General features: G+C 44.1%; 4 protein-coding genes across 24 annotated transcripts; 2 read left to right on the forward strand and 2 right to left on the reverse strand.

Moving 5' to 3' along the window:
* Positions 1-97,380: 97,380 nt before the first annotated feature.
* On the forward strand, positions 97,381-696,115 carry MEGF11 (multiple EGF like domains 11). Of its 15 annotated transcripts, none has more exons than XM_077263274.1 (24): positions 97,381-97,734; positions 208,948-209,071; positions 249,203-249,304; positions 256,215-256,315; positions 331,271-331,363; positions 471,789-472,059; positions 472,238-472,358; positions 472,441-472,577; positions 504,245-504,457; positions 511,097-511,271; positions 579,825-579,945; positions 584,108-584,271; positions 584,370-584,472; positions 595,848-595,994; positions 598,877-599,011; positions 609,273-609,401; positions 612,165-612,293; positions 657,006-657,134; positions 658,229-658,357; positions 658,442-658,675; positions 676,439-676,495; positions 684,328-684,534; positions 694,681-694,793; positions 695,498-696,115. In XM_077263274.1, exons 2-24 carry the CDS (start codon positions 208,956-208,958, stop codon positions 695,585-695,587), a joined length of 3,216 nt encoding a protein of 1,071 aa, XP_077119389.1. In that variant the 5' UTR covers positions 97,381-97,734; positions 208,948-208,955; the 3' UTR covers positions 695,588-696,115. The 15 variants fall into 15 exon arrangements, with proteins under 15 accessions (XP_077119389.1, XP_077119394.1, XP_077119399.1 ...); XM_077263279.1 differs by having other exon boundaries at positions 471,813-472,059; XM_077263276.1 differs by lacking the exon at positions 97,381-97,734 and adding an exon at positions 97,763-97,986.
* A 77,580-nt stretch (positions 696,116-773,695) lies between these two features.
* On the reverse strand, positions 773,696-812,539 carry RAB11A (RAB11A, member RAS oncogene family). Its single transcript, XM_077263287.1, has 5 exons — positions 812,379-812,539; positions 801,066-801,261; positions 799,893-800,086; positions 784,656-784,736; positions 773,696-774,481 (listed from the first exon to the last, which is right to left on the reverse strand). The coding sequence occupies exons 1-5, from the start codon at positions 812,416-812,418 to the stop codon at positions 774,342-774,344; spliced, it is 651 nt and encodes a 216-aa protein (XP_077119402.1). The 5' UTR covers positions 812,419-812,539; the 3' UTR covers positions 773,696-774,341.
* A 112,254-nt stretch (positions 812,540-924,793) lies between these two features.
* Positions 924,794-1,048,250, forward strand: DENND4A (DENN domain containing 4A). 4 transcript variants are annotated; one of them, XM_077263288.1, is made up of 34 exons: positions 924,794-924,891; positions 982,592-982,924; positions 985,497-985,746; positions 986,968-987,037; positions 993,652-993,821; positions 994,586-994,827; positions 995,435-995,501; positions 996,836-996,894; positions 998,248-998,392; positions 1,001,364-1,001,539; positions 1,002,273-1,002,373; positions 1,004,874-1,005,092; positions 1,005,607-1,005,752; positions 1,006,665-1,006,703; positions 1,014,908-1,015,041; positions 1,015,142-1,015,271; positions 1,018,838-1,019,044; positions 1,019,194-1,019,322; positions 1,020,676-1,020,820; positions 1,020,929-1,021,057; positions 1,021,146-1,021,259; positions 1,021,733-1,021,873; positions 1,023,221-1,024,326; positions 1,027,067-1,027,271; positions 1,027,353-1,027,447; positions 1,028,635-1,028,810; positions 1,028,935-1,029,042; positions 1,030,012-1,030,216; positions 1,033,925-1,034,173; positions 1,034,381-1,034,498; positions 1,034,708-1,034,734; positions 1,037,309-1,037,471; positions 1,038,081-1,038,145; positions 1,046,274-1,048,250. In XM_077263288.1, exons 2-34 carry the CDS (start codon positions 982,614-982,616, stop codon positions 1,046,408-1,046,410), a joined length of 5,778 nt encoding a protein of 1,925 aa, XP_077119403.1. In that variant the 5' UTR covers positions 924,794-924,891; positions 982,592-982,613; the 3' UTR covers positions 1,046,411-1,048,250. The 4 variants fall into 4 exon arrangements, with proteins under 4 accessions (XP_077119403.1, XP_077119404.1, XP_077119405.1 ...); XM_077263289.1 differs by lacking the exons at positions 924,794-924,891; positions 1,034,708-1,034,734 and adding an exon at positions 944,392-944,497; XM_077263290.1 differs by lacking the exons at positions 924,794-924,891; positions 1,006,665-1,006,703 and adding an exon at positions 944,392-944,497.
* A 1,772-nt stretch (positions 1,048,251-1,050,022) lies between these two features.
* SLC24A1 (solute carrier family 24 member 1) lies at positions 1,050,023-1,127,148 on the reverse strand. Of its 4 annotated transcripts, XM_077263292.1 has the most exons (9): positions 1,125,988-1,127,148; positions 1,123,144-1,123,206; positions 1,115,709-1,115,817; positions 1,080,429-1,080,515; positions 1,071,834-1,071,952; positions 1,067,227-1,067,469; positions 1,065,998-1,066,087; positions 1,051,707-1,051,873; positions 1,050,023-1,050,867 (listed from the first exon to the last, which is right to left on the reverse strand). In XM_077263292.1, the coding sequence occupies exons 1-9, from the start codon at positions 1,126,963-1,126,965 to the stop codon at positions 1,050,618-1,050,620; spliced, it is 2,106 nt and encodes a 701-aa protein (XP_077119407.1). In that variant the 5' UTR covers positions 1,126,966-1,127,148; the 3' UTR covers positions 1,050,023-1,050,617. The 4 variants fall into 4 exon arrangements, with proteins under 4 accessions (XP_077119407.1, XP_077119408.1, XP_077119409.1 ...); XM_077263293.1 differs by lacking the exon at positions 1,123,144-1,123,206; XM_077263294.1 differs by lacking the exon at positions 1,080,429-1,080,515.
* Positions 1,127,149-1,153,433: the final 26,285 nt, after the last annotated feature.

Consider the following 1,153,433-nt stretch of genomic DNA (forward strand, 5'->3'; position numbering starts at 1 on the left):
GACAAGTTGACGTTTTTATTGGTACCATTTTCAGTCACGTGACATTTTTTGATCGATTTTTATTCAGATTTTTCTTAGGCAGAATGAACAAAAACCAGCAATTTATGAATTTCTTTTGGGGGTGCGTTTATACCGTTCCGCGTTTGGTGAAATTGCTAAAGCAATCTTATTCTTCGGGTCTGTACAATTACAGCGATACCTCACTTATATCTTTTTTTATGTTTTGGCGCTTTTATACAATAAAAACTATTTTATATAAAAAATAATTATTTTTGCATCGCTTTATTCTGAGGGCTATAACTTTTTTATTTTTTTGATGATGACACTGTGTGGCTGCTCAGGTTTTGCGGGACAAGATGATGTTTTCAGCGGTGCCATGTTTATTTATAATTTATATCCGTCTTTTTGATTGCGTGTTATTACACTTTTTGTTCGGTAGTACGATGATAAAGTATTGTTTTTTGCCTCGTTTTTTTTTTTTACGGTGTTCACTGAAGGGTTTAACTACTGGGACAGTTTTATAGGTCGGGTCGATACGGACGCGGCGATACTAAATATGTATGCTTTTATTGTTTTTTATTTACATAAAGAAATGTATTTATTGGAACAATTTTTTTTTTCTTTAGGATTTTTAAAAAAAATATTTTTTACATAGTGAGATATATTTTTTTAAAACTTTTTTACATTGTCCCAGGGTGGGATATCACTATATAGTGTCAGATCGCTGATCTGACACTTTCCAAAGCACTGTGTCAGATCAGCGATCTGACAGACAGTGCAGGAGGCTTGGAGGATACCCTCGGAACAACGCGATCACATCGCGTTCTTCTGAAGGTCTCAGAACCTGTGCGATGCTTCCCTATGCCACCGGAACACTGCGATCTTGTTTGATTGCAGTGTTCCAGGGGTTAAAGTGCCGGGAGCGGTCCGTGACCGCTCCTGGAACATAGTGCCGGATGTTACCTGTGATAAGCAGCAGACATCCGGCCGCGCTCCCCCCTTGAGCACGGCTGATCGCATATGACATACTATCCCATCGATGGTCATACCAAAACACCCAATTAAGGGTATTGGACAGGGAATCAGGGCAGCGGTCTGTAAGGGATATTAATATACCTAGAACTCCCCCTGGTAGGCCCTAGAATCTGATGGCCTATCTGGCAGCGGAGGTTGGCACCCTAATTTTCCGAAGTGGTGCCCCTGCTCAAGGACAGCTGTCTCTTCAATCCCAGTCAATTCCTATCCATGTATATATATGTGACGCCCGGGAGACCGAGGTACCCAGCACTGTTGTGAAATTGGATTTTGGGCTCCCCCGGTGGCCACTGGTGGAATTGAACTGGTGTGCATCATCCTCTCTGTTCACCTGTTTCCATCAGGATGTGGGAGTCGCTATTTAGCCTTGCTCCTCTGTCACTTCCATGCCGGTCAACATTGTAATCAGAAGCCTTTCTGTGCATGTTCCTGCTGCTAGACAACTCCCAGCTAAGTTGGACTTTAGTCCTTGTTTGTTTTTGCATTTTGTTCCAGTTCACAGCTGTAGTTTCGTTTCTGTGTCTGGAAAGCTCTTGTGATCTGAAATTGCCACTCTGATGTTATGAGTTAATACTAGAGTCTTAAAGTAATTTCAGGATGGTGTTTTGATAGTGTTTTTAGCTGACCATGAAAGTGTCCTTTCTGTCTTCCTGCTATTTAGTAAGCGGACCTCAATTTTGCTAAACCTATTTTCATACTACGTTTGTCATTTCATCTAAAATCACCGCCAATATTTGTGGGGGCCTCTGTCTGCCTTTCGGGGAATTTTCTCTAGAGGTGAGCCAGGACTATATTTTCCTCTGCCAGGATTAGTTAGTCCTCCGGCCGGCGCTGGGCGTCTAGGGATAAAACGCAGGCTACGCTACCCGGCTACTGTTAGTTGTGCGGCAGGTTTAGTTCATGGTCAGTTTAGTTTCCATCCTTCCAAGAGCTAGTTCTTATTTTTGCTGGGCTATGTTCTCTTGCCATTGAGAACCATAACAGTTTGACCGGCCCAAAAGGGTTAAATTAATTGACAGAGAAAGGAGAGACAAGAGAAGTCTGCTGAAGATTTTTTTTTTTTTTTTTTTCCTTCAGTTCTGAGTGTGCTTGTAATTGAATCCTTGCAAGTCTGCCTATGTTGCAGCCTTTCTCTCTCTCTCTCCTTCTAATCCTGGAATGGCTCTGTGTTCACCTGTTTAAAATGGATATTCAGAGTTTAGCTGCAGGTTTGAATAATCTTACCACGAAAGTTCAAAATTTACAAGATTTTGTTGTTCATGTTCCTATATCTGAACCTAGAATTCCTTTGCCTGAATTTTTCTCGGGGAATAGATCTTGCTTTCAAAATTTCAAAAATAATTGCAAGTTGTTTTTGTCCCTGAAATCTCGCTCTGCTGGAGATCCTGCTCAGCAGGTCAGGATTGTGATTTCCTTGCTCCGGGGCGACCCTCAGGATTGGGCTTTTGCATTGGCTCCAGGGGATCCTGCGTTGCTCAATGTGGATGCGTTTTTTCTGGCCTTGGGGTTGCTTTATGAGGAACCTCAGTTAGAACTTCAGGCGGAAAAGGCCTTGATGTCCCTATCTCAGGGGCAAGACGAAGCTGAAATATACTGCCAGAAATTCCGTAAATGGGCTGTGCTTACTCAGTGGAATGAGTGCGCCCTGGCGGCGAATTTCAGAGAGGGTCTCTCTGATGCCATTAAGGATGTTATGGTGGGGTTCCCTGTGCCTGCGGGTCTGAATGAGTCCATGACAATGGCTATCCAGATCGATAGGCGTCTGCGGGAGCGCAAACCTGTGCACCATTTGGCGGTGTCTACTGAGAAGACGCCAGAGAATATGCAATGTGATAGAATTCTGTCCAGAAGTGAACGGCAGAATTTTAGACGAAAAAATGGGTTGTGCTTCTATTGCGGTGATTCAACTCATGTTATATCAGCATGCTCTAAGCGTACTAAGAAGCTTGATAAGTCTGTTTCAATTGGCACTTTACAGTCTAAGTTTATTCTATCTGTGACCCTGATTTGTTCTTTATCATCTATTACCGCGGAGGCCTATGTCGACTCTGGCGCCGCTTTGAGTCTTATGGATTGGTCCTTTGCCAAACGCTGTGGGTATGATTTGGAGCCTCTTGAAACTCCTATACCCCTGAAGGGAATTGACTCCACCCCATTGGCTAGCAATAAACCACAATACTGGACACAAGTAACTATGCGGATTAATCCGGATCACCAGGAGATTATTCGCTTTCTTGTGCTGTATAACCTACATGATGTGTTGGTGCTTGGATTGCCATGGCTGCAATCTCATAACCCAGTCCTTGACTGGAAAGCTATGTCTGTGTTAAGCTGGGGATGTAAGGGGACGCATGGGGACGTACCTGTGGTTTCCATTTCATCATCTATTCCCTCTGAGATTCCTGAATTCTTGACTGAATATCGTGACGTTTTTGAAGAACCTAAGCTTGGTTCATTACCTCCGCACCGGGAGTGCGATTGTGCCATAGATTTGATTCCGGGTAGTAGATACCCTAAGGGTCGTTTATTTAATCTGTCTGTGCCTGAACATGCTGCTATGCGAGAATATATAAAGGAGTCCTTGGAAAAGGGACATATTCGTCCTTCGTCATCTCCCTTAGGAGCCGGTTTTTTCTTTGTGGCTAAGAAAGATGGCTCTTTGAAGCCGTGCATTGATTATCGGCTTTTGAATAAGATCACGGTTAAATATCAATATCCGTTGCCACTGCTGACTGATTTGTTTGCTCGCATAAAGGGGGCCAAGTGGTTCTCTAAGATAGATCTCCGTGGGGCGTATAATTTGGTGCGAATTAAGCAGGGGGATGAGTGGAAAACCGCATTTAATACGCCCGAGGGCCACTTTGAGTATTTGGTGATGCCTTTTGGTCTTTCAAATGCCCCTTCAGTCTTTCAGTCCTTTATGCATGACATTTTCCGTGATTACTTGGATAAATTTATGATTGTGTATCTGGATGATATTTTGATTTTTTCGGATGACTGGGACTCTCATGTCCAGCAGGTCAGGAGGGTTTTTCAGGTTTTGCGGTCTAATTCCTTGTGTGTGAAGGGTTCTAAGTGCGTTTTTGGGGTTCAAAAGATTTCCTTTTTGGGATATATTTTTTCCCCCTCTTCCATCGAGATGGATCCTGTCAAGGTTCAGGCTATTTGTGATTGGACGCAACCCTCTTCTCTTAAGAGTCTTCAGAAATTTTTGGGCTTTGCTGACTTTTATCGTCGATTTATTGCTGGTTTTTCTGATGTTGTTAGACCATTGACTGATTTGACTAAGAAGGGTGCTGATGTTGCTGATTGGTCCCCTGCTGCTGTGGAGGCCTTTCGGGAGCTTAAGCGCCGCTTTTCTTCCGCCCCTGTGCTGCGTCAGCCTGATGTTGATCTTCCTTTTCAGGTTGAGGTCGACGCTTCTGAAATCGGAGCTGGGGCGGTTTTGTCACAGAGAAGTTCCGATTGCTCCGTGATGAGACCTTGTGCTTTTTTCTCACGTAAATTTTCGCCCGCCGAGCGGAATTATGATATTGGGAATCGGGAGCTTTTGGCCATGAAGTGGGCTTTTGAGGAGTGGCGTCATTGGCTTGAGGGGGCTAGACATCAGGTGGTGGTATTGACTGACCACAAAAATCTAATTTATCTTGAGTCCGCCAGACGCCTGAATCCTAGACAGGCGCGCTGGTCGTTGTTTTTCTCTCGGTTTAATTTTGTGGTGTCCTACCTGCCGGGTTCTAAGAATGTTAAGGCGGATGCCCTTTCTAGGAGTTTTGAGCCTGACTCCCCTGGTAATTCTGAACCTACAGGTATCCTTAAGGATGGAGTGATATTGTCTGCCATTTCTCCAGACCTGCGGCGGGCCTTGCAGGAGTTTCAGGCGGATAGACCTGATCGTTGCCCACCTGGTAGACTGTTTGTTCCTGATGATTGGACCAGTAAAGTCATTTCTGAGGTTCATTCTTCTGCGTTGGCAGGTCATCCTGGAATCTTTGGTACCAGGGATTTGGTGGCAAGGTCCTTCTGGTGGCCTTCCCTGTCTCGAGATGTGCGAGGCTTCGTGCAGTCTTGTGACGTTTGTGCTCGGGCCAAGCCTTGTTGTTCTCGGGCTAGTGGATTGTTGTTGCCCTTGCCTATCCCGAAGAGGCCCTGGACGCACATCTCGATGGATTTTATTTCGGATCTTCCTGTTTCTCAGAAGATGTCTGTCATCTGGGTGGTGTGTGATCGTTTCTCTAAGATGGTCCATTTGGTTCCCCTGCCTAAGTTGCCTTCTTCTTCCGAGTTGGTTCCTCTGTTTTTTCAAAATGTGGTCCGTTTGTATGGTATTCCGGAGAATATCGTTTCTGACAGAGGTACCCAATTCGTGTCTAGATTTTGGCGAGCATTCTGTGCTAGGATGGGCATAGATTTGTCTTTCTCGTCTGCTTTCCATCCTCAGACTAATGGCCAGACCGAGCGGACGAATCAGACCTTGGAGACATATTTGAGGTGTTTTGTATCTGCAGATCAGGATGATTGGGTTGCTTTTTTGCCTTTAGCGGAGTTTGCCCTCAATAATCGGGCCAGCTCTGCCACCTTGGTGTCTCCCTTTTTCTGTAATTCGGGGTTTCATCCTCGATTTTCTTCTGGTCAGGTGGAATCTTCGGATTGTCCTGGAGTGGATGCTGTGGTGGAGAGGTTGCATCAGATTTGGGGGCAGGTAGTGGACAATTTGAAGTTGTCCCAGGAGAAGACTCAGCTTTTTGCCAACCGCCGGCGTCGGGTTGGTCCTCGGCTTTGTGTTGGGGACCTGGTGTGGTTGTCTTCTCGTTTTGTCCCTATGAGGGTTTCTTCTCCCAAGTTTAAGCCTCGGTTCATCGGCCCGTACAAGATATTGGAGATTCTTAACCCTGTGTCCTTCCGTTTGGACCTCCCTGCATCTTTTTCTATTCATAATGTTTTTCATCGGTCATTATTGCGCAGGTATGAGGTACCGGTTGTGCCTTCCGTTGAGCCTCCTGCTCCGGTGTTGGTTGAGGGCGAGTTGGAGTACGTTGTGGAAAAAATCTTGGACTCCCGTGTTTCCAGACGGAAACTCCAGTATCTGGTCAAATGGAAGGGATACGGTCAGGAGGATAATTCTTGGGTGACTGCCTCTGATGTTCATGCCTCCGATTTGGTCCGTGCCTTTCATAGGGCTCATCCTGATCGCCCTGGTGGTTCTGGTGAGGGTTCGGTGCCCCCTCCTTGAGGGGGGGGGTACTGTTGTGAAATTGGATTTTGGGCTCCCCCGGTGGCCACTGGTGGAATTGAACTGGTGTGCATCATCCTCTCTGTTCACCTGTTTCCATCAGGATGTGGGAGTCGCTATTTAGCCTTGCTCCTCTGTCACTTCCATGCCGGTCAACATTGTAATCAGAAGCCTTTCTGTGCATGTTCCTGCTGCTAGACAACTCCCAGCTAAGTTGGACTTTAGTCCTTGTTTGTTTTTGCAGTTTGTTCCAGTTCACAGCTGTAGTTTCGTTTCTGTGTCTGGAAAGCTCTTGTGATCTGAAATTGCCACTCTGATGTTATGAGTTAATACTAGAGTCTTAAAGTAATTTCAGGATGGTGTTTTGATAGTGTTTTTAGCTGACCATGAAAGTGTCCTTTCTGTCTTCCTGCTATTTAGTAAGCGGACCTCAATTTTGCTAAACCTATTTTCATACTACGTTTGTCATTTCATCTAAAATCACCGCCAATATTTGTGGGGGCCTCTGTCTGCCTTTCGGGGAATTTTCTCTAGAGGTGAGCCAGGACTATATTTTCCTCTGCCAGGATTAGTTAGTCCTCCGGCCGGCGCTGGGCGTCTAGGGATAAAACGCAGGCTACGCTACCCGGCTACTGTTAGTTGTGCGGCAGGTTTAGTTCATGGTCAGTTTAGTTTCCATCCTTCCAAGAGCTAGTTCTTATTTTTGCTGGGCTATGTTCTCTTGCCATTGAGAACCATAACACAGCACCAGATCAATGAGGTCCGTCTCTTGAGGGAGATGTCACTAGTGGCTTGACCCGGTGCTGTGGCCTCAGGCGATGCACAATGTAAGGGATATCATGAAGAAACAGACACTTACTTGATCAGCAGCAGGTCCTCTCAGCTGTGATGACCCTGATCCTGGATCGATGACTATTGTCCAAATGAAAGACTGAGGCGCTGAAACGTTTAACCAGTTTACTTCAACAAAGAGGGATTTGCAACCAATACTGTCACCGGAGTCTGTTTAAGAACTCTGAATTACTTTGACCCTGTCAGGATTTCCACCTCTTATTATGCGCAGTTTCTGTATGGCCCTGCTGCTGTTTGTGAACTGGCTGCCGACCCAATCTGTCTCTTCTGTACTCTGGTTCAACGGACAACCCGAGTCCTTTTTTGTCGGCTTACCCCCTCTGGGAGTACCGCTGAACTCTGTGTCTGTTGCTGCGTCTTACCCTGGTGAAGCTGATATCACCTCACTTCCTTCCAGTTGCTGTATTATATATAATGAATATAGCCACGGATCCGGTATCCATCTCTGCGCCTATTCTGGGTAGAGGTTATTGCTACCCGGTTCTCACAATGTCCTTTTTCTCTATTCCTCTTTTCCTACTATGGGTATTACGGGCCTATAATCCGTCATAGGGCTGTTAGTTCAGTTATACGACCTCTCACTTTCAGCTCCTCAACCCAACTGCCTGTCCTTTCCTCAGACCAGAATAGATCAAGGGGGAGTCTCTGGAGCTCCCCCTTCTGGTCGGAGATGGTAGTGCAGTCTTGCTATTTTAATATTAGTATTTGGTGTCAATAACTATTTTTGTGGCAAATACCCCTAGGGGCGCCACATATATATATATATATATATATATATATATATATATATATATATATATATTATACACAGAAACAACACACTACAGATACACTGAGACCCATGTGCTGGATCAAGTGTATCTGTACATACCAAAGATAAGCACATCTGGCTAGTGATAAGTAATAAATATCTTGTCTGTCGCTAGTTACAAGTGGGTAAGGGATATAAGGTCATGGTAACTAAACCCCTATCCTAAAGAATCTGGGTGTTGCCTAGAGTGTATCAGGTAGAGGCTGTAGACTTCTATATAAGGATGCGATGGTATAGTATCACGACCTATAGCCTCAAAAATAAAGATATGGTAATAATTACACTAAAAACCCACAATGGTAGATTCGGCAAAACATTGGTACACAAGATTGAAAGAGAACACAGAGACTTCTGTGGGGGAGTGGACTGACACCCTTCCTCAGCTCATGGATTCATTGAGGCCCTCCTGAATTTACAAAATTAGGGTGCCAACTTCTGCTGCCAGGTAGGCCATCGGATTCTAAGGCCGACAAAAGGGAGTTCTAGGTATATTAATATTGTCCCTTATAGACTGCTGCCCTGATTTTCTGTACTACACTATGTTCCAAATTATTATGCAAATGACATTTTTCTCGGATTTTCCTAAATGGTCAGTGCAAATGACAGTCAGTCTAATAAAAGTCATCACCCGTTAGAGTATACATCGAATTTTATTGAAGAAACCTCCCAATGATAACAGTATAATCTCCAAAACGAATAAAAACTCAAAATGCGCTGTTCCAAATTATTACGCACAGTAGTATTTCTAAACATTTGATCTGTTTTAAAGAACTGAAAAAGCTCATTTGTGGAATTTGCAGCATTAGGAGGTCACATTCACTGAACAAAAAAGCTATTTAACTCCAAAACATCCTAACAGGCCAAGTTACATGTTAACATAGAACCCTTCTTTGATATCACCTTCACAATTCTTGCATCCATTGAACTTGTGAGTTTATGGAGAGTTTCTGCTTGTATTTCTTTGCATGAAGTCAGAATAGCCTCCCAGAGCTGCTGTTTTGATGTGAACTGCCTCCCACCCTCATAGATCTTTTGCTTGATGATAATCCAAAGGTTCTCTATAGGGTTGAGGTCAGGGGAAGATGGTGGCCACACCATGAGTTTATCTCCTTTTATGCCCATAGCAGCCAATGACTCAGATGTATTCTTTGCAGCATGACAGCATGAGATAGTGCATTGTCATGCATGAAGATGCTTCTGCTCCTGAAGGCACATTTCTGCTTTTTATACCATGGAAGAAAGTCAGTCAGAAACTCTATACACTTTGCAGAGGTCATTTTCACACCTTCAGGAACCTTAAAGGGCCCTACCAGCTGGTTCCCCATGATTCCAGCCCAAAACATGACTCCTCCACCTCCTTGCTGATGTCGCAGCCTTGTTGGGACATGGTGGCCATCCACCAACCATCCACTACTCCATCCATCTGGACCATCCAGAGTTGCTTAACACTCATCAGTAAACAAGACTGTTTGAAAATTAGTCTTCATGTATGTCAGGGCCCACTGCAACTGTTTCTGCTTGTGAACACTGTTTAGGAGTGGCCGAATAGTAGGTTTATGCACCACAGCAAGCCTTTGAAGGATCCTACACCTTGAGGTTCGAGGGACTCCAGACGCACCAGCAGCTTCAAATAACTGTTTGCTGCTTTGTAATGGTTTTTTGGCAGCTGCTCTCTTAATCCAATGAATTTGTCTGGCAGAAAACTTCCTCATTATGCCTTTATTTGCATGAACGCTGTATGTGCTCTGTTTCAGTCACAAATCTCATCAGAGTATGATGATCACTCTTAAGTTTTCGTGAAATATCTAATTTTTTCATACCTTGTCCAAGGCATTGCGCTATTTAATGCTTTTCAGCAGCAGAGAGATCCTTTTTATTTCCCATATTGCTTGAAACCTGTGACCTGCATAATAATGTGGAACATAATTTTTGAGTTTTCCTTTAATTAGAATCACCTGGAAAACTAATTATCACATGTGTTTAAGATTGATTTCAGTGATTCATTGAGCCCTGAGACACAATACCATCCATGAGTTTATTTGAAAAACAAAACAATTAAATCTTTAAGACACTTAAATCCAATTTGCATAATAATTTGGAACACAGTGTATACTGTTATGGTTCTCAATGGCAAGAGAACATAGCCCAGCAAAAATAAGAACTAGCTCTTGGAAGGATGGAAACTAAACTGACCATGAACTAAACCTGCCGCACAACTAACAGTAGCCGGGTAGCGTAGCCTGCGTTTTATCCCTAGACGCCCAGCGCCGGCCGGAGGACTAACTAATCCTGGCAGAGGAAAATATAGTCCTGGCTCACCTCTAGAGAAAATTCCCCGAAAGGCAGACAGAGGCCCCCACAAATATTGGCGGTGATTTTAGATGAAATGACAAACGTAGTATGAAAATAGGTTTAGCAAAATTGAGGTCCGCTTACTAAATAGCAGGAAGACAGAAAGGACACTTTCATGGTCAGCTAAAAACACTATCAAAACACCATCCTGAAATTACTTTAAGACTCTAGTATTAACTCATAACATCAGAGTGGCAATTTCAGATCACAAGAGCTTTCCAGACACAGAAACGAAACTACAGCTGTGAACTGGAACAATATGCAAAAACAAACAAGGACTAAAGTCCAACTTAGCTGGGAGTTGTCTAGCAGCAGGAACATGCAAAGAAAGGCTTCTGATTACAATGATGACCGGCATGGAAGTGACAGAGGAGCAAGGTTAAATAGCGACTCCCACATCCTGATGGAAACAGGTGAACAGAGAGGATGATGCACACCAGTTCAATTCCACCAGTAGCCACCGGGGGAGCCCAAAATCCAATTTCACAACAGTACCCCCCCCCTCAAGGAGGGGGCACCGAACCCTCACCAGAACCACCAGGGCGATCAGGATGAGCCCTATGAAAGGCACGGACCAAATCGGAGGCATGAACATCAGAGGCAGTCACCCAAGAATTATCCTCCTGACCGTATCCCTTCCATTTGACCAGATACTGGAGTTTCCGTCTGGAAACACGGGAGTCCAAGATTTTTTCCACAACGTACTCCAACTCGCCCTCAACCAACACCGGAGCAGGAGGCTCAACGGAAGGCACAACCGGTACCTCATACCTGCGCAATAATGACCGATGAAAAACATTATGAATAGAAAAAGATGCAGGGAGGTCCAAACGGAAGGACACAGGGTTAAGAATCTCCAATATCTTGTACGGGCCGATGAACCGAGGCTTAAACTTGGGAGAAGAAACCCTCATAGGGACAAAACGAGAAGACAACCACACCAAGTCCCCAACACAAAGCCGAGGACCAACCCATTTTTTCGTCTAAAATTCTGCCGTTCACTTCTGGACAGAATTCTATCACATTGCATATTCTCTGGCGTCTTCTCAGTAGACACCGCCAAATGGTGCACAGGTTTGCGCTCCCGCAGACGCCTATCGATCTGGATAGCCATTGTCATGGACTCATTCAGACCCGCAGGCACAGGGAACCCCACCATAACATCCTTAATGGCATCAGAGAGACCCTCTCTGAAATTCGCCGCCAGGGCGCACTCATTCCACTGAGTAAGCACAGCCCATTTACGGAATTTCTGGCAGTATATTTCAGCTTCGTCTTGCCCCTGAGATAGGGACATCAAGGCCTTTTCCGCCTGAAGTTCTAACTGAGGTTCCTCATAAAGCAAACCCAAGGCCAGAAAAAACGCATCCACATTGAGCAACGCAGGATCCCCTGGAGCCAATGCAAAAGCCCAATCCTGAGGGTCGCCCCGGAGCAAGGAAATCACAATCCTGACCTGCTGAGCAGGATCTCCAGCAGAGCGAGATTTCAGGGACAAAAACAACTTGCAATTATTTTTGAAATTTTGAAAGCAAGATCTATTCCCCGAGAAAAATTCAGGCAAAGGAATTCTAGGTTCAGATATAGGAACATGAACAACAAAATCTTGTAAATTTTGAACTTTCGTGGTAAGATTATTCAAACCTGCAGCTAAACTCTGAATATCCATTTTAAACAGGTGAACACAGAGCCATTCCAGGATTAGAAGGAGAGAGAGAAAGGCTGCAACATAGGCAGACTTGCAAGGATTCAATTACAAGCACACTCAGAACTGAAGGAAAAAAAAAAAAAAAAAAAAAATCTTCAGCAGACTTCTCTTGTCTCTCCTTTCTCTGTCAATTACTTTAACCCTTTTGGGCCGGTCAAACTGTTATGGTTCTCAATGGCAAGAGAACATAGCCCAGCAAAAATAAGAACTAGCTCTTGGAAGGATGGAAACTAAACTGACCATGAACTAAACCTGCCGCACAACTAACAGTAGCCGGGTAGCGTAGCCTGCGTTTTATCCCTAGACGCCCAGCGCCGGCCGGAGGACTAACTAATCCTGGCAGAGGAAAATATAGTCCTGGCTCACCTCTAGAGAAAATTCCCCGAAAGGCAGACAGAGGCCCCCACAAATATTGGCGGTGATTTTAGATGAAATGACAAACGTAGTATGAAAATAGGTTTAGCAAAATTGAGGTCCGCTTACTAAATAGCAGGAAGACAGAAAGGACACTTTCATGGTCAGCTAAAAACACTATCAAAACACCATCCTGAAATTACTTTAAGACTCTAGTATTAACTCATAACATCAGAGTGGCAATTTCAGATCACAAGAGCTTTCCAGACACAGAAACGAAACTACAGCTGTGAACTGGAACAAAATGCAAAAACAAACAAGGACTAAAGTCCAACTTAGCTGGGAGTTGTCTAGCAGCAGGAACATGCAAAGAAAGGCTTCTGATTACAATGATGACCGGCATGGAAGTGACAGAGGAGCAAGGTTAAATAGCGACTCCCACATCCTGATGGAAACAGGTGAACAGAGAGGATGATGCACACCAGTTCAATTCCACCAGTAGCCACCGGGGGAGCCCAAAATCCAATTTCACAACAGTATACCCTTAATTGGGTGTTTTTCTGCTCATTTTGTTTTGCATTACAAGTACTAATAAAATTTACATTTGTTGCCCCTTAGACCCCAGTCCAGAGCCTCTCATCTAGCCAAATTAGTTCTCATGCTTCGCACTGACGAGGGCCACTAGCCCAAAACACCGTGTCTGCGAATTGAGATACTGATTTGGCTAATATCCTAAGTCATATTGCACGACTCATTAAAGGGTTGATTGTGACTTGTAGGATCACTACTTCCAACAGGTGGCACTATAGAGTTTAAGTCCTCTTTTTCTCTGAAGAGGCAATTTGCATATTACATTTGTTTTAAGGGAGTTTTTGTTAGGTTCACAATTGTAGCATTGCTCAAGTGGTGTGTATGTCTGCTCTGTGCTGAGTTATATCCAGATCTTCGTTGATGACCTTGGATTTACCCTTAACATTACCAGATTTACCACTCTCCGTTTGACTTACCACTTTGTCTTGATCCGCTACCTTCCTAATAGTCTGACCTCGGACTATGACCTGACTATGTTTTTATCTCACTGCTCTGTTTATTATGAACCCTCTTGGTACTGTCCCCAAACCTCTTGACCTCTTTACTATCCTGTCTCACGGGAAGTCTGTGAGTGCCAACTATTATCACATTAAGTGATGACTAGCTTCACACATGAGGGGTAAATGACTGCAGTGCCTTTGTCTATACACAGTGTACACGAAAGAAGCCATGGCTTTTTGACAAGCTGTGGTGGTACAAAATGTATCCCTGTTTCAGAAATAGCAACATGTTGGTAAAATAAAGACGCTATAGCTTTTTTACAAGCCTTCCAAAAAGTATTCCTTTTTGGGAGCAGTAGTTGGTTTGCTATTTGTAAAGTGAAGCAACGAGCTGTACAAAAATATTCCTATTTTGGATTCACCAACAGGTTTTCCGTTTTGAAAATAAAGAAGCAATGGATTGTTAAATAGCTTTCCAAAAATTATCATCATTATTTCAGGTTTATTTACTCTATACAGGGTAGCATGCCCAGCGGCATTATATTATAACTATAGAGCACCTTGAAGCAGCAGATGTGTGTGGCTGTCTATCAGCAGTGACAATGGAAAAGGCAGCTGCAGCAATAGCACAGTATAGAAAATGATGGGACAGGCAAGGAGATGCCTGGCTGTGTAGGGCCAGTATTGGCTTCTCTGGAAGCAACACTTCAGTATAGTTATCGAACACTATGTACAGGCAGGCAGTGTGTGACTGTCTATCAGTAGTGACAGTGGAAGCAACACAGCCTCACAGTATAGAATATGGTGGGACAGATAAAGGAATATTTGTTTATGTAGAGCCAGGCTTGGTATTCCTGGCAGCAGCAGTAGCAAAGTATAGCTACAAGATTATATAAGATGATGGATATCGCAAGAGATGACTCACTGGCCATGGGAAGCCGCACTGGTGACCGCAGAACAGTGTAGACCGCAATGGATAGGCTGGCATATGATATGGACAATCTATTCATTCGCATCTGCCATTATTGAATGAAAATCACCCACTGATCCATGCCTGATGCATTTTGAGAACTATAAGGTTTTTTACACTTGCGGAAGCCAATCTGACAAAGTCAACTGTTGAGCAGAATACCCACTCTGACAGTACACTGGAGGTTGGACAAGACAAAATGGGCCAGCTTTTGACGGTTGTTCAATTTACCAACCCAGAAGTCCATAGTTTAGTGGCTCCAGTGTTTCCTGAGAAAATGACACAGTCCAGGAATAATTGAACCTGACTTTTCAGATGATGCATCTTGGTTTACTGATCTTTGTCAGTTTGGTGCCACAACAGATAACACATCTGCGACATCATATTATTTATACTGTAATCACTGCTAGCTCTGCTACTTGTTGTACTTGTTGTAGCCCTAGCTCTGGCACAGACAGGGCAGCACTGGTTCTGCGTGAACCAGATGGGTATCTCCAAGTCAGATGTATTGTCGACATGCATCTGCTTGACAAAAGCTTTGCCAAGCAGGGAACTCAGATATTCCTAAGAATTCAGCAATTTTGACTCCTTTTTGGAAGCCAGAAACGTTCCGCCATTGAGCTTTTTTTTTTTTTTTAGAGAGAATTTAAAACCATGCTATCCAATAGTCATCATGCTAATGATATGCTTTTCATCCCACAAGCAATCAAGCATGCTGTTTGCCATACTTGCCAGTATGACCAAGGGCCTGTTGGTTCACTTTGTCCACCATGCTGTGACAGCTGGTTGTCATTATCAATTTACCATTGGCTGTATGTCTTGCACCCTGCCTGTTCCTAGGTTATCTCAATGTTCCCCTCCACATCCACCTGCTGTTACTCTTTCTCCCTACCCACCTCCACATTGCACCGCATATAACATTGAGCTTGAAGGTCCCCAACAGCCCTAGAGCAGTGATGAACAAATAGACACTGCAGTTCTTCTTTCATTCCTTGTTGCATCCTTGTGAATGTTTTTTCCAATATAAATATGAGGTAGACTACATTGTTGATGCCACAGTACTCCCTACAGACAAATTTAGTAGCCTCTTTGAAGGGTTCCCAGTAGGAGACATGTGTCCCTCATGAACTGCCATTTGAAGATTTCAAATTTACTTAAGGTCCAGTTTGCCTGCTGCATGACACATTCAGACACTGCTTTCAGCCATGTACAGTAGAGAAGAAAAAAATGAACTGACATCAACTCACCGATGTGAGAAACGCCTCAGATTAGGGTGCAGTGCACGGAAACTTCAGGCTGTTCCTGGACAATGAAAACCATGAAAGGAAGGAGGATAATACCAGCAACCGCAAAAGAAAGAAATCTAAAACATCACATTTATTCAATCTATTAAAATGTGGTAAAATAATTAAAAAATGCATGAAGGAAAAGAAAAAACACAGAGTCAATGAGTTTTGAGTTCTTATTACTGGTCCAGACTAAGAGTAATGAAAGCTCAAAACGCGTATACCCAGTGTCTTTTCTTTTCCTTCATCTATTTTTAACCTGCTTTCACTGATTTTAATGGATTTAGATTTATTTTTCCTTTTTGCAGTTGCTGGTATTATCCTTCTTCCTTCCACTGCTTTCAGCTGTTCATACAAATAGTCCAATGTATGCAGCTTGGAATTCCATTGCTTTCCGATGTTGCAAATCAGGCAGTGCTCTGACTGACTGCTCTATTTTTGCAAAGTCTGGAGGACATGCTTCACTAAGTAAGAATGGTTAAAATGCCCAGACATTCTCCTGGCAATGGCTACCACCTTCTTCAAGCAGGTATACTTATTGAAAATGTTTTGCAGGATTAAATTCAGGACATGAACCATGCAGGGAGCATAAGTTACTTTGTTTGTCCTCATGTAGTGAAACAAAAAATATACCATATATCCATCTCCTCCAGGTCCATGTCATCCAAGTACAAGCCTGACTGTTCATCTTATCGAATAAATCAACTAAAAGTTATGTTTGTGAATTATCTTCAAAAGTTTCCTAAAACCACAGCACTCTGGGAGCTAAATGACAGAACAGATATTGGTCTCATTAACGGAAAGGAACGTTCGCAATATAAAAGAATAACTGTTACAGCGGAATGAGGAGCAGTACTATGCAGAACACTGACTCAAACTGATGGTGTCACTGTCAATGGTAACATTATGATGTGATTGAGATGAGTGATGTGCCATATATTCCATAATATAAATATCAAAGACTGACCGTCACTTCCAAACTGAAAACAGGTGTGAATGGGTGCAAGCTAAGAGTAGCCACCTCCATATATAACAAATTAAAGCTGCAGCTTTTTGTTACGTATATTCCATAATACACTTTGCCCCTCCACCCCCACACTAATATGCTTGATGACGCCAAAAGAGGCCAGTTGCGATCTGCATTTGGTAGTATTATTGCCCGGCTGGTGCCAGTGGTATTACTGCTGTGTGCGGTTACCACATTCTTAGCTGGATTATGTTTTTTTTTTCTTTTATATTACCACATCCATGGCCACTTTTTATTTTACCATACATTTTTACAACACTATAACTTTTTTCGATTTTTTGAACACCATTTATTTTCTCTTTGCCAAAACAGATGTAATAGAAGATGCTAGCTAGATAGATACACTTCCAAAAAGACGGCAACTGTAATAGACCACTATATTGGTTTGGCATGTGTCAATTTGGATTAGTAAGACTAAGGTCACGTATGAGTATTTCACTTTCTGTGTACGGACCACAATGTCCATGCAGATTGTTAGTCTTGACCTGAATTTACAGCTTCATGGACAGATATGAGGAACGCTGGGATGTCAACTGTGGTGACGGACTTTCCAGGAATCGGGGTCAGGTGAGTGTATAGTGTTATTTTTTTAACAAGTAGTTTTGTTAGTACTTTATTTTGAATCAGTACTTAAAGGGATATTTTGGGGCATTATACTCTACAACGGAGTGTACTGTGGGGTCATCATACTGTATGTGAGGGGACTACTGTAAAGCTACCATACCGTGTATGGGGCTATAGTATTGTCTGTGGGGTGCTGTGGGGGCCATAATACTTTTTGTTGTGGGGTGTGAGATGCCATCAAACTGTGTGTGGGAGACTGTGTAGCCATCTGCCGCCGGGATCAGCCGAATGATTCACTGCGCCTGCGCGGAATTCACGCAAGCGCAGTAAATCAGACTGCCGCCACCTTTGTGCAGACAGATAGCGGCGGTCACATTAAATCTGTGCATGCGCTCCTCCTGTACTAAGATGGTGGCGGTCAGTGAATCATTCGGCTGATCCCGGCAGCGGCGTGTTGCGACGGTGTTCCGCTGGTGGTATCACGCAAGAGGCTGCATACGGCGTATACAGTGTGTGTGTGTGTGTGTGTGGTGCGTACGGCGTATACAGTGTGTGTGTGTGCAGCATACGGCATATACAGTGTGTATTTGTGTGTGTGGTGCGTACGGCGTATACAGTGTGTGTATGTGTGGTGCGATGGTGTTCCGCTGGTGGTACCGCGCAAGAGGCTGGTACCACCAGCAGTTTCCATATTGAGACACCCATCACTTGGGTGTCACAATATGGCGGTCGGTGAACTTCCTCCGCTTGGAATTCTGAGATCCGGACACATCTGGACAGAGCAGGATGTAAAGACATTACAAGGTAAGTATTTATGGAATATTATCTATAACTGTACTGTAATCTCTTAATATGTTTGCACAATGGCTATCTACCACTGTAATGTCGCCATATGGTGCTAATATTGTTCTTGATTGGAAAATCCGTGCATAATATTCAGTGTACCAGAAGAGAAATTGACAGGTTGCGGATTTCAAATACGTCAGTTTACTCTGAGCAAAAGAAAAGCACAATGGGTATGAGATTTTTGCAAATCCTATTCCCAGCCACTTTGCTAGAACTGTAATATGCTGCATTTTTTGCACAATGAATTACATAGAGGATACAGTATGTAAAAGATGAGAAAAATCGCCATGTGCTCTCATGACACCCGCATGACACCTACTTTTCTGGACAGATGCGCTAGTGTGACTCCAGCCTTACTACAGTATTAGGGTTGATTCAAAAACACCTTCTTTGTAGTGTTTTTAATTTGTTTTTGATGTATGTGTTTTGGGGGGCTATATTTTAAAGCAGGTAACTGAAACATACTATTTAAAAAACAACAACTCTAAAACAGCAGAAAAAAAGTGCTAGGAAAATTTAAAATGCTGGTAATTTTACATGTGTTTTTTTGGGGCCAAAAATGTGTGTGAAGGTAGCGTTAAAGTTATTGTTTAAGCTAATGCAAACTCTGGTATTTTCCCATGAACATATAATCCGTCCCTGCTGCATGGAGACCCCATGGTGCGTTTCCCCAAGCGCAGACAATCAATAAAGTTAATTAGTAGTGATTAATGGAGCAGCATTAATTGTTGACTCCTGGAATTACAAAAGAGGATGAACGTTTGGAGAAGAGTTAAACCTTAAACTGCTGATGATTTCATTTGTTCAGGCAAGATCGGTTGACTACTTAACTGTTCATCTGCCCATAGGGCTCTTATATATTTTAACAGACATTAATTAGTATCTGGTTGGTCCCCAGTTCAGTTGTAGTGGGACTACAAATACCAGCATGCGGTATGCACCGTACCATAATAGCTGGGAAGGTGACTTAGGTGACTGCAGTATGTACTGTAGTTTAGAATATTCATATTAAGCTAACCTGCTCAGTTGTGGACAGCCTGCAATATTACCCTGCATTCACTCAAGGCCAAGGCAAGAACTGGCCGACATCACTCAGAAGGAATATCATGTAGCCAGAGTGAATGGCCATGTGGTACTCTTTCTGAATTATGTGGAATATTCATGTATTACTTGATCAACCATTATATTTTGACATAAGCAGCATCCTATGGCACTAATGTCTGATCGTTAATGGTTTCCAGGAACTGGCATCCAGCAATCTGATGTCAAATGGCTCTAATGCAAAACCCTTTTAAAAGAATATTAATATAAAAGTCTGCTAAATAAATTCATCATTTATTCAGGGACCACGTCAGTCTTCATTCATTTATTCATTCAAAAATGCTGAAGGAGGACCAGAGGGGGTTCATCATGGCAGTCACTGTAAATAAATCAGGTGTGTGACCTTATATCGGAGATGAACATAACATTACCAGCTACCATTTGACAACCAGAGATTTATATGCAGTACTTCTTAACTTCATGAAATTACAATACCAAAAAAAGAAATTAAAGTCGCAGAGTTGTTGTTTGAGGAATGTTCTCCCATACTGAGTGCACTTGGAAATGCAAATCATCAAGATCCGCTGCTGGCAGCTCCCTTTACAATTACTTACAAAAAAGATCCCAGATGTACTCGATGGCAGACAGGTTTGAGGATATGGCAGGCTTTGGTAGCACATTTAGGCCACGCAGGCTCCTCAGCATGAGCAACATGAGGCCTGGCATTGTCATGTTGAAAACCGGCTCCTCGGACACTTTGGAGAAATGGCCATACCACTGGTAGTTCCCCGATTGATCCATTCCATACTGCAAGTAAATTGGATATTATATATCAAGCCTAAGGCTTCAAACAATGTCTACACTAAAATGAAAATATCCCAGGAACCATTTTTCAACACATCGCCAAGCATGTTGATCGTGCTACTGTGAGCAGCCTGCGTGGCAGAACATTCCTCAACAACCATTAATAACCTGATTGATAACAACCAAGTTGTGTAAGTTCTTGCATTTCTGCACATGGTGATCATATTGGATACTGAATGAATCAAGATGTTTTGAAAATTCTGTTTCCATTTTTTCATCATTTGCATTTGATTAGCATTGATACTGTGATTTTCAGATTTCCATACTTTTCCTTCTTGGTTTTTCAGTTTCAATGTTCAGAGGAGTATGAAAGAGCTCTATGGCAAGTATACCTCACCCAAGCATCTGCAAACAACTGACTATGCCATATGGAACCTCCTCCGACCTATCTTAGGGTTTTAGCTAAATGTCAATGTTATTGGAATACTAGTGGCCACGTAATATTTTGGGGAAAAAGTGATTACAACACATGAAAAACAGGTTTACTTGGATTTAGCAGTTTTTAAATTTCTCCCTACATTTTCTACTATTTTATTGCTTTAAATTTAGACTGGATGGGATATAATGTAATGCACTTGACATACTTCATTGAGAGGTTTTATAGAACTTTATGTAAATATTTCTTATTACAAGTTACATTTCCTTTTACTTTCTTTCCCTTTCAGTGTGTTATAACTCACAGCAGGACTCATTTCTGTCTTATGTGTTTGCCTCTTTGAAATTTGGGTTTTCAGTCCTAGTTAAATCTTTAAATTCTCCTCTTGGAGACATTTGGTCTTTAGAATTCCGAGTTTTTCCACATGTTTAACCTCTATTTAAGGCATATACATTAAATGCGTGCAAAATGGCACTTCTATGATGATTTAATCTTCCCACCACAGAGATTAATTTTCTGTTATTTTGTTCTTCAGACTTTATGTGACGGGAGACTAAATTCACTTCATCCTGAGGAGATGCTGAATCAGATAGTCCAGCTAGTGCTGACCCTTGGCAGTGGTGACAGCCAGATTCTGTGGCCTCAGCAACTGTAACCCTAATCTCTGTAATGTAAGGAGAAATTGACATGCTCTGCAGAACAATAATTGCTTATAAATAAGACCCTATAGACACCTGGGTTATGGCCTAGTTAGGAATCATTTGTACTTTTGGAATTAAAGCAACATAGAGAGGAAAATTATTATACCATTAGTCTTATGCCTAAATTATATAATAAATAATGACAACTATGTAATCTAATCAGGCAGTTTAGTTTATTAACGGTTTATAAACCTTTGGCTCCAGTACACGTTATAGCCTAATGAACCCGGGAATTTTTACCAACTGCTGGTTGACACAGATGTCCTGGTTAGTGCTCTCTTTGCACATGAAATTGTATATATCAAAACACTCAGCTATTAGAAGTGGAAATAAAGAACAGAAGCAACAAAATCTGAATGAAAATAGAGGAGCAAGAAAAACTGACTACAAACTAAAATGTGTCTATACAACTTCACAAATCATGTGAAAAAAAACAAGTGTAGGATGATACATATGACTGGAATACAAACCTTGAAAGCTACAATTTATTTATTAGAAACAGGATTAACAAGAAGGGAGGAGCTGTTGCATTGTATGTTAGGAAAACATACATCTCCACAGAGATCCAACCTTTAGAGAATGGTTGCTCTGCAGAAACTGTTTGGGTTAGGCTACTTTCACACTAGCGTCGTTTGTAATACGTCGCAATGCGTCGTTTATGAGAAAAAACGCATCCTGCAAAGTTGCCCGCAGGATGCGTTGTTTACCCATAGACTTTCATTTGCGACGCATTGCGACGTATGGCCACACGTCGCAACCGTCGTGCGACGGTTGCGTCGTGTTTTGGCGGACCGTCGGCACAAAAAAGTTACATGTAACGTTTTTTTGCGCGTCATGTCCGCCATTTTGGACCGTGCATGCACGGCCGAAACTCCGCCCCCTCCTCCCCGGACATTACAAAGGGTCAGCGGAAGCGTCTTAAGACTGCTTCCGCTGCCCACATCGGGCATTACTTTCACAACGTGTGTCGGCACATCGGGCCGATGCATAGCGACGGCCCCGTGCCGACGCTAGTGTGAAAGAAGCCTAAGAATACAAGGAGAGAAGAACAGAAAGCACACTATTGTAGGTATTTACTGTAGGCCACTTGGACAGACTGAAGATATGGATGCATTGATTTTACATTAGATGCCTCTGTTCTCGAAAAAGTACGACATAGTGATCATGGGAGATGTTAGCTATCCAGATATTTGTTGGGAATCTCTCTCAGGCAAAAGTAATGGGTTCAGAAAATTCTTTTAAGGGTCCAAAAAATTATTCTTGCTGACAAATTTATCTTTCAAAAGGTAGAAAGCAAGCAAGAGGATCTGCAATCTTGGACCTAATTCTTACCAACAGGTAGGAAATGGTTGAAGTAAAAGTGGCAGGCAATTTAGGAGGCAGCGATCATGCTTTCCTCGATTTTTGGATTATAAGAAGAGGAATACCAAGGAGAACTCAGACTTTAAGGTTGGACTTCAGAAAGGCAGATTTCAGGCTCCCTGAGCCTGTTATGTGTGGCTCCCCCTGTCCTGGTATGTGGCTCCCCTCGTCCTGTCCTGTTATGTGGCTCACCCTGTCCTCTCCTGGTATGTGTGGCTCCCTGTCATGATTCTCAATGGCGAGAGAACATAGCCCAGCATATATGAGAACTAGCTCTTGGAAGATGGAAACTATACTGACCATGAACTAAACCTGCCGCACAACTAGAAGTGGCCGGGTAGCATGCCTACGTTTTTTATCCCTAGATGCCCAGCGCCAGCCGGAGAACTACCTAATCCTAGCAGAGGTAAAGACAGTCCTGGCTCACCTCTAGAGAAATTTTCCCAAAAGGCAGACAGAGGCCCCCACATATATTGGCGGTGATTTTAGATGAAATGACAAACGTAGTATGAAAATAGGTTTAGCAAAATCGAGGTCCGCTTACTAGATAGCAGGAAGACAGAAAGGGCACTTTCATGGTCAGCAGAAAACCCTATCAAAACACCATCCAGAAATTACTTTAAGACTCTAGCATTAACTCATAACACCAGAGTGGCAATTTCCGCTCACAAGAGCTTTCCAGACGCAGTAACGAAACAGCAGCTGTGAACAGGAACAAAATGCAAAAACACACAAGGACAAAAGTCCAACTTAGCTAGGAGTTGTCTAGTAGCAGGAACATGCACAGAAGGCTTCTGATTACATTGTTGACCGGCATGAAACTGACAGAGGAGCAAGGTTATATAGCGACTCCCACATCCTGATAGGAGCAGGTGAACAGAGGGGATGATGCACACAAGTACAATTCCACAAGTGGCCACCGGGGGAGCCCAGAATCCAATTTCACAACAGTACCCCCCCCTCAAGGAGGGGGCACCGAACCCTCACCAGAACCACCAGGGCGATCAGGATGAGCCCTATGAAAGGCACGGACAAGATCGGAGGCATGAACATCAGAGGCAGTGACCCAAGAATTATCCTCCTGACCGTATCCCTTCCATTTGACCAGATACTGGAGTTTCCGTCTGGAAACACGAGAGTCTAAGATCTTTTCCACAACGTACTCTGTCATGATCTCAATGGCAAGAGAACATAGCATAAGCATATATAGGAACTAGCTCTTGGAAGATGGGAACTGAGCTGACCATGAACTAAACCTAACGCACAACTAGCAGTGGCCGGGTAGCATGCCTACGTTGATTCTAGATGCCCAGCCCAGCCGGAGGACTAAATAAAGCTAGCAGAGGAAAATATTAGTCCTAGCTCACCTCTAGAGAAATACCCCGAAAGGAGACAGAGGCCCCCCACATGTATTGGCGGTGAGTTGAGATGAAATAACAAACGTAGTATGAAAATAGGTTTAGCAAATTTGAGGTCCACTTACTACATAGCAGAAGACAGAAAGGACACTTTCATGGTCAGCTGAAAACCCTATCAAAAACACCATCCAGAAATTACTTTAAAACTCTGGCATTAACTCATAACACCAGAGTGGCAATTCCCGTTCACAAGAGCTTTCCAGACACAGTAACGAAACTACAGCTGTGAACTGGTACAAAATGCAAAAACAAACATGGACAAGAGTCCAACTTATCTAGTAGTTGTCTAGGAGCAGGAACAAGCACAGAGAGGCTTCTGATAACATTGTTGACCGGCAAGCAACTAACAGAGCAGCAAGGTTATATAGCGACTCCCACATCTTGATGGGAACAGGTGAACAGAGAAGATGAAGACACCAGTTCAATTCCACCAGTAGCCACCGGGGGAGCCCAGAATCCAAATTCACAACAGTACCCCCCCCTCAAGGAGGGGGCACCGAACCCTCACCAGAACCACCAGGGCGATCAGGATGGGCCCTATGAAAGGCACGAACCAGATCGGAGGCATGAACATCAGATGCATTCACCCAAGAATTATCCTCCTGGCCGTATCCCTTCCACTTGACCAGATACTGGAGTCTCCGTCTGGAAACACGAGAGTCCAAAATTTTCTCCACAACGTACTCCAACTCACCCTCAACCAACACCGGAGCAGGAGGCTCAACGGAAGGCACAACCGGTACCTCATACCTGCGCAATAATGACCGATGAAAAACGTTATGAATAGAAAAGGATGCAGGGAGGTCCAAACGGAAGGAAACAGGGTTAAGAATCTCCAATATCTTATACGGGCCGATAAACCGAGGCTTAAACTTAGGAGAAGAGACCCTCATAGGGACAAAACGAGAAGACAACCACACCAAATCCCCAACAGAAAGCCGAGGACCAACACGACGGTGGCGGTTGGCAAAAAGCTGAGTCTTCTCCTGGGACAACCTCAAATTGTCCACCACCTGCCCCCAGATCTGATGCAATCTCTCCACCACAGCATCCACTCCAGGACAATCCGAAGATTCCACCTGACCAGAGGAAAATCGAGGATGAAACCCCGAATTACAGAAAAACGGGGACACCAAAGTGGCAGAGCTGGCCCGATTATTGAGAGCGAACTCCGCCAATGGCAAAAAAGCAACCCAATCATCCTGGTCAGCAGACACAAAACACCTCAGATATGTCTCCAGGGTCTGATTAATCCGCTCGGTCTGGCCATTCGTCTGAGGATGGAAAGCGGACGAAAAAGATAAATCTATGCCCATCCTAGCACAGAATGCCCGCCAAAATCTAGACACGAATTGGGTCCCTCTGTCAGAAACGATATTCTCAGGAATACCATGCAAACGAACAACATTTTGAAAAAACAGAGGAACCAACTCGGAAGAAGAAGGTAACTTGGGCAGAGGAACCAAATGGACCATCTTAGAAAAACGGTCACACACCACCCAGATGACAGACATCTTCTGAGAAACAGGCAGATCTGAAATAAAATCCATCGAGATGTGCGTCCAAGGCCTCTTAGGAATAGGCAAGGGCAACAATAATCCACTAGCCCGAGAACAACAAGGCTTGGCCCGAGCACAAACGTCACAAGACTGCACAAAGCCTCGCACATCTCGTGACAGGGAAGGCCACCAGAAGGACCTTGCCACCAAATCCCTGGTACCAAAAATGCCAGGATGACCTGCCAACGCAGAAGAATGAACCTCAGAGATGACTCTACTGGTCCAATCATCAGGAACAAACAGTTTATCAGGTGGGCAACGATCAGGTCTCTCCGCCTGAAACTCCTGCAAGGCCCGCCGCAGGTCTGGAGAAACGGCTGACAATACCACTCCATCCTTAAGGATACCTGTGGGCTCAGAGTTACCAGGCGAGTCAGGCTCAAAACTCCTAGAAAGGGCATCCGCCTTAACATTCTTAGAACCCGGTAGGTATGACACCACAAAATTAAACCGAGAGAAAAATAATGACCAGCGCGCCTGTCTAGGATTCAGGCGCCTGGCGGTCTCAAGATAAATCAAATTTTTGTGGTCAGTCAATACCACCACCTGATGTCTGGCCCCCTCAAGCCAATGGCGCCACTCCTCAAAAGCCCACTTCATGGCCAAAAGCTCCCGATTCCCAACATCATAATTCCGCTCAGCGGGCGAAAATTTACGGGAAAAGAAGGCACAAGGCCTCATCACGGAGCAGTCAGAACTTTTCTGCGACAACACTGCCCCAGCTCCGATCTCAGAAGCGTCGACCTCAACCTGAAAAGGTAGAGCAACATCAGGCTGACGCAACACAGGGGCAGAGGAAAAACGGCGCTTAAGCTCCCGAAAGGCCTCCACAGCATCAGGGGACCAATCAGCAACATCAGCACCCTTCTTAGTCAAATCGGTCAATGGCTTAGCAATATCCGAAAAACCAGCAATAAATCGACGATAAAAGTTAGCAAAGCCCAAAAATTTCTGAAGACTCTTAAGAGAAGAGGGCTGCGTCCAATCACAAATAGCTTGAACCTTGACAGGATCCATTTCAATGGAAGAGGGGGAAAAAATATATCCCAAAAAGGAAATCCTCTGTACCCCAAAAACACACTTAGAACCCTTCACACACAAAGAATTAGACCGCAAAACCTGAAAAACCCTCCTGACTTGCTGGACATGAGAGTCCCAGTCATCCGAAAAAATCAGAATATCATCCAGATACACAATCATAAATTTATCCAAATAATCGCGAAAAATATCATGCATAAAGGACTGGAAAACTGACGGAGCATTAGAAAGACCAAAAGGCATCACTAAATACTCAAAGTGGCCCTCGGGCGTATTAAATGCGGTTTTCCACTCATCCCCCTGCCTGATTCGCACCAAATTATACGCCCCACGAAGGTCAATCTTAGAGAACCACTTGGCCCCCTTTATGCGAGCAAACAAATCAGTCAGCAACGGCAATGGGTATTGATATTTAACAGTGATTTTATTCAAAAGCCGATAATCAATACATGGTCTCAAAGAGCCGTCTTTTTTTGACACAAAGAAAAAACCGGCTCCTAAGGGAGATGACGATGGACGAATATGTCCCTTTTCCAAGGACTCCTTTATATATTCTCGCATAGCAGCATGTTCAGGCACAGACAGATTAAATAAACGACCCTTTGGGTATTTACTACCCGGGATTAAATCTATGGCACAATCGCACTCTCGGTGCGGAGGTAACGAACCAAGCTTGGATTCTTCAAAGACGTCACGATAGTCAGACAGGAACTCAGGAATTTCAGAGGGAATGGATGATGAAATGGAAACCACAGGTACATCCCCATGAGCCCCCTTACATCCCCAGCTCAACACAGACATAGCTCTCCAGTCGAGGACTGGGTTGTGAGATTGCAGCCAAGGCAATCCTAGCACCAAATCATCATGTAGATTATACAGCACCAGAAAGCGAATAATCTCCTGGTGATCCGGATTAATACGCATAGTTACTTGTGTCCAGTATTGTGGTTTATTATTAGCCAATGGGGTGGAGTCAATCCCCTTCAGAGGAATAAGAGTCTCCAAAGGCTCTAAATCATACCCACAGCGTTTGGCAAAGGACCAATCCATAAGACTCAAAGCGGCGCCAGAGTCGACATAGGCGTCCGTGGTAATAGATGACAAAGAGCAAATCAGGGTCACAGATAGAATAAATTTAGACGGTAAGGTGCAAATGGAAACAGATTTACCAAGCTTTTTAGTGCGCTTAGAGCATGCTGATATAACATGAGTAGAATCACCACAATAGAAACACAACCCATTTTTCCGTCTAAAATTCTGCCGCTCGCTTCGGGACAGAATTCTATCACACTGCATACTCTCTGGCGACTTCTCAGTGGACACCGCCAGATGGTGCACTGGTTTGCGCTCCCGCAAACGCCTATCGATCTGAATAGCCATTGTCATGGACTCATTCAGACCCGCAGGCACAGGGAACCCCACCATAACATCCTTAATGGCATCAGAGAGACCCTCTCTGAAAGTCGCCGCCAGGGCGCACTCATTCCACTGAGTAAGCACAGACCATTTACGGAATCTTTGGCAGTAAATTTCCGCTTCATCTTGCCCCTGAGATAGGGACATCAAAGTTTTTTCTGCCTGAAGCTCCAAATGAGGTTCGTCATAAAGCAACCCCAAGGCCAGAAAAAACGCATCCACATTGAGCAACGCAGGATCCCCTGGTGTCAATGAAAAAGCCCAGTCTTGAGGGTCGCCCCGGAGCAAGGAAATCACAATCCTGACCTGCTGTGCAGGGTCTCCGGCAGAGCGAGATTTCAGAGACAAAAATGATTTGCAATTATTTCGAAAATTCTGAAACCCGGATCTATTCCCCGAGAAAAATTCCGGCAAAGGAATTCTCGGCTCAGATACAGGTGCATGACAAACAAAATCTTGCAAATTTTGTACCTTCGTGGCGAGATTATTCAAACCTGCAGTTACACTCTGAAGATCCATTACAAACAGGTGGACACAGAGCCATTCAAGGGTTAAGAGGAGGTAAGAAGCAGCTAGACAGCAATTAAGGGCTAGGCAGCAAAACTCTGAGGGGGAAAAAAAAAAAAAAAAAAAAATTTCCCTTCAACACTTCTTTTTCTCCTGCTTCAGCCCAAACAATAAACACTTTGCGGGCCGGTCAAACTGTCATGATCTCAATGGCAAGAGAACATAGCATAAGCATATATAGGAACTAGCTCTTGGAAGATGGGAACTGAGCTGACCATGAACTAAACCTAACGCACAACTAGCAGTGGCCGGGTAGCATGCCTACGTTGATTCTAGATGCCCAGCCCAGCCGGAGGACTAAATAAAGCTAGCAGAGGAAAATATTAGTCCTAGCTCACCTCTAGAGAAATACCCCGAAAGGAGACAGAGGCCCCCCACATGTATTGGCGGTGAGTTGAGATGAAATAACAAACGTAGTATGAAAATAGGTTTAGCAAATTTGAGGTCCACTTACTACATAGCAGAAGACAGAAAGGACACTTTCATGGTCAGCTGAAAACCCTATCAAAAACACCATCCAGAAATTACTTTAAAACTCTGGCATTAACTCATAACACCAGAGTGGCAATTCCCGTTCACAAGAGCTTTCCAGACACAGTAACGAAACTACAGCTGTGAACTGGAACAAAATGCAAAAACAAACATGGACAAGAGTCCAACTTATCTAGTAGTTGTCTAGGAGCAGGAACAAGCACAGAGAGGCTTCTGATAACATTGTTGACCGGCAAGCAACTAACAGAGCAGCAAGGTTATATAGCGACTCCCACATCTTGATGGGAACAGGTGAACAGAGAAGATGAAGACACCAGTTCAATTCCACCAGTAGCCACCGGGGGAGCCCAGAATCCAAATTCACAACAGTACTCCAACTCACCCTCAACCAACACCGGAGCAGGAGGCTCAACGGAAGGCACAGCCGGTACCTCATACCTGCGCAACAATGACCGATGAAAAACATTATGAATCGAAAAGGATGCAGGGAGGTCCAAACGGAAGGACACAGGGTTAAGAATCTCCAATATCTTGTACGGGCCGATGAACCGAGGCTTAAACTTAGGAGAAGAAACCCTCATAGGGACAAAACGAGAAGACAACCACACCAAGTCCCCAACACAAAGCCGAGGACCAACACGACGACGGCGGTTGGCAAAAAGCTGAGTCTTCTCCTGGGACAACTTCAAATTGTCCACCACCTGCCCCCAAATCTGATGCAACCTCTCCACCACAGCATCCACTCCAGGACAATCCGAAGATTCCACTTGACCGGAGGAAAATCGAGGATGAAACCCCGAATTACAGAAAAACGGGGACACCAAGGTGGCAGAGCTGGCCCGATTATTGAGGGCGAACTCCGCCAAAGGCAAAAAAGCAACCCAATCATCCTGATCCGCAGACACAAAACACCTCAAATATGTCTCCAAGGTCTGATTAGTCCGCTCGGTCTGGCCATTAGTCTGAGGATGGAAAGCAGACGAAAAAGACAAATCTATGCCCATCCTAGCACAGAATGCCCGCCAAAATCTAGACACGAATTGGGTCCCTCTGTCAGAAACGATATTCTCCGGAATACCATGCAAACGAACAACATTTTGAAAAAACAGAGGAACCAACTCGGAAGAAGAAGGCAACTTAGGCAAGGGAACCAGATGGACCATCTTAGAGAAACGGTCACACACCTCCCAGATGACAGACATCTTCTGAGAAACAGGCAGATCCGAAATAAAATCCATCGAGATGTGCGTCCAAGGCCTCTTCGGGATAGGCAAGGGTAACAACAATCCACTAGCCCGAGAACAACAAGGCTTGGCCCGAGCACAAACGTCACAAGACTGCACAAAGCCTCGCACATCTCGTGACAGGGAAGGCCACCAGAAGGACCTTGCCACCAAATCCCTGGTACCAAAGATTCCAGGATGACCTGCCAACGCAGAAGAATGAACCTCAGAGATGACTCTACTGGTCCAATCATCAGGGACAAACAGTCTACCAGGTGGGCAACGATCAGGTCTATCCGCCTGAAACTCCTGCAAGGCCCGCCGCAGGTCTGGAGAAACGGCAGACAATATCACTCCATCTTTAAGGATACCTGTGGGCTCAGAATTACCAGGGGAGTCAGGCTCAAAACTCCTAGAAAGGGCATCCGCCTTAACATTCTTAGAACCCGGTAGGTAAGACACCACAAAATTAAACCGAGAGAAAAACAACGACCAGCGCGCCTGTCTAGGATTCAGGCGCCTGGCAGACTCAAGGTAAATTAAATTTTTGTGGTCAGTCAATACCACCACCTGATGTCTGGCCCCCTCAAGCCAGTGACGCCACTCCTCAAAAGCCCACTTCATGGCCAAAAGCTCCCGATTCCCAATATCATAATTCCGCTCGGCGGGCGAAAATTTACGGGAAAAAAAGGCACAAGGTCTCATCACGGAGCAGTCGGAACTTCTCTGCGACAACACCGCCCCAGCTCCGATTTCAGAAGCGTCGACCTCAACCTGAAAAGGAAGAGCAACATCAGGCTGACGCAACACTGGGGCGGAAGAAAAGCGGCGCTTGAGCTCCCGAAAGGCCTCCACAGCATCAGGGGACCAATCAGCAACATCAGCACCCTTCTTAGTCAAATCAGTCAATGGTTTTACAACATCAGAAAAACCAGCAATAAATCGACGATAAAAGTTAGCAAAGCCCAAAAATTTCTGAAGACTCTTAAGAGAAGAGGGTTGCGTCCAATCACCAATAGCCTGAACCTTGACAGGATCCATCTCGATGGAAGAGGGGGAAAAAATGTATCCCAAGAAGGAAATCTTTTGAACCCCAAAAACACACTTAGAACCCTTCACACACAAGGAATTAGACCGCAAAACCTGAAAAACCCTCCTGACCTGCTGGACATGAGAGTCCCAGTCATCCGAAAAAATCAGAATATCATCCAGATACACAATCATAAATTTATCCAAATAATCGCGGAAAATGTCATGCATAAAGGACTGGAAGACTGAAGGGGCATTTGAAAGACCAAAAGGCATCACCAAATACTCAAAATGGCCCTCGGGCGTATTAAATGCGGTTTTCCACTCATCCCCCTGCTTGATTCGCACCAAATTATACGCCCCACGGAGATCAATCTTAGAGAACCACTTGGCCCCCTTTATACGAGCAAACAAATCAGTAAGCAGTGGTAACGGATATTGATATTTAACCGTGATTTTATTCAAAAGTCGATAATCAATACACGGCCTCAAAGAGCCGTCCTTCTTAGACACAAAGAAAAAACCGGCTCCTAAGGGAGATGACGAAGGACGAATATGTCCCTTTTCCAAGGACTCCTTTATATATTCTCGCATAGCCGCGTGTTCAGGCACAGACAGATTAAATAAACGACCCTTAGGGTATTTACTACCCGGGATCAAGTCTATGGCACAATCGTACTCCCGGTGCGGAGGTAGTGAACCAACCTTGGGTTCTTCAAAAACGTCACGAAAGTCAGACAAGAATTCAGGAATCTCAGAGGGAATAGATGATGAAATGGAAACCAAAGGTACGTCCCCATGAGTTCCTTTACATCCCCAGCTTAACACAGACATAGCTCTCCAGTCGAGGACTGGGTTATGAGATTGCAGCCATGGCAATCCCAGCACCAAAACATCATGTAGATTATACAGCACCAGAAAGCGAATAACCTCCTGGTGATCCGGATTAACACGCATAGTCACTTGTGTCCAGTATTGTGGTTTATTACTAGCCAATGGGGTGGAGTCAATCCCTTTCAGAGGTATCGGAGCCTCCAATGGCTCCAAATCATACCCACAGCGTTTGGCAAAGGACCAATCCATAAGACTCAAAGCAGCGCCAGAGTCGACATAGGCGTCCGCGGTAATAGATGACAAAGAACAAATCAGGGTCACAGATAGAATAAACTTAGACTGTAAAGTGCTAATTGAAACAGACTTGTCAGGCTTCTTAGTACGCTTAAAGCATGCTGATATAACATGAGTTGAATCACCACAATAGAAGCACAACCCATTTTTTCGTCTAAAATTCTGCCGCTCGCTTCTGGACAGAATTCTATCACATTGCATATTTTCTGGCGTTTTCTCAGTAGACACCGCCAAATGGTGCACAGGTTTGCGCTCCCGCAGACGCCTATCGATCTGAATAGCCATCGTCATGGACTCATTCAGACTCGCAGGCACAGGGAACCCCACCATAACATCCTTAATGGCATCAGAGAGACCTTCTCTGAAAATCGCCGCCAGGGCGCACTCATTCCACTGAGTAAGCACAGACCATTTGCGGAATTTTTGGCAGTATATTTCAGCTTCATCTTGCCCCTGAGACAAGGACATCAAGGCCTTTTCCGCCTGAAGCTCTAAATGAGGTTCCTCATAAAGCAACCCCAAGGCCAGAAAAAACGCATCCACATTGAGCAACGCAGGATCCCCTGGTGCCAATGCAAAAGCCCAGTCTTGAGGGTCGCCCCGGAGCAAGGAAATTACAATCCTGACCTGCTGTGCAGGGTCTCCGGCAGAGCGAGACTTCAGGGACAAAAACAATTTGCAATTATTTTTAAAATTTTGAAAGTGAGATCTATTCCCCGAGAAGAATTCAGGCAAAGGAATTCTAGGCTCAGACATAGGTGCATGAACAACAAAATCTTGCAAATTTTGTACCTTTGTGGCGAGATTATTCAAACCTGTAGCTACACTCTGAAGATCCATTTGAAACAGGTGAACACAGAGCCATTCAAGGATTAGAAGGAGAGAAAGAGAGGAAGGCTGCAGTATAGGCAGACTAGCAAGTGATTCAATTAAGAGCACACTCAGAACTAGAGGAAAAAAAAAAAAAAAATTGTAGCAGACTTCTTTTTTTTTCTCTCCTTTCTCAGCCAGTAATTTAACCCTTTTTTGGGCCGGTCAAACTGTCATGATTCTCAATGGCGAGAGAACATAGCCCAGCATATATGAGAACTAGCTCTTGGAAGATGGAAACTATACTGACCATGAACTAAACCTGCCGCACAACTAGAAGTGGCCGGGTAGCATGCCTACGTTTTTTATCCCTAGATGCCCAGCGCCAGCCGGAGAACTACCTAATCCTAGCAGAGGAAAAGACAGTCCTGGCTCACCTCTAGAGAAATTTTCCCAAAAGGCAGACAGAGGCCCCCACATATATTGGCGGTGATTTTAGATGAAATGACAAACGTAGTATGAAAATAGGTTTAGCAAAATCGAGGTCCGCTTACTAGATAGCAGGAAGACAGAAAGGGCACTTTCATGGTCAGCAGAAAACCCTATCAAAACACCATCCAGAAATTACTTTAAGACTCTAGCATTAACTCATAACACCAGAGTGGCAATTTCCGCTCACAAGAGCTTTCCAGACACAGTAACGAAACAGCAGCTGTGAACAGGAACAAAATGCAAAAACACACAAGGACAAAAGTCCAACTTAGCTAGGAGTTGTCTAGTAGCAGGAACATGCACAGAAGGCTTCTGATTACATTGTTGACCGGCATGAAACTGACAGAGGAGCAAGGTTATATAGCGACTCCCACATCCTGATAGGAGCAGGTGAACAGAGGGGATGATGCACACAAGTACAATTCCACAAGTGGCCACCGGGGGAGCCCAGAATCCAATTTCACAACAGCTCCCCCTGTTGTCTGCATGGCTCGCCTTCCCCGTCCCACATGGCTCGGCTCCCTCGTCCCTTATGGCTCTGCTCCCCCCTTCCCCTAGTTGTATGCATGGCTCACATTGCTCTCCCCTGTCTACTCACCCTCTTCGAGCCTGCATCTCCATCCCCGCATCTCTGTTGTCCCGGCGGCTCTCCTCTCCTCTGCTCAACTCTAACATTCTATGATTGTATGATCCCGGTATCAAGTGCAGCACTTCCAGGTCATCACCAAACATCCAACTGGAATATAGCCGCTAGGTGGACACTTTGTCTAATAATAGTATCACAAGTGAGCTGCTTTCCTCTTACTGTATCCCTTAACTTCCGTTTTTTTCACACACACAGAGTCTTTACACATCGTACTAAATTTCTCATCCTGTTCTTGACACCAAACCTGATTATGGCGCTCTGGTTTGAGAGAAAAAGGCAGTGCTTGTGATGTGAAGGTGTGTAAAACTCACCTCCCTATTTGGTGAAGGCCAAACCCAGTTTCCGAATTATTTGCAACCAACAAAATAAATGAGGGTGACATCTCGGTTGGTCTGTTCACCAAGCTGGTGTTGTGCAATTTACCCCAGATGTTAAATAAAGTCTAAATAAAGTCCAAGAGAACCGGAGAGTTGCTAAAAGTGAAAACAGCATCTGATACTCTAGGTGGTGGTGTGGTTCTCCTCCCATGGTAAACACTAGGCTGTCTTTCTTTTTAGTTCCATAGGTATTCAGTATCGTTCTTTTACCTTACAAGGCAATTCCTCTCCAGTTGGCCTCAAAATCCAACTCTGCAGAGTCCATGTCCATTAGTTTAGCACAGTGACACTTCAGACATCTAGCCTCCTCACATTCTCCAATAGTAGGGTGCCTACAGTGGTCTACTTGGATTAAGTGAACATGCAGGAAATTGGGCTACATGATTTCAGACTTGCCATACCTGCAACTTTTCCTCAACTGACTGAACTACTTTTCTGTTCGAACCCAGAGCTTTGGCCTATTTAGACCTAACTCCCACCCATTAGCTAAAACATTGTGTGGGATGAGTGTTCAGGAATAAAGAATTTCCCAGCCAAGCTACTCACCAGGAAGAACCACTGATGCGGACATATGCAAATCTTAACATTTAAAGTTTACCAAACAGTAATACAACTATAAAGAACAGAGCATACATTAAGTAACAGTATTAAAACCATTAATACTAGATGGGCCTGGTAACACTCATCTCTGGGGTATCACAAATACTAAGAAAAATTACTTAACTGTTTTAAAGATGGCAGTCGACATATGATAAATCATTAATAATTTAAGGGTACTTTCACACATGTAGTGTTGGTGCAGTTTGTGAAGCTTAAACTATAAGTGAACTGCAAAAAATATAGTAGACTAGTAGAATATTTCCTATATAATTCACCCCCATGACATAAATGACCACATTACCATATCGCTGCAGGTCCTTAAGCCAGAGGCATAACAATGAGGAAGACTGTGTGAGCTGTTATGTAAGTCTATAAGGTGTGTGTATACATTTAGGAGGTTTGGAGTCTACATTAGTATAGGGGGGCCTGAGGTCTTTGTTAGTTTAGAGCAGGAGTCTCAAACTCGGCTGGGTATATGGGCCGCACACGGAAAAACATTTAGTTTCAGGGGCCGCATTATTTGCATGACAAAACGACATTTTTAGTGATACCATTTTTTTCTCTATACACCTTTTGAACTGGTCCCTATCTTGTAGTAATATGCCCCATGCTGGTCCCTGTCTTGTAGTAATGTGCCCCATGCTGGTCCCTACCTTGAACTAATGTGTCCCATGCTGGACCCTATCTTGTAGTAATGTACCCCATGCTGGTCACTATCTTGTAGTAATGTGCCCCTTGCTGCTCCCTACCTTGTAGTAATGTGCCCCATGCTGGTCCCTATCTTGTAGTAATGTGCCCCATGCTGGTCACTATCTTGTAATAATGTGCCCCATGCAGGTCCCTATCTTGTAGTAATGCCCCATGCTTGTCCCCATCTTGGAGTAATGCCCCATGCTGGTCCCCATCTTGTAGTAATGCCCCATGCTGGTCCCCATCTTGTAGTAATGCCCCATGCTGGTCCCCATCTTGTAGTAATTCCCCATGCTGGTCACCATCTTGCAGTAATGCCCCATGCTAGTCCCTATCTTGTAGTAATGCCCCAGGCTGGTCCCAATCTTGCAGTAATGTGCCCCATCCAGGTCCCCATCTTGTAGATATGGTCCCATCTGGTAGTAACGTCCCCATCCTGGTCCCATTCTTGTCGTTATGTCCCCATCCACATACCCATATTGCAGACATGTGCCCCATCCAGGTTCCCCCATATATTGCAGACATGTGCCCCATCCAGGTTCCCCCATATATTGCAGACATATGCCCCATCCAGGTCTCTCCCATATTGCAGACAGGTCCCCCACGCAGGTCCCCATATATTACAGACAGGTCCCCCATCCAGGCCTCCCCATATTCCAGACAGGTCCCCCATCCAGGCCCCCCCATATTGCCGACAGGTCCCCCATCTTGGTCCCCTCCATTTTCACATAGACATAACAGAACAGAAAAAAAAGATTCTTCTCACCTGTTTTTCATTTCCACGGCGTCCTTTCTGCTCCTGTGGCCCGCAGGCACATAGACCCCTTGATGATCGCAGCCCGGTCCAGGAGCCGCCGACATCCGCACTGTAGTGCAGTGTATTGCCGCGCAGAGACTGGCTCTCGGCACAACAATACTAGTGTCAGCCGCTGGCTTATCAGAGGCCAGCAGCTGACATCTGTGTCCCGGCGCAGTGGCGTATGATGTCACTGCCATGCGCAGATGTCAACTGTAGGCCCCTGATAGGCCGGCGGCTGACACTAGTTTTGCTGTGCCGAGAGTCGGTCTCTGCGCGGCAATACACTGCACTACAGTGCGGATGTCGGCAGCTGCTGGAGCAAGCGTATCGTTACAGGGTCTATGGGCCTGCGGGCCGCATGAAGAAGCCAGAGGGGCCACGTGATTGAGACCCCTGATTGAGTTAGGAGTCTAAAATATATTTTTGGGGGTCTGATCTGGTATCTTTTTGTTGCTACTAACGCTGGGAATGGCTACAAAAACAAGTGGCCAAACAAGTTTCATCAGCAAACTCTACAGTCTGCAGGAGAAGTTGTCATAGCTGTCTGGGGTGAATGGGCAAGAAGGGGAATATCTAAAATCAGAAAATAAGTCATCAGTGAGTCAATGAATTAACAGACAATCTGTCTGTCTTATAAAATCAATCTTTGTATCTCTGGTTAGCCCAAGCCAAAAGGACAATTAGGTTTTATCATTTTCCTTGTCAACAGGAGGAGCGCCCACTCAGTCTTGATACTGTCAGCCATGATTGGACTCTGTCAGTATGAAAAGAGAAATAGTGACAGCTATTTGTCAATGTTATCACCTATAGGGGTGTTGGCTATAGGCATAGCAGAACAGGGTGAGAAGGGAAAGGGAAGGGCAAGTTGCTGGCAATGCCCATGTCATCGTCTGCCTGGAATTTCTGTTATGGTCCTTCTAGGGTTAATCCTATGTGGCCTCTCTTTGGTTTGGGGAGGGCTATAAGTAACCGCACTGGTGCTATGCTCATTTTCAGTGATACGTCCGTTCCTGGCTAAGTAGCTGACCCTTGTATACCTGTGTATATTGCCTGCTTCTGTACAATTGCTCTGTTTATGACCCGGTCTGTTTCCCGTTTGATATTCGTCTGCTGATTCTGATTCTGTACTTTCTGTGTTAATCTTAGTTTTACCCCGGTTACGTCCCAGACTTCCCACCTGCCTGTTCCCCTGGTACTGTGTTGCTTTCTCTGGCTTCTGACTCCTGGCTTGTCTCTTACCACACCATGCGTGTTACCTGCTTATTACCGTGCTTCCCTCTGGTCTGACCTCGGCTTTACTGACTGTTCTTCTGACTCTGCTGGGTCCCACTATTCCTGCTAGGAGTCTGGGACCTAGCTCCACCCCCAGTCACTCCCCCAGTGCTCATGTGATTGCAGGTCCTGTTTCTCCTGCAGCACACTTTCTGCCGTGTCCACATTCCATTGCAGGAGTCCCCGGGTTCCCCAGCACCTCTTTGGACACACGTACAGTCTCTGGTGGTGAGTCTGATACGGTGTCCAACACAGCCCAGTCCTGGGAATTACTTAATCTCCCATTAGAGGTGTTCTTTCATTTAGAAAAGCAACTGATGGAGCAAATTACTGAACTTGCTCAATTAGAAACTACTGAAAAGTCTACAAAGCTAGGCAGAAACCTCTTCCAGGTGCTATTCCATTTAGAATAGCACCTGGAGTGGCAGCCATCTGCTTCAGCTTTGTTCACACCTACATCCTACACATATAATGGAAACCACTGTAGTATAGTGGTATACACTGCTTGTATATACAGTTTGAGATGGATGGTGTCAAACTGAATCTTTGCCATCAGTGAAAAGCCTAGCTTTGGCTTTGCTACCACATGGAAAAAAATGGGTCTTGGCTCAAACACTAATTTTCCAATTTGCATCCAGTTTTAGTAATCACAATGGACTCCAACTCTGTTTATATTACAATAAGCCATGGACTGATCCACACTATATGTGATTTATATTGAAGAAATAAAGAGGAAAAGCCTATGTATATACTGTGTGAGTACAGTAAGTTCTTGGAGTACATAATAGTAACCTTTTATGTTCACAAACATTATGTGCCGGCCTCTACAGAATGAGGATGTATCTGTGTCATAAAGGAAGAGCATAGTAGTTAGTGAAAGAATATTAACAGACAAAAAGCCTGAGTACCAGCAACACGTTCCATCCCAATGATTTGCATCCCTTGTAAGTGTTCCTTGAACATTGCTTTGATGCTTGTCAGATACCTACAGACAATGAGGTTCTCCATCCTGGTTATCGACGCTGACATTTTCCGTGCATAGTCACTCTCCCCTTATATTACCTTCCGTGATGCACTCAGAAGAGATGCAAGTGTTTCACATCTATGTGTTTACTCTCCTGCAATTCAAAGAGGAACTCAGAAGGGAAAGTATCATAAAATAGGAGATATTAATGTTCTCACAGCTGGTAGCCGCAGCTTTATAGAACAGTGACTCCAGTAATACTACCGCTCTGGCCAGAGAATTCAGAGCCGCTTATGCAGAAATAGACCCAGATTATCAATAGGACCTATTATGTCACTTTATTCTTCTATAAATGCTCATAACTACGTCCCCCACGAGCCCGAATATCTAACAAAGAAACATACTCTCTTCTTGACGTGTTCATTATGTAAATAAATCTGTTTCTTATGTAAATTATTATGTAAAAAGTGTTTGTGATAATGCCAGCCACACACAGGCTGATGTTTCCATGACTCATTTATGATCCTTGTTTGAGTGATCCCTTACACAGCTATTGCAATACACATTTTTCTTGTTACTTCCAATTGCCAGTAAGAATCCTATAGCTATACTTCTAATATAGATATTGTCTGCCAATTGAGATACTGATTTGGCTTTTATCCTAAGTCATACTGCACGGCTCGTTAAAGGGTTGATTGTGACTTGTAGGATCGCTACTTCCAACAGGTGGTGCTATAGAGTTTAAGTCCTCCTTTTCTCTGAAGAGGCAATTTGCATATTATACTTCTAATATTTATTTATAGAGGCCAAACTAGTGTCCATGAGCTCCAGAATACTTTGTGATCTTTGGTCGTCTTACCCCTCCTTCCCCAATTTACCCTTCTAAACCATTTTATTAAAAGGAATATGTCACCTTGGAAGATGCAACTTAGGGTCAATCTACAGGTAAATATCATTGTAATGTTGCCTTGCCTCCTAAGTGAAAATGAGAGAATGAACTTCTTTTCTCCTGGGAATTGACGGCTTTAAGTCATGGGGCATGTATGGAGTGGCGACAAGCATTGCTCATAGCACTGCTCGTTATACTATGAGTGGCGGCTGTAAGCACGCCCCGACACTTTGATTGACAGCTTGCTGTGTACCGATGTGCTGCCAATCATAGTGCCGGGGTATGCCAGCAGCCTTGCTGTGTACCGATATGCTGCCAATCATAGTGCCGGGGTATGCCAGCAGCCGGGGCTCACAGTATAGTGAATAGTGACGGTAATGTCTCTGTGTACGCCCCATGACCGAAAACTGGTGGCTTCTGGGAAGAAATAAGCTAATTTTCTCCAGGTAGCTTTCAGTAAGAGGGTCATGTAGCATTGTAACATTATTTACCTGTAGATTAAGTCCATATCTGCAGGAAAATAGTATTTTCCAAGGTGACAGGTTCCCTTTACGTATGTGCATTCCTTATGACATAGCAAACCTGGAACATCTTTTCTTAGAACACTGCTCATCGGCTATTCCTCCTAGAAATGTACGAATAAGTAGCCATCTTGTCATGTCACTTTTTTTTACTCCCTAGAAGCAAATTCTTTAAATTTATCATAATAAAAAGTCAGTAGATATTTGTATATGTCTAACTTGGCCATTCCCAAATGTCTAAAATTGTTGAGACATTTCCGAATCCACAGACACTGCATGGAACGACATCGTAACAAGAAAGATCACATAAGAGTAGGTACATTTTACAGCATGGTGGAAACTAAACTAAGAGCTTACAATCATCAATAATAATCAATAGCAGACCATGTATGGCCTAAGGCCACATTCACACGTTCAGTATTTGGTGAGTTTTGTACCTCAGTATTTGTAGCCAAAACCAGGAGTGGGTGATAACTGCAGAAGTGGTGCATATGTTTCTATTATACTTTTCCTCTGATTGTTCCTCTCCTGGTTTTGGCTTATAAATACTGAGGTAAAAAACTGACCAAATACTGATAGTGGGAACGTTGCCTATGACACCAGTCTCACATCTGTCTTGAATGTTTGTGTTCGCTCTATGTTTTTCACGGATGCAACATGTTTCTATTATAATCTATGGGGCTGTTCACATGTCCGTACAGAACTCATGGATCTATGGGGCTGTTCACATGTCCGTACAGAACTCATGGAGACAGGTTCGTTTGGTTTAGGTTATGCCTATGGGTTTGTGAAAAAGATATCTGTTTTTAACATTGCAAAGGACAGATGAAACATTACTATTTATTCACATGTGAAAAACACTGATGACACATGGATCCAAAACACTGATTGCACAGGTACCGCTTTCTTTTCTGCATAAGACCATGTTCACATATTCAGCATTTAGTCATTATTTTACATCAATATTTATAAGCCAAAATCAAGTGAGGAACAATCAAAAGAAAAGTATAATAGAAACACATCACCACTTTTGTATCTTTTACCCTCTTCTAGTTTTGGCTTACAAATACTGAATGTATGAACGTGGCCTTAGGGCTCATACCCATCAGCGTTAATAAAATGGATCCGATGTTGTTCCTAAAAAGTCAGACATGTGTCATGCATGCATCACGCGAGTTCCATATGAGTATAATGCAATTTCTCTCACCTAGCAACCATATGACAAGTGTATGCAATCCATGTGCAATGCGATTTTAACCCCTTGCTGACCTCTGACGGGATAGTACGCCCGAGGTCAGCTCCCCTGCTTTGATGCAGGGCTCCGTGGTGAGCCCGCATCAAAGACAGGACATGTCAGCTGTTTTGAACAGCTGACATGTGCCCACAATAGCGGCGGGTGAAATCACGATTCACCCGCTGCTATTAACTAGTTAAATGCCGCTGTCAAACGCAGACAGCGTCATTTAACTACCGCATCCGGCCGGGCGGCCGGATATGAGCGCATCACCGACCCCCGTCACATGATCGGGGGTCAGCGATGCTTCAGAATAGTAACCATAGAGGTCCTTGAGACCTCTATGGTTACTGATCCCCGGCAGCTGTGAGCGCCACCCTGTGGTCGGCGCTCACAGCACACCTGATTTTCTGCTACATAGCAGCGAACAGCAGATCGCTGCTATGTAGCAGAGCCGATCGTGCTCTGCCTGCTTCTAGCCTCCAATGTAGGCTATTGAAGCATGGCAAAAGTTAAAAAAAAAAGTAAAAAAAATGTGAAAAAAATAAAAAAAATATAAAAGTTTAAATCACCCCCCTTTCGCCCCAATCAAAATAAATCAATAAAAAAAAAATCAAACCTACACATATTTGGTATCGCCGCGTTCAGAATCGCCCGATCTATCAATAAAAAAAAAGGATTAACCTGAACGCTAAACGGCGTAACGAGAAAAAAATTCGAAACGCCAGCATTACGTTTTTTTGGTCGCTGCGACATTGCATTAAAATGCAGTAACGGGCGATCAAAAGAATGTATCTGCACAGAATTGGAATCATTAAAAACGCCAGCTTGGCACGCAAAAAATAAGCCCTCAACCGACCCCAGATCATGAAAAATGGAGACGCTATGAGTATCGGAAAATGGCGCAATTTTTTATTTTTTTTTAGCAAAGTTTGGAATTTTTCTTCACCACTAAGATAAAAAATAACCTAGTCATGTTAGGTGTCTATGAACTCGTAGTGACCTGGAGAATCATAATGGCAGGTCAGTTTTAGCATTTAGTGAACCTAGCAAAAAAGCCAAACAAAAAACAAGTGTGGGACTGCACTTTTTTTTGCAATTTCACTGCACTTGGAATTTTTTTCCCATTTTCTAGTACACAACATAGTAAAACCAATGATGTCGTTCAAAAGTACAACTCATCCCACAAAAAATAAGCCCTCACATGGCCAAATTGACAGAAAAATAAAAAAGTTATGGCTTTGGGAAGGAGGGGAGCGAAAAACGAACACGGAAAAATGGAAAATCCCAAGGTCATGAAGGGGTTAACATTAACTTTTTAATTAGCAATTCTCTGTGTCATTTAAAGATAGTTTTCTAACAAAATATTCCTCAATGCATAGATAAGTAGAAATATGTGAGTGAGATATATAATCATTGCTTTGTGTGTGTAACTTCCTGCACATGTATTTAAGTTATAAATCAATTAAAGAAAAAAATATTGTGGGGCCACAACCAGCTGAGAGAAAACCGACAACTGTGGATAGATTTTTATAGCCTGGGAAGGGGGTAATAAACATAGAGCTTCCCAGGCTATTAATATCAGCTCACAGTTGTATATTTAGCCTTTACTAATTGTTAAAATGGGGGAATCAACCCCAAAAAATGTGGGGTCCCCTATAATTGATAACCAGCAAAGGCTAGGCAGACAGTTGCAGGCTGATATTAATAGTCTAGGAAAGGGCCATGGATATTAACCCCTTTCCAGACTAAAAACATCAGCTCTCAGCCGCACCAGAAATGGCGCACCCATAAGATGCACCAATTCTGGCGCTTAGCCTCTGCTCAGCCCACTTGCCTTGGTGCAGTGGCAAGTGGGGTAATAGTATGTGGGGTTGAACCCTATAGACTTATTGTAATAAAGACATAGCCTAAAGTCCTTTATTTGAAATAAACACTCCCTGCTATTTTACCCATGTATTTAAAAAAAATTGAACATAAAAAAACAAAGCCACCTCAAGGCACTTTTACTGTGCTATCAAACGCAGCTTAGTGTCTTCTGGCGCGGTTGAGAGCTGATGTCTTTAGTCTGGTAGGGGGACAATATCCGTGGCCCCTTCCTAGCCTATTAATATCAGCCCACAGCTGTCTTCCTAACCTTTGCTGGTTATTAATTATAGGGAGGCCCACGTTTGTATTTTTTTGGGGGTCCCTAATTTTAATAACCAGTAAAGGCTAAGTATACATCTGTGAACTGATATTAATAGCCTGGGAAGCTTCATGTTTATTACCCCCTTCCTAGGCTATAAACATCTGCCCCAGCTGTCGGCTTTTCCTCAGCTGGTTATTAAAATTGTGGGGGACGCAAGTCATTTTTTTCTTTAAGTTATTGAATTATTAGCTAAATCCAAGAACATTAAACTACACATGCATTGCACTAATTATATAATTGCCACTGACATCTATCTACCTATCTCTATCTATCTATGTACATAGGTATTCTATGTATTCTATTCTGATGGGTCACAGTGGCAGTTACTGTACTCAGCTGATGAAATGTTTGGTTTTCTAGGAGATGGGTATGTAAAAATTAAACAGCACACTCTTTGTCCATGCGCCATGCGATTTTTTTTTCACACCCTTTGACTTGCATTAGCGAGTCTCGTCCAACATACGTGGCTAATCGCAGCATGCTGCAATTTTTTTCTCAGTCCAATCTGAGCTGAGAAAAAAATCGCAGATGAGCAGGGAATCATCAAATGACATTTTTATCGGATTGCATTCATCCATTTTTCACACAGATTAATATGAGCCCTTAGGGCTCCTTTTCACTTGCGAGACATACGGCCATGTCTCGCAGGTTAAAACCCTCTTCTGGTGCCGGCACTTGGGAGCGGAGCGTGCAGCTCCATGTGTTGCTATGCGGCCGCACGCTCCGCAAGTCTCGCAAGTGAGAAGGAGCCCTTAGAGAAAAATACTGATGTCTGAGCGAGGCCTAAGGGCTTGTGCCATGGCATGTAGTATGTATGGCACCATGGGGAAGCAGTAAGGCTTTCTATACCATGTTCCAAATTATTATGCAAATGACATTTTTCTCGAATTTTCCTAAGTGGTCGGTGCAAATGACAGTCAGTCTAATAAAAGTCATCACCCGTTAGAGTATACCAAATATCAAATTTTATTGAAGAAACCTCCCAATGATAACAGTATAATCTCCAAAATGAATAAAAACTCAAAATGCACTGTTCCAAATTATTAGGCACAGCAGAATTTCTAAACATTTGATAGAAAAATATTTAGAATTGAGAGTCCTCAGTGGTTGATACCTTTTAAACATTTGATATGTTTTAAAGAACTGAATATGCTCATTTGTGGAATTTGCAGCATTAGGAGGTCACATTCACTAAACAAAAAAGCTATTTAACTCCAAAACATCCTAACAGGCCAAGTTACATGTTAATGCAGCGCCCCCACTGTCGCAGGGCCGAAGGGTACCCGGTACCGGGTGTTATGACCCCAATGGCAGGGGGTCTCAGAGACAATAGCGAAGTCTGCAAACATAAAACCCAGCTCATAGGGCAGTGGTAACTGGGCTGACCATATAGCTGAACCTAGCACACAAATAACAGCAGCCGGGGAACGTACCTACGTTGATTCTAGACGTCTCGCGCCAGCCGGAGAACTAACTAACCCTAGCAGGGAAAAGAAAGACCTTTCTTGCCTCCAGAGGAAATACCCCAAAAAGTTGGATACAAGCCCCCAACAAATAATAACGGTGAGGTAAGAAGAAAAGACAAACGCAAGAAATGAACTAGGTTTTAGCAAAGAGAGGCCCGCTAACTAATAGCAGAATATAGGAAGATGACTTATATGGTCAGCGAAAACCCTCACAAAAACTCCACGCGGAATATTCAAGAACCCCCGAACCGTCTAACGGCACGGGGGGAGAACATCCGCACCCTAGAGCTTCCAGCAATATAAGGAATCAAATTTAGTACAAGCTGGACAAAAATAAGAGCACAGAAAATAACCAAAAACAAGAAAGCAGGACTTAGCTTAATTTTGCATAGAACCAGGACCAGCAGATAGGAGCAAACAGAAGGATCTGATTACAACGATGCCAGGCACCAGACTGAAAATCCAGGAAGTTCAAATAGCGACACCCCTGGACTAACGAGGCCAGGTGGATACCAAGCAAGGGAAGGAATATCAAAGTGTCATATCACTAGTGACCACAAGAGGGAGCCAAAAGGTCAATTCACAACAGTACCCCCCCCTTAAGGAGGGGTCACCGAACCCTCACCAGGACCACCAGGGCGATCAGGATGAGCAGCGTGAAAGGCACGAACCAAATCGGCCGCATGCACATCAGAGGCGACCACCCAGGAATTATCCTCCTGACCATAGCCCTTCCACTTGACCAGATACTGAAGCCTCCGCCTGGAGAGACGAGAATCCAAGATCTTTTCCACCACGTACTCCAACTCGCCCCCAACCAACACCGGAGCAGGAGGCTCAACAGAAGGAACCACAGGCACAACGTACCGCCGCAACAAGGACCTATGGAACACGTTGTGAATGGCAAACGACACAGGAAGTTCCAAGCGAAAGGACACTGGATTAAGAATTTCCAAAATCTTATAAGGACCGATGAAGCGAGGCTTAAATTTAGGAGAGGAGACCTTCATAGGAACAAAGCGAGAAGACAGCCACACCAAATCCCCAACGCGAAGTCGGGGACCCACACCGCGGCGGCGGTTGGCAAAACGCTGAGCCTTCTCCTGTGACAACTTCAAGTTGTCCACCACATGATCCCAAATCCGCTGCAACCTATCCACCACAGAATCCACCCCAGGACAGTCAGACGGCTCCACATGTCCTGAGGAAAAACGAGGATGGAAACCAGAGTTGCAGAAAAATGGCGAAACCAAGGTAGCGGAACTAGCCCGATTATTAAGGGCAAACTCAGCCAACGGCAAGAAGGTCACCCAATCATCCTGATCTGCAGAAACAAAACATCTCAAATAAGCCTCTAGAGTCTGATTTGTTCGCTCAGTTTGGCCATTAGTCTGAGGATGAAAGGCAGATGAAAACGACAAATCAATGCCCATCCTAGCACAAAAGGATCGCCAGAACCTGGAAACAAACTGGGATCCTCTGTCAGACACGATATTCTCAGGAATGCCGTGCAAACGAACCACATTCTGAAAGAATATCGGAACCAGATCAGAAGAGGAAGGCAGCTTAGGCAAGGGCACCAAATGGACCATCTTGGAAAAGCGATCACATACCACCCAGATGACAGACATGCCCCGAGACACTGGAAGATCCGAAATGAAATCCATGGAAATGTGTGTCCAAGGCCTCTTCGGGACAGGCAAGGGCAAAAGCAACCCGCTGGCACGAGAACAGCAAGGCTTAGCCCGAGCACAAGTCCCACAGGACTGCACAAATGACCGCACATCCCGTGACAAGGAAGGCCACCAAAAGGACCTAGCCACCAAATCTCTGGTGCCAAAAATACCCGGATGCCCTGACAACACCGAGGAGTGAACCTCGGAAATGACTCTACTGGTCCATTTATCAGGAACAAACAGTCTGTCAGGTGGACAAGAGTCAGGTCTATCAGCCTGAAATCTCTGCAACACACGTCGCAAATCCGGAGAAATGGCCGACAAGATTACTCCCTCTTTAAGAATACCAACTGGCTCTGAGGCTCCAGGAGAGTCAGGCACAAAGCTCCTAGAAAGAGCATCAGCCTTAACATTCTTTGAACCAGGCAGGTACGAGACCACGAAGTCAAAACGGGAGAAAAATAATGACCAACGGGCCTGTCTAGGATTCAGGCGTTTAGCAGACTCGAGATACATCAGATTTTTGTGATCAGTCAAAACCACCACACGATGCTTAGCACCCTCGAGCCAATGACGCCACTCCTCAAATGCCCACTTCATGGCCAACAACTCCCGATTGCCAACATCATAATTCCGCTCAGCAGGCGAAAATTTCCTAGAAAAAAAAGCACATGGTCTCATTACTGAGTAACCAGGGCTTCTCTGCGACAAAACGGCCCCTGCACCGATCTCAGAAGCATCCACTTCAACCTGAAAGGGAAGCGAGACATCAGGCTGACACAAAACAGGCGCCAAAGTAAACCGGCGCTTCAGCTCCTGAAAAGCCTCCACGGCTGCAGGAGCCCAGTTAGCAACATCAGAACCTTTCTTGGTCATATCCGTCAAAGGTTTAACAACGCTAGAAAAATTAGCGATAAAACGACGGTAGAAGTTAGCAAAACCCAAGAACTTCTGAAGACTCTTAACCGACGTGGGCTGAGTCCAATCATGAATAGCTCGGACCTTGACTGGGTCCATCTCCACAGCAGAAGGGGAGAAGATAAAACCCAAAAAGGGAACCTTCTGCACACCAAAGAGACACTTTGAGCCCTTAATAAACAAAGCATTCTCACGCAAAACCTGAAACACCATCCTGACCTGCCTTACATGGGAGTCCCAATCATCAGAAAAAAACAGAATATCATCCAGATAAACAATCATAAATTTATCCAGATACTTCCGGAAGATGTCATGCATAAAGGACTGAAACACTGAAGGAGCATTAGAGAGCCCAAAAGGCATCACCAAGTACTCAAAATGACCTTCGGGCGTATTAAATGCAGTTTTCCATTCATCTCCCTGCTTAATGCGCACAAGGTTGTACGCACCACGAAGGTCTATCTTGGTGAACCACTTGGCACCCTTAATCCGGGCAAACAAGTCTGACAACAGAGGCAAAGGATACTGAAATTTAACAGTGATTTTATTCAGAAGTCGATAGTCTATACAAGGTCTCAAAGATCCGTCCTTCTTGGCCACAAAGAAAAATCCCGCACCAAGAGGGGAAGAGGATGGACGAATATGTCCCTTCTCCAGAGACTCCTTAATATACGAACGCATTGCGGTATGCTCAGGTACAGACAGATTAAATAATCTTCCCTTAGGAAACTTACTACCTGGAATCAAATCTATAGCGCAGTCACAGTCCCTATGAGGAGGAAGAGCACTGGACCTGGACTCGCTGAATACATCCTGATAATCAGACAAATACTCAGGAACATCCGAAGGAGTAGAGGAAGCAATAGACACCGGCGGGGAATCGCAATGAATTCCCTGACAGCCCCAACTTGACACAGACATAGCCTTCCAATCCAAAACTGGATTGTGAGTTTGTAACCATGGCAGACCCAAAACGACCAAATCATGCATTTTATGCAAAACAAGAAAACGAATCACTTCTCGATGTTCAGGAGACATGCACATGGTCACCTGTGTCCAAAACTGCGGCTTATTTTCCGCCAATGGCATAGCATCAATACCTCTCAGAGGAATAGGATTAACCAAAGGCTCCAGAACAAAACCACAGCGCTTGGCAAACGACAGATCCATAAGACTCAGGGCAGCACCTGAATCCACAAACGCCATAACAATGAGCAAATTAAAGTCACAGACAAAATAAAGTTAGGTTGCAAATTACCAATGGCGACCGGACTAACCACCTTTGTTAAGCGTTTAGAGCATGCTGATATAACATGTGTAGAATCACCACAGTAGAAACACAACCCATTCTGACGTCTATGATTTTTCCGTTCAATTCTAGTCTGAACTCTATCACATTGCAATAACTCAGGTGTCTGTTCAGACAACACCACCAGGGAATTAGCGACTTTGCGCTCCCGTAAACGCCGGTCAATTTGAATAGCCAACGCCATGGAGTCATTCAGACTTGTAGGAACGGAGAAACCCACCATCACATTCTTAATGGCTTCAGAAAGGCCATTTCTGAAATTTGCGGCCAGAGCACACTCATTCCACTGAGTAAGCACGGACCATTTCCGAAATTTTTGGCAATAAACTTCAGCTTCATCCTGACCCTGAGAGATAGCCAGCAAAGCTTTTTCTGCCTGAATTTCAAGATTGGGCTCCTCGTATAGCAACCCAAGCGCCAGAAAAAACGCATCAACATCTGCCAAAGCCGGATCGCCTGACGCCAACGAGAAGGCCCAATCCTGAGGGTCGCCCCGTAAGAAAGAGATAACAATTTTTACTTGCTGAGCTGAGTCTCCAGACGAACGAGGTCTCAGAGATAGAAACAATTTACAATTATTCCTGAAATTTCTAAATTTAAATCGGTCTCCAGAGAACAATTCCGGAATAGGTATTTTAGGTTCTGACATTGGACTGCTAGTAACAAAATCTTGAATACTCTGCACACGAGCAGCAAGCTGATCCACACTAGTAATCAAGGTCTGGACATTCATGTCTGCAGTAATGCTCCAGCCACTCTGAGATAAAGGGGAGGAAAGAAAGAAAAAAAAAAACAACTCAGAATTTCCTTTCTTATAATCCCACTTCTGCAATGCATTAAATATTCACTTATGGCCTGGCATACTGTTATGACCCCAATGGCAGGGGGTCTCAGAGACAATAGCGAAGTCTGCAAACATAAAACCCAGCTCATAGGGTAGTGGTAACTGGGCTGACCATATAGCTGAACCTAGCACACAAATAACAGCAGCCGGGGAACGTACCTACGTTGATTCTAGACGTCTCGCGCCAGCCGGAGAACTAACTAACCCTAGCAGGGAAAAGAAAGACCTTTCTTGCCTCCAGAGGAAATACCCCAAAAAGTTGGATACAAGCCCCCAACAAATAATAACGGTGAGGTAAGAAGAAAAGACAAACGCAAGAAATGAACTAGGTTTTAGCAAAGAGAGGCCCGCTAACTAATAGCAGAATATAGGAAGATGACTTATATGGTCAGCGAAAACCCTCACAAAAACTCCACGCGGAATATTCAAGAACCCCCGAACCGTCTAACGGCACGGGGGGAGAACATCCGCACCCTAGAGCTTCCAGCAATATAAGGAATCAAATTTAGTACAAGCTGGACAAAAATAAGAGCACAGAAAATAACCAAAAACAAGAAAGCAGGACTTAGCTTAATTTTGCATAGAACCAGGACCAGCAGATAGGAGCAAACAGAAGGATCTGATTACAACGATGCCAGGCACCAGACTGAAAATGAGGGGCGTACAATAAAGGTGGAGGGAATGGTGATGATGTTGTGGTGGTGCAGTGCAGGTCGCAGTAAATAACGAGGACACCAGGTTGCAGTCTCTTTACCTCTTTACTGAAGGTCCCAGGATCCTCAGTCCGGAATACGGTTAACCGGGCTGCGCAAGTCCGGCCGGTCCGATGGCACCTCCAGAGTTCCCTTTGCAGGTAGAAATCTGTGCCTACCTTCTAGCGCTTGTGTGTTGTGGTCCTCCCCTGCTGTGCTTACGGGATAGTCCCCACAACTGTTGTGTCTGTTTCTGAAGTTCCCTCACAACTCGATTATGATGTTCTGCTTCGTCCCCCAGATGATATGGCTAGGACGCACCCGTATGACGGGTAGGCTCGGAGTTCTTCCGGGACCCTAGCGTCGCCCCTCTCCTATTGTTGCCCCCTGTGTCTTCGTAGGTGATTTGTGTGAGACAGCCCGCCTATAGCTGACTGTCCTGCCGTAGGTTTGAAGTATTGCTTGGAGCCTAGTACTTCCTCGGCGTTCCGGCCACCGGCTACGCGCCTCAGTAGGATGTTGCCTCGTCTTACAGCACGACTCCTACTGGTATTTCTCCTTGTTGCGTTGATCTCATTTCTCACTCAGCACAATATACTTCGCTTCTTGTCCTTTCTTAGGGTACCGCCGCTATCTCGTGCAGGCGCGGTCCCGTAACATTCTCTCTGTTCGCTAGGCCTCTGTCAGGATCCCACCCCTGACAGGGACCCCCCTGAGTCTCTCCCCGCAACACCCTCTGCCACAGGGTGTTGCTTGTTCGATTCCCAGTCAGCTTCTGACTAACTTTCTGCCTAACCCCCAGTTTTACCAGATTGTGAGGAGTGGCCTAATACATAGCACCCTTAGCTCCCCCTGGAGGCCAGACTGTGAAGTGTTTTGGTGACTGTGATACCTGGTCAGAAGAACTCCTTCAGTGCCATCAGACGTACCATAGCCCCCCTTAGCGGCGGAGCATCAGTACTACAACGACCAGGACTCTGGGGCGCTGCATTAACATAGGACCCCTTCTTTGATATCACCTTCACAATTCTTGCATCCATTGAACTTGTGAGTTTTTGGAGAGTTTCTTCTTGTATTTGTTTGCATGAAGTTGGAATAGCCTCCCAGAGCTGCTGTTTTGATGTGAACTGCCTCCCACCCTCATAGATCTTTTGCTTTATGATACTCCAAAGGTTCTCTATAGGGTTGAGGTCAGGGGAAGATGGTGGCCACACCATGGGTTTATCTCCTTTTATGCCCATAGCAGCCAATGACTCAGAGGTATTCTTTGCAGCATGAGATGGTGCATTGTCATGCATGAAGATGATTTTGCTCCTCAAGGCACGTTTCTGCTTTTTATACCATGGAAGAAAGTTGCCAGTCAGAAACTCTATATACTTTGCAGAGGTCATTTTCACACCTTTGGGAAACCTTAAAGGGCCCTACCAGCTGTTTCCCCATGATTCTGTCCCAAAACATGACTCCTCCACCTCCTTGCTGACGTTGCAGCCTTGTTGGGACATGGTGGCCATCCACCAACCATCCACTACTCCATCCATCTGGACCATCCAGGGTTGCTCGACACTCATCAGTAAACAAGACTGTTTGAAAATTAGTCTTCATGTATGTCAGGGCCCACTGCAACTGTTTCTGCTTGTGAACACTGTTTAGGGGTGGCCAAATAGAAGGTTTATGCACCACAGCAAGCCTTTGAAAGATCCTACACCATGAGGTTCGAGGGACTCCAGAGGCACCAGCAGCTTCAAATAACTGTTTGCTGCTTTGTAATGGTATTTTGGCAGTATGATGATCACTCTTAAGTTTTCATGAAATATCTAATGTTTTCATACCTTGTCCAAGGCATTGTACTATTTAACACTTTTCAGCAGCAGAGAGATTCTTTTTACTTCCCATATTGCTTGAAACCTGTGGCCTGCTTAATAATGTGGAACATCATTTTTAAGTAGTTTTCCTTTAAATAGAATCACCTGCAAAACTAATTATCACATGTGTTTAAGATTGATTTCAGTGATCCATTGAGCCCTGAGACACAATACCATACACGAGTTTATTTGAAAAACAATTAAATCTTTATAATACTTAAATCCAATTTGCATAATAATTTGGAACATAGTGTCGTACCGAGCCACTCTAAAGGCACATGGAGGAGTATTAGGACCCTCAAGCACCTATGTGACTCTATGCAAAATTGGGTGATAATACAACTGAGCCTGAACCCTGACAAACAGCTGGACCATTACATCTAAACATGTATATAAAGTGCAGAAAGTAAATATGGCTTTATTACATAGACTGTAAATGCTATAGCTACACTATCATATGTCATAACGGCTGCACAATGCATCTCGCAGTTCGTTGTAGATATTTTATTACTGTGGCACTTGCTAATTCAGAGTATGAAGACAGACTGAGAGTCACAGATGGTTCTTTGCAGCATGAGCTGCTTTGTATTCTTTTCGAGGATTCTTAAACTCTGCAGTTTTTGCATAGTATTGTGTTTACCTTTTATAAAATTCTTCCTATACATCTATGGAACTTGTGTGGAAGTAATACATTCACCATGGACATGATATTCCTGTTGTTGAATTTTAGTTACGTGAGATACAATTAAAGGGGTAACGTGGCATAAACTTTGTATCTGACCCTGTTTTCACACTATCTCAGCCCCTACACTCCTTTCATCACTCCCAAGTCGCTCTTTATATATGAATTTCTGAAACTCTCCTCGTGTTTTCCTTTATCTCCTTCCCTTCCGGGGGTTCCAGGCTCTGGCCTGGTTTCCTACACAGCATGCTCTGTTCCTTAGCCAAAAGAGAGCTCACAGATGATTTCTGATGAGCCTGTGAAGCTAATTAGGAAGGAGTAACAGTTCAGAGAGACTACGGGGTGATACTGTCCAGGCTGGCATGAAAGACAAAATCCTATTGACTTAAGAGATCATTTTTATTGGCAATAATACAGTATAGCGTCATCCGTTCCCATGGGATGTCCTCTGGAATCATCACTGATGTTTCTTTTACCTTCAAGTAAACGACTTTGCAGTTTCCAAGTTATTATAAAAATGCAGTTCTTTAGTGAATAACCTTGTTAGGGTCTGAATACGTTTTGCAGGATATCTCCGGTGGATCTCCAGCTGTGCTTTACGGGGAGGCATTGTCACTTTGTTGCCCGTATGTTCCCTTTTTTCTGGCTATAGAAATGTGATGCGATGACAGCTCTACCTTGACCCCGGATTCTTCCTGTCTAGCTCCTATTCAGCATAACCCTAACCAACATATTTTATTAAAGGCTGGTACTTTGTGAGTCATATGTATTTTTTATTAATTTGGTTCTGCACCTGCTGCGAGCTGTTACCTATGTGCAGAAATGTGGAAATGAGTGGAACAAAAGGCAAAGATAGGTTTGCCTGGAGATTATATGCAACTCTGCGCTGACCTATGTGAACCAATCTACAATTAGCCGGTGAGCAAACTTTATATTGGAGACTTAAAAACTTTGTATGACTGGTGACAATGACTTACCATCTTCACATATTAAAATGCAGTAAAAAGGGCACGAGACATTTTCAGCAATGGGAATCTTTAAAATCTATTTGTAATGTACAATTCTGAGTCTTAAAATTAAAGACCAGTGAAATGAAACTTGGCTGAGAAACAATGTCCTATACACCAGGGCCAGATACACTGATGCTGGCACACTGAAAAGCAAAAACGCTAGTTAGGACGAGCACTATAATATTAGCTGCACGCTCCAGGAAAACTGTCTTCCCGTACCCAGCTATTTTGCATGCAGGCAGCATGGAGCACAGTTGACGACTTCGGTCCCTGTCACTGCATACTGGAGCTGCTGACCTGGGTGACAATATGTAGGATTTCAGCTTTTTAAGGACTTGGATTCAAGTTATTGCAGCCACACAGAGGAATCAATGAGTTAATGTATTATGTGCCCATTTTTATACATGTTGGGTGAATTGGAAGCCCCTGTCACAGGTTCTACATACCGTGCTATTTCTTCCAGACACCATGATGAAAACCCGATGGACTCTAATGTAGTCAATAAGAACCATTAGGGACCATTTGTGTCTGTCTTATGATGGATCCGTTACCTGCATGAATTTTGCTTTTTTTAATATATAATTGGACAGATAACCATTATTCCGAAATCAGACGTGATCATAGCCCTAACCACATTAATTATAAGCATTCCGACTTGTCAAGTTACTTTTCTACATTTTTTATTTATACACATAAACCCAGACTCCTATTGAAGGGTAACCAAGAACCGTGTCTCAGCCCCTATATATACAACTTCTACCTACCTGATCATATTTCAAAAAGGAGGACACAAGGAGTGTTTAAAAAATAATGTACAAAATTTATTGAAAAACTAGAAAAGTCAAATAGAAAACATACATAAAAATACACAAAATAAGGACACCATTAGCTGGCATCCAGTACCATGTCCATAACAGTCACAACAACAGTTACACATAATAGTATGGGAAGGAGGATCTGCCGCCTCAAACCCCAGAACCATCAAGCCCATTAGTTTAACCCACTATTGGTAAGTCTTGTCTAATCTGGCTATTCCATAGGGCCTGGCTTATGATCACACTGAGGTTCAGACCAACCCATGAGAAATCCCATGGAATGCATCAATAAACTGCCAACTGGCCTCCAAAACCCACATAGGGATATCGCATAATAATCCTCTTACCTTGTACTGGAGTCCAATGAATTGAGTGCCGCCCCGACGCGCATTTCGCTGCAGTAATACTTGCTTTATCAAGGGGAGAACAGAACTTTATTGATGTAGTCATATGCGGCTTACATGCATTTGCTGCGCATTTCCAAAGTGGAAACACACTAAAGACACATATGCACTCTTTAGCTATGGATTTTCTGCATCTACGGTAATGTAAATGTAGGTGAAAATCTGCACAGAAAACTCAAAGCACCCGCAAGACAAATTGGCAAGTTGCGGATTTCAAAATATGCACCACAGGTCAGTTTACGCTTCCACTTTGCTGGAACTGTAAGAACCTGTATTTTTTTGCACAGGAAAAATACGTAGCATGAACGACTCACCAAAAACTCATGGTGGGAACTTAACCTTACTCAACTCTCCTGCTCCAGCGCTGTTAGCTGCATCCTCCTTCCAACTCACCTGCAACTTCCTGCTCCTCTGATGTTCCAGTGATGTCAACTTGCCGGGACATTTACAGGGAACCTGACATGTCCTCAATAGTGTTGAGCGATACCGTCCGATACTTGAAAGTATCGGTATCGGAAAGTATCGGCCGATACCGGCAAAGTATCGGATCCAATCCGATACCGATACCCGATACCAATACAAGTCAATGGGACTCAAGTATCGGACGGTATCCCTGATGGTTCCCAGGGTCTGAAGGAGAGGAAACTCTCCTTCAGGCCCTGGGATCCATATAAATGTGTAAAATAAAGAATTAAAATAAAAAATATTGCTATACTCACCTGTCCGACGCAGCCTGGACCTCAGCGAGGGAACCGGCAGCGTTGTTTGTTTAAAATTCGCGCTTTTACTTGGTTACGTGAAGTCCCGGCTTGTGATTGGTCAGGGCGGCCATGTTGCCGGGACGCGGACCAATCACAGCAAGCCGTGACGAAATTACGTCACGGCTTGCTGTGATTGGTCCGCGTCCCGGCAACATGGCCGCCATTAACCAATCACAAGCCGTGACGTCACGGGAGGCTGGACACGCGCGCTTTTTAAAATACGCGCATGTCCAGCCTCCCGTGACGTCACGGCTTGTGATTGGTTAATGGCGGCCATGTTGCCGGGACGCGGACCAATCACAGCAAGCCGTGACGTAATTTTGTCACGGCTTGCTGTGATTGGTCCGCGTCCCGGCAACATGGCGCCGTGACCAATCATAAGCCGGGACGTCACTGGAGGCTGGACACGCGCGCTTTTTAAAATACGCGCATGTCCAGCCTCCCGTGACGTCACGGCTTGTGATTGGTTAATGGCGGCCATGTTGCCGGGACGCGGACCAATCACAGCAAGCCGTGACGTAATTTCGTCACGGCTTGCTGTGATTGGTCCGCGTCCCGGCAACATGGCCGCCCTGACCAATCACAAGCCGGGACTTCACGTAACCAAGTAAAAGCGCGAAATTTAAACAAACAACGCTGCCGGTTCCCTCGCTGAGGTCCAGGCTGCGTCGGAGAGGTGAGTATAGCAATATTTTTTATTTTAATTCTCTCTTTTACACATTATTACATTAATGTTGTTGCGATACCCGATACCCGATACCACAAAAGTATCGGATCTCGGTATCGGAAATTCCGATACAGCAAATATCGGCCGATACCCGATACTTGCAGTATCGGAATGCTCAACACTAGTCCTCAAACATGATTAATGTGCAAGTTAGTAGTGTTAGGCCTTGTTCAAATGAAAGCAGGTGACCGAATGCAATGCACAGAAGGCACAAGGCAGGAACAGTCAATGAACGGTTTCATTCTTTCAAATACAGCGGGAATTTACAGTAGTTAGGGGTTAGTTAATGATATCAGACAGTGCAAAACAGAAATAAACCATACAAGAACAATACAATTATAATAACGGCGAAAGGGTCTAGAGAATTATACTAATGTTTATACATGAGTCATATGCCCATTTCTGGGAGGTACCACGTTATCTTTTCCTGTAACAATGGCCCTAGCAGGGGTCACCGGGTTTCTCCACTAGGCCGCAAGATCTCCTGACAAAGTCTATTAAAGAGCGTTGCGTCTCCTATGCACCAATTGGCCCCCACCTGTTGTCCAAAACCAGGCCAACCCCTGTACCGTATGTTATGGCTGGAAGTGACAGCCCTCTGTAACTGCAGGTGTCATCTTCTGGTTGACATCTCCTCATGGATCTTTGGTACTTCGGCGGGCGTCTCCTAGGCATTAGCCAGGGAGGACTGGGTATTGATTTTTGATGGGCATCATCCGGCTTTGGGGATTTGACCGGCGTAATGTGAAAGTTCTGGTCTTGACTGGCGCAACTTGGACTCTGGATCTTGACTGGCATAGATTGGGTCTTTGGGTCTTGACCGCTGTAGTTGGGTATCTGGGTCCCCCTGGGAGTTGTCTGGGCCTTGTCTGGTGGTGAACAACACTTTGGTGGTGCACATTTTCTGCTGCGGCTGTCACACTCGCTTCTGTGTCGTCTCTAGTTCACATCTACACCGCTCCTCTTTTTCACACCAAATCCCACTGCGATTTCGGGGCAGGGCTTTTTTTTTATCCAGGAACTCTGTCATGGAAAGCACCTGACCAGGTCCCGCTTAAGAACTGCCTCCCCCTGCAATTCTTCTGGTGGCATTTGGCTCTGCCTGGTTTCGTCCAGCCAGCAGATGGCAGTCTTTCCTCACTGTCACACCAGGTAGGGGCTCTTCAGAGGTACTATCGCTTTCTCTTACACACGCATTCAGTATTTTTCATCAGAATTTGTAAGCCAAAACCCGGAGAGGTTGAAAAATGCAGAAGTGGTGACGTGTTTCAATTATATTTTTCCTCTGATTGTTCCACTCCTGGTTTTGGCTTACAAATACTGATATAAAATACTGACCAAATACTGAACATGTGCAGATGGCCTTACAATGCTGTTCAGCTGCTTTACTGAAATCTAGGCTACCGGGAGAAATTAAACTTATTTCCTCCCAAAGCTGGTGACTTTCAGCTGTAGAGGAGTGCATGGAACAGCTACAATCACTGCTCAGTACAAAGTAATCACACCCCTGCACCTTGATAGACAGCTCATTCTATAGTGTATCTGTGCAGCGCGTGCAATGTGCTGGGACGTGCTTACAGCCGCTGATCAAAATCCTTGGAGAAATGTCTATAGCTTTCAGTAAGGCACCCAAGCAAGTTAATAACATTTGGGGACATGACATTTTTTCTTTAAACTAGTTAAGGAAACCGCCTGAGTATTCAGGTAGTTGGTATTCTTGCTGATACTCTGTATCAACACTGCTAACTCAGCTCTGAAACATCATCCTATGGTGCTCAACTCTGCTATTTTTGATCATCATTGTTCCAGCACTGCTATGCCAGCCATCACTGCTACAACTTTGCAATTCTGGTCATCACTGATCCAGCACTGCTATAATAGCCATCACTGCTGCCACCCTGCTATTCAAGACAGTGGTGGTTCAACTCTGCTACATCAGTCAGTCATCATTGTCCCAGCTCTGTTACATCATTCACAGTTGTTCCAGCTCTACTACATCAGTTATAGCTGCTCCAGCTCTTCTATACCAGTTTAGCATCTGCTCTTCTGCCCATTTTTTTCAATTATACACATCTTCCTGTTCCTTTGAGCTCAGCACTGTGTCCCCTGGCATAAATTTCTGGTGGGCACAAGTGAGCGCTGCAGACAGTCAGCAGCCACTGATCAGCTACAGCATTCACCTTTTGTTCAAGCTAGAAGAAACATTGTTTTTCATCCGTTGGGACAAAATGTGAACACATTAGCCCTTCAGCAGCTGGTGACTGGCTGCAGCGTCCTTGTGATATCCCCAACAGATGTTGTTATAATGACTGAGCACCAAGCACGTAGGAGTGGTGCTGATCCAGAAGGTGAGTATCAAGGATTTTATTCACATCCCTGGACCCTTTAATAAGGTGTTGTCCATTAGTGGACCACCCTTTGAATCTAAAAATGTAATACCTGTAAAAATTATTACATACTTGTGGAATGTTAAGAAAAATTTCAGCACAAATGAGGCCATCAAATGCTGAAAATCAATTTCAAAACTGACATTTTGTAAAAGGAACAATAGAGAGATCTAGGTAGAAGAAAAGGATTATTCATAACAACATATGAATACAATAATTACAGATGATGGGTGCAAGTATAAAAGGCGTAAAATTCTAAGATACAATAGTTTTAGCTAAATGTATCCAAAATTACTTTTATGGACAAGCTCTAAATGGTGAAGCAAGAATGATTACTTCTAGCTGCTATGCATGTATTGAGATATATACGGAGGCTGAGCCCCCAAATACTGCTGGAATGAACAAGTCACATTTATAACAAAAAAATCAATGTGTATTACTTAGATTAATAAAATAATATGTTCATGGATGTAGCCACAACTTCAATATTTAAGGACTACATTTTTTTTTACATATTGTCGATGGGTCAAGAGTCAACCATTGGATATTATATGAAAACGCAAAATTGGACCCCACTTTACCATAAACATTATGGAGTTCAGGCCCTGGCTCTCTTAACCCATTCACGTCCCTGAAATTTTCTGTTTTTGAGTTTTTGCTTTTTGCTCCCTTTCTTCCCAGAGCCGTAACTTTTTTATTTTTCCATCAATATTTGCCCATGTGAGGGCTTGTTTTTTGGGGGATGAGTTGTGCTTTTGAACAACACCAGTAATTTTACCATATAGGTTACCATATAGGTGAAATTGTAAAAAAGTGCAATTTCACAATAGTTTTTTTACCATTTTCACTAAATGTTAAAACTGACCTATCATTATGATTCTCCTCCAGGTTATTATGAGTTCACAGATACCAAACATGGCTAGGTTCATATTTATTTAAATGGTGAAGTAAAAAATCTAAAGTTTGTAAAAAAAAAATGGTGCCATGTTCATAGACCCGTAACGTTTCTACATTTTGGGATCTGGGGCTGGATGAAGGCTTATTTTTTGCATGCCAAACTGACATTTTTATTGATACCATTCCGAGGTAGAAACATTGTTTGGATCGCCTGTTATTGCATTTAATTACAATATTGTGGTGAACAAAAAATAGATAATACTGGAGTTTTTATTTTTCTCTCTCAGTATTCCATTTACCAATCGGATTAAATTACTTTATAATTTTATAGATCAGACACTGGACCTTGGAAGTCAAGGTCCCAGAGTGGAGAGACAGACAATCCAAGCTGCTTGAGGTCTAATGTGAAGTTTCCACAATCAGTGATGGTTTGGGGAGCCATGTCATCTGCTGGTGTAGGTCCACTGTGTTTTATCAAGGCCAAAGTCAGCGCAGCCATCTACAAGGAAATTTTAGAGCACTTCATGCTTCCCTCTGCCGACAAGCTTTTTGGAGATGGAAATTTCATTCTCCAGCAGGACTTGGCACCTGTCCACACTGGCAAAAGTGCCAATACCTGGTTTAAAAACAACAGTATCACTGTGCTTGATTGGCCAGCAAACTCACCTGACCTTAATCCCATAGATAATCTATGGGGTATTGTCAAGAGGAAGATGAGAGACACCAGACCCAACAATGCAGAGGAGCTAAAGGCTGCTATCAAAGCAACCTGGGCTTCCATAACACCTCAGCAGTGCCACAGGCTGATCACCTCCATGCCACGCTGCATTGATGCAGTAATTGATGCCAAAGGAGCCCCGACCAAGTATTGAGTACATTTACTGAACATACATTTCAGTAGGCCAACATTTCGAATTTTAAAATAATTTTTTTCAAGCTGGTGTTATAAAGTATTCTAATTTAGTGAGATAATGACATTTGAGTTTTCATTGACTGTAAGCCATAATCATCAACATTAACAGAAATAAATGCTTGAAATAGATCACTCTGTTTGTAATGACTCTATATAATATATGAGTTTCACTTTTTGTATTGAAGAACTGAAATTAGTTAACTTTTTGATGCTATTCTAATTTTGTGAGATGCACCTGCATACTCAAATCCATGATTGAACAACATTTATGACTATGGTACACGGGTAGCTGAAAGATTCACCAAATTCATTAAGAGGTATGGACATTCAATAGTTCCCTTAAGAGGCCCCGTATGAGCCCCTTAATGAATTTGGTGAAACTTACATTAGTGGACTCTGGATCAAGACTGATGTATAGAATCACAGAACGTTAGAGTTGGAAGGGACCTCAAGGGTCACCCCCTGCTCAATGCAAGATTCACTTAACCATCTCAGACAGAAGTCTGTCCAGCCTCTGTTTGAAGACTTCCATTAAAGGAGAACTCACCACCTCTGGTGGCAGCCTGTTCCTGTCATTGATCACCCTCACTGTCAAAATTCTTTTCTAATATCTAACCTGTATCTTCTCCCTTTCAGTTTCATTCCATTGCTTCTCTTGTTTCCATGTGCAAATGAGAATAATGATGATCCCTCTACACCAGTGTTTCCCAAACTCCAGTCCTCACGGACCCCACGGGTCATGTTCTCAGGATTTCCTTAGTATTGCACAGGTGGTGAAGTTTCATCAAGCCCTCAGGAATTCTCTCACCTGTGCAACACTATGGAAATCCTGAAAACATGACCTGTGGGGTCCGTGAGGACTGGAGTTTGGGAAACACTGCTCTACACTGTGACATACCTTCAGATATTTGTAGACAGCTATTAAGTCTCCTCTAAGCCTTCTTTATTGCAAGATAAACATTCCCAGATCCTTTAACCTTTCCTCGTAGAACATACTGTCATGGAGTTACCGCGACAGTGTGGAGCCAGAAGACCGCAGCGTCTGATTGCTCCTACACCGACACTGAGAAGAAGAACTTCTCTTTCATTTTAAATGTGTTTATTTCTTCCTGCAGAATAGGGGTTAATCGGCAATGTTGGAAATCCCTGTGCTCACAGCTGAGCTTGGTTAGCTACTCCTTTACTCATTATAATCTGGGCTCTGTTACAAATCTTTGTCAGAGCAAGCATTTGCTGCATGGCTAACGGAGGGATAGGAGTTCGTATGAGGAGGAGAGTTGGAGGAGTAATCTGTGACTGTTGCTTGGTTTGTATGTGTGGTAACTCCCTATCCTTTTCTATTTTGGTTTATTCCCCTACCTCCACACCCCGGTGCATTCTTCTGTTATACATGAGTGAATGTTTTGTATGCCTGGAGTTTTCTGTTAACCCTTGTTTGTGTTGCCTTGTTTGTCGGGTTGGTGTACTACGATGCACAGTAATGCGCCTCTTCCCTGGGTGGGGGAAGAGAACAGATGAAGGGTTAAGTCAGGAGATAAGATAAGGGTGGAGGCCCCAGCATCTTCACCTTCAAAAGTATCCAGGGGAGTAGGGCGAGCTTGGGTGCCCCTAGTGTTTTGGACAGGGAAGGAGACCCTGGTCCCGGGTCACCTGACAGCTGTGTTGTGATACATACTTTGCAGTCCGCTTACCATCCTGGTAGCTCTTCTCTGAACTTGTTCCAGTTTTTCAATTTTTTTTAAAATGTGGTGCCCAGAACTGGACACAATGTTCCAAATGAGGCCTGACCAAGGATGAGTAGATGGGGCTAATTACTTCACCTTATCTAGACTATATGCTTCTCTTAATACATCCTAAAACTGCGTTTGAATTTTTTGCTGCTGCATCACACTGCTGACTCATGTGCAGTCTGTGATCTATTAGTATACCCAAGTCTTTTAAACATGTGCTGTTGCTTTGCTCTATTCCTCCCAATCTGTAGATGTAATTTTACTTTTTCTTGCCCAGATGTAGAATCATGCATTTCTCCCTGTTAAATACCATTTTATTAGTTGCTGCCCATTGTTCAAGCTTATCTAGTTCCTTCTGAATCCTTTCTCTGACGGCTCTAGTATTAGCTATCCCTCCTAGCATTGCCTTGTCTGCAAATTTGATTAGTTTACCTTCAGTTCCCTTTTCTAGATAAGTTATAAAAATGTTGAATAACACTGGGGCCAGGATAGCGCATTGTAGTACCCCACTTGAAACACTTTTCCAATTGGATGTGCAACTATTTATTACCACTCTTTGACTACAATCACTGAGACAGTTATGAATCCACCTTAAAGTTGCCTTGTGAATCTCATACTTAGTCATTTTTTCAATAAAGATAGTTTGAGATACTTTATCAAATGCTTTGTTGAAGTGGAGATATACTATATCTGCTGCATTTCTCTGATCCACCCAGTCAGTGATTCCATCAAAGAAGGAAATTAGATTAGTCTGGCATGACTTGTTTGCTACAAACCCATGCTGGCTCTGGTTAATTAATGTATTCTTATCCAAGTACTTACATACATGCTGTTTAATTTGTTCAAATATCTTTCCAGGTATAGAAGTAAGCCTCGCTAGCCTGTAATTTTCTAGCTCCATCTTCGTTCCTTTTTTGAAGATAGGGACAACATTTACCCTTCTTCAGTCTTCTAGGACTTCTCCTGTTTTCAAGGATTTTTCAAAGATTCTGGCTAGTGGTTCTACAATTTCCTCTGCTAACTCTTTCAGTATCCTAGGATGTAATTCATATGTACCAGAAGATTTAAATTCATTTAAATTAGCTAAGTGTTCCCTCACCTTATCTCTGTTTATGGAAAGAATGGATTACTTCATTCCTTTGATGGCACCATGAAGATCAGTTGATGTTAATTTGCTTTCTAAGAGAACACAGATGCAAAAATGCCAGTCTTAATAAATTCCCCCTACATTTTCTACTTCACAATTTTTTATCCATGCTTTCTTTCTGTCGTGGTATCATAAGGCTGAGCCCTTGGTTCATTTTCCTTAAAAGGGTTGTCTGGGATTGAACATTTATGGCCTGTCCTTAGGATAGGTCATCAATGTCTGATTAGTGGTGTTGCAACCCCCGGTCGGAAGACCAACAATCAGCTGTTCTCGGGGTAAGCAGTGGCTGGAACTGCTCAGTTGTGGAGCTGCACAGCTCCATCAACTGTATAGACACTGAGGCCAGGTACTGCTTATCTATCCCCAACTAACACTTATAGGGGATGGATGTGCAGTACCTGACCAAGGCCACTATTCTGTCAATGGACCTATGCTGAACAGAGGATGTGGGGTGCTTTGGATCATGAGTCATTCCAAGGCTTCTCCATACTTTCTTCTTCCCAACATTCTGGTACAGGTTGAACTTCATTTCATACGTGCAAAGAATGTTTTTCTAGAACTGGGCTGGCGCATTTAGATTTTTTTTGTAAAGTCTACTCTGGCCTTTCTATTTTGAAAGCTGATTAATTGTCCCTCTGATGGATTTTTGTTAAGCCTAACCATGGTCTGTTTCTCTTCCATTGAGAACTCCTTTGATCGCATGTTGTGGGGTCACAGTAACAGCTTCCAAATGCAAATGCCACACTTGGAATCAACTCCAGACCTTTTACCTACTTAACTGATGATGGATTAGCGAGGGAAAAGCCCATGCAGCCCATAAAAGAACTTTTGAGATTATTGCCCAATAACTTTTGGTCCCTTTAACGCACTCACAACATGTCCTATTTCCGTTTTTGCATCTTCGTTTTTTCCTTCCCTTGTTCTCTGAGCCATAACTTTTTTATTTTTCTATCCACATAGGCATATTATGGCATGTTTTTTGCAGAACGAGTTGTACTCAGTAGTTGTACCGTTAATTTTACAACACAGGGTACTGGAAAACGGGAAACAATTCCAAGTGTGGAGAAATAGTGAAACAACACAAATTCTGACATTGTTTTTGGAAGTTGTTTTTACGGTATACAGTTTGTGATAAAAGTGACCTTGCAATATGATTCTGCTCATCGGAAAGATTACAGCGATATCAAACATGTCCAGTTTTTTTAACATTTCAGTGGTGAAAAAAAAATCTGAAGTTTTCAAAAATTAAATTTTAGGAGTTTGTCGACAATTTCTGAGACCTGTTAACCATTTAATTTTTCAGTCGATGGAGCTGTGTGATGGCTTATTTTTGCAGGGTAAGACAACGTTTTTATAGATGTGAAGTTTTGATTGCTTGTTACAGCATTTTTCATGGTATTGCTTTAATAAAAAGCAAGGAATTTTGGCGTTCTTACATTTTTTTTGTTTATAATGTTTACCGATTGGGTTAATTTTTATATTTTAATAGATTGGACTTTTCTGAATGCAACAATACCATATATGTGTTTTTTATTATGTTTATTTTCAGTGTGGGAAAAAGGAGATGGTTTGAACATTTATTATTTTTTTCATATTTTTTAACACTTTTTTTACTTTCCACTGTACATGTTAGTTACATTAGGGGACATAAAGCTGCGATCGTCTGATCACTTGTGCATGTACTGTCTCCTTTTAAGGCTGGCTACAGGCAGGGTATCAAAGGAGCTCCATAATGACAATCATGGCAGTTTTCAACAGACCCCCTGCTGTCATAGCAACTTATCGGCGACACACGATCACGTCACGGGCCCGCCGATGGTTCTATGGAATTACGTGCCCTCATGCCAGCACGTTAAATACCACTGTCAGAATTTTAAAAAATGGGATATAGAGATGGATTCTTCTGTGCGCCACTCATAAAATTATAAGTCCAATTGAGTAATCCTCTGAAAAGTGGCTTTATTTCAACGCGTTTCAGAGCACCATGGCTTCTTAATCAGGATATCACAAGAAATATACATCGATACCCGATATAGACTGTCAGAATTTGACAGTGGCAATTAACAGGCTAACAATCACGGGCGGAGCTCCGCTCCATACATCCGGTTCCGACTCTCGCCATTGTTAGAATCTATTTAGTTTTGACCATCAACCTTGTTGTGGCTTTCAGCCTGCTGGTCTTTTTCCTCTGGTGCGGGGTTTGTCCTAGGTCAGGTGATTGCATCACCTATTATTACCCAGCACCTGCCTCCCAGTCCTTGCTGGACAACAATGTTAATCCGCTAGTGTTCTGGCTTGGTGCCTTGTTAGCTTTCTGTGTTTGATATTGTGCAGTTCTGGGATCTCTAGCTCTGCCAGTTTTGTTTTTGTTTTTCCTTTCGTTTCTGTGGCTGCCTCTATTTTCCTACTAGGAGGTTACCTGTTTTTGTTCCCAGTCCCTACATCTTTCAGGGACCCCCTCTCCCCCTACCTGTAGGTCTTCGTTTGAGTCTAGCCTAGGAAAAGTCGGTGGGTCTATTCACAAGGAATAGGTTGCTCACTCCATCGTAGGGTTTCAGCCTAGTCCTAGTACAGGGTCAGCTTTTCCCCCTTCTACCCTAGTCCTGTGATGCAGATCTGTAACAGCCATACATGTACAGCGCATGTCGTGAAGAGGTTAAAAAAAGCCAGCTGCATATTAAAGAGCTTTAATTATTAAACCAATACTTCAATTAGGATGAGAATACCCTCAAAAAAAAGTTGAGTGTCTGCACTTTAACCAAAATTGATTACATAACTCTAGCTTGAATAGGTTTTGGTAAACTGTCCAAATATTTCTGGACCTAACTGCATATAGAATATACTTATACAATTAAGGTAATTGCTGCACAAATTGGCCAATTCATGAGAGCCCATCAACCATGACAAGGCAGCCTTTCTTTGACGAAACCCTAAACCTAATATTTATCAAACATGCCTCTCCCTGGCTAAAAGTCTACAAATATAAAGGGCAGGTAGGATCCAGTAATGTTTAAAAACACCCTTAGGCTGATGGGAGGAGCCCAACAAAATATTGAGGGAGTCACCACCCCTCCGAACAGAATGAAGAAAGTGTGGACAGGTGTAAGATCTTTCTAGATTACAGAGTGCACCCGTGCTTCCGCCTTTTACTGGTTTACTATCCTTCTTACTTAATCCCTTTTCTCCTTTTGAGCTTTGAGGGTGGGTTGTTCTTTTCAACTACTTTTTGTGATGGGCACTGGTTGTCTTACACATGTTTGTGTATTTTTTGGTGGGTTTTAATCTGTTGGCCTATTTTCCAGAAGGTAGCAGATCACGACAAAAAGGCTAGGCAAACATAAGGTCGATGGCAAATCCAAGGTCGAGCAATAAAGATCAGAATGCAAGACTAGGACCACAGAGCAAACACACACCTCTTGAGCAAAGCTACAATTGGCATTAATCTAAAGCAGAGAGCCCGCTAAATAGCCAGGTAATTACTCCAAACAGGCGACACATGGAGAAAGCACCGGCATGCCCTCGCTTTAATTAGACATCTAAACTGTATAACTAACATTTCAGCAAGACCTAACATCTGATTGGACTGCTGAGCTGTCCATCACCATACTGATAGACCAGCTTGCCCCTGTCCTGGAATAGACTCCCTCTGGTGAGATTACTGCTAGCACAGTGAGAAAAAGTCTCACGGTGCAGAGGCGAGTTCACCGCAGTTCACCAGGAGAATTTCACTGGGGTGAATTTGAACTGTGGTGAACTCACCTCTGCAACTTGAGATTTTTTCACACTGATGGGAGGTCACAGCAGTTCATTGACCCGGCTGGGAAAGTAGCCTCAGTGACCTGTGGTAACCTTGATGAGGTCAATAATGCTCACTGATGCTGCGCTTGCAGCAGCTCATTCATCAGTGGTTCCCAGCCTGCACGGTCGCATCTTGGCACCATCCAGGTTGAAAATTATTTATCGACAGACATTGTAATAATTATAGGGGATAACTCAGGAGACTCTTTGCATGGAACAAGACAACTACAGGACACAGTTTTATAAGTGGTAAAGTCTATATTATCACACGGTGATTCAAACACGTGCAGAGAGAAACTCAAGTCCGCAACACTTGGTGCAAATATCAAATGCAGCTCAGCAGTCTATAGGAAACTTCAGAGGAAAATGCAATCACGCAGAAAGTCTATGAAGCACAATTATTCTTGAGGATACTTGACATGAATAAGTCCTTGCTTAGTCCAAAACACAGAAAGATATGCTTATAAGGCAGTTCAAATAATATCTTAGCTCAACCAGGGAGGTCTGGGTAATAGTCTCAGGTTCTTGCAGAGCAGAAACAGCTTACATGTCCAGCAAATGCAGATGGAAGTAAACACGAGCAGCAGATGAAGGAGGATTACTGGAACTGGTGTATGCAGCAGGAACTCAGAGCAGAGTAGCAGGATAACCCCACAGGTTCACAGGAGCAGGTATATAGCCAAGGAGTCACCAGAGGTCAGGAGCTGGATGCAAGGCAGAATACCCATCTTGGAAAAGGGCAGTAATGCACAAAAAGGTAATAAAAATGTTCAGAGTCCTGACAGACATGTATTACGGTGTGGGACAGAACGATGGACAAGTGAGGGATATTGTTTTTTATCTTTTTTTATTACAGGAGACAAGGACTTCAATGGAATGGGTGTTAGGTGAATATAACTGTGTTATTTTTAAATAAAAAAGAAAAGTGTGGCTTGTTTTTATTTCAAATAAAAGACTTTACTCATGCTGTGTGTTTATTTACACTATATCTATAGGATTAATAATGGATAGGTGCCTTATAGGCACCTCTCCATTACTAAGCAGTGGGCTTGATGTCACCGGGCAATACAAAGATGACATAAATTCCACAAATATGAACCCCACTTGCCACTGCTACAGGACAAATGGGAAGAACTGGTCAAAGCGCCAGATCTTGGGCATCTAATAGATGTGCCTTTTAAGGGAGGCTGCAGGCTGCTATTTTTAGGCTCGAGGGGGGAAATATACATGGCTCCTTACCAGCTGGAGAATACCATCCCCCAGCTGTCTGCTTTAGAAAGGCTAGTTGTCAAAAATGGGGGGGGGGACCAAACGCCGTTTTTTTTCATTATTTATTTAAATAATTAAAAAACAGCTTGGCGACCCCTCTATTCTTGATAACCAGCCTTGCTGAAGCTGACAGCTGAGGGTTACAGCCCCCAGCTGTGAGATTGGTTGTAAAAAATACAGGGCAACCCATGCCGGCTTTTTTAAAAAAAAAAATTTATTTAGAGCGCAGACACAGGCTGATGAATATTCCCATCAGCTGCCACCGGCCCTCACTGTTATTAGCGGCAGCAGGCATTGGCTGATGGGATCAGTAGTTCCAACAGCTGACACCAGTAAGCTTTCTACCTCCGGTCACAGCTGCAGGCTCATGCTGTCATTCGACAGTGTGGGAACCACGGCTGTTTGACCGGTGAAAATAATTTCACTGACGATCAGAAGTATTGTTTGCCGTGCTGTCATGCAAATGACAGCGTGGCAAACACTGGATGTTCGAGCTTATCATTCAAGTGAATGAGGTCTGGATTCGGGTCTGTGTACTGTTCTGGTACCCGAACCCAAACTTTTTTTAACTGTTCGGTCGAACCCTCCAGACTCGAACATCCAAGGGTCTGCCCATCTCTAGTATTCAGTCTCATAGTAAATATAGGAAAACTGACTGAACAGCAATCTAGTCTGAACTGGTGCATAACCAAAAAAAGACATATAGTAAATAGATGAATGGCTGCACTCAATTTTACTGTACTAAAGCAAGGAAATGTGCGATTCATGAAATGTGAATAGCATAATGGCATGTGAAATCTATGAAAAAACACATGAGATGCTTAGCACAAGATTTGGCCAAAAATTGTGAGCCCATTCACCAAACGTCAAGGTAATCTCAGATCGGATGGGTACCTGACCTCTCTGCCTAGTGTGAACACTTACCTATGGCTAATAACATGGTAAAGCCTGCATTTATAGGAAGGTCGGAACCAACTGTGTTTGGATGTAATTAAAATCACAGCATGGTGAAGGGCGGGGCGTTCAAGTCAGAACAAATGGTACATAGTAAATATAGGAAAACTGACTGAACAGCAATCTAGTCTGAACTGGTGCATAACCAAAAAAAGACATATAGTAAGTAGATCAATGACTGCACTCAATTTTACTGTACTAAAGCAAGGAAATGTGCGATATATAAAATGTATGTCACACAGACCAGTCCTACACAGAGCCTCCTGTTCTGATGCTTGCAAATCAAACACTGACAAACCCAAACTTTAACTGAAAGTTTAAATGGGAATTGTGGACATGGGCCACTCCTAAATTCCGGAGTGGAGGGAGAGAGCCGTCTCACTACCATCCTATGGATCTCTCCAAAACCAAAAGTCAATATCAGGTTTTCCTAAATCTTTCTTGGTCAAATTACTTGACCAAGTCCACACTCTCTTTTATTTTGCATTGCAACCACAGCTGTGGCTGTGATTACAATGCTCTCCAGTGGGTTTAGTACGCTTCTATGCGCATCCTGCAGGACAAACAATGACTCTCATATATGATTCCCCTTACTGCCTTGCAATTTCTTATATATATCTATAAGAAATGAGGACATAATGTTGCACATTTTCTGGCAGATGAGTGACTGCATACATTTTATCGATGCAGTCTTGATCAATCAGTTATAAAAACATAAAGAAATATCTTGGAAAAAAAAAAAAAAATCTTAATTTGTGCAGCGTGGCAGAAAATGTTTTCCCGATCAGTCATTTGAAAACTGACAGACTAATAATCAGATGTTTAAAAGGCATTGTTATGTGTGCTTAAATCTATTTTCATGTGTTTTAGTTCTTTTTTTTCTTTAAATGCCAATTGCAAGCAATTATATAAGACATGAGCTGTGCACATTTTCTGGTGCACCCCTTCCCCTCCAATCCAATATCTGTGGGGTATTTCCTGGGAATTGATGATCAATTATGTTGGAGAATTCTGCTTAGAAAAGCTGAAGCAAGGAGACTGAATGGTGAATATTTTATAAGAATGTCACATTTTCTCTGGACTCTTTTAAATGACAGTCTTAGTGTCTGAAATGGGATGTATGCCAAAGTGCCTTTGTCTTAACCCCTGTCTTTCCAGTGCTTGGTTTTATATTTGTAGCTAGTGTACAAAAGGGATGAGGAAACTTTATTCTACTTGATTTCCCGCATGTTTAAATGGGCTGATCATATAGTAGTTGAATTAGAGATGACAGAGGTAATTTTTTATTGTTATTTGTAAGCATGGAATAGGCAGGATGAGTATTAGCAATGGGCCATAAATATATCTACAGAAAAAGATGCCCTGAGTCAGTTGTCAGCAACTTTCTAAATAGTCTTTATTAAAAAATGTATTTTATCTATCTGTCAGCTTTTTCAAAACTGTTAAAAATCCCCCAGAGCTTCTAATGAGTTCTGTCAACTCTCTCTGCTTTCACCCCTCACCTCCCACCACTTTCCTCCCTGTTTGAAACATAGCATTAGCAAGGGAAAGAGATGGATACAGATGTCCAGAATGGGGAGGTGAGAAAGTATCTCAGGGAGGGCAGGAAAAAAAAGGTTACAGAAAAGGAAGTAAGCACATGAAGTGCAGGATAGAAGCTGTGATGATATGTTAGCTATTGTCAGCCTCCTTTATTAACAAATAACATAAATTCAGCCTGTATTACAGAGAGGAACAATCCCACAAGAGAAAAATCTGAAACTTGTATTAGGATGCAAACTGGGGTCCTAAAATGAAAGAAGTAATTAAGATTGCAAACTGAAATTTAGTGCTATTTTATTAAATGGAAAATATCATCTAATTTATGCTATCCAAAAACATGGAGAGCATGAATCAGAGCCTGGCTGCACAACTGCACCCAGGTATATTCTTCTCTGAAACACTTTGGCATTTTAGAGATAATATAGTTAGAACATCTGTGGATGGGGACCATAGCCAGAAATGACATTCGTCTGGCACTGCCAGCTGGCTCTTTGCAGCACCGCTCCGAGGTATTAACAAGTCCCTCCCTTGTGTGTACACAGGGAGAGACCCGTCAATCACCTGCAGCACTGCAGAGAAAAGCCAAATCTTCTAACTATATTTTCTCTGAAATGCCAGCACGTTCCAGTGAGAAATATGCCTGGCTACAATAGTGCAACCAGGCTCTGATTCATAGTGGTTTGGGCAGCATGACTCAGATGACAGGTTCCCTTTAACTAAAGAAAATTACTAATATATGTAAAGAAAAAAAAAATTATTTCCATCTCAAAGGTTTCCACAGCCTTTAATGCCCTTTTGGAATTAATTCAGGTGCTTATGTGTTTACAGATTGCCTGGTCAAGAATATATAGGTTAACTTCTCGCTTTACTAGTTCCTATTACAACCTTCTCTCCATCATTTTAAAATGAATAAGAATAATCGCTGCTTCCATAAAAAAACAAAAGATATGTAGTAGTGCAGTACATGAACTGGCAAGTAAAATTTACTGACTCAGTAACACCATCCAAAATGTTCGCTGTGCAATGAATCAAACACTAATAACTAGCTATTAACTGGGACATCTAAGACATGCGAGAACAGTCACTTAGATAATGATTTTTCATGATTTTACTGGAGGACACTTGGGACACGGGAATCTGTACCAAGAATACAAATAGAAGTTGCAGATTGTACTTTTTTCTCCGCATTACACTACTCTCTACCCGATGAAAAAGGAAAATTTAAACCAGTGTGACACTTGTGACACCAAGTACAATCAATATGTATTAAAGTACCTAGGATTACCTGTCCCCTCGCCATCTACTGACATCACAACAAGTGATGAAGGAAAGAAGGAATGGAGCTATTGTCCATTTACTTTTTGTGCTATTTAATTTAGAACAAACATCAAAACTGAAAAATACTGGATTCAAGGTAGCTCACCAACCAGAAAAACGACAGTAAGGAGCCTATAACTATACAAGAATGATAATTCATTTATCTAATTCTCATTAAATGCATCAAAAAGAGACAATAAACACCACAGCCGATGTATTCACAACTGACAAACCTAATAGCCAAGTAGAAATATAAAAATTTATACATGGGAAACTAAGAATTGTGCTACAATAGAACATAAGAACATCCCCGCTTAGGAATAATTATATTGAAATATTAAAATATCCGCAACTACATTAGCAAAGTAAAGGCGTTTCCTATTTTCAAGAAAGTGAATCTTGAATGGTTTAGAATACGTAGCATAACAAAAAAAGCAGCTACTCGTCCTACCCGGATCCAGCGTTGTCTCTTCGCAGCTTCTCGGGTCACAGTGTTTTGTCTGCAGCAGTGATGTCACATCGACGACCTGCATCACCTCTGTAGCTATTCTTTGAGCTCCGCGACTGCGCCAAGGTACACTCCCTGACAGAAGTTATGTCGCTTATCCATGTTATGTAAATAAAAGCTTATAACCTGAGGTTAAATTCATCCATTGGTTGTATAAATTATTCTTTTGAAAACTGAAACCCTCCAAAATATGGTTTAGGTTAAGAAAATAAATTGGCATCAATGCAGAAATATTGATCAGTTAATGGACACAGAATGGTCAGATTTTGGCAAGACAAAAGTTTTGTCGCCTGGTCATATAATGCACCCAATCCTAGTTTACATCCTCACCTGTGCTCAGTAAGTGAACATGGATAAGCGACATAACTTCTGTCAGGGAGTGTAGATGATACAACCCGCTAAGCTCAGTGATCGGCTACAGGGATGATGTGCACTGTGAAAGTGATATCACTGCTACAGCCAAAACACAGAGACCTAAGTACCTGTGAGGAGACATCGCTGGCTCGGGAGGGTCAATAGCTGCTCCATTTATTATTTTTGGTATTTCAGAGCTTTTGAACTTTCCTGAATGTGCAGCGGTTTTAAAGCATTAGTTCCATTCAATCCAAAAATTAATCCCCCATAATGTCAAAATGGCAAATAATTGGACTTAAAAGAACATCCAAATGGTGTCTGCTACTCCAGGGTTGTCAAACAACTCAGCTTTATACCTATTTAAACCCATATTTAACCGCCTAATGCACGATTGATAGGGAACATGAATAGAAAAGAATGTTCAGGCAAATAAATGAATTGAATAACGCATACACCTTAAAATTAGATAAATATATGGAAAAAATATTACAACACCAAACCATGGACAATATGAAAAAAGATTAGTAAGATTTTCCTGATATTTTATTAGTTGCATTTTACAGCAAATGCCGTGGTCCATAAAACAACTTACAACACAGCAAAGGGATCTAATTTTTGAAAGTTATCAGTCAGGAAAAGGGTGGAATTTTTGTCCAAGGCATTAAATATACCATGTAACACTGTGAAGATGGTCATCAAGATGTGCCTTAAATTTGCACAACTGTGAAATTACCTGTAACTAGTGTTGAGCGATACCTTCCGATATGCAAAGGTATCGGTTTGGATCGGCCGATATCCAAAAAATATCGGATATCGCCGATACCGATACCCGATACCAATGCATATCAATGGGACACAAAATATCGGAATGGTTCCCAGGGTCTGAAGGAGAGGAAACTCTCCTTCAGGCCCTGGGATCCATATTCATGTATAAAATAAAGAATAAAAATAAAAAATATTGATATACTCACCCCTCCGACGGCCCCGGTTCTCACCGGTCCAAGCGTCTGCCTCCGTTCCTAAGAATGCAGAGTGAAGGACCTTCGATGACGTCGCGGCTTGTGATTGGTCACGTGACCGCTCATGTGACCGCTCACGCGACCAATCACAAGCCGCGACGTCATCGAAGGTCCTTCACTCCCTGCATTCTTAGGAACGGAGGCACAGCTAAGAGCCAGGGTCCGCCGGAGGGGTGGGTATATCAATATTTTTTATTTTTATTATTTATTTTTTACATGAATATGGATCCCAGGGCCTGAAGGAGAGTCTCCTCTCCTCCAGACCCTGGGAACCATACGCACCGCACACTTCCGATTCCGATTTCCGATATCGCAAAAATATCGGAGCTCGGTATCGGAATTCCGATACAGCAAATATCGGCCGATACCCGATATTTGCAGTATCGGAATGCTCAACACTACCCGTAACTAGACATCGCTCAAAAATTAATCAAAAGACAAGCAGATAATTTTTCCAGGAGACTGCCAAGAAACCTACAGAACCATTAGAGGAATTACAGGATTTTCTATCAAGTAAAGGCTGTGTACTGCATGTGACAAGAATCTCCCGTATTCTTCATATGTCTGACCTATGGGGTAGAGTGGCAAGATGGAAGCCTTTCTTACAAAGAAAAAAACATGCTGGTCAAAAACCTACAAAAAGTCTGCCAAAACCATGTGAGAAAATGTGATATATCTGATGAGACTATGCTTGAGCTTTTTGGCATAAGGCCAACACTGCACATCACCAAAAAAATACCATGCCCAGAGTGAAGCATGGAGGAGGCAGCATTATTTTGGGGGGATGTTTTTCGGCAACTGGAACTGGGGCTTTAGTAAATGTGGAGGGAATTCTGGAATGCTGTAGACAAGCCCCCGATGTATCCTGAAAGATGAGAAAAAGAGGTTAGATTATACTCATCCAGGGGCGTTCCCGCAGAGCAAAGTACTGCAGTGCGCAGGCGCTGGGCCTCTCTGACCTTTCCCTCAACAGGGCAGATAAAGTATGCCTGCGCCGGAGCCACAGCGTGAAGACAAGAAGAGGACATCATCATTAGAAGATAGGAGGCCCCGGTCCGTGACGCCCATCAGACCGGACCGCCCGCCCAGGTGAGTATAATCTAACCTCTTTTTCTCATCTTTCAGGTTACATCGGGGCTTATCTACAGCATTACAGAATGCTGTAGATAAGCCCCTGATGCTGGTGGGCTTAGCTCATCGTCGATTTTGGGGGTGACAGGTTCTCTTTAAGGAAGTTATAGATTAAATGATCTCTAAAAGGCCTACAGTTAAAGACACATTTCCTTTGTATTTTAGGCAAAAAAATATGTATTTTCATCTGTCAAATTTAAAAAATTACAAAAAGCAAAATGGTCAGATGTAAAAGTTTGTGCACCCTGCATGGTTAGTACCTTGTAGCACCTCCTTTTGAAAGTATCATAGCTTGTAAACTCTTTTTAGAGCCAGCCAAGAGGCTGGATTTTTATTAAAGCTGGGAAATTTGCATCACCTGGCCTTTCTTAACAATGATAGTGAGCAAGCCATAACCCTAACAGGCTTATTAAGGTCTGAATCCTTGGTCAACGTTATCCGAGCACATAAATCTCAGAGGGTGGGTAAACTTTTCCATCGGCCCATTTTCCTTTTTGTAATTTAAAAAATAACATTTTTTTTGCCTAAAATACAAAGGAAATGTGTCATCTTTAACTTTAGCCCTATTAGAGATCAATTCATCTTCAACTTGCTTAATCCACAATAGACTACCTCAAAAGGTGCAGGCGAAGGTTTTACAATGGCCCTCACAGTCCCCTGATCTGAACATCATTGAAAATCTGTGGCTAAACCTCAAAATAGCAGTGCATGCAAGATGACTCACGAATATCACAGAACTGGAAGAAGTTTTCAAGGAAGGAGTCCTACTAAATACTAACCAAGAAGGGTAACTAAACGTTTGCATCCGCCCATTTTCCTTTTTGTAGTTTTTAAAATGTAAATACTGACTATATATATATATATATATATATATATATATATATATATATATATATATATATATCCTAAAATACAAATGAAATGTGTCACCTTTTACTTTAGGCCTTTTAGAGATCATTTCATCTTCAACTAGCTTAACTGTTCACAATAACAGTAATTTGGCTAGGGGTGCCCAAACTTTTACTGTGCCTTTACTGTACTATGACTCTTTGAGCCTCTGCACTGGGTTCTAATGTTGTTCAAAGTCAAGATATAAAGTGTAGTATCATGCACAGCATCCTGACACTGCCGACATGAGCAATGGCACCTGGAAAAAGTATGTAAATCAGGCCTAAATTTGTATCCTGAAATTCTCCTGTTCCCACGAATTTGAGCAAAGCGCGATTGAATTCACATGGATAAATTTAAAAAAAAAAATTGCTGTTTCACATACTGCTGAAGGTAGCAGCAGACAGATCATGACATCAGGTGCAGCAATGTTTTCACAGCCACTATAAAAGGTGATGGTCTGTCGACCCTGGGCATATCTCCAAATCAACAACAGAATGGCTTTGCCAGTAGAGTATAGAAGATTTCACTTTATTTTTCAATTTAATTGTACAGATTATGGGAGACATTCAAGATGGAAAAAGTTCTGAAATTATTCTTCCTAGCTTGATATTTTTACATGACAAAAGCCTGATATTTCAACAGGGGTGTGTAGACTTTTTATATCCATTGTACTATAGTCAAAGCACGTTAACTGCTTTTTTATTCTTCATACACCTCAAGGAAAGCAGCTTGCTTCTGAAGAAAAATCCTGAAACCAAGGCTTGTGTGTCAGAGATAGAGTGCTTTTTGGCTTGTTAGACAGGCAAGCCACAATTTTTATTTTATTTAAAAACCCCAAAAATCCCCATATTCCAAAAATATAAACACAACTTTTACCTTTTACCTTTTTTGCCCAGTTCTGTATTTTAATAGTCTAATATTACATCAATACAGTGACCTGTTGTAGTGCTTGCAGTTGAGAAGTGAATAAACGTCCCATCCTTTATGGTGAAGGCCAGGGGGTGTTTTTAATTTCTTAAACAAAGGACACATTTTCATTTTTGAATACCTAATTTCCATGGTGTACCTTTGTGGAAACAAATTTTATGGGGAGGGAAGAGAATTTAAACTAATAAAATCTGAAAAAACATTCATGTTTTGAGGAACTGTTTTACTAGTGCAATATAAGAAGCATTCACACTACAACAATACTGCTGTCTGTTGCTGCAAGTGTTTTTCAACGCGTGAACCTACCAAACCAGTGCAGCATTCTTGATTATGTTTTTTATTGGCGGGTATAATAGTGTGTTTTTTAAAAAAAAATAGATTTTAAATAATTAGACACATTTATCTTTTTGCATACCTGTGTTAAGAGGTTGTCCACTTCTTTATTATTGATGACATATTCTGAGAATAAGTCATCAATGTCTGATTAGTCGGGGTCCGACACCCGGCACCCCCACTGATCAGTTGTTCTTGGTATTGTAAGGGGGAGTGCAGGCGGCTGGTTTGAGCCCTGCATTCCTGTGCATGCCTACCTAATGAAACTGGGTACTTTTTGTGTTTGCTGTGTGCCCTGTGTAGTTTATGATATTTGACACTGCTTAATATGATAATGGCTGACACTGTTCTGATATCTGTGTGTTAGGGACAGGAATAGGGACAGTCAGTGGCAGGTCAGCATTGGTAAGGGTTATGGCAGTGTAGTTACAGGTTAGTGTTAGGGGGGCACTGTAGAGTAGGAGATTAGATTGTCTTGAGAACTGGTTTCAGTCAGAGTAGTGACAGTTGAGAAAGGAGGCGGAGCCAGTGTAGTGGCAGGGAGAGTGCCCTCCTGAGGTAATTTTCAGGTAGTGGGAGGAGCTAAAGCTGTGTGAGGAGAATTGTTCTAGAAGGAGTCGGAACAGAAAGCTGAAGAGCGCAACAGTGTAGAGTTAAGAGAGCGAGGCAGCCTGGAAGAATCAGTGGCTAGTCTGTGGGTTACCTCCCGTGACGTCCGGGACTTACGGTCCGAACAGGAATTGCGGAGGCAACCTGAATTTTCACCCAAGATGGGGAAAGTGGACGGGGAGCACTCAGTATCAGCTAGCTGGATGGTTCAGGAAGCTGCGGGCCTGGGAGCCATGGTGCAGGGAGAAAAGCTGAGGGAGCAGACCAGGGAAAACGCAGGAGATGGATTACTCATGTATTGGGAAAATGGATGGACTGTAACTGTTATGAAGATGCACGAGTTAAGTAAAGTTTTATTGAAAATGAACTTGGACTTTGAGGACATTTGTGTGTGTCTGCGACGGATTGGAGCTCTGTATGCTGTGAAGGATTCTGACCCACAGGTGGGTGAAACACGTGACACACACAGCACACCACAAAATGGACATGATATTTCTGTAGCGGAGCGCCGGGGTGTGATGAGGAAGCAGCAGCAATCCCTCGGTACGGCGACCACCCTGGCCCCCGTCACAGTATCATCGGTGGCTATTGATTTGAACAGGAGGTGGATGTGCAGTACCCTGCCGCGGCCACTATCAGAAGATGGAGCAGCTCGGCAATTAAGCACTTCCGGCTGGCCACAGCCGACACCGCAGATAGCTATTCTGTGGGGTCGCTGGATGTTGGACCCCGGCCGATCAGACATTGGTGACAATGGGGCATTTTCCTTGTAATTAGGATGTATCATTACATACTCATAGATGATTGGACATTGATACATCAGATATATACCACGTCTGAAAAGAAGAACAATGATGTCCAGTGACCAATTTTTCCAGACATTTCCAGAAAGAATATTGAGCAATGGCACAATGTGTAATAATATTGCATGTGGCTTGTTGAGCTTTTTGTGCCAAGGATTCTTTTTAATCTCAGCCCAGTGACAGGCCTCATACTAAGACTCATATGAAAGACTTTTCTAACTATTATCACATTACAACTATTCTAAATTGAGCAGTCTGTGATCCCTCCTATTCTTAAACTATGGGTCTCCTTGCAAAACAACAAAGCTCATATCATGAATTTAAATGTCTTTTTCAAGCTAGCAGTGACTTTTATTACTTATACAAATGAAATAACACAGCAAAGTCGGCAGCATTCACAATAGGCTCCGGTAGCATGAAAGTGGCTGCTGGGCTCCCAATGTGCTGCTTGGATTCCGTGATGCTTTTTTCGGTTCTCTCTCGGTGACCACAAAGCATCAGCACAGTCTGTGCAGTCACAGAAGAATTTCTAATTGAGAAACACTAAGCACTGACATCAATGCACAGCCTTTCTGGAGAATTGTGAACTAAGAAGTCTCAATTATCTGCTAAAAAGGGCACTGTGTTACTCTGGCATTTCAGTTTTCCTAAACTTACATTTAGCATTGAAGTCCCCAGCCATAACACTATGCATATAAAAGGACAGGTTTTCCAATTTTATGAACTTTTGACATTTAGATAAGTTATAATGAAGTGGGTCAAGACAGTAATCGATGCCTAGAACCTCCAGCAGATAATCTCTCCTCTGACAACAGGTAGTGCACCATAATTCTGACCAGCAAGTGATGTCACCTATTGTCCTCAGTCAGTGACCAGCTCATTGACCCCAAAGATGAGTAGAACAGTCTGCCACGAGAGGTGGTTGAGTTCTCCTTTAATGGAAGTCTTCAAACAGATTTAGTGAATCCTGCATTGAGCAGGGGGTTGGACACGATGACCCTGGAGGTCCTTTCCAACTCTAACATTCTATGATTCTAAGATGTCAGGAAAATCTAAATTAGGTTTTTTCTTCCTTGGATTGCTCCTTGCATTGGAAGGCCATTTTAGAAACTATTGAATGCATGAGGTCTCAGGAGCATGCACTTGTCAGGGAGGCAGAGAGTCATGATATGCCAGAGAAATGAAGCAAGGAATGGACAGTCTATATAATACACTGATCACTGGACTGAGAGATAAAGGGAAGTCCTAATTGTGAAGGTGGTACTCTGGTAACTGAAAATCCCCTCAATACTGTAGGATATTGACGACCACCTGAAAAATAGATCTTTCATGAGATCATCAATGTCTAACTGCTACAACCTCGGACAATCAATAGAGTAATGAAGTGACAATAGAAAAATATAATGCCCCTTTGACTCCTGGTTCCTCGATTTGATTGCCACATAGTTGGCCCATAGCAGTAAACAATCAACGTGGTGCAATTATGCAAAACTACCATAAGAAAAGATACCAATAAATCAAGAAGATAACTGTATAGCCCTGTACTAATGTATGCTTTGTAAGGCTTAGGGCTCGTGCACGTGACATTAATAATTGGACAAGTGCTATCCGTCATTTTTCCCCATGATATTCAATGATCTGATTTTTTCTTTGCACCGATTCAGTCCAAGGAAAAAAATCGCAGAATGGCACGGGTTGTCTCTGATCAGAGTGTCATTGGTATAGTCGGATGAGAGAAAATCAGTCATGTAACCCTAACTTTATACTGCACACTAACAATGGTCACAGCCAGAACAGCTGTTGTGGTATCTGTGCATCACAGGGACCCATTGCGAAAAGCATATAAAATGTGGTTTATGATTTTTGCAGGCTTCTGAATAGTAAACTGCTAGCTGCTGTGCCTTTATATAGTATGCAGATGTATACCCGACAGACAAAAGCCAAAAGGACAAGATTTTGGCCTCTGTGTGGTGAATGGAGTCCTATGGCACCTTGAAATTATACGCTGGGAGGTTTTCAGACTACAGATGCTTCTCACAAAATTAGAATATCATCAAAAAGTTAATTTATTTCAGTTCTTCAATATAAAATGTGAAACTCATATATTATATAGAGTCATTACAAACAGAATGATCTATTTCAAGTGTTTATTTCTGTTAATGTTGATGATTATGGCTTATAGCCAATGAAAACCCAAAAGTCATTATCTCAGTAAATTAGAATACTTTATAACACCAGCTTGAAAAATTATTTTAAAATGTTGGCCTACTGAAATGTATGTTCAGTAAATGCACTCTATACTTGGTCAGGGCTCTATTTGCATCAATTACTGCATCAATGCGGCGTGGCATGGAGGTGATCAGCCTGTGGCACTGCTGAGGGGTTATGGAAGCCCAGGTTGCTTTGATAGCAGCCTTCAGCTTGTCTGCATTGTTGGGTCTGGTGTCTCTCATCTTCCTCTTGACAATACTCCATTGATTCTCTATGGGGCTAAGGTCAGACGAGGCAAGTACAGTGATACTGTTGTTTTTAAACCAGGTATTGGTACTTTTGGCAGTGTGGACAGGTGCCAAGTCCTGCTGGAGGATGATATTTCCATCTCCAAAAAGCTTGTCAGCAGAGGGAAGCATGAGGTGCTCTAAGATTTCCTGGTAGATGGCTGCGCTGACTTTGGTCTTGATAAAACACAGTGGACCTACACCAGCAGATGACATGGCTCCCCAAACCATCACTGATTGTGGAAACTTCACACTAGACCTCAAGCAGCTTGGATTGTGGTCTCTCCACTCTTCCTCCAGACTCTGGGACCTTGATTTCTAAATGAAATGCAAAATGTACTTTAATCTGAAAACAACTCCTTGGACCAATAAGCAACAGTCCAGTTCTTTTTTTTCCTTAGCCCCAGGTAAGACGCTTCTGACACTTGTAGCCCATGTCCTGGATACGTCTGTGTGTGGTGGCTCTTGAAGCAGTGACTCCAGCAGTAGCCACTCCTTGTGAATCTCCTCCAAATTTTTGAATGGCCTTTTCTTAATAATCCTTTCAATGCTGCAGTTATCCCGGTTGCTTGTGCACCTTTTTCTACCACACTTTATCCTTCCACTCAACTTTCCATTAATATGCTTGGATACAGCACTCTGTGAACAGCCAGCTTCTTCAGCAATGACCTTTTGTGGCTTAGCCTTCTTGTGGAGTGTGTCAATGACTGACTTCTGGAAATCTGTCAAGTCAGCAGTCTTCCCCATGATCACTCTGTTTGTAATGACTATATATGAGTTTCACTTTTTGTATTGAAGAAATTAAATTAATTTTTTTTATTGATATTCCAATATTGTGAGAAGCACCTGTACCTAATGAAAAGTTTATCACGGTGCCATTCTTGAGAGTGACCCTCTGATAATGGATTGAATATGGTATCTAGCAATATGCCAGAAGTGACCATTCTGGATGGTTTGTGCTGGTACTTTCTATATTCCGCCAATATTTCAACCCAATGCATTTTACAGAAGGTGGACAGTAGCACCCTGAGCTGACATGAAGAGAATAGTGTTATTTAAAAGTATCAATGGCTGTAAAAAAGAACCTAACCAAACAGCAGCCAGTCCTCAAGCATCACATTGCGGCCTACGATGGCTAAGTTGAATGCAACCAAAAATCCAGCAGGCTTCAATATTTAGTGAGTCAGTAAAAATATCCGGCACTCAAGAGTTGATGCAAATAGGTTTTATTCAAATGCAATCCCAGACTTTATGTAACGTTTCGGTCTGTAACTTAGACCTTCTTCAGACGGATTGCTGTGGTATACCGATATCCAGAATGGGTGGAAAAGGATGTACTCCTGTGTAGAGAAGGTGGATATTTTTACTGATTTATATAAGGGAGTGGTACCCCTTTCCGTGCACCTATTTTTTACAGAGTGACGTGTATTTACCTTTTCAATATTTAGTGAGAGCCTGTTATGATAGCCTTATGTTGAATCTCGCAACGCAAACACAAAACAGACAATTATAAGGTATGATCTCGTAACGCAACGTTACAATCTCCATGTCCCATAGCCAAATTAACCATGTAACCATAGCCTTAGGCCAGAGTCACACTAAACGTATGAAAAATTGGTCCGAGTCTCCCTCCCGAAAGTCGCACGACTGTAATGCAAGTGTCATGTGAGTACAATCCATTTTCCACACCTAGCATCCGATTTACATCCGAATGCAGTGTGATTGCTATCCGATTGCAATGCGATTTAAACATGAGCTTTTACATAGAGCAATTCTCTGTCATTTACACATCGTTTTCAAAGGAAATATTAGTCAAAACACACACACATATATATATATTTATACATACACAATATACAATATATATATACACACACACTGCTCAAAATAATAAAGGGAACACTAAAATCCCACATCGTAGACATCACTGAATGAAATATTCCAGTTTTAAATCTTTATTCATTACATAGTGGAATGTGTTGAGAACAATAAAACCTAAAAATCATCAATGTAAATCACAACTAATATCCCACGGAGGTCTGGAGTTGGAATGATGATCCAACTTCAGTGGAAATGCCTAAAGACAAGGAAATGATGCTCAGTAGTGTGTGTGGCCTCCACGTGCCTGTATGACCTCTCTACAATGTCTGGGCACGATCCTGATGAGGCGGCGGATAGTCTCCTGAGGGATCTCCTCCCAGACCTGGACTAAAGAATCCGCCAACTCCTGGACAGTCTGTGGTGCAACATGACGTTGGCGGATGGTGCGAGACATGATGTCACAGATGTGTTCAATCGGATTCAGGTCTGGGGAACGCGCAGGCCAGTCCATAGCTTCAATGCCTTCATCTTGCAGGAACTGCTGACACACTCCAGCAACATGAGATCTGGCATTGTCCTGCATTAGGAGGAACCCAGGGCCAACCGCACCAGCATATGGTCTCACAAGGGATCTGAGGATCGCGGTACCTAATGGCAACCAGGCTACCTCTTGCGAGCACATGGAGGGCTGTGTGGCCCTCCAAAAAAATGCCACCCCACACCATTACTGACCCACTGCCAAACCGGTCAAGCTGAAGGATGTTGCAGGCAGATCGCTCTCCACGGCGTCTCCAGACTCTGTCACGTCTGTCACATGTGCTCAGTGTGAAACTGCTTTCATCTGTGAAGAGCACAGGGTGCCAGTGGCGAACTTGCCAATCCTGGTGTTCTGTGGCAAATGCCAAGCATCCTGCACGGTGTTGGGCTGTGAGCACAACCCCTATCAGTGGACATCAGGCACTCAGAACATCCTCATGGAGTCAGTTTCTAACCGTTTGTGCAGACACATGCACATTTGTGGCCTTCTGGAGGTCATTTTGCAGGGCTCTGGCAGTGCTCCTCCTGTTCCATGCACAAAGGCTGAGGTAGCAGTCCTGCTGCTGGGTTGTTGCCCTCCTACGGCCCCTTCACGTCTCCTGGTGTACTGGCCTGTCTCCTGGTAGCACCTCCAGCCTCTGGACACTACGTTGATAGAAACAGCATACCTTCTTGCCACAGCTCGCATTCATGTGCCATCCTAGATGAGCTGCACTACCTGAGCCACTTGTGTGGGTTGTAGAGTCCGTCTCATGCTACCACGAGTGTGAAAGCACAACCAACATTCAAAAGTGACCAAAACATCAGCCAGAAAGCAATGGTACTGAGATAGTCGGTAGTCCCCACCTGCAAAACCACTCCTTTATTGAGTGTGTCTTTATAATTGCGAATAATTTCCATCTGTTGTCTATTCCATTTGCACAACAGGATGTGAAATTGATTGTCAAACAGTGTTGCTTCCTAAGTGGACAGTTTGATTTCACAGAAGTTTGATTTACTTGGGAGTTATATTCTGTTGTTTAAGTGTTCCCTTTATTTTTTGAGCAGTGTACATATATATATACACATCAATGACGGGGACACAAAGGAGAGGGTGTTTTCCGTGCCTCTCATTTGTCAACTGTTCACTGACACTAAAAGGCCCTTCCTTCCCCAATTCAGAGACGGGAGAAAAAATTAAGATTAAACACTACCTGATGTGCTCATCTGAGTATGTGATTTATATGCTACCATGCCCTTGTCCACAGTACTATGTTGGTGAGTCGACGTGTGATCTTAAAACACATCTCAACCAACATAGATACGATATTTGTAAAAAAAAGAAAGGACCTATCTGTACCTAAGCACTTTTGTGACAAAGGTCATTCGGAAAAGGAATTGAAATTCCATATTATAGATCATGTGGCCACACATAGGAGAGGTGGTAACCGCACTGAAACTCTCAAAAAGTTAGAACTCAGGTGGATTTATGAGCTTAAGACTCTCAAGCCTGGAGGACTTAATATTGACTTTAAATTACATACGATAGTATGTAAAGTGAGTTCATTGGCTGTGAACTCCCAGGACCTGTCTGACGGCACTGTGAGCATGAGACCTTTCTGCGCTCAGACAGGGAATAGGCATTCACAAGGAGACACTGAGCACACGGTGCTCAGTGTCTCTGCTGGATGACAGGCTGTATGGTCACATCATGCAACCATGCAGGTTGCCATCTAGATGTAGCAGAGTTAGACCCATTGTGCGACAAATGAATTAGCAGCATCTCTGCGGAAAGGTGAGTAATGTTTTCTTTATTTTTAACTCTTTTGCAGATGACAAAAGCGTTGGTGGAATTGGCGAGGTCGTAAGTATGGTTTAATTAAGATTTGTTAAAGGAGTCTGCGTCATTCTTTCAATTAAAGAACTTTATTCTGGGAGTCTGTCTTTTCATACAATGTGACTGTGGGGTTACTAATGGGGTGTCTAATGGGGTTACTAATGGGGAGCTCTCCATTACTAACCTCGGGGCTTGATGTCACCTGACAATACAAAGGTGACATCAACTCCCCAACTACCACTCCACTTGCTACCGCTACAGGGCAAGTGGGAAAAGCGAGGCAAAGTGCCAGAATTGGCGCATCTTAGAGATGTGCCTTTTCTGGGATGGCTGAGAGCTGATGTTTTTAGCCTGGGGGGAAGCCAGTATCCATGGCCCCTTCCTAGGCTATTAATCAGGGGCTGGCTGGCACTTTTCAGCCCGGGGGGCAATCGCAAGGCAGTGACCCTTGAGTTGCGGTGGTCCTCCTTTTTCCCTGCTTATCTCTGGCCACTGCATAAAAGTAGCAGAGATAACAGGCTTTAAAAACAGGCTGGTACATAGATATGGGAACAGAATAGAGCTTGCTGCATAAATATGGAAGCAGAACAGAGCTTACTCCAGAGATATGGGAGCATCTTCCTTACTGGGCTGTTTACGACCCTATTCCGGGTCCATCATTTTTTTACGGCTAGTTGACTGATCCTCATTAGGATAGCACTTCAGCAGTCGCTATACTGAAGAAGGTCAGTGTTGACTGAAACGTTTATTAACATTTGACTGCAATAAAATACTTCACCGCATCTACATAAGTTGAGTGCCAAATTTCATTTCTAACTGTACTATTGGTCTGGGAACCTATTTGAGCACCAACACAGCTGTGCCACAATATATTTCTCGTACTACACAGATATGGGCACAGAACCAAGCTTACTTCAGAGATATGGAAGCAGAACGGAGCTTACTAGAGATATGGGCGCAGAACTGAGCTTATTACAGAGATATGGGCACAGAACCGAGCTTATTACAGAGATATGGGAGCAGAACTGAGCTTACTGCAGAGATATGGTTGCAGAACCGAGCTTACTGCAGAGATAAGGGAGCAGGACCATGTGCAGCCCCCACTCCCCTCATCATGTGCAGTCTCCTTAACCCTGAAATTCCATCATGTGCGAACCCTCTCCCCTTCATCATGTACAGTTTCCTTAACCCCCAAATTCCATCATGTGCGGCCCCACTCCTCTCATGTGCAGTCTCCTTAACCCCCAAATTCCATCATGTGCGGCCCCACTCCCCTTCATCATGTGCAGTCTCTTTAACCCCCAAATTCCATCATGTGCAGTCTCCTTAACCCACAAATTCCATCATGTACGGCCCCATTCCCCTCATCATGTTCAGTCTCCTTAACCCCAAATTCCATCATGTGCGGCCCCACTTCCCTCATCATGTGCAGTCTCCTAAACCCACAAATTCCATCATGTGCAGCCCCACTCCCCTCATCATGTGCAGTCTCCTTACCCCCAAATTCCATCATGTGCAGCCCCCACTCCCCTCATCATGTGCAGTCTCCTTAACCCCAAATTCCATCATGTGCAGCCCCCACTCCCCTCATCATGTGCAGTCTCCTTAACCCCAAATTCCATCATGTGCGGCCCCCACTCCACTCATCAAGTGCAGTCTCCTTAACCCCCAAAATCCATCATGTGTGGCCCCTACTCCCCTCATCATGCGCAGTCCTCCTTACTTCCCCAAGTCATCACAGTTTCCCACCATTTAATTAATTTTATAAAGAAAACAAAAAAGGTTTTCATACTTAACTCACCAGTCAGCAGTCACTCCCCTGCAGCGCCTCTCTGCTTCTAGCGTCCGGGTCCGGGACATGTCGGCGAATGCGCGATAACATCAATCCGCATGCCCGACACCTGACCCGGAAGTGTAGAGAGAACATGGAGGGAGCGGGAGCTGTGCAGCCATCAAGGTGACGGCCGCGGACAGCTCCCGGCCCCGGCGCTGACTTGTGCGCTGACCGTGATGCGGCTGCGCACACAGCCACGGACAATATGATGTGCAGTGTAGCCACCACCAGGCGGCCGGCCCTGAGAAGCTGCGGGGGGAGTGGCCTGGGGGGCATTTGCCTCTTTGCCACCCGGCCCAGCCCGCCCCTGCTATTATTATCAGCCCACCTGTCTGAATAACCTTTGCTGGTTATTAGAATCAATACTATAGAGGAAAGAATCCTGCACCGCTACAACACCTGAGCCCAAATGTCCACTGTGTGATTACCACGTCAAATATACCGCCCTTTTGGATTCACAGGTGCCAAACATTGTAAGCAATTGCATACAGGGTTTGGCACGCACCCGTAGAAGCACAAGGGAGCTCGAAACGGCCGTCGTCCGATTTTTTTCTTCCCGTTCTACACCCCCCTGCCAAAGACGTTTTAAATCGTCACAATAAAGATTGGATTTTAGAAACGGTGAATGCCACCCTTTTTTCTCTTCAGTATATGGATCTTTACTGGTTATTAATTATAGGGGGACCCTATGTCATTTTTTTAGGGTCCCCCATTTTAATAGACAGTAAATTGTATACAGCTGTGAGCTGATATTAATAGCCTGGGAAGCTCCATGGGTATTATCCCCATCCCAGGCTATAAACCTCCGCCCCCCAGCCGTCGGCTTTCCCTCTGCTGGATATGAAAATTACGCGGTAGCCCACGCCATTTTTTTCAGATAAATAATCTTTTATTAATTAAATACATGTCCAGTAATTTGCACACGCACTGTACTAATTGTATATGTCACTGAGATCTGTATATCCATCTATTCTATGTGCATATACTGCATGCATACCATCTCTTCTATCTATGTATGTAATATAAATATATATATATATACTAGATGGTGGCTCGATTCTAACGCATCGGGTATTCTAGAATATGTACTGTATGTAGTTTATTTATGAACATTTACGAATAATGCAATGAATACACAGGATTTTTCGGGTAAAATATATACATTATCATTAAATTTTATTGCTCATAGAACTTAATACAACTGAACGAAATTATTAAACAGATCATCAAAATACATAAACCATTACATGAATATCTAACTGTATTTAAATAAATCATCGGACGAAAGAAGTTGTAATAATTATAGAGGATAACTCAGGAGACTCTTTGCGTGCAACAAGACAACTACAGGACACAGTTTTATAAGTGGTAAAGTCTATATTATCACACGGTGATTCAAACAGGTGCAGAGAGAAACTCAAGTCCACCACACTTGGTGCAAATATCAAATGCAGCTCAGCAGTCTATAGGAAACTTCAGAGGAAAATGCAATCACGCAGAAAGTCTATGAAGCACACTTATTCTTGAGGATACTTGACACGAATAAGTCCTTGCTTAGTCCACAACACAGATAGATATGCTTATAAGACAGTTCAAATAATATCTTAGCTCAACCAGGGAGGTCTGGGTAATAGTCTCAGGTTCTTGCAGAGCAGAAACAGCTTACATGTCCAGCAAATGCAGATGGAAGCAAAGAGCAGCAGATGAAGGAGGATTACTGGAACTGGTGTATGCAGCAGGAACTCAGAGCAGAGTAGCAGGATAACCCCACAGGTTCACAGGAGCAGGTATATAGCCAGGGAGTCACCAGAGGTCAGGAGCTGGATGCAAGGCAGAATACTCTAGCACAGATTGAAGGCTGGGGTGGAGTTTTATAGCAGGAAGACACAGTACACATGAGACCAAAGACGCCATCTTGGAAAAGGGCAGTAATGCACAAAAAGGTAATAAAAAATGTTCAGAGTCCTGACATTACTCCCTCCTTAGAAGCGGCCTCAGGACGATCCTGGACCCGGTTTCTCAGGGAATCTCTGATGAAAATGAGAAATCTTCTGTTGGGCATTGATGTTTTCCACAGGTTCCCAAGAGTCTTCCTCAGGGGGATATCCCTGCCATCTTATCAGATATTGGAGCCGATTCCTGGGAATCCTGGAATCAACAATTTCCTCCACCACAAATTGTTCTTGCCCATCAGTCACCACAGGCTGCAGAGGTGGCACAACACGTCCCTGGAAGGTATTAGGAGATACAGGCTTTAGTAAAGATACATGAAAAACTGGGTGTACCTTCATAGTCCTAGGCAGCTTCAGCCGGCAGGCCACAGAGCTCACAATACCGTTGATCTTGAAAGGGCCAATGAATTTCTGTCCAAGTTTTTGTGAATGAACGTTTAACCACAGATTCTTAGTTGCTAACCACACGGAATCTCCTACCTTGAACATGGGTGCAGGTTTACGGAATCTATCAGCCGATCTCTTATAACGTTCTTGAGCTGTGGTCAGGGATTCCTTCAGAACCTCCAGATTTTGCCTCATCGCAGTCAGCCTTTCCTCCATTGCCGGAACCGGAGAATTAATTGGAGACCTAGGTAAGATACACGGATGATAACCCAGATTGGCAAAGAAAGGTGTAAATTTAGTGGAGGCGCTCTGAGAATTGTTGTATGAAAATTCGGCTAACGGCAGCAACTCCAACCAATCATCCTGGAGATGGCTGACATAGCATCTTAGATATTGTTCCAGCGTCTGGTTGGTACGCTCAGTCTGACCTTTTGTCTGGGGATGGTAAGTGGAAGAGAGACAGACATTAATATTGAGTGCAGAGCAAAACCCCTTCCAGAATCTTGAAGTGAACACTCCACGGTCAGAGATGATCTCATCCGGAACCCCATGCAACCGAAAGACATTCTGTATAACCAAGTTCACGGTATCTTTAGCTGAGGGGAGGCCGGTGCACGGAACAAAATGAGCAGCTTTAGTCAGGCGATCAACTACCACCATGATTGTATTCATGCCCCCCGATGTAGGCAGCTCCACAATAAAGTCCATTGATATAGACCCCCAAGGGCGGGACGGAACATGTAGTGGTTGTAGAAGACCTGTAGGTGCCACATGAGGAGTCTTGTAACGAGCACATACTGTACCTGGCAAGACAGAACATAGTCCTTGGTATCCTTCAGGCAAGTTGGCCACCAGAAGAATCGGCTCAGGAACTCTTGTGTCTTCTGTACCCCCCTGTGACCAGCCAACTTGGAGTCATGTACCAACTTGAGGATCTGCAGACGGACAACCTCAGGGACGTAGATACGTCGATCTCTGAACCACATGCCACCCTTAAAGACAAGATTAATATCCACAGGTGGGTTGGCCAGAAATACATCACCATCATAGGCCTCCCTGCACTCCTTCCACAAGTCCTGATCGTGGATAACTCCGATGAAATTGGCATCAGATAGAATGGTCTTGGACGGGGCTCCAGGTACCGAATCCGCAGCATGGATTCGGGATAAAGCATCAGCCTTCCCATTACGAGAACCTGGACGGTACGAGATAACAAAGTTAAATTGATTTAAAAATAAGTTCCAACAAGCCTGACGAGGAGAAAACATCTAGCGGATCTAAGGAACTCTAAATTGCGATGGTCAGTTAGCACTATGATCTGTTGTGCAGCTCCTTGCAGATGATGCCTCCATTCTTTGAAAGCCGCAAAAATAGCCAGCAATTCCTTGTCTCCCACATCGTAATTCTTCTCTGCTGAGGTTAGTCTACGGGGAAAAAAAGCACAAGGATGTAGCAGACCCTTCTCTCCAGTTCTTTGGGAGAGAATAGCCCCCAAAGCACTATCAGAAGTGTCCACCTCCACAATGAAAGAAAGTGTTGGATCTGGGTGTATCAACAGCGGAGCTGATGTGAAACAGATCTTAAGCCGATCAAAAGCTTCTTGAGCCTGTGATGACCACTTAAAGGGCTTTTCCTTCTTTGTCAAGGAAGTAATGGGACGGGCAATATCAGAAAAATTTCGAATGAAGCGTCTGTAGAAATTTGCAAAACCAATAAAACGTTGGACCTCCTTAACGTTCTTGGGTACCGGCCAGTCAAGGATAGCCTGAATCTTACCAGATTTCATGTTCAGGGCCTGGGGAGAGATGATGTAACCTAAGAACTGTATCTCAGAACGATGGAACTTGCATTTCTCCGGCCTAATATACAGATGGTTCTCTTTCAGACGTCTTAAAACAGTTTTGACATGTTCTTCATGTTCCTGTAGAGAGTCAGAAAAGATTAGTATATGGTCCAAATAGATCACTACAAACTGGTCCAACAAATCTCTGAAAATGTCATTAGCAAGGTGTTGAAACGTTGCAGGGGTGTTACAAAGCCCGAAGGGCATCACAAGAGATTCAAAGTGTCCATACCGGCATCTGAATGCTGTCTTCCACTCATCCCCTGGACGAATACGCACCAAATTATAAGCCCCACAAAGATCCAGTTTAGAGAACACCTTAGCATGGCGGACTCTTTCCAGTAATTCGGGAATCAGAGGCAAAGGGTAACGGTTTCGTACAGTTACCTTATTGAGTTCCCGATAGTCAACACAGGGTCTCAGGGTCCCATCCTTCTTCTTTACAAAAAAGATAGGTGTCCCTGCTGGTGAGGAAGAAGGACGTATGAAGCCTTTGGCCAGATTTTCATCAATATACTCCTTCAAGGCTTGAAGCTCAGGTGCCGCCAAAGGGTATACGTTACCAAAAGGAATAGCTGCCCCAGGAAGCAACTCAATGGGACAGTCATAATGCCTGTGTGGAGGAAGCTGATCTGCATTCTTCTTGTCACAGATGTCAGAGAACTCTTTATAAGCTGGAGGTAAAGAAAATACCTGTACATGTGGTTCCGTAGCCGTGGACTCAGGGACAGCTTCTGTTGACGCTGAGTTGCTCCTTGTTGGAAAGATAATCTCCTTGGTCTCCCAGTGGATAATTTGGTTCTGAGAACGCAACCAAGGAATGCCTAAAATCACAGAAAAATGAGAAGAAATTAGCAAGAAAGAAAGTTGCCCCTGATGATTAGGCTCCAACAAAATTTCAAGGGGTACGGTCTCCTGATCCACAGGCCCAGAGATTAAAGGTGACCCATCCACTGTTTCCATGGTAATTGGAGAGGCTCTTTGCTGAATTTCAATACCATGTTCCTTGGCAAATGCGATATCCATGAAATTGCCACCTGCACCAGAGTCAATCATAGCTGCACTGAAAATCCACTGTCCTGAACACAGGATCTTAATAGGGAGAGAACAGTGAGAGTTCTTTTCCTTAAGCTCCTTGGGGGGTGAAGTCATAGAAAGTGAATGGAATACAGCGTTTAAAGGCAGGCTACATTCAGAGATGTCAGATTCATCATCACAGTTGTCATACTCCCCTACTGCTGCTAGCACCTTGTTTGGCCGTCTAGGACACTTAGGACAATTGATCAAGAAGTGGTCAGACTGGCCGCAGTAGAAACATAGACTTTCACGAAGGCGATGCTCCCGGCGCTCATTGATCTCGCGCCTCTGAACGGAATCAATTTGCATGGGCACCTCCTCCACCTCCCGAGATGTTTTACCTGCAGGCTCTTTGGAAGGAAGGGAAAAGTTAGAAATACGGTTATATGCAGCAAACTTCTCCTGCCTACGCTCAGTAAGGCGAATGTCAATGCGCACACAATGCTGTGTAAATGTCTCTAGCTCTTGTGGTGACTCAGAGCGAGCTAGTTCATCTTTTACAATACTAGACAGACCCCTTTTAAAAATAGGCAATTGTGCATAACTGTCCCAATTGGTATCTACCGCTAATCTCCTGAATTCAGTAGCATACTCAATAACAGAACGTTTTGCCTGGTGTAAAGACAATAAAGCAGATTCAGCGGTTGCACGGCGATTAGGATCATCAAACATTAATGCCATAGCGGCCAAGAAATCATTCAAGTTATTTAACCGTGGGTCACGAGACGCAATCATCGGATTCGCCCAGGCGAGCGCTCGTGCGGTCAGCAGCATTATTACACACAATACTTTGGATCTATCATTAGGACAACGGTCAGCATGCACATCAAAATATAGCATACATTGATTCACAAAGCCACGAAATTTGTCACGATCACCATTAAATCTGAATGGGGGCAACTTAGGTGGGCTAGCTGGTGGCGGTTGCCCAGAGGGAAAAGTCGCTTGTGCAGCTATTTGCGTGCTTATGTCCAGAAAAGCCCGTCCATACTGGGACTCTATGCCAGCAAGTTTGTTTTCCTGGGCTGCCATGCGGGTGCTTAAGTCCTGCAAAGTCTGTCCAAACACTTGTTGATTGAGTTCAAAGCTTCCAAACTTCTTTTGCAGACCTTCCACATCTTTCTGCAGTGATCTAATTATGGAAAACACCTGCTCTAGTCTGCTTTCTGCAGTCATTGTTCCAGCAGTCTCCTTTTTTTTTTTAGGCTAGAGTATCCTGTAATAATTATAGGGGATAACTCGGGAGACTCTTTGCGTGGAACAAGACAACTACAGGACACAGTTTTATAAGTGGTAAAGTCTATATTATCACACAGTGATTCAAACAGGTGCAGAGAGAAACTCAAGTCCACAACACTTATTGCAAATATCAAATGCAGCTCAGCAGTCTATAGGAAACTTCAGAGGAAAATGCAATCACGCAGAAAGTCTATGAAGCACAATTATTCTTGAGGATACTTGACATGAATAAGTCCTTGCTTAGTCCATAACACAGATAGAAATGCTTATAAGGCAGTTCAAATAATATCTTAGCTCAACCAGGGAGGTCTGGGTAATAGTCTCAGGTTCTTGCAGAGCAGAAACAGCTTACATGTCCAGCAAATGCAGATGGAAGCAAAGAGCAGCAGATGAAGGAGGATTACTGGAACTGGTGTATGCAGCAGGAACTCAGAGCAGAGTAGCAGGATAACCCCACAGGTTCACAGGAGCAGGTATATAGCCAGGGAGTCACCAGAGGTCAGGAGCTGGATGCAAGGCAGAATACTCTAGCACAGACTGAAGGCTGGGGTGGAGTTTTATAGCAGGAAGACACAGTGCACATGAGACCAAAGACACCATATTGGAAAAGGGCAGTAATGCACAAAAAGGTAATGAAAAATGTTCAGAGTCCTGACAGAAGTACATCGACACTATAATATATTTGTGCTTGGCACTGTGACTGATAGAACTTGTTCAGTAAATGTGACTGAACTACGTGGCACTGTGACTGACAGAACTGCGCCTGTCGCTGATTGGTCGCGGGCGGCTGACGTGACTAATCAGCGACACGGGATTTCCAGTACAGACAGAATTAGACGATTATATAGTAGACTAGATGGTGGCCCGATTCTAACGTATCGGGTATTCTAGAATATGCATGTCCACGTAGTATATTGCACAGCCCACGTAGTATATTGCCCAGCCCACGTAGTATATTGCCCAGCCCACGTAGTATATTGCCCAGCCACGTAGTATATTGCCCAGCCACGTAGTATATTGCCCAGCCACTTAGTATATTGCCCAGTTATGTAGTATATTGGCCAGTCACATAGTAAATTGCCCAGCTACGTAGTATATTGCCCAACCTCGTAGTATATTGCACAGCGAAGTAGTATACAGCACAGAGCCACGTAGTATATTGCCCAGCCACGTAGTATATTGGCCAGTCACGTAGTATATTGCCCAGCTGCGTAGTATATTGCCCAGCCACGTATGTCACAGGTTAAAAAATAAAAAATAAACATATACTCACCTTCCGAGGGCCCCTTGTAGTTCTGTCGCCTCCTTCTCGCGCAGGCGCACAGGACCTGTGATGACGTCGCGGTCACATGACCGTGATGTCATGGCAGGTCCTTCTCGCAGACCATCCTTGCCACCAGAATCTGCCGCTTGCGTGGAGCGGTCACGGAGCGTCGCGAGGAGCGGGAAAGGCGGCGGAAGTATATAAGGATATGAGTATATAATGATTTTTTTATTTTTTTTAATTATTTTAAGATTAGATGTTTTTACTATTGACGCTGCATAGGCAGCATCAATAGTAAAAACTTGGTCACACAGGGTTAATAGCAGCGATAACGTAGTGAGTTACCCGCGGCATAATGCGGTCCGTTACCGCTGGCATTAACCCCGTGTGAGCACTGACTGCAGGGGAGTAGGGGCAGGGGAGTAGGGAGGGACTAATCGGACTGTGGCCGTCGCTGATATTGGTCTATGTATTTTATGCGTATATATCTATTCTATTCTAACCTGTCAGTGTGATTTTACTGTACGCGCACATGAATTGCCGGCTTTCCAAAGGACACTGGTGTGTAAAAATCGGACAGCACTCGCATGGTCCAAGTGCTGTGTGATTTTTTTCTCACGCCCATAGGATTGCACTGGCGAGTTTGGGGCAAATCTTGGTAACAATCTCAGCATGCTGCGATGGATGGGATTTATAGAAATCTCCTGCCCGCTGTGCTTTTATTTCACTCAGCGTAAACTGACCTGCGGTGCATGTTTCTCATCAGCTTCGTGGAAATTACGCTGAGTTTTATGTGTGGAGTTTCTCCATAGATTTGCATCAGATACGGAAAATCTGCAGGTAAAAAAAAACGCACATTTGTTTTTAGTGCATTTCTGTGATGTAAATGCATAAAAAACGCTTGCAATCTGCACCTACGTTTTTCAATAAAGTTTTGTCAAAGCCAAATACCAGGAAGTATCAAAAACAAAGCAGCTTTATGTAAAGCATGATATACAAAAAGAGGCAAAAAAACACATGTAAAAAAACAATGAAAAAACGAAAGTAGCCTAATTTAAATAATAGGCGCAAAAATGGTGCAGAACTTCCGCAGCGCCAAAAACTTATCAAAACATCAACATGAGGATAGATCCTTGTGGGCAACACGGTGGCTCAGTGGTTAGCACTGTTGGTTTGCTAACCTTGGGGTCCTGGGTTTAAATCCCACCAAGGAGGACATCTGTAAGGAGTTTGTTTGTATGTTCTCCCCATGTTTGCGTGGGTTTCCTCCGGGTTCTCCGGTTTCCTCCCACACACCAAAGACAGACTGATAGGGAATGTAGAACGTGAGCCGCAATGGGCACAGCGATGTACATAAGACACTGTGGAATATGATGGTGTTTTATAAGCAAAATAATAATATCCTTTAGAACCTATGGGTTTGTGAAATAATGCTTTTTGTTGTTATGTCAAGACCCCCAGCTGTCTTTGTAGTTAACTCTTCGGAGCTGCATTATTTGTGCAGTCCTATGTAAGAGCACAGGTCCTCATGAGTAGTGCCCCTGCTTGCTCAGTACAGGTGGCTCTGCCCATGCCTGTCCCCAGTGATAAATGTGTGCGAGCTCGCGGACTTGTGCACCAGCCCGGGCCCCGTCTCGCCTGCACCGGGCAGCAGTGTCAGTGCAGCCGCCGCCGCCTGCACCGTACAGCCGAGCAGTGCAACTATTTATGGCTTATTCGGCAGCCTGACCTGTGATCAATGATCCGGGCTGCGCATTAGCGGCGGAGCACCGAGCACACCGCCAGCATCCAGGGGACCAGGATTGAGTCATCACCGAGGGGAGGGGACCTGGTCCCGCTTGGAGCAGCAGCAGCAGCAGCGGCAGAGCCGGAGACACGTGGGGAGCAGCCCGGAGCGGGGAGGGGGCTGTCGGGTGTCGGTGCTGCTCCTCGGCACAATGACTGACAGGAGAGCAGGAGGCAGGAGACCTCTCTGATCACTACTGCTGCTGGTGGGACAGGAGGTAAGAGCAGGGCTGGGGGCACCGTGCACGGGCAGGACAGTGCCAGGCTGCCACCTGTATGTGCTCAGTGGAGGATGTCACCTGGATGGATGAGATGGCAATGCTCTTGTGATACTTTACTGCTACTTTCCTGCTGGCGCCCAGGGGGTTAACTCTCCCTGCAGCCCCATCTGTAGGATTTCATTGGGTCTTGCACTTGTTTTTGGACTCTGCAACTGACCAGCATCCCAAGCACTGCGCTCCCCGGCAGCGGTGAGTACGGGCAGCCACTGCCAGAGTCCAGTGCCCATGATGGCTAGTAGCCCTGACACTGCTGGGGTGGCCTGCAATGCAGAGCTCTGATGGTGGGAGCAGACTGGCAGACTCAGGGTTACATAGCCAGGTATGTGTGTGTGTGTGGGGGGGGGGTTATTGTAAGATCCCCTGGTGAAGAGGTGCACTCCTTAAATCTAGGGGAGTGACTGTATTTTGGAATCCATAGGAGTTGTCAAGTGATTATATATATATATCTCTAAAAGGAGCCAGGCGTGTGACTAAGTCTATCAGCCCTCTGGGCTTGTAAAGCTTCTCATTGATGCCTTGGCTACTGTCAAAGTCATTCTGAGAGCTTGTACTCTGCACACACCTCTGTCTGGTGCCCCCAGTCTGATCTACTGGAGGGGGCACAATAGTTGGGCTTGTTATACAATTGGGCATTGCAGACAAATGCTGATGGTCTGCAGCATCAGATTGTGCTGATTTACGGCGAATATTGTCCCCCCAACTCACATGGCTACTCACAGCTGGCACCCCCTGGTCACACTGTGATGCCAGCCCCTCCACCAGCAGCATGCCATTACAGTACCTAGCATAGAGTGGACAGCAGGTGCTTAATGCAGCATTTAGGGACCAGATGTAACAGCCTGCAAGGTCCACAGACTTTCTTATCTCCTTGTTTTGCATAATGCTGTTGTCTGTACCATTGGCTATAGCTGGATGTATAGAGAATATTTATGGCTATAGAGGGCAGGGTTGGATATATTTAGCCTGGCAATGGAATTTACATTGCTAATTGTAACCTGGGTGTGTATTGTAGAGCTGCCGTATAATCAGCTCTTATATACGAGTGCAGGGATACCATGAAGTGTCCATACACTCAGCGCTCCCATGAAGTGTCCATACACTCAGCGCTCCGAGCCTCCGCCACCATTACAGGAGGTACGCTGTTACTCTAGGCTTCCTGCATGCTTCTTCTTCAGCCCAATTCTGCTTTTCACATTCACTTTCGTGCCATGATGACATTTGTGGCCAATTTCTTTAATTACATCATCCAGGCTACATCTTATTTCTGCAAAATGCTGTAAACTTATAATTGCGATGTTTGCATTTACTGAGCTGCTTTCATGTTCAAAGAAAAAAAAAGTGTTTTTTTGAATTTATTTATTTATTTTGGGTGATGGAGGCAGTGGAGAGTCTGCTCCTTGCTACTGGAAATAGCTGATAATCATTCATTTCACCAGGGTCTGCTTCTGCTTGTGTAATGTAAAGTTACCATAATTAAAGGGGTTCTTCTAATCAGGATTTTCTGAGCGGCTGCCGCGATAAGAACATCTTTCCCTTTACTTTTAGCTAAAGTTTTCTTGAAATCTACAGTAAGGAACAGAAAGGTTTTAATTATATAACCGCCAGGCTCGCTGTAAGAAATTGTTCACGGGTTTCTATTTTTAAGCCATTCTACAAATACCTGTTCCTTTTCCATGCTTTATTTCAGTGAGTCACATTCTATATAGAGAGCCATTGTTTATTCTAATTAGCATCTATGCATTAGAAAAAAATAGGAGCCAATCCTAGATAAGTGTAAATTGTGATTTATGGCGTTACTTATGGTGATATTTAGTATTTTGGCATCAGATGTGTCCATGTGCAAGTGATACTTTATATTGTTTATAAATAGAGGTTTTGTTGTAAACTATAAACTGTTGAATCCAAGATCTGTCACAAAGGATTATAATGATGAGCTCTCAAGGAAAGCATCTACATAACAAAGGTTTAGCATAGTAGATTATTAGTTCTAGGAAGGTTGGCTTAAGGGCCAGAAATGCACAGTTTTTAATACTTCGCAGTCATTTTAATGGAATTCTAATAAAGGACTTTTATTTTATCAGATGGACGTGCCAAACTTTTCCTCTTCCTATTCTATTTTATATAGCAAACATAGAATGGGGTGTTTGGTGTCCTTATTATAAAAGTATATACAATTAGTTAAAAATTCACAACATTAGGCACAAAGATCCTTTTGGGTAGTTTCAAAAACCGGCAGACTTGTTGTAAACATTTCTTCAAGCGTTCCATTAATCTAAACAGGGGGCTTGGGAGAAAAAAGAATCCACGTGCTTGCTGCAGAAACAGCCCTCAGATGTATGGTGCTGATTCTCGGTCTCAAAAGTGTCTGCAATATATCTTCTGCTTATCATGATTTATATGATGTTACTAATTGATGCAGAAGTTGCACATAATATTTATTTTCCTGTATTCTTAGATGACACAAAGCTTTGTAGTCTTAGATGTAGATACCATACAGAATTTTATATCCCTTAATAAATTAACTAAATGGACAGCAAAATGGCCAGTATATATATTTTAAGGCAGAAAAGAAACGTCACTTATACCCAGAAAGGGTCGCTGTTGGGTGAGTGTATAGTGGAGAAAGATTGGGAGTAATTGTTGGTAGTAATGCCAGTCTGCTGCATCAAAAGCCAACAATATAATGTAGGTTTTCAGGAAGGGCATAGTGTCTAGAAAAGAGAACATTTAACCACTTGTGTGACCACATTGGGAGCAGACAGTCCAGTTCTGGCCACCAGTCAATCTAAAAGATTTCCGAGATCTGGAAGAAGGGCACCCATATTTATAAGATGTATGGAGATTCTCAGTTATTACTTAGCAATTGAAAATATATTTACCCTAAATAGGAAAAGCTGGCGGGGGATAGGGGATCTCTATATGAATATGTCTAGGGCCCTTATACAATAAATTATTATTATTTTCCCAGTCCTAAGATTGAACTTAAATTAAGTGCGATTTTCCTCTAAGTTGTAAAGCTGGTTGAATCATGAAGTTGTACCTGCTCCCACAAGATTTGGTAAAGTCTGAAGGGGTGAGTATATTTAAGGAAGAATCCTATATCTAATTTGTAAAACGCATCATGTAGGGTTACTGGAACTAGTGTAAAACGATGATCCATGGATGTGTCCGATAGGCAGCAGGCGGTAGGAAGGATATTTTTTCACTTTGTGGCCAATGGGGTCATCATTTTACAGATTTATCATTCTTCAGAAAAACTAGGGTTTGCAGGTATAAAAGTAACGCCCCTGTGTGAATTAAATATAGGTGTCCATACTTGCTTCCAGAAGAATAAAGTTGTACTTATGTTTTGTACTTTTAGGATTTTTCAATACATCAATCCAAGTTATTTACCGGTGATGATATGGGATCGAATGTTATCATAAGAGTGATGATGCTGGGGTAACCCGAGAGAACTAATCACATGCATGATGATGCATTTTCTCTTATGGTAAAGTGCTGCTGAAGTCAATAGGATTCATCAGCAAATTAGTTTTATCAGGTTTTGTGAAAGAAAAGTAAACGTTTTGCCATAGATATTAGATATCTGTCTGCTAAACGCTCACTCGGTTGGCAACTGTTCCTCCTGCCCCTTATTCTAGCCCATATACAATCATACTGTAAGACTTAAAGGGAACCTGTCACCTTGAAGATGCAGTCCAATCTGCAGGCACCATGTTATAGAGTAGGTGGAGCTGAGTTGACTGATACAGGTGCATCTCAAAAAATTATAATATCATCAAAAAGTTAATTTATTGGCGAACTTCCCAAAATAATGTCACTATCCGTATAAAATATAACACAGAAGCTACAAACTGATGGCTATGACCCATGATCAACACGAATCTTAGATTTCATCAATGTAACCTTCATCACTTTCAAGCAAGGTTTTATATCCCCCCTTTTTTCCCTTCTCCCCCCCTTAACTATTACGACGCAGTTGAGTTTATGTGGATGTACAGTATTGACACTCCTGCAATTCTGTCAGATAATACTCAGTTTCTTCCTGAAAATGATTGCAATCACACATTCTTTGGTATTATTATCTTCATTTAATTTGTCTTAAATGAAAAAACACAAAAGTGAATGAAGCAAAAAGCAAAACATTGATCATTTCACACAAAACGCCAAAAATGGGCCAGACAAAAGTATTGGCACCCTCAGCCTAATAATTGGTTGCACAACCTTTAGCCAAAATAACTGTGACCAACCGCTTCCGGTAACCATCAATGAGTTTCTTTCAATGCTCTGCTGGAATTTTAGACCATTCTTCTTTGGCAAACTGCTCCAGGTCCCTGATATTTGAAGGGTGCCTTCTCCAAACTGCCATTTTTAGATCTTTCCACAGGTGTTCTATGGGATTCAGGTCTGGACTCATTGCTGGCCACCTTAGAAGTCTCCAGTGCTTTCTCTCAAACCATTTTCTAGTGCTTTTGGAAGTGTGTTTTTGGGTCACTGTCCTGCTGGAAGACCCATGACCTCTGAGGGAGACCCAGCTTTCTCACACTGGGCCCTACATTATGCTGCAAAATTTGTTGGTAGTCTTCAGACTCCATAAAGCCATGCACACGGTCAAGCAGTCCAGTGCCAGAGGCAGCAAAGCAACCCCAAAACATCAGGGAACCTCCGCCATGTTTGACTATAGGGACCGTGTTCTTTTCTTTGAATGCCTCTTTTTTTCTCCTGTAAACTCTATGTTGATGCCTTTGCCCAAAAAGCTCTACTTTTGTCTCATCTAACCAGAGAACATTCTTCCAAAACGTTTTAGGCTTTTTCAGGTAAGTTTTGGCAAACTCCAGCCTGGCTTTTTTATGTCTCGGGGTAAGAAGTGGGGTCTTCCTGGGTCTCCTACCATACAGTCCCTTTTCATTCAGACGCCGATGGATAATACGGGTTGACACTGTTGTACCCTCGGACTGCAGGGCAGCTTGAACTTGTTTGGATGTTAGTCGAGGTTCTTTATCCAACATCCGCACAATCTTGCGTTGAAATCTCTTGTCAATTTTTCTTTTCCATCCACATCTAGGGAGGTTAGCCACAGTGCCATGGGCTTTAAACTTCTTGATGACACTGCGCACAGTAGACACAGGAACATTCAGGTCTTTGGAGATGGACTTGTAGCCTTGAGATTGCTCATGCTCCCTCACAATTTGGTTTCTCAAGTCCTCAGACAGTTCTTTGGTCTTCTTTCTTTTCTCCATGCTCAATGTGGTACACACAAGGACACAGGACAGAGGTTGAGTCAACTTTAATCCATGTCAACTGGCTGCAAGTGTGATTTAGTTATTGCCAACACCTGTTAGGTGCCACCGGTAAGTTACAGGTGCTGTTAATTACACAAATTAGAGAAGCATCATATGATTTTTCGAACAGTGCCAATACTTTTGTCCACCCCCTTTTTTATGTTTGGTGTGGAATTATATCCAATTTGGATTTAGGACAATTCTTTTTGTGTGTTTTTTTCATTTAAGACAAATTAAATGAAGATAATAATACCACAGAATTTGTGTTTGCAATCATTTTCAGGAAGAAACTGAGTATTATCTGACAGAATTGCAGGGGTGTCAATACTTTTGGCCACAACTGTATATCTGTTTTGCATATCTAAAACCAATAAGTCAAGGATATTGTGTTACTCCTATTTTGTCTGATACATTTTCCCCTGCGAGGGGATCCATGTACTTCAGGTTATACATTGTTTATGTAATTTGGATGCTATCTGCAATAAAAACTGTTGAAACTAAAAAGTTAATTTATTTCAGTTCTTCAATACAAAAAGTTAAACTCATATCTAGAGTAATTACAAGTAGAATGATGTATTTCAAGTGTTTATTTCTGTTCATGTTGATGATTATGGCTTACAGCCAATGAAAACCCAAAAGTCATTATCTCAGTAAATTAGAATACTTTATAACACCAGCTTGAAAAAATTATTTTAACATCCGAAATGTTGGCCTACTGAAATGTATGTTCAGTAAATACACTCAATACTTGGTCGGGGCTCCTTTTGCATCAGTTACTGCATCAATGCGGCGTGGCATGGAAGCGATCAGCCTGTGGCACTGATGAGGTGTTATGGAAGCCCAGGTTGCTTTGATAGAAGCCTTCAGCTCATCTGCATTGTTCGGTCTGGTGTTTCTCATCTTCCTCTTGACAATACCCTGTAGATTCTCTATGGGGTTAAGGTCAGAGGAGTTTTGCTAGCCAATCAAGCACAGTGATATTGTTGTTTTTAAACCAGGTATTGGTACTTTTGGCAGTGTGGACAGGTGCCAAGTAGTGAAGAGCAAGTTTAGTCGTTACTCGGGTTTCCCCGAGCATGCTCGGGTGGTCTCCGATTATTTTGGCGTGCTCGGAGATTTAGTTTTCGTCGCCGCAGCTGCATAATTTGCTGCTGCTAGGCAGGCTGAATACATGTGGGAATTCCCTAACAATCAGGCAACCTTCACATGTATTCAGGCTGTCTAGCAGTCGCAAATCATGCAGCTGCGGCGATGAAAACTAAATCTCCGAGAACGCCAAAATACTTGGACACCACCCGAGCATGCTCAGGGAAACACAACTAACAAGTATACTCGCTCATCACTAGAGTCTAGTCCTGCTGGAGAATGACATTTCCGTCCCCAAAAAGCTTGTCAGCAGAGGGAAGCATGAAGTGCCCTAAAATTTCCTGGTAGACGGCTGCTCTGACTTTGATCTTGATTAAACACAGTGGACCTACATCAGCAGATGACATGGCTCCTGAAACCATCATTGATTGAGGATATCTCACACTAGACCTTGGAAATCAAGGTCCCAGAGTCTGGATGAACAGTTGAGAGGCCACAATCCAAGCTGCTTGATGTCTAGTGTGAAGTTTCCACAATCGGTGGTGGTTTGGGGAGCCATGTCATCTGCTGGTGTAGGTCCACTGTGTTTTATCAAGACCAAAGTCAGCGCAGCCGACTACCAGGAAATTTTAGAGCACTTCATGCTTCCCTCTGCCTACAAGCTTTTTGCAGATGCAAATTTCATTCTCCAGCAGGACTTAGCACCGGTCCACACGGCCAAAAGTACCAATACCTGGTTTAAAAACAACAGTATCACTGTGCTTGATTGGCCAGCAAACTCGTCTGACCTTAACCCCATAGAGAATCTATGGAGTATTGTCAAGAGGAAGATGAGAGACACTAGACCCAACAATGAACGAGCTGAAGGCTGCTATCAAAGCAAACTGGGCTTCCATAGCACCTCAGCAGTGCCACAGGCTGATCGCCTCCATGCCATGCCGTATTGATGCAGTAATTGATGCAAAAGGAGTCCCGACCAAGTAATGAGTGCATTTGCTGAACATACATTTCAGTAGGCCAACATATCGGATTTTAAAATCATTTTTCAAGCTGGTGTTATAAAGTATCCTAATTTGCTGAGAAAATGACTTTTGGGTTTTCATTGGCTGTAAGCCATAATCATCGACATTAACAGAAATAAACACTTGAAATACATCACTCTGTTTGTAATGACTCTATATAATATATGAGTTTCACTTTTTGAATTGAACTGAAATAAATTAACTTTTTGATGACATTCTAATTTTGTGAGATGCTCAAAAATATGCAAAATATCTAGTAAAACCTGTGTTTTCATAGTTTAAACCTCTGGTTTTTCTGGGATTTTGGATCCGGTGGGCAGTCCTATCAGTGATTGACAGCTTGCATTGTATATGAGTGCATAAAGAGATAGCTGTCAATCACTGATAGGACTGCCCACTGGACTGAAAATTCCAGAAAGATCAGAAGGTTATATGATTACTAGTGATGAGCGAATATACTCATTACTCGAGACTTCCCGAGCATGCTTGGGTGTTCTCCGAGTATTTTTTAGTGCTCGGAGATTTTGTTTTCATTGCCGCAGCTGAATGATTTACATCTGTTAGCCAGCATAAGTACATGTGGGGGTTGCCTGGTTACTAGGGAATCCCCACATGTAATCAAGCTGGCTAAGAGATGTGAATCATTCAGCTGAGGTGAGGAAAACTAAATCTCCGAGCACTAAAAAATACTCGGAGGACCCCCGAGCGTGCTCGGGAAGTCTCGAGTAACGAGTATATTCGCTCATCACTAATGATAACAACACAGGTTGTGCTGAATATTTCCTCTCAAAATGATATATGAATCCACTCATCTCCTCCTGTTCTACTGTATAACATGATGCCTCCAGATTGTAATGCATTTTCATGGTGACAGGTTCCCTTTAAGTGATGGCTTATATTTCCTGAAAGTCAAAAATAAATGTTGAAATCCATCAGTCCAATGCTTGTTTCCACTGACATAAATGTGTCAATGGAGGAATGTCAGGACCCCCAATACCCCCTTCCATACACTTTAGATGATTGGTTGAAATTGATGGGTTATACCAACATTAATGTATGTGGCCACCTTAAGGAAGAACAATAGTGTGAATAACCACTATATTAGCATATATTCGGAATTGTAAATCACTTTCAGTTCTTTGTCCTGCTGCTTTGCTCCATTGTTTCTTGGGGTTCTTGCAATAGGTGCAGTATGGGTGAGGGGAAAGACAAGGAAATTCCTACATGTGATGAATGTCAAGCACTAGGGATTTTATAGCATTATTTCTGTGTTAGGATGTTGTCCTATGGTATCTGTTATTTTTAACTTAGCTCATGTGTTCCCCCAGAAGCTCACTGTATGAGACCCCTAGTACCTGCTGCCCCAATCTATCAAATAGTCCAGTTTGCATGGAAAACAATTAATATTTTGTGCTACAAACTCAAAGTGAGCAAATTTCCATTTCTAAGATCAAGTTCTAGTCTTTGGTGCCCCATAATGCTTTTCGGTGCTAGGTGTTCCTTCTCCCTGTGGCAGTGATTGGGGCGCCCATCCATCATGATGGTTCGCCTTTTCCCAAGGGGACATCCTCTCCCAGCTGGGTCGGTAGTTATAGAACGAGGCAAAGTGGTGTCACTTAGCATCGCTGATCCCATTTGTTCTCCACTAAGAAGAATGTCCTGTCACAAGCAGCTCTTCCCTTTGGCCTCAGTGAGCGATAAGGCAGGAGAAGGGGGGAGAAGCAAAGCCTTTTTGACTATTTAAAACTCATTCATTGATACACCGAGCACGCTGAGTTCCTGGAGCAGTCTGCTTCATCGGGAGAACAGCACATCAAATGTTACAAGGGAAGCGGGCTTTGGGTGCGTGCAGACAGTAAGTGATTACCTCGCTCGTGGTGAGGAGTCTGCAACCCATGACACAGCTTCTTCTTGTTCTATCAATATTATTTTACGGATTGGAAGTCTAATGCAGCCTGGTCGGGGCTAGCGCACTGTCTGCTGGCGACACTAGAGGAAGGGTGCCAGGTGTTGAGTGCAGAGGAACGTGATCCTGTTCGATATTCCAGTGTGACTGAGGCCAAACATTGTATGTCAGCCAGGAAAAGATTTGTTTTTTCAAGCCCATACTCACCCCGAGAGATGCAATGATGTCACCTTATAGTGTGACAGTTATTGATATCATCTAACACATTAATTACCGTAGTTGCTGGGTGCTGGAATTGAGCCATCTGACCTGGTTCTCGTGCAACAAGGTCTCCTTGGAATTAAGGGAAGCAGGAATAATGGTAATCAGCTCACCTCCCAAGGAGGAAAATTCAGTGTGAAAACCACTTGTATTTACATAGGAACCCTGGTAGACGCAAGGAGTGTAGGAACACACCAGGCTGGTATTCTAGTCAGAAATGGGAGAGAAGGTTCATGATTGGACTGGGCTCCTGCAACAATGACAAAATGTTAAGACATAACTTTTACTAGAAACATGGTAAGAAAAAGTAAAAAAAAGATTAAAGATTTAATGTGGCACTGTGTCCTCACCTGTTTTCTATACTGTATCTAATAAAGATTATTTATATTTTATTATAAGTTGTGGACTTCATGGTCGTTATTTTGTGTTTTTTTACCCATTTCCTCCTTCTGTCTCCTTGTTTATCAACGACTAGTCCGTATGCTATATCCAATATCGTTATCAGCGGATATTTATTCTCCTTTCTACCTGTAGTAATACTTCTGTAGTTGGTAGCTATGCTGATTAAAGTCGTGATTTTGCTTATGTATTATAAGTTATGTTTTAACATTTTCTCATTGGTGCTGGAGCCCAGTCATCGTGGGCCCTTCTTCCACTCCTCAGAATTAGGTCTTTCTTTCTGTATGTAAAAGGTTGCCAACATGATTATTATTATTATTTTTTTTTTTTTAAGGACTACTTTCAACAGTAGGTAAGACTATGTTGTTCATATGTCCAGTAATCGTCAGTTAGAACGGATCCAGCAGCAGGGAATGCTGATCTCACCAATGCAGGGCTTCCTTAAGGCCTCACGTGTCCTAGCCCAAGATGCTGTGTACTTGGTTATCCTCATCAAGTTGGCTCATGTCAAACCGAACAATGCTTCCCAGAGTCACCACCAACACATCCAGAGTCGCAACGCCCTATCCAGACTTTCTCCAAGGATCCACAGCTTAAGGCTGGTTTCACATTTGTGTTTTTTGCCGTTGCGTTTTAGCGTTTTTTTTAACTATATTTAACATTAAAAACGCATGCGTTTTTTTTGTATGCTTAATGCCGCGTTTGACGACGCATGCGTCGTTTCTATGCTTGCGTTTTGTTGCAGAAATGCAACATGTAGTAATTTCTAGAGGCGTTTTTTTTGGCGCAAAAACGCATTTGTTTTTTTGCGGCAAAAAAACGTATTGCTGTCTATGTAAATGCATGCGTTTTTAAGCACATGCGTTTGGTTGCGTTTTAAACGCATGCGTTTCAATAGAAAAAAACAAGACTACACACTGATAAGCCACCCCCCACCATCAAGGTGATAAAGGGATCCAAACCCTAACCCTAACCCTAGTGATCCTAACCCTAACCCTAGGGATCCTAACCCTAACCCTACCCCTAACCCTAGGGATCCTAATCCTACCCCTAACCCTAACCCTAGGGATCCTAACCCTACCCCTAACCCCAACCCTAGCTATTTCTATTTATAGTGGGTTTTCTAGATGATTTTGATGATTGGCAGCTGTCACACACTTCTCAGCATGCGTTTCAAAAACGCAAACGCAGGGAAAAACGCATGTAAACGCGTCAAAACGCCGCGTTTTTTTACCGCATGAGAAAATGCATGCGTCTAAAAAACGCAGCATTTGCACGCATTTACATGTGTTTTTTTCACCACCTGCGTTTGCGTTTTAAACGCTGCGTTTTTAAACGCAAATGTGAAACTAGCCTAACTTCCACCCGAACTCTCCTTCAACTCCTCTCAATCACCCACCAATGGCAAAAACCCCCGCACTCCAACTCCGGCCTCTTGACACTGCCCTCTAGTGGCCAGATCATATATTACATCACAAATCTCCAATACAGTAAACTGTAATTAACCTTTACATTTGCACAACTTTTTTGTTTAATGGATTGCTGTTGGATCCGTTCTAAAGGCCCCGTCTCACATAGCGAGATCGCTAGCGAGATCGCTGCTGAGTCACAAGTTTTGTGACGCAACAGCGAGCTCAGTAGCGATCTCGCTATGTGTGACACGTACCAGCGATCAGGCCCCTGCTGCGAGATCGCTGGTCGTGTCGGAATGGCCTGGACCTTTTTTTGGTCGCTGAGGTCCCGCTGACATCGCTGAATCGGTGTGTGTGACACCGATCCAGCGATGTCTTCACTGGTAACCAGGGTAAACATCGGGTCACTAAGCGCAGGGCCGCGCTTAGTAACCCGATGTTTACCCTGGTTACCAGCGTAAATGTAAAAAAAACCCAAACACTACATACTCACCATCTGATGTCCGTCAGGTCCCTTGCCGTCTGCTTCCTGCTCTGACTGAGATCCGGCCGTACAGTGAGAGCGCAGCACAGCAGTGACGTCACCGCTGCGCTCTGCTCTCACTGTACGGCGGCTCAGTCAGAGCAGGAAGCAGACGGCAAGGGACCTGACGGACATCAGATGGTGAGTATGTACTGTTTGTTTTTTTTGGTAACCAGGGTAAACATCGGGTTACTAAGCGCGGCCCTGCGCTTAGTAACCCGATGTTTACCCTGGTTACCCGGGTGCTGCAGGGGGACTTCGGCATCGTTGAAGACAGTTTCAACGATGCCGAAGTCGTTCCCCTGATCTTTGGTCGCTGGAGAGAGCTGTCTGTGTGACAGCTCCCCAGCGACCACACAGCGACTTACCAACGATCACGGCCAGGTCATATCGCTGGTCGTGATCGTTGGTAAATCGCTATGTGAGACGGGGCCTTAACTGATGACTACTGGACATGTGAACATAGCCTTAGTATGTAGTAGAAGACAGATGATAAATTGGCACTGTCACTATAACAAAATGTAGTATCAGTCAAGAGGTAAAAAAGGCTATTTTATTTGTACAGTGTCTTAAACGTAGGATTCACTTACCCTACCTCTGGGTGGATACTACATTGTATGGGATTGACAGCACCAATTTAATATCTTCTGCTATATACTTACCTACTATGTTTGGTGACCCATCCAAAACTCCTCTTGAGAAAGCAAAACAACGGGAAATGCCAGACATTAGAAGACAGTATACCTTATAACCAGCTGAGAAACACATTAAAAAAGTGAACACCCCCTTTATGGGTATATATATGTGGAATACTAATCTGTCAGATCACATTAGGTGAGGAGTTGTCCTCTTTCTATTGTTTTGTTTTACAACTTAAAAAAAAATTCACTGACAGCGAACATTTCTTACAGACGAAATGGAAAACCGTAATTAATAATTAGGATTTTAAATAATATGTATCTATAGCCCAGAATTCTGATATAATAATATAATGTAAACTGCTGAATAACAATAATAACAATCACAATAATCTGTACATGCTCCAGCAGCTTTAAAAAAAAGTCAGAGAGTACAAAATATGTCCTATTTCTATGGTCTGTCCAGGAATTTCTGGACAATTGATAACCCTGAATGGGTTGTCTCGATATAACACCCAAGATATGTACAGTATCTACTAGAAAATGTATTCACACTATCAACGCTACGGGCTCCTGCAGATGATGGTATTTTTGGTGGGAGTGCGATCCAGCAAAACATCGGATTGCGCTTGGATCAATGTTACTCTATGGGGCTATGCATATGTCCAATTTTTTTTCCTTGAACAGGGTCAGCCCGAGGAAAAAATTGTAGCGTGCCCCATTTGCATGTGATATTTGGATCGCACACAGCCATGCAAGTCAGTGAGTCTGTGTAAAACATAGGACTGCACTCGGATGACATCTGTGTGTGGTGCCATTTTCACAGACTGACACAATGGAGAATTCATTCAGAGGCCTCTTAATGAATCAGAAGTATCTGATGCCATGACGCCCCCTCATCAAGGCCAGTAAGCAAATCGATAGGTATGACAAATTCGGGCCTAAGTGAATGAGGAGCAACTGATGAGTAGACTGCGCCTCCGTGCACTTCATCAGCAATCTCACCCTAGTCCATGACTGGAATAAGATGTTTGGCGTAGGGAATAGGGAACGCCACAGCTCGTCATTACTTAGAAGAGCTGTGACTTTACACCCACGTGTGCCCCCGTTCTGCCCCATTTTGGTGGAGCTGCGAGAAAAAGACTAAAGTCGCTCAGTTTTTACTCCGAAAATTCATTGAGGTGAGTCCTATTATTCTTTATATTATTACTAGTATTCACTCAGCTGCTGTACAACCTCTTATTAAAAAGAAAATGGACTTTCCTGCATGATGTGAAACACTCTGATTCTTTTCATAAGCAGGTGAGATATATTTTTAAAATTTGCAGAAGTCAGGTCACACATGGCAACTGCTGCAGAACCTCTTTTTTCAAAAAGATAGCGCAATACATGATCATGAATAAGCAGTTGGCATAGGAGAATGAACATCATACATGAGTAATGTTTGATCAGGGCTGGCGTTTGGCACAGGCAGACCAGGCAGACGCCTGGGGCCCCTACCTAGAAAGGGGGCCCCCTACCTCTGCAGCCCCTGTATGAAGTGCCCAGAGGGTGTACAGCAGTGGCGTCTCTCCCAAACCCCCCTGGAGACCCCCTCAGTGCTGTGATTTACTCATGTGGTCCCGGAGCTCTGTGCTGTTTGCTGTAGGATCAGGTTTCACAGTCACATACAGCAGGGATCAGCATAGGCTCTGACCACAGTCACTGCTTGTAAACTGACAGGGCGACCTCCTGTCACTACTGTCTGGATGACACAAGACAGGAATATTGTCTGCTGAATCAGGGCATTTATTATATAGAAATAAATGAATTCCCATGTGAAACAATAAGGGTAAACTAAACACATATAGTACAGGTGTGCATAGGAATCAGCGTTTTTGGTCATTTTTTTTTTGCAGCCAAAGCCTGCTCTCTTGGCAGTAAAAACGCTGCTTTCAAAGCACCCATTTTTTAGGATCCAGAAATGGCAGCCCTTTGGATGCAGCGGACATCATGCTGCGTCCAAAGTGCTGCCATCTTTTGAACACCGGTGATTCTGCGTGTGTTCATTGATCTGTGCGGAATCCCTGCGTCCTATACATTGCAGGGGTGAGATTTCTCTTGGGGAGACTCGCGTCTACGCCATATAAATTGAGATGCTGCAGCCTAGACAGATGCGCCGCATGTCCGTCTCCACAGGTGAGGTGTGGGTGTCAGTACAGCATAGTAGAGATGGAATTTCTTGAAATCCCATCCACTATACTGTAACATCTGGCCGCTGCGGGTTGGAAACTGCACAAGTACACAGCAGCCGACCTGCAGCATTTACTGATTGTGGACACACACCCTTAGAGCTTTTGCTGTTTGTTTTTTACAGTATGCATTTTGTCTACAGTACATGTTTAATAAAGTTAGTGTTATTCACAAAAAACGCAGCGAAAAACAACGTTGCAACATTTGCAGCATTTTTTAAACTTTTTCAATGCTTTCTACGGGTGAAAAAAATTGCTGAAAGAAGTGACACACTGCAGATTTAAAAAAGGCTGCAGTTGTGAAATTCAGTCAGCAGAAAATAAAAGGGTGTGCAGGAGATTTCTGAAAATCGCAGTTTTTACTTGTGCTGTAAAATGCTGTAAACTTCTTATTTGCAGAAGAAAGAGCTGAAAAAATTCTGCATATGAACATGGCGAAAAGCTGCTTTTCAAAGTGCCAGCAAAACATAGGAGATTTCCGAAATCTACTGCAGGCGCTTGTTTGTTTTCTGACTGGATTTCAGAACTGTAGCGCTTTTTAAATCCCCTCAGTTTTATGTGCAGATTTACCACAGATTTATCGTGGAATTACCACGGTTTTTGTGCAGTTTTCAACAGCGTTTTTACACCTGCGGATTCCTATTATGGAGCAGGTGTAAAATGCTGCGGAATCTGCACAAAGAATTGACATGCTGCAGAAAATACAACGCAGCGTTTCCGAACGGTATTTTCCGCAGCATGTGTACTACAGATTTTGTTTTCCATACGTTTACATGGTACTGTACAACGCATGGAAAACTGCTGCAGATCCACAGCAAAATCCCCAACGTGTTCACATAGCCTGAGAAACACATCACCACTTCTGTATTTCTCACCCTCCTGGTTTTGGCTTACGTATGCCGATTTGAAATACTGACCAAACATCCTCACTCCAAAAAAAAAGCTGAAAAAAGTGTGAAGAACACCACAAAACAAGCTGAAAAACAGGTGTTTTGAACGCAACATTTTTACTGCTAATAGAAAAGGTTTTGGCTACTAAAAAAAAAGCTGCATGTGAACATAGTCTTAGTCTGAAACGCTATGTCTATCTGTGGTGTTACATAGGACTGCAGGTGACATCTACTACATTATCTGTTCTCAGAGAGTTAGCACTGTTTTATCTGAAGAGTTAAAAAAAAAATTAAGAGGGGGTTGGGGGCAACTCTTTGTCTTGGGCCCCCAATCTTTTCTGACCCTAGCAACGCCCCTGCGTACAGCTAATAGTGGCAGACCCGTTGGCCGATATAAGGCCCCTAAATATGGGGGCCACAGTGCAATGTTATCATTTGGGGCCCCTGTAAGGAGTTAAAAGCACAAGAAGAGTCTGGGGGCGGTTACCGTCCTGGCTCTGTGCCCGGAACCATTGAGCTGTGCTGCGGGTTCCCTAGAGAGAGACTGATAGACTGGGACAGAAAGGAAGCAGCCAGAGGGCGGGAAAGCGATGCGCGCAGGAGAGAGGGCAGCGTGCAGAGCCGGGTGCAGCTGCGCTTCAGAAGAGAGAGACAGAGAGCTCCCGGTCTGAGGACAAATAGAGAGAGACTGCCCAGAAAGACTGTATCTCGTGAGTACATAAAGCGGACTCTGCTGTGACTGGAGAGGGGCACTTTGAGACCCGTTTTAGAGACTATGACACCCTGGTCCCCGCGGTATCAGTACAGAGACTTAACAGTACAGAGCCCCTGACTCCTGGTACAGAGACTTAACATTGCAGAGCCCCTGTTTTCCTGGTATAGAGACAACAGTGTGGAGCCCCGATTTCCAGGTTGTGCTGTAAAAGTTAAAGACTCAGAGCCTGTGCATACCACATTAACTCCCGAAACCCCAGGCAGCAGGCTCTCAGAGACTACTCTGCCCACGGACAACAGAGGGACGACAAGTGCCACTGTTTCTTGGCGCCTACGTTGGAGAAGACGACCCTCCAAGCAAGTCATCTTCAGACTGATAAGTGTTCTTTTCTCAAGGAATCCTGCTTAATTCTGTTATACTGTTTAACTCCTGTATTTTTGCATTGTTTTATTGTTAGTTATTTTGCATTGCTTCCTCCCTGCGAGGAGAACCATATCCCTGTTATTAAACCCCTCAACTGTTGGTCTGTCTGTTCCGTGGTGACATACTCAGTACCTGCATACTATTACATTTGGCGTAGTCGGCAGGATGTCACACGGTAGCGCGGAAGGGGCAGACCAAGCAGCTGGGGAAGTTCCCAGGTCTAGCATTTCCCTGGGAGCCATGTTGAATAATTTGCCAAGGTTCACTGGGAACAATGTAATGTTGTGGAGTTGGACAGAGCGTATCCGGGGAATAATGCGTATGCACCCCATGACACCAGCCCTGGAGGCAGAAATTGCATTGATGGCCCTGGAGGGGGAGGCGCGGGATTCTGTCATGCATAGGTCCCCCCGGGAGAGAGATACCCTGGACAAAGTGCTGCGCATACTTGAGAAGACGCATGGGGACCCCACTGACGTAGGGGAACTTCGCATGCGACTGTTTCACCGGGTACAACGGGAGGGGGAGACCGTGACCCAATTCATGAACGCCCTACAAGAGCTTCACACTGCTATCAGACGAAAGGACGGTGTAGGAGTAGGGTCAGTTGATGTGGTGCTCAGAGATCAGCTAGTGACAGGACTGCATGACGCAATGATTAAACAGGCACTGCGAGAGCGCATGCGAGTAAAGCCAGACATGACTTTCTCTGAGGTTGGCAGTGAGGCGCGTGTGCGAGAACAAGAACAGGGAGTGACGGGGCTGGTAGGAAGGGTGCAGAGCAGGGAGGTAACCACCGCAGGCAATATTCCCCAGTGGGTGGAGGACCTGAGAATGGAGATTAGACAGGTCCGTGAAGAAATGGCCACCAGAAGAACTCTGGCAGAGGGGCCTGGCCCTCTGGTGCGAGACAGAGAAGCTGCCCCTCGAAGGGAGGGTGAAACTACCAGGAGGAGAAGCCCTCTTACATGCTACACTTGTGGAGAGTCCGGCCACATTGCTCGATGGTTTCCCCGGCGGAGCCGACCATCCCCACATCCTCCTTTAAACTAGGTGGCTCTGGGCTTGAGGGGCGCCGCTCAGAGCGTGAAGAACAGAGGAGGAGGAGTAAAAGTCCCCACAGCCTTGTTTCCATGTGCCCTCTGGTCTGGGCAGAAATCAATGGAAGAGCAGTGCGATGCTTGATGGACACCGGCTCACAAGTGACCACCATGCCTGAGAGATATTTCCGCCATCACTTCACAGAGGCGCTACGGCCCGAATGGGGCCCTGTGATCAAACTTATGGCGGCCAATCACTTGCCCATCCCGGTCGCAGGGGTGGTATGGATGAACATAGAAGTCTGCGGAAAAGACCTCGGGAGGAGAGGAGTGGTACTGGTGGATGGAGAGGTAGCTAAAGACCATACCGTGACCCTGGGCATGAATGTGTTAAAAGACCTCGGAAGCCTCGTTTTCAACAAGTCCCCGGAACAGTTCCTACAACAATGGAGCGACCAAACCCCCCAGAGAAGTGTCTTCCAACAACTGATACGGACCGCCCAGTGTTGTGAACTCTGTTTTCGGGCTCCCTCTTGTGGTCACAGGTGGTATTGCGTGAGTTTTATTTTTGGCTCCCCCTGGTGGCTTTGTTTGTTATCTTGCGGGTCTGTGGCTGATCAGCTGCCTCGTTATTCTCTAGGGAGGTTCCTATTTAGCTCTGCTTCACCTCCACTTGTTGCCGGCTGTCGATGTATTCAGTGCTATTCTGATTACTCCTGACTATCTTGGTTTTCTGTCTCTTCATGAGAAGCTAAGTTCTGTTTGATTATTTTTTGCTCATCTGTCTGCAATATGATTTCTGTATATGATGAGTTTAGTCCAGCTTGCTAATATGTGATTTCTTGCTGCTGGTAAGCTCTGGGGTACGGAGTTGCTTCCCCCGCACCGTTAGTTGGTGCGGGGGCTCGAGCAATCTCTGCGTGGATATTTTGTATAGGGTTTTTCATTGACCGCACAGTTCTCTTCCTATTTTCTGCTATCTAGTGTTAGTGGGCCTCATTTGCTAAATCTATTTCATCTCTGCGTATGTGCTTTCCCCTTAACTCACCGTTAATATTTGTGGGGGGCTTTTCTATATCTTTGGGGGTCATTTCTCTGAGGCAAGTGAGGACTTACTTTCTCTCTAGGAATAGTCAGTTTCTCAGGCCGTGACGAGACGTCTAGGATTTCCAGGTAACGTTCCACGGCTACTTATAGTTGTTTGCGGATAGGATCAGGTTGCGGTCAATTCAGTTACCACTTCCCCAGAGCTAGTCGTCGGTTCAGTTTCTTAGCTAGTCAGATTTGCGATCCTTGCCACTAGGATCATAACAGCCCAGGTCCGGGAAGCATACAGCGACGGAAAGGAACTCGGCAAAGTCGTCGTCCCCGCCTCCGTCAATCAAGTGTTGCCCCCTGGGCAGACAGTGCTTCCCCTGCCTGTACGAGCTGGCATCCCGCTGGAGGGGGTCGAAGTCCAAATTGAGCCCAGCAGAGCCGACCAGCTGCCGTCAGGAATATTGGTCGCACGGTCCCTGGCTACCGTGCGGAATGGAACTGTCCTTGTGCGCTGTATCAATTTGGGGGAGACAGATACAACTTTGCCCCCTAGAAGCGAAGTCGCTCAAGTCCTGGGCCTTCCAGACAAGTTGGTCCCCACTGAGGCGGTACAGCTGACAGCAAGGCCAGAAGACCCGTGGCTGGTGACCGTCAAGGCGGAGGCAGCTCCGGACCCCACATTAATGCAAGAAGGGTACCAGATACTGGAACGCATGAGGGCGGAGCTCTCGGAACTTACTCCGCAGCAGGTACCTCAGGTAGAAGCTGTATTGGGGAAATTTCAGGATGCGTTCGCCAAAGATGAAGATGACTTTGGACGTACCACGGCCATCACCCACGAGATACCCATCGGAGATGCGGCACCAATCCGGGAACGGTACCGTCAAATACCCCCACAGATGTACCAGGAGGTGATGGGAATGCTGTCACACATGCTGAAGAAGGGAGTTATACGTGAGAGTCAGAGCCCGTGGGCTGCCCCTATCGTCTTGGTGAGAAAGAAAGACGGGTCCCTGCGGTTCTGTGTGGACTATCGGCGGCTCAACGCTTGTACAGTGCGGGACTCGTACCCACTGCCCAGGATAGAGGAGTCCCTGATGGCACTAGGGAATGCCAGATATTTCTCCACGTTAGACTTGGCCAGCGGCTATTGGCAGGTGCCCATGTCTGAGCAAGACCGCGCCAAGACGGCTTTCATCCTTCCGATGGGACTGTATGAGTTTGACCGGATGCCCTTCGGCCTAGCAAACGCCTCAGGAACATTTCAGCGACTCATGGAGAGATGTCTGGGAGACCTGAACTTTGAAGCCACTTTGATCAACTTGGATGATATCATCGTCTTTGCCCCCACCTTTGAGGAGCATCTGCAGAGGCTAGAGCAAGTTCTGAGTCGGCTACAGAAGTATGGCTTGAAAGTGAAACCCCAGAAATGCCACCTCTTCCGTACCGAGATTGAATACTTGGGACATGTTGTCTCCGCTGAGGGGGTGAGGCCTTCCCAGGAGAAGATCGCTGCGGTACAAGAGTGGCCAACTCCAAAAACGGTGAAAGATGTGCGTGCGTTCCTGGGACTCACGGGATATTTCAGACGCTTTGTAAAAGACTTTACCCGCCTTGCTAATCCACTCCAGGAGTTGTTGAGGGGAGTGCCCTCTTGCGCCAAAAACAGGAACATACAGTGGGGGAAGCATCAGGAGGAGGCATTCTTGGCTTTGAAGAAGGTTTTGACGGAGGCCCCCGTGCTGGCCTACGCTGACTTCACACAACCGTTCATCTTGCACACTGATGGGAGCCTGCAGGGCATCGGGGCTGTACTGTCGCAGATGCAGGACGGGAAAGAGCGCGTCATCGCATACGCCAGTCGGTCTCTGCATGACTCAGAAAGGAATCCAGAAAACTACAGTTCATTTAAGTTGGAGTTGTTGGCGCTGGTGTGGGCAATGACTGAGAAGTTCGCGGAATATCTGGCTGGCTCAGAAGTTCATGTACGCACCGATAACAATCCGTTGGCCCATCTCGAGAATGCCAAGTTAGGCGCCCTAGAACAACATTGGGTAGCCCGAATGGCCAAGTTCCGATACAGAATTTCGTATAAAAGAGGAGCTGAGAATGTACATGCGGATGACCTCTCCCGAGTAAACTATCGCAAACCAGCACCCAGCCAGGATGAAGAACTGGAAGATGTAGAGGTTCCAGGTTTTGGAGAGACTGCCAGGACGGTGGCAGCGGCGCGGGAAATTGAACAGGAAGAGGCCTGTGTGAACTTGCTGGAGCAGCCTCGCGATAAGTGGGTCCGAGTACAGCAGGAGGATCCGGAGCTAGCTCAGTTGAGAAGGTGGGTCGTGTCTGAACAAATGCCCAATCGACATGAGAGGAGGTCCATGTCACCTGAAGTACTGAAGATGCTACGCCAGTGGGAGAGGCTCGAGTTGCGGGATGGTATCCTGTACCGGAAGGTATTCCTCCAAACAGAACTCAGTCTTGTATGGCAGACAGTGATTCCCTCGTCCATGATAGACCAGGTGGCTAAGGAAGCACATGAGAAAGGAGCACACTTTGGGCCAGAAAAGACTATCCAGTGGTTACAGCGCCTATTTTATCACCCCCACTTAAGGAACACTGTGGATAAAGTATGCCGTCAATGCAGAAGTTGTGAGCTGGTCAAACCACCAGAACAACGGGCTCCCACAGAGACGGTGAGGTCTTCTGGCCCCATGGACCTACTGGCAATAGATTACTTGACAATTGGACCAGCACACCAAGGTTATGAGCATTGTTTAGTGATGATAGACCACTTTACTAAATTTGCCGTAGTGATGCCCATGCGGGACCAGACTGCCGAGTCTGCGGCTCACGCAATCTGCAAACACTTCATCCAGGTGTATGGGTGTCCCAAGCGCATTCATTCTGATCAAGAGGCCTGCTTCCTTGGAAGAGTGATGGAGGAGCTGCACCAGCTGTACAAAATCGATAGGTCCCGGACCACCCCTTATCATCCACAGGGGAATGGGGCTTGTGAAAGATTTAACCACACTCTAATTCAAATGCTGAGGACCCTGGAGGAGGACCAGAAGGCGAAGTGGACTGAGTCCGTCCCTGAATTGGTGTGGGCGTATAACAATCGTAAACACAGCACCACCGGATTCACCCCCTACTCTCTGTTCTTTGGCCGACCCGGGAAGGGACTGGCAGAGCTGGCGCTGGAACCCGAGGAGGACTACCCACGGACGGGGGTGTACTCCTGGGTTCAAGAACATCATCGTCGGCTGCGGACAATTCAACGTCTAGTGCAGGACCGGCTGCAAGAATTGGAGCATCCCCAGGTAGCTCCTCAAAAGGGGACAGCCCTGCGGCCTGGAGACCGAGTCTTAGTGAGGGAAAAGCGCCCACACAACAAACTAGAGTACCGGTGGGAGAAAAGGCCGTACCGAGTGAAGCGGCGGCTTGGCAACGGGGGCCCCGTTTATGAGGTCCAGCCCGAAACGGAAGAAGGGACTCCCACCCGCACGCTGCACAGGAATATGTTGCGCCCATGTTTGTCTCGAGATCCTGAATCAGTCCAATTGACTCCAGCACCCCCACCGGCGGCGCCAGTGATCAATGTAGATGTGGAAGACAAGGAAGACTCCGAATCTCTTCCAGTGAACCCAGGGACAGGGCTGGTGCCAGATTCTACCAACGTATCGGAGGAAGCCTCGACTCCTCCCACAGCAGCTGACACCACCACCCCTGTTGGTTTGAGACGCTCTGAACGTTCAACGGCTGGTGTACCCCCTGTTCGCTACAATCAGGACGAGTTCATCTGGCAGCAGATTGTGCAAGGACTGGAAGATTGCCAACAGGAACTCCTGAAGATCTCGCCCGTGGAATGGCGAGCAGAAAGAGGGGGGGAATGTAAGGAGTTAAAAGCACAAGAAGAGTCTGGGGGCGGTTACCTTCCTGGCTCTGTGCCCGGAACCATTGAGCTGTGCTGCGGGTTCCCTAGAGAGAGACTGATAGACTGGGACAAAAAGGAAGCAGCCAGAGGGCGGGAAAGCGACGCGCGCAGGAGAGAGGGCAGCGTGCAGAGCCGGGTGCAGCTGCGCTTCAGAAGAGAGAGACAGAGAGCTCCCGGTCTGAGGACAAATAGAGAGAGACTGCCCAGAAAGACTGTATCTCGTGAGTACATAAAGCGGACTCTGCTGTGACTGGAGAGGGGAACTTTGAGACCCGTTTTAGAGACTATGACACCCTGGTCCCCGCGGTATCAGTACAGAGACTTAACAGTACAGAGCCCCTGACTCCTGGTACAGAGACTTAACATTGCAGAGCCCCTGTTTTCCTGGTATAGAGACAACAGTGCGGAGCCCCGATTTCCAGGTTGTGCTGTAAAAGTTAAAGACTCAGAGCCTGTGCATACCACATTAACTCCCGAAACCCCAGGCAGCAGGCTCTCAGAGACTACTCTGCCCACGGACAACAGAGGGACGACAAGTGCCACTGTTTCTCGGCGCCTACGTTGGAGAAGACGACCCTCCAAGCAAGTCATCTTCAGACTGATAAGTGTTCTTTTCTCAAGGAATCCTGCTTAATTCTGTTATACTGTTTAACTCCCGTATTTTTGCATTGTTTTATTGTTAGTTATTTTGCATTGCTTCCTCCCTGCGAGGAGAACCATATCCCTGTTATTAAACCCCTCAACTGTTGGTCTGTCTGTTCCGTGGTGACATACTCAGTACCTGCATACTATTACACCCCCACTTTAAATTTTTGCCTAGGGCCCCACTTTGTCTAAAACCGGCCCTGTGTTTGATAAAACGCTTCTGGTCAGGTTGTAACATCAGAATATGATATACAGTATATAAGTATTATTTATTACATTTTCATGTCAATATATTAATTATACTGGTGTTGATGACTTCATACGACAATGCAAATGTCATGTAGCAGATAGCTAAGGGCTGCCAGACTTCTGTAAATCTCTTAATTGTGTCTATACAAACAACATGGCCGAAATGAGAAGTTATTCTGCCTTTTAATGGAAATAAAGTTGCTCAAAATACTGAAATTGGCCATTTCTTTGTGTCTGCCTATCTACTGCTCTGCACTATTGCAGACAAGGAACCTGCCTTGTGTAATCGTCTCAGATTATTGAACAGAGAGAGTGAGCTGGGGACCTGCGGCCCTGAGAAATAACAAGTAATTATGTCTTTTTTTGGACTGAGTCTCTCTTAAACAGTGTGAAGCTTTAACTTTAAGGAGAGGTCACCTTTGAAAAGGCGAACTCTCCCCTCCCCTCCCCATCTTGTCAGTTCTTCACAGAGCCGCTGAATTTACCCTCCCCATTAGCGGGAATGAATAATTATTTTCTCGATTCAGCTGGTGACGTGCAGTTCACAGGAGGTTAATTGGTAATAATGGGTTCTGTTCCAAACGAAGAACAGCTTCACAACTCAGCCAAGGACTCTGACCGAGAGCAGGCGATGAGACCGGTCCATGGTCATTTTTGCACAATGGGTTGGGATACGCATGCTGGGTTTGCACAAGTCCAGATGTTGGAGTCTGTGTATTAAGTAATCTGTCTGCGCTGAAAGTTCTGGGTCTAGGTAATTAGCCTTTTATACATAAATTCTATTATGTGTATTAATAGCACTCTTACTGCATAAGTTGTTTGTGCACCATTATGTATTTATTCACAAAAAAAGGATAAGCTTTCTGTAAGAAACTGCGGCTGCTTCTGTGGCAGACGGATATCTGGCATCATTAGGCACTGCTGTACCTATCATGGTTAGACACTTTTTGGTTATGTAATATTCATGTAATAATTGGTGGATTGCAAAAGTATTCGCCCCCTTGGCTTTTTACCAATTTTGTTACATTACAACCTGTCTTTAACCTTTGTCTTTTTGTAATCCGATTTGTGTGTGATGCATCAGCACTAAATAGTCTAAGTTGGTGAAGTGAGAAAAATATTGGCATAAATTAAATTTTTGTGATGAAATAACTAAAAATTGACATCTGCATATGTATTCACTCCTTTTGCTGTAAAGCCCCTAACAATTTCTGGTGCAAGAAATTACCTTCATAAGTCACAAGCTTAGTGAAAGGAAGCCCACCTGGGTGCAATCTAAAGGCCCCGTCTCACATAGCGATTTACCAACGATCACGACCAGCGATATGACCTGGCCGTGATCGTTGGTAAGTCGCTGTGTGGTCGCTGGGGAGCTGTCACACAGACAGCTCTCTCCAGCGACCAACGATCAGGGGAACGACTTCGGCATCGTTGAAACTGTCTTCAACGATGCCGAAGTCCCCCTGCAGCACCCGGGTAACCAGGGTAAACATCGGGTTACTAAGCGCAGGGCCGCGCTTAGTAACCCGATGTTTACCCTGGTTACCAAAAAAAACAAACAGTACATACTCACCATCTGATGTCCGTCAGGTCCCTTGCCGTCTGCTTCCTGCTCTGACTGAGCCGCCGTACAGTGAGAGCAGAGCGCAGCGGTGACGTCACTGCTGTGCTGCGCTCTCACTGTACGGCGGCACTCAGAGCAGGAAGCGGACGGCAAGGGACCTGACGGACATCAGATGGTGAGTATGTAGTGTTTGTTTTTTTTTGGTAACCAGGGTAAACATCAGGTTACTAAGCGCGGCCCTGCGCTTAGTAACCCGATGTTTACCCTAGTTACCAGTGAAGACATCGCTGGATCGGTGTCACACACACCGATTAAGCGATGTCAGCGGGACCTCAACGACCAAAAAACGGTCCAGGCCATTCCGACACGACCAGCGATCTCACACATAGCGATGTCACACATAGCGAGATCGCTACTGAGGTCGCTGTTGCGTCACAAAACTAGTGACTCAGCAGCGATCTCGCTAGCGACCTCGCTATGTGAGACGGGGCCTTAAGTGTCATATGTCTGTCAATATATACACTTTACCTTTTCTGAAAGGCCACAGAGGCTGCAACACCATTAAGAGCCATCACTAACCAAACACCACCATGAAGACCAAGGAGATCTCCAAAAAGTCAGGGACAGAGATGAGAAGTACAAGCCAGGGTTGGATTGTAAAAAAAAAAAAAATCCCAATCTCTGATGATACCCGGAGCACCATCAAATCCGTTATTGTGAAATGGAAAGATCATGGTACCACAAAAAACCTGCCAAAAGAGGGCTGCCCACCAAATCTCTTAACCCGGGCCAGGAGAGCATTAATTAGAGAGGCAGCATAAAGACTAAAGGTAACCCTGAAGGAACTGCAGAGGTGGCCATTATGGAAGGGTGGCCAGAAAAAAAGCCTTTACTTACATAGAAATATTGTAAGACTCGTTTTGAGTTTGCCAAAAGACATGTGGGAGACTCCACAAATGTATGGAGGAAGGTGCTGTGGTCAGATGAGACCAAAATTTTACTTTTTGGCCACCATGGTAAACGTTATGTCTGGTGCCAAACCAACACAGCTCATCATCTCAAGAGGACCATCCCAACAGTGAAACATGGTGGTGACAGCATCATGCTGTGGGGATGTTTTTTGGCAGCAGGGAAATGGAAAATGGTATGAATCAAGAGGAAGCTGGATGGTGCGAATTACGGGGATATTCTTGAGCAAAACCTGTTTCAGTCAGTCAGTTAATTGAGACTGGGACGGAGGTTCACCTTCCAACAAGACTATTACCCAAAGCATACTGTTAAAGCAACACTCGAGTGGATTAAGGGAAAACGTGTAAATGTTTTGGAGTGGCCTAGTCAAAGCCCAGACTTTAATGCAATTGAGAATCTGTGGTCAGACTTGAAGATTGCTGTTCACCAGAGGAAACCATCTAACTTAAAGCAGCCGAATCAGTTTTCCCTTCAGGAATGGACAAAAATCCCAGTGGGAAGTTGTAGAAAGCTCATAGAGACTTATCCGAAGTGACTTGCAGCTGTAATAGTTATCCACAGTGAAGTTTTCAGTTATTTGTCCTATTTGTTGTTTGCTTCACAATAAAAAGAAAATTAAATGTTCACAGTTGTAGGAATGTTCTTTGTGTGAACTAATGCAAACCCTAAAAAACACTGAAATTCCATGTTGTGAGGTAGAAAAACAGGGGAAATGCCAAGATGGGCTATATACCGTATGACAACCACTGTATATGGAGAAAGTACATGGGCTCAATAACGTGGACATTTAAATGGCTAGAGCTAGTATAGTGGGATCCCTAATGTATCGGTGCATCTGCATCAGTGTAGTACTTAAAGGGGTATTCTGGTTGAACACATTTCACTCAGTGTGACTGCAGATTATAGAATCCTGACAGTGTAAAATATGCACACCAACAGGATATACATTATATGAAACTTGGTGGAACCCACTGATTTTGACAGAATTGACCATCCAATGCGCCTGCTGCTCTCCTAACTATTTTTCCCTACGGATGATATTGGCGATGATAAGGATCATGCAGTGTGAATTCAGTCTCCAAATTTATTTGTTCTGCAGCAGATAATCCGCAGACTGACATAACGTCCAATGGCTTAAGGGGCATTTATAATTCAAAATAATCTTGAACGTTGTTAAAAACACGCTTTTCAAGATTATCTTGCAGTGTAAACCAATGAACGAGCAAAAATGCTTGTTCATCTCACGAATCTCACGATCTTTTATTCAGCATTCCTAGGGGTGCATCTCGCCACCAAGAACAATTGCAACCTATGCAAGCTGAGCAATATAGTATAGATCGATGAGTGTGAATCGTTGGCTTTGGTCTACCTGTATAAACAGGCGTTCAAACAACGTAAAATTTTACAGCAGTCGCATTGAGCCACTGCTTGGTCCATGAAGACGGTATTTTACCCTTCTTGACCGGTGGAGAACACATGAGCAGAGGGCCCAACCAAACATTCATGCCCTTGAGGGAATCAGAAGAGATAACGGTCAGCATGGCCAAGATGTATGGACACACCTTTAATTTTGGAGCAAGTACTTCTAAGTATTGTGATATGCTTGGTGTAGAGCATCTTCACACATAAAAATTCACACTTTCTTCTTCAGCCAAGTTATTATGGACTGTTTAGATGAATCCTATATCTGTTACTGGAAAAACTGAGACAACCAGTATATCCTCTCTTTCAGTTGTCACAGGAGTTGCCATTCAGGTGACTGAAAAAGCTGAGTAACATCCCGCAATGAGTGATAATTGAGACCATATTGATTGTCATGCAGCCTTCCCAGAAATATAAAATAGATTAGACTAAGGAACAGCTTCATTAAGTTCTTAGCAATTTCACAGATAGAAAAGAGAAAATGACTTGTATATATTGATGATATTTTTATTTTATTTTACAGAGAGACAGTGTGTACTGCAAAAGAGGGCTTTAATTTCATTGCCAAATATACATTCGCGGAATTAGCGTCGCTACTGGGGGGGGGGCTGTTTCCCCGGGCCCAGTCACATGCAGGCGCCCACTGGGAGACATGGCCACTTTTGTCATTAGGCCGTATCTGAGGTGTCAGGGAGAGAGCAGCGCAATGCCGGCTCCCCTGTCTGACAGACTCTGCACAGTGGCAGGTTGCAGAGCCTGTCTGTGCAGTGTACGGTGCTGCTGTCTCACCGGAGGAGCTGTTTCCTGGCCGGCAGCAGCTGCAGTTTCTGATGTGCAGGCTCTAGTTGTCTCAGCCACACTGGGTCCTAGTGCCCTCTGTGTGCATTAACCCCTTCACCCCCGGAGCTTTTTCCGTTTTCGTTTTTCGCTCCCCTCCTTCCCAGAGCCATAACTTTTTTATTTTTCCGTCAATTTGGCCATGTGAGGGCTTATTTTTTGCGGGACGAGTTGTACTTTTGAACAACATCATTGGTTTTAGCATGTCGTGTACTAGAAAACGGGAAAAAAATTCCAAGTGCAGTGAAATTGCAAAAAAAGTGCAATCCCACACTTGTTGTTTGCTTGCCTATTTTGCTAGGTTCACTAAATGCTAAAACTGACCTGCCATTATGATTCTCCAGGTCACTACGAGTTCATAGACACCTAACATGACTAGGTTATTTTTCACCTAAGTGGTGAAAAAAAATTCCAAACTTTGCAAAAAACAAAACAAAACAAAATTGCGCCATTTTCCGATTCTCGTAGCGTCTCCATTTTTCGTGATCTGGGGTCAGGTGAGGGCTTATTTTTTGCGTGCCGAGCTGGCGTTTTTAATGATAGCATTTTGGTGTAGATACGTTCTTTTGATCGCCCGTTATTGCATTTTAATGCAATGTCGTGGCGACCAAAAAAACGTAAGTCTGGCGTTTCGAATTTTTTTCTCATTACGCCATTTAGCGATCAGGTTAATGCTTTTTTTTATTGATAGATCGGGCGATTCTGAACGCGGCGATACCAAATATGTGTAGGTTGGGGTTTTTTTTTATTGATTTATTTTGATTGGGGCGAAAGGGGGGTGATTTAAACTTTTATATATTTTTTTTTTTTTTCACATTTTTAAAAACTTTTTTTTTTACTTTTGCCATGCTTCTATAGCCTCCATGGGAGGCTAGAAGCAGGCACAGCCCGATCGGCTCTGCTACATAACAGCGATCATCAGATCGCTGTTATGTAGGAGAATTGCAGGTGTGCTGTGAGCGCCGACCACAGGGTGGCGCTCACAGCCACCGGCGATCAGTAACCATAGAGGTCTCAAGGACCTCTATGGTTACAATGGAGGAGCATCGCCGACCCCCGATCATGTGACAGGGGTCGGCGATGCGCTCATATCCGGCCGCACGACCGGATGCGGTAGTTAAATGCCGCTGTCTGCGCTTGACAGCGGCATTTAACTAGTTAATAGCGGCGGGTGATCGCGATTTCACCCGCCGCTATTGCGCGCACATGTCAGCTGTAAAAAACAGCTGACATGTCGCGACTTTGATGTGCGCTCACCGCCGGAGCGCACATCAAAGCGGGGGTCCCGACATGTGACGTACTATTCCGTCACATGTCGGGAAGGGGTTAAACCAGACACTTCCTGGTCCTGCATCAGTCACTGCCTGCAAACTTCATTGGTAAGTGGGGATGGAATTTATTAAATTCATTCAGCTCATGCATGTCATGGTTACTGTGGGATGAATGTGAGAGGATAGGGGTATTGTGAAGCAGGGGGGACAGGGCACGGGGCGGGTGAATGTGAGAGAATGGGGGTATTGTGGGGGAGGGGGTACAGGGCACTGAGGGTGAATGTGAGAGGATGGGGATATTTTGGGGGCTAGGGCACTGGGGGAGTTAATGTCAGGATGGGGTATTGTGGGGGGTTGAAGTGGGGGAGGGGTGACAGAGCACTGGGGTGAATGTGAGAGGATAGGGGTAGTGTGGGTGTGGAGATGTGGGAGGGAGGACAGGACACTGGGGTGAATGTGAGGATGGGGTATTGTGAGGCAGGGGGGACAGGGCATGGGGAGTGAATGTGAGAGAATGGGGGTATTGTGAGGCAGGGGACAGGGCATGGGGAGTGAATGTGAGGATGGGGTATTGAGGCAGGGGACAGGGCATTGGGGAGAATGTGAGAGAATAGGGGTATTGTGAGGCAGGGTGGACAGAGCACTGGGGTGAATGAAAGGATGGGGGTATTGTGAGGCAGGGGGGACCGCGCACTGGGGGTGAATGTGAGAGGATGAGGGTATTGTGAGGCAGGGGGGACAGAGCACTGAGGGGTGCATGTGAGAGGATGGGCTGCTGGGATGTGGGAGGAGTACGGGGGGAGGTAGGGGGATTTTTTTTACTTGCGAGCTCGTTATTACTTTAATAGATTAATATTTCAGTATTAGTATAAGAAAGGCACAGACAGACGGCTGTATAACTCATGCGAGGATCGCACTGCAGTCCTCAGACTGGCCAGTACCGCTCCTGACATGAGCGTGACAGCATGATGTATTACTATGCAGCTGTCGCACTCAGGTATGGAGAGCCGACGGTCAGTCTGAGGACTGCGATGTGATCCTATCATGAGAAATATGTCCGTCTGTCTGCCCTCTAACAAGTATAACCATACAGTAACCACAAGCTGATTTCTATTTAATAATTTAATAATAAGCAATTTATTATTATTATAAAGTTATTAAAAGCTCGGGATAATTGTTTGCAGTCACTCTGAGACTACAGACCGCAAAATCATGATAGAGTCTCATGATGGCAGGCGCACCCTAATACCACTGGTGCGATCAGGCGGTCATGTGACTATGTTTGCTATTTGCACGTTTCGACTAGATAAGTTTGACTTCACTCAATAGAAGATAATTGAGAGAAGCCGAAAGAGTCATCGTCACACGATCCCCTGCTCACATCAGCGATGTTGGGGCCATTACTAATGTACATAGGGGACTCAGTTAAATATTAACCCCTTTCTGCCATATGACATACTATCCCGTCGAGGTGACCTTGGACTTAATTCCCAGGGACGGGATAGTACGTCATGGGCGATCAGCCGCGCTCACAGGGGAAGCTGATTATTGCAGCTGACATCCGGCATTATGTGCAAGGAGCAGTCACGGACCGCTCCTGGCCCATTAACCCCCGGATCAAACATGATCGCAGTGTTTCGGCAGCATAGGGAAGCATTGCGACAGTGTGAAGCCAGAAGACCGCAGCGTCTGATTGCTCCTACTCCGGCGCTGAGAAGAAGCACTTCTCCTTCATTTTAAATGTGTTTGTTTATTCCGGCAGAAAAGGGGTTAATCAGTTATGTTGAAAATCCGAGTGTTCACAGTTGAGCTCGGTTAGCCACTAGCTTCCCCTTTATAATCTGGGCTCTGTTACAAATCCTTGTCAATGCTAGATTTATTGTTGCATGGCTAACGGAGGGAGAGGAGTTTGTTTGAGAAGAAGAGCTGAAGGAGTTATTAGTAACTGTTGCTTGATTTGTATGTGTGGTAATTCCTTATCTTTCTCTATTTTGGTTTATTCACCTACCTCTACTCCCCTGGGCATTCCTCTGTTATATGTGAGTGAATATTTTGCATGTCTGGAGTTTTCTGTTAACCCTTGTCCATGTTGCTTTGTTTGTCGGGTTGGTGTACTACGGTGCACAGTAGCGCCCCCTCTTCCCTGGATGGGGGAGGAGAACAGACAGAGGGCTAACTCAGGAGATATGGCATGGGTATTTTCACCTTCTGAAGTATCCCAGGGAGCCGGGTGAGCTAGGGTGCCCCCTATTGTTAGGGACATGGAAGGAGCCCCTGGTCCCGGGTCACCCTATAGCTATGTTGTGACAGAAGCCATTCCAGCCTTCACATTAGAAGTGAATTATTTAAACGTTTGACCAAATATAGCAGGATAATTTTTTAGTTGATCCTTTTGTATCTGAATATCCAAGCGGTCCTTGTTGAGGCGGACAGCTTTAGACACCTGTGCAAGAAGTGTGTACCAGAAATGTATCTGTGCCCCTCTCCTTTTCTGGTGACAAAGCTACAGATTGTATATACTGTATGTGTGTACAGTATACAGTGTACAGTATATATTACTTAGTTTCCTTATTATGTATAGCAATGTCAATTATTATATAGCATCCTCCCTTATGTACAGTGCAGTCCTTTATTATAAAGCATCCTCTCCTGTTATGTATAGAACCATCCCTTATTATATAGCATCCTCCCTTGTTATGTATAGCCCCATCTAATACATAGCATATTTTTTTATTATTTTCGTTATTCATATCACCCTCTCTTTATTACATAGCATCCCCTCTTTCAATTTTTAGTGCTCTTTTTTTATAGCGTACACTCTAGTTAGATACATAGTGACTTATGATGGAATATGAGAAAGCTTATTTTCTAATGGATGAGGCTGATGGACTTGTCTTCTGTAATAAAGAAAGGGCGTTATGAATACAAAAACTAAGAGAATACTGTATGTAAGGGTCGGTGCATACATAAAAAGTGATGCTATGTAATATTAGAATGGCGCTATGCATAACAACAGACAATACTATATAATAAGGGATATCACAATTCATAACTAGAGACGATGCTACGTAATAAGGAATTGTAGAAAAACTGTAGAGGAACAAAAGCGCACAAGACCATCGGGCTATAATCTTTTCAGTGCAAAGAGAAGTAAAAGGATTGAGCTTACCTGAGCAGGTTGTGTGTGGCCACAACTCCTAAGGACACCTGAACATAGCTGCTGCTGCCTCCTGACTAAGGAATGATCTTTTTCAGGATAGTTGACCAACTTGGACGATAACACGATACCCGGCTGCCCTTCTGTAATGAAGAACCCTTAGAACCAAAATGAGTTGAATGTTTTTAATTTCCACAACGCGTTTCAATGCTGGACTAGCAAAAACAATTGCATCAAGTGGTGCAATTGTTTTTTTTCGCTTGAAAAAGACGCTAGTTCAATGTTGACAGGCGTTGTGGAAATAAAAAAACGTTCAACTCATTTTAGTCCTAAGGATTCTTCATTACAGAAGTGGAGCCTAATATTGTCCAAATTCATCATGTAATAAGGGATGGCGCTGTACAGAACAGGAGCAAATGCTATTTATTAAGGGATGATATTATACATACTAAGAGGAAACTGTAATTAAGGACACTCTATACTAAGGGATGGAGCTATAGCTAATAAGTGAGTACACTACATACCAAAGGACTTTGCTAGACAAAATAAGGAAACGTTCACACATCTGTTTGAAGTGTTGTTGTGCTGTTTGTTTTTCTTGGACAGCACACACACACACCCTTTGCCTATGTCTTAGGGTACTGTCACACAGTGGCACTTTGGTCGCTACAACGGCACGATCCGTGACGTTCCAGCGATATAGTTACGATATCGCTGTGTCTGACACGCTACTGCGATCAGGGACCCCGCTGAGAATCGTACGTCGTAGCAGATCGTTTGAAACTTTATTTCGTCGTCAAGTGTCCCGCTGTGGCGGCATGATCGCAGCGTGTAACAAAGGTGTGCACGATATTCCCAATGTCCCGTATGACTTCTACATCGCAACTACGTCATGAAATTATCGCTCCAGCGCCGTGCATTGCAAAGTGTGACCGCAGTCTACGACGCTGGAGCGATAATCAAGCGACGCTGCAACGTCACGGATCGTGCCGTCGGAGCGATCAAAGTGCCACTGTGTGACAGTACCCTTATTCTGATCCTCAAAATCGGAGCCTGATAGGAATTGCCTTGATTCTCACGGATCTCATTCTCGTGTCTGTGATTTTCATGGATGTTTAACTGGATCTATGCAACTGTGGGTCCGTGTGCCATCCAATAAACTAAATCTGGAAGCACAAGGATATTTCACACAAATGTGTGAATATAGCCCAAGGGAATTGTTTTACAAACTACAGTATTATTCCCATAATCTCTCTGCAAGTCATACAGTATTGATACACAATAAATATTTACGTCCAGTGACTTACCGAAGACATCTCTTCTGATCTGATACAGTCATTCTCTTTAGTTTCTTTTCATCTGGTCAGATCTTTGTCGACCTCTTCCAGCCACGACTTGTCGAACTACAGTACACTGCAGCCTTGAAAATAACAAGTTTATATATACACTCACCGGCCACTTTATTAGGTACACCTGTCCAACTTCTTGTTAACACTTAATTTCTAATCAGCCAATCACATGGCGGCAACTCAGTGCATTTAGGCATGTAGACATGGTCAAGACAATCTCCTGCAGTTCAAACCGAGCATCAGTATGGGGAAGAAAGGTGATTTGAGTGCCTTTGAACGTGGCATGGTTGTTGGTGCCAGAAGGGCTGGTCTGAGTATTTCAGAAACTGCTGATCTACTGGGATTTTCACGCACAACCATCTCTAGGGTTTACAGAGAATGGTCCGAAAAAGAAAAAAAATCCAGTGAGCGGCAGTTCTGTGGGCGGAAATGCCTTGTTGATGCCAGAGGTCAGAGGAGAATGGGCAGACTGGTTCGAGCTGATAGAAAGGCAACAGTGACTCAAATCGCCACCCGTTACAACCAAGGTAGGCCTAAGAGCATCTCTGAACGCACAGTGCGTCGAACTTTGAGGCAGATGGGCTACAGCAGCAGAAGACCACACCGGGTACCACTCCTTTTAGCTAAGAACAGGAAACTGAGGCTACAATTTGTACAAGCTCATCGAAATTGGACAGTAGAAGATTGGAAAAACGTTGCTTGGTCTGATGAGTCTCGATTTCTGCTGCGACATTCGGATGGTAGGGTCAGAATTTGGCGTAAACAACATGAAAGCATGGATCCATCCTGCCTTGTATGGAGCATCTTTGGGATGTGCAGCCGACAAATCTGCGGCAACTGTGTGATGCCATCATGTCAATATGGACCAAAATCTCTGAGGAATGCTTCCAGCACCTTGTTGAATCTATGCCACGAAGAATTGAGGCAGTTCTGAAGGCAAAAGGGGGTCCAACCCGTTACTAGCATGGTGTACCTAATAAAGTGGCCGGTGAGTGTATATATATATATATATATATAACATATACATTTGCCTCCTGAATAAAATATTTCCAACACTGTGCTCCTAAATACAAATATCAACCACACCATTGATATCCAATGAGTCACGCACCATTCAAAATATAAATTGGTAAGCCAACACTGTGCCCCCATTAGCTATCATTTCTGCCACCCAATAAATATAAATTAGTCCTTGTGACTCTTCCCCTGGGTCATTACAAGTCCCAGTGCACGTTTGCTCATCACTACTCCCTACCTCTGAAATACAAGATGTATAGTGGGTGATCAACCACTAGGTTGCCAGTTGTCTTTTATTTCTGAAGTTAGGAAAGAGATCCATTATGATCTTTCAGTTGGACAGTCTCCCAACAGCTAAGTAAATGATTTCAATAGGGCCATCAGACATTGTGCTTCCATTGCTAACTCGTATATATAGGGTTGTAAATTCAGACAATTTTTTACAAGTTGAAATCAAAAACTACAAAGAAACATTAAATAAATAAAAAAGTTGATCATTTGTATAGTGCTTGTTGTTTAAGTGCCTCCTTTGACCATCTGAAATTATGGAAAATATGAATTAAAATAAAAGCTTTTACCCAAATCTAGATATTCACAACAGGGACCAGATTTTGAAAATGCATTTTATTTCTTTCTGCTATTGGCTAATTTTCTGTTTTTCTCTTTTTGTGATCGATCAAAGAGCTATAATTGTGCCTCTTAGCTTAAAATGTACTAAAGAAGAGGGAGTAGGTTGTTTCGTGGAAAGAACGAGAATGGCAATGTTTCAGAAACTAGTTCTTTTTGCAAATACATTGTAAAATTCAGCGCTCATTAGATGCAAATACTACTTTGTAATTAAATTTTTACGCCTCTATTGGAGAAAAACATTTATATGTAATACAATAAGAAAGAAGATTTTCCATTCATTTGGAAATGGCAACATCATGAACTATCAACAATATTTGGAGGCACAGAGTTGCTCGTTAGCTTAATTTCATTTGCATGGTGGAATGGAAGTTTGCAGACATGTTGATCATATAGGTGTCACCTGAATGCAAAAAAAATACTTCCGAAATGCACAGTATCAACAGATGAATATGGCTGCAAGCTTGATATCAAAAGATGAGTGATACTGCATGCTAACCGATCTGTAGATGAATGTATCTACATGCATAATATCAATCAATGAGTACTGCCGCATGAAATCCAGCACTCACAATTAATTTACTCCAGGGCAGACAATGGGTGTCCAGCATCATGGAGTAAAGGAACTGTGAGAGTCGTACTCCATGACGTCCTGGAGCAGGTGACTGAGAAGACATGACATTTCTGCTAAAAGAGCTCCAGCTTAAAGTCCCATGGGGGCACCTAGCAGCCAAGTCTGGGGTCCATCTAAAGGGCGACCAATTTTGTTCTTACATAGTTGGTTGGATAATGCCAACACATTTGACAGACTTATTCCATTGCTTCCCAAAGAATATTACGATGCAGCTCTGGACTTCTCAGGACATGGACAGACCTCCCATATGCCCAAAGGAATTACTGTATGGACAATGTCATCAGATTAAATTCTATTGCATGCTTGGTATCGATAAATGAATACTGCTGCATGCATAGTATCAATAGATGGATACTGTTTTATGCTTAGTATCAATAGATAAATACTGTTTTATGCTTAGTAAATACTAACGCTAATAGATGAATACAGCTGAATGCATACATTATCAATGGATGAATACAGCTGCCAGCTCAGTACCAATAGATGAAGCTGCTGCACTGCATGGACAATTGCATCTAAGTAATGTTGCACGCTGAGTATCTGTTAACACTGTTGCACGCTTGCCATCAATACAGAAGTACTGCTGCGTGCATAGTACCCATTTATCACACTTCACTATAACAATATTCATATAGCACAATATAGTTCTATGGGTTAGGAACATATCTAACTCCTAAAGTTCCCCCATTAGTGCAACAAAACAGGAAATATTTAGGGTGGAGTACTCCCATTCAATATAGTGTAGACAAAAATGTTACAAAGTGAGTAACAAAAGACTACCAAACAAAATTGATAAAATATCAAATATTTTATTGAAAAATGCTCATTTGTCAGGTAATTCAAGAGGAAGCAAATGAAGGGGCGTCTGAAATGGTCAGCAAACGGACAATTAATCTCAAATTAGATACATATTGATATATTGCAAAAACAGCAACAAAAGGCAGAGATTCTTACCTGCCTAGGCCTCCAAACAAATGCACTAACAGGATGCAGTGGACCCATGTGGTTAAACTGGAAAAAACACAGGTGCAGCATAACCGATGAGGCAGCCACTCACGACCTACCAAACTAATGGAGGGGGTGGCTGCTTGGCACATTGCTGCACATAAAAACTTGTATGTGGCGCTGTTCACACAATGGAGATGCACAGCATCCAGGCAAGCCTAGTAGTGACACCCTTCTATTAGATCAGGTGGGCCTGCCCAGCGCTATCCAAATGCACCCCATGTGCACAGACACCACAGTTTACAAGTAAAAAATAGGCCCAACTGCACCCCGAAAAAAGTGCAAAAAACACATAAAAAAAATTATTATGTGAGGTATTAGTTATATTCTGGCCAAAATACGCAAGCTCATAACCCACGTCAAGGGTCCTCACGCTTATGAGTCCTATTTCTAAACAGCAAAAGCACAAAAAGAGGATTCGGAGATCCTCCAAAAATATAAAAAACAGCAACAAAAGGCAGAGATTCTTACCACTATCAAGTATACACTGTCATAGTTCAACATTGAAATCTACCTAGAAGTCCAGATCTGAGTCCAAAGGAACAGATAATAAGAAAAGTAATAAAGTGCCATGCTTACTAATTTAAGTGTCTATTGCTGAGCCCTGCACACAGTTTGCATACGGCTGCAGGCTTAGTACCATTAAACTATTCAGCTTCATGCTCAGTACCAATCGATGCAAAGTATCAATTGAAAAATACTGTTGCTACTGCATGGACAATGTCATCAAATTAAATATTGTTATTATTATCCATTGACAAATACTGTTGCCTGCTTAGTATCTTATTGCATAAGTACTTCTTGCTTTAGTATCGATAAATTATTACTACTGCATGCCTAGTACCAATAGTACCAATTATATCAAACTTAGTAGCAAAAGATAAATATTGTGACATGTCTATTACTAATAGATGAATTTTGCTGTTGCACTGGAATACCGCGTGGCGTACCTAAAAGAGATAGAGCAGACATGAGAGGGAGCAGATCAATAGAGAGCTGCAGGAAATGGGAAACAGATGGCCACCACCTTCAACTCACGGTATGGAGAGGTGAAGAAGTTGATGGTTCCATTCCTGGTTGTCGGATCCATGAAGAGCCTTGGGAATATCCGGACGCTCCTGGAATACTGCGTGGCGTACCTAAAAGAAATAGGGCAGCTTAGACTTGATAGGGAGCAGATCAATAGAAAGCTGCAGGAAATGGGAAACAGATGGCCACTACCTTCAACTCGCGCTATGGAGAGGCAAAGAGGTCTGCTAAAGACTGGAGGTCCTCAAGCTGAAGCTGAGAAAGGGCATAGAGATAAATGGAGGAACTGCTCTCTGGGCAATAAAGACCATAAGAGAAATGGCCAGCAGACAGATAACAGAAGGGGGCCTGATAGAAGAGGTAGAAGTAGTGATGCCTCAGTTAGCTCAGGGATGAGTGACATGAGTGACGTAGGCAGGAGACCCCGTAGCAGACGTGAGAACAAAGAGTCAGACTCAGATCAGTCACTCTACTCGACTGGATGGTGGACTCATGACCACAACAACAGTAAGAGGCGGCCATGGAAAGAAAGGTCACGTGAAGGGGTACACTTGGAAAGTGGGTTGACTAAAAAGTGTCTGGTAACACAGACAGATGGTGACTCAAGGGCTGATGCCCAAGACCGACATACTGACCCCTGGGGGCGGGGAAGGCCTAACAAAGGTGTGATGCGGAATGATGCTCAAAACCGACTGAGACGGTTTTCTCAACTGGTAGGGCAAGGTGACATGAGTGCCCGGTCTCAGGGCCCCTGGTTTATTTCAAGTGTTCAACCCCACAAGTTTGAACAGAGGGAGAGGGTATGTGATGCAGTGACCCATGATGCGCTGTGTGGGGTCCTCAGGATACGTTTGGAGGCTTAACTGCGTTTGTGAAACAGGGTTCAGCATGATTTTAAATTGCCATTATGTGTCGCAGAGGGAGTAAGCCAGTATTGTTGTTCTGGGACCTGTAGTCCCACAAGTATTTGTGTAGCTTTAAAGGGAGGCTTACAGGATTAGTTGGAGAGCTGGGCGGGACTGACTAACCACACACACCTCCCACCTATGGGGGTGGTTACAGGTACATAATGTGACCAGGGTTTGGGTCACATGTTCAGAGTGTGTGGACCTGAATGGTCAGAATGTGAAGTCCCGGATGGCCTGTGTGTTGGAATGTCCTGGAATGGACTGGATTTCTGGAAGCACATGGACTGATGGCCTGTGTGTTGGAAGTGCTTGGGTCTGGACTTCCTGAATAGCGCACAGAGAGGCCGTATCTGCAGAGAGGCTGCAGAGCCTGTGATGGTTACTGTGTTGAGGAAGCTACCATTCCTTCTGCAGGTCTGGACTATTTGATGTGCCCTGGTCACAAGAATAGTGATCCCAGTTAGGCAGCTTCCCTGGGAACCAGGACTAACAGGAGTCAGTGTGTGGAGCAGGAGCTCCTGTAAGGTAACTCTAGATAAAGGGGGTTACGGACAGAGAAGTATCTGCCATTGGAACAGACTGTCGGTGGTTAATGTGTTCCGTTGATGTATATAATTAACTGTTTGTAACGCAGTTTATGAGTCTAAATAAACCGGAATAGACTGTTTTTTATGAGAAACCATGCCTAAGTGCTTTAATCCCGTTGCAAAGTGAGTGTTCCCCAACGCACTCAGGGAGCGCTATCTCACAATACTGATGCATGCGTAATACAAACTGAAGTTTTGTATCTGTAGATGAATACTTTTGCATGCATAACTTTGATGGGTAGAAATTATTCTCTGCCACTGTGAAAATGAATTGAAAGTTATATACTTTTTTGGGGTTGTTAAGATCTGTTCTTCTTACTGATGTCACAGATTACAACGTCATAGGAGCCTCAGCTAAATAAGTCTCATCCATTATGATGTACTTTACATATATATTTTTTGCTAGATAGAGTAGCTACACTATTCTGAACCATCCCCCCAAAAAGTACTTATAAAAGCCAATATTTAGCCTTATGAGCATTGTCCCATCTAGGACAGTAGTGGCAGGACAGCCATAAATTTTGATAGATAAGGGTCCATCTGCTGTGACCTGCATTTATCTTGAGAATGTGGCTCCATCCTGCACAATCGAAAATTGAGAGGTTGGAGCATATGCATGGCTTCTTCCATTCATTTAGGAGCTATGAAAATTACCAAGAAATCGAGTCAGCAATTTTCAGAGCTCCCAAAGAAATCGCTATAAAATACTGATTATGCGCTATCACCTCCCCATTCCTGAAAGGGAGCATTAGGACCCCATTCTTGAGATGGATGCTAGTCATAGTCCCAGAACTCTGACATATCTTGTTAATATGACATAGATGTCCTAGATTGGACAACCCCTTTTTATAGGATTTGTAAGGAAGAAGAAACATTTTCAGAAACCACCTCATTTTTGTCTGCTGTGGATGGTGCTGAGCTGTAATACCAAGCATAGCACATGTCAAAGAGTGGCACTGTCTCTGGATCAGCACATTTTTGCCACCATGGCCACCATTATTACTCAAACAATAAGTCACTGTTGAGACCCCAACCTTGTACAAATTATTATGTTGGTCATATAAAATATTCCTAGTAAAAACTGATCCATGAGGTAGAGAAGATCATAAGATGATCTGCATAGACATCAGACTATTGTGCATTTCAGGAAGAATAGCAAATATAAGGAAACCAACATCTCCATTTGGGGGTGGGCAATGGAGCTTATCTACCGTGAAAGATGCTTCATCGAGAGAAGCATTACAAGCCCACAAGTCTCTAGCACACAGACATGAACTTGTTACTTTCCGCAGCTCCTGGCATCAGCTCTGAAAACCCTTCAATTCATCGCAGACACACAGAAGTCTGGCAGCACGAAGATTAATATATAAAAGCTGCCTGTCTCCTTTCATTCAGAATGTGAGAGTGGAAGAATATCTAGACAGGGAAATCCTTGTGTCATTTCTAGGTTTTCTCTGCAAAACACTAGATAGCTCACTGTTAGGCAGGGGTCACACTAGAGAGGAATACGGACGTATGAGAGGCGCAAAAACAACGCATTGCACACGGACCAATGTTTCTCTATGGGGCAGCTCCAATCTGCCGTATATTTCTCTGCCGTATTGTACTGGCTGAGAAAATCGCAGCATGCTGTGTTTGTCAGCGTATTGTGCAAAAAATCTGCCAATGAAAGTCTGGGAGCGAGAAAAATACGGATTACACACGGACCATACGTGTGACTTGCGAGAAATACGCACCGGTGTTCTATAGAAACGCCGGTAATTCAGTGCGGTGTACAGTAAAATCACACTGACAGGTTAGAATAGAATAGCTAAAATAAATGTCTACACATAGAATAGGTATATATATATATATATATATATATATATATATATATATATATATATATATATATATATAGTGTGTGTATATATATATATATATATATATATATATATATATATATATATATATACAGTACAGACCAAAAGTTTGGACACGCCTTCTCATTTAAAAATTTTCTCTGTATTTTCATGACTACGAAAATTGTAAATTCACTTTGAAGGCATAAAAACTATGAATGAACACATGTGGAATTATATACTTAACAAAAAAGTGTGAAACAACTGAAAATATGTCTTATATTCTAGGTTCTTCAAAGTAGCCACCTTTTGCTTTGATGACTGCTTTGCACACTCTTGGCATTCTCTTGATGAGCTTCAAGAGGTAGTCACCGGGAATGGTCTACCAACAATCTTGAAGGAGTTCCCAGAGATGCTTAGCACTTGTTGGCCCAATTGCCTTAACTCTGCGGTCCAGCTCACCCCAAACCATTTCGATTGGGTTCAGGTCTGGTGACTGTGAAGGCCAGGTCATCTGGCGTAGCACCCCATCACTCTCCTTCTTGGTCAAATAGCCCTTACACAGCCTGGAGGTGTGTTTGGGGTCATTGTCCTGTTGAAAAATAAATGATGGTCCAACTAAACGCAAACCGGATGGAATAACATGCCGCTGCAAGATGCTGTGGTAGCCATGCTGGTTCAGTATGCCTTCAATTTTGAATAAATCCCCCAACAGTGTCACCAGCAAAGCACCCCCACACCATCACACCTCCTCCTCCATGCTTCACGGTGGGAACCAGGCATGTAGAGTCCATCCGCTCACCTTTTCTGCGTCACACAAAGACACGGTGGTTGGAACCAAAGATCTCAAATTTGGACTCATCAGACAAAGCACAGATTTCCACTGGTCTAATGTCCATTCCTTGTATTCTTTAGCCCAAACAAGTCTCTTCTGCTTGTTGCCTGTCCTTAGCAGTGCTTTCCTAGCAGCTATTTTACCATGAAGGCCTGCTGCACAAAGTCTCTTCTTAACAGTTGTTGTAGAGATGTGTCTGCTGCTAGAACTCTGGGTGGCATTGACCTGGTCTCTAATCTGAGCTGCTGTTAACCTGCGATTTCTGAGGCTGGTGACTCGGATAAACTTATCCTCAGAAGCAGAGGTGACTCTTGGTCTTCCTTTCCTGGGGCGGTCCTCATGTGAGCCAGTTTCTTTGTAGAGCTTGATGGATTTTGCCACTGCACTTGTGGACACTTTCAAAGTTTTCCCAATTTTTCGGACAGACTGACCTTCATTTCTTAAAGTAATGATGGCCACTCGTTTTTCTTTACGTAGCTGCTTTTTTCTTGCCATAACACAAATTCTAACAGTCTATTCAGTAGGACTATCAGCTGTGTATCCACTAGACTTCTGCACAACACAACTGATGGTCCCAACCCCATTTATAAGGCAAGAAATCCCACTTATTAAACCTGACAGTGCACACCTGTGAAGTGAAAACCATTCCCGGTGACTACCTCTTGAAGCTCATCAAGAGAATGCCAAGAGTGTGCAAAGCAGTCATCAAAGCAAAAGGTGGCTACTTTGAAGAATCCAGAATATAACATATATTTTCAGTTTTTTCACACTTTTTTGTTCGGTATATAATTCCACATGTGTTAATTCATAGTTTTGATGCCTTCAGTGTGAATGTACAATTTTCATAGTCATGAAATTACCGAAAAATCTTTAAATGAGAAGGTGTGTCCAAACTTTTGGTCTGTAATGTGTATATATATATATATATATATATATATATATATGTACAGTATATTTATATTTATTACAGAGCTAGATAGCAGAAAAGCCGGTAATTCAATTGTCTTTTGCTGTCTCCGTACCAAACCCGACAGGATATGAGACATGGATTACATACAGTAAACCATTTCATATCCCTTATTTTTTTTCATATTCCTCACTACTAATGTTAGAAGTGTCTGTGTGCAAAATTTGGGAGCTCTAGGTGTTAATATAAAGTGTTAAATCATGGAAAAAACTGGTGTGGGCTCCCGCGCAATTTTCTCTGCCATAGTGGGAAAGGCAGTGACTGAGGGCAGATATTAATAGCCTAGAGAGGGACCATGGTTATTGCCCCCCCCCCCGGCTAAAAACATCTGCCCCCAGCCACTCCAGAAAAGGCACATCTGTAACATGGGCCTATTCTGGCACTTGGCCTCTCTCTTCCCACTTCCCTGTAGCGGTGGGATATGGGGTAATAAAGGGTTAATGTTACCTTGCTAATGTAAGGTGACATTAAGCCAGGTTAATAATGGAGAGATGTCAATAAGACACCTATCCATTATTAATCCAAAAGTAATAAAGGGTTAAATAAACACACATTATGAATAAAGTATTTTAATTAAATAAATACATATGGGTTTTAACATCTTTATTGTACGCTCAATCCAACTGACGACCCTTGTCTTCTGAAAAAAAGGGAAAATAAAAAAGCAACAATATCCCATACCTGTCCGCCGTACAGTCATGTCCCATGATGTAAATCCATCTGGAGGGGTTAAATAATTTTACAACCAGGAGCCTGCTAATGCAGCTTCCCTTGCTGTAAAAGCTGGGGAATGAATGGAATGCAGGGGAATGTAGCTTCGTAGACTTGTGGTGATGCGCCCCCTGGTGGCATAAACTCATATGAACTCTAGCGTGTGAAAATATTCAGAAAAATTCCCACGTTAGAGTTCATATGAGTTTATGCCACCAGGGGGCGCATCACTGCAAATCTACGAAGCTACGTTCAACTGCATTCAATTCAATCCCGTTATTACAGCCAGGGGCGGCTGCATTAGCGGGCTACTGGTTGTAAAATTATTTAACCCCTTCAGATGGATTTACATCGTGGGACATAACTGGACGGCGGACAGGTATGCGATATTGTTGCTTTTTTATTTTCCATTTTTTGCAGAAGACAAGGGTCATCAGTTGGATTGAGCGTACAATAAAGATATTAAAACCCCATGTGTATTTATTTCATAAAAATAGTTTATTCATAATGTGTGTGTTTTTTTACCCTTTATTACTATTGGATTAATAATGGATAGGTGTCTGTCATGGTTCTCAATGGCAAGAGAACATAGTAAAGCATACAAAAAGGACTAGCTCTTGGAAGATGGGAACTCGAGCTGACTGTGAGCTAAACCTACCGCACAACTAACAGTGGCCGGGTAGCGTGCCTACGTTTTATCCCTAGACGCCCAGCGCCAGCCGGAGAACTGACTGACCCTAGCAGAGGAAAATACAGACCTGGCTTACCTCTAGAGAAATTTTCCCCAAAAGGCAGACAGTAGCCCCCACATATATTGTCGGTGATTTCAGAGGAAATTGACATACGAAGTATGAAGATAGGTTTAGCAAATTGAGGTCCGCTTACTAGATAGTAGGAAGACAGAAAAGGGAACTTCACAGTCAGCTGAAAACCCTTTCAAAACACCATCCTGAAATTACTTTAAGACTCTAATATCAACTCATGACACCAGAGTGGCAATTTCAGCTCACAAGAGCTTCCAGCCTCAGAAATAATCAATCACAGAGAACTGGAACAAAAATGCAAAACAAACTTAGGACTACAAGTCCAACTTAGCTGATAGTAGTCTAGGAGCAGGAACATGCAACAGAAAGTCTGGTAACATTGTTGGCCGGCATAGAAATGACTGAGGAGCAAGGTTAAATAGAAAACTCCCACATCCTGATGGAAACAGGTGAACAGAGGAGATGAAGCACACAAGTGCAGTACCACCAGAAACCACCGGGGGAGCCCAGAAACCAAATTCACAACAGTACCCCCCCCTCAAGGAGGGGGCACCGAACCCTCACCAGAACCACCAGGGCGATCAGGATGAGCCCTATGAAAGGCACGGACCAAATCGGAGGCATGAACATCAGAGGCTGTCACCCAAGAGTTATCCTCCTGACCGTAGCCCTTCCACTTGACCAGATACTGAAGTCTCCGTCTGGAAACACGGGAGTCCAAGATCTTCTCGACAACGTACTCCAACTCACCCTCAACCAACACCGGAGCAGGAGGCTCAACGGAAGGCACAACCGGTACCTCATACCTGCGCAACAATGACCGATGGAAGACATTATGAATAGAAAAAAATGCAGGGAGGTCCAAACGAAAGGACACAGGGTTAAGAATCTCCAATATCTTGTACGGGCCGATGAACCGAGGCTTAAACTTAGGAGAAGAAACCTTCATAGGGACAAAACGAGAAGATAACCACACCAAGTCCCCAACACAAAGACGAGGACCAACACGACGACGGCGGTTGGCAAAATGCTGAGTCTTCTCCTGGGACAACTTCAAATTGTCCACCACATGCCCCCAAATCTGATGCAACCTCTCCACCACAGCATCCACTCCAGGACAATCCGAAGACTCCACCTGACCGGAAGAGAAACGAGGATGAAACCCCGAATTACAGAAGAAAGGAGAAACCAAGGTGGCAGAACTAGCCCGATTATTGAGGGCAAACTCCGCCAAGGGCAAAAAGGCAACCCAATCATCCTGATCCGCAGACACAAAACACCTCAAATAAGTCTCCAAGGTCTGATTAGTTCGCTCGGTCTGGCCATTAGTCTGAGGGTGGAAAGCAGACGAAAAAGACAAATCAATGCCCATCCTAGCACAGAACGCTTGCCAAAATCTAGACACGAATTGGGTTCCCCTGTCAGAAACGATATTCTCCGGAATACCATGCAAGCACACCACATTTTGAAAAAACAGAGGAACCAGCTCGGATGAGGAAGGCAATTTAGGCAAGGGAACCAAATGGACCATCTTAGAGAAACGGTCACACACCACCCAGATGACAGACATCTTCTGAGAAACAGGGAGATCAGAAATAAAATCCATGGAGATGTGAGTCCAAGGCCTCTTCGGAATAGGCAAGGATAACAACAATCCACTAGCCCGAGAACAACAAGGCTTGGCCCGAGCACAAACATCACAAGACTGCACAAAACCTCGCACATCTCGCGACAGGGAAGGCCACCAGAAGGACCTAGCCACCAAATCCCTGGTACCAAAGATTCCAGGATGACCTGCTAATGCAGAAGAATGGACCTCCGAGATGACTCTACTGGTCCAATCATCAGGAACAAACAATCTACCAGGCGGGCAACGATCAGGTCTATCCGCCTGAAACTCCTGCAAGACCCGTCGCAAATCTGGGGAAACAGCAGATAATATCACTCCATCCTTAAGGATACCTGTAGGTTCAGAATTACCAGGGGAATCAGGCTCAAAACTCCTAGAAAGGGCATCCGCCTTCACATTTTTAGAACCCGGTAGGTAAGAAACCACAAAATTAAACCGAGAGAAAAATAACGACCAGTGCGCCTGTCTAGGATTCAGGCGCCTGGCGGACTCAAGATAAATCAAATTCTTGTGGTCGGTCAATACCACCACCTGATGTCTAGCCCCCTCAAGCCAATGACGCCACTCCTCAAAAGCCCACTTCATAGCCAAGAGCTCCCGATTACCAATATCATAATTTCGCTCAGCGGGCGAAAACTTACGAGAAAAGAACGCACAAGGTCTCATCACGGAGCAGTCGGAACTTTTCTGCGACAAAACCGCCCCAGCTCCGATTTCTGAAGCGTCGACCTCAACCTGAAAAGGAAGAGTAACATCAGGCTGACGCAATACAGGGGCGGAAGAAAAGCGGCGCTTAAGCTCCCGAAAGGCCTCCACAGCAGCAGGGGACCACTCAGCAACATCAGCACCCTTCTTAGTCAAATCAGTCAACGGTTTAGCGACATCAGAAAAACCAGTTATAAATCGACGATAAAAATTAGCAAAGCCCAAAAACTTCTGAAGGCTCTTAAGAGAAGAGGGTTGCGTCCAATCACAAATAGCCTGAACCTTGACAGGGTCCATCTCAATGGAAGAGGGGGAAAAAATGTACCCCAAAAACAAAATCTTTTGAACCCCAAAAACGCACTTAGAACCCTTTACACACAAGGAATTAGAGCGCAAAACCTGAAAAACCCTCCTGACCTGTTGGACATGAGAGTCCCAGTCATCCGAAAAAATCAAAATATCATCCAGATACATAATCAAAAATTTATCCAAATATTCACGGAAAATGTCATGCATAAAGGACTGAAAGACTGAAGGGGCATTTGAAAGACCAAAAGGCATTACTAAATACTCAAAATGGCCCTCAGGCGTATTAAATGCGGTTTCCACTCATCCCCCTGCTTAATTCGCACTAAATTATACGCCCCACGAAGATCAATCTTAGAGAACCACTTGGCCCCCTTTATTCGAGCAAACAAATCAGTAAGCAGTGGCAAAGGATACTGATATTTAACCGTGATTTTATTCAAAAGCCGATAATCAATACACGGCCTCAAAGAGCCATCTTTTTTAGATACAAAGAAAAAACCGGCTCCTAAGGGAGATGACGAAGGACGAATATGTCCCTTTTCCAAGGACTCCTTAATATATTCCCGCATAGCAGCATGTTCAGGCACAGATAGATTAAATAAACGACCCTTTGGAAACGTACTGCCCGGAATCAGATCTATAGTACAATCGCACTCTCTGTGCGGAGGTAGTGAACCAATTTTAGGCTCCTCAAAAACGTCACGATAATCAGATAAAAATTCCGGAATCTCAGAGGGAATAGATGATGAAATGGAAACCAAAGGTACGTCCCCATGAGTCCCCTGACATCCCCAGCTTAACACAGACATTGCTTTCCAGTCGAGGACTGGGTTATGAGATTGCAGCCATGGCAATCCAAGCACCAACACATCATGTAGATTATACAACACAAGGAAGCGAATAATCTCCTGGTGATCCGGATTAATACGCATATTTACTTGTGTCCAGTATTGTGGTTTATTACTAGCCAATGGCGTGGAGTCAATACCCTTCAGAGGTATAGGAACTTCCAGAGGCTCTAAATCAAACCCACAGCGTTTGGCAAAGGACCAATCCATAAGACTCAAAGCGGCGCCAGAGTCGACATAGGCGTCCGCGGTAATAGACGATAAAGAGCAAATCAGGGTCACAGATAGAATAAACTTAGACTGTAAAGTGCCAATTGAAACAGACTTATCAACCTTCTTAGTACGTTTAGAGCATGCTGATATAACATGAGTTGAATCACCACAATAGAAGCATAACCCATTTTTTCGCCTAAAATTCTGTCGTTCGCTTCTGGACAGAATTCTATCACATTGCATAATCTCTGGCGCCTTCTCAGTAGACACCGCCAAATGGTGCACAGGTTTGCGCTCCCGCAAACGCCGATCAATCTGAATAGCCATTGTCATGGACTCATTCAGACCTGTAGGCACAGGGAACCCCACCATAACATCCTTAATGGCATCAGAGAGACCCTCTCTGAAATTCGCCGCCAGGGCGCACTCATTCCACTGAGTAAGCACAGACCACTTACGAAATTTTTGGCAGTATATTTCAGCCTCATCTTGCCCTTGAGACAGGGCCATTAAGGCTTTTTCAGCCTGAATCTCTAAATGAGGTTCCTCATAAAGCAACCCCAAAGCCAGGAAAAACGCATCCACATTGAGCAACGCAGGATCCCCTGGTGCCAAAGCAAATGCCCAGTCCTGAGGGTCGCCCCGGAGCAAGGAAATTACAATCCTGACCTGCTGTGCAGGATCTCCAGCGGAGCGAGATCTCAGAGACAAAAATAATTTACAATTATGTTTGAAATTCTGGAAGCGAGATCTATCCCCGGAGAAAAATTCAGGTAAAGGAATTCTAGGTTCAGATATAGGAGCATGAATAACAAAATCCTGTAAACTTTGAACCTTCACAGCGAGATTATCCAAACCTGTAGCTAAACTCTGAGGATCCATATTAATCAGGTGAAATCAGAACCATTCAAGGATTAGAAGGAGAGAGAGACGAAGGCTGCAGTAAGCAGAGATGCAAGTGAATCAACTAATGAGCAAACTCAGGAAAAAAAAAAAAAAAAAATTCTCTGCAGAGTTCTTTTCTCTCCTTTCTTCTGCCAATTATTTTAACCCTTGGCCGGCCAAACTGTCATGGTTCTCAATGGCAAGAGAACATAGTAAAGCATACAAAAAGGACTAGCTCTTGGAAGATGGGAACTCGAGCTGACTGTGAGCTAAACCTACCGCACAACTAACAGTGGCCGGGTAGCGTGCCTACGTTTTATCCCTAGACGCCCAGCGCCAGCCGGAGAACTGACTGACCCTAGCAGAGGAAAATACAGACCTGGCTTACCTCTAGAGAAATTTTCCCCAAAAGGCAGACAGTAGCCCCCACATATATTGTCGGTGATTTCAGAGGAAATTGACATACGAAGTATGAAGATAGGTTTAGCAAATTGAGGTCCGCTTACTAGATAGTAGGAAGACAGAAAAGGGAACTTCACAGTCAGCTGAAAACCCTTTCAAAACACCATCCTGAAATTACTTTAAGACTCTAATATCAACTCATGACACCAGAGTGGCAATTTCAGCTCACAAGAGCTTCCAGCCTCAGAAATAATCAATCACAGAGAACTGGAACAAAAATGCAAAACAAACTTAGGACTACAAGTCCAACTTAGCTGATAGTAGTCTAGGAGCAGGAACATGCAACAGAAAGGCTTCTGGTAACATTGTTGGCCGGCATAGAAATGACTGAGGAGCAAGGTTAAATAGAAAACTACCACATCCTGATGGAAACAGGTGAACAGAGGAGATGAAGCACACAAGTGCAGTACCACCAGAAACCACCGGGGAGCCCAGAAACCAAATTCACAACAGGTGTCTTATTGACATCTCTCCATTATTAACCTGGCTTAATGTCACCTTACATTAGCAAGGTGACATTAACCCTTTATTACCCCATATCCCACCGCTACAGGAGAGTGGGAAGAGAAAGGCTAAGTGCCAGAATAGGCGCATCTTACAGATGTGCCTTTTCTGGGGTGGCTGGGGGCAGATGTTATTAGCCATGGGGGGCCAATAACCATGGTCCCTCTCTAAGCTATTAATATCTGCCCTCAGTCACTGGCTTTCCCACTCTGGCGGAGAAAATTGCGCGGGAGCACACGCCAGATTTTTCCATGATTTAACCCTTTATTTTAACACCTAGAGCTCCCAAGTTTTGCACACAGACACTTCTTACATTAGTAGTGAGGAATATGTAAAAAATAAGGGATATGAAATGGTTTACTGTATGTAAACCATGTCTCTTATCCTGTCGGTTTTGATAAGGAGATAGCAAAAGCCGGCAATTGAATTACCGGCCTTTCTGCTATCTAGCTCTGTATTAAATATAAATATATACAATATACAGTACAGACCAAAAGTTTGGACACACCTTCTCATTTAAAGATTTTTCTGTATTTTCTTGACTATGAAAATTGTACATTCACACTGAAGGCATCAAAACTATGAATTAACACATGTGGAATTTATATACTGTACTTAACAAAAAAGTGTGAAACAACTGAAAATATGTCTTATATTCTAGGTTCGTCAAAGTAGCTACCTTTTGCTTTGATGACTGCTTTGCACACTGTTGGCATTCTCTTGATGAGCTTCAAGAGGTAGTCACCGAGAATGGTCTTCCAACAATCTTGAAGGAGTTCCCAGAGATGCTTAGCACTTGTTGGCCCTTTTGCCTTCACTCTGCAGTCCAGCTCACCCCAAACCATCTTGATTGGGTTCAGGTCTGGTGACTGTGGAGGCCAAGTCATCAGGCGTAGCACCCCATCACTCTCCTTCTTGGTCAAATAGCCCTTACACAGCCTGGAGGTGTGTTTGGGGTCATTGTCCTGTTGAAAAATAAATGATGGTCTAACTACACGCAAACCGGATGGAATAGCATGCCGCTGCAAGATGCTGTGGTAGCCATGCTGGTTCAGTATGCCTTCAATTTTGAATAAATCCCCAACAGTGTAACCAGCAAAGCACCCCCACATCATCACACCTCCTCCTCCATGCTTCACGGTGGGAACCAGGCATGTAGAGTCCATCCGTTCACCTTTTCTGCGTCGCACAAAGACGCGGTGGTTGGAACCAAAGATCTCAAATTTGGACTCATCAGACCAAAGCACAGATTTCCACTGGTCTAATGTCCATTCCTTGTGTTCTTTAGCCCAAACAAGTTTCTTCTGCTTGTTGCCTGTCCTTAGCAGTGGTTTCCTAGCAGCTATTTTACCATGAAGGCCTGCTGCACAAAGTCTCCTCTTAACAGTTGTTGTAGAGATGTGTCTGCTGCTAGAACTCTGTGTGGCATTGACCTGGTCTCTAATCTGAGCCGCTGTTAACCTGCGATTTCTGAGGCTGGTGACTTGGATAAACTTATCCTCAGAAGCAGAAGTGACTCTTGGTCTTCCTTTCCTGGGGCGGTCCTCATGTCAGACAGTTTCTTGTAGTGCTTGATGGTTTTTGCAATTGCACTTGGGGACACTTTCAAAGTTTTCCCAATTTTTCGGACAGACTGACCTTCATTTCTTAAAGTAATGATGACTACTCGTTTTTTTGTTACTTAGCTGCTTTTTTCTTGCCATAATACAAATTGTAACAGTCTATTCAGTAGGACTATCAGCTGTGTATCCACTAGACTTCTGCACAACACAACTGATGGTCCCAACCCCATTTATAAGGCAAGAAATCCCACTTATTAAACCTGACAGGGCACACCTGTGAAGTGAAAACCATTACCGGTGACTACCTCTTGAAGCTCATCAAGAGAATGCCAAGAGTGTGCAAAGCAGTCATCAAAGCAAGAGGTGGCTACTTTGAAGAACCTAGAATATAAGACATATTTTCAGTTGTTTCACACTCTTTTGGAACGTATATAATTCCACATGTGTTAATTCATAGTTTTGATGCCTTCAGTGTGAATGTACAATTTTCATAGTCATGAAAATACAGAAAAATCTTTAAATGAGAAGGTGTGCCCAAACTCTTGGTCTGTACTATATATATATATATATATATATATATTCCAAATGCACAAGAATCGAGGGCACTCACCAGTCTTCAAAGTTCAGTCTTTATTAACAAATTGTTGCGATAAAATCCATGGTCAGGCTGACCGGAGCCGAAGCTCGTGTGCTCACACGAGCTTCGGCTCCGGTCAGCCTGACCATGGATTTTATCGCAACAATTTGTTAATAAAGACTGAACTTTGAAGACTGGTGAGTGCCCTCGATTCTTGTGCATTTGGAGTATTATCTATAGATGGTTTTTCTGGAGGAGCACCGGAGTCTTATTCAGCTGGGCTATAATAGCCATTGTGACAGCACCCACGCACAGGGAGATACCGGCCGCCAATTGCCTCTTTTAAGACTGTGCCGCCTGAGAAACTTTTCTTATGGTGTATATATATATATATATATATATATATATATATATATATATAAAATATAGACTGTATACATGTTTTCACAAATATTTGAGCCCATGGATCCATTCTATGTCCATTTTGCAAGCTGGTAAGAAAATCTCGCCATACGGTTGCCATACGGAGGTTTACATGCGCAAAATACGCAGCCACAGCTTGCCTACGGATGACATATGGATCACTGTTCAAGGAACATTTCTGCGTATTTGATCTGTAAAAAACGGACCGTATTTTTATACGTTGTGTGTGACTCCAGCCTTACACCCCAATACGGGGGTATGCAGGTTTTCCTTAGAAGATGGTGTTGATGAGCCAATCCCTCAAAACACAACATGATGTCCGTATTATAACTGCATTAGTTGCCTTACGTCCACCAACCTCCTGTAAAATTTTTGGCAATCGATTGTCTGCATTTGCCTTTAATTCTCAACTTACTTAAAATTATAACAGACTGCAAAAAAGGGGAAGGGTATGATCTCCAAGACAAGACATTTTAGCAGAGTCCTATGATGGTAATGGTTACAAATTGTTCATCTATACGGACACCCTTTGATCATCTGTATGTCTGAGCCATCCACAGAGAGGAGCACTCTGTGTAGTCACTCTTCATTCTGGAAAAATGGAGAACCATCCTCTAATACCTCACAATTAGAGATTATCGGATCTTTTGATATTTGAATTTGCCAACTTTGTCCATCTTCCCGCCAAAAAGTATCTCAATACTGGAAAGCTTGTAATTACTTGGAAAATAAACAAGAGGGAGAGGAGAGTGAGGGAGATAGTGAACCTCACCTCCATAAGAGCTTGCACTCTCCAGGCAAGAGAGACGGGACCTTGCTGACCATAAGAGCTTACACTCTACAGGAGAGAGAGGACCCCAAAGACCATAGGAGCTTACACTCTACAGGAGAGAGAGAGGACCCTGCTGACCATAAGAGCTTACACTCTACAGGAGAGAGAGAACCCCAAAGACCATAGGAGCTTACACTCTTCAGGAGAGAGAGAGGACCCTGCTGACCATAAGAGCTTACACTCTACAGGAGAGAGAGAGGACCACACTGACCATAAGAGCTTACACTCTACAGGAGAGAGAGGACTCCACTGACAATAATAGATTACACTATAGGAGAGAGAGAGGACACCGATGACCATAGGAGCTTACACTCTTCAGGAGAGAGAGAGGACCCTGCTGACCATAAGAGCTTATACTCTACAGGAGAGAGAGAACCCCACTGACCATAAGAGCTTACACTCTACAGGAGAGAGAGGGAGGACCACACTGACCATACGAGCTTACACTCTACAGGAGAGAGAGGGAGGACCCCGCTGACCATAAGAGCTTACACTCTATAGGAGAGAGAGAGAGAGGACCCCGCTGACCATAAGAGCTTACACTCTACAGGAGAGAGAGAGGACCCCACTGACCATAAGAGCTTACACTCTACAGGAGAGAGAGAGGACCCTGCTGACCGTAAGAGCTTACACTCTATAGGAGAGAGAGGACCCCACTGACTAAAAGAGCTTACACTCTACAGGAGAGATAGAGGACCCCACTGACCATAAGAGCTTATACTCTACAGGAGAGAGAGAGGACCCCACTGACCATAAGAGCTTACACTCTACAGGAGATTAAGAGAGAGGACCCCGCTGATTAAAAGAGCTTACACGCTACTATACAGAAGAGAGCGAGAGAGGACCGCGACTTAGGAATGTGTTTTTATAAAGTCCCATATTTAATAAAAGCCTCATCTTCAGACATGTGGAAGCTTAAAAAAAAAAAACAATGGAGCGGGAACCACCTGTTTATTAATGGAGTGCTAACCAAAATACTGTACATGTAAGACAAATGCAATTCAAATAACGAGGAAAGACACATACAACAGATCTTTTGCACTTCCTAAATTTGAACAATATAAATGCTAATTTAGTAACAAACCCAAAAGCTTAGACAAGACAAATAAAAACATTTTAAATTGCACGTATTTCACCAAAACCTGTTTCCTATGGCAAAAATTTGCACTGGGATGCAACCCATATAATCAGTAGAGCCGTGTAAATGTGGTGGATATCAGATACAGTGATACCATGTAGTATTCAGTAAAGAGTAAAGATGCAATGCACGTGCACAGAAAATAAAGAATGCAGTGTCAAAAAACATATATAAAAACAAAGGAAGCTATAACTATACGCAATAAAGTGCTATGTGCATAGTCACCCAGGTAAATTGGCTCATAGAAAAAGCATCATATGGGAAATAGGACCCCATATGTATCGATTCGCCACAGAAGCAGCTTCCTCAGGGGTCTAATCTGTTTCTGTTCCACAGTGAATGTGAAAACATTGGCATCTGATTTCTGGGTGTTCAAGGGGTTGTAAGTTTTTTTGCCAGTCCCGTTAACTTGGCTGTGACTCTGAATGCTTCCCAATTATACCAAGCTTTCATTAGTTTAAAGCATATGTAGGAAAATGATCCATAGGGTCCTCCTCCAGATGCTCCCAAAGACTTCTAGCTGCAGAACATAAGAGTTTGAAAAGATTTATACTGTACCTCCAACAATAAAAAATGTATATGTGACAATAAAAATAATTATGATTGTACTAGATGGCAGCCCGATTCTAAAGAATCGGGAGTCTAGAATCCATATATACTTTATTTATTCAAATGTAAGAATAATACAATTAATAAATAATAGTAAGAAAGAACAAAAAATGGCTGCACTCACCAGCTCTTGACAATTCTTGTTATTTAAGGTACAGTTACACAGGATCCATGAACATGCTTATGAGGGGAGTGATGAAAGACATCAGACAACAACTTTGCGTGTTGTGGCAAATGCCACAACAACGGTTCTTTGCTTAAGAACAATAATGTAAATAATAAATAATATGTATCAATAACTATGTATATTGGTATGTTCTATGACATTTTAAAATATTTCATTATTATGTGGAAAAGCTCTTAGTACCCATACTGGCGCATACTTGTGTGCCCATCAGGTATTTTCACAGTAAAATTTTCACAGGTGGGGCCCCTCGTCCTCCGATTTGGTGGGCGGGGACCCTCGGCCTCCGATTTGGTGGGCGGGGACCCTCAGCCTCCAATTTGGTGGGCGGGGACCCTCGGCCTCCGATTTGGTGGGCGGGGACCCTCGGCCTCCGATTTGGTGGGTGGGGACCCTCGGCCTCCGATTTGGTGGGCGGGGCCCCTCGGCCTCCGATGTGGTGGGCGGGGCCCCTCGGCCTCCGCTTTGGTGGGCGGGGCCGGGCCCCTCGGCCTCCGCTTTGGTGGGCGGGGCCGCTCGGCCTTCGATTTGGTGGGCGGGGCTCCTCGGCCTCCGATTTGGTTGGCGGGGCCCCTCGGCCTCCGATTTGGTTGGCGGGGCCCCTCGGCCTCCGATTTGGTGGGCGGGGACTCTCGGCCTCCGATTTGGTGGGCGGGGTCCCTCTGCCTCCGATTTGGTTGGCGGGGCCCCTCGGCCTCCGATTTGGTTGGCGGGGCCCCTCGGCCTCCGATTTGGTTGGCGGGGCCCCTTATCCTCCGATTTGGTGGGCGGGGACTCTCGGCCTCCGATTTGGTGGGCGGGGACCCTCGGCCTCCGATTTGGTGGGCGGGGCCCCTCGGCCTCCGATTTGGTTGGCGGGGCCCCTCGGCCTCCGATTTGGTGGGCGGGGCCCCTCGGCCTCCGATTTGGTGGGCGGGGCCCCTCGGCCTCCGATTTGGTGGGCGGGGACCCTCGGCCTCCGATTTTGTGGGCGGGGACCCTCGGCCTCCGATTTGGTGGGCGGGGCCCCTCGGCCTCCGATGTGGTGGTCGGGGCCCCTCGGCCTCCGCTTTGGTGGGCGGGGCCAGGCCCCTCGGCCTCCGCTTTGGTGGGCGGGGCCGCTCGGTCTTCGATTTGTTGGGCGGGGCTCCTCGGCCTCCGATTTGGTTGGCGGGGCCCCTCGGCCTCCGATTTGGTTGGCGGGGCCCCTCGGCCTCCGATTTGGTTGGCGGGGCTCCTTATCCTCCGATTTGGTGGGCGGGGACTCTCGGCCTCCGATTTGGTGGGCGGGGACCCTCGGCCTCCGATTTGGTGGGCGGGGCCCCTCGGCCTCTGATTTGGTTGGCGGGGCCCCTCGGCCTCTGATTTGGTGGGCGGGGCCCCTCGGCCTCCGATTTGGTGGGCGGGGCCCCTCGGCCTCCGATTTGGTGGGCGGGGCCCCTCGGCCTCCGATTTGGTGGGCGGGGCCCCTCGGCCTCCGATTTGGTGGGCGGGGACCCTCGGCCTCTGATTTGGTGGGCGGGTACCCTCGGCCTCCGATTTGGTGGGCGGGGACCCTCGGCCTCCGATTTGGTGGGCGGGGACCCTCGGCCTCCAATTTGGTGGGCGGGGCCCCTCGGCCTCCGATGTGGTGGGCGGGGCCAGGCCCCTCGGCCTCCGCTTTGGTGGGCGGGGCCGCTTGGCCTTCGATTTGGTGGGCGGGGCTCCTCGGCCTCCGATTTGGTTGGCGAGGCCCCTCGGCCTCCGATTTGGTTGGCGGGGCCCCTCGGCCTCCGATTTGGTGGGCGGGGACTCTCGGCCTCCGATTTGGTGGGCGGGGACCCTCGGCCTCCGATTTGGTGGGCGGGGACCCTCGGCCTCCGATTTGGTGGGCGGGGACCCTCGGCCTCCGATTTGGTGGGCAGGGACCATCGGCCTCCGCTTTGGTGGGCGGGGCCGCTCGGCCTTCGATTTGGTGGGCGGGGACCCTCGGCCTCCGATTTGGTGGGCGGGGACCCTCGGCTTCTGATTTGGTGGGCGGGGCCCCTCGGCCTCCGATGTGGTGGGCGGGGCCCCTCGGCCTCCGCTTTGGTGGGTGGGGCCAGGCCCCTCGGCCTCCGCTTTGGTGGGCGGGGCCGCTCGGCCTTCGATTTGGTGGGCGGGGCTCCTCGGCCTCCGATTTGGTTGGCGAAGCCCCTCGGCCTCTGATTTGGTGGGCGGGGACCCTCGGCCTCCGATTTGGTGGGCGGGGACCCTCGGCCTCCGATTTGGTAGGCGGGGCCCCTCGGCCTCCGATTTGGTGGGCGGGGACCCTCGGCCTCCGATTTGGTGGGCGGGGACCCTCAGCCTCCGATTTGGTGGGCGGGGACCCTCGGCCTCCGATTTGGTGGGCGGGGACCCTCGGCTTCCGATTTGGTGGGCGGGGCCCCTCGGCCTCCGATGTGGTGGGCGGGGCCCCTTGGCCTCCGCTTTGGTGGGTGGGGCCAGGCCCCTCGGCCTCCGCTTTGGTGGGCGGGGCCGCTCGGCCTTCGATTTGGTGGGCGGGGCTCCTCGGCCTCCGATTTGGTTGGCGAAGCCCCTCGGCCTCTGATTTGGTGGGCGGGGCCCCTCGGCCTCCGATTTGGTGTGTGCTCTGCCTGGGGCCACTGTGCTCTGCCTGGGGCCCCATATGCTGCCTGGGGCCCCTGTGCTCTGCCTGGGGCCCCATATGCTGCCTGGGGCCCCTGTGCTCTGCCTGGGGCCACTGTGCTCTGCCTGGGGCCCCATGTTCTGCCTGGGGCCACTGTGCTCTGCCTGGGGCCCCATAAGCTGCCTGGGGCCCCTGTGCTCTGCCTGGGACCACTGTGCTCTGCCTGGGGCCCCATATGCTGCCTGGGGCCCCTGTGCTCTGCCTGGGGCCACTGTGCTCTGCCTGGGGCCCCATATGCTGCCTGGGGCCCCTGTGCTCTGCCTGGGGCCCCATATGCTGCCTGGGGCCCCTGTGCTCTGCCTGGGGCCCCATATGCTGCCTGGGGCCCCTGTGCTCTGCCTGGGGCCCCTGTGCTCTGCCTGGGGCCCCATGTTCTGCCTGGGGCCCCTGTGCTCTGCCTGGGGCCACTGTGCTCTGCCTGGGGCCCCATATGCTGCCTGGGGCCCCTGTGCTCTGCCTGGGGCCCCATATGCTGCCTGGGGCCCCTGTGCTCTGCCTGGGGCCCCTGTGCTCTGCCTGGGGCCCCATATGCTGCCTGGGGCCCCTATGCTCTGCCTGGGGCCCCTGTGCTCTGCCTGGGGCCCCATGTTCTGCCTGGGGCCCCTGTGCTCTGCCTGGGGCCACTGTGCTCTGCCTGGGGCCCCATATGCTGCCTGGGGCCCCTGTGCTCTGCCTGGGGCCCCATATGCTGCCTGGGGCCCCTGTGCTCTGCCTGGGGCCACTGTGCTCTGCCTGGGGCCCCATAGGCTGCCTGGGGCCCCTGTGCTCTGCCTGGGACCACTGTGCTCTGCCTGGGGCCCCATATGCTGCCTGGGGCCCCTGTGCTCTGCCTGGGGCCACTGTGCTCTGCCTGGGGCCCCATATGCTGCCTGGGGCCCCTGTGCTCTGCCTGGGGCCCCTGTGCTCTGCCTGGGGCCCCATATGCTGCCTGGGGCCCCGTGCTCTGCCTGGGGCCCTTGTGCTCTGCCTGGGGCCCCATGTTCTGCCTGGGGCCCCTGTGCTCTGCCTGGGGCCACTGTGCTCTGCCTGGGGCCCCATATGCTGCCTGGGGCCCCTGTGCTCTTCCTGGGGCCACTGTGCTCTGCCTGGGGCCCCATAGGCTGCCTGGGGCCCCTGTGCTCTGCCTGGGACCACTGTGCTCTGCCTGGGGCCCCATATGCTGCCTGGGGCCCCTGTGCTCTGCCTGGGGCCACTGTGCTCTGCCTGGGGCCCCATATGCTGCCTGGGGCCCCTGTGCTCTGCCTGGGTGTAGGACACTGGTGACATCACTTATCTCCGGACATTAGCTCCGGACATTAGCTCCGGACATTAGCTCCGGACATTATCTCCGGACATTAGCTCCAGACAAAGCCACGGAAGTTGGCACAAATTGCAGGAAGTAGTATTCTAGGCAATTATATATTAGATTAATTTCCATTACGAAGCTGCAAACTTAATTCTCCATGCACTGAGCACTGCAGCCCCCTGTGCATGCATTAGTAGCTGTAAGAAATATGGAAGTTTAGATTTGGATGGATGGATAGTCAGAAACCTTTTGTTGATGCTTTCCTACCTGTTGCACAAAAGATTTGCATTCTAAAACCTTATTCTCTCTAATTCCAGATTTTGGGGGACAGTGGGAAACCTTTATTACATAGGTGCTGGTTCCTACATACAAGATTTGCCTCCAACAAATTTGATGGGTTTCTAAAGGTGCGGCTTCAATCTGTGGCTGGCAGTAACTCTGAAACTTTGCCAACCCGCAATGGGCCAATAGTGCATGATTGTGAAACAGAATTGCAATATCTACAAAAGAGAAATGTGACAAGCACTCTTAAATCCATGCGTTACCTGGCTTAAAGGGAATCTGTCACCCCATTTTTCGCCTATAAGCTAAGGCCACCGGCATCAGGGGCTTATCTACAGCATTCTATAATGCTGTAGATAAGCCCCCGATGTATCCTGAAAGATAAGAAAAGTTAGATTATACTCACCAAGAGGCAGGTCCGGTCCGATAGGCGTCGCGGTCCGGGTCCATGCGAAGACGTCCTCTTCTTTGCTTCCTGTAGCGGCTCCTGCGCAGGCGTACTTTATCTGCCCTGTTGAGGGTAGAGAAAAGTACTGCAGTGTGCAGGCGCTGGGAAAGGTCAGAGAGGCCCGGCACCTGTGCACTGCAGTACTTTGCCCTCAACAGGGCAGATAGAGTACGCCTGCGCAGGAGCCGCTACAGGAAGCAAAGAAGAGGAAGTCATCGCATGAAGATAGGAGGCCCCGGACCGCAACATCCATCGGACAGGACCGCACCGGGACCACCCCTGGGTGAGTATAATCTAACTTGCTTTTCTTATCTTTCAGGTTACATCGGGGGCTTATATACAGTATTCCAGAATGCTGTAGATAAGCCCCTGTTGGCGGTGGCCTTAGCTTATAGGCGAATTTTGGGGTGACAGATTCCCTTTAAGAACAGATGGATTATTTGCAGTGTAATTTTTTTGTTTTTCTACTGATGTAGCTGTATGTTAACTTGTTTTTGAGACAATTTTACCATCATTGTATGCTTTAAATATTCTGCGATACCAAATGTATTATTTTTTGCTTCACTTTTTGTGTTGCCATACTCTGATTCATAACTATTGGGTGGAGCTGGGTGAGGGCTTGATTTTTGTTTTATTTTTTATTCGTACCATTTTGAGATGTACAGTGTTTGACTTGTTTATCACTTTTTCTTCTTTTTTTTGAAGCATGGTGACTATGTAAAAGTAATACTGGCATTCTTAAAAAAGAAAATCAGTTAAAAAAATTGTGATAATTTTAAAATATATATCAATATGCATATTGTGATACCAATTATTTCTTTTTTTTTCAGTTTTTTACATAATAAAGCTTCTATATATGGGAAAAGTGTTTGGTTTTTTTTGTTGTTTTTTTAAATGGTTCTTGAAACGTATATTTACTTTCAATTTCAGTGTCTGTTAGGGGTCGAGTTCCCGCCTCTGCACAGGGGGAATCTCGAGCCATCCCCGCTGAGGTCTCCCATTCTTCTCCAGCCTCAGTGGAGACGTCGGTCCCAGAGTCTGGCTCAGCCTGATACGGTGTGGATGATTACTGCTGCCTTTCCAGGTTCAGCCATTGTAACCAGTACTGGTCAGCGGTGAGCAGACGTCTCTGGGACAAAGTCCTGCTTTTCCCCTTCTGAGCAGGCCCAGGGTAAGACCTCTCATTGGAGGTCGGGGGTCACATGCTCAGGTACTGCAGCAGCTCCCATTGGTCCTCTAGGAAGGTCTTGAAGTTGCTCAGGTACTGCAGCAGCTCCCATTGGTCCTCTAGGAAGGTCCTGAAGTTGCTGCAGCTATAAAAGGTTCACATGGCGGCACGGCCATGCGCTAGTATCAGCTAAGTTGTGTGTTCTGCGCCATTGTGGTCATATGTATGTGGTTTCAGGGTTCGGCTGAAATAAGCCCCTAGAATACCGGCACCTCCGGTGAGGAGTTTTGTGTGAGTGGATTCAGGGCCCGGCTGAAATAAGCCCCTAGAATACAGGCACCTCCGGTGAGGAGTTTTGCGTGTGCTATTCTGACTGCATGACCACTGTTCGCTCTATTTGGTAGCTGTGTTCCTCTGTGAGGTTAACAGGGCTCAGCATTCTCTTGTCTTTTGTGACTCTGTGAAGTAACAGAGTTCACTTATCCCGCCATATAGTACCATCAGTTACTAGCAGCGGGTTTTACTCCTGCACGGTGGACCCCGGGTTGTGAATTCACCGATTACTCTATAAATATATATTTGGTGCGTTCCGCCAAACCCTTGGGCCATGTGCACACGCTGCGGATTCCATTGCGGAATTTTCCGCAGCGGTTTTGATAAATCCGCAGTGCAAAACCGCTGCTGTTTTTCCTGCGGATTTATCGCGGTTTTTATTGCAGATTCCGCTGCGGGTTTTCACCTGCAGTTTTCTATTGGAGCAGGTGTAAACCCGCAGCGGAATCCGCACAAAGAATTGACATGCTGTGGAATGTAAACTGCTGCATTTCCGCCCAGTTTTTTCCGCAGCATGTGCACTGCGGATTTCGTTTCCCATTGGTTTACATTATACTCTAAACGCATGGGAAACTGCTGCGGACCCACAGCTGCGGAAACGCTGCGGTTCGGCAGCAAAATCCGCAGCGTGTGCACATACCCTAACAGTGTCACTCACGGGTTTGAGCTTCTATTTTGAAGATAAACCCCTAATTGGACTTTCTTTTATCAAGTTCTCTGCATCCAGTCCCTGCACCAAAAAATAAATATTTCAGAGCCTATTGTTAGGCCATTACTCTGTGATCATTCTGAGTAATTTGTGAATAAATTGACTTGCCTATGTTTCACTCATCGCTGGCATATCATCACCATAGCTCTCAACCCTTTCAGATCCAGCTGTTCCAATTCATGGGAGCTGCCCCAGTACATCAGGGCTACATCCTAAGGCCGGCGTGACACTAGCGAGTTTTACGGACGTATGAGCGCATAAACTACGTCCGTAAAATACGCATTACACACGGCCCAATGATTCTCTATGGCCCAGCTCCTTTCTGCCGTATATTACGCATCCGTAATATATGGTCTTGTACGGCCGTAGAAAATCGCAGCATGCTGCGTTTGTCACCGTATTGCGCAAAAAAATCGCCAATGAAAGTCTATGGGGGCAAGAAAAATACGGATTCCACACGGACCAGCAGTGTGACTTGCGAGAAATACGCACCGCTGTTAGTGAAAAGCCGGTAATTCAATTGCCGGCTTTTCATTTCTCCTTCACAAACCCGACAGGATATGAGACATGGTTTACATACAGTAAACCATCTCATATCCCTTTTTTTTTTGCATATTTCGCAAAATTTGGGCGATGTAGCTTGTAAAATAAAGGGTTAAATGGCGGAAAAAATTGGCGTGGGCTCCCGCGCAATTTTCTCCGCCAGAGTGGTAAAGCCAGTGACTGAGGGCAGATATTAATAGCCTAGAGAGGGTCCATGGTTATTGGCCCCCCTGGCTACAAACATCTGCCCCCAGCCACCCCAGAAAAGGCACATCTGGAAGATGCGCCTATTCTGGCACTTGGTCACTCTCTTCCCACTCCCATGTAGCGGTGGGATTGGAAAATTCCCACGCTCGAGTTCATATGAGGACATCCAGCAGAGGGCGCCTCACCACAACTCAAGGTAACTACAGATCACCCAGCTTTCCTTTCAGTACCCGGGGGTTTACAGGCACGAGCGAGTGCATTAGCACAGCTCCTGGCTGTAAAATGATTTAACCCCTTCAGATGGATTTACATCGTGGGACATAACGAAGGAAGGTTTGGAATATTGTTGTTTGTTTTTTTAACTTTGTTTCAGGACGATGGTCTTCAGATGGATTAAGAGCCTAATAAAATATTACAACAACATGTGTCTTTATTTCATTAAAATACTTTGTAATCATGTGTGTGTGTTTTATTAACCATTTCGTACTATTGGATTAATAATGGATAGGTGACATAATTGACGCCTCTCCATTATTAACCTGGCTTAATGTCACCTTACAATAGCAAGGTGACATTAACCCTTCATTACCCCATATCCCACCGCTACAGGGGAATGGGAAGAGAGTGGCCAAGTGCCAGAATAGGCGCATCTTTCAGATGTGCCTTTTCTGGGGTGGCTGGGGGCAGATGTTTCTAGCCACGGGGGGGCCAATAACCATGGACCCTCTCCTGGCTATTAATATCTGCCGTCAGTCACTGGCTTTACCGCTCTGGCGGAGAAAATTGCGCAGGAGCCCACGCCAATTTTTTCCACCATTTAACCCTTTATTTTACAAGCTACAGCGCCCAAATTTTGCACTTACACACTACTAACATTAGTAGTGTGGAATATGCAAAAAAAAAGGGGATATGAGATGGTTTACTGTATGTAAACCATGTCTCATATCATGTCTGGTTTGGGAAGGAGAAATGAAAAGCCGGCAATTGAATTACCGGCTTTTCACATATATCGCGCTGAATTAAATATAAATACAGAATATATACATATGTGTCTCAGTGACATATATATATATATATATATATACTGTATATGTTTTAACGAACATTTGAGCACATAAATCCATTAGATGTCGGTTTTGCAAGCCTGCGAGAAAATATCGCAGTACGGATGCCATACGGATTACATACGGAGGATGCCATGCGCAAAATACGCTGACACACCCTGCCTACGGATGACATGCGGATCACTATTTTGGGGACTTTTCTGCGTATTACGGCCATATTACGGCCGTAAAAAACGGACCGTATTGTCTTACGCTGAGTGTGACGCCGACCTAACTGTCACTCAACTCAGTTTCTGCAATGTCTCATTTCCTGTTGTGCAGGCGTCACTACATGTGTTTCTTAGTTATTTGCTCACGAATGGGGATCGGCGTCTCTCTGTTATGTATTTAATTATTTTACTCATAGAGCTCTAATCTTGAAATGTGGTCTTCCCAAAGATAAGAACTCCCAACCTTTAGCATTGGAAGAAGTAGCAATGAGCCTCAGGCTACACTTCCAAGTATAGGAGAACTTTCTATGAATGTGCATTGTATTCTTCTTCATTATAGGCAGATTGTACTGGTACATAGAACTACAGTTCTATACACCAGTGCATTTTTATACACTTGTATTCTAGAGGGAAAATAAAAGATTTTTTTTCTTCTTGGAAAACTACTAAAGATAATGAAAAACAATTACAATATTTTTAATGGACTATTTTTAATGGACTTTTATAAAAATAAAAATAAATGTAACAAATCAGCAAATAACACAGACATATTTTGCTTAGACAGTTAGGCCATGTTCACATATAGTGTAAATAGTGTTATGTTTTTCTGCTGCATTTTTTTTTAGCAGAAATTCTGCTGCGTTTAACTGTCAAAGCAAAGTGGATATGATTTCATGAAAATTGTGCCCCCTGCACATCTTTTTTTTCTCTCTATGGTTCTACGAGTAGCTGGAATGAAAATGCATATTAAGAGAATGTAAAGAGCATGTAAAAAAAAAAGTTTTTTATTTACAGAATGAAAGGTTTTCTGTATTATAAAGAGAGATTAAAAATGCTGCTTCAAATCTGCAGCAAAAATGCATCAAATACGGGGAAAAAGCATAAAAGCCTAGAAAATGCACTAATCAGAGAAGACTGTTTTGTGTAGTTTGGCGTGGACACCTGCAAATACAGGCAGATACAGCGGCAGAAAAAAACGCAGCATTTTACGTTATGTGTGAATATGGTAGCAAAATGGCACTTAAAAATGAGAAAGTTCTGTCTGCGCAAAAAAATGAATGAATAAGCAAAAAATAAATCCATAGCACCTAACTGTCCCAAATACAGTACAGTGTCTTTGCCCTGCTGTCCTGGTCGGTGTGCTGAATGTCCCTCAGTGCCACCTCAGGCATCTTTTCCTGCCGGAGTAGAAATAAATGGCAAATGGATGTGACTATGGGGTGTGGTGAGGGGTGTGACCAGAAATTTGAAATAATTTATCCCTCTTTGTCTTCTGTAAAAGTAGGAGGTATGTCATTACACTTGTGCAGTTGTGATGAAAAATTGATGATGATAATTGGCTCAATTTAATGTTTGTGAACTTTATTTCTTGATATATCTTTTTTCTTTATACAGCCCCTTAACCCCTTCATTTTCGTTTTTGCGGGTTTTTTTGCTCCCCTGCTTTTTTATAACTTTTTATTTTTCTGTCAATATGGCCATGTGAGGGCTTGTTTTTGGCGGGATGAGTTGGACTTTTGAACAACGGCATTGGTTTTTCCATATCTTGTACTGGAAAACAGGAAAAAAAAATTCCAAGTGCGATGAAATTACAAAAAAGTGCAATTCCACAACTGTTTTTTTTTTTATTTTGTTCACCATGTTCACCAAATGCTAAAACTGACCTGCCATTATGATTCTCCAGGTGATTATGAGTTCGTAGATACCAAACATGTCTAGGTTCTTTTTTATTTAAGCTGTGAAAAAGAAATCCAAAGTTTGTTAAAAAAAAAAAAAATTGCATCATTTTCCGAGACCCGTAGCGTCTCCATTTTTTGTGATCTTGGCATGGTGAGGGCTTATTTTTGGTGCGCCAAGCTGACGTTTTTAATTATAGTATTTTGGCATAGATACAATCTTTTGATCATTGCCCATTATTGCATTTTAATGCAATGTTGCGGCAACCAAAAAAATTTAATTGACTTTTTTTTTCACTACGCCGTTTACCGATCAGGTTAATTCTTTTTATATATTGATAGATCAGGTGATTCTGAATACGGCGATACCAAATATGTGTTGCTGTTTTTTTTTTTATTTTGAATGGGGAAAAATTGGGGTGATTTTAACTTTTATATTTTTAAAAACATTTTTTGACTTTTCACTTGCTTCAATAGTCTCCATGGGAGATTAGAAGCTGTGATCTTCTGATTGCCTCTGCTGCACACAGACGCTGGGTGACGCTCATAGCAGTCGGACATTGACAACAACAGGGGTCTGCTGCAGACCCCGGATTGTCATGCTAACCCATAGGCGACTTGTGGTCATGTGACACGGGCGCCGATGGGCGGGATTAGTGACGCTCTTCCGGTGCAATCACATTAAATGCTGTTGTCAGAGATAGACAGCAGCATTTAACAGATTAACAGCCGCGAGTGGATCGCAATACAAGCAGCCCCGTGGACTCGAACATATTTTTTAGAGCACGTCGAAGACACTTGGTTAGCACTGAGGCATGCTCGGAGAACACCTTATCCAATCACATTCGCTCAACACTATTTACTAACTCTTTAAAAAATGACAAATGAGTTGTTGTGATATGTGAATATTTAAAACTCCGGTTTTATTCTTGGTTCTAAATGTGAGAAAAATATATATATTAGGATTAGGAATAAAGGTAAAAATAAAATGTGCCGTGGAGTGCTATTCAGGGTTATCTAGACCAAGACATTTCCTGTATCTCTTTGTCAGTTTCTGATGTAACTGGTATTATTATAGAGATGACAGCAGAGTACGGCGTGATCCTAAAGGTGTGATCCACAGATACTTCCACAAATAGACTCAGCCCGACGAGAGCAGACACTTTCTGACTCACATATTTAGCTGTGATAGGGCTTGTCCACATTATGACCCACTTGTACTGAACCTTATCATCTCCACCTGCATAAAGCTTATATTGACTGTTATTTTATATGGTTTATGTGGTTTTTAGAATCTGTTTCATTGCTATCATTGCAGAGTTGATTACAGTGAAGCCATGATGAGTATGAGGACTTTTTCTTGACCAACGTGTCTGAAAGAAGTGGTTGAGTTAATGGTGCCAAACACCTATAGTAAGTAATTCACAGAATCAGACATAACTGAAGGATATGAAAAAGATTTATAAGTTGGTATTATCCGAGAGCGATACTGAACTTAAAAGGGTTGTCTGATTTACAAAATAATTTTCTTCTCTTTGTGGACCCTCATCCATTCATTGTGCTGAAGTGATTACCAAGAGGAGCTCTCACTCTGGAGGTCTGCCACGTTCTGTGCATTTCATTGAGTCTACTGATTTCAATGGGCCAAGTGTAATGCCTTATTTTTCCTGCGGAGGCAGTGCAGGGAAATTAAACATAAACTGAATGTTTTACAGTAGATTATAAATGATTTCTGAGGATCCATGCAACAAAATAAACTTATAATCTATTCTAAGTCAAAGGGATTGTCCTAAGAGGTATCTGTTACATCCTCTGAATTCTGGTCTATTCAGAACTTAGTATATATTGACTGGTTGCACAAAACATGACAAAACTATTTGGGAAATGTAAGGATTTTCATTTTTTATTTTGTTACATAGATCAGAAACGACAGATCTAATGTGAAGCTTTGAGGTTTGCTGCTGACGGAAATTGAAAGACCTATTTAACTTACAGGTACAGAGACTATAGGCAATGCTCCATGCAGAATGTGTGCAATTACTGTAGCTCTTCACTAAAAAGAAGAAGAGCTTCTGTCCTTCACTCTTGTAATTAAAATCTTTAGTCAGACATTGACTTACAGGCCAGTCATGTACCGTAAATGACATTTCTGTAGGGCTAAATTTGCATAAGAGGCAGAAGAAAAGGAGCATTGTTCATCAGGACTGTATACCGGCTGATTGTAGTGACTCTCTTTCCTGACCTTGCTTTCTGCAATATTCACAGGATATACGTATATCTGAATCTGCGAATGCTGTTAATGTAGCACACATAGGGATCAGTTTAAGTGGCACAAGTTATCACATTAAGGAGGCTCGTTTCTCTCAGTATGTGCGTGGCCATTACCTGATCACGTGCTATTATCATTCTATTCTGAAGTGGAAACCAGCTTCCTACACTGACTACCTGGTGATATTAGATCAGCACATTGTTGTTAATAATTTTATAAAGTATCAGCACACTCCGCAGCTTTGTACAATATGGTATAGTGTATAGTACATACAGTTACAATCTGATGTAATGGTACAAGGAGTGAGGGCCTTGATCGTAAAATGGCCGATGGGTGATATGACTGGCACAAGGGCATTTGTTTCATGTCTCCACCAACCAACATCAACAAATGAGATTAAAGGGACCCTGTCAGCTGATTCATGCTGCCCAAACCACAGCACATTCTTCTCTGACACAAGTAGAGTTAGAAGATCTGGCCAGGGGCCATAGCCGGAGTCCAGGCAAGTCCGGCGCTTCTCCAGGTGATGGACAGGCCTATGTACACTTGAGTTATAGAAGCTCTCCTATGAAGATTTTTTTAAATAAATGTGTGTATATGTGCATGTAGTGTAGTGTGAGTGTAGTAATATAATCACCTACCACTGCCTACTCTGGTATACAGTGCCGTTCTGCTCCTCTTCTCAGTGACATCACCCCTCTGCAGACTTTCTGGGTCAGACATCGCTTTGCGTGGCTTTTACAATGTAAATCTATGAAAAGTCCGAACAAGGCTCCATAGACTTACATTGTAAAATGGACTTCTAGGTCACACAGAGCATAGCGTGACCTGGAGAGTCTGACGTGCGTTGATGTGACTGAGAAGAAGAGCAGAACGGCGCTGCAGACCAGAGAGCGGCAGTATGTGAGTATATTAACACATACTATTATATACCATACACATAGGCAGATTTCGTAAACAAAATCTTTGTGGTAGTGTCTCTTCAAAGACCTGTCAATCATCTGGACCAGTGATGGGCAGAGCCGTTCGGGGCCACCAAACTAGTCTGCTCTTAGGCTATGGCCCCACTGCCAGATCTTCTCACTATAACTTCTCTGAATCTTATGAGCGTTTCAGGGAAAAATATATTTAACTGCAGTCAAGCAGGAAGACTCTGATTTAGGCTGCCCGTTGATCCCCTTGAAAGAATAGATGTACGTAAGGTGCGATAGTCATGGAGGAGCTGCTGTGTTCCCACATCCTGGCACCCCACAAGTAACTGGTGTCTCATTTCCCTTGTGCTGTGGGTGTACGTTAAAATACTCATGGTTTGGCAGGAAGCCTCCCCTGTCTCTACAATCCCGAATGCAGAAACATCCGCATATTTAACAGGAGGCACTTTTCAAACAAATTTACTTTACTGACCAGTCCAGATTCCTTCTTAGTCACACAGCACAGTACGATGTTACAGTCATGATTTTTTCAGCCCGAGTAATCCCTTTCTTGTTTGGCACCCCTGGTCCCAGGAATACTCTGTCCGACTCCGCAGCTTTCATGGATTCTAACCCGCCTTTCCCTGTCTGGCTTTCCATTCTGGATAGTGATACAGGCACACTCCTCTCTAATTTCGGGCCATAGGCCCCGGACGTCCTGGGAAGGTCTGGTGAAGTTAGTGGCTGCCCTTTGCATGCTGCCCAAAAGTTCATACTCTCTTGTGCTTTTCAGCCCTTTGGCCTTGGACTTCACTTATCACTCTCTCATCTAACCTGCTCATCTCCCTAAAGCAGGAAGTGTTTCCCTTTTAACTAACCCTGCTCCTCCCATGTTGGGGCTGTTCCCAAACACTTTAACTGTTTCTATACTGTAACTATCTACTTCCTGACTGTTGTGTCCTCCTCTGCACTTTCCCATTCCTTATCTATATCTAACACTTTATCCTATTCCTATACCTATGTCCTGATTTCTTACCCTTACACTTTTCCTATGTTTAATACATTGACCCAATATGAGTTCATATTACTATTATTTAAAACATTCTATGAAATTGTTTTTATTATACCATTCACATTACCAACATAGTTGTTCATATTAGTGCCGTAATATTCTATGCACTCAAAATACATTTTTAATACACAAAAGAACACCCGTTTTATTAGAGAGGAAAAAGAGCATGATTTTCCCTGGCACCCTCTTACATATATGTACGTGCACATCCAACCTAGTAGACCAACCACCCAGTAGGGATCGCTGTGATCAGATTTTGTAAGCCAGGGATTAACATGTAATTCCCAATTTGAATGTTATTACCCCGACAACAGCTGGGACCCACATTGATTCCAAGAATGGGGCTCTGAAGTGTTCAGTAAGAATGAAGCAGTAGCCAAACATGGGCCTCCTGGAGATAGCAAAGAGCTGGAGCGCCACCACTGCTTATTACTGCTTACCAAGTTATCACCTAACCTCACCTCAAATTGGAGACGATAGAAAGAAAGGATCTAGTGGAGGGGTTTATTAGCTACGTACTGCAGTGAGCTTCGTGAAGAGGTGGGAATAAAGATTTCTATATTCTGGATGGACCCATGGAGAGAGTAGTGTAAAGAAGAGGTGCAGCACAGGAAAGATTCCTAATAGGAGGACTACCCATTTCCATGCTGAGATCATAGAGGGAGTTCTCTGCTCGGGATCCCCTTTATTATCCAAAATGAAACTAGTGGGTTCCACTGTGAAGATTTTGGCACAAACATGTATTATAGGGGTTATATTAGTTAGACCCAAAGGAATTATGGATGGTGGACAAGAGTTGTCAGTCTTTTAACAAGATATTGGCCCAATGGTCAATCTATAAAAGTTAGAATAATTTGGTAGATTTATCTGCAGTCTTATGAAAAGCTATAAACGGCAAATTGTGATTGTGCAATGAGTTTTGCCAAATAATAAATTACGTTCCGGCCACATTGACAAACCTAGATGAGATGCCAGTGTGTGCCCGAGCCTCACAGAACTCTGTAAATGCAGAATATTGCCGCATGACAATGACTGAACACTAATGCAGTAGCGTTTTAGTCCGTTACAATTAGTGCAATAGTCTGGGGTGTAATTGATCCACATGACTGATATATGATCTAGCAGAAGACGGTCTGCCACAAACACACCGAGTGTAAATGTTTGAACATGAAATAACCAGACAGAGCATAGGAAGGATTGATTTCTGTGCAGAAACAAACAGCACAGTATACAGTATATTTGCCGGTATTGATCTGCCATCCTTTATGTTGAAAACCTGGGTATATTGGCTGTTTTTTCATGAGAATCAATGGCGTCCATGCTGCGCTCACACACGGCTGAATGCAGTTGTTTAAGAATAGCGCCGCAGACTATTACTTTCTCCTCTGCAGATTGTATTGGATGTGCTGATGTCATGAGCGAAGTGTGCAGAATACAATGTCCATGTGCGTGTGGTTAGTACCTAGGCCGCCATTTAAACAGAGGCAGACATTATTGGGCATGTTCGTATAAAATTTTACTTTCACTACAACTGTGAAAGTCCATTTGGACTACATTAGTTTTGTGAGCGAACATTCCTCATAATGCTCATTTCACGGTAATGGTGCAGGGCAAACAGGTTGCCGATCATCCTACAAATGAGCAAAACACTTGTTCGTCAGGTGAAATGATCTTTTGGGCTGCACAAATGATCATCGTTCAGTGCAGGTCCTGTTTACACTCTACAAGTACTGCCTAGAGCAATGCGCAAAAGATCATTTCACCCAACGAACAAGCAGCCTACATGCACTGAACAGTGTATTACAGATTCACATTCTGTGCGTGTTTGAAGCGGGGGCCGTCTGTGTAAACAGGCTATTAAACTGTATGTAACCAGGCTATGTAAGTGCTTGGTTTGAACAGTCATTTTGTATTGACAGATGCCCTTTAGAAAGTTATATGGTTGGCGATCTGAAAGGACTTCTAGAGGGAACTGGGTATTTTTATCTTAGAGATGAGTCGGTTCTTATTGAGTATTGCGTAACATTTTCATCAGTTTTTAGAAGTAATTGTATCTAGTCTTTTGTAGCTCTGTATCTTCCACTTTGCCAGTCCGCTCAGTACGTTCTCTATGCTCGCTGTGTAGTTCTTTCTCTTTTTCATTATCTGTACTTACATCAGGTAGAGTGTCTTTCTAGTCAAGGGTAAGTGGATAATGCGCTCTCAGGTAGCCAGGGCTGTACTACTCTTAACACTTTCAAGTTATGATTGTCTTGTCTTGTATCCTCTTGGGATTTTTGATTGATAGATTTGCTGTACAGGAAGACCAGGGTTCTAATATATTTTACTGATAATGTTATTGTTAGGTGAAGACATTATTTTACCATTTTTATTATCATTTGGACATGAGATTTCTATGTGGTGATGAAACATATGACAAAGAATTGTATCTAAGCAGACAAATACGCATTGTGACATTTCCTCTATTCTATTTTTATATATGGTATGTAAAATCTTTCCAGACAATGTATCATGCACCAGGAACTATGTGAACATATCTGAAGTAAGTATCACACATTTCAGGTTTTTGTTCCTGCTCTCTTAGGGAAGGTGCAGACGGACGTAGATTCTCTCGTCCCAGAGAATCGGGCAAGTTACACTCTGATCAAACTCTGATCACAGTGTTATCTGATTCTCTCAGATGAGAAGTTGTTGAAGTCCTCCATCTTCTGCAATCTGTCAGTGTGCGAAACTCGGACTGCACTCAGATGACATCCAAGTGCAGTGCAATGTTTCCCACGCACTCATTGACTTGCATGGCCGAGTGCGATCCAAATATCAAATCAAACTTGGGTTGGGCATTCAATGATTTTTTTCCTCTGAATTCTCTGTCCAAGGAAAGAATTGTATACAATCTCATAGGTTAACATTAATCCGAGTGAGATCTGATGTTTTTTTAGATTGCACTCAGATCAAAAATACTCTGCTCTTATCTGGACTACTAATCCAAGTCTTGTAAAAACTTTGCAGCTGATCTTAGATTAGGAGTTTGATGAAAATCTGGCATTAGTACCACAAACTGTGTATGAATGCCTCCTAGTAGTGTGAGGCTATACAGTTGTCTCCTTTATGGTACTGTTGGCAGAGACATAGAGGATGCAGAATGATGCAGTTTTAGCAGATGCACCCAGGTGCTGATGCCTTAGAACACCTAAAGGCGCCTCTAATGCCACATATTAGAGGTAGCAATTGCTCAATATTCTCCAAAAAGGAAAAGACCTCCATTCGCAGAAAGCTATTTCAAGGTTTTTGCCCCTCATCAGTGTAAATAGTAGATTGGTTACCAAGCTGGAAGGTCTTCGATGAAGGGTCTAACGAGTAAAGTGTTTCTGTAAGGTGACTGTCACTTTGGCATAGAGAGACTAAGGCTATATTCAGATTGCATCTTTGCAGTGACTCTGTCAGGGTGTCAGGACTCGAACACAGCACCTCTTGTGCACCAGATCTTCCCTCTGAGCTATTCAGCTTGCTGGACAGTTCCTTTCTAAGGGCTCATACTCACTTGTGTGAAATAAGGCCGAGTCTCACATGGTAACACCCGGCTCTGCTGCCGGCACTTGGGAGCGGAGCGTGCAGCTCCATGTATTGCTATGCGGCCGCACGCTCCGCTCTGGAGTGCTGGCGGCAGAGCCGGGTTTTAACATGCAAGACTCAGCCGTATGTCATGCAAGTGAGTACGAGCCCTAACCCAGATACTAGTCCCTGTGTTATTCCTGATTGTCTCCACCCTGAGTTCCTGATTGACTCTACTCTGAACACCCTACTTAAACCTGACATTGCACTTCCTTCCGTTCGAGATTATTGCGCTCCCATCCTTTAGTCAAGCTTTCCTTTCACCTGCTGCTTCATTCCAAGATTATACTGCTTCTCTGTGTACCAACACCTGGCTATTCTTGACCATGCAACCTGCTGATCCTTTAACTACATTGCTGCTTCGTGTACCGACCCCTGGCTATTCCTGACTATGCTACCTGCCAGAGCTTCACCTGGTGGTTGCAATACCACTACTCCAACCCAAACCAGTCCGATGCCTTGAAAAGCAGGATTTGGGTGGGGTTATTGAGCTTAAGTAAGCAAGCAGAGTAACTTTGTGCGCTGTCTGACATCCTTTTCATCAGTGCCCGCAGTCAATCATGCTTTTGTGCCTGCCTCAAAAAGGTGGACATGGCTGAAATTGACATCAGACAGAGCTCCAATTTACTCTGTTTGCTTCATTTAACTCAAGAGCCCCATCTGTGGAACCACCCAAATCCTTTTTTTCAGGATTTTAGACAGAAGCCCCAACGGATCCACTGACGTGTGGCAAAATGTGATGTGAGCATAGCCTTATAGGTTATGCAATGCTTCCTGGGAGGAAATTTTTATTTATAAAAAAATCTTTTTTATAGAGTAAGAGTGTGGGATCTCTAGTGTTCCGTAACACAATAGTATTTCAAATGCTCCATGGAAGGTGGAGATTTTGTTACAGATTTTACGTTAGGGCCATGGGCATTCTAGATACTCCTCTGAGGTTTGGTATGCTTGTGTTTTTTCTTTCTGTATCAGAAGGTAAAAATAGATACGAAAATAGATTTTTCTAATATCTTTGTAATGTGATTTACATTGGCTGAATTAGATGAAAAGTTTGATAGAAATCCTGCTGCTCACAGAGGCCATAATGTGCTCATGTGGTGCCCTACGAAAACCTAGACCAAGTTTTTACCTGTACATATTGTGTAGCGCCCCCACTGCTGCAGGGCCGAGGGGTACCCGGTACCGGGCTTCTGAGTCTCTGCTCTGGGGTTGTCACGGTGGCTAGGCCCGGTCCGTGACCCTGCTGAGGGGCGTACAGTAATAGATATGATGGATGATGGTGGTGTGAGGCTGTAGTGGTGCGGTGCGATAAATAACGAGGACACCAGGTTGCAGTCTCTTTACCTCTTTACTGAAGATCTCTGGGTCCTCAGTCCGGAATCCAGATAACCAGGCTGCGCAAGTCCGGCCGGTCCAATGGCACCTCCAGAGTTCTCTTAACAGGTGGAAATCTGTGCCTTCCTTCTAGCGCTATGTGTTGTGGTCCTCCCCTGCTGTGCTTACGGAAAGTCCCCACAACTGTTGTGTCCGTTTCTTAAGTTCCCTCACAACTCGATTAGATGATGTTCTGCTAATTCTCCGTCCCTCCCTGATGTTACGGTTAGAACGGCACCCGTTTGACGGGTAGGCTCGGAGCTCTTCCGGGACCCTAGAGTCGCCCCTCTCCACTAGTTGCCCCCCAAGACTGCATAGGTGATTTAGGTGAGACAGCCCGCCTTAGACTGACTGTCCTGCCGCTGTTTAGAGTATTGCTTGAAGCTGAATATTGTAATACTCCCTCGGCGTTCCGGCCGCCGGTTGTGCGCCTCAGTAGGATGTTGCCTCGGTCTTACAGCACGACCCCTACTGGTATTCTCCTTGTTGCTTTGATCTCGTTTCTCACTCAGCACAATCTATCTCACTTCCAATCCCTTCTTGGGCACCGCCGCTATACTGAGCAGGCACGGTCCCGTTACGTTCGCTCAAGTTGCCAAGTCTCTGTCAGGATCCCACCCCTGACAGAGACCCTACCGAATCTTCTCCCGCAACACCCTCTGCCACAAGGTGTTGCCTGGTTCCAACCCAGTCAGCTTTCTGTCTAACTTCCTGCCTGACCCCCAGTTTTACCAGTATGTGGAGAGTGGCCTAATGAATAGAACCCTTAGCTCCTCCTGGAGGCCCGGCGGTGAAATGTATTGGTGTCTGTGATACCTGATCAGATGAACTCCTTCAGTGCCATCGGACGTACCACAGCTCCCCTTAGTGGCGGAGCCACAGTACTGCAACGACCAGGACTCTGGGGCGCTGCACTCCCCCCTGGTTAAATCCAGTACTCCGGGACTGGGAAGAAAACAACAATACAGTTTAGCAAAAAGACATACAATTTTGTTGAGTGCAATAACAATAAGTATATTTAACCAGAGCTTCCCTTTATGGGAGGTGAGGACAGTTGAACGTTACAAACATGGTTAAATATCATAGCAACATGCTATAAGTAACTTTTCTTACCCAACCGGGTATTCTACTTAGTACAAATTCTTGAACAATAATTTAACATTGCCTTTAAGGACGTACACTCTGAATCCGCTAAAGACCTTCTTATAATCACATTATAAGGCAATTTAACTTTTACATTCTCCTTCTTTAAATCTGCAGGACCGCCTGTCCTAACAGCGCCAGATCTACTGCCTCTCCTTTCTTACAGGACCGCTCCTTTCAGCCCGAGCCTTCTGTCTTTTCAACTACTATACACAGTATAGAACATAACATTACTTTCAGTTTAGGATCAATGAGCCATTTCTTCAAGGCCCCTAAGAGGACTCACTAACTAACCCCGTACGGGTTCACTCTCTGTCCTCATCTTTTCTATCAACATTATCAAACATTTTTCACAATTAACTCGTTAAATACACATAACTTTCTCATGCAAACATTATCATCACTTTCTTTTTGTCAAGACATTATTGCTATCTTTCAGTTTTAAAGCAATACCATTCTTTAAGTGCAACAAATGAACATCCCCTTTAAGAGGGGACCAAGTCTTTATGAGGTAGCACATCTTCTCAAGCTACCAGTCCATACTCAGCAAAGGCTCCGGTGCGGTAACTTCACAAAGAGTCCTTCTTTAAGTAAAACCAGTAGGGAGCACCTTTAATAAGGTGCAAACTATTTACAAAAAGTTTGTATCATGCACTGTTCATGATTGCGGCAGTTCTGGAAACTTGTGCAAAACTTAGAAAAAACAAACAAAACAATAGGGATCCCGGGTCAACAAAGGGATCCCCTTTAAGAGTTAACCCTAGACGGGTTCAGCAGCAAAACAGTAGAACAGTAACTATTTACATACTCGTGGTATCGAGGTTTATCCCTCCAAGTCTGGGGAGGGCTTCCGTGAGTACCGCCCTCCTCCCGCCACCACATAAAGGGCGTCTGCACCCTGGATAGGGGTCTGGGTACTCACGGTTCTCCTCGGAGTGATGGTCCGCAGACACTTGGCACACAGGGAGATTGGAGCAATGACCGCGGGTCTCGGTAAATCATCGGAGGGTGGTGGTGTCACTTCCGGCTTGTATTTACTCACATGCAAGGCATACCACCATTTGTCTCCCCAGTGGCGGGTATACCGAACTCGGTCTCCTGGGTAGAGGTCCCGGCCTGGGTGTCCCTCAATGAGGTGCGCCTCCACATCCCGCCGGTTTACAAACACTTCCAAGGCAAGACCGGGCTCCTTAATGAAGCCCCAACCTCCCTGCAGCCGGAAGGTGCTGATCACGCCGTAGCGCTGCGGGCCCCAGTTCTCCTCAGCAGCCTGCCTGATCTGGGCTTTAGCTTGAAGGTCCTTCTCCCGCTCTGCCTGACGCCGGAGCTCCTTCTTGCGGGCCCACTCCTCTTCCTGCTGGCGCAGCTGCTGACGGTATTCCCTCTGGCGGATGACCTCAATACTCTCCCCCTCCTCCTGGACGTCCCCTGGAAACCCCATCAGATTGGTGGTGGCCGCGCGGGTCCACTTGAAGGTCACCCATTCTCCCTGGAGCTTCGCGGGCTGCTTGGTGGGTCGCAGGGGGCTGTCGGCCGTCTGCAGAGTTTCCCAGGGCCTCTCGCATTCAATGCGGCTACACACCCACCCGGGTGGTCGTGGTGGAGGTGAGTCTACATCCACCAGCAGGGGCTCTTCGGTCGCCGCGCCAGGGTCGGCGCCGTTACCGGCTTCTGGAGCATCTCCGGTGTCGGTCTCCTCTGTTGTCGGCTGCGGGATCGGTGCCTGGTGCTGGTGCGGCCCCTCGCCGGTGGTGGTTGCTCGCTGGCACAGACTCCGGAACTGCCGGCACAGCTCCTCTACCTCCGCCCCGAGGATCTCCTGATTCGCGCAGCCTGGTAAGAGCTCCCTCGGCTCCCATTGGCGGGGCCTGGTACGGGTCTTCTCTCCCTCTCCGGGGTGACTTCCGCGCTCCATGCTGCCAATCGGATTCTGCCTCGTGGCGTTCAGAGGTTCTCGCTCCTCCCCTTCCGGAGGGCGGCCCCACTCTCCTCCACCATCCCACACTAGGAGGCGGGCCCTTCTCATTGATGAGCATATCCTCTGGACATAGTAATATCTGTGAGGGGCGGGTTCCATCTTCGCGCCACTCTTCCAGGCTACGCCCACGATGACACGCCCCCTCCTTCCTGCGCGCCACATAGTACTGTAATGGCGGCGGTTTTGGTGGGGAATGGCGCAGCACAGTCTTTGTAACAGAGTACAGTCCAAGCACAATAAATCACAGTTCCAAGGCACACATGACCTGATTCTTCAGGCTTAAGTGGATCCTGTTCGTGACGCCAAGTTGTAGCGCCTCCACTGCCGCAGGGCCGAGGGGTACCCGGTACCGGGCCTCTGAGTCTCTGCTCTGGGGTTGTCACGGTGGCTAGGCCCGGTCCGTGACCCTGCTGAGGGGCGTACAGTAATAGATATGATGGATGATGGTGGTGTGAGGCTGTAGTGGTGCGGTGCGATAAATAACGAGGACACCAGGTTGCAGTCTCTTTACCTCTTTACTGAAGATCTCTGGGTCCTCAGTCCGGAATCCAGATAACCAGGCTGCGCAAGTCCGGCCGGTCCAATGGCACCTCCAGAGTTCTCTTAACAGGTGGAAATCTGTGCCTTCCTTCTAGCGCTATGTGTTGTGGTCCTTCCCTGCTGTGCTTACGGAAAGTCCCCACCCCTGAGTGAGTATAATCTAACCTCTTTTTCTCATCTTTCAGGATACATCAGGGGCTTATCTACAGCATTACAGAATGCTGTAGATAAGCCCCTGATGGCGGTGGGCTTAGCTTATAGGCGAATTTTGGGGTGACAGATTCCCTTTAACATGACATCACTTTAGATTATTGTAGAAAAATAGAAGGATTCTAGATTAAAAAAAAAAAAAGAAGTTTTGATGGATATTTCCTTCAAAGCAATCGCTGGGGAGAAAAAAACATTTTAAAATACTTTATTAGGGAATTCTTATATAATACAGACAGGACTCCCTCATTTATGAGCCATAGTAGAGTAGTAATGAACAACCTCTCTCAGGCCGGGGTTACATTAGCATATAACACGGATGACTGCTATGCGGGAAAACATCGCATAGCACTCGGTCAAGTGTAAATTTATAGGGCAGATCACATCTGCGATTATATTCTCATGCCGTATCGGCATGCGAGAACAATCACAGCATGCTGCCATTGGCACAGAGACTCGGCCTAGTCTCAGCTCACTCGCACCCATATAAGCCTATGGGTGCGAGTAAGACAACGCACATCACTAGGATATCATCCGAGTGCGGTGCGATATACGCTGACCCCGGCAATGGAGGAGATGGAGAAATTGATTTCTCCGCCTCCTCCATAACTGTGCTCAGATCCGCTCTGTACGAGCAGCTCGTAGCACAGACGCAGCAGCAGAGCAGGAACCGAGGGTCATTAGCATATCGCATTCGATGCTCTCTCATCAGATGCCTAGTATGACCCCGGCTTCACTCTATGAGGCTCATATGTGTGTTATTTAGAGAGCCAGTGTCAGACTTGAGAACATGGGGCCCACCAGTGGAATTCATTGTGAGGCCCACCTTCCAACTATACAATAACATACAGAGATTGAATAGACAGCAGCATTTTAAGCGAACATGTTATGTAAAAAAAAAAACACTAACCTTTTATATGCAGGATAATAATCTGCAGGTTAATGACATTCCAATTTCATGTGGCCGCCACACTGAAAGCCTGGCTACTGGAATGTAATGTTATTCCTCCCTCTAGCCTCTGGCTTTCAGTGATAGAGGTGTGGTTTGAGTCACTGCTTAGTGCACGATGTGTGGCTGTAACAACACTCTGACACTGACTGACAGCTGGCATTTTACTGATACACTGCTGAGCCAGCTGTGGTTACAGCCGCCGCTCACTATGTACTGTGACTGAAGCCGCGCCTTTATGACTGAAAGCCGGAGGCTGCCAGAAGGAATAAGGTTCATTTTTTCCCGGTAGCTGGGCTTTCAGTGCGGCAGCCACATGACCCCCTCTCCTGTCTGGGCTTACTTCTGAGTTGTGGGTGCGCAGTTGTAGCTACAGAATGTGAAGAAAGGGTTGCAGAGACTGAAAGACTGGCAGACTTCATTCCTGGATGAGGGCTCTGCGCAGCAAGGAAAGCAGACAGATCTGTAGCTGGAGATGCCTGCTGTGCACAATTTTGCTGGAATTGCTGAAAACGAATTGCAAAAAAATCAGATTTAGGTGAATCCAGATCTTTTTTGTACAATTCATAGCAAATTCAATCTAACTTGAATTGGGGTGACATATTTGATTCAAACCTTGACAACAATCAACAGATTCTAGTTATGACCTCTACATCAGGGTCTGGTCATCAGAATTAACTTCACCTCGGCCATGTTCACACGTTCAGTATTTGATCAGTATTTTACATCAGTATTTGTAAGGCAAAACCAGGAGTGAGAAACCTAAAGTGTCATGCACACGTTGAGTATTTTTGACTTGCAGATTTGGTGCAAAAAATAATCTGCAGAATGTCAATTCTTTGTGCGTTTTTGCCCTGCATTTGTCACCATTGACTTCACTCAAATCAGTGAAGAACGCAGGTCAAAATCATTGTTGTCTTTTTCCACGATTCATGAAAATCAAGCTTTTTGTGACAAGCCCCCCAAAAAACAGCACAAAAAATGTATGTGAAGGAGGCGTGCGAGTGAACAACTGAGCTTGTGCTTTGAATAATTAATAAAAGATAACATTTTGTTTTAATGAAAGTTTTCTAAATCCATCCAGTATTTATGTATTTGCAGTAATTAAATGTGACGCACTCCGCTGTACTTACTCGGGCAGCGACTTTTTCCGTGTATGCGCCGCAGACTTGTCCTAGACCCTAATTACACCTTTCTGAATCTCAAACAAGATTATCCTTGTAAATGTGCTGGGGTTTCATTTCGAAGCAACTGATCCAACAGAAGAACCTTCCAGCCCCCAGGCCTGTGTTCTGGTGGTTAATTGATTCTTGCTAATGATGTTTACTGGGTTTACTTCCATCTCAATCATTTCCCAACAGTGGTTTTAAGGGTACCGTCACACTAAGCGACGCTGCAGCGATAGCGACAGCGATGCCGATCGCTGCAGCGTCGCTGTGTGGTCGCTGGAGAGCTGTCACACAGACCGCTCTCCAGCGACCAACGATGCCGAGGTCCCCGGGTAACCAGGGTAAACATCGGGTTACTAAGCGCAGGGCTGCGCTTAGTAACCCGATGTTTACCCTGGTTACCAGCGTAAAAGTAAAAAAAAACAAACAGTACATACTCACCCAGCGTCCCCCAGCGTCTGCTTCCTGACACTGACTGAGCTCCGGCCCTAACAGCACAGCGGCTTTCACTTTCACTTTAGGGCCGGCGCTCAGTCAGTGTCAGGAAGCAGACGCTGGGGGAGGTATGACGCTGGGTGAGTATGTACTGTTTGTTTTTTTTACTTTTACGCTGGTAACCAGGGTAAACATCGGGTTACTAAGCGCGGCCCTGCGCTTGGTAACCCGATGTTTACCCTGGTTACCAGTGTAAAACATCGCTGGTATCGTTGCTTTTGGTGTCAAACACAACGATACACAGCGATCGGACGACCAAATAAAGTTCTGGACTTTATTCAGCGACCAGCGACATCACAGCAGGATCCTGATCGCTGCTGCGTGTCAAACTAAACGATATCGCTAGCGAGGACGCTGCAACGTCACGGATCGCTAGCGATATCGTTTAGTGTGACGGTACCTTAACCCCTACACTGAAAGAGAAGACTTTTTATTCATAAATACTCTAAACCTATTTTCCAGGCTTATGGTGATGAGCGGCAATAACAATGGCATAAAAAAAATCCCTGTTTTAATAAAGAGCCAAAGATTTTCAGAGTTATGGATGTTATTGTCAAGCAGATGTTCCATATGATTGTGCGTCTCACACAGCCGAGATTTTACTGCGCTGTTAAATGCGGAGTCAGAGTTTGTTAAACACGGGGTTTATTGCCACCATTACTGACCCTTGTGTATCTGTACAGTAATATGGGCCTCGGAACATGATAGACTGAGACTACGTCCTCACTGGAGGAGGAAACAGGCAGCGGATCTGCAGCGGGGAAGAGAGCTCTAATAACATGAATGGTCTTAACGATGATTGCGCTGTGTCCATTACTGTAGGAATTGTAGATGTTGACTTAGGATAGATGCACGCTTTCTTTGAGGTTGTCAGAAATAAGTTTTCTTGTGAAAACTGCTTTAGGAAATGCTCATTTTTGGAGGAATTTTTATTTAACCTTTTACTTTTTGATGAAGCCCATGCAACAGCATATTATAACAGTATGGAAAGGTTTACAAACTTTCACCCAAACTAGCGGACATTGTGGTACCTATCCTGAAAATATTACTAATTGATATTGTGTTTACGTAAACTGTAATCATAGATTACAAGAAGGGGAGGACGGCACATGCAGTCTTAGGAAAAAATCTTCAAACTTTATTAGAAGTCCATTTTATTAATGTCTGTGAACTGGTGAAGGCATAGTCACTCTGACGGGTTTCTGGATCACAATGCTCCCTTAGTCATTGACTTTATGCGGGGTGAGTTGAATTTTTTATTGGTACCATTTTTGGGCACATCATTTTTTTTATTGCTTTCTATTTCGATTCCAACAACTAAGATTGTTTGATTTTTTTTAATGCAGTTTACCGTGTGGTAAGGCAGATTTATTCTTCGGGTCAGTACGATTACAGCAATACCTCTTTTGTATAATTTTTTTAATGTTTTGTCGCTTGTACAAAATAGAAACAATTTTATAGAAAAAATATTGTTTTTGCATCTCTGTATTCTGAAAGCTATAGCTGTTTTATTTTTCTAATGATGGAGCTGCGTGGTAGCTTGGTTTTTGCAGCAAAATCATTTTTATTTATATTCATCATTTTGATTGTATTTTGTTCCACTTTTTTCCAACGGTATTATGAAAAACCATAATGTTTTGGCATGTTTTTCATTTTATTTTTTGCGCCTCTCACTCTGGGGGTTAACTAGCTTGACAGTATTATAGCTTGGGTCGTTTTGAAAGTGGCAATACTAGATATGTGTACTTTTTAGTTTTTACATAAATGTTTATTTATTGATGTAATATTTTGGTTCTTAATTTTGTGAGGTTTTTGTTTTTTTTTTTAAACATTTTTTAAATAATTTTTATAACTTTTTTTTTACTGTTTTACTTAGTTCCTGTATGTAACTTTAACTTTTATTTGTTTGACTACAGGTCTCATGCATTGCAATGCACCAGTACTGCAATGCTTACACTCTGCCTATAGCTGCTCTAACAGGCCACAGTACCTACCACACCAGGAGGGCATTGTTTGACATCTGAGTGACTTGACAACCATTGGCTCCCCGCAATTTTGTTGCGGTGATGCCAATGTGGGTGAGAGAAGGAGCCAACTACCTCACAGAAGTTCTAAATGTTGCGATCGCTATTCATCATGGATTCGTGGCATCTGGAGGGTTAATCATCATGGGGCAGTGTGGGCACCGGCCCTGGCTGTCACCACAGGAGCTCAGCTGTCAGCTTTCCATTTTTTAGAAAAGTGGACCCCAAACTTTTCTATCATGTCACATAACACGATCAGACAGTACTCCACCAGCTATTTTTTTCACCTAACTGGCTCTATCAAAATTTAGAGTGGTCTAAGGGTTCAGCCACAAATGCTGGCTGGTGCGCAATTGAAACTCCGACAACCTCGGCAGGCTAGTACTTCACGTTTGTGAAGCTAAATTGTGCAGCCATTGGCTCACTGTAGGTTCCCTGCCTGTCCAGCCACAATCTGAGGCCCGGCATACACATAGGCCGAACGATAATATGACTAATCGTTTGTTCAGCAGCCATCTCAGCCCCTCGATATTGGCAGGTTCGGTTGACTTTAAAGGGAATCTGTTTTCACTACCCCATCTGAGAGCAACATGATGTAGGAAAAGAGACCCTGATTCCAGTGATGCATCACTTAGCTTACTGGGTACAGCAGTTGTGATACTTTCAGAGTTTTTAGATGTAGCATGTAGCAGACCTCAAAAGCCAACGCCGCCTACACCAGGCTCTGTATGTACATTGTCTATTGACAGTGAGCTGCTTATCAAAGGAGAGGGCGGAGTCGGACTAGAGGTCACGTGAGCTATGGTCCGGACATTGATAAGCTCTTGGTGATAACTTTAATTGTAAGTAAACAACAACCCACAGCCTAGTGAGTGACACATGGCTGAAATCTGTGTCTCAACTCCTATCTCCTGCTGTCTTCAGATTGCATAATCTGACAGATTCCCTTTAATGTGTATGGGGGTTTATCCAACAAGTATTGTACCTGATCAGAGACTACGGCCCTTAGACTTCTACCACTTGAGTTGCCTGTAACCAGTACACTCCACTCCTCTCAGTGAGATCCCATGTTAACACTGGCTAAATCAGACAATACTTGCACCAGAGCAGTCTTTGCAGTTTGACCCTCGAGTACTGATCTTGGAGGCCACTGCTGCCTGTGCGTTTAGCAATGTTTTGCATAATAGTTGGATTCCTCTTTAGAAGTGGTTTTCTAAACTTTTTCAAGTTGGTTTTTCTGTATGCAGATGGGAAGGAAGTCTTGACGGATGCTTTTTAGGGGTATCTGTAACATATCTTCCCACAGAGAGCCATTGATTGGAGTGCTTGAGAGGCACAGTAATTTATTGCCCTTTGTCCAGATGTGGGAATGATCATCTGTGGGACCTCAGAAACCAGACAATTTCCCCCAATGTATGTCTCCCGCTGATTCTTGTTAGTCACTGCACTGCCTGTTATAAATCTATTGATTCCCTTGTGCTAGTGACAGGACAAGCGTGCAAAGGACAAAGTCTCTTCTGGTGCTGCAATGTCACGGGCTCCACAGACAGAATTAACCCCCTCCTGCTTTGGGGTGCTGCAGCTGTCAGAAGAAGCCTGGGGATCGTGCTGTACAACGTAGTGTCCTAATGAGCACAACTACAGTCTGCCATGCAATCATCAGGATAATATGGATGATCATGTGGGTCTTTATGCATTTACCAGGTTGGAGCTGATTAGAGGGTAATGAGCAGCTCCTCCAGGATCTTATAAACAGAAGGAGATGATCAGTCCAAGATTAACAGTCACTAACAGCCACATAAACCTCCGCCAGCTGCAACCCCCGTCTGGGCTATAATTCTCCAACTGTAGCCCAAAGGGCTCAGGAAACCCTCCAGTGTGATATAATAGCGCACAGCCAGCAACCCTATAAAATGAAATAATATGGTACATTATATTTATCAAAATAGGAGCAGTGACTTACTAAGAGGCTGAAAATAAGTTGTCACATAATACAACCACAAACAATTACAAGTCACATTTTCACACATTAAAGGGAATCTGTATATCTCGACTTCAGCAAAGCATTTCATAAAGTATCTCATACTATCCTTATTGAAAAAATGACCAAGTCTGAGAGTGACAAGGCTACGGTTAGGTGGATTCATAACTGGCTCAGTGATCGTACTCAAAGAGAGGTGATAGATAAATGGTTGCACATCCAATTGGAAGAGGGTTTCAAGCGGAGTACTACAAGACTCTGTCCTGGCCTCAGTGTAATCAAATTTGCAGACAATGCAAAGCTAGGAGGGATAGCCAACACTAGAGAAGACAGAGAATGGATTCAGAAGGATCTAGATAAGCTTGAACAATGGGTAGCGACTAATAGAACGGTATTTAACGGAGAAATGCAAGATTCTACATCTGGGCAAGAAAAAGTAAAATTTCATCTACAGAATGGGAGGAATAGAGCAAAGCAACAGCACATGTGAAAAAGACTTGGGTATACCAATAGATCATAGACTGCACACGAGTCAACAGTGTGATGCAGCAGCAAAAAAGGCAAACACAGTTCTAGGATGTATTAAGAGAAGCATGGAGCCTAGAGCACGTGAAATACTAAAATACTGTGTCCAGGTCTAGGCTCCACATTTTAAAGAAGACATTGAAAAACTGGAGCAAGTCCAGAAAAGAACTAGCAGAAAGTATGTTCTACTAAGAACGACTTAAGGATCTGGGAATGTTTAACATGCAAAAAAGAGGAGATTTAATAGCTGTTTGCAAATATCTGAAGGGAAAGCAGAAGTGGGGAACCCTAGGCCTGTGGGTCGTTTACGGCCCGCAACAATATTTTCTCCAGCTCCAAGGCAGATTGCTGGGAACTGCAGTGCTCGGGATAGTAGCTACTCTTTGCCAGCCACTGGCTTTTTAAAGGTAACTTGTCACCATAAAAAAGTTAACCTGCAGATATTAGGTTAATCTGCTGGGTAATAGCGTTATTAAACTGCCCGGCGCCTATGCTTACCCGAATGTTGTGGGGAGAAAATGAACTGACCACTCTGAGTATACAGCCATGACTGACAGCCTGCCCTAATGCAGGGCCAGTTTCAGTCAGGGCAGGCGGCGTGGTTACAGTCGCCACTCTAACTGAACCAGCGCGGCTGCCTTCCATGTGACTGAAGCTAGAGTCTTTTCTGGTGACAGGTTCCTTTTAATCTCTTGCTACTCTGTGAGCACCCACATGCAGCATTCACAGCTGAATGCTAAGGTGCGTGCAATGAAAGATTATGTCCTCATGCTGGTCAATGCCAGTGTCAGGACTTACTTTGTGTGTACAGTTAGCACGCGATGTGCTCCCATCCCACATTCTGTCTGCTTTAGCTTGGCTGGTTGTCAAAAATGAAGGGACACCCCACACTGTTTTTTAAATTTATTTAAATAATTAAAAAAAAACAGCCTGGTGATCCTTCTATTCTTGATAACCAGCCTTGCTAATGCTGACAACTGAGGGTGGCAGCCACCAGCTGTCAGTTTTTCCTGGCTGGTTATCAAAAATAAAGGGGAACTTTTTTTGTTTGTTATTTAATTATTTATTTAGAGCACATGAGCTGAATATTCCCAGAGAGAAGTAGTCCCATGAGTCGATGCCAGTGACCGGAAGTAAACTTCTTACCTCCGATCACAGCTACGCGCTTACGCTGTCATTGGACAACGTGGGAACTGCCGCTGTCTGACCGGCGGTAATGATTTTACCACCAATCTGAAGCAGTGTTTGCTGGATGTTCAGGCCCCCCATTTAAGTGAATGGGGTCCGGGTACTGTTCTAGTACCTGAACCTGAACTTTTTTTTTACTTTTCGGACCCGATCCCCAAACATGCAGGGGTCCGCCCATCTCAAGTGGTGAGTTCTCCTTCAATAGAAGTCTTCAAATAGAGGCTGGACAGACATCTGTCTGAGATAGTTTGGTGAATCCTGCATTGAGCAGGAGGTTGAACACGATGACCCTGAAGGTCCCTTAAACTCTAGCATTCTATGATTCTGTCACCAGGATTTTCTCACCCCATCTGAGAGCAGCATGATGTAGGGGCAGAGACCCTGATTCCAGTGATATGTCACTTACTGGGCTGCTTATAGCAGTTTTTATAAATTCCCTGTTTCCTCTGCTGCAGATGTAGCAGTTCTCTGAATTCTGAGCTCTGTCAATCAGTGTTGGGGTGGCGTTATACAGAGTTCCTGAATATGGAGGTTTACATGGCAGTAGATTTACTAGTTCTCTAGTGATTATCTCCTGCTGATAAAAACTGTCCACAATGTGTAAAACGCTGGTCTTGGTGAAATGAATCCTATGTGTAAAAAAAAAAAAGCAAAGACTTTCCACAACCCTAACTGAAGTAAACCGATGCTCATTCTTAGGCTAGGGTCAAATGACCATATTGTCTGTCATCCGAGAACATCAATCTTATTATGCCAATCACACTATGATCAGAGTGATGCAAAAAAAATTATCTTCTCCATTATGTCAGTCTATTAAAATCGGACCATACTCGGATGTCATCCAACTGCGATCTGACTTTTTTCCATGGACTCATTGGTTTGCAGTGGCCGAGAGTGATACGAATATGGAACGCAAATCAAGCATGCAGTGTGTGGTTTTTTTTTTTACTGGGACAGACTCTATGTCTAAGGAAAAAATCGGACATGCGTGCAGCCCCATAGAATAACATTGGTCCCAGTGTGATCTGATGTTTAGTTTGATACAGTCGTCTGCACGAGCCCTAACAGTGTAATTCTTTTTCATGTAGTATTCAGGCTGCTGCAGTGACGTAATTAAAGTTACCGCAGGTCACAGGCGGCGGTCCTCACAGTAACCTTTGTGTGAGCCGGCCATGTGTGACTTGCGGTAAGCTTACTGACGTCACCGCTTGCAGTGTGAGAACTTTTTCATGCAGCGAGTGGTGACATCAGTAAGGTTACCGCAGTTCACTGGCCGGCTCACACAGTGGTCACCGTGAGGACCGTCGTCTGTGACCTTTGGTAACTAATTATGTCAATGAGGCCGCGTTCTCATGCTACTGTCAGCATGTTCCGGTAACCGCACTGAGCAGTCACATTACTGATGTCACCGCTCAGGACGGCATCCAGATTTAGAGTTGGTGATTGTCATGGGACATGGGATGGATTTACGGTGGACTACTTTGGATTATATTTTTTTGTATGTTAACAAATGGGTAAAAGAGGATCTGGAGTGCTTTTTACAATTAAAAGACTTTTCTCTGTGTGTGTGTTTATAACTTTTGACTACGAGGTTAGTAACAGGGTGTCTGACAGATGCCCCTCCATTACTAACCCCTGGGCTTCATATCAGTGGACATTGCACCACTGACATCAACCATAAAACCATTACCCTGCTTGCCAACGAACCAGGATAAGTGGAAAGAGCTAAGGCTAAGCCCCAGAATTGGTGCATCTAATAGATGTGCCATATCTGGGGTGGCAGGGGGCTGGTGATATTAGTCTGGGAGGGGACCAGTATCTATGGCCCCTTCCCAGCCTATTAAGATCAGCTTGCAGCTGTCTGTTTAGCCTTTGCTGTTTGTTAAAAAGGGGGGACCCCAAAAAACTGATGTGGGTCCCCCCTTTTTATTAACCAGTAAAGGCTATGCAGACAGCTGTGAGCTGTTCTTTATAGGCTGGGAACCTTAATGGATATTGGCTTCTTCCTAGAATAACAACACCAGCCCCCAGCAGTCTGCTTTCCCTCAGCTGGATATTAAAAATAAAGGGGACCACACTCCTTTTTTTTAATTTATTTCATGCGCACTATTCACAGATGGTGGGTGCTGATTACAACGCCTCTCCCTGTGATCAGCGTCGCGTGATCTCGCTGATCACAGGTAGACCAGGCAAGGATGATGAGAGTTGTATTCAGCACCCTTTGCCTGGGAACAGCACAAACTGTAATGCTTTTCCCAGCCACCAGAGCATTCTACCGAATCATTTAATTCCAGGATAACATGGATGTCAACCGTGTGTCATCAGTATGCACGCATTTCGTCTGTGGTGCCAAAAAAAACGACATGCATGCCGATTTTTCACACGGACACACAGTCCACGTGAAAAACCTGACATGTGCGCACCCCCATTGAATACAATAGGTGTGCGTGTGTCAGTATTTGTGGTCCTTAAAAAACGGACCGCATACAGACATGTGAAAGGGGACTAATATACGTCATTACATTATATTTTTCTTCCTTGTCACCCAAACACCATGCTGCTGTGCTATTTCATATGGACAGTTACTGCTCCTTTAAAAGCTGCTTTCAGCTGCTACTCAGTGTGATCAGTGCTGTATTTACAAGCACAGTAAAGGAATGCCCCTGGCTGACTATAGGAGTGGAGAGGCGTATAGAGGGGGATATCCTTACTCTATAACAGATCTTGGCTGAGCAGCAGTTGAAAGCATCTTCTATAGGCCATTTACTGGCCATGTGAAACAGCACTGCAGCATGATGTGAAGGAGAGAAGGAAAAAAACAACAACTTAAGTACAGTGCTGTGCAAATTAATTGGGACAAAGCAAAAAAATAAAATGTTATAATGCACTGTTAAATACTAATTCTGAAAATTGCCTTTTTCCACTGGCTAGTTGACCAAGATGTATTTATTATATATTAAAACTGGTTTGAATCACTGACTGGTAACCAACTTACGGTTTTACTTAGAAAATGCTTTGTCCCAATTAATTTTCTCAGCACTGTACATTCCAAAAATTCATAAATTTGCAATACTTAGAGGATAGAAAGCTACATTAAAAAAAGTTTAGTTTCACTAAGCAGGCCTAACCCATGATTCCTTCTTTCTGATAATGATATTATAAGGGGCAGAACATTGTCTGATAACTCATCTTCCCAAGAGACATTTCAGCTATGGATATATTGACATTTTGTCCTTTTCATGTCATTACTCTGCCAGCCGAACCCTAAATGAAGTAATACTGTATTCTAATATGTAAAATTCCAGGTTTATAGATGATTTTAATTGCAATCTGTAGAAGTCGTTTTTTAACGATACCCCAAAATTGGGCATGATATCCCCAGCACATTTGGTACAGCATTCCGTATTCCTGTCGCTAATAACCCCTTGTTTTTCATCCATTTCCTAATTGGACGCTTATTAGTGACACTGCCTTCCAGCCCTAATTACGGGAACACAGAACCCCTGTTTGTAACACACGAGCCATGTGTCTGTTAGTCTGTTTCTAGTGCTGCGTATCTGTCTTCCCACGTCTCGGCTCTGCACCAACCTCATTACATTACCATCCTTGGGGAAACCTATCATGTAATTCTCTTAATTAACATTACATGTCATTAGCAAGCAGCAAGCTTAATCTAATCAAGGGCATAGCAAAGTCTTGGGAGATCAGTGGGAAGAACATATAATATGTTAATTGTGTTATCGATTTGATGCTTTGGAAAATGACTTCAAGAGTCTCACCTGCAGGATGGTTTTGGGAATACGACATAAAAAGCCGCAGCGCACTTAGATCGATTTTATTTGGGTATTACGCTTTGTGACCTAGTAGGATTGTCCTGGAAGGTGAACAGCACTGAATGAGTTAACATGCTTCATTCATTGTATTATTGGAGATTCCTCTTGCTCTTGTTGCTCCTTTCTTCTCTGTTTGTTCATTTTTGCCCCATAGACTGCATTTGGGCTTTGACTGCTTTTGTATGGTTTGGTCCTGCTTCCGTCAGCATCTTAAGCTTTCCCGTCCTTGGTTCCCCATATACAGAGAATTAACTTCTGAAATGCCAGAACACCCCGATTTCGAGGGGTCAGCAGAGTAACCAAGACCTTCAACGATGCGGCAGGAAAACATACTAAAATCTGTGACCCAATATAGTTTTATCCCTCAAACCAAGTTCCTTACACGTTGTCCATATTTTAAATTTTAATTATTTGGAAAGGGACATAAACTAAAAGATCATTCCAAATACTGTACGTTTGCATTGACCCACATTCATTTCTCTTTAGTTAACGATTTTAAAATTGATCTGATCATTAATGATGATCGCTATTTGGAATGCCGGTGTAACACTTTGACAGCCCGTCCAGGAAGGTTTATTCTCCCATTGTGGCCAAGAGTGACAAGCAAGGCTACAGGTTTGCATTATAAATCTGAAAAACCCTCTCTTATTCATTCACGTATTTATATAAACTTCTAGTTTCCATGGAATTTTCCATTTTTGCCCTTTCATTTTTTTCCTTCCCTTCTTCCATGAGCCATAGCTTTTTTTATTTTTCCGTCACAATAGACCTATGAGGGCTTATTTTTCTAAGTGGGACGAGTTATAATTTGATTAACAATATTTTTTTCCTATATAATATTCAGAAAAATTGGGAAACAAAAGTGGGAAAAAAATGGTGAAAAAAATGCAATTCGGCCTTTGTTTTTTGGGTTTTCTTTGGGTTCGTTGTGCTGTACAAAAAGACCTGTTTAGATGATTTTTTGATGATCGGTGCATTACATTAATACCAAACTTGCATCATGTTTTTTCTAATTAAGTGATGAAAAAAAATTCTGCATTTTGTAAAAAAAAAAAAAAAAAAATTTCTTTGCTTTGTGTAATCATTTTCCAAGACACATACTGTTTGTTTTTCCATTGATGGAGATGAGTGAGGGCTTGTTTTTAGCGTAGTAAGTCGAATATTTAATTGATACCAATCACATGTTTTTATCACTTTTTATTGCGGTTTTTAGGGATCTGTGGTGATAAAAACAAAAATTCAATTTGGGCATTTCAATTTTTATCTTTGATTACCATAAGGGAAGTTCACCCGACACCTGGGAACAGCGCTAACTATAATGCTTCTCCCAACCGCCAGAGCATGCCGCCATAACATCTATTGCCGATAGATGCTACTGCGCAGGCGCTGCCAGTGCCATTTTGAAAGAAATTTTTCGAGCAAAATGGTGCCGGTTGCGTTTACGCAGTAGCATCTATTGGAACGTGGATAGATTCTACTGCGCAGGCACCACAGCCGTCGCCATTTTCTTGAAGTTTAATTTATTTTTTGGAACCCCACAATATTGTATGCAGTATGTAAAATAAGGGACAGGTCACTGAGGGATCAGGATAAGCCCATACAGATGCATATGTCCGCAGAGCACCACATAAAGCAAAATGAGCAATTGTAAGTACACAGTGCTGTATAATATGATGACTGTGATATATTAAGAGGAAAGAAAGTTTGATGAGAAGAGGAGTGCTTCTTTAAAAATATGTATTAATTATTATCAGTATGTATCTTATGGCACACCTCTGACGCACGTTATTACTAATATGTCCCTTTCTAGTCTGAAGTTGATGAGTTGTGACTACTGAAACATGAAAAACTATGCAAAGTGTCTGTCATGTTTCCATTTCTGTATTTCATTTGTAGCAGCTGTAGTAAATTATCAAAATCTTTCTGTATTCCCCTGTGTCAGAATAATTGATTTCACGCTGACTAAGGTTAATACTGGTTTAATATGTAAGTGGCATTAGTAATAACTTCCAAAAAAAATGTGGCAAAGACTGGGTAATTAATGCAATTATCATTCATTTATCCCATTAGTATGAAAATAAGGCGACTATCAAAAATTCTGCACAATAATGACGCCATTAAGTACAGAATCCACAGATGACACATGGATCAACCTGAAAATGACAGCAGTTTTTAATGGAGATTACCTCCGGCTGCACGCTTCAGGGGTCTGGAAAGAAATGAATGTCAGATCACGAAGGTGCATGTGTTACCTGATACACATCAGACTATTCTTTCCCTTACCGGTGATGCTGAACTGTTCGAAGGATTACGACGAGATGCAAAACTGTCATGAATCCATCCTTTCTAATAGCTCCGACACATCTTTTAGCTATAATCTTATTAACTGTAGGTTAAATTCACTATAAAGGGCAAAAATGTTCTTATGGTATATGCCCTCGCTTCTTATTGCGTCATGTGCCCAATCAGAGTCTACGTCCGTCACTTAGACAAAATCTTCACTCTACTTCCCTAGACCTGCTTGTGGTTCCCAGTGATGCACAATCCCCAACAGCCCCCATAAGAGCCCCTCAAAATGCACACAGCCATATTTGAAAGGCATATAATGTGAAAGTGAATGCTTGGGTCATACGTAAAATAATTTGCTCTGTCAAATGCACATTGGACCATGTTCTCCTCTAAAAGTATAATATCAAGTTTCATAGAATTGTGCGCAACGTACAACAGCCTTAAATCCATTTATATCTGTATTTACATTTTTTTATATATTTATATATGATAATTACATTTTTTACAACTTTTAATTTGGTTGTTTGTTAGGCCACGTTCACATGTTCAGTACTTCGTCAGTATTTGTAGCCAAAACCAGGAGTGGGTGATAAATACAGAAGTGGTGAATTGTTTCTATGATACTTTTCCACTGACTGTTCCACACCTGGTTTTGGTAACTAGAAAGATGAAACTCGAGTTGGAGTTAAGAGGTTTTCTGAATTGCTATTTGAAATTAAGATCTTATGAATACAAATAAAGACTTGCACTGAATAACTCTGGTTTAGCAGATCTTCACTATAGTGGTTCATCACTCTGTATCTTCCTTGCTTTTTAGAGAATGTGAAAGTACGGTACTTGGTTGGAATTGAAGTCTGCAGACTTATTCATGACTGTTAGGGTTACTTCACACTTGCATATAACTCAGGCGAGTGCAAGCCGGTAAAAACATTGGAATGCGCCTGGATCAATGTTCTTCAATGAGGCAGTGCAGATCTGCGTATTTTTTCCTCAGCTGTATTTGGCATGGTAAAAAAAAAATTGCACATCATAGAAACCATCAGTAAGACATCCGATTTTTACGGATGCCTTACAATTCTGTAGCTTAGGGAACTGTAAATGGTCCTGTAAATGATTAATAGCTGCTGAATGAAAACAGATTGAACATGGATAGCGCATGGATGTCAAGTAGAAAAAAACAATTGTCTTACTCTCCTGGAATGAGACAACTTTTTTTATACGCTAGTGTGAGCATGCCGTTCAGATGAGAGAAAAATCCACAGGGAACTGTTTATAAACTCCAGGACTTTCTGCTAGGCGTTTTGACCCAGGATCCTTCTCCAGAAAATCACTCTGTCTCTCAGTCACTTCTTCTATGGATCTCGTCATCTCTTTCTTTCGCTCTCCTCTCACTTAGGGACACCTGGATCCGTCTCCAGAAAATCACTCTGTCTCTAAGCCATTTCTGCTCCGGATCTCACCATCTCTTTTTTTTCATCTCCTCTCACTTAGGGACACCAATAATGCCGCACTGCTCACATTTGACCTTAGATCTTTTCTCTATGCATGCCAGGCCTTATCTGCCTCACCACCAGGAAACTGTCCCTTTCCCTTCAACTTAGCCCCTCCCACTCTGTTCATCATGACTTTAAAGACTGAGATGCTTCATTTCCACATGGACCCCAATGACAGCATAAGGGAAAGGAGACAGTTATAGGAGTTATGCAATATACCCAACACTGACCTCTGTTATTACCTCCAGCGGTGGATGGTTGTAAATATCATGTGAAGCAAGACATCATAACACCCTATACTGTTTAATGGCAGCTGCCAGATACTACAAATGAGCTCCTAAGTATGAAAAATAACTATGTATTCAGAATAAGCTGTTTGTGTTCACAGGAGGCTGAACATAATCTCTGACCATTATATTACTTAGATGCTTTACTTAAAGGGAACCTATCACCCCCAAAATCGAAGGTGATCTAAGCCCACCAGCATCAGGGGCTTATCTACAGCATTCTGTAATGCTGTAGATAAGCCCCCGATGTATCCTGAAAGATGAGAAAAAGAGCTTACATTATACTCACCCGGGGGCGGTCCCGCTGCGGTCCGGGTCCGATGGGTGTCGTGGTCCGGTCCGGGGCCTCCCATCTTCTTACGATGACGTCCTCTTCTTGTATTCATGCTCCGGCGCAGGCGTACTTTGTCTGCCCTGTTGAGGGCAGAGCAAAGTACTGCAGTGCGCAGACGCTGGGAAAGGTCAGAGAGGCCCAGCACCTGCGCACTATAGTACTTTGCTCTGCCCTCTACAGGACAGACAAAGTACGCCTGCGCCGGAGCCGCAGCGTGAAGACAAGAAGAGGACGTCATCGTAAGCGCTGCGGAATATGTTGGCGCTATATAAATAAAAATTATTATTATTATTATTAAGAAGATGGGAGGCCAGAATGCTGTAGATAAGCCCCTGATGCTGGTGGGCTTAGCTCACCTTCGATTTTGGGGGTGACAGGTTCCCTTTAACTTTCACCAGTTTTCCCCTCTGCAGGCTCTGTCTCTAAATTTACAGTTGACTCTGAGTTGGTGGATAAAGCGTAGCTGCTATGATGAGGGATTGCTGCACTTCATTCCTACGTTAGCACAAGGAGGGAGTCACCAGCATTGATGAAATAATCCAAAAGTACTGAGCTGTGTAGATGAATATCCAGGTTTGGGGGAGATACAACAGTTGCTAAAAAGCTCAGCAACATCTTTCAGTGTTTCCCTAGGTCTGTTTTCTCACTCTGCTCCTCACTCTTCCTCCTGCTTTCTAATCCTTTGAATATAGTTAAAGATGTAACCTGATACCTCTCTGGGCTGGTAGTCTATTTAGTCTTGACCAAAACATATTAGAGCTGTTTTTATCCAGAGGGGATGATGAGTTCAGCAGGTATGAGAAAGGGAAGAAGTGGCTCATAAGTAGAGAAAGATGCTAAATTCTTTGATAAGATATATTATATGTAAATACTTTTGTGCCAAAAATTATTCTAGTAGTGATACTTTTATTGACTAACCAGAAAAATTATATTTTCAAACTTACAACTTCATCAGGCAACTTTACCAATAAATGACCAAGATAAGAGCACAGCATTTTAAGGAAGTCATTTGTATATGGCCTGAATGGGGTGATGAATCCCAAAGATAAGCCAAAGTAATACAACTGAGGTTTTTGTTACAGATGGGGGTGTAATAGAGGTGATGACTGATAAGAGTTCAGCTATCTTGAGTCAGTCTGGTGAAGGTGTGAAGTGTGTCCATGTAGTGGGTCATAAATCAGGTGGATAGGGCACCTTCAGACAAGCCTAGTATGTGAAGAGGACATGCACCCAGAACAATGGTCTGTATAGGAAAAAAATGCAGCAAGCACTATGTTGGTCTGATTTACGGATCAGTCTAGTGCATGTAAATGGCAGCCAATTTGTGGACATAACTGGCCTAGGTATTTAGGAGTTTACTTTTCATGACATTTCTTTTAATTTATTTTTTTCTATTTCTGGAGAATCACTTTAAAGAACTTGATGTTTCCCAGTAAATCATTATGGCGTCTTCAGACTTTCTAATCATTTCTCCCCACTGTTTGTTAAACAAAGGGACTCAAGTGACTGACTCATTATATAGCAATGTAGTCCAGTGACAATCAGAGCTGAATGTTACTGAGAAGATCGACTTGTGTCACCCACAGTCACTGTAGACTAACCTTTTCTCTTCTAGTCATTCTTCCAGGTGGTCCACACAGCCTGAAGGGGGCTTCATCACAGAAAATACCTCCACCCCAGTCCTTTGTAGTACAGTCCCTGTACTTCCAGAAAAGTTACCTTCTCTGATGACGGCCTCTTGAGACTGTTTGGGATACTTGAAAGAATAATTGACTGGAGAGGAAAAGATGAGTGCTACCATGAGTCCTGTGTTATTCCAACAGTAACACATCCTGAGACCATTCATGTGTGGAGACCATTCATTCATGGTGTGGGCTCTCTCACAATTTTGCCTGAGAACACTGCCATGGATAAATAATAGTGCCTAATACAGCAACTTCTCCTCCTAACGATCCCGGGGCAATTTAGTGATGAACAATGCTTTTGTCCAGCATGATAGAGCACCATGTCACAAGGCAGAAGTGGTAAGTAAATGAATCAGTCAACAAAACATTGACATTTTGGGTCTGTGGCCAGGAAACTCCCTATATCTCGATCCCATTGAGAACCTGTTGTCAATCCTCAAAAAGCGGATGGACAAACAAAATATACCACTCCAAGTACGTTATTAGGCAAGAATGGCATCAGTCAGGATTTGGCCCAGAAGCTTATATCCAGCTGCCAGGACGAAGAGCAGAAGTCTTAGAAAATAAGGATCAACACTAAATATTGAGTGATTTAATAAACTTGTTGTATTTGTGAATAAAAGTTGAAAAACGTATGAAATGTTTATAATTCTACTTCAGAAACCATAAAAACATCATATTAAAACATCTAAAACCCCTCAAACTGCGAGAAAAAACAACAAAATGTGTGTCATTCTAAAAACGCAGAAATTGTAGAAGAATAACAGACATGAAGCGAGATTAAAATAGTTAGGAAAGTTTTATTGCACTTCGAGGCACACATATACAATGTTCCCTACCAGGGTTTACACCTCACTACTGTATATGGTTACAGAAACTCATTGACCCCTATCATTCAGGAATTAGACATCCTTTCTGGTATCTGTGTGCCCCAGTGGATCATCCAGGCTAGATGGGCACTTCTTTCTCTAAGTAACATGCTACATTATGGACAAACAGGAGCTTTCAAGGTCTCTGGTCCATCTTAAAGCTTTTTGGTTTATTTTTTAGACTTCTATTCTCCCCATCCTAACTTCTGATGACGTGCAGCTTATAAGAACTGTGTGAATTAGTAAATGAATTATCTTGGATCTATACTATTTTACCATCTGCATGAGAATGCAACATATCTTACCTTCAGTGAGATTGCACATGATTATACACTCACCGGCCACTTTATTAGGTACACCTGTCCAACTTCTTGTTAACACTTAATTTCTAATCAGCCAATCACATGGCGGCAACTCAGTGCATTTAGGCATGTAGACATGGTCAAGACAATCTCCTGCAGTTCAAACCGAGCATCAGTATGGGGAAGAAAGGTGATTTGAGTGCCTTTGAACGTGGCATGGTTGTTGGTGCCAGAAGGGCTGGTCTGAGTATTTCAGAAACTGCTGATCTACTGGGATTTTCACGCACAACCATCTCTAGGGTTTACAGAGAATGGTCCGAAAAAGAAAAAAAATCCAGTGAGCGGCAGTTCTGTGGGCGGAAATGCCTTGTTGATGCCAGAGGTCAGAGGAGAATGGGCAGACTGGTTTGAGCTGATAGAAAGGCAACAGTGACTCAAATCGCCACCCGTTACAACCAAGGTAGGCCTAAGAGCATCTCTGAACGCACAGTGCGTCGAACTTTGAGGCAGATGGGCTACAGCAGCAGAAGACCACACCGGGTACCACTCCTTTCAGCTAAGAACAGGAAACTGAGGCTACAATTTGCACAAGCTCATCGAAATTGGACAGTAGAAGATTGGAAAAACGTTGCTTGGTCTGATGAGTCTCGATTTCTGCTGCGACATTCGGATGGTAGGGTCAGAATTTGGCGTAAACAACATGAAATTTTTGGGATGTGGTGGAACGGGAGATTCGCATCAGGGATGTGCAGCGCCCCAGAGTCCTGGTCGTTGCAGTACTGTGGCTCCGCCACTATGGGGAGCTATGGTGCGTCCGATGGCACTGAAGGAGTTCATCTGATCAGGTATCACAGACACCAATACATTTCACAGCCGGGCCTCCGGGGGGAGCTAAGGGTGCTATTCATTAGGCCACTCCCCACCATAGTGGGTAAACTGGGGGTCAGGCAGGAAGTTAGATCAGAAAGCTGACTGGGTTGGAACCAGGCAACACCTTGTGGCAGAGGGTGTTGTAGGGGAAGATACAGTAGGGTCTCTGTCAGGGGTGGGATCCTGACAGAGGCTTGGCAACGAGAACGAACGTAACGGGACCGTGCCTGCTCCGGGTAGCGGCGGTACCCAAGAAAGGATTAGAAGAGAGATAGATTGTGCTGAGTGAGAAACGGGATCACGCAAAAGGAGAAATACCAGTAGGAGTCGTGCTGTAAGACCGAAGCAACATCCTACTGAGGCGCACTACCGGTGGCCGGAACGCCGAGGGAGTAGAATATCATTCAGCTTCAAGCAATACTCCAAACAGCGGCAGGACAGTCAGTCTCAGGCGGGCTGTCTAACTCAAATCACCTATGAAGTCTTGGGGGGCAACTTGTGGAGAGGGGCGTCTCTAGGGTCCCGGAAGAGCTCCGAGCCTACCCGTCAAACGGGTGCCGTTCCATCCCGAACCTCAGGGAGGGACGGAGGATTAGCAGAACATCATCTAATCGAGTTGTGAGGGAACTTAAGAAACAGACACAACAGTTGTGGGGTACTTTCCGTAAGCGCAGCAGGGAAGGACTACAACACATAGCGCTAGGGGGAAGGCACAGATTTCCTCCTGTGAAGAGAACTCTGGAAGTGTCATTGGACCGGCCGGACTTGCGCAGCCTGGTGAGCCGTATTCTGGACTGAGGACTCAGAGATCTTCAGTAAAGAGGTAAAGAGACTGCAACCTGGTGTCCTCGTTATTTACCGCGACCTGCACCCCACAACTGCACCGTTACACCACCACTTATTGCACTGGACGTCCCCCACTGACAGACAGGGCCACGGACCGGGTCTAGCCACCGTGACAACCCCAGAACTGGACAGAGACTCTCAGAGGCCCGGCTCCGGGTGCCCCTCGGCCCTGCGGCGGTGTGGGGGCGCTCCAACTTGGCGTCACGAACAGGATCTACTTAAGCCTGAAGAATCAGGTCATGTGTGCCTTGGGACTGTGATTTACTGTGCTTGGACTGTACTTTATTGCAAGAACTGTGCTGCGCCATTTGCCGCCAAAATCCGCCGCCATTACAGCGCTGAGGAGAGCGCAGGAAGAGAAGAGGGGCGTGGAGTGGGCGTAGGCAAGCTGGAGAGCGCGAAAAACAATGGCCGCCCAGTCTAAATATTTCTGCACGGTGAGGACGTGTCCGTCAGCAGCAGAGATCCGCCTCCTAATCCTCAATGGAGGGCGAAGACCGAGAAAACGACACCACCCACGAAGGAGAGAGCGGGAAAGAGACCAGGAAGCGACCCACGTGGAGGACGCCATGGCCAGCAGCTCTGAACCCGACAGTGGGGTTGAAGTGGAAATCTCCCCCGACTACCCGGATGAGCACAGCAGCCCGTCCTCCGTGGACAACACCAGATTCCTGAGAGCCGAGATGGAGGACTTATTCAACCAACTTCTCCAACTGAATGTGAGGGTCCAGGCTCCGCGCTTAGTGGTGCCGGCAGAGAGTTCCCGGACATCGGAGACCTCACCGGAGGAACCAGCGGGACCTGTTGCGGAAAGTGAACTCGCACCGGTTGGTGAGTCCGCCGATCCTGCCCCGCCAGCAGAGGGTGTGTTAGTGGGCCCCGTTGCAGCGCCCCCTCCCCCTGGGACTCATAAGCTCCAACGTCTATTGCCCTGGGAGGAAGCTACGGGCATGGAACATCGTATGAAGGCCCCGATCACACCAATCACCCTGTCCTGCGAGGCCCGTGCGGAGCGCACGGTATACCGCTGGGTGAACCCCGGACCCGACCTCATGGGATTCCCCTTGGTGGAGACGCGGGAAGGGGAGATGGTGCAGGCCCTGAGCTGGGAGACATACCAGGCCCAGCTGGAACAGCAATGGAAGGAAGAGGACGAGGCGTACCGGGCTGTTATGGAGGCTTACCATCAGAAGGACCTGGCAGTAAAGGGTCGGGCCCGCAAGGACCCCACCGCTCACCAGGCCCCGCGCAGGCAGGGCATCGTCACCACCTTTAAGCTCCGAGGAGGCTGGGGCTTTATTAAAGAACCGGGGTTATACGCGGAGGTCTTTGTTAACCGCCGGGACGTTGAGTCGCACCTCAGGGAGGGCCACCCCGATCGAGACCTCTACCCGGGAGACAGTGTCATCTACACCAGACATTTCGGGGAGAAGGGGTGGTTCGCTCTGAATGTGCGCAAGAAGAGGCCAATGGAACCCCCGCCCAAGGTGCCGGAAAAACCGGCCCCTGTAGCCAAAGTGTCCCCGTGTGACCGGTCTGTGGCCACCTTGGTCACCCCCACCTGTACACTAACGGAAACTGTGACCTGCAGTCTGGCCACCACCACCACCACTGTAGTGGCCAAGGAGGCGCCTCCTCGAGTGACCGGTGTTCCTGCTGTGCCAGCACAGAGAAAAGTGGGAACACAGACCTTTATCACCGCACACGACCTGGTTGTGCAACAGACCCGAACCCATGGGGTGTACCTGGCAGCGGGAGTGGACCTGGAACCTGGACTGCAGGGGTTCACCCGCCAGGTGGCGCCTCGTGGGGGATTCTGAAAATGAGTAAGCATGACCGCTTTAAATATATAAATAGTTATTGTTTCCTGATTTCTGCTAAAACCCGTTCAGGTTAACTTTTTAAAGGGATCCCTTTGTTGACCCGGGATCCCTATTGTTTGTTTTTGGTTGTTTTTCTAAAGTTTTTGCACAAGTTTTTAGTTGAAAAGAACTGCTGTAATCATGAACAGTGCATGATGCGAACTTTTTGTATATAGTTAGCACCTTATTAAAGGTGCTCCCTACTGGGTTTTACTTAAAGAAGGACTCTTTGTGAAGATACCACACTGGAACCTTTGCTGAGTAAGGACTGGTAGCTTGAGAAGAAATGCTACCTCATAGAGACTTGGTCCCTTCTTAAAGGGGATGTTCAATTGTTGCACTTAAACGGTGATATTGCTTTAAGACAGGTAGCAATAATGTTTGATGAAAGAAAGTGATGATAATGTGTACATGAGAAAGTTATATGTATCCAACCAGTTAATTGTGAAGAAATGATGATGATGTTTCTCGGAAGAAAAGGAATGATTGATAATGTTGATAGAAAGTGGGGATAGAAGGTAAACCCTGAGTCCTCCATAGAAAGTTAGTTTATTGTAAAGAAAGAGTTAATAATGTGTTACAGAGGACAGAAAGTGAACCCGTAGGGGTTAGGTAGTGAGTCCTCCTAGGAGCCATACGTAGATGGCTCAGTGCTTCTAAAACTGAAAGTAATGTTATGATCTATACTGTGTATAGAAGTTGAAAAGGCGGTAGGCCCTGGCTGAACGGGGCGGTCCTGTAACAGAAAGGAGAGGCAGTAGGTCTGGTGCCGATAGGACAGGCGGTCCTGCAGATTTAAAGAAGGAGAATGAAAAAGTTAAATTACCTTATAATGTGATTATAGGAAGGTCTTTAGTGGATACAGAGTGTATGTCCTTAAAGGCAACGTTAAAGTATTGTTCAGCAATTTTTGCACTTAGTAGAATACCCGGTTGGGTAAGAAGAGTTATTTATAGCATGTTGCTATGTTATTTAACCATGTTTGTAACGTTCAAGTGTCCTTACCTCCCATAAAGGGAAGCCTGTTCAAGTATACTTATTGTTATTGCACTCAACAAAATTGTATGTCTTTTTGCTAAACTTGTATTGTTGTTTTCTTCCCAGTCCCGGAGTACTGTGTTTAACCAGGGGGGAGTGCAGCGCCCCAGAGTCCTGGTCGTTGCAGTACTGTGGCTCCGCCACTATGGGGAGCTATGGTGCGTCCGATGGCACTGAAGGAGTTCATCTGATCAGGTATCACAGACACCAATACATTTCACAGCCGGGCCTCCGGGGGGAGTTAAGGGTGCTATTCATTAGGCCACTCCCCACCATAGTGGGTAAACTGGGGGTCAGGCAGGAAGTTAGATCAGAAAGCTGACTGGGTTGGAACCAGGCAACACCTTGTGGCAGAGGGTGTTGTAGGGGAAGATACAGTAGGGTCTCTGTCAGGGGTGGGATCCTGACAGAGGCTTGGCAACGAGAACGAACGTAACGGGACCGTGCCTGCTCCGGGTAGCGGCGGTACCCAAGAAAGGATTAGAAGAGAGATAGATTGTGCTGAGTGAGAAACGGGATCACGCAAAAGGAGAAATACGTGCTGTAAGACCGAAGCAACATCCTACTGAGGCGCACTACCGGTGGCCGGAACGCCGAGGGAGTAGAATATCATTCAGCTTCAAGCAATACTCCAAACAGCGGCAGGACAGTCAGTCTCAGGCGGGCTGTCTAACTCAAATCACCTATGAAGTCTTGGGGGGCAACTTGTGGAGAGGGGCGTCTCTAGGGTCCCGGAAGAGCTCCGAGCCTACCCGTCAAACGGGTGCCGTTCCATCCCGAACCTCAGGGAGGGACGGAGGATTAGCAGAACATCATCTAATCGAGTTGTGAGGGAACTTAAGAAACAGACACAACAGTTGTGGGGTACTTTCCGTAAGCGCAGCAGGGAAGGACTACAACACATAGCGCTAGGGGGAAGGCACAGATTTCCTCCTGTGAAGAGAACTCTGGAAGTGTCATTGGACCGGCCGGACTTGCGCAGCCTGGTGAGCCGTATTCTGGACTGAGGACTCAGAGGTCTTCAGTAAAGAGGTAAAGAGACTGCAACCTGGTGTCCTCGTTATTTACCGCGACCTGCACCCCACAACTGCACCGTTACACCACCACTTATTGCACTGGACGTCCCCCACTGACAGACAGGGCCACGGACCGGGTCTAGCCACCGTGACAACCCCAGAACTGGACAGAGATTCTCAGAGGCCCTGCTCCGGGTGCCCCTCGGCCCTGCGGCGGTGTGGGGGCGCTCCAGATGTGCAGCCGACAAATCTGCGGCAACTGTGTGATGCCATCATGTCAATATGGACCAAAATCTCTGAGGAATGCTTCCAGCACCTTGTTGAATCTATGCCACGAAGAATTGAGGCAGTTCTGAAGGCAAAAGGGGTCCAACCCGTTACTAGCATGGTGTACCTAATAAAGTGGCCAGTGAGTGTATAACCTGGCAGATGTGTGTGTACATATACACTCACCGGCCACTTTATTAGGTACACCATGCTAGTAACGGGTTGGACCCCCTTTTGCCTTCAGAACTGCCTCAATTCTTCGTGGCAAAGATTCAACAAGGTGCTGGAAGCATTCCTCAGAGTTTTGGTCCATATTGACATGATGGCATCACACAGTTGCCGCAGATTTGTCGGCTGCACATCCCAAAGATGCTCCATACAAGGCAGGATGGATCCATGCTTTCATGTTGTTTACGCCAAATTCTGACCCTACCATCCGAATGTCGCAGCAGAAATCGAGACTCATCAGACCAAGCAACGTTTTTCCAATCTTCTACTGTCCAATTTCGATGAGCTTGTACAAATTGTAGCCTCAGTTTCCTGTTCTTAGCTGAAAGGAGTGGTACCCGGTGTGGTCTTCTGCTGCTGTAGCCCATCTGCCTCAAAGTTCGACGCACTGTGCATTCAGAGATGCTCTTAGGCCTACCTTGGTTGTAACGGGTGGCGATTTGAGTCACTGTTGCCTTTCTATCAGCTCGAACCAGTCTGCCCATTCTCCTCTGACCTCTGGCATCAACAAGGCATTTCCGCCCACAGAACTGCCGCTCACTGGATTTTTTTTCTTTTTCGGACCATTCTCTGTAAACCCTAGAGATGGTTGTGCATGAAAATCCCAGTAGATCAGCAGTTTCTGAAATACTCAGACCAGCCCTTCTGGCACCAACAACCATGCCACGTTCAAAGGCACTCAAATCACCTTTCTTCCCCATACTGATGCTCGGTTTGAACTGCAGGAGATTGTCTTGACCATGTCTACATGCCTAAATGCACTGAGTTGCCGCCATGTGATTGGCTGATTAGAAATTAAGTGTTAACAAGAAGTTGGACAGGTGTACCTAATAAAGTGGCCAGTGAGTGTATATATTGTTTCTTTGAGATATTTTATTGAAAATCCATGAAATGCTTAAAAGTTAATTTTAATCAACACTTTAATCAATAGATGTTATAATAATAATTCCACAATTGGATGTGTTTAAATAAAATGTTCCTGTGCTGAGATAATCTTATAAATGTGCCTCTGCTGTGTACAGTGTAATGGCTGTGACTGACCGTACAGGAACATGGTCTGATCATACCACATCTCCTGGGCAGGGGAGGATACAGACAGGACAGTATAGGATCACAGATGATTCTTTCTTTGATGTAAAACAATGCATAAAAACAGGCAGCAAAATGTTTTACCTCACAAAAAGAATCAGCTGTGATCCCCTGCAGTCTTGTCTGTGTTCTGCATCTCTCCCTCCCTGCCCAGGAGATGTGGTATGATCAGACTATGTTCCTGCACGGTCAGACACGGCCATTACACAGTACACAGCAGCATATTTATAATATTATTTCAGGAACATTTTTTTTATACACCCAATTGTGGAATTTATTTTGAATCCAAGATCTAATAATTAAAATGTACTTTGTTAGTGGGGAAACCACTTTAGGGCCCCATAAACATTAGAATAAGATTGGCCAAACCTGCCAATATGATGGCGGGCTCGCACGACGGTCTAATGTTTATGGGAACCTCTCAACTCTCTCTGACAGCTGATTTCTGGAGAAAGTAAGGAACTGTCATATCTTATTTCAGACTGCCAATCCCTCTTATCAGTGAGATAAATCGCTTGCAGAAGAGCCTGGCAGTGGCACTCTCATAGAGAACACAGGAGCGCACAGCAGAGCCGAATGATCTAGTGCAATCCTGGGCACAGTGCAGACCGCCCTGCCCTTCCCCACTGTCTCCACTGCCTGCATCTGCGGTGAATGCATTAGTGGAGGAGGGGCCACCGGCTCCTTCCACGAATCAGTGTGTGAAACAGCTGTAACGATGACGTCCTTGCATCAGCTGTGCACTGTGGAGAGTCAGTGCATAGGAGACAGGAGCAGAGTGCCGGGGGAACGGGAGTGAGGTGAGTATGTGGTGGTCTTTTTTTTCATGTGTGTGGAATGTTTGAACATGCAGAAGCTATGGGGGTCTCCTGCTGAACATGGGGAGGCTATGGGGTCTCCTGCTGGACATGGAAAGGCTATGGGGTCTCCTACTGGACATGGGGAAGCTATGGGGGGCTCCTGATGAACATGGGGAAGCTCCTGCTGGACATGGGGTGGCTATGGGGAGTCTCTTGCTGGACATGGGGAGTCTCCTGCTGGACATGGGGAATCTATGGGGAGTCTCCTGCTGGACATGGGGAGGCTATGGGGAGTCTCCTGCTGGACACAGGAAGGCTATGTGGGGCTTCTGATGGACATGGGGAGGCTATGGGAAGCTCCCGCTGGACATGGGGTGGCTATGGTCTGCTCTTGCTGGACATGGGGAGGCTTTTGGGGGCTCATGCTGGACATGGCGAGGCTATGGGGGGCTCATGCTGTATATGGTGAGGCTATGTGGAGGCTCTTGCGGTATATAGAAGGAGCTGTACGCGTGCTCAAATGGTATATAGGGGGATGTCAGCATACTTAATTATGCTCAATATTAAGTAATACAATTAATATTTATATAAAATAATTAGAATTAATATGTTAAGCAGAATTTATTTCAGCCTGTTGGTTCGGCCGTCCACAATAGTCACGGTTTATCATTTGGCCCCATGGGAAAATTAATTGCCCACTTCTGATCTAGTGTATGGAGGAGTCAAGACTGGTTGTTGTCAGCGAAATGATCGGCCCAACCATCGTTCACCTGACAGCTTTCTGTTCCGTGTAGGAAGCTTCGTACATGCCACTAATACTTTGGGAAGGTAGCAATATGGCCATCACTCCGAGCACTATGTATGGACATTCCTGCGTGTCTTTACTTTTCCACTTTTGGAATTCTGGAGGGGAAACGGAGATTTTTCTTTGAAATAAGAAAATGTTATTTTCTTTGTAGCTGCCTTTTTATTATTTTTGGTGAAATTCTTTATAAATGCCTGCCTGGGGAGTCCTCCTAAATGTATAGGAAGACATTCTGTATTTATAACTTGGGGAAACAAAGGATTGATGCCACTCTAGTTAATAATCTATTTGTGTGGAAATTCTCAGTGGTAAACACAGCTCCCTTGAGCCCAAAGGGGACATAATCCATTAAACTTGTAAGATAGTACAGGACAATGGAGCCATGTCTGATGTCCCCGCTGCCCCCATTACACACAGAGAAGATATTCACAGCAAGCCGACCATGCTTAATATCCCACAGAGCTTTGTGTGCCTGCTCAAGTGTTCCCTGAAGACCACAGTGGCACACTGAAAAAAAGTTTTAGGGGCAGGTGAATGGGAACATGAAGCGGCTAATGAAGAGAAAAGCTTGTCTTTTGTGTCCTGCTTGTAAAGAGCACTTAGCTGTAGTCTCTTTGACGGCCCTGGGCGGTAGAGAAATAAGACATGTCTCGTGTTCTACATCTTATTAGTAGAAGAAGGTCAACGATATATGATTCTAATATTACTGGACTTGGATCAGAGGACATTCTCTATCCAAGCTATTTGATTTCCAGTATGAGCCAGGTCGGCAATGGAGGAGCAATGACAATAAGGGCAGGAAGCTGGTCTTTGCTTGCACACCTGGTCGATATGGGGTTAAGTGTATTTCACATAAATGGCAATTTCGGCAAATAGCGTATATGTAAATGATAGGAGAGGCCCACTCAGCTTTGGAAAACATGACTTGTTAGCATTTGCCAATAAGCAGAACCTTTCAGAGTAACAACCATTGATTTTAGTGTTATTGTAAATTCATGTATATGTGGCTGTTACTGCCACAGTATCTTTACCTCCGGACACAGTGCAGGGCGGTGCGATTCCTGCTCTTCTGGAGAACGCCTAAACCCAAGTACAATGTCACATTTCACGAAATGATGAGCAATGGCTTCATTAGGTCATATTTTCTGTTACGTTATTATTCCTGGAGGAATTATCTGTTTCTACCTCTAAATGGATTACTATTGTTTTATGGTATATGGTTAGAATTTGTTTGTGGCCTGAAATGATTTCTGGTCAAGCAATATTTTGTATAGAAAAGTAACTTGCACAAGGGCTATGTCGCTAGCTTGTACGTTGTCCTTACCCGCATAGCCCTTCCTGGAGAATCTCAGTATTTAGTATGAATGCTGGTTCAGCTAAGTGCTAAATGGCCGACCACTATACCGATCAAAATGCCAAGGTCAGCAATACCTTTACATGGCCTGTCCATTCCTCCATTACTGAGAAATCAGCATTTGTCACTCCAGCTCTATTCCCCGCCCAGCGTCTCCTGCTCCTGCTTGGCTGATGGCTCTTCTGCTTGAAGTCATACAGCATGGAGGACATCAGTAAGGCCTGGGTCACACTTGCGAGTGCAATGCCAGAAACTCGCACGAGTCTCTCGCCTCAATACCTGGCAATGCCGCTGGCACTCAGGACTGGAGTGTGTGGCTGCATGTATTTCTATGCATTGATGTGAGTGACTCATGCAAGTTTCTCTCATTGCACTCGCAAGTGTGACCCCGGCCTAAAGCAGAAGGAGGCGGCACTAGGCGGAGAATGGAGCTGGAGTGACAGAGGCAGCAGATCTGTAATACAATTTAAATGCTGTAGCAGAGGAATGGACTGGCCATGTAAAGGTATTGCTGGACTTGTTCATATTTCAGTCATGGAGGTGGCGCCGACACAGCTACAGTCACCGCTCTGTGTATAGAGAGTGGCGACTGTAACCCCCCTCAGCACTCACTGACCGCGGACTCTAATTCTGAGCCTGCAGTCAGTCAGTGCCGGAGGTGCAGTTACAGACACCGCGCTCTCTACACAGAGCAGTGACTTAACCGGCGCTGCCCCGTGACTGAAACCGGAACACTACCAGAAGGAATAAAGTTAATTTCCTCTTTGCAGCAGGGGTCTAAGTGCCGGTGCCGGGCAGGATCTAAACGCTATTGACTTGCAGATTAACCCCATTTTACAGATATAACATTTTGGCCCCGGATTATGCAGTTGTCCCCTCCACCCTGGTCTACTTTAAGTTCCTTTTGTATGTATCTACCTAAATATTTCTGTAGTGAAATATCAGAAACTTACTGTGGATAATTAATCTGTTTTAGGCTATGTGCACACGTCAGGATTTCTTGCAGAAATTTCCTGAGCAAAACTGGACATTTTCTGCAAGAAATCCTCATGCGTTTTTTTCGCGTCTTTCTCGCAGTTTTTTTGCAGATTGTTTTTGTTTTTTTTTCGGAGATTTCCCAATGCAATAATATAGTGGGAAATCCGCAAAAAAATCCGCAAAATTAATGAACATGCTGCGTTTTTTTACCGCGATGCGTTTTTTTCGCGGAGCAAAACGCATCATATGCACAAAAATTGCGGAATGCATTCTAAATGATGGGATGCATATGTATGCATTTTTAATGCGTTTTTATCACGTTTTTATAGTGAAAAAATGCGAAAAAAACACGAAAAATCTGCAACGTGTGCACATACCCTTAAAGTACGGTATTTTATTGTTACAGAACGTAAAATGTGCTACAGATATCAGATTTGTGGAATTCTGACTGATCTCCATAAAATAGGAGTCTGCTCCAGTATTCCTCATCCAGATGAATACAGTTGTGTTGCAGTTCCCTGCGGCTGACCATGAGCTCCATTGTACCGGTAAAAACTTGAAGTTACTGCAGCACTAAGCGAGCGCCGCAATCTCTCCATTCACAGGAGCAGCGAGGGTCATGGCAGTCAGATTCCTACTGTTCAGAATATGATGGAGTATGGTAATAACATACCAGCACTTTCTGCTAAGGGAAACCCCTTTAAAGTAAGACACAAAAACACACGAGTGAGCTTTCTATTGTTCGCAGCAGTTCAACCTTCTTTCTTATCACTCAGGAAGTCTTTTTGTGGCCATTTATTTGATTACTTTTCTTTTTCCTTCCAGGTGTCAAAATGAAGCTTTTTGCTGCTGTGAGATGGACTGTCAAGGTGTTCATTTTGTGTCTAGTGCTAGGAACTGCGGTCCTGCTAAATCCAGAAGATCCCAATGTCTGCAGCCACTGGGAAAGGTAACCCTAATGAGTCATTTGTTACTAATATATCTACTCAAAATAATGTGCTCATGCTGTCTTAAAGTTCATGATTAGCATTAGAGACTTGCTGCTACTTGACATTTATAAAAGTGGTACAGAAGGTTTGAATATAATTCAGCACTATACATGTGCCCTGGATGAAGCCTAAAAAGATGCGAAACCCAGCATCAGGCCAGAGTCAGCATGCCACTCACTTCTATGTGAAAATCCCTTTTATATTTTACCTTTGTGAACATATAGATTAAATACTGTACACTTTCTTTTTTTACAGTTTTGGTGGCATGCTACACTAGGTTTGAACCTTCTAAATGCCTCTAGGGCCACAATCATTAATAAGTTCTTTCTTTCCCTTGTAAGAAGATGTGGTAAGTGGATCGATCCTGTGTTTTCAGCTATTATAAAGCTGATTAGAAACTTTCTATAAATTATTACAGGGATTCTGCCGCCCAATGTTAATCCTCCTCTAAGCTTGGCATCTCCTTTATGAGTATATTTAGTTTTTAGAGGAGATTATGTGACCAGAGCTATTTATTATTACCTAATTATGAAATAAGGTTTTGAATAAAAGAGAAGAATAGTCACAAAATGTTGGAGAATAAAGTATTTGAAGGTTGGCAGCAAATTCAGCACAAGACGTTTAATATATATTATGCATTATTGACAACATAATGTAAGTCCGTTGGTCCGTCCACCATCCCTTTACTGTTTGTGATCTGAAAATGTATCATTTACGCCCGTACAAATACAGCGTACACTATGGCCCCAATTTATCATTTACGCAATTTTTAGCTCACTTTCCTTTTTAGTCTTTTGGTATTAGCATTTTTGCGCCAAATTCTTCAAAATGGAGCACACCATACACGAATTTGGCACAAAGTCAAAAGTGTTCTTTTTTTTGCTTAATAAGTGGCCCATTTTACATGTCACAATAATTGTGCCAAAATACTGGCATACTCAAAAATACATGGTGGGGTGGGCTGGAGTCACGTTGTATGTAAATTTTGCAACTTTTTTAAAAACTTGCAATTGATGAATCAGGCGAAACCATCTGGAATCGCCAAACTCGAAAAAAACAGGAGAGCACTTATAAAATAGACTTAAAAAGAGGCAGAAATAGAATAATGAATTGGGTGCAAACAAAAAAGGCACAAAATTAGACAAAAAACTGTCACAAAGGCAATGATGAATCCGGGCTATGCTGACAGTGGTGTATGTGTTGCCTGTTCTGCACATAATGTCCTCTGCTATGCTGCCGTCTTGTAGGTGGCTACATTTCCTTTGCTTTTAATAAACAGTTTGTCACCAAGTAAAACTTCATCTTGTGCAGAAATAAGAACAAAACATGAGCAGATGCCTCCCATTCTGTCTAGTTAAATATATGGGGCGCATGCCAGTACGGCATATCAGGTACTTGAACCATGAATAATCACAAATATGACTTTTTTTGTATTATTTTTAAAACATGCAGTTGTGTGTTCTCTTAGTTTGCCCTTTGTCTAACATAGGGGCAGAAAGCAGCCAGCATATTTCCATGCACAGAAATCTAGGAACGGCATGTTGTGCGAGGCTGCACAATGTGGCATTGTAAACGCTGGGCACAATGGGCTATGACCATTGTAACAATTCACATTCCGTTTGCCGTTTTTTTGTAAGTTGGAAAATGAAAACTGATTTCATTTCAATGAATATCTAGTTTGAAATTTACCTATAGTCTTATAGCTCTAATGTAATAAATCAGGAATATATTTATCGATCAGTATATGAGACAGGAAAACTACAGCACATTTATATCCAATGCTTATTTATTACCTGCACAGCATCCTAGAGATTGTTAAAATGATGTCCTTTATACTTAAAATGAATCTGTCGCCAGGTTTTTGCTTTCTGAGATCACCATAATGTAGAAGCAGAGTCCCTGATTCCAGTGATGTGTCACTTACTGAGCCGTGTTTTGCTGTTTAAGTACAATCATCATTTTATCAGCAGGAGATTATCATTACAGGACAACTTGGCACTCCCAGCACTGATTAGCAGCTCTCTGTCACTATACAATGTACACAGAAAGCTGTGGTGTGGATAGGATTATACACAGCTCATCAATGAGCTCCACTAGATACACACACAAAACTGTAGCTCTATCATACCTGCTGCGCCCAGTAAACTGATACGTCTCCGGAATCAGGGTCTCTGTCCCTACATTATGCAGTCAGATTACATAGCAAAAATCTGCTGACATATTCCCATTAAGGTGGTTGTCCCACGAACAAAAGTGCTGTCTGATTATTAGGTAATGGAAAATCAAGAGTTTTTTTAACTGTTTGATTTATTTAAAAATAATGTTGCTGTGCAGAGATAAACTGATATTGGCGTCCCTGCTGTATGTATCCTGTATAAGGGTTGTGTTCGACCTTGTAGATCAGCTTTAGTTGCTGGCCGGCACGCGCTGCTTATATTGATCGTATAGAATTAGAAAGGGAATATATATGAATATTTTCCACTGATTACGCTGAGAAGATCTATTATATGCTTATGCCGTTACGCCTCTCTGCCTATAACTTTCTTCTATGTAGTGACGGTATCTGCTATAACATAGAAACTTTGCGCTCATCAATAAATCATATCAGCCCAGTACAACAAGCTCGGTAGCTGGACATATGTGTATATGTTGGGCTTCCGAACTTGTTGCACACTTGTATACAGTTTCAATGTCTTTGATGGGAGACTCTATATAACAGTGAGCAAAAGAATGACAGATTCAGCTCTGCTACATCTGCACTGACTTTTATGTAATATGTAGATTTACATCGATATACATTTGTATACCGATTGTGTCATTTAAATTACCCTGTGTTACACAAAAAGTGTTTCTTTCATGCGTGAAATGCAGCAATTCGTTCAAGATTGTAAACTGTATATACTTCAGAACCAAGCTTTCTACCTCCGAGACTCTCATTTCTCCACTTAGTGAGCAGAACCTTTGGATAATTACACAGTTACTGTTACATTTTATAATCTATTGTGGAAAGATTAAAACTCACCACGCTGTACAGATTTCCTATTAGTGGGGTCACACGTGAAGCCTGGCATGGTATATTGACTGAATTACTGTATTTCCATGCTGTGTATACCATTACAGAAAAAGAAGAGCCGTAGGTATCAGCAGGCAATGGAATAACAACCAGAGACTCAATTCTCCACTGGCCGGTAATGCGTGTTTCAGGACCATGGAGAGATCGTGTCTCCTTTTACCTATAGGACTCCTTTATTGTACAGAATTATATTCAAGTGCTTCTCCCAAAATTAGACTATCATCAAACAGTTAATTTATTTCAGTTCTTCAATACAAAAAGTGAAACTCATATATTATAGAGAGTCATTACAAACAGAGTGATCTATTTCAAGTGTTTATTTCTGTTAATGTTGATGATTATGGCTTACAGCCAATGAAAACCCAAAAGTCATTATCTCAGTAAATTAGAATACTTTATAGCGCCAGCTTGAAAAATTATTTTAAAATCAGAAATGTTGGCCTACTGAAATGTATGTTCAGTAAATGCACTCAATACTTGGTCAGGGCTCCTTTTGCATCAATTACTGCATCAATGCGGCGTGGCATGGAGGTGATCAGCCTGTGGCACTGCTGAGGTGTTATGGAAGCCCAGGTTGCTTTGATAGCAGCCATAATCATCAACATTAACAGAAAACGTATTTAAAAATTCGTATTCCTTGAACTTTTCAAAACATTTTTATATTACATCCGTAAACTTAAATGTATTTTATAGGAGTTTTATGTGATATACCAACACAAAGTTATCCCCTACATGGCTTTTTTCAACCTACAAAAGGTACTTTTTATGGCTTGCATTCAAAAATGTCTTTTTTCTTGCCACTTTATCATAAAGGCTAGTTTTGTGGAGTATACAGCTAATAGTTGTCCTGTGGACTGATTCTCCCACCTGAGTTGTGGATCTCTGCAACTCCTCTAGAGTGGGCCTCTTGGCTGCTACTCTAGTTAGTGATCTCCTTAGTTGAGATGTCAGTTTAGGTGGACAACCATGTCTTGGTAGGTTTCTAGTTGTGCCAAACCCTTTCCATTTTCGGATGATGTATTGAACAGTGCGCCATGAGATGTTCAGGGCATGGGATTTTTTTTTTATAACCTAACTCTGCTTTACTTTTTTCAAGAATTTTATCACTGACCTGCCTGGTGTGTTCCTTGGTTTTCATGATGCTGCTTGATCTCTACTGTTCTCAAACAAACCTCTGAGGTCTTCAGCTGTAGTTATCTGAACACACAAGTGGACTCAATCACACATGTGAACTCAGAAGAAAACACGCAGGTGGACTCAACTTACTACTTATGTGACTTCTGGTTGCGATTGGTCACTGAGGATTTTATTAGAGGTATCAGACTACAAGGGGCTGAAAACAAATTACATCAAAATTTTTTAGATTTATGCTTCTAAAATATAAAAAAAATAAATAAAATAATTTCTTTACACTTCACAAATACATTGTGTATATCACATAAAATCAACACAAAATACATTTAGGTTTGTAATTGTAACGTGAAAATACGTGGAAAAGTTCAATATATATATATATATATATATATATATATATATATATATATATACAGTGGGGCAAAAAAGTATTTAGTCAGTCAGCAATAGTGCAAGTTCCACCACTTAAAAAGATGAGAGGCGTCTGTAATTTACATCATAGGTAGACCTCAACTATGGGAGACAAACTGAGAAAAAAAATTCCAGAAAATCACATTGTCTGTTTTTTTATCATTTTATTTGCATATTATGGTGGAAAATAAGTATTTGGTCAGAAACAAAATTTCATCTCAATACTTTGTAAAATATCCTTTGTTGGCAATGACAGAGGTCAAACGTTTTCTGTAAGTCTTCACAAGGTTGCCACACACTGTTGTTGGTATGTTGGCCCATTCCTCCATGCAGATCTCCTCTAGAGCAGTGATGTTTTTGGCTTTTCGCTTGGGAACACGGACTTTCAACTCCCTCCAAAGGTTTTCTATAGGGTTGAGATCTGGAGACTGGCTAGGCCACTCCAGGACCTTGAAATGCTTCTTACGAAGCCACTCCTTCGTTGCCCTGGCGGTGTGCTTTGGATCATTGTCATGTTGAAAGACCCAGCCACGTTTCATCTTCAATGCCCTTGCTGATGGAAGGAGGTTTGCACTCAAAATCTCACGATACATGGCCCCATTCATTCTTTCATGTACCCGGATCAGTCGTCCTGGCCCCTTTGCAGAGAAACATCCCCAAAGCATGATGTTTCCACCACCATGCTTTACAGTAGGTATGGTGTTTGATGGATGCAACTCAGTATTCTTTTTCCTCCAAACACGACAAGTTGTGTTTCTACCAAACAGTTCCAGTTTGGTTTCATCAGACCATAGGACATTCTCCCAAAACTCCTCTGGATCATCCAAATGCTCTCTAGCAAACTTCAGACGGGCCCGGACATGTACTGGCTTAAGCAGTGGGACACGTCTGGCACTGCAGGATCTGAGTCCATGGTGGCGTAGTGTGTTACTTATGGTAGGCCTTGTTACATTGGTCCCAGCTCTCTGCAGTTCATTCACTAGGTCCCCCCGCGTGGTTCTGGGATTTTTGCTCACCGTTCTTGTGATCATTCTGACCCCACGGGGTGGGATCTTGCGTGGAGCCCCAGATCGAGGGAGATTATCAGTGGTCTTGAATGTCTTCCATTTTCTAATTATTGCTCCCACTGTTGATTTCTTCACTCCAAGATGGTTGGCTATTGCAGATTCAGTCTTCCCAGCCTGGTGCAGGGCTACAATTTTGATTCTGGCGTCCTTCGACAGCTCTTTGGTCTTCACCTTAGTGGAGTTTGGAGTCAGACTGTTTGAGGGTGTGCACAGGTGTCTTTTTATACTGATAACAAGTTTAAACAGGTGCCATTACTACAGATAATGAGTGGAGGAAAGAGGAGACTCTTAAAGAAGAAGTTACAGGTCTGTGAGAGCCAGAAATCTTGATTGTTTGTTTCTGACCAAATACTTATTTTCCACCATAATATGCAAATAAAATGATAAAAAAACAGACAATGTGATTTTCTGGATTTTTTTTTCTCAGTTTGTCTCCCATAGTTGAGGTCTACCTATGATGTAAATTACAGACGCCTCTCATCTTTTTAAGTGGTGGAACTTGCACTATTGCTGACTGACTAAATACTTTTTTGCCCCACTGTATATTCGAAACAGCGCTCCAATGGAAATAAATGAACAAGTGGACTTAATACATCCAGATACATGGGACGTTTTAGCTTCTTATTTGAAGCAACTCTCAAGCTGATTTGTCACATGTATTTGAGTGCCCAGGCTTCCCTGCTCTTAAAGGGTCATCGCGCACATAGTAAAATGCCCCCAGCCAACACCTGGGAGGCATTTCAGTAAATGAGTACACCTGCAAGATGGCTCCGAGTCAATAGCTTGGAAGCTTCTTGTATAAAAGGCCCCCTCCCCAATAGGGGAGTCCCTGAGAAACCCTTATAGTTTAGTATTATTGGTGTTGGTGTGTGCAAATGTACGTTGCCAGTTCCCCCATCCAATTTTCTAGAGCAGTAATGCAATTCAAATTTCATATATTTCATGTGTGCATGCAATAGCGCTGCAGAGTGTTTATTTATTGGTTACATATGGAGATGGATACTCTTAGTAATCTCCTGTACACACCTGGTTTCTGTTTAGGAAGCGATGGTCAGTCTTTTCACATTTGTATACATTGGCTCTCTGACTGAGCACTCAGCCCCTCAGCCTCAGGCATTTTAGTTACAGCAGGGTCCTACCTTCTTATGTAAATGTAGGCCTCAGCTTAAGAGACGATTCACATTAGGCAGGTTCCCAGCAACGTGAATCACCTTATCGTGGCTGCTGGGTACACAAGAATTGGTCAATTTATGAGCTAAGTATTCTCAATTTTTCCAATTTTCTAGAGCAGTAATGCTATTCAAATTTCATATATTTCATGTTTGCCAGCTATAGTGCTACTTTATTTTATGCTTAGTCTATTATAGTTATACCCTATCCTGTACTGTCCCCGTAGTTCTGTGTAGTTTATACATTATGGTGAAGAAGTGTCTGCGGTGCCTGAACCCTGTGGCCGCATTGGCAGCACCTAGACTGTTTCACAAGCCTGTGGGTCCGTACATGTCTGCTATCCAGAGCCGCACACTCTGTTAATGTCCCAAGTGGCCGTCCTGCCCTGTCTTATGACTCTCAATCTGAATTAATGTCTCTGACCCTTGGAGTCAGATGCTATTACCGATCGCTGCCCTGGAGTGGCACGTGGCAGCTACCTGCCGCTCAAGCCTGACTTCACCACCAGAGGCTCCAGTGAACATCAATGTAGCTGCTTAGTTACGTCCCTTCCGGGTAAGTCCGGTCTATGTCACAATGGTTCCTTGAACCATGTGCACCACCTGCAGGCGTGACAATACCCCACTTATTGTACGGCGAGATTTATTAAAATCCTAATTTTCAAAGGGGGTGTACGCCTTTATGCTGAGCATATATGTTCCAGTCTTTCTCTCTCTAGGTATACAGTATTCATAGTAAAATGCTTGTTATCTGAAACACAATTGCATTGAATTCCTAATGATCTCCTGTCTATATTTCAATGATTTTCACATATTTTTTAACTGATTAAACTACAGTTCCAATAAAACATATTTAACCCCCATATCAAATTGGTTTATTGCAAACAACGGAAAGTATGACAATTTGGGTAATCGACACAGACAAGAACAATGTACATAGCTCAACACAACTAATGTAACAAGTGGTTTCTCCAAATTAATCACACAATTCTACTTTTCCTGAATACTGCACTCTCAGAATTATTCAACCCCTTCATGTCAAGCTTTCTTTAGTACCTACAAGAGCACCTTTGTTAATAACCTGCTGCAACCAAGCCTTGGTGGACCCTGAGGTATGCTTGTGAATGTTGTCTTTTAGAAATGTCCAGTGACTCCTAAGCTTCAGCTTCTTCACACAATCTACGTCTTCTCCTAGGATTTCCTGATACGTGATTGAATCCATCTTGCCTCCACACACTGTAGGTGCAAGCATCATTTGAAAACAGGGTTGAATAATTTTGATTGAATCACCATCCAGTTGGGTTTCTCAGTGCATGGGTTCAGTCATGTACATCCGAAAACCTTCCAATTGTTACTATGTAACCCGCTCTAAATACATATCGCTTATATTGCTATGATTAATTGCACAAATGCAAACATTTTAAGAGGTTGAAATCAAAATATCGGGTTCAAATATTTAGAGACCTTTAGAAAGCTCATAATTTCCCTTATATAATGTTAGTAACATAACATCTCTTTTCACTCTCTGATAACTGGTGCCTGCAATAATCCCTTGGTGGAAAATGTCTTTTTGTAACCATACTAACACTACAGATCTTAGAGAGACTTCCAAATTTCCAGTTGCCGATCTATGTATAAAATAGGAACATCGCATCATAGGGCAAAACATCGGTATGTTTGGGTGAAATAAGTGACTCCCTTTCATCCCCCTTCATTTCAGTTCTCCCCTCGTGTGGCTGTGTCCAGAACACAACATCTAGTAGTGTCTTTATTAATCTCTTTGTAGGCTGAAGTTGGTGCCCCCTCACCTGGAAACGGTCTGGTCCTTTGATAGGAATCAGAAAAAAGTAAGAAAAGAGTGTTAGTAACAACACTAAATCCATTTACTCATGATCCACCTGAGAGTTTGCATTTATTGAAGTGTCGACGCGTTTCAAGGTCACACCTCCTCTTCCTTAGGACAATATAATCATATAATAATCATATAATAAGAAGACATTGGTGCCACCTTGAAACGCGTGCACACTTCACTAAATATATATTAATTTCTGTTTTAGGTTGTTGTGTTCAGAACACAACAGCTAGTAGTGCCTTTATTAATCTCTGTGGAGGTTGCAGCTGGAGTCCCTTCACCCGGGAACGGTCTGGTTCATTGATAGGAATTCTAGTCAGAAAAAGTAAAATCAGAGTGTTAGTCCTCAAGTAAAATCATGCTCCACCTAGTTGTTCAACAAATGTACATTTATTGAAGTACGGTATGTATGCATATCAGGGTCGCACTCTCTCTTCCCCAGAACAATATAATTATCTGATAGAATTGGAAGAGGTCAGTGTGACTCTGAAATATGTAGACACTTCACTACATATATCGTCATTGAACACCCAGGTGGAGAAAGCGTAATTGGATGTGGTGTGGTGACTATCGCCCTCATGTTACTTCTTCTGACTTGAATGCTAAAATAGCCAGAAGAATAAGTCTTCCCTTTTATAACTCATCTTCTTTTGTCATCCTTTAGTGGTTTTAGCTAAAGAAATTCGATAAAAACTGTTTAAAGCTGTACTGTGTGAACAAACCTATACCGAATGGGCATTTTAATAAAAACACCTAACCTTTCACGATTGGATCTTCCCTGTACGGAAATTAGCCACGTGATCCCTCCTAGACAAGCCAGACCAGGAAAAAAAAACTGTTAACCATTTGGTGTTTTTTTTGAGTGTAGAATTGTATTATTGAGGAAGAAAATCCAGTAACAGGGAATCCTGTGGATATTAACAAGTTGTAGATGACAAGGGTCAGAGGAGAATGTCAAGAATTGTTCTGACGAACAGAAGGTGCACAGTCAAGCAAATTGCTTGGTCAGATGAATCCACATTTCTTTAGCACCATGCCAATGTGAGAGTCAGACTTTGGCCCAGGCAGGGTGAGTCTATGAACCCTTCATGTCAGGTGTAAACAGTTCAGGCTGCTGGAGGTAGAGTAATAGTGTGGGAAATGTTTTGTTTGCTCATCCATAGTCATTTTCATGTTTTAAAGTTTTTTCTACTAAATAGTAAATTGTATTCTCCTGTTGGACGTGCCGGTGGATTTCCCTTTTCTTTTTTCTTTTGCTTGTAAACAGGCTTCTTTTCTGTCTTTATGATAATTTAGATACTGTTTTTTCGCATCCTATTTTAGGCTGCTTTCACACATCAGTTTTTTGCCATCAGTCGCAATCTGGTGAATTTTGAAAAAACCGGATCCAGCAAAAGTTGCCGCCAAATCAGTTTTTTTCTCATAGACTTGTATTAGCGACGGATGGCCTCATGTTTCATCCGTTTTTCGCTGGATCCGTCGAAAAGTGGTTTTCCGGTGGCCTGGAGAAAACGAACATAGTAACTTTTTTGTGTCCGTTGAAAAAACGGACAGCGACGGATCTGGCGTTTGCTAGAATGGAACCCTATGGCGCCGGATCCGTCAAATAATGGAATCCGGCAACGGATTCCATTTTTTTTTCTCCTAAGCATGCATTTTCCATCTCTCTCTCTCTCCAATTCAAATGAGCTTTATTGGCAGGACTAAGTACATGTTAGCATTGCCAAAGCATATGGTAAAAATAGGGGGATAGGGGGTGGGGTAGGGAGGCATATAGAGGTCCAGGATATATCAGGCTCCTTTTAGAGGATAGGGGACATGTCTATAGTGGGGTATAGGAGTCCATGGCATAACAAGCTCCTCTTAAGGCCCCGTCTCACATAGCGATTTACCAACGATCACGACCAGCGATACGACCTGGCCGTGATCGTTGGTAAGTCGTTGTGTGGTCGCTGGGGAGCTGTCACACAGACAGCTCTCTCCAGCGACCAACGATCAGGGGAACGACTTCGGCATCGTTGAAACTGCCTTCAACGATGCCGAAGTCCCCCTGCAGCACCCGGGTAACCAGGGTAAACATCGGGTTACTAAGCACAGGGCCGCGCTTAGTAACCCGATGTTTACCCTGGTTACCAAAAAAAAACAAACAGTACATACTCGCCTTCTGATGTCCGTCAGGTCCCTTGCCGTCTGCTTCCTGCTCTGACAGTGCCGCCGTACAGTGAGAGCAGAGCGCAGCGGTGACGTCACTGCTGTGCTGTGCTCTCACTGTACGGCAGTCAGTCAGAGCAGGAAGCAGACGGCAAGGGACCTGACGGACATCAGATGGTGAGTATGTACGGTTTGTTTTTTTTTTACATTTACGCTGGTAACCAGGGTAAACATCGGGTTACTAAGCGAGGCCCTGCGCTTAGTACCCCGATGTTTACCCTGGTTACCAGTGAAGACATCGCTGGATCGGTGTCACACACACCGATTCAGCGATGTCAGCGGGACCTCAACGACCAAAAAAAGGTCCAGGCCATTCCGACACGACCAGCGATCTCACAGCAGGGGCCTGATCGCTGGTACGTGTCACACATAGCGAGATCGCTACTGAGGTCGCTGTTGCGTCACAAAACTTGTGACTCAGCAGCGATCTCGCTAGCGATCTCGCTATGTGAGACGGGGCCTTTAGTCTGTGGCAGGCACTGACATATTCTGCTGCTATGGCGGCTGCACTTTCCTCTTCCCCTAGTATTATTGGTAGTTTGTCTTCCTCCTCCATGGAGGTGAAGTCTGGGAGGAGATCAGACAGTCTCTTGAAGTGAGTGTCCCTCACTGCGGAGTATTTGGGGCACCTCAGCAGGAAGTGGGCCTCATCCTCCACGGCCTCCTGGAGGCACTGCTGGCAGAGTCTTCTCTCTCGGGGCTTGTAGTTCTGTCGGTGCCGCCCGGATTCGATGAGTAGGCTGTGGGCGCTCAGTCTGTATCGGCTCAGGATCTGTCGCTCTATGGGGTTTTCTAGTTTCTCTACATATGGGGCCAGTTTGTACTCCCTCTGTAGGTTCTGGTATATCGTCAGTTTCTGGGATTTGTTTATGTCGTTCCTACAGATGCTGAGATATTCCTCTTTGTGTATCATCTTCTGCATTTAACCTTTTGTCAGGCCATGTAGGTTGATGGCTTGGTCAGACTAGCTTTGGGTACTTTTTCTTGGGAGGCTTCCTGGTGTAGGAAGGCTTTGTGATGGTAGGAGCTGAGACTACTACTTTGTAGATGAGCCTTGAATGACAGTGCCTTCTTCTTTATGCGACGTGTAGTGGGAATCTGCCCAGCTCTGCTCGGCAGGCGCTGTTTGATGTGCTCCGATGGACTTGGAGAAGATGCTTGCAGAACTCTAGGTGGAATATTTCACTCGGCCCAGCATCCCACTTTGACCAGCTTCGGTATGAGGTTGGGCCCCAGACCTCACTGCCGTACAGAAGGATTGGGGCAATGATGGAGTCAAATATTTTTAGCCAGACGGTTACTGGTGCCTTGAGATGGTACAGACGTCTTCTGATGGACTAGAAGTCTTTGGATGTCTTGTCTTTTAGTAACTCTATGGCTTGCTTGAAGCTCCCTGACTGGCTGAGTTCTAGGCCCAGGTAGGTGTACTTGTTGGTTTCTGTAAGTGAACGGTTGTCTATCATAAAGGTAGGATGGCCAGTAGGTTTCTGCTTTCTTTTCTGGAACACCATAATATTTGTTTTCTTCTGGTTGATTTGCAGTGCCCATGTGCTGCTGAAGGTCTCTAGGATTTTCAGATGATCTTGGAGGCCTTTCTCAGTTGGTGATTACAGCACGAGGTCATCCGCATACAGCAGAAATTTCACCTGGGTGTCATGGAGGGGGAGTCTTGGTGCTGAGGAGGACTCTAGGGCCTAGAGTCTCTATCTCTCTCTCTCTCTCTCTTTCCCTCCCCCGAACAGATAGTCGGATCTGGCGAAAAAAACGGATCCGTCGCATCAGTTTGTCACAATTTGCAACTTATCCATTTTTTTCAAAATTCATCAGATTGAGCCTGAAGCAAGAAAACTGATGTATGAAATTAGCATTAAGGTTATTTAGTTATAATTTTGTACAAATAAAATAACAGGATGCAAAAAAAAAATCTAAATTATCATAAAGACAGAAAGACATGCTAGTTAGTGTAAGGTCTAATCAGGCTCAAATCCTATTACTACATCTAAGCCAAACTTCCTAGGTTGTTTCCATTGTTCTGTATAACATGGGTCCAGATAGATGGATAAATGGGTGTATAGGTAGATAAGAAGCATTGCCTTTTTCAATTATAGCGGATCTTCACAGTAATGCAAAATCCATTATAAATATTACTAGGTTGTATTCACATACTACATTTAATTTCCTGGCAGAATTCTGCATTTAACTAAAATGTTTCATCTCTCGTCCAATGTGATTTTGGACGTTGTATGTGGAATAATTCTATGTCCAATTCTGAATTAATGACCAAACATTGGATCTGTTTAGTCAGTGACGTGTTCTGCCTTTTATTCTAAAATTTGTACATTGTTCTCCATAATTTGCCAAACCGTGATCACAATCCAAATTTAAGTAATCCCTCGTAGTACAATAGTGTTATGTGTTAATGGTTAAGATAAAAGCTAAAGCGTAGGAAAAAAAGCGAGACTTTTCTGAGAGATTTAATTTGCCAACATACTGTAAAGGCAGCCGCAATTCCATCAGTATTCAACGAAAGGTCGACTTACAAAAGTGTTGTGACATGGAGACTTGTCAGAAGGTAAAACCTGCGAACCTGAGCTCTCACAAGTGGAACACATAGGATGGAGCGCCTGTTAATGATTCTGAACTGGCAATCTGTGACACAGCTCGAGATTAGAAAAGTCATTGATTTAATGGTCAATTTGTAGTGAAATATTCATTTTAAGGAATAAATTGAAAAACCTTTACTAAGGGCCCTTTCACACATCCGTTTTTTTGGTACGTTCATTAACCATTATTTTAGCGACAGTGACTGTGCCTTTTCACCTGTCCTTTTTTATTTTTTTTATTTTGCAGATTGATTCCTTTGATGATTACACTTGACCATACAAATCAATGGCAGTAAATGAGTCCAACACATAAAAAAACACTGTTTTTCATTTTATGGGAAGGTTCACATGAGCGTATAAAAATGATTTAATCCAGAAAAGTGAGATTTTTTAGATTTTTTTTCTCTCTGGTCATCCATGTGCAGTTTGTATACAATCCGTTTTTCTTTTACAGCATTAGCTATTAACCCTTTCACCCCTGAGCCTGTTTTCACCTTCATAAACAGGACAACATTTTACAATTCTGACAACTGTCACTTTATGTGGTGATAGCTCTTGAACGCTTCAACAGATCTCACTGATTCTGTTTTTTCAAATTGTACTTCATGACAGTGGTAAGATTTCTTCAATATGACTTGCGTTTATTTGTGAAATAAATCAGAAATTTGGTGAAATTTTGAAAATGTAGCAATTTTCAATCTTCAGTTTTATGCCCTTAAATCAGAGCGTTATTTCACACAAATAGTTAATAAATATCATTTCCCACATGTCTACTTTACATCAGCTCATTTTTTGAAACACTTTTTTTTGTTAGGAAGATGGAAGGGATAAAAGTATTTCAGCAATTTCTAATTTTTTCCCGCAAAATTAACAAAACCATTTTTTTAGGCACCGCTTAACATTGAAGTGACTTTGATGAGTCTATATGACAGAAAGTACCTAAAAGTGATTCTCTCAAGGTGCTCAAAACCACATTCAATAAGTTTATTAACCCTTCAGTTGCTTTACAGGAACTTAAGCAATGCGGAAGGAAAAAATGAACATTTTAACTTTTTTTTTGCACAAATTTTACTTTTGACCCAATGTTTTTATTTCCACAAAGGTAACAGGAGAAAGTTGACCCAAAAATGTGTTTTTCAATTTCTCGTGAGCAAGCCGATACTCCATATGTGGGGGAAAACTACTGTTTGGATACATGGCAGGACTCGGAAGGGAAGGAGTGCCTTTTGACTTATTATTGTAAATTTTGCTGGAATCATTTGCAGATGCCATGTCGCGTTTGGAGAGCCCTGATGTACTCAAACAGTGGAAACCCCTCATAAGGGGCACCTCAAGGAACTTATTAGATATGTGTTGAGCACATTGAGCCCCCAAGTGCTTCACAAAGGTTTATAAAGTTGAGCCATCAAAATAGATACTAAAATTTTACCAAAAAAGTGTTCTTTTAGCCCCAAATGTTTTCATTTTCACAAGGATAGCAGGAAACAATGGACAGCAAAATTTGTTGTACAATTTCTCCTCAGTACATTGATACCCCATATGTGGTCAAAAACTACTGTTTAGGCACAGTGCAAAGCTCAGAAGGGAAGAAGTGCCATACTGGAGTTCAGATTTTACTGGATTGGTTTGTGGGTGCCATGTCACATTGGTAGAGCGGAGCCCCTGAGGTTCCAGAACAGCAGAACCCCCCCATAAGTGACCCCATTTAAAAACTACACCTCAATGAATTTATCTTAGGGTGCAGTGATCATATTGACACAGGTGTGTCACAGAATTTTAATAATTAAATTTTGACCACCAACATTTTGTTTTAGCCCCAGATTTTACATTTTCACACTGTAAAAAGGGTACAAATGGCACCAAAATGTGTTCCACAATTTCTACTGAATAAAATCTGAAGGTCTGAACTGGGATACAGACTGGTGTGTGTGCAGTATGTAAGTGCACGTTCACACTGGCCACTGAACAGAAAAAAACAAAGACAGAAGCATAATGTTGAATACCCTACAGTAAATAAATACCTTATTTTTCGGACTATAAGACGCACTTTTTTCACAAATGTTTTTTGGTGAAAATAGGGGTGCATCTTATAGTCGGAATATACTTACAAAATAATGTGGCGGTGGTCCCGGTCTGACACTGTAGGGCGATGCAGCCTCCCTTCCCGGCTGGTGCGGTGGTCATGCTCTGTGAGGCTCTGCGGTGCAGGGGGGCTCTGCCGGGATTTTGTGAAAGCCCGGCGGCCCCAACAGATCTATTACTGCGATACGGTGGCCAGGGGGAAAATGGACATTTTCCCACAGGCCACCGCATCGCAGCAATTGTTCTGCGGGGGCCTCCGGGCTTTCACAAAATGCCGGCAGAGCCACGACACACCACAGAGCATCACCGCCGCACCTGTTGTAAAATGCCAGTGGAGCCCCACTGTACCACAGAGCACCACCATCGCACCTGACACAAAATGCCGGCAGAGCCCCGCTTCACCACCGCCGAACCCGTCACAAAATACCGGCGGAACCACCGGGAACCCCAGAGCACCACTGCCGCACCAGCCTGGGATGGGATTTACCAGAGGCCACCACACCAGCCTGGACCACCGAACAACCCCTGTGACCATGCTCCCCTGTGACCACTCCTCCACCTGTGTTGATCTCCCCTTGGTAAGCTGAATTCGTACTGTAAGACGAACCCCCATTTGACGCATTATTTTTTTCCCCCTATTTTCCTTCCGAAAATTTGGGGTGAATCTTATGGTCTGATGCGTCTTATAGTCCGAAAAATACGGTAAATAGCATAGTGCATGAAAATAATATAGGGTACTTGGTTAGTATGTTTTTTGATTTAAAAAAAATGCAAAAGCCATTCCACTACTTCACCATGACCTTAACTGGAGCGGTCCTAACTCTAATATTATAAACCTTATCATTTGTCAAGTGACATGCATGTGCATAAGGGCTGAGAAGGACTGGACCCAGCTATTAGACAACCAGCCATGGGCAACCACCTCAATATAATGTACAGCTCAGAGAACAGGCAGGTCACACCTTATATGCACACGGTTCAAGCAGACTGAAAAAAAATCTGAAGTTCTGATCTGGGATACAGACTGGTGTGTATGCAGCATGTAAGTGCATGTTCACACTGGCCACTGAACAGAAATAAAACACAGACCGAAACATAATGATTGAACATCCTGTAGTAAATAAATAAATAAATAGCGCATGAAAATAATATACGGTACTTAGTTAACTTTTTGTTGATAAAAAAAAAATGCAAAGGCCATCCCACCACTTCATGGTGATCCTATCTGCGACAGTCTTAATACTAATATTGAAAACCTTACTGTTTGTCAGATGACATGCATGTGGAAAAGAGCTCAGAAGGACTGGACCCAGCTAGTAGACAACTAGCCATAGAGAACCACCTTTATATAATGTCCAGCTCAGAGAAAAGGCAGGCCCCACCTTTATATGCACATGGTGCAAACAGACTGAATTAATCCTGAACGTCTGAACTGGGATACAACATGTAAATGCACTTTCACACTGGCCACTGAACAGAAAAAAACAAAGACAGAAACGTAATGATTGAATACTCTGAAGGGTCACTGTGAAGTGGTGGGATGGCTGTTGCATTTTTTTGATCAGAATACATGTTAACTAAGTACCATATATTATTTTCATGCACTATGCTATTTATTTATTTACTGCAGGGTATTCAATCATTATGTTTCTGTCTTTGGTTTTAAATCTCTGCTGAATGCAGAAATACCCCATATGTGGCTGTACAGTACTGCTTAGCCACGCTGCAAGACTCGGAAGGGACGGAGCGCTATTTGCCTCATGGAGCGCAGATTTTCCTAGAATAGTTTGCGGACTCCATATTCAGAGCCCCTAAATGCTAGAAGAGAAAAATCTTCCTTTAAATGACCCCATTTTGGAAATTATACCTATTTGGGAATTTTTCTACAGGTGTAGTGACGATTTTGACTTGATGGGTATTTTCCAGAAACAAGCAGCAGCGGATGTTTCTGAGTGAAAATTGAAAACTGCCATTGTAGTGCCCAGTAAGTTGTAGTTGCCACTAGTATTTTGCAATGCCCAGTATGTTGTAGTACCAAGCTTATGCTTCTGGAGACATGCACCTGTAAATTAGGCGGGCTGTCATTGCTACAGAAATGCCAAATATGTGGACACTAAATGTGGTTTAGGTATGCTGTGGAGCGCAAAAGGGTGGGGGCATTTGGATTTGGGAGCTCAGAATTTGCTGAAATTTTTTTGGGGGGGCAAGAATCCATAGCACTTTTACAGAGCCTTTGCCCAACCAGTAATGTGAAAGCCCCCCTATATTTCCATTAACAGACAACGAAGCTTTTATTGGGAACATTTTACATAATGTTTGGTATCACTTTTATCCTGAGGCCTACGATGAGCATTTATAGCGAGTTTTACATATAAATCTCCGAGTGACGTGATTCAGATGAAACCTCCAAGGGAGCCACTCACTATAATGAGGCAGTAGAGTTACTCTGGACTCCATCTGGCCTCTGTTCAACGTTGTCCTTCTTTTCAGAAGTGCACAAAACTGGTGGACTGCGCTTTTATGCACACCTAAATAGACGGAGACACGATGCATCACAGGCCAGACTGCATCCACAGTGCCTACATCTGCCTTATTATTTAAGGAATCTTATGCTAGGGGTTTCATCTGAATCATGTATTTCAGAGATTTACACGGGAACTCCGGAGCAAGCGCTCAACATAGAGCACAAGAAAAATGTGAGCCAACCAGTAGTGTGATCTTTGGGAGGCAGAATAAACAAATCAACAGCAGGTGAAAAATTGGTTGTTTTATTTTTTACGTTGTTCCTCATGCTGTATACATTACTATATTATTATTATAAGACTTTGTTCTTCGAGTCGGTGCAATTCCAGCAATACCAGATTTTTATTGTTTTTTTTATGTTTGGCTGCTGTCACATAATAAAAAATGCTTTTTATTGCAAAAACAAGTTTTTGAATCCCTATATTGAAAAACCTATAATTTTTATCAGATTTTGGCTGACAGATCCATGTGAGCATATGAAATAGAAAAAAAGCAGTGCTGCACAGCCTCTTGACCAAGAGCAAACTTTTTACAGTCCAACCGCGGTGTGAAAGGAGGGCCTGACGTGAACAATGGAGGTGTTTGCATGAAAAAAGATATGCATATCATGAAAATGAAGAAAATTGCGGCAGCACTCACCAAAGTTTGTGTGGTCCAGTCCTTTATTGTGACATGTTTAAAACAGCATCTTCACGGCTCAGGGGAGTGCAAATGGAAGGGAGGTGAGCAGGGATCGATGACGGCCGTTTCTACGGGACCCGTAGAAGCGCTGTGATAGCGCGAAACGGCCGTCATCGATCCCTGCTCACCTCCCTTCCATTTGCACTCCCCTGAGCCGTGAAGATACTGTTTTAAACATGTCACAATAATGGACTGGACCACACAAACTTTGGTGAGTGCTGCCGCAATTTTCTTCATTTTCATGAGATCCATGTGAGCGCTTGTTTTTTTGCAGGACGAGCTGATGTTCTTATTGATACCATTTTCAGGCACATGGTTGCTTTCTATTCCAATTTTTATGAGGCAGAGTGAACAAAAACCAGTTTGACGACACAGGATTTTATTTTAGTTAACCATACATCTATTTTCAGAAAACCAGGAGGAATAGACTGTTATCCATATGTTGACTTTTGAATTTATTTGTTAATTTCTTGTTGGTCAAGAAAACAGACTTTTGTTCATATAAGCCTATAATATTGACTTGTAAGTTGACATTTGATATAACACATTGTGCTGTAATCCTGGATGACTAGAGAAGCAGGATAATTGAACAATGGTGTTTGCTGATATGTTGATTACACATTGTCCAGGCCAACTAGCTTGTTGACTTTGCAAAACAGAGTATGAAAAACTATGCAAATAAATTAAATAATTAAACAATGCCAGTTGATCTCATCACCAGTCTTCTCCTTTACCTCTGGATTCTGGTTTGAAGGACAGTTGTTAACTATAAAAAGAGGATATATGAGCCCCTGTAACAAATACCTCCATATACAGATATACATACAGACATCCGAACATCAAAAGAATCAGAGACTCTTTACAAGACAGCAGCCAAGGCATCATGGCTCCATTATGAGGGACACAGATTTGTCATTCTACAGGATACCAGTTTAGGGGACTTCGACCCCTGCTGAAAGAATAGAGATCTGCTCCATTGACCATCAATGAACTATAGATATGTTTGGGGTAGTCAGGATTTACATTTTGTGAAAGCAAGGGATGGGACCCACCAGTCACCTGTCTCCATGGAGATGTTCGGAGAAGCAATGTTGTGACCCTCTGGTCAACTGGCCTTGTACCTCAATGGACTGTCATCTTCCTAAGCTTGTCATTACCTCCTCTCTGTATACGTGCCACAGGTGGGGTAGTCGTCCCTGGAACCTCTGAAGTCACAGCTGTTCTTATCCCGACGAGTCAGCGGAAGGTTGGGACTGTAATTTTGCAACATCTTAGGAATTGTGCTGGGACGGTTCTACAAGTTTTTGCCTGTTTTGTGGTTCAATAAAGTATTGCCACACATTGCTGATCCCTAACTATGTCATTTATAGGAATGATCACCTATTTTCGGTCTAATGGGACCTTTGGCATTGAGGGCCTGAGGGTGATTAGATGCCATTAATGCGCCATCCAAGTGCTGTCCAAATTAAATGTCTAAAGATATGTACATGTCATCTTTTTCAGGTGGCTTTCACCTAGATACTACCTGAAATAGCTCTCAGTAAATGTTAAAAAAGTGAATAAATGCACTGCAATGTCAAAATTAGAGATGGGCGGATCGATCCACGCAGGACCAAGTTTGAGTCAAATTTCCTGAAAATTGAAGTTTCACACAAATTTGAACATTTTAGTTTAAAAAAAGCAAGCTTTATTAACATTTAAGTAATTTTCTTACACAACTCCCCACCCCCCCCCATAGAATTAAAATGTATTCCCCATGCAGGGGGATCGCATATAGTATCAACTAAATAATATAATTAGGGGAAACAAAAAAATAGATTAATACGTTAAAAAGGGATGAAGAACAAAAAGCAGGAGATAGATTGGTAAATATCATTAATCTACATCTACGACATCTTACTTTACAGATGTTGATCAAAAAGTAGAGTATATATAATACAATGGGTATGTTATAACAAACTGGGTACAAATATATCAGCTCTGGGGACCTGAAGGTCCTTTTAATGTAGCATAATGAATGACATATCTATACTAATTGGGGTCAGGGTGATAAACACAGAATGTGATTTTAAAAGAGGGTCTGAATGGAGGTCTATCCAATGGGTACTACCGTAATAGAAAAGTTCTAAAGTGTCTGTTCTAGTAGCTTCAATTCACTCATATAACATCAGTGTATCAATATTTCTTTTAGGTGACTTTAGAGATAAAGCTGCCCTTTTACATTTTGAGGCTATATGCATCTGTGAGCCCATAGTAATACAATTAAGTTAAAGGTTTTATTAGATATTCCTAGGAGTTTATCACCAAAAAGTAGCACGGTTGGACCAAGTTGGACTGACCTTGCAATTACATTTCTAATTGGGGTTTTAACATCTCACCAAAATATTTTTACCAGGGGACATGTCCACCAGATATATTTCAAATTACCTGGAGAGTCACATCCTTTAAAGGGACTCTGTCACCTGAATTTGGAGGGAACAATTTTCAGCATAGGGGCGGGGTTTTCGGGTGTTTGATTCACTTTTTCCTTACCCGCTGGCTGCATGCTGGCTGCAATATTGGATTGAAGTTCATTCTCTGTCCTCCATAGTACACGCCTGCGTAAGGCAAGATTGCCTTGTGCAGGCATGTACTACGGAGGACAGAGAATGAACTTCAATCCAGTATTGCAGCCAGCATGCAGCCAGCGGGTAAGGAAAGGGTGAATCAAACACCCGAAAACCCCGCCCCTATGGCTGAAAATTGTTCCCTCCAAATTCAGGTGACAGAGTCCCTTTAAAACATCTGACTGTTGTTTGGGATATATCTTATGCCATTTTACTGTTACATAATAAGTAAAAAACTAATTGTATACGGGCAGCAGGTGTATGACCAGTGAGAAAAAATGGTTCCACTCTCCTGGATGAGAATGGGACCTATTTTTTATACGCTTGTGTGCTAGTGTGCGCGAACCTAAATCTCTCACTTCTGTAGAGTGTAAGCTCTTTTGATCAGTGGGGTCATCTCTTGTAGATTGTAAGCTCTGATGGTCAGTGGGGTCCTCCCTCTCCTGTAGAGTGTAAGCTCTTATGGTCATAGAATCATAGAATGTTAGCGTTGGAAGGGACCTCCTGGGTCATCTGGTCCAACCCCCTGCTTAAAGGAGTATGCACTAAATCATCCCAGACAGATGTCTGTCCAGCCTCTGTTTGAAGACTTCCATTGAAGGAGAACTCCCCACTAGTGATGAGCGAGTATACTCGTTGCTCGGGTGGTCTCCGAGTATTTGTGACTGCTCGGAGATTTAGTTTTTCTTGACACAGCTGCATGATTTGCATCTACTAGCCAGCCTGAGTACATGTGGGGGTTGCCTGGTTGCTAGGGAAACCCCACATGTAATCAAGCTGTCCAGTAGCCGCAAATCATGCAGCTGCGGCAAGGAAAACTAAATCTCTGAGCAGTCACAAATACTTGGAGACCACCTGAGCGTGTTCGGGAAAACCCAAGCAACAAGTATATTCGCTCATCACTACTCACCACCTCTTGTGGCAGCCTGTTCCACTCATTGATCACCCTCACTGTCAAAAAGTTTTTTCTAATATCTAATCTGTGTCTCCTCCCATTCAGCTTCATTCCATTGCTTCTAGTCTATTCTTGACCCAGAATTGTATTTGCCCTTTTTGCTGCTGCATCACACTGTTGACTCATGTTCAGTCTGTGATCTATTAGTATACCCAAGTTGTTGTTTAGCCCTATTCCTCCCATTCTGTATATGCTTTTTTCATTTTTATTGCCCGGATGTAGTACTTTGCCTTTTTGCCTGTTAAAAATCATTTTAATCAGTGGGGTCCTCTCTCTCTTGTAGAGTGTAAGCTCTTATGGTCAGTGGGGTCCTCTCTCTCCTGTAGAGTGTAAGCTCTTAAGGTCAGTGAGGTCCTCTCTCTCCTGTAGAGTGTAAGCTCTTAAGGTCAGTGAGGTCCTCTCTCTCCTGTAGAGTGTAAGCTCTTCTGGTCAGCAGGGTCTTCTCTCTCCTGTAGAGTCTAAGCTCTTATGGTCACTGAGGTTCTCTCTCTCCTGTAGAGTGTAAGCTCTTATGGATAGCAGGGTTCTCTCTCTCCTGTAGAGAGTAAGCTCTTCTGGTCAGCAGGGTCTTCTCTCCTGTAGAGTCTAAGCTCTTATGGACAGTGAGGTCCTCTCTCTCCTGTAGAGTGTAAGCTCTTATGGATAGCAGGGTCTTCTCTCTCCTGTAGAGTCTAAGCTCTTATGGTCAGTGAGGTCCTCTCTCGCCTGTAGAGTGTAAGCTCTTATGGTCAGCAGGGTCCTCTCTCTCCGTCAGAGTGTAAGCACTTATGGTCAGTAGGGACTTCCCACTCTCCTGTAGAGTGTAAGCTCTTATGGTCAGCAGGGTCCTCTCTCCCTCCTGTAGAGTGTAAGCTCTTATGGTCAGTGGGGTCCTCTCCCTCTCTCCTGTAGGGTGTAAGCTCTTATGGTCTGCGGGGTCCTCTCTCTCTCCTGTAGAGTCTGAGCTCTTATGGTCAGCAGGGCCTCTCTCCCTCCTGTAGAGTGTAAGCTCTTATGGTCAGTGGGGTCCTCTCTCTCTCCTGTAGAGTGTGAGCTCTTATGGTCAGTGGGGTCCTCTGTCTCTCCTGTAGAGAGTAAGTTCTTATAGACAGTGGGGTCCTCTCTCTCTCCTGTTGAGTGTAAGCTCTTATGGTCAGCGGGTCCTCTTTATCTCTCTTCTGTAGAGTGTAAGCACTTTTGGTCAGCGGGTCCTCTCTCTCCTGTAGAGTGTAAGCTCTTTTGGTCACTGGTGTTCTCTCATTCTCTTCTCCCCTCTGTGTATTTACAAGCTTTCCAATATTGAGATTCGTTGTGAAACAAATTTTGTGTGAAAATCCAGCAAGGCAGTTGAATGAGGGTATGTGCACACGCTGCTTATTACTCTGCAGATTTTTCCAGACTGATTTTGGTAAATCCGCAGGTAATCCGCACGTGGATTTACCGCTTTTTTTTGGCGTTTTTTGTGCGGATTTCACCTGCAGTTTTACACCTACGGATTCCTATTATGGAGCAGGTGTAAACCGCTGCGGAATCCGCACAAAGAATTGACATGCTGCAGAATAAACAACGCTACGTTTCCGCGCGTTATTTTCCCGCAGCATGTGCACTGCGGATTTTGTTTTCCATAGGTTTACATGGTACTGTAAACTCATGGGAAACTGCTGCAAATCCGCAGCGTCCAATCTGCAGTAAAAATCCACAGCGTGTGCACATACCCTTAGGGTATGTTCAGGAAACGCTGCGTGTTTGCGTCAAACACGCAACGTCCAGATGTTACAGCATAGTGGAGGGTATTTCATGAAATCCCATCTCCACTATGCGGTAAAACACGCAGGCGGCAGACCCGTGTAAACGGACATGCGGCGCGTCTTTTCAGAGCGCAGCATGTCCTTACAATGCGGCGACGCGTCAAAAAACTCATGAAAAACGCAGGTGACCTGCCAGTGACCTCAGGTGCAGATTTGGTGCAGATTTTACCTGCGTCAAGTCCTGATCAAATCCTGATGCAATCCTGAACGTGGACGCATACCCTAAGAATTTCAAAAGATCCGCTCATCTTTAGTCAACATGACTTGTGCATATGTTCTGTGATTTTTAACTTCTTTTAACTGCTTTTGGTTTCAAAAACCGTGATACAGCTAAAAGAATTGACTTGTCCATATTTTATAAGCAAATTTTAAACAAACATTGGCTGCAAATCTGCTGCAAAAACAAGTTATTGCCTACATTTTCCTGAAGTGTCTTCTTAAAATCTGTTTAGGTATTTCAGCGCCTATAAGACTGTCTGCAAATACCCGAATAAAGATTTTATTTTTGCAGACAAGAAAACTTGATCCATTTTTCTTGTCCATCTGAATGAGACCTTATTGTCATCTTTGTGTGTAACATGAAGGTATATCAAAATCAATGAAAAATTGGGATGCCTTCTGCAAAAATCATATAAAATCCAATATATATTTATTAATAAATATTTAAAATGCCACCAACCTGTGGCTGCACCAAAAAAACCAAAACACACAGTGAAAAACCTAATGTTGGGGGTAAGTATAAACCCTATCAAGATTGCTACACTGTTAGCTACCTATCAGTGGGGGTTGGCGCCCTAGGGGGAACGTTGTGGCGCCCCCACTCCTCGTAGTCTTACCCTAGGATCCTGATAGACCCTACCAGTATAAGAGGGTTCCCCTACCCACACATTGCAAATACCTAAAGGTGCCCCTAATCGGCTAGACAGAGATGAGCCTAACGATAGGGAATGCTATACCCCAACAACGTGAATTAAAAAGTTTGAGTACATGTAGTGGGCTTATGATGGCAAATTGTGAGATGCTAGCCCAGAAGAAGCGATATTCACCTGGGAAACTACACACAGCACCTATTAATATGTCACAGACTGCAGGGTATTAGAATAAATCCTGCATAGGGCACATTACCCATTCATATTGCCACAATGAGCAATACGAGATGCTGTGACGATAGGCACATGAACATCATGCTGTACCATGAAAGTGAATGTCACTGTATTTAGATAGCACGCACTGTCCCTCCAAGAGCGACTTGTTGTACCTGATATTAAATCATTTAAAGTGTCATAGTGCATATAGAAGTTGTAAACAATATTTGCAAATATCAGCAGCACCTAGTTAAATGAAGGCGGTCTATAAGCAGTAATAAAGACCATGGAAATCAATCCTCCGTAGGGCCCACTGCCCACCACAATCTTCGGTGCCACAGTTTTCACATTACCACTGTAAAACAACAGCTCTGAACAAGCGGACAGATTGAATATCATAAGCTGTCCCCAGAGGGCACGTTATTGAAGATGCTGTGACATTGATTTTAAAGTGTTAACGGCTTGTACTTATCACTCTCTAGGTGCCGCGCCATCTGCCACTTAGCATAGTTCGCCTCGACGCGTTTCGCCCCTCTGGCTCATCAGGAGGCCCGATATTAGTGTCATGTATCTCGATGCTGAAAAGATAACTGAATTCTGATGTGCATTACCTTAATTTATTGATTCGGTCGCCGGCACACTTCCGCGTGCAAATACATCCGGTTAACAAACCCGGAAGTTGTAGATGCCCTGTAATGAGTCACAACGCATGCGCTCAGTGGAGCGCACGAGGTGAGCCACACACGTGTGTAAATACATCCGGTTAGAAGCCCGGAAGTTGTGAGATTATGCAGGTACCCTGGATTGATTCCCCCGCAACGCGTCGAGGCGAACTATGCTAAGTGGCAGATGGCGCGGCACCTAGAGAGTGATAAGTACAAGCCGCACGGACATTGATTCATGAAGTCATATTCAGCTGCTAATCGGGCCATAGCAATACATTGCACTGTGACACTTTAAAATCAATGTCACAGCATCTTCAATAACGTGCCCTCTGGGGACAGCTTATGATATTCAATCTGTCCGCTTGTTCAGAGCTGTTGTTTTACAGTGGTAATGTGAAAACTGTGGCACCGAAGATTGTGGTGGGCAGTGGGCCCTACGGAGGATTGATTTCCATGGTCTTTATTACTGCTTATAGACCGCCTTCATTTAACTAGGTGCTGCTGATATTTGCAAATATTGTTTACAACTTCTATATGCACTATGACACTTTAAATGATTTAATATCAGGTACAACAAGTCGCTCTTGGAGGGACAGTGCGTGCTATCTAAATACAGTGACATTCACTTTCATGGTACAGCATGATGTTCATGTGCCTATCGTCACAGCATCTCGTATTGCTCATTGTGGCAATATGAATGGGTAATGTGCCCTATGCAGGATTTATTCTAATACCCTGCAGTCTGTGACATATTAATAGGTGCTGTGTGTAGTTTCCCAGGTGAATATCGCTTCTTCTGGGCTAGCATCTCACAATTTGCCATCATAAGCCCACTACATGTACTCAAACTTTTTAATTCACGTTGTTGGGGTATAGCATTCCCTATCGTTAGGCTCATCTCTGTCTAGCCGATTAGGGGCACCTTTAGGTATTTGCAATGTGTGGGTAGGGGAACCCTCTTATACTGGTAGGGTCTATCAGGATCCTAGGGTAAGACTACGAGGAGTGGGGGCGCCACAACGTTCCCCCTAGGGCGCCAACCCCCACTGATAGGTAGCTAACAGTGTAGCAATCTTGATAGGGTTTATACTTACCCCCAACATTAGGTTTTTCACTGTGTGTTTTGTTTTTTTTGGTGCAGCCACAGGTTGGTGGCATTTTAAATATTTATTAATAAATATATATTGGGTTTTATATGATTTTAACATGAAGGTATAGCTGCATGTTGTCATACATGGATATATACGGTACATTTGATTGAGGTTGAGGATGCTTTAGAACTGTAGATAATGTTAGATGGAACTTTGAATAAAACTTTGTGAGTTGTTATTATGATCTGCGTTTTCTTCTACGATCATAATATATTGCAGCGTGTTACTTAAGGCTCTCAGCAGTCTGGATAAGGATGTAAAGGATTGAAAAGGTCAGTAATTTGGAATTCCTATAATTGCTTTACAGGCGTCAGACCTCTCCCCCTAAATAACCAGTGTAGACAGAGCACCTTCCCTGTAACCAATAGCCGGAGATTGTGCTGGTGTTAACATGTGCCATATTCATCTCAGAGAATAGATTGTTTTGTTGGCAGGTGTTCCACTTTTCATTAATCTTTCTCCTTCATTAATTAAAGCAGATTTCTCATACAAAAGCTAAGCTGGTTTCTTATGTTCTGGAAATCTCACTCCTTGTATTATGCCCATGCTTTTATGCTGTTGAGTATAGTACCTACCGTGCCATTGAAATAACCCATCTGCTTCCCTTAGACTTCTTATACAAATGGCTTTTTTGGCTTTAAAAAGATTTTCATGCTTTTTTTATTTTTTATGTTTTGTTTTCATTCCCACATGATATTTTTAATCATGTTTTTTGAAGAGAGAAGTCTATGGGTAAGTACATAAAAAGCTGCACCAAGAGATTAATGCAAAAAAAATGATATAAAACCCCCACCAAAAGTGTGAAAAAAGGACACAAAAATTCAGGTTTGTAGTGCGATTTATATTTTTATATTGATACAAAGCCAACACCTGGGTTCAGCATTTTTTGCAAAATCAATAAAAAACCACCGGGAAAGAACTCCACAAAAACAGTATGAAAAAAAAACTTACTAAGCGGATATGCACACAACATCTTTTTCAGATGGATTCTGCTTGGAGCTCACCTGAAAAAGCCCTGAAAAATTTAAAAAAGAGCGCACACTATGTGTACAGCAATGTCAAAACGACTTGCTGTGCATATGTTCTGTCTTTTTTAACTTCTTTTAACTGCTTCAGGCTTCCAAAACTGCAAACTGATTACAATAAGTGACCTGTGCATTGTTCAGGTGGCTTCCATCTGGAAATTGCTTACTAATAGTGATGAGCGAATATACTTGTTACTCGAGATTTCTCGAGCATGCTCAGGTGTCCTCTGAGTATTTTTTAGTGCTCGGAGTTTTAGATTTTCTTGCCGAAGCTGAATGATTTACATCTGTTCACCAGCATAAGTACATGTGGGGGATTCCCTAGCAACCAGGCAACCCCCACATGCACTTATGCTGGCTAACAGATGTAAATCATTCAGCTTCGGCAAGAAAATCTAAAACTCCGAGCACTAAAAAATACTCGGAGGACACCTGAGCATGCTCGAGAAATCTCGAGTAACGAGTATATTTTGGCTTACAAATACTGATGTAAAATACTGACCAAATACTGACCATGTGAACGTGGCCTAATACTTAGGCCAGCTTCACACATCCTGATATTTCCGGTACTGGAAAAACCAGAAGCAGCGTTGTCCATGTCTATGTGTGTGTTGTCTGTGTGCACCATCACATGTACTGGAATAGAATGCAAAACAGAAATTTCAGATGTTTAGGTGTTAAAGATGTGCTAAGATTGAGATAGAAATATATTTGGCAGATTGATATCCATTAGATATATAATTAGTGCCTTGTGTGTGTAGTTTACTGTACATGTATGAAGTTAATAAATAAATGAAAAAAACTATGTGATGTCCCCCCCTATTTTTGATAACCAGTAAAGGTAAAGCAGACAGCTATGGGCTGATAGTATCCGGCTGGGAGGGTCTCTAGTTATTGGACACTTTCCATCCTAAAAATACCAACCCACAGCCGCCCCAGAATTATCTACATCAGACCTCTGTGGGAACATTTTTACTAATAAATTGGTCACTACATTTCATCAGAATTTCCACACAATCATTGACTAAAAAGACAAATAAGGTGGACGCCACGCCATTTTGTAAATTAATTTATTTATATATTACCTAAATACATGTATGTAAAACTACGCACTCAAAGCACTGATTATATATCTCACTGATATATTTCTATCTATCTATTCTATCTATTCTAACAGTTCGAGCTGTGAAATAACTGTATGTGGCTGATGAAATGTTGAGTTTCCGCTGAGCTGTGTGTGTAAAAATCGGACTGCACACACATAGCCCATGTGCCGTGCAGTATTTTTCTTGCACCTATTCACTTGCATTGGCGGGTACAATCTGATTCTCACAGACAATCGCAGCATGCTGTGATTTTTTTTTTCTCACACTGAGCAGTAAGTTCTCATGCTGCGAGCAATGATGTCCATAAGGTTACCCCGTTCCGTGGCTGTGACCTGTGGTAACCTTACTAATGTCAACGCTTGTCAAAGCAGCTGTGTGCTTGCGCTGCACAGCGTGAAACCCGGCAGTGACGGCTGCTTCTGTCTATGTGCCAGAGGCTAAGCGCCAGTGAATGCGCCATTTCTAGGGTGGCTGAGGTATGGTCTGATTAGACTGGGAAGGGTCCAATATCCATGGACTTTCGGCCCACAGCTGTCTGTTTAGCCTTAGCTGGTTATCAAAAATAGTGGGAAACCAAAACAACTTTTTTAGGGTACCCCCTTTTAATAACTAGTAAAGGCTAAGCAGACAGCTGTGAGCCAATATTAAGAGGCTGGTAAGGTCCATGGATATTGGGCCCTTCCCAGACAAATAAGATTAGCTCACACCTGCCTGCTTTCCCTTAGCTGGGTATTAAAAATAGGGGCCACATCATTTTTTAAAATTATTTAAAAGGTTAAATAAGGCTAAATACCCTTTAGTGACTCATGAAAGGCACTAAAGGGTGTTAGTTTATTATAAATCGGGAGCATGTGTCATTAAATCTCTACAGGACATCTATCGATCCCATTTATTCTATCTATCAACCTATCTATCTAAACTTCCTATCTACATATGTATATAAGATTGTTTTAGAAGTTTGTGAACTAGCTTTAAATTACATAGAGATTACAGTATGTAAAAGCTGATGTTAAAAATTCATTGCATACGGATGTTACAGGGATACTAATTGAGAAAAATTGCATTATACTCACATAACACTGGCATGACATTTGCCCTACTTTTCTGGGTCAACAACACAGCGATTTTTTTTAATACTCTAGTGTGACTCTATCCTTACGCAGAGTGAAGGCAAAGCAGCAAACAGGTGCTCAGTATCTTAGAGAACTCTTTCAAGACTGTTAGAAAGCCATTTAGGTGATTAGTTGATGAAGCTACTTGATAGAATGCCAAGAGTGTGTAATTGTTTTACATGTGTTTCTTAACTCCTTGGTTTCATATGTGTTCCTTTTTTGGCTTTACTGCCTTTAATTCTGAATCTACAATGTGAGCATTTCAATAATAAGATCAAGGGAAAACACGGCTTGAGCAAGTATTGACCCATAGAACAAGGTCATCAGGTCATTTTTACCACAAAAAATCAAAGTAGGATCAAATTGAAAACAAACAAAGCAATTCCACCTGTTTTTTTGGGGTTGTTATGAGTTTCATAACAACCCCCAAAAAACAGGTGGAATTGCTTTGTTTGTTTTCAATTTGATCCTACTTTGATTTTTTTTTTTGCTTTTCAGTACATTACATGGTAGAATAAACAACATATCTAGAAACTACAACTCGCCCTGCAAACAAGCTCTCGTACTGCTATGTCAATGGAAAAAAATATGTCTTTAGGAAAGAAAAAAGAAAAAAACATAAAGACAAAAATGGGAGCATTTCCAAGGGGTTAAACCATGTTCCTTCTGTCTTTGTAAATCGTCCCCATTATGCGTTTGCGCTATGTGGATAATAGATAAATAATTCATAGTTTCTGCTGTTCTGTATTGTATACAAGTCAGAAGTAAGAATTTTTAAGTTTCTATTTTACATATTGTGTCAACCTATTCTACAGAATAGTACACAAACTGTAATAATACAAATATTCACATATACACACCCTAGTGCTTTCCGCCAGCCCATTCTGCAAGAATACATTTTAGCTGTATTATCTGTACAGTTTTAAAACCAAAGACTCATCGGCTTATCCGCCATGCTTTCCTTTCCATCTCTGCTTACGTAGATTGACTGTTGTGTATGAGTATAAAGCCAGGGTCTGACGAGCATGTGAAAATATCATCTGATTTTCATCCAGAAAACTCAGACAGTTTTCATCTTTACTGTCATCTGCGTGCCATACCTGTGTTTGTATTTTACGTGAATGTGACATCAGTGTGTCCATATTTTATATCCATGTGACTTCAGCAATTTAAAAAGTACATGATCAAATAACATTTCCTAAGTTAATGTAGTCGTCTACAACTCGGACAATTCCTTCTGGATCCCTATGTTTTCCCCCAGTAAAATAACACTTTTACTCACCTCTGGTGCCGGTGTCATTCCCGCGGTGTTAGCACTGACTTTCCCAGGGCTTCCGTGACATTATTGTGTTTTGCTATCCCTGTGGCTGATTGGCACTGGCTTCATTCACTCTCCTCTCCATTAGACAAATCAAGACATCCAGAGGAAGTAAGAGCTGCGGCTGTGCTCATTTCCTCCACATGTCAATTACGTCTGTAGTAGAGGAGAGTAAAACCAGCGCTGATAGTGTGACAGAACAATGTTATGCAAGCCCCGGGAGAATGGCGCCGGCATCGGAAATGAGTATAAGGGCTCATACTCACATGAGTGTACAGCCGCATAGCAATACATGCAGCCACACACTCCGCTCCTGAGTGCCGGGTGCAGTGCCAGGTATTGACGTGCGAGACTCATCTGAGTTTCTCGCACGTGAGTATGAGCCCTAAGTGTTATTATTTTACTGAGGGGAAACATAAGGATTCAGAAGGGGTAGTCCGAGTAGAGAGCAACCCCTTAGAATAAATGCAAAATATCTGTAAAAATCGGATGCCATCCAGATGATTCTTATGGGATCCAATTTTTTGGCGGTGCCCCCATAGGCTTTTGTAGGTGAGTCTCATCCATTACTAGAAAAAGATTAAGAATTTTTTTTTCATGGGGACACGTGGTTTTTGTGCTGAAAGTGTCTTCCGAACAGCACAACTGAGTCACATTGGTCAATGTCTTCTCCAACTTCTAGGGCTCGTTCAGACGAACGTATTAATTGCATGTGTGCTGTTCACGATATGGATAGCACACTGACCAATGCAATCTAAAGTGGTGGTTCACATGAACGTCTTTACACTCAAGCTGTTGGTCAGTGCTTAAAAAAAATCACAGCATGCATTATTTTGATCCGAATTTTGGATCAGAGTCTCAAACAATGCATGAAAAGTGGATCACATACGGTTTATCATCCATATGTCATGCATTTTACATATATACAGTAGATTACAATTCTAAGATAGAAAACCGTCTATTTGTCCTTTATTAACCCCTTAATGACCGCCGATACGCCTTTTCATGGTGGTCGTTAAGGGTAAATAAAACCACAGCGCCATTAATTAACGGCCCTGTGGAAAAAGTGTATAGCGCCCCCCAGAGTCCGATTTTCTCCGGGGTCTCGGCTATCTCTGGGGTCTCGCACATCAGAAGAGAAAGAAATAGGGTCCCCCGATCCGCCCCGATACTTACCGGTGTCCCTGGGCCCTTTTGCTTCCCCCCACGGCCGCTGGAATTTTCTTCCGTTAAGAAAATGGTGGGGGCATGCGCAGTGCGCCCTCTGAGATCTGCCGGCCAACACCCAGCAACAATTGGAGATTTTTTCCTATTGGTTCATTTTGATCACTGTGATAGACCCTATCACAGTGATCAAAATAAAAAAAAGTAAATGAACCCCCCTTTATCACCCCCTTAGATAGGAAAAAAATAATGAAATAAAAAAATATATTTATTTCCATTTTTCCATTAGGGTTAGACTTGGGCTAAAGTGAGTTGGGCTAAAGTTGGAGTTAGGGTTGGGGCTAAAGTTAGGGTTAGGGTTGGAGCTAAAGTTAGGGTCAGGGTTAAGGTTGGGGCTAAAGTTAGGGTTAGGGTTGGGGCTAGGGTTGGGGTTAGGGTTTGGATTATGTTTATAGTTTGGATTAGGGTTAGGGTTGGGATTAGGGTTAGGATTGCGATTAGGGTTGGGATTAGGGTTAGGGGGTGTTTTGGGGTTAGGGTTATGATTAGGGTTGGGATTAGGGTTAGGGGTGTGTTGGGGTTAGAGTTGGAGTTAGAATTGGGGGTTTCCACTGTTTAGACACATCAGGAGCTCTCCAAACACGACATGGCGTCCGATCTCAATTATATGTTAAAAAAGTCAAACAGCGCTCCTTCCCTTCCGAGCTCTGCCGTTCGCCCAAACAGTGGTTTACCCCCCACATATGGGGTTTCAGCGTACTCAGGACAAATCGGACAACAACTATTGCAGTCTAATTTTTCCTGTGACCCTTGTGCAAATGAAACATTGGGGGCTAAAAAATCATTTTTGTTGACATTTTTTTTTTATTTTCACAGCTCTGCGTTATAAACTTCAGTGAAAAACTTGGGGGTTCAAAGTTCCCAAAATGCATCTAGATAAGTTCCTTGTGGGGTCTAGTTTCTAAAATGGTGTCACGCGTGGGGGGTTTCCAATGTTTAGACACATCAGGGGCTCTCCAAGCGCAACATGGCGTCCGATCTCAATTCTGCATTGAAAAAGTCAAACGGTGTTCCTTCCCTTCCGAGCTCTGCCGTGCGCCCAAACAGTGGTGTACCCTCACATATGGGGTATCGGCGTACTCAGGACAAATTGTACAACAACTTTTGTGGTCCAGTTTCTCCTGTTACCCTTGTGAAAATAAAAAATTGGGGACTAAAAAATCATTTTTGTGAACATTTTTTTTTGTTTTCTCAGCTCTGCCTTATAAACTTTAGTGAAACAGTTGGGGATTCAAAGTTCTCAGAACACATCTAGATAAGTTCCTTGGGGGGTCTAGTTTCCAAAATGGGGTCATTTGTGGGGGTTTCTACTGTTTAAGCACATCAGGGGCTCTGCAAACTCAACAAGACACCCGCAGACCATTCCATCAAAGTCTGCATTCCAAAAGGGTCACTACTTCCTTTCCGAGCCCTGACGTGTGCTCAAACAGTAGTTTTCTCCCACATATGAGGTATCAGCGTACTAAGGACAAATTGGACAGCAACTTTTGCTGTCCAATTTCTCTTGTTACCTTTGTGAAAATATAAAATTGGGGGCTAACAAAATCATTTTCGTGGAAATTTTTTTTTATTATTTTCACGGCTCTGCATTATAAAGTTTAATGAAACACTTTGGGGCTCAAAGTTCTCCCAACACATCTAGATAAGTTCCTTGGGGGGGTCTAGTTTCCAAAATTGTGGGGTGTTTCTACTGTTTAGGCACATCAGGGGCTCTGCAAACACAACATGACGCCCCCAGACCATTCCGTCAAAGTCTGCATTCCAAAACGGCGCTCCTTCCCTTCCGAGCTCTGCCATGCACCCAAACAGTGGTTTCCTCCCACATATGAGGTATCAGAGTACTCAGGTCAAACTGCACAACAACTGTGGTGGTCTAAATTCTCCTGTTACCCTGGGGAAAATAAAAAAAATAGGGGTGAAAAGATCCTTTTTGTGGAAAAAATATGATTTTTTATTTTCACAGCTCTACGTTATAAACTTCTGTGAAGCACTTGGGGGTTCAAAGTGCTCACCACACATCTAGATAAGTTACTTGGGGGGGGTCTAGTTTACAAAATGGTGTCACTTGTGGGGGGTTTCCAGTGTTTAGGCACATCAGGGGTTCTCCAAACTCGACATGGTCCAATCTCAATTCCAGCCAATTCTACATTGGAAAAGTCAAATGGCGCTCCTTCCCTTCCGAGCTCTGTCATGCGCCCAAACAGTGGTTTACCCCCACATATGGGGTATCGACGTATTCAGGAGAAATTGCACAACAAATTTTGTGATTCATTTTCTATTTTTACATTTGTGAAAATAAAAAAAACTGGTTCTGAAATAAAATGTTTGTGAAGAAAAGTTAAATGTTCATTTTTTTTCTTCCACATTGCTTCAGTTCTTGTGAAGCACGTAAAGGGTTAATTAACTTCTTGAATGTGGTTTTGAGCGCCTTTAGGGGTGCAGTTTTTAGAATAGTTTCACTTCACTTTTGGGTATTCTCTGTCAGGTACACCCCTCAAAGTGACTTCAAATGTGACTTGGTCCCTAAAAAAAAATAGAGTTGAAAAAATGAGAAATTGCTGATCAATTTTAACTTTCTAACAAAAAAAATTGTTTCTAAAATTGTGCTGATGTAAAGTAGACATGTGGGAAATATTATTTATTAAGAATTTTTTGTGACATATCTCTGATTTAAAGGCATAAAAGTTAAACGTTTGAAGATTGAAAAATATTTGCCGTATTTTCATTTTTTTCATAAATAAACGCAAGTTATATCGAAGAAATTTTACCACTAACATGAAGTATAATATGTCATGAAAAAACATAATCAGAATCAGCAGGAACTGTTAAAGCGTTCCAGAGTTATGACCTCATAAAGTGACAGTGTTCAGAATTGTAAAAATTGGCCTGGTCATTAAGCTGCAAATTGACTCAGTCATTAAGGGGTTAAATTGTTCTTATCAAAAGAAAAAATAGACTTACAGATGGCATATGGACATAAAATCGGACACAGGGATGACATGTAGAAAAGACAGGAACACTTTACGCTACACTGAAAATATTTTTTGTTAAGAAGTGTATGCTAGAAACAGACAGCCGATGTAGTGGAACAATCAACACTGAGTGATTAATAAAAAGAAGAGTAGGCAGATTATAAGGACCTCTTGGTCTTTCTCTGCCGTCGCTATTGTATGTTTCCAAGTTTAAATGTATTCATAAAATAATAGCTGAATTGTTTCCCAGCAATGGAAAATGATTTAATGAAAAAAGAAGATCCCCAGACACTTGGAGCAAAAGTGCAAAAACCTTCTAGTACAATGTATGCATACTTTTTCTTCTGACATAATTAAAAGCATAAAACTAGTACAAGTTTACACACATTTCCATTTGTCACGCTACATTTGTCAGGGTATTCATATATTAAATAACCACAGTGGTTTAAAGGGAAATACTAGCAAGGACTAGTAATTTGTCATCTATTTAAAATGTGTTATGATTATAATTTTTTACTGCTACTTGTTAGCAATGTTTTTAGACAACGCCTTCTATGTTGGAGCCACTATGGTGATCAGCGGGGTCCCACTCCTGAGAGCATTGGTAGAAAGCTGACTTTGGCTGGTCCACCAGATATGAAAGTAGCTCATGGCAGCCATACAAAACAATGGCCATCCAAGGCCAATATATAGACCTTGAATCTGACTTACTGTGTGGGAATTTTTATTTTTATCAAATAACAAAAAGCAAAGTGGATAAACAAAAGAGAAATTTACATCAAATCAATATTTGGTGTGACCGCCCTTTGCTTTCAAAACAGCAATATAATATTTCAACAATGTGCTGTTGAAGTTTTTTGAAGAAGCACCAACACATGGGCAACACTGAAGGCCATAAACACAGTGGTCCTGCAAGGAAACAGTGCAGCAAATAAAAGATAACATCATGCTTACTTCCCCTCATATTCAGGAGATGTCCAGCAGTGACAGAACTGTGGCAACCATCAATGATTTCTTTAAGAAAGATGAAGACTGCAGCAAAATCAACAAAGCTTTACTTATCAGAAAGAATACTGTAGCAAAAGTGATGCAAAAATTTAACAAAGATGGAACTGTAATCATCTTGGCCAACCACAAAAATAATCACCTAAACAGAAGAGTACGGTGTACACTGCAGAGGAATGGCATGCATGGGTGTCGTCCACAAAGGAAGCCTCTCCTAAAGCCTATGTTCAAGAAATTCTGACTACAATTTCCCAGGGCCAATGCTGAAAAAATGTGAAGATTGCTTGGATGCCACACTCTGGAGTGAGGAGACCAAGGTAAATAATTTTGGAACAGATGGCTTCAAAACTGTGTGGTGTCACAAAGGTGTCGAGTACAAAGAAAAATGTATGGTGCCCACAGTGAAACATGGTGGTGGCAGTGTCCTTATGTGAGGCTGCATGAGTGCTGCAGGTCTTGGGGAGCTTTCATTGATAGTATGAATTCACAGATATACTGCACTATATTGAAAGAGAAGATACTACCATCACTCTGTGCCCTTGGTAGACATGCACTTTTACAACATAACAATGATCCAAAATACACATCTAAGTCCACTGTTGTATTTCTGACAAACAACAGGGTGAAAGTGATTAAATGGCCAAGTATATATCCTGATCTGAACGCAATATAACACCTACAGGCAGTTCTGAAGACAGTATTCAGGCTCTAAAAGAGGTTGTTCTTGAAGAACAAAAAAAATAGATATCACAGTATGTCTAAAATGTGTTCATTCCATGCCTAGAAGACTTGGTGCTGTTCTTAGAAATCATGGGGATCATACAAAATACCAGATGGAGATGTTTTAATGTTGGGTGTATTCATTTTTGCATCAACTAATTTGAGTAAAACTGAACATTTTGTAATGAAAGTTATTATTAATCTTATTTCCATGTTATGGGTTAAAAATATTCTATTAAGCTCAGTCTTGTCAAGATTTTGGAAATTGTTCTTATGTTCACTGAAATATTGACTAAAATCTTACTTTTCAAAGGGGTGTACTCATTTAATGCATATATAAAAAACCCATATACTGTATGTTTATAGAGAGTTAAATAACAGATGGAAATAAATGTGCTGCATGACTCATTGGACCCGGTTAAGCCTCTGTATCAATAACTTTGTTTTTCTAAGAGGTTAACTGTGGCAATAGTTGAATGCAGGGTATTTCAGAATAAATGAATGAAAATCGTACAGTGGACGCCAGGAATGCCTGCGCTCCTGAAATTGAATGTTGCTTTTCCTGAATAGCCAGTTGACCTTCACATCTCCATGTTAGTCTATACTTCAGGTTCCACTTTGAATTGGGAGCAGAGCGTGCTGAGCTGGAGCAATGCGAGGGTGATGTTTTGTAACTTTTATTCCAATCACAAATGGAAGGTATTGATTTTGGGAAAGCAGAGGCAGAGTGGCAGGCACCCAATCGAGGAGAAACAAAAATGAAATACCAGAATTGATTGGTTCCACTGACCAGGATGACTTTCTTACTTAGCTGGTAATATTTCACACGGAGAAAGGTCAAAGATTAGGCTGTGAATAGCCCTTCTCTGCCATCATAAAGTATAAAATATCTCTCATTTCTGAATGTCATCAGCCTGTCCTTGATGCAAAAAGAATGTCAAATATTGTACGACACAGAGATCAAATTGCTGTGAAATCCAGGAAAAGACTTTCAAGAACTAAGATTTGGGGTGGTGGAAGCTAATCCTTGAGCGGGGCGACATCAAAGCAGTCTGTGCGGAGTAGTCGCAGTGTCGGGGAGCAGAAGCTGGTTATGTAGGGGATGTTTATTTATTGATTAAGATCATGTATATCAAAATTCCAAGATTCTACTAAACACTTGATGTCTGAGCAGAGGTGTGTTGATGCTGATTAATGTATGTGCCCACTAACGCGTTATGATATTTATCTGCAGTAGAGAATTCTGTATTTTATGCTGCTGTTACATCAGGTATATGGTAGAGGATTAATTTCCCAATTATAAATAATCCAAATCATATTTGAAAATCAAGGAAAAACCAGACCTGAATGTAAAAGCTATATCTTGTATAACAAGGCGTCTACACAACCGTCGCAGAAAGAGGGTATGATAAAGTGCTTCCTCGTCTTTATACTACTTGCGCAATCTTTTATAATCCACGGACCAGACTACCAGAATTAATCAATCTCAAGGTAATTTAAAGGGATGTATCCATCATCTGAGGCATATATGGCATATCTAAGGTAAATGGCCGATAGATCCAAATTTTGGGGCTGCCATCCGGTCCTTTTCTCCTCCATTTGCATTCTACAAAGGTAAAGGTGATGCACACATGTGAATCTATCTATTATCATTTATGTGAGTGTTTCAATAATTCTACTTCCACCAACGACAATGAAGATACCTGCAATCTTGCATTGCTTTTTCTCCACCTTATCTCAAGACCCTAATTCAGCCAATATTTGTGGATGCATGTGGTTTCCTGGGCCACATGTAAGCCACCAGCAAACACAGACGAGCATGATCATAACCATACAGATGGTTTGCACCTAAAGAAATTGACATCTAGGGGCAAAGGTGGTTTATTGGGCCAAATGTGAGCCACCACTAGACACAGACAAGCATGACCATGACCAGATGATTGGGGACTACATAAATTGACATCTTGGGGCACATGTGGTTTCCCAGACCACATGTGAGCCACCACCAAACACGGTCTAGTATGTTCATAACTAGACGTTTAGGGACTGCAAAAATTTACATCTAGGGGTGCATGAGATTTCTCTGGCCTCATGTGAGCCACCATCAGACACAGACAAGAATGACCATGACCTTATGGATTGGAACAACTAGCAGCGCATATGGTTTCCAGGGCCACACCTCTGGTTTAGACTCATTTCATAATGGAATTGTTTTGAAGAGAGTAAGTGGCTCCTCAAACAGAAAGTTAAATCTCTATATGAGTTAATATTAGCTCAGATCTGAACAACAGCTGAGGTAAGCTGCCAGAATTGGTTGCTCTGTATGCCCCTTCTTCAGTCACTCTGCTAATAGTTATTGGAAGATTACAGTGACATTCACTTGAATATGTGGTGGCAAGCGAAACAGCACATATTTTAAGTGTAATTAAGACCATTTTATTTTTGTGAGCATTTCCCTTTTGATGAGATTACAGCATTCTCTATTGCTGATCTACACGAAATTCTTTCCAAGTTTCAAGAAGCCATTAACCTTTCTTCTCCTTCTCTCTTCCAGCTATGCTGTGACGGTGCAGGAATCCTACGCTCACCCATTTGATCAGATTTATTACACTCGCTGCACAGATATCCTCAATTGGTTCAAATGCACAAGACACAGGTAGGTTGTTGGCAGTGCGATCCTGCATGGTACATTGCATTGTGCATGCTGGGGGAAATGGCAAGGCTTACAGTGGCCAACCACATTAGGTGTGTCCCGAGCAGATGCTCTGATTTCGACCCACGAATATGTATGACTGTGTATAGAGTAAAATAGGATTGACTGATCCTGCTGTTCCTTTGGGAGATAGGCCACCACCATAGATCTCTGGCAGCGTCTTTCTCTGCTTACTCCATTGGGTGCACAAGCATGCTCTCTAGGGCCAAGCTTGCATGTATATGGGATCGTTGTGAGGAATAGCTGTCAGAGGAACGAGCATTCAGCCGTCAGCATCCTAACAAGTATGGTCAGCCATGTAGATGTCCACTATTCTGTCCTGAGCACTTTTCTTCCTTTGCCATCTGAATAACCCTGCCTTCAAAAAACTCAAGATATGCTGTCATGTAGCCGTGATAGCATTAGGAAGTTGCTGAAGATTTATCTGTTTAAAAGAGCAGTTTAGCATCATAATCGGCTCTATCTGCGCTAGCTGCGTCCGAGGGTCAGTCACAGAATGACGGAACATCACTAACGCATACCCATTATGACATGCGTTAGCGATGCGCTACATAATGGCAGTCAATGGGTGCACTAACGGATCCGTTACATAGCGTTAGTGCCGCGTTAGTGCCGCTATGAAACGGATTCCATCAGCGGACTGCCACTAACGCAATGTGAACCTAGCCTAGTAACCTCCATTCCAAAATGTTATATCAGCATACTATGGTTGTCATAGATTGTGCCGCAGATTATGCTGCATGAGTCAGTGACTGCTCCTTTATTACAGTCATGCATGTTTCACTGTGAAACACCACAGCGATTCAAAGAAAGCAAATGTTTAAGAACTGGCTTGGCATAATGTGACAAGGATGACTAGTGTAAGATGCAGGTGAACAGTGGCGTCCTATTTGTGTATAGGGAGAGACCTGTCAGTATAGGGGAGGAGGCGGGGAGAAGCTGCCGAAGACCTACCTCTTGGACTAGTCGTCCTAATTGTCTCATCTCCAGCAGGGTTTTCAAAATATGGTTACGAACTGAAATGCCACGGAGTTTTATAGTAAAACATACACACCTGAAATAACAGATCCAGTCTCTGATTCATGCTTCCTGTGTTTCGGGCAGCATGAATTAGCTGTCTAGTTCTTCTTATATACCAACTTAGGGCTCTTTCACACGTCCTGATATTTCCGGTACCGGAAAAACCGGTACCGGAGATATCCGTGTCCGTATGTCCGTATGTCCGTGTGTGTGCTCCGTGTGTCATCCGTGTGTCCGTGTTGACGTTACGTATGCCATCCGTATGTCATCCGTGTGTCATCCGTGTGTCATCCGTGTGGACACGTACCTCAGAGAGTTTTTTCAGTCTGCAATTAAAGGCTTGGGCCTGTAATTAAAGGGATAGATGAGGGAAAGGTGCACTAATTATCAATTTTTTATTCTAAACACACGTTTCCACCTTCAGGACTTGTTCATTATTTTTATTTTGCACAATATAATGGGCTTTGGATCCCTTGGTGCTACATAGCCTACAATTAGTTAGTGAAGTTGTTCCAAATAAACACAGCATGTACATTATTTTGTTTTACTCAAAATTTTTTAATAATATGAGCCAAAACTAAACGTTTTTTCATTTTACAACAACATATGCCCAATAATATGCATTAACGACATTCTTACATGCCACATATTCGAAAAACTATTATGTAAACCTTGAGAACATTTAAAGATTTTGGAAATCATCCTGAGTAGACACTGATTCTTCTGTAGTGTTTTCTGGTCCTACACCTTCCGTGATGGCGGATTGTGGGGGCATTTCAGATTGGGTCATTTGTGTCTGCAGTGGTGGATTATCGACGGATGTTCCAACATACATTTGTTGGTATCCAGAGGTAGTAGTGTTGTAGCTTTGGGTTTCTAAGGAGGGGCCATAAAAGTGTTGCTGTTGGGGGAGTGGTTGTTGCTGGTAGTTTGCACAGACTGAGTATTGGCCAACCTGAGCAACAGGTTGCATATGGCTTTGTGGACGTGAGATGTAACCTTGATATGTTGGGCCAGTTGTTTGTTGGGTTGTTGGCTGAGGGTTAGGTGGGCCAAATCTAGTTAGGCCAGGCATGATTTGCCTTGGTGGCCTGGTGGACTGCTGTTGCCCTTGAAATCTCTGAGCAACTTCACCCAGTGGCCTATGTTGGATCTGTTGGCTTGATGCAGGGGGGGGGGGCATGCACATAATATGGTACTGGCATTTGTGTGAATTGTTGGCTGGTTGATGGTTGCCCATAAGAGGTTGCAGGCACCTGTTGCTCCTGGTGTGTTGACGCTCGAGTGGCCAACTGGGTCTGATTTTGGTCAGTACGCCACTGTTCTATTTGTGCAAGCACCTGGTTGGGCTCATTCTCTCCCTGGCTGGCAGAAAGGAGGGTAAGCATAGCTGCCCGGACACGTTCTTGACGTTGTGTGGGGACTTTGGCCAGACAGGGAGACAGTGAGCGACAAAAACGATCAACATCTGATTCTGGTGTCATTGAATTCAGTATATGCAGGACTCTTGCATCAATTGCTTCTGGCAACATCCTCATCTCCTCATGTCGCCTGCTCCGTCTTCCTCTCAGGCTAGGTGGTATGTACCGCGGTGGAATGTTTGATGCTGCTTGTGATGCCTGTGGTGCTGGTGCGCTTGATGCCTGTGATTGCTGTTCTGTTGTATTTTGGCTGCTTCCAATCATACCCTCAGTGCTTGTTTCACCAGCAGCAGATGGCTGTTGTGGCTGTGTTGTTTGTGTGCCCTCAGCTGTGTGATCCGTCTCTGATGCTGAGGTACAAGGTGCTGAGGCAGCCGCTGCTGGTGACTCATCAGAATCGTCCAAGTTGTCCACAGTTCTAGGATTAAAGAAATGGACATTGTTTTTCAAGTTGTAACGTAAACATGTATTCCTTTGAAAAATATCCTTGAAAAAATTTTCAAACCTACCAATAGGGGATTTCATGTCACACCCTTATATTTCAAATGTCAATTTTGACAACCTTGGTATCTGTATGCAACCATTTTATATTCCTTTTTTGGTTTAAGGACTACTCATCAGGTACCTTTTTTTGACAATTGTAAAAAATAGGCGTGTGGCAAGCCATTTTACATGTGCATGGACAAAGTGGCTTACTTGAGTATTTACAGTGCCACATACATAGTTTGCCTCAAACAATATTGGTGTTTGTGAATCCAAATTGAAAAATGAGATAGTTGAAGCAGTACACTTACTGGTTGAGTTCCATGACTGGGCGCAGGAATTCTAATTGCCGGAAATAAACATATTGGCGCTTTCTCGATGCCCCAGATGTGGAGGGAAGGGGATTATATTCCCGCCGGTACTGGTCCCTTGCTGAGCGCCAGCGTCGTTTCATCAAAGCCACTGTTGGTGATAAAGTAAACATTTGTAAAAAATTAGGCCTATGTAATATACATAAACATAATTTGCTTAGAAGACATATGCCTTTAATGGTCAGTTGCTCAATATGTTCACAAAAGTAAACAGCAGCTAGGGCCTTACTATACATATAATTCTTGCAACTTCTTACCTCATGGCATGCATAAATTTAAAGGAACACTGTCACCTGAATTTGGAGGGAACAATCTTCAGCCATAGGGGCGGGGTTTTCGGGTGTTTGATTCACCCTTTCCTTACCCGCTGGCTGCAATATTGGATTGAAGTTCATTCTCTGTCCTCCGTAGTACACGCCTGCGCAAGCATGCAGCCAGCGGGTAATGAAAGGGTGAATTAACCCGCCGAAAACCACACCTCTCTGGCTGAAGATTGTTCCCTCCAAATTCAGGTGACAGTGTCCCTTTAACAATTGTAGCCTGCACCATAATGTACACATTGCTAGGGTTCTTATCTACAAAAACTATGTTCAAGATATATGTGTGTAGAGTAGTGAGTATACACATACATTACAATGTCGGGAAGACACCTGTAAGGGCATGATTTGTGTCAGATATTTGCATGGGTTTTAGAATAAAAACAACTAATACTGAAAGAATATATTAATACAATCGTCAGTAAATATATACACAAACGGCGACTCAAAATCATGTTATTATTACTTGGAGAATATAGAGTCAGAAATAGCCCAAAGAGAATACTATTAATTCATATTTATTAGAAATTCTATTTAGCATATATGCACATACATAATACATGTGGAAAAGCTTCATATCAAAAAGCAATAATTGTGACTAAATCCTTGAGTGCAACCAGTACATCAGGTATACAGATCAGGGCACAATAGTAATAATAATATAGTTTATATGTTACAGCAAATAATAGTAGTAAACTCCATCTAGGTATGAAGATGCATGGTAGTCAAAACAAGTGTTGACAGCTAACAATAGTGCTAACAGCCTAACCATGCATACATGCATGCTTTGCAACATATAGAATATAAAAAAGTAGAGATTAATTACCCATGAAAGTTCTGGTGAGCCCGTCTGGATCCTAGATGTGTACCCCAACGCGCGTTTCGCGTGTATGTATAACCGCTTCCTCAGTATGTTCAAGATATATGTGTGTAGAGTAGTGAGTATACACATACATTACAATGTCGGGAAGACACCTGTAAGGGCATGATTTGTGTCAGATATTTGCATGGGTTTTAGAATAAAAACAACTAATACTGAAAGAAACAAGTGAAGAAGAAAAAAAAAACATGGGACAGTCTACTTTGGGCCTTGCAGAAGCATGGTTGTTCATGAGAGGCACAACAGTAATGTGTGCTAACATTGTGAAACATCAATTTAAGCATTTTTTGAGGCTAATATTAACAGTATTCAAAGGTACATCATGAAGTTTAGATTTGCCATTAAAAAAACACCTTCTGAAGTCTAGTGACTATAATAGTTCTAGGAATTAACACATTACATGCCATTTTGATTCCAGATTCCCTAACACGTCATCACTGTAAGCACTATTTTAAATATGAATTAAGTAAGTACAATTTGGTAGTACATAGGAACATCCATGGGTCCACTCACCATACTTCGCTTGCTTGGATGGGGAATATGTTGACCAACCACTACGTGCAAACAATGCTTCTGCTACTGCACGCCATCCATGGTCTATAATCAGCCGGTCGTGGTATCCGTCCACACGAGTGTCCCAAAGTTCTGGGTGTTGTTCCACAAGAGCTATTAGGCGCTCAGTATCCACACGAGGTGCCATTATGTCATAAAAATACAGGATAAGCAATCCCCAAATGTGCCTGAAGACACAACTACTTCACCTCAGCAAAGAAAAGGCCAGACTGAGTTTATTTCTTAATATCACCTGACATTCAGGACACCTGTCTCTCATAATGATACAATGTTTGCCAAAACGCACACGGACAGCACACGGATGAGCATCCGTATGTACGTATGCCGTCCGTATTGCCGTCCGTGCTGCCGGTGAAAAACGGACATGTCGACGTGTTTTCCACACGGACACACGGTCCGTGTGAAAACACGCACATGTGCAGAGACACATAGATTCTAATGGGTCTACGTGTGTCAGTGTCTCCGGTACGTGAGAAAACTGTCACTACACGTACCGGAGACACTGACGTGTGAAAGAGGCCTTACAGATATTGCATGTAGCCGTAGGGCGTATATACTGCAGGTTGATAACCTAGTCATTAGCAGACAGGTAGGCTTCATCCATAACTACAATTCTCCAGTAGGTTGTGACTTTTAACCATTGTTCACGTGTTATTGATGGGCTTAATATATAGCAAGAATATGCCACCAGCTTGAAACCATTAACAATGGATCCCTGTTTTCATGGTGTCAACACCTTGTTGTAATGAAATGGTGAGGTCTTCTGCTGTGGGCCAAGATCTTCAATTTTGCACATACTATACATGCACATTTCCGTTTTGGCGTATGACAGTATCACATGTTTATCTACAATTATAGAGGAAATCTAAGATAGTTTTTTTTTTTGCATTTTGCCCAATGTGGTTCCAACAATCCTGCCAATGTCAAATTCACCACAATTGAGACAATCTCAGGGAAGTTACCTTCCTCCCTTGTGAATACCCTACTGTCTGGGCACAGATGAAGCACAGATTGGGGCAGGCGGAGCAGAGAGGAGAAAGGTGGTAGATGGTGGAAGGGTCATTCTCGGTTGGGATCCACATCTAGGATTGTACTCTTAAAATCAAGAATTCTAGAAAATTTGGGACAGTTTTCAAGGAAACCCTGTGGCTGCATGGAGGTCATACATTCTTTTCCACTACATATATTTCTCTTCAGGGATATTATATTGTCATACTTATGTACAGTACCCGGGACAGCTCCCGGCGAATTCAGGCAATATTTAAATATATAGAAAAATATATAAAAGTTCATATCAGCCCCACAGTTTCCTAGAGCATAAAAATAATCTAACAAAAGAAAAAGCATATTTGATATTGCTGCATAAAAATATCATGATATTTATCCCATATTGTGAAATGAAAAATGGAAACAAAGTCTAAATGGTTGCTTCTCCGCCTGAAAAATGGAACAAAATGTGTTCAAAAAGTTGTATGGTCAGAACAATGCTACTGTTAAAAACTACCGATGGTACCTAAAAAAAAAAAAAGCAAGCTGTGATATTTTATTGACTGAAAAATAAAAAAAAAGTTACAGATTTTGGAAGGCAAGGAGAAAAAAAGCTGAAAGCAAAGCGAGGGCCATTGTAGCCGGCCCTACTTATGTTGTACATGTGGAAAGTCAGCTTGCCAGTAATCTGCCACCTGAATGAACTGTACATGCCATTATTTCTGCTGAGTCAAAAAATATTCGCTATTTTGCTTGCGCAAATGTCTCCTGTAATCCTGATTTGTCCCATATTCTGCGCAGGATAAGTTACAAGACAGCCTACCGACGAGGTCTGCGAACCATGTACAGAAGACGATCCCAGTGTTGCCCAGGATACTATGAAAGTGGAGATTTCTGCATCCGTACGTATTTCTCTACATGTGTCCATTCTTTTCTATGAATTTCTGATGTTGAAGTCACTGCTATTCTCCTATATTATTCATACGATTGTTCTCCGTAGCATTCCTGCTCTGCCAACCTCCAGTATGTGAGTTCCCATATATAACGCAGCACGATGGGAAATATTGCAGTCCTGCATCTGTGTATTGGCATCACAATCTGCTCTGCCTTGGCCATTACAGTTTTGCTTTGGAATTTCAGAGTAATAAAGCTGTTTTCATTTCTTTTTAATGTCCTGTACTGTATTGAGGTTATGGACTTTTTCACCTCATACTGTAAATTAAACTAATTCATATCAGGAGGACAGGGTCGCAGTGTGCGGTTGGTATATAGCCGTGAGTCCCCTATGTGCCCTGGCTTTTGAGTTGTGCAGTAATGGATTATATTATGTCCATGTGGCAGACCTCTGTAATCTTAGGCATCTGGTACTGAAGATACTCTTTTCTATTGGGAGACCATATGTTAAGGAATTGTTTGGACGCTGTATAGTATCAGGTTATACCCCCTCGGCCATGTGCCTCTTCTTCTGTCCTGACTACACATGGCGCAGGCTACCTGTGGAGCATATTACAAAGTTGTCATTGCAGGTAGAGTGATATCGACATTTTACTGCCGGACACGGCGTATGTGTTAATACTAAGTTCCAAGGATCCAGGCACACTTACAAAACTTACCGGGCTTGTTAGGTAACTCATGAGCCATTGTATATTTATTTTATTACTTCTCCTTTAGGGCTTGTGCACACATTACAGATTTGGTGCTTTTTTTGCTAGCAAAACCTGAAGCAATCCTGATGCCAGCAAAGTGAATGAGAAACCTGAAGTCTCATGCGCACGTTGCTTATTTGTGACTTGCATATGTGGTGCAGAAAATAATCTGCTGCATGTCAACTTTTTGCGTTCCCCAGTGGGCACATCCGCATACAATGCATGTCCCTGTGTTCCCAGTGTTAAAGATAGGTACACAGGATGCATGTGGAAGTAGGTGGAGCTTAAGGGAGGATGTACGGAGCCATACGCAGACCAGCCAAACGCAAGTGTGTAACCAATGTGGTGCAGTGACCAATGTTACACCCAGGGGGCGCTGTGTGTGCACTTCAAGATGCACTTGGAGGCATAGTTGTGATGAAACAGTGACTGGCAGTGTTGTGAATGGCCAATATGTATCGCAGAGGTGGGTGGCCCTGTGATGGAAGCCTGGGTATGTTTTGCTCAAGCAGATCTACTGCTGAGGGATTTGTTTACATTGGGAAGGCTTCCAGGTGATTGGAGAGATGGGTGGGTCCAGTCACCTACAAACCCACCCAAAGAGGCGTGTCTGAACACCTAAGATGGTTTTGTGTTTAAGGACCTGTGGTGGTGTCATGCTCACATGACTGGCCATGTGACAGGTACCTGGGTGTGGTTACACCTATGTAAAGGAGGTGTGTGTGTAGCACATGGTGTGAGTGTTTGGTAGTCTGCAAGTGTGGACAGACTTTCCATGTGTCCTGGCTGGACACTGCTGAGTGGCCTGTCTGCTGTAGGTCCTGGATGGTCAGTGTTGGAGGCTCCTGGGAGTGGAGTTGTCCTGGAAGCACCTAGAGACCGTAGACCTGGACGGTCAGTGTTGGAGGCTCCTGGGAGTGGTGTCGTCCTGGAAGCACCTAGAGACCGTAGACCTGGACGGTCTGTGTTGAGGACCTGGGACTGACGTGAAGTCAGCATGAGGAGTGGAACTCCTGAAAGGTAACCCCGGACAATGGGATTGTAATATATGGCAGAGAAGTTTATCTGCTGCATGAACAGACTGGTGTTCGTGCTAAGTTCATGGACATAATCAAATAGACTGTATGTCATGTGGTTTATGATGTTTAATAAACCAGATTTGACTAGATTTGTGTGAGGTACCGTGCCTGAGTGCTTGAATCCTATGCCAAGAGAGTGTCCCCCAACACACTCCGGTAGCATATCACCACACCAGCCTTAGAAAGCCTAGATTAGGCTAACTGTATTTCCTGTCCAATCTAATTTTTTGTTATAATAAGGTGCGTTAGAGACTACAGATTTTTTATACCTATTCTTCTCATCCAACCACGTTAAGGTTATACAAACATTTAGCTGTGCTTAAAGAAAACCAGTCAGTTGCCATAAACATGACATTTCTGTTCCTAGTGCAAATATCGCTGTTATTCTGAATCTGTCGTAGTTTTTTTTTTGTTCCTACGCCTTTTCTTTCCTGAGAAATGGCACTTTTATCCATGTAAAGTCATGACTGAAAGTGTTTGCACCCTTAAAATTTTTTCAGAAAATGAAGTGTTTCTCCCAGAAAATTACTGCAATTACTGGAACAACATACAAAAAAACAGAGTCAAAAAGACAAATTGGAAATAATTTCACACGTAACCCCAAAAATGGGCCAGACAAAATTGTTGGCACCCTCCACTTAATATTTGGTTGCAAACCATTTGGAAAAAATAACTACAATCAATCACTTCGTATAACCATCAACGAGGTTCTTACACCTCTCAACTGGAATTTTGGACCACTCTTCTTTTGCAAATTGCTCCAGCTCTCTCATATTTGAAGGCGTTTTGCCCCAGCAGCAATTTTAAGATCTCTCCACAGGTGTCAATGGGATTTAGATCTGGACTAATTACTGGCCACTTCAGAACTCTCCAGCACTTTGTTTCCATCCATTTCTGCTGTCTTCTTGAAGTACGTTTGGAGTCATTGTCCATCTGGAAGATCCATGACTTAGACGCATACTCAGCTTTCTGACACTGAGCGCTACATTGCAACCCTAAAATCTTTGATAATCTTCAGATTTCATGATGCCTTGCACACAGTCAAGACACGCAGTGCTACAGGCAACAAAACAACCCCAAAACATCTTTGAATCTCCACGATATTTGACTTATGCACTTTACCAAGCAGAGTTAGCAGACCCAATCCAAGTTCCAAAGAAATTCAAGTTGTTCTGCAGGCTCGGGGTACATCAGTATCAGACGACATTTAAAAGAAATGAATCGCTATGGCAGGAGACCGAGGAGGACCCCACTGCTGACGCAGAGACATATAAAAAGCTAGACAGCAGTTTTTTTTAAATGTATGTGAATAAGCCAAAATCCTTCAGGGAAAGTGTCTAGTGGACAGATGAGACCAAGATAGAGCAGTTTGGTAAAGCACATCATTCTACGATTCACCACAAATGAAATGAGGTCTACAAAGAAAAGAACACAATGCCTACAGTTAAATATGGTCGGGGTCAAAGATGTGTTGGGGTGGTTTTGCTGCTTCTGGCACTGGGTGACATGACTATGTGCAAGGCATCATGAAATCTGAAGATTACCAAAGGATTTGGGGTCACAATGTAGTGCCCAGTGTCAGGTGGGTTTATGTCCAAGATCATGGGTCTTTCAGGAGAACAATGACCCCCAAAATACTTCAAGAAGCCCCCAAAATGGATGGAAACAAAGCGCTGCAGCGTTCTGAAGGGGCCTGTAGGTCCCTTCAAACTCTACCATACTATGATTATATGTAAAAAGCTTGTTTATGGTTATAGGAAGAGATTGATGGCAGTTATTTATTTCAAACGGTGTGCAACCAAATATTAAGTGGAGAGTGCCACCAATGTGCCACTTAATGTGAAATGATGTTCACTTTGCCTTTCTTTCTTTGTTTTTTTTTGTGTTGTTCCAATACACACAAAGGAAATAAACATGAGTATAATAAAACGTGTAATCGCAATAATTTTCTGGGAGAAATACTTCACTTTCTTGAACAATTTCAAGGATGCCAACACTTTCAGCCATGACTGTATAGGGAAGAGGGTGGCCATATCTCAGGAATGGAGAGTCGCAGGAAGAAAACAACAATGCCAGATTCAGAAGAAAAGCTCAATTTGTTCCAGGTTAATATATATATTTATGCCAAGTGACTGGTCCTCTGTAATGTTATTGAAGGCATTTATTGCTTTAACTGTTGATTGAAAGAGGGCAATTACTTTCTGTGTATAGCTGACATAGATAACATTGCCAATTGCCTTTTAGTGATATAATAATTATTTATAGATTGAAATCTGTAATAGATATAATGAACTGATGAGCTTGTGGATAAGAGAGCTTATTCTTATGTCCAAATACAGGAACGCAACACATTAACTGCAATATCTAAATGGAGGACATAATAGAGGACAGACTAGATGGGTTTGTTGGAAGGTATTGACTCTAGTGTATACTATAGTAAAAAGGGTTGTATTATACATAGCCTATATCACCTATCCACAGGATGCATGATAATTGGAGGTATGACTGCTGGGATCCCCATGGATCCAAAGCCCCCTTATGTGAATAAAGTGGTAGTGAGCCAGTGCAATATTGTCCAGAAGTATTTGGACAGTGACCGAACCTTCGTGATTTTGGCTCTACGTGTCACCATTTTTTATTTAAATGAAACAACTGAGATGCAATTGAAGTGTAGACTTTCAGGTTTAATTAAAGGCGTTGAACAAAAATATCCTGCGGAACATTTAGGAATTGCAACCATTTTTCTACAAAGCCTCATCATTTCAGAAACTCAAAAGTAATTGGACAAGTTAACTTTACCAAATAAAATGGTCATTTTTAATACTTTATACAGAATCCCTCGCAGGCAATGACTGCCTGAAGTCTGGAAGCCATGGATGTCACCAAACGCTGGGTTTCCTCCTTCGTGAGGCTTTGCCAGGTCTTTACTGCAGCTGACTTTAAACCATGCTTGAGATCTGGGGATTGACTCCGCCATTGCAGAATAATCCACTTTGCCTTAAAAAAAACTCATGGGTTACTTTCATAGTATGTTTTGGGTCATTGCCCATCTGTACTATGAAGCACCATCCAATCAACCTTGCGGCATTTGGTTGAGTCTGAGCAGAAAGCATTGCCCTGTACACTTCAGAATTCATCTGGCTGCTTTTGTCCTGTGTCACATCATTAACCCCTTTCTGACCTCGGACGGGATAGTACGTCCGAGGTCAGAACCCCCACTTTGATGCGGGCTTCGGCGGTGAGCCCGCATCAAAGCCGGCACATGTCAGCTGTTTTGAACAGCTGACATGTGCCTGCAATAGAGGCGGGTGAAATCGCAATTCACATGCCGCTATTAACTAGTTAAATGTTAGTTTAATAAATTTATCCGGCGCTTCCGGCTGGGCTGCCGGAAATGAGCGCAATCGCTGACCCCCGTCACATGATCGGGGGTCAGCGATGCTTCTGCATAGTAACCATAGAGGTCCTTGAGACCTCTATGGTTACTGATCCCCGGTAGCTGTGAGCGCCACCCTGTCGTCGGCGCTCATAGCACACCTGCATTTATGCTGCATAACAGCGATCTGATGATCGCTACTATGTAGCAGAGCCGATCGCGTTGTGCCTGCTTCTAGACTCCTATGGAGGCTATTGAAACATGGCAAAAGTAAAAAAAAAGTAAAAAAAATGTGAATAAAAAAAAAATAAAAGTTTAAAACACCCCTCTTTCGCCCCATTCAAAATAAATCAATAAAAAAAAATCAAAACTACACATATTTGGTATCGCCGCGTTCAGAATCGCCCGATCTATCAATTTAAAAAAGCATTAACCTGATCGCTAAACAGCGTAGCAGCGTAGCGAGAAAAAAATTCAAAACGCCAGAATTACGTTTTTTTGGTCGCCGCGACATTGCATTAAAATGCAATAACGGACGATCAAAAGAACGTATCTGCACCGAAATGGTATCATTAAAAACGCCAGCTCGGCCCCCCCAAAAATAAGCCCTCAACCGACCCCAGATCATGAAAAATGGAGATGATACGGGTATCGAAAAATGGCGCAATTTTTTTTTAGCAAAGTTTGGAATTTTTTTTCACTACTTAGATAAAAAATAACTTAGTCATGTTAGGTGTCTATGAACTCGTAATGACCTGGAGAATCATAATGGCAGGTCAGTTTTACCATTTAGTGAACCTAGCAAAAAAGCCAAACAAAAAACAAGTGTGGGATTGCACTTTTTTTGCAATTTCACCGCACTTGGAATTTTTTCCCATTTTCCAGTACACGACATGCTAAAACCAATGATGTTGGGATCCATATTCATGTAAAAAATAAATAATAAAAATAAAAAATATTGATATACTCACCCCTCCGACGGACCCTGGACCTTAGCGATGTAACCGGCAGCCTCCGTTCCTAAGAATGAGTGAGTGTAGGGCCTGCGATGACGTCGCGGCTTGTGATTGGTCGCGTGAGCGGTCACGCGACCAATCACAAGCCACGACGTCATCGAAGGTCCTTCACTCTGCATTCTTAGGGAACGGAGGCAGACGCTTGGACCGGTGAGAGCCGGGGCCGCCGGAGGGGTGAGTATATCAATCTTTTTTATTTTTATTCTTTATTTTATACATGAATATGGATCCCAGGGCCTGAAGGAGAGTTTCCTCTCCTTCAGACCCTGGGAACCATTCCGATATTTTGTGTCCCATCGATATGCATTGGTATCGGGTATCGGTATCGGCGATATCCGATACTTTTTGGGTATCGGCCGATCCAATCCGATACCGATACCTTTGCATATCGGAAGGTATCGCTCAACACTAATCATGAGCAGTTCCAAGCCTTCTTTATACTTTCTTCTTCTCATCATTCTGGTACACGTTCATCTTAGTTTCATCTGTCCAAACAATGCTTTTCCAGAAGAGAGCTGGCTTCAGATGTTTAATCCGGCTTTTCTATTTTTTAAGACTGGTTAGTGGATTGCACCTTGTGACGAACCCTCTGTATTTGCTCTCATGAGGTGTTAGCTTTATCGTAGACTAAGATACTGAACCACATCCTGGAGAGTGGGCTTCACTTGGGTGGATAATGTGAAGGGTTTTTCCTTCACCATGGAAAGGATTCTGCCGTCATCCAACATTGTTGTCTTCTGTGGACATCTAGCCATTTTTGCGTTCCCAAGTTTACCAGTGCGCTCTTTTTTGCAAAATGTACCAAACTGTTGATTTGGCCACTCCTAACATTCCTACTATCTCTGTTATGGATTTCTTCTTTTTTTCAGCCTAAGAATGGTCTATTTCTCATCCATTGACAGCTCCTTTGATTACATGTTGTACAGCTACAGCTTCCAAATGCAAATCTTACACCTGGAATTAGCTCCAGACCTTTTACCAGCTTAACTGATGATGGATTGACAAGGGAATAGCCCATGCAACCCATAAAAAAGCTTTTGAGATAATTGTCCAATCACTTTTGGTCCTTTTTAAAGAAATCTACATCATAGAGTTCTGTAATTCCTAAAACCTTACTCCAATTAGGATGTGAATACCCTCAAATAAAGTTGAGAGTCTGCACTCTAAGCCCATATTGATTATATAATGTATCTAGAATATGTTTTTGTAAACAGCTAAAATGCCACAATTTGTGTCACTGTACAAATATTTCTGGACCTAACTGTATAACCACCATTTCTATGGACAGTGAATGGATCGGTACTCACTACTGCTCCATCAACACAGGAGACTTTTAGAACCCAGTTCTTGTGATCAGTCGAAGACCCAGTGATTAGTGATGAGCGAGCATACTCGTTGCTCGAGATTTCCCGAGCATGCTCGGGGGTCTCCGAGTATTTGTAAGTGCTCGGAGATTTAGTTTTTGTTGACGCAGCTGCATGATTTACATCTGTTAGCCAGCATAAGTACATGTGGGGGTTGCCTGGTTGCTAGGGAATCCCCACATGTAATCAAGCTGGCTAACAGATGTAAATCATTCAGCTGTGGTGAAAAAAACAAAATCTCCGAGCACTAAAAAATACTAGGAGGACGCCCGAGCGTGCTCGGGAAATCTCGAGTAATGAGTATATTCGCTCATCACTACCAGTGATCATACATTTAGCATCTATCCTGTGAATTGGTAATCCCTATTGTTTACGGGACATTGATTTTAATGAAAGATTCCAACTACATTTGATTGCTCAGATATTTTTGGATCTTTCAAAATGTATAACTTCTGTTAATAAATGGCCACCAGTAACTTTGGATTGTTGATCTCCTGATGACCCCCCCACCTGAAGAAATTGTTGGCATCTATAGTCTATAGGAGGGGTCCTCAACCTGTGGCTCATGGTTCATTGTTGTGTTTTTCGGGCTGCCAGCTTGGTACATGAGCACCAGGCCTAGCCTAGTAAATAAGGGAAGCTAGAAATAGGATAATACTGCCAGTTAGAGGTGCTTGAAGCTGGATGCAATAGTGTGTGAGTGTGCCTGATGGAAGAATACTGCTTGGGTGTGCTGGGTGTAAGTATCCTGACTATATGGGATGAGGCACAAGTCACAAAGTGCTTTTGTGTGGAAGCTTTGGTTGTCTCTATACCAGGTTCTGGGTGTCAGTACTTTGAGGATAGTTGGCGCTGAGTGTGCCTTGTGTCTATCTCACAGAGCTGAATGTAGCCCTCGTGGTAAGGGCAGGTGCACACTACTGTTTTCTCTCTGAGAAAAATGGTCTGAATATTTTGATCAGGGTTTGACCAGAGTTTGATCAGTGTGGTATCAGATTTTCTTGGAGGTGGAGAGGAAAAAATGTTTCTCCACCCTCTCCATTCTGTCAGTCCATGAAAATCGGACCGCACTCGGATGTCAACAAAGTGTGGTCTGATGTTTCTCACAGACCCATAGACTTTCATTGCCGATTTTGGTTCGACACTTGGATCAAAATCAGACATGTCTCTGAGAGTTTCCTTGGACCACTTGATCCAAGGAAAAAAATCAAAGATTTGCACAGCCCCATAGAATATCATGGGTACCAATGATATCCGTACAAACCACAGATAGCACTCAACCGATGTGTGCACGAACCCTAGTAAAGTTTGGGGACCATTGGTCTAGAGTGAGAACATACACTCACTGGCCACTTTATTAGGTACACCTGCCCAACTTCTTTTTAACACTTAATTTCTAATCAGCCAATCACATGGCGGCAACTCAGTGCATTTAGGCATGTAGACATGGTCAAGACAATCTCCTGCAGTTCAAACCGAGCATCAGTATGGGGAAGAAAGGTGATTTGAGTGCCTTTGAACGTGGCATGGTTGTTGGTGCCAGAAGGGCTGGTCTGAGTATTTCAGAAACTGCTGATCTACTGGGATTTTCACGCACAACCATCTCTAGGGTTTACAGAGAATGGTCCGAAAAAGAAAAAAAATCCAGTGAGCGGCAGTTCTGTGGGCGGAAATGCCTTGTTGATGCCAGAGGTCAGAGGAGAATGGGCAGACTGGTTCGAGCTGATAGAAAGGCAACAGTGACTCAAATCGCCACCCGTTACAACCAAGGTAGGCCTAAGAGCATCTCTGAACGCACAGTACGTCGAACTTTGAGGCAGATGGGCTACAGCAGCAGAAGACCACACCGGGTACCACTCCTTTCAGCTAAGAACAGGAAACTGAGGCTACAATTTGTACAAGCTCATCGAAATTGGACAGTAGAAGATTGGAAAAACGTTGCTTGGTCTGATGAGTCTCGATTTCTGCTGCGACATTCGGATGGTAGGGTCAGAATTTGGCGTAAACAACATGAAAGCATGGATCCATCCTGCCTTGTATGGAGCATCTTTGGGATGTGCAGCCGACAAATCTGCGGCAACTGTGTGATGCCATCATGTCAATATGGACCAAAATCTCTGAGGAATGCTTCCAGCACCTTGTTGAATCTATGCCACGAAGAATTGAGGCAGTTCTGAAGGCAAAAGGGGGTCCAACCCGTTACTAGCATGGTGTACCTAATAAAGTGGCCGGTGAGTGTATATATCTATTTTTAAATAGATAAGTCATCATATTAACAAAGAGTTAAGTGTAGAGGCAGCCCTCTCTCCACATGTCAGTGTTCCTTGTGAGAAGGGAAACCCCTCCTATATAGTGTAGCCATAACCTAGGGATAGCCTTACATCCCTCTCATGCTTCCCACATGGTACAATACTGAAGCCCGGGGTTATAATTGTGCTGCCTTTATTGGACGTGCGAAGATTCTCTCATTGTGCAAACTAATAAGCATGAATGTTTAAATAGCTTAATACATATTCATGGCTGCATTAATGTATTTTTAGACAGGCTCTATATTAAACTTGTAACAGATGTAGCAGGACTGAGTCTGTCAAAGAAGAGGTGCTGAGTTTGTCATTTGGCACAACACATTATTACTTTTTCTGCAAATCTTAAAGAATCAAAATCAGTATAGAAAAAATGTATTATGTATCAGTATATTGTAGTACTGGAAGAGGCTGTCAGATTTTATGTGAAATGTCGCTGAGTACCTGTAGCCTTTCTGAAAGCACCAGAAGGGAAATAGGAACTTTGGATACGGGGTCATCATATAGCGACATGGCTGCTACTCTAGTGTAAGGCGCTGCTATATAAACCTGTGTCTCTATATCAGAGCCTGATTTGCCGGTCACTAAGGACGTATTGGGACACATTGCTGCCGCCATTTAGCTATCATTTTATTTAGTGTCTACAAGACTTCTGCTTATTCATTCTGTACAATTCTGTAACTACTTTTATCCTAATGCAAAAAACATACCACGGCACAGCTTTACAAATAGACTTATTTCCATTTCTGTGCCAACCACTACTGTCTGAGTTAGCGAGGAGAGGGGGCAGAGGAGGTGGCGCAGCACACGGGTGCAGGCCGACACCACGCACGGTTTGTTTGTAGTCTGTTTCCAGAGACATGAAGGTCTGCAAAGATGCTGAATGTGCAATATGCAAAGATGCTTCTTTTTTTCTAGTTTAAACTGCAGAGGAGGAATAAAATAAAACGAGTTCTACTAAAGGACACTCTCCTTTAAAAGGCTTGTAAAGGGTTAGAAAAACATCCAAACACTTTCGCTCCTCACTCCACTCCTGTTCTGCTGCAGACGCTGCCACACATAATGCACAGCGGTGCACATTGCTTCCCACATCTGGGCTGAATGTAGTCACGCCGTAGTTTGTGTATTATTAGTGTTGTGTTATAATCCCTGACCGGCTATCGCACTGAGCCCACCTTTCTACCAGCGGTTTCTTCACCGTACCTATATTAATGTGTTTTTTTTTTCCTGCAGCATGACAAGGGCCAATACAAGTCTAAGGGTCCGAGAAAAACACGTACAGCACATGGATGGCATCAGTGTACAATCCATGTGCCATCATTGCAAAGTATAGGAGAATCTTTGTCATTTATTTCTTTACTAGATGGTAGCCCGATTCTAACGCATCGGGTATTCTAGAATATGTATGTAGTTATTTATGAAGATTTTAGAGTAATACATTAAATACACAGGATTCGGCCGGCCGCGTTCAATTAGCGAAGCGTGGTTCAAATCTTGCGCCAATTCGTGGCTGGACTGCGCCTGTCGCCGATTGTTCGCGGCCAGCCATATAGTATATAACAGGTGCGTAGTATATTGCACAGCCATGTAGTATATAGCACAGCCACGTAGTATAGAGCACAGCCACGTAGTATATAGCACAGCCACGTAGTATATAACACAGCCCACAGAGTATATAGCACAGCCACATAGTATATAGCACAGCCCACGGAGTGTATAACAGCCCACATAGCATATAACACAGCCACGTAGTTTATAACAGCCCATGCAGCGCTGCCACATGCATTGACATGGCCGGTGTCTGCACATCCCACTTATCCACCAACGTGGATCCCAGCCACTTAGTGTACGGAACCCTAAGGACGGATCTACACTGATCCCCTCACCCTGCGGGTTTTTCTTGCCAAAATTAACGCCTAGTAGCTCGGGCTGGCCCCTTAAACAAGAAGCCGGGCAGATTTTCCCAGAGGACTGGTCCACCCCTTTAAAAGCACCAGACATTCGCCTTGACAGGCTTCTCAATCTAACAGCCTTTGATGGATATAGCAACCGACCTCTCTCCACAGCGGCCGCTGCACTAGTAAGATTAAGGTTTGTCTACCCTTATTTTTTGGCTCAGCACCAGTTACACTCTAGAGAAAAGAATTTCTACCTAAGGCGATTAAGTGATCAAGGCCACGGGTTGGCCGAAACGTTTTGTACTTATCGCTCCACCCGAACATTTTCTCAATAAAATTATTCACATGAATCAAGTATTTCCATCGTATGAGTGCAGTGATTATATGTTCTGTCACGTAGTATATTGCACAGCCCACGCAGTACATTGCACAGCCCACGTAGTACATTGCACAGCCCACGTAGTACATTGCACAGCCCACGTAGTACATTGCACAGCCCACGTAGTATATTCCACAGCCCACGTAGAATATAGCAGCCCACGTAGTATATTGCACAGCCCACATAGGCTATTGCACAGCCCACGTAGTACATAGCACAGCCCACGTAGTACATTGCACAGCCCACGTAGTATATTGCACAGCCCACGTAGTATATTGCACAGCCCACGTATTATATTGCACAGGTCACGTATTATAATGCACAGCCCACGTAGTATATTGCACAGCCCACGTATTATATAGCACAGCCCACGTATTATATAGCACAGCCGCGTAGTATATTGCACAGCCCACGTATTATATTGCACAGCTCACGTAGTATATTGCACAGCTCACGTAGTATATTGCACAGCCACGTAGTGTATAACACAGCCCACGTAGTATATAACACAGCCCACATAGTGTATAACACAGCCCACGTAGTGTATAACACAGCCTACATAGTGTATAACACAGCCTACGCAGTGCATAACACAGCCCACGTAGTATATTGCACAGCCCACGTATTATATTGCACAGCCCATGTAGTATATTGCACAGCCCACGTATTATATTGCACAGCCCATGTATTATATAGCACAGCCCACATATTATATAGCACAGCCGCGTAGTATATTGCACAGCCCACGTAGTATATTGCACAGCCCACATAGTATATTGCACAGCCCACGTATTATATTGCACAGCCCACGTAGTATATAACACAGCCCACGCAGTATATAGCAATGTGGGCATCATATCCCTGTTAAAAAAAAGAATTAAAATAAAAAATAGTTATATACTCACCTTCCGTTGGCCCCCGGATCCAAGCGAAGCGGTTACCGATGCTCCTCGCGCGCTCCGGTCCCAAGAGTGCATTGCGGTCTCGCGAGATGATGACGTAACGGTCTCGCGAGACCGCTACGTCATCATCTCGCGAGACCGCAATGCATGGAGCGGTCACCGGAGCGTCGCGAGGAGCGGGGAAGGCCTATTCCTGATCCAGGGGCCGACGGACGGTGAGTATATAACGATTTTTTATTTTTTTTATTATTTTTAACATTAGATCTTTTAACTATTGATGCCGCATAGGCAGCATCAATAGTAAAAAGTTGGTCACACAGGGTTAATAGCAGCGGTAACGGAGTGCATTACACCGCGGCATAACGCCCGTTACCGCTGCCATTAACCCTGTGTGAGCGCTGACTGGTGGGGATTATGGAGCGGGCACTGACTGCGGGGAGTAAGGAGCGGCCATTTTGCCGCCGGACTGTGCCCGTCGCTGATTGGTCGTGGCCGTTTTGCTGCGACCAATCAGCGACTTGGATTTCCATGACAGACAGAGGCCGCGACCAATGAATATCCGTGACAGACAGACAGACAGACAGACGGAAGTGACCCTTAGACAATTATATAGTAGATCTTACTGGAAAAACACTGATGACACACAGATGGCACACTGATGAGAAACACTGACACACGGATGACACACTGATGGGAAACACTGGTGACACACAGATGACACACTGATGGGAAACACTGACACACGGATGACACACTGATGGGAAACACTGACACACGGATGACACACTGATGGGAAACACTGACACACGGATGACACACTGATGGGAAACACTGGTGACACACGGATGACACACTGATGGGAAACACTGACACACGGATGACACACTGATGGGAAACACTGACACACGGATGACACACTGATGGGAAACACTGACACACGGATGACACACTGATGGGAAACACTGGTGACACACGGATGACACACTGATGGGAAACACTGACACACGGATGACACACTGATGGGAAACACTGACACACGGATGACACACTGATGGGAAACACTGACACACGGATGACACACTGATGGGAAACACTGGTGACACACGGATGACACACTGATGGGAAACACTGACACACGGATGACACACTGATGGGAAACACTGACACACGGATGACACACTGATGGGAAACACTGACACACGGATGACACACTGATGGGAAACACTGACACACGGATGACACACTGATGGCAAACACTGGTGACACGGATGACACACTGATGGGAAACACTGACACATGGATGACACACTGATGGGAAACACTGACACACTGATGACACACTGATGGGAAACACTGGTGACACACGGATGACACACTGATGGGAAACACTGACACACGGATGACACACTGATGGGAAACACTGACACACGGATGACACACTGATGGGAAACACTGGTGACACACGGATGACACACTGATGGGAAACACTGACACACGGATGACACACTGATGGGAAACACTGACACACGGATGACACACTGATGGGAAACACTGACACACTGATGACACACTGATGGGAAACACTGGTGACACACGGATGACACACTGATGGGAAACACTGACACACAGATGACACACTGATGGGAAACACTGACACACGGATGACACACTGATGGGAAACACTGACACACGGATGACACACTGATGGGAAACACTGACACACGGATGACACACTGATGGGAAACACTGACACACTGATGACACACTGATGGGAAACACTGGTGACACACGGATGACACACTGATGGGAAACACTGACACACGGATGACACACTGATGGGAAACACTGACACACGGATGACACACTGATTGGAAACACTGGTGACACGGATGACACACTGATGGGAAACACTGACACATGGATGACACACTGATGGGAAACACTATCCTCTCACCGCCAGGAAGAATGGCTCTGTGGCTGCAGGAGATGCATTTACCCATTTATTTTTTAATTAGGCTCTTGAATTTATTAAATTGGGGCTGCCCACTATTGGATAATTAATTAATTAATTTTGGGACCGGTCTAAATCTTTGTCTAATTTGTTATTGATTAAAAGGGAATCTGTCATTAGTTTTTTTGCTATGTAATCTGGGAGCGGTATGATGCATATAACCTCTCCCACACCCCTTATTATCAGCTTACTGTGTACACTGTGCACTGTGCCAATCAGCACAGATTGGCTTGCACGTGAGACCTAATCAGGTATTGATAATCTCCTGCTGATAAAACACTGATTGTACTGAAACTACAGCACACAACATAGTAAGTGACGCATCCCTGGAATCAGGCTCTCTGCTCCTACATCATGCAGCTCTCCGATTAGCAGGTTAACAAAAACCTGCTGACAGATTTCTCTAAAAAAAAAAATGGGCTCCATGTTGAGGTATTTTTTCACTACTATTCGGCATTATTTTTTGGGAATAGTTGTTAGTTTATAGACAGAGTCAGACGAACCTATGAAAAATCATCTGAAGTTCATCCAGAACACACAATTTTTTGTTGATCCATACTGTCATCCATGTGTTTGTATTTTACATCCTTGTGGCATACAATTTTATACATCAACATTTTAAAATGTACAGTAAGCATGTTCAATATTTTTTCCCTCTGTTATTTCTCATTATTACACATAATTTATGGGCATCAATGGTTTGATTTCTCTGACTATGTGGATTGTATGGATTGTTACCGACATCTGGTGAGAATTTCACGTCAATAGCACCTTTAGAAATATTTTTACTTAGGAAATTGGTGACGCGTTCAATACTTATTTCACGCACTGTTCCCTAGTTTAATAATGGAAATGTATCAGTAAAAATTGGATGTTTTGTGTGGGATCCGATTCTTTTCTTGTACACCCATAGACTTGAGTGGGAGAGTCTCGCCTGAGACTCAGCATTGAATGGGGCAAGGTATGATTTTTTTCTTCACACGGACACTCAGCCCATACGAAAAACATTTGTCTGAATAGTCCTATTGAATTACATTGGTCATTGTGCTGTCCTATTTTTCCATACATCCGTATTATAAACTCTTCTGATCAAGCCCGTACTTTGCCGGTTACCATATGGCTACATTGTGTATGAGACCAGTTGGTTGCATTCCCTAGTTACACATTATAGCGGCATTGTGTAGATGTGCTGTAGCGGTTTCTTATGATGTGTTGGTATATAATATGTGTACATCCATGTGAATTTTTTAACAGTTTTTCTTATCCATGTACTTGCTACAAGCTGAAGTTTATGATCTCCTGTGAAACCCCTGCATCAGATTGTGTGTAGTATTACATCTCGCACCTGGTGGCGCTATGCCGCAGTACCAAGCGCCACTCCTGGAACAAAACTCTAATGTTTTCTAAACTTGCACCACCGTTCTAGTTTACCTGCTAGTGTATTCATTTCAATTTCATTAAACATTTTGATTTTAAAAAAAAAAAAACAATATAAAAATGAAACGTTTGTGAGCGTATTGAATATTCTCCGGGTGCACGGTTAGTTATGTATGAGGAAGATGAAAACATCATAAGATAATTTTCTTAGAAGCTTTGAAACTTAGAAATTATCTGTATAAAGCAATAAAGTTTGTCAAAGCTCACAGTACTTTCCATAGTCGCTGCATTTAGGTATCAATATTTAATCCTGAATATTTCAGATTCCTTTGTATAAAACACTGCACGTAAACAGAATAAACCGTGGCTATGATCTTGTATTAGACGATCTGTTACTGTCTGTTAGATATTAGATAGAAAATTGGTGCAAACTTCATCTTAACAGCATTTACAAGCTCTACCGGAGAGATCGCACACTCCTAGGAAATCAGTAGACGGCAGAGGTGGCCAGTAACTGGGGCAACGAGCAATAAACAAAAAAATGAAAAAAAATCCCTGTGAGAACGGAGAGATCTTTTAATGACAAGTAAATTGCAAAGTTGCTCTTCTTTACAGTTTGCAATCTTAACTATTTCTTGTGATGAGAATAACCCTTTCAGATTTTTTTTTTTCTAAAATGTTTGGTCATTTAGTTTTATTTTCCATTCTCCTATTTATAATTTTAAAAAAAACTAAAATATTTGTACTTTGATCACTAAGGCTATGTCTCCACGTTCAGGATGGCCAGCGGTTACGCCGCAGCGGCGAAGCCGCTCGGTGCTAAGCCCCGCCCCCTTTCTGGGACGCGATGGTGCCGGATGTGTACAGTACACATCCGGGATCATCGCACCCCTCGCCATAGGGCCCTGTGATATGCCTTGCGGGGACGCTGCGTCCCCGCAAGGTGTACAGACATGCTGCGATCTGAAAAGACGCGCAGCATGTCCGGAGTCGCAGGGCCGCCGCGTGCGGGTTTCCACGCATAGTGGAGACGGGATTTCATAAAATCCCCTCCACTATGCTGGAACATCTGGACGCTGCTTGTTTGACGCTGCAGCGTCAAACAAGCAGCGTTTACGTACCGTGGAAACATACCCTTAGGGTATGTGTCCACGTTCAGGTTTGCTTCAGGATTTGGTCAGGATTTTACATCAGTATTTGTAGCCAAAATCAGGAGTGGGTGATAAATGCAGAAGTGGCGCATATGTTTCTATTATACTTTTCCTCTAATTGTTCCAGTCCTGGTTTCGGCTTACAAATACTGATGAAAAATCCTGACCAAATCCTGATGCAATCCTGAACGTGGACACATACCCTTACAGGTCCATAGTTTCTCCCATTTTTTATTTCTCAAATATCATAAGGAATATCAATTTATTCGGTGAGGTTGAATTTACACATTATAAATGGTTTTTTTTTTAAGTTATTCTTTTTATTCTAATTATTAGCCTTACTTTTAAAGGCACATTTCTGTTTTTACAGCATTAATTGTATCTTTTCCTACAGACGCATATAGGATTGAGTATTGCGTAGAGGTTTAATTAGTCTTGATCCTCAGTCTTTACAGTAATTGATGCCATCGAATTTCCCTTCCTATAAGTAAATAACTAAGGTCAGTGCATCCAATTACAGGATTTCTGATGCCTATGATCTCAAGCAATGATCTGGTGCAGATTTCACAATTTTTTTGCAGAAGAAGAACATACTGAGATTTTAGGGCTATACACAATCTCTTAAGTGGTCATTAAACCTAGAATTCAACATTTTGCTTATGTAAAAAAAAAAGTTTCTAATGAGATGTAACAGGGTCCTCCACCTACCATGTGTTATTTATAATGCCGGTGTCTTATTACGTGGCATATGAGAAAGATGTATTCTATTTATCTTTTGTTCTTTCATTGATGATAGCCATATAGAGGAAATAAATCTAATGTGGTTCTTACTATAATCCACCAGGACCAATCTAACAAAAATCAATCTAACGAAAAGCAAAAACAGAAGATAAAAGTAATTAGAGATATATAGTGGCATTTCAAAGTTTGGGCACATATATATATTTCTTCATCTTTTCCATTTAAAAAATTGCAAAAAGGAAAATAGGCCTATTGAAAGTATCACAGCTTGTAAATGCTGTTTGTAGCCAGCCAAGAGTCTTTCTATTCTTGGTTAAGGGATTTTCATCCATTTTTCCTTGGAAAATTCTTCCAGTTCTGTGAGATTCCTGGGTCATCTTGCATCCTCTGCTATTTTGAGGTCTACCCTCAGATTTTCAATGATGTTCAGATCAGGGGACTGTTCATTGTAAAACCTTCACTTGTGCCTTTGAGGTAGTCTATCGTGGATTTTGACATGTGTTTAGGATCTTTTCAACTTCAGCTTTTTTAAAGATGGTGTTATGTTTGCATCAAGAATTTGTTGAAATTTTATTTAATTCATTCTTCCGTCTACCCGTGTTTCCCATGTCATTGGCTGCAACACAACCCCAAAGCATGATTGATCCATCCTCATACTTAATGGTTGGTGAGATGTTCTATTCGTGAAATTCTGAGACCTTTTTTCTCTGCCCATAGCTTTGATCATTGTGGCCAAAGAGTTCTATTTTAACTTAAACGGTCCACAGGACTTGTTTCCAAAATGCATCAGGCTTGTTTAGATGTTCTTTTGCATACTTCTGATGCTGAATTTTATGGTGAGCATGCAGGAGAAGTTTTATCCTGATGACTCCTCCGTGAAGCCATATTTGTGCAGGTGTCTCTAATCTGTAGAACAATGTACCACAACTCCAGAATCTGCTAAACCTTTCTGAAGGTCTTTTGCCATCAAGGGGGGGGGGTCTGATTTGCTTCTCTAGCAATCTTACGAGCAGCTCTCACTGAAATTTTGCTTGTTCTTCCAGACCTTATCTTGACCTCCACTGTTCCTGTTAACTACCATTTCTTAAATACATTTCAAACTGAGGAAAGGGCAACTTGAAAACACTTTGCAATCTTCTTATAACCTTTTCCTTCTTTGTGGGCCTCCACTATTTTCCCTTTCAGAGTGCTAGGCGTCTGCTTAGAAGAACCCATGGCTGCTGTTTTTTGGCACACAGTTCATGTAGGAATGCTCGGACCTGACACCCAAGATGGTGCACCTCCACATTATGTGTGTCAGGTCCGAGCATTCCTATATAAACAGTTTCCTGGAAAGTGGATTGGTCATTGTGGGCCTGTTGAATGGCCACCAAGGTCTCCCGATCTGACCCCTTTAAACTTTTATCTTTGGGGTCATCTGAAGGCAATTGTCTATGCTGTGAAGATACGAGATGTGCAGCATCTGAAACAACTGATACTGGAAGCCTGTGATAGCATTTCTTCTGCGGTGTTGCTATCAGTGTGTCAAGAGTGGGAGAAGAGGGTTGCATTGACAATCCAACACAATGGGCAGCACTTTGAACACATTTTATAAGTGGTCATAAACTTGTAAATAACTCATGAAAAAATAAAGTCACGTTAAAACCAAGCACACCATTGTTTTTCTTGTGAAATTCTCAATAAGTTTGATGTGTCACATGACCCTTTTGTCATTGAAAAAAATAAAGTTGGATCCAAAATGGCTGAATTCGAAATGGCCGCCATGGTCAACACCCATCTTGAAAAGTTTTCCCCCTCCCATATACTAATGTGCCACAAACAGGAAGTTGATATCACCAACCATTCCCATTTTATTTAGGTGTATCCATATAAATGACCCACCCTGTATCTCAATAACAGAAGTTAAAAATAATATGTATATTTATGTGTGTGTATATATAAATACACTGCTCAAAAAAATAAAGGGAACACTAAAATCCCACATCCTAGATATCACTGAATGTAATAATCCAGTTGTAAATCTTTATTCATTACATAGTGAAATGTGTTGAGAACAATAAAACCTAAAAATGATCAACATAAATCACAACTAATATCTCACTGAGCAATCCAAGCCAAAAAAAAGGGAGCAAATGCCAATATAAAATTTTCCAATCACTTTATTAACAACAATTTAGTAAAAGAGTACAAACAACTTAAAAAATGAAGATACTAGTGCACAATATAACCGCCTGACTGGGTAGTACACCCCTATATATCTTGACAGTATCACCATAAATTATTGTTGTTTCTGTATAGGTGTATAATATCCCACTGAGGTCTGAAGTTGGAATGATGCTCAAAATCAAAGTGGAAAATGAAGTTACAGGCTGATCCAACTTCAGTGGAATTGCCTCAGGACAAGGAAATGATGCTCAGTAGTGTGTGTGGCCTCCATGTGCCTGTATGACCTCCCTACAATGTCTGGGCATGCTCCTGAGGAGGAGGTGGATGGTCTCCAGTCCTGAGGGATCTCCTCCCAGATCTGGACTAAAGCATCTGCCAACTCCTGGACAGTCTGTGGTGCAACGTGACGTTGGTGGATGGTGCGAGACATGATGTCCCAGATGTGTTCAATTGGATTCAGGTCTGGGGAACGGGCGGGCCAGTCCATAGCTTCAATGCCTTCATCTTGCAGGAACTGCTGACACACTCCAGCCACATGAGGTCTGGCATTGTCCTGCATTAGGAGGAACCCAGGGCCAACCGCACCAGCATATGGTCTCACAAGGGGTCTGAGGATCTCATCTCGGTACCTAATGGCAGTCAGGCTACCTCTGGCGAGCACATGGAGAGCTGTGCGGCCCTCCAAAGAAATGCCACTCCACACCATTACTGACCCACTGCCAAACGGTCATGCTGAAGGATGTTGCAGGCAGCAGATCGCTCTCCACTGTGTCTCCAGACTCTGTCACATCTGTCACATGTGCTCAGCGTGAACCTGCTTTCATCTGTGAAGAGCACAGGGTGCAAATTTGCGAATCCTTCTGTGGCAAATGCCAAGCGCCCTGCACAGTGTTGGGCTGTGAGCACAACCCCCACCTGTGGACGTCGGGCACTCAGACCATCCTCATAGAGTCAGTTTCTAACCATTTGTGCAGACACATGCACATTTGTGGCCTGCTGGAGGCCATTTTGCAGGGCTCTGGCAGTGCTCTTCCTGTTCCTCCTTGCACAGAGGCTGAGGTAGTGGTCCTGGTGCTGGGTTGTTGCCCATTGTTATTAATATCAGCTCACAGCTGTATAACTAGCCTTTACTGGTTATTAAAATGGGGGGACACCCCCCAAAAAAATGACATAGGGTCCCCCTATATTTAATATTTAATAACCAACAAAGGCTAGGCAGACAGATGCGGGCTGATATTAATAACCTAGGAAGGGGCCATGGGTATTGGCCCCTCCCAGACTAAAAACATCAGCTCTCAGCTGCCCCAGAAATGGCACATCTATAAGATGCACCAAGTCTGGCACTTAGACTCGCTCTTCCCATTTGCCCTGGTGTGGTGGCAAGTGGGGTGATAGTTTGAGGAGTTGATGTCACTTTTATATTGTCAGGTGACATCAAGTCCAGAGGTTAGTAGTGGAGAGGCAACTACAAGACACCCTCATTACTAACCCCATAGTCATATTGTACAAAAAAGACACTCCTTTAATGAATCTAAATTAAACCATACTTAAGACATTGCACATTTCACAGAAGCCATAGTCTCCTGTAACAGAATTAAAATAATAAACCATAATATTCCTTACCTGTCTGCCGAGAAGATAATAATCCATTTGTCCCGCAACAAGTCTAGCTCTGCTACAGTTAGATGACAGACTGCATTGTTGCATGATGCGACTATACAGCTTGCCATCTAGCAGAGACACTCAGCAGCGTGTAATTCTCTCAATTACAGTACTTTATTCTGGGTGTGTGTTTATTTACAATATAACTGCAGAATTAGTAATGTATAGGCGTCTTATAGACACCTCTCCATTACTAAGGCGTGGACTTGATGTTATCTGACAATACAAAGGTTGACATCAACCCCACAAATATGAACCTCCACAGGGCAAGTGGGAAGAGCCGGGCAAAATGCCAGAATTGGCACATTGAATACATACGCCTTTTCTACAGCGGCTGCGGGCTGCCTGCTAGTTTTAGGCTCGGGGGCTAATATCCATGGCCCCTTACCTGACTGAGAATACTAGCCCTCAGCTATCTGCTTTAGCTTGGCTGGTTAAAAAATATGGTGTGAGGACCCCTCTATTCTTGATAACCAGCCGTCCTAACGCTGACAGCTGAGGGTTGCAGCCCACAACTATCAGTTTTACATGGCTGATTATCAAAAATACAGGGGAACCCCACATCATTTTTTTAAAATATTTATTTAATCCTGCTTAACAGAGTTTAAAAAGGTTGCCCACCTTTAGGTATATGCAAATGGAATTGTTTTTAGGGCAAATTTTGCCTGTAATCCACCCGAAAAAGTGCTTAAAAAAATGAACCTATTGCACAGCAATATCAAAACCACAGTGTTGTGCACATTTCGTCTTATGTCACTTTTCACTACCTCAGGGTTAAGATATCTTGAAATGTTTAAAAGAATTAACATGTTCATACTTCAAACATCTTCCTTTGGAAGCCACCTACTTTATATACTTGAAGATATAGAGCAAAAACGTTGGCGGCGAGTTTTGCCTTGGAAAACTTGACAGTTCTGCCAACGCTGTGTGCACTTGTCTTAAAATTTGTACAGAAATGTTACTTTGTACCAATACAGGGTGCACAACGCAGTATTATGGCTCAGCTCATGTGTGCTGTTTGGATAATATGGCTCTTATAGCAATATATGGGAACGCATTCTACTTCAGTAGAAAGCAGTCTCATAAGAAAGCATAGAGAGTATTTTGTCAATTGCATTCTTGTGGAAAAAATTGTACAATGCTTCTGTAGACTATTTCAACAGGAGACAGAGAGCCTGAGATACCTGTAGGAATGTATGGATTTACGTTGTGCCACCAATTTCATAAATATTGTGTGAACATATTTGATAAATGTATATGTTCCATTGCATGTTTTTTTTTACAGTTCCATTCTCCACAATAAACCTTGTCATGCACCAAAAGCCTATTTACACACGGAGTCTTTTTGCTTAGTTTTCGGAGCAGAAGCTGAGTGGAAACGCAAAAGTTTTTTGAGGATGAGTTGGAGACATTCCACTCAGTTAACACTTAGTACCTGCTCCGTAAACTTAAAAAAACGCCATAAGCACTAACCTTATGATGGCACATGAAGTTCCTACATGTCCCTCATGGGACTCTCTACACCGTTGAACACAGCTTTCTTGTTCACACAAGGCTTAATAACTTATTTTTAATCAAATATTTCTTCCATTTATTTGCAGCTATACCAACTTTGCATTATTTTCCATCTGATTTTCATCCACAAGGCTGAAAAAGGGAAAGGTGGCTGTTACATTTTGCTACACATGCATTTAACAGCTCTACATGAACATTTTACAGCTCTGCACATATAACAATGAATAGGTAGGGATTGGTTGAAAGTCACTAGCACTTAGTAGCATAACTCCTATTATCACTCCTAACTTTTCCTCACAAATCTTTAAAATACAACCTTCCCTCTTGCCCTCCTTGTCAATTATTAGAGATTTGCATGCATTGACAACATGGCTGAACTACCTGTTCCTTTCCCTTATTATCATCGCTCTGATTTGCATCTAATCTTTTCTTAAGTCCGGATCTATTTGTATCACACTTGTCAATGAAAAGCTAGAGAATGTCTTTGACGGTAAATTATTTCTTCGGGGTGAAGACCCTCTCCTTCACTCAATGTGAGATAGAGGAGATAGAATATGGCTTGTAGGCAAGTTTGCTGTTCACCTGACAAGAGTCTGCACTCTTTTATTATGACCATTACGAACTCTCTGAATTATTAGTGAGCGCGATTGTAACCCTTGTCATGCTTCCAGGGCTGGACTGGGACTAAAATTCAGCCCTGGCATTTGAAGTTACACAGGCCCACTTGTCACATGGTGACTGTATAATATCTTTGTATACTTGTCGGCAGGGCCAGTTTTAGGCAAAGTGAGGCCCTAGGCAAAGTTTAAAATGGGGCCCAAAATGCTAACATAGTGCACATCACACAAAAGCATTTCGGTTGTATTTACATGCGCTGCGTTCAGGCCACTAAATGAGTTTGATCGACAATACTGAAGATGTTCAACGCTTGTTTTCCGGCCTCTTTCCACCAGCTGAGGAATAATGATGGGACAGAACGATCACCAGCAGATCACCATACAGTATCATGTTATCAGCAGCACATCTACAGTTTACACCGGCGATGTGCTGCTGAGAACAATAATTTTTGTTCAAGCAAAAATAATCTGAATATGCAGCATTTTACTTGTTTAGTAAAATGTACCCCATAGTCCTCCATATATTACAATGTACACCACAGTCCTCCATATAGTATAGTACACTCCCTATAGTCCTCCATATATTAAAATACACTGCTCAGTCCTCCATATAGCATAATACACTCCTCATAGTGCCCCATATAGTATAATGCACCGCCATAGTTATCCATGTAGTACAATTCACTTCCCATAGTATAATGCACCCCATAATTCTTCATATAGTATAACGTATTCCCCATAGTCCTCAATACAGTATAATGCAGCCCACATATAGTATAATGCAGCCACCCCAGAGTAGAATGCAGCTACCCCAGAGTATAATGCAGCCACCCCATAGAATATAATGCAGCCCCCCTCATAGTTTAATGCAGCCCCCTCATAGAGTATGATTCAATCACCCCTCAAAGAATATAAATATAATACAGCCCCCCATAGAATATAATGTAGCCCCGAATAGAATAGAATACAGCCCACCTCCCCACAGAATATAATGGAGCCTGTTATGACCCCAATGGCAGAGGGTCTCAGAAATAAATTCTAAGTCTGCAAACACAAAAAAACAGCTCATAGGGCAGTGGTAACTGGGCTGACCGTATATCTAATCCTAGCACCACAAATAGCAGCAGCCGGGGAACGTGTCTACGTTGGTTCTAGACGTCTCGCGCCAGCCGGAGAACTAACTAACCCTAGAAGGGAAAAGATAGACCTTTCTTGCCTCCAGAGAAAAGACCCCAAAAGTTGGATACAAGCCCCCAACAAATAATAACGGTGAGGTAAGAAGAAAAGACAAACGTAAGAATGAACTAGGTATTTAGCAAAGAGAGGCCCACTGACTAATAGCAGAATATAGTAAGATGACTTATACGGTCAGCAAAAACCCTATCAAAATTTCCACGCTGGATATTCAAGAACCCCCGAACCGTCTAACGGCCCGGGGGGAGAATACCAGCCCCCTAGAGTTTCCAGCAAAATCAGGAATCACATATAGTACAAGCTGGACAAAAAATAATAGCAATACAAATAACCAAAAAACAAGGAAGCAGGACTTAGCTTAATTATGCACGAACCGGGACCAGCAGACAGGAGCAAACAGAAAGAACTGATTACAACGATGCCAGGCACCAGACTGAGAATTCAGGAAGTTCATATAGCAACACCCCTGGACTAACGACCCAGGTGGGTGCCAAACTGAGGAAAGACAATCCCAGAGTCATATCACTAGTGACCACAAGAGGGAGCCAAAAAAGTCTAATTCACAACAGTACCCCCCCTTTAAGGAGGGGTCACCGAACCCTCACCAAGACCACCAGGGCGATCAGGATGAGCAGCGTGAAAGGCACGAACTAAATCGGCCGCATGCACATCAGAGGCAACCACCCAGGAATTATCCTCCTGACCATAGCCCTTCCACTTGACCAGATACTGAAGCCTCCGCCTGGAGAGACGAGAATCCAAGATCTTCTCCACCACGTACTCCAACTCGCCCTCAACCAACACCGGAGCAGGAGGCTCAACAGAAGGGACCACAGGTACAACGTACCGCCGCAACAAAGACCTATGGAACACGTTGTGAATGGCAAACGACACCGGAAGATCCAAGCGAAAGGACACAGGATTAAGGATTTCCAATATCTTGTAAGGACCGATGAAGCGAGGCTTAAATTTAGGAGAGGAGACCTTCATAGGAACAAATCGAGAAGACAGCCATACCAAATCCCCAACACGAAGTCGGGGACCCACACCGCGGCGGCGGTTGGCAAAATGCTGAGCCTTCTCCTGTGACAACTTTAAGTTGTCCACCACATGATTCCAAATCTGCTGCAACCTATCCACCACAGAATCTACCCCAGGACAGTCAGAAGGCTCCACATGTCCTGAGGAAAAACGAGGATGGAAACCAGAGTTGCAGAAAAATGGCGAAACCAAAGTAGCGGAACTAGCCCGATTATTAAGGGCAAACTCAGCCAACGGCAAGAAGGTCACCCAATCATCCTGATCTGCAGAAACAAAACACCTCAAATAAGCCTCCAGAGTCTGATTAGTTCGCTCCGTTTGTCCATTAGTCTGAGGATGAAAGGCAGACGAAAACGACAAGTCAATGCCCATCTTAGCACAAAAGGATCGCCAGAACCTGGAAACAAACTGGGATCCTCTGTCAGACACGATATTCTCAGGAATGCCGTGTAAACGAACCACACTCTGAAAGAACAGAGGAACCAGATCGGAAGAGGAAGGCAGCTTAGGCAAAGATACCAAATGGACCATCTTGGAAAAGCGATCACATACCACCCAGATGAGAGACATGCCCTGAGACACCGGAAGATCTGAAATGAAATCCATGGAAATGTGTGTCCAAGGCCTCTTCGGGACAGGCAAGGGCAAGAGCAACCCGCTGGCACGAGAACAGCAAGGCTTAGCTCGAGCACAAGTCCCACAGGACTGCACAAATGACCGCACATCCCGTGACAAGGAAGGCCACCAAAAGGACCTAGCCACCAAATCTCTGGTGCCAAAAATTCCCGGATGCCCTGCCAACACCGAGGAATGAACCTCGGAAATGACTCTGCTGGTCCACTTATCAGGAACAAACAGTCTGTCAGGTGGACAAGAGTCAGGTCTACCAGCCTGAAATCTCTGCAACACACGTCGCAAATCCAGAGAAATGGCTGACAAGATTACTCCCTCTTTAAGAATACCAACTGGTTCAGCGACTCCAGGAGAGTCAGGCACAAAGCTCCTTGAAAGAGCATCAGCCTTCACATTCTTTGAACCTGGTAAATACGAGACCACGAAGTCAAAACGGGAGAAAAACAATGACCAACGGGCCTGTCTAGGATTCAGGCGTTTAGCAGACTCGAGATACATTAGATTTTTGTGATCAGTCAAGACCACCACACGATGCTTAGCACCCTCGAGCCAATGACGCCACTCCTCAAATGCCCACTTCATGGCCAGCAACTCCCGATTGCCAACATCATAATTCCGCTCAGCAGGCGAAAACTTCCTAGAGAAAAAAGCACATGGTCTCATTACAGAGCAACCAGGGCCTCTCTGCGACAAAACGGCCCCTGCCCCAATCTCAGAAGCATCCACTTCAACCTGAAAGGGAAGTGAGACATCAGGCTGGCACAAAACAGGCGCTGAAGTAAACCGGCGCTTCAACTCTTGGAAAGCTTCCACGGCTGCAGGAGCCCAGTTAGCAACATCAGAACCTTTCTTGGTCATATCCGTCAAAGGTTTAACAACGCTAGAAAAATTAGCGATAAAACGACGGTAGAAGTTAGCAAAACCCAAGAACTTCTGAAGACTCTTAACTGACGTGGGTTGAGTCCAATCATGAATAGCTCGGACCTTGACTGGGTCCATCTCCACCGCAGAGGGGGAAAAAATAAACCCCAAAAAGGGAACCTTCTGTACTCCAAAGAGACACTTTGAGCCCTTAACAAACAAAGCATTCTCACGCAAAACCTGAAACACCGTCCTGACCTGCTCTACATGCGAGTCCCAATCATCAGAAAAAAACAGAATATCATCCAGATAAACAATCATAAATTTATCCAGATACTTCCGGAAAATATCATGCATAAAGGACTGAAACACTGAAGGAGCATTAGAGAGCCCAAAAGGCATCACCAAGTACTCAAAATGACCTTCGGGCGTATTAAATGCAGTTTTCCATTCATCTCCTTGCTTAATGCGCACAAGGTTGTACGCACCACGAAGATCTATTTTGGTGAACCACTTGGCACCTTTAATCCGGGCAAACAAGTCCGACAACAGAGGCAAAGGATACTGAAATTTAACAGTGATTTTATTCAGAAGCCGATAGTCAATACAAGGTCTCAAAGATCCGTCTTTCTTGGCCACAAAAAAGAATCCAGCACCAAGAGGGGAAGAGGATGGACGGATATGCCCCTTCTCCAGAGATTCCTTGATATACGAACGCATTGCGGTATGCTCAGGTACAGACAGATTAAACAGTCTTCCCTTAGGAAATTTACTGCCTGGAATCAAATCTATAGCGCAGTCACAGTCCCTATGAGGAGGCAGAGCACTGGACCTGGACTCGCTGAATACATCCTGAAAATCAGACAAATACTCAGGAACTTCCGAAGGAGTAGAGGAAGCAATAGACACCGGCGGGGAATCACCATGAATTCCCTGACAGCCCCAACTTGACACAGACATTGCCTTCCAATCCAAGACTGGATTATGGGTCTGTAACCATGGCAGCCCCAAAACGACCAAATCATGCATTTTATGCAGAACAAGAAAACGAATCACCTCCCGATGTTCAGGAGTCATGCACATGGTTACCTGTGTCCAAAACTGCGGTTTATTTTCTGCCAATGGCGTAGCATCAATACCTCTAAGAGGGATAGGATTTACCAACGGCTCAAGAACAAAACCACAGCGCTTGGCAAATGACAGATCCATAAGACTCAGGGCAGCACCTGAATCCACAAACGCCATAACAGGGTAGGAAGACAATGAGCAAATTAAAGTCACAGACAAAATAAATTTAGGTTGCAAATTACCAATGGCGACAGGACTAACAACCCTTGTTAGGCGTTTAGAGCATGCTGATATAACATGTGTAGAATTACCACAGTAAAAACACAACCCATTCTGACGTCTATGATTTTTCCGTTCATTTCTAGTCTGAATTCTACCACATTGCATTAAATCAGGTGTTTGTTCAGACAACACCACAAGAGGATTAGCGGCTTTGCGCTCCCGCAAACGCCGGTCAATTTGAATAGCCAGCGCCATGGAATCATTCAGACTTGTAGGAATGGAGAAACCCACCATCACATTCTTAATGGCTTCAGAAAGGCCATTTCTGAAATTTGCGGCCAGAGCACACTCATTCCACTGAGTAAGCACGGACCATTTCCGAAATTTTTGGCAATACACTTCAGCTTCATCCTGGCCCTGAGAAATAGCCAGCAAGGCTTTTTCTGCCTGAATTTCAAGATTGGGTTCCTCGTAAAGCAATCCGAGCGCCAGAAAAAACGCATCAATATTTGCCAATGCCGGATCTCCTGGCGCTAGCGAGAAGGCCCAATCCTGAGGGTCGCCCCGTAAGAAAGAGATAACAATTTTTACTTGCTGAGCTGAGTCTCCAGATGAACGGGGTCTCAGAGATAGAAATAATTTACAATTATTCCTGAAATTCCTAAACTTAAATCGGTCTCCAGAGAACAGTTCAGGAATAGGTATTTTAGGTTCAGACATAGGACTACTGGTAACAAAATCTTGTATGCCCTGCACACGAGCAGCAAGCTGGTCCACACTTGTAATCAAGGTCTGGACATTCATGTCTGCAGCAAGCTCAAGCCACTCAAAGGTAAAGGGGAGGAAGAAAGGAAAAAAAAAAAAACTCAGAATTTCCTTTCTTATAATCCCACTTCTGCAATGCATTAAACATTCAACTTAGGCCTGGCATACTGTTATGACCCCAATGGCAGAGGGTCTCAGAAATAAATTCTAAGTCTGCAAACACAAAAAACCAGCTCATAGGGCAGTGGTAACTGGGCTGACCGTATATCTAATCCTAGCACCACAAATAGCAGCAGCCGGGGAACGTGCCTACGTTGGTTCTAGACGTCTCGCGCCAGCCGGAGAACTAACTAACCCTAGAAGGGAAAAGATAGACCTTTCTTGCCTCCAGAGAAAAGACCCCAAAAGTTGGATACAAGCCCCCAACAAATAATAACGGTGAGGTAAGAAGAAAAGACAAACGTAAGAATGAACTAGGTATTTAGCAAAGAGAGGCCCACTGACTAATAGCAGAATATAGTAAGATGACTTATACAGTCAGCAAAAACCCTATCAAAATTTCCACGCTGGATATTCAAGAATCCCCGAACCGTCTAATGGCCCGGGGGGAGAATACCAGCCCCCTAGAGCTTCCAGCAAAATCAGGAATCACATATAGTACAAGGTGGACAAAAAATAATAGCAATACAAATAACCAAAAAACAAGGAAGCAGGACTTAGCTTAATTATGCACGAACCGGGACCAGCAGACAGGAGCAAACAGAAAGAACTGATTACAACGATGCCAGGCACCAGACTGAGAATTCAGGAAGTTCATATAGCAACACCCCTGGACCAACGACCCAGGTGGGTGCCAAACTGAGGAAAGACAATCCCAGAGTCATATCACTAGTGACCACAAGAGGGAGCCAAAAAAGTCTAATTCACAACAGGAGCCCCATCAAAGAGTATGATGCAATCATCCCTTATAAAATCTAATACAGCCTCCCATAGAATATAATGCAGCCCACCTCCCCATAATATATAATGTAGCCCCCATAGAATATAATGCAGCCCCCCATAGTATATAACACAGCCTCCCGCATAGAATATAATATACCCCCCATAGTATATAACACAGCCTCCCTCATAGAACATAATATACCCCCACAATAGTATATAACACAGCCACATAGTATATAACACGGCCTCCCCCATAGAATATAATATACCCCCCATAGTATATAGCAAAGCCCGCATAGTATATAGCACAACCCGCATAGTATATAGCAAAGCCCTCATATTATATAGCAAAGCCCGCATAGTATATAGCACAACCCGCATAGTATATAGCAAAGCCTGCATAGTATATAGCACAACCCGCATAGTGTATAGCAAAGCCCGCATAGTATATAGCACAACCCGCATAGCAGATAACAGCCCACATAGTAGTATACAGCACAGCCCACACAGTAGTATACAGCACAGCCCACACAGTAGTATACAGCACAGCGCACGTAGCAGTATACAGCACAGCCCACATAGCAGTATACAGTACAGCCCACGTAGCAGTATACAGCACAGCCCACGTAGCAGTATACAGCACAGCCCACGTAGCAGTATACAGCACAGCCCACGTAGCAGTATACAGCACAGCCCACGTAGTAGTATACAGCACAACCCACATAGTAGTATACAGCACAGCCAACACAGTAGTATATAGCACAGCCCACATAGTATACAGCACAGCCCACATAGTAGTATATAGCACAGCCCACATAGTAGTATACAGCACAGCCAACACAGTAGTATATAGCACAGCCCACATAGTATACAGCACAGCCCACATAGTAGTATATAGCACAGCCCACATAGTAGTATGCAACACAGCCCAGACAGTAGTGTACAGCACTGCCCAGACAGTAGTGTACAGCACTGCCCACACAGTAGTATACAGCACGGCCCACACAGTAGAATACAGCACAGCCCACACAGTAGTATACAGCACAGCCCACACAGTAGTTTACAGCACAGCCCACACAGTAGTATATAGCACAGCCCACATTGTAGTATACAGCACAGCCCACATAGTAGTATACAGCACAGCCCACATAATAGTGTATAGCACAGCCCACATAGTAGTATATAGCACAGCCCACATAGTAGTATATAGCACAGCCCACATAGTAGTATACAGCACAGCCCACATAGTAGTATACAGCACAGCCCACATAGTAGTATACAGCACAGCCCACATAGTATATAGCACAGCCCACATAGTAGTATAAAGTACAGCCCACATAGTAGTATATAGCACAGCCCACATAGTAGTATACAGCACAGCCCACATAGTAGTATACAGCACAGCCCACATAGTAGTATATAGCACAGCCCACATAGTAGTATATAGCACTGCCCACACAGTAGTATATAGCACAGCCCACATAGTAGTATACAGCACAGCCTGCATCTCTCCCCCCACCCCCGAGAATGGCCCCACAGTCCAGTAAAAAAAAATAAAACACTCCTCACCTCTCCTCGTGCCCGCGTTGCTCCCTGCCCCTGTCTCGGCGGCTGCCGCTGCACTGCCTGGCACACAGTGAGTGCGCGTGCACCCGCAGTGTCAGAGGCAGAGCGGGAAATGATGGGAGAGGGAGCGATAGCAGACGCTCTCTCCTCCATTATTGCATTCAACTGTACCTGCTTCATAGATGCCGGTACAGTTGAATGCGGCAGCGGCGCTGGTGGGAAGGAAAGGGGTGAGTCGGCGCGCAGCGGCCCACTACTGACACCTGCCCTTCTGGCATTTGCCAGAGCTGCCCGATGGCCAGTCCGGCCCTGCATGCTTCTTCCCACAATTTGAAGACAGTCATGTATAGACCAGCATGCTCAATTTTAGACCCATAACCTCAATAGCTACTCGCTTACTTTACCTTTGAAATCTTTAACCGGGACATCATATTTTAGGAGCCTTTAATTTCCATTGGAAATTCTCAAAAAATAGAAAAAAAGTGACAATTTCTTATTGGTTCCCAAAAAGGGGGGAAAAGAATAATTACTCCATCCCCTTTAATGAGGCCACAGATGGCCAGAAGATTTGCAAATATTTTTCTTATGAGAGAAATAGGTCATGAGCTTACCTTGTCGTTGTACTGTAGATCAGAGTTACACAACCTTTTTTGGTCCATGGGCCACGTTACTATACTGAAGCAATCTGAGTGCCGCGCTAAAAATGGAATGGGTATTACCTTCTGTGACATGTTTAGCACATCGAAAGTATATGCCATAAATGTCTGATACATACAAATTCTACTTTCTTTCAATCCAAATCCCTCTATCAAATTGCGTCTCATGGGTCATGAACTATGTGTGGAATCTGGCAACTCTAAAGACGGCTTCCATGGACAGTCGGATATGGAAAGCATCGAAAAAGTCTTAACCTCATATAGTGAAGCAGTCAGTAAGTTTATTTAGGAGTGAAGGTACAGCAAAAAGAATTAAAGGAAAAAATATAAAAATAAATGAATACATGACCCACACAGAATTCCCATAAAAAAGCTTTGAAAATTCTGAGGCCCAGCCAGAGGTTTGGGCTTTTAAGGGGCTTCAATAGCTTCCTACCACCAGGGACTTTCTTATAAATTGTTATCCATTGGCTAGCCAACAGGACTTAATTAAAATATATAATATTAAAAGTAAATGGGTGGGAAACGAGTCTTACACTGTTCAAGATGTGTCAGAGATTGCATTAGGCTGGGCAATGCGAAAACTGCCAAGAACAGATATAAACAGAAGGGGGTGTTATTGAGTAATGGTCGTCAGCCAGTCAGAGGACAGATCACTATCTTAGGTAGTTGACAAGTGTTATGTTAGTTTCTAAACCCTTTCCTACAACCTCTTCTACTTGGCGTCACTTCTCTTGCGCTGTGGACAGAGCAAGGGGCCACGTGTGGTCCTGTATAACATTAACGTGACTGTGATTTGTGGTGCCACCAAGCCCGGGAATCTGTCTAACTGCAGAGGATTATCAGTTTTTAATTGGCTCTCTGCTAGAAGCCTTGGGCAGGGCATATTACTACTTACCCTGGCCTGCTGATTTGTTCAGCCTCTTTCTTGAATTTCTTGGTTTTTAGTTCCTATGCTTGTATTATATTTCTGACTACATGACTGTTTCCCAATTCTGTCCCTGACATTCTGGTTTTGACTCGGCATCGCAGCTATTCTCTGCCAGCTAGCTCAGCTGGCCAGCAACCAGTCCATGGAAGTAACACTGTCCCCCCTTATGTACTATGAGCGCCACATCGGTCTCATTTATGCACTATAACTGCCACCCCGCCTCTCCTTATGAATAGTACCCACCACACCATCCTCCCTTATGAAATATAACCGTAACATCATCCTTCTTATGAACTTTGGCCTCTACTCTGAACCCATTTGATGCTGTCTTTATCTTCATGCTGTATCCCCTCTTCATACTGTGCCTCTATTCACACTGTCTTGACCACGCAGCCCTCTCTCCATACTGTTCTCCCACTTCACATTGGACCCCCTTTCAGACTGTTCCCTACTTACTGATCTCTTTATACTGTGGACCATTTTCACACTTTTCAACCACAGTGTCCCCTCTTTACAGTTTTCCCTACATGGTGCCCTTTCCATACTGTGTCTCCTCTTCACATTGTTCCATCCACTCTGCTTCCTTCTCTATGCTGTCCCTCCCATGCTATATCCTCTCCACACTGCCCCATTACCATACTGTGTCCCATCTTCACATTGTTCCATCCACTCTGCTTCCTTCTCTATGCTGTCCCTTCCATGCTATATCCTCTCCACACTGCCCCATTACCATACTGTGCCCCCTCTTAACATTGTCTCTCTCCTCCATACTATCCCCTCCAAGCTGCCATGGCTCCACACTGTACGCTCACACTATCCCTCACTCTGTATACTGAACCCCCCTTGCGCCCCTTGTCTATACTAAAAGTCCTTGATATTTTCTGCTCTATGAGTGCTCCCTTCATCCCACCGTCAGCAACCTTCAGCCTTAGGCACTGGACCTCCAGTACATGGCAAATACGGCCCTACTGACATGCATGCACTGTACTCTAAAAACTGAGAGACAATATTTTATTTGCTAAACTTGAAAGGTGTTTTTCGGGTTCAGGAAGTAAGTTTCCTTGGATGTGTCTTGGCTGCCAAAGGTTTCCAAATAGATCCCTAAAGGTTCAAGCTATTAAGGATTGGGTGCAACCCAAATCTCTGAAAGCTTTGTAGTGCTTTCTTAGATTATCTAATTACTATTGTAAATTTATTAACAATATTTCAAACATTACCAAACCAGTGACTGACTTAACTAAAAAGGGGCTGTTGTGGTTCACTGGAAAACTCTAGCAGTCCGCACATTCACAGAGTTAAAGGAACATTTCTCATCTGGCCCAGTTTTGGTTTAGCCTGACTTTACGCATCTTGTTGCAGTAGAAATGCCTCTGAGTTTGAAGTTGGATCGGTATTATCTCAATTAGGGCTCATTTCCACATGCGAGGCACACGTCCGTATCTCGCATGTGGAAACCAAACTGTGGAGCCGGCACTCCAGAGCGGAGCGTGCGGCCGCATAGGAACACATGGAGCTGCACAGCTCCGCTCCAAAGTGCCGGCGCCAGAGCTTGGTTTCCACATGTGAGATACGGACGTGTGCCTCGCATGTGGAAATGAGCCCTTATACTGTCTCTCACGCAACTCAACTTTTTACAAAAATGTTCACACGGTGAGAGAAACTATTAGGGCTCATTTCCACTGGCGAGAGACAAATCGGTCCGTAATCTGGACCGAAAAAACGGATGTAACGTATGCGATTATCATGCGAGTGTCATGCGAGTGCAATGCGAGTGCAATGCGATTTTTAATTGCATCATCCGTATGACATCCGTATTACTGTCCGATTTGTACGCACCGGTGTCCTTTGAAAAGCCGGCAAATCAGTGCTGTGTACAGTAAAATCACACTGACAGGTTAGAATAGAGTAGATATATACACATAGAATAGGTATATATACATATATATATGTCAGTGAGACACCTATATATGTATATTTATATTTAATGCAGCGCAAGATAGCATTAAAGCCGCTAATTCAATTACCGGCTTTTCATTTCTCCTTCCCAAACCCGACAGGATATGAGACATGGTTTACATACAGTAAACCATCTCATATCCCCCTTTTTTTTGCATATTCCATACTACTAATGTTAGTAGTGTGTATGTGCAAAATTTCGGCGCTGTAGCTATTAAATTTAAGGGTTAAATCGCGGAAAAAATTGGCGTGGGCTCCCGCGCAATTTTCTCCGCCAGAGTAGTAAAGCCAGTGACTGAGGGCAGATATTAATAGATATTAATGACCTATAGTTACCTTCAGCCGCGGTGATGCGCCCCCTGCTGATTGTCCTCATATGACCTCGAGCGTGGGAAAAAGTTCCCAGGCTACTGTTCATGAGGACATCCACCAGGGGGCGCATCACCGCGACTGAAGGTAACTATAGGTCATTGACCTACATTTCCTTCATTCCCCGGGGCTTACAAGCACGAGAACAGCTGCATTAGCAGGGCTCCTGCTTGTAAAATATTTTAACCCCTTCAGATGGATTACCTCGTGGGACGTGACAGGTCATCTGAAGGTATGTATATTGTTGGTTTATTATTTTTCCAAGCGAGGGTCATCACATGGATTGAGAGAGCAATAAAATATTAAAACAACCTGTGTGTTTATTTCATTAAAATACTTTTTAATCATGTGTGTGTGTTTTAACCCTTTCAAACAATTGGATTAATACTGGATAGGTGACATAATTGACGCCTCTCCAATATTAATCTGGCTTAATGTCACCTTACAATAGCAAGGTGGCATTAACCCTTCATTACCCCAGATCCCACCGCTACACTGGAGTGGGAAGAGAGTGGCCAAGTGCCAGAATAGGCGCTTCTTCCAGATGTGCCTTTTCTGGGGTGGCTGGGGGCAGATGTTTGTAGCCAGGGGGGGGGCAATAACCATGGACCCTCTCTAGGCTATTAATATCTGCCCTCAGTCACTGGCTTTACTACTCTGGGGGAGAAAATTGCGCGGGAGCCCACGCCAATTTTTTCCGCGATTTAACCCTTAAATTTAATAGCTACAGCGCCGAAATTTTGCACATACACACTACTAACATTAGTAGTGTGGAATATGCAAAAAAAAGGGGGATATGACATGGTTTACTGTATGTAAACCATGTCTCATATCCTGTCGGGTTTGTGAAGGAGAAATGAAAAGCCGGTAATTGAATTAGCGGCTTTAATGCTATCTTGCGCTGCATTAAATATAAATATACATATATAGGTGTCTCACTGACATACATATATGTATATATACCTATTCTATGTGTATATATCTACTCTATTCTAACCTGTCAGTGTGATTTTACTGTACACCGCGCTGAATTACCTGCTTTTCAAAGGACACCGGTGCGTAAAAATCGGACAGAACTCGCATGGTGCGAGTGCTGTGCGATTTTTTTCTCGCACCCATTGACTTGCATTGGCGAGTCTCGTCTGAGACTCGCAGCAAATCGCAGCATGCTGTGATTTTTTTCTCAGTCCGATTTCGGCTGAGAAAAAAATCGCAAATGAAAAGACACCTATTGAATAACATTGGTCCTATTTACTAGGGCACTCCTCACAATTAGGTAAAAATGGTGGTCTGGATAGGAAGTTAGGCAGAAGCTGACTGGGCTTCACCCAGGCAGCACCTGTCAGGCAGACAGAGAGGGAGGAAGAACATCTAAGAGCTGCAGACAGAGTGGGTCCCTGACAGGGGTGGGATCCTGTCAGAGGCCTAGACAGAAAGCCACGGAGCTGCGCCTGCCCGACATGCGGCAGCATCCTAAGAAAGAGACATTAGAAGAGAATTGTATTGCGGAGGGTGAGAAACGAAGTCATAGCAAAAGGAGAGGAAACCAGAAGGAGTTGTGCCCTGCAAAAGGCTGCCTCCTTTCTGAGGCGCAGGATCCGGTAGCCGGAACACCAAGGGAGTATCGTCTCCAAGCTTTGCTCCAGAGACCGTCGGGACAGCTAATTCCATATTAGTTGCCCGACCCATACCCAGGAGGCATGGTGGCAACTTGTGGGGGCTGGGGCGTGCTAGAGTCCCTGTAAAAAGCCTCAGGCCACCAGTCATACGGGTTTGTCCTATCCATTCCATCAGGGGGACAGAGAGAAAGAGAAATAACATCTAAAACACCAACACCAGTTGTGAGGACCTTACCGAGACGCTCAGCAGTGAGGTACTACAACACCCAGGCGCTAGAGGAAGGCTACTGATTTCCACCTGGATAAGGGGACTCTGGATTTGCCTTCAGACCGGCTGGACTCTGCCTACCCTGTGGTCTGTACCCTGGACTGTGGATGCTGAAGCCTTCAGTAAAGGTAAAGAGACTGCAACCCTGTGTCCTCGTTCTTTACTGCGCCTCACACCATCCACCATCTATACCTCTGTGAAGCCCTGGGGATACACTTCACTTGTGGGAAGGTATACCATCTAGCTGCCATTACATCACCCCAGCGGACCCCTAAGCAGCATCGGTCACCCTGACCGAATACCACAAGTGGCGTCACAAACATATCCCTTTAAAGACCTTTCCCCCATTTACAACGGACGTCCCTAGGGCCACGGACCGGGTCTGCCACCGTGTCATCCCCACTGAGAACCGAAGGACCCGGTACCGAGTACCCCATTGCCCTATATGGGGCGCTCCACATGTACAAAGCATGCAGTACTGAATGTTGCCATAGTGCTCGCCACACTGGATTACATTCAAAGATGGCCATTGTCAAGATGTTCATTGTAGCTGGAGATATCGTGCTTTGCGCTCCTGTTCTGCTCTTACTTGTGATTTATGCAGTAGCCAGTGTCTCTTGTCTGATCTATAAACAGTAGTCGGCAGTTGTAGTGTCTCTTATGTGTTATATATTCAGAAGACTCTGTGTATCCTATATGATGTAGAACAGCAGCCTAGGTGTATCCTATATGATGTATATACAGCAGTCTCAGTTTATCCTATGTCATGTATGCACCAGATTCAGTGTATTCTATGTGATGTATACAGCAGTCTCAGTGTATTTGATGTATAAATAGCAGTCTTAGTGTACCCTGAGTGATGTATACAGTATTCAGAGTTCAGAGTGCCTCGCATGTGATGTGTATACAGCTGTCTCAGTGTATCCTGTGTGATGTATAGACTAATTATACCTTCTGCTTTAAATGTCCTCCTTCCTTAATGTGTTTTGCAAATTCCTACTTAAACTCTGTTAAAGATCCTCCTCCCACTGCGTTAGTCAGACGGAGCGAAGAAAATGAAATACAGAAAATTCTAGATTCTCAGGTACTGTGAGGTTCTTACAGTATTTATTACATTGAAAGGTTATGATCCAGAGGAGAGATCTTGGGTCCCAGCTGGTAACATCAATGCTGACAACTTAGTCAGGCTGTTACTTCAGTTGTTTCTTGAGAAACCTGGTCCTAAGGAAATCTAAACCCCCCACTAAATGGGAGGTATTACTATGTTTTTGTCTTACACGACTTCTGCTGCTATGTAGGGCGTCATTTGATTTTAAACAGGAATGTTTTTGTGCATTGTGGATTACTCTTGTTTGCTGCTAATTTCATCCTGTTTCTTGAATCTTCCAATTATTAGTTCCTGACCTTTACTAACATTGTTAACTACCCAATGGTCTCACAATTATAATTGTGAAATTATCATAATATTTCCTTGACCTTGACCTCCTGGTTTGACCCAGCATCATTCTCTTCCAGCTCTCTTTACCGGCCAGAGACACTCCATGGATCCATGTTTAGTTGTTATAGGGTGAAATTTAGGGATTCCCTGGACTAAATGGAGTGGCTTATGCAAGGCCTGACTGTAAAAGCCCTATTAACAACTGTCAGCCTTCAGCAAACAGTGCATCATTGCAACATGCTGCTCCGCTATGACACCATTGCCTCCTCTGCTTTCACTGCATCAGAGCAGCAGCGTCTGACACTGGAATCAGTTGATGCTGGAATGAGGTTAGGTATGTGACAATATGTGCCTATTACGTACAGGGATACATTTGTTTTAATAAAATCCATTCACTCTAGTTCTTCAGAAAATACTTCCCTGGGCCCAAACAACATATTAGACTTCATCTTGTACATGATTTCATAGTTTCATCATAGTTTCATAACTTAATAATTTCAACGTCGGAGCCGCGTTGAGAAAAAAACACATTCATAGGATGACTTATAATAATAATAATAATAATTTTTATTTATATAGCGCCAACATATTCCGCAGCGCTTTACAACTTATAGAGGGGACTTGTACAGACAATAGACATTACAGCATAACAGAAATCACAGTTCAAAACAGATACCAGTAGGAATGAGGGCCCTGCTCGCAAGCTTACAAACTATGAGGAAAAGGGGAGACACGAGAGGTGGATGGTAACAATTGCTTTAGTTATTTGGACCAGCCATAGTGTAAGGCTCGGGTGTTCATGTAAAGCTGCATGAACCAGTTAACTGCCTAAGTGTGTAGCAATACAGACACAGAGTGCTATTAACTGCATAAAGTGTATGAGAACATGATGCGAAGGAACCTGATTATGTTTTTTTTTGTTTGTTTTTTAATAGGCCACACAGGGATAGTTAGGTTAATGCATTGAGGCGGTAGGCCAGTCTGAACAAATGTGTTTTTAGGGCACGCTTAAAACTGTGGGGATTGGGGATTAATCGTATTAACCTAGGTAGTGCATTCCAAAGAATCGGTGCAGCACGTGTAAAGTCTTGGAGACGGAGGTGGGAGGTTCTGATTATTGAGGATGCTAACCTGAGGTCATTAGTGGAGCGGAGGGCAAGGGTAGGGTGGTAGACTGAGACCAGAGAGGAGATGTAGGATGGTGCTGAGCCATGGAGTGCTTTGTGGATGAGGGTAGTAGTTTTGTACTGGATTCTGGAGTGGATGGGTAGCCAGTGTAATGACTGGCACAAGGTAGAGGCATCGGTGTAACGGTTGGTGAGGAATATGATCCTGGCAGCAGCATTCAGGACAGATTGGAGCGGGGAGAGTTTGGTAAGAGGGAGGCCGATTAGTAGAGAGTTACAATAGTCCAGACGAGAATGAATAAGTGAGACAGTAAGAGTTTTTGCAGAGTCGAAAGTAAGAAAAGGGCGAATTCTAGAAATGTTTTTGAGATGCAGATAAGAAGAGCGAGCCAGTGATCGGATGTGGGGGGTGAATGAAAGCTCGGAATCAAGGATGACCCCAAGGCAGCGGGCATGTTGCATTGGAGTAATGGTGGAACCGCACACGGAGATGGCAATGTCAGGCAACGGTAGGTGTCGTCAGCATAGAGATGGTACTGGAAACCAAATCTACTGATTGTCCAATAGGGGCAGTATACTTCACTGCATTCAAACAAGCAACACTCATATTCAAATTAGCCCTCATCATTGCTAAACAGCCCTACTTCACAACCATTGTATTTTCCTTATCCTACAACTCCAAACAGTTATTCAAAACTTAACTCCCTCCTCTGTCCTCCAGTATCCCATCCACCCTCCCTAATCTCTGTTGAGGACTTTGCCACACACTTCAAAGTTAAGATCGACAAAACAAAACAAGTCTTTATTGTTCGACCACCACAACGCCATTTGTTTACTAGACCATCACTGAAGGAGAGCTTACTCGTCTCCTCTACAAATTACATCTCACCACTTGTGCACTTGACCCCATCCCATCTCACTTCCTCCCCAACCTCATCACTACACGTATCCCATCCGTAACCCATCTGTTCAAGCTATCACTAACTTTCTGGTACCTTCCCTTCTGCTTTGAAACATGCAACAATCGCGCCTATCTTCAAAAAGCCATCCCTCAACCCAACTGCTATGTCTAGCTATCACGCCCATTCACTTCCAAACTCCTTGAGCAGGAGTTGTTCACTCTGAACTCATCTAACTCGCTCTTCGACAACCTACAATCTGGCTTCTCTTCCCACCATTTCACTGAAACTGCTTCTAGACCTGACCTCTCCCTTCGACAGAGTTGACCACTGCCTCCTACTACACATCCTCTCTTCCTTTGGTATCAAAGACTTTGTCCTATCCTGGATCTCCTCGTAGCTTTCCACAGCACATATAGCATCTCCCAATCCCACATTGCCTCCTCATTCCGCCCTCTTTCTGTTGGAGACCTTCAAGGGTCTGTCCTAGAATCCCCTACTCTTTTCCATCTATACCCTTGGCCAGGGACAGCTCATAAAGTCCCATGGCTTCCAGTACCTGTATCTGTATGCTGTTGACACTCAGATCTACCTCTCTGTCCCAGACGTAACCCATCTGCTGTCCAGGATCCTTGAGTGTCTATCAGCCATATCCTCCTCCTTCTCCTCTTGCTTCCTCAATCTCAATATGTACACATTTGAACTCACTATCTTTCTTCCATCTCGTGTATCTTCCCTAACTGATCTATCTATCACAGTAAATGACATCATGCTTTCTCCTGTATCTGAAATCCTCTGCCTCAAAGTAACGCTTCGCTTTGCCCTGTCCTTCAAACCACGTATCCAAACTCTCGTCACCTGCTGTCACCTCCAGCTCAAAAATATTTCCAGAACCCGTCCTTTCGTCAATCCTCAATTTATTATAATGCTTGTGCATATGCTCATCTACCGCCTTGACTACTGTAACATCCTCCTCTGTGGCCTACCTGCTAACACCTCCCCAGTCCCTCCTGAACTCTGCTGCCCAACTAGTCCAACTTTACTCGCTACTCCTATGCTTCCCCCTTAGCAAATCCCTTCATTGGCTCCAAATTAAACAGCATATCCATTTCAAACTACTAACACTGACCTACAAAGTCATCCATAACCTTTCTCCTCCTTACATCTCTGAAACCAGATACGGACTGGGGCTGAAATTCAGCCATGGCATTTTAAATCACACAGGCCCATGCTGTCCCTGTCCCCAAGCACTAGATGGGATATATTGCTAATATTACCCTGGATAGAGGAAAGCAAGAATTACTACAAGACCAATTTTTCTAATGATACCGATGGCCTTCTGGGGTGAGTGACTGAGTCAGCGACTTTGTGCTCTGTCACAACTCTTAACAATATGGGTGTCTTGAGAACACCAATTCTGTTAACAACATTGCAGACAAGGCAGCCCACAACCAGACAGGCTCTTCTGTCATTTGCCAGATGGCCTGTCCGGCCCTGTCCGAAACTAATCTTCCTATATTTTCCCTCACGTAATTTCCGGTCTTCCCAAGATCTCCTTCTCTCATACACACTTATTTGCTCCTCATCCAATCACCTCCAAGTCTACTCCCAAATATCCCCCATCCATTGGAATCCTGTTCTCCAACACGTACAATTATCCACCACATTCTGATCCTTCAGATGGAACCTGAAAAGCCATATCTTCAAGAAAGCTTATAACCTGCAATGACCACGCTGCCACCTCAACACCTCCGGAACCACTGCAACCCCCTGGCCTACTGTCTCCTTCCCCACAATCCTGCAGAATGTAAGCCCGCAAGGGCAGTATCCTCCTCCCTCTGTACCAGTCTATCATTGTTAGTTTGTTTACTGTAAGTTATATCTCTATTGTGTACCCCCTTCTCATGTACAGCACCATGGAATCAATGGTGCTCTGTAAATTAATAATAGTTTGATACAATTTAGTATACACATAAAACAACACAAACATTTGCAGAACATAAAACGTATAATTTAACTCAAAGCTGAAGAAGCATAACAACTTATAGGCTTGGAGCTAGTGTTGTCAAGTACTGTATATTAATCAGTGGTTAACTACAGTCTGTCTCCCACCGAAACAGTCTTTGTTTTCACATCTCAGTTCTTCTTACCACTCTTTTAACGTTAACCGGGTATATTCATCACTCCTCAATGTTTTAGGCAATGAACAATATTTCCTTCACTCCTAAATAGATCCTTGAAAGAGTCGGATGAGGTGAAACCAGTCAGGTTATGTACAATTGATTTTATCTGATGAGCTGGTTTTAGCTGTATATCCTGTAAACATAATATTAAGGTGTGAAAAAGTAATTGTAATCAGGATCTTTTCATGGTCTTCCTGTTTTCCCTATGTCCAGTATGGTCTCCTTATAATCCATGGCTATTTTAAAAAAAGTCAATTACGGTTTGAAGAATGATCTTTGCAGCTGTGAGAGCTGACCTCTTTGGAAGCCTCCTTTGAAGTTAATTGGAGCTAAGCATGTATCCATCCCACTGTGCCAAGTTGTATTAGGGGGAAAGAAAATATTATTTGCAGATTCAAATGTCAGTGAATTTTCACGTATGCATGTATCAGTTTTTGATCAATGTCAGTTTTTAGTGTCAGTGTTTCATCAGTGATTTTTACATAAATTGCAAAGATTCTCCTATACAGGGTGGGCCATTTATATGGATACACCTAAATAAAATGGGAATGGTTGGTGATATCAACTTCCTGTTTGTGGCACATTAGTATATGGGGGTGGGAAAACTTTTCAAAATGGGTGGTGGCCATGGTGGCCATTTTGAAGTCGGCCATTTTGGATCCGACTTTATTTTTTCCAATGGTAAGAGGGTCATGTGACACATCAAACTTATTGAGAATTTCACAAGAAAAACAATGGTGTGAGTTTTAACTTAACTTTATTCTTTCATGAGTTATTTACAAGTTTCTCTTTGTTTACAGCCATTGACATGTCACAGAGGTTAACAGGTGAAGAGCGGATAGAAATTGTGTTGATGTCTAGTGAACGCAGTACCCGGGTCATTGCAGCAGATTTCAATTCAAGACACCCTACGCAAGAAAACCGTCATCATTCCCATGCTATTTAGGTGTATCCATATAAATGGCCTACCCAAAAAAGTTTGCCTCATCACTGAACATAATGTTCTGTGTAAACTGAGGGTCCTGTTCCAATTTTTGTTTTGCCCATTCTGCAAATTCAGCGCGCCGATCTGGGTCATCCTCGTTGAGATGCTGCAGCAGCTGGATTTTGTAAGGGTGCCATTTGTGAGTAGCTAATATCCGCCAAAGGGATGTTCGACTGATGCCAGATCGGTGCGCTGAATTTGCAGAATGGGTAAAACAAAAATTGGAACAGGACCCTCAGTTTACACAGAACACTATGTTCAGTGATGAGGCAAACTTTTTTGGGTGGGCCATTTATATGGATACACCTAAATAAAATGGGAATGGTGACAGTTTTCTTGCGTATGGTGTCTTGCATTGAAATCTGCTGCAATAACCCGGGTACTGCGTTCACCAGACATCAGCACAATTTCTGTCCGCTCCTCATGTGTAATAACAGTGGTAACTGAAAGCTGCAGACAGGGACTGGAAAACACAAGTGCCCTGGAGACTTTAGACAGAAGTAGTAATAAAAGCCGCAGACAGGTGGCTCAGGTACTGGAAACCACAGGCAACTAGGAGACATCCTGGAGCCCGTGAACAGGAACTATGCTCAGACAAGCTAAAATTACACTAGAAATCCTTCATACCAAGACCCAGATCGGGGAAAGATGTGGATTAGGAACACCGAAAAGCAAGAGGTTTGCGAGCCTCCCGTCTAGCTGCCATTTACCACTGACCTAAATGCTGGCACGGAGTTCCGCAAATCGATACTCATATCTTATTAGGATTTAATCATGGACAGCAGGACAGCACACGTACTGCACCTGGATGCCATCCGTGTTTTGTCTGTGATTTTCACAGATCCATAGACAAGTATGGGTGATTGTATAGCACTGAAAAGAAATGGACGTCTCCATGTTTTTTGTGCACACATAATAAAAACACATACTGTATGTGTGAACAGCTCCATAGACTATCATAGGTACGTGATCTGTCCAGGAAAAACACAGATAGAAAACGAACAAGAAAAATGGACTTATGAATGAGCAGTGGCGTAACTTGAAACTCATGGGCCCCGATGCGAAAGCTCCAACGGGGCCCCTAAATATTTTAAATCTTTAGTATTAATAGTCTTTTTCTATAAGCCAAAGGGACTTTTCAGTCCCCCTAGTCTCCAGGGCCGGGTACGATTGCAACCCCTGCACCTGTTGTAGTTACACCCCTGTGAATGAGGCCTAAAACAGTGTGGAAGGATGAAGATACCAAGTTAATGTTAAAAGAACTGTTTCCGACAAGAAGTGATGAGCTCAACCGGGGTGAAAACAAATATTGTTGCTGTTGGAGATAAACCATGATTAACTACTCAATAATATACTTGCCTTCACTATCCCCAATCTTGTAAGTTTTAGTGTTGATGCCATTTAGCCTTTACTGCGGTATTCCCATCTAAGGGTTGGCATATCGCTAGAAAATACCATTTTATGCTCAATGGAGAATTCACCTGTGACCTCACCTGTCCAGAGAATATTGAGAATTGAGCATGCATTTTAGTGGTGTGCCACCTTTTAAGTTTTACCTGCTCAGAAGTGCTCCCAGTGCACCCATCTCCGCAGGAAACTGTAGCCTGCCCCATGTACTTGAATTGGGCCGTGGTCAAAATCCCTGGACTGTAGGTGACTGGGGCACCTCTATGCTGAAATACACAGTGAATGGAACTCAATGCTAAATCATTGTTTCTGTCCTTTTATTCTTAAGATCAGACAACCAATTATCATAAAGTGATGGCATATATCTTAGCGATATGACACATTTTTATGAAAATGGAATCACTTTTTAAAACCTGTGTTCAGATTATGTGCATTGTGTAAATTGAAAATAAATTTGTAAAGAGTGACACCCATGTACATATAAAGAGATGAATAAAAATGTGGATCTTTCACACAATGACAAAAAAAGGTGTCCTATGATCAACCAAAAAGTTTATATCTATAACAGTTGTGCAGATAATACTAGGTGACTAGTCATTCATTAAAAAAAAAAACACAAAAAGAGGACTAAGAATCCTCCAAAAATTCAAAAATTGATACAGCACAAAGGGGCAGCAATGTTTACTTGCTCAGGTCTCAGAACTAGTGCACTAGTCATTCATAACCCAGTAGGATTTCCATTAATGTACTTGCTCACCTTCACATTACATATAATATATGATCCCCCATTATGGAACAAATAGCGCAAAGTGATATTGGATTCAAGAGCCTCTGAGTTTTCACAGTTAACGTCTCAGGCTGCCGCACTGTTTACATTGGCACACAAGCAAACACCGTAGAGATGTTAGAAAAGCCTTGGTTATGGAGTGGAGTAAAGTTTGACAAAGCTTCTGCTTCCAGGCTCCTTTGCAGTGAGCAGAACCTGTCTCCCTCCCTCCTCTCCAGCAAACAGGCCGTGCTCCGAGGCCTACATTAGAGACCTTGCTTTGTGCTTGTCTTGTATGAATCAGCTCGCTAGATTCACTCAATGCTCTGAAAACACAATCAAGACGCTCAGCGGGTTCTTTGTTAGTCTCCCCCTTGAGCTCCATTAAGTGAAGAATTCCCTGTAAACGCGTGTCAGAGGGAGAAAGTGGCTCATTTACTAAATGTAAGGCTGTTTTGTTGGAGGGGAGTGTGCGCTTTTGTGCAGTGCCTGCCTCTAAATCTTGTTTCTCCACAATAGACCCACATAATGCATCCACAGGCAGAGTCTCCCTGCAGTCTCTGAAGTGGCAGGCATCCAGCGCTGCGAGGGGGGATAAAGTGCAGCTCATTCCCTTCATTCAGATCGCTCGTTCGTGTGGGGAAGGGAACGCTCACAGCTCCCACACACCTGCACTATTCTCACCGCCGCTCGCTGAGCCAAACATTGCAGCCACGATAAAAATAGGAAGGGCTGGGGGCTAGCGGTAAACATACGGCTCCGCGAAGTGGTTAAGGCTCAGTTCATTCTGCAGCGTGTTAATCCTTTAACTGCCATGGGGTCTGCAACTCAGAGATAGGGTTCACCATGACCTTCAGTAGCGCCATTGGGTCCACTTCTCAGGTCCTTGGGAGATTAACCACTTGGCAGCTGACCAGAGCAATATAACTTTTAATATCCGCTATCAATTGAGCTAAACTGTAAACTTTGCAAGTCACATTTCAACACTGAAGGCCTACATTTTTAGTTCCAAACCAGAAATTCAGTCTTTTGTTGAAGGACTTTACTGTAAATTACGTTTGCTAAAACCGAAATGGTCAGGGATCGGTGTAACCTTCTGCAATCTGTTGCTGAAAGCACAGTACGTCGCTTGGCCTGCCCAGGTCATGGCTATGATTAATTCAGTTTAATTCCTGTGACTTTCATTTTTCAGTGCATTAATTTAAATGAACAATTTGGTATAAATACTCTGTATTTCTTCTTATAAAAGCTGTAATTCCTGATTTAATCACAGTTGTTTGAAGACTCCTACAATATAGTTCATGCAACTGTCTAATTGACTTAAAAGGTTATTGTAATTTCGTCAAATACATGTTAATTTTATAATAAAAATGGATCTGGGATTTGCAAATGTAAAACTTCTTCCTGGCATCCAGTAGGAACATCCATTGTAAGTAGGAGATTGTTTAACTTCTTGAAAAAAAAAACAGGAAAGGTTCCTACTAAATAATAAGCAGAGGTCTTAAACAGTCTGAGGAACAGGTGCTGAAGGTATATAGGGGATATGTATTTATTACACAATGAACACCACTTTTTTGAAAATAACAAACCTTTTTATGCACTACTAAGATGCTGACGAACCATCCATACCATAGGTCAATTAATATGAGATCGGTGGAGGTTTGACACCCGGCACCCAAAGGATGACCTGTTACCAGCACCGTGAACGGCTAAATGTAAGCAGGGTATGTAGCGGAACAGCACACTGCCATTCACAGGTTAGTGGCCGCTGCCAGGTACTGCAGCTTTGCTCCTATACATTTGAATAGGGGCTGATAACAGCTGATCAGTGGGGGTAAAGGGTGTTGCACCCCCCTCTGATCTGCTATTGATGACCTATCCTAAGGATGTTGTTGACCTATCAAAACGATAGGTGATCTATATCATAGTACTGGAAACCCTTTTAACACACTACATAACTTTCTTTAGCCATTAAAATGCTATATAACAAACATATACAATTATATTTCAGTTTTCCTTTGCTCTAAATCAGCCAAAAAGTACCGAGCTTAGAATGATGTTCAGTGCTCGTACATCTTACAGAGGTTTTGCTGTATTGTTGAGCTCTACTTTGGTGGCGCTATCAGAGATAAAAAAAAAAATGGCTGCACTGTAAAAGCCAGGTAAAAGCCAGGCTCCATAAAAGAAACCCAATATCCCTTATTATTGTGATTCTTTGGGTACCATTGTTATCCGTTATGTCAGGCACTTCTTGCTGTTCTGCTTAAGGGATGGGGAAATTATGAAAATAACCATTGCAGATGGGAGCAGACCATATTATAAAATTGAAGAAAGGTTTCAGTGACTTATCAAATATGGTCTGTCATGGCAAAATTGTAACATCCTTCAAAATAGTTCTTTGTAAGAAATACTTTATCTTTCTCTAAGAGGTTTTCCTTGACTTTTCAAACTTTACTGGGGCATAGGAGTCATTATAAAATGAACAAATAAGTGTTACCTCTTAAACCCCCTGCCATTCCAGCACTGATGCTCTGATAGTCTCCACGATCCATCACTTGCCCAATGAAGCCACGGATTGGCCACAAGGTCAAGTGATTTATGGTTGGAATATCATGTAGTCAGAAGTGATGACTTCCCATCGATCAGTCACCCGGCTTCTACAGCAGATCCATGGCCTCAGTCATGACTGATGAACTGGACGACATCATCATGATTTTTTTACTATTTTAATTAGGTCAAAGATTCAGAACACAAAATACAAAGAGATATGGATGAGTCCTTTGTTAGGGAACAAACGAGTTTTAATAGTAATGACCATATTTTAAATTGTATAGTAAAACATCTAATACATCTCTCCTCGCTTCCCTAACAAAACCTTTCATCAAATTCTCCCTAGGCACAGGGCACTTAACAGGAGAATAAATGTATATTCACTTTATAGAAATACCATAAAAATGCACTTCATAATGTAAAATATTTTGCAGAGAATAATATAATAACTGACAACCAGCATGGGTTCATGAACGATAGGTCCTGTCTGACCAACATGCTTTGTTTTTTTTAATGAGGCGGTAATTGCAAATCTGGATGCTGGTAATGCTTCTGATGTGATATATCTGGACCTTGCAAACGCATTTCATACTGTATCATGTAACAGTCTTATACTAAAGATACAGAAGCAATGGCTGGGGAGAAACTATTTGCAGATGGATAAAAAATGGTTAAGGTACAGGAAACAAAAAGTTGTAAATTATACATTTTATAAATGGGATAAAGTCAGCAGCAGGCACCACAAGGATCTGTGCTGGGAGCAGCAGGGACCACAAGGATCTGTGCTGAGAGCAGCGAGGACCAAAAGGATCTGCGCTGGGATCAGCAGAGACCACAAGGATCTGTGCTGGGAGCAGCGGAGACCACAAGGATCTGTGCTGGGAGCAGCAGAGACCACAAGGATATGTGCTGGAAGCAGTGGAGACCACAAGAATCTGTTCTGGAAGCAGCGGAGACCATAGGGATCTGTGCTGGGAGCAGCGGGGACCACAAGGATCTGTGCTGGGATCAGCAGGGACCACAAGGATCTGTGGTGGAGGCAGCGGGGACCCCAAGGATCTGTGCTGGGAGCAGCAGGGACCACAAGGATCTGTGGTGGAGACAGCAGGGACCCCAAGGATCTGTGCTGGGAGCAGCAGAGACCACAAGGATCTGTGCTGGGAGCAGCAGGGACCACAAGGATCTGTGGTGGAGGCAGCGAGGACCCCAAGGATCTGTGCTGGGAGCAGCAGGGACCACAAGGATCTGTGCTGGGAGCAGCGGGGACCACAAGGATCTGTGCTTGGAGCAGCGGGGACCACAAGGATCTGTGGTGGGAGCAGCAGGGACCACAGGAATCTGTGCTGGGAGCAGCGGGGACCACAGAGTTCTGCGCTGTGAGTAGTGGGGACCACAAGGATCTGTGCTGGGAGCAGCAGGGACCACAAGGATCTGTGGTGGAGGCAGCGGGGACCCCAAGGATCTGTGCTGGGAGCAGCAGGGACCCCAAGGATCTGTGCTGGGAGCAGCAGGGACCACAAGGATCTGTGCTGGGAGCAGCGGGGACCACAAGGATCTCTGCTTGGAGCAGCGGGGACCACAAGGATCTGTGGTGGGAGCAGCGGGGACGAAAGGAATCTGTGCTGGGAGCAGCGGGGACCACAGGGTTCTGTGCTGTGAGTAGCGGGAACCACAAAGGATCTGTGCTGGGAGCAGCAGGGACCACAAGGATCTGTGGTGGAGGCAGCGGGGACCCCAAGGATCTGTGCTGGGAGCAGCAGGGACCACAAGGATCTGTGCTGGGAGCAGCGGGGACCACAAGGATCTGTGCTTGGAGCAGCGGGGACCACAAGGATCTGTGGTGGGAGCAGCGGGGACCAAAAGGATCTGTGGTGGGAGCAGCGGGCACCAGAGGAATCTGTGCTGGGAGCAGCGGGGACCACAGGGTTCTGTGCTGTGAGTAGCGGGGACCACAAGGATCTGTGCTGAGAGCAGCGGGGACCACAAGGATCTGTGTTAGGACTAATCTCTTTATTAATGACCCTATGGGGAATTGAGAGTAAAGTGTCAGTCTTTGCTGATGACACCAACCTATGTAGGATATTCAATTTTGACCATGACATTACAATATTACAAAACGATCCTGATAAGATGTCTGAATGGACAAACTCTTGGAAAATGAGGTTTAATGTAGATGAACGTAGATTAATGCCCCTGGGACGGAGTAATCCTATTGCTGCATACTCATTAAATGGGACAATACTACAGAACAGGAGAAGGACTTGGGCATTCTGTTTACTAGTAAGCTTAGCAGCAGTACTCAATGTCAAGCAGCAGACACAAAAGCAGACAGGATTTTAGGGTGTATAAAAAGAGAGATAAAATCAGGCAATTCTAACGTATTGTCACCACTTTAAAAATCACGGGTGAGATCACATCTAGAATATGGGATCCATAAGGATATTCAGAAGTTAGAGTCAGTTCAATGGCCGGCAAGTAGATTATTACAAGGGATGGAAGGCCTCTCATATGAGGAGAGGTGGGAAAAGTTGGCTCTTTTGAGCTTAGAAAAAAACATCTGAGGAGATCTTATTTATATGTATATACATGTGTGGTCGGTACAAAGGACTGGCACATGACTTATTTCTTTGAAAGACTTTACAAAGGACAAGGTGCATTCATTACATGTGGAGGAAATACGAATCCGGCAACTAAATAGGATAGGGTTCTATACAGTTAGAGCAGTTAGACTACGGAATGTGCTATCACAAGTGGTAGTAATGGCAAATACTATAAGAGCATTTATAAAAAGTATAATAAATATTAAAAAGTGGGGTTTTTTTCACTTTTTTTTTAATAATGTCTATCCAGTCTAGTTTCAACAGGAGCTCAATTTTATTTTTATAATAGAAAATGGAGGAAGAGTATTTTGCATCCAACCATGCAAAATGCTTTTGAGGGTGGCTGCAGCCCAAATACAGTCACAGACGTAAGTGTTGGCACACTTGAAATTGTTCCAGACAATGAAATATTTATCTCAGAAAATGATTGCAATTATGCATTTTTTGGGGGGGTATAAACATTTATTTACTTTTTCTTTATTGGAACAACGCAAATAAAAAAAAACAACAACTAGCCATCAACATTTGAATGAATGGCAGGAGACCCAGGAGAACCCCATTGCTGACACAAAGACATAAAAGAGCTAGACTGCAGCTTGCCAAAATGTACGTGAGAAAGAAAAAATCCTTCTAGGAAAGTGTCATGTGAACAGATGAAACCAAGATAGAGCTTTTTGGTAAAGCACATCATTCTACTGTTTTCCCCAAAATGGAATGAGGCCTACAAAGAAAAGAACACAGGACCTACAGTCAAATATGGTGGAGGTTCAAAGATGTTTTAGGCTTTTTTTGCTGCCTCTGGCACTGGATGCCTTGACTGTGTGGAAGGCATCATGAAATCTGAAGATTTACAAAGAATTTTGTGTTGAAATATTGTGCCCAGTGTCAGAAAGCTGGGTTTGCATCCTAGGTCATGGGTCTTCCAGCAGGATAGTGACCACAAACATACTTCAAGAAGCACCCAGAAATGGATGGAAAGAAAGCGCTGCAGAGTTCTGAAGTGTGTGTGTACATATAAAACATAAAAAAAAACAACTAAAAAACCTAAAGGAAACCCACATTGCATAACAATATTAAATACACATATACACAGTCTCAAATGTAGACCAATTTATCACTGTTATGATTATCTGTATCTATAAACAGTCAGAAACTCCAATAGAACACCACTCCCTATGTCTCTCCGTGAAGTACTCTAAGCATATATGAGGAAAAATTATTTTCGATATCAGGATGATCACATGGTCTAGATAATTTCTAAGGGAGAGATCCCAGGTATCATACAAGGCCTAGGAAGTTCTAGGTGTCTGCTTAAACATCCCTGCATACCAACGGAGCTTGGCACCCTAGATACGATATTTGGCGGCTCACCCTCACTTGCCCTATAGGCCCTATAATAGTTGATCTATAGGGAACCTAGCTTAGACAGTAATTAACTGTTCTAAAAGTTGGGAAGGAATGCAGAACACCACATGATATAATATGGCAAAGGTTACTTATCGTAAAAATGAATGTTAATAGACATTGCTTCCATGCTTCTGACTCAACGCGTTTCTCCTTCAGACCCACAATAAGCTTATGATCATCCTCCAGCATATGTACCTCTTATTGACAACTTTTGACCTCCTGATTGATCAACTATTAACATCAACTATAGACATATGTGTATATGTCTATTTAATATTGTTGTACACCGAGGGTTTCCTTTAGGTGTTTTTAATTATTCATTATTAAACTTATCTTTTAAGGGTTATATGTACACATTTGATAGTCCCTTATAGCTATTCTATATTTACAAAAAATAGAGTTCTGAAGTGTCCAGCAATGAGCCCGGATCTAAATCCCATGAACACCCGTTCAAGAGAGATCTTAAAAATGCTGTTGGCAGAAGGCACTCTTCAAATATGAGAGACGTGGAGCAGTTTGTAGAAGAGCAGTGGTCAAAAATTCCAGTTGAGAGGTGTAAGAAGCTTGTTGATGGTTATAGGAAGAAATTGGTTGCAGTTATTTATTCCAAAGGGTGTGCAACCAAATATTCAGTTGAGGGTGCTAACAATTCTGGACCATAACTTGTGTCCATTTTGCCTTTTTTTTCTATGTTTTTTGTATTGTTGCAAAAGACACAAATGAAATAAACATGTGTATAACAAAACATATGTAATTGCAATAATTTTCCAGGGAGAAATACTTGATTTTCTTGAATAACTTCAAGGTTGCAACACTTTCAGTCTTGACTGTATATAGTATTTGTTTATCTTCTCTATTCAACAAGGTGATTGCAGAATCTCTCAAGATGTTGAAAAGAATCCACTCTGCTGTTGGCTGTATAGAGATATTAAAGTTATTAAAGACCTTTCCATGCCTAACTTCACACTGTATTACAAATCGGCTCAGTTAGCCCAATTGACTAATGTCTGCGCCGCCAACCGTGCACCAAGATGGGTGGACCTGGAATCGTCCCTCTTACCTCCGTTCTCCTTGTCGGGCCTTATGTGGTCCACACAAAAACTACCAAAAGGTCTACACATTGCAGCACCTTTCACAGCACATTCCCTGATCCTCTGGAGGAAGGAAAGATTTAAATTTGAACTCCAATCTGAGTCCGCCCCACTGACCCCCCTCTTCTGTAACCCCATGTTCCCACCAGGACTTGACCCACGTTCTTTTACATGGTGGAAAGTTAACGGAATTACTACTCTAAAGCACCTATGCTCACCCTTTAATATAATTTTATCCAGACACGAATTCCTCCATAAATACAATCCACCCATTAGCGAAACCTTTCGTATCTATCAAGTTTTCCATTTTGCGGAACAGTTCCTGCAACGGAAAATCCCTTTTCGCGCGACTGGCTTTGAACAGAGATGCATGGATGACCCACTGGGAAGGGGAACTATTTCTCTGCTATACGGATCCCTCAATGCGGCACATGGAGTTGACAAATTACATTACATGACACAGTGGGAGGAAGATCTGGGTATCCAATTGTCTTTGGAAAATTGGAGACGATGCTGTGACACAGTTTCCAGGGGCAGTCATCAAGCCTCCCTGGCAGAGACATCCATTAAGGTCCTACACAGAACATACCAAGTTCCAAGTAGACTTCACGCTATATACCCCAACATTTCAGATAAATGCTTTAGAGGATGTGGCGCAGTGGGAGATATGAAGCATATTTGGTGGGAATGCCCGATAGCCTCGGCTATGTGGCAAGAAATAGGATTAATAATTGGAAAAATGTACGGCGGGACAATACAACCTGACCCGGCCACTTTCCTCTTGGGAGCCAAATACCCGGGGTTTACTAATAAATTTCACAGACTGATAGCCCAGCTGCTTATGGCCGCTAAGCTACATATAGCTACCAGCTGGAGGTCGCCGTTTCTCTCTGTCCAGGCAGTTAGAGATAAAATGAATTCAATCCTTTTATATGAACGTATACATGCGACTAGGGAAGATCTATGGGAGGCCTTCTACCAAATTTGGAAACCGTGGATGGATCTTAACACGAACTTAAATCTTGAACAAACCTTGACTTTATCTATTTGAGACTCTATTGTCCCGTGAGAGATTCTGTAACACTGGGGTTGAGCCGGCGTGGGGTGGGGTGCGGGGAGGTGGGAGGCGGATCTCATAAAACGGAACATAGTACAACCTTGTCTGGTAAATATACTATAGCTTACCATGAAATAAAGTGCAGTATCTCATTTCCCTCCCCACTTTCCCTCTTATGTCTCCCCATGTTCTTGTCTTGTCATATTTGTATTTTTGAATTTGAGTTAATATATGTATGGTTTTGCCACCTTGTTCAGCTTTAAGCTTATTGAACTCCCTTGTAAGGGAAACTGTTGTTCAATTGCTATGTTATTGAAAATAAAAATTATTGAAACTAAAGTTATTAAAGATAATTGGGTAACTGTTTTCCATAATACTTGGATAAAAAAACAATCCCACAAATAATGTAAAATATCTGGCTATGGGTTGTGACATTCGGAGCAAAAGTTGCTCTGTGAAGGATTAATTTTGACCTATCTGTAGTGTATTATAGGATTTATGAAATATCATTAGAACTATGAATTTATAATCTTCAAATTGAAGCATTCTGTTGATTTTATGAATATTTGTGGTATTGATACAGTGGATAACTGAAGACCCCATTTACCTGGACCTGGAGTTGTATCCAACTTGGTCCACTTGGAGATCTTCAAAGTGGTGGCACTGAAAAAGTGGGGAATTAAAGTAGCAAAGAACTTATATCTTTATTTTGCAATGGACCCTTTGCTCTAGGAAATTTTTCAGCCTTGAAAAAACCCTTGAAACATCTTTAATTTAATTATCTTTAGCCGTATAAGTACCAAATGTAAATTCTAGTTTTATTATTCATTTTTATTTCATTTGTTTCATTTTTAATGATGAAAGTTTTTAATGATGAAAGTTTGCAAACTACAAATTTGATACAAGAAAAAGAATATAAAGAAATACAAGAATATTTGCGTATATTGAGGCACATTGGCCGGATGCCAGAGAGAAGAAATGTATAAATATATAAGCAGACATTGGTTCCACCAGTGTGAGCAGCAAGTAATGGTAACGAAAAACCAATGTCAACAGGTTAGGAGTAAAACAGAAATACCTTTTTCAATTTATGTAACATATTATTGTTACATTTTTCAGTGTCTATTTTTCTTCTTGACGTTTCTTCAATCAGCGCTTAGAAAAATTTACATGTGGGCATGAAAACAGGATTACTTAGAAGTACATAAAACATTAGAATTTAATGCCATAAAGAGGTTGACTCTTGATAACAAACCCTTTCTAAACACCCATAAGCAAGATCTGAGAGCCAATAATAACGAGCATCTCACACATTGGAGCTAGACCACCCATGTATTACATCATCGGCCATTCAGTTAAATGGCATGTAATGCTAATTTTGGCTACTGCAGGGGAAGTGTATGGCAAGCTGCAGCTTCTAAAGCCAGGCTCTCGGTAATCAGCAGATCATCTGGTCAGCTTTATTTGAAAAAGTAGTTGTCTTTCCAAGAAAGCCATTTTAATGAGCCAAGCTGCTTGTTGATATCTTCCAGATATTCTGATGTAAGAAAAAAAAAAGAAAAACAAGCAAAAGAGCCGCGAAAGATATATTACAAAGATGATAAATTCGACATTGGCTAAATATAGAGACAATGTTAATGAAAGGTTAAGCTTTATTTTAAATGAAGAAATCCTTCTGGCTGCTGGTTCCCCCAAATTATATTAGAATGCTATACATATAAGCACCTTGACACTTTTGTACTCTTTGGAGTCATGCCATGGTTTGATGAGTTTGGTACATAAATTTCCCTTGAAATATGCCTGGAGAGTCTCTATTTATTGTGCGAGCCGAGGAAGAAAGGAAATCATTTACTTTCTTTCCTATCAGATATACCGGCTCTGAATTATCATCTAGCATTTAAATTGCTCTATACTATATTGAAGCTGTGAAATATTTACAGGGGTTGACAGAGGTTGACTCGCTCGGCAGTGACCGTCAGTCTACATGTGTTTATTGTGATTGTAATTGTATGCACTGGTAATATATTCTGAGCAAATTCCATTACACTTAACCAAGTTCAACAATAAAGAACATTATGCTCATTCCCTCTATAATGTGATCTAAGGATGTCTACATCAAGTGTAGACAACTATTCTCTGCTTCCGGTATAGCTCCATAATTCCATGTCAGTTACTTAGCCGGGCGCTTAGGATGCGGGCACATCTATAATGAGCATTTCCAGTCAGATCTCTTACTTATTCAGATCAAGGGTTTATTGAGCTCAAGAAGTGACAACCACTTTTTTTTAACTCAAAATACTTGTCACAAGCCTTGTCCTGCTTTTGGTAACTTGTGAAGATTTACTTAGCAGGAGTAGGCACAGGAAGAAATGCGTCCCACTAGCCATTAGATACTTGGCAAGATCTGTTATTTCTTTAAACTTAGGCTTTACATCAGCGGTTCTGCTGTTTCTAAAGGTAAGAAAATCACAGTCTCAAGTGCTAATTTTGCTGCTAAAAATACTGCAATCCTGATGGACTGTACTGTATATCTTGTCATTCTATAACTTGTATCCCTCTTTAAAGGGGTTGTCCAGGCTTGGGATGAAAGTCTACAGTCACTCTATGTGACTTCAGACCTCTGATCCTGAAAACGTATGCACACACTGTGACAATTCTCTGGTATTATTGGTGCAATCGGTGGTCATGTGACCTCATGTTTGCGCTTTGCAGACTTACCTTCACATGCCAACTAGACTTGATCATCCTCTCAGTATAAATGTACCTAGAGAGGATGAGCATGTCTAGTCAGAATGTGGCCAGAAGTATGCAAATCGCATACATGCGGTAACGTGATGACCCACTTGACCCTGCAATAATTAAAACTCCTGACAGCATGCGTAGACATTAGCTGCTACGAATGTCATACACAACCAGGTCCACCATCAGGACATTACTGTCCCTACTGGCATATGGGCCCCGGCGAGCAGAGGGGTAACTCAGACGCACGATAAGTTAAAATCTATTGCCCGCAATCTATCCTCCTGCATGGCGACAGTTAACAGCCGCCAGCTAGTCACAGTGTTAACTTTTTTTATTTTTAAGTCTATGGCGCTGTATGAGGGCTTGTTTTTTACACAATGAGCTGCCATTTGTATTGATACCACTTTGGGATACAAGTGCCATTTTGATCTCTTTTTATTGTATTTTTGTAGGGAATTGTGATGACCAAAAAAATAAGTCTGGGTTTTCAATTTTTCTTTTCAATATTTAATGTATGGTATAAATACTTTTATATTTATAAATGAAAAAAAAATTTCGGATACCAAATATGTTTTTTTTATTATTTTGTTTTATGAATGCGGAAAAGTGGTGTAATTTAAATTTTTGTATATATATTTAATAATTTATATTTATGTTGTGTTATTTATTTTTTACTCCCCTTAAGGGACTTTAACTTCTGATCGTTCTATTGCTTATACTATATATTCCAATACTATTAAATCATGAAATAGAATACCGCAGAACTCACCGGTCCTGGGGTCAAAAGTTCCTTTATTCAGATGCAAGTATACATACAAATCTTCACGGCACGGGGGAGCAGGGCAGTGAAAGGAGTGCGCAGGAGGAGACGACGGCCGTTTCGCACTTGACACAGCGCTTCTACGAGTCTAATGGACCCGTAGAAGCGCTGTGTCAAGCGCGAAACAGCCGTCGTCTCCTGTGCACTCCTTTCACTGCCCTGCTCCCCCGTGCCGTGAAGATTTGTATGTATACTTGCATCTGAATAAAGGAACTTTTGACCCCAGGACCGGTGAGTGCTGCGGTATTCTATTTCATGATTTACTACTATTGACTTTGTCTTCCACGCAAGCACCTCTGGTCATGTATTGGATTAACCATTTACTGAAAGTCTTGGTGTAGCGTCTTTTGAGATTCTACAGCTGTGCAGCTCGCTTTTCTCTTTTGTTTCGTTGGACATATTCCAATACTATACTAATATGAAATTGTGGTTCTCTTGTGAAGCTTAGCTTGTAGCTTTACAGGAGGACTAAGATAGCAGCGACGGTGGACACCCACAATCGCATCATGGGGAGGCCGATGGAAGCCAGTGTGCCATTTAAATGCCTCTGTCAGTCATTAACAGCATCATAAATTGTTAACAGCAGCGATCAGATCTGCTCTGGCCACCGCTGTTAGAGACAGATGCCGGCTATGTAACACAGTCGGCATCTGTTGTGTATGAAGCGAGCTTAGCTCCTGAGCCTGCTCCATAGAGCCCTCGGTGACCTTTGGTAAAAAAATATATATGACAGGTTGTTAAAGAGTTAAGTGGTAAAATTCTCTCAGGTTACAGCTGAAACTATGGTATGCTTACAGCATATTAAGGTAATTCATACAATTCCTATTACGGGAATTGTATAAGTTCTCTCCAATGGTGAATGAAGTCAGCCAGAAAGTTATCAATTGAAAGGGAATCTGTGAGAACCTTTTAACCACCCCAAACAATTAATGTGATTGTGTAGCCCTTGAAAAGATTAGGGGGTCCCTCTACCGCCCTTAAGCACTGCTTCCCCACTGAGAAATCTCATTGGGGTGTGATGATGCACTTACAACTTCTCAGCCACACACTGTGTTTCCTACCTAGCAAAGCCAACCCCTGTTTGATTGAGAGCTCGTTTGCTCTGTCAGCCAGAGTAGTGTGCTGATTAGTAGGAAATACAGCGTGAGGCTGAGAACTAGACGGGCATCATCACACCCCAATGTACTTCCAGACCCAATTCCAAAATGCAATCTCTTGCTTCCGAAGCAGTGCTTTAGGGTCATAATAGGATTCACTGGCTAATTTTTAAAGGGTTCCACAGTCATATAAATGGTTTGGGAGGGTTAATCTTTCTGACAGGTTCCCTTTCATACATTAATGGCACAGGGTAATCCATAAATTTACAGTTGATGCAGGTCTCACGAATGGATCCTATATCTCTCTCGAGAACGGGTCCCTTCATGGGAAATGTGGTTGGAATTCTCATACCTACCGCATTGTATGAATAAAGTGGCTCGATGGGTATGTGCACAGGATTTTTGATATTTGGAGAAGGATTTGGGAAGTTCCCACTCAGATTTGGACAGTGGCTGAAGAGTGCCCATCTACAAGAGTACATGTGCTTCTCTATTTGTCTTCAACAGAAGCTGCTTGCTGCTTTGTAGGTCGAATTGGGGATCTTTATCTTGTGGGCCCTGTGCGGCTGCACAGGTTGCACAAATGGTGTGTCTGTCCCCAATTTCTGCTCTAAAAATTCCTCAAAAAACTCTGTGCACATAGCCTAAAGCAGTTTAAGGTCTATTGATCCTAAAGTTTCCTATCAGTTTCCAGTTCACGAGGCTTGTATGGACTGCTTAGCTGGGAATGGTTTCAGTAACGTGTACAGAGCTGATTGCAGACACCGGTTTTAGTCACATTTAATAAATAGCTGCATGGTATTCCTGACCCACTTGTGATGAGCAGACACTAAATGCCAGCAGCAATGTCTGTGTTATGAAGCCCCATGTGTCCTCTACATGGACGTACTTAATGCAGCTATTGATTTGTGGACTCTTGTTCCTTTTACATTTGGGCGCTATCAGATGTTTCAACCTGTTCTTTTAAGTTAGGTCTCTTTTTACTTACATTGAAAGCAGGAAATAAAAATATCTCTTTTTCCCTCATGTCATTCAAAAACAAAAAGTCATGGAGAGTTCAGACAGAAATCAATAGCCGTACTAGCTATGGCTCTATAGCGGCAGCTAGAAGTATCTCTTTTGTTTACTAGGGGGGTTCAGTGTTATTTTAGGAGAAAGCAAAATGGAACATATTTAAAAGAGATTCTCTTTTTTTTCTGCACCATTCGTGCTGATAGTTTGTGATAGAGCCTGTATTGTAATTGAGTGCAGTACAAGTGTCCTCAATAAGATGGCATTTACCAATAGGCACTCCACCAAGGTGAGAGGAGGACAACCAGGGAAGGACAGGGGGAAGGCTGTAGTTGGAAAATATATTTCTCCTTTTAGAGAAGACAAGTCATATACCGTGCCTCAAAAATGTATTCACACCCCATGAACTTTTACATGTGTTTTCACTTTCCACCCATAAACTTTAATGTATTTTATTTGGAAAGAAAATGATACATGGTCTTCTAAACATTTTAAAAATGGAAATCTGAAAATTGTGATGTGCATTTGTATCCAGCCCCCTCTAATCTGATACCCCTAAATATAATCCTGAGTGACCAATTTCCTCCGAAGTCATATAACTAGTAAATTGAGTTCACCTGTTAGTAATTTATTCTTAGTATAACTAAAACTAATCAGTGAAGGCCTCAGAGGATTGTCCAAGAACATTAGGGATCAAACAAAATCACGAAAACCAAGGAACACACCAGACAGGTCAGGGATAAAGTTGTGAAGAATAAAGCAGGGTTAGGTTATAAAAAAAAAATAGCCTAAGCTCTGAACATCTCACAGAGCACTGTTCAATCCATCATCCAAAAATGGAAGTAGTATGGCACAACTAGAAGTCTACCAAGACATGGCCGTCCACATGTAACGTAAAAAAAATGTGGAAAAGTTAAGGAGTATGAATACTTTTTAAGGCACTGTACACTATATTGAGGTCACACTCCATTCTTTTTCATTGCATAGTTTGATAGGTGTAATAAATAGGTGTGTTGGACCTGCTACTGTATCATATATCTCTAATAATTTAGCAATAAGTTTTATTAACATTGTTGCACTTTTTCTACAGCCTCTATGTATCACCATTCATATACTATAAATTATTAAGGCATGACTTGTGTGATTGGTGGAGTCTGTTGCTCCGAACATTCTGTGCAGACAGGCTCCTGAAATGTAAATAGGGTTAAAAAATACAAGTAAATATTGTATAATTCTGCAAAATACAGTATGTGGCAGCCATGGTATTGCACGCAGCATTTATTATTTTGCCATCGAGAACCCACAGCTGGTGTGACATTTAAAAAAAAAAAGAGATCTGTATAAAGTCACACAATGGTTTTTAACAAAAATGTTAAAATAACAGTTGACAGGACTGGATTGTTTTATAGGAGGCACAACATTTTAGATTGTCAGATATATTGATCATTTGCAAAAAATGTTTCATTTTAATGCTTGGCTCTTTTATGTTGGAAATTTGCCTGAAGGACTTTTGAAGAAGGGATTTTTTGGGTACTTTTTATTGTCAGGCAGAGCTGTGATATGGACTTTGAGAACAGACAGAAGAATACCTGCATTCACAGATCTTTACAAATTTATTGCTAGAGGCTATTGCTACTACAGTATATAACATAAAATAACATTATAATATTTTGTTGTTTTAATTTGTATCGTATACACATACTATATTCATAGCTAGCTCACACAGAAGATTGCCGAAGGGAAAGATGTGATCTCCAAGAAACTGTACTGAAACATTAGATAGTGTAAGGCGGTGGTGTTTCCGCCAGTGAATTTAGTGAGACAGTGAAGTAAACGTCTTTCCAAATACTGCACAAATTAGATTGCTCAACTCTGGATCACAGTCGTGAACAGGTAAATAAAGTTCAGTCCGCTGTCACTTGCATCGCTGTAAGGTTCACAGGTGCTATCATGGTTGCCCACATTGCTGGCTCTGGTCTGTATTAGCTTCACACATCCATGCACACGTCCACCGCACCTTCAGCTCTGCTGCATGTGAAACCAAACACAAACACTGACACACCCAAACCTTTACTGCAGGTTTAAATGAAAACCATTGCCATGGGCCACTTGTAAGACCCAGACTGGAGGGAAAGATCCGTCCCACCTCCATTGTCAAGATTTGAACTCAGCAACTCTTGTGCACCAGGCAACAGCTCTTCCCACTGAACTTTTCAGCTTTCTGGACAGTTCCTTGATAAATCAGATACTAGTACCTGTGTTGTTCTTGATGTCTGCACCCTAAGTTCCTGATTGGCTCACCCTGTGATCTCGTGATCGAGCACCTTACTTAAACCTGGCACTGTACTTCCTTCATTGTGAGATTATTGAGCTTCCAGCCTTTAGCCTAGCTACTTCCCACCTGCTGCTTATTCTCAAGATCCTACTGCTGCTCCGTGTAATGACCCTTGGCTATATCCTGACTACGTTACCTACTTATCCTCCCAACTATACTGCTGCTCCGTGTACCGACCTCTGGCTATATCCTGACTATGATTCCTGTTTATCCTCCCAACTATACTGCTGCTCCGTGTACCGACCTCTGGCTATATCCTGACTATGATTCCTGTTTATCCTCCCAACTATACTGCTGCTCCGTGTACCGACCTCTGGCTATATCCTGACTATGATTCCTGCTTATCCTCCCAACTATACTGCTGCTCCGTGTACCGACCTCTGGCTATATCCTGACTATGATTCCTGCTTATCCTTCCAACTAAAAATCACAGAAAAAGCTGGCACACTCTATTATTAGATACTGATGCAAGAACAATGGGGGTGCGAACACAAGTGGCTGGAACAATATCAGAACAACCAGAAAAAGAGGCCACTAAGGGATATTCGCACACCACCAATAATGCGTATCAAAAGGAATAACTTTATTGGAAGCACAATTTTAAAAACAGTTAAAAACAATACAAACGACACCTGCCCCCCCCCAGACCTGTACAACACTGTGTATACTGCATACATGGCACAAAGAAACTGTAACAGATACTACACAAAATGTTATTTATGTATAGCTGTTGGGACACACTGCAAAGGATGAAAGTGCAATACTTGACATGGGCGCAACCACATGTAGAGGACATCAAGACTCAATATAGATAAGTGAATGGTCCCCCATACCCCTATCTGATGCACAGATATAAACCCAAAAATAGGCGCACCATTGGAAGTCAGGGTATGATGAAAAAGATGAAGCCCATGTCACCTCCTAATAAAGGTAAAAACCAAAAGAATCCCATGAGGAAAAATTCCCCAGATAGAGCAGTGTGCAACCCAGTCACCCTATAATCACCTGAAGTAGGGAGGGTGACGCAGCAACCAAGGGTGTGACAGGCCCGTGAGGCAGATGAGCCCAACGCGTATCGCGGTAGCAAAGACCGCTTCGTCAGGGGAAGTGCTTACCTCCATTAGTACCCTCCTTATATAGGACCTGCAGTAATTAGGCCCTCATTCCTCCTGGTATCTGTTTTGAACTGTGATTTCTGTTATGCTGTAATGTCTATTGTCTGTACAAGTCCCCTCTATAAGTTGTAAAGCGCTGCGGAATATGTTGGCGCTATATAAATAAAAATTATTATTATTATCTATATTGAGTCTTGATGTCCTCTACATGTGGTTGCGCCCATGTCAAGTATTGCACTTTCATCCTTTGCAGTGTGTCCCAACAGCTGTACATAAATAACATTTTGTGTAGTATCTGTTACAGTTTCTTTGTGCCATGTATGCAGTATACACAGTGTTGTACAGGTCTGGGGGGGGGCAGGTGTCGTTTGTATTGTTTTTAACTGTTTTTAAAATTGTGCTTCCAATAAAGTTATTCCTATTGATACGCATTATTGGTGGTGTGCGAATATCCCTTAGTGACCTCTTTTTCTGGTTATCCTTCCAACTACACTGCTGCTCCGTGTACCGACCTCTGGCTATATCCTGACGACGCTACCTACCAGTGCTGCCCCTAGTGGTTCACTACTACAACTCAGGTCAGCCCTTAACAACCATCCTACAGATCTCTCCAAAAATAAAAGCCCTAAAAAACAAGACACAGAATAGGCCATACAAATGGGGATCACCACAACGCAAAGATTTGACCAAAAAAATACAGCTTTATTACAATGTAACACAGGACATTAACATTTAAAAACATTTAAAACATTAAATACACAGAGCCCATAATAAGGCAAGCACCTGTGCTAGACTCATGGGGAAGGTAATTAAATATTTTAGGCTTCTATATGGACAGCATATTCATGATGTGCAAAAAATAACAAAATCCAATATACATATGACCCTTGCAAATATGACCATAAGTACATGTAGATATAGGTACTAGTAAAAAGAACAGATGTACACTGAATATGTCCAACAGACTCTGTAGACAGATGACCTCGTAACCTTAAATACAATGACCAGGTCCCTAACAATACAGTAGGGCAGTATAGATTTGGGACAACCGTATCGAGTCATAAGATTATAGTGCTAAGATGCACAAGAGGAAAAAATATAATCTATGCACCCACATTTGTTGACTGCAAACGGTGCACAGAACAAGACATAAAGTATTCCCCCAACGCCCAAATATGCAAATATATAATGAAAAGAGTCACATTATTAACACATGTCCGTATGTTTAGACCAGACCCATGCACCTATTACACCAGCCTATACCATACCCCAGGAATGTTAGGTATAATAACCTGATTCTAGCAAAGTCAGGCCCAAAGGAAGCGGATGCCCAACGCGTGTCGCCACGCGGCGGTGGCTTCGTCAGGGGACCTATTGATGGTCGAAACGTTGCTTCTTTATGGCTGAATAAATCCTTTTTTATATTACTACACCTGGATGGAGCGCTGTTCATCTATATATTCAACTGCTTGGTCAAATAACGTGACTCAATCCACACTTACTAATATTTTACATGATAACCACAGCCACGGCTGTGATCACAACACACTCCAGCGGTTTAGTATGCTGCTAAGCACTTTCTGGGGGACACATCACAGCCCTCGCATAAGATTCCCATCACTGTCTCACAATAGATAGATAGGTTACCATAGATTAGATAGATACGAAGATAGATAATAAAATGAATGGAAGATAGATAGGTAGATGGAATGAAAGCTAGATCTCTTAATGCATCTCTCCTATAGATACCTAATAACTGCATCAAAACTATTATATTTAAAGCCTGATACTGTTGCATTGATATGCAAGTAGAAATTATGAGGTATTTCATATATTTGACAGCAGAAATTAGGTGGAAGAGTGGATTGACGCTCAGGTAGCACGTGGATAAACAAAAACTGTACTATGGTGCTGATTCATTAACCCCTTAGTAGCCTGGACAAATTTTTCAAATTTGACATGTATATACGTGGCAAAATAACTGTGGAACGCTTCTACATATACCGGTGATTTTGAGACTGTTTTCTCACGACACACTGTGCAATATGTTAATGGTAAAGTTAGGTCGATCTGTTTTGCATTTATTTATGAAAGACATTTAACTAAAAATTCAAAAATGAGCAATTTTCAAATGATTATCCCTTTAATCCGGATAGTCATATCCTTTGGGGGGCCTATAAATTGGAAAACCCCCAAAAGTTATATCATTTTATTAACAGCGCCCCTTGACATATTCAAAACTTCTGTAAGGTAGCTTATTGACCCTTCAGGTATTTTTCAATAATTGTTACAAAGTGATACTACAGTAATGAAAATTTTTGTTTTTGCCACCTAAATGTTGCTAACATCTGAACAGGCAGCTATAGTTGACACCTTTGGCACTCAAAATGATACTTCTGTAGAATTTTCATTTGATTTAAGGAATCTTTATTCATAGCTGACATATGAAATGGACAAAACAAAACTTCCAACGTTTTGGCTCTCTGGCCTTTATCAAGGATGTCTGTCCCAAGATGATTCGGCATTTGCGGTTGCATCTAGTTGTCTGGAGCTGGGTAGAGTGTCAAGACTTTGCCTCTTTCTTCAAACAGAAGATTGAAAGCTTTGGCCTACAACCCCTTCCCCCTAACTACTCAACCCTCGTCCTCCAAAACCAAATTCTCCACCATTGCAGAAGATCAACTTTCCACTCTACTCACAAGATCACTTCTCACCACCTGTGCACTTGACCTGATCCCATCCCACCTCTTCCCAAACCTCACCACAGTCTTCATCCCAACCCTAATACATCTCTTCAACCTATCACTAACAACTGGTGTTTTCCCCTCATGCTTGAAACATGCCTCAATCACACCCATCCTCAATAAGCCCTCTCTTGACCCATCCTCTGTATCCAGCTATCGCCCCATATCACTCCTACCCTATGACTCAAAACTACTGGAACAAGATGTCCATTTTGAACTGTCCTCCCACCTCTCCTCCTGCTCCCTCTTCGACCTCTAACAATCTGACTTCCGACCACCTCACTCCACTGAAACTGCCCTGACTAAAATCACGAATGACCTACTAACTGCCAAAGCCAAGCGACACTTCTCTGTCCTCCTAAAACTTATTATGGACAAAACAGAATTCATCTTTCCCCCAGCTCACTCGAGAAAGAGAAATTCTCTTAAGAAAGACAAAATATCAGTTATATATTCTTAAATATTCAGGTTTTAGGTTTATTAACCTTTTTTATTGACCGACAGCAATGTAGTTGTTCAATAATAAAATTAAGAATCAAAAATACAAATTGCACATTAATTATGCATACAGTGTAGAACTAACATTTCCAGCTGAAGTGTGTCACCACCATCATCATGCGAGAGGTGTTTCTCTGCAGCATCTTCCTAATGGCTGGAGCACATTACGTAATCGTTATGTACTACACTACATTGGGGCAGGTGCCTACTCCTCTGTGCGTTGTTCATCATCCTCTTACGTAATATATGATGATAACAGGATGTATATATGACTGGCGATGGCTCTGACATATTGGTTGAAGCTAGATTTTCTTTGATGTGTTGGAAGTACTTTGTATAGTAAGTGCACTTTAACAGAAAGAATTGTGGAAATATCTTCTAGAAGACTACCTGACTAATTCAGCCTGGGAATCCTACAGAATATTTTAGCCATAACAGATTCCTATTCATTGATTCTTTTCCCTTTCTTTCTCCAGTTCCTTAACATCTCTGTACATCTTTTTAATACTTTATCGTTTATTCTACTTGTTCGTTCAGAATTTCTTATACAGTTGTGTCTCTGGATACACTACCGTAAAAGCTATATTTTTTAGAGTAAGTGAAAAATGTACTTTCCGTGTCTACCTGTTTTCTGCCAGGTTGATTACTTCCTTGAAATAAATGTGCAGCGCCCCAGAGTCCTGGTCGTTGCAGTACTGTCGCTCTTCCACCAGGGGGAGTGATGGTACGTCTGATGGTACTAAAGGAGTTCACCTGACCAGGTATCACAGTCACACACTACACTTCACACTCCGGCCACCAGGGGGAGCAAAAGGTTCTATCTATTAGGCAACTCCTCACACTCGGGTAAAACTGGGGGTTGGATAGGAAGTTAGTCAGAATGCTACTGGGTTTGACCCAGGGAAGACCTGTCAGGCAGACAGGGGGAGACGGAGGAACATCTGAGCTGCAGACAGAGGTCCCTGTCAGGGGTGGGATCCTGACAGAGACATAGCAAGAGATAGAACGTTAAAGAGCTGCGCCTGCACCTCATTGCGGCAGCATCCTAAGAAAGGACAAGAAGCGAAGTATATTGTGGAGAAATGAGAAACGAGATCAAAGCACAAGGAGATAATACCGGGAGGAGTTCTGCCTTAAGATCGGCAACGTCCTTCTGAGGCGCGCAGCCGGTGGCCGGAACACCGAGGGAGTAATAGGCTCTACGCATTACTTCAAACAATGGCAGGACAGTTAATTCCAAGTTGGCTGCCCAACCTTTAACCTAATGAAGACAATGGAGGCAAATTGTGGGAAAGGGGCGTCTCTAGGGTCCCTATAAAATAGCTCCAGGCCTACCCCGTCATACGGGTCGTCCTATCCATACCATCTGGGGGACGGGGAGAGAGAAATAGAAACATACACGACAGTTGTGAGGACTATCCCGTGGTGCTCAGCAGGGAGGTACTACAACACACAGGCGCTAGTAGGTAGGCACTGATTTCCACCTGCAAAGGGAACTCTGGATGTGCCTTCGGACCGGCCGGTCTCAGCCAGCCCTGTTAGCAGTGCTCTGGATTGTGGACGCTGAAGTCTACAGTAAAAAGGTAAAGAGACTGCAACCTTGTGTCCTCATTATTTACTACAACGTCCACCATCACCACTACATATCTGGGAAGCCCTGGGGACATTCTTCACCTATGGGAAGGTATACCATCTAGCTGCCATTCCATCACCCCAGCGGACCCTTAGCAGCGTCGGTCATCCTGACCGAACACCACAGGTGGCGTCACGAACACTTGACAAACTATAACCTTTAATTGGGCGCCCCTTAGCAGGGCCACGGACCGGGTCAGGCCACCGTGACATCCCCAGAACCAAGACAGAGGGACCCGATACCGAGTACCCCACTGCCCTGCGCCTGGGGGCGATCCAACTTGTTTTAGCTATTCTTACATGATCAGGTCTTATGGTCACTTTGACATTTAAAAAGACTTTAAAGTGAACCTGTCACCCCCTCCAGGCGTTTTTAACTAAACGAGCCAGCTTGTGCAGCACTAATACTGCATTCTGTCAAGGTGGCTCTTTTAGTTGGGGTCCCTTCCAACGCTGCAATATTCGTTTTTTTAATTTGCCCTCCATACCTGTAGTCTGTGCGGGGGGCTTGTTTTTTTACCCCCGGACACAAACCCCTCCCAGCCATCACTCGGCCCCTCCGTGCTCCGGGCGCCGCCTCCTGTGCCTTCATTAACGTCCCCATAATCAACCATTATGCAGCATTATATGGGGCACATTTTCTATGCAGCATCTTATGGGGCCATAATCAACCTTTGTGCAGCATTATATGGGGCTTGTGGACGAGAGAATCTCAATGCTGCAAAGCCTGCCCCCATCGGGATGTCACCACCCTCCCGATGCGATAGCATCAGGCCTCCATCTAGTACATTATAATCTAAGTGGGTGCCCACCAAAAGCAGGGTGCTGCTGGCAGAGATAGTTGGTCCTTGAAACCCAGAAGGCACCGCAGAAAAGTGAGATTCTGTCAGAATCTGTCAGAGGAGCGGAAGTGCCATAGCAGCTCCGCTCTCCCATTGATTTCAGTGGCAGTGAATCTGGCGCCTGCCCTGTCCACTTATGACTACCAAGAGTAAGAGTGAACAGATCCTATGTAGTTATGTATCATACACATATACTGCAGGTGCAGGCAGGCATAGGATGGAAGAAAATGCAGAGTGGATTCGATTAAGGGTCTCTAGGCCCAGACACACCACACTGAGAGTGGAATAAGTGTCTCTAGGCCCAGACACACCACACTGAGAGTGGAATAAGGGTCTCTAGGCCCAGACACACCACACTGAGAGTGGAATAAGTGTCTCTAGGCCCAGACACACCACACAGAGTGGAATAAGGGTCTCTAGGCCCAGACACACCACAATGAGAGTAGAATTATTGTTAGCACAGTGCAATGATAACTCCTAAGAACAGAACCCGTACTCTGGGACTAGGGATGAGTGAACCGAACCTGTAGAACATGGAGAAGTAAACTGGGCCCAGAGACCTTTGTTGAAATCCATTCTGCATTTTCTTTGCTGCCTGTGTTGTGCTGTATTGTATTTTAATGGAGCCCATGGAAGTCAAGGACAATCACCCGGCGGCTCATTATTTCCAGGTGTGCAATAAACTGAAGTTATTGTTCTTAATAAACTGTTCTTAATAAACTTGTGGGTAGTTTTCTGTGTGGCAAATTTCGCTGACATTCTTCTGTGCTGCAGAGTATCTCACCTTAAACTCTGTATTATCCTTCTGCCCTGCAGACCTCTAACGTACAGTATACATGCATACTATCCCCCTACCCTGCAGAGCATTTAGCCTATAATTCTCTGCTATTCTCTGTCCTGCAGAACATCTCGCCTATAATTCTATTATTATTCTGCCCTGCAGAGCATCTCACCTATACCTGTACACTATCCCCCTGTCCTGCAGAGCATTTAACCTATAATTCTATACTATTCTTTGTCCCGCAGAGCATCTCACCTATAATTCTATATTCCCCTGCCCTGCAGAGCATCTCACCTATACCTGTACACTATCCCCTTGTCCGGCAGAGCATTTAACCTATAATTCTATACTATTCTCTGTCCTGCAGAGCATCTCACCTATAATTCTAAATTATTCTCCTGCTCTGCAGAGCATCTCACCTATACCTGTATACTATCCCCCTGTCCTGCAGAGCATTTAACCTATAATGCTATACTATTCTCTGTCCTGCAGAGCATCTCACCTATAATTCTATATTATTCTCCTGCCCTGCAGAGCATCTCACGTATACCTGCATACTATCCCCCTGTCTTGCAGAGCATTTAAAATCTATAGATCTATGCTGTTCTCTGTAATGCAGAACATCTCACCTATAACTCCCTACTGTTTTCCTGTTGGCATTCATGTCTGTGGGCAATTTTCTGTGGGTATATTTCACATATCATGCGAACATACTCACCTTTCACCTCAAATATCATAGATCTGAAACTTTGTGATGCTGCAATTGGCAATTTTCCGTGTTGGCAATTTTCCATGTGGGCAATTTTCCGTGTGGGCAATTTTCCATGTGGGCAATTTTCCATGTGGGTAATTTTCCATGTGGGTAATTTCCGTGTGGGCAATTTTCCGTGTGGGCAATTTTCCATGTGGACAATTTTCCGTGTGGGCAATTTTCCATGTGGACAATTTTCCATGTGGGTAATTTTCCATGTGGGCAATTTTCCTTGTGGGCAATTTTCTATGAGGACAATTTTCCATGTGGGCAATGTTCCATGTGGGTAATTTTCCGTGTGGGCAGTTTTCCGTGTGTGCAATTTTTCATGTGGACAGTTTTCCGTGTGGGCAATTTTCAATGTGGGCAATTTTCCGTGTGGACAGTTTTCCGTGTGGGCAATTTTCAATGTGGGCAATTTTCCATGTGGACAATTTTTCATGTGGACATTTTTATGGTCACCGTATAAAGCAAGTCTTCCTGTGGTGACTGTTGACCTAAATGGGTTTCCCAAAAATTAGTGATATGCCATCATTTCTTGTAGTTCACGCTGAAATTACAACACCGCAACGACTTTAACCCCTTTGTTCAGGTAATAGTAAGTGGTTCCAGAGGTCTTAGCGATATGCCAACATTATTAAATGGGAGTACACCTCAAAGTATCAAATCATTGCATTTACAACAGTTTTATAATAAATACCTGTTGTACCTAATATGAGCTGGATAGATTTACATAAGGCTTTGCAACAATGGATCTCGCAAGTTGGGATCCTATCCCATCCTTAAAGTGAATGTGTTGTCTGAAAATAACCAATTGTTTAAGTCAGGTTTTATTGTTAAACGTATTGTCTAAACATGTTTTATGTTTTATTTTTTCAGGTTTCCATATCATTATCTATATTAAAAAATACATGCAATTTTCAAACTGGCCACTTGACCTAGTTTTAGACTCAAGCTTCTTGTTGCTTACTGCAGCCACATTGACATAAGCATCAATATATTGGCTCTGATACTATTGATTTGTATACAAGTATTTTCCAAGCATGTTCTGTTCTTGGCAAAGGTCATTGTGAAGAAAAAGAGAGGTTAGCTGTGACCATTACTTATTTTTAAAGTAAAATTTTGGTTCCCAAACTGCGGACTGCATGAATCTCATCCTGGCTGCATGATTGCAGCCATGTTTATTATTCTCTGAAATGGTCTAGTGTTTAAGATGAAATAGACTTTGAAAATCCATTGCCATTGTTTTCCTTTCTCCTTGCACAGCTCCAGGTGGTCTTTCACTAAGTATACACAAGGGAGAGACCTGTCAATCACCTGCAGGTGATGCTGGAAAGAGGTGGCCAGGGGCGGAGTTTATCTACTCTGATCTCCAGCTATGGTCTCAGGTTAGGGTCCCCAGCCAGATCTTTAGGCCATGTTCACACTTTGCAGTTTTTACCGCGGAACCGCCGCGATTTTGATGCTGCGGGTCCGCAGCAGTTTGCATAGCATTTCCATTTACATGTAAACCCTATGGAAACCGCAATCCGCTGTGCACATGCTGCGGGAAAAACCGCGCAGAAACGCAGCGGTTTAAAACCCGCAGCATGTCACTTCTTTGTGCAGAATCGCTGCGATTCTGCAACCATAGGAATGCATTGAACCGCTTACTTCCCGCACGGGGCTATGCCCACGTTGCGGGAAGTAAGCGGATAATGTGCGGGTGGTACCCGTGGTGGAGGAGAGGAGACTCTCCTCCAGGCCCTGGGAACCATATTTGGGGTAAAAAAATAGAATAAAAATAAAAAATCATGTTATACTCACCTCTCAGCGCTGCACGCGGCCGGCCGGTCAGAGTTGCTGTGCGAACAGGACCTGTGGTGACGTCGCGGTCACATGACCGTGATGTCACGAAGGTCCTTCTCGCTCAGCATCTTTGGAACCGGACCGCCGGGTGCAGCGCCGAGGAGATCCGAACATCAGAGGGTGAGTATAACCAATTTTTATTATTTTTAACATTACTATTGATGCTGCATATTGCTGCATATGCAGCATCAATAGTATAGGTGGAAACCCGCAGCGGAAACCGCAGAACAAACCGCGATAAATCTGCAGGGATAACTGCAGCGGTTTTGCCCTGCAGATTTATCAAATCCGCTGCGGGAGAACCCGCAGAGGACGCCGCAAAGTGTGAACGTGGCCTTACAGTACGGCATATGGTCTCTGAAATGCCAGCCACAATAGTGCAGCCGGGCTGTGATTCATGCTGCCTGCAGATCGGTCAGCATGAAGCGCCTGACATGTTACCTTCTATGTTAGATCCGATGTTATCTTCTGTGTATATAGGGGTCATCTCTACATAACAGGAAATATGAGTCTATTGTTAGAATTAGTTGCCAGTGTGAATATTGCAAGATTTTATTTATATAGATGGAAAATATTATCAAAAATAAAAAAATAGATAAAAACCTGATTTAAAAAAATAGACCGTAATTGATTTTGTGATGACAAACTACGGTACTTTTCTTTCTTATATATGGACCATACTCAAAATTGTAATATGGCCACGTGATTGTGCCCTAAAAAAATAGGAACAGAGTAATTGTTCTTCATAAACTGTAAATAGCTGTTCCTATCTTTATTCCATCCGTTTTTGTATGTGCTTTAAGTCAATTTTCTAACTTTTTTTCCTTATCTTTACAGCCCTCTGTACGGAGGAATGTGTCCATGGGAGGTGCGTGTCACCAGATACTTGTCACTGTGAACCAGGATGGGGAGGTGCAGACTGCTCTAGTGGTGAGTTCTCAATGATACATACTACAGCCTCTATAAAATCTAAATAAAAATTACAGATGGTCAATAAACTCTAAGTAAATGTTTATTCGTGGTAGAAAACGTTAACATGTAAGCGACACCTTCTGCGAGGGATACAGTGTCGCAGATTTCACTGTGGAGCTCGGGCTACGTGCACATAGCGATGGCGCCTACTATCGTGTGTAGTTCATGAGTTATATAGACCTAACAATGGCCACATTGAATGTAGTGTATGAACACTATATGTAATTAGCCTGTCTGCAGATTTTGCCATGGATTTATCTCTCTGCTGCAAAATCCAGAGCAAATCTGACACATGGAGGAAACACACACACGTAGTTGTGAGGCGTAGCCTCAGATGTAGTCTTTGCTGCAATTGAGTTAAAGGCAAAAGTGGATCCAGCGGGATGGAGAAGTTAAAATTCTTTTATATTTCTTTTAGTCCACTTCTGGTTTTGGCTCAAGAACTTCACAAAAGGTGTACTAAAATTTGGCAATGAAAAGGTTTTTGATGTTTCAGCCTCACAGCGTAACTTATTGTGCAATTCCAATTCCAAAAATGTTGAGATGCTTTGTAAACTGTGAAGGAAACAAGAATGCAATGATGTGGAAGTCTCTTATATCCATGTTTTATTCACGACAGAATGTATAACACAGATCAGCAGGAGAAAGTTAGAAATTTTTTGAAAAAATTAACTGGCAGCAACACATCTCAAAAAATTTGGGAAAGGGTTAACAAATCGCTGGAAAAGTAAATGTTGTTAATGAAGAGCAGCTGGAGAGTTAATTTTCAACAAAATCACATGACACTAGGTATTCATGATGCCTGTGAGTTTCGCTTAAATTGACCAATAACCTTAGTCACTAGTATCTAATTGCTACCCACACTGTCGTGGCCCCTGCCCCAATAATTACACATAAAACATTCGTTTGGATAAATTTGGCCACAGCAGCCATTTTTTATTAACATTTAAACATAACAGTTTGTTAACATTTAAACCCCAGGGAAGGCGGTCCTCGAAGCCCCAAGAGCCAACCAACTCGTATCCAATCTCCCCAATTTTTGGCCTCCAGGTCGTGTCCCTGCCCCCAGCCGCTATGAACCAGCTCAGAGACGCTTAAAGACTCGCCCGGCCAATATCCGCCAAAATCCCACGTCCCCAGTCTTCTCGACTGTATAACCACCAATTCTCTAAGCCACACCAGGGGGAGTCCAGGATCTCACACATCCCCCCCCCTCCAAGCCGCCATTTCTTAGCACCACCAACTTCGAGGACCTCTTTCCCCCCCCCCCCGCCACCAACACCAATGTCCTGACACCTCAGACATTTGTGTCCCGCCACACCAATAGCCCTTTCTCAATACCCTCCTGCACCGCAAGACACCATAAGTCTAAACCGATAGCATTCAAGTGCACTCCATCTTTTCTCCAATATTCGCCCGTCCCTGACTCCAGATCCCAATGGCGGATCACAAGAGCCCCATTCCGTACCATGAAACGTGAAATTGCCCTGTTAACCTTTATTCTGGCCCTGTTAATACCCTGCACTGACCGTGCTCCGAACCAAACTTTCCTAGGAACAATATCCGACCAGATTATTAATAAACGCGGGAACATGGCCCACAATCTTAAAACATCAAATTTGATGTCGTTGATCAGCTCTCTACAAGGGCGCTTACCAAGATCGTTGCCCCCCAAATGAATCACCAATAAATCCGGCACCCGGTCCAAACGCCCAAACTTATGAAATTCCGGCAAGAGCTGCTTCCAGTACATTCCCCGTTTTCCAATCCAACGTATGGTCGCTGATGACTTCTTCACACCGAGCTGTCTCCCTTGAGGGCGAACATCTGCTCGCACCGCTGCCCAAAATACAAACGAGTGGCCCATAATCCATGCCAGTAAAGGCCTTTCTCCTGCAAAGAAAAAAAACAACAAACCAAAACATAGTAATCGTAAAGCACGACCCTAATAAATCCTCACCCATCTCCGAAAATACCCCCTTTAGACCAAGGACGGACGAATATAAGACTTAAACCTCATGGATTCCCAACGGCCGATCCTCCGCACCACGTCCTCCCCTAAACCTCTTCTTGCCGCCTCCGTAGCTGCCCCTATCCTAAATGAGTGACCCGAAAATTTCTCTGCCGAAATACCTCCTTGCGTCAAACAGCGCTTAAATATAGTGACAAACTTATACCGAGATAAAAACGATCCATCTTCGTGCAACAACAATGGCTCATCAACCCAAACCTTCCCCTCTGAAAATTCCCGAAAACATAATACCGGGCACAATGGGGAACCCGGTACTTCAAATAGCTCAATCTTACACCCTTTTCCAGCCAAATCAGTTTTTGATTGACGCAGCCAAATAACCAGTTTATCCCCGTGTAAAACTACATCCCGGCCCCGCAGCCACCCTTTTTTATTCTTAGCTGGGCTGACCAACTCACCCAAACGAAACGCCCCAAAGAATGCCAAAGCAAATGCCACCTTAAACAAAACCACCTCCGGCTGATTAGCGCATACCCTTGGTAATTGTTCGCCCAATTGCAATAAAATCTCGTAAGACACCGGGCGTCGACCATCTAAGGTTTTCCAGCCCTTACGCCAACCCTTCATCACCTGGAGGACCATAAATGATTTTGTGACGTCATGAAGCCCCCTGAATCTGAAACCAAATGCTAAACCAGCCAAAAATTGATTAACTTTTGATACTGACCAACCGAAATCCCATTTTTGACCTAAAAGCAAAAGCAATTTCTCGTCGTCATGCATATCTGATCCCAGCGACAAGCCCCAATCCACCCAAGTATCCCAGGCCTTAACATAGTGCAACCAGGTTCCTGGCGCCAACGACCTAGACAGTAACCCTCTTACTGCCCCAATGGAAGCTTCCATAGTTCCTCCGGGCAGAACACCCGCACGAGATCCACTTGAGACATGCCATCCGGAACCCGATCCCACTGTGAACAAAAAATAGTGTCACAAGTCAATGATTCATTAGGCGACCGAAATTCTGCAGTGACCCATAAGTTAAACCGTAGGCCCAGCCAAACCATATGTTGCAACACTCTTAGCAACGCTGAATCTGAGGATGATAGTGAATTTAGTGCCCTCACAGCGCCTTCTGATTCACAACCGAAACAAATCTTCATATTACAGACCTCTGATCCCCATAAGGATAAAGCAACAGCAATGGGAAAAACCACACACAGTAAACGATTTGCAGATAAACCGCTGTCCACCCATGAAAGCGGCCACCGACACGCTAGCCAATTCTCACGAAAGACCAAACCAAAACCTTGCTCGTCCACCGGGCCGATCGAAAAACCCAAATCCTCCGCAGGTACCACAGGTGCAATCCACAGTGACTTTCCGTTATACGAATCCAGAAAAAGCATCCATACTTTCAAATCATCCTTTAAGGCCTTTCGAAGCCTGATAAAATGAGACGGGGACCGAACTCCTACAGTAGCCAAAGACATCCTGCGACAAAACGCCCTACCCATTGGCATGATACGGCATGCAAAATTCAACTTCCCCAACAATGATTGCACCACATGTAACGTCACCTTTTTCGACTCATACACTCTCCTCACGTCCAATCTCATGCTCACGAGTTTATCCATAGGTAAGCGGCACTCCATTGCCACCGTATCTATCTCGATGCCTAAAAAACTCAAAGATGTTACCGGACCTACCGTCTTGTCCGCGGCTAACGGAACACCGAACCTGCTTGACACATTCTCCATGGAGTGAAGCAAAATTGAACAGTCAGCGGAATGCGCTGGACCCACAAACAGAAAATCATCCAGATAATGGATGCAAGATCGGAGCCCGGATACATCTTTTACTGTCCACTCCAAGAACGTACTGAATAATTCAAAATATGCACATGCAGCGCCCCAGAGTCCTGGTCGTTGCAGTAGCATGGTTCAGCCACTAAGGGGGGCCATGCTGCGTTCGATGGCACGGAAGGAGTTCTCTGAGCAGGTATCACAGTCACCAATACATTTCACAGCTGGGCCTCCGGGGGGAGCTAAGGGTGCTATTCATTAGGCCACTCCCCACCATAGTGGGTAAACTGGGGGTCAGGCAGGAAGTTAGAGAGAACGCTGACGGGATTGAACGGAGCAACACCTGGTGGCAGAGGGTGTTGTGAAGGGAGAGACTGTAGGGCCTCTGCCAGGGGTGGGATCCTGGCAGAGGCTTGGCATGGAAAGAACGTAAAGGGACCGTGCCTGCTCAGCATAGCGGCGGTGCCCAAGGAAGGACTAAGAAGCGAGATAGATTGTGCTGAGTGAGAAACGAAATCAAGCGAAAGGAGATACCAGTGAGGGTTGTGCTGAAAGAGGCAGCACCTTACTGAGGCGCACTACCGGTGGCCGGAACGCCGAGGAGGTAAAGAGTTTCAAGCCATACCTCAGACCTACGGCAGGGCAGTTAGCTTGAGGCGGACTGTCTCACGCATCACCCAGGAAGGCAAAGGGGGGTACCAACAGGAGAGGGGTGCAGATAGAGTCCCGGAAGATCTCCGAGCCTCCCCGTCATACGGGTGCGTTCCTACCATAGTATCTGGAGGGACGAGGAAGATCATTGCGAATTAAGTTGTTGTGAGGGAACACGAGAAACAGACACAACAGTTGTGGGGTACTTTCCGTAAGCACAGCAGGGAAGGACTGCAACACATAGCGCTAGAAGGAAGGCACCGATTTCCACCTGCAAGGAGAGCTCTGGAAGTGCCATTGGACCGGCCGGACTTGCGCAGCCTGGTGAGCCGTATTCCGGACTGAGGACCTAGAGAGCTTCAGTAAAGAGGTAAAGAGACTGCAACCTGGTGTCCTCGTTATTTACCGCGACCTGCACCCCACAACTGCACCGCTACAACATCACTTATTGCACCGGACGTCCCCCACTGACAGACAGGGCCACGGACCGGGTCTAGCCACCGTGACAACCCCAGGACTGAGACCTAGAGGCCCGGCTCCGGGTACCCCTCGGCCCTGCGGCGGTGTGGGGGCGCTCCAACTTGGCGTCACGAACAGGATCTACTTAAGCCTGAAGAATCAGGTCATGTGTGCCTAGAGACTGTGATTTACTGTGCTTGGACTGTACTTTATTGTAAGACTGTGCTGCGCCATTAGCCACCAAAAGTTCCCGCCAAAAGGCGCCGCCATTGCTACACCCAAGGGGAAGGAGGGCGTGTTATGGGCGGAGACTCCCAGTGTGGCGCGAGAAATGGCTACCGCCCCCTGCACTTCTGGCTGCAAAGAGATGACCTGCCCCAAAACAGAAGACAACCCCCTGAGATGCAACGGCGGGAAGCTGGCGACGGAGAAGCCCGACCTCGGAGAAATGGCGGAGTTAGGTGCATGCACTGCCGGCGACTATCAGGCGGCGATGACGAGCAGCAAGTGCCTGAGCGAGGAAGAAGCGATCCCGGCCTACCATCCTTCACCAGCGACGGACCGGGAGCCTGTGAAGCTGACAGCGGAATTACCTCCACCAATCCCGACCTCGGAGTTGGAGGAGGAGGAACCACAGCAAGCGGAGCCGAATCCGAGAATCCCATTGGAGGAGCCACGGTCCGGGCTGCCGCCGACTCCAGCGCCCTTGTCGGCGGACCGGATCGACCACGGTGGGACCACACTAGGCGCAGGTACGAAAGGCGCCCCTGCCCCCGCACTCGATCCCGCTCCCGCGACCGATTTCCCCCGCAACAGTAGCCCTTCCTTCACAATTGACCGGGCGATCCTCACCCCTGGCGCGATGGGGAAACTGTTACCACCATTACCCACCAAGTGGGGGGAACCCATAGAGATGGACCCGGGAGGGGTGATGTTTCGATGGGATACCCCCTGGGTCGAGCAGGACGGGGTTCCAGTGGATGGTCTCACTATTGCGGTGTTTACCTGGGAACAGTACAAACAATGCATACTCCAACACTGGAAGCAGCGCGAAGAAGTTGAAAAACAGGAGATGCAAAGTAAGAAGTTTATATATGGTGGAAAGGACGCAGTAAGACGAGGAATTGTATCGGCCTTCTACCCCAAGAAAGGGTGGGGCTCCATTTGGGAATCAGGTTTACCTACTGGCATCTTCGTTGCTGGCTACGACGTGGACACCCCCTGCTGTGATCGGGAGGGCGAGCCGCTACGGGAGGGAGATCAAGTGACGTACACCCGCCACCAGAATGCGCAAGGATGGCGTGCCCGGAAGGTGCGGCGATGTGAGCCTGAGAGAGTCTCACCTGTGGCCCCAATTACGGGTGATCCAGAATTGCCGGATCTCGTTACTATCTCCACGGTGCGCTTTGTAGTAGCTCCCGAGCTTGCCCGCCAGGTTAGTCTTCAAATCCAGACGCCGAGTGACCTGGTGGCCCCTGTGGAGCTTGCCGCTGGAATCCGTGTCACAGTGGCCGGGGTCCAGGAACCAAAGCCACCGGAAGGAGAATAAACCTCGATACCATGAAAAATGTAAATAGTTAACTGTTCATTCCTTTAACTGTTCCTGTTTGCTGCTAAACCCGTCTAGGGTTAAAGGTGACCCCTTTGTTGACCCGGGGTCACTGTTGTTTTCCTGAAGTTTATACAGTTTTTAAAAAAAAGAGAACTGCAGAAATCATGAACTGCGCATGATTCAAACTTTCCCTTGTAAATAGTTTGCACTTTCTTAAAGGTGCTCCCTACTGGTTTTAGCCAAAGACACTTTGCGAAGATATTTGCCCTATTTGTTTGAGCTAAAGACACTTTGCGAAGATACCATGCCGGAACCTTTGCATGGGCCGGTAGGCTGAGGAGACGAGCTACCTTAGAAAGACTTGGTCTCCTCTTAAAGGGGATGTGAAGAATTGTACTTGAAAGCGATACTGTTACAGAACAGTAATGTGGTAATGATGCCTTGAAAAGAAAATGTAACTGTTTTACATGCCGAGTTATATGTGTTGAATTTGTTAAAATGTGAAATTTGAATAATGTTTTGAAGACAGGAAAGATGCAGAGAGCCCGTAGGGGTAGAAGTAGAGGTCTGCATAGTTGAAAGTAAGAGAAGTAATAATGAGGGTGAGGATAGAAGGTAAACCCTGCGTCCCCATTGAAAAGTTACTTTATTGCTAAGGACCGAGAGTGAACCCGTAGGGGTTAGAGAGTGAGTCCTTAAAGGGGCCGAGTAGAGCTGGCTCAGAGTTCTTCAACCGAAAGGAATGTTATGTCTATACTGTGTATAGTAGCGAAAGGCAGTAGGCCCTGGCTGAACAGGGCGGTCCTGTAGAAGAAAGGAGAGGCAGTAGGTCTTGTGCCGTAGGGACAGGCGGTCCTGCAGGTTCACAAGAAGGAGAATGTAAAGTTGAAATGCCTTATAATGTGATTATAGGAAGGCCTTTGATAGACTAAGAGTGTGAGTTTCTTAAAGGCAATGTTAAGTTATTATTTCAAAAATTGCACTAAATAGAATACCCGGTTGGGTAACAGAAGTTATTTATACTCTGTAAATTATAAGGTTAATTATGTTTGTAACGTTACAAGTGTCCTCACCTCCCATAAAGGGAAGCCTACTTAAGTATACTTATTGTTATTTGCACTCAACAAAATTGTATGTCTTTTTGCTAACCTGTATTGTTGTTTTTCTTCCCAGTCCCGGAGTACTGTGTTTAACCAGGGGGGAGTGCAGCGCCCCAGAGTCCTGGTCGTTGCAGTAGCATGGTTCAGCCACTAAGGGGGGCCATGCTGCGTTCGATGGCACGGAAGGAGTTCTCTGAGCAGGTATCACAGTCACCAATACATTTCACAGCTGGGCCTCCGGGGGGAGCTAAGGGTGCTATTCATTAGGCCACTCCCCACCATAGTGGGTAAACTGGGGGTCAGGCAGGAAGTTAGAGAGAACGCTGACGGGATTGAACGGAGCAACACCTGGTGGCAGAGGGTGTTGTGAAGGGAGAGACTGTAGGGCCTCTGCCAGGGGTGGGATCCTGGCAGAGGCTTGGCATGGAAAGAACGTAAAGGGACCGTGCCTGCTCAGCATAGCGGCGGTGCCCAAGGAAGGACTAAGAAGCGAGATAGATTGTGCTGAGTGAGAAACGAAATCAAGCGAAAGGAGATACCAGTGAGGGTTGTGCTGAAAGAGGCAGCACCTTACTGAGGCGCACTACCGGTGGCCGGAACGCCGAGGAGGTAAAGAGTTTCAAGCCATACCTCAGACCTACGGCAGGGCAGTTAGCTTGAGGCGGACTGTCTCACGCATCACCCAGGAAGGCAAAGGGGGGTACCAACAGGAGAGGGGCGCAGATAGAGTCCCGGAAGATCTCCGAGCCTCCCCGTCATACGGGTGCGTTCCTACCATAGTATCTGGAGGGACGAGGAAGATCATTGCGAATTAAGTTGTTGTGAGGGAACACGAGAAACAGACACAACAGTTGTGGGGTACTTTCCGTAAGCACAGCAGGGAAGGACTGCAACACATAGCGCTAGAAGGAAGGCACCGATTTCCACCTGCAAGGAGAGCTCTGGAAGTGCCATTGGACCGGCCGGACTTGCGCAGCCTGGTGAGCCGTATTCCGGACTGAGGACCCAGAGAGCTTCAGTAAAGAGGTAAAGAGACTGCAACCTGGTGTCCTCGTTATTTACCGCGACCTGCACCCCACAACTGCACCGCTACAACATCACTTATTGCACCGGACGTCCCCCACTGACAGACAGGGCCACGGACCGGGTCTAGCCACCGTGACAACCCCAGGACTGAGACCTAGAGGCCCGGCTCCGGGTACCCCTCGGCCCTGCGGCGGTGTGGGGGCGCTCCACACACGATAGGGAACAACCCATCGGCAAACAACGATCCACGTAAAAAACCCCATTCCAAAAACACCCCAACAAATGTAAACTATCCGGATTGACAGGAAGCAAACGAAACGCGGCCTCAATATCGGTTTTTGCCAACAAAGCCCCCTGTCCACAACGTCTAACCCATTCCATAGCTGTGTCAAACGACGTGTAGAGAACTGAGCACAACTGTGGATCAATGCCGTCGTTCACTGACAAACCTTTTGGGAACGAAAGATGATGTATTAACCTAAATTTGTTAGCCTCCTTCTTGGGTACCACCCCCAAAGGAGAAACTCTCAATCCCTCCATAGGGAGAGACTGAAAAGGGCCGGCCATTCTACCAAGTGACACCTCCTTATTCAATTTTTTCGTGACCACTTCGGGAAAATCATATGCTAATTTCAAATTCTTTTTGGACCACTGCACCTTAACGTCCACAAAAGGTATTGAAAAACCATTCTTAAAACCATCTCTCAAAGTGGACGCTGCCTTTACATCAGGATATCTACTTAGGAACCGCTCCATCTCTGCCAGCCGCACTGGAGTCACCCCTTTTGTCAAATCCATCTGACCCTTTTTGCTTGCCCCCACTAAAACATCTCGTTGCCCCATGGGTTCCTCCGCATGATGAACACTCGTGCTTAAACTTACACTTTGCCCCAAACCTGCATGTCCCCTCGTTGAAGGCAAAACACAGTCTCTTTTGCATGACCACCGAGTGCCCCGACTGTCCTGAACCCCCGGTGCCCCCGAGAAATGACTGCGAACCCTGATTCGGCCTGACCGGTGCTGTCACTCTCATCCACAAAGAAATATCCTTGTGATCCCACCTAATATTTTGACGCACTGCTTTCCGTTGACGGAACTGCTCATCGTATCTAATCCACCCTTGACCCCCATAGACCCTGTACGCCTCCCCAATTATATCTAAATAGCAAAACAATGGGGCACAAGTTTCAGGCGATTTCTCCCCTATGACACTAGCAAAAATCGCAAAAGCTTGTAACCAGTTAGAGAAGGTACGAGGGATTAATCTAAACCTTCTCCTCTCCTCGTCCTCTTTTTTGGAATCATCCCCACGGGCTTTATCTAAATTGAAACGCTCTAAAGGGAGCAGTGAAAATATTTCAACATACTCCCCTTTCCAAATCCTCTCTTTTACCTCAGGCTTCAAATGCGCACCCAAAGGCCCCTCAAAACACACGTACACTTCCCCCTTAGCCGAATCATCAACCCGGACCGACTCATCCTTTTCTTTAGCCCCGCCTTCTGCTATCGTCGAGCCTCCCTGCTGAACTACCTCGCAACTACCAACTGATGTCAACCCAGGTGCCAATGGGGCCCCTTGTGAAATACTGGATCCTGGCCCGCCAGAGTCGCCAACTCCTTCCGCCCCCGGGACCCCCCTCTCCCGAACATTCCCCAACCACGCTGATAACGGCGATGGTTCGATCTGCCTACCCCTAGTCTCCCACATTTGAAACAAATCTTTTAACCCTTGCATTAAAATACCCGCGCCAACACTAACCCCCCCTACAGCAACCTCCCCTCTACAAAAATCAACACTAGGAGCTAGTGATGGCAATAAAGAAGATAAAACGACACTCTCACCTGGCTGCCTGGGCGCTGTGAACCCAGCAGCCGTTGATCCCGGGTCCAGATGCGCTCCTACAGTTCGTGCTCCTCCACGTCCGTGCGGGCTTGATGATCCACGAACTTCCATAGGCCAGTCCTGAGATGTCGCTGCGGTGATAGGACCCACAGCGTGGTCCCGATCCATGGATGCTGCCCGCGATGATTCAAGGCGCGCAGCGGGAGGCTCCGTTAACCTACCCCCGCTAGTTGCCCCAGCCCCCCCATATACTAGTGCCCCTGGCCCTTCTGTATTTCCTGTCTGGACCCCCCTCTGGCTATAAACCCTTGCATTTATATTATCTACAGTGCTTCCAGCACTGAAATAGTTATCAGCAGCAGCAGTCAGCGAGTGGGCGGGGCTAAAACGGCACTCATCACTGACTGCTCTGCGCTCAGGGGCCTGTGCTGCTGCCGCCTGAGAGTCCCTCATAACGCGCTGAGCGGCGGCCCGGATGGATGGGCTCGCCGCCGCTCCTGCTCCTGGCTCCTGCTCACCGGCCGTTACCGGTGAGTATGCTGACCTGCCGCGCCTTGTCGCTGTTTGAGGCGCCCGCCGAACAGGCCCCCGTCCACTCCTCTGCGATGCCTGCCGCCGCTGAGCCGGGCCCGTTCCAGGCTGGGCACCGGCCGCTCCTCTCCCAGGCTCCGACAGCGCTGCCGATCTGTTTGATGAAGGGGAGGCCGACACCTCCCCCCGCTGCAGGCCTCGCCGACTAGTGGGATTCCTCCCGGCTCCCTGGCAGCGCCCGCCGGAGACGCGGTCTGCTGCTGGAACCGGAGGGTCCCCTGAGGGGCTCCTCATACGGCGCCGGGCCCTGGGGGTGACCTCGGGGCTCAGGCGCTCCGGAGGCCGAGACCTCCTAGGCCGGCGGCCCTCAGTCAGTGAATTGGCTGACCCGGATCCCCCTACCGGAAGCAGGCCCTGCAGTGACGCCTGCAGCCAGCCTGCACCCCTGGTTCTAGCTGCATCACGGAGATGCTGAAGAATTGCCTCAATCTCCATTATCCCTCTCCCACAGAGCTTGCTATCTGATCAGAGGGGCACCAAAATGGTTGCTCCTCTAAGATGGGTGCCCCCTTTTATAGTCAATCCCCCTTTAACACCCCCACCTTTTTGCCTACCCTGCCCTCAGCCAATCCGTAATCCCCAATTCAAATAATTCCCTCAACTCACTCCATATAATCACCCCCACCTTTCCGCTCACCCCCTATAGGCCCATTCTACCCTGTCATGTCGTCCTCCCTCAAAGGCCTGCGGCCTAGTCCGTCCTCACTTGACTGTGTATAGAAAGGGCATGTTATAGAGGCAGAGTCTCTCAGAAGCAAAGACGGTCAGAGGATCACTAATCTGTGAACAACGGAGTCTAAAAATTGTGGAACAACTTCAGTAACATGTTCGGCAATGTAACATTGGAAAAACATTGACTTTTTGATAATGTTATGTACTATTGATGGTGGGATATTCAGAGATTCTGGAGAAATCCATGTGCACAAGGAACAAGGCCGACGGTCAATAATGGATGCTCGTAATCTACAGGTCTTCAGCAATACTGTACTAAAAACAGACATGCTTTGGTAATGCAAATCACTGAATGGGCTCAGGAATACTTCCATAAATTGTGAATGCAGATCTCTGTGCAATCCACAAATGCAAGTTAAAGCTCTGTCATGCAAAGAGGAAGCCATATATCAACACAATGCCGTCTTCTGTGAGCCAAAGCTCATTTAAAATAGACTGAGGCACAATATTGTTCTGTGGTCAGAGGAATCAAAATTTGAAATTAATTTATGGTCATCATGGATGCTGAGGCCTGCAGACCTGACAGGAGAGGGACCATCCAGCTTGTTATCAGCACACAGTTCAAAATCCTAGATCTCTGATGGTATGGAGTTGTATTAGAGCAGTGGTCCCCAACCTTTCTGACCTTGAGAGCCACATTCAGCTCTGCAAGAGGGTCGCAAGGCACATCCAGCTCCTGCTCTCCTCACAGTGGTGGCAACCAAAGCCCCCAATACGGGTATAATGATAACCAAAGCTTTTCCACACAAATCACACTGAAGCAGTATACCAAGATCCAGGGGTTCCCACCAAACCCCCATTTAGAATTCTCCCGTCACGCACTCCCAACACAGTCACATCCAGCTTCAAGCACCTCCTTTGACCGGCAGTATCATCCTGTCTCCAGTGTACCATACTTAAATTATCTCTAATCCCCCAAGACGAGTAGTTATGTGCCCAGGTCTGCTCTTTTGTGCAGGGATACTCACAAAATTCACCATTTTGAGATGTGCTCTTCATACCAGTTTACTAAATCTGGAACTAATGCACCAAGCTGGCAGACAGCCGTGAGCCACAATTCATGGGACCGCGAGCCACATGTGGCTCCCGAGCTACAGGTTGGGGACCCCTTTATTAGAGCCTATAACATGGGCAGCTTACACATCTATAAAAGATGCTATCAATGCTGAGCATTATATAGACATTTTAGAACAACATACGCTCCCATCCCTACTACATCTATTTCGGGGAAGACCTTGGATATTTTGGCAAGACAATGCTTAACCACATATTGCATCCATCACAGCAGCCTGGTTTCACAGAAGAAGAGTTCAAGTGATGAACCGGCTGCCTGCAGTGCAGACCTTTCACCGTTGGAAAAGACTTGGCCCATTATGAAATAAAAAATCCAGCAAAGACCCAAGGATTGTTGAGCAGCGAGAATCCTACATCAGACATGAAGGGGACATCATTCCTCTCCCAAAACTCTGGAAACTGCTTTCCACCTTCTCAAATGTTTACAGTCTATTGTAAAAAGAAGGGATGCTGCAAAATGGTAGACGTGGCCTTGTACCATTTTTTTTAGATGTGTTGCGGCCTTCAAGTTCAAATGAGTTAATGTTTTAATGAAATGGAGAATTATGCTCATCACAGACTTTTTGTAGTTTAATTTTCAGAATTTTTGAGTGACAGCTGTAGTCCACAAGATCATGGATCTATCTGACAGTCACTGTGACTGTCTGGATTCAGCAGCATGACACCCATGCCTCAGCTGTGATCGCTACTTGTGATCATACATGTAACCATACCATTAGGCCTCATTCACACATCAGTATTTTTGATCAGTATTTCATCTGTAATTTTATTCCAAAACCAGGAGTGTTTCCAAAACACAGAACAGGTGTAAATATTTCAATTATAGTTTTTCCCTGTTAATTCCACTCCTGCTTCTGGCAAGCAGACATTGGTGCAAATTACTGGCCAAATACTGACGCAAGAATAAGCCCTTAGGATGCATTCTCACATACCATGTGATTTTTGTTGCAAGTTGACACAATATTATGGATTAGCTTTTGGCCGTATCATATCAATTGACTTATGCCACTTAAATAAGTATTAGTAGTTTTAATTTTAATTTCTTCTGTGACATCACATAGATTGGAGTCACAGATACATAAAACAAGTTTTATAATAATCACATTTACAGTAATTTAATAAATGAAAGCACTCCAGGGCTGTGTTCACATCCTTTTCACAAAATCCCAAAATAAAAAAAAATGGAATGAAACAATAAAAGGAAAAAAAGCATTGTAGTGGGCGCTGTCATGTATAAGCTAAGAGAAGTTAAAAGGGAAAACTGACATTTATTGCTAAAAGCAATGTGAAAAGGAGATGTTAAGTCTGTATTCGCATCATTTTCACAAAACCTCCAAAACAATAGAAAAACGCTCAAACACAAATGCAGACAAATATTTACCTGTAAAAGACAACTGAGTGACTCTGGGGCCATATGGTGGGCCGGTGATCGGGGAGCGAGCGTTCGTAAGAATGAGCAAAACACTTGTTAAAAATCAAAGTTTTTGGTAATACGTAATATTGTGTAAGCAACAGATGTGCTGCCAATAAAATGATGATGTATGCACATAGGACATGTTGTGTGCATAGAAGTGGGGTCGGGCCAGTTATTCCGGCCAATAAAAGTTTGCTGGCTGGATCTCATGTAGCCGATAGGCGGTCCTTTCCTGTCCGTCTTATTCTAGTATTATTTCTACTAATATTATCTGTGTAAAGCGATGGCAGCCCCTAATAATAATGTTACATGTGAATTCCAGACAGTTAGGCCTCATTCACACGCCTGTATTTCCAGTACGTGTGTTATCTGTACATTTATTTTTATTTTTATTTATAGGGGGAATGCTTTTTATAACTTTGTATCAGTTTGCTTGTTTGCCGTATACCTTGTATCCGGTACCTATTTCTAGTATCGTAGTACAGGTATGTTATATGGAGCGTCTGATGTCTGGATAAATATTGATCTGCCCTCGTGTGATTTCACATGTGTTATTATTCCGTTTCGCTCTTTGCCAATTTTTCAATGGAAACTGTCTTTCCAGTATTTCCGTTACCCATTGAGTGATAGCTCGGTTGAAAGCACAAATTACATACTGTACTCTTTCCTGTATTTGTAGTGTTGCCTCATGTGATGAGCTCTCCATAGATCCTCCTTCTTCTTTATATTGTCTGGCCTAATTTTTCTGTTGCACAATATAATCCTTTCCAGTGATATTTCTTTCTCAGCATAAAGATTCAATGAATTGTTGGATGTAGTCAATGACTGGCAATGTACATGTAAATACTGAAAGTGCGCTATTGTAAAGCACTGAAGATTTGTCATTAACGGGATCTGTCATCTACACAGTGCCTATTTGGGGGTTGGAGTTATCATTCCTTGAACCTCATCAGTCTATTAAATAGGATTTTTACACTAAATACGTTTATCACCTCTTCAAGGGACCACTCCGGACCCGGATGGGCATACTTTATCTCCACTTCATTCACTTCTGTGTGACTGAGGGAATGCCTATCTCCATGGGACCTCTATACTATTTGCACATTGTGGGCAAAGGCAGATACAATCATGTCCAAAAGTGTTGGCACCCAGGAAATTGTTTATTTCCTTTGTGTGTATTGGAATAATAGAAAAAAAAACAACAGAGGAAAGAAAAGCAAATTGGACATAATTTCACACTAAGCCCCAAAAATGGGCAGGACAAAATAGTATGCATCTTCAACTTAATATTTGGTTGCACACCCTTTGGAATAAGTAATTGCAACCAGTCACTTCCTATAACCATCACAAGCTTATTACACCTTTCAGCTTGAATTTTGGACTACTCTTGTCTTTATGCAAACTGCTCCAGGTCTCTCATATTTGAAGGATGTTTTCTCCCAACAGCAATTTTAAGATTTATCTACAGGTGTTCAATGGTATTTAGATCCGGACTCATTGCTGGCCACTTCACAACTCTCCAGTGCTTTGTTTCTATTCCTTTCTGGTTGCTTCTTTAAAGTATATTTGGGGTCATTTCCCTGTTGGAAGACCCACGACCTAGGATGCGACCAAAAGTCCTTTGGTAATCTTGAGATTTCATGATGCCTTTCACACAGTCAAGACATCAGTGCCAGAGGCAGCAAACCAACCCATAAACATCTTTGAACCTCCACCATATTTAACTGTAGGTACTGTGTTCATTTCTGTGTAGGCCTCATTCTGTTTTCGGTAAATGATGTGCTTTACCAAAATGCTCTATCTTAGTCTCATCTGTCTACAAGATGCTTTCCCAGAAGGATTTGGCTTACATACTTTGTCGCAGACTGCTGTGTAGCTTTTTTATGTCTCTTAATGATCAGTGGTGTCCCCCTGGGTCTCCTGCCATAATGTTTCATTTCATTCAAATGTCGACGGATACTTGGCACTGACACTGATGGACTTAGAGCCTGCAAGAAAGCTTCAATTTCTTTGGAGTTTGATTGGGGCTTCGTATCCACTGTCCAGACTGTCCTGCGTTGCAACCTTTCATCAATATTTCTCTGCCATCCACATATAGGGAGATTAGCTACAGTGGAAACTTCTTGATTATGTTGCACACCATGGACAAAGGAACATCAAGATCTCTGGACATAGACTTGTAACCTTGAGATTGTTAATATTTTGCAACAATTTTGGTTCTTAAACCATCAGATGGTTCTCTTCTTCTCTTTCTGTTCTCAATGATTAGTGTGGCACACACAATGCAAAGATTGAGTTACATCTCCCTTTTTTATCTGGTTTTAGGTGTGATATTCATATTGTCCACACATGTTACTTACCACAAAATTGAGAATTTGAACGAGCATCACATGATTGAAACAAAGTTGTTTACCTACATTTTTGGAAAGGTGCCAACAGTTAGGGCGGCACGGTGTATCAGTGGTTAGCACTGCAGCCTTGCAGCGCTGGGGTCCTGGGTTCGAATCCCACCAAGGACAACATCTGCAAGGAGTTTGTATGTTCTCCCCGTGTTTGTGTGGGTTTCCTCCGGGTTCTCCGGTTTCCTCCCACATTCAAAAAGACATACTGATAGGGAATTTAGATTGTGAGCCCCATTGAGGACAGCGAGGATAATGTGTGCAAACTGTAAAGCGCTGCGGAAAATGTTGGCGCTATATAAATAAAAAGATTATTATTATAACAGTTTTGTCTAGCCAATTTTGGGGGTTTAATGTGAAATGATGTCCAAGTTGCCTTTTTTTCCATTTTGTTTGTGTTGTTCTAATACACACAAATGAAATACACATGTGTGTAACAAAACATGTGTAATTGCAATAATTTTCTTGGATAAATAATTTATTTTCTGAAACAATGTCAAGGGTGCCAACACTTTTGGCCATGACTGCAAAATAACTGTGTGGCTATCCAATGGCATGTGTCTAGCTACCCTTCTAATGTATGCCTCCAATATAAACCCCAAGTGAAATGTGAACAAAGACTTAGTTTAGTAAAACCAGGAGTCATGATTCCATAAAACTGGGTTCCCATTAGCATTTTGAAGGGACAGATCCATCATGTGATAGGCCTTTTTAGGTCCAGAGAGACTCCACTGACTTATAATGGGTTTATATGGTTTCTTTTAGGGTGTCCATAATTTTTCTAGAACAAAGAAACTATAATGATGACAGAATCTGTGACTGGGGCTTCAATGCAGAATGTAAACTTAGGTTTAGTGAAGCCCTTCATGTGATGAGGTGGGTGACTGCTGTAACTAATCTAAAGGGAGCCCTACTGAAATTGTTTAATTTCTCCCAATTTTTCAGTTTTGTCCAATTGTTGACAACAGATCTCATAAGGTTTTCATTATGCTTTGTTGAACCTGGCGAATTCTAATTTCAATAAATTCACTCATCTCTACCGAAGACCTGATCTCAGCACAATCAATTGCCGATTCTGTAGTTTGGGAGTGAGCATGTTTGGCTGGAAGTTTTTATGTAATTTTTCAAGATACACAATGATGGATTTTTGAGATTATTATAAGAAGAGGTTGTCATTTTCAGCCATTACATGCCTTATTGTAAAAAAAAAATTGCCTTTAGTATCACTCATCGGATGGCCTTATATTTTTAAGCAGGGTTAATAAAATCAGTAGTGAATATGCAGCCCACAGCCAAAATATTATTCATTTTTGAAACTTAATCCTTTATTCTTTGCTTTTTTGGTAAGGGAGAAATGGAGATCAATCAATCGCACAGCATTGCCATACAGTGCAGAATAAAAGGTGCCATAGTTTTCTATACACCATAACACATAACTGCCTAAATAGTAGTAATAAATGGCACCAAATCATTGTGCTATACAGGGGTTGCCATAACTGGCACTACCTAAATCACCGGCCAACATTTCTGCAGTGGACTATTCATTCTTCATCATCTTTGTCACCTGAAGTTCTTCAGCTGCTTGGATCTACCTCTACTTTTTTAGATCTATTCCTCTTGTGGTCCTCACCAGTTTCTGAAAGTGGATTCTTCTCGCTTGAACTAAGATAGAGCCCTAATTGGTTGAGGTTTTAGAAAATTGATCCTTCAGAAATGTAAAAATAATCCATAGAACATGTTGAAAAGGAAGAATGCTCAGTCAGTATATTTTTAATGTAGCTTCTAAATAAATGGTATACGATGTCTTCTCATAAAGAATAAGTATCACTTCACTGCACAGCAGCACATCCTGATCCTGCCTGCAACCTTCAAGGTTTTATTAAAGTCCAATCTTGCCAAATTAACAGAAAGTGTATAGATCCGGCTTAACCTGTGTTTTCCAATAACCTCCCTGCAAGGATCGGGCGGACAGGAACACCGCTGACTAATTCTCCAGATCTTGTGAGTACAAAGTGAAAAAAGGATCGCAGAAGAAAAGACTTTTCTCTCCTGTACTGAATATGCAGCTTTTTCAAGTAATTAGGAATATTAAAAGCAATGACTGTGATTGAGATAGAAACATTATTCATTCCTTTATATTTCCTCGCTGGGCACACGGCCAACATATTTCATTTATGAGTTTTCATCTGCAAAGAAAAAAAAAGAGAAAGGGAGAGAAAGAAAGGAAGGAATAGCGGAGGGCGAGGAGCCAATTACTAAATGAAATACGTTCCTGTTTAACTCTAATAAATGACACTCTAACTGTTCGGGTTTTGGAGTGTTCCCCGAGTGACAGCTCATTTCACTTATTTGGAATTAACCCCATTGCAACTGAGACAGATATTAGCATAGAAAGCAATAGTACGGTCGCCGTTTAGCGCTGCCCTCCCTCATCCGTCTGCCATTTTGGCACCTGTTTCCAAGGATTTCAGACGGCATTCATCCTCATTCGACTTCAGCATTTTGCTTATACCAGGCACTTTGCATTTCTTCATTAGCCACATTTGCCAGTAGACTTTTTTTTCTTCTTAGTTTCTCCACTGATTAGTCTCTCCTTGGTCAGGACTCAGGAACGTTGGCATGGTGGATTTATGAAAAGCCCCTTCTAGCCAGGACTCTGGTTTGTGAAATTTATTACATTACTGAGTAAATTACAGGTGACATCCCGGATTGATGAGGAAGAAAAAAAAGCAATATTGAGTACGAAACTGTACAATTCATTAAGAAGAAAAAGTGCGGAGATTGAATATAGATAGATGTGAATGTAATATCTCTTGTGCGAGTCTTAATTCTTTATCTTAGAGGAGAGTGATTTGTCTGCGGTGAATGATTGCCTTCAGTAATTGATCTCTAACGTTGAAGTTCAAGCTGTTTTCTAATCTTCGCTACCGTCGGTGCCCACCTATGTCCTCATCAGTGCTCTATGGACGACTGGTAGTGCATTTATTTCCCATTACTTACATAGCGTCTGCATATTCTGGACTGCTCTAGAAAGTCTCAAAAATTCACTTTCCAGCAAGGCTTACAATCTAGTTTCCCCCTTCTTAAATACATACACAACGGGGCCAATTCATAAGAGTCCAATTAACCTATAAGTATGATTTTGAAGCGTAGGAAGGAAATAAGTATAAGTTGGTATACGTGTAGGAAGGAACAGAAGTATTTGGAGAAAATTCACACAAACACGGATGAGGATATAGAAGCTCAATCTGCAAGCAAGTTTTGCTGTGAACCACCAAGCCATCATCCTGTTCTGGGTCAAAGAAGTGGACAATTGCATTCCAACTTTGTGTTTTTTGCACCAATGCATCATCAATATTTGGGGTTTTAACTAGTGATGAGCGAATATACTCGTTACTCGAGATTTCCCGAGCATGCTCGGGTGACCTCCGAGTATTTTTTTAGTGCTCGGAGATTTAATTTTTATTGCCGCAGCTGAATGATTTACATCTGTTAGCCAGCATAAGTACATGTGGGGGTTGCCTGGTTGCTAGGGAATCCCCACATGTACTTATGCTGGCTAACAGATGTAAATCATTCAGCTGCGGCAATAAAAACTAAATCTCCGAGCACTAAAAAATACTCGGAGGTCACCCGAGCATGCTTGAGAAATCTCGAGTATCGAGTATACTCGCTCATCACTAGTTTTAACTCTAATTGAGCCTCCTTAACAATCACTATTATCACTTGTTTCATTGTGAGAGACAACAGTGGGACTATGATGATCATCTGCACTTCTGTATCTCACTATCTATATTTGCTGTTTTGTTTTTGTTTTTTCAAAATTTGAAACAAAAATTATTCTAAAGATTAAAAGGAAGCAATAATCTGAAAATTACCTATTGCTTATATTGGGTTTTTGTGTTAAATATATAGATTTTTGCCAATGTTTTTTCTCATGTCATAATCTATAATATAGATTCTATATGAACAATAAAAAAGGGAAATCTTGCATTTTTCACTCTGACTTTTTTTTTAACTGTTTTTTTTTTAAACTTTCAACTTCCTGTTGTTTCAGAAAATAACAGAAATACATTAGTCGCAGTGATTAGACTCTGATACTATCCTTTATAGAGAAGCAGCTAATGAGCATGTGCAAAGGTCTTTGTGAAGGGAGGGGGAGCAGGGGAGCTGTGACATCACCTATTGTGATTGGTGCATCCTGTGTTATCAGCTGTGTATAGAGGTGTCACCTGTCATTGTAATCCTGCCTCTACTGATAAGGAATATTGATGAAAATTGTTCCTGAAAGTATAGTAAAGTCTAAAAAGCCACCATGAAAATTGAAGATTACTATTTTTTTTAATAGGGTTATGACATGAAAAAAAAATATTCTCAACATTTAAAAAAAAAAAAAAAAATACATGTAACACAAACATCTGATATAAACTATAGGATATTTTCTGATGATTGCATCCCTTAAGTTTTCCTTAACGATAGGTTGAGGTGTCCCGTTGATCAGATCTCCATCAGTTATGGTGGGTGCTAAATGCTCCTGCAGCACCACTGGACGGAAACTAAACTATACACAGCACCCATTGAAATGAATGGGGTGAGCATGTTCTCCAGTGCAAAAGATCAACTGCTGTGACCAGAAACAGACATATATACAGTCTACAGAGCTGTGGGGTTCCGGCTCAGTATAAGGGCTGTAATCCTTATACGAATTTTAAAGGGGTTGTCCAGAATTAGATCACAGCTTTCTTAAGAAAAAAAAAAACTGTGCCATACAACCTTTGTATATAATTTAAAGTTCCTATTTTAGAATACTGTATGTATATGTTGTCAGATAGCAGAACATGAGAAGTGTGTTTGTTCTATAATTAGTCCTATGTTGTCATGTCTGGCACAGGTTTCTCATATGTCTTAGCCCCTTCACACGTCCATGTTTTCACTACATGTGGTATCCGTTTTTTCAAGAATATCACACGTACCCATTATAACCTATGTGGCTATGCACATGTCTGTGTTTTCCTGGCTGCATGAATGACAATGGCCAAATACAAATCAATCGATCCATGAAAAACGTGTCCAGGACACGGGTGGCATCAGTGTACAGTCAGTGTGCCGTCCATGTTTAACATTGCAAGGTATAGGAGAAGCTTTCTAATTTCTTTCTCCATACTGGAAAAACACGGATGACACATTGATGGTAAAAAGGACACACGGGTGACACACTGATGGTAAAAACGAACACACGGGTGACACACTGATGGTAAAAACGAACACACGGGTGACACACTGATGGTAAAAACGAACACACGGGTGACACACTGATGGTAAAAACGAACACACGGATGACACCCTGAGGCCTCTTTCACACGTCCTGATCTTTCTGGTACCGGAAAAACGGTACCGGAGTTGTCCTTGTGTGTAATACTTGCAGCACACGTGTGGCAACCGTGTCTGCCCGTGTGCCGCATCAGTACCACACAGGCGGTCGCCAGGGAAGAAGCGCTACAGTAAGCGCTGTTCCCCGGCGGAGGGTGCTGAAGACGGCTCTCATCATTCATGATAAGAGTTATATTAAAGTCAGAATAATAACAGCAGGTGGGGGCTTTTGGGACTATTATTCCCATCATCCGACACCTGCTGCTGCTAATAACAATGACAGCAGGAGCGGATGATCGAGGTATTCCTCACCCGCCACCTGCGATATAACTAAACAAATTTATGAAAAACCCGACGTGGGTTCTCCCCAATTTCTTTAACCAACCAGGCAAAACTCACAGCTGGGGGCTGCAACCCTTAGTCAACTTCAGCAATGTTGGTTATCAAGAATTGAGGGGTCCCCACACAGGTTTTTTATTTATTTAAATAAATAATTTAAAAAAACAGTGCGGGGTCCCTCCCATTTTTGACAACCAGCCTTACTAAAGCTCACAGCTGGGGGCTGTTGTTCTCAGGCTGGTAAGGGGCCATTGATATAGGCCCCCACAGCCTAAAAACAGCAGCCCACAGCTGCCCAGAAAAGGCAAACCTATAAGATGCGCCAATTCTGGCATTTTGCCCTGCTCTTCCCACTTGCCCTGTAGCGGTGGCAAGTGGGGTTCATGTTTGTGGGGTTGATGTCACCTTTGTATTGTCAGTTGACATCAAGCCCACGGCTTAGTAATGGAGAGGTGTCTGTAAGAAACCTATCCATTACTAATCCTACAGTTATATAGTTAATAAAGACACAGCAAGAATAATAATAATAATGTATGCTCTCCCCGTGTTTGCGTGGGTTTCCTCTGGGTTCTCCGGTTTCCTCCCACATTCAAAAGACATACTGATAGGGAATTTAGATTGTGAGTCCCATCGGGGACAGTGCCAATAATGTGTGTAAAGCGCTGTGGAATTAATGGCGCTATATAAATGAGTAAAACTAAATTTATTAAATAAATAAAGTCATTTAATTGAAAAATTGACACAGACTCCTTTAATAATCTCAATTAAACCATACTTGCGACATCGCCTAATTCCACCGAAGCACTCGATCTCCTGTAATAAAACTAAAATAAAAAACAACAATATACCATACCTGTCGGTCGTTCTGTGCCACGCCGCAATCCATGTCTGGGGGCAAAATAATTTTCAACCTGGATTGTGCCAAGATGCGACCATCCAGGCTCAGAACTACTGGTGAATGAGTTGCTGCAAGTGTAGCATCATTCACCAGCGGTGACATCATCGAGGTTTCCAGGTGGGCTGAACTGTGGCGACCTCAGGACCGTGGGAAAAAGTCAGTGATGAGGTCACCGCAATTCAGCCCAGCTGGGAACCTCAATGACGTCACCACTGGTCAATGATGCTGGCAGAGCAGGAGAGAATGAGGAGAGCCATCTTCAGCACCTGCCGCCGGGGAACAGCGCTTACTGCAGCGCTTCTTCCCCAGTGCGTGTGTGGGACGTTTTGCCGCCCTTGCTGACGGTAAAAAATGGACATGAATACATCTGGGGCACATGGACACACGGTCTGTGGAAACACACTGACATGTGCACAGACCTATTTATTTGAATGGTTCTAAGTGTGTCAGTTTGTCCGCTACGTGTGAAAACTGTCACTACACGTACTGGAGACACGGATGTGTGAAAGAGGCCTGATGGTAAAAATGGACACACGGACGACACACTGATGGCAAAAACGGATACACGGACGACACACTGATGGTAAAAACGGACTCAGTGATGATACCGGTACAAGTTATCATATACGTGATTTATACGGACATGTGAAGGAGACCTAATAAATATAGGGATAATATGTAGTCTGATCTCAGTGGACATGTCGCCTACTTCAATACACAGTTCGTTGCTCACATTCCCCCTGAAGCGCTGGTCCTAGGAGCTGCCATCAGGGAAGGGTTGTATTGTTGTGTAGAGAGCATATTATGAAATGTGATCACGTCTGTTGTTATTTAAGCAATATTTATTTTTCCCTGAGTTCCCCTTAACTTTTAATGGCAGCAAGGAGATAAGAGAAGGTAAGAGCAGTGTGCACAGAGGACCTCCAGTCCCACTGGGTATTTCCGGCACACGTCAGGTGCCCCAACCTCTGAGGCGAGCACCCTGTGAAAATTAATCAGCATTACAAGCAGGTAACCTGTTCAAACACTGTGAATCCAGGGAGAGATGCGCGGACGCTCTTCATGAGTTGTTCTAAGGGTTTGGAATGAAATCTGTTATTTGTTCCTGTAAACTATTTATTTTCTATTTGGGTCACAGACCTGAGATGAATCATCCAGTTATGGTAGAAATTGAGGTCATTTAGTTGACCAGTCGATAAGATCTATCAGTGTTTATGTTTATTTAATGCATTAATCCCCCCATCTATAACTTCGTAAAGAGACGCACAGCCGCTTTGATCCACTCTCTTGTCATTTCTAACATTAAGAAGAAATACTTTATTTAATATTGCTGCTTTCAAGTTTTGCTAAAATTTCTCATCAGATGTAGAAATCGTATACCTCCTCTGCCCTTTAGAGCTGAAGCCGGGGAAAATGCAAGTTCTTCCGAAAAGCATAAGATTATTACCAAGTCCAAGCACATTGGGGCACATGGTACGACGTAAAGCCATACTAATTGAAACTAGCAGAGTAATGAATGCGGAGAATTTAGTGATGGTTAACTTCCATATATATTATGATATCATTAGTGTAAATGTTATTAATATGTCACCCTAAAAGTGCTGAACACGGATTAACTTTTGGCAAAGTCAGGAGCTTTTTTGAAGAATTTCATTTTCGGGAAAGGACTGATTTTGAGCAGGTGCTGTGGAAAATGCCTACAAAGTATCAGAACTGTTGTCTACATCAGCAGTCACATTTTAGCCCACCAATCCAGGAGCCATGGAAGACAGCATAGGTTTCTTACCTACTGTACCAATTAATTGTAATGAATAGTAGTGTTCTTTTAATGTAATGTATGCTTTGATTTTGTTAGTAAGAAGAAAGTAGCCACAATGGAAACCTTGCTTTTCTGAGAATAGTCCAGCACAAACACTAAATGGCCAAAAGTACTGGGACACCTACATATTAGACCTTCAAGACCTTTCATGAATTGTATTGTAAAGCCATAGGCATTAATATGGAGTTGGTCTTCACTTTGCAACTAAAGCAATATCCACTTTTCTGGAAAGCCATTACCCGTATATACTCGAGTATAAGCCAAGATTTTCAGCCCAAATTTTTGGGCTGAAAGTGCCCCTCTCGGCTTATACTCAAGTCACGGTCGGCGGGTGAGGGGGAGAGGGCGCTGAGGCATACTTACCTGCTTCTGGGGCTCCCGGCGCTCCCCCTGCCCGTCCTACGGTCTCCGGGTGCCGCAGCTCTTCCCCTGTTCAGCGGTCACATGGGACCGCTCATTAGAGAAATGAATATGGACTCCACTCCCATAGGGGCGGAGCCGCCTATTCATTTCTCTAATCAGCGGTAACGGTGACCGCTGACAGAGGAAGAGGCTGCGGCACCGAAGACCAGCTGTCCGGGGGAAGGAGCGGGACGCCGGGAGCAGGTAAGTATGTCATATTCACCTGTCCACGTTCCAACCGCCGGGCGCCGCTCCATCTTCCCGGCATCTCTCCGCACTGACTGTGCAGGTCAGAGGGCGCGATGACGCATATAGTGTGCGCGCCGCCCTCTGCCTTATCAGTCAGTGCAGAGAGACGCCGGGACCGGACGCTGGGGAGCTGCAAGCAAGAGAGGTGAGTATGTGTTTTATTATTTTTATTGCAGCAGCAGCACAGCTTTCTATGGCACAGCTTTCTATGGTACATCTATGGGGCAATTATGAACGGTGCAGAGCACTATATGGCACAGCGATGGGGCAATTATGAACAGTGCAGAGCACTATATGGCACAGCTATGGGGCAATTATGAACGGTGCAGAGCACTATATGGCACAGCTATGGGGCAATAATGAACAGTGCAGAGCACTATATGGCACAGCTATGGGGCAATTATGAACGGTGCAGAGCACTATATGGCACAGCTATGGGGCAATAATGAACGGTGCAGAGCACTATATGGCACAGCTATGGGGCAATTATGAACGGTGCAGAGCACTATATGGCACAGCTATGGGGCAATAATGAACGGTGCAGAGCACTATATGGCACAGCTATGGGGCCATAATGAACGGTATGGAGCATCTATTTTTATTTTTGAAATTCACCGGTAGCTGGCGCATTTTCCACCCTAGGCTTATACTCGAGTCAATAAGTTTTCCCAGTTTTTTGTGGCAAAATTAGGGGGTCGGCTTATACTCGGGTCGGCTTATACTCGAGTATATACGGTATACAAGATTTTGGAGGAGTTTTGGAAAAAATTGCCCATTCATACAGAAGAGCACTTGTGATGTCAGACATTGATGTAGGAGATGGCCTGGCCTACAGTATTCCTTTTAGTTCATCCCAAAAGTGTTTTATGGGGTTGAGGTGCTTCCGGTCACGTTCTTCCACACCAAACTCTCCCAACCAAACCTTCATGGGCCCGGCATTGTTAACTAGGGGGACAGAAAAGGGCCTTCTCCAAAGTGTTCCCACAAAATATCTTGCTGAAGCATTAAAGAAGCTTTTTTTTTTTTTGCTAAATCTGTGTATATGTAATGTAGTGTGTATATGTTAACGCACTCAGCTACCACCACGTTCTCCAAGATCTGCTCCTCTTGTTTGGGCTACATCTATTTCTTCTGAAGATCCCCATTAAGAAACCTGAATGTCGCCTAGAAAAATGCATTTCCCTGCAGCCCTTTCTCCATGCCAGCCCTAATAACTCGTCTGAAAGCCAATGGCCCCAATTCATCATTTGCGATCATTTTTCCTTTATGGCCTTGTGATATAAGTGAACATTGGTGTACACGATTGATGAATTTGGTGTAAAATCCAAAATTCTTTCTTTTTGTCTTTAACCGTTTTTCACAACTTTGTAGCTCAAAAAGTCGCTTGTTTTTGGTGCACTGTGCCAAATTAAAAACTTTGCCAGAAACCTTATTCCAGGCAAGGACTGGAGCAAGATGCATAATAATAAAAAAAAAGATAAATGTGATGTTTGGCAACATTCTTGTTTGATGAATCTGTTCAAAAAAAATCTCGATAAGCAAAGCTGGCGAAGCAAAAGTAAGGAAGACAATTTAAAAAAAATGGTTCAAAATTTTATGGAGAATAAGGCCCATACACTAAAAATAAGTGCAAATGAAAAACCACAATGATAATTCTGGGGCCTATTCTCCTATCCTAGAATTAGTTAAGTAGTGTCTATCGGATGGGAACATTTCGGCAGACGGAGCCACATGTCCCCGACACCAGACACCCCCCTCCTGTGTCATTATCTGTCCCCATGTATTTCTAAATAATTTCATTTTTTATCCAGTGAGCACAAAGCCGCTGCCCAGGATCCGGCCTTGTTTGTTTCCCTCTAATTAGTAGCATTAATCAGAATATATTTCCCCAACACGTGGAGGGAGGAGCGCTGCTGCTGTCTGTCTGCGCCGCTTGTATTACGGTTACACAAATGATGCGTGAGGCCGCTGCGCCCTAAATGAATGGATGTAATACTGCTGAGTGCCTCCATATGCTGAGAGTACTTATAATCAGCTCGTCGCATCTAATAATAATATCAAAGCATCTAACCGCCTGAAAATGGATCATTCCTGCATTCTTAATGGTAATTCTGCAGCATGCTGCCCTATAGTGTGTAGCTTCATTTTCATATAGTTAGCATTTTACAGTGTTATTTCTACAGCACCAGGCACATTCAGGACCCTGGGACCCCCCTATGGGAGCAGCATTAGCCGACATACTGTATGTTACATAGTTTTATAGATGCAGATGGAAACATGGAGCAGAATTTTTAAACAAAATTTAACAAATTTGCTTCTGATTTTTTTTTTTTTTAGTACTGTATATTTGAAGAGTATCTGGTTTGGACTACCAGTGTTCAGTGAACTTGACTCTCTGGGATCTTAGCACCATCAGTGGTTTCCTGGAGTAGGAAGCAGTGACTTTCCAAGTACATTTTAATGGGCAAGTGACTGTGACGACACATAGCCCTCTCTTTTAAAGTCTATGTGATGGATTTATGAAGATGAGAATCTTATACAAATAAGTTCAGAAGAGCAAGTCTCCTAATAAATTTGGGTCAGTTTGGACCAAAGTCAGAAGATGTAATCTAAGTGGGGGTGTAATTACAGTACGTGCAGGAATTGCAGTCGCACTTGGGCCCTGGAGGCTAGATTATATGTGAAGAACAGTACTATTATATATGCACCCAACGTCTTTGTCAGGGGGATTTCACCTGGATCACGCTTGTAAAGCGCTAAAAAGGTCAATAAAAATGAACATACTAATAAATCATAAAATTATATAATAAGAACATATGCACTGCAGTGTCAAAAACAATTTGCTGTTCTTATTTTTTGGGCACTTCTTTTAACCAATCAGGTTTCAAAAGCCTTGAAATTAATAGAAAAAGGGACTGGTCAATACATCTTCAGCTCAGAAGACGGTACTACTTTAGGCCGGTTTCACACGTCAGTTTATTTCCAGTACCGGAAAAAACGGTACCGGAGATATCCGTGTAACTGTGTGTACTTCGTGTGGCACATGTGTGCCACCCGTGTGCCGCATCAGTACCACACGGACGGCCGCTGGGGAAGAAGCGCTACAGTAAGCGCTGTTCCCCGGTGGCTGGTGCTGAAGCCGGCTCTCATCATTCTCCCCTGCTCTGCCGGCAATCAATGCGAGCAGAGGAGAATGATGACAGTTATCTGAAAGTCCGACAGTGGGTGGGGGCTTACCACCATACGGATGCATTACATGGACGTCATCGGTGTGCGGTACGTGTTTACACGGACCCATTGCCTTGAATGGGTCCGTGTGATCCGTGCAGCTGCACAAAAATGGACATGTCTACGTGTGGATAAGTCAGACACACGGTCCGTGAAAAAACACAGATATGTGCACAGACCCATTCATTTGCATGGTTCTACTTATGTCAGTGTCTTCAGTATGTGTAAAAACTGTCACCACACGTACTGCAGACACTAAAGTGTGAACGAGGCCTTATATATAGGATTAAAAGAAAAAAACCAAGATGATGACAGGAAAGCCGCCCCAATAGTTGCCCAATAAGATAAATGATTCTTCAGGAATGGCGCCACTGGTGTATTCATAGATGTAGACATAAGTTCATCGAGTTCATCCTATACCTTAACTTGTTGATCCAGAGGAAGGTGAAAACCCCATGACTCACATTATAATTGACCTATATTAGAGGAAAAATTCTCCTTACCGACTCCACGTATGGCAGTCAGACTTTCCTCAAGCATCTTCTGCTTCAAAAACAACGGGGGTATGCCAGCGTCTAAAAGACACTGTGTGCACATACACACAGTGTATGAAATTTTTGACTTGGGATCCACAAGCTTCAAATTACATCACTACGCTTGTATTATAGCAAATTTGCACCAAAAGATTATCCATTTTCTATCTTTCAACTTGAGTAATAAATAATATAAATAATAAAATTATTAGAAGTATGGCGGAAACTGAATATTTCCAGTTTTTCATTTTTATAAAGTATGGTCCAGACACGTAAGCGTTAGGGCAGTTTTGACTAACTCGATGATTTGTGACAATTTTTGACATAGTTAACACAGAAACTGATACAAATGCTTTTATAAGTGTTCAGGGTTTGTTTTATTTTTTACACTGATGTGATGTAGAAGCTACGTTTTACATTTGCAGTTTTTTCATGGTTTCAGATTTTTAGACGCTGCTGTGATTAGAAGATTCTTTAGTTCAATGTCCAATTGTATAATACACGTGTTGTTAATTTTAAAAACATTTAGCACGCGGACTTATAATATGGTCTATGGCTCTTTTTACACTCTTTTTTGTGTGGTTTTGTCCAGAAAAGAATAAACAGAAGCGTCCTACTATGGCTTCACAAAACTAAATGGACAACTCACACATGCCAACTGTGATGCGTCCGTGTGCTGTCCATTTGAATCACAGTCGTATGAATAGGGCCTTAGAAAGTTTGTAAAGTAAAAAATGTAGCAAAAATGCAATGAAAACACCAATCAAAGTGCAAAGTTTTTTTCTTTTTCTAAGTGCTGTTTGTATGAAAGCACCCTTGGCGAGGTACTAGAAGAGCTGCCTGTTTGGCACTTTTTTTTGCGAAGCCTCATCTGAATTAAACTCAGAAAGAAAATTGACACTCAAAATCAGCAAACATAGAGGTCTCCGATAAGAATTTCGATTTTAAAGGGGTTTTCTGGTGAAGTTATCCCCTTTTATTCAAAGGACAGGGGATAATTTACAGATCTTTGGGTATCCAACCACTGGGATCCCCACTTCTGATGAGCAGATCTCTTTGCACAACCTTAATTCTCAGTCCGGGTCAGTGCTCTCTGCACAGATTTTCTTATCCTCCAGGATCCCAGGCTCGGATTATGATTAACTGAGCTGGTGAGACATCACCCAGATGACGTCATGCCAGGCCGGCAAATGAAACGCCACATTGGGGAACTCGGAAGCTCAGGAAATTCACACAGCTCCTGACATGGACCGTGGACCTTGGTTGCGCAAAGCGATCTGCTCAACTCTAATCCTCATCGACTGCCAGAACTGGGCACTCTTAGCCCCATTAAAGTTCTGCGGCAGTGCACAAGCTTGACTACCCCTCCATTAATTCTCTAAGGGGCTGCCAGAAAAAGCCGCGCTTGGCAGTCTCATAGGGAATGAATGGAGCGACGGTTGAGCATGCGCACTGCACCTTAATACTAGTGGGGATAAAAGCGCACCCTTCTGATGGTCAGTGGGTTCCCCGCAGTTGGACCTGATCGATCTATAAGTTATTGCCTGTCCTATTGATTGCTGATAGGTTCTTTTCACTAGGCAACTCTATAAGGCTATGTTCACCCTAGGTGCTTTTTCAGCGTTTTTTTTCTGCAGTAAAACCTGCTCTCTTGGCAGAAAAGGAGCATCAGAAAAAAGCAGGTTTTGCTTGATTTTTCTTGTGGTTTTTCTGCTTTTTTCCTGCATTTTTGTCATGCTAAATGTTTTTCTTGTGCATGCTGATAAAGTTTAGTACAAAAAAAATCCCATTCTATTTAATCAGGTTTTGGCACAAAAAAACGATGCCGAACCTGATACCTGCGTTTTTTGGTGCAGATTGTCATCGTTTTTTCACCACCCATTACTATCAATGGGTAAAAGAATGCTGCAAAAAAAGAACAAAATACTGATGACAAAAAGAAGAATGCGTATGCATGAGATTTCTAAAATCTCGTAAACGCTGCTGGTCCTGTACAACGCAGCTGAAAATTTGCATAAAAAAAAACACATCCCTAAAACGCTGAAAAAATGCCTAGTGTGACCAACAACGCAGAGAAAATAATACATATCATGAGTTATACATTTCTGTAGACAGGAATACAGCTGTAAAGCTGTCAGTACTCGTATAGATCCCAAGGAACGTTCTTGTATGTAATAATGACTGTAATGAGCCTTTCTATCGTCTGTTCTCTTTATAATACTTGTTTCTGTGAATGCCGAGATCATGACAATAAACCTGGTACCTTGAATACACAATGTGAAGTAACTCATCCAATAACTGGTATTAGCAGCCGATCGGACGGACTCCCCGAGCTCATGCAGCAGAGAGTCTGCATCTTTCTTTATGAAGCTTCTGTAACTTAGCTTAGGAAAATGCTGCTTCACATGTATTCTGTTGTCTAGTGAAGAGAAGTTTGAACGTGTTTCTTAAAAGTAATCTGATGTGTCCAGAAGCACGATTTCCCTGCAGATATAAGGTTAATCTGCAGGGAAATAGCATAAGGTTATGTTCACAAGTGGCCTTTTTGCAGCATTTCTGCTGCTAATTTTATGCCGCTTGTTTGATGAGTAAAGTACTCAGCGTTTTACATTACTAATATAATCAATGAGATTTCTGAAATCTCATACACATGCTGCATTTTTTTTCGTGCACATTTTGAACCCTGCCAAGATGCAGCATGTCTATTCATTTAGTGCTTTTCACCTATTAATATGAATGGATGAAAAACACAAATAAAAACGCATGTAAAAACGTGACAAAAGTGTGCATATTGTACGCAAAATTTTTCCTACCACCAGTCTGGTTTCTGATGCAGAATGCTGAAAAAATGCAACAAGTGACCATGTATTTAAAATCTTGAAAGACTGCCTTACTGGAAGAGCGGCTACAGGGAGAAAATGAACTTATATTATCCCTGTAGCCGCTCACTTCCAGTTTTTGGGGTGGTGCAGGGCGGCGGTTACAGTCACCGCTACCTATACAGTGGGTGCGCTGTAATCACTCCCCGACACTTTGATTTACAGCCTACTTTACAGCTTGTGTGCAGAGCAGGCTGTCAATCAAAGTTCCAGGGCGTATTAACAGCACATTCACTGTATAGTTATCAGGGACAGAAACCGATCTCTGCACCACCCCAATAACTAGAAGCGAGCAGCTACAGGGAAGATGTAAGTTCATGTCCTCCCTGTTTCTGCACTTCCAGTAAGGTGGCCAGGCAGGATCTTAAGGCTATTTACCTTCAGATTAACTCTATATCTGCAGGTAAATAGAGTTTCTGGACATGACAGTTTCCCTTTAATAACTAGCCAGGCACCAAGCCACATGATGATATTACCATTCTATAGAATACGTTGCTTACCATCAAGTCATCTAATAGGAGAGAAGTTTTTTGGCAACAGAATGAATTGTCCACTTTTGGGGACAATTTTGTTTTTACTTAATTGCATGCATTTGGGGCTAAAATCATTTTTGCATTTAGGTTTCATTACAAATTTCACACCATTTGGCTTTAAATAATTTTAGAGGAGCTCAGGAAAGGAGATGAGAGTTGCAAACTCTCCTGTTATTCAGTCTGAATGCGCTCACTCACTGATTCTCAGTTATCTCATTCTACAGCCAGCAGTAGACAATGAAGCACAGAGGTTATAGAAGGTAAATGGTGCAATTTTTTTAATGAAAACCAAATCCAAAATTGATTTTTAGCCCTAGATGCATGCATTTAAGTAAAAAAGAAAAGTATCCACAATTGACAACCCCTTTAAAAAGGCAGAGCTACTGCACTTTGAATCTACACTTTTATAGACAGAGTATGGTCTGCTGTGAACCATAGCTGATTTCAGTCAGCCACTGTCAGGAAATCGATTTTCTTATTGCAACCATCCTGTACAAATTACATGGGGGGGGGATAAATTCTAATGATAGTATCGTTAACTCACGGTAAATAGATGGTAGAGTGCCATTTTGTCTCTTCAATTCTTACTTCTTAAGTCCAGATTCACACATTCGTGTGTCAGTCTGTGATTCACGGATGAGCCGTGGGTCTGCTGTCCTGAACTCAAGAGCCTCATAGACATAGATGGACCTCTAGCCAGGGGATCCATGGCAGATCTGTCAATGGATCCAGTCTGTGGCTCATGCTATTAGAGAAGAGTACACACATTCATTTGGAGTCCAATAGCTTGATTTTTCTGTTTGATTGAGTTGGACCTTGATATATTTGTGATATTTGTATAGAATTGGAAACAAAAAAATTCTATATGCTTCCATATGAAATCAGTTACAGTAAGGGTCTCATGCACCGCTAGAAAAGCTTTATTACAGCTCTATATACAACGGCCATATGCATGACATCTGTACAGATCCCTTTAGGAAGCACTCCCATCAAATATTTTATTCTCTTAATATATTGCAACCATATTATATGGCACTGTGTACTTACAATTGCTTATTTTGCCTTGCTACCCAGCTAATTCTTCTCTTTTCTCTACTCTATGTAGAAACAGGAAGTCTCTTTTCCTTGCATGAGTCATCCCCCCTCTTCAACTCTTGACACAGCTGCTCCCTCCTCCCTCTGCCAGGAACTTTGCTGTGATGACTCATGAAGGGAAAAGAAAGTACCTGTTTCTACATAGAGCTTAGAGGGATCCAGTCTATTTTTAATCACCTGATGTCATAGACCTAATGGAAAAGAGAAGAATTAACTGAGTAGAAAGGCAAAATGAGCAATTGTAAGTACACAGTGCTATATAATATGAGGATTGCAATATATTAAAAGTACAAAAACTTTGATGGGAGCTCTTTTTAAAAACAATCATACGTATCTGTATCCCTTTATCTATAATAGAGTCTGTTGAGATTCCATTAGGGTGTCTGACAAATGATGGAAATTTTAATTGAAACCAAAAGGCCTCCATTATAGTTAAGTTATATTAATTTCCATAATTGTTCTTGTATTTGACATTTAAAATATGGGATGTCAGTGATGAATATGTCTATTCACCCCTTGTATTGTGTAAATGGTCCTCAAGCAATGACTGATTCTATATCTAATTTTGAAAACACACTCTCTGTTGAGTTCTCAGTCGCAGTCTTGTGCATATGTAAGATGAGGGGACCATATTCCTGAAAAACCCCAGCTCTGCATCATTGGTGCCAAGAACGTCCACTTAAACATGTTTAGAAAACAGTATTCAAAAAATTTATTAAATTGTAACAATCACATACAGATATAGGTATATAAAATACAAAACATGGGTGTATTATCAATACAGCCATATGGCAGAAGACACAGAAAGGAGAAAACGTGGCGATGACCAGGTCAGAGGGGGAGTGCACAAATATACCTTTCGGGTGGCAGCATCAATTCAAAATATAGGAAAACATATGCGACCATGACCATACAATCACTATATCTAAATCACGTGACTAGATCACCCGAAACACATGGTCACATATTCATATATATGTGCAATCGCTGCTTACCCATTGTCAATCAGGTATGGCCTCCCCACCTCACTCGGTCCCCCCGGACGCGCGTTTCGCGTAGCTTTTTCAACAGGGTGTATCCATGGTGTGTCTCATTGTGTTTAAATATCATTAAACCCGGAAATAGAACCGGTGAAGTCGGCGCATGCGCAGCGGCGTCCAGAGCGCATCATCCAATAAGGCCATCACAGCGGGGCGTGTGTAAGAGGCGGAGCTCCACCGTGTAAAACACTAGGAGTGTAACACTCCCCGCTTGTAAGTGATAGGCCCACGAGAAGATGGCAGCGATGGACGGCGCCGGGCATGCGCACCACCGGCTCCCATTTAAAAGACCATGGCTGCAGCCATTTTCTTGGTGATAGAAACAAAGCCAAAACAGAAACAGAAAAACAGATAAACAGATCGCCGCAGCGTCCCAAATAGCACGTAAAAACGGAACGCTAGATGGATTCAAAAAGTCCTCAATAGAGTGGAAAAACGGGACTCAGAAGGATACAAAATATTACGCAACTCATATGTTCGCAGTAAGTGGATATAAATATAGACAGGAAGAAAGAAAAAGAATTGCAATAAAAAGTGACAACATCTAAAATGTCGGTGACATTCATATTAAAAGTGTGATATCAATTAGCATATCATGAGTGTAGAGCATTTATAGTGACTCTATGTGTTATATATAAGAAACAGGCCCTACTTCTCAATAGGGAATACAATATGCTATGTGAAGATAGACGCTTAGGGCCCCAACATGGCCCTGCAGCCATGGTCTTTTAAATGGGAGCCGGTGGTGCGCCTGCCCGGCGTCGTCCATCGCTGCCATCTTCTCGTGAGCCTATCACTTACAAGCGGGGAGTGTTACACTCCTAGTGTTTTACACGGTGGAGCTCCGCCTCTTACACACGCCCCGCTGTGATGGCCTTATTAGATGATGCGCTCTGGATGCCGCTGTGCATGCGCCGACTTCACCGGTTCTATTTCCGGGTTTAATGATATTTAAACACAATGAGACACACCATGGATACACCCTGTTGAAAAAGCTACGCGAAACGCGCGTCCGGGGGGACCGAGTGAGGTGGGGAGGCCATACCTGATTGACAATGGGTAAGCAGCGATTGCACATATATATGAATATGTGACCATGTGTTTCGGGTGATCTAGTCACGTGATTTAGATATAGTGATTGTATATGGTCATGGTCGCATATGTTTTCCTATATTTTGAATTGATGCTGCCACCCGAAAGGTATATTTGTGCACTCCCCCTCTGACCTGGTCATCGCCACGTTTTCTCCTTTCTGTGTCTTCTGCCATATGGCTGTATTGATAATACACCCATGTTTTGTATTTTATATACCTATATCTGTATGTGATTGTTACAATTTAATAAATTTTTTGAATACTGTTTTCTAAACATGTTTAAGTGGACGTTCTTCCTCCATGTTCTTGTTAATTTATTGTTTTGGAGTAGTCCCAGAAGGGCACCTGAGGAGTGCCTAGAGAGAGTCGGTACTTACCGCTCACCTATACAAAGTATATTGGTTCTTCATGACTGTAATACTAATCATTGGTGCCAGTAGGCTGCCACTTACTGTTCAGATGGGACCATGCGAAACTAACTGGAAGTAGAAGAGTAGCTGGAGGGATGAGTTTGGATGTAACATCTAGTCAGATGCCATTGATCACGGATTTCCTGAATATAAAGGGTTATGCGTGCAAAACCGGAACGGGTTTTTGGCACCAAAGGAGAGAACATTCCAGGCTTAGTCAGGAGCAGATGCTGCAGCCAGAGTGACAGCCTGATTGAAAAGCGTGTGTCAGCAAGCTGCTGTCCGGTTCCAGACAGGACCCCAGGGACATCAAGTGAGACCCAGAGTCCAAACTACGCCGGGCAAGAGCCAGAGCTCAGCCCTTCTGCAGCCAGATGCAGAGCGACTGTCTGTTGCATCTGACACACCCGTGACAAAGAGGCCCAGCATGCGTAGGTAGACTTTCTCTGGAGGACTTGTGGCCTTTCAATAAGAACTGGAGGCCCTGACAGGGCCCTTGTTACAGGAGTTGTCTGTACAGTATACTGTACCGTAGTTCCCACCAGAACGGGTATGTACCCCTGTTAAAGGGACATCAGCATAATCCTTGAGAAGCCTCCCTAACGTTTAAAGTGAACTTTAAGGATCCATAATTTGCTCTGTATTGTACAATTTGCCTTTGATACTTCTGTTGCATCTTGTTAACTGTTGTTATAGCTATTACAATTTCTCATGATATTTGAGAAAATAAATAGCTCATTGGTTGTTTCCGCCTTGTCTCCTCTGCCTGTTGCATCCAGTCACTTGCTTTGCACTCGTCATATCCCCAAACAGCCACAGTGCCAGGCCAGAAACACGCACAAGATTTTACTGCGGGATACATTGACTCAGACATGTCATACAAGACCGTTCTTCCCAAGTCTTGGCCAAAAAGAGTTGATTCATAAGATAGGCAATTTGTGCATGTGCCCTACCACTTAATTCAAGGCTATGACACCGATAAAGAGAGCAGAGTGTGGTTCCTCTATCTTCAGGTATCGTCTGTGTCATCAGGGTGCTTCCCAGAACTACACTCCATTCAGTCCCTCCTGGTCACTGTCTTTTGACTTGGAGAAAATGGGGGAAATAATTCCTGTGTCCTGGTGATCATTAGGGGGGAGACCGCAGTGGGACCCACACTGATCTACTAGTTATCTAGTTTAGGCTAGAATACCCCTTTAACCACTCCCTCTACCTTTCCCTAAATGATTAGAGATACAAAACACTTTCTGTATTTCCTCTTTTAACTTTTAACTTGTTCTATTATTTTTTAATATGCTAGTACGATTACTTCCATTGCCCCATATAACCCTCAGTGCTGTGTTGCTTGTTTCCTCGTGCCGGTGACAGCTACATGACACAGTGGCACAGGGTACCGAGATGAGAAATGTGAACAAAGCTGTAATAAATTGTCGTCTGCTCCTGTACTCTCTCCCTGAAGCTTGGAGTGAAATAAATTCTCAAAATCTATTTCCCTGTGATGGCCAGCGGCCGACCAGTCCAGTAAATAAGAATTATAGCGGCAGAACGGCATCACTTATGGTTGGATAAAAAAAGGAAGACAAACATGTCTTCAGTGCAGATATAAATCTGGTGGTCAGAGAGGAGTGGGGCTGCCAGAGATAATATGAGTATTTATATCAAGTTTTAATTCTACTGAATATTGCATTGATATGTCGGCCAATATCCCTGAGGAAAAAACTACGGAGCTTATCCGCTTCCATCCACATCGTAGTTCTGGTATTACTGAATACATTTTTATTAGCACAAAAGGCCAATACAGAACAGCGGGAAGGAGATTTCCTACAATCTAAGCTCCTTATGTAGGCATATTTTCTAAAAAGTGATGTTAGACAAAGATCCTACACACCTAACAAAAAATTCTATATATTAGCCCCTAAACTTTCTTGTTTTATCATTTTATTGTCGTACGGTACCTTATGTTCTATTTTATTTTTTTATAATTATTATTATAATGCAATATATCCATTGCATATAAAACAGTCTTATCTCAAGACTAGAAATGAATGGATTTTTTTAATTAAAATTCACCAACTTCACTGAATTTTCCCCAAAAATGTTGATTAGCGTCTCATACATTTCCACAAATCTCCATATTGGAAAGCTTGTAATTTGCTCATAAAATACACATACAGAAGAAAGAGAGCGAAAACAACGCTGACAATAAGATCTTACACTCTATAAGAGAGAGGGAGGACCTTGCTGACCATAAGAGCCTACACTCTACAGCAGAAAGAGAGAGAGAGGACCTGGCGGATCATAAGAGCTTACACTCTACAGGAGAGAGAGAGGACCCCACTGACCATAAGAGCTTACACTCTACAGGAGAGAGAGGGAGGACCCTGCTGACCATAAGAGCTTACACTCTACAGGAGAGAGGGAGGACCCTGCTGACCATAAGAGCTTACACTCTACAGGAGAGAGGGAGGACCCCACTGACCATAAAAGCTTACACTCTACAGGAGAGAGAGAGGACCCCACTGACCATAAGAGCTTACACTCTACAGGAGAGGGAGGACCCTGCTGACCATAAGAGCTTACACTCTACAGGAGAGAGGGAGGACCCCGCTGATCATAAGAGCTTACACTCTACAGGAGAGAGAGGGAGGACCCCGCTGACCATAAGAGCTTACACTCTACAGGAGAGAGAGGGAGGACCCCGCTGACCATAAGAGCTTACACTCTACAGGAGAGAGAGGGAGGACCCCGCTGATCATAAGAGCTTACACTCTACAGGAGAGAGGGAGGACCCCGCTGACCATAAGAGCTTACACTCTACAGGAGAGAGGGAGGACCCCGCTGATCATAAGAGCTTACACTCTACAGGAGAGAGGGAGGACCCCGCTGACCATAAGAGCTTACACTCTACAGGAGAGAGAGAGGACCCCGCTGACCATAAGAGCTTACACTCTACAGGAGAGAGAGAGGACCCCGCTGACCATAAGAGCTTACACTCTACAGGAGAGAGGGAGGACCCCGCTGACCATAAGAGCTTACACTCTACAGGAGAGAGAGAGGACCCCGCTGACCATAAGAGCTTACACTCTACAGGAGAGAGAGAACCCCGCTGACCATAAGAGTTTACACTCTACAGGAGAGAGAGGACACCGCTGACCATAAGAGCTTACACTCCACAGGAGAGAGAGGACCCCACTGACCAAAAGAGCTTACACTCTACAGGAGTGCGTTTCCTTGCGTACCTATCTTTAACATTGGGTACGCAGGGACATGCGTTGTATGCGGATGCGTCCGCATGCGGCGATTTGATGCGTGCGGCGACCGCACAGAAATGCAAAATATCCCTGCATACCCAATGTTAAAAATAGGTACGTAGGGAAACGCAGGACACATACAGAAGTAGGCGGAGCTTCACAGAGGAAGAAGGGAGGAAGTACACAGCCATCCGCAGCTCTCCTGAACGCAAATGTGAACCTAGCCTTACACTCTATAGGAGAGGGAGAGGACCTCATTGACCATAAGAGCTTACACTCTGCAGGAAGGAGAGGACCCCGCTGACCATAAGAGCTTACACTCTACAGGAGAGAAAAAGAGGACCCCACTGATCATAAGAGCTTACACCCTACAGGAGAGAGAGGACCACACTGACCATAAGAGCTTACACTCTACAGGAGAGAGAGATGGCCCCGCTGATGATAAGAGCTTACACTCTACAGGAGAGAGGACCCCGCTGACCATAAAAGCTTACACTCTACAGGAGAGAGAGAGGACCACACTGACCATAAGAGCTTACACTCTACAGGAGAGAAAAAGAGGACCCCACTGATCATAAGAGCTTACACCCTACAGGAGAGAGAGGACCACACTGACCATAAGAGCTTACACTCTACAGGAGAGAGAGATGGCCCCGCTGATGATAAGAGCTTACACTCTACAGGAGAGAGGACCCCGCTGACCATAAAAGCTTACACTCTACAGGAGAGAGAGAGGACCACACTGACCATAAGAGCTTACACTCTACAGGAGAGAGAGGACCCCACTGACCATAAGAGCTTACACTCTACAGGAGAGAGAGGACCACACTGACCATAAGAGCTTACACTCTACAGGAGAGAGAGGACCCCACTGACCATAAGAGCTTACACTCTACAGGAGAGAAAAAGAGGACCCCACTGATCATAAGAGCTTACACCCTACAGGAGAGAGAGGACCACACTGACCATAAGAGCTTACACTCTACAGGAGAGAGATGGCCCCGCTGATGATAAGAGCTTACACTCTACAGGAGAGAGAGAACCCCGCTGACCATAAGAGCTTACACTCTACAGGAGAGAGAGGACCCTGCTGACCATAAGAGCTTACACAGTATAGAAAAGAGAGAGATAGAGGGCCCTGGTGATCAAAAGAGTTTACACTCTACAGGCGAGAGAGAGAGAGGACTCGCTGACTGTAAGAACTTACGCTTTACATTAGAGGAACTCTAAAAATGAATACTCTGACATACAAACTCTGTTCCACTGGGAACTGCTGATCTGTGATGGCCCAGGTGCTGACCACCACTGTACAAGATATGATAATGTGGAAGCTATTATAGTTGCAGGGCATTATAGAAAGGCCCGCTTGTCAACACAAAATTACATTAACCCTTCCTCTGGTGGTTCAGGAATGTTGGAAAAGGTGCCAGGCAAGTTTTTTTTTTTTTTCAAATTGAGTTTCAAAATGTCCGAATACATGTGAAATCACGAATTTCAGGAAATTCGACTCAGGCTAAATCCTCATCTCTGCTTAGGACTGTTCTGGGGCTTTTGTTAGGCCAAAATATTTCTCTATAAAACTGTCAGCCACAGCAATCGCAATGCGAGGGCTTGTAAGGAACTGCCCTGACCAAGGTTTACTTCGGAAGCCCTAAACACCAAGCAGATGGGTCCCCAGGTGTGTGCACTAAAGTTCTTTGTAAAAGTCACTCTCAAGGTGAACTCTTCTGTGTCACAGTGGAGCTGGGGACCCTTCACATTCTTGGAGAATAATCCAGACTGTTTTAGAAAAATAAACTCTTCTTGACTAAGTGTTGGAACTACATACAGATAGTATCACGTACTGTTCTTGAATACATTTTCTTCTGTTTGGCAGGATAGAGGCACATACGTGGCAGTTATAGACTGCAGAATATAACTTATGGTGAACGCCTGGGCTCTCCATCTTCCTGGTACAGGGCCACATAAGTCAATGTGTTTCCCTGTGACCACTGAACCCTAACTGCACTCTGTGTGAATGGTGTAAGTGAGATATTTCTAGGTACCCCCTTACTAATAGCCTCTCTGACCTCATATTCCTTCACTGCCAGGTCTGACTAACACTTCACCTGCACTCTGACTCTCTTCTATTAGGTCCTCCAACTTGCCTTACTGAGAAGTGATTCTGCCGTCCCTGTTGCTTGTCTGTTGTAAGGTTTGCTACTTCTTGCAATACTGGCTATCTCTCACAGATATGTCAGAAACTGTAGACAGTCGCACTGCATCTAGATGCAAAAGGTCTCTGCGTTTGGCCTTGCAGACACCTTCTTAACCCTTGTGACTCTCTGACCCAGTGGCAACCTTTCTTCAGCTCTAATTGACACACCGGGACCTGGATGTCTATAGACTGACCTCCTGCTGCTGGGAATCACTGGTGATTTTGCCATTTCTCCCTGTTGAGGCATGGAGCTATAGCAGTCGGCTATTTTCCTCTTTGGAGTTGCTGGAGGATGTCTGTGTTACATCTCTGAGTCTACTCAAGAAAAGTGTTCCCCTTGTTTGTCTATCCCAGCTGTCTTTAGTGGTAGTGGGGATTGACTAGTGTAAACCCCATCATTCCCTAAGCATGTCTTATTGCCAGGGTCAGGCAGGGAATAGGTTCCTGCTCGGCAATAGGGGCAGAACCTATATTGGGACGTTTAGGGCAGGCAGAGTGACTTTTGATCTGCCTAGTGGTCTTCAGTCCCCCCCTTCCCTAGTGTTGGGCTCCCTTCCCATCATCCCTTCGTGTTGCTCTTAGTCTTTCCCACACTGTGCATGACACTATCATCAGCACATACCCAGATACCGCTCTGAGTCATATGTCTTCTCTAGTTCACTACCAACTCTAAAATTTCTCTCATCTAGGAACTAACACACAGGTCCCTAATTCTTCTCCCCAACTATGGGCTGGCCCTATAGTTAACCCTGTCAATGCTGGCTAACAGGAACTGCAGCCTCCCGGGGGTTAAAAACATGAAATACAGAGCATTTTTAACACATTAAACAAAAAGGGTCTTCAGTGGGGTGTTACGCTGATAACATTTTAATATTAGAGTTTAGGATCTGCATGTTTCAAAAATGTTTGAAGACGAAAAAAAGCATTTTTGACTTAGGCAAAACTTCATGAACTGTGTGCACCATTTTGGGGAATTATGGCACAAAAAACATCAGAGAATACCATAAGATAAAAAAGTGACTTAGGAAATAATGATTGAATTGGGACCAAATCATGATTCTTAAATTGATGAATCTGGCCCAAAGTGTAAAACCTAGCATTGCTATAAAATTTATGCATGACATTTCTCCTATTTTCATTTAATTATCTACATTCGTTTAACTTGTTTTTTTTTATATGCAAAAGTCCCCAGTAAAACCCAGGTTCGCTGCTGTTGATGGATCTCAGTATGGCTTTATTTCTATTCAATTATGGCTGGTGCTCTTACACAAGACAGGCAAACTGGAAGGGGAAAGAAAGGAATATTCAGTTCTATTATTTCCTAATCTTTAATACTTACTTTGGATATTCATGTGTTAACAAACTAAAAAATAAAATTATTATACTGCTAATGAGCCAATCAGACCCACAGCCCATCCACAGCAGGAGATCATTACACACACAGTACTAAATTGAGCCACATAATTTAATAGCAGATCTGTCAACAGCAGCTTGTTGTTTCCTTCTAGCAGTAAGACATTTTTTCTGTAGTGCATGAATGAACTGAAAAATAACTGAAAACAGCAAAAATGTTAATTAAGGTGTATTACAAAGATGGTATTAAATCAAAGCTGAAAGCGGCACTCTAATAGCTTAATTGAAAAAAGGCTAGGATCACTTTATTTACCCATAAAGGAGCCTTTGTCTATCTGGTAACAATACATATTACATAACTGATTCAAGTCACCTTCCAATTAGTAAGCTGTAGACAGAAAACATGGAAATGTGTTTTATATCCTAATATACAGTAAGAAAATTATGTATTTTAATCATTGGTATCACTTTGCATATACATAATGTGTAATAAAAGGAAAAATTACAATAAGCCCCTTAATAATTGATTATGTACCAATACAAGTGTATCATATTAAGGACGTTTTGCAGACTTTACCCTAAATGGTAGCTCCTTAAAAGTAGCCAAAACACAGTTGATATAGTAAGTCTTAATGGCTATATTAAGGCTACCTATCAGTATCTGCATCTGTGGCAGGCCCCTAATGTTGGCATCTGTGGCAGGCACCTGATTTTGGCATCTGTGGAAGGCACCTTATGTTGGGATCTGTTGTAGGCATCTGCGGTAGGCACCAGATGTTGTCATCTGTGGCTGGCACCTGATGTTGGCATTTGTCATAGGCACCAGCGGTAGGCCCCTGATGTTGGCATCTGTAGTAGGCATCTGCGGTAGGCACCTGATGTTGACATCTGTCACAGGTACCTGATGTTGGTATCTGTCATAGGCACCTGAATTTGGCATCTAGTGCAGTCACCTGATGATGGCATCTGTAGCAGGCACCTGATGTTGGCATCTGTCATAGGCACCTGATGTTGGCATCTGTGGCAGGCCCCTGATGTTGGCATCTGTGGCAGGCACCTGATGTTGTGATCTGTGGCAGGCCCCTGATGTTGGTATCTGGTAGGTAGGCCCCTAATGTTGGTATCTGTAGTAGGTATCTGAGGCAGGCCCCTGATGTTGGCAACTGTGGTAGGCATCTGTGGCAGGCCCCTGATGTTGACATCTGTGGTAGGCATCTGTGGTATGCACCTGATGTTGGCATCTGTGGTAAGAGTCTGTGGCAGGCACCTTATGTTGGCATCTGTAGTAGGAATTTGTGGCAGGCATCTGATGTTGGCATCTGTATTACGCGTCTGTGGCAATGCTTTATTGAACCACAAAACAGGCAGATAACACGTAGAACAGTCCCAGCAAAATTCCCCAAGATGGTGCACATTATAGACTCTCACCCTTCCGCTGACTCGCCGGGATAATGGCAGCTGTTACTTCAGAGCTCCCAGAGTCGACTACCCCACCTGTGGCATGCACACAGAGAGGAGGTAATGACAAGCGTAGGAAGATGACAGTCCATTCAGGTACAAGGCCAGTTGACCGGAGAGTCACAACCTGGATTCATCTTCCAGGGTCGACTACCCCACCGGTGGCACACACACAGAGAGGAGGTAACAACAAGCTTAGGAAAGTGACAGTCCATTGAGGTACAAGGCCAGTTGACCTGAGGGTCACAATCTGGCTTCTCCGAACATCTCCATGGAGCCAGGCGACCAGCGGATCCCGATCCAGGCTTTCTCGAAAGGTATCCATGGTTTTGATGGTCAATGGAGCAGATCTGTATTCTTCCAACTGTGTCTGAGGTCCAATAGGTTGTTTCCTGTAGAATGATAGATCCATGTCCCTCGTGAAGGAACCATGATGTATTGGCAGCAGTCCTGCAGAGTCCCCTGGATGTTTGCATGTCTTGGCTGAATCTGTGGCTGTCTCTGTCTCTCTGTCTTTCTCTATAGAGGCATGTAACCTCTTTTTATACTAAACAACATTCAGTATTGACATAAAGGGTAAGAATGGAGATCAGATCAAGTAGCATTACTTGATTATCTAATCTATTTGCATAGTTTTTCCTCCTCTGTTTTCAAAGTCACCAAACTACCTGGCCTACAAAATGCATAATTAGCATATCAGTAAACATTACTAGTCATCAAGGATAAGAGCACAATATATTATATGAAATGTCAATATTACAGGTTTACTCAAGCAAAAGTAAAAGTCTGCTTTCTTGACCAACACATAAATTCAAAAGTCATCACACCTCCTTCTCCATGCTTCACGGTGGGAACCAGGCATGTAGAGTCCATCCGTTCACCTTTTCTGGTGGTTGGAACCAAGGATCTCAAATTTGGACTCATCAGACCAAAGCACAGATTTCCACTGGTCTAATGTCCAATCCTTGTGTTCTTTAGCCCAAACAAGTCTCCACTGCTTGTTGCCTGTTCTTAGCAGTGGTTTCCTAGCAGCTATTTTACCATGAAGGCCTGCTGCACAAAGTCTCCCCTTAACAGTTGTTGTAGAGATGTGTCTGCTGCTAGAACTCTGTGTGGCATTGACCTGGTCTCTAATCTGAGCTGCTGTTAACCTGCGATTTCTGAGGCTGGTGACTCCGATTATCCTCAGAAGCAGAGGTGACTCTTGGTCTTCCTTTCCTGGGGCGGTCCTCGTGTGAGCCAGTTTCTTTGTAGCACTTGATGGTTTTTGCCACTGCACTTTGGGACACTTTCAAAGTTTTCCCAATTTTTCGGACTGACTGACCTTCATTTCTTAAAGTAATGATGGCCACATGTTTTTCTTTACTTAGCTGCTTTTTTCTTGCCATAATACAAATTCTAACAGTCTATTCAGTAGGACTATCAGCTGTGTATCCACCAGACTTCTGCACAACACAACTGATGGTCCCAACACCATTTATAAGGCAAGAAATCCCACTTATTAAACCTGACAGGGCACACCTGTGAAGTGAAAACCATTCCCGGTGACTATCTCTTGAAGCTCATCAAGAGAATGCCAAGAGTGTGCAAAGCAGTCATAAAAGCAAAAGGTGGCCACTTTGAAGAACCTAGATTATAAGACATCATTTCAATTGTTTCACACTTTTTTGGTTAAGTATATAATTCCACATGTGTTAATTCATAGTTTTGATGCCTTCAGTGTGAATGTACAATTTTCATAGTCATGAAAATACAGAAAAATCTTTAAATGAGGTGTGTCCAAACTTTTTGTCTGTACTGTATATATACAGTATATATATATATATATATATATATATATATATATATACACTCACCGGCCACTTTATTAGGTACACCATGCTAGTAACGGGTTGGACCCCCTTTTGCCTTCAGAACTGCCTCAATTCTTCGTGGCATAGATTCAACAAGGTGCTGGAAGCATTCCTCAGAGATTTTGGTCCATATTGACATGATGGCATCACACAGTTGCCGCAGATTTGTCGGCTGCACATCCCAAAGATGCTCCATACAAGGCAGGATGGATCCATGCTTTCATGTTGTTTACGCCAAATTCTGACCCTACCATCCGAATGTCGCAGCAGAAATCGAGACTCATCAGACCAAGCAACGTTTTTCCAATCTTCTACTGTCCAATTTCGATGAGCTTGTACAAATTGTAGCCTCAGTTTCCTGTTCTTAGCTGAAAGGAGTGGTATCCGGTGTGGTCTTCTGCTGCTGTAGCCCATCTGCCTCAAAGTTCGACGCACTGTGCGTTCAGAGATGCTCTTAGGCCTACCTTGGTTGTAACGGGTGGCGATTTGAGTCACTGTTGCCTTTCTATCAGCTCGAACCAGTCTGCCCATTCTCCTCTGACCTCTGGCATCAACAAGGCATTTCCGCCCACAGAACTGCCGCTCACTGGATTTTTTTTCTTTTTCGGACCATTCTCTGTAAACCCTAGAGATGGTTGTGCGTGAAAATCCCAGTAGATCAGCAGTTTCTGAAATACTCAGACCAGCCCTTCTGGCACCAACAACCATGCCACGTTCAAAGGCACTCAAATCACCTTTCTTCCCCATACTGATGCTCGGTTTGAACTGCAGGAGATTGTCTTGACCATGTCTACATGCCTAAATGCACTGAGTTGCCGCCATGTGATTGGCTGATTAGAAATTAAGTGTTAACAAGAAGTTGGACAGGTGTACCTAATAAAGTGGCCGGTGAGTGTATATATATATATATATATATATATATATGTATCTATATATATCTATCTTGGGCTCACAATTACCAAAAGGGACTATGAATCTCTGTTTTGCCTCTTCAGTCCTGCACAGAGATGTCTGTCTTTAGAAATATCAGACACGGTCTTGGTGACAGAGCGATATTGCAATCAGAGGATTAATGCAGCTTCAAGGTCATTTAAAAATAGAATTAATTTTACGCAGGGAAAAAACAGTTTTGCTACCCATGAATCATATTCACAGATTGTGTCCAGAGAAAAATCTCCTTGCATGTTAGTGTGAAATGAGCAGTAAAGGAAGACTACAGCATGGATCAGAAATATGGAATCTCCTACTTTCAGTAGACTGATCGGAATCAGCTACATTCATGAACTGAATGTTTGTGTATAACCTTTATCCTCCTTGGGTACACAAGGGTGGATGCACTTTGTTGCTCCTTTGGCTGATATATGTTCCAATCTACAGAGCTAAATGATTCTCAGATGGGACTTGAAAGATGGCTCATTGATTCTTATGAACACTGCAAAGGTCTGGATGTCAGGAGCAATTCTACAGAATCCAGAGCAGAGCGTGGACAAATCTTGTACTCACCCTCAATAGTAGACTAAGATCTGGGTTGAAGGTTATGTTATCCTTCTGTCCAGCAATGTACAGTGTAAGGAAATTAAGGCACAAAAGCAAAAACATAGTTACATAGTTGATAAGGAAAAAAAAACAAAAATAAAATACCTTCCAACCTATAATCCTACTGTGATGATCCAGAAAAAAACAAGAGCCCCATCTGAGGCTAAAGTCACTTGACCGTATTTTCTCTCATCCGAGAAAACGGTCTGATTATGCTAATCACTCTCCAATCTGAGTGTGACCATAGTGTGACTTGATTTTCTCAGATGAGGAGAAGAAAAGTTCCATCCATTCTGTCAGTCATTGTTGTCAGTCCATATGTCATCCGAGAGCGCTCCATTTTTTTTTATTGGACCTATTGACATGCAATTCTATTTTCAGATGTAAATCATACATGCTGCAAACTTTTCCTCAGGCAGACCGGTCCGCTGAAAAAGTCAGACATGTGCACGGCCCCATAGGATAACATTGGTCCGAATACATTCCGATGTTTTGTGTGATCGCCCTTGGACCAAAAATACAGTTGTCTCCTCGAACCCTTAAGGGAAAAATGCCTTCCTGGCTCCAAATCCTAAGTAATCAGAATAAATCTCTGGACCAATGAGCCATTCTGATTCAGGTCTTAGTGATTAGGTCTCATTTATTTTACCCACTTATATAGCGCCATTATTTTCCCCAGTACCTTACAGTCAACATCATCATCATCTCTGTTTCTGTTGGACCATTTCTCTCCCAACTCTCCAATACACAGAAATGCTCAGCTGAGCGCTCTTGTGCTTTTTATGATTGAGCCACTACTAGAGTTATCTGTGCGCGACTTATCCTGCGGGAGACAAAAGTATCGGCAACTGAGATTCAACAGGATGGATCCTTCTCTCTCTTAACATCATTTGTTGGGGAGGGTCAGAAGGTCCCGACACACAAAAACCTGCAAATATAATTGGGTTAGGGCCGATTTTAATTTAATGTTTATGCGGTCCATTAAACTACCAATAATTTCCATGTACTGTAATGAGCTATGTTACCTATTCATGCACCTGGTTCATGCAGCTTTACATGAACACTAGATTATTACTCTATGGCTGGTCCGAACAACGAAAGCAATTGTTACCATCCACCTCTCGTGTCTTCCCTTTTTCCTCATAGTTTGTAAGCTTGCGAGCAGGGCCCTCATTCCTCCTGGTATCTGTTTTGATCTGTGTTTATTGTTATGCTGTAATGTCTATTGTCTGTACAAATCCCCTCTATAATTGTAAAGTGCTGCGGAATATGTAGGCGCTATATAAATAAAAATTATTATTATTATTATTATTATTATTTAGGGCTAAGAGGGGTATTCCCATCTCCAACATCCTATCCCAATGTTTAGTAGGTGTAATAATAATATTATTAGCAGATGCCTCCAATTAGAAATGTAGTATAGTTCTTTTGATTTGCCACGTCGCTCACTGCATGTGCAGGGCATTGTGGTAGCTTATGTATCCATGGTTATGACCGCTTATATAGTGACAGTTAGTTGTTATTGGTCATAACCATGGATACCTAAGCTACTACAATGCCCTGCACATGGGGCAACCAACATAGCGAATCAGTAGAACTCTACTACTTTTCTAATTGGGGGTATTTGTTAATATTATTACACCTACTACATATTTCGATAGGATCTTGGAGATGGAAAAACTTCTTTAATGAATGCTTTATGATCAGAATCCAATTTAGATGGTAGGCCCCTGCTGTTTTACTAATATAGAATAAAATGTTGAAGAACTACGGTTAGTTTAAGATTAACGTCCAAAGTTTGGATAACTTGTTTGGTCTGCTATTCCTCCTCCTCCATTGGGTTAAAGAAACGCGCTCCACATGATATCTACACTTTAATGAGTGACCTCCTATTGTCTTTGAAGTGGATCTAGATGTAATGTTTTATTTATCCACCATGCTGTCTGATAGAGGTAGACTCCGGTTTTATTTAAAGGTGAGGATAGCTGTAACTTCGGCCTCGCTGTATGTCGCTTTCAGTGGCGTAGACGGGTAAGCAGCAGTTAAGGAGTTAATCTCCTGCAGTCATTATACAGAAGAAAATCTTGTATTCTGTGTTCAACTGAATGCTGCAATTGTCGCACCCAGACAGAGCTGTATTCAGGAAATCCGTCTGACCCTCGGGGTTTCCAGCCTTTACCCTTCCTGGAGAACGATGAGGACTGAGTGGGTGCTAAGCCCTCAATTAGAGCCCATTATGCTTGTAATGTAGTGCCTTGGCAGGTACGCCCGATCTCCTCCATAAGAACAGTGAAATCCTCAGAGATCTAAAGGGTGGTTTGTAATAACATTATCCAATTTAACTTACCGGACAAGTAATTTGACAAATGGAGTTATATTGTTAACCATGTGGTAGCTGGACCCAGCATTGTAACTGCGTTCTTTGGAAAGCAGTCATGTTAAGGGTGTTGGGGGGCGCTGTATATGTCACCCTGCCAGAATAACTAAGCTGTCAGCTCGCTGACGACTGCCCTGTGTCAGCAGCTTGGAGTTACAGCTTCCAGCGGGTGATTGAGTTATCAACTTCACACCTGCCCGATGTGTGTGTGCCGTTATGTGGATCTTTGACATTAATTCAGAGAGCCGTTTGCCATTTTCCCGCTGCTCTAATTTTATCCCGCTCACAGTTATGGCACGAGAAGCCATGGAAGGGACTTCCAGAGTCTCATTTGTCAGCAATGTCCTGAACCACAACTGCTTATTAGTCTATTATGAGACATTATTGTGCTTGAGACTGCGGCTTATAATGGCTGCATTGCCGCTGGCTTCTGCCTAGGGTTAGGCAGAGACATTAGGGTTGTATCCGATGAGACAGACAATGGTGTATTTATTCAGTACTGGAAAGCGCCAAACATGCCAATGACGTGACTCTGACCTTACAAAAGTCTTCAATAATGTCCGTCTGGCTAAATCTAACAATGTTTAGTCCTTTGATTCTTCTGGATCTGTCAGATGCATTTGGCACTGTATGCCTTCACTATAATTAAAGGAGTATTCTAACCCCATGATGCATGGAGTGTGACAGAGTCACTGGCTTTGTGGAGGAAGGGAGGTACATGTCACTGCGCATGCAGCGATCAGTGATGTGGAACCAGAATGTTTTTGTTTCCAGCACACTAGGTGCTGAGAGGCTGGGTCGATTTTATGTGAGCACCTGCAGTGCGGGTGGGAGGGTGCTCACCATACCTGTCACGAAGTGACTGTCCTGGCGTGACACGACCCGACGAGGGGGCGGTCACAAAACAGCAGAACACGCAAGGGTACACAATTACAACGGTGGGCCCTGCGATAGGGAACGGGGAAATGGACACCTTCTGCACTCTCCTAAGGATGTGCCCTGATTTCCCTGGTGTCCCTATACAGGTTTTTTCAACCTGTCGCCGAGCAGGATACCTAGTTGCTCACTTGCCCTGCACCTATCCCTAAGTAGGAAATTGGCAGGTAAGAGCACTGGCCCCACCACTGCACTAATACACCAGGGCCACCAGGGGGAAAACTGCATTAACCGCTATGACCTGAAAGGAAAAAGGTTTTAATCTGAGGGAAACCAGATCTGCCACAGATCCAAACATGGATTGTGACAGTACCCCCCTTTCAATGAGGGGCCTCTGGACACTCAACACCGGACCTCACCAGATAACAACCTACGGTGAGAACATCTCGATCCACCAGAGTTCACCTCGGCAGTCACCTGACTCTCAGGTTTATGGCAAATGTGGCCTGATGAAAATGCCAACAATGTAGGCTCCGGAGGCACCACAAATCTCCAGAGCGCAGACCTGGGGAATGAGTTGTGTACAGGCATAACTGGGGGTAAATCCAACTGAAAAGTCCCTGGGCTGAGAATGGCCGACACCCGATATGGCCCAATCACCCTAGAACTCCAGGTCCCAGTTGCACCCTTCCACCTGATGTTTTTGGTGGACACCCAAAAGTACTTATTCACACACAGGTCAGGACCTGAACATTTATTTCCATGCATACGTTTGCCACAAGACGGTGAATTATTTGAGGAATTGACAACAGAAGCATCCCCCTGTGACCCCCCCCGCAATGCTCAGAGGGAACCACCACCCTCCCCTGACCCCTTTTCCTAAGGTGACTCAGACCCTCAGGGTTAGCATGTGGTGAGGGCTGAGTCCTGCCCCTACTCCCTGGCAGCACCTCTGCTGCCCCCACTGGAGAAGAAGGAGTAGGTTGTAGAAGAACGGCAGAGACAGTTGCCCCTGGGCAGCAGCCCTAACACGACTGATCTCAGCTGACACCTTCCCTAGAACGCCAATCTATGACGGGTTGTGTCTTTTCAACCAAAGGAGTCCTAAATTTATCTCTCCCTCCAGAGAACCTGTCAGGAAGAGATATCTTGGGTTCTGGTTGAACATGCACCTGGGCTGAAGCCCAAAACTCCAACTGCTGCACCACCTCACCACACAGCACCTTACACTCCTCGGTGAGGGTCTGAAGCAGTTGAGCAAAGGCCTGCATTTGACCAATGGCTCACCAGAAAAAATGGGTTGGTTGGTTATAATGTCACGAAGTGACTGACCCGACCCGACGAAGGGGTAGTCACAAAACAGCAGAACACACATGGGTACACCGGGGACACAATTACAATGGTGGGCCCTGCGCTAGGGAATGGGGAAATGGACACCTCCTGCACTCCCCTAAGGATGTGCTCTGATACAGGTTTTTTCAACATGTCGCCAAGCAGGATACCTAGTCTCTCACTTGCCCTGCACCTATCCCTAAGTAGGGAATTGGCAGGTGAGAGCAGTGGTCCCACCGCTGCACTAACACAGCACAGGGGAAGATAAAGACAGCAAAGGGACAAAGAAACAATAACACCACACTTAGCTTTCTTTGCTGCAATGCACCGTAAAGCAGAGTAAGGCACCAGATAAGAATTCAGCTGAAGAACCACAGTACTCTGCAAGCTCTTTCTCCACCCAGGTTGGTCTCCAAAAGGACCTGTATAACCAACAGTCAGCTGATGCATCAGGTGACCTTTTGAAGGATGGTGGGACTGGTCACCACCTGCATCAGCAGACTAGGCAGAAATGTAATTACACCAGCGACCACCGGGGGGAAAACTGCATTAACCCCAATGACCTGAAAGGAAAAAGGTTTTAATCTGAGGGAAACCAGATCTGCCACAGATCCAAACATGGATTGTGACAGTACCCCTTTTCCCTGCAGGACCTGCCGGTGTATGAGGTCCTGCAGTGATGTCTTGATCACATGACTAGTACATGTGATATATACCTGAACCTGTGGTTCAATCTGTGTGGTGTCTTGGGAGAGGAAGCACTCCTATGTAGCTACAAGGAGGAGGTGAGGAGACTGTGTTGTGTCTGCAGGTTGAAATCTGCAGAGAAGGGACTCTGTTGTACTTACTTTGTTTTGTTTTTCCATTAAGCCAGGAAGTCTCTGTTTTTTTGTTTTCTGAAGCCTGACTTGGTCTATGCAGACTTTAATAAACCAGCAAGTGTTTTGCCACCAAAATGTTCCTGCGTCTACCTGAGGAAGCAGCGGAGCGAGGCAACCCCCCACAGGAGTAATACTCACTTTAAGGCTGGAGTCACACTGCTGTATTTCTCGTGCGATAATCGCATGGCACTGCACGGACTGGCCGGCACCTTTCCTGACCCGAGCATGACAGCATGATGGATTGCAATGCAGCTGTCAAGCTCAGGTCAGGAGAGCCATCAGCCAGTACAAGTTTTACGATGCGATTCTCAACGGAGAAATACTGCAGTGTGACTCCAGCCAAACAATCTCCTGCTGCTTCCTAGCCAACAGTTCTCTTGGGAAATGCAATCTGTACAAGGCTATGTTCACACGTTGCGTTCAAATATGCATAAAAATTAGTGTTGAGCATTCCGATACCGCAAGTATCGGGTATCGGCCGATACTTGTGGTATCGGAATTACGATACCGAGATCCGATACTTTTGTGGTATCGGGAATCGGAATCGGAAGTTCCCAGTGTATGGTTCCCAGGGTCTGAAGGAGAGGAAACTCTCCTTCAGGCCCTGGGATCCATATCCATGTAAAAAATAAAGAATTAAAATAAAAAATATTGATATAATCACCTCTCCGGAGGCCCCTGGACATCACCGCTGGTAACCGGCAGCCTGCTTTGCTTAAAATGAGCGCGTTCAGCACCTTCCATGACGTCACGGCTTCTGATTGGTCGCGTGCCGCTCATGTGACCGCCACGCGACCAATCACAAGCCGTGACGTAATTCTCAGGTCCTAAATTCCTAGAATTCAGAATTTAGGACCTGAGAATTACGTCACGGCTTGTGATTGGTCGCGTGGCGGTCACATGAGCGGCACGCAACCAATCAGAATTTAGGACCTGAGAATTACGTCACGGCTTGTGATTGGTCGCGTGGCGGTCACATGAGCGGCACGCGACCAATCAGAAGCCGTGACGTCATGGAAGGCCCTAAACGCGCTCATTTTAAGCAAAGAAGGCTGCCGGTTACCAGCGGTGATGTCCAGGGGCCTCCGGAGAGGTGAGTATATCAATATTTTTTATTTTAATTCTTTATTTTACACAGTAATATGGATCCCAGGGCCTGAAGGAGAGTTTCCTCTCCTTCAGACCCTGGGAACCATCAGGATACCTTCCGATACTTGGTGTCCCATTGACTTGTATTGGTATCGGGTATCGGTATCGGCGATATCTGATACTTTTCGGGTATCGGCCGATACTATCCGATACCGATACTTTCAAGTATCGGACGGTATCGCTCAACGCTAATAAAAATGTTTTGACATTTTGGCATTTTCCACCAGTTTCCCCCATCCCATCAAACTAGGTGGGACAGGGGTATAGTAGGGGCGTGATGCCGAAGTCGGTCTAATTCATGACGAGCTGTGACATTCCTTACAAAATAAATCTCATTCCAGTCAGGGACTAGAGTAAGATTCCTGGCATGGCGCACGGCGGTGCATGCCAGTAGTCAGACACTCCTGATTCATTAAGAGGTGTGCTCCTCTTGATGAATCAGGAGCGTCTGACTCCTACATGCCCTCTCATCAAGACTGGCAAGAAAATGATAGGTGATGACCTTTTGAGACCCCACCAATCACATAAATGGGGCTCTGTATAGCCATGTCTGAATGGAACAATGGCCCAACATGCACACCACCAGTCCATTCATGATCCTGCTAGAAAAAGCTGAGCTTTGTACTAGGCTATCTCTGGCAGTCCCGTAGAGAATAAATGGACTGTAGGTGGACATGTCTGGCCACCACTCCATTGAAACGGGGCTCTAAACAGCCCAATTTCAGGATTGTTTGGGATTCTAGTGGTCAGACCCCTACCGATCAGCAAGCTATCATCTGTACTATAGATAGATGATAACATCTAGAGATGGGAAAAACCCTTCAGTAAATCTTTTTGAAGTTCATGTGGACTTGTGAGTATATCATTTGCTAAGTGACAGTACAATTTTTTAGACTACATGTGCTCTGTCATATCTACAGTATTATTGACGTTTCCCTTTTTAAAATTAATTTACATAAGTCTTTTGGCTTTATGTCTCCTTGCCACAATTTTCACATCTGCAGCACAACTTAGGCGTTTAAAATTGGCATGATTTTATGATCATTTTCATATTCCCAGCAAAACTAGGATTACATAAATCATGGATATAAGTAGCCCCTGTAAATTTACCCTAGCATAATGACGATGTGACTTGCTTAACTATTGGGAAACCCTACAGTGTTGCATATCAGCAACCAGAGTTGTATCACATACTGTAGTAGTTGAACCATTTTCAGACTGTAGGCTACCAAGTATAGAAGCCTGCTGCATGAGAGAGAGTAATTTTTTATACTTTAAAAGTTACAAAGAGGAAAATGGGCAGATGCAAGAGTTTAGTCACCCTGCATGGTTAGTATCTAGTAGCACTCCCTTTTGAAAGTATCACAGCTTGTAAATGTTTTTTATAGCCAGACAATAGTCTTCCAATTCTTGTTTGAGGGATTTTCATCCCTTCTTCCTTGGAATATGATTCCAGTTCTGTGGGATACCTGGGTCATCTTACTACTATTTTGAGATCTAGCTACAGATTTTCAACGATGTTCAGATCAGGGGACTGTGAGGGCCATAGTAATACCTTCAGATTGTGCCCTTTGAGGTAGTCTATTGTGGATTTTGGCGTGTGTTTAGGATCATTATCCATTTGTAAAAGCCATCCTCTTTTCAACTTCAGCTTTCTTACTGATAGTGTTATGTTTGCATCAAGAATTTATTGAATTTTCATTGAATCCATTCTTCCCTCTACCTGTGAAATATTCCCTGTGCCATTGGCTGCAACACAACCCCAAATCATGATTGACCCACCCCCATGCTTAATGGTTGGCGAGTAGTGATGTGCAAGTATACTCGTTGCTCGGGTTTTCCTGAGCACGCTCGGGTGGTCTCCGAGTATTTGTGAGCGCTCAGAGATTTTTTGTTGATGCAGCTGCATGATTTGCAGCTGCTAGACAGGCTGAATACATGTGGGAATTCCCTAGCAACCAGGCAACCCCCACATGTACTCAGGCTGGCTAGCAGCCATAAATCATGCAGCTGCTTCAGCAAAAAACAAATCTCCAAGCACTCACAAATACTCGGAGAAAACCCGAGCAACAAGTATACTCGCTCATCACTATTGGTGCGATGTTCTTTTCCTGAATTTATGTGCCTTTTTTTCTCCATACATACCTTTGACCATTGTCGTCAAACAGTTCTATTTTAATCTCATCGGTCCACAGGACTTGTTTCCAAAATGGATCAGGCTTGTTTAGATGTTCTGTTGCATCCTTCCAATGCTGAATAATGGTGAGGACACAGGAGAGGTTTTCTTTTGATGACTCTTCTATGGAGGCCATATTTGTGCAGGTGTCTCTGATCTGTAGAATAATGTACCACAACTCCAGAGTCTGCTAAATCTTTCTGAAGGTCTTTTTCAATCAAGCCGGGGTTCTGATTTGCCTCTCCAGCAATCATACGAGCAGCTGTCACTGAAGTTTTGCTTAGTCTTCTAGACTTTATTTTGACCAACACTGTTCCTCTTAACAACCATTTCATAATTACATTTCGAACTGAGGAAAGGGAAACTTGAGAACACTTCACTATCTTCTTATAGCCTTTTCCTGATTTGTGGCCTCCACCATTTTCATTTTCAGAGAGCTAGGCAGCTGCTTAGAAGAACCCATGGCTGCTGTTAATTGGCACAAGGTTAGAGGAGGCTGGATTTTTATAAAGCTGTTATAAACCTGGGAAATTTGCATCACCTGGCCTTTCCTAATGATGATAGTGAACAAGCCATAACCCTAACAGGCTAATTAAGGTCTGAAACCTTGGTCAAAGTTATCTGAGCACACAAATCTCCAAGGGTGCTGTTTGCATTGGCCCGTTTAGCTTTTTGTAATTTTAAAAATGTAAAAGTTGACACCATATATATATTTTTGCCTAATATACAAAGGAAAAGTGTTATCTTTAACTTTAGGCTTTTTAGAGATCATATCATCTACAACTTGCTTAACTGCTCACAATAACCGTAATTTTGACAAGGGGTACCCGAACTTCTGCATGCCATGGTATAGTGACAACAATGGAATGCCAGGGAATCTTTTGAAAAATGTTCAAAACCAATATTATATAACTGGTAGTAATGTATTCCCCTGATTTATTAGGACTGGGTAGCTGGTCCTTGAAACTCTTTAATGCTCTGAAATAATAGTGCTTCTGTCTTGTTGAAAACCTTGGAGCTCCATTACATTAATGGAGAAAAAATAGATCATTTTAATATCCTTGTACAAAAGGCTTGTTATGCATACTGACAGAGTCTATAAAAAGACCATTCCCTTAGAAGACCACTTTTCAATACTATTTTAAGTGGTCATCTCTAAGAGGTTTCAGTGTAGACTACTTTGATTGTAGAGATTGCATAAACCCATTGCTTCTCTCAGAACTCCCATTAGCCTGCTATTGAAGCACATGAAGGTATGTTCTTCCAAATGTCATGCAAACTAGTAGAAAATAAATGTGTCGCACTCTATTGCATTCCATAATGCTGAGATATTCTCCCCTAAAAGCAATAGTGAATCATGGAGAATGGTCTGTAAATAAAGGGTCTGTTCTGTGCCTTAAGCTGTTGTAGTCCCCTAAAGATGAGAAACCTTAGCACTTCAAATCTAAGCAGACAAATACCATAGAAATGGCAAAATTATCTGCTGGATGTATTTAAGGTCTTCAATAATTTACATGTAGTGTATGTGGAATTGCTTCCTAAAGAGGCTGACTTGTTTAGAAAACCAAGTTTCGCATAAATTCTGAAAGTTCTGAGTTAGTAGAACAAAGTCACTGGTCCAAAGAGCATCTCTCACCCTGAAAGACTTCTCCTGTCCTACATTACATGGATAACCCATTGATATCAAAAGAGTAACTCATATTTGTTCATCAGGAGCAGGGCCGGACTGGCCATCGGGCACTTCTGGCAAATGCCAGAAGGGCCGGTACCAGTCGTGGGCTGCTCGATCCGCCTCCCCCCGCCGCCGACTCACCCCCCTGCCGCCGACTCACCCCCCTGCCGCCGCATTCAACTATACCGGCGTAAGACGCCGGTACAGTTGAATGCATTGATGGAGGAGAGAGCGTCTACAGACGCTTCCTCTCCCATCATTCCCCGCTCTGCCTCTGACACTGCGGGTGCACGATGACGTCATATCATCGCACACCTGTTGTGTCCCGGGCAGACTGCAGCTGCTGAGACAGGAGCAGGAAGCAACGCGGGCAAGAGGAAAGGTGAGGAGAGTGTTGTTTTTTTTTACTGGACTGTGGGGACATTCTCAGGGGGGAGGAGGAGGAGAGATGTGGGCTGTGCTGGATATACCCCTCTGTGGGCTGTGCTGTATATACCACTGTGTGAGCTGTGCTGTATATACCACTGTGCGGGCTGTGCTGTATATACCACTGCGGGCTGTGCTGTATATACCACTGTGCGGGCTGTGCTGTATATACCACTGTGCGGGCTGTGCTGGATATACCACTGTGTGGGCTGTTCTGGATATACCACTGTGCGGGCTGTGCTGGATATACCACTGTGCGGGCTGTGCTGGATATACCACTGTGCGGGCTGTGCTGGATATACCACTGTGCGGGCTGTGCTGTATATACCACTGTGCGGGCTGTGCTGTATATACCACTGTGCGGGCTGTGCTGTATATACTAGTGTGCGGGCTTTGCTGTATATACTACTGTATGGGCTGTGCTGTATATACTACTGTGCGGGCTGTGCTGTATATACTACTGTGCGGGCTGTGCTGTATATACTACTGTGTGAGCTGTGCTGTATACTGCTGTGTGGGCTGTGTTATCTACTATGCGGGCTGTGCTATATACTATGCGGGCTTTCCTATATACTATGGGGAGTATATTATCTTCTATGGGGAGGCCATGTTATGTACTATGTGGCTGTGGTATATACTATTGTGGGGGTATATTATATTCTATGGGGGAGGTTGGGTTATATACTATGGGGGAGGTTGTGTTATATACTATGGGGGGGCTGCATTATATTCTATGGGGGGCTACATTATATATTATGGGGAGGTGGGCTGTAATATATTCTATGGGTTACATTATACTCTGTGGGGTGGCTGCATTGTACTCTGTGGTTGCCGCATTATATTCTGTAGTGTGATGGCTACATTATACTATATGTGGGCTGCATTATACTGTATCGAGGACTATGGGGAATACGTTATACTATATGAAGAACTATGGGGTGCATTATACTATGGGAAGTGAATTGTACTACATGGATGACTATGGCGGTGCATTATACTATATGGAGCACTATGAGGAGTGTATTATGCTATATGGAGGACTATGAGGAGTGTATTATACTATGTGGAGGACTGAGCAGTGTATTTTAATATATGGAGGACTATAGGGAGTATATTATACTATATGGAGGACTGTGGAGCACATTATAATATATTGAGGACTATGGGGTGTATTTTACTAAACAAGTAAAATGCTGCATATTCAGATTGTTTTTGCCGGAACAAAAATCATTGTTCTCAGCAGCACATCGCCGCTGTAAACTGTAGATGTGCTGCTGATAACATGATACTGTATGGGGATCGGATAGTGATCTGTTAGTGATCGTTCTGTCCCATCATTCTTGCTCAGATGGTGGAAAGAGGCCGGGAAACAAGTGTTGAACAACTTCAGTATTGTCGATCAAACTCATTTAGCGGCCTGAACTCAGCGCTTGTAAATACAACCGAAATGCTTTTGTGTGATGTGCAATATGTTAGCATTTGGGGCCCTATTTTAAACTTTGCCTAGGCGTAGGGCCCCACTTTGCCTAAAACCAGCCCTGCCTACAAGTGTACAAAGATATTATAAAGTCACCATGTGACAAGTGGGCCTGTGTAACTTCAAATGCCAGGGGTGAATTTTAGTCCCAGTCCGGCCCTGATCAGGAGCACTCCGCTCCTCTGCCTCCTGGGTTCCCGAGTACTGGGGGGATGCTGTGCTCCTCAAGATCTACAGTTTAGGCCAGAAACATGGCTGAGCAGTTGTCCCAAGCTCTGTGCTCTTCTAATCTGCAGGTAGAGGCAGCTTTGCCTTTGCAGAATCAGAAAAGCTCAAAAGCCCAGAAGCTGGCTGATGGCCAAGGGATCTTTTTAGCAAGCAGCTATTGTCTGAAGTGGAGAACCACAAAGGAAGCAAGAATGTTTATAAAATATTTGTCAATTGTGTCATCATTGCTTCATTTTCAGCCTGTCAAGGAATGCAATAATATTAGACGTAACCTCATGAAAAATGTGACTATATATGCCCTCAAATGTGATATTTTACAATCTAATGTAAAACTGTTTTCTGCTATTATGCTGATGTATCAACAAGTTTAGCGTGAATCATTCTTTTGTTTCCATCATTTAAAAGTTCCACTAGAAGTATATGATGGCAGTTTTTCCCCGTCCGTGCTGAGCACACCACTGATGCCTGTTTATACATGGTATAGAGGTTTCGCAGCTTCCTTATGTGTTTCTCTGGCATTAGACACGAGGCCAAAAAGCTATGAAGTTATATTCTGTAGGCAAGGGAGCTGTGTAGAGTCGACAGGACACAGGCAATGGAAAAGTGCCATTGTCACTGCGACCCTGGATCCCAGGTGAGTTACAGATTCTTGCTGTTTCTCTGCGGGAGATGACTCCTGTAATTAATGAAAATCCCATTCATTTCAGATGATTGTTAGATAATTACAGTTGGATGGTGCCCAAACCATGTCTCTGCTCACGGAGGCTTTCAATTGTTGCATCCTCACAATCAAGATATAATCAGCTCTGTGACTTCTTGTCAGAGTCTTGTCTCGTCACTGTCAACGAGACATCAAGGGCTAATGAGCGGTAATTATTATTATTATCTGCACTATCAGTCACATGATGAGGCTGTTTTCTTGTCTTTCAGAGTTTTGACGGGTTACTGAGATCTGTATCTGTCGCTGCTAGAGGTGGCAGCTCAGTACGGATGCAATATGGCAATCATGTTATATTTCTGGACTGATTTATTGTTGAGGGTTACAAGAAATAAGTTATGGTACTTAAAAAGCTTCATCATGGTTAGATGCACGGAGCCTAATCCATCAGAGAAGTGAGACTATGAGATTTTAGAGTTTAGTTATGCTCGTTAGTCACACTAAGGGCAGGTGCTGACAATTGTCTTCGCTGTCCGAGTGCAATCTGACAAAACATCAGATCTCAACCCGAACAAATGTTATTCAATGGGGACATGTACTTGTCCAAATTTTTCCTTGAACATTGAATGACTGGCTACATGCCCGGGTTTGATCCGATATTAGGATTGCACTCGCCCATGCAAGTCAGTGAGTGCATGGAAACCTTTGATTGCACTGGAATGACATCTGAGTGCAGTCTGAGTTCCATGGCTTCACAGAATGGCGAAGATGGAGAACTTTTTTTCTCCATCTTCTCCTCATCCGAGAGAATCTGGTCACATTATGCTGACACTCTGATCAAACTCAGATTATGATCAGAGTATGATTAGCATAATTGGCCCGATTCTCTTGGATGAGAGAGTCCATGGCCGTCTGCACCTGCCCTAAGTGCAATTACATGTAAAATAGTTTTTCTGTGTTAATTTGTAACCTAAATGAGACCTGTGAGACGTGATTGTAACTGAAGCCATTCTATCCAAGAAGCATTTATGCCACTTTATGCTTCACTTTGTTTCATTGTCTCAGATGTTGAGCTTGTTACATTGTATCCAGGTGGGTGCAAATTTCAAATAGTTGCGATAATGTGTTTGACATAGAGAATGTTTTCTAGACAGATAAATTGTAACAAATTCTCAACTATGAGATGCACTGCAAAGAAAAAAGTAATTTCGATCCAGTACAAAGTCCATAAAATATAAAAAGTTTCTACTTTATTGAAAAATCCATTAAAATACAAAAGCGACATGATCCACCATACTTCAGAGATGTGCATCATATCTGAGATGGAAAAACACACTCCTGCTCGCTACGCATTTCAGATCAAAATGATCCTTTATTATAATCTGAGAAAGACTACACCTGGAACGCTCCTTTTGTTTTGGAAGAATGGAAAATGTCACCGAAAATCAATTACTCCTGTTGGAGTCAAGATGATGGGGGTGCATGTCGTTTTGCATCTTATTTCTCATTCAATATACAGTGATATGTGATATTCTTTCTGCTCAAACACAGTACAGTAGAAAATAAATTTGTGTCACATTGTCCTTAAAACGTTTTTGCCTGTCTCCTTCAAACTAAATCTGTAGACATGAATGGTCTTCTTGTCTTCCTTCCTCCACAACTACATAAAACGGTTTCATCTGTCCAGACAAATGGTGGGTGCACACGTTGGCCTTAGGCATTCTTTCACACTTCCGTCGTTTGGCCTCCATCCCAATGCGTCGTTCTGTGCAAAAAACGCATCCTGCAAAGTTGCCCGCAGGATTTGTTTTTTGCCCATAGACTTGTATTGCCGACGGATCGCGACATATGGCCACACGTCCCGTCCGTCGTGCACTGGATGCGTCGTGTTTTGGCGGACCGTTGTATCAAAAAAATGTTCAAGGGAAGGTTTTTTCATACATCGGATCCTGCATTTCCTACTGCGCATGCGTGGCCACAACGCCGCCCCCTCCTCCCCGGGACTTTAGAATGGGCAGCGGATGCGTTGAAAAACTGCATCCGCTGCCCACATTGTGCTGAATTTTCACAACGTCCGTCGGTACGTCGCGCCGATGCATTGAGACGGCCACGTACCGACGGAAGTGTGAAAGAAGCCTTAGGTGGGTTGTCACTGAAATGCATTGTATCATCTATTAAAGAAGCTCTCTTTTTGTGGCCTCACCATTTGTCTCTCTACTTTGATTTAACGCTGCCCGAGTTGTCCCCATATTAACCTATAAAGAATCTTAGTACTAGAACACAATCCCTAAAACGAACATGGGTGTCTGCAGATGATTACAGATGAGTGGTATGCATCTTGCAAGCAATTATAAGAAACCCAAAGAGAAAACTAGGATTGAGAAAAGTATCAAAATGTATTAACAATAATATACATACAGTACTAATACAATAGACGATTTGGTGAGAGAAACAGATAAAAATAAAATAATAAGGGGTAAGGGATGGAAAAACAATGAACCACCTTATAGAGACTCACATAACTCCCTGTAATATGCCCAGGTAGTTTAGTCCACAGCTACCAACATCAATTGGCACTCCAGGTTACTGGTGAATGTTATGTATAGAAAGATTAAATACAATATACCTAGAGGTATAAAGAAATAAAAAATCTATAGTATGGGAAAGTTGTTTTAGATTCAAAAAAACTGTCAACCTTCAAAAACTAGAACAAAATGATGTGATAAACGCATCGCGATATCACATGTAAATATATCTGCAGCAGTACAACATCAAAGGGATCATACCACGGTGCTAATGTCCAAGGAAAGAAGCCCTGTCAATAATATAGAAAGGTGGGTAAGAATGTAGAGATAGCATACAGTGGGGCAAAAAAGTATTTAGTCAGTCAGCAATAGTGCAAGTTCCACCACTTAAAAAGATGAGAGGCGTCTGTAATTTACATCATAGGTAGACCTCAACTATGGGAGACAAACTGAGAACAAAAAATCCAGAAAATCACATTGCCTGTTTTTTTTATCATTTTATTTGCATATTATGGTGGAAAATAAGTATTTGGTCAGAAACAAAATTTCATCTCAATACTTTGTAATATATCCTTTGTTGGCAATGACAGAGGTCAAACGTTTTCTGTAAGTCTTCACAAGGTTGCCACACACTGTTGTTGGTATGTTGGCCCATTCCTCCATGCAGATCTCCTCTAGAGCAGTGATGTTTTTGGCTTTTCGCTTGGGAACACGGACTTTCAACTCCCTCCAAAGGTTTTCTATAGGGTTGAGATCTGGAGACTGGCTAGGCCACTCCAGGACCTTGAAATGCTTCTTACGAAGCCACTCCTTCGTTGCCCTGGTGGTGTGCTTTGGATCATTGTCATGTTGAAAGACCCAGCCACGTTTCATCTTCAATGCCCTTGCTGATGGAAGGAGGTTTGCACTCAAAATCTCACGATACATGGCCTGTCATGATTCTCAATGGCGAGAGAACATAGCCCAGCATATATGAGAACTACCTAATCCTAGCAGAGGAAAAGACAGTCCTGGCTCACCTCTAGAGAAATTTTCCCAAAAGGCAGACAGAGGCCCCCACATATATTGGCGGTGATTTTAGATGAAATGACAAACGTAGTATGAAAATAGGTTTAGCAAAAATCGAGGTCCGCTCACTAGATAGAAAGAAGACAGAAAGGGCACTTTCATGGTCAGCAGAAAACCCTATCAAAACACCATCCAGAAATTACTTTAAGACTCTAGCATTAACTCATAACACCAGAGTGGCAATTTCCGCTCACAAGAGCTTTCCAGACACAGTAACGAAACAGCAGCTGTGAACAGGAACAAAATGCAAAAACACACAAGGACAAAAGTCCAACTTAGCTGGGAGTAGTCTAGTAGCAGGAACATGCACAGAAAGGCTTCTGATTACATTGTTGACCGGCATGAAACTGACAGAGGAGCAAGGTTATATAGCGACTCCCACATCCTGATAGGAGCAGGTGATCAGAGGGGATGATGCACACAAGTACAATTCCACAAGTGGCCACCGGGGGAGCCCAGAATCCAATTTCACAACAGTACCCCCCCCCTCAAGGAGGGGGCACCGAACCCTCACCAGAACCACCAGGGCGATCAGGATGAGCCCTATGAAAGGCACGGACAAGATCGGAGGCATGAACATCAGAGGCAGTGACCCAAGAATTATCCTCCTGACCGTATCCCTTCCATTTGACCAGATACTGGAGTTTCCGTCTGGAAACACGAGAGTCCAAGATCTTTTCCACAACGTACTCCAACTCACCCTCAACCAACACCGGAGCAGGAGGCTCAACGGAAGGCACAGCCGGTACCTCATACCTGCGCAACAATGACCGATGAAAAACATTATGAATCGAAAAGGATGCAGGGAGGTCCAAACGGAAGGACACAGGGTTAAGAATCTCCAATATCTTGTACGGGCCGATGAACCGAGGCTTAAACTTAGGAGAAGAAACCCTCATAGGGACAAAACGAGAAGACAACCACACCAAGTCCCCAACACAAAGCCGAGGACCAACACGACGACGGCGGTTGGCAAAAAGCTGAGTCTTCTCCTGGGACAACTTCAAATTGTCCACTACCTGCCCCCAAATCTGATGCAACCTCTCCACCACAGCATCCACTCCAGGACAATCCGAAGATTCCACTTGACCGGAGGAAAATCGAGGATGAAACCCCGAATTACAGAAAAAACGGCAGACAATATCACTCCATCTTTAAGGATACCTGTGGGCTCAGAATTACCAGGGGAGTCAGGCTCAAAACTCCTAGAAAGGGCATCCGCCTTAACATTCTTAGAACCCGGTAGGTAAGACACCACAAAATTAAACCGAGAGAAAAACAACGACCAGCGCGCCTGTCTAGGATTCAGGCGCCTGGCAGACTCAAGGTAAATTAAATTTTTGTGGTCAGTCAATACCACCACCTGATGTCTGGCCCCCTCAAGCCAGTGACGCCACTCCTCAAAAGCCCACTTCATGGCCAAAAGCTCCCGATTCCCAATATCATAATTCCGCTCGGCGGGCGAAAATTTACGGGAAAAAAAAGCACAAGGTCTCATCACGGAGCAGTCGGAACTTCTCTGCGACAACACCGCCCCAGCTCCGATTTCAGAAGCGTCGACCTCAACCTGAAAAGGAAGAGCAACATCAGGCTGACGCAACACTGGGGCGGAAGAAAAGCGGCGCTTGAGCTCCCGAAAGGCTTCCACAGCATCAGGGGACCAATCAGCAACATCAGCACCCTTCTTAATCAAATCAGTCAATGGTTTTACAACATCAGAAAAACCAGCAATAAATCGACGATAAAAGTTAGCAAAGCCCAAAAATTTCTGAAGACTCTTAAGAGAAGAGGGTTGCGTCCAATCACCAATAGCCTGAACCTTGACAGGATCCATCTCGATGGAAGAGGGGGAAAAAATGTATCCCAAGAAGGAAATCTTTTGAACCCCAAAAACACACTTAGAACCCTTCACACACAAGGAATTAGACCGCAAAACCTGAAAAACCCTCCTGACCTGCTGGACATGAGAGTCCCAGTCATCCGAAAAAATCAGAATATCATCCAGATACACAATCATAAATTTGTCCAAATAATCGCGGAAAATGTCATGCATAAAGGACTGGAAGACTGAAGGGGCATTTGAAAGACCAAAAGGCATCACCAAATACTCAAAATGGCCCTCGGGCGTATTAAATGCGGTTTTCCACTCATCCCCCTGCTTGATTCGCACCAAATTATACGCCCCACGGAGATCAATCTTAGAGAACCACTTGGCCCCCTTTATACGAGCAAACAAATCAGTAAGCAGTGGTAACGGATATTGATATTTAACCGTGATTTTATTCAAAAGTCGATAATCAATACACGGCCTCAAAGAGCCGTCTTTCTTAGACACAAAGAAAAAACCGGCTCCTAAGGGAGATGACGAAGGACGAATATGTCCCTTTTCCAAGGACTCCTTTATATATTCTCGCATAGCCACGTGTTCAGGCACAGACAGATTAAATAAACGACCCTTAGGGTATTTACTACCCGGGATCAAGTCTATGGCACAATCGCACTCCCGGTGCGGAGGTAGTGAACCAACCTTGGGTTCTTCAAAAACGTCACGAAAGTCAGACAAGAATTCAGGAATCTCAGAGGGAATAGATGATGAAATGGAAACCAAAGGTACGTCCCCATGAGTTCCTTTACATCCCCAGCTTAACACAGACATAGCTCTCCAGTCGAGGACTGGGTTATGAGATTGCAGCCATGGCAATCCCAGCACCAAAACATCATGTAGATTATACAGCACCAGAAAGCGAATAACCTCCTGGTGATCCGGATTAACACGCATAGTCACTTGTGTCCAGTATTGTGGTTTATTACTAGCCAATGGGGTGGAGTCAATCCCTTTCAGAGGTATCGGAGCCTCCAATGGCTCCAAATCATACCCACAGCGTTTGGCAAAGGACCAATCCATAAGACTCAAAGCAGCGCCAGAGTCGACATAGGCGTCCGCGGTAATAGATGACAAAGAACAAATCAGGGTCACAGATAGAATAAACTTAGACTGTAAAGTGCTAATTGAAACAGACTTGTCAGGCTTCTTAGTACGCTTAAAGCATGCTGATATAACATGAGTTGAATCACCACAATAGAAGCACAACCCATTTTTTCGTCTAAAATTCTGCCGCTCGCTTCTGGACAGAATTCTATCACATTGCATATTTTCTGGCGTTTTCTCAGTAGACACCGCCAAATGGTGCACAGGTTTGCGCTCCCGCAGACGCCTATCGATCTGAATAGCCATCGTCATGGACTCATTCAGACTCGCAGGCACAGGGAACCCCACCATAACATCCTTAATGGCATCAGAGAGACCTTCTCTGAAAATCGCCGCCAGGGCGCACTCATTCCACTGAGTAAGCACAGACCATTTGCGGAATTTTTGGCAGTATATTTCAGCTTCATCTTGCCCCTGAGACAAGGACATCAAGGCCTTTTCCGCCTGAAGCTCTAAATGAGGTTCCTCATAAAGCAACCCCAAGGCCAGAAAAAACGCATCCACATTGAGCAACGCAGGATCCCCTGGTGCCAATGCAAAAGCCCAGTCTTGAGGGTCGCCCCGGAGCAAGGAAATTACAATCCTGACCTGCTGTGCAGGGTCTCCGGCAGAGCGAGACTTCAGGGACAAAAACAATTTGCAATTATTTTTAAAATTTTGAAAGTGAGATCTATTCCCCGAGAAGAATTCAGGCAAAGGAATTCTAGGCTCAGACATAGGTGCATGAACAACGAAATCTTGCAAATTTTGTACCTTTGTGGCGAGATTATTCAAACCTGTAGCTACACTCTGAAGATCCATTTGAAACAGGTGAACACAGAGCCATTCAAGGATAAGAAGGAGAGAAAGAGAGGAAGGCTGCAGTATAGGCAGACTAGCAAGTGATTCAATTAAGAGCACACTCAGAACTAGAGGAAAAAAAAAAAAAAAAAAAAATTGTAGCAGACTTCTTTTTTCTCTCCTTTCTCAGCCAGTAATTTAACCCTTTTTTTTGGGCCGGTCAAACTGTCATGATTCTCAATGGCGAGAGAACATAGCCCAGCATATATGAGAACTACCTAATCCTAGCAGAGGAAAAGACAGTCCTGGCTCACCTCTAGAGAAATTTTCCCAAAAGGCAGACAGAGGCCCCCACATATATTGGCGGTGATTTTAGATGAAATGACAAACGTAGTATGAAAATAGGTTTAGCAAAAATCGAGGTCCGCTCACTAGATAGAAAGAAGACAGAAAGGGCACTTTCATGGACAGCAGAAAACCCTATCAAAACACCATCCAGAAATTACTTTAAGACTCTAGCATTAACTCATAACACCAGAGTGGCAATTTCCGCTCACAAGAGCTTTCCAGACACAGTAACGAAACAGCAGCTGTGAACAGGAACAAAATGCAAAAACACACAAGGACAAAAGTCCAACTTAGCTGGGAGTAGTCTAGTAGCAGGAACATGCACAGAAAGGCTTCTGATTACATTGTTGACCGGCATGAAACTGACAGAGGAGCAAGGTTATATAGCGACTCCCACATCCTGATAGGAGCAGGTGAACAGAGGGGATGATGCACACAAGTACAATTCCACAAGTGGCCACCGGGGGAGCCCAGAATCCAATTTCACAACAATGGCCCCATTCATTCTTTCATGTACCCGGATCAGTCGTCCTGGCCCCTTTGTAGAGAAACAGCCCCAAAGCATGATGTTTCCACCACCATGCTTTACAGTAGGTATGGTGTTTGATTAATGCAACTCAGTATTCTTTTTCCTCCAAACACGACAAGTTGTGTTTTTACCAAACAGTTCCAGTTTGGTTTCATCAGACCATAGGACATTCTCTCAAAACTCCTCTGGATCATCCAAATGGTCTCTAGCAAACTTCAGACGGGCCCAGACATGTACTGGCTTAAGCAGTGGGACACGTCTGGCACTGCAGGATCTGAGTCCATGGTGGCGTAGTGTGTTACTTATGGTAGGCCTTGTTACATTGGTCCCAGCTCTCTGCAGTTCATTCACTAGGTCCCCCCGCGTGGTTCTGGGATTTTTGCTCACCGTTCTTGTGATCATTCTGACCCCACGGGGTGGGATTTTGCGTGGAGCCCCAGATCGAGGGAGATTATCAGTGGTCTTGACTGTCTTCCATTTTCTAATTATTGCTCCCACTGTTGATTTCTTCACTCCAAGCTGGTTGGCTATTGCAGATTCAGTCTTCCCAGCCTGGTGCAGGGCTACAATTTTGTTTCTGGTGTCCTTTGACAGCTCTTTGGTCTTCACCATAGTGGAGTTTGGAGTCAGACTGTTTGAGGGTGTGCACAGGTGTCTTTTTATACTGATAACAAGTTTAAACAGGTGCCATTACTACAGGTAATGAGTAGAGGAAAGAGGAGACTCTTAAAGAAGAAGTTACAGGTCTGTGAGAGCCAGAAATCTTGATTGTTTGTTTCTGACCAAATACTTATTTTCCACCATAATATGCAAATAAAATGATAAAAAAACAGACAATGTGATTTTCTGGATTTTTTTGTCTCAGTTTGTCTCCCATAGTTGAGGTCTACCTATGATGTAAATTACAGACGCCTCTCATCTTTTTAAGTGGTGGAACTTGCACTATTGCTGACTGACTAAATACTTTTTTGCCCCACTGTATGTATATTAGGTTCATTACCTTGGGGCATATTGTAAGTGCCATGTTCATAGTAGGAAGAGAAGGGAGCGCCTCAATGCACGTTTCACTTCTATTGCTTCGTCAGGAGGCATGGTTAGGGATAAAAATGGTGGGGCTATATAGTAAAGAGTGTGAAGGTTCGGCCAAACGGTGCGCTCATGGCATGTTGATCCACCCTTGTGAGTCAACATGCCCGGCCCGCAACCCCACACGGGCAGGACAGTGCATGCACAAGACTTGTACTGGCTGAGGAGATATGTTATTGTAAGGAGTAAGTGCAGCCAATCGGCGTGCACATGGCATGTTGTTCCGCTACATGCCGAAGGGGGCGGGCAGCGCCACGAACGGTGGAAATGAGGACGTGCGTCATCACCTCCATCCCCATGGCAACAAACCTGACCTGCGATGCCACATAGGTAGAACAGCACATGCACAAGGCACGTCCCGGCTGAGAAGGAAAATGATAGCAAGATATTGTAAGTAATGTGAGAGTGACTGGCAAAATGATAGAGGGGAGATACTGTGCACTACTGTGTTACTGCGCATTATGGCATCAGTGATGTAAAACCAGAGCAGTTTCCTTCAGCGCACTATGTGTTGAGAGGTTGAAATGAGAGTTATGTTATGGGTTGGTTTTAGTGGACCTCCATAGAGCGTGTGAGAGGGAGTCCACCGTAACTCCACATGCAGAATCCTGACAGGACCTGTGTGATGTCAAGATCACGTGATCAGTTACATGATGGAGGAGTCACAAAGTCTGGGCTTAAATGGGTGAAGGCCAGAGCTTTCAGTGTTCAGTGTGGGCCTGGATACTGAGCACTCCAGGAAAAGTGTGTGCTAAACCTGAACAGTGTGTGTTCTGCCAGCTGTGAGCGGGAGGAACCTTGCTCAAAGAAGGACTGTTTGTTCTGGCACCATTTTGGTTTTGCTTTGCCTGTTTTGCCCAGAGGACTGTATTTTCTTTACTATACCTTGGTTTATGCTGCCTACAATAAACCAAAGGAAGTTCTTAAAGCCGCAGTGTACCCGTGTCTATCTTCATGTGCAGCTGAGTGAGCTGATCTACCACAGTATGAATAACATAAGTGTAAGCATCTGATTGTGTACACATACCATATATGATGATAAATGCAGATACGATCTCCTAAATATAAATATCAACTATTTATGTAATAACAGCAGGGTACATTTTATGCAGAGTCGGGCAGAGGAAGAGGGATGGCCGGTTTCCCATCTCTGGATCGACTCCAGAAAATGTAAGCCCAAAGAGACAAAATTTAAAGAGACAATGTCCATATGGTATCAGGCATATTAAAAGTAGAAAACCTGTAATCAAGTCAGATGTATAAAAGTAGAAAACCTGTAATCAAGTCAGATGTATAACATGCATTGAAAATTAATCTCTGAATTTTTCCTTTGATTACTTCTGTTCCAGCAAAAAGGAGCTACAGGGGTAGAAGTGGCGTATAGGTATGTGCCTAGGATGAGGGAGCATAGTATATTTTATCATATTATTGCCCCTTTCCATCCTTCTTTTTATTATGCTTTGGAGTCTGGAGAGACCCTCAGACCTCATAATAAACATCTGTTCGCTGCAATCAAAGCAGTTTCGATTTAGTCCAATCTTATTGAGATCGAATCTGCTGGCCGAATTGAGCCTATCTTCCCGAAAGGAATTTTAAAAGATTTGTTTAGTGTCACCCATTTTTTGGAATTAAAAATCAGGTACATATACTGATTTTTACAGACTTTTTAATTTTCATCTGAAGATAAGATAAACACTACGTAACAGATTTTGCATAATTGTTTATAATTTGATATCATTTTTATGAAACCATTAAAAAAATAACATATTTGTGGAGCTATAAAATGCTAGTGATTGCTTTTTCTCCATCCTCGCGCCTAATGGATTCTCTGCCAAGAGATCATGCAACAACTATATGTGTTAAGTGCTTATGACAGATGTATTGTTGCTTTTCTGTACCCTACATAAAATAACATGCTATATAGTTTGTCAAAGACACAAAAGTTGACACCAGAAGGATGTAATGGTAGTGCTAGGAAATGTGGGGTCAGAAGGTGAATCTGCTACAGAAATGTAGGCAGGCTCGGACTGGCCCATAGGGTAACAGGGGAATCCCCTTGTGGGCCCCTGTGCAGATCTGGGCCCCCAGCCCCACTGTATGGGCAGTACTTGGCATCATTCACTCTGTACAGAAAAAAGCAACTCATCATTCATTTACTAAACTACCCAGTTTATTATTATATAGAGATATAGGTAAATTTGTGAACAACGCTAGTGCAATATTTGTATGAAGGTGAAAAGTGGGCCTCCCAAAGTCAATGTTACTGGTGGGCCCTTGTCACCCCAGTCCGACGCTGAATGTAGGTAATAATTCAATAAGGCAATTTGAGGTGTTAGAGAAGAAAATGATCTTTAATATTTACGGGACGATGGAACTTCTTAATCTTTTTGCTAAGCAAAAATACGTTTATTGTACTGTTTCCATATATCTCCATTGCTGATTATTTTGATAAAAAATCTGTGCACTTTAAAAGTGTGTCCTAGAGGTTTTTCTCCACAAAACAATATTGCCTTTGACTCTTTGCACTTATGGTCCACATCTTCTAAGGTTTTTTTTTGCCTTTCCTCCTTCTCATTCCTTTAAACACACTTAGTGCTAGTGTGTGCTAACTGTAAAGCGCTGTGGAATATGTTAGCGCTACATAAAAATAAAGATTATTATTTATTATTAGTGCTTGGTCCGCTCCCTGCCTCACACACGTCTCTGTCCCCTGTCTATGTCCCAGCACACCTTCCTATTCTCCCAACTCCCGGTGACAGTGACAGGACTCAGAAGGAGTCAGGAGGCTGCAGCAAGTCAATTTGTAGCGACAGTTAATCCATCTTCTGCCAGTGGGCCTGCGAGGGGGAGAGCACGCCCTGGTAGGGGCTGAACGCTTTGTGCATACACAAGTAGCAGAGACCCAGGTATTTTTAGAAAGTCCCTAACCTTGTTTTGTCCGTGCGAGTGACGCAAGACCTAGCATAGGACATTGGGTAAGTGATGGATTGCCCCCTGTGAAATCTTTTCTATCAGTGAATAATGTACAGTGAGACTCTTTATTACAAGCAGTATGCAGATAACTTTCTACATGCAGTTTAATGAAGACAAAGCTCTGGGAATAAGAAGTAATGGGAAGGCTGTGCTGGTCCCCTTTATGGTTTGAGGCCCTCTCTGTAGAGGTCAGTATATGTTAAGAAGTCACACATTGTAGTTTCTTCTTTTTGGACTACAAGCAGCAGTGTTATCTGTATTTGTCCAGGTTGTATGTCTAGTCTTCTATTTTTTTACATAATTTAATCTCAGATGTTATGAGATATGCAGTACCGGGTAAATTATATCAATCAAGCCAGTAGAGCATGAATGTGAACACAATACTATTACTTGTACAAGCTGTGGTAAAGTCTCTAGGTGTGCGAATATGGACCACGATGCACAAAATGGCCGCAGGTCCCCTGACCCGAACTTGACTTATTTATTCTGTACATGCACTTTGATATTTACCTTTTACCTATACTCCAGTACTTACCAGTATTTTACACATATTTGCCTTGATCAAACTGCATGCACCTCCTGCTTGTTCACTATTTTGTATAACCTTTACTTCTCAGGGTAATGGTGGAGACACGAGGGTCAGTGGGTGCTCTCGTCTGCTGGCCTCGCTATCTTTAGAAAGACCGCATGGACCATGGCTCATCCCACTGAATGCCCATTCTCCTTCCCCTTAGGATACTACTCATACAACACAGGGTGAGGGTAATACAATAAGTTGATGATTTATTGGATCACCAACAGTCAATAACATATAGTACAGTCCCAGCAAGTACATAAGATGGCACACCCTTAAACTGACTCTCCTGGAATTAGAACATCTGCAACTTCAGGGCTTCCAGGGCCAATCAATGGCACAAGCTTTTGGCAGGCACCCACAGAGAGGAGGCAGCGGCAAGCTTAGGAAGCTTACAGTCCATTGAGGTATGTGGCCAGGTGAATATGTCTGGCATAATTAAGAATAAATGCTGTATCGTCACTTTCCTCCCCCTTCTTAATTAGCCAGATGTGATAGGCTTCCATTCATCCTTCTCCACTTGTCGGGGATAGTCAATCAGCATTTATTTTAGCACAGATGCAAATATAAGGTTTCACCTTCATGAGAGTGAAACTTTGTATCATCCAGTTTCCTCAAAGCATATCCTATGTTTTCCTTGCGAATAAACTTCACAATCTGCATTCTGTATTTTTGTAAATCAGCATAGCAGACATCTCCATCTTCTCTCATATGATCTTTCAGATCCTGCAAACTCCCTAATTGGGGAAACCCTGAGTCAAAGATTCTGTGTTCAGTTCACCGAAAAAGGGTTCCGTTCCTCCTGCCAGGTCCTCCATATCCTCCCCCTGTTCCCTGGTTTGACCTGGGAAACTCCACATTTAAGTGAAAAGAACCAAACTCGTATCAGCTCTAAGAAACGGATCCATCCATATCAGTGGAACAATTGCAACAGCTCCTTCTCCCTCTTGAGGCTCCGGGTCCCAATGCGACCAGCAACTCCTAAATCAAACTCATCTGTGGCAAGTAACAGGTGTGGGCAATATGAAAACCAGATAAAAGGGGGAGAAGTTGAGTCAGTCTTTGCATTATGTGTTTGTGTGTGCCACACTAAGCATGGAGGACAGAAAGAGGAGAAGAGAACTGTCTGAGGAATTGAGAACCAAAATTGTTGAAAAATGTCAACAATCTCAAGGTTGAAAATGTGGCAACACATTCGGCCATGGCTGTATATTGCTTGTGGTCTTATATATAAGAGGAAAAAATGTGTAAATGGTGCATTTAGTATTTTTAAGTTTCACTCTGAACAATGCTATTTAGATTAATTTTTTTCCACGGATCGAATCTGCACATAAACAAAAATCATAGCATGCACTAGTTTCTTCAGTATTTCTTCAGTATTGGATGAGACTCACTTATTCAAGTTTACGGGTATGCAAAAAAAAAAAAAGTTCCCACACAGTTAAATTGGCATTATTACCTTAGGAAAATATGATAAATGATAGAAAATTTGATAATGTACATTTTAAAATGTTGATGTATAAAAAAGTATGCCACACGAATATATAAGAAAACTGACACATTGATTTTATACATATGACAATCATCCGAGTTTTCTGGATGAAAGTCAGACAATTTTTTAAAAACTCGTGTGGACTTAGCATCGCTGGAAGAACGCTTTACACTTTATTAATATGATTTAGTTAATGGAGAATTTGCCTGGGAACCCAGTTAATAATTTAGAAAGCATTGTTTTTGCTTTTTTGCTGGCATCCACTTTGGAATTGTGTTCTTATGAGTTTAGCTTACATCAGTTCAGAGCAATTACTTCCCCTTTCTAGATAATAGAATTTGTCAGGCAGCTCGGACTATCACATTTGACATTGCAAGAACAGGAGGCCTTTCGCCTTTAAACTACTGTGGCAAGAAATTGAAGGGTTGTACATACAGGTGCTTCTCACAAAATTAGAATATCATCAAAAAGTTAATTTATTTCAGTTCTTCAATACAAAAAGTGAAACTCACATATTATATAGAGTCATTACAAACAGAATGATCTATTTCAAGCGTTTATTTCTGTTAATGTTGATGATTATGGCTTACAGCCAAAGAAAATCCAAAAGTCATTATCTCAGTATAAATTAGAATACCGTACTTTATAAAATCAGCTTTAAAAATTATTTTAAAATCCGAAATGTTGGCCTACTGAAATATATGTTCAGTAAATGCACTCAATATTTGGTCGGGGCTTCTTTTGCATCAATTACTGCATCAATGTGGCGTCTCATGGAGGCGATCAGCCTGTGGCACTGCTGAGGTGTTTTGGAAGCCCAGGTTGCTTTATTAGCAGCCTTCAGCTCATCTGCATTGTTGGGTCTGGTGTCTCTCATCTTCCTCTTGACAATACCCCATAGATTTTCTATGGGGTTAAGGTCAGGTGAGTTTGCTGGCCAATCAAGCACAGTGATACTGTTGTTTTTAAACCAGGTTGTTAGGGTTTGGCGGAACGCACCAAGTATATATTTATAGAGAAATAGGTGCGTTCGCAACCCGGGGTCCACGATGCAGGAGTAAAACCCACTTCTAGTAACTGACGGTACTATATGGCGGTATAAGTGAAACTCTGTTACTTCACAGAGTCACTTAAGACAAGAGAACGCTGTGCCCTGTTAACCTCACAGAGTAACACAGCTACCAAATAGAGCGAACAGTGGTCATGCAGTCAGACTAGCACACGCAAAACTCCTCACCGGAGGTGCCGGTATTCTAGGGGCTTATTTCAGCCGGGCCCTGAATCCACTCACACAAAACTCCTCACCGGAGGTGCCGGTATTCTAGGGGTTTATTTCAGCCAAACCCTAAAACCACATACACATGACCACCCTGGCGCAGGACACACAACTTAGTTGATACTAGCGCATGGCCGTGCGGCCATGCAAACCTTTTATAGCTGCAGCAACTACAGGACCTTCCTAGAGGACCAATGGGAGCTGATACAGTACCTGAGCCACTTCAGGACCTTCCTAGAGGACCAATGGGAGCTGCTGTTGTACCTGAGCATGTGACCCCTGACCTCCAATGAGAGGACTTACCCTGGGCATGCTCAGAAGGGGAAAAGCAGGACTTAGTCCAAGAGACGTCTGCTCGCTGCTGACCAGTACTGGCTACAATGGCTGAGCCTGGAAAGGCAGCAGTAACCATCCGCACCGTATCAGGCTGAGCCAGATGCTGGGACCGACGTTTCCGCTGAGCAGGCTCCACTGCGGCTGGAGAAGAATGGGAGACCGCAGCGGAGATAGTTCAAGATTCCACCTGTGCAGAGGTGGGAACTCGACCCCTAACACAGGTATTGGTACTTTTGGCAGTGTGGACAGGTGCCAAGTCCTGCAGGAGAATGAAATTTCCATCCCTAAAAGTTTGTCGGCAGAAGGAAGCATGAAGTGCTCTAGAATTTCCTGGTAGACGGCTGCGCTGACTTTGGTCTTGATAAAACACAGTGGACCTACACCAGCAGATGACATGGCTCCCCAAACCATCACTGATTGTGGAAACTTCACACTAGATCTCAAGCAGCTTGGATTGTGGCCTCTCCACTCTTCATCCAGACTCTGGCACCTTGATTTCCAAATGAAATGCAAAATTTACTTTCATCTGAAAACAATAATGTGGACCACTGAGCAACAGTCCAGTTCTTTTTCTCCTTGGCCCAGGTAAGACTCTTCTGGCATCTATTGGGCATGAGTGGCTTGACACAAGGAATGTGACACTTGGAGCCCATCTCCTGGATAGGTCTGTGTGTGTTGGTTCTTGAAGCAATGACTCCTGCAGCAGTCCACTCCTTGTGAATCTCCCCCAAATTTTTGAAACACTTGAAATATATCACTCTGTTTGTAATGACTCTATATAATATATGAGTTTCACTTTTTGTATAGAACTGAAATAAATTAAATTTTTGATGGTATTCTAATTTTGTGAGAAGCACCTGTAGTAGCCAGTCAGAACAGATAAAATGTGGACAACATGTAGAATTTTTGTCTGCATTGGGACCAAACCCGTTACATCACATAGTAACAACTAGATTTTGGAAAATGGCTATGGCTAAGATGCAATTTATAGTGGCCGAACAGATGGTAATTTTTGTTATATACAGTACAGACCAAAAGTTTGGACACACCTTCTCATTTAAAGATTTTTCTGTATTTTCTTGACTATGAAAATTGTACATTCACACTGAAGGCATCAAAACTATGAATTAACACATGTGGAATTATATACTTAACAAAAAAGTGTGAAACATCTGAAAATATGTCTTATATTCTAGGTACTTCAAAGTTGCCACCTTTTGCTTTGATGACTGCTTTGCACACTCTTGGCATTCTCTTGATGACCTTCAAGAGGTATGGTCTTCCAACAATCTTGAAGGAGTTCCCAGAGATGCTTAGCACTTGTTGGCCCTTTTGCCTTCACTCTGCAGTCCAGCTCACCCCAAACAATCTCGATTGGGTTCAGGTCTGGTGACTGTGGAGGCCAGATCATCTGGCGTAGCACCCCATCACTCTCCTTCTTGGTCAAATAGCCCTTACACAGCCTGGAGGTGTGTTTGAGGTCATTGTCCTTTTGAAAAATAAATGATGGTCCAACTAAACGCAAACCGATTGGAATAGCATGCCGCTGCAAGATGCTGTGGTAGCCATGCTGGTTCAGTATGCCTTCAATTTTGAATAAATCCCCAACAGTGTCACCAGCAAAGCACCCCCACACCATAATACCTCCTCCTCCATGCTTCACGGTGGGAACCAAGCATGTAGAGTCCATCCGTTCACCTTTTCTGCATCGCACAAAGACACGGTGGTTCCACAGATTTCCACTGGTCTAATGTCCATTCCTTGTGTTCTTTAGCCCAAACAAGTCTATTCTGTTTGTTGCCTGTCCTTAGCAGTGGTTTTCTAGCAGCTATTTTACCATGAAGGCCTGCTGCACAAAGTCTCCTCTTAACAGTTGTTGTAGAGATGTGTCTGCTGCTAGAACTCTGTGTGGCATTGACCTGGTCTCTAATCTGAGCTGCTGATAACCTGCGATTTCTGAGGCTGATGACTCGGATAAACTTATCCTCAGAAGCAGAGGTGACTCTTGGTCTTCCTTTCCTGGGGCGGTCCTCATGTGAGCCAGTTTCTTTTTAGCGCTTGATGGTTTTTGCCACTGCACTTGGGGACACTTTCAAAGTTTGCCCAATTTTTCGGACTGACTGACATTAATTTCTTAAAATAATGATGGCCACTCATTTTTCTTTACTTAGCTGCTTTTTTCTTGCCATAATACAAATTCTAACAGTCTATTCAGTAGGACTATCAGCTGTGTATCCACGAGACTTCTGCACAACACAACTGATGGTCCCAACCCCATTTATAAGGCAAGAAATCCCACGTATTAATCCTGAGAGGGCACACCTGTGAAGTGAAAACCATTCCCAGTGACTACCTCTTGAAGCTCATTAAGAGAATGCCAAGAGTGTGCAAAGCAGTCATCAAAGCAAAAGGTGGTTACTTTGAAGAACCTAGAATATAAGACATAATTTCTGTTGTTTCACACTTTTTTGTTAAGTATATAATTCCACATGTGTTAATTCATAGTTTTGATGCCTTCAGTGTGAATGTACAATTTTCATAGTCATGAAAATACAGAAAAATCTTTAAATGAGAAGGTTTGTCCAAACTTTTGGTCTGTACTGTATATATATGAAAGAGCAAGAAAATCATTTGGATGTTTGCACATTATCTCATAATCAATCTGAAGGTGTAAATATCAATCTTTGTGCTGTGTCGTAAAAGACGTGAATGGTTATCAAAAGGTGAAACATAAAGCAATCATGTTTTAATATCGGTATAAGAATTGTATGTAATTGAACAATTCTTGTATTCAATTAAAACCAAAATGTTTTATCGATTCTGTCCTGCTACTCGTTCTCTTTTCCTTGCCTATTATTTTATGAATTTTGCTTTTTATGTATTTCAGGGTTTTAATTAAAGGTAAAACTTTTTAATTCAGACAAAAAGGACCCTTTAAAAAAACAACAAAAAACTATATAAATATATAGTACTGGGACACACCTTTTAATCAGTGAATTCAGGTTTTTCAATGTATCCTGAGATGTATAAAATCTAGCTCCTCACTATGTAGTCAGTCCTTATTAACATTTATGAAAGAATTACCCAGTGTAAGGGAAGAGTCAGACGGACGTATAACTCTGTTGTTGATCACATCTCAATGCTCGGACTGGCCGGTGGGTCACTCCATCCGGGCATGACAGCTGCATAGAAATATATGCTGTCATGCTTGGGTTTGGGAGAGCCGACAGCCAGTCTGACCATTGCGTTGCGATACTTGTCCGAGTTATACATCTGTCAGGCTCTTCTTTAAAGAGTTCTGTAAATTTGAGTGTGGTACTTTGGTAGATTGCCACCATTGCCACAAGTTGGTTCATGAAATGTCTTCCCTCCTAAATATTTCACCAGTGGTATTATTGAAAAAAGGAAGGAACGGCAGCAACACATCCATGTAGCACTAGACCACATAAAGTTACAGAGGGAGTCACCAAGAATTGAGGTGCATAAAAGTCAACAACGCTCTGCTGTCTCAATCACTGTAAATAACCAAACATCTGTCATTAACAACGCAAAAAATGGTTGCTGAACGCTTTATGGTTTCCATGGCCAAGCAACTGCATACAAGCATTACATCAAAAAGCACTGTGCCAACTGTCTCAGATGAAGTATTGAAAAGACACCACCAGAATCTAGAGAAACTGAAACATCTTAGTGGAGTGACTAATTACACTCTTCACAATTGGAAAGACTAGCATGGGTTTGCAAAATACTAGAAGAACATTACCTGCGTGACTTCATTATGCAAAGTTTAAAGTTTGGCGGGACAGGGATAATTCTCTGGGGATCACCTCCATATTAATGCCTATGGATTTATTTTGGGATGTCATGAAAGCTCTTATATCCTGTAGGTGTAATGTGTAGGTGTGCCAATACTTTTCTACAAATAGTCTAAGATATTGATCCTTGACATGCTCAACCAATTACTGCCTTCCCTAAAAAAGCTAATATTTAGGCTCTCCCCATCCCTTCTACAGTTAGGTGCACCTGTAATCTTAACCTAGGGTTGTACCAACACTGTGCCACCTTTTTACATCAATCTAAGCCTAAAACTACCTTAGGAAATAGAAACTATAGAAACTGAGAGCTCTTGCTGTTAGGCAACTTCTAGGAAACCTCGTGCCTTGACCTGTCATATTCTTATGATTAATGAGGGTCTCAGCAGTCAGACAGCCAGCAATCTAGTAGGTGTCACCTATCTTACTCCTGTGGTGATAAGTTCCTCTTATGAACATACTATTTTAAAGGGAACCTGTCACCCCCAAAATGGAAGATGAGCTAAGCCCAGGTGCCGGGCCGCTCTGACCTTTCCCGGCGCCTGCGCACTGCAGTGCTTTGCTCTGCCCTACACTGGACAAAGTACACCTGCGCCGGAGCCGCAGCGTGAAGACAAGAAGAGGACGTCATCGTAAGAAGATGGGAGGCCGCGGGCCGGACTGCAACACCCATCGGACCCAAACCGCAGCGGGACCGCCCCTGGGTGAGTATAATCTAATCTCTTTTTCTCATCTTTCAGGATACATCAGGGGCTTATCTACAGCATTACGGAATGCTCTAGATAAGCCCCTGATGCTGGTGGGCTTAGCTCATCTTGCATTTTGGGGGTGACAGGTTCCCTTTAAGGTAAGCTTTACAGTAACACAGGAATTTAAAATGTATCTTTAATCACTTTTTTAATTTATGACTTCTCCAAAAAGATTCATAAAGGCAGAGAAAGTGTATAAAAAATCTATGAAATAAATCTTGCTTTCATTGATACCCGATAACATTTTCGACCATGCAGCACCATGTGACCACAGCACAGAGTAGTTGGCCGCTATGATGTTACATTAGCTAGTTTTAATGACAACTATATTAAAGTTTTTCTTCATTTTTTTATACACATGAAACTATTTTAGGAGTTAAAAATCCATTGAAACAGAACTGAAACAAGATGTGGTCAGAAGTTGGCAACACTGGGTGCAGTGAGAGTAATGAAGATGTGAGCACTTGAAGCACATCATTTCATGTCACTAGGGATAAAACATAAAATTGTCAGTTGATTTGACCAATATATTTCAACTGCTTGTTCTTTAGTTTTCTATTATATGATAAAAAAAAAAAAGTATAAATGCTAAAAATAAAAAAAATATTGATTATCCACTCTGCACTTTTTTACTTGACCATTCTGACTTTTAGGATAAAGAAGTTGTCCACTTCTAGGACAGCCTCTTCTCAATCTGAATGTTTGCCCGTTTAAAGGTGCCAGTGCTGCCTGGGTGCAGGGACATAACAACCTTACAAGATCCCCAGCAACACGAGTGCCGATGCTGCAGAAGCGGCACCGCCACCAGAGGTTAGTATAGGTATTTTTCTTTTAACGGGAGCAAACATTCAGACTGAAAAGGGGTTGTCCTACTAGCGGACAACTCATTTAAGTGCCAAAATGAATTTTTACTGAATCTTTGACACTGTTTTTGTTTGCTGACCAAAAAAACACATATTTTACAGTTCCTGAAAAGTGGATGGGATTTACAGAAATCTCATGCCCACTGTTTTTTTTCACGCCAGAAAAACTGTCCGGTGGTGTGCTTTTGAAATGTGCAGCATGTAAATTTGAGTTTTATGTGTGGATTTTCTCCATAGAAATTCATTAGATGCGGAAAATCTACAGGTAAAAAAAGCATGGTTCTGCACATGACTGCATCAATAAAGTTTTGTTAAAGCTAAATACCAGGAAGTATCAAAAACAAAGCAGATTTATTTAAAGCATGATAGACCAAAAAGAGACAGAAACTTTAGCATAAAATATGTGATAAAAACACATGTCAAAAAACAAGCTCAAACTCAATTAAAAAAAGCAATTGACCTAATTTAGGTAATAGGTGCAGAAAAGCTACAGAAAATCAGCAACATCAAAAACTCTCCTAAAACTCATCATGGGAATGTAACTATAAGAGTAATTGACTTTTTACAAGGAACATTTTGTTAGTAAGAAATAGGCATTCATACAGATTTATATGCCTGCAATGTCTGATCAGGAGGAATCCAACCACCGTGACCATTGCTGGTTGATGGAACAAAGTGGCGCTAGGAGAGCAAAAGGCCAAATCTTTTATTGACTTTGCTTCACTGCACTGCTATTGAACTTAATGGCTGTCCATCCGACTCCCTGAAGCAGTACCTAGCTGAGCTTAACAGAAAAAAAGTACAAGGAGGGGTCAATGTTTTGTGTAAGCATTGTATACCGAATTGTTATTTTTTTTCAACGAAAAAATATGTATAAAGAAATTTCACTGCTACTATTCATAAAAAGCTCCGACAGATCTAATAGAAAAAAATCCAACGTGAATAGTCTTCTATCCATGTATTTAACAACTGGTTGCACTTTACTTCCAACAGTAGTGTGACACGTGTCTGGCGGTAGCCATGGGAAAGGTACTCGTGGTTCATTCCTCAGGACGCTATGAAAACGAGGCCCCTGTCTGGGTGTTTGGACTTTAGCTGTGATGGCGATACACCCCTGGAGATCACATGGTGCCGTAGTATTCGGTTGGCTAGGGCAAGATGTTACAGAGTTCAGCGAGGAGACATCATCACACACATTTCTACATTTCCTGGAAACACTCTATCTTCCTCGGTTACTTCCTCTACTCTTAGCACAGCCCAGCACACTACTTCAAAATCTTCCCTCATTCTCAATAACGTCACTACAGTCCAGTAAGCAAGAGTCCGAAACTTCAACCTACGGTTCAGCCTCCTTTTCTCTATAGGACAATTTTCTGTACCAATATGATAGCAACTCAGCTTTCTTTTCTACTTACACTTCTGGGCTGTCACACTGGGAATTTTCTCTTTGTCTTGCTTCACCTTCCCTTTCCATTTTGTTACCTTACTGGCAGACAACTCTCTACCATCCCGCTAGGTTTTTTGCCCCGGGCCCTGATACTTCTTCCTTCATTCTCTCACTATTTTTGTCCCCACTCCGGACTGCTATTCACTATTCTTGCAGATTTCTCCTTTCTCTGGTGGGTCTTACTATCTGTGCTGTCATCTCCCTCTCACCACAGGGACACCCATTCCCATACAGTTCTGTTGACTAATCAGACCAGAGGTCTGCTGTAGCTGCAAGCTAGGCCCTATCTGACTTTCTAACAGAAGATGCCTCTGTCCCTTCACTTTAGCACCTCCCACTCTGGGCTAGTCCCAACAATTAACACTGTCTCCCCCTGCTACCTGTTGCTGGGCAGAAAACAATTCAGTCACTAACCGCGCATGTCTCAATACACATTATGCACCATAACAATACTCGTGTCTTCAACGGGGAATGGGCAGTATGACCATCTTCTTGCATTGGCACACGTCCACATACGATGAGACCGCAGGTGGTCTACTTGCCTCTAATTTAATAGGCTCCTAAAGATGCTTCCTTTTAAAATCTCTTCTTTATTTTCACTTATTATCCCAATTTCCATTTCCTGGCCATTGTGAGTTTTTACATTCATTGCATGTCTCTCAATCTATCCCACTCCCCTGTCTGATTCCGATTTCCTATTATATATATATAAATAGCTGTACTAAGTGCTGTCTTCAAACTGCTCATAAAAAGCTGATGTTCCTGTCCCAAAAGAGAGCTTCATGTTTTATAGCTTTAATAGAAATCTGACTATAATATATCAGACACCATCTGGAATTAGCATTTTAAATGACATCACCAAAAACCTAGAAATGATAAATGTTCTCCCCCTCTTCTTGAATTATAAGTTAAAGTAAATGCCCAAACCAGACCAAGAAGAGCGTACATACAGGATTTATGCCCATTGGAATAGTTGGTAGTTTCACATTTTCACTGATTTTATCAACCAATTTGGATCATAAGCAAGAACAGAATCTGAACATACTGTATATAATTACCAGCTAAGCATAACTTGTCTCCAGGAGGATGTGGCATCCATAAGTGCTGGTTCTGTAGAAGCTCAGTACTAACAAAGGTGCATTATTGATAGGGCAAATCAGGGTGAAAACAAGAGAGTGGTTGGGGGCTAAGGAGAGTTATAGTTATTCAGATATAGTTAATAGGGTACTCCCATCTCCAATATCCTATCCCAATATGTAGCTGATGTAATAATAATAATATTATTATATTGCAATTAGAAATGCAGTATAGTTCTTCTGATTCACTTTGTTGCTTACCCCATGTGCAGGGCATTACAGTAGCTTAGATATCCATGGTTATGACCACTCATATAGTGACAGCTGTTAGCGGTTGTAAACATGGATACCTAAGCTATTGACATGCGCTGCTCATGGGTTAAGTGACATAGCTTATCAGAAGAACTGTACTACATTTCTAATCGGAGGTAATTGCTAATATTATTCTTATTATACCTACTGTATATTGGAATAGGATCTTGAGGATGAGAATACCCCTTTAAGGCACATTTACACTGGCCGATAAAACTTCAGATTCTAATGTTATCGACCCATCGGTCTCGATAATTGTGGGTTGACTGCATGAAATAGTTTGTGAGTGAAAAAAATCTTGTTCATCTTTCAAAAAATTGTGTAATGTACATGGAGATTGTTGAATGATTAGCCCAAAAAAAGGAGGAGTGGAAATTCAAGTCTTAAATAGTGCTGAATGTGTTCTAAGGCAATAGTTCAGTAACTGTTGGAGAACTGGAATGAGTACACGTTTGTGTCATCTTGTTCTTTGATATTACTGCAATTGCTACTGTTAGATTATTGAACATTTTATCGCTAATTCAATTACATTTACTTTATACATTATCATCGGATATGTTTGTTCAATGCTTTATGAATTCATGTATTTAAAAAAAAATTGTATTACTTATGGGATGTGAACGTTGTACACAAATACAGTTTTTCTGACTGTCTGTGTGAACACACTACACGATATCAGATGTTATGATTGAGCGATCGTGCCTGACATGGGTTGGTAATCATGAGATATGATCGCATTGTTCATCGATTAAATGATCATCTGCTCATGGAAACCGAGCCTTAGACTTTGTGTAGTACCAGGAATCTGGAGAGGATAATTCAGCAAGGAGTGTTTGTAGGAAAGTCAGAAGAACTTACACATAGTAAAAAATTAATGAGCTGGATATTTGGAAAGCAGTATCATGGGTTCGTCCTGGCTCACCAGGCATGTTTTGGTAGACCATTAGGCACCTAGGCACCATCAGGTCCTTCCTTGCAAAACCCTGCTGAACATTACTGAGGAGCAGATATTGAAGTGACTTGGCTATCAGCTTCTGCTCTATGACAGTGGGATGAATGTGCACCTGATGAAGACGGTACTTCCGTTGAAACGCGTTGTAGCTTAAACCCCATTCTCATGTCAGTTTCCTTTTGGCGCTCCTTTGACCGAGTTTCACCCTTTTCCTATTTCTGTCCTCCTTCGGAGGTGTTCGGCTGGAGTTGGGGGGGGACTGTGCGCCCTCCCCTCACTAGGGCTACCTATCCAGCGCTCCTAAAGAATCCGCCTTTTACTGACTTTGGTTTACAGTGGGCTGAATGTGTCTCCCAGACTTTTGGAGTCTTCGAGCTTCACGGTCTCTCGCTGTAGTGGTCTGGGCCTAAATCGGTTGTTTAGGAAGGAGAAACAGCAAAGCCTAACAGTGCCTCCCAGATTGTGTTACTGCAACCACTATGTGTGCTGTGCCTTATCAAAGTAAGTGCAACCATCAAGAGTAGTTGAAAAAAAAAGAAAAGGGAAATCTTCCATTCAAACATTACTGTCTATGATCTTTTCTTTCTTGTGGAACTTATGACCTAGACTACGCTCCTACATGCATAAAGTTGGCAATGTCTTTACATAGCCTATGAGGAGTGGTAAAATTACTTTGGACTAAAATGTTTTTCTTGGTTCAGCATCATCGGAAACTTTCTTCAGTCTACATAAACGTCAACACTTAAAGCTCATTTCTGCTGTTATCCAGACTGCAATAAATGCTGCTTATGTGGAACTAGTGTAATTGCCTACTATTACCTGTATTCTAAAAATAATATCCTGTTCTAGTCAGGAGCCCCTTGTTTTCATCCTACATACTGTAAGTGCATTTTGGTGACATTACAGCCAACTTTACAGAGTTGACCCATTGTTAAAATCCGACGCAATAAATAATATGATGCTGATTCTGATCACTGGTCAATGCAATTTTTCTGGCAAAAGGTTTTAAAATATATTTTAAGTCAATTTTGGCTGCTGATTACGAATATGAACTCCGTTTTTTGGCTATCACATCAGGATTTCGAGATTTTCAATTTTTGATGAAAATTAATCCTATCTAATGTTTTATGATAAAAATACATGATTTTTGATACTACATTGTATATTTTTAATCAAGGAATAACAAAGATTACAAAGTCTATGTACAGCAAATCAAATATACTTACAGAATTAAACTACAAAATATAAAAACACATATATATGGCACACAGATGAATGACAAATGGCAGTTATTTGAACTTTCTTTTCTTGGCTGATCTGTGATGTACAGCTTCTGGGTTGTCTCTCATCAAGCTCCAGCAGTAGTCAGCCATCATATGTGAGTCCCACCGGCCTTGATACCGTTCTTCCATTGTTTTAATGTCCTGATGAACACGCTCCCCTTGTTGCTCGCTCACATCCCCAAGGTTCTCTGGAAAAAAGTCCAAATGGCTGTGTAAATAGTGAATCTTGATACTCATTCTACATCCAAGATTTCATTAGTAGCTCTTCCACAATCCCTTCATAGTTGTCTGCTTTCTTATTCCCTAGAAATTTCTGCACCACATTACAAAATGCATTCCAAGCTCTTTCTTCTGTCTCATTCATTGATGTGATAAAATTTGGGTCTCTCATAAGTGTTCTTATTTGAGGTCCATCAAATATTCCAGCCTTTTTCTTCTCTTCACTAAGACCAGGAAAAGTTGAACATATATAGTTAAAGCATTCTCCACTGTGATTGAGAGCTTTGACGAACTGCTTCATCAATCCAAGTTTTATGTGTAAGGGAGGAAAGACAATGTCCTTCCTATCCACTAGAGGATCATGGATGACATTCTTATCGCCAGATGCCAAACTCTGTCGCTGAGGCCATTCAGTTTTCACCCAATGCTCTGCTGTAGCTCTACTGTCCCAGTAGCACAGAAAACAAGGGTGTTATCTGTTATGATCCCTAGTGGCTGAGGATCACAAATAGATCAGCAAGTGATTAAACTAGGAGGAGCTCTAGGGAGATGGTAACTGGACTGATCGCAAATTTGAACCTATCCAAAACAACTAGAGGTAGCCGGTGAACGTGCCTAAAAAATTCCTAGACGTCTCGAGCCAGCCTGAGGAACTAGCTACCCCTAAAGAGAAAGAAAGACCTCGCTTGCCTCCAGAGAAATAATCCCCAAGGATATAGAAGCCCCCAACAAATATTAACGGTGAAGTAAGAAGAAGGCACATACATAGGGATGAAATCAGATTCAGCAAAAGAGGCCCACTAGTACTAGAAAGCAGAAAATAGAGCTGGGGTCTATGCGATCAATAAAAAACCCTTACAAAATATCCATCCTGAGATTTCAAGAACCCACACACCAACTAACGGTGTGTGGGGAGAAACTCAGCCCACTAAAGCAACCAGCAAGCGAGGGAATTACATTTTAGCAAGCTGGAACAGAAAACATGATAAACACTGCTGATCAAAAAATGAGCAAACAAAACTTAGCTTATCCTGGATGGACTGGGAGCAAGGTAGTCAGAAGGAATCTGAGTAGCACTGATTACATCGACAGCCGGCAACAAGTGGAAGTAAAACAGAGCTATATAGGAACCTCCCAGAGGATAACGAACCAGCTGATAGCCAGAGACCAGCAGGATAACAGGCAAAGCCACCAGGGGGAGCCCAAAGCAAAAGTCACACCATACCACCAGTGACCACAAGAGGGAGCCTGAACACAGAGTTCACAACAGTTATCATAACAAATGGGAATTATGCATGTTCAAAGAAAACAAAGATATTCTCACATTTATTGGGAGACTAAATGAAAACTAAATTTACCGTAGTGAACCGTATAAAACGGCACTTTTCATACACTACTTATATTTATCATGGAATTCTTGAAAATGGGCTATATACCTGTAGCTCAAAAACATGATGTGATAGAGAAATTATAAGATCAGATTTGAATTCAGTACCCTCAAATTAGTCTAAAACTGTTCTTAAAGTCGATGAAAGAAATACAATTCAATTTTAATAAAATGTTGACTTTAATTTCAGTAATGGGAATCTGTCACCAGACCACTTCCATTAAATTACTATCTGTACCAAATAGGCCACTAAAGTGTTAAAATGCTCAATTTGCATTTGCAATGTCCAATTCTGACAAATTGTATTTCCATGGGATCCTGTACACTGAGATCTCTTTTGACACTTTTCAGTCACCAAGGTGGGAATAAGAGATGTTAATTAGCATTTGAAGAAGGTTTCTTTTAGCATTGATCGGTACTTAGGAAGGCAATTTCAGATTGGGTTTTCTTGGACCTTCTAGAACAGATGAATCTAGAGGACAACCATCATCTACATGGAACTTGTGTCTACATTTGCCTCATGATCTTTATCATAATTTACTCAGGATATACACTCACCGGCCACTTTATTAGGTACACCTGTCCAACTTCTTGTTAACACTTAATTTCTAATCAGCCAATCACATGGCGGCAACTCAGTGCATTTAGGCATGTAGACATGGTCAAGACAATCTCCTGCAGTTCAAACCGAGCATCAGTATGGGGAAGAAAGGTGATTTGAGTGCCTTTGAACGTGGCATGGTTGTTGGTGCCAGAAGGGCTGGTCTGAGTATTTCAGAAACTGCTGATCTACTGGGATTTTCACGCACAACCATCTCTAGGGTTTACAGAGAATGGTCCGAAAAAGAAAAAAAATCCAGTGAGCGGCAGTTCTGTGGGCGGAAATGCCTTGTTGATGCCAGAGGTCAGAGGAGAATGGGCAGACTGGTTCGAGCTGATAGAAAGGCAACAGTGACTCAAATCGCCACCCGTTACAACCAAGGTAGGCCTAAGAGCATCTCTGAACGCACAGTGCGTCGAACTTTGAGGCAGATGGGCTACAGCAGCAGAAGACCACACCGGGTACCACTCCTTTCAGCTAAGAACAGGAAACTGAGGCTACAATTTGTACAAGCTCATCGAAATTGGACAGTAGAAGATTGGAAAAACGTTGCTTGGTCTGATGAGTCTCGATTTCTGCTGCGACATTCGGATGGTAGGGTCAGAATTTGGCGTAAACAACATGAAAGCATGGATCCATCCTGCCTTGTATGGAGCATCTTTGGGATGTGCAGCCGACAAATCTGCGGCAACTGTGTGATGCCATCATGTCAATATGGACCAAAATCTCTGAGGAATGCTTCCAGCACCTTGTTGAATCTATGCCACGAAGAATTGAGGCAGTTCTGAAGGCAAAAGGGGGTCCAACCCGTTACTAGCATGGTGTACCTAATAAAGTGGCCGGTGAGTGTATATCAGTAATGTCTATTGGGTTTTTGGTGAATCAGCCCATACGAGATAAAGTCTCCTACCTGACCTTTGTGTCAGACCATGTGCCACTAAAGGATTGGACATACTTTCCAATTCTCTTGAAAACATTAGAGAGGTTTCCAGAAGAATGAGAAGCCTACTGGACTCTTGAAAGAAACGGCAAGTCTGTAGGCCACTGCCAAAATTGTAGGGAGCTCTGCAGTAATGTTTTCCTCCGACCTGACGTCATATGGTTGAGGTTGCCTTGGTTTTGTCAAGGCAGCATGGCATGTGTGTACACTCCGTGTTCTTCTACCATCAAATGTTATGTCAGAATGTTGGTTTTGGCGTTGTCACCCAGGGGTAAAGAGAAGTACAGGAATGGGAGGGCTAGGTATCTGAACACTGCAGCCACAATATTCCCACTCTAGTCAAAGATGCCTCAATTCCTGTTACATTACTCCTACATATGTCACAATTATTTCATGGCATCTTCTTACTCCTGCCACAGAGGTCTGTAAATCTCAGTCAGAGGTCAGCTCAATTATCTTCTACACTCTTATCTGGGGTCTGTAGAAAGGAAGGGGTTATATATACTGTTTGTGATTTAAATGTCCTAGGCTGTCCTGTATACATCGGGTGATATAAATATTGGAAACGTCACTAAGCAAATATATTTCTAAAGGTGCTATTGACATGAAATTCTCACCAGATGTCGGTAACAACCCATCCAAGAAATCGAACCGTAGATGTCCATAAATTAAGTTATATGCAATAATGAGAAATGACACAGGGAAAAAGTATTGAATATGCTTACTAAAGTTTAATAATACTTCGTACAAAAGCCTGTGTTGGCGATGACAGCTTCAAGATACCTCCTATGTGGAGAAACTAGTCACACGCATTGCTCAGGTGTAATTTTCTCCCATTCTTCCACACAAACATTCTTCAAGTCCTCAAGGTTCTGCAGATTCCTTTTATGAACTCTGAGCTTTAGTTCCTTCCATACATTTTCTATTGGATTCAGGTTAGGTGATTGTGTGGGCCATTCTAGCAACTTTATTTTCCTTCTCTGAAAACAATTGAGAGTTTCCTTGGCTGTGTGTTTGGGACCATTGTCTTGCTGAAATGTCCACCCTTGTTTTATCTTTATCATCCTGGCAGATGGCAGCAGAATTTTTTCAAGAACATCCATATATCCTTCCTTCAATCATATGAAGTTTCCCAGTTCAGTGTGCTGAAAAACAACCCATGAGGTTTACATCTCCAAACTTCACTGTTGGTATGGTGTTTTTGGGGTGATGTGCAGTGCATTTTGGTCTCCAAACATGGTGTATATTAAGGCATTCAAAGATTTCATTGTTGGTCTCATCTGACCAGACTGTATTCTCCCATTATTTCACAGGTTTGTCTAAATGTTGTTGAGCAAACTTTAAATGTGCTTGAACATGCTTTTTGTTCAGTAATAGAGTCTTGTGTGGTGAGTGTGAATACAGGCTATGGAGATTAAGTGCATTTTTGTTTTCTTTGAAACAATTGTATATCCTGATTTCAGTTTTTTTCTGTAGCTGAGGTGGTACTTGGCTCTTGAACAACTCTTCTGATAATTCTTTTCAATCTTCTGTCTGAAATCTTACATTGAGTACCTGGTCGTGGCCAGTTTATGGTGAAATTATGTTCTTTCCACTTCTGGATTATGGCTCAATGGAACGTTTAGTAGTTTAGATATTGTTCTGTAACCAATGCCATCAGTATGTTTTGCAACAATAAGGTCTTGAGACAGCTCACTGGTTTTACCCATCATAAGATGTTTGTGTGGCACCTTGGTAATGAGACACCTTTCCATAGGCCTTCAGTTAAACCAGTTTGTGGTATTTTTCACTAATCGGGCGGATTGATTTCTAATTACTTTTAGATTTCAGCTGGTGTCATAACTTTCAGTGTCTTTTTGCATCTCTTTTCCCTGTGTCTTTTCTCATTGAACATAACTTATTTTATGGACATCTATGGTTTGGATGGGTTGGATTTAAGTGACATCTGATGAGAATTTCATGTCAATGGCATCTTTAGAACTATATTTACTTAGAAAATTGGTGGTGTATTCTTTATTTTACCTGGGCAAGCATAGAAAAGAAATTGCCAGCTTGAGCATTAGCTTGCCTATGAAACTCTGGTGGGCAAATTTGATCATTTTTGGCGGTCATTTAGCAGTTGAGCTCAACTAGTTTGGTTACTGGTTTCCTTTCATATATATAATTATTACATTTTTATACCTCTTTTATGGCAATATATCATCTTAAGATATGTCCATAGTTGGACCTGGATCTTTCTAAAAATTGATAGAAGTAGTAGGCCCTTTTGCATGGACTGATCTAAGTTTGCATTTTATACATCATTTCATTGCAATCAGCAGGGTTCCCATCTGTATTGTACCAATTGGCACACTGGGTCTCCATGTGACAGGCCCTTCTTGATAATTGCTGCCTTATTAGCGGTTTTGAGCGGACTGGACATTCTGTCACCATCACATTGACTGTCACCTGCCATCCTCTATGTCTAATGTGTCTTTTGAGTTCTAAAAATGGCTGTGCCTCTGTGACATGGATTTGAATTCCCTTCCATCTCTTTGCTGAGGAGCCTTTTAAATGTTAAAAGCTTGGTCTTCAGAACGCAGACGCTGTGTTTCATCTTCCTTTTTAGGCTAACGATCTCTCTGGTGGCTCCCACAGAACTTTTAGAATTTATTCAAGAAGCAGGTGGTATAAATAAAGCTTCCTATCAGATGTATGAGATTCTAATCTGTCATTATTCAGATGTGTGCAAAGCTCTCGCTCCCTTGTGCCTTTATAATGGTGCGGGTCAAGAGATGTCCCCTAGATTGGCAGAAGGATGCTGACTTTTCCCATAAAGACATTTCTGAAAAAGTACCATTTCTGACCAGCAAAGACTCAGCATTTCCCAAAGAAACATTATCATTCCTTGAACAGTAATTCATCATATTACCAGTCGGTCAGACACTTTCATAGAGAGTGCCGCTGAAGGTCATGTCACTTGATACCTACTCTTATTTTTTCTTATTTTTTCTTAACCAGTTGTGTTGCCTGATTCATTTCATTCTCATTCATTTTTATGAGGAATACCATTAATTGGGAACGTATTACCATCTAGTAGAGAAAAATGCTAGCATCGCAATGGCGAATATGAAGGATTGTTGTCAATTAAAAAAGAAAAAAAATAAATTCATCGAACTTCAGGTGGACTTATGTAAAAAACTGACGTCATCGCGTTCCTGCGTAATTCTTGTATGACAGTTTTGACATTTCTGTTATTTTCTGGTCGTCTGACACAATAGTTAAGTTGCACCTGCTCTGGGCAATCAGGGGGACTAATCAGAGGACCAATCAGAGTGCAGGTTTGGCGTCCCATTAATGGTCCTGGAACATTATTTAATTTTTCAGCTTGCTGTGCCCAGTGCCATTTACAATACTACTTGGTGTGATAGTCTGGACTCTTTTTGGGGTTTTACCCCTGCCATTTCCAGACTTCATTTCTGCATTAACAATAATTGGATGCCTACTCAGAAATGACCTTGCACTGCTAGACCCATTGATTGCCTAAATATTTTAACTGCTCCTCCTGATTTCTGACCCATCTTATCCCTGCACTTTCTTTTTCTGATTTTGTCTTTGTCTCGTGATTCTCTGGTTTAGACACCAACTAGTTTACTCTCTACTTGCTCCACTAGTCAGAGACTACTCTATAGTCACAACCTGGCAGCCACTGCAGCAAGGTCCAAATAAAGAATTAATATCATGGAGCTCCATAATACCTGCAAAGTCTGACTGTAAAGCCAGTTTTGAGCTCTCGGCTTCATCAGAAAATACCAGTTTTATTTGTACAGTAACTGTTGATACTGATGTAATCCTGATGTAATCCTCCATATTTGAGTGAATGGTTACTCTACCTGAGCATTGTTCCAGCACTATATGTACTACTACCAGAACCCAACATGCTTTTGGTCCTTTTGATCCCTAATAATTAAATAATTTATTGGTGAATTAAAATGGCAGTCACACCAATGGAGAGGATGTATCGGTGAGAGTTTCTTTTAGCTTCAGGATAGGCTACATATAGAAGGGTGGAGCATCGTTTTAATTTCTGGCCTGCTCTGCTGACGAGATGTTACTGCCAACGTCATGCTAATTGACAGCCGGCTTGCAGCAGTTAGGCAGTGGGGAGCGGCTGTCAATCTGCATGACATTGGCAGTGAAAGCCCATCGACAGAGCAAAGCAGAAGAAAAAAAGCTGCTCTGTCGGCTTGATGTTACTGAAAGCATGAGAATTGCTGACAGGAGTGGTCTGTAAACGATCAGAGACGGAAGAGATCTGCCATGGGAAGACTGGCAGTTAGCAGCTAATTGCTGAAAAGTCCTTATCCCCATAATAAAAAACAAAACAAGAAACACCTGGATAACCTCTTTAATTTTTTTTATATAGTTTTTGGCATAAGGGAAAAATATTTTATTATTGGGCAATTGATGTCTTTTGTTTCTTCTGGGAAGCAAGCGTGTGAATTGGTAAACTAGCACAAAGTGAAATCCTTCTTCTCTGTTACTGTTGCTTGCCTTTTGACAGAGAGGAGAGTAGATGAAGAGAGACCGTGACACGGCGATGCCTGCAAGGATCTACTTATACTTCTTGTAATCTCTCTGCTTGTCTTCTGCTAGAGACAGATTACACTTGACAAGGGGCAGAGGACAGCATGTTGCACGAATGGAAGACACTTAGAGGACCAAACACAAAGTCAAAATTGGACAATTTTTTTTAACTTACTTTATTCCTGTGGTTATCTTGAGAAATACAGCTTTTGTATTATTTAAATATACCATACAGTCCTAGAGATATGGGCCTTTCTATTGAGTTCTAATTTTTTTGGTCTTTACCAAGGGGGCAGCATTCACAGGGTAATAATGCAAAGCAGCCTAAAGACATGCCACCAGAGCATGGTGTCAGCACTGCCTCCTAGTAAAATAAACACAAAAATGAGGAGCCGTGTGATTTAAATAAGAGCAAAGACTGGTCATTTGACTTGGTAACAGGTCCCCTTTAATGGCTGACTGTATAGAGTAATTTTTTTCAAGGCTTAAAAGGCATTTTTACAGTAATTTTTCATAATTGTATGAATTTAAAATGGGTTGTCCGACATAATTATTATGGCACATACTATTATATAATATTTAAGCATTACAGATTTTTCTCCTTGACATTTGCACTAGTAGATCAGCTCTCTCAGCAAGTTGCAACTCCCTTACGAAAGTAACATTTATCATCAGTCAACAATTGGGCAGTGGTTGCTTGGGAAAGTCTAGTGTGCTTTCCATGATCAACGTGGCTTTTTCAGGCCATGCTACATGCCACTTACCTATTTATTGCCCTGTGGATTTACATTTGGATCCCAGGGCCCATCAGATGTTGGAATATCCCATTATTTGGAACAAGAAACCTTCCAGAAGTGCTGATTTTTCAGGAGGGTTAGCTGACTACTGGGAGGGACGTACAAAAAAAATGTACACTTCAAAATATATCCTTATATTAAAAATCTACATTGTCTAAACGATGTACCCACTAGTGCTGGGTTGTCAAAATCTGTCTTCTTACTTTCACAAGCACACCACTCTGACAATCAATATGGTGTATGTTGCAGCTCCAACAACTGTTGTCATGAGACCTCTGAATTGCAATCTTTTTTTTTTTTCTAAAGTGAGGGTCGTTTTTACAATCCCTTTCTCATTATAACCATTATTAAGTCAACCCTTTTTAGACCATATTTGCCATATTTCCGAGCACTAAAGCAGTATTGCAATCCATAATAAAACAATAATGATAAGAGAATAATATCAGGGTCTTGTGTAAGGAGATGGAAACGCTGCCTATGTGCCCTCTTGAAGAATATGTGTATTGTCGATGTGTAATGTGAACTGTGAAATGTGTTATGGTGTTGGTATTGTGTTCTGCACAGCAACAGGTAGTTGGCAGGGAGAGTTATAGTTAATGTTTGTGACTAGCTCAGAGTGGGAGGGGTTAAGCTGAAGGGACAAGAGGCTGTTCCTCTTACAATGTCAGATCGGGCCCAGAGTGCATAGAGACTAGACCTAAGGTCTAGTATGAGCTGTGCTGCATTTCTTGGGTGTCCCTAGAAGTGAGGGGAGACCTGGAGAGAGATGGTATGATTCGGAGCTGAAACAATGAATAGTGACGGAGTGATTTAACGGTGATGGGTCCTGGAAGAGGACACTTACCAGTAAGGCCCAGAGTTTATAACCCCTAAAGGTAAAGGGCACAGATAAGATGAAGTACGTAAGACGGAGAAAGTGCCCTGGGCAGAAGTTCCCAAGCATCAGCATCGGAGAGGATAAGTACCGGCCATACTAGCAAAATACTTCCCCAAAGGGGAAAGAAGACGTGGAACTGCAAGTTGAGTAAAGGACTCTTGCTAGCTGACCTGTTGTGTTGAAGTAGTGAGGAATAGGGAAGACAGAGGACAAGTAAAGAAAGCAAAGAGAAAGGGATTGAATTTGCATGAGAAAAATGTTACGCATCATCAAGAAAACGTTTGAGAAGATATGTACCCTCTATCTACTGTATATAACCCTCTCCAAGTTAATGTTCAGTAAAAAGCTTATTTTAATCTGGTGTTATCCTTCCATAAACTGTCAAACATCTGGTCCTGACCAACCAGCAACATCGGTTACATGAGGCCTGCACGTATGTAGCAACCTCACAGCACAAGTCCACACACCAAAACCACAAAAAGAGGACGTGAAAATCCTCCACAAATCTATAAAAAAAACACCAAGAAAAAAGGCAGAGACGCTTACCTGCCCAGGCCTCAAAACAGATGCACTAACAAGGCGCAGTGGACCCATTTAAAGATGGCGGCTACACAGGTGCAGTAAAACTGATGAGACAGCCAGCCTACAATCAGAGATTGGCCGTTTGGTACACCAGTGCACCAAATGATACAGTCTGTAGGCAGCTGAGGTGATACTTGTCTGCACATTATTTTCGCCTCGTACTCCTTATTCCGCTAATAGCACTGAGAGCGGTTATGTGACCACATTTCCAGTAGCTCCTCTCTCTCTTTTCTACTGCCCTCCCAACTGGTAAAAAGACATGAACCTACTATAAAGAGAATGTATATCCAAACCAAACAAATACAGAAACCTGAGTACTTTGTAATTTAAAGTAGGATTTTAAATGCCAACCAATATTCGTAATGCCATGCCATCACCAAATGTGTACAGGGGGTCTCAATCCAATAGCCCCTGGATAGCTTGGACTTCCTCTTCATTTTCGATTTGTCTGAAGGTGGAGACAGTGTTGCCAGCGCTGATTGGGCGCAGGTGTCACGTGTCACAACTTCACATGAGAGCCCCATGGAGGGTGAGTGCTGTTACCGCAGGAACAGCGCCGGCACAGGAGGGGAGTATAGGCTATATTATTTTATCGGGGCCAAATATTTTGATCAATAAGGGTTTGTCCTTTTTTGTCCTTTTTTTCTGTCTTCTCCCTTAGTCATAACTATTACAGTATGTGCACATGTATTCAAATATTTTACCAGTCGCTGTCCTCCTCTTCCATTTCCAGCACGATTCCAATACTCTTCTGCACCACATGGCCGCCATTCTAGCAGGTCAGCTCATAATGCCTCTCCTACATGGACGGAAGTCACTTTCGAAATTTAACTCTTCCAGAATCTTAAAGGGGTTTTCCTACGAATAAAGTATTTTTAAATTAATAGATGTTAGAATAAAAATAAATTCCACAATTGGATGTGTATAAATAAAATGTTCCTGTGCTGAGATAATCCTATAAATGTGCCCCTGCACAGCTGATTCTTTCTGTGAAGTAAACCATTTCGCTGCCTGTTTTTAAGCATGTTTTATCTAAAAGAAAGAATCATTTGCGATCCCATTCTGTAATGTCTCTGTACTCTTTCTTGTTTCCTTCTTGCCCAGGACCTGTGATATGATCAGACCATGTTCCTGTACGGTCAGACACAGCCATTACACAGTACACAGCAGGAGCACATTTATAGGATTATCTCAGCACAGGAACATTTTTTGTAAACACATCCAATTGTGGAATTTAATATTATTCAAATATTTATTGATTAAAGTTAACTTTCTTCTTGGGAAAAGCTCTAGCCACTGTACTAATTCAGAACACTTACACTTAATAGGTTCCGTTAAGTGGAAACGGTTAAATGCTATTGTGTAGTACGTTGATTTGCATGTTATAATATTGCTATGCAAAGGCTTGCGGTTCGGAGTGGGGGTGCTGCAGTGCACACAGACATCCCATGAGAGGTTCGCTCACAACGCACAGCGTCCCTCTCTCATTTCTACCGATACACGGACACTGCCTTCTCGCTGCTTACTCATTAGATCTGGCCAACGAGTTATACATAATTAATTAGCAGAATCTCTGGGCACAAACCTTGGAACCAGAAGCTGCAGAAACAAGAGGATTGTGAGCCAAGAACATCGCCAGTCAAAACTCTGCAGGAATTTAACCCTTCCTCTGCTTGACCAAAATGGCAAAAAGGCTGCAGCAAGGGACTGTATAGGGGGGACTGGTGCTTTTTTTATCCAATAATGGTGCATTAATGGAGACTCACTTTATTTATATTTACAATGAGAAGCATTTCAGTATACATATATAACAGTCTATTCAGTAGGACTATTAGCTTTGTATCCACCAGACTTCTGCTCAACACAACTGATGGTCCCAACCCCATTTATAAGGCAAGAAATCCCACTTATTAAACCTGACAGGGCACACTTGTGAAGTGAAAACCATTTCCGGTGACTACGTCTTGAAGCTCATCAAGAGAATGCCAAGAGTGTGCAAAGCAGTCATCAAAGCAAAAGGTGGCTACTTTGAAGAACCTAGAATATAAGACATAATTTCAGTTGTTTCACACTTCTTTGTAAAGTATATAATTCCACATGTGTTAATTCATAGTTTTGATGCCTTCAGTGTGAATGTACAATTTTCATAGTCATGAAAATACAGAAAAATATTTAAATGAGAAGGGTGTCCAAACTTTTGGTCTGTATTGTGTATATATATATATATATATATATATATATATATATATATATATATATATATATATATATATATATATTGCATATAGCTGCAATATATTGTAAGCAGGGTCCTCACTCACTCAGGACATAGTCTATGGCTAATGTGAGTGATGGAGTTAAATTGAAGCCCCCCATTATGTTGGGTGAATAACCACTAGTGTGACTTCCTAATGCAAATACATGTTGAAAAAAATGCACATGATATGTATACATAAGTTCGCACTTTGATCTTCTAATTTATCTGTGCTTTTTACAGAAATCACACATACCATTTTAAAACTGAAAACTTATATATATATTTTTTTTATATATATTTTTTCTTTAACAATTTTAATACTTTGAGAATAACCCAAACCCTAACCATAACTCTATCCTTAGCCCTAACCCTAGCCGTTATCTTAGGTCTAAGCCTAACAGTATTAAATAAATCCCTAAATTTAATCCTAACCCTTGTTAGCATGATAAAAAAACCATAAAAATAAAATCAAATGAAATCATGTGCACAACACTACTGTCTTCATTCTGTAACTACTTATCTTTTGTCAGCAGTAGAGATGAGTTTGTCAGTGTTCTGCATAGACAGCGATCAAGACAAAGTTCACTTCTCCATACTAAGCTTTGTTCATTCAGTCACTGCCTACGTAGAGCTCAGCACCTGATGACAAACTAATCACGCCTGCTGTGCTCTGCATAGAAGAGCTGGGCTGGTTTTCATTGCAGCGCACCAAGATTTATCTTTTGCAGGAACCAATCATTTGATAGTGGTGGCAGTGTGGAGTGGAAATTTTTTGCCCCCATATATTTTGGTGCCCAGGTTAACCACCAATGTGGCCCCCCACCACTGGAGGCATCTGTCATGTTGGACTTCAGCAGGTCCAACCAGGTAAGATAAGCTGCCTCCAGATGTGTTTGTCATCAGTTTATTTTCCGTTTCCCTCAATGATGCGTTCTCTCCCTTTTGCTCCTTCCGTAGGCTATTATGGTACATATTTTTTCCTTCTCCCTGATAACTTCTTGCATACTTTCTATCTCACTATTTTGCCACCATCTAAAACCATCTATAATCTCTAGCAACTATTCAGTACTCCTAAATGGGTCTTCTCAGTTACCGAGCATTATAGCTGCTATACCTGCTACCCTAATTGCCGTCCTATATATATATAAAAGAAAACATAGATCATACAGCATGGTATGTTAACAAGTTTTGAAATACTGAGCTCTGTTGCTTCTGACAAATTCATCTGATCAGTAGTGTAACTAGATTACTATAGTTGCAGGCCTTAAGCAGGTTGTGACTTACCAGAGCTAGTTGCGGAGAAGGGAGCCAAGGACTCTCTGTTCCACCACAATGTTTAACTGACTCCATGTGATGAAACCAAGGATACAGTTAAAATCGGTGCCTGTCTGAGGGTCCAGATAAGCCCCCTTTACCTCTGCACCCAATCTCATCTCCTGCGACGGCAGTCATTATTTCCCTACATCTGATTTTTTAAAACAATTATCGGCCATAATTTGACAATATCACCTGTCAAGGGGTACAATATATTAGACAATAAACAGTTCTTAAAATTGATGTGTTGGAAGCTGAAAAAAGTGGAAATATGTTTTTTTATGTAGGTGTTTTATCCGTGTCTTCCATGGATAGAACATGTACACATTATAGATTTTGGGGCTGTTCAAAAGCTTAAAAAACTGACATGTTTGTTTTTGTTATGAGTCACAGATCTAACTCGGTCAAATCAGAGCCAATGATAAAAAACCATATAGCACACAGACACGAGCATTGTGTCATCCGAGTGCAGTCCAGTTTTTCAGTGCATCCACAGTAAGGCAGAGTGTGGTATTCCCTGTTTGCAGTGGTTAGTACCTACCAAAAATGGTTTGGGGAAGGACAGCTGTGAACTAGTGACAGGGACATGTACACTTAAGGTTTGTTGATACGCTTAGGAAACGAAGGAAAGCCCTTCTTGTCCAAACAGATTGAAGAGATAATATACACAGTACATATTGCTGGAAAAATTAATGCTGGCTATGGTAGAAAATTGTTCACAAAACTATCTACATTAGGCACATGAGCATCAGACCAAAATTATGGAGCAATAGAAGAAGTCATGTAAGATTTGGAACCAGGATGTACTATAGGAAGAGTGTAAGGGCGCTTTTACTCTGCATTTTGGCCTCCCATTTGTTGGCCTTGTCTAGGTTTTTGTCCAAAACCCTGCATAACTGGATTCGGACATATGTGCTGATGTACCCATAAACTATAATGGTGCCGGCAGAGCGAACGTGTGACCTGTCGTGTATAATTTTCAGATGTGAATGCCTACTGGAGGCAGACACCAAGACACAGTCTACTACTTCTGAGTGTCCGCCTGCAGTAGGTGTGCCCACCTGAAAATGATCATTATAGTCTATGGCCCCGTTGGCGCCTATGTCCAAATCCTGTTTTACAGATGGGTTGAGATGTAAGCCCTTATGGGGCCAACAGACAGGTGCCAGAACACAGTGTGAATGCACCCTAAACTGTGGCCACATTGTGATGCTCTGGGCAATGACATATGGATATTACAGGTACCAACTAGCTAAACATTGTTGAAGCAAATTGTTCAGAAATTATTTAAGGAACATGACAAAGATCAAGGTGTTGTTTTGGTCTAAAAATTACCAAGATCTCAATCCAATCGGATATTTTTTGGAGATAGTATACTATACTGGAAAAACAAGTGTAATCCATGGAGGTTCCTTGTCACAGCTTACAGAATCTGTTGCTAACATCTCAGTGCCTGTAGGACACTTTCAGATTTCTAGTGGAGTCCATGCTGACTGGTCAGAACAGTTTTATTGGCACAAGTGGGATTGCTTTATTGTTATAGCTCATGGGTATATACAGACCTGTGTAAAGACTAACACGGTTTTTGAATAATTGATATATTAATCGCAGCATCATATATACAGAGTATAGCTGTACTTGTAAAATACTCCCTATGGAAAGAATATATTTTATTAGGTGTAATCTTACGACTAGGCGCCCGCCGCACTCATCGGACCTGAAACAATGCTTCTAGTAAATTAAGTTCTAGGAATAAAATGACCATAACTTTCCCCTGGGAACAGCAGATATTTAATTAGGATGAATCAATTTGTATGCCACACTCTCAATCCTGTTTAAAGGTTTCATTTCCACTTTGGCAATATGTTGTCTCTTGTTCACGCAGCTTAAGAAAATGGTGGATTTAATAACGCGGTTCATGGACGTGCATTTGACGTATTTTAATGATTTATCGGTATCCTTCTTTGGCCTGCTAAACAAACGTCTGCCATTTGCCATGATAAAGCAGTCACTTTGTTTCTTGATAATTGGAAGTTCATGGTAATTTCTGGGAATGGGAAATATACCCACAATGCTGTAGGTCTCTTCATCGTATTGAGTTAACTGCTTTCTTGCCAGCAGTTAATGCATCACGTCTCTGGCCAGGTTGTTTTATTGCATCGCAAGCAGTCCTCAGAGTGTGATACTCTGCGGGTTTTCCCAACGATACAGAGAATAGAACTTGGCAGCCAGAAGCGTGGCACGGAGAATGCCCTGCGACTGCCAGGGCTGGCACAAAGTGATCTGCTTGGGTTCAGTGGCTGCTGCTCCCCTCTCCTGTCTCCCAGCACCAAACAGCAAATCAATATCATCACAAAGTCTGCAGCTGATCAATACTCTCTGATTAATCCGCTCCCAGCTGTCGGGTATATTTAGCGCATCATAATTAGAATTATTAATTAGAAATAGGAAATCGATTGTCACATGTTAGGCCAAAAACAAGTCATCACAGACAGAGGGACATCGATGTCTTAAGCTTCGTTGTCCTGACATTGTGCGTCTGTGACCTCGGCGGCTGTCACCGTAATAAACGTGCCTCTGTCGCGACTAGGAGCGAGCACCCACTATTGCTTTTAAATGAGGCTTGTGTAGAAAATGGTTGTCTCTTTAGTTAACAAAAAGAAAGGCTGCTTTATGAACACATTGTTGTGATATGTATAGTACAGGGCCTGGCCACGTGGTACATGATAGAGATTCAACACCACGTTCACCATCCCCCTACACATGCCATACGGGGTTCTTAATAATATGGCAGAATTATCAAAACAATCTAAAAGAAAGCCTGTCTTTGTTGTCCATTGCAACCAGTTACAGTGCAGCTTTCATTTTACCAAAGCGGTTTAAGAAATGAAAGCTGAATTCTGATTGGTTGTTATGGGAAACTGAATGTATTTCTTTTAGGCTGAATGTACAAACCTGTGTGAAATGTCCATATGCTGTTTATCCGACAGGCACATGTATCCATTGAGTTGGATGTCCGAGTATATGCATTTGTTAAATTCACGGATCTCAAAATGAGATTCGTGATCCTATTCTGATCTGATTTTGAGGATCATGACTGGCCATTACGCAGTGGGTCCATGTGCTGTCAAATAAAAAAATTCAGACAGCACGCAGACATTTCACACAGATATGTGAATGTAGTCTTAGACATTTCTGATAAATGAGGCCCAGTATATCAGTTTTGCCTTTCTTTTGGGAAGCCATAGACATGCTCATCATACCCATCTTTCTTCAAATATTTTAATAAAACCTTCCCAGAAAGCATTTCTTATAGAAATTTGCTACCAATTTTTAATTTCCCCCATACATTTCAGTGTGTGTTTAGACAGAGTTTTTAATGTGTATTTTAAAGTGGATTCACTTTAATACAGACATCAAGTATTTAAAGACTGTAAATCAATTGTGATGTGGATTTTGAAGTGGATCCGCTTCAAAATTTTCATAAAAGAAATATCATGTACATACCCTTAGATAATGCATTCAAGAAAATTGAAGAAGCACTCACCAAGTATGCGATTCAAGAGTCCTTTCTTTCCAGTACATTGGACCAGGTTCTGACTAAGGGGAGGGCAGAGAGTGTGCAGGGAAAGGACAACGTCGGCCATTTTGCACAGGCTGCGCCAAACGGCCGTCGTTCTACTTCCTTCCTATGCACACTCCCAACCCTCCGCTCAGTCAGATCCTGGTCCAATGTACTAAAAATAAAGGACTCATTAATCGCCTACTTGGTGAGTGCTACTTTTCTTCAATTTTCTTAGATGCATTATTTGGAACTCTAATGTGAGCACCACCTATACACCTGACATGCGGCATATTGCTCTGCAAGCGAGGGTTTTAAAGGTATGTATACAGCAAAGTTGGGACTGAAGCCTAATAAGCTTCGCTGGATGATACCCTTAGATCATCAGTGGGTCCACCAGACAGTCTAATGTGCAGGGCCTTGCATTATTAAGCAATGCTACAAAAGATACTTCTTTTGTTTCTTCCCTTGTCTTGGGCTGTCCTCACATGTACTTCTGGGGGTTCAATTTCTCTATTCTGTTTTGTGAACAGATAAATAGAATCCATACCCAAATCGAATCTCATACATAACTGATGTAAACAAAATCAGAAGGGCCCATTTGATTATTATGGTGTCCATCTGAGTTATGTTTGGTATGCGTTTCAAAGAACGATAATAAAAAGTCCTGCATGATGGACTTTTTTTGTTGTTGTAAAACCAGACACCAAATGTAAACCAACTGTACGCCAAAATAACTAATGGGGTCCCCCTGCTTCTGTGTAAGCAGTTCATGCACTACATGTTTTGTGAATGTCTGAAAAGGACCATTTAAACCATCTTGTACTGACCATCAAACCCCTTTTTGTGACACAAATGATTGTGACAGACACCGACCAAAGGCAGATATCTGAAAATGTAGATTAATCTCGTTGGATTTCTTCAGTCGTTGGTTGATGCTATAGGTTAAAAGTTGTTCATGAGGAATGTGAATCAGCATCTCTCCAAATGGAAACCCAAATCAGGCCATGGATCAGACCAAAGATTGATCAGCGATTTATTTATTTATGCTCTTATTGTGTAAAAAGAGAACCTTCATATATGAACCATGAAGGACAAATCATTCAGAAAACAGCTGTCAGAAATGTATGGTAAGTTAAGTTCTCAGTCTGCCTTCTATCATAGGGAACATTTATCAGTAATATCAGTTGTTCAGATGCAGCACTTAAAAAAAAGCATTTCAAGCTCACAGACATAGGATGGAGCTTCCCAAGTGTCCCCCAACAAATGATTTTGAAAGTTTTTTCAGCAGTAAGATTTTTTCTGTTTTCAGAAGAAGATAATTCTGGCAGTGCACTCTTCATAAAGAGTAGAGAAATAGTATATGGCAGAGTCAGGAGAGTTAACAGTCAAATGTTGGGCCTGCAGCTATTTAATGTGTATGGTCAGCTTTATACTGTTTACTTCTCAATGGCTGCTCTTCAAGTAGCCAATACACCTGGAGTCTTAAGTTCCAGCACATAGGACCTCATGTATGGTAACTAACATCACTGGACAAATGAATTATGGACCATCATTGGCTGCTGTCTTACAAAGACGGTTACAGTCTTGCTTTGATAAAAAGCTGCCAGAGGAACAAGCAGGATTCGGAAAAGGCAGAGGAACAAGAGATGCGATTTCTAATATTAGATGGATAATAGAAAAGGTCAAATAATCAACAGGGAGATCTATTTTTGCCTAATCAACTACAGCAAAGCCTTTGACTATCTTGATTACCAGAAACTTGTGAATGCCATGAAGGATATGGGTGTGCCGAACCATCTGATCAGCTTCCTTAGGAACCTTTGCTTCGACCAAGAAGCAACAGTGAGAACGAAACAAGGCAACATCAAGCTAAGATGCAACCTGTCACCATTCATCTTCAATTAACATACAGAAGCTATTTTCAAGAAAGCTGGACTTGCCGAAAAAGAACAAGGAATCAAAATTGCTGGATGAATCATCAATAACCTTGAATACTCAGATGATAAAAGATTTATGGTATCAAGCGTAGATGGAAGTGTCAAGATGGAAAGCTCAAACATTGGACTGCTACACAACACAAAGAAGACAAAGATATTGACTACTACCAGGTATGACCGGTACACATTTTAGAGGGATGGTGACAAACTGGACGTTGTTAAGGATTTTATCCTATTCTGATCGATGATAACTCAAGATAAAGCAACGACATAGAAAGTCAATAGGAGAATAGCTTTGAGCAAATCAATAATGAAGTCTCTGGACAAAGTCTTCAAATTGAGGAACTTTTCACTGGCGACGAAGACACGGCTAATACATAGTGCGGTCTTTTCTGTGGTAACATGAATGCAAAACCTGAACGATAAAAAATAAGACAAAAGACGAATTGACACTTTCAAAATGTGATGGAGAAGGATGCTATCAATACCATGGATGGCAAGAAGAACAAACAAATCAATGTTCAAACAAATCAAGCCAACATGTCACTTGAAGCAAGGATCACCAAGCTACAACTTATATTCTTTGGACACATCATATGAAGGGAGAAATCACTGGAGAACAACATAATTGTTGTGAATTCTGTTTTTGGGCTCCCTCTGGTGGTACTGGCTGACTTTTGTCTTGCACCTGTTCCCATCAGGAAACTGGGAGTTTCCTATTTAGTCTGGCTTCTCAGTCATTCTAGTGCCGGCAATCAATGTTACCAGAGCACCTCTGTTGCTTGCTACCTGCTCCAAGTCTGCAATTCAGCTAAGTTGGATCTTTGGCATTTTTTGTGTTTGTTTGTCCAGCATGCATTTATATTTCTCTTGCTGCTGGAAGCTCTAGTGATCTGAAATTACTACTCCGGTGTCATGAGTTGATAACGGAGTTAAAGTAATTTCAGGATGGCTGTTTAGGGTTTTGAGGTGACCGCGAAGTCCTCTTTTGTATTTTCTGCTATCTAGTCAGAGGGCCTCTCTTTGCTGAATCTATATTCATACTGCGTACGTGTTTTCCTCTTACCTAACCGTTATTATATGTGGGGGGCTACTATCACTTTTGGGGTTTCCCTGGAGGCAAGCCAGGTCTGTGTATTCCTCTACTAGGGGTAACTAGATCTCCGGCTGGTGCGAGGTGTCTAGGGATAATCGTAGGCACACCCCCTGGCTACTATTAGTTGCGTGTTAGGTTCAGCGTCGCGGTCATCTGAGATTCCATCATTCCTAGAGCTAGTCCGTTTTTGCCTGAGTCCCTGCCATTGGGAACCATGACAGTATTGCCGGCCAAAAATGTATTAAAGGTATTGGCTGAAGAAAGAGAGAAAAGAAGAAGTTTCTGACACTTTTTTTTTTTTTACTCAGAAGTTCTGTCTAGCCATAATTGCAATCTGCTGCTTTTTTCTCTCCTCTTAACCCCTGAATGGCTCAGATCTCAGCTGTTGAGAAATGGATATCCAGAGTTTAGCTACAGGCCTGAGTGCTCTTGCTTCTAAGGTTCAAAATATCCAAGACTATGTTATACATGCTCCTATGTCAGAACCCAAGATTCCTATACCTGAGTTTTTTTCTGGAGATAGATCTCGTTTTTTGAATTTTAAGCACAATTGTAAATTGTATCTTTCTCTGAGATCTCGCTCCGCTGGAGACTCCGCTCAGCAGGTTAAAATTGTGATTTCCTTGTTGCGGGGTGACCCCCAGAATTGGGCATTTGCATTGGCACCAGGGGATCCTGCGCTGCTCAATGTGGATGCGTTTTTTCTGGCACTGGGGTTGCTCTATGAGGAACCTAATTTGGAGATTCAGGCTGAAAAGGCCTTGATAGCCCTCTCTCAAGGGCATGATGAAGCTGAAATATATTGTCAAAAATTTCGAAAATGGTCTGTGCTTACTCAGTGGAATGAGTGCGCCCTGGCGGCGAATTTCAGAGAAGGTCTCTCTGACGCCGTTAAAGATGTCATGGTGGGGTTTCCTACGCCCACAGGTCTGAATGAATCCATGACTATGGCTATTCAGATTGATCGGCGTTTACGGGAGCGCAAACCTGTGCACCATTTGGCGGTGTCTTCTGAGCAGACACCGGAGATTATGCAATGTGATAGAATTCTGTCCAGAAGTGAACGGCAGAATTATAGGCGTAAAAATGGGTTGTGCTTCTACTGTGGTGATTCTGCTCATGTTATATCAGCATGCTCTAAACGCACAAAAAAGGTTGATAAGTCTTTTGCAATTGGCACTTTACAGTCTAAGTTTATTTTGTCTGTAACTTTGATCTGTTCATTATCATCTATTACTGTGGATGCCTATGTGGATTCTGGCGCTTCCTTGAGTCTTATGGATTGGTCCTTTGCCAGACGCTGTGGGTTTAGCCTAGAGCCTTTTATAAGTTCCTATCCCTCTGAAGGGTATCGACTCCACACCATTGGCTAGGAATAAACCACAATACTGGACACAAGTGACTATGTGTATGACTCCTGACCATCGGGAGGTGATTCGCTTCCTTGTGTTGCATAACTTGCATGATGTCTTAGTGCTTGGATTGCCATGGTTGCAAACTCATAATCCAGTCCTTGACTGGAAAACAATGTCTGTGTTAAGCTGGGGATGTCAGGGGGCTCATGGGGAAGTACCTTTGGTTTCCATTGCTTCATCTACTCCCTCTGAAATTCCGGCATTTTTGTCTGACTATTGTGATGTTTTTGAGGAGCCCAAACTTAGTTCTCTCCCCCCTCACAGGGATTGTGATTGTGCTATAGACTTGATTCCGGGCAGCAAGTTTCCCAAGGGTCGTTTGTTTAATCTGTCTGTGCCTGAGCATGCTGCTATGCGGGAGTATATTAAGGAGTCCTTGGAAAAGGGACATATCCGTCCATCCTCATCCCCTTTAGGAGCAGGTTTTTTTTTCGTGGGTAAAAAAGATGGCTCCCTGAGGCCCTGTATTGATTATCGCCTGTTGAATAAGATTACAGTCAAATACCAGTATCCTTTGCCACTATTGACTGATTTATTTGCTCGTATTAAAGGGGCAAAGTGGTTCTCTAAGATTGATCTTCGGGGTGCGTATAATTTGGTGCGGATTAAGCAGGGAGATGAGTGGAAAACTGCATTTAATACGCCCGAGGGCCATTTTGAGTATTTGGTAATGCCTTTTGGTCTTTCTAATGCTCCTTCAGTCTTTCAGTCCTTTATACACGATATTTTCCGTAAATACCTGGATAAATTTATGATTGTGTATTTGGATGATATTTTGATTTTTTCGGATGACTGGGAGTCGCATGTTCAACAGGTTAGGAAGGTTTTTCAGGTTTTGCGGGCCAATTCTTTGTTTGTAAAGGGTTCAAAGTGTATTTTTGGGGTTCAGAAGATCTCCTTTTTGGGGTATATTTTTTCCCCTTCTTCTGTTGAGATGGATCCTGTCAAGGTTCGGGCTATTTGTGATTGGACGCAGCCTACTTCCCTGAAGAGTCTTCAGAAGTTCTTGGGCTTTGCTAATTTCTATCGTCGATTTATAACTGGGTTTTCAAGTGTTGCTAAACCTCTGACTGATTTGACTAAGAAGGGTGCTGATGTTGCCAATTGGTCCTCTGCGGCTGTGGAGACCTTTCGGGAGCTTAAGCGCCGCTTTTCTTCCGCCCCTGTGTTGCGCCAGCCTGATGTTTCGCTCCCTTTTCAGGTCGAGGTTGATGCTTCCGAGATTGGAGCGGGGGCGGTTTTGTCGCAGAGAAGTCCCGATTGCTCAGTGATGAGACCATGTGCATTCTTCTCTCGAAAGTTTTCGCCCGCCGATCGAAATTATGATGTCGGTAATCGGGAGCTCTTGGCTATGAAGTGGGCATTTGAGGAGTGGCGTCATTGGCTTGAGGGTGCTAGACATCAGGTGGTGGTCTTGACTGATCACAAGAATCTGATTTACCTTGAGTCTGCCAGGCGTCTGAATCCTAGACAGGCGCGCTGGTCGTTGTTTTTCTCCCGGTTTAATTTTGTGGTTTCATACTTGCCGGGTTCAAAAAATGTGAAGGCAGATGCCCTTTCTAGGAGTTTTGAGCCTGACTCCTCTGGTGATTCTGAGCCTACGGGTATCCTTAAGGATGGGGTGATTTTGTCTGCTGTCTCCCCAGACTTGCGACGTGCTTTGCAGGAGTTTCAGACTGATAGGCCTGATCGTTGTCCGCCTGGGAGACTGTTTGTTCCAGATGAATGGACCAGTAGAGTCATCTCGGAGGTTCATTCTTCTGTGTTGGCAGGTCACCCTGGAATTTTTGGTACCAGAGATTTGGTGGCCAGGTCCTTCTGGTGGCCTTCCCTGTCTCGGGATGTGCGTGCCTTTGTACAGTCTTGTGATGTTTGTGCTCGGGCCAAGCCTTGCTGTTCTCGGGCTAGTGGATTGTTGTTGTCCTTGCCTATTCCGAAGAGGCCGTGGACACACATCTCTATGGACTTTATCTCGGACCTCCCGGTTTCTCAGAAAATGTCCGTCATTTGGGTGGTGTGTGACCGTTTTTCTAAGATGGTTCATTTGGTACCCTTGCCCAAATTGCCTTCTTCATCTGAGTTGGTTCCTTTATTTTTTCAGAATGTGGTTCGTTTACATGGTATCCCGGAAAACATCGTTTCTGACAGGGGGTCTCAATTTGTGTCTAGGTTCTGGCGAGCGTTCTGTGCCAGGATGGGCATTGATTTGTCTTTTTCGTCTGCATTCCATCCTCAAACTAATGGCCAGACGGAGCGAACTAATCAGACCTTGGAGACTTATTTGAGGTGTTTTGTGTCTGCTGATCAGGATGATTGGGTCGCCTTTTTGCCGTTGGCAGAGTTTGCCCTCAATAATCGGGCCAGTTCTGCCACTCTGGTTTCTCCTTTCTTTTGCAATTCAGGGTTTCACCCTCGTTTTTCATCTGGCCAGGTGGAATCTTCGGATTGCCCTGGAGTGGACACGGTGGTGGATAGACTGCACCGGATTTGGAGTCATGTGGTGGACAATTTGAAGTTGTCTCAGGAGAAGACTCAGCAGTTTGCTAATCGTCATCGTCGTGTGGGTCATCATCTCCGCGTTGGGGACTTGGTGTGGTCATCTTCTCGTTTTGTCCCTATGAAGGTCTCTTCTCCTAAGTTTAAACCTCGGTTCATAGGTCCTTATAAGATTTTGGAGATTCTTAATCCTGTATCTTTTCGTTTGGACCTACCAGCATCTTTCACCATTCATAATGTCTTCCATCGGCCGTTGTTGCGGAGGTACGAGGTACCGGTTGTTCCTTCTGTTGAGCCTCCTGCTCCTGTGCTGGTGGAGGGTGAATTGGAGTATGTTGTGGAGAAGATTTTGGACTCTCGCGTTTCCAGACGGAGACTTCAATATTTGGTTAAATGGAAGGGATACGGTCAGGAGGATAATTCTTGGGTGACTGCCTCCGATGTTCATGCCTCTGATTTGGTTTGCGCCTTTCATAGGGCGCATCCAGATCGCCCTGGTGGTTCTCATGAGGGTTCGGTGCCCCCTCCTTAAGGGGGGTACTGTTGTGAATTCTGTTTTTGGGCTCCCTCTGGTGGTACTGGCTGACTTTTGTCTTGCACCTGTTCCCATCAGGAAACTGGGAGTTTCCTATTTAGTCTGGCTTCTCAGTCATTCTAGTGCCGGCAATCAATGTTACCAGAGCACCTCTGTTGCTTGCTACCTGCTCCAAGTCTGCAATTCAGCTAAGTTGGATCTTTGGCATTTTTTGTGTTTGTTTGTCAAGCATGCATTTATATTTCTCTTGCTGCTGGAAGCTCTAGTGATCTGAAATTACTACTCCGGTGTCATGAGTTGATAACGGAGTTAAAGTAATTTCAGGATGGCTGTTTAGGGTTTTGAGGTGACCGCGAAGTCCTCTTTTGTATTTTCTGCTATCTAGTCAGAGGGCCTCTCTTTGCTGAATCTATATTCATACTGCGTACGTGTTTTCCTCTTACCTAACCGTTATTATATGTGGGGGGCTACTATCACTTTTGGGGTTTCCCTGGAGGCAAGCCAGGTCTGTGTATTCCTCTACTAGGGGTAACTAGATCTCCGGCTGGTGCGAGGTGTCTAGGGATAATCGTAGGCACACCCCCTGGCTACTATTAGTTGCGTGTTAGGTTCAGCGTCGCGGTCATCTGAGATTCCATCATTCCTAGAGCTAGTCCGTTTTTGCCTGAGTCCCTGCCATTGGGAACCATGACACATAATGGTTGGAAGAAAAGAAGAAGCAAAGTGAAGAGGGAGATCAGCAACCTGATGGCTTGATACTATCAAGATAAAGGCGGAGAAGACCCTGATGACCTATCAAGGCTTGCACATGATCAGTCTTCCTTCAGAGCGTTCATCCATCAAGTCGCCATGGCTCGAGACCAAAAGGTTGTTAAATAAATAAATTGGTTGCTGTACTTGACAAGACCTTTTTTTCCTGGAATTTAGATACATGATGCCTAAAGAAAATGTGTAACATTTTAAAGCCTCCAATTTCATATCTAGTGTCAATGAAACCTCTATTTTTAGTGATCAGTGCTGAGCCCGAACCTGCAAAGCATATATTTGATTCAACAGGTGCACATGGGATTTAAACAAGGAATATGTCTGGAATTTAAAACATTACTTACAGTATAGAGAATCTTAAAAAGGATCTCCAGAACTTAATTGTAGGACCACAGTAAAATACAAACAAACAGGCAACTAGTTATTAACAGATGCAATTATTTTCCCGTTGTACCTGGCACCAGCTCATAATGGTGGCCGACCGCTCCTGCCGGCGAGTTCTTAGGCACATTAAAAAACAAAAAATAGTCCCGGATAACCCTTTTAATGGAAATGTGCCTAACTCCACAATTTGTTGTAATCTATAGGAAAACCAAGTAAGCAATTTTTCTTTGATGTCTCCATAGAACAGGGGTAAGGAATCTCTTTTCTTCCAAAGGCCATTTGGATATTCATACCATCTTTCAGGGGCTGTACAAATTGCGCACTAACTCTGCCTACAATGTACGTTGTGACACTGGCACTGATGTCAGCATGTAATCATTCACTGCACGTGCCTTGGCACTGTTTTCGTGCTCACAGTGCAAGAAGGAATTAATAGGCCGGCGTCCGGCAAAATACAGCTGCCGGCCCAAGGACTGCAATCCCCAAAATCTGCCCAGGGGCCAGATAAAAGGTCATCGAGTGCCGTAAAACGACCAGTGTGTGTGAGGTTCCCCACCCCAGCCATAGAAGGTAGAGCTCTGGCAAAAATTAAGAGACCATCACATCAAAACCCTGTCCTGGGCAGCCCAATCTCCAGACCTGAACCCCTCTGAAAACATCTGGAATGTAATCAAGAGGATGATGGATAGTCACAAGCCATCAAACAAAGAAGAACTGCTTAAATTTTTGCTCCAGAAGCAGTGTGAAAGACTGGTGGAAAGCATGCCAAGACGCATGAAAGTTGTGATTAAAAATCATGGTTATTCCACAAAATATTGATTTTTAAACTCTTCTTGAGTTAAAGCATTAGTATTGTTGTTTCTAAATGATTCTGAACTTGTTTTCTTTGCATTATTTGAGGTCTGAAAGCACTGGGTTTTTTTTAGTTTTGACCATTTCTCCTTTTCAGAAAAAAAGTACAAAATTTATTGCTTGGAAATTGGAAACATGTTGTCAGAAGTTTATAGAATAAATGAAAGATTTACATTTTACTCAAAAATATACCGATAAAGAGAAATATCAGACAAACTGAACATTTTGCAGTGGTCTCTTAATTTTTGCCAGAGCTGTATGAAGCATTTCACAATTGACATGAAAATCTATGCAAGGAGATGATTGGTAAGGTGCCATGGGGCACAATGAGCCCTAAACAAGAAATCCTCTCTATTAACTCAGAATGCCCTAGCAAAGTAATATGCAAATTGCCTCTTCAGAGAAAAAGAGGACTTGAACTCTATAGCGCCACCTGTTGGAAGTAGTGATCCTACAAGTCACAATCAACCCTTTAACGAGTCTTGCAATATGACTTAGGATAAAAGCCAAATCAGTATCTAGCAAAGTAACTGATTTCTGATCACCATCCTTTATGGGTATGCCTACTCCACATTTGATAGGCAGGAGGGAGAAGAGTGCCCCCTGCTGCCAGTTTTTTTAACCTAGGACAAGAAAAAAAGTGTTCTCCCAGGCAACTTTGATAATTTGAGATATACAGTCTGGGATCAGACTCTACATGATTAACACTAAATCTCAGTGTGAAGATTGCTATATATTGGCTGTGCTATGTGTACGGATACTGTACATGTGTAGTGCTCAGAAAAACATTGATTTTATTACAACTGCAAAGTTGCAGCTTCTGTATTGTGATTGATTGAACACATTACACACCTATTTTCATTTCTTATAGTTTTTTACTGTTGCAAATGACCAGTTTGTTCCTCTTTAAGAAAGCACGTAGGACAGTTCCCTGAGCCTTGTGTCATCTTGCCGCTATTTATTCTCATTTCCAGAGTGCAGCGAGAGGAGAATACAAAGCTTTTCCTCTTACTTGTGTGACTGCTCTATTAGGGAGAGGGAATGCCAGCGCGACGATGTGCCGGATGAACACAAATATTACATATTGCTTGTCCTGTGTAGTAAATGTCCATCCCATCTCCCCAAATCTATAACCTGCTCTTAATTTCAAAAGGCAGTGCAATTTTTTCACAATTCATCTAAGAATATATTCATCTTATTGACAATGTTCTTAATGTGAAATGCAAAAACTGCTCAGCTCACTTTATTCTGCATCTGCTCGTGCACAAAGTACCTGGTAAAGTCTCCTCAAATGTAATAGCAAGAGTAGACCAGTCATTTATGATGAGGGGAAGAAAATGATCACCTGCTGTATCTGTCAGAATTTACGTGGCTCCTCTTATATAGATTCTTTCTTTAACCTTTCTGTAATCCTGACATATCCCAAGCTGGCAATGGCACGAAATGTTAAACAAACATAAGAAAAATTAATATGGCCAATAAATACCTCAACAGATGCCAGCAACCATATGTCTCCCACAGTCCCTCATGTTAAAAAAAAAAAAAGTAAATGTTTAAACATATATATTTTTCCTGGTTTGGTTGATGCCAAAAAAGCTTGTAGAAACTAATGTAACGTGGCTTGGGGCGGTAGCCGTGGGCGAGGTGCTCGTCTCTTACTCCCCGGAACGTTACATGAAAGGTGAGTCTCCGGGCTGGGTATGTGGACTTGTGCTGTGGGGCCGAGACACTCTTGCAGCCCGCTTGTAACCGATGACGCTGGTTGGTCAGGACCAAATATTTGACAGTTCAATGAGGAAGACCACCCGTCAAAAATAAACTTTTTACTCAATGATAACTCATGGCAAATTATGTACTGAGATAGCAGGCCAACAACTTGATGAACGTTTCCTTTACAATGTGAAGTACTTTTCCACACACAGTTTCAATTCCCTCCTCATTCCCGTGTATCCTCTGTCCTTAACATTCCTTTCTACTTCACCACAGCTCAGATAAGTACTACAGTGCAGTAAACAAGAGTCCTTTTCTCAACCCGCGGTTCCACGTCTTCTATCCCCTCAAGGGAACTATGTTGTCAGTATGTCTGCTACTTATATAGAAAAATCAGCCACTTTTTCTATATTGGACTTATTGTTGGGTTTTTTCCCAAGTACAGCCAGCACCAACTTAAGATAGCTGAGTGCGCTCCTTTTTTCTTAATACTGTATGTCTGCTACTTATGTTCTCTGTCCCTGATGCTCTGGAACTCCCACCCAGGGCACACTCTTCGCCTTACATACTCTGTCCCGTCTAGACCAGTTACCTTCCGGAATTGTAAGCTCTGGGCTGTATTGCTACACGTCCTCTCAGAGGACCTGTCTTCTGTTAATCACTCTGTTCTTTTGGTCACTTCTCCCTCCTGCTTTCCGCTAGGATCTTGCTATCCTCTGTCTATGTATCCTGTCTCACACACGTCATGCAGCACTGCTCACATCAAACCTTAGGTGTTCTTTCTACGCACACTGGGACCTCTCTAACTTTCTGGCTGGAAAATGTCCCTGTCCCTCCAGCCTAGCCCCATCCCATTCTGGGCTAGTCTCAAACATTAACTTTCACTTTCACTTCTGTCTAACAACACACATCATTAACACAGCACAATTCACATTTCACACTATGATAACACATTTGTTCTTCAGGGGGGAAAGCAAGCAATATGTCCATCTCTTTACACTAACAAAACTCAGTAAAAGTTAAAGTTGTTATCCCATCTTATAAAAGGGATAAGTGATAAATGTATGAGTGATGGAGAACAACCACTATAACTTCAACCGACCACAAGAACACGGATCCACGTCCCTGCCGGTCATGTGAATGGAGCAATACAGTGTGCACGTGTGAAAATAAATGGAATACTGATAATGCATGTGCAGTACTGCTTCATTCTTATGGGGGATCAAAGAACCACTGTTCTCATTATTGTGGTGATCCCAGGAGGGGCTTCCAGCCAGTGGCATGCCGCTAATAGTGCCAGACCATGTAGCCGCTATGGGGCTCTTGTGTCTGGGGGTGGCCAAGTGCCATCCTTACCCCGAATCTTGCATTCAACTGTATCAGCTGCATTATATTCCTGTAGGGCTGCATTATACTCCTATGGTGCTGCATTATATTCCTATGGGGCTGCATTATATTCCTGTGGGGCTGAATTTTACTCTGTGGGGGCTGCATTATACTCTGTAGGGCTGCACTATACTCCTGTGGGGGTTACATTATATTCCTGTAAAGGCTGCCATATACTCCTGTGGGGGCTGCATTATACTCTGTAAGGGAGCTACATTATAGTCTGAGAGGGCTGCATTGTACTATTTGTACTATATGGAGGACTGTGGTGTGCATTGTACTATACAGAGCACTATGGGGTGTGTACTATATTATGTAGAGGACTGAGGGGTGCATTATATTATGTGGAGGACTATGGGGTGCATTACACTGTGGGTCACATTCTGCTAAACAAACAAAATGCTGCCTATTCATCAAGGGAGTGGATTGTTTATGCCTGAACAAAAATCATTGTTCTCAGCAGCACCTCGTGAAAACCATATACATCAGAGCCATTTTAATAATAAGGGGGATCTTTATTAATAAAAGGGGAGGCACTAATAAAATCTTTGTGCTATTACTACCAATGTTGTTAAATGACCCTGCATTTTGAGTAAGACGTGCAGTGCCTAAAATGACATTGCCATGGAATAGACAGGGAGATAGGGGTCCTTCCAAAATATTTTTACATTTTTGAATAAGTATGCAACCTCCACAGCTCCATTGAGGAGCAGCTGACGAATTTTTTTCCAAACTCTGGTATCCCACCATTGCTTTTTATTTTCTTGAGAAGGATACAAGATATAAGGGTGATGATAGTCGGCAGATGGGGCAGGTGTATTATGCCACTGAATGCGGTCTGTATCTGCAGGCCTGTACTACCAGTCATTTACTAATGGAGCCCTCCTTTCTCCTATCTGTCAGGACTTCATACATTATACAGAATGTGCTTTAGATCCACGTAATAAACATTTTGTTTTCTACAATATTGATTGTTTAATTTCATCAACATTGCTCCTTACCAGTTTGCCTAGGCGGCATGAGGCTGGTAATTGTATAGGCGCAGATATGAAAATTAAATGATTACACGCTTTTAGGTGACCAGTGTTGAATACTAAAATGATCCTGCAAACACCAGTGCGTCATTTACACCATTGTGTCCCCACAATACCATAAAGGTGCTTTTGTCAAGATCCAGAGTGTAAATGTAACACCAAAGACTTTGTTGTAAAGAACAAAATAAGATAAAAGGACTAATTTGTCATGGAAACTGTAACAATAACCCGGACTTGGCAGCTGCTTATTGTCTACTACGTAGAGTGGAGGTTGACTTTTATACATGGGCAGCACAGTGGCTCAGTGGTTAGCATTGTAGCCCTATATCTTTCAAATTCAAGATTCAATTCCAACAATGGACAAGATTTGCCAAGAGTTTGTATGTTCTCCTTGAGTTTGCGTGGGTTTACACTTGATACCCCAAACTCCTACTACAGTCCAAAAACATACTGATAGGGAATGTAGCCCAAGTGGGTACTGTGATGACAATATGTGTAAAGCGCTAAAGAAGCTTGTGTAATAAAGACAAATAAATGCATGCTCTGATATGTGTCAGCAAATGTCCTTGATGGGAAATATCCTTGATGGGAATATCCTTAATGACATTTTGAGTGATGATGCACATTAGTCCCCCCTCTATTAATCTACTGTATATTACACAGTTTTTGGGGTCTTCTGATGGTTCTATCTACTAAATTGCCACTTTTGCTCTCTTATAAATTAATCTTTAATGAATGGAGCTTGTAAACTTATATCTTGCATTTGTTAAAAAAAAAATATAAGGAATTCAGTGTTTATGTCCTGTCTATCCAATATCAGCAACCTCTTTTTGATAAAAACGGTATCCCAATATGCTGCAGGTTACCCGGTGGTCCTTGTTCCTGTGGTCCCCCATGATAAACTGTAGTCTTCATATCCATTTGTAAAAAGAGACAAAATCCTCCAGAGTAAATGCCAAACATAGATTAGAAGAAAGTTTATAAACTGACTTGCTAGAATATAAAGAGGTGGCCCGGCCCTACTGCAGTTTATTATGTCGGAAATGAACACGAGGTTTGGTATAAATCATATTGGAAGCACTTTTTTTATAAATTAGTTTCTTGAAACCACTATTGTCCATAAATAAGTAAAATATTGTTAAAAATACAATGAATAATAAATGGACAGTAGAAAATAAAGAGTAGCATGATTAATTATTAGTCTCTGGGCCGTATCTTGCTATTCACAGAATGTACCATAATCCTCCCACTCTACAAAGACAGTGGAAGTGCAGAGCGAGTATTGTATAAGTGGCCTCTATAAGTTATACTGCCAATAAAGAAATATCGAGGTCATTAGATATATGTTACACTTTTACATTATATCCTTATACTAAGCTCTTAATGATTTAATCACTTATTCATGTAATGGCTCAGATCCTCGTTAGCGATTCTCATGTTTTATGAAAGATAATATACTCTCTGTCAGTTGTGTATTTGAAATCACCTTGGAGTGAGAATCTGAATAGTGATTTGTAGATTGTGACTCCATATATCAAAGCTTATAAACTAATGCTAATCAGCCAGTCAGACTATCGCAGCCTCACATGTGACCCTTAGCTTGTTGAGACGGCGCTAAGCATTCAGATCACACGGGAAATGATCAAAGCATTGAAAAGAGTAACAAGGTATATAGGGAGTACACAGTAATGCTTGCTTTATCCATTCACATACTCTACCCATTTAGTGCTTTTCAATGGCGTGACTCAGTGGTTAGCATTGTTGCTTTGCAGCACTGGGGTTCTGGGTGCTAATCCAACCAAGAGCAACATCTGCATTTGGTTTGTATGTTTTCCCTGTTTTTATTTAATGTATTCAACCGTTACACCGATGCCTCTACCATTTGTCAGGCGTCGCAGTAGTTGCACATCTGCCACAGAGTCCAATATAAACTTATCACTCTCACCCACAAAGCTCTCCATGGTTCAGCACCAGCCTACATCTACTCGATCGTCTCAGTCTACCACCCAACCGGTACCCTCTGTCCTGCTAATGACCAAAGACTAACATCCTCAGTAATCTGAACCTCCCATTCCCGTCTCCAATACTTCCCCGTGCTGCACCAATTCTTTGGAATGCACCACCCACGACAATTCAATTAATTCCCAATATCTACAGTTTTAAGTGTGGCCTAAACACGCATTTCTTCGATTGACCTTTCACCTCACATCACTTATTTAACTATTTAACTATCCCCGTTTTGCCCATGGAAATTTTTTTCCAAACCAGGACCCTCGTATCATCTGTTCACACACCCTGCTTGCACTTAATAGCCCTCTGTGTCTTTACTTGTACACATACTGGTCGGTGACTGGTTCATACAGCATTATGTGATCACATTATTTATTTTATTGACAGCTGGACAATACACAACAAAGATTTTTATTTTTTTGAACGATTAACCTTTCGTGTCTCCCCTATTTCCACATAGATTGTAAGCTTGCAAGCAAAGCCCTCACTCCTCTTGGTATCTGTATTATGTGTTAGTAAAGTGCTGCGGAATATGTTGGCGCCATAGAAATAAAAAATATTATAATTATGTATTCTGGTTTCCTACAACACTCAAAAAATACTGATAGGTTATTGGTTTCCTATGAAGTGGAATATTTCAGGACTTGGCTGCATCTTGCGAAGATGGAAAAATGCATGCATTATTAGTTGATATTTTGTCCAAAATATGCAAGCTCCAACCCGCGCCAAAAGAACTTTTCATCTTCGTATGATACAGGCCCTATAATGCTGATGGAGAAAGAGCGTGCTTGTCCTTGTGGGGTGCACCTACATTGTGCCGGGCAGGATGTCTGATTTACTAGTATAGGCATCACTAATAGGATATATAAGCCGGCATAGTGCTCTAGACTAGTGATGAGCGAATATACTCGTTACTCGAGATTTCCCGAGCACGCTCGGGGGTCCTCCGAGTATTTTTTAGTGCTCGGAAATTTAGTTTTTCTTGCCGCAGCTGAATGATTTACATCTGTTAGCCAGCATAAGTACATGTGGAGGTTGCCTGGATGCTAGGGAATCCCTGCTGGCTAACAGATGTAAATCATTCAGCTGCGGCAAGAAAAACTAAATTTCCGAGCACTAAAAAATACTCGGAGGACCCCCGAGCGTGCTCGGGAAATCTCGAGTAACGAGTATATTCGCTCATCACTGCTTTAGACATGTCTGTGTGACTGGCACCTTATACAAGCCTTATCCGTGTGCATCTATAGCATCGAGCAGCTACCCCTCATGCATAATAGGTGATCAGTATTGGGCACCTGGTACCTGCCTGCATCCTGCAATATATTGGTATTCTAACCTGTACTGGTTAATATGGCCTGTTTTTCTCTGTGTTGTCCAGAACTAATACACTCATGAACTATCAATAAGTCATTAATATGTTCTACACAATCTGGGAGCAATACCAGGAATTGTATGGAATGCTTTGAAGAGGATGTCCTATAAAATAATAATAATAATAATAATAATCTTTATTTATATAGCGCCAACATATTCCGCAGCGCTTTACAGTTTAGAAAAATACAGTATAAAAAAAATTATTGATGTACTTAAAATATCCATTTATACATCGTTCCAATATTGTTTAATTATAGAAAGTTCTCCGATGTGCAGTTGTGTAATTTTATGCTTATGGGACCCAAAACAAAATATACAACAGGGTCCCCAACTATCACAGGTCTTTAATAGAATTGGTTTTCTCACGTGGAACAAGGGGACATTTTGAGCTCCCCAAAGCTCCAGGCCCGCGTGCATCTGCATCCACTATAGTTACTGTCTTGCCAATGTGTAATATGTGCTCTAGTCCCTGGTTCCTGTCAGTCCACTTCTTGACGTAAGGGGTACACGTGACTCATGACCGCCTTTACTGACTTAAATGCCTAACCTTAATTACGTACTGCATCGGATCTCTCGTAAACTGCCTTATCGTAAGATCCCCTGTTATGATCCGGTGACCTTGGAGCCGCATGAGACTTTCTCAGGAGTAGGTGGAACCTGTACTGACCGCAAACCCTAAACTGTCACCGCAACTAGAAGTAGCCGTGGGGTGTACCTAACACATCCTAGACACCTTGACACAGCCGGAGGACTAAATACCCCTATAGATGGAAATGGGAATTCTATCTTGCCTCAGAGCAGAACCCCAAAGGATAGGCAGCCCCCCACAAATATTGACTGTGAGTATTAGAGGAAAGACACATGCAGGCAGAAATCAGGATTTAGCAAAAGAGGCCACGCTAACTAAATAGGAAAGGATAGGACAGAATACTAAGCGGTCAGTATTAAAACCCTAAAAATATCCACAGCAGATAATACAAAAATTCCACCATCTAACTAAAGACATGGAATGTATATCTGCATCTCCTGAGAATCCAACTTGACTGAAATATCCAAACACAGTCTAAGCTGGACAAGTAAAAACATTGAATAGTACTGAATTGTAAAGCACACCGCATGTGTGCTGCAGAAACCAAAACCAGACACTTATCTTAGCTGATTTGGCAGCAGGGCAGGAGGAACCAGGCAGAGATGCAAAACCTCCAAGAACAATGGACAACTGGCAAGGGCTAATGAATCCTGCACACCTAAATATCCCAGTCAGAGCTGCAATCAGCAGGGACACCTGCCCAGGATTGCAACCCAGGGACAACTGCATTACTATCAACAACCACCGGAGGGAACCCAAGAGCAGAATTCACAACAATCCCCCCCTGAATAACGACATTACACCAGATTTGGATTAAATGGCCACAGCAGCCTTTTATTAAACATAAATACAACATGTAAATATCCCCACAGGGAGTGGTGGTCCTCGAAGCCTCAAAAATAACCTTGCAGAAATTCAAATTGTGTACCTTGGCCTCCAGGCTTAGTCTTGCCTCCAGCCGCTAAGCACCAGCTCGGAGGCAGATAATGACCAACCCGGCCAAACCAACCGATTACCAAATCCTTTAATCAGCCCCTCCACGGGCTGATCTACCACATCCACTCGCAATCCACTCCGGGGGAGTCCAGGACCACTAAAGGTCCCCCCCCTTAGAATCCTCCATTCCTGTTATGGTTCTCAATGGCAAGAGAACATAGCCCAGCAAACATACGAACTAGCTCTTGGAAGGATGGAAACTAAACTGACCATGAACTAAACCTGCCGCACAACTAACAGTAGCCGGGTAGCGTAGCCTGCGTTTTATCCCTAGACGCCCAGCGCCGGCCGGAGGACTAACTAATCCTGGCAGAGGAAAATATAGTCCTGGCTCACCTCTAGAGAAATTTCCCCGAAAGGCAGACAGAGGCCCCCACAAATATTGGCGGTGATTTTAGATGAAATAACAAACGTAGTATGAAAATAGGTTTAGCAAAATTGAGGTCCGCTTACTAGATAGCAGGAAGACAGAAAGGGCACTTTCATGGTCAGCTGAAAACCCTATCAAAATACCATCCTGAAATTACTTTAAGACTCTAGTATTAACTCATAACATCAGAGTGGCAATTTCAGATCACAAGAGCTTTCCAGACACAGAAACGAAACTACAGCTGTGAACTGGAACAAAATGCAAAAACAAACAAGGACTAAGTCCAACTTAGCTGGGAGTTGTCTAGCAGCAGGAACATGCACAGAAAGGCTTCTGATTACAATGTTGACCGGCATGGAAGTGACAGAGGAGCAAGGCTAAATAGCGACTCCCACATCCTGATGGAAACAGGTGAACAGAGAGGATGATGCACACCAGTTCAATTCCACCAGTGGCCACCGGGGGAGCCCAAAATCCAATTTCACAACAGTACCCCCCCCTCAAGGAGGGGGCACCGAACCCTCACCAGAACCACCAGGGCGATCAGGATGAGCCCTATGAAAGGCACGGACCAAATCGGAGGCATGAACATCAGAGGCAGTCACCCAAGAATTATCCTCCTGACCGTATCCCTTCCATTTGACCAGATACTGGAGTTTCCGTCTGGAAACACGGGAGTCCAAGATTTTTTCCACAACGTACTCCAACTCGCCCTCAACCAACACCGGAGCAGGAGGCTCAACGGAAGGCACAACCGGTACCTCATACCTGCGCAATAATGACCGATGAAAAACATTATGAATAGAAAAAGATGCAGGGAGGTCCAAACGGAAGGACACAGGGTTAAGAATCTCCAATATCTTGTACGATGAACCGAGGCTTAAACTTGGGGGAAGAAACCCTCATAGGGACAAAACGAGAAGACAACCACACCAAGTTCCCAACACAAAGCCGAGGACCAACCCGACGCCGGCGGTTGGCAAAAAGCTGAGTCTTCTCCTGGGACAACTTCAAATTGTCCACTACCTGCCCCCAAATCTGATGCAACCTCTCCACCACAGCATCCACTCCAGGACAATCCGAAGATTCCACCTGACCAGAAGAAAATCGAGGATGAAACCCCGAATTACAGAAAAAGGGAGACACCAAGGTGGCAGAACTGGCCCGATTATTGAGGGCAAACTCCGCTAAAGGCAAAAAAGCAACCCAATCATCCTGATCTGCAGACACAAAACACCTCAAATATGTCTCCAAGGTCTGATTCGTCCGCTCGGTCTGGCCATTAGTCTGAGGATGGAAAGCAGACGAGAAAGACAAATCTATGCCCATCCTAGCACAGAATGCTCGCCAAAATCTAGACACGAATTGGGTACCTCTGTCAGAAACGATATTCTCCGGAATACCATGCAAACGGACCACATTTTGAAAAAACAGAGGAACCAACTCGGAAGAAGAAGGCAACTTAGGCAGGGGAACCAAATGGACCATCTTAGAGAAACGATCACACACCACCCAGATGACAGACATCTTCTGAGAAACAGGAAGATCCGAAATAAAATCCATCGAGATGTGCGTCCAGGGCCTCTTCGGGATAGGCAAGGGCAACAACAATCCACTAGCCCGAGAACAACAAGGCTTGGCCCGAGCACAAACGTCACAAGACTGCACGAAGCCTCGCACATCTCGAGACAGGGAAGGCCACCAGAAGGACCTTGCCACCAAATCCCTGGTACCAAAGATTCCAGGATGACCTGCCAACGCAGAAGAATGAACCTCAGAAATGACTTTACTGGTCCAATCATCAGGAACAAACAGTCTACCAGGTGGGCAACGATCAGGTCTATCCGCCTGAAACTCCTGCAAGGCCCGCCGCAGGTCTGGAGAAACGGCAGACAATATCACTCCATCCTTAAGGATACCTGTAGGTTCAGAATTACCAGGGGAGTCAGGCTCAAAACTCCTAGAAAGGGCATCCGCCTTAACATTCTTAGAACCCGGCAGGTAGGACACCACAAAATTAAACCGAGAGAAAAACAACGACCAGCGCGCCTGTCTAGGATTCAGGCTTCTGGCGGACTCAAGATAAATTAGATTTTTGTGGTCAGTCAATACCACCACCTGATGTCTAGCCCCCTCAAGCCAATGACGCCACTCCTCAAAAGCCCACTTCATGGCCAAAAGCTCCCGATTCCCAACATCATAATTCCGCTCGGCGGGCGAAAATTTACGCGAGAAAAAAGCACAAGGTCTCATCACGGAGCAATCGGAACTTCTCTGCGACAAAACCGCCCCAGCTCCGATTTCAGAAGCGTCGACCTCAACCTGAAAAGGAAGAGCAACATCAGGCTGACGCAACACAGGGGCGGAAGAAAAGCGGCGCTTAAGCTCCCGAAAGGCCTCCACAGCAGCAGGGGACCAATCAGCAACATCAGCACCCTTCTTAGTCAAATCAGTCAATGGTTTAACAACATCAGAAAAACCAGCAATAAATCGACGATAAAAGTTAGCAAAGCCCAAAAATTTCTGAAGACTCTTAAGAGAAGAGGGTTGCGTCCAATCACAAATAGCCTGAACCTTGACAGGATCCATCTCGATGGAAGAGGGGGAAAAAATATATCCCAAAAAGGAAATCTTTTGAACCCCAAAAACGCACTTAGAACCCTTCACACACAAGGAATTAGACCGCAAAACCTGAAAAACCCTCCTGACCTGCTGGACATGAGAGTCCCAGTCATCCGAAAAAATCAAAATATCATCCAGATACACAATCATAAATTTATCCAAATAATCACGGAAAATGTCATGCATAAAGGACTGAAAGACTGAAGGGGCATTTGAAAGACCAAAAGGCATCACCAAATACTCAAAGTGGCCCTCGGGCGTATTAAATGCGGTTTTCCACTCATCCCCCTGCTTAATTCGCACCAAATTATACGCCCCACGAAGATCTATCTTAGAGAACCACTTGGCCCCCTTTATGCGAGCAAACAAATCAGTCAGCAGTGGCAACGGATGCTGATATTTAACCGTGATTTTATTCAAAAGCCGATAATCAATGCACGGCCTCAAAGAGCCATCTTTCTTAGCCACAAAGAAAAAAACGGCTCCTAAGGGAGATGACGAAGGACGAATATGTCCCTTTTCCAAGGACTCCTTTATATATTCTCGCATAGCAGCATGTTCAGGCACAGATAGATTAAATAAACGACCCTTAGGGTATTTACTACCCGGAATCAAATCTATGGCACAATCGCACTCCCGGTGCGGAGGTAATGAACCAAGCTTAGGTTCTTCAAAAACGTCACGATATTCAGTCAAGAATTCAGGAATCTCAGAGGGAATAGATGATGAAATGGAAACCACAGGTACGTCCCCATGCGTCCCCTTACATCCCCAGCTTAACACAGACATAGCTTTCCAGTCAAGGACTGGGTTATGAGATTGCAGCCATGGCAATCCAAGCACCAACACATCATGTAGGTTATACAGCACAAGAAAGCGAATAATCTCCTGGTGATCCGGATTAATCCGCATAGTTACTTGTGTCCAGTATTGTGGTTTATTGCTAGCCAATGGGGTGGAGTCAATCCCCTTCAGGGGTATAGGAGTTTCAAGAGGCTCCAAATCATACCCACAGCGTTTGGCAAAGGACCAATCCATAAGACTCAAAGCGGCGCCAGAGTCGACATAGGCATCCGCGGTAATAGATGATAAAGAACAAATCAGGGTCACAGATAGAATAAACTTAGACTGTAAAGTGCCAATTGAAACAGACTTATCAAGCTTCTTAGTACGCTTAGAGCATGCTGATATAACATGAGTTGAATCACCGCAATAGAAGCACAACCCATTTTTTCGTCTAAAATTCTGCCGTTCACTTCTGGACAGAATTCTTTCACATTGCATATTCTCTGGCGTCTTCTCAGTAGACACCGCCAAATGGTGCACAGGTTTACGCTCCCGCAGACGCCTATCGATCTGGATAGCCATTGTCATGGACTCATTCAGACCCGCAGGCACAGGGAACCCCACCATAACATCCTTAATGGCATCAGAGAGACCCTCTCTGAAATTCGCCGCCAGGGCGCACTCATTCCACTGAGTAAGCACAGCCCATTTACGGAATTTCTGGCAGTATATTTCAGCTTCGTCTTGCCCCTGAGATAGGGACATCAAGGCCTTTTCCGCCTGAAGTTCTAACTGAGGTTCCTCATAAAGCAACCCCAAGGCCAGAAAAAACGCATCCACATTGAGCAACGCAGGATCCCCTGGAGCCAATGCAAAAGCCCAATCCTGAGGGTCGCCCCGGAGCAGAGAAATCACAATCCTGACCTGCTGAGCAGGATCTCCAGCAGAGCGAGATTTCAGGGACAAAAACAACTTGCAATTATTTTTGAAATTTTGAAAGCAAGATCTATTCCCCGAGAAAAATTCAGGCAAAGGAATTCTAGGTTCAGATATAGGAACATGAACAACAAAATCTTGTAAGTTTTGAACTTTCGTGGTGAGATTATTCAAACCTGCAGCTAAACTCTGAATATCCATTTTAAACAGGTGAACACAGAGCCATTCCAGGATTAGAAGGAGAGAGAGAGAGAAAGGCTGCAATATAGGCAGACTTGCAAGAAATTCAATTACAAGCACACTCAGAACTGAGAAAAAAAAAAAAAAATCTTCAGCAGACTTCTCTTTTCTCTCCTTTCTCTGTCAATTAATTTAACCCTTTTGGGCCAGTCAAACTGTTATGGTTCTCAATGGCAAGAGAACATAGCCCAGCAAACATACGAACTAGCTCTTGGAAGGATGGAAACTAAACTGACCATGAACTAAACCTGCCGCACAACTAACAGTAGCCGGGTAGCGTAGCCTGCGTTTTATCCCTAGACGCCCAGCGCCGGCCGGAGGACTAACTAATCCTGGCAGAGGAAAATATAGTCCTGGCTCACCTCTAGAGAAATTTCCCCGAAAGGCAGACAGAGGCCCCCACAAATATTGGCGGTGATTTTAGATGAAATAACAAACGTAGTATGAAAATAGGTTTAGCAAAATTGAGGTCCGCTTACTAGATAGCAGGAAGACAGAAAGGGCACTTTCATGGTCAGCTGAAAACCCTATCAAAATACCATCCTGAAATTACTTTAAGACTCTAGTATTAACTCATAACATCAGAGTGGCAATTTCAGATCACAAGAGCTTTCCAGACACAGAAACGAAACTACAGCTGTGAACTGGAACAAAATGCAAAAACAAACAAGGACTAAGTCCAACTTAGCTGGGAGTTGTCTAGCAGCAGGAACATGCACAGAAAGGCTTCTGATTACAATGTTGACCGGCATGGAAGTGACAGAGGAGCAAGGCTAAATAGCGACTCCCACATCCTGATGGAAACAGGTGAACAGAGAGGATGATGCACACCAGTTCAATTCCACCAGTGGCCACCGGGGGAGCCCAAAATCCAATTTCACAACACATTCCCCTCTTTCCACCAACTTCAAGGACCTCCCTCCCCCGCCTAACCGCTATGACAAAAATTTCTTCATTCCCTTAAACAAAAACATAACCTTAAAATAAACACGATTAAACAAAATCGAAACAAGAAAAAGGGAGGGTGGGTGGGGATTTCAGCCACCGCTGGACCAGCAGGTGAGCGTGGCAGTTGCTGAGGTGAAATTGTCGGTTTCTTATCCAAATCACCCCCTCAGTAAGCTCCCCCTGCTTGCTCCTCTCTGACTCATCCAAACCCCGCCCCCCCGTCCAAATTCAAAAGTACACAGCCCAAGCAAACTATTTAACCCCGACTTGCCCTTGCCCACCCTGAGGCTCTGCCATTCCCCGTGACCCCATCATGCTGGCCTCCCTTGAGGGCCAGGGGCCCAGTACGGCCTTTCCTTGACGTAAGGGGTACACGTGACTCATGACCGCCTTTACTGACTTAATGTTGTGAATTTGCTTTTTGCTCCCTCTAGTGGTTACTAGTTTTTTGACTCTGGTTTTTCTGTCATTCCTTTTATCCGCACCTGGGTCGTTAGTTAGGGGTGTTGCTATTTAAGCTCCCTGGACCTTCAGTTCAATGCCTGGCAACGTAGTTATCAGAGCTAGTCTGCTGTGCTCTTGTCTACTGATCCTGGTTCCAGTTATATCAGCTAAGTCTGCCTTTTGCTTTTTGCTATTTGTTTTGGTTTTGTATTTTTGTCCAGCTTGTTCCAAATCTATATCCTGACCTTTGCTGGAAGCTCTAGGGGGCTGGTGTTCTCCCCCCGGACCGTTAGACGGTTCGGGGGTTCTTGAATTTCCAGTGTGGATTTTGATAGGGTTTTTGTTGACCATATAAGTTACCTTTCTTTATTCTGCTATCAGTAAGCGGGCCTCTCTGTGCTAAACCTGGTTCATTTCTGTGTTTGTCATTTCCTCTTACCTCACCGTCATTATTTGTGGGGGGCTTCTATCCAGCTTTGGGGTCCCCTTCTCTGGAGGCAAGAAAGGTCTTTGTTTTCCTCTACTAGGGGTAGCTAGATTCTCCGGCTGGCGCGTGTCATCTAGAATCAACGTAGGAATGATCCCCGGCTACTTCTAGTGTTGGCGTTAGGAGTAGATATATGGTCAACCCAGTTACCACTGCCCTATGAGCTGGATTTTTGTATCCTGCAGACTTCCACGTTCCTCTGAGACCCTCGCCATTGGGGTCATAACACTTAAATACCTAACCTTAATTACTTACTGCATCGGATCTCTCGTAAACTGCTTTATTGTAAGATCCCCTCCTGAATAACGACATTACACCAGATTTGGATTAAATGGCCACAGCAGCCTTTTATTAAACATAAATACAACATGTAAACAATATCCCCCCAGGGAGTGGTGGTCCTCGAAGCCTCAAAAATAACCTTGAAGAAATTCAAATTGTGTACCTTGGCCTCCAGACTTAGTCTTGCCTCCAGCCGCTAAGCACCAGCTCGGAGGCAGATAATGACCAACCCGACCAAACCAACCGATTACCAAATCCTTTAATCAGCCCCTCCACGGGCTGATCTACCACATCCACTCGCAATCCACTCTGGGGGAGTCCAGGACCACTAGAGGTCCCCCCCCCTTAGAATCCTCCATTCCCCTCTTTCCACCAACTTCGAGGACCTCCCTCCCCCGCCACCAACATAAATGTTTTGACACCTGAAACATTTGTGTCCCTCCAAACCTTCAAACCCGTCTCAATTCCTTCCTGAACAGCGAGACACCACATGTCAACCCTGATTGCATTTAAATGCACGCCATCTGCCATCCAATATTCGCCCTTTCCAGATTCCAAATTTACATGACGCACTACCAATGCCCCATTCCGCGCCATGAACTGAGATACCGCCCTATTTACTTTTATTCTGGCCTTATTTATCCCCTCAATTGAGCGAGCACCTCGCCACACCTTCCTCGGGATAATATCCGACCAGACAACTAACAACTTCGGAAACGCCGCCCAAAGTCTTAAAATGTCGAACTTTATGTCCTTTATCAATTCCCTACAGGGCCTTTTTCCCAAGTCATTGCCGCCCAAATGAATTACTACCACATCCGGAGCTTGATCCAAGCGAACAAACTGGTGGAACTCCGGCAAAAGCCGTCTCCATATCATTTCGCGTTTCCCGATCCACCGCAGAATCGCTGTCTCTCTTGAGAACCCCAGTTGCCGCTCGTCCGGCCGAATTGCGGCCCGCAAAGCCACCCAAAAAACGAAAGAGTGGCCCATGATCCACACCAGCCGGTGCTCGCGGCCTGAAATAGATAACACAACAATAAGAAAAACCAACTCAACTATTAAACCATTAGACCAAGTTCAGGCGGATATAGGAAATGAATCTCCTCGACTCCCACCGACTGATCTTTTTTACCACCTCCTCGCCCAGGCCCCTCCTGGCAGCTTCCGTCGCTGTGCCGATCCTAAATGAGTAATTAACCAAGAGCACAACAAACCTCAGCATGATTTAACAAAATGTATATTAAGATGTTACTAGAACTACATAAGTAGATCAAAAGCTAAACCTACAAAGGAGGACAGTACAAAAGGACTGGTTGCTAATAAACATAAGCTAAAGCATGGGCCATAAGGACCCGAAAAAACGACCTCAAAGTCCATATATAATGAAATACATATCAAAAAATCTTTATTAATCATTAGAACAAAACTTTAAGACAAAATAGAACAAGTAAAGTGGAATACCACATGGTGTACACAGACACCTCACCGATGCGTGATCTACCACAGGCGCACGGAGCCAGGGAAAGAAAACACCCGCATATATGCAGAGAAACAGTCTACCATAACAATGCTGCGGTTAACCACAACCAAATATCAAAAGGCATGTAATCAATAAGGGTAGCGATGCCAGCCTTTAGCAAAGGCAAAGGAGCATAGTGCATAAATATAGTTACCCATAGCCCTGCATGTAATATGGCAATCAGGCTACATACCCTGTAAACCAATAGACACTTGGAGTGGATCTTACCTCTTAATAACAAGCAGGTGTTATCTTCCCCCGGGTCCGCGCGCCCACCCCAACGCGCGTTTCGGTCGCACACCTTCCTCAGGGGGCTTAATGGAAAGATGCCAAGAATGTGGTTTTATACCGTTCCGTCCCGGAAGTGATAATAGGTTAACCGGAAGTATACCCCCGTAGTCATAAATGAGTGCCCACTGTAATCCCCCCGGTGAAATTCCCCCCTGCGATCAAACATTTCTTAAAAGCCGCTATGAACTGAAATCGAGATAAAAAGGAACCGTCCTCGTGGACCAAAAGGGGGTTGGACAATCCTCCGCCCATCCCCATGAAAGCATTGACACACAGGACCGGGCATAACGGGGAACTGGCCACCTTAAATAACACCACTTTACAGCCTTTACCTTGACTGTCTGTCTTAGAAAATCGAAGCCGAATAACTACCCTATCATTATACACGTCCACGTCTTCCCTCAACAAACCCCCTTTGGTTCTTTTAGAGGGGCTGACCAACTCCCCTAACCGAAAGGCTCCAAAGAACGCTAATGCGAAGGCCGCCTTAAAAATAATTATTCCCCATTGCGATGAACAGACCGAAGCTAACTGATTGCCCAATATTAACAATACCTCGTATGTTACCGGGCGTCTTTTATCGCTCACCGCCCAACCTTTTCTCCATCCCTTTAACATCTAAACTACCAAAAAAGACTTCGTGACGTCCTTAAAGCCCCAAGCCTTGAAACCGAATGCAATGCCCGCCAACAACTTGTTCAGTCTCGACACGGACCAACCCGACTCTTTAAAATGCCCGATCAACAACAGTAATCTGCTCTCATCCTGTAGTCCCGCCCCTAAAGAAACACCCCACTCTTCCCAAATACCCCATGCCTGCTGATACTGACTCCAAGACCTAGCCGATAAGGAATTCTGAAACAGATAATCTACTGCCCGCCAGGAAGCTTCCATAACTCCGCTGGGCACTCCCGGCCTGTTGACTCCGCCTGAGGTACCAATTCTCGAAAACGATCTCCCTGCAAGTGAGAAAGAGTAACAGAGACAGGGTTAGAAGCCATCGACCTGACCTCCGCCACAATCCACAAATTCAAAGATAAGCCCAAAAACACCAAACGCTGCAAAATTTTTACTGTGAATCAGCTGACAGTAAATTTATCGCCGCGGCAACCGCATCAGACCCACATGGAAAACGAATCTTCCTGTCTCGCACACTGTTACCCCATAACGACAACGCAACAACGATAGGGAACAAATGAGGAAGAACCCGATTTTGTAGCCAACCTTGCTCCCGCCAGAAACCAGGCCATTCAGCCAACAACCAACTGCCTTGAAAAAACAAACCAAAACCACGATCATCCACCACGGCATTCATGAAACCCAAATCATCAGAATTCACAACCAGTTTTATCCAGATAGACTTTCCGTTGTAATTCTCCAAAAAATTTGCCCATACTGCCAAATCTTCACGCAATTCCTTCTTTAGTCTGATAAAATGAACCGGAGATCGAACGCCCCTGGTCGCCAAAGACAACCTGCGGCAGAATGCCCTTCCCATCGGCATAATACGGCAAGCGAAGTTTAATTTGCCAAGCAAAGATTGTACCTCCCTCAGCTTCAATTTTTTAGCACTACATACCCTAGACACCTCTTCGCTCAGAGCGCTGACCTTATCCCCAGGCAGCCTGCACACCATTTCTAAGGTATCGATTTCTATACCCAGAAAACACAGAACAGTGACTGGACCCACAGTTTTGTCCGGAGCAAAAGGAACCCCGAAAATCTTGCACACTCTCTCCATAGTGTGCAATAGCACCGAGCAATCGGTACTTTGAGCCGGGCCTATAAACAGGAAGTCATCCAGATAGTGAATGGAGGATTTCAAGCCCGACACGTCTTTCACCACCTACTCCAAAAAGGTGCTAAAAGTTTCGAAGTACGCGCAGGAAAGGGAACAACCGATGGGGAGACAGCGATCGACGTAAAAACCTCCATCCCAATAGCAACCCAGGAGATGCATAATCTCCGAGTGAACCGGTAGTAGCCTGAAAGCCGCTTCGATATCCGTTTTCGCCAACAGTGCGCCACCCCCACATACCCGCACCCAATTCAAAGCTGCATCAAATGAAGTGTAAATCACAGAACATAACTGAGGGTCAATTCTGTCATTTACTGAGGACCCTTTTGGAAAGGACAGATGATGAATCAATCTGAATTTATTGGGTTCCTTTTTTGGTACCACGCCCAACGGGGAAACCCTCAGATTGCGTATAGGCGCCACTGGAAAAGGGCCGGCCATCCTACCCAATTTAACTTCCCTTTCCAGCTTTTTAGCAACCACGTCAGGAAATTGCAAAGCCGATTTCAAATTTTTTGTGGAAAATTTATGTTCCGCATCCACGATTGGAATACGGAAACCATCCCGAAAACCTCCTTCTAACAAAACTGCAGCTGGTGAATCAGGGTACCTATTTAGAAATGGCACCATCACGTCCGGACGAATTGGCGTCTTTCCTTTTTTCAGAACCGTGTCCGCTTCTCTGTCTGCCACCCTTAAAACATTTGGATGACCCGTGCGGTCCCCCGCAAGTTGCACATTCATGCTTGAATTTGCATTTTCCCCCAAATTTACATGACCCTTCATTGAATGCAAAGCACAGTCCTCTCTGCATTGCCGCTGAGTGTCCCGACTGCCCTGAACCCCCAGCGCTTCCAAGAAACGACTGGCTGCCTGACCCAAAGCGTGACGGGACCATAACCTTCGTCCACAAAGCTATATCTTTGTGATCCCACCGAATACTGGGCCTAATGGCCTTCCGTTGCCAGAATTGCTCATCGTATCTGAGCCAACCTTGGCCCCCGTAAGTCCGACAAGCTTCCCCAATCACATCCATGTAACAAAAAAGCCCCGTGCAGTTCTCGGGGGACCTCTCACCAATCACACGCGCCAAAATGGCGAATGCCTGTAACCAATTAGAAAACGTCCTAGGAATCAGCCTAAAAGGCCTCTTTTCTTCCTCCTCTTTTTTTAAATCATCTTTGCGCAGCCTGTCCAATTGAAAACGCTCTAGTGGTAATAAGGAGAATATTTCCACGTATTCCCCTTTCCAAATTTTATCCCTAGTTTCACTTTTTAAGAGTGCCCCCAACGGTCCCTCGAAACAAACGTATACGTCCCCACAGGCCGCGTCATCCAAACGCACTGAGGTATCTTTTTCCGCTTCCCCTGCCTGACTGGCAACAGACACGCTAACTGAAAGTACGGCGGCACTCGTCGCTGCAGCATCATTCCCCACGTTATCTGACGACATACTCCTAGAACTCATATCAGTGAACCCCCCCAGAGAACCCCTCAAACCCGAAACTTCCCCCGGATTCCCAAGCCATGCCGCAGAAGGAGAAGACCCCAGGTTTGAACCCCCCGATCCCCTTGGCGCCGCCAGATCTCTAAGCCCGTGCATGATAAGCCCTAACCCCCCCCGACTCCCCCATAAATACATCCCTACTAACACTGACAGAGGGAGCTAACACAGGGGTACATGAAAGAAAAGGATTGTTCTCACCTAGCTGCCCGAGCGCTGTGGACCCGGCACCCAAAGATCCTGAAGCCAGACGTACGTGCTCCTCTCCTGAGCTCTCCATCCGTTGGTCCCCGGGTAAGTCCGACGGCCGACTGCCGTCCTGTGACACCCCCTCCAAAGGTGCAGGGTCCCTTGCTGCTGACGCCGCCGCTGTGAAGATGCCTGAGCCAGCGTAACGCTGCCCGTGCTGGGAAGTGCTCCTATCAGCAGCTGTGACATGGCCAGACCCCCTGGATGGACTCAGCCCCATCCCAGGCAGAGCGCTGCTGACAGGGCCGGCAGAACGCCGAGAGGCCTGGGAATAAGGCCCCCGCCTCCTGGAAGCGCCCGCTCCTCCGCGCCGAGCAGGCTCACCTGACATGGCGTAGCCCGCAGCTCCTGGTCCCGACACCTCGTGAGTCACACGCGCTGAGGAGGCCGACACTTCCCCCTGCTGCAGGCCCCGCCGTGCTGCCGGATTCCTCCCGGCTCTGCCGCGGGACGCTGCTGCACCGCCGCTCACGTCTCCTGCCAGAGGGTCCCTAGAGGGGCTCCTGATACGGAGCCGGGTCCGAGGGGTGACGTCGGGGCTCAAGCGCACCAGAGGCCTGGACCTCCACGGCCGGCGTCCCTCTGCAGGTACCAGGGCTGGTCCCATCACCGCTCCGTCCAGAAGGCTGCTGATGGACTGCTGCAGCCATTCGGTGCCTTGAGTGCTGGCCTGTTCGCCCAGTCTCTGCAATAAGGCCTCCACGTCCATCACTGGGGATTGATTTCAGCCACCACCGGACCAGCAGGTGAGCGTGGCAGTTGCTGAGGTGAAATTGTCAGTTTCTTATCCAAATCACCCCCTCAGTAAGCTCCCCCTGCTTGCTCCTCTCTGACTCATCCAAACCCCGCCGCCCCCTGTCCAAATTCAAAAGTACACAGCCCAAGCAAACTAATTAACCCCGACTTGCCCTTGCCCACCCTGAGGCTCTGCCATTCCCGTGACCCTGTCATGCTGGCCTCCCTTAAGGGCCAGGGGCCCAGTACGGCCTTTCCTGGACAGCCATTCCTATATCAGTACATGATCAGTCCTTGCATGTGAAGGGGGCTGGGTAACTGGTTCCATTCAATAGGTAAACCACCCCCCTTCACTTGTGCCATGCCAACACAGGAAACACTGTCTTTTGTCGGGCACAGGCCAGAAATGGAGCATGTTGGCACAAGAGACTGCGGATTCGGGCATCATCTTTGATAAATTAGTAATTTATGAATATTTTCTGGGCCACCCTTTTTAAAATAACCTATGATTTGGGATATAATTGTTGGGAGTGGAATGTTGAGAGTTAGGCTGTGTTCACACACAGCATTTTTGCTTTTTTATGCAAATAGGCTGCTTTTTACAGTACAAGAAAAAGCTACGAGTTTTCCGAAATCTCATACACACTCATTTTTTTTCTTTTCCTGACTGATTTTGAGAATTTCAGCATTTTTAAAATCTGCAACTCGTCTATACTTTCAGCATTCTTGCAGCATTTTTTCACTAGTAGAAAACAATAAGAAAGTGTGAAAGCCGTACAAAAACTGCAGCAAACAGGTTTTGATGTGTTTTGTTAGCTGAATAAAACTAACTTTATTAAACATATACTGTGGACAAATCACACATGTAATACACACGCAAAAAAGCAGCAAAAACAAAGCAAATCCAGCATTTTGAACACAGCATTTTTACTGCCAAGAGAGCAGGTTTTGGCTACAGAAAAAAAACCACTGCAAAACTACTGCAGTATGAAATCTACATAAAACCCATGATTGTTGTATATACTGTATGATTTCTTGTTATGCTTCCTGAAAAATACAATTCTGTTTATTGTCTCTGTATCCACCATTTATTCCATAAAAATGCAATAGCCGGACTGCACTAACAGGTCAGTGGCAATAATATGCCTGGATGCATATGCAAACAGTCCTAGTCTGCGAAGCCAGGAAATCAAACATGCAAAAACAGGATAGTCTTTTATTTGGGCTGGATGACAGAAAATTCACCACTTATCAGCCTGCACTTCAGAATGGCCTCTGTGCAGGCTGAGAGGTGGAGTATCATTCTCAGTCATTGAGCCAAAAGAAACAATTCTCTTGTTTTTGAATAAATGCCGGCAAACCTTTTTTTCACCTTCTATAACATGTACATTATATGCTCATATAGAGGTTGATATATTCTGTTAAAGGGAATCTGTCAGTGGGATCATTCCCCTTAAGCCATCTATATCGGCATGTAAGTCACAGTAAGCTGAATAAAATTATACCTTGATAAATGTGACCCAATATTTTAATCCAGAGAAATCATCATTTTTCTTAATATGTAAATGAGCTGTTAAGATCTACCGGCCAGACACTGATCTCCAGAGCTTATTTAAAATAAAAGGGGGGCGTTACCAGTGTGATGTGTAATGGCCGCGCTCTCCTCTCCTGATATCACTGCATAGCTGTGTGATTATGCGATTATACCCAACACATCTACAGGTTCCTCTCAGTTTCAACTCAGAGGCAGACAGTGCTGTAATAGAGCAAATGTGTTTGTAAGGAGACAAAGTTCAGTTCTACTGTTTTATGAAAGTTACTTGTCTCACGTTAGTAACACCTCCTTTTATTAAAAATAAGTTGCGGAGGCAGATTCTCAGTGAGATCTGTGTCCGGCCTATAGATCTTAACAGCTCATTTACATTTAAGAAAAACGTGGATTTCTCTGAAATAAGATATCGGATTGCAGATACCAAGGTATCACTTTTCAGCTTCCTATGATCTAGGTGCCCATATGCAGTGGGTACGGAAAGTATTCAGACCCCTTTCAATTTTTCACTCTTTGTTTCATTGCAGCCATTTGGTAAATTCAAAAAAGTTAATTCTTTTCTTATTAATGTACACTCTGCACCCTATCTTGACTGGAAAAAAAACAGAAATGTAGAATTTTTTGCAAATTTATTAAAAAAGAAAAACTGAAATATCACATGATCATAAGTATTCAGACCCTTGACTCAGTATTGAGTAGAAACACCCTTTTGAGCCATGAGTCTTCTTGGGAATGATGCAACAAGTTTTTCACACCTGGATTTGGGGATCCTCTGCTATTCTTCCTTGCCGATCCTCTCCAGTTCCATCAGGTTGGATGGTGAACATTGGTGGACAGCCATTTTCAGGTCTCTCCAGAGATGCTCAATTGGGTTTAGGTCAGGGCTCTGGCTGGGCCAGTCAAGAATGTTCATAGAGTTGTTCTGAAGCCAATCCTTTGTTATTTTAGCTGTGTGCTTAGGGTCATTGTCTTGTTGGAAGGTGAACCTTTGGCCAAGTCTGAGGTCCAGAGCACTCGGGAAGAGGTTTTCATCCCGGATATCTCTGTACTTGGCCACATTCATGTTTCCTTCAGTGGTAACCAGTTGTCCTGTCTCTGCAGCTGAAAACACCCCCATAGCATGATGCTGCCACCACCATGTTTCACTGTTGGGATTGTGTTGGGCAGGTGATGAGCAGTGCCTGGTTTTCTCCACACATATCGCTTAGAATTATCACCAAAAAGGTCTATCTTCATCTCATCAGGCCAGAGAATCTTATTTCTCGTAGTCTGGGAGTCCTTCATGTGTTTTTTAGCAAACTCCTGCAGGCTTTCATATGTCTTGCACTGAGGAGAGGCTTCTGTCAGGCCACTCTGGGGGACTTGGGGGTTTTCTTTACCTTTCTTACCAAGGATCTTCTCCCATGATTGCTCAGTTTGGCTGGACAGCCAGGTCTAGGAAGACTTCTGGTGGTCCCAAACTTCATCCATTTAAGGATTATGGAGGCCACTGTGCTCTTAGGAATCTTGAGTACTGCAGAAATTCTTTTGTAACCTTGGCCAGATCTGTGCCTTGCCACAATTCTGTCTGAGCTCCTTGGCTAGTTCCTTTGACCTCATGATTCTCATTTGGTCTGACATGCACTGTGAGCTGTGAAGTCTTATATAGACAGGTGTGCGCCTTTCCAAATCAAGTCCTGTCAGTTTAATTAAACACAGCTGGACTCCAATGAAGGAGTAGTACAATCTCAAGGAGGATCACAAGGAAATGGACAGCATGTGACGTAAAGACAAGTGTCTGAGCAAAAATTACTACATTTCTGTTTTTTTTCGGTCAAGATGGGGTGCAGAATGTGCATTAATGTGAAAAAAAAGAACTTTTTTGAATTTACCAAATTGCTGCAATGAAACAAAGAGTGAAAAATTTTAAGCAGTCTGAATACTTTCCGTACCCACTGTAGACAGCTTAGGACGGTTGATCCTACTGACAGATTCTCTTTAAGTTTCTGGTCTACGATGTCTTTGAATTCTTAATGATTATGTAACCCTTTACCATTTCACTGGTGTTAATCCATTACAGTTTTGCTATATTCTTCACCTGTAGGTTGTGACAGTGAACACTGGGGGCCACACTGCAGTAACCGCTGCCAGTGTCAGAACGAGGCTCTGTGTAATCCTATAACTGGAGCCTGCGTGTGCTCTGAAGGGTATAGAGGATGGCGCTGTGAAGACTGGTGTGATCCTGGGAGCTACGGCAAGGCCTGCCAGCTGAGGTGCCAGTGCCAAAATGGAGCAACATGTGACCACAGAACTGGTGAATGCCATTGTGCTCCTGGATACACTGGAGCTTTGTGAGTATATGTGCCACCTGCCTGGTAGTTACCTTTAAGACTTGTCTCTATTTCTTTGTGTAGTAAGTTCATGATGCCCCCAGCTTAGTACATGACAATAACCTAAAGATGGCAGATTGCACCTTCTTAGGGTATATCCAGTGTCATGTATAGATATTTATTTGTATCCCCATACTAGTTGTGAAGAACTGTGCCCGCCTGGAAGTCACGGGGCATTATGCGAGCAACGATGCCCTTGCCAGAATGGCGGAGTATGTCACCATGTGACTGGAGAGTGTTCATGCCCAGCAGGGTGGACGGTAAGAAGTCTAATTCCCCGCTCTGAAGCATTGTGTAGCATATGAAGGACCTGACTGACACTATCCCTCTCTCACTGCCTAGGGGTCCGTCTGTGCTCAGCCATGTCCTTCAGGAAGATATGGAGTGAACTGCAGCCATGAATGCCAATGTCATAATGGAGGACAGTGTGACCCTGTGACGGGAAGGTGTCAGTGTGCCGCAGGATACACAGGAGAGAGGTAAAACCAGCTAGCTACTGCAGCCACCTTGTGGTTATGTGTCTGCATTTAGAAGCTGAACAAGTGTATTGGTTCCAGATGGTGAAGCCGACATAAAGGCTGCAATCCTACGCAGCCGTCACGCTGCAGACTAAAACCGCAACAGCCCTGTACCGCTGGGGTCGATCCACTGATTTCCTGCACAGTCATATTGCTTTGCAAGAAAACAGCAGTTTCACCTGCACAACCGCAGAGCACACATTATTTTTACAACCATTAACTCAATCTTCATGCTACTTATGAGGCCAGTGATCTTGGTAGCGTGCGCCTGTGCTGTCACTAACAATACTAATACCGCTGCAGTAGCCAAAACTGATATGTGCCCACCCAATACACACCTGATAGGGTGTCATCTGAGTTCAGCTACGGTATTTCGTCTGAGGAAATAATAACAATAACTGTATAAATAATTATTATTGTGCCCTCAAATAATAGTACAATCCAGAGAGTGATTCCAGAAATCATAGTGTCATGCAGAAAGTGCCCCACATATTGATACCCTAAAATAATGGCACACGCAGTGCTGCATAAATTAGTGCCACATACTCAGCTACCCCCAGATAGATCTCATTCAGACGTCCGTTTTTCATATATATCTTCTAACCATGGTTTTCGCGGATAGAATACATACCCATTACAGTCTATAGATCTGTTCATATGTCCATGTATTTTTTGTGGACCGCGTGTTTACTAAAAAAAACATGTGTAAGTCTTAGATTAAAATCTCTAAACTGGACATAGCATGCACTACAATGAATCAACAATTATAGAAAAGTGAAAATCAGGGTGCTACATCATGCACGGAAGAGCAAATGTGTAGAGATAGGGAAGGCCAATGCATATAAACTGTGCACACAACACCTGCAATGAAATATATAAAATACACTACTATATTGTCACAAGAGCACAAACACAATTAAAAACATATTAAAAACATAGACCTAACACCCCTATCCACATAATGAAATGCCAACTGATAAAGTGTCCCATGTACATATCACACTAAAAAGTGAGTTGGCAAAAGATAAATGCAGTATTGATCAATGACCATATGGGTCAGCAAGCAACCAGCAATGTTCCATAATGCACTATACACTATAATAACAGTCGACAGAAGACAAATGGTAGTATAAATAGAGGACAATATGAATCAATGACAAAGACAAAATCACATAATGCTATTTGATCAGAAATATGTAAGGCGACTGACACCAAATGATACAAGAAAGATATATATCTTGGTACTTTGTTAGCCAGTAGATTGAAAAATATTTAGAATTGAGAGTCCTCAGTGGTTGATACCTTTTAATGGCTAACTGAAAAGATGGTAGCAAATTGCAAGCTTTCGAGACTACTCGGGTCTCTTCATCAGGCATAGACTAAAAGAAATTCTGGAGAATCACATATTTATGCACAACACATCACAGAAAAAAAAACAAAATAAAAACATAGATAAGACAGATGACATGAAGCAGAATTACCATGAGTGATAAACAGTTATGTCCATAAATATTGGACCAGTTCTTAGATAAGGAATGTTTTATTGTCCTCTGATTGGGCTCTGGTTCTGTTGTGATGATCCCACATGGTCTGAGGGGCAAATTCCTTAGTTCCTTAGTTGATGTAAAAAGACATAAATCCATGTGACACATTCATTCCTGCACTAAGAGTGTCAAAGATCATCATCAGCTTATATTCCCAAACTCTTCTGTCTCTTTGAGATTTGAAGTTACCTTTTAGTACAAGTAATTTCATGTCCATAATGTTATGATTGGGGAGACAAAAATGTATTGCCACAGGTAGATCCATTCTTTTTTCTCTTATTGTATGGCGGTGAGAATTCATTCTTGTTCTCAGTTTCTGCCCTGTCTCCCCCACATACAGATCCCCAGTTGGACATTTAGTACAAATGATTAGGTACACCACATTAGAAGTGACGTCGCTGAAAGTACCCGGTATCTTGTAGTTCTGATGTGAATTGGGGATCTTTATCTTGTTCGTGGTCATTATAAATGGACAGGTTTTACATTTTTTCTGGTTGCAAGGAAAGGTTCCTGCAGCTGTTGGAGAGGACAAGGAGCTTCTGACAATGATACTTCTTAGATTTGGGGGCTGCCTAAAACACAGTAGTGGGGGGTCTGGAAAAATGGATTGTAAGCGGGCATCTTTTTGTAGTAAAGGCTGTAATTTCCGTGCAGCTTCCCTTAGCACCTCCAGATTTGGATTGTAGGTGACCACTAGAGGCACCTGGTTGTTTTCTTCTTTAGCTTTGTAATATAGCAGGTGATTCCTTGATATTCTGGTGGCTCTTGTAATCTGGTTTTCAATTGTTTTTGGATGGTAGCCCTGATTCAAAAAGGTCTTTCTAAGGTTACCAATTTATTCATCCCTATCCATGGGGTTGGAACATATACGATTGTATCTGATGACTTGGCTGTAGACAATAGAGTTTTTTCTGTGTTTTGGATGGAAACTGCCCCATTTAAGGTGTGTTGGGCGGTCGATTGGCTTCTGATACAGGGATGTCTCTATTTTATTGTTCTGTAGCTTAATGATGTCCAAAAAGTTAATTTCAGTACAGGAGTAGTTGAGTGTCAAGTTGATTGTGGGATGAAATTGATTAAACTGTTCATGGAACGTCTTTAGCTGTGGCTCAGACTCCATCCAGATGATTAAAATGTCATCAATGTAGCGGTAGTAGGCCAGAGGCCTGATGGGACATGAGGACAAAAAGTCGCTTTCAAACTTGGCCATGAAAAGATTTGCATACTGTGGGGCCATTTTACTTCCCATTGCTGTGCCAGTCTCCTGTAGATACATCTTGTTGTCAAATTCAAAGTAATTGTGGGTGAGGATGAATTTTAGAAGTTTCACCACAGAATCCGCATCAGTCTCTGTGTTTTCCAGGAAGAATTTTCAGGCATTTAATCCATCCTGGTGTGGGATATTGGAGTACAAAGAATCCACATCCATGGTAGCCAGGATGGTTCCTTCTGGTAGAGGACCTATTATTCAATAGGTCAGTTGTGTCCTGAATGAAGCTGGGTGTATCCTTTACCAGGGGTTTAAGAATACCCTCTACCCATCCAGATACCTGCTCAATAAGGGTGCCCACACATGAAATAATTGGTCTTCCTGGGTTTCCAGATTAGTGCAGGAATGAATGTGTCGCATGGATTTATGTCTTTTTACATCAACCAAGGAACTAAGGAATTTGCCCCTCAGACCATGTGGGGTAATCCCTGGTCCAATATTTATGGACATAACTGTTTATCACTCATGGTAATTCTGCTTCATGTCACCTGTCTTATCTATGTTTTTTTTTCTGTGATATGTTGTGCATAAATATGTGCTTCTCCAGAATTTCTTTTAGTCTATGCCTGATGGAGAACTGAGTAGTCTCGAAAGCTTGCAATTTGTTACCATCTTTTCAGTTAGCCATTAAAAGGTATCAACCATCATCAGAGAACTGGACACTCTGTGTTATATCTTTTGTAAAGCCTTATTCGCACGTCAGGTTTTTCTCACATACTAGAAAAAGGACCAATTTTTGTTACTGATTTTCAACAGTTTCATCAGCTTTTCAGTGATGAGAAAAAAAATAAATGTTTCCCCACCTTCTCCTATCACTCTGTGAAAAATGGAGAACACACGGTTGGCATCTGAGTGCTGTCCGATTATTTTCATGGACACATAGGCTTCCATTGTAAAGATTGAGACGACATTCGCATCAATATTGGACATTTCTCTGCGTTTTTGCACTAACCACTCAGTCCCTAAAATTTGTGGACATGTGAACAGCCCCATGTAATAAGTTCAAGTGCTATCGGTGAAAAAATGGATAACGCTCATACGTGAAAAACTGACATGTCGGTTAACTTTTAGTAAAAAGCTTTTATGATTATGAAAACTGAGTGGTCAGCTAGCACTTGTGTGCGGGCAGCTGAAGTCCTCCTTATGTCTCCTGTACCCGTAGGAGCGCAGTGGTAGTCCACCGCCATATCCACAGGGGAAATTCTGAGGTAAATCTTGAAGTACTCTAACACATGCTGTGGCCTTGTGCTTTTATATGGTGGCATATCTACTTGATGACTTGTGACTAAAGCCATATAACATACGGCAATTACTATATACAGTAGTTATGTAGCACATGCTGCTTCTTCTACATTGGGTAATAGATTTCAATAATTTTACAGATGACCAAGCTGAGCTCGCAGACTACTGATTGTCGTAGTTGTGCCGGGCCATTTAACCTTCTGTAATGTTACTCATGATGTGGATGTGTTTTGTCCTTTTTAATTAAGGTATTTGAAGGCTTCTGTTACCTGCTGATATAAACAATAATGGCCGATGGTTTTAAGAACTGCTGAAGTCATCAGCGGACACTTGAAGTGACACGGAGTTCAATAAAGAAACTCAATATCGTGTTTTATTAAAGAAGCAGAGGACAGAGGACATGTTTTACAGGTTTACACATGGCCTGTGTCAGCTCCGCTCAAGCATTAGCATTATTATTGCTATTTATTTAGTACTGGCCACATGCCCCACAAATAGCCCACCCAGCTTTTTATCCATTCCTGTAGCTATAGATAGAATGAGATCTTTTTAGCTTAAAATACTTGTGACCATATACCGGTAATATAAGAAACGTTGGACAGAAAGTTTAGGAAGCAGGGTAGGATTTTATGGAGGGCAAAAAAGCCTCACCACCACCTTGAGAGGTCCTTCACCTTCTCTGTTCCATTTAAACATCAACCTAAGAGCTGAATGTTGTCAATTAAAACAGTTTAATGACTTGTAATATATTGAAAAGGATTGAATATTGTTACAGGGGGCGGTTTTCCGTGTATTGATTCTTAATGTCAGGCTTGACTATCAATAACCAATAACCGGCCAATACCTCATGCCTTATAACTTTCTAGATACTTTGCTATGTACTATACGAACAGCAACTAACTGAGATGAAACCGTGTATCAATAAAGGAACTTTATTACAAGTCTACAGTTAGTATACTACAAAATTATCACTCTAAAACTGTATACAATAATACCAATAGCACACAATACTAATATATAATTAACCCTACAATAACCAAATTATATTTCCCACTCATTTTACATAAAAACCATGCATACAATAATTATAGCCCACCCGCCTATTACTCACTATCCCTACACAGATTAAGGCGCTAATAGCAGTGATACTTAGACGAGTATGACCAAGAGACTGATGGATCCTGTTGTGATGGTGACCATGGCTGCTTGGTAGTGGAAGATATTCAGATTTGAATAGGGGCAGAATAGCAGTGGTTATGGAGCACAATGGGGCAGCAGTACAAGAGCAGGAGGGGGCTGAGGCCAGGGCTATGGAGATGTAGAGACAGGGCCGATCAGATAAGCTGGAGGGGGCAGGCAGAGACATTCAAGGCTGAGGCCAAGATGGGGCTGGAAGATCGAGTGGACAGAAAGGTGGATGGACGGAGCTGTGGTGGGCTGGTGAGGAAGGAGGCCATGGCAGAGAGAGAGATGAAGGTGTTGCGGCACACAGAGGCTGCAGACACAAAGGAAAGGGAGATAGGGAGACATCTAGGGGTGTATGATGGGGCTAAGGCAGGGGGCAGAGTGAAGAAGAGACAGAGTGCTTCTCCCTCCAGATATTTAAACCACTGGGGCGCGATGTAAATAACCATGTCAGCATACAGGCACAGACAACAAATTGACAACTGTCCATCTTCTTTTGGTATGCCCGGACTGGTTTTGTCCTGAGCACAGCTACGAGGATGGAGGCATTATTATAAGAGGACATTTAATATGGGTGAATTTGGTGGCATCATTTATGTGTATGGTGACATATATGTGCGTGGGTGCACATAGGGCACCAGAGGGGATATTACGCACTCATATACAGTGGGGAAAGATAAGTATTTAGTCAGCCACCAATTGTGCAAGTTCTCCCACTTAAAAAGATGAGAGAGGCCTGTAATTGACATCATAGGTAGACCACAACTATGAGAGTCAAAATGAGAAAACAAATACAGGAAATCACCTTGTCTGATTTGGCAAGATTTATTTGGCAAATTATGGTGGAAAATAAGTATTTGGTCACCTAAAAACATGCAAGACTTCTGGCTCTCACAGACCTGTAAGGCCATGTGCACACGTTCAGTATTTTTCGCGTTTTTTTCGCGTTTTTTCGCTATAAAAACGTGATAAAAACGCGAAAAAAACGCTTACATATGCCTCCTATTATTTTAAGTGTATTCCGCATTTTTTGTGCAAATGTAGCCTTTTTTTCCGCGAAAAAATCGCATCGCGGAAAAAAAAGCAACATGTTCATTAAAATGCGGAATTGCAGGGGATTCCGCACACCTAGGGGTCCATTGATCTGCTTACTTCCTGCACGGGGCTGTGCCCACCATGCGGGAAGTAAGCAGATTATGTGCGGTTGGTACCCAGGGTGGAGGAGAGGAGACTCTCCTCCACGCACTGGGCACCATATAAGTGGTCAAAAAATAAGAATTAAAATAAAAAACAGTCCTATACTCACCCTCGATGTCTTCCCGCCTCCACTGCACGCTGCCGTTCGGTTCCTGTAGCTGGTGTGCGGCGAAAGACCTGCCGATGACGTCACTGTCCTGTGATTGGTCGTGAGCGGTCATGTGACCGCTCACGTGACCGTGACGTCACGGAAGGTCCTGTGCGCACAGACCAGCTATAGGAAGAGGAGCCGGACGCCGGTGAGGAGATGTCTGGGTGAGTATAAGCATTTTTTAATTTTTTTTATTATTTTTAAACATTCTATCTTTTACTATAGATGCGGCATAAGCTGCATCTATAGTAAAAAGTTGGTCACACTTGTCAAACGCTATGTTTGACAAGTGTGACCAACCTGTCAGTCAGTTTTCCAAGCGATGCTACAGATCGCTTGGAAAACTTTAGCATTCTGCAAGCTAATTACGCTTGCAGAATGCTAAAAAAACGCGAAAAAAACGGAAAAAAAACGCAAAAAAAAAAATGCGGATTTCTTGCAGAAAATTTCCGGTTTTCTTCAGGAAATTTCTGCAAGAAATCCTGAACGTGTGCACATACCCTTACTTCTTCTTTAAGAGTCTCCTCTGTCCTCCACTCATTACCTGTAGTAATTGCACCTGTTTGAACTTGTTATCAGTATAAAAGACACCTGTGCACAGCATCATACAGTCACACTCCAAACTCCACTATGGTGAAGAACAAAGAGCTGTCAAAGGACACCAGAAACAAAATTGTGGCCCTGCACCAGGCTGGGAAGACGGAATCTGCAATAGGCAAGCAGCTTGGTGTGATGAAATCAACTGTGGGAGCAATAATAAGAAAATGGAAGACATACAAGACCACTGATAATCTCCCTCGATCTGGGGCCCCATGCAAGATCTGACCCCGTGGGGTCAAAGTGATCACAAGAACGGTGAGCAAAAATCCCAGAACCACACGGGGGGACCTAGTGAGTGACATGCATAGAGCTGGGACCACCGTAACAAAGGCTACCATCAGTAACACACTACCCCGCCAGGGATTCAGATCCTGCAGTGCCAGACATGTCCCCTTGCTTAAGCCAGTACATGTCCAGGCCCGTCTGAAGTTTGCAAGAGAGCACTTGGATTATCCAGAAGAGTATTGGGAAAATGTCATATGGTCTGATGAAACCAAAGTAGAACTGTTTGGTAGAAACAAAACTTGTCGTGTTTGGAGGAGACAATGCTGAATTGCATCCAAAGAACACCATACCTACTGTGAAGTAAGGGTGTGGCAACATCATGCTTTGGGGCTGTTTCTCTGCAAAGGGACCAGGATGACTAATCCGTGTACATGAAAGAATGAATGGGACCATGTATCGTGAGATTTTGAGTGCAAACCTCCTTCCATCAGCAAGGGCATTGAAGCTGAAAGACCCATCCACGTTTCATCATGATAATGATCCCAAGCAAACCGCCAGGGCAACAAAGAAGTGGCTTCGTAAGAAGCATATGAAGGTCCTGAAGTGACCTGGCAAGTCTCCAGATCTCAACCCCATAGGAAACCTTTGGAGGGAGTTTGAAAGTCCATGTTGCCCAGTGACAGGCCCAAAACATCACTGCTCTAGAGGATATTTACATGGAGGAATGGGCCAACATACCACCAACAGTGTGTGCCAACCTTGTGAAGACTTACAGAAAACGTTTGACCTCTGTCATTGCCAACAAAGGATATATAACAAAATATTGAGATGAACTTTTGTTAATGACCAAATACTTATTTTCCACCATAATTTGCCAAATAAATCTTGCCAAATCAGACAAGGTGATTTCCTGGATTTGTTTTCTCATTTTGACTCTCATAGTTGTGGTCTACCTATGATGCCAATTACAGGCGTCTCATCTTTTTAAGTGGGAGAACTTGCACAATTGGTGGCTGACTAAATACTTTTTTTCCCCATTGTATATGTATTTGCATACATGGCTAGCATGCAAATACATAAGTATATAGACAATCTAGGATACTTTTCTTTACAAATATTATTACAGTAAATATTTTCTTTAAATCAACATGAGCGGTGACCAGTCAGCACCCAGTGTTCATTCTTGGCTCGGCCACTCTGTGACTTTGTTGGGCACAGGCTACTACCTACAATAGCTCCACAAGGATGCATATTAGATTTCTCTAGGTACCACAGATCAGAAACTTATTATACCAGTGTTTATGCCATGAGAAACAAAATGCACAACTGCATCAACAACAAATACACCAATTACTGGAGATATGTACATTGATCAGTCATAACATTAAAACCACCTATCTGATATTGTGTATGTCCCCCTCAGGCTGCTAAAAAGCGTGGACTCCACAAGTCCTATGAAAATGTTCTGTGACATCTGGTACCGAGGATATATTAGCAAATCCAATTAAGAAAAAAACATTAAAAAATATAAAAGTTTAAATCATTCCCTTTTTCCAGCTCTGAAATAAAAAATAAACATTTTATATCGACTTGTCATGAGCGTCTTATGTATCAAAATATAAAAACTATTAAAATCATACATTACAGGGAATCTCTCAACAAATTTTTGCTACAGTGGGGAAAAAAGGTATTTAGACAGCCACCAATTGATTTCCAAATCAGACAAGGTGATTTTCTGGATTTGTTTTCTCATTTTGACTCTCATAGTTGTGGTCTACCTATGATGTCAATTACAGGGCTCTCTCAGCAGCATGATGTGTCACTTACATAGTAACAGTGTAACATAGTTATTAACCCCTTCATGACCTTGGGATTTTCTGTTTTTCCGTGTTCGTTTTTCGCTCCCCTCCTTCCCAGAGCCATAACTTTTTTATTTTTCCGTCAGTTTGGCCATGTGAGGGCTTATTTTTTGCGAAACAAGTTGTAATTTTAAACGACATCATTGGTTTTAGCATGTCGTGTACTAGAAAACAGGAATAAAATTCCAAGTGCGGTGAAATTGCAAAAAAAAGTGCAGTCCCACACTTGTTTTTTGTTTGGCTTTTTTGCTAGGTTAACTAAATGCTAAAACTGACCTGCCATTATGATTCTCCAGGTCATTACAAGTTCATAGACACCAAACATGACTAGGTTATTTTTTATCTAAGTGGTGAAAAAAATTCCAAACTTTGCTAAAAAAAAAAAAATTGCGCCATTTTCCGATACCTGCAGCGTCTCCATTTTTCATAATCTAGGGTCGGTTGAGGGCTTATTTTTTGCATGCCGAGCTAACGTTTTTAATGATACCATTTTGGTGCAGATACGTTCTTTTGATCGCCCGTTATTGCATTTTAATGCAATGTCGCGGCGACTAAAAAAACATAATTCTGTTGTTTCGAATTTTTTTCTCGCTATGCTATTTAGCGATCAGGTTAATGCTTTTTTATTGATCGATCGAGCGATTCTGAACACGGCGATACCAAATATGTGTAGGTTTGATTTTTTTTTAATTGATTTATTTTGAATGGGGCGAAAGGGGGGTGATTTAAACTTTTATATTTTTTTTAATTTTTTTCACATTTTTTTTTTACTTTCTTTTTTTACTTTTACCATGCTTCAATAGCTTCCATAGGAGGCTAGAAGCTGGCACAACGTGATCGGCTCTGCTACATAGCAGCGATCATCAGATCGCTGCTATGCAGCAGAAATGCAGGTGTGCTATGAGCGCCGACCACAGGGTGGCGCTCACAGCTGCCGGAGATCAGTAACCATAGAGGTCTCAAGGACCTCTATGGTTACTATACAGAAGCATCGCTGACCCCTGATCATGTGACGGGGGTCAGCGATGCACTCATTTCCGGCCGCCCGGCCGGAAGCGCCGGTTAGATGCCTCTGTCTGCGTTTGACAGCGGCATTTAACTATTTAATAGCGGCGGGTGAATCGCGATTTCACCCGCCGCTATTGCGGGCACATATCAGCTGTTCACCGCCGGAGCACACATCAAAGGGGGAGATCTGACCTCGGACGTACTATCCCGTCCGAAGTCAGAAAGGGGTTAAGGTTGAAGGAAGACTTTAAGTCCATCTAGTTCAACCCATAGCCTAACATGCCCTAACATGTTGATCCAGAGGAAGGCAAAAAAAAAACCATGTGGCAAAGAGTAAGCTCCACACTGGGGAAAAAAATTCCTTCCCGGCTCCACATACAGCAATCAGACTAGTTCCCTGGATCTAGTGTATATACCCTGTAACATTATACTTTTCAAGAAAGGTATCCAGTCTCCTCGTAAATTTAATTAATGAATCGCTCATTACAACATCATACGGCAGAGAGTTCCATAGTCTCACTGCTCTTACAGTAAAGAACCCACGTATGTTATTATGCTTAAACCTTCTTTCCTCCAGACGTAGAGGATGCCCCCTTGTCCCTGTCTCAGGTCTATGATTAAAAAGATCATCAGAAAGGTCTTTGTACTGTCCCCTCATATATTTATACATTAAAATAAGATCACCCCTTAGTCTTCGTTTTTCCAAACTAAAAAGCCCCAAGTGTAATAACCTATCTTGGTATTGCAGACCCCCCAGTCCTCTAATAACCTTGGTCGCTCTTCTCTGCACCCGCTCCAGTTCAGCTATGTCTTTCTTATACACCGGAGACCAGAACTGTGCACAGTATTCTAAGTGTGGTCGCACTAGTGACTTGTATAGAGGTAAAATTATGTTCTCCTCATGAGCATCTATGCCTCTTTTAATACATCCCATTATTTTATTTGCCTTTGTAGCAGCTGCCTGACACTGGCCACTGAATATGAGTTTGTCATCCACCCATACACCCAGCTCTTTTTCATTGACGGTTTTGCCCAGAGTTTTAGAATTAAGCACATAGTTATACATCTTATTACTTTTACCCAAGTGCATGACCTTACATTTATCCCCATTAAAGCTCATTTGCCATTTATCAGCCCAAGCTTCTAGTTTACATAAATCATCGTGTAATATAAAATTGTCCTCCTCTGTATTGATTACCCTGCAGAGTTTAGTGTCATCTGCAAATATTGAAATTCTACTCTGAATGCCCCCTACAAGGTCATTAATAAATATGTTAAAAAGAGGAGGGCCCAATACTGACCCCTGTGGTACCCCACTGCTAACTGCGACCCTGTCCGAGTGTGCTCCATTAATAACCACCCTTTGTTTCCTATCCCTGAGCCAGCTCTTAACCCACTTACACATATTTTCCCCTATCCCCATTATTCTCATTTTATGTATCAACCTTTTGTGTGGCACCGTATCAAAAGCTTCTGAAATGTCCATATACACTACGTCCACTGGGTTCCCTTGGTCCAGTCTGGAACTTACCTCTCCATAGAAGCTGATCAGATTAGTCTGACAGGAACGGTCCCTAGTAAACCCGTGCTGATACTGGGTCATGAGGTTATTCCTCTTCAGATACTCCAGTATAGCATCCCTTAGAATGCCCTCCAGGATTTTACCCACAGTAGAGGTTAAGCTTACTGGCCTATAATTACCGAGTTCAGTTTTTGTTCCCTTTTTGAATATTGGCACCACATTTGCTATACGCCAGTCCTGTGGTACAGACCCTGTTATTATGGAGTCTTTAAAGATTAAAAATAACGGTCTATCAATGACTGTACTTAATTCCTGCAGTACTCGGGGGTGTATCCCATCCGGGCCCGGAGATTTGTCAATTTTAGTGATTTTTAGACGCCGCTGTACTTCCTGCTGGGTTAAGCAGGTGACATTTAATGGGGAATTTTTATTATCATTGATCATATTGTCTGCCATGGAATTTTCTTGTGTAAATACTGATGAAAAAGTCATTTAGCATATTGGCTTTTTCCTCATCCTCATCCACCATTTCACCCAGACTATTTTTAAGGGGGCCAACACTATCATTTTTTAGTTTCTTACTATTTATGTAGTTAAAGAATATTTTGGGATTATTTTTACTCTCTCTGGCAATGAGTCTCACTGTCTCAATCTTGGCTGCCTTGATTTGCTTTTTACAGAATTTATTTAATTTTCTGTATTTATTTAATGCCTCCTCACTACCTACTTCCTTTAATTCTCTAAATGCTTTCTTTTTGTCCCTTATTGCGCCCCTTACAGCTCTATTTAGCCATATTGGTTTCCTCCTATTTCTAGTATGTTTATTCCCATACGGTATATACTGTGCACAGGTCCTATCCAGGATGCTAATAAACGTCTCCCATTTTCTTTGTGTATTTTTATGTCTCAGGATATCGTCCCAGTTAATTGCACCAAGATCATCTCTCATCCGTTGGAAATTTGCCCTCCTGAAGTTTAGTGTCCTTGTAACCCCTCTATTACACATCTTATTAAAGGAGACATGAAAACTTATTATTTTGTGATCACTATTCCCCAAGTGACCCCCAACCCTTATATTTGATATGCGGTCTGGCCTGTTGGTTAATATTAGGTCTAGCAGTGCCCCCCTCCTTGTTGGGTCCTGAACCAGTTGTGAAAGGTAATTGTCTCTCATAGTTGTCAAAAACCGATTACCTTTACTGGAACTGCAGGTTTCTGTTCCCCAATCTATTTCAGGGTAGTTGAAGTCCCCCATAATAATGACTTCTCCTTGAGTCGCAGCTTCATCTATTTGCTTTACGAGGATATTCTCCATTGCTTCCATTACTTTTGGAGACTTATAACAAACCCCTATCAGTAATTTATTATTTTTTCCCCCTCCCCTTATCTCCACCCACAGGGACTCCACATTTTCATTAAATTCACCTATATTATCACACCGGATGGCTTTTAAGGACGATTTTACATATAGACACACCCCTCCCCCTCGATTACCTGTTCGGTCATTTCTGAAAAGACTATAGCCCTGAAAGTTAACAGCCCAGTCATGGCTCTCATCCAGCCACGTCTCAGATATCCCCACCATGTCATAATTACATATGCTCCAACAACATTAATTCTAATTCGTCCATTTTGTTGGCGAGGCTTCTGGCATTAGTATACATGCACTTTATGCATCTTTCTGAACCTCTATTCTTTCTTAAATTATTAATTGATCTAACCCCACCCCCCATGCCACCGCCACCCCCAACTTCCTTATTTGTGCCCAGGTCTCTATCTGCACTATCTTCCCCTCCTATAAAATGAATACCCTCTCCCATTCCCTAGTTTAAACACTCCTCCAACCTTCTAGCCGCTTACTGGGCTCTTTGATGTAGTTTTTGATACAGTCCCTGTGTATAACCCCATCCACACCCCTGATTGTCTGCTTCCTGTGTACATTGTCAGAAGGCTGCCAATCAGTGGTGGGGGCAAAGTTACACAGATTAACTGGACTGGTTTGCATGTGGGACCTAGTCCTCTAGTGATAATCTCCTGCTGATAAAGTACTGATTGCACCACACTGATTATATTGAAACTACAACACACAGCCTAATAAGTGAGACATCCCTGGAATCAGGTTTTTTTGCCCTATGTTATGTAGTTCTCAGATTAAATAGCAAAAGCCTCTTGACAGATTTTGTTTACATGCTGAAAATAATCAAAACCCTTTTTATCTTTGAAATCCACCAAAAATACGTTAAAAACAATCAAAACATTTTATGTATCCCAAAATGGTATTACTAAAAAGACTAGCTTGCAATGCAAAAAAAAACAATCCCTCACAGGTCCATTGACAGAGAAATAAAAAAGTTTGGTATCCCCATAATTGTGCTGCCTGAAGAATAGGTGATGCAGAGTCATTTTTACTGCAAAATGAACACTGTAAAAATAAATTAAAAAAAAAAAAGCTGATTTGAATTTTTTCACCATTTCTTCCCATTTGGAATTGTTTTCATTTTTCTGTACATTATAAAGTAAAACAACTGGTGGCATTCAAATCTACAGCTCTAGAAAAGTTATGGCTCTTGGTAGAAGGGAAGGAAAAAGAAAATATGTAAAAGTGGAATATTGCCCAGTCATGAAGGGTTTAAGCTACAATTTTTGGCTTCCATATATCTTCATATATATGACTTGGGTTTTTTCCAGCATATCCCACAGACAATCAATTGGATTGGAATTTGTGGAATTTTGAGTCTAAATCAGCAATTTAAATTCTTTATGTTTCTCATCTAATTCCTGAACAATGTTTATATTTCTGTACAATTTTTATGTAGCTAATATGTGTCAAAATCCACACAAATGTCAGGACTCAAGATTTCTGCAGCAGAACTTTGCGTAGAGCATCACATTGTCTACTTCCCATAGTGCGTCCTAGTGTCAACTTTTCCCCATGTGAACAAGGAACACAAACAGAACCATCCACATAATGTAAAAGACAATAAGATTCAACCAGACCAATCCTTATTCTTCCATTGCTCCATTGTCTAGTTCTGATACGCACGTGCTCATTGTAGGCTAGCCTTCAGTCTGCATAGTCATCAGTGAGCCTTTCCTGCTTGTGATTCTGCATTCTACTCACTGGTTGTCCTTCCTTGGACCTTTATTGGCAGGTACTAACCACTATGTACTGGAGACTTCTCACAAGACTTGCTGTTTTGGAGATGCACTAACCCAATAGTCCAGTTATCCTAGCTTGACCCTCCAATTCTTTTGCAATACATTAACTTTAAAAACTGACCGTTCACTTATTATCTAACATACCCCGCTTCTTGGTAGATGCCATAGTCACTACATATTGTTATTCACTTCACCTATGAGATTTAACGTTATGGTTCGTTGGTTGGTTGATTGATGTATATTATCGGTTTCCTTTCTTCCAAAAGAAAAGTGAAATGGCTTCCACTCAATATTTAGCCCAGAGGTCTACATCTAAGTTGCTTTGTCCCTGAATGTTTATTCCTTGTACAGTATTACACCGAAAAAGCTATATAGCTAGCTGTAGATCATACCAGTGATCTAGACTTTGGCTGGCATTTTCCCAGAGAATTTAGAATTTGTTTTGTTTTTTTGATTCCCAAACTATTCTCGAAATGATCTGTCTCTTGTGTATACGCTCTGTATTCATGAACTTTTTTCAATTTAGCATTTTTAAGTTGTATTTAAGATGTCAACTATATGATGATGGGAGAATACAATAGAGTGACATTTATTATAGATACGCATTTTGGTCCCATAGATATAATATAATATTATAATTATAGAATATTTGGTTACCCTATTTTTCGGACTATAAGATGCACTTTTTCCTCCAAAATTTTTTGGGAAAATGGGGGTGCGTCTTACAGTCAGAATATACTTAGAAATGCTGTGGCGGCAGTCCCAGTCCGATGCTGCAATCTCCCTTCCCTGGCTGGTGTGGCTCTCTGTTGTAGTGGTGGCCTGTTGGGCGGCGGTGGCAGTGCTCTGTGGGACGAGGGTGGCGGTGCTCTATGGGACGGGGGGCAGTGATGGTATGTGGAGCAGCGGGCCTCCGCCGGCATTTCATGAATGTCCGGAGGCCCGTGCAGATCCATTTCTGTGAGGCAGTGGCCTCTGGGAAAATGGCCACCGGATCCCCGCTGCCCCACAGACCACCGCCACCCCCGTTCCACAGAGCACCGCCACAGCCGCCCCACAGGCCACAGCCGTCCCACAGGGCTCTGCCACTCCACAGCACTGCAGCCCCACAGAGCACCGCAGCCCCACTGAGCACCTGTCGCAAAATGCCAGCGGAGCCCCACCACACCACAGAGCAGCACCACCACATCAGCCTGGGATGGGATTATCCCATAGGTCACCGCATCAGCCTGGACCACCGAACAACCCCTGTGACCCCTCCTCCACCTGTGCCAAAACCCCTCCCCGGTAAGCTGAATTTGAGACTGTAAGACGGACCCCCATTTGACACATTTTTTTCCCTATTTTCCTTCTGAAAATTTGGGGTGCATCTTATGGTCTGGTGCGTCTTATAGTCCCAAAAATAGTTAGTTACCAACTCGTGACCATTCCATGACCCTTTTATCCATTCTACTCCTGTTTGGAGAGGTCTACTGACAAAGGCTGTGAGCCAGTGATGGTGTGGTCAGACGAATTGCTTGTATGTGATATCAGAAGGACGATACAAGACACTGTGGATGTTGGCCAACAGGAACAGAAGGCAATGGCAGTCGATACTTGTAAACAAGTATTTTATTCTTTTCATCTTTTTACTTAAGTTTCTAACAAAATATTGTTCTAATCCAAAAAATCCCCTTCAGATGTGGCAGTGATTTCAGGGGCCATCTGCATTGTAAAGCAATGTTAAATAATAACACATGGAAGTGCTGCTATAAATCGTGCACTTTTAACTTAGATATAATGACTATAATGATCAAAAATTCCAGCAATATTGCTTGGAACAAGACGTTATGCAAGTTTTGACTGTGCAGCATACTGATTGATTTCTAAAATATTCTGTATACCGCCACAACTTTCCCTCATGCAGAAATAACACAGTCTAATATCTATTTTTCTCCCTGAGATTGCTATGCGCAAATAAAAGTAAAGTATTAGAGGCGATTAGGCAGCTTATAGAAGATGGGGTACCTGCTCAATTTACATGTGTAATACCTTTCGGTTTTCTGGGGATATTTGAAACTTTTAGGTCAATAGGCTTAATGTAAATGACTACAGTAAATCGTGGAAACAGGCAGAGTTGTTTTGAAGATCAAATTAACAGCCGAGGAAGAAGTATAAAATAATTTTAGTAGTCTATATTCTTTTTAAACACATACACTTATTACAGCAGGGCTGAGTAGATGATATCACAGATATGAGCTGAACAGATGATGTATGCATGTTATCCAATCTTATCCAATTCTGATATTTCTAGCAATATAATAGGTTTGTTAAGCCCATTCTAACATTAATTTTACCCAAACCCTTGGTGTTGCACATAATAATAAAGCACGGTGCATTGTGCCCAGCTTCATCATGGTATACCTTCCTGCACTGTGCATGCCTAGGTAGTACAAGGTAATGAGGCTTGGGGTGATTAAAGTAGCCAGAAGTGATGTCAGTGGGGTGAGATGCTGGACAGCACGCCTCTTCCATACAGCACAAATGGCGACTTGAACCTTCACAGGTTATTCGCATGCAGCATTTTTCTGTGGAGTATGCTCATCACAGTGCCTTAGGTAGGATCATAAATGAGGAGCGGCTTTAGAACTATTTGGATAATTGTACACAAACTATTTACCCTAAAATTTTGGCACAGACTTATGCATCTTAAGCAATGTCCCCTTTTCTCCCCAGAAAGCCTAGCACAGTGCAAAAAGTCAGTGATTCCACAGTCTAGTGTAAATGATGCGTTCAGCCAGAACCACATTCTACTCTTAACATTAACAGTACTAGTGAGAGCTCCAAGGGACTGCAATATACAATCATGGCCGAAAGCGTTGGCTCCCTTGATACTGTCCCAGAAAATTAAGTATTTCTCACAGAAAAAAATGATTGCAATTACATATGTTTTGTTATACACGTGTTTATTTCTTTTGTGTGTATTGGAACAAGACTAAAAAGCAGAAAAAAAAGAAAATTGGACATAATTTCACAAAAAAAATGTTCTGGGCAAAATTGTTGGTACCGTCAACTAAATATTTGATTGCACACCCTTTGGAATAAAGAACTGCAATCCATTGCTTCCTATAACCATTGTGGTAATGCCACTCATTTTTATTGCTTCATCAACCAGAAAAACAAAATAGTAACAAAAAAACAAAAATAGTGAAAACAAACAGCACGTGTAGAGTCCTTTCCACAGCGGCTCTGACCTTGTGGGAAAGAACTAACTCCAGCTCACACTTGAGCTCCAGGCTGGAGAATTCGTTGTCACACACCAGAAAAAAAACTAATTTAACCTGCCAAGCTACACCTTTGAGGTGGAGATATGGTGAGTAGCCATCCTGCCCGTCTTTTACAACTACTTACAAAAAACTCCCACCCTGTCATGGCCAATTAACCCCTCAGCACATAACATGCTGGAGAGAAACTTCTGGGTGTCACAGAAGATAGCAATCTCTGTGATACATATCTCCCCTCATATACCGTACATTGCCAGTGACTCGCCAGCACACCATCAACAAGCTTCTTACACCTTTCAACTCGAATTTTGGGCCTCGCTTCTTTTGCAACTGCTCAGAGTCTCTCATAGTTGAAGATGCCTTCTCCTATCAACAATTTTAAGATCTCCCCACAGGTATTAAACATGATTTAGATCCGGACTCATTGCTGGCCCCTTCAGGACTCTCCAGTGCTGTGTTTCCATCCATTTCTGGGTGCTTCTTGAAATATGGTTGGGGTCATTGTCCTGTTGGGAGACCCATGACCTAAGACACAAACCCAGGTTTCTAGGAAGTGTATCAATATTTTGATTAAAAAATTATTTGTATTGATATAAACAGTAAAACAACTTTCAAAATCAAGAAAAATGCTGAATTCAGAAAAGAGGTACTAAGACTAATATGAATAACTTGTATGTCAGGAATAATTATCTTCAAAAAAATTCAAATAAAAGGGCTTATAATAAAGATTGAGAAAGCATGACTTGGCTATTTTATTCAAAAAATGCATAAGTGGGATTAATATTATTGTAAGTGCTAAGTGCAGACTGTTATTCCTGAAAACGTACAGTCGTTATCTACATACAGTATATACTGACCACTATATAATTAATAAGTCACAATAAGAGTCATTGGATGGTCTATCTTATATATGGAAACACCTGCAGCAGAACACCACATATAGCAACCGTCAGTACATAGTGAAGTAAGCCTAATAGCAATTCAGATGTTTAAGGGTATTGCTTGTGCCTGCGCCCTTGTTAAATATGGAGTGGAGATGCCTGTAATAAGGTTCGTCTGGAAGCCGTAAATTTACCTGACAGAGGCGTCTTGCGATATGTCTGCATGGAGGTCGTGTCCCTCTGCCCCAACGCACACGTTTCGTCTAGCTTCTTATTTGTTGTCCCACTTACACATTTTTTTAATGAAATGGCCTAGTCATTCTTTCTCAATCTTTATTATAAGCTTTTTTATTTTTTTAAAAATTTAGATAATAATTCCTGGAATGCAAATTATTCATATTAGTCTTAGTCCCTTTTTTTGTTAATTCAGCATCTTTCTTGATTTTTAAAGTTGTTTTACTGTTTATCTCAATAAAAATATATTTTTTTATCAAAATATTGATACTCTTCCTACATATCTGGGCACAAATATATACCTGGGTAATTATATCGCGTAGGGTATGTATATGTTCATGTTGTTTTTATTTATATTTGTTGACTACACTGGCCAATTTCAGCCCATTTTACTATGTACATGTTTAATGGCCCATTCACATCAACTGATGGGGACAGATTGGACAGCACGGTAGCTCAGTGGTTAGCACTATTGTTTTATAGCACTCTGGGCCTGAGTTGAAATCCCACAAAGGACGCCATCAGTTTTTATGTTTTCCCTATGTTTCTCACACCAAATACATATTGATAGGAATTTTAGATATTTAGATAGTGAGCCCCAAAGGGGACTGTAATGACCATGTCTGTAAAGTGCAGCAGAATATGTTGGCTCTGTATAAGCAAGCATAATAAATAACATTTTTAATATGACTTTCCTTGTCCCATACATCATCCATGTTGTCTGCTTCACATACCTGATGATTTTTATGCAGGCAAAAATGGTCTGATGAGCCGAGAAACAAGTGTTTTGTTTGTCTTCTTGGTTACTATGGCATGTTTCCACATGCAGATAATCGGGAACTCTTGTGAACGCTCCTGTGCCGGTTATCAACTACAGTAAATGGGCCTTGTGAGGAGCGGGCCACAGACTAAAGACTGTTGGACCAATTGATGTAGAGCAGAGTCCACTGCCCTAAGGGATGTGGACTTATTCCAGCACGGTGCACCAGTTATTTCAGTCTTATTGTTGTGTTTTATTAGAGATTTGTTTGCTTGTCAGTGTAAGGCTACTTTCACATTTCCATCTTTGGCAGACCGTCACAATGCGTCGTTCTCTGGAAAAAACGGATCCTGCAAAGTTGCCCGTAGGATGCATTCTTTCCACATAGACTTGTATTACCGACGCATCGCGACGTATGGACACGTTCCATACATCGTGCACTGGATGCGTCGGTATTTGGCTTGCCGTCGTATCGAAAAAACGTTCAAGGGAATGATTTTTCGTATGTTGTGTCCTGCATTTTTTACTGCGCTTGCCCGGCCGGAACTCCACCCCCTCCTCCCTGGGACCTTACAATGGGCAGCGGACGCGTTGAAACACTGCGTCTGCTGCTCACGTCACTCACAAATTCACAAACTGTGAAAGAAGCCTAAAGGTATCGTCACACTCAGCAACTTTGCAAAGAGAACGACAACAATCCGTGACGTTGCAGCGTCCTGGATAGTGATCTCGTTGTGTTTGATACGCAGCAGCGATCTGGATCCCGCTGTGCCATCGCTGGTCAGAGCTAGAAGTCCAGAACTTTATTTCGTCGCCAGGTCGGCGTGTATCGTCATGTTTGACATCAAAAGCAACGACGCTAACAATGGATGTAATGGAGCTAACAACCAGCGAGAACGATAAGTGAGTCGCCGTTATGTCACTGGATCGCTCCTGCATCGTTCTGGAGTTGCTGTGTTTGACGTCTCTACAGCGACCTAAACAGCGACGCTCCAGCGATCTAGTTTAGGTCGGCTCGTTGTCTATATCGCCGCAACGTCGCTGAGTGTGACGGTACCTTAAGGTGAATGATTCTCTTCTGGAATGTGTTCAGCGTCAGGAATCAATATTTCCATTCAGTGACAGCAGAGGAAGATGTGCGGGCTGGATCTTATGCATACATAAGGCCATACACAGGATTGGTGATAAGGTAAAGTAATCATTTCATTACTCTAATTAGTGTATCAGAGACCTCAAACCATTGTTCTCCCGGTCACTGGTCCCTGTGTGTGATGAGAGTAGTAGACCTAGTGGAGCCATCACCACTGGGGGTCTTACATGCAGTCCCAGGAGATGGGGTTCAGCTGCAGTAAAATACCTCCACCAATGCACAGTTAGCTTTGGGAGGGGGTGTCCCAAAGGCCGAGCTTAATTCCAGAGGGGTGGCTTGGGGTATTTAGAACACTGACAAGGAAATGAAGGAGTTATTGCTGACTGGAGCTAGATACACGTGCTGCGGTCATGGCATCTGTCATCTGGATTTGAGGAACTATTGTCATGGTGTGATTGTGGGATAGCAAGTGTGCTCCTAGTCTGACCCTAAGGCTAGGAGTCCTTAGCTATACCTGTTCTCGAGATTAAAGGGAATCTGTCACCTAATTTTGGCCCTATAAACTGCGGCCACCGCCATCAGGGGCTTATCTACAGCATTCTGTTAAGCTGTAGATAAGCCCCGATGTAACTTGAAAGATAAGAAAAGCAAGTTATATTATACTCACCTTGGGGGCGGTCCGGTGCGGTGCGGTCCGGTCCGATGGGCGTCGCAGGTCCAGGTCCGGCGCCTCCCATCTTCATACGATGTTGCCCTCTTCGTTGCTGCTGTTGCGGCTCCTGCACAGGTGTAATTCAAAGTACTGCAGTGTTCCGACGCCAGGAATGGTCAGAGAGGCCCGGCGCCTGCGCACTGCAGTACTTTGCACTGCCATCAACAGGGCAAATCAGTAACTATCTTAAGGACTGTTGTTGTCGGCTTGAGCTGGATACACATGCTACAGTCATGTTATCTGTCATCTGGAGGAGCATTGGCTGTGATTGCAGACTATACAGACACAAAAGCTGTGGACCAACCAAAAGTTGGGAGACCATGGGTATCGCCTGGTACGGGGCAGTGGAACTACCGGTTCTGGGTTGGGATCTTGTGGCCTTGGGGCATCTTATTGTGGCCATCTATCTGGAATTGCTGTTTGACCATGGACGGAAGAAATTAAGCTAATTGCATCGTTAACTTACCTAGGTGATTAAAGGGAACCTGTCACCTCAAATTGGCAGGATATTTAAATGAGTTTTTACCAGTCCGATGAGCGGCGTTTCCTCTTCATTTCTCCACCCCGTCCGTCCCTGTTGTCCGCAATATGTTAGTGAATTAGAGTATGTGAGCGCCATAGTTGGCGCGTGCGCAATGCGATCTTCGGTGGCGCACGTGCAGTATGCTTTGCCCAACTGAGGGCAAAGCCGAAAAGCATTACTGCGCATGCGCCCGCGCACTATATCCCACAACACATCGAAATACTTCCGGGACATAGTGCGCGGGCACATGCGCAGTAATGCTTTTCAGCTTTGCCCTCAGTTGGGCAAAGCATACTGCACGTGCGCCACCGAAGATCGCATTGCGTATTGCGGGCAACAGGGACAGACGGGGTGGAGAAATGAAGAGGAAATGCCGCCCATCGGACCAGTAAAAACTCATTTAAATATCCCGCCAAATTGAGGTGACAGGTTCCCTTTAATACAACCCACAACCTCAGATCTTCACAGGTCTTTAATAGCTTTGTTGTACACACAATTTATTTTCTCAACTATTCTTAAATTTACTGTAAAATTGAGCACATAAGTATTTGGAAGCATTGTCCACGTTAGTAATTTGTTGAGCCCACCTATACCTGCATTGCTTTCATCCTCACAATTGTTAGCCTTGTGAGAATGTTACACTTCTAACTGAGGTTACAATCAACCCTTGAAAAATATTTCTGTAGCATTATCATTATCAGCTGTTTCCTGCCAACAACATCATGGCATAGCTTGCTTCATAATAAGCCACCTTAGGCTCACCGATGAGCTGAGGCTTGGTTCTCAGTCACAGATTTCATCTAAAAGTGCTAAAAAAAGAAAACTCATACTTAATATATGCTCCATTTAAAATATAATAAAGAGGTATAGTCCCACATGTCATTATTTCCAAATGTCTGTAATTCCAAGTATCTGCTCACTAGCCGCAGACAATTATTATGGTTTCTTTTAGAGGATTGGTAATGAAGAAGAAAGACTGGTGGAGTCTCCGCTTCGGAGTCGGCCATGCTCAGGTCTCTCTTTTAAAGATGGCAGCTCAGGATTTGTGGCGGTGCCAGTTGCGCATGCTTGAGCCAAGCACGGAGAACACATCTCCCACCTCCTGTGATTATCCGTTGTGTTCATTAATAGGGTGTTTGTATAAAATTCATTAGCAGCTGAGCTGTTTGATCTCTAACTAAACAAGTTAGCAGAATTGCTTGTTTGTCAGGGGGCGAAGGGGGGGAGCTAATTATGTAAAGGACATGAGTCGTCAATATTTAATTTCCAGTTGCTGTATCCTTGTGGCTGATAAAGAATTAACCATTTTTACCCTGGCAACCAAACGTATGCGGGAGAGACTGGTAGATTATGATTTAACCATGGCAGTAGGGCACTGATTGGTCACCAGGATCGGGGCGGTCGTTTTTACAAGCACTTTGCATTTTTTACACTGCTTTACCAGAGCTATCCAAATGTTGGCCAGACATTGCCCTTTTTTTTTATAGCCACCTGTATTTTTGGGAAACTTTATAAGAATGAATGATCCAAAAGGGTTATATTTAACAAGATTCAGCATTATTTTACAATCCAGCAAGCACAAATGAAAAACATATTTTTTGGTTACAGAATGCATGAAAAATATAAAATGGGAAATGAATGCGTGTCATCTTCAGTAGCCCGTAATAGATTTGCATTCGTTTTTTTTTCCTCCAAATAGCGTAATTCTGGACATCTTATAGTATATTTCACAAGATATTGATTTTCTGTTTCCCCCTAGGGTGCACTAATCCTTTATTAATGACACCGGCGGAGCAGGCAGCAGAGCAGAAAGTGTTAAGCGAGACTTGTCCTTGCTCCGGCTAAGTGATTAGTATTCAGCTCACATTTCTTGGACCCCAGCCCATGCAGGGATACGCTCCCGTGGCCTCTGGAGAGGTCCCCTTCCCAGCATGTACTCGGCATGGAAGGATGACTAGATAGAGCAGTTCACTGTGTTAATAATACACCTGGAGAGTCAAATAGGATGTGCTATAAATTACCATTAACAAGAAGACCCTAAAAGTGACGTTTAGATTTTAGAGGAAGATAGAGGATCCAAGACTTTTCACAAAGAGTTAATTCTATTATAAATATAGCCTATTTCTGTAAGGCAAGCTTATTTTCCCCAGCGGTGTCAGAGGCAGCCATTTCTGTGTATCTGTGCCAGATCTCAGCAGGTGAGGACTTTGCTGGTCACACTCCCTGTACAGACAGAATGAGCCAGGCTGGCGTGCCAGGCACGGTGCACACAGGAGGCGAGCAGTCTCAGCATCTGATCCCAGGCACACAAAGACCTCATCAATAGCAGAAATTTGCAGAAAGTTGTGTTTATAGAGAACAGCTCACGACCCCGGAGCTGGATGTACATGGGTTTATATAAAAGCTCTTTTAAATAATAATAATAAAAAAAGTGTCGTGTTCACGTTTGTGTTTCATACTCTGGAGATATTCTACCTGTGGTTAGCTGTAGATGGAAAGAATTTAGTCACAGCGCATAGAAAGAATTTAGTCACTGACTAATAGTCACTTCTCTCGTCGAGCAAGCAATACGGAAGCCATTGGCTGATGACTACATGCGGAGGCAGCCATTGTTGCATTCATTAATTAATAAGAGCACAGGGGCTGTACTTTCACAATTTACCCTACTGATTTCTAGACAATAAACGTCACGTCGTTTATTTTATTGGTGCTTAGTAAATCGACAGACTACATAAGATAATATCTAAAGACAAACTGGCACCAGAACAGATCCCAATACTTTATAATATGTTACGATGCCCCAAGAATCGTAGGAGACAATTGCCATTTGGGAAGCTGGTAACTAGCTCGTCATCACATGCTTCAAAAACTCTTGGAAACTCTTCCTATTCTATTCTATTTTATTCCATAGAAAATCCACTTTTCTGTTCATATGAGAAGTTTTTGGTGAGTTTTGTTTTCCTGACAAGTTTTTGAAAAGCACCCAGTGAAAAAAAAGTGTTTGTCACTTCTTTAAAGTGAATCCTACCCAGACGATGCACTGTCAAATCAAGGGGCTGTAAAAAATAATTAAAAAAAACACTTCAGGAAAAAACTCTTTCAAAACTGTTTGAGGAAAAGAAAACTCCTAAAAAAAAGAAGCGTTTCCAGAAGGTGGTTTAGCTTGAAAGCCACATTTTGTTTGAACTTAGCCTTTTGCAGCATTTTGATTTTGACAGTGCCTTGTTTAGAGCTGATTTCATGTGGAATCCACTTCTAAGATGTGATTTATTTATTTTTTTCAAAACCTTATCACTAAAAAAAAAATCCTTATACGAACAGCAAAGAGGATTCACACTTGCAAGTGCAATGCGAGAAACTCGCCCGAGTCTTTCACCTCAATACCCGGCACTGCCGCCGACACTCTGGACCGGAGCATAGGAATACATGCAGCTGCACGCTCCAGTCCCGAGTGCCGGCGGCATTGCCGGGTATTGATGTGAGAGACTCGCACAAGTTTCTCGCCTTGCACTCACACGTGTGACCCCGGCATTAGAAAGAGTATTCAAATGAGCATGTGCACATGGCGTTTAAGACACAGGTAAAACCGCTGAGTTTTCCCAGCTGGCATAGCTTCAGGGAAGTGCAGTCATATTTGCAGTGGCTTCACTGTCCTCCTTACTGTGTGTTTTTCTTTGGAATCCTCCCAAAAAATAAACATGTGACTTCTTTTCACCGCTAAAAGGTTTCCGAACCCTGAAAAACCCTGAAGAGGAGAGGTTAAAAAATTTGACATAAGACTAGGCGTGTGCACAGCGATGTCGGTTTTACATTGCTGTGCATTATGTTTCAATTTCTACTGCGCTTTTATGGCTCTTTTTCAAATAGCCTCCAGGCAGAATCCACCTGAAAAAGACATTGTGTTCACATACCATTAAAATGGTTTTTGAGAATTATTTTTCCAGCAAAATCTTTTTTGAAAACTCTTTGCCAACCTGGTCCTCTCATTTGTTTAGCAGGTCATTTCGTTGTGCAGTTGCTTTTTATTTATCAGCCCTTTATAGAGCATCCTGATCTGAAAAGAATTTGTCCTACCAATATACGGTGGTCCCTGAAAGACTTCAGCATAGGATTCTACATTGGAAGTTGATTCAAAAGTTCATCATTTTCTGAATTCAGATTCCCTTTTTGTAGTTTTTCCATGTAATGGCTGCTAAATAGTGATGAGTGAACATGCTCGGATAACGTCTTATCTGAGCATGCTCAGGTGTTTTCCGAGCATCTGGAAATGCTCGTGTATTATGTTGGAGTCCCCGTGACTGCATGATTTGCGGCTGTTTGACAGCCTCAACACATATAAGGATTCCCTAACAAACAGGCAATCCACTTGTGTTCAGGCTGTCTAACAGTCGCAAAGCATGCAACCGCATAGGCTCGAACATAATATACGAGCAAGCCCAGATGCTCGGAAAACACCCGAGCGTGCTCGAAAAAGATGTTATCTGAGCACGTTCACTCGTCATCACTACTGCTAAACCATTTTCTGAAAAAAATACCTCTTCATTATAGTGAGGGATCTATAAACGAAAAGTGGAATTGTTGCACATAACAACAAATCAGGTTTTACTTCTCATTTTTCTAAGGCCCTATGTAGAATACAGCCATAGACTTACCGTAATTGGTTTCCATGGGTAAGATGACTTCCTTTTTCTTTGTACTGGTTTTGACAACCCTTCTTCAATATCCCCAAATATTCTAACTCATCAGTTACAGCATCACATACAGCAGAGGTGTCAAACTGCATTCCTCGAGGGCCGCCAACAGGTCATGTTTTCAGGATTTCCTTGTATTGCACAGGTGATAATTTAATCACCTGCAGAGAATGATTCCAGCACCTTGTGGAATGCTAAGGAAATCCTGAAAACATGACCTGTTGGCGGCCCTCGAGGAATGCAGTTTGACACCTCTGACATACAGAATATATTGTGTTTCAAACTTTATTTATTGAAGATTGTAGGCAAAAGGGGCAAAAATTTGTGATACCCCACACAGGAGGAATGGAGCAAAAGTACAATTCAATATATACGGTATATATATATATATATATATATATATATATATATATATATATATATATATATATATATATATATATATATATATATATATATATAAAGCATAGAAAAAAAATGCCTATGTTGGCATTAAACTATCAAAACTTTCTAGGTGCCTGCACAGGAATTTAAAAGAGAGTTATAATTGTACTTAATAGTTTAGATTAAGATCATTAGCACAAGTTATCCAGGGGATCCTACAGTATACTATATATTATATTGAGTAAATCAAGTTTTGTTTTTTGACTAGCTCATTTATGAGGCACTTAGTTTATTTCAATCTTTGACCAGAGAACTTTCTACCGAAAGAGAATGGAGCTGAAAGGGAATCTATCAGCCGGTTTTTGTTATGTATCTCATAGCAGAATGGTATAGGGACTTAGGGACTAGAGATGAGCAAATATGTTCAGAAAACAATCGCCAAACATAAATTCGGCACGAATGTGGTGCATTCGTATTCGTGATCGGTAACACGAGCATTTTTCTTAAAATCGGAAAAAGTCAGTAACATTCGGTAAAAGTGCAGGAAAATAATTGCGTTGCCACTAAAGTATTTTAAAGTAGATGAAAGATAGAAAAAAATAAAAGCCAGCAATTCATGTGCCGCATACAGTATAATCACAGCGTGACAGGTTAGGATAGAATAGATATATACACATAGAATGAATATATATATAGATATCAGTGACACACAATCTCCAGACCTGAACCCTATTGAAAACCTCTGGAATGTAATGAAGATGATGTTGGATAGTCACAAGCCATCAAACAAAGAAGATCTGCTTACATTTTTGCTCCAGAAGCAGTGTGGAAATCATGCCAAGACGCATGAAAGCTGTGATTAAAAATCATGGTTATTCCACAAAATATTGATTTCTGTACTCTTCCTGAGTTAAAACATTAGTATTGTTGTTTCTAAATGATTATGAACTTGTTTTCTTTGCATTATTTGAGGTCTGAAGGCATATAACACAGCCCACGTAGTATATAGCACAGCCATGTAGTATATAGCACAGCCACGTAGTATATAGCACAGCTACGTAGTATATAACACAGCCACGTAGTATATAGCACAGCCACGTAGTATATTGCACAGCCATGTAGTATATTGCACAGCCACTTAGTATATAGCCCAGCCACGTAGTATATAGCACAGCCCACACAGTATATAACACAGCCCACGCAGTATATAACACAGCCCACGTAGTATATAGCACAGCCCACGCAGTATATAACACAGCCACATAGTATATAGCACAGCCACGTAGTATATTGCACAGCCACATAGTATATAGCACAGCCCACGTAGTATATAGCACAGCGATGTAGTATATAACACAGCCCACGCAGTATATAACAGCCCACGTAGTATATAGCAATGTGGGCACCATATCCCTGTTAGAAAAATAAAATAAAAAATAGTTATATACTCACCTTCCGGTGGCCCCCGGATCCAGCCCAGGCCTTTAGCGATGCTCCTCGTGACGCTCCGTTCCCAGTAATGCCTTGCGGCAATAACCCGTGATGATGTAGCTGTCTCGCTTTGAGAAAGAGCATGCTATTGTTCGAAACGTGTTGCCTGCTACTCACCATTATGTGAGTGAATTGACTGGACTTTTAATTTTATTCTCAATAAATCTGGAATTTTTGGAAGCTGAATTTTCTTTCTTTTTTTGCACCATTGTTCACTGCAAGATAAATAAAATAGTAAAGAACAATAGTCCTCACCTGTCCACGAGAAGACGATAATTAAGTTGTCCCACGATGGGTCTAGCTCTGCTACATCTAGATGGCAGGCTGTGTGGTTGCATGATGCGATTATACAGCCTGTCATCCAGCAGATTCATTGAGCAGCTTCTACTACCGCTGCTCAGTATCTCGCGGTGAGCTCCTATGACCATACTGACATAATTGCGATCATGAGAAAGTTCTACTCTTGGTGCCGTCAGAAAAGTTTTGGGAGTTCAAAGCCAATAAATTCACTTCAACTAATTGACATCAGTGCGTCGTTAGAAATTTTCCCATGGTGCTCGCCCTGACGTCAGTTAGATGAAGTGAGTTCATTGGCTGTGAACTGATTTAGAAGATGTTGTCTGAGTATTGGAAAACTCCTTTAATCTGGCATACTAACTGATTTATATATTTTTTTTTTTGCAACGCACTCAACTAGCTAAGACATTCTGCCATTCTGCAGCAGAAAAATTGTGGAAATTTTTTAATGAAGACTGTTTAGAAAGTTGCTTAACTTTGCATTTAGGGGGCAAATAAACAATAAAAAAAAATCTGTGGAATGTGTACATAGCTATGGTAAATTTTTTTGCAAATTAAAATCAGTTCTATTAATCTGTTCTGGTGGTAGCACATTGATTTTTGCTGATGAGTGGAACAATTGTGTACATTTTTGAAACAAATGTGCTGCGTGTGGATGTACTTGTACCCTTATTTTGTAAAGTTAGATGTAATAGTTTAGTTTGAATTTTTTTAGTGGAAGTGGCGAAGCTTTAAAAGGTTTATTATCTTATATGGGAATGAGCAGGGTTATTTGTATCAGTTCAGGAGGATTGGTGATTGCTTTTCTGCTTGATAAGAAGGAACTCATGTGGATACATAAATTACTAACACTCCTTCCACTTGGTTTAAATATTGATTCAGATGTTCACACTGTCTTATAAGTAATTGACGTTATGTATGGAAGCACATGCACACTTGTTTTATTATGATCATCATCACCTTTTTTATCCTGATGCATGATCATTAATTGATGTTAAGTTGTGTGTATTTAAATGATTCTTGTTCGCATTTGTGATAGAACTGTTGTGTTAATGGAATTGCGTGAAATGAAGAGAGCATAGCCGAGCCATCCATGAAATTGAGCTGTCCATACAGAACTCGGTGTTGTATTCTAATAGAACGATCTGGCCAGTAATGTAGAGTGGAAAGAACAATTAATGCAAGTATGTAGGCCACATTTCTCCCCATTTTCTATCCATGATGCCATTTTGAAGAGTATTCTAAGCAGAAAATCTTACATTATAGGGAACAAAACACAATGTTGAGTCTCTGAGATTTTTTTAATAAAACCTGAGAAGCTTAACATAAACAGCATGTCAAAGTCATAAAATTAGGGTCTTCAGAGTAAGTTCACAGGTATTGTTTATATAAACCCACATACTGTATATATTCAGATAAACCTCTCCCAAAGGCCACCTCTTTAAGGTGCCATTCATCCTAGGTTTTGCACCTTCGCGTTGGAAGTTTACAGGAAGTTCAAAAAGACTCGACTTTTTTTCTGGGGGGATCTGCCTTTTCAGACTGTCACAGCGACACAGTTCCCTGAAAAATCTAACCCGAATCCAATGAAAGAAGCAAAATGCAATGTGAACAGTCCCTTACAATTGGGCCTAATTATTCTTCATGATCAGTGTTGTTCACATCATTCTTGATGAAGGGGCATGCTGGAGTTAGACACTTATAATTCAGTAAGGGGAGCACACTTCTGAATGTATGAGGAGTGTCTGACAAGTGGCGTGCGCCTCCGTGTGACTCGCCACAAAACTTATTCCAGCTGGGAACTGTTCATCATGACTTAGAAGAGCTGTAGCATCATGTCCCCGGCGCATAACCATCTCACCCCAGCTCCATCCATTTTGGCGGAACTACGCAAAACTAGAGTGAAAAATGACAAAAGTAAAAAAATTGTTGCGCAAACATTTTAAGACTTTTTAAAATTATTCATATCAGAATTCTTGTGTAATCACTATGATGAATCAGGGCAGTGATCTTCTAATTGAAAGATTTTAAATTCACTTATATTTTGTGCTTATACTACTGTTTGTTTTATATATTACTTCTAAGGAATCATTTGGTTTCTCGAGTTGTCTACTTCCTCATTTTCTAGTTGCAGTTTTGTAAATTGCCCTAGAAAAATTTGCCCAAAAACACATTCTCGCAACTGTCTAATGATATCATCTGTGCTTATAGATTGAGGCATAAATAGGTCATATACAGGTTTTCTAGAACTCAAATATTTTGAGAACCCTTTAACTGATATTGAATTGTTTGAAATTATTGGGGGACATCTAATATATTGTTTATTTTTATGATCTACAGGTGCCAAGAGGAATGCCCCGTTGGTACATATGGTTACCAGTGTGCTGAAAGATGCGACTGCCAGAATGGAGCCAAGTGCTACCACATCAATGGTGCCTGTTTGTGTGAACCAGGCTTTAAAGGCATCCTCTGTGAGGAGCGGGTGTGTGCCGAAGGACTTTATGGACTCAAGTGTAATAAGAATTGCCCATGTAATTTGACCAATACTCGTGGGTATGTATCCTGTAATTTGCAGAGAACAGAACTCTGCCTGTCAATGAAATATCTTTGTGCAGAAGGTACAGCAGTGAGCTAAAGGGAAAGTCTTTATACCAAACTCATTGCTCAAACCATTATATGTGGAATACAATTGATATTGCTCAATTTTCTTGGAGAAATGGATAAAGCTCTGGAGATGTACTGACTGGATGTCAATCTGATGTCACTAAGGCCTTGTTCAGATGTCAGTAATTTATGTGATACACAAAAAAAAATAGTTTGATTTTAATCTGTGCTTTGGATCAGCTTTTTATCAATATTTAGTCCTTTTTTCTGTTTCTTTCATTGGTAGTTCATCAATAGTTTTATTCCATGCTTAATAAAAAAAATGTAAATGTAAAGCTTATCCTACTTATTACAATGTTACATGTAAGAAAATGCTATCAACCTGCAGATGTGGTGTTAACCTCTAGGTTAATAGCGTTCTGAAGGTGCTTGGTGCCTGCACTGAGAGCCCCGCTGCCGAAGGAAATTAACTTAATTCCTCCCAGCAAGCTTGGGCTTTCAATCATAGGGGTGGGCAGATGTAGCTTCCATCACCGCGCAGGGGATAGTGAGAGGCAGTTGTAACCACGCCTCGGGACTGACTGACAGCCAGCGCAGCTGTGCACTACGCACTGAGCAATGACTTAAGCCATCCTGGATACTCCCCTACAACTGAAAGCCCAAGCCAGTCAAGAGGAATAAAGTTTATTTCCTCTTGGCAGCGGGGCTCTAAGTGCGAGCATCGGGCTAGTACAAAATGCTATTAACCTGCAGATTAACATTTTTTAGCATTTTTTTATGCAACAGGTTTCCTTTTAAAAAAGCACAGCACAAGGATTGCACACGGATGGCAACCTTTCATGGAACCATACATTTGTATCATCATGTTTTATTTGAGACTTGGATCAAAAACAAACATGTCTCTGTCTTTTTTTGACCAACTTCCCGATCCACAAAAAGACTCGGATATGTGAACAGCCACATGGATATGTCTTCTGCAGTGGCTTTTAAAAGTATTCATTCCCTGTGAACTGTTCCTCATTTTTTCACGTTACATCCAGAAACTTAAATATACTTTATTGGGATTTTAGATGATATACCAACACAAAGTAGCAAGTATTTGTGAAATGTAAAGGAAATCATACATGGTTTTCTAATTGTTTGAAAAAATCTAAAACTGAAATTTATGATGTGCATTTATATTCAGTCCCTTGTAGTCTGATACCCCAAAATCAAATCCTGAGTGACCAATTGCCTCTAGAAATAACAAAAAAACTGACTGGCACTTCCAAGCAAGTGTGAGCAGATGCATACTAGGAGTGGCCACCTTCAAATACAATAAGGAAAAAAGTGCTAAAGCATGTAAATATGAAATATATGAAATATGAATAGCAATACTGCTCTGAATAATAGGAAACAATTAGCACATAATTTGGCCAATTGATGCATGCCCAGCAGCCAACAACAAGATGGTCTCAGAACTGCTATTAACCTACGTGTCTAGTGTGAATACCCCTCTTAGGCTGAAGTCTGAATTTCTAGGTAGATGTGAATTCCCCTCTTTAAAGCCTGAATTTATGGGTAGGAAGGATCCTGCTGCAATTAAAATCCACCACATTCTGGAGGGCTGAGTGCTCGGTCAGAGAGCTAATATACATACAGGTGCTTCTCACAAAATTAGAATATCATCAAAAATTTAATTTATTTCAGTTCTTCAATACAAAAAGTGAAACTCATATATTAGATAGAGTCATTACAAGCAGAGTGATCTATTTCAAGGGCTGTTTCTGTTTATGTTGATGATTATGGCTTACAGCCAATGAAAACCCAAAAGTCATTTTCTCAGTAAATAAGAATAATTAACAAAAAACACCTGCAAAGGCTTACTAGGCGTTTAAAAAGGTCCCATAGACTGTTTTAGTAGGCTCCACAATCATGAGGAAGACTGTTGACTTGACAGATGTCCAGAAGGCAGCCATTGACACACTCCACAAGGAGGGTAAGCCACAAAAGGTGATTGCCAAAGACTCTGTTCACAGAGTGCTGTATCCAAGCATATTAATGGAAAGTTGAGTGAAAGGAAAAAGTGTGGTAGAAAAAGGTGCACAAGCAACCGGGATAACTACAGCCTTGAAAGGATTATTAAGAAAAGGCCATTCAAAAATTTGGGGTAGATTCACAAGGAGTGGACTGCTGCTGGAGTCATTGCTTCAACACACACAGATGTATCCAGGACATGGGCTTCAAGTGTCGCATTCCTTGTGTCAAGCCACTCGTGAACAATAGACAATGCCAGAAGCGTCTTTCCTGAGCCAAGGAGAAAAAAGACCTGGACTGTTGCTCAGTGGTCCAAGGTGTTGTTTTCAGATGAAAGTAAATTTTGCATTTAATTTGGAAATCAAGGTCCCAGAGTTTGGAGGAAGAGTGGAGAGGCCACAATCCAAGCTGCTTGAGTTCTAGGGTGAAGTTTGGGGAGCCATGTCATCTGCTGGTGTAATGATCAACATTAACAGAAATAAACACTTGAAATAGATCACTGTTTGTAATGACTCTATATAATATATGAGTTTCAGTTTTTGTATTAAAGAACTGAAATAAATTAACTTTTTGATGATATTCTAATTTTGTGAGAAGCACCTATATAACAAAAGACTGACTGGCACTTCCAAGCTAGTGTGAACAGGTGCATACTAAGAGTAGCCACCTCCATACACAATAAGCAAAATAAGTTGCACTCTGTAGTGCTAAAGCATGTAAACATGAAATATGAATAGCAATACTGCTCTGGATAATAAGAAAAAAATTAGACGCTTAGCACATAACTTGGCCAATTCATGCATGCCCAGCAGCTTGGAAGTGCCAGTCTTTTGTTATTTTCATATTAGCTTTCTGACCGAGCACTCCGCCCTCCAGCATGTGGTCATTTTAATTGCAGCAGGATCCTACCTACCCATACATTTAGGCTTAAAAGGAAGGTATTCACCTCTACCCAGAAATTGAGACTTCAGCCTAAGAGAGGTATTCACACTAGACATGTAGGTTCCCAGCAGTTTTGAGACCATCTTGTCGTTGGCTGCCGGGCATGCGTGAACTGGCCAAATTATGTGCTAAGTGTCTCAATTTTTTCCTGTTATCCAGAGCAGTATTGCTATTCATATTTCATATATTTCATATTTACATGTTTTAGCACTACAGAGTGCAACTTCTATTGTCAATTGCCCCTAGAAGTCACATAATTAATACATTGAGTCCATCTGTGTGTAATTTAATCTCAGTATAACTACAGCTGTTCAGTGAAGGCCTCAGAGGTTTGTTTGAGAACATTAGGAATCAAACAGAATCATGAAAACCAAAGAACACACAGGTCAGGGATGAAGTTGAGGAGAAGTGTAAAGCAGGGTTAGATTATAAAAAACAACCTGAGTTCTGAACATCTCAGAGCACTGTTCAATCCATCATCCAAAAATGGAAGGACTATGGCACAACTGCAGACCTACAAAGACATGGCCGTCAACCTAAACTCACATCCCAAGCAAGGAGAGCACTAATTAGTGAAGTAGCCAAGAAGCCCATGGTCACTCTGGAGGAGCTGCCGAAATCCACAGCTCAAGTAGAAGAATCTGTACACAGGACAACTATTAGTTGTATAGTTCACAAATCTTACCTTTATCGAAGAGAAGCAAGAAGAAAGTCATTTTTGAAAACAAGTCATAAGAAGTCCCATTTGACATTTGCAGAAATCCATGTAGGGGACACAGCTAGCATGTGCAATGTACTCTGCTCAGATGAGATTAATGTATAACTTTTGGTTCTAAATGCAAATTCAATGTGTGGCAGAAAACTAACACTGCACATCACCCTGAAAACACCATCCCCAAGATCAAACATGATGGTAGCAGCGACTTTCTGTGGGGATGCTATTCTTCGGCAGGGACAGAAAAGCTGGTGACAGTTGATGGGAAGATGGATCGAGCTAAATACAGGGCAATTCTGGAGGAAAACCTGTTAGAAGCTGCAGAAGACTTGAGACTGGGGTATAAGTTCACCTTCCAGCAGGACAACGACCCTAAACATTCTGCCAGAGCTATAATTGAATGGTTTAGATCAAAGCATATTCATGTGTATGAATGGCCTAGTCACAGTCCAGACCTAAATCCCATCAAGAATCTGTGGCAAGGCTTGAAAATTGCTGTCACCGACGCCTCCATCCAATCCCACTGAGCTAGAGCGAGTGTGCAAAGAAGAATGGGAATAAATTTCAGTCTCTTGATGTGGAAAGCTGGTAGAGACATACTCCAAAAGATATGCAGCAGGAATTGAAGCAAAAGGTGGTCCTACAAAGTGTTGAATCAGGGGGTTGAATACAAATGCACGTTACAAGTTTCAGATTTAGAAGTTTAAAATATTTTTAAAATTGTAAAAATATAAAAATATATTTGCGCTAAAATTTCAGTAAAAATATAAATAAAAACATGACACCGTATACAACTGACAGAATTATTACTATATAGGTGCGGTGGTGTATGGTATTACCTCAATCTGGTGTGCTGTATATAAATGCTCTCCCCTGTGGCATGTCCATGGAAGGTCCTTCAGATGGCGTCCTTTCAGTTCCAATATTTCAGTTCAGACGGGTGCCAGAAGGAAATTGATGGTAAAGGGCTAGGTAACAAGAAGGCAATAATCTGGGGGGCGCTGTCCCGGCCGGTGACAGGCGTACCTCCCAAAGAAAAAACAATCTACCGTGCACAGGCAGGGCTCTGTCTTAAGAAAGAGCCGGCAAGGCGCAGCGCGGCTGCAGGACCTTGTGTGACGTCACTGACACGTGAGAGATCACGTGACCGGCTACCATCAATTTATATTTTTATATTGTGTATTTTTTGGATTAATTGAGTGGTTTTCATCCTTATATTTGCTGCTATTAGATTCAGTTATTGTGCAGCTCCTTCTGGACAACTGTTTATTCATTTATTTTTAAAATTGTGTATCATTTTCTTTACGCTTCACAAATAGTTTCTTACTTTATGTTGGCATGGCACATACAACCCAAATAAAAAACATTTAAGTTTTTAGGTGTAACCTGAAAAAATGAGGAAAAGATTACAAGGTATGAATACTTTTTACAGTATAGGAAGCACTAAGCGCACTTCCTCCTCTTGACCCAGCGATCATGTAATCACTGAGAGGGAGCAGAAATTGCTGGGTCCTAACACACCCAGATCCCCTCTGCTGTGCAGCCAGGAGGCTGAATTTGCTACGTAGTTGGGTCTGATATACCAGCCCCAGTTACAGGGGAAACAAGCTATACACAAATATACTTAAATGTTGAAATTAATGAATGAATGAATTAGTTAGTTTACCATTACTGAGATAGGAGATGGCAGTTGCTTTTGATGAGATTTTATCTAGCTAGCAGAGGGAGGGGCTCTGCCTCTATCTCCTCCCGTTTGTATAAAATTGTATCCGTAGCCGCTGTCATCTCCTATCTCAGTAACGGGAAAGTCTGTCTTCACTGAATACAGATCTTACTTCAGAATTGATAATTTTGATAATGACTCATCAATTTTGGCAGAGAAAGAAGCAGGTTCCTCTGATAAGATATATTACAAAGTTTATTATTTTCACCTGTAATATTCATTTATAAAGTAAAAATTAAAACAACAGTCACTCTTTAAAGAATCCCTATATGCATAATGATCACCTGTCTTCCAAATACAAATAAGAGACATGAAGGAAAATATCCAAAATAAGTATAATAGCGGAAAGTGGAGAAGTGGAAGGGAGCAGCCCCAGTCGTATCGCCAGCCAAAGCGCCTTCCTCAGGGGTCATTTGGAATTGGACCACTGATGCCGTTGTCCTGTCCCTCCAACAAGGAATAGAACTAGTGGTGTGTCCAGTATTATTATTATTAGTAGTACCATTTCACGAATACACACCACTAACCCTTCTCAATGGGAAAAACCCTAATGTTCCTCAGATCCGGCAGTGACCATGGCCAGCCATGTCTTCTCCTTCCCAGCAGCGGCACAAGCCTCGTTAGTAAGTAAATTGTGCAGCTTCTAAATAAATCTCTAACGACTGTAATCTACTCTCTAATGAATGATTATAATGGCAAACACCGGTTTTTAAACCTATTGGTAAATTGAATTCACTGGTGAAAGTGGAAATTTATTATCAGATTTCCGCCAGCAGGAATGGCAGCTGTGACTTCTAGACGGTCTCGTGTGTCTGTGTTTTCCTTCTTGTGAATTATTTTTCGCTTTCTCCACTTTAATTATTTTTCCAATTCAGTTGAATTTTTGTCTCCCCTCTGAACAGTACAAGTTAGCCTCCAGATTTCCCTAAATTTCTTAGTGCTGTTTTTTTTGTTTTGTGGCTCTCAGAATAATCCCTCACTTTCTTTGTACATTTAAATAATAGATTGTGTTTCCCCCAATGAGCTGGGTTACGGCAGATGAATAAATTGCAGGGTTACTGCGGGTGAATGAATTGCACGGAGTAGGGTCCCAGAGTTGCTGGCCGCTGACACCTCGATGTATTGTTTTAATTAGTCCTCCCGCGCACCCCACCGCTCCATGCTGACAACGCTCCTGTCTCTTCTCTCTCAGCTGCCACCCACTGTCTGGGGAGTGCACCTGCAGGGCAGGATGGAGCGGCTTGTACTGCGAAGAACCCTGCCGGCCTGGCTTTTATGGGGAAGGCTGCCAACAGTTATGTGCCTGTTACAATGGAGCGGACTGTGATGGGATGACAGGAAGATGCCTTTGTGCTCCAGGATACACAGTAAGACTGATCTAAGGGTCACCCTATATTTGCTTCTTCCTTCTGTCCTTTTTGGCTAATAACCTGGATCATTTCTTGCACATGTGACCTTACATTTTTTTTCTGCATTTTTACCTATTATCCATATGTAAAACATCATTCAGATACAATGTCTAGTATCTTTAAGCTGAGAAAATGTGTTTTCATTGTATTCTACATATTGCCGCTTTATCATAGCCATAGGAACGCTATTCTATAAACTGCTCAGGCAAAATCTCCCGTCTTAAGATTTTATCTGATATTTTCCGATTATTCCAAATTTCTGTAATACTCTGCGTCTGCTTTTTTTTTCTTTCCCCTATTGTTTATGTCTAAGTATTCTCCCTTGTATATCTTTTCTACAAGACAGACAGTATTCTAAGGATTTACTTGGCTTTGAGCTGATTTTCCACATTTTGTTTTTTAGAACTAGCTTATTTTCTTACATCTTTTTTTTCCTGCAGGTTTCATTTAAGAGATAAGAGGTTTGATAATTAACCTATGCAGGCTTTGTAACTTTGTAATCCATGGGTCTCCTGGGGTGGCTTTAAATTGGTGAGATTGGGGCTTGAAATCTCTAATTATACACCCCTGATGGTAAACTTTGACAAATTTACCCCCAACAGGGCTCTTATTCAAGAACCTGAACTATAGTGATATGTTACGTCTCAGACCATGCCGTGATATTGTAGCAGATCAGCCGAATCCAAAACATCTCAGAATAAAACAAAATAATGCATTGTGCGTTCGGAAGCAAAAAAAAAGAAGAGGATTGGAAGAAAACCTCATGGCCTTGGTTGCCATCTCGTGTCTGCCACTGGTTAATTACATTTTTGATTGCAAGCTCTAGTATATACTTTTCTTCTGCGCTTTAAAAATAAATGAGCCTTCAGAGCCTAGGTTCCCCCCATGACTGCGGCCTCATTAGTTCTTGTAAAGAGTCTGCACCCCTCCTCTTAAATCTTAACAAGTCCGAAGTGCAGGACACTCATGTTTATTTGCTAAGCTCAGCTGCTGGCTCGGAAAATGCTGCAACTGCAGAAAAATATCCAGATCGGCCCACGGAGTTCAAATGCCACCGTGCTGCGCGAGTCTCGGGAGCAGGGACTGGCTGTCCTGGCCTCCATCTTCACAAACATTCCCTGCCCGCACCATCTGCCATCACAAACACATAGATGGGCTGATCTGCTCCTCCACATCGGTATTGTTGCGAGATGTCATTGTCATCCCGATCTGATTCCAGCACATCTGCGCTGTGCGGAGGGAGTCACAGGGGGGCTTCCTCACTTGCTACCTTACCTAATTGTGACTCTCTATTGTGCCACCGTAGCATACTGTTATGATAATGCGACTGTAACGTGCAATCGCTTTGTATGACAAGATCCATCTCTATTTAGAGGGTGATTCACACCTAATGTAGGACCCATACCGGCACTTCTCAGTCTATTGAAATGCAGGTGCGATCTCCAGGAGTTTTGTACAAACGAATTGTACAATTATCGTTGGAACAAGTCCACAGATCTGTGAGTCACATGAGGAATACAGAGATAATTTGCCGCTGGCAGGGACCCGCGATGCTAATAATAATAATGACGGAATTTTATTTTCTAGGGCTCGATTTGTACACTAAAGATCATGCCATCAGTAAGGATGAGCCAATCTATCTGCCACATAGGCCAATTTGCTAGTCCATAGAATACAATAGGAGAATTGATCAGTAGATGATTTGTTTAGATTCCCTGAAAGGAAATCAGTAACTCATCCAATCAATTTTCCCAGTGACTCCTATCAGCCAGCAGATCACAAATTCATCCGCAAATTAAAGAAACACAAATTGGGTGTATTTTCCATTTGCTAAGGTCTAGTAATATTTTTTTATTATGCTGGTCACACACAGATTGGTCTGGCCTGAGTGACTAAATCATCCTCATGACTGGCTAAGCAGAGCGATTAGTCTGGTTAACAGATGGCGCATCCACAAGATGGTGACTGAAGTTTTTGCCCATGCCTACATGTTATCCTATTAGCTTCCACTGGTTTATTCACATCAAAATATCAGATATTTGTTATATTCACTCATAGAGAATATCATTTTTGTTTATTCAACCTGTTTTATGTTTTTTTGTTTGTTGTTTTTTTTTAAGTCTGGGAGTCATTTTTCTTTCACATAATCAAAATTAAGCGCCAATCCACAGGATAGATGAAAAGTATTGGATTTGAGACCGCACTCAATTAACATCTGAAATCCCATAGACACTGAATGGTGTCATGTCTGTCCATTCATATTCATACAGTGGTCTCAGGGACTCCACTTCTAGTGATCGCTGGGTTCCAGCCATCAGAACCACAAGAACAAACACTTTTCACTTAACTTATACAGAGCTGATAAGTTTTGATTGAAGGATTAAGAGAAAGCCCTTTAACTCCTTCTCAACAGTGTGTGCTATGTCATTTGTAGGTCTATAAGGCGAGCCCAGGAAGTAATGGTGCACCTATGTGGACAAACTGGCAGAACGTTTCGACCGCAAATGGTTGAGTGCCTGTTTACACTGGCAGACTAAAGTGAATGTTGCTCACTGAGCAATCTGTACTAGATCTCTCAGTGCACATAGGCTGCCACTGTTCACCTGATGAACAAGCATTTTGCTAATTCATTGGGTGACCGGCAGTTTGTTTGCATTGCAAGATAATCGTGAAATTATTGTTTTAACAACACTCGTTCGCCATTATATTGCAGTGTAAATGCACCCTTAAAGGGGGTTGTCCCATAAACAAAAGTTAATTTTAATCAATAGAACTTGGAATAATAATAATTTCCAGAATTAGATGTGTTTAAAAAAAATGTTCCTGTGCTGAGATAATCTTATAAATGTGCCCCTGCTATGTACTGTGTAATGGCTGTGTCTGACCGTGCTGAAACATGGTCTGATCAGGGAATCGGGGTTCGGATAGCCAGTCTGGACAGTCAGGAGAGCAGAAGCCGGGTTTGTGTTGGCAATTTAATGAGTGCCAATGTAAATTTGGATCCAGCTGCAAGTTTAAGCATCTCTGTTCCTATTTCAGCAGGTCTTCTCATGGGGACGGACAATGTTTCAAAAAGTCAAATCTATTTGTAATCTTGCCTGAAGAAGGAGCCACTGTGCTCTGAAAGCTTGCAAACATATTATTTTCTGGTTAGCCAATAAAGGTATCACTCCTAGAATACTTCTGTCATCATTGGGCAGAAAAGTATTCACATCAAAAAGTCAAAGGGAAAGGCTCCCCCCCACTAAGGACGGAGTCACATTAACGTATCATATCTGATGCAAGAGCATCGGATGAGGTATGCTAATGACACTCTGCTCCTTCTCTTCTGAGCCGAGTGTCAGTGCTCTGTGCTCCGATGTTCTCGCATGAGAGGATCAGAGCACAGCTGTGAAGGAGACGGAGAAATTAATTTCCCCATCTGCTCCATTGCCAACATCCGAGGGAATCACACTGCACTCGGGTGATATCTGATGTTTCACATGCACCCATAGACTTATATCGGTGCGTGCGATATGATTCACGGATGCAATCACAGCATGCTGAGTCGGCATGAGAAAATAATCATAGATCTAAGCTGCCCCATAGGTTAACATTCAGCCTAGTGTAATCCGATTTTTTATCGGATTGCACTCTAGGCGATTACATCGCAAGTGGGAGAGAGTCATAATTCTCAAGGGAACGACACTGGTGAAGTAATCCATGATACTTAACTACCTAAATAGGTTTCCGGATAAGGGAGAAGGCTGATTTATTGACGTCAAGTTTTGATGTTGGTTTTCCGATTCCGCCGCCTTCATTTGAGATTCCTTGGAATTTAAAGAATTTACTGTCTGCTTACCAGCATTCTGCAGTGGTTTCAGAAAATCTGGCGAAAGAAGTAGCACTTGGCCGGATGGTCGGGCCTTTTGATAATTTGCCGATTTCTGATTTGATAGTTTCCCCGTTAGGGATTGTACCTATGTATTGCCAAGTTTTTAACTCCAAGGTTCGGATGCGGCTTTAAAGAAGGCTACTACTTGCGATATAACAAAATTTTATTTCAAAATACAAAATTAAAGGAATAGTATGATTGCACACACTTTTGTATATTTTAACATACAAAGGTTAAGTTCATATAAAGATTAAGTACCGTATTTTTTGGCATATAAGACGCACCGTCCTATAAGACGCACCCCAAATTTGGGGTGAAAAATGCAGAAAAAAAGATTTTTTATAAGATGGGGGTCCGTCTTATTGTCCGAATTTAAGATCTCTTACCTGAGGGCAGGCAGTGGCAGAGCAGGGTCACAGGAGGCATGGTGGTGGCAGAGGTGAGGTGATGCTGAGGTGCGGTGGGCGGAACGGCGTGCACCTGAGCAGGGTCCCATCCTGCTTAGGTGGGCGATGCCATGGCCTGGTGTCCATGGGGAGGTTGCTGTGGCGGTGGCAGACGTGCGGTCACTTCCTCAGGTGGCAGCGGCCAGGGTCCCTTCCACATTTGAGGTGACGCCACAGCAGTAGTGAAGGAGAGCAGCAGAGCTGGGTGGTTTTCCTGGTGGCGGTGGGCTTACCGGCATTGTGGCGGCGACAGAGGTGCGGGCATGATGTGGCACGGTGAGCTGTATGGCGTGAGCAGGTCCCATCCATATTTGAGGTGAATCCGCGGCCCGGTATTGATGGAGAGCAGCAGCCGCGATCTCCATCTGCGCACGCGCGGCCTCCCGCGGCCATTTTCCTGAAGCCCTGGGACGCAGAGTAGTGAATCTGCGCACGCGCGGCCTCAGCAAGATGGCCGCCGCCACCGGAAAATACCGTAACTCACCAGCGCTGCTGCTCTCCATCAATACCGGGCCGCGGATTCACCTCAAATATGGATGGGACCTGCTCACGCCATACAGCTCACCGTGCCACATCATGCCCGCACCTCTGTCGCCGCCACAATGCCGGTAAGCCTGCGTTCCGAATATAAGACGCACCCCCATTTTCCTCACAATTTTTTTAGGGAAAAAGTGCGTCTTATATGCCAAAAATTACGGTACATATACTCACATCATCACCAAGGAGCTTTTAAACATCATCCGTCTGGAATATCAGAGAAGCAACACCAAGACACAGAAACTCCTGGAAAATTCACAACACTGCTTGGGCTTTTCCACTTATGCAGGTATCACAACAGTGGACACGTATAAGTACAGGTACCCATCTTTCTGCTTCTATCTTATTCATGTTTCTCTGGCCTTATATAGTGATTTGCACTATAAAGTAAGTGTGGTTCATTCTTCTCCTCCAGTGGCCAGCTTTTGGGATAACATGAATCAGAGATACGAGGCAAACATCAGACAATGGAGCTATAAACCCACACAATTCAAAAGCTCCTAAGATAAAATAAGTCCACAGCAGACAGAGGTTAAATAAACCTCTATGTTTTAGGGTATGTGCACACGTTGCGGATTCTGCTGCGGATTTTTCCGCAGCGGATTTGGAAAATCTGCAGTGCAAAACCACTGCGGTTTTTACTGCGGATTTTATAGCGGTTTCTTCTGCGGATTCCACTGCGGTTTTACATCTGCAGTTTCCTATTGGTGCAGGTGTAAAACCGCTGCGGAATCTGCACAAAGAATTGACATGCTGTGGAATATAATCCGCTGTGTTTCCGCGCGTTTTTTTCCGCAGCATGTGCACAGCGTTTTTTTTTCCCATAGGTTTACATGGTACTGTAAACTTAGGGAAAACTGCTGCGGATCCGCAGCGTCAAATCCGCTGCGGATCCGCAGCAAAATCCGCAACGTGTGCACATACCCTTACAGTAACAAAAACAAATATAGAAAAACAAAGAACAATTTGTGAGGTCAGACAATGAAGTAAACAGTTCTCAAGATTTTGTCACTATGAGCATTGTCTATCTGTAAATGTATGACCAGTAATACTGCTCTGTCATGGTCTGAATGCATTCTGTATATTTCAATATGGACTCAAAATATCCGTTTTTATATTCACACTACAACCTAAAAAGGAACCAAATAAGTTTTGGCTAATTCAGCATCTTTCTTACTCCTGGGGTATGTTCAGGGCCGGCGTCAGCCCCGGCGCACCCGGGCTGTGCTATATACTACGTAGGCTGTGTTATATACTACATGGCTGTGTTATACACTACGTGGCTGTGCTTTATACTACGTGGCTGTGCTTTATACTACGTGGCTGTGCTTTATACTACGTGGGCTGTGTTATATACTACGTGGCTGTGCTATACACTACGTGGCTCTGTTATATACTATGTGGCTGTGCTATATACTATGTGGCTGTGTTATATACTACATGGCTGTGTTATACACTACGTGGCTGTGCTTTATACTACGTGGCTGTGCTTTATACTACGTGGGCTGTGTTATATACTACGTGGCTGTGCTATACACTACGTGGCTCTGTTATATACTATGTGGCTGTGCTATATGCAATGTGGCTCTGCTATATACTACATGGCTGCATTTTGCACTTTTACAAATGTTCTATGTTAATAATTTCTAATGTTTACTTTAAAAAGTTTTCCATTAACAAATTGTCATCTTCAATGTATGCAGTTTTTTCTTTGCAGCAAGTTCAGCTAACAATAAAATGCCTACTGGTAACTGAGGAAGAGGGAGTAGGTCACAAAAATTGGCCTATAAGGGGTTGACTTATATAAAGCCCCTCTGCTGTATGGTATTGTAGAATTTACAATAGCTATCACTCATGTAAGAAGTGAAATCTGGCAATGTACTATACCTATATTTCTCTGCTGTATCTGTGCATCATGAATCGTGGTATGTGTTAAAGGGGCCCATTGAGACTCTTTCACCCGGGGCCCTCAAAAACCTGGAGCTGGCCCTGGGTATGTTGGTTAAAGATGGTATTGCACATGAGCTTTGTTCGGTAGTTTACACATCTTATGATGAGGTGGCCCAGTGGGTGAGGAAATTTGGTAAGGGGTCATTGATAGCAAAAATGGACATCAGATCTGCCTTTAGATTGTTACCAGTTTATCCTGACAGTGTTCGGTTACTTGTTTTTTTTTTGTTGCTTGGTGTTTTTTTTACCCATGGGTTGTTCACTTTCATGTTCTTTGTTCGAGGCGTTTAGTACTTTTTAGGAGTGGGTGATCCGTGATGTTTCTGGCGGGGCACCTATTATTCATTATTTGGATGATTTTCTATGTTTTGGTCCTAGGGATTCCCCTTTGCGCGGGTCCATGCTTCATACCATGGAATGGGTTGCTAAACTTCTGGGGGTTCCTTTGGCTCCAGGTAATACGAAGGGGCCAGCTATGTATATTTGCTTTTTGGGCATAGTCATTGATCCTGAAAAATGAGAATTTGACACCTGGAGGAAAAGGTTGAGGCTCTTATATTGGAAGTGGCTAGCACCATACGTCTAAAAAATCCTACCTTGAGAGAGATCCAGTCTCTTTTGGGTAAGCTTAACTTTGCATGTAGAGTATACTCATGGAGTGGGTTTTTTCACCATAGGTTAGCTAGTTCAACAGCAGGGATTAGGGCTCCATATCACTATGTTCGGTTAACAAGTGAGCACAAGGAGAATTTATGATCGCTTATTATTGATGGATGAGATTGTTGATAATTTTGATCTGGATTTGTTTATAGACGCAGGTGGCAGTCCAGGTTTCGGAACCTACATTCAAGGGCAGTGGAGCGCTGGTCGGTGGCCCAAGGCATGACGATAGTTAGGTCTAGTAAAAAAATGTGGCTCTACTTGAGATTTTTCCAATACTGGTAGCAGTGGCATTACTTTCCAAATACACTTATTCCTTTTAATTATGATAATATGGGCATAGTGTTAGCATTTAACAGTGTTACGGCATCTTACCCTCGTGGGGTTTGTGTCCTTTGGCAACTGGTGTCGGTGTGCTTATTGTTAAATGGTTGTGTTGCAGCGTCACATTTCAGGCATTCAGAATTCGTTTGCCGATTACCTCTCTTGTTTTCAGTGGTATTGCTTCCAGTCGCTGGCTAAGGACACGAAGACCAAAGGGTTGAACTGTGCTCCTCAGTTATGGACCTTGGCTTTCTAGCAGCCAAACCTTTGATTAGGGCAGTGATTTTCAACCTTTTTTGAGCCGCGGCACACTTTTTATACTTAAAAAATCCCGGGGCACACCACCAACCAAAATGGCACAAAATGACACTAAAACAGTACATATTCTACATATAGTTAATAATATAGATTCTAAATGTATTTATACTCACTCAGTGTGAAACCTGGGCCTAGTGCAACCCTAGCCCTAAGTGCAACCCTAGCCCTAAGTGCAACCCAAGCCCTAAGTGCAACCCTAGCCCTAAGTGCAACCCTAGCCCTAAGTGCAACCCTAGCTGCAACCCTAGCCCTAAGTGCAACCCTAACCCTAAGTGCAACCCTAACCCTACCCCTAACCCTACCCCTAACCCTAACCCTAATGGAAAAACAAAAATAATTATATTTTCTGTATTTTATTATTGTCCCTACCTATGGGGGTGATAAAGGGGGGGGGAATTATTTTCAATTTTTTTTATTTTGATCGCTGTGATAGAACTTATCACAGCGACCAAAATGTACAGGAACGAATCTGCCGGCCGGCAGATTCGGCGGGCGCACTGCGCATGCGCCCGCCATTTTCCAAGATGGCGGCGCCCATGGAGAAGACGGCCGGACACCGGGAGGGACATCGGAGCTAGGTAAGTATGGGGGGTGGGATCGGAACACGGGGGGGGATCGGAGGACCGGGGGAGCGGACAGGAGGACAGGGGGAGCAGACAGGAGGAAGGAGGGGAGCGGACAGGAGATCGGGGCAGAAAGGACGACTGGGGAGGCGATCGGTGGTGGTGGTCATGAATGGTACTTCGGCGAGTTCTGTCCATGGACTCCCTCTGGTGGCTGTGAGTGGAGCTGCTGGTTCTGAGGTTCCTTCTCCAGCTGACCTCATTTAGTTCTAGGCTGGCTGCTCTATTTAACTCCACTCAGATCGTTACTTGATGCCAGCTGTCAATGTTCTAGTACTGGTTCAGTTCTCTCTTGGATCTTGCAGATGACCTGTCTACTCCAGCAAAAGCTAAGTCCCTGCTAGTTAAATTGTTTATCTCTGTTTTCTTGTCCAGCTTGCTATCATAATTTTGCCTAGCTAGCTGGAAGCTCTGGGATGCAGAGTGGCACCTCCGCACCGTGAGTCGGTGCGGGGGTCTCTTTTGCACACTCTGCGTGGTTTTTATAGTTTTTTGTGCTGACCGCAAAGTTGCCTTTTCTATCCTCAGTCTGTTTAGTTAAGTCTGGCCTCCTTTGCTGAACCTGTTTAATTCCTGTGTTTGTAACTTCCATCTTAACTCACAGTTAATATTTGTGGGGGGCTGCCTGTTTTCTTTGGGGAATTTCTCTGAGGCAAGGTAGGCTTTATTTTCTATCTTTAGGGGTAGTTAGCTCTTAGGCTGTGAAGAGGCGTCTAGGCAGAGTCAGGTACGCTCCAAGGCTATTTCTAGTTGTTGTGATAGGATTAGGGGTTGCGGTCAGCAGAGTTCCCACTTCCCAGAGCTGGTCCTGTATTACTAGTTTGCTCATCAGGTCATTCCTAGTGCTCCTAACCACCAGGTCATCATAACAGTACAGCTGGCCAGTAAAGTGTTAATGCATCTCAATAGAGGGTATACATAATTAGTCCATAAATATATAGCATAACACATTCAAAATTACTAAGTAACACAAGACCTCTCTAAGAAATTCATATAGATAGGCCACAAGAATGTATAGTTAAAAAATACAAACTTTATTTCAAACAAAAGAGAAAAAGTATCTCAATCATAAATATAAACACATGAATGTAATGTTAATGATGCCTCCAATCTAACATAGGTCCTGGTGAAAAAAATCCACAGTATCTAAATCTCATACAGTATAAACATATCATTCGATATGCCACCTAGTAGCTATTAATATAGATGCATCAATATGATAACGGCAGCTATACAGACAGGTTAAAGTGCATGGTGCCTATATTTTATTTTATGGCTTATTTTTTGTTTTATTTCATAACGATACCACACATGATTGGAAAAACATCTATGGTGTACCCATACATATAATTAGCCACTGATATGCCTCAGATACTCCAAAGCCAAATACCGATATCAAACTTATTGGACTGATCTGCTCAGCCTCCCTGTAGTCAAGTGCAAATGTGCTGACAGGAGGTATTATAGAGGAACCTGTGTCAGAGATCTAACAATAGTGTTGTAGCATAGCAGACCAAAGTCCTCTGCATGCGGTATAAAGGCTCCCTATAATAAAGTGCAAATGTGCTGACAGGAGGTATTATAAAGGAACCTGTGTCAGAGATCTAACAATAGTGTTGTAGCATAGCAGACCCTGAGGAAGATTGTGGAGAAGGACCGATTCCAGACCTTGGGGAACCTGAGGAAGCAGGGGACTGAGTCTGGTGTGGAAACATCCAGAGCCACCGTGCACAGGCGTGTGCAGGAAATGGGCTACAGGTGCCGCATTCCCCAGGTAAAGCCACTTTTGAACCATAAACAGCGGCAGAAGCGCCTGACCTGGGCTACAGAGAAGCAGCACTGGACTGTTGCTAAGTGGTCCCAAGTACTTTTTTCTGATGAAAGCAAATTTTGCATGTCATTCGGAAATCAAGGTGCCAGAGTCTGGAGGAAGACTGGGGAGAAGGAAATGCCAAAATGCCTGAAGTCCAGTGTCAAGTACCCACAGTCAGTGATGGTGTGGGGTGCCATGTCAGCTGCTGGTGTTGGTCCACTGTGTTTCATCAAGGGCAGGGTCAATGCAGCTAGCTATCAGGAGATTTTGGAGCACTTCATGCTTCCATCGGCTGAAATGCTTTATGGAGATGAAGATTTCATTTTTCAGCACGACCTGGCACCTGCTCACAGTGCCAAAACCACTGGTAAATGGTTTACTGACCATGGTATTACTGTGCTCAATTGGCCAGCCAACTCTCCTGACCTGAACCCCATAGAGAATCTGTGGGATATTGTGAAGAGAAAGTTGAGAGACGCAAGACCCAACACTCTGGATGAGCTTAAGGCCGCTATTGAAGCATCCTGGGCCTCCACAACATCTCAGCAGTGTCACAGGCTGATTGCCTCCATGCCACGCCGCATTGAAGCAGTCATTTCTGCCAAAGGATTCCCGACCAAGTATTGAGTGCATAACTGAACATTATTATTTGATGGTTTTTTTGTTTGTTATTAAAAAACACTTTTATTTGATTGGACGGGTGAAATATGCTAATTTATTGAGACAGGTTTTTTGGGTTATCAGGAGTTGTATGCCAAAATCATCAGTATTAAAACAATAAAAGACCTGACAAATTTCAGTTGGTGGATAATGAATCTATAATATATGAAAGTTTAATTGTAATCATTACATTATGGTAAATAATGAAATTTAACACTATATGCTAATTTTTTGAGAAGGACCTGTATATGAATTTCTTAGAGAGGTCTTGTGTTACTTATCTCAATAGAGGGATAAGAGAAGTTCTGAGACCATTTTTTTTTTTCCTCTGCAGCGTGTTTTGTTTTTCCTTTCCCCTAAATCTCTGGGTGGTTCAGGACTCAGGTGTAGATATGGATATTCAAGGTCTGTCCTCTTGTGTGGATCAACTCACTGCAAGGGTACAAGGCATTCAAGATTATGTAGTTCAGAATCCGATGTTAGAACCCAGAATTCCAATTCCTGATTTGTTCCCTGGGGATAGATCTAAGTTCCTGAATTTCAAAAATAATTGTAGACTGTTTCTTGCTTTGAAACCCCGCTCCTCTGGTGACCCCATTCAGCAAGTAAAAATCATTATTTCTTTGCTGCGTGGCGACCCTCAAGACTGGGCATTTTCCCTTGCGCCAGGAGATCCTGCATTGCGTAATGTAGATGCGTTTTTTTCTGGCGCTTGGATTGCTTTATGATGAACCAGATTCAGTGGATCAGGCAGAGAAAATCCTGCTGGCTTTGTGTCAGGGTCAGGATGAGGCGGAGGTATATTGTCAGAAGTTTAGAAAGTGGTCTATGCTTACTCAGTGGAATGAGTGTGCCCTGGCGGCAATTTTCAGAAAGGGTCTTTCTGAAGCCCTTAAGGATGTTATGGTGGGATTCCCCACGCCTGCTGGTCTGAATGAGTCTATGTCCTTGGCCATTCAGATCGATCGACGCTTACGTGAGCGCAAAACTGTGCACCATTTGGCGGTATCTTCTGAGCAGAGGCCTGAGCCTATACAATGTGATAGGACCTTGACCAGAGCTGAACGGCAAGAATACAGACGTCAGAATGGGCTGTGTTTTTACTGTGGTGACTCCACTCATGCTATCTCTGATTGTCCTAAGCGCACTAAGCGGTTCGCTAGGTCTGCCACCATTGGTACTGTACAGCCAAAATTTATTTTGTCCGTTACTCTGATTTGCTCTCTGTCGTCCTATTCTGTTATGGCATTTGTGGATTCAGGCGCTGCCCTGAATTTGATGGACTTGGAGTTTGCCAGGCGCTGTGGTTTTTTCTTGGAGCCTTTACAGTATCCTATTCCATTGAGAGGAATTGATGCTACGCCTTTGGCCAAGAATAAGCCTCAGTACTGGACTCAATTGACCATGTGCATGGCTCCTGCACATCAGGAGGATATTCGCTTTTTGGTGTTGCATAATTTGCATGATGTGGTCGTTTAGGGTTTGCCATGGCTACAGGTCCATAATCCAGTATTGGATTGGAAATCAATGTCTGTATCTAGTTGGGGTTGTCAAGGGGTACATGGTGATGTCCCATTGTTGTCAATTTCGTCTTCCCATCCTTCTGAAGTCCCTGAGTTCTTGTCGGATTACCGGGATGTATTTGATGAGCCCAAATCCAGTGCCCTACCTCCTCATAGGGATTGCGATTGTGCAATTAATTTGATTCCTGGTAGTAAGTTTCCGAAGGGCCGACTGTTCAATTTGTCTGTGCCAGAACACGCCGCTATGCGGAGTTATATAAAGGAGTCCTTGGAGAAAGGGCATATTCGCCCGTCGTCGTCACCGTTGGGAGCAGGGTTCTTTTTTGTGGCCAAGAAGGATGGTTCTCTGAGACCTTGTATAGATTACCGCCTTCTCAATAAAATCACCGTCAAATTTCAGTACCCTTTGCCTCTGCTGTCTGATTTGTTTGCTCGGATTAAGGGGGCTAGTTGGTTCACTAAGATAGATCTTCGAGGGGCGTATAACCTTGTGCGTATTAAACAGGGCGATGAATGGAAAACAGCATTTAATACGCCCGAGGGCCATTTTGAGTACCTGGTGATGCCATTCGGGCTTTCTAATGCTCCATCTGTGTTTCAGTCCTTTATGCATGACATCTTCCGAAAGTACCTGGATAGATTCATGATTGTATATTTGGATGATATTTTGGTCTTTTCGGACGATTGGGAGTCTCATGTGAAGCAGGTCAGAATGGTGTTCCAGATCCTTCGTGCTAATTCCTTGTTTGTGAAGGGGTCTAAATGTCTCTTTGGAGTTCAGAAGGTTTCATTTTTGGGCTTCATTTTTTCCCCTTCTACTATCGAGATGGACCCTGTTAAAGTTCAGGCCATTTATGATTGGACTCAGCCTACTTCTGTGAAGAGCCTTCAGAAATTCCTGGGCTTTGCTAATTTTTACCGTCGCTTCATCGCTAATTTTTCTAGTGTTGTTAAACCATTGACTGATTTGATCAAGAAAGGTGCTGATGTGGTCAATTGGTCCTCTGCGGCCGTTGAGGCTTTTCAGGAGTTGAAGCGTCGTTTTTCTTCTGCCCCTGTGTTGTGTCAGCCAGATGTTTCGCTCCCGTTTCAGGTCGAGGTGGATGCTTCTGAGATTGGAGCAGGGGTTGTTTTATCTCAAAGAAGTTCTGATGGCTCGGTGATGAAACCATGTGCTTTCTTTTCTAGAAAGTTTTCGCCTGCTGAGCGCAATTATGATGTGGGCAATCGAGAGTTGTTGGCTATGAAGTGGGCGTTCGAGGAGTGGCGACATTGGCTTGAAGGAGCCAAGCATCGCGTGGTGGTCTTGACGGATCACAAGAATCTGACTTATCTCGAGTCTGCCAAGCGGTTGAATCCTAGACAGGCTCGATGGTCGCTGTTTTTATCCCGCTTCGATTTTGTGGTTTCGTACCTTCCGGATTCTAAGAATGTGAAGGCTGATGCCCTTTCAAGGAGTTTTGTGCCTGATTCTCCGGGAGTTCCTGAGCCGGCTGGTATTCTCAAAGAGGGGGTAATTTTGTCTGCCATCTCCCCTGATTTGCGGCGGGTGCTGCAGGAGTTTCAGGCTGATAGACCTGACCGTTGTCCAGCGGAGAAACTGTTTGTCCCTGATAGATGGACTAGCAGAGTTATCTGTCATGATTCTCAATGGCGAGAGAACATAGCCCAGCATATATGAGAACTAGCTCTTGGAAGATGGAAACTATACTGACCATGAACTAAACCTGCCGCACAACTAGAAGTGGCCGGGTAGCATGCCTACGTTGTTTTATCCCTAGATGCCCAGCGCCAGCCGGAGAACTACCTAATCCTAGCAGAGGAAAAGACAGTCCTGGCTCACCTCTAGAGAAATTTTCCCAAAAGGCAGACAGAGGCCCCCACATATATTGGCGGTGATTTAAGATGAAATGACAAACGTAGTATGAAAATAGGTTTAGCAAAATCGAGGTCCGCTTACTAGATAGCATGAAGACAGAAAGGGCACTTTCATGGTCAGCAGAAAACCCTATCAAAACACCATCCAGAAATTACTTTAAGACTCTAGCATTAACTCATAACACCAGAGTGGCAATTTCCGCTCACAAGAGCTTTCCAGACACAGTAACGAAACAGCAGCTGTGAACAGGAACAAAATGCAAAAACACACAAGGACAAAAGTCCAACTTAGCTGGGAGTTGTCTAGTAGCAGGAACATGCACAGAAAGGCTACTGATTACATTGTTGACCGGCATGAAACTGACAGAGGAGCAAGGTTATATAGCGACTCCCACATCCTGATAGGAGCAGGTGAAAAGAGGGGATGATGCACACAAGTTAAATTCCACAAGTGGCCACAGGGGGAGCCCAGAATCCAATTTCACAACAGTACCCCCCCCTCAAGGAGGGGGCACCGAACCCTCACCAGAACCACCAGGGCGATCAGGATGAGCCCTATGAAAGGCACGGACAAGATCGGAGGCATGAACATCAGAGGCAGTGACCCAAGAATTATCCTCCTGACCGTATCCCTTCCATTTGACCAGATACTGGAGTTTCCGTCTGGAAACACGAGAGTCCAAGATCTTTTCCACAACGTACTCCAACTCACCCTCAACCAACACCGGAGCAGGAGGCTCAACGGAAGGCACAGCTGGTACCTCATACCTGCGCAACAATGACCGATGAAAAACATTATGAATCGAAAAGGATGCAGGGAGGTCCAAACGGAAGGACACAGGGTTAAGAATCTCCAATATCTTGTACGGGCCGATGAACCGAGGCTTAAACTTAGGAGAAGAAACCCTCATAGGGACAAAACGAGAAGACAACCACACCAAGTCCCCAACACAAAGCCGAGGACCAACACGACGACGGCGGTTGGCAAAAAGCTGAGTCTTCTCCTGGGACAACTTCAAATTGTCCACCACCTGCCCCCAAATCTGATGCAACCTCTCCACCACAGCATCCACTCCAGGACAATCCGAAGATTCCACTTGACCGGAGGAAAATCGAGGATGAAACCCCGAATTACAGAAAAACGGGGACACCAAGGTGGCAGAGCTGGCCCGATTATTGAGGGCGAACTCCGCCAAAGGCAAAAAAGCAACCCAATCATCCTGATCCGCAGACACAAAACACCTCAAATATGTCTCCAAGGTCTGATTAGTCCGCTCGGTCTGGCCATTAGTCTGAGGATGGAAAGCAGACGAAAAAGACAAATCTATGCCCATCCTAGCACAGAATGCCCGCCAAAATCTAGACACGAATTGGGTCCCTCTGTCAGAAACGATATTCTCCGGAATACCATGCAAACGAACAACATTTTGAAAAAACAGAGGAACCAACTCGGAAGAAGAAGGCAACTTAGGCAAGGGAACCAGATGGACCATCTTAGAGAAACGGTCACACACCACCCAGATGACAGACATCTTCTGAGAAACAGGCAGATCCGAAATAAAATCCATCGAGATGTGCGTCCAAGGCCTCTTCGGGATAGGCAAGGGTAACAACAATCCACTAGCCCGAGAACAACAAGGCTTGGCCCGAGCACAAACGTCACAAGACTGCACAAAGCCTCGCACATCTCGTGACAGGGAAGGCCACCAGAAGGACCTTGCCACCAAATCCCTGGTACCAAAGATTCCAGGATGACCTGCCAACGCAGAAGAATGAACCTCAGAGATGACTCTACTGGTCCAATCATCAGGAACAAACAGTCTACCAGGTGGGCAACGATCAGGTCTATCCGCCTGAAACTCCTGCAAGGCCCGCCGCAGGTCTGGAGAAACGGCAGACAATATCACTCCATCTTTAAGGATACCTGTGGGCTCAGAATTACCAGGGGAGTCAGGCTCAAAACTCCTAGAAAGGGCATCCGCCTTAACATTCTTAGAACCCGGCAGGTAAGACACCACAAAATTAAACCGAGAGAAAAACAACGACCAGCGCGCTTGTCTAGGATTCAGGCGCCTGGCAGACTCAAGGTAAATTAAATTTTTGTGGTCAGTCAATACCACCACCTGATGTCTGGCCCCCTCAAGCCAGTGACGCCACTCCTCAAAAGCCCACTTCATGGCCAAAAGCTCCCGATTCCCAATATCATAATTCCGCTCGGCGGGCGCAAATTTACGGGAAAAAAAAGCACAAGGTCTCATCACGGAGCAGTCGGAACTTCTCTGCGACAACACCGCCCCAGCTCCGATTTCAGAAGCGTCGACCTCAACCTGAAAAGGAAGAGCAACATCAGGCTGACGCAACACTGGGGCGGAAGAAAAGCGGCGCTTGAGCTCCCGAAAGGCCTCCACAGCATCAGGGGACCAATCAGCAACATCAGCACCCTTCTTAGTCAAATCAGTCAATGGTTTTACAACATCAGAAAAACCAGCAATAAATCGACGATAAAAGTTAGCAAAGCCCAAAAATTTCTGAAGACTCTTAAGAGAAGAGGGTTGCGTCCAATCACCAATAGCCTGAACCTTGACAGGATCCATCTCGATGGAAGAGGGGGAAAAAATGTATCCCAAGAAGGAAATCTTCTGAACCCCAAAAACACACTTAGAACCCTTCACACACAAGGAATTAGACCGCAAAACCTGAAAAACCCTCCTGACCTGCTGGACATGAGAGTCCCAGTCATCCGAAAAAATCAGAATATCATCCAGATACACAATCATAAATTTATCCAAATAATCGCGGAAAATGTCATGCATAAAGGACTGGAAGACTGAAGGGGCATTTGAAAGACCAAAAGGCATCACCAAATACTCAAAATGGCCCTCGGGCGTATTAAATGCGGTTTTCCACTCATCCCCCTGCTTGATTCGCACCAAATTATACGCCCCACGGAGATCAATCTTAGAGAACCACTTGGCCCCCTTTATACGAGCAAACAAATCAGTAAGCAGTGGTAACGGATATTGATATTTAACAGTGATTTTATTCAAAAGTCGATAATCAATACACGGCCTCAAAGAGCCGTCTTTCTTAGACACAAAGAAAAAACCGGCTCCTAAGGGAGATGACGAAGGACGAATATGTCCCTTTTCCAAGGACTCCTTTATATATTCTCGCATAGCAGCGTGTTCAGGCACAGACAGATTAAATAAACGACCCTTAGGGTATTTACTACCCGGGATCAAGTCTATGGCACAATCGCACTCCCGGTGCGGAGGTAGTGAACCAACCTTGGGTTCTTCAAAAACGTCACGAAAGTCAGACAAGAATTCAGGAATCTCAGAGGGAATAGATGATGAAATGGAAACCAAAGGTACGTCCCCATGAGTTCCTTTACATCCCCAGCTTAACACAGACATAGCTCTCCAGTCGAGGACTGGGTTATGAGATTGCAGCCATGGCAATCCCAGCACCAAAACATCATGTAGATTATACAGCACCAGAAAGCGAATAACCTCCTGGTGATCCGGATTAACACGCATAGTCACTTGTGTCCAGTATTGTGGTTTATTACTAGCCAATGGGGTGGAGTCAATCCCTTTCAGAGGTATCGGAGCCTCCAATGGCTCCAAATCATACCCACAGCGTTTGGCAAAGGACCAATCCATAAGACTCAAAGCAGCACCAGAGTCGACATAGGCGTCCGCGGTAATAGATGACAAAGAACAAATCAGGGTCACAGATAGAATAAACTTAGACTGTAAAGTGCTAATTGAAACAGACTTGTCAGGCTTCTTAGTACGCTTAAAGCATGCTGATATAACATGAGTTGAATCACCACAATAGAAGCACAACCCATTTTTTCGTCTAAAATTCTGCCGCTCGCTTCTGGACAGAATTCTATCACATTGCATATTTTCTGGCGTTTTCTCAGTAGACACCGCCAAATGGTGCACAGGTTTGCGCTCCCGCAGACGCCTATCGATCTGAATAGCCATCGTCATGGACTCATTCAGACTCGCAGGCACAGGGAACCCCACCATAACATCCTTAATGGCATCAGAGAGACCTTCTCTGAAAATCGCCGCCAGGGCGCACTCATTCCACTGAGTAAGCACAGACCATTTGCGGAATTTTTGGCAGTATATTTCAGCTTCATCTTGCCCCTGAGACAAGGACATCAAGGCCTTTTCCGCCTGAAGCTCTAAATGAGGTTCCTCATAAAGCAACCCCAAGGCCAGAAAAAACGCATCCACATTGAGCAACGCAGGATCCCCTGGTGCCAATGCAAAAGCCCAGTCTTGAGGGTCGCCCCGGAGCAAGGAAATTACAATCCTGACCTGCTGTGCAGGGTCTCCGGCAGAGCGAGACTTCAGGGACAAAAACAATTTGCAATTATTTTTAAAATTTTGAAAGTGAGATCTATTCCCCGAGAAGAATTCAGGCAAAGGAATTCTAGGCTCAGACATAGGTGCATGAACAACAAAATCTTGCAAATTTTGTACCTTTGTGGCGAGATTATTCAAACCTGTAGCTACACTCTGAAGATCCATTTGAAACAGGTGAACACAGAGCCATTCAAGGATTAGAAGGAGAGGAAGAGAGGAAGGCTGCAGTATAGGCAGACTAGCAAGTGATTCAATTAAGAGCACACTCAGAACTAGAGGGAAAAAAAAAAAAAAATTGTAGCAGACTTCTTTTTTCTCTCCTTTCTCAGCCAGTAATTTAACCCTTTTTTTTGTCCGGTCAAACTGTCATGATTCTCAATGGCGAGAGAACATAGCCCAGCATATATGAGAACTAGCTCTTGGAAGATGGAAACTATACTGACCATGAACTAAACCTGCCGCACAACTAGAAGTGGCCGGGTAGCATGCCTACGTTGTTTTATCCCTAGATGCCCAGCGCCAGCCGGAGAACTACCTAATCCTAGCAGAGGAAAAGACAGTCCTGGCTCACCTCTAGAGAAATTTTCCCAAAAGGCAGACAGAGGCCCCCACATATATTGGCGGTGATTTAAGATGAAATGACAAACGTAGTATGAAAATAGGTTTAGCAAAATCGAGGTCCGCTTACTAGATAGCATGAAGACAGAAAGGGCACTTTCATGGTCAGCAGAAAACCCTATCAAAACACCATCCAGAAATTACTTTAAGACTCTAGCATTAACTCATAACACCAGAGTGGCAATTTCCGCTCACAAGAGCTTTCCAGACACAGTAACGAAACAGCAGCTGTGAACAGGAACAAAATGCAAAAACACACAAGGACAAAAGTCCAACTTAGCTGGGAGTTGTCTAGTAGCAGGAACATGCACAGAAAGGCTACTGATTACATTGTTGACCGGCATGAAACTGACAGAGGAGCAAGGTTATATAGCGACTCCCACATCCTGATAGGAGCAGGTGAAAAGAGGGGATGATGCACACAAGTTAAATTCCACAAGTGGCCACAGGGGGAGCCCAGAATCCAATTTCACAACAGTTATCTCTGAGGTTCATTGTTCAGTGTTGGCTGGTCATCCTGGAATCTTTGGTACCAGAGATTTGGTGGCTAGATCCTTTTGGTGGCCTTCCTTGTTACGGGATGTGCGTTCTTTTGTGCAGTCCTGTTGGATTTGTGCTCGGGCTAAGCCCTGCTGTTCTCGTGCCAGTGGGTTGCTTTTGCCCTTGCCGGTCCCGAAAAGGCCCTGGACGCATATTTCCATGGATTTTATTTCGGATCTCCCTGTCTCTCAAAGGATGTCGGTCATCTGGGTAGTTTGTGATCGCTTCTCTAAGATGGTCCATTTGGTACCTTTGCCTAAATTGCCTTCCTCCTCTGATTTGGTTCCATTATTTTTCCAGCATGTGGTTCATTTGCATGGCATTCCGGAGAACATCGTGTTGGACAGAGGTTCCCAGTTTGTTTCAAGGTTTTGGCGGTCCTTTTGTGCTAAGATGGGCATTGATTTGTCTTTTTCTTCAGCTTTCCATCCTCAGACAAATGGCCAAACCGAACGAACCAATCAGACTTTGGAAGCATATCTGAGATGCTTTGTTTCTGCTGATCAGGATGATTGGGTGTCCTTCTTGCCTTTGGCTGAGTTCGCCCTTAATAATCGGGCCAGCTCGGCCACTTTGGTTTCGCCCTTTTTCTGTAATTCTGGTTTCCATCCTCGTTTTTCTTCAGGGCAGGTTGAGCCTTCGGACTGTCCTGGTGTGGATTCTGTGGTGGACAGGTTGCAGCAAATTTGGACTCACGTGGTGGACAATTTGACATTGTCCCAGGAGAAGGCTCAACGTTTCGCTAACCGCCGTCGCTGTGTTGGTCCCCGACTTCGTGTTGGGGATTTGGTTTGGTTGTCGTCTCGTTATGTTCCTATGAAGGTTTCGTCTCCTAAGTTTAAGCCTCGGTTCATTGGTCCTTATAAGATTTCTGAAATTCTTAATCCTGTGTCATTTCGTTTGGACCTTCCAGCTTCTTTCGCCATCCATAATGTGTTCCATAGGTCGTTATTGCTGAGATATGTGGCTCCTATGGTTCCCTCCGTTGACCCTCCTGCCCCGGTGTTGGTTGAGGGGGAGTTGGAGTATGTGGTGGAGAAGATTTTGGATTCTCGTATTTCGAAACGGAAACTTCAGTACCTGGTAAAGTGGAAAGGTTATGTGTTGTGGATTCTGTTTGCGGGCTCCCTCTGGTGGTTACTGCTGGTACTGGGTGACTTTGGTGGGTTGCGGCCTTTGGTTTCCATCTGTCCATCAGAGGCTGGGTGTTTCCTATTTTACCTGGCCTTTCTGTCATTTCCCTTGCCGGCTATCAATGTGTTCAGATGTGCTCTGTTTGGGTTCCTGCCTACCTGCTCCCAGATCTTTCAGGATAAGCTAAGTGCTGATTTTCAGTTGTTTGGTTTTTTGTCCAGCTTGCTTAGAATGTCTCTTTGTTAGCTGGTTGCTCTAGTGGACTGAGGTTCTCCCCATGTGCCATGAGTTGGCACATGGGTTCTTGTAATCTCAGGATGGTTTTTTTGATTAGGGTTTTTTGCTGACCGCTCAGTCCCCTTTTGTGTCATTCTGCTTTCTAGTTTTCAGCGGGCCTCTATTTGCTAAAGCTATATACATCATCTCTATGTGTGTGCCTTCCTCTCATTTCACCGTCAATACATGTGGGGGGCAACTATATCTTTGGGGTTAATTCCTCTGGAGGCAAGTGAGGTCTTTGTTTTCTCTGCAGTACTAGTTAGCTCTTAGGCTGGTGCGTGGCGTCTAGAACCAACGTAGGCACGCTCCCTGGCTATCTCTAGTTGCGTTTGTCAGGCGTAGGGCAGCGGTCAGCCCAGGTTCCATCACCCTAGAGCTCGTCCGATATTTATTATACTTTGCTTATCCTGTGCTATCCCTAGCCATTGGGGATTCATGACAGTATAGCCGGCCCACAAAGTGTTAATTGTTTGGGCTGAAGCAGGAGAAAAAGAAGTGTTCAAGGGAAATTTTTTTTTTTTTCCTTCAGAGTTTTGCTGCCTAGCCCTTAATTGCTGTCTAGCTGCTTCTTACCTCCTCTTAACCCTTGAATGGCTCTGATCTTAGCTGTTTATCATGGATGTCCAGAGTTTGGCTTCCAGCCTGAGTAATCTCGCGGCAAAGGTTCAAAACATACAGGATTTCGTTGTTCACACTTCCATGTCTGAACCTAGAATTCCTATTCCAGAGTTTTTTTCTGGAGATAGATCTACCTTCCTGAATTTCAGGAACAATTGTAAATTGTTTCTCTCTTTGAAATCTCGCTCCTCTGGAGACCCTGCTCAACAGGTCAAGATTGTTATATCGTTCCTACGGGGCGACCCTCAGAATTGGGCATTTGCATTGGCACCAGGGGATCCTGCATTGCTCAGTGTGGATGCGTTTTTTCTGGCATTGGGATTGCTCTATGAGGAACCTAACCTAGAGATTCAGGCTGAAAAGGCTTTATTAGCCCTCTCTCAGGGGCATGATGAAGCGGAAATATATTGTCAGAAATTTCGGAAATGGTCGGTGCTTACTCAGTGGAATGAGTGCGCCCTGGCTGCAAACTTCAGAAATGGTCTTTCTGAGGCCATTAAGGATATTATGGTGGGGTTCCCTGCGCCTACAGGTCTGAATGAGTCTATGGCTATGGCCATTCAGATTGATCGGCGTTTACGGGAGCGCAAACCCGTGCACCAGTTGGCGGTGTCTTCTGAACAGGCACCTGAGACTATGCAATGTGATAGAATTCAGTCCAGAAGTGAACGGCAAAATTATAGGCGGAAGAATGGTTTGTGTTTTTATTGTGGTGATTCAGCTCATGTTATATCAGCATGCTCTAAACACACAACTAGGGTTGATAAATCTTTTGCCATTGATACTCTGCAGTCTAAGTTCATTTTGTCTGTGACTCTGATTTTTTCACTGTCTTCCATTTCCGTCGATGCCTATGTGGATTCAGGCGCTGCCCTGAGTCTTATGGATTGGTCATTTGCTAAACGCTGCGGTTTTAGTCTAGAGCCTCTGGAAGTTCCTATTCCTCTGAAAGGAATTGATTCTACACCATTGGCTATGAATAAACCGCAGTATTGGACACAAGTGACCATGCGCATGACTCCCGTTCATCAGGAGGTGATTCGCTTCCTTGTACTGTATAATTTACATGATGTACTAGTGCTTGGTCTGCCATGGTTACAAACTCATAATCCTGTCCTGGACTGGAAAACAATGTCTGTGCTAAGCTGGGGATGTCAGGGGGTTCATGATGATGCACCTCCGATTTCTATCGCTTCATCTACTCCTTCGGAGATCCCTGCGTTTTTGTCGGATTATAGGGATGTTTTTGAGGAGCCTAAGCTTAATTCGCTCCCTCCCCATAGAGAGTGTGACTGTGCTATAGAATTGATTCCTGGCAGTAAGTTCCCTAAGGGTCGTTTATTTAATCTGTCACTGCCAGAGCATACTGCTATGCGGAATTATATTAAGGAGTCCTTGGAAAAGGGACATATTCGTCCATCTTCGTCCCCTCTGGGAGCAGGTTTTTTTTTCGTGGCAAAAAAAGATGGTTCCCTGAGGCCTTGTATAGATTATCGCCTTCTGAATAAGATTACAGTCAAATACCAGTATCCATTGCCATTATTTACTGATTTGTTTGCTCGCATTAAGGGGGCTAGGTGGTTCACTAAAATAGATCTTCGTGGTGCGTATAATCTGGTGCGGATAAAACAGGGTGATGAGTGGAAAACCGCATTTAATATGCCTGAGGGCCATTTTGAGTATTTGGTAATGCCTTTTGGACTCTCCAATGCTCCGTCAGTCTTTCAGTCCTTTATGCACAATATTTTCCGTGAATATCTGGATAAGTTTATGATTGTGTATTTGGATGATATTTTGGTGTTTTCTGATGACTGGGAGTCTCATGTTCTACAGGTCAGGAAGGTGTTTCAGGTTTTGCGGGCCAATTCTCTGTTTGTGAAGGGCTCAAAGTGTCTCTTCGGAGTCCAGAAGATTTCTTTTTTGGGGTACATTTTTTCTCCTTCTACTATTGAGATGGATCCCGTTAAGGTTCAGGCTATTTGTGACTGGACACAACCTACATCTGTTAAGAGCCTTCAGAAGTTCTTGGGGTTTGCTAATTTTTATCGTCGGTTCATTGCTAATTTTTCCAGTATTGTTAAACCTTTGACTGATTTGACTAAAAAGGGTGCTGATGTTGCTGATTGGTCTCCTGCGGCCGTGGAGGCCTTTCGGGAACTTAAGCGCCGGTTTTCTTCTGCTCCTGTGTTGTGTCAACCAGATGTTTCACTTCCTTTCCAGGTGGAGGTTGATGCTTCCGAGATTGGAGCGGGGGCGGTTTTGTCACAGAGAAGTTCTAATGGCTCGGTGATGAAGCCATGTGCTTTCTTCTCTAGAAAATTCTCGCCCGCCGAGCGCAATTATGATGTGGGTAATCGGGAGCTTTTGGCCATGAAGTGGGCATTTGAGGAGTGGCGTCATTGGCTTGAGGGTGCTAAACATCGCGTGGTGGTCTTGGCTGATCACAAGAATCTCATTTACCTTGAGTCTGCCAGGCGTTTGAATCCTAGACAGGCTCGTTGGTCGTTATTTTTTTCTCGTTTCAATTTCGTGGTTTCATACCTGCCAGGTTCAAAGAATGTGAAGGCAGATGCTCTTTCCAGGAGTTTTGTGCCTGACTCTCCTGGAGACACTGGGCCTGCTGGTATCCTTAGGGATGGGGTAATATTGTCCGCCGTATCCCCAGACTTGCGACGCGCATTGCAGGAGTTTCAGGTGGATAAACCGGATCGATGTCCACCAGAAAGACTGTTTGTTCCGGATGATTGGACCAGTAGAGTCATCTCCGAGGTCCATTCTTCTGTGTTGGCTGGTCATCCTGGAATATTTGGTACTAGAGACTTGGTGGCCAGGTCTTTTTGGTGGCCTTCCTTGTCTAGGGATGTGCGTACCTTTGTGCAGTCTTGTGAAGTGTGTGCTCGAGCTAAGCCTTGCTGTTCACGGGCTAGTGGGTTGTTGTTATCCTTGCCCATCCTGAAGAGGCCTTGGACGCACATTTCCATGGATTTTATTTCTGATCTCCCGGTTTCACAGAAAATGTCCGTTATCTGGGTTGTGTGTGACCGCTTTTCTAAGATGGTTCATTTGGTGCCCTTGCCTAAGTTGCCCTCCTCCTCTGAGTTGGTTCCTTTGTTTTTTCAGAACGTGGTTCGTTTGCATGGGATTCCGGAGAATATCGTTTCTGACAGGGGATCCCAGTTTGTGTCTAGATTTTGGCGGACGTTTTGTGCCAAGATGGGCATTGATTTGTCTTTCTCGTCTGCATTCCATCCTCAGACGAATGGCCAGACGGAGCGAACTAATCAGACCTTGGAAACTTATTTGAGGTGTTTCGTTTCTGCTGATCAGGATGACTGGGTTGCTTTTTTGCCACTGGCCGAATTTGCTCTTAATAATCGGGCTAGTTCGGCCACGTTGGTCTCTCCTTTTTTTTGTAATTCGGGGTTTCATCCTCGTTTTTCCTCTGGTCAGGTGGAGTCTTCGGATTGTCCTGGAGTGGACGTGGTGGTGGACAGGCTACATCACATTTGGAATCAGGTGGTGGACAATTTGAAGTTATCTCAGGAGAAGACTCAGCAGTTTGCTAATCGCCGTCGCCGCGTGGGTCCCCGACTTCTTGTTGGGGACTTGGTGTGGTTGTCTTCTCGTTTTGTCCCTATGAAGGTCTCTTCTCCTAAGTTCAAGCCTCGGTTCATCGGTCCTTATAGGATCTCGGAGATTCTTAACCCTGTATCTTTCCGTTTGGATCTCCCAGCATCGTTCGCTATTCATAATGTGTTCCATCGGTCGTTGTTGCGGAGGTATGAGGTGCCTGTTGTTCCTTCGGTTGAGCCTTCTGCTCCGGTGCTGGTGGAGGGAGAATTGGAGTATGTTGTTGAAAAGATCTTGGATTCTCGTGTTTCCAGACGCAAACTCCAGTATTTGGTTAAGTGGAAGGGTTATGGTCAGGAGGACAATTCCTGGGTGGTCGCCTCCGATGTTCATGCGACTGATTTGGTCCGCGCCTTCCATAGAGCTCACCCTGATCGCCCTGGGGGTTCTCGTGAGGGTTCGGTGACCCCTCCTCAAGGGGGGGGTACTGTTGTGGATTCTGTTTGCGTGCTCCCTCTGGTGGTTACTGCTGGTACTGGGTGACTTTGGTGGGTTGCGGCCTTTGGTTTCCATCTGTCCATCAGAGGCTGGGTGTTTCCTATTTTACCTGGCCTTTCTGTCATTTCCCTTGCCGGCTATCAATGTGTTCAGATGTGCTCTGTTTGGGTTCCTGCCTACCTGCTCCCAGATCTTTCAGGATAAGCTAAGTGCTGATTTTCAGTTGTTTGGTTTTTTATCCAGCTTGCTTAGAATGTCTCTTTGTTAGCTGGTTGCTCTAGTGGACTGAGGTTCTCCCCATGTGCCATGAGTTGGCACATGGGTTCTTGTAATCTCAGGATGGTTTTTTTGATTAGGGTTTTTTGCTGACCGCTCAGTCCCCTTTTGTGTCATTCTGCTTTCTAGTTTTCAGCGGGCCTCTATTTGCTAAAGCTATATACATCATCTCTATGTGTGTGCCTTCCTCTCATTTCACCGTCAATACATGTGGGGGGCAACTATATCTTTGGGGTTAATTCCTCTGGAGGCAAGTGAGGTCTTTGTTTTCTCTGCAGTACTAGTTAGCTCTTAGGCTGGTGCGTGGCGTCTAGAACCAACGTAGGCACGCTCCCTGGCTATCTCTAGTTGCATTTGTCAGGCGTAGGGCAGCGGTCAGCCCAGGTTCCATCACCCTAGAGCTCGTCCGATATTTATTATACTTTGCTTATCCTGTGCTATCCCTAGCCATTGGGGATTCATGACAGTTATGGTCAGGAGGATAATTCCTGGGTTGTTGCCTCTGATGTTCATGCTGCCGATCTGGTTCGTGCCTTTCATTTGGCTCATCCTGATCGGCCTGGGGGCTCTGGTGAGGGTTCGGTGACCCCTCCTCAAGGGGGGGGTACTGTTGTGTATTCTGTTCTCGAACTCCCTCCTGTGGTCATGAATGGTACTTCGGCGAGTTCTGTCCATGGACTCCCTCTGGTGGCTGTGAGTGGAGCTGCTGGTTCTGAGGTTCCTTCTCCAGCTGACCTCATTTAGTTCTAGGCTGGCTGCTCTATTTAACTCCACTCAGATCGTTACTTGATGCCAGCTGTCAATGTTCTAGTACTGGTTCAGTTCTCTCTTGGATCTTGCAGATGACCTTTCTACTCCAGCAAAAGCTAAGTCCCTGCTAGTTAAATTGTTTATCTCTGTTTTCTTGTCCAGCTTGCTATCATAATTTTGCCTAGCTAGCTGGAAGCTCTGGGATGCAGAGTGGCACCTCCGCACCGTGAGTCGGTGCGGGGGTCTCTTTTGCACACTCTGCGTGGTTTTTATAGTTTTTTGTGCTGACCGCAAAGTTGCCTTTTCTATCCTCAGTCTGTTTAGTTAAGTCTGGCCTCCTTTGCTGAACCTGTTTCATTCCTGTGTTTGTAACTTCCATCTTAACTCACAGTTAATATTTGTGGGGTGCTGCCTGTTTTCTTTGGGGAATTTCTCTGAGGCAAGGTAGGCTTTATTTTCTATCTTTAGGGGTAGTTAGCTCTTAGGCTGTGAAGAGGCGTCTAGGCAGAGTCAGGTACGCTCCACGGCTATTTCTAGTTGTTGTGATAGGATTAGGGGTTGCGGTCAGCAGAGTTCCCACTTCCCAGAGCTGGTCCTGTATTACTAGTTTGCTCATCAGGTCATTCCTAGTGCTCCTAACCACCAGGTCATCATAACAGGGCAGATCGGGGTCTCCAGCCATGGCAGATGCTATTGCAGCATCGGCCATGGCTGGATTGTAATATTTCACCATTTTCATAGGTGAAATATTGCAAATCGCTCTGATTGGCTGTTTCACTTTCAACAGCCAATCAGAGCGATCGTAGCCACGGGGGGGTGAAGCCACCCCCCGTGGGCTGATGTACCACTCCCCCTTTCCCTGCAGATCGGGTGAAATTGGAGTTAACCCCTTCACCCGATCTGCAGGGACGCGATCTTTCCATGACGCCACATAGGCGTCATGGGTCGGATTGGCACCGACTTTCATGACGCCTACGTGGCGTTATGGGTCGGGAAGGGGTTAATGATTATACACAGCATTATTGGCGGGCATTACCTTGGCGGCGGGCAAATGCGAGAGTCTCTCCGCTCTCAGGATGACGCGCTGGCCTCGGTGACGTCATTAAGTCGCGCGAGCGTTTAAAGCTTGCGCATGTGTTATTCCGTGACTGCGCATCGCTGCGCATTGCCGGGGAACAAAACAAAGGGGGCACCATAGTTTGGGGAACTTTCCCCGCGGCACACCCAACCATGTGTCGCGGCACACTAGTGTGCTGCGGAACACTGGTTGAAAATCACTGGATTAGGGCATCCCTTGCCACTGGCCCATGGGCAGCATAACAGTCAGTCTGGGAGCTGTGAGAGAACTGAATAAGATCATTTCGTAGGGTGTTGTCTGAAGACGATCAGGTAGGATTATTGTGGTTATGGTTAAGTGAGGGAACGTCTAAAGGTGGTTATGTATCATAGGTAAATCATTTGATCTCCGGGTTGCCTTTTGGTTTTAAATTGTGTGGTAATAGGTATTTAAAGGGAAGGTGCCACCAGTTTTCTTGTAGTTTGTTTTTTTGTGAAATTAAGCTTAAAATAGTAAATAAAATGTACTAATGCAATGTTTGCACTGTTTGCAAACATTTCTATATGAAAAATATTATATATTTTCTTACAAATATATATATTGACCACTAGGGGGAGCATTTTCCGTTTTAGACCTCAAGCAGCTATAGTGAGACTTACCAGCTTTACTGTTAGCTGGAAAATCTGGGCAGTAACAGCTGACATCAGCATTTCCCTCCCCTTTTGGGTGGTCTAATATCCCTGGGGCAGAATGAAGAGCAGCATCACAGGGCAGCTCCATTTTGTGTGTGACTGCCCTGTGATCTGCTATCACCAGCAGTTACTCCATCAGAAGCACAGTTACATAGTTTATGTGGGGTGTATGGAGCAGCATTGTCTGTGCAGAGCTGTCTGTGACTCATCCCTCAGTAAGATAAGAAGGAGCTCCAGGTCTGCAGTGAATGGCCAGGCATTGTGGAGGGAGGGGAGAGATACATTGTATGGCAGAGAGAGGTGTCAGGTGTCACCTCTCTGCAGGCTGTGAATGCAGCTTAATGGAGTGAATGGAGCTCCTGTGATAGAGAGTAAGTGGAGCTGGGCAGAGAGCACTGGGCTATAATAAAATGGCTGCTAGTCACACCTACAGCAGTGAGTTGTGCAGCCCACAGAGGCGTGCCCAGCTCACTGCTAACACCTCTCCAATGTTATAGATAGGGTCAGCGCCGGTCTATTATCTCCTATGTCCATGGGGTGCTGTAAAATGACACTGTTAGTGTCGTGAACTGCTGTGAAACCAAGATGTCAGCCCCCAGTTCCTTCTTTAAACTCATATAACACACGAAATCTGTTTCACATGCATTTAAAACTTGGTTATAGCAGCATGTTATGCTACATTACAGTGATTTATTAATGATCTACAAACGCGGTACCTTACCTTTAACAATAAATTTTGGGATTAAAACATGCCATTAGTAGTTTTTGCAGGGGAGGGTTGCGGAGAGATAGCAGATTCGCCGTTTATTTTGGTTTGCTCGAATGTTTGGGTAAGGAGCTGTTGGTAGTGTGCAGCTCTGATTTTAAGGTACAGTTATTTCAGTTGGCTTTTTCATTGGCATTTTTGGGAGGCTTTGAGGGTCAGTAAGTTAGTCGCTCCCACTAAAAAGAAAATTGAAGGACTTGGAATGTGGCAACAGGTAGAAGGTTGGAAGTTTGGATTTGAAACTCAAAAACTGAACAGACTGGAAGAGGGAAGCGGGAGTGTTTAGGGGTTGTTCATGACTCAGTTATGTACCCTTTACCTTTGTGTATTTTAGGGGGCTTTGTAATAAAGTAGAAGGCCCGTCATGCCATGAGGACGGTACATTTTTGTCAAGCTACCAGTTTACGGAAATATTAAGGAGGTGTTTAAGTCGTTTGGGTTTTCACCCTTCCAATGGTTTATAAATATTTGTAACATTTATAATACAGGCCGCTGTGGCCAATATTATCCAAGCCTCTTGTGTCTGTCTTTATTGTAGATAATTTGGTTTGGTTGATAAGGGTGGGGGCATTCTTATCATGCTGCAATTTCACTTTGAAATAAGATGCCACTCTCTCTTTTAAGTCAATGGGTTTGTAGAAAACATCAGACTGCACTTGAATGTCATCTGAGTGCTGTTCGATTTCCGCAGACTCACACAGTGAAGAAGAAGATAGATAAATTTTGTTCTCCATCTTCTCCTCTCATCAGAGAGAATCAGATCAAACTCTCACGGTGTGATCAAAATGTCATTTGTAATTGGCCTGATTGTCTCGAATGAGAGAGAGATTGTAGCCTAAAAAGAATGACCACATGAACAGCAATGTCAAAATGGCATATATGTATTCCATCTTTTTTTTTCAATTCTTTTAACCTCTTCAGTCTTTAAAAGCCTTTTAAAGCACTGAAAATAAGTGACCTGACCATTCTTCAGGCGGCCACTATCTTATACAAGTGCATCTCACTAAATTAGAATATCATCAAAAAGTTAATTTATTTCAGTTCTTCAATACAAAAAGTGAAACTCATATATTATATAGAGTCATTACAGAGTGATCTATTTCAAATGTTTATTTCTGTTAATGTTGATGATTATGGCTTACAGCCAATGAAAACCCAAAAGTCATTATCTCAGTAAATTAGAATAAATAACCAAAACACCTGCAGAGTAGTGTTGAGCGATACCGTCCGATACTTGAAAGTATCAGTATCGGAAAGTATCGGCCGATACCGGCAAAGTATCGGATCCAATCCGATACCGATACCCGATACCAATACAAGTCAATGGGACTCATGTATTGGACGGTATCCCTGATGGTTCCCAGGGTCTGAAGGAGAGGAAACTCTCCTTCAGGCCCTGGGAACCATATTAATGTGTAAAAGAAAGAATTAAAATAAAAAATATTGCTATACTTACCTCTCCGACGCAGCCTGCACCTTACCGAGGGAAGCGGCAGCGTTCTTTGTTTAAAATTCGCGCTTTTCTTTCCTTTACGTGAAGTCCCGGCTTGTGATTGGTCGCGTGCCGCCCATGTGGCCGGGACGCAACCAATCACAGCAAGCCGTGACGTAATTTCAGGTCCTTCAGGATTTTAAAATTACGTTCCGACGTTGTGATTGGTTGCGTCGCAGTCACATGGGCGACGCAACCAATCACAGCAAGCCGTGACGTAATTTCAGGTCCTTCAGGATTTTAAAATTACGTCCCGGCTTTGTGATTGGTTGCGTCGCGGTCAACCAATCACAAGCCGGGAGGCTGGACACGCGCGCATTTTAAAATGCGCGCTTGTCCAACCTCCCGTGACGTCCCGGCTTGTGATTGGTTGCTTCGCGGTCAACCAATCACAAGCCGGGAGGCTGGACACGCGCGCATTTTAAAATGCGCGCTTGTCCAACCTCCCGTGACGTCCCGGCTTGTGATTGGTTGCTTCGCGGTCAACCAATCACAAGCCGGGAGGCTGGACACGCGCGCATTTTAAAATGCGCGCTTGTCCAACCTCCCGTGACGTCCCGGCTTGTGATTGGTTGCTTCGCGGTCAACCAATCACAAGCCGGGAGGCTGGACACGCGCGCATTTTAAAATGCGCGCTTGTCCAACCTCCCGTGACGTCCCGGCTTGTGATTGGTTGCTTCGCGGTCAACCAATCACAAGCCGGGAGGCTGGACACGCGCGCATTTTAAAATGCGCGCTTGTCCAGCCTCCCGGCTTGTGATTGGTTGATCGCGACGCAACCAATCACAAGCCGGGACGTCACGGGAGGCTGGACAAGCGCGCATTTTAAAATGCGCGCGTGTCCAGCCTCCCGGCTTGTGATTGGTTGATCGCGACGCAACCAATCACAAGCCGGGACGTCACGGGAGGCTGGACAAGCGCGCATTTTAAAATGCGCGCGTGTCCAGCCTCCCGGCTTGTGATTGGTTGATCGCGACGCAACCAATCACAAGCCGGGACGTCGCGGGAGGCTGGACAAGCGCGCATTTTAAAATGCGCGCGTGTCCAGCCTCCCGGCTTGTGATTGGTTGATCGCGACGCAACCAATCACAAGCCGGGACGTCGCGGGAGGCTGGACAAGCGCGCATTTTAAAATGCGCGCGTGTCCAGCCTCCCGTGACGTCACGGCTTGTGATTGGTTGCGTCGCCCATGTGACTGCGACGCAACCAATCACAAAGCCGGGACGTAATTTTAAAATCCTTAAGGACCTGAAATTACGTCACGGCTTGCTGTGATTGGTTGCGTCGCCCATGTGACTGCGACGCAACCAATCACAAAGCCGGGACTTCACGTAAGGAAAGAAAAGCGCGAATTTTAAACAAAGAACGCTGCCGCTTCCCTCGGTAAGGTGCAGGCTGCGTCGGAGAGGTGAGTATAGCAATATTTTTTATTTTAATTCTCTCTTTTACACATTTTTACATTAATGTTGTTTCGATACCGATACCCGATACCACAAAAGTATCGGATCTCGGTATCGGAATTCCGATACAGCAAATATCGGCCGATACCCGATACTTGCGGTATCGGAATGCTCAACACTACTGCAGAGGCTTCCTAATCAAAAAGGCCCTTAGTCTATATCAGTAGGCTCCACCATCATGGGGATGACTGCTGACTTGACAAATGTCCAGAAGGCAGTCATTGACACACTCCACAAGGAGGGGAAGCCACAAAAGGTCATTACTAAAGAAGCCGGCTGTTCACAGAGTGCTGTATCCAAGCATATTAATGGAAAGTTGAGTAGATGGAAAAAATGTGGTAGAAAAAGGTGCACAAGCAACCGGGATAACCGCAGCCTTGAAAGGATTGTTAAGAAAAGGTCATTCAAATATTTGGGGAAGATTCACAAGGAGTGGACTGCTGCTGGAGTCATTGCTTCAAGAGCCACCACACACAGACGTATCCAGGACATGGGCTACAAGTGTCACATTCCTTGTGTCAAGCCACTCATGACCAATAGACAACGCCAGAAGCGTCTAACCTGGACCAAGGAGAAAAAGAACAGGACTGTTGCTCATTGGTCCAAGGTGTTGTTTTCAGATGAAAGTAAGTTTTGCATTTCATTTGGAAATCAAGGTCCCAGAGTCTGGGGGAAGAATGGAGAGGCCACAATCCAAGCTGCTTGAGTTCTAGTGTGAAGTTTCCACAATCAGTGATGGTTTGGAGAGCCATGTCATCTTCTGGCGTAGGTCCACTGTGTTTTATCAAAACCAAAGTCAGCGCAGCCGTCTACCAGGAAATGTTAGAGCACTTCATGCTTCCCTCTGCCGACAAGCATTTTGGAGATGGAAATTTCATTCTTCAGCAGGACTTGGCACCGGTCCACACGGCCAAAAGTACCAATGCTTGGTTTACAAACAACAGTATCACTGTGCTTGATTGGCAGCAAACTCACCTGACCTTAACCCCATAGAGAATCTATGGGATATTGTCAAGAGGAAGATGAGAGACACCAGACCCAACAATGCAGACGAGCTGAAGGCTGCTATCAAAGCAACCTGGGCTGCCATAGCACCTCAGCAGTGCCACAGACTGATCACCTCCATGCCACGCCGCATTGATGCAGTAATTGATGCCAAAGGAGCCCAGGCCAAGTATTGAGAGCAGTTACTGAACATACATTTCAGTAGGCCAGCATTTCAGATTTTAAAATCATTTTTCAAGCTAGTGTTATAAAGTATTCTAATTTACAGAGATAATGACTTTTGGGTTTTCATTGGCTGTAAGCCATAATCATCAACATTAACAGAAATAAACACTTGAAATAGATCACTCTGTTTGTAATGACTCTATATCAGAGGTGTCAAACTGCATTCCTCGAGGGCCGCCAACAGGTCATGTTTTCAGGATTTCCTTGTATTGCACAGGTGATAATTTAATCACCTGCACAGAATGATTCCAGCACCTTGTGGAATGCTAAGGAAATCCTGAAAACATGACCTGTTGGCGGCCCTCGAGGAATGCAGTTTGACGCCTCTGCTCTATCTAATATATGAGTTTCACTTTTTGTATAGAAGAACTGAAATAAATTAACTTTTTGATGATATTCTATTTTAGTGAGAAGCACCTGTATATGAATTTGAAATAAAAAAGAGGCAAAAACCACCACAAGACATCAAAGAAGACCCTTCAGGAAAATATCGGAAGTATATTCTTTGACTGTAGCAGAATTAATGCAGTTCTAAAAGACGCTGTGTGCACAGCCACATACCCTTAGGAAAGTGGTATCCTGTTCACAGTACGTGAAAGTGTATACATGTAGAGGGTTGAATGGTGAGATGTAACGAGGGAGCCAGTTCCAGAAAAGAGGGGAGGCATGAGAGAAGTCTTCTATGCCTGGAACAGTTATTCCATCATGTGAAATTATCAGTGTATTTGTGAATATCTCTGGTGCCAGATGTGACATTCCTAAATATATTGACTATTTCATTGATTGTAGTGTCCTGTGGCTGCATCTTCCCGGCTCCTCAGCTCTTATCTGCTCAGTTTGGTGACATGTTCTGGGCTCGGCACTGACTGCTGTGTGTGCCATCTCCTTGCCTCTCTTGTCTTGCAGAATTCTCCCTATGCTCCTGGCTCTGACTGGCTGCGTCCCTATGCTGCACTGCTCTTCTGCTCACCTTTACCTTCCCTCCTCGTCCTTTTCTCCCTGCCAATCTCTAATACCCTGCGTTCATTGCTTTCACCTCCTTTTAAATGAACTGCTTCATCTAATTCCCGTCAGTGTGTCTGTGGCCTTTACCCGGTCCTAATCAATGTCCCTTCACCTCGTTAATGAGGCTTTTATCTCCTTGATTTATTTCCAATAGGTCGCGTGTACAGCTGCCCACTAATCCCAGTGACCTGTCACTCACTGTCCCTCCAGACCAGCAGGATCTTGGCAGCTACTTCACATCCTCATTGCAACTGCAGCTCTTCCTAATTAGAATTGGGCAAAGGCCATGAGATATCCCATTCCCAGCTGTCCAACCGCCCCCATGTGCCGCTCTCCCCAGTGCATACACTTGTATGGCACACAGCTCCCCGTCTAGCACTGGGAGGGTGCACCAGTCTAGTCAGAAGCACTGTGCACCTCCAGCCTACGTTCCCACCATCAGTTTTCGCACGTAACCTATTTTATTTAATGGTTTAATGGGTGCAGAAAATCTGCAACATCAAAAACTCGCCAAAAGCTCATCGTGAATGTATTTTATTTAGAGGATCAGTTCTCTGTTGAGACAGACCATATATTTTTTAAGCATTGTCACTATACTGGTTTTTCCATACTGAAGCCATAAATGCCACATAATGTCACATATAAAGCACTTCATGGTGTCAAACTAAATAGCAAGTTTTTAAAGTGGTTGTCTGAGATTATATTTTTTTCTTGAAACGGCGCCACTCTTGTCCAATGGTTGTGTCAGGTATTGCAGCTCATCCCAATTCTTTTAAAGGAGTGGAGGATCAGCATTGCTAATGCTTAGACGTTTCCTTTTATGTCTTCACACCATGAGGTGTGTTTTCTTACGACTGAAATTAATCTTGAAAGGAGAATATATCGCCTCCTTTTCTTGGTTAAAACCGAATTACTGACTTTACCAAGTTAAAGGGAATCCATCACCAGGTTTTTGCCAACTAATCTGATAGCAGCATCATGTAGTGGCAGTGTTCCTGATTCCAATGATGTGTCACTTATTGGGCTGCTTGGTGGAGGTTTTTGTAAAATCACAGTTTTATAAACAGGAGATTTTCACTAGATGATGACTTGCCCTGCTGCTGTAGGTAGTCCAACCACAGCCCCACCACTGATTGGCAACTTTCTGCCTATGCAGAGTGTACACAGTGGCGAGCCAGTGGTGTGGGTGGGGCTATACAGAGCTCAGCATTCAGAGCACTGCTAGATCAAACATTTGTTATCAAAACTGATGCAGCCTAGTAAGTAATACATCGCTGGAATCAGCGTCTCTGCCCCTACATTATACTGCTCACAGATAGGGGTAGCAAAAACCTGGTGACAGATTCTCTTTAAAGGAAAAAATGGGATACATGAATCAGACTCAGCTCTGTTGTAGCGGTGTATGCTTTACTATGAAGCAATGTGTTGTCTCAGAGAAAACATACGCTTAGAAGCCACTCGGATGACTGGTCTGAGGCAGGTTCTCAGCAGATTCTTTCTTACCTGCGGTGCGTGTTTGAAATCTGCAACATGTCAGCTTCTCTTGCAGGTACGCTGAGCTTTCTGTGCAGATCTTCTTCATAGAATTGCATTAGATGTGGAAAATCCACAGATAAAATATGCACTAAAACCACATGTGATCTGCACAACTATCAATAAGGTTTTGACAAAGCCAAATACCATGAAATATAAAAAAATAAAGCAGCTTTATTTAAAACTAAACATACTAAAAGAAGACAAACAAGACCAGAAATGCTGCAGAACATCTGTTATATTAAAAAGTTATCATATACTCACCGTAGGAACATAGCTTTAAAGCGTCTGCGTCTGTAAGGGTATGTGCACACGTTCAGGAATTTTCGTGTTTTTTGCGTGTTTTTTCGCGATATAAACGCTATAAAAACGCATAAAAACCGCATACATATGCATCCTATCATTTAGAATGCATTCCGCATTTTTTGTGCACATGATGCGTTTTTTATGATGCGGAGGATTTTATGCGGATTTCCCATTAATTTATGCCATTTGGAGTGCCCGGAAAAAAACGCTAAAAATCTGCATAAAACCCGCGGAAAAAACGCGCAAAATCAGCGCAAAAAAGACGAAAAATATGCATGCAGAATTCCTGCGGAAAACCTCAGGTTTATCTACGGAAAATTCTGCATGCATTCCGGACGTGTGCACATACCCTTAAGGGGACCATATTGCAGTGATCGTGGAGAGAACATTGCTTCTGATTCAAGTGACCAGATACATTTGTAGTACCCAGTTTTCATGTAAATGTAATAAAACATTGTTCTGTATTTGACTGTCTCCAAATAGAGGAAAACTGCCCCGTCAGCCCCCCTAGAGTTGCCCACAAGCAAAAATGCTGCTTAATCAATAGACAATGGAAAATGAAGCATTTTCATAATTTGTGTTTTTTAACCCCTTTTACCACCTTTTGATTTTCCGTTTTTGTGCTTTCTTTTTACGCTCCCTTACTTCCCAGAGCAATAACTTTTTTATTTTTCCGTCAGTATAGCTGTATAAGTGCTTGTTTTTATGCAGGACAAGGTGTTCTTTTGAATAACACCATTGATTTTACCAAATAGGTTACTGGAAAACGGAAAAAAAATCCAAGTGTGGTGAAATTGCAAAAAAAGTATAATTAAAGAATTGTTTTTTTTTTGTTTAGCATGTTCACTAAATCCTAAAACTGTCCTGCCAATATGATTCCCCATGTCAGTACGAGTACGCACGTACTAAACATGTATGGGTATTTTATATTTAAGTGGTGAAAAAAAATTTCCAACATTTCTAAGAAAAAAAAATTGCTGATGTCACCATTTTCTAAGAACCATAACGGCTCCATTTTTTGGGATCAGGGGCTGGGTGATGACTTATTTTTTTGTACTCGAGCTGATGTTTTTATTGATATGATTTTGGGGGAGATACAATGTTTTGATCACCTGTTATTGCATTTTAGTGCATAGTTGCAGCAGCCATAAAAACAATTCTGACATTTCAATGTTTTTCTCTTTACGCCATTTACAGATCTGATTAATTTACTTTATATTTTGATAGATCGGAGATTTCTGAATGGAGCGATACCAAATATGTGTATTTTTTTTAAAAAAAATTGTTATTGTTTTATTTTCAATGGGGCAAAAAGAACTATTTAAACTTTTGTGTTTTTTTTTGTTTTTTCTTCTACTTTTACTATCTTCAATAGTCACCTTAGGAGACTTGAAGCTTCAATCACCCAACTGCTTGTGCTACACATAGCTGCAGGGGTGCCATCAGGGCATTACTGCCCTTACCTCTGAATGGGGCCCGGTGAGTAGAAGTAAAGATGGGGCTGGACCCAGTCCAGCCCCCCCCCCCTTCTGTGCTTCTGCTCTTTGGGCCCCAGGGTATAATGAAGTATTCTGTGCCAATCCAGGGAACCTCCATGGAGCTCCATGGCACAGACGTGTAGCTCCAAGGGAGTCTCTTCTCCTCTTCTGTGATGCATTGGTGACATGTATGTGTGCCTCTTGCTATGACAACAGAAGCAGAGTTGCGCCTGCAGGGGATCATATGAGAGGTAAGTATGAAAAAACTTTTTTTTAATAAACTGAATTGAATGTTCTTGGAGGCCAGCAAATCATGATGAATTGAAAGTGTGGGATGAGGGACAGTGAATGATGATGTATTGAGGTGGGGAAGTGCAAATAATGATGAATTGGGGGTGTAGGACAGTAAATGATGAATTGAGGGTGGGGGACAGCAAATGATAATGAATTGAGGGTGGGGAGGGGGGCAAATTATGATGAAATGAGACTGGGAATGGGGGACAGCAAATGATAATGAATTGAGGATGGGGAGAGTAAATGATGAATAGAGTGTCGGGGAGCTGTATTGAGGATGGGAGAGACCAAATGATGATGAACTGAGGGTAGGGGTGGGAGAGAAAGAGGACATGACATATTGAATTGGGGAGGAGGAGGGCATGCAAATATAATGAAACGGAGGAACAAGAGGTACAGTGTGGAGGGCGTTGAGAATGCAGGTGTGTGACTGGGAATTAATTGGGGAAAAGAGTACAGGTTCTAATTAACATATATTTATTGGGTGGGAAAATGGCTGTTTATCATTAGTGGGGGCACAGTGGTGGATTACAATTTATATTTGGAATGGTGGGTTGCATAATAACTAATTATATATTAAAGGTGGGTGCACATCTGTATTCAGCTGTGTAGTGTAGAAGTTGGGGAAAAAGTGGGGAATGTGCTCTGGAAGCAGTGCTCTAGATAACTGTGTTATTTTCTGCAGTGATGAGTCATGGCTGAAAGAAGTGATGTCAGTCTGCGCTGGATGAAGTAGAAAAGCGAAAAAGGAGGACTTCAACTAGAGAGGTCATCGGTGAGTCAGTACACCTGTACACTTACACTATACACTGTAAACTATATACAGAGTTCCTGTGTAGAATGTCACCTGTGATCACTGTATTACCTGTACACTGACACTATATGCTTTATACTATATACAGAGGTCCTCTATATTGTCACCTGTGATCACTGTATTACCTGTACACTGACACTATACACTTTATACTATACACAGAGCTCCTGTGTATTGTCACCTGTGATCACTGTATTACCTGTACACTGACGATATACACTTTATACTACATACAGAGCTCTTGTGTATAATGTCACCTGTGATCACTGTATTACCTGTACACTGACACTATACGCTTTATACTATATACAGAGCTCCTGTGTATAATTTCACCAGTGATCGCTGTATCTGTACTGCTGTATGTATCCTGTGTAAGTCTTGTGTCCGACCATGTAGAGAAGCTTCAGTTTTAATCAACATGTGCTGCTTGTATTGAACCCACAAGTAAGAGGGAGGGAAGACAAGTACAGTGGGTACGGAAAGTATTCAAACCCTTTTAAATTTTTCACTCTTTGTTTCATTGCAGTCATTTGGTAAATTCAAAAAAGTTCATTTTTTCCACATTATTGTACACTCTGCACCCCATCTTGACTGAAAAAAACAGAAATGTAGACATTTTTGCAAAATTTATTAAAAAAGAAAAACTGAAATATCACATGGTCATAAGTATTCAGACGTAAAATTGAATTTTTGAATGAGAATTTTTAACCCCTTAAGCCCCGAGGGTGGTTTGCACGTTAATGACCGGGCCAATTTTTACAATTCTGACCACTGTCTCTTTATGAGGTTATAACTCTGGAACGCTTCAACGGATCTTGGCGATTCTGACATGGTTTTCTCGTGACATATTGTACTTCATGATAGTGGTAAAATTTATTCGATATAACTTGCGTTTATTTGTGAAAAAAATGGAAATTTGGCGAAAATTTTGAAAATTTCGCAATTTTCCAACTTTTAATTTTTATGCCCTTAAATCACAGAGATATGTCACGCAAAATACTTAATAAGTAACATTTCCCACATGTCTACTTTACATCAGCATAATTTTGGAACCAAAATTTTTTTTTTTGTTAGGGAGTTATAAGGGTTAAATGTTGACCAGCAATTTCTAATTTTTACACCACAATTTTTTTTAGGGACCACATCTCATTTGAAGTCATTTTGAGGGGTCTATATGATAGAAAATACCCAAGTGTGACACCATTCTAAAAACTGAACCCCTCAAGGTGCTCAAAACCACATTCAAGAAGTTTATTAACCCTTCAGGTGTTTCACAGGAATTTTTGGAATGTTTAAATAAAAATGAACATTTAACTTTTTTTCACACAAAATTTATTTCAGCTCCAATTTGTTTTATTTTACCAAGGGTAACAGGAGAAAATAGACCACAAAAGTTGTTGTACAATTTGTCCTGAGTACGCTGATACCCCATATGTGGGGGTAAACCATTGTTTGGGCGCATGGCAGAGCTCGGAAGGGAAGGAGCGCCATTTGACTTTTCAATGCAAAATTGACTGGAATTGAGATGGGACGCCATGTTGTGTTTGGAGAGCCCCTGATGTGCCTAAACATTTAAACCCCCAACAAATGACACCATTTTGGAAAGTAGACCCCTTAAGGAACTTATCTAGATGTGTGGTGAGCACTTTGACCCAACAAGTGCTTCACAGAAGTTTATAATGCGGAGCCGTAAAAATAAAAAATCATATTTTTTCACAAAAATGATCTTTTCGCCCCCAATTTTTTATTTTCCCAAGGGTAAGAGAAGAAATTAGACCAGAAAAGTTGTTGTGTAATTTGTCCTAAGTACGACGATACCCCATATGTGGGGGTAAACCACTGTTTGGGTGCATAGCAGAGCTCGGAAGGGAAGGAGCACCATTTGACTTTTCAATGCAAAATTGACTGGAATTGAGATGGGATGCCATGTTGTGTTTGGAGAGCCCCTGATGTGCCTAAACATTGAAACCCCCCACAAGTGACACCATTTTGGAAAGTAGACCCCTTAAGGAACTTATCTAGATGTGTGGTGAGCACTTTGACCTAACAAGTACTTCACAGACGTTTTTTAATGCAGAGCCGTAAAAATAAAAAATCATATTTTTTTCACAAAAATGATCTTTTTGCCCCCAATTTTTAATTTTCCCAAGAGTAACAGAAGAAATTGGACCCCAAAATTGTTGTGCAATTTGTCCTGAGTACGCTGATACCCGATATGTGGGGGTAAACAACTGTTTGGGCGAATGGCAGAGCCCGGAAGGGAAGCAGCGCCGTTTGACTTTTCAATGCAAAATTGACTGGAATTGAGATGGGACACCATGTCGCGTTTGGAGAGCCCCTGATGTGCCTAAACATTAAAACCCCCCACAAGTGACACTATTTTAGAAAGTAGACCCCCTAAGGAACTTATCTAGATGTGTTTTGAGAGCTTTGAACCCCCAAGTGTTCCACTACAGTTTATAACGCAGAGCCGTGAAAATAAAAAATATTTTTTTTTCACAAAAATGATTTATTAGCCCCCAGTTTTGTATTTTCCCAAGGGTAACAGGAGAAATTGGACCCCAAAAGTTGTGCAATTTGTCCTGAGTACGCTGATACCCCGTATGTGGGGGGGAACCACTGTTTGGGCGCATGGTAGAGCTCGGAAGGGAAGGAGCGCCATTTGGAATGCAGACTTAGATGGATTGGTCTGCAGGCGTCACGTTGCATTTGCAGAGCCCCTGATGTACCCACACAGTACAAACCCCCCACAAGTGACCCCATATTGGAAACTAGACCTCCCAAGGAACTTATCTAGATGTGTTGTGAGAACTTTGAACCCCCAAGTGTTTCACTACAGTTTATAACGCAGAGCTGTGAAAATAAAAATTATTTTTTTTTTCACAAAAATAATTTTTTAGCCCCCAGTTTTGTATTTTCAGAAGGGTAACAGGATAAATTGGACCCCAAAAGTTGTTGTCCAATTTGTACTGAGTACGCTGATACCCCATATGTTGGGGTAAACCCCTGTTTGGGCGCACAGGAGAGCTCGGAAGGGAAGGAGCACTGTTTTACTTTTTCAACGCAGAATTGGCTGGAATTGAGATCGGACGCCATGTCGCGTTTGGAGAGCCCCTGATGTGCCTGAACAGTGGAAACACCCAATTCTACGTGAAACCCTAATCCAAACACACCCCTATGTTGTGAATTCTGCTCTTGGGCTCCCTCCGGTGGTTGTTGGTGGTAGTGCAGTTTTCTTGGGGTTGTAATCCGGGCAGGTGTTTCTGCTGATTGCAGCTCTATTAGGTATTTAGGTGTGCAGGATCCATGAGTCTGTGCCAGTTGTCCATTGTACTTGGAGGGATTGCATCTCTCTCTGGTTCCTCATGCCCTGCTGCAAATTCAGCTAAGATAAGTGTCTGGTTTTTTGTCTCTGTGCACACATGCAGTGTGCTTTGCAATTCAGTGCAATTTATTGTGTTTTTGTCCAGCTTAGACTTTGTTTGGATTTTTCAGTCATGCTGGATTCTCAGGAGATGCAGATATACTTTCTATGTCTTTAGTTAGATGTGGAATATTTGTATTATCTGCTGTGGATGTTTATAGGATTTTAATACTGACCGCTTAGAATTCTGTCCTATCCTTTTCTATTTAGCTAGAATTGCCTATTTTGCTAAATCCTGTTTTTCTGCCTGCGTGTGTCTTTCCTCTTATACTCACAGTCAATATTTGTGGGGGGCTGCCTATCCTTTGCGGTTCTGCTCTGAGGCAAGATAGAATTCCCATTTCCATCTATAGGGGTATTTAGTCCTCCGGCTGTGTCGAGATGTCTAGGACGTGTTAGGTACATCCCACGGCTACTTCTAGTTGCGGTGTTAGATTAGGGTTTGCGGTCAGTACAGGTACCACCTACTCCTGAGAAAGTCTCCCATGCGGCTCCAAGGTCACCAGATCATAACAGTACAACTGGCCAACAATGAGTTAAATGCATCTCAGAAGAAGGGAAGAAAGAGCCATTTTTTTTTCTGTAGCCTGTTTTGTCTTTTGTTCCCTTTTCCTCTGGGTGACTGACGAGTCTTGTGCTAGCATGGATGTTCAGGGATTAGTTTCTCGTGTAGACCAGCTTGCTGCTAGGGTACAGGGTATTTCTGATTATATTGCTCAGACTCCGCTTTTAGAGCCTAGGATTCCTACTCCTGATTTGTTTTTTGGGGACAGGTCCAAATTTTTGAGTTTTAAAAACAACTGTAAACTGTTTTTTGTTCTGAAGCCTCGTTCCTCTGGTGATCCCATTCAGCAGATTAAAATTGTCATCTCCCTGCTGCGTGGCGACCCTCAGGATTGGGCATTTTCCCTGGAATCTGGGAATCCGGCCTTGCTTAATGTAACGAAGTAAGGAAGGCGTTCCAGCTCCATAAAATTCAAATGCTTTATTTCTCCATTAAAAATTGGTGTAGTACAAACAGTCCTTGCCTTAGCGCAAAAGTCCAAGTACAGAGTACATGCGACGCGTTTCGATCGTACCCGATCTTAGTCAATGCATCGACTGGAACTGGAGCTGGAACGCCTTCCTTACTTCGTTATGTATATCCATCTTAGTCCAAGATGATGTTCCGTGCACCTGCCTGGATTGGTGAGCTGGCTGTGGCTTCTTATAGCCTTTTCTTTTTGCACACTTGCTTAATGTAGATGCCTTTTTTCAGGCTCTAGGATTATTATATGATGAACCAAATTCTGTGGATCAAGCGGAGAAGACCTTGTTGGCCCTGTCTCAGGGTCAAGAAGCGGCAGAATTGTATTGTCAGAAATTTAGAAAAAGGTCTGTGCTGACTAAATGGAATGAGGATGCTTTGGCGGCAATTTTCAGAAAGGGTCTTTCTGAGCCTGTTAAAGATGTTATGGTGGGGTTTCCCACGCCTGTTGGTCTGAGTGATTCTATGTCTCTGGCCATTCAGATCGATCTGCGCTTGCGGGAGCACAGAACTGTGCGCGCTGTGGCGTTGTCCTCAGAGCAGATGCCTGAGCCTATGCAGTGTGATAGGATTCTGTCTAGAACGGAACAACAAGGATTCAGACGTCAGAATAGGATGTGTTATTATTGTGGCGATGCTTCTCATGTCATTTCAGTCTGCCCAAAGCGTACAAAGAGAATCGCTAGTTCAGTTACCATCGGAACTGTACAACCTAAATTTCTGTTATCTGTGACCTTGATCTGCTCATTGTCGTCATTTTCTGTCATGGCGTTTGTGGATTCAGGCGCCGTTTTGAACTTAATGGACTTTGAATTTGCCAGGCGTTGTGGTTTCCCCTTGCAGTCTTTGCAGAACCCTATTCCTTTAAGGGGCATTGATGCTACACCTTTGGCTAAAAATAAACCCCAGGAAGATTGTCGTTTTCTGGTGTTGCATAATTTGCATGATGCTATTGTGCTGGGGTTTCCATGGTTGCAGATACATAATCCTGTGTTGGATTGGAAGTCTATGTCTGTGACTAGTTGGGGTTGTCAGGGGGTTCATAATGACGTTCCTGTAATGTCAATCTCCTCTTCCTCCTCTTCTGAAGTTCCAGAGTTTTTGTCTGATTTTCAGGATGTATTCGATGAGCCCAAGTCCAGTTCCCTTCCACCGCATAGGGACTGTGATTGTGGTATTGACTTGATTCCAGGCTGTAAGTTTCCTAAGGGCCGACTTTTCAACCTGTCTTTGCCGGAACATACCGCCATGCGGAGTTATGTTAAGGAGTCTTTGGAGAAAGGGCATATTCGGCCATCTTCTTCACTGTTGGGAGCGGGATTTTTTTTGTTGCTAAGAAGGATGGCTCCTTGAGACCCTGTATTGATTATCGCCTCTTGAATAAGATCACGGTCAAGTTTCAATACCCTTTACCTTTGCTTTCCGATTTGTTTGCCAGGATTAAGGGGGCTAGTTGGCTTACTAAAATTGACCTTCGGGGGGCATATAATCTTGTTCGTATTAAGCAGGGTGACGAATGGAAAACTGCGTTTAATACGCCCGAAGGCCATTTTGAATACCTTGTGATGCCATTCGGGCTCTCTAATGCTCCATCTGTTTTTCAGTCCTTCATGCATGATAGCTTCCGGAATTATCTTGATAAATTCATGATTGTATATTTGGATGACATCTTAATTTTTTCCGATGATTGGGAGTCTCATGTGAAACAGGTCAGGATGGTATTTCAGATCCTTCGTGACAATGCTTTGTTTGTGAAGGGGTCTAAATGTCTCTTTGGAGTGCAGAAGGTTTATTTTTTGGGCTTCATTTTTTCTCCCTCATCTATAGAGATGGATCCGGTTAAGGTTCAGGCCATTCATGATTGGATTCAGCCCACATCCGTGAAGAGCCTTCAGAAATTTTTGGGCTTTGCTAATTTTTATCGCCGTTTCATTGCTAACTTCTCCAGTGTGGTTAAACCCCTGACCGATTTGTCGAAGAAAGGCGCTGATGTCACGAATTGGTCCTCTGTGGCTGTCTCTGCCTTTCAGGAGCTTAAACGCCGATTTACTTCTGCCCTGGTGTTGCGTCAGCCAGATGTTTCTCTTCCGTTTCAGGTTGAGGTTGACGCTTCTGAGATTGGGGCAGGGGCCGTTTTGTCTCAGAGGAATTCTGATGGTTCCTTGATGAAACCGTGTGCCTTCTTTTCCCGTAAGTTTTCGCCTGCTGAACGCAATTATGATGTCGGCAATCGGGAGTTGTTGGCTATGAAATGGGCGTTTGAGGAATGGCGACATTGGCTTGAGGGAGCCAAGCACCGTATTGTGGTCTTGACCGATCATAAAAATCTGATTTACCTCGAATCTGCCAAATGGCTGAATCCTAGACAGGCTCGATGGTCCCTGTTTTTCTCCCGTTTTGATTTCGTGGTTTCGTATCTTCCGGGTTCTAAGAATATTAAGGCTGATGCCCTCTCTAGGAGTTTTTTGCCTGATTCTCCTGAGGTACTTGAGCCGGTTGGCATTCTGAAGGAAGGGGTGGTCCTTTCTGCCATTTCCCCTGATTTGCGACGGGTTCTGCAGGAATTTCAGGCTGACAAACCTGACCGCTGTCCAGTGGGGAAACTGTTTGTTCCTGATAGATGGACTAGTAGAGTGATTTCTGAGGTTCTTTGTTCTGTGTTGGCTGGCCATCCTGGTATTTTTGGTACCAGAGATTTGGTTGGTAGGTCCTTTTGGTGGCCTTCTTTGTCACGTGATGTGCGTTCTTTTGTGCAGTCCTGTGGGACTTGTGCGCGGGCCAAGCCTTGTTGTTCCCGTGCTAGTGGGTTGCTTTTGTCTTTGCCGGTCCCTGAGAGGCCCTGGACGCATATTTCTATGGATTTTATTTCAGATCTTCCGGTTTCCCAGAGGATGTCGGTTATCTGGGTGGTTTGTGACCGGTTTTCTAAGATGGTTCATTTGGTGCCTTTGCCTAAATTGCCTTCCTTTTCTGATTTGGTTCCTTTGTTTTTTCAGCATGTGGTTCGTTTGCATGGTATTCCGGAGAATATTGTGTCTGACAGAGGTTCCCAGTTTGTTTCTAGGTTTTGGCGGGCCTTTTGTGCTAGGCTGGGCATTGATTTGTCTTTTCCGCATTTCATCCTCAGACAAATGGCCAGACCGAGCGAACTAATCAGACTTTGGAAACTTATTTCAGATGCTTTGTGTCTGCTGATCAGGATGATTGGGTGGCTTTCTTGCCATTGGCCGAGTTTGCCCTTAATAATCGGGCTAGTTCGGCTACCTTGGTTTCGCCCTTCTTTTGTAATTTTGGTTTTCATCCTCGTTTTTCTTCGGGGCAGGTTGAGCCTTCTGATTGTCCTGGTGTGGATTCTGTGGTTGACAGGTTGCAGCAGATTTGGGCTCATGTGGTGGACGGTTTGGTGTTGTCTCAGGAGGAGGCTCAGCGTTTTGCTAACCGTTGTCGGTGTGTTGGTTCCCAGCTTCGGGTTGGGGATTTGGTCTGGTTGTCTTCCCGTCATGTTCCTATGAAGGTTTCTTCCCCTAAGTTTAAGCCTCGGTTTATTGGTCCTTATAGGATTTCTGAGATTATCAATCCGGTGTCTTTTCGTTTGACCCTTCCGGCCTCTTTTGCCATCCATAATGTTTTCCATAGATCTTTATTGCGGAAATATGTGGTGCCCGTTGTTCCCTCTGTTGATCCTCCTGCCCCTGTGTTGGTTGATGGGGAGTTAGAGTATGTGGTTGAGAAGATTTTGGATTCTCGCTTTTCGAGGCGGAGGCTTCAGTACCTTGTCAAATGGAAGGGTTATGGCCAGGAGGATAATTCTTGGGTTTTTGCCTCTGATGTCCATGCTGCTGATTTGGTCCGTGCCTTTCATCTGGCTCGTCCTGATCGGCCTGGGGGCTCTGGTGAGGGTTCGGTGACCCCTCTTCAAGGGGGGGGTACTGTTGTGAATTCTGCTCTTGGGCTCCCTCCGGTGGTTGTTGGTGGTAGTGCAGTTGTCTTGGGGTTGTAATCCGGGCAGGTGTTTCTGCTGATTGCAGCTCTATTAGGTATTTAGGTGTGCAGGATCCATGAGTCTGTGCCAGTTGTCCATTGTACTTGGAGGGATTGCATCTCTCTCTGGTTCCTCATGCCCTGCTGCAAATTCAGCTAAGATAAGTGTCTGGTTTTTTGTCTCTGTGCACACATGCAGTGTGCTTTGCAATTCAGTGCAATTTATTGTGTTTTTGTCCAGCTTAGACTTTGTTTGGATTTTTCAGTCATGCTGGATTCTCAGGAGATGCAGATATACTTTCTATGTCTTTAGTTAGATGTGGAATATTTGTATTATCTGCTGTGGATATTTTTAGGATTTTAATACTGATTTATTTATTTATTATTATTTAGTCCTCCGGCTGTGTCGAGATGTCTAGGACGTGTTAGGTACATCCCACAGCTACTTCTAGTTGCGGTGTTAGATTAGGGTTTGCGGTCAGTACAGGTACCACCTACTCCTGAGAAAGTCTCCCATGCGGCTCCAAGGTCACCAGATCATAACACCCCTAACCCTAATCCCAACTGTAACCCTAACCACACCCCTAACTCTGATACACCCCTAACCCTAATCCCAACCGTAAATGTAATCCAAACCCTAACCATAATTTTAGCCCCAACCCTAACTTTAGCCCCAACCCTAACCCTAACTTTAGCCCTAACCCTAGCCCTTGCCCTAACCCTAGCCCTAACCCTACCCCTAGCCCTAATCCTAATGGGAAAATAGAAATAAATACATTTTTTTGTTTTATTATTTTTCCATAACTAAGGGGGTGATGAAGGGGGGTTTGATTTACTTTTATAGCGTTTTTTTATATTGGATTTTTATGATTGGCAGCTGTCACACACTAAAAGACGCTTTTTATAGCAAAAAAGTTTTTGCGTCTCCACATTTTGAGACCTATAATTTTTCCATATTTTGGTTCACAGAGTCATGTGAGGTCTTGTTTTTTGCGGGATGAGTTGACGTTTTAATTGTTAACATTTTCGGCACATGACATTTTTTGATCGCTTTTTATTCTGATTTTTGTAAGGCAGAATGACCAAAAACCAGCTATTCATGAATTTCTTTTGGGGGAGGCGTTTATACCGTTCCACGTTTGGTAAAATTGATAAAGCAGTTTTATTCGTCGGATCAGTACGATTACAGCGATATCTCATTTATATTTTTTTTATGTTTTGGCGCTTTTATACGATAAAAGCTATTTTATAGAAAAAATAATTATTTTGGCATCGCTTTATTCTGAGGACTATAACTTTTTTATTTTTTTTCTTATGATGCTGTATGGCGGCTTGTTTTTTGCGGGACAAGATGACGTTTTCAGCGGTACCATGGTTATTTATATCCATCTTTTTGATCGCGTGTTATTCCACTTTTTGTTGAGCGGTATGATAATAAAGCGTTGTTTTTTGGCTCGTTTTTTTTTTTTTCTTACGGTGTTCACTGAAGGGGTTAACTAGTGGGACAGTTTTATAGGTTGGGTCGTTACGGACGCGGCGATACTAAATATGTACTTTTATTGTTTTTTTTTTATTTAGATAAAGAAATGTATTTATGGGAATAATATATATATTTTTTTCTTTATTTATTATTTATTTAGGAATTTATTTTATTTATTTTTTTTTACACATGTGGATTTTTTTTTTTTTTACTTTTTTACTTTGTCCCAGGGGGGGACATCACAGATCGCTGATCTGATAGTTTGCACAGCACTCTGTCAGATCAGCGATCTGACTGACAGCGCTGCAGGCTTACCAGCGCCTGCACTGGACCCGGAAGTAATCCCTGCAGGACCCGGATGCAGCCCCGCGGCCATTTTGGATCCGGGGCCTGCAGGGATAGGAGGTAAGAGACGCTCAGAGCAACGCGATCACATCGCGTTGCTCCAGGGGTCTCAGGGAAGCACGCAAGGAGTCCCCACCCTGCGCAATGCTTCCCTATACCGCCGGAACACTGCGATCATGTTTGATCGCAGTGTGCCGGGAGTTAATGTGCCGGGGGTGGTCCGTGACCGCTACTGGCACATAGTGCCGGATGTCAGCTGCGATAGTCAGCTGACACCCGGCCACGATCGGCCGCGCTCCCTCCGTGAGCGCGGCCGATCGCATATGACGTACTATCCTGTCACTGGGAATTAAGTCCCAGGTCACCTCGACGGGATAGTACGTCATATGGGATTAAGGGGTTAAACAATATAGTGAACATGAATTCTCTTAAGTCATTTTAATCATTACATTTCTAAAAAAAAACACTGCTCTTGTGAGGTTGTTTATTTCTTTGGTTTTGATGTTTTGATTGTTTTTTCATTTTTGTTTTTTTGATTTTTTTTTACCATTTTTTGCTTTCTTCATTTTTGTTCTTTATATTATTGTTTTCCCTCCTTTAATATAGGGTGAGTGAGGGTAGTGAGGGATAGCCCACGTTGAGTGGGGGCGCCAAAATCGTATACCTTGGGTGCCAACCTCCACAGCAAGGCAGGATACAGAGAGGTCTATAATAGGGTATGTGCTAGACCTTTGGTCAATTTTTTATCTTGGCTATTTTTTCCAACACTATCACTGGGAAGGTGTTTTTTTAGAAATTTAATGATTAAAATTACTTTTTAGGGAATTCATGTTCACTACCTCATAAGTATTCAGACCCTTTGCTCAGACATGCTGTCCATTTCGTTGTGATCCTCCTTGAGATTGTACTACTCCTTCATTGGAATCCAGCTGTGTTTAATTAAACTGACAGGACTTGATTTGGAAAGGCACACACCTGTCTGTATAAGACCTCACAGCTCACAGTGCATGTCAGACCAAATGAGAATCATGAGGTCAAAGGAACTGGCCAAGGAGCACAGAGACAGAATTGTGGCAAAGCACAGATCTGGCCAAGGTTACAACATAATTTCTGCAGTACTCAAGGTTCCTAAGAGCACATTGGCCTCCATAATCCTTAAATGGAAGAAGTTTGAGACCACCAGAAGTCTTCCTAGACCTGGCCGTCCAGCCAAACTGAGCAATCGTGGTAGGTAGAGCCTTGGTGAAAGAGGTAAAGAAAAGAAGAACCCCAAGATCACTGTGGCTGAGCTCCAGAGATGCAGTAGGGAGATGGGAGAAAGTTCCACAAAGTCAACTATCACTGCAGCTCTCCACCAGTCGGGCTTTTATGGCAGAGTGGCCCGACGGAAGCCTCTCCTCAGTGCAAGACATATGAAATCCCGAATAGAGTTTGCTAAAAAACACATGAAGGGCTCCAAGACTATGAGAAATAAGATTCTCTGGTCTGATAAGGCGAAGATAGACCTTTTTGGTGATAATTCTAAGTAGTATGTGTGGAGAAAACCAGGCACTGCTCATCACCTGCCCAATACAATCCCAACAGTGAAACATGGTGGTGGCAGCATCATGCTATGGGGGTGTTTTTCAGCTGCAGGGACAGGATGACTGGTTGTCATTGAAGGAAATATGAATGCAGCCAAGTACAGAGATATCCTGGATGAAAACCTTCCAGAGTGCTCTGGACCTCAGACTTGGCCTAAGGTTCACTTTCCAACAAGACAATGACCCTAAGCACACAGCTAAAATAACAAAGGAGTGGCTTCATAACAACTCTGACCATTCTTGACTGGCCCAGCCAGAGTCCTGACCTAAACCCAATTGAGCATCTCTGGAGAGACCTGAAAATGGCTGTCCACCAATGTTCACCATCCAACCTGACGGAATTGGGGAGGATCTGCAAGGAAGAATGGCAGAGGATCCCCAAATCCAGGTGTGAAAAATTTGTTGCATCATTACCAAGAAGACTCATGGCTGTACTAGCTCAAAAGGTGCTTCTACTCCAGTGTTCCCCAACTCCAGTCCTCAAGGCCTACCAACAGGTCATGTTTTCAGGATTTCCTTAGTATTTCCAGGTGATGGTTGCATCACCTGCACAGGCAATAATTCCGTCCCTGTGCAATACAAAGGAAATCCTGAAAGCATGACCTGTTGATGGGTCTTGAGGACTGGAGTTGGGGAACACTGTTCTACTAAATACTGAGCAAAGGGTCTGAATACTTATGACCATGTGATATTTCAGTTTTCTTTTTTATTAAATTTGCAAAAATTACATTTCTGTTTTTTTTTCCAGTCAAGATGGGGTGCAGAGTGTACATTAATGAGAAAAAAAATAAACTTTTTTGAGTTTACCAAATGGCTGCAATGAAACAAAGAGTGAAAAATTTAAAGGGGTCTGAATACTTTCCGTACCCACTGTATATGTTCTGGATTATCTTAGCTTGTACAGTGGTGGTCAGTACCTCAGCGATCCCATTTCAGCAATTCCCAGTAGAGCACAGTTTCCACAGCAGAGTCGATTTCCATCTCCAGAGTCACTGGCTAAGTTTCTCTCTTCTGTAGAGTGTAAGTTCTTATGGTCAAATACTTATTTTCCACCATCAATTGCAAAATAAATCTTGCCAAATCAGACAAGGTGATTTTCTGGATTTGTTTTCTCATTTTGATTCTCATAGTTGTGGTCTACCTATAATGTCAATTACAGGCCTCTCTCATCTTTTTAAGTGGGAGAACTTGCACAATTGGTGGCTGACTAAATACTTTTTTCCCCACTGTATATAGGGACTATCATACACTGGAGTAACATATGGGGCCCATTATATGTGGAGCATCATATGGGGCCGATTATATATGGGGCCCATTATATATGGAGCATTATATGGGCCTATTCTGTATGGAGCATTATATGGAGCTCATTCTAGATGGAGCAATATATGGGGCTCATCTTATGTGGTAATGGGCCCCATATATTGGTGATGCCCATAATACTGTATGGAGCAATACATGGAGCTCGTTATTCTGTATGGAGCGCTATGTGGTGTCCATAATATGGTATGCAGCAATATATGGGTCTCATTATTCTGTATGGATCGCTATGTGGTGCCCATAATCACTCGTGTAATGTAAGAAGTAAGTGAAATCTTTGGCATTGTACTATACCTATATTTCTCAGTCGTATCTCTGCATCATGAATTGTAGTATTTATTAAAGGGGCCCACTGAAACTGTTTCGCCCGGGGCCCACGAAAACGTGGAGATGGCCCTGGTCAGGGGGGTCCTCTCTCCTGTAGGGTGTAAGCTCTTATGGTCAGTAGGGTCCTCTCTCTGTTCTGTAGAGTGTAAGCTCTTATCGGCAACAGGGTCCTCTCTCTCCTATAGAGTGTAAGCTCTTATGGTTAGCGAGGTACTCTCTCTCCTGTGGAGTTTAAGCTGTTACAGTCAGCACGGTCCTCTCTCTCCTGTAGAATATAAGCTCTTATGGTCAGCAGGGTCCTCTCTCTCTCTCTTCTGTAGAGTGTAAGCTGTTATAGTCAGCAGGGTCCTCTCTCTCTCTCCTGTAGAGTGTAAGTTCTTATGGTCAGCAGGGTCCTCTCTCTCCCATAGAGTGTAAGCTCTTGTGGTTAGCTAGCGAGGTCCTCTCTCTCCTGTAGAGTGTAAGCTGTTATAGTGAGCAGGGTCCTCTCTCTCTCCTGTAGAATGTGAGCTCTTATGGTCAGTGGGGTCCTCTCTCTCTCCTGTAGAATGTAAGCTCTTATGGTCAGTGGGGTCCTCTCTCTCTCCTGTAGAATGTAAGCTCTTATGGTCAGCGGGGTCCTCTCTCTCCTGTAGAGTGTAAGCTCTTATGGTCAGCGGGGTCCTCTCTCTCCTGTAGAGTGTAAGCTCTTATGGTCAGCGGGGTCCCCTCTCTCCTGTAGAGTGTAAGCTCTTATGGTCAGTGGGGTCCTCTCTCTCCTGTAGAGTGTAAGCTCTTATGGTCAGTGGGGTCCTCTCTCTCCTGTAGAGTGTAAGCTCTTATGGTCAGTGGGGTCCTCCCTCTCTCCTGTAGAGTGTAAGCTCTTATGGTCAGTGGGGTCCTCTCTCCTGTAGAGTGTAAGCTCTTATGGTCAGTGGGGTCCTCTCTCCTGTAGAGTGTAAGCTCTTATGGTCAGCAGGGTCCTCTCTCTCTCCTGTAGAGTGTAAGCTCTTGTGGTCAGCGGGGTCCTCTCTCTCCTGTAGAGTGTAAGCTTTAATGAACAGCGAGGTCCTCTCTTCCTCTTCCTCTCTCATTGTCTTCTCTCCCACTTGTATTTCTCGAGCAATTACAAACTTTTCAGTATTGAGATTCATGCAAATTTATTCGCCACAAATCAAATCTTTTGGGAAGCTTTGGTGAAGCCAGCAACATAGAATTTCAAAAGATCCCCTCCTCTCTATTACATACCCTTTGGTTTTATAGACAGGAGGGATGAATGCCAGTCAGACACCAATGGCACTGCTTATTACCAGGTAACACGAGAAGAGAATAAAAATCTGTTGTGACCCATTTTCATTTCTCTAGAGAATAGATGCAGGTGAGGTGATTGATCATAAATGCTGAAATCTGATGGCAAAACCCTAACATGTACGAGCAGCTTAAAAACGGAATTTGAACTTGTAGAAATCCAATGTTTGACATTTATGGTAATATCAGTGGTGAAATTCATTGCTTGCCTGGAGCAATCCAAGCATGCCTGGGGCAGTTTTGAATGTGAACAGTGGCCAGTAACACTGTACCGCTTATTTCCCTCCTCATGTCCTCTGAAGCTAGGCATACAGAAAACACTTTGCTGAAATATTTGCCAATTTTCTGAATGATCTCAGATCAGCAGATAGACACAATAATCTTTTTATTTAATCTTGACTGAATGTTTGTCACTTTGTTTTTCAAGCAGAGAAAGATCTAATCTTTTCCTTTACTGTGTTCGCACTTGTGCAATAAAATAATCACTTTACTAGTATGACCGATTCATTTATGTGCTCGAAAGCATCCTGCTTGGGTTTGCCAGCAGAAGTTTGCTGATATGCTGGCTCGTTTCTTCTACCCATTCAGAAGATTTTAGTGGAATCTTGATGTGTATTATTTTTTCTTTTCTTACACATGTATGCAGTCACTGTAATCCAGTATTTATATGATAAAATATCATATTGTGCAGGCCTAGCCATAGGCAAATTGTGCATTATAGTGGAGGAATTATGCACATGACACCTGATCTTACAGTCTTCCTTACCTTTTATATGTGGTTATTATTATGTATTAATGGCTAATAGAAAGCAAAGATCTTCCATTGCACAGGCAGAAAAGACACCGATTGTATCTGCTTTGTGTCTGCCTTGTGCCTTGGTTCAGTCAAAATAAAGATGACCCCAAAAATTGACAGACTGATGTATGGAGTTGCACACAAAGCCAGTCATGTCCGCAATTCGTGGATGTGACTGGCCCGAGTTCAACTACGACAGAATGTAGCCTTAGGGAACAGTGAGGCAGCCATCTAACTTGGACGGGTATTGCAACGCAATGCTCGGACTGACCGTCTGCTCTCCCGACCCAACCGTGCCAACATTTATTTATATGCAGCTGCCATGCTCGGAACAGCCGACAGCCAGTCCGAGCATTGCTTTGCGATCCCCGTCCGAGTTATACAGCCGTCTGACTCTTCCCTTAGGCTGGGGCTATTCATCGACTTTGGCCATGACAACTGTCGCTCGACCAAAGTTTGCTAGGTGTCGCTGCTATATCACACAACAAGGGAATAGGGTCACATTACGACCCTGAGGATACCAGGGCTACAACAAACAAGTCACAAGAAGTCCAGCCATATCGGATTTCTTGCAACTTGCTTGTAACAGTCACTTGTGCCGCGATGTAGCAATGACACCTAGCGAACTTTGGTCGCCTGAATGGTGATGTATACCCCCGGTCTTAGAAGTGGATGATGTGACCCAATAAAAGTTGTTTATCAGTGTATTTTATTAATATATTTGCACCAGCTGTCCGGCAAAATTTCATAAAAAAATGATGTGTCAGAAAAAGACATGTGGTTTACAAGCAGCAAACAGTGGGACTTGTTAACAATAATAAATAAGTAGAGAAAAGAAGCAGTGACCAGTGACAGGTAAGATCCAGTGGTGGAGCATGATGATATATGCAGAGTAGTGATAAGCGATCATGCTCGGGTGCTAACCGAGTGTCTATGACGTGCTTGAAAAATAAGTTTTAGACCCCGTGTCTGTATGTCTCGTGGCTGTTCGAAAGACGCAACACATGCAAGGATTGTCTGATGTTAGGCAATGCCTGCATGTGTTGCTGCTATCAAACAGCCACGAGACATACAGACACGGGGTCTAAAACTTATTTTTCGAGCACGTCATAGACACTCTGTTAGCACACGAGCATGCTCATATAACACCTTATCCGAGCACGTTCCCTCATCACTAATGCAAAGCATGCGGCATGAAACTGACTAGTATCTGTGACACAGAATGTTCATTTTGTGTAAAATACACAAAAACATATTACCACACTTTAGGCCTAGTGTGTACCCACCTTTGTCTTTTTTCGCCTGTAGATAGAGAAAAATGTAATTCTTTCCGTAACAGTTGTGCACAAGCAATCATTTTTCTACTACAAATACATTTTCTGATATTTTCAAACAGGCGAACATGTAAGAGATTGACATTAGCAAATGCTGTAAAAGATGCAACAAGTCTCATGTATACATATCTCCCTCGCACTCACAGACGTTGTTGTGCATACATTGAATAGCTGGGGCAAGTTTCTGCCTTTGCCAAATCTGAAATTCTCTGCCAATTTTGTATTTCTTGCTTGGCCGTGCCAGCACAGCATCCCTGCCTGACTCTGCCGTTCTGTTTCTTCAGTATTATATATAAATATGGAATAAGCAAGAAATACATAAAACGCATCTGTGCAGCTCGCACACCTTGCAGTGCACCGATGTGTGACAGCTCTCTGCCCTTGTACAGATACCAGACTGTACAGACAACATGTAGAACATGCACTCCGGGATCTGGGAATATGGTATGACATATCGCATGAGCAGACTGAACTAGAAGCCCACAGAGGCCAATGAAGTCTTACATCTATACCAGTAAATGGAGGTGTATCGCACAGGTACTCATCATACTCTGCTATAATAACTCTGCTGCAGAATGTAATATAGTATCTGCAAACCTAGTAAGTAGAAATTCAAGGTGCACAATTTCTCCAATTGCCCTGAAATGACACGTATCACACTCTAAGGCGCCTATCACCGAATCTAACTCTTTTCAAGATCTTTAATGCAAACAATGCCTTATAAAAGTCAAAGTGATCTGATCATATATGGCTATGGACAGGAACTGTTCTTCACAGCTGGTCTGTCGCACACTATCTGTAATGTTTATTCAGTGTTTTATGGTTCTCACCCTATCTCTGTTGCTAAACTGTCACATCTTCTCACAATCCATATTCACTACAAAATGACTTCTGCATTCCCTGCTTCAGCTTTTATTAAAGCTATGATAGTACCTCCTCATTGACTGCTATACCATGTGGTGCCATAGAGGAAAGCCCACCCAGCCATGTTTAGGATTATGTGAGCCTTTTCTGGATTATGCAATGTTTACATTTTGTAAAATGGCGGTGGCTATTTTTGGCAATTCACATGAATCAAATCATAAGGTTTTTATTAATTTGTCGAGTTCAGCAAATTCCTAAAAATTCTACATAAATTCGATTTTTTTTTTAATCAATTTGCTCACCTCCAATTTTAATCAATCTAAACACAGAATTGCAATCCCTACTATAATGCACAGGAGTAAAAGTTATTACTTAGGGATGTTACTATATACTTCATAAGATCACTTATTTTTTTTTCACTCTTCTGTCCCACTTCTATAAAACCATATTTACTGGTGAAAGTCAGGTGTCTATGTTGACCAGGTCACCTGAAACAGTGCTTCATTGCCACTCTCACTCTTTATCAAATAGTTCTTACACAGTCTTGAAGTATATTTGAGGTTATTGTCCTGTTGAATATTAAAAATCAACCCGGCTATACAAACACCAGGAATGGCGAGTTACTGCCGGATCCTGCAGAAGCCATGGGGCTTGAATGCTGGAGTGAGGACATCAGGGAGCTGGTGACATACTTCACTGTCTATAACATCAGAAGTTGTCGGGAGCACATGTTGTGTTACCTGTAAAGTACCAGTATATGTGATCACATCACAGGAATGATGATATCATAGGGATGGTGATATTGTCACAGACCTCAGAACAGGTCATAAGTTATCAGACAGAGTCATAGCTTTTAGGCTAGTTTCACACTAGCGTTTGCATGAGCTGCGGAGGGCTGCGGACTTCCTCCGTGAAGCCCCGCCCTCGGCCGCACCTCCGCCACTAGCTCCGCCTACTTCTGCATGCGGCCGGCTTGCGGCCTGTGTACCTATCTGTAACATTAGGTACGCAGGTCGTGCCGCAGTATGCGGATGCTTCCGCATGCGTCGTTTTGACGATGCGGCGACCAGCGTAAACGCAGCTTGTAGCAATTTCATTTTTTTGCCGCATCGTCAAAACGACGCATGCTGAAGCATCCGCATACTGTGGCACGACCTGCGTACCTAATGTTAAAGATAGGTACACAGGCCGCAAGCCGGCCGCATGCAGAAGTAGGCGGAGCTAGAGGCGGAGGTGCGGCCGAGGGCAGGGCTTCACGGAGGAAGTCCGCAGCCCTCTGCAGCTCATGCAAACGCTAGTGTGAAACTAGCCTTAGTTACATTACAAGCAGTGTTGACCAGAGATGGGAAAAAATATCCACACTACCCAGGTCCGGTGTCCACTTGGTACTCCGTGGCAGCTGGATGAGGGCAGTGCAAAATTCTTTTGCCAGCACTTGATTGTTGGCATCCTGAGCGCAGCTTGGCATTATCATGACATCACAGCACGACACACATCATGACTTTGCCTAATAATTAGTAATCGCAAGAGATGCCAAACATGCCTGCATTCAAGTGCTGGCTTAGGATGTTCAAACAGTCCTGTGTGGCTGCCGTGGAGTGAAGTGGAATCTGGATGCTAAGAGCTCACATGGTAAGGTGGGTTCTTTAAGCCATAGGTCAGGCTGAGCAACACAGATCAGAGGCGATGACCGAGCGGAGAAGAACTTGTTAGATGGCATGCGGATCAGCGAGGAACAGTACAGCGAAGTATGCAGGACAGCAGGCAGACAAGAGCAGGAAACACCAGAAAACGCAAAGCCAGAAGTGTAGATATACACATGAACTGAAGATGTATCAATGTGTAAATCCAGGACTTACTGCAGATAAATGGTTAATGGCAGTGTTGTATACTATCAGCAGGCACATGATCAATGGCAGAGATACGTGCAATCAGCAGAAAAATGGTTAAACATAAGACCGCATGATGAGCAGGCAAACTGGATACTTCCTTGTAGAAAAGAGTACACACTAATAGTGATGAGCGAGTATACTTGTTGCTCGAGTTTTCCTGAGCACACTTGGGTGATCTCCGAGTATTTGTAACTGCTCGGAGATTTAGTTTTTGTTGAAGCAGCTGCATGATTTACGGCTGCTAGACAGGCTGAATACATGTGAGGAATGCCTGGTTGCTAGGGAATCGCCACATGTATTCAGGCTCTCCAGCAGCTGTAAATCATTCAGCTGAGGTGATGAAAACTAAATCTCCGAGCACTTACAAATACTCGGAGATCCCCCGAGCAATGAGTATACTCACTCATCACTACACACTAATGAAGCAGAGGCATGTGAACAGCACTAGCATTAGCAGACAAAAAATAAATTTTTCTTAAATCAGACAAATGTTTAACGCCCGAGCTAGGACATTAATGCACATTGTTGATAGACAAGTAGGAGGAGATCACTGAAGAGACAATTAGTCAGATAAGTGAAGTGGATTTTGAAGCAAACTCCTGAAGTACACATGGTAACTGAATGCAAGGATTCTGGAGACACAGACAGTGCAAAAAGCTCTTGGGTGATGATTTTGTCAAAGTAGGTTGGTGGGTAACCACAATAACCTAATGAAAATGTGTGCAGAGGGAACTGGCACTTTTGCTCATCTCTAGTGTTCACCCTATATATTGAGTTCCAGGATGGCTAGATAGTCCAGGATTAGAAAGATTCCAGCTAATTTTGACACACTAGCTTAGCTTTACCTAATACATTGGCTAATATGAAAACACCTTTAAAATATGTGGGTGAATGTCCATTTGACAGGACAGGAGCACAGGGGCAGGAACACTTTTTGAGGCCACTGAAAACACTGTTAACTTGACACATCAGTCGGGTATTAATACATAACAATTCAATGTTATTAGTGATTCTTTTCCTTTGACGCTTGTTTTTTTCAGTAGATATTACATAGTAAAGTCTACTGCAAATGCAAAACATGATTCAGTAGAATATCACTATTAGGTTACAAATCACCATGCGAACAAAATAGACATGATGCACTGAATATCTCACAAATAGTGATTTCTAGTGTATGTGTTGTGGTCTAATAAGTGCTAATACACTGCAACCTACCTCTAAGTAATGGGTGTAATAGGATTGGCCAGTACTTTGGGTGATAAATGGCTCCTGTCATGTGTATGACCCCCTTACTCCAGGTTTGGCCCCAGTGGAGACGGTGCCGGGTTGAACATACCGTGGCCACTGGTCCGTTACATTGTGCCTGATCACTCTTACAACAGCCGGCTTTGTAAATGTGTATGTGTATATCTTCATTAGATTGCCTTGCTGCAGCCAGCTGGGTCACTAGTCTGGGGCCCAACAGAGAGTTATGGTGCTGATTATTCAGCATTACAGTCACTTTAACTATTTAAGGCTTGTTTAATGCATCTGTCTTTACAGGAGAGGAGGAAATACATGGGCTTTCTAAGTTTAACCTTCATGTAGGTTCTTTAATAGCAGCAAAGTATTAATAGTTCCTTCTGAATAAAAGCCTAATTGCAGCACATACGTTTATTAAGAGATCATCCTTTGTTAAGAAAATGATGTATAATACTCTGCCCTTTTATTCTATGTCATAAAACCTTAGGCGTCTTTTAAATTAGCTGATGATATTGGCAAGAGTTCTTGTAAGGCCAAAGTCACGTGATCATCGGAGCTAATATATTAAAATATATTAAAAGAAGCAATTAGTAATTTATGTAGCAGAGTGGGCAGACTTCTGCTGATTCATTTTCCATCAATGTTTTATGGGTTTTCAATAGTGAGAGAGAAGAAATGTTATCACCCCTGAAAACAAAAAAAAAATCACGGAAATTCTTATTTCCCTCCCTCAACAATGTATGTTGGCGGAGAGTTAAGATGACGTTAAGATAGGGGCTTTTAGTGTTTGAGATCCTCCTCCATGAGCAATAGTGGAGGTCCACTTCTGGTAGATCCAACCGGTGCCAGATCTGCAGCAGTCAGCTGATCACCAGCCAACTCTGTTACAAAAAAGGGTTTAGCTTAGTGAAATAATCCAGGGGAATCACAAAGGTGCACTTTTGGAAGGATGATTTACTAAAGCAGAGCACCCCATCTGTGGCAAAACAATGTAGCACTGGCGGATACAGACATAAAAGGGAAACCAGACACAAAATGAGAGACACCTGCACTAAAAGCCTTCAGGGAAGGACAGCCTATGGAAGAAAGCAAAAGCCGCAAACATGTATGTTGCACACCGTCAAACATGTGCAAACTTAAATAAGACACACTCAAGAAACCATAAACAGGTATATACTACGCTAGTATGTCCTTCCCGTGAACACGTAGAACCCACAAGTGTGCTAAATTGCAAAAAAACTTTATGTATACATCAACAGCACAATAGGTATACTGTATATGTGAGTGAACACCAATAAAGACAAAAAAAGAGCAGTATATAGAGATCAAAGAAAAAGGTGCAATAAAGACCAATAAGGTAGATATATATTTTTTAAAATAGAATTTAGTATTATTGATAAAAAAAATTACTGATATAAAAGCTGAATCAGGTATTGGAGCACGTACCACATATGATAAGTGTATTAGGATGTCACTAAACCCCTGATAGGTTTTCAAGATATTGCATAATGCCTAAAAAAATATATATATATATGATAGCACCTTAATAATACAACCTTTGCCAAAGAAACCAGTGAAATTAAATATGACAGCTTATTAAAGTAATATATATGATACAATTTTAAAAATAAATGTGCAAAAATTATGTGCAAAACCGGGCAATCCTTAAAACACATATACTGCAGCAAAAAGCTGTGCAATCAAAATGAAGCTAAAAATGAAAAGTGCAAAAAGTGCTATATGATCCAATAATGTACTGCAACAAGAAACTGTGCAATCAGATGAAGCAGAACACAAAGTGCAAAAAGTGCTATATGGTCCGATATGGCAATATTAACAGCACTAATGAATTAGATCATAAATGCGTGCGGTCCGGGTCCGATGGGCGTCGCAGGTCTGGGTCTGGCGCCTCCCATCTTCATGCGATTACATCCTCTTCCTTGCTTCTGTTGCAGCTCCGGCGCAGGCGTAATTCTCTGCCCTGTTGAAGGCAGATCGAAGTGCTGCAGTGCACAAAGCTCATTGAGGCCCAGCGCCTGCGCACTGCAGTACTTTGCTCTGCCCTCAACAGGGCAAATCAGTACGCCTGCGGAGCCGCGGCAGGAAGCAAGGAGGATGACGACATCGTATGAAGATGGGAGGCACTGGAACCAGACCTGCGACGCCCATCGGACCCAGACCGCAGCGGGACCGCCCCTGGGTGAGTATAATCTAACTTGTTGTTCTTATCTTTCAGGTTACATCAGGGGCTTATCTACATGCTGTAGATAAGCCCCTAATGGCGGCGGCCACAGCTTATATGCGAAATATGAGGTGACAGATTCCCTTTAAAAAACCTTGCATGGACTTTTATTTTTGGAGCAAACTACAGGATGGTAGTGGGGCAGTTTGCTCCCTCCAGGCCGAGTCTTACAAGTAGCTCATGGCCACAGATTTAATTTAAAAAACCTGCAGCAAAGGTTTGGTGTGTCTCTGTCTTGGTTTGCAAACTGCAGAGCAGGTCGCTCTGCAAGGCTCAGCCTGTGTGAAGTAACACGGAGCCAAGCGTAGCCAAAAAACCTGGCACCTCTCAGCGTAACACGGTGGTGCAGTTGCCCACAGTAAATGGTCTCAGATACGGACTGTCTTGATTAATGGCTGTGATCCGGAGGATACCATTTGTTTTCCGTTTGTGAGTGCATTGGACATTAAAGAGACTTTGTTTTGGAACTTTCTGTGGTCACTGCCTGTCGGTCACACTGCACCAACCCCGCTGAAGTACAATATGTTATATGTTCTGTTTTTGACTTCCACCTTGTCATATTGCACCAAGAGCTGTTTCATGGTTGAAATTGTAACTTTTTTGATGACAGCTTTGTATCTTTGCTTTTCATCATCTGACAAAGTCAAACTCAAAAGACAAAAGAAACAAATAAAACTTGTACTATTGCGCATGCTACAACCTTGGCAAGTAATACAAATGACCCAGGAGTTAACACTCTCATCTAAATGTCTCTATCGGGTCAGCAATCTGTTTTTACAGGGGAAAAAAATCAATATGATGTAGATTTAGTATTAGAACAGAATTGTGCGTTTCTGAAACCCTCTCTGATCTGAGCTGAATCATTTATAACGTACGTTTCTGATATGTCCTCCAGGGGTTCAGCTTGTGCTGAAACACCAGAAAGCAAGAAATACTGGAAAGATTATTAATCTTTTTACAGCTGAGGAAATGTATGGGAGTTCTGGAGTTATTACATGATATCTGGGATCTCGTACAATGTCTAAGATAGCTTTCCTGCCACGACTGGCGCTCTGATACATGAAGCCACTACTATATATAGAATCAGTTCTCTGATTTGTGCTGTGAAGACGCTTTTGATTCAATGTGTGAATGTAAGAAAAATTTTTTAGGAGGAATAATTGGTAGCTAGTACTTGAAGCAACTAAATGGCTACTGTATAACAGTTTGCCAAGACTGTAGACAGTCTGATTGTCTATCTTCGCCCTTGCACCTCTAGAAGGTAGTTTTGTATGAACTTGCTGCTCTTTTTGCCCTTCCAGGTACATGGCACAGCCTGTGCAGAATCCTTATGGATACTAAACTGCCCACTTCCTTGGTTTGATAATAATCTCCTTGGGAGTAATTAGCCGCAACCCTGAGAGCTCACACACCTCATTAGAGAGGGGATTAGAGTAGTGTAAGGAGAGAATCACAAGTCTGCATTATACTAGAGGGAGACTATCAACATAGCTCTGGATGAAAGGCGCAATAACTTTCCCATATGATTAATATAATGGACTAATGAAGAAATACATTTTAATAATGCACACATAAGCATATGTATTTCAAGAATTTCTATACAGGCTATGGTATGGAGAGCTAGAGAATGTACAGTAGTCTTAGAGGACTCGTCGCCAGGTCAAAAGTGGCTAGTTTTTGTTCTCATTTTATTCCCCCTGGTCCCGTGAGTATTCTATTTTTTGTTTCTTTTTTTTTTTTAATTCGCCATATGTATCCATAAATGTGGGCCTTTTTATTTACTGCTAATTTTATGGTCTTTATCATGGAATGGTAACAATGCAGAACAGCTTGAAGACATGCCTCAAGGAATACTGTAAGCCACACCTACTTAGTAAAACCATAAACAATAGCACAACATGCCCCCAAGGAATACTGTGAGACACACCCACTTGGTAATACCATAACCCTTAGCACGACATGTTCCCAAGGAATACTGTGAGCCACACCCACTTGTAAAACCATAAACATTAGCACGACATGCCCCCAAGGAATACTGTGAGCCACACCCACTTGGTAAAACCATAAGCCTTAGCACAACATGCCCCCAAAGAATACTGTGAGCCACACCCACTTGATAAAACCATAAACATTATCAAGACATGTCCCCAAGGAATACTGTGAGCCACACCCACTTGGTAAACCATAAACATTAGCATAACATGCCCCCAAGGAATAGTGTGAGCCACACCCACTTGGAAAGCCATAAACATTAGCACAACATGCCCCCAAGGAATACTGTGAGCCACACCCACTTGTAAACCATAAACATTAGCAAGACATGTCCCCAAGGAATACTGTGAGCCACACCCACTTAGTAAAACCATAAACATTAGCACGACATGCCCCCAAGGAATACTGTGAGCCACACCCACTTTGTAAAACCATAAGCCTTAGCACAACATGCCCCCAAGGAATACTGTGAGCCACACCCACTTGATAAAACCATAAACATTAGCAAGACATGTTCCCAAGGAATACTGTGAGCCACACCCACTTGGTAAACCATAAACATTAGCACAACATGCCCCCAAGGAATAGTGTGAGCCACACCCACTTGGAAAGCCATAAACATTAGCACAACATGCCCCCAAGGAATACTGTGAGCCACACCCACTTAGTAAAACCATAAACATTAGCACGAAATAAAAAGGAACCATATGCCTGATCTGTTAAAAAAAACCTTGAATACTCAACTGAGTGCCAGTGATAAAATAGGAGCATAATCGGGCCACTTTTGTCCTGTTACAGGTCCACTTTTAGGTGCATTTACATCTGTCGACAGCTGCCATTAAAGAACCAAGCTGATTGGTGGGTGTTTAATAGACTGTTTATTTCGACCTATCATAATTCTATTCTCATAGAATGATAATTAATTTGATGGTTCTGTGCACACAAGATATCAGCGTTATTGGCACCACCTCTCCATGTGCTGCTGATAACTCTAGGATTTTAATGCCGCCATGAGTGGTCCAATCAGCTGACAAGTGAGTGTTTTGCTCAGTCATTGGGTGTTTGCTGGCATGTTGCGACACGTCGATAATCGGTAAATGACAATTTTAACGAACGCCTCAAAATTGTTAAAATAGATAGATTCAATTTGTAGATTCGGGGAGATTTACTAAATTAAAGTACTCCAGAATTCTGCTCAAATTGAGCCAAAATTCTGCTGTAAGTACTATGTGTTACTTTATTATTAGGGGTAATAAGGCCACCTGCACATGTTGAGTATTTGATTAGTTTTTTACCTCAATATTTGCCAAAAGCAGGAGTGGGTAAAAAATTCCTTATTGGTGCACGTGTTTCTATTATACTTTTCCTCTGACCATTCCACTCATGGTTTTGGCTCACAAATACTGCGGTAACTCGCCAAATAAATCAATGTGTGCGCGTGGCCTAAGAGCTTTAGACAGTTTGTGCAACTCTATGTGGTATATGGCTAAGTGTGTTAGTTAAATATACCAAATGTATCAATGGTGGGCTCCAGTTTTATAGCTTAAAAAGCATTTTTAAAGTAAGTCAACCAAGTTAGACTTGTGCAGTGCAGAGTTGCACCAAATTTCTCAGCCTGCATAAGCCATTGTGATACATATTGTGCATTTTAAGACTGTGTAGCCTAAAAGTTTACTTGTGTCAACTAAAGATGAGTGAAACCGAACTTAAAAGTTCGGTGCTAAACACCGAACACAGACTTCTCCTGGAAGTCCGTTGCAATGTTCGGAGGTCCAGGGATGAGAGAGAACTTTCCAACTCAAAAGTTCAGGTCCCCATTGTTTTCAAAGGAGTTCTGATTCAACTTCAGGTACAGTTCTGGTACCTGAACCGACCTTTAGAATAAAGTTTGGGTCGGGTACCAGAACCTGAACTTTCCCGGGTCCGCTCATCCCTAGTCTCAACTATTAAACCTCAATCAGATATCCTTGAAACATCGTCCTATTACACATCGTGATGCATGGACTGGCTGTAGCTTTTCTGACCCAAACTTGATAGCCTCAAAAGCGTACATGAAGCTGTTGAGTTTGGATGGTGAGACCTGCGGCCAGTCCATACATCACGGTCCCCACGCGGAACATGTTTCACTGTCATCTGAATGAGACTTTACACATAATGTCCCACTGTTTCCAAATGTATTCTTGTTTCTTGGTATAAGGAGTGATCCCTTGGTGTAAATGGGCTTCAGTCTATGTCATCAGTAGCTGCTCAATTATTGAAAGCTGTTAGTAGGATCTATGTGAAGTATATAGTGCAGTCATTGGTCACTTTTTTTACAATTCCAGAAAATTCTGAAGGTGGATTAAAATGACTGTCTTAGCATACGAACAGTAGATAAAAGTACCACTCTGGGTCGGAATGCTCACTTAGGCATGCCTCTATAGCTCAATATTAATATTTACATTATCTGCTATAGTTCTGTGCAGAACAGTTGTTTTCATTCTGCCACGGTTTTGTTAGTGGGATTACAACTGTAATGGATCACAGTTTCCATGATTTATCTCAGACAATGCCTATAGTTACTGCTACCTGCATGTAGAGCTGTTATTAATCTAACAGCCTTATCTTCCACCTTGTTCCCAGCCAATGAAAAATATTCAGGCTATTCAAAGGGAATCTCAATATATTACTTCTGTGAACCACTGAATTTCCATACACCCATGAAAAACAAACTTTAAATTAAAAAATATTAATGTATTTAACCTATGCACTGTCCATTATACCAATAAATCCAGTGTGACCAGATCATCACTAACAAAGAAAATACAATAGACCATGACCTTCAGCAGATCAATAACTCTTTTGTCTTTATTCATTAGAAAATTTCAATATGATGTATGAGTTTATGACTTGTACAATGTTGCTGAACCTGTTGGCGTTATATAGGTGATACTTGTGATCTGTGATGTCATATTTATGCATAGGTGGAAATATTAATATATACATGTATTTGCAGTCATACTTGGACACTAACCAAAGGTATTTCCTAAATGACAAACACTTGACTGTAAGACATTGCTTGGTCCCTGAAGCTCGTAGTTTCTAGAGTTCATATAACTAGGAGCTGAAAAATTCAGTGGCGGTAGAAGTCATTGGATTTTCAGAGTAGATATTTGGGACAATTTGAAGAAAGAGCTGGAATTGTGCTCAAGGGGACATCCTCCTCTAAGGCCAGAAGCTCTGATCCAGCGTATTCTTTGGGTCTTTGTGAATTCGCTGACAGGAGGAAATTTGTGTCTCTTCAGCATCTTCCTCCGTTAGGTCACACTCCTAATCAGGTTCAAAATGTTAATTATTGCGTCTGCCGGAATAATTGGGGACAGTTTCTCAGCTTGTGATTGTCATCTAGTAAAGAAGTACAGTGTTCTCCATGTTCGAAGACAGTCGTTCTCCAATTAGAACCCAAACGGTGCATTGAAAAATTACCTATAAATTTATTTCCCAAAAGGTAAAGTAGTCAAATAAGTAAAGTTACCATGCCACAAGACTACATTCATGATGACTGAGAGAAATGGCAATGTGCCAGTAGGAGGAAAAGAAGGATTTGCTGAAAATACAAGGGTATTACAATATTTTAGTATGGGAGTTAATTCAGTCGGATGCCTAAGTCTGCAGTAATTCCTACAAGACTCCTTCTCCATTACTGATGACTGCACTGTGTGATTAATGGCCTTGAACTTTAAACCGAGGCCTGAAATGTATCTTCTTTTATTCTACTCACTTTTAATGATCTCCAGGAGACAACTGTTTTGTGGCATTTTAGCTAAAACACATTATTGTACAGAGAAGAGCATGGACCTACTATACATTACATGACAAATTACTGCCACCGCATAAGGATCCTCGATCATCCTGTATGAATTGCAGTGCCGTGTGCTTCTAATATAGATTCTTGACCACTCACCCTAATTACACTTATTGTGTTGTCATTTCAGGGACAGGACTGTTCTTTGCTGTGTTCTGCTGGAACATTTGGAACTGACTGCTTGTCAATGTGTAACTGCAAGAATGGTGCTGCCTGCTCCCCAGTGGACGGGTCTTGTATGTGCAGAGAAGGTAATGCCGTCCGACACAGTTTCTTCAGTGTTTGCACATTTATTACAATCTCTTCATACATATGCCAAGAATCCTACTCTAATGGTTTTTTTTATAAAATGTATTTATGGATATAATAACCAAATATTTCATCAGATGTTAAAAATATAAAAAAAGGTGTAGTTTGTGTAGTTATCCCAGCATTCTCCAAAACTACAACACGCATTTACATTTTTTTAAAAGTATAGTGCATTAACCCGTTCCCTACAAACTTAGGAAATAGGATAACCCCTCACTAGAGATGATGAAATGTTTTGAAATTTCAATTCTCCTGGTTTGTCAATATATATATATATATATATATATATATATATATATATATAATTATTTTTTTTTGCAGCTAAATGATTCAGTGTGAATTGCTATACTACAGAGCTTCCAATTTAGCTGAAAAGACATGTATGTAGCAGTCTGAGGACTATTAAATCCCTTTTTAGCGCTTAGCCTTTCACAGCTTTAGTAATGTCAGTGATCTCACCATAGAAACAGATGGTGAACGGTATTAACAAACAGCCCATTTAATAACACAGTGCTCTGGCAGATTTTATTAATTTATTTTAAAAGGTCCAAAAATTATCCCTCATAGTCATTTTTTGATCACACTGACCATTCTATGCAGAAAACTCAGTCTGACAGTGTTTTTGTCAGAGGTAACATCATTCCTCTGAGATAAGTGATGTGCGATACAGTTGAAACTAGAAGTTTACAGACACTATATAAAAAGACACATCTGCACATTTTTCTCTTTTTAGGTCAATTAGGATTACCATAATTATTAATATTTGCCAAATGCCAGAATAATGAGACAGAGAGAGAATGTTTTAAGGCATTTTTATTACTTACTGCAAAGTAGTATTGATACCATTGCGCTTAAACTGAATGACTTGGGTCAAACGTTTGGGATCTCCTTCCACATGCTTCTCACAATAGTTGGTTGGAATTTGGGCCCATTCCTCCTGACAAAACTGGTGTAACTGATCCAGGTTTGTAGGTCGCCTTGCTTGCACCTGCCTTTTTAGCTTTGCCCATAAATTTTCAGTAGGATAGAGATCAGGGCTTTGTGATGGCCGCTCCAAAACATTGACTTTGTTATCCTTAAGCCACTTTGTTAGCATTTTGGCAGTATGCTTCGGGTCATTGTCCATTTGAAAGACCCATTTCCGCTCAAGCTTTAACTTCCTGGCTGATGTCTTGAGATGTTGTTTCAGTATTGCCACATAATCTTCTTTTCTCATGATGCCATCTATTTTGTGAAGTGCACCAGTCCCTCCTGCAGCAAAACAACCCCACAACATGATGCTGCCACCCCCATGTTTCACAGTTGGGATGGTGTTCTTAGGCTTCCAAGCATCTTTCTTTTTCCTCCAAACGTAACGATGGCCATTTTACCCAAAAAGTTAAATTTTAGTTTCATCAGACCACAGGACATGTCTCCAAAAATTAAGGTATTTGTTCCTGTGTGCATTTGCAAACATTAATCTGGCTTTTTTATGTTTCTTTTGGAGTAATGGCTTCATCCCAGCAGAGTGGGCTTTCAGCCCATGTTGATGCAGTACTCGTTTCACTGTGGATATTGACACAATCTTACCAGCTTCCACCATCATCTTTATATGGTCTTTTGCTTTTGTCCTTGAGTTGATATGCACATGTCAGACCAAAGCACCTTCATCTCTGGGACACAGAACCTGTCTCCTTCCTGAGTGGTATGATGGCTGGACATTCCCATATTGTTTGTACTTGCGTATAATTGTTTGTGCAGATAAATGAGGCACCTTCAGGCATCTTGAAATTGCACCCAAGGATGAGCCAGACTTGTGCAAGTCCACAATTCTCTTATCTTGGCTGATTTCTTGCGACATTCCAATGATGCTACACAAAGAAACGGTGTGTTCAGGTGTGCATTAAAATACATCCACAGGTGTGCCACTAATTAACTCAGATGTTGCCAAAAAAACTATCAGAAGCTTCCAAACACATGACATCATCATGTGGGCGGTCCAGAATTGTTTAAAGGCATAGTAATCTTTGTGTATTTTATCTTTTGACTTTGCAGTAAGTAATGAAAATCCCTTAAAACATTCTCTCTCTCTCAGTATTATGGCATTTGGCAAATAATTATTATTTTACTCCTAAGTGACTTAAAACTGGAAAGATTTATTCTGATTTCATGTCTGATATTGAGAAAAACATGCACATGTGTCTTTTTATATAGTGTATGGCAACTTCTGGTTTCGACTGTATATTCTGTAACGTCCTCCGTTTCCTCCCGCTAATATGTTTGCCATAGGCAAAGAAGGTCAACTGTGGACTACTTCCAGGATGGCTGGTGCCAGTGATGGTCCTTTTGATTTTGTTTTCCAAATTCTTAGCTGTGGTGTGCTATTTTTTCCCTTTTACATTATTCGTTCATTGACATTGCGACTTTTTCTTTTACCTTACATTTTGCACAACACTGAAATTAACTTTTGATAATTTTTTTTTCGAATGCAATTATTCAAACACTTGCCAAAGAGGATGTAACAAAAAATGCTAGGAAGTTAGGTACACTTACAGAAAGCAAAATATGGCAGCAGGCTGCAGTGTAGTTGTTAAATATGTGTGGTTGTCAAATTGGCCTAGTAAAACAGGTATGCAAAAACAGACATGCACCCTTAAAATGTCTGTTGAAAAAACACAGTTAAATGTCTATATTTGAAAAAAAATCTATTTTTTATTTTTAACAAAATTCAATCCTTTATCCAAAAATGATGAGATAAAAAATGTTAGGCAGTTACGCGTCCAAAATCTGCACTAGAGTGCTGTATTGGAGTGGTGTCTATAGATGTAAAATCCAACTAGTAAAGCAGATGATCAAAAGAAATTGCTTGCAACATGCATCCTTTGTGGCCATTTTAAGTACAGCATGAGCAATTGCAGATGGTATCAGTTTGCATCCACTGGAAAACAGGTCCTTAATCTGTCAACCGTTTTTTGCTATGCAATATGAGAGCTGCATAATATAGGGCAAGATAGAATGACCAGTGCTGTATCACTTACTGGGCTGCTTGGTGAAGTTTTGATAGAATCCCTGTTTTCTCTACTGTAGATGTAGCAGTGCTTAGAATGCTGAGCTCTGTATAACCCTGCCCACACCCCTGATTGGCAGCTTCCTGTGTACACTGTTACATTGTCAGCAAGCTGCCAATCAGTGGTGGGGCGGGGTTATACTCATTAGCTGGACTGCTATCCACGTGAGACCTAGTCTGGCAGTGGTAATCTCCTGTTGATAAAATGCTTGTTATATTTAAACTTTAACACACAGCCTAGTAAGCGACACATCCCTAGAATCAGGCTCTCTTGCTCTATGTTATGCTGCACTTAGATTAAATTACAAAAACCTGCTGACAGAGTCCCTTAATAGCACCATAAATTAGTAATAAATGAAGACCCTGACACCATGTGTCTATGTATACTAGACCACTGCACCATGAAAGGCATCAACTATCACAAGAAAGAAGTTTAAGAGAAATGGCCAAGATAAAACCATGTTTATTAATGTACCTATAATAAAATATAATATGTAGATATTTATATAGAGAAAACAGAAAATCACAAGACTCAGACATATAGGAGGGGTACACACCTGGGGAAAAATACATGCACCCGAAAAGTTCAATGTGATAGATACTAAAATTGCAGGGGGCACATTTTTTATCCGGGTGGTTTTCTTTTTCCCACCCTATTTGACTGTACTCAGCGATGTTGTGTTGCCCATATACTAATCTATGTATTTTATTTTAGATGCATTAATAATAAATGTAATTCATGATGGTACTGTGAACACAGCCTATGTTAAGGTGGTTATCTACGAATATAAATTAAGTATTACTTACCTATTTAATCCTACACCACCCAAGTGCTGCCACTCCACCACAATACAGCAGTTGGAAAGTAATGCCTACTTTTATATGCTACCATTTCCTGTCCTTAGCTCATTTTTGAAAACTCGCGGACTGTCCCTTTAAATATTAGGATAATTTTAATACACGTATTGTTTTGTTATAGAGAAGATAATTATTTTATGTTATGTTTATTTGGTATGGTAGAATTAGAGAATCCATCTTTTTTATATGTCTTTATTCAGGTTGGCAAGGAACAGACTGTTCCATCCCCTGTTCCAGTGGTACTTGGGGTCTAAACTGCAATCAGACGTGTCACTGTCTGAATGATGCCTCCTGCAGTCCAGTGGATGGCAGCTGCATGTGTGCCGCAGGCTGGATGGGTGAAATCTGTGACCAGCCGTGTCCGGTAAAGCATCAGATCTTTTATTAGGTGCATGCACTCCAATGTAGATTGTCCTGTCATTCATTCATTTACTTTTACTGACTTTTTTGCTTTTTGAATAGGAGGGGATGTATGGTCTGGACTGTATAGAACATTGTGACTGCAGTCATGCAGACGGATGTGACCCTGTCACCGGCCACTGTCACTGCCTGGCAGGGTATACAGGTATGTGCTCTTTCAATAGCCTAGCTGTCACGTGGAACCAGTATTATTTACTGTACTTTGTTTAATCTATGTCCAGGGATCAAAAATAACTACCTTTATGACTTTGGTGATACCGGCCCGCCGTCTAATGTGTATAGGGGTGTCCTGACTCTCCCCGATGGCAGATGTTGAAGAAAAAAATATTAAATGCTCGATTTTGTTCTCATAGGAGATAAGTGTCCGCCAGAGATTTCTGGCAGCGGCTTGCTCCACTCTTCCCATAGAGAACACATGCATGTATATTGGGGAGGTTGGAAGGAATGATCATTTAACTGACTTCTAAAGAATCCAGAAACACGTGATATGTGAATGATGTTAGCAGGTGTTTTCATAGCCGCATTTTGATACGCTTTAGACTTTGTTTAATGCACCTTTCAAGTAACATTAGGCATAGAAAATGCACTAAAATTAAAAAGGGAATTATTTAGAAGAAGTGAAAAATGTCTGCCTCCATGATCAATACTTTATCTTCTGTATCTCCAGTTATAAGAACCTCCAGAGACATATGCATACATACTGTGTGTGTAAATGATATTCGCAACCCTTTTATAGACCACAGATTGCACTGTACGACTAACGCACCTTCACAGGAACAGTTAACAGGGAAAATGCACAAAAAATAGCTCCCATGTTAATGTCATCTGATTCCAGTCTGTTTCATATTACAATTAAAACAGAAAAAAATAAAGATATGTACCCTATGTGTCCCGATAGCTCAGCCATGCCCCACTCCTTGATCTCACTATCCTGCACCTGGCTGCAGCAGGAGCCTCCCCCCTCTGCTCTATATTAAGCCTCGCCCCTTGACAAATTCTACTCCTTAAGGGCCCCATATTAATGTCAGCTGAGCCAGACGTTATAGTCGGGTTCGACCAACAGTCGTATGTCCTTGGGAACCCTAGCCACTTGATCACTGGTGAAGATGTTGATCGGACATGTCCAATTTCCTACTGCTCTCCCAGAGATTAGCCATTGCCTGACCTGTGTGGAATGGCTTTATCATAGGGAATAGAAGAGCACTCAGATCAAGATAGCTGTCGGCTGAACTATCGGCTGAATCATCCTTCCGCAAACAATAATCTGTAGTGTACGGCCTGTTTTATTCATTACCCAGAAGAAAATTGTACAGATCAGCAGGAAATTAAGGCTCCCATACATATTAGACTAATGTCGGCTGAACCCACCAGTACTGATGGGTTTGGCAGACGGTCTAATATGTGTGGGGGTGCCGGCCGACTAATGGTCAAGGGAGATGTTGATCGCGCATGTCTGATTTCGGACTCCCGATCGCATGGTTGTCCTGTAGATAAGCCTCCGGCTGACATGACATTCGGCGGCTTTCTCATAGAGAACACAGAAGCGAAGCGTCGTTCTCTGCACGATGTCAGCAAGACTATATGTTTATCAGTCTGCAGGATTTCTTGCATATTCTTGAAACAGTGAGAGCAAGATGAACATCAGTTCACTTATATAATTAATCTATAGGTTTATTGCTCCTTTAAGAAGGTTTGTGGCCAGTCTGGCTGCTGACGTGGAGTGAGCACTGCAGTATATTTTGTATGACTGCTTGCCTCCACGTGGCTGTGTATTTGACTTCATAATATTGAAGCACAGCTGAGGGCTAAGCGGCGTTGTGCAGTAAATTAAATAGATATTATCATCTTAACAAACACACAGCTCTCCGTCTGCTTGGTACTGATTGGTGTGGAAGCCGGAGGCAAGAAGGCATGTGCGCGGGGAGATTACTGACCTCGGGGATGATGAAGATGGGAGGTGGTGAAGTCTGAGGAGCGGGCACCTGAACTGCTCAAGTCTCATGAATTCATAGAGAAGGAGCTATTACTTTCAGTCCGTGTGGGAACATAGAGGCCTGAAACCTTTTAATGTGTCAGGTTCTCAGTGGCAAAAACTGAGTTCCTATATGAAAGATATACAGTTGTCTGAAAAAGTGTTTGCCCCTTCCTGATTTCCTATTATTTCGCATGTTTATCACACTAAAATGTTACAGTTCACAAAACAAATTTAAATATTAGATAAAGATAACACATGTAAACACAAAATGCAGTTTTTAAATGATGGTCTTTATTATTAAGGGACAAAGAAATGCAATCCTACAGGGCCCTGTGTGAAAAGGTGATAGACCCCTAAACTTAATAACTGGTTGGGCCACCCTTAGCAGCAACTGCAGTCAAGTATTTGCATTAACTGGTAATGAGTCTTTTACAACGAGGAATTTTGGCCCACTCATATTTGAAGAATTGTTGTAATTCAGCCACATTGATGGGTTTCTGTCCATGACTCGCCTTTTTAAGGTCATGCCACAGCATCTCAATCGGATTAAAGTCAGGACTTTGACTAGACCTCTCCAAAGTCTTAATTTTGTTTTTCTTAAGCCATTTAAAGGAGGACTTGCTAGTGTGTTTTGGATCATTGTCCTGCTGCACAAACCAACTGAGCTTCATTTTGAGGTCACAAACAGAAGGCCGGACATTCTCCTTCAGGATTTTTTGGTAGATAGCAGAATTTATGGTTCCATTTACCACAGCAAGTCTTCCAGGTCCTGAAGCATCAAAACTGCCTGAGACCATCACACTACCACTACCATATTTTACTTTTGGTATGATGTTCCTTTTCCGAAATGCTGTGTTACTTCCACGTCAGATGTAATGGGACATACAACTTCCAAAAAGTTTAACTTTTGTCTCAGCAGTCCACAGAGTATTCTCCCAAAAGTCTAGGAGATCATTAAGATGTTTTCTGGCAAAACTGAGATGAGCCTTTATGTTCATATTGCTCAGCAGTGGTTTTCTTCTTTAAACTCTGCCATTTTTGCCCTGTCTCTTTTTTATGGTGCAGTCATGAACACTGACCTTAACTGAGGCAAGTGATTCCTGCAGTTCTTTGGATGTTGTTGTGGGGTCTTTTGTGACCTCTTGGATGAGTCGTACCTGTTCTCTTGGAGTAATTTTGGTCGGCAGCCACGCCTAGGAAGGTTCACCACTGGTTTATGTTTTCGCCATTTGTGGATAATTGCTCTTACTGTGGTTTGCTGGAGTCCCAAAGCTTTAGAAATGGCTTTATAGCCTTTTCCAGACTGATAGATCTCAATTACTTTGTTTCTCACTTGTTTCTGAATTTCTTTGTATCGCGGTATGAGGTCTAGCTTTTGAGGGTCTCATGGTCTGTTTCACTTTGTCAGGCAGGTCCTATTTAAGTGATTTCTTGATTGAGAACAGGTGTGGCAGTGAATTTTAACTCGGCTGCCCAAATATGTGATAAACCACAGTTAATTTATGTTTTAAGTGAGGGCAATCACTTTTTAACACTGGGCCCCTGTAGGTTTGGATCTCTCTTTCCTTTAATAATAAAGACCTTCATAGAAAAACTGCATTTTGCATTTAGTTGTGTTATCGTTGTCTAATATTTAAATATGTTTGGTGATCTGAAACATTTAAGTGTAACAAATAAGCAAAAGAATAGGAAATCAGGAAGATGGCAAACACCTTTTCACATAACTGTATAATAGGTACTGTGCCTGACATGTAGTAAAAAAGAAACCAATATGTTGCTATGGCGTGTCATGAATGTCCATGCTCAGTAAGAGCCACCGCTCACCATTTTATATACATAGCACTGCTCAAAATTTAACAAAATAGAAACAAAACCGATGGTGTAGCCCCGTGATAACTAATGGAGGCTAATGAGGACATCTGCTTGTCAAGCAATGAAGATGGATAATGGTTATGAATCTGATTGTTCAAAGTAGTGGAGTTGCATGATGATCTGTCATGACAGACTCCAAACTGATGGGTTCAGGGGTCAGTTTGAAGAGTATCCTTTATAACAACAGATTTTAGTTCAATTACTGAATGTTCCTCACAGTAGGTGAAAGGTTTATCATAAATTGATGGACAATTATTGAGGGTCCCTTATGCTCTGCAGAGGAATTCTAGGAAGAATTTAAAAAGTTCAGAATCAGATATCTTGTCTTAAATGTGATGTGTCATTGGATTTTATAATACAAACAGCATTCATTACTAAATAGAACTCTTGGATTTGATATGGATAATGTGCTCACTTTGAAGTTCCGTGTCAGAAAATCTGTATAATCAGTTATGAAAGTTTCTCTCTGCCCACCACAGATCCGGTGGCTCAGTGGTTAGCACTGCAGCCTAGCAGCACTGGAGTCCTGGGTTCAAGTCCCACCAAAGACATAATCTGCTAGAAGTTTGTATGTTCTCCCTGTGTTTGCATGGGTTTCCTCTGGGTTCTCCGGTTTCCTCCCACATTCCAAAGACATACTGATAGGGAATTAAGATTATGAGCCCCGTCGGGGACAGCGATGATAATGTGTGCAAACTGTAAAGCGCTGCAGAATATGTTAGCGCTATAAAAAAAAATAATAAAGATTATTATCCTCAGTGTCTCTCCTTGCTGAGATCTCACACTGCTTAGTTCAAGCTGCGGGAGGAGGTTGAATATATTTAGACTCATGAGCTATTTAATTCTATAGCTGGACTCAGAAACTGCTCATTTTAATATTGGCATTATATGGTTGTTCTGACTTGGATTTTCAAAATACGATCCAAGAGATCTATCAGATAATGTAGATAGCTGAAATGTGACATCTGGTAACAGATCCATTATAATGAGCAAAACTAAAATATACAGATACATGTTAAAAAAAAAAAAGGTAGAACAACCTCTCTAATAATTGTTTTGTCGTTCACATTTCCTCCTAATAAATGAATCGGTTGGTCTATCGTGAAGAATTGTTCCCTACCTTCCCTAATGCTGCTGTTTAGCTCAAGCTTCTTCTATCTCCACCATACAAGCCATTATTTATATAAAGCTATTCTTAGCAGTGATTCTTTCCCTGCCTGGTATCTGATTGTGTTTTTCTATCTAACAGTCTGACCGCGTTCTGGCAGTACATAGACTAATTGTGCTCATAGAATAGACACGGCTACACCATTGTTCAGACAGAGAATGAAGCAGGTTAGGTAGTTGTATGTGAAGACTTTGTCACTCTTCTGGTCTACCTAGGCGTGAGCACAGTGACAGAAGGACTGGTGATGCAGCTCCGAGTGTCGATAAGGTTCCTCCGAGCCAAGCAGATGTAAGAGTTTGGTCACATCAGACCTGTCACTCACTCACAAAGCTGTGCCTTGCCTGCCCTTCAGCTCCATTAATGCAGGACTACAGATAATCCCAGCTCCCACAAGGCTTGGTCCATGGGCTTAAAGAAACAGCTTCTTCCTTTACTGTGCTGATGAACTAGTACTGCCTCAGTGCAAAGTTTTGACACCTTTTATACAATGGAGCTGTCAGTGGGAGCCTCTGGGGATTGGAGATAGCAGCTAATTATACTAGATGGATGTGTCTGTGCATCTTGCGATAGACCTGTCTGTCTGACTCTTTTCTTCTTCTAAATGTCTTCATAATCTTCGTTTCCATCACTCCTGCCTTTCCAAGACTCAAGTTCGCCAAACAGAATATTTTTAAGGAAATGCACATAGCCTTTTATGCCAGTGATTATTCCTTGTGTACTGTAATGTTTGTAAAACAAAGGAGACGATGCTTGGAAGTAACGTGAGACTCCTCCAAGGTTAGAAAAGAATAGACCTGCACTTTCTCTTGGAATGCACACAATGCACTTTGCCCTCTATATAATAAAAATCGTAATATGAACGTATAATATAATATTTGGCTGCCTGAAGAAACAGAGATAATACAGTTCAAGCAAGGTCATCCAGAGACAGCAATTTAAGAATATGCAAAATTGTCGAGGGCTAGATAAGACGGCTAGGCACTGCAGGATTACGGCTACCCCCGGATTATCCTCCTTCATGATTGGACGCTAGTTTTGGTTGCCACTCTCTGGGACTAGAGATAAGTCTCCAGAATGTTCGCTTTCATTTTTTCACAAGACTTAATTTGTACAAAGCTGATAAGGAATAGTACTTCCGCCTGTGCTCAAAAATCCTCACAGGGGTGAAAGAACTTTGAAATCTTCAACCTGCAGGCAGGCGGAAAAGTTTTAGCAATAACAGCAATTTGGTCTTGGCACAATGACTGCTCCCAGCTATGCTCAATACATACATAGAGGAGTGGGGACCACCAACAAAAATATAAATTCCTAGTTCACAAGAGCCTTCCACCCTTCACCCTCATGTTTAATGAGGGCCTTACATTTGTTTGTCCATCTTTACCACAAAAGGGCAACATGATGTTCACCATTGTTTGCTACACTTGTGATGTCTGGTGAGAGGAGTCTACTTTAACCACCCATAGGGTAAGGAAATGAAGCCAAACAAATTTGACACCTACCTATTCATGGGTTAGGCTTCATTCACATATCAGAGTTTGTAATCCATCTTCTGTCTGTTTTTTTTTTTAGTGTACAGCACATAGCCATATTAAATTTCACTTAATTTTGCAGATCAAGGGTCCACGCAAAAAACTGAGACATGTCCTGTCTTGGTCCAATTTGCAGGCCAATCTCCCCCATTTAAGGGAATGAATGAATAGGCCACTGAAAGACGACCAGGAGATTGAAGAAATGGGTCTTTATTGACAACGCTTTTTGGAGTTCTTCTGACACATTTGGTTGTCCCCTTTCTTCAATCTCCTGGAAACCTTTCCTTTATAGACTTGGCAGAACCCAAACCGTTGCTCCTTTCAACTGCCTCTACTATCAAGTTTCGTGCCTGACCTTGTCAGGTTCAGTGGGTGGAGCAGCAGCCATGTCCTCACCAGTTTCCAAGCCTAATGCAGGCGTAGCTAGAGACGCACCTCATCTATAGACTACCAACAAACGAACCAAACGGTGCATGTACGTCTCATTAAATATAACTTTTATTGAAATAATTAATGCACAATAAAAACAGGAATTAAAAACAGGGTAACCCAATGGATGACAACATGGATAAATACTTGTTCTTTAGAATAATATATAGTTAAATAATAAACCTTCCCGAAACAAGTTGCTAATAAATAGCAATGTATAATGTATTCTACAGAGCATACAAATGAGAGTGCATATGTATAAGGCTGTCAAAATATGATCTTAATATAATACTTACATGTTGCAGTGTGCCAGATGGTAAAAAACGCGTGTATTCACCCTAGCTGGGTGAATGAAAATGGTCTGCTTTTTATACACATGCAAAACGTACGTTGAATGAGACGATAGAGGAATGTTCACATCTGGATTGCTGTGCTTCTAGATTTATATAAATCTTTACACATAGTAGTAGTGCAAAAGTGGATATGTAGTTTATTACTTGAGTTTGTTGTTTAGTCTTCAGAAAGGAGCCTGTGTGGCTGTGAAATACATCAACTAATTAACTACACATCTACTTTTGCACTACAGGTGCTTCTCACAAAATTAGAATATCATCAAAAAGTTAATTTACTTCAGTTCTTCAATACAAAAAGTGAAACTCATATATTATATGGAGTCATTACAAACACAGTGATCTATTTGAAGTGCTTTTTTCTGTTAATGTTGATGATTATGGCTTACAGCCAATGAAAACCCAAAAGTCATGATGTCAGTAAATTAGAATACTTTAACACCAGTTTGAAAAATTATTTTAAAATCCGAAATGTTGGTCTACTGAAATGTATGTTTAGTAAATGCACTTAATACTTGGTCGGGACTCGTTTTGCATCAATTACTGCATCAATGCGGCGAGGCATGGAGGTGATCAGCCTGTGGCACTGCTGAGGTGTTATGGAAGCCCAGGTTGCTTTGATTGCAGCCTTCGGCTCGTCTGCATTGTTGGGTCTGGTGTCTCTCATCTTCCTCTTGACAATACTCCATAGATTCTCTATGGGGTTAAGGTCAGGTGAGTTTGCTGGCCAATCAAGCACAGTGATACTGTTGTTTGTAAACCAGGTATTGGTACTTTTGGCCGTGTGAACCGGTGCCAAGTCCTGCTGGAGAATGAAATTTCCATCTCCAAAAAGCTTGTCAGCAGAGGGAAGCAAGAAGTGCTCTAAAATTTCCCGGTAGAAGGGTGATCTGACTTTGGTCTTGATAAAACACAGTGGACCTACACCAGCAGATGACATGGCTCCCCAAACCATCACTGATTGTGGAAACTTCACACTAGACCTCAAGCAGCTTGGATTGTTGCCTCTCCACTCTTCCTCCAGACTCTGGGACCTTAATTTCCAAATGAAATGCAAAATTTACTTCCATTTGAAAACAACACCTTGGACCACAGAGCAGCAGTCCAGTTCTATTTCTCTTTGGCCCAGATAAGACGCTTCTGGCGTTGTCTATTGGTCATGAGTGGCTTGACACAAGGAATGCGATACTTGTAGCACATGTTCTGGATACGTCTGTGTGTGGTGGCTCTTAAAACAATGACTCCAGCAGCAGTCCACTCCTTGTGGCTTACCCTCCTTGTGAAGTGTGTCAATGACTGCGTTCTAGACATCTGTCAAGTCATCAGTCTTCCCCATGATTGTGGAGCCTATTGAAACAGACAAAGGGACCTTTTTAAATGCTTTGGAAGCCTTTGCAGGTGTTTTTTGTTAATTATTCTAATTTACTGAGATAATGACTTTTGGGATTTCATTGGCTGTAAGCCATAATCAGCAACATTAACAAAAATAAACACTTGAAATAGATCCCTCTGTTTATAATGACTATATGAGTTTCAATTTTTGTGTTGAATAATTGAAATAAATTAACTTTTTGATGATATTCTAATTTTGTGAGAAGCACCTGTATATGTGTAGATTTATCAAAATCCAGCAGCCCAGCAATCCATCCGTGAACATTGCTCTATTGTCTCCAATATTTTGCTGAGGATAAACCTCTTGCACACGGAGCAGCAGCAGCTGATATCAACACGCTTTTAGGGGAGTTGTACCTGTCACAACCAATACAAGTGAGTACAATCCCACCTTTTTTCCCCATGCTTTAACAATATGCGCATTGTCCCTGTTTCAGCACGTATTCGGAAGTGGGAATGATGCCTTTATTGGAGCTGCCTATGTAGGGCATATGGCGTTGGCTGTCGTTACAAGCTAAATCACCAGTCTCCCCCCAACCTTTAGTTGGTCAATACAATTATCTTGGGATACTGATCCATGTATCAATACAATCATAGTGATTGATCTGTGTTAGTTATTGCTGATTGCTTAGCAGAGTTTCCAGAAGGTAGAGTGATGTTTCAGTCTGGGTTGCCGCCACGTTCAGCATGTGAAGGGTGGAAGACTTTGTGAGCTCTCGGTAAATTCCCTGGGTCTGCAATATTTTTGCATTAACTCAGGACGGTTTGCACAAAATCAGCAAGTAGCGCAAGTGAGGAAAACGACTCAGAGCCTGTGTAATGATTTTCACTCACTCGCAGTAATCCTTAAACTTTCAGCTGCCGAGCAGATTGAAGCCTCAGTAATTACAATGCGGTACCTGTTCTGCTCAGATGAGGAGGGGGCGCATCTCCTGAGTAACACGTTAATCCACTCTCTGCCTGAGGTCTCTCCCCCTGTGTTTATCCCATTATGCAGAGGAGCGTGGGCCTGTGAGATAAAGCTAGCAAATGCTGCAACACATTGTGGGGAGAGGGAGCGAAGTGAAGAGGATGGGAGAAATCAGGTAAACTGGAGGGGAATGTCGTACCGTTCCGTCCTGCTAACAACCTGTTTATTTCGAGCTCCTCTTCTTGTTGTCAGGACCAAATCTGAAAGCTGTATGGCGAGAGCAAAACAGGTTATGAAATGTATGGAAGTAATTATAATGAGGAAATGTGCATGTGTCCTGATGGGAATGACTTAAGCTTGGCCATCCAGTCATGAGCATAAAACACTTAACTATTCTCATTGCACACGTCATAGGTAACGACTGAAAAGTCAGCTTGGACGGGTTTGTCCTCATTGGGTACCATTATTGCTGCAGCACCTCTCTGCTTAATAGATGTTTGTAGGTGAGTGGAAAAACGGATCTGATGCTGCACTGCCAAATATTCCTCCAGGCGATGAGAGGACAGTAATGTATATTTAAAAGCAGTCTTTATTTGTCTACGCAATTTGAAGTATACAACACTTCTTACACTATATGCAACTATATATAGTGGTTTGTCCTGATGAAGAACTGTTATATGCTTCTAAACACGTTGACAAATTCAGACCGCTTTTAAATATACTTCATTGTCTTCTCATCGCCTGCTGAAATATTTGGCAGCGGGGCATCAGATCCATTTTGCACTCCTCTACATTCTGTCTGGAACATGATGTTATCAGGGGGCAGCTTTTAAGTTCCTTACTACAGTTTCTTGAGTTGCCGCCCTCTGAAGATGTCCTGGATCCACTATGAAGGAAGCTGTGGGAGAGGTGAGTGCAGCGCCAGCACTTTGCTTCTGTCCCAGTCTTCGCTGCTTCTAACTGTGAAACAAGACATCATGAGGGGGCAGAGATTGAGGTAGTAAGTGACACAAACGTTTCAAACTTTCACTGACATTAACATCAAGACAAAAACTGTGCACCGAAATCTTCATGGTATGGGTTTCAATGGTTGAGTTGTGGCATGCAAGTCTTACTGTATATCACCAAGCACAATGCCAAGTGTCAGATAGAGTGGTGTACAGCACACCACCACTAGACTCTGAAGCACTGGAAAATGTTCTCTGGAGTGATGAATCATTGCTCCTCTATCTGATAAATCAGAGTTTGATAATTGCCAGAACGTTACCTGTCTGACTACATTATTCTGGCTGTAAAGTTTTGGTAGAGGAGAGGAGTTCTGGGGTCAGCTTAGGCCCTTTAGTTCCAATGAAGGGAAATCTAATGCATGAACAGGCTTGGAAGAGTTTAGGAAAGGCACAGAACAACTGTGCCCCACTGCACAGAGCAAGATCCAAGAAGGAATGGTTGGATAAGTTTAATGTGGAAGAATCTGACTGGCTGCGAAGAGTCATGACCTCAGCACCATCAAACACCTTTAGGATGACCTAGGACAGAGACTGCTAGCCAGGCCATTTCCACCTATATCAAAGTTTGACTTACCAAATGCTCTTCTGGATGAAGGGGCAAAAAGTCCCATGGACACTCTCCAAAATCTTGTAGAGAACCTTCCCAAAAGAGTGGAAGCTGTTATAGGTGCAAAGGTGGAACTTACTCCATAGTAATGGTTATAGATTTGGAATGGGATGTAGGTATAAAGTACAGGTGTCCCAGTACTTTTGTGTATGCAGTATAATATATATCTGTAATATATAATCTGTATATATCTGTAATATAATCTTTATTGTCCCTGATTTTCTACTGAGAACCTCATCTGTGGTGCATACTGTGATCTGAATATCTATTTCTATTTCCAGGCATACACTGTGACAATGTGTGTGCTCAAGGCCGCTGGGGACCCAACTGCTCCATGTCATGTCACTGCGAGAACGGGGGTTCGTGCTCACCCGAGGATGGGAGCTGTGAGTGTGCTCCAGGATTTCGAGGAACCTTATGCCAAAGAAGTAAGAAAACATGAGCAGTTAGAAAATGTTTTTTTTTTTATTCACTATAAATCACATAAAGTTTCTCCACTTGGAGAAACCAAGCCCAGTGGACACTCATATAATAACCATCCCAAGTAAGGCTCATGATCAAACACGTAAGTAGGAAATCAATGCATTGAATCACTTCAGCCTGATATGTGTAAATATGCGTCTATACTATAAAACCAATACTGCACTTTAATAAAAAAAAAAAAGCATCCTGTTCCCCGTGCCATGGAGAGTAGTGTGTAATGCAGCTTTCTGTCATGCACCCTGTGCTACATTCCTACCCAATTTGTGCAACAGTTGGAAATAAACGCAAAGGCGTATAATAAAATGAGTCTTTAAATCGGGAGTACATTACATTTTACACACCATGGGAGGAATCGCGGGGCTATAAAACCAGGCATGGCATTATTTATTCTTACTTGATCATGCTGCAGATAACCCCGGGAACAATGTTTTATCCGACTTGAGGTTCTACTACCTATTACTTCAGCTCCGGTGGTCTGCTCTAGTGGCTTTATTAAGGTGATATTTTCATGTACATGTCAGTACCGTGGTATAATATGCACAGAAATAATGGTATGACACATGGACAGAGTGCGTAATAACACATATCCCAATAGATGTCACTGTTGATCAGTAGTTTCTTCCATGTAAACAGTAATTAGGTGTCTTTCAGATCATTGAACCAAAATATTACAGCTACATTTAATCTACATCTACTCGTCATCTTACATTAACCATCATTTCACTGTTATATCCATCATACTAAGTGTTGTCTACAGCAATATGTTTTTTAACATTTTTCTGTAACTGTTTCTTTGTATTATCACTATGGTCACTTGTATTAAATCACTGATCCATCTACTACCAGTCTCATTTACATTTTTTTAAAGGGAACCTGCCATGTCCAAAAAATCTATCAACCTGCAAATGTGGGGTTAATCTGCAGGTTAATAGTGTTGTATATGTGTGGCTCTCTGCACTGAGAGCCCGGCTACCGGGAGGAAATGAAATTTATTCCTCCCGGCAGCCTCTGGCTTTCAGTCATAGAGGCGCAGACGGTACAGCTTCAGTCAACGTAGTGATCGGCGGCTGTAACCGAGCCCCTGCACTCACTGACAGCCGACTCTGAACTGATGAACTGCATAGATGGCTGTCAGTCAGTGCAGGGGCTTGGTTACAGCCGCCACTCATTATTCACTGAGCGGTGATGGAGGCCACGTCGGCCACACCTTTGTGACTGAAAGCCCAAGGCTGCCAAGAGCAATAAAGTTGTTAAAGTACAGGTTTAGAACACTATTTTTTATTTATTTTTTTTTAAAATCAGATAATTTTTGTTGAAAAAAAATCACTGCATTACATTTTCCATTTTCCAAAACCTAACAAAACACAAACACTAAAAAGAAATACCATACTACTTAAGGCACTATCCATATAACACAAATTGAAAGTTACATATTTCTTATGTGAGCACTGTGAGCCAAACCTATTGTCAAACTCGAAATACTAAAAGCAGTATTTTCTATTTTTAGGCAAAGAAATATTTACGATTTACTTCCCTCCACCTCCCATTAGTATATCTTTCTGTTCCAACGCCAAATACAACCTCTATCAGTTTTCATTTAGATACATCATAAAAGCGCTGACAACATCTGTATCATCCGTTCTCTTAATAACATACTAGAAGGCAACCTTGAAGTATCCAACCATTTTTCTCATTTTTTTTTAGAATTTGTGCCGTGCTTTTCTTTTTTGATGCACTGCTTTTTCAATTCTTATTATATTATTTTTTTAAATAATTTTGCAGTAGTAGGGGGACTGGAATCTACCCAGTGTAAGACAAGTCATTTGCCAGCTTGGAATAAAATACAAAGCATACTTATCACTATCGGGCACTTAGGGTCCAGGATAATTCTGTGGCTTTGAAATCCATTGTAATAACGCAAGTAAACCATCTGTAGGTTAAAAAAAAACAGCGCTGACACATGGGTGGTAGCTGCACGCTGTCTCTCACCCCGACGCGCGTTTCGCTGATGCTTCTTCCTGGGGGCACCCAAGAATTGATGTTGATTTTCAGAATTTTTAACTACAGACAGTTGACCCTTGTCATTACAATGAATTTCAAAGCCAGAGAATTATCCTGGCGCCAAAAAGTGTCTGATATGTTTAAAACGGGTAGCTCACAGCCATCAACTGATACCTCTATTGCAGAAAAGGATCTTTTTAAACAGTAAAAAGGTTATTAAAAAAATAGGGTGGCCTAAAACTGCCCTAGAAAACTATGTAAGGCAAAAAATCATCCCAAGAGGATTGTGAGTGCAATTATTCCCCACCTCAGAACCTCATTGATCATTGGACTGTAGCTGCCACAGCTTGTTCTCTAGAATTTTTACAAATTATTGAAAGCAATATTGTATCTATTTACAAGAGCAAAGAAGAAATTGGGCAATTTGAAGTAACATAAACCAATTTGTGCATAAACTGCATCAAAATAACTGTTGGACATAGCATCACTTCAGGAAAGGGGGGACTGGAGTACATTTGAGAGAAATTTTGCGACTTTTTGAAAAATTACAAAGAATGCATCATTTAAAAACATCTCAAACCCCTAAATTCTGCCCATGATGTGAACATCAAAAAACGGCCAAGCCCATATTAAATAGGTTCCAAAAAAGGAATATATGGAAAAATGAATATGTCGCCAAATACTAAAAACTTGACAAAAACAGGTGCAGATGCAATAATGAATTAGGCCCTATGTGTTGTCTATATGTAAGGCAGTATTTTTTATCCCTGGGTACGTCACCTAATGTTTTCCTTGTTTTGTTATATTTCATCTTGAATGTTTGCAGTTTGCTCTCCTGGATTTTATGGACATCGTTGCAGCCAAAACTGCCCCCAATGTGTTCACGCGAATGGACCATGTCATCACATCACAGGCCATTGTGACTGCCTACCAGGATTTTTTGGGCCGCTTTGTAATCAAGGTAATCCAAAGTATTTTTACAGTAATTATATGTTTTTTTAAAGAAATAAATAAAGAAAAACAGACCCTGTGTTCTTTTCCTGGACGCCTAGTTAATGCCTATGACAAGGCAGACAAAAAAAGTAGTGTCCAGTCGCTAGGGTTACACTGATATCTCCAAAATCCAAATGAAAAAAAAACGCTTCAAATACTCTTTGTATAAGCTTCATATTGATTTAATTGGGGGAAAAATATGTTAAATATTAAAGGGAATGTGTCCTCAGAAAATAACCTAATGTTTAAATCATTTTTTTGTGTGCTAAATTTGTTTTTTAAAAGTTTTTGCCACTGTTTTTTTTTTTCTTTTACATATCGCAATGTGAAAAAAACAAATTGCTATTTTCACAATGGCCACTAGAGCTTTTTTAGACTTTAACTTCCCAATGTTTCAGGAAATAACACATGTACATAGCCACAATGGTTGGATCCTCACCCTATCTTTTATGTTGAAGTATCTAATGAGTGTGTGCAAAGGTCATTGTGAAGGGAGGAGGAACAGGCAAGTTGAAATATTGATTATTGTGATTGGTGGATTCTGTGTATAGAGCTGTTACCTGTCATTGTACTCCTGCCTCTGCTGATAAGAAAACGAATGTAAACTCTTCCTGAAAGGACAGGAAGTATGAGTCTAAAAAAGCTTCAGTGAAAAATGGAAGAATTGGGGTGTTTTGGGTAGGGTTTAGTGACAGGAGGCGCACATCACATTTGCCTACCGCTCGGTGTCTGTGCATAAATTTGAATAAAGGACACATTTATATGAAGGAAAGATGGTAAGAAAATAAACTTTTGGTATATTTATCTACTTGGGTGTGGTCTTCAACTCTTTTCTAGGAGCATCGTTTTGAGGACCACACCCACTTGGCTAAAACAACTGGATTTACACACAGGGTCAGAAGGGATCATATATCTGTAACCAAGAGGTGTAGGAAGAAAAGACAAACAACGTCAGATTCAGGATACAAGCGACATTTATACCATGTAAAACAAAACTTGCGCATTTATGTCAGATGACAGGTTCTGACATTGTTATGAGTTTAATAGGGAGAAATCTGCTAATAGACCACCTTTCCCAGGCATGTCTGCTAGAGATGAGTGTGTATGCAAATAGGTGAGGTGGTCATTTTTATTGTTGGACCCTACTTATTATAAGTCTAAGTCCAGAATTTGCCCCAGGAGATATGTTATATGTCTGTGCCTGACATTGCTAAATGATCTGAGCTGGTCGCCTTCCTTCTCCAGAGTAGTAGAATTGGCCTTATATCAGGGATGGAAAGGAGTAGCGTAATGTGCGGTATCCGCGTCCGCCCTCCAAGTTTGTCCTGTGAGGTTCTGTCTGCTCCAATCATATTGGAATTCAGATAGGACGCTCCGAGTGATGCAGACGATACAGAAGTGGAGCTTTATCACTGCTACCAGGCGCTGCCTCATTACCAAGATCTCTTTCCTTCCAAGACAAAATCAAACTCGAAAAAAAGAAAATCTTTCATGGGGGTGGCGGGTTTCTTATCTGATTGTTCAAGCAGGAAGGGGCCAGGTGACTAGGATTGAGGGACCTGTGCCGGGGGAGGAGGAGGTTGCTAATGTCCCTGTCACACAGCTTGCGGATTACGCTGTCTGTGTCATTGGACGGTCTGCGGAAAGATAAGGTTTTATCACAATGGCATTTTTCTGATGTTTTCTCGTAGGATTCAGTTTTCTGATAATAAACCTGTGACAACCCCCCTCGCTGTGTGGAATAATGCAGAAAAACATTATTCCGGAGCTGTAGGACACCCCCCCCCAAATCATCAACAAGCTGTATTCTCTGTCACTGAAAAGCTGCAGAGAGCGAGATAATCAGGGGGCGCACAACCCCTCACGCAACAAGCTCCATTTTACCAGTGTCTCTCCATGTACCTTGCCGTTGTGCAAAAATAACAATGATTATTTACCTGGCAAAATATTTCATTGTATTTATCCACATTTCCAGTATATTCCATTGTGTCTCCTGAAGACACTGTGGTTAGTTTGCTGTATTTTCCTTACCTAAAAAGACAAAGCGGGGCGACTCGTTTTATAGACATGTTTTCATTTCACTCTAATGCGAAAGAACGAACCTGGCGTGCAGAAAGCTTCATACATGAATGGCAGATCACAGAGATTCTGTGTCAAGCAGCAGATCTGCCAGTGAATGATTGGAACATAAGATAAAACAAGGAATTCAGTGAAACAGAAGGTGAGAAAGGCCTGAACCCAAGAGCTGTCAATCTTACACATAAAAGGTAGAGACTGGAGCTGCGCTTCTCCGATAACATACAAGCACACATTTTGAAGTCCTGTTTCTATTCTTGAAACAATAGACATTTGGATCGCCATTTCTTACTTTATAGAACAGGAAGTTATTCCTTAGAGGACAACTCTGAATGGTTATTGCAGGCAACACCATTGTTCTTCTAGACATCTCACCCATGGGTCCATCTTTTTTCATAAATAACCTATTTGCCCTTATTGCTTATATGACGTGTGTAATAATATCGGCTGAGTTTACAGTAAACCTTTCTGTATAGCTAGAGGGGGAACCTGCTGATGTGCCCAGAGTATATGACACAAGGTCAAGGGGTTGTCCCACAAGCAAAGTACATTTTTATCTGTAGATCTTGGACTAATAATACGTTTCCCAATTGTATGTGGTACAAAAAAAATGTTCCTGTTCCGAGATAATCTTTTAATTTTCCCTGTTAAGTATTGTGTAATGGTTGTGTTTGACCATGCAGGAACATGGTTGGCACATACCACAATTCATGGAAGGAAGTATAAGGATATTATACAGATGACATAGCAACGGCATACAGCTACAGCTGTATGTAAGGTAAAACATTTCCCTGCATGTCATATCACAGGAGCAAGTGTTTCTGCTGTGTCTCCAGTCCCCTAAGCTTATCAAAAATCACATCAATGAAGTAGGAGCTCTGGATCCACTGAGCTCATATGTCACTAGCTTGATTTATGATGGGCTCAGAGGGCTGGAGATGCAGATGGAGATGCAGCAGAAATACTCATTCCTGTGATAAAACAGGCAGGGAAATGTTTTGCCTCACAGAAAGAATCAACTGCAATCCCATGCTGTCCTGTCTGTATATTCTCTTTTGCTTCATCCCCTGCCCAGGAGCTGTGGGAGGAAAAATGTACCGTACTTTGTTTGTGGGACAACCCCGTTAAATTATCGGTTATGTCTTTATAGACTGGGTCAGGTTTCCAGATATTTTTGGGGTGCAGTAGGCAGCTGATAAACATTCTTGATTTTGATTAAAAAAAATAATCATAGTGAAAATATATGCATACTAAAATGGGATGAGGCTGATGTTTAGACCATGTCCAGGAATGGTTACAGTCATTTTCTTTGAAGCAAAATCTAAATAGGACAATAGTGTCATTGTCTAGATTTTTTCTCCTAAGTTAAAGACGCATTATGGAATGTTCATGCACTTCTTCCATCGAGTGTTGCATCCTCATTTGTGCATATGCAGAATTGGTTTCCGCACTGTAAATGACAAAAGACAATCACCAGTGTAAACCTTCATGCATCACTAAGTATGAATACAAGGATCACTAGCGCTAAACCAGTGAGCCCTAAGTGCAACTGGTATACAACTCCTTAAGGGTGAATTTCCTCACTGCTGATTTTGTTGCCGAAATTTCTGCATCTGAAAAGTGGTTCCATTCATTTCAATAGGGTTGTTTTAGCTATTTGAGATAGATGCAGAACTTTCCACGACAGAATCTGCAGCAAATACGCAAGATGTCAATATACCCTAAATTGGGTCAGTTTCCAGATTTCACAATACAAACAATAATATACATTATTAAATAGATATCTTAGACCTGATGACACTGATGCGAATGTTTAGGAAATTAAGGACAGAATAGCTTTGAAATCCTGACATTAAGATGATATAATCTAGCTAAAGACAGAAATAGTTAATGAGTCCAAATATATTCAGTCTCCACCCAAAATATTGTGTAAATCAGGTTTTAGTGTTACATGTATTATTAAAATAAAAATTGGCAAAGGTTGTTATCTTTTCATATCATGGTCTTTATTAAAAGATAAAATGTGTAACCTTGCAGTTTTCACACTGGCCACTGGGGCTTTTTTAACCTCCTACTTTCTGTCCTTTCAGGAAGAGTTTGCAGAAGTTTTCTAATCAGTAAATGTAGGATTACAATGACTGGTAATACCTCTATACACAGCTGATAAAAAGGATCCACCAGTCACTATAAGCAATGTCACAGCTGACCCTGCTCTCCTTCTCTTTGCATGGAACTTAACACATACTATACTCCTTAGATTCTTCAATACAAAAAAAGTGTTAGAGTTCAATGTGACTATGTGCATGTGTTGTTTCCTGAAACAGGAAGTTAGAGTGTAAAGAAAGGCCAGAGGCCTATGTGAAATTTGCAAGTTGTTTTTCATTTTGAATACAGATTGTGCTATGTTTGAAAAAAATTAACACAAAAACCTGATTTAATCAGTAGGCAAGTTTCTCGTGACATTTTCTCTTTTGTCTTTCAAAAAGGATTATACTGTTTTGACATGGATTTTTAAAGTCAGATCTAACAAATCGATATAATAATGTATGTAGTTTGTACTGTGAAGTCTGATGGTAGGTCCACTTTAAAGAGTAAATAAATGTTACTTTTAATTTAATAATTAATCAGCATTTGTAAAGTTATGAACCTACTCCATTACCTTATTGTGTTTCCTTCTCTCATCAGCACCATGCTGAAAGTGCTGGCTTGTCTTGTTAATTTTGTCTTCGCTGTTGAATTAAACTGCAGGTCTAGCAAGAATCCATAGAACCAAATTTCTCCATCCCAGTGTGTGGAAATCTAACTGCACTCACATGTCGTCTGAATGCAGTCTGATGATTTCCTTGCACGACCGAGTGCGATCCGAATATTCGATCAAACTTGGATATGCATTGATTTTTTTCCTTGAACAGACTGTAGACTAACATTTTATTCATTTATTTTACTCACTTATATGGAACCGTTCATTCCACAGCACTTTACATATATTATCGGCACTGTCCCCATTAGGGCTCACAATTTAGATCCCCTATCAGTATGTCTTTGGAATGTGGGAGGAAAGTGGAGAATCCGGAGGAAACCCACACAAACACGGGGAGAATGTACAAACTCCTTGCAGATGTCCATGGTGGGATTTGAACCCAGGACCCCAGTGCTGCAAGGCTGCAGTGTTTACCACTGAGCCACCATGCTGACTAATGGTCCGGTGCGATTGGATTGCCATCAGAGCAATAAAATGCGTGTGTGCACCTAGCCTAAGGCTTTCTCTGCTGAGCAGGGAGGTAATGCAGATGTTACCTAGACCTTCAGTTCAGATCAGCTGCTAAGCCCTCCATACATGTTTAGGCCGGGTTCACATTAGCGTATCTGTGCGCAGGGTATACCTGCGTACTGATCCATATGCGTCTTGCGTGCATAAATTTAACCTTGTGTATGTAGGGACATGTGTTTGCATCAGTTCGCATGCAGATGCCTACCCATGCGGTGTGCGGCAAACGCAACATGTTGCATTTTTTGAAGTGTCAAATATGCGCAGGCTTGCGCATGGGGATGAGTGCGTTGAAAGAACGCATTACTGTCTATGGGAACGCATTGGTACGCTAGGACATGCGTACGAATGCATTCGATGCGTACATCACACTGCGCATGTCCTGGAAATGATTTCACCACCTCCATCATGCGCATAAACAACACAAACGCATGCCAAACTCATTTAAACGCATGCACACGCAGCGGTTTTTTTTTTGCATCATGCGTAAGATGATGCTGAGTAAAAACGCAGCATAAGCGCTTGCATGCGTTTTGGCATGCGTTTGCACATGCAGATGACACGCTGCGCACAGAAACGCTAATGTGTGCTTAGTAGTGATGAGCGAGTATACTCGTTGCTCGGGTTTTCCCGAGCGCACTTGGGTGGTCTCCAAGCATTTGTTAGTGTTCGGAGATTTCGTTTTCATTGCGGCAGCTGAATGATTTACAGCTACTAGCCAGCTTGATTACATGTGGGGATTCCCTAGCAACCAGGCAACCCCAACATGTACTCAGCCTGGCTAGTAGCTATAAATCATTCAGCTGAGGAGATGAAAACTAAATCTCCGAGCACTAACAAGTACTCGGAGGTCACCCGAGCGTGCTCGAGAAAACCCGAGCAACAAGTATGCTCGCTCATCACTAGTGCTTAGCCTTAGATAGTTATCGGCTGAATACTGCTTCATCTGATCGTTCGCCAGCTGCGATCTCACCCATCGTTTCTTAACACAGGAGCGCTCGCTCGGCCAAGCGCTCCAGTGTTTTCTGTGATGATGATGACTTACCCATTAGAGAGCACATTTTGAAATCAGATATCCCAGATCCTTATCTTCCCCAACAATCATCTGCCGAGGGCCCACAAACATAATGAGCTGGCAATATTGACCAGTTTGTCTGATCTTAAGGCCCCGTCTCACATAGCGAGATCGCTAGCGAGATCGCTGCTGAGTCACTAGTTTTGTGACGCAACAGCGACCTCAGTAGCGATCTCGCTATGTGTGACACGTACCAGCGATCAGGCCCCTGCTGCGAGATCGCTGGTCGTGTCAGAATGGCCTGGACCTTTTTTTGGTCGTTGAGGCCCCGCTGACATCGCTGAATCGGTGTGTGTGACACCGATCCAGCGATGTCTTCACTGGTAACCAGGGTAAACATCGGGTTACTAAGCGCAGGGCCGCGCTTAGTAACCCGATGTTTACCCTGGTTACCAAAAAAAACAAACAGTACATACTCGCCTTTCGGTGTCCCTTGCCGTCTGCTTCCTGCTCTCACTGACTCCCGGCCGTACAGTGAGAAGTGAGAGCACAGCAGTGACGTCACCGCTGCGCTCTGCTCTCAGTGTACGGCCGGATCTCAGTCAGAGCAGGAAGCAGACGGCAAGGGACCTGGACACCGAAAGGCGAGTATGTACTGTTTGTTTTTTTTGGTAACCAGGGTAAACATCGGGTTACTAAGCGCGGCCCTGCGCTTAGTAACCCGATGTTTACCCTGGTTACCCGGGTGCTGCAGGGGGACTTCGGCATCGTTGAAGACAGTTTCAACGATGCCGAAGTCGTTCCCCTGATCGTTGGTCGCTGGGGAGAGCTGTCTGTGTGACAGCTCCCCAGCGACCACACAGCGACTTACCAACGATCACGGCCAGGTCGTATCGCTGGTCGTGATCGTTGGTAAATCGCTTAGTGAGACGGGGCCTTTAGTCTAAAGTGTGTGGGGGCCTTATGACACAATGGACTATACAGACAAGCCAGCACTTACAGCATGGTGTTAAAGATGGGACGAAGCAAAATAAGGTCATTATGTACAGTGGGGAAAAAAAGTATTTAGTCAGCCACCAATTGTGCAAGTTCTTCCACTTAAAAAGATGAGAGAGGCCTGTAATTGACATCATAGGTAGACTACAACTATGAGAGTCAAAATGAGAAAACAAATCCAGAAAATCACCTTGTCTGATTTGGCAAGATTTATTTGGCAAATTATGGTGGAAAATAAGTATTTGGTCATTAACAAAAGTTCATCTCAGTATTTTGTTATATATCCTTTGTTGGCAATGACAGAGGTCAAACGTTTTCTGTAAGTCTTCACAAGGTTGTCACACACTGTTGGTGGTATGTTGGCCCATTCCTTCATGCAGATCTCCTCTAGAGCAGTGATGTTTTGGGCCTGTCACTGGGCAACACAGACTTTCAACTCCCTCCAAAGGATTTCTATGGTGTTGAGATCTGGAGACTGGCTAGGCCACTCCAGGACCTTCATATGCTTTTTACGAAGCCACTCCTTCATTGTCCTGGTGGTGTGCTTGGGATCATTATCATGCTGAAAGACCCATTCACATTTCATCTTCAATGCTCTTGCTGATGGAAGGAGGTTTGCATTCAAAATCTCATGATACATAGTCCCATTCATTCTTTCATGTACACGGATCAGTCGTCCTGGTCCCTTTGCAGAGAAACAGCCCCATAGCATGATGTTGCCACCCCCATGTTTCACAGTTCTACTTTGGTTTCATCGGACCATATGACATTCTCCCAATACTCTTCTGGATAATCCAAATACTCTCTAGCAACCTTCAGATGGGCCCGGACATGTACTGGCTTAAGCAGGGGGACACGTCTGGCACTGCAGGATCTGAGTCCCTGGCGGTGTAGTGTGTAACTGATGGTAGCCTTTGTTACGGTGGTCCCAGCTCTATGCAGGTCATTCTCTAGGTCCCGCGGTGTGGTTCTGGGATTTTTGCTCACTGATCTTGTGATCATTTTGACCCCATGGGGGGAGATCTTGCGTGGAGCCCCAGATCAAGGGAGATTATCAGTGGTCTTGTATGTCTTCCATTTTCTTATTATTGCTCCTACAGTTGATTTCATCACACCAAGCTGCTTGCCTATTGCAGATTCAGTCTTCCCAGCCAGGTGCAGGGCCACAATTTTGTTTCTGGTGTCCTTCGACAGCTCTTTGGTCTTCACCATAGTGGAGTTTGGAGTGTGACTGTTTGAGGTTGTGGACAGGTGTCTTTTATACTGATAACAAGTTCAAACAGGTGCCATTACTACAGGTAATGAGTGGAGGAAAGAGGAGACTCTTAATGAAGAAGTTAAGGCCCCGTCTCACATAGCGAGATCGCTAGCGAGATCGCTGCTGAGTCACTAGTTTTGTGACGCAACAGCGACCTCAGTAGCGCTCTCGCTATGTGTGACACGTACCAGCGATCAGGCCCCTGCTGCGAGATCGCTGGTCGTGTCGGAATGGCCTGGACCTTTTTTTGGTCGTTGAGGCCCCGCTGACATCGCTGAATCGGTGTGTGTGACACCGATCCAGCGATGTCTTCACTGGTAACCAGGGTAAACATCGGGTTACTAAGCGCAGGGCCGCGCTTAGTAACCCGATGTTTACCCTGGTTACCAGCGTAAATGTAAAAAAAAACAAACAGTACATACTCACCATCTGATGTCCGTCAGGTCCCTTGCCGTCTGCTTCCCGCTCTGACTGACTGCCGGCCGTACAGTGAGAGCACAGCACAGCAGTGACGTCACCGCTGAGCTCTGCTCTCACTGTACGGCGGCTCAGTCAGAGCAGGAAGCAGACGGCAAGGGACCTGACGGACACCGAAAGGCGAGTATGTAGTGTTTGTTTTTTTTGGTAACCAGGGTAAACATCGGGTTACTAAGCGCGGCCCTGCGCTTAGTAACCCGATGTTTACCCTGGTTACCCGGGTGCTGCAGGGGGACTTCGGCATTGTTGAAGACAGTTTCAACGATGCCGAAGTCATTCCCCTGATCGTTGGTCGCTGGAGAGAGCTGTCTGTGTGACAGCTCCCTTACAGGTCTGTGAGAGCCAGAAATCTTGCATGTTTTTAGGTGACCAAATACTTATTTTCCACCATATTTTACAAAAAAAATCTTGCCAAATCAGACAAGGTGATTTTCTGGATTTGTTTTCTCATTTTGACTCTCATAATTGTGGTCTACCTATGATGTCAATTACAGGCCTCTCTCATCTTTTTAAGTGGGAGAATTTGCATAATTGGTCACTGACTAAATCCTTTTTTTCCCCCTGTATATTACAAAGAATCATAACTTTACAAAGGCTGATCAATAATGAAATGATAATAAAAAATTTAGCTTCGTTTCAAAGAGCTCATAGCTCCTGTAAATTACGGTGTATACGTAGCATGTGTGCTGATCACAATAGCCTTTCCCAATCAGCATTTGTAAGCTCGCTAACTGTCTGAGGGCCTGTAACACGTAGGCAAAGCAGCCTGTAGCTTGGGGGCACATAATGCCAACTGCTTTAACCTTTTACAAAGTCCCATATCTGCCATGCCTGTTTTATGAGAGATGAGATTTAAAGGTGCACAGAGGTGTCTGAATAATGAGAATGACTTATAGAAAAGGGGGTCCTAAGCAGAGGAATGATGTTCCACGGATGAGACTTCTTCTACTATTTTGTACATGTTTGTTATAGAAAATGGGCATGGAGGACAAGCTGCAGTGCAACTACAACTACCAGCAATCGGTTGTCAGACAAAAGTAGTCTGTTCCCAGTCACTATATTGGTGCATTATATACTGTACCTAGGAGATTGGATTTGCAGCGTTAATGTGCATTAATTGTGCTCTTCTTTTATTAAAGTTTGCCCTAGTGGAAGATATGGTCGGAGTTGTGCAGAATTCTGTATATGCAGCAACAATGCAACCTGCAACCCCATTGATGGCTCGTGTCAGTGCTACCCTGGCTGGATAGGCAGTGACTGCTCTGATGGTAAGTTACACTAGTAACTAGTAAGTTACAGGCTAAGGGCATGCTATGGTCTTTGGCCATTGTTGGGTGCATATACAGTGCCTTGTGAAAGTATTCGGCCCCCTGGAACTTTTCAACCTTTTCATATCATGCTTCAAACATAAAGATACCAAATGTAAATTTTTGGTGAAGAATCAACAACAAGTGGAACACAATTGTGAAGTTGAATGAAATTTATTGGTGATTTTAAATTTTTGTGGAAATTCAAAAACTGAAAAGTGGGGTCGTGCAATATCATTCGGCCCCTTTACTTTCAGTGCAGCAAACTCACTCCAGAAGTTCATTGTGGATCTCTGAATGATCCAATGTTGTCCTAAATGCCTAATGATGATAAATATAATCCACTTGTGTGTAATCAAGTCTCCGTATAAATGTACCTGCTCTGTGATAGTCTCAGGGTTCTGTTTGAAGCACAGAGGGCATCATGAAGACCAAGAAACACAACAGGCAGGTCTGTGATACGGTTGTGGAGAAGTTTAAAGCCGGATTTGAATACAGAATGGTTTCCAAAACTTTAAACATCCAAGGATCACTGTGCAAGCGATCATATTGAAATGGAAGGAGTATCATACCACTGCAAATCTACCAAGACCCGGCCGTCCCTCTAAACTTTCATCTCAAACAAGGAGAAGACTGATCAGAGATGCAGCCAAGAGGCCCATGATCACTCTGGATGAACTGCAGAGATCTACAGCTGAGGTGGGACAGTCTGTCCATAGGACAACAATCAGTCGTACACTGCACAAATCTGGCCTTTATGGAAGAGTGGGAAGAAGAAAGCCATTTCTCAAAGATATCCATAAAAGTGTTGTTTAAAGTTTGCAACAAGCCACCTGGGAGACACACCAAACATGTGGAAGAAGGTGCTCTGGTCAGATGAAACCAAAATCGAACATTTTGGCAACAATGCCAAATGATATGTTTGGCGTAAAGGCAACACAGCTCATCACCCTGAACACACCATCCCCACTGTCAAACATGGTGGTGGCAGCTTCATGGTTTGGGCCTGCTTTTCTTCACCAGGGACAGGGAAGATGGTTAAAATTGATGGGAAGATGGATGGAGCCAAATACAGGACCATTCTTGAAGAAAACCTGTTGGAGTCTGCAAAAGACCTGAGACTGGGATGGAGATTTGTCTTCCAACAAGACAATGATCCCAAACATAAAGCAAAATATGCAATGGAATGGTTCACAAATAAACGTATCCAGGTGTTAGAATGGCCAAGTCAAAGTCCAGACCTCAATCCAATCGAGAATCTGTGGAAAGAGCTGAAAACTGCTGTTCACAAACGATCTCCATCAAACCTCACTGAGCTCGAGCTGTTTGCCAAGGAAGAATGGGCAAGAATTTCAGTCTCTCGATGTACAAAACTGATACAGACATACCCCAAGCGACTTGCAGCTGTAATCGCAGCAAAAGGTGGCGCAACAAAGTATTAAGTTAAAGGAGCCAAATAATATTGCACGCCCCACTTTTCAGTTTTTGAATTTCCACAAAAATTTTACATAACCAATAAATTTTGTTCAACTTCACAATTGTGCTCTACTTGTTGATTCTTCACCAAAAATTTACATTTGCTATCTTTATGTTTGAAGCATGATATGTGGGAAAAGGTAGAAAAGTTCAAGGGGGCCGAATACTTTTGCAAGGCACTGTACTAGGGAGGTATGATCCATTAGGGTTCATGCACGCGATTATATCACTCAGATGAGTGTTTCCCATGCTTTTGACAGATAACTCTCATCCCCATCTTATACTATGGGGCTGTGCATGTGTCTGATTTTTTTTCTGGAGCGTGCACAATTTGCCTCCATGAGTCGGATGGCACTCGCCCATTCAATTCTATGGTTCAATGGAAAAAAATCGAACCGCACTCGGTTGACATCCAAGTGTGGTCCGATTTTCATGGACTGACATTATAGAGGAAGTGGAGAAACTTTTTTTTTTCCGTCCACTTCTGAGAAAATGTGATCAAGTGTAATTAGCATAATTGGACTGATTTTCTTGGATGTGGAGAAAACGGTCGTCTGCACCTGCCCTAAGGAAACCGATATCACATATATACCGTACCTTCCTTTGCATTGGCCCTCTGTATAGGAATGTGCTATCTGCCGGTAAATAGTATGGAGGCTCAAACCGGCTAGACGGAGGCTGAAAGAACACACTTTTGCCCTCGGTCTGGTTGTGAATACGGGCTTACAGTATACCTGGAGGAAAGCTCCCGACCTCTGCTGTAGGCTATGGGTAGAGATGCAGTGTGGACCTCGTCCTGGTCACCTTGTATCAGTATGAAATGAGTGTTTTATTGGAACATAAGACCGTGTGTAGTAGCAGAAACTCTGCCGGCCTTATATTGAGTTCTTTTCGATGAGAAGAGATACTATATGGTAATGTAATTCCTTGCTGTGGCGCCAGCATATCCCGCCTAGCGATACAATTCAATTACATGTTATATAAGATACAGCACTCGCTGCAGACGCTGACCTGATCTCCTATCTACTCTAATTGACTTAAATAATAATCTTTCTGTTAGTCGCAGTGCTGGCAGTAAGCTAGAGAAAATCTACAGAAAATTCTAGGTATTAGTGCCGTTAGACTTATACTAATTTTTAGGGATGTGAATTATCAAAATTCTCGCAGCAGGAGAAAACATTTACACAGGCGTTCTAGAAATGTAAAATGGTATTAAAGGAAGGATATGGTGTTACATTTTTTTTCCAGAATGCCCCACTGGCCTCTGGGGTCCGGACTGTATCCACACGTGTAACTGCCACAATGATGCGGAGTGTAGTGCGTATGATGGGGAATGTAAATGTACCCCCGGCTGGACAGGGCTGTTCTGCACCCAAAGTAAGTACCAGATAATCTCTGCCTACGTATCTCATATATAAACTGTGTCCAACCTAATTTCCTTGGATATTCTTCTTTGACATCTGTCCAGCAAGTTTGTCAGCTGCTGCTCCATTTACTAAATATCCAATGTAGATGAACCATTAGATGGGGCTATGCTATAAGTCACTAACCGATGTGAAGTACTGTACTGCCGCAACAGAAATGCAAGCAGCAAATCTGGACGGCTTTATTTCACAGCATTGCTTCAAAATCAAGTATAGCTAGCCATGCATCATATATATCCGCTCTTTGTCAGACAATTGGGCTTTTTTATATATTCTCTGCCGAGGTCAGGAGTAACAAGGTTCCTACACTGATGACTGCTCGCTGACATCTATGTTTGGTCACCTTAATCCTAATTACCACCCAACCTGGCTGGTTGGACTGATAAGAAAGCAGAGCAGAACATGCTGAGAGTTATCCTTCTCTTCCCTCAGGGTGACTTACTGCCCCCTCCTGGTGTATCCTGCCGCCTTCTGGCTATCCTCTTATTTCCACATAAACATGTCCACATATGTTTGCTGTATACATGGTTTAACCATAAATTGACATGTTTACCCCAAGCAAAGAAATAATTGTAGGATCTGTTATACAGTAAATCTCATTCACTTAGATGTATGAATATATAAATATATGTATATAATATATACTGTATATATTGTGCAAATTCACTTATTCTTCGTATGTTACTGACGGATTTAGCACTGATTTTTATTCAGCTTTCAAGCGACTAGCATTGCAAGGCCAAGTTCACACTAGGTGTTTTTGCAGCGTTTCTTTGATGCCTTTTTTATGCACACAAATAGTTTTCTTTGTCACCAGGATTTTGTGCTTTGCATGTTTTTTTTTGCCCTTTGGAGCATGTCACTTCTTTCAGCGTTTTTCACTCATTGAAATGAGTGGATGATAAAAAAAAAAACCTGAAAAAACACCAAAAACGCAGGTGTCAGGTTTTGCTGCTTTTTTGTGTGCCAAAACCTGATTCTATAGAACAACACTTTTTTTTTCCTTTATCTGCATGCACAAGAGACAAGTCTGTCTAGCATGCCAAAACCACAGCAAAAAACACACATAAAACACAGCAAAAACGCAAGAAAAACCAAGGAAAACATGTATCTTTTTTCCGTAGCTTCTTTCCTGCCAAGAGATCAGGTTTTGTTGCAGAAAAAAACCTGCATTGTATTTTAGACGCTGCAGTACCTGCATGATTTTAGAAGCAGAACACGGTTCAGGAAAACGCTGACAGTGTTTTTTTTAAGCGTCATCTTTGGCAATTTTTCTGCCGTTCTTGCGTTGGCTTTGCCATCAACATCTTTTTTTTTTAAATTTCTATATATAAGGTAGTGGCTGAAGCAGATAAAAGAAGTGATAAAGGACGGAACATATGCACAGCAAGCTGTTTTTACATTGCAGGGTATATGTTCATTCTTTTGGGCTTTTTTAAGGCAAGTTCTATGTGGAATCTGCCTGAAAAAAATGTTCTGTGCACATACCCTTGGGCTAGGTTCCCACAATGAGTTTTTGTTGTGTTTTTGATGCTGCTTGTTTTTGCTGCGTCAAAAACGCAGCATCTTATAGTTCCAAGCAAGTGGATGGGATCTATAGGATCTCCTGCCTGCTGTGCTATTATTTTACTCAGCATAGACTGACCTTTGGTGCTTGTTTCCAGTCCGCAGCATGTCAGCTTCTCCTGTTGGTACACTGAGTTTTATGTGCGGATTTTCTCCATAGAGTTACATTAGATGTAGAAAATGTGCAGGTAAAAATTTCACATGTGTTTTTAGAGCGTTCCATACCTAAGTATGTCAATAAAGTTTGGTCAAAGCAAAATACCAGGAAGTATAAAAAACGACGACACAAAAACAAGAGACAAAAAGCGTAACATAAAAAAACCGCAATAAAAATGCATGTAAAGAAACGCACACAAAAATACAATGAAAAAACGAAAGTAACCTCATATAAGGCCGGTTTCACACGTCAGTGGCTCCGGTACGTGTGGTGACAGTTTCCTCACGTACCGGAGACACTGACTCACGTAGACACATTAAAATCAATGTGTATCTGCACATGTCAGCGTGTTTTCACGGACCGTGTGTCCGTTTGAAAAACACGGAGACATGTCAGTGTTTGTGGGAGCGCACGGATCACACGGACCCATTAAAGTCAATGGGTCCGTGTAAAACACGTACCGCACACGGATGCTGTCCGTGTGCAGTCCGTGTGCCGTGCAAGAGACAGCGCCACAGTAAGCGCTGTCCCCCCAGCTTGTGGTGCTGAAGCCGCCATTCATTTCTTCTCTCCAGCAGCGTTCGCTGGAGAGAAGGAATGAAAAATCATTGTTTTTTTATTTTTTTTTGCGATTGAAATAAAGTTCCCAGTAACCAACCCCCTCCCACCCCGTGCGCCCGCCCGCTGGGATGTGGAGCCACATATTCAACACTGTAATGAGCGGCACCACGTGACCGCTCATACAGGACAAGCTGCGATGCTGAGAGGAAGCATGAAGGGAGCCGGGTGAGTATTTTATTTCCAGCGGGAGGGCGCACAGGGGGTGGGAGGGGGTTGGTTACCGGGAACTTTATTTCAACCGCAAAAAAAATAAAAAAACAATTATTTTTCATTCCTTCTTTCCAGCAAACGCTACTGGAGAGAAGAAATTAATGGCGGCTTCAGCACCCAAAGCAGGGGACAGCGCTTACTGTAGCGCTGTCTCCTGCACGGTCCGTGTGGTACCCAGTCGGCACACGGGCGGCACACAGCTGCCGCACGTGTGCCACACTGATGTGCCATGTGAGCACACGGACACACGGACACGGATAACTCCAGGAACCGATTTTTCCGGTACCGGAATTATCTGGACGTGTGAGACTGGCCTAAATAAGTGCAGAAATTCTGCAGCACAATAACTCACCAAAAGCTCATTATGGGAAAGTAACGTAGGAGCACACGGCGTCATTCAGATGCTGGCCTTCCTGCATTATTTTTTTAAGTAGAACACGCTTCAGGAATATGCTAATGGTGTTTTTTCTGAAGCTTTTTCTTTGGCGTCTTTCTCGCTGTGTTAGTGTTGGCTTTGCCACCGACATTTTTAAAAAAAAAATTTATATATAAGGCCCCCTTCACACATCCTTATAAAACCGGTACCAGAAAAAAACAGTATCGGTGTCATAAGTAAGTTGGATCAGTATGGCATCCGTTTTTTTCCAGTGTGGCTTAAGAAAAATCAGTTACAAAGTTTCTCCTATACTTTTCAATGTTAAACATGTACAGCACATGAATGACAAAACGTATGTGTTTTTACACAGACATTGTCATCAGACACACAGACTTGTCATCTCTGCCAGTGCTAAAAAACTGGACATGTCTCTGTGTGGTTTGCATGGACACAAGGTCTGTGTAAACACAGATATGACCACAGCAACATTGGCTATAATGGGTACGTGTGGCATCCATGATAAAAAAAAAGGATGCCACGCTTTCTGAAAACACGAACACGTGAAGGAGGCCTAAGAGAGTGGCTGAAGCGGTTAAAAGAAGTGACCAAAAGCGGAACATATGCACAGCAAGTCGTTTTTACATTGCAGTAAATATGTTCACTCCTTTTGGTGTTTTGTAAGGGTTTAATTTAAGCAGGTTCTAGGCGGAATCTGCCTGAAAAACATGTTGTGTGCACATACCCTTAGGTCACGTTCACATGTTCGGTATATGATCAGTATTTTACCTCAGTATTTGTAAGCCAAAATGAGGAGTGGAACAATCAGGAAAAGTATAACAGAAACACGTCCCCACTTATGTATTTATCACCCACTCCTGGTTTTGGCTTACAAATACTGATGTAAAATACTGACCAAATACTGAAGATGTGCAAGTGGCCTTAGGTTGGATTTACACGGAGTTGATTTTGTACCAATAATTCCATTATTTCAATTGGATTGTTTTGGAGGCAAGCACACGTATATCTGGAAATTTCATTCAGATGAATGAAGCAGCTGAGAAATCTTTGCAACAAATCTACAGAATGTGAATCCTCATTAAGGGTGCAGTCAGACGGATGTTTAAATCAAACAAAGTTCGGAATGCAGTGCTTGGACTGGCCGGCAGCTATAAATACCCGAGTGTGGAAGTTTCATGCATTTCTATGCAGCTATCAAGCTCTGGTCCAGACAGTCACCAGCCAGTCCTTGCACCCTAAGGCCGGTTTCACACATCCCGATATTTCCGGTACCGGTAAACACGGTACCAGAGATATCCGTGTCCGTGTGACACATCCATGTGGCACACATTCGGCAGCTGTGTGCCACCCATGTGCCGCATCAGTACCACACAGACTGCCGCCGGGAAGCAGCGCTACAGTAAGCGCTGTCCCCCTTCGTGTGGTGCTGAAGCCGGCTGTCATGCCTTCTCCCCTGCTCAGAGAGAATGAATAAAAGAAAAACTGACGTGGGGTCCCCCCTATATTTTACAACCAACCCGGCAAAACTCACAGGTGCGGGCTGCTATTCTCAGGCTGGTAAGGGGCCAAAGATATGGCCACCCCAGCCTAAAAAAAAGCAGCCCGCAGCTGCCCAGAAAAGTCGCATCTATTAGATGCGCCAATTCTGGAGCTTTGCCCTCTTCATCCCACTGCCCTGTAGCGTGGCATATGGGGTAATGAGGGGTTAATGTCACATTGCTATTGCAAGGTGACATTAAGCCGGCTTAGTAATGGAGAGGTGACAATAAGACACCTATCTATTACTAATCCTAGAGTAGTTAAAGGGTTAATAAAACACACACACAGTGAGAAAAAAAGTCTTTTAATGTAATAAAACAATATACACAGTTTTTCCATCTTTATTCTTCTGCCATTCTAAGCGAAGCCATCAATCTCCTGTAACAAATCATAAAATAAAAAAACAACAATATACCATACCTGTCCGCCGTACAGTCAAGTCCCATGCAGTAATCCATATCTATGGGAATTTACAGTTTACAACTCTGCTAATGCGACTGCTCCTGGCTGTAAACTACTGGTGACTGAATGAAATGCTGGGAGCAGAGCTTCGGTGAATAACGGTGAGGTCACAGAAGCAGCGCTCCCTGGCGGCCTGAACCAAATGAACTTTTTAGCATGGGAAAATGCCAGATGATTTTCACACGCTGAAGAGTTCATTTTACAATAGGAAGGTGACATTAACCCTTCATTGCCCCATATGCCACCGCTACAGGGCAGTTGGAAGAACCGGGCAAAGCTCCAGAATTGGTGCATCTAATAGATGCGCCTTTTCTGGGCAGCTGCGGGCTGCTTTTTTTAGGCTGGGGGGTCCATATCCATGGCCCCTTACCAGCCTGAGAATAGCAGCCCACACCAGTGAGTTTTGCTTTGTTGGTTGTAAAATATAGGGGGGACCCCATGTAGTTTTTTTTTTCTTTCATTCATTGTCCCCTGCTCACGCTACTGCCACCAGAGCAGGGGACAATGGATAAAAGCCGGCTTCAGCACCACACGCAGGGGAACAGAGGCTTACAGTAGTGCTGCTTCCTCACTGCCGTCCGTGCTCACGGAGGACAGTGTACACTGTTCTCTGTGTGCACATGTGCGGAATGTACGCTGACATGTGCATAGACCCATTCATTTTAATGGGTCTACGTTTGTCAGTGTTTCCGGTACGTGGGAAGACTGTCACTACACGTACCGGAGGCACTGACGTGTGAAACTGGCCTAACACTGGAGCTACACAGCGAAGCTTAGCAAAATGTGACCTTGTCACAGGTGATGCATTGTAGCCCCAGCCTTAGGAGGGGTTCACATTCAGTCTTTTTTATGTTTTTTTCGCAGCAGAGAAAGTTTTTGAGGAATTTTAAGTCAATAGACAGGAGATTTTTTTGAGGCATTTCAAAACTACAAGTTTTTAAGTGGAAATCGCTTGACCAATTTTGAAGAGTTTTTGAGGCGTTTCAGAAAAGTTTTTTAGAATCCACGTCAAAGAAGTGACATGCACATTTTTTCCACCAGGTGTTTTTAAAAACCAGAAGTGGTAAAAAAGAAAACTCAAAAACTCCTCTAAATAGAAGAGTAACATTGAAATGAATAGAAAATCTTTCAGGCTTTTTTTAAATTGGATATTTGTTGCATTTTTTGAGCAGATCCACTCAAAATATACGCTTCAAAAACTAGGTCTGCCCATATTCTTAAAATCCGCATAGCGATCAATTTCCACTACAGATTTTACTCTGGAATATGTGGATAAGGTGTGGTGCATTGTTTTTACAATGCTGGTACTGTATGCAAGTTGTTTTTCAATAGCAATAAACAGGAAGATTATTTTGAGTATTTGTAAGCACTTTTTCTGGCATTTTTAGGAGCAGAGTCTCTCAAAAAATGCCAGAAATAGACATAGTGCAAACATACCCTTAGTTGTTTTCTGGAAAAGGGTTTTTATGGACGATTTTCTGATATTTTTCACATCCATTAGGTAATAAATTCACAGTTAGTATTTTTTGAGTAAAAACACCTAAAAAACACTCAGAAAGATGACCAGGAGTCCAAAGACATTTTTTAGCCTTCCCATATAAATTATAGAGCTGCACCAAAGCAGAAGATGCCCAAAGAATGGTCAGTTTTTGGAAAACTCAAGTGGTTAAAAAAGTTCAAAAGCCTGAATATATAAACAACAGATGCGCTTTTTCTGGGCAGCTGCAGGCTGCTGTTTTTAGGCTGGGGGGAGGCAATATCCATCGCCCCTTACCGGCCTGAGAATACTAGCCCCCAGCTGTCAGCTTTAGCAAGGCTGGTTGTCAAAAATTGGGGGACCCCATGCCATTTTTTAAATTATTTATTTAAATAATTAAAAAAACAGTGTGGGGACCCCTCAATTCTTGATAACCAACCTTGCTGAAGCTGATAGCTGGGGGTTGCATCCCCCAGCTGTGAGTTTTACCTGGTTGGTTCAAGATAATAGGGGGGAACCCAGGTCGGGTTTTTCATTAATTTATTTCATTAGCTCGCAGGCGGCGGCGGAGAGATACCCCGATCATCCGCTCCTTCTGTCACTGTTATTAGCGGCAGCAGGTGTCGAATGATGGGAGTAAGAGTCCCAAAAGCCCCCACCTGCTGTCATCGCTCGGACTTTATTTATAACTTTAATCATTCTCCTCTGCTTGTGCCAATCGTCAGAAGAGCAGGGGAGAATGATGAGAGCCGACTTCAGCTCCACAAGCAGGGGACATCGCTTACTGTAGCGCTTCTTCCTCAGCGGCCGTCCATGTGGTACTGATGCGGCACACGGTTGCCACACGTGTGCAGCAAGTATTACCCACACGGACACATGGATATCTCCGGTACGGGAATAAACCGACGTGTGAAACCAGCCTTAATGGGAAGGCTTAAAAGACGCCTGGTATCTTTTTGAGAGTTTTTCCAGCATTTTTGCTTCAGAAACCATCATTATTAAATAGATAAAAAAGAGACTGGAAAAAGTCAGTCCATAAGATGACCCCAAAACACAGGAAAAACACTAAAAACAACATCAGCTGACAAAAAGGTTGAAAAAAAAACCGCAAAAAAAGAAAAAGAACTTGTGTGTTTCCTGAAGCATCTTACTTTTGGAAAACTCTGAGGTACGCCATGTAAAAGACATTGCATGCACACACCTTAACATTTTTTCCTAGTTCTACTTTCTGTTTTGGCTACAGAAAAAGATGTATTACACACGTCCCCAAACTTGCACTGTGTGGACTTATCCGAGGCTCAGTCCTCTTCTAAGACAACTGTATTGAGTCATACAGTAGGGGTTATTTAATTGCGCTCCAAAGCAAGAACTGTTATGGCCTTGGTTTTCTTGACCCCTGGCCATCACATAAACAACTGAAACCTGAAAGATAATGACATTTTGTTTCCTCCAGAACAGTCAGGTAAAAGGTCACAAAACTGGAATTGCATTCAGCACTCCGCAGCTACAAGAGTCTATCACCAGCTTGTGCTCCAGAGCAGTGGTTCTCAACTCCTGTCCTCAAGTACCTCCAAACAGGTCATGATTTTGGCACATGCAATGAGAGAATATGCCCATTTCTGGGCAACACTTGGAAGATCCGTCTGTGTTTGACTTTCTAAGGCTAAGTTCACACTGCGTTAAAGCAGTCTGTTCAACATATGTGTTAAACGGGCTGCGTTAACGCAAGTGCCGAAATGTGATCGCGCTAGCGCAGATAAAGCGAGCAGATGCTCTATCTGTGCTAGCGGTGACGGACCCGGAAACGCTGCAGCCCGCGTCCCAGGGTCTATCACTCAATGGCTGCACATCTCTAGCGCACTCACATTTTGGGCGTGCGCTAGCGATGCGTCTGACATAGGGCTTAATGGCGGCGTTAACGGACTGCCTTACACCGCGTTATGCCGCGGTGTAACGCAGTCTGTCTAACGGACTGAGGAAATGTAATGTGAACTCAGCCTAAGCAAAGTGGATGTGATTTCATGCTAAGTCACTGTACATCTAAAGATGCTGCTGAGCTTTGTGTTTTGGTGCATTTTTCTCTATAGGCTTCTTTTGGGAGCCTGAAAAATGCCGGAAAAAAAGAACGCTGTTGCTTGTCAAAGCGCGGACGCAAAGCTTTTCTATATGAAAAATCTGTAACAAAATGCATGAAATAAAGGAAGCAAAATACAGAGAAGATTATTATTAGATATTATAGTGTGGACACCTGTAGAAAACATACAAATAAAGGCATCACAAAAATTGCAGCATTTACCCTATATACTGTATGCACACAGCTATATACTACCTGAGCAGATTGGAGCCAGAATAAGGCAGCCCATAATGATGTTGTTTCTTATCTTCTACATACACTACCGTTCAAAATTTTGGGGTCACCCAGACAATTTTGTGTTTTCCATGAAAACTCATACTTTTATTAATCAAATGAGTTGGCAAATTAATTTAAAATCTAGTCCAGACATTGACAACGTTCGAAAAGAAGATTTTTATTTGAGATAATAATTTTCTCCTTCAAACTTTGCTTTCATCAAAGAATGCTCCCTTTGTAGCAATTACAGCATTGCAATCCTTTGGCATTCTAACAATTCATTTGCTGAGGTCATCTGGAGAAATTTCACCCCATGCTTCCAGAAGCCCCTCCCACAAGTTGTTTTGGCTTGATGGCCATTTTTTGCGTACCATACGGACAAGCTGCTCCCACAACAGCTCAATGGCGTTGAGATCTGGTGACAGCGCTGGCCACTCCATTACAGATAGAATACCAGCTGCCTGCTTCTTCCCTAAATAGTTCTTGCATAATTTGGAGGTGTGCTTTGGGTCATTGTCCTGTTGTGGGATGAAATTGGCTCCAATCAAGCGCTGTCCACAGGGTATGGCATGGCGTTGCAAAATGGAGTGATAGCCTTCCTCATTCAAAATCCCTTTTACCTTGTACAAATCTCCCACTTTACCAGCACCAAAGCAACCCCAGACCATCACATTACCTCCACCATGTTTGACAGATGGGGTCAGGCACTCTTCCAGAATCTTTTCCATTGTTCTGCATCTCACAAATGTTCTTCTGTGTGATATAAACACCTCAAACTTGGATTCATCTGTCCATAACACTTTTTTTCCAATCTTCCTCTGTCCAATGTCTGTGTTCTTTTGCCCATATTAATATTTTCCTTTTATTAGCCAGTCTCAGATATGGCTTTTTCTTTGCCACTCTGCCCTGAAGGCCAGCATCCCGGAGTCGCCTCTTCACTGTAGACATTGACACTGGCGTTTTGCATGTACTATTTAATGAAGCTGCCAGTTGAGGACCTGTGAGGCGTCGATTTCTCAAACTGCAGACTCTAATGTACTTGTCTTGTTGCTCAGCTGTGCAGTGGGGCCTCCCACTTCTCTTTCTACTCTGGTTAGAGCCTGTTTGTGCTCTCCTTTGAAGGGAGTAGTACACACCGTTGTAGGAAATCTTCAGTTTCTTGGCAATTTCTTGCATGGAATAGCCTTCATTTCTAAGAACAAGAATAGACTGTCGAGTTTCACATGAAAGTTCTTTTTTTCTGGCCATTTTGAGATTTTAATGGAACCAACAAATGTAATGCTCCACTAGCTCAAAGGAAGGTCAGGTTTATAGGTTCTCTAATCAGCCAAACTGTTTTCAGATGTGCTAACATACTTGCACAAGGGTTTTCAAGGGTATTCTAACTATCCATTAGACTTCTTACACAGTTAGCAAATACAGAGTACCATAAGAACACTGGAGTGATGGTTGTTGGAAATGGGCCTCTATACACCTATGAACATATTGCATCACAAACCAGATGTTTGCAGCTAGAATAGTCATTTACCACATTAACAATGCATAGAGTTTATTTCTGAATCATTTAATGTTAGCTTCATTGGAAAAACTGTGCTTTTCTTTCAAAAATAAGGAAATTTCTAAGTGACCCTAAACTTTTGAACGGTAGTGTATAAGTTCCATTATGTCCAGTAATGACCCTAATGTGTGGACAAATATTATCAGGCAGCAGAGAATATTGCAGGGTACAGCAGAGTCCCCATGCTGTATAGTACAACCCACACAGTATACTGACCCTTTAGTAGTCCGTAAATTTTTTGATGGCTCCAACACTGTATGATGGCCCACACACTGTACAAAGACCCCACATTAGCTCCCACACTATATGATGGCCCCCTCATTGTAATCCCCACACTGTATGGTGGCCCCCTCACTGTATGATATCTCATAATTGTCTCCATATAGTATAATCCACCCCAAAGTACTCCATATAGTATACTGCACTCCCCATAAGCCTCTATAAAGTATAATGCACTCCTCATAGTCCTCCATATAGTATACTGCACTCCTCAGAGGCCTCTATATAGTATAATGCACTCACCATAGACCTCTATATAGTATAATACACTCCCCAAATGCCTATATTATTATGATCCTTAGTGGTTGAGGATCACAAATTACTCCAGCTAAGTAACATACATAGGACAAGCTCTAGGGAGGTGGCAAACTGGACTGACCGCAAATCTGAACCTATCCAAACACACTAGAAGTAGCCGGTGAACGTGCCTAAAAATTCTAGACGTCTCGAGCCAGCCTGAGGAACTAACTACCCCTAGAGAGAAAGAAAGACCTCTCTTGCCTCCAGAGAAATAATCCCCAAAGATATATAAGCCCCCAACATATAAGAACGGTGAGGTAAGAGGAAGGCACATACACAGGGGTGAAAACAGATTTAGCAAATGAGGCCCACTAATACTAGATAGCAGAAAATAGTAAAGGGGTCTGTGCGGTCAGTAAAAAACCCTTACAAAATATCCACACTGAGATTTCAAGAACCCCCGCACCAACTAACGGTGTGGGGGGAGAAACTCAGTCCCCTAGAGCAACCAGCAAGCGAGGAAATCACATTTTAGCAAGCTGGACTAAAAACATAATAAATGCTGATAATCAAAAAATGATCAAACAAAAACTTAGCTTGTCTTGGAGAGACTGGGAGCAAGGTAGTCACAAGGAATCTGAAGAGTACTGAATACATTGAGAGCAGGCAAGGAACTGAGTATCCAGGTGAGCTAAATAGGAAACCAACCAAGGATAACGAACCAGCTGATGCTGCCAACCTGCAGAAAGACAACACTACACAGTACCGCTTGTGACCACTAGAGGGAGCCCAAAAACAGAGTTCACAACAGTACCCCCCCTTGAGGAGGGGTCACCGAACCCTCATCAAGACCCCCAGGGCGATCAGGACGAGCCGCGTGGAAGGCACGAACCAAATCGGCCGCATGAACATCAGAGGCGACAACCCAGGAATTATCCTCCTGACCATAGCCCTTCCACTTCACCAAATACTGAAGCCTCCGTCTAGAGATACGAGAATCCAAAATCTTCTCCACCACGTACTCCAATTCGCCCTCGACCAGCACCGGAGCAGGAGGCTCAACAGAAGGAACCACAGGTACCACATACCTCCGCAACAAAGACCTATGGAACACATTATGAATGGCAAACGATGCTGGGAGATCCAAACGAAAAGACACCGGGTTAAGGATCTCCAAGATCTTATAAGGACCGATGAAGCGAGGCTTGAATTTAGGAGAGGAGACCTTCATAGGAACATACCGAGAAGACAGCCACACCAAATCCCCAACACGAAGTCGGGTACCCACACCGCGGCGGCGGTTGGCAAAGCGCTGAGCCTTCTCTTGTGACAACCTCAAATTGTCCACCACATGGTTCCAAATCTGCTGCAACCTATCCACCACAGAATCCACCCCAGGACAGTCAGAAGGCTCAACCTGACCCGAGGAAAAACGAGGATGGAAACCAGAATTGCAGAAAAAAGGCGAAACCAAAGTAGCAGAACTAGCCCGATTATTAAGGGCAAACTCGGCCAACGGCAAAAAAGTCACCCAATCATCCTGATCAGCAGAAACAAAACATCTCAAATAAGTTTCCAACGTCTGATTAGTTCGCTCGGTTTGGCCATTAGTCTGAGGATGGAAGGCCGACGAAAAAGACAAATCAATGCCCATCTTAGCACAAAAAGTCCGCCAAAACCTGGACACAAACTGGGATCCTCTATCAGACACAATATTTTCAGGAATGCCGTGCAAGCGAACCACATTCTGAAAAAATAGAGGAACCAAATCGGAGGAAGAAGGCAACTTAGGCAAGGGCACCAAATGGACCATCTTGGAAAAACGATCACACACCACCCAGATGACAGACATTTTCTGAGATACCGGAAGATCCGAAATAAAATCCATGGAAATGTGCGTCTAAGGCCTTTTCGGAATAGGCAAGGGCAAAAGCAAACCGCTGGCACGAGAACAGCAAGGCTTAGCCCAAGCACAAATCCCACAAGACTGCACAAAGGAACGCACATCCCGCGACAAGGAAGGCCACCAGAAGGACCTAGCCACCAAATCTCTGGTACCGAAAATCCCAGGATGACCCGCCAACACCGAAGAATGAACCTCGGAAATAACTCTGCTGGTCCATCTATCCGGGACAAACAGTCTCTCCGGTGGACAACGGTCAGGTCTATCCGCCTGAAATTTCTGCAGCACTCGTCGCAAATCTGGGGAAATGGTAGACAAAATCACTCCCTCTCTGAGAATACCAGCCGGCTCAGAAACTCCCGGAGAGTCAGGCACAAAACTCCTAGACAGTGCATCAGCTTTCACGTTCTTCGAACCAGGCAGATATGAGACCACGAAGTTGAAACGGGAGAAAAACAACGACCAACGAGCCTGTCTAGGATTCAGGCGCTTGGCAGATTCAATGTAAATCAGATTTTTGTGATCAGTCAAGACCGCCACACGATGTTTAGCTCCTTCGAGCCAATGTCGCCACTCCTCAAATGCCCACTTCATAGCCAACAACTCCCGATTACCAACATCATAATTCCGCTCGGCAGACGAAAACTTTCTTGAAAAGAAAGCACATGGTTTCATCACAGAGCCATCAGAGCTTCTCTGCGACAAAACAGCCCCTGCTCCAATCTCAGAAGCATCAACCTCGACCTGGAAGGGGAGAGAGACATCTGGCTGACATAAGACTGGAGCTGAAGAAAACCGGTGCTTCAGCTCCCGAAAGGCCTCCACGGCCGCAGGAGACCAATTAGTCACATCAGAACCCTTCTTGGTCAAATCCGTCAAAGGTTTAACCACGCTAGAAAAATTAGTAATGAAACGACGGTAAAAATTAGCAAAACCCAAGAACTTCTGAAGACTCTTAACAGACGTGGGCTGAGTCCAGTCATGAATAGCCTGGACCTTGACTGGGTCCATCTCCACAGTAGAAGGAGAAAAAATAAAACCCAAAAAGGAGACCTTCTGTACTCCAAAGAGGCATTTTGAGCCCTTCACAAATAAAGCATTAGCACGCAGGACCTGAAACACCATCCTGACCTGCTTCACATGGGACTCCCAATCATCAGAAAAGACCAAAATGTCATCCAGATAAACAATCATAAATTTATCCAGATATTCTCGGAAGATGTCATGCATGAAAGACTGAAACACAGAAGGAGCATTAGAGAGTCCAAAAGGCATCACCAAGTACTCAAAATGGCCTTCAGGCGTATTAAATGCTGTTTTCCATTCATCTCCCTGCTTAATGCGCACAAGGTTATACGCACCACGGAGATCTATCTTGGTGAACCAACTGGCACCCTTAATCCGAGCAAACAAATCAGACAATAGTGGTAAAGGATACTGAAATTTGACTGTGATCTTATTCAGAAGACGATAATCTATACAAGGTCTCAAAGAACCGTCCTAATTGGCCACAAAAAAAAATCCTGCACCAAGAGGGGAAGAGGATGGGCGAATATGTCCCTTCTCCAAAGACTCCTTTATATAACTCCGCATCGCGGCATGCTCTGGTATAGACAGATTAAAAAGTCGTCCCTTAGGGAATTTACTACCAGGAATTAAATTTATAGCACAGTCACAATCCCTATGAGGGGGCAGGGCACTGGACCTGGGTTCATCAAATACATCCTGGTAGTCAGACAAAAACTCAGGGACCTCAGAAGGAGTGGAAGAAGCAATAGACACCAACGGAGCATTGCCATGAATTCCCTGACAACCCCAACTTGACACAGACATAGCTTTCCAATCTAAAACTGGATTATGAGCCTGCAGCCATGGCAGACCCAAAACGACAACATCATGCAAATTATGCAGAACAAGAAAGCGAATCACCTCCTGATGTACGGGAGTCATACACATGGTCATTTGCATCCAATACTGAGGCTTATTCTCAGCCAATGGCGTAGCATCAATTCCCCTCAGAGGAATAGGAAATTCCAAAGGCTCCAGGACAAAACCACAGCGCCTGGCAAACGACAAATCCATCAGATTCAGGGCAGCACCCGAATCCACAAAAGCCATAACCGGGTAGGATGACAAAGAACAAATCAAAGTAACAGACAAAATAAATTTAGGCTGCATAGTACCAATGGTGACAGGTTTAGCGATTTTTTTTAAGCGTTTAGAGCATGCTGAGATAACATGAGTAGAATCACCACAGTAAAAGCACAACCCATTTTGACGTCTATGACTTTGTCGCTCAATTCTGGTCAGAGTTGGGTCACATTGCATAGACTCAGGTCTCTGTTCAGAAAATACCGCCAAAGGATGAGCAGATTTGCGCTCCCGCAAACGCCGATCAACCTGAATGGCTAAAGCCATAGAATCACTCAGACTTGTAGGGGTGGGAAACCCCACCATAACATTCTTAACGGCCTCAGAAAGACCTTCTCTGAAATTTGCAGCCAGGGCACACTCATTCCATTGAGTAAGCACTGTTGTGGATTCTGTTTGCGGGCTCCCTCTGGTGGTTACTGCTGGTACTGGGTGACTTTGGTGGGTTGCGGCCTTTGGTTTCCATCTGTCCATCAGAGGATGGGTGTTTCCTATTTTACCTGGCCTTTCTGTCATTTCCCTTGCCGGCTATCAATGTGTTCAGATGTGCTCTGTTTGGTTCCTGCCTACCTGCTCCCAGATCTTTCAGGATAAGCTAAGTGTTGATTTTCAGTTGTTTGGTTTTTTGTCCAGCTTGCTTAGAATGTTTCTTTGTTAGCTGGTTGCTCTAGTGGACTGAGGTTCTCCCCATGTGCCATGAGTTGGCACATGGGTTCTTGTAATCTCAGGATGGTTTTTTTGATTAGGGTTTTTTGCTGACCGCTCAGTCCCCTTTTGTGTCATTCTGCTTTCTAGTTTTCAGCGGGCCTCTATTTGCTAAAACTATATACATCATCTCTATGTGTGTGCCTTCCTCTCATTTCACCGTCAATACATGTGGGGGGCAACTATACCTTTGGGGTTAATTCCTCTGGAGGCAAGTGAGGTCTTGTTTTCTCTGCAGTACTAGTTAGCTCTTAGGCTGGTGCGTGGCGTCTAGAACCAACGTAGGAACGCTCCCTGGCTATCTCTAGTTGCGTTTGTCAGGCGTAGGGCAGCGGTCAGCCCAGGTTCCATCACCCTAGAGCTCGTCCGATATTTATTATTACTTTGCTTATCCTGTGCTATCCCTAGCCATTGGGGATTCATGACAGTATAGCCGGCCCACAAAGTGTTAATTGTTTGGGCTGAAGCAGGAGTAAAAGAAGTGTTCAAGGAAAATTTTTTTTTTTTTTTCCTTCAGAGTTTTGCTGCCTAGCCCTTAATTGCTGTCTAGCTGCTTCTTACCTCCTCTTAACCCTTGAATGGCTCTGATCTTAGCTGTTTATCATGGATGTCCAGAGTTTGGCTTCCAGCCTGAGTAATCTCGCGGCAAAGGTTCAAAACATACAGGATTTCGTTGTTCACACTTCCATGTCTGAACCTAGAATTCCTATTCCAGAGTTTTTTTCTGGAGATAGATCTACCTTCCTGAATTTCAGGAACAATTGTAAATTGTTTCTCTCTTTGAAATCTCGCTCCTCTGGAGACCCTGCTCAACAGGTCAAGATTGTTATATCGTTCCTACGGGGCGACCCTCAGAATTGGGCATTTGCATTGGCACCAGGGGATCCTGCATTGCTCAGTGTGGATGCGTTTTTTCTGGCATTGGGATTGCTCTATGAGGAACCTAACCTAGAGATTCAGGCTGAAAAGGCTTTATTAGCCCTCTCTCAGGGGCATGATGAAGCGGAAATATATTGTCAGAAATTTCGGAAATGGTCGGTGCTTACTCAGTGGAATGAGTGCGCCCTGGCTGCAAACTTCAGAAATGGTCTTTCTGAGGCCATTAAGGATATTATGGTGGGGTTCCCTGCGCCTACAGGTCTGAATGAGTCTATGGCTATGGCCATTCAGATTGATCGGCGTTTACGGGAGCGCAAACCCGTGCACCAGTTGGCGGTGTCTTCTGAACAGGCACCTGAGACTATGCAATGTGATAGAATTCAGTCCAGAAGTGAACGGCAAAATTATAGGCGGAAAAATGGTTTGTGTTTTTATTGTGGTGATTCAGCTCATGTTTTATCAGCATGCTCTAAACGCACAAAAAGGGTTGATAAATCTTTTGCCATTGGTACTCTGCAGCCTAAGTTCATTTTGTCTGTGACTCTGATTTTTTCACTGTCTTCCATTTCCGTCGATGCCTATGTGGATTCAGGCGCTGCCCTGAGTCTTATGGATTGGTCATTTGCTAAACGCTGCGGTTTTAGTCTAGAGCCTCTGGAAGTTCCTATTCCTCTGAAGGGAATTGATTCTACACCATTGGCTATGAATAAACCGCAGTATTGGACACAAGTGACCATGCGCATGACTCCCGTTCATCAGGAGGTGATTCGCTTCCTTGTACTGTATAATTTACATGATGTACTAGTGCTTGGTCTGCCATGGTTACAAACTCATAATCCTGTCCTGGACTGGAAAACAATGTCTGTGCTAAGTTGGGGATGTCAGGGGGTTCATAATGATGCACCTCCGATTTCTATCGCTTCATCCACTCCTTCAGAGATCCCTGCGTTTTTGTCGGATTATAGAGATGTTTTTGAGGAGCCTAAGCTCAATTCGCTCCCTCCTCATAGAGAGTGTGACTGTGCTATAGAATTGATTCCTGGCAGTAAGTTCCCTAAGGGTAGTTTATTTAATCTGTCACTGCCAGAGCATACTGCTATGCGGAATTATATTAAGGAGTCCTTGGAAAAGGGACATATTCGTCCATCTTCGTCCCCTCTGGGAGCAGGTTTTTTTTTTCGTGGCAAAAAAAGATGGTTCCCTGAGGCCTTGTATAGATTATCGCCTTCTGAATAAGATTACAGTCAAATACCAGTATCCATTGCCATTATTTACTGATTTGTTTGCTCGCATTAAGGGGGCTAGGTGGTTCACTAAAATAGATCTTCGTGGTGCGTATAATCTGGTGCGGATAAAACAGGGTGATGAGTGGAAAACCGCATTTAATACGCCTGAGGGCCATTTTGAGTATTTGGTAATGCCTTTTGGACTCTCCAATGCTCCGTCAGTCTTTCAGTCCTTTATGCACAATATTTTCCGTGAATATCTAGATAAGTTTATGATTGTGTATTTGGATGATATATTGGTGTTTTCTGATGACTGGGAGTCTCATGTTCTACAGGTCAGGAAGGTGTTTCAGGTTTTGCGGGCCAATTCTCTGTTTGTGAAGGGCTCAAAGTGTCTCTTCGGAGTCCAGAAGATTTCTTTTTTGGGGTACATTTTTTCTCCTTCTACTATTGAGATGGATCCCGTTAAGGTTCAGGCTATTTGTGACTGGACACAACCTACATCTGTTAAGAGCCTTCAGAAGTTCTTGGGGTTTGCTAATTTTTATCGTCGGTTCATTGCTAATTTTTCCAGTATTGTTAAACCTTTGACTGATTTGACTAAAAAGGGTGCTGATGTTGCTGATTGGTCCCCTGCGGCCGTGGAGGCCTTTCGGGAACTTAAGCGCCGGTTTTCTTCTGCTCCTGTGTTGTGTCAACCAGATGTTTCACTTCCTTTTCAGGTGGAGGTTGATGCTTCCGAGATTGGAGCGGGGGCGGTTTTGTCACAGAGAAGTTCTAATGGCTCGGTGATGAAGCCATGTGCTTTCTTCTCTAGAAAATTCTCGCCCGCCGAGCGCAATTATGATGTGGGTAATCGGGAGCTTTTGGCCATGAAGTGGGCATTTGAGGAGTGGCGTCATTGGCTTGAGGGTGCTAAACATCGCGTGGTGGTCTTGACTGATCACAAGAATCTCATTTACCTTGAGTCTGCCAGGCGTTTGAATCCTAGACAGGCTCGTTGGTCGTTATTTTTTTCTCGTTTCAATTTCGTGGTTTCATACCTGCCAGGTTCAAAGAATGTGAAGGCAGATGCTCTTTCCAGGAGTTTTGTGCCTGAGTCTCCTGGAGACACTGGGCCTGCTGGTATCCTTAGGGATGGGGTAATATTGTCCGCTGTATCCCCAGACTTGCGACGTGCATTGCAGGAGTTTCAGGTGGATAAACCGGATCGATGTCCACCAGAAAGACTGTTTGTTCCGGATGATTGGACCAGTAGAGTCATCTCCGAGGTCCATTCTTCTGTGTTGGCTGGTCATCCTGGAATATTTGGTACAAGAGACTTGGTGGCCAGGTCTTTTTGGTGGCCTTCCTTGTCTAGGGATGTGCGTACCTTTGTGCAGTCTTGTGAAGTGTGTGCTCGAGCTAAGCCTTGCTGTTCACGGGCTAGTGGGTTGTTGTTATCCTTGCCCATCCCGAAGAGGCCTTGGACGCACATTTCCATGGATTTTATTTCTGATCTCCCGGTTTCACAGAAAATGTCCGTTATCTGGGTTGTGTGTGACCGCTTTTCTAAGATGGTTCATTTGGTGCCCTTGCCTAAGTTGCCCTCCTCCTCTGAGTTGGTTCCTTTGTTTTTTCAGAACGTGGTTCATTTGCATGGGATTCCGGAGAATATCGTTTCTGACAGGGGATCCCAGTTTGTGTCTAGATTTTGGCGGACGTTTTGTGCCAAGATGGGCATTGATTTGTCTTTTTCGTCTGCATTCCATCCTCAGACGAATGGCCAGACGGAGCGAACTAATCAGACCTTGGAAACTTATTTGAGGTGTTTTGTTTCTGCTGATCAGGATGACTGGGTTGCTTTTTTGCCACTGGCCGAATTTGCTCTTAATAATCGGGCTAGTTCGGCCACGTTGGTCTCTCCTTTTTTTTGTAATTCGGGGTTTCATCCTCGTTTTTCCTCTGGTCAGGTGGAGTCTTCGGATTGTCCTGGAGTGGACGTGGTGGTGGACAGGCTACATCACATTTGGAATCAGGTGGTGGACAATTTGAAGTTATCTCAGGAGAAGACTCAGCAGTTTGCTAATCGCCGTCGCTGCGTGGGTCCCCGACTTCTTGTTGGGGACTTGGTGTGGTTGTCTTCTCGTTTTGTCCCTATGAAGGTCTCTTCTCCTAAGTTCAAGCCTCGGTTCATCGGTCCTTATAGGATCTCGGAGATTCTTAATCCTGTATCTTTCCGTTTGGATCTCCCAGCATCGTTCACTATTCATAATGTGTTCCATCGGTCGTTGTTGCGGAGGTATGAGGTGCCTGTTGTTCCTTCGGTCGAGCCTCCTGCTCCGGTGCTGGTGGAGGGAGAATTGGAGTATGTTGTTGAAAAGATCTTGGATTCTCGTGTTTCCAGACGCAAACTCCAGTATTTGGTTAAGTGGAAGGGTTATGGTCAGGAGGACAATTCCTGGGTGGTCGCCTCCGATGTTCATGCGACTGATTTGGTCCGCGCCTTCCATAGAGCTCACCCTGATCGCCCTGGGGGTTCTCGTGAGGGTTCGGTGACCCCTCCTCAAGGGGGGGGTACTGTTGTGGATTCTGTTTGCGGGCTCCCTCTGGTGGTTACTGCTGGTACTGGGTGACTTTGGTGGGTTGCGGCCTTTGGTTTCCATCTGTCCATCAGAGGATGGGTGTTTCCTATTTTACCTGGCCTTTCTGTCATTTCCCTTGCCGGCTATCAATGTGTTCAGATGTGCTCTGTTTGGTTCCTGCCTACCTGCTCCCAGATCTTTCAGGATAAGCTAAGTGTTGATTTTCAGTTGTTTGGTTTTTTGTCCAGCTTGCTTAGAATGTCTCTTTGTTAGCTGGTTGCTCTAGTGGACTGAGGTTCTCCCCATGTGCCATGAGTTGGCACATGGGTTCTTGTAATCTCAGGATGGTTTTTTTGATTAGGGTTTTTTGCTGACCTCTCAGTCCCCTTTTGTGTCATTCTGCTTTCTAGTTTTCAGCGGGCCTCTATTTGCTAAAACTATATACATCATCTCTATGTGTGTGCCTTCCTCTCATTTCACCGTCAATACATGTGGGGGGCAACTATACCTTTGGGGTTAATTCCTCTGGAGGCAAGTGAGGTCTTGTTTTCTCTGCAGTACTAGTTAGCTCTTAGGCTGGTGCGTGGCGTCTAGAACCAACGTAGGAACGCTCCCTGGCTATCTCTAGTTGCGTTTGTCAGGCGTAGGGCAGCGGTCAGCCCAGGTTCCATCACCCTAGAGCTCGTCCGATATTTATTATTACTTTGCTTATCCTGTGCTATCCCTAGCCATTGGGGATTCATGACAAAGCACCGACCATTTCCGAAATTTTTGCTTCATCCTGACCTTGAGAGATAGCCAGCAACGCTTTTTCTGCCTGATTCTCAAGATTAGGCTCCTCATAAAGCAGTCCAAGAGCCAGAAAAAATGCATCTACATTAAGCAATGCAGGATCTCCTGGCGCCAGAGAGAAAGCCCAATCTTGAGGGTCGCCACGGAACAAGGAGATAACAATTTTAACTTGCTGAGCGGAATCACCAGAGGAATGAGGTCTCAGAGATAGAAATAACTTACAATTATTCTTAAAGTTTAGAAACCTAGATCTATCACCAGAAAACAACTCCGGAATGGGTATCTTTGGTTCTGACATAGGGCTATGAATAACAAAATCCTGAATACTTTGCACCCGTGCAGTCAGATGATCCACACTAGAAGTCAGAGTCTGAACATTCATGTCCGCAGCTGAGCTCAAAACCACCCAGAGTTCAAGGGGATGAAAGAAGCTAAACAGACTGCAGCAAAGGAAAAGCGGGAGGAGGAAAAAAAAAGGCTCCTCATAAAGCAGTCCAAGAGCCAGAAAAAATGCATCTACATTAAGCAATGCAGGATCTCCTGGCGCCAGAGAGAAAGCCCAATCTTGAGGGTCGCCACGGAACAAGGAGATAACAATTTTAACTTGCTGAGTGGAATCACCAGAGGAATGAGGTCTCAGAGATAGAAATAACTTACAATTATTCTTAAAGTTTAGAAACCTAGATCTATCACCAGAAAACAACTCCGGAATGGGTATCTTTGGTTCTGACATAGGGCTATGAATAACAAAATCCTGAATACTTTGCACCCGTGCAGTCAGATGATCCACACTAGAAGTCAGAGTCTGAACATTCATGTCCACAGCTGAGCTCAAAACCACCCAGAGTTCAAGGGGATGAAAGAAGCTAAACAGACTGCAGCAAAGGAAAAGCGGGAGGAGGAAAAAAAAAAAATGTACTCAGGTCTTCTTTTTATCCCACTTCTGCGATGCATTAAACACTTTTTGGTCCTGCTCTACTGTTATGATCCTTAGTGGTTGAGGATCACAAATTACTCCAGCTAAGTAACATACATAGGACAAGCTCTAGGGAGGTGGCAAACTGGACTGACCGCAAATCTGAACCTATCCAAACACACTAGAAGTAGCCGGTGAATGTGCCTAAAAATCCTAGACATCTCGAGCCAGCCTGAGGAACTAACTACCCCTAGAGAGAAAGAAAGACCTCTCTTGCCTCCAGAGAAATAATCCCCAAAGATATATAAGCCCCCAACATATAATAACGGTGAGGTAAGAGGAAGGCACATACACAGGGGTGAAAACAGATTTAGCAAATGAGGCCCACTAATACTAGATAGCAGAAAATAGTAAAGGGGTCTGTGCGGTCGGTAAAAAACCCTTACAAAATATCCACACTGAGATTTCAAGAACCCCCGCACCAACTAACGGTGTGGGGGGAGAAACTCAGTCCCCTAGAGCAACCAGCAAGCGAGGAAATCACATTTTAGCGAGCTGGACTAAAAACATAATAAATGCTGATAATCAAAAAATGATCAAACAAAAACTTAGCTTGTCTTGGAGAGACTGGGAGCAAGGTAGTCACAAGGAATCTGAAGAGTACTGAATAAATTGAGAGCAGGCAAGGAACTGAGTATCCAGGTGAGCTAAATAGGAAACCAACCAAGGATAACGAACCAGCTGATGCTGCCAACCTGCAGAAAGACAACACTACACAGTACCGCTTGTGACCACTAGAGGGAGCCCAAAAACAGAGTTCACAACACTATATATAGTATAATGCACTCCCCATAGGCCTCTATATATAGTGTAATGCACTCCCCATAGGCCTCTATATAGTATAATGCACGCCCCATAGGCCTCTATATATAGTGTAATGCACTCCCCAAGGCAGCCAGGTGGCAGTAGAGGGAGATTGAGTCTCCCTGCTCTGCTGTAGAGTTTAAGTGTATGGGCACACTGCACAAGTCAATACAGTGAACAGTACCGTAGCTCTGAGTGCAGTGGTTGCAATCGCATCCGAGTCCTGGAAGGGCCCATAAGGTCCCTTTGCCCTATATGAAAAGCCCATTACTATTAAAGACTTGAAATAATTAGGGGCCCCGTTGGACGTTTTACATTGGGGACAATGATCTTCAAGCTATGCCACTGGGTGTATTTCTACAGTATATAGCACATATCTATTTATTCCTTTACAGTATATGTGTGTAAAGTGACCAATGGCGGTAGCCGAGGTCAAGCTGCTGCTCCATAGCATCTTGCCACTTTACAGAAAAATCATTTCCCAGTCCCAATATGATGGCAATTGTGGGGAGTATCACAGGCTTCCTCTGTTTCCAGACCTCCATGTTCCGGAGCCATCACACATAACTCAGGAGACACCCAGTTCATTTCAACAAACGTTTAAGGAACAGTCCAAGTTCATTAGATTATAACTAGAGATGAGCGAATTTGATCGGTTCAGGGCTTATTCGGCAAGCTATAGCTCTTATTGAATAAGCTGAATAGCTGGAGTGATCCAGGAAGCCGGGTTCCTTCTGCAGCTTATTCGGTAAGCGCTATAGCTTGCCGAATAAGCCCTGACATGATCAAATTCGCTCATCTCTTATTATAACACGCAGTATTGGGCGTATATATTCCTTGTTTTCTTAATACAATACGGTTAAATACTATCCCTACATTTGCTGTTTCTGTCAGCCCTAGGAATTTCTCGTCCATTTCTGCAGTACACCCGGGATCCGCTACCTTCCTTTCACACCGCTCCACATCCATTTTCCTCTGTATGCCTGTACTACTCTTTGTAGTACCTGTATCCAACCTTGAGCCTTGACGTTGCAGGAATGTCTGCAAGGGATTCCAGTAAGGCCTCCTAATGCCCCGAACAATAGATTTTTCTGAGACTTGTAGCCCACTGCACTTGAACTTGACTTTGGTTACTGTACTTCTCCATCAGGCAACAGTCCCTTTTTACTGGGTTGTGTCCCTCCCATTATGGGCTAGTTCCGAACTTTAACCAAGTCTGTCATCAACTTCTTTAGATAACAAAATCGTCTTCACAATATCATACATTACATTGCTATACATTAAGCATATTACTCTTACGGTACTCTACTAAGTCTATCTTACTCCATGATCACTACCTCATATCCTACTCTATACTTATCTTACACTATAAAGGATCCATACTGCACACTACCATACCTTCAAACTTTTGAAGAACAGTAAGAAGGACAAATCATGCATCGCATGTAGCTCACCACGGCAAATTTTGAGCTGTGGTAGTGAGAGAAATTCAGACACCTGTAACTGCAGGGCACAGACCCAAATCTGGGATTGTCCGCTGTATCCGGGACCGTTGGGACTAGAGATGAGCGGATCGATTCATGGGACTCCGGTGCAGCGTGCAGGTCAGCGGTACCTGACTGCTCGACGGGACGCCTCGGATCTCTTACCATCCGGTGTCCCCTGTGTGGGTTTTGATAAGGCAGGGCTGGCACAACGTCATCTCCATGTCCTGCTCATCTCTAATTGGAACCTGTGGATTTATTTTTTGTTCTTTCATTCATTTCTTCATTCACAGTCGTAGCAGCCAGAAATTTCTCATCTGTATGTAGCTTCACTATATGTCATCTGGCTTTTTGATGACTGTAAGGCCATGTTCACACATTGCATAAATACTGTGTTTTTGTTTTCTGCATGTGTCCTCCTCAAAAAATATCAATTACGCGATTTTTGTTTACGTCATTTACTGATTCTAATCTGATCGCTGTGTTGTGTGGGTCAGTACGATTATTTGTTAATGTTTATTTTTTTTTTAAAAAAAAAGCAAATTAAAACTGATATTGTTGTAATTATTTATCATTATTTTTTAGTAATTTTATATGAAGAAAAAAATATTTTATTCTCCCTCTTAAATACAGAAACATAAAAATGCATTGCTATCTACAGAAGTATCTCTATGTCTCAGTATAATCTGCCTGTGGAGTCAGAGCCTGCAATACAGATCAAGAGCACCAAATTCTCCTAGTGACATCATTAGAGCTTGTGGCTCAGTAGCTTTATCTCCTGCCTGTAATGCTGGGTTGAGACATGGGGAGACTCACAGATAAAATTACATTTTTGTAATTGCTTTTTATTATGTTTAGAATTTTAAACGAACAAAAAAATCTTGACTTTTTCTTCATCTCAGTATATGAGTACAAATAAATACACTGCTATAAACAATGTACATGCATAATGTGATTCTGGGTTCGCAGCCTGAATTACATCTCAATGTTACCAAATTCTCCTATCTTTTTCATCTTGGGCTGAGGCTCATAGCTAGTGTTAAGAACATAAAGACATGAGTTTGAGTCCTGGTGAGACTTAAACATTTGAGATAAAATGTGAGTATTAAAATTGAATTTATGCAGAGAGATGTGGTCAAGGCAACTATCTGCCTGTTCCACTCAGCACAGGGATTCAGCTGCTCAACATCAGCAGAGCAGCGTTTCCTCTCCAACGCTGATCTGTCGACAAGGCGTGACTTCCGGCTGTCAATGAGAATGATGTCAGCAGTCACGCTCTTCCACTCTGCTCTGTGCTGGTGGAGATCGGTGCAGGGCGTAAGAGTAGGTAGGTAGCAACTACCTGCCTGTTAGTTCTTAGACACGTAGTAAAAAAATTTAATTGTCCGGGACAGCCCCTTTAAGGCTGTGTGGCCATGATACGTTTTTGATGCTGCTTTTTTTCGCTTCTTCAAAAACGCAGCGTCTTAGGGTATGTTTGCACGGTCCAGATTGGCAGTGCTTTGGACGTAGCTCCATCCAAAACGCTATCGGCTTTTGTATGCGCAATGATTCCGCATGTGTTCATTGAACCATGCGGAATCACCGCATCCTATACATAGGACGGTGATATCTAGCTTGCGGAGACTGAGCGTCTCCGCAAGATAAATAGACATGCTGCGGTCTAGAAAGACGCGCCGCATGTCCGTGCACCCATAATGGAGATGGGATTTCATAAAATCCCCTCCACTGTGCTGTAACATCTGGACGCTGCGGATTGGACGCTGCAGCTGTACGCAGCGTCCAATCCGCAGCGTTTACTGACTATGGAAACATACCCTTAGGGTATGTGTCCACGTTCAGGATTGCATCAGGATTTGGTCAGGATTTTTCATCAGTATTTGTAAGCCAAAACCAGGAGTGGAACAATTAGAGGAAAAGTATAACAAAAACATATGCATCACTTCTGTATTTATCACCCACTCCTGGTTTTGGCTTACAAATACTGATGAAAAATCCTGACCAAATCCTGATGCAATCCTGAACGTGGACACATACCCTTAGGGCTTGTTCACACGTTCCTTTTTTTGCTGCGGATTTTTCAGCTGCGGAATTGGAAAAACCGCAGTGCAAAACCGCGGTGGCTTTCACTGCGTTTTTTTGTGCGGTTTCAACTGCGGATTCCACTGCGGGTTTCCAGCTGCACTTTCCTATTGGTGCAGGTGGAAAACCGCTGCGGAATCCGCAGAAAAAATTGACATGCTACTTCTTTTTTTCCGCAGAAAATCCGCGCGGATTTTCAAGCGGAAAAACGCAAAGTGGGCACAGCGGTTTTTGTTTTCCATAGGGTAACATTGTACTGTACCCTGCATGGAAAACTGCTGCGGATCCGCAGCTGCAAATCCGCTGCGGATCCGCAGCACAACCCGCAAAGTGTGAACATAGCCTTACAGTTTCAGCAAAAAGGATGTGATTTATAGAAATCTTTTAGGCTACGTTCCCACAATGAGTATTTGGTGCAGAAATACTGCACAAAATCTGCAACATCAAAAAAGTAGTAATTACCTACAGTAGGCTACTTGCATTTTTTTATTGCGTTTTGAGTGCATTTTTAACATGCTTCTTTATCATATTTTTCCATCTGCATTTTTTGTCTTTTTGGTGTGTCGTGTTTTCAAGAAAATTGCCTTTTTTGGATACTTTTTGCTACTTGGCAATGATAAAACTTTATTGATATAGTAATTTGTGGATTACATGTGTATCTAGGGCATTTTCCCACTGTCAAAACCTCATTGTGTTTTTTTAGGCATGAGGACTTGTTCGGTTTTCATCCATTATAGGTCTGTGGGTCCAATTTTATCATCAGCCTGGTAATGAAGACTTTCAATCTTCTATCCATTAGGCCGATTTCACATCCTTTTTTCCGCAAATGTGAAATACGTTTCATGGTTTTTTTTTTCCAGTGTGCTGGATCCATTTTCGCTCTGTATTTCAGGTTTTACAATCCTTGTTGCATTCATTTTACTTCTATGAAAAAAAAGTCTTGCTTCTCCTATCCATTAAGCAGTAAAATACAGACAGCACTTGGATGGCATCTGTGCATGTATCTGCATCTCACTGTGGCTTCGGATCAGCATTCACAATTCTTACTATTGGAAAAAGCCATTAAGCTCGTTATCAGTCGCCCTCTCCCAAGCTGCGATTGTGATAAGCTTTTTAGGTTGGGATCATGATAAAACCACATTTTCGCTGCATTTTTTTTTTAATTATTGAAAAACTATGTATGTTTGCCTCAGTTACAGCAAAAAAAATCCCAAAGTGACAGCAATGTGTGAGCACAGCCTTAACGGGAGCTTGCCAGTACATGTTCACATATGCAAGTAGTGGTATTTCTGTATAGGTGCTTGTAATCCTTTAAAATTACAACTTATTTGTTTAAACAAAAAAGTGCTGATCGGTTCTCTCTAATGTGGTCGGACACATTACTGTATTAGGAAATCTAAACACATAATCTGTATCATCTCCAACAATGTAAAAGGTACATAAAGTGACAGCCTGCCCTTTAATATCATTTTGGGTTATGTTTCCGTGCTCCAAATGCCCTACCTAGACCTAGCATATAAGAAGATGTCTCAGTAATATTTTTTCTTACCTAGCCCCTCCTTATTATGTATGTATTGTACTGTAAGAACTCGCGCAGACATCCATGGATCTCGGTTTGATCACAGACCATAATGCACGGACTGGTCGCGGGTCTCCAAACCAGCCATCACGCTCAGGTTGGGAGATCTGTGGATAGTCCGTGTATTGCGCTCTGTCAATAGACCGAGATTCACGGACGTCTGTATGAGCCCTTAGTGTATTAAAATGCTCATTGATCTGCTTCTTCCCTGGCTTCCAGTCCTCTTTTGGCCCACGTGACCCCATTGCCATTTCACACTCTAAGGGCTCCTTTTCACTTGTGAGACATACGTCCGTGTCTCGCAGGTTAAAACCCTCTTCTGGCACCGGCACTCCAGAGCGGAGCGTGCGGCCGCATAGCAACACATGGAGCTGCACGCTCCGCTCCCAAGTGCCGGCGCCAGATGAGGGTCTTAACCTGCAAGACTCAGCCGTATGTCTCGCAAGTGAAAAGAAGCCCTAAGGGTCTTCTCTTCTTTTCCAATGTAAGTGTATGAGAACCTAAAATGAGTCTTCATAGACTTGAATTGAGAAAGCGACTTCTGCTCCACACATAAACCCCTGTGTGATCCGTCAAGGCTGTTTTCATATCATGCGGGCCAAGAGCGGACTGGTAACTGGGAAATTCTTCAATCGGTAAGTATTTTATACATTTGCATTAAATATATAGGAGGGATTACAGAAGAAATATTGCGGAGACCTCTTGTTTAAATAATAAAAGTCTGTCGGCACGTGGCCACCAGAAGGCATGAGGGACTACTAACTTACTGCATACTGTTCACACCCTGAACTGCGTAACAGAGCAATATACAGTGGGCTCCTCCTAGTGGTGGCCACAGCCACTCAGAGCTCCAGACACTACTCCCGACTTAGCAGACGTAACAGAGCAATATACAGTGGGCTCCTCCTAGTGGTGGCCACAGCCACTCAGAGCTCCTGACACTACTCCCGACTTCTTTAGTAATTAATCACATTCCCTGTGAAATATCTGGATAATTCTGAATCACTTTCTCCTCTGTGAAAAGTATGAATAAATTAGCATCACTTGGGAGGGGTGTCTTAGGTAATCTGATATTGTCCAATCAATGATGGCAGTGTCAGGCTGTATAGTGATGAAAACACCCAGTTGCAATTTATTCATACATTTACAGCAGGAATAACAGTACAACATAAAGCCAGAAGAAAAGATTATCCAGAATTAGTAATGCAAGGATTTACTAAAACAGACAAATCAGGAATGCTGACAGGTCCTTTTTATAGGGTTCATTTTAAGACTTAAAAGGAACCTGTCACCAGAAAGAAACGCTATAAATCTGCAGGTATGGGGTTAATAGCGTTGTTATCCCGCCCGGCGCCCGCACTTAGCCCAACGCTGCTGGGAGAAAATTAACTTTATTCCTCCCGGCAGCGTTCCAGTTTCAGTCACGGTGGCGGCACCAGCGCGGGTTTGCTGGTGCCACCGCTGCTGTGACTGACAGCCGCCCCCCCAATGCAGAACCAGTGTTAATCAGGGTCGAGGGTACGGTTACAGCTGCTGGAGCTGACCCCGTGATTGAACCCATAATACTGCTGGGGGAATAAAGTTAATTTTCTTTCTGCAGTGCTCAGCTAAGTGCAGGCATAGGACAGGTTAATAGTGCCATTAACCTGCAGGTCAACAACAACTGGTGACAGATTTCCGTTAAAGGGGTTGTCCAGATTTGGCACGAAAGTCTGCAGTGACTTTATGTGACTGCAGACTTGTGAATCCTCACACTGTCATGCTGTATGCTCCCTGCCACATTCCAACTAGACATCTAATCTGAAGTATGCATATTGCATACTTGTAGTCACCTGACCGCCCAGTCTTGCTGCCGGCACCAGGAAACCATGACAGTTTTTGCAATGCGTACTGTGAGGATTTACAAGTTTGAAGTGATACAGAGTGTTTGCAGACTTTTGTGCCAAACCTGGGCAATCCCTTTAAATATTGATGACATATCCTCACATATAATAATACTGGCAGAAAGTGCACCAAACATCTTCAGGTAGCTGCTTCACAACAAGTTCCATTGTACTAGAATTTCGTAGAGCAGTGTGAAAACTACTATGTGAGAAGGCTGTCAGAGGAGTGAATGGGAGAAATTTGATAAAACTTTGGTAAGTGTTTGCACACGTAAGGGAAGCTCTCATCAAATATGTCACCCTTCAATTTTCACTATAGTGTTATACAGGATGGCAATCGCTTTTTAAAGACGTTCTATTTTAAATAAGTCTTGGAGCGTAAATGAAAAAATGTGTAACAAAATAGTGTGTGCTACCAGTAAAGAGCTAAAAGGGGTTGCCCAGTGTCTCCCAGAGTCTTGCAGTCCAGCCATCACTATCCTGCTCCAGTGACATCGTTGCTGCCCATCCATCAGGTGTCCTTGAAACTGGACTGTAGTGCCAGACTGCACAACTCTCAAAATCATTCTTTTACTCCATGTTCCAAGACTGATTTCAGAGAGTGACATCTTTTGATAGCTATTAACGCCCTGTGTAACAATTTGGCAGTGGTTTTATGCACACAAGTAGTTGGTGACAATGCTATATTAGACAGTTTATGTTCACCTAAGATACACACACTCAGTACAGCTACTTCCCCACCACCAGCTAGAAGCATCCATGTGTTGTCCATTTTTAAAAACATGAAAAAAATGGAAGTCTGATTGAGGCCTATGTATGTCTATAATGTTCTAAGTTGGTGTGTGGTATAGTAATAAACACTATCAGATAATCCCCCCCCTCCACTCCAAAGGTATCCAAAGTGATGTTGGTTTTGGCTAGACTGTTCTCTGTTTTTCCTGCTCACCAGGTTTTCTTCTTACAATGCACATTGACAGTGCGCTCTCTTGCCAGCTCGTCACTTCTGATCAGAGCCGAGGGAGCGCACTGTCACTGTCCATTAAAAAGAATATTGCAGAGTGACAAGATCCTACTGAGCGACATCAGAATTGACAACTGACACATGCTCAGTACAGCAGGGACTAGCCCAACCCATGAAACGGACATCACTGATGACGCTTCTTTTCAGGGTGGGCACAGAGGCGGGGGCAGTGATCACAGCTTTTTGCCACCTGATGACAACTCATTTGAGTATCCCAGCATGCACTGTGGGTTCTTAAATTAAGCGTCATCAAAATGGAAGTGTAGAGAGGAAACAGTAGGGAATTCTTAATTAAAGTGTATTAGAAAAGCAATTAGATTATTACATTAAATAGACACATTTAGGATTAAATCAGTGTTCGTTTTGGACCACCCCTTTAATGTAGTAGTCAAGCTGTGGGTACAGACCATCAGGACTTAGCTGGCTAATGTGTTTTTATTCCTTGGTCATTTTAAAAAGAAAGTGATTTTTTTTTTCTAAAAATTAAAATTAAGATAACTCCCCTCTGTTAAATTGCCAGATATATTGTCAGCCTGTAATTGTGATCTCCCTTATAAGGCCTCTACTGTCATGATTCTGTCTTGTAGTAGAAAAACGCTGGTGAGAAATTGATGACAAAGCTATTACTGTATTGTCTGGATTGTTTTCTGTTTGGTGGCATAAGTTGTAATACTACGGCTTTTTTCCCTTTTTTGTTTTTTTTGTCCCCGACAGGGCACTTATATCGCCTGACTGCCACTCCATTTATCCTCTATGGAGCAGTCAAGCACAGCACTCAGCAGCCCCATAGGGAATGAATAGTGCAGCAGTCAAGCGTGAACACTACATCTCCATTATAAGGCTGGGGTCACACATGCGAGTTTTACGGACGTAAGAGCGCAGAAACTACGTCCGTAAAACTCGCATTACATACGGCACAATTATTCTCAATGGGGCTGCTCCTATTAGCCGTATATTACGGTTCAGTATTATACGGCTTTCTACGGCCGTACAAAATCGCAGCATGCTGCGTTTGTCAGCGTACTGCGCAAATAATACGCCAATGAAAGTCTATGGGGGCGCGAAAAATACGGATTCCACACGGACCTGCAGTGTGACTTGCGAGAAATACGCAGCGCTGTTAGTGAAAAGTCGGTAATTCAATTGCCGGCTTTTCATTTCTCCTGCACAAACCCGACAGGATATGAGACATGGTTTTCATACAGTAAACCATCTCATATCCCCTTTTTTGTTGCATATTCCACACTACTAATGTTAGTAGTGTGTATGTGCAAAATTTCAGCGCTGTAGCTGCTGAAATAAAGGGTTAAATGGCGGAAAAAATTGGCGTGGGCTCCCGCGCAATTTTCTCCGCCAGAGCGGTAAAGCCAGTGACTGAGGGCAGATATTAATAGCCAGGAGAGGGTCCATGGTTTTTGGCCCCCCCGTGGCTAAAAACATCTGCCCCCAGCCACCCCAGAAAAGGCACATCTGGAAGATGCGCCTATTCTGGCACTTGGCCACTCTCTTCCCACTCCCTGTAGCGGTGGGATATGGGGTAATGAAGGGTTAATGCCACCTTGCTATTGTAAGGTGACATTAAGCCAGATTAATAATGGAGAGGCGTCAATTATGACACCTATCCATTATTAATCCAATTGTAGGAAAGGGTTAAAAAACACACACACACGATTACAAAGTAGTTTAATGAAATAAACACAGCGGTTGTTGTAATAATTTATTGTTCTCCCATTCCATTTCCAGGACCTCGCTTGGCAACATAATAAACGCACAAGATACATACCTTCTGCTGTCAGATCTCGTCCCACGAAGTAATCCATCTGAAGGGGTTAACTAATATTACAGGCAGGAGCCCTGCAAATGCAGCTGTGCTCCCTGCCTGTAATCCCCAGCGAATGAATGAAATGTAGGTCATTGACCTACATTTCCTTCAGTCGCGGTGATGCGCCCCTGCTGGATGTTCTCATGAACTGCAGCCTGGGAACTTTTTCCCACGCTCCAGGTCATATGAGGACATCCACCAGGGGGCGCATCACCGCGACTGAAGGAAATGTAGGTCAATGACCTACATTTCATTCATTCCCCGGGGATTACAAGCACGGAGCACAGCTGCATTTGCAGGGCTCCTGCCTGTAATATTAGTTAACCCCTTCAGATGGATTACTTCGTGGGACGAGATCTGACAGCAGAAGGTATGTATCTTGTGCGTTTATTATGTTGCCAAGCGAGGTCCTGGAAATGGAATGGGAGAACAATAAATTATTACAACAACCGCTGTGTTTATTTCATTAAACTACTTTGTAATCATGTGTGTGTGTGTTTTTTAACCCTTTCCTACAATTGGATTAATAATGGATAGGTGTCATAATTGACGCCTCTCCATTATTAATCTGGCTTAATGTCACCTTACAATAGCAAGGTGGCATTAACCCTTCATTACCCCATATCCCACCGCTACAGGGAGTGGGAAGAGAGTGGCCAAGTGCCAGAATAGGCGCATCTTCCAGATGTGCCTTTTCTGGGGTGGCTGGGGGCAGATGTTTGTAGCCACGGGGGGGCCAATAACCATGGACCCTCTCCTGGCTATTAATATCTGCCCTCAGTCACTGGCTTTACCGCTCTGGCGGAGAAAATTGCGCGGGAGCCCACGCCAATTTTTTCCGCCATTTAACCCTTGATTTCAGCAGCTACAGCGCTGAAATTTTGCACATACACACTACTAACATTAGTAATGTGGAATATGCAAAAAAAAAGGGGATATGAGATGGTTTACTGTATGTAAACCATGTCTCATATCCTGTCGGGTTTGTGCAGGAGAAATGAAAAGCCGGCAATTGAATTAGCGGCTGTTCACAGATATCGTGCTGAATGAAATCTAAATACAGAATATATATATATGTGTCTCAATGACATATATATATATATATATACTGTATATATGTTTTCCCTAACATTTGAGCACATAAATCCATTAGATGTCGGTTTTGCAAGCCTGCGCGAAAATCTCGCAGTACGGATGCCATACGGATTACATACGGAGGATGCCATGCGCAAAATACGCTGAAACACCCTGACTACGGATCAATATTTTGGGGACATTTCTCCGTATTACGGCCGTAGTACGGACGTATAATACGTGGCGTATTTTCTTACGCCATGTGTGACCCCAGCCTAACAGTGATAAATGTTCCCCACCCTACCGATTGCTGTGGGTCCCAGAGGTTAGACCCACCCCTCGATCAACACATACTTGTTTTCACCAACAAACCCTTTAAGGCCCATTTAGATAGACCGATTATTGGGGACAAAGAGTTTCTAGGAACACTTGTTTCTTAATTGTTGTCCCATTATGACAGAAATCACCCAACAAGCAAGCAAAACAGTGGTTTGTCAAGTGTGATGATTTCTTAGCAAGCTTAAAAATGAACATTCTCGACAGCACGTCGTCCTGTGTAAACAGGAGATGTGCTGCCAATACATTATTTTCTATATGCACTGAATAATTATATTAATGATTTTTCTGTGTCCATACAATGTTTGTCAGCTTGTCTAAACATTTAAGAGGTGGATTGGCAGCTGTAAATGCACATTTAATCTATTATACAGTCGTGACCAAAAGTTTTGAGGCTAATAGAACAAAGTGGGTTGCATAACCTAGCCAAAAATAAAGCTAAATATTTGGAAGGCTGCTAGTTCTTCTAGAGCGGACCACTGTGCTCCATAGGCCATGTTCACATGTTCAGTATTTGGTCAGTATTTTACATCAGTATTTGTAAGTTAAAATCAGGAGTGGGTGATAAATGCAGAAGTGGTGACGTGTTTTTATTATTTGATTGTTCCACTCCTGGTTTTGGCTTACAAATACTGATGTAAAATACTGACCAAATACTGACCATGAGAACGTGGCCTTAGACTGTGTGCAAGTTCCATTTTTTCTGCGTTTTCAGTGCAGATTTGTCACAAAACCTGAAGGGTTTCCTGATGCCAAAAAAGTGAGTGAGAATCCTGAGGTCTCATGCACACGTTGCTTATTTTTTCCTTGCAGATTTGGTGCAGAATAGAGTTGAGCGACTTTTACTTTTTTCGGATCAAGTCGGGTTTCGCGACGATTATTGCGTAAAGTCGGGGGCCGACTGAAACACGAAACCCAATACAAGTCAATGGGGAATCAAAGTCGGCAGTGAGTGGAGGACAGGAAAACACCCACAGTGCCCATTTTAATGCCAAAAACATCAATTCTTATTACTGAAGCTTGTCAATCTTAATTTACTTTATAATAATAGTTAGGCATTGAAAACTGGGGTTCATTTGGCTAAAGTTGTGGGGGGGTAGGGCTGGCTCAAGATTTTCGTGGGCCCAGGAAACACGGAATACGTCACGGCGGTGGAGCAGGGAGAGTTAAGTATTTCAGCTTTGCCAGTGCTGTGATCCTGAGCAAGCAGGGGGGGCCCACTCGTTGGCACTGGCACAGGGCCCCTCATAGTACAGTGGTGTGTTTGACAGCGGGTGGCGCCTCCCACTGGCAGAGACACTTTTGCGTACTATGAGGGGCCCTGTGCCAGTGACGTCGCCAACGAGTATGCCCCCCACCTGATGAAGGAACCTGCACTTTCATCTGCACCTTCCTCTTTGTCCCCGTGTAAGGTGGTATAGTATGCGGGAAGGGGAACCTGACTTTCAGCAGGGTCAGATTCTGGCTGTGTAGAGTGCAAGGGGAATGTAGTGGTCTGGGTTAATGTACCAGCAGACTCATCTAGCAGTGGCTGGGCAATGGGCAGGATGAGGAGGAAACACAAATATAGGCCCAAATAATAAAGTAGGCTAAATGCAGTTCAAAATTGGTAACAGGACTAAACAGGCGGCATTGCTTTGTTCAGCATAGGACAACTGTAAGAAGTGGCAGACACAGTTAGTAGGCCCAAATAATAAAGTGGGCTAAATGCAGTTAAAAATTGGTAACAGGACTAAACTGGCAGCATTGCTTTGTTCAGTGGAGGACAACTGTAATGAGGGGCAGACACAGTTAGTAGGCCCAAATAATTAAGTAGGCTAAATGCAGTTCAAAATTGGTAACAGGACTAAACAGGCGGCATTGCTTTGTTCAGTGGAGGACAACTGTAATGAGCGGCAGACACAGTTAGTAGGCCCAAATAATTAAGTAGGCTAAATGCAGATCAAAATTGGTAACAGGACTAAACAGGCGGCATTGCTTTGTTTAGTGGAGGACAACTGTAATGAGGGGCAGACACAGTTAGTAGGTCCAAATAATTAAGTAGGCTAAATGCAGTTCAAAATTGGTAACAGGACTAAACAGGCGGCATGGCTTTGTTCAGTGGAGGACAACTGTAATGAGCGGCAGACACAGTTAGTAGGCCCTAGTAATAAAGTAGGCTAAATGTCTGCCAAAAAATTGTTCATAAATAAACAGGTGGCATAGCTAGGTACAGGGGTGGGCTCCTCTGCTGAGTAGCAGACAGTGGTAGTAGCCGCAAAGTATTAACTGGTCTAAATGGAGGCTAGGGCCCCTGTATATTTTAACTATCATCTATCATTTCAACAAATTTGTTTTGGCAGTGCCATTGAAGGATTTAACAGCACAGACTACACAGTGGTGGAGCATGGAGAGGTAAGTATTGCAAGTGGTAGAGCACTGTTCGAGCTGGGGGGAACACTCTCGTGGGCGGCAGTACTGGCACAGGGCCCCTCATATTACGATGGTGTGTCTGACGTTGGTTGTGCACCACCACCGTCAGAGACACTTCATTGTACTATGAGGGACCCTGTGCCAGTGCCGTCGCCCAAGAGTGGGCCCACCCACCTGTCCTGGCAAACGGCACTCGCACGAGTGCTTGCGCCAGGTGGTGACCACGGCCCTGTGGGGGGAGTTAGCCCATTTAGGGAGGTATAAAAATGGCCCATGGTGGACATTCAGCAGCTGCAAATGGAGGAATTGGAGAAGTCAGTAAGAGGAGGCCAAAAGCAAGACATTTTTCAGGCAAGCTACGTGTCAGCAGGGGAAGGTGGGGCAAAATAATTTGAAATCCATGATTGGTTGATTTTAATGAAGGTTAGATCATCAACATTTTGTGTAGCCAGACGATGACGCTGGCTCAACACCTCCAGCCTTAGGTGCTATTGTGCTTTTGCCACTACCACCAGATGCACTACCACCACCATCAGTACCAGCTGGCAACCACCGCCCACGGTCTCTTCCACCAGACTTCCTCATTTTTTGGAAAATCTAACCAAAATAACAACCGTTATATGGTACTGTAAAACAAGGTAGAAGGTGTATATAAACTTGTTGAGAATTTAAATCTCCCTTTTTTGGGGGGAGACTGAACCAAAACTCAGGCCCTGTGCATAAAACAACACAATGTAAGTGGCAGAAAGTGGCTGGCTGATATATGAAAAAATACAAGGACTGTAGTACAATTTCAATCTCCCTACAATGATCTCAGGACAAGTATGGCAGCAATAAAAAGGACTGCTGCACACAAAAGTGTGGACAAATATACAAGATAACTGTGCAGAAAGGAGCAACAGGATTTTTGCTTTTAAAAAAGCAGTTGGTTTGCACAGCAGCGTGCAAACAGCAATGCAGCTATCAGGGAGCCTTATAAGGCAGCCTAATAAGCTACAGAGCTGATGCACAAAAATCTAGCCTCCACTGTCCCTGCATAAAAAAGGTGGTGTTGGACAGTGGAAATCGCTACAGCACAAGCAGTTTGGGGGTTAATCTTCCCTCCCTAATTATATCCCTTCTTCTGATGAAGCTGCAGCAACCTCTCCCTATGCTAAGATCGGCAGAAGTAAGATGGCGGTCGGCGTGCACGCCCCTTTATACCGCCTGTGACGCCGCAGAAAGCAAGCCAATCACTGTCATGCCCTTCTCTAAGATGGTGGGGACCGAGACCTATGTCATCACGCTGCCCACACTCTGCGTCCTCCTTCATTGGCTGAAAAATAGTGCTGAACGCGTCATATGAAACGCGTCTTTGGCGTGAAGATCGCCGACCTCATGGCCGATCCCACACTAGGATCGGGTCGGGTTTCATGAAACCCGACTTTGCCGAAAGTCGGCGATTTTTGAATTTGTCCGATCTGTTTCGCAAAACCCTAGTGCAGAATTAATTCTGCAGCATGTCAATTCTTTCAGTGTTTTTGCTAGAGATTTCACCCATACTATTGTGTGGGGAAAATCTGCACCAAAAACGCAAGCAAAAAAAATGCAGCAAAAATGTGCATTTTTGCTACTGCGTTTTTTCTGGTATGAAATGCAGATACAGTGCACAAATTTCTGCACCAAACACTTAATATGTGCACATACCCTCAATTCCTCTATACTGTAAAGTCTTAAAGGGAACCTGTCACCAGGTTTGGCTGATACGAGTTACAGCCATCACCTTTCAGGGCTGATATAAAGCATTCCATAATGCTGTATATCTGCCCCCAACCTGACCTGTAAAAGAAGAAAAATAACTTTTATTATACTCACCTGCGGGGCGGTCCGGTCCGTTGGGGGTCGCTGGTCTTGGTCCGGTGCCTCCCATCTTCTTACCATCCCCGCCCTCCTGCTTGCTTCATGTGGATGATGCGTCCCTTTGTCATCCACACAGTCTCCCAGCACAGCGCTCCTGCGCAGGCATACTTCTCTGTCCTGTCAAGGGCAGAGTAAAGTACTGCAGTGCGCATGCGTCGGGGCTCTTTGACCTTTCCCGGCACCTGCGCACTGCAGTACTTTGCTCTGCCCTCAACAGGACAGAGAAGTACGTCTGTGCAGGAGCATGGTGCCGAGGAAACATGTAATCCACACGAAGCAAGCAGGAGGGAAGCATCGCAAGAAGGGAGGCGCCGGACCAAGAAGAGCGACGCCCTTCAGACTGGACCGCCTGAGTATAATGAAAGTTATTTTTCTTCTTTTGCAGGTCGGGTTGGGGGCAGATATACAGCATTATTATAGAATGCTGTATATCAGCCCTGAAAGGTCATGTCCGTATCTCTTATCGGCCAAACCTGGTGACAGGTTCCCTTTAAAGAGAAGCCACACACCAACAACCACAATTGTGTTTAAATGATTTTATTGGTTCCTTTTCACAACCAATTCCCATTACTTTTTAGTTTTTTGACATAAGGTGGCAATTAGCAATTCAACGTTTTGATTCTTTATCAGGCCTAGGAAAGTCACCATGACACTATTGAGGGTTGTGTGGAGGAATCCGTAGTCTGTGGTGGTATTCCCCAATAGTAGACCCTCAGTAAGTCCAATACCACCCCCAGACCGCCAAGCATTCAATATCGACTTGGCGACGTGGTAAGGAAGTTATGTATTTAAGAGGGAAAAGGAACTCAGAGAGTGAGTGTAGGCTTAGGAGTTTGAGATTTCAGCTAGAGTGTGCAAATTTGTGAATTGGGGATTGTGCATCTAGAGAGCAGAGGGAAGAGAATGTTATTAGGTTGTGGTCAGAAAGAAGGAGAGGTGAGTTAGAGAGGTTAGATAGGGAACAGAGGCGGGTGAAGATGAGGTCCAGTGTAACCATGTTTATGAGTGGCTGCAGAAGATCATTGGGCAAGGCCGTAAGAGGAAGTGAGAAATAGAAACTTAGAGACAGCTGAGTGATCAATGGTCTCAGGATGTTTTACTGTTATGACATTCATTCTTCAAGATGTTCCAAACAGTTTGAAGGCGGCTCCATCAGAGAAAATAACTTTACCCCAGTCCTCTGCAGTCCAAGGCGGCTCCATCAGAGAAAATAACTTTACCCCAGTCCTTTGCAGTCCAATTATTTAATTCTATACTTGATGTTTTTATTGGGGAGAAGTGGCTTCTTTGCTCACCTTTTTGAAACCTGCTTGAGGTTGTTCCTTAGCAAGCTCTCCACTACACACTACTGTTGAATTGTTTCTCTAGTTGAATCCTATTTAGGAGACAGTTCTGGCACTTGCCCAACTTTCTTAGGCACCCTAAAGCCATCTTCGCAGCATTTACCTTCTCTTTAAAGCTGTTGATTATCTAATAAGGGTTGGTTTTGGGGCAATTTTACAATCTTGCTTCTATGCCCTTGGCTGTAAAGCCCTTTTCATGCAAAACAATGACTGCAAGTGTTTTCTTGGAGGTAACCATAGATTACAGAAAAAGATAATGATTTTAAGCATCAGTCCCATTTTGAATCAAGCCGCATGATAACCCTCTACAAATTGTGAGTGATGGCCTCCTAATGACCCTCTGAAAATTATGAGTAGGTGCGGTATGATGACCGCCTAAAAATTTGGAGTGAGGGCCACATGATGAACTTCTAAAAGTTTGGTAGAGGGCCCCTGATGACCCTCTAAAAATTATAAGTGAGGGCTGTATGATGACCCTTTAAAAGTTTGCAGCGTGAAACAAAAAAAAAAAGAAACCATGAGCCATATACCCTTTTTCTGGGTGCATGGGAATACACAAGAAAAAAAGGAACATTTGAATTGGCTTTATGTTCTGCTGCTGTCATCCGGTGGGGTTGAAAAGTTTGGGCCTATGGCCTTGGCCTCTGCATGCACCATCAGCAGCATGCCCACTTACCCATCCCTTACCACACGCCGTGCGCATTTTAAATTAAGTATATAATATACACTACCATTCAAAAGCTTAGGGTCACCCTGACAATATTGTGTTTTCCATGAAAACTCATACTTTTATTAATCAAATGAGTTGCCAAATGAATTGAAAATCGAGTCCAGACATTGACAAGGTTCGAAAAAAAGATTTTTATTTGAAATAATAATTTTCTCCTTCAAACTTTGCTTTCGTAAAAGAATGCTCCCTTTGCAGCAATTACAGCATTGGAGACCTTTGGCATTCTAGCAGTTAATTTGCTGAGGTAATCTGGAGAAATATCACCTCATGCTTCCAGAAGCCTCTCCCACAAGTCGGTTTGGCTTGATGGGCACTTTTTGCGTACCATACGGTCAAGCTGCTCCCACAACAGCTCAATAGGGTTGAGATCTGGTGACTGTGCTGGCCACTCTATAACAGAATACCAGCTGCCTGCTTCTTCCCTAAATAGTTCTTGCATAATTTTGGAGGTGTGCTTTGGGTCATTGTCCTGTTGTAGGATGAAGTTGGCTCCAATCAAGCGCTGTCCACAGGTATGGCATTGCGTTGCAAAATGGAGTGATAGCCTTCCTTATTCAAAATCCCTTTTACCTTGCACAAATCTCCCACTTTACCAGCACCAAAGCAACCCCAGACCATCACATTACCTCCATCATGACAAATGGCGTCAGGCACTCTTCCATCATCTTTTCAGTTGTTCTGCGTCTCACAAATGTTCTTCTGTATGATCCAAACACCTCAAACTTGGAATCGTCTGTCCATAACACTTTTTTTCAATCTTCCTCTGTCTAATGTCTGTGTTCTTTTGCCCATAATAATCTTTTCCTTTTATTAGCCAGTCTCAGATATGGCTTTTTATTTGCCACTCTGCCCTGAAGGCCATCATCCCGGAGTCGCCTCTTCACTGTAGACATTGACACTGGCGTTTTGCATGTACTATTTAATGAAGCTGCCAGTTGAGGACCTGTGAGGCGTCGATTTCTCAAACTACAGACTCTAATGTACTTGTCTTGTTGCTCAGTTGTGCAGCGGGGCCTCCCACTTCTCTTTCTACTCTGGTTAGAGCCTGTTTGTGCTCTGCTCTGACGGGAGTAGTACACACCGTTGTGGGAAATCTTCAGTTTCTTGGCAATTTCTCACATGGAATAGCCTTCATTTCTAAGAACGAGAATAGACTGTCGAGTTTCACATGAAAGTTCTTTTTTTCTGGCTATTTAGAGAGTTTAATGGAACCAACAAATGTAATGCTCCAGATTTTCAACTAGCTCAAAGGAAGGTTAGGTTTATAGGTTCTCTAATCAGCCAAACTGTTTTCAGCTGTGCTAATATACTTGAACAAGGGTTTTCAAGGGTATTCCAACCATCCATTAGCCTTCTTACACAGTTAGCAAACACAAAGTACCATAAGAACACTGGAGTGATGGTTGTTGGAAATGGGCCTCTATACACCTATGAAGATATTGCATTACAAACCAGACGATTGCAGCTAGAATAGTCATTTACCACATTAACAATGTATAGAGTGTATTTATGAATCATTTAATGTTAGCTTCATTGGAAAAAACTGTGCTTTTCCTTCAAAAATAAGGAAATTTCTAAGTGACCCTAAACTTTTGAACGGTATTGTATGCCTGCAAACTTTCCGGTATTAATAGGGAAAAGAAAATTATACCCCTGAAAAGGACTTTTGTTTTTTGGTTGAAGCTGCTATATACCTATAGAAGGACTATAAGGCAATAAACCCTACCTATATGCCTCTAATCTCAAACTATTCCTCCTTCACCAGCTATCCCTACACTCAATGCAGGTAACAGCAGTTTTACTAGAGAAAGGACAGTCTGTAACCCTGAAAAGGACTTTTGTTTTAATGGTAGAGCGGCGTTATGCAAGTACTGCAATAGCAATTAAACACTACCTATATGCCTGCTGTAATCTAGGTTTCTATCCTGATGAAGTCCTGCACGACCTTGAAATGCGTTGACCTGTAAATCTGTTTTATTACTAAATTTTTATCCGTTGGAAACCATTGTGGATTCATCAGCAGCAGCGCTGGAGTGACATCTCCCTCCCAGTCGTTTTCCCCTGCTGTAATCTAAGCTCTCCCTCCTAGTTCAACTCTCCCTGAACTGCCTTCCAAGGAGAGTGTGCCGAGCATCGCATCACTGGGTTTTATATAAGACACGATGTGGCCGGTGAGTCACAGTAGTGGCAGTAGCCAACAAGACTACAGCATCACTGTGTGTAGCAGGCAATACCCGCATTTCTATTTGGCTGTCTAACTGCTGTGAAACATGCTGGGGGTGGGACTCGAGCATGGCACTCGAGTCCCGCGATACTCCATTGAGTACCAAGCGTACCCAATGCTCAATCAAGTAGTGGCGAGCACGCCTACTTATCTCTACTAGTGATGAGCGAGTGTCCTCGTTGCTCGGGTTTTCCCAAGCACGCTCAGGTGACCTCCGAGTATTTATGACTGCTTGGAGATTTCGTTTTCATCGCCCCAGCTGAAAGATTTACAGCTACTAGCCAGCTTGATTACATGTGGGGATTCCCTAGCAACCAGGCAACCCAAACATGTACTCAGCCTGGCTAGTAGCTGTAAATCATTCTGCTGCCGCGATGAAAACTAAATCTCCGAGCAGTTACAAATACTTGGAGGTCACCCGAGTGTGCTCGGGAAAACCCAAGCAATGAGTACACTCGTTCATCACTAATCACTACTCATCAAAGCTGAAATTCAGTGGAATTGTTTTTGTGTAATTACGTTAATTTTCATGGTGAGGAATGGTTTTACATTTTTTGCAATTCATCTGATCATTCTTCATAACAATCTAGAGTTAACACAAAGAACCACTAAAAAAAACTGCAACAGCAAAAGTGAAAACCCATATTTGTGATGGTATCGAAACATTTGGCCACAGCGGTACATTTATACTAACCTAGAGAGATTTTACTTTTTTAATTGCTGGGTCACAACTCATGTAGGGTTTGTATTTGGTTTCCCCCAGTAAAGCAAATTTCTTTCATAGAAAAAAAAATCTGCAATTGTGAACATCTGAAAAATAAAGGAAAACTCAGCTACTGGCGTATTTTCTGCTCCTTTATTATTTTTCACTGGCTTTATTTCCATTTTAATTTAAATACGGTATATGAAAAGATAAAGGGAATCTGATCTGGTCTTTGAGTGGTCAACCATCCAGAAAGTCTTGGACAGTTCGGAAAAACTAAGTACTTTTTTCCAGTGTCTGTAAAAAAAATGTGATGTCTATGTTTTTTGTGAAGCTGGTGTAACATGTACAGATGACTGATCGTAATTATCATTATGTTACAGGTCACACTGAAAGCAACAAATGTCTTCATATCAGTTTTGTAGTTTGTAGGCACATTGAACAGTACTTATAACCCCGCTTCATCATTGCTTTTCCACTTATTTTTGTCCCATTTTTTGTATTTTGCAACTTTTTTTATGTGTGCACCGAAATCATTGTTTTCTCTTTTTTTAAGTTTATTTTATTTGTGCTTGCCTGTTTCTTTCTGCTTTATGGCAGAGTTTAGTGATTTCAGATGTTTTTGCTCTTATTAATTGCCACTTTTTAAAAAGTTGCAAAATTTGTCGCAACTTTCCTTCACTCCCCTTGGTGTCGTTCTTCAAAAGTTGCATCTTTTTCAAAGATTTGAAAAAGATGTGACTTTTGCTCAAAAAGTCTAGAAAAAATGGTTAATGACAGGACTTAAGCTCTTTTTTTTAAAACGTTAATGATTACCACAAGAAAAGTGAATTAAAATGAATCTGCAAATGATGAATCGAGGCCATACTCTTTATGGCTCATGGTTTTCCAATGTGTTCATCAAAAATGTTGTCTGTGATTTCTTGACTTTGAGCAGAAACAAATAGAAAATATCAAGTTGACGACTTGGTCTGGTCTGCTGTTCAGTTGAAATGATGCTCTTGTATACAACAACTAAAAATAAAACAAATATGTCTTTCTATAACACCAATGCATGTCCATGAAGAAGGTGTTCTATGTATTTACAATGAATCCAGCAGTAATACTGTTAATGTGATTGGAGGTCTCGTGTGATATTAGTCTGAACCATTGGTGTTAATAGAGATGAGGTCGCCCCCTGTCTGCTGCCCAGTGTTTGTGATGCTATTCTGATTCTGCAGGGTGCCCATCAGCATTTTATGGAAAGGACTGTGCCAATGTCTGTCAGTGCCATAATGGAGCCGACTGTGACCACATCACTGGGCAGTGCACATGTAGAACAGGATTCACAGGCAAACACTGCGAGCAGAGTAAGTGACCTGTCACCCAGTGTCTTGCTCTCCAGGAACTTTTTTTTCCCGTTGCATTGAACAGTGTCCTGTTCTGTGTCTGTCTGCCCCACCCACTCCCATTACAAAAGCAGTATGACCCTCCTAACTATTCCTCTACAGATTAAACTATGTAGTGAAATGTAGCATTGTTTTTACCTACATATACTGCAAGGCAAATCATATCCAAAATCTGCGATTATGGTATACATTAAAAAAGGCATGTGCCCCTAAAATCAAAAAGTAAAATGTAAGCCCTTGAATAGCCCAGAGTTAGAAAGTTGGGGTGATCTCTTAAGGTGAGATCTTAGTGATTGCCTGCCCCTGACCTAATAAATATGAGCCGAGTGCATGCATAGAACAAATGCATCGGACACAAAGTCAGATACTTATTTTCCACCATAATATGCAAATAAAATGATAAAAAAACAGACAATGTGATTATCTGGATTTTTTTTTCTCAGTTTGTCTCCCATAGTTCAGGTCTACCTATGATGTAAATTACAGACGCCTCTCATCTTTTTAAGTGGTGGAACTTGCACTATTGCTGACTGACTAAATACTTTTTTGCCCCACTGTATGTGCTCCTCTCTCGGCAGGACTGTTTTTATTAGTACAAAACAAAAAATCATGTAGCAGGCAGGAAGAGGGCGTCGCACAGCGTCTCAGCAGCCATCGTGTCAGTCTATGATGGGTCCATGCTAGGTCTGTTCCTTATATGGTCTTCAGTGTATCCACGTCACATTCCATGGATTCCAGGGCCTAGTTGCAGGATGTAGACGCCATCTTGCCACACCCCATACATTACTAGCTTTTGTAAGGTTAATAATTGATTTCATTAGCCATTCTCGCCTTCACAGTAGCAATATCTTTTTTCTAATATAACAAGCATTATGGCCACCCGGTGTGGACACACAACTTTCCGAGACTCCTGAATGGCAACTTCAGGAGAAGGAAATGTGTCACTTCCAAAAATATAAACTCAAAAAACTTTGCAATTTATGGGGGAAATGTCCTGTATGTAGAACTATTTCCAGCATTATTTTGTTCATAAATTTGCATCTGTTTATTTTCAGAATGCCCGCCAGGGACTTTTGGCTATGGCTGCCGTCAGATGTGCGAGTGTCTGAATAATGCGACCTGTGACCATGTTACCGGCACCTGCTACTGCAACCCTGGCTTTAAGGGCATCCGCTGTGACCAAGGTTAGCGAGTGTTCCTAACTGTGATCTCTGCTCATTCCGATTGCATAGTCCTAGAATCTAATGACCTTGTTTCCGTTACTACAGCTGCGCTAATGATGGAGGAACTAAACCCTTACACTAAAATCAGCCCGGCGCATGGATCGGAAAGACACTCAGCAGGTGCCATTATTGGGGTCATAGTTCTCCTGCTGATCATCATGACCCTACTGGGGCTCTTCTTATGGTACCGACAGAGGCAAAAGGACAAAGATCATGACATGCCGAATGTGTCTTACACTCCAGCAATGCGTATGTCAAGTACAGATTACTCTCTCTCAGGTGCGTTTTACAGGTTCACGTTTCTCCACCATGATTGCCTTGTCTTATTTCACAATTGACTTATTTGTAATAGCTTTTTTCATAATAATATGCAATAGTCTCAAGAACTTGATACAACTCAATAAGCAAGAGAGTTCAGTGTCTGGCCGCCAATGTCATATGGAGCAAATTACACATTTTTTAGGTTTTTCTTTGATCTCCCCTTTCGCTTATTGTATAGTCTGTGAAATGCATCATAATTATTGGAGCCAGACATTTATTAGGCAACCTAACCCTATATTTATTTTACTCGGTTATGTAGCGCCCTTAATTCCACAGCGCTCTAGACATCATTATCACAATCCCCATCCATTTTTATGGATACACCTGGATGGGACATGTATTTGGATACACCCAAATAAAATGGGAATGTTTGGTGATATCAACTTCCTGTTTGTGGCACATTAGTTTTCCCCCTCCCATATACTAAGGTGCCACAAACAGGAAGTTGATATCACCAACTATTCCCATTTTATTTAGGTGTATCCATATACATGGCCGACCCAGGTGTATCCATATAAATGGCCCACCCTGTAGATTCCCTATTAGTATTTCTTTGGAGTGTGGGGGACACCAGACCCAGAGAAAACCCACACAAACACGAAGAGAACATACAAACTCTTTGCAATTGCTGACCTTGCTGGGTCACCATGCTGCCCACCTACAGTGGGTATGGAAAGTATTCAGACCCCTTTAAATTTTTCACTCTTTTTTTCATTGCAGCCATATGGTAAATTCAAAAAATTCATTTTTTTCTCAATAATGTACACTCTGCACCCCATCTTGACTGACAAAAACCAGAAATGTAGACATTTTTGCAGATTTATTAAAAAAGAAAAGCTGAAATATCACATGGTCATAAGTATTCAGACCCTTTGCCCAGACACTCATTTAAGTCACCTGCTGTCCATTTCCTTGTGATCCTCCTTGAGATGGTTCTACTCCTTCATTGGAGTCCAGCTGTGTTTAATTAAACTGATAGGACTTGAGTTGAAAAGGCGCACACCTGTCTATATAAGACCTCACAGCTCACAGCTGAATATTAAGTTACAGGGGCCGAATAATATTGCACGCCCCACTTTTCAGTTTTTGAATTTCCCAAAAAATTTTAAATAACCAATAAATTTCATTCAACTTCACAATTGTGTTCCACTTGTTGATTCTTCACCAAAAAAATACATTTAGTATCTTTATGTTTGAAGCATGATATGTGGGAAAAGGTTGAAAAGTTCCAGCGAGCCGAATACTTTCGCAAGGCACTGTATCCTGGATGAAAACCTCTTTCAGAGTACTCTGGACCTCAGATTTGGGCGGAGTTTCACCTTCCTACAAGACAATGACCCTAAGCACACAGCTAAAATAACAAAGGAGTGGCTTCAGAACAACTCTATGACCATTCTTGACTGGCCCAGCCAGAGCCCTGACCTAAACCCAATGGAGCATCTCTGGAGAGACCTGAAAATGGCTGTCCATCAACGTTCACCATACAACCTGATGGAACTGGAGAGGATCTGCAAGGAAGAATGGCAGAGGATCCCCAAATCCAGGTGTGAAAAACTTGCTGCATCATTCACAGGAAGACTCATGGCTGTACTAGCTCAAAAGGGTACTCCTACTCAATTCTGAGCAAAGGAGCTAAATACTTATGACCATGTGATATTTCAGTTTTCTTTTTTAATAAATTTGCAAAATTTTCTACATTTCTGTTTTCTTTTCAGTCAAGATGGGGTGCAGAGTGTACATTAATGAGAAAAAAAAAATGAACTTTTTTGAATTTACCAAATGGCTGCAATGAAACAAAGTGAAAAATTTAAAGGGGTCTGAATACTTTCCATACTCACTGTACATGGTACATAACTTCAAAATTACTATTCTAATCATTAGTTGATGTCTATAATTATACAAACTTTCTGCCTACAAGGGCTCATTCACACATCAGTGACTTTTTTCGTACACAAAAAAATGATCTGAGTTTCTTACCACAACTTCATCAGAGTGTGGCCAGTTTCATCAGTTTTTTCTCAGCTGAAAAAAAAAAACTGATGGAGGTTTCTCAAGCTTCTCCCACCAAACAGTCCATGAAAAACAGACAGCATTCAAAAGCAGATAGCATCCGAGTGCTGTCCGATTTTATTTTTTTTTCACAGACCCATAGACTTGCTTGATCCGAGACTCAGATCAATATCGGACAAGTCTCAGTGATATTGTGCTGACCAGTCTGCAAAAACACACAGACATGTGAGCAGCCCCTCAGATTATAGCTGGTACGAGCTGGAACTCATAATGAGACCTCACAAGGGATTCTTGTTGGGGGAGACTTTTTTTCAGATGTTTTTCGGACTATTGATCCATGAGGCTCGTGCACTTGGCTGTATTACTGTACATTTTGCCCAGAGCTTAAAAAAAAATCTATAGCATTTCAAGAGTCCAGTGTTGAACCTCTGTATGCTTCCGATTTCATACTCCTCTTTACAGAGGTTTCCTTTTTGGTTTTATTTTGTACAGATCCAACAGAAATAAACCCATGGCATGTTACATTAGGCTTCATTTACGAGCAGGTATTCTTCCCTAGAATATCTGAGTACTCGTGAAGTCTGACAGCCATGTATATCCGTGTGCCGGGCTCTGCTGTGTGCAGGAGACACATCTCTACTTACGCCAGCACTGGAAAGCTTTGTGTGAACATGTGATTTACACAATTCTAAACTCAATACATGCTTAGAATATAAGTTGACAGTAGGGGGAGCCAGCACTCCCCTCAGTATTTCCCTGCACTTTTATCATAAGGCTATTATTTTTTTTCATTATTATTATTTTTCTAGCAGTGGTTCTTACATTCCATTTATATCACACTCAGGTCAACCTCTATTAACTCTCCTAAGAATCAAACAGGGGTTTTTATCAGTATTGATAATGGTAGATTATAGTGCACAAGACAGATACAGCTTCTGTAGTACCTGATCCTAATGAAGGAGAGACATTTATCACAGTATTATTGGGTTGATTTTCAGTCTGGAAAACGCGGTAGACCATCACTGTGTGGTTTAGGATGACAGATCCAATATATTTACCAGATAAGTAGAACTTAATAACTTAAAGAGATATTCAAAATTTTACAAGTTATCCCCTATCCATTAGATAGAAGATATCTTCCCTGGAGGCCAGATTACTGGGACCCCCACCAAGGCTGCACACCAAGACTATGGAGTGCCTCATGTAAATGGAGCGATAATCAATTAAGTGCATTCTCTTCTTTCTCTTCTTTCCTAAAGGGAATCTGTTAGCAGGTTTTTGCAATGAAATCTGAGGGCAGTGTAACGTGGCGCGGGGCAGTACTCCTCTCTTACGCACACTACATGAAGGTGTGGGTCCTGGCTGGGTGTGTGGACTTGTGCTTTGAGGGCACTACGCCCGTGCATGCCGTGTGTATCCAATAATACATGTTTGCAAGGACCGTGAGGGAGACCACCCGTTAAAAATAAGCTTTTTACTGAACAGGAACTTGGTAGGGAAAATATGCAAGAGATAACGGGTACACAGTTTTATGAACGGAGCATTTTCTGCACACAGATTCCTTCCTCTACCCTCTTGTCCTCTGTTTTCACCTTTCCTCTTTATTCTCTTTGTTTGTCCTCTGCATTCACTGTTTCTCACTACTTTCCCACAACTCTGCTCGACACTACAGTCCTGTTTAGCAAGAATCCTTTACTTGACGCCCAGTTCCGCATCTTCTCACCCCTAAAAGCGAACCTGTCAGCAGGATTTTATAAGTAAACCACAGGCATTGCCATGTTGCCACTGCTAAAATGATTGAAAAGATACCTGGGGAAGAAATTTGTCTTGTGGTTCTTGTGTAATCAGAGTTAGAAGTTTTCAGTTAATGATATGCTTGTGCTCCGGGGCCGGACTGTAGGCAGAGTCTGACGAAGGCAGGCGCCGAAACGCGCCCTAGGGACAGCTCTTACCAGCAGCAGGTATTACTCGCATGAATAATATGCACAGCAGCAGTTCACTTTCCTGACTATTATTGTCACTATCATGTTATATTGACGTTATATTGACATCATTATGGTTTTCATTGTAATTATGCACATATGCGCCTTGTAATTTGCACTTCCTATTTATGATGCCTCTATTTACCTTGCTGCTATTATTTATACACATTTATAACCTCAGCTTTGTCCCTTGCGTATTGCTTTTTCACTGGTCATTCGTTCCCACCCTTACCTCAATTTTAATTTTCTTTGAAATTAATAAAGTTGTATTTTCTTCACCTATTTTGGGCTCTTAGAATTCATTTTTTCCTCCTTCTTGTATTCATCTTTGCCGATGTGTCCTGATTTTGCGTCCTATGTACACAACCACTGGTAATTGCATTATTTCTTGGTAACTTTACTTCACCATCTATTATTGCTGGCTTTATCTATATATGTGTACTTTGCCTTTGAGTTTTTTTATTGAGAGTCTGATCTTCCGCAGGCCGCCCGGAAGCACAAACATGTTCCTCATTACAAAGACAGACTGTTTGTGCTTTGGGGTGGCCTGTGGGCAGATCGCTCCTTGGTTTCTCTGGCTTAGAACAACAAGATAAGACTCTGCCTAACACTGATTATACAAGAACCACAAGAAGGATTTCTTTACCCCAGATATCATTTTAGTCAGTTTAACGCTGCCAACCTGACAATGCCTGTAGTTTACTTAGCAAAATTCTGCTGACATGTTCTCTTTAAGGGAGCTATAGTGCCAGTATGGCCAGTACTTATCTTCTCTAGTGCTGACGCTCTGAAACTCCCAACCCAGGACTTTCTACTCGTCTCGTGTACTCATTCCTGTCCAGGCCCATTTCCTTCAGAAGTTATAAACTCGGGGCCTTACTCCTAGGCATCTTCTCCCAGGACCCATCTCCGGAAAATCACTCTGTCTCTCATCACTTTACTCTCAGTCTCCTCTCACTTAGGGACACCCAAGAATGCAGCACTGCTCACATTGGGTCCTTTTTCTATGCACTCTAGGCCCTATCTAACTTCCCGACAGGAACCGTCTCTTGTCACTTCAGCTTAGCTCCTCCCATTCTGGGCTATTCCCAAACATTAACTCTTACTGTCCCTACTGCCAAACTACACACTTTATGAATATCATTAACAAATGTCCAATGCACAGTATACATAACAATTCATATTACACATTACATATTCTTCAAGGGGGAATATGGATGACATGTCTATCTCCTTACAGAAGTATGAGGTGAGGGCTGAGACACTGATTTCAGTGATGGGTCACTTGTTATGCTGTGATCTGTTGTTTCAATAAAATGAGTTTTTTACCAGCAGGAAATTATCACTGCCTTGGACTGGTGTCCATGTGAGATCTGGTCCAACCATGCCCCCTCCTCCGATAAGCAGCTGTCAATATAAAATAAAAACTCTGATTGTAGCATAACTGCTGCATCATGTAAACTAAGTGATACATTGCTAGAATCAGGATCTCTTTTCCTACATTATGCTGCTTTCAAATGAGGTAGCTAAAACATGCTGATAGAATCCCTTTAATGGGACCGCCAAAGATAGCGGAGCACTGCGCTCGAAAGCTCTTTGGCATTCACATAAGAATAAATGGAGCATGATTGACCACTGGGAAGTTGATGACCGGGAAGTTATCCCCTAACCCATGGATAGGGCACAACTAACATACTTGAGAATACCCGTTTAAGGCTACTTTCATACTAGCGTCGTACTGCGACATTGGGACGTACAGACGCATACTGTGCAAGCGCCGCACAACGGGGGCAGCGGATGCAGTTTTTCAACTGGGAGGCGGGGGCGGAGTTCCGGCCGCGCATGCACAGTCGGAAAAGACGGTCACGATTCACCAAAAAACGTTACATGCAACGTTTTTTGGTAGCGACGGACCGACGCAACACGACGCAACTGTCGCATGATGGTTGCGACGTGTGTCACTGCGTCGCTAATGCAAGTCTATGGAGAAAAAACGCATCCTGCAAGCACTTTTGCTGGATGCGTTTTTTCTACAAAACGACGCATAGCGACGTGCAGTGCACGACGCTAGTGTGAAAGTAGCCTTAGACTTATATTTTCTCTGTGATTGTTGAACAAAGAAGCAGTGGTGTAATTAGAATTTAAAGAGCCTCAGAGGAAGGTCACATCTGCCTCCTCCCCACCACCTTATTGACAGTAAATTGTGCTGCAGTAATGCACACAGCAGCAAAACTGCTTTTTCCAATGAAGAAATTATTTTTTAAAAAAGAGCGCAGAAAGCTGTACACAAAATAAAAAAAATACATATCCACCTTTATGATGTTCTGATGCTACCTGATTTTTGCCAGGCTTTACTTCCTGTCATCAGGAACATGTGAACGCTGCAGCCAAACACTGCCCTCAGCGGAGCGGCTTTATCTAATGGTTGTCTACAGCTGTCACATGTCCCCAGGAGGAAGTAAAGATCAGCGGGGGCCAAGGAGCGCCTGTTTGGAATTGGTGAGATGAGCAGTCATTTTAATTTTTCTACATGATTTTGAGCTCTTTTGAAGATATTTTTTGTTCACTGGAAAATTATTTCAAATAATAAGGTGATAAGTAGCATCATAACGCAGATCTGCAGCACAACGAATGACCCACATAGTGGACCTAGGTAAAAGAAATCCACCACCATGCAAAATCTGAATAAGATCCTCCTGCTTATTTGGTGGAGGAGCATTAGGTCCCTCCAGACAAGAATCCTGGGTGTGACTTGCTCTTTATACCTCCTATTCAATCAGATGCCCAGAAATACTTGTATGATCTATTCATTAAAGTTGTTTTCATTATGGCACACCATGTCAAAACCATACAATCAGACCAACATTAATATCATGATTTTATGAGCTACAATCATTGGGCTTGTTCTACTCCTCCCATTACAAAGGTTTCCCTCAGATGTAACCTCAATTAATTACAGTCATCTTTAAAAGCTTAATCACCATCTTCTGATCATCGTAATAGCTGTGAACGAGGCTCTTCAGTAAAGCCTTGTGTAGTTGTGTAATCCTGCGGCTATCCTGCTGCACTCCAGCAGCCTCGTAGTTTTAACCTCCTTTTATTACAATGTCTTCCATTGTACTTACTTTTCATGGGAGATCCTGCAAGCGCCATTCACTTTATTACTACACTGAACATCCAGCTGTCGAAGGCAATAAAAATGAGGAGCTAAAATTTATGTTGCAAAAAGCCTAATAACCAAACCTACCTTAGTAATAATATAGCGCCGATTACATTTTCATGCTGGTAACTCAAACATGAGCAAAGCAGCAAACAATGCTGGGAACGGCAGCGATATCCGTGGGTCAGAAGAGGGTGCTGGTGAATGAGGAAATTGTCAGGGACATGTTCTGGAGGTGGCGAGATGACAAGGTGAATTACAACAATTAGTTAACGTTTTGATCAAAATGTATAAGCTCACTGCCAAGTCATGGTAAATCTTTTCATGGGTTCCTAATCTATTTAGTCTAGAGATGCATGGTGGTCATCACCGCCACAACACTTTGCCAGCTGGGGGAATGACCCACGCACCCCACAGAACCCATGCAATACATGTCTGTGTCATACCACACCACAGCAGTAATGGACACCACACAGCACTAAGGGCTCATGCATATAAATCGGATGTGTACTATCTGATTTTTCATCAGACAGCACACTATCCCCTGTTATTCAATAATGCTGTTCAGATGAACGATTATTCTCGGTCTGACTGGCCAAGATAAAATAAGTTGCAGCATGCACCACATTTATCCGAGTCTCGGATGGGGCTCACATATTTACAAGTCTATTGGTGTGAGAAAAAATCTGATCCCATATAGGACAGCCGAGTGGCATATGATCGATTCCATTATAAACCTAGGAAAATGTTTATGATCATATACATGTTTTAATGTAGTTCTATGAAAACAGATCACACACAGATATGACATGGATGTAACAAAACTGAAACACAGATGGCACATGGATGAAAATCTGATGAAAATGAGAAAAAAATCGTCTGAGTTTTCTGGATTAAAATCGGACGACTTTTCACATCTACAGACGCCCCAGCGCCAAGTAAACTGATCTCATTGCTCCACGGGGCACAGAATGGTGACATCATAGTGGGCAATGTAATTTACATTATCTAACTGGACAGCTTTAAGGCCCCAGTGTGGGTGGTGATACCATTGGTAAGAGATTACCATCATGCGTGCCAGCTTAAAAATTGGTTGTCATGACCTGAACCTGTCTATGACCTGTCTAGCAGCTTCTGACCTCTTGAGCGACTGCGCAGTACAATGCGGGTGGCCTATGTCAGTGGTGTAATATTAATTAGCACCACTGGTTTGACAATTTCACTGCTTGTGACTTAAAGGGAACCTGTCACCCCCTGGGACATATCTGACCTATTAATATGGGCATACAGGTAATAGAAATGTTACACTAGTCCTACCTGTATGCCTCAAATGAGTGGTCTTGTTGTTGAGAAATGATTTCTTCCAGGCTTCGGGGCATACGGTGCCTGGAAGAAATCTCTTCCTCCTGTCTTCATTATAATACTACCCCTCTCCCATGCACGTCAGTTCTGACGCAGGAATCCCACACTTGCACCCTGCACTCCCTCCACAATACGTACCTTTTCATCCCTTCTATGGGCACTGCATTCAGGGATCTTCTGCTCAGGTAACGGCGAGTCACTGTGGCCTCCGGCGTATGAGCCGATAAGGTGATCTCCCCAGTTCCAGTTCCTCCCTGCACAGTCATCTCTAGGAACCGTGTGTACATAGCGATGACTATGCAGTGAGAAAATGGGGAGAGCACCTTAACGGCGTGCACACCGGAGGTCACAGTGACTTGCTGGCGCCTGCGCAGAAGATCCCTGAATGCAGCGCCCATATAAGGGAGGGAGAATTATGTATTGCGAAGTGATTGCAGGGCGCAGGCGTGGGATTCCGGGGCCATAACTGACGTGCATGGAAGGGGGGTAGTATTACAATGAGGACAGGAGGCAGGGATTTCTTCCAGGCACCGTACGCACAGGGGCATGGAAGAAATAATTAGCATAAGGAAAGAATATAAGATTTCTCAATGAGACCACTAATATGAGGCACACAGGTAGGACTAGTGTAACATTTCTATTACCTGTATACCCATATCAATAGGTCAACTATGTCCCGGGGATGACAGATTCCCTTTAATCTCAAAATATGTTAAGTATTTGGGTTTGTGGGTCCCTTGTGGGGTACTATTGCATTTGGTGGCAATAGAGCCACATGGTAGAGCATGTAGTGATATTCCTTTTGTAGGTGAGACATGCAGTAATTTTTACAACGGGTGTTTGCACAATAAGATGTGTGGTAAAAAAATGAGTCAATCCAGAAGAGTTTAAATATTTACAGTGGCGTGATAAAGGTACCTTCACACATAACGATTTCGTTAACGATATCGTTGCAACGTCACGCTTTTTTGTGATGTAGCAACGATCCCGCTAACGATCTCGTTATGTGTGACAGCGACCAACGATCAGGCCCCTGCTGGGAGATCGTTGGTCGTAGGGAATGATCAGGACCTTTTTTTGGTCGCTGATCACCCGCTGTCATCGCTGGATCGGCGTGTGTGACGCCGATCCAGCGATGTGTTCACGTGTAACCAGGGTAAACATCGGGTTACTAAGCGCAGGGCCGCACTTAGTAACCCGATATTTACCCTGGTTACCATTGTAAAAGTTAAAAAAAAAAAACACTACATACTCACATTCCGATGTCTGTCACGTCTCCCGCCGTCAGCTTCCCGCACTGACTGTCAGTGCCGGCCGTAAAGAAGAGCACAGCGGTGACGTCACCGCTGTGCTCTGCTTTACAGCCGGCGCTGACACAGTCAGTGCGGGAAGCTGACGGCGAGGGACGTGACAGACATCGGAATGTGAGTATGTAGTGGTTTTTTTTTTTAACTTTTACAATGGTAACCAGGGTAAATATCGGGTTACTAAGCGCGGCCCTGCACTTAGTAACCCGATGTTTACCCTGGTTACCCGGGTGCTGCAGGGGGACTTCGGCATAGTTGAAGACAGTTTCAACGATGCCGAAGTCGTTCCCCTGATCGTTGGTCGCTGGAGAGAGCTGTCTGTGTGACAGCTCCCCAGCGACCACACAATGACTTACCAACGATCACGGCCAGGTCGTGTCGCTGGTCGTGATCGTTGGTAAGTCGTTTAGTGTAATGGTACCTTAAGCCCTAAATTGGAAACCTATCTTCAAACCTTGGTGATGGACCCAAAATCAACTTTTCTTTTCCATAGAGCCAATTAATCTGGTTCTAAATGTGGGAGACTTGCAAACACACAATACTGTATGGCTGATGGTCAGCAAATAAGGATAAGCCTGAGGAAGAAAGCAGAATTATCTGCATTTAACCCATCAGCAAATCTCATTACAGTAAATGGATTTTGTGGTACAGTAAGCTAAAATACAACTGAAATGGTGCCTCATTTTAAAAAATCTATCTTGCCAAATTACATTTTAGTGAGTGTTGAGGACCTGTAAGTTTAGACTTTCACCCAAATATCTCCCCTTCCCCCAGTCTGTGTAGTTATATGTACATTACACACAGAGGCTTTTCACAGTGGCCATCCCTTTGTCCCTTATGTGGTATGGCTCCAGGCCGGAGAGCTCCTCTGTGCAAGTGTACTGTACATTGCTAAGGGACCGTGGTGGCCACGTACTGCAATTCCGCAATGCTCAGCTCTCTATACAGTGGGCATTATGGGGAGAGGGTTTTTTTTCTTAATAAACATTGTGGGGCATATTTATCAAGCTAAATATGTGAGAATTTTGGCACATTTGCACCAAAAAAACTATATTTCATTATTTCCACCAAATTTATGGTGTATCTTAGAGCTTGCAAAAAAGAAGACTGAGAGGAGACTTAATAGCTGTCTACAAATATCTCAAGGGCTGTCACATTGTAGAAGGATCATCTTTATTCTCATTTGCACAAGGAAAGACTAGAAGTAATGGGATGAAACTGAATGGGAGGAGATACAGATTAGATATTAGAAAAAAACTTTTTGACAGTCAGGATGATCAATGAGTGGAACAGGCTGCCACGAGAGGTGGTGAGTTCTCCTTCCATGGAAGTTTTCAAACAGGGATGGGAAGATTTAGTGAATCCTGCTTTGAGCAGGGGGTTGGACCAGATGAAGCAGGAGGTCCCTTCCAACTCTATCATTTTATGATTCTATGACTCATCTGACAAAGGGGGTTGCTGCCTTGCTGAAAAAAGCAGTGTCTTATATGAAAATGGGCATTTGGCATGTGTGACCAAATGCATCAAAATAGGGGTGCGCATTTCTATCACAAAAATGGAAAAAAACATAAAAATTCAAATCACCCTCCTTCTCTCCATTAAAAGTAAAGATACTGGTAATTGAAAAAAAAAACACATATGTGCTAACGCCACGTTTGTAGTAGTTCGAACAATCAAAATATAAAGATAATTAACCTGATCGGTAAACACCTTAAACAGAAAAAAAATTCAGCAAAACCGCAAAAAAATTTAAGAAGAGATCAAAACTTCGTATCTATCTCAAAACAGTATCAATAAAAATGTCATCTCACCTCACAAAAAATAGCCCATCACAAACCTCTATTGGCTGAAAAATAAAAAAAAATGTTACGGGTCTCGGAAAATGGATACACAATCAAAATATTTATTTAAAAAAATTTCAGATTTTTTTTCACCTCTAAAATAAAAAGAAAAACTGGACAAATTTGGTACCGCCGTAATCATACTAATAAGAAAAATCATACTGCCAAGTCATTTTTACCACACAATGTACACCGTAAAAGCAGTTCACAAATTAACAATGTCAGAATTGAGTGTGTGGGGGGGAGTTATCGCAATTTCCCAGAACTTGGAATTCTTTCCTGTTTTCTAGTACACTATGTGATAAAATGAATGGTGTCATTCAAAAGTGCAACCCGGCCTGCAAAGAGCAAGTGCTTTTATATATGTGTGGACAGAAAATAAATTATGACTCTTGGAAGAAGATGAGGAAAAAGCAAAAGCGGAAATTTGCTATGTCGTGAAACACTCCTATATCAGGAAATGCAACTCAAACTCAAACTGGGTCAAAGTCTAGAAAAATGAAAGTGATGTCACAACCGGCTCTCCTACTGCAGGAAACGCTGCACACATTATGTCATCTTTTACTACTGTACTTCGTAACTTGGACCTTACCCCGTCTGCCATTCTCTTCTGTAATTACTTTATTTGCCATTCATTGTTTTCAGTATTTTAGTGAAAGAAACAACTCCTTGACCCAGAGTAATTTTCGCATTTATGCCTATGTTTGTCAAGTTTTTAGTGTTTTGTCTCAGTCATTTGCCCTTTTTGTGTTTCTCTGTGTCTTTTTTTTTGTAGTTCACCCTAGGGGCAGAGATAGGGCTCTTTCACACATTTGTCATTTGTGACTTTAGCCATGGTCACACATTGAGTTTTTGGTGAGTTTTTTTACCTCAGTATATATAAGCCAAAACCAGGAGTGGAAAAGTATAAGGGTATGTGTCCACGTTCAGGTTTGCTTCAGGCTTTGGTCAGGATTTTATGCAGGTAAAATCCTGACCAAAAATGCACCTGTGGTCACTGGCAGGTCACCTGCGGTCGGTGTTCCTGCGTGTTTTGCTCATTGTAGCAACATGCTGCGTTCTGAAAAAACGCACCGCATGTGCGTTTTTGCGGGAAAAACGCATGCGTTTTTTAATGCACAGTGGAGACGGGATTTCATTAAATCCCCTCCACTATGCTGTAACATCTGGACGCTGCGTTCTTGACGCTGCGGCTCAACGCTGCGTCAAAAACGCAGCGTTTCCTGATTGTGGACACATACCCTAATAGAAACAAGTCACCACTTCTTTATTTTTCACGCACTCCTGGTTTTGGTTTACAAATTCTGAGGTAAAATACTCACCAAATACTCAATGTATGTTCGTGGCCTTAAGAAGTTACATAATTTGTCGCAAAAGTACTTCAGGTACCCTCAGGAATGATTTTATGAACGCCTAAAAATTTGGTTCAATTTTTGCAAAATTTTAGCAGAACATGTGACTTTTTCCTCTTAAAAAGTCACAAACCAGATTAAGGGTAAGTTCACGCAGGGCGTTTTTGCTGCGTTTTTTTAATGCAAATTTTCAGCTGCTTTTTACAAAAATCTCATGCACACACATTGGTTTTTGTATGATCAGTATTTTGTGTTTTGCTGCGTATTTTGGACATAGAGCATGTCACTTCTTTCAGCGTTTTTGCTGCGTTTTTTCAGCTTTTTTCACCCATTGACTCAAATGGGTCTTGAAAAAATGCAGCAAAAACGCAGGTATCATTATTTGCTGCGCTTTTGCTGCTGAAAATCCAAGGACATCAGCATGGACAAAGAGAAAAAAAACGCAACAAAAAACGCACCAAAAACGCACCTAAATCTGTGTTTTTGATGCAGCTTCTTTCCTGTCAAGAAGATCAGGTTTTGCTGCAGAAAAAAAGCAGCAAAAATGCCCTGTGTGAACTTACCCTAAAGACAGAAATAAAGAGCATGAACCGTGTGCGCTATCATGTACCGCGTGTGCTATTTTGATGAATTTGGTGATAATGTCAGCAATTATCAAAAGGCAAAAAAGTGTTTTCCAAATGATGAATCAGGCGGGCCTCTTCTTTACACATTTTCAACTGACGTCCCACTCGCCTTATTTTAACAGTTTTCGACTAGATATATTCTGTGTCATAGTATGTAATGCTGATTTAATTGCTTCGATGTATAAAGTGACCTGTAGAAATTGCACTATTGCACTACTTTAAGTAAAAAATTAAAGGGTGTCTTACTATTTCGGACAGGCATAAATAACTTTTAAATTAGTGTTAATAGTTCCTAACAATCATACGACATATTTTGCTTTCAAATACTGAAACATATGCCTGTTATCTGTGTTCCCAGTGTGAACAGGCCTTATTGTTCATTGGCATAGATCCTAAAATCAATAATTTAGTCCAAACATGTACCTAATATAATACAGTAGGGAAATCCTTTCCAAAAAAACTTCATACTAAGGCTGGTTTCACACTTGCATTTTGATCTACAGCGTTTTAGCGCTAAAAAACGCATGCGTTTTTTTTCTATACTTAACATTAAAAAACGCATGCGTTTTTTAGCATGTGTTTTGATGCGTTTTCGGCAACGCATGCGTTTTTTGACGCATGCGTTTAGTTGCAGAAATGCAACCTGTAGTAATTTCTAGCTGCGTTTTTTTGCCGCAAAAAAACGCATGCGTTTATTCGCGGCAAAAAATGTATTGCTGTCTATGTAAATGCATGCGTTTTTAAGCACATGCGTTTGCTTGCGTTAAAAACGCATGCGTTTTTATAGAAAAACACAAGAAAACACAAGAAAAAACAAGAAAACCCTAACCCTAAACACAAGAAAAAACAAGAAAACCCTAACCCTAACCCTAAACACAAGAAAAAACAAGAAAACCCTATCCCTAACCCTAGGGTTACTAGGGATCCTAACCCTAACCTTAAGGTTAGGATCCCTAGTAACCCTAGTGATCCTAACCCTAACCCTAACCCTAGGGATCCTAACCCTAACCCTTAGGGTTAGGGTTAGGATCCTAACCCTTAGGGTTAGGGTTAGGATCCCTAGGGTTAGGGTTAGGGTTAGAGTTAGGGTTAGGATCCCTAGGGTTAGGGTTAGGGTTAGGATCCCTAGGGTTACTAGGGATCCTAACCATAACCCTAACCCTAGGGATCCTAACCCTAACCCTTAGGGTTAGGGTTAGGATCCTAACCCTTAGGGTTAGGGTTAGGGTTAGGATCCCTAGGGTTAGGGTTAGGGTAGGATCCCTAGGGTTACTAGGGATCATAACCCTAACTCTAGCTATTTCTGTTTATAGTGGGTTTTCTAGTTGATTTTGATGATTGGCAGCTGTCACACACTTCTCAGCATGCGTTTAAAAAATGCAAACGCAGGAAAAAACGCATGTAAATGTGGCAAAACGCAGCGGTTTTTTTTTTTACATGCAAAAACGCATGCAACTAAAAACCGCGGCGTTTTGCTGCGTTTACATGCGTTTTTTCACCACATGCAGTTTTTAAAAACGCTGCAGATCAAAACGCAAGTGTGAAACCAGCCTAATACAGCCCTGGGATGGTGCCGGCGCAGTGTCAGCGCTGACCTGCTGTAATGTACAATTGCAGATTTGCTATTTATTTTGATTCCCCCCATAAAAAAGAAACATAAGGCTTCATTCCCACAATGAGTATTTGCTGAGCTTTTGATGCTATTAGGTTACTTGGGTTTTTGATGCTGCAGGTTTTTGTCTCTTTTGGGTTTGTCATGTTTTAAATAAAGTTGCTTTGTTTTTGCAGCGAAAATGTTGCATCAAAAACTATAAAAACTTTGTGGGAACACTTCCTAAGGCCAGTCTCACACGTCCAGATAATTCCGGTACCGGAATAAATCGGTACCGGAGTTATCCGTGTCCGTGTGCCTGGGAACTCACGTAGGCCATACGTGCGGCACACGTGTGCGGCCCGTATGGCGAGTGGGTACCACACGGAGCGTGTGGTACCCACGCGTGTGGTACCCTGCATCGCTGAAGCCGCGATTCATATGTTCCCTGCAGCAGCGTTTGCTGCAGAGAAAATATGAATAATAGTGTTTAAAATAAAGATCTATGTGTCCGCCGCCCCCCCACCCCCTGTGCGGCCCCCCGCTGTTCAGAAAATACTTACCCACCTCCCTCGCTGCTTCCTGGTCTGGCCGCGGCTTCTAGTGTATGCGGTCACGTGGGGCCGATCATTTACAGTCATGAATATGTGGCTCCACCTCCCATAGGGGCGGAGCCGACTATTCATCATGATTGTAAATGATCGGCCCCACGTGACCGCATACAGTAGGAGGCGCGGGGCAGAGAGGAAGGAGTGACAGCCAACGAGGGAGCGGGTGAGTATTTTCAGAACAGCGGGGGGGCGCACAGGGGGTGGGGGGGCGGGGGACACATAGATCTTTATTTTAAACACTATTATTCATATTTTCTCTGCAGCAAACGCTGCTGCAGGGAACATATGAATCGCGGCTTCAGCACCATGTGGGGGGGGACAGCGCTTACTGTAGCGCTGTCTCCTGCACGCACACGGACCCCAGACGGAGAATGTCCGTGTGAGGTCCGTGTTTTACACGGACCCATTGACTCTATTGGGTCCGTGTAATACGTGCGCTCCCACGAACACTGACATGTCTCCGTGTTTGGCACACGGAGACACGGTCCGCAAAAAATCAATGACATCTGAACAGATGCATTGATTTTTATGGGTCTACGTGTGTCAGTGTCTCCGGTACGTGAGGAAACTGTCACCTCACGTACCGGAGCCACTGACGTGTGAAACCGGCCTAAGGCAGTGTGCCCACAATGAGCTTTTGGTGAGTTTTTGACCCTGCATATTTTCGTTGCTTCTTCCAGTTCCAGCAAAGTGAATGAGATTTATAGAGATCTTATGCCCACTTGCGCTGTTTTTTTACTCCGTGTATACTGATCTGCGATGCGTGTTCCAAATCTGCAACGTGTTAATTTCTCTTGCGGCTACGCAAAAATCGCTTTAGATGAGAAAAATCTGCAGGTAAAATTGGATATAATCCACACATGAATGTATCAATTAAGTTTTGTCAATGCCATATACAATGAAGTATCAAACACAAAGCAGCTATGTTTAAAACATGATATAGAAAGAGACAAAATGCAATGAAAAAAAAAAACGAGTAAATTAATTTACATAATAGGTGCAGAAATGTTGCAGAAAATACTTATGAGCTCATCGGCTCATCGAGGGTGAATTTATCACGTTTTGGGCCAGAATTTTTGTGCATTTTGAATTATCTGTAGTTTTTGGAAATATTGTGTTCCATTTTTAAAGCATTTTGCGCCATGTTCGCCGTGTTTATTTTGAGCTTGCAAAAGAAACGATTCCTCTGCATTTTAATATCTTTTTATATATTTGTAAATATGTATATTGTATATTTGTATATGTACAAGTTTTCCAAAGTGTCACACAAAATGTTGTACAACCACTCCAGTAGGCTGTGTGGCGTAAAAACTGTAAAATCCAGTCCGGACAGAAGCCTTACATCGAAATATGTGCTAAATGTGTCAAACATCATGGGGCAGATGACGACAGCGCAGACAGAAGCAAGGCAGACTTCAAAAAATCCTCTACTGATGAGTTCCCCACAATAAATTCCCCCAAGATGGTGTAAAAAAAGGTGGCAAAAAAAGAGGCCACATACAGCTCCAGATAAATGAAGTTATTTTGGCTCTCAAGAGGTGGGATGAAAAATTGAGAACAATTCCCTGCGTCATAAAAGACCAAAACTATCTGTAGCGTTAAGAGATTAAATTACAAAAATGCAAAGCTTCCTTTTGGCTGTTGCATAACATCATAATTAACAAAATTTATCATGAACTTGCAGCTAACTGAATTGGAGGATATTACTAAATTAATAAGTGTACTCCGCCTGATCAGCTCGGTTGGGCATATGGTTATTAGCGGGCGGGTTACAGGTTGGGACCCGGAGGAATCTATTCATGTATATCCAGCATTAGTAAACTGACGTAAGTCATGGTGTATGTCTTTAGTCACCAGTGTGTCATGTCTATTGCTCTAGGTGCATGCAGTATGGACAGAAGGCAGAACACATACATCATGGAAAATGGCTTCAAAGGTAGGAACCAGGCAATGGGGTGAGAGTGGGCTGCATGACTGTCCAGTGGAAAGGGATGGGATTATGTTATGGTGACATAGTATCTGCATCAATACTAATAAATCTTACAGGTACAAAGCCGTCCCCATCCAATAGCAAACCAATTTAACCCAGTTGGTGCTGTAGATGTTCTAGTTTATTTCGAAATTAAAATATAAGTGCTACCCCTGCATAATTTATCCCAACTCTGGTGATACATACGCTTCTCAATATGACAGAAGAAAAGACTTATTATATCGGCTCATGCAGACGACCATATTTTTAGACCGACTGGGATCCGTCAAAACATAAGATCGCACTCTGACCAATGTTAGTCTATGGGGCCATGGACATGCCTGATGTTTTTCCTCGGACAGAGTCTCTTCGAGAAAAAAATCGTAGCATGCACAATTTGCATCCGATATTCGCATGCAAGTCAATGAGTCCATGGAAAACATCGGCACGCACCTCAGATGTCATCCGAGTGCGGTGCTATATTCACAGCCTGACAGAATGGAGATGATGGAGAATTTTTTTTCCCCATCTTCTCCGCATTCAAGAAAATTGGATCAAACTGTGATCAGACTCTGATCAGAGGGTGATTAGCATAATCGGCCCAATTTTCTTGGATGAGAGAGAGTACAGTGGTGTGTCCCTAGCCTAATGAAGATATTGACACATGCTGATGTGCGGTGTTTGCTGTAGTAGAAATGCGTTTTTTCATGACTGCCAGATCCAGCAAGGCATTACAGGCAGATCACGTGGAACTGCAATCAATATCAGCTCTTCAACTTGACTTACACAGTTACCGTAATCGTATGAATGGTCCCTTATGCAGACATGCTTAGAAGACCGAGGTTAGCAACTCGCGACCTGCTACAGGAACAGATCATTTTGCTACCACAGAGGCACCAGGTTCATACATTTTTACCTATGTTATCAGTCAGAGCAACCAAATAATTCCCATGGAACTTGTGGAGATGTGAGGGGCATCACTGTTAGCAGTTCTTGGTATTATTGACTCCTGGATCATACCCAGACCACCAATATGACCTCAGCAACGATGATCATCTTCATTCTACAACAAGATTTGCTTTGGCAACTTAGTGCAGGTTATAATATGTCAGGCTTTGAATACTTAAATATATAGACTAGGAAGTAATGAAATCAGAAATACACAAGCATCGGGAAAGACCGGTGGTGACATTTTGTGGAAACAGGACATAGGGCATGTGGAAAAAGGTTATCATTTTAAGAAAAGGGGATCTCATGCAGAAACATCAGTTAATCATGGTTGGTATAAAATTAATTTTTACTGAATGTAGTTTGTACGGGCTATAGGGAGTAAACCATTGTCAGACATCTCTGGTGGTGACTTATCTTCTAGAAGAGTAAAAATGTGTTTAAACGTAATATGCCCGATCCTTATTTCACCTAAATCATCTTTTGGGGGGGAAGGGGGGACGTAGAGGAACCCATACACATACAGAGGTACTTGCAAACCCATCAGAATTGTCCACATTTCTGCATAAATGGGACTTAAAGGGCCACTGTCACCCCCCTCCAGCCGTTATAAACTAAAAGAGCCACCTTGTGCAGCAGTAATGCTGCATTCTAACAAGGTGGCTCTTTTAGTTTTAGGTTCAAGTATACCCCAAATAAAGCGTTTTTATACTTAGCCACAATTCCTCTCTCTAGCCAGGTAGGCGGGTCCTCACTCCCCAGCTTGACCAGCTCCTCTGCCGTCACTCCAATCTTCCTGCGCTTTCGGCGCCGCCCCCTCAGCGGTGTTATCGTTTCAAAACCGGCGCCTGCGCTGTGTACTGGTGTCCTGTGTAGACGCAGTAAGCTCTGGCCGTCTGACATCCCGGCCAGGCTTGCACACTGCGCCTGCGCGGGCATTGCGGCCAGCCACCTTTGGAATCCCCGCCCCGCACTGTGCATAATGCATAACACATAGTGCGGGGCTGGGATTCCAAAGGTGGGTGGCCGCAATGCCCGCGCAGGCGCCCCCTGAGGAAGCGGCACACGTTGCACGCGAAACGCAGCGTTGGGGACTCTGACACAGGCTGGAAACAGGACGCCTCATCCCACCATGGGTAAATGATATTACTTTTTGAATAGATAAATGAGGAACTAAGTTATTTGCAGTACACTATGTGGATAATGGGCTTTTTCCAATTGGCACTTTGTTTCATTAACCATTCATTGTGAATGGTGTCAATATGGTAATATAAGGGGGAATGAATCAGTTTCGGTATCAATACATGAATTCCGTGGGATTAAATCAGTATACAATGTATGAAATCTGATGGTCCCCCATTAGTTTGCCCTAGCAATTGCAGCTTGACCTAATCTACCCTGTGTCATAAACTTGCACTTTAGTGTGATTCACAAGAATTTACATATATGACCTTTGTATTTATTGGTATTTATGTTTTAAGTTTGATGGCATGAAATAAATAAAAATAGCTATTTAATTTAAATTTGATGGTTTGGTATATTATTCCACTCATTGTTCTCCGGATAAATAATGTGAGAGGCCTTTAGTTGCTTAGAAGTTACTTTGGGTTCCTTTGCTCTTGGAGAGATCTTTGTTGGTCGACCATTCTTGGGGAGGGTAATAATGGTCTTGAATTACCTCTATTTGTACACATTTTGACTGACTGCGGGTCGGTGGAGTCAAAACTTTTTCAGCTTAATGAGCGTGAATTACTTTTTGTGAGGTACTAAGAAATCTCCTTTGTTCATGCCATGATAAACACAAACATGTGTTGTGATGATGAGACTTTGATAGATCCCTGTTATTTAAATAAAACAGGTCACCCACTCCTACCAGATGGTCATCCTATTTATTGGAGACACTATACTTTCATTTCACCTTCAAATTATCTGCAAATCCTAAAATTTCACATACTTTTGCAACTCACGGACACGTAATATAGGACCATTTTTCTCAGTTAAAAAAATGGTATAGTCTTATATTTTTGACTCATTTGTTTGATTTGGTTCTCTTTAAATACTTTTAGGACTTATGAAAGAATTTGATATAGTTTTTCAGGTCAAATTTATTGAGAAATATGGAAAATGTTGAATGGTTCACAAACTTTCAAGCACTAGTATAAAATTGGCAGGTTTGGATGACTTTTCACTTGTGCACCTTTAGACTTAACAACTGTTTGTTAGAGGTACTTAAGAAATGCGGTATAACAGACAACCCCTGGGCTATTCCTTTACTATTTCACACCATGTCCTTTTTTAGGTTCAGCCCTCTGTGGTCAAATTAATAATTTATTAATTATATTAATTTTAAGGTTATTTTCTTGGATACAGATCCCTTACATAAACAAAACATGATATTAAAGCACAATTGTTGGCTCCCTCCAGCCACCACTAAAGGGATCTTATAGTATTGTGAATGGCTATTGTGGATGATCCGACTGTTGTATGATATATTAGGAAATGCAGATATATATATATATATATATATATATATATATATATATATATATATATATATATATATATTTTATATAAGTAGGCAGTACCCAGACATAGTTGATCGTAAAAAACAAACAAACTACATATTGCTCACCCTGCCATGGTCTAGCGCTGAGTCTGTGCCACTCCGGCGCTGGAGGCAATCCCTGTACTCAGCATCTCTGCCTGTGTCGTCAGCACAAGGCGCTACAATCACTGATTGGTTGCAGTGCTGTCAATGTAGTGTGAGCACTGGAGACAACAACAAACGACAGAGCAGAGGCACAATTTGTTTTTGTTTTTTAACAACAAACTGCACCTGGGGACTCTACTTTGCTGAAAACGGAAAAGCTCTTCAGTGTTTTGGTATGTATTGATTACCAATATTTTTAGGATATGATATGTTTTGAAACATAGACCCTCAGAAAAAATGTTAATGATAATACCAAGCATAGTTATATTAGTGTAATACCCTGTGGGTGATGCATCATATAGCACAGCGCAATGCTACAGATTATGTAATGTGCCATGGAGTCTCCTCTAAGGCTACGTTCCCACAATGAGTATTTGATGAGTTTTTAAAGCTGCAAATTTTTCTGCATCGTTTTTGCACCTATTAAATAAATTTGGTTGCTTGTGTTTTTTTTTAGTGCGTTTCTTTACGTGCATTTTAATTGCGTTTTTGACTCTGCGGTTTGTCTCTTGTTGTGTCATGTTTTAAGTGTAGCTGCTTTGTTTTTGATAATTCCCAGTATTTGACTTTGACATAACATTATTGATACAGTTATGTGCGGATTAGTGCAGAAATGCACTAAAAACACTTGAGCATTTTTTACCTGCCCATTTTCTGCATCTAATTCAATCTACTCACAAGAGAAATTGACATGTTGCTTATCATAAAAACGCACCGGAGGTCAGTTTACGCAACGTTAAAACAAAAAGCACGGTGGGCATGAGGTTTCTGCAAATCCCAGCCATTTTGCTAAAACTGTAAGTTGCTGCATTTTTCGCATAGCAAAAGTTCGCAGCCCAAAAAACTCACTAAAAGTTCATTGTGAAAACTTAAAAGTACAACTAGAGTAGTATTTTTTTTATTTCAGCCCTGCAGAGATGCTGCCAATCTAAGTTCCCTGCGTCTAGTATTATTGTTACCAGTCGCTGTCTTCAGCTGTTCCCAGCACCACTCCTGGCCACTGTCTTGTGACCATAGCTTTTGACTGAGCGGAAGTCAGATGTATTGGTCAGAAGCTCTCTGTGTAAGTCTGTGGGAGCCTTGTTCCGGTCTCACCGACTTACATTGAGCACTGACCTCCGTCTCACCCAGCAAACACCAAAGTGATCCTGCAGGTCACAAACTGCTGGAGACCGACCGGAGCGGCACTGAGAACAGCTGAAGATGGAAGATGGTAAGTATGAGACTAAGTGCAGGGGGTAACTTAGAATAGTGGCACCACTACAACGGCTGAATGCAAAAAACCTCTGGAGTGATGCTTTAACCTTACTTAGTATAATGGATAAATATTACAGGTCAATACAAAACCTCATGATCAAGCACCATTTATAGATGTATTCTTCATATTTGTTCATTAATGTATATGTTTATATTGGGATGTGTTCGCTATTACTGATGCATTACTTTTTGTATTTGTGGAAATGAGTATTCTGTTCATGTATGTTTGGAAGCGATAGACGTTGTCTTTGTTAATGATGTTGTGTATGGATGCTTGCCAGCGGTTTGGCAGAGACACAACTGGACAGTCATGCTGTTGTATTGGGAAGGGACAGACACAGAAAGCCTCTGTTTCCTCCTGCCTATGTGTGCCACTCTTTGCTTGCTCACATCCTTGCCTCTAAACCGAGCTCTCCTGCTCATCCCTCGCCCCATGCATGCTGCTTTCTACACCCATTCACTGCTTCTCATTAATTCCGCTTTATGGTCCTCGTTAACACCAAGCCTTCCCTGGACTGTCTATACAGGGCATTGCAACGTCAGACCTAGGGTTTACTCTAATTGCACAATTTACATATCTTACATAATGGATCCCCTATAGAAATGTTCAGTGGCTTAAAGTAGTTCCCTTCTCCCCTGTATATAACAGATCACAGGCATTTCTTGTCCATTCTTCTGGCTCAGTCAAGTGTGACGACAGATTCCCGCTAACTAGAATAATGTAAAATTCTGTGTTGGTTAAACCACATATTTTTAGTAAAATCCATAATTTGCATCTCTAGTTAGACACAGTACATGAGTTCACATGTAGAACTGTATTTAATGTGTTTTTCACAGTTAAATAGGAGTAGATATAATTGGGGATGTCACAAAGCCCTTAAGAACAACAAAAGTGACACCTTAAAAACAACGTGTCATCAGAAAATTACATGTTTTATTCTAAATATATTTTCTATAAAGATTTTTTTCATAGTTTTGCTGTTTTTAGGTGACTGCAATTTTTCCACCGGCTAAGCTGATATATTAGCTTCAATTCATCAAAGTGTTTATGCCAGAAAACTGGTGTAAAACACTGAAAAGTTCCAAAATTTTCACGCAACGCTAGGCTGCACAAACATCTTGTATCTTTTGGCACCTTACGCCAGTTTTGGGGCAGCTTCGGCAAAATACCTAGAGCTTAAGGCTGTGTGCAAACAATCCGGATTTTTCACGTTTTTTTTTTCGTGTTTTTTTTGCTATAAAAACACGATAAAAACGTTTAAAATACATATGCATCCCATCATTTAGAATGCATTCCGCAATTTTTGTGCATATGCACGCGGATTTCTTGCAGAAAATGTCCGGTTTTGTTCAGGAAATTTCTGCAAGAAATCCTGACGTGTGCACATAGCCTTGAAGTCATTAAAGGACTAGTGAATTAATGACAGCTTTATGAAGGCCTAGATGAGGCATGAGTATTACATAATACACAGAGGCTCTGTATATAGCACTTATGTCATTTCCTGGTCTATTGCTGCAGCCATCACTTTCTGGGGAATATAATTATCTATAATATATCTCTGTCAATTAATTCCCATTCATTTCAGCAGCCTTAAAGGAGTTGTCCATAATGATGCCTTATCCTGTGATAGGTCCTCAATATCAGATGTATGCGGTCTAACTACCAGCAATCCCCACTGATCAGCTGTTGCTAGCTCCAGTGGCGGACGGATGTAGACACTGTACAATGTGGCGCAACATGACTCCATACACTGTGTAGTGGTTACACCCAGGTACTGCAGCTTAGCTCCTATTCACTTGAATGGGCGCTTAGTTGTAGTGCTAAGATTGCATATGTATTAGAAAGTTGTGAGAAATAGATATTGGCAGAAGAAGCCTCAGCTGTCTAAAGTTTATAGGTAGCTTAAAGGGAATCTGCCACAAGATTTTTTCTATCTCCTCTGAGAGCAGCATAATGTAGGGGCAGAGACCCTGATTCCAATGATGTGTCACTTAATTTACTGGGTGCAGTTTTTATATACAGGTCTGGCAAGAAGTAAGAGACCACCGCATCAAAACCCTGTCCACCGCGTCTGACAGCAGCACATCACGCCTGATCCTCCACAGCATTCTATCCAGTACAGCGTTCTGCCAAGACGCTGCAGGTACAAGTGCCCTGAGACAATATTGTCTCTTATGCCCGAGCTTCAGTTTAGTACGTAACTGATGACGGTCCGCTTGAGGGACCGAAACGTTTTTGGGTACTACAATAAAATTTGCACATAAGCATCAGTTGAGTGCTAGGTTTTTTCTTCATTTGGATTAAGGTGTGGGAGCCTACCTTAGCACCATTTGAACAGTAGTGCACACGCTTTTTTCTACTATGCTGTCCTCAGATCACATGGCAAAAATCTGCTGACATATTCCCTTTAAGTGAATAATATATATCCTTTGCCCAAATGCAAAATTTGTATTAGGGACCCAAATAAACTATGCACCATTTCTAATACAGATATATGTAGCTGAGGGGCCTTTGACCCTCTTCAAGCACCAAGACACAAGTACAACTGCTACTTTTGTCCCTCCCCCATTTTAGTGACGCCCCCGCTGTTAGGTAAGAAATTTGGGTATAGAATTAGATGAATTATGAGCGTTTTGTCACATGCTCCTGCATGTCACTGCGGCCACACAGGGTGAATCTTTAGGTAGTTCTTAAAGCTCTGTAATAGATTCCACCACCCGCTAACATCCTCCACATTTTTGCCCTTGACTTACCAGCTCTTAGAGTGAACATTTGTTTTTAACCTTTAGGGCTTCCCCCTTTCCTGCCATTTTTCCTGCTGCCGCCTGAGCTCCAGTCTCGTCCCCCAGATTTTTTTTGACTTGTGTTTGTTGCTTTTTGCAGATTGTATGAAAGAGTCAGGGTGCAGTTCCAGCACCTGCTCTCTGAGCAGCAGTGAGAACCCTTATGCCACCATTACAGACCCCCCCGCGCAGCACTCCAAACACTCAGAGAACAGCTACGTGGAAATGACCTCACCTGTCCACACTGATGCCCCATACTCAGATATACCACCCTCATCAAAAGCTAACAAAAATGTATATGACGTGGGTAAGTGTCAGTTTCCATGCCAGCTGCACATGTGCATGATGCTGTAGCACCACACTTGCTTGATGCCAGCACAGACCAGTCTGCATGACTTGCTGACAAACATTGCTTGCTACATTCATCCAAGTGACCAACTGTGCTCATCCCCATCCTCAGGTTTCTTAAAGTGTATATGATCCTTGCTCATCCTGGCGCATGGTATACATATCATAAAGGTAGACCCTATAAAAGAAGTAGAAACTGGAACTCCACTTCAGTTTATTCCTATAGTTATCCATTTTCGAACCTGCACAGGCCACCAGGAAATCTAAAGGGGCGCGTTACCTGTCCAATTTCTTAAAATTAGATTTTAAACGAGCAGTGGATCCTTTATGTAGAGGAGACTGTGAGAGTTGAGTTAACTCAATCCAGGACGAGATCCCATTTTATGTACCGTATATGTTTTGTGGTCTTGCTAGTAAACCTGTCCTCGCTATGAAGGCAGTCACTTGCTGCATTATGTCAGTGGTTATACAGTACAGGAACTGTAGTCAGTTTGTGGTCAGTTTAGTGACCATTTTGTAGGGTGATCAGTGTGTGTGTAAAGCCCCATCGTACCATGGCATTTGAAAATGTATGCAAAAAAATGTAGAAAAAATACAACTGCAGAAATGTTTCTATAAATGCAATCGTCTATTACTCCCTGCACATCAAAACCCTGATCAATGTTGTCTTCTAGAAACTAGCCCCATCATCTTCCTGCTCCTCCTGTTTCTGCCATATCCTTCCTGCTAAGGACAGGTTCCTCTGGTCTGTCTCTTGTGAAAGAAAATGTCCTCACCTCCATCTGTACAAGTCATAATTGGTGATGGGCGAATCCGTGGATGTTCAGGTCCGGCGGGTTCTGCCAAACAGTTCAAAAAAGTTTGGTTCGAGTACCAGAACAGTACCCAAACCCAGATCCCATTCTGATGAATGGGAGGGCCGAACATCCATTTGTTTGTCATGCTGTCATCTGCATGACAGCGCAGCAAACACTGGCTGTGATCGTCAGTAAGATCATTACTGCTTGTCAGAACACTGCAGCACCCACGCTGTCATCTGACAGCGTGAGCCAGCAGCTGTGACCGAAGGTAAAAAGTTTATCTCCAGTCATAGGCGTCAGCTGATGGGACTGCTACTCCCATCAGCCTATGCCTGCTGTTTCTGATAACAGCAAGAGCAGGCGCTGGTTGATGGAAGTACTCATCAGCCAGTGCCTATGCTATAAATAAATTTAAAAAAAAGCATGGGTTTCTCTCTATTTTTGATAACCAGCATGGCAAAACTGACAGCTGCGGGCTGCAGCTGTCAACTTTATCATGACTGGTTTTAAACTATTTAAATTAATTTAAAACACCAGCGTGGGATCCCCCCAAAATGTTTTAAACAAGCCAAGCTAAAGCATATAGCTGGGGGCTGGTATTCTCAGGCTAGTAAGGGGCCATGGATATAACCCCCTGCCTAAAAAATAGGAGCCTGCAGCTGCCCCAAAAATCTATTACTTGCGTCAATTCTGGTGCTTTGCCCGGCTCTTCCCACTTTCCCTGTGGTGGTGGCAAGTGGGGTTAATATTTGTGGAGTTGATGTCAGCTGTTTTATGGCCACTAACATCAAGCCCACAAGTTAGTAATACAGAGAAGTCTATAAGGCACCTCTCCATTACTAACTCCATAGTCAGATTGTAAACACACGGCCAGAACAAAGTCTTTTTTTTAAAATAAAAATACACACCGTTTTAGTTTTTTATTTAAAAATAAAAGTTATACTCACCTTATGCCCATTCCAATGAAGCCATCGTCTCCTGTAAAAAAAAAACCTGAAAATAATAAACAACAATATATTCACCTAATGCCCTTTCCATTGAAGCCCTGGTCTCCTGTAAAAAAAATTAAAAACAACCATATCCCTCCCCTGTCCGACATACTGTCCCATGCCATAATACATGTCTGCAATGAGTGGTTTTCAACCTGGACGGTGCCAAGATGCGACCGTCCTTGCTGAAAACCACGGAAGAATGAGCTGCTGTGAGCACAGCGTCAGTGAATAGTGGTGACATCATCAAGGTTACTGCAGGTCACTGAGGCTGCATTCCTAGCTCACTTTGCTTTGAGCTGGGCCGATGAAGTTATGTCACCTCAGTGAGATAGAAAAACAGAAAAACTTTTCAGCTCACCCAGTAGAAACCTTCGTCTGTAGTCAACATAATATCCGAGCAAGGAAAAAACATCTCTGTCTGACGTTGAAACTTGTGCACATGGAAAGAAAAATCCAACTCCAGGAATAAAAAGTATCAAAAATGTATTTAAACATATTAAAATTTGGAAAACTGCTGGCAAGTGATAAATTACATCATTTGGATGGAAGCTACCATATAGTCACTGAACGCGTTTCGAGCACAAACAGTGCTCTTAGACTTCCTCCCTCTATTGTGTGGTTTTGACTAGTCCTACCTCTCTGAGTTGACTTACAGCTGTGCTTGACGCAAACTGACTGAATGTGTAAAATAGCACAAGCTTCCAACTTTGCTAAACAGTGCTAATCTCTGCTGCCTTCATTACAGATATTTGGCACATCATCAAACTACCGTATATACTCGAGTATAAGCCGAGATTTTCAGCCCAAATTTTTGGGCTGAAAGTGCCCCTCTCGGCTTATACTCGAGTCATGATCGGTGGTGGGGTCTGCGGGTGAGGACTGTCATATACTCACCTAGTTCCGGCGTTCCTGTCGCTCCCCCTGCCCGTCCCAAGGTCTCCGGGTGCCGCAGCCTCTTCCCCTGAGCGGTCACATGGGACCGCTCATTAGAGAAATGAATAGGCTGCTCCACCTCCCATAGGGGCGGAGCCGCCTATTCATTTCTCTAATGAAGCGGTGCCGGTGACCGCTGATAGAGGAAGAGGCTGCGGCACCGAAGACCAGCTGTCCGGGGGAAGGAGCGGGACGACGGGAGCAGGTAAGTATCGCATATTTACCTTCCCGCGTTCCACACGCCGGGCGCCGCGCCATCTTCCCGGCGTCTCTCCGCACTGACTGTGCAGGTCAGAGGGCGCGATGACGCATATAGTGTGCGCGGCGCCCTCTGCCTGATCAGTCAGTGCGGAGAGACGCCGGGACGGGACGTGAGGAGCTGCAGGCAAGAGAGGTGAGTATGTCTTTTTTTTTTTTATTGCAGCAGCAGCAGCAGCAGCAGCACAGCTTTATGTTGAGTATCTATGGGGCAACGGTGCAGAGCACTATATGGCACAGCTATGGGGCAATGGTGCAGAGCACTATATGGCACAGCTATGGGGCAACGGTGCAGAGCATATATGGCACAGCTATGGGGCAACGGTGCAGAGCATATATGGCACAGCTATGGGGCAACGGTGCAGAGCACTATATGGCACAGCTATGGGGCAATGGTGCAGAGCACTATATGGCACAGGTATGGGGCAATGGTGCAGAGCATTATATATATGGCACAGGTATGGGGCAATGGTGCAGAGCATTATATATATGGCACAGGTATGGGGCAACGGTGCAGAGCATTATATATATGGCACAGCTATGGGGCAACGGTGCAGAGCACTATATGGCACAGCTATGGGGCAATGGTGCAGAGCACTATATGGCACAGCTATGGGGCAACGGTGCAGAGCACTATATGGCACAGCTATGGGGCAACGGTGCAGAGCACTATATGGCACAGCTATGGGGCAACGGTGCAGAGCATTATATGGCACAGCTATGGGGCAACGGTGCAGAGCACTATATGGCACAGCTATGGGGCAATGGTGCAGAGCACTATATGGCACAGGTATGGGGCAATGGTGCAGAGCATTATATATATGGCACAGGTATGGGGCAATGGTGCAGAGCATTATATATATGGCACAGGTATGGGGCAACGGTGCAGAGCATATATGGCACAGCTATGGGGCAACGGAGCAGAGCACTATATGGCACAGGTATGGGGCAATGGTGCAGAGCACTATATGGCACAGCTATGGGGCAATGGTGCAGAGCACTATATGGCACAGCTATGGGGCAATGGTGCAGAGCACTATATGGCACAGCTATGGGGCAACGGTGCAGAGCACTATATGGCACAGCTATGGGGCAATGGTGCAGAGCACTATATGGCACAGCTATGGGGCAATGGTGCAGAGCATATATGGCACAGCTATGGGTCAATGGTGCAGAGCACTATATGGCACAGGTATGGGGCAATGGTGCAGAGCATTATATATATGGCACAGGTATGGGGCAACGGTGCAGAGCACTATATGGCACAGCTATGGGGCAATGGTGCAGAGCATTATATATATGGCACAGGTATGGGGCAGTGGTGCAGAGCATATATGGCACAGCTATGGGGCAACGGTGCAGAGCACTATATTTCACAGCTATGGGGCAACGGTGCAGAGCATTATATATATGGCACAGCTATGGGGCAACGGTGCAGAGCACTATATGGCACAGCTATGGGTCAATGGTGCAGAGCACTATATGGCACAGGTATGGGGCAATGGTGCAGAGCATTATATATATGGCACAGGTATGGGGCAACGGTGCAGAGCACTATATGGCACAGGTATGGGGCAATGGTGCAGAGCATTATATATATATGGCACAGCTATCTATTGGGCAACGGTGCAGAGCATTGTATATATGGCACAGCTTTATGTGGAGCATCTATGGGGCCATAATGAACGGTGCAGAGCATTATATGTGGCACAGCTTTATGTGGAGCATCTATGGGGCCATAATGAACGGTATGGAGTATCTATTTTTAATTTTGAAATTCACCGGTACCTGCTGCATTTTCCACCCTAGGCTTATATTCGAGTCAATAAGTTTTCCCAGTTTTTTGTGGCAAAATTAGGGGGGTCGGCTTATACTCGGGTCGGCTTATACTCGAGTATATACGGTAATTCACATTTAGAATACACTCTTTACTTCTGTGCACTGTGTGGTCCTGTGCACAACTTTGTCTGAAAGATTTGAACTTCTGCTATGTACATCAACATAGTTGCATGTGTGTTTTTACATCATTAATGTTAGCTGATTTCCAGCACAGCTCAACTGTCATGTACTCCGCTCTGCTGTGGCTTCCCAACAGAGATTGGATAAGTAGGCACTGCAGAGCTGAAAAAAGCAGCGCTGAGGTGTGACTGATTTAAAACTGGAAATTCTATTCTACGGATGTATATGGCAAAAGATTATTCTATACCATATTTATCAACAGAGCTGCATTTCTAGTTTTGCATCATTTATCTCTCAGCAGCAGACATCAAGCACAGCTCAGCCCTGCTTGTCTCAGCTTTGCTGTGCCAGTTATGGTATTTTAAGCTCCACAGTGGAGGTAAAGAAGAGCAGAGTACAGAACTATTGCTGGAAACCAGCTAACAGAGCAGCGCTGTAGAAGCACACATGCAGCTATATTGATGTAGATGGCAGAAGAATACAAATTCTTCATAGTACTGTGTAGGAGCGTATACTGTAAAGAAGAATAGAGTGTATACTAATGTATGTCAGTGATGGAGGCACAGCAGAGCTATGCTGGCAGTGAGCTAGCTAAGAGAGACTAGTGCGCATGCTCAACCATGAGCATTTGAACTACAGCAGGACAGATCCAATGGCAACTGGAGGGTAAAAAGAAACTGTAGGGGCATCCTGAAGGGGTAATACTTGCAAAACAGGGCAGATTTAACAATATGTTATATTGGCAAGAATGAATAAGCTACATATGTATTTTATTATAGTGCCACATTGTCATTTTGGGAAGAACCCTTTAAGAAAATGGTACACTAGTTTGGGTGCACTTGGACTAAAACTGTTATTGCCCTGTTGGGCCTGGAATTGTTCTCTGGTTGTATCATAGACATCAGACAATGAACACATAATTGCATGTTTGCAGTTACAAAAGGTCAGGGTCAGTGAAAGGTAATTGTGTTCACTTCAATGTGACTGGTGCACCTCTACCTGTATGTCCACTACAGTGCCTTGCGAAAGTATTCGGCTCCCTAGAACTTTTCAACCTTTTCCCACATATCATGCTTCAAACATAAAGATACCAAATGTAAATTTTTGGTGAAGAATCAACAACAAATTGTGAAGTTGAATGAAATTTATTGGTTATTTTAATTTTTTTCTGGAAATCAAAAACTCAAAAGTGGGGCGTGCAATATTATTCGGCCCCTTTAACTTAATACTTTGTTGCGCCACCTTTTGCTGCAATTACAAGTCGCTTGGGGTATGTCTCTATCAGTTTTTTACATCGAGAGACTGAAATTATTGCCCATTCTTCCTTGGCAAACAGCTCGAGCTCAGTGAGGTTTGATGGAGATCGTTTGTGAACAGCGGTTTTCAGCTCTTTCCACAGATTCTCGATTGGATTGAGGTCTGGACTTTGACTTGGCCCATTCTATCACCTGGATATGTTTATTTGTGAACCATTCCATTGTAGATTTTGCTTTATGTTTGGGATCATTGTCTTGTTGGAAGACAAATCTCCGTCCCAGTCTCAGGTCTTTTGCAGACTCCAACAGGTTTTCTTCAAGAATGGTCCTGTATTTGGCTCCATCCATCTTCCAATCAATTTTAACCATCTTTCCTGTCCCTACTGAAGAAAAGCAGGCCCAAACCATGATGCTGCCACCACCATGTTTGACAGTGGGGATAGTGTGTTCAGGGTGATGAGCTGTGTTGCTTTTACTCCAAACATATCGTTTGGCATTGTTGACAAAAAGTTCGATTTTGGTTTCATCTGAAGAGAGCACCTTCTTCCACATGTTTGGTGTGTCTCCCAGGTGGCTTGTTGCAAACTTCAAACAACACTTTTTATGGCTTTCTTCTTGCCACTCTTCCATAAAGGCCAGATTTGTGCAGTGTACGACTGATTGTTGTCCTATAGACAGACTGTCCCACCTCAAATGTAGATCTCTGCAGTTCATCCAAAGTGATCATGGGCCTCTTGGCTGCATCTCTGATCAGTCTTCTCCTTGTTTGAGATGAAAGTTTAGAGGCACGGCCGGGTAGATTTGCAGTAGTATGATACTCCTTCCATTTCAATATGATCGCTTGCAAAGTGCTCCTTGTGATGTTTAAAGTTGTGGAAATCATTTTGTATCCAAATCCGGCTTTAAACTTCTCCACAACAGTATCACGGACCTGCCTGTTGTGTTCCTTGGTCTCCATGATGCTCTCTGTGCTTCAAACAGAACCCTGAGACTATCACAGAGCAGGTGCATTTATACGGAGACTTGATTACACACAGGTGAATTATATTTATCATCATTAGGCATTTAGGACAACATTGGATCATTCAGAGATCCACAATGAACTTCTGGAGTGAGTTTGCTGCACTGAAAGTAAAGGGGCCGAATAATATTGCACGCCCCACTTTTCAGTTTTTGAATTTCCACAAAAATTTAAAATAACCAATAAATTTCGTTCAACTTCACAATTGTGTTCAACTTGTTGTTGATTCTTCACCAAAAATTTACATTTAGTATCTTTATGTTTGAAGCATGATATGTGGGAAAAGGTTGAAAAGTTCCAGGGAGCCGAATACTTTCGCAAGGCACTGTAGTCAGGGCTGGCTCTGGTAGAGGAAGGTCCCTGCAAGAACTAAAGGTGTTGGATTCATAGAATACAGTCACTTCGGCCCAACCTATGTGAAATCTGTACCCTAATTTGTGTGCACTTACACTAAAACTGTTATTGCCCTGCTGGGACTGAAACTGCTCTCTGGTTGTAGTGTAGGAATCATTGAACAATTGCAGATGTGAGAAAGGGAAGGTCTGTAAAAAGTAATGGTGTTCCCTACAAAGTGACTGGTGTGCCCCTTTGAGTGGCACCAGTTGGTTCCTTAAAAACCCACAAGGTGGTTCCTTGTTAGGTCGGCTGAAGAGCCTACAGTTACTTTGGGGCAAGTGAGTCTATTGGGAACTCCTGCAAATCTGATATTCCCAACCCCATGTAAGGACCACAAAAGAAGACATCTAACTCAATAAATCTGTGAATTGCATTGTCAGTGATTGCACAGGGGCTCCTCTTACATCTTGGCAGCAGGCCACTCTCTATCTCATTTATTGATCACATTTTTCTATAGACAGTACTTTTTAGATGGAGAACTCTAAATTCAGTTTGAGTCTGCTACTAGGTTCAGGAATAAATGATCATGGAAGAACATGCGTAGTCCTTAGTGGTACGAACTAAAGACTTGTCAATGGATTTCTTCTGGTACTGCAACTCATTTATGTTTGTGCAGGGGGGATGGTCTACAAAACCAAACATAGCCCACAGATAAAAAGCGGTGCTACATTTCAGGAAAGTGTGACTTTGTTGTGTGCAGTTTACGCCCCCTCCAATATGTAGCCAGGCTACAGGTGAAGCATTGCCACATATAAGGGATTCTTGTTACCAGATGTAATTCTCGATGGCTGTGATTTTCCAGCCCTACGATAGATCAACACAAACAGGATTTGGTTGAATACGCAAGAAAAATATCTATGATAACATTAATAGCTGCTACAATCATGGAGAAACCAAACACAGAGGAACCTCTGTAGGAAATGGGAAAACTGCAGATATAAAATGTGCATTCACCAGGGTGAACCTGTTGCTTATACAATATCATAGGAACTTTCTACCTAATAATACGCTAATGGTGTTATTACCGAGGCATGGGGTCACGCATGGCTCAGGATAGTAATTATTCCTAGTGAAGCACGAGCCACGATATTTCCTCTTTGTAAGGTCAGACAATAGGTTGTATTGTCCGAGGAAGTTCTTTATTCTATAAGAGCCTGGCATTGATCTGGTACTGACAATGTATAAAATTTGAATAGTAGTCGAAAAGTTGGGTTAGGGATAAAATGTCATTTCAACGACTTACCCTCTGACCTTTTCTTTCTTTTTCCTGTACGTAAAGTGGTCCCATAAAGTCACATGGGGGTCCTTGGTAAGGCTGAAACAGTATGGATTTTTTAATGGGGCTAATAAAGTAGCATTAGTCTGTATTTCTGCCTGTATTAATAAAGGGGTTATCTGGGATTTATTTTTTAACAGTTGGCTTCCTGTAGTCGCCACTAGAGGGAGCTTGCTGCATACTGTACTATGGTACTATTGATTTCACTGTGTATGCAGGAAGCTTCTGAGCTCCCTCTAGTGGCAGCTGTTATTTTTAAAGAGTAGCCGTTGTTTTAATTTTTATTTCACAAATCAATAGTACATATGAAAATAAGCAACTTTGTAATATATCTTCTCAGAGAAATTTGTTTCTTTCTCCTCCTGGATTGATTTTTTCACTCTAATTGTTAAAATCTGTAAAATGTGTATTTAGTGAAGCCACAGTATCATATTACTTAGAGAGGAGATGCCAGTTAATATTCTTAAAACTGTATGGACTGGGGAAGGAGGAGGAACTAGAGGCAGACACAGACATTCTGGCGCATTCTCCTTGGAGTTCTCCATCGAATATTATGAGCACCAACTGCCATCTCCCATCTCAGTAATGGCGATGCTTGTATTCACTGAAAACAGATTTAACCGAGAATTGAGAATATTGAGAATGATCCATCCAGGAGAAGAAAGAAGCAGATTTCTCTAGTTATTTTACAAAGTTTCCTATTTTCATGTGTACTGTTGATATATGAAAAAAAAATTAATACCACTGGTTAAAGCGTTATCTATGCAGGGGATTTCAAGCTCTGATTCAGGAAAGGGAAGCTCTGTCCGCTCTAATGTTATATTAGAGAAATTAATCGGCATGACATTTCAAAGTGACAAAATGGTATTCAAGGGTGCCAATACATTGATTTTAAGGCGTACCACCTCTGCCACCCACTTCTGCTGTGCGGGCTGGTAGGTAACATCCTGAGCATACCCTCCTTACAGATCCCAATGGGAATAGTCCCTTCTCCTCGGACGGTGTAATGATAAATGGCCTCTTTGTATGGCAGCCTCCTTCAGTGCTGTCACCCGTATGTATTGTGTCAGTCTCAGACCAGCGTGCAGTATGGAGGAACAATGTGGGTGGTTTGGGGTGGAGTAGGTGAGAGCAATACGTAGCCCGCCGATCAGGAATGAGGAAAGGGTGTGATATTATGATATGTGCCTGATGTGCCGCTTGTCTCTCCGCAGAGCCGTCGCTCACCCTGCTCCAGGACGCCCAGCATCAGATCCCCAACTACATGCAGAACCCGTACGACCTGCCAAGGAACAGCCACATCCCCAGCCACTACGACCTCCTCCCGGTGCGGCACAGCCCCTCGCATGGGACATTCTGGGATAAGCAGACGGATAAGCAATCTTTATAGAAGTATGAGGACACTGACCGAGCGCGCTCTCATTCTGCAATATGCCCATTCTGTGGGGGGCCGGCACCACTGGACATATGCATGATGTCATTAGGAGACTTTTTTCTACAAATAGGATGTATCTATAGGACACGTCACTGTGTGTATATAGATATATATATATATATTTATATGTGTGTGTATACACTGTGTATGGCCAGATACCACTCATCCTCCTATAAGGTACACATGTGAACAGGGACTAGTCCAGCGATGCGTCAGCTTTGGAAATTGCAGGTTACACACAATGCCAGATAATCTATGTAAATACGTGTATATAGAGCAGCTTTCTCTAAAGAACTGTATATATGTCATACTCAGATAAGAACGATGAATGCGGGAATGGATTGTCGGTATTACTTATTTATCTACATGAGCCATTTTCTAGTACCGTCCCGAGTTTATAATGGTTAAGGGGCTGTGTACATGTTATAGTTAAAGCTCTAGATTGCAGCCATAGGTGCCCCATTGCTTACTGATGGTAATAATCTCATATTTTATTATAAAAAAAAAAAAAAACCCTCTAATAATTAAATTTTCTATGTCCTCTCCCAATGCCGTGCATTGCTCTGCTCATCTTGTTCTTCCTGGTTCCTTTATAGAATGCTAAAACTACCGAACTGCCTGGAGTGCGGACGAGCGTAGTAGGAGAAAGAAGCCGCGGGAGGAGATGTAGCATTACCAGTGTGTGACTAGTAACAATCCCTATGGGTGCCGTAATGGCTGTCATTAATAGTAGTGGAAGTGCGGCATCTGTTAGGCCAAGATAACTTACTGTGCAATGGATGAATGAAATATTTAAGACTCCACATGGGAGGACAACTCGGGGACTTATAGTTTCAAGGTTCTAGTGGAAAATGCACTTTAAGTAATGACGGGGACGGTATATGCTACAGAGATCATCCTGGGAGCATCGCATCTGGTCCATAGACGCTCAGCCATCTTCTGGTCAGGGGCTGTTAGTCCCTAAATGTGTCTCCTACAGACGTACAGTGCTGGGTCACTTGCTCTGCTTGAGAAAGAAAGGCTAACAAAACGGATGGAGGTAATCGTGTACGGAGGGACAGGGGAAAGCTTTCAGCCGCCATCATAGCACTAAGCCGCAATTTGCTTTTGTAACAAAAACTGCATCACAAAACTAGACCAAACTGACCAGTTCCAAAGAGAACGAAGCCACTCATTTACTGGAAATAAAAACAGAATTTTTATCCTTTGCCTCATTCAATCCCTTGAATTATTTTTTAATTCTTTCATAATGACATGTAATTGACTGGGCCTGAAGTGCTGGGTTCTGAGTCACAGCAGGAACGTTAAGGTAGGTAATATACCGCAATTCTATGCTATATACAATAAAGTATAAATACAGTCATGGCCAAAAGTGTTTGCACCCTTGTTCCAGAAAATTAAGTATTTCTCCCAGAAAATGATTGCAATTACACATGCTTTGTTATAAACGTGTTTATTTCCTTTGTGTGTATTGGAACAACAATAAAAAAACAGAGGAAAAAAAAAAGAAAATTGGACATAATATCACCAAGAAACCCAAAATGGTGTGGACAAAATTGTTGGCACCTCAATTTAATATTTGGTTGCACACCCTTTGGAAAAAATAACTGCAATCAATCGCTTTCCATAAGCATTAACAAGCTTCTTACGCCTCTCAACTGGAATTTTGCAAATCTTAGATCTTTAATTACATCAACCTTGTGTACAGGGCCGGTTTTAGACAAAGTGAGATTCTGGGCAAAAGTTTAAAGTGGGACCCTAAATGCTAACAACATACATCATCACACAGAGACATTTTGGTTGTAGTTACATGCGTTTAGTTCAGGCCGCTAAATGAGTGTGATCGTCAATATTACACCGGCTGAGGAAGAATGATGGGCACAGAATGATCACTAGTAGATCAATCTGTCCCCATACAGTATCACGTTATTAGCAGCATATCTGCAGTTTCCACCAGGCGATGTGCTGCTGAGAAGAATGATTTTTGTTCTGGCATAAACAATCCAATCACTCAATGAATAGGCAGCATTTTGCTTGTTTAGTATAATACACCCCACAGTCCTCCACATAGTATAATGCACCACATAGTCCTCCATATAGTATAATGTGCCCCATATCCCTCCATATAGTATAATATACTCCCCATATCCCGCCATATACCGTAGTATAATATACTCCCTATAATCCTCCATATAGTATAATACGCTCCCCATTCCTTCTTATAGTATAATGCACTCCCCATAGTTCTCAATACAGTATAATACATCCCATAGTCCTCCATATTGTATAATGCACCCCCATAGTTCTCCATATAATACAATATACTCTTCATAGTATAATGCACCCAATAGTCCTTCATATAGTATAATGCATTCCCCATAGTCCTCTATACAGTATAATGCAGGTCCCATATAGTATAATGCACCCCATAGTCCACAATGCAGCCTCTTCAGAGCATAATGCAGCCAATACAGTTGAATGCGCGATGCACGGAGGGGCTGTTGCCGGGCACCATTGTGGCCCCCTGGTGTGCCGCTGTTAGCTGTTAGCGGCACGCCACTGGCGGGGGGCCCCTAGGGTAGCAGGGACCCTAGGCAAATGCCTAGACTGCCTGCCCTAAATGCCAGCCCTGCTTGTGTACCATTTTGAAGAGTTTGGCACAAAAAATGGCAACAAGTACCACAACATAAAAAAAGAAAAGTCACTCCAAGAAATTACGAATCATGAATCAGTGCCATATCTCCCATCTTTTCAGGAAGTTTTCTGCAAGCTCATTATCATCAGAAGCAGGATTAAAATGACAGATTACACTTCTGTACTCAGTATCCGCCCACCAATCACAACATGTGATGTCCCAGCTGACCCTGCTCCATCTTTCCTCACAGTGACCTTTGCACATGCTCATTAGATGCTACATTACAAAAGATAGGATCTGAGTCAGGCTGCGAATGTATATGTGGATTTCCTGAAAGAACAAAAAGTATGATTCTAGAATTGCCCCACTGGCCCATGGGAAAATTGCATTTTTTTTTTTTAACCAAAAACCATTGCCAAAAACATCCATTTTAACAGAAAAACCGTATTTAAACAATAGGGTTTTTTTCTGATTACACATTTCCTTTAAGAAGAAAAAAACAGCATCCTGTTAGGCAAAAAGTAAGCAACCAGGGAATCATAGAGCAGCCATCTTGCTCCAGTTGCTGTAAATGCTTTTACGGTGTTTGATTCCACTGTGACATGTGATTCTCAGTATTACACGGCGGCATGATTTTACATGTGTTTAGGAAATTTGGGGTGAGACCATCTTTTAGAAAGGAAAAAATGCATTGCGATATCACATAACATCATAATTGCACAATATTGCCTACGATTATAACAGTTGTGTTCTTGGGTTTAATAACAGCAATATCGCATTCACATGAGATCACATATTCATATGTGAGATCATAAAACTTCATAGTGATACATTACTGAAGATAACTACTGCAGTCGTAACCTAACAGTTAAGGATGGGCCTGGAAGAATGAGGAGGATTCCAGGAAGAAAATGGCGAAAATCTGTCTGCAAAACAAACCACATCATGATCAATGACACAGAGGAGGTTCAGCACGGGTGCTTCATTACAGTTGATCTTTCAATGTTTCTATTTTACAGGTATCATTCACAGTCAATTGAAATTCTTCACTGATGTCTAGTAAAATATTATCTGCTCCAGGATGCAAGTGCAACCTGGAGCATATATGACACAAGTCATATTGCAAAAATCCCTAAACTCCACCTATAGGGGCACGGGGAACTAGGCCTTTATGACTTCGGACACTGATATCCAATTTTTTACTTACATTATACAGTATTTAAAATATCTTCAATGATTATTTGGGGAGATGTATACATTATACACCCACTACCTTTAATGACATCCCAATATAAATCTATATGCATTATTATGGAGTTGGTCTCCTTGTTGCACCTATAAAACCTGACACTCTTCGGGGAAAGCTTTCCACATCTTGGAGGTGTCTGTGAGAATTTTGCCCGTTCATCCAGAAGAGCATTTATGAGGTCTGACTCCCATGTAGGATGAGAGGGCCAGGCTCGTAAACTAAGGTTTAGGTTATCCCAGCAGTGTTGGATGGTGTTCAGATCAGAATCTTTATGGACCTTGCTTTGTGCACTGGGGCACAGTCATGGTGGAACAAAGCTGGAAGACGTACATCTCCAAAGCCCACATAGCAACCACAATGCCCTTTCTTGTTAGCTTCAGTTCCAGGTTGCATTTTCCTATCTGAGCATTCCTGCAGAGGCCTTCTCTCTTTGCCTGATATGTGGCAACAGCACGTGGCAAAAATAGTAAATAACCAGTGGCAGAAATATGCAACAATATTGCAGCCAACACAGATACAAATGAAATGCAGGTAAAGCACAGGCAAATAAAATGTGCACTATTTTTACCATTGGACCACTGAACTAAAAATACATTTGTAGAAGGGGAAAAACAGAAGGGAAAAGGGAGTTATTGTATGAATGATAACACGTAACTTTATTATTACCATTAAAATTATAATAAAAATTACTATTAGTAAGTCACTCCTTTTTTCCTCCTATTTTTTTCCGCTTCCCCACAGATTATTTACAGTTTGAGTCGTGTACACTAATGTGAATGTCAACATGGAAGTATAGAATTCTTGTGACCATTGAACTAACTCTTGGAAAAAAAAATTGTTTTAAATACATTTATTTACTTTAAGAGTTGATGCATGCACAGAATGAGATCTCGGCACCGAGATCTCATCTCCCAAGATCTCAATCTGCACATGCGTCGCCTCCGGCAGCCATTTTCCTGGAGGCCACCGCATTACAGCAATAGAAGTGCGGGGGGCTCTGGGCTTTCACAAAATGTCGACGGAGCCCCTGCACCACCGAGCATCGCCAAAACTGCCGCTCACCAGCTTGGGAAGAGACTCCTGGTAAGTACATCTGGACTCTAAGATGCATCAATTTTTGGGAAAAAAAAGTGTGTCTTATAGTCCAAAAAATATGATAGATCTCCCTGAGAATCTGCCTCCATAGGTTATTTTAAATGAAAGGGGGAGATACCAGTGTGAGACAAGTAATGACTGACAATCTGCTGTCCTGAACTACATGTCTCACAGTGGCAACACACTCTTTAATTTAAAGGGAATCTGTCAGTAAGATCAACCCTCCTAAGCCGTCTATATGGGCACCTAGGTTATAGAAAGCTGAATAAAATGATTCCTTTATATCTGCGATCTGATGTCTTATTCGAGAGAAATCCTTTTTTTTATATGTAAATACGCAGTGGTGTAACTAGAAAGTTATGGGCCCCGATGCGAACTTTCAAATGGGCCCCCCCCCCCCCCAACCATGCAAAAATATTTTCCACCCAAATTCATATTTTCCCTATTCATTTCACACACTATAGCTTTATTGCAAAGTTGTATAGTGTGATCTCAGTGGCGTAACTATACGGTGCCCCATCCTGGTATATATCTGTCCTCCGTACTGCCATTGTTATGTAATTTATAAAAGAAAATAAACCATTATACTCATCAGGGGCTTACATAGAAGTCATGGGGATCCATATAAGAAGTATAATGCACCCCCCATAGTACTCCTTATAATATAATGCACCCCCATAGTCCTCTATATAATTTACTGCACAGTTCAGTAGTCATTCATATAGTATAATACACTCTCCATAGTCATCCATATAGTATAATACACTCTCCATAGTCCTCCATATAGTACAATAGTATAATACACTCCTCATAGTCCTCCATATAGTATTATACACTCCTCAGTCCTCCATATAGTATAATACACTCCTCATAGTCCTCCATATATTAAAATACACTCTTCATAGTGCTCCATATAGTGTAATACACTGCTCAGTCCTCCATATAGTATAACACACTCCTCAGTCCTCCATATAGTATAATACACTGCTCATAGTGCTCTATATAGTATAATGCACCCCTCATAGTCCTCCATGTAGTATACACTCCTTAGTCCTCCATATAGTATTATACACTCCTCATAGTCCTCCATATATTAAAATACACTGCTCAGTCCTCTATATAGTATAATACACTCCTCATAGTGCTCCATATAGTATAATGCACCGCCATCGTCATCCATGTCATGCAATTCACTTCTCATAGTATAATGCACCCCATAGTTCTTCATATAGTATAATGTATTCCCCATAGTCCTCGATACAGTATAATGCAGCCCACATATAGTATAATGCATCCACCCCACAAAAGTATAATGCAGCCCCACCATACAATATAATGTAACCCCCATAGAATATAATGCAGCCCCCCTCATAGTATAATGCAGCCCCTCCATACAGGTGCAGTGCGAAAGACACGGGCAAATGGTGACTATGGGGCAGGGGAGAAGGACACCAGGGGGGCTAGGGGAGACAGGCACAATGGTGACACAGGGGGGCTAGGGAGCAAGGAAGACAGGCACAAGGAGACACATGCGGGCTAGGAGGCAGGGGAGAAGGGCACAAGGGGACTAGTGGGCAAGGGAGACTGACACAAGGGGACACAGGGGGACCAGTGGGCCAGGGAGACTGGCAAGGGGACACACGGGGACTAGTGGGCAAGGGAGACTGAATAGAGGACACACAGGGACTAGTGGGCAAGGGAGATTGACACAAGGGGACTAGTGGGCAAGGGAGACTGACACAAGGGGACACACGGGGACTAATGGGCCAGGGAGACTGAATAGAGGACACACAGGGACTAGTGGGCAAGGGAGATTGACACAAGGGGACTAGTGGGCAAGGGAGACTGACACAAGGGGACCAGTGGGCCAGGGAGACTGACAAGGGGACACACGGGGACTAGTGGGCAAGGGAGATTGACACAAGGGGACTAGTGGGCAAGGCAGACTGACACAAGGGGACAAGGGAGACTGACACAAGGGAACACACAGGGACTAGTGGGCAAGGGAGACTGACACAAGGGGACACACGGGGACTAGTGTGCAAGTGAGACTGACGCAAGGGGACTAGTGGGCAAGGGAGACTGACACAAGGGAGCTAGCGGGCAAGGGAGACTGACACAAGGGGACACACGGGGACAAGGGACGCAAGCACAAGGGGACAAGGGAGACAGGCACAAGGGGACACAGGGACCAGTGGGCAAGGGAGACTGACACAACGGGACACACAGGGACAAAGGACACAAGCACAAGGGCGACAGGCACAAGGGGACACATGGGGACTAGGAGGAAGGGGAGAAGGTCACAAGGGGGCATGGGAGACAGGCACAAGAGGAAATAAGGGGACTCCTAGGGCAGAGTAGATAGGGACACATGGGGAGACGGAGCTGCAAGGGGACAGGGGAAAACGGGGGGAGACTTGGGAGCAAGGAAGAAGGGGGCACATGGATTATGAGGACAGGGTAGATGGGGAACACACGGTGAGAAAGGGGACAGGGGAGACTTGAGAACAGGGCAGACAGGTCACACGAGTGGCTGCTAATGACAGGAGGACAAATGCAGATCTGAGGCTTAAGGGACCCTTTGGCAGCAGGTGGAGGAGGACACAGCAACAGATTGCAGCTTTTTAGGTTTAGGCACTCAGCCACTCAAGCAGCACCAGCTCCCTTCGACCAGTCTTTCCCTTTGGTGTGGCTGAAGGACCTGTGGACATGCCTCTCCAGTCACAAGGTTGGATCACGTGACCGCATTAAATCCATCTTTCCCCATGTAACTGGAGGACCTGCGGTGACGCCTCCCTGCTGTAATGGTTGGGTCCTTCTCCTTCACTATTGCTGGACGGACGGGCCCCTAAGCAGTCCGGGCCCAGTTGCAGCTGCGACCTCCGCGACCGCTATAGTTACGCCCCTGTAAATACGTTTTTCCAGGCTATGGGGAGGACAGTGATCTGCCTGAGAATCTGCCTCCAGAGATTATTTATAATAAAAGTAATCGTTACTAGTTTGAGACATGTAACTAACAAAGAACAGCAGAACTGAACTCTGTCTCCTTACAGACACGTTAACAGCTGCAGCTCTCACAGCTCTGCTGTATTACAACACTAGCTGCCTGTGAGATGGAAACTGAAGTGGAGAGGAACCTGCAGATAGTATTTGGTCAGTATTTTACCTCAGCATTTTTAAGCAAAAACAGGGAGTGGAACAATCAGAGGAAAAGTATAATAGAAACACGTCACCACTTCTGTATTTCTCACCTACTCCTGGTTTTGGCTTACAAATACTGAGGTAAAATGCTGACAAAATACTGAACTTGTTAATATGGGCTCATAATCACACACAGCTCTGCAGTGAGATCAGGAGAGCAGAGAACCGCCATTACACATCAAACTGGTAATGCCTTCCATTTACAATAATCTCTGGAGGCAGATTCACATACAGATCAATATCCGACCCATAGATCTTACCAGATCATTTACATATAAGAAAAATGTGTATTTTTCTGGAATAAGACATTGGATTGCAGATATTAAGGCATCATGAAATTCAGCTTCCTATGAACTACATGTCCATATAGACTGTTTGGGAGGAATGATCCTACTGACAGATTCCCTTTAATGTTAGGACCGGGAGTTCTCCAGTGTTGGGACCCCCCATATCTCTGGACCCCTTTGAGAGTGATATTGGCCAGAGGAGGATCATGGTTCATGTATTCTCCTTCATTCTTTAGACTTTGAATCCGTCATTTGCAACTTCTGGAAAATAACCCCCAGAGAATTTGCTATGAGTCATCTTTTGTTCCTTCTCTGGAGAGGTACACCTGGTACATTGCACTGCTAACATCTATTACACCTTTATTATGAGGCAATAAGCGGCCGCTCATTCAGGAAACAAAGGTTGATCTGACATAAGCCGCCCAGATGATGGAGGGAGGGGAGAACAGGAGTCATTGCAGCAATATTATAAGATGACATTACTACTAGGTGTATCTTTACTGTAGGTGAATTGTCTAGGAGCTGACAGTGTGAGAACAGGGGAAGCGGAGAACAAAAGACTGCATTCTGCTGGAGGGCGGAAGTCTCCTGAGAATCCTGGTATGCTGCTTTATTTTCCATCCTCAGTCCCACCCTGTATAATACTCACAGGTACAGTGAGACAATGCTCGGCAGTTTTACTGGTGCTGCTGGGATAAAGCGATGCTCCAGTATGATACGTTTTTTGAAAATGCATAAAAAGCAATGACAAAATGCATAAAAAGCAATGACCTAAAATGTAATATGGACTCGGATACACGGCTGAGCTAAACGTTCATGTTTATAGAGAGTGGGGGAGATAGCTACCGGCTCAATCAACACTGGACACACATATAATAACAGAATGTCTATCACCAGGTTTGGGACAATTTCACACATGCCTGATACAGGCACATTTTTGCCACTGATTCTTCAACTCTGCCCATTATGTTTTATACTATATTGCTAAGAGCGGGTAATAAAAAGTACACTAAAATCAGTACGATTTACAGTGGCATGTAAAAGATGAAATGATCTCTAAAAAGCCTAAAGTTAAAGATGACATTTCCTTTATACTTTAGGCAAAAATATATTCCAGGGGCCCAGGAATTAAGGAGGGCCATTTCTATATCCAGAGCAGTTGAAATTGTGCATTATGATGAGCTATTGGACTGCAAAGGGCCCATATACTGTTCTGACACTGGGACCCTTTTCTGTCTGTGTCCACCAGTGCCTAGTAGCACCCCCTTTTGAAAGTATCACAGCTTGTAAATGCTTTTTGTTAGTTTTTGTTTGAGGAAGTTTCATCCATTCTTCTTTGGAAAGTTCTTCAGGTTCTGTGACATTCCTGGGTCGTCTTACATACACTGCCATTTTGAGGTCTAGCCACAGATTTTCAATGATGTTCAGATCAGTGAACTGTGAGGGCCATTGTAAAACCTTCAGCTTGTGCCTTTTGAGGTAGTCTGTTGTGGATTTTGACATGTATTCAGGATCATTATCCATTTGTAGAAGCCATCCACTTTTCAACTTCAGTTTTTTTACAGATGGTGTTATGTTTGCTTCAAGAATTTGTTATAATTTAATTTAATCCATTCTTCCCTCTAACCATGAAATGTTCCCCGTGCCATTGTCTGTGGGGAACATTGTTTAGATGATCTTTTGCAAACTTCTGACACTGAAATATATGGTGAGGACGCAGGAGAGGTTTGCTTCTGATGACTCTTCCATGATGGCTGTATTTGTGCTGGTGTCTTGAACAGTAGAACAATGTACCACAACTCCAGAATCTGCTAAATCTTTCTGAAGGTCTTTTGCAGTCACGGGAGGTTCTGATTTGCCTTTCTAACAATCATAAGAGCAGCTCTCACTGAAATTTTGCTTGGATTTCCAGACTTTAATTTTTACCTCAACTGTTCCAGTTAAATGCCATTTCTTAAATACATTTCATACTGAAGAAAGAGCAACTTGAAAAGGCTTTGCCTTCCCCTGTTTTGTGGGCCTCCACCATTTTCATTTTTAGAGTGCTAGGCAGCTGCATAGAAGAACCCATGGCTGCTGCTGTTTTTTTGGCACATTGTTAGAGGAAGCTGGGTTTTTATAAAGCTGGGAAATTTTCATCACCTGGCCTTAACTAACGATGATAATGAACAGGCAATAACCCTAACAGGCTACTTAAGTTTTGAAACCTTGGTCAAAGTTATCTGAGAGCACAAATCTCCAAGGGTGCCCAAACTTTTTCATCAGCCCATTTTCCTTTTTGTAATTTTTAAAATAAAAAAAAAAAAAAAGACAATTTTTTTTTGCCGAAAATACAAAGGAAATGTGTCATCTTTAACTTTAGGCCTTTTAGAGAGATCACACAAAGCGTTCATATAACATCCAATTTTTAAGGATACATTACACTTCTGTAACATAGGAAAGTGTAAATGATTATTAAAAAAGAAACCTCATTGTATATGGACTGCACACAGAAGACAAGCTAGAAAAAAATTAGTCCGGGTTTTCCTAGATGAAATTGATCATTTTTACACACTTGTGTGGCCTTTCACTGACTGATAGGAGATTTTTAGGAAACCTCTGTTTGTTATATATTTTTCTTTTTGCATACAGAAAAAAGTCATGAAACTCCAATGGAAAAACAGACTCACTGACCAAATATGGATGAAAAGGTGATCAAAAGCACTGACGGTAAAAACGGACACACTGACCAAACAATGATGAAAATAAGATACAAAACAAAGATGAAAAATCACTGGTCTGAATGAGCCCTAAGTTTGGGGAGTTTCACATAGCAGCTAAAACCTCAGCCATATGCAGTGTCCAATGTCTGCACAATTAGAAAGTAATACCTCCGATTACACACCGTGTAATCACATCCGTGCCGCTATTGTCACAGGGTGCAGTGTGATCTTACCCGCATTGCAAAAACCGCAACAAAATAAGGTTTTAATTTGAGCTTATGTTTTTCAAGACTGAAAAGTGTCTGTCAGGATGCGACAATGATCGGAAATATTTCTGGAATTTGGGAAATCTAAGGCCTTACACATCTAATATATAAAGCTGAATGTGTGTGTGTGTGTGTGTATGTCCGGGATTGGCATCTGCACCGTCGCAGCTACAGCCACAAAATTTTGCACAGTCACACGTCTGGACCCCGAGAGCGTCATAGGCTATGTTGTGAGGTGAAAATGTAACCCTGCGCTTTCCAATTCACCAAACAATTTTGCCCCTATCTACATAATGGGGAAAAAGTGAAAGGAAAAGTGTTGGAGGCAAATTGACAGCTGCCAGATGTGAACAAGCGGGACTTAAAGAGTGAGAGCGATGGCGCCAAAGAGTATATACTGTACAGTTGCTAAGGTGGGGCCCCGACATGGGATACTCACCACACACGGGGATATGAACACACACACAAAATGCGCCACACACTACCACGTGCTTGATCACATATACCACCCTCCGCACACATTTCACCACACATACACCAACCTCGCCACATAAAAGTCGAAACACAAAAGTCACCGCTCATAACTCGCCATGCGCAAAACTCGCCACATGCAAAACTAGGCTCAGGCAAAACTCGCGCACACGTGCAAAACTCACCTCATGGAAAACTCGCCACACGTGCAAAACCCACCTCATGGAAAACTCGTCACACGCAAGACTTGCACACGCGGAAAAATTGCCACATGCATAAAAGTTGCAACACACGCAAAACTTGCTGCACACAACTTGCTACACTAACCTGTCACATGCAACTCGACACACAAAAAGGTGCTACACGCATGTCGCCACACAAAACTCATCTCACAAAAGTCGCTACATGCATGTCGCCACACGCAACTCAACACACACAACTTGACACATGAAACTCGCCCTAAAACACACACAAGTCTGGTATTATCCTTCAAAAATAAAAATCTGATTAATAAGCAGACAAACTACAAGAGCAACAAATGTACCACATAGGAAATAGGTCAGCTGTCAGTCACATGACCTGTCTATTATGTGTATGTGTGAGCTAATATATACTGCCAGGGGGGAGGGCTTCCTGTTGGCTGGGGATTTATCAGGATGCCAATTTAGCTTACAAATACTGAGGTAAAAATACTGACCAAATAACGTCTGAGCAAGGTCTAATACAGGAGGAGATGACACACAGATATATACTATATACAGGAGGAGATGACACACAGGTATATACTATATACAGGAGGAGATGACATACAGGTATATACTATATAAAAGAGGAGATGACACATAGGTATATAGAGGAGGAGATGACATACAGCAGGTATATACTATATACAGGGGAGATGACATACAGGTATATACTATATATAGGAGATGACATACAGGTATATACTATATACAGAAGAGATGACATACAGGTATATACTATATACAGGGGAGATGACATACAGGTATATACTATATACAGGAGATGACATACAGCAAGTATATACTATTTACAGGGGAGATGACATACAGGTATATACTATATACAGGGGAGATGACATACAGGTATATACTGTATACAGGAGATGACATACAGGTGTATACTATATACAGTTAGGTCCATATATATTTGGACAGAGACAACATTATTCTAATTTTGGTTCTAGACATTACCACAATAAATTTTAAACAAAACTATTCAGATGCAGTTGAAGTTCAGACTTTCAGCTTTCATTTGAGGGTATCCACATTAAAATTAGATGAAGGGTTTAGGAGTTTCAGCTCCTTAATATGTGCCACCCTGTTTTTAAAGGGACCAAAAGTAATTGGACAGATTAAATAATTGTAAATAAAATGTTCATTTCTAGTACTTGGTTGAAAATCCTTTGTTGGCAATGACTGCCTGAAGTCTTGAACTCATGGACATCACCAGACGCTGTGTTTCCTCCTTTTTGATGCTCTGCCAGGCCTTCACTGCAGTGGTTTTCAGTTGCTGTTTGTTTATTATTATTATTATTATTATTTATTGTTATAGCGCCATTTATTCCATGGCGCTTTACAAGTGAGGAGGGGTATACATAATAAAAACAAGTACAATAATCTTGAACAATACAAGTCATAAATAATAGGTACAGTAGGAGAGAGGACCCTGCCCGCGAAGGCTCACAATCTACAAGGGATGGGTGAGGATACAGTAGGTGAGGGTAGAGCTGGTCATGCAGCGGTTTGGTCGATCGGTGGTTACTGCAGGTTGTAGGCTTGTCGGAAGAGGTGGGTCTTCAGATTCTTTTTGAAGGTTTCGATAGTGGGCGAGAGTCTGATGTGTTGTGGTAGAGGGTTCCAGAGTAGGGGTGATACACGAGAGAAATCTTGTATACGATTGTGGGAAGAGGAGATAAGAGGGGAGTAGAGAAGGAGATCTTGTGAGGATCGGAGGTTGCGTGTAGGAAAGTACCGGGAGATGAGGTCACAGATGTAAGGAGGAGACAGGTTGTGGATGGCTTTGTACGTCATGGTTAGGGTTTTGTACTGGAGTCTCTGGGCAATGGGGAGCCAGTGAAGGGATTGACAGAGGGGAGAGGCCGGAGAATAGCGGGGGGACAGGTGGATTAGTCGGGCAGCAGAGTTTAGAATAGATTGGAGGGGTGCGAGAGTGTTTGAGGGGAGGCCACAGAGCAGGAGGTTGCAGTAGTCAAGGCGAGAGATGATGAGGGCATGGACTAGGGTTTTTGCAGATTCTTGGTTGAGGAATGAACGGATTCGTGCAATATTTTTGAGTTGAAGTCGGCAGGAAGTGGAAAGGGCTTGGATATGTGGTTTGAAGGAGAGATCAGCGTCAAGGATAACCCCGAGGCAGCGAGCTTGTGGGACTGGGGAGAGTGGGCAGCCATTTACTGTAATGGATAGGTTCGTTGGGGGGGTCACGTGAGATGGGGGAAAGATGATGAATTCTGTTTTGTCCATGTTAAGTTTCAGAAATTTAGCGGAGAAGAAGGATGAAATAGTGGACAGACATTGAGGGATTCTGGTTAGTAGGGAGGTGATATCTGGTCCAGATATGTAGATCTGTGTGTCATCAGCATAGAGGTGATACTGAAAGCCATGAGATTCTATGAGCTGTCCCAGGCCAAAGGTGTAAATGGAGAAGAGCAGGGGCCCAAGGACTGAACCTTGTGGGACTCCGACAGAGAGGGGGCGAGATGAGGAGGTGGTGTGTGAGTGGGAGACGCTGAATGCCCGGTCTGTTAGGTATGAGGAGATCCAGGATAGGGCCAAGTCTGTGATGCCAAGGGATGAGAGGGTCTGTAATAATAGGGAATGGTCCACTGTGTCAAAAGCAGCCGACAGGTCGAGGAGGAGGAGAACAGAGTAGTGTCGCTTGCTCTTGGCGGTTAAGAGGTCGTTGGTGACCTTAGTTAGCGCAGTTTCAGTGGAATGGTGTGACCGGAAGCCAGATTGTAAGCGGTCAAAGAGGGAGCAAGAAGAGAGATGGGAGGACAGTTCAAGGTAGACGTGTTGTTCCAGTCGTTTGGAGGCATAGGGGAGAAGTGATATAGGGCGATAGCTAGATACAGAGGATGGGTCAAGAGAGGGCTTTTTGAGGATAGGTGTGATGGAGGCATGTTTAAAACTTGAGGGGAAAACACCAGTTGTTAGTGATAGGTTGAAGAGATGGGTTAGGGTTGGGATGAAGATTGTGGTGAGGTTTGGGATGAGGTGGGATGGGAGCGGGTCAAGTGCACAGGTGGTGAGATGCGATCTTGAGAGTAGAGTGGTGAGTTGATCTTCTGTAATGGAGGAGTAGTTGGTTTTGGAGGTGGAGGGTAGGGAAGCTGGGAGGAAGGGCTCTGGGGCTTGTTGACCAAAACTGTCTCTGATGTTATCAATCTTCTGCTTGAAGAATGAGGCAAAGTCTTCAGCAGAGATAAGTGAGGAGGGAGGAGGTGCTGGGGGACGGAGGAGAGAATTGAAGGTGTTGAATAACTGTTTAGGGTTGTGAGACAGGGAGGATATGAGAGATGAGAAGTAGGTTTGTTTAGCTGTGGCGAGTGCGGTCTTGAAAGTAGTGAGGGACTGTTTGAATGCGATTAAGTGGTCGTTGTTTATGGGCCTTTCTGTCTGAAGTTTAGTCTTAACAAGTGAAATGCATGCTCAATTGGGTTCAGATCAGGTGACTGACTTGGCCATTCAAGAATATTCCACTTCTTTGCTTTAATAAACTCCTGGGTTGCTTTGGCTTTATGTTTTGGGTCATTGTCCATCTGTAGTATGAAACGACAACCAACCAGTTTGGCTGCATTTGGCTGGATCTGAGCACACAGTATGGCTCTGAATACCTCAGAATTCATTCGGCTGCTTCTGTCCTGTGTCACATCATCAATAAACACTAGTGACCCAGTGCCACTGGCAGCCATGCATGCCCAAGCCATCACACTGCCTCCGCTGTGTTTTACAGATGATGTGGTATGCTTAGGATCATGAGCTGTACCCCGCCTTCACCATACTTTTCTCTTTCCATCATTCTGGTAGAGGTTGATCTTGGTTTCATCTGTCCAAAGAATGTTCTTCCAGAACTGTGCTGGCTTTTTTAGATGTTTTTTAGCAAAGTCCAGTATAGCCTTTTTCTTCTTGATGCTTACGAGTGGCTTGCACCGTGCAGTGAACCCTCTGTATTTACTTTCATGCAGTCTTCTCTTTATGGTAGATTTGGATATTGATACGCCTACCTCCTGGAGAGTGTTGTTCACTTGGTTGGCTGTTGTGAAGAAGTTTCTCTTCACCATGGAGATTATTCTGCGATCATCCACCGCTGTTGTCTTCCGTGGGCACCCAGGTCTTTTTGCATTGATGAGTTCACCAGTGCTTTCTTTCTTTCTCAGGATGTACCAAACTGTAGATTTTGCCACTCCTAATATTGTAGCAATTTTTCAGATGTTTTTTTTTTCTGTTTTCGCAGCTTAAGGATGGCTTGTTTCACCTGCATGGAGAGCTCCTTTGACCGCATGTTTACTTCACAGCAAAACCTTCCAAATGCAAGCACCACACCTCAAATCAACTCCAGGCCTTTTATCTGCTTAATTCAGAATGACATAATGAAGGGATTGCCCACAACTGTCCATGAAATAGCCTTGGAGTCAATTGTCCAATTACTTTTGGTCCCTTTAAAAACAGGGTGGCACATGTTAAGGAGCGGAAGCTCCTAAACCCTTCATCCAATTTTAATGTGGATACCCTCAAATGAAAGCTGAAAGTCTGAACTTCAACTGCATCTGAATTGTTTTGTTTAAAATTCATTGTGGTAATGTCTATAACCAAAATTAGAAAAAAGGTTGTCTCTGTCCAAATATATATGGACCTAACTGTATAAGGGAGATGACAAACATGTACGTATATACTGAGGGGAAAATGAGAGGTGTGAGGTGAAAATGAGAGGTGTGAGGTGAAAATGAAAAGGTGTGAGTGCAAAATGAGAGGAGTGAGGGAAAATAGTGGAGTGATCGGAAAATGACAGATTTGAGGTGGAAATGACAAGTGTTAGGGGGGAATGAGAGGAGTGAGGGGGGAATGAGAGGAGTGAGGGGGAAAATGAGAGGTGTGATGGAGAAAATAAGAGAAGTGAGGTGCTATAACTAACCACAGATATTTACTATGCCCAGGCAACGCCGGGCTCTTCAGCTAGTAGTCTTATAAAACGGTGTAGGTCCATCAATTTGTTTTTTTATTCCTTTGTTAGGGATTTTGTGTGTGAGCGTAATGTACAGTGGGATAAAAAAGTATTTAGTCAGCCACCAATTGTGAAAGTTTTCCCACTTAAAAAGATAAGAGAAGCCTGTAATTGACATCATAGGTAGCCCACAACTATGAGAGTCAAAATGAGAAAACAAATCCAGAAAATCATCTTATCAGATTTGGCAAGATTTATTTTGCAAATTATGGTGGAAAATAAGTATTTGGTCACCTAAAAACATGCAAGATTTCTGGCTCTCATAGACCTGAAACTTCTTCTTTAAGAGGCTCCTCTGTCCTCCACTCATTACCTGTAGTAATGGCACCTGTTTGAGCTTGTTATCAGTATAAAAGACACCTGTCCACAACCTCAAATAGTCACACTCCAAACTCCACTATGGTGAAGACCAAAGACCTGTCGAAGGACACCAGAAACAAAATTATAGCCCTGCACCAGGCTGGGAAGACTGAATCTGCAATAGGCAAGCAGCTTAGTGTGATGAAATCAACTGTGGGAGCAATAAAAAGAAAATGGAAGACATACAAGACCACTGATAATATCCCTCGATCTGGGGTTCCACGCAAGATCTCACCCCGTGGAGTCAAAATGATCACAAGAATGGTGAGCAAAAATCCCAGAACCACACGGGGGGCCTAGTGAATGACCTGCATAGAGCTGGGACCACCGCAACAAAGGCTATCATCATCAGCATGCTACGCCGCCAGGGACTCATCCTGCAGTGCCAGATGTGTCCCCCTGCTTAAGCCAGTACGTGTCCTGGTCCGTCTGAAGTTTGCTAGAGAGCATTTGGTTTATCCACAAGAGTATTGGGAGAATGTCATATGGTCTGATGAAACCAAAATAGAACTGTTTGGTAGACACAAAACTCATCGTGTTTGGAGGAGACAGAATGCTGAGTTGCATTCAAAGAACACCATACCTACTGTGAAGCATGGGGGTGGCAACATCATGCTTTGGGGCTGTTTCTCTGCAAAGGGATCAGGATGACTGATCCGTTTACATGAAAGAATGAATGGGGCCATGTATTGTGAGATTTTAAGTGCAAACCTTCCATCAGCAGGGGCATTGAAGATGAAACGTGGATGGGTCTTAATAATGATCCCAAGCACACCGCCAGGGCAACAAAGGCGTGGCTTCGTAAGAAGCATATGAAGATCCTGGAGTGGCCTAGCCAGTCTCCAGATCTCAACCCCATAGAAAACCTTTGGAGGGAGTTGAAAGTCCGTGTTGCCCAGCGACAGGCCCAAAACATCACTGCTCTAGGAGCTCTGCATGGAGAAATGGCCAACATACTACCAACAGTGTGTGCCAACCTTGTGAAGACTTACAGAAAACATTTGACCTCTGTCATTGCCAACAAAGGATATATAGCAAAATATTGAGATGAACTTTTGTTAATGACCAAATACTTATTTTCCACCATAATTTGCCAAAATAAATCTTGCCAAATCAGACAAGGTGATTTTCTGGATTTGTTTTCTTATTTTGACTCTCATAGTTGTGGTCTACCTATGATGTCAATTACAGGCCTTTCTAATCTTTTTAAGTGGGAAAACCTGCAAAATTGGTGGCTGACAAAATACTTTTTTTCCCCACTGTGTGTAGTGACACTAACCAGTTTCTGTCTTGACCCGTTTTCGGCCCTGATCCAGCACTATGTGACTGCAGTTGTGACCTGCCAAATCGCACAGTGGTTGCTGTGGGAAGCAGAGGTCATTTTTAAAAATCTTCTCATTGCAAATCTATGGGAATTCACAACGAGGCTCCGTAGCCTGGTTCTTAGTCACTCTTCTCAATACAAGTCTATGGGACTATCGGGACACCAGCGATCTAGCGGCTTTCAAAAGCCATTGCAAGGAGCCAGAGCGACCAGAATGGGTCCAAAAACAGATGAAGACGATGACTGGCAAGTATGTAGATACATGATCCCTAACAAGTGATTGAAAGAAAACGAAAGGGTTGAAGTGCGGCCTTAAATCAAATTGACCAGGCGGTCAGGAAGTTTCAACTTTTTAACATGAGGTTAAAGGAAATTGTTGTTGGAATTACAACATTTTTTGAATGCGGTGAAGATGAATAAGGGCTAAATTGTGACCCCAGAGATTGTTTTCCTGTATTTTATTGGATTAGAAAACTAGAAATATTCTAATATGTGAGCTTTTGGTCCTGCTGCAAGAAATATTACTGTATTTTTGGAACACAATAAATCATGAATAAAATTTCTTTAAAATACATGGGTAATTGTTTTATTATATGTCAATCTCGGTCCTGATGTGATAATCACAGAATGTCCTATTAATCTACCTGACTTAAAGGATTATTCCCAAAATTTAAGTGAATCTATTAATTGTCTGACCACTAGGCTCCTTGGCGATTGTGAGATATGGGCTCTGGTACCTGGGAACCATGTTCCTGTCTTGAATGGTGCAGAGGTGCACATGCTAGAGCTCCTCTCCATTCATTGTCTATGGGACTGCCAGACAGAAAAAGCCAAGCAATGAAATAAAAATTCCTGAGATTACTTTTCAGCATGTGCTGTGTACCACGGTAGGCAGGATTAACTATTATTTCATTGTTATTCAAGAACAGGATTACAATAAATAGTAACACATTTACAATAGGTAATGGAGAAGCTCAGTATGACCTCCCTCTCCCCGCACATTGACAGTATGATAAAAAGCATACCCACAACATACTCTAAGGCCCCTTCACATGTCCGTTTTTTATGTCCGTATGCAACCGTTTTTTAAGGACCACCAATATGAACATACACACGCCCATTGTAATCAATGGTGGTGCGCACATGTCAGTTTTTTCGCATGGCGGATAAATTGTGTGCCGCACACATGCATAATCATGACACACAGATGACATCCATGTGTCATCAGTGTGACATATACCGGCGCCTGGGAAAAAGCAGTACAGTTCGCTCTGATCCCTGATGTTAGCTGCTGAAGATAACTCCCATCATTGTCACCTGGACTACCTGAGATCAGCACAAAGTCGACAATGATGGGAGTTGTATTCAGCACTTGCTGTGTACCTCCTGTATAAAATTAAGAATTAAGTAAAAAAAATGGCGTGGGCTACAGTATAATTTTTTTTAACCAGCAGAGGGGAAGCCCCACGGTTGAGGGCTGATGTTAATTATCAGAGAGAAAGAACAAAATCCCATAAGGTTCCCAGGCTATTAATAACAGCTCACATGTGTTTGCTTAGCCTTTATTGGTGAAAAAAAATGACGTAGGGTCCCTCTATAAAATCAAACCAGCAAGGGTTAAACAGCAAAATGCTTCCAGTTCTGTGAGATTCCTGGGTCATCTTGCATGCACTGCTATTTTGATGTCTAGCCACATCAATTTTTCAATGATGTTCACATCAGGGGACTGTGAGGGCCATTGTAAAACCTTCAGCTTGCGCTTTATGAGGTAGTCTATTGTCGATTTTGAGGTGTGTTTAGGATTATTATCTTTTCATCTTCAGCTTTTTTACAGATGGTGTTATATTTGCATCAAGAATTTGTGGAAATTTCATTGACTCCATTCTTTCCTCTTCCTGTGAAATGTTCTTTGTGTCATTGGCTGCAGCACAACCCCAAAGCATGATTAATCCATCCTCATGCTTAATGGTTTGCGAGATGTTCTTTTCTTGAAATTCTGTGCCCTTTTTTCTCCACACATACCTTTGATCATTGTGGCCAAAGAGTTCTCTTTTAATCTCATCGGTCCACAGGACTTATTTCCAAAATGCATCAGGCTTGGTTATATGTTCTTTTACATACTTCTGATGCTGAGTTTCATGGTGAGGATGCCGGAGAGGTTTACTTCTGACAACTCTTCCATGAAGGCCATATTTGTGCAGGTATCGCTGAACAGTAGAACAATGTATTACAACACAACTCCAGAGTCTGCTCCATCTTTTTAAAGGTCTTTAGCAATCACACAGGGATTCTGATATGCCTCTCTAGCAATCCTACGAGCAGCCCTCACTGAAATTTTGCTTGGTCTTCTATACCTTATATTTACCTCCACTGTTCCTGTTAGCAGCCATTTCTTAATAACATTTCAAACCAAGGAAGAGGGCAATTTGAAAACGCTTTTATATCTTCTCATAGGCTTCTCCTGCTTTGTGGGCCTCCACCATTTTCATTTTCAGAGTGCTCGGTAGCTGCTTAGAAGAACCCATGGCTGCTGATTTTTGGCACAATGTTACAGGAGGTTGGGCTTTTATAAAGCTGGGAAATTTGCATTACCTGGCCTTTCCTAACAATGATAGTGAACAAGCCATAACCGAAACAGGCTATTTAAGTTTTGAGACCTTGGTCAAAGTTATCTGAGCACACAAATCTCCAAGGGTGCCCACATTTTTCCTTTTTGTAATTTAAAAAGTCATTTTTTTTGTCTAAAATACAAAGGAAATGTGTCATTTTTAACTTTAGGCCTTTTAGAGATCACTTCATCTTCTACTTGCTTAACTGTTCACAGTAATAGTAATTTTGATCAGGGGTGCCCAAACTTTTACATGCCACTGTAGTATAATGCACCCCATAGACTTCCATAGAGTATAATGCACTCTCCAGAGTCCTTCATATAGTATGTAGTATATTGCACTCCCCATAGTCCTCCATATAGTATAATACACTCTGCACACTCCCCAAAGTCCTCCATATAGTTTAATGCTCTCCATACAATCCTTCATACAGTATAATGCACCCCCATAGTCCCCATATACTACTGCACTCCCCACACTCTTCCATATAATATAATGCACTCCCCACAGTCGTTCATGTAGTATAATGCACCCCATAGTTATCTATATAGTATACTGCATTCCCCATAGTCCTCCATATAGTATAATGCATGCCCCACAGTCTTCCATACAATATAATGCACTCCCCACAGTCCTTCATATAGTATAATGCACTCCCCATAGTCCTCCATTTAGTATACTGCACTACAAATAGTCCTCCATATAGTATAATGCATCCCATAGTCCTTCATACTGTATACTACACTCGCCATAGACCTCCATACAGTACATTGCACTACCCATAGTCCTCCATATGGTATAATGCATTCCCCATAGTCCTCCATACAGTATGATGCACCCCACAGTCCTCCATATAGTGTAATGCACCCCATAGTCCTCCATACAATATACTGCACTCCTCACAGTCCTCCACACAGAATAATGCACTCCCCATAGTCCCCCATATATTATAATGCACTCCACATAGTTCTTTAAATAGTATAAAGCACTACCCACAGTCTGCCATATAATATAATGCAGTCTCCATTATCCTCCATATAGTATAGTGTACTCTCTGCCATCCTTCAAATAGTATAATGCACTCCCCATAGTCCTACATACAATATACTGCACTTCCAATAGTCCTCCATACAGTATAATGCACTCCCCATAGGCCTCCATATAGTATAATGCACTCCCCATAGTCCTCCATACATTATAATGCACGCCTTAGTCTTCCATATAGTATAATGCACCCCATAGTCCCCCATATAGTATAATGCAATCCCCATAGTCCTTCATATAGTATGATACACTCCCCACAGTCTTCCATATGGTATAATGCACCGCATTCCTACATACAGCATACTGCACTCTCCATAGTCCTCCATACAGTATAATGCACTCCCAATAGTCATCAATATAGTATAATGCACTCCCCACAGTCCGCTCTACAGTATAATGCACTCCCCATAAGTTTCTATAAAATATAATGCACCCTATAGTCTTCCATATAGTATAATGCATTCCTATTGTCCTCCATATAGTATAAAGCACTCTCCACAGTCCTCCATGCAGTATAATGCTCTCCCCATAGTCCTCTATACAGTATAATGTGCTCCCCATAGTCCTCCATACAGTATAATCCACTCCCCATAGTCTTCCATGCAGTATTCTGGCAACTACAATGTTCTGAATGATTAAAAAAAATATTCACCTCTCCTACTTGTTCCCATGTGGCTCCAGTTTCTCCAGCTAGCATTCTAAAGAGCCCACACATTTCAGCGCAGTAGGCGCTATGTAGTGATGTCATCGTTCCTGTTGCGTTGATACAGTTGAACTTGCAATGACAGGCAACTGTCACGATCTCCCTGGACTCCCACATGTTTGCTATGGGGCCTGTGAGTCAGGGTGGAAGTGCCAGCGTCAGGCACCTGGTCCCCCTGACTCGCAGGCCCGATAGTGGCCACTTGGAAGTGCAGGGAGATCGTGTCTCGCGACCCTGCCTTAGAGTTTAGCTGTATCAGTATACTGCATGTACTGATTTTAGTTTTGGTGATGTGTTCCTATACTGAAGGTGGTTCTGGTGATACATTCCTGCACTGATGGAGGCTCTGGTGATGCATTGAGAGTATGAGGATTTGGAGAGTTTCTGAACAGAGTCTGCTCTAAAAACTAAATGTAAGTTATTGACTGATTTGTTTGCAGCAGAAACTCTCCAAGTCCTTCTCAAATACTCCAATCTTCATTCTAGTGATGTATCCATGTACTGACGATGTATTCATGTAATTACCCCCTTTAAATAGTTTTGCGGCCCTTGGGATTGGTTCAGTATGACACTGTGACCCTCAGACCAAAAATATTGTGCACCCCTGCTCTAAGGTCTTGTTCCCACATACAAAAATTCTGTCATTTTCTGCAGAAACCTGTTCTGATTATTGCGTTTTTGTGATGCGATTTCCAAGGTTTTTTTTACATTTTTGGAGCAGATTTGCAGGGTTTTTTTAAATGCGTTTTTTAGCACTAAAATGGTACGATTCTACTCTTAAATCAGCGCTACTGTGTTTTTGCATATGTTTCATCAAGCTCCTCATACAAGTCTGTAGGGAAAAAAAAGCACAGTACACAGGCATCTTTACATGCATACCAGGGATGAGTTCATAAAACATTTGTTTGAACTGTTTAACACATCAGATTTTCTGGACAGAAAAATGCAGCAGCAAAACGTGTTTTTGCTATGTGGGAACATGGCTCAGTCTGTATGGGTGCTGTTTCATCAGTAAAATGGCTGCTCTTAAAATCATGCAAAGAAAACAGAATAAAAAATGTATATCAGAATATTAGAAAAAACAGGCAAAGAGAAAGATTGGGTGAGATCTCTAGCTGAAAAAAGTTTCTAATTTTGTCAAATGCCTGTTCTCACATAAAATTCAGATTTTTTATTTGTAGATTTTGTGCCACTCTTTACTTTTCTAGGAAGTAGGTGGGGATCATTGGGAAGGCAGGGTCAACCAAAGCCTGACATTATTCCTATAATTACGACAAAGTTTATAGTACATGGACAGCCCAATATTTACCAAATCTAATATATAAAGCTGAATGTGTGTGTATGTGTGTATGTATGTGTGTATGTCCGGGATTGGCATCTGCACCGTCGCAGCTCCAGCCACAAAATTTTGCACAGTCACAGGTCTGGACCCCGAGAGCGTCATAAGCTATGTTGTAAGGCAAAATTTTAACCCCGCGCGTTCCAATTCACCAAACAATTTTGCCCCTATCTACATAATGGGTAAAAAGTGAAAGGAAAAGTGTTGGAGGCAAATTGACAGCCAGGAGGAGATGGCATACAGGTATATACTATATACAGGGGAGATGATATACAGCTATATATTATATACAGGAGGAGATGACATACAGGTATATACTATATACAGGGGAGATGACATACACGTATATACTATATACCACCCTCAGCACACATTTCACCACACATACACCAACATTTCACCACACATACACCAACCTCGCCACATAAAAGTCGAAACACAAAAGTCGCCGCTCAAAACTTGCCACGCGCAAAACTAGGCTCACGCAAAACTCGCCACACGTGCAAAACTCACCTCATGGAAAACTCGCCACACGCAAAACTTGCACATGTGGAAAAATTGCCACATGCACAAAAGTTGCAACACATGCAAAAGTTGCCTCACGCAAAACTTGCACATACTCAAAACGCACCACACATAAAACTCGCCACGCACAAAACTTGCCATGCGCAAAACTTGCTGCACACAACTTGCTACTGCAGCGCCCCAGAGTCCTGGTCGTTGCAGTACTGTGGCTCCGCCACTATGGGGAGCCATGGTGCGTCCGATGGCACTGAAGGAGTTCCCTGATCAGGTAGCACAGACACCAATACATTTCACAGCTGGGCCTCCGGGGGGAGCTAAGGGTTCTATTCATTAGGCCACTCCCCACCATAGTGGGTAAACTGGGGGTCAGGCAGGAAGTTAGATCAGAAAGCTGACTGGGTTGGAACCAGGCAACACCTTGTGGCAGAGGGTGTTGTGGGGGAAGATACAGTAGGATCTCTGTCAGGGGTGGGATCCTGATAGAGGCTTGGCAACTTGAGCGAACGTAACGGGACCGCGCCTGCTCCGGGTAGCGGCGGTGCCCAAGGAAGGACTAGAAGCGAGATAGATTGTGCTGAGTGAGAAACGAGATCAAGCAAAAGGAGAAATACCAGTAGGGGTCGTGCTGTAAGACCAGAGCAACACCCTACTGAGGCGCATTACCGGTGGCCGGAACGCCGAGGGAGTATTATAACATTCAGCTTCAAGCAATACTCTAAACAGCGGCAGGACAGTCAGTCTAAGGCGGGCTGTCTCACCTAAATCACCTATGCAGTCTTGGGGGGCAACTTGTGGAGAGGGGCGACTCTAGGGTCCCGGAAGAGCTCCGAGCCTACCCGTCAAACGGGTGCCGTTCCAACCAGAACATCAGGGAGGGACGGAGGATTAGAAGAACATCATTTAATCGAGTTGTGAGGGAACTTAAGAAACAGACACAACGGTTGTGGGGACTTTCCGTAAGCACAGCAGGGAAGGACCACAACACATAGCGCTAGAAGGAAGGCACCGATTTCCACCTGTGAAGAGAACTCTGGAGGTGCCATTGGACCAGCCGGACTTGCGCAGCCTGGTGAACCGTATTCTGGACTGAGGACTCAGAGATCTTCAGTAAAGAGGTAAAGAGACTGCAACTTGGTGTCCTCGTTATTTACTGCACTGCACCATTACAGCCTCACCCCCATCCACACCTATTATTCCCTGAGCGCCCCACGGCAGGGTCACGGACTGGGGCCTAGCCGCTGTGACAACCCCGGAGCAGAGACCCACACAGGCCCGGTACCGGGTACCCCTCGGCCCTGCGGCGGTGGGGGCGCTACACTACACTAACCTGTCACATGCAACTCGACACACAAAAAGCTGCTACACGCATCTCGCCACACAAAAGTCATCTCACAAAAGTCGCTACATGCATGTTGCCACACGCAACTCAACACACACAACTTGACACATGAAACTCGCCCTAAAACACACACAAGTCTGGTATTATCCTTTAAAAATAAAAATCTGATTAATAAGCAGACAAACTACAAGAGCAACAACTGTACCATATTGGAAATACGGCAGCTGTCAGTCACATGACCAGTCTATTATGTGTATGTGTGAGCTAATATATACTGCCAGGGGGTGGGCTTCCTGTTGGCTGGGGATTTATCAGGATGCCAATTTAGCTTACAAATACTGAGGTAAAAATACTGACCAAATAACGTGTGAACGCGGTCTAATACAGGAGGAGATGACACACAGATATATACTATATACAGGAGGAGATGACACACAGGTATATACTATATACAGGGTAGATGACACACACACACATATATACTATATACAGGGGAGATGACACACAGGTATATACTATATACAGGAGGAGATGACACACATATATACTATATACAGAGGAGATGACACACAGGTATATACTATATACAGGAGGAGATGACACACTGGTATATACTATATACAGGGGAGATGACACACAGGTATATACTACATACAGGAGGAGATGACACACAGGTATATACTACATACAGGAGGAGATGACATACAGGTACATACTATATACAGGAGGAGATGACATACAGGTACATACTATATACAGGGGAGATGACACAGATATATACTATATACAGGAGGAGATGACACACAGGTATATACTATATACAGGAGGAGATGACACACAGGTATATACTATATACAGGGGAGATGACATACGTATATACTATATACAGGAGGAGATGACATACAGGTATATACTATATAAAAGAGGAGATGACACATGTATATAGAGGAGGAGATGACATACAGCAGGTATATACTATATACAGGGGAGATGACATACAGGTATATACTATATACAGGAGATGACATACAGGTATATACTATAGAGGAGGAGATGACATACAGGTATATAGTATATACAGAAGGGATGACATACAGGTATATACTATATACAGGAGGAGATGACACATAGGTATATACAATATACAGGAGGAGATGACATACAGCAGGTATATACTATTTACAGGGGAGATGACATACAGGTATATACTATATACAGGAGATGACATACAGGTGTATACTATATATAAGGGAGATGACAAACATGTATATACTGAGGGGAAAATGAGAGGTGTGAGGTGAAAATGAGGGGTGTGAGGTGAAAATGAAAAGGTGTGAGTGCAAAATGAGAGGAGTGGAGAAAATAGTGGAGTGATCGGAAAATGGCAGATGTGAGGTCGAAATGACAAGTGTTAGGGGGGAATGAGAGGAGTGAGGGGGGAATGAGAGGAGTGAGGGGGAAAATAGGAGGAGTGGGGGGGAAAATGAGAGGTGTAAGGGAGAAAATGAGAGATGTGAGGGGGAAAATGAGAGGCGTGATGGGAAAATAAGAGAAGTGAGGTGCTATAACTAACCACAGATATTTACTATGCCCAGGCAACGCCGGGCTCTTCAGCTAGTTCACCATAAATTTGGCAACCCTTACCCCAATGGAGTTATCTCATAGTAAACGCAAATATTACAATTTGCATATAGACAGATGTATTTTTTGTGTGTTTCACTGCATATTTGATATAACACCTAGACCTTCAGTGGTTCTACTGGAACAAACTTCTTAATGTTACAATGGCGACTCCTTCGAGCCACACACCTGTCCTTTTTTTTATTATTATCTAAAATGACTTCTGAGAGAATTCCTCTACATGCAGTGGCGGATTATAATGAGGTCAATCTGGGTGGTAGCCCAGGGCCCAGTGGTGTGGGGGGGTCTTGGGCAACCACTCAGATTGACCACTGCCATCAGGGCATTACTGCCCTGACTGGCAAATAGGGGCCCGCATCGGGCCCCGTCTCATCTGCTCACCGGACCCCTACCGGCGCTGTGGCAGTTTAACGCTATTGACGTGCGGGCGCGCGCCCGCACGTCAATAGTTAACAGCCGCCAGCCAATTGGAGGCTGGCAGCTCACGTCAGCCACAGCGTGCACGTCGCCTGCGTCTGATGTCATTGTCAGTCACCAGCGAGTGCGCGCTGCTGGAGGGAGCTTGCCGAAGGAGCGCAGACAGGTGAGGAGAACTCGTTTTTTTTTTATTATTGCGAACGGCAATCCGGGGGGCCCGGGCCAGAATGCTGGACACTGGGGGCAGAGATGCTGGACACAATGGGGCAATATGCTGGACACACTGGGGGCAATATGCTGGAGACACTGGGGCAGATTGCTGGACACACTGGAGGCAATATGCTGGAGACACTGGGGCAGATTGCTGGACACACTGGGGGCAGAATGCTGGACAAACTGGGGGCAATATGCTGGACATACTGGGGCAGAATGCTGGACATACTGGGGGCAATATGCTGGACACTCTGGGGCAGAATGCTGGACACACTGGGGGAAGAATGCTGGACAAACTGGGGGCAATATGCTAGAGACACTGGGGCAGAATGCTGGAGACACTTGGGCAGATTGCTGGACACACTGGGGTAATATGCTGGAGACACTGGGGCAGATTGCTGGACACACTGGGGGCAGATTGCTGGACAAACTGGGGGCAATATCCTAGACACACTGGGGGCAATATGCTGGAGACACTGGTGCAATATGCTGGAGACACTGGGGCAATATGCTGGAGACACTGGGGGCAATATGCTGGAGACACTGAGGGCAATATGCTGGACACACTGGGGGCAGTATGCTGGACACACTGGGGGCAATATGCTGGACACACTGGGGCAGATTGCTGGACACACTGGGGGCAGAATGCTGGACAAACTGGGGGCAAAATGCTGGACACACTAGGGCAGGATGCTGGATACACTGGGGGCAGGATGCTGGACACACTGGGGGCAGGATGCAGGACACACTGGGGGCAGGATGCTGAACACACTGGGGGCAGAATGCTGGACACACTGGGGCAATATGCTGGACACACTGGGGCAGAATGCTGGACACACTGGGGGCAATATGCTGGAGACACGGGCAGATTGCTGGACACACTGGGGGCAGAATTCTTGACACACTGGGGGCAATATGCTGGAGACAATGGGGCAGATTGCTGGACACACTGGGGGCAATATGCTGGAGACACTGGGGCAGATTGCTTGACACACTGGGGGCAATATGCTGGACACACTGGGGCAGAATGCTGGACACTGGGGCAGAGATGCTGGACATTGGGGGCAGAGATGCTGGACAATGGGTGCAGAGATGCTGGACACTGGGGGCAGAGATGTCGGACACACTGGGGTCAGGACTGGAGACAGATGGGGCTGGATTGGAGACATGGGCAGAATGTAGATAGGGGGCATGATTGGAGACACGGGGCAGTATGAAAGTCAATGGGCAGGATTGGAGACAGATCGTGCAGGATCATGGGGCAGGATGGATACGATGGAGATTGATGGGGCAGGATGGGGAGATCATATGGGGCAGGATGGATACTCATGAGGGCAGGATGGGAGAACATATGGCTGGAGCCAGGAATGAGATACACGGGGCCAGGATGGGGGATATTATTATTACCATATGGGGCTAATTAAGGGATATTATTACTGCAGTGATGTATTTATTTTATTTTTTGAGGACACTGTTTTAAATGGGAGCGGTCCCGTTACTGTGTAGAGTGACACTATGTCACCTCTTTTTCTTCATGTGGTGTAATGTAGAAGTTGGGAAAAATTAAGTAATGTGTTCTGCAAGCGGAGCTCGAGATAACTGTGTTATTTCCTGCAGAGACGAGTCCTGGCTGGATGAAGTGATGGCGGTCTGTGCTGGATGAAAGATGAAGGACTTCACCTAGAGACGTTACTGGTGAGTCAGTGTGTTACCTATACACTGACACTATACACTGTATACTATATACAGAGCTCCTGTGTATAATGTCACCGGTGATCACTGTATTACGTCTATACAGACACTGCATACTAAGTACAGATCTCCTGTGAATACTGGCACTTATGGTGATAGTATTGTGGGTTTTTTTTTTTCTTCCTAACTGAAGGGTAAATTGACTAGATCAATGGATGTTTGACAGGTTATAGTTTCACACAGCAACTATTTTTCTGGAATAATCTGGTTCAGGTATATGATGACCCCGTCGCATGACCCCGTCACATACTGATACTTGCCATAGACTTCAATGTAGTTCACACACAACTGCAACTTGTGCACAGTTTATTTGAGATTTGGCCATTTTTTACAGCAACCTCCTGTAAAATTGTCGCACAGGTGTTTTTGGTCGCGCGGCTCATCTTTCACCGTGTAGTCGCAGCCTAAGGCCGGTTTCTCCTCAGTTATGAGCCATGATGGGACGTCAGACCTCTATTGTATTTGCCTCCTCTTATGAAATTGTCTTGGGGAAGTCATGTAGTAATTCACAATTTCAGCTTCAACGTCCATATTGCAAAACAAGCCTCATAATCAGGAAAGGAGCAACCTTCCTGCGAGTGAAATCACACAAAAGACATAGGCGGCTCATGGAGAGATTATTAGTATTCACCCAAATTGAATTAGTGAGGGCTAGGTGGTTACTTCTTTATAGTAGCTACCCTGATGGGAGGTGGAGGGTTAACATTTACCTGGTCCCTATGTCACCTATTATGTCCGTACAGTCATTATATAGATATCTATAAGTAATAAATTAGATAATCTACTTTTATCAAGAAAGTAGCACCACTAGGGAATGCAGATGTTCTGCGGCCAGACCATACAGAGGACTTATCTCTCTTTCTACAGGATTTTAGAAACCTTTGCACTACTTCATCAAGAATCCTGATGTCAGCAGTTTCCTAATATGCTTTCATTAGCAGATATGCTTGGTTTATGAAATGGAACTATTCCAGTGCCGGTATCCGCAGGAATAAAAATATCTTGTATCTCCCCATCCCGGACCACCTTCAGGCTGATAATTTTGCAGCAGTCACAAACCTATAAGTCATCTATCGCGTGTAGATGTTGGGGGATAACCAGCTGCCCAATAGTGCATTAGAATGGCAACTCGCTTGCCACAGGGGCAAAATATGGCATCACCAACGTGGCAAGCAGCGAGTACCACAACAAACTGCTGCACAGGGCATGACAGAACAGGTTTTTGGTCATATGTTCCAGAGAGATTATCAGTGTGCGAGCCTCAGATGATCCCCATTGGCCGGGTCCAACATTTTACTGATGTTCCTAAGAGCACACCACTGTGTGTTTCAGTGTGCCCACCTCAGATGCCCCCCATAAATTCTACTACAGTCACAGATGATCCCTTTACAGCCTATCCCAGCTACAGGTGCCAACTTTACAGTATGTGATTGCCACAGATACCCGTACAATAGACCAACAGTGTACTATGCAGATTGCAGAGTGTTACCATTTTGATAGGTGCAATGTTAAAGGTAATCTGCCAGGAGGATCAGCCCTCCTAAGCCATCTATATGGGCATGTAGGTCATAGGAAGCTGAATAAAATAATATATTAATATCTGCAATCCGATGCTTCATTCTAGAGAAATCCACATTTTTCTTAATACGTAAATGAGCTGTTAAGATCTATAGTCCAGACATAGATCTCCCCGAGAATCTGCCTGCAGATCTTATTATAAATGAAAGAAGGAGCTACTACCGTATGTGTGAGACATGTAGATCAGGAGAGCAGACTGTCAGTCATTACATGCAATAGAAGAACAGCGCTCCATCCAGGTGTGTAGTATAAAAATAGAAGTTTATTTTGCCATATAACAGCAATGTTTCGGCCCAAAGGGCCTTTATCAAGCATAACATAGAGTGCTCATGACCGGCTTTAAATAGTGTGTGTGCCACGCAGGGCACCAATCACTATTCAGCCGCCCACCATCCAATAAAAAATATACAATACACTGCAAAAAACAGACATCAAAACACATTAAAATACATTTCACCAACCGCCCATACCTCCTCCCCTGAATCGCCCACATAAATCCCTTATCATCTCATATTTGACACAATCTACTGTTGGTGTCTTAAGCAATCCGTCTCCAACATCCGGGTCGTCACGGCAACCTCCACCAATCCTTGCGCAGCCATGTGGTAATCGTAAACAAAGCGGGGCCAATAAGATTCCATCTTCAAATGGCGCCAGAAAACTTCCTGCCGCCACTCTGTATCGTTCACATATAAGGACTCTGACGTCCGACCTATCATACAGCCCCTGACATACCTCAAACTCAGGGTGTCACAAACCAACGTCATCACCTCAGATACGGCTCACTCCATGGTCCACAGTGCAGCGGTGGGCGGGACACATGAGCGCACCGCCAACCGGAAGTGTCCGCACCACGTGACCGCGGGGCGGACCAACCATCGGCAGAGCCCACCCGTCCATCCACAACACCGCGTCCAGTCAGGAGCGTCACCTAGGCAACCGAGACGCATAACGGTCAGATGGCCCCACTAATCCAGAAAGCGGACCAAAATATAGCTAATGTTAAAACATATAACCACATGTTACCGGTAATCACTAAACAAGCGATAGCATATCCATATCACATCATACATGCGCGACAGTCGAGAAGCACAAGGAGGGGAGCTGATATAGAACATCAAAATTATCACCTCCTATCTGCTGATTCCAGTATATCCCAATCCTTTTGACAATCGACTGTAGCCATAATGTCCTAAATACTGACAAGAGAAAAAGAAAGGGGGAGAAAAAAAGGGGAGGGGAAAAAGAAGAAAGTAAATATGATATATTTACATTTACATAGCGGGAGGGAACATTAAAAGAAACATATACCCACTATGATACCCACCCGCCCACAATAGACCACAAATTAAACGACACAGGTATGCAAATTAAAATCAATATTTAAACCTTTTGGTTGCAAAGACCCTAATGTATAAATCCACCGTAATTCCTTCCTTTTGAGAATCTGTACCCTATTGCCATCCCTCCTAAGAGCTGGAACGCTATCAATCACCCTAAACCTCAATTGATTTACTGAATGTCTATTCTCAATAAAGTGTTTGGGGACTGGTAACTCTGTAAGTCCTGTTCTCACCGTGCTCTTATGCTTGCTGATACGGGCCCTCACTTCCATGGTTGTTTCACCAACATATGTAAGTCCACATGGGCACACAATCATGTACACAACATAGCTTGAAGAGCAGGTGTATCTCTCTTTCAAAAAAAAATTTTCTCCAGTATGTGGATGGTAAAAAAATTCCCCCTTTAGCATGTTATTACAACAAGCACAGCCCAAACACGGGAAATTCCCGTGTTTGGCCGTACTCAGGGTACTCTGAACCATGGACGGTGATATGTGTACAAAGTTTATCGCAAGGGGATACCCTGTTAGTGAAGTGGCCAGATACAGGGATAGGGCCATAGGTTGTTCCCGTGAGAGTATCCGGAAGAAAACTCGAGCTAAACCGGCATGTGACAGGATCCCTTTTGTGTCGACGTATAATTTGGCAAGTAACCGTGTTGGTAATATACTCAGGAGACATTGGACCCTATTACAGCGTGGTCTACCGTCTGTTCCAAACTTTGGGATGTACCCTATGATGTCGTATAGAAGGGGACGTAACTTTAGAGATAGGCTAGTAAAATCTGATATTGGGGCCTCAAAGTCCATGGTTCAGAGTACCCTGAGTACGGCCAAACACGGGAATTTCCCGTGTTTGGGCTGTGCTTGTTGTAATAACATGCTAAAGGGGGAATTTTTTTACCATCCACATACTGGAGAAAAATTTTTTTTGAAAGAGAGATACACCTGCTCTTCAAGCTATGTTGTGTACATGATTGTGTGCCCATGTGGACTTACATATGTTGGTGAAACAACCATGGAAGTGAGGGCCCGTATCAGCAAGCATAAGAGCACGGTGAGAACAGGGCTTACAGAGTTACCAGTCCCTAAACACTTTATTGAGAATAGACATTCAGTAAATCAATTGAGGTTTAGGGTGATTGATAGCGTTCCAGCTCTTAGGAGGGATGGCAATAGGGTACAGATTCTCAAAAGGAAGGAATTACGGTGGATTTATACATTAGGGTCTTTGCAACCAAAAGGTTTAAATATTGATTTTAATTTGCATACCTGTGTCGTTTAATTTGTGGTCTATTGTGGGCGGGTGGATATCATAGTGGGTATATGTTTCTTTTAATGTTCCCTCCCGCTATGTAAATGTAAATATATCATATTTACTTTCTTCTTTTTCCCCTCCCCTTTTTTTCTCCCCCTTTCTTTTTCTCTTGTCAGTATTTAGGACATTATGGCTACAGTCGATTGTCAAAAGGATTGGGATATACTGGAATCAGCAGATAGTAGGCGATAATTTTGATGTTCTATATCAGCTCCCCTCCTTGTGCTTCTCGACTGTCGCGCATGTATGATGTGATATGGATATGCTATCGCTTGTTTAGTGATTACCGGTAACATGTGGTTATTAGGGTTGAGCAAAACGGATCGTTCATTTTCATAAGTCGCCGACTTTTGGCAAAGTCGGCGTCTCATGAAACCGAGCCGATCCCTGTGTGGGGTCTGCCATGCGGTACGCGACTTTCGCGCCAAAGTCGCGTTTCAATGACGCTAAAAGCGCCATTTCTCAGCCAATGAAGGTGGACGCAGAGTGTGGGCAGCGTGATGACATAGATCTCAGTCCCCACCATCTTAGAGAAGGGCATTGCAGTGATTGGCTTGCTTTCTGCCGCGTCACAGGGGCTATAAAGGGGCGTTCCCGCCGACCGCCATCTTACTGCTGCTGATCTGAGCGTAGGGAGAGGTTGCTGCAGCTTCTTCGGAAGCAGGGATAGTGATAGGCAGGGTACATAAAGCCACAAACCGCTTGTGCTGTAGCGATTTCCACTGTCCAACACCACCTTTTGTTTGCAGGACAGTGGAAGCTACATTTTTTTTCCCTCAGCGCTGTAGCTCATTGGGCTGCCCTAGAAGGCTCCCTGATAGCTGCGTTGCTTTGTGTGTACGCCGCTGTGTAAACCAACTGCTTTTTTCAAAGCACAAATCCTGTTTTTCCTTCCTTTCTGCACAGCTATCTTGTGTGTTTGTCCACACTTTTGTGTGCAGCAGTCCTTTTCAGCTGCCTGCCATACTTTTCTGAGATAACTGCAGGCAGATAAATATTGGCAAGTCTGCCTCCGTGCCATTGCTGTGTGTGGCATCTCTCTCTCATTGTGTGGCACCGAAAACACTGTGTAATACTTGTCCTTTTTTTTTTTTTTTTTCTAAATTCTCCCTTTTCCAAAAAAAAAATTAGTGGGAGATAAATATTGTCAAGTCTGCCTCCGTGCCATTGCTGTGTGTGGCATCTCTCTCTCATTGTGTGGCACTGAAAACACTGTGTAATACTTGTCCTTTTTTTTTTTTTTTTCTAAATTCTCCCTTTTCCCAAAAAATAATTAGTGGGAGATAAATATTGTCAAGTCTGCCTCCGTGCCATTGCTGTGTGTGGCATCTCTCTCTCATTGTGTGGCACTGAAAACACTGTGTAATACTTGTCCTTTTTTTTTTTTTTTCCTAAATTCTCCCTTTTCCAAAAAAAAATTTGTGGGAGATAAATATTGTCAAGTCTGACTCCGTGCCATTGCTGTGTGTGGCATCTCTCTCTCATTGTGTGGCACCGAAAACACTGTGTAATACTTGGCCTTTTTTTTTTTTTTTTCCTAAATTCTCCCTTTTCCCAAAAAAAAATTTGTGGGAGATAAATATTGTCAACTCTGACTCCGTGCCATTGCTGTGTGTGGCATCTCTCTCTCATTGTGTGGCACCGAAAACACTGTGTAATACTTGGCCTTTTTTTTTTTTTTTTCTAAATTCTCCCTTTTCCAAAAAAAAAATTAGTGGGAGATAAATATTGTCAAGTCTGACTCCGTGCCATTGCTGTGTGTGGCATCTCTCTCTCATTGTGTGGCACCGAAAACACTGTGTAATACTTGTCCTTTTTTTTTTTTTTTCCTAAATTCTCCCTTTTCCAAAAAAAAAATTAGTGGGAGATAAATATTGTCAAGTCTGACTCCGTGCCATTGCTGTGCGTGGCATCTCTCTCTCATTGTGTGGCACTGAAAACACTGTGTAAAACTTGTCCTTTTTTTTTTTTTCCTAAATTCTCCCTTTTCCCCCAAAAAAATTAGTGGGAGATAAATATTGTCAAGTCTGACTCCGTGCCATTGCTGTGTGTGGCATCTCTCTCTCATTGTGTGGCACTGAAAACACTGTGTAAGGCCGGAGACACACTGCTGCGAGATACGGCCGAGTCTCGCTGGTTAAAAGCAAGCTGTGGCACCTGTACTCCGGAGCGGAGCGTGCAGCTGCATAGCAATACATGGAGCCGCACGCTCCGCTCTGGAGTGCCGGTGCCACAGCTTGCTTTTAACCAGCGAGACTCGGCCGTATCTCGCACCAGTGTGTCTCCGGCCTAATACTTGTCATTTTTTTTTTTTTTCCTAAATTCTCCCTTTTCCAAAAAAAAAATTAGTGGGAGATAAATATTGTCAAGTCTGACTCCGTGCCATTGCTATGTGTGGCATCTCTCTCTCATTGTGTGGCACTGAAAACACTGTGTAATACTGGGCCTTTTTTTTTGGGGGGGGGGGTAAATTCTCCCAGAAAAAAAAAAAATAGTGGGAGATTAAGATTGGCATTTCTGCTTGAGTGCTGGGCCTGTGTGTGCCATCTGTCTCAAATTATTGGGCCACAGAAAACCTAGCGTGTAACATTGGGCCTGATTTTCCTTTCAGTGTCAGGCACCTATAAAGGTATATATAAATCCTACAGAAGTTTGAGTTCACCTTATAAGTTGTTTTACAGTAACAAATAGTGTTACTTTGGTTACGTTTTGCAAGCAATGAGGAAGTCTAGTGGAAGAGGTCGTGGCCGTGGGCAGTCATTGTCAGCTGGTAATGATGGTAGTGGTGGTGGAGCATCAGGTGGTCGTGGTAAAAGCAGTACAGCACCTAAGTCTCGAGTTGTTGAGCCAGGTTCCTTGTCTGGCTACACAAGGCCTCGAACGCTCTCTTTTCTGGGAGTAGGAAAACCACTTTTGAAGCCGGAGCAGCAGGAACAAGTATTGGCTTTCATTGCTGACTCTGCCTCTAGCTCTTTCACCTCCTCGGAAAGTGCCAAATGTCAGAGCAGTGCATCGTCAGTGGATGCTCCCGATCAGGGACAAGTCGCTTCCTTGTCTTCTTCACCCAGAACAAGAGAGAAGGATGCGTCAGGAGACACAACGGGTTACTCCATGGAGCTCTTTACACATACCGTTCCTGGGTTAGACAGTGAAACAGTGGACGTAGTGTATATGGACTTTTCCAAAGCTTTTGATACGGTGCCACACAAAAGGATGTTACATAAAATGAGAGTAATGGGGATAGGGGAAAATATGTGTAAGTGGGTTGAGAGCTGGCTCAGGGATAGGAAACAAAGGGTGGTTATTAATGGAGCACACTCGGACTGGGTTGCGGTTAGCAGTGGGGTACCACAGGGGTCAGTATTGGGCCCTCTTCTTTTTAACATATTTATTAATGACCTTGTAGGGGGCATTCAGAGTAGAATTTCAATATTTGCAGATGACACTAAACTCTGCAGGGTAATCAATACAGGGGAGGACAATTTTATATTACAGGATGATTTATGTAAACTAGAAGCTTGGGCTGATAAATGGCAAATGAGCTTTAATGGGGATAAATGTAAGGTCATGCACTTGGGTAGAAGTAATAAGATGTATAACTATGTGCTTAATTCTAAAACTCTGGGCAAAACCGTCAATGAAAAAGACCTGGGTACATGGGTGGATGACAAACTCATATTCAGTGGCCAGTGTCAGGCAGCTGCTACAAAGGCAAATAAAATAATGGGATGTATTAAAAGAGGCATAGATGCTCATGAGGAGAACATAATTTTACCTCTATACAAGTCACTAGTTCGACCACACTTAGAATACTGTGCACAGTTCTGGTCTCCGGTGTATAAGAAAGACATAGCTGAACTGGAGTGGGTGCAGAGAAGAGCGACCAAGGTTATTAGAGGACTGGGGGGTCTGCAATACCAAGATAGGTTATTACACTTGGGGCTATTTAGTTTGGAAAAACGAAGGCTAAGGGGTGATCTTATTTTAATGTATAAATATATGAGGGGACAGTACAAAGACCTTTCTGATGATCTTTTTAATCATAGACCTGAGACAGGGACAAGGGGGCATCCTCTACGTCTGGAGGAAAGAAGGTTTAACCCCTTCCCGACATTTGACGTACTATCCCGTCGAGGTGGGGTGGGCCCGTATGACCGCCGACGGGATAGTACGTCATCATCGATCAGCGGCGCTCACGGGGGGAGCGCGGCCGATCGCGGCCGGGTGTCAGCTGCATATCGCAGCTGACATCCGGCACTATGTGCCAGGAGCGGTCACGGACCGCCCCCGGCACATTAACCCCCGGCACACCGCGATCAAACATGATCGCAGTGTACCGGCGGTATAGGGAAGCATCGCGCAGGGAGGGGGCTCCCTGCGGGCTTCCCTGAGACCCCCGGAGCAACGCGATGTGATCGCGTTGCTCTGAGGGTCTCCTACCTCCCTCCTCGCCGCAGGTCCCGGATCCAAGATGGCCGCGGCATCCGGGTCCTGCAGGGAGGGAGGTGGCTTACCGAGTGTCTGCTCAGAGCAGACACTTGGAAAGCCTGCAGCCCTGCACAGCAGATCGTCGATCTGGCAGAGTGCTGTGCACACTGCCAGATCAATGATCTGTGATGTCCCCCCCTGGGACAAAGTAAAAAAGTTAAAAAAAAATTTTTCCACATGTGTAAAAAAAAAAAAAAAAAAAATTCCTAAATAAATAATAATAAAAAAAATATATTATTCCCATAAATACATTTCTTTATCTAAATAAAAAAAACAAAACAATAAAAGTACACATATTTAGTATCGCCGCGTCCGTAACGACCCAACCTATAAAACTGCCCCACTAGTTAACCCCTTCAGTAAACACCGTAAGAAAAAAAAAAAAAAAACGAGGCAAAAAACAACGCTTTATTACCATACCGCCGAACAAAAAGTGGAATAACACACGATCAAAAAGACGCATATAAATAACCATGGTACCGCTGAAAACGTCATCTTGTCCCGCAAAAAAAAAGCCGCCATACAGCATCATCAGCAAAAAAATAAAAAAGTTATAGTCCTGAGAATAAAGCGATACCAAAATAATTATTTTTTCTATATTTTAGTTTTTATCGTATAAAAGCGCCAAAACATAAAAAAATGATATAAATGAGATATCGCTGTAATCGTACTGACCCGACGAATAAAACTGCTTTATCAATTTTACCAAACGCGGAACGGTATAAACGCCTCTCCCAAAAGAAATTCATGAATAGCAGGTTTTTGGTCATTCTGCCTCACAAAAATCGGAATAAAAAGCGATCAAAAATGGTCACGTGTCCGAAAATGTTACCAATAAAAACGTCAACTCGTCCCGCAAAAAACAAGACCTCACATGACTCTGTGGAGCAAAATGTGGAAAAATTATAGGTCTCAAAATGTGGAGACGCAAAAACTTTTTTGCTATAAAAAGCGTCGCTGGTTTCACACTTGCGTTTTTGTCTGCAGCGTTTTTTGCACAAAAAAACGCATGCGTTTTTTCCCTATATTTGACATTGAAAACGCATGCGGTTTTTTTGTACGCGTTTGGTCGCGTTTTCAAACGCATGCGGTTTTTTTCTGCATGCGTTCATTTTCAGAAATACAACCTGCAGTATTTTCTTGCGTTTTTAAGCACATGCGTTTGTTTGCGTTAAAAACGCATGCATTTTTATCGAAAAAAAACAGAAAACACACTGAAAAGCCACCCACCACCATCAAGGTGATAAAGGGATCCAAACCCTAACCCTAACTCTACCCCTAACCTCACCCCTAACCGTTTAATGAACATTTTCTGACAGTCATAGTGCCACGTATTTCAGTGCCACGTATTTCAGTGCCACGTATTTCTGTGCCACGTATCACGTATTTCAGTGCCACGTGTTTCAGTGCCACGTATTTCAGTGCCACGTATCACGTATTTCAGTGCCACATATTTTAGTACCACGTATTTCAGTGCCACGTATTTCAGTGCCACGTATTTCAGTGCCACGTATTTCAGTGCCACGTATTTCAGTGCCACGTATTTCAGTGCCACGTGTTTCAGTGCCACGTGTTTCAGTGCCACGTATCACATATTTCAGTGCCACGTATTTAAGTGCCACGTATTTCAGTGCCACGTATTTCAGTGCCACGTATTTCAGTGCCACGTATTTCAGTGCCACGTATTTCAGTGCCACGTATCACATATTTCAGTGCCACGTATTTAAGTGCCACGTATTTCAGTGCCACATATTTCAGTGCCACGTATCACGTATTTCAGTGCCACGTGTTTCAGTGCCACGTATTTCAGTGCCACGTATTTCAGTGCCACATATTTCAGTGCCACGTATTTCAGGGCCACGTATTTCAGTGCCACGTATTTCAGTGCCACGTGTTTCAGTGCCACGTGTTTCAGTGCCACGTGTTTCAGTGCCACGTATTTAAGTGCCACGTATCACATATTTCAGTGCCACGTATTTAAGTGCCACGTATTTCAGTGCCACGTATTTCAGTGCCACGTATTTCAGTGCCACGTATCACGTATTTCAGTGCCACGTGTTTCAGTGCCACGTATTTAAGTGCCACGTATCACGTATTTCAGTGCCACGTATTTCAGTGCCACGTATTTCAGTGCCACGTATTTCAGTGCTACGTATTTTAGTGACACGTATTTTAGTGACACGTATTTCAGTCACGTTTAGGGTTAGGGTGAGGGGTAGGGTTAGGGTTAGGGCTAGGGTTGGAGGTAAAGTTAGGGTTAGGGTTTGGATTACATTTACGTTTGGATTAGGGTTGGGATTAGAATTATGGGTGTGTCAGGGCTAGGGGTGTGGTTAGGGTTACCGTTGGGATTAGGGTTAGGGGTGTGTTTGGGTTAGGGTTTCAGGTAGAATTGGGGAGTTTCCACTGTCCAGGCACATCAGGGGCTCTCCAAGCGCGACATGGCGTCCAATCTCAATTCCAGCCAATTCTGCGTTGAAAAAGTAAAACAGTGCTCCTTCCCTTCCGAGCTCTCCCGTGCGCCCAAAAAGGGGTTTACCCCAACATATGTGTTATCAGCGTACTCGGGACAAATTGAACAACAACTTCTGGGGTCCAAGTTCTCTTGTTATCCTTAGGAAAATAAAAATTTGGGGGGCTAAAAATCATTTTTGTGGGAAAAAAAAAATGTTTTATTTTCACGGCTCTGCGTTGTAAACTGTAGTGAAACACTTGGGGGTTCAAAGTTCTCACAACACATCTAGATAAGTTCCTTGGGAGGTCTAGTTTCCAATATGGGGTCACTTGTGGGGGGTTTGTACTGTTTGGGTACATCAGGGGCTCTGCAAATGCAACGTGACGCCTGCAGACCAATCCATTTAAGGCTGCATTCCAAATGGCGCTCCTTCCCTTCCGAGCTCTGTCATGCACCCAAACAGTGGTTCCCCCCCACATATGGGGTATCAGCGTACTCAGGACAAATTGGACAACAACTTTTGGGGTCTAATTTATCCTGTTACCCTTGTAAAAATACAAAACTGGGGGCTAAAAAATCATTTTTGTGAAAAAAAAAAAAGAATTTTTATTTTCACGGCTTTGCGCTATAAACTTTAGTGAAACACTTAGGGGTTCAAAGTTCTCAAAACACATCTAGATAAGTTCCTTGGGAGGTCTAGTTTCCAATATGGGGTCACTTGTGGGGGGTTTGTACTGTTTGGGTACATCAGGGGCTCTGCAAATGCAACGTGACAGCTGCTGACCAATCCATTTAAGTCTGCATTCCAAATGGCGCTCCTTCCCTTCCGAGCTCTGTCATGCGCCCAAACAGTGGTTCCCCCCCACATATGGGGTATCAGCGTACTCAGGACAAATTGGAAAACAAATTTTGGGGTCCAATTTTTTCTGTTACCCTTGTAAAAATACAAAGCTGGGTGCTAAAAAATCATTTTTGAGAAAAAAAATAAAAATTATTTTCACGGCTCTGCGTTATAATCTGTAGTGAAACACTTGGGGGTTCAAAGCTCTCAAAACACATCTAGATAAGATCCTTAGGGGGTCTACTTTCCAAAATGGTGTCACTTGTAGGGAGTTTCAATGTTTAGGCACATCAGGGGCTCTCCAAACGCAACATGGCGTCCCATCTCAATTCCAGTCAATTTTGCATTGAAAAGTCAAATGGCGCTCCTTCCCTTCCAAGCTCTGCCATGCGCCCAAACAATGGTTTACACCCACATATGGGGTATCATCGTACTCAGGACAAATTGGCCAACATTTTTTGGGGTCCAATTTCTTCTCTTACCCTTGGGAAAATAAAAAATTGGGGGCGAAAAGATCATTTTTGTGAAAAAATATGATTTTTTATTTTTACGGCTCTGCATTATAAACTTCTGTGAAGCACTTGGTGGGTCAAAGTGCTCACCACACATCTAGATAAGTTCCTTAGGGGGTCTACTTTCCAAAATGGTGTCACTTGTAGGGAGTTTCAATGTTTAGGCACATCAGGGGCTCTCCAAACGCAACATGGCGTCCCATCTCAATTCCAGTCAATTTTGCATTGAAAAGTCAAATGGCGCTCCTTCCCTTCCAAGCTCTGCCATGCGCCCAAACAATGGTTTACACCCACATATGGGGTATCATCGTACTCAGGACAAATTGCACAACATTTTTTGGGGTCCAATTTCTTCTCTTACCCTTGGGAAAATAAAAAATTGGGGGCGAAAAGATCATTTTTGTGAAACAATATGATTTTTTATTTTTACGGCTCTGCATTATAAACTTCTGTGAAGCACTTGGTGGGTCAAAGTGCTCACCACACATCAAGATAAGTTCCTTAGGGGGTCTACTTTCCAAAATGGTGTCACTTGTAGGGGGTTTCAGTGTTTAGGCACATCAGGGGCTCTCCAAACGCAACATGGCGTCCCATCTCAATTCCAGTCAATTTTGCATTGAAAAGTCAAATGGCGCTCCTTTCCTTCCGAGCTCTGCCATACGCCCAAACAGTGGTTTACCCCCACATATGGGGTATCAGCGTACTCAGGACAAATTGTACAACAACTTTGGGGGTCCATTTTCTCCTGTTACCCTTGGTAAAATAAAACAAATTGGAGCTGAAATAAATTTTGTGTGAAAAAAAGTTAAATGTTCATTTTTATTTAAACATTCCAAAAATTCCTGTGAAACACCTGAAGGGTTAATAAACTTCTTGAATGTGGTTTTGAGCACCTTGAGGGGTGCAGTTTTTAGAATGGTGTCACACTTGGGTATTTTCTATCATATAGACCCCTCAAAATGACTTCAAATGAGATGTGGTCCCTAAAAAAAAATGGTGCTGTAAAAATGAGAAATTGCTGGTCAACTTTTAACCCTTATAACTCCGTCACAAAAAAAAATTTTGGTTCCAAAATTGTACTGATGTAAAGTAGACATGTGGGAAATGTTACTTATTAAGTATTTTGCGTGACATATGTCTGTGATTTAAGGGCATAAAAATTCAAAGTTGGAAAATTGCAAAATTTTCAAAATTTTCGCCAAATTTCCATTTTTTTCACAAATAAACGCAAGTTATATCGAATAAATTTTACCACTAACATGAAGTACAATATGTCACGAGAAAACAATGTCAGAATCGCCAAGATCCGTCAAAGCGTTCCAGAGTTATAGCCTCATAAAGGGACAGTGGTCAGAATTGTAAAAATTGGCCCGGTCATTAACGTGCAAACCACCCTTGGGGGTGAAGGGGTTAAGCATAATAACAGACGCGGATTCTTTACTGTAAGAGCAGTGAGACTATGGAACTCTCTGCCGTATGATGTTGTAATGAGTGATTCATTAATTAAATTTAAGAGGGGACTGGATGCCTTTCTGGAAAAGTATAATGTTACAGGGTATATACACTAGATTCCTTGATAAGGCGTTGATCCAGGGAACTAGTCTGATTGCCGTATGTGGAGTCGGGAAGGAATTTTTTTCCCCATGGTGGAGTTACTCTTTGCCACATGGGTTTTTTTGCCTTCCTCTGGATCAACATGTTAGGGCATGTTAGGTTAGGCTATGGGTTGAACTAGATGGACTTACAGTCTTCCTTCAACCTTAATAACTATGTAACTATGTAACAGGCCATGTCCATTAGAAGTTGAATCGGACATGGAGTGCACAGATGCACAGCCACAGCCAGATTACTATGCTGTTCCTTTGACTCAGACCAGAACATTGCCCTCGCAGTGTACTGAGGCAGAATCAAACCCAGCGGAGACTATGGTGCCCCGTCACGGACGCTATACCACCGGCTTACACGGTGACACAGACGAAATCGCACACGACATAGAAGAGGAGGTCATAGATGACCCAGTTGTGGACCCCGATTGGCAGCCATTGGGGGAACAGGGTGCAGGCGGCAGTAGTTCTGAAGCGGAGGAGGAGGAGCCGCAGCAGGCATCAACATCACAACAGGTTCCATCTACCGGGCCCGTATCTGGCCAAAAACGCGTGGCAAAACCAAAACCAGTTGGAGGACAGCGTGGCCATACGGTTAAAGAAGCTCAGTCTGCAATGCCTGAAAAGGTATCCGATAGTAGAAAGAGTGCAGTCTGGCATTTTTTTAAACAACATCCAAATGATCAGCGCAAAGTCATCTGTCAAAAATGTTCAACAACCTTAAGCAGAGGTCAGAATCTTAAAAGTCTAAATACAAGTTGCATGCATAGACATTTATCCACCATGCATTTGCAAGCCTGGACTAACTACCAAACGTCCCTAAAGGTTGCAGCACCCTCGCCCAATGAAGCTAGTCAGCAACGCTACATCCCTTCCCTCCCTGTAAGCCGACCATTTCCCACACCACCTGCAGTATCTGTGCAGCTTTCGTCGCCAGGCCAAAGCAGTCAGGGAATCACCAGGTTAGTAGTAGGAAACACTGCATGTAGGGCACCGGCAAGAATACCATCTCCAACCCTCTCTCAGTCACCCATGTCCACCGGCACCACCGCTAGTTCCACGATCTCTAGCTCTCCAGTCCAGCTCACCCTACATGAGACTCTTGTTAGGAAAAGGAAGTACTCATCCTCGCATCCGCGTACACAGGGTTTGAACGCCCACATTGCTAGACTAATCTCATTAGAGATGATGCCCTACCGGTTAGTTGAAAGCGAAGCTTTCAAAGCGCTGATGGACTACGCTGTACCACGCTACGAGCTACCCAGTCTGCACTTCTTTTCTAGAAAAACCATCCCAGCCCTCCAACAGCATGTTAAAGACCGCATCGTCCATGCACTCAGGCAGTCTGTGACTACAAAGGTGCACCTGACAACAGATGCATGGACCAGTAGGCATGGCCAGGGACGTTACGTGTCCATCACGGCAAACTGGGTGAATGTGGTGGATGCAGGGTCCACAGGGGACAGCAATATTGGGACAGTTTTGCCTAGTCCACGGTCAAGGAAAGAGTTGGCTGTAGGCGTTCGCCCCCCCTCCTCCTCTTCCTCCTCCTCATGCAGAAGCGAGAGCTCGTCCACACACCCCAGTCGCACATCCACTCCATCCGCAGCTGCCACTGTTGCACACCAGGTGTGCCATTATGGTACAGCTAGTGGCAAGCGTCAGCAGGCTGTATTGGCAATTAAGTGTTTGGGCGACAACAGACACACCGCGGAAGTTCTGTCCGAGTTCTTGCAGAATGAAACTCAGTCATGGCTGGGCACTGTACATCTTGAGGCAGGCAAGGTTGTGAGTGATAACGGAAGGAATTTCATGGCTGCCATAGCCCTTTCCCAACTGAAACACATTCCTTGCCTGGCTCACACCTTAAACCTGGTGGTGCAGTGCTTCCTGAAAAGTTATCCGGGGTTACCCGACCTGCTCCTCAAAGTGCGCAGACTTTGCTCGCATATCCGCCGTTCGCCCGTACACTCCAGCCGTATGCAGAACTATCAGCGGTCTTTGAACCTTCCCCAGCATCGCCTAATCATCGACATTTCAACAAGGTGGAACTCCACACTGCACATGCTTCAGAGACTGTGCGAACAGAGGCGTGCTGTTATGTTTTTGTGGGAGGATACACATACACGGGCAGGCAGTTGGATGGCAGACATGGAGTTGTCAGGTGTGCAGTGGTCGAAGCTACAAGACCTGTGTCGTCCTTCAGTGTTTTGAGGAATGCACACGGCTGGTTAGTGCAGACAACGCCATAATAAGCATGAGCATCCCCCTAATGCGTCTGCTGATGCAAAGTTTGACGCACATAAAGGAGCAGGCGTCTGCAGCCGAGGAAGAGGAAAGCCTTGATGACAGTCAGCCATTGTCTGGTCAGGGCCGTGTAGAGGACGCGGTAGCGGGCGAAGAGGAGGAGGAGGACGAGGAGGATGATGGGGATGAGTACTTTTGTAATGAGGAAGCTTCTCCTGGGCCAACAGAAATTAGTGGCGTTGCAAGGCCGGGTTCTGTTTTTTTAAGGGAGACAAGTGACGTAGATTTGCCTGTAACTGCCCCTCAAACCAGCACAACCGCAGATTTGCCAACAGGAACTTTGGCCCACATGGCGGATTATGCCTTACGTATCCTCAAAAAGGACCCACGCATTACTAAAATGATGAGCGATGACGATTACTGGTTGGCCTGCATCCTTGACCCTCGCTATAAAGGCAAATTGCAAAATATTATGCCACATGAGAACCTCGAACAAATCTTAGCAACCAAACAAGCTACTCTTGTAGACCGTTTGATTCAGGCATTCCCAGCACACAGTGCCGGTGATGGTTCTCACACAAGCTGCAGGGGGCTACATGGCAGAGGTGTTAGGGGTGCACAGATCAGAAGTGGCGTTGGACAGAGGGGTTTTCTGACCAGGTTGTGGAGTGATTTCGCAATGACCGCAGACAGGACAGGTACTGCAGCATCTATTCAAAGTGACAGGAGACAACATTTGTCCAGTATGGTTACTAACTATTTTTCTTCCCTTATCGATGTTCTCCCTCAACCGTCATTCCCATTTGATTACTGGGCATCAAAATTAGACACCTGGCCTGAATTGGCAGAATATGCGTTGCAGGAGCTTGCTTGCCCAGCAGCTAGTGTGCTATCAGAAAGAGTATTCAGTGCTGCTGGTTCAATATTAACCGAAAAAAGGACTCGTCTGGCTACCCAAAATGTGGATGATCTCACCTTCATTAAAATGAACCACTCCTGGATTTCAAATTATTTTGTCCCACCTTTCCCGGCTGACACCTAGCTTTCCTATAAAAAGGTCTTGCTTGTGGACTGGTCTTACTGAGTGTTCCAATCTGTTAATTTGCAGCAGCTGTTTGTCCAGCATACAACATATTTACACCTCCCCCAATGGGAAAAATCCCCCCACGGGGCCGTTGTCTCGCCACTTGGCGCAAGCACCCATTACAGTGCTGATTGTCTGAAGAGGCGGGTGTGCCCGCTTTTGGTCGACGGCATTGCCACTGGGTCCCTCATAGTACAATGTAGTGTCTCTGGCGGTGGTGGTGCGCACCCAACGTCAGACACGCCGTTGTAACATGAGGGGCCCTGGGGCGGTACCGCCGGCCACAAGAGAGTTCCCCCCAGCTCAAACTGTGCTGTACCACGTGCAAAATTATCTCGCACAGCTCCACCAATGTGTAGTCTATGCACTGACATCATTCAATGCCTGGCACTGACAAACAATACCAATTTGTTTGCATCTATGATGCTAGTTAAAGTAGTCTGGGTCAGTGTCCTATATTGACACCAGTAAATACTAATTTACTGCCAAATTACTTTGTCATAAACTCTGCAGATGAGCCCACCCCTGTACCTAAGCATGCCTCCCTTTTTTTACTTATAGTTGTTTTGCGAGACATTAACATCTATTTATTTTTTTGGAGTACTAACTGTGTCAGACACTCCTTGCAATACTCCTCCACTGACCACAATGCTGCCTGCCCGTGTATCCATGTAACCGATATAAAACTGCCATGAGCCTATTGTTTGTTATTTTAGGCCTTTGATAGCCTGTCTGCGGCCCCTACTTGCAATACTCCTCCACTGACCACAATGCTGCCTGGAGTGCCTGCCTGTGTATCCATGTAACCGATGTAAAACTGCCATGACTGCCTACTGTTTGTTATTTTAGGCCTTTGTGAGCCTGTCTGCGGCCCCTACTTGCAATACTCCTCCACTGACCACACCAATGCTGCCCGTGTACCCCTGGAACCTATTTAAAAGTTCATAGAGCCTAGTTATATATTTTATTTACTATTAATAAGGCCATGATGGACTACGCTGTACCACGCTACAAGCTAACCAGTCGACACTTCTTTTGCGAGAAAAGCCATCCCAACCCTCCACCAGCATGTAGAAGACCGCATTGTCCATGCCCTCTGGCAATCTGTGAGTACAAAGGTGCACCTTACAACAGACGCATGGACCTGTAGGCATGGCCACGGAAGATTACGTGTCCATTACGGCGCAATGGGTTAATGTGTTGGATGCATGGTCCACAGGGGACAGCCTACTAAGTCTGTCTGCAGTCCCTAATTCAAATTGTCCTCCACTGTCTAAATCGGAGCTTCCACCTTCTGGCTTTCGGCCTATAGTATCAGATATGAAACTGCATTTGGCCTTCAACTTTGGTTACGGCCTACTAACGGTGTCTGCCCCTGCCTGGTGTTTTTCCTCAACTGAATAAAGCTGAGCTTCAACCTTCTGGCTCTCATTAAGTGCTGTTATTTTAAAAATTGGTGGTTAGGGCCTACTAACGGTGTCTGCCCCTGCCTGGTGTTTTTCCTCAACTGAATAAAGCTGAGCTTCAACCTTCTGGCTCTCATTAAGTGCTGTTATTTTAAAAATTGGTGGTTAGGGCCTACTAACGGTGTCTGCCCCTCCCTGGTGTTTGCCCTCAACTGAATAAAGCTGAGCTTCAACCTTCTGGCTCTCATTAAGTGCTGTTATTTTAAAAATTGGTGGTTAGGGCCTACTAACGGTGTCTGCCCCTCCCTGGTGTTTGCCCTCAACTGAATAAAGCTGAGCTTCAACCTTCTGGCTCTCATTAAGTGCTGTGTTTTTAAAAATTGGTGGTTAGGGCCTACTAACGGTGTCTGCCCCTCCCTGGTGTTTTTCCTCAACTGAATAAAGCTGAGCTTCAACCTTCTCGCTTTCGGCCTATAGTATCAGATATTAAACTGCATTTGGCCTTCAACTTTGGTTACGGCCTACTAACGGTGTCTGCCCCTGCCTGGTGTTTTTCCTCAACTGAATAAAGCTGAGCTTCAACCTTCTGGCTCTCATTAAGTGCTGTGTTTTTAAAAATTGGTGGTTAGGGCCTACTAACGGTGTCTGCCCCTGCCTGGTGTTTGTCCTCAACTGAATAAAGCTGAGCTTCATCCTTCTGGCTCTCATTAAGTGCTGTGTTTTTAAAAATTGGTGGTTAGGGCCTACTAACGGTGTCTGCCCCTCCCTGGTGTTTGCCCTCAACTGAATAAAGCTGAGCTTCAACCTTCTGGCTTTCGGCCTATAGTATCAGATATTAAACTGCATTTGGCCTACTAGTGTGGTTGGGCCCTTAAAACAGTGTCTGCTGCTCCTGGGTTTGCTACTCCACTGAACAAAGCAATGCCGCCTGTTTAGTCCTGTCCTGTTACCAATTTTGAACTGCATTTAGCCTACTTTATTCTTTGGCCCTATATCTGTTTCCTCCTCATCCTGCCCATTGCCCAGCCACTGCTAGATGAGTCTGCTGGTACATTGACCTAGACCACTACATTCCCCTTGCACTCTACACAGCCAGAATCTGACCCTGCTGAAAGTAAGGTTCCCCGTCCCGCATGTTATACCACCTTACACAGGGACAAAGAGGAAGGTGCAGATGAAAGTGCAGGTTCCTTCATCAGGTGGGGGGGGCATACTCATTGGCGACGTCACTGGCACAGGGCCCTTCAGAGTACGCAAAAGTGTCGCTGCTGGTGGGAGGCGCCCCCGCCGTGCAAACACACCGCTGTACTTTGAGGGGCCCTGTGCCAGTGCCAATGCGAACAAATGTGCCCCCCTGCTTGCTCAGGATCACAGCACTTGCAACGTTGAAATACTTTCCTCTCCCTGCTCCACCGCCGTGACGTAGTCCACGATTCCTGGGCCCACTAAAACCTTGAACCAGCCCTAGCCCCCACAAATTTGCCAAATGACCCCCAAGTTCCATTGAACAACTATTATTATAAAGTTAATTAAGATTGACAAGCTTCAGAAACAAGAATGGATGTTTTTGGCATTAAAATGGGCACTGTAGGTGTTTTCCTGGCCTCCACTCACTGCCGACTATGCTTCCCCATTGACTTGCATTGGGTTTCGTGTTTCGGTCGATCCCCGACTTTTAGCGATAATCGGCTGACTGCACTCGACTCGACTCTGGACAAAGTCGGGTTTCACAAAACCCGACTCGATCTTAAAAAAATGAAAGTCGCTCAACCCTAGTGGTTATATGTTTTAACATTAGCTATATTTTGGTCCGCTTTCTGGATTAGTGGGGCCATCTGACCGTTATGCGTCTCGGTTGCCTAGGTGATGCTCCTGACTGGACGCGGTGTTGTGGATGGACGGGTGGGCTCTGCCGATGGTTGGTCTGCCCCGCGGTCACGTGGTGCGGACACTTCCGGTTGGCGGTGCGCTCATGTGTCCCGCCCACCGCTGCACTGTGGACCATGGAGTGAGCCGTATCTGAGGTGATGACGTTGGTTTGTGACACCCTGAGTTTGAGGTATGTCAGGGGCTGTATGATAGGTCGGACGTCAGAGTCCTTATATGTGAACGATACAGAGTGGCGGCAGGAAGTTTTCTGGCGCCATTTGAAGATGGAATCTTATTGGCCCCGCTTTGTTTACGATTACCACATGGCTGCGCAAGGATTGGTGGAGGTTGCCGTGACGACCCGGATGTTGGAGACGGATTGCTTAAGACACCAACAGTAGATTGTGTCAAATATGAGATGATAAGGGATTTATGTGGGCGATTCAGGGGAGGAGGTATGGGCGGTTGGTGAAATGTATTTTAATGTGTTTTGATGTCTGTTTTTTGCAGTGTATTGTATTTTTTATTGGATGGTGGGCGGCTGAATAGTGATTGGTGCCCTGCGTGGCACACACACTATTTAAAGCCGGTCATGAGCACTCTATGTTATGCTTGATAAAGGCCCTTTGGGCCGAAACGTTGCTGTTATATGGCAAAATAAACTTCTATTTTTATACTACACACCCGGATGGAGCGCTGTTCTTCTATTGCTTGAAACTTCTATGGTCCTGGATGGTTCCCTGGACGTGGACGGGCGCCCCAGTTAGTGAGTGCTGTCAACCGTCTGTTTATTTCTTGTCAGTCATGACTCACTAACACTAATGACTCATTACATGTCTCACACTGGTAATGCCTCCAAAGTTCTGGAGGCAGATTCTGAAGGAGATCTATGTCCGGCCCATAGATCTTAACCGCACATTTACATATTAAGCAAAATATGGATTCCTCTGGAATAAAACATCGGATCGCAGATATCAAGGTGTCATTTTATACAACTTCCTATGACATACATGCCCATATAGACGGTTAAGGAAGACTGATCCTACTGACAGATTCCCTTTAAGTTGAACACATTTAGGAAAAATAGATGATTATCGGGTCGCCAGACTCGTGATCCACTGTTCAACATTTTACCACCCCTATTATAGTATGGGAGTTACATATTTGGTGTCACAGACAGGATCAGATTCTGTCCGGAGATATCAGAAAAGCCTTGACTGCAAAGATAAGCTGCTAACACAAGATCCAGTCACTTCTGGCCTCATCTGCATCATGTTGTAGGCTTGGATCACCTATGATATGATCACCTACTTTGTAAAGACAGCAATTCTATGGTCAAAGGGCATCCTTGCATGACGGAAACATATTTCCTCTTGTGTCTGTTTACCAAAGGATGGAGCTTTCTGCATTACTGAAGGAACACCGGGAGGCAATTCTTTGTTTCTGTCTAGTAAACCCTGGCAACTTTTAGATGTTGACCAAGAACAGCAACTGCAATTTCACACAGAAATTCCCAATTACTCAGAGGAGGAATCCACATTGTCATTTTTGGTCCCACTTTGTATGGTATGCCAGCGGCCCCCCTCGGAGCCCACTGCAGTCAATTTCATTCTTGTGATCAATGTATTCAGTGAGCTCCCTCTAGTGGCGGCTGCAAACAGACATCATTTTATCAAAGCTCTGCAGAGGATTTGGAGCACTGAACAGGAGATCGTACACAGATGATTGAGGGCAGACATGTTCTTTGGATTTTCACTGGAGATTTGAAAGAATGGTGGCGCTCTATGGCGTGCACACACATAGTTGAAGCAATTAGCGTTAGTTCATGTAATCGGATTTCCCACATAAATATTTTTACAGCAAATTTGAAGGAAGCTCCTGGGAAACCATAGCAGCAAGTCTCTTTTTTTTCTGATTTTGCTGCAATGTATTAGTGCAGATCCAATGTATCAGCTCGGGGTCCCGGCTGTTTTGCTCACAGAGTATTCCCATTACAAATACAAAGTCTCCGCAGTGAGAAGTACAAGGTCTGCAGCGTTTTCAGCCTCTTGATGTAAACATTCAATGACAGCAAACAAGCATCTTTACAAAAACTGCCAGAAATGGGAGAACAAAGCGTATTAGAAAAATGCAAATTGCAGTTTTGCTCTGCTGCATTTGTGACATTTCCTGCTGTAACTTGGAGTCATTGTACACAGTAGAAATATACAGCAAGTCATCATAGGTGTGCAAATGGCAGATCAGGAAACTAGAGGACGTTATTGTGACATTTTGGGGGGAAATTTTCACATTCGTTACAATATCTAGAATAGAAACAAACTCAACAAATGCTCTGTGACGCAGGTATGGAGAGTTTGTGACTGTCAGATGTTAACATTCTCCAATGGTTCCAGTGATTCTCGACTATCAGAAGAACTGGGTCCTTTCCACAGTCAGAGAGGAAAACATGATGAATGCGGTTCGCTCCACGGTAGAAGGTATCAGAAATAGCCTGGCATTTCACAATTCTCATAAACTACAATGGAGAGTCACATGCATAGAAGCATAGCAAAAGACTCGGCACTCAACTTAACTTAATCAGATAAGTGGTTTAATTGTGTCCACGCTAGTAGTGGACACAATTAAACCACTTATCTGATTAAGTTAAGTTGAGTGCCAAGTCTTTTGCTATGTTTCATGGTGTTGGAACCTACTCAGGCCCCCCGTCACGGCTGTGCACGCGTTCATCTTTCTACATGTATAGAAGGTCACTGGGTCACCTCAGTTAGCCCTATAAAGTGCTAAATCGGGTCAAGGGAACCCCATTCTTCAATGGCTACACATTGCAGGCAGCAGGGACAAGCATTTGGTTTGGTCGTTTCTTCTTCCACCCCTCTTCTTGCTGACATGGGAAAAAATACTATTTTTGTGTACAGACGGATAAAGGTGCTTTCACATTGTGTTCTTGCCCACGTTCAGTGGTCCTGTTGGGTCTTGCGTCCAAATTCCCCCAAAACGGGAAATGGTGCTGATGGAGTCAACGTGTGTTCTGTCACGCATCACTTTCAACCCTATACACCTGTCAGAGGACATTCAGACATGGTCTACTAAGTCTAAGTGTTCACTTCTAGTAGGCGTATACACATGAAAATAATGCACTACAGAGCACACGTTGACTTCGTTGGCACCATTATGGTCAATGGCTCCGTCTGCACTTATGCGGGTGATTTAGATGTAAGTCTTGATGGGAACACTGAACGTGGGCAAGAACACAATATGAAAGGGGCCAAATGTGTTGAAGAATGGCTCAGCAGGTCACATGGAGCCCCCAGGCCACAGGCTATGCACCCCAATTGGTGGGGATGTGGAGCCAGAAGTTATGTTGCCATTATTGGAAACCCCTGTAGACCCCTAGGGTGCCTTGAAAAACACTGATCCGAAGAAGATAATTTAAGATTACACTGTTCTGATGCAAGATGGAGATGAATGTTCAAAGGAGCTTTATTATCCACACTGTTCAAAACATTACATCTCACCACCATCACAGCCATTTGTGCCTGATAAATAGACCATTCTGACGCTGAACCGCATTGTACAATGTGGATGAAAAAGCTCTTCTGAACCTTGTCTGGATACTTGTGGTGTCGGAGCTGCTGAAGGTTTCTTCTTCTTAAGATTGACTTAAATATGGAAAGTGATATTATATAATCCATGTAATACGCTTAAAAGAATAGATGATTGAAGAGCAAATGACATTTAGGCGACACCCTCCGAATAGTGGAGCAACTCGAGTTATTGCATCATAGTCAGCAGTGAACAATCCGGTATGACACTGAGCCAGGGAGCAGACGGGAACACCCAACGACCTACAAACCAGAGCAGGGAAAGGTCAGGCGACATGTAATCAAGTGATCACAGCCAAGCACGGTTATCTGGAATAATTGTCTTTTATAGTAGCAGTCTCCAACTTTTGCCTCTCTGGCTTAACTTAAGGAACTACAACTCCCAGTATACTGCGATACACATAAGCTACAGGTCACTTGTCAGTCAGTATTTTATTAGCCAAAGGCTTCGCCCAACACCAGTCACAAATACAGCTGTAGCGTCAGTTTGGGGATTTTCAGTTGTAATTTATTTTCTGCCCAATGGACCATACTTGGGAAAAATAGCGAAATCAGAGTTACTCAGATTTGGGGGTCTAGCGACACCGCTCCACTGTTACTGGAGTTTGTTGACTGCAGGTATAACTTCATACCTCCAATGAACATGACGGCTGCAGCCAATCAATTGGCTCAGTGTGATGTCAGTGTACACACCACAAGCTGCAGAGCCTAGTGATTGGCTGCAGTGGTGTTGTAACTGTAGTAGTGAAGTTAACACTGCAGTCTGTCAATAAAGATTTGGACATAAGTGAAGAGTAGTGATGAGCGATCCTGCTCGCCACTACTCTGTGTTCGCCCGAGCATTGCAGTGCTCACGATGCTCAGAGCTCGCCGAGTATTTCCGGCTTTGCTCGGCGGGAGTTCGGGTCACCGCCCTGCATGTTTGGCACTCTTTAGAGTGCCAATCACATGAAGGGATTGTCTGCTACAGACTGTAATTCTCCAGCCATGTTGGTTTTGGCATTACAGTGATTGTCTGACCGCACAGCGTCATCAGGTCTATGTTAGACCAGACACCGCCCTGCTCGTGACAGTCAGCTCCGGACCCAGGCAGTGTAGGGAGAGTTGCTGCTGAGATAGGGAGAGATTTTCAATTTCATTAGTTAGTGTCGGTATACCTGTAAGGAGAAGAACCCAGCTAGGCGTGCTTCCTCCATGACGGGTCCAGAGCCGTTGGGGCTGTCACCTATGTTGCCAGGGGAGGGGCTTAGGGCCCCAGACCGTTCCCTGCACTTTATGAAAGGGGGTGTGGTTAAGCTGAGGGAACTACAGTGTGTGAGTGATCAGTTTCGGCGGGAACGTCGAACTAGCAAGATGCCTGCGGAAAGGCTACAGCTGTGAGGAGATGCGGAGGTTTAGGTCCAAACCTGGGGCATAATAGAAAAGACCTGGCACTCAACTTAATGCTGTGATGAGAAACGGTTTTATTGTAGTATTGTGGTACTACAATAAAATCCTTTCTCATCACAGCATTAAGTTGAGTGCCAGGTCTTTTCTATTTAGTCCTACGGTGTGGTAACCTACCTGTGCACCCCTTCCAGTAGTGCTCACGTCTTCACTTCTCAAACCTGGGACGTGACAGAGATACCTGTAGAAACTGTCGACCGAGAGCTGTACGGACCTCGCTGACACCGCTGTCACAGCTGACTCTGCCGACATCACTGACTGTGAGGGATAAGGTCTGTGAGAGCGGGATGTAGGCGCACATTTATGCGGTGCGACAAACCGGGCTGTTTGTTGTGAACTGTGCTTTGAGAGTGCTGCCAGCCTCTGTCATGCTGGGACCATCACAGCCGGTGATAAGGACGTTTTCTTCTCAGCCTCCAAGACTTCTGTGCCCAAGACTCGCGTCAGGTCTACGAGGAAAGACCGCCAATGTCAGGACCTCGAGGAAACACCACCATTGTCAGAATTCAGGACACTGACTTCTTCAGGACTGCATCAGACTCTTACTGCATCACAGTCTAGGCGCCACTAGCGACCTCCAAGAGTTCAACAATGACTGGTGCCAGAGGGATAAGTCTTGGTTATTGAACTTGCTGTCTGGTTTGTTCTGTTACTTAAGTTATTGTCTGTTGTTACTGAGAATCCGCTGTACAATAAACCTCTGTTACCCTTGGTCTGTATACGGTCTGTTACTGCATCCTACGTGCCTGCTGTACCCTCACACTCCATCTGTAATACATGAATCCATCTCAACCAACAGTCCTTCTGAAGACTAATCAAGGTGTATATAACAATCTTTATTTTTATACAGCGCTAACATATTCTGCAGCGCTTTACAGTTTTGCACACATTATGACCACTGTCCCCGATAGGGCTCACAATCTAGAATCCCTATCAGTATGTTTTTGGAATGTGGGAGGAAACCGGAGGAAACCCACGTAAACACGTGGAGAACATACAAACTCCTTGCAGATGTTGTCCAAGGTGGGATTTAAACCCAGGACCCCAGCGCTGCAAGGCTGCAGTGCTAACCACTGAGCCACCATGCTGTATATAGATATCCGTGCTAGGCAGGCAGGCAGTGTATGTGGGTATATAGATATCAGTGCTAGGCAGACAGGCAGGCAGTGTATGTGGGTATATGGATATCAGTGCTAGGCAGGCAGGCAGTTTATGTAGCAGACTTCATTGCATATAAAAAGAGGGTCCATTCCAGTTCTGTCTGCTGCTGCTGCCTATTACAGATAATAATAATTTTAATAATAATAATAATTTTATTTATATAGCGCCAACATATTCCGCAGCGCTTTATACAGATATTTATATACATAGTCCCAGGAATCAGGGCCAGGAATAATTTTTTGGGGATCTTAATCCTGATTATTTTCTTTAACAGCAATCCAGAGCACACCGTTTTTCTGCTCCATTTGCTGGTTGGTACTGCAGAATACAGCTAGATCCTTTCTATATTACAACATAAAAATCCATATATTTTATACAGGGGTTTGGCGGTCACACGGATCACATTTCAGTGCTTTGAAAATTCTGCCATTTGTAGCCTACTGTTACATTTTGTTGTAGTGTCTTATATAAGACATATTCAGAGGAGATCATGTGATCATGAGTAAGACTTCATAGTTGAAACGCGTTGATCCTCCTCACTGGTGTGCCAGGTGTTTGCTATGTAAAGATTTTTCTTTTTGAAGAACGATTTATCGCTTTAGTTGTCTAATAAAGTCTCACAAAGTCTGAACCGCCTCCACCTCCAGCTGGATCATTTCTCTTTTTGTCTTACATAAGACACCAGTTTGCTGAAAAAAAATATATAGTTACCTACAGGACAGCTACTGTATTTTAAACAGGGGTTTGGCCGTCACCCGGATCGCCTATCAGTGCGGTCAAAATTGTGCCATTTCAGGACTCAATTTACATTTTGATGCAGTGACTTAGGCAAGTTATTGACACCAGTTTGCGGAAAAATAAAAATATTTACCTACAGGCCACATATTTTACACTGGGGATTGTCCGCCACACGGATCGCATATCAGTGTGGTCAAAATTGTGTCATTTCAGGCCTCAATTTAAATTTTGTTGCAGTGTCTTGGGCAAGTTATTGACACCAGTTTGCTGGAAAAATTTTTTTTACCTACAGGCCAGATATTTTACACTGGGGTTTTCCGTCACATGGATCACATATAAGTTTGCTCCAAATTCAGCCATTTGTAGTGAGCATTGAAAATATTGTACTCCATTTAAAATGGGCAAGGGACAGGGAAGTGGACGTTACGGTGATGGTGCTTGCAGAGGCCGAGTCTGTGGGCAAGCTTAAATTGTGCCACAACAAACATGCGCATCTTCTCGCCCGACCTTCCTGTCCCAATTACTAGGAGACCGCAGCAGCACACCACTATTGAACCCAGAGCAGTGTCAGAAGGTTGTTGGTTGAATAGAGGATAATGCTTCCAGACACTTTGCTGTCACCACCACCCTGTCTTCCACACGGTCAAGACTGAGTAGCCGTGAGTCTGGACCGCATATTCCTCACCCTGATCCTCCTTCCTCCCACCATGCTGAGTGCCCGGAGACAACTGTACCCACACTCTGAAGAACTGTTCACTTTTCCATTTATAGATTTGTGCCTCTCGCCCCTTCCACTTGAAGCGGGGCAAGAGGAGATCACATGTAGCGATACCCAAATATTTGAGCAGCCACGGTCACACGAAGGCGACGGTGGGAAAGTGTCACAAGAGGTGGACAATGATGAGACACAATTGCCAGAAAGTGAAGAGGAGGACCAGGGTGCAGAAGTGGAGGACGAGGTGGTGGATGATATAGCGTCCTGCAAAGCTAAATCATAGTATGCTTTCTGGGGTTCCCCCATCAAGTATGGTGCCACTACCTGTGCCCACTGCTCTGGCAGGAGTTTCTCCCTCTCAGCAACCATTTCAAACACCGTCAGGAAAGCATCTACATTGCAATTCTCCATTGTAGATTCTTCAACCTCAACAATGCAGTTCTCCACTGCATGTTGTTCAGCTTCAACAATGCAATTCTCCACTGCAGTTTCTTCAGCTTCAACATTTAAATTCTCCACTGCAGGTTCTTCATCTTCAATATTGCAATTCTCCACTGCCGGGTCTTCAGCCTCAACACTGCAATTGACTGCAGGTTCTTCAGCTCCAATGTTGCAATTCTCCACTGCCAGGTCTTCAGCCTCAAAACTGCAATTGACTGCAGGTTCTTTAGCTTCAATATTGCAATTCTCCACTGCTGGGTCTTCAGCCTCAACACTGCAATTCTCCACTGCCGGTTCTTCAGCCTCAACACTGCAATTCACTGCATAGTCTGTTCAAAGGGTTATTGGGGTGTGTTCACATTTGGGGCAGGCATAGCATTCACTTCATGGGCAAACAGTATGGGAGTATCAACTTCCTAATAATGGGAATATTGCTTTCAGGTGGCCATCCTGTACGTCTGTTCAAAGGGTTATTGGGGTGCATCTAAATTTGGGGCAAGGGGAATGCCTTGCATTCACCTAATGGGCAAACAGTATGGGAGTACCAACTTCATAATAATGGGAACATTGCTTTCAGGCGGTCATTCTGTACGTCTGTTCAAATGGATATTGGGGTACGCCCACATTTGGGGCAGGCCTTGTATTTACTTCATGGGAAAACAATATGGGAGTGCCGACTTCATAATAATGGGAACATTACTTTCAGGTGGCCATCCTGTACGTCTGTTCAAAGAGTGATTGGGGTGCATCTAAATTTGGGGCAGGGCAGACCTTGCATTCACTTAATGTGCAAACAGTATGGGAGTATCAATTTCCTAATAATGAGAACATTGCTTTCAGGTGGCCATCCTGTACGTCTGTTCAAAGGATTATTGGGGTCCGTCTAAATTTGGGGCAGGGCAGACCTTGCATTCACTTAATGGGCAAACTGTATGGGAGTATCAATTTCCTAATAATGGGAACATTGCTTTCAGGTGGCCATCCTGTACGTCTGTTCAAAGGGTTATTGGGGTGCGTCCACATTTGGGGCAGGCATTGCATTCACTTTATGGGCAAACAGTATGGGAGTACCAACTTCGTAATAATGGGAACATTGCTTTCATGTGGCCATCCTGTACATCTGTTCAAAAGGTTATTGGGGTGCATCCACATTTGGGGAAGGCCTTCCATTCACTTCATGGACAAACAGAATGGGAGTATCAACTTCCTAATAATGGGAACATTGCTTTCAGGTGGCCATCCTGTACATCTGTTCAAAGGGTTACTGGGGTGCGTCCAAATTTTTGGCAGCCCTGCCAATCACTGCATAGGCAAAAACAGTATAGGAGACCACTGTTTAATAATGGGAACAACAAAGTATAGCCGGCTGATGGATGAATAGTAAAGGCCGCCTGATGGTTTTGTGACTTTCAGAGTCCCTCCTTCATAAATGAAACAAGATGTGTCACACACATGGCCAGAAAAAGTTGTAAAATGTTAAAATGACATTTCCCAGTGAATGCATTTAACTTGGTTGAATGCTAAAGTTGAAAAACGCATCATACCAGACCAATGCCCAAACCCCATAACCTCCCTATCCAACATTACTGAAGGGGGGCTTAATTGCCTCCTCTCCAAATCGCACCTCACCACCTGTGCGCTTGACCCCATCCCATCCCACCTCTTCTCCAACCTCACCACCACACTTATCCCATCCCTATCCTACCTCTTCAACCTATCACTAACTTCTGGCACCTTCCCTTCTGCTTTCAAACATGCCACAATCACGCCTATCCTTAAAAAGCCAACCCTCGATCCAACAGCTATGTCCAGCTATCGCCCAATATCGCTGCTCCCATTCGCTTCCAAACTCCTGGAGCAGCACGTCCACGCTGAACTTTCCTCCCACCTTTCATCTAACTTGCTCTTTGACATTCTACAATCTGGTTTCCGCCCCATCACTCAACTGAGACAGCCCTGACCAAAATCACTAACGACCTACTTACAGCCAAAGCTAATGGACAATACTCTGTACTCCTCCTTCTAGACCTGTCCTCTGCTTTCGACACAGTTGACCACTTCCTCCTACTACAGATCCTCTCCTCCTTTGGCATCAAAGACCTCCCCCTATCCTGGATCTCCTCATACCTTTCCAACCACACATTCAGCGTCTCCTACTCCCACACTACCTCCTCATCCCACCCTCTCTCTGTTGGAGTCCCCCCAAGGCTCTCTTCTAAAACGCCTACTCTTCTCAATCTATACACTTTGCCTGGGACAACTCATAGTCTCATGGATTCCAGTACCACCTTTATGCTGATGACAGTCAGATCTACCTTTCTGGACCAGATGTCACCTCTCTGCTGTCCAGAATCCCGGAGTGTCTATCAGCCATATCCTCCTTCTTCTCATCTCGCTTCCTCAAACTCAATGTGGACAAATCTGAACTCATCATCTTTCCTCCATCTCATCGATCTGCCTTACCTGACCTATCTATTGCATTAAAGGACATCACGCTTTCCCCCGTACTGGGGGACCACTGCCTCGGAGAAACCTTCGACTCTGCCCTGTCCTTCAAACCGCACATCCAAGCTCTTTCCACCTCCTGTCGCCTCCAGCTCAAAAATATCTCCAGAATCCGTCCTTTCCTCAACTGTCAATCTACCGTATATACTCGAGTATAAGCCGACCCGAGTATAAGCCGACCCCCCTAATTTTGCCACAAAAAACTGGGAAAACTTATTGACTCGAGTATAAGCCTAGGGTGGAAAATACAGCAGCTTCCGGTGAATTTCAAAAATAAAAATAGATGCTCCATACCGTTCATTATTGCCCCAAAGGAGGTTCCATATAAAGCTGTGCCATATATAATGCTCCATACCGTTGATTATTGCCCCATAGATGCTCCATATATAGCTGTGCCATATATAATGCTCTGCCCCATTCATTATGGCCCCATAGATGCCCCATATACAATGCTCTGCACTGTTCATTATGGCCCCATAGATGCTCCATATAAAGCAGTGCCATATATGCTCTGCACTGTTCATTATTGCCCCATAGATGCTCCTTATTAAGCAGTGCCATATATGCTCTGCACCGTTCATTATTGCCCCATAGATGCTCCTTATTAAGCTGTGCCATATATAGTGCTCTGCACCGTTGCCCCATAGATGTGCCATATAAATCTGTGCCATATATAATGCTCTGCACCGTTGCCCCATAGATGTGCCATATAAATCTGTGCCATATATAATGCTCTGCACCGTTGCCCCATAGATGTGCCATATAAATCTGTGCCATATATAATGCTCTGCACCATTGCCCCATAGATGTGCCATATAAATCTGTGCCATATATAGTGCTCTGCACCGTTGCCCCATAGATGTGCCATATAAATCTGTGCCATATATAGTGCTCTGCACTGTTGCCCCATAGATGTGCCATATAAATCTGTGCCATATATAGTGCTCTGCACCGTTGCCCCATAGATGCTCCACATAAATCTGTGCCATATATAACGCTGCTGCTGCAATAAAAAAAACAAAAACACATACTCACCTCTCTTGCTTGCAGCTCCTCAGCGTCCCGTCCCGGCGTCTCTCTGCACTGACTGATCAGGCAGAGGGCGGCGCGCACACTATATGCGTCATCGCGCCCTCTGACCTGCACAGTCAGAACAAGAGGACGCGAAGACAGAGCGGCGCCCGGCGTGTGGATCGTGGACAGGTGAATATAAAATACTCACCTAGTCCCGGGGCTCCTGGCGCTCCCCCTGCCTGTCACACTGTCTTCGGGTGCCGCAGCTCTTCCTGTCAGCGGTCACCGGCACCACTGATTAGAGAAATGAATATGCGGCTCCACCCCTATGGGAGTGGAGTCCATAATCATTTCTCTAATGAGCGGTCCCACGTGACCGCTGTACAGGGGAAGAGCTGCGGCACCGAAGACCGTGTGACAGGCAGGGGGAGCGTCAGGAGCGCCGGGACTAGGTGAGTATGCCTCAGCGCCCTCTCCCCCTCACCCGCCGACCCCACCGCCGACCGTGACTCGAGTATAAGCCGATTTGGGCTGAAAATCTCGGCTTATACTCGAGTATATACGGTACTAAAACTCTTGTGCATGCCCTCATCATCTCCCGCCTTTACTGCAACATCCTTTTCTGGAACATCCTTTTCTGTGGCCTCCCTCCTAACACCCTTGCACCTCTCCAGTCCATCCTTAACTCTGCTGCCCGACTAATTCATCTCTCTCCTCGCTACTCCTCCGCTTCCCCCCTCTGCAAATCTCTTCACTGGCTCCCATTCCCTCAGCGTATCCAGTTCATATTGCTAATACTGACCTACAAAGCCATCCATAGCCTGTCTCCATATATCTCTGAACTAATCTCCCGATATCTTCCCTCACGTAATCTCTGGTCCTCCCAAGACCAACTTCTCTCCTCTACACTTATTCGCTCCTCACCCAACCGCCTCAAAGACTTCTCACGAATATCCCCCATCCTCTGGAATTCTTTGCCCCAACACGTGCGACTATCAACCACATTCGGATCCTTCAGACGGAACCTGAAAACCCACCTCTTCAGGAAAGGCTACAGCCTGCACTGACCCTGCTGCCTACTCACCACTACCGAAGCTACCGCCTCACCAACACCGGAGCTCCTGCAACCCTCAACCTATTGTCTCCATCCCCACCATCCTCTAGAATGTAAGCCCGCAAGGGCTGGGTCCTCGCCACTCTGTATCAGTCTGTAATTGTTAGTTTGCTTACTGTAAGCAATATCTGTAATTTGTATATAACCTCTTCTCATGTACAGCACCCTGGAATCAATGGTGCTATAGAAATAAATACTACTAATAATAATAAAATAAAAATAAAAAACCGCTACGTGTGAACATAGCCCAAGGTGTGGAGGAGCATTTTTGTTTTTGGTTATTTATTTTGCCTTATGTACAAGTCATTACCCTGGAAAGGATGTTCCTTAACGTATTTCACAAGAAAATGTATGTTTTATTGTGAGTCTCTAAAAGTGGTGTAAAACTCTGACAACATTGTTCACAGCAGTGACGTGGGAGTCAGAAATGCTTCCAGGGGTCTTCCCCATGATGATCCCATGTCATTTGAGCATTGTTGCCATAGATTTCCACAATTTCTAGTCCCTCTAAAGACCGCCGGGGTGGGGGGCGCGGTAAAAATGCTCAAGTTTCCCATAGACTTACACTGGGCTCGTTGCTTGGAACGAGCACCCGAGCATTCCAATTTGCTCGACCCGAGCAACAAGCACCCGAGCGTTTTAGTGCTCGCCCATCACTAGTGAAGAGGCATCACATACCCTGCAGAGGGTACAGTTTTAGCATTTTTTTTCCACAAGAACATTTTGTGTTGGCTGGAAAACCACTGTGTACATTTTGCGCCTTTTTGATGCTTCTTTTATTACATCTGAATTTGTAAAAAAAACGCAGCAAAAATGCTGAAAGAATTGACACCCTGCGTTCTTAAAAAAGTGCACAGAGGCTCTAAAACTGCAACAAAAATATTCACATGTTCATGATACTTTAGAAATCTCATTCATCTAGCTTTTTTATGTGCTACAAAAATGCATCATGTGAACCTGCCCCGAGGACAGATGAATGGGCAGTGTCTGCCTGTTCTGCACAATGTTCTTTAGTAGAAATGTGCAAAAAACACATCAGGTCTGTAGAAACCTTGTCTAAAATATTACTGTTCTTCCGGCAGTTAAGCAACTTGTGATTGTGACAACTCCCATGTACACAATAAATTGATTTTCACTGTTCCCATTTTTCCTTAGAATATAGCAATTTGTTTCTCTTCTGCAATATAAATTATTTTCTGAAACCTGAGGGCACTTGGAAAAGATGCACAGATAATCATTTTTGTGGATTCTTCAGGTGAATTTTGTTTTTAGAAATACATGAAAAATAATATTTATTTGATATTGAAAGGAATTCACGTTTGTCCGGTCAGCTGACAATGGAGGCCAGATGGAGCAATGGAGCTCGGATGTGAACATTGCAGCAAGAGGCAATGGAAGATGTTTCAGCTGTGGTCGGGTGTATTCGAGAATTCATTAGTAGTATAGAAGGAACATCTATATGATTGAGTGTGGGAACTGTGTAACTGGCCAGAACAAGGAGCGGGAATGGAAGAGAGATGAGTGTCCGCGAGTTCTCACAGACTCCAGATCATAATAGATCATTCACGTCCAGAAGCTTCGGGAACACAGACAAGTGTATATAGTCCTACACCTGAGGCCAACATTAGCTATATACCTATTCTGGGTTATAATGAAGCTTGATTAAACTTAATTTGTTCTGTTTAATAAAATTAAATTAATTGGTGCAATAGCATTGTTGTTAGTAAATTTAAAAAGATATTAGGAAACACTTTGCTGAAGGGGCCACAACATTTTGACAACATTGGGGTCGCTACAGGGTTTAATCTGGCACCAACCTCGTTTCTCTGTTCTTCATCAGTGCAGCTAAAGATACTATTTCTGCTTTCCATAAAAGAGGTGTGATACACTGACATGCTGCAGAGTTATATAGTCCTCCTAACTGACACCATAAACTGTACCAGGTCTGGGTACAGAATCTCCAGAACTATCTATGAGATGCAGTCTCCTCTGCTTCCTGCTCATAAGATCTGACATGGAGAAATCTATCACAAGCAGGAGAAAGGAAAAAGACATTGAAGCTGCATCAGCAGCAGAGAGAACCAGCAAGACTGGCACCAAACCAGCAAAGGCACAGCCACAGACCCACTTGGAGCAAGCTTCCCCAGGTAATCGAGCCCTAAAGGGCTGGGATACTTTTCACCCAGTTCCAAGTAAATGGGATGGGACTTTAGCAGAGCCTTTCCCAGGTCCACTTTTGCTAGGCAGCTGCCGTCTGGTGACATGACCAGAGCCTGGTTAAAAATAGGTAGATTCCTCTGCTAGAAACCCTGGGAGTGTAGCAAGAAGACAAAGGGAAATGAACCCTTAGACCAACCCTGGAGAGAGACACCAATACTGCTCGCGCCACTCATAATCACAATACATAGGAACTGCAATAAACAGCAAAGTCTTGAGCTGGGAACAGAGTTAAATAGCCCGCCTGATGCTGAAGGAAATGATCAGGTGCTGAATTATCTCCCAATCATCCCCAGACAACCACTCCCTGTTAATTTGCACATAATGGACGCAATCCCACCATTGCCTATTACCAGATGAAGTAGCATTCTGCATTGTCTGGCAACCAGGGAGCACAGTGTTCCATATTCCCAGGAAGTAAAATCCATGGGAGAAACTGCGTCCCATGTCCCCACACATCCTACTACTCCAGAAAGCAACACTCCAAAAGATTGGAACGTTTTTCCTGTGCAATTGCAGCTCCGCCTCCAGGGTCAGGATAATGGCGGCACTTGCGACTGGAGAAGTGTAGCATTGGACCCGATCCATTCCGAGGTGGGTGCACAGAACCATAATTCCTAACAATAAGAAACACGAAGACCCTCATTCATCAAGCATTTTCCACCAGTTTTCTGGTGTTAAAAGTTGCAAATTTTTGTGAGTATATTCGCTCATCACTAATCAAGACCAAAGTCAGCGCAGCAGTCTACTAGGAAATTTTAGAGCGCGTCATGCTTCCCTCTGCCGACAAGCTTTTTGGAGAGTGAAATTTCATTCTCCAGCAGGACTTTGCACCTGTCCACACTGCCAAAAGTACCAATACCTGATTTAAAAACAACAGTATCATTGTGCTTGATTGGCCAGCAAACTCACCTGACCTTAACCCCATAGAGAATCTATGGGGTATTGTCAAGAGGAAGATGAGAGACACCAGACCCAACAATGCAGATGAGCTGAAGGCTGCTATCAAAGCAACCTGGGCTTCCATAACACCTCAGCAGTGCCACAGGCTGATCACCTCCATGTCACGCCACATTGATGAAGTAATTGATGCAAAAGGAGCCCTGGCCAAGTATTGAGTGCATTTACTGAACATACATTTCAGTAGGCCAACATTTCAGATTTTAAAATCATTTTTTAAGCTGGTGTTATAAAGTATTCTAATTTACTGAGATAATGACTTTTGGGTTTTCATTGGCTGTAAGCCATAATCAACAGAAATAAACACTTGAAATACATCATTCTGTTTGTAATGACTCTATATAGGAGTTTCACTTTTTGTATTGAAGAACTGAAATAAATTAACTTTTTGATGATATTCTAATTTTGTGAGAAGCGCCTGTAGATGGTTTCCTCTGGTGAACTGCAATCTTCGAGTCTGACCACAGATTGTCAATTGGATTAAGGTCTGGGCTTTGACTAGGCCACTGCAAAACATTTACACACTTCCCCTTAAACCACAAGTGTTGCTTTAGCAGTATGCTTTTGGTCGTTGCCTTGTTGTATGGTGAACCTCCATCCCAATCTCAAATCACGGACAGACTGAAACAAGTTTTGCTCTAGAATATTCCAGTATTTCGCACCATCCAGCTGTTCCACTCAGCCCATTTTCCTAGTCCCTGCTGCCAAAAAACATCTCCACAGCATGACGCTGCCACCACGTTTCATTGCGTGGGTGGTGTTCTTGGGGTGATGAGTAGTGATGAGAGAATATACTCGTTACTCGAGATTTCTCAAGCATGCTCGGGGGTCCTCTGAGTATTTTTTAGTGCTCGGAGATTTTTTCTTGCCGCAGCTGAATGATTTTCATCTGTTAGCCAGCATAAGTACATGTGGGGATTCCCTAGCAACCAGGCAACCCCCACATGTACTTATGCTGGCTAACAGATGTAAATCATTCAGCTGCGGCAAGAAAAACTAAATCTCTGAGCACTAAAAAACTCAGAGGACCCCCGAGCATGCTCGAGAAATCTTGAGTAACGAGTATATTTGCTGTTGTGGATTCTGTTTGTGGGCTCCCTCTGGTGGTTACTGCTGGTACTGGGTGACTTTGGTGGGTTGCGGCCTTTGGTTTCCACCTGTCCATCAGTGGCTGGGTGTTTCCTATTTTACCTGGCCTTTCTGTCATTTCCCTTGCCGGCTATCAATGTATTCAGATGTGCTCTGTTTGGTTCCTGCCTACCTGCTCCCAGATCTTTCAGGATAAGCTAAGTGCTGATTTTCAGTTGTTTGGTTTTTTGTCCAGCTTGCTTATTATGTCTCTATGCTAGCTGGTAGCTCTAGTGGACTGAGGTTCTCCCCATGTGCCATGAGTTGGCACATGGGTTCTTGTAATCTCAGGATGGTTTTTTTGATTAGGGTTTTTTGCTGACCGCTCAGTCCCCTTTTGTATCGTTCTGCTTTCTAGTTTACAGGGGGCCTCAATTTGCTAAAACTATATATATCATCTCTATGTGTGTGCCTTCCTCTCATTTCACCGTCAATACATGTGGGGGGCAACTATATCTTTTGGGGTTCATTCCGCTGGTGGCAAGTGAGGTCTTATTTTCTCTGCAGTGCTAGTTAGCTCTTAGGCTGGTGCGTGGCGTCTAGAACCAACGTAGGCACGCTCCCTGGCTATCTCTAGTTGCGTTTGTCAGGCGTAGGGCAGCGGTCAGCCCAGGTTCCATCACCCTAGAGCTCGTCCGTAATATATTTGTACTTTGCTTGTCCTGTGCTATCCCTAGCCATTGGGATTCATGACAATTTGCTCATCACTAGTGATGAGCTGTGTTGGTTTGGTGCAAGACATAGTGTTTACCTTGGTGGCCAAAAAATTCAATTTTGGTCTCAACTCAGCAGAGTAACTTCCTTCATACATTTGGGGAGTCTACCATGTCTTTTGGCAAACTCCAAACGTAAGTAAAGGCTTTTTTTGTGCCCACTCTTCCATAAAAGCCACCTCTATCGAGTGTATGGCTTTTGGTGGTCATATGGACAGATACTCCAGTCTCTGCCTGGGAACTCTGCAGCTCCTTCAAGGTTACTTTTGGTCTCTGTGCTGCCTCTCTAATTAATGCCCTCCCGGCTCGGGCTGAAAGTTTAAGTGAGCGGCCCTCTCTTGTAGTTTTTTTGTAGTACTATGTTCTTTCCATTTAATAATAATGGATTTAATGGTGCTCCGGGTATCATCAGAGATTGGGATTTCTTTTTTTTTTTTCATAACCCAACCCTGATTTGTACTTTTCACAACTATGTCCCTGACTTGTTTGGTGATCTTCTTGATCTTTATGGTGTTATTTGGTTAGTGGTGTTGAAGTCTCTCTGGCTTTTCAGTAAAGGTGTGCATATAGTGATAGTGCATATATAGGTGTGCACAGACCATGTGACACTTAGATGGCACACAGGTGGACTTCCTTTCACTAAGAATGTAACTTATGAAGGTAATTGCCTGTACCATACATTTTTAGGGACTTCTAGCAAATGGGGTGAATACATATGTACATGCCAATTTCTAGTTATTTGATCCCAAAAAATTTAATTTATACCTATATTTTTCTCACTTCAACTTAGCGTATTTAGTGCTGATGCATCACACACAAATCGGATTACAAAAACATTTAAACAGATTGTAAAGTAACAAAATAGGTAAAAAGTCAAGGGGGTGAATATGGTACATTCGCGAGCCACTGTATATGTTTATATATATTTTGAACTAATTAAAAACATTTTTTTCTTTTACAACACTTACTAGTCCTATAAAGGACTTGAAGTTGAGATCCGTCGATTGCATTGAAAATAACTCAGAGGCCATCATTAGTATTCCTTGGTACCATAACAATCATCAGCGCTCCATGATGGATTGATTTTCCAGTCAAACTTCTCACATGCCATTGTCAATATTGACAGCAGCATATGAAGGGTCAAAGTGCCAGGATCAGTGCTACATCCACTCCAAGCAGACACAACAGAAGCTTAGTAGAAATCCTGTGTCAACCCTGTGATCCAAGGGGTAACGTTTCTCCTTGCGGAGAGTGACATGTCAATCCTGAAATGCCAAGGGTAGATTTTGGTTTTGGCTTTTATCCTAACTCATGTGACAAGGCTCATTAGAGGGTCGATATTGACTTTTAGGATTGCTACTACCAATAGGTAGCACTAAAGTTTGTTTGTTGTGTGGGTGGCTTTCGTGTTTTCAGCCGTATCATCAACTGCAACTTTTAGAAAAGTTACAAAATGTTTACCTACGTGTACTCCCGCGTCCCACCATGAAGTGCTTTTAGGCACGTCCGAAATAATTTAATAGACAATTTTATTTATTGCTATAAGAGATTCAAACAAAAAAACGAAATGGTATACGACAAAAATAAAAAGCATTTCCATACACAAGTATATATCCCACGATCAACCAATACTATGTAATGCATTTTGGATTGCTTAAAACAGATTTGAACTGTGTTTTTCCCCTCTGTCAAACTTATGTGATTTCATTTTTTGAAATCGTAATAAACTTCAAATTAAGAATAAAGAAAATTTAAATTTTTTGGAAAATTTGTGAACAGTGTGTGCCATACTGAAGAACTTTGCATAAAAAAAAAATAAATAAAAATCAATGAATACCACAAGCCAAAAAATTATACAGAAAATCCCATCACCACAAGGAAAACCCCAAAAATATTTTCTGATTCCATCACTGATACATCGTAGGCCATCTTACCACGTACAAAAAGGTTTTTGTTTGCTTTTCTTTACTTTCCACCAGGTGTCTGCACCAAAATACGCAATAAAAATTTACCACAATTATTCAATCTTTGGTGCAGATTTAAAGCCTCATTTTGTAAATGGAAACATGCTGTGATTCTGTACTTAATGCAAATATATTTCTTATATGTGTTTTTCAGATTCTGGATACAAGCCAATGAAGGGACGAACAGGACGCCCAAAAATGTACAGTTCTACAGTCTTTAAACGCTCAATGGGGACAAGTTTTCATGAAATCACATGCACTTTGCTTGAACAGCTAATAGCTGTAGATTTTCTGCACATACACCAAAAGATCAATAAAAAGCAGGTAGAAGTAGACCAATAAGGGTTTACGCTAGGTGGGAACATGCCTCACAGTTGTAGTTACAGTATAAGGTATACAATATTGGGCATTTGTGGTCAAAACTGTTGATTCAACTGTATAAAATATTATATTATATTTGGTTCCAAAATAACTACTTTTTGTAGGGGTTTCTGGTTTAGAAAACCAATTTTGATAATAACCACCATTTTTTTTTTATTTATAGCACATAACTGAATCAGAGTCACAGGTAATCTGGATTCTCAGAAAAGGAGATTTTTGTTTACTTACCGTAAAATCTTTTTCTCCGAGCCACTCATTGGGGGACACAGGACCATGGGTGTTATGCTGCTGCCACTAGGAGGACACTAAGTAGACAGAAAGATTAACTCCTCCTCTGCAGCATACACCCCTTCACTGGATACAATTTGAACCAGTTCGGTAGTAAAGCAGTAGGAGCATGAACAAAGACAACTATGTCAAAACCAAAGAAGTAACAACAAGCCAAAACAGGCTAACAGGGTGGGTGCTGTGTCCCCCAATGAGTGGCTCGGAGAAAAAGATTTTACGGTAAGTAAACAAAAATCTCCTTTTCTCCTACGCCTCATTGGGGGACACAGGACCATGGGACGTACAAAAGCAGTCCCTGGGTGGGGAGCAATATGCTAAAACCCCATGTACCACTGGCTTACGGCTTAAGGAACTGCCGCTTGCAGAATGCGCCTGCCAAGGGCAGCGTCTGCAGAAGAGATGGAATGAATGTGGTAATGCTTGGTAAAAGTGTGCAAACTGGACCACGTCGCAGCCTTGCAGACCTGCTGTGCTGACGCCTGGTGCCGAATGGCCCACGAGGCGCCCACCGACCGAGTAGAATGAGCCTTGATCCCAGCTGGAATGGGAACACCTTTGACACGATAGGCTTCTTGAATGGCTGACCGAATCCATTTTGCCAGAGTGGCCTTTGAAGCAGGAGAACCCCTCCTGGGCCCCTCTGGAAGTACAAACAGGACGTCTGACGTGCGGAAGGGAGCCGTTCTTGAGACGTACCGACGAAGAGCCCTCACCACATCAAGAGTGTGTAGAGCCTTTTCGATGCGATGAACAGGAGCCGGGCAGAACGAAGGTAGAACAATCTCCTCATTGAGGTGGAAAGAGGAGACGACCTTGGGCAAAAAGGTGGGAGAGGTCCTCAATACCGCCTTGTCCGGATGAAAAATGAGAAAAGGAGGGCGGCAGGAGAGCGCAGCCAACTCCGAAACCCTTCTGATGGACGTGACGGCTACTAGGAAGACTACCTTCCAAGAAAGGAAGGTCAAGGAAACGTCCTGTAGCGGTTCGAAGGGATTCTCCTGAAGGGCTCCGAGAACCAAGTTGAGATCCCACGGATCCAAAGGTGACTTGTAGGGAGGCGCCACACGGGAAACTCCCTGGAAGAAGGTTTTCACCGGCAACCTATTGGCAATCTTCCGCTGGAAAAGGACTGACAATGCCGAAACCTGGCCCTTTAGGGAGCTAAGGGCAAGTCCCGACTCTAGTCCGGATTGAAGAAACTCCAGTATGGAAGGAATAGAAAATACTAGAGGAGATCGTCCCTGTGCATCGCACCATGAGAAAAAAAGTCGCCAGGTACGGTGGTAACTACGCATGGAAACAGGTTTCCTAGCTCTGATCATGGTGGAGGACACCGTGGGAGAAAACCCCGCTTGACCTACAATCCAGGACTCAACGGCCAGGCCGTCAAAGACAGGGCCCTTGAGTTCTGGTGGTAAATTGGGCCCTGTGAAAGGAGATCCACGCGATCTGGAAGACGCCAGGGGACGTCGGCCACCAACTGAACCAGTTCGGCGTACCATGCCCGACGCGGCCAGTCTGGCGCGACGAGAATCACCGGTACCCCCTCCGCCCTGATCTTTTTGATGACCCTCGGTAGCAGGGGAAGAGGGGGAAAAATGTACGGGAGACGGAATTGACGCCAAGGTAGGACCAGGGCGTCTACCCCGAGGGCCCGTGGGTCGAGGGACCGAGCAAGGAACTGAGGGACCTTGTTGTTCATCCTGGAAGCCATGAGGTCCACATCCGGGGTCCCCCAGCGATGGCAAATCTGCTGGAAGACCTCCGGGTGGAGGGACCACTCTCCGGAAGCGATGCCCTGGCGGCTGAGGAAGTCCGCCGCCCAATTTTCCACACCTGGAATGTGGATCGCCGAAATGGGCGAATGGTTCGACTCCGCCCAATGGAGGATGTGAGACACCTCAAGCATGGCCGTTTTGCTGCGAGTTCCGCCCTGACGGTTGATATATGCCACGGCCGTGGCATTGTCGGACTGTATTCTGACTGGATGACCTGCCAGAAGTCGGTGAAAGTGAAACAATGCCAGCCTGATAGCTCGAATCTCGAGGATATTGATGGCGAGACGAGACTCCTGAATGGACCACCGCCCCTGGGCTGTGTGCTGGTTGAAAACCGCTCCCCAGCCTATGAGACTGGCATCGGTGGTCACCACCAGCCACCGTACTGGGAGAAAGGACCTTCCCTGGGTTAGGGAGGACTTCAGCGTCCACCACCTGAGAGCCTTCCTGACCCGAGGGGACAGGATGAATCGCCGGTCGAGAGAGGACGGGTTGCCGTCCCAAGCCGACAGTAGCGCATGCTGCAGGGGACGGAGGTGAAACTGCGCAAATGGGACCGCTTCCATGGTCGCTACCATCTGCCCGAGAACTCGCATGCTGGCGCGAATGGAGTGGGATACTGGACGAGAAAGACGCTGGGCTCCCTGCTGCAAGGCCAAAACCTTGTCTTGAGGGAGTATGACCAGACCGCGGAAAGTGTCCAGTATCATCCCCAGGAAGGAGATTTGTTGAGCCGGAATTGGAGAAGATTTTTTGAAATTTATCTTCCACCCCAGGCGACAAAGAGTATCCACCGTAAGAGCGACGGACTCTTCGCACGCTGGGTAGGAAGGACCTTTTATCAATAGGTCGTCCAAGTACGGAATTACCACCACTCCCCTGGAATGAAGAATGGCCATGGCAGCCGCCATGACCTTCGTGAAAACTCTGGGAGCGGTGGCGAGACCGAAGGGCAAGGCCACGAATTGAAAGTGCTCCCCGCAAAAAGCGAAACGAAGGAACTGCTGATGCGGAGGGAAGATCGGTATGTGCAGGTAGGCGTCCTTGATGTCTATGGATGCCAGGAATTCTCCCTTTTCCATAGACGCGACCACAGAACGGAGGGACTCCATCCTGAAGTGTCGGATTTTTATAAATCTGTTTAGTAGTTTCAGGTCTAGGATCGGACGTAGTGATCCGTCCTTCTTTGGGACCACGAACAGATTTGAATAGAAACCCTTGAATCTTTGTTCTAGGGGGACCGGAATGATGACTCCGTCCCTTAGTAGTGCCCGTATTGCCTGGTGAAACGCTGTGGCCTTTGACCTTTGAGGGCAAGACTGGAAGAAACGTGTAGGGGGGAGGGAGGAAAATTCTATTTTGTATCCGGTGGACACCAGTTCTCTGACCCACTCGTCGGAAACGACTGAGAGCCAGGCCTGACGGAACAAGAGTAGGCGTCCGCCTACTTTGTTGGAGTCCACCGGATAATGCAAGGAGTCATTGGGCGGAGGATCCATGGGATGCGGATCCCTTAGGCCCGGGAGGTTTAGGTCTGGGTCTCCAGTTACGATTAGGTCTGTAAGAGACCTGGGTGCCTCGGCCACCGCGCGAACCTCTACCTGATGCGGGGGTAGAGGATGTAGAAGATCAGTTGGTATTGGACCGAAAAGGCCGAAATGGAGGTTGCTGCTGGTACCGAAAGGGCCGGGTAGGCTTTTGCTGGGGAAGAAATTTACTCTTCCCTCCGGTAGCATCCAAGATCATTTGATCCAATTTTTCTCCAAATAGCCGACCAGCCTGGTAAGGCAGGGCTGTTAGAGAACGTTTAGAAGCCGAATCTGCTCGCCAATCCCTGAGCCACAGGGCTCTCCTGATGGAAATTGCATTGGCGGCTGCCTGTGCAGCGCAATTGGCTGCGTCCATAGAGGCGTTGACTATGAAGTCTCCGGCCTGCGCTATCTGGTTAACTAGAATGCTGGCTTCTGGAGGTAAATCACTGGCTTGGATGTTAGAGGAAAGAGTCTCGGTCCAAGAGACCATAGCCTTAGCCACCCAAGAGGCGGCGAAAGATGGGAAGAGAGACGCTCCTGAGGCCTCGAAGGCGGAACGAGCCAGATAATCAATCTGGCGATCGGAGGGATTCTTAACGGAAGAACCGTCCGAAAGAGACAGGATGGTCTTGGACGCGAGGTGTGACACAGCAGGGTCCACCGAGGGAGACTGCAGCCAGTCCTTGACTAATTCCCGAGAAAAAGGGTATTTGGCCTCGATGGACTTTTGTCCAATGAAGCGTTTATCTGGGCGATCCCTATGTTTTTGTACAATCTCCTTAAAGTGAGGGTGAGTAACAAAAACATTTTTAACACGTTTAGTCTTTTTGAAAGACACCACATGTTCGGGCTCTGAAGCAGAGTCCTCAGTCACCTTCAGGGTCTTGTTTACCGCCTCAATGAGAGAGTCAAGGGACTCTTGGGAGGAGGGGGGTTCCTGAACGTAGGAGATGTCGGACTCATATTCAGAGTCATCCGAGTTTGGGGAAGGTGACCTGGAAGCAGCGCTTGCAGGTACTGAAGGGCCCGCTAGCTCTTGGTCAGGGGATGAAACGTGAACACGTTTTCTGGGACCCCGGGTAGAAAGTGAACGGGTACGCCCCCTACTGGTAGAAGAATCCATACCGTCGTCTGAATCCTCCACGGTCCGACCTGGAGGGGGGCCCCGGAGGGAGTCAATTGCCCTGGCTAGGGAAGCCACAGATCGTGACAGAGAGGTTGCCCACTCAGGGGGGCTAGGCCCTACCGGGTCGACGGCTGCGGCATCGGTGACGGTACCGGCGTCGGCAAGGAGCGGCTGCACAGAGGGTGAGACGCAATCTGCACACAAAGGACTAGTGTGGGCTCGGGGCAGGGCCGCATTGCAGGTGGCACATACAGTGAAAAATACTGTGTGCTTCTTGTTACCCTTTTTTGTCTCCTTGGATTGAGACATAGTGCCTTAAGAACAGAGCGGGCAGTATTGCAGAGAAAGGGTTAAGCTTTCTTGGAGCAGCTTACCCACGGTCCTGTCTGTGTCCCCAGAGAGAGATATGGCGGTTCTTTCCAGGAGTTCTCCTTGGAGCGCTTGTAGAAGCGTGGGCTCCGTGCAGAGAGAGAGGAAATATGGCCCCCGAGATTAGGAGGGCGCCTCTCGTCCCAGACGAGAAGCGCCGATGAAGGGGGCGGAGCTACGGCCGTGGGAGTGGATTTGTCCCTTGCGGCCTACTCCGGCTGGAGAAGCCGGGGACTAAATTTATGAGGCCTGCCGACGATGTGCGGCGGCGGCCGCGACGGAGCGCCGCCGAGCACCACCGACCCCCGGTCGGCGGTGCCTCTCCCTGGGGACCCAGACCGCATCGCTGCCGCTGAGGAGGAGCAGGGGGGAGCCCCCTGAAGGTACTTACGGCCGCTATTGTTCCCGGATCTCACAGGTCTGCAGGGCGCTGCTGTGAGGATGTCATCTCAATCCATGCACCCTGGATGGGGATGGAGAGGCCCCTGATGTGCTGCTGTAGCAGAGGGGGGCTGCGGCACAACATCCCCTCCGGACTGCATACCCAGATTACATCGCTGTAATGCAAGGTCCTGGAGGGGGTTGGGGGGAAATCGGAACCAAAAAAGGAACCGTTGCCCTGGCGCAAACCTTATTCGTGCGCCATACGTCGCAGGAGAGGGACGGGGAGGTATACTCGCCGTGCTCGCCTGTTGATGGTTCGGGGGAGAGCGGACCTTATGAAAAAAAGGACCCGTCGCCCCCTTCACTCCGTTAAATAAAAAATTAAAAATTTACAGAAAATTAAAAAATCAAAAATTAAAACAAAGTTGGGGTCTGGAAAAAAGACCCAAGTGCCTCCTAAGACACTAAGCAAGAACTGGTTCAAATTGTATCCAGTGAAGGGGTGTATGCTGCAGAGGAGGAGTTAATCTTTCTGTCTACTTAGTGTCCTCCTAGTGGCAGCAGCATAACACCCATGGTCCTGTGTCCCCCAATGAGGCGTAGGAGAAACAGGGCGCGGCATGACCACTTGATCCTTAGGTTTTAAGAAAAGGGTTTCTTTAAGGTGATCAGTTCATTTTAAAAAGGGGTTGTCGGCGATTTTAGGAAAGAAACCTCCGAGTAAAAAAGCGCATCTCACCCTTCTTCCCACTATTTCAGGGGCTTCAGCCAATCCCGAAACTTAATTTAAGAGTAACCGTTTTTTTTTTAACTAATTATGTCCAGCATGTTAAGAGTTTCCAATTCACTTCAACAGTTTTTTTCCTGGTCAAAAAGTAACCCTAAAGTGGCCTCTAAACCCATTTTCTCCTGTCCATGTGCCTGGCTCCAGTATCCATACTCCGTCTCTCTGGACTTGGCATACGGATTCTCTCGGTAGAAGGGGCAGCACCTTAGGGGTGTACTTGCTCTCTAGTGAGGTAATGCAGTTCCTTGGTCTTCTGCATGGTGACATCTGCTGCATACACTTTTCCCAGGCCTCCAGTGCTCCTCTATTTTGCTGTGGCTATATTGTTTAAAGTGAACCTGTCAGCAGGAGTTTGCTACGTAAACTACAGGCAGTCATGTTGGCGTTGTTACACTGATTGAAATGATACGTAGGGTGAAGAAATCCATCTTGTGGTTCTTGTGTAATCAGTGTTAGCAGTTGATGAGTCTCGTGCTCTGGGGCAGGACTGTAGGGAGGTCTTATCCTCCTGCTCTAAACCAGGGAAACCAATTAGACCTAGGAAAGAGCTGCCCACAGGCCGCCCAGAAACAAGAGGCAATTTTCTGATGAAACCTTTTAAGTTTTTCATCCACGTGGACACTTCTTCAGCGGTGATGCATGTACAGCAAGTGGCGACTGAGGTCAGTAATTAGTGGCAGTGTTCACATCAGGACTGTGAAGTCTGTAAGCCAAACCTCAGACTCTTCAAGTTCCCTGACTCAGACTACCCAGTCCTGGTCACTACTGAGCATGCGCATAAAGTGCAGCACAGATTCATCTCAACTAAAAGCAGAGATCCTTAGATCAGGAACAGAAAATATATTTATAGGACATTTCATCACTTTCCAAATTATTATGGGAAAATTTACAGCACATCCTGCACTGTACTACTCTATCCAAGTTGTTATATATTTTAGGAGTCGGACCATTTTATAGCAACTCCACAGCCCTGGTTTACATGAATGATGTATCCAACGCCATCACTGCAGAACCTGCAGGGACCCTGGAGCAGTGGGGGTGGGGATTTGAACTGATAAAAATTGTATGGTCATTCTTCAATTTACACCATTGTCTGCTCTTCGGTCACCTTATAAATATCCTACAAACCCATTAAAAACAAGTCCTGCACCCTCTCACCGCTAAGATGGCCGCAGAAGGAGGTCTTACCCCAAATGTCTGCAGAAAGCTGCGGGAAGGCAGAGCGTGAAGAGAAAAACGTGACTTAAGGCTTAACAGTATAAACACTTTATTACACATCACACCTGTTTTTTTCCATGTAGTTTCTATAGATCAAAACAGCGGTTCTAGCAATGAGTGACATACAAGTGACATTACCTATTACTAGATTAGTGAGAAAAACAACCCAAGAACAGAAAAAAAGATCTGTTGAGTCACAAGGTATGAGGAGAATATGCCTCCAGCAGACAACATGCTTTTATTTCATATATTATACAGACATCTCTGAGTGGAGAGGAAGAAGAGGAGGATGGGGGTTAGGACAGACCTGGAATCATCTTATCTTTAGAGAAGAAAGGAGGAAGGCAGCAGAGCAAAGGGAGGGAGGAAGAGAAAGAATTAGATTGTTTCTTTAATATAGGAAGATGGAAAAATCAAAAGAATTTAAGACATGTAAAAATCCAGATGGAATAGTAAAATTAAAGTTCTTACACACATACACTCAAAAAATATATTAACAAAAATAAAGGAAAAAAAAAAGGGGGGAGAAAAAAAAAAAAAAAGAATTCCAAAGAGTCCAGTGCAGGACAGGGGGAATATACAGAGCCTGGCACCTCTAGGGCTGGTCAGGTACAGAGCCTGGCCTCTCCAGAGCTGGACACAGGGATTCAGAGCCTGGCACGTCGCAGGCAGCAGCCGTTATATGTTCTGACAGCATTGCATCTTTGGTTTATTTTCAGTGGTGGGTGGGACATGTATGGGAACTACGTTGTTACTGGGGGACATGTCATTCTCACGTCTGTCAGACATCTGCTTCTGGGACACAATGCGGTAAATCTCTGAAAAACAGAATAAACAAATATTAATGGAGTAAGTACAGGCACACAGTGTTCACATGTCTTAAAGCAGCGTGTGGGCAGGACAAGAGGGGGCATGTCTTAAAGCAGCGTGTGGGCAGGACAAGAGGGGGCATGTCTTAAAGCAGCGTGTGGGCAGGACAAGAGGGGGCATGTCAAAGCAGCGTGTGGGCAGGACAAGAGGGGGCATGTCAAAGCAGCGTGTGGGCAGGACAAGAGGGGGCATGTCAAAGCAGCGTGTGGGCAGGACAAGAGGGGGCATGTCAAAGCAGCGTGTGGGCAGGACAATAGGGGGCATGTCAAAGCAGCGTGTGGGCAGGACAAGAGGGGGCATGTCAAAGCAGCGTGTGGGCAGGACAATAGGGGGCATGTCAAAGCAGCGTGTGGGCAGGACAAGAGGGGGCATGTCAAAGCAGAGTGTGGGCAGGACAAGAGGGGGCATGTCAAAGAGTGTGGGCAGGACAAGAGGGGGCATGTCAAAGAAGCGTGTGGGCAGGACAAGAGGGGGCATGTCAAAGAAGCGTGTGGGCAGGACAAGAGGGGGCATGTCAAAGCAGCGTGTGGGCAGGACAAGAGGGGGCATGTCAAAGCAGCGTGTGGGCAGGACAAGAGGGGGCATGTCAAAGCAGCGTGTGGGCAGGACAATAGGGGGCATGTCAAAGCAGCGTGTGGGCAGGACAAGAGGGGGCATGTCAAAGCAGCGTGTGGGCAGGACAAGAGGGGGCATGTCAAAGAAGCGTGTGGGCAGGACAAGAGGGGGCATGTCAAAGAAGCGTGTGGGCAGGACAAGAGGGGGCATGTCAAAGAAGCGTGTGGGCAGAACAAGAGGGGGCATGTCAAAGAAGCGTGTGGGCAGGACAAGAGGGGGCATTATATCAGAGCTCCTCTCACCAGAAGACTCATGTGGCGGCTACAATAGTTGGACAAAAGTTTTGAGACTGACACAAATGTTACTCAAGTACAATTATTAGCATTTCATAAGTTTTTTACACTTTTATTGACAAATCAAGTTTATACAAAGACTCAATATTTACAGTGTTGTCCCTCAATTGTCATCACACAGGGCACTGGGGGAGGCACAGCAGGGATCACTGATAACGCTTTGTTTCAGGGAGGGGACAGGGGCTGTGACCGCAGCCTGTGCCCCCCGATGATGCTTCGTTTAGAGAATCCCAGCATGCACTAGTGATACTCAAACCAATAGTCATCAAACTGGAAGTAGGAAAATAAAATACAACAGCAGTAAGTGTAGTTAGAGAAATGTGGGGAATTGTTAAAGCAAGTATATTAGCTAATAGCTTAGAATTACAGAACTAAAGAGATAGGAAGTTAGGGGAAAAATGCTTTGCCTTCGGACCACCCCTTTAATGTTCACAGGCACCTTCATGCAATTTTGCATCAATGCAGGAAAATTGGAATATAGCATGTGTCACTTTATATAGCAATGTCTATGTATCCCAGCGGGTCTCTGCTTCCTGACACATTGCACTTTATGTTAATACATTTAGGTCGATGCGTTTTCTGCCCTTGAAACAGATAATTATTGCGCATAAAATAGGTAATAACAGACATTTCTCATGTGTCCTTTATTTTGTCATGATTTTTTGTGACATTAGACGGCTTATACGTTTCACAGCAGTTTTTCAAGTACTTTGAAGTAATTGTCATAAAAAGTGCACCCCTGATAGTACTTCGTAATACAGAGCAGTCAAAACAGCGTTTAGATCATGTATAGCATGTAAGTCATACAAGAGGTATGAACAAATGAAAAATTCTATTTAACCCATTAAAATTAAGTTTTAGCACCAAATTTTTTTTTTTTATTTACAAAAGGAATAATAGGAGGGAAACAAACCTCACTTTTTTTTTTAAAGCAATATGCAGTCATACACTTTGTTGGGGCAAAGCGATTTGGAGCTTCATTTTGCTGGAATGGTTTCCTGCCACAATATTTGAAGCATTTTAAGAACCCAGAGGTATTAGAACAGTCCCGGGAAAGGCAGCGCCAACACCGGAGCGGAGGATAGTTATTTTATAAAGGGAGAAATGGAAATTGAGAAGGAGTTGGCTGAGTAAGTGGACAATCCCTGTAAGGCATTTATTTAGGGGTGTATTGACAGTTTCGACCCCCCCAAAAGAGCCTTCGAAAAAACATGTATGTGCGTCAGATGACAAAGTGAACATTTTACTTTTTCTCCCCAGTCAGGGTTTTTTCCTCTGACATTGTGTGGTATAAATTACATATTAACTTCATTCTGTGGGTCTGTACGATTAACACATTTCTATAGTTTTATTTCTGTTTTACTATGTTTGCCCAACAAAAATAACTTTGCAGAAAACAAAAAATTTTGTGTTGCCATATTTTTTGAAGGCAACCTTTTTAATTTTCTGTTGACGGGGGGCCGAATAAGGGCTTATTTTTTTAAAGGCCATGTTGTAGTCTGTATTGGTACCATTTTGGGGGCAGCTGTGACTTTTCAATAGCTTTTTATTCCATCTTTTGTGAGACAAGGACACAAAAAACAGCAATTCTGGCATTGTATTTCTAATAAAAACTGGCATAACTAGTGAGCTTGCATTAAGGCCCCGTCACACACAGCGACGCTGCAGCGATACAGACAACGATGCTGATCGCTGCAGCGTCGCTGTTTTGTCGCTGTGTGGTCGCTGGGGAGCTGTCACACAGACCGCTCTCCAGTGACCAACGATGCCGAGGTCCCCGGGTAACCAGGGTAAACATCGGGTTACTAAGCGCAGGGCCGCGCTTAGTAACCCGATGTTTACCCTGGTTACCAGCGTAAAAGAAAAAAAAAAAACAAACACTACATACTTACCTTCCGCTGTCTGTCCCCCGGCGTCCGCTTCCCTGCACTGTGTAAGCACAGCGGCCGGAAAGCAGAGCGGTGACGTCACCGCTGTGCTGTGTTTTCCGGCTGGCCGGCGCTCACAGTGCAGAGAAGCACAGCGCCGGGGGACAGACACCGGAATGTAAGTATGTAGTGTGTTTTTTTTTTTTACTTTTACGCTGGTAACCAGGGTAAACATCGGGTTACTAAGCGCGGCCCTGCGCTTAGTAACCCGATGTTTACCCTGGTTACCAGTGAAGACATCGCTGAATCCGTGTCACACACACCGATTCAGCGATGTCAGCGGGACCTCAACGACCAAAAAAAGGTCCAGGCCATTCCGACATGACCAGCGATCTCGCAGCAGGGGCCTGATCGCTGGTACGTGTCACACATAGCGAGATCGCTACTGAGGTCGCTGTTGCGTCACAAAACTTGTGACTCAGCAGCGATCTCGCTAGCGATCTCGCTATGTGAGACGGGGCCTTTATAGTTTGAAGACACAATGATACAAATAAACAATACCCATTTGTATATTAATCAATTTGCACAAAGTCAGATAAAAAAAAAAAAGTATAATTTGTGTCGTAAAATTCTAAGATCAACAACATTTTAAAATGTTGACAGCCCATGTTTTTAATCATGTATTGAATAAAATGAGTTATGTTTTATATTGCACTGTTTGTCCTTTTCCTTCGCTGTATTTCTATGGGATATATGAGATTGTCCTGTAGATTAGACCACTGGTGCACCCTTGGTGTATGGTCCTACTGATAATAAAATGCTTTCTATTCTGTGGATTTTGCTCTTAACATTTTAAAATGCATTGATTGTTTTTTTTTGGGGGGGAATGAACTGTAATTTTAATTTATATAACTTTTTGGGCTAGGGATTTTTTTTAATTTTGCTCTTTTATTCAATTTTCACAGGGTAAAAGCAATTCTGTCTTTTTTACATTTCCATGAGAAAGCTAACTGATAAGCTACTTTTATAGTTTGGGTTGGTTAACCCTTTTACCCCCAAGGGTGGTTTGCACGTTAATGACCAGGCCAATTTTTACAATTCTGACCACTGTCCCTTTATGAGGTTATAACTCTGGAACGCTTCAATGGATCCTGGTGATTCTGACATTGTTTTCTCGTCACATATTGTACTTCATGATATTGGTAAAATTTCTTTGATAAGACTTGCGTTTGTGAAAAAAAATGGAAATTTGGCAAAAATATTGTACATTTCGCAATTTTCCAACTTTGAATTTTCATGCCCTTAAATCAGAGATATGTCACACAAAATACTTAATAAGTAACATTTCCCACATGTCTACTTTACATCAGCACAATTTTAGAACCAAATTTTTTTTTTGTTAGGGAGTTATAAGGGTTAAAAGTTGACCAGCGATTTCTCATTTTTACAACACCATTTTTTTTTTTAGGGACCACATCACATTTTAAGTCACTTTGAGGGGTCTATATGATAGAAAATATCCAAAGTGACCAGGAGAAATTGGGCCCCAGAAGTTGTTGTGCAATTTGTCCTGAGTACGCTGATGTGACGCCCCAGGATCCTGGTTGTCACAGTGGCATTGCTTTCCTCACGGGGAGAGTGATGTCACGCTTGGAAGCGATGGAGGATTCCTTTTAACAGGTAATTAGCACATACAACACCATTCTGACTTCAGGCCAGAAGGGGGAGCTCTACACCCAAAATCAGGGAAGCTGCTCTCTCTTTGGTCGGGAGGAGGAGTTAGTTGCTAGGCAGTTGCTAGGCAGTTGGGAAGATTTAGGCAGTTGGGAAGATTTAGGCAGTTGGGAAGATTTAGGCAGTTGGGAAGATTTAGTCAGTTGGTGCCAGACAGCAGACTGGAGCAGTCTGAGGCAGAAGGACGGAAGAGGGGCCGTACAGCCTGAAGTGCTGTAGCTCCTAGATGGTGAGATCCAGAAGGAAGAACAGCCTTTGGCTAACGTGCCGGAGAGCGAAGCACAGGAGAGTGACAACAGGGGAGAATAGCTGGGACTGGGCTACATCCCTGATTGAGCGCAGACACCGGTGGCCGGAAGATCGAGGCTTTTGTGGGACTCTAATAAGACACATAGCAGAAACCAGCAGGACAGCTGGATTATACATCACCTGTTTGCCCTAACATCCAGGAGACAGTGTGACACAGAGCCCGGGTCATGAAAGAGACCCTGTAAAAAGGCTCGAGCCACCTGTCATACGAGTTTGTGTCCCAGTTCAACAAAGGACAGAGATAACAGAGGATCTTGCTACAAAGCCATAGGCAGTAAGGGCCTATAACAACACAGCGCTAGAAGGAAGGCTTTTAACGCCACCTGATAAAGCTGGACTCTGAACTTGCTTCCAAGCCAGCCGGACCACCACCAGCACCTGTGATCCGGTACCCTGGACTGTGGCTGCCTGAATTGCTTCAGTAAAGAGGTAAAGACACTGCAACCTTGTGTCCTCTGTTTCTTATTACACCATCTCCGTCTACACACGGGAGCCCTGGGGACCTACTTCACCTGTGGGAAGCTATACCATCTGGCTGCCATAACATCACCCCAGAGGACCCCTTTAAGCAGCATCAGTCACCCCTGACCGAATACCACAGGTGGCGTCAGGAACTTTCATTATTTCTACAAATCCCTTTAAAGACCGTCCCTATAACATGGGCGCCCAGGGCCACGGACCGGGTTGCTGCTGCCGTGACACGTCCCTTTAAGTACCGGATCCGGTACAGAGTACCCCACTGCCCTGACGGGCGACTCACTGATACTCCATATGTCGGGGTAAACCACTGTTTGGGCGCATGGCAGAGCTCATTAGGGAAGGAGGGCCGTTTGACTTTTCAATGCAAAATTGGCTGGAATTGAGATCGGACGCTATGTCGCGTTTAGAAAGCCCCTGATCTGCCTTAACAGTGGAAACCCCCACAAGTGACACCATTTTGGAAAGTAGACCCCCTAAGGAACTTATCTAGATGTGTGGCGAGGACTTTGAACCCCCAAGTGCTTCAAAGAAGTTTATAATGCAGAGTCGTGAAAATAAAAAATCATTTTGTTTCACAAAAATTATTTTTTCGCCCCCAATTTTTTATTTTCCCAAGGGTAACAGGAGAAATTGGACACACCCTTAGCCTGAACACACCCCTAACCCCATCACATTTTTTTTTTCTTTATTTAGGATTAAAAAAATACGTACCGTATATACTCGAGTATAAGCCGACCCGAGTATAAGCCGACCCCCCTAATTTTGCCACAAAAAACTGGGAAAACTTATTGACTCGAGTATAAGCCTAGGGTGGAAAATGCAACAGCTACCGGTGAATTTCAAAAATAAAAATAGATGCTCCATACTGTTCATTATGGCCCCATAGCTGTGCCATATAGTGCTCTGCACCATTATTGCCCCATAGCTGTGCCATATAGTGCTCTGCACCATTATTGCCCCATAGCTGTGCCATACAGTGCTCTGCACCATTACTGCCCCATAGCTGTGCCATATAGTGCTCTGCACCATTATTGCCCCATAGCTGTGCCATACAGTGCTCTGCACCATTACTGCCCCATAGCTGTGCCATATAGTGCTCTGCACCATTATTGCCCCATAGCTGTGCCATACAGTGCTCTGCACCATTACTGCCCCATAGCTGTGCCATATAGTGCTCTGCACCATTACTGCCCCATAGCTGTGCCATATAGTGCTCTGCACCATTATTGCCCCATAGCTGTGCCATACAGTGCTCTGCACCATTACTGCCCCATAGCTGTGCCATATAGTGCTCTGCACCATTACTGCCCCATAGCTGTGCCATACAGTGCTCTGCACCATTACTGCCCCATAGCTGTGCCATATAGTGCTCTGCACCATTACTGCCCCATAGCTGTGCCATATAGTGCTCTGCACCATTACTGCCCCATAGCTGTGCCATACAGTGCTCTGCACCATTACTGCCCCATAGCTGTGCCATATAGTGCTCTGCACCATTACTGCCCCATAGCTGTGCCATACAGTGCTCTGCACCATTACTGCCCCATAGCTGTGCCATATAGTGCTCTGCACCATTACTGCCCCATAGCTGTGCCATATAGTGCTCTGCACCATTACTGCCCCATAGCTGTGCCATACAGTGCTCTGCACCATTACTGCCCCATAGCTGTGCCATATAGTGCTCTGCACCATTATTGCCCCATAGCTGTGCCATATAGTGCTCTGCACCATTACTGCCCCATAGCTGTGCCATACAGTGCTCTGCACCATTACTGCCCCATAGCTGTGCCATACAGTGCTCTGCACCATTACTGCCCCATAGCTGTGCCATATAGTGCTCTGCACCATTACTGCCCCATAGCTGTGCCATACAGTGCTCTGCACCATTACTGCCCCATAGCTGTGCCATATAGTGCTCTGCACCATTACTGCCCCATAGCTGTGCCATACAGTGCTCTGCACCATTGCCCCATAGCTCTGCCATATAGTGCTCTGCACCGTCCATTATTGCCCCATAGCTGTGCTGCTGCTGCTGCAATAAAAATAATAAAACACATACTCACCTGTCTTGCTTGCAGCTTCTCGGCGCCATCTTCCCGGCGTCTCCCTGCACTGACTGATCAGGCAGAGGGCGGCGCGCACACTATATGCGTCATCGCGCCCTCTGCCTGCAGTCAGTGAGGAGAGAGAGACGCCGGGAAGATGGAGACAGCGCCCGGCGTGTGGAACGCGGACAGGTGAATATGACATACTTACCTGCTCCCGGCGTCCCGCTCCTTCCCCCTGCCTGTGTTCGGTGCCGCAGCCTCTTCCTCTGTCAGCGGTCACCGGCACCGCTTCATTAGAGAAATGAATAGGCGGCTCCTCCCCTATGGGAGGTGGAGCAGCCTATTCATTTCTCTAATGAGCGGTCCCACGTGACCGCTCAGGGGAAGAGGCTGCTGCACCCGGAGACCGTGGGACAGGCAGGGGGAGCGCCAGGATAGCCGGAACTAGGTGAGTATGCCTCAGCGCCCTCTCCCCCTCACCCGCCGACCCTGCCACAGACCGTGACTCGAGTATAAGCCGAGGGGGCACTTTCAGCCCAAAAATTTGGGCTGAAAATCTCGGCTTATACTCGAGTATATACGGTATATATTTTTACACAGTGTATATATATATTTTAACTTTGCACAGCACTGTCAGATAAGCAATCTGACAGGCAGTGAAGGAGGCCATCTTGGATACAGGGGTCTCCATGGAGACCCTCAGAACAACACGATCACATCACATTGTTCTGAGGGTCTGAGGGAAGCACGCAGGGAGCCCCCTCCCTGCGTGACGCTTCTCTATGCCACCGGCCAGAACGCTGCGATCTTGTTTGATCGCAGTGTTCCGGGTTTAAAGTGCCGGGAGCGGTCCGTGACCGCTCCTGGCACTGGGTGTCAGATGTGAGAATCAGCTGAAACCCAGCCCCGATCGGCCGCACACCACCCGAGTGCGGCCGATCAGCTTCGACGTACTTTCCAGTCCATGGTCATACGGGCCCAGCCCACATATACGGGATAGTATGTCAGATGTCAGAAAGGCGTTAAGACAAGGACAAATACTAAAAACGCTATTTACATTTTTTAATTCTTTTTTTACTTTGCTGTTGTGATATACAGAAGAGCTACTTTTATATATGGACAGGAGATGATCACACACCTCTGTCCTGTTCCTGCGATCTGTTAGCTCCTCGGCGGCCCACCTTCTCCCCCTTCACACCGGAGTCAGAGGGGTGGAGTGGAGCATTTTATCAGGCTGCGTCACAGCTACAGCAGCAATCCAGGGCTCGTTTTAAAGCATCGAGAGTGAGTTGTAGACACATGCAGTTCTCACTTTCATCCCTGATATATCGGGCTGGGATATCAGAATCTCAGCTTTAGGGCTCGTGCAGACAAGTCCGACAAAATATGTTATTCTATGGGACTTTGCATATACGATTTTTTTTTTTCCTTAGACCGAGCCTGTCCGAAGGAGAGGGGAAAAAAAAAAAAAAAAAAAAAAAGAGGAAAAAAAGAAATCACAGCATGCACTACTTTCATCCATAAAATCTGATCACACTTGGCCATGCAAGTTAATGGGTGCGTAAAAAAAAAAGCAAAAATAAAAAAAGCGGACAAGTCTAGGATGATATCCGAGCACTATCCGATTTTCACGAACTGACAGAATGGAGAGGATGGAATTGTTTTTCACCCCCATCTTCACCAAATACGAGAAAATCGGATCCCATTGTGACCACAGAGTGTGAGGCGAGCTTGATTAGCATAATCGGACCGCGGCTGTTAGGAAATCCCTGAATGTGTTGTGGCTGTCCAACACCCAGGAGACATGTATCCGCGGGGACTTGAATAAATATATTTTGAGCACACCAAAGACACTCTGTTAGCACCTGAGCATGCTCAAATAACACCTTATCCCAGCATCACTACAGATGAGAGAAAATAAGGTAGTGCGACCGTCGCCTTAGTATAAGCAGACTCGCTGCTGTAGCGCAGATCCCAGGCTGAGATACAGCCTGATAAAATAATCCCCTTTACCCTTTTTCTGAAAAGGTGGGTGACCTCCTCCTGCCCCTGTGTAATATATGGCCATTGATAGGACTATTCGCAGGACTCTGATCCAGTGACCATGCTGGTAGTCAATAGGTGCTGGACAAGAGAAAGGCAAACCTCCTCCGGCCTGCCGGATTGTCCTGCACGGCGCTGTCACTGCGGTACGATGCACGCTCCACGCCACGCAGGAAGAGGCGCAGAGGATAGATGGATGTCATAATCCTTGTATGCGGAGCTACCAACCTGCATCATGAAAATAATGATGGCTTTAGTAATTCATCTTAAGCCGATTACCATAGGATTGGAAGAATGAGAAAATGAAAATGGCAGAGTCCGTATAGCAGATACATATGACGCCGCCATCGCGTACATTTTTCTCTTATGACCTTGGAAATATTGGCTTTTGGGGTTTCAGATACAGAACACTTATGATGACAAGGCATATGACACCGGCTCCATAGAAGGTCATGTCTGCACAGCACCGGACCCCCAACACCATACCCGCACTCTGCAATACTTCTCACAGATGACACAGGGTATTTCAGCCATACCCAGTCACCGTACCCCCGAACATTGCCATTACAGCAATAGCCAAATGTCCTTGGCCAGCAACACAGGGGAACTTATGTCCAAAGCCCCCCAGTTATACATCAGTGGGTCTACCGGGAATAAAGCCACTGTTTTATTAGAGAACATAAAGACCTGTCGCCATATGACACTTGTCAGCAATCTGCAGCCATTTCTCACCTGTCAGGATGGTCTGGAAAGCAGCCTCCACATTTGTAGAGTCCAGGGCTGAAGTCTCAATGAAGGACAAACCGTTCTTCTCTGTAACAAGAGATGTGAAAAGACATAAAACAACCATTGCATCGATTCAGGATTGCCACCACTAACACCGCCACGCTGTGCACACCAGAGATTGACTGATGTAGCACATGGTGCAAAAATAAAAAAAATGGTGCGGCAACAGTAAACTTAAATGTTTGATTAATAAAAGTGCCGGAAAAGGTTATCAAATACTGCTATAATATGTCTAATCTGAGGAATGGGGAAAAATTAGTTTTATATTTCAGGGCACGACTAAGATCAAACCGATCTGTAAGAGGGAAGGAAGGGTAGTTCCTGATAAAGGTTACTTCAGTTAGCCACAGTATTACATATATAAGCCGACCGGCTACACACACGAGAAGGGAGCTCGGCAGCCGGCATTTTCCTGCTCCCCCCGGACTGGTACTGTGAATAATCACCAGGCGCACAATCCCAAGCTCCGAGGATGTACAAGTGTCCTCCTCTGCCGTCCGCACTTTCTGCCAATATCACTCATCAGCCGACACATTACTGATTGCTGACAGTCTCCATCATGTCAACTGATAGAAAGCAGCACATTCACCAGAGGTTAAAGTCATCAATATGGTAAACAACATTTACAGATTGCGTTGTCTTATGCCGAATGCGAAGGGTCACAATGGTGACCCCCTGATCACCAGCACGGCTGGGAGAACCAGCAATGTCAGCACAGCCAGCCGTATCTATGAGAGCGGTCAGTACCAGCCACACCGCTGCTCACTATATACCTAGGTCACGGCTGTTACATCTGACTCTCTGCCAAGCATTTCTGGACACTTACCAATGAAAATCATGAGAGATCACAGAGGAAAGAAAAAAAAAAAAATCACAGCTATTCGACCTTCCATTTTACCTCTATAGTTATGAATACCAGTAAAACAAATACACTGCTCAAAAAAAAAAATAAAGGGAACGCTTAGGCTATGAGCACACGTCAGGATTCTTTGCAGAAATTTCCTGAACAAAACCGGACTTTTTCTGCAGGAAATCCACAAGAGTTTTTTTCGCTTTTTTGTGCAGATTTTTCACGTTTTTTTTCTGGAGCTTCCCAATGCATTAAACAGCGGGAAATCCACAAAAAAAAAATCAGCAAAATTAATTAACATGCTGCGTTTTTTACCGCGATGCATTTTTTTTAGCGGAAAAAAATGCAACATGTGCACAAAAATTGCAGATTGCATTCTATTAATAGGATGCGTTTTTTTGGCAGTTTTATAGCGTTTTTATAGCGAAAAAATAGAATTAGACCTACCGGTAATTCAGTTTCTAGGAGCCTTCCACGACAGCATAGGAGGTGGTCTCCATTCCCTAATGGGGGACAGGAAGCACAAGAGGTTAAAAACCCCTCCCATTAACCAGTGACTTACAACTGACACCATAGCACCGGTTACCTTTAGGTTCTCAGAAGAAAATTAGCCAAGAATGTCAGGAGGGAATTAGTGCTGTCGTGGAAGGCTCCTAGAAACTGAATTACCGGTAGGTCTAATTCTATTTTCTCTAGTTGCCTTCCACGACAGCATAGGAGGAATGCCGACCAATTCTGCACTGGGGGGGGGGGGGGGGGGGGGTAACCACAGCCTGGAGCACTTTCCAGCTATAGACTAGATCCCGATTGGACCAGAAGTCCAACCTATAATGTTTGGTAAAGGTGTGTAGAGAAGACCATGTTACGGCCCTGTAAATCTGCTCAGTAGATGCGCCAGTCCTTTCGGCCCAGGAGACAGAAGTAGATCTGGTGGAGTGAGCTTTTAGGCCTGCAGGTACCGTCATGTTCTGGGCTAGGTATGCTTCAGTTATGGCCTTTTTTATCCAGTTGGCAATAGTATTCTTCGCCACTTTTTTGCCTTTGTTTCGGCCAGTAAAATGAACAAAGAGATTTTGGTCAATCCTAAAAGATTTGGACTGCTTTAAATAGTATAGGATTACGGGTCGGACATCCAGAGTATGGAATTTTTCTTCCTCTGGATTGGCTGGGTTCTGGCAGAATGATGGGAGGACTATGTCCTGTGATCGGTTAAAGTCTGACACCACCTTTGGAAGAAAGGATGGATCGGGAAGAAAAGTAATGGAATCATCCCTGATGCTGAGGTAAGGTTCTCTTACTGATAGAGCCTGCATTTCCCCTACTCGTCTTGCTGTAGATATGGCAACCAGGAAAGCAGCTTTAGAAGATAACAGCTGAGGGGTACAAGAAGATAGGGACTCGAATGGAGAACCCGTGAGGCCTCTTAGAACGGAGTTTAAGTCCCATGATGGGACAAAGATTTGTTGTTTGGGATGATGCCTAAGTGCTGAAATAATGAATCTTTTTATCCACCGATGGCTGGCTAGATCCTGGTCAAAAACGTCACTTAGAGCTGACACCTGAACTTTCAGTGTGCTCGGCTTCATTCCTAACTTCAGCCCTTTTTGTAAAAAGTCCAATATTTGAGAAACATTTGGGTGGAAGCGGTCAGGTACATTAGGGTGACACCACGAGGAGAACCTTTTCCAAATTTTGTTATATATGGCATTGGTAACAGGTTTCCTGGATTTTTGCAAAGTGGAGATTACTGTCTCAAAGTCCTCTAGCTCGCAACACCTGGGCTTCAGCAGCCAGGCAGCCAAGTTCAATCTTCGGGGATTTGGGTGATAAAAAGGACCCTGCAGAAGATGATCGTTTGATTGATAGAGGCAGAAAAATCGGACCATCCACCCGTAGTTCTATGATGAGATGGTACCAGCTCCTCTTCGGCCATGCTGGAGCTACCAGGACAGTTGGAACTCGATTGTCCCGGATTTTCAGAAGGGTTTTTGCCAGCAACGGTATCGGGGGTAAAACATATGCCAGTCGGAACTTCTATGCATGGGCAAAGGCGTCTACTCCCTAAGAAGCGTCACTGGGATCTAGAGAGAAATATGCCTCGACATGTGTATTCTGGCTTGAGGCCAACAGGTCTCTCTCGGGTAGACACCATTTGATTGTCAACATGTTGAAGACCTCTGCTTTCAGGCTCTATTCTCCGGGCTGCATGTCCTGACGGCTTACAAGATCTGCTTGTATGTTTACAGAACCCTTCAGGTGTATTGCTGTCAATGAGAGGAGGTGTTTCTCTGCCCAGCAGAAGATTCTGCTTGATATCACTTTCAGACAGTTGAATTTCGGGCTTCGTTGGTGATTGAGATGGGCTACAGTCAGATTGTCTGAATATACTCTGACGTGATGACCTGTGATTAGACTGCTTGCTGCCAGAAGAGCCTTCTCCACCGCACTTAACTCCCTGAAATTGGACAATTTGGTACTCTCCGTTTGACTCCAGTGTCCCTGGAACGGGACCTGTAACACTACAGCCCCCCAGCCTCTTCTGCTTGCATCCGCTGTTACTGTCACCAGGGGAGGTTGTATCCAGGCTACGCCTCTGGAAAGATTTGTTTGTTTTAACCACCAGGTTAGGGACGTTTTCACTCTCCCTGGCGTATGGTTAAAGAGTTTGGATTTCCATTACAGTTTTCCAGAATGTGCGCCTGTAGAACTCTGGAGTGGGCTTGGGCCCAAGAGACTGACTGTATGCAAGCCGTCATAGACCCTAGGAGAGACATGGCCGTCCGTAGGGTAGGAGATCTTTGTTTTTTTTGAAGCTCAGAATTTTGGCTATCAGATTTTTCCGATGATCTTCTGGTAGAAAAGACCTTTGACTTGCCGAATTCAGAAGGACCCCCAAAAATCTTATTGTTTTTGATGGGAGAAGTTGGGATTTCTTCAATTTGAGAACCCAACCCAGGCCTTGTAGGATGTCCAGAGTTTTGGATACCCTCTGTTTGAGGACCTCGGCGGAAGGACCAATGGATAAGCAGGTCGTCTAGGTAAGGTACTATGGCAATGTCCAGCCTCCGTATATATGTGACACTGCCTGCGCCATGACTCTGGAGAAAACCCTTGGAGCCTAGGAAATCCCGAAAGGAAGTACATTGTACTGGTAATGTAATATTCTCTGATTCAGCCGAACCGCAAATCTTAGGTACTTCCTGTGATAGGGATGAATAGGGATATGAAAGTAGGCGTCTGAGATTCACCGTCGCCATGTAGGAGTACGGGCCTATCAGTGGAATCGCTGATTTTAGAGACTCCATTTTGAATTTGCGGTAGGTGATGTAGTGATTGAGAGACTTTAGATTTATTATAATACGAGCCTGTCCCGAGGGCTTTTTTACCATAAATATACGGGAATAATGGCCCCTTCCTTGTTCGTTCACTGGAACTATGGAAATTGCTCGAGGCCATCAGCTCCCGTACCCGATATCAAATTTTGAGCCTCCCGAGATAACGGGGAGGTGACTCTGCCAACTGTGTATGAATTTCGAAAGTCTCCCCCCCCACCGGATCGGAGTCATTGTTTTTCTTGCTGTGGCTGCTGGGGGACAAGAATATTCTTGGGTTTCCCCTTGGCATAGCTCCATCTTCCCCTTTAGCTTTGGACTGGGAGGGCCAAAAAAAAAAAAGCTTCCTGGGAGGTCTCTGTTCAGGAAGGGCTTTTTTCCTATCTGTGGCCTTTTCCAGGATATCGTCGAGAGATGGCCCAAATACATAGTCTCCTTTAAAGGGGATGGAGCACAATTTTATTTTAGAAGCTACATCTCCACTCCACATTTTGAGCCAGAGAGCTCTTCTGGCTGAATTAGTCTGGACCAGAGACCTAGCGGCAACACGAATTGACTCCATGGAGGAGTCTGCCAGGAACCCAGTCGCTCTCTGGAGAATGGGCAGAGAGTCCAAAACATCGTCTCTCAGAGTTCCCTGGGAGATATGGTTCTCCAACTCCTCTGTCCAATGAAAGAGAGACCTGGCTACACAGGTAGATGCTATATTAGACCTGAGAGCAGAAGTGGAGGTTTCCCAGGATTTTTTGAGCAGACTCTAGATTTTCCTATCCATGGGATCTTTTAATTGTGAGGAGTCTTCAAACAGTAAGGCGGTCTTTTTCGCCACTCTTGCCACCTGAACATCTATTTTCGGGATACCCCATTTAATTAAATCCTCGTCAAGGGGGAACCTGTGTTTAAAATCTGAGGGGTGGTCAGCCAATTCTCTGGAAGTTCTCATTCCAAATTAATCATATCTATGATACTTTTATGCACAGGAAAACCAATTTGTTTATCTGTATGTAAACCGAATAATTCATCCTGTACGGTCTGAGGGACAGGTTCCTCCTTTAACCCCATAGTATTCCACACTGCGGCCACCAACTCTTCAATATGTTGAAGAAAAAAGATATTTCCTGACTTCAGGAGTCTTATGGGGCTGAGAATCTTCCCATCTAGCTGAGGACGATCCATAAGACGTCCGATTCTGAGTCAGAGTGTTCCTGAAATTTCCTTTTCTTTGGAAGTGATGGCCCAGGTGAAGGTGGTGGTGGGGGAGGGGTAATCGTAGCTAATGAGGTCTGAACCTCCTGTTTGACTAATGAACGTATCTCCTCATTTAGTGAGGGATGTTCGGCTCTGACCACCTTGTCCGTACAGGATTGGCATAACGTTTTCTCCCACTTTAAGGGTAGCTTTTCGTTACAGATGGCGCATTTGCGTCTATTGGAGGTTTTATGGGCAGACTTGTCTCCCTGAAAATAGAGGGAGAGAAGTATGAGAAGGGGATTCTAAAAGACCCAAACCTTAGATGGGACCTATCCCTACCCACTTACTGGGGCCTGGGGAGCGCTGGGCTCTGCAGGTGCAGGGCAGGACATCTCTATGCTGGGATCAGCCTTACCTGAGAGAAGTCGTCTGGCAGCTTTATATAGAAATATAAATGCTGCCCCAGCGCTGGCAATCAGCCTTCCCCCTCCCCCTTCACAGTCCCAAGCAGGCATGCAGAGTGCTTCGCACGCCGTTCGGTGCTCCCAGTATCCCGGAAGCGAGAGCGTTCCCAGCAGGAACGCGAGACCAGGAAGTGATGCGCCGCAGAACGACGAGACTTCCGGGTCACCTCACAGCGCGCACAGGAGGGGGAGACGCCGGAGAGCTCAGGGAAGTCTCCGGGAAGGGAATCGCTGGTCTGCTTTACCCCCACAAGGGGACGCAGGTGGACCAGGAGAGCGGTCCCAGAATCCAGAGGAGACGGGAGCAGAAATGAGGAGGAAGGCCAGGCCCCGACCACCACTGCCCGGCAAAATGAATAACAGGTAACACTGCCGAAGCCGGCCACACAGCGTACCAGGAACCTCTCCATGCTCCATGGGGGACAGGAAAGACACTGGTTAATGGGAGGGGTTTTTAACCTCTTGTGCCTCCTGTCCCCCATTAGTGAATGGAGACAACCTCCTATGCTGTCGTGGAAGGCAATTAGAGAAAAACGCGAAAAATCCGGAACGTGTGGGCACAGCCTTAAACAACAGAATATAACTCCAAGTAAGTCTACGTTCACATTAGCGTTCGGCGCCGCAGCGTCGGGCGCCGCAGCGTCGCCGCATGCGTCATGCGCCCCTATATTTAACATGGGGGCGCATGGACATGCGTTGTGCTGCGTTTTGCAACGCATGCGTTATTTTTGGCCGCAAGCGTTGCGCGCAGAGAACGCAGCAAGTTGCATTTTTTTTCCGTCCAACTTTCGGCGAAAAAGGACGCATGCGTCGCAAAACGCAGCATTTTGTTGCGTTTTTGTTTGCGTTGTGCGTTGCGTCGCCGACGCAGCGGCGCACAACGCAAATGTGAACGTAGCCTAAATCAAACTTCTGTGAAATCAAACTGTCTACTTAGGAAGCAACACTGTTTGACAATCAATTTCACATGCTGTTGTGCAAACGGAATAGACAACAGATGGAAATTATTGGCAATTATCAAGACACCCTCAATAAAGGAGTGGTTCTGCAGGTGTGGACCACAGACCACATCTCAGTACCAATGCTTTCTGGCTGATGTTTTGGTCACTATTGAATGTTGGTTGTGCTTTCACACTCGTGGTAGCATGAGAGACTCTACAACCCACGCAAGTGGCTCAGGTAGTGCAGCTCATCCAGGATGGCACATCAATGCGAGCTGTGGCAAGAAGGTTTGCTGTGTCAGCGTAGTGTCCAGAGGCTGGAGGCGCTACCAGGAGACAGGCCAGTACACCAGGAGACGTGGAGGGGGCCGTAGGAGGGCAACAACCGAGCAGCAGGACCCCTACCTCAGCCTTTGTGCAAGGAGTATCAGGAGGTGCACTACCAGAGCCCTGCAAAATGACCTCCAGCAGGCCATAAATGTGCATGTGTCTGCACAAATGGTCAGAAACCGACTCCATGAGGATGGTCTGAGTGCCCGACGTCCACAGGTGGAGTTTTACTCACAGCCCAACACCGTGCAGGACGCTTGACATTTGCCACAGAACACCAGGATTGGCAAATTCGCCACTGGCGCCCTGTGCTCTTCAAAGACGAAAGCAGGTTCACCCTGAGCACATGTGACAGACGTGACAGAGTCTGGAGACGCCGTGGAGAGTTAATCTGCTGCCTGCAACATCCTTCAGCATGACCGGTTTGGCAGTGGGTCAGTAATGGTGTGGGGTGGCATTTCTTTGGAGGGCCGCACAGCCCTCCATGTGCTCGCCACAGGTAGCCTGACTGCCATTAGGTACCGAGATGAGATCCTCAGGCCCCTTGTGAGACCATATGCCAGTGAGGTTGGCCCTGGGTTCCTCCAAATGCAGGACAATGCCAGACCTCATGTGGCTGGAGTGTTAGCAGTTCCTGCAAGGTGAAGGCATTGAAGCTATGGACTGGCCCGCCCGTTCCCCAGACCTGAATCTGATTTAACACATCTGGGACATCATGGTTCGCACCATCCACCAACGTCACGTTGCACCACAGACTGTCCAGGAGTTGGCAGATGCTTTAGTTCAGGTCTGGGAGGAGATCCCTCAGGAGACCATCTGACGCTTCATTGGGAGCATGCCCAGGCGTTGTAAAGAGATGATACAGGCACGTGGAAGCCAAACACACTACTGAGCATCATTTCCTTGTCTTGAGGCATTTCCACTGAAGTTGGATCAGCCTGACACTTCATTTTCCACTTTGATTTTGAGCATCATTCCAACTCCAGACCACCGTGGGATATTAGTTGTGATTTACGTTGATCATTTTTAGGTTTTATTGTTCTCAACACATTCCACTATGTAATGAATAAAGATTTACAACTGAAATATTTCATTCAGTGATATCTAGGATGTGGGATTTTAGTGTTCGCTTTATTTTTTTGAGCAGTGTATATAGGTATAGCAGAGCTCCATCCTGCCATAATACAAGTGTTAACTTGTCCATTACTGCCATATGGTGTCTGAATAAGTAATATACAGTTACCAGAGAGTGCTACAGCTCTAAATGATAAAGGATGCTCAAACAGGAGAGCTGTAAAAGAGGAATACATGAGCCGGACACAAGACCCAAAAGAGGGAGGGACACAACTGATGCCATTATATTAAGCATGCACATTAGACTTAAAGCAGTACTCCAGCAGGGTTTTTTTTTAATTGCACCGCTGGAGTGGTGCTTTAAATGCAAGTCCCCTGCCTGATACTCCCCTTCCGGTGTTTTCATCCATTTCCAGTGCCGCTCCTGTAGGTCTCCAGTGAAGAGTGACATGCCGGCAGCTCCAGTGTTTCCAGAAGCAGCGCAGACGAAGAGGTCACTTTCCAATACAAGTCTATGAGAGCTTGTTCTGACTATCATAGACTTGCATTGAGAGCTTGTGACGTAGCTTCTGACTTCCAGGCAGTTAGAAGCTACCGATACAAGATGGCGCTGACGGACCGGAGTGGTGCCGAAAAACGGTGAAGACAGCAGAGGGTGAGTATATGACCGGCTGCAAGATCTAACAGTTAAAAGAGCCACTCCAGCACTGAAGGAGTGGTGCTTTAACTCGACTGAAAACTGAAAAAAATACAAGGGCTGTTACAATACTTTAATACTGATGACCTAACTTGTGGATAGTTCACCATTATTAAATCTGTGCGGTTCTTCCACCCAGCAACCCCACCAACCAGCTATTCTCAGTGGCGCTGGAGGCTGCATGTTAGCTGCAGAGCTGAACAGCACAGCTCAGTGAGTTGTGCAGTGGGTGCTGCAGATCACTCCTAGTCATCTGAGTAGGAGCAAATCTGCATTACCCAGCAGTGGCCACTACATAGCTGACTGAGCTGTGCTGTTCAACTCCGCAACTGAAAATAGCTTATTCATGGGGGTGCCAGTTCGTGAACCCCGATGATCTGATATTGATGTCCTATTCTGTGGATAAGCAATCAGAGTTGGGTTCATCAATTTGAGGGACTTTGGTTCATTAGTCAGGTCAGCAGCCAGCCCCGCTAATCAACAGCCATGAGGGGGATCCTGGAAGCTGTTATTTGCAAACCTCCCAACCAGCAGCCAGAATTACTGACCTGGCCGATGAACCGAAGTCCCGGGAATAGATCCACCCAATGCTAGCCATCGGCATAAAAGCAGTTGAACAACACTTTAAGACTTATTAGACACTATCCAGAGTAAAATGTTGGTCACAACATTTTGAATATTAAACTTCCTAGAGCTGACCCCACGAGTCCCTGAGGAAACATCTCCACAGGTCCCTGCAAGATCGATACCAGGCAAGGGATTCTTCTTGACCAACACTCGTCACCAAACTTTCTTTTCCCATCTGCAGGAAGCCATATTTACCATTCTCCCCAAAACATTAATTGACCCAGACAAAGTGGAGATTGCCACACATCGTTAAAACCCAAATCCTCGCCCAGTTTGCTTCTTGGTCTTACATAAAGTTTTCCGCTATTCTCAGTTCTCACCTGGATCAACACTTCAGTGTGAGGATGACTAGCAGTACGTTTTCCTCCTAGCAGCCACCTCATTGACTCCTAAACTACATGTGTTCAGGACAAACACTCCCCATTTTCCTAATATAAAAAATGTTATCCAATTATTCTATACTGCTCTTGTTAATAGGTAAAGTTTAAGCCCACTTGTATCAAATGCAAGCCGTCAAATAACACTTTAGTTTAATCTCATTCATTCTCCCCTCCCTGCTCTCTGGATATCTAGAAGATCTTCACCACCCTAGTCTCATCTAATTTCAATACTAACCAGGTAGGGATCCACAGCCCAATTTCTCACCTTCGGTGCAGTATGCCACTTCTCAAGCATCCCTCAGATACAAGAGCTTCTGCTGAGACTTAATACTTATGGCACACAGGTCACCCTGCAATTTAGAATTATGGGCCCCAGGCAGTTTGAATGCCTAGTAACCACAGTGTCAGGGGCATTGAAGTTGCATCTTAATTTCAGTGGTCACAGAGCAGCTTGACCTTAAAGAGGTCTTTTATTTTATAATTTTTTTTCCTTTCTATAGGCCTAGTAACGGTCTATTCAGCCCGGCACTAGCTTAGAGTGGTCACGGACAGCTCCTACCAGAGATTCAGCTGCTCCATGTTGACAGAGCAGCTCTTCTTCTGGGCTGCTCTGTTGACAGGGCGTGAACGCAGTCGTCATGCTGATTGAAAGCCGGCATCCCGAAGTTAGGCCGCAGGGAGCCGGCTATCAATCAGCATGACATCAGCAGTCACGCCCTGTCAAAATAGAGCAGTAGAGAAGCCGTTGCTCTCTTAACGTGACATCAGCAGAAGCTGCTCAATCGCCAACAGGAGCGGTGTGTACTGTTCTGTGCCGGTAGAGATTATCACTGATCTTACGACGCTTCCGCTGCCCCATTGTAATGTCCGGGGAGGAGGGGGCGAAGTTTCGGCCGCGCATGCGCGGTCGAAAATGGCGGACTCGACGCACAAAAAAAGTTACATGTAACTTTTTTTGTGCCGGCGGTCCGCCAAAACACGACGCAACCGTCGCACGACGGTTGCGACGTGTGGCAATACGTCGCAATGCGTCGGTAATGTAAGTCTATGGGGAAAAAACGCATCCTGCAGACAACTTTGCAGGATGCGTTTTTTTCTCCTGAACGACACATTGCGACATATTGCAAACGACGCTATTGTGAAAGTAGCCTAAGGTGACATCATGGCTTCTAATCCAGCGCACACCATCAGAGTGACTTACACTAGATCCATGAAGGCAACGGGGGAGCATTCATCAATTTGTCACATCCACCACATAGCTGGCGCCTGTACAGTTTTTGGTATGGCTGGACAATCATGAGACTAGCAGTGAAGAAAACCTGACTGCTTCCTTGCTTAGTGTTGGGAAACTTTTCAGTGTCATTATCTGGTTATAGGTGTAAAATGATAACACAAGCCAACATTGAGAAAATCAGGAGGAAATAGTAGTGCTGGAGTTCTCCCGGTACCGGTCGAGTGCTGGAGTTCTCCCGGTACCGGTCGAGTGCTGGAGTTCTCCCGGTACCGGTCGAGTGCTGGAGTTCTCCCGGTACCGGTCGAGTGCTGGAGTTCTCCCGGTACCGGTCGAGTGCTGGAGTTCTCCCGGTACCGGTCGAGTGCTGGAGTTCTCCCGGTACCGGTCGAGTGCTGGAGTTCTCCCGGTACCGGTCGAGTGCTGGAGTTCTCCCGGTACCGGTCGAGTGCTGGAGTTCTCCCGGTACCGGTCGAATGCTGGAGTTCTCCCGGTACCGGTCGAGTGCTGGAGTTCTCCCGGTACCGGTCGAGTGCTGGAGTTCTCCTGGTACCGGTCGAGTGCTGGAGTTCTCCCGGTACCGGTCGAGTGCTGGAGTTCTCCTGGTACCGGTCGAGTGCTGGAGTTCTCCTGGTACCGGTCGAATGCTGGAGCTCTCCTGGTACCGGTCGAATGCTGGAGCACTCCTGGTACCGGCCGAATGCTGGAGCTCTCCTGGTAATGGTGCTCAGTGTCTTATGGACATTCTCAGCTTTCTGCAGAACACAGGAACATCCTGTAAGGTGACTCAGACAGCTAAATGCTGAGATCTGGGCGCTAACGTGACCTGCTCTGCACCGACTGACAGCAGCTGGTAGTGATCACTAGTAAGTGCGGAAACGAAGAGTTACAGGGAAAGGATCTGCAGAGGACATCGCACTGCTAATACATATAGAACTAACATTTTAGGGACACTACTTGCTCCTACCATTCTAATACCAGCAGTATGGGGAATATTGGCTTTCACATACAAAACAAGTCCAAAGACCTAAAGCCGCACAATATTTTATAGGATAATAAATTAAGATTTTCTATTGTAAGTTCGGCTCCGGTTGCACAAACCATTCTGCAGTGCCGCTCCTGTTGCATAATTAATACTTCTAGAAGTTGACAGACACTAGACTTCTGGAGATTTTTCTGAGACTGATGTTCTGCTGGGAAAAATTAGGCAGCAGGCCTCACATTTCCTACAGTGCGAGGATCTGCAGTGGAGCCAACTACGACATATACCATCACTTTAATATTGGTGGGGAGCTGAAATATGGGACTCACACCGATCCGGAGAATGCTTTATGCTATCAGGTTTTTCATGACCATGTCAATCCCAGCCACAAGAACTACAGCCAACACAATCCACATTAATACTTCTATATTTTAGTTGTTCTGCACAGGGGATGCAGTGCCAGAAAAAAAAAACGCAAGGGGGAGAGGCAGGGTGTCACAGGACCGAATTAGTGGTGCAGCCTCTTCATCCGCTGGGCTGGGATTTAGAAGGTCACATTTACGCCGATCATGAAGTCATGGCCTATCCAAGGGACATATCATCACTTTATAAAATGGAAATTACTCTTTAAAGGGAAATTCAGTGCAATCTGCCAGTAGCATGCTATAGCGCTGGAGGAGATGAACAGCTTGTAATCAGTGACTGACAGCTTTCCCTGTGCTCGAGTACATGTAGAGAAAGCTGTCAATCACCGATTAGCACCGCCGGACTGCACAGAAATAGTAGGGATGTCATTACATAAAATAGACGTTATAGTGCAGTGCACGGACTGGCCGGCAGCTCTCCCGATCCCAGCATGACAGCTGCATAGAAATACATGAAACTGTCAAGCTCGGGTCAGAAGAGCCGCCGGCCAGTCTGTGCATTGTGGTCCGATATATACAGCCAGCTGACCGCACCCTTACACTGAGTTTTTACCCACAAAACTATATGACCACTCTGTTCAGCTTCTACTGCTCTATAGCATCCCGCTGGCAGATTAAACTGCATTTCCAAGCCGACAATCTCCCTTTCACTTGCAAATCACTGTGTGTTAACTGTAAAGTTACCGTCACACTCAGCGACGCTGCAGCGATATAGACAACGAGCCGATCGCTGCAGCGTCGCTGTTTAGGTCGCTGTAGAGACGTCAAACACAGCAGCTCCAGAATGATGCAGGAGCGATCCTGTGACGTAACGGCGACTCACTTATCGTTGTCACAGGTCGTTAGCTCCATGTAAAACATTGCTGACATCGTTGCTTTTGCTGTCAAACACGACGATACACCCCGATCTGACGACCAAATAAAGTTCTGAACTTTCAGCAACAACCAGCGATATCACAGCAGAATCCAGATCGCTGCTGCGTGTCAAACACAACGAGATCGCTATCCAGGATGCTGCAACGTCACGGATCGTTGTCGTTGTAAAGTTGCTGAGTGTGAAGGTACCTTAAGGCTACAGAGCTGCAGTCACAATTCTGCTGGTTGTCATTAACAATGGTCACCTTTGTCAGACATCACAGCAGTCCAGCGAAGTTCCCATAATGCAGTGGGCTAGTTCAGGTTTCCTGCATCAGGTAAATATTTAGTGACTTTTACATGGGCTACACTTATCAAAAGGTAAATAGGATGGGTTTTTGTGCAGACACTGCACCAGCAAGCTATGATGGAAGAGTTCAGCTCTGAAGCCTGCAAAACTGTAGACTGCAACTGGGGATCTAAAGAGAGTAAATAAAGGGGTTGTCAAGTAAGATAATGCTCGACCGCTGCTCCATTCATTCTCTAGGAAACTTCTGGGAAAAGCTGTGCGCTGTGCTGGGCAATCACCTAGAGGATGAAGGGAGCAGCAGTCGGACATGTGCACTGGCGCTTCATTTTAATGGCGATAAAAGTACCCCATTCTGCTGATCAGTGCACGTCCTAGGAGTCCGACCCCCAATGATCTAAAAGCTGTCACCCTCATGGACAGATTATAAATGATCTTTATCGGATAACCCCTTTAATGTTCCCCTTATCGTTTTTCTTCAGAACTGATATAACTACACATACATACTGGAATACAGAGCTTAGAGCGAACCTGTCACCAGGTTTGGCCGATATGAGGCAACACCACATTTCAGGGCCGATATACAGCATTCTATAATGCTGTATATCTGCCCCCAACCTGACCTATAAGACAAGAAAAATATACTCACCTGCAGGGCGGTCCGGTCCGAGGGGCTGTCGCTTGTCTTAGTCCGGCGCCTCCTCTCCTTCTTGCTTTGTGTGAATGATGCCTCCCTACGTCATCCATCGTGTCTCCCTGGCACTGTGCTCCTGCGCAGGCGTACTTCTCTGCCCAGACCAGAGACACCTCTTGGACCGGACCACCCCACAGGTGAGTATAATAAAAGGTCTTTTTCCTCTCTTACAGGTCAGGTTGTGAGCATAAATAAAGCATGATAGAATGCGGTATATCAGCCCTGAAAGGTGATGGCCGTATCGCTTATCGGCCAAACCTGGTGACAGGTTCCCTTTAAATGTGCTCTTCAAGAACTAAAAGGAGGTTTGTAAATGGCTGGGATTTACATTTCCTATAGTCTAGTACAAAGATCTTCTGTTGGAAAAAAAAAATCTGAGGAACACGACCACATATATGTCAGAAAGTAAGTGAAACCACATGACATGCATAAAATGCAGTGTTCTGTACGCCTGATTTACATGGAGGCACTGAGCGCAGATCCTGAGCCTATAAATATGTTATTATGTAAAATGGAAGCTATGTGGTGTAATGTTATAAGAAGCTCCTGTGCTCTGCGGACATGGGACATACAAAATGTGCTGCAAGGACTGTTCAGTATTAGATGTAGCGCGTGACGTCACTGGACCCTATACTCGCTGTAGGAGAGGGAGTTATATAGTATTTCATAAGCAGAGGTGGTAAGCCTGGAAATATATATGATCATTACATGGCTACATACAGGACCCGGACTATAACTCCCCACATCTGTTTATCTCCTGATATGTTAGAAGTACAGTGGCATAACCATATAACAATAATGACCTGCAAAAGCACGGGCTTCGTCAGTGGGCACAGCTCTCAGGTGACGCAGGTCGCTCTTGTTGCCCACCAGCATGATGACTATGTTGTTGTCTGCGTGGTCCCGCAGCTCCTTTAGCCACCTTTCCACATTCTCGTAGGTGAGGTGCTTGGCAATATCATAGACCAGCAAAGCACCGACAGCTCCTCGATAATACCTGTAGGGAGAAGATAACATGTCAGACATGGATAAAGGAGAACACAAGTTACAGGATTCAAATCTGTGAAAAGGAGTCTACAACGGTGCCTCTATATGCCCCTGCTCGGTAATGAGGAGCAACACTCATCGGGGCGACACTTTTCAGGGCAGCAGTTTCTTCCAAACACGGCTGATGCCTTCCAGCGCAAACCCCAGTGTTCAGTGGCAATAAAAGGATGGCTTCCATTGAAGTCTATGCACAGTCATGGAGACTTCCCATGTACAACATGAATTTCCACTAATATGATGGGGACAAGTCTTAAAGGGAATCTGTCGCCCCAATTTTCACCTATAAGATGGGGCCACCGCCATCAGGGACTTATCTACAGCATTCTGTAATGCTGTAGATAAGCCCCCAATGTAACCTGCAAGATAAGAAAACCAGTTAGATTATACTCCCCCATGGGCGGTCCGGGTCCGGTCCGATGGGCGTCACGATCCAGGTCCAGCGCCTCCCATCTTTATACAATGACGTCCTCTTCTTTTCTTCCTGCTGTGGCTCATGTGCAGGCGTACTTTATCTGCCCTGTTGAGGGCAAAGTACTGCAGTGCACAGGTGCTGGGCCTCTCTGACCTTTCCCGATGCCTGTGCACTGCAGTACTTTGCTCTGCCCTCAACAGGGAACGAGCCGCAGCAGGAAGCAAAGAAGAGGACGTCATTGCATGAAGATGGGAGGCGCCGGACCCGGATCGTGACGCCTACCGGACCGCAGCGGGACCGCCCCTGGGTGAGTATAATATAACCTCTTTTTCTTACCTTTCAGGTTACATCGGGGGCTTATCTACAGCATTACAGAATGCTGTAGATAAGCCCCTGATGGCGGTGGCCACATCTTTTAGGCAAAAATTGGGGTGACAGATTCCCTTTAATCTGTCCCCTACGGGTGTTTCTAATGCATAAGCAACCTTCCCTCCACTATAACATATGGATGACTCACGCAGAGGTGATGGCGCGGTATCGTTCCTGTCCAGCCGTGTCCCAGATTTGAGCTTTTATTGTTTTCCCGTCCACTTGGATGCTTCTTGTGGCGAACTCCACCCCGATGGTACTTTTACTCTCTAAGTTAAACTCATTGCGGGTGAATCGAGACAGCAGGTTACTTTTGCCAACTCCAGAATCTCCGATCAGCACCACTGTAGAGAAAAGAAGAAAACATGTCACCAATATCTAACGCCCATATGTCAACGGCGTAGAGGTAGAAGACATTATTCACATTTAGTTACTAACCTACATGCCTAAAGGTAATGTGTTATTTTTGCTTTTCTAGTCTAAACAGAACTTTGGGCTGATATTTCCTGTTTTGAAGAGATGACTTTTCAGCAGTTATCTCATCATCACAGGCAGGAAAACAATGAAAGGTAGCACAGGAACCAGCATTCAGGACAGGTGATGGTAGAAGTTCCCAATCCCTCCCTGCCTTATGACCTCTGCACGGATCATGACTAGAAAATACTCCTTCCAGAAGCCAGCAAGTCGCTTTCTAGGAATCATACGGCTTAAGGAGTCGCTAAATGCTCTAAATCTCTTGTTAGAAGCTCAGACACAATGTGCGGAGATACAATTACAAATCTTCTGCACCCTAAGAGATATTATTTCCCACTATGTAAGAGAACAGGAGCCGATCTGCAGCACTCGGCAGGGGCTGCTACATATACACAATGCAGTGCTGTGTAATGCTTCTATCCAGCTATCTCTGGGGCAAATAACAGCTAATCAGTGGGGGTATCAGGTTTTGCACCCCCATTGGTGTGATAAGTCATCAATATAATGACAGCCTCTTTAAATGAGGTTTCTGGTTTAAAAAAACCAATGCCCTCAAGTTTGATTTAAAAAACAAAAGCAACCTGATTACTCACCCTCCCCAGGTCCAGCACAGTGTTCGCTAATGTTCCCAGTGTCTGATGCGGTCTGCTGTACCAAGATCATATCGACAGCGCTGCAGCCCATAAGTGAGGTGCTGGAGTAGACAGCACAAGCTGCCGAGAACACTGATTGGCTGCAGTGCTGCTGACACGTCAGTGGTGCAGACAACAGACACTAGGAACAGCAGCAAAGACTCTACGCAGCACACGGGATGTATGAATAATCAGCATCTAGGTGCCTCCATGGTGTAATAATAATAATAATAATAATACACCATCTGTATTTTTATGTAAAACAAGTTCCAACATTTTTAGAAACCAGTTATGGAGTAAAATAAAAGGAATACGGCCCCATTCGCAAATACATGATCTGCGAGAACAAGTACTCTGTCTCTGCACCTGAAGTGTCGGCCCGGGAACACAAAGCAGTCGCCAAGTATTAGTAACCCGTTAGCTTTAAATAAAAATGTGCAGCGGGACTGAAAGCCCCTGTAACAGGAGTTAGGAAGAGTCTATGGAATCTAGCCTGCATTTTTTTTTATCATATCGTGCTTCACAAGTGGATTGTCAGGGACTTTTTTTGCACATAGGCTTCTATGGATTCATTTTAAGGTAATTAGTCACCAGGTTTTGACACCTATTCTGAGAGCGGTGTAATATAGAGACAGACGCTGATTCCAAGGATGCGTCACTGACCAGGCTCTTTGCTGTAGTTTTCATAAAATCAGTTCCATCAGCAGGAGATTACCACTAGAGGACAAGTAAACACTGTGCCATGTAGTCCTCCATTGTCATTAGCTGGTATAACTCCTCCACCCACCACTGATTGGCAGCTTTGTGTACACTGTGCATAGGCAGCAAGCTGCCAATCAGTGGTGTGGGCAGAGTTATGCAGAGCTCGGCATTCAGAGAACTGATATATCTGCAACTCATGAAGTAGTGATTTTAGCTAAGTGACAGCAAGCAGCCCAGTAAGTTATATATAACTGGAATCAGGGTCTCTATACCTACATCATGCTGCTCATAGTTGAGATGATTCACTTAAAAAAAACAAAAAACGAAGAGAACAATTTCATGTCCCATTTTGCCTCTGGCTGTCGGTATAAATCAGTTGTAGAAATCCTGGTGATCACATCTGCGCACATTCCAGCTGCCAGAACCTGAAGGAAGGAGTGGGAGCGTCCTGCCCCGACGGTGAATCAGCATGGCTCACCTCTGCCTCATTGATGAGAAGTCATCAGGAACGCCCAGGTGCACCCGTCTGACAGGTCTCCCTGCTCCCGGGACACTTCCTTCTGAGGTGACGTATGAAGGAGACCTGCCCTTCAGCAAGCCTGAATGCTTCTGAAGAGGGAGAGGCCACTGTCCGCTCCTACACAGGGTTTAACCTTTACCTGGCGGGACACCTGTGTGCAACCCGCAAACTGCCATTGTAATGACAAACACAAAGGTGCAGGTACAGGCAAAAGTCCGTCCCCATATAGATCCTGATAGGGGCAATATCAGGGATGCAGTGTCCTCAAAGATATACGTCCTCATATAATGCTGAGAACGTGTAGGACACAGCAGATCTGGAGCAGCGCCGTGCCAGGCTCCGCATAGCTGTTATTACACACATCTATCATGATTGCCCAGACATTTTAAGAAATATTTTGCAAACATCGGTCAAACTACTGACAGTTTCCACACTGCACTAAACCTTGTGTCACTGACATTATTGATAGATCTGCGCTCAATGGTGGGATCCCTGGCCAGGTACTCGGCCACCCGCAGGTACTAGAATAGCGGGAGCAATGGAGGAAATGCAGGAGATAAGCAGCTCAGCATATTTGGGGTTATCAGGGCAGATTTATGAGGAATTTTCATTCACCTCCCCCAATCCAGGAGGGACTCAGGATAAAAGTATGCAGTAGCAGCAGACCTCTGTGCTGTCCAACAAAGGACTGACTACAGGGCAGGAGGGAAACCTGCAAATCCAGCACAGGGCGACCAAGGAGAAAGGATCAGGGTGCAGGAGCGCAGTACATGCATGCCAGGACAAGTACAGACATTCTGGAGGGAGCTCACTCCTCTGCCCCTCGGGGGTCTCCTGATACTGCCCGCTCCCTACACCGCTCTCAGACGTGTCATCCAGCCAAGAGACACATTCCACTCAATAATGGCAGGAAGTCATGTATGGAGAACCTTGGACACGTAAACAGACTTCTCCGACATAAAGAAGGTGTATAACAAAGAGGGACGGGCCAAAAAAATGTGGAGCCACCCAGAACTCCCAGCTGTGATGAGACATCACCTTTGGCCTTAGCACGGGGTTTCACAAGCATCGTCCTACAAAGCATGCGGTGAAGTCTGCAGCCTGCAGGAGCGACGCAATACGCCGTGTACCAGAGACTGCGGTGACTTCACAGGGCGTGCTGCCTGAGTCACCCACATAGGAGAGTGCAGGGCGGCTACTGTCAGCCCAGGGCTCTGGTCTCACCTTAACGCACAAATTATTTGTACCACGTTCTATATATCATTCATACATAAAGGTCCATTTAGATGGGACGATTTCAGGCCATTAACAAGTGGCGATCGGCCGCGCCGCCACTGATGGGCCGCGCCGCCATATAGAAAAGTCCCCATACAGCATTGTTTTAATGGCAGCATACCGGCTGTTTACATGGTGCGGTTTATTGCCAATGCTGAAGATTTCTAAAAGATCCAATCACCCACAAACGTCTGATACGTTGGGAAGGAGCGCGCTTACAAAAGGTCATTCGATTCTTGGCCACCTTTGATCCAATAGTAATCAGCACATCCCTAAAATAATCCACAAATCCTCTACTGATTCTCTTCTTTTATATCTTAAAGAGGTTGTGGTACAATGACAATGCATCAGCTATCTACAGAGGGGGTGACAGCAGGTAGGTCACTGAGGGTCCCGCTGATGTGACCCTAACACTGGAGCTGGAATCCCTTGTTCCCTGCTGGAATGGCTCAGCACTGCACATGCTCAGTCACCACCGCAGTCACACAGGGGACAAGGGATTGCCATTTTCTTGATTTGCAAGTGTCACAGCAGCAGGTACTTTGATCAGATTCATATCTGCTATTCTGTGAGCTGGCACCAGGTATATGTGAGCACCGCTCCATGAAGAAGGAGGACGTGGACCACCTGCAATCAGCAGCAGCAGGCGAGATTAATAAAACATAGCTTTTATAATAAACCTATATGCCCCAAGACTCCTGTCCTTACAAGGCCGGTCCACTGCTTTCCCTTTGATCTTATACGATGTGTGCACATGTCCTCCCATGATGACCTATGAGGAGAAACACAGGGCTATCTAGGGCAAACTACCGTATGCTGATGGAAAGCCGTGGACTGCCCTGGGAAGAGCAGGAGTCGTGGGGTATGTAGGGCCACTATACTGACCCATGGGGTATAATAGGGCTAATGTTCCTGACGAGGATTCGGCTTTCCTGTTACACCGGATGAGGAAGATCTTACTGTTCGCCCCGTCTCTGGGTGAGAGACTTCCAATTTTTCCATCCGATACATGTTAACATGTTGATATTTCCTCTTGCACTTCACATGCACCGTATATGACCACTGTCATTTTCAGGTATTTCCTGCAGAGTTTTCTAGAAGGGTCTAGTGTGTATACAGATATACTGTCCACCACTGTGGCTGTCTATGTTTATATAAAAACTGAGGCAGTTTTCATTTTTTATGCTTCTTCATTTTTATAATTAACGTTGAAAGTTTAGATGCCGGTAATTATTAAAAAAGTGTTATGAATCTCCCCTGTTATATCAAGCCTTGTGTGGCCTGTGTAAGAAAATCCGTCACCTCTTCTGACATGTCTGCGACTAAGTAACTGCAGTCCCCATAATGTAACTATTCTGGAGTTTCTTTTCTTAAAAAAACTTAATTGAGCTGTTCCTCTGTTATTCCTCGTGGGTGTTACCAGCTGGGAGGCGTGTCCTGCATAATCACTCACTGTCCAATCAGTGCTGGCAGTGATAATGTTCACACGTTGCGTTTTTTTTCTTCAGCTGGGTTTAACAGTGCCAGCAAAGTCAATGAGATTTCAGAAATCTGATGCACACAATGTTTTGTTTTTTTTTCCCCCGACTGTTGTCATGTTTTTTGCAAAATGCAGCTAGTCACTTGTTTCAGCGTTTTTCCACTGTTTTTCAATGGGTAATGACAAAAAGCTGCAAAAAAACAAAATCCAGGTGACGGGTTTTGATGCATTTTGGGTGCCAAAACTTTAAGTTGTATCATATTTTTTTTTATGTATTAAACTTTATAAGCATGCACTAGAGACAAATGTACCCTGACAAAAACACAGGGAAAGGGGGGGATAGCATCAAAAAGCAGAAAAAAAGCAAAGCCTGCTTTTTGTAAGAATTTGAGAACTTGGCCTTAGAAAAAAAAAAAGCTGCAAAAACGCACCCAGACTGCACAGGGACACACGCCTTTGACACGCTTTATGCTTTCTAAGAGGAACAGCACAAAACCTAGAAATGCTCCAGATCGGTTATATCATGGGCAATCCAAGTATTTACTATAATATACAAGCCAGGACAGGTGACAGATCCCCTTTAAAATAGGGCTAAAAATCTTAAAGGTGCAGTCTGGGACCAAAACAGATGCCCATTTCATGTGATAGGACATCAATATGACATTGGTGGGGGTGTGATTAGCTGAAATCCGCTGGAGCCCCTCTGTCACGAATCCGCCATATCAGGGTCCCCTCTATGCTGAATCCCCCTGCTCTCGGATGGGCCATGTGTCTCAGACTACGGTATGTGCCGTGGAAAGGTTTCCCTGGAACAAGGGTCACTTCAGTTAGATTTCCTGGTGACTTGTCTGCCAACAGCATAAATGCAGAAGTGAGATAAAAGTTCACCAGAAGCCTAGATATGGAAACAAATGGTAACTCAAGTGTATCCTACACAACCACAATCTGCAAACATCAGCTGAAAGACCCCCTACAATCTCAGCAGCTAATGTAGCGAACATGTGAAAACATGTAATATACAGAAACCACAACTACACAAACAGAAGGAGCCATCATAAGGGTCTGCAAAGGAATCACAGAAGTCACTAGTCTGCTGCTAGATCCACACCTATCAATGCTGACACAGACGCTGCCAACCAGGTCCCCCGGTCCATGCAGTCACTCTCCCATTAGTGTGAATTACTATAAGGCCGGAGACACACTGGTGCGAGATACGGCCGAGTCTCGCTGGTTAAAAGCAAGCTGTGGCACCTGCACTCCGGAGAGGAGCGTGCAGCTGCATAGCAAAACATGGAGCCGCACGCTCCGCTCCGGAGTGCCGGTGCCACAGCTTGCTTTTAACCAGCGAGACTCGGCCGTATCTCGCACCAGTGTGTCTCCGGCCTTATAATGATGATACATAGTATAGTGACGTCTGCAAGCATCGGATCACCTGCACGTTACCACTACACAGGGTAGGACCCTCGGGCCACCATCAGTGCAGACATTACCAGGATGGCGGACTATATACTAGGCCCTATGACTACATCCCCAGCACTGAAGAAGGGGGTCAGCAGACATTTACAGGACGGCAATTAACAATGTAATGGTCCTCTATATCAGTGTCCCCCAACTCCGGTCCTCAAGACCCACCAACAGGTCATGTTTTCAGGATTTCCTTAGTATTGCATCACCTGCACAGACAACCATTCCATCACCTATGCAATACTAAGGAAATCCTGAAAACATGACCTGTTGGTGGGGAACCCTGCTCCAGATATATGTATATAAGAGCAGACCTGGGAGCCCTGCACAGGGGCCACAGGAGTCTAGCACAACTCCTAGCTCGCCCCACCAGACATTCCTGCCTCCCAGAGGTCAAACTGTGCTCAGACTACTGACCCCGAACACAACTCAAAGTCCATAACAGGCAAAGGGCCCAGATTATTAATCAGCAGCAGAGGTGACAGCGGCACACGGCACTGTGGGGCAGACGGCAGGACATTTACTCACTAACCAGGTAGTTAAAAGAACACCAGGTCTATTAGCCATATTATTTATAGTTGGAGGCTTTCTATTCTCCCTGTTATCAGCCATTTCAGGCCAGGGAGAGGCTGACTGTGGTGTTATTGAAAAGGATTAGAAACAGGAAAGCCAGAACAATGTCTGCCCCCCATGATCAGCACGTCATCTCCTGTGCTTCCCCCTCTAGATACAGTCATGTGCAGGTGATATCAGGAGCTCTCACTACAAGTGGCCACAATCATTAGCTTTGAAGTCCCTTTAATATCACCCAATGACAGGCAAAAGGTCCATTACTGTTAGGTAAAAAGATGTACAGATCCTGGCCCCGAGCCACATCCTAAATCCGTAGACGGAGCCCCGCTCCTACCTGATGGGATCTCCGGCACAGCGTCTGATCAGTAGGCCGGGCATTATGTCATGTGTCACACTACTATCATGACATAGAGCTGGGCCTACCAATCAGAAGAGAAACGCCAAGGACCCCGCCAGGTAGGAACAGAGCACTGGTCCTGTGTCTGCGGACCATCAATGTGGCTCTGGACCAGGACCCTGAAAAGCTTTTTGCTCAACTCTAGTATGTTACATCAAAGAGTTAATTAGCACAGACCCAAATTGTATTAATGAAGGGACAGCAAGCTTGGGGTTATGCCAGAAAGGGATTCTAAGGAGCTAACCCTAAAAGAGGACCGATACTTAGGGCTGGTGCATTGGCCATGTCAGGAACATGTGGTCACTGAGTGGGAGTCCTGCCTCCCGGGATCTGCAGCTCTTCTTTTGATTAGCCGGCCCAGAGAGGCGACGTGTCATGCCACAACGATGAAGTCAGACAGGTAATCAAGAAGTGCTGCGAAAGCCAGGAGGGTAGGAAGCCGTTCTCAGCGCGACCAAAGATAAACAACATGGCCAGTGGGCATCGATTCTCTACTACACGCTTCACTGGATGAGATCCACACGTATGTACTTGGGGACACATGTTAGGTGACGTAGTAATCATGGGGGCAGGCCTGTATCTGGACAACCAAGAAAATAAAACAGCCTAGCACAAACCTAACGGATGATAGAAAGGAACAACAGGATTTAAAAAAAAAAATCTCGCTCGGCATTTCAAAGGTAAAATCCAAAACCAGGCCAAGAACTTGGGGAGATTTCAAAGTCTGAGTTGTCCTAAAGGTAAATTGTGCAGAAAACCAGGACAGGTTATAATACGTATTCATGAAGGAGTCGCTCACACTCCCGAATGACTAATCGGTGCAGGAGCCAAAATCACACAGATGACTGCGCTGCAACAGGTCTGTCCACCATAGAGGAGCTGCTGGGAAGGAAGCGCCGGGGCCACCTCCTCTAGAACACACACTTATACCGCGCCGTGGGGTAAGGACGGGAAAGCTGACCTGACCCCAAACTGACAGCTGGGGACATGCCTATGAGTTTAGGGCAGGATATTAGTGGCCGCCTCCATACACCACAGTCTGTAGTGGGACCGCAAAACTCAGAGGTGGCAATCCAGCCTCAAAGGGAAGGAGAAGGAACGCAGAATACCTTTTGTTTGTTTGTAAGAAAAAAAACTGATGAAGTAGTGTCAGTAAAAGTGGACACAAATCAGATGAAAATCTGACTCAGTCTGCAGCTCAACCACAGCTGGAGACCACCGCTATTAGGTCAGGTGGTGGGTTTGCACTTTGACCACAGCTGAAGAACCACAGGCCACACTGCTGTAGGTGAGAAGGGGTTAAAAAGCGCTCCATGAGGTTACATCAGAAGAGACTGATCAATCCTGGAGATGATAATCTGCTGAACACATTATCTTCCACACAACAGGAGGGGTTAACAGACAGCAATGCAACTACTGAGGATTTAAGGAAACAGCACTGCAATCAGTGGAGGCCTAGATCACCGACACTGCAGGGTACAGCGGGCGCCCTGACCATCGGATACCGAGTGTACTGATGCAGCAGAGCTGACATGGAACCTGATCCTGTGCGTGAGCAGATGTAGCAGGTTTACCTGCAGTCCTATGTAACACCGCATGTCCCAGGATCTGAGCTCAGCTACATCTGTATATTATAGGAGACGTTATATAAATTATACAGGTGACTCCTATTACATACAACATTATAGGTGACATTGTGTATTACAGTATGTATTCTATACTTGTGACCCCCATCCCATATGATGTGCGGGCCCTGCTCTATACAGTACATGTACCCCCACCACATATGTGCCTGCTGTATACATGCGATCCTCCCCATATATGTGCCTGCTGTATACATGCGATCCTCCCCATATATGTGCCTGCTGTATACATGCGATCCTCCCCATATATGTGCCTGCTGTATACATGCGATCCTCCCCATATATGTGCCTGCTGTATACATGCGATCCTCCCCATATATGTGCCTGCTGTATACATGCGATCCTCCCCATATATGTGCCTGCTGTATACATGCGATCCTCCCCATATATGTGCCTGCTGTATACATGCGATCCTCCCCATATATGTGCCTGCTGTATACATGCGATCCTCCCCATATATGTGCCTGCTGTATACATGCGATCCTCCCCATATATGTGCCTGCTGTATACATGCGATCCTCCCCATATATGTGCCTGCTGTATACATGCGATCCTCCCCATATATGTGCCTGCTGTATACATGCGATCCTCCCCATATATGTGCCTGCTGTATACATGCGATCCTCCCCATATATGTGCCTGCTGTATACATGCGATCCCCCCCATATATGTGCCTGCTGTATACATGTGATCCCCTTATATGTGCCCTGCTGTATACATGCGATCCTCCCCATATATGTGCCCTGCTGTATACATGCGATCCTCCCCATATATGTGCCTGCTGTATACATGCGATCCTCCCCATATATGTGCCTGCTGTATACATGCGATCCTCCCCATATACACTCACCGGCCACTTTATTAGGTACACGTGTCCAACTTCTTGTTAACACTTAATTTCTAATCAGCCAATCACATGGCGGCAACTCAGTGCATTTAGGCATGTAGACATGGTCAAGACAATCTCCTGCAGTTCAAACCGAGCATCAGTATGGGGAAGAAAGGTGATTTGAGTGCCTTTGAACGTGGCATGGTTGTTGGTGCCAGAAGGGCTGGTCTGAGTATTTCAGAAACTGCTGATCTACTGGGATTTTCACGCACAACCATCTCTAGGGTTTACAGAGAATGGTCCGAAAAAGAAAAAAAATCCAGTGAGCGGCAGTTCTGTGGGCGGAAATGCCTTGTTGATGCCAGAGGTCAGAGGAGAATGGGCAGACTGGTTCGAGCTGATAGAAAGGCAACAGTGACTCAAATCGCCACCCGTTACAACCAAGGTAGGCCTAAGAGCATCTCTGAACGCACAGTGCGTCGAACTTTGAGGCAGATGGGCTACAGCAGCAGAAGACCACACCGGGTACCACTCCTTTCAGCTAAGAACAGGAAACTGAGGCTACAATTTGTACAAGCTCATCGAAATTGGACAGTAGAAGATTGGAAAAACGTTGCTTGGTCTGATGAGTCTCGATTTCTGCTGCGACATTCGGATGGTAGGGTCAGAATTTGGCGTAAACAACATGAAAGCATGGATCCATCCTGCCTTGTATGGAGCATCTTTGGGATGTGCAGCCGACAAATCTGCGGCAACTGTGTGATGCCATCATGTCAATATGGACCAAAATCTCTGAGGAATGCTTCCAGCACCTTGTTGAATCTATGCCACGAAGAATTGAGGCAGTTCTGAAGGCAAAAGGGGGTCCAACCCGTTACTAGCATGGTGTACCTAATAAAGTGGCCGGTGAGTGTATATATGCCTGCTGTATACATGCGATCCTCCCCATATATGTGCCTGCTGTATACATGCGATCCTCCCCATATATGTGCCTGCTGTATACATGCGATCCTCCCCATATATGATGTGCCCTGCTGTATACATGCGATCCTCCCCATATATGATGTGCCCTGCTGTATACATGCGATCCTCCCCATATATGATGTGCCCTGCTGTATACATGTGATCCCCATATATGTGCCTGCTGTATACATGCGATCCCCTTATATGTGCCTGCTGTATACATGCGATCCTCCCCATATATGTGCCTGCTGTATACAGCACATGTACCCCCACCACATTTATGATGTGCCCTGCTGTATGTGACACCGGCACAGCCCGCATCCCCCGGCCGCCGCCGCCATTCTCCTCCCCTCTCTGCGGTGACACTCGGCCATCCTCTCGGCCCCTCCACGTTAGTCTATATGTCTCCGCCGCCAGGGTTCTGTCATCTGCACCCCATCTCCGCCGCCATTATAGCCCCGTCTCCCCCCACGGCTGCCCTCGTCCTCCGTCGCCGCTCCCGCTTCTACCTTTGAACAGATAGTCATATTCGTCGTCCCGGGTTCCCATGCTGGCGCTTCGTGTAGTGCTCCGGATCTGCAGCTATCGGCAACAACCGACAAATCTCCAGGAAGCCCGGCTGTGACCGAACCCCTCCCTGAAACAGGAACAACGCTTCCGCCCAGTACCAACCGGAAACAAGTATGCAGCACTTCCGGGTTCAATGGGGCATAGTGCCGCCATCTTTGTACACCCTCGTCGCCGTGCCATTTGTGGCTTTGTTTCGGTATCTCTTTCCTTGTTGCCGGTTTATTATGAAAAGTTGAGTTGGTTTATAGGTGTAGATTCTGAAATAAATCACTTAAAGTTGCTGCAAGGGCGGTGTGACAGAGCGCAGTGAGAGGCGCAAAATGGCGGCGCTTTGTTCTGCAGGAGGTGTTGCAGTATGGCAGGGGGTGGGCAGTCCGCTGTGACACTGCGGGCACGGAAGGAAACACAAGCAGCTGCAGCGTCCGAATGCGCTTTGGTACAAGATGAAGCACAACACTGAGAGGAAGCAGAGCGGGGGCAGAGGGCTGGAAGGAGGCAAAGCGCAGAGAGGAGGGAAAGCGCGGAGAGGAGGCAGAGCACCGAGGGGGCAGAGGGCTGAGAGGAGGGAAAGCGCTGAGAGGAGGGAAAGCGCGGAGAGGAGGCAGAGGGCTGAGAGGAGGCAAAGCGCTGAGAGGAGGGAAAGCGCGGAGAGGAGGCAGAGCACCGAGGGGGCAGAGGGCTGAGAGGAGGGAAAGCGCGGAGAGGAGGCAGAGGGCTGAGAGGAGGGAAAGCGCGGAGAGGAGGCAGAGGGCTGAGAGGAGGCAGAGGGCTGAGAGGAGGCAAAGCGCGGAGAGGAGGCAAAGCGCGGAGAGGAGGCAGAGGGCTGAGAGGAGGGAAAGCGCGGAGAGGAGGCAGAGGGCTGAGAGGAGGCAGAGGGCTGAGAGGAGGCAAAGCGCGGAGAGGAGGCAGAGCACCGAGGGGGTAGAGGGCTGAGAGGAGGGAAAGCGCGGAGAGGAGGCAGAGCACCGAGGGGGTAGAGGGCTGAGAGGAGGGAAAGCGCGGAGAGGAGGCAGAGCACCGAGGGGGTAGAGGGCTGAGAGGAGGGAAAGCGCGGAGAGGAGGCAGAGCACCGAGGGGGTAGAGGGCTGAGAGGAGGGAAAGCGCGGAGAGGAGGCAGAGCACCGAGGGGGTAGAGGGCTGAGAGGAGGGAAAGCGCGGAGAGGAGGCAGAGCACCGAGGGGGTAGAGGGCGGAGAGGAAGCAGAGCTCGGAGAGGTGGCAGAGGGCTGAGGGGAGGCAAAACGCGGAAAGGGGGCAGAGGGCTAAGAAAAAGCAGGGCGGAGAGGGGGCAGAGGGCTGAGAGGAAGCAGAGCTCGAAGAGGGGGCTGAGGGGAGGTAAAGCGCGGAGAGAGGGCAGAAGGCTGAGGAGGCAAAGCGTGGAGAGGAACAGAGGGCTGAAAGGAAGCAGAGCGTGGAGAGGGCTGAAAGGCAGAGCGCGGAGAGGAGGCTAAGAGGGGGCAGAGCGCTGAGAGGAAGCAGGGACTTGGACAGGAGAGGAGCGATTCGGCTGCAGCGGTTCCTTGGTGTAATAGTTAGCACTCTGGACTCTGAATCCAGCGATCCAAGTTGAAATTTCAGTGAGACCTAAGATTTTCTTTCCTTCCCCAGCGGCAGAACTTTCTAGATACAATCTGCATAATACACGACATGTCCTGATCATCAGACGGTTTTGCTGGATTTTTCCAGGTCTTGTAGGATTCTCTCAGGTGATGGGAATGCTGCAGACCCCACAGTCACAGGATGCGGCACCATTACACCCCAGCTTACACCGTGGCGATGGGACTTTCCATTTATATTTAAAGGCTCCACCACATATATTACCTGTAGATATATTACATGGTTTAGGCCTCGATCACATCCAAAGTGCTCTTACAGCAATCGGTCATAAGTGGTGTCCATCCAACGTCAACGGTATCCTGTATCCGGGTTCTGCACAAGCGCAGATAGCTGCATCGCACTTAGGTAACTGACGAGTATATGTTAGGCTACGTTCACATTTGCGGTCGGCGCCGCAGCGTTGGGCGCCGCAGTGTCGCCGCATGCGTCATGCGCCCCTATATTTAACATGGGGGCGATGGACATGCGTTGCACTTGCGTTTTGCGCCGCATGCGTCCCTGCGGCGCCCGCGTCCGGGCGCAGAGGACCCGGACGTCCAAAATCAATGAAAAAAAGGACGCATGCGGCGCAAAACGCAGCGTTGTGCATGCGTTTTGCTGCGTTTTTGTTTGCGTTGTGCGTTGCGGCGCCGACGCTGCGGCGCACAACGCAAATGTGAACGTAGCCTAAAGGGCGTTTCTCGGAACTTACCTTTTTTTCCAAAATGCTCTCAATTTGTTTAAAAAAAAAGGTACAGCAATTTCTGTTTCTCTTATACTCTGCCATCTCATTCCAATGGCGCCCGATTCCCTTCCAGTCTCTTTCTTCCACCTCAGGGACGTACGACAGCTGCAGCCAATCACTAGCTGGAGTTGGTAACCAGAGTGGGAAAGTAGACAAGACACTAACGATGAGCAGATTCACAATACCTAGCTTCGACCTCTGTTCTTTGCAGACATCTTTTGCTGCTTCTTAGGCTCCATGTCTCCATATTAGGGGTTGTCACTAGGCCTAACCCAACGTCATGATGCTGCAGAGTCCTAGAAAGCGACACACATCCCATCCTTGTCCTCTTCTCCAGAACCCATCATTGTCCTCTCCACATCCCATCATTACCCTCTCCCACACATCCCATCTTTACCTTCTCCCACACATCCCATCATTGTCCTCTCCACCACAACCCTTCATTACCCTCTCCCTCACATAGGGTTGAGCGACTTTTGGTTTTTTAGGATCGAGTTGGGTTTTGTGAAACCCGACCTTCTCGAAAGTCGGATCGCGTGAAATCGCCGATTCTACTGTAAAGTCGGGTTCCGAACCGGAACACGAAACCCAATGCAAGTCAATGTGATTTTATTCTCTCTCTCTCTCTCTCCCCTCCGTGCAAAGCATATGTTGTGTTTGACTGCGGAAATCACTGCAGCCCGAACGGTAATATGGCTCTATGACGCCGCAGAAGCCAGGCCGGAACCTATGTCATCACGCTGCCCACACTCCTTAATTGGCTGAAAAAATGGCGGGGAAGGCGTCATACAAAACGCGACTTTGGCGCCAAGATCGCCGACCACGTGGCCGATCCCACGCTGGAGTCGGGTCGGGTTTCACGAAACCCGACTTTGCCAAAAGTCGGCGACTTATGAAAATCAACGATCCGTTTCGCTCAGCCCTACCCTCACATCCCATCATTGCCTTCTCCCACACATCCCATCATTGCCTTCTCCCACACATCCCATCATTGTCCTCTCCGCCACAACCCTTCATTGCCCTCTCCCTCACATCCCATCATTACCCTCTCCCACACATCACATCATTGCCCTCTCCCCCACATCCCATCATTACCTTCTCCCACACATCCCATCATTGTCCTCTCCACCACAACCCTTCATTGCCCTCTCCCTCACATCCCATCATTACCCTCTCCCTCACATCCCATCATTACCCTCACCTATACATCCCATCATTGCCTTCTTCCACACATTCCATCATTGTCCTCTCCCTCACATCCCATCATTGCCTTCTCCCACACATTCCATCATTACCCTCTCCCATACATCCCATCATTGCCTTCTCCCACACATTCCATCATTACCCTCTCCCACACATCCCATCATTGCCCTCTCCCACACATCCCATCATTGCCTTCTCTCACACATCCCATCATTGTCCTCTCCACCACAACCCTTCATTGCCCTCTCCCTCACATCCCATCATTGTCTTCTCCCACACATCCCATCATTGCCCTCTCCCTCACATCCCATCATTACCCTCTCCCACACATTCCATCATTTTCCTCTCCCTCACATCCCATCATTGCTTTCTCCCACACATTCCATCATTGTCCTCTCCCACACATTCCATCATTACCCTCACATCCCATCATTACCCTCTCCCACACATCCCATCATTGCCCTCTCCCACACATCCCATCATTGCCCTCTCCCACACATCCCATCATTACCCTCTCCCTCACATCCCATCACTACCCTCTCCCACACATCCCATCATTTTCTTCCACACATTCCATCATTGTCCTCTCCCTCACATACCATCATTGCCTTCTCCCACACATTCCATCATTGTCCTCTCCCACACATTCCATCATTACCCTCACATCCCATCATTACCCTCTCCCACACATCCCATCATTGCCCTCTCCCACACATCCCATCATTGCCCTCTCCCACACATCCCATCATTACCCTCTCCCACACATCCCATCATTACCCTCTCCCTCACATCCCATCATTTTCTTCCACACATTCCATCATTGTCCTCTCCCTCACATACCATCATTGCCTTCTCCCACACATCCCATCATTGCCCTCTCCCTCACATCCCATCATTACCCTTTCCCACACATTCCATCATTTTCCTCTCCCTCACATCCCATCATTGCTTTCTCCCACACATTCCATCATTGTCCTCTCCCACACATTCCATCATTACCCTCACATCCCATCATTACCCTCTCCCACACATCCCATCATTGCCCTCTCCCACACATCCCATCATTGCCCTCTCCCACACATCCCATCATTACCCTCTCCCTCACATCCCATCATTACCCTCTCCCACACATCCCATCATTTTCTTCCACACATTCCATCATTGTCCTCTCCCTCACATACCATCATTGCCTTCTCCCACACATTCCATCATTGTCCTCTCCCACACATCCCATCATTGCCGTCTCCCACACATCCCATCATTGCCCTCTTCCACACATCCCATCATTGCCTTCTCCCACACATCCCATCATTGCCTTCTCCCACACATCCCATCATTGCCTTCTCCCACACATCCCATCATTGCCTTCTCCCACACATCCCATCATTGCCTTCTCCCACACATCCCATCATTGCCTTCTCCCACACATTCCATCATTACCCTCTCCCACACATCCCATCATTGCCTTCTCTCACACATCCCATCATTGTTCTCTCCGCCACAACCCTTCATTGCCTTCTCCAACACATCCCATCATTGGAGAAAAAAGTCATACTCACCTCTCCGCTCGTTCCCCCGCTGCTTCTTTCTTTGTCCCCGGCAACTTTCTCTCTGACATAGGCGTGCATTGCATGCTGACGTCATCAAGCTGCATGCGCTTGTGTCAGAGTGAAAGTGCTGGGCAGGAAGCAGAGGATGGATTCCTGCAGCTCTGCTGCCATTTTATCCTAATGCACACAAAAATCAATAAGCATGTATTGTAAATGGCCGAGAGCATATTCAAAAATCAGGTATTGCTCTCCCAATATCAAAACAAGTCTATAGGAGCATCACTCCCAATAGGACATATTATATACTAGCGAAAAGAGGGAGCATAGACACTAAAATAAAAATCACAAAATTTTATTAATGAAGTACAGAAAAAACCATACAAGAAAATATAAATAAATGAATTATAAATACATGACAGAATACATAAAAGATTCCAACATGTAAACAAAAGGAGAACCAACCAGTACACTAAGGGGTAGGACACATATCTAGTGTATGACCTGGGTAAGTATTATTAGTCCACAAAGGTAATATGTACTCCCATCATGGGAGAAAGATCTATACAGGACCAACGCCTTATGTCACCTAGTACATCATTATATCCCAGTGTGTATATCCCGCCAAGGCCATAAGGACTTACCCATAATGGATCAGGATACGTGTGTAGCCTACCCGCTACCCCTGACGCGCGTTTCGCTTGATCGCTTCTTCAAAGGCAATGGCAGCGTTAACGGACTACGTTATGCCGCGGTGTAACGTAGTCCGTTAAACGCGGTCACATAACGCAATGTGACCCTAGCCTTATGATCCAGCTCGTTTCTTTGGTTTTCATGTTCTTGAAGGGGCTGTCCACTAACAGGATAGGATAACACCTTCTCAAATTGAATAGTCCTCTTTATAAAACAGAAACGCCATATTCTCATCCCTGTCATCGCTGTCAGGAGTGGGACTCACTGGGCTTGCATGATACTGATCCACGTGAGCCGTGCAGCCAATCAGTGGCGGCTATTGGGCTGCCGCGCTCTCACTTCCTTTGGATGAATCTTGAACAAAAGCGCTAGGTGAGCGCTAGGTGCTGATCTTTAAAGGGACTCTGTCAGAACAGAATTACTGTTCAAACCAAAATATTTAGAATTGAGAGTCCTCAGTGGTTGATACCTTTTAATGGCTAACTGAAAAGATGGTAACAAACTGAAAAGATGGTAACAAATTGCAAGCATTCGAGACTACACAGGTCGACTCTCAATTCTAAATATTTTTCTATCTACTGGCTAACACGGGACCAAGATATATATCTTTCCTGTTCAAACCAAGTACAGGCGCTCGGTGCATCATGGCAGGGTCAAATATTTACACCTATCCACCTGCTTGTTTTCCCCTATCTCTACACCCCTTCTTCTTTGATTGAAAGCTTGGGCTTCAGAGACCTGGAGAAGGGCAGAGATATATGGAAAACAAGCAGGTGGAAAGGTGCACTTAAAGAGGATTTCAAGGACTATTTTCTTTACTATGGGCCTAAGAACTGACCGACACGTAGTTGCTAACTACCTGCCTATTCTACTCAGAGCCGTGACGGACTGCTCTTGCCAGCTATTCAGTTGCTCCACCTAAACAGAGCAGTTCTTCCTCTTTTGGACGGAGTCTGTCGATGGGGCATGACTGCTGATGTCATGCTGATTGATAGCTGGCTGTCAATCAGCATGACATCGGCAGTCAAACCCTGTTGACAAAGTAGGGTGGAAGAGAAGCCGCTGTCAATCTCTGACAGCGGCATATAACACGCTCCATTGGGGGGGTGATTGCACTCGTCCATCTGCGTGCCCTTGATGTTATCCTGCGGCACCGATGGACTGCCATGACAGCCAAGGTCTGCTGATAACCCCAGTGCCTGTCATCACAGCACTCCTGTGATAAACCAGTCTGTAGCTGGCGTTCATAGGAGACAGTGATTATTGTATATACAGGAATACTGTGAAATTTCTGTATATAACACATGCAATCCGATGATCACAGCTTCAAGTCCCCTAAGGGGAATAACAAAAACAGTTAAAAGTGGGAAAAAAATGTTTTCAAATAATATGAAAAAATAACAGTTCCAATTACCCCACTTTCTCCTCCGTTAAAGATTAATAAATAAAAAAATTAGACATATTAGGTATTGCTGCTTTTGTAAAAGTCAGCTATTTATCATTAATATTTAAAATAAATTCATCCAATTTCTTAAATGGTACCAAGAAGGAAAAAAAGATCAAAACAAAAATGTGTTTTTTCAGCAGCCATAACAGAACAAAAAAATGTTATAGCAGGCAATCAAAACTTTGTATCTACCCCAAAATGTTAACAATAAAAACATTGACTAGGGCGCAAAAAAACAAGCACTCACACAGCTCCACATCTCGATATACTGTACCTAAAATTGAAAAAATTTATAGCTCTTGGAATAAGGGGAGGAAAAAACGAAAGCACAAAATCCGTAAAATCGCCCGGTCGGGATTCACACTGTATCCTATTATACTGCAGCAATAGTGTAAGGGATCAGACGATCGCAGGTTCAAATTCCTTAAGGAGACAAGAAAAATGAAGTAAAAAAAAAAGATGAAAATGAGAAAAACATTTTATTTTATGAGGTGGACGACGTCATTTGAAAAGGAGTTGGCCAGATAGTGGAGTACCCCAATAAGTGGTTAAACGTTTACAAAAATTGGCATTGTTAACTCAGCCTACATATTACTAATTCTGACCAAATAATAGGCGGGTGGCCAGCAGTGCTGACGGAATAAGATATGAGGGGAAACAGGATATCAGTCAGCAGGACGGAGTAAAACATGGGGGAATGTTCTGCCTGATCAGCGTTTTATCAAGGCTAAACTCCACATTCTACAGACAGATCATGAGATGATGAAGAATACAGTAAATACGGGCAGCTGAAGTGCTGATGCCAATACAAGAAGCTGCAGGTGCTGATTGCCATAAAAACTCAATTCCTACATTGTTTTTCTTTTCTTTTTCTGCCTTGTGGTTCATGTTGTTTGTAATGTTTGTACATAAAAAGTATTGTACTTGTTTGTCAAGTTTCAAAAGTCACCAAAGGACATCTCATAGTGAGTTATACAGCAAAAGTATATTCAGTGCGAAATCTACTTTGGGGAAAATAAGTATTTGATACACTGCTGATTTTGTGAGTTTTCCCACCTACAAAGATTGGAGAGGTCTGTAATTTTTATTGTAGGTACACTTCAACTGTGAGAGATAGAATCTAAAAATAGAAAAACAAAATTACATTGTATGATTTTTACATAATTAATTAGCATTTTATTGCAGGAAGTCAGTATTTGATACAATAGAAAAACAGAACTTAATATTTGGTACAGACACCTTTGTTTCCAATTACAGAGATCAGACATTTCTTGTAGTTCTTGACCAAGTTTGCACACACTGCAGCAGGGATTGTGGCCCACTCCTTCATACAGATCTCCATATCTTTCGGGTTTCGGGGCTGTCACTGGACAACATTGAGTTTCAGCTCCCTCCAAAGATTTTCTATTGGGTTTAGGTCTGGAGACTGGCTAGGCCGATCCAGGACCTTGAAATGCTTCTTACAGATCCACTCCTTAGTTGCCCTGGCTGTGTGTTTTGGGTCATTGTCATGCTGGATGACCCAGCCACGACCCATCTTCAATGCTCTTACTGAAGGAGGTTGTTAGACAATATCTTGCGATACATGACCCCATCCATCCACCCTTAGTACGGTGCAGTCGTCCTGTCCCCTTTGCAGAAAAACACCCCCAAAGTATGATGTTTCCCCCACCATGGTTCATGGTTGGAACAATGTTCTTGGGGTTGTACTCTACCTTCTTCTTCCTCCAAACACGACGAGTGGAGTTGATTCTGAAAAGTTCTCTTTTGGTCTCATCTAACCACATGACCTTCTCCCATGCCTCCTCTAGATCATCCAGATGGTCATTGGCGAACGTCAAACAGGCCATGACATATGCTGATGTGAGCATAGGGACCTTGCATGCCCTGCAGGATTTTAAGCCATAAAGGTGTAGTGTGTTACTAATGGTAATGTTTGAGACTGTGGTCCCATTCCTCTTCAGGTCATTGACCAGATCCTCCCACATAGTTCTGGGATGATTCCTGACTAGTGATGAGCGAGTGTACTTGTTCGGGTTTTCACGAGCACGCTCGGGTGACCTCCGAGTATTTATGACTGCTCGGAGATTTAGTTTTCATCACGGCAGCTGAAAGATTTACAGCTGCTAGCCTGCTTGATTACATGTGGGGATTCCCTAGCAACCAGGCAACTCCCTCAGCCTGGCTAGTAGCTGTAAATCATTGCGCTGCCGCGATGAAACCTAAATCTCATAAATACTCGGAGGTCACCGAGCGTGCTCGGGAAAACCCTAGCAAGGAGTACACTCGCTCATCTCTATTCCTGACCTTTCTTAGAATCATCCTTACCCCACGAGGCGAGATCTTGCATGGAGCCACAGACTGAGGAAGACTGACAATCATCTTGTGTTTCTTCCATTTTCTAACAATTGCACCAATAGTTGCTGCCGTCTCACAAGCTGCTTGCCTATTGTCCTGCAGCCCATCCAAGCCTTGTGCAGGTCTACAATTTTGTCCTTGGTGTCCAAAGACAGCTTTTTGGTCTTGACCATGGTGGAGAGGTTGGAGTGTGATTGAGTGTGTGGACAGTTGTAGCGATGAGCGAGTATACTCGTTATTTGAGATTTCCCGAGCATGCTCGGGAAATCTCGAGTAACGGGTATACTCACTCATCACTAGACAGGTGTCTTTTACTTGCCTTTGGGCTGTATGGATGATATTGCTACGGATGAATGTGGAAGGCTGACTATCGCAAGATTGTTGTATGCTGCGAGAAAGCTTATCGCAATGCATTGGTTGGATGAAAAACCGCCAGGGAAAAAGGAATTTATCAACAAGATAAATTTTATTATCCTTATGGAAAGAAATATTAACCCCTTCCTGACATCCGACGTACTATCCCGTCGAGGTGGGGTGGGCCCGTATGACCGCCGACGGGATAGTACGTCATAGCCGATCGGCCGCGCTCACGGGGGGAGCGCGGCCGATCGCGGCCGGGTGTCGGCTGCATATCGCAGCTGACATCCGGCACTATGTACCAGGAGCGGTCACGGACCGCCCCCGGCACATTAACCCCCGGCACACCGCGATCAAACATGATCGCGATGTGCCGGCGATGCAGGGAAGCATCGCGCAGGGAGAGGGCTCCCTGCGGGCTTCCCTGAGCCCCCCGCAGCAACGCGATGTGATCGCGTTGCTGCGAGGGTCTTACCTCCCTCCCTGCCTGCTCCAGACCCGGATCCAAGATGGCCGCGGATCCGGGTCCTGCAGGGAGGGAGGTGGCTTCACAGAAGCCTGCTCAGAGCAGGCACTGTGAAGCAGCCTGCACTTCTCGCAGATCGGTGATCTGTCAGAGTGCTATGCAAACTGACAGATCACCGATCTGTATTGTCCCCCCCTGGGGCAAAGTAAAAAAGTAAAAAAAAAAATTTCCAAATGTGTAAAAAAAAATAAAAAAAAATATTCCAAAATAATGAAAAAAAAAAAAAATATATTATTCCCATAAATATATTTCTTTATCTAAATAAAAAAAAAAAAACAATAAAAGTACACATATTTAGTATCGCCACGTCCGTAACGACCCAACCTATAAAACTGCCCCACTAGTTAACCCCTTCAGTAAACACCGTAAGAAAAAAAAAAAAAAAACGAGGCAAAAAACAACGCTTTATTACCATACCGCCGAACAAAAAGTGGAATAACACGCGATCAAAAAGACTGATATAAATATCCATGGTACCGCTGAAAACGTCATCTTGTCCCGCAAAAAACAAGCCGCCATACAGCATCATCAGCAAAAAAATAAAAAAGTTATAGTCCTGAGAATAAAGCGATACCAAAATAATTATTTTTTCTATAAAATAGTTTTTATCGTATAAAAGCGCCAAAACATAAAAAAATGATATAAATGAGATATCGCTGTAATCATACTGACCCGACGAATAAAACTGCTTTATCAATTTTACCAAACGCAGAACGGTATAAACGCCTCTCCCAAAAGAAATTCATGAATAGCAGGTTTTTGGTCATTCTGCCTCACAAAAATCGGAATAAAAAGCGATCAAAAATGGTCACGTGTCCGAAAATGTTACCAATAAAAACGTCAACTCGTCCCGCAAAAAACAAGACCTCACATGACTCTGTGGAGCAAATGTGGAAAAATTATAGGTCTCAAAAGGTGGAGACGCAAAAACTTTTTTGCTATAAAAAGCGTCGCTGGTTTCACACTTCCGTTTTTGTCTGCAGCGTTTTTTGCACAAAAAAACGCATGCGTTTTTTCCCTATATTTAACATTGAAAACGCATGCGGTTTTTTTGTACGCGTTTGGTCGCGTTTTCAAACGCATGCGGTTTTTTTCTGCATGCGTTCATTTTCAGAAATACAACCTGCAGTATTTTCTTGCGTTTTTAAGCACATGCGTTTGTTTGCGTTAAAAACGCATGCATTTTTATCGAAAAAAAACAGAAAACACACTGAAAAGCCACCCACCACCATCAAGGTGATAAAGGGATCCAAACCCTAACCCTAACTCTACCCCTAACCTCACCCCTAACCGTTTAATGAACATTTTCTGACAGTCATAGTGCCACGTATTTCAGTGCCACGTATTTCAGTGCCACGTATTTCAGTGCCACGTATTTCAGTGCCACGTATTTCAGTGCCACGTATTTCAGTGCCACGTATTTCAGTGCCACGTATTTCAGTGCCACGTATCACGTATTTCAGTGCCACATATTTTAGTACCACGTATTTCAGTTGCACGTATTTCAGTGCCACGTATTTCAGTGCCACGTATTTCAGTGCCACGTATTTCAGTGCCACGTATTTCAGTGCCACGTGTTTCAGTGCCACGTATTTAAGTGCCACGTATCACATATTTCAGTGCCACGTATTTAAGTGCCACGTATTTAAGTGCCACGTATTTCAGTGCCACGTATTTAAGTGCCACGTATCACATATTTCAGTGCCACGTATTTAAGTGCCACGTATTTCAGTGCCACGTATTTCAGTGCCACGTATTTCAGTGCCACGTATCACATATTTCAGTGCCACGTATTTCAGTGCCACGTATTTCAGTGCCACGTATTTCAGTGCCACGTATTTCAGTGCCACGTATCACGTATTTCAGTGCCACGTATTTCAGTGCCACGTATTTCAGTGCCACGTATTTCAGTGCCACGTATTTCAGTGCCACGTATTTCAGTGCCACGTATTTCAGTGCCACGTATTTCAGTGCCACGTATTTCAGTCACGTTTAGGGTTAGGGTTAGGGGTAGGGTTAGGGTTAGGGCTAGGGTTGGAGGTAAAGTTAGGGTTGGGGCTAAAGTTAGGGTTGGGGCTAAAGTTAGGGTTAGGGTTTGGATTACATTTACGTTTGGATTAGGGTTGGGATTAGAATTATGGGTGTGTCAGGGCTAGGGGTGTGGTTAGGGTTACCGTTGGGATTAGGGTTAGGGGTGTGTTTGGGTTAGGGTTTCAGGTAGAATTGGGGGGTTTCCACTGTCCAGGCACATCAGGGGCTCTCCAAGCGCGACATGGCGTCCAATCTCAATTCCAGCCAATTCTGCGTTGAAAAAGTAAAACAGTGCTCCTTCCCTTCCGAGCTCTCCCGTGCGCCCAAAAAGGGGTTTACCCCAACATATGTGTTATCAGCGTACTCGGGACAAATTGAACAACAACTTCTGGGGTCCAAGTTCTCTTGTTATCCTTGGGAAAATAAAAATTTGGGGGGCTAAAAATCATTTTTGTGGGAAAAAAAAGATGTTTTATTTTCACGGCTCTGCATTATAAACTGTAGTGAAACACTTGGGGGTTCAAAGTTCTCACAACACATCTAGATAAGTTCCTTGGGAGGTCTAGTTTCCAATATGGGGTCACTTGTGGGGGGTTTGTACTGTTTGGGTACATCAGGGGCTCTGCAAATGCAACGTGACGCCTGCAGACCAATCCATTTAAGGCTGCATTCCAAATGGCGCTCCTTCCCTTCCAAGCTCTGTCATGCGCCCAAACAGTGGTTCCCCCCGACATATGGGGTATCAGCGTACTCAGGACAAATTGGACAACAACTTTTGGGGTCTAATTTATCCTGTTACCCTTGTGAAAATACAAAACTGGGGGCTAAAAAATCATTTTTGTGAAAAAAAAAAAGAATTTTTATTTTCACGGCTTTGCGCTATAAACTTTAGTGAAACACTTGGGGGTTCAAAGTTCTCAAAACACATCTAGATAAGTTCCTTGGGAGGTCTAGTTTCCAATATGGGGTCACTTGTGGGGGGTTTGTACTGTTTGGGTACATCAGGGGCTCTGCAAATGCAACGTGACGGCTGCTGACCAATCCATTTAAGTCTGCATTCCAAATGGCGCTCCTTCCCTTCCGAGCTCTGTCATGCGCCCAAACAGTGGTTCCCCCCCACATATGGGGTATCAGCGTACTCAGGACAAATTGGACAACAACTTTTGGGGTCTAATTTATCCTGTTACCCTTGTGAAAATACAAAACTGGGGGCTAAAAAATCATTTTTGTGAAAAAAAAAAAAAAGAATTTTTATTTTCACGGCTTTGCGCTATAAACTTTAGTGAAACACTTGGGGGTTCAAAGTTCTCAAAACACATCTAGATAAGTTCCTTGGGAGGTCTAGTTTCCAATATGGGGTCACTTGTGGGGGGTTTGTACTGTTTGGGTACATCAGGGGCTCTGCAAATGCAACGTGACGGCTGCTGACCAATCCATTTAAGTCTGCATTCCAAATGGCGCTCCTTCCCTTCCGAGCTCTGTCATGCGCCCAAACAGTGGTTCCCCCCCACATATGGGGTATCAGCGTACTCAGGACAAATTGGAAAACAAATTTTGGGGTCCAATTTATTCTGTTACCCTTGTAAAAATACAAAGCTGGGGGCTAAAAAATCATTTTTGAGAAAAAAAAAAAAAAATTATTTTCACGGCTCTGCGTTATAATCTGTAGTGAAACACTTGGGGGTTCAAAGCTCTCAAAACACATCTAGATAAGTTCCTTAGGGGGTCTACTTTCCAAAATGGTGTCACTTGTAGGGAGTTTCAATGTTTAGGCACATCAGGGGCTCTCCAAACGCAACATGGCGTCCCATCTCAATTCCAGTCAATTTTGCATTGAAAAGTCAAATGGCGCTCCTTCCCTTCCAAGCTCTGCCATGCGCCCAAACAATGGTTTACACCCACATATGGGGTATCAGCGTACTCAGGACAAATTGCACAACATTTTTTGGGGTCCAATTTCTTCTCTTACCCTTGGGAAAATAAAAAATTGGGGGCAAAAAGATCATTTTTGTGAAAAAATATGATTTTTTATTTTTACGGCTCTGCATTATAAACTTCTGTGAAGCACTTGGTGGGTCAAAGTGCTCACCACACATCTAGATAAGTTCCTTAGGGGGTCTACTTTCCAAAATGGTGTCACTTGTAGGGAGTTTCAATGTTTAGGCACATCAGGGGCTCTCCAAACGCAACATGGCGTCCCATCTCAATTCCAGTCAATTTTGCATTGAAAAGTCAAATGGCGCTCCTTCCCTTCCAAGCTCTGCCATGCGCCCAAACAATGGTTTACACCCACATATGGGGTATCAGCGTACTCAGGACAAATTGCACAACATTTTTTGGGGTCCAATTTCTTCTCTTACCCTTGGGAAAATAAAAAATTGGGGGCAAAAAGATCATTTTTGTGAAAAAATATGATTTTTTATTTTTACGGCTCTGCATTATAAACTTCTGTGAAGCACTTGGTGGGTCAAAGTGCTCACCACACATCTAGATAAGTTCCTTAGGGGGTCTACTTTCCAAAATGGTGTCACTTGTAGGGAGTTTCAATGTTTAGGCACATCAGGGGCTCTCCAAACGCAACATGGCGTCCCATCTCAATTCCAGTCAATTTTGCATTGAAAAGTCAAATGGCGCTCCTTCCCTTCCAAGCTCTGCCATGCGCCCAAACAATGGTTTACACCCACATATGGGGTATCAGCGTACTCAGGACAAATTGCACAACATTTTTTGGGGTCCAATTTCTTCTCTTACCCTTGGGAAAATAAAAAATTGGGGGCAAAAAGATCATTTTTGTGAAAAAATATGATTTTTTATTTTTACGGCTCTGCATTATAAACTTCTGTGAAGCACTTGGTGGGTCAAAGTGCTCACCACACATCTAGATAAGTTCCTTAGGGGGTCTACTTTCCAAAATGGTGTCACTTGTAGGGAGTTTCAATGTTTAGGCACATCAGGGGCTCTCCAAACGCAACATGGCGTCCCATCTCAATTCCAGTCAATTTTGCATTGAAAAGTCAAATGGCGCTCCTTCCCTTCCAAGCTCTGCCATGCGCCTAAACAATGGTTTACACCCACATATGGGGTATCATCGTACTCAGGACAAATTGTACAACAACTTTGGGGGTCCATTTTCTCCTGTTACCCTTGGTAAAATAAAACAAATTGGAGCTGAAATAAATTTTGTGTGAAAAAAAGTTAAATGTTCATTTTTATTTAAACATTCCAAAAATTCCTGTGAAACACCTGAAGGGTTAATAAACTTCTTGAATGTGGTTTTGAGCACCTTGAGGGGTGCAGTTTTTAGAATGGTGTCACACTTGAGTATTTTCTATCATATAGACCCCTCAAAATGACTTCAAATGAGATGTGGTCCCTAAAAAAAAATGGTGTTGTAAAAATGAGAAATTGCTGGTCAACTTTTAACCCTTATAACTCCGTCACAAAAAAAAATTTTGGTTCCAAAATTGTACTGATGTAAAGTAGACATGTGGGAAATGTTACTTATTAAGTATTTTGCATGACATATGTCTGTGATTTAAGGGCACAAAAATTCAAAGTTGGAAAATTGCAAAATTTTCAAAATTTTCGCCAAATTTCCATTTTTTTCACAAATAAACGCAAGTTATATCGAATAAATTTTACCTTTAACATGAAGTACAATATGTCACGAGAAAACAATGTCAGAATCGCCAAGATCCGTCAAAGCGTTCCAGAGTTATAGCCTCATAAAGGGACAGTGGTCAGAATTGTAAAAATTGGCCCGGTCATTAACGTGCAAACCACCCTTGGGGGTGAAGGGGTTAAGAGAGGTCAGAATACAAAATTTGAAAATGTGTGGGATGGATGGATGGATTACCCAGGTGTGGCGTCTGCTGAGTTACTGCAAAGTAGAATGGGTGTTGTGTAGTTGATTCTGGGGGGACTCCTACATGTACAGGCGTGTTTTTGTAAAGCTTGATATCTTTTCTCAAGAGGTGATGCTGTCAGATGGTTGTATTGGATAATGGGCAAGAGATTGGGGGGAGGGAGAGTGGTTGGTTAGGTGGTAAGGGTGTTGTTTAGTAAAATTAAAATATATTATCAGGTCATGTATCTAACGTACGGTATTTGTCTGGAAATTGTATCGGACTGTGTTAATGGCGTGTCATATGCTTTAATAAAAAAATACATGATTTAAAAAGACAGGTGTCTTTTATACAGGTGACAAGTTCAAACAGGTGCAATTAATACAGGTAAGTAGTGCAGAGTAGGAGGGCTTCTTATAGAAAAACTAACAGGTCTGTGAGAGCCAGAATTCTTGCTGGTTGGTAGGTGATCAAATACTTATTTCATGTAATAAAGTGCAATTTTATTATGTAAATATCGCACAATGTGAATTACTGTTTTTTATTTTTAGATTCTGTCTCTCACAGTTGAAGTGTACCTACGATAAAAATGACAGCCCTCTCCATTCTTTGTAGGTGGCAAAACTTGCAAAATCAGCAGTGTATCAAATACTTATTTGATTTCATGGTGTTCATTGTATGGTAAAAATGACCAGGAAACCTGAATTTTCCGGTCAGTGCAAAGACGAAGATACCAAACTTGCATATACATAATTTTTACTTAAGTGGTTGGAAAAAAAATCAGAACTTTGCAAAAAAAAATTGTTTTTTTGTCTCCATTTTCCAAGATCCAGAACAGTTTTACATTTCTATTAGTGGAGCTGTGTGAGGACTTGTTTTTTGCGTGACAAGCTGATTTTTCCATTGATATAATTTTGGGGTACATACAATATTTTGATACCTTTTATTACACTTTTTTAAGGTGGTGTAGTGACTATAAAAAGCTAGTTTGGTGTTTTTACTTTTTTTCTCGTTAGCGCATTTACTAATCAGTTTAATTCATTTCATATTTTGATAGATTACACTTTTTCACATGCAGTGATAACAAATGTTAATTTATTTATTTTTAATGGGAAAAAAAAGATGGTGACTCATTTATTGTCTATAAACTTTTTTTTCTTATTTTATTTTTCTAGTCCCCTAAGAGGACCTGAACCTGCAATCATCTGATCGCTTATACTATATGTTACAATGCCGTAATATTTCAGTATACAGTGTAAATTATGGTCTCCTTTGAATCTCAGCATCTAGCTGAGCTTCAGTGGTGGACCTAGATGGCAGTGACAGGGGCCTTCAGAAAGCCTTCAGCTATTACAGTAACCCATCAGATTTTTTTCCCATTCACTTAGAAGAGCTTTTGTGAGGTCAGACACTCATGTTGGTGGAGAGAACCTGCTTTACATTATTGATTCTAGTTCATCCTGAACTTCAATGGTGTTGAGATCTGGGCTTTGTTTGACCCTGTCAAGTTCTACCACACATGCTCACCCAACCATGCTTTAAGGACCTTTCTATTAAGCACTGGGGCATAGTCATGCTGGAAAAGGGACTTCCCAAAACTATTTCGGGAAAGTTGGAAGCATAATTGTCTTGGTATGCTGATGCAATAATGGAGTTGTCCACTACTTGGGCTGTAGATTCCCTTTTTAAATGGCGTAGTCCCTCTTATAAAGTAAAAATAACAGATGCCTTCAGCTACATTTAAGAGATGTTGATGTTGGGTCTCTCAGGGCTTAGGTGACATTATGTCACGTGAGCCCTGCAACCAATTAGCAGAACAATGTTACTCTGAGAGCGGCCACCTAACAATGTCACCAAGCCCCAGCCTGACCTCAGACTTTTAGCAGAAGCCCGGACAATCCCTTTAATAATTAAGAGATGTTACCCAATGTCTAAATATGTTATATCTTGGTGATCACTCAGGAACAACACATACTAATCGGGTAAGTATCTAGGCGGATGAAAAAAGTATTTTGCTGGAAATTTGTGATCTCAGCCATGTCCTTTTCTGAAGACTCGTCCATTTACTGCCGTGTTCCCTGAATTCCTAAAAGAATAAATCACTCTGAATCTCTGGTTTCTGGGGGATTTCAGGCAGATTTGTCAGGGCCCAAAAGATGTATGATCAGTTGGACTTTAACAGTTAGGTCATGTTCACACGTTCAGTATATGTTCAGTATTTTACATCAGTATTTGTAGCCAAAACCAGGACTGGGTGATAAATACGGAAGTGGGGACATGTTTCTATTATACTTTCCTCTGACGGTACCACTCCTGGTTTTGGCTTACAAATACTGATGTAAAGACTGACCAAATCATAGTATCTAAATGATACTAAATCATAATAATCTAAATCATAGTAACACTCCTTCAAAAAGACCAGAATTGCTGAAAACTCTACTACAGTAGAGGAGGCCTCATTTCTGGCATCACGACCCCCTGGGGTGATGGTTTAATTCTGACAGCCCTGGACTTAGCAAATAAAAAAAAAAACACAGGTCTGTCTAGCATAATTGCTTCCTAGGGGATACCTTATGTGTATCACAATACATCTAAAAGGGCACACACAACAAATAAACATTTTATTTAAAATATTTTTTTTGTTATTTCATAACAGTAAAAAAAAGAGAAAAAACTAAAACAGTAAAATACACATTGTAATGCACAATAACGTTATGCCATCTACTAAGATGAACACCATCAAATAAAAAATAACTTCATCCCATCTTGGTTTGTGTGTGGTACTGCAGCTCTGCCTCATTCATGTAGTTTGTGGAGTGGTGATGTTTATGGAGAAAAAAATATAGATTATAAGGGTATGTGCACATGACTTCGATGAAAGATGCCATCGCACCCACCAAACTTTTCCAATACGAAGTCGCTTTAGGAAAAAGTCTTCAGTTGTTTTCCGGAAGCGGCTTTGCCATAATTTTTACTGCAGCGGCTCTGCCACCTTTGTATTTTATCTATAAACTAAACTATAACTAAGCTGCGAAAAATGAGCATGCTACTTCATTTAACGGCTTCATTATTTCCAAACCCTGCACATGAGTCAACAGCGTGATGCAGCAGCAAAAAAGGCAAACCCAGTTCTAGAAGAATAGAGTGTAGACCACATGAAGTAATTATCCACCTCTACTCCTCTTTGGTCAGACCTCATCTGCAATACTGTGTCCAGTTCTGGGCGCCACATTTTAAAAAAGACATCAACAAACTGGAGCAAATTCAGAGAAAAGCGACCAGGATGGTGAGCGGACTGCAAAGTATGTAAGACGAAGAATGGTTAAAGGATCTGGGAATGTTTAGCTTGCAAAAAATAAATTTAAGAGGAGACTTAATAGCTGTCTACAAATATCTGAAGGGATGTCACAGTTTAGGGGGATCATCCTTATTATCATCTGCACATGGAAACACGAGAAGCAATGGAATGAAACTGAAACTGAAAGGGAGAAGATACGGATTACATATTAGAAAACTTTTGGACAGTGAGTGTGACCAATGAGTGGAACAGGCTGCCACAAGAGGCGGTGAGTTCTCCTTCAATAGAAGTCTTCAAACAGAGGCTGGACAGACATCTGTCTGAGATAGTTTAGTGAATACTGCATTGAGCAGGGGGTTGGAGACAATGACCCCGGAGGTCCCTTCCAACACTAACATTCTATGTTTCTACGATTCTGAGTTAAAATAAAAGTCAAGCAGAATTTGGAACCCCATACACCAGTGGTATATTTCTGTGCTATCTCGGTTCGGCCTCCCACTCGATCAAAATAATAGTATATAAGAAAGGGTCCAAAGCACCAGATACAATGTCCTCTTTTGAGAAAATATAACTTTTGTTTCTTCTGTTAAAATCCAAAGGAACGTTTCATCCAGAAATATAGAAAAAGATAAACTGATTTGATTTTATCGTATTCTATGTTTGCTTGAAAAATTATGTTTGGGACGAAATGTTGACTTGTATTTTAACGCCATCACGACTTTTTGTGGCACCTATTTAGGAGGATTCTGGTGAAAAAGATGTGTGCAGATAGCCTTAGGGTATGTTCACACTGGCTGTGTGAGGAGACTTTGTTTGGAGCAGAAAATACCCAGCAGAAACTCTTCAAATCCTCCTCAAATCTTGGAGTTTTTGCTCAGTTTCCACTCCAAAAACTCAGCAAAAAGACTGTGTACATACCCTTAGGGCATGTCAAGATGATGTATTTTACCCGGCGTTTTTGAGGACGTCCTTGCCTGAAAAAGCGCTCAGAAAAATACTCATAAGAATCTTCCTATTCATCTCTATGGAAGACTGACTTTCTGTTCATATGTTCAGGCTTTTGAACATCTTTTATACATCAGGCTTTACCAATTACAAAGCATTTAAAAGAAGTGCCCTGTCCATTCTTCAGGTATTTTGTGGTTGGAAGATGTTCCACACTTTACAATAAAAATCAATGTGAAGGCTAAAAACTGCCTGAAACACTCCTGTAGGACTATTTAGGGTATGTTTCCACGGTCAGTAAACGCTGCTTGTTTGACGCTGCAGCGTCAAACAAGCAGCGTCCAGATGTTCCAGCATAGTGGAGGGGATTTTATGAAATCCCGTCTCCACTATGCGTGGAAACCCGCATGTGGCGGCCCTGCGACTCCGGACATGCTGCGCGTCTTTTCAGAACGCAGCATGTCCGTACACCTTGCGGGGACGCAGCGTCCCCGCAAGGCATATCACAGGGCCCTATGGCGAGGGGTGCGATGATCCCGGATGTGTACTGTACACATCCGGCACCATCGCGTCCCATTAAGGGGGCGGGGCTTAGCGCCGAGCGGCGATACCGCCGCGTAGCCTTAACGTGGAGACATAGCCTTAAGCATTTTGTGTTTTTGCCTAAAAAAACCCACTAGCCTTTTATCCATTGCTTTAGTGGATTAAAAAAAAAAGCACTCCTAAAATGAGTTGTATGTGTCTGGAAATGTAGTCCAGCTACTTTAAAATGAAAGAAACACTAGTGGCGGGAATTTGACAGAGAAAATTTCTATGGCATGCAAATCCTGCTTGAAAATTATTCTTAAAGGGAACCTACCACCCCGTTTTTTAAAGATTAGATAAAAATAGTGTGAAATAGGGGCAGAGCTGGGCTTTACATTAGTGCCTCTTTGGTGCCTTTACACCCCCGTTAGGCTGCCCAAATACCTTAGTGAAGTGTCCGTTTTGTCCTGTCACTCAAGCTGGTCAGGTCGGATGGGCGTGGTCACAGCGCTGTTTGTCCCCCAGGATCCTGCTCATCATTACGTTGGTGGCGTAGTGGTGTGCGCATGTCCAGCAGATGAATCCACTGCCCAGGAGATGAATAACGGCGCGGTCTTCGCTATTCAGCCGTTTACCGGTGGGCGCGGCCATCTTTCCTGTGGCCGCGCCTGCGCAGATGGAGCGCTCTGCTGCCCGGGGCTTCAGGAAAATGCGCGGGATTCCGCGCGTGCGCAGATGGAGATCGCGGCGGACATAGTACGTCCAGCACGATCGGCGGCGCTCACGGGGGGAGCGCAGCCGATCGCGGCCGGGTGTCAGCTGACTATCGCAGCTGACATCCGGCACTATGTGCCAGGAGCGGTCACAGACCGCCCCCGGCACATTAACCCCTGGCACACCGCGATCAAACATGATCGCGGAGTGCCGGCGGTACAGGGAAGCATCGCGCAGGGAGGGGGCTCCCTGCGTGCTTCCCTGAGACCCCGGAGCAACGCGATGTGATCGCGTTGCTCCGAGGGTCTCCTACCTCCTTCCTCGCTGCAGGTCCCGGATCCAAGATGGCTGCGGCATCCGGGTCCTGCAGGGAGGGAGGTGGCTCACCGAGTGCCTGCTCAGAGCAGGCGCTGGTAAGCTTGCAGTGCTCTAAGTCAGATCGGTGATCTGACAGAGTGCTATGCAAACTGTAAGATCACCGATCTGTGATGTCCCCCCCTGGGATAAAGTAAAAAAGATTAAAAAAAAAATTTCACCTGTGTAAAAAAAAAAAAAAAATTCCTAAATAAAGAAAAAAAAAAAATTCCCATAAATACATTTCTTTATCTAAATAATAAAAAAAAAACAATAAAAGTACACATATTTAGTATCGCCACGTTCGTAACGACCCCACCTATAAAACTATATCACTAGTTAACCCCTTCAGTGAACACCGTAGGGGGAAAAAAAAAACCGAGGCAAAAAACAACGCTTTATCATCATACCGCTGAACAAAAAGTGGAATAACACGCGATCAAAAAGACAGATATAAATAACCATGGTACCGCTGAAAACGTCATCTTGTCCCGCAAAAAACGAGCCGCAATACAGCATCATCAGCGAAAAAATTAAAAAGTTATAGTCCTCAGAATAAAGCGATGCCAAAATAATTATTTATTCTATAAAATAGTTTTTATCGTATAAAAGCGCCAAAACATAAAAAAAGATATAAATGAGGTATTGCTGTAATCGTACTGAACCGAAGAATAAAACTGCTTTATCAATTTTACCAAACGTGGAATGGTATAAACGCCTCCCCCAAAAGAAATTCATGAATAGCTGTTTTTTTGTCATTCTGCCTCACAAAAATCGGAATAAAACGCGATCACAAACTGTCACGTGTCCGAAAATGTTACCATTAAAAACGTCAACTCGTCCCGCAAAAATCAAGACCTCACATGACTCTGTGGACCAAAATATGGAAAAATTATAGGTCTCAAAATGTGGAGACGCAAAAACTTTTTTGCTATAAAAAGCGTCTTTTAGTGTGTGACGGCTGCCAATCATAAAAATCTGCTATAAAAAATGCTATAAAAGTAAATCAAACCCCCCTTCATCACCCCCTTAGTTAGGGAAAAATAATAAAATTTAAAAAAATGTATTTATTTCCATTTACCCGTTAGGGTTAGGGCTAGGGTTAGGGCTAGGGTTAGGGTTGGGACTAGGGCTAGGGTTAGGGCTAGGGTTAGGGTTGGGGCTAGGGTTGGAGCAAAAGTTAGGGTTAGGGTTGGGGCTAAAGTTAGGGTTAGGGTTTGGATTACATTTACGGTTGGGATTAGGGTTGGGATTAGAGTTAGGGGTGTGTCAGGGTTAGGGGTGTGGTTAGGGTTACTGTTGGGATTCAGGATTAGGGGCGTGTTTGGATTAGGGTTTCAGTTATAATTGGGGAGCTTCCACTGTTTAGGCACATCAGGGGCTCTCCAAACGCGACATGGCGTCCGATCTCAATTCCAGCCAATTCTGCATTGAAAAAGTAAAACAGTGCTCCTTCCCTTCCGAGCTTTCCCGTGCACCCAAACAGGGGTTTACCCCAACATATGGGGCATCAGCGTACTCAGGACAAATTGGACAACAACTTTTGGGGTCCAAGTTATCCTGTTACCCTTGGGAAAATACAAAACTGGGGGCTGAAAAATAATTTTTGTGGAAAAAAAAATATTTTTTATTTTCACGGCTCTGCGTTATAAACTGTAGTGAAACACTTGGGGGTTCAAAGTTCTCACAACACATCTAGATAAGTTCCTTGGGAGGTCTAGTTTCCAATATGGGGTCACTTGTGGCGGGTTTCTACTGTTTGGGTACATCAGGGGCTCTGCAAATACAACGTGATGACTGCAAACCAATCCATCTAAGTCTGCATTCCAAATGGCGCTCCTTCCCTCCCGAGCTCTGCCATGCGGCCAAACAGTGGTTCCCCCCTACATATGCGGTATCTGCGTACTCGGGACAAATTGGACAACAAATTTTGGGGTCCAAGTTATCCTGTTACCCTTGGGAAAATACAAAACTGGGGGCTGAAAAATAATTTTTGTGGAAAAAAAAATATTTTTTATTTTCACGGCTCTGCGTTATAAACTGTAGTGAAACACTCGGAAGATCAAAGCTCTCAAAACACATCTAGATAAGTTCCTTAGGGGGTCTACTTTCCAAAATGGTGTCACTTGTGGGGGGGTTTAATGTTTAGGCACATCAGGGGCTCTCCAAACGCGACATGGCGTTCCATCTCAATTCCAGTCAATTTTGCATTGAAAAGTCAAATGGCGCTCCTTCCCTTCCGAGCTCTGCGGTGCGCCCAAGCAGTGGTTTACCCCCACATATGTGGTATCAGCGTACTCAGCACAATGGGGTCCATTTTCTCCTGATACCCTTGGTAAAATAAAACAAATTGGAGCTGAAATAAATTTTGTGTAAAAAAAATTTAAATGTTAATTTTTATTTAAACATTCCAAAAATTCCTGTGAAACACCGGAAGGGTTAATAAATTTCATGAATGTGGTTTTGAGCACCTTGAGGAGTGCAGTTTTTAGAATGGTGTCACACTTGGGTATTTTCTGTCATATAGACCCCTAAAAATGACTTCAAATGAGATGTGGTCCCTAAAAAAAAAATGGTGTTGTAAAAATGAGAAATTGCTGGTCAAATTTTAACCCTTATAACTCCCTAACAAAAAAAATTTTTGGTTCCTAAGTTGTGCTGATGTAAAGTAGACATGTGGGAAATGTTACCTATTAAGTATTTTGTGTGACATATCTCTATGATTTAAGGGCATAAAAATTCAAAGTTGGAAAATTGCGAAATTTTCAAAATTTTCGCCAAATTTCCGTTTTTTCACAAATAAACGCAAGTTATATCGAAGAAATTTTACCACTATCATGAAGTACAATATGTCACGAGAAAACAGAATCGCCAAGATCCGTTGAAGCGTTCCAGAGTTATAACCTCATAAAGGGACAGTGGTCAGAATTGTAAAAATTGGCCCGGTCATTAATGTGTAAACCACCCTTGGGGGTGAAGGGGTTAAAAAAAAAAAAAAAAAAAAGGGTTTCCTTTTTTCTGTTTTGTCATGGATCCCATGACTTCCATAACCAGCCAGTTGGAGGCACTGTCCCTACAGGTCACTGAGTTGAGGGGGGCAGTGCAGCAACAGGGACTAGCAGTATCTAATGTGCAAGCTGGAGCGACAGGTAGAGTTGCTGAGCCTAAGTTTCCTTTGCCTGAAAAATTTGCTGGGGAACGCAGTAAATTTGTTTCTTTTCGTGAAGCTTGCAAACTATATTTCCGTATGCGCCCGATCTCCTCAGGTAATGAGGCTCAGCGTGTGGCCTGGTGTTGTCATTGTTAAGCGGGGATCCCCAAGCATGGGCGTTTTCTTTGCCATCTGATTCTGCTGCATTTGACTCTGGAGAGTTTTTTTTCCTTTCTTGGAAACATTTACGATGAGCCAGACAGAATGGCTCTAGCAGAATCTAAGATACGCACTATTCGCCAGGGGGAGCGAGTTGCAGAGGATTACTGTTCTGAATTTCGTTGCTGGGCGATCGATACACAGTGGAATGATCCAGCGCTGCGGAGTCAGCTTATTCATGGGGTTTCTGGAAGGGTTAAAAAAGCCCTTCTGATATACGAGACTCCTACTTCTCTAGATTCCGCTATGAGTCTGGTTGTCCGCATTGATCGCCGTTTGCGTCAGGGGGAGCATGAGACACCGCCTGTGGGAGAGGGTTTAGGTTCACGTGTGGTTGCTGCAGGTGAGTCCACGGAGCCTATGCAAATCGCAGGGGTGTCACATGTGAAGCGTCGAGCCCCTGAGCTCAGGAAGCAGGGAGCCTGTTTTTACTGCGGTAAGACTGGTCATTTTATTAACATCTGTCCTCTACTGTCTAAGAAAAACGCAACGGCGGAAAACTTCTAAGCTCAGAGGGTGTGGAGGAGACCAATCTGAGCTTATGTATATCCTCCATGGTGGTTTCTCAATGCATGCTCCCTGCTAAGGTTATAATCGCTGGCAGTGAGCTGCCAATTACTGTTTTTGTGGATAGTGGTTCAGCCACAAATCTCATTGATGAGGAGTTTGCGCACACAGCAGGTTTTAGGATTGAAAAACTGCCTCATCCGATCCGCGTGGTCACCATCAATGCTGCTCCTCTCTCACAGGGGGAGATTACTGAATTTGTGGCTGAGGTGAAACTTCACATTGGGGTTCTACATTCCGAGCAGGTTACATGTAAGGTGCTCAGGAATCTTTCTGCTCAGGTGGTTTTGGGTTTTCCATGGTTGTCTATGCACAACCCGGTAATTGACTGGAAAACTCAGGGCATAATTCAGTGGAGCGAATTCTGCTAGGAGAATTGCCTGGCCACATGTGTGTCTGCTGTGACTTCAAGCGTTCCGGAGTCACTTCTGGATTTTGTGGATGTGTTCTCTGAGAAGGGTTGTTCAGAGTTGCTGCCACATCGCCCCTATGACTGTACTATCAGGTTTAAACCAGGGGCCAAATTGCCTAAAGCAAGGATGTTTAACATCTCCGGTCCGGAGAGACAAGCATTAAAGGATTACATTGCTGAAAGTTTGAGCAAAGGGCACATCAGGCCTTCATCCTCGCCTGTGGCAGCAGGGTTCTTCTTCGTGAAGAAGAGAGATGGCGGATTACGCCCGTGTTTGGATTTCAGGGAATTGAACCAGATTACGGTTCGTGATCCATACCCTATGCCACTAATACCAGATTTGTTCAACCAGGTGGCAGGTGCTAAGTGGTTTACCAAGCTTGACCTCAGGGGGGCGTACAACCTCATAAGAGTCCGTCAAGGTGATGAGTGGAAGACGGCTTTTAATACCCCTGAGGGTCATTTTGAAAACTTGGTGATGCCATTTGGGTTGACTAACGCACCTGCAGTGTTCCAACATCTCATTAATGATGTGTTTTCGCATGTTTTGGGGAAATTCGTTATCGTGTAACTAGATGACATTCTCATATATTCTTGCGACCGTGATACTCATTTAGATCATGTCAGGAAGGTGTTACAGCTTCTCAGAGAGAATAAGCTGTATGCTAAACTTGAGAAATGTGTATTTTCTGTTCAAGAGTTGCCTTTCTTGGGTTATATTGTGTCTGCTTCTGGTTTTAAAATGGACGCCGCTAAGGTGCAAGCGGTGCTGCATTGGGAACGTCCTGATAACCTGAAAGCACTTCAGTGGTTCCTTGGGTTTTCTAACTACTATAGGAAATTTATCAAGGATTTTTCCATCAATTCCATCATTGCTAAACCGCTAACTGACATGACTAAAAAGGGTACCAATTTCTCCATTTGGCCTGAGGCTGCTGTGCGCGCATTTGAATTTCTTAAGAACAGTTTTGTTTCAGCCCCCATTCTTGTGCAGCCAGACATATCAAAACCTTATGTTGTGGAAGTCGATGCGTCTGAGGTTGGTGTGGGGGCGGTACTATCACAAGGCTCATCTTTGAGTGATTTGCGTCCATGCGCCTATTTCTCCAAGAAACTGTCGTCCGCCGAACGTAACTACGATATCGGCAACAGGGAGTTGTTGGCAATCAAGTTGGCCTTTGAGGAATGGCGACACTTCTTGGAGGGGTCAGTACATCAGGTTACTGTTATTACCGATCATAAGAATCTGCTGTATTTGGAGTCAGCCAAGCGTCTGTCCCCCAGGCAGGCTCGCTGGGCATTGTTTTTTACGCGGTTCAATTTTGTTGTCACTTACAGACCGGGGTCTAAAAACACTAAGGCGGATGCTCTGTCCAGGTGTTTTCCGGGGGGAGAACCTCGGGAAGATCCAGTACCCATCCTCCAAAAGGGTGTTGTGGTTTCGGCTCTCACTACCGAGGTTGAGGCTGAGATTGCCGAGGCTCAGGAGGAGGTACCATCTGAGCTTCCCATCAACAAATCTTTTGTACCGCTTCATCTCCGCTTAAAGGTTTTGGCGGAGCATCATGATGCTGTCCTGGCTGGCCACCCAGGGGTTAGAGGTACCTTGGAGTTGGTGTCACGTCGGTTTTGGTGGCCCAAGATCTGACAGGACGTGGTCTCATACGTGTCAGCTTGTACCACGTGTGCTAGGGCTAAGACGCCCCGCTCCCGTCCTGTTAGCACACTACTTCCTCTTGAGGTACCTAGTAAGCCATGGACGGAAATCTCCATGGATTTCATCACTGATTTGCCCTCCTCAGCTGGGAACACGGTCATCTTGGTGATTGTGGATCGGTTTTCAAAAATGTCGCACTTTGTGTCTTTGCCTTCGTTGCCTAACGCTAAGACTCTGGCTCAGGTATTTGTGCAGGAGGTGGTCAGACTTCACGGGATCCCGTCTGACATCGTGTCTGATAGGGGTACTCAGTTTGTGGCAAAATTTTGGAAAGAATTTTGCTCACGGCTGGGGATCAAGTTGTCTCATTCTTCGGCGTTTCATCCTCAGTCAAATGGTCAGACTGAGCGTATGAACCAAAATTTGGAACAGTACTTACGCTGCTTTGTCTCTGATAACCAGGAGGGGTGGTCTACCTTTCTTCCTTTGGCCGAGTTTGCCATCAATAATCACCGCCAGGAGTCATCTGGGGAGTCTCTTTTTTGTGTTTACGGGCTACATCCTCAATTTTGTACTTTGAGTCAGAGGGGCTCTTCCGGCGTTCCGGAGGAAGACCAGTTAGGAGCACAATTGTCATCAGTCTGGAGGAGAGTTAAACAGCGCCTGTTGAGTGTGGGTGCTAGGTACAAACGTGTGGCTGACAGTAGGCGTGTGCCAGGTCCGGACCTGAGTGTGGATGACTGGGTGTGGTTATCCACAAAAAACATAAGACTCAAAATACCATCCCTTAAATTGGGTCCACGGTTTATTGGTCCATTTAGGGTCGCCGCTGTCATTAACCCAGTAGCGTATCGATTTGAGCTTCCTACGGTGTATAAGATACACAACGTGTTCTGTTATGACCCCAATGGCAGAGGGTCTCAGAAATAAATACCAAGTCTGCAAACACAAAAAACCAGCTCATAGGGCAGTGGTAACTGGGCTGACCGTATATCTAATCCTAGCACCACAAATAGAAGCAGCCGGGGAACGTGCCTACGTTGGTTCTAGACGTCTCGCGCCAGCCGGAGAACTAACTAACCCTAGAAGGGAAAAGATAGACCTTTCTTGCCTCCAGAGAAAAGACCCCAAAAGTTGGATACAAGCCCCCAACAAATAATAACGGTGAGGTAAGAAGAAAAGACAAACGTAAGAATGAACTAGGTATTTAGCAAAGAGAGGCCCACTGACTAATAGCAGAATATAGTAAGATGACTTATACGGTCAGCAAAAAACCCTATCAAAATTTCCACGCTGGATATTCAAGAACCCCTGAACCGTCTAACGGCCCGGGGGGAGAATACCAGCCCCCTAGAGCTTCCAGCAAAAACAGGAATCACATTTAGTACAAGCTGGACAAAAAATAAGAGCAATGCAAATAACCAAAAAACAAGGAAGCAGGACTTAGCTTAATTTTGCAAGAACCAGGACCAGCAGACAGGAGCAAACAGAAAGGACTGATTACAACGATGCCAGGCACCAGACTGAGAATTCAGGAAGTCTATATAGCAACACCCCTGGACTAACGACCCAGGTGGGTGCCAAACTAGGGAGAGACAATCCCAGAGTCATACCACTAGTGACCACAAGAGGGAGCCAAAAAAGTCTAATTCACAACAGTGTTCCACAGGTCTCTTTTAAAGAAGGTGGTGGGTTTTGTGGATGCGGCGCCTATGCCACCTCCAGTCTTGGTGGATGGTAATTTGGAATTTGAAGTCTCCAAGGTGGTTGACTCTCGTGTAGTGCGCCGCACTTTACAGTATTTGGTACACTGGTGTGGTTTTGGGCCTGAGGAGAGGTCCTGGGTACCAGCCTCGGACATTCATGCGGATCGGCTGGTCAAGTTTTTTCACCGCCGCCATCCGGACAAGCCGGGTCCTATAAGCCGTGAGGGCCCTGGGGTCCCTCGTAGAAGGCAGGGTACTGTCATGTCAGACGCTGTTCAGACCAGGTCGTTCGACAGACAGCGGTAATTCCGCTTTTGACCACTATGTGCTCATTGGCGTCGGCTAGATTTTATCTAGCTGGTCCGGGGTTAATTTACCTGATGCTCGGATTGGAAGCTGGGCCATGCCCATTGCCTTTAAATAGTTCTCCTCAACATTGGGCGTCGCCGATTATAGCTTCTGTCTTGTGCGTTGTTATCTCGGTCTGGAGTGGTGAGCTAGTAGTTGGAGTATCGTTGCTGGTGGTGTATTTTCCTTTGTCTTATTTACTCCTTCCTATATTTGTATTTATTTTGCCCTGCGCATTTATAGTGTATTCCTGAGTGACTGCGGCGTGGTGTATATTTTCCGTTATCCTTGTCTGTGCTAACTGTGGGTATTGGTGTATGATCTTTTCACTGGGTGGTGGGCGTTGGTTTCAGCCTAGGGTTGAAACAGGAGACAGGGCGAGGGTCGAGGCCTAGACATGCACACCATCAGTGTAAACTCTAGGTAGAGGGTCAGTCAGGATTTCCCTAGTCTGAGGGAAATTGCAGGGGCCCGGGTTATTAGCTCTTGCCCACCTAGTCCCCCCGTGACAATGCCTAAATATGATAAATATAATCCACCTGTGTGTAATCGAGTCTCCATATAAATGCACCTGCTCTGTGATAGTCTCAGGGTTCTGTTTGAAGCGCAGAGAGCATCATGAAGACCAAGGAACGCAACAGGCAGGTCCGTGATACTGTTGTGGAGATGTTTAAAGCCGGATTTGGATACAAAATGATTTCCAAAACTTTAACCCCTTCACCCCCAAGGGTGGTTTGCACGTTAATGACCGGGCCAATTTTTACAATTCTGACCACTGTCCCTTTATGAGGTTATAACTCTGGAACGCTTTAACGGATCTTGGCGATTCTGACATTGTTTTCTCGTGACATATTGTACTTCATGATAGTGGTAAAATGTATTCGATATAACTTGCATTTATTTGTGAAAAAAATGAATATTTGGCGAAAATTTTGAAAATTTCGCAATTTTTCAACTTTGAATTTTTATGCCCTTAAATCACAGACATATGTCACGCAAAATACTTAATAAGTAACATTTCCCACATGTCTACTTTACATCAGCACAATTTTGGAACCAAAATTTTTTTTTGTGACGGAGTTATAAGGGTTAAAAGTTGACCAGCAATTTCTCATTTTTACAACACCATTTTTTTTTTAGGGACCACATCTCATTTGAAGTCATTTTGAGGGGTCTATATGACAGAAAATACCCAAGTGTGACACCATTCTAAAAACTGCACCCCTCAAGGTACTCAAAACCACTTTCAAGAAGTTTATTAACCCTTCAGGTGTTTCACAGGAATTTTTGGAATGTTTAAATAAAAATAAACATTTAACTTTTTTTCACACAAAATTTATTTCAGCTCCAATTTGTTTTATTTTACCAAGGGTAACAGGAGAAAATAGACCCCAAAATTTGTTGTACAATTTGTCCTGAGTACGCTGATACCCCATATGTGGGGGTAAACCACTGTTTGGGCGCATGGCAGAGCTCGGAAGGAAAGGAGCGCCATTTGACTTTTCAATGCAAAATTGACTGGAATTGAGATGGGACGCCATGTTGCATTTGGAGAGCCCCTGATGTGCCTAAACATTGAAACCCCCCACAAGTGACACCACTTTGGAAAGTAGACCCCCTAAGGATCTTATCTAGATGTGTGGTGAGCACTTTGACCCAACAAGTGCTTCACAGAAGTTTATAATGCAGAGCCGTAAAAATAAAAAATCATATTTTTTCACAAAAATGATCTTTTCGCCCCCAATTTTTTATTTTCCCAAGGGTAAGAGAAGAAATTGGACCCCAAAAATTGTTGTGCAATTTGTCCTGAGTACGCTGATACCCCATATGTGGGTGTAAACCATTGTTTGGGCGCAGGGCAGAGCTCGGAAGGGAAGGAGCGCTATTTTACTTTTCAATGCAAAATTGACTGGAATTAAGATGGGATGCCATGTTGCGTTTGGAGAGCCCCTGATGTGCCTAAAGATTAAAAACCCCCACAAGTGACACCATTTTGGAAAGTAGACCCCTTAAGGAACTTATCTAGATGTGTGTTGAGAACTTTGATCCAACAAGTGCTTCACAGAAGTTTATAATGCAGAGCCGTAAAAATAAAAAATCATATTTTTTCACAAAAATGATCTTTTCGACCCCATTTTTTTATTTCCCCAAGGGTAAGAGAAGAAATTAGACCACAAAAGTTGTTGTGCAATTTGTCCTGAGTACGACGATACCCCAAATGTGGGGGTAAACCACTGTTTGGGCGCATAGCAGAGCTCGGAAGGGAAGGAGCGCTATTTTACTTTTCAATGCAAAATTGACTGGAATTAAGATGGGATGCCATGTTGCGTTTGGAGAGCCCCTGATGTGCCTAAACATTAAAAACCCCCACAAGTGACACCATTTTGGAAAGTAGACCCCCTAAGGAACTTATCTAGATGTGTTTTGATAGCTTTGAACCCCCAAGTGTTTCACTACAGTTTATAACGCAGAGCCGTGAAAATAAAAATTCCTTTTTTTTTCACAAAAATGATTTTTAGCCCCCAGTTTTGTATTTTCACAAGGGTATCAGGATAAATTGGACCCCAAACATTGTTGTCCAATTTGTCCTGAGTACGCTGATACCCCATATGTGGGGGGGAACCACTGTTTGGGCGCATGACAGAGCTCGGAAGGGAAGGAGTGCCATTTGGAATGCAGACTTAAATGGATTGGTCTGCAGGCGTCACGTTGCATTTGCAGAGCCCCTGATGTACCCAAACAGTACAAACCCCCCACAAGTGACCCCATATTGGAAACTAGACCCCCCCAAGGAACTTATCTAGATGTGTTGTGAGAACTTTGAACCCCCAAGTGTTTCACTACAGTTTGTAACGCAGAGCCGTGAAAATAAAAAATCCTTTTTTTCCCACAAAACTTATTTTTTGGCCCCCAGTTTTGTATTTTCCCAAGGGTAGCAGGATAAATTGGACCCCAAAAGATGATGTCCAATTTGTCCTGAGTACGCTGATACCCCATATGTTGGGGTAAACCCTTGTTTGGGCACACGGGAGAGCTCTGAAGGGAAGGAGCACTGTTTTCCTTTTTCAACGCAGAATTGGCTGGAATTCAGATCGGATACCATGTCCCGTTTGGAGAGCCCCTGATGTGCCTAAACAGTGGAAACCCCCCAATTATAACTGAAACCCTAATCCAAACACACCCCTTACCCTAATCCCAACAGTAACCCTAACCACTCCTCTAACCCAGACACACCCAACCCTATTCCCAACCGTAAATGTAATCCAAACCCTAACCCTATCTTTAGCCCCAACCCTAATTGTAGCCCCAACCCTAGCCCTAACCCTAGCCCTAACCCTAGCAATAACCCTAGCCCTATCACTAGCCCTAACACTAGCCGTAACACTAGCCCTAACCCTAGCCCCAACCCTAGCCCCAACCCTAGCCCTAACCCTAGCCCTAACCCTAGCCCCAACCCTAGCCCTAACCCTAACCCTTGCCCTAACCCTAACCCTAGCCCTAACTCTAGTCCTAACTCTAGCCCTAACCCTAATGGGAAAATGGAAATAAATACATTTTTTAATTTTTTTATTTTTCCCTAACTAAGGGGGTGATGAAGGGGGGTTTGATTTACTTTTATAGCGGGTTATTTAGCGGATTTTTATGATTGGCAGCTGTCACACACTGAAAGACGCTTTTCATTGCAAAAAATATTTTTTGCGTTACCACATTTTGAGAGCTGTAATTTTTCCATATTTGAGTCCACAGAGTCATGTGAGATCTTGTTTTTTGCGGGACGAGTTGACGTTTTTATTGGTTACATTTTCGGACACGACACGTGACATTTTTTGATCGCTTTTTATTCTGATTTTTGTGAGGCAGAGTGATCAAAAACCAGCTATTCATGAATTTCTTTTGGGGGAGGCGTTTATACCGTTCCGCGTTTGGTAAAATTGATAAAGCAGTTTTATTCGTCGGGTCAGTACGATTACAGCGATATCTCATTTATATCATTTTTTTTATGTTTTGGCACTTTTATACGATAAAAACTATTTTATAGAAAAAATAATTATTTTGGTATCGCTTTATTCTCAGGACTATAACTTTTTTATTTTTTTGCTGATGATGCTGTATGGCGGCTCGTTTTTTGCAGGACAAGATGACGTTTTCAGCGGTACCATGGTTATTTATATCAGTCTTTTTTATCGTGTGTTATTCCACTTTTTGTTCAGTGGTATGATAATAAAGCGTTGTTTTTTGCCTCGTTTTTTTTTTTTTTTTTTCTTACGGTGTTTACTGAAGGGGTTAACTAGTGGGGCAGTTTTATAGGTTGGGTCGTTACGGACGCGGCGATACTAAATATGTGTACTTTTATTGTTTTTTTTATTTTATTTAGCTAAAGAAATGTATTTATGGGAATAATATTTTTTTTTTCTTTATTTAGGATATTTTTTTTATTTTTTTTTTACACACATGTGGGGAATTTTTTTTTACTTTTTTACTTTGTCCCAGGGGGGGACATCACAGATCTTTGATCTGGCAGTGTGCACAGCACTCTGCCAGATCTGCGATCTGCTGTGCAGGGCTGGAGGCTTACCAAGTGTCTGCTCTGAGCAGACACTCGGTAAGCCACCTCCCTCCCTGCAGGACCCAGATGCCGCGGCCATCTTGGATCCGGGACCTGCGGCGAGGAGGGAGGTAGGAGACCCTCGGAGCAACGCGAGCACATCGCGTTGCTCCGGGGGTCTCAGGGAAGCCCGCAGGGAGCCCCCTCCCTGCGCGATGCTTCCCTATACCGCCGGTACACCGCGATCATGTTTGATCGCGGTGTGCCGGGGGTTAATGTGCCGGGGGCGGTCCGTGACCGCTCCTGGCACATAGTGCCGGATGTCAGCTGCGAGATGCACCCTCTGCTGGATGTCCTCACATGACGTCGAGCGTGGGAAAAAGTTCCCAGGCTCCAGTTCATGAGGACATCCAGCAGAGGGCGCATCACCGCGACTGAAGGTAACTACAGGTCATTGACCTACATTACCTTCATTCTCCGGGGTTTACAGGCACGAGCACAGCTGCATTATAGCAGAGCTCCTGCCTGTAAAATATTTTAACCCCTTCAGATGGATTTACATCGTGGGACGTCACAGATCTACGGAAGGTATGGAATATTGTTGGTTTATTATTTATAATTTGTTACAGATCGAGGGTCTTCAGGTGGATTAAGAGAGCAATAAAATATTACAACAACCTGTGTGTTTATTTCATTAAAATACTTTGCAATATTGTGTGTGTGTTTTTTTTAACCATTTCATACAATTGGATTAATAATGGATAGGTGTCATAATTGACGCCTCTCCATTATTAATCTGGCTTAATGTCACCTTACAATAGCAAGGTGACATTAACCCTTCATTACCCCATATCCCACCGCTACACGGGAGTGGGAAGAGAGTGGCCAAGTGCCAGAATAAGCGCATCTTCCAGATGTGCCTTTTCTGGGGTGGCTGGGGGCAGATGTTTGTAGCCGGGGGGGCCAATAACCATGGACCCCCTCTAGGCTATTAATATCTGCCCTCAGTCACTGGCTTTACCACTCTGGCGGAGAAAATTGCGCGGGAGCCCACGCCAATTTTCTCCGCGATTTAACCCTTAAATTTAATAGCTACAGCGCCGAAATTTTGCACATACACACTACTAACAGTAGTGTGGAAGATGCAAAAAAAAGGGGGATACTACATGGTTTACTGTATGTAAACCATGTCTCATATCATGTCGGGTTTTTAGGCAGGAGAAATGAAAAGCCGGCAATTGAATTACCGGCTTTTCACATATATCGCGCTGAAGTAAATATAGCTTTTTCTATTTATATTGGGTTTTCTAGATGATTTTGATGATTGGCAGCTGTCACACACTTCTCAGCAAGCGTTTCAAAAATGCAAACGCATGAAAAAATGCATGTAAACGCGTCAAAACGCCGCGTTTTTTTACCGCATGAGAAAAACGCATGCGTCTAAAAAACGCAGCGTTTGCACGCGTTTACATGCGTTTTTTCAACACCTGCGTTTGCGTTTTAAACGCTGCGTTTTTAACCGCACATGTGAAACTAGCCTAACATGATGTCCCACACTGGGACAAAGTAAAAAAAAAAATATTTACATGTGTTAAAAAAAAAAAAAAATCCTATAAAAAAAAAAAATATATTGTTCCAATAAATACATTTCTTTATATAAATAAATAAATAAAAAATAAAAGTACACATATTTAGTATCACCGCGTCCGTAACGACCCGACATATAAAACTGTCCAACTAGTTAACCCCTTCAGTGAACACCGTAAAAAAAAAACTAGGCAAAAAACAATGCTTTATCATCATACCGCTGAACAAAAAGTGGAATAACACGCGATCAAAAAGACGGATATAAATAAATATTGTACCGCCGAAAACATCATCTTGTCCCGCAAATAACGAGCTGCCATACAGCGCCATCAGCAAATAAAAAAGTTATAGCCCTCAGAATAAAGCGATGCAAAAATAATATTTTTTTTCTATAAAATAATTTTTATTGTATAAAAGCGCCAAAACATACAAAAAATAAATGAGGTATCACTGTAATCGTACTGACCCGAAGAATAAAACTGCTTTATCAATTTTACCAAACGCGGAACGGTATAAACGCCCCCCCCCAAAAGAAATTCACGAATTGACGTTTTTTGTTCATTCTGCCTAACAAAAATTGGAATGAAAAGCGATCAAAAAATGTCATGTGTCCGAAAATGATACCAATTAAAACGTCAACTCGTCCCGCAAAAAACAAGACCTCACATGACTCTGTGGACCAAAATATGGAAAAATTATAGCTCTCAGAATGTGGTAATGCAAAAAATATTTTTTGCAATAAAAAGCGTCTTTAGTGTGTGAGAGCTGCCAAACATAAAAACTCGCTATAAATAGTAAATCAAGCCCCCCATTATCACCGCCTTAGTTAGGGAAAAATAATAAAATAAAAAAATGTATTTCCATTTTCCCATTAGGGTTAGGATTAGTGTTGGGGCTAAAGTTAGGCTTGGGCTACAGTTAGGGTTAGGGTTGGGGCTAAAGTTAGGGTTATAATAATAATAATAATAATAATAATTTTATTTATATAGCGCCAACATATTCCGCAGCGCTTTACAACTTATAGAGGGGACTTATACAGACAACAGACATTACAGCATAACAGAAATCACAGTTCAAAACAGATACCAGGAGGAATGAGGGCCCTGCTCACAAGCTTACAATCTATGAGGAAAAGGGGAGACACAAGAGGTGGATGGTAACAATTGCTTTAGTTATTTGGACCAGCCATAGTGTAAGGCTCGGGTGTTCATGTAAAGCTGCATGAACCAGTTAACTGCCTAAGTATGTAACAGTACAGACACAGAGGCTATTAACTGCATAAAGTGTATAAAGGGTTGGGGCTAAAGTTAGGGTTGGTCCTAGAGTTGGGGTTAGGGTTTGGATTACGTTTACGGTTGGGTTAGGGGTGTGGTTAGGGTTGGGGTGTGTTGGGGTTAGGGGTGTTTTGGGGTTGGGATTAGGGTTAGGGGTGTGTTCGGGTTAGGGGTGTAGTTAGGGTTGGGATTAGGGTTAGGGGTGTGTTGGGGTTAGGGGTGTGTTGGGGTTAGGGGTGTGGTTAGGGTTGGGATTAGGCTTAGGGGTGTGTTGGGGTTAGGGTTGAGTTAGCATTGGGAGGTTTCCACTGTTTAGGCACACCAGGGGCTCTGCAAACGCAACATGACGTTCGATCTCAATCCATACAATTCTGCGTTGAAAAAGTAAAATGGTGCTCCTTCCCTTCCGAGCTCTGCCGTGCGCCCAAACAGTGGTTTACCCCACATATGGGGTATCAGCGTACTCAAGACAAATTGTACAACAACTTTTGGGGTCCAATTTCTCCTGCTACCCTTGGGAAAATAAAAATTTGGGGGTGAAAAATCATTATTGTGAAAAAAATAAGATTTTTTATTTTTACGGCTCTACATTATAAACTTCTGTGAAGCACTTGGGGTTCAAAGTGCTCACCAAACATTTAGGTATGTTTCTTAGGGGGTCTACTTTCCAAAATGGTGTCACTTTTGGGGGGTTTCTACTGTTTAGGCACATCAGGGGCTCTCCAAACGCGACATGGCGTCCCATCTCAATTCCAGCTAATTTTGCATTGAAAAGTCAAATGGCGCTCCTTCCCTTCCGAGCTCTGCCATGCGCCCAAACAGTGGTTTACCCCCACAAATGGGGTATCGGCATACTCAGGACAAATTGTGGGGTCCAATTTCTCCTGTTACCCTTGGTAAAATAAAACAAATTGGATCAGAAAATAATTTTTTTGTGAAAAAAAGTTAAATGTTTATTTTCTTTAAACATTCCAAAAATTCCCGTGAAACACCTGAAGGGTTAATAAACTTCTTGAATGTGATTTTGAGCACTTTGAGGGGTGCCGTTTTTAGAATGGTGTCACACTTGGGTATTTTCTATCATATAGACCCCTCAAAGTGACTTCAAATGTGATGTGGTCCCTAAAAAAAATGGTGTTGTAAAAATGAGAAATTACTGGTCAACTTTTAACCCTTATAACTCCCTAACAAAAAAAACATTTTGGTTCCAAAATTGTGCTGATGTAAAGTAGACATGTGAGAAATATTAATTATTAAGTATTTTGTGTGACATATCTCTGTGATTTAAGGGTAAAAAAAATCAAAGTTGGAAAATTGCAAAATTTTCTAAATTTTTGCCAAATTTTCATTTTTTCACAAATAAACTCAAGTAATGTCAAGGAAATTTTACCACTACCATGAAGTACAATATGTCACGAGAAAACATTGTCAGAATCACCGAGATCCATTGAAGCGTTCCAGAGTTGTAACCTCATAAAGGGACAGTGATCAGAATTGTAAATATTGGCCCGGTCATTAACGTGCAAACCACCCTTGGGGGTAAAGGGGTTAAAGAAGCACTCTTCCTTCCATCAAAGTTTTTATCTTCTTACTATATTACAGTCATCGTATTATATAGCACTGTGTTCTTACAATTGCTCATTTTGGCCTTCTTCCTAGTTAATTCTTCTCTTTTCTATTAGGTCTATAACATCACATGATTAAAAACTGACTAGCTCAATCCTTCTAAGCTCTATGTAGAAATAGAAGATCAATTTTCACTGCATGAGTCATCAGTCACTGCAAAAGTCCCTGGTAGGGTGAGGAGGGAGCAGCTGAGTCAGGAGATGAAGAGGGAATAACTGCAAGGACAAGAGACTTCCTGTTTCTACATAGAGCAGAGAAAAGAGAATAATTAGCTAGGTAAAAAAAGCAAAATGAGCACTTGAAAGTACATAGAGCTATATAATATGATGACTGCAATATATTAAGTAAACAAAAACTTTGATGGGAGGAGGAGTAGTGCTTCTTTAATTATATATTATTTAAATTTTGCTATCAATTAATCATTAAAATAGCATGATCGTCACTACATGCAGTCACTGTCGGTTCTGTGGGACAAATGGGTTACCATAGCACCCAGGGGCCAGCTAAAGTGCCCCATCACTGCTCCTCTGAAGCTCAGCTATAAATTGAGCTTTAGAGGAGTCAGCGATTTATATTGTATACTGCAAGGGGTCCCCAGCCAGGCGTTGCTATGGGGCCCCTGACTAAGAGGGGCCCGGCACTGCCTCCTCACCGCATCACGCATTCAACTTATCAACATCATAGATACTCAGCAGAAGTCAGAGCAGCCAGCTGGGGAACCAGAAGGAGAGGTAAGTATCGTGTGTGTGTCTGCTGCACATTACTGTGTGTGGGGGACTACACTATACTGTCTGTGTGTGGGGGCTGCATTATACAGTGTGTGGGGGCTGCAAAATACTATGTGTGGAAGCTGCACTATACTGTGTGGGGGGCTGCACTATACTATGTGGGGGGACTGCACTATACTGTGTGTAGGGGAACTGCACTATACTGTGTGTGGGGGACTGCACTATACTGTGCGTGGCGGCTGCATTATACTGTGTGTGGGGGGCTACATTATACTGTCTGTGGGGGCTGCACTATACTGTGTTTGTGGGGGCTGCATTATACTGTGTGTGTGGGGCTACAATTTACTCCCGGGGGCTGCATTATACTCTGAGGGAGCTGCATTATACTGTGTGTGGGGGGCTGCATTATACTGTGTGTGAGGGGGCTGCATTATACTGTGTGTGAAGTTGCTGAACTATATTGTGTGTTTGTGGGGGGACTGAATTATACTGTGTGTGGGGCTGCATTATACTTTGAGGGGGGCTGCATTATACTGTGTGTGGGGTACTGCACTATACTGTGTGTGAGTGGGCTGTATTATACTGTGTGAGGGGGCTGCACTATACTGTGTGGGGGATGCTTTATACTCTGGGGGCTGCATTATACTGTGTGTGGGGGCTGCATTATACTCTGGAGGCTGCATTATACTGTGTGTGAAGGAGGCTGAACTATATTGTGTGTGTTTAGGGGGCTGAAGTATACTGTGTGGGGGTGAGGCCTGCATTATACTGTGTGTGTGTGGGGCGGCATTATACTCTTAGGGGGCTGATTTATACTCTGGGAGCTGCAATATACTGTGTGTGTGGGGCTGCATTATACTCTTAAGGGGCTGCATTATACTCTAAGGGCGCTGCATTATACTCTTAGGGGGCTGCAGTATACTGTGTTTGTGGGGGCTGCATTATACTCTTAAGTGGCTGCATTATACTCTTAAGGGGCTGCATTATACTCTAAGGGCGCTGCATTATACTCTTAGAGGGCTGCATTATACTCTTAGAGGGCTGCATTATAGTGTGTGTGGGGGGGCTGCATTATACTGTGTGTGTGAAGGGGGCTGAACTATATTGTGTGTTTGTGGGGGGGCTGAATTATACTGTGTGGGGGTGGGGCCTGCAGTATACTGTGTGTGAGGAGCTGCATTATACTCTGAAGGGCTGCATTATACTCTGAGGGGGCTGCATTATACTGTGGGGGGCTGCATTATACTCTAAGGGCGCTGCATTATACTCTTAGAGGGCTGCATTATACTCTTAGAGGGCTGCATTATAGTGTGTGTGGGGGGGCTGCATTATACTGTGTGTGTGAAGGGGGCTGAACTATATTGTGTGTTTGTGGGGGGGCTGAATTATACTGTGTGGGGGTGGGGCCTGCAGTATACTGTGTGTGAGGAGCTGCATTATACTCTGAAGGGCTGCATTATACTCTGAGGGGGCTGCATTATACTGTGGGGGGCTGCATTATACTCTAAGGGTGCTGCATTATACTCTTAGAGGGCTGCATTATACTCTTAGAGGGCTGCATTATAGTGTGTGTGTGGGGGGCTGCATTATACTGTGTGTGTGAAGGGGGCTGAACTATATTGTGTGTTTGTGGGGGGGCTGAATTATACTGTGTGGGGGTGGGGCCTGCAGTATACTGTGTGTGAGGAGCTGCATTATACTCTGAAGGGCTGCATTATACTCTGAGGGGGCTGCATTATACTGTGGGGGGCTGCATTATACTCTGAGGGGGCTGAATTATGCTCTATGATGGGACTACATTATACTCTATAAGGGGGGCTGCAGTATACTCTGGGGGTGCAGTATAATCTATCAAGGACCATGGAGAGTGCATTTTACTATATGTACTATATGGGACCTGCATTATACTGTATCGAGGACTATCTGCACCCATCATTCTTCCTCAGCCAGAGTAAGGGTAGGTGCACACGGTCAGTAAACGATGCAGGTTGGACATTGCGTGCTTGTGCAGTGTCCAGATGTAACAGCATAGTGAATGAGATTTCAAGTAATCCCATGCCCACTATGCGTGCACAGACACCCACAGCTCACCCATGGAGACAGACATGTGACGCCTCTCTCCAGACCGTAGCATGTCAATTTATCTTTATTTGTCTCCGCAAGATAAATTTCATCCGTACAATGTATTGGATGCGGTGAATCCGCACAGTTCAATGAACACATGCCGATTCACCTGCGTTCAATAGCCGGCAGGGCTTTGGATGCAATGGACGTGTGCTGTGTCCAAAGCGCTGCCAATTACTGAACGTGTGCACCTACCCTGATGAAGCCGGGAAACAAGCGTTGAACGACTTCAATATTGTTGATCGCACTTGTTTAGCGGTCTGAACTTAGCACTTGTAAATACAACAGAAATGTTTCTGTGTGATGGTGGAATATGTGAGCATTTGGGGCCCAACTTTAAACTTTTGCTCAGGCCCCCACTTTGTCTAAAACCGGCCCTGGCAATAATATTGTAATGCAGTATATTGTATAAGCAACCGAACAATTGCAAGTTAAAATTCACTAAAGATACTTAAAATTAAGGTTATTTTTTTCATTAACCCCTTTCTGACATTAGATGAAATAATCCATCCATGTGACCTGGGTCTATCTGACCAGGGACGGATTATTATATCTGCGCGATCACACACGCTCAAGAGTGGTGAGCAGGCAATCGTCGTCAAGTGTGATTCTGACATCTGACACCTGGCATTAAGTGCCAGGAGCAGTCATGCACTGCTCCCAGTACTTTAGCCCCTGAAATTCTGTGATCGAACGAGATTGCAGCATTCCAGGAGTCGGCAGAGGGCTTACAGCCCTTCTGCCTTTGGATCTGAGACCTCGTGGCGTGACGCAGGGTCCGGATCGTTGCCATGGTGACCCGATGTCGTCATGATGACATCCGGGTCACCAGAGTTAGAAAACATGCTGATCATGTGCAGTGCATGATCAGCATGTTTCTCTGTTAGTGCCGAGTTGACAGTTTCTACAGCATGGGAATGCTACTGTATCCACATAGTGGGACTAAGTAAAAAAAAAAAGTAAAAAAATGTTTTTAAATGATTGTAAAAATATTTAAAAAAAATGAAAAATAATAACAAAAAAATCAAAAGATATTGTATCTATAAATAAGTATTTGAATTGAAAAAATAAACAATAAAAGTACACATATTTGGTATTGACGCGTCCGCAACAACCCGACCTATAAAACTGTCCCACTAGTTAACCTCTTTAGTGAACCCCATAAAAAAAACATGACAAAAAACAATGCTTTATCATCATACTGCCGAACAAAAGGTGGAGTGGAATAAAACGCGATTTAAAAGACAGATATAAATAAACATGGTACTGTTGAAAACGGCATCTTGTCTTGCAAAAAACATACACCTCCATCAGTGAAAAAAAATTAAAAGTTAAAGCTCACAGAATAAAGTGATGCAAAAAGAATTTATTTGTCTATAAAATAGTTTTTATTGTGTAAAAACGCTGAAACATAAAAAAAGGATATAGATGAGGTATCACTGTAATCGTACTGACCCGAAGAATAAAGCGGTCTTATCAATTTAACTACACACGGAATGGCATAAATGCCCCCCCCAAAAAAAAGAAAAAATTCCTGAATTGCTGTCTTTTTTTTCATTCTGCCTCCCAAAAATCAGAATAGAAAGCGTTCAAAAAATGTAATGTGCCCGAAAATTGTAAAAAATAAAAACGTCAACTTGTTCCGCAAAAGACAAGCCATCACATGACTCTGTGGGCCAAAATATGGAAAAATTATAGCTCTCAAAATATGGTAATGCAAAAACTATTTTTTGCAATAAAAAGCATCTTTTAGTGTGTGACAGCAGCCGAACATAAAAACCCAATATAAATCTGGTATCGCTGTATTCGCACCAACCCGAACAACCGAACAATAAAGTCACCTAATCACTTATACCGCATGAGGAACGGCGTAAAAAAAGAAATGAAACCAATTATTATGCTGTTGATTTTTTTCATTCTGCCTCCCAAAGATCGCCGTAAAGCTCATATTTATCCTGCGCTCTACGCTAAGCACTTGCATCAGGGTTTCCGTGTAAATCTCTGAAATACGTGATTCAGACTGAATCTCTGGCGGAAGATTCCCAATAATGAGGCAGATAGAGGCACTGTGGACGCCGTCTGACCTGTGGTCCAGCAGTGTCCGTCTTTTTAGAGTTTAAAAAAAGGGGTGAAGTAATATAAAAATAAGAATACACATGTAGGTAGTATGCAATTGTATTAAGAGTGTACAATGAAATAGAAGAAGATATGTGGCGATGAATTATAGTCATTATAGGGAATAGATCCTTTGGGGGTTTCATCTGAATCACGTCACTCAGAGATTTAGATGAAAACCCCAAAGTAAGTGGTCAGCGTAGAGTGCTAGATAAATGTGATTCCAAACATTATGTAAAATGTTCCCAATAAAAGCTTCAACGCAATCCACAAAAAAAGCAAGTCCCCGCTCAGATCTGTCATCTGTTAATGGAAATATAGGGGGTTTCCACGTTACTGGTAGGGCAAAAGCTGTGGAAAAGCAAAATGGCTCCTCACCCACCAAAATAAATTCAGCAAATTCTGCGCTCTCAAACCCAAATGCCCCCTCCCTTTCGATCCCCACAGTGTACCTAAACCACATATTGCATCCATGTTTGGCATTTCTGAAGCGATGAGAGCCCGTCAAACTTACGGGTGCATGCCTCCAGAAGCATGAGCTGGGCATAACGTACTGCTGACTGCAATGTACTGGTCACTACAGCGGACTGGTCACTACAACGGAAGTTTGCAATTTTCACTCAGCAATATTCATTGCTGCTTGTTTCTGGAAAATACTCATGGAGTCAAAATCGTCACTACACCTGTAGATAAATTCCCCAAAGCGTATAATTTCCAAAATGGGGTTACTTGAGATGGGACTCTGCTCTTCTAGCAATTAAGTGCTCTGTATATGCAGTCTGCAAACTGTTCCAGTAGCAAATAGCGCTCCATTCCTGCCGAGTCTCTTCATATGGCTAAATAGTACTGTACAGCCACATATGGGGTATTGCCACGTTCAGTAGAAATTGTGGGACACATTTTTGTGCCATTTTTACCCACTTTTTGTGTGAAAATGTAAAATCTGGGGCTAAAACTAAATTTTGGTGGTAAAAATGTAGTTATTTTCCTTCACTGCCCAATTGTATAAATTTCTGACACACCCGTGGTGTCAATATGATCACTGCACCCCTAGATTAATTCATTAAGAGGTGTAGTTAGTAAAACGGGGTCACTTATGGGGGGTCCTGCTGTTCTGGCACCTCAAGAGCTCTCCCACTGGGTCATGACACCTACATACCATAACAGTAAAATCTGGCGCTCCTTGCCTTCTGAGCTTTGCATTGTGCCTGAAAAATATTTCCGGATTACATGTAGGGTATTGGCGCACTCAGGAAAAAAATGGACCTCAGTTTGTTGTAAAAAAAATTCCTATTAGCCCTTAGAAAAACTAAAACTTGGGGCTAAAACAACATTTTAGTGGTAAAAATGTAATTTATTCTTTCTTCACCACACAGTGGTATAGGAAATATATATATTTTGGTACCGTGTTAGCCAGTAGATAGAAAAATATTTAGAATTGAGACTCCTCAGTGGTTGATACCTTTTAATGGATAACTGAAAAGATGGTAACAAATTGCAAGCTTTCGAGACTACTCAGGTCCCTTCATCAGGCATAGACTAAAAGAAATTCTGGAGAATCTCATATTTATGCAGGGAGGGGAATTTGCCCCTCAGACCATGTGGGGTCATCACAACAGAACCAGACCCCAATCAGAGGACAATAAAACATTCCTTACCTAAAAACTGGTCCAATATTTATGGACATAACTGTTTATCACTCATGGTAATTCTGCTTCATGTCACCTGTCTTATCCATGTTTTTTTTTTTTTTTTTCTGTGATGTGTTGTGCATAAATATGTGATTCTCCAGAATTTCTTTTAGTCTATGCCTGATGAAGAGGCCTGAGTAGTCTCGAAAGCTTGCAATTTGTTACCATCTTTTCAGTTAGCCATTAAAAGGTATCAACCACTGAGGACTCAATTCTAAATATTTTTCACACAGTGGTATAAAATTCTGTGAGGCACATGTGGTGTCAATATGATCACTGCACCCCTAGATGAATTCATTGGGGAGTGTAGTTTGTAAAATAAGTTCACATGTAGGGGGATTCTGTTGCTCTGGCACCTCAGGGGCTCTGCCAATGTGACATGACACCCTCAAACCATTCCAGCAAAATCTGAACTTCAATATGGCGCCTCTTCCCTTTTGAGCTTTGCATTGTGCCTAAAAAGTAGTATTCTCCCACATATTGGGTATCGGCGTACTCACGAGAAATTGCACAACAAACGATAAGGTGCAATTTCTCCTGTTACCTTATGAAAATGCAAAATTTGGGGCCAAAATAAAATTTTTGTGGGGAAAATGTGATTTTTTTTATTTTCACGGCTCAATGTTATAAATTTCTGTGAAGCACCTGAGATTCAAGGTGCTCACCACGCATCTAAGCACATTCATTGAGGAGTCTAGTTTCCAAAATGGGGTCACTTGAGGGAGGTTTACACTGTTTAGGCACATCAGGGGCTCTCCAAACGAGACATGATGTCCGCTAATGATTCCAGGAAATTTTACATTCAAAAAGACAAATGAGGCTCCTTCCATTCCGAGCCCTGCCATGCGCCCAAACAGTAGTTTTCTCCCTTTTTTTGGGTATTGGTGTACTCAAGAGAAATTGCACAACAAATTGTGTGGTGCAATTTCTCCTGTTACCCTTATGAAAATGCAATATTTTGTGCTAAAAACATATTTGTGGGGAAATTTTGATTTTTTTTTATTCTTACAGCTCAAAGTTATAAACTGCTGTGAAGCATCTGAGGGTTCAATTTGCTCACCACACATCTAGATCAGTTCCCTGAGGGGTCTAGTTTCCAAAATGGTGTCACTTGTGGAGGATTTTCATTGTTTAGGCACATCAGGGGCTCTACAAACGAGACATGGCATCAGCCAATTGTTCCAGCAAATTTTGCATTCAAAAACTCACATGGCACTCCTTCCCTTCCGAGCTCTGCCGTGCACCCAAACAGTGGTTTTCTCCCTCAGGAGAAATGACACAACCAATTTTGGGGTCCATTTTTTTCCTGCTACCCTTGTCAAAATAAAAAAAATTGGATCTGAAGTCAATTTTTTTGTGAAAAAAGTTAAATGTTATTTTTTTTCCCAAAAAAATCATGAGAATCAAATAAAGGGTTAATAAACTTCTTGAATATGGTATTGAGCACCTTGAGGGGTGCAGTTTTTAGAATGGTGTCACTTTTGGGTATCTTCTATCATATAGACCCCTCAAAGTGACTTCAAGTGTGATGTGGTCCCTAAAAAAATGGTTTTGTAAATTTTGCTGGAAAAATGGAAAATCGATGGTCAACTTTTAACTTTTATAACTTCCTAACAAAAAAAAATGTCAGTTCCAAAATTGTGCTGATGTAAAGTAGACATGTTAGAAATGTTATTTATTAACTATTTTGGGTGACATATCTCTGTTATTTAAAGGCATGAAAATTCAAAGTTTGAAAATTGCAACATTTTCAAACTTTTCTCCAAATTTCCATTTTTTTCACAAATAAAAGTGTCATAACGAAGAAATGTTACCAATATCATGAAGTACAATATGTCATGAAAAAACAATCTCAAAATCACTGAGATCCGTTGAAGCGTTCCAGAGATATTAGCTCATAAAGGGACATTGGTCAGAATTTAAAAAATTGGCCCGGTCATTAACGAGCAAACCACCCTGGGGGGTAAAGGGGTTAAAATATATAAAAGTTTAAATGACTCCTCTTTTCCCAGTTTTAAAATAATAATACAAAAATAATAGTAAACTTAATTGGTATGTTATCCTTAAGGGGGTTAAAGCCCATACATATAAGAGCTATGTTGACAATGGGCACTCTATAGTAAGAAACTGCAATGCGTGAAAAGACATTTCATAGGATAACAGTCACATATTTTATAAGTGTTTTTTCTTTAAAACCATAGTATACTCCAGTTTTTATTATTTTCATGTGTTTTCCGCATTTGACCTTGGTTGAAAACGTGCAATACAATGACTGTGGTTTTTCTAGAAACTTTTCATTTTGTGGTTATTGTGTGGTTTTGACTGTGACCCTGAGCCTAATGCTTTTATATGAGCCTTTCTTTGCTGCATTCACAGTTTTACAAAAACAGCAAAGATATGGAATGTTGGGATTGACAGTCAGCTTTCTCTCTCTCTCTCTCTTCATAGCTAATATATCAGGAAAGCAGAACTGATCAAATCGATCCTCTGTAAATCGACATTAAGTAAAATTTCATGAAATTTGCAGGTCACAGAGTAATCAAACAATTTGCAATTCAATTCTTGCGCATAGCCAAAAACATTCCCATCACCATTTCACACATTGAGGATTGTACCACCCGGAGAGCAGGCTCACATAGGGTCAGATTGGCCCGAGCAGGCTTCCCCATAATGTCTTGCAGCTATCACATCACATCGTCAAGCGTAGACAATCAGAGGGGACTATCACAGCCACTATAAAAGATGATGACAAGCAAAGCATATAGGTGTTTTACAGCCTAGAGAGAAGGTCAGAGCGCACGGCTCATCATTAGGGATACGGACAGAAATACAGTCCTAGATGACCTCAGAGTGTTACACACGTCTTTTCTGGGTAATTAAGAGGCTTTGAGGTATTGTGAATCACTGCGAATTGAAGCTTTTTCAAACATTCAACAAAGCCAGTCAATTAGAATTTCTAAAGATTTGATCATCTCTACAGGAAAGGTCTTGCTTTGCAGTGAACTTGCGTCATTAATGCCCCTTTCCTCAAAAGGAAAAGACGTCTCTCCTCAGACCTTTATCCAATAAAGGCAGACAATACCAAACTAGACTTCACGGCAAAGACTTAATCTAAAGTGAACATAGGTGGCATCTTATTATTATTATTATTATTGTTTATTTATATAGCACCATTAATTCCATGGTGCTGTACATGAGAAGGGGTTACATCAAAATACAAATATCACTTACAGTAAACAAAACTAACAATGACAGACTGGTACAGCGGGAAGAGGACCCTGCCCTTGCGGGCTTACAATCTACAGGATTGTGGGGAAGGAGACAGTAGGTCAAGGGTTGCAGTAGCTCCAGTGGTGTTGAGGTGGCCGTGTAGTCTTTACAGGCTGTAAGCTTCTTTGAAGAGATGGGTTTTCAGGTTTCTTTTGAAGGATCCAAAAGTAGTGGATAACCGGATGTGTTGGGGCACTGAATTCCAGAGGATGGGTGATATTCGGGAGAAGTCTTGGATGCGATTGGGTGAGGAGCGAATAAGCGTGGAGGAAAGGAGGAGGTCTTGGGAGGACCGGAGATTACGTGAGGGAAGATATTGAGAGATTAGTGTGGAAATATATGGAGGAGAAAGATTATGGATGGCTTTGTAGGTCAGTGTTAGTAATTTAAACTGGATACGCTGAGAAATTGGGAGCCAGTGAAGGGATTTGCAAAGAGGGGAAGCAGGAGTGTAGCGAGGAGAGAGATTAATTAGACGGGCAGCAGAGTTAAGGATGGACTGGAGGGGTGCGAGAGTGTTAGAAGGTAGGCCACAGAGGAGTATGTTGCAGTAGTCGAGGCGGGAGATGATTAGGGCATGCACGAGCATTTTGGTAGAGTGTGGGTTGAGGAAAGGACGGATTCTGGAAATATTTTTGAGCTGGAGGCGACAGGAGGTGGCGAGAGCTTGGATGTGCGGTTTGAAGGACAGGGCAGAATCAAGGGTTACTCCGAGGCAGCGGATTTTGGGGACAGGGGAAAGTGTGATTTCATTTATTTTGATAGATAGATCAGGTAGGCAAGATATGCGAGAGTGAGGAAAGATAATTAGTTCAGATTTGTCCACATTGAGCTTGAGGAAGCGAGAGGAGAAGAAGGAGGATATGGCTGATAGACACTTTGGGATTCTGGAGAGCAAGGAGGTGACATCTGGACCAGAGAGGTAGATCTGAGTGTCATCGGCATATAAATGGTACTGGAAGCCATAGGACTTTATGAGTTGTCCCAGGCCGAGTGTATAGATTGAGAAGAGTAAGGGTCCTAGGACAGAGCCTTGAGGGACACCAACAGAGAGGGGGCGAGATGAAGAGGTAGTATGGGAGTAGGAAACGCTAAATGTGCGGTTGGCAAGGTATGAGGAGATCCAAGATAGGGCGAGGTCTTTGACCCCAAAGGAAGAGAGGATCTGTAGTAGGAGGCAGTGGTCAACTGTGTCAAAGGCAGAGGACAGGTCTAGGAGGAGGAGAATAGAGAACTGTCTGTTAGCTTTGGCTGTAAGTAAGTCGTTAGTAATTTTGGTCAGGGCAGTCTCAGTGGAATGGTGGGGACGGAAGCCAGATTGTAGGTTGTCAAAGAGAGAGTTAGATGCAAAGTGAGAGGAAAGTTCAGCATGGACGTGCTGCTCAAGGAGTTTGGATGCAAATGGGAGCAAAGATATGGGGCGATAGCTGGACATGGCGCTTGGGTCAAGGGATGGCTTTTTGAGGATAGGTGTGATTGTGGCATGTTTGAAGGCAGAGGGGAAGGTACCAGAAGTTAGTGAAAGGTTGAAGAGATGGGTTAGGGATGGGATTAGTGTGGTGGTGAGGTTGGGGAGGAGGTGGGATGGGATGGGGTCAAGTGCACAAGTGGTGAGGTGTGATTTGGAGAGAAGATGAGCAAGCTCCCCTTCAGAGATTTTGGAGAGTGAAGTTATGGGGTTTGGGCATTGATCTCTCATACAAAGGGGTAGTGGTGGTTGGACAACAAAGACTTGCCTTGTTTGGTCTATCTTATTTTTGAAGTGCGTGGCAAAGTCCTCGGCAACGATTAGGGAAGTTGGAGGGGGCAGTGGTGGGCGGAGGAGGGAGTTAAAAGTGTTGAACAACTGTTTGGGGTTGTGGGATAAGGAAGATACGAGGGTTGTGAAATAGGCCTGTTTAGCAGAGGTGAGAGCTGATTTGAATGCCAGTGTTGCTTGTTTGAGTGCAGTGAAATCATCTTGTGAATGCGTTTTCTTCCAACGCCGTTCTGCAATTCTGGACACTTGCCGAAGCTTTTTAGTGATGTTATTGTGCCAGGGTTGTCTATTGGTTCGTCGCGCTCTGCTATGCATGACAGGGGCAACCGTGTCAATAGCTGATGCAAGAGTGGCATTGTAGAAAGCAGTGGCAGTGTCTGTGTCTTGTAGTGAGGATATAGAGGACAGTGGTAGGATAGAGTCAGAGAGTGTGTGGGTGTCTAGGTGTGCGAGGTTCCTGCGTGGGTGCGCATGGTGCTGGACATGGGTGACAGGTGAGGAGGGCAGGGATGAGAAAGTGAGTAGATGGTGGTCGGATAGAGGAAGAGGGGAGGTTGTGACGTTAGATAGGGGGCATAAACGGGTGAAGACCAGGTCTAATGTGTGTCCATCTGTGTGGGTGGCTGAGGAGGACCACTGAGTAAGTCTAAAGGATGAAGTAAGGGACAGGAGTTTGGAGGCTACTGACTGGTGGGTGTCAATGGGGATATTGAAGTCACCCATGATGATGGTGGGAATGTCAGCAGAGAGAAAGTGAAGGAGCCAGGTGGAGAATTGGTCAATAAAGGCAGTGGCCGGGCCCGGAGGTCGGTATATGATGGCCATTTGGAGGTTGTAGGGGGAGTAGATGCGGACAGAGTGGACTTCAAAAGAGGGGAGGATAAGGGAGGGTAGAGGTGGGATTGCGTTAAAGGTACAGTTGGAAGAAAGGAGAAGGCCCACTCCTCCACCATGTTTGTTGCCAGGGCGAGGAGTGTGGGTGAAGTGGAGGCCACCGTAACATAGTGCAGCAGGGGAGGCTGTGTCAGAGGGTGTCAGCCATGTTTCAGTGATGCCCAGAAAGAAAAGATTACGAGAGGTAAAGAGGTCGTGAATCACATGGAGTTTATTGCAGATGGAGCGGGCATTCCATAGTGATCCAGAGAGAGGTTGCAGGGGGGTGGGTGTCATGGGCACGGATTTGAGGTTGGCAAGATTACGGGTATTTATAGTGGGTTGGGAGCGATAGGAGGGGGTAGTAATGGGAGGTATGAGCTGTGGGGGTCCAGGATTGGGAGATATGTCACCAGCAGTGAGGAGAAGCAGAGAGAGACAGAGCAGGTGAGAGAAGGAGAGTGGGCGACTTGTTTTGTGTTTTATTAGGAGAGATCTGAGGTTGAGGAGAAGGTCAGTGGAGGAGGTCAGGTGGGGAGGCAGGAGGGAAGGAGAGATTATTACTTGGTTAGGGGGTGCTGGTGTTTGAGGATAGCGAAGGAGAGTGAGGAGTAAGGGAGCCAAAACTGTTATAGCGTATGTCAGCATAGTGTGGCAGAAAGTTAATGAAATTGAGTACAGTTATTAACAGGGGTTAGTCTTACCTTCTGTTCACTTCTGGCTCATTTCTGGCATATTTCTGCTATAATATTTGTTATTATCCTTTTAGCGACATCCTTATAGAGACAGACCAAGGTCCAGACAGACCTGTGACTCTGAATTTATTACAGGCTAAGGGCTCATGAAATAGGCCAGGTGTGATCAGGAGGGAGGGGCAGCAGGGAGACTGGTCACAGACACAGGAGGGGATTAATTAGAAGTCAGAAGGGAAAATGCAAGGGGAAATAGACCAAAATGGAAAGATAAAGCCAAACTGTGTATTGGCATCAAGGAATTACAATGAGAAAACATGCATGGGAAGGGGGAAAAAACAAACCAAAAAAAAAAAAAAAAAAAAAAAAAAAAACAGTCATAGCAGCCAGCGGACATACCAGGAAGAAATATCAGGGTGAGGAAGATCAGGAAAGTGGGGTGATGGTGATGGGATTGGGGTAGCAGCCAGCGGACATACCAGGAAGAAATATCAGGGTGAGGAAGATCAGGAAAGTGGGGTGATGGTGATGGGATTGGGGTAGCAGCCAGCGGACATACCAGGAAGAAATATCAGGGTGAGGAAGATCAGGAAAGTGGGGTGATGGTGATGGGATTGGGGTAGCAGCCAGCGGACATACCAGGAAGAAATATCAGGGTGAGGAAGATCAGGAAAGTGGGGTGATGGTGATGGGATTGGGGTAGCAGCCAGCGGACATACCTGGGGATGAAACAGATAGGTTGTCAGATTGATAGCAGTAACAAAGCATAGCAAAAATATAAATAAAAATGAAGCATCTATAGCAGGGGGTTATTTTTCTGGCATATTTCTGCTATAATATTTGTTATTATCCTTTTAGCGACATCCTTATAGAGACAGACCAAGGTCCAGACAGACCTGTGACTAAATGTCACCATGTGACACCATAAATGTGTCACCATGATAATAAAGTGTTAGTTGCAATGAACTAGAAAGTGAAATCATGGGCAGAAAACTTAAAATATATGCGTCTTAAAAAAAACCATTTAAAGATCCTTTTAAATTATCCAAATTTGATTAACATAAATTGATAGAAGCTGAAACATTTTTTGGCTTGTGACAACTCAAGGCAAATTAGCTAATAACACGGCCATCTTCTTGGTTAGATGGTTGGCACAGAAAGAACTTTCACTCTAACGTAGTGGATTATGTTAAAAAGGGAAAAGACAATACTAACCAACCAAACATCGATATGTTATCTCACTCATGTAGAAAAATGAACAATATTGTGTTTAGTCTTTCAGACCTCCCTTACAAGTCCACAAGAATAGCAACAGCCTGTTTTGAATACTTCATTTATACCTGGGACCATTCAGCACTAAACATACAGGCATAAAATAAAGGGATATATTGTTGTGATACTTATATGATGGAAGGCAATTTTCTTACTAATTACTTGCATCTATGAACAATTTACCTTGTACTTTTCAACGTTTTAATGAATTACATGTAAATTCTATAAGAATATATTTTTTGTACATACTGTTATGTATGATCTATGTAAATAACAAGTGTTATATATGATGCAATGCATACAAAATATATTTTTTAGATTCATAATATAAGACTTAAATTTACCCTTTACACGCCCCCGGAAGAAGCGAGCAGCGAAACGGCGCCTGTCGGGCGGGAGGGAAGGGCACCAGACACCATATATCATTTGTAGGTATTGCTCTTATGTTATATTTGGTCCATTGTTTTGGTATTAACACTTGTTAGATATATTACTTTGCGGATAGCATCTTATTTTAGGAGATTGCCACTATTGGCTTTTATAGTGTTGTATTTACACATTAACTCCTATATTGTATATTCCTGTATTATATATGGGCCTTTATCATCATCATTATAACGCTTTTTGGGTGATTCCATCTGTCGTATAGAACTGCTATATACTTGTTAATATATACAGGTGAACAACACATTTGGTCTGTTCTCCTTAGAATTCATTGGTATATTTCATTGTCTTTATTGCTGTTCTTACGTGTACATATACATTCCTGGTGTCTGGATTCTATTGTCCCTCCCTATGGAGGTTTTTTAGCCCTGTTTATTGTTTAGGTCTTTTTAATAGAATTTTTTTGCGTAATAAAATATATACGTTTTTAATATACCTTTTTGCCTATGTCACTTATTATCCATAGGCAATTGTACCTAGATGGATATGGTTGAATAGTTTTGAATAGAGTGTTTATTGGGCAACCTATTTCACTATGGACATTTAGTATTAATTATTAAATTTACCCTTGTAAATATTCTGAATTATCAGAGATGATATATTTTTGTGACATTCTCATACCACTATTTTTCAACTAGTAATCAAATCTTGAACCACATACAATTTTGATTATGGTTTATAAGGTACTGAAATAAAAAACTGTCATTTTATAAAGCTTCTTTGACTCCTAATTTCCTTTTGCAAATTATGTTAATTAGCAAAATTTTCAATCTTTCTGCTGTTTGCAATGAACCAATCAAAGAAGAAAAATTTAGGTAACACAACTAGTATAACAAGTTTTTATATAGTTGGAAGCATGGTTCACAAGTTCAAAGGAAAAAGAATATTGACTACATTATGTGGCGCAAAGAGGTAGCTGTTACCAGATTGCTAAGGAGGAGGGCGGTTAGGTTGAAGTCTTGGAAGATTCTGGAATGGACATCCCAATCATCTGACTGTTTGGTAGGATTTAAAGAAGACAATTGCAACACACAGAACTAAGAATGTTAGTGAACTGGAGGCCATTGCACGTGAGGAATCCTGGGGTTCAGTGACCTTAGGTTCAGTTTCATTTCCTCCTACCACACATAGGTTCCGTAAATAGGAACTGAGGTAAGGGGGCAGAAATTTGGCCAATGTTATCATGGGATTTCCAGCGCTGAATTACTCCTAGTTACCCTGGGAGTCATTTCTAGGGTTATTTGACCACAACCAGTCTTGGGTCAATTAGAATAAGCCATTTCCCTTTTTTCTTTACACTTCCGCATTCCTTCATTAGATGAAATGTTCTTTCGTTCTTAACAGAGGAAGTTCTATGTTTGGAGCGAATTGTGTGGTAGGGACATCATAGAAATACTTATTTACTTTTCTTCTTGTTTGATAAACTGGCCAGTATCCTTAGGACTTCCATGCAGAGAATTCTGAAATCCTGGCATTTTAAAGAAATTCTGTCACCAGGTCAAAAGTTGCCAGTTCTTGCTCTTATTTTACTCCTACTGCTTCATTGACTATGTTGTTTGTTCTTTTTTTTTTTTTTTAATCCAAAGGTTTGCAAACCTTTGGAGATATAGATCTTTTTGTTTACTGGTCATTTTTATGGTTTATACAAGGGGGCATGGCTCACAAGATTATTTAGTGGCATGTCTTTAGATTGCCTTGAATTATTATCTTCTTAGCCATGCCACGTTTGTAAAGAACATAAAAATTAGCAGCAAATAAAACAGTCCATATCTCTGGATCCATATGGTTATATTAAAACCAACACAGAGTGCATGTAAGGGGTTACATTCCTTTAATTACGTTCTGGTTCAGTGTGAAGTAATAGTACTGTATGCCTCTCGTCGTCTAGTACTGTGTGCATTAAAATATATGTGATAAGTGTATATTTTGTTTTGCGGCTTTTGCACTTTGTAAATTGTTTGTGTATAGGGAAAGTGCAGTGCCCATTTCTGGTCACAAGATGGGGACATTATAGTGGAGATAGTATAGATAGGAGGTACAGTACATATAGTAAATAGTTAACCTAGGAGGTGTTAGGGGTCGAGTTCCCACCTCTGCACAGGGGGAATCTCAAGCCACAGTGCTTTCTTTATAGGCGACTCTGTGAAGTAACAGAGTTCGCTTCTACCACCATATAATGGTGCCATTTACCAGCAGCAGGTTCTCTCCTGCACGGTGGACCCTGGGCTGCGAGCGCACCAAATATCATCTCACCATTTACTCGGTGCGTTCCGCCAGCCCCTAACAGGAGGGGCAACTGTGGGATAAGGCTTGTCCCACACATCCAGATAATTCCGGAACCGGAAAAAAATGGTACCGGAATTATCCGTGTCCGTGTGCCCCTGCGTTTCTGTGGCACATCAGTGTGGCACACGTGTGCCTCCCGTGTGCCCACTGGGTACCACACGCACCGTGCAGGAGACAGCGCTAAAGTTTAGCGCTGTCCCCTGCATCGTGCTGAAGCCGCGATTCATATCTTCTGTGCAGCAGCGTTTGCTGTAAAGAAGATATGAATAATCCATTTTTTTAGTGGTATTTCGTGTTTTAAATAAAGCTCCATGTCCCCACCCCCTGTGCGCCCCCCTGCTGTTCTGAAAATAATCACCCGGCTCCCTCGTTGGCTGTCGCTGCTTCCTGTCCTGGCCGCACCTTCTACTGTATGCGGTCACGTGGGGCCGCTCATTTACAGTAATGAATATGCGGCTCCACCCCTATTGGAGGTGGAGCCGCATATTCATGACTGTAATCGGCGGCCCCACGTGACCGCATACAGTGAAAGGTGCGGCCAGGACAGGAAGCAGCGACAGCCAACGAGGGAGCCGGGTGAGTATTTTCAGAATAGCGGGGGGGCGCACAGGGGGTGGGGACATGGAGCTTTATTTTAAACACGAAATACCACAAAAAAAAAATGGATTATTCATATCTTCTTTACAGCAAACGCTGCTGCACAGAAGATATGAATCGCGGCTTCAGCACCATGTGGGGGGACAGCGCTTACTGGAGCGCTGTCTCCTGCACGGCACACGGAGAACGTCCATGTGCGGTACGTGTTTTACACGGACCCATTGACTTTAATGGGTCCGTGTAATACGTGCGCTCCCACGAACACTGACATGTCTCCGTGTTTGGCACACGGAGACACGGTCCGCAAAAAATCAATGACATCTGCACAGATGCATTGATTTTAATGTGTCTACGTGTGTCAGTGTCTCGGGTACGTGAGGAAACTGTCACCTCACGTACCGGAGCCACTGACGTGTGAAACCGGCCTAAAACAGAGTGCTTCCTGTTTTTGAGTCAGTGGAGCCAGGGAGCTGAGACAGCTCAAGATGGCCAGAGTGCCTAATATGTATATTGCACAATTGTATTATTAATTTATTGTATGTGGTAGACTGTCTCGCTGATGTTGGCACTATAATATTGATTAGGGTAATTTAATATGTTTTCTAAGTGAAGTTTCACATTTCTTCTATAATTATATCAAGCACATGGCACTTTATTTTATTGTTATGGATCATATATACAGTATATGTATGTAAATACTAGTTTATACTAGCTATATATGCAGTTATTGTTATGCTACTGTATTAACATAGCTAGCTTCATTATATATATATATATATAGCCGTGTATACTGCATTTGTCGGTTACATAAGTGCCATGTCCAACAATCCGGTTATATACATAGGGACCGAGATGGTCTTTGTCTACAATATAGAACACGTCTATACCTGGGGTGCACATAGCTGCGCGAGCGCTGTGGGGTCCCGGTGTGGAGGCGCGCGTACAAGTGACGCGTCGCCCTTGTTACAGTTCCGGCCACATGACCGGATCATGTGACTGGGTGACGTGTGTGTCCTGAGCGCCGTCCCCTCCGTGACGCCGCAACATGGCGGCTATGCGCTGGAACACAGACCCAGCTGATTATTTCATCAGTGGATTGCTATTAATTAGGGTGACAGTTGCAGGGGGAGTTTGCTATTGAATGTTCAGCAGAGAATTGTATGCGTATTGACCATTTTTGGTACTACAAGTTATAATTAATTGCAGCCTCTGAGGCATGTCCTTCAATGGGATCATACCATTCATTGATGTAATGTTAGATCCCCTTTGCACTACAGACACTTTATAACTTTTTGTCACAGTGTTCATTTAATGGGATATACCATAGACATATGGACTGTTACTCTAATGAACTAATGCTGGTATGAAATTATTATATGCTACGGTACGTCTGCTGTAGTTGGTCATAGTTGGTTGTTTCTATGTACACCTGTATAGTCCTATTTTTTATTATTTGTGGTTATATTTTGTATTATTGTTCTAATAACATTTTGATATATTTTTATTACTCAATTGACTGATCCTTCAGTTGTTCTCAATTGGTATAAGGCCCAGTGGGTCTTAGGCCCGGGGCAACACAGTGGGCCCCGCAACATTGAAGCAAAGAAAGCCCAGCCATCCAGGGCCAGTAGGCCAGAACAGCAGCAGAGATAGCACTGACAGCAGTAGTAGGTATTGGAGCTGCAGGAGAAGTCACAGCAGTACCAAAGGGCAGGTCGCTCACCATGTGGCAGATCATTGCATGGCTGATGCCCTCAGATCCGTTGCTAAACAGCTGAGGGAACCCCCAAGTGCAGAGAGTCTGAACAAGGATGACGCTGAGGAACTGTATGAAATGGTCCAACCCGGAACGTGCTGTGTGACAAGGAGAAAAGTGCAGGGAAAGAGGAAAAAATGTGTAGTGTGGAATCTGTTGTTGAAGCTGTGACGAATATGGATGTGCCGCGAAAACAAGAGAGTTAAGTTTTGCATTTGAAGCTTAAAACGGACTCTGTGTCTTTATATGCAACAACGGCAGCAGTGGACCTTCAGCCAGCCTGATGGGATCCTGATGGTGAAGAAGGTGAAGCAAAAGGTATGTTGCAGAGGGGACACTATATTCATGTGACGGGAGACCAGGGTGTGTTAAAGTATAGAAACACAGATAAGACTGTGGCCCTGGCGCTCCCTCACTTACACACAGTGCAAAATAAATCCTTCACCATCTAACAAGTAAACACTTCTGTCTGATCTAGTGTCCAGCATCTCACAGGCAAACTTACCGTATTTTTCTGACTATAAGATGCACTTTTTCCCAAAAAAATTTGGGAGGAAAATGGGGGTGCATCTTATAGTGCGAACGCAGGCTTACCGGGGTTGCGGCAGAGATGTGGCAATGCTGCAGCGGTGGGCGGTGCGGAGTGCACCTGAGCAGGGTCCCTTCTTCAGGATGCCGGCTGCAGAAATCTAGCAGCACAGTGGCCCGGTGTCCATGGTGAGCAGAGTGCATCACTGGCTTCCCTGCGGCCATCTTCCTGCAGCTATGGGCCGCTGAAGGTTTCAGGAAAATGGCCGCAGGAGGCCGTGCGTGCGCAAATTGAAATCTCGGCGTCACTCGGCTTCGGGAAAATGGCCACCGAGATCTTAATAAGCAGCCATTTACCTGAAGCCTCCGGTGGCCCACGGCTTCAGGAAGATGGTCTCATGGAAACCGTTGATGCACTCTGCTCACCATGGACACCGGGCCGTGGTGCAACCACATTTCTGCCACTGGCATCCTGAAGGGACCGTGCTCAGGTGCACTCTGCACCACTCACTGCCGCAGCATCGCCATACCTCTGCCGCCGCCGGCATCCCGAGGATGGTACCCTGCTTTAGCTCTGCCTTACCGACGACACCGGACCTGCAGCATCGTGCCCCGGGACTGCAGCATTGCCCCACTTCTGCCGCCGGTTCCTGAGGAAGGGAGCCTGCCTTCTGTGACCACGCTATCCATCATCCTCTTGATTACATTCCAGAGGTTTTCAATTGGGTTCAGGTCTGGAGATTGGGCTGCCCATGACAAGGTTTTGATGTGATGGTCTCTTAATTTTTGCCAGAGCTGTAGATTAATTCCCTAAGTAATGAAGTTTCCAATATGAGGTCACTTGTGGGGGTTTCTGCTGATCTGGCACCTCAGGAGTTCAGCTAATGGCGCCTACAACCTATTCAAACAAAATCTGCATTCTAAAAAAAACAGAGTAGCGCGGCCTTCCCATCTGATCCCATTTGTATGCTGAAACAATAGTATAAACAATAGCATACAGCCACATATGGGATATTACCACATTAATAAAAACTGCATAACGAATTGTCTTGTCTATGTTTTTTCCTATTACCCCTCGTGTGAATGAAAACTTTGAGGCTAAAGTATAATTTTAGTGGAAAAAAATAAATTTTTTGTTTTCACGGCTCAATCTTATAAAATTCTGTGGCATAGTTTGTGGGTTAAAAATGCTCACCACACCCTGAAATGCATTCCTTATGGACTTTAGTTTGCTAATTGGAGCCTCTTGTGGGTTTTTCTGCTTTTTTAACACCTCAGGGGCTCTACAAATGCATAATGAAATCCAAATTCGGGTTCCAAAAATTAACTAGTGCTTTTTGCTTTCCAAGCTTTACCATGTGCCCAAACATGAATTTTTGACCACATATGGGGTATCACTGCATTAGGGAAAAATTGCATAACAAATTAAGGAGTCCTTTTTATTATATTATCCCTTGTGAAAATTGCAAACTTGATGCTAGCAGTATTTCAGTGGAAAAAATGTTTAATTGCTCCTTAGGATGGGATTGCAGCTCCCATCTGATAGCGGGGATGAACATGCCCTCACCTATCAGGATAAAGAAGATTCTGTGTAGCCACTGTTCCCACAGACCATCTTGCATACAGCCTTCTTTGAAGTCAACAGAAGTTACAGGAATAGCCAAGAAATCTGCTTATAATAATGCTGTAATGCTTGTCTCTTCTTCCCCATCATCATCACCAGAGCAGGAGCAACCCCTCGAGCGAGATGTACTTACTAAATAGATGATGGCACTGGGCAGCTGGCAGATGTCCAACTGCATGACTTTGTGATATGTGATGGACCCTGACTCCCAAAGAAAAGGAATCAGACAAAAGGAAAATAAAAATGTGACACATTGAAATTAGGTGTCAAATGGTCACACCTTTATTTAAATTTACATGACACCAAATATAGCACAACCCCCGACTCACGAAGAGTAACCCTCCAGCACTCAGTAGAGGAAAACCCCCTGTGGAGGAAACCTCTAGGGATCCCTGACTGGAGGATCGCCCTTCCCTTGGGCTTAGGGAGCTTGTGCCGATATATAACAGATTTAACAGAAACATTTTACAATTTATACATTTTACTTGATTTACAAAGAACAAAACAACATGGATCACTTCCAATCATAATGATTTATTATGGTTTTCCAATGTTATGTAAAAAATATTGTCTGTCCATGATTGTTCGATAAGGCCTTTTTCACACTTCCGTCGCTGCGGGTGCTTCGCAATGCGTTGAAGCGACGTATCGATGGATGCTGTGAAAGTAGCTGAAGACGTGTGCAACGCATCCAGTGTTATGACGGATGTGTCGAAGGAGTTCCTGGCTGGATTTTGAGGTCTAAGATTCTGGGAGAGGGGAGAGCGAGAGAGAGAGGAGAGACAGAGAGCTTTTTCCCAGACTTGAAAATCTGGGCATGCTCAGAGTGGAAAAACGGGATACGTCGCTGGATTCCTGTGTGTGACTGTCAGCAACGGATCCTGCGCCCATAGGCTTCCATTATAGCCGACGACGGACAGCGCAGGACCCGCCGCTGAGTGATTTTCCAACGTGCAGAAAAAATATTCCTCTGAACGTTTTTTCTGCACGACGGACCGCTATTTTCAGACGGATCCAGTGCACAACGGATGAAACGGATGGTCATCCGTCATAATCCGTTGCTAATACAAGTCTATGGCAAAAAACAGGATCCTGCAGAAAAAAATTGCAGGATCATTTTTTTTTTAAACTCGACAGATTTCAAAGGGAGAGAAGAGACGGAAGTGTGAAAGAGGCCTAAGCTGTCCAGAAAAAAATAAAAAGTCAGGTTGGTAATTCTGTTTGGACTCTCCTGGATGTATGAAATTTTGACTTAAAATTCACCACTTTACACATGAAATTACATTTTAGTGGCATGCACATAAAATCAATGCATAAGTAAATGAATAGTAATGCTGATGAACTCACATTTCTCAATTATAGCCGTAATCAATGAGTCATGATATTATTGCATGGATGCTGTCTATCTTATGAAGCAAGATGATGAGCCATCGCTAATGGCAGTAATAGGTCTTGGAATAATGATTTTAACAGTAATGTTATAAGGCCGTAAAGTGTCTATTTGTGTTCACACTGTAATAAAGGTAACGTTGGTTGCACACACAAGTTGCGGGAAATTGATCAAGGTTTTTTCTTGCATGTTTCATTCACTTTCATCATGGTGCAATATAGCATCCCAATTCTGTGTTCTTTGGTTACACATGCACAGTCCTGTGCATAAGCTCTAAATGTCTGATTTGGGACATTTGATTAAGAGGTGTGCACCTTGAGGGATGGTGGAACGATTGTCAGGGATTCTTCTTTGAATCTGCTAGATTAGCTCAGACAAGAATGCTCACATGTGCCCAGAATTATGAATATGGGGTAAATGTCAGTGAATGGATACTTTTTCCTTACTACCAATTAGAGAAGTAATTTGTGATTGTACCAATTATTTTGAATAATATCACCTATAAACTATCAGAGGTTAATCACGTTGACCCTGAAATTGAAGAATTGTGGAAATGGTTTATCAAATACTGTAGAGCCCCATAATAGTGTCACATAACCAATTAAGCACACTAATCACTTAATATGTGTGACCTTGCTTGAAGAGGAACTTTAAAGGGTTGTCCACTATTTGGACGACCCCTTCTCATTCCCTATGTTTGGCCCCATTCCGGCGCGGTTCCAGCAGCATCGGCAGTCACGTTCCTGAGGCTCATGTGAGATTGTTAAGACATGTCATAACCCACAAGCCCAAGCATCATGTTCCTGAGGCTCATGTGAGATTGTTATGACATGTCCTAACCCACAAGCCCAATCAGCGCTGGCGTTGCTCACCACGCATTTGGATGTACTGTATATTTGGACGTGACTGCCGACACCGCTGGAATGGCACTGGAACAGGAGGTGAGTATAAGTTTCTTTATTTTAACAGGGCCAAGTAGTGGACAACCCCTTTCAGTGGGGTTCACTGAAGAGCAAACATCAGCTGTCGGAAAAGGACCGTCCCAGGAGGCCGAGGAGGCCGAGATGAGGCTGCTCAAAAGAAAAGGAAAATGTTAACATAAATGATTGAAAGTAAAAAAAAATGTAAAACACAAAGTTGCTTTTTTCCACATTAAACAGTGAACCAAAAGTCCACAAACTGGATCCAGAAATGGTAGAAATGAAATGACAGCTTATCCCGCATTAACCTGAGAACTCAAACAGCTCTGTCAAAGGAAGAATGAAAAGGTTATGACCCTTAGAATATGGCAACATGAAAAAAATATTTTATAAAAAGTAATTTTATTGTGCAAAAGGAGTAAAATATAATCATATTGACTTGCAGAATAAAGGTGACATTTCAATTATAGTGTTTAACGGACAATGGAAAGATAAAAGAAAAATCACAAATTGCAGTTTTATTGTTTTTCAGTCTTTTAAAAAATTGAACAAAAAGAGTTTAGAAGTTAAGTTGAAAAAATGTGATTTATAGAAATTGGTGGGAGTGGGACGAGAGGAAAATATTTTGCATGGCGCACTACCTGTGTCCTTTCCTTACCTCCTTCGTTATCTACTTTATGTCCAATCTCAGAAGCTGGTATGTATGTAAGTTTATGTTCAAAATCAGTGTGAGAGTCTGACATGATAGATTTTATGATGGTTTGGAAATAAAAGATATGAGTATTGCAAAGATAATACTTCTAGTATCGCTTCTATGTGTAGAACAAACCGACCTAAACAATTACATTGGGTCCCTTGTCTCCATCTCTCAGACCTCTCTCCTGATTTCTGGGTGATTTCCTGTTCAGCATTACAAGTAACATGGTATGTGCACATAAGAAATGACTATGGACCAAAAATGTAATTTCTGCATCATGCACCCACGGCACGCTGGCAATGAGGCAGAGCATGTGACTACTATGGCTACTATGGTGGGAAAGGCCAAATAACCGCAAGCTTTTCCTATTTGTTGTGACACTGTCGTAGTGACTGAACAAATTTATACTGCTCCATCTGAGTTCAAGATTTGCTAGAAAAATCAATATACAATTATTTCCTTCCAGTGGTGGCAGAATGCAAGAATGCAGCCAAAATGATATCAATTATCAGGTCAGAAAATCAGACCGCTCATTCATTGGCATATTTTGATATGCTTCATTTTGGACAAACATACATACATACATACATATTATATACATATATCTATATAGATACATACATACATATACATACATATATACTGTATATAGATACACTGCTCAAAAAAATAAAGGGAACACTTAAACAACAAAATATAACTCCAAGTAAATCAAACTTCTGTAAAATCAAACTGTCCAATTAGGAAGCAACACTGTCTGACAATCAATTTCACATGCTGTTGTGCAAATGGAATAGACAACAGATGGAAATTATTGGCAATTATCAAGACACACTCAATAAAGGAGTGGTTCTGCAGGTGGGACCACAGACCACATCTCAGTACCAATGCTTTCTGGCTGATGTTTTGGTCACTTTTGAATGTTGGTTGTGCTTTCACACTCGTGGTAGCATGAGACAGACTCTACAACCCACACAAGTGGCTCAGGTAGTGCAGCTCATCCAGGATGGCACATCAATGCGAGCTGTGGCAAGAAGGTTTGCTGTGTCTGTCAGCGTAGTGTCCAGAGGCTGGAGGCGCTACCAGGAGAGAGGCCAGTACACCAGGAGATGTTGAGGGGGCCGTAGGAGAGTAACAACCCAGCAGCAGGACCGCTACCTCAGCCTTTGTGCAAGGAGCAACAGGAGGAGCACTGCCAAAGCCCTGCAAAATGACCTCCAGCAGGCCACAAATGTGCATGTGTCTGCACAAACGGTTAGAAACCGACTCCATGAGGATGGTCTGAGTGCCCGACGTCCACAGATGGGGGTTGTGCTCACAGCCCAACACCATGCAGGATGCTTGACATTTGCCACAGAACACCAGGTGTTGTGATCCGCTTTTTGGGCTCCCCTAGTGGTGGCTGGTGGTACTGGAGACTTGTGTGTTCTTTTCTGCCTCAGCTCACCTGCTTCCATCAGTTTTGGGAGTTCCCTATTTAGCCTTGCTCTCCAGTCACTTCCTTGCCGGTCATCATTGTAACCTGAGTCTTTCAGTTGCATGTTCCTGCTACCAGTCTGCTGATCAGCTAAGTGGACTCTTGTCCTTTTTGTTTTGTAATTTTTGTCCAGTTTACAGTTTGTCATTTCCTGTTACTGGAAGCTCTTGTGGACTGAAATTGCCACTCCTGTGTCATGAGTTGACACAGGAGTCTTAAAGTAATTTCAGGATGGGTTTTTGAAAGGGTTTTTCAGCTGACCGTGAAGTCCTCTTTTGTATCCTTCCTCTATCTAGTAAGTGGACCTCGCTTTGCTAAATCTACCTTCATACTGTGTATGTCTTTTCCTCTGAACTCACCGTTAATATATGTGGGGGCTACTATCATCTTTGGGGAATTTCACTAGAGGTAAGCCAGGTCTGTTCCTTCCTTTTCCAGGCGTAGTTAGTTCTCCGGCTGGCGCATGGCATCTAGGCAGCCGTAGGAATGCTTCCTGGCTACTGTTAGTTGTGTGGTAGATTTAGGTCACGGTCAGCTTGAGTTTCCATCACCCGAGGGCTAGTCTGTTATTTTGTGTTTCTGATGTTCCCATGCCATTGGGGAATCATGACAGTATGACCGGCCACTGTTAAAGTAATTGGCAGAAGAAAGGAGAGTAAAAGAAGTCTGTAGATTTTTTTTTTTTTTTTTCCTCACATGTTTGCTACTTAGTTGGCTCAGTTGTATTTCTGCTCTATTTACAGCCTTGCCTTTCTCTCCTTCTAATCCTTGAATGGCTCTGATCTCTCCGGTTTAAGGATGGACTCTCAGAGTTTGGCTGCAGGTTTAAATAATCTTGCTACGAAGGTTCAGAATTTACAAGATTATGTTATACGTACTCCTATTTCTGAACCTAAGATTCCTACACCAGAGGTATTTTCCGGAGATAGATCTCGGTTTCTGAATTTCAAATGTAATTGTAAATTATTCCTTTCTCTCAGACCTCACTCCTCTGGAGATCCTGTTCAGCAGGTTAAGATTGTGATTTCTTTGCTGCGAGGTGACCCTCAAAATTGGGCATTTTCATTGACACCAGGGGATCCTGCGTTGCTCAATGTGGATGCGTTTTTTTCTGGCTTTAGGGTTGCTGTATGAGGAACCTAATTTGGAGATTCAAGCTGAAAAAGCTTTAATAGCCCTGTCTCAAGGGCAAGATGAAGCTGAGATATACTGCCAAAAATTTCGTAAATGGTCTGTGCTTACTCAGTGGAATGAGTGTGCCCTAGCGGCAATTTTCAGAGAAGGCCTTTCTGATGCCGTTAAGGATGTCATGGTGGGGTTTCCTACGCCCACAGGTCTGAATGAGTCCATCACAATGGCGATTCAGATTGATCGGCGTTTGCGGGAGCGCAAACCCGTGCACCATTTGGCGGTATCTTCTGAAGGGACGCCAGAGAAAATGCAATGTGACAGAATTCTGTCAAGAAGCGAGCGGCAGAATTATAGGCGCAAAAATGGCTTGTGCTTCTACTGTGGTGATTCCGCGCATGTTATATCAGCATGCTCTAAACGTACTAGGAAGGTTGACAAGTCTGTTTCTATTGGCACTTTACAGTCTAAATTTCTTCTGTCTGTAACTCTGATTTGTTCATTATCAGTTATTACCGTGGATGCCTATGTGGACTCTGGCGCCGCTCTGAGTCTCATGGATTGGTCCTTCGCCAGGCGCTGTGGGTTTGATTTGGAGCCTCTGGAAGTTCCTATACCTCTGAAGGGTATTGATTCTACACCTCTGGCTTGTAATAGACCACAGTTCTGGACGCAAGTGACTATGCGTATGACTCCAGACCATCAGGAGATGATTCGCTTCCTCGTGTTGCATAATTTACATGATGTGTTAGTGCTTGGATTACCATGGTTGCAATCTCATAACCCAGTACTGGACGGGAAAACTATGTCTGTGTTAAGCTGGGGATGTCGGGGGGCTCATGGGGACATACCTTTGGTTTCTATCTCGTCATCTATTCCCTCTGAGGTTCCGGCATTTTTGTCGGATTTTGGGGATATTTTTGAAGAGCCTAAAATTGGTTCTCTCCCTCCCCACAGAGAGTGTGATTGCACCATAGATCTGATTCCAGGCAGTAAATTTCCAAAGGGTCGTTTGTTTAACCTATCTGTACCTGAGCATGCTGCAATGCGAGAGTATGTTAAGGAGTCCCTGGAAAAGGGACATATTCGTCCTTCATCACCTTTAGGAGCTGGGTTTTTCTTTGTCTCTAAAAAGGATGGCTCGCTGAGGCCTTGTATTGATTATCGACTCCTGAATAAAATTACTGTCAAATATCAGTATCCGTTGCCGCTGCTTACTGATTTGTTTGCTCGTATAAGGGGGGCTAAGTGGTTCTCCAAGATTGATCTCCGGGGGCGTATAATTTGGTGCGAATTAAGCAAGGGGATGAGTGGAAAACCGCATTTAATACGCCTGAGGGCCACTTTGAGTATTTAGTAATGCCTTTCGGCCTTTCTAATGCACCTTCAGTTTTTCAGTCCTTTATGCATGATATTTTCCGTGAATATCTGGATAAATTTATGATTGTGTATTTGGACGATATTTTGATTTTTTCTGAGGACTGGGAGTCTCATGTTCAGCAGGTCAGGAGGGTTTTTCAGGTCTTGCGGGAGAATTCTCTGTGTGTAAAGGGTTCTAAGTGTGTTTTTGGGGTTCAAAAGATTTCCTTTTTGGGGTACATTTTTTCCCCTTCTTCTGTTGAGATGGACCCTGTCAAGGTTCGGGCTATTTGTGACTGGACGCAGCCTTCTTCTCTAAAGGGTCTTCAGAAGTTCTTGGGCTTTGCTAATTTTTATCGTCGATTTATAACTGGTTTTTCTGGTGTTGCTAAGCCTCTTACGGATTTGACTAAGAAGGGTGCTGATGTTGCCAATTGGTCCTCTGCCGCTGTGGAGGCCTTTCGGGAACTTAAGCGCCGCTTTTCGTCTGCCCCCCTTTCAGGTTGAGGTCGATGCTTCCGAGATCGGAGCGGGGGCGGTTTTGTCGCAGAAAAGTTCCGATTGCTCAGTGATGAGACCTTGTGCGTTCTTTTCTCGAAAATTTTCTGCCGCCGAAAGAAATTATGATGTCGGTAATCGGGAGCTTTTGGCCATGAAGTGGGCATTTGAGGAGTGGCATCATTGGCTTGAGGGTGCTAGACATCAGGTGGTGGTTTTGACTGATCACAAGAATCTGATTTATCTTGAGTCTGCCAGGCGCCTGAATCCTAGACAGGCGCGCTGGTCGTTGTTTTTCTCTCGGTTTAATTTTGTGGTCTCATATCTACCAGGTTCTAAGAATGTGAAGGCAGATGCCCTTTCTAGGAGTTTTGAGCCTGATTCCCCTGGTGATTCGGAACCTACAGGTATCCTTAAGGATGGGGTGATATTATCCGCTATTTCCCCAGATCTGCGACGTGCTTTGCAAGAGTTTCAGGCGGATAGACCTGATCGCTGTCCACCTGGTAGACTGTTTGTTCCTGATGATTGGACCAGTAGAGTCATCTCGGAGGTTCATTCTTCTACGCTGGCGGGTCATCCTGGAATTTTTGGTACCAGGGATTTGGTGGTTAGATCCTTCTGGTGGCCATCTCTGTCTCGAGATGTGCGTGTTTTTGTGCAGTCTTGTGATGTGTGTGCTCGGGCCAAGCCTTGTTGTTCTAGGGCTAGCGGGTTGTTGTTGCCCTTGCCTATTCCGAAGAGGCCTTGGACGCACATCTCAATGGACTTTATTTCTGATCTTCCTGTCTCTCAGAGGATGTCTGTTATCTGGGTGGTGTGTGACCGTTTTTCTAAGATGGTTCATTTGGTGCCATTGCCGAAGTTGCCTTCCTCGTCTGAGTTGGTTCCTTTGTTTTTTCAAAATGTGGTTCGCTTGCATGGTATTCCTGAAAATATCGTTTCTGATAGGGGTACTTAGTTCTTTTCTAGATTTTGGCGGGCATTCTGTGCCAGGTTGGGCATTGATTTGTCTTTTTCGTCTGCCTTCCATCCTCAGACTAATGGCCAGACGGAGCGAACTAATCAGACTTTGGAGACGTATTTGAGGTGTTTTGTGTCTGCGGATCAGGATGATTGGGTTGCCTTTTTGCCGTTGGCGGAGTTTGCTCTTAATAATCGGGCTAGTTCGGCCACTTTGGTTTCCCCTTTCTTTTGCAATTCGGGGTTTCATCCCCGTTTTTCTTCTGGTCAGGCGGAGTCTTCGGATTGTCCTGGAGTAGATGCTGTGGTGGATCGGTTGTATCGGATTTGGGAACAAGTGGTGGACAATTTGAATTTGTCCCAGGAGAGGACTCAGCGGTTTGCCAACCGCCAGCGTCGGGTTGGTCCTCGCCTTCGTGTTGGGGACTTGGTGTGGTTGTCTTCCCGTTTTGTCCCAATGAGGGTTTCTTCTCCTAAATTTAAGCCTCGGTTCATCGGTCCCTATAGGATTTTGGAGATTATTAACCCTGTTTCCTTTCGTTTGGACCTCCCGGCATCTTTCGCTATCCATAATGTGTTCCATCGGTCGTTGTTGCGGAGATACGAGGTGCCGGTGGTTCCTTCTGCTGAGCCTCCTGCTCCTGTGCTGGTTGAGGGTGAATTGGAGTACGTTATAGAGAAGATCTTGGACTCCCGTATTTCCAGGCGGAGACTCCAGTATCTGGTTAAATGGAAGGGCTATGGTCAGGAAGATAATTCTTGGGTAACTGCCTCTGATGTTCATGCCTCGGATTTGGTTCGTGCCTTTCATAGGGCTCATCCAGGTCGCCCTGGCGGTTCTTGTGAGGGTTCGGTGCCCCCTCCTTAAGGGGGGGGTACTGTTGTGATCCGCTTTTTGGGCTCCCCTAGTGGTGGCTGGTGGTACTGGAGACTTGTGTGTTCTTTTCTGCCTCAGCTCACCTGCTTCCATCAGTTTTGGGAGTTCCCTATTTAGCCTTGCTCTCCAGTCACTTCCTTGCCGGTCATCATTGTAACCTGAGTCTTTCAGTTGCATGTTCCTGCTACCAGTCTGCTGATCAGCTAAGTGGACTCTTGTCCTTTTTGTTTTGTAATTTTTGTCCAGTTTACAGTTTGTCATTTCCTGTTACTGGAAGCTCTTGTGGACTGAAATTGCCACTCCTGTGTCATGAGTTGACACAGGAGTCTTAAAGTAATTTCAGGATGGGTTTTTGAAAGGGTTTTTCAGCTGACCGTGAAATCCTCTTTTGTATCCTTCCTCTATCTAGTAAGTGGACCTCGCTTTGCTAAATCTACCTTCATACTGTGTATGTCTTTTCCTCTGAACTCACCGTTAATATATGTGGGGGCTACTATCATCTTTGGGGAATTTCACTAGAGGTAAGCCAGGTCTGTTCCTTCCTCTTCCAGGCGTAGTTAGTTCTCCGGCTGGCGCATGGCATCTAGGCAGCCGTAGGAATGCTTCCTGGCTACTGTTAGTTGTGTGGTAGATTTAGGTCACGGTCAGCTTGAGTTTCCATCACCCGAGGGCTAGTCTGTTATTTTGTGTTTCTGATGTTCCCATGCCATTGGGGAATCATGACAACCAGGATTGGCAAATTCACCACTGGCGCCCTGTGCTCTTCACAGATGAAAGCAGGTTCACACTGAGCACATGTGACAGACATGACAGTCTGGAGATGCCGTGGAGAGCGATCTGCTGCGTGCAACATCCTTCAGCATGACCGCTGATGGTGTGGAGTGGCATTTCTTTGGAGGGCCGCACAGCTCTCCATGTGCTGGCCAGAGGTAGCCTGACTGCCATTAGGTACCAAGATGAGATCCTCAGACCCCTTGTGAGACCATATGCTGGTGCGGTTGTCCTTGGGTTCCTCCTAATGCAGGACAATGCCAGACCTCATGTGGCTGGAGTGTGTCAGCAGTCCCTGCAAGATGAAGGCATTGAAGCTATGGACTGGCCCGACCGTTCCCCAGACCTGAATCCAATTGAACACATCTGGGACATCATGTCTCACACATCCACCAACGTCACGTTGCACCACAGACTGTCCAGGAGTTGGCGGAAGCTTTAGTACAGGTCTGGGAGGAGATCCCTCAGCAGACCATCCGCCGCCTCATCAGGAGCATGCCCAGGCATTGTAGGGAGGTCATACAGGTACGCGGAGGCCACACACACTACTGAACATCATTTTCTTGTCTTGAGGCATTTCCACTGAAGTTAGATCAGCCTGTAGCTTCATTTTCCACTTTGATTTTGAGCATCATTCCAACTCCAGACCTCCGTGGGATATTAATTGTGATTTACATTGATAATTTTTAGGTCTTATTATTCTCAACACATTCCACTATGTAATGAATAAAGATTTACAACTGGAATATTTCATTCAGTGATATCTAGGATGTGGGATATAGTGGGCCATGTATATGGATATATGGATACACCTGAATAAAATGGGAATGGTTGGTGATATCAACTTCCTGTTTGTGGCACATTAGTATATGGGAGGGGAAAACTTTTCAAGATGGGTGGTGACCATGGTGGCCATTTTGAATCCAATTTTACTTTTTCCAATGGGAAGAGGCAGGGGCGGACTGGGCCGGGTTGCAGGAATGCATTTGCCCCCCGGACCGGTCCCTGAGCAGCTGCACAGGGCCGCTGGAATACGATTTTACTACATAGCGCACAAAACTTCCAGCCGGCCCTTTAAATGGTCCTGTATGCGCGCGTTCAGTTGCCCGCACTGACAAGGGCCGCAGCGGCCGGCGTCAGTGCGGGTCGCGGGAGCAATGAGCGTTGAGCACGGCCGCGGTCCTTGTTCCTGCGTGTGCTGAGTGTGCTCGTCTGCTGCTGCTGCCCTTGTCAGCGCGGGAAGCAGGAGACCCGCGTGCACACGGAGATATTTGAAAAGCTGGCGCGCATAGGGCGCCTCCACCTGTGTCTGACGCTGGCCGGCCTGAACCAGCGTCAGAGAAGACTGCTCTCACCAATGCTGCCTGGGATCCTCTACCGCCGACGCTGGGACCCGATCCACCTCAGCCCTTCATCCTCCCGACCTCCCCCCCCCCATCTCAGGGACCTGGTAAGTCCCAAGATGATTTTTTTAAATGTGTATATACAGCAGTGGCACCTATATAATGTGTAAAGACTGCTATATATACATTATATAGGTGATACTGCTGTACATGATCACTGTATCACCTATACAATGTATATATAGCAGTCTATATACATTATATAAGGAATGCTGCTACTGATGTATATAGATTATATAGGTGACACTGCGGTGTGTGGGTGTGTGTATATATATATTTATATACACACATACCCGTACATATATACACAGCAGTATCACCTATATAACGTATATACACATCAGTAGCAGTATTCACTATATAATGTATATAGACTGCTATACATACATACATTATATAGGTGATACAGTGATTATATACAGCAGTATCACCTATATAATGTGTATATATAGCAGTCTATATACATTATATAGGGAATACTGCTACTGATGTGTATATTCGTTATATAGGCGATACTGGTGTGTGTGTACACACACACACACGTACGTATATACACAGCAGTATCACCTATATATAACGTATATACACAGCAGTAGTGATATTGCCAATAGAATGTATATCGACTGCTGTATATACAATATATAAGTGATACTGGTTGCTTCTGTATATATTGATAGTATCACCTATATAATGTATATACAGCAGTCTATATACATTCTATAGGCAATACTGCTACTGATGTGTATATTCGTTATAGGTAACACTGCGGTGTATGTGTATGTATATATATATATATATATATATATATATATATATATATACATACATACACACACACATATACCCAGCAGTATCACCTATATATAATGTATATATAGTAGCAGTATTTCCTATAGAATGTATACAGACTGCTGTATATACATTATATATGTGATACTATCATTATATACAGCAGTATCATCTATGTAATGTGTAGACTACTTCATATTCGTTATATAGGTGATACTGCTGTGTATAGCCGCGGTATCTATCTATCTATATAATCGTCTAAGGGTCACTTCCGTCTGTTTGTCCGTCATGGAAATCCCGCGTCGCTGATTGGTTGCGGCTGACCGCGACCAATCATCGACGGGCACAGTCCGGCCACGAATTCGCCCCTCCTACTCTCCTCCGGTCAGTGCCCCCATTGCGGTTTAGCAGTCTGTTACTGCTGCTATTAACCCTGTGTGACCAACTTTTTACTAGATCTAATGTTAAAAATAATAAAAAAAATTAAAAATCGTGCTATTCTCACCTTCCGGTGCCTTTCCCACTCCTCGCGACGCTCCGGTCCCAAGAGCGCATTGCGGCAATGACCGGAGATGATATAGCGGTCTCGCGAGACCGCTACATCATCACGTGTTATTGCCGCAATGCATTCTTGGGACTGGAGCGTCAGGAGGAGCATCGGTAAAGGCCTGGGCTGGATCCGGGGGCCGCCGGAAGGTGAGTATATAACTATTTTTTATTTTAATTATTATTTTTTTTAACAGGAATATAGTCCCACATTGCTATTTACTACGTGGGCTGTGTTATATACTACGTCGGCTGTGCTATATACTACGTCGGCTGTGCTATATACTACGTCGGCTGTGCTATATACTACGTGGGCAGTGTTATATACTACGCGGGCTGTGCTATATAGTACGTGGCTGTGTTATATACTGCATGGGCTGTGTTATATACTGCGTGGCCTGTGCTATATACTACGTGGCTGGGCTATATACTACGTGGCCTGTGTTATATACTACGTGGCCTGTGTCATATACTACGTGGGCTGTGTTATGTACTGCGTGGGCTGCGCTATATTTGGGCTGTGCTATATACTACTATACATATTCTAGAATACCCGATGCATTAGAATCGGGCCACCATCTAGCGTGTGTATATATATATATATTATAGTCTAGAGATGTTTATATAGTATGGTGCTATGTATATAGTGTAGAATTCACACTATATATACACTGCCACATCTCTACACTATATAATATTTACACCGCTCTATATTCCTTAGCACGGTATATAATATGCAGCTGTGTATATAATAGAATGTAGTATACCGTAAATACTCGTGTATAAGTCGAGTTTTTCAGCATATTTTTTTTTTGTGCTGAAAACGCCCCCTCGGCTTATACACGAGTCATTGTCTCAGAAAGATGGAGAGGGATCAGCGGGTCACAGAAGCAGTAGCCGGTGGCTGCGGCTAAAGCCTGTGCCGCTGCTAAAGAGAAATGAATATTCACTGCGCTGGCAGTGAATATTCATTTCTCTTACAGCATGCGCACAGCCGCCGGCTTCCAGCACACATCCTATTTACCTTCCTTGCGCGCCCTCGCTGCATCTCGTTCCTGAGCCAGCAGCTCTTCAGGCCAAGAGATCATGTATCTTCCGCTCATTAAGGTAATGAGTATTCACCCCTCTCCATTCCCATAGGCGTGGAGTAAATATTCATTACCTTAAAGAGCGGGGGACACGTGATCACCCAGCCACAGGAGCTGCTGGCACCGGAACGAGATGCTGCGAGGGCATGCAGGGAAGATAAGTAGGATTTTTTTTTGTTTTTTTTATAGGAAAAATGCATACAAGAACAGGGATAAGGAGCCATGCATACAAGGACGAGGATAAGGAGCCATGTATACAAGGATGGGGATAAGGAGCAATGCAGACAAGGATGGGGATAAGGAGCCTTGCATACAAGGACGGGGATAAGGAGCCATGCAGACAAGGATGGGGATAAGAAACCATGCAGACAAGGATGGGGATAAGAAGCCATGCATACAAGGACGGGGATAAGGAGCCATGCATATAAGGATGGGGATATGGAGCCATGCATACAAGGATGTGAATAAGGAGCCATGCATTCAAGGATGGGGATAAGGAGCCATGCATATAAGGATTGGGATAAGGAGCCATGCATATAAGGATGGGGATAAGGAGCCATGCATATAAGGATTGGGATAAGGAGCCATGCATATAAGGATGGGGATAAGGAGCCATGCATGCAAGGTTGGGGATAAGGGGCCATGCATACAAGGATGAGGATAAGGAGCCATGCAGACAAGGAAGGGGATAAGGAGCCATGGAGTCAGGGATGAGGGAGCCTGATTAATTGTTAGAAAAGTAGCGTACTCTTTATTGGCCTGTGTGGCAGTGTTTCGGATCCATAACTGAACATTTCTCTGATATGGAAGTGAAATGTTGCCACATGGGCTAATAAAGAGTATAACAAAAATTGGTTCCATTTTCTTCCACAAAAGTGGTACAATTTTCTTCCCACTTGCTGTCCGTGTGCAGTCGTTTTTTTTCTCAGCAGATGTTGCAGTCCGATACACGGCGAGTCAGACCATTGAGGAGATGGAGAAATTAATTTCTCCGTCTCCTCCACACCTGTGCTGCGAGAACATTGGAGCACGGACACATGGCTCACACTCGCAGCAGAGCAAGAGCCGGCTATCGTTAGATCACATCCGATTCCATATGCTAGTGTGATTCCACCCTAATGAGTACCTGTATTAAGCCCACGTTCACACGGTCAGTATTTGTTCAGTATTTTAATCAGTATTTGTAAGCCAAAACCAGGAGTGGGACAATCCAGAGGAAAAGTATAAGGCCATGTTCACACTTTGCGGGTTTTACCGCGGATCCGCGGCGATTTTGATGCTGCGGGTCCGCAGCAGTTTCCATTGCGTTTACAGTTACATGTAAACTCTATGGAAACCGCAATCCGCTGTGCACATGCTGCGGGAAAAAACGCGCAGAAACGCAGTGGTTTACAACCCGCAGCATGTCACTTCTTTGTGCAGAATCGCTGCGATTCTGCACCCATAGGAATGCATTGATTCGCTTACTTCCCCCATGGGGCTGTGCCCACGATGCGGGAAGTAAGCGGATCATGTGCAGATGGTACCCGGGGTGGAGGAGAGGAGACTCTCCTCCAGGCCTGGGAACCATATTAGTGTAAAAAAAAAAAGAATTAAAATAAAAAATAATGATATACTCACCTCTCAGCGCTGCACGCGGCCGTCCCCGGTCTCAGGGTTGCTGTGCGAGCAGGACCTGCAGTGACGTCGCGGTCACATGACCGTGATGACGCCGCGGTCACATGACCGTAACGTCACGAAGGTCCTTCTCGCACAGCATCTTTGGAACCGGACCGCCGCGTGCAGCGCCGAGGAGATCCGGACATCGGAGGGTGAGTATAACCATTTTTTATTATTTTTAACATTACTATTGATGCTGCATATTGCTGCATATGCAGTATCAATAGTATAGGAGTAAAACCCACAGCGGAAACCGCGGAACAAACCGCGATAAATCTGCAGGGATAACCGCAGCGGTTTTGCCCTGCAGATTTATCAATTCCGCTGCGGGAGAACCCACAGAGCACACCGCAAAGTGTGCACATAGCCTTATAGAAACATATGCTCCACTTCTGCATTTATCACCCACTCCTGGTTTTGGCTACAAATACTGATGTAAAATACTGACCAAATACTGATAGTGTGAATATGGCCTTTTCTGTATATATACACTGCACAGTACCACTCCACCTGTATATATACACTGCACAGTACCACTCCTCCTGTCCTGTATATTTACACTGCACAACACCACTCCTCCTGTTCTGTATATATTCACTGCACAGTACCACTCCTCCTGTCCTGTATATACACTGCACAGTACCACTCCTCCTGTCCTGTATATACACTGCACAGTACCGCTCCTCCTGTCCTGTATATACACTGCACAGTACCACTCCTCCTGTATATATACACTGCACAGTACCACTCCTCCTGTCCTGTATATATACACTGCACAACACCATTCCTCCTGTCCTGTATATATACACTGCACAGTACCACTCCTGTATATATACACTACACAACACCACTCCTCCTGTCCTGTATATATACACTGCACAGTACCACTCCTCCTGTCCTGTATGTATACACTGCACAGTACCGTTCCTCCTGTCCTGTATATATACACTGCACAGTACCACTCCTGTATATATACACTGCACAGTACCACTCCTCCTGTTCTGTATATATACACTGCACAGTACCACTCATCCTGTCCTGTATATATACACTGCACAGTACCACTCCTCCTGTCCTGTATGTATACACTGCACAGTACCACTCCTCCTGTTCTGTATATACACTGCACAATACCACTCATCCTGTCCTGTATATATACACTGCACAGTACCACTCCTCCTGTCCTGTATGTATACACTGCACACTACCGTTCCTCCTGTCCTGTATATATACACTGCACAGTACCACTCCTCCTGTCCTGTATATATACACTGCACAGTACCACACATCCTCTCCTGTATATATACACTGCACAGTACCACACATCCTCTCCTGTATATATACACTGCACAGTACCACTCCTCCTGTCCTGTATGTATACACTGCACACTACCGTTCCTCCTGTCCTGTATATATACACTGCACAGTACCGCTCCTCCTGTCCTGTATATATACACTGCACAGTACCGCTCCTCCTGTATATATACACTGCACAGTACCACTTCTCCTGTCCTGTATATATACACTGCACAGTACCACACATCCTCTCCTGTATATATACACTGCACAGTACCACACATCCTCTCCTGTATATATACACTGCACAGTACCGCTCCTCCTGTCCTGTATATATACACTGCACAGTACCGCTCCTCCTGTCCTGTATATATACACTGCACAGTACCACCCCTCCTGTCCTGTATATATACACTGCACAGTACCACTCCTCCTCTTCTATTGTCAGAGAGGTGACATTGGACTTTGGGAAGGTCAATACTGGTTTATTATTTTCAGGTTTTTTTTATGGGAAAATTAAAAAAAAATATTGGAAAACCCATTTAAATGGATATGGGTTTGTTTGGCAGGCAGGTCTGCTTTTTTGTCCCAGTCCGGCCGTGTGTGTGTCTCTTTATACAGTGGAACTGTGGTTGTTTGGTGTGTGACGATATTTATATTTATATTCGCAAGCTTGCAGTAACAAGACCACCTGTTCCCGGTGGCGGCACCAGAAAATCCTCACAGTGCTCATGATATGAGGATTCACACATAGTGTCTGTAGACATGTAGCTTAAGATCCGAAAACCCCTTTAAGGTTGGGTCGCTACTCATGGGCCACTGCTGTGTGCTTGCCCTCCAGGCTAAAATTTGCCAGCCAGCCCCTGGGAAGAGGGTCATGTGACACCGCAAACATATTGAGAATTTCACAAGAAAAACAATGGTGTGCTTCGTTTTAACGTAACCTTATTCTTTCATGAGTTATTTACAAGTTCATAGGATAGAAATTGTGTTCATGTCTAGTGAACGCAGTACCCGGGTCATTGCAGCAGATTGCAATGCAAGACACCCTACGCAAGAAAACTGTCACCAGTCCCATGTTATTTAGGTGTATCCATATAAATGGCCCACCCAAAAAAAGTTTGCCTCATCACTGAACATAATGTTCTGTGTAAACTGAGGGCCCTGTTCCAATTTTTGTTTTGCCCATTCTGCAAATTCAGCGCGCCGATCTGGGTCATCCTCGCTGAGATGCTGCAGCAGCTGGATTTTGTAAGGGTGCCATTTGTGAGTAGCTAATATCCGCTGAAGGGATGTTCGACTGATGCCAGATCAGATCAGATCAGATGTTCTGCTGCAGAGTTAACAGTAGCGTAGTTCCATGTGGGCACTCAGAGCGTGGGACTCAGGGCATCCGCACCCTCAGTCCCCGCAGAAGCTAAGCTACTGGTAAGATTCATAGAATTTTCCAAGTTTTGAACTTCCCCATTACTGGGGATCAGAATGTCAGGATCCTACTTATCCAGAGAACTGGGCTTTAAGGAGCCCCATCTGAATGGAGCACAGGTCAAGCATACACTCCTTCTCTCCATTCATTCCATATGGAAAAAATAGTAGAGTGCTCAGCAGACTTCAGCAATAGCATGAAGAATGAATGGAGCCCCATTCTTAGGGTCGCAGCATTCGACCCTCCAGTGATTGGGAACTTCAATGCTTGGGAACTATAAAACTTAGCACTTAAACAGTATTGTGTATGTCATCCGTAACTCATTGTGCAATAAGGAACCATATGTTATGGTGTACCATGGGCTGCATAGTTCCATTGCATTGCCATATGTCATACTTCAGGTGTTTTCTTGCTTCATGCCACTATCAGTAGCACTACTGTGAAGTCACATAACACTGCATCCAGGAACTATTGTGTCAAACTAAAGGACACTTTTCATTTGAGTGATAGCTGCTGGCCAGGGCGACCCACATACAGGTCTACTGCTTGCTAGAAAATCATATGCTTCATCTATACCATAGAAACTGTTTAACCTGTTTTGTCTCAGATGTTTGCTCCACTATATGCTCATTGCTCACAGATGGGTATACAGCCCTGGCAAAAATTAAGAGACCACTGGAAAATGTTCAGTTTGTCTGATTTTTCTCTTTATATGTATATTTTTGAGTAAAATGTTAATTATTCTTTTATTCTATAAACTACTGACAACATGTCTCCGAATTTCCAAGCAATAATTCTTGTATCGTTTTTCTGACAAAGAAAAATGGTCAAAATTAAAAAAAACAAAACACAGTGCTTTCAGACCTCAAATAATGCAAAGAAAACAAGTTCATAATCATTTAGAAATAACAATACTAATGTTTTAACTCAGGAAGAGTTCAGAAATCAATATTTTGTGGAATAACCATGATTTTTAATCACGGCTTTCATGCATCTTGGCATGCTTTCCACCTGTCTTTCACACTACTTCTGGCGCAAAAAAATTAAGCAGGTCTTCTTTGTTTGATGGCTTGTGACTATCCATAATCCTCTTGATTACATTCCAGAGATTTTCAATGGGGTTCCGGTCTGGGGATTGGGCTGCCCACGACAGGGTTTTGATGTGGTGGTCTCTTAATTTTTGCCAGAGCTATATATATATATATATATATATATATATATATATATATATATACACACAGTGGGGAAAAAAGTATTTAGTCAGCCACCAATTGTGCAAGTTCTCCCACTTAAAAAGATGAGAGAGGCCTGTAATTGACATCATAGGTAGACCACAACTATGAGAGTCAAAATAAGAAAACAAATCCAGAAAATCACCTTGTCTTTTCAAATTATGGTGGAAAATAAGTATTTGGTCATTAACAAAAGTTCATCTCAATATTCTGTTATGTATCCTTTGTTGGCAATGACAGAGGTCAAATGTTTTCTGTAAGTCTTCACAAGGTTGGCACACACTGTTGTTGGTATGTTGGCCCATTCCTCCATACAAATCTTCTCTAGAGCAGTGATGTTTTGGGCCTGTGTTGTGAATTTGCTTTTTGCTCCCTCTAGTGGTTACTAGTTTTTTGACTCTGGTTTTTCTGTCATTCCTTTTATCCGCACCTGGGTCATTAGTTAGGGGTGTTGCTATATAAGCTCCCTGGACCTTCAGTTCTATGCCTGGCAACGTAGTTATCAGAGCTAGTCTGCTGTGCTCTTGTCTACTGATCCTGGTTCCAGTTATATCAGCTAAGTCTGCCTTTTGCTTTTTGCTATTTGTTTTGGTTTTGTATTTTTGTCCAGCTTGTTCCAAATCTATATCCTGACCTTTGCTGGAAGCTCTAGGGGGGCTGGTGTTCTCCCCCCGGACCGTTAGACGGTTCGGGGGTTCTTGAATTTCCAGTGTGGATTTTGATAGGGTTTTTGTTGACCATATAAGTTACCTTTCTTTATTCTGCTATTAGTAAGCGGGCCTCTCTGTGCTAAACCTGGTTCATTTCTGTGTTTGTCATTTCCTCTTACCTCACCGTCATTATTTGTGGGGGGCTTCTATCCAGCTTTGGGGTCCCCTTCTCTGGAGGCAAGAAAGGTCTTTGTTTTCCTCTACTAGGGGTAGCTAGATTCTCCGGCTGGCGCGTGTCATCTAGAATCAACGTAGGAATGATCCCCGGCTACTTCTAGTGTTGGCGTTAGGAGTAGATATATGGTCAACCCAGTTACCACTGCCCTATGAGCTGGATTTTTGTATTCTGCAGACTTCCACGTTCCTCTGAGACCCTCGCCATTGGGGTCATAACAGTTTGCCAGGCCAGTATTAAATGTTTAATGCATTGCAGAAGAGGGATTATAAGAAAGAAGATTCTGAGTTTTTTTTTTCTTTTTCCCCTTTACCTCAGAGTGGCTATGCTTGCTGCAGACATGAATGTCCAGACCTTGATTACAAGTGTGGACCAGCTGGCTACTCGTGTGCAGGGCATACAAGATTATGTTATCAGAAATCCTAGGTCAGAACCTAAAATACCGATTCCTGAACTGTTTTCCGGAGACAGGTTTAAGTTTAGGAATTTCGTGAATAATTGTAAATTGTTTTTGTCCCTGAGACCCTGTTCATCTGGAGATTCTGCTCAGCAAGTAAAAATTGTTATTTCGTTCTTACGGGGCGACCCTCAGGATTGGGCTTTTTCGCTGGCGCCAGGAGATCCGGCATTGGCTGATCTTGATGCGTTTTTTCTGGCGCTCGGTTTACTTTATGAGGAACCCAATCTTGAGATTCAGGCAGAAAAGGCCTTGCTGGCTATGTCTCAGGGGCAGGACGAGGCTGAAGTGTATTGCCAAAAATTTCGGAAATGGTCCGTGCTGACACATTGGAACGAGTGTGCACTGGCCGCTAATTTTAGAAATGGCCTTTCTGAAGCCATTAAGAATGTTATGGTGGGTTTTCCCATTCCCACAGGTCTGAATGATACTATGGCACTGGCTATTCAAATTGACCGGCGGTTGCGGGAGCGCAAAACCGCAAATTCCCTCATGGTGTTGTCTGAACAGACACCTAATTCGGTGCAATGTGATAGAAAAACCGCAAATTCCCTCATGGTGTTGTCTGAACAGACACCTGATTTAATGCAATGTGATAGAATCCTGACTAGAAATGAGCGGAAAATTCATAGACGCCGGAATGGCTTGTGCTACTACTGTGGTGATTCTACACATGTTATCTCAGCATGCTCTAAACGTATAGCTAAGGTTGTTAGTCCTGTCACCGTTGGTAATTTGCAACCTAAATTTATTCTGTCTGTAACTTTGATTTGCTCACTGTCATCTTATCCTGTCATGGCGTTTGTAGATTCAGGTGCTGCCCTGAGTCTCATGGATCTCTCATTTGCTAAGCGCTGTGGTTTTACTCTTGAACCATTAGAAAATCCTATTCCTCTTAGGGGTATTGATGCTACACCATTGGCAGCAAATAAACCGCAGTATTGGACACAGCTTACCATGTGCATGACTCCTGAACACCGCGAGGTGATACGTTTCCTGGTTTTACATAAAATGCATGATTTGGTTGTTTTAGGGCTGCCATGGTTACAGACCCATAATCCAGTCCTGGACTGGAAGGCTATGTCAGTCTCAAGTTGGGGCTGTCGTGGTATTCATGGGGATTCCCTGCCTGTGTCTATTGCTTCCTCTACGCCTTCGGAAGTTCCGGAGTATTTGTCTGATTATCAGGATGTCTTCAGTGAGTCTGAGTCCAGTGCACTGCCTCCTCATAGGGACTGTGACTGTGCTATAGATTTGATCCCAGGCAGTAAATTTCCTAAGGGAAGACTGTTTAATCTGTCGGTACCTGAACATACCGCTATGCGTTCATATATCAAGGAGTCTCTGGAGAAAGGACATATTCGTCCGTCTTCTTCCCCTCTTGGTGCGGGATTCTTTTTTGTGGCAAAAAAGGACGGATCTTTGAGACCTTGTATTGATTATCGGCTTTTAAATAAGATCACTGTCAAGTTTCAGTATCCTTTACCGCTGTTGTCTGACTTGTTTGCCCGGATTAAGGGTGCCAAGTGGTTCACCAAGATAGACCTTCGTGGTGCGTACAACCTTGTGCGCATTAAGCAAGGTGATGAATGGAAAACCGCATTCAATACGCCCGAAGGTCATTTTGAGTACTTGGTGATGCCTTTTGGGCTCTCCAATGCGCCTTCAGTTTTTCAGTCCTTTATGCATGACATTTTCCGGAAGTATCTGGATAAATTTTTGATTGTTTATCTGGATGATATTTTGGTTTTTTCTGATAATTGGGATTCGCATGTGGAGCAGGTCAGGTTGGTCTTTAAAATTTTGCGTGAAAATTCTTTGTTTGTCAAGGGCTCAAAGTGTCTCTTTGGTGTACAGAAGGTTCCCTTTTTGGGGTTCATTTTTTCCCCTTCTGCTGTGGAGATGGACCCAGTCAAGGTCCGAGCTATTCTTGATTGGACTCAGCCCTCGTCAGTTAAGAGTCTTCAGAAGTTCTTGGGCTTCGCTAACTTCTACCGTCGTTTTATCGCTAATTTTTCTAGCATTGTGAAACCTTTGACGGATATGACCAAGAAGGGCTCCGATGTAGCTAACTGGGCTCCTGCTGCCGTGGAGGCTTTCCAGGAGTTGAAACGCCGGTTTACTTCGGCGCCTGTTTTGTGCCAGCCTGACGTCTCACTTCCCTTTCAGGTTGAGGTGGATGCTTCGGAGATTGGGGCAGGGGCCGTTTTGTCGCAGAGAGGCCCTGGTTGCTCTGTTATGAAACCTTGTGCCTTTTTCTCTAGGAAGTTTTCGCCTGCCGAGCGAAATTATGATGTGGGCAATCGGGAGTTGTTGGCCATGAAATGGGCATTTGAGGAGTGGCGTCATTGGCTCGAGGGTGCTAAGCATCGTGTGGTGGTCTTGACTGATCACAAAAATCTGATGTATCTCGAGTCTGCTAAACGCCTTAATCCGAGACAGGCCCGCTGGTCATTGTTTTTCTCCCGCTTTGATTTTGTTGTCTCGTATTTACCAGGTTCAAAGAATGTGAAGGCCGATGCTCTTTCTAGGAGCTTTGTGCCTGATGCTCCTGGAGTCGCTGATCCTGTTGGTATTCTTAAAGATGGAGTTATCTTGTCAGCTATTTCTCCGGATCTGCGACGTGTGTTGCAGAGATTTCAGGCTGATAGGCCTGAGTCTTGTCCACCTGACAGACTGTTTGTCCCGGATAAGTGGACCAGCAGAGTCATTTCCGAGGTTCATTCCTCGGTGTTGGCAGGTCACCCGGGAATTTTTGGCACCAGAGATCTGGTGGCCAGGTCCTTTTGGTGGCCTTCCTTGTCAAGGGATGTGCGGTCATTTGTGCAGTCCTGTGGGACTTGTGCTCGAGCTAAGCCTTGCTGTTCTCGTGCCAGCGGTTTGCTCTTGCCCTTGCCTGTCCCGAAGAGACCTTGGACACATATCTCCATGGATTTCATTTCTGATCTTCCGCTATCTCAGGGCATGTCCGTTATCTGGGTGATATGTGATCGCTTTTCCAAGATGGTCCATTTGGTTCCTTTGCCTAAGCTGCCTTCCTCTTCCGATCTGGTTCCTGTGTTTTTTCAGAACGTGGTTCGTTTGCACGGCATCCCTGAGAATATTGTGTCAGACAGAGGATCCCAGTTCGTTTCCAGGTTCTGGCGATCCTTTTGTAGTAGGATGGGCATTGATTTGTCGTTTTCGTCTGCTTTCCATCCTCAGACTAATGGACAGACGGAGCGAACTAATCAGACTTTGGAGGCTTATTTGAGGTGTTTTGTCTCTGCTGATCAGGACGATTGGGTGACATTCTTGCCGTTGGCTGAGTTTGCCCTTAATAATCGGGCTAGTTCCGCCACCTTGGTTTCGCCTTTTTTCTGCAACTCTGGTTTCCATCCTCGTTTTTCTTCGGGTCATGTGGAGCCTTCTGACTGTCCTGGGGTGGATTCTGTGGTGGATAGGTTGCAGCAGATCTGGAATCATGTGGTGGACAACTTGAAGTTGTCACAGGAGAAGGCTCAGCGCTTTGCCAACCGCCGCCGCGGTGTGGGTCCCCGACTACGCGTTGGGGATTTGGTATGGCTTTCTTCCCGCTTTGTTCCTATGAAGGTCTCCTCTCCCAAATTTAAACCTCGTTTTATTGGGCCTTACAAGATATTGGAAATCCTTAATCCTGTATCTTTTCGTCTGGATCTTCCTGTGTCGTTTGCTATTCACAATGTATTTCATAGGTCCTTGTTGCGGCGGTACATTGTGCCTGTAGTTCCTTCTGCTGAGCCTCCTGCTCCGGTGTTGGTTGAGGGCGAGTTGGAGTACGTGGTGGAGAAGATCTTGGATTCTCGCCTCTCCAGGCGGAGGCTTCAGTACCTGGTCAAGTGGAAGGGCTATGGTCAGGAGGATAATTCCTGGGTGGTCGCCTCTGATGTTCATGCGGCCGATTTAGTTCGTGCCTTTCATGCCGCTCATCCTGATCGCCCTGGTGGTCGTGGTGAGGGTTCGGTGACCCCTCACTAAGGGGGGGGTACTGTTGTGAATTTGCTTTTTGCTCCCTCTAGTGGTTACTAGTTTTTTGACTCTGGTTTTTCTGTCATTCCTTTTATCCGCACCTGGGCATTAGTTAGGGGTGTTGCTATATAAGCTCCCTGGACCTTCAGTTCTATGCCTGGCAACGTAGTTATCAGAGCTAGTCTGCTGTGCTCTTGTCTACTGATCCTGGTTCCAGTTATATCAGCTAAGTCTGCCTTTTGCTTTTTGCTATTTGTTTTGGTTTTGTATTTTTGTCCAGCTTGTTCCAAATCTATATCCTGACCTTTGCTGGAAGCTCTAGGGGGGCTGGTGTTCTCCCCCCGGACCGTTAGACGGTTCGGGGGTTCTTGAATTTCCAGTGTGGATTTTGATAGGGTTTTTGTTGACCATATAAGTTACCTTTCTTTATTCTGCTACGGTATTAGTAAGCGGGCCTCTCTGTGCTAAACCTGGTTCATTTCTGTGTTTGTCATTTCCTCTTACCTCACCGTCATTATTTGTGGGGGGCTTCTATCCAGCTTTGGGGTCCCCTTCTCTGGAGGCAAGAAAGGTCTTTGTTTTCCTCTACTAGGGGTAGCTAGATTCTCCGGCTGGCGCGTGTCATCTAGAATCAACGTAGGAATGATCCCCGGCTACTTCTAGTGTTGGCGTTAGGAGTAGATATATGGTCAACCCAGTTACCACTGCCCTATGAGCTGGATTTTTGTATTCTGCAGACTTCCACGTTCCTCTGAGACCCTCGCCATTGGGGTCATAACAGGCCTGTCACTGGGCAACATGGACTTTCAACTCCCTTCAAAGGTTTTCTATGGGGTTATGATCTGGAAACTGGCTAGGCCACTCCAGGACCTTCATATGATTCTTACGAAGCCACTCCTTCGTTGCCCTGGTGGTGTGCTTGGGATCATTATCATGCTGAAAGACCTATCCATATTTCATCTTCAATGGCCTTGCTGATGGAAGGAGCTTTACACTCAAAATCTCACGATACATGGCCCCATTCATTTCTTCATGTACACGGATCCGTCGTCCTGGTCCCTTTGCAGAGAAACAGCCCCAAAGCATGATGTTGCAACCCCATGCTTTACAGTAGGTATGGTGTTCTTTCGATGCAACTCAGCATTCTGTATCCTCAAAACACGACTAGTTTTGTTTCTACCAAAACTTGGGTTCGACTTTGGTTTCATCAGACCATTTGACATTCTCCCAATACTCTTCTAGATAATCCAATTGCTCTCTAGCAAACTTCAGATGGGCCCGGACATGTACTGGCTTAAGCAGAGGGACATGTCTGGCACTGCAGGATTTCAGTCCGTACTGTTTTACTAATGGTAGCCTTTGTTACGGTGGTCCCAACTCTATGCAGGTCATTCACTAGGTGAGATTTTGCGTGGAGCCCCAGATCAAGGGAGATTATCGGTGGTCTTGTATGTCTTCCATTTTCTTATTATTGCTCCCACAGTTGATTTCATCACACCAAGCTGCTTGTCTATTGCAGATTCAGTCTTCCCAGCCTGTTGCAGGGCTACAATTTTGTTTCTGGTGTCCTTCGACAGCTCTTTGGTCCTCACCATAGTGGGGTTTGGAGTGTGACTGTATGAGGTTGTAGACAGGTGTCTTTTATACTGATAACAAGTTCAAACATGTAATTTCCCGGATCAACTCTCTACCTGGAAACTGAAATCCCATAGACTTAAGAACCACCTAGTCACCTGTGCATTCTTAACCTTCTTTTCCCTCAACCATCACAGAGGTGCATGGTCTGACACAAGTTTACACCTACTGCCTAATAGGTAATATTTCAGTGTAACCACAGCTGATTTATGGCTAAACACTCCTTCTCAACAATGGCATAGTTTTTCTCTCAGGAAAAGAGTTTCCAGCTCAGATACAGGCTGGGATGTTGATCCCCATTTATTTCCTGAGACAGCACGGCTCACAATCCGAATTCTGAAGCATCTGTCTGGACCACAAATTCTTTGCTGAAGTCCGATGCGACCAGAACCAGATGTTTACCCATAGCCCGCTTCAGTTCCTGGAATGCCATCTTTGCCTCAGCAGTCCATTTAACTATCATCGATTTGATGCCATTAAGGAGATCAGTCAAAGGTGCGTCAATTATGATGAAACTTTGGATAATCCACTCGTAATATCCCACAATTCCAAGAAACGCCTTCACCTGCTTCTTGGAAAGCGGTTGCGGCCACTTCTGAATCGCCTCGACTTTGTTTATCTGTGGCTTGATTTCGCCTCTCCTGATGATCTAGCCTAAGTACTTGACCTCTTCCTTCGCTACTGCACATTTTTTGGAGTTTATGATGCACCCTGCATTACTCAGAGCATCTATAAGCATCTGTACCATTGGTAGATGACTACCGTAGTCAGGACTGAAGACCACAATGTCATCAAGGTAGGCTGCGGCATACTTCGTATGCGGAACTAGGATCCGATCCATAGCCTTCTGGAAGGTAGCTGGGGCCCCCTGCAGTCCGAAGGGCATTCTGGTGTATTGAAAACAGCTATCAGGTGTCGAGAAGGCTGTATTTTCCTTGGCACTCTGGGACATGGGAATCTGCCAATAGCCCTTCATCAGGTCTTGGGTTGTAATGTACCTCGCGGGTTCAAGTCTCTCAATGAGTTTGTCCACATGGGGCATCGGATACTCATCAAAATTGAACACCTCATTCAGCCTGCGGTAGTCATTACAAAACCGTTTCATATTTGCATGCTATGGCGCTGCAGAGTGGTGACTCTAGGTTAGCACCTGTTCACACTTAGTCTATGTTTGGATGAGTTTTTTGAAATTTGAATCCTTTGGTAGGCCTGTCCTAGCAAAAATATGGACAAGCTCCCGGGCGTTACTCTTGGCCGAAGAGTTCCTTAGTGGTACTGCTCAGTGTACCGGGTTGCATAGTCCATGTACCTGGAATGTTGCCTGCATTTGAAACATTGACTGTGAAGACTGCACCCTGCTGTGTCCTCTCGTTCTTTCTTGCGTGACTTCACCTGCACTATATCCATCATCACCATCTTTAATAATATAACTGCCCTGGGACTAAGCTCTACCTCTGGAGAGCTGTAACAACTCTGCTGCATCACCATGAGCCCCAGCGGTCTCTTTAAGCAGCGTCGGCCATCCCTAGCCAAGTACCACAGGTGGCATCACGAACAATCCTCTTTCCTATATAAACTTTATTCCCATTATCCATTCTTCATCTTTGATTGCGCGCCCAAGGCCAGGGCAGGACAGGGTCACTGCCGCCGTGACCACCCCTTTAAGAACCAACCGCCCCGGTTTCAAGTATCCCACAGCCCTAGCGGGCGTTGCACTTACACCTACTCACAAAAAGCCCAAACCCTTGTAATGGCTGGTTAACCTCCTCAGGACATAGGATGCTGGAAAGAAACTTATGGGTTCCACATCACGGAAGGTAGCAATCTTCATGACACATATCTCCCTTCACATACAGCACCAGTGACCTTGTCACACTACTTTCAAAAATTAGCATGCCTGTGTAATAGACAAACACATTTTCCCCATCACTAATGGATCATTTTTTCCCATTTCCCATTTACTTTTCTTTAATATTAGCAGATTGAAAATGTGACAATTACCTTCAAGAAGTTTTCCATCACTGTGATGTGAATAAACCCCCTTCAAAGTCCAACCGTTCTCAGTGCAGTGTTGGGATTGGCAACGGCACACCGCAAGTGTGCTGGCTAAAACAGCTTCTGCCTGAGGAAAGTTTTAGGCCACCTACCACAGTATGTTGGCTAACAAGATTCTATGGATTATAACCAACACAGTTCAAATATGATATCAAGTGGTGGGATCCCTTGGCCACAGGGTATCCCAACAGCTAATGTGGAAGGAAAAAGGGAAGATCAAACTAGCAGGGGCATTGGTGACATAGACATGACAAATCTATATGGACACCTATCTGCCAAACTGAGAAATCTATGCTGTACAAAACTCATGAAAATTGTAATGAGGAACATTAATGGAATAAATGTCTGGAAACTGACCATTGTCATGAAAGAAGAAGAGGACACCCAAGAACCCTCTGAATTGACAGCATCAAAGTGACATGGGAATAACCATTGTAAACTGAAAGAAGCAATGCAGGATAGGACACGAGTCTTGTGAGTGATGATCCATAGAATGAGTCATACTCGCCTGAACTGGTAAGAGGAGGGAGGATGTGAATAACCTGTGCTTAAGAATAGATATAGGTGAACCCGAACAGTAAAGTTTGAGGGTCCATACCCAACACCTACTTCTCCAGGAAGTCCGTGTTACTGTTCGGCATCCCAAACACCGGGTGTTTCTCGTGCTGTCATCTGCATAACAGAGCAAGAAACAGCTATGACTGGTGGTAAGATTGTTAATACCAGTCAGAGTGCTGTGGCTCCCGCACTGTCAGATGACAACGTGAGCCCGCAGCTGTGACTGGAGGTAAAAAGTTTACCTCAGGTCACAGAGACATCATCTGATGGGAGTCCCACCATGAGATTTCTCAAAGTGGACTGCAGTTTACTCACTGAGCTCAGAGCTGCACCGTGAGACTTCTCACATTGAGAGCGGTGATCTCACTGAGGTCACTGCAGTTCATTGGCCTGGCTGGGAATGCAGCCTCAGTGACCTGCAGTAACCTCGATGATGTCACCATTAATCACTGAGGCTGCTCTTACAGCAGCTCATTTTCCCATGGTTTTCAGCCTGGACCGTCGCATCTTGACACCATCCAGGTTGAAAACCATTTATGGCAGACATGAATTACTGTATGGAACAGTACATCGGACAGGTGAGGGATATGATTATTTTTTTATTTTTTTTACAGGAGACCAGGGCTTCAATGGAATGGACATTAGGTGAGTATTATTGTTGTTTATTATTTATGTTTTTACAGGGGACGAGGGCTTCAATGGAATGCGCGTTAGATGAGTATAACTGCTATTTTTAAATAAAAAAGTAAAACTTTATTTTATTTCAAATAAAGTACTTTATTCACACTGAGTGTTGATTTACAATATGACTATAGGATTAGTAATGGATGGGTGTCTTATAGGAAGTTCTCAATTAGTAACTCGTGGGCTTAATGTCACCTGACAATAAAAAGATGACATCAACCCCACAAATATTACCCCACTTGCCACCGCCAAAGGGCAAGTGGGAAGAGCTGGGCAAAGCGCCAAAATTGGGGCATCTAATAGATATGCCTTTTTTAGGGTGGTTGCAGGCTGCTATTTTTTGGCTGGAGGAGCAAAATCCATGGCCCCTGACCAGCCTAAGAATATCAGCCTCCCGCTATCTGCTTTAGCTTGGCTGGTTGTCAAAAATGAGGGGGACTTCACACTGTTTTCTTTAATTATTTATTTAATTATTTAAATATTAAAAAAAAAAAAACCCCGCATGGGAACACCCCTATTCTTGATAACCAGCCATGATAATGCTGACAGCTTAGGGTTGCAGTCCGCAGCTATCAGTTTTACCTGTCTGGTTATCAAAAATACAGGGGAGCCCACATAATTTTTTTAAATTATTATTTATTTATAGAGTAGACTGATAAATACTCCCATCTGATGGGAAATTCTCCCAGGCTGATGGGAGTAATAGTCCGATCAGCCGACGGCTGTGAAAGGAGGTAAACTTTTTAACTCCGGTCACAGCCACAGGCTCACACTGTCATCTGACAGCGTGGGAACCGCAGCTCTCTGGCCGGCAGTAATGATCTTAACGCCGATCAGAAACAGTGCTTGACACTGCATCACAGAGCGGTAAATAATGGATGTTCGGGCCCCCTATTCATGTGAATAAGGTTCGGGTTCAGGTACTGTACTGGTACCCGAGCCAAACTTTTTTTAACTGTTCGGCTGAACACGCTGGACCCGAACAGCCAGGGGTTCGTCCATCACTACTTAAAATCTCTGGACTGTAAGCTGAGATTCAAAACAGATTAATGTTCCCAAAATTTGAAGTAGACTATATATTATTAGATCTATATGATCTACATGGACATTCCCAATATCATACATACTCGATTGTGATGTGCCCTCCTTCATGCGTAATTGAATGAGTTAAGAGGGTCAGAACATTAGTCCTTCATTACTGCTTTTGGAAGTTGTGACTAAAGTAGAGCACTGTAGAGACAAAGGGAAAAAGGGAAGCAAACGTGTCATGTAAGGCAAGAATGCTCATGGCCAAAAAATACAAAAAAAACATTGGGATGTCAGTGACAAATTCTGAAACAGTGCTTGTTTTGGGCATTGGACAACTTTTTCCTCCGCATTTACATCAAATGACTGGCAGAGGGTCATCTCCTGAATTCTTACACTAAAACAAAAGACAAAAGTATTGGGACGCCTTCACGTAACAACTACAGGGGCTTTTAATACCTCTGTTCTAAATCTATAGACATAAAAAAGGAGTTAGTTCCTCCTTTGCAGCAAAGTCTTCTGGAGAGGCTTTCTGCAAGATTGGAGTGAGGTTAGACAATAACATTGGATGAGACAGCTTGGCTTGCAAGTTGCAAACTATGTTCTAGTTTATCCCAAATATGTTTAGTGGGGTTGAGGTCAGGGCTCTGTGAGGGCCAGTCTAGTTCTTCCAAATCAAATTTCACAAGTAACCTTTTAGACCTTATTGATGATATGTAATTTATAAAAATGACAACAGAAAGTGCTGGAATGAAATTCAAAGTGCACATGACATGTTCCGCATGTTCCATATAGATGAGAAGAATCTCAGAATAATGTCTTCCATTGGACCCAGGGAACCTTAGGCTATGTTCACAACAAGGTTTTTTGAAGCAGATCTTCCCTTGCCCTTTCTTCCCTGTCCAAATGCTGATGGTTTCTATTGTCTTTGTTTTCCCTTCTTGGTTTGCTCCTCTCCAGATGTTTCTTATTTTTCCCATTTTGGTTTGCCTATCACATTCTGGGTGGGGTTTTATATGTTCATCCTTCACTGCACTTCCTTGCTGGCTATACTTCTTGGTGGATTTGTGCTAAGGTTTTCCAGCCCTTCAGTTATGGGATATTCCCTGCTAGACAAACACCATTTGTACTTTTGTTGAGTGTCTGTCTGAATACCTTCCCAGAACCTTTTCCTTTTAACTCAGGTACAGTTCTGTAAGATTTTTTCTTGTTTCTTTAATTTTGATTCTCCTTAGTTTTCCTTCTCTCCCCTTTATGAACGTGCTTTAATTTTTCTCACCCTGGGTCTTAGTGTCCACCTGCACACTTTCATTTCTTCTTGTTACCAGTGTGTAGTGGCCTTCCCTCTGGTTCCTCAGGAGGTACAATAAACCCCTCGATAGCCTTTTATGGAATCAGGTCCGAGGTGGTGCTTTCAGTTGTGCAGCAAAGGATTGTCTAGTCTGTACAGGGATCAGTAGGGTGTGAGTGTGGCTTTTCTCTGCAATAGGTCTTCCTTATTCCTGTTACTTGTGTGTGAGTATCTCACATTCATAACACTTTGTCACTCTAGCTCTATTCCTGCCTACCTCCTCCTGCTTGATTGACTGCTCCTTTGCCTGAAGTCTGATAGATTCCCTTTAAAGTCTTATTCTCAAATTGTGTCTTCAGCAGCACACATCTTTCCAATCTCTTCATTTCCTTGTTGCTGGGTTGTGGGCACTGTTCCTTGAGTGACAGTTCTGGTTTAGTAGTTTTGTCCTACTGCTGAGCTTATTCTACTTTTGAAGTAGCTTTTGAAGTCTGTTATTACAAATGTTTGCATATAGAGATAAAAGATCCTTTGAATAAGGGCACAGTTCAGGAAAGAGATTAGGAGAACTGCTCTGGAAGCTGCCAGTAGTAGGGGCCAATGTTGGGGGTCGAGGGATTGTGATTTTGCAGTTTGATCACAGGTTATGAGCTGAGAGGTAGGGGAGGGAGGTGAGCTATCTGCTGTATGCAAATTAATGGGCTGGAGAGAAGTAGCCAATGTATCAGGAATTAACTCATCAGCCTAAAATGAAGCTACTGGGCACACTATTCCTGGCGGTCGGTATCCTTGGAAACCAGCTGCACATTATATAAGAAAAACTCTCACAGCAGAAGAGTTACAGCAAATAGATAAAAAAAATTTAATCTTGACCATGGGCTCACTCAAACCACAGTATAAATCGGACGAGTTCTATCCAAATTTTTATCAGATAGCACACTGACCCATGTTAATTAATGGTGCAGTGCTGCTGACTGATTTTTTTCTTTACTAACAGATTCTGTCTGTAAAAAAAATTGCAGCATGCTGCCATTTGAATCTGTATTCGAGTGAGTGAAAAAAATCGGATGCCATGCAGAGTCACAGTACAGCACCCGATCTTCAAAGTACAGCATCCGATCTTCAATGTATAGCATCTGATTTTTATGGATACATTGCAATTCTGTAAGATAGGATACTGTAAATGATCTTGTAAATTATTAATAGCTGCTGAGTCAAAAAAACGATTGGATAGGGACAGCACACGACTGACAATAGAGAAAAAAATTGTACCACTTTTCTGGATGAAAATCAGACCGATTTTTTTTCATACTGTTGTGTGACCCTAGCCTAAAAATTAGTTGCATTAATCTGAACGGTAAAGCACATGTATAAACCCCATTAAGATAACAGGGACTGTTGCAAAAATGGGCGCAGCAAGTCTGCTAGATGTGAATTTATTCTGATGCTTTATTCACACTTTTTCGCTACTCCTCCGTTTCCCCCCTCTGCAAATCTCTTCACTGGCTCCCATTCCCTCAGCATATCCAGTTCAAATTACTAACACTGACCTACAAAGCCATCCATAACCTGTCTCCTCCATATATCTCTGAACTAAGCTCCCGATATCTTCCCTCACGTAATCTCTGGTCCTCCCAAGACCTCCTTCTCTCCTCCACACTTATTCGCTCCTCACCCAACCGCCTCCAAGACTTCTCCAGAATATCCCCCATCCTCTGGAATTCTGTTCCCCAACACATCCGACTATCAACCACATTCGGATCCTTCAGACGGAAACTGAAACCCACCTCTTCAGGAAAGCCTACAGCCTGCAATGACCCCGTTGCCTCCTCACCACTACCGGAGCTGCCGCCTCACCAACACCGGAGCTCCTGCAACCCCCAACCTCCTGTCTCCTTCTCCACCATCCTGTAGAATGTAAGCCCGCAAGGGAAGGGTCCTCGCCCCTCTGTATCAGTCTGTCATTGTTAGTTAATTTATTGTAAGTGATATCTGTAATTTGTATGTAACCCCTTCTCATGTACAGCACCATGGAATCAATGGTGCTATATAAATAAATAATATTAAAAAAATGGGCCTCGGCGCTTTCTCAAGTGCCAGGGCCCTGAGAAAGTGGGGGGCCCACTTGCCGTAGAGGACACTGGCACACTATGGGGCCTGGTGCCAGTGCCAGCCCCCCGCCTGCTCAGGGCCCCGGTACCTGTAATACTTAGCGGTGTCTTCCACGTCTCCTGACTCTGTGACGTTTCAGGTCAGAGATGTAAGTCTCCATAATGAAAATGAAACTCAGTGCCAATTATGAATCAATAAAAGTGCATAATAAATTTAAAAATACATACAAGGAGAAAAAATAGTAAACATATGACAGCGTTAATGTGCCTGTGTTCCACGGCCGCAAACCAAAAAGCCCATTCCTGTGAGTGATGTCAAGGATGCATACTCCATACGAACGGTACAGCTTTCGCTCCATATTCAATCTGATCTCGGTGGACCCGCCCAACACATCACTGACCTCGTGATTAACACACCTCCCCACCTACCATGCTGATTGGTCAATCCTTATAACTTAATCATGTCCACTCCTGCCCAAAACACGTCTCCTGATGAAGATAGAGCGAAACGTGCGTTGGGACGGCAGAGACAACATACAAACGAGTGGTCATTTCATATAAGTGTAATTTCTTTTGACTATATTACCTATCATTTTTCAACAAGGGAAAAGTGTATCCCATAGTATTTAAAAATATAGCCAGGCAATCTATGTATTTACTATTGTGTTTATAATAGCACTGTTCTATGGGTGTGTAAGTCTCTGCTCTGAGGAAAGCGGCCTCTGTATTATTATTATTATTATTAGTTTGCACAACTATTTTAACCATTGTTTAAATTAAAAATGTTTTAATTGGGTTATATATACTCCTTTGTTTTTTTTTTCCCCTTCTATTCTGTGCGGGTTGTTTTATGTGCAGATTTTCCCCATAGAGTTGCATTCGATGCGTAAAATCTGCAGGTAAACACGAATGTAATCTGCATATGACTATATAAAAAAGTTTTGTCAAAGCTGAATCCCAGGAAGTATCAAAAACAAAGAAGCAATTAAAAATATAAGTAACCTAATTTAACTAATAGGTACAGAAATGGCGCACAAAATCTGCAGCCTCAAAAACTCACCAACAGCTCATCGTGGGACCGTAGCCTTAACATAACTACAGGAAGATACATTGCTAAATCTAAATTAGCAAATACTTCCTAAATCTTTCCACTAGATGTCCTTCCAGATATAGCAAACACACTCCGCGAGGATGCAGTGATGTGGAAATGATTATCTCCTCAGTTAGGCTAGTATTCCTGGTCCTAGGGAGGACCTGTAAGAAAGTTCCCTTCTCTGTCTGAAGAGCTTTGTTGCATTCCAGTAACACGTAAAAAGAGATTCCAAGTGAAAACTGAGGAGTAATGTTGCAGACTAGTATATCTCTGTGGTATACGTGTAGCATGTCCTATAGCCTAAAACATTGCTGCACCCATTCTCTTATTCACCAGCCCAACTTTTCAGCACAAATCTGGTTTTCCTGCAGAAACTTGTCTCGTACTGTTTTTATGCAGTCTGTGATGTACCATATTTTATTGTAGCACAAACTGGAAATTGATGGAACTCCAATGAATCTTTTCTTTGGTACATACTCAAGATTTGGTTAAAAGAAAAATCTAAAAACAAAACTGCAAAAAAACGGCATTTTAGAAGCACAATCTAACTGTAAGGCATCATGCCCACTCTGTATTAGAAACTCAACCTCTCCAAAACTGAACTTCTTCTGCTCCCACCATCTACTAACCTCCCTAAATCTGATATTTCTCTCTCCGTGGGTGGCACCATAATAACGCCCCGGCAGCAGGCGCACTGTCTGGGTGTTATGTTTGACTCCGATCTCTCCTTCACCTCTCATATACAATGTCTTGCCCGCTCGTGCCGCTTACACCTAAAGAACATCTGTAGAATCCGCCCTTTTCTCACCATGGAGACAACAAAAACCCTCACTGTCGCCCTGATCCACTCCTGCCTGGACTACTGTAACGCTCTATTAATTGGCCTCCCCCTCACTCGACTTTCCCCTCTCCAGTCCATCCTTAATGCAGCAGCCAGGGTTGTCCATCTAGCTAATCGTTACTCGGACGTGTCCGCTCTTCGCCAGTCCTTACACTGGCTGCCCATTCATTACAGGATACAATTCAAAGTACTTGTTCTCACCCACAAAGCTCTCCACAGTGCGGCACCCCCTTACATCTCCTCCCTCATTTCTGTCTATAACCGACCTCTGCGCTCTGCAAATGACTTTCGACTAACCTCTGCACTAATCCGTACCTCCCACTCCCGACTACAAGACTTCTCCCGTGCTGCGCCAATCGTCTGGAATGCTCTACCCCAAGATATTAGGACCACCCACAACTTGCATAGTTTTAGGCGCTCCCTCAAAACATATTTGTTCAGAGCGGCCTATCACGTTCACTAATCAAAGTCATTTTATGTTTGTGTGTGTGTAGCCCATTCACTATCTCCATCTACCCCCCCCCCCCCACCCCCTGAAGATGGCTGGACCATCATTGTAAATACATCATTGTAAATACACACCTGAGCTTTGTATCTCCCCCACCTCATTGTAGATTGTAAGCTCTCACGGGCAGGGGAGTCTTATTGTGCTTTAATTACTGTATTGTTAATGTTGTTACTTATGACTGTTCTGTTTGACACTGTTAAGCTGTAAAGCGCTGTGGAATATGTTGGCGCTATATAAAGATTATTATTATTATTATTATTATTAATAAGGCAGAATTCATACATGTAGTTATCAATACAGTTTTGAATGCAGTTTCTTTAACCAACTACAAACGTAGTATCAAAAAGAGATGAGAATTATAAGTCTTCCCTTTCTAAAATTTATATTATAAATTGCATACATCTAGAAGTTGTAATTTTTTATATGAATTTTGAAAAAAAAATTCTAACAATTTATATAATGTAAAAACAAATATTTTTAATTATTCAGTTTCTATGGCACTTCCCAAAAAAGGCTACAAGGAACCTAGGGTAACTGAATGCTTACAAGTACTCTGGTCTGAGCGCTAAACAAAGGGGTCCACCAATGATAGAAGAACCATTGCACCTGCAGAACTCCACAACTGACCAGTCATCTGTTTGTGCAGAATGCAGAGAGAGGACACATGATGGGCCAATACATGATTCTGGATTGATGGTGAGAAGAAAGCCTGATTAGGCATGTCCTCTACAGTGGGTACGGAAAGTATTCAGATCCCTTTAAATGTTTCACTTTGTTTCATTGCAGCCATTTGGTAAATAAAAAAAAATGAGTTTTATTATACTCACCTGGGGGGCGGTCCGGTCCGATGGGTTTCGCGGGTCCGGGTTTGGCACCTCCCTTCGTTTTGTGATGCCGCCCTCCTGTTGCTTCATCGCTCCCCGGCATCGTGCTCCTGCGCAGGCGCACTTCTCTGCCCTGTTTAGGGTCTGAATACTTATGACCATGTGATATTTCAGTTTTCTTTTTTATTACATTTTCAAAAATTACTACATTTCTGCTTTTTTCAGTCAAGATGGGGTGCAGAGTGTACATTAATGAGAAAAAAAATGAACTTTTTTGAATTTACCAAATGGCTGCAATGAAACAACGAGTGAAAAATGTAAAGGGGTCTGAATACTTTCTGTACTCACTGTAAATTTCAATAACTTTTTGTTTTCATAGAGTCTGGAATCTCCTTTCATTATGGGATAAAAACTTATTACGGTACCAATGATTCTATGATGAATTCTATTCTTCTGCACTATTGAACATGTACTGGAGAGATTTCTTGAAGAAAATCCTATGTACCGTAAATAGTTTTCTGCCCCCAAGAAAAAAGTATTCCAGGAGTTATTGGTTTGTTTTTTGGGGGGCTTAAACATATTTACATTTATTTTTATGGTAACTACAATAGGATTTTTCGTTGTGCATAATAATTGAGGAAAATAGAAAATGGTTTGTTGCTAAGCCACAATGTAAATGCTAACGATCATGTTTAGTATACTTCTGTTACAACACTTGATCTCTGTATCTATGATAATGTTCAAAGTTAAACTTGTGACGTTTCGGGAAGTGGGCAGGAAGTGACTTACATCCGATTTAAGTCAAGTGCGTGTTTCTGTGTTTCCACCTTATCACTGTCACAACAGGCGAGCAGAGGGCACTGACACCATCCAGCGATGTTTGGCATTGTAGTATTGTGTGATACACTGCTATAGGGATTAGGTCCTGCCATTATAAAGTAACACTCTTAAAGGGGTTGTCCGGTCACACTATACTGATGACCAATCTATAGAGTTACTAAGGGGGCTGTCATGATCTCTGCAGGCAGAGATCATAGCAAGCCTATAGAGGGACAAGCTCTCGGAAGATGGAACTATACTGACCATGAACTAAGCCTGCCGCGCAACTAGAAATAGCCAGGTAGCATTTCCTATTTATAGCTAGATGCCCAGCTCTGGCCTAAGACCTAAATAGCTAGCAGAGGGAAATATAAGACCTGGCTCACCTCTAGAGAAATATTCCAAAGAAGACAGTAGCCCCCCACATATAATGACGGTGAGTTCAGATGAAACAACAAACGCAGCAGGAAAATAGTCTTAGCAAATTTGAGGTCCGCTTACTAGATAGCAGAAGACAGATAGTATACTTTCATGGTCAGCAGAAAAACACTAACAAAACACCATCCAGAGATTACCTTAAACTCTGGCATTAACTCATAACGCCAGAGTAGCAATCCCTGATCAACGAGAGCTTTCCAGACACAGTAACAAAACTTCAGCTGTGAACTGGAACAAATAGGCAAAATGAAACATGGACAAAAGTCCAACTTATCTAGTAGTTGTCTAGAAGCAGGAACAAGCACTGAGAGGCATCAGATAACATTGTTGACCGGCAAGAAACCACCAGAGAAATGAGCTTAAATAGCGACACCCACTACTGATGGAACCAGGTGAAACAGGAAAGAGGATGACAAATCCAATTCCACAAGCGGCCACCGGGGGAGCCCAGAATCCAAATTCACAACAGTACCCCCCCCTCAAGGAGGGGGCACCGAACCCTCACCAGATCCACCAGGGCGACCAGGATGAGCCCTATGGAAGGCACGAACAAGATCAGAAGCATGAACATCAGATGCATTGACCCAAGAATTATCCTCCTGGCCGTAACCCTTCCAGTTGACCAGATACTGGAGTCTCCGTCTGGAAACACGAGAGTCCAAAATTTTCTCCACAACGTACTCCAACTCACCCTCAACCAACACCGGAGCAGGAGGCTCAACTGAAGGTACAACAGGTACCTCATACCTGCGCAATAACGACCGATGAAAAACGTTATGAATGGAAAAGGACGCAGGGAGGTCCAAACGGAAAGAAACAGGATTAAGAATCTCCAATATTCTATAAGGGCCGATGAACCGAGGTTTAAACTTAGGAGAAGAGACCCTCATAGGGACAAAACGAGAAGACAACCACACCAAATCTCCAACACAAAGCCGAGAACCAACACGACGATGACGGTTGGCAAAACGCTGAGTCTTCTCCTGGGACAACTTCAAATTGTCCATAACCTGCCCCCAGATGTGATGCAATCTCTCCACCACCGCATCCACTCCAGGACAATCCGAGGATTCCACCTGACCGGAGGAAAATCGAGGGTGAAACCCCGAATTACAGAAAAACGGGGACACCAAGGTGGAAGAGCTGGCCCGATTATTGAGGGCGAACTCTGCCAATGGCAAAAAAGCAACCCAATCATCCTGGTCAGCAGAGACAAAACACCTCAGATATGTCTCCAGGGTCTGATTAGTCCGCTCGGTCTGGCCATTAGTCTGAGGGTGAAAAGCAGATGAAAAAGACAAATCTATGCCCATCCTAGCACAGAATGCCCGCCAAAATCTAGACACAAATTGGGTACCTCTGTCAGAAACAATATTCTCAGGAATACCGTGCAATCGGACAACATTCTGAAAAAACAGAGGAACCAACTCAGAAGAAGAAGGCAACTTGGGCAGAGGAACCAAATGGACCATTTTAGAGAAACGGTCACAGACCACCCAGATGACAGACATCTTCTGGGAAACAGGCAGATCTGAAATAAAATCCATCGAGATGTGTGTCCAAGGCCTCTTAGGAATAGGCAAGGGCAACAGCAGTCCGCTAGCCCGAGAACTACAAGACTTGGCCCGAGCACAAATGTCACATGACTGCACAAAGACTCGCACATCTCGAGACAGGGAAGGCCACCAGAAGGATCTTGCCACCAAATCCCTGGTACCAAAAATTCCGGGATGACCTGCCAATGCAGAAGAATGTACCTCAGAGATGACTCTACTGGTCCAATCATCCGGAACAAACAGTCTATCAGGCGGACAACGATCCGGTCTATCCGCCTGAAACTCTTGCAAGGACCGCCGCAGATCAGGAGAAACGGCCGACAAAATTACTCCCTCCCTAAGGATACCTGTGGGTTCAGAATTACCAGGAGAGTCCGGGTCAAAACTCCTAGAAAGGGCATCTGCCTTAACATTCTTAGAACCCGGTAGGTATGACACCACAAAATTAAAGCGAGAAAAAAATAAAGACCAGCGCGCCTGTCTAGGATTCAGGCGCCTGGCAGTCTCAAGATAAATCAAATTTTTGTGGTCAGTCAATACCACCACCTGATGCTTAGCCCCCTCTAGCCAATGGCGCCACTCCTCAAACGCCCACTTCATGGCCAAAAGCTCCCGATTCCCAACATCATAATTCCGCTCTGCGGGCGAAAATTTGCGAGAAAAGAAGGCACAAGGCCTAATGACGGAGCAGTCGGAACCTTTCTGCGACAACACTGCCCCAGCTCCGATCTCCGAAGCGTCAACCTCAACCTGAAAAGGCAGATTCACATCAGGCTGACGCAACACAGGGGCAGAGGCAAAACGGTGCTTAAGCTCCTGAAAGGCCTCCACAGCATGAGGGGACCAATTAGCAACATCAGCGCCTTGTCTGGTCAAATCAGTCAGTGGTTTAACGACATCCGAAAAACCAGCAATAAATCGGCGGTAAAAGTTGGCAAAGCCCAAAAATCTCTGAAGACCCTTAAGAGAGGAGGGCTGAGTCCAGTCACAAATAGCTTGCACCTTGACGGGATCCATCTCAATGGAAGAGGGAGAAAAAATATACCCCAAAAAGGAAATTTTCTGGACCCCAAAAACGCACTTAGACCCCTTCACACATAAAGAATTAGACCGCAGAACCTGAAAAACTCTCCTGACCTGCTGGACATGAGAGTCCCAGTCATCAGAAAAAATCAGAATATCATCCAGATATATTATCATAAATCTATCCAGAAAATCGCGGAAAATATCATGCATAAAAGACTGGAAAACTGAAGGGGCATTAGAAAGACCAAAAGGCATGACCAAATACTCAAAGTGGCCCTCGGGCGTATTAAATGCGGTCTTCCACTCATCCCCCTGCCTGATCCGCACCAAATTATACGCCCCACGAAGATCAATTTTAGAGAACCACTTAGCACCCTCTATACGAGCAAACAAATCAGTAAGCAATGGCAATGGGTATTGATACTTAACAGTGATCTTATTCAGAAGCCGATAATCAATACATGGTCTCAAAGAGCCGTCCTTTTTTTGAGACAAAGAAAAACCCAGCTCCCAAGGGAGAAGAAGATGGACGAATATGTCCCTTTTCCAAAGACTCCTTTATATATTCCCGCATGGCAGCATGTTCCGGCACAGACAGATTAAACAAACGACCCTTTGGATATTTGCAACCCGGTATCAAATCTATGGCACAATCGCACTCACGGTGCGGAGGTAACGACCCAAGCTTGGGTTCGTCAAAGACGTCTTGATAATCAGAGAGGAACTCAGGGACTTCAGAGGGAATGGACGACGAAATAGAAACCAAAGGTAAGTCCCCATGAATACCCTTACATCCCCAGCTCAACACAGACATTGCTCTCCAGTCCAAGACTGGGTTGTGAGACTGCAACCATGGCAATCCCAGTACCAAATCGTCATGTAAATTATACAGCACCAGGAAACGAATAATCTCCTGGTGATCCGGATTGATACGCATGGTTACTTGTGTCCAGTATTGTGGTTTATTATTAGCCAATGGGGTGGAGTCAATCCCCTTCAGAGGAATAAGAGTCTCCAAAGGCTCTAAATCAAAACCACAACGATTGGCAAAGGACCAATCCATAAGACTCAGAGCGGCGCCAGAGTCAACATAGGCGTCCGTGGCAATGGATGACAAAGAGCAAATCAGGGTTACAGACAAAATAAACTTAGACTGAATGGTGCCAATGGAAACAGACTTATCAAGCTTCTTTGTACGCCTAGAGCATGCTGATATAACATGAGTAGAATCCCCACAATAGAAGCACAATCCATTCTTCCGTCTAAAATTCTGTCGCTCGCTCCTGGACAGAATTCTATCACACTGCATACTTTCTGGCGTCTTTTCCAAAGACACCGCCAGATGGTGCACCGGTTTGCGCTCCCGCAGACGCCTATCAATCTGAATAGCCATTGTCATGGACTCATTCAGACCTGCAGGCACAGGGAACCCCACCATAACATCCTTAACGGCATCAGAGAGGCCTTCTCTGAAAGTTGCCGCCAAGGCGCACTCATTCCACTGAGTAAGCACAGACCATTTACGGAATTTTTGGCAGTAAACTTCAGCTTCGTCTTGCCCCTGAGATAGTGCCATCAAAGTTTTTTCTGCCTGAAGTTCCAAATGAGGTTCCTCATAAAGCAAGCCCAAGGCCAGAAAAAACGCATCCACATCGCGCAACGCAGGATCCCCTGCTGGCAATGAGAAGGCCCAATCTTGAGGGTCACCCCTGAGCAAGGAAATCACAATCCTAACCTGCTGAGCAGGGTCTCCAGCTGAACGAGACTTCAGGGACAAATAAAGCTTACAATTATTTCGGAAATTCTGGAAGCTAGCTCTATTCCCTGTGAAGAACTCCGGCAAAGGAATTCTCGGCTCAGATACCGGAGCATGTACCACAAAATCTTGTAAATTTTGTACTTTCATGATGAGATTATTCAAACCCGCAGTTACACTCTGAAGATCCATTATTGTCAGGTGCACACAGAGCATACAGAGATTAGGAGGAGAGAGAGAAAAAAGACTGCAGCAAGGCAAACTGGAGGAAAAAAAAAAAAAAAAATTCCAGCAGACTTCTTATAACTCTCCTTTCTCAACCTGGGTCTTTAACACTTTATAGGCCGGTCAAACTGTCATGATCTCTGCAGGCAGAGATCATAGCAAGCCTATAGAGGGACAAGCTCTCGGAAGATGGAACTATACTGACCATGAACTAAGCCTGCCGCGCAACTAGAAATAGCCAGGTAGCATTTCCTATTTATAGCTAGATGCCCAGCTCTGGCCTAAGACCTAAATAGCTAGCAGAGGGAAATATAAGACCTGGCTCACCTCTAGAGAAATATTCCAAAGAAGACAGTAGCCCCCCACATATAATGACGGTGAGTTCAGATGAAACAACAAACGCAGCAGGAAAATAGTCTTAGCAAATTTGAGGTCCGCTTACTAGATAGCAGAAGACAGATAGTATACTTTCATGGTCAGCAGAAAAACACTAACAAAACACCATCCAGAGATTACCTTAAACTCTGGCATTAACTCATAACGCCAGAGTAGCAATCCCTGATCAACGAGAGCTTTCCAGACACAGTAACAAAACTTCAGCTGTGAACTGGAACAAATAGGCAAAATGAAACATGGACAAAAGTCCAACTTATCTAGTAGTTGTCTAGAAGCAGGAACAAGCACTGAGAGGCATCAGATAACATTGTTGACCGGCAAGAAACCACCAGAGAAATGAGCTTAAATAGCGACACCCACTACTGATGGAACCAGGTGAAACAGGAAAGAGGATGACAAATCCAATTCCACAAGCGGCCACCGGGGGAGCCCAGAATCCAAATTCACAACAGGGGGCATTGTGGTAGGGGGGTTACTGTGGGGGCCTCTTTGCGTGTTTGGAAGTATTATACAGTGGGAGGGTTACTGTGAGGAAATCATACTGTGGGAGAGTTCTGCCTATTATAAAGTAACAATCTTAAAGGGGTTGTCTGGTCACACCCTACTGATAACATATTTATTGGGTTGCTGAGGGGGGGTCACTGTGGAGACATATTGTGGGAGGGTGACTGTGGGTGCCTCATCCTGTGTTTGGAGGTATTATACTGTGGAAGAGTGACTGTGAGGGCATCATTCTGGTGGAGAATTACTGTTGGGGAGCCACTGCTGGGGCCTCATAATATGTGTGGGGAACTATGGGGGTATCATACTATAATATTGAGATTGGGGAACTCTAGTAGTACTGCAGTAACATTCATAGGATAGGTAATCAATATTAGATCGGTGGAGGGGTTGACACCCAGCACCCGCACAGATCAGCTGTTCCGCAGTACCTGGCAGCGCCTACTACTCATTAAATGGAGCTGTGCTCTGCAGCTCTGCTCCATGAATTTAAATCCGGCAAATATCAGCCGAGTGTTGGACCCCCACAGATCTTATCTTAATAACCTGTCCACTGGAAAGCTCATCAATATGGCGTGACTGTATAATTATATATATAAGGGGCGCACCCCTGTATAGGTCATGAAAACAGGGTGCAAAAACCTGGTCTGTAAATAATAATAATTATAATATAATAATAGAACCACAAGAGAGTGCCTACAGCGATACGCGTGGGGCTCTTACCTCACCCCTTGGCGTGTCTCCTATCTTCTCTAAGCATCTCTACCCATGGTATATGATTCCTTAGCACCGGTGCTTTGCCTTTGGCAATTTTCTTTAGAAATTCTTTTCCCATGCTTTGCTTTGAGCTTGTGAATCTATTGCTTTTTACCTTGCAGCATATTCCACAGATTACTGTGGGCAGGCTCGGTTCACACTTGGTTGGGACTTTGGGCGTATAGCCCAGGTCAGTATCATGAGAGAACTATTGGTACCATTATTGTTGGGGATATTGAGCATGCTAAGATAATACCGCAGTTTACTATATCTATTATATGGGGTTATATCAACATATACATATGACTACAGGTTAATGTGTGTTATTATTTTGGTTATTTTCTTATATTTGTAATATTAAGCCTGTATATCATTCTGTTATTGGGGTTATTGTAACTATGGATAGGAGACACTGTATATTGGTACATTATTGTTATTTGATCAAGCACTTTAAATGTTAATTATGCTGTTCCATATACATTATATATAGGGGTGATGGTCATTTGGTCCTGTATTCAGGCCTTGTTTTAAGTGGTTTTATTATGTGTTTGCCTTTTTTGAGGTGCAATTAAAGTTTGATATATTTTTTGTAAATTCTATGGGTGTGCATACCATTATTGGTCCAGTCTTTTCTCTCTTGTGGTTCCAATATGGCGTGACTGGACAACCACTTCAAAGTCTACTTGTTTGTGTGTCTAAGATATAATAACCATTTACGGTACATGAAAATTACATATATAAAGCTAAACAAGAGATACCAAGAATATTTATGATCTAATCTGTGCCTCTTCATATAGATAGAGATGGTGAGGAAGAAAATTCCAGATTTATCTTTCAAATTTAACAAAAATCCCCTCCTAGCATATACTGTACAGTACACGTATGGGTGCAAGCTGCTGTGACTTGCATTGCTATAGCATAGTGTCACGCTGCAGCATTGCAGGTAAGTGCAAACTCCACTAGATGGCAGCAGAGTGGAGAGAGGGCTGAAATCCTGCTCAGAGCAGACCAGCAGAACTGCAGCGAGGCTACCACGAGGTGGCAGCAGAATAGTCAAACAGGCCGGGTCGATACCAGAGAGTAGCGTAGTACCAAGGGGAATTCCAAACACAGAGTCAGAGGAGCGCCAAAAGGTCAGTACCGGTCCATAGCAGAAGAACCAGAAGGAAGAAACAGAATCAGGTCAGAGCCAAAGCAGAGTTGAGGACCGGGGAATCCAAACACACAGGGACACACAGAGTCGAGGCTGGAAGAGAGGAATGAACAGACACGGGCAAACGCAGCAGGACAAATCAGGGTTTCACCAGAGCCAGCTACACACGCTGAAGGCAGGAAATATAACTGGCACTGCCTGCAGGACGCAGCGCAGAGAAATAGCAGACCGACACCGGAATGAGGCAGAGAAAATTAACCCCTGACATGACCAGACCGGGAAAGGAGAGACAAGACCCATAACCCGGTCTGGATCATGACACATAGAAAACACAAATATACAACCGAACTCTGAGCCGCTAAGGTTATACATGAACATTGACTAAATTCGTTTTGGACTGCGTTACTGTTAGGCTGGGTTCACAACATTGCGTTAATAGCAGCCCATTCAGCACATACGCTAATGGGCTGCTGTTAACGCAAGTGCCGACGTTCCATCGCGCTAGCAGTGACGGACCCGGAAACACTGCAGCCCGCGTCTCGGGTCCGTCACTCAATGACGGCACATCGCTAGCGCACACCCATTGTGGGCGTGCGCTAGCGATGCGTCCGACATTGCATTCAATGGCAGCGTTAATGGACTACGTTACACCGCGTTAAGCCCCGGTGTAACGTAGTCCGTTTAACGGAGTCACTGAACGCAATGTGAACCCAGCCTTATATAGACTATATTTATGTATTTAAGCTGTCACCAGAGTTTGATCAAATTGTTTGAGCCCAGGGTCAAAATAACTTAGATTGGAGCCTATACTATCAGACTTACCTATACCTACAAATTTAGCCATAGAGAGATGGGAGGAGTGCTGCAATCAGATATTACTTATGAGAAAGCAAAGAAAATGCAGTGTAAAATGGCAAGCTGACACATTAAAGGGAATCTGTCACCTCATTTTTGGGCTATAAGCTATGGCCACCAGCATCAGGGGCTTATCTACAGCATTCTGTAATGCTGTGGATAAGCCCCCCGATGTAACCTGAAAGATAAGAAAAGCAAGTTAGATTATACTCACCCAGGGGTGGTCCCGGTGCGGTCCGGTCCGATGGGCGCCTCCCATCTTCATGCAATGACGTTCTCTTACTTGCTTCTGTCGCGGCTCCTACGCAGGCGTACTTTATCTGCCCTGTTGACGGCAGCGCAAAGTACTGCAGTGCGCAGGCGCTGAGCTTCTCAGACCTTTTCCGGAGCCTGCGCACTGCAGTACTTTGCTCTGCCCTCAACAGGGCAGATAAAGTACACCTGCGCAGGAGCCACGCAGGAAGCAGGAAGAGGACGTCATCTCATGAAGACCGGGACCGCCCCTAGGTGATTATAATCTAACTTGTTTTTCTTATCTTTCAGGTTACATCGGGGGCTTATCTACAGCATTACAGAATGCTGTAGATAAGCCCCTGATGGCAGTGACCGCAGCTTATAGCCGAAAAATGAGGTGACCGATTCCCTTTAAATATTAAAGAGAACCTGTCAGCCCTTCTAACTTGTCTAGTTAATTAAATACGGTATATACTCGAGTATAAGCCAAGATTTTCAGCCCATTTTTTTAGGCTGAAAGTGCCCCTCTCGGCTTATACTCGAGTCATTGTCCCAGGGGGTCGGCGGGGGAGCGACAGCTGTCACATCATACTCACCTCCTCCCGGCGAGTCTCTGCACATCCCTGCTTCTCAGATGGTCTCTGGCGCCTGCAGCTTGCTCCTCTGTTCAGTGGTCACGTGGTACTGCTCATTAAAGTAATGAATATGGACGCGACTCTACTCCCATAGGCATGGAGCGCATATTCATTACTTTAATGAGCGGTACCATGTGACCACTGAACACAGGAACAAGCTGCCGGCACCCACGCACTATGTCCCAGAACACCTCAAAATAATTCCGGGACATAGGGCGCGGGCGCTGTAATGCTTTTCGGCTTTGCCCGCAGTTGGGCAAAGCATACTGCGCATCCGCGAGCGAAGATTGCACTGTGCACGCACAAACTATGGAGGACAAGTACTCTAATTCTCGAACATATTGTGGACAACAGGGACGGATGGGGTGGAGAAATGAAGAAGAAAAGCCGCCCATCAGACCGGAAAAAAGGCATTTACATATCCCGCCAATTTGAGGTGACAGGTTCCCTTTAACTTATTTGGGAGTCGCTGTTGCGCTAAATTCACCGGCGGAAACACCCGCTGCTTTACAGTTGGTATAATGGTTAATGTGAGATAAAGGGGTTGTATCATGAAGACATCCTCTGTCTATATACCCCGTTAGGGCATACCAATATCAAAGAAGGGGCACCTAACTGGGGACCCCTTCGGTCAGTTATAACAGAGAGTTACTCAGTAAGCGTCGCCCCTTCTCTAGTAGCCAACTTATGCATTTCATGGGTAGCCTTTGATTGACCATTATGTAATGCAATATTTCCTGTGCAGGAAAAAAAGAATTGCCTGCTGAAGTTTCTTGCACCAATAACAGATGATCGCAGAGGACTGTGAGAACCAGCGGATTTGAATTGATTCCTCAATATCAGATCGGTGGGGGACTGACACCCCAATAAGTGCTCAAGCACAGTTCTTGGCAGCCGCAGCTAATAACATCTGATCAGAGGGGAACGATGGGCCATCAATATCATATCCTTGGAGAACTTGAAAACAAGTTATCACCAATCCACAGGAAAGGTGATTACTTATGATCATTGGCAGTCGGCAGGGCCGGACTGGCCATTTGGCAATTCTGGCAAATGCCAGAAGGGCCTGTCTGGTTGTGGGCCACCTTTTCTGCTACGTTGTTAACAGAATTGATGATCTCAAGACACTCATACTGTTAAGAGTTGTGACGGAGTATAAAGTCGCTGACTCCGTCACTTACCCCAGTAGGCCACGGGTATCATTAGAAATATTGGTATAATAATGTATCCCATCTGGTACTTGGGGACGGGGACAGCATGGGCCTGTTGGATTTCAAATGCCGGCAGAATTTCAGCCCCAGTCTGTACCTGGCGGTCGGACCACTGGAGCCTATCACCAATCTGTAGAATTGGGAATTTGTATCCCCAACAGGGAAATTTTATCCTCTTTACAAAATAGAGTGGCAGGTCGGATGTCTGACCGCCACTCCATTCATTCTCTGTGGGTCTTCCAGAAAATCCGATTTATAAAAAAATAAATGGAGCAGCAGTTGAACATCTGCACTGCGCCTCCAGTCTAATGGTGATTAATGTTCCCCATTCTACTGATCAGTGTGGGTCCCAACAGTCAGACCCCCACGATCAATAAGTTATCACCTATCTACCTAGGTGATAAATTCTGTTCACCGGACAACCCCTTTAACTTTGGGGCTACATTGTTTGAGCACGGTGGTAACTAGTTTAGCCCTAAGTTCTGAGTAAGAGCTACAGATAAGATGATATAATAGCAAACTCGGCTCACCTACATCTATACTGCACTTTCCGCCGCTAGCTGTCAGCACCTTTTTTCCCTGTACGCTCGTACAGCATTATCGATCATGATGGTTTCTAAATAAATAATGATTCCATATATAATTGTGCAGCAGGGCTCCTAAGACAGCAGGATTATGCAGACTGATCTTTTCTTATTTATAGGTAAGCAGTTTTACAAAGTCCCAATAGGCAGCACTTGTCATCTGGAAAGCTCATTATTGCCATCCAACATCACCATGATAAAAGCTACCCAGCTTGCCTCCAAACATTGTCATGACAGCAGTGTTTCTGCTCCCTACTCTTCCATGTCGTTTACCTGCATCCCATTCCTATGTCAGTCATACCCATTGTTTCATTAGTGCGACACTAATAAGTGCACATGAATAGGCTTTGTGCACAGTGGCATTATTTATTTTACCATCTCCTTTCTGTTGCTTTTTGACAGCATGCTGAGCTATTCTGTCCACAAATAACCAGAAACATGATAAATCTATGATAAGTCAATTGGAGCCAATAAATTCAACTGATCCAAAAGGCCCCTATACATATTTGATAGAAGTTACTGGACCTCAATGAAATTGGCAGAGTATAGCGGGGGCTTCGTTCTGTGACCTGACATCATCAAAATCCAAAAGTTGGATTTCAACTTCTCTATTCTTTTGCTCTCCATGAGATTGAGATAAGTCACTGCCAAGGTGGGGGCAGCAGCAGTTTACACCGCTCTCCCCACTAAAGACATACACGTTTGACCAAGCATGTATATGAGGGAGTTGTGAGCATAAGCTGTTGTTCAGATGACAGTCATCTATGGCTGTTTTCACACCTGCATGATTGCAAACCCGGCCTTACTTTCAGGTCTCCTCAATTGAACAACTTGCTTAATACCGTATATATGGTCTACAAGGCAGTAGTTAGCTCAGGTCTGGAGACACGGCAGACAAGTCGAGTCTTGAGATCCAAGTGTGGTCCATGTAGCACAGATGTGTTAAACCCGGCCAAAAGTGTTTGGTCACCTCAATGAATAATAGATCACAACAGATCTCTCACCTAGATCAAGACAGATCGATCCTATCTGACATCTGTCATGTGAACAAAGCCTCAGGTATCCAGTGGATACAATACAAATAGCAAATAAAGATTGACCTAAATGGAACTTGGTCATTAGAGCTTTGAACATATTATGAAATGGTCCTCCTGTGGTTCAAGAGGAGGTTCACCTTTCACCACTTATACCCAAGGAACTAAGATTGGATATGTTTTCAACCAATATCTTCTAAGGGAAATGCCAAAATTTTGAAAAGGGGGCATAAGATGTTGCATTACTAGTAGTAATGTTATCTTAACTTTGTTCCTACTACCAAACTCTGGACAGAACTTTTAGTTGGCTCTGCAAACAGATCTACTTGACATCTTAGCCATGTCCCTTCTCTGTGGTAATAGTGATCCATCATTGTGAAGTTCTTCAGCTGTTTGAACCTCTGCCTCTTTCCTCCCAGCACCCAGCTAAGAGTTTTAGCAGCTGTTCTCTTTTGTTTCCCAAGAAGAACATTCCTGAGACCTGGACAGGAACCAGCCCAGCATGGACCTGGACAACTTGCCAAGAACATGAGCAGTAAGTGACATGTCTGTGTGCACTCAAAGACTTCCTCCACCTCCCAACTGTAATCTCAGCATGTTACAAAGACCTGGTGCCTGTACAGAAAACCACAGGGTTTCCCCATCACAGAGCTGGGCTGTCGGAGAACTGTGACACACATTTCATTCAGAGCTGTCTCCAAGGAAGTTGGGCTGATCTCTGAGCTCACAGAGGACCCTTCAGGGACAATTATTCCATTGAGAAGGTAAAGCAACGGTATTGTTCCTACCTGAATGTAGACTTTTACAAACTATATATCTCTGTATAACCTGATTCTTGAAAAGTTTTTATTACTTGTAATTAGTCATTTCTTACAAGCCAAAATTAAGGGCAGCATGGTGGCTCAGTGGTTAGCACGGTTACGTTACAGCGCTGGCGTCCTGGGTTCAAATCCCACCAAGAACAACATCTGTAAGGAGTTTGTATGTTCTCCCATGTTTGTGTGGGTTTCCTCCGGGTTTTCCGGTTTCCTCCCACACTCCAAGTACATACTGATAGGGAATGTAGATTGTGAGCCCCAATGGGGACAGTGCCGGTAATATCTGTAAAGTGCTGTGGAATGAATGGCGCTATATAGGCGAGTATAATAAATAATACAAGCCAAAATTAAGGGTCAAACTTTTTGTCCCGATTCTTACAGACTTTTGCCTCCTTTTTACCCATCTGCATATTTTGTGTTAAAATTTAGAAAGATTCTTGTAATTGTTCATACACTTTTACAATATTTATTATCAATTGTGGACATTTTTCTTTTACTTGAAGTATTTCAGCTATCCTAACTTGTCCATGTCTAGATTGGCTTATGTTTTGTCTATACAAAGTAGTGGGAAATGTGAATTATGGGGACATGTTTTGGATAGTGGAGGGTCACGGTTGGCCCAGAATGGATCAATGTTAGCGACCCTGCCCCAGTAACTGTGTCACATATTGTATGGATAACTTAAAGGAATGTTTCAGTCTTAGTAGGTTATCACTTCTCCACTGGATGAAGATTGCATAGCACAGCTCTCAGCTATTTTCAGACATCTTTAGTGACACAGACTTTAGTGGAGGGGAAGGACCCATACATGACTGTTCTGAGATCTTGTAGACATGACAGATCGGGGACTCAATCACTGTTCTGGTAAATGGTGGGGCTCCCAGTGGTGATACCCACAGCGATCTCACCGTCATTACCTATCCTGTGGGCTGAAATACTCCTTTTAATCTATCTTTATATATGACACTCCTCAGAAAAGCAGATCATCCTGCCATATTATGTGTATAAGGAAAGTTGATTGTTGCCCGATTTGTAGTCTGTTACCATGGAGACACATTGGTCTGCATTGAACCTGTGAACAGATTGATAGGAAATGTGACATCTAATTATTTTATTTCAGCTACATTGGGACAAAAATGGTAAATATGTTGCAGCATCAGAACATTGGTTCACTGTCATCAAAGTACCGAAAAACTTATTGAAAAAAATGTCTAATTCTATCATGTAGCCATTCCTATCCTTAGATTATTCACCCTGAAGGGTGGGCTAATGAATCCATGCCGCTGCTTCCGTCTTCTTCTTCCACTACGATCACTCTATCAGCTTGCCACGTTTCAAAGGAGAATTTATCAGACCATTCTGGTACTTTGCAGGATATTTCCGTTTACTAGGAGCATTGCATTTTATCATCCAAATGACTGATGATGCAGGCTCTGTATATTCACATCTTGTGATTATGTGATTAAAATACATTAATATTCAAAAGCACAAATGACAGATTGGGTTCATTCTAGCTATAGATCTCATGGCAGCTGCAGAAAGGTACTGACTGTTTTATGAGTTTTTTTGGTCTTGGTTCATCAAATGCATTTGTGTCCTATTTCATATCAGAAAACAAATGTATTTGCATAATTCAATACATTTCTGACATACATTTGCCCTATTCCATTTCTTGCATATTATAACTCTTTATTGGCTCATATTCATCCGTGCAACAATAAATAATTGCGCGCATGACTACGACACAATGCATTGCTAGCCAAAATCTAATATAAGATGAACTGTCCGTATCTCATCTTGCATTCTGTCCTACAAAGTTATGATGGTAAATGGGTTTCCCACAGCTCCAGCTCTCACAGTCTTATCAGTCGTGTTTTTTACTAAACCTAAAGCCGGCCCTTCACATGAGATTTCTATTAGATGAGCATTCATGTGTTTTCATTGGGAACAGATGAGAAAGTAACTGTCAGTCACTATAGCTAACCTCCCCCAACGATGATCGTGAACAAGCCGTAAGCCTAACTGGCTAATTAAAGAGGTTGTCCACTACTTGGACAGCTCCTTGTCATACCCGTCACTTGGCCCAGATAAAACCTATACTCACCTTCTGTGCCGGTGCCGTGTTTCTCACAGAAAATGCAATTACACGTTTTGTTATACACGTGTTTATTTTGTTTGTGGGTATTGAAACAACACAAAAAAAGGCAAATTGGACATAATTTCACACAAGACAACAAAAATGGGTCACACACAATTGTTGGCACCCTCCACTTAATATTTGGTTGCACACCCTTTGGAATAAATAACTGCAACCAATCACTTCCTATAACCATCAACAAGCTTCTTACAGTACATCTCACTCAACTGGAATTTTGGACTACTCTTCTATTGCAAACTGCTCCAGGTCTCACATATTTGAAGGGTGCCTTCTCCCAACAGCAATTGTAAGATCTCTCCACAGGTGTTCTATGGGGTTTAGATCTGGACTCATTACTGGCCACTTCAGAACTCTCCAGCGCTTTGTTTCCATCCATTTCTGGTTGCTTCCTGAAGTATGTTTGGGGTAATTGTCCTGCAGGAAGACCCACGACCTAGGACGCAAACCCAGCTGACACTGGCCACTACATTGTAGCCCAAAATTCTTTGGTGATCTTTAGATTTCATGATGTCTTGCATACAGTCAAGGCACCCAGTGCCAGAGGCAGCAAAAAAATAAAACAAAACATCTTTTAACCTTCACGATATTTGATTGTAGGTACTGTGTCCTTTTCTTTGTAGGCCTCATTCTTTTTTCGGTAAACAGTAGAATGATGTGCTTTACCAAAGATGCTGTACCAGAAGGATTTTGGCTTACTCATGTGCATTTTGGCAAACTGTGGTATAGTTTTTTTCAGTGTCAGCAGTGGGGTCCTCCTGGGCCTCCTACCATAGCGTTTCATTTCATTCAAATGTTGACAGATAGTTTGCGCTTATGCCGATGCACCATAAGCCAGAAAGGACAGCTTCAATTTCTTTAGAACTTGATTGGGGCTGCTTATCCACCATCCAAACTATCCTGAGTTGCAACCTTTCATCATCAAATTTTCTCTGCCGTCCACAGAGATTAGGGTTGTAGCCTTCTTCATTATATTGCACACCATGGATAAAGGAATATCAAGATCTCTGGAGATGGACTTGTAGCCTTGATATTGTTGATATTTTCAACAATTTTGCTTCTCAAGTTCTCAGACAGTTCTCTTCTCCCATTTGTGTTCACCATGCTTAGTGTAGCACACACAGACACAATGAAAAAATGGAGTCAACGTCTTCCCTTTTTATCTGGTTTCAGGTGTGATTTTCATATTGCCCACACCTGTTACTTACCACAGGTCAGTTGGAACTAGCATCACAACTTGTTTACCCACAATTTTGGAAAGGTGTGAAAAACTTTGTCTAGCCTATTTTTGGGGTTTTTATGTGAAATTATGTTTAATTTGCCTTTTTTGTGTGTAGTTCTAATACACACAAAGGAAATAAACATGTGATTAACAAAGCGTGTGTAATTGCAATAACTTTCTCAGAGAAATACTTCATTTTCTGGAACAATTCCAAGGGTGCCAGCACTTTCAGCCATGATTGTATATAACGGCAGCTCAAAGGACAGATGTGTCTGAAGTTTGTCATCATTTTTGGTGTGCCAAGTATACCTAGTATTACTGTATGATATGACTTGTGATATCAATTGCAAAATGTGCTAACTTAATAAATCAGTTTAATGGCCAATAATTCTCCAACGGTCTGTAGTCTTATAGAGAGCCAACATCAATATTAGCAATACCCCCAGTGGGTTCCAATTTCTTTCTATAATTTATTGTGTGAGAAATCATTTCTTTCTGCAGTGTGTTCATTGAAGCTGTATGTTTATTGAAATATTTTACTTTTAGTACATTCATTTTATAACAAGCAACATTAAAACACAGTTTGCTTCAGTGAAGCATTAGATGCTGCCTTTACTTTCTACAGTTACCTCATTGTAAAATATTATGCAGACTGACTATAACTGTAACAAGATAGTACGGGTCGGGTGGTGTCTGAAGCGTCAACCCAATAGATCTCATAATACACCATGTTCCAAATTATTATGCAAATTATATTTTTCTCGGATTTTCCTAACTGGTCGGTGCAAATGACAGTCAGTCTAATAAAAGTCATCACCCGTTAAGAGTATACATCTAATTTTATTGAAGAAACCTCCCAATGATAACAGTATAATCTCCAAAACGAATAAGAACTCAAAATGCACTGTTCCAAATTATTAGGCACAGTAGAATTTCTAAACATTTGATATGTTTTCAAGAACTGAAAATGCTCATTTGTTGAATTTGCAGCATTAGGAGGTCACATTCACTGAACAAAAAAGCTATTTAACTCCAAAACATCCTAACAGGCCAAGTCACATGTTACCATAGCAACCCTTCTTTGTTATCACCTTCACAATTCTTGCATCCATTGAACTTGTGAGTTTTTGGAGAGTTTCTGCTTGTATTTCTTTGCGTGAAGTCAGAATTGCCTCCCAGAGCTGCTGTTTTGATGTGAACTGCCTCCCACCCTCATAGATCTTTTGCTTGATGATAATCCAAAGGTTCTCTATAGGGTTGAGGTCAGGGGAATATGGTGGCCACACCGTGAGTTTATCTCCTTTTATGCCCATAGCAGCCAATGACTCAGAGGTATTCTTTGCAGCATGGGATGGTACATTGTCATGCATGAAGATGATTTTGCTCCTGAAGGCATGTTTCTGCTTTTTAGACCATGGAAGAAAGTTGTCAGTCAGAAACTCTGTATACTTTGCAGAGGTCATTTTCACACCTTCAGGAACCTTAAAGGGCCCTACCAGCTGTTTCCCCATGATTCCGGCCCAAAATATGACTCCTCCACCTCCTTGCTGACGTCACAGCCTTGTTGGGACATGGTGGCCATCCACTACTCCATCCATCTGGACCATCCAGGGTTGCTCAACACTTATCAGTAAACAAGACTGTTTGGAAATTAGACTTCATGTATGTCTGGGCCCACTGCAACCATTTCTGCTTGTGAACACTGTTTAGGGGTGGCCAAATAGTAGGTTTATGCACCACAGCAAGCCTTTGAAGGATCCTACACCTTGAGGTTCGAGGGACTCCAGAGGCTTCAAATAACTGATCCTTTGTAATGGTATTTTGGCAGCTGCTCTCTTAATCCAATGAATTTGTCTGGCAGAAACCTTCCTCATTATGCCTTTATCTGCATGAACTCTGTCTGTGCTCTGTTTCAGTCACAAATCTCTTCACAGTATGATGATCACTCTTACATTTTCGCGAAATATCTAATGTTTTCATACCTTGTCCAAGGCATTGCACTATTTATCGCTTTTCAGCAGCAGAGAGATCCTTTTTATTTCCCATATTGCTTGAAACCTGTGGCCTGTTTAATAATGTGGAACATCATTTTTAAGTAGTTTTCCTTTAATTAGAATCACCTGGAAAACTAATTATCACATGTGTTTAAGATTGATTTCAGTGATCCATTGAAAAAAACAATTAAATCTTTATAACACTTAAATCCAATTTGCATAATAATTTGGTACACAGTGTAAACCTCCATCACTTTCTGCTCTTGGATATTTCTGTGTAATCGTTACATTGCCAGTGTGACACTTGAATTATTCGGCCACACAGGATTTAGAATGGGTATATTGGGCGCCAACGTCATTGTCAGTATGATACTCCATTGGTTCTAGGCTTTGACATAATTTTGAGATGTAAGAGTCCAGGAGGAGCTAACCTGATTTAGTGCCGACTTTGGAGCCAAGTAGAGTTTTGTAAAGTCTCACTTGGAGAGGTGGATCCTAGAAATCTTTGGTCCGGAGGAGAAGTTCTTATACACCATAAACAGATGGTGTCAGTGCAGCGGAACGATCCAGTTGGTACAACAAAACCTGATGTGGGACCCGAAGACGATGAGTCGGAGTGAAAGCAATTGGCGTGGTGAGGTCAACTCATTGACAAGAGGCTGAATGTTATGAACACGTTCACTTGCTCACATGAGTAACGGTAGAAGGAAATAACTTAAAAGATGCCGTACCTGCACCCAACTGGTTCCTGTACAGACTAGTAAAGCCCCTAAACATGGATGCGGAAGTAGAGATGACATGGGCAAGTTAAGTTGGGTGCTTTATTTTTACAGAATATGAAATGGGCCTCACCTCTGTGTCATCTGGAGTCTGGGATTTCTCCCGAGGGGAATCTTGTTACTCCCACATTGGCGGTAGTGTATAAAGTGTGGGAAAGAGGAAATAAACTTATGGGTATTAAGGGATTCACCAAATACACACTAATATGGCGTAATCCCAATTTGGTTGAAGTATCAAAGTTAAACTTTTCTTCTGATTGGGAGCAAACAGGGATTTGGTACATAGAACAATTACTTACTCTGTCCTTAGAAGTTTTCAACAGCTCCAAGAGGAATTCAATTTATCACGTAACACTTTTTACCAATACCTTCAATCGGGTCTGATGAATCTTAGCATACGACATCATCCCCTACTAGATACTGTTACTTCGACAGGTCGTACAAATGGTTTAATTTCTACTATATATACGTAAGTGCCCATTGTCATCCAAACTGGATAATCACCCTCTGACAGTTAAAGCTAAATGGGAGGCGGATGTAGGCTCTATATCGATGGAGCAATGGAGATTCTAGAAATTGTTCCAAAATTATCTCCCAGTGAGGCCCAAAGCCTTGCTCATCTATATTTAATGCCCAAGTATACAAAACTCCAAGCTTTTTACACAAGATAGGATATCGCCATGATGCAAAATGCTCTAGGTATGGGAATAATGAGGCACATTTGATGCATATGATGTGGGAATGTAGACAGATAGACCCATTTTGGAATGAGGTCATCTCCTTGATACAAAGTGTGTATGGAGTGAAATTGTTAACAGATCCCTGTATATGTATTTTGGGCTTTATTTGAATATGGAGTGGATCCCAACTTGCCCTTATTCATAGGTATCTTTTGTATCTTATTTCAAGCACATAAAATCGGGATCCACCCGCTGCTGTTAACCCGTGAAATGCCGCTGACAAACTCTGACAGCGTCATTTAACATCCAACCCATCGGCGCCTGTGTCAAATGACCGTGGGTCGCTGATGGATTGGCATGACAACCAGAGGTCTCCAGCAGACCTCTATAGTTGTCACGGTCGGATTGCTATGAGCGCCGCCCGGTGGTCGGCTTTCATAGCAAGTCAGCAATTCTGCTACATACAGGGGATTTGATCCTCACCTGTATGTAGCAGAGGCAATCGGGTTATGGCAGCTTCTAGTCTCCCATGGAGAATATTGAAGTATGCCAAAAGTAAAAAAAAAAATGGTTTTAAAAATATTAAAAAAATATAAAATATGTAAATGTTCAAATCACCCCCTTTTGCCCGAAAATAAAAGCAATAAAAAATAAATAAACACACACATATTTGGTATCGCCGTGTTCAGAATCGCCCGATCTATCTATACAAAAAAGAATTAACCTGATCGCTAAATGGCGTAACAAGGAAAAAAAGTGACAACGCCAGAATTACATTTTTGTGGTTGACGCAACATTGCATTAAAATGCAATAACAGGCGATCAAAAGATTGTATCTGCACCAAAATGGTACCTTTAAAATGTCCAGCTCGGCAAGCAAAAAATAAGCCCTCAACCAACCCCAGATCATAAAAAATGGAGACACTACGATTATCGGAAAATGGTGCTTTTTTTTGTTAACAAACTTTGGAATTTTTTTTTCACCACTTAGATAAAAAAGAACCTAGACATGTTTGGTGTCTATGAACTTGTAATGATCAAAAACAGTATTACTAAGAACTCTGTGTTGTTTAAATGCACTTTTGCTTTTTACTTATTTAGTTACAGCAGGGTTTTTGCTCATTTTGCTTCTTGTAGGTTTTGTTTGTCCTTGGATGCAGTACATATCCACTGCGTCCAAAGCGCTACCGGCTTTTGAATGCAGGTGATTCCGCATGTGTTCACTGAATCGTGCACAATCACCGCACCCAGTACATTGTAAGGGTGATATTTATCTTTCGGAGACTGAGCGTCTCCGCAAGATAGACATGCTGCAGTCTGGAAATACACGCCGCATGTCCTTCTCTGTGGGTGATCTGCAGGCGTCAGGGCACGCATCGTGAGCATGGGATTTCTTGAAATCCCATTCACTGAGCTGTAACATCTGGCTGCTGCGGGTTGGATGCTGCATAAGTATGCAGTGTCCAACCCATAGTGTTTACTGACCGTTTTCACATACCCTAAAAAGATCTGGGAGTGTTTAACTTACAAAAACGAAGTCTAAGGGCATGTTCACACGTTGCGGTTTTTACTGCGGATCCGCAGTGTTTTTGACTCTGCGGATCCGCAGCAGTTTTCCATGCGGTGTACAGTACCATGTTAACCTATGGAAAAAAAAACCCGCTGTGCACATGCTGCGGAAAAAACGCGCGGAAACGCAGCGGTTTATTTTCCGCAGCACGTCAATTCTTTGTGCGGATTCCGCAGCGGTTTTACACCTGCTCCATAATAGAAAACCGCAGGTGTAAAACCGCAGTAGAAACCGCACAAAAACTGCGGGAAATCCGCAGTAAATCCGCGATAAATCCGCAGGAAAAACGCAGTGTTTTTGCCCTGCGGATTTATCAAAATCAGTGCCGAAAAATCAGCACACCATTCCGCAGCGTGTGCACATAGCCTAAGAGGAGACTTAATAGCCGTCTGCAAATATCTGAAGGTATGTCACAGTGTAGAGGGATCATCCTTATTCTCATTTGCACATGGAAACACGAGAAACAATGGGATGAAACTGAAAGGGTGAAGATATGTGATGCCCCAGGGTCCTGGTGGTCACAGTGGCGTTGCTTTCCTCACGGGGAGAGTGATGTCACGCTTGGAAGCGATGAAGGATAACTCTCACCAGGTAACACAAACATGCAAAATGTTCACACTCCAGGCCACAAGGGGGAGCTTTAATCCTATTTCTAGGTGAGTCCCCTGCATATACAGTAGATATATATTGTGGTTTGGAGGCAAAGTTAGTCAGATAGTGCCAGAGAGCAGACTGGAGCAGTCTGAGGCAGGAAGAACGGATGAGGAGCCGTGCAGCCACGAGAAACTGCTGCAGCTCCTGGACAGAGATAATGCCGAAAGAAGAACAGATTGTAATGAGCGTGTGGGAGAGCAAAGAACAGGAGAAGGAACACCAGTGAAGCAGAGCAGTGAATTAGCCACCTCCCTGGCTGGCGCAGATTACCGGTAGCCGGAAGACCGAGGTTGTGAGGGACTGTAAGACTGACAGCAGGAACTGGCAGGACAGCTGGATTACACATCACCTGTCCGCCCTAATATCCAGGAGGCACAGTGACACATAGAGCCCGGGTCATGATAGAGATCCTGTAAAAAGGCTCGAGTCACCTGCCATACGGATTTATGTCCCACCTTTATGGAGGACAGAGAACTGTGAGGACCTTATCAGAAGCCATAGGCAGTAAGGGACAACACCACAGCGCTAGGAGGAAGGCTTTTAACTCCACCTGGTAAAGGGGACTCTGAATTTGCTTCCAAGCCGGCCAGACCCTGCCTGTACCTGTGATTTGGTACCCTGGACTGTGGCTGCCTGAAGTCTTCAGTAAACCAGGTAAAGAGACTGCAAACCTGTGTCCTCGTTCTTTACTGCACCTTCCACCATCTTCTATCTACACACTGGGAGCCCTGGGGATACACTTCACCTGTGGGAAGTTATACCTTCTAGCTACCATAGCATCACCCCAGAGGACCCCTTAAAGCAGCGTCGGTCCTCACTGACCGAATACCACAGGTGGCGTCACGAACATAAACTTTATTCAATTTCCCTTTTACATGGGCGCCCAGGGCCACGCACCGGGTTGCCACTGTAACATCCCCCTGTGAACACTGGACCCAGTACCGGGTACCCCACGGCCCTGGTGGGCGACTCAGATACAGATTAGATATTGAAAAAAACTTTTTGACAGTGATGGTGATCAATGAGTGGAACAGGCTGCCTCGAGAGGTGGTGAGTTCTCCTTCAATGGAAGTCTTCAGACGCTGGACAGACATCTGTCTGCGATGGTTTAGTGAATCTTGCATTGAGAAGGGGGTTGGACACGATGACCCTGGAGGTCCTTTCCAACTGTAATATTCTAGGATTTTATGATCTTTTTCAGTGACCGTTTCACCCAGTATTTTAAAGGGAATCTGTCACCCCGGAACGTATATGACCTATTAATATGGGCATACAGGTAATAGAAATGTTACACTAGTCCTACCTGTCTGCCTCATAATAATGGTCTTGTTGTGGAGAAATTTTATTTTCTTTATTTATGCTAATTATTTCTTCCAGGCTTCTGGGAATTTCTCCACAACAAGACCATTAATATGAAGCATACAGGTAAGACTAGTGTTACATTTCTATTACCGTATGCTCATTTTAATAGGTCATATACGTCCCGGGGGTGACAGATTCCCTTTAACACTTAGTATATAATTGTACATTTTATTTCCTCAGCCCCAGTGCAGGACTTTATATCTTGTCTACATCAAAGCCCAAAACTCCAGCTTATACAGTGGATTGCGAAAGTCTTCACCCCCTTGGCTTTTTACCTATTTTGTTACATTACAACCTGTGTTTAAATATGTTTGTAATCCAATTTGTTTGTCATGCATCAGCACTAAATAGTCTACGTTGATGAAGTGAAGTGAGAAAAATAAATGCATAAATTAAATTTATGGGATCAAATAACAAAAAATTGGCATGCGCATATGTATTCACCCCTTTTGCTGTGAAGACCCTAAAAATTTTTGGTGCAAACAATATTTTTCATAAGTCACAAGCTTAGTAAAAAGAAGTTCCCCTGGGTGCAATATACTGTAAGTGTCAAATGGTCTGTCAGTATCGAACACTTTACCTTTTCTGAAAGGCCTGTGAGGCAGTGACTCGTGTCACAGGTAGGGGTCACTGTGTGTTCTCCCCAGGTTGTTCATGGAGACGGATGAAGTCCATAGGTGTGCATGGGAGTCATGGATTTTGGGTCCGGGTTTTCCATGTGGCTGTAAGCCACAGGTTTGTTTTGTTAAAAACCCTGCAGTAACGGGTATGGGTGTGTCAGGTGCAATGTCAGTGTCAGTCTAGTGTGTGCTGTTGTGCAGAGCAGAGGCATGCAGAGCGCTGGCTGTGTGTGAAGCAGCACAGGCCAGCAGAGCCAGCAGCTGAATAGCTTGGCACCCACAGCGATGCAAGTCGTCCATGGTAGCTGGTCTCGCATGTGGACAGTCTTGTGCCCGGAGGTGGATGTCCTGTGACCGAAAGAGGACTGGCATGTGTAACGATTGCAAACAGGTGGATATGGTTCCCGGCTGCTACCTGGATGATATCCTGGACTGTGTACGGCTGTGTGAGTAGAGTCTGTGATACAGCAGTGCAGGACAGCCACGGGAACTTGTCAGAGGAGGACTGGCGTGTGTAGTGTCTGCAACATGTAAAAATGTGTTTGGGGACTTTCGTATGGCGTGCGGACGCCCCACGGATACTGGACAAAGAGAGGTCAGGCGTGTTTAGGGACTGCAATCTAAAACCTATATGATATGTAGTGCTATGAACTGGTATGAATTGAAGACTGATAATATACACTGAAGTTATATGCACTGAAATCTATGCACTTGTGTGTGAATTGGACTTTAATGCTGTGAGGAAACACATTAAAGAGACTTTGTATTGGAACTTTGTGGGTCACTGCCTCTTCACTGCGTACGGTTGCTACCGCAGCATTACAGGCCACAGAGACTGTAACACTGTTAAGTAAGGACCATCACTAACCAAACACCACCATGAAGACCAAAGAGATCTCCAAACAAGTCAGGGACAAAGTTGTACAAGTAGGGTTGGGTTATAAAAAAATATCCCAATGTCTAATTATCCCCCAGAGCACCATCAAATCCATTATTATCAAATGGAAAAAACATGGTACCACAACAAACCTGCCATGAGAGAGCCACTCACCAAAACTCTCAGCATGGGCAAGGAGGGCATTAATCAGAGAGGCAGCACAGAGGCCAAAGGTAACCCTGAAGGAGATAGTGTTCCCAGGCAGAGACTGGATTATCTGTCCACACTACCTCAATAAGCTGTACACTCCATAGAGGTGGCCTTTATAAAAGAGTGGGCAGAAAAAAAGCCTTCACTTACACACAAAAAATGTAGGGCTCGTTTTGAGTTTGCCAAAAGATATGAGGGAGACTCCCCAAATGTATGGAGGAATGTGCTGTGGTCAAATGAAGCCAAAATTGAACTTTTTGGCCACCAAGGTAAACGTGATGTCTGGCAGCAAATCATCATAGCTCATCATCCCAAGAACACCATCCCCACAGTGAAATATGGTGGTGGCAGCTTCATGCTGTGAAGATGTTTTTTGGCAGCAGGGCCAGGTAAAATGATCCTAGTCGAGAGGAAGATGGATGGTGTGAAATACAGAGATATTCTTGAGCAAAACCTGTTTCCGTCTGTCAGTTATTTGAGACTGAGATGGAGGTTTACTTTCCAACAAGACAATGACCCAAAGCATACTGCTAAAGCAACACTCAAGTAGTTTAAGGGGAAACAATGTTTTGAAGTGGCACAGTTAATGCCCAGACCTTAACCCCTTTCTGCCATTGGACGTACTATTCCGTCCATGTGGGGTGGGCCCTACTTCCCAAGGATGGAATAGTACGTCCAGAGCGATCGGCCGCACTCACAGGGGGAGCGCGGCAGAGTGTCAGCTGACTATCGCAGCTGACATCCGGCACTATGTGCCAGGAGCGGTCACGGACCGCCCCCGGCACATTAACCCCGGGCACACTGCGATCAAACATGATCACAGTGTTCCGGCGGTATAGGGAAGCATCGCGCAGGGAGGGGGCTCCCTGCGTGCTTCCCTGAGACGATCGGTACAAGGCGATGTGCTCACCTTGTACCGAGCGTCTCCTTCCTGCAGTCCCCGGATCCAAAATGGCCACGGGGCTGCATCCGGGTCCTGCAGGGAGGTGGCTTCACAGCGCCTGCTCAGAGCAGGCGCCGGGAAGCCTCCCTGCTGTGCATGACAGATCGCTGATCTGACACCGTGCACAGCAAAGTGTCAGATCAGCGATCTGTCACTTTACTGTGATGTCCCCCCTGGGGCAAAGTAAAAAAAAAAAAATTACATGTGTGTGAAAAAAAAAAAAAATTCCTAAATAAATAATAAAAAAAGAATGTATATATTTGAACAATATTTTTTTTATCTAAATAATAAAAAAAACAATAAAAGTACACATATTTAGTATCGCCGAGTCCGTAACGACCCGACCTATAAAACTGTCCCACTAGTTAACCCCTTCAGTGAACACCGTTAAAAAAACAAACAAAAAAAAACAAGGCAAAAAGCGCTTTATTATCATACCGCCGAACAAAAAGTGGAATAACACGCGATCAAAAAGACGGATATAAATAACCATGAAACTGCTGAAAACGTCATCTTGTCCCGCAAAAAACGAGCCGCCATACAGCATCATCAGTGAAAAAATAAAAAAGTTATAGTCCTCAGAATAAAGCGATGCAAAAATAATTCTTTTTTTCTATAAAATAGTTTTTATCGTATAAAAGCGCCAAAACATAAAAAAAATGATATAAATGAGGTATCGCTGTAATCGTACTGACCCGAAGAATAAAACTGCTTTATCCATTTTACCAAACGCAGAACGGTATAAACGCCTACCCCCAAAAGAAATTCATGAATAGCTGGTTTTTGGTCATTCTGCCTCACAAAAATCGGAATAAAAAGCGATCAAAAAATGTCACGCGCCCGAAAATGTAACCAATAAAAACGTCAACTCGTCCCGCAAAAAACAAGAACTCACATGACTCTGTGGACCAAAATATGGAAAAATTATAGCTCTCAAAATGTGGTAACGCAAAAAATATTTTTTGCAATAAAAAGCGTCTTTTAGTGTGTGACGGCTGCCAATCATAAAAATCCGCTAAAAAACTCGCTATAAAAGTAAATCAAACCTCCCTTCATCACCCCCTTAGTTAGGGAAAAATTAAAAAAATGTATTTATTTCCATTTTCCCATTAGGGTTAGGGCTAGGGTTAGGGTTGGGGCTAAAGTTAGGGTTTGGATTACATTTACGGTTGGGAATAGGGTTGGGATTGGGGTTAGGGGTGTCAGGGATAGGGGTGTGGTTAGGATTACCGTTGAGATTAGGGTTAGGGGAGTGTTTGGATTAGGGTTTCAGTTATAATTGGGGGGTTTCCACTGTTTAGGCACATCAGGGGCTCTCCAAACGCGACATGGCGTCCAATCTCAATTCCAGCCAATTCTGCGTTGAAAAAGTAAAACAGTGCTCCTTCCCTTACGAGCTCTCCCGTGTGCCCAAACAGGGGTTTACCCCAACATATGGGGTATCAGCGTACTCAGGACACATTCGACAACTACTTTTGGGGTCCAGTTTCTCCTGTTACCCTTGGGAAAATATAAAACTGCGGGCTAAAAAATAATTTTTGTGGAAAATTTTTATTTTTTTATTTTCACGGCTCTGCGTTATAAACTGTAGTGAAACACCTGGGGGTTCAAAGTTCTCACAACACATCTAGATAAGTTCCTTGGGGGGGTCTAGTTTCCAATATGGGGTCACTTGTGGGGGGTTTCTACTGTTTAGTTACATCAGGGGCTCTGCAAATGCAAAGTGACGCCTGCAGACCAATCCATCCAAGTCTGCATTCCAAATGGCGCTCCTTCCCTTCTGAGCTCTGCCATGTGCCCAAACGGTAATTCCCCCCCACATATTGGGTATCAGCGAACTCAGCACAAATTGGACAACAACTTTTGGGGTTCAATTTCAACTGTTACCCTTGGAAAAATAAAAAACTGGGGGCTAAAAATCTAATTTTTGTGGGGAAAAAAAGATTTTTTATTTTCACGGCTCTGCGTTATAAACTGTAGTGAAACACTTGGGGTTCAGAGTTCTCACAACACATCTAGATAAGTTCCTTGGGAGGTCTAGTTTCCAATATGGGGTCAATTGTGGGGGGTTTCTACTGTTTAGGTACATTAGGGGCTCTGCAAACGCAATGTGATGCCTGCAGACCATTCCATAGAAGTCTGCATTCCAAATGGCGCTCCTTCCCTTCCGAGCTCTCCCATGCGCCGAAACGGTGGTTCCCCCCACATATGGGGTATCAGAGTACTCAGGACAAATTGGACAACAACTTTTGGGGTCTAATTTCTCCTGTTACCCTTGGGAAAATACAAAACTGGGGGCTAAAAAATAATTTTTTGTGGGAAAATTGTTTATTTTTAAGGCTCTACATTATAAACTTCTGTGAAGCACTTGGTGGGTCAAAGTGCTCACCACACATCTAGATAAGTTCGTTAGGGGGTCTACTTTCCAAAATGGTGTCATTTGTGGGGGGTTTCAATGTTTAGCCACATCAGTGGCTCTCCAAACGCAACATGGCGTCCCATCTCAATTCCTGTAAATTTTGCATTGAAAAGTCAAACGGCGCTCCTTCCCTTCCGAGCTCTCCCTTGCGCCCAAACAGTGGTTTACCCCCACATATGGGGTATCAGCGTACTCAGGACAAATTGTACAACTACTTTTGTGGTCCAATTTCTTCTCTTACCCTTGGGAAAATAAAAAATTGGGGGCGAAAAGATCATTTTTGTGAAAAAAATATGATTTTTTATTTTTACGGCTCTGCATTATAAACTTCTGTGAAGCACTTGGTGGGTCAAAGTGCTCACCACACATCTAGATAAGTTCCTTAGGGGGTCTACTTTCCAAAATGGTGTCACTTGTGGGAGGTTTCAATGTTTAGGCACATCAGGGGCTTTCCAAATGCAACACGGCGTCCCATCTCAATTCCAGTCAATTTTGCATTGAAAAGTCAAATGGCGCTCCTTCCCTTCCGAGCTCTGCCATGCGCCCAAACAGTGGTTTACCCCCACATATCGGGTATCGGCGTACTCAGGACAAATTATACAACAACTTATGGGGTCCATTTTTTGTCCTGTTACCCTTGGTAAAATAAAACAAATTGGAGCTGAAGTAATTTTTTTGTGAAAAAAAGTTAAATGTTCATTTTTTTTTAAACATTCCAAAAATTCCTGTAAAACACCTGAAAGGTTAATAAACTTCTTGAATGCAGTTTTGAGCACCTTGAGGGGTGCAGTTTTTAGAATGGTGTCACACTTGGTTATTTTTTATCATATAGACCCCTCAAAATGACTTCAAATGTGATGTGGTCCCTAAAAAAAAATGGTGTTGTAAAAATGAGAAATTGCTGGTCAACTTTTAACCCTTATAACTCCCTAACAAAAAAAAATTTTGGTTCCAAAATTGTGCTGATGTAAAGTAGACGTGGGAAATGTTACTTATTAAGTATTTTGTGTGACATATCACTGTGATTTAAGGGCATAAAAATTCAAAGTTAGAAAATTGCGAAATTTTCAAAATTTTTGCCAAATTTCCATTTTTTTCACAAATAAACGCAGGTAATATCAAAGAAATTTTACCACTATCATAAAGCCCAATATGTCACGAGAAAACAATGTCAGAATCACCGGGATCCGTTAAAGCATTCCAGAGTTATAACCTCATAAAGGGACAGTGGTCAGAATTGTAAAAATTGGCCCGGTCATTAACGTGCAAACCACCCTTGGGGGTAAAGGGGTTAATCTAATTGAGAATCTTAAACTATGTTTTTCTCTGAAACGCCGCAGCCGCTGTCTGATACATTCTGCCTGTTGAACGGTCAGCATGTATCAGATTCCAGGTGTAATAACAAGTGATAAAACATACATACCACCGAATGGCGCCTATGAAAACTACTGTCCTGCCACAGCTCCACTGATGAAACATGACAACACTGAAAAATGATTTCATACAGTGTTGATGAAACACGTAATACAACCATACACTTCTGGTAACATCGTACCCCGACGCACAGAATAAAGTTAACACTTAATTTATGCAGCATGTGAAGTGTTAAATTTACAGTGCAAAAAATAGAAAACACACCCAACAGCTGCCTAGCTTTCTATCTCTCCCAATAAAGATTTAAAGGGTTGTCTCATCTTGTTAAAAAAATAAAATTGTAAAACGATATAAAATAAGAAACTTTGCATTTTCCCTCTTATTTAAAAATCCTTTTTTCTAAAGAATGGAGGGATTTTAAATTCTATAGTTTACAGATCGTTGCTCAAGTTACTCGCCACCTGCAGTCTATCAGAGGTGGCCGCCCCATGAGGAAAGGAGCGCAGCACTTACATGCTGTTTGCCATAAAGCTTGTAAGCAGTGGCTTAGCGACAATGGCGGCAGTCCACCCGGCTGCTATGGGGCCTGTGAGCAGGGGGGTCCGGTCCAGGTCATGGCTGCCGATACAGTTAAAAGTCTTTTTAGGCGTCTGCCGTCTCAGCGCAGTGGGCGCGATGACATCACTACCTGGTACTCGCTGCAGAGACCGAAGCAGCCGAGGAACGAGTAGGAGAGGTGAGTATTGTTTGTTTTTTTAAATCAGTGAATACACTGTGGTGTCCAGAATACTGTATGGAGGGCTAGGGGAAGTGCATTATACGGTATGGAGGACTAGGGGGAGTGCATTATACTGTATGGAGGACTAGGGGGAGTGCATTATACTGTATGGAGAACTATGCTGTGCATTATACTGTATGGAGAACTATGCTGTGCATTATACTGTATGGAGGACTAGGGGAAGTGCATTATACTGTATGGAGGACTAGGGGGAGTGCATTATACTGTATGGAGGACAATGGGGAGTGCATTATACTGTATGGAGAACTATGAGGTGCATTATACTGTATGGAGGACTAGGGGGAGTGCATTATACTGTATGGAGGACAATGGGGAGTGCATTATACTGTATGGAGAACTATGAGGTGCATTATACTGTATGGAGGACTAGGGGGAGTGCATTATACTGTATGGAGGACAATGGGGAGTGCATTATACTGTATGGAGAACTATGAGGTGCATTATACTGTATGGAGGACTAGGGGGAGTGCATTATACTGTATGGAGGACTAGGGGAAGTGCATTATACTGTATGGAGGACAATGGGGAGTGCATTATACTGTATGGAGAACTATGCTGTGCATTATACTGTATGGAGGACTAGGGGAAGTGCATTATACTGTATGGAGGACTAGGGGAAGTGCATTATACTGTATGGAGGACTAGGGGAAGTGCATTATACTGTATGGAGGACAATGGGGAGTGCATTATACTGTATGGAGAACTATGAGGTGCATTATACTGTATGGAGGACTAGGGGGAGTGCATTATACTGTATGGAGGACTATGCTGTGCATTATACTGTATGGAGAACTATGCTGTGCATTATACTGTATGGAGAACTATGCTGTGCATTATACTGTATGGAGGACTAGGGGAAGTGCATTATACTGTATGGAGGACTATGAGGTGCATTATACTATTTGAAGGCCTATGGGGAGTGCATTATTCTATTTGGAGGACTATTGGGAGTGCATTATACTGTATGGAGGACTATGGGGTTCGATATACTATATGGAGCCTATTATACTATATGGAGGGATGTGGGGGGGGGGCATTATATTTGGAGGTCTGTGTGAAAGTCTTTATACCCTATGGAGGGCTATGTGGGGGCCATTATACTGTATGAGAGCAATTATACAGAGTGAAGGTTAGCATGGAGTCCATCATACTGTGCAGGGGGCTGTGTGGGGGCCATTATATTCTTTTGAGCGCTAGAGGGGGTCATTATTCAGTGTGGAGAGGTGTGGGGCCAATATGCTGTATGTAGGCCCATTACACTGCAGGGAGGGCAGGGGGGAGTTGCGGTGAGGTACAGTGGGGTCACCATACTGTGAGTGTGGAGGAATCGCTGTGGGGGTGCGATACTGTGTTTGGGGGCACTTTTGGTGGCATCATACTTTATGGAGTAATGAAAACGGAATCTATGGCTTCAGCGAGAGAATTACTCTGTAAGGCCCCCAGCCAATGCTAGTTATTTTTCTGTTGGGGAAGGGGGGATTTGTACTCCTGCTGTGGGCCCCCATGATTTCTCTGACCGCCCCTGCTGGTAAGCGCGGCTCTGACCGGACCGACCCATCATCCAGGCTCAGTCCCCGGCCCCACCCATCATCCAGGCTCAGTCCCCGGCCCCCTATACACATTACTGCGGGCAGGTGACAGAGCGGCGGCGGCCGCCAGGAGCGCAGCACACAGACCGCCCGGCACAACGTGACACACACGCTGCTACCTTCCGCCTTCTGCGTCTCACGTGCCCCTCCGCTCCGAGGATGATGTGAGGGGGAGGGGACTCAGAGCCACGTGTCTCCAGCCTACCGTCACGTGACACTAATGCCCCTCCCACCAGTGGTCCAAACACAAGATGGCGCGGGGAGGCGGCGGGAGACGCTGAGCACCGGGAGAGAGCCCGGCGGAGGTGAGAGCGCGCAGCATGCCGGGAGAAAGGGCGTGGTCAGAGCACAGTCCGTTGTGTGAGGGGGAGGGGTGCAGGTGATTGTCATCATCTAGGAGGTGAGGGAGGATGAGGCTGCGGATAACGGGACGGAGGCTGCTGACATCTCTGACAGGACCCGCTCCCGCCCTCTGCATCATCCCTGTGACAGTGACTACAGGGGGTCACAGCGCGACAGTCAGTGGTGACTTACGGCTGTCAGTCATGTATTAGGGGGTTTCTTAGTGACAGCAGTACGTGACACGGTGTGTGGATGGGCCGGGGGGGATACGTGAGTGGTGAGGGGCTATCTCCTCCCAGTACCGGGCTCGCCGGTCCTACCGGTCGTGAAGTGTGACAAGCCATTGTAGTCTTTTTTGGGTGCCTGCCCAGCATTCTGTCAGCACTGTAGGTGCTGGAACTCCCGCTCTCACTTCCCAGCATGCATTGTTGCTGTCACTGATGGCTTCCCGGTTCTGCCCTGATCTCCCACCTCTGTCATGCCTTGATGTGGTTGCTGGAGACGGATTGCACTTGACAACAAGCAGCCGGATAAAGGTGTTGTCCTCTGTGGATGAAGGTGTGCAGTCCCCCTATGTGACAGCAGCCTGAAGCTTACACCAGGGCCACGCCGTGCTGTCAGTCATGTGACCACGGGTCTGTGCTGTGCACATCTGGCCACGTAGATGTGGTCGGCATCGCTCAGCCCCTTGTATAGAGCGCTCCAGTGTTCTCCGGGAGACATCTCTGCGAGCGACATGTCTCCTCAGCCCGGATCCCCCTCGTCCCCCACACTCACTAGATGGTCAGCGACTTTTATTTAACGTCTGCGGCTCTGTGGACAGAAGCGAGACCCCTACTCGCCGGGACATTGGTGAGATGATTTATTTGTTTTTCAGACGACATAATAATGAAGTGATTTGCAGATTGTCTATTACATCAGATCAGGTTTTGTGACAGGCCAGTGAGCACGTATGTCAGGCTCTGTCACACTGAACGTGGATGAGAAGCATACTGTCAGGAGGGGAGCGGTGCCAGTAACACTACACACTGATTAATTGACTACTGGCCACCGCTGCAGTCCTATCAGAGGTGTCTGATCTTCTAGACAAGGAGCACAGCGCTTCCAACCTTCACTATAGAGCTTGAAAGTGCTGCTCTGTAGCAGGCCTTATCCATAGCTGTCTCTGCTTTTAGTATCGCAGAGCACACAATGGTCAACTATGCGCGTGTGACCTCTCACCCTGGGCCTGGGCAGCCAGGAGAGCAGCACCCTCTTCCCCAGCAATTGGGGAGGAAGCCGGGGAGAGGTCCCTCCTGAAACGCTCATGTGCAACAACTTAAGAATCTAAAAGAAGTCCTCATTAAAGTGTTGGCCTGTCTGTATATAGCCGTGTAGCCCGCTTGGTTTTGAGACTTCCAAACTTCTGTCTGTGTGATATTCATTGTGAGAACTGGAGGCAACGCGCGTGCATTAACCCACAAGATGCCTGACACCACTGTAAGTCTGGTGCAGTCGGCCTGTCAGGGACGTGGTGACTACTCCCCAGCCTCTGAACGCTGCCAGTAAGTATTACGTGCTCAGAGGGCATGAATGATGAAAATCTCTGAAATCTGACGGTACAGCACAGCTAAGTGGGCGCCCTGTCAGAATGTCTTATGGTAAAATGTAGGTGTGGGGTTGACGTTTGAGCACGTGCCGATGGCCTTTACTGGCAGACATGCTGCATCTTACAGTATGTCACGAGTTTAGGATGAGTTACATAATATGTCAGCGCCAGCCTGCATCAATATTCAGTAGTGGAGAAAAATCTAAAGCAGTAAGCCTTCAGATATTTGCTTTCATATTCTCTGCAAGCAAAGTGATGTGTTATTATTATTGAGTTCATAGAATGTTAGCATTGGAAAGGGACCTCCAGGGTCACCGTGTGCAGCCCCCCGCAGTTGTATACAGCTAAGGATACATCACTGCTATTTAACAGTATCTGATTTTTGACAACTGAGCCTCTAGAGCAGAATGGAGCACAGCCGCAGCACACAGTAACCTTACAGAGGTATAGCGGGATCCTTCTATAAGCCCTTAGGTGATTTATGCAGTGCTGACTTGTAAGAAAACCCATGGCTGACACAAGCGGAGCTGCAGTTTGATGTGCCGCAGACCCACATGCAGATTAGCCCCGTTCAGTTGGGCCAGTTCACGTCTGGCAAACTGCACGTGGGTTTCTGATTTCAACATTGTTGCTTGTTCTTTCGGAAATGTGGGTTTTGAGTTCTCACCTTGAAGAATTACACAGATTTCGCATTGGATTAATTTGCAGAATTCGTATTTGTGTTTGAACAATTCCTAAAACCTTCATTTTTATTAATGTTCGGTTCATATAATATTGTGAAAGTTGCACCTTTTGTGCTGTATCGAACAGAAAAAAACATGCCTCCTATTAAACTTGGAGCTGTAGTATATGTTCCATATATTTCTATGGGCGTTTCAACATTTATGGTCCGAATACAGACCTCAGTGTCTGGAATGGCCTCAGGTCTCCTACCCGGAACGTAGCAGCCTTTAAGGACATATATGACGCTATCAAGTTTGGGTTGGAAGATCTGCGGTTGGTCCGTATTTGGACCATGAATGACAGAAGTGTGACATGCCTTGGTCTTGTAGTGTGGTGTTCAACTGCAGTACGAGTATAGGTAAAGCATGTAACAGCCATGTGTGGTTCTTGGGCACACGGTAAATATTCTCCACGGTTCGGGGGGCCCTTATTGTTGGGGTTTTGTGATTTCTACTGTGCAGTCGATCTTAGTAGCGCCTGGTCTGTAAGTGGCTCTGTTAGTCGTCATCTTTGAAAAGTGACTGTACCGTCGTGACAGATTTGGGTTAAAGTTGCCCTTTTGAATTTGATTAATTTCTTTTGTAGTTTCTTAAATGGGAAAAGTGCCAGCTATGCTACTGGAAAATTACAGTGTATTAATTCCCGGTTTCCTTTAATCCGCTCAGTGATGAATAATAGCATAAGGTAGATGGAAAACTTTGGAGCAGAGTTTTATAGGTGTTCTCCGTACTTTAGTGATATGACAATCTCACTAATGCCTTGTGCACTTTTGTATATAGCTATGTTAAGGCTCCTGACGTACAGAGATTCTGTGTAACGACTGGCATGCTCCATCGAATGTACGGTAGTATTCTCCTCTAGAAGCATTAGTGTTCACTAGATTACAAATTATTATTTTCTATTGGGGTACGTTTAGGCCCCAGTCACCTTGTCAAAGCAGGTATACCAGGACCTGGAGACTGTACAGCTACAGACAGGGATGGTACCTATTGAATGACAAGGAGCAGAGAGCTTGAAAACTTTTGGGAATTGCTGTATTGAAAAACCAAAATACATTTTCTTTATACACAACATAGCATTTACTTGATGAAACTGGAATATCCCTTTAATGTTATTACATACTCAAATTACACCCAAACATTTAACCCTGCTATTCTCCTGGTTACCACTATACACTTGTTATCTTCCGGTCATTTTTGACCGGACCTAATAAAGTCTTGATTTTTAGCTAATTTAAGTGTTTTAATTGAATAATTTTTGCAGTATTGTATGTGAACCTGGTTGTTTATAAACACATGAAAAATGGAAAGAAAAACTTACTTTTTATTGTTTTTTTTGTCAAAACATTTAACATGGCTTTATTGGAATATTTATGCATATTGCATATTGGCACATACAAAAATAATGATTCATCCAACTGTAAACTATAACTAGTAACAATAAATGTATGTGTAAATCTGCATGGACCAAAATGACCTAAATAAATTGATAAATAGTAGTAGATGTAATATATAGTCCAAAATGAGATTATAGCTCCTTTATTTTACTCATAAAATGGCTGGAGATCACTATAAAAGGCTATCGGTAATTTTTGACCGAAGAGTACAAGTGTATAAAAAATTGTGGAGCAAAAAGTAAACACAAAAAAAATATATAAAAATACGCATAGTAAGAACCCCTCAAATGAGGAAAAGTCAATCAACCACAAGTTTCAGAACCGCATCTTGATTTAAAAAAAAAAAATATTAAAGTTCAAAATCGGTTGTTTTTGACCGAAGACAACAGCAGGGTTAATTAACTTCAAAACTTAATACAACCTTTTTTTTAAATATACCCTATCGTGATTGCTGGGGGTCAGATCTGACCCCCAGTGATCTTAAGAATGGGGCTCTAGTCTGCATGCTCTTTGCATCAGTCCCATAGAGAATGAGTGGAGCAGTGGTTCACGTTCGACCTCTGCTCATTTCAGGCAAGGCTCTTCAGGGCTTGGTTCTTGGGATTGGTGATTCCTCCCGCCTTCATGAAGCTATTCCCTATCCACAAACCCTTTAACTGGTCTTAAAAATATCCCTTAAGGCGATTCTAGTATAAATTATATGCTCTTCCATACAATATGAGTGTGTTACTACTCTGTACAGCGCCTGGAATGGGATGTAGTTCCTAAAATGGCACGTGTTTTGCCTCTGTTCATGGATTCTAGAGGATAATGACCCTGTAATTTGCACACTGAGTGCCACTGTGCCGTAGTGCTGAGCTTGCAGGGTCTGCCTTTGATTCTCCTGTGTGCATGAGGCTTAATACTGAGTCCAGTGGATGTTTCTCAGGCACCAAAGGCTGCTCTGTGCTGGCTCTGAATGACACCCCACAAGGTCCAAAGCAGCATCAAAATCCAAAGTATCTGATGCTCTAGAAACTTCTCATAGGGATAAAATAGAATAAAAGTTATATCTTTAAAAGCATTTGGCAGTGGTTAAAATTGAGCTAGATGGAAAAAGCGATGTTTCGGCCATAATAGGCCTTTTTCAAACCAAAATTACAAATTAAAAAAAACAGCTGTCACAGGAGCCCAGAAGCTGTAATGCCTCAACCATCTGCATCAGGCCTGACATCTAGGCTAGACATTTCAAGCCCAGATACTTTTCAAGTGTTGATCACATCAGTGTTTCTTTCTTTGTTGCTTTCTACACACATACTTTAACACACTTTAAAAAATGGTAATCCTTTGAAGGTCATTTATTACCTTGCAGATTGAGCCTTGCAGAACTTTTAGGACCTATTGCTCCTTACTGCACAACTTCTGAGATGTCCAACCCATCCTAATAAAGGACTGCAGCTCTGCGTGTTTGTGTTTTTTTTTTTTTTCTCCGCAGTGGTGCCAGGTCCCCCAGTGTACAGGAATTGTACAACCGCTCCAATGATATGAATGGGTCCACGTTGCATTGTAACATTTGGATGGCCGATAACAGAGCCACTTTGGAGATACAGCACTAAGGCTACGTCCACATTAGCGTTCTGCGCCGCAGCGTCGCCGCATGCGTCATGCGCCCCTATATTTAACATGGGGGCGCATGGACATGCGTTGCACTTGCGTTTTGTGACGCATGCGTCAGGGCGCAGAGGACGCAACAAGTTGCATTTTTTTCTGCGCCCAAAACCATGCAAAAATGGACGCATGCGTCGCAAAACGCTGCGTTGTGCATGCGTTTACATTTGCGTTGCGTCGCCGACGCTGCGGCGCACAACGCAAATGTGAACGTAGCCTAAGCCTCCATTGTGTTCTATTAGTTCCCAAGATTTGTGGGAGTGAGATTCTGACAATATACCATCATGATGGGACTGACAATTTTCAAACAACCACTAGAAAATGTGTTTCAGGATAACTAGTGATGCATACATTTCTTTCTGAAGAATATGGCAAAAATAAAGATTTGTACCAGTCCTAGATGGCAGATTGAGGTGGAGAGGTTCGTTTCTTCTTCCCTTACTGATGTCACAGCTGAAATGTTTCTCACCAATCAATGAAATAGACAAAAAAATCAAGTTTGGTTATATGCTACAAGTTATGATGAAGAATCTCTGCCATCTGACACCTCTGGTGAACGGAACATGTGGTCACTGTTCTCACACCATGATTCACTCTTCTTGATCAGTCCTGTCTCTTCACAGGAAGGGTATCTCACTGCGAATGTGAGGGAAAAATCCAGTGGCGAACCCACCAGGTGACGGAAAGTCCTCATTAAATACCTGCCTTCTCAGAAACTGAAGTGACTTTTGAAACAGAAATCCTTGAGCTTAGAAGATGAATCCTACATGTAAAAATTTGGGAGCTCATGAACATTTTTGGCTTTGACTAGAATGCCCCAATGTCACGGCGGTTACCTGCATGCCTCTTCAGCACACCCTACTCGCCACGGTCACTGCACTGCTTATTCTTGTGTCAGGCTGTCTCACTGAGTCTGCCTCTTGCAGCGCTCCTCAGCACTGCTGCATCTTCCTACTGTTTCCACCTGGCTATAGTGGGGGCGCTGCCAGTGTTTGCAGGAATTTAACTCTGCAGTGTCCTGCAGAGATTAGGTTCCCTGGCCTATCCGGCGCCAGAAGGGTGTATTTGAGGAAGCTCCTCCCACCAGTCCTTGCCTGAACGTTGGTTCCTCATTAGTTCGTCTTCTAGTGTCCTACACTTGTTTGTATGCTCAAGTTATAGACCTGATTTGTTTACCTGTCCTGTCTTACCTCTAGGCTCCTGACCATGGCTACGTGTATCAAACTTGTGCTTCCTGCTCTAACCTTGGATTGTCTGACCACAGCTTTGCTTTCACCCTCCTGTACCTCGTACTCGGGTCTCTGACCCTCTGGTCAGCTGCTACTGTCCCAGGGACTGCCCTGTAATGGTACCTTCTGGTGGCCAATCCTATGCTCACCATCAGAGGCTCTAGTGAATACCTTAGTCATGCCTCTCAAGGGTAAGCGTGGCCACTTGTACAGTGGCTCCGCACCCACCAGTGTTACGCTCAGCATGATGCCAGGATAGTGGCGCACGGAGTCCTAAATATTCTATATTGCAGAGCTGTAGACATTTGATGTACTTGCATTTGACAGTCTGGCAGGGGATCTTCTCAATATTTGAAATGTCATTGTGATTTTGAGCACATAGTGTTACCTTAAATTTCACCAAGGTGAAGCCCACATGTCCTTGACTCTTTTATGGGGCCATCTCGCTCAGTTGGGTTTTGGGAATGTCTAGGCTTTTTCTCATATTCAAAAATCTGACCTCGTTTCATCAATGTTTTGATCAGATTTTCATCAGTCTTTGGTCAGTGTACCAGTTTTTACCATATGTTTCATCAGTTTTTCTTGTATACAAAAAGCCGGATTACTTACCGGTAATGCTCTTTTAGTGAGTCCACGACAGCACCCTACTGGAGAGAGGGATCTGCCCCACAGGAACAGGAAACCTACAGAAAGATAAAAGGGGGCGGTCCGCCTCTCCTCCTCAGTTTTGATTTCAGAGTACCCGGAGGACCGCCAATGTTAGGCAAATATCATTATTTAGTTTCAAAACTTATTTGCTCTGTTAGGTAAGAGGAATTTTACTTATTAGTATACACTATATTAACCTAGGGAGGGATGTGAGAGGGTGCTGTCGTGGACTCACTAAAAGAGCATTACCGGTAAGTAATCCGGCTTTTTACCCTTCGCCACGACAGCACCATACTGGAGATTTTCCAGAGACCATCACCTAGGGGGGGACCACTGTGCTGAGGACAGTCCTGCCAAAGTCTAGCTCAGAAGTTGATGATAGGTCAAGCCTATAGTGGTTATAGAAGGTAGAAGGATCTGACCAAGTTGCCGCCTTACATATAGTTTCTATTGGGACGTCTCCTCTTTCGGCCCAGGAGGATGCCATAGCTCTGGTAGAGTGCGCCGTTATGCCTTCCGGAGGGTTTTCTTTCCTCGTGGAATAAGCCAGTCTGATAGACTCCCTGATCCACCGGGATAAGGTGCTTTTTGTGACTCCATGACCTTTCTTGTGACCTTGGAAGGATATGAACAGAGCCCTACACTGTCGCCAGCTTCTGGTCTTTTCAATATATTTTAAAACTACTCTCCTAACATCTAGAGTGTGATATTTTTGTTCTTCAGGAGTGGAGGGATTACTGAAGAAGGTTGGTAGGATTATTTCTTGTGATCTATGAAATTTCTTTGCTACCTTGGGAAGGTAAGAGGGGTCTGGTTTAAGGATCAATTTATCCTGAAAAGTTAGTAGGAAAGGTGGATCTATGGAAAGAGCTTGGATGTCACCGATTCTCCTAGCTGAAGTCAGTGCTACCAAGAGAGCCGTTTTGAGTGATAGGTGTTTAATGGGTATTGAATCTATTGGTTCGAACGGAGAGTCCAGTCCGTTAGGGCTTGTAAAACTAAATTTAAGTCCCAGGATGGAACTCTAGGTATGTTAACGGGATTTATCCGTTCGCAAGCTGTGATAAATCGGGATACCCATCTATTGCCTGCAACGTTGTAGCCATAGAGGGCCACTAGTGCTGACACGTGAACTTTTAGCGTATTTACAGGTAACCCTAGTTCCCTCCCATTTTGAAGGAATTCCAAGATAGACTGTATTGAAATTTCTGATGTATTGGGAGATGTATGGAATTGTAAGAATTTCTTCCAAATTTTTGTATATATTTTTGTGGTGGAATGTTTTCTACTTTGGAGGAGTGTCAATCAATCCCTCCGAGAACCCCCTTAATTCTAGCATTTGCATTTCAAATTCCAGGCCGTCAGATGAAGATTGTTCACCTGAGGGTGGAAAAACGGCCCCTGGAAGAGAAGGTTGGGTATCGAGGGGAGGACCCAAGGATCTGACACCGACATGGTTTGTAGGCACGAGAACCATGGCCTTTTGGGCCAGAATGGAGCTATCAATATAATTCTCGCTCCTTCTTCTCTGATTTTCCGTATGATCTGAGGTAATAATATTATCGGAGAGAAGGCGTATGCCAGATTGAACTGCCAAGGGGCTTGGAGAGCGTCTAGAATGTCCGGATGATCCACTAAAGACAGGGAGGCAAATTTCCGTACCTGTCTGTTTCTTTTTGTGGCAAAGAGATCTATTTGAGGATGACCCCATAGGGATACTATCTCTTGGAAGACACGATGGTTTAGGCACCATTCTCCCTGTCTCAAGATGTGTCGACTCAAAAAGTCTACCTGCTGGTTGTTTTCTCCCTTTATGTGAAGCGCAGTAAGGGATGATAATGTCTTCTGCTGGGGAAATCTTGGATGTAGCAGAAAAACATCAGAGTCTCTGATCGAGTACCTCCTTGTCTGTTTAGGTATGCAACTGCGGTGGTGTTGTCGCAAAGGATTCTGACATCTTTTCCCCAGAGCTGTGGGAGAAAATGATAAAAGGCGTATTTTACTGCATTTAATTCTTTAAGGTTAGATGAGTTGCGGCATTCTTTCGTGTTCCATAACCCTTGGCAGAATTTACTTCCCATATGGGCGCCCCATCCGTGAGGACTAGCATCAGTGGTTATAGTGTGAGATGGTGTTATTACCCATGGAACACCATTCGTCAAATGGTTGGAATCTAGCCACCACGTTAAGGAAGTTAAAACTTCCTGGGACAGAGTTATTTTTGCATTCAGGTGACCAAGTAGTCGTCTTTCCTCCTGGAGAATTTGGTGTTGAAGTGCTCGTGTATGGTATTGTGCCCATTGGACTCCAGGGGTACACGAAATAAGAGATCCTAATAACGACATCGCTCTCCTTAAGGACATGTGTGGGTTATCCATGGCAGCTGTGACTTTGTCTGATGAGTGATATTTTTACCTGAGGTAGAAGACACTTTTGGGTTATGGAGTCTAGATGAAACCCCAGAAACGCTTGGAGAGAAAGTGGAGTAAGTCTGGATTTGTTGATATTGATGATCCAGCCTAGACCCGATGAAATTGTGTGAGCTAAACGGTCAGCGCATTGAGAAACTGAATTTCCGATGACTAAACAGTCATCTAAGTAGGGCACAATCAATGTCTCTTTTTGGCTAAGATAAGCCATCACCTCTAGAATTACTTTGGTGAAGATCCTTGGCACTGTTGAGAGGCCAAAGGGCATAGCTGCATACTGGAAATGACGAATCTTGCCTTCGATTATTACCGCTACCCTGAAGAATTTCTGGTATCTGTCATGGATAGGGAGATGGTAATAGGCATCCTTTAGATCAGGGGTGTCAAACTGCATTCCTCGAGGGCCTCAAACCATGAGTGTTTTCAAGATTTCCTTAGCATTCCACAAGGTGCTGGAATCATTCTGTGCAGGTGATTAAATTATCACCTGTGCAATACAAGGAAATCCTGAAAACATGACCTGTTTGCGGCCCTCGAGGAATGCAGTTTGACACCTCTGCTTTAGATCAATGCCCCCCATCATACAGTTTGGAAAAAGTAGCTTTATGGTGGATCTAATACATTCCATTTTAAACGTATCGTTCTTAACAAATGAATTAAGCTTTTTAAGGTTTATGATTGTCCTAAATGAACCATCAGGTTTGGAAATCAAGAATAGGGGAGAATAGAATCCCCTACCTTCCTGTTCTTTAGGAACTTGGACTAAAACCCGTTTTGATAATAGAGTTTGGATTTCAACCTCAAGGGCCTTTTGTTGTATAGGCGAGCTGAGGGATGTTATTACATAGGATTCGTGGGGATAGCGAGAGAATTGTAATTTTATTCCATCTCTGATTATATTTAAAATCCATGAACTGGTTGTTATTTTTTCCCACTGAGTGGTGAAAAATTTTAGTCTGCCCCCTACTGGAGTGGTTCTATCATCAGTATTTGTTTTCTTTTGGGGGGTTGGGACTTCTGAACATGGTACCTCTCTGTTTGTCTTCTTTAGTGGTCCATGTTGTCGACCTGTCCGTTTGCCTTCTTTTGCCAAACGGCCTTCTCTTAAAGGCCCTCCTATAAAAGGGAATAGAGGAGTCAGGAAAAGCTTTTTTCCTGTCTTTTGCTTTTTTGAGTATCTCATCTAAGGTTTTTACCAAAGAGGTACTCACTCTCACATGGGATTGCGCATATTTTAGATTTTGACTGCGCGTCCCCTTTCCAGCTTTAAATCCATAATGCTCGTCTTGCGTTGTTTACAAGACCTGCAGATCTTGCTGCCAAGCGGAGAGAATCGGCAGATGCGTCCGCCATAAAGGCTGCTGCCCCTCGTATTAAGGGGATAGCAGCCCCAATTTTTCTCTGGAAACTTTATCTTCAATTTGTTGGTCTAATTGGTCAATCCAGATGAGCATTGACCTGGCGGTGCAAGTGCTAGCTACTGCAGGTTTGAATATGCCTGTAGTTGCTTCTCAGGATCTTTTAAGGGACGACTCCGCTTTGCAATCCAGAGGGTCAGCAAGTAGTCCCGCAGGCAATGTGGACTGCTTAGAAGTAGAGGCAACGGCTGCGTCAACCTTAGGGATCTTGGTCCATGTAAGAAGCTCATCGTCACTAAACGGGTATTTCCGTTTTGACGCAGAGGGTAGAAAACTTCTCTGATCCTGCTTCTCCCACTCTCTTTTTTTAATTAATGCTTTCACTGCTGGTATGACTGGAAAACGTCTCCTTTTTCTCTCTGCTAAACCTGCGAACATTATGTCCTGCGTGGTTTGTGCACCCTTTGTCTCCTCACACCCCATGGTATTTCTTATTGACTTTACTAAATTGTCCACACTGTCTAAGGGGTAACATGAACGTCCCTCGATTTCTGATGAGGATGATGATGATGATGATAAGGAGGCTTCCGTGAGTACAGCTTGGTCACTATCGGAATCTGACGCAGGTGTTGGTATTTTAGATTTACTTTTGTGTGGCTTATCCTGGGACATAGCTTTTAGCTCCTCTCTAATAATGGCGCGTAAGTCCGTAATGGACACTGCCGCTCCCTGTGTTGTTTCCGTTGAACAGTCCTTGCAAAGCTTTTTAGGGTATGAGTCTGGTAGGGGCTGGCTACATAAGGCGCATTCCTTATGTTTAGTCTTTTGTCGTTTTTTTAATCGGATCAGAAGGCTGAGGTCTTGTCCTAGATCCGTCGCTTTTATGACCGGTATCAGAGGATCCTCTAGAGCGATCTTTGGCGGGGGGTAGTGGATCTCCTGCTGTAGGGTCCATGGCACCTGGGGATGACATCTTGCATCGCCAAATTACCGTGGCTTACTGATTTAAATAGTGCGCCCATTTTTTTTTTTGTGCGGCACTGCGCATGCGCGAACCCGCGCTTCCCCCCGCAGCTGATGTCGGCCTGGACGCCCCAGAAGTTCACCATCTAATTCCAGGGTAATCTGACTTATGGTGGTCGGCGCATGCGCGGTCCGGGATTCTGACACCGGACCGTAATGGGAACGCTGCCCTCACTTACCCGACTCCTGTCGGTCAGGGCTTCTCCCGCACCGCTGCGTGATGCAGATGATGCCAGGCGGCCCTCCCCGGATCCCGCCGTCTGCATGGTTCTCCAGACGAGGAGGGAGCTGTCTAGCGGAACTCCCCCGACGCTGCTTCCAGGCTGCAGCCCCTGCCATTCCCGAGGATACTGCACAGGCGGCTTGCCTAACCCAGGTATCTTTCCGTGGTTGTGAAGTCCTGTCGTTCCTGCAGGAACAGGAAACCTAAACTGAGGAGGAGAGGCGGACCGCCCCCTTTTATCTTTCTGTAGGCTTCCTGATCCTGTGGGGCGGATCCCTCTTTCCAGTAGGGTGCTGTCGTGGCGAAGGGTAAAAAAACCCTTATGGCTGTTTTTTCAAGCTTCAACCTTGAGACCATGGAAAACGGAACATTTTAAGTGCTGTCAGATTTTGTTTTTTTATTATTGATCAATAGACTTGTATTGTTGAGTTTTATCTGTGATTTGGATTAATATCGGATATGTCTCCAGAAAGATACACAGAGAAGTCAACAGTCCCATGGACCTTACGAGTTCTGTGTGTGAAAAGTGGACATCTGAATGAGGCCTGTGATAGAAATGTCTGTAATATTCATAACCTTTCTCCTCCGTATATCTCCGAAATAATCTCCCATTATCTTCCCTCACGTGATCTCCAGTCTTCCCAATACCTCCTTCTCTCCTCCACGCTTATTCGTTCCTCACCCAATCGCCTCCAAGACTTCTCCCGAATATCCCCCATCCACTGGAATTCTGTGCCTCAAAACTACCAATTATCCACCTTATTGGGATCCTTCAGACAGAACCCGAGAACACATTTCTTCAAGAAAGCTACAGCCTGCAATAACCCCGCTGCCACCTCAACACCCCCGACCTACTGTCTCCTTCCATCATCCTGTAGAATGTAAGCCCAGAAGGGCAGGGTCCTCTCCCCTCTGTACCAGTCTAGTATGTCTACTGTAAGTGATATTTGTATGTAACGCCCTTCTCATGTACAGCACCATGAGAATCAATGGTGCTACATAAATAATATGTAATGTAACACGCCACATTTTTCTGCTTCACAGATTCTATATGAATGTGTGAGAACCTGTATGCCTCATTTTTGACATTGGATGTAGTATGACCTAAGAGATTTTTGTGGTTGTTGCATTACAGAAGTGTACAGCACAGATCTGATATGGCAAAATGTACACGGCCTTAGAGATGGGATTTAAAGATGACCTTGACTTGTAGTTTTTAATTTAAACTGAGAGCCACCTCCAATTGGCGCTGCTCCACTGATTCTGGAACAGCTTTTTTTTTTTTTTCTTCTTCCTCTCCATTCCAAAATACACTATACCCCCAGTAATAAAGATGCACATTTTCACTTTAACCAACTTGGACGTATGCCACAGCGCACCTCTGAGACCATTTTTGCTTTTTCTTCTCTGCAATAGAAGTTTTGTGATATAAGCCCAGTTGGTTGAATAGAAAATTTGCATAACTTTTACCGGGGTCCATAACATTAGAATATAGGGTTGCAAAAAAAACTTTTAAAATCTATGAAGCCTCCTCAAGTGGACAATGGATTGTTTAAAGAAGCCCTCCTCCCATCAAATTTTTATCCTTTTACTATACAGCAGTCATCACATTATATAGCTCTGTGTACTTACAATTGCTCATTTTGCCTTTCTACCCAGCCATTTCTTCTCTTTTTCACTGCTCTATGTAAAAACAGAAAGTGTATTGTGCCTGCAGAAATCATTACCCTCTTTAACTCCTAACCCAACTGTCATTGATGTTTGCAGTGACTGATGACTCATACAGGGAAAATTGACCTCCTGTTTCTGCATACGGTAGCTCTTGGAAGGATTCAGCCGGTCAGTTTTTAATCACGCCATGTCATAGATGTAATGGGAAAACAAAGATTAACTGGGTAGAAATGAGCAATTGTGAGTACACTGCTATATATTATGATGACTGCAATATATTAACTTGATAAAAGCTTTGATGGGAGAAGGAGTGCTTCTTTAAAGGATGCAGTGAAAATGACTCGGAGCTGCTTGTGAGCCACTGTACCGCTTATTGCCATTCTCTTCTTATGCACCAGTTTTTGCCAAATTTCCCCCATAAACTATTCTGGATACTATGACTTTCAATCGTCCTGCGGTCATTTGCTCTCGTCGAGGTGTCTTGCCCTCGCCCGGTTCGGACCGCCTGTGCTCTCTGTGAGCGGTCCATGACCGCCACTCACCATTTGCAGTAATGAAATATTAAAAGAGAAAATAAAAGCTCAGTCCCGAGTGGCAGCACTCGTTTCTGCCAGACCTGAGAACAATATAATTTTTAGCCTTTATCCTCCTCTCTGCCTGTATAAGCCAGTGGTGGCAATAAAATATAGAATAATCTATATATTTTTTTTCCTATAATCACTTGTTAGTACAGCACATCCTGCCATTACACCTCCAGTCTTAGAAGGGGCCAAATCTTTTGAATAAAGTAAGTTCCAGTGATATTTCACATTTAATATCTTGCAGAAAGAATGCAAAATGTTAAAGTGCTAATGTGTCCTAGTAATTACGTCTCAGGTTCTTGCCAAGTGTCCTTGTATTGTTTCACCATGTTCAGTGAGATTGAACTCTCTTTATAAATGTCAGACCAAGTTCCCATCGGCAGCAATTTTCAGTTTACTTTCCAGCTCCTATAAAAGGTTTGTAGTTTCCACATTTATGTATGTTAAGGATTTAAGATCACTGTGTGCACAGACCCCTGTGTAATGGGTGGGGTCTCTACCAGTCTGTATTGTCCACATATAGGCCTCCAATGAGGAATGAAATGGATCCAAGCACAAAGGAGAAAAATGTCCTTCATAAGGAAACTTATCTCCCACTTGCAGAAAATAACACACAGAAAGCTTATCTCCCAAATCTAATGTGAAGACCGCCTTACATGCTATATACAGTAGGCCTCATGTGGACAAGCGTATTGGTGTTCATGATCTATACGGTGCTCCTAGAGGCTGCATTATGCATTACATTATAAAGGCTTGGGAAAATACAGCAAGACAAGCTTGGGTATGTATTAGGAATAATAGTCCTCATGGATATCACTAGATTATGGCTCAGGAGATCTCCAGCTGGTTTAATATTAGGCAACAAAACTTAAAAAAGGATTATACAGCCAGTCTGATAAGGATTTCCAAAGTAAGTCCACTTGCCATATCAGGTCTGTTTAAAGGGGATTTCCATCAATAAATGTTTTATCCACTTTGGCTTGCTGTTGAGAAAATCCTCACCCTCCCGTGCCCAACTGCCAGCTCGGCTCCTGACGTTAACGATATGCAACAGTGACATCACGACTACAACGCATGTGTACACACTGCAGCCAATCACTGGGCTCGGGAGTGATTCCGACGCGTGGCCATTGATTGGCTGCAGCGGTCATATGCACTGTAGCTGTGATGTCACTGCAGCTGTCCTCAACTGTTCCCGATTTCGCTTGGCTGCTGATGTGACCACAACTTCTGACTGACCAGAAGTCAAAGGTAATATTCACAAGCTCTTCGTGTAAGGCTACTTTCACACTTGCGTTTTTCAGCTTCCGTCACAATCCGTTGTTTTTTGAGAATGCAGGATTCTGCAAATAAATTTGCAGGATCCTGCATTTTCCCATAGACTCGTATTAGCAACGGATTGTGACAGATGGCCATCCGTTTCATCCGTCATGCACTGGATCCATTGGAAAATCGCTGTCCGTCATGCGGAGAAAACGTTCATAGGAACGTTTTTTCTGCACGTCAGAAAATCGGTCAGCGACGCATCCTGCGCTGCCCGTCGTTGGCTATAATGGAAGCCTATGGACACAGGATCCGTCGCTGACCGTCACACACAGGAATCCAGCGACGGGTCCCGGTTTTCCCCTCTGAGCATGCCCGGAAGGATTTTCTAATCCGGAAAAAATCTCTCTCGTTCTCTCTCGTTCTCTCTCGTTCTCTCTCGTTCTCTCTCGTTCTCTCTCGTTCTCTCTCGTTCTCTCTCGTTCTCTCTCGTTCTCTCTCGTTCTCTCTCGTTCTCTCTCGTTCCCCTATTTTCATGACGTCCGTCGATACGTCATTTTGCTGTACAACGACTGACCAGGTTCTGGAGCATCTTTGATCTCTAAATGTTTATTCATAACTCTATTTTGCCAATTGGGTGCGTGTCCCTTCCTGGTCTGAAAGCATCCAATCAGTACAGAATTGTTAATTCTCAGGAACACAAGCATTTACTAAAGCAGACATGTCCAGAGCGGTCCCAAGGGGCAGATAGTGTGTTTGTACACGGTGTGGATATCAGTTGTGCTGTATAGGATATAGGAAAGACTTGAAATGCAGTCTGAAGACCGAGCGCTCACAGGAGACAGATGAGCAGAGGACAAGGACATTATACACCAGGAGCCCCATAATATTTAAAGTCATTGTCATCTGGGAGATCTCCACTCAGGGACCATATTTAGACATAGTGTGGATGACACAATCACTCTGTGCTGTTCAGTTACTTATAAAAAAGTAAAAAACCCTTTGACAGGTCCTGTATAGGGATTGTTCATTTCTGAGTACTTTATAAATGTGACTGGGCAGCGTACGCAAGTGCGGCGATACAACAGACTTGGGCGTTCGCGAGTGCGGTGACGCTGCGGCCCTGGTCATAGTTCGCGAGTGCGGTGACGCTGTGGCCCTGGTCATAGTTCGCGAGTGCGGTGACGCTGCGGCCCTGGTCATAGTTCGCGAGTGCGGTGACGCTGCGGCCCTGGTCATAGTTCGCGAGTGCGGTGACGCTGCGGCCCTGGTCATGGTTCGCGAGTGCGGTGACGCTGCGGCCCTGGTCATAGTTCGCGAGTGCGGTGACGCTGAGGCCCTGGTCATAGTTCGCGAGTGCGGTGACGCTGTGGCCCTGGTCATAGTTCGCGAGTGCGGTGACGCTGCGGCCCTGGTCATAGTTCGCGAGTGCGGTGACGCTGCGGCCCTGGTCATAGTTCGCGAGTGCGGTGACGCTGCGGCCCTGGTCATGGTTCGCGAGTGCGGTGACGCTGCGGCCCTGGTCATAGTTCGCGAGTGCGGTGACGCTGCGGCCCTGGTCATAGTTCGCGAGTGCGGTGACGCTGCGGCCCTGGTCATAGTTCGCGAGTGCGGTGACGCTGTGGCCCTGGTCATAGTTCGCGAGTGCGGTGACGCTGTGGCCCTGGTCATAGTTCGCGAGTGCGGTGACGCTGTGGCCCTGGTCATAGTTCGCGAGTGCGGTGACGCTGCGGCCCTGGTCATAGTTCGCGAGTGCGGAGACTCTACAGCAGTGGGCACAGAACGTGAGTGCGAAGACACTTCTGTCCTGGGCTTAACAGCTTCTCTTCATATTGACGAGGCCTCTTGTACCAATATGAGACAGTTTCAGCACATTGCTCAGGTATTGCTGACGGATTCTACATGTTATACATTCCATACTCACAATGTGCATTGATTAGCGCCGTTAATGCCATCTATAGGTTGGGAACTTGTCCAGCATTAACTCATTGTTTCCTCCAATCACATCAGAATGGTTAAAGTATTATTCACACACTGGAAGATTCATTGCAGACATTTCTGCAAATAATATGGCATTTGTGAACAACCACTTATGAAAATAGTCATAAATCATTAAAGTGATTGTCTGACTCCATCCTTGGGATGAGCCATCCATATGAGGTTGTTGGGAGTCAGACAGCCGGGACACCGGGCCCACCGATCAGCTGCCGGAAGTAAACCATGAACAGGCCCATTCGCTGTGTAGTGGCTGTTGCTGAGAAATGCTGACCAGCTCCTATTCAGCTCAGTGGGAGACGTGCTCCAGTTCCACATTTATAAGAGCTGATCGATGAGGGTACTACCAATCTGATGTTATCCTTAGGATAGCTGATCAAAATCATAAGCACCGACAACCCCAATAATTGGTGTCCGGCATTATGTACTTGGACAAGAAAGTGTCATTTTAGAACATGTAAATTTATTGCCCAAACTTTTTATAAATTGCAGTTCCTCGTTATACACACATATGGGTATCTCTGGCATCTAACGGAGCCTCCAGTACAAGGGAGAACACCGCCCTAGCAGATGTTTCCCACACCCTATATGCCTTTTTTCGGGAGACAGTGCATGGCAGCTTATATACTGAAGGACCATGGTTATAGGCAGTGAGACCATAAATTTACCCAAAAAAAACAGAGACATAATGACTAAATACTCTGCACTAAGTAAATAAACAGCATAGTGCATAAAAATCATATACAGTTCTTAGTTAACATGCATTTTGATAAAAAAAAAAAAAAAATGCAAAAGCCATCCCACCACTTCATGGTGACCCTAATTGGGACGGTCCTAACTTAATTAAAAACCTTACCGTTTGTCAAGTGACATGCATGTAGATAAGGGCTGAGAAGGACTGGACCCAGCTAGCGGAACCACAACCAAGGGAGACCACATCAATAATGCCCAGCTCAAGGGAAAGGCAGGCCCCACCCTTTATATGCACTTTGTCTGTTTGCACCATGTGCACATAAAGGTTAGTATTCGAGTTAGGACCGTCCCAATTAGGGTAATCGTGAAGTGGTGGGATGGCTTTTGCATTTTAATGTATTTAATCATTATATTTGTCTTAGGTTTTTTTTTCTGTTCATTGGCCAGTTGTGAACGGGCGCTTACATGCTGCATGCACACCAGTCTGTATCCCAGTTCATATCTTTAGGTTCATAAACTTACATAGAAGTGTTCTCTTTTGCAATACCCCAAACAGTACAGAACTTGATCTCCCCAGTGACTTTTGGACCAATACTTGAAGAAAGTGTCTTCTTGAATCTATCAGTGGTTTTGAGGCCAGTTTCATCCATCCATGTTTCATGGCTCCAGTATGGACCATGTATGTACGGACTGGCTAATAAGGGTCTACTCATCCAAACACAACAGTTTCATATATGTTTATGAGACTATTGATTTCAGGAGACCTGCTGCCTGTCAGGACATCCCGACCTGTACTCAGAGCTTGTAACATGGACCTGTGAATCTGGGCTAAGAGACTTTTTATAACGCATCCTCAACCAAATCCCACCGTACTGGATCCAGACTGATGCCTACATCCTATAGATATCAGTCATAGCCCCGTCACCAGTCACACTCATCCTGTCTTTACATAAGACCCTTCTAACCCCAATCTTGAAGTCTAAATTGTTTTCAAACTCAACGTTTTGTGTAATTTAGTAACCAGAATCTACCTTTCCTAACTTCTGCCCTGCATTCTTCTCTCAGCTCCTAAATCCTGTATGCTCTGATGTCGTGTTCCCCCATAATGTCACTGACTTGTGCTGTCTAGATGTGTCGCACACCCCGAGCTGTCAGTGTGGCCTATCGTAACTAATCAGATTTTAGCTTTCCCTGGAGATGTGTGCCAAATACAACTTTGTATTAAAACCGTTTTAAAGGGAACCTGTCAGCAGGATTGTTCTCAGTAACATACAGACACTGTTAGGTCAGTGCCATTATCTAATATATAATTGCCTAGAATACTACTTCCTGCAATTTGTGCCAACTTCCGTGGCTTTGTCCGGAGCTAATGTCCGGAGCTAATGTCCGGAGCTAATGTCCGGAGATAAGTGACGTCACCAGTGTCCTACACCCAGGCAGAGCACAGGGGCCCCAGGCAGCATATGGGGCCCCAGGCAGAGCACAGGGGCCCCAGGCAGCATATGGGGCCCCAGGCAGAGCACAGGGGCCCCAGGCAGCCTATGGGGCCCCAGGCAGAGCACAGGGGCCCCAGGCAGCCTATGGGGCCCCAGGCAGAGCACAGGGGCCCCAGGCAGCATATGGGGCCCCAGGCAGAGCACAGGGGCCCCAGGCAGCATATGGGGCCCCAGGCAGAGCACAGTGGCCCCAGGCAGAGCACAGGGGCCCCAGGCAGCATATGGGGCCCCAGGCAGAGCACAGGGGCCCCAGGCAGCATATGGGGCCCCAGGCAGAGCACAGTGGCCCCAGGCAGAGCACAGTGGCCCCAGGCAGAGCACAGTGGCCCCAGGCAGAGCACAGGGGCCCCAGGCAGCATATGGGGCCCCAGGCAGCATATGGGGCCCCAGGCAGAGCATATGGGGCCCCAGGCAGCATATGGGGCCCCAGGCAGAGCACAGTGGCCCCAGGCAACATATGGGGCCCCAGGCAGAGCACAGGGGCCCCAGGCAGCATATGGGGCCCCAGGCAGAGCACAGTGGTCCCAGGCAGAGCACAGGGGCCCCAGGCAGCTTATGGGGCCCCAGGCAGAGCACAGTGGCCCCAGGCAGAACATGGGGCCCCAGGCAGAGCACAGTGGCCCCAGGCAGAGCACAGTGGCCCCAGGCAGAACATGGGGCCCCAGGCAGAGCACAGGGGCCCCAGGCAGCATATGGGGCCCCAGGCAGAGCACAGGGGCCCCAGGCAGCATATGGGGCCCCAGGCAGAGCACAGGGGCCCCAGGCAGCATATGGGGTCCCAGGCAGAGCACAGTGGTCCCAGGCAGAGCACAGGGGCCCCAGGCAGCCTATGGGGCCCCAGGCAGCCTATGGGGCCCCAGGCAGAGCACAGGGGCCCCAGGCAGAGCACAGGGGCCCCAGGCAGAGCACAGGGGCCCCAGGCAGCATATGGGGCCCCAGGCAGAGCACAGTGGTCCCAGGTAGAGCACAGGGGCCCCAGGCAGCCTATGGGGCCCCAGGCAGAGCACAGGGGCCCCAGGCAGCATATGGGGCCCCAGGCAGCATATGGGGCCCCAGGCAGAGCACAGGGGCCCCAGGCAGAGCACAGGGGCCCCAGGCAGCATATGGGGCCCCAGGCAGAGCACAGCGATATTTTGGACCACTGTGCGGTGTTTCAGACCCCCTGTGTGATGTCTGGGGCCCTGTTCTTAAGTATATTAAAGATTAAAGTAACGTATATTAAAGTATATTATAGATCAAATTTGACACGTTTATGAGCACCATTGAGTGATATACTCAAGAATGACATAATTTTTCAACATTTTATGGTTTCAAACTGTAAACACTCAGTTTTTTTTACTTCAACCAGAAAACCTTAACGGTTCATAAAAAACTTGACTGTTCAGGATATGATAAAAGTCATAGTATTCTGAATCTTTAACTTATAAAGATACCTTTACATGGGGTGATTATTGGTTCCAGAGAGGCTTTCGGCCGATAATCGTACACATGGCTGGTGACAGGACAATACAATATAAACGTTCAAAGGTAAACACTGATAACATTAAAATCTAATATATAATTGCCTAGAATACTACTTCCGGCAATTTGTGCCAACTTCCGTGGCTTTGTCCGGAGATAATGTCCGGAGATAAGTGACGTCACCAGCGTCCCACACCCGCTCAGGGTGGACAAAGATATATGCCTTCGTGGTGCGCGGCACTTTTCTGATTGGTTGCCGCCTGCCGCGAGCGACCAATCAGAAATGTGCCGTACTGTCAAGAATTGTCAAGAGCTGGTGAGTGCAGCCATTTTTTGTTCTTTCTTACTATTATTTATTAATTGTATTATTCTTACATTTGAATAAATAAAGTATATATGGATTCTAGACTCCCGATTCTTTAGAATCGGGCTGCCATCTAGTACTAAATAAAATGATAACGTGGTTGATGAAATCAGTCTTGTGGTGGTTGTTGTTTAATCTGTATTTGTAGTTTTCAGTTAGAGATTCTCGTGCTCCGGGGCGGCCTGTGGGCGGTCTTTATGTGCTTGTTGTAGATATTTGTACTGATGGCTTATGACAGTCACTGATCCCTCACTGACCTGCTCCATATTTTGCATCCTGTATATATTGTTTGAAGAAAAAAATTACAATAGTCATGCAGATGATGGCGCCTGCGCTGTAGCATGATTGGATCTATAATATCCATATATTAATTTTAAAGTCTTAGACTATGATCGCTACACAAAGAAATCCCTGCACGCACACATGTTGGCAGCTATCAGTGGCTGAGGAAGGTTCTGCCACACTGGATACATTTGGTTACACTAATTATCAAGCTCCGCTGCTGGCACGTCCTCTGCAATTGTCACCCGTGCTGCTATGACCTGTAGCCTCTCCGTTCTTGACACCATTCGAGCATATCAGGGAAGTCATCAGTTGGCAATTGCAAAGGGAGCTGCCAGCAGCGGATCTTGATTTGCTAAACTGCGTTCAGCATGGGCTGACAACCATTAATACAATCAGTGATAGCAGCCAAGGCATGTAAGTGCCGGGATTGCCGCACGTGGTGCTCATACTCGATACGGAATAAATCAAGACGTTTTGAAAATTTTCCATCATATGCATGTCATTAACATGCCTTTCAATTTTGTGATTTCCATGGCTCCTTGTCTTTTCCTTCTTGGTGTTCTAGTTTCAATGCAGAGGCGTGTATTCGTGTAGTCTCACCAAAGGTGAGCAGAGGCGCTGATGTTTGAACTAATGGTTCAGCATGTGTTGTCAGACTTTATTTGTAGAGGTCGTATCCCTCTCACTTACTGAACTTCACCCTTTTTTGCCTGCTTGCTCTTCCTATACTTGCATTGGCAGATTTGATATCTCTCGGATTTCAGTGTCCAGGTACGGCTCTTTATATTTTGTTTTATCCTGTTGTATTGGCTGTGAGGTCGGACTGGATTTAGTGGTAATAACCTGGCTGCATTGGAGTCAATACTTTTTATTCTTGTAATATTTTGGATTATACTTTTGTCTGTAGCACAGACACTAATGATTCAGGGAAGGTTATTCATCCATGCTTTCCACATAATCCATACAGGCGGCTCTGTATGTGTGGGATACATACGTAGTGTTTTGTGAATAATGCCACATAAAGTTGTGTGAAAAAGTGTTTGCCCCCTTCATGATTTCCTAGTCTTTTGCATGTTTGTCACACATTTGTTTGTCTAATATTTAAATACTAGATGGTGGCCCGATTCTAACGCATCGGGGATTCTAGAATATGCATGTCCACGTAGTATATTGCCCAGCCACGTAGTATATAGCACAGCCACGTAGTATATTGCATAGCCCACGTAGTATATTGCACAGCCCACGGAGTATATAGCACAGAGCCACATAGTATATTGCACAGCCCACGGAGTATATAGCACAGAGCCACATAGTATATTGCCCAGCCACGTAGTATATAGCACAGCCTACGTAGTATATTGCACAGCCCATGCAGTATATAGCCCAGCCACGTAGTATATTGCACAGCCCACGTAGCATATAACAGTCATGTAGTGTATTGCACAGCTACGTAGGCCCACGTAGTATATAGCAATGTGGGCACTATAAGCGTGGTTAAAAAAGACTTAAAATAAAAAATAAACATATACTCACCTTCCGAAGGCCCGTTGAAGTCCTGGCCCTGTGTGCGGTGCACGCGGCAGCTTCCGGTCCCATGGTTGGTATGAGCGTGACGTCATCACATGTCCTTCTCGCATAGCATCCTTGGCAGAGGAACCTGTCGCTTGCACTACCGAGGACAGAGCGCGATGTTGGAGGGTGAGAATAACTTTTTTTTTATTACTATTATTTGTAACGGTAGATCTGTTTACTATTGATGCTGCATACGCAGCATCAATAGTAAAAAGTTGGTCACACAGGGTTAATAGCTGCATTACCGGAGTGCGTTACACCGCACTCCGGTAACGCTGGCATTAACCCTGTGTGAGGGCTGACTGGAGGGGAGTATGGAGCAGGCACTGACTGCGGGGAGGAAAGAGCGGCCATTTTGCCACCGGACTGTGCCCGTCGCTGATTAGTCGTGGCAATGGTCTGGTCGTGGCAAAACGCCCTCATCAGCGACTTGGATTCCATGACAGACAGAGGCCACGACCAATGAATATCCGTGACAGACAGACAGAAGGACAGACGGAAGTGACCCTTAGACAATTATATAGTAGATTTCAGATTACCATAGGTAGCTCAAGTAAACACAAAATTCAGTTTTAAATGAAGGTCTTTATTAAAGGAAAAATAAATCCAAACCTACAGGGCCCTGTGGAAAAAAAGTGGTTGCACCCTAAATCTAATAACTGGTTGGGCCACCCTTAGCTGCAACAACTGCAATGAAGTGTTTGCGATAACTGGCAATGAGTCTTTTGCAATGCTCTGGAAGAATTTTGGCCACTCCTCTTTGAAGAATTGTTGTAACTCAGCCACATCGGAGGGTTTCCAAGCACGAACCGCTTTTTTAAAGTCATGCCGCGGCATCTCAATCGGATTAATTTAATTAAGGTACGGACGTTTACTAGGCCACTCCAAAGTCATAACTTTGTTTTTCTTAAGCCATTCAGAGGTGGACTTGCTGGTGTGTTTTGGATCATTGTCCTGCTGCATAATCCAAGTGCGCTTTAGCTTGAGGTCACGAACAGATGGCCGGACATTCTCCGTCAGTATTTTTTGGTAGACAGCAGAATTCATGGTTTCATTTACCACAGCAAGTCTTCCAGGTCCTGAAGCAGCAAAACAGCCCCAGGCCATTACATTACCACCACCATATTTTACTGTTGGTATATTGTCGCTTTTCTGAAATGCTGATACTTCTACGCCAGATGTAATGGGACATACACCTTCCAAAAAGTTTAACTTTTGTCTCGTCAATCCTCACCGTATTCTCCCAAAAGTCTTGGGGATCATCAAGATGTTTGCTGGCAAAACGGAGACGAGCCTAAGTTATTGCTCAGCAGTGGTTTTCATCTTGGAACTCTGTCATGCAGGCCATTTTTGCCCAGTCTCTTATGTCATGAACACTGACTGACCTTATCTGGGGCAAGTAAGGCCTGCAGTTCTTTAGAAATTGTTGTGTTTTTTTCTGTGACCTCTTGGATGATTCGTCACTGTGCTTTTGGGGTAATTTTGGTCGGCCGGCTACTCCTGGGAATGTTTACCGCTGTTGCATGTTTTCGCCATTTGTGGATAATGGCTCTCACTGTGGTTCACTGGAGTCCCAAAGCTTGAGAAATTGCTTTATAAACTTTTCCAGACTCATAGATCTCAGTTACTTCATTTCTCACTTGTTCCAGAATTTCTTTGTATCGCGGCATGATGTCTAACTTTTGCGGATATTTTGGTCTGCTTTACCTTGTCGGTCAGGTCCTATTTAAGTGATTTCTTGATTGAGAATGCGGCTTTTCAAAGATGTGATAAACCAGTTAATTTTATCTTTTGGAAGGGGGGGTGGGGGCGGGGGCGCCGGGCATGGAATCACTTTTTCACACAGTGCCTTGTAGGTTTGCATTTCTTTTTCCCTTAATAATAAAGACCTTCATTTAAAAACTGTGTTTAGTGCATCTGTTATATTTGTCTAATATTTACACTTGTTTGGTGATCGGATACATGCAAAAGAATAGAAAATCAGGTAGGGGGCAAAAGCTTGTTCACACAACTGTAATATCTAAGGTCTGCACAATAATAGTGATCACTGACTATATTTTACCAGAAAATTAAAATGTATTGCATTCTGTACTGTTTTAACCATTTAATGGCCTTATCAACTAATTTTACTACTGAATTACGGTAAATAGCAACATCAATAAGTGATGTTACGTCATTGCTGCCCCATTTAGAGGTTTTGCTTGAAGAAAACGTACTTTTTGCTAGATTCCAACATCTGTGTCATCTGTTTTACCTTTTTTTTTTCTTGCATTCTTGTTACATTGGTTTTTATAAATTGAAAGAGAATGATCTTTTATTTCTAGATTCACTCTTAACACCGGATCAGTGAAAAATACATGAAACTCGGATAGAAAATTGAAGGACAAAAGTATTCCTTTCATTTTTCAGCTGTGTTTAATGGATCCCCACAGATTTTACTGTCAGTCTGATCTGCAAAAATAATGCAAGGATGAGACTAGGGCATGCTCGGAGTCTCACTGATCGGATGCATTTTTAAAATGGTTGTATGGATCGGTGAAACTTTATGTAGGGTCCATGTGCTGTTTATTTACAGATGTGTGAATGGTGGCACCATACCCAACTAATTGAGGTTGCAGTCTGCAGAGACTAATTCCTGTAAGTCAGATGGCTGTAGAAATCTGTCCGAGATCGGAACGCGGTGCATGGACTGGAGAGCGGGTCTCCCGAGCAGTGCCTGACAGCTGCATAGAAATACATGAAGCTGTCCTGCTTGGCTCGGGAGAGCCGCCAGCCAGTCTGTGCACTATTGTCCAATCTCTGTCCGATTTATACAGCTTTCAACTGCACCCTTTCTCGGGATTGCTGGTGTTCGGATCCCCAGCGATCAATAAAAGTTTTCCCTTATCCTTTGGATAGGGGATAACGTAATATTTTGGGAATAATTCTTAAATTGGGCCCCTAAGTTTATACACTTAGTTCAATTGACTTAGGTATTAAATTACGAAGACTGTTATATTATGGAAATGCTAGGCAAGTAATTTGCTATTATTTCCATCCTTTCCATTTTGCCACTATCTAGCTGTGTAAGTGTATATTGAATCAGGGTGAGGGATTGCTGTTATTATAGATGTCTGCCATGTTTTACCACAAGGGATTAAAATAGCTAAAGAAAAAATATTCACCAGCTCTTTTCATGAATGGACAAAATACTTCCGTTTACATGTTTCTAGGACATTCCGGGTCAGGAACCTCTGACCTCTGTAACCTCTGGAATATCTTTCTATGGGATGCTGCATCCGGCCATGAAAAGGTCTATTGTCCATGGTTATTGCCATCTGCATTGAATACAATCGGCCGTGCAGAGATGTGGGCACATAAACTGGTTACATCGCCAGTGGTTCAGGCCAGTTACAAAGTCGTCATGTTATAGAGAGAGGAGACATTTTAGGATGTTACTTCCAGTCCGTGGTTTGTTTAGCCACATGAGAGGTATGACTGTCTATGTGTACAGATCCAGGCTGTGGAGTCAGTGCCACGGTTATGTATTTATGACCAGAGTCCGTTGATTATGTATTCGTAGTGGTATATTGATAGTATTTTCCCCAAACACTTATCATGGGAGTCTAAATTACTGTGCAGCTCGAGAGCTCCTGCGGTGATGGTCGTCCTGTGTGACCACTACAGCCACACGGAGGTTGTCCAAAGTGACACCACAGGGGGTCGGGATGCACCAAAACTGACATGGAAGCAAGACAACTCCTTTTAAAAGGGAATTTCTCTAGGTTTTTGCCACCTACTCTCAGAACAGCATAACATAGAGGCAGAGACCCTGATTCCAGTCACTTACAGGGCTGCTTAGTTGTAGTTTTTGTAGTTCACTGTTTGATCAGCAGATTATCACTAGAGGACTAGTAAACCTGCTGCCAGGTAGTCCTCCATATTCATGAGCTCTAGATAATCCCGCCCCCCACCACTGATTGGCAGCTTTCTGCCCATGCACAACGCACGCAGAAATGTGCTGATCAGTGGTGTGGACGGGGTCATACAGAGCCACAAAGGTAGGGAGGATAATGGAACACAAAATGTTGCAAGGCCTTGAAATGGGAAGAGAATCTTTAACGTGACATAAAAATTCTTACAAATAAATCACTAGGCCCCGGTCTCCATATTCTGAGAGGTGACATGGTTGATTTTTACAGCCTTGCTTGAGGCATGTGATGATAAATGGAGGCCAGAAGCAGATACTGCGCAGCCATATTTGCTTCAGCTGCCACTGACAGAAGAAAGCACCAGCAGAAGTGGATCATGGCTTCCTTCTCTTCCCACCTAAGTGTCCTTCACGTGTTGTCTCCGGCACGGCCCATTGTGTTCCTGTGTAAGTATAATGGAAGTGGATCATCAGTGTAGTGTAGAAAATAAGAAGTATGGCAGAAGCTGTGGGAGGAGATGAGACAACCCGGAGCACGCGGATAAGGAGGAGACACGTACTATGTCAGCTGGCTTTGAACTTTTGAGATTGTAGGCATTTTTTTTCTCGAAGAAGATGAAATATGGTTCTTATTACAAACATGTTTTTTCCTGAAGAAATAGTAGTCCATAAACATGGCAGCTTAGGCCGGGTCTGCATCTTGTTTTAGCCAAACATCAGTGGCTCCATTGGGGCTTTTCATCTGAAAATGGGTTACAGGCGCATCCACCGATGGAGTCACTTCATACTCTGTCTGATCTCATTTTTGGCAGTATCTGACGTTTTCAAGCAGACACAAAAATGTGGTTGACTGCATTTATGTACCACCTGAAAGTAAGGTCAGACAGAGCATGTTGTGACATTGTCTGCGGATGCCCCTGAATTCTGGTTTTCAGGCCTTCATGCAGAAGTCTCACCAAAGCCACTGGCAGAATGAGTATTTGGCCTTGTACGTGCTATTTGATAGATCATCTGCCCACACTTGCAGCATCTGCCATTGGCCACCGTCTGGATGGATGCAGTGACATTTGTCCACCATGGGGACCTGTTGCAAAAAAATGGTATAGAGCGCGGTATACGTTTTCCTTCGTTTACCCTCTCCGAGGGAAAGTGCTGCCTGTACAGTGAAATAAACACGTTACTAACATACACCGCTCAGAAGCTACTGTCTGATGAGTGGGGGCAATACTAAATCGTACATTGCCTTTCTCATCAGATCCGTTCAGTTCAGAGCTCAGCCCCTGACTCTTGTACATGGGTTTATGAAGACGATAGTCAGTAATCCTGACTGTAGGCCCTGAAACAGGTATTGTCCGTAAAATGAAGTTTTCTTTCATTGGATGTGAGAATGGCCGCCCTGGGTATACGGCTCCTCCACTCTGTGGTCTGTGCTGGCTGTATAATCCACACGTCTTATGGTGTCATTACTGGAATGTGCGCAGCAGATGGAGGAAATCCAGTGCACATTGTGGAGCTGTACAGACCTTACTAGCACCTACTTAATTACAAGCTTACTTCATTAAGTCATCCTAAAGCCTCTTAGATGCATTGATTGGATTACGTATCAAAGACCAGCATTTGCTCCGCTCTGAAACCCGTAGCAGAGTTTAGTCAGTCATTTGGCACAACTTATCTGCGTCTTACATTTGCCTTACATGCTGGGAAAGCTTCCAACGTATGTCCTGGTCACCGCTGGGCTGATATAGTCACTTTTTAGCAAAGGCTTCCTGCAAAAAGTATATCACATGGTGCTTCTTTTTTTTTTTTTTTTTTTTTTAAAGAGATCCAGAACTGGGATGGATTTGCTCTTATTTTATTCCCACTGCTCTGAGTAATTCTTTTTTCTAAAATCTGTCATATGGTTCCAGTATTTTTATGGTCTCTACTAGGGAGTGTGGCTCACAGAGTAATAAGAGCAGCCTACAGACACTCCCACCCCCAGGGAATCCTTTTGCTTCTCCCCCCTTGTAACGATCATAAAAAGTAGCACTAAGGGGAAAATTCCACATAGCGGTGTAGTGCATCGGGTTTGGTGCAGTGCCACAGATCGGGAGGGACCACAGAAATGTCCAACATAAACAATGTCTTTATTTGCAGACTCGCATGCAAGAGTGATAGCCTCCAGATCGCCACCAGGTTGTCCATATGTACAGTCCAGAACTCAAAACCCGGTTGCTGTGGACGATGGCACTTCTGTGTCTTTTTGGTGCGTCAGCCCCCTTGAAGTCCCTGGCTCTGTGTTAGCTTCACACAGTCCTGGGTTGCACAAAGCCTCCTGCTCTACAACTTGCAAACTCCTAACTGACACCCCCAGGCAAAAACTGACAGATTTAAATTGAACCGTAGCCATAGAGCCACTTCCGAAACCTGGAGTGGAGAGAGGCATTCGCCCCAGTACCAAACCTGCAAATCCCTCTCAAAATAAAATCCCTTAACGGATTCTCCTAAGAATCTGACCCGGTCACTACTTGGACCCAATCCACACTTTCTTTTATTTTGCCTTGGGATTCACAGGCATCCTGCTGTGAACCCAAGGCACTCCAGCGGGTTTTATAAGACTCCGTTCCCATCCTGGGGGGTCACATATCGACCCTCGCATATGATCCTCCTCACTGCTTCACAGTGGTATATAAAGGGCAATGCTGACATTAGTATGTGACTGAATGTGAACAGATGAGAATCCGCTTTAAATTTTGCAATACATTTTTAGTCAAATAACTTAATATATCCCTTACCCTTTCACCCTTTTCTCCGTCAATACAAAGACTGGGGTAGATTTAAAGGGATCTTCCAATTACAGGCGAAAAAAACAAAAATTAAGGCGCTTAAAATAGAAATCTTTGGTATACTTATTTTCTGGTACCAACGTGCTTCCAGCACAGGTCCCTCCAGAAAAACCACGCCAGCTTTGGGAGGTCACAGGATCATTACAGCAGTGATTGGCTGCAGCCGGCAGTTGACTAGAGAGCAGGTCATCAGATGTTTTTCGGATTTCTGAATGGAGGGAGCCTCACGTCCAGGGCGGGCTGAGACCTCCAGAACGGCCTGCGCTGGGTCCACAGGGGTGCTTTAAGGTGAGTATGTCACTGTTTGTTTTTTTTTTTGTTTTTTTTATGCTATATACTGTATTTACAACCATTTAACAAACTTAGGGAAAAGCAGAATTTGAGGCCGTGCCCTCAATCAGTCTGCCTGCTGCTTCTAATTTCCTTGTAAACAGAGCCCAGTAATCCAGCTTCTCCTCCAGTAACCCGGCTGCTCCTCCCACTGTCCATGGCATCAGATTTGTTAAATCTCCCTCAATGTTGGTTGTAAACTATGGTCCAATTCATTAAGACTTGAGTTGTACATGCCTTACCTAATGAAGGCAGTGCTGGAGTAAAATATGACTAGTTCCTTAGGAAGTGCACATGCCTTAATGATTTAAGTTACTCTTACAAATGCCGAGCGCCCAGGGCTGTGGAATCTGTAAGCCAAACCTCAGACTCCTCAATCTCCCTGACCCCCCAGCCCTGGTCACTACTGAAAATGTTCATAAAGTGCAGCAGAGATTCATCTTATCTACGACCTCACAGCACTGGTCACTACTGAGCATGTATAGTGCAGCACAGATTCATCTCATCTACGACTCCACAGAACTGCCTCACTACTGAGCATGTACATAAAGTGCAGCACATATTCATCTAATCTACGACCTCACAGCCCTGGTCACTACTGAGCATGTGCATAAAGTGCAGCACAGATTCATCTCATCTACGACCCCACAGCACTGGTCACTACGGAGCATGTATATAAAGTGCAGCACAGATTCACCTCATCTACGACCCCACAGCACTGGTCACTACTGAGCATGTACATAAAGTGCAGCACAGATTCATCTCATCTACGACCCCACCGCACTGGTCACTACTGAGCATGTACATAAAGTGCAGCACAGATTCATCTCCACTTACAGCCAAGATTCTTAGATCAGGAACAGAACATACATTTATAGGACATTTCATAACTTTCCCAAATTTTTATGAAAACATTTAATTTAATTAACCCCACTGAATGGCAATACCTTTTTTCGACTGGCATCTCCAAGCTATACTTTTGCCTTTGGCGGAGCTGGTTGGGGCGGCTTAAAAGCACAGAAGTCATTACATTTTTTAAAACTTAGATTTTCTAAAGTATTTTGTGACATTTCGAGGTTTTTTTTTTTTTTTTGCCATAAAACTGTCAAACCCCTTGATGAATCGGGCCCTATATGTACAGAAGGATCGAGATCGGACTGCGCTGTAAGCACACGTGCGGTTTTCTTTGATGTTCGGTCCTCTCCAGCTGCCTGACATGTGGCAGCAGTAATGATACCATAGCTGTGTAAGTGATAGTCCTCCTCTAGACCAGCGTGTGGTCAGCTGCAAGTTCCTAACGCTCACTTTATCACCCTGGGCTCATCTGTAAAACTCAACATTTTTCCTTTCTAGGCTCTAAATCCTGGAACTGTCTCGCACATCACACAGCACGCGGCAATGGTCTGTGCTCATTATACGCCCAGGTGCTGGCAGAGCACATGAAAGCGCTGTCACCTGCTTCTTCTGTTTGTCAGCACCTTGTTTGACTGGCAGCACTGTGAGGCGGTTTTAATGAAGGCGCCTTCTAAGATCTGATGCTTCATTCCTCACATACAGACCTTACACTTCATTTTCCCCTTTCATATACATGATAAATGACAAATGTATAATAGTGCTTGAGAAATAGTTGTTTGGTGGAGAATATGTACATGTGTGGCTGTGCTAAAATTACAACATCCACTAACAACCCAGCAGGCAAACATGGGCACGGGAGCGCCACGTGTCATCATGACAGCAATAACTGCAACACTTCATCTTCTAATATACCCCTTCTATTCCAACTACCAAGCGACATTGTGATAAAAACCCCGGTGGGGTCGAAACATCCTTACTTTGTTGCATATTTCACAGCTGCCTTTTATATTGTTTGTCTTCACGAAATAAAGAACATTGTGTTACCAAATACATAGCGTGCCGTGAATCTCTGTAGCCTTGGTCGTGGGGTCACAGACCCCATTCCACCTACACCTCAATATTTTAACTGAGTGTACACCATTCTTCCGGCATGTACTCATGGGGTAGGCGCTATAGCAAATCAGAAGAACTATACTGTATTTCTAACTGGATCTTTTTGGTACTATTAGTAAGAAATCATATACGGTAATAAAATTAAATTTTTATTTCACTATTTCTAAAACCCCCAAAAGGGGCACAAATATGTGTATATATATAAAAAAAAAGCACAAATAAAACATTACATAAAAACCTTTTTGTGTATGCTAGGTAGCCCTGATGCTGCGCTCCTGTTCTTTACCCTGCCTAGGGGGGAAAGTTGTAGCCTTAGCTCAACAATGGCTAACCCTAAAGGGGCCCTAAAAATCCCCGATAACTGATAGTGTCCCCATGTGCAATAAGAGAACCACTACAACTAGACAATCTACTCACCTGCTGCACTAAGGCAACCCAATACCCCAAGGTTAGATTCACAAACAGATCAGGACGATTTACCCGATTTATGACCAGTATGAATTAATCACAGTGACAAATCTGAATTAAAGACAACATGTCAGCAGGATTATGCACAGTAACCTACACAGTGTCAGGCTTGCGCCGTTATACTGATTACAATAATGCCTGGTGATGAAATCCGTCTTGTGGTTGTTGTTTAATCTTTATTTTCAACTAGATGGTGGCCCGATTCTAACGCATCGGGTATTCTAGAATATGTATGCAGTTTATTTATGAAGATTTTAGAATAATACAATGAATACACAGAATTCGACTGGCCGGGCGTGACTAATTAGCGAAGCGTGGTTCAAATCCCGTGCCAATTCGCGACCAGAGTGCACCTGTCGCTTATTGTTCGTGGCCGGCCACGTAGTATATAGCACAACCACGTAGTATATAGCAGCCCACATAGCATATAACACAGCCACGTAATGTATAACACAGCCACGTAGTATATTGCACAGCCACGTAGTATATAACACAGCCCAAGCAGTGTATAACAGCCCAAGTAGTGTATAACGCAGCCACGAAGTATATTGCACAGCCACGTAGTATATAGCACAGTCCACGCAGTATATTGCAGAGCCGACGCAGTATATTGCAGAGCCGACGCAGTATATTGCAGAGCCGACGCAGTATATTGCACAGCCACGTAGTATATAGCACAGCCGACGTACAATAGAACACTGCCCACGCAGTATATAACACTGCCCACGCAGTATATAGCAATGTGGGCACCATATCCCTGTTAAAAAAAAAAAAAAAAAAAAAAAAGGATTTAAAATAAAAAATAGTTATATACTCACCCTCCGACGGCCCCTGGATCCAGCCCAGGCCTTCCCTGCTCCTCGCGCGCCGCTCCGGTCCCAAGCGGCAATAACACGTGACGAAGTAGCGGACTCACGAGACCGCTACGTCATCTCCGGTGATTGCCGCAATGCATTATTGCGACCGGAGCGGCTCAGGCCTGGGCTGGATCCGGGGGCCGTCGGAGGGTGCGTAGATAATGATGTTTTTATTTTTAACATTATATGTTTTTACTATTGATGCTACATAGGCAGCATCAATAGTAAAAAAAAGTTGGTCACACAGAGGGTTAATGGCAGCAGTAACGGACTGCCTTACACCGCGTTATGCCGCGGTGTAAGGCAGTCCTTTTAACGCTATGTGGGCGCTGACTGGGGGGGGGGGGAGGGGAGTACAGAGCGGGCACTGACTGCAGGGGAGTAGGAAGCAGCCATTTCGCTGCAGGACTGTGCCCGTCGCTGATTGGTCGCGGCCAGCTGGCCAATCAGCGACACGGGATTTCCTTGACAGAAAGACAGACAGACAGAAAGACGGAAGTGACCCTTAGACAATTATATAGTAGATTTAGAGTTAGTGATGTGCCCGTGCTCCGGGGCGCCTGTGGGGGTCTTCATGTGGTGCTCTGTTTAACTATTCATCTGTATGGCTTATGACAGGTCACTGCTCCCTCACTACTGACCTGCCCCCTAGTTTACATAATGAATATTATATATACATATTGGGGAAAAAAAACCCTTCTGCAGGCCAGCTCCGACCATGGCACCAGCACTGCAGCATAATCACATGTGTAATGTGCATATAACTATTATGATTGAGGTTCTCCTACTATTCCCCCCCAAAAAAATCCATTTGAAAATATGGCCCACCGCAACTGCGCAGTAACAGCTATCTGTGATCCACAACGTTCCCCCATAGGGTGCCAGCCTCCGCCGCTAGGCAGGGTAAAGCACAGGAGCAGTATCAGGGCTATCTAGCATACACAAAAAGGGTTCTAATGTTATGTTTTGTTTGTGCTCGTTTTTTTTTTTATACATTTGTTCCCGTTTAGGTTTTTAGAAATGGTGAAATAATAATTGCATTTTATATTTAGGTCTTTTATATGATTTCTTGCCTTATTGAGACTGTTAACGATCAGGGAAATTTCAGTTTATGAATTTGTTTTTCGCTCCCTTTCTTCCCAGATCCATAACTTTTTTATTTTTCATTGTCAATATGGCCATGTGAGGGCTTGTTCAAAAGTAAAACTTGTCCTGGAAAAAACATCACTGGTCTTAAGATGTCGTGTACTGGAAAATGGGAACAAAATTCCAAGTGCGGTGAAATTGCAAAAAAGTGCAATCCCACAATGTATTTATTTATTTTTTTTCCACCATGTTCACTAAATGCTAAAACCGACCTGCTATAATAATTCTCCAGTTCATTACGAGTTCATAGACCCCAAACATGTCTAGGTTCTTTTTTTATCTAAGTGGTGAAAAAAAATTCCAAAATTTGTTTTAAAAAAAATAAATAATGGCGCCATGTTCTGAGACCTGTAGCGTCTCCATTTTTTGTGATCTCGGGTTGGGTGAGGGCTTATTTTTTGCGTGCCGAGCTGATGTTTTTATTGATACCATTTTGATGTTGATATGATTTTTTTGATCGCCTGTTATTGCATTTTATTGCAATGTAGCGGTGACTAAAAAACATAATTGTGGCATCTTGAGTTTTTTTTTTTGTTACAGTATTCAGCGGACAGATTAATTTTTGTTTTATATAGATTGGGCGATTCTGAATGCGGCGATACCAAATATGTGTATATTTTAATTTTTGAACTTTTATATATTTTTTTGATATTTTTAAAACCATTTTTTTGTTTTACTTTTTGCATACTTCAATAGTCTCCATGGGAGACTAGAAGCTACAGTGTGTTGATCGCTTCTGCTGCACACAGGCGATGATCAGATAATGTGACAGGGTCACCCATGGGTGGGATTTGAGTTGAATGCCGCTGTCAGAGATTGATAGCCGCATTTAACTAGATAACAGCCATGGTGGATCGTGATTCCACCCGCGGCATTGCTGGTATGTCAGCTGTATAGATCTGTCATGTGCCCGGAAAGGTGCTGGCTCGGCGCCGGAGCCCACACCAAACAAGGGGAGTCCAACATCAGAAAGGGGTTAAAGCATCATTGTTCACAATATACTATTATTATTACACCTACTACATATTGGGATAGGATCTTGGAGATGGGCATACCCCTTTAATTACATTGAAAATTAGAAAGTGAAGACCAGTATGGCTGCAGCAACTAAATAGGAAAATGATGAGATCTCTGGAACTGAAGGAATCATAATTGCGAAACTTACTGCTCTAAGTACGGTTTTGTTACTATATGGCAACATTTTATATTTTGCGCAAAATGCCTTCTAAAATTTCCATGTTTAGTTTGTCTTTCTCTTTTCCAATGTTATGTGGGTTTGATGTGCTGCAGATTTTGTTGAAGATGTCACTCAAATGTCTCCTTTGCATTGTGTTCCCCACTTGTGTGGCTGAGATTGCACATTTGACCTGTGTGGCCTGACCCCAATATCTGCATGCAGCCCAGCATAGTAATGCAGGAAAGCCCCCTCAAGAAGATTTCTGTGCCCCCCGCCGCGTTTGACAAACTGGACAGGAAATAAAATAGATTTTTAGTTTCTATTATTGAGAAATGTGATTAAGATTTTCTTGCGAAGGGGAAAAACAGAAGTTGGTTTCTGCTGTGTGCTGACACGTCTAAACTTCTGGCACGGTTTTTTTTCATGGTGAGCAAGAGAGTTTTTGTTCATCTTCTGGGATCCTTGCTCCCTGTGTTATTCAGGCAGGTAGTCAGTGAAGGCTATGTGCACACACACATTTTTGAGAGGTTTAAAAAAAAAAAAAGTTACCGTCAGTGGAAACTACTTAAAAAAATGCTCCTTTTTTAGGGAGATTTTTTTTCTTATACAGTTTTTTGAGAGTTGTGTTGTTTTTTTTTGTTTTTTTTTTACTGAAGAGGATTTTTTGAGTTGACAGCGTCCAGCTTGGAGCAGTTTCTACCAGATGTGTTTACATCACTTATTTCTGAAGAAAAAAATAATGTGATAAATCTGCACATCGCCTTCTTTACAGGGATGTGCGACTGCAGACTTGGGAATCCTCACGTTGCGCACACTACGCTGTGGGGATCTTCTGGTGCATGCGATTTAAACACTTGCTGACACATGCCAACTAGATGTGAGGGCAGACACGTCTAGTCGGAATGTGGTTGGTTGCAGTCACATGACCTCCTGGCACCGGGGAATCCTAACATCGTGCAGTGCGTGCGATGTGAGGATTCACAAGACTTGTAGTTTAAGTCCCGACACCCCCTTTAACAACCTGTTGTCCTGCCATAATTCCCTCCATATCTCCGACCACTAGGTGTCTCGCTTTTGTTGAATTTTCTTTCTACCTCCTGTTGTGTAATCTGTCTGTAGCAGCTGAGATGCTGAGACGCGTTTCAGGACATTTTGTCACACTGCATACAGGCATAACATAGAGGCAGATGTTCAGGGCACGCTAGACATTGGACAATGCCAGGCGCTATGCATGCTGGGACGTGAGAAAGAAGTTTCAGCACCTATAGTGCTGACAGAATGCTCAAGAGGAAACGCCTACTCCAAAATAATTGGTAGCAGGTTACAGAGCAGGAGTATCGAGGCAGTTCCTGGACATATTAGCCTGGTAGAACTTGTGGGGGTGAATGAAGCAAGACCATTGTGTATGAAAGAACCGGCACAATTGAAACCGCCTTTTCCTCTAGTGGTCTACCTATGACAAGTGTACAATGTCCGCCTATACTATTCATTAGTATTGGATGGAACATGGCGTCCTCTATCATGGAGCCTGGCAGAGCGGACGTGGCCCCTTACTGAGCTGCCCAAAACGCGTTGTTCTCTAATAACAGAAGTTCAGAATTGATCGTGTCCTCTGATGGGGATAGCCATATAATGAAGCAGAGTCCTGACATTATTATTTTCTCTATACTCGTGAACGTTCTTGTTAATAACCAGAGTCCTAACCTTTCCTCTTCTCTCCTGTGTTTTCAGCTTTCTCATCCCAACACTGAAGATGATGGAAGATAAAGGGCCCCGTGTCGCCGACTACTTTGTTGTTGCAGGATTAACAGACTCGTCAAAACCACTCGAGGAGGAAATCCACTTTAATGATGCCTGCCATAAGATAGCGAAACCAAAGGAACCCATCACAGATATTACCGTGATTATTAAATCCCTTGGGGAAGAGGTGCCACAGGGATATGTATGTATGGACACTACGCCGACGGGCCTGCTGGCTGACCTCAACAATGGGAGCATCCGCGGACCCCAGATATATCTGTGTTATAGGAGAGGAAGGGACAAGCCGCCTCTTACAGATCTGGGGTGAGTCTGTCCCTCTGAACAGTGACTGTGGTGGGCAGCCTGACACATTCGTCCTCGTGTCTCCTGTCCCAGCCTCTCTGCCTACAATGGATCCGCAGTGTGTATTATCTGGGAACATTGGTTATATCTTCGACTTTTCATAAAGTATTAGTGGTAATTCTCATTCTTATGATGTATGAATACCATAGCACGACCGATATCAGAGCCAGAGGAGAAAAAAACCTCTGTGATCTGTGCGGTGGAGCGCTTTATCTGTGTTACGTCTCCTGTTGCAGTCTTTTTTACATTTTTTTTCAGATTTCATTTATTTTTTGTTCATAGCACACAATAACAGTATCCTATCCCAATATGTAGTAGGTGTAATAATATTAGCAAATGCCTCCAAATAAAAATGTAGTAGAGTTCTTCTGATTCACTATGTTGCTTTCCCCATTTGCAGGGCATTGCAGTAGCTTAGGTTTCTATGGTTATCACCACCAGCAGCTAACTGTCACTACCTTAGCTGTTGTAACCATGGATACCTAAGCTGCTGCAATGCCCTGCACAAGGGGAAAACGACATAGTGAATCAGAAGAACTATACTACATTTCTTATTGGAGGTATTTGCTAATATTATTATTGCTCCTACTACATATTTGTATAGAATTTTGTAGATGAGAAGACCCTTTGTCAGCTCAGAATGACTGTTCAAACTGAGTCCCACCGCTCGATGCTTACGGCGCGGCCGATCATTTGTATACACCTTCCCACCTGCTTGTTGTCCCTCTATCTCCATCCTCCTGGCTTTATAGAGCGAGACAAGGGCAGAGATTGAGGAAAACAAGCAGGTGGGAAGGTGTAGTTAATGTCTGGCCGCGCCGTGCTGCACTGTGCGCCTGTGCTTGGTTTGAACAGTCATTCTGTGCTGACATCCCCTTTAAGGAGAAAGAAAGACTGGAAAAACAATGCTAGAATTGTAACATCAGAGCTGCAAAAAACAAGTAGAGAGAAAGGTAACTTTTTTCTACAAAACTTTGTGACCTCGCTGAATTGAGCGTGCCCGTCAGCCGAGAGTGCCGCCATCTGAGCTAGCGATGATCGTATCTGTTTAACCCATTGTATGTCGTTGTCAAACATGGCTGTCAGCATTCCTGAAGCCTTTGGCTGAAGGCCTCCCGCCATGTGCCTTGACTTCATATGAGATTGTCAGCGGTACAATAAACTGCGGTGCTGTGGTGTTAATAGTTGGCAGAAACGGGCGGTTCTTCTGACTGTAATGTTTGGTATAGGGACTCTTACGCACAGTGTTCATCACCGTCAGACACGTACAATTGGCACATCCCCCGCTTTATATTGACAGATGATGGTTGTGGCATAACCTGCTGCGTAGGCGTACGCCAGAAGAGTCAACATACACCAGGTCATGTTCTGATAATATATATCGACTCATGCAATGGCAACTTTAACCCCTTCCCAACATATGATGTACATTTCCGTCATATGTCAGGTCCCCTTCCTTGAAGTAGGCTCAGATACTGAGCCAGCTTGATTGCAAACAGATGATGACTGTGTTACTCAGCCATCATCTGGCTCTAGTGGAGCTGGGGTGTTCCCGCCGCCATCATTCACAGTGCGTAGCCCAGGGGGCGCATCGTTCTAAGTGTCTTCTTTCCATCCAGGATCACCATCTGACCGCTCTTGTGGTGCAGATGGGTTGCCATGATAGTCTGGGTCTGCAGAAGACCCACAGGCCTGTCATAACTGTGCTTCAATGAAACGAAGTAGAAACCTCAGCATCACAAAAACAGAAAATGGGACTGTAGGTCTTGCTGCAGTGTTATTTATTTTGATCCGGCAAGACGGATATGGTCCAACGTTTTGACCAAGAATGGTCTTTGTCAAGGACATCTGTGCAGTAAGAGCCGGGAACCAGGAAGTGGCCGGTGTTACCCTGCAGTAAGACCTGCCGTACCTTTGTCTTTTTTGTGGTGCTTGGGTTTCTACTTCGATAGCCCCGTCTTCGAGCACACTATTTAAAAGGACAGCGCTAGTCTTCCTCTTTCATCTAATTTGTGCTTCAGTGACAACCAGCCTGTACCTGGCGATCATAGGAGATGGCAACATTGTGACATTGCAGTATACAGTATGAGCGATCATACGATTACAGGTTCAAGTCCCCCAGGGGGACTAAAAAATACAGCAAAAGGGAAAAGAAAAGTAAAAAAAAAAAGAGAAGTTTGAATTGCCACCACTTTCCCCATTTAAAATCCATACAAAGAAAATGCTCATGTGGTGTCACTGCTGCCAAAAACGTCTTATCTGTCAGATCAGTGTAGGTAAGTCATCTAATGCCTGGTAACATATTATAGAACTCATTACACACAATAGCAAAAACGTGCCTCATGCCACCTGAGGGAGACTGTGCCATCTGGGTAACCGTGTGGAAGTGATGATGTCTGCCAGCATTACTGAAGGCTTGATGCCAGTTATGTGAAGATTCCCGCTTTGCATAAATTGCCATTTTGCTCAGACTCCTTCTCCTGGGAGACGGCAGCTCCGTCCGTCCGCAGTAAATCTGCGCTTTCTTTTTCAGGGTTTTGTATGAGTGGAAAGAGAGGCTGAAGCCGGGCTGTCACATCATCCAGACCACCGCGCACGGCCGTCCTGCCAATATCAGCAGCAGTACGTCCTCGCAGAAAGCTTACATCACCTATCGAAGAGCCCCCGAAAACATGACCCAGAACACCCTGGCCGTCACGGACATTTGTATAATAATCCCCAGCAAAGGCGAAACTCCGCCACACACCTTCTGTAAGGTGGAGAAGAACCTTAATAGCAGCATGGTAAGAAGGAGCGCACATGCTTATTACTGCGCGCAGTCGCTCAGGAACCTGCTGGGTCCCTCACTTTTACCAATCTTAGGCCCTGCTTACACTTTCTTTCAAGGGTTTTTAATTTTTTTTGCTCTGTTTTCAATTAAGGCACGTTGACACATTTTTATAGACACACAGAGTTGCTGCAAATTTTACTCAATTACATGAAAACATGTGGACAGATTTTTGTTATGTAATCGGAGAGCAGCATGATGTAGGGGCAGAGACCCTGATTCCAGTGATATATCACTTACTGGGCCGCTTGCTGCAGTTTTGCTAAAATGAGTTTATCTGCTGCTGATCTACCAGTTCTCTGACTCCTGAGCTCTGTATAACCTCGCCCACATTACTGTTTGGCAGCTTTTTATGTACACTGTGCATAGGCAGAAACCTTTCAATCAGTGGTTGATGCATGGTTATACAGAATAGGAAGAGTACATGGCAGGAAACAGCTAGTCCTCTAGTGACAATCTCCTGCTGATAAAACATAAATTGTATTGACACTACAATTGCCAGTCCCATAAGTGACACATTGCTGGAATCAGGGTCTCAGTCCCTACCTCATGCTGCTGTCAGGTTACATAACAAAAATCTGGTGACAGGTTCCCTTTGATTGGAAAGCATGAAATGCTGGGTGAAAATGAGCAGCAAATAGTCAATTTCCACAGCGATATTTTACGGAAAATATTTTCGACTTACAATTCCAGATATAAAATCCACAGTGTTTCCGCCATATGTGAACATACATTTTAAAGTGGTTGTTCCGTTACACAAGCCCTGTCCCTGTGCCCCAACAGGGTATAAGGACCTGATTGAGGGGGTCCCAAGCAGGGGAGTTACCCACCCATGAACGCCATACACTCTAAAGGGCAAATGAGCGGGCTGAGCGTTAAATAGAGCGCTGCTAACAGGCGTCCATGTTCTACTACAGTCCATTAGCTGGCATGCTATGCTACTGTTCCCTGCTGTCAGCCACTGCAGTGTAAAGATGTGGTCATCTCCAGTTTTCCCCAGTGATTGCTGGCATATATAAAGTGGATAACAACGACATGTCTGCAGCGATTCCATTTCTGTGCTATAGAGGACATTTTCATACAGTAGATTGGATCTATATAATAATTGTCACGTATTTCTGAGGTCGGTGCAGCTGTCTCTATATAAGATGATTCAGTGTCTCCTTCTCCCTTGCAGTGGGGATCAGCCGTGTACCTCTGTTACAAAAAGTCAGTTGTGAAAGCCAACGCCGTGTCTTATAAAGCTGGTAAGTAACCGTCCGGCTGTAGGCTGCTCCTAGAACTGTTGCCACTGTGAATTAAATGCTATTATACAGTGCGGCGAGGTGTACACAGCAGATATAGGCCAGTGGTAGCCACAGTCTGGATGCCCAGGCATCTGTCCATTATAGGGACCTGTTATAAAAACAGATACGGCCCGGTACACGTTTGTTCTTTGTGCCGACCCCCCTGTATATGACAGTGCAGTCAGCAGGGCATTAGGAAGCCGTGAAATAAATGCTTTACATTTCCCTACCCGCCAAATCTAGGCCAAAAAAAAAAGCTGCCGACACACATTTTTGGCTAAAGCCACCCAGTCTGCGTTTTTATAGTTCACGCTTTGCAATTTAATGGGATAACTTTATCAGAGGATGTATCGCTGCACTAGACAGAGTATTGTATTGCATTCAACAAGATGGTGTAGGGGAAATTGTGAGTTTAGCACAACCCTTTAGGTGTAGTCATCGTTCTTTCTCACCACTGGCCTATATTAACATGCCCCAAATGAACGTCCATCTACTGCCGTGGCCCAGCTATGGAAGTAGCGCGAGATCTTTGTGATTGATCTCTAGTCCAGTGTGAACATTTATGTGGCTCGTGCTAAATCTGTAAGTATTCTGCGCCAAAAAATGTGATGTCCCTGGGAGACTGTGATCTCCAGAAGTGTCAGGATAGTCACCATTGACAGATCTTCTATCCCTGAAGCTCTGTTCCATAGTGTCTTCTGCGGGATGATCATGGATTGCTGCACGCCCCACACAGCACCCAATGTCTGCCCTAAGTGTGCCACAGGCTGTCAGCAGTATTGTTCTTACTGTGTGGTACGACTATATGGGCGAAAAAGTGCAGTATAATCCAGCTGTCTGGGAATGATCAGGTTAAAATTCAGATCTGTGATTTCATAACATTCTCGACATGAACCCCGTCATCTTGGTTTTGTCCCTTTGCCAACAGCATATTTGGCTGCTGACAATCATAAATGAATTTTGGAAGCTGCATGCACCAATTACTCGGAGACGTCTTACTATCCTGAGATAATTCCCTCTTGTTACTGTAAATGAGGGTAATCATCCGCAGGACGCTGCGAGTTCTCCACTTATCACCCCGGACGGCTCCTGACATACCAGGCTGTAATTTCACTTTAACTCCATTATAACCTTGATTATATAGGATTTATTGTGATTTCCTCTTAGAAAGTGTATTGAATTACTCATGTCTTGAATTGCAGTCAATTAAGTCAGTTAAGTTTTTTTTTACATTTCCAGTTTCAGAAAACCCTTTTCCCCAGCTGCAGATTGTTTGTTTTTCTGTTTGTTTTTTTTTAAGACAATTCTTTACTTAGGTCTGAGTCTACACCGCTGCTCCCAGTGTCTGGTATTGACTGCATCGCTGAGTCTGCACCGCTGCTGCCAGTGTCTGGTATTGACTGCAGCGCTGAGTCTGCACCGCTGCTGCCAGTGTCTGGTATTGACTGCAGCGCTGAGTCTGCACCGCTGCTGCCAGTGTCTGGTATTGACTGCAGCGCTGAGTCTGCACCGCTGCTGCCAGTGTCTGGTATTGACTGCAGCGCTGAGTCTGCACCGCTGCTGCCAGTGTCTGGTATTGACTGTAGCGCTGAGTCTGCACCGCTGCTGCCAGTGTCTGGTATTGTCTGCAGTGCTGAGTCTGCACCGCTGCTGCCAGTGTCTGGTATTGACTGTAGCGCTGAGTCTGCACCGCTGCTGCCAGTGTCTGGTATTGACTGCAGCGCTGAGTCTGCACCGCTGCTGCCAGTGTCTGGTATTGACTGCAGTGCTGAGTCTGCACCGCTGCTCCCAGTGTCTGGTATTGACTGTAGCGCTGAGTCTGCACCGCTGCTGCCAGTGTCTGGTATTGACTGCAGCGCTGAGTCTGCACCGCTGCTGCCAGTGTCTGGTATTGACTGCAGCGCTGAGTCTGCACCGCTGCTGCCAGTGTCTGGTATTGACTGCAGCGCTGAGTCTGCACCGCTGCTGCCAGTGTCTGGTATTGACTGCAGCGCTGAGTCTGCACCGCTGCTGCCAGTGTCTGGTATTGACTGCAGTGCTGAGTCTGCACCGCTGCTGCCAGTGTCTGGTATTGACTACATCGCTGAGTCTGCACCGCTGCTGCCAGTGTCTGGTATTGACTACATCGCTGAGTCTGCAGCGCTGCTGCCAGTGTCTGGTATTGACTGCATCGCTGAGTCTGCACCGCTGCTCCCAGTGTCTGGTATTGACTGCATCGCGAGTCTGCACCGCTGCTTCCAGTGTCTGGTATTGACTGTAGCGCTGAGTCTGCACCGCTGCTCCCAGTGTCTGGTATTGACTGTAGCGCTGAGTCTGCACCGCTGCTGCCAGTGTCTGGTATTGACTGTAGCGCTGAGTCTGCACCGCTGCTGCCAGTGTCTGGTATTGACTGCATCGCTGAGTCTGCACCGCTACTCCCAGTGTCTGGTATTGACTGCATCGCGAGTCTGCACCGCTGCTTCCAGTGTCTGGTATTGACTGTAGCGCTGAGTCTGCACCGCTGCTCCCAGTGTCTGGTATTGACTGCATCGCGAGTCTGCACCGCTGCTGCCAGTGTCTGGTATTGACTGCATCGCTGAGTCTGCACCGCTGCTCCCAGTGTCTGGTATTGACTGCATCGCTGAGTCTGCACCGCTGCTCCCAGTGTCTGGTATTGACTGCATCGCGAGTCTGCACCGCTACTCCCAGTGTCTGGTATTGACTGTAGCGCTGAGTCTGCACCGCTACTCCCAGTGTCTGGTATTGACTAGCGCTGAGTCTGCACCGCTGCTGCCAGTGTCTGGTATTGACTGCATCGCTGAGTCTGCACCGCTGCTCCCAGTGTCTGGTATTGACTGCATCGCGAGTCTGCACCGCTGCTTCCAGTGTCTGGTATTGACTGTAGCGCTGAGTCTGCACCGCTGCTGCCAGTGTCTGGTATTGACTGTAGCGCTGAGCCTGCACCGCTGCTGCCAGTGTCTGGTATTGACTGCATCTCTGAGTCTGCACCGCTGCTCCCAGTGTCTGGTATTGACTGTAGCGCTGAGTCTGCACCGCTGCTGCCAGTGTCTGGTATTGACTACATCGCTGAGTCTGCAGCGCTGCTGCCAGTGTCTTGTATTGACTGCATCGCTGAGTCTGCACCGCTGCTCCCAGTGTCTGGTATTGACTGCATCGCGAGTCTGCACCACTACTTCCAGTGTCTGGTATTGACTGTAGCGCTGAGTCTGCACCGCTGCTCCCAGTGTCTGGTATTGACTGCATCGCTGTGTCTGCACCGCTGCTGCCAGTGTCTGGTATTGACTGTAGCGCTGAGCCTGCACCGCTGCTGCCAGTGTCTGGTATTGACTGTAGCGCTGAGTCTGCACCGCTGCTGCCAGTGTCTGGTATTGACTACATCGCTGAGTCTGCACCGCTGCTGCCAGTGCCTGGTATTGACTGCATCGCGAGTCTGCACCGCTGCTTCCAGTGTCTGGTATTGACTGTAGCGCTGAGTCTGCACCGCTGCTGCCAGTGTCTGGTATTGACTGTAGCGCTGAGTCTGCACCGCTGCTGCCAGTGTCTGGTATTGACTGCATCGCTGAGTCTGCACCGCTGCTCCCAGTGTCTGGTATTGACTGCATCGCGAGTCTGCACCGCTGCTTCCAGTGTCTGGTATTGACTGTAGCGCTGAGTCTGCACCGCTGCTTCCAGTGTCTGGTATTGACTGTAGCGCTGAGTCTGCACCGCTGCTCCCAGTGTCTGGTATTGACTGTAGCTCTGAGTCTGCACCGCTGCTGCCAGTGTCTGGTATTGACTGTAGCGCTGAGTCTGCACCGCTGCTGCCAGTGTCTGGTATTGACTGCATCGCTGAGTCTGCACCGCTGCTCCCAGTGTCTGGTATTGACTGCATCGCGAGTCTGCACCGCTGCTCCCAGTGTCTGGTATTGACTGTAGCGCTGAGTCTGCACCGCTGCTTCCAGTGTCTGGTATTGACTGTAGCGCTGAGTCTGCACCGCTGCTGCCAGTGTCTGGTATTGACTGCATCGCGAGTCTGCACCGCTGCTGCCAGTGTCTGGTATTGACTGCATCGCTGAGTCTGCACCGCTGCTCCCAGTGTCTGGTATTGACTGCATCGCGAGTCTGCACCGCTGCTTCCAGTGTCTGGTATTGACTGTAGCGCTGAGTCTGCACCGCTGCTGCCAGTGTCTGGTATTGACTGTAGCGCTGAGCCTGCACCGCTGCTGCCAGTGTCTGGTATTGACTGCATCGCTGAGTCTGCACCGCTGCTCCCAGTGTCTGGTATTGACTGTAGCGCTGAGTCTGCACCGCTGCTGCCAGTGTCTGGTATTGACTACATCGCTGAGTCTGCAGCGCTGCTGCCAGTGTCTTGTATTGACTGCATCGCTGAGTCTGCACCGCTGCTCCCAGTGTCTGGTATTGACTGCATCGCGAGTCTGCACCGCTACTTCCAGTGTCTGGTATTGACTGTAGCGCTGAGTCTGCACCGCTGCTCCCAGTGTCTGGTATTGACTGTAGCGCTGAGTCTGCACCGCTGCTGCCAGTGTCTGGTATTGACTGTAGCGCTGAGTCTGCACCGCTGCTGCCAGTGTCTGGTATTGACTACATCGCTGAGTCTGCACCGCTGCTGCCAGTGCCTGGTATTGACTGCATCGCGAGTCTGCACCGCTGCTTCCAGTGTCTGGTATTGACTGTAGCGCTGAGTCTGCACCGCTGCTGCCAGTGCCTGGTATTGACTGCATCGCGAGTCTGCACCGCTGCTTCCAGTGTCTGGTATTGACTGTAGCGCTGAGTCTGCACCGCTGCTGCCAGTGTCTGGTATTGACTGCATCGCTGAGTCTGCAGCGCTGCTGCCAGTGTCTGGTATTGACTGCAGCGCTGAGTCTGCACCGCTGCTGCCAGTTTCTGGTATTGACTGTAGCGCTGAGTCTGCACCGCTGCTGCCAGTGTCTGGTATTGATTACATCGCTGAGTCTGCACCGCTGCTGCCAGTGTCTGGTATTGACTGCATCGCTGAGTCTGCACTGCTGCTGCCAGTGTCTGGTATTGACTGTAGCGCTGAGTCTGCACTGCTGCTGCCAGTGTCTGGTATTGACTGTAGCGCTGAGTCTGCACCGCTGCTGCCAGTTTCTGGTATTGACTGTAGCGCTGAGTCTGCACCGCTGCTGCCAGTGTCTGGTATTGACTACATCGCTGAGTCTGCACCGCTGCTGCCAGTGCCTGATATTGACTACATCGCTGAGTCTGCACCGCTGCTGCCAGTGTCTGGTATTGACTACATCGCTGAGTCTGCACCGCTGCTGCCAGTGCCTGATATTGACTACATCGCTGAGTCTGCACCGCTGCTGCCAGTGTCTGGTATTGACTGTAGCGCTGAGTCTGCACCGCTGCTGCCAGTTTCTGGTATTGACTGTAGCGCTGAGTCTGCACCGCTGCTGCCAGTGTCTGGTATTGACTACATCGCTGAGTCTGCACCGCTGCTGCCAGTGCCTGGTATTGACTACATCGCTGAGTCTGCACCGCTGCTGCCAGTGCCTGGTATTGACTGCAGCACTGAGACTCGGCTGTGGATGAGAGGAGGTTGAGGAAAGCAGTTTTTCTTTTTCCTTTTTCAAAACATCTTCTGAGATCAAACCCCTATTAATCTAGCATTAAGAGAAGTAAGACTTGATTTATTAGTAGACCAGTATGGCAGCCATCGACATCTCTCCCGACCATCAGTCGTCCAGTGCCAAACCCATCAATATTGGTGGGTTCAGCCAAATTAAGTCTGTGTCTGCGGACCCTTAGTCTCGGGCTATGGGGAGGGGCATTTATCATTGTGCAAATCGCCTTTTTGGCTGGTGAGAAAAAACCTAAGGAGGTTAATTAGCAGCATAATGGTTCCAGAAGCCGATCTAGCCAAGGCTGTATTCACATCTGTTGGTGGCTACATCACAGATTGGGAGGTTATCACTGGTAAATGATGGGCATTCTATTAGTACTTGTCGGACCCTATTATAAGTCCCTGGGGTCCAGCAGGCGCTGGGGTAATGTATCATATGTCTGATCCAGCATTGTGTATTATAATCACAACCTCGGGGGCCTGAGCAATGTCTTATAATGTGTTCTCTGGAAGTCCTGATGGGTCTTGTCGATGATTGGTAACAAGTAGGTTGTGGAAACGCCATGCACAATGCCGATCCCTGTACAGTCAGCCGAGCCCGCCATCCAGGCCTCGGGATAGCGCCATATCTGCAGGTTTCTGGGGATGGCGGCTCGCACACTGCAGGTTTAGACTGTCTATAATATTGGCTTTCCCCGAGGCTGTATATAATTATTATTATTTATATAGCACCATTGATTCCATGGTGCTGTACATGAGAAGGGGGTTACATACACATTACAGATATCACTTACAGTAAGCAGACTAACAATGACAGACTGATACAGAGGGGCGAGGACAGGATGGTGGGGAAGGAGACAATAGGTTGAGGCTTGCCATCGGCAGATCGTCCCGTTCCCACCACAATGGTCTATGTACACGCTCGTTGGTTTTGTGAGCGTGGTAACGCCGTGATTCTGCACCGATAATCGGAGTATTTTCCTTTGTGCAGGGTTAATCTGCAGATATCCAGAAGAGGATTACGAGTCGTTTCCTTTGCCGGAGTCGGTGCCCCTCTTCTGCTTGCCCATGGGGGCGACCATTGAATGCTGGCCGTCCAACAGTAACTATCCGCTGCCAGTTTTTTCTACCTTTGTTCTGACTGGCGCATCTGCAGCAAAGGTACAAGACATGGGACTTCACGAGTAACAGCACAAACCTGTATATTGTTCTGACTCGCAGCGTATCCTTCCTCATTCCATAATGCCTTTATAGTGGGCTCTGGGATATAGCTGGAGCTTTTGCTGTGCTCTTTGCTTTTGGATTTAGGTGTATCCGGGCGTTATTGTCTCCACGTAATAAAATAAAGTCAACTATCAGCATCTTTTACATATATTTTATATATAAGCAGTGCTATGTCTGTTGTGGGATTTGTCCTCCCATAAAAATACCTTTTTTTTTTTTTCAAAAGATCCGACGTGCCAGTCATGAGAAATCCAGCATAGAAGCCGTATGCAAATGAGGTGGGAGGTGCACTGGAGGCGTGTCAGAACCGTGACTTATTTCCAACTATAGGGACACGCCCACAATGCACTTCCTGTCTGATTTGCATACACATTGATTCTGGATTTCTCACAAATGGCGACTCTGTTCTTTTAAAAAATGTTATAATTTTTATTGGGGGGTGAGCCCTTCTATAGCCTTACCACTGCTTCCATATGTAAAGCGCTGTGAACCAATTCTCCCCTGATATGTGGTATACCAGGTTTTTTTCCTACCTGTATAACATGGCTGTAATATGCAGTCCTCATGGGGTCCAGGGATTGCCTCTGTAGCACTGACTCTGTATTTGGCCATATTACAGCTGTGTCCAACCTCTATATACTCCTGTTATTTTACCTTTAGTCCTTCTTTCTGATGCGTCTTATACCCTGCATTACCTTTAGGTGTACGGTGCGGCCATACAGTTCTACGAGCCATGTGGTCATGAGCAGTTGACCGAAAAGCAAAAAGTCCAATTAGGACAGGCCAACAACGCAGAGGGACGGATGGACGCCTCCCGCAGCATCCATGTCAGCAAGTGCATCTGCCTCCTGTCTCACTGGCCTTTCTTCGATGCGTTTAAGAAATTTCTCACTTTCCTCTATCGCTATTCCATCTCTGGACCTCATGTGCTCCCGATAGAGAAGTAAGTAATCCTTACTGTGAATAATTTACTGCCATTGTCTTGTTCCATCGGCTCGCATGAATGCACGCTGTCCTGAGCAGCCGGACGCCCAGTGTCACACTCTTTCTGTACGCACGCTGCGCATCCACTATCACACTTTCTTTGTTAAAGAGGTTGGTTTTTTTTTAGAAAAACCTGCAACCAGGATTTCTAAAAGAGGACAAACAAAATGTTCTCCCTGGGTCCAGCGCTACTCCCAGTGTCTGTTATTGGCTGCAGCCGGTCAGTGAGCTCAGCGGCTATGAGTGGAGCGTTCATCCTACTTGGGTAGAGCCGCCGAGCTCAGTGATTGCTGGCGATGAGCGGCAGCCAATATCAGACACTGGGAGCAGTGATGGACCTGGGGAGAGTAAGTAAACTGTGCTCTGTTTTCTATGGTATACTGCCCGGAGACCAGGATTTTCTGAGGGGGACTTTTTCCTGATCGATAATATATTTAGATCACTATAATCCTTTTGTTCAATAAATAATTCTTGCTAAATTTCTTTTTTTTTTTTTTTGTGCTTTTGAATGTAGTGTATATTTCACATTAGTCACTTTATTTTCCTTTTTATCTTCCTTCGTCCAGACACATCTCCAACTTCATGCATAAAGTCCCATTCCCTTCTCCACAAAGGCCAAGAATATTGGTCCAGGTAAGTGTGCGGTTATATTATTACATGACCTTAAACATTAGGAAATCGTTCCCTTTTATTCTGCAAGCACAGAAATTGTGGGGTTATCCCATCTCAGACAGATACACCATAAATGTCTGATAGATGTGTGCCCCATTGCACAGGCGTGATAGGGCTTGGGTCTCATTCAGACAAGCGTATAATACGGACAAGCACTGTCCCAGTATTGGTCCGACTGACCAATATAGTGCTGGTCAGATGAATTTTTTCACATCGACCAAGTGTCCGTGTGAAAACCATTGCAGCATGTACTATTGTTTTTCAAGAATTCATATTGATCGGATCCCACACAGAACATCCATATAACATCTGATTTTTACTGATACATTGCCATTAGTAATCTAGGAAACTGTGAGTGATAATACACATTTAGTGATGAGCAAACGTGCTCGGATAAGGTGTTATATGAGCATGCTCGGGTTCTAACAGTGACTTCGGCGTGCTCAAAAATTTTGTTCGAGACCCCCCCCCAGCTGCATGTCTTGTTTCTGTTTGACAGCCGCGACACATGCAGGGATCGCCTAACAGACATGTAAACATATATATTCTATCGATAGTGGATCAGAGGGATTTACCAATAGAAACCTGATGTCTGTGGCCAGGTCCGTTATTATTGTTGGCTATACATATGAAGAAAAGAAAAGTGTGGGTTTCCTGATGTGACCCCGGTCCGTGTTTGTGCCCTTTCCTGCTGTAAGGACAGGTACACACATGTGTTGTCGGTTTCTAAGTGTCATCCATTTTTTTTTTTTTTATCAGATCCATTTTTTCTTATGCTTGAAGGAACTGACACGGTTTCTTGACTCTGTCAGCTAGGAACAGATGAAATGAAATGTCAGGCCGCTCATCCTTAGCCCCAGGTATTGGGCAGTCTTGTGACTGTGTAACGAACCCGCTGTGCTGGGACTTGCAGTGTCGGAGATTGTCTGCAGTGCTCGCACAGCCGAGGGCTGATGGTAGACGATGCAGCGCTGCTTTTTTACAACCTCGGGATTAGCAGTGGTCCCAGAAGAATGGCCAATACCACTCAAGTGATGGCTTAGTCTAGTCATATGTCATCTCTGATGAAGATAAGAATAAGTCCTAGAGACCGGAGCAATCAGTCACTGTATGCTGCATTATTCATGATTTCTGGGTTACACCTCTGATTAGTTTTTGCTGGACTTGATGATGTTGCAATGATAATTATAATAATAAGCGTTTATTGTGCTGCTTGCCCTGTATGTTTCTCCTCTCATGTAAATCCAGCCCTTTCGCTCTGCTGACCAAACACAATTTGCTGTCTTTTCGAATAGCTGTCCCCGCACGACACCCTGATACTGAGCCAACCTGTGTCCTCACCGCTCCCACTGAGGCAAGTACACACGATTCTGCGCCAGCGCCGACCCTTACAGGTGCACGCGTAGATCGCCAGCTTCCTGCGGATAAGCCTTGTATAATGCTGCACCAGTAAAGCTAATTGCATCTGATGGGTGCTGTCATGTGACCGACATGTTTGTAAGCTCCCGGCACAGTTGGGCTTTGGTTACTTTAGCAACCTGTCTTTCCCCGCAGTGCGACGTCTCCCTCCTTCCTTGCAGGGTGTCACGGGACACAGCACTACGACCAGCCTGGCCTTCATTAGTGCACCAGCGAGACATTGAAAAGACGATGATTTGTCATTCTCCACGGCTGCATAATAGCAGCAACATTTACATTTAATTACTGTAAAATTAATTAGTGTTGAACAATTATCTTTTTATTGTTCTGGAAGCTTGTCATTGCTGGCAGGGTCCCACGACCTTCACTAGCAGACTACAGCAGCCATTTAATTACTCAGTTAGCCGGAGTGACCCTTGTTGATTTCGTTCCTGGTCCCATTAATTGTAATTTGCGAACTCATTGGTGTCCCAGAATTCTGGCATCCAGGGTTGTTAATGGATCTTAAACAAATTTAGTATGGTAGCGTAGACTGGACTTTAACCATGGTTGAACATTGTGCAAATACTCAGCAGGGAAAAGAACAAAACAGGTGACTTTCCTCCGCACTTATATCTCCATGTGAATCAATAGTTCACATGGAAAATGCAGCAGAGCCCTCTAATATTATTAATGAGTTGAGCAAAGAGATAAGCAACTCCCTGGTACAGCGGCCATGCTGGTAGTCTGTGGCCATGGAACCCAAACCTGCAAGCCTCCTCCTACCTGCTGACATCCTTTGTGCTTCTTCTGATTAGTAGGCTCGGCATAACATCATGTGTCATGCCATAATCAGGGCTGTGGAGTCAGTAAGCCAAACCTCCGACTCCAACTCTGACTCCGACTCCTCAATTTCCATGACTCCGACTCCACCAAAATGGGCTCCGACTGCAACTCCACAGCCTTGCCAGGGCTATGGAGTCAGTAAGCCAAACCTCCGACTCCTCAATTTCCATGACTTTAACTCCACCAAAATGGGCTCCGACTCTACAGCCCTGGCCATAATTGTGACGTCACTCCAGGTCTACTGATCAGAAGAGGCATAGGGATGCCAACAGGTAGAGAAGATCTGCAGGGATTTGTTTTAGCAACCATTGACTACGGACATGGCCGATGACTCAGAGTCCCGCAAATCTTTTCTGATTGTTCCCCAATGTCTGCACACGTGACACTATGGGGGGCATACTTACTCCATCGGCCTCTGTGGTGCTGTTATACATTGTGCTTTCTTGTATCTTTGTTTTGGCAGCGGAGGGAAGTTCTCTACTTTACTGCAGAATTTGGGTCCCGAGAACGCAGTGACTCTCTTGGTCTTTGCAGTCACAGAACACAAGATCCTCATCCATTCCCTACGGCCGTCTGTCCTCACCAGTGTCACTGAGGCTTTGGTCTCGGTAAGTGGCTTTTATTATTCAGAAAAATTCAGTTTTTATCTTTTTTTTTTTTTAATGTATATTTATTTGTAAGAAGTCAAATGAGTTGATCCAGTTTATCCCAAGTTATTTCCGGGTAGCTGGTTGTCAAGAAGAAAACGGCTGGTCTGAAGCCTAAGGCTGTGTTCATGGGAGATCATGGTGATCTGTCCCCTACTGACTTCTATCACGAGCAGTGTTGTCATGGGGACTTTGTGTGAATACGCAAACACGTCAGTATCTTCCTGACTAGTAGCCGGTGTGTGTATATTTAGGATCATCCCATGTATTTGGTGATTTACATTCGCACAAGATCTCATGACAACACTGCACCTGATGGAAATCGGAGCGGGAATTGTTGTCATCAGGACTCTCAGGAGCACAACATTACTCAGTTTTATTTTCCATTTCTGATCTGCTAGTTAGACACCTGATGACACTTATTTAAAAACAATGTGTATATATGTAGAGAGAGAGAGATAGAGAGAGATATCTCTCTCTAACAGGACTTAAAAGTCCATTTCCAAGGCCGATCTTCTAGTCTAAAGCAAACACTGACACTTGAGGCCAGCATTGTGGCTTATGTTGGCCTCATTTGTGATGACGGCTCCCATGGAAGCGGATATCATTTAACACTTATACAAGTGGAGGATATTAATGCAGAGGGGAAGGTTTCCACAGATCCTTTGTCATGTGATTGTGCTATTGCTGTTGCTCTGCCTTCCATGTTGATTGTGTTCCAGCTGGTTGTTCTCGCACCTTCCGCCAGTATCCTTAGACTGCGCAGCTCCTGGTCCCTCGGGTATTTCTTGCAGGGGCTGCATGGTAACGTTGGAAGCAGATGGAGCTGCTCCATGGCCTCATTTCCATCACATTACCTGGCTGCTCGCAAGCCCTCGTTACTGGCCCGAATCCAATTGCAGGATTCCCGAGCCAGCCTGTAAAGTGTGCGAGAATGGGGCATATGGCGGAGGAGCTTATCACGGCCTAACCGTCCTACTTCTCATGCAAGAGTTCTTGTAAATTACAGCCAGAATGATAGCCATTGCTTAAAGCTTGCCAGTGTGTGACGCTGTGATGTGCCCGGGAACGCTTAATGTTCATCTGCACAGAATACATGGAGTGTTGGAGGATTTTATTTTTATCCACTTTAGCTTTATTTTCTGCTACACCTTGTCCAAAAAGATGGATATTTTCCAATCTGCCTAGCGCCCATACACTTTACACTAAAGTAAGTTAAACCCACTGATGTGAGTGGGACTGACCAGCAATCTATTATTTATGGGGACCTCCGGACACATGAGGTCCATTGGCCGATCCTTTTGTTCTCCCCTGAGATAAGGCTCCTCTGACAGTGGGCTCTCTCCTAGAGAACCCGGGAACAGTGGTCTGCACAGAGTATTCCTGTACATGGGAGGTCTAAGGGGACGCTCGTCTCCTTCTGGCGAGTGCCAAGCCAGTGTTGGGAGACTTATTGGCCATGCTATGCTTCTCTGGAAATTAAATTATTCAAACAGTCTCTTCTGAGAGGAAGAGGACTAGAACTCTAGCACCACTTATTAAATGTAGCAATCCTAATAGCCAATACCGACCCATTTAACGATACTTCTTTTGCAAACATGTATAGAGGTATTTGCCCCTTTTCAGTGCAAAGCCAGTAGGTGGCGCTAGAGTTCAAGTGCTCTTCCTCTTTGAAGAGGCCTATGTATATGGGGGTAGTAGGGTGAGAGTGCTGTCGGTGATCAATCGTTCGGCTGACATCTGTCTGATGTGCATGTAGGCCTCTAAGTAAGGGTACCGTCACACAGTGCCATTTTCATCGCTACGACGGCACGATTCGTGACGTTCTAGCGATATAGTTACGATATCGTAGTGTCTGACACGCTACTGCGATCCGGAACCCCGCTGAGAATCGTACGTCGTAGCACATCGTTTGGAACTTTCTTTCGTCGTCTAGTGTCCCGCTGTGGCGGCATGATTGCATCGTGTGACACAGGTTGTATACGATGTGCGCACAGTAACCAACGGCTTCTACATCGCAAATACGTCATGAAATTATCGCTCCAGCGCCGTGTATTGCAACGTGTGACCGCAGTCTACGACGCTGGAGCGATAATCATACGACGCTGCAACGTCACGAATCGTGCCGTCGTAGCGATGAAAATGGCACTGTGTGACGGTACCCAAAGGTATTTCCTTATCTTTAGATATGTGCAGAGATAAATTCTCTACGGCAGGGAATGATGACATGTGAAGCTGTCTATATGATACCTTCTGATTCTAGCATATAAGTGTGTTTTGCTAACCCAGGTTCCACTTTGTGCCCATAATATAAGTACACCCCCTGCCTTGTGCCACATCCCTGCATTATTACTCCATCCTCCATGCATGTGCTATTCAAAACAGGGTACTATATCATAGGAGATCTGCATAAAGCGAGGGTGACAGATCGTATCAGCAAGTCTAAGACGTATGAATTCTGGACCTACGATTGTAGAGCTGCGCTTTAGCTGTAAAAAAAAGTCCCATCATAGACCTGTCACGTGCTGGGTGCAGCTACGTGCCTTACATTGAAGCCCATGGGGGGAAAAGCTACTTGCAACCTGCACCAAAGTTTGTGGGGTTTTTTTCTCCAGTGCTACTTACTTCTTGTGTGAGACATTTGCAATTATTAGATGCACACGACACGTTGCCCTATCCTAAAACTGACCATAAAAATTAGGAGACATCTAAACATGCAGATTGCAGGACTGAAGGAGGAAATATTGCAGATGCATATTATGGATTACAGAATAAAGGCTTTGTACGTGCACTTAGGCTACAAATCAAACCAAGGAGGACTATGATTTTGTTCAGTTTATGGAATCCTTGTCTCATTGCTGCAAAGGTAACACTGTGATCTAACAAACCCAATAACAGAAATCATTTCTCTTTCATTTTTCTGTTCCCACAGATGATTTTCCCCTTCCACTGGCCGTGCCCATATATTCCTCTTTGCCCTTTGGCTCTGGCGGACGTGCTGAGTGCCCCATGTCCTTTCATTGTGGGAATTGATTCTCGCTACTTTGATTTGTATGAGCCCCCTCCGGATGTGAGCTGTGTTGACCTAGATACCAACACCATCTCTCAGTAAGTTTTCCTGCATCAGAACTTGCTGCGCCACAATAAAAGGGATTGTTACGTTCCTTAAATACATTAAAGCCTATAGCCGACACTTGGACTGATGGTTATGATGGATCACTAATTGGTCCTGTGCCGGTCAGGGGCATCCAATGTGATAATTAGAGGCTTCAGTTTTATAATTTGCAAACCATCAATGCTGAATAAATGATACTGCACACATTGTACCTACAAATCTACAGTAATTATATAAGAAGATCGCATCATTGGAGGTGGTCTGCTAGCTGCGTCGCTGCATAAAAACGTAATTTACAAATACAAATGCCCCCAACTATGCTGTGTAATGTATATTTCTGGCCTTTTTTGGCTAAGTGCCCAATGCAAAAAACTGGAAGCCTGTAAAACTTATTCGAATGTGATGTAAAATGTCGCCTTGAATCCTAAACCTGCAGTAATGCATCTGTAGGCCATCAGTGATTCTAGACTTCTCTTCTGGAGTTGTCACTTGTGCCAAGTCCAGATTTTGTGTCATTCATGATCCTGCTGTGACACACGTCTGCATCTGCACTTGGATGGTTACCATCTTACTTACGATTTACATGCACATTTGCCGCTTGTTAAATCAATCACAATCGGTTCTAAATGACTAGATGTCTGCGATGTTTGTTTCTCAGCTCGATCACATAGATGATTAATGAATTGGGAATAACAATTGATTGTAATTGTATCTCTGATTTCACAGAATGGAGTGTAAGAGGAACGTCAGCTGGAAGAACCTTCCCAAAAAGGCCTGCAAGAATCTCCTGAATACGCTCAGCAACTTGTATCAGCAGCTGGCAGAGTGTAAGTGGGTAATAATGTCGCCCCTGCAGTGTGCGGCTTTGCCCCTAAAATGCATGTATGCAGGCTGGTATGGTATATATTGGGGATCTGCCATGTGTTTATAAGCAGCAGACCCTGGTATAACTTACCAATGCCAATCTCCTGTCACTCACTCGCAGCACAGAAGCGCTGGGGGATTGGTAATGTGAGTATTCCTCCTGTCATTTTATACCACTAGCAGTTGTTTTGATACATGAGCAGTTAATAAAATTGCCAGTTAATAAAAAGACCCAAACTGTTCCCTATATGGATACAATACTGGAGATCCATATAGGATCCGTTTTTTTGTTTTTGTTTTTTTTTCCTCACGCAACCATAGTGGTCTTGAATAGATGAGTCTCATCCAAAATAGTGAGAACCGTGGATGCTGCAGTTTTTTTCAACAAACCTATTGGAAAAGACTGGCCCTTGTGATGGTACTTTTTTTTCGCGAACCGCACTCAGGCAGAAAATATGGTTGTCAATATACTAACATAGCTATCTCCCCTGACCTCCCCATACACACACTTGACTCTGCGGAGTAAGCTGCTGACAGACACATCTGATGATAGATAACGGCAATCACGTAAAAAAAAGTGTGGCCACTATTAAAAACATTTCTCTCTTCTGACATGATATACATGTCAGAGGAGAGAGAAAAGAGGTCCCAAAGCCCCCCGGTACCTCCACCATTCCCTGTCCCTCCAACTCCGTCCCCGGCCCTCCGCCAACAGTTTGCATCGGGGTCGCTCGAGCACCTGCGATATTTGGTGCATACCGGAGCCCCCGATGCAAACTAGAGTAGCGAGCACTTTCTCTCAACACTATTGACGACATATTCAATATGGCAACCTAATGTTATCAAATTCTGTGTAGTACCTTTGGGTTAAAATTCCTTACTATACTCCTGGATTCTCCAAAATACTCCTGGAGTTTCCAAAATAGGGTCCCTTGTGGGGGGCTTTCACTGTTAAGACACATTAGGGGCTCTCCAAACGCGACATGGCGTCCACTGTTAATTCCAGCTGTTTTTGTTATCAAACAGTGCTACTTCCCTTCCAAGTTCTGCCGTGTGCCCAAGTATTAGTTTTCTCCAACATATGGGGTATCTGCATGCTCAGGAGAAAGTGCACAACAGATTTTGGGTCTATTTTCTCCTGTTACCCTTGTGAAAGTAAAAAAAAAATTGGGCTAAAGCAAAATTTTTGTGAAAAAAAAGTTAAATGTTCAATTTTTCCTTCCATATTCCGTTAATTCCCGTAAAGAACATGAAAGGTTAATAAACTTATGAATGTGATCTTCAGGACTTTGGGGGGTGCAGTGTTTAGGATGGTGTCACTTTTGGGTATCTTCTGTCACATAGGCCCCTCAAAGTCACTTTAAATGTGATGTGGTGCCTAAAAAAATGGTTTTGTCAATTTTGTTGAAAAATTGAGAAATCACTGGTCAACTTTTAACCCTTCTAACTTCCTAACAAAAAAAAATTGTTTATAAAAAAATGTGCTGTGGTGAAGTAGACATGTGGGAAATGTTATTTATTAAAGGGAATCTGTCACCCCAAAAATGGCCTATAAACTAAGGCCACCGGCATCGGGGGCTTACCTACAGCATTACAGAATGCTGTAGATAAGCCCCCGATGTCACCTGAAAGAGAAGAAAAACAAGTTATATTATACTCACCCAGGAGCGGTCCCGCTGCTGTTCTGATCCGATAGGCTTTGCGGCCCGGGTCCAGCGCCTCCCATCTTCTTAAGATGACGTCCTCTTCTTGTCTTCCTGCCGCGGCTCATGGCCTGTTGAGGGCAGAGCAGGGTACTGCAGTGCTCAGGCGTCAGGAAAGGTCAGAGAGACCCAGCACCTGCGCACTGCAGTACTTTACGCTGCCCTCAACAGGGCAGATAAAGTACGCCTGCGCAGGAGCTGCGACAGGAAGAAAAGAAGAGGACGTCATCGAATGAAGATGGGAGGCCCCGGACCGCTACACTCACCGGACCGCCCCTGGGTGAGTATAATCTAACCTGTTTTTCCTATCTTTCAGGATACATCGGGGGCTTATCTACAGCATTACAGAAAGCCCCTGATGGCGGTGGCCTTAGTTTGTAGGCCACTTTTGCGGTGATAGATCCCCTTTAACTATTTTGTGTGACATGACTCTGATTTAAGGGCATAAAAATTTAAAGTTAAAAAATGGCAAAATTTCAAATTTTTGATATTTTCATTATTAAACACAAATCACGTTGACCAGAATTTACCACTATCATGAAGTACAATATGTCAAGAAAAAACAATCTCAGAATACCACATAATGTGAGAGTGATCAGATTTTAAAAATTTGGCCTGGTCATTAAGGTCAAAATTGTCTCCGTCACTAAGGGTTAAACATATGTCCTTTCTTCAGTGGACTTCTTGACTCAGTAATGTTTATAGTACATAGATTTTTATTCATATCCAGTGGATCAATACATTTCCATTTTTCCTTTAGTGCAGCAAAGACCTAGAGACGATGCACTGCTGGAGCTGGCTTTGAACGACTGTGACTTTAATGCAGGAAAGAAACTCCATCAGCTGGACATGGAGATTCAGGAAGCCTTCCTGTGCTTCATGGCATCCATTCTGAAGGGCTACAGAGCCTACCTTCGACCAATCACACAGGCGCCCTCCGAGACCGCCACCGATGCCAGCTCCCTTTTTGAGCTCCAAGGTAACGACACAATAGTAATTTTTTCCTCTTTTTGTGTGAAGTATGCAGTCAACATTAGGTTTCTGGGCACATTACTATATGGGTCTACTCCCAACTCTACATGTCCTCTACACCGGGGTTGATGCTTAGGAGAGGGATAAAGGAGAACAACTGCTTTTGGATTGGCAGAAGCAGCTATATTCTCGGTCGCCACCTTTTCCCATAGATAGACATAACTTGGAGGAAGCAGAACAAGTGCATCGACACGCCCCAGTGCACTTAATTTGCATGTGCTTTTAAACTGGAATATCCATCCGATCGCTACAAAAATGTATTTGTGGACGAGCGCCTACACAGTCATACCACAACTTCCATATGTAAAAACATGCAGACAGGTTCCCTTTATGAAACATATTTTTATAAATGAGAAAATACAGTTTTTCTTTTTTGGGGTGTATGTGGGGGGTTGATTAAATGTTTAAAACGACTCCTATATGAGGAGTATAACAATGCTCTCTGTTCTCTTCTTTATTAGGTTTTTTAAAAAGTCGTGATCGCTCCCACCACAAGTTCTACAACATGATGACTAAAACGCAGATGTTCATCCGGTTCATCGAGGAGTGCTCCTTTGTTAGTGATAAGGATGCCAGTTTGGCCTTCTTTGATGACTGTGTCGAGAAGGTGGGTACATGGTCAATTCTGTTCCCCCTGGTGTTCTCTTAAAGCCGTAATAAGGGTCTGTTAACTCTGCTAAGTTGAAGGTTTATGTCTGGAGAATTTCCCAGTTTTTTTTTTTTTTGTTTTTTTTTCTGCATGTCTCTTTAGGGAATAGCATAGTACTATTAGAAAAAAATGTACACAAACAGATGCCTGACGTCTGTGCTCGGAGTCTGTTGGGTGACTTGGAAGGTCCTGGGAGCTTTCCCAATGCATTCACCATATCAACATTGGTCCCTGCATGCACAGGGTACATACACCCCTAAAGGGGGCACCACCATGTTGGAGAGAGCATTTTGCTCGGACAAATCAGTGGGGGTCAGACCTCAGGGAACCCTACCTGTCTCCAGAATAAAGTCTCCTTATTATGTGGATTGATTTACCATTTCTTCCTGTAGGTTAATTTTACACATTGCTGTGAGTGTTCACCCTCGTCCTCCTGCATACAGTTTACTGTGGAGGTGACACGAGGAGCGTTTCAATGCACTTTTTTTTTTTGGGGGGGGGGGGGGTGGTGGGAGGGTGGTACCCACTATCCATGTATTTACTGAACCCATACAGTGCTGTATGGTATTTAAAAATTATATCATTGTAGTTTGCCTTTTCAGATATCTGCCATTTTTTAAAACTAATATTTTATCCCTGAAGCTTATTAATTGACATTGATAGAAAAATAATCCAGCTGTAAAGAGCAGCCACATTTTTGAACATGTTCTAACGCTTGTGTTTTCAACCCTAACCAATTCTGGGATTATACCACAATGACAGCAAAACCTTACATGTGCCTACAAATCCATGTTATCTGTTTGCAAGCTGCAATGTTCAGCTGATACTTCACCTTCTGATACTTTACTGCTTTGTTCTTTCATTAACAAGCTGTTCTCAGAAAGGAATGGTGCAGAAAAAGGCGCCAAGGTAAGTGGTGTCAGGGGTCCATTGTCAGAGACCGTTACTGGTGCTCACTTCATTATCCTGTAAATGTATTGCAGAGCCCCATGTTTAATGTATTGTTACAGACACTGATAGAGACGATGGCTGCTTAGAAGTTGCAAAAAACTTGTCACAAGACCCCTGTTCTCCTGATAGGTTCCAGTTTTAAAATGGTTCTCATCAGGGCAAATCAGGACTTTAAAAGAGGCTCCGTCACCAGATTACACACTGCCAAGTGAATGTTATATAGATTTTGGACCTCATGAGGCTAATGAACTTACTTTGAAAATTTATGTAAGAGTGGCTGTAAAATGATTTATTTAAAAGTTTTCCACCCTATATAAAAAGGACGATTTTAAGCTGAAGAGCTGGACTCATAGCCTGCTCATTTTATTAACCGGCTTGCTCTGTAATTCACATAGACTTCTATTGTAAAAGCTGAAAATGTTCATAAAAGATTATACAACCATTCTGTTGTAGTAAGCACATCAGCCTCTTCAGGTCTCCGTTTAATAATGTAAGCAGCTAATATTGTGACAGATCTGCTTTAAAGCTTTTGGTCTAGAGATGGTCTATTTTTCACATTTTAAAGGTGGTGATTCTAGTTTAGCTGTCGTTAATCGAATATTCATGTGATTATGGCTTAGATTTAGCTCCCATCAAATGTAGGTCAGTGTAATTCATTCCTACAGATCATGTTAATGAGTACATTGAAGCTGACATTCTGTAGATCAGCACCCCGGCTCCATCGCTCGGCTTCTGTCTGCATTTCACAGCCTCTTCATGGAATAAGTGCTCGTATCTTTCATTTCATGTTTTGCTCGTTACAGTAACCGCATCCGTACTCTAATGTCACTATAATAAAGCAGATTTCTAGGATCTGCATTACTGCAGCATGTGCTTGATTTTAATTTTTACTACTGGCTTAAGGCCTTTGGACCTTTGGCCAAAAATCAGGGAATAAGTGTTTATAGGAATATTTGTTCCCAAATACCGACCCGTGTAAACAGGCTGGAAATTATCCATCAAAGTTGTTCATCAGATGCAATGATTTTTAAGGAAGCTGAAATATAATTATCGGCAGCACATCGTCCTGTGTAAACAGATGACATTGTATGTGCACAGAATGAGCACAGTAAGGACACGTTCAGTATTTGGTCAGTATTTTACATCAGTATTTGTAGCCAAAACCAGGAGTGGGTGATAAATACAGAAGTGGTGCACATGTTTCTATTATACTTTTCCTCTGATTGTTCCACTCCTGGTTTTGGCTTATAAATGCTGATGTGAAATACTGACCAAATCCTGCTAGTGTGAACATGGCCATTCAATCATATTTGGATTGTAGTTGGCTGTGCTGTAATACTACAAGACTGTAATTGCTCCTCGACTCGTTACACTCCCCATTTGTGCATTTCAGCAGCCACTGACATCATTGAAAAATGGAACACATGATCAAAGCAGAGAAATATTGTTTTATTATCCAAAAACATACTATACAAGATTATACAATACTAATGTACGGTAGGAAAAGAATGGAGACCAGCTCACCCGCTTGCACTATTCGAAATCCAGAGCCAAGGAGGCGTCTGTGCCCTAGGCTACTTTCACACTAGCGTCGTGCACTGCACGTCGCTATGCGTCGAAAAAACGCATCCTGCAAAAGTGCTTGCAGGATGCGTTTTTTCTCCATAGACTTTTATTAGCGACGCAGCGCGACGCATTGCCACACGTCGCAACCGTCGTGTGACGGTTGCGTCGTGTTGCGTTGGACCGTCGCCACCAAAATACGTTGCTTGTAACGTTTTTTGGTGCGTCGTCTGCAGCATTTCCGACCGCGCATGCGCGGCCGGAACTCCGCCTCCCCGCACCTCACAATGGAGCAGCGGATGCGTTGGAAAACTGCATCCGCTGCCCCCGTTGTGCGGCGTGTTCACAGCTAGCGTCTGTACGTCGCATAGCAACGTGCAGTGCATGACGCTAGTGTGAAAGTAGCCTTAGATGTGGGTAATTGTAAGAAAGAAAGTAATCCAGCTCCACGGAAATTCCAAATCTTTTCTTTATTGATGTGAGTAGAAAACATTTCCGTCTGTAAGTTTAAAATGCCGTAGTAATGGATAAAACAACGCGTTTCAGGTAGTGAAACCCTTACGCCTTATTCCCACTTGTGTATAAATAATCGGTCCCGTTCTCATCCAGGAGAGTGGGATACTTCTTTCTCACTTGTCATCCATATTCAATACTTATTAAAAATTTTTTTTTTTTTTACTCAGCAGTAATGATGAGCAAATATACTCTTTACTCGAGATTTCCCGAGCATGCTCGGGTGACCTCCGAGTATTTTTTAGTGCTCGGAGATTGTTTTCTTGCCGCAACTGAATGATTTACATCTGATAGCCAGCTTGATTACATGTGGGGATTCCCTAGGAACCAGGCAACCTTATGCTGGCTAAGAGATGGAAATCATTCAGCTGCGGCAAGAAAAACTAAATCTGTGAGCACTAAAAAATACTCGGAGGACCCCCGAGCGTGCTCGAGAAATCTCAAGTAACGAGTATATTCGCTCATCACTACTCAGCAGCTATTAATCTTTCACAGGACCATTTACAGTTTCCAGCTTCATGTTTCAGAATTGTAATAAATTCATAAAAATCAAATGTTATACTGTATGGCATGCTGATTTATTTTTAATTTTTTCCCTCACACCCATGCCGAATACAGCTCAGAAAAAATACTCAGATCTGCACCCCCTCATTGAAAAACATTGGTGCGAGTGCAATGCCATTTTTTTTTTCTTCTCATTGCTCTTGTCGAATTTATACACAAGTCAGAATGAGGCCTAAATTGTGTTATCATACAATGTGAAGGGTGAAGACTTATATAAAGCAGTATCTGTTCTTCATATATGATGCTTAACCCCTTTCCGACGTGGTCCGTCATTTTTTTCACAAATAAATGCAAGTCATATCAAAGAAATTTTAACATTATCATAAAGTACAATATGTCATGAGAAAACAGTGTCAGAATCACCAGGATCCGTTGAAGCGTTCCAGAGTTATAACCTCATAAAGGGACAGTGGTCAGAATTGTAAAAATTGGCCCGGTCATTAACGTGCAAACCAGTGGGGGTAAAGAGGTTAATTATCAATTAATCAAATTTGACCTCATCACGTGCATTGTGAACAGAACAAGTAATAAACTGACAAAAGCAAATAGCACATAGCCAAGTACAGTATATACAGCATAGGGTCACGAAATGTGCCAGATAGACACATTTTTACAATAATTATACAAAATAATGTCAAAACATTTTATTGGAAAACATCATGGCGATACTTCAGGAATAAGAGTTTACACTATTGAACAGGTAACATCAGCAATAGACGGGGAAACACGGAGGCTATGAAAAGACGCGAGGCTTGGTGGATATTTAATGTGAATACAAGGTACCGATGGGTCCGAATCTCAGGAAAGATATTATGCTCCATTACTGATCATTTTTATAGAAATGAAGGAATAATTGAAAGGATTTACGGCACATTTTCCCTATTGTTAGTAACTGTGCACTTGAATATAATATTGAAGTACGACTGTGTGCGCATAATGGAAATGCCGTAATAATAAGAATCTATTAATGGGAACAACACCTATTTTGTATACAGTAGTATTTCATCCTTGGTAGTGATATCCTATATTCTGCACACTTTGGATATTTAATATATTTGTTCATTTTGTATGTTTTGCTTGTTTTGCATTATTATTGTAAAAATGTGCAGATTTAGTGACCCTATGCTGCATGTTCTGTATATTTCACCCCAGACTATTGCAGATGTACTACATATGCTGTATATACTGTACTTGGCTATGTGCTATTTGCTTTTGTTAGTGAATTACTTGTTCTGTTCACAATACACGTGATGAGGTCAATTTGATTAATTGATAAATTAAGCGTCATATGTGAAGACTGGGTACTGCTTTATATAAGTCGTGACCCTTCATATGGTAGGATAATATGATTAAGGGTTTCACTACCTGAAACGCGTTGTTTTATCCATTACCACAGCATTTTTTGTACTTACCGACTGAAGTGTCTTCTATTCGCACCAATAAAGAGGAGTTGGAATTTCCATGGAGCTGGATTACTTTCTTACAATACTAATATACCGTACTTACCCGGGGCCTCTGATGGTAACGTATAGATCAGTGATGGGCAACCTTTTGAGCTTGGTGTGTCAAAATTCGCCAAAAAACCGAGCATAACTTGGGTGGTGTGTCACCTTGATAAAAAACCATAATTTTGCGACATGTATAGTTTAAATAACAAATATGTATAATTATAATTATTTAACTTAGGCTACTTTCACACTAGTGTTAACTGCATTCCGTCACAATGCGTCGTTTTGCCGAAAAAACGCATCCTGCAAAAGTGTTTGCAGGATGCGTTTTTTCGCCATTGATTAACATTAAGCGACTTATTGTGACGGATTGCCACACGTCGCACCCGTCGTGCGACGGATGCGTCGTGCAGTGGCGGACCGTCGGGAGCAAAAAACGCTACATGTAACGTTTTTTGCTCACGACGGTCCGCTTTTTCCGACCGCGCATGCGCGGCCGGAACTCCGCCCCCACCTCCCCGCGCTTCCCCGCACCTCACAATGGGGCAGCGGATGCGCTGGAAAAATGCATCCGCTGCCCCCGTTGTGCGGCGGAGACAACGCTAGCGTCGGGAACGTCGGCCCAACGCACAGCGACGGGCCGAGCCCGACGCTAGTGTGAAAGAAGCCTTACCTGCTTAGTGACTTCTTTGTTCATCTGTCAGTTGGTTTCTTTTGTTGGTCTTGCTATTATTTAACTTGTGTGGGGTGCCGTGAACTAAGATAAGTGAGGGGGAATTCTTGCGATGGCGAACCTGTGGCACTCCAGCTGTTGCGGTGGTAACTCAGATATTCTCTTAATAATTGCATCTTTATTCTGCATATCATGAAACAGAACTGGTGCACATCTTAAGAGAGTATCTTTAATAAATTCTCCCTCACTGAGTGCTTTTCCATGCTGAGCTATGGAGTGAGCAATGCTCAGACTTGCAGATGTTAAATTTGTAGAGCTTTTTACAAATTTAAGGATGGAATTAGATTGGCTCTTATGAAGGTGTAGCTGCCTGGAAATGTATTCCTTCCTTTCATCCTCACTTTTTTTCAAGAGCTGGGAATGATTAGTTTCAAAATGTCTATTTACATTCCACGTTCTGCTTACTACCGTTTCACTACATAGAACGCAAAATGATCTGCCATTTTTTTCTATAATGCCATACATCTCAGTCCATGTCTCTTGAAAGGGTCGGCTACTGCTACTACCACTCCCTTTACTTAACTTTGGTCTTTTATTTTGTGGCTTCTCCATGAGAGAAGATTTATAGTTAGCCCTGCAGGCAATTAGCAGAAATAGGGGTTAATAAGGATGCACCACAAACAGTAATGGTGGTGAAATGGAGTCTGTACTATGCTGCAAGATGGTGTTCCTAATGGCGGGAAACGGCACCCATAGCACAGGCCTCTTCCAGCCTCCCCCTCACTACTATCTTAGTAATGGCCAATGACACCCCACAGTTCACTGGATGATGGTTGCTGTAGTAGTCACAGGGCCTGCAGACAGCTATCACAGGGCCTCCAGACAGCGATCTCCTCAGGCCTCAGAAGTGCAGCCTGGGACTTCTGGCCGGCGCAGCAGGGAGCAGCGCAATGCCACCCAAATAACAGAGCTAGGGCGCAGAGCGGACTCTAGGCATGGGACCGGTAGGTCCGATCTTTCCGGCCGGCGAAGCAGGGAGCAGCGCAATGCCGCCCAAACAACACAGCTCCGACGCAGAGACCTGGGACTTCCGGGAGCTGCGCCGGGCCTACCGGAAGTCCCAGGCCTAGACGCTCTGCACCGGAGCTCTGTTGTTTGGGCCCACAGACCTCCTGCATGGCATCCGACCCGCACGGAGGCCTGGGACTTCCGGGAGCTGCGCCGGGCCTACCGGAAGTCCCAGGCCTAGACGCTCTGTGCCGGAGCTCTGTTGTTTGGACCCACAGACCTCCTGCATGGCATCCGATCCGATAAAAAATCGGATCGGATGCCATGCAATGTAAAGATGCAATTTCTATGGGGCCGCGGCCGGCGTGTCACTGAAAATGACAACGCGTGTCAGCACTGACACGCGTGTCATAGGTTCGCCATCACTGGTATAGATAGTACTGTACATAGTTAATTTCCATGGGCCACAGGGTAAATGTATTGAGCCACCGTGAGATATATTGTTCCAGACACTGCAGTTTAAAGAAGATTAATCCATGATGTTGGATTCCCTGAAAACTGGGTCACCTTCTGTCCTTTCAGCAGGAATTAGCGCAGATTATACAATGCATATTACTAAAAGTCTACAATACCGAAAAGAGTATGGCAGCATATACTGTAACTAGCTGCCAATCGTGCCGCACCCACGGTACTTTAATAATGTGCCTTCTGCCGCCCATTAACACCACTCACTTGACTGCAATGTTAGAATCTCGCTAAACTTTATAGTAGATCATTAATCTTTGTGTTTTAATCAGGGAAGTTTTTAATCCAAGGGGAAAGATATTCTAGAAATATAGATCACTGTTCTCCGGGACCTTCTTGGCATTGAGCTGACGGTTCTCCGCACCGCCGTGTGTTCACATGTACTGGGATAGCAGATCCATCATTCCACAGCAAATGCCTAACTAGTAGTGATGAGCGAACGTGCTGGGATAAGGTGTTATCTGAGCATGCTCAGGTGCTGAGTGTCTTCTGCGTGCTCGAATAATATGTTCGAGTCCCTCCGGCTGTGGCAGCCGCAACACATGCAGCGCATCCCTACTAACTAGCTGAAACCACAGGCCAAAGGGATTGATTTTTGGAAGAATGTGTCTTTCCAGGTGGCAGGCATTGCTAGATGTTCATTAGCAGGGAAATCGGGGGTCCAGTAGATCCTCACCACACAGTCCTCCATATAGGAAGCACGCCTAATGTGCAGATGTTGGGCTAATGGTCGCATTTGGAAAACCCACATTTCAGGGAGCTTACCAGGCTTAGCTTCTGAGTGAGGGCCTCAAAAGTGACCATTAATAAAGGAGTGTTCCTATCTGCGACAATGTGGTGTGTCCACAGGATATGACATATATGTAAGATAATGTTTCTCCCAAGACAATATGCAAATTGCCTCTTCAGAGAAAAAGAGGACTTGAACTCTATAGCACCACCGGTTGGAAGTAGCGATCCTACAAGTCACAATCAACTCTTTAACGAGTCGTGCAATACGACTTAGGTTAAATAGCCAAATCAGTATCTCAATTCTCAGACAGAAACCCATTGTGGAAGGAGAAATGGTCACGTCTTTCTTTCCATTCACTTCTTTGAAAGTTCCAAAAATGGCACTTGCCCATGAAAAAAAAAGTATTCCCATTAAAAAATTTTCCTTACTGGGAAAAAAAACAAAAAAAATACATTTAGTTGGTATCGTCTTGTCTGTAACGGCCCAAAATAAAACAATATTGCATTATTTAGCCTGAGTGATTTTTGTTTATCCCACCATCTTAAAATGGAGTAAAAAGTGATCAAAATGTCATAGCTGATAGCAGTGATAATGTCATCTCTATGCACACAAATATATCACACTTCTGGCTCTCAGAATCTGACCGCACAAAAACCAATGTTCTTTTATTCTGCAAATGTAGTGAGACATCATGCATGTGTGTTTACCATCCTCTTAGTTCCAGATATCCTGAGATTATTTTTTTTTGTGCCTCTTCCTGCAATAAATACACCCTTATGGGGTAGGGGTCTTCTGTAATGAAAACACCCTTATGGGGGATCTTCTGTAAAGAACACACCCTTATGGGGGTCTTCTGCAATAATCACACCCTTATGGGGGTCTTCTGCACTAAACACGCCCTTATATTTTTCGTCCCACAATAGACAAGCCCTTACACAACTAAGCCAACCCCAAAAAAGCCAAGGCCTTAAGTCTTTGGAGCTGTTTTTATTTATTTTTCATTTTTGATCCATTTATAGTCACTTTGTGTCCTGTGCTTGGCATACTCCATCTGGCCTTAGTAATTTTCAGAATATCATGTGAAGCTCGCCCTCTGCGCTGGTGCCATAACTAAAGACATAAATTTACATTTCAGGTGGATGTAGACAAGTCCGGAGAGATGCGTCTGATTGAGCTGGATGAGTCTCACAGGAGTGAGCACACCGTATTTATTACACCACCCGAGATCCCTCATCTACCGAATGGCGAGGAGCACCCAAAGAATTACAGGTAGGCACCACCTGCCTAGTGGAGATTTCTACTCTAATTTCTCTTGTGTTCTCCATTTTTGGTGAAGCCATCCAATATAATGTTTATTTCTGATCTTCAGTTACAATGGGTTTCCTGTTCTCACATTGGACCTCTTTGACACTCCGGAAGGGCTCTTAAAATCCCTTAGGCTGTCCTCTAAAGTTTCAGCACCCTGCAGTCCTTCTCCAATGTTCAGGAGAACTAAGCAGGTATGTCCACCACTGGATGTCTTACTGCACAGTAAAGCCAACATTTCCGTAAGTGTAGTAATGTTCATGCTATCTGAAGACCGGATTACCCATGCGATAATAATATCATTTTTATTTTTATAGCACCAACATATTCCACAGCACCTTACATTATACAGGGGACTTGTACAGACAATGAACACATTAGAGTAACACATAAATCAGATACCAAGAGGAGTGAGGGTCCTGCTCACAAGCTTACAATCTTCGAGGAAATACGGGGACACGAACGGTGAATGGTAAAAAAGGGTTTGTATTGTATGGTCCGGCCATCAATATAATAAATAGGGTATTCAAATAACGCTGCATGAACCAGTCACCAGCCAGTACTAGTACAAGTACAGACAGACGGCTAATAGGTGATGGAGGGTGTGTGAACAGAGGGTCTTGATTTTGAAGCAAATTTTGTTTGGACAAAAAAGGGATAGTTAGATAAGTATGTTGTGTGATAGGCCAGTCTAAAGAAATGTGTTTTTAGGCCACGCTTAAAGCTGTGGATATTGGGGATTAATCAAATTGTTGTGTGTAGTGCATTCCAAAGAATTGGCGCAGCGCGTGAGAAGTCTTGGGAGACGGGAATGGGAGGGTTGGGTTATTAAGGATCTTAGTCTTAGGTCATCAGCAGAACAAAGGGCACGGGTAGGGTGGAGGGAGGAGATGTAGGATGGTGCTGAACCATGGAGAGCTTTGTGGGTGATAAGTTTAAATTGGACTCTATATCAGATGGGCAACCAGTGCAATGACTGGCACAGGGTAGAGGCATCGGTGTAGTGGTTGGAAAGGAATATGATCAAAGCTGCATTCAGGACAGTGGAGATGGGAGAGTTTGGTAAGAGGGAGGCTGATTACTAGAGAGTTACAATAGTCCAGACAAGAAATTAGAGCAACAGTAAGAGTTTTTGCAGAGTCAAAGGTAATAAAAGGTCGATTTTTTGAGGTTTAGGTGACATGAGCAAGCGAGTGAATGGATTTTGGGGCTTTAATGAAAGATCTGAATCATGAGGGACCCCAAGAACGGCTATGTTGCTGAGCAGTGATGGTCAAACCACCCAGAAATGGCAATAGAGAGCACTCCAGAATCCAGTACAAAACTACTACCCTCATCCACAAAGCACTCCATGGCTCAGGACCACCCTACATCTCCTCTCTGGTCTCAGTCTACCACCCTACCCGTGCCCTCCGCTCCGCTAATGACCTCAGGTTAGCATCCTCAATAATCAGAACCTCCCACTCCCGTCTCCAAGACTTTACACGTGCTGCGCCGATTCTTTGGAATGCATTACCTAGGTTAATATGATTAATCCCCAATCCCCACAGTTTTAAGCGTGCCCTAAAAACTCATTTGTTCAGACTGGCCTACCGCCTCAACGCATTAACCTAACTATCCCTGTGTGGCCCATTCAAAAAAAAAAAAAAAACATAATCAGGTTCCTCGCATCATGTTCTCATACACTTTATGCAGTTAATAGCCCTCTGTGTCTGTACTGCCTCATACTTAGGCAGTTAACTGGTTCATGCAGCTTTACATGAACACCCGAGCCTTACACTATGGCGGGTCCAAATAATTAAAGCAATTGTTACCATCCACCTCTCGTGTCTCCCCTTTTCCTCATAGTTTGTAAGCTTGTGAGCAGGGCCCTCATTCCTCCTGGTATCTATTTTGAACTGTGATTTCTGTTATGCTGTAATGTCTATTGTCTGTACAAGTCCCCTCTATAAGTTGTAAAGCGCTGCGGAATATGTTGGCGCTATATAAATAAAAATTATTATTATTATTATTACAGGTAGGTTAGTGGAGGGAGGAAACTGTGGAGCTGTTCCTGTAACAGTACCATTAATCTGCTACGCGTGAGTGTATCTCTGTAGTTGCATCTAAAAACAATGACCCATTTTGACAGGTCATCAAAGATTTCTAGTAGATTAAGGTACCTTCACACGAAGCGACGCTGCAGCGATAGCGACAACGATGCCGATCGCTGCAGCGTCGCTGTTTGATCGCTGGAGAGCTGTCACACAGACCGCTCTCCAGCGACCAACGATGCCGAGGTCCCCGGGTAACCAGGGTAAACATCGGGTTACTAAGCGCGGCCCTGCGCTTAGTAACCCGATGTTTACCCTGGTTACCAGTGTAAAACATCGCTGGTATCGTTGCTTTTGCTGTCAAACACAACGATACACGGCGATCGGACGACCAAATAAAGTTCTGGACTTTATTCAGCGACCAGCGATATCACAGCAGGATCCTGATCGCTGCTGCGTGTCAAACTAAACGATATCGCTGGCGAGGACGCTGCAACGTCACGGATCGCTAGCGATATCGTTACAAAGTCGTTTCGTGTGAAGGTACCTTTAGTGTGGTAGCGATATCAAGATGTTTGTGAGTTAAAAGTTGTATTGCTGTTTGGGCAGAGATGGATGAAATTATTTTATTTTTATTTTCGCCCTACTTCTACCTTTTCTTAAATGCAGATGCAAAATCATTACCTAAATATGCAAGTGTGAATGAGGCCTTAAGCTCATCCATTTGTGGGACTGAGGAGAAAAGTCACAAATTTTACTGCAAATTTTGTTGAATGTCACATTTACTACTTTTTTTTTTTATCCATTTTGCGCTGAAGACTGATGTAAACTGTTAGGCCTGGGTCGTGTAGGGTTTTGTCTTCCAAGAAAATCAGGACATTAATACTGGCCGGAGTGTGTGTGATCGGATTTTCTTGGATGTGGAGAACAAATAAAAAAAATAATTTCCCCAGACCCATAGACATGAATGGCAGTGGGATCCAATAATTGGATGCAATTAATGCATGATGCAATTTTCTCCTCGGACCGACTCAGTGTGCACGGCCCCATAGAATAACATGGGGAAGATTGCTATCATTCAAAATGATGGTTAGCACTCGTCCGATTTTTGGTCATGTGCACAAGCCATAAAGGGTTATTCTCATCTCAGCCTTTCACGGCTCTCAAGTCGGAAAGGCTGTTCAGTCGATCAGCTGTTCGGTGCTATAGATGCATGTGTCACGGCTGTGTGGCAGTCACTACACATGCATGGAAGGGCCTGTTTGTAAGGTAATCCCTGCATGTGTTGCAGCTGTGGGGACTTGAACATATTATTCCAGCACGCGGAAAATACTCTATTAGCACCCGAGCATGCTCGCTCATCACTACCATGACTTATATTGACATACATGAGGTACCGAGACCTGTGGTTGGACCAAACGTTGAGGCCACAAAACAAGGGAGACTATGGGAATTTCCTATAGGGCGAGTGTTCCATTTATTGTTCAGCAATTTCTTTGTTCCTTAACAACTACTGACATCTCGTAAATGATGGAACCGACTGTTTGCTACGTGCTAGGATCAGGGTAACGCTATTCTCCGTCTGTGGCCACATATATGAGCGGCTTCCTCTTACTATTAAATATTAGTGGCCATTTACTTTTAGACTATCAGAAAAGTCACCTTAACGCTTGGCTGATCTACAACTCCTTCTCAAAGAAGGTAAATCTACTGTGTCGCCTTTGCAGGAGATCAAGTCGGCTCATAAAATAGCGAAACAGTACTCGTCTATCCCCCAAATGTGGTCCCGATGCCTGTTAAAGCATTGCTACGGCCTGTGGTTTATATGTCTGCCGGCCTATGTCAAAGTGTGCCATTCTAAAGTGAGAGCCCTGCGTACTGCATACGACATCCTCCGGAAGATGGCGGCTAAGAAAATCGACTCTCCTGATGAGGTAAAACAGATGCAGTTGCATTTTTTTTTTTCTCGTATGAACATGTATGACATCTGCTGGAGTGCATAGTGCACCATATGTTATTTCCCACACATTCAGTGTGCAGTGTAACCATCAGGTCACAGTTAGTGTCTGTCCGTGTATTTCAGGTGTGCTATCGCGTTCTCATGCAGCTGTGCGGGCAGTACGGGCAGCCGGTGCTTGCTGTTAAAGTTTTATTTGAAATGAAGAAAGCCGGTGTGCAGCCCAACGCCATCACCTACGGGTACTACAACAAGGTAAGTACTAGTAGTAATGAAATAGAAACCTTAAAGGTTGTGCAGGGCTTTCATATTATAGGGGTTGTCCACCCTCTGCACATTCAACTTTGGTGTGGTCTATGGTCATAGATCAGTCAACAGGTGCCCAGAAAAAGACAACTACCTGAATGAGCTCACTGATGGATACTCAGTTAGGCTACGTTCACATTTGCGTTGTGCGTCGGCGACGCAATGCACAACGCAAACAAAAACGCAGCAAAACGCATGCACAACGCTGCGTTTTGCGCCGCATGCGTCCTTTTTTTGGTTGATTTTGGACGCAGCAAAAATGCAACTTGCTGCGTCCTCTGCGCCCGGACGCGTGCGCCGCAGTGACGCATTCGTCGCAAAACGCAAGTGCAACGCATGTCCATGCGCCCCCATGTTAAATATAGGGGCGCATGACGCATGCGGTGACGCTGCGGCGCCCGACGCTGCGGCGCAGACCGCAAATGTGAACGTAGATTTAGCGCAGTGGGGAAACTTTTAATGAAACCTAATTGTCGAAATCATTTTTTAGCTTGTAAATAATAATGAAAAAATGTTCTTTGGAAAAGCCATCAAGAATAGGTTGGTTTTTGGTCCTGCTCCTGCCACACTATGATCAGCATATTGAAGGTCCGCCATGCTTCTTTGGTTGTTGCGTTTCTTTCGTTGGTTAGCAGGCATGGCTGTATACGCCTTGTAGTGTCCGGGCAGCTCTCACCAGCACAGTCCTATACAAACCATTAGGACTCGGCTGCAGTAACCTCACAGCCACCAAGAAACGTACCAATACAAAACATAAAGTGGACGAGCTCTGTTATTGTATCGGAAAACTGTTTTTAGCATTCTTTTTTTTTTTCTTTCAATTTTTCTTTACCTGTGGTGCAATGTACAAAAATTCAAGTGGTAAATCCAGACATTGCCATCATGTTCTCCTGCAGTTTTCCAGTTCAGTATCTTCTGCTCAGGTGAACTAGCATCATTATAGACAGCCTTCATAATATGGGAGCCAGGCTTCAAGACAATAGGAGCTGTGGCAATGTCAGACATTTCTGGGGAAATGTCATGTCCGCATGGAAGCCATTTATACGAATGGCCGTCTGTGTAAAACATGGACTGTCAACCTCTGCTAGAACCAGGACAAATGGAAAGATAATGGTATGAGGGGCTTCTAGAGATGCCGCTGATGACTTAGATAAGTCCTACTGGAGAGAGATGGCTCCATGTCTGAGTCTTGGAGACCGGCACATATTCCTGCTTATATTCTCATTAATATCTGTATACTAATTCCGGGTATGGGTGCCCTAGCTGTGCTGCATGCCGCTAACCCATACCTTCCTTGTACAGGCTGTCCTGGAAAGTGTGTGGCCCTCAGGGAACCGAGGAGGTTATTTCTTGTGGATAAAGGTCAGGAATGTTCTTCATGGCGTCGCCCAGTTTAAGAGAGCCCTGAAGAAGCCGCACTCTGTAGCTCCACATGCGATGCCCTCAGGTAATTGCAGGAGATCTGTTCATACTAGTTAGGATATAGTAGTGACATGTCACAGGAGTGATCGGTCAAGGATTTAATCCCTGTTTTTCATCCATCCGTCCTCCATAGATAGCAGCGATCTGGACGCAGTTAGTCACGGCAGTATGGACAGTTCTATAGACATGAACGCCACAGATCAGCCATCATTCACCACAGACGTAACCAGCACTGACCCCACAGATGACCGATCTAGTACAGGTATGGGCCGCACACTATGCTGGGTGGATTGGGTTTGTTAACCATTGGCATGCTGAGATGATCACTAATTAGCTTCCTGGATCTGTAGGTGGTCAGTCTGATCTGGGATACAGCTCATTATCCAAGGAGGAGGTTCGCAGAGGAGCTGTGCATGATATACAAGAAGAACAGGAGGACTCCCGAGGCAGCGACTCCAGCTCATGTATGTTTTATGTCACTTCTACAAATAACTGGCGACCTGCATGAGTTTATAGAGGTTATCTACGATGCATAAAAAACAAAAAACGTGGCTGCTTTCTTCAGGAAACAGCAAGATTGTTCATTGTTTGCGTTTACCTTCATTCTGACTCCTCTGTGTCCCGATTTAGTAAGCCTTGTATTTTAAGTGTCAGTTATTGTAAGACGTCAGTGATGTGAATAAAGGACATGTAGAAGATGGCTATGAAAGTGGTAAAGTGGCAAATGTGCCCGCTGTCCAGTGCCTCTGACCCGCAGCTCGGAGGGTAAATGCTGCAGTCCTGACTAATCGTGTGACGGAGAATTATCTAATTCATAGGCTTTTCTAATTCTTTATGCACATTTCATATTTAAAGTGTTGCAGTCACACAAATTCTTTTTTTCCTTTTTTTTTTTTTTAAATGGACATCTAAGATTTGATATCTATTTTCTATTTAGTGTCAGAGACAGAGAGTTCTAAAGGCAGCCGCGATGGCCTACCCCAGCTGCTTAGTCCCATTTCTCAGCCTGCCAAGCCCACATCCAGTATCGTTCGTAAAGAGGTCATAGCGGACAACGTGGCTGACACAGTCGCTGCAGGTAAGTAGATGCCACGTATCCTACCGTGTAGTGACTATTGAATGGTCAGCCAAAGACCCCCAATGCATTGGACTATTTTTACTATTACTTCTTTTTGTATATTTCATTGGAAAGCGCCACCTTAGCTTTGTCTCATGCAGTTTTCTACACTAAAGAGAACAAATCAAGACACCGGTACTAATCTGCAAATTACACTTACAGCTTCACATATTCAAGTTTCCAGGCCCCACATTTTTCTTTATATATGAGGCTGAATAGTTTGGGTCCGGAGACCCCCAGCCAGTCCATAAATCGCAGTCTGGATTGAAACATTCAATCTTGGTGATTTCTTCCATAGTTTGTGAAATAATTAAAACGTTGACAGGCCCTTTGAATCTGGTATTAGTGAGGACACGCTAGTCCCAGATTATCTCATGATCTCCATTCCCCCTTTAACAAATCTTATATCTTTGAGTTTATCAGGTTAACAATTCCATTCTGGTATTTCTCACTTCTATCGGTATCTGTTTCCTAAAAGCCTTTCAGTTTTCTCTTTTACACAACCTCTTACAGAAATGGCTTTGTAAACAAGAGCAATGGCTTCTGCTAGTTCTCTAGTGGACATCTCTAATAATGCTTTACTTGTCCTCCGTAAAAAGGTTCAATTGTCAAAAATGCACACTCCATTCTTAGATCTGATTACTAAAACCTACACGGGTCTGTCTTTTATTGCACATCCAACGCAACTGAGAATTTCCATGAATTCGGTCAAAAATAGGTAAAATACTCATCTCTGGTCACAGACCTCTAAAATCTCTCAGACATGCGCTCAGAAATTTGGCATCTTTCTTCATCTAGAAGAGGGCAAAAAGCACAGCAGGAGCGGACATACCATTAGTGCAGCCTGCACAGCCGCTTTTGGGCTCAAGAGGTAATGGGGTCCACTTCTACATCCAAAACAGCACAAAGTGCCCTTATACTGTTCATTCACAGGGAACCTCTTCGTTCTGTGTCTGGTCCTTCAGCACAGCTATTTTTATTTTACTTGATAGTGACCACCATTCATAATATAAAGTTAGCATTAGTAAATCATGGATTCCTCTGACTTTCGTCCCGTGTTTGTGGGCTTGTGAGTTTGCTAAACTTCAACTCCATAAATATTATTTCATGTCTTGATAACTAAACTTTCAAGCACTGGACTAAAATATTATATAAGCCAAGTTCAAAGAACTGAAAAAGTTAAACTATGAGTCTTTTTGTGATATGGAGAATATTTTTGAAGGTACCAGAAATAAATCATGGAAACCCCTTGCTCATCTAAAGGCATATCAAAGTAAATAATTTATGGAATGTATTTCTCAATTTCAGGAAATGCAGGTGGAGTGCTATTTGCTTCCTCACTTGAAGACGGCAGGGAAAGGGAAATCTACCAAAGCTGGAGTTTACAGAGGAGGCGCAAGAGCGCCATGGAGCCAAGTCTAGAAAAACAATTAGATTGGAGAAGTAACAGTGGACCGTACCAGCAGGAAAACATGGCAGGGTTACTGATCGATGTCACTGGCCGAGAAGAAAAAGCTGATAAAATGCTTCATAAACTAGGAGCTGATGCAAAGATACTCACTGGAGCGCTCCAAAATAGTATTCCTCGGCCAAAGACCTTGGACATCAAAAGGGCATCTCCACGGAAGGAATCAGTGAATATGACCAAGGAGTGGAGTGATGATGAGTCTCCAGTGGGAGAGGAGGGGTACAAAGACAAGGCTGACTCTCCTGTCATTTTTGACCTTGAAGATCTTGACAATGACGCTATGGAAAGCAAGCCAGTAAGGATCGGTGGACAAAAGGCAAATCGCGTAGAGAGGAGCATGAGCACAAGTTTATCGATGTCCGTGTTCCCAAGCAAGCCCGTAGAGAAGACAGATGTAAAAGTAGGATTAGATCCTCTATCAATGCTAGCAGCAGAGACCGAGCAAGAAGAAGAAACTGAGGAAATGGAAGACAAAGCGCTCTTGACACCATCTGCTAAAAGGGACCTTGCAGAAGAGATTGAGATGTACATGAACAACATGAGCAGTCCATTGGCCAGTAGGGCTCCGAGTATGGACCTACAAAAGAACACCTCTGACCAGTACAAAAGCTCTAAAGCTATTCCACTCTGCCGACACTCGAGTCTCCCCTCCACCCCTCCACAGGCACCTCGATTAACTAAGTCAAAAACATACCATGTAAAGCGTGAAGATAGACAGCGTGGGCGGCTCTGGTCCTCTCCTGCCTACTCATTGGGAAGTCCAAAAACAGAGTGCCCACCAGATTCCACGGTGGCAGTGATGTCGCCAACATCTTTTAACTTTGACACAATTCTTACACCCAAGCTTGATGTGCTGAAGAGCAGCATGTTCTCGGCTGGAAAGGGAGTCGCTGAAAAGGCCACCAAATGGTACTCAAAGATTGCCAACTACAGCGGCCCAATGAAGGTAAGCCAATACTCTGATCTGTACAATATACAGCCTCTTATCCACCATGCTTACGGTTCCCAATTCTGGGAAAATGTCAGGAGGGGTTGTACGCTCACGTAACGTGCTTTAGTGATGTCAGGAGGGGTTGTAAGCTCACATATGGTGCTCTACTGATGTCAGGAGGGGTTGTAAGCTCACATATCATGCTCTAGTGATGTCGGAGGGGTTGTAAGCTCACATATCGTGCTCTACTGATATTAGGAATGATTCTAAAGCTCATATATCATGCTCTACTGATGTCAGGAGGATTTGTAAGCTCACATATCGTGGTCTGTTCCTGTAATAAGACTTGATCTGGGTGATGACATACTCCTTATATATTTTGTGTATGTGTAACAGTCTCTGCAAGTATCATGGCCATCCATTTTATAGTGCTAGTATAATACAACATTTAGATAATATTTTCCTTTCGCTTCATGAAATGGGTATTCTCAAGTTTGGAAGCGATCACCTAGTCATTGGATAGAGAATAACTTTCTGAGCACTGGGGATTACGGCACATTGTAAAATACTATTTTATAACTTTGGTAGGGATTTGGTAATTAGTGGCTGTCTAGTCTAGGGGGTGTGGGGGCGGTGTAGTTGTTTTTCCCAGAGAAGTCATCCCACTAATCACATGGCATCCCTTCGGGAATGTGAGTAACATGATGTGTAAGAACGGCGTTGCCAGTGATACTTTGCAAATCTCTGCCTCCCTGGCAATGCGCAGTACACTGGGTGTACACCCCCTGGCTTCATCCGCACCCTGTGCATGGCCATATCTGCATCCCGGCTTAATCATTGCACTTGGCATGTGTATACATGGATTCCTCCGCACTATCAAGGAGTATATACCCTGGCTTTATCAGTGCATGCCCAGGGAGGCAGCGGTGATATAGCTTTAACGACTGGCTAAGTCCTATATCACCTCTGCATGTGCGTACACCCGGCTTACTGTGCCTTGTCAGGGATCAGAGATTTGCAAAGAGGCAGTGGTTGTGCCCATAGAGGCATAATAACCTGATTAGTGGGATGACTAGTAAGTGATGAGCGAGTGTGCTCATTACTCGAGATTTCCGATCATGCTCGGGTGGTCTCCGAGTATCTTGGGGGTGCTCATAGATTGTTTTTATCTCCGCAGCTGCATGATTTGTGGCTGCTAGACAGCCTGAATACATGTGGGAGTTCCCTAACAAACAGGCAATCCCTGCAGGTGTTCAGATTATCTAACATCCGCAAATCATGCGGCTGCGGAAACAAAAACATAATCTACGAGCACGCCCAAGATACTCCGACCACCCTAGCATGCTCGGAAAACTCGAGTAACGAGCACATTCGCTCATCACTAATTACTAGTATTGGGAAAATGCCTCCCCTCCATGACTAGTCACCGACTAATTAGCATATCTCCTCAAATCTCCTCAAACATAATAAAATAGTTTTTTGTAGTAATCCTTTACCTTTAATAATAAGGACTTGTCATGGCAATGAGTGACTACATGTTGGTGGTTTGGGGAGCCTGGGCAAGCTGTGATGGGTGTGCAGCACTCCCATAAGAATGAATGAAGTGGCAGTGCGCATGATTGACTGTTGCTTCATTCACACGGGGATACGCAAAGCCCTGATTCTTGGGATTGTGGGGTCCCAGTGGTTTGATACCCAGCGACCAGGAAGTTATCCCCTGTCCCATGGATAATGTCATACTTTGAGAATACTCGTTTAAAGAGGTATTGTCACTTTAGTAAGTGATGTCCTCATTCACTATGGTGTAATTACTGCAATCCTTACATGACCTTGAGGTTTCCCCACAACGACACGAATTGTGTGATCACGAAAAACTTTTTCTTCCGTAGTGAAACATTGATTTTACTGTGACTGATGTGTAATACTAGTGTGGAGAGGTTTTCCATCACGCGTGTAAAAATGACTGAATATTAATGAGCAAACAACCAAAATCTGACACTTATGTTTTATTGACACAGAAATAACTGCAGTTTTCTATTTTGTTTCGGTGGCCATATTGGCAAAAGTGAAAACAGTGCAAACTTCTACAAGTTCACTGTGCATCAGCAAACTGCGATTAACTCCATTATTGCTGGTTAAAAACCAAGAGGCAGTGAGTGAACCCTTTTTTTTTTCATCTAAAAGCCGCCCAACCACGTCAAGATTACCAGAATTTTGGATGGTTCCTGACTACGTACTCGCCTCTCCATGTGCCACATGGTTTTTTATAAGTGCAGTCTTATTAGTGTTCGTCGCTTTTTTGTTCTTTTCTTTGGCAGATGACATTATTATTTTGTCAACATTTTCAACAAATGCAAAGAAACCGTTTTCCCATCAGTGATTGAGAAGCCAATATGGCTGTCTCTTGCAAAAATGGCCACTGTAATGGAAAATCATATGACATTGGATTTGTCCACATGAAAACCTTTAGAAAGTGTTAGGTGTAAAATGTCCAGGTGATTAATGTTTTTGGTTAAGATATCCCTTTACAAAACGTTTTTTCATCTGGTGAGTTCTCCTTCAATGGAAGTCTTCAGACAGAAATCTGTCTGAGATGGTTTAGTGAATACTGCATTGAGCAGGGGGTTGGACATGATGACCCTGGAAGTCCCTTACAATTCTAGGATTCTACGAATAACATTACAAATTCTGACCACGTCACATTTATGTATGGGTGATAACTTGCTTACTGTTTTACGTGCTGCATGTCTCCCAGGATCAGAATTCGGATCGGATGAGCCTCTGTTCTAGTGGGACTGGAGACGCAGAGTCAGCCTCTCTCAATGAAGATGACTTTGAAGGCATCACCTCTTCTCGGGACGGCGACCTCACTAATGCCAACATCACCATGGGTATGAGCAGAACAAGCCTGGAGAGCAACACTTCTCAAGAGGGCAGCACCAAGCAGCTCTACAACAGTGGTAAGCATTAATCCCAGGAAGCGTTCTCAGGAGGACCAGGGGGAGATGATGGTGCTAACCAATGTCTTCTCTCCAACACAGGCTCCCCTTCTAGGATCACAATAAACTATAAACCGGAGCCTCATCCCTCCTGCAATTCCAGCACTACCAGTGTCTTCCAGAACTATGCCATGGAGGTGCGCTGCTCCAGTTATTTCTACCTCATGAACCATTTTGGGTGAATGCATCAAGGACATATGTATTAATAGTCACATTTTATTTTATGACCAAAAGACTTAAAGCAGCTTTTTAATCAGACCATGTTTTCCAGTGTGAGGGCAGCACTGCTAGTGGACAGGTCTGCTCTTCTGGCCAAAGAACCATATTGTGCCATTTGGCTAATAGCAACATATGATACAGCAGACAGTTTGAGCCCGGTGTCGTTATCAGGGGATCGCTCCCCCTGACTCTCCCAAGCTCCTCCAGAAGCTGATTGACAGCTGGATGCTGTGTACACGTAGAGCGTAGCTGTGTCTGATCCAGCCAAGGTACTTCGAGGTTAAAGGTTTGGAAATGGGTCTCCTGCTCCGGACCACCAGCCCTCTGCTGGAGACTTTGCACGACCATGTATATTGGTGAATTAGAGTCCTGTAATGGCACATTTCTCTTGTAGTTCCTGCTGAACCTTCAGCTTCAAGGGGGGTTGTTTACTTGAACAACTTATTCTCAAATGAAACTGTACCCCATGTAAAATAAAAACCGCACACGCTCAGTGCTCACCTTTCAGATCAGCGCAGTTCCGGCAATGTCATCACTATGTCTTCCGGCACTAGCGTAACATTGTCATATCAGTGGCCGCTGATGGGCTGCAGCGCTCACATGGCATAACCATGCTACACTACTGCCTGCAGACTCAGCACCGACATAGTTGAAACTGCGCTGTTCTAGAAGGTGAGTTTATGCTGTTTTCATTTTATATGGATCACTGGTTAAAAAAGGGTTTGTCCAAGTGGGTGAATAACCCCTGTAAGGACCTGCAGCAATCTCTTGATAGTCAGTGGCTTCTAATTTAGATCAGTGGCGCAAAGAACTAGAATTGATTTAGATAATAAAAGTGTGGCTGTAAGGCTCCTCCCACTTGTCACAGCCGCATTAAATGCAGAAGATTGTGTGTGTGTATGTGTATGTATATATATATATATATATATATATATATATATATATATATATATATATATATATATATATATATATATATATATATATATATATATATATATATATATATATATATATTTATTTAGTTATATAGATAGACGTTCTCTAGCAATTTTGTTGCCCACTTTAAACCTCATAATAGAATTGTCTGCACTTTCCTTTGAAGGTCCTGATCTCCAGCTGCTCGCGATGTCTGACCTGCGATTGCCTTGTTCACGATGAAGAGATTATGGCCGGCTGGACAGCAGACGACTCAAATCTGAACACAACTTGTCCCTTCTGTGGCAGTCCCTTCCTACCGTTCCTTAATATTGAAATCCGAGATTTGCGCCGCCCTGGAAGGTAAGGTTCCTATAGTTGGTATATAGAATGAGTGCTCAGTAACAGGTTATATCTAGCAGGGAGCACAGAAATGTGTCTGATATGTCAGCAAAAGCCCAAATCCTCACCATTGTCTCTCTACTAGATACTTCCTGAAATCCAGTCCTTCCACCGAATGCATGCCGATTCCTTCTGTGGCATCTCAAAGACCCAAGTCTGAAATCATTTCTCGGTCATTTTCTCTTAATCCAAGGTGGGTATTTGGGACTGTACTGCAATTTTAAATGAAAACTTCATAGCTTCTGACACTGAAACACGCAGACATATCTCAGCAAGCGAGAAATGCTGCAGACTCGGGGATGGATTGGATATATCAATAGGCAAAAGGTGCATTGCACTTAAGAGTACCAGAGCCCCTGCTTAAAAGTGGAGTATCTCTTTAAAGGTTTAAGCAATAAACCATAGAACTGTATTAGAACTTGCCCCATACTGTTACTTATTAATACTGACAAATGCATCTATTCACAACACGTTGATCGTTCCCCATAGCTCTGAAAGAGTTAAAGGCTACCCATCCTTTGCAAATAAAAATCTTTATATATTATAGTATTGTCCACCTTTGTCTTTATGCCCTAACATTCGCTCTAAACACTGCTCTGCTCTGACGTGTGCATCTCCTTCAAAACATGTCTGCACAGATTATTGTATGGGCTCAATATTGAGTGTGGCTCCGTATACTACTCTGAGGGAGTGCACAAACCCATAGACTTACTATTAGAAAATAGTTTAATTGTTTGTTTTACAGTGAATTACCTAGATTTGCTAAAACCTTAATGCTCCTGATTAGTGATGAGCGAGTGTGCCCGTTACTCGAGTTTTCCGAGCATGCTCGGGTGGTCTCCGAGTATCTGTGGGGTGCTTGTAGATTATGTTTGAGTCTCCGCAGCTGCATGATTTGCGGCTGTTAGACAGCCTGAACACATGCAGGGGGTTGCCTGTTTGTTAGGGAATCCCCACATGTATTCAGGCTGTCTAGCAGCCGCAAATCATGCAGCTGTGAAGACTCAAACATATTCTACAAGCACCCCCAAGATACTCGGAGAACACCCGAGCATGCTTGGAAAACTTGAGTAACGAGCACACTCGCTCATCACTACTCGTGATTCTTACTACATGTACTCTTTTTTTTATTATTATTTATTTATTTTATGCTTTATTTTAGTAGGAAAACTAAATCAGAGGAGACAAATGTCCGGATCATACAGATCCCGACAGGAAGGAGGAAAAATGATCGTAACGAAACCACTTCTCCAAGTCTCCCTGTAGCGAGAAGCATCAGTACGTTCAGCCCTTTGGATGAGAAGCCATCTTGCAATCTGAGCCATGTCTCGACCGGCAGCCTGCCTACTAACTTTCAGACATCCACTGTATGTGACCCTGTAATTCTACATTAACATTCTCATATAACAATGTCCGGGCACCAGCTCTTTAGGTTGACCAGAATAATAAACTTTACGCTTAATTAGTGATGAGCGAATATACTCGTTACTCGAGATTTCCCGAGCATGCTTGAGTATTTTCCCGAGCATGAGTATTTTTTAGTGCTCGGAGATTGTTTTCTTGCCGCAGCTGAATGATTTACATCTGTTAGCCAGCTTGATTACATGTGGGGATTCCCTAGCAACCAGGCAACCCCCACATGTACTTATGCTGGCTAACAGATTTAAATCATTCAGCTGCAGCAAGAAAAACTAAATCTCCGAGCACTAAAAAATACTCTGAGGTCACCTGAGCGTGCTCAAGAAATCTCGAGTGACGAGTATATTCGCTCATCGCTACTCTTAATTTCTTCTCCTGTCTCAGCATTGAGACACAATGAGCACGCTGACAAATGTATGATGTCCAGAGTCTTATAGACAGGTCCTATTAAAGGGGTACTCTGGGGACAAAACTTGTACCGTCCCTGCCCTCATACACTATAAAGATGAGATGCACATTGCACTTTAATTATCTTTATAACCCTTGTAATTCCGTGTGACAGGATCTGCTCCTCACTGCTCGCCCTCCCGTCTGGGACAATGTCATGTTTTATCTCCCCGGAGTACCTCTTAACCCCTTGCCTACCTTTAATGTACTTGAACATCAAAAGTTGTGTCCCTGCCTTTGATGCTGGCTCGCACACCGAGCCCACATCTTTCCTCACACATGATGGCTGATTTAATCAGCCATCATGTGCTTCTAACAGCCATTGATGGATCCCCGCCCGTCTGACAGCAGCAGTCAGCACCCGCCTGCAGGGGTGCGCATCGTTCCAGGCTCCCATCAGCGAGCCCTCATCAAAGTCAGGGAGATGGCTATGATGTACGGGTATGTTATATGTCGGTAAGGGGTTAAAGAGGACCTTTCTCCAAATTTTTCATGTCGAACTGGACACACATGGTAATAGTAGCTACAGAGCGGAATAAAACGTTTGTCTTCATATTTGTATCTAATTTTGCTTCGGAGATATTCGCAATCAAGGTAATGGCACATAATGAGTGTATATTAATACAATAGGGTCTTATTAGTTACTTTTTACTAGAGGCATGTACTTGTTCTCGGGGTCTTTGAGTACAACAATGAATTTCGTTGTGTATTGTCTCATCAGCTTATCTGTATGGGGTCTATAGCATCGCTCAGGCTTTGCTTTCTGGTTCATGAACAGAATGACAGAAGTATCGTAAAGATTGGCTTGTTTTGCTATGTATCAGTCCGAATTTATATTTCACTTCATATGTTTTATTAATTGAGTGGGATGTATACAGCAGCATTGTGCATACTGAGCTGACTGGTTCATGTACACAATGCCAGACATGAAATAGACTTGCACCTGTATTGCTATGTGACCGGGTAAGTTTCTATTCCATCCATGGTGCTTGGGTACAGTTCTGAATTCCATTGTGTAGTGTCTCATCACCGTGACTGCTTGGATCTCTGGCATTGCTCTTTCTGAGCTTACAAGTTGAGTTTTCATCTCTGAGCAGGCGTTGTGGAGGAGCGGTACAGCTACACATGGAGTTTATCTGAAAGGTGTTAGGCCCCTTTCACACATCAGTTTTTTGCCATCAGTCGCAATCCGTCGAATTTTGAAATAAACTTATCCAGCGACTGATGCCACCAGATCCGTTTTTTTCTCATACACTTGTATTAGCGACGGATGGCCTCACGTTTCATCTGTTGTTCGCCGGATCCGTCGAAAATTGTCTGTCCAGCGGCCTGAGACAATGGAAAAAAGTAACGTTTTTTGTGTATGTCGAAAAAACATTTCATGTTGTGGTGTTTCCTGATAAAGAACTCTTAGAACTTTGAAACGCGTTGAATAAAAACACATTTTATACTGATAATACACCCGGACTTCCAGTTATTCAGCAGCGCAGAGTAAATCCACGTTTTACCCATTTTTTTTTTTCTCTCGGTTGGTCACTATTGGACCTGTGGATCTGCTGCAGCGAATACTTCCAAAAGCTAAGTTTTAGCTTTATCTGGTGAGTACAGTTCAATCATATTAAACCCTGTTTGCGCTATTTTCCCAGCAGCAGTCACTGTAGCCTTACATCTCACACCCTGAGAAACCGCTATGGTGGGACGTGTGCACTCTAGTATGTTGTTGCCTATCTATGATTGGGAAAAGAAAGTGAAAAGTACCTAGGAACACCCACTTGTTGGACTTAATTTTTTTTAAACTCATTATGTGCCAATACTTTGATTGCTAGTGTCTCTGCAACGGAGAGGTAAAATAAATTTAAAAAAAAATGTATTCTGCTCTGCAGCCACTATTACATTGTGTGTCCATTTCAATGTTTGTTGATCGATCCTCCTCAAGGAAGAATAATTAGATAATTCATATAGATGAAGTTTGTTCTTGCATATAGTAGTCAAACATTAGCTACTGGAAGCTGTAGATGGCTTTCTATGTAGAGGACAGAAGGTCTTCAGGGTTCTTTTAAAGTAGAAATGTAATGGAGCTTTCCTCACATGGCATCCAATGGAGCAGCTAATTCTGGCCCAGTAGTCCTACATGGCATCCAGTGGAGCAGCTGATCCTGGCCCAGTAATTCCTACATGGCATCCAAAGGAGCAGCTGATCCTGGCCCAGTAGTCCTACATGGCATCCAATGGAGCAGCTGATCCTGGCCCAGTAGTCCTACATGGCATCCAATGGAGCAGCTGATCCTGGCTCAGTAATTCCTACATGGCATGCAATGAAGCAGCTGATCCTGGCCCAGTAGTCCTATATGGCATCCAAAGGAGATCCTGGCCCACTAGTTCCTACATGGCATCCAAAGGAGCAGCTGATCCTGGCCCAGTAGTCCTACATGGCATGCAATGGAGCAGCTGATCCTGGCCCAGTAGTCCTACATGGCATGCAATGGAGCAGCTGATCCTGGCCCAGTAGTTCCTACATGGCATGCAAAGGAGCAGCTGATCCTGGCCCAGTAGTTCCTACATGGCATGCAATGGAGCAGCTGATCCTGGCCCAGTAGTTCCTACATGGCATGCAATGGAGCAGCTGATCCTGGCCCAGTAGTTCCTACATGGCATCCAAAGGAGCAGCTGATCCTGGCCCAGTAGTTCCTACATGGCATGCAATGGAGCAGCTGATCCTGGCCCAGTAGTCCTACATGGCATCCAATGGAGCAGCTGATCTTGGCCAGTAATCCTACATGAAGCCATGTGCTACGTTGCAGACAGGCACGGATTGCCTCTGTGCACCTCTACTGTAATTACGGTATATAATTTTCTAGTAGGGTTTTGTCAGTATGTGCTGCTTTTTAAGGCCGTAATTTCCGAGTCTGAATACGGCTGTATTTTTTTGTGCCGCATTTTTCTACAGGCGTTCGCACCACAATACCCTGACTTCTTTATACTTTTTGGTGCAGATTGGATTCGGCTATTTTTACTGTTTAATTTGGGGAAAGTTGTGTTACTAACACACTGAACTATCAGGAGTTGTGAGATGTGTTTCTAATGTTTGCTGTAACTTAAGGATATTGGTGTCTGTACTACTTCGCCATCCTGCCCGCATCGTGTCATATTGATAATTTAGCTGATAGCATCCATAAGTAACTCGTCTACCCTCTGATCACTGATGTCAGGACTCTCTGGACTGGAGGACGTCGCACCCTGAGCCGATCACAGTCCCTTACCTCAGCCCCCTCGTAGTGTTGAAAGAACTGGAAAGTCTGCTGGAGAATGAGGGGGACCCAGCAATTGCCGTGTCGGGTTTTGTGGACCATCACCCCATTGTTTTCTGGAACTTGGTGTGGTATTTTCGGAGGCTGGATCTTCCTAGTAACCTGCCTGGATTAATCTTATCTTCTGAACATTGTAACAGACAATCCAAGGTGAGCAGAGACTTGCGTCTGGTGCTGGACACATCGGGGCTTTCGTGCCTCCTAATGTCTGGTCGCGTGTTGTCTTCACTTTACGTTCCGCACATCTCCAGGGAAATCAGCAAGGCAGTAACCTGTATGGTGGTAGCAGGTTTTTTTTTCAAAGTTTTAGATTTATTAATTATTCTAAGTTTGCTTTAATTTGACTGTTTCCCGCAGATTCCCAGGATTTCAGTGCCTGAAGACAGCAAACACGTCCTTATTCAAGTGTTGTGGGACAATCTGAAGCTCCACCAGGATCCTCGGCAGCCTCTCTACATCCTGTGGAACACTTTAAGTAGGTTTTATTGCCACTTTACTTGTGGTATCGGGCTGCGTTCACACTGTTGCTCCTTTCCATATTCCCTGTGCTGAGATCCGTTTCCATTTTTTTAGTAAATTACATCCGGTAGGGAAGTGGATCTCGTAAACCCTATTGTGAATGTAGATTTACTATGTTTTTCTTGCTTCAGTTTATACTGACTTTTAATCTTGTCTTATCTACAGGTCAGAACTGCACTGTAGTTTATGAGAGTGAGTCCCAGCTGTTACATGGGCCTTTGGTGAATTTTGTCTAGTTTTGCATGGCTACTCTTTCTGGAGAACAAAGTGTTAATTGTCCTACCAAAGATGAGCCGATAACACCACGCACATGGCGCTTATGTGATAACAAAATGTATCCCAATAATACCACTTTTCTGGCAAATGTTGTAGCATCTGATATAAAGGCAGCAATAGTTATAAAGTGGAGCTCCACCTTCCTACGTCAGTAAGTTATGGCACCTGTGGGACCCCACTGGTCCTGAGAGTGAAGGGGCTGCTTCAGAGTAATTGTAGCCGACTAGGGTTCCCTGCTCTGTGGCGCTCCTGGACCACCCAGCTGTGCCCAGAACTGCAGTATGCCCCAGTCTCCCTGGCTGCTCCCATGAAGAAATGTTGCATTCCCTACCAGGATCAATGAGATCCCCAGCGACCATTAAAGAGTAGCTTTAATTAGTCTCCAGACTTTGTAAATCTTTTAAAGTTTGTAGTGTACATCATTGCAGCATTTTGCCTGTTTCTTTCCCAAACACTATGACCAGTTCAGCTTTTAGCTTGTTCTCTGCAAGATCTATATAAAAATAGATTGTATACGACACTTTTTCTGTCTGAGCTTCTCGGATCCCCACCCCAGTACTCGGACTGGGTAATGCTATGATTGTTTGATTATAGTACATGGATCTATCTGAGCAGCAGTTGAAAGCAGTTTCTAAAGGGCTATACATTGGCATTGAAACAGCATTGAAGCATAATGTTTGGGACAGAGGTAAGCAAAGTAAGGTAATGATGTATATTCATAAAATTCATAACTTTGCAATGCTGGAGGATAATTAACTAAACAGTAACTGAACTAAAAAAATGTTAAAGTGCTGGTGTATCCTAGTGGTTTGCCATTACTCACTAATATGGTAATATCCCTTTTATGGACACTATAAGCTGTGTGTCAGTTTTATACAGAGATGGGGCTCCTCTTTAAGTACTGTAATAAGATGATCTTGCAGATAACCTTTGTCATATGGCCGCCCTCTGCCTGGGTGTATCGCTCTGCCCTCTGTCTGTCCGCCTCGCAGACAGGTCCCCACCTGCAGGTTTTCTGGATATTGCTTATTGATCAGTGTGATCCTGAAAGCCTGCAGTGTTCTTCATGATGTTTGAGGTCTGGATATCTATGATGATGTGTTCGTGTGTCTTCGTTATCTGTGTGTCTGTTGTGAGTAACCACATGATCATTTACTCTCATGCCGCACATTTTTATCGTTTATGTATAGAGCTAGATGCAAACCCAGTCAGATACCGCTCTACCTATTCTAAACTGCTGTGGCCTTTGGTTCGTGTCAGGAACACGTTTAATTGAAAATGATAAAGTTTCGATATTTGTGGTGCCCGTACACAGGGGGTGTCTCTTGACCAATCACTCATTCAGCGGACTCCCCCATACACATGAATGTTCTGCTCGGCTGAGAGTCAATACGTTGTCAATGAGGAGAGAGAAGAAAGTGTCAACCCTACAGCTCTGGGGGCATCTTTTCTCCCATGAGAACAAAGGATCAGGCATGTTAAAATCTGACATGTCCCATCCTTCTTTCTTGTGACATGTTACATCGGTGGAGAATCTGTGCACCCTTTACACATTATATTATTGGTTATTCCTGCTGAAAAAATGTTCATGGTAATACATGGACAGACTGGGCATCCCGATGCAAAAAAACATTTATGCCCAACAGTTCTCTGCTCCCCATTTCCCCTTCCTCACTCACGCCCAAGATGCTATAAAACATCATTTGGACTGACCTTGTCTTTGAGACAACCCCCTTCCCTTCTAAATCAGGGTGCTCTGTTTTCGGGCGTTACATGATGTAGCGTACAGAGAAGTATCCACTAAGGATCGTGCTTGGTTTATAGGCGTTCGGACACAGCTAGAGCCTGGTTTTGAAGGAGTGTTTTTTTAAAGGGGTTATCCCGGACTGTATCATTTTTTTACTATGAGCCTTAGAACTAACAGGCAGGTAGTTGCTAGCTCCCTGCGTGTTGTGCCCAACACCGATCTCTCCCAGTATAGAGCGGTCACAGACCCGTCCTGCCGGCAGATCAGCGGCTTCCGATGACATCATGTCAACAAACAGCTGCTCTGTTGACTGCCATCATCATGTATTTTAACAGCCAGCTACCACTGCCTAACTGCGATCAGCAGGCTGTCAATCAGCATGACGTCGCCTGTCGGCACAGCAGCCCAGAAACCCAAGAGCTGATCTGATTACGTTGAGCAGATAAACCACCGGCAGCAGAGGTTGGTGACCACTCTTGAGTTTGCGCCTCCAGATAGTTGCCTCCATTAGCAGCTACCTGCCTGTTAGTTTTTAGGCCTATAGTAAGTAAATGCAATAGTCCTGGACATCCCCTTCTATGGATGGTTAGGACTCTTATGCAACATGTTTTTTTTTAATCTTGCCTAATATTTTTCCCTGGTATTAATCTTACTAAGAAGCGTTTGACGGTGCAGCAATGTGTCTGTACAATGCTACAAACCCCGAATGTCATGTAATATTCCTCTCCTACTACTTTTTCCAGCCCAGGAGCACCCACTGGCCCTTGCCCAGTACAAACAGGAGGAGACGTATAATCAGGAGTTCCTCCAAGGTCTTGTGAGGAGCATCAAGAGCAACAATGTGTATGTTCCTATGAGCCAGATACTGGAGTCGCTGCAGCCTAGCCCAAAGAGCCCACGGCAGAGGTATCTCCGCAACTAACGCAGTCTTACTTTATAGCGGGGAGAAGGACAATGCCGCTGACTGGAGGGGTGCTGAGCTCGCTGTTCTGAAATGTGCATCCCTTCAGTGACGCCATTGCAGAATGAGGACACACAGGAGATTCATGACAGCTCTCTGGTTCAGTAAATGCCAATTTTGGAGGACTTATCCTTACTGCTATGCGATCCTCTCTTATTACGGTACTCCTGGAAAAATGTACAAACAAATTGACAACTGGGTTGCGTCCCTACATTCTTTTCACAGTCCAGTCAGCACTAACTTGTCGAGATTCCCCTTATTACCCAAGGAAACAGTTAGACTAATAAATGGACAACTGGGAGTATTACCAGGAGTAATAATAGCGGTATTGTATATTACTGACTTATTAGAAAAGATGCTCCAGAACTGTCATTTCAAGTCGAATTACTAAAACATACTGCACATGGAAGTTTTATAAATCTAAAATGATGAATTTGGTGTTTTCATATCTTATATCACTACTGTGCTCGTTCCTGTATTCTGCAGATCTTTAGTGTTTGTCATTCAGACATGGGTCGTTTTCTAGTGAGTAACCCTTTATTGCTGTCTTGTAGGAGTTTGTACCGAGATATTCTGTTCCTGTCTCTCGTAGCTCTGGGGAGAGAGAACATTGACATAGGCAAGTGTCAGCGACCTGTCATCATACTGTAACTTCATTACTCTCCTTATCGGCCATCTCAGCGACTCATCCGACATGTCACTGCATCGTTATGCTTGTGATGCTTAGTAATGTAAAAGGGTTTGGGTGGTCCACGGCTCCTTGGGACCACAGCCATTAACGTTATCTGTGACAAGATGTAGACATTCCCTGTAGTGGCACTCATCATTTCTTGTTCTTTATCTGGGTGGAACAATCACTGTTGCTGTTGGGTTTATAGGCCCCAATTCCACTTATATGAAAGTTGGCAAAACCTACTATCTAATGTGTATCCCACCTCTCCACCGACAGAAGACGTCGGCCAGTTGGACTTTAGACATCTGATCCTTTTGTATTCAGGGAAGATAAGTCACTGGTGGAGGTGATCTGAGCAGTCGCGTTTGGGGAAGTTGGGAGAGATAGTTGTGAAATGAATGTTTGTCCCACATCCACATGTTTATGGCCCGCTAAGGGACCTCAAATCCTTACATAGTTGGTCTTAAAATAACAAGTCTCAACACTTGAGAATTGTCAACTTTTCCAAGCGTTTAATCGAACTTTGATCAATATCAGCTACTTTTTGGATTCCATTGAACATTAAGAGGTGGATACTATAAGTTATCACCTATCCACCTTCATCTTACCCGACTGATCACCCAGATCGAGGTTCTGTAATCCCCCAACGAGGTCCTGTATACCCACTATCTAACCCAATAATCACAGAATAAAGGTCCTGTATACCCCCTATCTAACCCACTAATCACAGAATGAGAGTCCTGTATACCCCCTATCTAACCTACTGATCACCAGAATGAGGGGTCTGCATGTCCTTTATCTAATTCCACTGATCACAGGGGATCTACAGGACCTTCATGCTAGCTATTCCCACTGATCAGCAGAATTAAGATCCTGTAGACCCCCTGACTACTATATACCCTTTATGTAAGCCCACTGATCACCAGAATGGAGATCCTGTAGACCCGATTAGAGTGGAATAGTGGATTACACATGCGCTCGTCTATAGGACTGACGTAGACATAGCCCAAAGCTGTACTTGGTGGTCTATCAGACCCATGGACTGAGTGCAGATCGCTTACACAACCATCCCTCTATTCCTACAGGAAACTTGGGACCCCTTTTCTGCAAGTTATTTCTGGTCATGTGGTTAAGTGACAATTTTGTTGATGGATTATCACACCTGTAAGCTTAAGCCCAGTATAACCCCCAGCTGAAATGGATACAGATTGGGAATATACCCTGTTTGATAGTTGATGTTTATGAGAATGTGGTGCGTTTCACTGTTAATGTTTGGTAGGTCAGACAGTCATATACTGTATATATAATTGTGCACCACAATTTTCTTGTATTAAAAGGAATCTGTCACCCCCAGGGCATATATGACCTATTAATATGTGCATACAGGCAATAGAAATGTTACACTGGTCAAACCTGTATGCCTCATATTAATGGTCTTGTTGTTGAGAAATGTTATATTCTGTCTGTACGCTAATGATTTCTTCCAGGCTCAGGGGCGTGCGTTGCCAGGAACAAATCCCTGTCCTCATTGTAATACTTGCTTCCTCCCATCAGCGTCCGTTATGGCCCCAGAATCCCGCGCCTGCGCCCTGCACTCCCTCCACAATGTGTACCTCATCCTCCCTTCTGTGGGTGCTGCATTCAGGGATGTTCTGCGCAGGCGTCGGTGAGTCACTGACCTCCGGTGTGTATGACAATAATATGCTCTCCCCACTTCCTCCCTGCATAGTTATCACTAGGAACCATGTGTACATAGTGATAACTATGCAGGGAGGAAGTGAGGAGAGCACCTTGTCGTCGTGCACACCGGAGGTCACTGTAGCGGAAGTCGCCGGTGCAGAAGATCCCTGAATGCAATGCCCAGAGAAGGGAGGAAGACGTATGGATTTTTCTTTATCGCTTCATTGGGGGACACAGGACAACCATGGGTGTATGCTGCTGCTGCTAGGAGGCTGACACTATGCAAAAAAAGGAAAAGGCGTAGCTCCTCCTTGGCAGTATACACCCACCGACAGGCACCAAGCACCTCAGTTTGTGCTTAGTGTCTGTAGGAGGCGGACCTGGATCTTCAGATCCGCTGCTAATCTTGATTCCTTTACAGGTTTTGTTGTTTTTATTAACCTTTTGGCTTTCTTTTTCAGATCACAACATTCAGGGATTCAGGTGCAATCTTCCACCCTGCCTCCCCAGGAGGGCGGCTGAGCGAGCAGTGTGGTGTCGTCCGCATCGCAGCTCTCAGACCGCCGGCAGGACATTATCCCCTGTCACCCTCCCAGGTGCTCCAGGGTCTTTATGGTGGCGGTCCTTGCCAAACAGTCCCCCTCACCCCTCTCCTCGGAGAGGGCTGAGAAGAAGACGGTGGTCACCAGCGGTGACTCTCCCCCTTGTCTTTGGGGTCGTGGCCGTCTTCTGGACGAAGGATTCCGTTTCCAGCAACCCCTCTCTCATTGTGCCCCTGGACGATCCTCTCTCCCTCTACAACCGGAACATGCAGGTACAGCGCTTCAGCAGCCGCTCCCCCTGTCTAGATGGCAGCGCTCTCACACAGAGTCCCGGCCGTTTTACTTTCACTTTCGCCGCTGCGGCCAGCCACGCCCCCTCCTCGGGCGCGCTTTTTCAGCGCTCTTTTCCTCCTCCATTCAGGAGGGCTCTTGCATCTCGGGCACGCCCTTTCCTTTCGGTGCGACCCTATCAGGAGCCTTGGCACAGCACCGCCCCTTCTTCACCGCTGGCACTTCCTGCCTCAGCAGCTCCGTACACAGGAGAATCGTGCGTTGGGGGACACAGATAACTCTGCTCTGCGGTGCGGTAGGATTGCGACGCTATATTGCCCCCCCCCCCCTCAGTATTATCCATACCACTGTAGGCCCTTTAGTCTTTTCTGTAGTATAGTGCGAAAGAATATCCTTATGTCCAACTCTTCTGGAGCCGTCCATACCAAATTTACCATAACTCACTACGCCTGTGCTCGTTGTAAGATAAAGTGGTCAGTAGGCCAATCGTCGCCTCTCTGCCAGTCCTGCAGTCCTCCTGCCATGTCTGCCCCACAGGAAGCTTCTGACTCTCGGGATGGCGGTGCTCCCCCTCCCTCCCCCTGAGTGGGCCGTTGCTATCTCGCAGTCGGTCTCTGATTTGACTAAGGTATCTCAGTCTCTGGTCCAGGCGCTTGAATGTCTTCCACAGCTTCCTTCAGCCACCAGTGCTCCGACCGTCTCCCGTGGCGAGTCGGCCGCACCTGACCCTGAACCACAGGGAGACAAATCAGCCAGCCGCTCCAGAAAGAGGACTCTGTCTGGCTCTTCGTCTGGTTCTCCGGGTCCCTCTGCAGCTCTCAAACTGCTCTCCTCCCAATTCCCCTCTTCGGAGGACGACATTGGGTCTGATGTGGATTCCCAGTCCGGTTCTGACTCCGATTCAGACCAGGCTTCTAGCATGCAGGCTGTCGTAGATAGTCTTATTTCGGCTATATCACAAACCCTCAAACTAAAACAAGACGAGGCTTCCCCCCAGGATTCCTCTCTTTTAAGCGGGTGAAGCGTCCCTCTCGCTCCTTTCCTACCCATGAGGAGTTTGAGTCTACCCTTTCTAAACACTGGGAACATCCTGAAAAACGTTTTTCGGGTAGAAAACATCTGGATGTACTCTATCCCTTCAGCGCCGATCTTCTCTCCAAGTGGGCTGAATCTCCCAAGGTCGATACACAGATCTCCCGTCTTTCCTCCAAGACGGTTCTCTCCTTACCGGATGGCGCGTCGCTTAAGGACGCATCGGACAGACAAATTGAGGCACTGGCCAAGTCAGCTTTCGAGGCAACGGGCGTTTCCCTCTGTTCCAGCTTCGCTTCCACCTGGGTGGCTAAGGCCATCTCTGCCTGGGCCAAGATCCTCCGTCGGGGCATTTTGGCTACGGCCTCCCCTACCGAGCTGGCTGACCTCGCAGACCAGATTAACCACGCAGGGAAATACCTTCTCACTGCCTCCCTAGATGCAGCAGCCTGTTCGGCCAGGGCAAGCAGCAACATTGTTGCTATTTGCCGTATTCTTTGGCTCAAAGCATGGAATGCAGATGCTACTTCCAAAAAGTCTCTCATCAACTTGGCGTTTCAAGGCTCCAGGCTTTTTGGTGCTCGTCTGGATCAAATTATCTCAGAGGCTACTGGGGGGCAAGAGTACCTCTCTCCCCCAGTCCAAGCCAAAACGCTTCTTTAACCCAAAGGGTCCTCGAACGTTTCGCCCCTTTCGTCCATTTGCAGCCTCAGATTCCTCATCGCAACAAGAGCGACCCGCTACCACGGGCGAACGTAGAAAACCCTCTTACAAGCCAGCTCCCATGTGGAGATCCAGGGCTCCACCTCCCAGGTCTTCCGGACCTCGTTCCAACAGATACCGTTCCAAGTGACGGGTCGCCCCCACCTGGGAGTCTTTCCAGGGTGGGAGGCAGGCTTCTTCTCTTCAAAGACACCTGGCTGTCAGTGATCAGCGACGCCTGGGTCAGAGAGATTATTACCTCCGGGTACAAGATAGAATTTTCTACCCTCCCGGAAAATCGCTTCTTTCTCTCTCGTCCCCCAAAGCAACCGTCCCATTTACCCGGCTTGCTTCAAGCCATAACGTCTCTGGTCACCGCCGGGGTCGTAGTTCCCGTTCCTTCCGAAGAACATTTTTCCGGGTTCTACTCGAACCTTTTTGTAGTCCCAAAGAAGGACGGGTCTCTTCGCCCTATCCTGGATTTGAAGCTCCACGTCCGACCTCGACACTTCAGAATGGAATCCCTGTGGTCAGTGATCACTGCCATGGAACCCGGGGAGTTCCTCTGCTCGGTCGACATTCAAGATGCATACCTTCATGTCCCCATCTGCGTACGGCATCAGAGATTCCTTCGGTTTGCAATCGAGGACAATCACTACCAATTCACGGCTCTCCCCTTCGGTTTAGCGTCTGCCCCCAGGGTCTTCACCAAAAGCATGGTGGCGGTCATGGCCCTCCTTCGTTCCAGGGGGATCCTCATTATCCCCTACCTGGACGATCTGGTGATCAAGGGGTCCTCTCGTCTAGACTGTGCCCACAGTCTCCAGGTCTCCCTGGACACCCTGACCTGTCTCGGCTGGATTATCAACCGGACCAAGTCCTCTCTGATTCCGTCCCAACAACTGTCCTTCCTGGGCATGGTGTTAGACACGAACTTAGCTCGGGTCTTCCTCCCAAAGGACAAGTTCTCAATACTCCTCAAGGCGGTCCGCCTTGTCAAACACCCAGCTCCTCAGTCACTTCGTTTCTGCATGGGAGTCCTGGGAAAGATGGTGGCCTCCATGGAGGCTGTTCCTTTTGCCCAGTTCCACACCCGCCCCCTCCAACTATTCCTCCTATCCACCTGGAACAGGTCCTTGGACTCCCTGGACCGTCCCGTCCACCTTCCTCTCCAGGTCAGTCAGTCCCTAACCTGGTGGACGCTGTCGTCCTCCTCTCTCCTGAGAGGAAGATCATTTCTTCCCCTTCAGTGGCAGGTCATCACCACCGATGCCAGCCTTCTCGGGTGGGGAGCAGTCTTCCGACAACACACGGCTCAGGGCCGTTGGACCACCCAGGAAGCTCTCCTTCCCATCAACCTTCTGGAGATCAGGGCAATCTTCCTTGCGTTAATCCGCTGGCAGTCTCTTCTGACGAATCTTCCCGTCCACATCCAGTCGGACAACGCCACGGCTGTGGCGTACTTAAACCACCAGGGCGGGACTCGCAGCGGCCAAGTAATGGCAGAAGTGGCAAAGATTCTTCGGTGGGCGGAACGCCACATTCCGGCCATATCAGCCGTTCATATCCCCGGGGTCGAAAACTGGGCAGCCGACTTTCTCAGTCGCCAGGGCCTAGCAGCAGGCGAGTGGTCTCTCCACCCCGCAGTCTTCGATCAAATTTTCCTCTGCTGGGGTACGCCAGACGTCGATCTTATGGCGTCCCGGATGAACCACAAGGTCCCTCAGTCTGTCACCAGGTCCCGGGACCCTCTTGCCGTCGGCCACAACGCTCTGGTAATTCCATGGTCCCAGTTTCAGTTTCCCTACCTGTTCCCACCCCTCCCCTTGATTCCAAGGGTGGTAAAGAAGATCAAGTTGGAAGGGATTCCAGTCATACTGATAGCGCCGGACTGGCCAAGGCGGCCGTGGTACGCCGAGCTCGTAAACATGCTCGCGGACACTCCTTGGAGACTCCCGGATCGGCCAGACCTCCTCTCGCAGGGACCTCTCTACCACCAGAGTTCTCAGTCACTGAGTTTAATGGCATGGCCGTTGAGGCCGCAGTCTTGAAAAACTCTGGTCTCTCTCCCCAGGTCATACAGACCATGATCAGAGCCAGAAAACCGGCTTCTTTCCGTATCTACCATAGGTACTGGAAAGCGTTCTTCCGGTGGTGTGAAACTAATGAAGTTTTTCCAATGTCCTTTTCTCTTCCGGATCTTCTCGGTTTCCTCCAGTCTGGCCTCGATTCAGGCTTATCCCTCAGCACACTCAAGAGACAAGTGTCCGCTCTGTCGATCTTCTTCCAGAGTGACCTTTCTTCCATTCACCAGGTTCGGACTTTTCTACAGGGAGTGGCGCATATCGCCCCTCCTTTCCATCCTCCCTTGGAACCTTGGGACCTTAACCTGGTCCTTGATGCTCTTCAGGCTGCTCCCTTTGAGCCTCTTCATGATGTGCCTTTTTCCCTTCTCTCTTGGAAGGTCGCCTTCCTCATTGCCATTACATCTATCAGGAGGGTCTCCGAGTTGGCAGCCCTGTCATACCGTTCCCCCTTCCTGATTCTTCATCAGGATAAGGTCGTTCTTAGACCGGTTCCCGAATTCCTTCTCAAGGTGGTCTCGGCTTTCCACATCAATGAGGACATTGTCCTTCCATCTTTTTGCCCTTCTCCGGTTCATCCCTTGGAGAAGTCCCTTCACAAGCTTGACGTGGTCAGGGCCATTCGGGTCTATCTTTCTAGAACCGCTCCTTTTCGTCAATCCAATTCTCTCCTTGTCGTTTCCGAGGGTCGTCGGAAGGGCTTTCAAGCGTCTAAATCCACTATTTCGCTCTGGATTCGCTCGGCAATTTCAGAATCGTACCGTGTTCATGAGGCACATCCTCCTCCGGGGGTGCGAGCTCACTCCACCAGAGCTGTCGGAGCTTCTTGGGCTGTTCGCCACCAGGCTTCCGCCTTGCATGTTTGCAAGGCCGCAACCTGGTCGTCTTTGCACACGTTTACGAGGTTCTATCGGGTTCATACCCAAGCCTCGTCCGATGCAGGTCTTGGTAGGAAGGTACTGCAGGCGGTGGTCGCACACCGGCCGACCTGAGACCTTTTCTCTTTTCCTTTCTACCCACCCTTCTCTGGGACTGCTTTTGGACGTCCCATGGTTGTCCTGTGTCCCCCAATGAAGCGATAAAGAAAGAGGGATTTTTGGTGCTTACCGTAAAATCTCTTTCTTGGAGCCTTCATTGGGGGACACAGCACCCTCCCTACTTGTTTGTTCTGGTACCGTGTTTGGGGCCTGGAGGCCCTAGTTGAGTTGGTACTTTACTATTTTAGTTCTGTCGTTTCTCCTACTGCTTTTTGCACTAACTGAGGTGCTTGGTGCCTGTCGGTGGGTGTATACTGCCAGGGAGGAGCTACGCCTTTTCCTTTTTTGCATAGTGTCAGCCTCCTAGCAGCAGCAGCAGCATACACCCATGGTTGTCCTGTGTCCCCCAAAGAAGGCTCCAAGAAAGAGATTTTACGGTAAGTACCAAAATTCCCTCTTTCCATGGAGTGCAGGGCGCATGGGTGGGAACCGGCGCCATAACTGACGTGCATGGGAGAGGGGGTAGTATTATAATGAAGAGAGGAGGCAGGGATTTCTTCCAGGCACAGCACGCCCCAGAGCCTGGAGGAATTCATTAGCATACAGATAGAATATAATATTTTTCAACAACAAGACCATTAATATGAGGCATACAGGTAGGACTAGTGTAACTTTTCTATTACCTGTATGCCCATATTAATGGGTCATAAATGTCCTGGGGGTGACAGATTCCCTTTAATAAATCACTTTCATCCTTTTCATACAGATGTGTTTGACCGAGAATACAAAGCAGCCTATGATCGCCTTACCCCTGAGCAGGTGAAATGCACCCAAATCTGTGACCGTCCTCCAAGTACTGGCGTCACTGAATGCAGGAAGACATTTGGGCATCCGTTCCTCTGAGAGTCTTCTGATCGGCTGCCACTTCAAGGATGCCGGAGCCAAGTGGCAGCGCATACGTGTGTGCTGCAGGAGATCCAGCATAGGGAACAAGCAATATGGCAGATTTTCATGCATTGTGTGTAAAATGGATGATAAAAGGCAGGAGGGGGAAGTATTGTCTGCGACCCCTCACCTGTCCTGAACGAGGGTCAGGTCTCTGTATTATGGAGAGAGGAAAGCGAGAGATTTACATCATTCCGAGTGTTTGTAGTTTACACAGAATATTTATACGTAATGTTATATAAAGCCTTTGTGTACAGTAGGTAGCGATACCTAGTGAGTCCTTACCGGTCTATTTTATATTTTCTGATGAGAGTACTGAGCGGTGAACATGTTTTGTGGGCAATATGTTACTGTGCCTCATAGTGCGGGCAACAACTTGTCTTTAGCTATTTATTAGACGTCCTGGGTGCCGTGTGATGTTCGCAATTGTAAAAATAAGTTCTGAAAAATATCCATTCAGACATCACCATGTTCAGCCGGCTGTGAATTACCGTATCTGGAGGGGGATTTCTGCATTGGAGCAGCAATAAATACACTAATCCTGTAGCTATGGGAGTGATGCAGTACGCTTGGCTATGATGGCGGGTCAGAGACCCCACTGGAGCTAACCAGAGGTAGTGCAACCGGCCTCGTGCATTCGCCTCTATGCTATGGGTTATGGTTACAGATATAAGGTGGTGTATGTCAGCAGATGTTGCTTACAGCTGACAACCCAGGACATGATGCCATTACTGTAGCTACGCTTGTCTGGTTTATACATCCCTTTTCCATTTGCCCTATTGGAGCGTGGGACGCCATGATCACATAGTACCTAGTGAATTGTACACCATCAAAGAGGGTCACAGCCCCCTATGCCCATGTAGTATTGGTCCAGCGGACTCCATGATTTGATTAATCGTGGTCCCGGAGGACACTGCTATTTGCACCTTACGGCTATCTTATCCCACCAAACACACAATATTGAACAGTGACCAGATGAGAGTGAAGGCTCACCTATGTGGTGATTTCCTACCCCTCGGACCCTTAGGTCGCTTGTTGATCGCACCCTTGGATCAAATTATTGCTGACCTGAATGAATGCTCATGCACTTAATGCTGTTACATTCCTACTATTACCAATGCTGGCGATCATGGAAGGCGCTGGCTTTGCACTATGAATACTGTTTTGTAATAACGGTATATAATGCTTAGTCCTACAACATAGTTGTAGGTATAGCCGCTACCCTGTACATGGGATTAATGCACAGTTACCTGTACTGCACACGCCAGCTCCATACTGGAAAACTCAGCATTATACCCGGCTGTGAAATAGGTGGCCCCACCAAGGGTCGTCCCTTCATCTCAGTTCTCTGAATATCGGTACTGTCTGGAGCTGTACATTCTGTAGATTTGTAATATTTCCAGAAATAATATACTGAGAAGAGATGAGTTTATTATAGAAATCACCTTTATTTTTGTGGTAAGAGGCTCGTTTACATTGGTCGGACATTTCGGTTCTAGAGGTTATAAATGCAGCTTTGTAAAAGGCGGCGAACAGACCAGGAGGTATATGAGAGGTCATGTCAGATGTAGCAGCGTTGCTGCCCCTGCCCGATGTGCTGTACATAAAACCCTGTAAAGAGTCTGCAGATTGCTTCTGGTTTACAGGCGCACTGACACTGCCAGGAACCACGTGTACTAATGATAGCGTATGTATGAAGGTGGTTTGCTGGTGGCACGGAAGATCTGTTCATGATTGTTGCCTTGTGACCTTTTGTTGTGTTGCTTTTATTTAATTAAATGTCTTTTAAAGTTGGAAATTTTGTGTCTTATTGCTTCTTCAACATGAGAAGTGACGATGGGGTTTGCTGTCCTGACAAGGTGAAGCTCCTGCGGTAGTCGGCGTAGTAGTGACGTCACCCAAGCCCGAGCTTAATGGTTATCACATCCTATCCCACACAAGGATTATGGAAGCGATGGTTGACCCCCTTGTACCCTCTACTCAAAGTAACCTTTCAAGAAGACAGAAATGACTTCTCACACTTTGTTCTACTACATCTAATGCCGGGACCGCAAAGTGCCACGGCTCAGCACGAGTTGTCTCTGGTGGGGTACACACATTCACCACCTTATTATGCAGTTTACAACATGTTTTGGTGTAAACTGCACCATTAAAATTTTGACAATGACATGCTACGTTTTAGTGGTAAGAATTGCAAGCAATGGGGAAATTCTGCTTAATCCCCATAGTTTGGGCATGGTTTATTAATGTAGCAGGCACAGATTTCATTTCCACATTGTAAAATGTAAAAAAAAAAAATGCAGAGAAGTAACTGGTGGGAACAATTGAGCGCAGTGGGGTATTGTCCAGATAACAGCGTGAAGTGAGGGGTGGTACTGCTCACCCGACACAACACTATAAAGGTATCGGAGAAAGCACCCCAGCTGCTGTAGCCCCATAGGTTCCAATGTTTTATTCAGGTACACAGGAACTTTGGGTAACCTGCGCTCTGGTGGTGTATCCAATCCAGTATAGAGGTAACTGCAGTTTATTGTCAGCGCGTTTCGAAGTGCTGTCGCTTCATCAGGAGAACAACAAAAGTTTGGGATAAGGTTAACAGTAGTGATGAGCGAACGTGCTCTAGTAACATCTTATCCAACCACTCTCGGTGTTATCAGAGCATCTGGTAGTGCTTGTATATTATGTTCACATGCCCGTGGCTGCATGATTTGTGGCTGTGATATAGAAGGGTTAAGTGTTTTTCCTTTAATTGCTAGAATTTGTTATTATAATGTAGTAGCCTTATAGTCTTCCAATTCAAGGATTTTATACTTCTTGCTGACTATTGAAAGCATTTCATATAAGATAAGAACATGTTCTGGGTACATGGTAAATAAAGCATGACCCTGGGTAACGGGGGGGCTACATGACTTACTTTGAGTTACATTTGCTGTAAATGGTGTAAAATACTGCCTCTTGTTTCAATAAACCAGAAAAGTGATTTGCTCACAACCTGTGTGCTTTCCTTTCTCCAAGCGCTTGTCAATTTGAGGGCATAACCTCTTAATTTGGTCTCACTGGTGATCTGGCATATCTGACTTTGGGTCAGAACGAAAACGCCTACAGCAGTTTTGGCACCCCCAGCCGGATCACCTGTGTGGATTGCCCATTTGTTACACAGCATCAACATATGGGGATTCCCTAACAGCCGCAAATTATGCAGCCACAGGGACGTGAACATAATATACGAGCTTTACAAGATACTCTGATAACACCCGAGCATGCTTGGATAAGACAGTATCCGAGCACGTTCGCCCATCACTAGTTAACCCTGCTGTTTATTCACAATGCGTTTCCAAGTGTTCTCAGTTCTTCATCAGGAGACCACAAAGATGGGTTTGGGTTCTTCGTGGTTCTCCTGATGAAGAAGTGAGAGCACTTTGAAACATGTTGAGAGTAAACCTCACTGTTATAACGGATTGGATACACCACCAGCAGCGCAGGTTACCTAAATATCGGAAAAAATGTGCAGAAGCTCCTCTACCTAGGCTGGCAATAAACGTTTTTTTTTTTTTAAATGTTCACCAATATATTCAGCACTTGGCATTGATGCATCGATGGTAGTCAAGGGGTTAATGATAACTCAATCCCTTTAGTCTTATCAAACGACAGTCGACTGACCAGCAAAGTGTCTTCTGCAGCGCCATAATGGTTACTTACCCCAATATAAACCTGGCCGAACCCTGCGCCACACACTGGATCGATCAGATGGCAATGTATACCTCCCACTGCTGCCATCACCGAATGAGCCCTGTACTGGATGCCGGCATACAGATACAGACACCATTACCTCTGGGAATCAGATTGGTTTTATTTTCATTCACTTATTATGTTATTATTCTTCAATCTTATTCAGGGTTCACATATCGCTTGGAGGACATCGCTAATGGTGGCATCATAGTGAGATGTGCATATATAGTCCAGGTATAAGGAGGAGTTGGAGATTTCAGGGCGGAGGACACAATTTATATTCTATGTGGAAATACTGTTGTGGATAAATATAGTAGCAACAGGTATATATGTATGTGTGTATATATGGAATAAGAAAATATACTTATGATCAGGTTTGTGCAATGATGGTGCGCCATGTATATGAGCATTGGGTGAGGTCCGTTCAGTGGGGGTGTTATATCGATATGGGGCACACAATGATCCTGTCCTCCAGCATCACACTGACGATCACAAACACAAAGTACAATACGAACATGGTGAATCCTAGGAACTTGTTCATCTTCCACTTGCAGGCAGCAATGGAGAATATGACAAAGAGAAGCATGAGAAAGAGGAGGACAATTGCACAAAACAAGCCATTGCTGCTCACCGCCACTGGACTGAAACCATTAAATACTGAGAACAGAAACCAGGGGACCGGTAACCTACAACCAAAAAGACGACAGTTTGTAAGGACACATTTAGGTTTACATCACCAAACCTTCAGCTGTGCACATTACGGCTTTATAGGTGTCTGCAGGGCTCTTCTATACCCATAGGGAAGACATATTAAAGGGATCATCCGGGACTTGGAGGAGTTTTTTTTTTCTTATAGGCATAAAACTTAGAGGCGGGTAATTGTGAATGACCTGCGACAATCTGTTCTAGTTTAGAGCGGTCACTGATCACTTCTGTCTGCAATTCTTCTAGTGACGTCATGTCGACAGAGCAGTTCTTTCTTTTCGGCTCTGCTCTATTAAGGGGGAGTCACTGCCGAGGTCAGGCTGATTGACAGCCGGCTCCCCGCTGCCTAACTTTAAAAGAAGCGGGGGAATCGCCACTTGAATCAGGAGAGATCTTTGCATCGCAGGACAGACAGGTTGTTAGCAACTACCCGCTGGTAAGTTTTTAACCCCTCTGAAAAAAAAGTCCTAAGTCCTGGATAACCCCTTAAAGGAGGACATATATACTGTAATTTTAATAAGGATTTAAAGGGGTGGTCTAAGGGTATATGGACGACATAAAGGTAGGGGGTAAGGTTTTTGCTGATTGCTGACTTTTCATTGTTTGGCGATAGAATTGATCGCTCTGTCATCTTTGTTACTCAACAGGTTGTCATTAAGAGACCACTTTTGTAAGTCATGCCTAATGCAAGTTGGGAAGGGCAATGAATGTTCGGGGATCAGTAACATTTTAACTAATCTCTAATTAGAACATAAGTCATGTTCGTGTATTGTTATTAGCGTTGGACTCAACATTTAGCTCCATTATTACAGATACTCACCCTACAGTGATGTCAAAGATGTTGCTTCCAACAGAACTAGAGACGGCCATGTCTCCCAGTCCCTTCCTTGCCACAATCACACTGGTGATGAGATCTGGGATTGAGGTACCAGCAGCCAGTATGGTAAGGCCCATTATCTCCTCTGAAATGCCAATGGTTTCCCCAACCTGACAGAAGTAATGCATAGTTAACACTTTATCTCAGATGATGTACTTTACTCCTAAAGGTGCCAACCATCCATTTTGTTTTGTACCATTGACTTATACACTGTTCTAGTTTACCATGCATTTACCCCAAATTGTATCACATTTTTTAAAACTTGAATGGCTACTGAGCACTTGTTAGTGGCAACTTTGGCGAGGTGCCGCTGTGTACAGTCAGTCTGATTTACCATGGGAGACAGACCGATCCCTATTCCTGAATTGATGTGTAGTTATTGACTACATTATTCCAGCTGTTCTATGTATCCCAATGTCATTTGTGCATTTTTTTCTTTGACAGAAAATTAAACAAAGTTTAATGAAAATGTATAACATTACACTTAAAATTATTCAACTTCCATTGCAAATTTAGTTGTTTTTTTTAACAAAATGTAAAACCTTTGAGTTTCCAATAAATCTGTCAGACAAGAATAATTGTATATAACTCAATACAAGAGAGCAAGGCCGTGTTACTGAGGAATATTAGACCATTCCTCATGTACAATAGCTTCCAGTTCACTGGTATTCTTGGGTTTGTGTGGTGCCACCGCCTTCTTCAAATCCCCAGCAAAGATTTTCTATAGTGTTCAAGATAGTCAACTTATGTCCACTTCAGAGTCTGCTAGGACTACTTCTTAAACCAAGCATTTGAAGACTTTGAGGTAAGCGTATAGTCATACTGGAAGGTCCAGTGACATCCAAGCTTCAGCTTTCTTACAGAAGGCATGATGTTTTCTCCCAGGATTTCCTATTGATAGAATATATTTTGCCCTCCACACGCGGCAAGTTTATAGTGCCAGAAGAAGCAAAGTAGCCCCAGAGCATCACTGCGTCACTTCTGTGCTTCATTAGGCATCACAGAGCCACCATTGTTTCGCTGTAGGCATCACTGAGCCACCACACAGCTTAACTGTAGGCCTGACCGAGTCACCCCTATGCTTAACTGTAAGTATGATGGAGACACCGCCATGCTTCACTAGACAACACTAAGCCATCCCTAGTAGTGATGACCGAGTGTGTTAGGATAAGGATGCTCCTGTCCTAATCAAGTATTTTCAGCTTGCTCGAGGTGCTTGCTGTTTGTCTCGCTAACAAATACACAATCCCTGCATGTGTTGCGGCTATCGAACAGCTACGAGACATGGAGCTGTGGCGAATCGAGCATTTTTTTTCGAGCACAACGAATATACTCCATTAGGACAAGGGCATGCTCACTCATCGCTATGCTTCATTAGGCATCGCTGAGCCTCTGCCATGTTTAACGATAGGCATCACCGAGCCACCATCATTCTTCACTGTAGGCATCAATGAGACACCATCAAGCTTAACTGTAGGCATGAGTGAGCCACCACCATGCTTCACTGTAGCCATCACCGAGTTACCATCATGTTTAACTAAGCATCACCGAATCGTGTCTGACTTTTTACTGCATCTTTACTCTGCTGTGTGTGCACACTCAAGTCAACTGGGCACTTCTAAGAGTTAAAAGAACTGAAACATATTAACCCCTTGCCTTCGCAACCAGTATTAATTTTTTTATTTGCATTTTTCCCTTTCTGTTAAGTGGTATACATTTGTTTTGCATTACTCTGACGACATAGCTGTACGAGGGTTTGTTTTCTGCAGGACAAGTTGTAGTTTTGAATGATGCCATCAATTTTTCAGAGGGTGAATAATTATGAGATTGTAGTAGTCACTATTAGTAGTATTTTGTGGAACCACTTGTTATGTTGATCGTGTTGAGTGATTTCAATAGTTTTTTTTTGCAAACAGAAAGATTGTAAATTTCCCTAACAAATTTAATTTGCAAGTGGGGTTGAAAAATTTTAATTGAAACTGTATAACCTAGCCCTGGCGAGGAGAAGCGAATTTCTCTTTGCTGAAGGTGAGCTTGTAGGGACAATCATGTTCTGCCTAATGAAATAGAGTTCACAATTTGCTAGCTACACGTATTCAGATTCTTGACTATGATTGAAAGTTGCCTTTTTGTAAGGGTGTTTTGGGGTAAAGTTATGCCCTGCATCCCTTCCTAGTAAAATTGGTACATTTTATGTGTAAGATGGTGTGTTATGTGATAATGCTTTATTATGTAATGATGTATGTGTAATGTGTAGTTATTCACCTTTATGGACTGGGGATAGAGTTAGGGAATTACAGTATAAGTGTAGTATTTAGTAATAGTAACGGGTAATATATGGTTTAGTACCATGGGGGACACTGCAGATTAGGAGATTAGATAAGGCTATCATAAGAACTGGTTAAGGGAATAGAGGATTTCCAAGTTAGGAGGGACCAGAGTAGTGATAGTTAAGACATTTCCTGGTTTTAGTCAGTCAGACAGTTGGATGGAGAATAGTAAGGTTGTTTCAGGAACAAGCATAGACGAGGAGTCGAGCAGTGCATGGCCTCAGGACTGGAAGTTACACGAGTACGAGGGAACAGAAGCAGCATGACAGTGGGAGTGATTAGGTTCAGTGGGAACTCCCGGAATGACCGACACCTACGGTCTGGATAAGGTTTGGAAGAGCCATCCTTTATTTCGCCTTCGGAGGGGAAAATTGGCAGGGACCCCCAGGAAAGAACTAGTCTGGCTAGTTAGGAAGCTGCGGGACTGGAGGTTACATTACCGGAACAAAGATTGCCAGGAGAGCAAGGGACAGCACAGAGGAAAGGATCTATGTTCAGTGAGAATTACTGTGTGATATCGGTGACTGAACTTGCTGAGTAAAGTTGTTTTGTTAAAAATGGACTTGGACTCTGTCAAGGACCGTGCAACCTGAGGAGAACTCGAACCTAAAAGTGAGTGACTTGCATTGCACACAAATCACACAACAAATGGGACATTGTATTTTCTTTGCGGGTTGCCAGGGTGTGCCGGAACATCAACCCCTCACCATGACTACCACCCTGGCCACCTCACATTTTCTAAATTATGGACCAACTCACATCAAGAGGATGCCAAGAGTGTGCAAAGCCGTTATCAAAGCAAAAGGTGGCTACTTTGAAGAACCTAGAATATGACATAATTTCAGTTGTTTCACACTTTTTTAAGTATATAATTCTACATGTGTTAATTGATAGTTTTGATGCCTTCAGTGTGAATGTACAATTTTCATAGTCATGAAAATACAGAAAAATCTTTAAATGAGAAGGTGTGTCCAAACTTTTGGTCTGTACTGTAGAACAACTGAAAAGATGCTGGAAGAGTGCCTGTCAAGCATGGTGGAGGTAATGTGATGGTCTGGGGTTGCTTTGGTGCTGGTAAAGTGAGAGATTTGTACAAGGTAAAAGGGATTTTGAATAAGGAAGGCTATCACTCCATTTTGCAATGCCATGTCATACCCTGTGGACAGCGCTTGATTGGAGCCAATTTCATCCTACAACAGGACAATGACCCAAAGCACACCTCCAAATTATGCAATAACTATTTAGGGAAGAAGCAGGCAGCTGGTATTCTATCTAATGGAGTGGCCAGCGCAGTCACCAGATCTCAACCCCATTGAGCTGTTGTGGGAGCAGCTTGATCGTATGGTACGCAAAAAGTGCCCATCAAGCCGAACCAATTTGTCGGAGTGGCTTCTGGAAGAATGGGGTGAAATTTCTCCAGATTTCCTGAGCAAATTAACTGCTAGAATCCCAAAGGTCTGCTATGCTGTAATTGCTGCAAAGGGAGCATGCTTTGAGGAAAGCAAAGTTTGAAGGAGAAAATTATTAATTCAAATAAAAATCTTTTTTCAAACCTTGTCAATATCTGGACTAGATTTTCAATTCATTTGGCAACTCATTTGATGAATAAAAGTATAAGTTTTCATGGACAACACAAAATTGTCTGGGTGACCCTAAACTTTTGAACGATAGTGTATATTTAAGAGAATCAAGGTGCTATCTAAAAAGAGGATAGATTCCCCAACCAACGTATAAGTGACCTTTTTAATGGATGGAGGTCTATCTTTTATAAAACCTGGCTATTAGGAGCAGTGCCTAGTGAAAAGACTATAAATATAATAAATTATAGTCTTTTCACTAGGCACTGCTCCTAATAGCCAGTTTCCTACTCCACACTGATGAGGGGCAAATACCCCGAAACAGCTGTCTGTGGATGGATACCATGTTTTGGCATAGGTGGTTTTCCTTTCTTGGATGCTGCCCTTCCCGTGGTTGTTCCTTCCCAGTGAAAGACCTGGCTATTCATTGCTTGCGTTGAGAAACACGTGATGGTGTCTCCGTGGCTTTTCTACATGCATTTGCATTTTTCCCTTTAGGGATGGGGGCAGTGTTCTGGATCACTGCGTTGAGAAACACGTGATGGTGTCTCCGCTGAATTAAAGCAGACATAAGGGAAATGTTATTTTTTTATGTTTTTCTATGGTATGACTATCTGGATTAAAGGCATAAAACACAAAGTTTGAAATAGCACATTTTTTTTAAAATTTTTTGTCAAATTTGTGATTTTTTTTTTTTTAATAAATAAACACAAAACTTATCAACCTAAATTTACTATTATGATAAATTATAATTAGTGATGAGCGAATATACTCAGTACTCGAGATTTCCCGAGCACGCTCGGGTGTCCTCTGAGTGTTTGTAAGTACTCGGAGATTTAGTTTTCAGCGCCGCAGCTGAATGATTTACATCTGTTAGCCAGCATAAGTACATGTGGGGATTACCTCGTTGCGAGGGAATCCCCACATGTACTTATGCTGACTAACAGATGTAAATCATTCAGTTGCGGCGCTGAAAACGAAATCTCCGAGCACTTACAAATACTCGGAGGACCCCCGAGCATGCTCGGGAAATCCCATTTTCTCCTACGTATCATTGGGGGACACAGGACGAATGGGTGTTATGCTGCTGCCACCAGGAGGACACTAAGTTAAACACACACAAAAGATTAACTCCTCCCCTGCAGTATACACCCACGGCTGGACAATCCGGAGCCAGTTCTTACTTAGTGTCTCAGGAGGCACTTGGGTCCTCAGGACCCCACCAATTTTTCTTTTTGATTTAACGGAGAGAAGGGAGCGACAGGCAAATTTTCAGCCCTGATCTCTCCCGCACCAACAACGGGCAAGTACACGGAGCGTTCCTCCTGTATCCTTTCCCGCGACGATGGATGCCAGCCCTGGCTCACCTTTCAGTGTGGCGACGGTTCCCTAGCGTTCCGATCTCCCTCCCTCCTTTTCAGGCGACCATGGGGACTAATCATCCACCTAAGTCTCCTGGAGCCAGGGCACAGCCGGACAGATTGTCAGGGCGTCCGTGCAGCCGTCCACTGCATCACCACTGTATATAGCGGTTGACACATGGCGGCAGTAGCTCTCCACCCTCTCCCTATCAAGGTGAAGGTGGATGGAGCATCGGTCCCATCGCACAAGGTAAGTGCGGGGACCGACGAGCTGGCAGCAGGGGGGGCCCCCTTACTCTCTTCCAATGCGGCTCTGCAGCCGCGGGGCAGCGTGCGGCTCTGCAGCCGCGGGGCAGCGTGCGGCTCTGCAGCCGCGGGGCAGCGTGCGGCTCTGCAGCCGCGGGGCGGCGTGCGGCTCTGCAGCCGCGGGGCGGCGTGCGGCTCTGCAGCCGCGGGACAGCGTGAGGCTCTGCAACCGCGGGGCAGCGTGCGGCTCTGCAGCCGCGGGGCAGCGTTATTCCTCTGTGGGGGCTCGGCGGCGCCCAGGCCCGGGCCGGACTAGCGCCCGCCTACAAGCACGCCGCCGCCCGCCCACGACACGCCCCCTCCCTGGGCGCTTCTCGCTCCCGAGAAGCGCCCTTCTCACATCTCGGCGGCCATCTTGGATCAGGAAGTGCGCTGACGGCTCTGCAGCACCGCAGCGCACAGGAGGATCTCCCTGCCAGCCACCGCAGAACTTAGGTGAGACGCACCCAATAGGATTGTCTCCCCCCCTGCCAGTACGCTCATTTAATCAGAAACATGTCACAGTCTAGGCATAAACAGACTGGAAAGACCCACTCTGTTATTTTTGCTGTGTGCACCTCCTGCAAGATATCTCTGCCCCGAGGTCACACTACCCCGCTGTGCTCCGCCTGCGAAACGCCTGCGGCACAGGATACTCCGGCCTCTGACCCGGAATGTACCGAGCCTAGTACCCCCGCATGGGCGTCCTCCCTCGCTCGCTCTGTGGCATCTTTGGAAAGGACGATACAGTCCTTCCGTGACCCGTCCCTTACTCAGGGAACTTCCACGGAGGTTGTAACGCGGTCTAAGAACCCTTCGCGGTCTAGAGGTCGTACTGTTTCTAGAAGCCCTCACTCATCCAAGAAAAGGTCCAGAGTAATGTCTCCGGTCCGTGATCAGCCCTCAAACTCAGAGAGCGATGTCTCTCGTCACTCTTCCCCGACTCATAGCAGGGAATCCCTCCTGGATGACGCATCCGACGCGTCCTGTTCTCCAGAGTATCGTCACGATCAAGAGACTCTAGATTCTCTTATAGATTCTGTTAGTCAGACGCTTCAGTTAGAGGATGAAATCCCGTCCATGGCGGCTCATCCCGTGTCATTTGGGCGAGCCACAAAGGCTCATAAATTTTTTCCTACGCACCCTCAGTTCAAGGATATTGTAGATCAACATAGAGTCCGTCCGGATAAACGTTTCTCAGGTCAGAAGGCTATGCAATCAAAGTATCCGTTCGCTCAGGACCTAACTAAGGAGTGGTCTCAGTCACCCTCCGTGGACCCGCCAGTGTCGCGGCTAGCCACCAAGGCGGTTCTATCCTCCTCCGAGGGTGCGTCCGTCAAGCATCCCACTGATAGACAAATTGACCAGATGGCTCGCTCGGCTTTTGAAGCCTCCTCGGCTTCTCTCTTTCCCTCTTTTGCCATCACGTGGGTCGCAAAAGCCATGTCCCATTGGGCAGAGTCTTTATCCTCTACGGCACTACGGGCCGACTTACCCCCAGAAATTTCACACCTGGCCACTCAGATCGCCAGAGCGGGGGACTTTGTAGTTTCCGCGTCCTTAGACGCGGCCAACTGTGCCTCACAGGCAGCGGCCAATGCTGTCACGATCCGCAGATCCCTTTGGCTCAGGGACTGGAAAGCGGACTCGGGATCCAAAAAATCCCTCACGTCTCTTCCATACCAGGGCGAACGTCTATTTGGGGATAAACTAGACAAAATAATCGCAGACTCCACAGGAGGAAAGAGCAAATTTCTTCCCCAGCAACGTACTTTTCGCCCCTTTCGCAATCAACAGGGCCGAGGCCGATATTTCCGTTTCGGCTCCAATTGGTCCAATCCCTCCTCCGCGCCACCTGGCGTCGGGAGAGGTCAGCGCAAGGACAGAGCCTCCCAGCCGTCTTACAAGCCTTCTCCCACTTGGAGAGGCAGACCCAGACAACAGGGATCCCGAGGGCCCAGACCTGGCAGGTCCCCACCTCAATGACTTTTGGCAAACACCGAAGGACACCGACAAAGTAGGCGGCCGCCTACTTTTCTTTCGGGACGCGTGGCTCTCGGTAGTTTCCGACCGATGGGTCCGCGACCTAGTGTCCTACGGTTACAGGATAGAGTTTGTCTCTCTTCCCCCGCCTCGTTTCTTCCAGTCCCCCCCTCCCAGGGCAAGGGTCGGTCAGTATTTCCAGGCTATAAGGTCGCTATGGGAAGATGGGGTCATCATCCCGGTACCTCAGAACGAGTGGTACCAAGGTTTTTATTCCAACCTTTTCATCGTACCAAAAAAGGACGGCTCAGTACGTCCAATACTAGACCTCAAACTACTCAACAGGTACGTACGCGTACATCATTTCCGTATGGAGTCCCTCCGCTCGGTGATTGCCTCTCTGGAAGAGGGCGAGTTTCTTGCATCTCTAGATGTGCAGGACGCTTATCTGCACATCCCCATCCTACCGTCTCATCAGCGGTTCCTCCGCTTCGCGGTCCAGGGACACCATTTTCAGTTTGTCGCCCTACCCTTCGGGCTTGCCACTGCCCCTCGGGTATTCACCAAGGTCATGGCAGCTGCCGTGGCCATTCTCCATGCTCGAGGTATAGTGGTGTTGCCCTACTTGGACGACATTCTCATAAAGGGTCCCTCTTTTCGGTCCTGCTCAGAAGCAGTAGATGTCACGATAAATACCTTTTTGCGCCTGGGTTGGAAGATCAATTTCAAAAAATCTTCTCCAGTCCCGGCTCAAACCATATCCTACCTGGGGATGATCCTAGATTCCTCTCGGGGTCTAGTACTTCTACCTCCGGAAAAGGTATCCACTCTGCAGAGAGAAGTCCGAAAGCTTACCCAACCTCTCCCTCACTCCCTACGTTTCTCCATGAGGGTTCTCGGCAGGATGGTGGCGGCAATGGAGGCAGTGCCCTTTGCGGTATTTCACCTCCGTCCCCTACAGCACGCCCTTCTAGCAGTATGGGACAGGAATCCTGCCTCGCTAGACCGCCGTCTCCTGCTCTCTCGATCAATCAGGCAGTCCCTCAGGTGGTGGACCAAGAGGTCCTCCCTGACTCGGGGGAAGTCCTTTCTTCCGGTGCACTGGTTGGTCGTCACAACGGACGCCAGTCTCTTCGGCTGGGGCGCTGTGTTCCGATGCCACTCGACTCAGGGTCGCTGGTCCCCGCAGGAATCCCAGCTGCCCATCAACATCCTAGAGATTCGGGCAATCCGACTGGCACTCCGCCAGTTTCAGCCGTTTCTTTCCGGCCGCGCGGTCAGAGTCCAGTCCGACAACGCCACTGCGGTAGCCTATATCAACCGGCAAGGGGGCACTCGCAGCAAGGCGGCCATGGTCGAGGTATCGCTCATTCTCCGCTGGGCCGAGACCAACCACTCCATACTATCAGCAGTTTACATCCCGGGCGTGGAAAACTGGGAAGCGGACTTTCTAAGTCGCCACAGCCTCGATCCCGGAGAGTGGTCTCTCCATCCCGCAGTCTTTCACCAGATATGCTCTCGTTGGGGGACTCCGGACGTGGACCTGATGGCATCTCGCCTCAATTGCCAGGTTCCCGTCTTCATGGCCAGGTCTCACGACCCCTCAGCCTTCGGAGCCGACGCTCTAGTCCTCTCATGGCAGGGTTTCAGACTCCCATACATTTTTCCCCCAATTCCTCTTCTGGCAAAGGTAATCAGGAAGATCAGGGCAGAACGGATTCCAGTAATTCTCATCGCCCCGGACTGGCCGCGCAGGACGTGGTACGCCGAGATGGTGCAACTGGTCTCAGACGTACCCTGGAGGCTGCCAAGTCGCGCAGACCTTCTGTCTCAAGGGCCCATTTACCACCCGAACTCAGAGGCCCTATCTTTAACGGCGTGGCCGTTGAGTCCTGGGTACTGAGGCAGAAGGGTTTGCCCCAGACGGTTATATCTACCATGCTCCGCGCACGCAAGCCTTCCTCCATGCGCATCTACCACCGCGCCTGGAAGGCTTACTTCGCCTGGTGCAGAGATCGGGGTCGGTCTCCCCTCCAATTTTCTATTCCTCACATTTTGGAATTCCTCCAATCAGGCGTAGACTTGGGCCTTGCTCTCAGCTCTCTTAAGGGCCAAATTTCTGCCCTCTCGGTTCTTTTCCAGAGAAGGATTGCAAACAAATTGCAAGTCAAGACTTTCATCCAGGGAGTTTCTCATATGGTTCCACCTTACAAGATGCCCTTGGAACCATGGGATCTGAATCTGGTCCTCTGTGCTCTTCAAGAGCCACCCTTTGAACCCTTGCAAGAAGTGTCCTTGCGGTTCTTATCGTGGAAGATTGCCTTTCTCGTGGCTGTCACGTCTATTAGACGTGTCTCTGAGCTAGCAGCCCTGTCTTGCCAACCTCCTTTCCTCGTGTTCCACCAGGACAAGGTAGTTCTACGGACATGTCCGACTTTTCTTCCGAAGGTCGTTTCCTCATTCCATCTTAATGAGGAGATTGTTCTTCCCTCACTGTGCCCTGCTCCTTCTCACCGCACGGAAAGGGCGCTCCACACTCTGGACCTAGTGAGGGGTCTCAGACGTTATGTCTCTAGAACTGCGTCTCTCCGTAGGTCAGACGCCTTGTTCGTTCTTCCGGAAGGGCCACGGAAGGGTCTACCCGCTTCCAAGGCCTCCATTGCCAAGTGGATTCGTTCCGCCATCCAAGAGTCCTACCGTGTCAAGGGTCACGCCGCACCTCCGGGGATCAAGGCTCATTCTACCCGGTCAGTCGGCGCGTCCTGGGCCATCCGGCATCAGGCATCGGCAGCACAGGTCTGTAAGGCTGCCACATGGTCCAGCCTACATACGTTCACGAAGCACTACCATGTGCACTCTCAGGCCTCGGCAGACGCGTCCGTCGGTAGGCGAATCCTACAAGCGGCAGTGTCTCATCTGTAGCTCGTAGGCACGCACAGCATTTATAACTTCTTGTTGCCCACCCAGGGACTGCTTTGGGACGTCCCATTCGTCCTGTGTCCCCCAATGATACGTAGGAGAAAAGGAGATTTTTGTGTACTCACCGTAAAATCTCTTTCTCCGAGTCAATCATTGGGGGACACAGCACCCTCCCTGTTAGCCTAGTTTGGCTTGGTTATTCTTTTCAGTCTGTGTTTTTGACTATAACATGTTTTCTGTTTTTAACTGGTTTACTCCTACTGCTTTGTTACCGAACTGGCTCCGGATTGTCCAGCCGTGGGTGTATACTGCAGGGGAGGAGTTAATCTTTTGTGTGTGTTTAACTTAGTGTCCTCCTGGTGGCAGCAGCATAACACCCATTCGTCCTGTGTCCCCCAATGATTGACTCGGAGAAAGAGATTTTACGGTGAGTACACAAAAATCTCCTTACTCAGTTATTGCTGCCATATGTGTCTGTGTGGTACAATAACAGTGTTCCTCTTATTGCAACACATAATAATGCCACCACTGTGCCCCTTACATTATTATTATTATACATTTTATAGTGCCATTTATCCCATGGCGCTTTACACGTGAAAGGCAAATATAGGCAAGTACATTAGACATTAACAAAACAATGCACACACAAGTACAGAGGGAGAGAGGACCCTGCCCGCGAGGGCTCACACTCTACATGGGATGGGTGAGGATACACTAAGAGAGGGTAGAGCTGGTTATGCGGCAGTTCAGCAGACTAAGGATCCCTGCAGGTTGTAGGTTTGTCAGAAGAGGTGGGTCTACAGGTTCTTTTTGAAGGTTTCCGTGGTAGGTGAGAGTCTGATGTGTTGGGGTAGAGAGTTCCAGAGTATGGGGGAGGAATGGGAGAAGTCTTGTATGCTGTTGTGGGAAGAAGAAATAAGAGGGGAGTAGAGAAGGAGATGTTGAGAGGATCAAAGGTTGCATGTGTGTAAGTACCGGGATATGTCACAGATGTATGGAGGAGACAGGTTGTGGATGGCTTTGTATGTCATAGTTAGGATTTTGAACTGGAGCCTCTGGACAATAGGAAGCCAGTGAAGGGCTTGGCAGAGAGGAGAGGCTGTGGAAAAACGGGGAGAAAGGTGGATTAGTCGGGCAGCAGAGTGTAGGATGGATTGGAGTGGTGCCAGAGTGCTAGAGGGGAGGCCAGAGAGTAGGAGGTTGCAGTAGTCGAGGCGGGAGATCATATGGGCGTTCACTAGCGTTTTTGTGGTTTCATGGTCAAGGAATGCACGGATCTGGGAAATATTTTTGAGTTTAAGCCGACAGGAGGAGGCAAGGGCTTGGATATGTGGCTTGAAAGAGAAGGCAGAGTCAAGGATCACCCCAAGACACCGAGCGTGTGGGACTTGGGAAAGTGAGCAGCCATTGACATTGATGGATAGGTCTCGTGGAGGGGTAGAGTGAAATGTGGGAAAGATGATGAATTCTGTTTTGTCCATGTTCAGTTTTAGAAAGCGGGCAGAAAAGAAAGCTGAAATAGCAGGCAGACATTGTTGGATTTTGGTCAGTAAGGAGGTGAGGTCGGGTCCAGATAGGTAGATCTGCATGTCATCGGCGTAGAAATGATACTGCAAACTGGGATTCTTTGAGCTGTCCCAGGCCGAAGGTGTAGATGGAGAAGAGCAGGGGCCCTAGGACTGAGCCTTGGGGAACACCGACAGACCGAGGTGAGGAGGTGGTGTGGGAAACAGAGACACTGAATGTCCGGTCTGTTAGATATGACGAGATCCAGGATAGGGCCAAGTCTGTGATACCAAGAGATGAGAGAATCTGTAGCAGGAGGGAATGGTCGACAGTGTCGAAGGCAGAAGACCGGTCCAGGAGAAGGAGGACAGAGTAGTGTCGCTTGCTCTTGGCGGTTAGTAGGTCGTTGGTAACTTTAGTTAGGGCAGTTGAGTCAGTTGAGTTCTGTTACATAGTAATGATGCTTCCTTTGTGACCTATAGATGTTGAAATTGCTCCCTAGAAAATATTAATGTCCTGTGCAAATGCCCTAGAAAACTGTCCACATTTTGCCCCTAGAAAGTAATAATACCTCCTGTGCAACTTTGGCAAGTCACAGCAATCTGAGTCCCTCTATAACAATAATGCTTCTTAAGTGCCAATTAACATTTAATAATATACCCTGTGTTTTCCCCTGAACAGCTCCTGTAGACACAGTATAATGCCCCCAAAAGGTTACCTATACACAGTATGGTTGGCCCACAGCTCCTGTATACACAGTATGATGGGCCCACGGCACTCCTGTACACAATATTATGCCTCAACAGCTCCTCTATATACAGTATAATGGACCCACAGCTCCCTATACACAGCATGATGGACCCACAGCTCCTCTTTACACAGTATGATGGACCCACAGCTCCTCTTTACACAGTATGGTGGGCCTACAGCTCCCATATTAACAGTGTGATATGCCAACAACTCCCCTTCACGCAGTATAATCCCGCCACATCTAAACAGTTTAATGATCCCCACAGTAGAAACATACTGTATAATGTCCCCCACAGTAGAAACCATATGGTATAATGGCCCCCACAGTAGAAATCATGCTGTATAATGGCCTCCACAGTAGTCTCCACACTTTATGATGGTCCCTACAGTAGCCTTCAAATTTTATACTGGCCCTTGCATTAGCTCCCACACTCATACTGTATGAATACCACCACTGTGGGCTCCAAACTGTATAATAGCTCCCACAGTAATCCCACACTATATGTTGGCCCCCAAACTATATCATGGCTTCCACATTATATAATGGCCCTCACCGTATTTCCCACACTGTATAATGGCCCCACATTATCCCTCAAACTGTATAATGACCTCCACACTTTGAGGGCCCCCCACAGTAGTTCCTACAATATTTTAGGGGCCTCCTCACACTGTATAAGGGTCTCCAATTGTTTGATACCCTTAGTCCACCACAAGTTTTAATTAAAATTAAAAAAATCAAATACGTAATCCAGAATCCTGATGAGTCCCCCGGTGAGGCTCTCGCTGACCAACAAGCTGATGTCATCCCGCCGATGTACTCGCAAAACGTCAGAGTCCCAGTGCAGCCTGATGATGTCACCGCATTGAGACTCTGACTTCCTGTGCATGTGCGGCACCTCGGCAACTGCATCCCCCTGCTATTCCGTAGGTATAAAGCAACCAACGGTCTACAGAACGGAGAGCCGTAGTCAGGGAGATCAACTTTCCTTGCGCTACAGCATGCTGATATAGCTCTCAGTAAAGGTAGCTTTGGATGGGCCCCTCTGAGCAAGAGGCCCAGGACAACCGCACCATCATCCCCCCCCCCCTTGGTAGCACATAGGCTGCCATTGTTCTCGACAGCACAGGTCCTTGTTTACACAGAACAATGTGCTGCCTACACCCATGATTAAAAATAATTTCACCTGATGAACATCGAGTGATTGGCCGTCTGCTTACTCTGCACAATTATTGGGACACCAGCGTTCCTAGGACAATCTGTCATTGTACAAGTACTTTCACTCGTGATAAGTGACAGAGGGAAGGTCAGACAGTGAGGCGGTCTAATTCTGATTGACCGTCAGCTTGAGGATTATCACTGGGTAAACTGGGCTTACCTGTGATTCAGGCACCTCTAGTAACTAAGAGACCAGTGAACCGTAACACAATTTATGGTATTTGGACTTGGCAGAATCCTAGTCTATTAAATAGGCAGATAAAATACAAAGCCGGTACAATGGTGCCTGCTCATTCCCCAGCCTCACCTGGTGTGCCCACCATACCATGAGATACGAAAACACAGCAATCCACATAATGGAGCCCAGGAACGTCAGCACGAAGAACTTTCTTGATTTCTGTAACAGAATTAGGAAATGACAGATAATTAGTTTGTGTAAAGCCTGCGGATAATGAGATTAGTTTTCAGTGGCCTCTGTTCTTAATGGAGTCTGTGGTGACGACAGGGAGGATAGCGCAGAATCCAGCAGTTTTCTTTCACTCGAATCTGACAAAATTTGTGACTGAACCTCCGAAACATATGTGAAGTGAGCCTAATACACATGTACATGTCTAGTTAATTCAGGTAGTGTAAATGTAATGTAACTAAATGAAAGAATAATAAAAATCAAGTTTATGTAACTTGACTGAGACTAAGTCGCAATACGAGGCACACCCCATGTACAAGGGTGGCGCTGTTTATGGAAAACAAAAAAAGTCTAATTTATTTATTTCCCATCTTTGGGCTTGTTCCGATAGTAATACATCCTTGTGCTGTTTGCATGCAAAACTGATACATTGGTGCATGTGTTGTGCTAAGTCAATGGTGTAATTTACATGAATGTTTTCACACAAGGGCGGATGGCCCACATGTAAAAACTACAATATGCACTAGTTTCATTTATGTTCGGATCATACATTCAGACACCATCCATATGACATCCGATTTATACTTATTCATTACAATTATTAAACAGCATTTGGCTTTTCATTATATTTGAAATTGTTGATGTATAAAGCGGATGTGGAAAAATATACAGATGGCAAAATGGATGAATAATTTCCTGTTTGTTTTTTTTTCTGGATGAAAAACGGATAGTTTTTCAAATGTTCGTCAAAACCCTGGCTTTAGACAATCCCTTTAATTATCTCTAAGGCTACGTTCACACTAGCGTTGTGCGCCGCTGCGTCGGCGACGCAACGCACAACGCACGCAAAAACGCGGCAAAACGCACGCAAAAACGCTGCGTTTTGCGACGCATGCGTTGGTTTTTGCCGAAAATCGGACGCAAGAAAAATGCAACTTGTTGCGTTTTCTTGGTCCGACGCTTGCGGCAAAAAAGACGCATGTGTGGCACAACGCAACAAAAAAAAACACATGCGTCCCCCATGTTAAGTATAGGGGGCGCATGACGCATGCGTCGCCGCTGCGTCGCCGACGCAAACCCGACGCACATTAGCTTAACGCTAATGTGAACGTAGCCTTATTGTCACTTACCGGACTCCGGACATCAGGCACAGTCAACCACAGAGGGAATACAATGGGAAGTAGTAATAGGTATGTTATTTGCTTTCTCTTAGTGTCAGGCCACTCCAAAGAAAGAGGTTCATCTGGCTCCTCTTCATCATTGTCATCATCATCATCATCACTGTCATCATCATAGCTTTCATCCTCATCATCACTGTCCTCTCCGCTGCTGCCAGATCCACGTCCTCCATCACCTGCTTCAGCTGCACCTTTCTGTGGAGCAACAGCACAAACTGAGCACATACTTGTTACGCTCATGTGTGGACTGTTAAGCGCGCACGTGGATCTTGGACCCACTGTGCCGTGGACCAAGGAGAACCTGGAGGAGTTTGGCTAAGCGAACACGAGACTTCGCTAAAGTCCCTGATGGCGGGGTTAGACGTGGCTCCGGATGGACGCCAGGTGCTACTCCAATACAGACCTCGGACGCACGGCAGCTGACCCCCCAAAGGGACAGGAAGCTATAATGACAGGTGCTGGCAGGAACGGTAGAGATACAGGCAGGTGCAGCAGGTATACTGACTGGCCCGGCTGATTCACTGGAGAGATAGGTACTGGCAGACACTGCTTGTATACAGGCAGGTGCTGGCGAGCATGGCTGATATACAGGCAGGGAGGTGTTGGCAGGCACAGCTATGTAAGATGACTGCAACAGGAGTGCGGTCGCGGTGGTGAGTACTTTGGCGTTCATGCCAGGGGAAGGAGGAGGCATGCAGGGATGCTGGCATTACAATACTGAAATCCGGAAAAACAATCCTCTGGTATGTGGTTGATGAGTTAGAAAATGACATCGCTGAGGTCAGAAATATTCTGGAAAATATCAGAGTCCAGAGATTTCTGTTATTGGAAATCAGATATAAAATTCTAAGGAAAGGCCCATTCGTATCAATAAGTGCGTAATCTGTATTCACCCCCCTTAGTTCAGTGGAGATCAGTGGTCCATGACTTCACCAATGTCATCTTATCCCTTATATGACACATCCGATTATTTCTAATGGATTTATAATTTAAGAAATGATTGAGATTTCACGAATGAGCAAACAATGTACCAAAGACCATTTTACTTCTGTCGCCAATGTGCAACCAAACAATGGCGGTAAGTAAGTGTAGACACAATTTTGTAAAAGTGTAAATTGTGGAAGTAATAACTTTGTAACCAGAACCAACTTGCTATAATGTATTCATAGGTTAGGTCATAACCTCTAAACCAGTGGGATTCTGATTGCTAAAATGCCTACCGATCCTCAAAACGGAGCCCTTTTGTCCGTCCCCCCTCCCCAAGGTAAAGGGAGAGGGGGGTGCTCAACCACAGCTGTTATGATCTGGTGACCCTGGAGCCGCATGAGACTATCTCTGGAGTAGGTGGTACCTGTACTGACCGCAATCCTAATACTGACACCGCAACTAGAAGTAGCCGTGGGATGTACCTAACCAGGCCTAGACACCTCGACACAGCCGGAGGACTAAATACCCCTAAAGATGGAAATGGGAAATCCTATCTTGCCTCAGAGCAGAGCCCCAAAGGATAGGTAGCCCCCCACAAATATTGACTGTGAGTTTAAGAGGAAATACGTACACAGGCAGAAAAGACAGAGTTTAGCAAAAGAGGCCCTTCTAGCTAGATAGAAAGGATAGGACAGAGTTCTAAGCAATCAGTATTAAAACACTAGAAAAATCCACAGCAGAATATACTATATACTACATCTAACTAAAGACATAGGATGTATATCTGCATCTCCAGAGAAACCAGCATGACAGAAAAATCCAAACAAGTCAAAGCTGGACAAAAACACAATAGATTGCACTGCACATAAAAGCACACTGCATGCGTGCTACAGAGAACCAAAACAGGGCACTTATCTTAGCTGAAATGACAGCAGGGCAAGTGGAGCCAGACAGAGATGCAATCCCTCCAAGATACAATGGACAACTGGCAGGGATTGAAGGATCCTACAAACCTAAATACCTAATAGAGCTGCAATAAGCAGAAACACCTGCCCTAGCCTATAATCCAGAGACCACTGCACTACCACTAACAACCACCGGAGGGAGCCCAAGAGCAGAATTCACAACACACAGCTACACTGATTCTCAGTGGGACTTCCAGAGATAACCAAATACACGCCTGTTAAGGCTTGTCAAATGCAAATGGGTACCTTAAAGGGCTTGTCCAGTTATACCATATTGATCACCTATCCATAGAACAGATCATCACTAAAATATTTGTAGGGGTCCGAAACCTGGCACCCGCACCAATCAACTATTTGTTGCTCCATTCAATGTGCAGTGGCTGACACTGACTACTGCAGAACAGCTCCTGTTTGTTTGAATAGCGACTGATCTGCAGTACCTGGCAGCAGACACTACATATCAAATGGAGCTGCACTTTGCTCAATTCAATGTGTTTACGTGCAGCCACCACCGAGGCAAATAATAGCTAATCTGTAGGGGTGTCTGGTGTCGATTGATATGGTATCCTATCAGGAGGTCATCAATATAGTATTAACTGACAACTTTTTCTTACTTTCCAAGTATGAATGTTTGCTGTACACTGTATTCAATGATCACCACAAAGACTTGCATGGAAATACAAAAACTTTTTGCTGGGTCGTGTTTCTGAATGCTTTCTATTTTTGTATACTTCCAGCTCATAATAATTAGTAGAAAGCAGCTAGCAAGTAAATGCATTTGTGACATTAAGTAGTTAGTGTTCTGGGGAACGGTTCCCTACCCTGGAAAATACAATGATTTCCATGTAACAAAATGCAGAATTGTATTCCCGATAATAAAGCAGATCCCTATAAAACAATAAGGAATTATAAGAATTGTCAGCATGGTCGCCACCAAGGTCAGTAGAGAAGGATTTCACCCCTATGTATGTGTTACATCTCACCTTTATTGAACACTCCAGCTTTGGGGTCCAGACCACAAAAAAGAACTGTAAAATAGTTTACATTTTAGAAAACCATAGATTAGCTACATGGTCAGAGGTCTGCACATAGGTTAATATGAATCCCTGGTAGCTCAAGAGGTTTTAATTTTATTCTATTTCCCGAGCTGCTGCCGCTTCACCAACCACCCGAGCTGCTGCCGCCTCACCAACCACCCGAGCTGCTGCCGCCTCACCAACCACCCGAGCTGCTGCCGCCTCACCAACCACCCGAGCTGCTGCCGCCTCACCAACCACCCGAGGTGCTGCCGCCTCACCAGCCACCCGAGCTGCTGCCGCCTCACCAGCCACCCGAGCTGCTGCCGCCTCACCAACAACCCGAGCTGCTGCCGCCTCACCAACAACCCGAGCTGCTGCCGCCTCACCAACCACCCGAGGTGCTGCCGCCTCACCAACCACCCGAGGTGCTGCCGCCTCACCAACCACCCGAGGTGCTGCCGCCTCACCACCACCAGTGCTGTAGCACACCGACCTCCTGTCTCTTCCCCATTATCCCGAAGAATGTAAGTCCGCAAGGACAGGGTCCTCTCCTCTCTGTACCAGTCTGTCATTGTAAATGTGTTTACTGTTAACGATATCTATAACCCTGTATGTAACCCCCTTTTCACATGTACAGCACCATGGAATTAATAGTGCTATATAAATAAATAATAATGATAATTTAGAGGGACAATCAGGGTCTCCACAATCCCTTGGGTCATGGACAGATTTATTTTATTAGCCATCTCTTCAATTGCTCTCAGTATATTTTGGTGTTTGATCTTTTTAATTGACCTGCCTCATTAAAATCTTGGTAGCAAAAATCCCTGCTGACCTTCGAGATCTGGTAGAAAGGAGCAAAAAGAGTCATAGTGCCCACTGGCTGGTGCTGTATTGGATGTGGATCAAGGCCAGCACTTAACTGCCAGCATTCTGAAGAACTTTTGTAATTACTAGACCGCCTATATGTCATGAGGCCGCAGAATGACACATGTCATGATATTGCATGATACTAGTGCAGAATGGTGGCTCAGTAGTTAGTAGTGTTGCCTTTCAGCTCTCATGTCCTGGTTTCAAATCCCCCCCAAGGACAACATCCGTAAACAGTTTGTATGTTCTCCCCGTTTTTGAGTTGAGTGGGTTTCCTCCGGGTTCTCCAGTTTCCTCCCACACTACAAAGACATACTGATAGGGAATTTAGATTGTGAGCCCCAATGGGGACAGTGATGTCTGTAAAGCACTGTGGAAAATGATCTATGTAAGTAAGCATAATAAATAAAACAAGGTTTTACAAATCTTTTGGCTATTCTCTACGAGCCGGTATCTTTTCTGGTAATATTAATAGACTATGTTATGCCAACTGCAGGGCGTGAGGGGTGGTACATAAGGTGCCATTCATTTAGAAAACTGGACTGCAGTTTACAGAAGAGCTGGTATTTTACATACATGTATTTCTATGTCTGTATGAGATGTGGAGGGTAAACTGGTAATATGGATGCATAAGGGAGACACAGACAGCATAGGGCGCAGGTATAAGAACAATAAATAGATGGTTGGAAGCCGCTTTAAGAATAGTAGTGGGCCCTTTACCTGCTGAGCCCGTGTGCCGTTGCACATATGGTAAGTCCACCCCTGTGAATTGACTTACCTGAGAATCATCCTTGTCTGCTCCTTCATACTCCCCAACCTTGGAGGGCTCAGACCCAGTGGCGGGAGTCACTTGTACATTCACACTGTTGGGGACATCACCACCTTCATCTTTGTCATCTGCAAAGAAAATAGAATTAAATAAAGCTCTGTGCTGACGATGTGGAGCTGTGTTCACTAGCTGCTAATACTATGTCATAATTAAACTATCCATGGCGAATAATAAATGTCTAGTCTTCTACGTAAGACTCTCAGTTATGACGAGTAGAATTGTATGGTATTACTCATGCATGTCACTATGTACAGTACAGACCAAACGTTTGGACACACCTTCTCATTTAAAGATTTTTCTGTATTTTCATGACTATGAAAATTGTACATTCACACTGAAGGCATCAAAACTATGAATTAACACATGTGGAATTATATACTTAACAAAAAAGTGTGAAACAACTGAAATTATGTCTTATATTCTAGGTTCTTCAAAGTAGCCACCTTTTGCTTTGATGACTGCTTTGCACACTCCTGGCATTCTCTTGATGAGCTTCAAGAGGTAGTCACCGGGAATGGTCTTCCAACAATCTTGAAGGAGTTCCCAGAGATGCTTAGCACTTGTTGGCCCTTTTGCCTTCACTCTGCGGTCCAGCTCACCCCAAACCATCTCTTTTTTTAATCAGGTATTTTTTTATTAAAGCATATGAAACGCCAATAACACAGTCCAATACAATTTCCAGACAAATACCGTACGTTAGATACATGACCTGATAATACATTTTCATTTTACTAAACAACACCCTTAAGGTACCTTCACACGAAGCGACGCTGCAGCGATAGCGACAACGATGCCGATCGCTGCAGCGTCGCTGTTTGATCACAGGAGAGCTGTCACACAGACCGCTCTCCAGCGACCAACGATGCCGAGGTCCCCAGGTAACCAGGGTAAACATCGGGTTGCTAAGTGCAGGGCCGCGCTTAGTAACCCGATGTTTACCCTGGTTACCAGCGTAAAAGTAAAAAAAACAAACAGTACATGCTCACCTGCGCGTCCCCCAGCGTCTGCTTCCTGACACTGACTGAGCTCCGGCCCTAACAGCACAGCGGTGACGTCACCGCTGTACTTTCACTTTAGGGCCGGCGATCAGTCAGTGTCAGGAAGCGGACGCCGGGGGACGCATGTAAGCATGTACTGTTTGTTTTTTTTACTTTTACGCTGGTAACCAGGGTAAACATCGGGTTACTAAGCGCGGCCCTGCGCTTGGTAACCCGATGTTTACCCTGGTTACCAGTGTAAAACATCGCTGGTATCGTTGCTTTTGCTTTCAAACACAACGATACACGGCGATCGGACGACCAAATAAAGTTCTGGACTTTATTCAGCGACCAGCGACATAACAGCAGGATCCTGATCGCTGCTGCGTGTCAAACGAAACGATATCGCTAGCCAGGACGCTGCAACGTCACGGATCGCTAGCGATGTCGTTTCGTGTGAAGGTACCTTTACCCACTAACCAACCCCCCTCTCTCTCCCCCCAATCTCTTGCCCATTATCCAATACAACCATCTGACAGCATCACCTCTTGAGAAAAGATAACAAGCTTTACAAAAACACGCCTGTACATGTAGGAGTCCCCCCAGAATTAACTAAACGACACCCATTCTACTTTGCAGTAACTCAGCAGACGCCACACCTGGGTAATCCATCCATCCACCCCACATATTTTCAAATTTTGTATTCTGACCTCTCTTACTGTATATGTTTCTTTCCATAAGGACAATAAAATTTATCTTGTTGATAAATTCCTTTTTCCCTAGCGGTTTTTCATCCAACCAATGCATTGCGATAAGCTTTCTCGCAGCATACAACAATCTTGCGATAGTCAGCCTTCCACATTCATCCGTAGCAATATTATCCTTACAGCCCAAAAGGCAAGTCAGCGGGTTACGCACCACATCTACTCCTGTCACCTCCTGGATCAAGTTAAGCACCTTCACCCAAAAGGGTTGGAGGCGAGCACACGACCACATCATATGTAGCAGATCAGCGCCTTCCTCACCACACCTGGGACACTTTGAGTCACCTCTCAGTCCTGCCTTCCTCATCCATGCCGGGGTCCTGTACACCCTATACATCAGGTATAACTTTGACACCCTTTTAGCCTCACTCAGGGAAGCCCTGGAGATATAGTGAAGTATGGACTCCCACTGGGACTCCGACAAGGGGCCCACATCCGCCACCCATTTCTCCTTAATCCTTAAAAGATGCTTCAATAAAAAGGTATCCATCAGACCCTTGTACATCAAGGTAATGAACCCCCTCGTACTCCTCCGAGGCCCAATAAGATTCAACAAGCTATCTGACTGCAGATTCACGCGCGACACCTCATTTTGACAGTTTAGGGCATGTCTCAACTGCAGGTACTGAAAGAATGACTTCTGGGTTAAAGGAAACTCAGTCCTAAGTGTCTCGAATGTTTTAATGACATCCCTATCAAGCAACTGAGACACGAACCAAATGCCAATGCGCCTCCACTGACCAAACCCCCGCAATCTCTTAAGCTCTGTCAACCTAGGTTCAAACCAAATTGGCGTATATCTCGTAAATTCCGTTACTCCCCTCCATTGCTTAATTTTCTGCCATACTTTCCCCATCATAGCTATTGTTGGGAATTTTGGGGGTTAATTCTGAATCTACCTGCTTCAAGACTGGCCAACAATGGGCCCTTCCCTACCGCGTGTTCAATGATTATTCCCGCTGAAGAGCTTAGTTCTGGCTCTCCCCAACCTACCATGTGCTGGCATTTAGATGCTATATAGTAAATCCATGGATTGGGGACCGCCAGACCACCCTCATCCTTTGCCCTTTGCAGATGTTTCAATTTGATGTGCGCCCGTCCACCCTTCCAGATTAAATCCCTAAATAGAGTATTGATCCTATAAAATTTACTCTGAGGCAGCCACACTGGAGCATTATGCAATATGTAGAGGAGCTGAGGCATAAGTATCATTTTGATCAAATTGGCTCTGCCTGCGACTGACAGAAATAGCTTCTTCCAGGCCCCAATCTTCTGCTGGAACTTCCCAAGCAAAGGAGTCCGGTTGAGCTGCACATAGTCCTCTATTTTGTCCTAAACCACGATGCCCAGATATTTAAACTCATGTACTACTCTTAAGGGAACCCCAGGGTCAAGAGTCAGAGGAGCCGCCGCGTCCATGGGCAACAACACAGATTTCTCCCAATTAATAGATAGTCCGGAAAGAGCCCCAAATTTAGAAATACTGTTCATAGCGGCCCCCAGAGACTCCTGTGCATCTTCCAAGAACAATAACACGTCGTCAGCATACAGGGCTATTTTTTTCTTCATAGTTTCCATACAGAAACCCCTTTACGTCCCTGTCCCTCCGTATTGCCGCCGCCAAGGGCTCTATAGCAATTGCAAACAGCAGAGGAGACAAGGGGCACCCCTGCCGCGTTCCCCTATATAAAAGGAAATCCCCCGACAAGACTCCATTTACCCATATCCTGGCTCTTGGAGACTCATACATCAGCTGCACCAAACGTATGAACCTCTCACCAAAACCCATAGCCTGCCCATGACTGCCCACAAATACTGCCACTCCACACTATCAAACGCCTTAGTGGCGTCTAAAGACACCACAACCCTCCAACCCATATTATCGGCCTTTACCTGCATATTGAGAAACAGTCGTCGAAGATTACACTCTTTAGAACTATTGGGCATAAATCGGGACTGGTCCCGGTGTATTAAAGTCGTTATCACCTTGTTAAGACGGTTAGCCAACATCTTGGGCAAGATTTTGATATATATCGTTAATAATGAGATTGGGCGATAAGAAGCTGTGGATAACCTTTCCTCAATATGGTGGTGGAATATAAATTGAAACCAGCCACATCAGACATCCATACAATTTACAAAGCAAACATACGAATCTACCCGACTGATCTATAACCACTTTGTGATACACAAAAGGTACCCCGGCACAGATGAGGATGCTGACCCGCCTGGAATATGCTGAATATGTGGCATGGTACCCCACCTGAACCCATCTCTTAGCCAGAAAATGCGTTCTCTCCTTCACCATATGAGTCTCCTGCAGACAGATCACTGACGGCTTGGCATCATTCAAAAATTTAAACACAGCTTGCCGCTTCACACCAGACGCCAAACCCCTGACATTCCAACTCACAATTCTCATTCTTCCCGCCATTTTCCCTCCTCAGTACATATTATCCCACATTCTTTCATCCATTTGCGGCCAAAGCCACAACCACAGTAACCATGGTGATGTACATTACACAAATATTTCACCCCAACCCCACCCCCCTCCCCCCACACAACAGAGAAACATCCCCAACAAATCCCCATCCCATCCTTCCATCCCCTCCTAACACGGAGGGGAGAGCGCACTTTATCCGGAACAGTCTGTTAACCCCGTCCAACAGTCTCGCCGCTTGTCCCAAACTATTGAGACTCTCAACATGACTTGTGGATTGCAGCCTATTTAAATTTCAACTCGAGATCCAACAAGGGCCCATCCCTGCCTCATAAGAAGACAAAAAACCCAGGGGGGAAAAAAGAAGCCAATGGATCCCTCCAAAAGAGGCAGTAAAAGAGAAACAAGAATAAGAAAGAACCATTCTATCATCCCGCTGAGTCCTTTAATTTCACTTGACGCAAATGTTGCTCGTTGCTGTCCAGCCATCCGAGTGCCTCTTTATCCTCCATGAAGAAGTGCACTTTCCCTTCAGCGACCACTCTTAGTTTGGCTGGGTACATCATCGAGTAAGTGACGCCAATCTCCCTCAGCCTCTTCTTGATATGGACAAATTTGGCTCTCTGCTTCTGCACCTCTATGGAGAAGTCCGGAAACATGGAAATCCTGGAGCCATTTATCTGCAAATCCGGGTTCTCTCTGGCATGTCTGAGAATGGCGTCTCTGTCACGGTAGTGCAAAACCTTGACTAGCACTGGTCTAGGAGGACGCCCAGGGGAGGGGATACGCAGGAACGCGGTGTGCTCTTTCAATAGCATACATCTGAGATAACTTGTCGGCTCCAATATGGTTTAATAGCCATTTTTCAAAGAACTCTGTTGGCGCCGCGCCTTCCGTCTTTTCCGGCACCCCAATCAGCCACACATTATTGCGCCTGGACCTATTTTCAAGGTCGTCCGATTTGGCTTGTATGGCAGAAATCGCAGCACTCATGCGTTTTGTAGCCTCATCCGCCTTAGCAATACAGTCCTCAGCACCGCTAATGCGTTTTTCCACCTCTCCCATCCTTTCCTTAGTCACATGCAAGGAATTTTGCATCTTGGTCATGTCTGCCTGCAGGACCCCCATCTGCGCAGCCATATTGGTGATAGGATTGTGACTGTATAAAACCACATTAAACACATCCTTCAGAGTGGGCTCCTCAGGAATCTGCATTCCATCGATGCATAGCACAGAACCTTTCATGATTCCCCCGCTCTCCTCCTCCTGCACTCCAGTGCTGCTCCCGCCATCACTGTCTTCTCCCTCCTCCTCCCCCAGCTTCTCCATATCTCCGTGCCCCACAGGCTTATCTTTCACCTTGCCTGTCACCGCTGGGCTCCGGATCTCCATCTATTGGGCGAAGCGTTGCAGCCAGGCTGCTGCATCTGCTCTCCCAGAATCTTCCCTCGCAATCACAGGCTCCTCTGACAGCATTTCCTCCTGGCCGGCGCCATCTTGGGTCTTTCTCTCCTGCTCCCCCGCCTCCCTCCTGGAGCTCCTTCTGCCGGTCATTGCCCCGCAGGCACACAGATCCGCAGGCACCACACCGGACACGGATTCCCCGCTAATTTCAGGTACCTGGCCACCGATTTTACAGGCTGCAATCCTGCATATAGCTTATACTGAGCGGGAGCTCCTGCCTCAGATGACCGCTCACATCACGTTCAGGCCATGCCCCCCGCGGTCAAACCATCTCAATTGAGATCAGGTCTGGCGACTGTGGAGGCCAGGTCATCTGGCGTAGCAACCCATCACTCTCCTTCTTGGTCAAATAGCCCTTACACAGCCTGGAGGTGTGTTTGGGGTCATTGTCCTGTTGAAAAAATAAATGATGGTCAACTAAACGCAAACCGGATGGAATAGTATGCCTTCAATTTTGAATAAATCCCCAACAGTATCACCAGCAAAGCACCCCCACCATCACACCTCCTCCTCCATGCTTCACGGTGGGTACCAGGCATGTAGAGTCCATCCGTTCACCTTTTCTGCGTCGCTCAAAGACACGGTGGTTGGAAGATCTCAAATTTGGACTCATCAGACCAAAGCACAGATTTCCACTGGTCTAATGTCCATGCCTTGTGTTCTTTAGCCCAAGCAAATCTCTTCTGCTTGTTGCCTGTCCGTAGCAGTGGTTTTCCTAGCAGCTATTTTACCATGAAGGCCTGCTGCACAAAGTCTCCTCTTAACAGTTGTTGTAGAGATGTGTCTGCTGCTAGAACTCTGTGTGGCATTGACCTGGTCTCTAATCTGAGCTGCTGTTAACCTGTGATTTCTGAGGCTGGTGACTCGGATAAACTTATCCTCAGAAGCAGAGGTGACTCTTGGTCTTCCTTTCCTGGGGCGGTCCTCATGTGAGCCAGTTCTTTGTAGTGCTTGATGGTTTTTGCCACAGCACTTGGGGACACTTTCAAAGTTTGCCCAATTTTTTGGGCTGACTGACCTTCATTTCTTAAAGTAATGATGGCCACTCGTGTTTCTTTACTTAGCTGCTTTTTTCTTTCCATAATACAATTTCTAACAGCCTATTCAGTAGGACTATCAGCCTTGTATCCACCAGACTTCTGCACAACACAACTGATGGTCCCAACCCCATTTATAAAGCAAGACATCCCACTTATTAAACCTGACAGGGCACACCTGTGAATTGAAAACCATTCCCGGTGACTACCTCTTGAAGCTCATCAAGAGAATGCCAAGAGTGTGCAAAGCAGTCATCAAAGCAAAAGGTGGCTACTTTGAAGAACCTAGAATATAAGACATAATTTCAGTTGTTTCACACTTTTTTGTTAAGTGTATAATTCCACATGTGTTAATTCATAGTTTTGATGCCTTCAGTGTGAATTTACAATTTTCATAGTCATGAAAATACAGAAAAATCTTTAAATGAGAAGGTGTGTCCAAACTTTTGGTCCTGAAGCTCAGGCAGTAATACTAATTACAAGCTCTATACCTATATCTAGCTTCATGTATATTTCTCTCAGTATTCTGTATCATCTTCCTCACAGGAATGATGGGTATTGCCCCTATTAGAAGTGGCTGTGTGATGCAAGCCAAGCAGGGAAAATGAGGGAATGTGGGACACACTAAGAAATGGTCTTTAATGGAGTTGTCCACTACTTTTGGAAATGCCCAACGAGGTGTAAAAATAGAAAAACCATCTACCAGACCCCCAGTACTCCCCCATCTGGCTGCTGCTACTGTCAGTTTCCTGGCTTCCTGTGCCAGCGGGGCATCATGCGACCACTGCAGCGGTCATGTCTTGGGCTGACATACTATTGGTGCAACCAAGCACTTGGAATTGTGCATTATTATGAGCTATTGGACTGCAAAATGCCCATACGCTGTCTTTGCACAGAGGCCCTGTTCTGTCTGTGTTATCAGTGGGTCGTGAGATGAGCAAAATGATTTGCACTCCTCAGGTCCGGTGTCCACTTCATCCAGAAGTCACCGTTTGGCTTAAGCTGTCACCAGATAGTCCCAAGTATAAGAGGTAGCCAGAAAACAAATGAGGGTAACTGGCAGCAATACAGAAGAGCATCAGTAATCCGGCAGGTGAGTATTTATTTTTTTGTGCCTATTAAATCAACTATTTCAAATTAGTAGACAGTCCCTTTAAGCGGCTAATTTCTTTTAGTTCAGCTATCAATACCCATGAATGAACCTGCAATATGAGCAAGGATACAGTTTAAAAATCATAAGGAACTAGTGACAAAACCTTAGAGAACCGGTAGGCTGTCGTTCTCACATTTCTGCTCATGAAATGACTCCCTCCCTATACTTTTCTTTTGCGAAATCTTGACATACAGAAGCTCAATAGTTCCCATTGGTTAGTTAGCCGCTCATCGTAAGCAATAAATCCTGCCCATTCACCAGTGTTACTAATCCTGTAAGACCCAACCAAAACAAACCATGCTGAATACATCCAACAAGAGGTGCCTAAGAGACAGACTCCATATATAGTACACATATCCATTTCATTACTTAATGTTCCCTAAAAAAACAAGATAAATGTTATATTACATACTCATTTTAATAACTGAATGTGTAGGAAAACAACTGTCTGTTCATCACTCAATAGGATATCGCAAAGACACCAGAAAGCAAAATTCTGGACTAGACCTCTATATAGACACTTACATATCTTACATAGCACCGGTATTGGAGATTAGTGCATCTAATACTGCTGCTTTAAAGATTTGGGCTATATCTATACCCATGCCTATATTGAACTACTTCTATAAATTGCGCAAGGGGTGTACAGCCATGACATGATCAATCCAGTGTCAGGAAGATGAACAGCATCTGAGCCTACTTTTCTCACCTTTGTTTTTCAGACATTTTTTCCCCTCTGTCTCTACCTTGGCCTTGGCCATGTTGTTCATGATTTCAGCTTTGTCTTTAAATTTTGCTGGAAAGGAGAAAATGTACTTACTGTTCACTCATTCAGTGCACACAAGAACTTCACCCTACAGGCAATGCGTGCACTTATTCCATGCATAAATGTACCAACACTACCCATCCAACACAAGCAGCTGTCCTAGCTCTAGTGTAATGACTATATAGTCCATAGAAACTGTTTTTAGTGATATATGTGCCCCTGCTGCATACATATATTATATATACAATGCACAGAAGCTATCACTCCTTAGAGTCATATCTGCAGCAAAAGGTGAAGTTTCCTATAGGAAGTGGCATACCAGAGGAGCAGGGCAAGGAGCAGGCAGAGTGGGCAGCAGCCTAGGGTGGTACTGAGCATGGGAGTGCAGTTTATATAGTGTTAAAAAAAAAATGAGCATCTACATTGGATCACACCAACCAAATGAGTCTAACTTTAGTTAAGAAATAAGTGCCTAGAGGAATAGTCAGACGGCAGACTGATTTTTATTTATATGTACTGTACCATGTAGTGAAATTATAAATGGGGGACAAGGCACTTGATGACACACAAACAATGTCTGCCACATACAATATAGTCAAAACATATATACCACACACCATCAACATAAGTCATTAACTGTGGTCTCAAATAAAAATTCAGCATATCAGAATGGAATCGGTACGTGTTTTTCTAAAACAAAATCTTAAATGTCCCTCAAAACTTTACAGCAGCAGTATTCTAGGGTAAATTAATCTTATTAAAATCTCGAGCAATGCAAAATAAAGTATAAAATTAGTGATTACATTTTTAATATATCTGCAATGCAGCAAACATTCTCTATAACAAACAAAACAAGAGGCTCTGTCATCAGATTACAACCTACATACAGTAATAAACAGATCTCTCAGACCTAATAACAATGTAGTATTTTCCTTGAAAATCCATCTTGAAATGTCTGTCTAATCTTTTATGAAACGTTACCTCCATCTACCCCCTACTAGCCTGATTGACAGTCCCTCAGTGTCCCTCCCCCCTGCTGAGATCTCATACTACTATGTAGAAGCTGCAGCTAAGATTCAGGCTGGGAGGCAGCAGCCAACACTTGTACTTATGAGTTATTTATCTTATTTTCTAAAGAATTTGCCCTCATCACATTTGAAAAATAGGTCAGATTCTGTCTTGGTGATCTTGCCTTCCAGTGACAATTCTGGGTTTTTCCATAGCCGGTTCAAAGTACCGGAAGAGTGGCAAGGCAACACATGAAACATCAACTGCAGATGTCGTATGGCTAAGTGCTACGGAATAAGGAAAGACCTCGTGATCGACTACATAAAATCTTTACCATGAAACTATGGATCATAATCCATATGCTTCAAATACAGTATGTTGTTTAACAATGAGTACCCCAGGCTGGACAGCATCATAATTTCAAGAGGGAGAAACCCACATGGAGGCCCAATTGTGAATATAGTCCCTGATGAAATGGGCTACCTAAGCTGCAAAAAAAAACAACAATATTCCATTGGAATGTGGAAGCTGACTGGGATGAACATTGGAAAGATGGACATTATCAAGAGGAAAATGGAAAAGAAAATTGTAAACCTGAAAGTCAATGAACTGTATTTAGTACTCAAGCAATACCACATTAAGGAGAAAGGGACTTGCCAATGTGGCCAACAAAAGGATCCAAGTCTATGCACCAACGGCAGATGTGTCAGAGCAGGACATTAAGGACCTATAGGCCCAGGCACTCCGCATAATTCCAAAGAAGGACATCATCTACATTATGGGCAAGGTCAATGCCAAAGTTGAAGAAAGACAGGATGCAGGAGTGGTCGGCAGACATGGATTAGGAGAGAGGAAAGAAGCTGGTGAGCACTTTGTGCAGTTGTATCATGAGAATAAGCTAAGAATCACTGGCACCTTCTTCACTCAGCCAAAGCAATGCAAATGGATATCCTCATCCTCCACCAGCAAAAATGGAACAGATCAATTTTCTCTGCAAAAACATTACCAGGAGCAGACTAAGTCTGATCTCCAACTCCTTGCAGCCAAAATCAGGGTCAGACTATGCAAGATGAAGCATGCAGACGTGCAAAGGAAGTTTCATATCAATATGATCCATGCGAGTGGAAGTGCTCAGGCAGTAGAAAGGGGCTTAGACAAATTCTGGAAAAGATCAAAGTAACTATAACTAAAACTGCTGAATAGTATGTTCCATAAAAGAAGCCAATACATGGTGGGAATTTATTAGCTAAATCACGCTCTAGATTCCTAGTAAAAAGAGAGAGGCCAAATCAGAGCACATTGTACGATGTGAGGCAACCTAAAATTGATGTCCAAAGAGAAGCAGGAAAGACAAGAACAACTTTCTGAATACCCGATGAATGAACCTTTAAGAAGTCTATAATAAGGGCCAGGGAATTATTTGCCATGGTGAAACAGGTGAAGCCATTCTTAGCATGACTAATAACCATCAATGATCGTGATGGGAATTAAATTAGGGACCAGCTAGACATCAAGTAGAGATGGAAAAACTACAAGAAATATATGACAGTGACAGCACTGACTATCATGAGGAGCAGGGTGTCATGTCGGACGCTGTTCACACTAGGGCGTCCAACAGACAGCAGTAATTGCACTTACGTCCACTACACGCTCAGTGGCGTCGGCTAGATTTTATCCAGCTTGCTCGGGGTTAATCTAGCTGGTAATCAGGTTGGAGGCTGGGTCTCGCCCACGGCCTTTAAATAGTCACACTGGACTTTGGGCGTCGCCGATTATAGCTTGTGCTTTGTGCCTAGTGATTCCAGTCTGGAGTGGTGGTCTTGTTGGAGGAATATCGTATCTGGTGGTGTATTATCCTTTGTCATATTCCTCCTTCCTATATTTGTATTTGTTTTGCCCTGTGCATATTATAGTGTATTCCAGTGTGTCTGCGGCGTGGTGCGTTTTTCAGTTTTCCCTGTCTGTGCTATCTGTGGGGATTGGTGTGTGGTCTCTTCACTGGGTGGCGGGTGGTGGTTTCAGCTTAGGGCTGAAACAGGAGACAGGGTCAGGCCTGGCGGCCCAGACATGCACACCATTAGTGTAACTTCTGGGAAAGGGACAGACAAGGTTTCCCTAGTCTAAGGGAAATCGCAGGGGCCCGGGTAACCAGCCTTAGTCTACCCAGTACTGCCGTGACACAGGGAGACCAATGGGAATGAGAATCATATTTATTGGCAAGTAAAGTGGATTAAATGCTGAGGCAGCTTCCAAACAATAAAGCACCTGGCAGTGATGATATCGCTGTAGAGTTCCTCAAACCAGTCTCAAAAGCTGCACTATGCTAGAAGATCCGGAGAACCTGCACATGGACAAACGACTAGAAAAGATGAGTTTTCAACTGCTGAAGAAAAGCAATGCCAGGGACTGTGCCAAAGAGAACAATCTCCCTGATCTCCCACATCAGCAAGGTGGTTCGGAACATCATTCCAAAGTGCTTGGGCAAAATCCTTGATAGAGAACTTATTGATCACCAAGCTGGACTCCATAAGGACAGAGGGAACAATAATCACAACACAATCCTTAGGTGGTTCATAGAAAAAGCACTTTCTGTAATTATTGATGATACCAAAGCTTTTAACTGCATGATAAGCTGTGGGAAGCACTGAGTGAAATAGGGGGGCTGGTGTACCTGATTAGGTTTCTATAACCATCAAGAAGATACAGTGTGAACCAGATATGGAGATACAGACTGGTTCATGATAAGAAAAGAGACAAGACAACGATGTATATTTGGTACTTTTCTTTTCAATCTCTATTCAGAAGAATTCACGAGGAAGTTGGGAATATATGATTTGAGTGTTGGAATGAACATAGGGGGAAGAACCATCAGCAACCTGAGATATACAGATGATACAACCCTGCTGGCAGAGAGTGAGAAGGACCTGAAGACGCTGATTCTGAAGTAGAAAGAAGAAAGCGAGAAGATGGGACTTTGCATGAATATCAAGGAGACCAAAAACATGACTACCATCAATGAGGAAGTCCATATAAAGATCAATAATGAAGACATAGAAGTGCAAAGTCTTAAAAGAAAAAAGTGTAGCAGCACTGCCTCATGAGCGAGATCAAACGTGGAATTCAGAGGTCACCATAAGAGCCCAGTATTCTCAGGAGGTGCTCGCATCCAGAAAGAAGACGAGAGTATACAGCAAAAAATAGGAAAGAATGCGGCAACACTCACCGGACCTGTGATTCAGACTTGTCCTTTTATTGAAGAGACTGTGAACACATCTTCACGGCACGGGGGAGACAACAAACGAGTGAGGTGAGCGGGGAGAGGACGACGGCCGTTTCACGCCAACACTGGCGCTTCCACGGGTCCACACTGAGAGGAAGTGACGGCCAGGGAGGTAAGTGTGAAACACCGCCCCCCAATCATCACCAGTCCCAATCAGCGTGAGCAACATCAGGTGCAAATTAAAATACTAATTAAAAACATACATATAAATATAAAACAGGGGTAGATGCATAAAACACAGTATACCTTCACCCCTGAAGTAGCGAAGTACACGGGAATATAGATCTCGCAAACGAATAATCATTTCTATTGACACTGAGATTGTTCAATATACATATTTGTGACAAAGAAATATTTTTTCTAACGACATTTATAGATGTTCGGACAAATTTCAATACGAAAATACCAAATAACTATGATTCAACACCATACATCTATCAATTTATCCATATCTACGGCCAGCTGACAAAAGAATATATATAATGGGGCCGGACTATTGTGTTATATATAGACTTGTTCCCCATTAATCACAGATCGAAATTATGATAATTGCTCTACCCATATATTTCACAAGAACACTGACATGTCAGTTTTCTCATTTAAACCAGCTGAACCTGTGGCTTTAGTCCTCATAATCCATTTGGCTTCCCGCTGTAGCAATAATTTTTGTAAGTCCCCTCCCTGTTTAGGAAGGAAGACTTTCTCAATACCTGCAAAAGTTAATACATTGGGGTTACCTCCATGACATTCTTGGATATGTTGGATCAATCTAGGAACGCCTTTTCCAGAGTGAATGGACTTATAATGTTCCCTGAAACGAACATAGAGTTTTCTTATCGTTTTCCCAATGTAAAACCTCTTGCAGGGACAAAAAACCACATATACTACATAGTCTGTTTTGCATGTCATCAATTGTTTGACACTATGTCTACAGGGACCAATATTCAAAACAACATCCTGAATATGGAAGTCACAAAACTGACATTGTCCACATCGATAATTCCCCTTCGGAGTCATCCGTTCCAGCCAAGTGGTTTTATTGTCAACTATACGATTTCTGACAAGCACATCCCTTACTCTTTTACTCCGTCTGTTGGAAATAAGGGGTCCGCCGGCAGCTATATCGGCCAGATCCCTATCCCTTTCCAAGATATGCCAATGTTTCCTTATTACGGACCTGATTTCTCTGTCCATAGAACTATATTGGAAACAAAAATTAAAACGTCGAGGCGGACTATGACTGGCATATGTAGTATTAGAGTGAGTATTGACCTGTTCAACCGCATTCATTAGGATGTGCTCTGGATATCCTCTGTCACGAAATCGTTGACACAGTTCTTTTGACTGTTCATGAAAACCTTTTGAGGTGTTATTTACTCTCTTAGTTCTCAATAACTGACTGTAAGGCAATGACCTTTTAACATGAGGGGGATGGAAGCTGTCAAAGTGTAAAAGTGAATTGATAGCCGTTGGTTTCCGGAAAACGGACGTACATAACTTGTTATCCTGAATATTAATGGCTACATCCAAAAATTCTAGTTTTTCACCGCCAAAATTGGAGGTGAAAGACATACCCATAGTATTTTTTGTATTCAGAAAATCAACAAATTGGACAAATTCGGCCTCAGTTCCGTCCCAAATCAGGAACACATCGTCGACATATCTTAAATATATTCTGATGTGTTCAAGATAGGTATTAAGACTGGAATACACATAATCCTCCTCAAAGACTGCCATAAAAAGATTGGCGAAAGTACATGCAGCCGGGGTCCCCATGGCAGTCCCAGTGGTCTGTCTGTACCAGGTGTCAAGGAAACTGAAGACGTTGTGGGTGAGGACAAAACGGAGACCCTCACACACAAAGTCCACATATCCTGAGCTTTTGTTAGTGGTGTTTAGAATACGTCTGATGGAACAAATGCCCAAATCTTGTGGAATGTTAGTGTACAGACTGACCACATCTATGGATGCCAAGGAGAACCCCGGCTGCCAATTAACATCCTGTATATGTCTCAAGAAAGAATCTGTGTCTTTAATATATGAGGGGATATCTTTTAAGAGGGGACGTAAAAGCCAATCAATGTATTGAGACAGAGGCTCAGATAGTGATCCGATCCCCGACACAATCGGTCTCCCAGGGGGGGATGTGACAGATTTGTGGATTTTCGGGAGATAGTACCAGTGAGGTTTTGTGGGGAATTGAGGAAGTAATTTTTCTGCTTTATTTTGTGTAATTATTTTGTTCTCAACTGCTTTTCTCAAAAACAAGCAGAGTTCCCCTTTATATTTTTGTGTACAATCTCCCTTTAATTGAACATAAATAGTAGTATCCGATAACTGTCGATGAGCTTCTGCTATATAGACCTCCCTGGGTATCAATACCACTTTACCTCCTTTATCGGCTGGGCGTATTATCACGTCTGTCCACCCAGCCATATCCCTTAAAACTTTTCTTTCGGCCACAGTCAAGTTGGGGGGTGACTTCTTATACATTAAAGCTTCCATGTCTTTTAATACCAGTGTTTCGAATAGGTCCACCATGTTGCCAGGAGAGGTGGGGGGCATGTATGTTGAGGGAATTCCACCAAGGAAAGGACCGTTGGTGACAGATATGGAATCCCCACTTTCGTTTATATTATCGGCAATACTCAAGAGGAGCATGGCATCCTCTCGTATATCAGCCAAAGCTCCCTCTTTATCTCCGGCCATGAAACCGAGGGCTCCCACATGACAAGGTTGTTCACCTTCTCGGACCACAGGATTAACAGTATTTGCGGAGAAGGACTTATGTAAATGAATTTTCCTGGTAGCTTTAAACAAATCAGTCTGGAAAGTAGGAAAATCAAAAGTAACGGGTATACAAAAATTTAAGCCTTTTGAAAGTAATGATAAATGGACAGGATCTAATTCGCGTTGAGTTAAATTTACAACGCAGTCATTAAGATCTGTATTAAGCGCTGCATCTATCTCCAAGAGACGAATTTCCTCTTGTTCCATCCTCTTGGAGCGGTGTTTGCGTTGGCTCCTCCGGGTTTTCCTCCTAAAGGGAGTAAAGAAGAAGAAGGAATCTCTGAGTTCACCTCTTCAGAGGAATCGATGTTATTGGTGCCACTTTCACTGAGACTAGAGTCCGACTCAGTAGTTAAATAGTCTCACTTAGCACCGTGGCTGCGTTTTCGAAATCTACGTTTAGATTGTTTAAAGCCCCCTTCGTTGGTTCGTGTCTCTTTATTTTCTCTGTTTTTATTCGGCATTTTATTCCATGTAAACACTTTCCCGGAGTCATAATCATTTTTGTCTCGTAAGAATTTGTCTCGTTTTTTTGATTTAATATCGATCTGCATCAACGTAAGTTTAGAGTCCAATTTTTTATTGAAAGCCACCCATTGGCTGTCTGTCATTCTGCTCTTCAGTTCAGACTGTGTTTTTAATATCTCAGCGTTCACATTCTCATAATTTTGCATGTTAGATTTCAGGACCAATTTCAGTAAATCTTGGGAGCACCTGATCATAATGTTCTCCCATTCCAGTTTTAAATCAGCATCATTGTTGAAATGCGACATTTCTTTCCAGACGCGTAGTCCCCTCGGGACACGTCCATTGTCGACATAAGATTGCAAGGAATTGTTGGTCCAGAACAACCTAATCTCCCTTTCGGAGAGATTAGTTAACTTAAATTCCAGGGATTTCGTACTCAGCATTTGCACCTCATCTACCCGCTCACACTCATTAAAATAGTTACCAGCATCCTCCCGGCCGGCTTGCAGGCTTGACCGCACAGGAATAGGCTCAGGTTCCATGATTTAGTGCGTGAACTATGCACCACTCAGACCGTGTCTGAAAAAACCACTTTCTCCAGCTGGGGCGTGCGTGCTCAGGAAATAGTAAATCAATGCAAAGTCTTAAAAGAAAAAAGTGTAGCAGCACTGCCTCATGAGCGAGATCAAACGTGGAATTCAGAGGTCACCATAAGAGCCCAGTATTCTCAGGAGGTGCTCGCATCCAGAAAGAAGACGAGAGTACACAGCAAAAAATAGGAAAGAATGCGGCAACACTCACCGGACCTGTGATTCAGACTTGTCCTTTTACGACATTTAGAGATGTTCGGACAAATTTCAATACGAAAATACCAAATAACTATGATTCTGACTATGACTAATCATAGTTATTTGGTATTTTCGTATTGAAATTTGTCCGAACATCTATAAATGTCGTTAGAAAAAATATTTCTTTGTCACAAATATGTATATTGAACAATCTCAGTGTCAATAGAAATGATTATTCGTTTGCGAGATCTATATTCCCGTGTACTTTGCTACTTCAGGGGTGAAGGTATACTGTGTTTTATGCATCTACCCCTGTTTTATATTTATATGTATGTTTTTAATTAGTATTTTAATTTGCACCTGATGTTGCTCACGCTGATTGGGACTGGTGATGATTGGGGGGCGGTGTTTCACACTTACCTCCCCGGCCGTCACTTCCCCTCAGTGTGGACCCGTGGAAGCGCCGGTGTTGGCGTGAAACGGCCGTCGTCCTCTCCCCGCTCACCTCACTCGTTTGTTGTCTCCCCCGTGCCGTGAAGATGTGTTTCACAGTCTCTTCAATAAAAGGACAAGTCTGAATCACAGGTCCGGTGAGTGTTGCCGCATTCTTTCCTATTTTTTGCTGAAGACATAGAAGTGGTCGATAACTTCAATTTTCTTGGGTCCCTCATTAATCACAGTGGTAGTTCTGCAGCAGAGATTGAGTGTTGATTAGCACTGAGGCACGAAGCCATAGTGAACATGGACCAAATATGGAAATCTCATTAACTGTCGAACAAAGGCACACTGCAATTGTGTTCCCAATTCTGACATATGGCTGTGAAAAGCGGATACTCAAAAAAGCAGACAGGAACATTTATGCTGTTAAACTGTGTTGGGAAAACTTCTATGAATCTCATGGGAAGCTATAATCACCAACAAAGATTGTTGGAAGGCACCAAACAGAAATTGACCTATTTTGGACATGTGATTATGGCAACTTCATTAGAAAATGATATACTATTTGGAATAGTCAATGGGAAAAAGAAACAGGATCCTGAAGTCCCGTTGGCTGGACACCATCAAGAATAACATGGAAATGAAAATCAGGCAATGGAAAGAAGCCATGGAAAACAGGGAAGAATGGTGAGAACTGATCTTCAGAGTATCAGCGTATCCAAGGGTTGGACATAACTGAATGGATAGAATTGAATCGAGGTGGACTTACCCTAATATCATGTAATCAGTAATCTTACCAGGTTCATCAGGTCTAAGAGATCTTTAATAATGTATGTAATTTTTATTGTGAAATTTAGTAACAGATCCACCTATTTTAATCCACACAAAAGTTCTCCATTAATTAGGGAGAATAGAGTGCTACAAGGTGTATTTTTGCCTGTAGGACCCAGCTCTGTCACAGTCAGGCCATTAATTCAATAGGCACCATGGAATGCCTATCTTTCCCTCTGGTGGCAACTGTAGGAGAATTTGATATTGTGATGGAAATATATATATCATGTAGATCTCACTTTCATGTATACTCCTTTATAATCATATATACTCATATAAACGCAAATATATATATATACTCAGCTAGTTTATAATCAATTGCTCAACTTGACCACATGAGCTAGGCCAGATGGTTCCTCGGTACTTTCCAGACACCCAAAAACCGGAACTTAGGCCAGATGTCTTGAACCAATGTCTAAGAATCCTGCTGAATAGCAGGATAAATGTGAAAGCTACATTTTAGTTGCTTAATCAGCATTCATATGTGCATTAATCACAATATTCCATATATATATTTAGATAACCAATAACAAAGAAGCTAGACAATATGTAATTAACTAACCACCCCTAACCACCTCCTTTCTATATGCAATTATAAATCCACTAGATGGCAGCCCGATTCTAAAGAATCGGGAGTCTAGAATCCATATATACTTTATTTATTCAAATGTAAGAATAATACAATTAATAAATAATAGTAAGAAAGAACAAAAAATGGCTGCACTCACCAGCTCTTGACAATTCTTGTTATTTAAGGTACAGTTACACAGGATCCATGAACATGCTTATGAGGGGAGTGATGAAAGACATCAGACAACAACTTTGCGTGTTGTGGCAAATGCCACAATAACGGTTCTTTGCTTAAGAACAATAATGTAAATAATAAATAATATGTATCAATAACTATGTATATTGGTATGTTCTTTCTTGGCACAAATTGCAGGAAGTAGTATTCTAGGCAATTATATATTAGATGGGCATTTCCTGAAGGAAATACATGGTGCTTGAACAGCGCTACCAGCTTTACAGCAGCACTTTTCACACACGGGACTGGGGGGCGCGCTTACTTTTGCACCCGGGGCCGGGGGCGCGCTTACTTTTGCACCCGGGGGCGCACTTACTTTTGCACCCGGAGGCGCACTTACTTTTGCACCCGGGGGCGCACTTACTTTTGCACCCGGGGGCGCACTTACTTTTGCACCCGGGGGCGCACTTACTTTTGCACCCGGGGGCGCACTTACTTTTGCACCCGGGGGCGCACTTACTTTTGCACCCGGGGGCGCACTTACTTTTGGGGCCGCACTTACTTTTGGTGGGCGGGGCTCCTCGGCCTCCGATTTGGTTGGTGGGGCCCCTCGTCCTCCGATTTGGTGGGTGGGGACCCTCGGCCTCCGATTTGTTGGGCGGGGACCGGCCTCCGATTTGGTGGGCGGGGACCCTCGGCCTCCGATTTGGTGGGCGGGGACCCTCGACCTCCGATTTGGTGGGCGGGGACCCTCGGCCTCCGCTTTGGTGGGCGGGGCCCCTCGGCCTCCGATTTGGTGGGCGGGGTCCCTCTGCCTCCGATTTGGTGGGCGGGGACCCTCGGCCTCCGCTTTGGTTGGCGGGGCCCCACGGCCTCCGATTTGGTGGGCGGGGTCCCTCTGCCTCCGCTTTGGTGGGCGGGGCCGCTCGGCCTTCGATTTGATGGGCGGGGCTCCTCGGCCTCCGATTTGGTGGGCGGGGCCCCTTATCCTCCGATTTGGTGGGCGGGGACCCTCGGCCTCCGATTTGGTGGGCGGGGCCCCTCGGCCTCCGATTTGGTGGGCGGGGCCCCTCGGCCTCCGATTTGGTTGGCGGGGCCCCTCGGCCTCCGATTTGGTGGGCAGGGACCCTCGGCCTCCAATTTGGTGGGCGGGGCCCCTCGGCCTCCAATTTGGTGGGCGGGGACCCTCGGCCTCCGATTTGGTGGGCGGGGACCCTCGGCCTCCGATTTGGTGGCTCTGCCTGGGGCCACTGTGCTCTGCCTGGGGCCCCATAAGCTGCCTGGGGCCCCTGTGCTCTGCCTGGGACCACTGTGCTCTGCCTGGGGCCCCATATGCTGCCTGGGGCCACTGTGCTCTGCCTGGGGCCCCATATGCTGCCTGGGGCCACTGTGCTCTGCCTGGGGCCCCATATGCTACCTGGGGCCCCTGTGCTCTGCCTGGGGCCCCATATGCTGCCTGGGGCCCCTGTGCTCTGCCTGGGGCCCCATGTTCTGCCTGGGGCCCCTGTGCTCTGCCTGGGGCCCCTGTGCTCTGCCTGGGGCCCCATATGCTGTCTGGGGCCCCTGTGCTCTGCCTGGGGCCCCTGTGCTCTGCCTGGGGCCCCATATTCTGCCTGGGGCCCCTGTGCTCTGCCTGGGGCCACTGTGCTCTGCCTGGGGCCCCATATGCTGCCTGGGGCCCCTGTGCTCTGCCTGGGGCCCCATATGCTGCCTGGGGCCCCTGTGCTCTGCCTGGGGCCACTGTGCTCTGCCTGGGGCCCAATATGCTGCCTGGGGCCCCTGTGCTCTGCCTGGGACCACTGTGCTCTGCCTGGGGCCCCATATGCTGCCTGGGGCCCCTGTGCTCTGCCTGGGTGTAGGACACTGGTGACGTCACTTATCTCCGGACATTAGCTCCGGACATTAGCTCCGGACATTAGCTCCAGGCATTAGCTCCGGACAAAGCCACGGAAGTTGGCACAAATTGCAGGAAGTAGTATTCTAGGCAATTATATATTAGATATACGTTACTTTAATCTTTAATATACTTAAGAACAGGGCCCCAGACATCACACAGGGGGTCTGAAACACCGCACAGTGGTCCAAAATATCGCTGTGCTCTGCCTGGGGCCCCATATGCTGCCTGGGGCCCCTGTGCTTTGCCTGGGGCCCCATATGCTGCCTGGGGCCCCTGTGCTCTGCCTGGGGCCCCTGTGCTCTGCCTGGGGCCCCATGTTCTGCCTGGGGCCCCTGTGCTCTGCCTGGGGCCCCTGTGCTCTGCCTGGGGCCCCATATGCTGCCTGGGGCCCCTGTGCTCTGCCTGGGGCCCCATATGCTGCCTGGGGCCCCTGTGCTCTGCATGGGGCCCCTGTGCTCTACCTGGGACCACTGTGCTCTGCCTGGGGCCCCATATGCTGCCTGGGGCCCCTGTGCTCTGCCTGGGGCCCCATATGCTGCCTGGGGCCCCTGTGCTCTGCCTGGGGCCCCATATGCTGCCTGGGGCCCCTGTGCTCTGCCTGGGGCCCCATGTTCTGCCTGGGGCCCCTGTGCTCTGCCTGGGGCCACTGTGCTCTGCCTGGGGCCCCATATGCTGCCTGGGGCCCCTGTGCTCTGCCTGGGGCCCCATATGCTGCCTGGGGCCCCTGTGCTGTGCCTGGGGCCCCATAGGCTGCCTGGGGCCCCTGTGCTCTACCTGGGACCACTGTGCTCTGCCTGGGGCCCCATATGCTGCCTGGGGCCCCTGTGCTCTGCCTGGGGCCCCTGTGCTCTGCCTGGGGCCACTGTGCTCTGCCTGGGGCCCCATATGCTGCCTGGGGCCCCTGTGCTCTGCCTGGGGCCCCCATATGCTGCCTGGGGCCCCTGTGCTCTGCCTGGGGCCCCTGTGCTCTGCCTGGGGCCCCATGTTCTGCCTGGGGCCCCTGTGCTCTGCCTGGGGCCACTGGGCTCTGCCTGGGGCCCCATATGCTGCCTGGGGCCCCTGTGCTCTGCCTGGGGCCCCATATGCTGCCTGGGGCCCCTGTGCTCTGCCTGAGGCCCCATATGCTGCCTGGGGCCCCTGTGCTCTGCCTGGGACCACTGTGCTCTGCCTGGGGCCCCATATGCTGCCTGGGGCCCCTGTGCTCTGCCTGGGGCCCCTGTGCTCTGCCTGGGGCCCCATATGCTGCCTGGGGCCCCATATGCTGCCTGGGGCCCCTGTGCTCTGCCTGGGGCCCCTGTGCTCTGCCTGGGGCCCCATGTTCTGCCTGGGGCCCCTGTGCTCTGCCTGGGGCCACTGTGCTCTGCCTGGGGCCCCATATGCTGCCTGGGGCCCCTGTGCTCTGCCTGGGGCCCCATATGCTGCCTGGGGCCCCTGTGCTCTGCCTGGGGCCCCATGTTCTGCCTGGGGCCACTGTGCTCTGCCTGGGGCCCCATAGGCTGCCTGGGGCCCCTGTGCTCTGCCTGGGACCACTGTGCTCTGCCTGGGGCCCCATATGCTGCCTGGGGCCCCTGTGCTCTGCCTGGGGCCACTGTGCTCTGCCTGGGGCCCCATATGCTGCCTGGGGCCACTGTGCTCTGCCTGGGGCCCCTGTGCTCTGCCTGGGGCCCCATAGGCTGCCTGGGGCCCCTGTGCTCTACCTGGGACCACTGTGCTCTGCCTGGGGCCCCATATGCTGCCTGGGGCCACTGTGCTCTGCCTGGGGCCCCTGTGCTCTGCCTGGGGCCACTGTGCTCTGCCTGGGGCCCCATATGCTGCCTGGGGCCCCTGTGCTCTTCCTGGGGCCCCATATGCTGCCTGGGGCCCCTGTGCTCTTCCTTGGGCCCCATATGCTGCCTGGGGCCCCTGTGCTCTGCCTGGGGCCACTGTGCTCTGCCTGGGGCCCCATATGCTGCCTGGGGCCCCTGTGCTCTGCCTGGGGCCCCATATGCTGCCTGGGGCCCCTGTGCTCTGCCTGGGGCCCCATAGGCTGCCTGGGGCCCCTGTGCTCTACCTGGGACCACTGTGCTCTGCCTGGGGCCCCATATGCTGCCTGGGGCCACTGTGCTCTGCCTGGGGCCACTGTGCTCTGCCTGGGGCCCCATATGCTGCCTGGGGCCCCTGTGCTCTGCCTGGGTGTAGGACACTGGTGACGTCACTTATCTCCGGACATTAGCTCCGGACATTAGCTCCGGACATTAGCTCCGGACATTAGCTCCGGACATTAGCTCCGAACATTATCTCCGGACATTAGCTCCGGACAAAGCCACGGAAGTTGGCACAAATTGCAGGAAGTAGTATTCTAGGCAATTATATATTAGACTAGATGGCAGCCCGATTCTAAAGAATCGGGAGTCTAGAATCCATATATGCTTTATTTATTCAAATGTAAGAATAATTTGGTGGGCGGGGACCCTCGGCCTCCGATTTGGTTGGCGGGGCCCCACAGCCTCCGATTTGGTGGGCGGGGTCCCTCTGCCTCCGCTTTGGTGGGCGGGGCCGCTCGGCCTTCGATTTGGTGGGCGGGGCTCCTCGGCCTCCGATGTGGTTGGTGGGGCCCCTCGGCCTCCGATTTGGTAGGCGGGGCCCCTTATCCTCCGATTTGGTGGGCGGGGACCCTCGGCCTCCGATTTGGTGGGCGGGGCCCCTCGGCCTCCGATTTGGTGGGCGGGGACCCTCGGCCTCCGATTTGGTGGGCGGGGCCCCTCGGCCTCCGATTTGGTTGGTGGGGCCCCTCGGCCTCCGATTTGGTGGGCGGGGACCCTCGGCCTCCGATTGGGTGGGCGGGGACCCTCGGCCTCCAATTTGGTGGGCGGGGACCCTCGGCCTCCGATTTGGTGGGCGGGGACCCTCGGCCTCCGATTTGGTGGCTCTGCCTGGGGCCCCATGTTCTGCCTGGGGCCACTGTGCTCTGCCTGGGACCACTGTGCTCTGCCTGGGGCCCCATATGCTGCCTGGGGCCACTGTGCTCTGCCTGGGGCCCCATATGCTGCCTGGGGCCACTGTGCTCTGCCTGGGGCCCCATATGCTGCCTGGGGCCCCTGTGCTCTGCCTGGGGCCCCATATGCTGCCTGGGGCCCCTGTGCTCTGCCTGGGGCCCCTGTGCTCTGCCTGGGGCCCCATGTTCTGCCTGGGGCCCCTGTGCTCTGCCTGGGGCCACTGTGCTCTGCCTGGGGCCCCATATGCTGCCTGGGGCCCCTGTGCTCTGCCTGGGGCCCCATATGCTGCCTGGGGCCCCTGTGCTCTGCCTGGGGCCCCATATGCTGCCTGGGGCCCCTGTGCTCTGCCTGGGGCCCCTGTGCTCTGCCTGGGGCCCCATATTCTGCCTGGGGCCCCTGTGCTCTGCCTGGGGCCACTGTGCTCTGCCTGGGGCCCCATATGCTGCCTGGGGCCCCTGTGCTCTGCCTGGGGCCCCATATGCTGCCTGGGGCCCCTGTGCTCTGCCTGGGGCCACTGTGCTCTGCCTGGGGCCCCATAGGCTGCCTGGGGCCCCTGTGCTCTGCCTGGGACCACTGTGCTCTGCCTGGGGCCCCATATGCTGCCTGGGGCCCCTGTGCTCTGCCTGGGGCCACTGTGCTCTGCCTGGGGCCCCATATGCTGCCTGGGGCCCCTGTCCTCTGCCTGGGTGTAGGACACTGGTGACGTCACTTATCTCCGGACATTAGCTCCGGACATTATCTCCGGACATTAGCTCCGGACAAAGCCACGGAAGTTGGCACAAATTGCAGGAAGTAGTATTCTAGGCAATTATATATTAGATGTATGTACAATAAATCATCAGTATTGGTGGAATGTTATTGTCACAATGTTGTGCAGTCTCATTCCTTGAGCGCTCAAAATACTCAGTCTTATTGGGAACGGCCGCAGCACACAGGGATAGATTTATCCAAATCAAATGTTCATAACATCATATGCTGCTTAATTCCTCCACACATTCCAGAACATGTTGTGCAAAACTGCAAGGAAAAATATGACATGTTCTCTCCAAGAATACAAACGTTAAAGTAGATATGGTGATGTGGCAAAGGGAGGGAAGGCCACAGGGACAAATGCTCTGGATGCAAAATTTCAAAAGAAACAAGAAGTGATGCAATTAGCACTGAATATCCGAAGCAGTGGACATGCCTGTTTCTCCAGGTGACCACCACTTTGAATATCATGTCACTACATTTAGATCCAGTGGTAGAGCAGGGATCCATAGGTCCACCACTCTCCACCCTGTAGGGCAGAGGCTGGGTGGGTTTGTGGCCTCCAACTTGTCAGTACCCCAGCAAGGGGTAGGCGACACTGCATTGCTCCATGGGTGCTAGCCCGCTCGATGTGCAGAAGTAACGAGGTGTTGATCTCTTGGATGAGGTGAATTCAGACTTTATTTTTTATGGGGGTGACACAAAGGTGGCATTATTACCTTGGGAGAGACACTTATGGAGCATTATTACTTTTTATGGGTGTACTCAGTGGGCATTAATAATGGAATAGGGGGGCACAATTTTTGCCTTGTTCTGGGTGCTACCAACCTCACGTTATGCCACTGAGTAGATATGCAGGGCAGTTACGGTGGCAACATGTGGGTTGACCACAAAGCTTACTGACAATGTCACAATTCTGTTTTGCCATGAGTATGATAAGTCTCATTAGACTTTACAGCAAAAATTGCCTCAAAATCAGATATTTTTATTCAATATATTGCATGCTTGCTCATTCTTTATACTGTTGCTATGATATAACTAAAACTATTTTTTTAGGTAGATGCCTGTATTATTTTTTCAGCCACTACATACAGTATATAAAGACCATGTGCCTAACAATGTGCAGCTGCAAATTCACAGAAATATTGTCTGTAAGAAGAATAGAAGCCACGTGGGTCTCGGGATTAAACAGATCAGGCTCAGGACAACTGGCTGCTCTCCAGGGTTGACGAGATTTTTGTTAATCTGGTCAGTAATACACCTGACATGAGCAGCACACAGTAGAGGTCGGTGAGTAGAACTTCAAGGTCGTAAGACCAGAGGTGCTTAGAGATAATAAAATACAGACACAGCAGGTTTTTATATGATCTTCAACTAAGGTGGAAGCAAACAAGTAATTTACAAGTCATTACGTTTACCAAGAATTGATTCTTCCTAAGGCCTCGTTCAGACATTAGTTTTTCACAGATAGCACACATACCTATCAAAGTCTATGATGCTACTCACATTTCTGTGTTCTTTTGCAGACCGTGTATGCGCAAAACAATTACAAAGACGTGTCCGTTTTTGAATAGTTTGACAGAGCAAAATAACCCATACAATTCTATGGGTCTGTGATAATCACTGAGAGCACACGAATGGCATCAGTGTATAAGCCGTGTGCTGTCTGTGATTAACATTGCAAGGAATAGGAGAAGCTTTGTCTTTTATTTATTTATTTTCATCGCTGTAAATCCCTGATGAAATACTAATGGTAAAAGCTGACACTGACCAAACTCAGATCAAAAACCTTAAAAAAACTCAGACTATTTTTTGGGGAGTGTGAAAAATGTTATCTAAATGAGGCAGGAATATGCAGGTAAAATATCTCTCTCATCACATTTTTTTCAGAACAAACAGAAGAACAAATGTGTAATAAATTTAGTAGGGTTCCATATTAAAGAGAGATGCAAGTACAAGTGCTTCTCGCAATATTAGAATATCATCAAGAAGTTAATTTATTTCAGTTCTTCAATACAAAAAGTGAAACTCATATATTATATATATGACAGCTTCTTTTTTTGCCGGACGAGTTGTACTTTTGAATGACACCATTGATTTTATCATATAGTGTACTGGAAAATAGGAAAAAAAATTACAAGTGTGGCAAAATTGCAAAAAAAAGTGCAATTTCACAATTTTTTTTTTATTTTTTTTTTATTTGCCATGTTCACTAAATGCTAAAACTGACCTGTCATTATGATTCTACAGGTCAGTGTAAGTTTGGAGATACTAAACATGTATAGATAGTTTTTAGGTAAATGGTGAAAAAAAAATCCAAAGTTTGTAAGGAAAAAAAATGATGCCATTTTCCGAGACCTGTAGCGTCTCCATTTTTCGGGATCTGGGGCTGGGTGAGGGCTTTTTTTTTACGTGCCCAGCTGACATTTTTACTGATATCATTGCAGGGTAGACTCAATGTTTTGATCGCCTGTTATTGCAATGTTGAGGCAGCCCCAAAAAATGTAATTCTGGCATTTCAAATTTTGTTTCTCTTCACATCATTCACTGATCAAATTCATTTACTTTATATTTTGGTATATTGGACATTTCTGAACGCAGCGATACCAAATATTTGTATTTTTTTTTCTTAATTGTTTTATTTTTAAGGGGGCAAAAGGGGGCTGGATTTGAACTTTTGTGTTTTTTTATTTATTTTTTTAAACTTTTTTTTTTACTTTTTACTGGCATCAATAGTCTCCTTTGGAGATTTGAAGCTGCGATTATTCGATTGTCTGTTCTTTAGCCCTGCTATGTGTAGCAGAAATCATCATCTCCTATGAGATCTCATAAGAGATTTACAATGCAGACTCCCGGCTGTCATGACAACCCATCAGCGCAACAACCCATAACCCTGGCTGTCATGACAACCCATAACTTGTTAACAGCCGCGGGTAGATCACAAATCTACTTGCGACTGTTAGATGCACATGACAGCTCATCAAATCAACCATCATGTGCAAGGAAAGATGCGCCGGAGCCTGCATCAAAGGCAGGGACACGATCAATGACGTACCTATACGTCATTGGTTGTGACCGACTTAACACATTAGTGTTGTATATTATCTGTTTTCATTTATCAACAATTTAGGGAACCTTTAATCAGATTTTTGCTACCCCCAACTTAGAGCAGCATAATGTAGATGCAAAGACTAGCTGCAGTTTTGGATAAAAAAAAATATTTTATCTGCTGGAGATCTAGTAGTTCTCTAATGTTGAGCTCTGTGTAACCCCGCCCACGCTATTCATTGGCAGCTCTCTGTGTATACTCTGCATAGGCAGAAAGTTGTCAATTAGTGGTGGGGCGGGGTTATACAGAGCTCATGAATATGGAGGACTACATGGCAGCAGGTTTACTAGTCCTCTAGTGATATTCTCCTACTGATAAAACAGTGATTTGATCAAAACTACAGCAAGCACTACAGTAAGTAATACAGTGCCTTGCGAAAGTATTCGGCTCCCAGGAACCCTAGGCTCCAATGGCCTAGAGGCCTCTGATTCTTAAGGCGTCCTCACCATTGGAGGACGCCTGAGCAAACTAATTTCCTCAGTTAGTATTTGCTACTGAGCTGCCAGGTCATGTTCTGTTTCCTGTCTCAGAGGGCTGCAATACGCAGGCCTATATCTGTGTTCTGTTTGTGTATCCGTGTCCGCCACCCAGTGGGGCGTCGTACCCTGGTCTGAATCTGTGTTCCGTTACTTCTGTGTCTGACTCTGGGGCCTGCAATTCGCAGGCCTGTATCTGTGTCCAGTTCTAGTATCTGTGTCTGTTCCTGTCTGAACTCTGGTCTATGTCCGTTGCTGTTCCTTCTTTGTTTGTATGCCATTTCCACTCTGCTTTGTGTACCTCTGCCTTATCTCTCTGCACTGTTTGCTACTACCAGTGGCTCTGCACCTCATTGCTCTGCTTGCCACAACCTGTGGCTCTGTGCTTCTCTGCTTTGCTCACCACAACATATAGCTCTCCGCCTTCTGGCTCTTGGCTTTGCCTCCTGCGGTTCTGGCTCTTGGCATTGCCTCCAGCGTCTCCGCTCTTGGCTCCGCCCCCAGCATCTCCGCTCTTGGCTCCACCTCCAGCATCTCCGCTCTTGACTCCACCTCCAGCGGCTCCGTCCTTAGCGCCGCCTTCTCCTTCTCTGCCTTCTCCTTCTCTGCTCTTAGCTCTGCCTTCCTCTTCTCTGCTCTTAGCTCTGTCTTCTCCTTCTCTGCTCTTAGCTGCTTTTCTGTTCTTGGCTCTGCCACCTGCTCTAGGCTCTGCCTCCTGCATTTCTGTTCTTGGCTCCACCTCCTGCTCTTAACTCCGCCTCCTGTGGTTCTACTTTGCATCCGCTCTTGCGGACTTGCTCTATCTCCATTCTACAACTTGCCGCACAGGTCTCTACCTGTTTTTTTTATAATCACCAGTCCAAACAGGTCCCTACCTGTTCCCATATAGCCTCCAGTCTGATCAAGTTCTTATTTGTTTCCATACACTCGCCTGTATACCAGTTCCTACCAGAGTATCAGCCCTGTCTGTCTGACCTGCCAGAGTTCCAGCTGTGCCCGCCTGTCTGCCAGAGTGCCAGCCGTGCCCACCTGCCTGTGTCTCTGTCAAGCCCGTCTGCCCGTCAGGGCCTCTGCCGTACCCATCAGCCAGCCAGTGTCTCAGCCGTGCCTGCCTGCCTGTTTCCTGTCCCCCGGTAGGATCAGCAGTCACAGCCAGACACCACCCTGGAGTGGTACCTGGTAGCTACCTGCTGCACAAGTCTGACCTCACCATCAGAGGCTCCATCGAACATCTCGGAAGCTACTTAGTTATGCCCCTTACAGGGTAGTCTGGTCAGTGGTCCAGTGGGGCCACACCCCCGGACACGCGCGCCAACCTGTCTGGGCGCGAGCGTTACAGATCCTATTGAAATGGAAGGAGTATCATACCACTGCAAATCTACCAAGACCTGGCCATCCCTCTAAACTTTCATCTCAAGCAAGGAGAAGACTGATCAGAGATGCAGCCAAGAGACCCATGATCACTCTGGATGAATTGCAGAGATCTACAGCTGAGGTGGGACAGTCTGTCCATAGGACAACAATCAGTCGTACACTGCACAAATCTGGCCTTTATGGAAGAGTGGGAAGAAGAAAGCCATTTCTCAAAGATATCCATAAAAAGTGTTGTTTAAAGTTTGCAACAAGCCACCTGGGATACACACCAAACATGTGGAAGAAGGTGCTCTGGTCAGATTAAACCAAAATCGAACTTTTTGGCAACAATGCCAAACTATATGCTTGGTGTAAAGACAACACAGCTCATCACCCTGAACATAACATCCTCACTGTCAAACATGGTGGTAGCAGCATCATGGTTTGGGCCTGCTTTTCTTCAGCAAGGACAGGGAAGATGGTTAAAATTGATGGTAAGATGGATGGAGCCAAATACATGACCATTCTTGAAGAAAACCTGTTGGGAGTCTGCAAAAGACCTGAGACTGGGACGGAGATTTGTCTTCCAACAAGACAATGATCCCAAACATAAAGCAAAATCTACAATGGAATGGTTCACAAATAAACGTATCCAGGTGTTAGAATGGCCAAGTCAAAGTCCAGACCTCAATGCAATCGAGAATCTGTGGAAAGAGCTAAAAACTGCTGTTCACAAACGATCTCCACCAAACCTCACTGAGCTCGAGCTGTTTGCCAAGGAAGAATGGGCAAGAATTTCAGTCTCTCGATGTACAAAACTGATAGGGACATACTCCAAGTGACTTGCAGATGTAATCGCAGCAAAAGGTGGCTCAACAAAGTATTAAGTAAAAAGGCCGAATAATATTGCACGCCCCACTTTTCAGTTTTTGAATTTCTACAAAAATTTTAAATAACCAATACATTTTGTTCAACTTCACAATTGTATTCCACTTGTTGTTGATTCTTCACCAAAAATTTACATTTGGTATCTTTATGTTTGAAGCATGATATGTGGGAAAAGGTTGAAAAGTTCCAGGGAGCCGAAAACTTTCGCAAAGCACTGTATATCACTGGAATTATGGTTTCTGCCCTTATAGTATGCTGCTCTCAGATTAGGTGGCAGAAATTGATTACAGATTCCTTTAAATGCTTTCTTGGATTTTATATTTCTTTCTACATATGTATGATTGGTGACCATCTGTCTACCTCTCACTTCCCCACTATAACCCGGCACAGTAACATAACAACAATTTATCTACTTAGCTTCAATCTCTTTTAAACTATACTTGAATGCCAAGAAGATAATCCATTTAGAGCAAGTAGGCCATTGCAGGACAGGCGTGCACTTGATACAAGAATCATCCTGTGAACCTGTACTCTGTAGAGAAATCTTTTCATATTCTCCTCGCCTTCTTCCAAGAGCCATAACTTTTTTTTTTTTTTTTCTGTAGACATAGCTGTATACAGGATTGTTTTTGCAGGACAAGTTGTAGTTTTGAGTGGTAGGAAAACAGAAAAAAAATTCCAAGAACTTAAAAAATTAATAAAAGTCTGCAATTGTGCAATAGTTTTTTCCAGTTCACCATCCTGACAGCACCATTGGAGGACGTCCTTCTTACCCTCAGTGGGACAGAAACAACAAGCGGTTAAAAGGACACTCCCCACTCCACCCACCAGTGTTTTTTCTGTCCCACTGTGGATAGGAATGGTAAGCTTTCCTCCGATGGTGCTGTGCAGATGGTGGGGATCGGGGGCCCAGCCTTTCCCTTCCCTGCCGCAAGATATCTGCGGCTGATACCTGCTATGGGGGGTCCCTCAGCCTCCCCAGTGCAGCGCTGCTCCTGGGGTCGGGTCCGTCTCCTCCGCTCAGGGGGCTTTTGGTCCAGGCACTTTCTGCCGGGGGGGTGGCTTCCGGGTCCAGCGGCCGCGTCACTTCCGGCCGTGACGGCCGCGTCACTTCCGGTCGTGGCAGCGATGGCGCCGGCGGCAGCGTGGGAGAATGGCGCCGGCAGCAGCGGCGGCCTCAGGGCAGGGCAGCACGGTAAACCGCAGCGGCGGTAAGGAGGGCAGGATCAACCAGGTAAATCCTATATAAACGTCTTTTGGGGGTCTTTATGCCGCCGGCCATCCTGACAAAAAGAGCACTCGGCTATATGGTAAATTGTCCTCACTATGGAGGAAACTGCCAGACTTCAGGGGCACGTGAGTATGCTATAATAAGCCATACCACAATGCTCACCCCTCCCCCTACTTCCCTATAGCTACAAGGTGTATCTATGTATTTCTATCTATCCTAGGCAGAGCCTCCTATCCCCACATCCGAAAGGAAAAAATCAGGGAAAAATAAATGCCCGATATGTGCTGCCAAATTTCCGGAAAATTGGCGGAAGCCACTATGCAAGTCGTGCACATCTAAAATGGTGGGTGATGAACAGACTGCAATATTAGCCAGTATGAGGACAATGATTCGTCAAGAGGTTCAGGCATCCATCTCAAGCTTGAATCTTCCCCAGACAAGCCAGTCAGAACCGCAAACATCAAGGAAAAGGCCAAGAGAGTCTAGTCCCTCTTCCGAAGGAGAGATTTTGGAGGATTCAGACCAGGAGGAAAGAGACGGATCATTGGGCAGAGGGAAGAGATATCTCTTCTCGGCGGCAGATACAGATGAGCTTCTTCATGCAGTTCGTAACACTATGCAATTACAGGATACGCCAGAGGTGACCTCGATCCAGCATGAAATGTTTGGCGGATTACATGCCCAAGTCAAAAAGGTTTTCCCAGTCAACAATCACATCCGTTCCATGATCCTAGAAGAATGGCAGGAAGCGGAGAAGAGACTAGTAGTGCCCAGAGATTTCAGACTCCGTTTGCCTTATAATCCAGAGGACATTAAAGTGTGGGATGAAGTTCCCAAGATAGATGTTCCGTTGGCAAAAGTGGCGAAGAAGACCTCAATTCCATTTGAGGACTCCTCCGCTTTAAAGAATCCAATGGATCGCAAAGCAGATGGACTGCTCAGGAGAACTTGGGAATCCTCCGCAGCAATAATACGGGCCAATATGGCTGCAACATCGGTAGCCCGATCAATGCATCTATAGATAGATGATTTGGAGGAACATCTCAAAGCTAAAGGTACCTTCACACGAAGCGACGCTGCAGCGATAGCGACAACGATGTCGATCGCTGCAGCGTCGCTGTTTGGTCGCTGGAGAGCTGTCACACAGACCGCTCTCCAGCGATCAACTATGCCGAGGTCCCCTGGTAACCAGAGTAAACATCGGGTAACTAAGCGCAGGGCCGCGCTTAGTAACCCGATGTTTACCCTGGTTACCAGCGTAAAATCTAAAAAAAACAAACAGCACATACTTACATTCACGTCCCCCTGCGTCCACTTCCTGACTGACTGAGCGCCGTACAGTGAGAGCAGAGCGGTGACGTCACCGCTGTGCTGCTTTCACTTTCACTTTGCGGCGCTGAGTCAGAGGAGGAAGCAGACTGCAGGGGACGCAATGTGAGTATGTGCTGTTTGTTTTTTTTACATTTTACGCTAGTAACCAGGGTAAACATCGGGTAACTAAGCGCGGCCCTGCGCTTAGTAACCCGATGTTTACCCTGGTTACCAGTGTAAAATATCGCTGGTATCGTTGCTTTTGCTTTCAAACACAACGATACACAGCGATCGGACGACCAAATAAAGTTCTGGACTTTATTCAGCGACCAGCGACATCACAGCAGGATCCTGATCGCTGCTGCGTGTCAAACGAAACGATATCGCTAGCGAGGACGCTGCAACGTCACGGATTGCTAGCGATATCGTTATAATGTCGTTTCGTGTGAAGGTACCTTAAGACTTCCAGAGATGTTATTCTCAAATCTCTACCATTACTTAAGCTCGCAACAGGCTTTTTGGCAGACACTTCTGCAGAATCTGTACGCTTCGCCGCCAGAAGCGAGTCCTTATCCAACGCGGCCAGAAGAGCTATCTGGCTAAAGACTTGGTCGGGGGATAGTCAATCAAAAAATAAATTGTGTGGAATCCTATTCTCAGGGAATAAAGTATTTGGGCCTATTCTAGATGACATCTTAGAAAAAGCCTCAGATAAAAAGAAGGGGTTCCCTGAGGAAAATACAAAAAAGTACCAGCCCTTTCGTAGATCCCGACCTAGTCAGAACACAGACTACAGGGGAAAATGGAAAACGGGGAGGTGGTCTTATCCCAAGGGTGGAAAGGGTAGAGACTCCATCTTCCCAAGTGCAGGTGCAGGAAAGCCGAATAAATGACATCAAGGTGGGTGGTCGGTTACAAAAATTTCTAGGGGGTTGGCAGAAAGTATCCTAAAATCCTTGGATTCTGCAGGTAATTGCTCAGGGGTACAAGCTAGAGTTCTCCAGCAGTCCCCCAGAAAGATTTGTTGTAACCCGACCCTGTCCGCTCTCAGACTCCTCTATGTGGACAAACATCCAGGAGTTGATAGAGTTAGGGTACCGTCACACATTGAAATTTCCATCGCTACGACGTTACGATTCGTGACGTTCTAGCGATATCGTTACGATATCGCAGTGTCTGACACGCAGCAGCGATCAGGGATCCTGCTGAGAATCGTACGTCGTAGCAGATCGTATGGAACTTTCTTTCGTCGCTTGATCACCCGCTGACATCGCTGGATCGTTGTGTGTGACAGCGATCCAGCGATGTCTTCGCTTGTAACCAGGGTAAACATCGGGTAACTAAGCGCAGGGCCGCGCTTAGTAACCCGATGTTTACCCTGGTTACAAGCGTAAACGTAAAAAAACAAACCGTACATGCTCACCCGTCGGTGTCCTTCAGGTCCCTTGCCGTCTGCTTCCTGCTCTGAGTGCCGGCCGGAAAGTGAGAGCAGATCACAGCGGTGCTGCGATCTGCTCTCACTGTACGGCTGCACTCAGAGCAGGAAGCAGACGGCAAGGGACCTGAAAGACACCGACGGGTGAGTATGTACTGTTTGTTTTTTTACGTTTACGCTGGTAACCAGGGTAAACATCGGGTTACTAAGCGCGGCCCTGCGCTTAGTTACCCGATGTTTACCCTGGTTACCCGGGGACTTCGGCATCGCTCCAGCGCCGTGATTGCAACGTGTGACCGCAGTCTACGACGCTGGAGCGATATTCATACGATCGCTGCGACGTCACGGATCGTGCCGTCGCAGCGATGAAAATTTCAATGTGTGACGGTACCCTTAGACGCAATAATCCCAGTACCCATTTCAGAAAGAGGCAAGGGCCATTACTCTCACTTATTTTCAATAAAGAAACCATCAGGGGACATCCGAACGATCATAAATTTAAAACCCCTAAACAGGTGGGTCCGGTACAAAAGATTCAGGATGGAATCTATAAAGTCCACAACGCCTCTCATAGACAAGGACATGGTGATGTGCACCTTGGATCTAAGCAATGCATACTACCATGTCCCAAGACACACTGCCTACCAAAAGTTTCTGAGATTTGCCCTAATGAACAAGGGAATAATGTATCACTTCCAGTTCAAATGTCTCCCCTTTGGGCTTGCTTCGGCGCCCAGAATATTCACCAAACTAATGTCAGAAGTTGTGGCCTATCTAAGGACCAGAATGTGACCATAGTGCCATATCTAGACGACTTTCTGATAATGGCGAGATCAGAGAAACTTCTCAAAATAGACTGCAGCTTCACACTTTCCATCCTACAGGATCTGGGGTGGATTGTGAATTGGAAGAAATCTTGCCTGGTCCCAAATTCCAGAATGAAATTTTTGGGGGTCATATTAGACTCCAATGTCAGAACATCTTTTTTACCAGAAGACAGACAGGAGGCCTTAATCAGGCACATACATCAATTCAGGAGGAGTACCCCCTCCATAAGAGAGGCAATGAGGATTCTGGGCTTTATGACGGTATGCGTACCCTGTGTGAAATGGAGCCAATTCCACTCGCGGGAGTTACAGAGAGAGATTTTGAAATCTTGGAACAGGAAACAGAGTTCCCTAGACCAGAAGATGATTGTGTCTTCGTCAGTAAAAAAGATCCCTAGCCTGGTGGACAACACTGAAAAACCTAAAAGAGGGAGTTCCATGGATCCTCGATCCCTGTGTTATGGTTACCACAGACGCCAGTCAATTCGGATGGGGCGGTCATATAGAAAGGACATATTACCAGGGAGAATGGACTCCTCAGTTTGCCGCAAGGTCGTCAAACTTCAGGGAGCTATATGCGATCTGGAAGGTGTTATACCAGGCCCAGTCACAGGTCAGGGGCAGACACGTAAGGATACTGTCCGACAATATCACAGCAGTGGCATTTCTAAGACACCAAGGAGGTCCGAAACATCCACCGCTGCAACACCTAGCAGACCAGATTTTCAGATGGGCGGAGAAATCTGTTAAATCCATCTCGGCAGTTCACCTGGAAGGAGCCAAGAATCAAGTAGCAGACTTCTTGAGCAGAACGTCTGTACATCCCAGAAAATGGGAACTGAACCCAGAAATATTCAGCAGTCTGTGCCAGAAGTGGCGAACATCTCAGGTGGATCTTTTTGCCACCAGGTCAAATACAAAGACCAGAGCATTTTTCTCTCTCAATCCTCTAGATGGAGCCACTGCAGTAGACGCCTTGTCTCAGTATTGGGGAGAAGGTCTCCTGTACGCATTTCCACCTCTTCCTCTGATACCGAAGACACTCAGGAAGATACGAGACGAAAGAGCAACCGTCATCCTGGTGGTTCCTTTTTGGCCAAAAAAGGAGCTGGTTCTCTCTACTATCCAGAATGTCCACAGAGAGACCAATCTTATTACCGAACAGGCAGGACCTTCTACTGCAGGGGCCGGTGTTCCACAAAGACCCAGACTCTCTTCACCTGTCTGCTTGGATCCTGAACGGCGAACCCTAAGATCCAGAGGCCTGTCAGAAGAAGTCATTACTACACTCCAGGCAAGCAGAAAGCCGGTGACTTCAGCAATTTATAACAAAATCTGGAAGCGGTATTGTTCCTTTCTGGGAGAGGTTTCTGTGGATACTTCAAAACCTGACATTCCCAGAATTCTCGACTTCCTGCAACTCGGTTTTGAGAAGGGCCTCCGGCCTAGTACTTTAAAAGTACAGATTGCAGCGCTTAGTGTCTTTTTTGATACGTCACTAGCCTCCCATCCTTGGATAGCAAGATTTTCCAGGGCCACGCAGAGAATGAGACCACTTGTGAGAAAATCAACTCCTCCTTGGGACCTAAACCTGGTCCTTAATACCCTGTGTAAAACCCCGTACTTGTTATCAGAAGATATGGGCATAGCCAATCTCTCCTTTAAAACTGCCTTTCTGATTGCCATCACGTCAGCTAAAAGATTGGGGGAGATGCAGGCTCTTTCCACTCAGGACACATATCTTCAGATCTTTGACGACAGGATAGTCTTAAAGGTACCTTCACACTGAGCGACTTTACAACGAGAACGACAGCGATCTGTGACGTTGCAGCGTCCTGGATAGCGATCTCGTTGTGTTTGACACGCAGCAGCGATCTGGATCCTGCTGTGATATTGCTGGTCGGAGCTAGAAGTCCAGAACTTTATTTGGTCGTCAGATCGGTGTGTATCGTTGTGTTTGACAGCAAAAGCAACGATGCCTGCAATGTTTTACAATGGTAACCAGGGTAAACATCGGGTTACTAAGCGCAGGGCCGCGCTTAGTAACCCGATATTTACCCTGGTTACCATTGTAAAAGTAAAAAAAAAACAGTACATACTCACCTTTTGATATCTGTCACGTCCCCCGGCGTCCACAGGGTTAAACTGCTTTCGGCAGGAGCGCTGCTAAATGCACGCGCTGCTGCCGAGAGCTTCCCTGCACTGACTGTCAGTGCCGGCCGTAAAGCAGAGCACATCGGTGACGTCACCGCTGTTACTGTCGGGCGCAAGCGCTGACACATTCAGGGCAGGAAAGCTCTCGGCAGCAGCGCAGCATTAGCAAGCGCTCCTGCCGAAAGCAGTTTAACCCTGTGGACGCCGGGGGACGTGACAGACATCAGAATGTGAGTATGTAGTGTTTTTTTTTTACTTTTACAATGGTAACCAGGGTAAATATCGGGTTACTAAGCACGGCCCTGCGCTTAGTAACCCGATGTTTACCCTGGTTACCTGGGTGTTGCAGGGGGACTTCGGCATCGTTGAAGACAGTTTCAACGATGCCGAAGTCGTTCCCCTGATCGTTGGTCGCTGGAGAGAGCTGTCTGTGTGACAGCTCCCCAGCGACCTAAACAGCGACGCTGCAGCGATCGGCTCGTTGTCTATATCGCTGCAGCGTCGCTGAGTGTGACGGTACCTTAAGACTTAACCCAGCCTTCCTTCCCAAAGTAGTGTCCTCAACAAATATAAATCAGGAGATAATCCTTCCCTCATTCCAACAATCTAGAAACACAAAGGAAGGGGTCTACCATAACCTTGACATTAGGGAGACTGTTCTAAAATACCTGGGGCGACGGAAGGTTGGAGACGAGACACTAACTTGTTCATACAGTACGGGGGTCCAAATAGAGGTTGCAAGGCAGCAAAATCAACCATTGCTAGGTGGATCAAAACCATGATAAACCTAGCATATACAGACCAAGGGAAAGATCCCCCGGATACTCTTAGGGCCCATTCAACCCGAGCTATCTCTACATCATGGGCGGAGAAGGGGGGAGCCTCAGCTGAGCAAATTTGTAGGGCGGCGACTTGGACCAGTCTTTCTACCTTTGCTAGACATTATAAATTAGATGTCTCATCAGATCAGTTAGCTTTTGGTAGAAAAGTATTACATGCAGTAGTCCCACCCTAGTTTAACATCCTTTGGTATTCCTCCAATGGTGCTGTCAGGATGGTGAAATGGAAAACGTTAATTAGTCTTACCGGTAATTGTATTTCCAGGAATCCATCCTGACAGCACTACTAGTTCCCTCTCACTGCAAGTTTATACTATTGACTAATGTGATGTAACATTGGTATATGACTGTTAATAAACTCTCTTTTTGCATCCATCCAGATGTGGTACTTAGAAAATCACTGGTGGGTGGAGTGGGGAGGGTCCTTTTAACCGCTTGTTGTTCCTGTCCCACTGAGGGTAAGAAGGACGTCCTCCAATGGTGCTGTCAGGATGGATTCCTGGAAATACAATTACCGGTAAGACTAATTACCGTTTTTTTGCTTTATTTTTACACTAGCTGTTTCCAGCCAGCTAACGCTCAACACGCTCATTGCTATCTAATTAACGCTGCTAGTGATTACACTAAAGTAAATAATGACAACATTCAATAGCGCTTACGCAGGTGGTAAATTAACTTAAAATGAAGTTAATAACAATAATAATAATTAAAAATCAGAATAATACTAATACATTTTATTCACAGTGTAAAATCAAAAGCAAACTGGATTCGTGTGGTAATGTGTTTGGGACAGAGCCTCGTGTGGTAATGTGTGGGGACGCAGCCTCATGTGGTAAAGTGTGAGGACGGAGCCTCGTGTGGTAATGTGTGGGGACGAAGCCTCGTGTGGTAATGTGGAGGGACGGAGCCTCGTATGGTAATGTGTGGGGATGGAGCCTTGTGTGGTAATGTTGGGGACGGAGCCTCGTGTGGTAATGTGTGAGGACGGAGCCTTGTGTGGTAATGTGTGGGGACAGAGCCTCGTGTGGTAATGTGTGGGTATGGAGCCTCGTGTGGTAATGTGTGGGTATGGAGCCTCGTGTGGTAATGTGTGGGGACGGAGCCTCATGTGATATGTGGGGGGGCGGGATTATGTGTGGTAATATGGTGGGGGGTGGGATTGTGTGTGGTAATGTGGTGGGGGGCAGGATTGTGTGTGGTAATGTGGTGGGGGGCGGGATTGTGTGTGGTAATGTGGTGGGGGGATTGTGTGTGGTAATGTGGTGGGGGGGTGGGATTGTGTGTGGTAATGTGGTGGGGGGCAGGATTGTGTGTGGTAATGTGGTGGGGGGTGGGATTGTGTGTGGTAATGTGGTGGGGGGGCGGGATTATGTGTGGTAATGTGGTGGGGGGGATTGTGTGTGGTAATGTGGTGGGGGTGGGATTGTGTATGGTGATGTGGTGGGGGGCGGGATTGTGTGTGATGATGTGGTGGGGGGCGGGATTGTGTGTGGTAATGTGGTGGGGGCGGGATTGTGTGTGGTGATGTGGTGGGGGGCGGGATTGTGTGTGGTAATTAATCTTAATTAAAAAAAAATTTGCTGATGTCATTATTTTCCAAGACATGTTTTTTTTGTGTGGCAAGCAAGCAAGTTAATTCTTTTTTTTATTGATAGACCAGCCTTTACGGATGCGGTGATCCTAAATATTTTATTTTTCGACATTTTTTATTTCTTAGTTAAAAAAAAAAAAGGGAAAAGGAGCATAAATTGAATGTGTATATTTTTTATATTATTCTGTTAATGTTGATGATTATGGCTTACAGCCAATGAAAACCCAAAAGTCATTATCTCAGTAGATAATAATAATTAACTAAAACACCTGCAAAGGCTTCCTAAGGCTGCTTTTACACATGCTGTGATTTTGTGGCCCCAATAGATTTCTATGGGGCTGCAAAAACGGGCAGCAATAATTCCACGGCACACTGTGCATGTATGGCTGTGAGGGCCGTATTTACAGCCGTGATAAAAGATCGAGCTTGCTCGATCTTTTTCACGGCATGCGGACACGGCCCCCTTTGTGTGCCGTCACTTCTGGTTTTGCGGACTGACGTTTTTTTTTCACAATACTTTTGCTATAGTAGTATAGTAGTAATATTGGGAACGTGGAAAACTTTTTTGCAGTCCATTATTGTGGCAGACCTTGAAAATTGCGGCAATACGGCCTGCAAAAAAGACCTGCAATAATGGGCCGCAAAAAACACACTATGTGTAAAGGTAGCCTAAGCATTTAAAAAGGTCCCTTAGCCTGTTTCAGGAGGCTCCACAATCATGCGGAAGACTGCTGACTTGACAGATGTCCAGAAGGCAGTAATTGACACACTCCACAAGGAGGGTAAGCCACAAAAGGTCATTGCTAAAGAAGCTGGCTGTGCACAGAGTGCTTTATCCAAGCATATTAATGGAAAGTTGAGTGGAAGGAAAAAGTGTGGTAGAAAAAGGTGCACAAGCATCCGGGATAACCGCAGCCTCAAAAGGATTGTTAAGAAAAGGTATTCTAATTTACTGAGATAATGACTTTTGGGTTTTCATTGGCTATAAGCCATAATCATCAACATTAACAGAAATAAACACTTGAAATACATCACTCTGCTTGTAATGACTCTATATATGAGTTTCACTTTTTGTATTGAAGAACAGAAATAAATTAACTTTTTGATTATATTATAATTTTGTGAGAAGCACCTGTACATATACTGCATACAGTATATGCTACAATACCACAGTATTGCAGTATATAGTAAAAATCACTGTCATGTGAACACCAGCCACAGGCTGGTCTTCACATGAGTGCCTTAAGCAAGCCCTCAGCTGTCATGGCAATTCATTGGCAACACACAGGGCCGGCGTTTGGCACAGGCAGACCAGGCAGACGCCTGGGGCCCCCACCTAGAAAGGGGGCCCCCTACCTCTGCAGCCCCTATATGAAGTGCCCAGAGGGTGTACAGCAGTGGCGTCTCTCCCAAACCCCCCTTGAGACCCCCTCAGTGCAGTGATTTACTCATGTGGTCCCGGAGCTCTGTGCTGTAGGATCAGGTTTCACAGTCACATACAGCAGCCATCAGCATCGGCTCTGACCAGTCACTGAATCACTGCTTGTAATCTGACAGGGCAACCTCCTGTCACTACTGTCTGGATGACACAAGACAGGAATATTGTCTGCTGAATCAGGGCATTTATTATATAGAAATAAATGAATTCCCACGTTAAACAATAAGGGTAAACCATACACATATAGTACAGGTGTGCATAGGAATCAGTGTTTTTGGTGCATTTTTTTTGCAGCCAAAGCCTGCTCTCTTGGCAGTAAAAACACTGCTTTCAAAGCACCCATTTTTTAGAGTATGTGCAGAGGATCCGGAAATGGCCGCCCTTGGATGCAGCGGACATGTGCTGCATCCAAAGTGCTGCCATCTTTTGAGAACAGATGATTCCGCGTGTGTTCATTGATCTGTGCGGAATCCCTGCGTCCTATACATTGCAGGGGTGAGATTTCTCTTGTGGAGACTCGCGTCTACGCCATATAAATTGAGATGCTGCAGCCTGGACAGACGCGCCCCATGTCCGTCTCCGCAGGTGAGGTGCGGGTGTCAGTGCACGCATAGTAGAGATGGAATTTCTTGAAATCCCATCCACTATACTGTAACATCTGGCTGCTGCGGGTTGGACGCTGCACAAGTACACAGCAGCCGACCTGCAGCGTTTACTGACTGTGTGCACACACCCTTAGAGCTTTTACTGTTTGTTTTTTATAGTATGCATTTTGTCTACAGTACATGTTTAATAAAGTTAGTGTTATTCACGCAGCGAAAAACAGTGTTGCAACATTTGCAGCATTTTTTAAACTTTTTCAATGCTTTCTACGGGTGAAAAAAATTGCTGAAAGAAGTGACATGCTGCAGATTTAAAAAAGGCTGCAGTTGTGAAATTCAGTCAGCAGAAAATAAAAGGGTGTGCAGGAGTTTTTGCTTGTGCTGTAAAATGCTGTAAACTTCTTATTTGCAGAAGAAAGAGCTGCAAAAATTCTGCATATGAACATGGCGAAAAGCTGCTTTTCAAAGTGCCAGCAAAACATAGGAGATTTCCGAAATCTCCTGCAGGCGCTTGTTTGTTTTCTGACTGGATTTCAGAACTGTAGCGCTTTTTAAGTCCCCTCAGTTTTACCTGCAGATTTACCACAGATTTATCGTGGAATTACCGCGGTTTTTGTGCGGTTTTCAACAGCGTTTTTACACCTGCGGATTCCTATTATGGAGCAGGTGTAAAATGCTGCGGAATCCGCACAAAGAATTGACATGCTGCAGAAAATACAACGCAGTGTTTCCGAACGGTATTTTCCGCAGCATGTGTACTGCAGATTTTGTTTTCCATACGTTTACATGGTACTGTACAACGCATGGAAAACTGCTGCAGATCCACAGCAAAATCCCCAACGTGTTCACATAGCCTGAGAAACACATCACCACTTCTGTATTTCTCACCCTCCTGGTTTTGGCTTACGTATGCCGATTTGAAATACTGACCAAACATCCTCACTCCAAAAAAAAAGCTGAAAAAAGTGTGAAGAACACCACAAAACAAGCTGAAAAACAGATGTTTTGAACGCAACATTTTTACTGCTAATAGAAAAGGTTTTGGCTACTGAAAAAAATGCTGCATGTGAACATAGTCTTAGTCTGAAACGCTGTCTATCTGTGGTGTTACATAGGACTGCAGGTGACATCTACTACATTATCTGTTCTCAGAGAGTTAGCACTGTTTTATCTGAAGAGTTAAAAAAAAATTAAGAGGGGGTTGGGGGCAACTCTTTGTCTTGGGCCCCCAATTTTTTCTGACCCTAGCAATGCCCCTGCGTACAGCTAATAGTGGCAGACCTGTTGGCCGATATAAGGCCCCTAAATATGGGGGCCACAGTGCAATGTTATCATTTGGGGCCCCCACTTTAAATTTTTGCCTAGGGCCCCACTTTGTCTAAAACCGGCCCTGGCAACACGTGATTGCATTGCAGGGAGACAAATGGGTGTATGGAACTATACCCCTCAACACCAATTTGCACACTTTAAATGCCAATGTCAGAGACTGACAGTGACATCTAAGTAATTAAAAGAATAAAGCAAAGCTCGGCTCCACTCACTGCAGTTGTTAACTGAAAAACACAGCAAATATCTGCTGGGTATGGTGCAGACTCCGCTCCTGAGACTGCCAAAGGGCAGAAAACGCAGAAATTAAATGTGTGCATAATATGTCACACAAAATATGCCCACTTGGAAGAAAGCTCCCAAGTTTTTGAACAGAAACTGTATCCAATATGTAAATGCAGGGGATGAAACCAGGGTAAAGGAAGATCAGCAGGGAAAAAAAGCAAAACTATAAGCAAAGCAGATTGAGAAAATGACTATGGTTTATGATACTCAGTCGAAATAACTTAGCGTTGGTGGAATCACATTCACACAAGACCAAAACTTACAATCACAGGAAACAAAAAGTCATGATTTGATTGAAGCTCAATGACCAGTAGTGTCATGTCACGATAATCCTTATAGTGAGTCCATCAGATCTATCACTCATAATGTTCATTGAGAGTTGTCTTACCTTCCCCCAGGGGGTCCAGGGTATGGATCATAAGTTGAAATATGGTGCTACGAATGGTGCTGTTATGTAGAGAGGCCGAACTCCCGCCTCTGGTAAGGTAAGGCTTCAGCTGGACAGAAGAGGAACAAGTATTATTATATATTATGTCTTATATTTATAGTAAAGGAGCAATCCAGTCATAGGCAGCTGTTACCTATCCATTCCCTTATAAAACTGTATATTTAACAAGTTGGTCCGGAAAACTAATTATTTTCTGTGATGCTGGTTGCAGGAAGTCAGACTATATATGCTCTATATACAGGGACACATTGGAAAGCCATAATATATCATTATGATTGCCAGTGATCAATATTTACAGCCCATAATTCGGATATGAAGACATCAGCTGCATTCACTATAAACCCTAAAATGATAATTATGATAATTACAGTCAAAATAATCTGTATACTGTACGTTTCTTCAACTTTAAAGAATTCCCGGACACCTGATTTTTTTTCTATGGACAAGGGAAAAAAGTTGGCAACCCTGGTATCAGAGAATGGGTCAGAAACCAGCAATAGATACCCAACTTCATTTCCCTTCATTTTAAAAAAGTTACAAAAAGTTTGTGGTAGGGATGTTGTGAAGAGAGCAGATGAGGAGAACTGGGGAAGGAGGGATCTGATGGCTAGGAGACAATTGGATAGCCGGGGAAGACAATGTTGGGTTCACACTATAGAATTTTAACAGAACCCTTGACAGAGCTATAGAGTGCAATAACACAAACGGAGTGTAAATGGACTCTGTGCTTTTGTTTTCCAACAGTGTCAGTTTCTTTAGACAGGGACAGAAATGTAGAAAACATTCCTGTGCCCAACTAAAAAGGCATACACCATCGTAAAAAGCATGAACAGCGTCCATTTGTGTCACTGTACTTTATAGCAACATTGGGGTTATGCTTAAATCTCATTTTCTTGGAATTCAGACAGAACCCCAAATTACACTGCATTAATACAGTGTGAACAGTAGAGACTTCCCATCTAGAGATGCGTCGAAAGAGTGATCTGACACTTAGTATGGTTGATGATAAGAGCTCTCATAGCTGGAAAATTGGTGGTCTGGCACACAGAAGAGCTCCAACAGTAATGGACCTGGTAAATATATGATTTGGTACATCAAGGAACTGGTGAGGAGGCCTTACAGCTAGAAAACACACAAAGAGACATACAGTAGAAGATAAATAGTATCTCCAAAGCTTGAAAGCTGTGAAATAATTGGCTGAGCAAGTAGAAGAGCCGAAGAAGAGAGCCTCTGGTGTTGTAGATGAAGGGAATGAGTAATCTGGCACTAAAAACAGCTAGAAAAATATGGTGTCTGTTACATGGGAGCACTGAGAAGGACAGCTCCAACACTTACAGACCTGGGAATAAGTGGTCTGGCACATTGAAGAGATGGCGAGTATTGCCCTCACAGGTGAAGATCTAGTGAATGACTTCTGCGACATAGAAGAGCTGGTAGGAAGGGCTACTACAGCTAGAGAGTAGTCCTCTTTCACATTGACAGCTGGAAATTAAATAGGCAAATAGAAAAGCTGGAGAGGAGGGTCTCCACAGCTCTATGCATAGGAATGAGTGGTCTGCCACACAGGACAGCTAGGGACGAATGGTGTCTGCCACACAGGACAGCTAGGGAACAATGGTGTCTGCCACACAGGACAGCTAGGGACGAATGGTGTCTGCCACACAGGACAGCTAAGGAACAATGGTGTCTGCCACACAGGACAGCTAGGGAAGAATGGTGTCTGCCACACAGGACATCTAGGGAAGAATGGTGTAAGCCACACAGGACAGCTAGGGAACAATGTTGTCTGACACTCAGGACAGCGAGGGAAGAATGGTGTCTGCCACACAGAACAGCTAGGGAAGAATGGTGTCTGCCACACAGGACAGCTAGGGAAGAATGATGTCTGCCACACAGGACAGCGAGGGAAGAATGGTGTCTGCCCCACAGGACAGCTAGGGAAGAATGGTGTCTGCCACACAGGACAGCTAGGGAACAATGGTGTCTGCCACACAGGACAGCAAGGGAAGAATGGTGTCTGCCACACAGGACAGCTAGGGAACAATGGTGTCTGCCACACAGGACAGCTAGGGAAGAATGGTGCCAGCCATACCGGACAGCTAGGGAAAAATGGTGTTTGCCACACAGGACATCTAGGGAAGAATGGTGTCTGCCCCACAGGACAGCTAGGGAACAATGGTGTCTGCCACACAGGACAGCGAGGGAACAATGGTGTCTGCCACACAGGACATCTAGGGAAGAATGGTGTCTGCCCCACAGGACAGCTAGGGAACAATGGTGTCTGCCACACAGGACAGCTAGGGAACAATGGTGTCTGCCACACAGGACATCTAGGGAAGAATGGTGTCTGCCCCACAGGACAGCTAGGGAACAATGGTGTCTGCCACACAGGACAGCTAGGGAACAATGGTGTCTGCCCCACAGGACAGCTAGGGAACAATGGTGTCCGCCACACAGGACAGCTAGGGAAGAATGGTGTCTGCCACACAGGACAGCTAGGGAAGAATGGTGTCTGCCACACAGGACAGCTAGGGAACAATGGTGTCTGCCACACAGGACATCTAGGGAACAATGGTGTCTGCCACACAGGACAGCTAGGGAACAATGTTGTCTGCCACACAGGACAGCTAGGGAACAATGGTGTAAGCCACACTGGACAGCTAGGGAACAATGTTGTCTGCCACTCAGGACAGCGAGGGAAGAATGGTGTCTGCCACACAGGACAGCTAGGGAAGAATGGTGTCTGCCACACAGGACAGCTAGGGAAGAATGATGTCTGCCACACAGGACAGCTAGGGAACAATGGTGTCTGCCACACAGGACAGCTAAGGAATAATGGTGTCTGCCACACAGGACAGCTAGGGAACAATGGTGTCTGCCACACAGGACATCTAGGGAAGAATGGTGTAAGCCACACCGGACAGCTAGGGAACAATGTTGTCTGCCACTCAGGACAGCGAGGGAAGAATGGTGTCTGCCACACAGGACAGCTAGGGAAGAATGGTGTCTGCCACACAGGACAGCTAGGGAAGAATGGTGCCAGCCATACCGGACAGCTAGGGAACAATGTTGTCTGCCACTCAGGACAGCGAGGGAAGAATGGTGTCTGCCACGCAGGACATCTAGGGAAGAATGGTGTCTGCCCCACAGGACAGCTAGGGAAGAATGGTGTCTGCCACACAGGACAGCTAGGGAACAATGGTGTCTGCCACACATGACATCTAGGGAAGAATGGTGTCTGCCCCACAGGACAGCTAGGGAACAATGGTGTCTGCCACACAGGACAGCTAGGGAACAATGGTGTCTGCCACACAGGACAGCTAGGGAACAATGGTGTCTGCCCCACAGGACAGCTAGGGAACAATGGTGTCTGCCACACAGGACAGCTAGGGAACAATGGTGTCTGCCACACAGGACATCTAGGGAAGAATGGTGTCTGCCACACAGGACATCTAGGGAAGAATGGTGTCTGCCCCCACAGGACAGCTAGTGAAGAATGGTGTCTGCCACACAGGACAGCTAGGGAACAATGGTGTCTGCCACACAGGACAGCTAGGGAACAATGGTGTCTGCCACACAGGACAGCTAGGGAACAATGGTGTCTGCCACACAGGACAGCTAGGGAACAATGGTGTCTGCCACACAGGACAGCTAGGGAACAATGGTGTCTGCCACACAGCACAGCGAGGGAACAATGGTGTCTGCCACACAGGACAGCTAGGGAACAATGGTGTCTGCCACACAGGACAGCTAGGGAACAATGGTGTCTGCCACACAGCACAGCTAGGGAACAATGGGGTCTGCCACACAGGACAGCGATGGAAGAATGGTGTCTGCCACACAGGACAGCTAGGGAACAATGGGGTCTGCCACACAGGACAGCTAGTGAAGAATGGTGTCTGCCACACAGGACAGCTAGGGAACAATGGTGCCTGCCACACAGGACAGCTAGTGAAGAATGATGTCTGCCACACAGGACAGCTAGGGAACAATGGTGCCTGCCACACAGGACAGCTAGTGAAGAATGATGTCTGCCACACAGGACAGCTAGGGAACAATGGTGTCTGCCACACAGGACAGCTAGGGAAGAATGGTGTCTGCCACACAGGACAGCTAGGGAAGAATGGTATCTGCCACACAGGACAGCTAGGGAACAATGTTGTCTGCCACTCAGGACAGCGAGGGAAGAATGGTGTCTGCCACACAGGACATCTAGGGAACAGTGGTGTCAACCACACCGGACAGCTAGGGAACAATGGTGTCTGCCACACAGGACAGCTAGGAAAGAATGGTGTCTGCCACGCAGGACAGCTAGGGAAGAATGGTATCTGCCACACAGGACAGCTAGGGAACAATGTTGTCTGCCACTCAGGACAGCGAGGGAAGAATGGTGTCTGCCACACAGGACAGCTAGGGAACAATGGTGTCTGCCACACAGGACAGCTAGGGAGCATTCGTGTCTGCCACACCGGACAGCTAGGGAATAATGGTGTCTGCCACACAGGACAGCTAGGGAGCAATCGTGTCTGCCACACTGGACAGCTATGGAAGAATGTTATCTGCCACACAGGACAGCTATGGAAGAATGGTGTCTGCCACACAGGACAGCTAGGGAAGAATGGTGTCTGCCACACAGAACAGCTAGGGACGAATAGTGTCTACCACACAGGACAGCTAGGGAACAATGGTGTCTGCCACACAGGACAGCTAGGGAAGAATGGTGTCTGCCACACAGGACAGCTAGGGAACAATGGTGTCTGCCACACAGGACAGCTAGGGAAGAATGGTATCTGCCACGCAGGACAGCTAGGGAAGAATGGTGTCTGCCACACAGACAGCTAGGGAAGAATGGTATCTGCCACACAGGACAGCTAGGGAACAATGGTGTCTGCCACACAGGACAACTAGGGAAGAATGGTATCTGCCACGCAGGACAGCTAGGGAAGAATGGTGTCTGCCACACAGACAGCTAGGGAAGAATGGTGTCTGCCACACAGGACAGCTAGGGAAGAATGGTATCTGCCACGCAGGACAGCTAGGGAAGAATGGTGTAAGCCACACCGGACAGCTAGGAAACAATGTTGTCTGCCACTCAGGACAGCGAGGGAAGAATGGTGTCTGCCACACAGGACAGCTAGGGAAGAATGGTATCTGCCACGCAGGACAGCTAGGGAAGAATGGTGTCTGCCACGCAGGACAGCTAGGGAACAATGTTATCTGCCACGCAGGACAGCTAGGGAACAATGTTATCTGCCACTCAGGACAGCTAGGGAACAATGTTGTCTGCCACGCAGGACAGCTAGGGAAGAATGGTGTCTGCCACACAGGACATCTAGGGAACAATGGTGTCAACCACACCGGACAGCTAGGGAGCAATCGTGTCTGCCACACAGGACAGCTAGGGAAGAATGGTGTCTGCCACACCGGACAGCTATGGAAGAATAATGTCTGCCGCACAGGACAGCTGGGGAACAATGGTGTCTGCCGCACAGGACAGCTAGGGAAGAATGGTGTCTGCCACACAGGACAGCCAGGGAGCAATCGTGTCTGCCACACAGGACAGCTAGGGAAGAATGGTGTCTGCCACACAGGACAGCTAGGGAAGAATGGTGTATGCCACACAGGACAGCTAGGGAACAATGGTGTCTGCCACACAGGACAGCTAGGGAACAATGGTGTCTGCCACACAGGACAGCTAGGGAAGAATGGTGTCTGCCACTCAGGACAGTGAGGGAAGAATGGTGTCTGCCACACAGGACATCTAGGGAACAATGGTGTCAACCACACCGGACAGCTAGGGAGCAATCGTGTCTGCCACACAGGACAGCTAGGGAAGAATGGTGTCTGCCACACCGGACAGCTATGGAAGAATAATGTCTGCCGCACAGGACAGCTGGGGAACAATGGTGTCTGCCGCACAGGACAGCTAGGGAAGAATGGTGTCTGCCACACAGGACAGCCAGGGAGCAATCGTGTCTGCCACACAGGACAGCTAGGGAAGAATGGTGTCTGCCACACAGGACAGCTAGGGAAGAATGGTGTCTGCCACACAGGACAGCTAGGGAACAATGGTGTCTGCCACACAGGACAGCTAGGGAACAATGGTGTCTGCCACACAGGACAGCTAGGGAAGAATGGTGTCTGCCACTCAGGACAGTGAGGGAAGAATGGTGTCTGCCACACAGGACATCTAGGGAACAATGGTGTCAACCACACCGGACAGCTAGGGAGCAATCGTGTCTGCCACACAGGACAGCTAGGGAAGAATGGTGTCTGCCACACCGGACAGCTATGGAAGAATAATGTCTGCCGCACAGGACAGCTGGGGAACAATGGTGTCTGCCGCACAGGACAGCTAGGGAAGAATGGTGTCTGCCACACAGGACAGCCAGGGAGCAATCGTGTCTGCCACACAGGACAGCTAGGGAAGAATGGTGTCTGCCACACAGGACAGCTAGGGAAGAATGGTGTCTGCCACACAGGACAGCTAGGGAACAATGGTGTCTGCCACACAGGACAGCTAGGGAACAATGGTGTCTGCCACACAGGACAGCTAGGGAAGAATGGTGTCTGCCACACAGGACAGCTAGGGAACAATGGTGTCTGCCACACAGGACAGCTAGGGAAGAATGGTGTCTGGCACACAGGACAGCTAGGGAACAATGGTGTCTGCCACACAGGACAGCTAGGGAAGAATGGTGTCTGCCACTCAGGACAGTGAGGGAAGAATGGTGTCTGCCACACAGGACAGTGAGGGAAGAATGGTGTCTGCCACACAGGACAGTGAGGGAAGAATGGTGTCTGCCACACAGGACAGCTGATGAATGATTGGCTCAAATAAACTTGAGAAGGATTGGGCTGGTGATATTAAAGGTGAAATCAGTCAGGGAGGAAAGCTCCTGCAATTGCTCTAATCCTTAGAGATTTGTTATTGCTGCACCAGGGGTTAGAGGTTGAATAAATACACCTCTTAATTCGTGTATACATAAAAGAAGATTATTTATTATTTATTATATATGATGTTTAGTCTGTAAATAATGTAATTATTTATTACTACCATAATGGGTTCTGGGGTCATCTATTGACCACATACTTGTTTTCCAGAATTCAACAACAAAAAGTACGGTAATATCATTAAGACATTTTCTCACATTTTCTGACATTTATCCATCAATGCCATATACAAAATTAAAGTTTTATCAAACAACACTTGATGCAGAACTCTAACTTGTGGACAGTCATAAGTAAGTATGCATATAAAACATGCACATTACCTATGTTTTTTATTTGCAAAACTATGACATTCCACTTTACACACAGGTAATAGGGTAAATTGGATTAGATCACTCTGTATTAAGCTCCTTGTATCACCTACCTTTAATCTGTTGCTGTCTTCTTGTGGCTTTGGCTCATCCCCTGCAAGTGACCCATTGCCCTTCTGTACATAGACATGAAAAGTAATGATGTATCACCATCAGTCAGGACATTAACACCCATTTGCAACAACAAGGTTAACCCTACTGCATTAAGTGCCTTTTAGTAAAGTGGAAATATGTGGAATTATTTCCATTTTTATTTTAATTCTTGGACATTTTGTTTGTTGCTGGTTGTCAAAATTAAAGGGGTAGTCCGAAGGCAAAGCCATTTTCATTCTAAATCCCTATTTATTGCCATAATCTAAACTATTTTCTAATATACTTGCATTGAAAATTCCCTGTTCTTCTCTAACTACATTATCTGTTATTCTATTTTTCTTTCTCCAACTTTCTTTGTGGATGACTCTTTGTTTGAGAATCCTAGCCCATGCTGGGAAACTTGAATGAAGCTTTATCAGGGGGCAGAGGCAGCAGTCATTTCCGCAGTCTCTGCCCCCTCCCTGAAATGAAACATCATCAGTGACGCTCCTTTCTGGGGCTGGGCTAGTCTCCGTGCTCTATGGACAAATGCAGCGCACTTTGTGTTGCTGGCTCAGATCAGCAATAACAAGCCGGCAACAGAGCAGTGTTATAATACCTGGATGGAATGCAGAGAACAGTGATGTCACTTGTGGGTGCAGCGCTGGTCTCCTGCACTCCGAGTATCGGACATTGCTCTGTTGTCGATTAGTTGCTGCTCATGTGAGCCGTAAACAGAGAGTGCGCTGTCAATGTGCACATTGTGCAGGGACTAGCCCATCCCCTGAAAGGAGCGTCAATGATGACGCTTTGTTTTGGGTAGGGGTTAGAGTCTGTGGTAGAGACAGCAGCCTCTGCCCCCTGATCACACTTCATTTTAGTATCCCAGCATTCACTAGGATTCTGAAATGTAACATCATAAAAAAAATAGAATAGCAGTTAGTGTAGTTAGGGAAGGACACAGAATTTTTAATTAAAATATATTAGAAAATAGTTTAGATTATGGCATAAGAAAGATAGGGATTTAGGAGGAAAGTGACCTTGCCTTCGGACCCCCCATTAACATAACTAGATTAGTATGAAGGGTATGGCATTGGGACATATCATGTATCGAGCATTGAGACCAGCCTATCCATCTCACACAATCACTCTCTTGGCATAGAAGCCTATTATGTAGATTATGTAGTATCATAAACTTAGCGGCCAGCTACCTGTCAGGTGGAAATCACTTAATAAATGAGCTTATTTTGGAAATAGGTAAAGGGCAGAGCGATCAGGATTTGCATTTTCCCAGTACAATACATCAATCATTACCAGCTATATAACACTCTGATATACACAGTAGAATACGCATTGACTGCAGCTATGATGTATTTCAAGAGAACCCGTCATGAGGGTAAAAGTGTCCAGTTTTTTCTGTTATTTTATTCCCGCTGTTCACCTGAGTATTTCATTTTTTATCTTTTTTTATCTGCCATATGGTAGCAGAGATATAGGCCTTATAATTTAGTAATAACATTTATGATCTTTACTAAAGGGGTGTGGCTCAAATTGTAATTATGCAAAGCAGCCTAAAACACAGAAAGACCATAAAAACTATCACTAAATAAAAAGTCCCACATCTCTGCAGGAGTAAAAAAAACATGGAATAATCAGAGGAGAGGCATGAATAAAATAAGAGTATAAGAGTAAAAACTAGTAACTTTTAACCTGGTAACAAATCCTCTCTGAATTTAACTTGTCAGCTAAGGTTTCATTATTACACTAATCGCATTATATTACAATGCCTGAAAATAATTTTTTAAGATTTGCCCCTGGAGATCGTCAGTTTTACTAAGAAGGAGAAAGTGAAGTTATATTTTCACCATGTGCTGCCCTCCAATAGTCATCTGGGAGGAGCTTAAGTGCTGATTAGTCATTATTGTGATCACACCCACTATTTCTTGATTTATGTCCCTCTTGGCACATCTAGCATTGAATTCACATGCCACGCAGGACAGCAATAAAAGAAGTGTGATTGTGATTATGGCCAAGATTACCAAAAGTGTGCATATAACTGAGATTTTCTACTCTCAAATAACTATTGGACACTAGGACAAGCACCTGTCAAGTAAAAATATAATTATAGGTATTTAGAAGAAATAATTCAGCACAACCAAACATTAGAGATGACCAAAAAGCTTGACACTTCCCAGGTCCGATGTCTACTTTGGTACTCCATGGCAGGCAGGCCAGAGCAGTGGAACTTGTTGGCCAGCACTGGATTATCAGCATGCTAGGAGTCTCTTCTGATTACTAGGCCGCTGAAAAGTCATGACGTGAGTCATGGTGGAATGCCGAGATGTCTCATTTAGTGATGACAAAAGCCGCCGATGGACGATATCATTGCCTTGGTCTGCCTGCCATAGAGTACCCAATTGTGTAATGGACGGACCTACTGTAGGTAGTGCGAATCTTTATCAAATACCATAACATATAGGGGTCTTGTAGGATGCAAAGCACATGATGTCTTAACAAAGTCAGAATCTTATGAATTTATGTACAAGTTTTTGACGATATGGATAAATCAGTTGATTTTATTCCTCTCTTATGTCATTGTAAGCTACGCAAATCATAAAAACAACACAATGAATGTAACCTAATGGGTAAATGCAAGACATCATAGGGGATGTACAATAATCAGAAACATCATATTTATTTTTATGAAAAAGGTCCACAGTTCATATATGACTTCTATTGCTAATTCCTTGTGATTTAAAGTTCGCATGATACTAGATGATGCCAGGAAGCTTGCTCAGGTAACACGATGATTGATATCTACATACCTTAGATGTATCTTCCAGTGCCATTACTTTCACCAGCCTCTTTCTTTTGGACAGATGTGTCTTCACCCATGTTTCAAACACAACATTACATTTCATGAAGCAGACATAAAACCCATAGGCACTGAGAAGCAGCATGCTCTCCCACCACGATATAAAATTATCAAGGAAGAAGATAATCAGCATGACCAAATCAAGTACGTAGAATGAGACATCTCTGAAGAGAGGCCACCATGTAAGGTTGAGTATCTCCCTGGAGAAGAGGGCGCAAGTACCAATCACAAACAAGATATTAAAGACTGCCGATCCCACAATTGTTCCAATGCCAACATTGCTGTGAGAAATAAACACGCCAATCAAGGAGGTGAAAAGTTCTGGTGCTGATCCACCAGCAGCCATAAATGTGGCACCAGCTACATCTTCAGAGATCTGAAGCTTGTCTGTGATCACCCCCAAAGCTGGGACAAAAAACTCATCGCAAACAATGGCCAAGGCCACAAATACATACATCATGCCAAAGATATGAAGTGCTACCCAACCCTGCCTGCGCTGCTCAATGTTGAAGAGGTCCTCTGGATATTCTCCTTTGGCATGAGGCAAAGGGTGTTTTGTGGGTTTGCTGGTGCTGGTTGAAGCGGTGGTTGTAGATTTTGGTTTATTGATTGGCGTTATAGGATCTGGGTCGACAAATATGCAGTGTCGGGTTTTGGTCCTTCCAGTTACATTTTCTGTGTGCGCAATTGAGGTAGAGGTGGTAGTGGTGGGCGATGTCAGGTTTAATACTTCCCTTATAGATACTTTTATAGTCATGTCACTTTTTGCATCCTTCGGAAAGCGAGGTTCTTCCAGGTTAGTCTCTATCCGAGGTTCTGAATCCATTAGTTGATTTACTGATAGTTGGTACAAGGAGCAAAGGAACATCGCACAGACGATAAATAAAATACGATTGAGCTGAAGCCTTTTTCTCCGCTGTAGATGCATTGTGATGATATCAGATTGGATAAAAGACCAGGGCCAGAAAACTTTATGCCAGAAAGTCTACTCCAGTCAATAATTTATATTCTATGGAGATTTTACTGACAGAACTCTGGACTTGTTCTCCATCATTGGATTGCTTGCATTGAGTATCAGCTAAATTTGGAAGCTTCTGCAGCACATCACATAGAACCCTAAGAATGAAAAAATATACGAGAAAGACGAATTATTATCAATACTAAAATATACAGAATATACAGTACATGGTTCTACAGCAAAGACTTCTCCAAAATGATTACATGGAGAAAGCATGTAGCAATAAGAATTCTGCAAATTCACAACACCTGGTAATGTGCTTTCCCAAAATAAATGTAAACATGCCCTTTTATTTTGAAATCTTCAGTTATACTGAATGTAGACTTAGCAGGGAATACACTTCTATACATTACCTATAGCTGATGATACTCAGATCTACCTCTCTGGCCCAAACGTCCCCTCTCTGCTGTCCAGAGTCCCATATTGTCTATCAGCCAATCCTGACTGATTTTACGGTATCACCACCCCCGAGGAAACAAATCATTATTAGTGATACGCATGGGGATTGTTTGCCCCACATGAACCTTATTTCTTTTTTTGAGCTCTGATTATGGTATAATCTCTTCCATTAAACAATTCCTATATTTCATACCCTCCAATTTTTTTCCTAATGGAATTTTTGTTGTCATTTGTCTATTGGTTTAATGTAATGTTTGGATGATTAATTTTGGTATTATCCTGTTTACTTATTATTGTTGGATTATTTCAATTATTTCTATATTGTTTCTTTTTAATATTCAATTTTACATTCTGCTTCTTTAGAGTTTTTGGATGTGTCTTTTTATATAAGCAGCACGGTGGCTCAGTGGTCAGCATTATTGCAGAGCTGGGGTCCTGGGTTCAAATCCCATCTAGGACAACATCTGCAAGGTATGTTCTCCCCATGTTTGTGTGTGCTTCCTCTGGGTTCTCCGGTTTCCTCCCACACTCCAAATACAGACTGATTGGGAATGTAGATTGTGAGCCCCAATGGGGACAGCACTGATAATGTCTGTAAAGCGCTGTGGATTTAATGGTGCTATGCAAGTGAGCAAAATATATATACAGGGGCACCTTTTACCTTATTTTGTAGGTATCCGTTTAATAGATTTGTAATAAAAAATGTATCCTATTAGTTGTGATACTCCTAGTCTGCCAGCCTGAGATTTTCCCATTATTTCAGTCAGTAGAGTAACGCTACAAAATAATGTGACACCTGTGATGACATGTCATGCCATTTCAATATAATGAATACAAACCTTCTTTTATCATGCTGCTGTTGAAATCTAAATTTCCGACACATTATAGGCAGTACAACAATATGGCTTACAGAAGACAATATATGAAAAGCTTAAAAGAAAGTAAACAAGAACAATGTTGCAAAAAAATTAAAAATAAATTTTAATTGTATAATAATATAAGTATTGGTAAATTACAAATGAGGCGGTGTTGCTCATAATCATAAGGTGAGCTCTATTAACGCTACATAACTAGTCAATAAATCGTCCACCCATCAAATGATTCCTTGACGGTTTACGAATAATAAGATACGTTACATGTGATGGATAAACATATTCTAATAAAATAAGTACAAAACAAAAATCAACACAATGACCTACAAGTCCCTTCCATCCATCCTGTGTATATAATCTGTCCAATAATAGAATGTTAAATGTATATTTTGGGACCCCATTGTTACATCTGAAACCTACCTGAAGATAGCAGTGCCCACGTAGTTTGGGGAGATCATTCGCCCCCTTAGTCTTCAGGGCACATGATGCCAAGTGAGGTGAGGTGGACTAGGGGGAACGCAACGTAAGTGTCCCCATCACCAGCAAATCTGCACCAGCTCAAGTCTGTGGAGGGTCAGGTATGAAGGACACACTGCAGTGTCCAATCCACACTAATACCTGCAGCATTAAGGAGATTATACAGCAACACTGTACTTTCCTCTTTCCCAGGAGAGAGGCTACTGAATGAGGGGGAATGGAGAATTATTTAATGTTTAATGGGTTCACATGTCAAAAGCATGTTTTATATAAATTACATACAAATAGATGCATTCTCCTAGCGGCTTCTTACATCTCAGATCAGATCCCAAACTTTTCCTTTGTTCTTAGCTTTATATGATTAGATCATGCTTTCTATGGGCTCTGTTCCAATTGAAAATTGATTTTTGATAAGCTACAGAGGGATCACTTATATTGTCCGTGCAATTAAGAAGAAGGGAACTTCTTGTTCTTCACTCGTATTACTCAGAGAGATGTATGGATTTCCCCAAATCCCAGGAAGGAGGTCAGAGATAAACAGAAATACCAGGAAAAAAGATGGAACCAAAATATCAGAGAGTCTGACCTTCCAAAGAAGGTACTGAATCTACAGAAGTCCCGTAGGATTTAAAGGGAACCAGTCAGGAGCTTCAGGGTTAAGAAATAGACTACTTAGCTGGGTAGGGTAGTAAAAGACAATGTAAAATATGAAATTGCAAGTGTCCAAAATATGAAATTGCAAGTGCAGGACAATCACTGGTTGGGGCACTATTACTCACTGCCCACTGCCACTCCATGTGCTTAAATGATATTTCTTTTGCACCTCTAGTTCTGCACTAGCAGAGAATCTGTCAGCCCTCAGTGCATTTGCACTTTTCTCAGCAATGGAAAATATATTTACAGCTAGGTAGGTAAGTATGAACTTGGCTTTTACTATTCTACCCAGCAATGTAATTAGTTTGGTGACTCTAAAGCCCCTGACACAGATGCAGCGCCCCCACTACCGCAGGGCCGAGGGGTACCCGGTACCGGGCCTCTGAGTCTCTGCTCTGGGGTTGTCACGGTGGCTAGGCCCGGTCCGTGACCCTGCTGAGGGGCGTACAGTGATAGGTATGATGAAAGATGGTGATGGTGAGGCTGTGGTGGTGCGGTGCAGTAAATAACGAGGACACCAGGTTGCAGTCTCTTTACCTCTTTACTGAAGATCTCTGGGTCCTCAGTCCGGAATCCGGATAACCAGGCTGCGCAAGTCCGGCCGGTCCAATGGCACCTCCAGAGTTCTCTTAACAGGTGGAAATCTGCGCCTACCTCCTAGCGCTATGTGTTGCGGTCCTTCCCTGCTGTGCTTACGGAAAGTCCCCACAACTGTTGTGTCCGTTTCTTAAGTTCCCTCACAACTCGATTAGATGATGTTCTGCTAATCCTCCGTCCCTCCCTGATGTTACGGTTGGATCGGCACCCGTATGACGGGTAGGCTCGGAGCTCTTCCGGGACCCTAGAGTCGCCCCTCTCCACAAGTTGCCCCCCAAGACTGCATAGGTGATGTAGTTGAGACAGCCCGCCTTAGACTGACTGTCCTGCCGTTGGTTTAGAGTATTGCTTGAAGCTGAATAATGTAATACTCCCTCGGCGTTCCGGCCGCCGGTTGTGCGCCTCAGTAGGATGTTGCCTCGGTCTTACAGCATGACCCCTACTGGTATTCTCCTTATTGCCTTGATCTCGTTTCTCACTCAGCACAATCTATCTCGCTTCCAATCCCTCCTTGGGCACCGCCGCTATACTGAGCAGGCACGGTCCCGTTACGTTCGCTCAAATTGCCAAGCCTCTGTCAGGATCCCACCCCTGACAGAGACCCTACCGAATCTTCTCCCGCAACACCCTCTGCCACAAGGTGTTGCCTGGTTCCAACCCAGTCAGCTTTCTGTCTAACTTCCTGCCTGACCCCCAGTTTACCCACAATGGTGGGGAGTGGCCTAGTGAATAGAACCCTTAGCTCCCCCTGGTGGCCCGGCGGTGAAATGTATTGGTGTCTGTGATACCTGATCAGATGAACTCCTTCAGTGCCATCGGACGTACCACAGCTCCCCTTAGTGGCGGAGCCACAGTACTGCAACGACCAGGACTCTGGGGCGCTGCACTCCCCCCCGGTTAAATCCAGTACTCCAGGACTGGGAAGAAAACAACAATACAGGTTAGCAAAAAGACATACAATTTTGTTGAGTGCAAATAACAATAAGTATACTTGAACAGAGCTTCCCTTTATGGGAGGTGAGGACACTTGAACGTTACAAACATGGTTAAATATCATAGCAACATGCTATAAGTAACTTTTCTTACCCAACCGGGTATTCTACTTAGTACAAATTCTTGAACAATAATTTAACATTGCCTTTAAGGACGTACACTCTGAATCCGCTAAAGACCTTCTTATAATCACATTATAAGGCAATTTAACTTTTACATTCTCCTTCTTTAAATCTGCAGGACCGCCTGTCCTAACGGCACCAGACCTACTGCCTCTTCTTTCTTACAGGACCGCTCCTTTCAGCCCGAGCCTTCTGTCTTTTCAACTACTATACACAGTATAGAACATAACATTTTTCCTTCTGTTGAGAACCAATGGGCCATCTCTACATGGCTCTTAGGAGGACTCACTAACTAACCCCAGACGGGTTCACTTTCTGTCCTCGTTCTTCCATCAACATTATAAAACATCTTTCACAATTAACTTGTTAAATACACATAACTTTCACATGTAAGCATCATCACTTTCTTTTTGTCAAGACATTATCGCTATCTCTCAGTCTTAAAGCAATACCATTCTTTAAATGCAACAAGTAAACATCCCCTTTAAGAGGGGACCAAGTCTCTATGAGGTAGCAGGTCTTCTCAAGCTACCAGTCCATACTCAGCAAAGGCTCCGGTGCGGTATCTTCACAAAGAGTCCTTCTTTAAGTAAAACCAGTAGAAAGCACCTTTAAGAAGGTGCAAACTATTTACAGAGAGTTTGTATCACGCACTGTTCATGATTGCGGCAGTTCTGGAAACTTGTGCAAAAACTTAGAAAAAGCAAACAAAACAATAGGGATCCCGGGTCAACAAAGACGGGTTTAGCAGCAAAACAGTAGAACAGTAACTATTTACATTCTCGTGGTATCGAGGTTTATCCTCATAATAAATCACAAGACATCAGCCGAAAGTGGGCACCTTCCGACTGTACAGGCTTTGATCCTAGGTCAGCAGCTGATGTCGCACCAGTGTCACTGGTGGATTTCCCTGGTGCAGTCAGACCTCCTGATGTCTGGACCTGAAGGCGGACTCTAGCCGCCAGCTCAGTCGCTGCAATGAGACGTACGGCGGCAATATTGGTAAGATCCGTCACGTCTGGTTCCATCGTGGTTGAAGCAACAGATGACACTCTCCCAGGCTCACAACGGCGCACGTTCCGGGCATACCATCCGTACGCATTCCGACGACGGTTGTAAGTCACCTGATCCCCCTTTTGCAATGGATCACCACTTCGGCCGCAGCAGGGAGTCTTCACGTTGCAACTGGTAACGAAGACGTCAGTTAGTAGCCCCGGTTCCTGTATGGAGCCCCATCCCCTCTTCGGGTGGAAGGCCAATACAGTGCCCCGCTTTACCGTGTCCCTGTCATCACATGCAAGAGGCGATTGTTGTACCCTCGGTGGGTCAGTCAGCTCTGCCTCTTTTTGCCTTTTCCAATGCAGGATCAAGCATTGTTTGTATTGTTCCCAGGTAAGCACAGCAAGGGTGAACCCTTCCTCCCGAACTCCATCTGGCCCAATCCGGGGGGTATCCCACTGGAGAATCACCCCGTCTGGGCCCACGTCTATGGGTTCTCCCATCCTGGTCGGCAGCGGTGGTACTGTCAAGGTGAAAATATATTTCTTATATATCTTTTTGTACTTTTATACTCTTATACTGTGAAACAATAAGTTTTTTCCTATCTGCTAGCTAATGCATATGTAATTGTATTTAAAGATGGTTGCCAGTGTTCAGTTTCGTTTCAGGTTAGTGACCGAAGGGTTAAGTCATTTCTTTGGAAATCGAAACTTAAGGAATGTGAAGAAAAGGAGGAATCCACCAGAAGACGTCAGAACAAATCAGAAAGACTGGATGCTAGCTTAAACCCCGCCTAATGCACGCCTTCCCCTAACACTCAATATAGTATTGTGTATTTTAGAATAAAGCCAGTTGTTGTGACCGTTGCAGACATGAGTAGATGCACGGGCATTCAATTGAGATTGAATCAGCACCTTGTCTGACTCATTCTTACCCGGTACCAAATGCTCGGCTCATACTTTAATTTGGAATGACTGGTGAAGGAAGGGTAATTGTCGTTTACGACCCCGACAATTTTGGCAGCCCAACGGGGGGCGTGGCCAGCGATCCGAGACCCTCTGGACCCATGCCTGGATGTCTGTGGATGATACCCGTAGTGGCTGACCTCGAGGACTGATCACCCTCCGCACACGGTAAGTGGTGATCATATACACTGTATGTGTCACACTTGCTAGTGTCTCAGCCGTTATTGGTTTGTCTGTGGTCTCTTTGGGTCCGGGAGGTGACCGGTCGAGTGGTGAGACCGAACGCGATCCTGTGCCACGCTCTGAACCAGCAACTGAGAGACGTTGCATTCTGTGCGTCCTCTGTACACCACACCTCCTCCACCGGTCATTGTACTCCGTTCAACCACCCTACCCGTGACTATTGTCTAGTAGTGAAGTGGAGTGATAGAATGAGCTAGTTGTAGATTGTGGGGCGGCTTAGAGAAAGGGATAGGAGACGCAGCCTCTGTGATATTGTGCTGACAGGTAAATAAGACGTTCCGAGAGGGGACCACCTGTCCAGACAGGTAACTAAGGCGTTCCGTGAGGGGACCACCTGTGCTGATAGGTAACTTAAGGCGTTCCGTGAGGGGACCACCTATATTTTTGTGGAGGGGTCTCATTAGGAGGCTGCCTCCCAACGGTTTGGAATATCGTGGCAGGATAGTCTGTTAATCACTGTGTTCAGGTTAGGGACAGGAAATATTGAGCGCGAGGCTCTTTTCCTAGTACGTCGAACGTGAGGCTCCGTACTGTGGAACACAGTGTTGAATATCGCTGCCAGTGGTTTTACTGCAGAAAATCATAGTATTCTGTGAGTCAAGCTGCGTATCTTAAAGCAAAAGAAGTCTGTGCCCCACAAGTTAGATGAGGATGCTGTGGAAGTCAAGACAATGGTCACGGGAGGGCAAGAGACAGTCAAGAAGCTTATCTGCGAGTTGCGCGAGGCTTAAAGAACAAAGGATGAAAATAGGTTGATGGAGAGGAAGGATCAGACAATACAGAGCCCGTGTTTGGTTATAAAATGCCTTTGAACTGTGATCTTACAGATTGTAAAATGGCTGCCGTGCCACTGATGATGAAAATGCAGTCTCAGCCAGCGCCCTGTAATGGCGGCGGAAAGAGATCTCCAGAAGTGTAGGTGTGTCCTGTTTGTGTTGTGCAGAATCCAACCTGGGTGGAGACCTGCCGCGTGTGTGTGTACGGACCGTCCTTGGGGCTCCGCCCAGACCACGGAGGATTATAGGAAAGTTTTGTAGAAATTAGGTCTGAAAACTGCTGTAATTTGTGACTTTGTAGAGGATACGGAGCTTTGTATCAGTGCTGTGTACTGTAGGGGAGGGCGAGGCAGACCGCTGCGAGATTTCTTTGTCAGTTCTTCTTCTTTCTCCTTATCTGCGCTACGTGCCGGAGAGAGAGGGGGGGGGGCAGGGAGCTGGGCCTCGCTTCTCCCTTCTTGTGCTGAGGAATGCAGTGATTTTTGTCCTTATCTCCGTGTTTCTGGTAGGGAGGGGCAGCAGCAGGTCGCTGCGCTCTTGAGTCTCTCTGTGTTTTCTTAGTGTTGTACGCGCTGGTAGATCTGTGAAATATTGTAAATTGAAAGCGAAATCTGGCTGTGCCCCTTAATCCTAAGGCACCAATATATATGTTGGGTTGTCAGAACTTGGTGCGCCTCCATCCTGTGATCCGGCTGCGTGGATCTGTGATGTATGCGGAGTTACTAATTCTTAGTGTAGAGAGGTCTGTTCAAGAAGACCCGGAGTTGTAGCCCCCACCTTTCCCTTGCTAAACGCTGACAGCAATTCCCCGCTCCAAATACAGCCCCCCTTTCACAGCTGGGAGGACAGCAGCGTTTCTTATCAGCTCCAGCCCTCCCCTTCTTACACAAATCCAGTCTCATACTAAAATATCCCTTTTAACCCTGTCTGGGAACCTCTCTCCCCAGCCCCGCCATGCAAATTCTCAGATCAAGAGCTTGTTTTAATTAGAGTAGATGACAGACCCAATAAATATACTCTTATAAAACCTATCCCTGTGGGACCTTTCCCTGAAGTTACTGCTCAGTTCGTAATCTCTTCTATATGTTCAGTAAATTTACTGGGGGCAGATTTATTATTACAGTTCTGCTCCAGGATATAATTCCAAGATGATGGTCAGATGGTCCTTGCGTTATTTAACTCCTATGCAGATGAATATAAAGAGATGTGTATCCTACTTGCCTTTCCTACGGTTATGATGGTCCTGATAGACCCAGATTCTCCCCCAATAATGCCTGTAGAACCAGTAAAAGTGTTTCTCAAACCTGGTGCCCCTTTTTCTAAAGTCCATCAATACCCTTTGAAATATGATCAGGAGCAGTGTCTCAAGGGGCAAATACAAATGTTATTCGATAATGGTGCCCTGATACCCTGTGTTTCTCCATGTAACACACCCTTGTTTCCCGTTAAGAAAAAGACCCCACCCGGCCAACCCCCTGTGTACCGGCTGGTACAAGATCTACAGGCATTTAATGCAGTTACTGTTCCAGAAACTCCGGTGGTGCCTAAGCCACATACTCTTTTGTCCCAGATATCTCAGGATGCTGCTTGGTTCATAGTTATCGATCTTGCCAATGTCTTCTTCAGCATTCCATTATACCCAGATTGCCAGTTCTGTTTGCATTTATTTATCAGGGATAACAATTGACGTGGACAGTTATGCCAAAGGGGGGCCAGCCATAGCCCAAGAGTGTCAGGCCTACTTTATCATTTATGGCCCCTTGCATCCAGGAGATGCTATGACTACCCAGGGAGGGAATTTGCCCTGTGATATAGTGCTACACACTGCAGGCCCCGTATATGATTACAAGACACCCGAGCACTGCCGTACAGTATTGCAGACTGTCTTGCAGACAGAGCTCACCTATGCAGGACATGCTACAGGTGTGCTGACTCAGCTTCATGGAGACAAATAGAGACCTGTTGCTTATTACAGCGGCCGCCTGGATACGGTGGCAAGAGGAAGTCCCTCCTGTATTTGGACTGTGTTGTCTGTCCAGCTGTTGCTATACAAGTCTTCAGAGATTGTTTTGAATCACCCACTGACGATGCATACCCCACGATGTATATGGTATCCTTAACCAAGTACAATCTAGCCACATATGTCCATGGCTGGACAGCTGCGACTTCGGTGTGCTATTCTCATGCCTACTAATGTGACTTTGAAAAGGTGCACTGTCCTGAACCCCGCTACTCTTCTCATAGTTCCCCTGGATCCAAAGGGGGGAGGAGTAGGTGACATGAGCAAGGACACTCTTTTTCTTTTTCTTTTAAGAATGGATCCAGAGGAACAAGATTAGGTTTCCAAACCACATGATTGTCTGGAATTAATGTCTTAGGAAACGGCTGGTCTCTAGTGTGCCTATTCTAATGCTGATTTTGAGCTTTTTGTAGATGGATCCCGTCACCAAGATGACCAAGGACGCTACTGTACCAGATATGCTGTGGTCTCAGAACATGAGGTAATCAAGGCAGAGTCAATGCCAGCTCATATGTCTGCACAAGAAGCAGAGCTCACAGAAACGTGCAAACTAGCAGAAGGTAAGACTGTAAATATCTACACTGATTCCAGGTATGCTTTTGGCATTGCACACGGTTATGGGCCTATCTGGAGAGCCAGGGCTTTTCTGACAGCAAATGGCCACCCCTTTAAACATGCTGAGGCAGTCCAGCAACTTATGAATGCACTACAGCTTCCCACCCAAGCAAGCAGGCATTATAAAGGTAAAGGCACATACCAAAGGCACTGATGGACGGACAAAAGGGTAACGCACTGGCAGACCAGGCTGCCAAGAAAGCAGCAAGCACTCCTGTGGCCTCTAGAGTACATCACCTAGACACCCCACCATCTCCACTTGTGTTGAAAGACATCTTAGCCCGGTTACAAGAACAGGCAAGTAAGGAGGAGAAAAATAGGTGGCAAAAGATAGGGGCTTGCTCTGATACCGTCACTGGACTATGGGGGAGGGGTGAAAAGGTCTGCCTACCACAGGTACTGTACCCAATGATGGCACAGGTTCTGCACGGGAATGTGCACCACTCGAAGACGGCCATGTGTGACACCCTACAGAAACAATGGATTGCCCTCCGGGTTTTCCACCTGCGCAGAAAGGCAGGTACAGAGCTGCATGATATGTGCCACACATAATCAGAGTAGGACAGTGAAAACCCCATCCAAACACACTCCCCGGCCCTTTACCCATTCCAGAGACTGCAGATTGATTATATTCAGTTACTCAGGGTAGGGACGTATGAGTATGTGTTGGTCTGCATTGATTTATTTTCAGGTTGGCCAGAAGCCTACCCAGTTGCCAAAGCTACGGCTAAGACAACGGCGAAGAAACTGATGGCTGAGATCATATGCAGGTATGGAGTTCCTGAAGTCATTGAAAGCGATCGGAGTTCCCATTTTACTGGATAGATCATGTCAGAGGTAATGGCAGCACTGGGGGTAAGTCAAGCATTGCATACTCCATACCATCCGCAGAGTAGTAGAAAAGTGGAGAGACTAAATGGAACTCTTAAGCTTAAAATCCAGAGGGCAATGACAGAGACTGGTAAACCATGGACAGAATGCCTTCCTCTGGCTTTGTTTTCAGTAAGATATACCCCAAACAGGAAGACAGGACAGTCACCGTATGAGATTCTGTTTGGCAGGAGCCCCAATCTTGAATGTTTCTTTCCACAACAGTTGCAGCTCAAGTACCAGGACTTGACTAGCTATGTGCAGGCCTTACATGGACACCTTGCCAAAGTGCATTTAACTGTCTTCAGTTCTCTTCCAGACCCAGACAAGGTTCCTGGACACCATCCCTTTGTGCCAGGAGACCTGGTGTATGTGAAAAAGTTTGTGCGCAGAGATTGTCTCCAGCCGAGATTTGAAGGACTTCACACGGTGATCCTGGTCACCCCCACCGCAGTAAAACTTGAAGGAAAGAGCACTTGGATCCACGCCTCATATTGTAAAAGAGACCGAACCAGTGTTTAGTCACAGTAGTGACTGAAGGGAAATGTTGCTGTTGTTTTTGATCCTGGAAATGGGGGCCATCCTCGCCCCTACCTTCTCGGCCCCTAATGTAAATGAAAATACTAAGGTCCCACTATTCTCTGGGTAAATCTGACAGCCCCGGTAAATATCTGGCGATTTGATTTCTGTGATGTAGTCAAGTGTCTCGAGACTGAACGGGTGGTAGAGGGAATCATCCAGTTTTATATGTGTGTTACCAGAAATGACAACAATAACTGTTATTATTGGTCAGATGCTGCCTGGAATACGGGAGATGATTGGGGATATAAACCTAGTGAAGCCATGTTCCCTAAGGATGGGACGGGTAGAAGTCTTCGTGAGAGAATGCATCTAACAGCCCTTCTGCAACCACCTAGAGGCTGTAAATGGGGTAAAAGTTGTCACCCCCTCCTCCTAAATCTTGAAAGCCCCCAATCTGCTGATCTACAGACGTTCGTTTTGGGAAGGCATTATAATTATGTATTTAGTAGTGGATACCATGGGAATTTAGGCCATATACAGCTCCAGGATATTAGTTTCAGACCAACCAAGGCCCCCGTTACTAGTACACCTAAAACAAACCCAGGTGAGCGTTTGCAAAATGTAGTTAATGAAGTGATCCCCATTCCAGGTCTCAGTTGGCAAGAGGTTTTCTCCATAGAAACACAAACAGCCCCAATGAAAAACCTATGGTTAGAATGGGTGAGATACAATGTAAGAGTCCAGAATATATCTGTAGGATGTATTGCTTATGCTGCTGCGAATACACATCTATACACGCATGCATTGCTTTTTCCTGATGACAACACCACCGCCTGTGTCATGAATTTGTTGAAAGGTTTGAAGTCCACTGATTGTCCAGATTATGTCCTACTAATTCATAAGGAACCCAGACTAAAGGTCCCAGGAGAAGTAACTGTGTTAGCTGACAATTAATTACACCTACTATAATGCCCACGACACCACAGGTACACTAGTAGGGATCTTCGAGACAGGTTTCTGCAAAGGGAACAGTTCTCTAGATACTGATTTGCTAATCAAACATGCACAATATATGTACTACATTTATTGGTTATGTGGAGACGGTAAGCTCCGTCCTAGGTTGCCTAATGCCTGGATAGGCCAATGTACCCTTGTTAAACTAGCCATGCAGTTCAAGATTTTACCTTGGGATCCAGAGGTACCTGATGAACCTACCAGAAAGAGGAGAAGTCTCGATCAGCTCCACATGAGTTATGAAGAAGATCCACTAGTATATATATTGATACCATTGGAGTGCCAAGGGGGGTGCCTGACCAGTTTAAAGCCCAGAACCAGATTTATGCCGGCATTGCTTCTATAATCCCACAAGTGCAGATTAATAAAAATGTTGAATGGATCAATTATATATATTACAGTGAACAAAGATTTGTCAATTATAGCTGTGATGCCTTCCAGGGTATAGTTGAGGATTTGGGCCCTAATACTTGTATGACCCGTGCTGCAACCCGACCTAAGAGAATTACACTGAATCCTGTCCAGACAAGATCACATGCAGTGATATAAGAAGCTGACACAGGATTGTGGTTGGTGGATAGTGGGGACATTAACTTTTAGGAGTAGGCTGACAGTAATCCTTTTGGGAAGGAGCTGTAGACCAGCATGTCATGTCGCCCCCACCACCAGAGAACCAACCACATCAGGTAGGGTAAGACAGATACAGGAGTATTATCCCTGGAGGCCCTCTGACCAGCTAGCTATGCAAAAACAATTGCCTGACCCTGAGAACCAAACTTTCCCATTTTACAGACAAATAATGACCATATGTTGGACGTATAAGTGCACCTGGGCAGGCCTAGGTAGTTAGTGAGCACAAAAACAGGTGACGTGCTAGGACGCAAATTAAGACTTTTTGCAGATGTGACAAAAGGAGAGAGTGTAGAGCTATACTTTGGACAGTTACAGCTGAAATGGGAAGACATGGGGTACAGTCCCATAGACCCACTTGATGTTAAAGTATTGGTAAATACATTCATTGACGGTATGACCAAAGACTTACGATACGAAATATAGACAGCCAGACCTGAATGGCGAAATGTAGATCCGAAAGACCTGAAGGTTTCTAAAGAAGTTGAACGAATTAGGACAATAAGACGATGTGTCATGTATGCTGGAGCAGACACATCTTTCTTCTCCAGTTGGTTAGGTGGGATCAAGGGATTCCTTCAATAAGCTTGTTTAGTACTGATTGCCCTCCTTGTAATTGGATCGATAATTCTCTGTTGTGTTATTCCCTTGTATAAAAAGGTTATTGCCAAAGCAACTCCGACTGGCACCTTCCTCAATCAAGAAGTAGACCCACCAGAGTACGATGGTACTGATCCAGGGGAGATCCCGAAGTATATTCCTCTCAAGAGAGTAGACAAAATCCCCCATTCTCAGATGATGCCAAGAGATTTAGTTTAGGGACAGTGGGAGAACTCCATGTGAGGTTAGTGAAGGGTTCAGCTGCCCGGAGGCCTCTCGCTAGGGGAGAGTTTCTGAGGTGTCTGGATGAAGAAATCCACCTCCCCTTTTCCCATCACATGGACAGTCTCGAAGGATCTTTCTTTAAGGGAAAAACTTAGTGTTTAGGGGGGATTGTCAAGGTGAAAATATATTTCTTATATATCTTTTTGTACTTTTATACTCTTATACTGTGAAACAATAAGTTTTTTCCTATCTGCTAGCTAATGCATATGTAATTGTATTTAAAGATGGTTGCCAGTGTTCAGTTTCGTTTCAGGTTAGTGACCGAAGGGTTAAGTCATTTCTTTGGAAATCGAAACTTAAGGAATGTGAAGAAAAGGAGGAATCCACCAGAAGACGTCAGAACAAATCAGAAAGACTGGATGCTAGCTTAAACCCCGCCTAATGCACGCCTTCCCCTAACACTCAATATAGTATTGTGTATTTTAGAATAAAGCCAGTTGTTGTGACCGTTGCAGACATGAGTAGATGCACGGGCATTCAATTGAGATTGAATCAGCACCTTGTCTGACTCATTCTTACCCGGTACCAAATGCTCGGCTCATACTTTAATTTGGAATGACTGGTGAAGGAAGGGTAATTGTCGTTTACGACCCCGACAGTACCAGCTTCCCCATTGCGTCGGGGGGTAACACCACTAGCTCTGCCGAGAGGAGACGGCTTTTACTGGGGTGAGGGCCGGTCGCGGGAGCGGGATGGAGCGGGGGAGCAGGGGCGTCTTCCATACCTGCGCCCGATGTGATTCCACCGATGTCGATCCGGTCCGTTGACGAGGACACTGGAATCGGCTGCAGCCCGGACCGTGGCTCTTCCTCTGCGGCCTCCGGATGCGACTCCGCTCCCCATGGCTCCTCCTCGGCTGGCTCCGATGTCGGGATAGGTGGGTTCAGCTCCCCTGTCACCGACTCCGAGGAGTTCAGATTCTCCCGCTGCGGTGGTTGAGGGTAAGTCGGGATTGCTCCTTTCTCTTTCAGGCACTTGCTGTTCATCATCGCTGTCTGATAGTCGGTGGCAATGCATGCACCTGGCTCCGCCATTTCTCTGGGGTCGAGCTTCTCCGTCACCCGCTTCCCGCCGTTGCAAATCAAGGGGTGGTCCCCTGCTTTGAGGCAGGTCTTCGCTTTGCAGCAAGAGGCGCAGGGGGCGGTCGCCGCTTCTGGCGCCACTTTGGTAGTCTCCTCCCATGGCACGCCCTCCTTCTTCTTTGGTGTAGCAATGGCGGCGTTTTTTGGCGGGAACTTCTGGCGGCAAACGGCAATACACAATCCTCTTAATAAAGCACAGTCCAAGCACAATTAATCACAGTACCAAGGCACACATGACCTGATTCTTCAGGCTTAAGTAGATCCTGTTCGTGACGCCAAAGATGCAGCGCCCCCACTACTGCAGGGCCGAGGGGTACCCGGTACCGGGCCTCTGAGTCTCTGCTCTGGGGTTGTCACGGTGGCTAGGCCCGGTCCGTGACCCTGCTGAGGGGCGTACAGTGATAGGTATGATGAAAGATGGTGATGGTGAGGCTGTGGTGGTGCGGTGCAGTAAATAACGAGGACACCAAGTTGCAGTCTCTTTACCTCTTTACTGAAGATCTCTGGGTCCTCAGTCCGGAATCCGGATAACCAGGCTGCGCAAGTCCGGCCGGTCCAATGGCACCTCCAGAGTTCTCTTAACAGGTGGAAATCTGCACCTACCTCCTAGCGCTATGTGTTGCGGTCCTTCCCTGCTGTGCTTACGGAAAGTCCCCACAACTGTTGTGTGCGTTTCTTAAGTTCCCTCACAACTCGATTAGATGATGTTCTGCTAATCCTCCGTCCCTCCCTGATGTTACGGTTGGAACGGCACCTGTATGACGGGTAGGCTCGGAGCTCTTCCGGGACCCTAGAGTCGCCCCTCTTCACAAGTTGCCCCCCAAGACTGCATAGGTGATGTAGTTGAGACAGCCCGCCTTAGACTGACTGTCCTGCCGTTGGTTTAGAGTATTGCTTGAAGCTGAATAATGTAATACTCCCTCGGCGTTCCGGCCGCCGGTTGTGCACCTCAGTAGGATGTTGCCTCGGTCTTACAGCATGACCCCTACTGGTATTCTCCTTATTGCCTTGATCTCGTTTCTCACTCAGCACAATCTATCTCGCTTCCAATCCCTCCTTGGGCACCGCCGCTATACTGAGCAGGCACGGTCCCGTTACGTTCGCTCAAATTGCCAAGCCTCTGTCAGGATCCCACCCGACAGAGACCCTACCGAATCTTCTCCCGCAACACCCTCTGCCACAAGGTGTTGCCTGGTTCCAACCCAGTCAGCTTTCTGTCTAACTTCCTGCCTGACCCCCAGTTTACCCACAATGGTGGGGAGTGGCCTAGTGAATAGAACCCTTAGCTCCCCCTGGTGGCCCGGCGGTGAAATGTATTGGTGTCTGTGATACCTGATCAGATGAACTCCTTCAGTGCCATCGGACGTACCACAGCTCCCCTTAGTGGCGGAGCCACAGTACTGCAACGACCAGGACTCTGGGGCGCTGCACATTCCCATTGAGATACAGTGACTGTAGCTGAGGTCAGAACATTCAACGCAAAAGCAATCTAGACTATTAACCTTAGGACACACTGAGGCCTGGGAGTATGATTTTACTTCAAATAAGGTACTGTATTTGCCTACTTTACTGAATTTTCTCCTAAAATTTGATTAGCAAGGAAAAAATGTGTCCAAATTTCAATATTGTACAGCTTGTAATTGCTCTGAAAATAAACATGGGGGAGTGTAGAGAGAGAGAAAGATAGAGAGAGAGAGAGAAGACCCCACTGACCATAAGAGCTTACACTCTACATGAGAGAGAGAGATGACCTGGCTGATCAGAAGAGCTTACACTCTACTGGAGAGAGACTTAAACAGTGACTCTCAAGATAGGAAACGTCTCTACTGTACAAACTATGGTCCGCTGATCTGTGATGCCCCTGGTACTGACCACCACTGCACAAGGTATGATAATCCGCTAGGTGTCCCAGCTGCAGGGCATTATGGTGAAACCCACTTGGCCGCGCATAAGACATTAGCCCACTCTTTGATGCTTCAGCAGTGTGGGAAATAGTGCGGTGCAGGTTGTTTTTTTGGGTATCGTGGATCAAATCTCAAATCTCCTTAGTGGGGAAAATTAAGACCACTGTTTCAGACTGTTTTATCCCTTTTTCTTCGCCTGTCCTTCCCATCCCCTCTCCCCCCCTTTTTTAACTTTCTATTCTCCCCTAACGCCTCGTTTCTCTAAGATACCCAGGTTATAAAAGCCGAGGCACCTAATTTTACCACAAAAAACTGGGAAAACTTAATGACTTGAGTATAAGCCTGGTATGAATGGCCCCTCATTCCTATCCTGCTAGGCATGGCCCCTCATCCCTATCCTGGTATGCATGGCCTTCTCATCCCTATCCTGGTAGGCATGGACCCTTCATCCCTATTCTGGTAGGCATGGCCCCCTCATCCCTATTCTGGTATACATGACCCCCTCATTCCTATCCTGGTATGCATGGCCTCCTTATCCCTATCCTGGTAGGCACGGACCCTTCTTCCCTATTCTGATATGTATGGCCCCCCTCATCCCTATTCTGGTATACATGACCCCCTCACCCCTATCTTGGTATGCATGGCCCCTTCATCCCTATCCTGGTATGCTTGGCCCCCTCATCCCTATCCTGGTATGCATGGCTTCCTCATCCCTATCCTGATATGCATGGCCATCTCATCCCCATACTGGTATGCATGGCCTCCTTGTCCCTATCCTGGTATGCATGGCCCCCTCATCCCCAAACTGGTATGCATGACTTCCTCATCCCCATCATGGCATGCATGGCCCTCTTATCCCCATCCTGGTATGCATGGTCACCTTATCTTTATCCTGGTATGCATGACCCCATTAGGAAAACATTTTTTAAAAAAAACCATTCTATTTACCTTCCCTGCGCTCCCTTGCAGCTTCCTGTTGTGATGCTGGCAGCTGATTTATGCCTGTAAGCAGCACATGGTAGTGACTAGGGTTGAGCGAAACAGATCGGCACTTTTCAAAAGTCGCCGACTTTTAGCAAAGTCGGGTTTCGTGAAACCCGACCTGATCCCACTCTGGGATCGGGTCGGCGGTACACGATCTGTAATCCAAAGTCGGGTTTCGTTTTTTTATATATATATATATATATATATATATATATATATATATATATATATATATATATATATATATGTCATAGAGAGACACACATATATATATATATATATATATATATATATATTTATATTTACTTCAGTGCGATAATGTTGAAAAGCCGGTAATTCAATTGCCGGCTTTTCATTTCTCCTTCCCAAACCCGACAGGATATGAGACATAGTTTACATACAGTAAACCATCTCATATCCCCCTTTTTTTTTGCATATTCCACACTACTAATGTTAGTAGTGTGTATGTGCAAAATTTCGGCGCTGTAGCTATTAAATTTAAGGGTTAAATCGCGGAAAAAATTGGCGTGGGCTCCCGCGCAATTTTCTCCGCCAGAGCGGTAAAACCAGTGACTGACGGCAGATATTAATAGCCAGGAGAGGGTCCATGGTTATTGGCCCCCCGTGGCTAAAAACATCTGCCCCCAGCCACCCCAGAAAAGGCACATCTGGAAGATGCGCCTATTCTGGCACTTGGCCACTCTCTTCCCACTCCCGTGTAGCGGTGGGATATGGGGTAATGAAGGGTTAATGCCACCTTGCTATTGTAAGGTGACATTAAGCCAGATTAATAATGGAGAGGCGTCAATTATGACACCTATCCATTATTAATCCAATTGTTTGAAAGGGTTAAAAAACACACACACACACATGACTAAAAAGTATTTTAATGAAATAAACACACCGGTTGTTTTAATATTTTATTGCTCTCTCAATCCATTTGAAGACCCTCGCTTGGAAAAATAATAAACCCACAATATACATACCCTCTGATGAACTGTCACACGTCCCACGAGGTAATCCATCTGAAGGGGTTAAAATATTTTACAGGCAGGAGCCCTGCTAATGCAGCTGTGCTCGTGCCTGTAAGCCCCGGCGAATGAAGGAAATGTAGGTCAATGACCTATAGTTACCTTCAGTCGCGGTGATGCGCCCCCTGCTGGATGTCCTCATGAACTGCAGCCTGGGAACTTTTTCCCACGCTCCAGGTCATATGAAAGAAATGAAAAGCCGGCAATTGAATTACTGGCTTTTCAACATTATCGCGCTGAAGCAAATATTAAAAAAGTATGGTTCCCCATTGAAATGCATTGGGTTTCGTGTTTTGGCCGATCCCCGACCCCGACTTTTCAATAAGATCGGCCGATTTCACTCGACCCGACTTTTGAGAAAGTCGGGTTTCGTGAAACCCGACTCGATCTCAAAAAATGAAAAGTCGCTCAACCCTAGTTGTGACGTCATGCGCTGCTTACAAGCAAAGGACTGCTGCCGGAATTACTCACTGCTCCCAATGCTGGGACTATGGCCATGTGGAGCAGTGAATATTCATTGATCTTTAATAGCAGATACAGGAACCTCAACCACTGGCTTGCTGCAGAGGCTGGGCATTCACGTGTGACCACTACTAAAGGGAAGTAATACAGTATTTATTGCTCTATATGCCCATGGGAGTGAAGAGCAGTGAATATTCATTCCCTTAAGTAGCGGGCACAATTCAGAGCCCAGCAGCTGCAGGAAGCCGGCTGTTGCGACTAACAGTGTGTTTGCTATTAAAGACAAATTAAAATTCACTGCTCTCCACTCCCATGGGTATGGAGAGCAGTTAATATTCATTCCCATTCGTAGCGGGCACACGTGATTGCCGGGCCGCTGCAGCAAGCCAGCTGACGTTACTGTGCTTGCTATTAAAGACAAGGCTCGTTTAAGGGTCGACATTGACTGTTAGGATTGCTACTTCCAATTGGTGGCACTAGAGTTCTAGTCCTCTTTCTCTCTGAAGAGACAATTTGCTGTTAAAGAGAAATAAATATTCACTGCTCTCCACACCCATGGGCGTGTAGAGCAGTCAATATTCATTTCTCTTTAGCAGCGGGCACAGGTGTTAGCCGCGAAAGGCTCCTGCCTCATGTGACCAGCTGCTCTGCCGCTCTCCCTCTGTCTTAGGCTGGAGTCACACTAGCGAGTTTTACGGACATAAGAGCGCAGAAAATACGTCCATAAAACTCGCCAAACAAACGGCACAATTATTCTCAATGGGTCTGGTCCTATCAGCCGTATATTACGGATCCGTATTATACGGCTTTCTACGGCCGTACAAAATCGCAGCATGCTGCGTTTGTCAGCGTATTGCGCAAATAATACGCCAATGAAAGTCTATGGGGGTGAGAAAAATACGGATTCCACACGGACCAGCAGTGTGACTTGCGAGAAATACGCAGCGGTGTTAGTGAAAAGCCGGTAATTCAATTGCCAGCTTTTCATTTCTCCTTCCCAAACCCGACAGGATATGAGACATGGTTTACATACAGTAAACCATCTCATATCCCTTTTTTTTTTTGCATATTCCACACTACTAATGTTAGTAGTGTGTATGTGCAAAATTTGGTTGCTGTAGCTGCTAAAATAAAGGGTTAAATGGCGGAAAAAAATGGCGTGGGCTCCCGCGCAATTTTCTCCGCCAGAATGGTAAAGCTAGTGACTGAGGGCAGATATTAATAGCCTAGAGAGGATCCATGGTTATTGGCCCCCCCTGGCTACAAACATCTGCCCCCAGCCACCCCAGAAAAGGCACATCTGGAAGATGCGCCTATTCTGGCACTTGGCCACTCTCTTCCCACTCCCGTGTAGCGGTGGGATATGGGGTAATGAAGGGTTAATGCCACCTTGCTATTGTAAGGTGACATTAAGCCAGGTTAATAATAGAGAGGCGTCAATTATGACACCTATCCATTATTAATCCAATTGTATGAAAGGGTTAAAAAACACACACACACACACATTATTAAAAATTATTTTAATGAAATAAACACACCGGTTGTTTTAATATTTTATTGCTCTCTCAATCCACCTGAAGACCCTCGCTTGGCAAAATAATAAACCCACAATATACATACCATCCGAGGATCTGTCAGGTCCCACGATGTAAATCCTTCTGAAGGGGTTAAATCAATTTACAGGCAGGAGCTGCGCTAAAGCACTGCTCGTGCCTGTAATCCCCGGGTGCTGAAAGGAAAGCTGGGTGATCTGTACTTACATTGAGTCACGGTGAGGCGCCCTCTGCTAGATGTCCTCATGAACTGCAGCCTTGGAAAAGTTCCCACGCTCGAGTTCATATGAGTTCATCCACCAGAGGGCGCCTCACCGCGACTCAATGTAAGTACAGATCACCCAGCTTTCCTTTCAGCACCCGGGGAATACAGGCACGAGCGAGTGCTTTAGCGCAGCTCCTGCCTGTAAATTGATTTAACCCCTTCAGAAGGATTTACATTGTGGGACCTGACAGATCCTTGGATGGTATGTATATTGTGGGTTTATTATTTTGCCAAGCGAGGGTCTTCAGGTGGATTGAGAGAGCAATAAAATACTAAAACAACCTGTGTGTTTATTTCACTAAAATAATTTTTAATAATGTGTGTGTTTTTTAACCCTTTCATACAATTGGATTAATAATGGATAGGTGTCATAATTGACGCCTCTCCATTATTAACCTGGCTTAATGTCACCTTACAATAGCAAGGTGGCATTAACCCTTCATTACCCCATATCCCACCGCTACAGGGAGTGGGAAGAGAGTGGCCAAGTGCCAGAATAGGCGCATCTTCCAGATGTGCCTTTTCTGGGGTGGCTGGGGGCAGATGTTTTTAGCCACGGGGGGCCAATAACCATGGACCCTCTCTAGGCTATTAATATCTGCCCTCAGTCACTGGCTTTACCATTCTGGCGGAGAAAATTGCGCGGGAGCCCACGCCAATTTTTTCCGCCATTTAACCCTTTATTTTAGCAGCTACAGCAACCACATTTTGCACATACACACTACTAACATTAGTAGTGTGGAATATGCAAAAAAAAAGGGGGATATGAGATGGTTTACTGTATGTAAACCATGTCTCATATCCTGTCGGGTTTGGGAAGGAGAAATGAGAAGCCGGCAATTGAATTACCGGCTTTTCACATATATCGCGCTGAATTAAATATAAATACAGAATATATATATGTGTCTCAATGACATATATATATATACTAGCTGTACTACCCGGCTTCGCCCGGGTTAATGACTGCTGTTAGCAAAATAGAATGTGTTAACAAAAATTTATTCTGCACACAAAAACCACAAAACAAATAGATAGAAATGTAATTATTAAAAGGCAAAAACTAAGCTAATAGAAGAATTTCACAACATATATTAGCTTTGTTATACTGAGAATGTCTTTGTTGCCTATATTAACCAATCAGAGCTCAGGTTAATTAACTGTAGCAAAATAGAAGCTGAGCTGTGATTGGTTGCTATTGGCAGCCTGATAAATCCCCAGCCAACAGGAAGCCCTCCCCCCTGGCAGTATATATTAGCTCACACATACACATAATAGACAGGCCATGTGACTGACAGCTGCCGTATTTCCTATATGGTACATTTGTTGCTCTTGTAGTTTGTCTGCTTATTAATCAGATTTTTATTTTTGAAGGACAATACCAGACTTGTGTGTGTTTTAGGGTGAGTTTCATGTGTCAAGTTGTGTGTGTTGAGTTGCGTGTGGCGACATGCATGTAGCGACTTTTGTGAGATGAGTTTTGTGTGGTGACATGCGTGTAGCAACATTTTGTGTGTCGAGTTGCATGTGACAGGTTAGTGTAGCAAGTTGTGTGCAGCAAGATTTGTGCATGGCGAGTTTTGCGCGTGGCGAGTTTTATGTGTGGTGCGTTTTGAGTATGTGCAAGTTTTATGTGAGGCAACTTTTGCATGTGGTGCAACTTTTGTACATGTGGCAATTTTTCTGTGTGTGCAAGTTTTGCATGAGGTGAGTTTTCCATGAGGTGAGTTTTGCACGTGTGGCGAGTTTTGCGTGAGCCTAGTTTTGCATATGGCGAGTTTTGCATGTAGCGAGTTTTGCGCGTTGCGAGTTTTGAGTGGTGACTTTTGTGTTTCGACTTTTATGTGGCGAGGTTGGTGTGTGTGTGGTGAAATGTGTGCTGAGGGTGGTATATGTGTTCAAGCACGTGGTAGTGTGTGGCGCATTTTGTGTTTGTGTTCACATCCCAGTGTGTGGTGAGTATCCCATGTCGGGGCCCCACCTTAGCAACTGTACGGTATATACTCTTTGGCACCATCGCTCTCATTCTTTAAGTCCTCATTGTTCACATCTGGCAGCTGTCAATTTTCCTCCAACACTTTTCCCTTCACTTTTTCCCCATTATGTAGATAGGGGCAAAATTGTTTGGTGAATTGGAATGCGCGGGGTTAAAATTTCACCTCACAACATAGCCTATGACGCTCTCGGGGTCCAGACGTGTGACTGTGCAAAATTTTGTGGCTGTAGCTGCGACGGTGCAGATGCCAATCCCGGACATACACACATACATACATACACACATTCAGCTTTATATATTAGATATACCTGTATGTAATCTCCTGTATATAGTATATACCTGTGTGTCATCTCACCTATATATAGTATATATCTGTGTGTCATCTCCTTCTGTATATAGTATATACCTGTATGTCATCTCCTCCTATACATAGCATATACCTGTATGTCATCTCCTCCTGTATATACTATATACCTGTAGGTAATCTGCTCCTGTATATAGTATATACCTGTGTGTCATCTCCTCCTGTATATAGTATATACCTGTATGTCATCTCCTCCTGTATGTAGTATGTACCTGTATGTCATCTCCTCCTCTATATAGTATATACCTGTGTGTCATCTCTCCTGTATATAGTATATATCTGTGTGTCATCTCCTCCTGTATATAGCATATACCTGTGTGTCATCTCCCCTGTAAATAGTATATACCTGTGTGTCATCTCCTCCTGTATATAGTATATAACTGTATGTCATCTCCTCCTGTATTAGCCCTCGTTCACACGTTATTTGGTCAGTATTTTTACCTCAGTATTTGTAAGCTAAAATGGCAGCCTGATAAATCCCCAGCCAACAGTAAGCCCTCCCCCTGGCAGTATATATTAGCTCACACATACACATAATAGACTGGTCATGTGACTGACAGCTGCCGGATTCCTATATGGTACATTTGTTGCTCTTGTAGTTTGTCTGCTTATTAATCAGATTTTTATTTTTGAAGGATAATACCAGACTTGTGTGTGTTTTAGGGCGAGTTTCGTGTGTCAAGTTGTGTGTGTTGAGTTGCGTGTGGCGACATGCATGTAGGGACTTTTGTGAGATGAGTTTTGTGTGGCGACATGTGTGTAGCAACTTTTTGTGTGTCGAGTTGCATGTGACAGGTTAGTGTAGCAAGTTGTGTGCAGCAAGTTTTGCGCATGGCGAGTTTTGCGCGTGGCGAGTTTTATGTGTGGTGCCTTTTGAGTATGTGCAAGTTTTGTGTGAGGCAACTTTTGCATGTGTTGCAACTTTTGTGTATGTGGCAATTTTTCTGCGTGTGGCAATTTTTCTGCGTGTGCAAGTTTTGCGTGTGGCGAGTTTTCCATGAGGTGAGTTTTGCACGTGTGGCGAATTTTGCATGTGGAGATTTTTGCGCGTGGCGAGTTTTGAGCGGCGACTTTTGTGTTTCTACTTTTATGTGGTGAGGTTGGTGTATGTGTGGTGAAATGTGCGCTGAGGGTGGTATATGTGTTCGAGCACGTGGTAGTGTGTGGCGCATTTTGTGTGTGTGTTCATATCCCCGTGGTGGTGTGGTGATTATCCCATGTCGGGGCCCCACCTTAGCAACTGTACAGTATATACTCTTTGGCGCCATCACTCTCATTCTTTAAGTCCCCCTTGTTCACATCTGGCAGCTGTTAATTTGCCTCCAACACTTTTCCTTTCATATTTTCCCCATTATGTAGATAGGGGCAAAAATGTTTGGTGAATTGGAAAGCGCGGGGTTAAAATTTCACCTCACAACATAGCCTATGACGCTCTCGGGGTCCAGACGTGTGACTGTGCAAATTTTTGTGCCTGTAGCTGCGACGCCTCCAACACTTTTCCTTTCACTTTTTCCCCATTATGTAGATAGGGGCAAAATTGTTTGGTGAATTGGAAAGCGCGGGGTTAAAATTTCACCTCACAACATAGCCTATGACGCTCTCGGGGTCCAGACGTGTGACTGTGCAAAATTTTGTGGCTGTAGCTGCGACGGTTCAGATGCCAATCCCGGACATACATACATACATACATACATACACACACACACACATTCAGCTTTATATATTAGACTAGCTGTACTACCCGGCTTCGCCCGGGTTAATGACTGCTGTTAGCAAAATAGAATGTGTTAACAAAAATTTATTCTGCACACAAAAACCACAAAACAAATAGATAGAAATGTAATTATTAAAAGGCAAAAACTAAGCAAATAGAAGCATTTCACAACATATATTAGCTTTGTTATACTGAGAATGTCTTTGTTGCCTATATTAACCAATCAGAGCTCAGGTTAATTAACTGTAGCAAAATAGAAGCTGAGCTGTGATTGGTTGCTATTGGCAGCCTGATAAATCCCCAGCCAACAGGAAGCCCTCCCCCCTGGCAGTATATATTAGCTCACACATACACATAATAGACAGGTCATGTGACTGACAGCTGCCGTATTTCCTATATGGTACATTTGTTGCTCTTGTAGTTTGCTTATTAATCAGATTTTTATTTTTGAAGGACAATACCAGACTTGTGTGTGTTTTAGGGCGAGTTTTATGTGTCAAGTTGTGTGTGTTGAGTTGCGTGTGGCGACATGCATGTAGCGACTTTTGTGAGATGAGTTTTGTGTGGCGACATGCGTGTAGCAACATTTTGTGTGTTGAGTTGCATGTGACAGGTTAGTGTAGCAAGTTGTGTGCAGCAAGATTTGTGCATGGCGAGTTTTGCGCGTGGCGAGTTTTATGTGTGGTGCATTTTGAGTATGTGCAAGTTTTGTGTGAGGCAACTTTTGCATGTGGTGCAACTTTTGTACATGTGGCAATTTTTCTGTGTGTGCAAGTTTTGCATGAGGTGAGTTTTCCATGAGGTGAGTTTTGCACGTGTGGCGAGTTTTGCGTGAGCCTAGTTTTGCATATGGCGAGTTTTGCATGTAGCGAGTTTTGAGTGGTGACTTTTGTGTTTCGACTTTTATGTGGCGAGGTTGGTGTGTGTGTGTGGTGAAATGTGTGCTGAGGGTGGTATATGTGTTCAAGCACGTGGTAGTGTGTGGCGCATTTTGTGTTTGTGTTCATATCCCCGTGTGTGGTGAGTATCCCATGTCGGGGCCCCACCTTAGCAACTGTACGGTATATACTCTTTGTCGCCATCGCTCTCATTCTTTAAGTCCTCATTGTTCACATCTGGCAGCTGTCAATTTTCCTCCAACACTTTTCCCTTCACTTTTTCCCCATTATGTAGATAGGAGCAAAATTGTTTGGTGAATTGGAACGCGCGGGGTTAAAATTTCACCTCACAACATAGCCTATGACGCTCTCGGGGTCCAGACGTGTGACTGTGCAAAATTTTGTGGCTGTAGCTGCGACGGTACAGATGCCAATCCCGGACATACACACATACATACATACACACATTCAGCTTTATATATTAGATATACCTGT

The sequence above is a fragment of the Ranitomeya variabilis genome, chromosome 5 (assembly GCF_051348905.1).
Source record: "Ranitomeya variabilis isolate aRanVar5 chromosome 5, aRanVar5.hap1, whole genome shotgun sequence".
Lineage (NCBI taxonomy): Eukaryota > Metazoa > Chordata > Amphibia > Anura > Dendrobatidae > Ranitomeya > Ranitomeya variabilis.

Excerpts from the sequence above, each read along its gene's own strand:
- MEGF11 (XM_077263271.1), top strand. Across the intron at positions 209,072-249,202 it reads GTCTGCAGCCACTGGGAAAG|CTATGCTGTGACGGTGCAGG; the intron begins GTAACCCTAATG and ends TCTCTCTTCCAG. Across the intron at positions 612,294-657,005 it reads AGGGCTGTTCTGCACCCAAA|GGTGCCCATCAGCATTTTAT; the intron begins GTAAGTACCAGA and ends CTGATTCTGCAG.
- DENND4A (XM_077263288.1), top strand. The coding sequence starts at position 982,614 with ATGATGGAAGATAAAGGGCCCCGTGTCGCCGACTACTTTGTTGTTGCA. Across the intron at positions 994,828-995,434 it reads CATGTGCTCCCGATAGAGAA|ACACATCTCCAACTTCATGC; the intron begins GTAAGTAATCCT and ends TCCTTCGTCCAG. Across the intron at positions 1,021,874-1,023,220 it reads GGCTGACACAGTCGCTGCAG|GAAATGCAGGTGGAGTGCTA; the intron begins GTAAGTAGATGC and ends TCTCAATTTCAG.
- RAB11A (XM_077263287.1), bottom strand. The coding sequence starts at position 812,418 with ATGGGAACCCGGGACGACGAATATGACTATCTGTTCAAAG. Across the intron at positions 800,087-801,065 it reads TACCGCGCCATCACCTCTGC|GTATTATCGAGGAGCTGTCG; the intron begins GTGAGTCATCCA and ends TTCTCCCTACAG. Across the intron at positions 774,482-784,655 it reads TTTCCAGACCATCCTGACAG|AGATTTACCGCATTGTGTCC; the intron begins GTGAGAAATGGC and ends TCTGTTTTTCAG.
- SLC24A1 (XM_077263292.1), bottom strand. The coding sequence starts at position 1,126,965 with ATGCATCTACAGCGGAGAAAAAGGCTTCAGCTCAATCGTATTTTATTT. Across the intron at positions 1,067,470-1,071,833 it reads CAGACAAGGATGATTCTCAG|AAAGGTGCAGCTGAAGCAGG; the intron begins GTAAGTCAATTC and ends GTTGCTCCACAG. Across the intron at positions 1,066,088-1,067,226 it reads TGCCTGATGTCCGGAGTCCG|AAATCAAGAAAGTTCTTCGT; the intron begins GTAAGTGACAAT and ends ATTCTGTTACAG.